Genomic DNA, 1,153,433 nt, shown 5'->3' with positions numbered 1-1,153,433 from the left:
TTCTTATATCTGGTTGCTATGTACAAATCTGTAATATTTGCATTAAATATACCAATTTGATGCTTTTAAATTAATGTAAACATGCCATACAATATTTTTCAGAATTGTTTTACTCTATTCACTAAGACATTTCTATGCTAAACCCTCACTATATTATATGTTTGTCCCTTTAAGGGTGCAATCAACAGTTTTTTTCTATGACGTCATATTTTGAGGGATCATGCATAAGTGACCCTTAGTGGTGGAATGGTTAATAAAGATACTTGTATAAAACTAGATATCACTGGAATCAGAATTTTCTCTAGTTTATAATGAAATAAAAATAAAGTGTACATTTCATATAATAAAAAATTCTTTTCAGAGAACATGGGTGAAAAATTGCCTAATCTGAACATAAAAAACCTGAAATCAGGTCATGTGCATACCTATGTAGACAAGATACAGGCACATTTCACATAATCAAAACTGTATGAAATTCATAGGTTTTTACCTGGCCTTTCAAAAAAATCTCGCTTCAGGGTACGGTTTCCTGCTTCGAAAAGAGCTACAGTGGCTGCAAATAAGTTTTCATTTTTCACTGCCAAAAAAACAGGATGTTTACAGTGTTGTCTCCCCTCAAAACATGTATATTTAATCTAATTTTTTAAATTATATTAATTATTCAACCTGTTATAATTGAAAGCTAATTAACTAATTTTTACAATCAAATACAAAAAACAGGATACTTTTTTTATACTTTTTCACCAATTAAGTAAATAACAAAGGATTTCCCTCCATGGTTATTTTCAGTCGGGGAATAACCCCTAGTTTTTTATACGAAACTGTTTATAGCACCTTTCTGCAAAACTTTGTATGCGATATATAAAAAATTCTCAGCTTTTCTGAATCTGTACATTATACCGATTAAAATGATGTCTTACTTTAACGATTGCGACGATAAATAGTGAAACTACAGCTCTTTTTTTATGTCGCATAGTTGTGGCATATTGGCCAGTGGCAAATAGTTTAACTGGCATATTACAAACATTTCCAGTATCACATTTTCATCAGTTTTACAAGGGAAAAAAATAATAAAATTGGCTCTCTTTGGAATAAATAGGATAAAAACTATGAAATAGGCATAAATAAAATGACTTTAAACATATTTTGTCCCTAGTATTATATGAACTAAGTTGTAGCTGAGTTGAGAAAAATATTGAAATAGAGTATTTCTTAGGAATGGCACTTGTAGCTTTTTGACTATAAAAAGTACCAAATATATAATATAATGAATAAAAATGTATGTTACACTGATCAGTAGTAAAGGTCAAATAGAAAAAATCTACACTTTTCATGTGCAACTTATGGTTCCAAATATATGAGCGAATGAATAAAAATATCATGACGTCGCAAAAAGATGAAAAAACTTCAAAATTTGCTCAGAGTCTGGTTTTCTTATATCTGGTTGCTATGTACAAATCTGTAATATTTGCATTAAATATACCAATTTGATGCTTTTAAATTAATGTAAACATGCCATACAATATTTTTCAGAATTGTTTTACTCTATTCACTAAGACATTTCTATGCTAAACCCTCACTATATTATATGTTTGTCCCTTTAAGGGTGCAATCAACAGTTTTTTTCTATGACGTCATATTTTGAGGGATCATGCATAAGTGACCCTTAGTGGTGGAATGGTTAATAAAGATACTTGTATAAAACTAGATATCACTGGAATCAGAATTTTCTCTAGTTTATAATGAAATAAAAATAAAGTGTACATTTAATATAATAAAAAATTCTTTTCAGAGAACATGGGTGAAAAATTGCCTAATCTGAACATAAAAAACCTGAAATCAGGTCATGTGCATACCTATGTAGACAAGATACAGGCACATTTCACATAATCAAAACTGTATGAAATTCATAGGTTTTTACCTGGCCTTTCAAAAAAATCTCGCTTCAGGGTACGGTTTCCTGCTTCGAAAAGAGCTACAGTGGCTGCAAATAAGTTTTCATTTTTCACTGCCAAAAAAACAGGATGTTTACAGTGTTGTCTCCCCTCAAAACATGTATATTTAATCTAATTTTTAAAATTATATTAATCATTCAACCTGTTATAATTGAAAGCTAATTAACTAATTTTTACAATCAAATACAAAAAACAGGATACTTTTTTTTTATACTTTTTCACCAATTAAGTAAATAACAAAGGATTTCCCTCCATGGTTATTTTCAGTCGGGGAATAACCCCTAGTTTTTTATACGAAACTGTTTATAGCACCTTTCTGCAAAACTTTGTATGCGATATATAAAAAATTCTCAGCTTTTCTGAATCTGTACATTATACCGATTAAAATGATGTCTTACTTTAACGATTGCGACAATAAATAGTGAAACTACAGCTCTTTTTTTATGTCGCATAGTTGTGGCATATTGGTCAGTGGCAAATAGTTTAACTGGCATATTCCAAACATTTCCTGTATCACATTTTCATCAGCTTTACAAGGGAAAAATATAATAAAATTGGCTCTCTTTGGAATAAATAGGATAAAAACTATGAAATAGGCATAAATAAAATGACTTTAAACAGATTTTGCCCCTAGTATTATATGAACTAAGTTGTAGCTGAGTTGAGAAAAATATTGAAATAGAGTATTTCTTAGGAATGGCACTTGTAGCTTTTTGACTATAAAAAGTACCAAATATATAATATTATGAATAAAAATGTATGTTACACTGATCAGTAGTAAAGGTCAAATAGAAAAAATCTACACTTTTCATGTGCAACTTATGGTTCCAAATATATGAGCGAATGAATAAAAATATCATGACGTCGCAAAAAGATGAAAAAACTTCAAAATTTGCTCAGAGTCTGGTTTTCTTATATCTGGTTGCTATGTACAAATCTGTAATATTTGCATTAAATATACCAATTTGATGCTTTTAAATTAATGTAAACATGGCATACAATATTTTTCAGAATTGTTTTACTCTATTCACTAAGACATTTCTATGCTAAATCCTCACTATATTATATGTTTGTCCCTTTAAGGGTGCAATCAACAGTTTTTTCTATGACGTCATATTTTGAGGGATCATGCATAAGTGACCCTTAGTGGTGGAATGGTTAATAAAGATACTTGTATAAAACTAGATATCACTGGAATCAGAATTTTCTCTAGTTTATAATGAAATAAAAATAAAGTGTACATTTAATATAATAAAAAATTCTTTTCAGAGAACATGGGTGAAAAATTGCCTAATCTGAATATAAAAAACCTGAAATCAGGTCATGTGCATACCTATGTAGACAAGATACAGGCACATTTCACATAATCAAAACTGTATGAAATTCATAGGTTTTTACCTGGCCTTTCAAAAAAATCTCGCTTCAGGGTACGGTTTCCTGCTTCGAAAAGAGCTACAGTGGCTGCAAATAAGTTTTCATTTTTCACTGCCAAAAAAACAGGATGTTTACAGTGTTGTCTCCCCTCAAAACATGTATATTTAATCTAATTTTTAAAATTATATTAATCATTCAACCTGTTATAATTGAAAGCTAATTAACTAATTTTTACAATCAAATACAAAAAACAGGATACTTTTTTTTTATACTTTTTCACCAATTAAGTAAAAAACAAAGGATTTCCCTCCATGGTTATTTTCAGTCGGGGAATAACCCCTAGTTTTTTATACGAAACTGTTTATAGCACCTTTCTGCAAAACTTTGTATGCGATATATAAAAAATTCTCAGCTTTTCTGAATCTGTACATTATACCGATTAAAATGATGTCTTACTTTAACGATTGCGACGATAAATAGTGAAACTACAGCTCTTTTTTTATGTCGCATAGTTGTGGCATATTGGCCAGTGGCAAATAGTTTAACTGGCATATTCCAAACATTTCCTGTATCACATTTTCATCAGTTTTACAAGGGAAAAAAATAATAAAATTGGCTCTCTTTGGAATAAATAGGATAAAAACTATGAAATAGGCATAAATAAAATGACTTTAAACATATTTTGTCCCTAGTATTATATGAACTAAGTTGTAGCTGAGTTGAGAAAAATATTGAAATAGAGTATTTCTTAGGAATGGCACTTGTAGCTTTTTGACTATAAAAAGTACCAAATATATAATATAATGAATAAAAATGTATGTTACACTGATCAGTAGTAAAGGTCAAATAGAAAAAATCTACACTTTTCATGTGCAACTTATGGTTCCAAATATATGAGCGAATGAATAAAAATATCATGACGTCGCAAAAAGATGAAAAAACTTCAAAATTTGCTCAGAGTCTGGTTTTCTTATATCTGGTTGCTATGTACAAATCTGTAATATTTGCATTAAATATACCAATTTGATGCTTTTAAATTAATGTAAACATGCCATACAATATTTTTCAGAATTGTTTTACTCTATTCACTAAGACATTTCTATGCTAAACCCTCACTATATTATATGTTTGTCCCTTTAAGGGTGCAATCAACAGTTTTTTTCTATGACGTCATATTTTGAGGGATCATGCATAAGTGACCCTTAGTGGTGGAATGGTTAATAAAGATACTTGTATAAAACTAGATATCACTGGAATCAGAATTTTCTCTAGTTTATAATGAAATAAAAATAAAGTGTACATTTAATATAATAAAAAATTCTTTTCAGAGAACATGGGTGAAAAATTGCCTAATCTGAACATAAAAAACCTGAAATCAGGTCATGTGCATACCTATGTAGACAAGATACAGGCACATTTCACATAATCAAAACTGTATGAAATTCATAGGTTTTTACCTGGCCTTTCAAAAAAATCTCGCTTCAGGGTACGGTTTCCTGCTTCGAAAAGAGCTACAGTGGCTGCAAATAAGTTTTCATTTTTCACTGCCAAAAAAAACAGGATGTTTACAGTGTTGTCTCCCCTCAAAACATGTATATTTAATCTAATTTTTAAAATTATATTAATCATTCAACCTGTTATAATTGAAAGCTAATTAACTAATTTTTACAATCAAATACAAAAAACAGGATACTTTTTTTTTATACTTTTTCACCAATTAAGTAAATAACAAAGGATTTCCCTCCATGGTTATTTTCAGTCGGGGAATAACCCCTAGTTTTTTATACGAAACTGTTTATAGCACCTTTCTGCAAAACTTTGTATGCGATATATAAAAAATTCTCAGCTTTTCTGAATCTGTACATTATACCGATTAAAATGATGTCTTACTTTAACGATTGCGATTATAAAAAGTGAAACTACAGCTCTTTTTTTATGTCGCATAGTTGTGGCATATTGGCCAGTGGCAAATAGTTTAACTGGCATATTCCAAACATTTCCTGTATCACATTTTCATCAGTTTTACAAGGGAAAAAAATAATAAAATTGGCTCTCTTTGGAATAAATAGGATAAAAACTATGAAATAGGCATAAATAAAATGACTTTAAACATATTTTGTCCCTAGTATTATATGAACTAAGTTGTAGCTGAGTTGAGAAAAATATTGAAATAGAGTATTTCTTAGGAATGGCACTTGTAGCTTTTTGACTATAAAAAGTACCAAATATATAATATAATGAATAAAAATGTATGTTACACTGATCAGTAGTAAAGGTCAAATAGAAAAAATCTACACTTTTCATGTGCAACTTATGGTTCCAAATATATGAGCGAATGAATAAAAATATCATGACGTCGCAAAAAGATGAAAAAACTTCAAAATTTGCTCAGAGTCTGGTTTTCTTATATCTGGTTGCTATGTACAAATCTGTAATATTTGCATTAAATATACCAATTTGATGCTTTTAAATTAATGTAAACATGCCATACAATATTTTTCAGAATTGTTTTACTCTATTCACTAAGACATTTCTATGCTAAACCCTCACTATATTATATGTTTGTCCCTTTAAGGGTGCAATCAACAGTTTTTTTCTATGACGTCATATTTTGAGGGATCATGCATAAGTGACCCTTAGTGGTGGAATGGTTAATAAAGATACTTGTATAAAACTAGATATCACTGGAATCAGAATTTTCTCTAGTTTATAATGAAATAAAAATAAAGTGTACATTTAATATAATAAAAAATTCTTTTCAGAGAACATGGGTGAAAAATTGCCTAATCTGAACATAAAAAACCTGAAATCAGGTCATGTGCATACCTATGTAGACAAGATACAGGCACATTTCACATAATAAAAACTGTATGAAATTCATAGGTTTTTACCTGGCCTTTCAAAAAAATCTCGCTTCAGGGTACGGTTTCCTGCTTCGAAAAGAGCTACAGTGGCTGCAAATAAGTTTTCATTTTTCACTGCCAAAAAAACAGGATGTTTACAGTGTTGTCTCCCCTCAAAACATGTATATTTAATCTAATTTTTAAAATTATATTAATCATTCAACCTGTTATAATTGAAAGCTTATTAACTAATTTTTACAATCAAATACAAAAAACAGGATACTTTTTTTTTTATACTTTTTCACCAATTAAGTAAATAACAAAGGATTTCCCTCCATGGTTATTTTCAGTCGGGGAATAACCCCTAGTTTTTTATACGAAACTGTTTATAGCACCTTTCTGCAAAACTTGTATGCGATATATAAAAAATTCTCAGCTTTTCTGAATCTGTACATTATACCGATTAAAATGATGTCTTACTTTAACGATTGCGACGATAAATAGTGAAACTACAGCTCTTTTTTTATGTCGCATAGTTGTGGCATATTGGCCAGTGGCAAATAGTTTAACTGGCATATTCCAAACATTTCCTGTATCACATTTTCATCAGTTTTACAAGGGAAAAAAATAATAAAATTGGCTCTCTTTGGAATAAATAGGATAAAAACTATGAAATAGGCATAAATAAAATGACTTTAAACATATTTTGTCCCTAGTATTATATGAACTAAGTTGTAGCTGAGTTGAGAAAAATATTGAAATAGAGTATTTCTTAGGAATGGCACTTGTAGCTTTTTGACTATAAAAAGTACCAAATATATAATATAATGAATAAAAATGTATGTTACACTGATCAGTAGTAAAGGTCAAATAGAAAAAATCTACACTTTTCATGTGCAACTTATGGTTCCAAATATATGAGCGAATGAATAAAAATATCATGACGTCGCAAAAAGATGAAAAAACTTCAAAATTTGCTCAGAGTCTGGTTTTCTTATATCTGGTTGCTATGTACAAATCTGTAATATTTGCATTAAATATACCAATTTGATGCTTTTAAATTAATGTAAACATGCCATACAATATTTTTCAGAATTGTTTTACTCTATTCACTAAGACATTTCTATGCTAAACCCTCACTATATTATATGTTTGTCCCTTTAAGGGTGCAATCAACAGTTTTTTTCTATGACGTCATATTTTGAGGGATCATGCATAAGTGACCCTTAGTGGTGGAATGGTTAATAAAGATACTTGTATAAAACTAGATATCACTGGAATCAGAATTTTCTCTAGTTTATAATGAAATAAAAATAAAGTGTACATTTAATATAATAAAAAATTCTTTTCAGAGAACATGGGTGAAAAATTGCCTAATCTGAACATAAAAAACCTGAAATCAGGTCATGTGCATACCTATGTAGACAAGATACAGGCACATTTCACATAATCAAAACTGTATGAAATTCATAGGTTTTTACCTGGCCTTTCAAAAAAATCTCGCTTCAGGGTACGGTTTCCTGCTTCGAAAAGAGCTACAGTGGCTGCAAATAAGTTTTCATTTTTCACTGCCAAAAAAAACAGGATGTTTACAGTGTTGTCTCCCCTCAAAACATGTATATTTAATCTAATTTTTAAAATTATATTAATCATTCAACCTGTTATAATTGAAAGCTTATTAACTAATTTTTACAATCAAATACAAAAAACAGGATACTTTTTTTATATACTTTTTCACCAATTAAGTAAATAACAAAGGATTTCCCTCCATGGTTATTTTCAGTCGGGGAATAACCCCTAGTTTTTTATACGAAACTGTTTATAGCACCTTTCTGCAAAACTTTGTATGCGATATATAAAAAATTCTCAGCTTTTCTGAATCTGTACATTATACCGATTAAAATGATGTCTTACTTTAACGATTGCGACGATAAATAGTGAAACTACAGCTCTTTTTTTATGTCGCATAGTTGTGGCATATTGGCCAGTGGCAAATAGTTTAACTGGCATATTCCAAACATTTCCTGTATCACATTTTCATCAGTTTTACAAGGGAAAAAAATAATAAAATTGGCTCTCTTTGGAATAAATAGGATAACAACTATGAATTGGCATAAATAAAATGACTTTAAACATATTTTGTCCCTAGTATTATATGAACTAAGTTGTAGCTTAGTTGAGAAAAATATTGAAATAGAGTATTTCTTAGGAATGGCACTTGTAGCTTTTTGACTATAAAAAGTACCAAATATATAATATAATGAATAAAAATGTATGTTACACTGATCAGTAGTAAAGGTCAAATAGAAAAAATCTACACTTTTCATGTGCAACTTATGGTTCCAAATATATGAGCGAATGAATAAAAATATCATGACGTCGCAAAAAGATGAAAAAACTTCAAAATTTGCTCAGAGTCTGGTTTTCTTATATCTGGTTGCTATGTACAAATCTGTAATATTTGCATTAAATATACCAGTTTGATGCTTTTAAATTAATGTAAACATGCCATACAATATTTTTCAGAATTGTTTTACTCTATTCACTAAGACATTTCTATGCTAAACCCTCACTATATTATATGTTTGTCCCTTTAAGGGTGCAATCAACAGTTTTTTTCTATGACGTCATATTTTGAGGGATCATGCATAAGTGACCCTTAGTGGTGGAATGGTTAATAAAGATACTTGTATAAAACTAGATATCACTGGAATCAGAATTTTCTCTAGTTTATAATGAAATAAAAATAAAGTGTACATTTAATATAATAAAAAATTCTTTTCAGAGAACATGGGTGAAAAATTGCCTAATCTGAACATAAAAAACCTGAAATCAGGTCATGTGCATACCTATGTAGACAAGATACAGGCACATTTCACATAATCAAAACTGTATGAAATTCATAGGTTTTTACCTGGCCTTTCAAAAAAATCTCGATCAGGGTACGGTTTCCTGCTTCGAAAAGAGCTACAGTGGCTGCAAATAAGTTTTCATTTTTCACTGCCAAAAAAACAGGATGTTTACAGTGTTGTCTCCCCTCAAAACATGTATATTTAATCTAATTTTTAAAATTATATTAATCATTCAACCTGTTATAATTGAAAGCTAATTAACTAATTTTTACAATCAAATACAAAAAACAGGATACTTTTTTTTTATACTTTTTCACCAATTAAGTAAATAACAAAGGATTTCCCTCCATGGTTATTTTCAGTCGGGGAATAACCCCTAGTTTTTTATACGAAACTGTTTATAGCACCTTTCTGCAAAACTTTGTATGCGATATATAAAAAATTCTCAGCTTTTCTGAATCTGTACATTATACCGATTAAAATGATGTCTTACTTTAACGATTGCGACGATAAATAGTGAAACTACAGCTCTTTTTTTATGTCGCATAGTTGTGGCATATTGGCCAGTGGCAAATAGTTTAACTGGCATATTCCAAACATTTCCTGTATCACATTTTCATCAGTTTTACAAGGGAAAAAAATAATAAAATTGGCTCTCTTTGGAATAAATAGGATAAAAACTATGAAATAGGCATAAATAAAATGACTTTAAACATATTTTGTCCCTAGTATTATGTGAACTAAGTTGTAGCTGAGTTGAGAAAAATATTGAAATAGAGTATTTCTTAGGAATGGCACTTGTAGCTTTTTGACTATAAAAAGTACCAAATATATAATATAATGAATAAAAATGTATGTTACACTGATCAGTAGTAAAGGTCAAATAGAAAAAATCTACACTTTTCATGTGCAACTTATGGTTCCAAATATATGAGCGAATGAATAAAAATATCATGACGTCGCAAAAAGATGAAAAAACTTCAAAATTTGCTCAGAGTCTGGTTTTCTTATATCTGGTTGCTATGTACAAATCTGTAATATTTGCATTAAATATACCAATTTGATGCTTTTAAATTAATGTAAACATGCCATACAATATTTTTCAGAATTGTTTTACTCTATTCACTAAGACATTTCTATGCTAAACCCTCACTATATTATATGTTTGTCCCTTTAATTAAGGGTGCCATCAACAGTTTTTTTCTATGACGTCATATTTTGAGGGATCATGCATAAGTGACCCTTAGTGGTGGAATGGTTAATAAAGATACTTGTATAAAACTAGATATCACTGGAATCAGAATTTTCTCTAGTTTATAATGAAATAAAAATAAAGTGTACATTTAATATAATAAAAAATTCTTTTCAGAGAACATGGGTGAAAAATTGCCTAATCTGAACATAAAAAACCTGAAATCAGGTCATGTGCATACCTATGTAGACAAGATACAGGCACATTTCACATAATCAAAACTGTATGAAATTCATAGGTTTTTACCTGGCCTTTCAAAAAAATCTCGCTTCAGGGTACGGTTTCCTGCTTCGAAAAGAGCTACAGTGGCTGCAAATAAGTTTTCATTTTTCACTGCCAAAAAAACAGGATGTTTACAGTGTTGTCTCCCCTCAAAACATGTATATTTAATCTAATTTTTAAAATTATATTAATCATTCAACCTGTTATAATTGAAAGCTAATTAACTAATTTTTACAATCAAATACAAAAAACAGGATACTTTTTTTTTTATACTTTTTCACCAATTAAGTAAATAACAAAGGATTTCCCTCCATGGTTATTTTCAGTCGGGGAATAACCCCTAGTTTTTTATACGAAACTGTTTATAGCACCTTTCTGCAAAACTTTGTATGCGATATATAAAAAATTCTCAGCTTTTCTGAATCTGTACATTATACCGATTAAAATGATGTCTTACTTTAACGATTGCGACGATAAATAGTGAAACTACAGCTCTTTTTTTATGTCGCATAGTTGTGGCATATTGGCCAGTGGCAAATAGTTTAACTGGCATATTCCAAACATTTCCTGTATCACATTTTCATCAGTTTTACAAGGGAAAAAAATAATAAAATTGGCTCTCTTTGGAATAAATAGGATAAAAACTATGAAATAGGCATAAATAAAATGACTTTAAACATATTTTGTCCCTAGTATTATGTGAACTAAGTTGTAGCTGAGTTGAGAAAAATATTGAAATAGAGTATTTCTTAGGAATGGCACTTGTAGCTTTTTGACTATAAAAAGTACCAAATATATAATATAATGAATAAAAATGTATGTTACACTGATCAGTAGTAAAGGTCAAATAGAAAAAATCTACACTTTTCATGTGCAACTTATGGTTCCAAATATATGAGCGAATGAATAAAAATATCATGACGTCGTAAAAAGATGAAAAAACATCAAAATTTGCTCAGAGTCTGGTTTTCTTATATCTGGTTGCTATGTACAAATCTGTAATATTTGCATTAAATATACCAATTTGATGCTTTTAAATTAATGTAAACATGCCATACAATATTTGACAGAATTGTTTTACTCTATTCACTAAGACATTTCTATGCTAAACCCTCACTATATTATATGTTTGTCCCTTTAAGGGTGCAATCAACAGTTTTTTTCTATGACGTCATATTTTGAGGGATCATGCATAAGTGACCCTTAGTGGTGGAATGGTTAATAAAGATACTTGTATAAAACTAGATATCACTGGAATCAGAATTTTCTCTAGTTTATAATGAAATAAAAATAAAGTGTACATTTAATATAATAAAAAATTCTTTTCAGAGAACATGGGTGAAAAATTGCCTAATCTGAACATAAAAAACCTGAAATCAGGTCATGTGCATACCTATGTAGACAAGATACAGGCACATTTCACATAATCAAAACTGTGTGAAATTCATAGGTTTTTACCTGGCCTTTCAAAAAAATCTCGCTTCAGGGTACGGTTTCCTGCTTCGAAAAGAGCTACAGTGGCTGCAAATAAGTTTTCATTTTTCACTGCCAAAAAAACAGGATGTTTACAGTGTTGTCTCCCCTCAAAACATGTATATTTAATCTAATTTTTAAAATTATATTAATCATTCAACCTGTTATAATTGAAAGCTTATTAACTAATTTTTACAATCAAATACAAAAAACAGGATACTTTTTTTTTTATACTTTTTCACCAATTAAGTAAATAACAAAGGATTTCCCTCCATGGTTATTTTCAGTCGGGGAATAACCCCTACTTTTTTATACGAAACTGTTTATAGCACCTTTCTGCAAAACTTTGTATGCGATATATAAAAAATTCTCAGCTTTTCTGAATCTGTACATTATACCGATTAAAATGATGTCTTACTTTAACGATTGCGACGATAAATAGTGAAACTACAGCTCTTTTTTTATGTCGCATAGTTGTGGCATATTGGCCAGTGGCAAATAGTTTAACTGGCATATTCCAAACATTTCCTGTATCACATTTTCATCAGTTTTACAAGGGAAAAAAATAATAAAATTGGCTCTCTTTGGAATAAATAGGATAAAAACTATGAAATAGGCATAAATAAAATGACTTTAAACATATTTTGTCCCTAGTATTATATGAACTAAGTTGTAGCTGAGTTGAGAAAAATATTGAAATAGAGTATTTCTTAGGAATGGCACTTGTAGCTTTTTGACTATAAAAAGTACCAAATATATAATATAATGAATAAAAATGTATGTTACACTGATCAGTAGTAAAGGTCAAATAGAAAAAATCTACACTTTTCATGTGCAACTTATGGTTCCAAATATATGAGCGAATGAATAAAAATATCATGACGTCGCAAAAAGATGAAAAAACTTCAAAATTTGCTCAGAGTCTGGTTTTCTTATATCTGGTTGCTATGTACAAATCTGTAATATTTGCATTAAATATACCAATTTGATGCTTTTAAATTAATGTAAACATGCCATACAATATTTTTCAGAATTGTTTTACTCTATTCACTAAGACATTTCTATGCTAAACCCTCACTATATTATATGTTTGTCCCTTTAAGGGTGCAATCAACAGTTTTATGACGTCATATTTTGAGGGATCATGCATAAGTGACCCTTAGTGGTGGAATGGTTAATAAAGATACTTGTATAAAACTAGATATCACTGGAATCAGAATTTTCTCTGGTTTATAATGAAATAAAAATAAAGTGTACATTTAATATAATAAAAAATTCTTTCCAGAGAACATGGGTGAAAAATTGCCTAATCTGAACATAAAAAACCTGAAATCAGGTCATGTGCATACCTATGTAGACAAGATACAGGCACATTTCACATAATCAAAACTGTATGAAATTCATAGGTTTTTACCTGGCCTTTCAAAAAAATCTCGCTTCAGGGTACGGTTTCCTGCTTCGAAAAGAGCTACAGTGGCTGCAAATAAGTTTTCATTTTTCACTGCCAAAAAAACAGGATGTTTACAGTGTTGTCTCCCCTCAAAACATGTATATTTAATCTAATTTTTAAAATTATATTAATCATTCAACCTGTTATAATTGAAAGCTAATTAACTAATTTTTACAATCAAATACAAAAAACAGGATACTTTTTTTTTTATACTTTTTCACCAATTAAGTAAATAACAAAGGATTTCCCTCCATGGTTATTTTCAGTCGGGGAATAACCCCTACTTTTTTATACGAAACTGTTTATAGCACCTTTCTGCAAAACTTTGTATGCGATATATAAAAAATTCTCAGCTTTTCTGAATCTGTACATTATACCGATTAAAATGATGTCTTACTTTAACGATTGCGACGATAAATAGTGAAACTACAGCTCTTTTTTTATGTCGCATAGTTGTGGCATATTGGCCAGTGGCAAATAGTTTAACTGGCATATTCCAAACATTTCCTGTATCACATTTTCATCAGTTTTACAAGGGAAAAAAATAATAAAATTGGCTCTCTTTGGAATAAATAGGATAAAAACTATGAAATAGGCATAAATAAAATGACTTTAAACATATTTTGTCCCTAGTATTATGTGAACTAAGTTGTAGCTGAGTTGAGAAAAATATTGAAATAGAGTATTTCTTAGGAATGGCACTTGTAGCTTTTTGACTATAAAAAGTACCAAATATATAATATAATGAATAAAAATGTATGTTACACTGATCAGTAGTAAAGGTCAAATAGAAAAAATCTACACTTTTCATGTGCAACTTATGGTTCCAAATATATGAGCGAATGAATAAAAATATCATGACGTCGTAAAAAGATGAAAAAACTTCAAAATTTGCTCAGAGTCTGGTTTTCTTATATCTGGTTGCTATGTACAAATCTGTAATATTTGCATTAAATATACCAATTTGATGCTTTTAAATTAATGTAAACATGCCATACAATATTTGACAGAATTGTTTTACTCTATTCACTAAGACATTTCTATGCTAAACCCTCACTATATTATATGTTTGTCCCTTTAAGGGTGCAATCAACAGTTTTTTTCTATGACGTCATATTTTGAGGGATCATGCATAAGTGACCCTTAGTGGTGGAATGGTTAATAAAGATACTTGTATAAAACTAGATATCACTGGAATCAGAATTTTCTCTAGTTTATAATGAAATAAAAATAAAGTGTACATTTAATATAATAAAAAATTCTTTTCAGAGAACATGGGTGAAAAATTGCCTAATCTGAACATAAAAAACCTGAAATCAGGTCATGTGCATACCTATGTAGACAAGATACAGGCACATTTCACATAATCAAAACTGTGTGAAATTCATAGGTTTTTACCTGGCCTTTCAAAAAAATCTCGCTTCAGGGTACGGTTTCCTGCTTCGAAAAGAGCTACAGTGGCTGCAAATAAGTTTTCATTTTTCACTGCCAAAAAAACAGGATGTTTACAGTGTTGTCTCCCCTCAAAACATGTATATTTAATCTAATTTTTAAAATTATATTAATCATTCAACCTGTTATAATTGAAAGCTTATTAACTAATTTTTACAATCAAATACAAAAAACAGGATACTTTTTTTTTTATACTTTTTCACCAATTAAGTAAATAACAAAGGATTTCCCTCCATGGTTATTTTCAGTCGGGGAATAACCCCTAGTTTTTTATACGAAACTGTTTATAGCACCTTTCTGCAAAACTTTGTATGCGATATATAAAAAATTCTCAGCTTTTCTGAATCTGTACATTATACCGATTAAAATGATGTCTTACTTTAACGATTGCGACGATAAATAGTGAAACTACAGCTCTTTTTTTATGTCGCATAGTTGTGGCATATTGGCCAGTGGCAAATAGTTTAACTGGCATATTCCAAACATTTCCTGTATCACATTTTCATCAGTTTTACAAGGGAAAAAAATAATAAAATTGGCTCTCTTTGGAATAAATAGGATAAAAACTATGAAATAGGCATAAATAAAATGACTTTAAACATATTTTGTCCCTAGTTTTATATGAACTAAGTTGTAGCTGAGTTGAGAAAAATATTGAAATAGAGTATTTCTTAGGAATGGCACTTGTAGCTTTTTGACTATAAAAAGTACCAAATATATAATATAATGAATAAAAATGTATGTTACACTGATCAGTAGTAAAGGTCAAATAGAAAAAATCTACACTTTTCATGTGCAACTTATGGTTCCAAATATATGAGCGAATGAATAAAAATATCATGACGTCGCAAAAAGATGAAAAAACTTCAAAATTTGCTCAGAGTCTGGTTTTCTTATATCTGGTTGCTATGTACAAATCTGTAATATTTGCATTAAATATACCAATTTGATGCTTTTAAATTAATGTAAACATGCCATACAATATTTTTCAGAATTGTTTTACTCTATTCACTAAGACATTTCTATGCTAAACCCTCACTATATTATATGTTTGTCCCTTTAAGGGTGCAATCAACAGTTTTATGACGTCATATTTTGAGGGATCATGCATAAGTGACCCTTAGTGGTGGAATGGTTAATAAAGATACTTGTATAAAACTAGATATCACTGGAATCAGAATTTTCTCTAGTTTATAATGAAACAAAAATAAAGTGTACATTTAATATAATAAAAAATTCTTTCCAGAGAACATGGGTGAAAAATTGCCTAATCTGAACATAAAAAACCTGAAATCAGGTCATGTGCATACCTATGTAGACAAGATACAGGCACATTTCACATAATCAAAACTGTATGAAATTCATAGGTTTTTACCTGGCCTTTCAAAAAAATCTCGCTTCAGGGTACGGTTTCCTGCTTCGAAAAGAGCTACAGTGGCTGCAAATAAGTTTTCATTTTTCACTGCCAAAAAAACAGGATGTTTACAGTGTTGTCTCCCCTCAAAACATGTATATTTAATCTAATTTTTAAAATTATATTAATCATTCAACCTGTTATAATTGAAAGCTAATTAACTAATTTTTACAATCAAATACAAAAAACAGGATACTTTTTTTTTTATACTTTTTCACCAATTAAGTAAATAACAAAGGATTTCCCTCCATGGTTATTTTCAGTCGGGGAATAACCCCTACTTTTTTATACGAAACTGTTTATAGCACCTTTCTGCAAAACTTTGTATGCGATATATAAAAAATTCTCAGCTTTTCTGAATCTGTACATTATACCGATTAAAATGATGTCTTACTTTAACGATTGCGACGATAAATAGTGAAACTACAGCTCTTTTTTTATGTCGCATAGTTGTGGCATATTGGCCAGTGGCAAATAGTTTAACTGGCATATTCCAAACATTTCCTGTATCACATTTTCATCAGTTTTACAAGGGAAAAAAATAATAAAATTGGCTCTCTTTGGAATAAATAGGATAAAAAACTATGAAATAGGCATAAATAAAATGACTTTAAACATATTTTGTCCCTAGTATTATATGAACTAAGTTGTAGCTGAGTTGAGAAAAATATTGAAATAGAGTATTTCTTAGGAATGGCACTTGTAGCTTTTTGACTATAAAAAGTACCAAATATATAATATAATGAATAAAAATGTATGTTACACTGATCAGTAGTAAAGGTCAAATAGAAAAAATCTACACTTTTCATGTGCAACTTATGGTTCCAAATATATGAGCGAATGAATAAAAATATCATGACGTCGCAAAAAGATGAAAAAACTTCAAAATTTGCTCAGAGTCTGGTTTTCTTATATCTGGTTGCTATGTACAAATCTGTAATATTTGCATTAAATATACCAATTTGATGCTTTTAAATTAATGTAAACATGCCATACAATATTTTTCAGAATTGTTTTACTCTATTCACTAAGACATTTCTATGCTAAACCCTCACTATATTATATGTTTGTCCCTTTAAGGGTGCAATCAACAGTTTTTTCCTATGACGTCATATTTTGAGGGATCATGCATAAGTGACCCTTAGTGGTGGAATGGTTAATAAAGATACTTGTATAAAACTAGATATCACTGGAATCAGAATTTTCTCTAGTTTATAATGAAATAAAAATAAAGTGTACATTTAATATAATAAAAAATTCTTTCCAGAGAACATGGGTGAACAATTGCCTAATCTGAACATAAAAAACCTGAAATCAGGTCATGTGCATACCTATGTAGACAAGATACAGGCACATTTCACATAATCAAAACTGTATGAAATTCATAGGTTTTTACCTGGCCTTTCAAAAAAATCTCGCTTCAGGGTACGGTTTCCTGCTTCGAAAAGAGCTACAGTGGCTGCAAATAAGTTTTCATTTTTCACTGCCAAAAAAACAGGATGTTTACAGTGTTGTCTCCCTTCAAAACATGTATATTTAATCTAATTTTTAAAATTATATTAATCATTCAACCTGTTATAATTGAAAGCTTATTAACTAATTTTTACAATCAAATACAAAAAACAGGATACTTTTTTTTTATACTTTTTCACCAATTAAGTAAATAACAAAGGATTTCCCTCCATGGTTATTTTCAGTCGGGGAATAACCCCTAGTTTTTTATACGAAACTGTTTATAGCACCTTTCTGCAAAACTTTGTATGCGATATATAAAAAATTCTCAGCTTTTCTGAATCTGTACATTATACCGATTAAAATGATGTCTTACTTTAACGATTGCGACGATAAATAGTGAAACTACAGCTCTTTTTTTATGTCGCATAGTTGTGGAATATTGGCCAGTGGCAAATAGTTTAACTGGCATATTCCAAACATTTCCTGTATCACATTTTCATCAGTTTTACAAGGGAAAAAAATAATAAAATTGGCTCTCTTTGGAATAAATAGGATAAAAACTATGAAATAGGCATAAATAAAATGACTTTAAACATATTTTGTCCCTAGTATTATATGAACTAAGTTGTAGCTGAGTTGAGAAAAATATTGAAATAGAGTATTTCTTAGGAATGGCACTTGTAGCTTTTTGACTATAAAAAGTACCAAATATATAATATAATGAATAAAAATGTATGTTACACTGATCAGTAGTAAAGGTCAAATAGAAAAAATCTACACTTTTCATGTGCAACTTATGGTTCCAAATATATGAGCGAATGAATAAAAATATCATGACGTCGCAAAAAGATGAAAAAACTTCAAAATTTGCTCAGAGTCTGGTTTTCTTATATCTGGTTGCTATGTACAAATCTGTAATATTTGCATTAAATATACCAATTTGATGCTTTTAAATTAATGTAAACATGCCATACAATATTTTTCAGAATTGTTTTACTCTATTCACTAAGACATTTCTATGCTAAACCCTCACTATATTATATGTTTGTCCCTTTAAGGGTGCAATCAACAGTTTTTTTCTATGACGTCATATTTTGAGGGATCATGCATAAGTGACCCTTAGTGGTGGAATGGTTAATAAAGATACTTGTATAAAACTAGATATCACTGAAATCAGAATTTTCTCTAGTTTATAATGAAATAAAAATAAAGTGTACATTTAATATAATAAAAAATTCTTTTCAGAGAACATGGGTGAAAAATTGCCTAATCTGAACATAAAAAACCTGAAATCAGGTCATGTGCATACCTATGTAGACAAGATACAGGCACATTTCACATAATCAAAACTGTGTGAAATTCATAGGTTTTTACCTGGCCTTTCAAAAAAATCTCGCTTCAGGGTACGGTTTCCTGCTTCGAAAAGAGCTACAGTGGCTGCAAATAAGTTTTCATTTTTCACTGCCAAAAAAACAGGATGTTTACAGTGTTGTCTCCCCTCAAAACATGTATATTTAATCTAATTTTTAAAATTATATTAATCATTCAACCTGTTATAATTGAAAGCTTATTAACTAATTTTTACAATCAAATACAAAAAACAGGATACTTTTGTTTTTATACTTTTTCACCAATTAAGTAAATAACAAAGGATTTCCCTCCATGGTTATTTTCAGTCGGGGAATAACCCCTAGTTTTTTATACGAAACTGTTTATAGCACCTTTCTGCAAAACTTTGTATGCGATATATAAAAAATTCTCAGCTTTTCTGAATCTGTACATTATACCGATTAAAATGATGTCTTACTTTAAAGATTGCGACGATAAATAGTGAAACTACAGCTCTTTTTTTATGTCGCATAGTTGTGGCATATTGGCCAGTGGCAAATAGTTTAACTGGCATATTCCAAACATTTCCTGTATCACATTTTCATCAGTTTTACAAGGGAAAAAATAATAAAATTGGCTCTCTTTGGAATAAATAGGATAAAAACTATGAAATAGGCATAAATAAAATGACTTTAAACATATTTTGTCCCTAGTATTATATGAACTAAGTTGTAGCTGAGTTGAGAAAAATATTGAAATAGAGTATTTCTTAGGAATGGCACTTGTAGCTTTTTGACTATAAAAAGTACCAAATATATAATATAATGAATAAAAATGTATGTTACACTGATCAGTAGTAAAGGTCAAATAGAAAAAATCTACACTTTTCATGTGCAACTTATGGTTCCAAATATATGAGCGAATGAATAAAAATATCATGACGTCGCAAAAAGATGAAAAAACTTCAAAATTTGCTCAGAGTCTGGTTTTCTTATATCTGGTTGCTATGTACAAATCTGTAATATTTGCATTAAATATACCAATTTGATGCTTTTAAATTAATGTAAACATGCCATACAATATTTTTCAGAATTGTTTTACTCTATTCACTAAGACATTTCTATGCTAAACCCTCACTATATTATATGTTTGTCCCTTTAAGGGTGCAATCAACAGTTTTATGACGTCATATTTTGAGGGATCATGCATAAGTGACCCTTAGTGGTGGAATGGTTAATAAAGATACTTGTATAAAACTAGATATCACTGGAATCAGAATTTTCTCTAGTTTATAATGAAATAAAAATAAAGTGTACATTTAATATAATAAAAAATTCTTTCCAGAGAACATGGGTGAAAAATTGCCTAATCTGAACATAAAAAACCTGAAATCAGGTCATGTGCATACCTATGTAGACAAGATACAGGCACATTTCACATAATCAAAACTGTATGAAATTCATAGGTTTTTACCTGGCCTTTCAAAAAAATCTCGCTTCAGGGTACGGTTTCCTGCTTCGAAAAGAGCTACAGTGGCTGCAAATAAGTTTTCATTTTTCACTGCCAAAAAAACAGGATGTTTACAGTGTTGTCTCCCCTCAAAACATGTATATTTAATCTAATTTTTAAAATTATATTAATCATTCAACCTGTTATAATTGAAAGCTAATTAACTAATTTTTACAATCAAATACAAAAAACAGGATACTTTTTTTTTTATACTTTTTCACCAATTAAGTAAATAACAAAGGATTTCCCTCCATGGTTATTTTCAGTCGGGGAATAACCCCTACTTTTTTATACGAAACTGTTTATAGCACCTTTCTGCAAAACTTTGTATGCGATATATAAAAAATTCTCAGCTTTTCTGAATCTGTACATTATACCGATTAAAATGATGTCTTACTTTAACGATTGCGACGATAAATAGTGAAACTACAGCTCTTTTTTATGTCGCATAGTTGTGGCATATTGGCCAGTGGCAAATAGTTTAACTGGCATATTCCAAACATTTCCTGTATCACATTTTCATCAGTTTTACAAGGGAAAAAAATAATAAAATTGGCTCTCTTTGGAATAAATAGGATAAAAAACTATGAAATAGGCATAAATAAAATGACTTTAAACATATTTTGTCCCTAGTATTATATGAACTAAGTTGTAGCTGAGTTGAGAAAAATATTGAAATAGAGTATTTCTTAGGAATGGCACTTGTAGCTTTTTGACTATAAAAAGTACCAAATATATAATATAATGAATAAAAATGTATGTTACACTGATCAGTAGTAAAGGTCAAATAGAAAAAATCTACACTTTTCATGTGCAACTTATGGTTCCAAATATATGAGCGAATGAATAAAAATATCATGACGTCGCAAAAAGATGAAAAAACTTCAAAATTTGCTCAGAGTCTGGTTTTCTTATATCTGGTTGCTATGTACAAATCTGTAATATTTGCATTAAATATACCAATTTGATGCTTTTAAATTAATGTAAACATGCCATACAATATTTTTCAGAATTGTTTTACTCTATTCACTAAGACATTTCTATGCTAAACCCTCACTATATTATATGTTTGTCCCTTTAAGGGTGCAATCAACAGTTTTATGACGTCATATTTTGAGGGATCATGCATAAGTGACCCTTAGTGGTGGAATGGTTAATAAAGATACTTGTATAAAACTAGATATCACTGGAATCAGAATTTTCTCTAGTTTATAATGAAATAAAAATAAAGTGTACATTTAATATAATAAAAAATTCTTTCCAGAGAACATGGGTGAAAAATTGCCTAATCTGAACATAAAAAACCTGAAATCAGGTCATGTGCATACCTATGTAGACAAGATACAGGCACATTTCACATAATCAAAACTGTATGAAATTCATAGGTTTTTACCTGGCCTTTCAAAAAAATCTCGCTTCAGGGTACGGTTTCCTGCTTCGAAAAGAGCTACAGTGGCTGCAAATAAGTTTTCATTTTTCACTGCCAAAAAAACAGGATGTTTACAGTGTTGTCTCCCCTCAAAACATGTATATTTAATCTAATTTTTAAAATTATATTAATCATTCAACCTGTTATAATTGAAAGCTAATTAACTAATTTTTACAATCAAATACAAAAAACAGGATACTTTTTTTTTTATACTTTTTCACCAATTAAGTAAATAACAAAGGATTTCCCTCCATGGTTATTTTCAGTCGGGGAATAACCCCTACTTTTTTATACGAAACTGTTTATAGCACCTTTCTGCAAAACTTTGTATGCGATATATAAAAAATTCTCAGCTTTTCTGAATCTGTACATTATACCGATTAAAATGATGTCTTACTTTAACGATTGCGACGATAAATAGTGAAACTACAGCTCTTTTTTATGTCGCATAGTTGTGGCATATTGGCCAGTGGCAAATAGTTTAACTGGCATATTCCAAACATTTCCTGTATCACATTTTCATCAGTTTTACAAGGGAAAAAAATAATAAAATTGGCTCTCTTTGGAATAAATAGGATAAAAAACTATGAAATAGGCATAAATAAAATGACTTTAAACATATTTTGTCCCTAGTATTATATGAACTAAGTTGTAGCTGAGTTGAGAAAAATATTGAAATAGAGTATTTCTTAGGAATGGCACTTGTAGCTTTTTGACTATAAAAAGTACCAAATATATAATATAATGAATAAAAATGTATGTTACACTGATCAGTAGTAAAGGTCAAATAGAAAAAATCTACACTTTTCATGTGCAACTTATGGTTCCAAATATATGAGCGAATGAATAAAAATATCATGACGTCGCAAAAAGATGAAAAAACTTCAAAATTTGCTCAGAGTCTGGTTTTCTTATATCTGGTTGCTATGTACAAATCTGTAATATTTGCATTAAATATACCAATTTGATGCTTTTAAATTAATGTAAACATGCCATACAATATTTTTCAGAATTGTTTTACTCTATTCACTAAGACATTTCTATGCTAAACCCTCACTATATTATATGTTTGTCCCTTTAAGGGTGCAATCAACAGTTTTTTCCTATGACGTCATATTTTGAGGGATCATGCATAAGTGACCCTTAGTGGTGGAATGGTTAATAAAGATACTTGTATAAAACTAGATATCACTGGAATCAGAATTTTCTCTAGTTTATAATGAAATAAAAATAAAGTGTACATTTAATATAATAAAAAATTCTTTCCAGAGAACATGGGTGAAAAATTGCCTAATCTGAACATAAAAAACCTGAAATCAGGTCATGTGCATACCTATGTAGACAAGATACAGGCACATTTCACATAATCAAAACTGTATGAAATTCATAGGTTTTTACCTGGCCTTTCAAAAAAATCTCGCTTCAGGGTACGGTTTCCTGCTTCGAAAAGAGCTACAGTGGCTGCAAATAAGTTTTCATTTTTCACTGCCAAAAAAACAGGATGTTTACAGTGTTGTCGCCCCTCAAAACATGTATATTTAATCTAATTTTTAAAATTATATTAATCATTCAACCTGTTATAATTGAAAGCTAATTAACTAATTTTTACAATCAAATACAAAAAACAGGATACTTTTTTTTTTATACTTTTTCACCAATTAAGTAAATAACAAAGGATTTCCCTCCTTGGTTATTTTCAGTCGGGGAATAACCCCTAGTTTTTTATACGAAACTGTTTATAGCACCTTTCTGCAAAACTTTGTATGCGATATATAAAAAATTCTCAGCTTTTCTGAATCTGTACATTATACCGATTAAAATGATGTCTTACTTTAACGATTGCGACGATAAATAGTGAAACTACAGCTCTTTTTTTATGTCGCATAGTTGTGGCATATTGGCCAGTGGCAAATAGTTTAACTGGCATATTCCAAACATTTCCTGTATCACATTTTCATCAGTTTTACAAGGGAAAAAAATAATAAAATTGGCTCTCTTTGGAATAAATAGGATAAAAACTATGAAATAGGCATAAATAAAATGACTTTAAACATATTTTGTCCCTAGAATTATATGAACTAAGTTGTAGCTGAGTTGAGAAAAATATTGAAATAGAGTATTTCTTAGGAATGGCACTTGTAGCTTTTTGACTATAAAAAGTACCAAATATATAATATAATGAATAAAAATGTATGTTACACTGATCAGTAGTAAAGGTCAAATAGAAAAAATCTACACTTTTCATGTGCAACTTATGGTTCCAAATATATGAGCGAATGAATAAAAATATCATGACGTCGCAAAAAGATGAAAAAACTTCAAAATTTGCTCAGAGTCTGGTTTTCTTATATCTGGTTGCTATGTACAAATCTGTAATATTTGCATTAAATATACCAATTTGATGCTTTTAAATTAATGTAAACATGCCATACAATATTTTTCAGAATTGTTTTACTCTATTCACTAAGACATTTCTATGCTAAACCCTCACTATATTATATGTTTGTCCCTTTAAGGGTGCAATCAACAGTTTTATGACGTCATATTTTGAGGGATCATGCATAAGTGACCCTTAGTGGTGGAATGGTTAATAAAGATACTTGTATAAAACTAGATATCACTGGAATCAGAATTTTCTCTAGTTTATAATGAAATAAAAATAAAGTGTACATTTAATATAATAAAAAATTCTTTCCAGAGAACATGGGTGAAAAATTGCCTAATCTGAACATAAAAAACCTGAAATCAGGTCATGTGCATACCTATGTAGACAAGATACAGGCACATTTCACATAATCAAAACTGTATGAAATTCATAGGTTTTTACCTGGCCTTTCAAAAAAATCTCGCTTCAGGGTACGGTTTCCTGCTTCGAAAAGAGCTACAGTGGCTGCAAATAAGTTTTCATTTTTCACTGCCAAAAACACAGGATGTTTACAGTGTTGTCTCCCCTCAAAACATGTATATTTAATCTAATTTTTAAAATTATATTAATCATTCAACCTGTTATAATTGAAAGCTAATTAACTAATTTTTACAATCAAATACAAAAAACAGGATACTTTTTTTTATATACTTTTTCACCAATTGAGTAAATAACAAAGGATTTCCCTCCATGGTTATTTTCAGTCGGGGAATAACCCCTACTTTTTTATACGAAACTGTTTATAGCACCTTTCTGCAAAACTTTGTATGCGATATATAAAAAATTCTCAGCTTTTCTGAATCTGTACATTATACCGATTAAAATGATGTCTTACTTTAACGATTGCGACGATAAATAGTGAAACTACAGCTCTTTTTTTATGTCGCATAGTTGTGGCATATTGGCCAGTGGCAAATAGTTTAACTGGCATATTCCAAACATTTCCTGTATCACATTTTCATCAGTTTTACAAGGGAAAAAAATAATAAAATTGGCTCTCTTTGGAATAAATAGGATAAAAAACTATGAAATAGGCATAAATAAAATGACTTTAAACATATTTTGTCCCTAGTATTATATGAACTAAGTTGTAGCTGAGTTGAGAAAAATATTGAAATAGAGTATTTCTTAGGAATGGCACTTGTAGCTTTTTGACTATAAAAAGTACCAAATATATAATATAATGAATAAAAATGTATGTTACACTGATCAGTAGTAAAGGTCAAATAGAAAAAATCTACACTTTTCATGTGCAACTTATGGTTCCAAATATATGAGCGAATGAATAAAAATATCATGACGTCGCAAAAAGATGAAAAAACTTCAAAATTTGCTCAGAGTCTGGTTTTCTTATATCTGGTTGCTATGTACAAATCTGTAATATTTGCATTAAATATACCAATTTGATGCTTTTAAATTATTGTAAACATGCCATACAATATTTTTCAGAATTGTTTTACTCTATTCACTAAGACATTTCTATGCTAAACCCTCACTATATTATATGTTTGTCCCTTTAAGGGTGCAATCAACAGTTTTTTTCTATGACGTCATATTTTGAGGGATCATGCATAAGTGACCCTTAGTGGTGGAATGGTTAATAAAGATACTTGTATAAAACTAGATATCACTGGAATCAGAATTTTCTCTAGTTTATAATGAAATAAAAATTGAAAGCTAATTAAATAATTTTTACAATCAAATACAAAAAACATGATACTTTTTCACCAATTAAGTAAATAAAAAGGGATTTCCCTCCATGGTTATTTTCAGTCATGGAATAACTTCTAGTTTTTTTATACGAAAATGTTTATAGCACCCATTGGCTAGAGGTATGGGGGAGGGGGGAGATTTCACAAAACATGTTTAGTCCCGCCGCATTTTTGCGCCTGTCCCAATTTAGGAACCTCTGGGTTTGTTAGTCTTATATGTTTTTTTTAATTTTGGTTCAGTTATATGTTTCGGAGTTTAGTGTGACGTCCATTTTCAATAAACTAGTATTCATGCTTGTTTAGGGGCCAGCTGAAGCCCGCCTTCGGGTGCGGGATTTTCTACGTAGCTATGTTGAAGACTCATTGGTGGCCTTCGGCTGTTTTCTGCTCTATGGTCGGGTTGTTGGACACATTCCCCGTTTCCATTCTCAATTTTATATGTATGGAAACAGCATCTTCCATATATTTTATTTTCAACAGTTGAAATGAGGAAAAATAATCTCTTTTTGGTGTAACCATGGCAACAGTCTGCATTTATTTGATACAAAATATTGCAAAAAGGGGGAGGGAGTGAAAATGTCACAAAAGTTACCAAAATTTGGCCCAAAGTAGAATTTCAATCCGTTTGAGTGATACCTTTTCTGAAACCGCTGACATTTGTCTATCAAGAGGTCAAATAAAAATCATACGCATTTCACCTCATGTTTCCATAAAATTGGATTGAAAAGTTAGAGCGTAAAATATTTTTTGAAAAACACTTCAATAATATCTGAACCTATGGACGGTACGGATGTGAAAAGACGGACTTGTCAAACAGAAAATGGCCTATAAAACACGCAAAAAATAATCTTGATGTTCATATAAACCTACTTTGAAGTCTATATTATTCTTCAGCTATATAAAAATGTATTTTATTGTACACTAACATTCATATTTAAAAAATTCATCGTTGCCAAAATTCGACACTAAACTGTGTATTGCTAGCTAAAACATATATGGTTGCTAGGGATTTTTCTGAGAAATAAGGGAGATAATGAGCCACTTCCGGTTTACAGAAGGTCACTTCCCGTGCCATAAGATAGCTTTCTTTACACAGATTCCAAAAATATATGGTTCCTAAGTACTTTCTTTCAAATAAGGGAGATCAGAAGCTACTTCCGGTTTATAAAAGATCACTTACGGTGTCATTCGATAGGTTACTGTATGTTAATTCCCAAAATATATGGTTTCTAAGTTCTTTTCCTTTAAATAAGGGCAAACATAACTACTACTGGTTTGCACCAGGTCACTTACGGTTGATGCTTTTCAAGGTCATATGTCTTCTTATCCTTTGTAAAAGACCCAATGGCTTTATCATGTATCATTATGAATTAATAATCAATTATTCTAAAATTTAACCATTTCAGGGCTAATAACTCCTATAAGATGTCATCAGATAGCTTTGGGCCAAATAGATTATTTCTTTCTATCAACAACCCAAACATGTTGCATCAGTTCTGTAGTATCTAGCTTTCATAGTTTGAGAGGAGATGCACACACTGACAAAGGGCAAAATTTAGAATATGACCTTGACTTCATCTTCTAACGGCTTACAGTTTATGAGTTATACTAACATACTAATAAATCAAGTAGTCACGGGTAGATTGACTAAAGGTTAATGAGGATGTAACAAACAATTTAGAAAAAGAATTTTGTGGATATTTTTTTTTTCTACGGAGGAGATGCAAACACAAGATAAACAGTGTACGGGGAGATAACTCTTACACAGAAAACTGTTCGGTGTAGCAGGGTCAAATTCAAAAGCGCATTATAAACTGTACGATACAATATAAGAAATATCTTAGCGACAAATTGCGAAACACAAATTTGACTCAAGAACAAAAAATTTTTTAGCGGATGAAAAAAAATAATTAAAAACAAATTATTCAGAGAACAATTAAAGGTCTTTCCACCACAAATGCACATACTAGGATATGAAAATATTAAATGTCGATTTAAAATGTCATTTATGGTGTCAGACGATAGATAACTTAAAGCTGATTCCATATTATTATATCTATACACTTTTGCTTAAAATAAGGGAGATAATTTGCTTTTTCCGGTTGAAAAATGTCACTTCCGGTATTAGGTCAATTGACACTGATTCCAAAAATTTATGGTTCTGGATACTTTTATATTAAATTAATGAAAAAAGGGCTCCTTCCAGTTTGCTAAAGGGGACTGCAGGGACTAAACTTTTTTCCTCCAGGGGCCAGCTGGGCCCCTAAAATATTTTTTTTCAGAGGCCTAGTTGAAATTTGAGGAGCCCAATTAATTTTTATACTAATAAAATAAAACTGAAATGTACTTTCCATATACTAATAAAGCCTTATTATGTAATCCTACTTGTAGCTTTTGAGCCTGGTAAAGATTTTGTGTGATAACTTTATAATATTTAATATTTGAATTATTGCCACCAGAAATATATGATAAGATTTGCCAATACTGATTCTAGTACATTCCCTACCAAAATTGTCTCTCGTCAATTTCAACTTCCTGTTGACCTGTTGACCTTTTGACAATATGGCTATTTCTATGAATCATTAAATGCTATTTCAAATCCAAGCCATCTTCTAATATTGTTGATCAAAAATATTATTCAATTTCTTTTCATTGAAGATTGCATATTAAACTAGATATTGTGATATTTATTTACGAGATTTTGCGTTTCGTTTTTTCATTGAAGATTTTGTTAATAGCGATTCGTGGACAAGTTACCATCTAATACGGGCTTGTAATGACTCCCTTGACAACTGGAATTCATCCGTTTCGAAATGCATATTGAACAATTTAGAAGAAAACTAAACAATATTTAAAAACCAATTGTTCAGAGAACAATTGAAGGTCTTTCCACATCAATTTTTAAATTTATTGAAAAGAAGCTAGTTCAAAGTTAAAATTGGAATCTTATCATCAGTTTCTTCATACTGAGTGAAATAAGGGAGATAATGCCCTACTTCCGGTGAAGTAAATGCCACTTCCGATCTCATATAATATTTTCTTTCACTTTGATTCCAAAAATATATAGTTTCTAGAGATAATTGGCCACTTCCGGTTTATCGAAAGTCATTTCTAGTCTTCAGTGATAAGTTAATGTATTAAAATTACAAAATATATGGATTCCGAGTACTTTTCCATGAAGAATCGCTTCGATCCAAATTAGCCAAAAATTCTGAGGATGTAACAAACAATTTAGAAAAAGAATTTTGTCGATATCTTTTTTTTTTGTTACGATGGAGATGCACACACTTGATAAACAGTGAATAGGGAGATAACTCTTACAAAGAAAATTGTTTTGCTTAGAATGTGTGAAAATAAAAAGCGCATAACCTGTATGATACCATATAAAAAATATCTTAGCGACATATTGCGAAACAAAAATTTTACGCGATAGCAAAATTTGGCGGAAGAAAAAAAAATCAGAACAAATACAATAGGTCTTTCCACAGATAAGTGGAAAGACCTAATTAAAAACCAATTGTTCAGAGAAGGTCTTTCCACATTAAATATCAAAATAATTGATAAGATGCTAATTCCAGTTTTCTCAAATTTACTATTGGCGTTTAAACATAGGTTTCATCATACTGATTAAAAAAATATATGGTTTCTATATACTAATGTCTGAAATAAGGGAAATAATTGGCAACTTCCAGTTAAGAAAATGTCACTAACGGTCTCATATGATAGTGCTGATTCCAAAAATATATGGTTTGTATGTACTTTTACTTGGAATAAGGCAGATGATCAGCCACTTCCAGTTTACAGAAGGTCACACCTGGTGCCATAAGATAGCTTACTTTACAGTGATTCCGAAAATATATGGTTTCTATATACTTTTATTTAAAATAAGGGAGATTATTAGATACTTCCGGTTTACATAAGGTGACTTCCGGTGTCAATAAAAGGTTATTGACCTTCTGCTGTTGTCTGTTCTATGGTCGGGTTGTTGTCTCTTTGACACATTCCCCATTTCCATTCTCAATTTTATTTATATGTCAACGTACACTTTCAACTAAAATGTATGTGTTGCAAGTAACAATTTAGAAAAGCTATGTTGTCGTTATCTTGTACGGTTTTTGAAAAGAAGTGCAAATAAGCCAAAATCAAAATTTAGAATGTGACCTTAACCTTTGACCTTGACCTTATTTCCTTTTCTTTGGACCAAGGACCTCAAATCAATAGACCCTAGGTCTCTATCACTTATGGTTTACCAGTTACAAATGCATATTACTTATATCCAATGCATAAGGGGAAATAACTCTCATATGGAGTCTACGGAACGCTTCGATTCAAACCAATCTCAACATCTTGAGGATATAACGAGCAAATTGGTGAAATAATTTTGTCATTATCTTTAACGGTATCGAAGGAGTAGCAAACACAAGAAAAACAGTGTTCCGGGAGATAACTCTTACAAAGAAGAGTATTCGGTTAATCGGTGTTAGTTTTGAAAGCGCATATACTGTTCGATATCATATACCAAATATCAAATCGACATCTTGTGAAACAACCAAACAGCGAAAGAAAAAAAATTAGGCGGAAGAAAAAAAAAATCAGAACAAAATCAATAGGTCTTTCCACGGAAAAGTGGAAAGACCTAATAATAATCAGAACAAATACAATAGGTCTTTCCACAGAAAAATGGAAAGACCTAATAATAATAAGAACAAAGACAATAAGTGGAAAGACCTAATGAATTAATCGTAGAAGATTTAAAAGAGGGTTAAGAACACGTGCTTAGAGAAGGAGGTATATGTCAAATCGTGACTTCGTATTGAAAACACAGTTGTCCGACCGGGTTTGGGTTATTAAAAAGAACTTACTGTTTTTCGGTAATTCTCTCTTTAATCATCCCGCTTTGATTAGACAAGCAGGTTTCCGTTTGGGAACAGTTTTTTTTGTTTATATCGCGGGGGAAAGGGTAGAAATGGGATTCACTTCAAAATATTTTACAGTCGCCAGCTGGGCGATCAGGATGATAAAATATATTCGCCCATCCGAAAATCTGGTCGCCTTCGGCGACTGGGCGAGCGTTATTTTTAGTCCCTGCCGGCGGACGGGACTTCCAGCTGACTTTTTCAAGGTCATGTGTATTCCTACCAAATTCAAAAGACCCTATGGCTTTATCATGTATCAATATGAAGTTATAACAAAGGTCAAAATCTAGAACGTAAAATTAACCTTTGACCTTGATCAAGCAAGCATAATGAAAGACCTTAGGTCTCTACTATGTATTGTGAATGAGTTATATTATCATACATCTGATTTTTAATATTTCAGGAGAGAAAACTCATAGTACATGTCACCGTACCGCTTCGAAGAAAAATTTTCCTTTTACAACATAGTTACACACTTTAGTTGAAATCTTTCGTCAATATATATTACAGTTTCTTAGGAGAAGATTGCTAGAGCAAAAGTAAAAAATAAATAAAGCATTACCATGACCTTTGACCTTGACCTTAATTTCTTTTTGATGGACCCAGACCCCTAGGTCTCTATCACTTATGGTTTATGAATTACTATTACATTTCACTTATGTTGAAAACATAAAGGAAAATAGCTCTTATATGGAATTTAAGAAGTCTTCGATCAAAATTATCCTCAACGGCCTGAGGATATAACGGGCAATTTGGTAAAATAATTTGTCCAAATCTTTTATGGTTGCGAAGAAGAAGTGCGCTAAAGAAACAGTGTTCAGGGAGATAACTCTTACAAAGTTAAGTGTTCGGTTAAGCGGTGTCTGTTTCAAAAGCCTATTTTCTGTTCCATGTTATATACCAGTTATCAAAGCGACATTAAACCTCGCAAGAAAAAAATTAGTTTGAAGAAAAGATTAAAAAAAATTAAAAACCAATTGTTCAGAGAATAATTAAGGGTCTTTCCACATTAAATTTCTAAATAATTGATAGGAAGATACTTCCGTTTTACTTAAAGTTACTATTGGCATCCAATAATAGGTTTCTTCATACTGATAACAAAAAATATATATATAGCTGCTTCTTCCGGTTTAGAAAAGGTCACTTTCGGTCTCATATGATAGCTTGTTTCACATAGATTCCAAAAATACATGGCTTCTATATCCTCTTGCCTGAAATAAGGGAGATAATTTCCAATTTCCTGTTTAGAATATGCAACTTTCGGTCTCATACAATAGCTGTATTTACATTGATTCCTAAAATATAAGGTTTTTATATATTTTTGCCTGTAACTAGGGAGATAACAAGCTATTTCTGGTATATTGAAGGTCACTTTCGGTCTCAAATGATAGGTGTATGCCTATGTAAAAATATTTAATCAAAGATCAAAACTGCTTCATTTTATATACATGTCTCATAGGCAATCAACCAATGTTTGCTTTCGTTTTAATTATGTCTCATGTGCGATCAAACCTTTTCTCGGACCATAATAGTATGTGTGAAATGTATAAATGCGGCTCCATTTGTTTTTTCAAAGATAAATATAATCAACAAAGAATTTGGAATGATATGGCTACAGTATTAAATTTTTTGCGCAGACAAGATAAGGCAAGATGAACGTACAAACCGCCGAACCATTATTTTTGGCAAGCCTGTGCTTCACTGGTAGGCAATGAAAGCTACAATCCTCTTCGTTAAATGCTAAATAGAGAGATCGTATGAAAAATGAACCCCGATACGTAGCAAATATTCCCCCCATGAACTCTGGTTTCAATTGCAGCTTACTAATTAAAAAATTCAAAGAGAACACCCTAACCCTCTTGCTGCCGGAGGGACACATGTGTCCACACCGACTGTGCCGGAGGGACACATATGTCCATGTTTTAATTTATGCACGCTTCTCGTCATTGCTGTACCTCTTTCAAATAAAAGACAGAAGATAAAACAGTGTAATATTGATCTACAATAGCTTCCAAATGAAACAGTCATTAAGGTATGACGTCATATATCGAATGACGTCGTTGTTGGTCATGTAACGTCACAAACGTCGAACGGTCGTATTTTCTGGCACACGAAATGCAATTTTGAAAAACAACTGGCAGCAAGAGGGTTAAGTTCCAAATTGGGACCAATTCAGGAACCGGTCTCTCTGGTACATTCAAAGAAGACCTAATCTAATCTCTGTGGGAACACAGAAGAATATAACCCCAAATATAAACTAGCGTACAATGTGGAGACATGTTTCATTTTCATCTTGCCATATCCCGCTGGCTATACTGTAACGACTATTTATTTTTAATTTACAACAAATTTGAAATGATAAAATACTGAATTAAAAGTCATGTAGAAATAGTGAAATATGAAATGTCAATAATCTTGAAAATATATCAATTAAACAAGTTTTCGAATCGATTAACTGGTGTCTCATTCACTGACAATATGGCACGTTCTTTTCAAGCTGAGCTGTTAGTTCCAGTGGCAGTATATCCATTGACATTGTACAACTCCTCTGCATAACTGCATCGTTCACATCAAAACCTGAAAAAATTTGAACACATCAGCCGAATTTTTCTTATCTTTATTTTTGGGGGTGGATGGGGAGGTGGGTTGAATTTTTAGCTAACTATGTTGGCAGCCTTTTAGTCTAGTCAAAATAAAGTTCAACGTCAAACAAATTACAACAAAAGAAATTTTTGTGGAATTTAAATAATAAGTTATGTCTAACAACAAATCAAAAATCGACAAAAATCGATCGGCTTGTTTTTTCTTAAAATCGATTACAAATTTGCTAATAATTTCCGTGTAAATTACGTAACGTTTGGGCTACCGTAGAGTGAAAGAGTTCACAAAAGGGAAATAATCGCAATGTAGCAGACGAATTTGCTGTTTAAGTATCAACGATTTTGCCGGTATTGGTAAGTATTTTAATGAAATAAAAGACAATCAGTTGTATAATACGTATGTTTATAATGTTAAATTATATATAGACGTTCACGAATACCATTTTTTTGTCAGTAAATGTTAATTGTCTACGATTCACACATTGGCTCTGTCGACGCCTTCTAATGAATTCATTTTGAATGTAAGCCTAAAAACTCTGATAAGTCCTATGGTTATAAATAAAACCAACTACCCGTTTGTAAAATATATCTAAAACAAAGAAAAACTACATTTTTATGACCGCTACAAGCCATTGCTATTTCGGGAGAAAAAAGTATGGAACGCCGTTAGCGTCATTTTATATTTTTAATTATCGAAATGAAAATGGAAATTTTAATGTTTTACGGGCAATTCAGACTATTTCAATTTTTTTTTTCCATCAATATTTTATTATGATGTACAACAATTAACATTTGCACACTTTCATGCAACAAATTAGTGGAAATCGTCGTTTTCTTACCGTTTTATTCCATTTATATTTTTGTTTTTTATTGTATTTAATATAACCGACGATTTACATTATATATTAATTTAAATATTGCTTTTTATCAGATGTGTTTTAATAGATACTTGTCATGAAGCAATATTATATTATATTTTTATTTATTTTAAATTCATGGCTATAATATAACATCATATATATTCAATTATAAATTGAAAGGATGATTTTATAATATTTTTTATTTTTTTTACAGATGGCATGCTGGACAGCTATATCTTTTGTGACAAGCTCCTAGAAAACGGTGAACCCACAGTAAAACTTGGAAAGAAAGGGTGTGATAACATCAACAAAATCAGCTCCGACAGACAAAAGGAAATATTAACTGTTCCTGGCCAAACAGTTCACCATGATTGTAGACGAGATTTCATCAACCTTAAATCGACGAGATGGAAAATAAGTTTGAATGTAGACCAGGAAACAAGTGATAGAGAAAGAGATTTAAGGTCCAGCAAACCACTTTTCAAATTTAAAGATAACTGTTTGTTCTGTGGGCAAACGGCAAACAATTACAAAAGAAAAAGAGGATATGACGTTGTTTGTGTCAGAACTTTAGATTTTCAGTCATCGGTAGAAACTGCATGCAGAGAGAGAAATGACAATTGGGGAGAAGAAGTATTCAATAGAATACAGTTGGCTCATTCTGATTTTCATGCGGCAGATGCAGTTTATCATGCACAATGCAATTCAAACTTTAGAACTGGGAAGCAAATGCCACAAACTATAGCTACAACACCGGAGGACAATTTGAAAAAAAGAAAAACATCTTATGCAGGTAGACCAAAGAATGATACTGCAGAAAATGGTTTTCAGGACATTATGTTGAAAATAGAAAAGGATCGGAAGCAAATATCTATCGCCGATGTAGTACGTGAGATGGAAAAAATATGTGGCGTAGAGAATACATAATCAATTGTCCACATGAAGAAAAAAATCCTGGATTATTTTGGTTAATCAGTATTGTTGACAGAAGAAGAAGGAAAACCAAGTATTCTGACGTTTAAAGACAACATTTCATTGTTATTGCATACTTTTTATAATCATAGATGAAAAAGAAAAGAAATCTATAATATCAACCGCAGCACAACTTATAAAAGAAGACATCAAGCTAATAACGTCTAAATACAATTACTATCCGTCTGCCGAAGAAATGGAGTCAGAGATCTCAAATGCTGACTATGTCCCTCGTTCACTAAGAATATTTTTGAACTCGTTATTTAGCGAAGCAGATTGTATCACCAAAATTTCAGCAATTGGACATGCAATCATACAGGCAACAAGGCCACGAAGTGTAATAGCACCATTGCAGATTGGCTTAGGAATTCAAATGCACCACCACTTTGGTTCCGGTTTCCTTGTGGACACACTGTACAATCTTGGGTTTTGTTCATCCTACAGTGAGGTACAGAAATTTGAGATGAACGCTGCTGCGTCAAGAAGCACAGAAAATGAAAATGACAATCAATCATTTGTACAGTTCGTTCCTGATAATGTAGACCACAACATACGATCTTTAGATGGGTTTGGAACTTTTCATGGGATGGGTATTATATCGGCCTCCACTCCTGGCATCAAGACAGCAAGAGCTGTTCCTCGTACGAACCCAAGAATAAAAGAAATAACTGCATTAGCGAAAATAAACATCAAATTCTACAAAGAACAATCCAACTCGTTCAGGCAATTAAAATATGAAGTATTCAAGAAAAGAGAGATGGGAAATGAGACTTGGAAGCTCGATCTATTATCCAAAATATGTTGGCCTCGAAAGTTAAGTGCAAGTTGGTCAGCTATAATGCATAAAACTAGTGGATCTTATCCCGGACAGTCAAATATAACATTTCTTCCTATGATCGATCTTAATCCTAGCGACGAGTCCTGCATCTATACAACACTCCATTTTGTCTGTAAAGAGGCTAAGAAGAACAAATGCACTCCTATATTAACTTTTGATCAGCCTTTGTACTGGAAGGCAATGACGATACTTCAAAACGAACCTACTACCAGCTCACTTAAATCTCTCGTACTGAAACTTGGAGGATTCCATGCAGAGATGAGTTTTGTCGGGAGCATCGGATACCTTATGTCTGGATCAGGATTGATGAATATCTTTGAAACTGTATATGTATCCACAGCGGTATCACATATGTTGAGTGGAAAAGCAATCGCTAGGGCTGTAAAGGGTCATTTTTTAGTAGACGCGGCTCTCACTGCATTGATACTATCACATATTTACGGAATCCTAGTTCCTAAAATAGATGTTAGCTCAGAGGAAAACGAAGATGAAGACAGTACTCAAACTTATGATACTTCTAAAGTTCAAATTCACGATACATGCTATACGGAAGAATTTTCGCATGCCACTGATCTATTACATTTATTTTAGAAAGGAGATGTGACTTTGACAGACATTAATCAAAGTAATGCATTGAACATTATAAGAGATAAAATAGAACAATTTCGACAGTCGCGAACGAAGCATAGAACAGCAAAGCTTTGGTTTCAGTATATGGACATGATATGCATCCTCCGAGATTTTATAAAGGCGAGGACTGGCAATTGGCATTTACATTTGGAATCCCTCAAGGCTATGCTACCATACTTTACAGCTTCTGGCCACAATCTGTATGCAACGTCTGCATGGATTTATCTTAACCAAATGGAATGTCTCAAGGAAAAAAATGCAGAAGTAGCAGCTCTATTTGAAAGAGGGTACCATGTGATCAGACGAACAGATCAATATTGGGCAGGTATTTCGTCTGATTTGGCTATTGAGCAAGCTTTAATGCGAAGCATTAAAACAACAGGAGGGCTTACCAGAGGACGAGGTATGAGTGAAAGTCAGAGAGCACTCTAGATTTTATCTATGCCTGATTGTGCTGAGGTAAATAATGCACTGATGTCATTAACTGGGACAAAATTCTATTCATCAGATCAACATAAAGAAGATGGTGTAAGTCGCCAAAAAAGGGATACTAAAGATACGATGATATTTGCTTCATTTCTTCATGAGAGAAACCCGTTTGTTGAGGAAGAGGGTATGAGAAACATAGAGACGGGTGTATCAGCAACATCAGATGTGAATGCAGATAGGGCTAAAGATATTGGACTCAGTATATTAAAATCGATTGAAGGTAAATGCGTATCAGAGTTCACTTTCAAAAGAAAATACCAGGCTATCACACTTCAAGACAAACCTATTTGCGTAAATTCGGAACCTGAAATAGCATCAATCGACCCACAACTTTTATTTCAGAGATTTATCGTAGCTGCAGACAGTATATATGAAGACAAATCTGAAATATTTGCTTATGAACTGTCTAGTCAACCAAGTTCTATGTTTGATTCATCCGGATTTATGAGGCCATCATCAAAGTCAACTCTAGCGGATGCGATTTGAAATCTTGGAGACGGCAGTACAGAATATACAGATACTGTTTACAGTTATGTTGTTGATGGCGGATCACTTATGCTTAAAATACCGTGGAAAAGTTGGTTGACATTTGGAGAAATTTGTAAAAGGTATATTGATTCCATAAAGTGTTATGACTCGATTGTTGTAGTATTTGATGGATACGTGTCCGGTCCTGATACGAAAGATGCAATGCATCTTAAGCGAACAAAGGGAATCTTTGGGAGAAAAGTAACATTTACGGAGACAACGCCTTTTAGGTCAAAAAAGGAATTATTTTTGGCTAATAATGAAAATAAACAGAACTTTATTGAAATGTTGAGTAGACATATGCATTCAAACGATGTTGAAACAAAGCATGCTTCAGCAAATGCAGACGTTCTGATCGCTAAACTGCAGTAGAATCTGCCATTTCACACCCAACAATACTCATTGGTGAAGATACTGACCTGTTGGTACTTCTGTTGTACTATTACAATTTTCGATCTATGAATCTGATCTTTAAACCAAACCATGATAAGAAGACAAAGTCAAAAATATGGGACATAAATAAAACGAAAGGCGTTCTTTGACATAACATGTGCAAAGTCCTTCCGATCATTCACGCAATAAGCGGTTGTGACACGACAGCAAAGCTGTATGGTGTAGGAAAGGTAGCTACATTAAAGAAATTTATCGATAGTCAAATATTAAAAGAACTTGCTGAGATATTTTTAAAAGGGTCTCTTGTTGAAGACATCATAAATGCCGGGGAAAAAATAATTACGTTTTTGTACGGAAGTGCTCCGATTGAAGGACTTGACGTTCTCAGGTACAAAAAAATTGCAAACAGAGTTCTAACTTGCAAAGAAGTGATCCAAATACACACTCTCCCGCCAACTACCGAGACTGCTGAATATCATAGCTTAAGGAGTTATTTTAAAGTTCAGACATGGATCGCAGGAGAAGAGATAGATCCTTGTGATTTTGGTTGGTTACTTGTAAATGGAAGACTTATGCCTATCAAAACAAAAAAGCAACCCGCTCCACAAAGACTCCTTTCAATTATACGTTGCAACTGCAAGACTAATTGTGATACTCGTCGCTGCACATGTAAAAACATGGTTTAGAATGTAACTTATCGTGTGGCGAATGTCGTGGTCAGAGCTGTATGAATTCAATGCATGGTGACATTAATTTAGCAGCTGATGAACTCATGTTTGACTCAAGTTGAAAAAAATATTAAATACTATTGTCAGTTATATTTTCTATACTTCAAGGAGGCAACTACCTAAATATGTCCTTTTGTACTTAATATGAAGATGGAAACCCGATTTATTTATACATTTACTATCATTAACAAAAAAAAATCAGTTTTTGCCGATTTTTGTCACAAAAATGCAGTTTTTAACCCAAAATTACTCTTTTTCAAAAAATTTTTTTCCCATTTTTGCCACTATTATAGGTAGTTCCCATAACTGTTATCTTATTTTTACAATCATTTCTTAAAGTTTTGTCATGTCATAATAATAAAATATAAAAAATTTCCAGTTTTCAGCGATTTTTGTGCAAAAACCTATATTTTGACCCCAAATTCACGGAAATTAGCCCATCGATTTCTGTCGATTTTTTATATGTTCAATATGATATGTCAATAGATCGAATTATACCAAGAAACCTTTTGTTGCAATTTGTTTGAGGTTTTGAGATTTTTTTGGCTAGATTGACTGGACTATTTGCACTTGTTTAATAACGCATGAATGACGTCACGAAATGACGTATTATGGAATGTGACTAAATTCGGAAACAATAAGGATTGATTCCGGAAAAAACGGAGTTCTACTTTTATTAAACCAGTTTATCCTAATATGATAAACTTAAATAGTTTCTAGGTACTTTTCCGTATAAAAAGTGCAAACATTGCTACTTTCGGTTTAGAATCAGTTCACTTCCGGTTGCCATTTTTCAAGGTCATATGTCACTTTACATTTTGCAAAAGACCCCATGGCTTTATCGTGTACCAACTTGAAGTGATTAAACTTCAAGTTAAAACATTTCAGAGGCAATAACTCCTATAAGATGTCATTGGATTGTTTCAGACCAAATATATCATATCTTCATCACAATAAAGCAGATATTTAGCACTAGTTCCTTTATATATATATCATTAAAAGTGTCAGAGGAGATAATAAAACAAAGAAAAGTCAAAATTGAGAAAATGACATAAATATATATCATATACCAATCATCTTAGCGACAACTTGTGAAACCAAACTTACATGCAAGAAATAAAAGTGGCGGAAGAAGAATAATGATTAAGAACAAATTGTTCTGAGAACAATTGAAGGTCTTTCCAAATCAAATTTCTACATGATTGATAAGAAGCTGCTTCCAGTTTTCTCAAAGTTACTTTTTGCGTCCATTCATAGGTTTCTTAATACTGATTTGATAAATAAATGGTTTCTATATGCTTTTGTGAGAAATAAGGGGGACAATTTGCTACCACGGTTTAGTAAATGTCACTTCTGGTCTCACATGATTGCTTCATTCACACTGATTCTAAAAATATAGGTTCTGTATACTTTTGCCTAAAATAAGGAATATAATTGCCAACTTCCGGTTAAAATATGTCACGTCCGGTCTCAAATGATAGCTGTATTTATATTGGTTCCAAACATATGTCGTTTTTCTATAATCTTGCCTGTAATAAAGGAGATAATTGTCTACTTCCTTTTTATTGGAGGTCACCTCCGGTCTCAAATGATAGGATTATGTATGCCTATTTAAAAAATTATGAGGTTTTCAGGTACTTTTCCATGAAATAAGTGCAAAAACGGCTACTTCCAGTTTATTTCCGGTTGACATTTTTCAAGGTCATGTGTCAACTAGCATTTTGCAAAAGACCCTATGGCTTTATTATGTACAAAGGTTAAGTAATACTCAAGTAATTAACCTTTAATTAAAACATTCCAGGGACAATAACTCTTATCAAATGTCATTTGATTGTTTCCGACCAAATGTATCATATCTTCATCACAATAAGGCAAACATAACTCTCATACGGAGTCTTCTTTTCGCTTCGGTCAAAACTGGACAAAACATCCTGAGGATATAAAAAGCAATTTGGTAAAAAGAATTTGTTGATTTCTACCACGGTTAGGGAGGAGATACACTCACGAAGAAAACAGTGTTCAGAGAGATAACTCTTATAAAAGAAAAATATTCGGTTAAGCAGGGTCATTTTCACATGCGCATTAAACTGTTCGATATCATATACCAAACATTAAAGCGACATCTTGCAAAACAAAAATTACACGCAAGAAATAAAAGTGGCGGAAGAAGAAGGAAAAAAAAAAATTAAAAACCAATTGTTCAGAGAACAATTGAAGGTCTTTCCAGATTACATTTCTAAATAAAAGAAGCTACTGCCGGTTTACCCAAAGTTACTACATTGTTTTAGCGTCCAATCATAGGTTTCTTCATACTGATTAAAAAATGGTTTCTTCATACGTTTGACTGTAAAATAAGAGATAATTTGCTACTTCCTGTTAAGAAAATGTCATTTCCGGTTTCATATGATAGCTACTGCCGGTTTACCCAAAGTTACTACATTGTATTGGCGTCCAATCATAGGTTTCTTCATACTGATTTAAAAATGGTTTCTTTATACGTTTGACTTAAAAATAAGAGATAATTTGCTACTTCCGGTTAAGAAAATTTCATTTCCGGTTTCATATGATAGCTTTCTAAGCACTGATTCAAAAATAAATGGTTTCTATATACTTTTGCCTTAAATATGGGAGATAATTTCCTACTTCCGGTTAAGAAAATACCATTTCCAGTTTCATAAGATAGCTTATTTTCCACTAATTCTGAAAATATATGGTTTCTATATACTTTTGTTTCAAATAAGGGAGATAGTTAGCTACTTCCGGTTTACAGAAGGCGATTTTCGCTGCCATTCGCAGGTTAATGAATGCTGATTCTAAAAATATATAGTTTTAAGTATTTTTCCCTTCAATTACTGCAAAAATAGGTACTTCCAGTTTGCACAAGGTCACTTCCGGTTGATATTTTACAAGGTCATATGTCACCCAACCCTTTGTAATAGACACTTTGGCTTTATCATGTACCAGAATGAAGTAATATTTGATTTACCTTAAATTTTAACATTTATGGTGCAATAACTCCAATTAGACATCATCAGATAGCTTTGGACCAAATATACCATTTCTTACTCTCAACAATCCAAACATTTTGCATCAGTTTTTGTTTTTGCATCTAGTGTTCATGATTTGAGAGAAAATTCACACACTAACAAAGGGAAACATTCAGAATATGACCTTGACCTGATTTTCCATGTGATACCTCAAGGATCTCAAATCAAAAGATCTTAGGTCTTTACGGCTTACGGTTTAGGAGTTATACTGACATTCCGATAAAATAAATAGTGACGGGTAGATAAACTCCTGTAAAATGTCACCGGATCGCTTCGCTCCAAATTTACCAAAGCTTAATGAGGATATAACGAACAATTTAGAAAAATAATTTTGTCGATATCTTTTTTTGGTTACGGAGGAGATGCACACACAAGATAAACAGTGTAAGGGGAGATAACTCTTACACAAAAAATTGTTCGGTGAAGCAGTGCCAAATTTAAAAGCGCATAAACTATACGATACAATATAAAAAATATCTATGCGACATATTGCGATACAAAAATTTGACACAAGATCAAACTTTGTCGGAAGAAAAAAAAAATCCATTTGTTCAGAGAACAATTGAAGGTCTTTCCACATTACATTTTTACATAACTGATAAGAAGCTACTTTTGGTTTACTCAAAGTTACTATTGGCGTCCAATCAAAGGTTTCTTCATACTGATTATAAAAATGTATGGTTTCTATATACTGTTGACTCAAATATGGTAGATAATTTGCTACTTCCGGTTATGAAAATGTCATTTCCAAAATCATGTGATAGCTTTCTTTGCACTGATTCCGAAAATATATGGTTTCTATATACTTTTCTTTCAAATAAGGGTGATAGTTAGCTACTTCTGGTTTTCAGAAGGCGACTTTCGGTGTCATTAAAAGGTTATTGTATGTTGCTTCCAAAAAATATATAGTTTTTAAATATTCTTCCCTTGAATGACTGCAAAAATAGCTATTTCTTGTTTGGACAAGGTCACTTCCTGTTGATATTTTTCAAGTTCATATGTCACTCAATCCATTGCAAAAGACACTATTGCTTTATCATTTACCAGAATATATTCGATTTACCTTAAATTTAAACATTATAAGATATCAGATAGCTTTGGACCAAATATACCATTTCTTCCTCTCAACAACCCAAACATTTTTCATCAGTTCTTTTGTATCTAGCTTTCATAGTTTGAGAGGAGATGCACACACTCACAAAGGGAAATATGACCTTGACCTTAGACCTTGGCCTCATTTTCTAAGTTATGACTTAAAGATCTCAAATGAAAAGACCTTAGGTGATTACGGCTTACGGTTTATTAGTTACATACCGATAAAATAAATTCATTAGGGGTAGATAACTTGTAAAATGTCACAGGATCGCTTCGCTCCAAAGTGACCAAAGCTTTATGAGGATATAACGAACAATTTCGAAAAAGAATTTTGTCGATATCTTTTTTTGTTACGAAGGAGATGCACACACAAGATACATAGTAAACGGGGTTATAACTCTTACAAAGTGAATTGTTCGGCTTAGTAGGGTGAAATTTAAAAGCGCATACACTGTGCGATACAACATAAGAAATAGCTAAGCGACAGATTGCGAAACAAAAATTTAATGCAAGAACAAATTTTGGCGGAAGAAAAAAAAAATTAAAAACCAATTGTTCAGAGAACAATTGAAGGTCTTTCCACAGCAATTTTCAAATTTATTTAAAATAAACTAGTTTTTGTTTACTTAAAGTTAAAATTGGCATCTTATCAGTTTCTTCATACTGATGCGATAAATAAGTGGTTTCTATATACTTCTGAGTGAAATAAGGGAGATAAGTAGCTACTTCCGGTGAAGTAAATGTCACTTTCGGTCTCATATGATAGTTTCTTTCACACTGATTCCAAAAATATAGTTTCTATATACTTTTGCCTCTAAACCAGGAGATAATTGGCCACTTCCGGTTAACCAAAAGTCATTTCTAGTCTTTAGTGATAAGTTAATGTATTAAAATTACAAAATATATGGATTCCGAGTACTTTTCCATGAAGAAAGTGCAAAAATGGCTACTTTCGGTTTTCTCAAGGTCACTTCCGGTTGTCATTTTTCAAGGTCATATGTCACCCAACCTTTTGTAAAGGTCATATGGCTTTATAATGAACCAAGTTGAAGTAATAATCAATTAACCTTATAATTAGACATTTCAGGGGCACTAGCTCCTATAAGATGCCATCAGATTGTTTCAAATTAAATGTGACATATCTTCATTACAATACAGCAAACATTTTGCACTTGTTCTTTCGTATATATCTTTAAAAGTGTTGGAGAAAATGCAAAAACAGGGAAAAGTCAAAATTGAGAACTTGACCTTGACCTTTGACCTTGACCCCTTTTTCTAAGTTAGGATCTAGGTACCTCAAATAAAAAGATTCCATGGTGTTACGGTTAACGGTTTATGAGTTAAAAAAACATACCGACAAATTTATTAGGTAAAGGTAGATAACTCCTATAAAATTTCATCGAATCGCTTCGATCCAAATTAGCCAAAAATTTCTGAGGATGTAACGAACAATTTAGAAAAAAGAATTTTGTCGATATCTTTTTTTTGTGACGAAGGAGATGCACACTCTTGATAAACAGTGAATAAGGAGATAACTCTTACAAAGAAAATTGTTCGGCTTAGAATGTGTGAAAATAAGAAGCGCATAAACTGTATGATAATATATAAGAAATATCTTAGCAACATATTGCGAAACAAACATTTTACGCGAGAACAAAATTTGGCGGAAAAAAAAAATAATAGTCAGACAAATACAATAGGTCTTTCCACAGAAAAGTGGAAAGACCTAATAATAATAATAATTAAAAACCAATTCACAGAACAATTGAAGGTCTTTCCACCCAAAACGATTTATTTCGATATGAAACTATGCAAATATTAAAATCCAGTTAAAAATGTCATTTCTGGCAACATATGATAGCTTGTAGTATGCTGATTACAAAAATATATGGTTTCTAAACACTTTTGTTTGAAATAATCAATTTACCTTGTATTAAAACATTTCAGGGGCAATAACTCCTATTAGATGTCATTAGATTGATGTGTTTCCCTCAGTTTTAGTTTGTAACCCGGATTTGTTTTTTCGCAATCGATTTATGAATTTCGAATTGCGGTATACTACTGTTGCCTTTATTTATCAGACCAAATGTATCATATCTTTATCACAATAAAGCAAACATTTTGCACTAGTTCTTTTATATCTATCTTTAAAAGTGTCAGAGTAAATGCAAAAACAAGCAAAAGTCAAAAGTGGGAACATGACCTTGACCTTTGACCTTAACCTCATTTTCTAAGTTAGGACTCAGTGGTCTCAAATAAAGTTTCTAGGGTTATACGGCTAACAGTTTATGAGTTAAAAAAACATACCGACAAATTTATTTGGTAAAGGTAGATAACGCCTATAAAATTTCACTGAGTCACTTCGATCCAAATTAGCCAAGAATTCCTGAGTATGTGACGAACAATTCAGAAAAAGAGTTTAGTCGAGATCTTTTTTTGTTACGAAGGAGATGCACACACAAGATAAATAGTTAATGGGGAGAAAACTCTTACAAAGAAAATTGTTTGGCTTAGCAGGATGAAATTTAAAAGCGCATAAACTGTTCGATACATTGTAAGAAATATCTAAGCGACATATTGCAAAACAAAAATTTATCGCAAGAACAAAATTTGGCGGAAGAAAAAAAATAATAATAACAATTAAAAACTAATTGTTCAGAGAACAATTGAAGGTCTTTCCACCTCTAACAATATATTTTTATGTGAAATTATTAAAATTCGGTTTAAAATGTCAGTTCTAGTGTCAAATGATAGCTCATTGTTTGCTGATTCAAAAAATATATGGTTTCTATACAATTCTGTTTGAAATAAGGGAAATAGTTTGTTACTTCCGGTCTAAAAAATGGCATGTCCGGTATTATTGAATAGTTTATTTGACACTACTTTCAAAAATATATTGTTCTATACACTCTAACATGACATAAGTACAAAAAATAGTCACTTCCGGTTTACACAAGGTCACTTCTGGTTTGTTTTTTGTCGAGCCTGCGACTTTCGTCGCAGAAAACTCGACATAGGGATAGTGATCCGGCGGCGGCGACCTTAGATGCCTTATGTTACGAAGTTTCCGTCCGCCACATGTCCATTGTTCTTGACCTCATTTTCATGGTTCAATGACTTCTTGGATAAAAAGTTAAGATTTTTTGTTATGTTAATTTCTCTCTTATTTGAGTAATAGGATAACTATATTTGGTATGTGCGTACCTTGCAAGGTCCTCATGCCCGTCAGACAGTTTTCACTTGACCTCGACCTCAATTCATGGATCAGTGAACAAGGTTAAGTTTTGGTGGTCAAGTCCATATCTCGGATACTATAAGCAATAGGTCTAGTATATTTGGTGTATGGAAGGATTGTAAGGTGTACATGTCCATCTGGCAGGTCTCATCTGACCTTGACCTCATTTTCATGGTTCAGTGGTCAAAGTTAAATTTTTGAGTTTTGGTCTTTTTTCTAATACTATATGCAATAGGTCAACTATATTTGGTGTATGGAAATATTTTATGATGTACATGTCAGTCTCGCAGGTTTTATTTGACCTTGACCTCATTTTCACGGTTCATTGCTCAGTGTTAAGTTTTTGTGTTTTGGTCTGTTTTTCTTAAACTATAAGTAATATGTCAACTATATTTCTTGTATGGAAGGATTGTAAGCTGTATATGTCTGCCTGGAATGATCCATCTGACCTTGAACTCATTTTCATGGTATATTGGTCAATGTTTAGTTTTCTTGGTTAAGTCTGTTTCTTAGAAACTATAAGCAATAGGTCAACTATATTTAGTGTATTGAATGATTGTAAGGTGTACATGTATTTCTCGTTTGGTTTGTATGACTTGACCTCATTTTCTTGGATAATGTGAAGTTTATGTGATAGTTGTAGTAAAGATTTATATTTAGGACTATCAACATAATATCAATAGTTAGTAAAGAAGGCGAGACATTTCAGTGTGTGCACTCTTGTTCAAGTTCATATGGCTTTCAACCTAATATAGAAAGTCCTATGGCTTTACGAATATATAAATATGAATTTAAAGCAAAGGTTAAAATCTAGAAAGTCAAATTTAGCTATGACCTTGACCTCAATTTCAATGTCATAAACCAAAGACCTCAAATCAAAAGACTCTAGGAGTATTATATACATGGTTAATGAGTTATATCACTTTACGCATAATTCTTAATACAAGAGGGGCGAAAACTTCCATTTAATGTTTACGCACCCTTTCAACCAAAATTTTATGAGTTACGACATGTCGCAAATGACAATTTAATAATAACATGTTGTCGGTATCTTGTACGGTTTATAAAAAGAAGTGAGAATAAGCCAAAACCATTATTTACAATATGACCTTGACCTTTGACCTTGACCTAATTTTCTTTTTTATTTACCAAGGACCTCAAATCAAGATACCCTGGTCTCTATCACTTACGGTTTATGAGTTACATTCATATCTCACTTATGACAAATACAAAAGGGGGAAATAACTCTCATATGGAGACTCCATATCGCTTCGGTTAAAATTAACCGAAGCATCCTGAGGATGTAGAGAGCCATTTGGAAAATTAGATTTGTCGATTTCTTTCACGGTTGCGAAGGAGATGCACACACAAGAAAAACAGTGTTTATGGAGATAACTCTTACAAAGAAATTAGTTCGGTTTAGCAGGGTCAAAATTAAAAGCGTATAAACTCAACGATAACATATACCAAATATGAAAGCGACATGTTGCGAAACAAAAATTACACACAAGAACAAAATTTGGCGAAAGAAAAAAAAGTAATTAAAAACCAATTGTTCAGAGAACAATTGAAGGTCTTTCCACATTAATTTTCAAAGTTATTGAAAAGAAGCTAGTTCCTGTTTACTCAAAGTTAAAATTGGCATCCAATCATAAGTTTCTTCATTCTGATGCGATAAATAAGTGGTTTCTATATAATGAGATAATGTGCTACTTCCGGTGAAGTAAATATCACTTCCGATCTCATATGATAGCTTCTTTCACACTGATTCCAAAAATATATAGTTATATATACTTTTGCCTGTAAACCAGGAGATAATTGGCCACTTCCGGTTTATCGAAAAACACTTCTAGTCTTTGGTGATAAGTTAATGTATTCAAATTACAAAATATATGGATTCCGAGTACTTTTCCATGAAAAAAGTGCAAAAATGATTACTTCCAGTTTTCTCAAGGTCACTTCCGGTTGTCATTTTTCAAGGTCATATGTCACCCAACCTTTTATAAAAGGTCATATGGCTTTATAATGAACCAAGTTGAAGAAATGATCAATTAACCTTATAATTAGACATTTCAGGGACACTAACTCCTATAAGATATCATTAGATTGTTGCAGATCAAATATAACATATCTTCATTACAATAAAGCAAACATTTTGCACTTGTTCTTTTATATATATCTTTAAAAGTGTTGAAGAAAATGCAAAAACAAGGAAAAGTCAAAATTTAGAACTTGACCTTGACCTTTGACCTTGACTTCATTTTCTAAGTTAGGACCTAGGGGCCTCAAATAAAAAGATTCCAGGGTTATATGGTTAAAGGTTTATGAGTTAAAAAACATACCGACAAATTTTTTTGGTAAAGGTAGATAACTCCTATAAAATTTCATCGAATCGCTTCGATCAAAATTAGCCAAAAATTCATGAGGATGTAACAAACAATTTAGAAAAAGAATTTTGTCGATATCTTTTTTTGTTACGAAGGAGATGCACACTCTTGATAAACAGTGAATAAGGAGATAACTCTTACAAAGAAAATTGTTCGTCTTAGCAGGGTGAAATTTAAAAGCGCATAAACTATATACTATAATATGAGAAATATCTAAGCGATATATTGCGAAACAAATATTTATCGCAAGAACAAAATTAGGCGGAAAAAAAAATAATAATAATTAAAAACCAATTGTTCAAAGAACAATTGAAGGTTTTCCACATCAATTTCTAAAAAATTGATAGGAAGCTACTTCTGGTTTACTCAAAGTTATTAATAGCGTCATACTGATTCAATAAATAAATGGTTTCTATATACTTTTGCCTGAAATAAGGGAGATAATATGCTACTTCCGGTTTATAAAATGTCACTTCCGGCCTCAAATGATAGGTTAACCTATGATCATTCAAAAAATATATGGTTTCTAGGTACTTTTCTATGTAATAAGTGCAAAAAATACTACTTCCGGTTCCCTCGAGGTCACTTCCGGTTTACTTTTTTCAAGGTCATATGTCAACCAACAGTTTGCAAAAGACCCTACGGCTTTATCATGTACCAAGTTGGATTTATAATCAATTAACCTTAAATTGAATCATTTGAGGGACAATAACTCCTATAAGATATCATTGGATTGTTTCAGACCAAATGTATCATATCTTAATCACAATTAAGCAAACGTTTTGCACTAGTTCTTTAATTTGTGATTTAAAAAGTGACAGAGGAGATCAAATAACAAGGAAAAGTCAAAATTTAGAACATGACCTTGACCTTTGACCTTTGCCTCAATTTCATTTAAATGAACAAGGAACTCAAATCAATATACCTTAGTTCTCTATCACTTACCATTCATGCTATACATTTATATATCCCTTATGTCAAATACAGAAGGGGAAATAACTCTCATATGGAGTTTACGTATCGCATCGGTCAAAATTGGACAAAACATCCTGAGGATTTAACGAGCAATTTGGTAAAATAAATTTGTCGCTTTCTTTTTTGGTTAGGGAGGAGATGCGTCCACAAGGAAAACAGTGTTCGGGGAGATAACTCCTACAAAGAAAAGTATTCGGTTAAGCAGGGTCAATTTCAAAGGCGCATAAACTGTTCGATATTATATACGAAACATCTAAGTGACATCTTGTGAAACAAAAATTTATCGCAAGAACAAAATTTGGCGGAAGAAAAAAAAAAATTAAAAACCAATTGTTCAAAGAACAATTGAAGGTCTTTCCACATCAATTTTCTAAATAATTGATAGGAAGCTACTTCTGGTTTACTCAAAGTTATAAATAGCCTCAAAGTATAGATTTCTTCATACTGATGCAATAAATAAATGGTTTCTATATACTTTTGCCTGAAATAAGGGAGATAATTGCCAACTTCCGGTTTAGAAAATGTCACTTCCGGTCTCATATGATAGCTTTATTCACACTAATTCCAAAAATATATAGTTTGTATATACTTATACCTGTAATTAGGAAGATAATATGCTACTTCCAGTTTATGAAATGTCACTTCCGGTCTCAAATGATAGGTTAACCTATGATCATTCAAAAAATATATGGTTTCTATGTACTTCATCATGAAATAAGTGCAAAAATGACTACTTCCGGTTCACTCAAGGTCACTTCCGGTTTACTTTTTTCAAGGTCATATGTCAACCAACAGTTTGCAAAAGACCCTATGGCTTTATCATGTACCAAGTTGGAGTAATAATCAATTAACCTTAAATTGAATCATTTCATGGACAATAACTCCTATAAGATATCATTGGATTGTTTCAGACCAAATGTATCATATCTTAATCACAATTAAGCAAACATTTTGCACTAGTTCTTTAATTTGTAATTTTAAAAGTGACAGAGGAGATCAAATAACAAGGAAAAGTCAAAATTTAGAATATGACCTTGACATATGACCTTGGCCTCAATTTCATTTAAATGAACCAAGGAACTCAAATCAATATACCTTAGGTCTCTATCACTTACCATTCATGCTATACATTTATATATCCCTTATGTCAAATACAGAAGGGGAAATAACTCTCATATGGAGTTTACATATTGCTTCGGTCAAAATTGGACAAAACATCCTGAGGATATAACGAGCAATTTGGTAAAATAAATTTGTCGCTTTCTTTTACGGTTACGGAGTCGATGCACACACAAGGAAAACAGTGTTCGGGGAGATAACTCCTACAAAGAAAAGTATTCGGTTAAGCAGGGTCAATTTCAAAGGCGCATAAACTGTTCGATATCATATACGAAACATTTAAGCGCGAAACAAAAATTTATCGCAAGAACAAAATTTGGCGGAAGAAAAAAAAAAGAATTAAAAACCAATTGTTCAAAGAACAATTGAAGGTATTATCACATCAATTTTCTAAATAATTGATGAGAAGCTAATTCTGGTTTACTCAAAGCTACTATTGGCGTCCAATCATAGGTTTCCTCATACTGATTCAATAAACATATGGTTTCTATAGACTTTTGCCTGAAATAAGAGGGATGATTGTCAACTTCCAGTTTAGACAATGTCACTTCCGGTCTCATATGATAGCTTTATTTACACTGATTCCAAAAATATATGGTTTATATATACTTTTGCCTGTAAAAAGGGAGATAATTGGCTACTTCCGGTTTAGAAAATGTCACTTCCGGTCTCATATGATAGATTTATTTACACTGATTCCAAAAATATATGGTTTATATATACTTTTGCCTGTGAAAAGGGAGATAATTGGCTACTTCCGGTTTAGAAAATGTCACTTTTGGTCTCATATGATAGCTTTATTTAAACTGATTCCAAAAATATATGGTTTATATATACTTATGCGTGTAATAAGGGAGATAATATGCTACTTCCGGTTTATAAAATATCACTTCCGGTCTCAAATGATAGATTAATGTATGACCATTCAAAAAATATATGGTTTCTATGTACTTCTACATGAAATAAGTGCAAAAATGACTACTTTCGGTTCACTCAAGGTCACTTCCGGTTGACATTTTTCAAGGTAATATGTCAACCAACATTTTGCAAAAGATCTTATTGCTTTATCATGTACCAATATAAAGTAATAATCAATTTACCTTAGAATAAAACATTTCAGGGGCAATAACTCCAATAAGATGTCGCTGGATTGTCTCAGACCAAATGTATCATATCTTCATCACAATATAACAAACATTTTGCACTTGTTCTTTAATATATAACATTAAAAATATCGGAGAAAATGCAAAAACAAGCAAAAGACAAAATTCAGAACATGACCTTGACCCTTGACCTTGACCTCATTTTCTAAGTTAGGATCCAAGGACCTCAAATAAAAAGACTATAGGTTTATACGGCTTACAGTTTATGGGTTACAAAAACATAACGACAAATTTATTTGATAAAGGTAGATAACTCCTATAAAATTTCATCGAATCGCTTCAATCCAATAAGCCAAAAATTCCTGAGGATGTAACGAACAATTTAGAAAAAGAATTTTGTTGATATCTTTTTTTTTTTTACGAAGGAGATGCACACACTTGATAAACAGTGAATAGGGAGATAACTCTTACAAAGATAATTGTTCGGCTTAGCAGGGTGAAATTTAAAAGCGCATAAACTATACGATACAATATGAGAAATATCTAAGCGACATATTGCGAAATAAATATTTATCGCAAGAACAAAATTTGGCGGAAGAAAAAAAAAAAATAATAATAATAATAATAATAATAATAATAATCAGAACAAATACAATAGGTCTTTCCACAGAAAAGTGGAAAGACCTAATAATCAGAACAAATACAATAGGTCTTTCCACCGAAAAGTGGAAAGACCTAAATAATCAGAAGAAAACCAATAGGTCTTTCCACAGAAAAGTGGAAAGACCTAATAATAATAATAATCAGAACATATACAATAGGTCTTTCCACAGAAAGTGGAAAGACCTAATAATCAGAACAAATACAATAGGTCTTTCCACAGAAAAGTGGAAAGACCTAATAATCAGAACAAACACAATAGGTGTTTCCACAGAAAAGTGGAAAGACCTAATAATTATAATCAGAACAAATACAATATGTCTTTCCACTGAAAAGTGGAAAGTGGAAAGACCTAATAATTAAAAACCAATTGTTCAGAGAACAATTGAATGTCTTTCCACATTACATTTCTGAATAATTGATAAGAAGCTACTTTTGGTTTACTCAAAGTTACCATTGACGTCCAATCATAGGTTTCTGCAAAAAGATTAAAAAAAAAATATGGTTTCTATATACTTTTGACTCAAATATGGGAGATAATTTGCTACTTCCTGTTAAGAAAATGTAATTTCCAGACTGATATGATAGCTTTCTTTGCACTGATTTAAAAATATATGGTTTTATATACTTTTGTCTTAAATATGGGAGATAAATAATTTGCTACTTCCGGTTAAGAAAATGTAATTTCTGGTTTCATAAGATAGCTCAATTTCCACTGATTCCGAAAATATATGGTTTCTATATACTTTTCTTTCAAATAAAGGAGAAAATAAGCTACTTCCGGTTTATAGAAGGCGACTTCCGGTGTCATTAAAAGGTTATTGTATGCTGATTTTAAAAATTTATAGTTTATAAGTCGTTTTTCCTTGAATTAGTGCAAAAATAGCAACTTCCGGTTGATATTTTTCAAGGTCATGTATCACCTAACCTTATGCAAAAACCACTATGGCTTTATCCTGTACCAAAATGAAGTTATATTCGATTTACCTTAAATTTCAACATTTTAGGGGCAATAACTCCAATAAAATATAATCAGATCTCTTCGGACTAAATATACCATTTGTTCGTCTCAACCACCCAAACATTTAGCATCAGTTCTTTTATATGTAGCTTCTATAGTATTAGATAAGATGCACTCACAAGCAAAGGGCAAAATTTAGAAAATGACCTTGACACTAAAAGGGACTTCAAATCAAGATACACTTACGGTTCATGAGTTACATTCATATATCACTTATGTCAAATACAAAAGGGGAAATAACTATTATATGGAGTCTCAGTATCGCTTCAGTTAAAATTGATAGAAGCATCCTGAAGATTTAACAAGCAATTTGGAAAAATAAATTTGTCGATTTCTTATACAGTTGCGAAGGAGATGCACACACAAGAAAAACAATGTTTGGGAGATAATTCTTACAAAGAAATTAGTTGGGTTTAGCAGGGTCAAATTTAAAAGCGCATAAACTGTTTCATAACATATACCAAATATCTAAGCGACATGTTGCGAAACAAAATTTACACGCAAGAAAAAAATTTGGCGGAAAAAAAATTAATAATAACTAAAAATCAATTGTTCAGAGAACAATTGAAGGTCTTTCCAATCGAAACGATATATTTGATATGAAAATAACAATATCCAGTTTCAAATGTCATTTTCAGTGTCAAATGATAGATTTTTGTATACTGATTCCAAAAATATCTGGATTCTGTACGCTGTTGCTTAAAATAAGGGGGATAATATGTTACTTCCGGTTTGAAAAATGTTATTTCCGCTATTATTTGATAGTTTACTTGACACTGATTCCAAAAATATATGGTTTGATATACTTTTACATTAAATTAGGGAAAAAATAGCTACTTCCGGTTTACATAAGGTCACTTTCGGTTGGCTTTTTCAAGGTCATATGGCTTGCAACTTAATGCAAAAAGTCCCATGGCTTTATCATGTATACATAGGAAGTAAAAGCAAAGGTCAAAATCTAGAACGTCAAATTTACCTTCGACCTTGACCTTAATTTCAAGGTCATAAACCAAGAACCTCAAATCAAAAGACACTAGGTCTTCATTATGTATGGTTAATGTGTATATCACCATACGCATAATTCTAAATATAATAGGGGAGAAAACGCCCATTTAATGTCTACGTACGCTTTCAACCAAAACGTATGAGTTACGACATGTCGCAACTAAGAATTTAGTAGAAATATGTTGTCAATATCTTATGAGGTTTTTGAAAAGAAGTGAAAATAACCCAAAATCAAATTAAGAATATGACCTTGACCTTTAACCTTGACCTGATTTTCTTTTTCATTTTTTTTTTTGGACCAAGGACCTCAAATCAAAAGACCCTAGGTCTCAATCACTTATGGTTTACCAATTACAAATGCATATCACTTATATCAAATGCATAAGGGAAAATAACTCTCATATGGAATCTCTATACCGCTTCGGTCAAAATTATTCAAAACATCCAAAGGATATAACCAGCAATTTGGAAAAATAAATTTGTCGTAATCTTTTACGGTTGCGAAGGAGATGCACACACAAGAAAAATAGTGTTCGGGGAGATAACTCTTACAAAGAAAATTTTTCGGCTTAGCAGGGTCAAATTTAAAAGCCTATAAACTGTTCGATAACATATACCAAATATCTAAGCGACATGTAGCGAAACAAAATTAACACGCAAGAAACAAATTTCGCGGAAGAAAAAAAAATGATTAAAAACCGATTGTTCAGAGAACAATTGAAGGTCTTTGCACATTAAATATCAAAACAATTGATAAGATGCTACTTCCGGTTTACTTAAATTTACTATTGGCGTTTAGACATAGGTTTCTTCATACTGATTAAACAAATATATGGTTTCTATATACTAATGTCTGAAATAAGGGAAATAATTTGCAACTTCCAGTTAAGAAAATATCACTTATGGCCTCATATTATAGCTTGCTACGCGCTGTTTCCAAAAATATATGGTTTGTATAAACTTTCACTTGGAATAAGGTAGATAATCATCCAATTCCGGCTTACAGAAGGTCACACCTGGTGCCATAAGATAGCTTATTTAACACTAATTCCGAAAATATATGGTTTCTGTATACTTTAATTTAAAATAAGGGAGATAATTAGCTTCTTCCGGTTTCAATAAAAGGTTATTGTATGCTGATTCTAAAAATATATGGTTTATATGTATTTTCCCTTGAATAAGTGCAAAATTAGCTACTTCCGGTTTGCACAAGGTCACTTCTTGTTGATATATTTCAAGTTCATGTGTCACCACACTCTTTACAAAAGGCACTTTGGCTTTATCATGTATCACAATGAAGTTATATTCGATTTACCATTAATTTTAACATTTAAAGGACAATGACTCCTATAAGATATCATCAGATCGCCTCGGACTAAATGTACCATATGTTTGCCTCAACAACCCAAACAATTAGCATTAGTTCTTTTATATGTAGCTTTTATAGTATAAGATAAGAAGCACACACAAGCTAATGGAAATATTTAGAAAATGACCTTGACCTTTAACCTTAACACCGTTTTCTTTTTGGTGGACCAAGGACCGAAAATCAGGATACTTTAGGTCTCTATCACTTACGGTTCATGAGTTACATTTGTATGCCACTCATATCAAATACAAAAGGGGAAATATGAAGTCTCAGTATCGCTTGGGTTAAAATTGACCGAAGCATCCTGAGGATTTAACGAGCCATTTGGAAAAATAAATTTGTCGATTTCTTTTATGGGTGCGAAGGAGATGCACACACAAGAAAAACAGTGTTTGGGGAGATAACTCTGATAAAGAAAATTGTTCGGTTAAGCAGGGTCAAAATTAAAAGCGCATTAACTGTTCGATAACATATACCAAATATCTAAGCGACATGTTGCGAAACAAAAATTACACGCAAGAACAAAATTTGGCGAAAAGAAAAAATAATAATTAAAAAACTAATTGTTCAGAGAACAATTGAAGGTCTTTCCACAGCAATTTTTAAATTTATTGAAAAGAAGCTAGTTCCTGTTTACTCAAAGATAAAATTGGCATCTTATTATCAGTTTCTTCATACTGATGCGATAAATAAGTGGTTTCTGTATACTTCTGAGTGAAATAAGGGAGATAATTAGCTACTTCCGGTGAAGTTAATGTCACTTCCGGTCTCATATAATAGTTTCTTTCAAACTGATTCCAAAAATATATAGTTTCTATATACTTTTGCTTGTAAACCAGGAGATAATTGGCCACTTCCGGTTTATCGAAAGTTATTTCTAGTCTTCAGTGATAAGTTTATGTATCAAAATTACAAAATATATGGATTCCGAGTACTTTTCCATGGAGAAAGTGCAAAAATGGCTACTTCCGGTTTTCTCAAGGTCACTTCCGGTTGTCATTTTTCAAGGTCATATGTCATCCAACCTTTTGTAAAAGGTCATATGGCTTTATAATGAACCAAGTTGAAGTAATAATCAGTTAACCTTATAATTGGACATTTCAGGGGCACTAACTCCTATAAGATGCCATTAGATTGTTTCCGACCAAATTTAACATATCTTCATTACAATAAAGCAAACATTTTGCACTTGTTGTTTTATATATATCTTTAAAAGTGTTTGAGAAAATGCAAAAACAAGGAAAAGTCCAAATTGAGAACTTGACCTTTGACCGTGACCTCCTTTTCTAAGTTAGGACCTAGGGGCCTCAAATAAAAAGATTCCAGGGTTATACGGTTAACGGTTTATGAGTTAAAAAAGACATACCGACAAATTTATTTGGTAAAGGTAGATAACTCCTTTAAAATTTCATCGAATCGCTTTTATCCAAATTAGCCAAAAATTCCTGAGGATATTACGAACAATTTAGAAAAAGAATTTTGTCGATATCTTTTTTTGTTACGAAGGAGATGCACACACTTGATAAACAGTGAATAGGGAGATAACTCTTACAAAGAAAATTGTTCGGCTTAGAATGTGTGAAAATAAAAAGCGCATATACTGTATGATACTATATAAGAAATATATTAACAACATATTGCGAAACAAAAATTTTACGTGATAACAAAATTTGGCGGAAGAAAAAAATAATAATAATCAGAACAAATACAATAGGTCTTTCCACAGAAAAGTGAAAAGACCTAATTAGAATTAAAAACCAATTGTTCAGAGAACAATTGAAGGTCTTTCCACACCAATTTTCTAAATAATTAATAAGAAGCTACTTCTGGTTTACTTGAGGTAACTATTGGTGTATAATCATAGATTTCTTCATACGGAGTCAATCAATATAGTTTCTATATACTTTTGTATGGAATAAGGGATAATTTGCTACATCCTGTTCAGAAAATGTCACTTCCAGTCTCAGAAGAAAGCGTTATTCACACTAATTCCAAAAATATATGGTTTCTATATACTTTTATCAGTAATAAGGGAGATAATTAGCCACTTCCGGTTTATTGAAGGTCACTTCCGGTCTCAAATAATGGGTTTATATATGCCTAGTTAAAAATATATGGTTTCTAGGTACTTTTCAATGAATTAAGTGCAAAAATGGCTACTTCCGGTTTACTCCGGGTCACTTCCGGATGATATTTTTCAAGGTAAAAGGTAACCCAACATTTTGCAAAAGACCCTATGGCTATATCATGTACCAAGTTGAAGAAATAATCAACCTTAAATCAAAACATTTCAGGGGCAATAACTCCTATAAGATGTCATTGGATTGTTTCAGGATAAATGTATCATATCTTCATCACAATAAAGCAAACCTTTTGCACTAGTTCTTTAAGATATATCTGCAAAAGCGTCAGAGAAGATCATAAAAGAAAAAAAAATGAGAACATGACCTTGTCCTTTGACCTTGAGATCAAATTCATTTTTCTGAACCAAGGACCTCAAATCAAAATACCTTGGGTCTCTATCACTTATCATTCATGTGATACATTGATATATCACTTGTGTCAAATACAAAAGGGAAATAACTCTCATATGGAGTCTTCATATCTCTTCGGTCAAAATTGGACAAAACATCCTGAGGATATAACGAGCAATTTGGTAAAACAAATTTTTCAATTTCTTTTACGGTTACGGAGGAGATGCAACCACAAGGAAAACAGTGTTTGGGGAGATAACTCTTACAAAGAAAATTATTCGGTTAAGCAGGGTCATTTTCGAAGGCACATAAACAGCGCGATATCATATACCAAACTTCTAAGCGAAACAAAATTTACACGCAAGAAATAAAAGTGGCTTTTCATACACCGTTAACCAGGGTTATGCCACTTTCGGAAAGATCGAAACTCTTTGGTCAAAATGTAACAAAGTTGCGCCTTAATGACCCAAACATTTTACTATTCACGATTTCTGTAAGTATAATAGTTTTTGCGATATCCCATAACAAGGTGCAAGCTAACAGGTCAACTTAAAAAAAAGCTTTAAAGCACACATAAAACCCTTAAAATAGGATCAAAAACACATAATTGGCTATCTGGGAAATGACCTTAACCTTATGACCTTCGTCAAGGTTATTGATCTCTAATGGCATTGAAAAAGACCCTATGGGTGTTAGATATTTGGTTTTAAGAGTCAATTTTGTCTTTTTACACACTGTTAACGGGGGTTATGTCCCTTACGGAAAGTAAAATCTCTTCAATCAAAATTGCGCCTTAATGACCAAACCATTTTCCACTATTCTAGACTACTGTAAGGATACTGGTTTCTAAGAGTATCCCATAACAATGTGTGAGGTCAAAAGGTCAATATCAACTTTTATAAAATTTGACCTTGAGCATTTTCATAAGATCTGCACTAATGATCATCAATTCATGGGAATTGATGATCATTAGTGCAGATCCTGTGTGGCTACGACTTATGAGTTTTAGTGGCCAAACGACATCGATTAATTTATAAAGGGGCATACAATAACCTTAGAGTTTGAATCTTTTCAATCCAAATGTAAAGAAGAACCAGGATATTGTGCTGAACAAATTCCATGCTTTGGATTTGTTCTACCTATTAATTAAGGTTACGGTGTTCATCCAATTACAAGGTTTGTAGGTTTCGGGCAGATAATTCGAGACCGACAAATTTTACGACTCACATGGTCCGAATAGGTATTGGTGACACCGATACAAATTATGAACCTGAAAAATACATGTGTTACGGTTACGCAGTCAAATATTATCAAAGTCTGGCGGAAAAATAATAATATAATAATAAAATGTCAATTGTTCGTGAACAATGATTTCTTTTCTTTTCGTAATCTGAAATATATATTTAAATACATGTAAATGTAAAATGCATTGAAAAGCATTCAACACACATAAAACCCTTAAAATATGGTCAAAAACATAAAATCCGCTATTTGGGACTTGTAAACCTTCTTCAAGGTCATTTGGTTCAAGAGTTAATTTTTAAAGCTTTTCAGAAACAGGTAACGGGGATTATGCCCCTTACAGAAAGTTCAAATCTATTCGGTCAAATTGTAACAAAGTTGCGCCTTAATGTCACAAACATTATTTACTATTCAAGAATTCTGTAAGTATACTGGTTTCTGAGATTATTCCATAAGGTGTAAGATCAAAGGTCAAGGTCAACTTTAAAATTTGACCTTATGGCATTTTCAAGGTCAAATGATGTGATAATCATTGGTGAAGATCCTTGATGGCTACGACACGGTTTCTGAGTTTAAGTGGCCAACCAAACATCGGTTAATTTTCAAAGGGGCACAAACCCAACTAATGAGTCTTTGAATCTTTTTGATCAAAATGTAACGAAGAAATAGATATGGTCTTGTACAAATTTTACCTTTCGGTTTTGTTTTTTTTTTTATCTATTATGGTTACGGTGAATGATAACAAGGGTTTTAGGTTTTGGGCAGATAACTCAAGACCGACAAAATTTTAGTCGGCTTACATGAGCACCGGATAGGCATTTGTGAACCTGGGGAGAGAATTTGTCGATATTTTTTTTACGGTTTCAGAGAAATAAAGATAACAAAATAAAGGGGCTCGGGGATATAACTCCTATCAGAATAAGTGTTAGGTTGGAGAAACCTTGATCACTGTACGATATCATGGGCCAAATATCCTTTCAAATAGTCTTGAAAAAAAAAGATCTTAGACGGCAGAAGAAAAAAAATAAATTAAAAACCAAAGTAAAGGGAAAAATTAAAGATCTTTAATAACGAAGGATTAAATTAAAAAACGGTTATGAAAATATCACTTTCGAAACTGATTCTAGAAATAAAAAATTTTATTACATTAAATATATTGAAAATGGCTACTTACGGTTAAGATAATGTTCTTAACAAGTTTCGGTTGACCTTTTTAACGGTCATTTGTCTACCAGCCTAATGCAAAAGACCTAATGGTTTTATAATGAACCCGTTTGGATTTTTAGCGAAGGTCAAAATCTGACACGTCGAATTGATCTCCGACCTTGACCTATCAAGGCCAAATAAAATAGGTCAATGAGTGCAAATCGAAAGATCCCAGGTCATTTTTACCTTGTATGAGTTATACTCATTTTATATAAATGGTCACTGAAACACTCAGACCTAAATGATCTGAAGTTGCTCCCTTGTCTTAAACAATTTTATGGCAAAAGCCAAATCTAATTTTTAACCGGTTTTTTGCAACAAAGATAATATGCAAAATTAAAATTTTGTCCTTGATTTCAATTTCCTCCTAATGGACATATCATAAAAATGTATAAATTTATTCAACATATCACAAATGAATTTGAAAAGGGAAATAACACCCAAACGATGTCATTTTATCACTTCGGTCCTAAAGATTATACGCTTAAGGAGAAGACCCGGTAAGTGCTAGTTTCGGCCTAAAATTCGAAGTATATCTGATGAAAGATTTTGACATTTTTTAAACGCTTAAGTGTCTACTTCAGTCGATTCAATTAGTTTATGTAGAATATTTGAACTGATTTTGTCATTTAAGACGCTAAATTCAAGCTTTTAAATGAAAAATCTATCAAATATGCCATAAAACGTGATGATTTCAGAATTTTTTTGTCTAAAATGATAGTGGCCGCATTCGTGTTCAGTCAACCTTTATATATGTTATGTATTATCATCAAATACAACATCTATCTAAATATAAAGACTGAATGAACACAAATGTGGCCACTTCTATTTTAGACATAAACCGTCTTAAAATTGGCACAAATGCTAAAAATGTGAAGATTTTAGTAATTTTGCATGAAATTATAATGCTAGCTAGTCCCTGATGCATGTGCATTGTATTGTCAAAAATAGCCATATTTTATGGATCATAAGTATTCTACTTTCCAATAAATAGCTAAAAGTTTACATTTCAACCAATTTGTGAAAATGCTATTTTGGGGCCAAAAAATGGTCTTACCGGTCTTTAAAATTAGGTGAAAAAAAATTGTCAATATCTTTTACGGTTTCAAAAAGACGGAAATAAAAATAACAAGAAAAAAAGAGACACGTGGAGATTATTCCTATAAGAATAAGTGTTCGGTTATGCAGGATGAATGTGTAAAAAGGGACAGGTGAAGATAATTCCTATAAGAATAAGTGTTCGGTTATGCAGGATGAATGTGTAAAAAGGGACACGTGAAGATAATTCCTATAAGAATAAGTGTTCGGTTATGCAGGATGAATGGGAAAACTTTTATCACTGTTCGATATCAAGGATTAAAAAACCTTTCAAAGTTGCTTGAAATTAAAAACACTCTTGTTTTTTTTTTTATATACATTACGAAAATGGTTATTAGCAAAGATATAAAATTACAGGATTTCCCAAAAACATTCAAAATATTCGTTGTCATATTATTTTCTTTATCAATCCCTACAATATGATTTACAAATAGGCGATCGCTGTGGCCAAAAAAGGAACAGGGCAATTGTAACGAGATATTATTTAATGGTATTTGAGTCATTAGTACATATTTGTATATTGATTTTTCTTTTTATGAACTGTGTGATAAATAATAGATGTTCCTTTCTAAACGAATTTTCTATTTACAGGTTTCACCTTATTTGTTATCACAATGGTCAGTTGAACAAAATTACTTCCTACAAGATTACAGAATGGTGATCCTCTTGTTTTTATATACATTACGAAAAGCTACGTTGTATGTGTAATTTCATATATGGTGTGGTTATAAACGAAGAAAAATATTGATAATTACTTATCTTTTCTCTTAATCATTGTCAATGCAAGTTGTTAAAATGTTTAAAATTTGCTTTTATGACAAATAATAAATGTTATGTTTTACTTTTTAAAAATGTTTCTATTGCATTTCCTTAAATATTACGGATCCTTGTGTTAAAAACTTTCATGTAATATTGGCTGCTATATATATTCAATTATCATTATTATACCACGTTCAATGTGAGTAAAATCTGCTCTTCAGGAAAACAATAACTCCTCTTTCTTATTTATTTATATCTGAGAATTTTTACAGAATCGACGACACGACAAAAACCTGAAAAGTCCAAAAGGAATTTCTTTGGCAATGAAAATTCTTCCACTGGTTAAATCTGATCATTTCATTCAACAGTGAGTTTTATCAGAAGAACTGAGAAATGAAGAAAAAATTCCTTTCCATTTTAGTTTTTTTTATTTACATATCTAATGTCAGAAAAAGAAAAAAAGAATCCAAGAATTAAAATATTGAAATTATTCAACGTGGGGAGGAAGGGCAAACATACGCTAATTTGTCTTGTTTGGTCAATCGTTGGTTATTTTCTTTCTTTCTTGTTTTAATTATTCTGTAAATAATGTACGAATTTGCAGTGTTACTTTTAAGGATTTGTTAGGATTTCCCAAAATATATATTTATTCTTTAAAAAAAAATGATAAATTTAGGTCCTCATTGTAAAAAGAAGTATAAAAAGATATTTTTCAATGGCCGTGATTCCACAGGAATTTACATTTTGAAAATTATCAAAGACCGGGTCTTGGGTGTAAATAGCACCCAATAAGAGAATATGAAGGGAAATTCAAGTTTCTTTGCAGGTTGATTGGGAAGCATTTTCATGTTTTACTAAATAAATAATATAAAGTTTAACTTGATACTATTCTCATAAGTGCAGAACATACTTATGAAAAAAATATAAGTTAAAACAAAGTAATTTGATAAATTAGTTTCTATGTTATTGTAAAATAAAATTCAGAAGTGGCCAATATTTTGAATTTCAATTGGTTTGATTGACTTCACTTGAGGCGGAGCCTTCTAATGTTTGTTAACACAATATTGTGCATGCACATGCTACAATCTAAAAATAAATGAAAACCCTACTTTTTTGCTAATCACAGACAAGATACATAGATCCAAGAATATTTGCAACTAGATTAATTCCTTCGTAATACAATAGACCTCCTCAGAATATTTATAGTTTAAAATAATTCTCAAAATATGGTTGAAAATGTGTTAATTGGCCTAAAGATATTGTTCACAAATTTAATTTGTATATATATAATTATTCCCACATGCGGCCACATTTGGTACATTTGGTAAATTGAGAACAATGATCTTATTAATTCAATGACGCATTATGGCATCAAGTCTCGCCTATGATAAACATAGTTCCTTCTTCCGGGATGCTGACAGAGGGCTGCACGTTTTCTTTCTAGATATGTAGGACCTGCCATACATTTCAATGGAAAAGTCTAGAAACGTTTAAAGTCTCAATTGAGGAAGAATTTCTTATATGTGCCATTTGTATTATACTCTCCCACCACATTTGTCTGTTATGTTCATGTGTTATGCACGGTTTTTCTGAATTTCCTGCCCCATTTGTCTCTTTATTTTCACCTTTGTTTTCTTTAATTTCAATTTCTTTATAATCACAGTTATGGTGAGCATATAAATTATAAATATGTCTTTTTATTCTTCTGAAACTTCAAGTGCCAAGATAGATTTTCCTTGATTTACACTGTCGTTCATTTTCAGTTGATAGCATAGATTTGACCAGAAACTTTGCCCTCCAAAAATGTGAACCAAAATGCTCCAAGAGGAATTGAAAATAAAAGGAACTTCTGTAGGGAAATACATTTTTGTAAATCATATTTTTTAAGTAAATTTACAATATAAACTCATCCATAATCTGTATGGGAACTCAATTGTTTGGTCATTTCAGTATTTATACAAATCTAAACAGACGAAAGTATGGCTAGTCCACAAAAAAAAACGAAAATGAACCCCAAGTTTCAGAATTGAGTTTTCAGGAGCGATGAAAAGTAGGCAGAATTCTATTCTTGGTAAAATAACCTACAGGAAATTTGCAAGTTTTAGAACTTTATTGGAGAAGTGGTCTAATCAGGAAGTAGGGAATGCATCTGATGAACAATCTATACATGTACCAGACCAACGTTAAAGCTATGAAAAACGATATGTCAACCAAAACATTTTCATGTTTTCTAGGAATCACTTAAACGTTTCAAAGAAGTGATGGAAGCTAATTCGAGATACTGCAAACACAACCTAATTATATAGAAATGGACAAGATGACATGTAATTATGACAAGAATGAAATGTGAATTCACACTTTTCTGTGGTCTTCGCCATATTCTTCAACTCATGAATGAAAACCACATTCAAACAGAATACCTCAAGTCTAAGAACAGCCTTGCTTGAAGAATCAGCCTCATTTTATGAAGACAAATTAGGAAAAAATAGATATTTTAACTGACGCAAGTCATGACTGGCGTAAAAACGCTAAAGATGCAAGTATTGTTGCGATTGGTAAGAAAACACAAAGTTATATCTTGTCAACAAGTAACCAAAGTTGACGATGTTGTGTCTCAAAGTATCGGTACTGATAGGGTATATACATATTTGGCTGAAAAGGAGGTTGCTGTATGTGTCCATTGCCATTATAGGAATTTATCTTTTAACAAATACATTCGTGAAGAAACTGATGCAATGTATAAAAGCAGTAAAAACAGCTTTGAAAAAAGTTGCATCTGGAACAGCAAAATCTGAAAGAAAAACGTGGTCCTTACAACTAAGTGATAAAGTGGAACCTGTCTCAACTTATATTCACTGGGCAATCAGAAATTGTAAATTAATAACAAAGATCCAGAGATATTAAAGTCAGCAATTCTGAATGTAGTTGACCATTACAAAAACAGACACTTCTCTTGTGATGTTTATAAATACGATAAAAATTATGACCCATCAAGAATTGTTTTGACTCATCCAGTGGCTGAAAAACTGTTACCTGGAATACTTTAAAATTCCAACATTTTTAAATATACTCAGGATTATGTTTAAGGAAAAGACACATTTAATGTTGAAAGTTTCAACAACGTTATAAATATTTATCAAGATTGCGTATTGAGTTTCGTGACAAACAGTACAATGCACGTTCAAACTTGGCAGTTTGCCAATGGAATGAAAATGTTGACAGGGACATTCACTTCTATTTCAAATCCGCGAAATCCTAGAACCCCTAGAAGTGTAAGAGGAAAGAAAAATTATAAACAGAAAACATTTAAATTTCCAGGAAATATATGGAAAACTTTTGTAAATGTTGTATATTCAAGAAAAAAAACCAGGAGGAATAAATTCTTAAATATTTATAACTATATCAACAAAATTACACATTTAATGTTTGAATTTATTTTATTTTCTACTTTTACTTTAAATAACTGGATGATTTTAAGTGTTTATTTTATACCTTTTGTCAGTCTGGATTTTTAACAAATAGTACTGCAATAAATGAAATGTTAGTATAAATCTCTTTCTCACTTAATCTCACATGTGCTCTGCAATTTTTAACACAGATTATGATAACACACTGGCAAGCTCCGTCTATTTCCATATTGGCTTAACCACTTACCACCTGGTAAAATTTTTAGGTCAGACCCGGTCTTTAAGTTGAAAAATGTATTGTTTCTTCTTGTTTAGTCTTAAATCTAGTTTAACTGGTGACAAGTTTCTATTTTAATACCTGAATACAATTGTGTACTTTTGCAATTTCTTCCAATAAAAAAAATTTATTAATTAATTAAAACGAACACTTTAGTTTACTTTAATTTGAAAATGTTTTTTTTTTTAAATTATATCTATGTAACAAACATTGAAAATGAAATTAATATCCGTTCAAGGAAATTATTTTCTTGTGTGAAATTCTTACTAGTAAGTGTTTATAGAAAATGCGAAAAAAGTGTCTTTGAATATCAGTTCATTTCGTTTTTTTTAATGTCAAACTATCATTGACTATCTCTTTTAGTTCAAATATTTAACCAAAAATGAAACCATCACGGAGGGGAAACTTATTTCGGACAATCATTTTGTTTTTCTTCTACGAGATTTTGATGTCTTATTTTATAAAATCACTAATCTGATGTAACAAAGTGGGCTCATCATCAAGACCAAATTTTTTTATATAAAAAGTGTGTTAATTTCCAACAATTTTTAAACTGCATATTTTTTCTAAAACGCATTCAATAATTTTTCTTTGGAAATGGGGTTTGATTTGAAAATTGAGTTTGGTCCTTTGTGTTTATAAATAATTAACATTACTTTTACCCGTCACTACTTTAAGAAAAATTGGTCATCATGTTACCTGGTAATTCATTCAATTTGCACTTATCTCACCTGTTCATGCTTACATACATTGTTTGTACACATATTGAGAATTTTGGTCCTTGGTACGATAAAAATGTATTTGCACTAAGTTTAAAACTGTTTTAGGTATGAATTTTTTTTATCGATATTTTGGTGTTTTAATATATTTCAAGTTATTTTTAAAAATTCTTTTTGATTCACACTTTTTAACAGACGCTCTCCAGAGTTTTCCATTGAATATTAGTTGTTTACTGTTCATACTATTTAATATTTTTAACATGTTATTTCTTTCGTCCTGTGGTTTTTTTAATTTTTGAATTGACCAAGTAAAAATACCAAATTATACACCAAGACCTAAATTATTGTCCAAAAACCATACAAAAGTCAGCAAATAGAAAGAAAATTTAATCAAAGAATTCAAATTTCAAAAAATATATAACTTGTAATAAATTGTTTTCGTACTTGAATTTTATTTAGTTTTCAATTAAATTCTGTATTTTCATTATCAGGCATGAAATTTATAATTTGATAATACAACCGAGGGGAATTAAATGATACAACTTAAGCATCCTATAAGAACAATTTAAAGCTTATGTAGAAAAATTAAATTTTGCATAGCATCTTAGGAATATCAAACAAAAATCCAATTGAGACAAAAAAAATAATGAACGTTACAGTTTTATTCATTGTTTTGCTTGAAGCATTGATTACAACCCGAAAAGGGTGATTTCAACAAAATTTCACAATAATATTTTCCTTAATTTCTCATCATAAACTTGAATACGTATATGAGCAAAGGGGTAGCAAATCTTTTTCACACAATAAGATTTTTTTTTATTCCATTATAACTTCTCTGCTTTTTAAATTAGAACAAAATTCTAAGTTGCAAATTAAGATGTTTTTTAGAAGCCACGACAGCATAATTTACGTGAATGAAAAACAAAAGACATGGAAACGTTTCTGTGCAAAATCAACAAATGTCAGCAATTTTGTAAAAGCAAATGTCGCCAATATAATTCTGATATTTTTATATATATTTGTTTATTGCTATTTTCAAATATAAATTTATTAATAGATATACCTACTGTTTTTATTTTAAAACATCTTGGTTTATTTATTTGTACTCTTTTGAAACCGAAATTAAATGAATTAAAATTTGGGAACTTCGCCTGATTTTTTTTTGTGTGTTAAATTTGAATCGAACAAATATGACAAAAAGATGGAAAAAAACTTATAGGTTATAAGAGACATGAAATAATGTCCATGTAAAAGTGTATTTACAATATTTTTTAACTTGTGAATAAAATTGGCAGGGTTAACAAATGAATAATGTATGCAACTTATAGAAAACAAATTTCAACGTACCCAGAAGCATATAAGTACATATTTATGTGGTCATGAACATACATAAATATTCCATATATTTCGAAACATACATTAACATTTAGGTCAGTTTCCAACAATAAGGTAAAAAATATTTCAGCTTTTTCCATTATATAGATCAATAACACATATACTACCAAGCATTAAAAATGAAATCAATATTATTTCTTTGTATGGAAAATTTTCCTCAAGTAGTTTAAATGAATTTATTTATTTAAATTATATTATGCAAAAACTCAACTCAGCATGTAAATATTTTAATACACAATTCACATATTATTTTATTACATTGTGAGTCGGTCGTGTAGAGATTAAAATAATCGTCTTATAGCGCACAATGTATCTATAAGGTCCAGGGACACAGTTATCGTCCTTTGGTTTCGTTGAATATAGTCCCTAGTGTGAACAGTGTATAACTTGCATTTTTTTTGATACACTTTCCCAATTTATTTCTTGATATTTTATGCATGAAATATTAAGTAAGGGGATGAAATTACATTGTTAAAAAAATTTGGGCACTGAATCTTTATGTTAAGTAGTGATTTGGTCCAGTTAAAAAAGGTCAAAAATTAGAATGTCTGAAGCTGTCAAACTGAATTTTAGCCCCCCCTTAACACAGAATTGTCAATATTTTGAGTTAGAGCTCTGGTACAAGTTTCTATAATTTTGATATTATTTGTATCAATAGTAGTACATTACACAGTAAAAATCTTTTCAAGATAGAGCAGGTGCGATTTTTTGAATTTGAATTTACTGTCTAAAAGAAATGCACTACGAAATAACTGTGTTCTCGGTCCTAACATAGATGAATTCCGTAAACGTAGATTCTGTACTTTGGCAACTTTCCTGAATGGTCTGCTGGTTTCAATTTGTCAAACTCAATAAAAGGAAAGGATTTACATCTTTGTTTGACAGAAATTCTGTTAAAATGTCCCGTTTTGGCCTTATACGGCTAAAATAAGCATTTTAAAGCAGTTTCCATGTTATGTGTAAGAGCCATGCTGACTTTCTATCTGACAGCTTTTTATGTTCCTGATATTTGTGTTTCTATGCTTAAATCAAATTAAATTAACCATTTGTGAACTCTGAATTTAGAGAAAAGTAGATTATCGCAGAAAAAATGTACAGAATATTTGTATTTATGTCCCTGGTTAAACGGCCTGTTTGATGTATGTGAAATGTGAAGAGCTTTGTACATAAAATCTGTAGTCCATCACAAATATTTCACTAAATCTGTAAAAAAAAAAAACCACTTTACAATGATCAGTACACCCTATTCATTTCATATGCTACCATAATTTTCTTCTTTAGGATAGTAAGTGGTTCAAATATATGCCAATTGAGACTAAAACTACATGCAAGTTTTCCATTGAAAAGTGAAAAACTGGTCATCAGACTGTCTGCAAAAAAGGTTGAATTCAAGAGTCCTTTTGCAATTAGACTTCTTGTATCATGACATCTTAGCATATAAATGAGCAAAAAGTAACAAATTTCCATCTCTTTGTGCATTTTTATATGTAAATATGGGCTACGGCCTAAATTGACTCTAAATAATTCTCAGTCTTACATGGCCTAAGACCATTTTATACTCATGTGGTATGTGTAACTTTTCTTTACATTTAAAGTATATTTAATATATATGGAAGAATAATGTATGGTTTAAAAACTTCAAAAACTTCAAATTGTTTGAAAAAAAGCATGTTTATGTGTAAGGCTTCCCTTAATTCGAAAATCTCTATTTTCAGACACAGGCTCATATAAATTTGACTTTTGAATAACTGTGATAAATCTGATAAATCAAATGAGTGTTCCGTTTCTTTTAATACTTATAATATATTATATTCAAGAGTATTTAAAAAGCAAATTTTTGCAATATTTTAATTTTTTAGGCCAAAATCTTGACAGTTGAAAATATTTGATTTAAACGTCAAAAATAAACATCCAAATTTCAATATTAAAATGGCCCTATTTTTTATAAGATATAGGATACTATGGCCATGAAACTTAGCCAACTATCTGATAATTTCCTAAGCTTAGGTCATGCAAAGTTTAATTAAAATTGGTCAAGTCTTTCTATCCTATGAGGTCCAAGGACACAGTTATCGTCCTTTGGTTTTCGTTGAATATAGTCCCTAGTGTGAACAGTGTATAACTTGCATTTTTTTTTATACACTTTCCCAATTTATTTCTTGATATTTTATACATGAAATATTAAGTAAGGGGATGAAATTACATTGTAAAAAAAAATTTGGGTGCTGAATCTTTATGTTAAGTAGTGATTTGGTCCAGTTAAAAAAGGTCAAAAATTAGAATGTCTGAAGCTGTCAAACTTAATTTTAGCCCCCCTTAACACAGAATTGTCAATATTTTGAGTTAGAACTGGTACAAGTTTCTATAATTTTGATATTATTTGCATCAATAGTAGTACACTACACACAGTAAAAATCTCTTCAAGATAGAGCAGGTCCGATTTTTTTTAATTTGAATTTACTGTTTAAAAGAAATGCACTACGAAATAACTGTGTTCTCGGGCCTTAGTAATGAATTCCGCAAATGTAGATTCTGTACTTTGGCAACTTTCCTGAATGGTTTGCTGGTTTCAATTTGTCAAACTCAATAAAAGTAGAGGATTTACATCTTTGTTTGACAGAAATTCTGTTAAAATGTACCGTTTTGGCCTTATACGGCTAAAATAAGCATTTCAAAGCAGTTTCCATTTTATGTCTAAGAGCCATGCTGACTTTCTATCTGACAGCTTTTTATGTTCCTGATATTTGTGTTTCTATGCTTAAATCAAATTTAATTAACCATTTGTGAACTCTGAATTTAGAGAAAAGTAGATTATCACAGAAAAAATGTGTAGAATATTTGTATTTATGTCCCTGGTTAAACGGCCTGTTTGATGTATGTGAAATGTGAAGAGTTTTGTACATAAAATCTGTAGTCCATCACAAATATTTCACTAAATCTGTAAAAAAAAAAAACCACTTTACAATGATCAGTACACCCTATTCATTTCATATGCTACCATAATTTTCTTCTTTAGGATAGTAAGTGGTTCAAATATATGCCAATTGAGACTAAAACTACATGCAAGTTTTCCATTGAAAAGTGAAAAACTGGTCATCAGACCATACTGTCTGCAAAAAAGGTTGAATTCAAGAGTCCTTTTGCAATTAGACTTCTTGTATCATGACATCTAAGCATATAAATGAACAAAAAGTAACAAATTTTCATTTCTTATAGCTTTGTGTGTGCATTTTTATATGTAAATATGGGCTACGGCCTAAATTGACTCTAAATAATTCTCTGTCTTACATGGCCTAAGACCATTTTATACTCATGAGGTATGCTTTTTGTAACTTTTCTTTACATTTAAAGTACATTTAATATTTATGGAAGAATAATGTATGGTTAAAAAACTTCAAAAACTTCAACTTGGTTGAAAAAAATGCGTGTTTTCTTAATTCGAAAATCTCTATTTTCAGGCACAGGCTTATATAAATTTGACATTTGAATAGCTGTAATAGATCTGAGAAACCAAATGAGTGTTCCGTTGCTTTTAATACTTATTACATAATATTCAAGAGTTTTTAAAAAGCGAATTTTTGCAATATTTAAATTTTCTAGGCCAAAATCTTGACAGTTGAAAATATTTGATTTAAACGTCAAAAATAAACATCCAAATTTCAATATTAAAATGGCCCTAGTTTCTATAATATATATCCTATGGCCATGAAACTTAGCCAACTATCTTATAATTTCCTAAGCTTAGGTCATGCAAAGTTTTATTAAAATTGGTCAAGTCTTTCTATCCTATGAGGTCCAAGAACACAGCTACCGTCCTTTGGTTTTCGTTGAATATAGTCCCTAGTGTGAACAGTGTATAACTTGCATTTTTTTTTATACACTTTCCCAATTTATTTCTTAATAATTTATGCATGAAATATTAAGTAAGGGGGATGAAATTACATGTTAAAAAAATTTGGGTGCTGAATCTTTATGATTTGGTCCAGTTAAAAAAGGTCAAAAATTAGAATGTCTGAAGCTGTCAAACTGAATTTTAGCCCCCCTTAACACAGAATTGTCAATATTTTGAGTTAGAGCTGGTACAAGTTTCTATAATTTTGATATTATTTGTATCAATAGTAGTACACTACACAGTAAAAATCTTTTCAAGATAGATCAGGTGCGATTTTTTTAATTTGAATTTACTGTCTAAAAGAAATGAATGCACTACGAAATAACTGTGTTCTCGGGCCTATATGTTGTGCTTATACACTTTATAGAAAGGTTGGGTTGTATTTCCTTTATTTTGTTTTTAAACCTGACAATCACCTTTCCATTGTTTAAATAATTGTTCAATTAACAAATTGCCAAAAAGAAAACAACAGAATAAGTGTTGAAATACTTCTAATTTAAAAATATTCAGTTTTATGTTATTGTTAGGCACAGATTAAACTCTGCTAATCAGAGAGGGTTGATACATCATCATATACCAATATACAAAGTTGTGTCCACTTAAACATTTTTAAAGCTAAATAACATAAAAAATCATATTTAGTACTGAATACCAAATATAATTTTAGCATCCATATATATTCAAGGGCAAATTCAATAACAACATGCACAGATTTGTTTAATCAATTGTCCTGTAGTTTTGTGAATTAATGGCTCAATGTTACTCGTTTGAAATAAATTCAAGAATAATTTGAGGGATAATATTACAGTTTTTGAAATAATTCATTGATAGTTAAAAACATTTGTGTCGTTTTGCATCTTTATTAAAATTCTGTCAAAAAAAAATCTATACAATGTCTGGAATTCAGGTTCCTGATCTTTCCTAGATTGAAGTAATCGATATTTAAATTATTTTTATTATTCCCTTCATTTATGTATTTATTTTGCACTTTGTAGACTTCAATTTGTAACAATTTTAATTCTATTTTGGAGAAATTTATAATTTGAATAAGACACACCAATTCGCAATTGTGGTCCGAAACTTTAAATTTCATTTAATCCTCATCCTGATTTGTTCTGTCACTCTGAAACCAAAAGCCTTTTTTTTGCCTTTCACATTGAAAATTGTATATTTTAAATTACTTTCAGTGAGTTATTCATTGCTGATGAAGGTTTTTTGTTTATTTCATTGTTTTTGCTATTTTAAACGATAAGATAGTATTGTTTTTTTCATTGTTTACATTGTGTTGAAATTTGCATTAAATAAATATTCCTGATCTTTTGGTAAGTGTAACACAGTTCATTTGTCCTTGCTCCTAATTAGCACTAATTTAAGTTGAAACATCTTTAATTGAATTCTTAAAAATTCTAAATTTTGTCTTGCAATGGCAAAGTTAGTTTTATTCAGTATGACAATATTGAAGAAAGTATTAAAAAGATTAAAGATGGATTTTTTTGTCAATCATATTATTTTGGGAAAAGAAGTTAAATACCATAAATAAACACTCGTTATGCTGGAAACAGTTTTAAGCTAATCTAAAAAAAAAACCCCGATCAAAACAAAATATTCCTGCATATTTTGTAAGACCAACACGTATCAGAATGACAAATATCCTAGAGGCAGCAAAGAAATAAATCAAGAAATTGAATCACCGAATTTACATATTTTTTTGTTTTATAAAAATGCACTTCAACATTCGACATAGTTTTCACTCATTAACTGATTGACTGATAACACCCAAAAAAGAAAGCAAATCTGTACCAGAATACTGAATTTGTGAAATTAGTAAAATTGATACCGTTAATGTTGTAACTATTGATGACAAGCTTCCGCACAAATGACTCATATATCTGCATTGTAAATACTTTCTAGCGTTATGTATTATCGTCGTTATATTCCTGAGTTGTCTGCAAGTCAATGAATGAATTCAGTTCTAACTGCATTACACACACTGAAAAGATGTTGATGGTGATGATGATACTTGATTATCTGTGCTATTTTCATCTTAAATGACTTTTTATATATTTTCTATATTTTCTGTTTTACTACATTTAAATAGTTACACAGAAATTATTTCCGTTCTAGATATGGTACTTGTCACATTCCAAACGTGTAATTAACGTCTTAATATATTTCGAAAAAGTCGAACATACGAACACCATGTTTATGTAAAACAGAAATATCATAAAATACATTTAGTCTGAAATTTCAAAGTCTGACTAAAAAAGAAAATTTCAAAGTCTGACAAGACTAGCATTAAAGTTTATTTTTGTATGAATTTGTATAATTAAAATTCAGACTAAATGTATGGTAACAAAATGGAGTCAAATGAACAAATTTTTTTGAACTATTGAAACGTCATTTTTTACTTATAACAATGTTATTCTTTTTATTTTAGGTTGATATGTATTACAAATATCTTTACATTTTCAGAAATAAACACGAAATTTGCAGTTAAAATGACATTTGTAAATATAATTGCTAACCTTTGACCCTCGTTATAAAAAATTGGGACCACGCCTACGAAAATTTAGAGCTCTTCGAGAGAAAATAAACTACCAGGATTAAAATTTTCTACGCCAGACGTGCGTTTCTACGCTCAAATCAAAATTGTTTTAAAAAAGCCACATAAAGTACGACATTGAGGAGCAAATTGCTGAATTTGCAAAAACAGCTAAGATAATCTATACTTTTAGTAAGTAAATCCATATAATTACGAAAAATTAAAAGTTTTAGAAACAGATAATTTATAATTATGACAATATCAATGATAACTCATGTCAACACAGACGTGCGTGGCTACTGAACTAGTGATATCTTTCGTAGATATATACAGAATTATCTGGTTATCCTTGATGATGAGATCTCTATCATTGAAGAAATAATGTCATGATATCTTCAAACTGGGATGTCAAAAAAAAAAGGATGATGCAGTCTGTCTATCGATGTTCCAGATTTAGTCATGATAACTTTAATAGAAACGGTAGCAGGCAAGGTCTTAAAAATGATCGGGGAATAAAGGTAAAAATCAAAACCCAATTCTTTTAAACTTTTAAAACTTCTTAATAATTGATTTAAAGTTACACGAGGTTTCTTAAAGGAACAAATTGGAGTTTTCACTGATTAAAAAATATATAGTAACTGACTATTTTTGTCTGAAATAAGAAAGATCATTTGCTACTTCTGGCTTAAAAAATGTTAATTAAGTTAGGTTTCAGTCACCTAAGCTATAATTTAAAACCTTAGTTTTAAATTATAGCTTAGGTGACTGAAACCAGTTTAGTTTACAATAAATCTTTAGAATTTCATGGATTTATAATGATTTGATTATCTTGAAAAATCAATCAAGCTAATATATAAATAAAATTCAAGGTTTCAAATAAGCAAGATGTGTGCGTGCTGTTAATTAGGGTATCTCTCAAGTCCATATGGAGATTCAAAATTTATAAATGCCTTGCAAATAAGGTAGAAAATGTGATGCCGTGATTCAAACAAGAATTTCAGGTCAATTTCAAGAGATAAATTGAATGGATGAAATCAAGATAGTAGACCCTCCAATTTTGACTTCTGATTGGTTCAATATGTGAAAATCCATACCTGTGTATGCAACTACTTACTAATGTAATAAAATAGCCTAGAATTTACATTCATTTGTATTTTTTCTGTCCACATGATGTAATAATATATTTAATAACTTAAAACTGGTAACAAAACCGGTACCTGCCACCTTAAGTCGCACTGATACTGAATTTATAGCAAAGGTCAATTAAAATCTAGAACGTCAAATTTACCATTCCTTGACTTAAATTTCAAGTTCCTAAAACAAGGAGGTCTTGTATATATGGTTAATAAGTTATATCACCAAACAGGTAGTTTTAGATATAAAAGGGGGAAAAAAAATCCTATAAAATGATAACGTACCCAAAGTTAAGACATGTCGCAACTAAAAATTAAGTAAAAATATTTTGTCGATTTCTGAAAAGCTATGATGAGTCTGAATCAAAATTTCAAACATGACCTCATTTTCTTTTTGACGGACCTACGACCTAATTATGATTTACAAGTATAATTACATTTCACTTCCATTAAATATAAAAGGGGACTCTCATTTGGAGTCTCCGGAACACTTTGGTCAAAATTAAACGTAACATTCTGGGGATATAACGAGCAATTTAGAAAATTTATGTCGCTTTCTTTTATGAAGGAGAAGACTTAGCAAGAAAACAGTGTTCAAGGAAAAACTCTTGTTTGGTTAAGTGGTGTCAGTTTCAAAAACTGTTCGTTATCATATATCAAATATCTAAGTGAAATTATATGAAATACCAATATTTCGCAGGAGAAAATTAGGCGGTAGATAAAAAAATAAAAGATCTTTTCACATCAATTTTCTTAATAATTGATAAGAAGCTACTTCCGGTTTACTTAAAGTTAGTATTGGCGTTCAATCATAGTTTCTTCATACTTATTCAAAAAATAATTATTATTAATTGATTATTACTTCAACTTAAGGTCTTTTGCAAAATGTTGGGTGACCTTTTTGGTTTACCAAGTTTCATGAAATGAGGAAGATTTTGTTTAATTCGGGTTTAAAGAATGTCACTTCCTGTCTCATATGATAGCTTTATTTATACTGTAAATATCAAAATATCAAAAAAAATTAAAGTTTCTATATATTTTTGCCAGAAATAAGGGAGCTAATAATTGCCACTTCCGGTTTATTGAAGGTCTTTTCCGGTTTCAAAAGATAGGTTTATGCCTGTTCAAAAAAAAACTATATGGTTTCTTTGTACTTTTTTGACAAAACTGCAAAAATGCCTTCTTCAGGTTTTCTCAAGGTCTCACTTCCTGTTCACATTTTTAGGGTCAAATACATTTTGCAAAAGACGTTATGGTTTTATCATGTACCAAGTGAGGTAATAATCAACTAACATTAAATTCAGATATTCCAAGGGGCAATTACTCCTTTTATAAGATGTCATTAGGTTGTTTCATACGTTCATCACAATAAAGCAAACATAGTTCTTTTATATATATATCTTTAAAGGTGTTAAAAGGAGATAATAAAACAAGCAAAAGTCAAAATTGAGAACATGACCTTGACATTTGACTTCATTTTCGAAGTAAGGACCCAAGAACCTCAAATAAAAAGACGGCTTACGGTTTACAAGTTGCAAAAACATCACGACAAATTAAATTGGTAAAGGAAGATAACTTCTCTAAGATGTCACTCGATAGCTTCATTACAAATCAGCCAAAAGATCATGAAGATGTAACAAACAATTAATAAAAATTTTGTCGTTATCTTTATTGGGTTACGGTAAAGAAACAATAACAACTTATAAATAGTGTTTGGGGAGATAACTCTTACAATGGAAAGAAAGTCTTCGGCTAAACAAGGTGAGTTTCAAAAGCGCAATAACTGTTCGATTTAATACCCAAAACTAAGCGACATCTTCAGAAACCACTTTTGGTGGAAAAAGACAAAAAAGATTAAAAATAAATTGTTCATAGAACAATTAAAGGTCTTTCCACATTTAATTTCTAAAATAATTGATGAGAAGCTACTGCGGTTTTCTCAAAGTCACTTTTGGTGTCCAATCATAGCTTTCTTCATACAGATTAAAAAAATATGGTTTCTATATATAGAATTTTACTTCTGGTCCCATATGATAGCTTTAGTTACATTGTATCCAAAAATATATGGTTTCTATATACTTTTGCTTGAAATAACTAAAATAAAATTGCAACTTCCGGTTGAATGAAATTCACTTCCGGTACCACTTCACAATGATTCCAAAAATGTATGGTTCTAGGGAATTTTAAATGAAATCAGTGCAGGAAATGGCTCTTTCCGGTTTACAAAAGGTCACTTCCGACTTACTTTTTCAAGGTCACATATCTACCAACCTTATGCAGAAGATTCGATAACTTTTTCATGTTTAAATATGAATTTATTGCAAAGGTCAAAATCTAGAACCTAATTTTCAAGGTCATAAAGGAAGGACCTCAAATCAAAAGACCCTAGGTCTCTACTATATATGGTAAATGAGTTAACCATACAACTTATTTTAAATATAAGAGGGGCAAAAACTCCTATTATATGTCAACGTACCCTTTCAACCAAAATTTATGTGTTGCAGCATGTCGCATCTAATAATTTTGTAAAATATTTTTTCAATATCTCAAACGGTTTCTGAAGAAAAGCCAAAATCAAAATTAAGAACATGACTTTGATTTTGACCTCATTCTTATTTTGGTGGACCAAAAAGACCCAAGGTTCCTATCACTTATGGTTTATGAGTTACTATTACATTTCACTTATATCAAATACAGAAGGGGAAATAACCTCATATGGAGTCTCCGGATCGCTTCGGTCAAAATTTTTTTCGAAAGTATGAGGATGTAACGAGCAATTTTTAAAAATAAATTTTGCGGTTTCTTTTAGCGTTTGCGAAGGAGTTAGCAATAAAAAGGAAAATTTTCCAGATTTTGGGGAGATAACTCTTACAAGAAAAAGTGTTCGGTTAAACGGTGACCGTTTCAAAAGCGTATAAACTGATAAAATATCATCTACCAAATATCTAAACAAAATCAAAAAATCTTTCCACAAAAAAGTGGAAAGACCTAAAAATAAATAAAAAATCAATTAGAGATTCTGTCCACATCAATTTTCAAAATAATTGATGAGAAGCTATTTCCGGCTTACCCAAAGCTACTACTGAAGCAAAATATGGTTTCTATATACTTTTGACTGAAATAAAGAAGATAATTTGCTCTTCCGGTTTATAAAATGTCATTTTTAGTCTCATATGGTAGCATTATTCACACAGATTCCAAAAAATATATGATTTTCATATACTTTTTGCCTAAGAAAAGGGAGATAATTTAGCAACTTCTGGTTTAGAAAATGTCCCAGTTTCAAATGATAGCTGTATTTACACTGATGCCAAATATATATGGTTTCTATATATATTTGTCTGTAATAAGGGAGATTATCAGCTATTTCCAGTTATTGAAAGTCACTACCGGTCTCAAATGATAGGTTTATGTATGCCTTTTAAAAAAAATACAAAAAATACATGGTTTCTAGGTATTTTTCCATGAAAAAATGCAAAATGGATACTTCCGGTATACTCTAGGTCACTTCCGGTTGATATTTTTCAAGGCTATATGTCATCGAATAGTTTATAAAAGACCCTATGGCTTTATTATGAATCAAGTTGAAGTTATAATCAATTAACCTTGAGGTAAAACATTTTAGTGGCAATAACTCCTACAAGATGTCACTGGATTGTTTCAGACCAAATGTATCATATCTTCATCACAAAAAGCAAACATTTTGCACTAGTCCTTTTAGATATATCTTCAAAAGTGTGAGAGGAAATGCAAAAACAAGCAAAAGTCAAAATTAAGAACATGACCTTGACACTTGACCTTGACCTCATTTTCTAAGTTAGGACCCAAGGACCTCAAATAAATGATTCAAGGGTTATACGACTTACAGTTAATGAGTTATAAAAACAGAGTGGCAAATTTATTTGTTAAAGGTAGATAACTCCTATATATAAGATGTCACCGGATAACTTCAATCCAAATCAGCCAAATATATCTGAGGATAAAACGAACACATGAGGAAAAGAATTTTGTCGTTATCTTTTTAGTTACGGAGGAGATACACTAACAAGAAAGACAGTGTTTGAGGAGATAACTCTTACAATAATAAGTCTGGCTAAACAGGGTGAGTTTCAAAAGCGCAATAACTGTTCAATAGAATATCCATAACATCTAAGCGACATATTGCGAAACCACTATGCACCGCAAGAAAAAAATTGGAGGAAGAAGAAAAAAAAGTAGGTCTTTCCACCATTGAATTTCATAAATAATTGACAAGAAGTCACTTCCGGTTTACTCTAAGTTACTACTGGCGTGAAAATCATAGGTTTCTTCATACTAATTAAAACAATGTATGGTTTCTTTGTACACTTGTCTAAAATAAGGGAGATAACTTGCTACTTCCGGTTAAGAACATATCACTTCCTGTCTCATAAGATAGCTTTTTTCACACTAATTCTAAAACTATACGGTTTTGATATACTTTTGCCGAGATAATTTGCTACTTTCGGTTTACAGAAGGTGATATCGGAACTCAAATAATAGGTTTATGCATGCCGATTAAAAAAAATATATGGTTTCCAGGAACTTTTCCATGAAGGAAGTGCAAAATATGCTACTTGTCAAGGTCACTTTCGGATGACATTTTTCAAGGTAAGAAGTCTCCGAACCTAATGCAAAAAATCCTTTGGCTTTTTCATGTATGAAGTTATAGTAAAGGATAAGATCTAGAACGTCAAATTTTCATTTGACCTTGACCTCAATTTCAAGGCCATAAAGGGAGGATCAATACACCCTTGGTCTCTACTATGCATGGTTCATGAGCTATATCTCCATACAACTTATTTTAAACTTTCCAGGGGAGAAAAGTATTAAAATAACATTAACGGTACCAATTTTTCAGCACCAGATGCGCATTTCGACAACTAATGTCTCTTCAGTGATGCTCGAGGCCAAAATATTTGAAAATCTTTCGACCGAAATTTTTAAGTTAGGACATGTCGCAACGAACAATTTGGTAAACATTTTGGTCATTATTTATTATGGTTTGTGATGAAAAGCGAAAAAAATCAAAAGTTAAAATTTAGATCATAATCTTGACCTTTGACTTTGACCTCAAATTTCTTTTGGTGGACCAAGAACATCAAATTAAAATACCTTAGGCCTCTATAACTTACAGTTCATGAGTAATATTTATATATCTCTTTGTAAAATAACTCTAATATGGAGTCTCTGTATAGCTTCTGACAAAATTTATCAAAACATTCTTAGGATCTAAGGAGCAATTTGGAAAAATAATTTTGTTGATTCCTTTAAAGGTTTCGAAGGAGTAGACATAACAAGAAAAACAGTGAATGGGGAGATAACTCTCACAGGGAAAAGTGTATGGTTCACAGGGTCAACTGCGTAAGCGTATTCATTATTCGCTATCATGTACCAAAAATCTTTTTCGATATCTTGTGAAACAATTAAAAATCTCAACATCAAAAAGTAGCGGAAGAAAAAAAAAATTAAAAGTCAACTGTTCAGAGAACAATTGAAGGTCTTCCCACATTAAATTTCTAAATAATTGAGAAGAAGCTGTGAACCATACACCTGTGAACCATACACTTGTTCATTTTTCGGTTTACTCAAAGTTACTATTTGCTTCCACACTTTATCTGAAATAAGGGAGATTATTTGCAACTTCCGGTTGCGAAAATGTCACTTCTGGTGTTGTTTGATAGCTTTATTCACACTGATTCCAAAAATCTATGGTTTCTATATACTTTGCCTGAAATAATGGAAATAACTTGCTACTTCCGGTTTCGAAAATGTCACTTCCTGCCTCATATGATAGCTTTATTTACACTGATTCCAAATATATTTGGTTTCTATATACATTTGTCTGTAATAAGGGAGATTATAAGCTACTTCCGGAAATAGAAGCTTTATTCATACTGATTCCAAAAATAAGGTTTTTTTTTATACTTTTGCCTGTAATAAGGGAGATAATTTGCTACTTCCGGTTTTAGAAGGTTAGTTCCGATATAAAATTATACGTTTCAGGATGCCGATTAAAAAAATATATAGTTTCTGGGTACTTTTACTTGAAAAAAGTGCGAAATGGCAACTTCCAGTTCACTCAAGGTCACTTCCGGTTGGCATTTTTAAGGTCATATGTCACCAAACAGTTTGCAAAAAAATCTGTGGCTTTATCATGTACCATATTGAAGTCATAATCAATTAAACGTAAATTAAAACATTCCAGTGGCAATAACTCTCCTAAAATGACATTAGATTGTTTCAGACCAAATGTATCATATCTTCATCACATTAAAGCAAACATTTTGCACTGTTTTTTTATATCTATTTTTAAAAGTGCCAGAGGAGATCATAAAAAGTCAAAATTTAGAATATAACCTTGACTTTTGACCTTTACCTCAATTTCATTTTAGTGAACCAAGGACCTCAAATCAAAATACCTAAGTCTCTATCACTTACCATTGATCACTTACCATTCATGCTAAACATTAATATAACACTTATGTCAAATACAGAAGGGGAAATAACTCTCATATGGAGTCTTCGTGTCGCTTCGGGCAAAATTGGACAAAACATCCTGAGGATGCAACAAGCAATTTGGTAAAATAAATTTGCCAGTTTCTTTTACGGTTACGGAGGAGATGCACCCACAAGCAAAACAGGGTTCGGGGAGATAACTCTTACAAAGAAAAGTATTCGGTTAAGCAGGGTCATTTTTCAAAGGCACATAAACAGTGCGATATCATATACCAAATATCTAAGCGACATCTTGCGAATCAAAAATAACACGCAAGAAATAAAAGTGGCGGAAGAAAAAAAATAATAATCAGAACAAAATCAATAGGTTTTTCTACTGGAAAGTGGAAAGACCTAATAATAATAATAATCAAAACAAAATCAATAGGTCTTTCCACAGAAAAGTGGAAAGACCTAATAATAATAATCAGAACAAAATCAAAAGGTCTTTCCAAAAAAATAAATATTAAAAACCAATTGTTCAGTGAACAACTGAAGGTCTTTCCACATCAATTTTCTAAATAATTGATAAGAAGCTACTTCCGGTTTTCTCAGTTACTATTGGCGTCCAATCATAGGTTTCTTCATACTAATTCGATAAATAAATGGTTCCTATATATTTTTGCGTAAAAATGGCAGATAATTTGCTACTTCTGGTCTCATATGATAGCTTCTTCTATACACTTTTGCCTTTAATAAGGGAGATAATTGTCAACTTCCGGTTTAGAAAATATCAATTCTGGTCTCAAATGATAGCTGTATTTGCACTGATTCCAAAAATATATGGTTTCTTTATACTTTTGACTGTAATTAGGGAGATAAGTAGCTACTTCAGATTAATTAAGGTCATTTCTGGTCTCAAATGATAGGTATGCCTGTTTAAATATGTATGCCTGTTTAAAAAATATATTGTTTCTAGGTACTTTTCCATGAAATAAGTGCAAAAATGGCTACTTCCGATTTTACTCAAGGTCACTTATGGCTGTCATTTTTCAAGGTCACATATCACGAAACATTTTGTGAAACAATTGAAAGGTCTTTCCCTAAAAAGTCTGATATCTGTTATGCACTGTTTGCGACCTTTCATTTGATAAGCGACAATCACACCTTCTTAAACTTTTTACTTATCGCACTTAATGACCCTTTCGACCTTAATTTTCAAGATCGGAAGTATGATATTTGTAATGTTGACTTGATGACCAATCATTTGATATGCAACAACACCACCATCTAGTAAGTTTGATATTTTGCACTTAATAATCCCATTTAACTTAATTTTTCGGGGACAGGAATTTTTTATATTTGAAATATACACATTATATCCTTTTATTTGATATGCGACAGTCTTACCTTCTAAGACAATTTACTTTTCGCACAACCTACTTTTGGGGGACAGAAATTTGATTTTAGAAACGTACGCTTTATGGGCTTTCATTTAATATGTGACAACCTTACCATCATAGACGTTTTAATTTTTCCCTTAATGACACCATTCTTCTTTTTCGGATGGAAAAGGGGTATAAGTCTTTCATTTCTGAATAGAGCAATTTCAAATGTCACATGACCCTATTGGGCAAAGTTCAAAAAATGATGCAATATCAATTTTATTAATAGAACTTATGAAACTTACAAAGTCAATGAAAATCATAAAATTTCAAACTGCTTTTTTTTCATTGTTTTTCATAAAGTTTTTGGTATTTAGTCAAACATGTAAACATGTTAAACTCTCCAATTTCTGAAATTTTCAGGTGGCTAGCCCCCCCCCCCCCCCCCCTTTACAAAATTTCAACTGCAATATCTCTAAAACGACAACAGATATCTCAAATCTACTAAGTGTAAGATGATCTGCGGATGGAGCACAATACTGTCAAAAAATAATTGGGGCATTCCTTAGAACATTAAGGACACAATGAATAATCAAATATATGATGCAATAACGGACTTGACAACCGGAAGTCGTAGAGAAACGAGACTACCACTATTCAATTTAGGACCACCTGACCATCAAAAGGTCTCAAGATCAAGGTTATAGCATCCTTTGAAGGTCAAGGTGAAATTTTCTCATCACCTAGACATTGACCTAAAATTTCAGGTCTTAAAATACAGATCATTTTGGCAGTTTATAATATCAGTTACCGTTTCAAAGATATACACAAAAACTATACTTTAAAGTATGGTCTCGTCGTAACTTTTAGACAGATGGTGGGACAGTTTTGGGTCTTATGTATAAAATGTAGAGCTCTTCGAGAGAAAAATTTTATACGCTGTGTATATGCAGTCATCTCTTATCGTTTTATAAATATTCAAGCTTAAAATTTAAGAGTAAAAGCTGTTTGCACTCTTTGACCTTTGACCCTTGGTGCAAATGAAAGGTCACATGAACTAAATATTATTGGTGAAGGTCCCATGTCCCAAGTCTCTACGACTTCCGGTTCTCGAAATATTATTTTTCAAAAATTTAGTATAATATTTCAAGGGAAATAACTCCTATAAGGGTGGATAACAAAATAATTATTTATGTTTATCAACATAAGCATCTGTTCCTGTACATGTTTCCATTTTCAGATCGATTCTATTTGTAATAATTCTAAAGATACATGCAAATAAAAGAAATTGTTTCCAATGGAATATAACTATAAAAGGGATGATGAAATCCTTACGCAGGGTCACCTGGTAATACTTCATGATAAGATCTACCTTATGTCCATATACGGTCACGATATCTTCAAAAACAACAAGGGGGAGGGGGAGACCAGTGTCGAAGAAAAGCCAATTAAAGGGAGATAACTTCAAAAGGGGATGATAAAATCCTACACAGGGTCACCTGGTAATACTTCATGATGAGGTCTATCGATGGGCCAAATGTGGTCATAACTTAAAAAGAAACGATGGGAGGCCATGTCAAAAAATGTTGGAAGAAAAAAAAAACCCAAAAAAAACCTAATTGTTCAGTGAACAATTGAAGGTCTTTCTACAAAATTGATTAGAAGCTACTTCCAGTTTACTCAAGGTGCAATCAAAGGTTTCTTCAAACTGCTGGAAAAAAATATGGTTTCTATATAGTTTGTCTGAAAAAAAGAAAAACAAATTGCCACTTCCGGTCTCATATGATAGCTGATTTTACACTTGTTCCAAAAATTTGTGGTTTCTATATACTTTTGCCTGTTATAAGGGAGATAATTAGCTACTTCTTGTTTTTAAAATGTTCCTTCCTGGTTCAAATAATTATATATATGCTGATTAAAGAATATATGGTTTCTGACTACTTTTCCAAGAAATAAAGTGCAAAAATTGCTACTTCCGGTATACTCAAAGTCACTTCCGATAAATATTTTTCAAGGTCATTTGTCACCCAATATTTTGTTAAAGACTCTATGGCTGTATCATGTACCAACTTGAAGTAATAATCAATTAACCTTAGATTAAAACACTTCCGGGTCAATAAATCCTATAAGATGTCATTGGATTGTTTCAAACCGAATGTATCGTATCTTTATCACAATGAAGTAAACATTTTGCAATAGTTTTTTGTATATATCTTTAAAAGTGTCAGGAGATCATAAAACAAGCAAATATCAAAATTGAGAACATGACCTTGACCTTTAACCTTGACATCATTTTGTAAGTAAAGGCTCAATGATCTTGAAGAAAAGACCTAGGTCTATACGGCTTACGATAAAAGAGTTACAAAAACATAAGATCTGTTAATACTTCATGATGAGATCTATCAATGGTCCAAATTTGGTCATGATAACTTCAATAGAAACGGTGGGAGGTCATGTCGAAAAAATGTTGGAAGAATAAAAAGAAAAAAACACTAGTATCTTAATTTTTTGTAAAACAATTGAAAGTTCTATCCCTTAAAATCAGATATGTGTTATGCACTCTTTACGACTTTTCATTTGATATGCGACAAGCATACCTTCTGAAAGTTTTAACTTTTAGCACTTAATGACCCTATTCACCCCAATTTTCGAGATTGGAAGTATTATATTTGAAATGTAGTCTTAATATCCGTTAATTTGATATGTGACAACACCATCCTCTAGAAATTTTCTGCACTTAATATCCCCATCCAACTCATTTTAGGGGATAGACTTTTGATATTTGAAATGCACGCTTTATGAAGTTTCATTTGATATGCGACAACCTTATATCTTAGAACTTTTAGGTTTTACACTGAATGACCACATCCTTCTCTTTACAATGGAAAAGGGTATGGAAATTATTATTTTTGAAAAGCGCTCATTTTGACGTTCAATGTGATATGTCACATGACCCCATTTGGAAAAGTCCCAAAAATGAGTCAATATCAATTTTATAAATAGAACTTATGAATGAAGCTTACAAAGTCAATGTAAAACTTGAAAATTTCAAACTGCTTATTTTTCTTTGTTTTTTTTTACCGGATTTTCGAAGGAAAAATTGATTTGGGGATGTACGGCGGGCGGTCGGGCAGGCGGGCGGGCGGCTGCCAAACAGTGTCCGTTCATTAACATGAAAACGCTTTGACGATTTTTTTTCAAATTTAGATATGTTGTTTTCTGTGACTAAATGAACGTCAAGTTCAATTTTCACAATTTTAGCTTTTCTCGTTGTTGAGTTATAGCCCTTTCCCAAGAATTCATTTTTTGATGAAATTTTCATTAATTACTCCATTCTGTTCAAAGGGAAATAACTCATTTTTTAAAAGATTTTTAAAAGACATTGTGTTAATGATAAATGACATTTTGGATTTTTTTTTCTTTTCTTTGGTAAATTGTTTGAAGAATTTTGTGGTAGGTTTGTTTGTTATTCTGTATAAACTAATTTTCTGAATGCTATATATATAAAAAAAAAAAATTGATGAAGTGAACAATAATCTATTTGTATTAAAGGATATATTTCATTACATTACATTGTGTACATAAAGTTGTTGACATTGATAGATAAGTTGCAGATCTATATTAGTTTGTGACAAATGAAAGAAAAAAATATTTGGAACTATTAATTATATTTGACTATAATTTGAAAATAGATATACATTGTGTAACATCATATCTAATTTTAGAAAATCATATCTAATTTAAGAGAACTATGTGTTTATATGTGACTATGACTGGGAAGGCGGGGCCAAATAATCTCCATGTAGACTTGATGACCTTTCATTTGATGTAAAACAACACCACCATCTAGTTTTGATTTTTTGCACTTAATAACCCCATCCAACTCATTTTTGGTGAATAGGAATTTGATATTTGGGATATACACATTACGACCTTTCATTTGATATGCGACAACCTTACCTTCTAAGAAATTTTTTTTTTTGACATAATGACCCCACCCAACCCATTTTTGGAGGACGTAAATTTGATATTTGAAAAATAAACATTAGAAAAACTAGTATCTTTCCCTCAAAAGTCTGATATTTGTGATGCACTCTTTACGACTTTTCATTTGATATGCGATGAGCATACCTTCTGAAACTATCAATTTTCGCACTTAATGAACCTATCCACCTAAATTTTTAAGATCGGACGTATGATATTTGTAATGTAGGCTTGATGACCGTTCGTTTGATTTGCGACAACACCATCTTCTAGATAATTTGATTTTTGCACTTAATAACCCCATCCAACTCATTTATGGGAGACAGGAATTTGATATTTGAAATGTACACACTATGACCTTTCATTTGATATACGACAAATAGAACTTATGTAACTTAAGTCAAGGTAAATATGAAAATTTCAAACTGCTTATGTTTGTATTGTTTTTTATCATATGTTTTTGGTATTTAGTTAAACATATAACCATGTTAAACTCTCCAATTTCTTAAAATGTCAGGAGGGTAGCTGTTGTTGATTCAAAAATATATGCCCCTTCACAAAATTTCAAACTGCAATATCTCTAAAACGACAAATAAAAAAATGTTTTTTTTAAATTAGAAAAACAATATCGTACCATGTGAACGCACCTTAAGGGGTTTCCTCAAGTAGGGAAAAGGCATTAAAAAAAAGAAAACTAGTATCTCAATTGTTTGTAAAACAAGGTCTTTCCCTTTTAAGTCTGATATTTGTAATGTACTCTTTACGACCTTTCATTTGATATGCGACGAGCATACCTTCTTAAACGTTTCACTTTTCGCACTTAATGACCCTATCCACCTTAATTTCCGAGATTGGAAGTATGATATTTGTAATGTAAGACTTGATAACCTTTTATTTTAATATGCAACAACACCCTTCTAGAAAGTTTGATATTTGCACTTAATAATCCCATCCAACTCATTTATGGGGACAGGAATTTGATATTTGAAATGTACAAATTATGACCTTTCATTTTATATACGACAGCCTTACCTTAGAAGACAATCTATTTTTTGCACTCAATGACCCCACCAAACCCATTTTTGGGGGAAATTTGATATTTGAAATGTACACTTTATGGACTTTCATTTGATAGGCGACAAGCGAACCATCTTAGAAGTTTTAATTTTTGCACTAAATGATCCCACCCTTCTCACTGGGATGAAAATTGAAATTTTCATTTTCTAGTAGAGCTCATGAAGACATGATATACCAAATGACCTCATTTGGCAAAGTCCCAAAAATGATGCAATATCAATTGTATAAATAGAACTTATGAAACTTACAAAGTCAATGCAAAACATGTAAATTTCAAATTGCTTGTTTTTTTGTTTTGTTTTTTATTGAACGATTTTGGTATTGAGTCAAACATATAACCATGTTAAACTCTTATTTTTTGAAATTTCAGGTGGCTAGCTATTGTTGATTCAAAAATATATGCACCCGTCCCCATCATAAAATATCAATCTGCAATATCCCTTATGTGCTAAGTGTAAGATGATCTGCAGAAGAAGCTCAACACTGTCATAAAAATTGCGGCAATTTAATAGCTCATTATGGGCACAATGAATACTCAAATATATGATTCAATAAGGAACTTTAGAACCGAAATTCGTAGAGACATGAGACTACCACAATTCAACTCAGGACCACTTGCCCTTTTCAAAAAGTCACAAGGTCAAGGTTATATTATCCCTTGAATGGCAAGGTGGTATTTTGTCATGACCTTGACATTGGGATTTTCCTAAAGAAAGATCTTAAAAATAAAATTAGAAAAAAACTATAAGGTCTTCTTGGGAAAGACCTTAAAAATAGGCAGCTATAGTATTATTCACAATTTCACTTTCACATATTCTTTTGCAATATTAATGGTAAGAAACCAAGAATGTTTCATAAGAAGGGAGACTTGGTGCTGTGCAAAGAATTAAGCTATTGAATTCTATGATTTTCTGACTTCTGTCAAATGCTGATGAAATAGTTATACAGTGATATATTTATAGTGGAAATGTAGTCAGCACACAATAACATTGTACATGGCAACCGCCCATTTTGACGCTTTTACATTGTTGAAGGCCCTATGGTGAATCTTTTAGTCTTTTTGGGAAAGGGGGGGGGGGGCTAACATGTATTACTGGTTTGCTGTCTCCTTTCGCGTATCCACATCTCCTTTTAATGACTGAACAACACCGTCTTATTTCGAAATGTAAGACCAAAAAGCGGCAAAACCTGTTAAATTTTAACAACAGATGCTCAATTCACTAGCAATTTAACTAAGAAATCTTATTATACCAGAAGCTACGATGATCTGAATTGTAAATTTAACAAATCTCGTCTACGGATTAGAGTATAACCTTTACGGAATGGTTTATGTCGGTGAAACGAAAGGAAGGCTTAATAAACGTACTAGTATGTGCGGCCATAGATCAGACATTTTCAACTCTACTCCTCGACGTAGACGCAGTCATGGTCATCATCATTATACATCACCTACTCTCCATGATGTCTCTATTAATGACCTGCTGTCATTTATACAAAATCCGTTAGGTATTCATCACATTCGCACGAAGCTTAATTCATTACCTCTTTCAAAACTTCATTCTCGGATACTGCAAGTCACAGACTTTTCAAACCAGTTCGTATTGGAAAAGGTCTCGATGCCATTAACTTGGGCAATATCCTTCATCATAAATCAATCGAAAATACCTCCCTATTTTAAATATCAGTCTGTACCTATCATTTCTTATACCTATACCAAACCAATTTTCAATTACAAACACATGTTGCGGGATCTCAATATTGACGACTTCAAGTCTAAACCTCCTGATTGCACCTGTGCTAGTTCCCCATTTATATATAATCCGGCTGGCCACGTTATTAATGGTGACCTAAGCATTGTCAATAACACTTCTCTGCGAAATGTGTTATCCAAAGGCCCGAAATATAGTGAGCCTCAATCCATCAATTGGAAACACAACTTCAAAATACTGATGGATTCAGTCGAGAATTATGCCAGGCAATGGGTTAAACGCTAGAAACAATGATACTCTTTCCGAATGGATTAAGACTGTGAGGTCGTTAATACAAATCAGAATTAAAAACCTGAATACCTATGCTACATCAATATTTAAAGACCCAAAAGTTGCAAAACACCTGTCATTCCTCCATGACAGATTTCCCCGCAGATAAAGCACCAATCAACATCGTTTTCTGTGTGTAAATCACATTACATAAACTGCTTGATAAATGAAGGTATTGACAATTCACTTGGAAACTCAATATATACCCACACGACACTTAGGAGGAAATCCTAGACAATCAGAGGTCTGTTCTTTGTTCCTTTGGAATTTCAACTAAAGATGAAGAACTGGATCTTCCTTCACTGTATTGGATACCTAAACTACATAAGTGTCCTTACAAACAACGTTATATTGCTGGGTCTTCCAAGTGCTCCATGAAACCTCTTTCTAAATTATTAACATCAGTTTTATCAGCAATCAAAGCTGGGATTCAAAATTATTGTGAAACTACCTATTCTAGAGGTGGCGTGAATCAGATGTGGATACTGAAAAATTCCAAAGATCTTTAAGAGTACATATAATCTAAGACTCTTTCATCTTGCAATAGTATCAAAACATTGAACTTCTCTACACTTTACACAAGTATTCCCCATTCCAAACTAAAAGACGAATTGAAAGAGTTGGTCCTGCTTTGTTTCATAAAACAGAATGGCCTACGTAGAAACAAGTTTTTTGTCTTACGGAGGGATAAATCGTACTTCTTAGAAGATCACTCTGATTCAAACAAAATATTCTCTGAAACTGACATTATCAAGATGCTTGATTTCTTAATTGGCAACATATTTGTTACGTTTGGAGGTTGTGTTTTTCAACAAACAATCGGCATCCCCATGGGAACCAACTCCTCTTCTTGCCGACTTGTTCCTTTATTCATATGAGGCTGATTTCATACATGAACTTCTCAGGAAGAAAGAAAAGAAGTTAGCAGTATCCTTTAACTTCACTCTCTGCTATATAGATGTTCTCTCACTAAATAATTCAAAATGTGGTGACTATGTTGAACGCGTCTTTCCCATCGAATGAGATAAAGGATACAACATATCTTGACTTACATCTAGAAATTGACAATGAGGGTCGGTTGAAAACAAAACTTTACGACAAAAATGATGATTTCAGTTTCCCAATTGTGAACTTTCCATTTCGATGTAGCAACATTCCAGCAGCGCCTACATACGGAGTATATATCTCCCAGTTGATACGATATTCCAGGGATTGTATCTCCTATCATGATTTCCTAGATAGAGGGTTGATGCTCACAAGGAAGCTATCAAACCAAGAGTTCCAAGTGGTGAAGTTGAAATCGTCCCTTCGGAAATTTTATGGACGCCATCCCGAGTTGGTTGACCGTTATTGAATATCCGTTTCCAAGATGACAACGGATATGTTCCAATTGTCGTGTAACTACAATCCCGTCCCCTTTTCCCCAAATGTGACCTACCGAATAAGACTTATCACCGGGTTTGTACTAACATGAGCAACACGACGGGTGCCACATGTGGAGCAGGATCTGCTTACCCTTCCGGAGCACCTGCGATCACCCCCGTTGTTGGTGGGGTTCGTGTTGATCAGTCTTTAGTTTTTTCTATGTTTTGTTTTGTGTACTGTTGTTTGTCTTTTTCTGTTTTAGCCATGGCGTTTGTCAGTTTATTTTCGACTTACGAGTTTGAATGTCCCTTTGGTATCCTTCGCCTCCTTTTATTCATATCCTTTACAACAACAAAAAAGGACAGAGGGGTCGTGAACCGATCCTGACCCGACTAGATCGAGGTGCATTTACCAGAAAATGTGCCTTAAAAACCTCTGATGTGCATTCATGTCAATGGTCTACTATAATTTCTATACAAACCTTTTTTTAATTTTTACTCTCCAGGTTAGGAGGAGTGTTGAGCGTTTACAAACATATTACATCTCGCCACATTTTTATGTGTCCGTCGCAAGTCAGGGCAAAGGAGCATGCAATTCAGTGGTTGTCATTGGTTGATGTCTGTCATATTTGTTTTTCATGTTGACTTTCAGTATGGGTTTTACTCATCATTGAAGGTGACCTATAGTTGCTTATATACACGTCATTTGGACATTGGTTGTCTCAAGTTGTCTCATTGACAATCATACCTCATCTCCTTTTTTAAATAAAAAGAGTGCACACGCTGAAATGTTTCGCCTACTATACTGACTATTGATTTTATGTTGATAGTCCTACATTGCACATGTAATTATTGTGATAGAGTTTAATAGCAGTGCATATAAGTCTTTGAAGGCTAGCTGATATGTAAATAAGGTACTTAAATATGTTGAATTATTATGTAATATCAGGTTGCACTATAAAATAATATATATATATATATATATATATATATATATATATAAGTCTAGAGATTTGCACAACGATACTAATATAAGATGGTATTATACGAAGATGTTGTCAATAAATCGTATTTGTCAATACGATTTATTAACAACATCTTCGTATAATACCATCTTATATTAGTATCGTTGTGCAAATCTCTAGACTTATATAATTTTTTTCCTTATCTGCACAGTATCGTCTATTATAGACGATCCGGTACATAGTAAATTTGCTGGTTGGTCCTTTTTATAGACTTCTATATATATATATATATATATATATATATATATATATATAAAGTTTTACTACAAGTATCACATTAACATTTATGATCCAAGAAAATGAGGTCAAGGTCAGATAAACCAAGCCGGAAATACATGTACACATTTAATACAATCATTCCATACACAGAATATAGATGACCTATTGCTTATAGTATAAAAGAAACAGACCAAACCATGGAAATTCTATACTGACCAATGAACCATGAAAATGAAGTCAAGGTCAGATGAACCCAGTATTAGAAAAACAGACCAAAACACAAAACTTAACATTGAGCAATGAACTGTGAAAATGAGGTCAAGGTCAAATAAAACCTGCCAGACTGACATGTACATTGTAAAGTATTTCCATACACCAAATATAGTTGACCTACTGCATACAGTATTAGAAAAACAGATCAAAATACAAAAACTTAACATTGAGCAATGAACTGTGAAAATCAGGTCAAGGTCAAATAAAACCTGCCAGACTGACATGTACATCGTAAAATATTTCCATACACCAAATATAGTTGACCTATTGCATACAGTATTAAAAAAACAGACCAAAACACAAATTACTAAACTATGACCACTGAACCATGAAAATGAGGTCACGGTCAGATAACACCTGCCAAATATAGTAGACCTATTGCTTATAGTATCTGAGATATGGTCTTGCCCACGAAAACTTAACTATGTTCACTGATCCATGAAACGAGGTCGAGGTCAAGTGAAAACTGTCTGACAGGCATGAGGACCTTGCAAGTTACGCACATACCAAATAAAGTTATCCTGTTACTCATAATAAGAGAGAAATTAACACTACAAAAAATTTTTTTTTTTTCAATAGTCACTGAACCATGAAAATGAGGTCAAGGACAATGGACATATGACAGACGGAAACTTCATATCATAAAGCATCTATATACAAAGTATGAAGCATCCAGGTCTTCTACCTTATGAAATATTAAGCTTTTAAGAAGTTAGTTAACGCCGCCGCCGCCGGATCACTATCCCCTATGTTGAGCTTTCTGCGACAAAAGTCGCAGGCTCGACAAAAACCATGTATCCCTTCTTATTCAGCCATTTTGACATATGATGCAAATGCCTCCATTGCAATAAAAAAAAAATAGGTTAGACTGTCGATGGATAGCACATACATGTATATAAACTGTTGACATATTGAGAGTTGTCTCGTCCGTATGTTATGTTTGATAGTAGCATGCAAATGTTGAAATTTAAATGGCAATACTTTAACATGACAAAAAGTGCAGGGCCAAATAATCTGTGTGGAGACATGCCACTGCTAATACAATTGCGTACCACTGATTTACCCTAAAATTTAGCAAGAGATTCAAAGTAAATTTACCAAAACAAGAGAGATATGCAGTAACTATCGGATTCGGAATCCGAACACATATCCCATAGGAGCGATCTGAATATAATGTTGAAACTAATTAATTAAACAATTCCTGTATCGGAATTGGATTTATAATAACAAATCTGAATAGAGGTTTTAGTATTTTTGTAACCGATGGAATTTGTAAGAATTTATCGGAAGTGGGGTTACTTCGTTAACACACACACCATGTACATTTTATTTCAGATTACAGCTTTATTTATTTTTGTAATCCTCTTATAAGATTATTTTTTGTCGTACAAATTTTGAACTGAAAAATAATCCACCCTTCTCATGTTCAAACTCCTCATTTAATCAAATTACCATCAGTTAGAAAGCTTCATTTGCCATGGTAATAATTCTGAATATATAATCATCAGGCCTTAAATTCATACACTCAATAGAGGTAATTCCACCATTCTATCATGCTAGCTTCCAACTAGTTGAAGATCGATTAGGAAATACTGTCTACAGCACATAGACTTGAGTTTGTATGTAAAAGAAGTATCTTAATTTGGTTAGCTTGCTTGCTAGTTAGCTGAACCGAAAATTATTATTAGCTAAGTTACTATCTTCTTTTGGGGGGAGTCAATAGTAATGTAAGAGAACCAATAAAAAGTAGGGACAGTATATAAACATTGTGAAACCAGTTTTACAGTCAGTTTAAAGATATATTTCAATCTAAATTTAAATTCTAGCGTCAATTATAAGCTAATTTACATGCATGTTGAATGTGTGTTTGATTTGTCAATTTTATTTTAATCAATCACCTCTGTTTATTTATAACTAGTTTATTTACATGTACAGTTCAATACTGTAAGCGGGGTACTGCTACAAAAGGTGATAGAATAAACTTATATGGGTCATATCTCTGTCTGAGATCACCCCCAAGGGTAACTTGGGAATAGAAGTATGGTCACCATTGGTCTTCCTCCGACCGGCAGTAAAACCCTTGCTAAAGTGGGGCGTCCGTTTGGCTGTGCGGGATGTACAAATTTGCAGCCACGTCCGGTCAGAATGGGGACGTTAAATCCGATGCCTCGTGTAAAGAGAGTGCCACGCTCTTTGCACGTTAAGAACCCTTGCAACAACTCTTTGAGGGGTCCGTAGGTGACCCGTTGCAAGGCTAAATTTCTGTCCCTATCCAATATACCCTCATTTTCCGTGGCAGTCTAAATTTATCCGACCTTAATCCCGGACGCCCCTATTACAGAACCTACCTATTGTATTTATTGTTAATTTGTTCTCGTCCTGAATATGCATGAACTATTTGCCACTGGACGTTAAGCAACCAACAATCAATCAATCTGTCTGAGATCCTCTCACCATACTCATGAATCAATGGTATTGTTTTGTTTTGATTGATATAAACAATAGCGGGACAATAGACGACGCACGAAAATATGGGATTAATCTTAGTGGACAATATCAAATAAAATTCAGATTTTTGTTTTACAGTCTTCTATTGCGGTTCATAACCCAATAGGTTCGCAAAATTTCTGTGATGTTTCAGTGATCTGGGTTCAAAACTGTAGGAAAAGTAGATTACACAAAACCTGGATATCTTATTAATTTTCTACTGGATCAAAAATAAATAGAATAGAGAATGGAAACGTGGAATTTGTCAAAGTGACAACACCCTGATCAAAGAGCAATTAAAAAAGAGCCAAATGCCACCAATGGGTCTTCAACGCAGCGTGAAAATGCCGCACCCAGAGGCTGGCTTCAACTAGCCCCTTAAGAATATTTATGAAATGTTTTACCATTCTATGCGCCTTTTTGTATCTCCCAAATTGTGTAACGGGTTCATTATAACCACTTCAGTAAAAATTTCAGTGTTTATACAAATATATTAATTATGATTACCTGTGCAAAAAGAAAATTTGCAAGGGATGACAGAGCCCAGTTATATATATATTTTCGGCCGTGTATCACCTTCACTGGTGATCCAATCGATGGATCTATCGTAGAGTTGTCACTGGTTTAGACGTACTTATCTAATAAATATTTCTGTGACTGCATCTTACGATCAAAATATCATGTACTGTGTTACAACTCTAGATTCTACTGACGAGGAAAGGTGACACAAGGCCACCGAAAGCTGAATTTTTAGTTCAGTCTAGGTGGCCGAGTGGTCTAGAGCGCTGGACACAGTACAGGCGGTGTTGTCACGATATCCCAATAGCATGAGTTCGAATCCCGGCGAGGGAAGAACAAATATTTGCAGATTTAACATTGTTGTGCTGATATTTAGAGTAATTATTATATATATATACACCTAAAAAGTGTACAAAACAACACAAACATTAAAATATATAAGTATTTATCATTATTTCGGATAACAGATATCCTTCATCAGTATGATTATGATGATGTAAAATGAATCACATCAATCTATTCTGATTTAACCATAACAAACTTCACAGTTATACAATTAAAAATCGAACATTCCTAATGTATAGCATTGACCGATTTGAGATGGTATAATACTAAAATTTCAAATTTGAAAAAGGTAAAGTAATTACAACAGAGGCTGCGTATTTACACATCCCAAAATGAATAGCAGTTAGATTTGAGCTGGTATAATTTTTAAATTTTAATTTAGAATAAGGTAAATTCTAATATGACGTCCTATTATCGTCAACCAGTATAATCACAATCTACCTTTAGAGCGAAAGCAGTAATACACAAAAACGGCTGTTCCGCGTTACGACCAACTTATTTATACTACCAGATATTCTCAATTTTCTACATCAAAACCCCAAGTTTACGTAGGCCAAGATTCAGATACAATATATTTATCTCTATTCTACAGCAAAATAAACAAAAATTTCATAAAACGAAAATTCCGCGAAATGATGTTATTGTCTTGGCATGCGGGCAACGAAACAAGGTGACGTCACAAGTATGTTTTCGTAAACAAAAAATCAAATGTAAATACCGGGCGTTTTAAAGCTTCGTGGATGCCTCAGAACGAATAAAATTACATTGGAAGAAAATATATAAGTGAAAAATGCGATTAAAAAAAATAATCATTGAATTATATGATATTACTAATATTATCAAAATTGGGTAAAACGGAACAGCCAAAACAATATCGTATGTATAGCGCTTTCACGGTTAACAAAATTACTGAATTTGTCCTATTAGAATCGAAATAATTCATGGCAGCCGTAGATTTGTTTTCATTTAACCATGGGTTAACGGCTAACCCATGGTTAAATGAAAACAAATCTACGGCTGCCATGAATTATTTCTTAAGTAATTGCACCATGGGTGTGTATTTATCTATCCCAAATGAATAGCTACATGTGATTTAAACTGGTTTAATTCTAGAATTTCAGGGGTGACAAAGGTAAAGGAATAGCAACAGAGACTACGTAGATATACAACCCAAATGAAAAGCACTGCGCGAATTAGAACTACACATTTTCATTGATCACATTTGGTGCCAACGTTTTTAGTTTTCTTATCCAAAATCTTTCCCGAGTGAGTCTATCTTTCCTGGAACAAGCAGTATTGTGGTCTATGATGGTAATAGTCAGTCGATTGAGATCTGCCTTGTGTGACCAGGGGATCTCAAATGTCATAGTCACCGTACGATGGCCGTTCAAACGTTTGTGAAATGGCTGTTCTGACTCACAAGCATAGTTTACCACATTTACACTGCAGAAGATACACAGCATTTGTATTCTTGCAAATAACATTGCAAAATATGGTGTATTTCGTACAAGTGGAGTGACTGTTAAAAGTCTGGGTATTCAGTATTTGCTTGCAAGTCAGACATCGTTTGTTTCCACACCCCTTGCAAGAGCCCACCGACGAAGAGCCTGGTTTGGAGGATAAAATCAGCTCTCATCAGCGAGTCTTTAAGGCTATTGGGTCTACGGAAAGCCAGTACGGGTGGCACCGGAATAGATCTTGGATGGTTTAGGATATTTTTCGATATCTTTCTAATTTTCGCGGATAAAGTGTGATAACTTGCCAAATTTTGGATGATAAGTCAGCACAAACGGCACTCTTTTGTTGACCTTTTTCTCTTTATATTGTAAAAGTTCATCTCGGCTGATGTTGTTAGCACAAGAGAAGCCTCTATCAATGTATTTTCTTCTGTATCCCTGATTTTTTAGGAGACCGCGAAGTTCTATGAGTTGCCTTTTTGCAGTATCATTGGTGGAGCAAATTCGTTTCATTCGGATGGCCGAGATGAGCTCTTACAATTTAAAGAGAAAAAATTTTGATAAAACAAATAAAATTTTATGTCTCGCCTGCCTTACTTGTGATTGAATTTATGTTGAAAGTCTGTAATATGAAGGTTTTACTACAAGTATCACATAAACTTAACATGCCAGACAGACATGCACATATGGAACGCCACTGCTGTCTTGTGTGGTACTCTGACATTACGTTATGTGATTTTATCATTATTTGATGATATTTTGCCTTTACATTATACGGTTTTGACATCACTGAATGATGTTTTCAAATTACTTAATGATGTTTTGATATTACTCAATATGATTATTTAACGATATTTCGATATTGCATGATATGATTTCGTATTTACTTGATATTGTTTTGTCATTACTTAATATTTTTTTGTCACAACTTAATATGATTTCAACATTTTTTTATGTGGTTGTGGCATAAGGCAATGTGGTTCAAACATTACTTGATGTGTATGGGGGTTAACATGATGTGGTTTTGTTATTTCGTAATGATGATTTGGCAATTCTTTATATGTCTTTTAACATTACTTAATGATGTGTTCGTTCCAGTATTTGACGTGGTTCTGTCTTTCTTTGATGTGATTATCACATCACGTGATGAGGTAAATCATGTGACCATTTGAGTTTTTGGAAAACCTATTTCTATTTTTATACCGACTTCATGTCGTTTGTTTAATGTGCCTCGGATGCGTGTAGCTATCCATCGAGTTAAAGTTCAAATTAAAGTTCTAGTTACTGTTACTTGATATGAAAAAAGGTGGCATTCGTACATTATGGGGGACCAGTAGACAAAAATGTAAAAATAGTACTAAAAATAACAATATTTCGGATGCCCTCACCTAGTGGTCCGCCAGTTTTTTCCATAGCTCTCAAATGGAAGCAGTATTATAGTAAAAAAATCATAAAGGGTTCCGCGGAACCCTGTGTCCCGTCTGTGATTGATGCGGTCAGTGTAAAAGTGTAATGTTGACTGTACAAAGTTCATTTATCATTAAAAAATCCAACTTTTTCTTGATCTCGAAGATTAGCGTCTGTCCAACATGTCCAAGTTTTAAAAAAATCCATGAAGATTTACCAATTTTTCATATCAAAACCTTTTAATTTGGTAAATGTTTACTGCCAAAAAAATAATATAAAAATAAGATGTTGTGGTATGATTGCCAATGAGACAATTCTCCACTAAGATACCAAATGACGTCGAAGTTAACAACTACATGTCGCGGTACGGGCTTCAACAATGAGTAAAACCCACACTGCATAGTAAGCTATAAAAGGCATCGAAATAACAAATGTAAAACAATTCAAACGACCAAAATAGCTGCCTTATTTATGTACAAAACAATAAACGAAAAATAAATACAAAATACAGCAACAAACGACAACCAATGAATTACAGGCACCTGACTTGGGACTAACTAAGTCAATCTAACAGTAACATACTAAACAATTCGTAAGGGGTTCCGCAGAACCCTGTGTCTCGCCTGCGATTGCTGCTGTCTGTGTTAAAAGAGTAATATTGACTTAAAAAGTCAAAAGTCAAAATCTTTTATCAATTTTTTGCTCTTGATACTGTCTTTTGCTCATAAAAAACTTCTGTCCTTTGATAAAATTCTATAAAGATTTGACAAAATTATTGATGCCTAAAAAGCTTTAACCACAGACTGAACCTAAATGCTGCCGCCACCACCGACGACGGAATATAGGATGGCTATGACTTGTCAACAAACGAGACACTTTTAATCAACTCACACTAAAGTTAAAAGGAAACGGGGGGAGTAGAGGGACGAACTAAGTGACAAAGCAGCAATTCTATAATAGAAGAATTCTCCGATTTTTTTAGCGTGCATGATCATTTGAACATATACGAATATCAGTCTTTTATTTTGATAAATTGCATTCTCTGATATACCTCGCACTATCTTGAAAAAGCAACTATTTGGAATATCTTTTTCACAGATGACAACGGATATGTTTCAATTGCAGTAACCTCAATGCCTCCCTCTTTTCCTCGAAAGTGACCGAATTAGACTTATCATCAAGTTTGTACTTACATGAACAACACGACTGGTGCCACACGTGAGGCAGGATCTGCTTACCCGTCTGAAGCACCCTGATGTTTGGTGGGGTTTGTATTGCTCAGTCGTACCGATCTTTTGAGTTGAGCAAATTGCAACTTATTTTTACAATTTGTTCTTATGTTGTGCTTTTACACCACTGACCAGGTTATGAGAGGTTTTAGCGCTCAAAAACAACCATTTCTTAATGTGCCTTTCCCAAGCCAGGAGCCTGTTGTTCAGTGGTTGTCATGGGTTCATGTCTGTCATATTTGGGTTTTTTTTTTCGTAAATTGTTTTGTTATCAATTAGGCTTAAATTGTTTCACATTTTAGTTTCGGGGCCTTTTAAAGTCGACTTTACGCTATGTTGAAGGCCTTAGGACGCCTATACTTGTTACATTCACTTCATTTGAACTCTGGTGGATAGCTATCTCATTGGCAATCATATACCACATCTCCAAATTTTTATTTAGATTTCTATGTTGTGTTTTGCATACCGCAATACAAAAATAAGAAGATGTGGTATGATTGTCAATGAGACAACTATCCACCCAAATTCAAAGGAAGTGGATGTTAGCATAAAAACTATTATTAGACAGCTCTCTTACAAGCAAAAAACCCATAACTGTAAAATATTAGGGCATACACTACAAGCACCGGGATACATTCTACAGCATCCACACAGCACGAGTAAAAAACCCTGCAATCAATATAAAATTGAAGAGATGTGGTATGATTGCCAATGAGACAACTATCCACCTAAGTTCAAATGAAGTGGGTGTAAGCATACAAACTATTAGTAGACAGCTCTCTCACAAGCAAAAAACCCATAACTGTAAAATATAAGGGCATACACTACAAGCACGGGGATAATTCTACAGCATCCACACAGCTCGAGTAACAAACCCTGCAAACAATATAAAAATAAGGAGTTGTGGTATGATTGCCAATGAGACAACTATCCACCCAAATTCAAATGAAGTGGATGAAAGCATAAAACTATTATTAGTTCTCTCACAAGAATATTACATGCGATCAGATCGATTTACTGCTATTTCGCGAATATAATAGTTGCATGTATTTGTGGCTGTTCATCTTATTCTGAATGCTATACATTTTTTGAGCACAAACGACACACAATTTCCATGAGATCACTCATAATTCAGTGTCTTATATTGTCCGTGTTTTTTTCGAGAGCAACATCTAAAACGTCCGGGTTTTTCAACAAATGGTCCGGGTTTTTTGAAGATGATATGAATAAGAAAGAAGACAATATTTGGATTAAAAACTGACTTTTCCAGTTTGAAACTGTTATTTAGCGAACGACAATATTATTAATTCTTAATAAGTCACAAACACATATTACTATATTGATCAAATTTAACCCTTTTCAATTTAATGATAACTTTCTGTTCTGAAAACATATTACCATAACCTTGCAGTATTAGGACATATAAGAAATCACTGGGTCCTTTTTAAAACGGTCCTTAAAACCGTGGAGCACAACCCTGATTATGTAACAGCCATTATGTTCCGTCAGTTACTTTGTTCCGGCGGATCTTTTCAACTAGTTATTTCGTTCCGATGGAACTTTCCAACTAGTTGTTTTATTCCGAGTGCAGTCGAAAAGTTCCGGAAAAAGGAACTTATCAACTAGCCACAAAGAACCTCTTTGGCAAATAAGTCAAAACCGGAACTAACAAACTAGCCCAAAAGTTCCAACGGAACTTATCAACCAGTCACAAAGTTCCATTTGGAGAATTGATGCAAAGAACCACATGAGGAGGGGGGTATTCTTCCCTCTCTTGAGTGTACTATGAATACTAAATTTGCATGATAATGCAACTTATTCCGTTTTATGTGAGCTATGAAATACAACTTAAATTTTGCATATTTGTCCCCAAAGAAACCCCTTTCAGTGCGTTGGGTATTCTTGTAAATTAATGATTTGCTCTTATATATACTGATACTCATTCTTCCCCCTCTTTCTACAAAAAGGACGAAATATGGTATATTCAGTATCTTGGTTTCCCTTTTAAAGGTTCAAATATAATATGTTGCGCTTTTACTTTGCATCAATTCTCCAAATGGAACTTTCTGCCTGGTTGATAAGTTCCGTTGGAACTTTTGGGCTAGTTTGTTAGTTCCGGTTTTGACTAATTTGGCAAAAAGGAACTTTCTAACAAGTTGATATGTTCCGTTGGAACTTTTCAACTAGTCACTTTGTTCCGGTGGAACTTTTAAACCAGAGGAAGAACAAAGTAACTAGTTAATAAGTTCCTCCGGAACTTTTCGGCTAGTTAGTTCTTTCCGCCCGGAACTTTCCAACGTAGGAACAAAAGAGCATTTACAATTACACCAAGATAACTAATAATATCATCAAGACAAACAGGAAATGAAACATTTAGGATGTATTTTCTGTTAAAAAACACACATTTACCCGCTTTACACACTGTACGTCTCAATTCAACATGTCTGAGCTCACATAAAGATCGTTTACATCACGATTTATTTACTGTATGAAATCCATATCGGTACACTTTCATGAAGATATCTGAATTATTTATGAAATGTACGTGTTAATACTGCATTATCAAACTGGTTCAATGCATTGTTCCGTGCTTTGAAAAAGTACTTTATTTGAACCTTTTCATTGTTTTTTAACCGTAAATACACTGACATATTACATTGCCATAGGATTTTTTTTTCACTCGATAAAACAACGACGCACTCGAAAAAACACGGACTGCTCTCGAAACAACACGGACATATAAAAATGAAGTTACTCTCCAAAATGTACTTTTCAATGCAAAAACAAGAATTTTTGTAAAGTGTCTGTATATCTACGTATATATAGATTCCATGTAAGCATTTCCGTTGACATTTGCATTGGTATGTGTATAAAAATGACTTTAATCTATATTTTGGAATAAAGCATTGTAAGGCTAAATTAAACACTTTTAAAACAAAATAATGTAAGGTTGATAATATATTTATATATTACGGATTACAAATGTGTCGATTTTTATGATTGGATAACAATACAGAGATGTCAGTATATATTCATGAAACTGCCGGGGTATATACGACGTTTTTTTTACCCCAATTGGAACCTCAACAACGTCAGCATAACGAACGTTACTATGTGACGTAGTCTTTTAACGTTGTATAGAACACTTAAAGTATGTCAGAGGCTCAAAGAGGGAAAATAATGACGTGTATCCGTCAATAATACGGTTTTAATTTAAAATAACTCGAATTACACATCAAATACTTAATTCATGTCTTAAAGTGTTATTACAAATCATTGCATACACGATAAAATTATTTTCACAGCAAATTACAAAATCCTTCACGTATGCGAAACATATCAGGTTGGGATTTTTACACACAGCACGAGTAACAAACCCTGCAATCAATATAAAAATAAGGAGATGTGGTATGATTGCCGATGAGACAACTATCCACCCAAGTTCAAATGAAGTGGATGTAAGCATTAAAACTATTAGTAGACAGCTCTCTCGCAAGCAAAACCCCCATAACTGAAAAATATAAGTACATGTGTTCCAAGACAAACACCACATGTTGTTCTTCTTGTACAATCTTGATTATAGATGTGACACAAAAAAGTTATGTTTAGTACTGAAACTGAGCAATTAATATGAAAAAATTCCAACAGCATGGGTCCGACAATCAAAGAAAACATAAATTCTGATTTGTGATATTCTCAAAAAATGCACATACTAGTATTAGATTTTTAAAGTAAGGTATATACAATAGAGATTGAGTAATTTTCTGTCTGTATATCATGCGAAGGCTTAAGATTTTTTCCATATAAAAATATGGAGATGTGGTATGATTGCCAAAGAGACAACTATCCACCAAAATTAAAATGAAGTGGATGTGAGCAATTATAGGCAACCGTACAGCCTTCAACAATGAGAAAAACCCATACCGTATAGTCGGCTATAAATGGCCCCGACATGATAGATATGAAACAATTTAATTGAGAAAACTAACGGCCTGATTTATAACAAAACAATTTGCAAAAAATCAAATATGACAGACATGAACCAACGACAACCACTGAACTACAGGCTCCTGACTTGAGACAGGCACATACTGTGCCGGGCGGGGTTAAACATGTTTGTGAGCGCTGAACCCCCTAACCTGGAACAGTGGTGTTACAGCACAACATAAGAACAAACTATAAAAATCAGTTGAAAATCGCTTAACCCATCAGATCGATACAAAGCAGAAAAATATTCTAACAAAAACACAGACCGGACGTGGCAGGGTATTTATACATCCCTAACAACAACAAAAACACAAAATACAGATCACTAGTTTCTATATAACCTGATAAGAATGTGTTTGCCAAAACAGCAGAACAACGAACATAAAAAAATTTCTGGGTAACAAAAAGACTTGCAAAAGACCAGATTTACAAATAACGTTTTGTCAGACTCCACGGCTGATATAGTTTTGTATGTCTTGAATAGGATTTAGATTTTTCTTAGATAGTTCGGAATAATAAAACAGTTATTTAACAGTATTTCGGGATATAGCCATTTTATTTTTCTGTCGACACAAACTATTTCTTTCCGCGGAGCAAAAAATAAAATGGCCAAATCCCTCAATACTCTGAACAACTGTATACTACGCCCTCTTTCAGGTTCATCAAAGGGAATTGACAATTATGGCCGTGTTTACACCACACAATCTACCTGAGTGCAGACAAACCAATCTAAGAAAGTTGTAAGGCATAGCTGGACCTAGATAGATCAAAGTTATATGCATTTTATGTTTCAGACAATTAAAAACTTACCTAGATCGGTTATGCATTTTTTTCAAGTCTGCAGAGATTGCACAATATACACACACCCGAGTTACACTATCTGCAAACAATAGGTGGACTACTCAGTTAAACAGTTCAATTCACTAATTATACGCAGATATCTATTGTCCCTCTATTGTCCATGTCAATCAATACAGTTCACTTCAGTTATTACCTGTGGGGAATTTCTCAAACCTCTTTCCCAAATTTGTTTATTTTGGCACCTTCTGGAGAAATGAAAAAAGTGCACAGCAAAATCCAGTTAAGTTTTTAATTTTCTAAAAGAGAAAATGTATTTGAATTTTATTTATCTAGAGCCTTAAATTTTTTCCAGATACTCAGGTTTGTCTGTACTCAGAGTAAATTTTGAGGTGAAAATGCAGCCATTTTAGCCAAAGGGTCCACATGAACCTTAATTTTGGCATCTTCTGTTGGAACAAACGACAAAAATGCATAGCAAAATCCAGTTAAGGTTCATCAGAAGGAATTGAAAAATATGGCCGTGTTTACACCGTACAATTTACTCTGAGTACAGACAAACTGTGCGCCTAGGAAATTTTTAAGGCATGGCAGGAACTACGTAAATAAAATTTGAATGCATTTTATGTTTCAGTAAATTAAACACTTACCTGAAATTTGAGATTCCTTTTTTAAGGCGAAGTGTACGTAATTAACTACTCCACAGAATTTTTTTAAATTTTACATGTGGATTCTGCTTGTAAAAATACACCAGACAATAAAATAAAAAAAAGGGGTAACCGTTTTCGTTTTTCAAATACAAGCTGTTGAAATTAACAGCATGATACGCCAAAAATACAAAGGATATATAGGGAAAATCATAAAAATCGGCAGATATTTTTACTTTATTAAGATTTTCTAATTCGTTGGTCCACAGAATTTTTTTAAAAATCGATATGCGATTCAAAGATGAACGACGAACCCATTGGTGCAAAGAAAGTCCTTAGCAACCGTGCTAGTTTTCAAGCTATATCCTGTTAAAGTTTGATTTTTAGCGGAAAGAATAAAAACATTCGGCGACGTTATTGATGTCTACTGTAACGTCATCACAATTTCTACTCTATAACGCTATTATACCGTACAGTGTTGTAACAAAATCGTGAGTGTGTATAACCCATTTTCCTAATTATTGCAAATGCTCAAGCGTAATCAATTGATAAGGAAATAAACTAACTGTTTTTAAGGATAATTCTGCTGCCAAAAAAAAAAAACAAATTGGCAAATAAATATACTGCAAGTGAAAGAAAGTTACTGTATAGACTTTAACTCCATCTTTTTTTAATTAGACAGGGTTCCACATCTTTTTTGAAATGCATGTATTTATAGCTGACTATGGGCGTTGATCATTGTTGAAGGCCGTACGGTTACCTATAGTTGTTAATTTCTGTGTCATTTGGACTCTTGTGGAGAGTTGTCTCATTAGCAATCATACCACATCTTCTTTTTTTTTTATAGTGTATTGTTTTAATAATTATGAATCAAATATCAAGTTTGAAATTGTCCCAGTTACACAGCGTTGACAGAATGATTCTATACGTATTTAAATAATCGGTTATAATATTGGGATCGCGTATACACGTCTTTTTTTAAATCTTATTTCTGCATGTTTGTATTTTAAATCAAAGTACTGAAGTACTGAACATCGGATGACCGCAGGTTCTTGTGGATGGTCAAAAGCACATGTCACAGAAACAGATCACATCTCTATACCTGAAACTGAGGTTAATTTACAGAGATTTTTTTTTCTTATACAAGTTCGTGCTTGGATGATGAATAAATGACAGGAAATTCAACCTTACCGTAATAACTATTATATTGTAGTGATACAAATCAGTATACCATAGACTATTATACTAATATAATAATAGTTCCAGAGAATACACTGGTTTGTTGTTATATATTATATTAATATTACGGTTGCATGTATATATAATTTTCATCTATTTGTATATCATACTATTCTACTATTATTATAGTGTAATGCAAGTGCATGGTGGACACTCTTCTGTAAAAAAAAAGTCAAAGTCTTAAAGGCTGTAAAAGCAATTGCTGCCATGTTAATGTTTTGTGGACTTTTATTTTTCATCCGTATATATAAGAATTAAACCTGACAGGACAGGAGTGTTGACTAGTGAGAAGCAAGACGGTTTTAACTTTATATCAATATAAGACTTTAGCAGGAAATCATTTTAAATATGTTTTATATTTTACAAGGAGACAACAAGTTTACCAGGCTAAAGTTGGGGTTAATTATACATGTGCTGAAACATATAACTAAAAAAAAAATCATTATGGATTATCCCCTGGTAGTGTTTGTAACTGGGCAATAATTTCCTTTATTGATTTAATTTTAACCATTTTCATAATTAATTTAAATTAACCATTCAGTTAAAACATTTCAACTTTCCAGACGCAAATGTTGAAAAACGGGACAGAAATAAAATATCTTACAAGACATAAACATGTAAAAAATAAATATATATTTCAGCTTACTAAAAATATTTTCATAATGTTACTTTGACATCATTTCTTAAAACTAAGTCCCAAACATAATTGCTCAGTTGACATGTGTCATCCTCATGCGATACGAGATAACTATAATTCTGATGCAATCCCGAAAAGGGGGGTCATCACAAACAAACATGACATTAAATTGTCATTATACGAACTAGAACAAACAGCTCTATGTTGCTTTGATATTTATCAATTTTCAGGAAACATGTGAAATAAATTTCAGGTCTATTTCATTATAGTGCCTAACAAGATTGTGTGAGGTAGACGAAATTGACCTTAAAACGATCGTATTGTCTTTTGATGTCCAAAAATAGGCAGATCGGACATATAAGGACTTTATCTAATGACTACATAAATTTGGGATTTATTATTATTATAATATTCTAATGAAACTGAAAATTGTATTTTTTTTTAGGATAAACAACAATTTTACCTGGCGTAGCCGTTCATAAATGTTTTTCTGCATTTATCTTCGAAAAATGGCGTATTTAATGGAATAGAACGTTAATACAGTAAACTTTCTCTTTTTTCTCCGCAATAGGCTATCAAAAATAATTTATCTAATGTGTATGTGGAAAATTATGTGAAAAGATAAAAAGTGGCAATTGTTACCTTTCATACCTTAAGTTTCGTTCATCTGATTCTGACCAATGCTTATATACTAAATATCTATTTATATGCCGCTATTATTGTTGTTGTTACCAATTATGTAAATCAATTGTATCTGATTTTATGCCCTTCATGGGCCCTGTAATTTGGGAAATAAAAAAAATCTATTCATTGATAAAACGTAATATGGACTGGTCCAGTGTCCAGTTTGCAGGTCATTTAATTTTCTGTACACATTCATGCACGCTCTGATTTAATCAATATACTCGTACGAAAAAGCATGAACAGTTTGAAGGTAATCTAATAATAACTTAATCCAATCAAATTGCATAAGATTCAATAACAATGTCAAGTCCACATCATAATGAGTAATAGAGGTAAACTGGGTAGGGAGAAAATAACAGATATTTCAAGTTAATATTTATGCAATAACGAATTAAAATTTGTCAACCAAAAGTTTTGCTACAATTTCAAAAACATGTCGTTCTGTATGGGTATAGTTTTCGGATCTTTCATTAGCGTATTTAAGGCTATAAAAAGTTTGGGCTTCAAAAGTTCACACAATTATTGACTTTATACAGAAAATTCGTCCTTGTGAAACATTTAATAGTTCACAAATAATACGCGATTTTAAAGTAAAATTATTTCTTAAAACACTGCAAAAAATTTCATTCATATTGATAAAGTGGTATCGTCATAAAGTGCGTTGAAATGAACAGTGGTATAGCAAACATCGAATTCCCTCACAAAATGTTATCACACACTACAGTAAGGGGAGTCAGTTAAGTTTGTCTATTTTTAGATACTATACAGGTAATCTTTTGACCTACGTATACAACCTGTGTGACCTGTGTAGTGATTTTGATTTTACGATAAATTCATGAATGAACGATAATTTTATGAATGAACATGAGCACCTGACCTCTTTCTTAAACACCTATTAAACATATAAAACCGTATTTAATAAGGAGATAATTCAGTCAAATTTTCAGTACTAAATCAACAACTGAAATGATTCCATTTTTTGATGAAACATCGTACGAACGGAGAACGGAATCGCAGGTATAAAAATGCACTTTTTTCCCTTGTAATGACCGCGGATCTATAATTTTTATAGATCGGTTGAAATCCCAAAACTAATTTGCATAATGGAAATTTAGGCGATAGCAATACATCGGAGTGACCTCAAGGTCATCCTCTGTAAAAAGTGAATATAATTTGCTGCATCTTTTCATCCTCACCATTTCCGGCGCTATTCGAGGTATTGCGCACAAAGCCCATTTTATTTGTCAGGTTCACACGCGTGCACGTGACACAACTCTGCAATTTTATTTAAAAAATTTCCTGTCTCGATCGCTTTCCCTTTTCTTTAACTACACGACAAAGCATGATATAATGTTTGCTGGAGATTTTAAGTAAAAAAGGAAATAATTTTTTGTACCATTATTTGTTAAATATCCACATGCAAGACTCCAAAAAATAAGAAAACTGCATCTGCATATTATCTTGAGAATTTTTATGGCTGTAATAAGGTCAAAAGAAGAACCCGCATATGAATTTTAGCAAGGTAAAACAGATTGGAGTTTTAACTTCACGTAGCACAGATCATTCCCAGTGTTAGCCTTAGCATTGTGTATATCGTGTTTAATGCTATAGCATTGTGTATAGTGTAATGCTAAAGCTTTGTGCATAGTGATATGCTATAAATGTACTGGTGTAATGCTATAAGAATGTACCAAGAGCGATGCTATACGAGTTTACCTAGTATAGTGCCATACAAATTGTTCCTGTATATAGTGCAAATTTGAATTGCAGTTTTGTTAATATAATATGAACATAAGGAGATGTGGTATGATTGCAAATGAGACAACTATCTGCCACGTTTAAGGTAGATCGGGTTCCTTTTTCTGAGCGTCCGTTCTGATCATGTTGCAAAAACTTTTTTGTTTTAAAAATATTTTACCAAGTATCATTCAATATACAACAAAATACCTAAAACTTGAAATTTAAAGATTGAACTATCAAGAAATTAAGTGTCGTAAAGTATATTTAAAATATTTGGGGATTTTTTTCAAGAAAATAAGGCATGTGACACCCTATTTTTATTTGATATTTCGGAGTTATTAATGAAAAGCAATTCTCTCATCGACTTTTAGCCAATTCCATCGTTTAATGTTTCTGCAATAAGGAAAATTTAAGTTTCCCCTATATTAACAATATAAAATAACCCAAATTTCGTTAATTTCAATGTGTTATTACGAAAAAACAAGGTCCGTGATCCCCAGTTTTTATATTGAAATTTATATAACATTGACACAGAAGTCTTACAGAAGTTTAAGAAAAATCTATCGTCCAACATTTAGACACCCCAGCTACCTTAAAGGATGTGGATGTAAGCAATTGTTAAAGGCAATCATATATACGGCCTTCAACAATGAGAAAATCCATACCGTATAGTCGGTTATAAAAAGCCCCGACATTGTAGAACTAATTTTCTTCACCCCCTCCCCATTCTTCCCCTACCTCATACTACTGCTGAATGATACACAAAAGCACAACAAAAAAGAAAACAAGTTTCGCTATCCCTTTGAAATCTGAATTTGATAAAGAAAAAAATAACACGTTCTATTTTTATCATACATGTGTAGTTTCAGTTTCAACCATGGTTCTAAATTTAGATTTTACTTTCCCCAAAAATTGCGGACGGAAGAGAAGACACCTGTTTATTTTTTGCACCTTGAAAACTGAGATTTGGATGACATAGATTTTACTTATTCTGAGATAAATGTAATAGTGCTCAATTCTTAGTTTCTGAGAGTGTAATGTTTTGTGGACGGAATCTGATGGGTTTTTTTTTTTTATGTTGGCTTTTTCTTCGGCTTATAAATGTTGTACTAGTGGTCGATTACCCCCGTATCTTTTATACTTTTTACCTAAATAATAAAATATAAAACATCATAAAAATTTTCAATTGCATAAAAACGGACATGCCAACGTCTTTCTTGTTCAAAACACAAATTCACATGCAATATAATTATTTGTTACCTACAATTTTACGCTACAGTACACTGTGAAATTCAATAAAAACTATGGTTTTTCAAAAAAATATTGTGGGGGTCAATTCAGGTTTGATTTTAATGAATTTGAAACGAATAGAAGCAGAATTGTCACTGGTTTATTTTTTATTTGGTTATAATTTTGTTGTTTAGGCGTTTTTACCTTCTGTTGAAATAAACACGAGTCGTTTTGTGTACCTGCTCCTGCGTGTTTAACTAAAACAAAAACAGTGGTAATATAGTCATACTAACTCACAATAGGATACTCAGATTTCTGATTAGAGTCATTCTAATAATTTCTTTGAAATTTTGAGATAGCACATGAATACTTGTTTGAATTCATGATAGACCGCACGAAGTTATTTCTCTTTCATGTGCCCATTTTTCCTTTCTTGGAGTAGGGGAGATAACCCGCGTAACTAACGACGCACGTTTTTTATCCTAAATTCCGCTAGAGGCGTGCAATTACGTACACTTCGCCTTAAGCCTGCAGAAGGTAATAAAATAAACAAACACCCGAGTTTCATTTGATATGGTCCACTCATTTACACAGTTTAAATCACCTACTGTCGTGCAGATATCTATTGTCCATCTATTGTCCAGTTAAACAATACAACTCACTACAATTATTTACATTGGGGAACATCTCAAACATTTTTCCAAACTTAGTTTATTTTGGCACCTTCTGTGGGAGCAAAAAAGGGGTGTTTGTTTATTATTTTGTCTTTACGTTTTTGTAATTAAGATAGTTTTGTATAAATTTTGAATTCGGTCAATTTCAATATAACCCATTATATTTTAAAACTTGGGAATCAGTGATGTAAAATTTTGCTACATATATGTTATACATCAATGTTCAAAATCAATGTTTAATCTAATTGTTTTAAATATTGTCTTGTATAGTTGAATATTTTCAGAATAGAATTAGCTTATAAATACCTTTTATGATAGCTGTCAAGTAAGAATTAGCCATTTTCTGATGGGTTACAAAAACAAAATAGCTTAGTTATTAGAAACAAACATAAGATACATACAGATGCATCGAAAGTTAGAAGTAAAAGATTTGATTATATTTTCTGAAAGGCTAGACACAAACAAAATTTACAAGGAATTAGAGTTATCTTTCTCTGTATGCAATGCAATATATCTGTAATTGCAATGTGATATTTACAATATCATAGTGAAGATGGAGTCAGCTCAGACCAAAATAATGGATGTTTTTTTTTATATATATATACATGTATATCATTTCTATGGTATCTAGAAAAGAACAACTTTTATTTCATCATGGAATGTTCATGGCCTTGGGGACAAGATAGATGATCCATTCTTTTTAAACAATATTAAAATTAATATTAATAATTTTTTAATATTAATGTTAATTAGAGACCTAATAGATCAATAATATCATTATCCATTGAAAAGAAAGAAAAATAAAAGATTTTATTATATTTTCTGAAAGGCTATTTATTAACAAACAAAATTTACAAGGAATTAGAGTTATCTTTCTTTGTATGCAAAACAATGTATCTGTAATTGCAATGTTAGTATACATGTATATATGATTTTAAGTTTACAAGTGTAATTTACTTGAATTTTAAGTATATAAAGGTTTATTTGAAAGAATATTGAAAAATTTACAATATCATAGTGTTTATCTGAAGATTGAGTCAGATCAGATCAAAATAATGGATTTTTTTATATATATATATATATCATTTCTATGGTATCTAGAAAAGAACAACTTTCTATTTCATCATGGAATGTTCATGGCCTTGGGGACAAGATAGATGATCCATTCTTTTTAAACAATATCAAAAGTGATATTAATATTTATTAGAAACCTGGCAAGGGGACTGTGGGGAATTCAAAATAAATGGATTTAACTTAATTTCAAAATGTCGTATAAAGAGAAAAGGGATAGTGGAGGTATAATAATTTACATCAGAAAAGAATATATGAAGGGTATAAGTTATTCAAAGGACAGGGGCGTAGCTGCCGCTAAGCACTTTAGGCACGTGCCTACACATAATGTTTTTTTCACAAATATTTTTTTTTAAATAATGGCTGGACAACGTTATCTGTAGATGCACGTGAAGTCGTCAAAACTCTTTAATTGTACGCTAGTCTATCATCCATAGTGAATGGAGATTCCGAGTAGTAGATAGAATTGTATGTACATGATATTCCACCTCATATAGAAACTAAAAACTAGAACTTTGGTTCAGATCATTTCACTTCTATCAACAAATACTTGAATTAACCTCAACATGCTCAAAACCCTTACATTTAATTCTTAGAAACATGACTTTTTTATTAGTTGTTGGCTTTTAACTAGCTTTCCACTTAGTCTTCATCAGACCTACAATAAAAACCTTGAAAAAGTGGGGCGTCCGTTTGGTTGTGCGGGATGTATGAATACGCAGTCACGTCTGGTCAGAAGGGGACGTTAAATCCGATGCCTAGTGTAGAGAGAATGCCATGCTATCTGCACGTTAAGAACACTCACAACAACTCTTTCAGGGGTCCGTAGGTGGTCTGCTGCAAGGCAAAATTTCTGTCCCTATCCAATAATATCCTCATTTTCCAATGGCATTTCCAAATTTCCTGACCTTCATCCTGGACGAACCCTTGTACTGTACCTACCTGTTGTATTTGTTGTAAATTTGTTTTTGTCCTGAACATGCATGAACTATTTGCCACTGGACTTTTAGCAATCAATCAATAAATCAACTAGCTTTCAGTAATTTTGAGTAGTCTCAAATCTACGAGTAATGACAATAATTATTCAAATTCCTAGGCAGGTAGGGATTTTACAGTACAGGATATCAGAAAATATGAATTTCTTGAATTTTGTTAAATTATAGTATAAACAGAACCGAACTTCTGCATTAGGCATCGACTGTGTGTGCGTATGTGTTTGTGTGGCCGAGGAGGGTAAAGGTTTAAGAATCAAAAGATGAATGGTCGATGCCTAGTCAAAAGGATAGTATTATTATATAAACGCAGTAGTCTTAGTGTTTACGTGCCCATTTCTTAAATGAAGGATAGTCAATATGTACATATATATCAATTATCCTCAATCAGAAAGGAATAGATATGAAAATACTAAAGAGGATGTACTGCTTAATTAAAGGGTTATGCTGATCTACGTTGGGCAATGCATATTGTAAATATTATTTTTTAGATTTCCGATTGTAATGCGTTAATTCATTAAGTCGGATGTTATTGTAAAATTATTTGTAATTCTTCGAACTTTTCTTCATGTATATTATCATGCATGATCAAATGCATTTTGGACCAGTAAATTTTATGTTTTTTGTATACAAAACTTTGCAACTAAAAATGCTGAAAACCGTTTTCTGTCGGGGGGCTTCGCCCCCCTGAACCCCCTACCGGGGCTCTGTCCTGGACCTGCTAGGGGCCTTAAGCGGCCCCAGACCCCATGCCGCAATTTGTGCCTACAGTTTATTCGATACCTAGCTACGTCCCTGAAGAACGCTTCTTTGTCAGAAAAGAGACTATGGTTGAAGGTGGACAAAAATTTTTTTGGATTATCAGATGATATTTATGTGCTTCTTATATTCCTCCATTTTCATCTACTCATTTTGAAAATGACTTTATTATGCTTGATCATGAGTTAAGCACACTATCTAGTAGAGGTAAAATATTGGTTATAGATTTAAACTCAAGAACAGGAGATTTACCAGACTATATCAAAAATGATTCTTTACAGATAAATAATTTTGATGGCGGATTTGCTACCTCCAGACTATGCCATTGATATAGAAAACAAAAGAATTAACCAAGATGAAGTTTTAAATACACATGGTAAAAATCTTTTGGATATCTGCTTGTCCTCAGGGCTACGTATAGTAAATGGAAGATTATTAGGAGACTAGTTAGGTAATTATACTTATGTGTCTAAAAATGGTTTTAGCACTGTTGGTTATGCTTTATTGAGCGAGAGTCTCCTGTCCTCAGTTCAATATTTCAAGACAAATGACTTTACATATCTCTCAGATCATGCTAACATTGATTTATTTTTAAAATGTTCAATTAATGAGAACACTGAGTTTAAATTAGATAACAATAAATGGAAGAGTATTAATACTTACAAATGGACAGAACAATCAAAGAACTTGGTGATTAATGCTCTATCCAATGATTATATCAGAGAAAAAATTATTAGTCTGGAAATATTTAATATTAATAAAACTCAAAATTGTGTTGATGAAGCAGTTGAAAAGCTAACATATTTTGCAAAATATTATTGAGATAGCGTGTAGGAAATTTTTTCGAAGTAACAAAAAGAAGAAAAAGAAAAGAAGACAACCTTGGTCAGATTATGTAATTTATGAAACAAAAAAAAAGAGATTAATTCCATTGGTAACAAAATAAAAAATAACCCAAATAATAATCATTTAAACAAAATATTTCCTATTATGTAAAAATCTTAAAAAGATGGCAAAGCTTAGAAAATACAATATCAACAAAAAATATTTGCTTCACTATCGGAAAATAATGGTAAAAGTCCATAAGAATATCGGAACATACTAAAATCATTTATAAAGAAAAGAACAGATGAAATGGAAGATATCCCTTAAATATTAAAAGAAGAAAAAATTGATAAAACACTTTATGGATCAAGGAAATCCAACACAAATTAATGCTTCCTTCCAAAGGGAAATAGAAAATAAACTTAAAAATATAGAAAATAATACTATAGAAAATTTAGAAACAGATAAACCATTTAGTTTCTCAGAAATATAAAAGTTGATGGCCCAGATAGAATAATAAATGAAGTTAAAAAAAATCATTTTTAGTCCCATTACATAAATCTGGGGATAAAAATGATCCCAATAACTACAGAGGAGTCTCTTTGATTAATTGTCTTGCATAAATATTTAATGCAACTCTAACAAATGTCTAAATGATAGGCTTACTAAAATTATAGATGACCAATATTAAGTAACAGTCAATTTGGTTTCAGAGAGAACCACAGAACTGCAGATAGCATTTTCATATTAAAATCTCTAATAAATAAGTAGTTACATAAAAACAAAAAGAAATTTTATGCTTGTTTTGTAGATCTAAGAAAGGCATTTGACTCTGTATGGAGAGATGCTCTTTTGTTCAAACTTTATATATGGAAGTAGGAAAGAAACTTTTTAACATTATAAAACATCAATATGATGACACTGGGTCTTCACTTAAATACAAAAACATGGTAACTGATGTGTTTAATATTACAACAGGGGTAAAGCAAGGTGATTCACTGAGTCATACTTTATTTGATATTTTCATTAATGATATTACAGAGGTCTTTGAAAATGATTTATGTTATCCTCTAAAAATCATAGACTCAAAACTAAGTTGCCTGCTTTTTGCAGATGACTTATTAATATTATCAGAAACTAAAACAGGACTTCAGAATGGTATCAATAATTTAGCTATATACTGTGATAAATGGCAGATAGAATTAAATATTAAAAAGAAAAAATCCATTATATTTAATAGGGTATGCTCTAAACTTGAACCACCATTTATAAGTTTTAAAAACACTTAAATTGATAATGTATCAGAATTTTTAATTTTTAGGCTTATTACTTAAATGTAATGGCAACCTAGTCTCATAGTGCTAAAGAACTAGTAAAAAAAGCCAAAAAAGCTTTGTTTGGTTTGAAAGCCTATACAAAGTCTTTGAATAATTTACCAGTAAAAGTGGCATGCCACCTCTTTGATTCCCTCATAAAACCAATTATGATATACAACTCTGAAGTAACATATTTAGACACATATATATCTCTTTTTAGAGCAAAAAATATAGCTTTAAATTCTGGAAAAGAAGTAGACATTTTAAGTTTTGCTGAAAAAAGTCCAATCGAAAAATTACATTTGGAATTTTGTAAATTTTTACTGGGAACTAGAAAGATTGCATCTAATCTTGCAACTAGAGCTGAATTGGGGAGACTTCCTATAGAATTTAATATAAAAACACAAACTTTATTACATTTAAATAGATTTGAATGTTGTAAGTTAAATCCTCTTTTAAAAGAAGCTTACCAAAAATTTAGACACTGGAAAATCAATGTAATTCATTGCTACCAATGTAATAAAAACATTTTTTATTAGATTGTAAATTAATAAGGGAACTGAGAAACAACTTTTTTGATAATTTGGAATTAAACTTTACTGTTAAAGATTTGTCTGATGAGTAAAAAGTGATTTTTATACTCAATCCATCAACACCATCACAAGTAAATAAATTGGGGTCCTACATCAAAAAGTCATTAGAACTGAGGACAGGAGACACTGGACTATTTCCTGTTACTAAATGATTGTGTAGCCTAGGTGGTTGAGTGGTTTAGCGCGTCGGGCACAGTGCAAGGCGATTTGGTGCCACGATATCTCAGTAGCATGAGTTCGAATCCCGGCCAGGGAAGAACAAACAATTTGCTAACGCAAATTTACAGATCTAACATTGTTGGGCTGTTATTTAGACGAATTATATATATATATATTTCAGATATATTGTCTACTTGAAAGTACATTACTCCTTGATGTTTTAAAACTGTGTCCTAAGACTATGATAAAGTCATTTCATAAATTACATTGTTAACGGCATCACAGTACTTTAATATTAGTCCAATAGGACAGTTGTTTGGATACTTCTTGCAGTTTGACACACTCTATAAAATGATATATTACCAGCGGCATATTGACGTACCACAAACCTCACAAAATATGCTTCAAAAAGGAGAATTCTTAATATATTGTAATATTGTTTTTTCTTCCAACAAGAGTGCACATGCTGTATTGTCTCGCCTGCTTTACTGGCCATTGATTTTATGTCGAAAGTCTGAAAGATAAAGGTTTTACTAAAAGTATCCCATAAACTTAACATTTTTCAAGATCTATGACAATGAGGTCAAGGTAAGATAAATCCTGTCAGACATACATATACCTTTCAATTTTTTTGATACACTAAATATAGTTGACCTATTGCTTATGGTAATTGAATAACAGACCAAAACATAAAACTTAGCATTGACAAATGAACCATAAAAATGAGGTCAAGGCCAGAGGATACCTGCCAGACAGACATGTACACCTTACAATCATTCCATATACCAAATACAGCTGACCTATTGCTATTAGTATTTGAAAAATAGACCAAAACACAAAAACTTAACATTTACCAATGAACCATAAAAATGAGGTCAAGGCCAGATGATACCTGCCAGACAGACATGTACACCTTACAATCATTCCATATACCAAATATAGCTGACCTATTGCTATTAGTATTTGAAAAATAGACCAAAACACAAAAACTTAACATTGGCCAATGAACCATGAACATGAAGTCAAGGTTAGATAAAACCTGCCAGACTGAAATGTACCCATTACAATCATTCCATCACATATAGTTGACCTACTGCTTACAGTTTTTGAGAAACGGACCTAATCACGTAACTGTAACCTCGATCACTGATCCATGAAATGATTTCGAGGTCAGGTGAACCCTGTCTGACGGACATGTACACGTTGCAAGGAACCCATATATATAATATAGTTCTAGTACACATGTTTTATATAATTTTTTTTCAAGCAGTCGCTGAACCATGAAAACGAGGTGAACGACAATGGACATATGCAGACGAAAACTTCGTAATATAAGGCATCTGCATACAAGATATATAGCATCCAGCTCTTCTACCATCTGAAATACGAAGCTTTATAAGAATAGTTTACATCACCGCCACCGCTGCCGGATAGTAATGCCAATGTCTCGCATACTGCGACGAAAGTACTGGGGACTTTCGTCGCAGGCGAGACAAAAATGTAAAATGATTTCAGGAATAATATTTTAACGAGCTAGTGCAACGTGCGTGCACATGTTAAGTAACCCCAAATTTCACAACCATATAATAATATTGGCAAAACTGTGTGATTGAATACATGTAATGAAATTTTAGGTGAAGGACAATGAGAAATAAATTCCTTGCCTTGCACAGTTTAAAATAAGCTTTTAGACCCTTCTGATAAAGTTCATTTTGAGTTTAGGAGAAAGATCCAGATGAACAGAAAGTAATGCCAAGATATTAACATTTTGCTATACATTCAACAATTTTTCTATTGTATTTGAAATGATATGAGGCTTGTTTAGGGGGGGTATCAATATCCCATATCCCTTTTAGTTTTTGTCCCAATATCCCATATCCCTATAATATTTACCCCTAATATCCCAATAAATATTTTTTTAAAATATCCCGTATCACTAAAACTATTTGGAAATATCCCAAAAAATCATTAATTCATTCCCAAACCCATTTTTGTATACAACATTCGTAAATACATACTGTATGTGTTGTAGTAAGTATGTTGGCTTTTTCAAAGAGAAAAGTTAATCATTCAGAATAAACCAGAGGCCTTTAAATTTAAATCTACATGTGTTTGGAATAACCAATATATAATTAAGCGTTTGTAACGTCAGTGGATAAATAAAAAGTTATTGTTGAGATAAGCATGTTATTTAAGAGTAATTATCACTAAATCAGTAAAACATGAAGGCAGTGTCAGATCGAGATTTTCGCTTCCTCTTTCCTCTCGTGGGTAAACGGTCAACATTGGTTGCAGATTCCTCCTCTAAATCCATCTCCACCTCTTCTTATAATGTGACATCATTCATATCTTATCTTATATAGATATAAGAAGATGTAGTATGAGTGCCGATGAGACAACTCTCCGTCCAAGTCACAATTTGTAAGAGTAAACCATTATAGGTCAAAGTACGGCCTTCAACACAGAGCCTTGGCTCACACCAACAGCAAGCTATACAGGGCCCCAAAAATGAATAGTGTGAAACAGTTCAAACAGGAAAACCAAGTGTCTAATGTATATAAAAAACGAGAAACAAGAAACACTTTTGAACCACATCAACAAACGACAACCGCTGAACATCAGGTTCCTGACTTAGGGCAGGTGCAAATAAATGCAACGGGTTGAAACGTTTTAATAGGCGCCAACCTTCACCCTACCCTGAAACAATAGTGTAACATCACAACATAGAAAGACACACTATGAAATATCAATTGAAATGGCTTAACTCAATCAAAAGACATATTAAAACAAGTGAACATACATTGAACGAATAAATTTTATCTATGACACAATGTAAATACAAAATTAATAAAAACAAGGGGGTTAGATGTAGATCAATATCAGAAAGACAACCATATTCTTGGACAAAATGCCGCAAAATAAAATAACGTACACAGGTAGATTAAAATAATTTTGTTGTAAGGTATACATGGAGTACGGAAATATTTTTTTTTACAAAATAAATAATTTTGTTATTCATAGTACGAGAACAAAAGTGAAAATTTATTGTCATACTGAACACGTATATACAACTTGTATCAACAGGTCAAATTAACACGAAAGTACGATTTGAGCGTACTGGCAGTTACAGAAAGCTAGTTAAAAGCCAAAAACAATAAATGCATCACAGACTAAAAGTATCGACAGGCAGTAGGATAGTAAGGAGTTAACCTTTTAATAAATATGTATAATGTTATATATAGATAGAGTAATCTCTATATAGAAAATGATTATGGATGTGTATTTATACATCCCAAACACCGTTTGAAAAGAACACAAATTTAGTTATGTTTTAATTTGCTGATGACAAAATCGATATTTGTGCCAAAGTAAACTATATTAAAAGCTATACACACGTTTGTCATGCAAGCATAAAAGGAATCTTCATAAAAAGTAAAATCACAAAAATACTGAACTCCGAGGAAAATTCAAAACGGAAAGTCCCTAATCAAATGGCAAAATTAAAAGCTCAAACATATCAAACGAATGGATAACAACTGTCATATTCCTGACTTGGTACAGGCATTTTCTTATATGTAGAAAATTGTGGATTAAACCTGGTTTTATAGCTAGCTAAACCTCTCACTTGTATGACAGTCGCACAAATTACTATCCCATCGTCTTCAGCTTGAAAGTCATCTAGCTGATGGTAAAATTTCAATAACACTATCTACTATAAATGTTTCTGATGTTTCTGCAAAGTACACTCAACGAAATCAAGAGGGGGAATTTGTCCTGAGCAAACCACTTTCCCGAAACAAATTTGGCATCATCAGGCATTTTATAGTAATCTGATGTGATGACAATGTAAAAATGACTAGATAGTAGACCTTTGATATCACGTTTAAAAACACATACCGTTGATCCCTTGCTGTAGATTACATTTCTGGTTTCCTGGATTTCAACTGTAGTACCTACAGTTTCTGGTACATCTACTTTTAATTTTGAAAAATCTAGCTCATGAACATCTGGAGGTTTCCTTAAATAACAATGCAAAAGAAGAGTTCCTGCGTGGTCTTTGGTGCTCATGTTTCTTATCGTTAACTGGCGAACACACTGTCCATTTTCTACTTTCCATTCTCTCATTGCATTTATTTTTGTGTCTGAAAGTTTTACTTCTTTGGGATGAGACATTTCCTCAAGAGAATGATAATTCAAGCAATAACTTGAAAACATTTCATAATGTGAATACTCACTGGTATAATACAAGAAACACAGCTGTGTGATTTTTTTAAATAGATCTCGTACACAATTTGAAAATTTGCGAGCGAATTGTATCATTACTGGTATGTTATCAATTGCTCTCATCTCATAGAAAAGATTTTCAACAGTGGTTGTGGATGTACTTTTCATCGATAATTTTGCCTTGAATAAAGGTTCTGTTTCATTCACAACATCCCTAAGACTTTTCAACGCAGTGATTAACTGTGAAATGTCATGTTTCGTCTGCATTGAATTTGCACCATCTGGACTTTGAAGAGCATGGTTTTCTGATGTCATTGTTTTAATCTTAATGTCACAAAGACAAAGAAAGTCATCAATGTCAGCTAGGATCTTGAAATAGCATCATCTATTGAGAAGTTCTGTTTGTCTTTAGTAAACCAAAATGTTGACAAGAGTTTGTGTAAAATTTCTAAATATATGAGTAAACTACTGCTAGGGGTTATCATTTTCACTTGACCAACAGCAGTATCACATACAAACACGATTCTTCTCTGAACACACAGAAGTAGGTTGCTGAAATTGAGCAGTCGTTTGACATCCATCTTCACTCCCAGCTCTACCTGTATCTGCCAATCAATTGACAACTTTGGTCTGTACATTTATTTCCTTTACTGTTTTATCATCTATATCTGAGAAATATATCCTTAAAGAGGTTATTCCATGTTCATCTGTTGTTGTAACTGGAGAAATGCCATGAACTTTCTAACAATCAATTGTACCATTTCTAAGAATCTCATCGTAAATAAATGTATCATCAATTTCATGGTAGGCCAAAAAATCAAAAAACCCTTTTTGATGTCTGTTGGTGCAGTGTGTGTATCACGCGGTTATGCACAAATATGCTATAAACAAGATGTTACACACCAGTAACTCTTACTGCCGTTGCTTTCATTTGTCTGTTATTATGATGTAATGAAAATAAACTCAATGAAAATCAACAAAGCACTAAAATGACCTTTTCTAGTAAATTAGTTTTGGCATTTTATCAAGTGAGATGTAAATGTTTCTGTACTTAACTTTTAAATTCCACATTTTTTTTTTTTCATGTTCAAAATTCAATATCCCTTAAAATGCATCAATATCCCATATCCCATTTAATTTTAGGACAAATATCCAATATCCCTAAATTTAAATGGCAAATATCCCGTATCCCAATATACCCTAAACAAGCCTCTGATATGTCTGCCTTCTTGATATAAGTACTTTTGTTTTAGATAAATTTACAGTAAGACACCTCTGTTATGGGGGATATCACTTACTAATGACCTGAGAATATAAAGATAGAGTTTATATTCTTCCAAAAATTTACCGTCTTGAAACGGAGAAGTTAAAACAAATACAACAGCCATTAAATGAACTAACATGTAATTTCACCTGGCAGATCAATCATATCACAGTGTGGTTCCGTAACTGAACTCATCGGCCACTATATATGTATATTATTTTCTTATACCAATAATAGTTCAAAATGTACAGAGCCTCTTTATAGACCTATATAAACCGATCGTGCGAGGGATTTATGGCCAGTCAAGGTGGTTAAAAACCTCCATACTAGTAAGTAAGACAGACATATATAAAGACAAAAATATATTGTACGCTCATTCTACATTTTGTGCTCTCAATATAATCATATTGTGCGAAAACATTATTTTTTTGTTCGCTGAATGAAAATATATTGTGCGCACAAATAATTATTTTGTACGATCAATTTAATATTTTCGGCGCTTGATATAGATATATTGTGCGAACTATATTATACAATTATAGCCATTGTATGAGGTCGATACAAGGATATATTGACCTGAAAGAAGTATATTGACTGAGGACGAAGTCCGAGGTCGATATACTTCTTTGGGTCGATATATCCTGTATTGACCTCATCAATAGGCTATAATTGTTATATTATTAATTTCCGACCATATTTGTATCAAAATCCTGATTTGATTTTTTGATTTTGTTGGAATTTTATAGATATCATATTGTCTCCTAGACAATAACATATAAGTTGTTATTTCATTTACTTTTTTACATCTTATGTATATGAAGATTTTTTTTCTTCAAATAATCGATCATAGATATTTTTTTTATAAAACTTTTAACAATATCATGAAATTCATTACATGACGTCACAAAGTATATCGGTTTTTAGATATTCTAAAAATAACCGTGCAATATGCTTTTTGCTGTGCAATATGCTTTTTGCTATCCGCCGTTTTCTCTCTACCTTCGAAAATATAGTTTAACATGTGACTATCTCTAAACGAATCAAATTAGTTAAAAAATACGAATTAATAATATAATACATTGTGCGCTCAAATTCATAGAGTTGTCACATAGTAGGCCGCTACCTTATGTCTACTGTTCAGTCAGAATGAAAAATTTTATAAGGTTATATTTAGATTACAGCAACATAAAACGTATTTCATTCAAAAATAGCACAGAAATAAATAGTACAGGGATGTAATTTATCGCTTATACTTGGGCAAAGATTTTAATATGACATCCCTTACTCAACAGTCGGTACAATGAAATCTACACATAGGAAGGCGAAAACAAATGCGCAGCAGTTTCAAGATAATATGTCTAATGGTATTCTAAATAATGTCGTATGGGTAGTGCGGACATCTGTGTGTTATGGATTGTTGTTGAAATGAGACTTTGAAGATTTGTTTGAGATCACCTGTCACAAAAAGGAAATCATATGTGGTAAATATGTTAGTCCGTCCATTGTTCGCCCCCTTATGTATTTACAAAACTTCTCCCTTTATCAATACTATTGCTACCACATCTAATTATTAAACATAAAACCTTATGCAATTAGCGCGTCTGGATTAATTTTCACAAAGAACGCTCAGAAGAAATATTTGAACGCTAAGAATATATATATAAATTCCAAAATACCAAAAAAAAAATATTAAAAGGATAGCCAAAAACATCTGTTTGTTAGCTGTGTTTTGTACTTTTTCCCAAGCGGACGAGTGCTACCATTTCCAACTGATTTTTAAAGTTTGTACCATTGCGCTGTTAAACCATAATTCCAGGTTAAACAGGAAGTTAAGCGCAGGCGAACATGTTTAAGCGTGCATGTCCCAAGTCGGGCGCCTCTAACTCAGTGGTTGTCGTTGGTTGCTGCCTGTCATATTCATTTTTCGCTTATTGATCCAGCATAAATGAAGCTGTAGGTTTCCTCCGTTGAGCTGTTTCCCACTATGTCATGTCGGGACCATAGCTTACTATACGGTATGGATTTAGCCTATTTTTTAAGCCCGTACGATGATCTTTTGTTGATCACATCAAATTTCTTTTATTTCCTATGAATAGTTGTCTCATTGGAAATCATACCACATCTCTCCTTACTAGTATTTGTATAAAGTTTACTTTGTCTAATGAAATTGGAACTTTATTTTCTTAAAAGAGAGGCGAAATATACCAAAGGTACATTCAAACTCATAAGTCAAAAATAAACAGACAACGCCATGGATAAAAAAGAAAAAGACAAACAGACAAACAACAGTACACAAAACACAAAATAGAAAACCAAAGACTGAGCAACACGAACCCCATCAAAAACTGGGGGTGATCTCAGGTGCTCCGGAAGGGTAAGCAGATCCTGCTCCACATGTGGCACCCGTATTTTTGCTCATGTTAGTACAAACCCGGTAATAAGTCTAATTCGGTAGGCCAGTCACATTCAGGGAAAGGGAGACGGGATTGTAGTTACGACAATTGGAACATATCAGATATCATCTGTGAAACGGATATTCCGTAAAGGTCAACCAATTTGTGATGGCGTCTGTAAAATTTACGAAGGGAAGACTTCAACTTCACCTGTTGGAACTCTTGGTTTAATAGCTTCCTTGTGAGCAGTAACCCTCTATCAAGGAAATCATGATAGGAAATACAATTAATCATTTCAATATTGATCGACGGGAAAAAATGAATGTTATAACTTATGTATTTGGCAAACTATTGACAGCTTGGTCTAATGACAACCTCATGATTAACAGTTCATAACCAGCGGCAACGACCAAGTGGTATAGTTTGTAAAATAGCACTTTGTAAATACGGGGCGTGTGGATGTTTTGGATACATTACGTGCTTTTGATGGTCCGTTCAATTCAGTTGACATTTATGATTTTTCGACTCTGAACACTACACTACCACACAATTTTGTTAAACAGTAATTCTCTCATTTAATTGAATGGGCCTTTGAAAAAACTAGTTGCAGATTTATTTTCTGCAACTCATATAAATCCTTCTTCTGTAATGAAAAAGAGAAATTTTCACGATGTACTTACTGTAACTGTGATGAGAGGATTAATGCTTTTAATTTTCTTCTTGACAATCTTTATGTACGCTTTGGCAATACAGTTTTTGTAGGTAGTCCTTCGGACACCAATTGCACCCATTTAATAGCAGACTTGTTCCTGTATTGTTATGAATCACAGTTTATGGCCAAACTCAGTAAAGATCCGTCTAAATTATATTTAATTGATAAATTTAAAATCACTTACCGTTACCTTGACGATATTTTTGCTTTAAATAATCAAGAATTTTTCGCATTTTCAGGGGAAATTTACCCAAAGGAACTTGCTTAAAATAAATCTAATACAGACAGCAATGATGGTCTTTTCTATATTTGCATATTTCAGTTTCACACGGGAAACTCTATACAAAAAAGAGACGATTTTTCGTTCTTGATTGTTAATTTTCCTTTTGTGGACGTTGATGTTCCTTTGGACCCTTCTTACGGTGTGTATTTTTCACAAATTGTTTGCTATATGCCGGTGTCTGTAGTCGCGTTTTAGATTTCAATTAACGTAATTTATGTGATTTCGTTACTACTAATTAATTAAAAACCTTCACCAAATTTTTTCATAGATACAAAGATTTGGTTAGGAAGTTTGGTTGTTCCTGTAGAGTTCGTATCACAAACGGGATATAAAATCTAAATTTTAACAGTGGTGATGTTTATAAAGCCCAGAAATTAAGCTATTATCCATGTTAACTAATTGATATTTTGCATTGACATTTTCTCAAAGGTTATCAATTTAACATAGTAGTAAGATCTTTAAATATTGTTTTTATTGGTATTAACATTGATTTTGTTTTTGAAAAATTAAAACCTAACTATATATAAATATATATTGCCATAAATATACAATTATGAGAACTCATCCTGATCCATCCTACATCCTGTCGATACTGTTTACTTATATTTTGGCATTGCACAATGTCATGCGTTGAACTCGGACTGTTTATGACCGTCTTTACACTAAATCCGTTGGATGTGTACTGATTGATACTTTAGTATGGAGAACACGATTGAGTTATTAGTTGTGATTGGCTTTGAACTAGCTTTCAGTAACTGCGAGTACTCTTATTTATCGGTGATTTGTTTCTATTGTTTTTATGTTAGTTGTTTTTGTGCCTCGTACCGATCTTTTGAGTCAAGCCAATTGCTACTGATTTTGCAGTTTGCTCTTGTGTTGTGCTGTCCCAGGTTGGGGAGGGTTGAGCGCTCACAAACAGTGTTTAACCCCGCAACATTCTATAAGTGCCTGACCCAAGTGGTTCAGTGGCTGTCGTGTGTTCATGTCTATCATATTTGTTTTTTTTGTTATAAATTAGGTCGTTGGTTTTTTTCGTATGAATTGTTTCACATTTTTCATATCGGGGTCTTTTATAGCCGACTATACGGTATATGGATTTTTCTCACTGTTGAAGGCCGTACAGTTGCCTATCATTGCTTACATCTACTTCATTTGAACTCTGGTGGGTAGTTGTCTCATTGGTAATCATACCACGTCTCCTTACTTTTATTTTAGAAATAGGAAATAGGTGAAAACTGGATTTCACTTAATAAACATGTCATTGACATTATCCATAATCATCGATATTGCCCTTTAAAACACAATTTTTGTTGTTTTTTTCACATTTATATCCTGTTTGAATCCTATAAGCAGATCTTAACCAAATTGGATAGGACTGATTTCGACCTTGTTAAAAAGTAGGTGATTTTAATATTTTATTGCTAGACAGTATTTACATGGCTGAAGCCCAACTATGTAGATTTATATTATGTTTTTACCTAAAATAATACAAAAGGATGTGGCGCGTCTGTCTTTCACACAAAATCCCCTCTGTCAAAGCCGGTGATGTTGGTGACCTATTGTTGATCACATCAAATTTCTTCGGTTTCTGATGAATTGTTGTCTCATTGGCAATCATACCACATCTCTCCTTACTTGTATAAGGTTTACTTTGTCTGAGGAAATTGGAACTTAATTATCTTAATCATTTCAATATTTATCGACGGAACTAAAAACAATGTATATTATAATATCCGCCACTGAAAATATCTTATTATAAATGTTCATGTGGCTGCTTCTTGTTGAATGTAGAGGCACTGTCTTAATAAATAAGATACATGGCTGTCTGAATGCCGTTTTTATTCATGTTTCTCATATTAAAGTCAAATTAAAGTTTATGTTGAAAAACCATAAAAAAAATAAAATAAACAACCATTAAGACGACATAGCTTGTAAATTAATTTTTATTTTCATTTTTTGACATAAATTAGAATAAAAGTTTAGTTGTCAGGTATGCGCCTCAGACTATTCATAGGCGGATTAGGGATCTTGGGAAAGGGGGACACATTCGTAATTGTCAAAACTGGTTAAATACTGACGAGCGTAGAGAGGCTAGAAATTTTTCGACGATTTAACCTACAATTTTTTTTCTCGATCAAACGAAACATATACCCACTACACTCCTCCCCTGAATATCTCATTATAATTGTACATGTGGCTGCTTCTAGTTGTAGAGGCACTGTCTTAATGGATAAGATACATGTCTGTCTGTCACAATCTTAGGTCTAATTTTAATTGAATTTTTGTGCAATTTCTCAACTGTGCGGAATGAAACTCATTTTTTGCTAGAATACACCCCTATTTGCGATAGTTGTTCATCTGAGAACTTAGAGAATGTTTCAACCAATTAACTGTGTTCTCAACCCTCTCATTTACAACAAAGGGTTTTTTTTCAAAATTGGTAATGGATCCTTGTTTTGATATATTTCTAAGCGTTATGCCGAGCTTAACTAAGACAATTTCAGTGCATTTTGGTAACATTTTGTAGTGTCTTCTTTCACATTCAGTAACCGATACATCGATTCACAATTTTAGTGCAAGCGGGGGGGGGTTTAGGTTTCTTCCAGGGAAAATTCTTATTATTTTGGCCACTGATCATGCAATGTAAGCGGTAAAAATCTGATTAAAAATCTCAAGATTGTTTTTTTAATAAAAGTATGAATATTGTAGATATTCGGATATCACATTTTGAAAATGATTTAGCAATAAATAAAAGTATATATAATACGCCTATTTCTAGAATAAGAAACAAACATAGGCACTTGCAAAGCGGTTTGTGTTCGTACCGGCCGACAAAGCAGTCAACGTGGTCGTGGTATGACGTAAATACTGAAAACACGGACGTTTTTAAGAAAGAAATTATAAATTCTTCTACATTCAGGTCCGTGCGCTCCACAGAGAGTCCTATATTAAACGATCATAGTTTATTATTATCATAACCACATCTCAGAACCTCTTCTGAACATTTGAAGGTTCCTACTATGTATTGGTTACCTAAACTACACACACAAAAAAGGTAAAATATATATCGTTCCATCTCGGCCTCTAGTAAGATACTGGTGTCACTTACGCCGTTTTATTTTTTAGTAACGTTAAGGACAGGTTTAGATTTTCTGGAGAACATTTGTTTACGTTTCTTTCTCTCAAGAAAGTAATTTATAATATTTGAATCATGATGAGTTTTTTTACAGTCTTTTGGTTATGATCTACATGTAATCATTGAGACTTTCTAAAGTGTCTAAACGTTATGATTCTAGTAAAAAATGTCATTGTTTTGCTTTAATTTCGGAACAGATGAAAGCAACAGATGCAGCAGGTATAATGGCCGTTTTACTTGTTACAAGTTTGCATTTAAGGCAAACTCGTCAGTAAACACGGAAACTAATGAAAACCGACGGACACTCATGCTATCATTTTTCAAATTGCTAGATTAATTTTTTTGTTTTAAGTGAAAATGTATTTAAGCCTTTTTCTGTGGGTTATAATGATGGGAACAACTACAATTCTGTACAAATGAAAATAAAATTTATGGGTAGTGTGGTATACAAAAAAGTGTTGTCAAACATTCTCCTTCGGATTTTTCTCTAGAAAGCCCTTAACATCAATAAGACAGAAACTCGACTAACGGAAATAATAAACAGGTGTCTACGTGCTATCTCATGCTGTTAATTGCCTCAGATCTATAAATGTTGTAGTGAAATAAGTAAAAAATTATCAAAGATCTGACAAATTTCAAAATAACAAAAACATTAAGATATGAAATGAAACAACTTCTGAAGAGGTCCCTATCCAATATACCCTCATTTTCCAGTTGTATTCACAATTTCCCACCCATCATTGTGGATGAACCTATATTGCAGCACCTCCCTATTGAATTTATTATGCATTTATACTTTAGCTGATTATGCATGAAATATTTGCCACTGCGCATGGACATAAAGCAAACAACAATCCATCAATGGGTATAGAAATCTGGTCAACCTGATTTGGCTGTCAAACCTATACTGATAGAGCATTTTGACTGAAATAGATTTATAAATACACTGTTTCGTCCAGTCAGATTTGAGCCTGTGTAGGTTAATTTAAATGGCGTGTGTTGGTCTCCTGGTCACTTTCACTAAGCAAAATATCTATCTTTATCCAACTACAGTCCAAATTTCCCGACAGGTTAACTTTTTTGTTCAATTTTTTTATTGTCCTGAAAATGTTTCAAATATTTGCCACTGAACATAAATAAAACAAGTTTTGCACCACAAAGAAGGATAGCTATTTGGTTTCAATTGTATTATTTGTTATTAATTTGTTGTGTGCATACTGCTTAATTTAAGTTTCCAATGTTAGTTTTTGTCTGTTCATTTGTTTCAACTTTTGAAACCCCAGAGCTTCAGATAGCCGAAGCAAGTATTTTAATATTACTTGTCAACCTGAACAGATGTATTGCTTTATCATAAACAGTCTAAGAATAGCAGGACATTGTGCAATGCAAAAATATAAACATCAACAGGATTTATGACCACAAGGGTTCATTGATGTATAGCAATACATCTCTTTGCTAAATCCATTGGATCTGTACTGATTGATTTAGTTTAAAGTTTAAACACATTTTATTTGCTTAAATATGCAAATTGGATGAGACACAAGTTAATCAAACTTATAAAGTCTTCTCCCATATATACTGATTGATATTTTAGCCTATCATGATTTCTATAAATGTTGTCAAGTATAGGCTTGTATCTTTTGTCTCATTGTTAGTTGTATTCAGCGTAATTAAATAGTTGTCGTTGGTTGTTGTCTTGTAATATTTGTACTTTGTCTATTTTTTTAGCATAAATCTTAGGCCCGTTTATAATTGACTATACGATGTGGGTTATGTTCATTGTTAAAGGCCATACGGTGACTATAATTGCTTACATCCACATCATTTGAACTCTGCTGGATAGTTGTCTCATTGGCCATTATAAGTCGAGATAAGAAACAGACATATCTAACTGTATATTTGGTATCAATTATTTTAAATTAAAAGGGATAGAATAAATAAATAACCGTTTACATATAGAGAGGAAACTTTCAGTCTGTCTTTAATTACGTTTATAATGAAAATACTTGTATAAAAATTAGAGAAGTCAAATGTCTATAACCATCCATTGCTACGAAATACAAATTGTACATTTTACTTTCTAATTTATTTTTTGGTCAAATATTTAGTGAGGCATTTGCCTCATTGCCTCAGGGGAAGCTACGCCTCTGCGGCCAGGAAGGATTGTCTTGAAGTTACATCATTACCTTCCCTTTTCTTCGTTTTGATTCTAATGCGGTTGATTTGATTCAACATTTTTCAGTTTTATTATACTTTAAGAAAACCCTGATTATTTAAGATCATGCCAAGAAATTGCCTCCGTTGAAATTTTGCAAACATCCCATAGAGCAAATTACATGGATGATTAATATTGATCATTTGGTATATGGCCGTGTTCTAAGCGACACATACATGCAGGTCATAAATTAATTTGTTGAATGAAATCAAATCTTTAACTACTAATAGGTGCCGTAGGAGGTCCACCGGAATTTTTAGAGAGGATTTCTTGGCATGTAACAGATAGAAAACTCAGTGTTAGAATTTATAGAACAGACAAGGGGCAGTGGCAAATATTTCATGTATATTATGAACACAGAGAAGATTACCCCGGCACCCTTTGTAAAAAAAAAAACCTTCTATTTCTTCTATGTGCCTTCGGACTTTATGTTTCGAATTGTAGTTTCACTTTCCATATTCGGTATTCATTCTAATGTAAGCTCCACGTGGCAAAAATCACGTGATGCAAGAATGTAGTATCTTGGAGTTAGGCTATTTCTTTCTTTTCGTGCGGGGACTCCAAGCAGACAACACGCATTTATATAACGGCACTGTAGATTTTCTTATTGAATAAAGAAAGTTCCCGGTCCGGTACATGAATAGATTGGTTAGAAAGCAAGGTTTTAATTTTAATTACATTGGAAAGCCTTATTTGAGGGTTGAAATTGGAGAGCACAAAAAAAAAAGAAAGGGGGTGGGGTTGTTCCACAGGGAATATTATTATCATATGAACTCAACATTTGAAAGGTTTTTTTTTTATTTAATAAAAAGAGAGAAAAACAAATGTAAGACAAATTGTGAATGGTCTTTCTTCCTATTTCCTGTGAGGGAATCTCGCATATATCTGGTTTACCGTCAAACCGAGCACATGTCTTTTGGTTATTTCTGTCACTAGGTGGCTGTCTCATTGACGTTTACCCCATATTTTTTCATTGAAGCACAATGCACACGTACATGTTTTAGAACATGAAGTTAAGGTTTCATGTCATGAATAATAAAGTAAAAAAAAGCAAAAATGAGACTCAAAGAACAAAATAGAAAAAGACGAAATGATCTGATTTTCAAAAAATGACCTGTTTGGTCGCTCGTAATCGATTGTCTACAAATATAGTTCCTGTCATTTGTAATGAATGTAAACTTTAATATCTGTGGTTTTTTTTCATATCAAATTTTTTGGTTAAAATTATTAGTTATGTTATTTCTTTTATACTGGATTTTAAGATATTTTGTATTATGCTTTAGAACATTAGGGCATTGTGGGACTATGTGTCAAAGGTGTATGAAGAGCAAATCGTTCTATAAAAGCCGTGACTGGTTGCATGTGTCTTGTGACATCACTTCATGTCTAAGCAGTTCCGAATAAGTAAATCCTTGAGTATACGCCAAGACGAGCATCAGATTTTCAACGTTTGTTTCATTTTGTAGACTGTGTACCTCAAATTTTTTAACTGAAAAAAAAATGTCTTCATTGGGAACTGTCGAGCTGAAACCTACACTCTTTAGGTTAGCAGGGACAGTACTCTGTTTTTTAATTTTGTCATTTTTGCGCATGGGATCGTTAAAAACACTGTCAATGGTTCAAAGTATTGCTTGTCAAAGACATGTCTACTAAGTTAGCGAATGCTGCATTCGAATAGGGACTGCTCTATTCATTCTCAGAAATTTTGCAATCTTTTGAAATAGAAATTACCCTTTTCTGTTTAAAATAGATATTCTACATTATAAAGTGTCGACATTAAGTTAGTAATGGAACTTGAATAACTTTGAAAAGTTTAATTCGTTTTAAGCCTTAAACAAAAGGTTGCCACATATGTAATATGATGGACTCACCAACCTTTAAAGACAGGCCCCTTCAATGTTGCCTTATCCTTGGAAATCTTGAATATCTTCTCATTATCTATTGCTTTCCCCTAAAATAGCTGACAAAAATTTAAATTGTTCTGCTTTAAAACTCATCTAGAAGTTAAGCTTGTTCATGTCCAGCGGCACATATTACAGTGTTATCCGGATTCACCATTATACGATGCGGGAAAATTGCTATTGTCAAATTCAATTTCAAATAAATAGATTCGTGTTTAACAAAACTATGATATGTGTGTGAAACGTCTAAGATATACAATGATTGATGTATTCATTGTTGGTCTTTAACGCCACTTTTATCATTATTTGCTATGTCTTGGCGCACAGCTTTTTTGTGTGTAGAAAGCTGGGACGCCCGGAGAGAACCACTGACCTTCGACAAGGAAACTGTCAATCTTAGTCAATTAAGATTGGAGTCGAACCAAGCTACCTACCACGTGTAGAGTTCGAACTCTGAGATAAGCAATGAAGCAGTAATTTTCACCAATGAAAGAAACTTGTTTCTCACTTTATCCAGTTTTCGTTTGGTATATAGTTTTATTTTCTATTATTCAAATTGAAGAAACCAAGACGTTTTAAAAACGAATTGAAGAAAAAAAGGTAGCCAAGTGCATAGTTCTTTCAAACATATTATTTTATCGCTGAGATGCTGTCTCGTCATGCCAAGAAATTGCCTCCGTTGAGATTTTGCAAACATCCCATAGAGCAAATTACATGGATGATTAATATTGACCATTTGGTATATGGCCGTGTTCTAAGCGACACATACATGCAGGTCATAAATTAATTTGTTGAATGAAATCAAATCTTTAACTACTAATAGGTGCCGTAGGAGGTCCACCGGAATTTTTAGAGAGGATTTCTTGGCATGTAACAGATAGAAAACTCAGTGTTAGAATTTATAGAACAGACAAGGGGCAGTGGCAAATATTTCATGTATATTATGAACACAGAGAAGATTACCCCGGCACCCTTTGTAAAAAAAAAAACCTTCTATTTCTTCTATGTGCCTTCGGACTTTATGTTTCGAATTGTAGTTTCACTTTCCATATTCGGTATTCATTCTAATGTAAGCTCCACGTGGCAAAAATCACGTGATGCAAGAATGTAGTATCTTGGAGTTAGGCTATTTCTTTCTTTTCGTGCGGGGACTCCAAGCAGACAACACGCATTTATATAACGGCACTGTAGATTTTCTTATTGAATAAAGAAAGTTCCCGGTCCGGTACATGAATAGATTGGTTAGAAAGCAAGGTTTTAATTTTAATTACATTGGAAAGCCTTATTTGAGGGTTGAAATTGGAGAGCACAAAAAAAAAAGAAAGGGGGTGGGGTTGTTCCACAGGGAATATTATTATCATATGAACTCAACATTTGAAAGGTTTTTTTTTTATTTAATAAAAAGAGAGAAAAACAAATGTAAGACAAATTGTGAATGGTCTTTCTTCCTATTTCCTGTGAGGGAATCTCGCATATATCTGGTTTACCGTCAAACCGAGCACATGTCTTTTGGTTATTTCTGTCACTAGGTGGCTGTCTCATTGACGTTTACCCCATATTTTTTCATTGAAGCACAATGCACACGTACATGTTTTAGAACATGAAGTTAAGGTTTCATGTCATGAATAATAAAGTAAAAAAAAGCAAAAATGAGACTCAAAGAACAAAATAGAAAAAGACGAAATGATCTGATTTTCAAAAAATGACCTGTTTGGTCGCTCGTAATCGATTGTCTACAAATATAGTTCCTGTCATTTGTAATGAATGTAAACTTTAATATCTGTGGTTTTTTTTCATATCAATTTTTTTGGTTAAAATTATTAGTTATGTTATTTCTTTTATACTGGATTTTAAGATATTTTGTATTATGCTTTAGAACATTAGGGCATTGTGGGACTATGTGTCAAAGGTGTATGAAGAGCAAATCGTTCTATAAAAGCCGTGACTGGTTGCATGTGTCTTGTGACATCACTTCATGTCTAAGCAGTTCCGAATAAGTAAATCCTTGAGTATACGCCAAGACGAGCATCAGATTTTCAACGTTTGTTTCATTTTGTAGACTGTGTACCTCAAATTTTTTAACTGAAAAAAAAATGTCTTCATTGGGAACTGTCGAGCTGAAACCTACACTCTTTAGGTTAGCAGGGACAGTACTCTGTTTTTTAATTTTGTCATTTTTGCGCATGGGATCGTTAAAAACACTGTCAATGGTTCAAAGTATTGCTTGTCAAAGACATGTCTACTAAGTTAGCGAATGCTGCATTCGAATAGGGACTGCTCTATTCATTCTCAGAAATTTTGCAATCTTTTGAAATAGAAATTACCCTTTTCTGTTTAAAATAGATATTCTACATTATAAAGTGTCGACATTAAGTTAGTAATGGAACTTGAATAACTTTGAAAAGTTTAATTCGTTTTAAGCCTTAAACAAAAGGTTGCCACATATGTAATATGATGGACTCACCAACCTTTAAAGACAGGCCCCTTCAATGTTGCCTTATCCTTGGAAATCTTGAATATCTTCTCATTATCTATTGCTTTCCCCTAAAATAGCTGACAAAAATTTAAATTGTTCTGCTTTAAAACTCATCTAGAAGTTAAGCTTGTTCATGTCCAGCGGCACATATTACAGTGTTATCCGGATTCACCATTATACGATGCGGGAAAATTGCTATTGTCAAATTCAATTTCAAATAAATAGATTCGTGTTTAACAAAACTATGATATGTGTGTGAAACGTCTAAGATATACAATGATTGATGTATTCATTGTTGGTCTTTAACGCCACTTTTATCATTATTTGCTATGTCTTGGCGCACAGCTTTTTTGTGTGTAGAAAGCTGGGACGCCCGGAGAGAACCACTGACCTTCGACAAGGAAACTGTCAATCTTAGTCAATTAAGATTGGAGTCGAACCAAGCTACCTACCACGTGTAGAGTTCGAACTCTGAGATAAGCAATGAAGCAGTAATTTTCACCAATGAAAGAAACTTGTTTCTCACTTTATCCAGTTTTCGTTTGGTATATAGTTTTATTTTCTATTATTCAAATTGAAGAAACCAAGACGTTTTAAAAACGAATTGAAGAAAAAAAGGTAGCCAAGTGCATAGTTCTTTCAAACATATTATTTTATCGCTGAGATGCTGTCTCGTCATGCCAAGAAATTGCCTCCGTTGAGATTTTGCAAACATCCCATAGAGCAAATTACATGGATGATTAATATTGACCATTTGGTATATGGCCGTGTTCTAAGCGACACATACATGCAGGTCATAAATTAATTTGTTGAATGAAATCAAATCTTTAACTACTAATAGGTGCCGTAGGAGGTCCACCGGAATTTTTAGAGAGGATTTCTTGGCATGTAACAGATAGAAAACTCAGTGTTAGAATTTATAGAACAGACAAGGGGCAGTGGCAAATATTTCATGTATATTATGAACACAGAGAAGATTACCCCGGCACCCTTTGTAAAAAAAAAAACCTTCTATTTCTTCTATGTGCCTTCGGACTTTATGTTTCGAATTGTAGTTTCACTTTCCATATTCGGTATTCATTCTAATGTAAGCTCCACGTGGCAAAAATCACGTGATGCAAGAATGTAGTATCTTGGAGTTAGGCTATTTCTTTCTTTTCGTGCGGGGACTCCAAGCAGACAACACGCATTTATATAACGGCACTGTAGATTTTCTTATTGAATAAAGAAAGTTCCCGGTCCGGTACATGAATAGATTGGTTAGAAAGCAAGGTTTTAATTTTAATTACATTGGAAAGCCTTATTTGAGGGTTGAAATTGGAGAGCACAAAAAAAAAAGAAAGGGGGTGGGGTTGTTCCACAGGGAATATTATTATCATATGAACTCAACATTTGAAAGGTTTTTTTTTTATTTAATAAAAAGAGAGAAAAACAAATGTAAGACAAATTGTGAATGGTCTTTCTTCCTATTTCCTGTGAGGGAATCTCGCATATATCTGGTTTACCGTCAAACCGAGCACATGTCTTTTGGTTATTTCTGTCACTAGGTGGCTGTCTCATTGACGTTTACCCCATATTTTTTCATTGAAGCACAATGCACACGTACATGTTTTAGAACATGAAGTTAAGGTTTCATGTCATGAATAATAAAGTAAAAAAAAGCAAAAATGAGACTCAAAGAACAAAATAGAAAAAGACGAAATGATCTGATTTTCAAAAAATGACCTGTTTGGTCGCTCGTAATCGATTGTCTACAAATATAGTTCCTGTCATTTGTAATGAATGTAAACTTTAATATCTGTGGTTTTTTTTCATATCAAATTTTTTGGTTAAAATTATTAGTTATGTTATTTCTTTTATACTGGATTTTAAGATATTTTGTATTATGCTTTAGAACATTAGGGCATTGTGGGACTATGTGTCAAAGGTGTATGAAGAGCAAATCGTTCTATAAAAGCCGTGACTGGTTGCATGTGTCTTGTGACATCACTTCATGTCTAAGCAGTTCCGAATAAGTAAATCCTTGAGTATACGCCAAGACGAGCATCAGATTTTCAACGTTTGTTTCATTTTGTAGACTGTGTACCTCAAATTTTTTAACTGAAAAAAAAATGTCTTCATTGGGAACTGTCGAGCTGAAACCTACACTCTTTAGGTTAGCAGGGACAGTACTCTGTTTTTTAATTTTGTCATTTTTGCGCATGGGATCGTTAAAAACACTGTCAATGGTTCAAAGTATTGCTTGTCAAAGACATGTCTACTAAGTTAGCGAATGCTGCATTCGAATAGGGACTGCTCTATTCATTCTCAGAAATTTTGCAATCTTTTGAAATAGAAATTACCCTTTTCTGTTTAAAATAGATATTCTACATTATAAAGTGTCGACATTAAGTTAGTAATGGAACTTGAATAACTTTGAAAAGTTTAATTCGTTTTAAGCCTTAAACAAAAGGTTGCCACATATGTAATATGATGGACTCACCAACCTTTAAAGACAGGCCCCTTCAATGTTGCCTTATCCTTGGAAATCTTGAATATCTTCTCATTATCTATTGCTTTCCCCTAAAATAGCTGACAAAAATTTAAATTGTTCTGCTTTAAAACTCATCTAGAAGTTAAGCTTGTTCATGTCCAGCGGCACATATTACAGTGTTATCCGGATTCACCATTATACGATGCGGGAAAATTGCTATTGTCAAATTCAATTTCAAATAAATAGATTCGTGTTTAACAAAACTATGATATGTGTGTGAAACGTCTAAGATATACAATGATTGATGTATTCATTGTTGGTCTTTAACGCCACTTTTATCATTATTTGCTATGTCTTGGCGCACAGCTTTTTTGTGTGTAGAAAGCTGGGACGCCCGGAGAGAACCACTGACCTTCGACAAGGAAACTGTCAATCTTAGTCAATTAAGATTGGAGTCGAACCAAGCTACCTACCACGTGTAGAGTTCGAACTCTGAGATAAGCAATGAAGCAGTAATTTTCACCAATGAAAGAAACTTGTTTCTCACTTTATCCAGTTTTCGTTTGGTATATAGTTTTATTTTCTATTATTCAAATTGAAGAAACCAAGACGTTTTAAAAACGAATTGAAGAAAAAAAGGTAGCCAAGTGCATAGTTCTTTCAAACATATTATTTTATCGCTGAGATGCTGTCTCGTCATGCCAAGAAATTGCCTCCGTTGAGATTTTGCAAACATCCCATAGAGCAAATTACATGGATGATTAATATTGACCATTTGGTATATGGCCGTGTTCTAAGCGACACATACATGCAGGTCATAAATTAATTTGTTGAATGAAATCAAATCTTTAACTACTAATAGGTGCCGTAGGAGGTCCATCGGAATTTTTAGAGAGGATTTCTTGGCATGTAACAGATAGAAAACTCAGTGTTAGAATTTATAGAACAGACAAGGGGCAGTGGCAAATATTTCATGTATATTATGAACACAGAGAAGATTACCCCGGCACCCTTTGTAAAAAAAAAAACCTTCTATTTCTTCTATGTGCCTTCGGACTTTATGTTTCGAATTGTAGTTTCACTTTCCATATTCGGTATTCATTCTAATGTAAGCTCCACGTGGCAAAAATCACGTGATGCAAGAATGTAGTATCTTGGAGTTAGGCTATTTCTTTCTTTTCGTGCGGGGACTCCAAGCAGACAACACGCATTTATATAACGGCACTGTAGATTTTCTTATTGAATAAAGAAAGTTCCCGGTCCGGTACATGAATAGATTGGTTAGAAAGCAAGGTTTTAATTTTAATTACATTGGAAAGCCTTATTTGAGGGTTGAAATTGGAGAGCACAAAAAAAAAAAGAAAGGGGGTGGGGTTGTTCCACAGGGAATATTATTATCATATGAACTCAACATTTGAAAGGTTTTTTTTTTATTTAATAAAAAGAGAGAAAAACAAATGTAAGACAAATTGTGAATGGTCTTTCTTCCTATTTCCTGTGAGGGAATCTCGCATATATCTGGTTTACCGTCAAACCGAGCACATGTCTTTTGGTTATTTCTGTCACTAGGTGGCTGTCTCATTGACGTTTACCCCATATTTTTTCATTGAAGCACAATGCACACGTACATGTTTTAGAACATGAAGTTAAGGTTTCATGTCATGAATAATAAAGTAAAAAAAAGCAAAAATGAGACTCAAAGAACAAAATAGAAAAAGACGAAATGATCTGATTTTCAAAAAATGACCTGTTTGGTCGCTCGTAATCGATTGTCTACAAATATAGTTCCTGTCATTTGTAATGAATGTAAACTTTAATATCTGTGGTTTTTTTTCATATCAAATTTTTTGGTTAAAATTATTAGTTATGTTATTTCTTTTATACTGGATTTTAAGATATTTTGTATTATGCTTTAGAACATTAGGGCATTGTGGGACTATGTGTCAAAGGTGTATGAAGAGCAAATCGTTCTATAAAAGCCGTGACTGGTTGCATGTGTCTTGTGACATCACTTCATGTCTAAGCAGTTCCGAATAAGTAAATCCTTGAGTATACGCCAAGACGAGCATCAGATTTTCAACGTTTGTTTCATTTTGTAGACTGTGTACCTCAAATTTTTTAACTGAAAAAAAAATGTCTTCATTGGGAACTGTCGAGCTGAAACCTACACTCTTTAGGTTAGCAGGGACAGTACTCTGTTTTTTAATTTTGTCATTTTTGCGCATGGGATCGTTAAAAACACTGTCAATGGTTCAAAGTATTGCTTGTCAAAGACATGTCTACTAAGTTAGCGAATGCTGCATTCGAATAGGGACTGCTCTATTCATTCTCAGAAATTTTGCAATCTTTTGAAATAGAAATTACCCTTTTCTGTTTAAAATAGATATTCTACATTATAAAGTGTCGACATTAAGTTAGTAATGGAACTTGAATAACTTTGAAAAGTTTAATTCGTTTTAAGCCTTAAACAAAAGGTTGCCACATATGTAATATGATGGACTCACCAACCTTTAAAGACAGGCCCCTTCAATGTTGCCTTATCCTTGGAAATCTTGAATATCTTCTCATTATCTATTGCTTTCCCCTAAAATAGCTGACAAAAATTTAAATTGTTCTGCTTTAAAACTCATCTAGAAGTTAAGCTTGTTCATGTCCAGCGGCACATATTACAGTGTTATCCGGATTCACCATTATACGATGCGGGAAAATTGCTATTGTCAAATTCAATTTCAAATAAATAGATTCGTGTTTAACAAAACTATGATATGTGTGTGAAACGTCTAAGATATACAATGATTGATGTATTCATTGTTGGTCTTTAACGCCACTTTTATCATTATTTGCTATGTCTTGGCGCACAGCTTTTTTGTGTGTAGAAAGCTGGGACGCCCGGAGAGAACCACTGACCTTCGACAAGGAAACTGTCAATCTTAGTCAATTAAGATTGGAGTCGAACCAAGCTACCTACCACGTGTAGAGTTCGAACTCTGAGATAAGCAATGAAGCAGTAATTTTCACCAATGAAAGAAACTTGTTTCTCACTTTATCCAGTTTTCGTTTGGTATATAGTTTTATTTTCTATTATTCAAATTGAAGAAACCAAGACGTTTTAAAAACGAATTGAAGAAAAAAAGGTAGCCAAGTGCATAGTTCTTTCAAACATATTATTTTATCGCTGAGATGCTGTCTCGTCATGCCAAGAAATTGCCTCCGTTGAGATTTTGCAAACATCCCATAGAGCAAATTACATGGATGATTAATATTGACCATTTGGTATATGGCCGTGTTCTAAGCGACACATACATGCAGGTCATAAATTAATTTGTTGAATGAAATCAAATCTTTAACTACTAATAGGTGCCGTAGGAGGTCCATCGGAATTTTTAGAGAGGATTTCTTGGCATGTAACAGATAGAAAACTCAGTGTTAGAATTTATAGAACAGACAAGGGGCAGTGGCAAATATTTCATGTATATTATGAACACAGAGAAGATTACCCCGGCACCCTTTGTAAAAAAAAAAACCTTCTATTTCTTCTATGTGCCTTCGGACTTTATGTTTCGAATTGTAGTTTCACTTTCCATATTCGGTATTCATTCTAATGTAAGCTCCACGTGGCAAAAATCACGTGATGCAAGAATGTAGTATCTTGGAGTTAGGCTATTTCTTTCTTTTCGTGCGGGGACTCCAAGCAGACAACACGCATTTATATAACGGCACTGTAGATTTTCTTATTGAATAAAGAAAGTTCCCGGTCCGGTACATGAATAGATTGGTTAGAAAGCAAGGTTTTAATTTTAATTACATTGGAAAGCCTTATTTGAGGGTTGAAATTGGAGAGCACAAAAAAAAAAAGAAAGGGGGTGGGGTTGTTCCACAGGGAATATTATTATCATATGAACTCAACATTTGAAAGGTTTTTTTTTTATTTAATAAAAAGAGAGAAAAACAAATGTAAGACAAATTGTGAATGGTCTTTCTTCCTATTTCCTGTGAGGGAATCTCGCATATATCTGGTTTACCGTCAAACCGAGCACATGTCTTTTGGTTATTTCTGTCACTAGGTGGCTGTCTCATTGACGTTTACCCCATATTTTTTCATTGAAGCACAATGCACACGTACATGTTTTAGAACATGAAGTTAAGGTTTCATGTCATGAATAATAAAGTAAAAAAAAGCAAAAATGAGACTCAAAGAACAAAATAGAAAAAGACGAAATGATCTGATTTTCAAAAAATGACCTGTTTGGTCGCTCGTAATCGATTGTCTACAAATATAGTTCCTGTCATTTGTAATGAATGTAAACTTTAATATCTGTGGTTTTTTTTCATATCAAATTTTTTGGTTAAAATTATTAGTTATGTTATTTCTTTTATACTGGATTTTAAGATATTTTGTATTATGCTTTAGAACATTAGGGCATTGTGGGACTATGTGTCAAAGGTGTATGAAGAGCAAATCGTTCTATAAAAGCCGTGACTGGTTGCATGTGTCTTGTGACATCACTTCATGTCTAAGCAGTTCCGAATAAGTAAATCCTTGAGTATACGCCAAGACGAGCATCAGATTTTCAACGTTTGTTTCATTTTGTAGACTGTGTACCTCAAATTTTTTAACTGAAAAAAAAATGTCTTCATTGGGAACTGTCGAGCTGAAACCTACACTCTTTAGGTTAGCAGGGACAGTACTCTGTTTTTTAATTTTGTCATTTTTGCGCATGGGATCGTTAAAAACACTGTCAATGGTTCAAAGTATTGCTTGTCAAAGACATGTCTACTAAGTTAGCGAATGCTGCATTCGAATAGGGACTGCTCTATTCATTCTCAGAAATTTTGCAATCTTTTGAAATAGAAATTACCCTTTTCTGTTTAAAATAGATATTCTACATTATAAAGTGTCGACATTAAGTTAGTAATGGAACTTGAATAACTTTGAAAAGTTTAATTCGTTTTAAGCCTTAAACAAAAGGTTGCCACATATGTAATATGATGGACTCACCAACCTTTAAAGACAGGCCCCTTCAATGTTGCCTTATCCTTGGAAATCTTGAATATCTTCTCATTATCTATTGCTTTCCCCTAAAATAGCTGACAAAAATTTAAATTGTTCTGCTTTAAAACTCATCTAGAAGTTAAGCTTGTTCATGTCCAGCGGCACATATTACAGTGTTATCCGGATTCACCATTATACGATGCGGGAAAATTGCTATTGTCAAATTCAATTTCAAATAAATAGATTCGTGTTTAACAAAACTATGATATGTGTGTGAAACGTCTAAGATATACAATGATTGATGTATTCATTGTTGGTCTTTAACGCCACTTTTATCATTATTTGCTATGTCTTGGCGCACAGCTTTTTTGTGTGTAGAAAGCTGGGACGCCCGGAGAGAACCACTGACCTTCGACAAGGAAACTGTCAATCTTAGTCAATTAAGATTGGAGTCGAACCAAGCTACCTACCACGTGTAGAGTTCGAACTCTGAGATAAGCAATGAAGCAGTAATTTTCACCAATGAAAGAAACTTGTTTCTCACTTTATCCAGTTTTCGTTTGGTATATAGTTTTATTTTCTATTATTCAAATTGAAGAAACCAAGACGTTTTAAAAACGAATTGAAGAAAAAAAGGTAGCCAAGTGCATAGTTCTTTCAAACATATTATTTTATCGCTGAGATGCTGTCTCGTCATGCCAAGAAATTGCCTCCGTTGAGATTTTGCAAACATCCCATAGAGCAAATTACATGGATGATTAATATTGACCATTTGGTATATGGCCGTGTTCTAAGCGACACATACATGCAGGTCATAAATTAATTTGTTGAATGAAATCAAATCTTTAACTACTAATAGGTGCCGTAGGAGGTCCATCGGAATTTTTAGAGAGGATTTCTTGGCATGTAACAGATAGAAAACTCAGTGTTAGAATTTATAGAACAGACAAGGGGCAGTGGCAAATATTTCATGTATATTATGAACACAGAGAAGATTACCCCGGCACCCTTTGTAAAAAAAAAAACCTTCTATTTCTTCTATGTGCCTTCGGACTTTATGTTTCGAATTGTAGTTTCACTTTCCATATTCGGTATTCATTCTAATGTAAGCTCCACGTGGCAAAAATCACGTGATGCAAGAATGTAGTATCTTGGAGTTAGGCTATTTCTTTCTTTTCGTGCGGGGACTCCAAGCAGACAACACGCATTTATATAACGGCACTGTAGATTTTCTTATTGAATAAAGAAAGTTCCCGGTCCGGTACATGAATAGATTGGTTAGAAAGCAAGGTTTTAATTTTAATTACATTGGAAAGCCTTATTTGAGGGTTGAAATTGGAGAGCACAAAAAAAAAAGAAAGGGGGTGGGGTTGTTCCACAGGGAATATTATTATCATATGAACTCAACATTTGAAAGGTTTTTTTTTTATTTAATAAAAAGAGAGAAAAACAAATGTAAGACAAATTGTGAATGGTCTTTCTTCCTATTTCCTGTGAGGGAATCTCGCATATATCTGGTTTACCGTCAAACCGAGCACATGTCTTTTGGTTATTTCTGTCACTAGGTGGCTGTCTCATTGACGTTTACCCCATATTTTTTCATTGAAGCACAATGCACACGTACATGTTTTAGAACATGAAGTTAAGGTTTCATGTCATGAATAATAAAGTAAAAAAAAGCAAAAATGAGACTCAAAGAACAAAATAGAAAAAGACGAAATGATCTGATTTTCAAAAAATGACCTGTTTGGTCGCTCGTAATCGATTGTCTACAAATATAGTTCCTGTCATTTGTAATGAATGTAAACTTTAATATCTGTGGTTTTTTTTCATATCAAATTTTTTGGTTAAAATTATTAGTTATGTTATTTCTTTTATACTGGATTTTAAGATATTTTGTATTATGCTTTAGAACATTAGGGCATTGTGGGACTATGTGTCAAAGGTGTATGAAGAGCAAATCGTTCTATAAAAGCCGTGACTGGTTGCATGTGTCTTGTGACATCACTTCATGTCTAAGCAGTTCCGAATAAGTAAATCCTTGAGTATACGCCAAGACGAGCATCAGATTTTCAACGTTTGTTTCATTTTGTAGACTGTGTACCTCAAATTTTTTAACTGAAAAAAAAATGTCTTCATTGGGAACTGTCGAGCTGAAACCTACACTCTTTAGGTTAGCAGGGACAGTACTCTGTTTTTTAATTTTGTCATTTTTGCGCATGGGATCGTTAAAAACACTGTCAATGGTTCAAAGTATTGCTTGTCAAAGACATGTCTACTAAGTTAGCGAATGCTGCATTCGAATAGGGACTGCTCTATTCATTCTCAGAAATTTTGCAATCTTTTGAAATAGAAATTACCCTTTTCTGTTTAAAATAGATATTCTACATTATAAAGTGTCGACATTAAGTTAGTAATGGAACTTGAATAACTTTGAAAAGTTTAATTCGTTTTAAGCCTTAAACAAAAGGTTGCCACATATGTAATATGATGGACTCACCAACCTTTAAAGACAGGCCCCTTCAATGTTGCCTTATCCTTGGAAATCTTGAATATCTTCTCATTATCTATTGCTTTCCCCTAAAATAGCTGACAAAAATTTAAATTGTTCTGCTTTAAAACTCATCTAGAAGTTAAGCTTGTTCATGTCCAGCGGCACATATTACAGTGTTATCCGGATTCACCATTATACGATGCGGGAAAATTGCTATTGTCAAATTCAATTTCAAATAAATAGATTCGTGTTTAACAAAACTATGATATGTGTGTGAAACGTCTAAGATATACAATGATTGATGTATTCATTGTTGGTCTTTAACGCCACTTTTATCATTATTTGCTATGTCTTGGCGCACAGCTTTTTTGTGTGTAGAAAGCTGGGACGCCCGGAGAGAACCACTGACCTTCGACAAGGAAACTGTCAATCTTAGTCAATTAAGATTGGAGTCGAACCAAGCTACCTACCACGTGTAGAGTTCGAACTCTGAGATAAGCAATGAAGCAGTAATTTTCACCAATGAAAGAAACTTGTTTCTCACTTTATCCAGTTTTCGTTTGGTATATAGTTTTATTTTCTATTATTCAAATTGAAGAAACCAAGACGTTTTAAAAACGAATTGAAGAAAAAAAGGTAGCCAAGTGCATAGTTCTTTCAAACATATTATTTTATCGCTGAGATGCTGTCTCGTCATGCCAAGAAATTGCCTCCGTTGAGATTTTGCAAACATCCCATAGAGCAAATTACATGGATGATTAATATTGACCATTTGGTATATGGCCGTGTTCTAAGCGACACATACATGCAGGTCATAAATTAATTTGTTGAATGAAATCAAATCTTTAACTACTAATAGGTGCCGTAGGAGGTCCATCGGAATTTTTAGAGAGGATTTCTTGGCATGTAACAGATAGAAAACTCAGTGTTAGAATTTATAGAACAGACAAGGGGCAGTGGCAAATATTTCATGTATATTATGAACACAGAGAAGATTACCCCGGCACCCTTTGTAAAAAAAAAAACCTTCTATTTCTTCTATGTGCCTTCGGACTTTATGTTTCGAATTGTAGTTTCACTTTCCATATTCGGTATTCATTCTAATGTAAGCTCCACGTGGCAAAAATCACGTGATGCAAGAATGTAGTATCTTGGAGTTAGGCTATTTCTTTCTTTTCGTGCGGGGACTCCAAGCAGACAACACGCATTTATATAACGGCACTGTAGATTTTCTTATTGAATAAAGAAAGTTCCCGGTCCGGTACATGAATAGATTGGTTAGAAAGCAAGGTTTTAATTTTAATTACATTGGAAAGCCTTATTTGAGGGTTGAAATTGGAGAGCACAAAAAAAAAAGAAAGGGGGTGGGGTTGTTCCACAGGGAATATTATTATCATATGAACTCAACATTTGAAAGGTTTTTTTTTTTATTTAATAAAAAGAGAGAAAAACAAATGTAAGACAAATTGTGAATGGTCTTTCTTCCTATTTCCTGTGAGGGAATCTCGCATATATCTGGTTTACCGTCAAACCGAGCACATGTCTTTTGGTTATTTCTGTCACTAGGTGGCTGTCTCATTGACGTTTACCCCATATTTTTTCATTGAAGCACAATGCACACGTACATGTTTTAGAACATGAAGTTAAGGTTTCATGTCATGAATAATAAAGTAAAAAAAAGCAAAAATGAGACTCAAAGAACAAAATAGAAAAAGACGAAATGATCTGATTTTCAAAAAATGACCTGTTTGGTCGCTCGTAATCGATTGTCTACAAATATAGTTCCTGTCATTTGTAATGAATGTAAACTTTAATATCTGTGGTTTTTTTTCATATCAAATTTTTTGGTTAAAATTATTAGTTATGTTATTTCTTTTATACTGGATTTTAAGATATTTTGTATTATGCTTTAGAACATTAGGGCATTGTGGGACTATGTGTCAAAGGTGTATGAAGAGCAAATCGTTCTATAAAAGCCGTGACTGGTTGCATGTGTCTTGTGACATCACTTCATGTCTAAGCAGTTCCGAATAAGTAAATCCTTGAGTATACGCCAAGACGAGCATCAGATTTTCAACGTTTGTTTCATTTTGTAGACTGTGTACCTCAAATTTTTTAACTGAAAAAAAAATGTCTTCATTGGGAACTGTCGAGCTGAAACCTACACTCTTTAGGTTAGCAGGGACAGTACTCTGTTTTTTAATTTTGTCATTTTTGCGCATGGGATCGTTAAAAACACTGTCAATGGTTCAAAGTATTGCTTGTCAAAGACATGTCTACTAAGTTAGCGAATGCTGCATTCGAATAGGGACTGCTCTATTCATTCTCAGAAATTTTGCAATCTTTTGAAATAGAAATTACCCTTTTCTGTTTAAAATAGATATTCTACATTATAAAGTGTCGACATTAAGTTAGTAATGGAACTTGAATAACTTTGAAAAGTTTAATTCGTTTTAAGCCTTAAACAAAAGGTTGCCACATATGTAATATGATGGACTCACCAACCTTTAAAGACAGGCCCCTTCAATGTTGCCTTATCCTTGGAAATCTTGAATATCTTCTCATTATCTATTGCTTTCCCCTAAAATAGCTGACAAAAATTTAAATTGTTCTGCTTTAAAACTCATCTAGAAGTTAAGCTTGTTCATGTCCAGCGGCACATATTACAGTGTTATCCGGATTCACCATTATACGATGCGGGAAAATTGCTATTGTCAAATTCAATTTCAAATAAATAGATTCGTGTTTAACAAAACTATGATATGTGTGTGAAACGTCTAAGATATACAATGATTGATGTATTCATTGTTGGTCTTTAACGCCACTTTTATCATTATTTGCTATGTCTTGGCGCACAGCTTTTTTGTGTGTAGAAAGCTGGGACGCCCGGAGAGAACCACTGACCTTCGACAAGGAAACTGTCAATCTTAGTCAATTAAGATTGGAGTCGAACCAAGCTACCTACCACGTGTAGAGTTCGAACTCTGAGATAAGCAATGAAGCAGTAATTTTCACCAATGAAAGAAACTTGTTTCTCACTTTATCCAGTTTTTGTTTGGTATATAGTTTTATTTTCTATTATTCAAATTGAAGAAACCAAGACGTTTTAAAAACGAATTGAAGAAAAAAAGGTAGCCAAGTGCATAGTTCTTTCAAACATATTATTTTATCGCTGAGATGCTGTCTCGTCATGCCAAGAAATTGCCTCCGTTGAGATTTTGCAAACATCCCATAGAGCAAATTACATGGATGATTAATATTGACCATTTGGTATATGGCCGTGTTCTAAGCGACACATACATGCAGGTCATAAATTAATTTGTTGAATGAAATCAAATCTTTAACTACTAATAGGTGCCGTAGGAGGTCCATCGGAATTTTTAGAGAGGATTTCTTGGCATGTAACAGATAGAAAACTCAGTGTTAGAATTTATAGAACAGACAAGGGGCAGTGGCAAATATTTCATGTATATTATGAACACAGAGAAGATTACCCCGGCACCCTTTGTAAAAAAAAAACCTTCTATTTCTTCTATGTGCCTTCGGACTTTATGTTTCGAATTGTAGTTTCACTTTCCATATTCGGTATTCATTCTAATGTAAGCTCCACGTGGCAAAAATCACGTGATGCAAGAATGTAGTATCTTGGAGTTAGGCTATTTCTTTCTTTTCGTGCGGGGACTCCAAGCAGACAACACGCATTTATATAACGGCACTGTAGATTTTCTTATTGAATAAAGAAAGTTCCCGGTCCGGTACATGAATAGATTGGTTAGAAAGCAAGGTTTTAATTTTAATTACATTGGAAAGCCTTATTTGAGGGTTGAAATTGGAGAGCACAAAAAAAAAAGAAAGGGGGTGGGGTTGTTCCACAGGGAATATTATTATCATATGAACTCAACATTTGAAAGGTTTTTTTTTTTATTTAATAAAAAGAGAGAAAAACAAATGTAAGACAAATTGTGAATGGTCTTTCTTCCTATTTCCTGTGAGGGAATCTCGCATATATCTGGTTTACCGTCAAACCGAGCACATGTCTTTTGGTTATTTCTGTCACTAGGTGGCTGTCTCATTGACGTTTACCCCATATTTTTTCATTGAAGCACAATGCACACGTACATGTTTTAGAACATGAAGTTAAGGTTTCATGTCATGAATAATAAAGTAAAAAAAAGCAAAAATGAGACTCAAAGAACAAAATAGAAAAAGACGAAATGATCTGATTTTCAAAAAATGACCTGTTTGGTCGCTCGTAATCGATTGTCTACAAATATAGTTCCTGTCATTTGTAATGAATGTAAACTTTAATATCTGTGGTTTTTTTTCATATCAAATTTTTTGGTTAAAATTATTAGTTATGTTATTTCTTTTATACTGGATTTTAAGATATTTTGTATTATGCTTTAGAACATTAGGGCATTGTGGGACTATGTGTCAAAGGTGTATGAAGAGCAAATCGTTCTATAAAAGCCGTGACTGGTTGCATGTGTCTTGTGACATCACTTCATGTCTAAGCAGTTCCGAATAAGTAAATCCTTGAGTATACGCCAAGACGAGCATCAGATTTTCAACGTTTGTTTCATTTTGTAGACTGTGTACCTCAAATTTTTTAACTGAAAAAAAAATGTCTTCATTGGGAACTGTCGAGCTGAAACCTACACTCTTTAGGTTAGCAGGGACAGTACTCTGTTTTTTAATTTTGTCATTTTTGCGCATGGGATCGTTAAAAACACTGTCAATGGTTCAAAGTATTGCTTGTCAAAGACATGTCTACTAAGTTAGCGAATGCTGCATTCGAATAGGGACTGCTCTATTCATTCTCAGAAATTTTGCAATCTTTTGAAATAGAAATTACCCTTTTCTGTTTAAAATAGATATTCTACATTATAAAGTGTCGACATTAAGTTAGTAATGGAACTTGAATAACTTTGAAAAGTTTAATTCGTTTTAAGCCTTAAACAAAAGGTTGCCACATATGTAATATGATGGACTCACCAACCTTTAAAGACAGGCCCCTTCAATGTTGCCTTATCCTTGGAAATCTTGAATATCTTCTCATTATCTATTGCTTTCCCCTAAAATAGCTGACAAAAATTTAAATTGTTCTGCTTTAAAACTCATCTAGAAGTTAAGCTTGTTCATGTCCAGCGGCACATATTACAGTGTTATCCGGATTCACCATTATACGATGCGGGAAAATTGCTATTGTCAAATTCAATTTCAAATAAATAGATTCGTGTTTAACAAAACTATGATATGTGTGTGAAACGTCTAAGATATACAATGATTGATGTATTCATTGTTGGTCTTTAACGCCACTTTTATCATTATTTGCTATGTCTTGGCGCACAGCTTTTTTGTGTGTAGAAAGCTGGGACGCCCGGAGAGAACCACTGACCTTCGACAAGGAAACTGTCAATCTTAGTCAATTAAGATTGGAGTCGAACCAAGCTACCTACCACGTGTAGAGTTCGAACTCTGAGATAAGCAATGAAGCAGTAATTTTCACCAATGAAAGAAACTTGTTTCTCACTTTATCCAGTTTTCGTTTGGTATATAGTTTTATTTTCTATTATTCAAATTGAAGAAACCAAGACGTTTTAAAAACGAATTGAAGAAAAAAAGGTAGCCAAGTGCATAGTTCTTTCAAACATATTATTTTATCGCTGAGATGCTGTCTCGTCATGCCAAGAAATTGCCTCCGTTGAGATTTTGCAAACATCCCATAGAGCAAATTACATGGATGATTAATATTGACCATTTGGTATATGGCCGTGTTCTAAGCGACACATACATGCAGGTCATAAATTAATTTGTTGAATGAAATCAAATCTTTAACTACTAATAGGTGCCGTAGGAGGTCCATCGGAATTTTTAGAGAGGATTTCTTGGCATGTAACAGATAGAAAACTCAGTGTTAGAATTTATAGAACAGACAAGGGGCAGTGGCAAATATTTCATGTATATTATGAACACAGAGAAGATTACCCCGGCACCCTTTGTAAAAAAAAAACCTTCTATTTCTTCTATGTGCCTTCGGACTTTATGTTTCGAATTGTAGTTTCACTTTCCATATTCGGTATTCATTCTAATGTAAGCTCCACGTGGCAAAAATCACGTGATGCAAGAATGTAGTATCTTGGAGTTAGGCTATTTCTTTCTTTTCGTGCGGGGACTCCAAGCAGACAACACGCATTTATATAACGGCACTGTAGATTTTCTTATTGAATAAAGAAAGTTCCCGGTCCGGTACATGAATAGATTGGTTAGAAAGCAAGGTTTTAATTTTAATTACATTGGAAAGCCTTATTTGAGGGTTGAAATTGGAGAGCACAAAAAAAAAAGAAAGGGGGTGGGGTTGTTCCACAGGGAATATTATTATCATATGAACTCAACATTTGAAAGGTTTTTTTTTTATTTAATAAAAAGAGAGAAAAACAAATGTAAGACAAATTGTGAATGGTCTTTCTTCCTATTTCCTGTGAGGGAATCTCGCATATATCTGGTTTACCGTCAAACCGAGCACATGTCTTTTGGTTATTTCTGTCACTAGGTGGCTGTCTCATTGACGTTTACCCCATATTTTTTCATTGAAGCACAATGCACACGTACATGTTTTAGAACATGAAGTTAAGGTTTCATGTCATGAATAATAAAGTAAAAAAAAGCAAAAATGAGACTCAAAGAACAAAATAGAAAAAGACGAAATGATCTGATTTTCAAAAAATGACCTGTTTGGTCGCTCGTAATCGATTGTCTACAAATATAGTTCCTGTCATTTGTAATGAATGTAAACTTTAATATCTGTGGTTTTTTTTCATATCAAATTTTTTGGTTAAAATTATTAGTTATGTTATTTCTTTTATACTGGATTTTAAGATATTTTGTATTATGCTTTAGAACATTAGGGCATTGTGGGACTATGTGTCAAAGGTGTATGAAGAGCAAATCGTTCTATAAAAGCCGTGACTGGTTGCATGTGTCTTGTGACATCACTTCATGTCTAAGCAGTTCCGAATAAGTAAATCCTTGAGTATACGCCAAGACGAGCATCAGATTTTCAACGTTTGTTTCATTTTGTAGACTGTGTACCTCAAATTTTTTAACTGAAAAAAAAATGTCTTCATTGGGAACTGTCGAGCTGAAACCTACACTCTTTAGGTTAGCAGGGACAGTACTCTGTTTTTTAATTTTGTCATTTTTGCGCATGGGATCGTTAAAAACACTGTCAATGGTTCAAAGTATTGCTTGTCAAAGACATGTCTACTAAGTTAGCGAATGCTGCATTCGAATAGGGACTGCTCTATTCATTCTCAGAAATTTTGCAATCTTTTGAAATAGAAATTACCCTTTTCTGTTTAAAATAGATATTCTACATTATAAAGTGTCGACATTAAGTTAGTAATGGAACTTGAATAACTTTGAAAAGTTTAATTCGTTTTAAGCCTTAAACAAAAGGTTGCCACATATGTAATATGATGGACTCACCAACCTTTAAAGACAGGCCCCTTCAATGTTGCCTTATCCTTGGAAATCTTGAATATCTTCTCATTATCTATTGCTTTCCCCTAAAATAGCTGACAAAAATTTAAATTGTTCTGCTTTAAAACTCATCTAGAAGTTAAGCTTGTTCATGTCCAGCGGCACATATTACAGTGTTATCCGGATTCACCATTATACGATGCGGGAAAATTGCTATTGTCAAATTCAATTTCAAATAAATAGATTCGTGTTTAACAAAACTATGATATGTGTGTGAAACGTCTAAGATATACAATGATTGATGTATTCATTGTTGGTCTTTAACGCCACTTTTATCATTATTTGCTATGTCTTGGCGCACAGCTTTTTTGTGTGTAGAAAGCTGGGACGCCCGGAGAGAACCACTGACCTTCGACAAGGAAACTGTCAATCTTAGTCAATTAAGATTGGAGTCGAACCAAGCTACCTACCACGTGTAGAGTTCGAACTCTGAGATAAGCAATGAAGCAGTAATTTTCACCAATGAAAGAAACTTGTTTCTCACTTTATCCAGTTTTCGTTTGGTATATAGTTTTATTTTCTATTATTCAAATTGAAGAAACCAAGACGTTTTAAAAACGAATTGAAGAAAAAAAGGTAGCCAAGTGCATAGTTCTTTCAAACATATTATTTTATCGCTGAGATGCTGTCTCGTCATGCCAAGAAATTGCCTCCGTTGAGATTTTGCAAACATCCCATAGAGCAAATTACATGGATGATTAATATTGACCATTTGGTATATGGCCGTGTTCTAAGCGACACATACATGCAGGTCATAAATTAATTTGTTGAATGAAATCAAATCTTTAACTACTAATAGGTGCCGTAGGAGGTCCATCGGAATTTTTAGAGAGGATTTCTTGGCATGTAACAGATAGAAAACTCAGTGTTAGAATTTATAGAACAGACAAGGGGCAGTGGCAAATATTTCATGTATATTATGAACACAGAGAAGATTACCCCGGCACCCTTTGTAAAAAAAAAAACCTTCTATTTCTTCTATGTGCCTTCGGACTTTATGTTTCGAATTGTAGTTTCACTTTCCATATTCGGTATTCATTCTAATGTAAGCTCCACGTGGCAAAAATCACGTGATGCAAGAATGTAGTATCTTGGAGTTAGGCTATTTCTTTCTTTTCGTGCGGGGACTCCAAGCAGACAACACGCATTTATATAACGGCACTGTAGATTTTCTTATTGAATAAAGAAAGTTCCCGGTCCGGTACATGAATAGATTGGTTAGAAAGCAAGGTTTTAATTTTAATTACATTGGAAAGCCTTATTTGAGGGTTGAAATTGGAGAGCACAAAAAAAAAAGAAAGGGGGTGGGGTTGTTCCACAGGGAATATTATTATCATATGAACTCAACATTTGAAAGGTTTTTTTTTTTATTTAATAAAAAGAGAGAAAAACAAATGTAAGACAAATTGTGAATGGTCTTTCTTCCTATTTCCTGTGAGGGAATCTCGCATATATCTGGTTTACCGTCAAACCGAGCACATGTCTTTTGGTTATTTCTGTCACTAGGTGGCTGTCTCATTGACGTTTACCCCATATTTTTTCATTGAAGCACAATGCACACGTACATGTTTTAGAACATGAAGTTAAGGTTTCATGTCATGAATAATAAAGTAAAAAAAAGCAAAAATGAGACTCAAAGAACAAAATAGAAAAAGACGAAATGATCTGATTTTCAAAAAATGACCTGTTTGGTCGCTCGTAATCGATTGTCTACAAATATAGTTCCTGTCATTTGTAATGAATGTAAACTTTAATATCTGTGGTTTTTTTTCATATCAAATTTTTTGGTTAAAATTATTAGTTATGTTATTTCTTTTATACTGGATTTTAAGATATTTTGTATTATGCTTTAGAACATTAGGGCATTGTGGGACTATGTGTCAAAGGTGTATGAAGAGCAAATCGTTCTATAAAAGCCGTGACTGGTTGCATGTGTCTTGTGACATCACTTCATGTCTAAGCAGTTCCGAATAAGTAAATCCTTGAGTATACGCCAAGACGAGCATCAGATTTTCAACGTTTGTTTCATTTTGTAGACTGTGTACCTCAAATTTTTTAACTGAAAAAAAAATGTCTTCATTGGGAACTGTCGAGCTGAAACCTACACTCTTTAGGTTAGCAGGGACAGTACTCTGTTTTTTAATTTTGTCATTTTTGCGCATGGGATCGTTAAAAACACTGTCAATGGTTCAAAGTATTGCTTGTCAAAGACATGTCTACTAAGTTAGCGAATGCTGCATTCGAATAGGGACTGCTCTATTCATTCTCAGAAATTTTGCAATCTTTTGAAATAGAAATTACCCTTTTCTGTTTAAAATAGATATTCTACATTATAAAGTGTCGACATTAAGTTAGTAATGGAACTTGAATAACTTTGAAAAGTTTAATTCGTTTTAAGCCTTAAACAAAAGGTTGCCACATATGTAATATGATGGACTCACCAACCTTTAAAGACAGGCCCCTTCAATGTTGCCTTATCCTTGGAAATCTTGAATATCTTCTCATTATCTATTGCTTTCCCCTAAAATAGCTGACAAAAATTTAAATTGTTCTGCTTTAAAACTCATCTAGAAGTTAAGCTTGTTCATGTCCAGCGGCACATATTACAGTGTTATCCGGATTCACCATTATACGATGCGGGAAAATTGCTATTGTCAAATTCAATTTCAAATAAATAGATTCGTGTTTAACAAAACTATGATATGTGTGTGAAACGTCTAAGATATACAATGATTGATGTATTCATTGTTGGTCTTTAACGCCACTTTTATCATTATTTGCTATGTCTTGGCGCACAGCTTTTTTGTGTGTAGAAAGCTGGGACGCCCGGAGAGAACCACTGACCTTCGACAAGGAAACTGTCAATCTTAGTCAATTAAGATTGGAGTCGAACCAAGCTACCTACCACGTGTAGAGTTCGAACTCTGAGATAAGCAATGAAGCAGTAATTTTCACCAATGAAAGAAACTTGTTTCTCACTTTATCCAGTTTTCGTTTGGTATATAGTTTTATTTTCTATTATTCAAATTGAAGAAACCAAGACGTTTTAAAAACGAATTGAAGAAAAAAAGGTAGCCAAGTGCATAGTTCTTTCAAACATATTATTTTATCGCTGAGATGCTGTCTCGTCATGCCAAGAAATTGCCTCCGTTGAGATTTTGCAAACATCCCATAGAGCAAATTACATGGATGATTAATATTGACCATTTGGTATATGGCCGTGTTCTAAGCGACACATACATGCAGGTCATAAATTAATTTGTTGAATGAAATCAAATCTTTAACTACTAATAGGTGCCGTAGGAGGTCCATCGGAATTTTTAGAGAGGATTTCTTGGCATGTAACAGATAGAAAACTCAGTGTTAGAATTTATAGAACAGACAAGGGGCAGTGGCAAATATTTCATGTATATTATGAACACAGAGAAGATTACCCCGGCACCCTTTGTAAAAAAAAAAACCTTCTATTTCTTCTATGTGCCTTCGGACTTTATGTTTCGAATTGTAGTTTCACTTTCCATATTCGGTATTCATTCTAATGTAAGCTCCACGTGGCAAAAATCACGTGATGCAAGAATGTAGTATCTTGGAGTTAGGCTATTTCTTTCTTTTCGTGCGGGGACTCCAAGCAGACAACACGCATTTATATAACGGCACTGTAGATTTTCTTATTGAATAAAGAAAGTTCCCGGTCCGGTACATGAATAGATTGGTTAGAAAGCAAGGTTTTAATTTTAATTACATTGGAAAGCCTTATTTGAGGGTTGAAATTGGAGAGCACAAAAAAAAAAGAAAGGGGGTGGGGTTGTTCCACAGGGAATATTATTATCATATGAACTCAACATTTGAAAGGTTTTTTTTTTTATTTAATAAAAAGAGAGAAAAACAAATGTAAGACAAATTGTGAATGGTCTTTCTTCCTATTTCCTGTGAGGGAATCTCGCATATATCTGGTTTACCGTCAAACCGAGCACATGTCTTTTGGTTATTTCTGTCACTAGGTGGCTGTCTCATTGACGTTTACCCCATATTTTTTCATTGAAGCACAATGCACACGTACATGTTTTAGAACATGAAGTTAAGGTTTCATGTCATGAATAATAAAGTAAAAAAAAAGCAAAAATGAGACTCAAAGAACAAAATAGAAAAAGACGAAATGATCTGATTTTCAAAAAATGACCTGTTTGGTCGCTCGTAATCGATTGTCTACAAATATAGTTCCTGTCATTTGTAATGAATGTAAACTTTAATATCTGTGGTTTTTTTTCATATCAAATTTTTTGGTTAAAATTATTAGTTATGTTATTTCTTTTATACTGGATTTTAAGATATTTTGTATTATGCTTTAGAACATTAGGGCATTGTGGGACTATGTGTCAAAGGTGTATGAAGAGCAAATCGTTCTATAAAAGCCGTGACTGGTTGCATGTGTCTTGTGACATCACTTCATGTCTAAGCAGTTCCGAATAAGTAAATCCTTGAGTATACGCCAAGACGAGCATCAGATTTTCAACGTTTGTTTCATTTTGTAGACTGTGTACCTCAAATTTTTTAACTGAAAAAAAAATGTCTTCATTGGGAACTGTCGAGCTGAAACCTACACTCTTTAGGTTAGCAGGGACAGTACTCTGTTTTTTAATTTTGTCATTTTTGCGCATGGGATCGTTAAAAACACTGTCAATGGTTCAAAGTATTGCTTGTCAAAGACATGTCTACTAAGTTAGCGAATGCTGCATTCGAATAGGGACTGCTCTATTCATTCTCAGAAATTTTGCAATCTTTTGAAATAGAAATTACCCTTTTCTGTTTAAAATAGATATTCTACATTATAAAGTGTCGACATTAAGTTAGTAATGGAACTTGAATAACTTTGAAAAGTTTAATTCGTTTTAAGCCTTAAACAAAAGGTTGCCACATATGTAATATGATGGACTCACCAACCTTTAAAGACAGGCCCCTTCAATGTTGCCTTATCCTTGGAAATCTTGAATATCTTCTCATTATCTATTGCTTTCCCCTAAAATAGCTGACAAAAATTTAAATTGTTCTGCTTTAAAACTCATCTAGAAGTTAAGCTTGTTCATGTCCAGCGGCACATATTACAGTGTTATCCGGATTCACCATTGTACGATGCGGGAAAATTGCTATTGTCAAATTCAATTTCAAATAAATAGATTCGTGTTTAACAAAACTATGATATGTGTGTGAAACGTCTAAGATATACAATGATTGATGTATTCATTGTTGGTCTTTAACGCCACTTTTATCATTATTTGCTATGTCTTGGCGCACAGCTTTTTTGTGTGTAGAAAGCTGGGACGCCCGGAGAGAACCACTGACCTTCGACAAGGAAACTGTCAATCTTAGTCAATTAAGATTGGAGTCGAACCAAGCTACCTACCACGTGTAGAGTTCGAACTCTGAGATAAGCAATGAAGCAGTAATTTTCACCAATGAAAGAAACTTGTTTCTCACTTTATCCAGTTTTCGTTTGGTATATAGTTTTATTTTCTATTATTCAAATTGAAGAAACCAAGACGTTTTAAAAACGAATTGAAGAAAAAAAGGTAGCCAAGTGCATAGTTCTTTCAAACATATTATTTTATCGCTGAGATGCTGTCTCGTCATGCCAAGAAATTGCCTCCGTTGAGATTTTGCAAACATCCCATAGAGCAAATTACATGGATGATTAATATTGACCATTTGGTATATGGCCGTGTTCTAAGCGACACATACATGCAGGTCATAAATTAATTTGTTGAATGAAATCAAATCTTTAACTACTAATAGGTGCCGTAGGAGGTCCATCGGAATTTTTAGAGAGGATTTCTTGGCATGTAACAGATAGAAAACTCAGTGTTAGAATTTATAGAACAGACAAGGGGCAGTGGCAAATATTTCATGTATATTATGAACACAGAGAAGATTACCCCGGCACCCTTTGTAAAAAAAAAAACCTTCTATTTCTTCTATGTGCCTTCGGACTTTATGTTTCGAATTGTAGTTTCACTTTCCATATTCGGTATTCATTCTAATGTAAGCTCCACGTGGCAAAAATCACGTGATGCAAGAATGTAGTATCTTGGAGTTAGGCTATTTCTTTCTTTTCGTGCGGGGACTCCAAGCAGACAACACGCATTTATATAACGGCACTGTAGATTTTCTTATTGAATAAAGAAAGTTCCCGGTCCGGTACATGAATAGATTGGTTAGAAAGCAAGGTTTTAATTTTAATTACATTGGAAAGCCTTATTTGAGGGTTGAAATTGGAGAGCACAAAAAAAAAAGAAAGGGGGTGGGGTTGTTCCACAGGGAATATTATTATCATATGAACTCAACATTTGAAAGGTTTTTTTTTTATTTAATAAAAAGAGAGAAAAACAAATGTAAGACAAATTGTGAATGGTCTTTCTTCCTATTTCCTGTGAGGGAATCTCGCATATATCTGGTTTACCGTCAAACCGAGCACATGTCTTTTGGTTATTTCTGTCACTAGGTGGCTGTCTCATTGACGTTTACCCCATATTTTTTCATTGAAGCACAATGCACACGTACATGTTTTAGAACATGAAGTTAAGGTTTCATGTCATGAATAATAAAGTAAAAAAAAGCAAAAATGAGACTCAAAGAACAAAATAGAAAAAGACGAAATGATCTGATTTTCAAAAAATGACCTGTTTGGTCGCTCGTAATCGATTGTCTACAAATATAGTTCCTGTCATTTGTAATGAATGTAAACTTTAATATCTGTGGTTTTTTTTCATATCAAATTTTTTGGTTAAAATTATTAGTTATGTTATTTCTTTTATACTGGATTTTAAGATATTTTGTATTATGCTTTAGAACATTAGGGCATTGTGGGACTATGTGTCAAAGGTGTATGAAGAGCAAATCGTTCTATAAAAGCCGTGACTGGTTGCATGTGTCTTGTGACATCACTTCATGTCTAAGCAGTTCCGAATAAGTAAATCCTTGAGTATACGCCAAGACGAGCATCAGATTTTCAACGTTTGTTTCATTTTGTAGACTGTGTACCTCAAATTTTTTAACTGAAAAAAAAATGTCTTCATTGGGAACTGTCGAGCTGAAACCTACACTCTTTAGGTTAGCAGGGACAGTACTCTGTTTTTTAATTTTGTCATTTTTGCGCATGGGATCGTTAAAAACACTGTCAATGGTTCAAAGTATTGCTTGTCAAAGACATGTCTACTAAGTTAGCGAATGCTGCATTCGAATAGGGACTGCTCTATTCATTCTCAGAAATTTTGCAATCTTTTGAAATAGAAATTACCCTTTTCTGTTTAAAATAGATATTCTACATTATAAAGTGTCGACATTAAGTTAGTAATGGAACTTGAATAACTTTGAAAAGTTTAATTCGTTTTAAGCCTTAAACAAAAGGTTGCCACATATGTAATATGATGGACTCACCAACCTTTAAAGACAGGCCCCTTCAATGTTGCCTTATCCTTGGAAATCTTGAATATCTTCTCATTATCTATTGCTTTCCCCTAAAATAGCTGACAAAAATTTAAATTGTTCTGCTTTAAAACTCATCTAGAAGTTAAGCTTGTTCATGTCCAGCGGCACATATTACAGTGTTATCCGGATTCACCATTATACGATGCGGGAAAATTGCTATTGTCAAATTCAATTTCAAATAAATAGATTCGTGTTTAACAAAACTATGATATGTGTGTGAAACGTCTAAGATATACAATGATTGATGTATTCATTGTTGGTCTTTAACGCCACTTTTATCATTATTTGCTATGTCTTGGCGCACAGCTTTTTTGTGTGTAGAAAGCTGGGACGCCCGGAGAGAACCACTGACCTTCGACAAGGAAACTGTCAATCTTAGTCAATTAAGATTGGAGTCGAACCAAGCTACCTACCACGTGTAGAGTTCGAACTCTGAGATAAGCAATGAAGCAGTAATTTTCACCAATGAAAGAAACTTGTTTCTCACTTTATCCAGTTTTCGTTTGGTATATAGTTTTATTTTCTATTATTCAAATTGAAGAAACCAAGACGTTTTAAAAACGAATTGAAGAAAAAAAGGTAGCCAAGTGCATAGTTCTTTCAAACATATTATTTTATCGCTGAGATGCTGTCTCGTCATGCCAAGAAATTGCCTCCGTTGAGATTTTGCAAACATCCCATAGAGCAAATTACATGGATGATTAATATTGACCATTTGGTATATGGCCGTGTTCTAAGCGACACATACATGCAGGTCATAAATTAATTTGTTGAATGAAATCAAATCTTTAACTACTAATAGGTGCCGTAGGAGGTCCATCGGAATTTTTAGAGAGGATTTCTTGGCATGTAACAGATAGAAAACTCAGTGTTAGAATTTATAGAACAGACAAGGGGCAGTGGCAAATATTTCATGTATATTATGAACACAGAGAAGATTACCCCGGCACCCTTTGTAAAAAAAAAAACCTTCTATTTCTTCTATGTGCCTTCGGACTTTATGTTTCGAATTGTAGTTTCACTTTCCATATTCGGTATTCATTCTAATGTAAGCTCCACGTGGCAAAAATCACGTGATGCAAGAATGTAGTATCTTGGAGTTAGGCTATTTCTTTCTTTTCGTGCGGGGACTCCAAGCAGACAACACGCATTTATATAACGGCACTGTAGATTTTCTTATTGAATAAAGAAAGTTCCCGGTCCGGTACATGAATAGATTGGTTAGAAAGCAAGGTTTTAATTTTAATTACATTGGAAAGCCTTATTTGAGGGTTGAAATTGGAGAGCACAAAAAAAAAAGAAAGGGGGTGGGGTTGTTCCACAGGGAATATTATTATCATATGAACTCAACATTTGAAAGGTTTTTTTTTTTATTTAATAAAAAGAGAGAAAAACAAATGTAAGACAAATTGTGAATGGTCTTTCTTCCTATTTCCTGTGAGGGAATCTCGCATATATCTGGTTTACCGTCAAACCGAGCACATGTCTTTTGGTTATTTCTGTCACTAGGTGGCTGTCTCATTGACGTTTACCCCATATTTTTTCATTGAAGCACAATGCACACGTACATGTTTTAGAACATGAAGTTAAGGTTTCATGTCATGAATAATAAAGTAAAAAAAAGCAAAAATGAGACTCAAAGAACAAAATAGAAAAAGACGAAATGATCTGATTTTCAAAAAATGACCTGTTTGGTCGCTCGTAATCGATTGTCTACAAATATAGTTCCTGTCATTTGTAATGAATGTAAACTTTAATATCTGTGGTTTTTTTTCATATCAAATTTTTTGGTTAAAATTATTAGTTATGTTATTTCTTTTATACTGGATTTTAAGATATTTTGTATTATGCTTTAGAACATTAGGGCATTGTGGGACTATGTGTCAAAGGTGTATGAAGAGCAAATCGTTCTATAAAAGCCGTGACTGGTTGCATGTGTCTTGTGACATCACTTCATGTCTAAGCAGTTCCGAATAAGTAAATCCTTGAGTATACGCCAAGACGAGCATCAGATTTTCAACGTTTGTTTCATTTTGTAGACTGTGTACCTCAAATTTTTTAACTGAAAAAAAAATGTCTTCATTGGGAACTGTCGAGCTGAAACCTACACTCTTTAGGTTAGCAGGGACAGTACTCTGTTTTTTAATTTTGTCATTTTTGCGCATGGGATCGTTAAAAACACTGTCAATGGTTCAAAGTATTGCTTGTCAAAGACATGTCTACTAAGTTAGCGAATGCTGCATTCGAATAGGGACTGCTCTATTCATTCTCAGAAATTTTGCAATCTTTTGAAATAGAAATTACCCTTTTCTGTTTAAAATAGATATTCTACATTATAAAGTGTCGACATTAAGTTAGTAATGGAACTTGAATAACTTTGAAAAGTTTAATTCGTTTTAAGCCTTAAACAAAAGGTTGCCACATATGTAATATGATGGACTCACCAACCTTTAAAGACAGGCCCCTTCAATGTTGCCTTATCCTTGGAAATCTTGAATATCTTCTCATTATCTATTGCTTTCCCCTAAAATAGCTGACAAAAATTTAAATTGTTCTGCTTTAAAACTCATCTAGAAGTTAAGCTTGTTCATGTCCAGCGGCACATATTACAGTGTTATCCGGATTCACCATTATACGATGCGGGAAAATTGCTATTGTCAAATTCAATTTCAAATAAATAGATTCGTGTTTAACAAAACTATGATATGTGTGTGAAACGTCTAAGATATACAATGATTGATGTATTCATTGTTGGTCTTTAACGCCACTTTTATCATTATTTGCTATGTCTTGGCGCACAGCTTTTTTGTGTGTAGAAAGCTGGGACGCCCGGAGAGAACCACTGACCTTCGACAAGGAAACTGTCAATCTTAGTCAATTAAGATTGGAGTCGAACCAAGCTACCTACCACGTGTAGAGTTCGAACTCTGAGATAAGCAATGAAGCAGTAATTTTCACCAATGAAAGAAACTTGTTTCTCACTTTATCCAGTTTTCGTTTGGTATATAGTTTTATTTTCTATTATTCAAATTGAAGAAACCAAGACGTTTTAAAAACGAATTGAAGAAAAAAAGGTAGCCAAGTGCATAGTTCTTTCAAACATATTATTTTATCGCTGAGATGCTGTCTCGTCATGCCAAGAAATTGCCTCCGTTGAGATTTTGCAAACATCCCATAGAGCAAATTACATGGATGATTAATATTGACCATTTGGTATATGGCCGTGTTCTAAGCGACACATACATGCAGGTCATAAATTAATTTGTTGAATGAAATCAAATCTTTAACTACTAATAGGTGCCGTAGGAGGTCCATCGGAATTTTTAGAGAGGATTTCTTGGCATGTAACAGATAGAAAACTCAGTGTTAGAATTTATAGAACAGACAAGGGGCAGTGGCAAATATTTCATGTATATTATGAACACAGAGAAGATTACCCCGGCACCCTTTGTAAAAAAAAAAACCTTCTATTTCTTCTATGTGCCTTCGGACTTTATGTTTCGAATTGTAGTTTCACTTTCCATATTCGGTATTCATTCTAATGTAAGCTCCACGTGGCAAAAATCACGTGATGCAAGAATGTAGTATCTTGGAGTTAGGCTATTTCTTTCTTTTCGTGCGGGGACTCCAAGCAGACAACACGCATTTATATAACGGCACTGTAGATTTTCTTATTGAATAAAGAAAGTTCCCGGTCCGGTACATGAATAGATTGGTTAGAAAGCAAGGTTTTAATTTTAATTACATTGGAAAGCCTTATTTGAGGGTTGAAATTGGAGAGCACAAAAAAAAAAGAAAGGGGGTGGGGTTGTTCCACAGGGAATATTATTATCATATGAACTCAACATTTGAAAGGTTTTTTTTTTTATTTAATAAAAAGAGAGAAAAACAAATGTAAGACAAATTGTGAATGGTCTTTCTTCCTATTTCCTGTGAGGGAATCTCGCATATATCTGGTTTACCGTCAAACCGAGCACATGTCTTTTGGTTATTTCTGTCACTAGGTGGCTGTCTCATTGACGTTTACCCCATATTTTTTCATTGAAGCACAATGCACACGTACATGTTTTAGAACATGAAGTTAAGGTTTCATGTCATGAATAATAAAGTAAAAAAAAGCAAAAATGAGACTCAAAGAACAAAATAGAAAAAGACGAAATGATCTGATTTTCAAAAAATGACCTGTTTGGTCGCTCGTAATCGATTGTCTACAAATATAGTTCCTGTCATTTGTAATGAATGTAAACTTTAATATCTGTGGTTTTTTTTCATATCAAATTTTTTGGTTAAAATTATTAGTTATGTTATTTCTTTTATACTGGATTTTAAGATATTTTGTATTATGCTTTAGAACATTAGGGCATTGTGGGACTATGTGTCAAAGGTGTATGAAGAGCAAATCGTTCTATAAAAGCCGTGACTGGTTGCATGTGTCTTGTGACATCACTTCATGTCTAAGCAGTTCCGAATAAGTAAATCCTTGAGTATACGCCAAGACGAGCATCAGATTTTCAACGTTTGTTTCATTTTGTAGACTGTGTACCTCAAATTTTTTAACTGAAAAAAAAATGTCTTCATTGGGAACTGTCGAGCTGAAACCTACACTCTTTAGGTTAGCAGGGACAGTACTCTGTTTTTTAATTTTGTCATTTTTGCGCATGGGATCGTTAAAAACACTGTCAATGGTTCAAAGTATTGCTTGTCAAAGACATGTCTACTAAGTTAGCGAATGCTGCATTCGAATAGGGACTGCTCTATTCATTCTCAGAAATTTTGCAATCTTTTGAAATAGAAATTACCCTTTTCTGTTTAAAATAGATATTCTACATTATAAAGTGTCGACATTAAGTTAGTAATGGAACTTGAATAACTTTGAAAAGTTTAATTCGTTTTAAGCCTTAAACAAAAGGTTGCCACATATGTAATATGATGGACTCACCAACCTTTAAAGACAGGCCCCTTCAATGTTGCCTTATCCTTGGAAATCTTGAATATCTTCTCATTATCTATTGCTTTCCCCTAAAATAGCTGACAAAAATTTAAATTGTTCTGCTTTAAAACTCATCTAGAAGTTAAGCTTGTTCATGTCCAGCGGCACATATTACAGTGTTATCCGGATTCACCATTATACGATGCGGGAAAATTGCTATTGTCAAATTCAATTTCAAATAAATAGATTCGTGTTTAACAAAACTATGATATGTGTGTGAAACGTCTAAGATATACAATGATTGATGTATTCATTGTTGGTCTTTAACGCCACTTTTATCATTATTTGCTATGTCTTGGCGCACAGCTTTTTTGTGTGTAGAAAGCTGGGACGCCCGGAGAGAACCACTGACCTTCGACAAGGAAACTGTCAATCTTAGTCAATTAAGATTGGAGTCGAACCAAGCTACCTACCACGTGTAGAGTTCGAACTCTGAGATAAGCAATGAAGCAGTAATTTTCACCAATGAAAGAAACTTGTTTCTCACTTTATCCAGTTTTCGTTTGGTATATAGTTTTATTTTTTATTATTCAAATTGAAGAAACCAAGACGTTTTAAAAACGAATTGAAGAAAAAAAGGTAGCCAAGTGCATAGTTCTTTCAAACATATTATTTTATCGCTGAGATGCTGTCTCGTCATGCCAAGAAATTGCCTCCGTTGAGATTTTGCAAACATCCCATAGAGCAAATTACATGGATGATTAATATTGACCATTTGGTATATGGCCGTGTTCTAAGCGACACATACATGCAGGTCATAAATTAATTTGTTGAATGAAATCAAATCTTTAACTACTAATAGGTGCCGTAGGAGGTCCACCGGAATTTTTAGAGAGGATTTCTTGGCATGTAACAGATAGAAAACTCAGTGTTAGAATTTATAGAACAGACAAGGGGCAGTGGCAAATATTTCATGTATATTATGAACACAGAGAAGATTACCCCGGCACCCTTTGTAAAAAAAAAAACCTTCTATTTCTTCTATGTGCCTTCGGACTTTATGTTTCGAATTGTAGTTTCACTTTCCATATTCGGTATTCATTCTAATGTAAGCTCCACGTGGCAAAAATCACGTGATGCAAGAATGTAGTATCTTGGAGTTAGGCTATTTCTTTCTTTTCGTGCGGGGACTCCAAGCAGACAACACGCATTTATATAACGGCACTGTAGATTTTCTTATTGAATAAAGAAAGTTCCCGGTCCGGTACATGAATAGATTGGTTAGAAAGCAAGGTTTTAATTTTAATTACATTGGAAAGCCTTATTTGAGGGTTGAAATTGGAGAGCACAAAAAAAAAAGAAAGGGGGTGGGGTTGTTCCACAGGGAATATTATTATCATATGAACTCAACATTTGAAAGGTTTTTTTTTTATTTAATAAAAAGAGAGAAAAACAAATGTAAGACAAATTGTGAATGGTCTTTCTTCCTATTTCCTGTGAGGGAATCTCGCATATATCTGGTTTACCGTCAAACCGAGCACATGTCTTTTGGTTATTTCTGTCACTAGGTGGCTGTCTCATTGACGTTTACCCCATATTTTTTCATTGAAGCACAATGCACACGTACATGTTTTAGAACATGAAGTTAAGGTTTCATGTCATGAATAATAAAGTAAAAAAAAGCAAAAATGAGACTCAAAGAACAAAATAGAAAAAGACGAAATGATCTGATTTTCAAAAAATGACCTGTTTGGTCGCTCGTAATCGATTGTCTACAAATATAGTTCCTGTCATTTGTAATGAATGTAAACTTTAATATCTGTGGTTTTTTTTCATATCAAATTTTTTGGTTAAAATTATTAGTTATGTTATTTCTTTTATACTGGATTTTAAGATATTTTGTATTATGCTTTAGAACATTAGGGCATTGTGGGACTATGTGTCAAAGGTGTATGAAGAGCAAATCGTTCTATAAAAGCCGTGACTGGTTGCATGTGTCTTGTGACATCACTTCATGTCTAAGCAGTTCCGAATAAGTAAATCCTTGAGTATACGCCAAGACGAGCATCAGATTTTCAACGTTTGTTTCATTTTGTAGACTGTGTACCTCAAATTTTTTAACTGAAAAAAAAATGTCTTCATTGGGAACTGTCGAGCTGAAACCTACACTCTTTAGGTTAGCAGGGACAGTACTCTGTTTTTTAATTTTGTCATTTTTGCGCATGGGATCGTTAAAAACACTGTCAATGGTTCAAAGTATTGCTTGTCAAAGACATGTCTACTAAGTTAGCGAATGCTGCATTCGAATAGGGACTGCTCTATTCATTCTCAGAAATTTTGCAATCTTTTGAAATAGAAATTACCCTTTTCTGTTTAAAATAGATATTCTACATTATAAAGTGTCGACATTAAGTTAGTAATGGAACTTGAATAACTTTGAAAAGTTTAATTCGTTTTAAGCCTTAAACAAAAGGTTGCCACATATGTAATATGATGGACTCACCAACCTTTAAAGACAGGCCCCTTCAATGTTGCCTTATCCTTGGAAATCTTGAATATCTTCTCATTATCTATTGCTTTCCCCTAAAATAGCTGACAAAAATTTAAATTGTTCTGCTTTAAAACTCATCTAGAAGTTAAGCTTGTTCATGTCCAGCGGCACATATTACAGTGTTATCCGGATTCACCATTATACGATGCGGGAAAATTGCTATTGTCAAATTCAATTTCAAATAAATAGATTCGTGTTTAACAAAACTATGATATGTGTGTGAAACGTCTAAGATATACAATGATTGATGTATTCATTGTTGGTCTTTAACGCCACTTTTATCATTATTTGCTATGTCTTGGCGCACAGCTTTTTTGTGTGTAGAAAGCTGTGACGCCCGGAGAGAACCACTGACCTTCGACAAGGAAACTGTCAATCTTAGTCAATTAAGATTGGAGTCGAACCAAGCTACCTACCACGTGTAGAGTTCGAACTCTGAGATAAGCAATGAAGCAGTAATTTTCACCAATGAAAGAAACTTGTTTCTCACTTTATCCAGTTTTCGTTTGGTATATAGTTTTATTTTCTATTATTCAAATTGAAGAAACCAAGACGTTTTAAAAACGAATTGAAGAAAAAAAGGTAGCCAAGTGCATAGTTCTTTCAAACATATTATTTTATCGCTGAGATGCTGTCTCGTCATGCCAAGAAATTGCCTCCGTTGAGATTTTGCAAACATCCCATAGAGCAAATTACATGGATGATTAATATTGACCATTTGGTATATGGCCGTGTTCTAAGCGACACATACATGCAGGTCATAAATTAATTTGTTGAATGAAATCAAATCTTTAACTACTAATAGGTGCCGTAGGAGGTCCACCGGAATTTTTAGAGAGGATTTCTTGGCATGTAACAGATAGAAAACTCAGTGTTAGAATTTATAGAACAGACAAGGGGCAGTGGCAAATATTTCATGTATATTATGAACACAGAGAAGATTACCCCGGCACCCTTTGTAAAAAAAAAAACCTTCTATTTCTTCTATGTGCCTTCGGACTTTATGTTTCGAATTGTAGTTTCACTTTCCATATTCGGTATTCATTCTAATGTAAGCTCCACGTGGCAAAAATCACGTGATGCAAGAATGTAGTATCTTGGAGTTAGGCTATTTCTTTCTTTTCGTGCGGGGACTCCAAGCAGACAACACGCATTTATATAACGGCACTGTAGATTTTCTTATTGAATAAAGAAAGTTCCCGGTCCGGTACATGAATAGATTGGTTAGAAAGCAAGGTTTTAATTTTAATTACATTGGAAAGCCTTATTTGAGGGTTGAAATTGGAGAGCACAAAAAAAAAAGAAAGGGGGTGGGGTTGTTCCACAGGGAATATTATTATCATATGAACTCAACATTTGAAAGGTTTTTTTTTATTTAATAAAAAGAGAGAAAAACAAATGTAAGACAAATTGTGAATGGTCTTTCTTCCTATTTCCTGTGAGGGAATCTCGCATATATCTGGTTTACCGTCAAACCGAGCACATGTCTTTTGGTTATTTCTGTCACTAGGTGGCTGTCTCATTGACGTTTACCCCATATTTTTTCATTGAAGCACAATGCACACGTACATGTTTTAGAACATGAAGTTAAGGTTTCATGTCATGAATAATAAAGTAAAAAAAAGCAAAAATGAGACTCAAAGAACAAAATAGAAAAAGACGAAATGATCTGATTTTCAAAAAATGACCTGTTTGGTCGCTCGTAATCGATTGTCTACAAATATAGTTCCTGTCATTTGTAATGAATGTAAACTTTAATATCTGTGGTTTTTTTTCATATCAAATTTTTTGGTTAAAATTATTAGTTATGTTATTTCTTTTATACTGGATTTTAAGATATTTTGTATTATGCTTTAGAACATTAGGGCATTGTGGGACTATGTGTCAAAGGTGTATGAAGAGCAAATCGTTCTATAAAAGCCGTGACTGGTTGCATGTGTCTTGTGACATCACTTCATGTCTAAGCAGTTCCGAATAAGTAAATCCTTGAGTATACGCCAAGACGAGCATCAGATTTTCAACGTTTGTTTCATTTTGTAGACTGTGTACCTCAAATTTTTTAACTGAAAAAAAAATGTCTTCATTGGGAACTGTCGAGCTGAAACCTACACTCTTTAGGTTAGCAGGGACAGTACTCTGTTTTTTAATTTTGTCATTTTTGCGCATGGGATCGTTAAAAACACTGTCAATGGTTCAAAGTATTGCTTGTCAAAGACATGTCTACTAAGTTAGCGAATGCTGCATTCGAATAGGGACTGCTCTATTCATTCTCAGAAATTTTGCAATCTTTTGAAATAGAAATTACCCTTTTCTGTTTAAAATAGATATTCTACATTATAAAGTGTCGACATTAAGTTAGTAATGGAACTTGAATAACTTTGAAAAGTTTAATTCGTTTTAAGCCTTAAACAAAAGGTTGCCACATATGTAATATGATGGACACACCAACCTTTAAAGACAGGCCCCTTCAATGTTGCCTTATCCTTGGAAATCTTGAATATCTTCTCATTATCTATTGCTTTCCCCTAAAATAGCTGACAAAAATTTAAATTGTTCTGCTTTAAAACTCATCTAGAAGTTAAGCTTGTTCATGTCCAGCGGCACATATTACAGTGTTATCCGGATTCACCATTATACGATGCGGGAAAATTGCTATTGTCAAATTCAATTTCAAATAAATAGATTCGTGTTTAACAAAACTATGATATGTGTGTGAAACGTCTAAGATATACAATGATTGATGTATTCATTGTTGGTCTTTAACGCCACTTTTATCATTATTTGCTATGTCTTGGCGCACAGCTTTTTTGTGTGTAGAAAGCTGGGACGCCCGGAGAGAACCACTGACCTTCGACAAGGAAACTGTCAATCTTAGTCAATTAAGATTGGAGTCGAACCAAGCTACCTACCACGTGTAGAGTTCGAACTCTGAGATAAGCAATGAAGCAGTAATTTTCACCAATGAAAGAAACTTGTTTCTCACTTTATCCAGTTTTCGTTTGGTATATAGTTTTATTTTCTATTATTCAAATTGAAGAAACCAAGACGTTTTAAAAACGAATTGAAGAAAAAAAGGTAGCCAAGTGCATAGTTCTTTCAAACATATTATTTTATCGCTGAGATGCTGTCTCGTCATGCCAAGAAATTGCCTCCGTTGAGATTTTGCAAACATCCCATAGAGCAAATTACATGGATGATTAATATTGACCATTTGGTATATGGCCGTGTTCTAAGCGACACATACATGCAGGTCATAAATTAATTTGTTGAATGAAATCAAATCTTTAACTACTAATAGGTGCCGTAGGAGGTCCACCGGAATTTTTAGAGAGGATTTCTTGGCATGTAACAGATAGAAAACTCAGTGTTAGAATTTATAGAACAGACAAGGGGCAGTGGCAAATATTTCATGTATATTATGAACACAGAGAAGATTACCCCGGCACCCTTTGTAAAAAAAAAAACCTTCTATTTCTTCTATGTGCCTTCGGACTTTATGTTTCGAATTGTAGTTTCACTTTCCATATTCGGTATTCATTCTAATGTAAGCTCCACGTGGCAAAAATCACGTGATGCAAGAATGTAGTATCTTGGAGTTAGGCTATTTCTTTCTTTTCGTGCGGGGACTCCAAGCAGACAACACGCATTTATATAACGGCACTGTAGATTTTCTTATTGAATAAAGAAAGTTCCCGGTCCGGTACATGAATAGATTGGTTAGAAAGCAAGGTTTTAATTTTAATTACATTGGAAAGCCTTATTTGAGGGTTGAAATTGGAGAGCACAAAAAAAAAAGAAAGGGGGTGGGGTTGTTCCACAGGGAATATTATTATCATATGAACTCAACATTTGAAAGGTTTTTTTTTATTTAATAAAAAGAGAGAAAAACAAATGTAAGACAAATTGTGAATGGTCTTTCTTCCTATTTCCTGTGAGGGAATCTCGCATATATCTGGTTTACCGTCAAACCGAGCACATGTCTTTTGGTTATTTCTGTCACTAGGTGGCTGTCTCATTGACGTTTACCCCATATTTTTTCATTGAAGCACAATGCACACGTACATGTTTTAGAACATGAAGTTAAGGTTTCATGTCATGAATAATAAAGTAAAAAAAAGCAAAAATGAGACTCAAAGAACAAAATAGAAAAAGACGAAATGATCTGATTTTCAAAAAATGACCTGTTTGGTCGCTCGTAATCGATTGTCTACAAATATAGTTCCTGTCATTTGTAATGAATGTAAACTTTAATATCTGTGGTTTTTTTTCATATCAAATTTTTTGGTTAAAATTATTAGTTATGTTATTTCTTTTATACTGGATTTTAAGATATTTTGTATTATGCTTTAGAACATTAGGGCATTGTGGGACTATGTGTCAAAGGTGTATGAAGAGCAAATCGTTCTATAAAAGCCGTGACTGGTTGCATGTGTCTTGTGACATCACTTCATGTCTAAGCAGTTCCGAATAAGTAAATCCTTGAGTATACGCCAAGACGAGCATCAGATTTTCAACGTTTGTTTCATTTTGTAGACTGTGTACCTCAAATTTTTTAACTGAAAAAAAAATGTCTTCATTGGGAACTGTCGAGCTGAAACCTACACTCTTTAGGTTAGCAGGGACAGTACTCTGTTTTTTAATTTTGTCATTTTTGCGCATGGGATCGTTAAAAACACTGTCAATGGTTCAAAGTATTGCTTGTCAAAGACATGTCTACTAAGTTAGCGAATGCTGCATTCGAATAGGGACTGCTCTATTCATTCTCAGAAATTTTGCAATCTTTTGAAATAGAAATTACCCTTTTCTGTTTAAAATAGATATTCTACATTATAAAGTGTCGACATTAAGTTAGTAATGGAACTTGAATAACTTTGAAAAGTTTAATTCGTTTTAAGCCTTAAACAAAAGGTTGCCACATATGTAATATGATGGACACACCAACCTTTAAAGACAGGCCCCTTCAATGTTGCCTTATCCTTGGAAATCTTGAATATCTTCTCATTATCTATTGCTTTCCCCTAAAATAGCTGACAAAAATTTAAATTGTTCTGCTTTAAAACTCATCTAGAAGTTAAGCTTGTTCATGTCCAGCGGCACATATTACAGTGTTATCCGGATTCACCATTATACGATGCGGGAAAATTGCTATTGTCAAATTCAATTTCAAATAAATAGATTCGTGTTTAACAAAACTATGATATGTGTGTGAAACGTCTAAGATATACAATGATTGATGTATTCATTGTTGGTCTTTAACGCCACTTTTATCATTATTTGCTATGTCTTGGCGCACAGCTTTTTTGTGTGTAGAAAGCTGGGACGCCCGGAGAGAACCACTGACCTTCGACAAGGAAACTGTCAATCTTAGTCAATTAAGATTGGAGTCGAACCAAGCTACCTACCACGTGTAGAGTTCGAACTCTGAGATAAGCAATGAAGCAGTAATTTTCACCAATGAAAGAAACTTGTTTCTCACTTTATCCAGTTTTCGTTTGGTATATAGTTTTATTTTCTATTATTCAAATTGAAGAAACCAAGACGTTTTAAAAACGAATTGAAGAAAAAAAGGTAGCCAAGTGCATAGTTCTTTCAAACATATTATTTTATCGCTGAGATGCTGTCTCGTCATGCCAAGAAATTGCCTCCGTTGAGATTTTGCAAACATCCCATAGAGCAAATTACATGGATGATTAATATTGACCATTTGGTATATGGCCGTGTTCTAAGCGACACATACATGCAGGTCATAAATTAATTTGTTGAATGAAATCAAATCTTTAACTACTAATAGGTGCCGTAGGAGGTCCACCGGAATTTTTAGAGAGGATTTCTTGGCATGTAACAGATAGAAAACTCAGTGTTAGAATTTATAGAACAGACAAGGGGCAGTGGCAAATATTTCATGTATATTATGAACACAGAGAAGATTACCCCGGCACCCTTTGTAAAAAAAAAAACCTTCTATTTCTTCTATGTGCCTTCGGACTTTATGTTTCGAATTGTAGTTTCACTTTCCATATTCGGTATTCATTCTAATGTAAGCTCCACGTGGCAAAAATCACGTGATGCAAGAATGTAGTATCTTGGAGTTAGGCTATTTCTTTCTTTTCGTGCGGGGACTCCAAGCAGACAACACGCATTTATATAACGGCACTGTAGATTTTCTTATTGAATAAAGAAAGTTCCCGGTCCGGTACATGAATAGATTGGTTAGAAAGCAAGGTTTTAATTTTAATTACATTGGAAAGCCTTATTTGAGGGTTGAAATTGGAGAGCACAAAAAAAAAAAGAAAGGGGGTGGGGTTGTTCCACAGGGAATATTATTATCATATGAACTCAACATTTGAAAGGTTTTTTTTTTATTTAATAAAAAGAGAGAAAAACAAATGTAAGACAAATTGTGAATGGTCTTTCTTCCTATTTCCTGTGAGGGAATCTCGCATATATCTGGTTTACCGTCAAACCGAGCACATGTCTTTTGGTTATTTCTGTCACTAGGTGGCTGTCTCATTGACGTTTACCCCATATTTTTTCATTGAAGCACAATGCACACGTACATGTTTTAGAACATGAAGTTAAGGTTTCATGTCATGAATAATAAAGTAAAAAAAAGCAAAAATGAGACTCAAAGAACAAAATAGAAAAAGACGAAATGATCTGATTTTCAAAAAATGACCTGTTTGGTCGCTCGTAATCGATTGTCTACAAATATAGTTCCTGTCATTTGTAATGAATGTAAACTTTAATATCTGTGGTTTTTTTTCATATCAAATTTTTTGGTTAAAATTATTAGTTATGTTATTTCTTTTATACTGGATTTTAAGATATTTTGTATTATGCTTTAGAACATTAGGGCATTGTGGGACTATGTGTCAAAGGTGTATGAAGAGCAAATCGTTCTATAAAAGCCGTGACTGGTTGCATGTGTCTTGTGACATCACTTCATGTCTAAGCAGTTCCGAATAAGTAAATCCTTGAGTATACGCCAAGACGAGCATCAGATTTTCAACGTTTGTTTCATTTTGTAGACTGTGTACCTCAAATTTTTTAACTGAAAAAAAAATGTCTTCATTGGGAACTGTCGAGCTGAAACCTACACTCTTTAGGTTAGCAGGGACAGTACTCTGTTTTTTAATTTTGTCATTTTTGCGCATGGGATCGTTAAAAACACTGTCAATGGTTCAAAGTATTGCTTGTCAAAGACATGTCTACTAAGTTAGCGAATGCTGCATTCGAATAGGGACTGCTCTATTCATTCTCAGAAATTTTGCAATCTTTTGAAATAGAAATTACCCTTTTCTGTTTAAAATAGATATTCTACATTATAAAGTGTCGACATTAAGTTAGTAATGGAACTTGAATAACTTTGAAAAGTTTAATTTGTTTTAAGCCTTAAACAAAAGGTTGCCACATATGTAATATGATGGACACACCAACCTTTAAAGACAGGCCCCTTCAATGTTGCCTTATCCTTGGAAATCTTGAATATCTTCTCATTATCTATTGCTTTCCCCTAAAATAGCTGACAAAAATTTAAATTGTTCTGCTTTAAAACTCATCTAGAAGTTAAGCTTGTTAATGTCCAGCGGCACATATTACAGTGTTATCCGGATTCACCATTATACGATGCGGGAAAATTGCTATTGTCAAATTCAATTTCAAATAAATAGATTCGTGTTTAACAAAACTATGATATGTGTGTGAAACGTCTAAGATATACAATGATTGATGTATTCATTGTTGGTCTTTAACGCCACTTTTATCATTATTTGCTATGTCTTGGCGCACAGCTTTTTTGTGTGTAGAAAGCTGGGACGCCCGGAGAGAACCACTGACCTTCGACAAGGAAACTGTCAATCTTAGTCAATTAAGATTGGAGTCGAACCAAGCTACCTACCACGTGTAGAGTTCGAACTCTGAGATAAGCAATGAAGCAGTAATTTTCACCAATGAAAGAAACTTGTTTCTCACTTTATCCAGTTTTCGTTTGGTATATAGTTTTATTTTCTATTATTCAAATTGAAGAAACCAAGACGTTTTAAAAACGAATTGAAGAAAAAAAGGTAGCCAAGTGCATAGTTCTTTCAAACATATTATTTTATCGCTGAGATGCTGTCTCGTCATGCCAAGAAATTGCCTCCGTTGAAATTTTGCAAACATCCCATAGAGCAAATTACATGGATGATTAATATTGACCATTTGGTATATGGCCGTGTTCTAAGCGACACATACATGCAGGTCATAAATTAATTTGTTGAATGAAATCAAATCTTTAACTACTAATAGGTGCCGTAGGAGGTCCACCGGAATTTTTAGAGAGGATTTCTTGGCATGTAACAGATAGAAAACTCAGTGTTAGAATTTATAGAACAGACAAGGGGCAGTGGCAAATATTTCATGTATATTATGAACACAGAGAAGATTACCCCGGCACCCTTTGTAAAAAAAAAAACCTTCTATTTCTTCTATGTGCCTTCGGACTTTATGTTTCGAATTGTAGTTTCACTTTCCATATTCGGTATTCATTCTAATGTAAGCTCCACGTGGCAAAAATCACGTGATGCAAGAATGTAGTATCTTGGAGTTAGGCTATTTCTTTCTTTTCGTGCGGGGACTCCAAGCAGACAACACGCATTTATATAACGGCACTGTAGATTTTCTTATTGAATAAAGAAAGTTCCCGGTCCGGTACATGAATAGATTGGTTAGAAAGCAAGGTTTTAATTTTAATTACATTGGAAAGCCTTATTTGAGGGTTGAAATTGGAGAGCACAAAAAAAAAGAAAGGGGGTGGGGTTGTTCCACAGTGAATATTATTATCATATGAACTCAACATTTGAAAGGTTTTTTTTTTATTTAATAAAAAGAGAGAAAAACAAATGTAAGACAAATTGTGAATGGTCTTTCTTCCTTTCTCCTGTGAGGGAATCTCGCATATATCTGGTTTACCGTCAAACCGAGCACATGTCTTTTGGTTATTTCTGTCACTAGGTGGCTGTCTCATTGACGTTTACCCCATATTTTTTCATTGAAGCACAATGCACACGTACATGTTTTAGAACATGAAGTTAAGGTTTCATGTCATGAATAATAAAGTAGAAAAAAGCAAAAATGAGACTCAAAGAACAAAATAGAAAAAGACGAAATGATCTGATTTTCAAAAAATGACCTGTTTGGTCGCTCGTAATCGATTGTCTACAAATATAGTTCCTGTCATTTGTAATGAATGTAAACTTTAATATCTGTGGTTTTTTTTCATATCAAATTTTTTGGTTAAAATTATTAGTTATGTTATTTCTTTTATACTGGACTTTAAGATATTTTGTATTATGCTTTAGAACATTAGGGCATTGTGGGATTATGTGTCAAAGGTGTATGAAGAGCAAATCGTTCTATAAAAGCCGTGACTGGTTGCATGTGTCTTGTGACATCACTTCATGTCTAAGCAGTTCCGAATAAGTAAATCCTTGAGTATACGCCAAGACGAGCATCAGATTTTCAACGTTTGTTTCATTTTGTAGACTGTGTACCTCAAATTTTTTAACTGAAAAAAAAATGTCTTCATTGGGAACTGTCGAGCTGAAACCTACACTCTTTAGGTTAGCAGGGACAGTACTCTGTTTTTTAATTTTGTCATTTTTGCGCATGGGATCGTTAAAAACACTGTCAATGGTTCAAAGTATTGCTTGTCAAAGACATGTCTACTAAGTTAGCGAATGCTGCATTCGAATAGGGACTGCTCTATTCATTCTCACCCTTTTCTGTTTAAAATAGATATTCTACATTATAAAGTGTCGACATTAAGTTAGTAATGGAACTTGAATAACTTTGAAAAGTTTAATTTGTTTTAAGCCTTAAACAAAAGGTTGCCACATATGTAATATGATGGACACACCAACCTTTAAAGACAGGCCCCTTCAATGTTGCCTTATCCTTGGAAATCTTGAATATCTTCTCATTATCTATTGCTTTCCCCTAAAATAGCTGACAAAAATTTAAATTGTTCTGCTTTAAAACTCATCTAGAAGTTAAGCTTGTTCATGTCCAGCGGCACATATTACAGTGTTATCCGGATTCACCATTATACGATGCGGGAAAATTGCTATTGTCAAATTCAATTTCAAATAAATAGATTCGTGTTTAACAAAACTATGATATGTGTGTGAAACGTCTAAGATATACAATGATTGATGTATTCATTGTTGGTCTTTAACGCCACTTTTATCATTATTTGCTATGTCTTGGCGCACAGCTTTTTTGTGTGTAGAAAGCTGGGACGCCCGGAGAGAACCACTGACCTTCGACAAGGAAACTGTCAATCTTAGTCAATTAAGATTGGAGTCGAACCAAGCTACCTACCACGTGTAGAGTTCGAACTCTGAGATAAGCAATGAAGCAGTAATTTTCACCAATGAAAGAAACTTGTTTCTCACTTTATCCAGTTTTCGTTTGGTATATAGTTTTATTTTCTATTATTCAAATTGAAGAAACCAAGACGTTTTAAAAACGAATTGAAGAAAAAAAGGTAGCCAAGTGCATAGTTCTTTCAAACATATTATTTTATCGCTGAGATGCTGTCTCGTCATGCCAAGAAATTGCCTCCGTTGAAATTTTGCAAACATCCCATAGAGCAAATTACATGGATGATTAATATTGACCATTTGGTATATGGCCGTGTTCTAAGCGACACATACATGCAGGTCATAAATTAATTTGTTGAATGAAATCAAATCTTTAACTACTAATAGGTGCCGTAGGAGGTCCACCGGAATTTTTAGAGAGGATTTCTTGGCATGTAACAGATAGAAAACTCAGTGTTAGAATTTATAGAACAGACAAGGGGCAGTGGCAAATATTTCATGTATATTATGAACACAGAGAAGATTACCCCGGCACCCTTTGTAAAAAAAAAAACCTTCTATTTCTTCTATGTGCCTTCGGACTTTATGTTTCGAATTGTAGTTTCACTTTCCATATTCGGTATTCATTCTAATGTAAGCTCCACGTGGCAAAAATCACGTGATGCAAGAATGTAGTATCTTAGAGTTAGGCTATTTCTTTCTTTTCGTGCGGGGACTCCAAGCAGACAACACGCATTTATATAACGGCACTGTAGATTTTCTTATTGAATAAAGAAAGTTCCCGGTCCGGTACATGAATAGATTGGTTAGAAAGCAAGGTTTTAATTTTAATTACATTGGAAAGCCTTATTTGAGGGTTGAAATTGGAGAGCACAAAAAAAAAAGAAAGGGGGTGGGGTTGTTCCACAGGGAATATTATTATCATATGAACTCAACATTTGAAAGGTTTTTTTTTTATTTAATAAAAAGAGAGAAAAACAAATGTAAGACAAATTGTGAATGGTCTTTCTTCCTTTCTCCTGTGAGGGAATCTCGCATATATCTGGTTTACCGTCAAACCGAGCACATGTCTTTTGGTTATTTCTGTCACTAGGTGGCTGTCTCATTGACGTTTACCCCATATTTTTTCATTGAAGCACAATGCACACGTACATGTTTTAGAACATGAAGTTAAGGTTTCATGTCATGAATAATAAAGTAGAAAAAAGCAAAAATGAGACTCAAAGAACAAAATAGAAAAAGACGAAATGATCTGATTTTCAAAAAATGACCTGTTTGGTCGCTCGTAATCGATTGTCTACAAATATAGTTCCTGTCATTTGTAATGAATGTAAACTTTAATATCTGTGGTTTTTTTTCATATCAAATTTTTTGGTTAAAATTATTAGTTATGTTATTTCTTTTATACTGGACTTTAAGATATTTTGTATTATGCTTTAGAACATTAGGGCATTGTGGGACTATGTGTCAAAGGTGTATGAAGAGCAAATCGTTCTATAAAAGCCGTGACTGGTTGCATGTGTCTTGTGACATCACTTCATGTCTAAGCAGTTCCGAATAAGTAAATCCTTGAGTATACTCCAAGACGAGCATCAAATTTTCAACGTTTGTTTCATTTTGTAGACTGTGTACCTCAAATTTTTTAACTGAAAAAAAATATGTCTTCATTGGGAACTGTAGAGCTGAAACCTACACTCTTTAGGTTAGCAGGGACAGTACTCTGTTTTTTAATTTTGTCATTTTTGCGCATGTGATCGTTAAAAACACTGTCAATGGTTCAAAGTATTGCTTGTCAAAGACATGTCTACTAAGTTAGCGAATGCTGCATTCGAATAGGGACTGCTCTATTCATTCTCACCCTTTTCTGTTTAAAATAGATATTCTACATTATAAAGTGTCGACATTAAGTTAGTAATGGAACTTGAATAACTTTGAAAAGTTTAATTTGTTTTAAGCCTTAAACAAAAGGTTGCCACATATGTAATATGATGGACACACCAACCTTTAAAGACAGGCCCCTTCAATGTTGCCTTATCCTTGGAAATCTTGAATATCTTCTCATTATCTATTGCTTTCCCCTAAAATAGCTGACAAAAATTTAAATTGTTCTGCTTTAAAACTCATCTATTCTTCTAGTTATTCAAAAATTATTAGAAGTTAAGCTTGTTCATGTCCAGCGGCACATATTACAGTGTTATCCGGATTCACCATTATACGATGCGGGAAAATTGCTATTGTCAAATTCAATTTCAAATAAATAGATTCGTGTTTAACAAAACTATGATATGTGTGTGAAACGTCTAAGATATACAATGATTGATGTATTCATTGTTGGTCTTTAACGCCACTTTTATCATTATTTGCTATGTCTTGGCGCACAGCTTTTTTGTGTGTAGAAAGCTGGGACGCCCGGAGAGAACCACTGACCTTCGACAAGGAAACTGTCAATCTTAGTCAATTAAGATTGGAGTTGAACCAAGCTACCTACCACGTGTAGAGTTCGAACTCTGAGATAAGCAATGAAGCAGTAATTTTCACCAATGAAAGAAACTTGTTTCTCACTTTATCCAGTTTTCGTTTGGTATATAGTTTTATTTTCTATTATTCAAATTGAAGAAACCAAGACGTTTTAAAAACGAATTGAAGAAAAAAAGGTAGCCAAGTGCATAGTTCTTTCAAACATATTATTTTATCGCTGAGATGCTGTCTCGTCATGCCAAGAAATTGCCTCCGTTGAAATTTTGCAAACATCCCATAGAGCAAATTACATGGATGATTAATATTGACCATTTGGTATATGGCTGTGTTCTAAGCGACACATACATGCAGGTCATAAATTAATTTGTTGAATGAAATCAAATCTTTAACTACTAATAGGTGCCGTAGGAGGTCCACCGGAATTTTTAGAGAGGATTTCTTGGCATGTAACAGATAGAAAACTCAGTGTTAGAATTTATAGAACATACAAGGGGCAGTGGCAAATATTTCATGTATATTATGAACACAGAGAAGATTACCCCGGCACCCTTTGTAAAAAAAAAAACACCTTCTATTTCTTCTATGTGCCTTCGGACTTTATGTTTCGAATTGTAGTTTCACTTTCCATATTCGGTATTCATTCTAATGTAAGCTCCACGTGGCAAAAATCACGTGATGCAAGAATGTAGTATCTTGGAGTTAGGCTATTTCTTTCTTTTCGTGCGGGGACTCCAAGCAGACAACACGCATTTATATAACGGCACTGTAGATTTTCTTATTGAATAAAGAAAGTTCCCGGTCCGGTACATGAATAGATTGGTTAGAAAGCAAGGTTTTAATTTTAATTACATTGGAAAGCCTTATTTGAGGGTTGAAATTGGAGAGCACAAAAAAAAAAAGAAAGGGGGTGGGGTTGTTCCACAGGGAATATTATTATCATATGAACTCAACATTTGAAAGGTTTTTTTTTTTATTTAATAAAAAGAGAGAAAAACAAATGTAAGACAAATTGTGAATGGTCTTTCTTCCTTTCTCCTGTGAGGGAATCTCGCATATATCTGGTTTACCGTCAAACCGAGCACATGTCTTTTGGTTATTTCTGTCACTAGGTGGCTGTCTCATTGACGTTTACCCCATATTTTTTCATTGAAGCACAATGCACACGTACATGTTTTAGAACATGAAGTTAAGGTTTCATGTCATGAATAATAAAGTAAAAAAAAAAGCAAAAATGAGACTCAAAGAACAAAATAGAAAAAGACGAAATGATCTGATTTTCAAAAAATGACCTGTTTGGTCGCTCGTAATCGATTGTCTACAAATATAGTTCCTGTCATTTGTAATGAATGTAAACTTTAATATCTGTGGTTTTTTTTCATATCAAATTTTTGGGTTAAAATTATTAGTTATGTTATTTCTTTTATACTGGACTTTAAGATATTTTGTATTATGCTTTAGAACATTAGGGCATTGTGGGACTATGTGTCAAAGGTGTATGAAGAGCAACTCGTTCTATAAAAGCCGTGACTGGTTGCATGTGTCTTGTGACATCATTTCATGTCTAAGCAGTTCCGAATAAGTAAATTCTTGAGTATACGCCAAGACGAGCATCAGATTTTCAACGTTTGCTTCATTCTGTAGACTATGTACCTCAAATTTTTTAACTGAAAAAAAAATGTCTTCATTGGGAACTGTCGAGCTGAAACCTACACTCTTTAGGTTAGCAGGGACAGTACTCTGTTTTTTAATTTTGTCATTTTTGCGCATGGGATCGTTAAAAACACTGTCAATGGTTCAAAGTATTGCTTGTCAAAGACATGTCTACTAAGTTAGCGAATGCTGCATTCGAATAGGGACTGCTCTATTCATTCTCAGAAATTTTGCAATCTTTTGAAATAGAAATTACCCTTTTCTGTTTAAAATAGATATTCTACATTATAAAGTGTCGACATTAAGTTAGTAATGGAACTTGAATAACTTTGAAAAGTCTAATTTGTTTTAAGCCTTAAACAAAAGGTTGCCACATATGTAATATGATGGACACACCAACCTTTCAAGACAGGCCCCTTCAATGTTGCCTTATCCTTGAAAATCTTGAATATCTTCTCATTATCTTTTGCTTTCCCCTAAAATAGCTGACAAAAATTTAAATTGTTCTGCTTTAAAACTCATCTATTCTTCTAGTTATTCAAAAAATATTAGAAGTTAAGCTTGTTCATGTCCAGCGGCACATATTACAGTGTTATCCGGATTCACCATTATACGATGCGGGAAAATTGCTATTGTCAAATTCAATTTCAAATAAATAGATTCGTGTTTAACAAAACTATGATATGTGTGTGAAACGTCTAAGATATACAATGATTGATGTATTCATTGTTGGTCTTTAACGCCACTTTTATCATTATTTGCTATGTCTTGGCGCACAGCTTTTTTGTGTGTAGAAAGCTGGGACGCCCGGAGAGAACCACTGACCTTCGACAAGGAAACTGTCAATCTTAGTCAATTAAGATTGGAGTCGAACCAAGCTACCTACCACGTGTAGAGTTCGAACTCTGAGATAAGCAATGAAGCAGTAATTTTCACCAATGAAAGAAACTTGTTTCTCACTTTATCCAGTTTTCGTTTGGTATATAGTTTTATTTTCTATTATTCAAATTGAAGAAACCAAGACGTTTCAAAAACGAATTGAAGAAAAAAAGGTAGCCAAGTGCATAGTTTTTTCAAACATATTATTTTATCGCTGAGATGCTGTCTCGTCATGCCAAGAAATTGCCTCCGTTGAAATTTTGCAAACATCCCATAGAGCAAATTACATGGATGATTAATATTGACCATTTGGTATATGGCCGTGTTCTAAGCGACACATACATGCAGGTCATAAATTAATTTGTTGAATGAAATCAAATCTTTAACTACTAATAGGTGCCGTAGGAGGTCCACCGGAATTTTTAGAGAGGATTTCTTGGCATGTAACAGATAGAAAACTCAGTGTTAGAATTTATAGAACAGACAAGGGGCAGTGGCAAATATTTCATGTATATTATGAACACAGAGAAGATTACCCCGGCACCCTTTGTAAAAAAAAAAAACCTTCTATTTCTTCTATGTGCCTTCGGACTTTATGTTTCGAATTGTAGTTTCACTTTCCATATTCGGTATTCATTCTAATGTAAGCTCCACGTGGCAAAAATCACGTGATGGAAGAATGTAGTATCTTGGAGTTAGGCTATTTCTTTCTTTTCGTGCGGGGACTCCAAGCAGACAACACGCATTTATATAACGGCACTGTAGATTTTCTTATTGAATAAAGAAAGTTCCCGGTCCGGTACATGAATAGATTGGTTAGAAAGCAAGGTTTTAATTTTAATTACATTGGAAAGCCTTATTTGAGGGTTGAAATTGGAGAGCACAAAAAAAAAAAGAAAGGGGGTGGGGTTGTTCCACAGGGAATATTATTATCATATGAACTCAACATTTGAAAGGTTTTTTTTTTTATTTAATAAAAAGAGAGAAAAACAAATGTAAGACAAATTGTGAATGGTCTTTCTTCCTTTCTCCTGTGAGGGAATCTCGCATATATCTGGTTTACCGTCAAACCGAGCACATGTCTTTTGGTTATTTCTGTCACTAGGTGGCTGTCTCATTGACGTTTACCCCATATTTTTTCATTGAAGCACAATGCACACGTACATGTTTTAGAACATGAAGTTAAGGTTTCATGTCATGAATAATAAAGTAAAAAAAAAGCAAAAATGAGACTCAAAGAACAAAATAGAAAAAGACGAAATGATCTGATTTTCAAAAAATGACCTGTTTGGTCGCTCGTAATCGATTGTCTACAAATATAGTTCCTGTCATTTGTAATGAATGTAAACTTTAATATCTGTGGTTTTTTTTCATATCAAATTTTTTGGTTAAAATTATTAGTTATGTTATTTCTTTTATACTGGACTTTAAGATATTTTGTATTATGCTTTAGAACATTAGGGCATTGTGGGACTATGTGTCAAAGGTGTATGAAGAGCAACTCGTTCTATAAAAGCCGTGACTGGTTGCATGTGTCTTGTGACATCATTTCATGTCTAAGCAGTTCCGAATAAGTAAATTCTTGAGTATACGCCAAGACGAGCATCAGATTTTCAACGTTTGTTTCATTTTGTAGACTATGTACCTCAAATTTTTTAACTGAAAAAAAATGTCTTCATTGGGAACTGTCGAGCTGAAACCTACACTCTTTAGGTTAGCAGGGACAGTACTCAGTTTTTTAATTTTGTCATTTTTGCGCATGGGATCGTTAAAACACTGTCAATGGTTCAAAGTATTGCTTGTCAAAGACATGTCTACTTACTAAGTTAGCGAATGCTGCATTCGAATAGGGACTGCTCTATTCATTCTCAGAAATTTTGCAATCTTTTGAAATAGAAATTACCCTTTTCTGTTTAAAATAGATATTCTACATTATAAAGTGTCGACATTAAGTTAGTAATGGAACTTGAATAACTTTGAAAAGTTTAATTTGTTTTAAGCCTTAAACAAAAGGTTGCCACATATGTAATATGATGGACACACCAACCTTTAAAGACAGGCCCCTTCAATGTTGCCTTATCCTTGGAAATCTTGAATATCTTCTCATTATCTATTGCTTTCCCCTAAAATAGCTGACAAAAATTTAAATTGTTCTGCTGTAAAACTCATCTAGAAGTTAAGCTTGTTCATGTCCAGCGGCACATATTACAGTGTTATCCGGATTCACCATTATACGATGCGGGAAAATTGCTATTGTCAAATTCAATTTCAAATAAATAGATTCGTGTTTAACAAAACTATGATATGTGTGTGAAACGTCTAAGATATACAATGATTGATGTATTCATTGTTGGTCTTTAACGCCACTTTTATCATTATTTGCTATGTCTTGGCGCACAGCTTTTTTGTGTGTAGAAAGCTGGGACGCCCGGAGAGAACCACTGACCTTCGACAAGGAAACTGTCAATCTTAGTCAATTAAGATTGGAGTCGAACCAAGCTACCTACCACGTGTAGAGTTCGAACTCTGAGATAAGCAATGAAGCAGTAATTTTCACCAATGAAAGAAACTTGTTTCTCACTTTATCCAGTTTTCGTTTGGTATATAGTTTTATTTTCTATTATTCAAATTGAAGAAACCAAGACGTTTCAAAAACGAATTGAAGAAAAAAAGGTAGCCAAGTGCATAGTTTTTTCAAACATATTATTTTATCGCTGAGATGCTGTCTCGTCATGCCAAGAAATTGCCTCCGTTGAAATTTTGCAAACATCCCATAGAGCAAATTACATGGATGATTAATATTGACCATTTGGTATATGGCCGTGTTCTAAGCGACACATACATGCAGGTCATAAATTAATTTGTTGAATGAAATCAAATCTTTAACTACTAATAGGTGCCGTAGGAGGTCCACCGGAATTTTTAGAGAGGATTTCTTGGCATGTAACAGATAGAAAACTCAGTGTTAGAATTTATAGAACAGACAAGGGGCAGTGGCAAATATTTCATGTATATTATGAACACAGAGAAGATTACCCCGGCACCCTTTGTAAAAAAAAAACCTTCTATTTCTTCTATGTGCCTTCGGACTTTATGTTTCGAATTGTAGTTTCACTTTCCATATTCGGTATTCATTCTAATGTAAGCTCCACGTGGCAAAAATCACGTGATGGAAGAATGTAGTATCTTGGAGTTAGGCTATTTCTTTCTTTTCGTGCGGGGACTCCAAGCAGACAACACGCATTTATATAACGGCACTGTAGATTTTCTTATTGAATAAAGAAAGTTCCCGGTCCGGTACATGAATAGATTGGTTAGAAAGCAAGGTTTTAATTTTAATTACATTGGAAAGCCTTATTTGAGGGTTGAAATTGGAGAGCACAAAAAAAAAAGAAAGGGGGTGGGGTTGTTCCACAGGGAATATTATTATCAAATGAACTCAACATTTGAAAGGTTTTTTTTTATTTAATAAAAAGAGAGAAAAACAAATGTAAGACAAATTGTGAATGGTCTTTCTTCCTTTCTCCTGTGAGGGAATCTCGCATATATCTGGTTTACCGTCAAACCGAGCACATGTCTTTTGGTTATTTCTGTCACTAGGTGGCTGTCTCATTGACGTTTACCCCATATTTTTTCATTGAAGCACAATGCACACGTACATGTTTTAGAACATGAAGTTAAGGTTTCATGTCATGAATAATAAAGTAAAAAAAAAGCAAAAATGAGACTCAAAGAACAAAATAGAAAAAGACGAAATGATCTGATTTTCAAAAAATGACCTGTTTGGTCGCTCGTAATCGATTGTCTACAAATATAGTTCCTGTCATTTGTAATGAATGTAAACTTTAATATCTGTGGTTTTTTTTTCATATCAAATTTTTTGGTTAAAATTATTAGTTATGTTATTTCTTTTATACTGGACTTTAAGATATTTTGTATTATGCTTTAGAACATTAGGGCATTGTGGGACTATGTGTCAAAGGTGTATGAAGAGCAACTCGTTCTATAAAAGCCGTGACTGGTTGCATGTGTCTTGTGACATCATTTCATGTCTAAGCAGTTCCGAATAAGTAAATTCTTGAGTATACGCCAAGACGAGCATCAGATTTTCAACGTTTGTTTCATTTTGTAGACTATGTACCTCAAATTTTTTAACTGAAAAAAAATGTCTTCATTGGGAACTGTCGAGCTGAAACCTACACTCTTTAGGTTAGCAGGGACAGTACTCTGTTTTTTAATTTTGTCATTTTTGCGCATGGGATCGTTAAAAACACTGTCAATGGTTCAAAGTATTGCTTGTCAAAGACATGTCTACTAAGTTAGCGAATGCTGCATTCGAATAGGGACTGCTCTATTCATTCTCAGAAATTTTGCAATCTTTTGAAATAGAAATTACCCTTTTCTGTTTAAAATAGATATTCTACATTATAAAGTGTCGACATTAAGTTAGTAATGGAACTTGAATAACTTTGAAAAGTTTAATTTGTTTTAAGCCTTAAACAAAAGGTTGCCACATATGTAATATGATGGACACACCAACCTTTAAAGACAGGCCCCTTCAATGTTGCCTTATCCTTGGAAATCTTGAATATCTTCTCATTATCTATTGCTTTCCCCTAAAATAGCTGACAAAAATTTAAATTGTTCTGCTGTAAAACTCATCTAGAAGTTAAGCTTGTTCATGTCCAGCGGCACATATTACAGTGTTATCCGGATTCACCATTATACGATGCGGGAAAATTGCTATTGTCAAATTCAATTTCAATTAAATAGATTCGTGTTTAACAAAACTATGATATGTGTGTGAAACGTCTAAGATATACAATGATTGATGTATTCATTGTTGGTCTTTAACGCCACTTTTATCATTATTTGCTATGTCTTGGCGCACAGCTTTTTTGTGTGTAGAAAGCTGGGACGCCCGGAGAGAACCACTGACCTTCGACAAGGAAACTGTCAATCTTAGTCAATTAAGATTGGAGTCGAACCAAGCTACCTACCACTTGTAGAGTTCGAACTCTGAGATAAGCAATGAAGCAGTAATTTTCACCAATGAAAGAAACTTGTTTCTCACTTTATCCAGTTTTCGTTTGGTATATAGTTTTTTTTTCTATTATTCAAATTGAAGAAACCAAGACGTTTTAAAAACGAATTGAAGAAAAAAAGGTAGCCAAGTGCATAGTTTTTTCAAACATATTATTTTATCGCTGAGATGCTGTCTCGTCATGCCAAGAAATTGCCTCCGTTGAAATTTTGCAAACATCCCATAGAGCAAATTACATGGATGATTAATATTGACCATTTGGTATATGGCCGTGTTCTAAGCGACACATACATGCAGGTCATAAATTAATTTGTTGAATGAAATCAAATCTTTAACTACTAATAGGTGCCGTAGGAGGTCCACCGGAATTTTTAGAGAGGATTTCTTGGCATGTAACAGATAGAAAACTCAGTGTTAGAATTTATAGAACAGACAAGGGGCAGTGGCAAATATTTCATGTATATTATGAACACAGAGAAGATTACCCCGGCACCCTTTGTAAAAAAAAAAACCTTCTATTTCTTCTATGTGCCTTCGGACTTTATGTTTCGAATTGTAGTTTCACTTTCCATATTCGGTATTCATTCTAATGTAAGCTCCACGTGGCAAAAATCACGTGATGGAAGAATGTAGTATCTTGGAGTTAGGCTATTTCTTTCTTTTCGTGCGGGGACTCCAAGCAGACAACACGCATTTATATAACGGCACTGTAGATTTTCTTATTGAATAAAGAAAGTTCCCGGTCCGGTACATGAATAGATTGGTTAGAAAGCAAGGTTTTAATTTTAATTACATTGGAAAGCCTTATTTGAGGGTTGAAATTGGAGAGCACAAAAAAAAAAGAAAGGGGGTGGGGTTGTTCCACAGGGAATATTATTATCATATGAACTCAACATTTGAAAGGTTTTTTTTTATTTAATAAAAAGAGAGAAAAACAAATGTAAGACAAATTGTGAATGGTCTTTCTTCCTTTCTCCTGTGAGGGAATCTCGCATATATCTGGTTTACCGTCAAACCGAGCACATGTCTTTTGGTTATTTCTGTCACTAGGTGGCTGTCTCATTGACGTTTACCCCATATTTTTTCATTGAAGCACAATGCACACGTACATGTTTTAGAACATGAAGTTAAGGTTTCATGTCATGAATAATAAAGTAAAAAAAAAGCAAAAATGAGACTCAAAGAACAAAATAGAAAAAGACGAAATGATCTGATTTTCAAAAAATGACCTGTTTGGTCGCTCGTAATCGATTGTCTACAAATATAGTTCCTGTCATTTGTAATGAATGTAAACTTTAATATCTGTGGTTTTTTTTCATATCAAATTTTTTGGTTAAAATTATTAGTTATGTTATTTCTTTTATACTGGACTTTAAGATATTTTGTATTATGCTTTAGAACATTAGGGCATTGTGGGACTATGTGTCAAAGGTGTATGAAGAGCAACTCGTTCTATAAAAGCCGTGACTGGTTGCATGTGTCTTGTGACATCATTTCATGTCTAAGCAGTTCCGAATAAGTAAATTCTTGAGTATACGCCAAGACGAGCATCAGATTTTCAACGTTTGTTTCATTTTGTAGACTATGTACCTCAAATTTTTTAACTGAAAAAAAATGTCTTCATTGGGAACTGTCGAGCTGAAACCTACACTCTTTAGGTTAGCAGGGACAGTACTCTGTTTTTTAATTTTGTCATTTTTGCGCATGGGATCGTTAAAAACACTGTCAATGGTTCAAAGTATTGCTTGTCAAAGACATGTCTACTAAGTTAGCGAATGCTGCATTCGAATAGGGACTGCTCTATTCATTCTCAGAAATTTTGCAATCTTTTGAAATAGAAATTACCCTTTTCTGTTTAAAATAGATATTCTACATTATAAAGTGTCGACATTAAGTTAGTAATGGAACTTGAATAACTTTGAAAAGTTTAATTTGTTTTAAGCCTTAAACAAAAGGTTGCCACATATGTAATATGATGGACACACCAACCTTTAAAGACAGGCCCCTTCAATGTTGCCTTATCCTTGGAAATCTTGAATATCTTCTCATTATCTATTGCTTTCCCCTAAAATAGCTGACAAAAATTTAAATTGTTCTGCTGTAAAACTCATCTAGAAGTTAAGCTTGTTCATGTCCAGCGGCACATATTACAGTGTTATCCGGATTCACCATTATACGATGCGGGAAAATTGCTATTGTCAAATTCAATTTCAAATAAATAGATTCGTGTTTAACAAAACTATGATATGTGTGTGAAACGTCTAAGATATACAATGATTGATGTATTCATTGTTGGTCTTTAACGCCACTTTTATCATTATTTGCTATGTCTTGGCGCACAGCTTTTTTGTGTGTAGAAAGCTGGGACGCCCGGAGAAAACCACTGACCTTCGACAAGGAAACTGTCAATCTTAGTCAATTAAGATTGGAGTCGAACCAAGCTACCTACCACGTGTAGAGTTCGAACTCTGAGATAAGCAATGAAGCAGTAATTTTCACCAATGAAAGAAACTTGTTTCTCACTTTATCCAGTTTTCGTTTGGTATATAGTTTTATTTTCTATTATTCAAATTGAAGAAACCAAGACGTTTTAAAAACGAATTGAAGAAAAAAAGGTAGCCAAGTGCATAGTTCTTTCAAACATATTATTTTATCGCTGAGATGCTGTCTCGTCATGCCAAGAAATTGCCTCCGTTGAAATTTTGCAAACATCCCATAGAGCAAATTACATGGATGATTAATATTGACCATTTGGTATATGGCCGTGTTCTAAGCGACACATACATGCAGGTCATAAATTAATTTGTTGAATGAAATCAAATCTTTAACTACTAATAGGTGCCGTAGGAGGTCCACCGGAATTTTTAGAGAGGATTTCTTGGCATGTAACAGATAGAAAACTCAGTGTTAGAATTTATAGAACAGACAAGGGGCAGTGGCAAATATTTCATGTATATTATGAACACAGAGAAGATTACCCCGGCACCCTTTGTAAAAAAAAAAACCTTCTATTTCTTCTATGTGCCTTCGGACTTTATGTTTCGAATTGTAGTTTCACTTTCCATATTCGGTATTCATTCTAATGTAAGCTCCACGTGGCAAAAATCACGTGATGCAAGAATGTAGTATCTTGGAGTTAGGCTATTTCTTTCTTTTCGTGCGGGGACTCCAAGCAGACAACACGCATTTATATAACGGCACTGTAGATTTTCTTATTGAATAAAGAAAGTTCCCGGTCCGGTACATGAATAGATTGGTTAGAAAGCAAGGTTTTAATTTTAATTACATTGGAAAGCCTTATTTGAGGGTTGAAATTGGAGAGCACAAAAAAAAAAGGGGGGTGGGGTTGTTCCACAGGGAATATTATTATCATATGAACTCAACATTTGAAAGGTTTTTTTTTTATTTAATAAAAAGAGAGAAAAACAAATGTAAGACAAATTGTGAATGGTCTTTCTTCCTTTCTCCTGTGAGGGAATCTCGCATATATCTGGTTTACCGTCAAACCGAGCACATGTCTTTTGGTTATTTCTGTCACTAGGTGGCTGTCTCATTGACGTTTACCCCATATTTTTTCATTGAAGCACAATGCACACGTACATGTTTTAGAACATGAAGTTAAGGTTTCATGTCATGAATAATAAAGTAAAAAAAAAGCAAAAATGAGACTCAAAGAACAAAATAGAAAAAGACGAAATGATCTGATTTTCAAAAAATGACCTGTTTGGTCGCTCGTAATCGATTGTCTACAAATATAGTTCCTGTCATTTGTAATGAATGTAAACTTTAATATCTGTGGTTTTTTTTCATATCAAATTTTTTGGTTAAAATTATTAGTTATGTTATTTCTTTTATACTGGACTTTAAGATATTTTGTATTATGCTTTAGAACATTAGGGCATTGTGGGACTATGTGTCAAAGGTGTATGAAGAGCAACTCGTTCTATAAAAGCCGTGACTGGTTGCATGTGTCTTGTGACATCATTTCATGTCTAAGCAGTTCCGAATAAGTAAATTCTTGAGTATACGCCAAGACGAGCATCAGATTTTCAACGTTTGTTTCATTTTGTAGACTATGTACCTCAAATTTTTTAACTGAAAAAAAAATGTCTTCATTGGGAACTGTCGAGCTGAAACCTACACTCTTTAGGTTAGCAGGGACAGTACTCTGTTTTTTAATTTTGTCATTTTTGCGCATGGGATCGTTAAAAACACTGTCAATGGTTCAAAGTATTGCTTGTCAAAGACATGTCTACTAAGTTAGCGAATGCTGCATTCGAATAGGGACTGCTCTATTCATTCTCAGAAATTTTGAAATCTTTTGAAATAGAAATTACCCTTTTCTGTTTAAAATAGATATTCTACATTATAAAGTGTCGACATTAAGTTAGTAATGGAACTTGAATAACTTTGAAAAATTTAATTTGTTTTAAGCCTTAAACAAAAGGTTGCCACATATGTAATATGATGGACACACCAACCTTTAAAGACAGGCCCCTTCAATGTTGCCTTATCCTTGGAAATCTTGAATATCTTCTCATTATCTATTGCTTTCCCCTAAAATAGCTGACAAAAATTTAAATTGTTCTGCTTTAAAACTCATCTATTCTTCTAGTTATTCAAAAATTATTAGAAGTTAAGCTTGTTCATGTCCAGCGGCACATATTACAGTGTTATCCGGATTCACCATTATACGATGCGGGAAAATTGCTATTGTCAAATTCAATTTCAAATAAATAGATTCGTGTTTAACAAAACTATGATATGTGTGTGAAACGTCTAAGATATACAATGATTGATGTATTCATTGTTGGTCTTTAACGCCACTTTTATCATTATTTGCTATGTCTTGGCGCACAGCTTTTTTGTGTGTAGAAAGCTGGGACGCCCGGAGAGAACCACTGACCTTCGACAAGGAAACTGTCAATCTTAGTCAATTAAGATTGGAGTTGAACCAAGCTACCTACCACGTGTAGAGTTCGAACTCTGAGATAAGCAATGAAGCAGTAATTTTCACCAATGAAAGAAACTTGTTTCTCACTTTATCCAGTTTTCGTTTGGTATATAGTTTTATTTTCTATTATTCAAATTGAAGAAACCAAGACGTTTTAAAAACGAATTGAAGAAAAAAAGGTAGCCAAGTGCATAGTTCTTTCAAACATATTATTTTATCGCTGAGATGCTGTCTCGTCATGCCAAGAAATTGCCTCCGTTGAAATTTTGCAAACATCCCATAGAGCAAATTACATGGATGATTAATATTGACCATTTGGTATATGGCCGTGTTCTAAGCGACACATACATGCAGGTCATAAATTAATTTGTTGAATGAAATCAAATCTTTAACTACTAATAGGTGCCGTAGGAGGTCCACCGGAATTTTTAGAGAGGATTTCTTGGCATGTAACAGATAGAAAACTCAGTGTTAGAATTTATAGAACAGACAAGGGGCAGTGGCAAATATTTCATGTATATTATGAACACAGAGAAGATTACCCCGGCACCCTTTGTAAAAAAAAAAAACCTTCCATTTCTTCTATGTGCCTTCGGACTTTATGTTTCGAATTGTAGTTTCACTTTCCATATTCGGTATTCATTCTAATGTAAGCTCCACGTGGCAAAAATCACGTGATGGAAGAATGTAGTATCTTGGAGTTAGGCTATTTCTTTCTTTTCGTGCGGGGACTCCAAGCAGACAACACGCATTTATATAACGGCACTGTAGATTTTCTTATTGAATAAAGAAAGTTCCCGGTCCGGTACATGAATAGATTGGTTAGAAAGCAAGGTTTTAATTTTAATTACATTGGAAAGCCTTATTTGAGGGTTGAAATTGGAGAGCACAAAAAAAAAAAAAAAAGGGGGGTGGGGTTGTTCCACAGGGAATATTATTATCATATGAACTCAACATTTGAAAGGTTTTTTTTTTATTAAATAAAAAGAGAGAAAAACAAATGTAAGACAAATTGTGAATGGTCTTTCTTCCTTTCTCCTGTGAGGGAATCTCGCATATATCTGGTTTACCGTCAAACCGAGCACATGTCTTTTGGTTATTTCTGTCACTAGGTGGCTGTCTCATTGACGTTTACCCCATATTTTTTCATTGAAGCACAATGCACACGTACATGTTTTAGAACATGAAGTTAAGGTTTCATGTCATGAATAATAAAGTAAAAAAAAAGCAAAAATGAGACTCAAAGAACAAAATAGAAAAAGACGAAATGATCTGATTTTCAAAAAATGACCTGTTTGGTCGCTCGTAATCGATTGTCTACAAATATAGTTCCTGTCATTTGTAATGAATGTAAACTTTAATATCTGTGGTTTTTTTTCATATCAAATTTTTTGGTTAAAATTATTAGTTATGTTATTTCTTTTATACTGGACTTTAAGATATTTTGTATTATGCTTTAGAACATTAGGGCATTGTGGGACTATGTGTCAAAGGTGTATGAAGAGCAACTCGTTCTATAAAAGCCGTGACTGGTTGCATGTGTCTCGTGACATCATTTCATGTCTAAGCAGTTCCGAATAAGTAAATTCTTGAGTATACGCCAAGACGAGCATCAGATTTTCAACGTTTGTTTCATTTTGTAGACTATGTACCTCAAATTTTTTAACTGAAAAAAAAATGTCTTCATTTGGGAACTGTCGAGCTGAAACCTACACTCTTTAGGTTAGCAGGGACAGTACTCTGTTTTTTAATTTTGTCATTTTTGCGCATGGGATCGTTAAAAACACTGTCAATGGTTCAAAGTATTGCTTGTCAAAGACATGTCTACTAAGTTAGCGAATGCTGCATTCGAATAGGGACTGCTCTATTCATTCTCAGAAATTTTGCAATCTTTTGAAATAGAAATTACCCTTTTCTGTTTAAAATAGATATTCTACATTATAAAGTGTCGACATTAAGTTAGTAATGGAACTTGAATAACTTTGAAAAGTTTAATTTGTTTTAAGCCTTAAACAAAAGGTTGCCACATATGTAATATGATGGACACACCAACCTTTAAAGACAGGCCCCTTCAATGTTGCCTTATCCTTGGAAATCTTGAATATCTTCTCATTATCTATTGCTTTCCCCTAAAATAGCTGACAAAAATTTAAATTGTTCTGCTTTAAAACTCATCTATTCTTCTAGTTATTCAAAAATTATTAGAAGTTAAGCTTGTTCATGTCCAGCGGCACATATTACAGTGTTATCCGGATTCACCATTATACGATGCGGGAAAATTGCTATTGTCAAATTCAATTTCAAATAAATAGATTCGTGTTTAACAAAACTATGATATGTGTGTGAAACGTCTAAGATATACAATGATTGATGTATTCATTGTTGGTCTTTAACGCCACTTTTATCATTATTTGTTATGTCTTGGCGCACAGCTTTTTTGTGTGTAGAAAGCTGGGACGCCCGGAGAGAACCACTGACCTTCGACAAGGAAACTGTCAATCTTAGTCAATTAAGATTGGAGTCGAACCAAGCTACCTACCACGTGTAGAGTTCGAACTCTGAGATAAGCAATGAAGCAGTAATTTTCACCAATGAAAGAAACTTGTTTCTCACTTTATCCAGTTTTCGTTTGGTATATAGTTTTATTTTCTATTATTCAAATTGAAGAAACCAAGACGTTTTAAAAACGAATTGAAGAAAAAAAGGTAGCCAAGTGCATAGTTCTTTCAAACATATTATTTTATCGCTGAGATGCTGTCTCGTCATGCCAAGAAATTGCCTTCGTTGAAATTTTGCAAACATCACATAGAGCAAATTACATGGATGATTAATATTGACCATTTGGTATATGGCCGTGTTCTAAGCGACACATACATGCAGGTCATAAATTAATTTGTTGAATGAAATCAAATCTTTAACTACTAATAGGTGCCGTAGGAGGTCCACCGGAATTTTTAGAGAGGATTTCTTGGCATGATTGTTTTTATTTCATGATTTTTTTTTCAAATATAAAAGCTGACAAATGCATGTAGAAATATGCACACACAAAAAGAGATTAAAAACATCTTGCAATTTAACTTGAACCTTGGTGTACAAATAGTCCCCGATCACCTTGTTCCCAGTACTGATGGTCCCCGATTTTGAAGCAGTACTGTATATCCTTAATAAGTAAAGATATTACCAGGAATATTTGCCAAATGTGTTTATATACATGTGCTATTAAAAAGGAATGGGGTATAAAGGGAAAAAAGTCTTTCAATCTTTACTTAAATTCATAGTACCACAAATGTTTTTACTTTAAATATTTTGGCTTATCAGGTCATCAAATTATAAACGCCAGAATTAAGCCAAAAACTGCAAAGGAGGGTGTGAGAAAAAGAGGGGGAGAGGGGTAAGCTGATGGGTCAATGAATTCATGCTTTGTTGTTTAATCCTTGCAAACCGCTGTATTTTGTCATATACGGGGTCTGGGTTAAAACCTTAATTGGTATATTTAAAAAAAGTTAACACAATAGTAAAGTTTCAAATTGATGGTACTACTAATTCGTGGAGAACTACATTAAGCCAAAGCTTTAATGAGGGTCTAGATGGGGCTCATTAATTTGTGTATTCTTTATAAATTTTATGGCATTTGCTCTATCTTTGATTTTCGTTAACTTAATTTTTACTATTAATTTTTTCTACAACTATATGATGTTTTATCCTGTACATCGTTTATTTCTATAATCAGTATACAATTACCCAATTCTTTTTATTTTTTACAGTTATTGTTTATACTTTAGCACCCCATAACTCTTCTTTTCTTTATTGTTTTTTTTTGCTTATTTTTCTCTATTTTTTATAATATTTAGCCATTATTCTCTATTCTGTAAACCCCATCCAGACCTGATTCACTTGTCTTAGATATTGCTGATATTAATTTTCGACATAAATTTAATCAAACTCCAACATGTCCGATGAGAATATTATTTTAAGTGCACTTGTAAATATTAGATGTAGTCTTCTCATATCTGAGGGGCGTTAGACCCGTAGACATGAGACGACTACATCTGATTTCCAATAGAAGTGATAAATAAATAGTTTATCTTATTTTATCTTTTCTCTTGTTCTGAAATGAGCAATTACTTTTTTACAAAACAGGAATAGTGTCATTATCTCAAATCATTCAGATGCAGCAGCACTTTTTTTCAGAAGATGTTTGTAGTAATGGATTTGGAATGAAATCTTAATTGCGTCTATTTTTCTGTCATCAAATTGAGACCTTATCACAGCTTTTGTATGGCAGTATTAATCCTGTACTATCTTGTCCTTTTCTGGTTTAAGTGCTTTTAAATCTGAACTATTTTGCTGATAAATAATAACACTTCTTTGTAAGTATTAGATACACCTTGAGAATGTTAGCCCGAATGGGTGTATCTAATTTACACCAAGATATTATTGTCAATGCAGAATGATAGTTTTCAACAATTTAGGAGGGGGTCTTTCAGCGATTTGACCATATGTTATTGAAAAGCATGATAAATGCAGGGTATCCAATTTCATTTGTGTAAATTATTCTATTACATTTCTTAGGGGCTAAAACATTCTTACCGTGCTGACATTCCTAATAGTTTGACATATTTCTATGTTTAACTAAGGCATAAATCTTCTTAATTTCGAATGAGAAATTAGGGCGGGAGCGCTTACAAAGTATTTTTTCAAAGTATTTGATCGGCCATGATTTTCAAACTCACCATCCGAATTATTGCTTATGTAAATACTTTCCTTAAATATCATACAAAATTGATGATAAATATAGAATTATGCATTAGAGCTCCTTCATTATTATTTTACCTATCATTAACATTTCCAAGATCGGCCCTGATTTTCGAATTCCTCCTAGCTATTGCTTATCAAAACCAGTCTTTTGAGTTATTTTCTATTCAATGAGAACTGCAGGTGTGAGAATGCTATGCTTGTCGGATGGACGGGTATCAAAATTTCTATATCCCCTGCTTCACTGCGATTCGACGGGGTAAATGTACCACTAAAGTTTAGATGCGTACGACTTACTTGTATGCACTTCCATTGCTTATAGTTGGTAGTTATTAAATTTTATAAAGATGGGCTGTGTAGGTTGGTATTTATAAGTGAAAATATTATCATTGTTTCAGTTCATTTTTGGATAGAAAATTTTGCCAGCAAAAATTTGGTCCATTGCTACACGAGATATTTCTAGTTGTTTCCTGCATCGACTTAGTAACCGCTCAATTTCTTCCGCCTTGATCGCTGAAATGTGTCGCTGCTTTACAAATTATGTTTAGTCTCTAATACGAAGGTTTATTACAAGTATCACACACACTTAACATTATCAATGATCCATGTAAATGAGGTTAAGGTCATATACATCAAACAATCTACCATACACCAAATCTGATAGTTAACTTATTGCTTATAACATCTGAGAAACTGACATACCGGTAATTATGAAAATTGATCATTGACCAATGAACCATAAAAAATGAGGTCATTTTCAGATAATCCCTGCCATACTGTAATATACACCTTGCAATCGTCCACTACATCAAATACCGTCGACTTATTGCTAATAGTATCCAAGAACAGACCAAACCATGAGAAATTAACATTGACCAATGGACCATAAAAATGAGGTAAAGTTCATATAGCTGCCAGACAGACTTGTTCACCTAACAATCATTCCATACACCAAAATATAGTTGGAAAACAGATAAATACATTGACCAATGAACCATGAAAAAGTCCAATTATGAAGTTGACCCTTCATTTCAAATGTAACCTAAATATATGAAATAGTAATTAACTTTTGTTCCTAAAGATGCAATATGTAGAATATATTCATATGTTCATAGTAAGTAAACCAAAAAAAAAATAGCATGTCATTGTTGAAACAAAAAAAAATACTGGTATTGGAAGTCAAGGGAAACTCCTTACCAAAGATAAGAATTTTACTTTTTTATGGATTTTTGGTTGGGATATCTTAAATCAACATCTGTGATAAAAACTGTTGTTTCTTTCAGATGTTAAGGTTGAAAAATAATTGATACATATATTTATTGATAATTGAAGACTTACTTACAAATGGACTTAAACTTAAAAATGAACCAGACCCAGACAAAATGGACAGATAATGGTAAATCTATGTTCAACATTCATGGTTTTGAAGTTAAACAAACAAAAAACTGTAATGAGGGCACTACTAAGTGAAACACCCCTTGGGATCTAACAATTACATTAGAGCCTACCTTTCAGGTGCAGCTGTAACCTTGACTTTAAACATAAATAATCAACGCCTCGTTCAAAGAAAATATGTCAATCAAAAGGCAATGTCATGGCGATTCCTCTTGATGCGATGTATCAACATCTTACAATAGATGCATGTATGTGAAAGTTTACATGATCCTATACTATATATACTGCAAATACATATAGTTACAAATATATGAGGGTCTGGATGGGGGATTCTTCATTTATGTATTCTTTCATTTTTTAGGCCATTTTTCTCTATTCTTTATACTTTTTGCCTATTATTCTCTATTCTTTATACTTTTTGCCTATTATTCTCTATTCTTTATACTTTTTGCCTATTATTCTCTATTCTTTATATTTTAGCACCTCATTATTCTCTCTTCTTTATATTTTTGGTCCATTTTTCTCTATTCTTTACATTTTTTACCCATTATTCTCTATTCTGTAAACCCCCATCCACACCCTCATATATGTATATGGTCAAAATAAGTGAACCCTGAAACGAAGGTCAAGGTTACATCAAAGTAAACGTCAGACATAAATATTAACCAAGTCAATGAACCCTAGAATATGACATAGGGTGGCCAACTTTTGCTTGGATTCTGTAAAGCTATCCGAGGTGCATCTGGATTAATGTATATAATAAATATTTTACTGTAATGTGTACAATGGTATTATTAGCCTTAGGTGTAAAGGCTGAATAGATAGACATGCGATTCATATAGTGACACTGTTTAAAAAATGAATTTTATTGATAGACATGAAGATGTTCAAGGTACATAAACAAAAGACATAATGTTACATAACTAGTAGTCTTTAAAGGGATCTATACCCCCGCAGGAGCATTACCTGACAATAAACATCCCCATAAAGTTATCCAACACCTAGTTAAGTTTCATTAGAAAATTGTCAAATAGGGCATTACTTCGGAAGAGCAGGTCTCGTACAATTTACATGTACATGTATTATTAGGCTTGGCAAGAGAATCATATAAAAAAAATTCAGTATTACATTTTAGCTATTAAACTAAAGTTTTTAATTTATGAAGAAAAAATTTTGATTGATTGATTGATTGTTGGTTGCTTAACGTCCAGTGTAAAAAAAAAATTTTGAAATTTGCTTGCAATTGATGATAAGGGCAATAAATAATATACCGAGTCAATCTACACTTTTAGACCTTCAAGATATTAATTAATAAGTCCTGAAGAATTGAGCAATATACACTTTAGTTTCTCCATGATCACTTATAGGAACATATTTCCAGATTATAGTTTCTCTGCAGCTATCATTGTTTCAAATAATAAGGCAAACGCTTCAATTTTTATAAAATTTGTCAAAAGGAGCTCTTACTACAAGATTTTCAGCCAAAATATAAATCTTCAGAAGAGAACTTTTTTGAAAAGTTTACAACAATAAATTCTAAGTGATGACAAGTGATGACAAGTGAAGACTCGCTTTGACATAAGGTGACATTAGGCAGGTGAACTAAAAAATAAACTTTCATTGCATGAATGTTTGAAATGTTGAGAAATAGCATCAATAATTTTTGAGGATTTGGTCACTCTAGGTCCTCTTCCACAACTTTCTGACAAAACTTTCCATATTCCCTCTTCTTCTCTAGAATATGCTAGTTTGAGAGCTGAATAGTTCAAGTTGCTGGCTGCCATTTTTTTACATTGTCTTTGATAATAGGTTTTCCTTCACAGATCTTCACAAGACTTTGGAGTGATGGCAAATTAGTTGCTGCAACTTTTAAACTTTCATGGGAAAAAAGTGCATTAGCTAATGAAAAAAAAAAGCTTTTTTCTTACTTCCTTCTTTGATTTCATGTGAAATAAACAGTTTTTTGTAAAATGCTGACATCGTCCATGGCATTATGTGCAGAATATTCTTGCTGTAGCAAAAATGTAACTAAAGATTGTTGAGAATACAACGACAAACCAGGATGTTGTGAACAGATATATCATGTTAAGGAGGGGTATTTGCGAAAAATACCAGTCGAGAGAATGTTAAATTTCGCGAGCCGTAAGGCGAGGGAAATTCATTCTCAAGACTGGTATTTTTCACAAATACCCCTCAAGAACATGCTATATCTGTTTAATTACGAATGTTAACGTTCAAAAACGCATTGATGATCGTGATGTTACAAGCGTCCAGTCGGATAGAGTTTTTTGGCAAATACCACGGCAGAGAGGGTAAAAAAGGCATATCCTTTTTGCATATACCCCGGCAATATTCATTTGATAATAGTAAATTGGTGAAAAATACATTGGCTATCAACCAATCAAAACCCAGGATTCTTACATAAGGTGTAATTATGAACAGATATATCATGTTATGGAGGGGTATTTGCGAAAAATACCAGTCAAGGGACAGTGAAATTTCCCAAGCCGCTAGGCGAGGGAAATTTGGTCCCAAGACTGGTATTTTTCGCAAATACCCCTCCATAACATGATATATCTGTTTAATTACACCGAATAGATTTTGATTGAAACTGTCTGTACATGTGAAGGGAAATCGTAGAACCCCAGGAATTATACATGTACTTATACGTGTTAGTACTGTCTTTTTCTAACGTCATGGTATCTATATGTGTAAACGTCATTGTTATTCTATCATTAAATCGTTCATTTGTATAGACATTTTTCCCCCCCTCTTTATATGTATATTTCTGACAGTTTTCGGTTTAACTCAATCTATAGTGCTTAACCATGTTGTCGGGATAAAGTGAGAAAGGTTCCGAATGATTTTGGCGGGAACTGGCTCGCGAGGGTAAAAAAAAGGAATATCCAAAATGGCAAATACCACGGCAGAGAGGGGAATGGGAGGCAAATTCACTGGCAGTGGTGAAAAACAGGCAAATTCGTTTGAAACGAGGAAAAAATGTTAGAATATGCGAAAAATACACTGGCTTACAACCAATCAAAATCTGGCATTTTTATATAAGGTGTAATTATGAACGAAATAAAACTTTGGTATTGAGAAAACCAGAAACAAAAGTATTAAACTTCTTGATTTTTTAAACTGCTTCTAAGGCATTAAACAGAACATGGCAATCAAAAGATTTGATATTGTGTCCATACAGACATATTCCACCTCAAATTTTCGAGAGAAAATCAATAAATGCATCTAAAGCACTAGATATGTCAGATGTTTCAACAATTTTCCATTGTGATGCATTCTACCATTTCGAACAGTTATGCCATTCACCTCTGATGCTGAGGGAGAAACAGGTATTTTTGGTCTGACATAACATTGCCACTGCTTATCTCTCAGACTGTGTTATGTGGGAGTTGCGACCTGTAATTAAACAAATGTTTGTTAATCACTGTCATAATTGCCGTTTTGTAGAAACATAAAATGATCACACATAATTGAAGTGTCTACAGACAATGCGGATTACAGCATCATTACATTATACTCGTCCAACTTTTGTGGTCGTATAGAATAGATCTCATAATTAAAGCCAACAATTACTAAAAATATGTACAAAATATAGGTTCTGTTTACTGAAAGGAATCATCACTTTCTGTAGATCTGAAACGATTGTCGACCCTAAAACAGGAAGTAGGTATTTGGTTTCATTTGAAAACAACTTACAACTTGCCTTTCATCATTATGAAATTACAAATCATTCCCATATTTAGAAGCTGAGAAATATGTGATGGAAAATTTCTGGATGTATGGACAAAAGTAGGCAAATTGGTACAACTAATATCCTGAAACCTTAATGGGGAGGCAAAAAAAAAAACCCAACATAATGTAAGATAGCAAGATATCTATTAACAATCATGTTTGATATATGAATTATTTTTGAACTAAAATATATGTCTTTGAGACACAGGGTGTCTATCTATATATGAAACTGCAGATAAAAACAAGAAATGATTGTAACAGGATGCTGTTACGAAGTCTCCCAAACGAAGCTCCCATAATTCGTAATTCCAAGGGTCGCCTGACATTGGGCAAAGTCCAGTGAAAATTGGTTTGGTCAAGTAAAGTTATATGCATTAGTGATGCCTGGGGACTAACCCTGTATATCATTCAAATCATCTTGGCATGACAAACCAGAATATATATGGTTTAGGGGTGGGGATCTTGACCATTTACAAGATATTAGAACATTGGGGGTGAGGGGAAACCCTGGGGACTGACACTATACGCCATTCAAATGTTCGAGACATGATGAACAGGAATATATATGTTTTGGTGGTGGGGATCTCGACCATTTACAAGATATTAGAACATTGGGGGTGGGGGGAACCCCAGGTGACTGACCCTATACATCATTCAAATGTTCGAGACATGACGAACAGGAATATATATGGTTTAGGGGTGGGGATTTCGACCATTTACAAGATATAAGAACATTGGGGTGGCGGAACCCCTGGGGACGGACCCTATACATCATTCAAATGTTTGAGACATGACGAACAGGAATATATATGGTTTAGGGGTGGGGATCTCAACCATTTACAAGATATTAGAACTTTCTTAAATGGCAGGGGGTGGGGTGACCCCTGGGGACTAACCCTGTAATTCATTTAATGTGCTTTTTCATTTAGAACATTTTCAATAAAAAAGATTGCGTCTATCACAAAAGGTTTTCAATTTATAATCATTTGAAAATTTAAAAAAATAAAATCCCATAGGGTTCTATAGTAAAATCCTCCTTTCTTTTTGCCCCTCCAAATACCCCTTTATAAACCCAATTGCACAAACAAAACCCTGATTGCACCACTAGACATGTTAGTCTAACATATTGTGAAACCCTAAGTTAATCTGACAAGCGGTTTTGGAGAACGGGTGCGGACAAGTTCAAATTTAAAAGCGGGGGAAGAGGAAGAGGAAGAGGAAGAAGAAGAAGAAGAAGAAGAATAACTAGATTTGTAATTGCTAGCAATAACGGATGGCACCCTTCCCCTATTGCCAGGTGGGCGGCAGCCATTTTGAAATTTCCAAAGTCAAAGAGCGCATCTACAGATGTCTATCAACATAGTTGTTAAAATTCATAAATTTTGAAGCATTTTAAAAATTTTGAAATTTTTGCTGTTTCTATGGTAACGGTTACCATTTCCAAAATTCCAAAGACAGGTGCAACTTTTGGACATGCCATGTTACAAAACCATAAAGTTTTATTATATTTGATCCAATATTCTTGTAAGAAATGCAGCTTTAACGTGTTTTCCCATAGGGTCAATGTTAAACTTTCGCCCTGTTTCCATGACAATGGCAGCCATTTTGGAACTTCTTACTATTGCATGCACTTCTGGGCATATCAGGTAACGCTTCCATTAAGTTTCATCAACTTGGGTCTTATAATGAAAGATTTAGAATTTTGAATTTTTTTCACATTTTGTCAGTTTCCATGACAACGGCAACCATCTTGAATATGCCATACCATGTTTGCACATCTGCACATGCTGGGTAACATTATGGTATAGTTCCATGACCATTGGTTCATAAAGTTCCAAGATATCAGCTGGACAAAAAACGTGGAAGAAAAATAATAAATATAAGACTAGATTTGCCATTGCAAGCAATAGCGGATGGCACCCTTCCCCCATTGCCAGGCGAGCAGCAGCTATTTAGAAAATTCCAAAGTCAAAGAGGGCATCTACACATGCAAATTGTCATTTTTGAAAAGTTTCATTAAGGTTGGAGCATTTTGAAATTTTAGACATTTTTGCTGTTTCCATGGTTACCGCGGCCATTTTGAAAATTCCAACTGTAAAATGCAACTCTGCCCATGCCAGTTACCATTTCTGTAAAGCTTCATCCAGTTTGCAACATTTTGATTTTTTTTGAAATTTTGAACATTTTTGCTGTTTCCATGGTTACAGTGGATAATTCCAAAATTCTAAAAGCAGACATCTCATTGCCACATGTCATGTTATATATCAATACAGTTTAATTGACTTTGGTCAAATACTCTTTAAGAAAATGTTGATTTTACGCATTTTCCTATAGGGTCAATGTAAAGCTTGCCCCCAGTTTCCATGACAACGGCGCCCATTTTGGACTATCCAAATATTGTCTTGACATCTTAGCATACTGGGTAACATTTTCATAAAGTTTCATCCAGTTGGGTCTTATATCGAAAGATTTAGAATTTTTGATATTTTAGCTGTTTCCATGGTTACGGCAGCCATTTTGAAAATTCTGAAGTCAAACTGCAAATAAGCACATGCTAGTTACCATTCCTGTGGAGTTTCTTCCAGTTTGGAACACTTTGATTTTTTTCGCATTTTTGCTGTTTCCATGGAAACGGCAGCCATTTTTTACCATTCCATAGCAAGGTGCACAACTTTACATGGGGATCCTCATTATAGTAGAGTTCCATCAACATTGGTCCATTGGATTCCAAGAACTCGCATGGACAAAATTTGTGCAAGTAAAATCATAAGAAAAAATAGATTTGCCATTGCAAGCAATAGCGGATGGCACCCTTCCCCCGTTGGCATATTCAAGAGTGGCAGCCATTTAGAAAATTCCAAAGTCAAAGAGTGCATCTACACATGCAAATTATCCTTTTTGTAAAGTTTCATTAAGTTTGGAGCATTTTGAAATTTTGGACATTTTTGCTGTTTCCGTGGTTACGGCGGCCATTTTGAAAATTCCAACTTCAAAATGCCACTCTGCCTATGCCAGTTACCATTTCTGTAAAGTTTCATCCAGTTTGCAGCATTTTGATTTTTTTGAAATTTTGGACATTTATGCTGCAGCCATGGTTACAGTGGATAATTCCAAAATTCTAAAAGCAGTCATCTCATTGACACATGTCATGTTATATATCAATACAGTTTCATTGACTTTGGTGAAATATTCTTTAAGAAAATGCTAATTTTATGCATTTTCCTATAGGGTCAATGTTAAACTTGCCCCCAGTTTCCATGACAACGGCGGCCATTTTGGAGTATCAAATATTGTCATGGCATCTTGGCATACTGGGTAACATTTTCATTAAGTTTCATCCAGTTCGGTTTTATAACGAAAGAGTTAGAATTTTTGATATTTTAGCTGTTTCCATGGTAACGGCAGCCCTATTGAAAATTCCGAAGTCAAACTGCAAATCAGCACATGCCAGTTACCATTCCTGTGGAGTTTCTTCCAGTTTGGAACACTTTGATTTTTTTCGCATTTTTGCTGTTTCCATGGAAACGGCAGCCATTTTTTACCATTCCATAGCAAGGTGCACAACTTTACATGGGGGTCCTCATTATAGTAGAGTTCCATCAACATTGGTCCATTGAATTCCAAGAACTGGCACGGACAAAATTTGTGCAAGAAAAATAATAAGAAAAAAAAGAAACGTAGAATAACAGTATGTCACCCCAACTCTGTTGAGGGTGCCATAAAAAGAAACGTAGAATAACAGTATGTCACCCCAACTCCGTTGAGGGTGCCATAAAAAGAAACGTAGAATAACAATATGTCACCCCAACTCCGTTGAGGGTGCCATAATAATAATAAGAACAGAGCAAAAACAATAAGTCTTCCAAAACTTCGTTTGGGAGACTTAACTAACCATATCGCTCAGGCAGAAAATGTAGGTCTTAGTGACCTAAACTAGAGGCTCTCAAGAGCCTGTGTCACTCACCTGTATTTACTGATGATTTGGAAATCATGTAAAATAAGGTTAAAATCATAATTAATAGTATTAGATATTAGATATTATAATGATATCTAAGATAATAACAAAAAACTGCAAAATAATTTTTGTAAAATTACTAACTCAGGGGCAGCAACCCAACAACGGGTTGTCGGATTCGTCTGAAAATTTCAGGGCAGATAAATCTAAATCTGATGAACTTTTTTGCCACCTGTCAGATTTGCTCTAAATGCTTTAGTTTCAGAGTTATAAACCAAAAACTGCATTTTACCCCTATGTTCTATTTTTAACCAAGTCGGCCATGATGGTTGGAAGACGGGGTCATCGGACAAATTTTTGAAACTAGATACCCTAATAATGATTATGGCCAAGTATGGTTAAATTTGTCTCAGTAGTTTCAGAGAAGAAGGTTTTTGTAAAAGATTACAAAAATTTACAAAAAATTGTTAAAAATTGACTATTAAGGGCAATAACTCCTAAAGGGGTCGACTGACAATTTTGGCCATGACAACTTATTTGTAGATCTTACTTTGCTGAACAATATTGCTGTTTACAGTTTATCTCTATCTATAATAATATTCAAGATAATAACCAAAAACTGCAAAATTTCCTTAAAATTACCAATTCAGGGGCAGCAACCCAACAACAGGTTGTCAGATTTGTCTGAAAATTTCAGGGCAGATAGATCTTGACCTGATAATCAGTTTAACCCTATGTCAGATTTACTCTAAATGCTTTGGTTTCAGAGATATAAGCCAAAATCTACATTTTACCCCTATGTTCTATTTTAAGCCATGGCGGCCATCTTGGTTGGTTGGCGGGGTCATCGGACACATTTTTTAAACTATATACCCTAATGATGATTGTGGCCAAGTTTGGTTAAATTTGGCCCAGTGGTTTCAGAGGAGAAGATTTTTGTAAAAAGCTAACGACGACGACGACCGATGGAAGACGGACGCCAAGTGATGAGAAAAGCTCACTTGGCCCTTTGGGCCAGGCGAGCTAATAATAGTGAACCCTGTTGTACTACCTTAGACAAATCATGCATACTGAGCTATAAATAATTTCCTGTATGAAATTTGATCATAACAAACTGTAATACCTAATCCAGTGGTTTCTAAATCAAAACAAACATATGTAACATCAGTCGGAATCTCAACATCAGCTGGTGGTATTTTTAGTGCTGGAATTTCTGTGATATCATGGCTTTTGAGTGCAACACAGCTACTGTAGCTATCCCCTTCTCTGAGCTCAGAAGCTGCATAGGATTTGCTCCTGTAAAAAAATAAAAAAATAAATCATCATCAACCCAATGGAGACTTTTGTAGCACTTTTCCTGCCAAACATTTTATTGAATGAAACATTTTCTGTATATATTATGGTGTTAAAGAAATATGTGATACATGGCAAAAAAATCCAAAAAATATTCAAGTTTGACATTCAAAGGGGAATAACTCCTCTAATTGTCAAAGTTCCTGAACAAACAGATACTTTTGCAGAGCTCATCAAGCTGAATAAGGAAGGTCTGGACTGTTTCCAATAACTTTAACAGTTTCAGAGCTATAATGCAATAATGGACAGTTTACTCCTATGATTTCTTTTTAGCCACAAGAGCCATGTTTGTTGGTTGGCACAAATTTTTAAAAAGATACCCTTTAAAGATTGTGGCTAAGTTTTGTCCCAATCAATTCAGAAGTTTTAGAGGAAAATCTTGAAATACAAAACTGTTAATTCAATTATAGTGCAAATAGCAAAAATTTTGATAAAAATCTCAAATAAATGTGGAAAGTGTCCACATGTGGACACAGATGATGCCCCCGCTTGCATATCATAATAGTTATAAAGGGACATAACTGAAGAACGGTAAAAGTGACGCTACCCAAATTTGAACTTGATCTGAGTTTTGTGGTAATATGCATTGTGTGTAAGTCTCATAACATTTGGTTGAGGCTAACTTAAGTAGAGAACAGAAACAAAAAATTCAGCAATTTTTCTATTTGTAAACACGCATAACTCTAGAACAGTTGTGTATAAGTTTTATAACATTTGGTTGAGACAAACTAAAACATTCAGCAATTTCTATGTTTATAAAGGGACATAGCTCAAGAATGGTCAAAGTGTCGCCACCAAATTTCGTACTTAATCTGTATTATGTAGTAACAAGCATTGTGTATAAGTTTCATAACATTTGGTTGAGGCAAACTAAAGTTAGAAAGCGGAAATAAAAAATTTGTACTTGATCTTAGTTTTGTGGTAATGAATATTGTGTATAGGTTTCATAATGTTTGGTTGGGGCAAACTTAAGTTACAGAATGGAAACAAAAAATTTTGCAATCTTTCGATTTATAAAGGGGCATAACTCAATAATGGTTAAAGTGACTGTTTAGATACTAAAGGCGAGTAATGGCTATAAACTCAAAGGCATGTTCAATGTTTCGTATGCTTTACTTGGAGTCAATGATATACATAGAGACGTCGGCAAGTGACGACGTTGCGGGCCTATTGTTACGGTAAAACTGGCGTTAAAACGTTAACCAAATAAAAGAGTATAAAATAGACTAAACTGAAACTTAACTAATTCACAACATTCTGGGGGGCCGCAAAATGCATTTACTGTTCAATGTATGGTTCAGAAAATTACAGTTCAAAATTCCAATGGCACCAGTTTCACAATTGGCCTCGTTGTAATCAGTCCATTTGATGTATGAAGTTTGACGGCTCTCACTACTCCATCATTCCCGGTGATCAAATCTTCTATAACTGCTAGTTTCCACATCATTCTCGGTGAATTGTCCATGATTTGTACGACGGATCCGACTTTCACATGTGCGCTTTGGTCTCCGGCGACGCGAAGAAATTCTCTTAATCCGGTGAGGTATTCCATCCTTCATCGTTTTGCAAAGTGTTCAATTAAGGTTACTTCATGGTTGAAAAGTTTGTTCGCTTCTGTGAAATCTATATTCGAATTATTGTCCTCTGAATCAGAACTGTTCTCTTGCGATAATCTTCTTCCCTGTAGTAGATGTGATGGCGTTAGCGGTTCTGGATCTCGAATGTCGGACGACACATACGTAATCGGACGATCGTTGATTATACGTTCTATTTCTATCAAAGTTGTTCGTAATACGTCAGAATTTACTTGTGATTTCCCGAGCACTTTTTTCAATGTCGTTTTTGTAATTCCAACTAGTCTCTCCCACCATCCACCGTACCACGGCGCTGCTTTCGGAATAAATTTCCAATTGATTTGAATGTTCATTTCCTTCGGAATGTCATGTGAAGCAGGAACAAAGTTGGTGCATTGTCGGAATACACAGTACTGGGAATTCCTCTCCTACTAACGAACCGTCTAAACGCTAATTTGAATGACTCGATTGTCATATCTGTAACAAGTTCTAGATGTACGGCACGAATACACGCACATGTGAACAGGCAAATATACGATTTCGTAATAAGTCCATTTTCCTTCATGAAGAGTGGTCCAGCGAAATCAACACCAGTTGTCGTAAACGGAATTATGTCGGTGACTATATCCTTCGGTAGCAGAGGCCAAATTTGCTGTGGAAACGCTTTTCTGGTCACTTTTCTGCACTTTACAAATTTCTGTATGATGTGGTTTACGCATATTCTAATGGAAGGTATCCAATATGATTGGCGGATTTGCGTTATTGTCTGTCCAGCTCCTGATTGCAACATCTGCAGGTGCGCGTTCAATATAATTAAGTCCGTAAATTGATTTTTCTTCGGTAGCAATACTGGAAACTTCGCCAAGTCGTCTTACTGTGAATTTTGTATGCGGCCGGCGCATCGAATGACACCTTCTGTATCTATGAACAAGCGCAATTGTCTTATTAAAGGTAGATTCTTGTTCTGTGATGGATTCGCGAGTTGCTCCTTTTCACTACTGAATTTTTCATTCTGAATATCTATAATCCAGGTACGAGTTGCGCGGTCGATTTCATCTTTCGTAATATGTATTTCGTGTCTAGCATTTTTCCTCAGATTATACAGTTGCTTACTTTTACATTCATTCACAAATTTTAACATGTAGCATGTAACTCGTAGTAACTTCTTCAATGACGAGAATCTTGATAAATCGATTATTTTCGAAAATTCCTTTCAATGCACACGGTTCCCTATTTTTGCTGTCATCTGTTGTCGTCAATAGAAGAGTTTCTTGTTTCACTTGAGGGGTCCATGTAGGCCAACGGTTTTCATTTGATATCCATGACGGTCCTTGCATCCACAAAGTCGATTCTTTGAATTGCATTGACGAGATTCCTTGAGTTTGAAGGTCGGCTGGATTTGATTCAGTTGTTACATATTTCCAGTCATAATTTTGTGTCGTTTCTTTAATTTCTAGCACACGATTTTGAACAAATCTTCCAAATGTTTTTGAAGATGAATTCCAGTACAGAACGATCTGACTGTCACTCCATAATACTGTGCGTTGTGGTTCTAGGGTTTTCGTGAGGTGTTTAGCCATTCTAGCTCCTATTACTGCGGCCATCAATTCTAGCTTTGGTAATGTCATTTTTGCGAGCGGAGCGATCAGGTTTTTTGCAACTACGAGAGAAGAAGTGTTTCCTTTACACAAGTAGGCACTGGCTCCATAAGCACGTTGGCTGGCATCAACAAAGACATGCAGTGTTATTTTCTCTTTGCTTTCTTTCTCATTTTCTTCGTTAAAATAATAGCGTGCAATTTTCGTATTAACAGTAACATCTCCGATGTCATCTAGGATTTCACACCATGCTTTAACTATGTTGTTAGGTAACACCTGGTCCCAATTGTATTCCTCTTTCCATAATGTTTGTATCAGTAGCTTAGCTCTTACAGTCACTGGTCCAAGAATTCCGAGTGGGTCGTAAATTGACGATGATTTTCGCAAAACTTCTCTCTTTGTCGCTTGTGAGTTGTCAATATCTATACGATCTTCATTTTGTTTCGCAAATGTCAATATGTCTGACTTCGCATCCCAACGCATCCCAAGAATTTTCGTCTGGCTATCCTTATCGAGTACATTTGCTTTTGTAGCTTCATCGCTAAGTTGATTGCTATTAGACTTCCATGTTCTCAAATTGAATCCTGCATTTGTCATGAGTTCTCTAGATTCTACAAAGAAATTTAAGGCGGCTTCTTCCATATTAACACTTGTAAGTACATTGTCTACATACAAATCACGCTTGAGTATTTCAGCAGTAGCACTTTTAACCGTTGATAAATGTTTCAATAATGTAGCGTTAAGAATAAATGGCAAACATGTCGCTCCGAATAGAATTACCTTGAATCTGTAAGTCTCAAGTCCACTGTTGGGGTTACTTGGATCTCTAAGCCAGAAAAATCGGGTGGAATCGTGGTCTTCTTCGTCTAGTCCAATCTGGAGAAATGCTTTCTCAATATCTGTTGTCAAGGTGTATTTCCCGTAGCGGAATCTTGTAAGTATATCGGTTAGCTTATTAAGCTGTGGCGGTGTAGAAGAAAGGCAATCATTTAAGCTGGGTGATTCTGAATCTAGCGACAACTGCAATCATATACTATACGTATCGGTGTAGTCAATGAATCTTTTTTCACTGGGTGGTGCGGAATATAATGCACTCGATTAGTAGTCTCATCCGGGTCTCAACCTTCTCGATAAAACCTCTATTTTCATGGTCGTTGATAATGTCACTGTATATCTTAAGCATCTCTGTTTCTTTGGCAAGTCTGTTTATCACGTTGTATGTTCTCTTTCTGGCGATCATCTCGTTGCTAGGCAACTCTGGATGTTCCAGTTTCCATAGAAACTTGGCGATGTACCTATTGTCTTTCAAATGAATATTATTTTCTTGGTAAGTGGTCATTTCTTGCAAGTCAGTTTTCGCTTTCACTTCGCTGTCTTTTTCTGTTCCTATGGATTCGATTTCCCAAAATTTATGTATTTCACATTCTTCTAATCTGTGCGGGGTCATAATATTCATGATCGATGATGTTGATTGATTAGCACTGCAAGAATTCAATTGTATAGGTCCTGATAGCAAGTATCCGACTTTGGACTGTACAGCGGTTGGTCCGGATCCTCTAATAACTCTGTCTCCAAATATATCCCAATAATAATCGGCCCCAACTAAGACTGATACCTCAAAGTCCTCGTCCTGTAAAGCTTGGTGGGCTAACTTCAATCCATTCAAATGCGGAAAACTCGACTGGTTCCTTGCGTATGTATGTATTGGATAAGCAATCTGTGGTACTATAAGAACTTCAATAGGGATTAGCGTGTTCATCAGACCTTTTAGATAGATAGTAGCAATTTGTAGATTTCTAACCTTCTTGTTGGATTCACCGAAACCGGATATCGTTATCGCTTCTTTCTTATGTGGTCTCAGATTCAATAAATCGGCCATCTCTTGAGTAATAAAGCTCCGCTGAGCTCCTTCGCCGAATAGTATATTAGCTGATGTAAACTGTGTCTTGTCATATGTGATAGGTGCTATCACGGTTTTCAATAATACCTGAGATCTGCCGGATGATGTCGCTGAATGCATGCTTGCGACTGCGGCATCGGTATATGGTTTTGATGTACTGTTATCTTTTATAGGTTTAGACTTGGTATGGAGGTGTGTTTCATTCTTTGAACAAATACTAGTATGGTGTCGTTTGTTACAATTTTTACACGTTTTATCTGATTTGCAATCCGCAATTCTATGATTTCCTAAGCAATTGAAACATGCCTGTTTCTCCTTTACAATGCGTTTTCGATCTTCAATTTCCATGACATTTTTACAAGCTAATGGGGCGTGAACTCCTTGACAAACGATACACGGCCTCTTGGTTATGTCTCTTTTTCCTTTCTGATTAGCGTAGTTGCCATTTGTACCTGTAAAGAATGCTGACATGGGCGTGAAATTTGGCTCTATATCATCACCGTTTACCAACTGACCCGCTTCCTTAATCATTATCTCATGTTGAATAGCTTGCCGTAACGACAGCACGTACCATGTTTTCTCGTATGTTCCCGGGTAGTTTGTTTAATATTATAGGCACTAAAAGGCTTCCAAACGATTCGGGAGACTCCCCTATACTTTCAAGGCCACGGATGTAGTTCTCCATGCTGTCGTAGAATTTTTTCAAATGTGTAATATTTGACGTTGGACTAGGAAGGCTGATTAAACTCTGCATGTATGTATGCACTATCTTGTGTGGTTGACCGAATCTTTGTTTTAGTACATGTAGTGCTTGTCAGTAATTTGTGTTAGTTATTTGTAGACCTGCTATGCACTGGGTGGCTTCTCCGAATAGTTGAGATTTTAAGTAATTATATTTCTGTACGACGTTTAAAGACAAGTTTTCGTGTACGGCAGCACTAAACGAATCCCAAAAGGGTTGCCATTCCAACATATTCCCGCCGAACGTTGGTAAATTTAATTTGGGCAGTTTGTGGTACATGCTGGAGTTTGAAAAAACGGACGCTGATGTATTTGCGTGTATGAAACTGGGCTGTGGCTGACTTTCTTGATGATTCATATTAATAAATTTGTGTGCATTTGGGTTAAGCAATGACTTACTTGACTGTTTGGCTGTGATTTCCGATTCCTTAATGATTTTTGAAAGTTTGGTTACTGCCATTTCTATGTCATACATGTATCTGTCGGCTTCCTCTATTTCTTCGCTCACTTCGTCTTCTGATAGTTCCTCAACAACCTTCTCATTCAGTTGATCGATCGTTTCCTGCTTCTTAACAATAAGTCCTCGAATGGTAGAAAGTTCGCTAACGTCATATTCCTGCAAAAGTTCCTCGGAACTCGGTTCCACTTTCTTCAGCAACTTTGTTAGTACTCCCCGATGTCCAGCTCGTCTGGTCTTCATCTTCATTGTCCCGGTACTCATCTTCCGTACTCTTCCGTTTCGTCACGGCACCAATGTTTTGAAACGTGTAGATACTAAAGACGAGTAATGGCTATAAACTCAAAGGCGTGTTCAATGTTTCGTATGCTTTACTTGGAATCAATGGTATACATAGAGACGTCGGCAAGTGACGACGTTTCGGGGCTATTGTTACGGTAAAAATGGTGGTAAAACGTTAACCAAATAAAAGAGTATAAAATAGACTAAACTGAAACTTAACTAATTCACAACAGTGACACTACCCAAATTCAACTTGATCTGTGTTTTATCAGTGGAAGTCAAAATTAAACATTGCACTGTATAAAGCATTGATTGTAATTGATTCAACTATAATCATGGACATAGGAAGATAACTCCAATTTAAATAAAATGCTCCGCAGGGCGCAGCTTGATACGACCGCAGAGGTCGAACCCTGAACAGTTGGGGGAAGTATGGACACAACATTCAAGCTTGATACAGCTTTGGATTTGGATTGTGATTAAATATTTGACACAGCATAGGTTTCTAACACAGATTGAATGTGGTCTAAGAACTTAAAAATTTTAAATTGGACATTCACCTATTATGGTCCAATATCCAAAATCTAAATACATGGTTAGATTCAGCATATCAAAGAACCCCAAGAATTCAATTTTTGATGAAATCAAACAAAGTTTAATTTTGGACCCTTTTGACCTCAATGTGGACAAAGTTGATAACGGGGCCCAAAAATCAAAAATCAAAATACATGGTTAGATTCAGCATATCAAAGAACCCCATATATTCAATTTTTGTTGAAATCAAACAAAGTTTAATTTTGTACCCCGATTTGGACCAACTTGAAAACTGGGCCCATAATCAAAAATCTAAATACATGTTTAGATTCAGCATATCAAAGAACCCTAAGAATTCAATTTTTGTTAAAATCAAACTAAGTTTAATTTTGGACCCTTTGGACCTTAATGTAGACCAATTTGAAAACGGAACCAAAAATTAAGAATCTAAATACACGGTTAGATTCGGCATATCAAAGAACCCCAATAATTCAATTTTTGATGAAATCAAACAAAGTTTAATTTTGGACCCTTTTGACCTCAATGTGGACAAAGTTGATAACGGGGCCCAAAAATCAAAAATCTAAATACATGGTTAGATTCAGCATATCAAAGAACCTCATATATTCAATTTTTGTTGAAATCAAACAAAGTTTAATTTTGGACCCCGATTTGGACCAACTTGAAAACTGGGCCCATAATCAAAAATCTAAATACATGTTTAGATTCAGCATATCAAAGAACCCTTAGAATTCAATTTTTGTTAAAATCAAACTAAGTTTAATTTTGGACCCTTTGGACCTTAATGTAGACCAATTTGAAAACGGAACCAAAATTTAAGAATCTAAATACACAGTTAGATTCGGCATATCAAAGAACCCCAATAATTCAATTTTTGATGAAATCAAACAAAGTTTAATTTTGGACCCTTTGGACCTCAATGTGGACCAATTTAAAAACGGGGCCCAAAATCCAAAAACTAAATACACGGTTAGATTCAGCATATTAAAGAACCCCATGAAATCAAGAATAAAACCCCATTGAAATTGGTCAAGAAATAAGCAATTTATAGGAAGTATCTTCTTTTGCACAATCCTGTGCTATTAAATATTTCTTGCTATTGCGCAATACTGTACAATTGACAATTTCTTGCTATTGCGCAATATTGTGCTATTGGATATTTCTTGCTATTGCGCAATACTGTGCAATTGAAGATTTCTTGCTATTGCGCAATACTGTGCAATTGAAGATTTCTTGCTATTGTGCAATACTGTGCAATTGAAAATTTCTTGCTATTGCACAATACTTATTATATAATAATTTACACATCCTGTTTGGTGTTTATCTCCTACCATATCATTATTATTTGATTTTAAATATAAATCAGAAATAACCAACTTAAAATGGAAAATTTTAAAAGAAACAAAAAAGGAAAAAAAGAAAAAAAAGGAAAAAAAAATAAATCCCCCCCCAAAATTTTTTGAACCCCCATTATGATTCATCACCTCCAAACTCAATCCCAGCCTTCCCTTTGTGGTATGGTACCTTGCAGTACAATTTTTTAGAGAGATCCATACACTTGAACACAAGTTATTGTCTGGAAACTAGAAAAAAATGTGTTTTTTGGCCCCTTTTTGGCCCCAAATTCCTAAACGTTTAGGGCAATTACCCCCAAACTCAAACCCAGCTTTCCCTTTGTGATATGGAACCTTGTAGTACAATTTCAGAAAGATCCATACACTTACACACAAGTTATTGTCATGAAACTAGAAAAATGCTTGTTTTTTGCCCCTTTTTTTGCCCCTAATTCCTAAAATTTGGAGGCAATTACCCCCAAAATCAATCCCAGCATTCCTATAGTGATATGGAATCTTGTGGTACAATGTCAGAGAGATCCATACACTAACACACAAGTTATGTCTGGAAGTTACAAAAATGCTTATTTTTGGCCCCTTTTTCCTTTACTGTTATTACCATAACCCCCAAAATCAATCCCAACCTTCCTTTTGTGGTATTGAACCTTGTGGTAAAATTTCATAAAGATCCATTCACTTAAACTAAAGTTAGAGTGCGAAAACCAATGTGTCTTCGGAACGACGCCGGACGACGACGACGACGACGCCAACGTCATACCAATATACGACCACAAAAATTACTTGATATTTAGAAGAAAATCAAAATTTTTCAATTTTTCCATTTATAAAGGGGCATAACTCTAGACGCCACCAAAATTCAAACTTGATCTGTGTTTTGTGGTAATAAGCATTGTGTATCAGTTTCATAACATTTGGTTGAGGCAAACTTAAGTTAGAGAACGGAAACCAGTTTTGGGACAGACGGACGGACGGACAGATGTACGTACAGACGGACAAGGGTAAAACTTAATGCCCCCTCCGCTACGGCGGGGGTATAAAAATTGACATCTGTACTTCCACAATTATTTTCATGGTATCAATCATGATTATAGTCACACATGTTACAAGAAATCAGATTATGACAATTATCAGTATAATTTGTTGTATAGCAAATATATATTTGTTCACAAATACATTTTATTCATAGTGTTTTCAATAAAGAAAAAGATTGATCAGACTCATCCATTGTTGTGTTTACATTTGAGTGAAGTACACATGGATCATTACAAAACTTTCTACCCCTAATATTTTTTTTTTTATAAAACCGTCAAAAACCAGCAAACAAAGTGAAAATTGTTATAACATACTTTTTAGATTTGAGTGCAAGTCTCTTTATCTTTGCTTTTCTTGTAGTGGCAATTGCTCTTCTCTTTCTACTTTGTAAGTCTTTCAGTTTTGCTAGGCGCATGGTATGTGCTCCTGTAGACAATCCCATTCGTTTATGGACCTGGAATATAAATGAAAACGTTACAATATGAAGTTATTTGGGCAATTCACTTTTATACAAGTAAATGAGTAAAGATTTTTAAATTAGAATAAAAATTTCCCATTAATATGCCTACCGACTGACCCATTAAATTAAGCAATAGATGGTTTAGGAAACAAACATATTTTCATTGATGGCCTTAACTGATTTCTTTTGTAGTAACTTTTATTATTATCAATACCCCGGTAATCTGAATGACATTAAAAAAGTCACAAGTCAAATTAAGTCCTTACAAGATGATCATAAAAAAACATACTTTCTTAATTTTCTTTTTTGGCAATATCATTTGCCACCTTTTTTCTTCAAAGTTGTTATATCAAACTTAAAAATGTTCGGCTCACGATGTCACAGTTCTAAAACTGGGTTTCTCCCCAACCATTAATGTTTTTTTTTTTCTACTCTTAAAAATCTACTATGTACATTGTTTCTGATGCTTTTCAAGTATATTTGGTTGGGTAAGTTTATGAGCACCATGGCTGGTAGCTATATAGTGGCAGATATGGCTTACTCACTCAGAGAGCCCCAATTGATGTTGGGATCAATGGTGCTCATATTTCTTTTTTTTTTGTGTCATCACTGCTAAAATTTGCTACATCTTTTACTGTATTCTTGCATATGTTCAACTTATTTGATTTACAATTTCTTGCATATTCCTAAGTTTTCCTTCCCGTTTGTGATATGAAATTAACCTTTATTCTCACCAATGATACGTATGTGTAACCAATATTCTTTTGCAATAAACTTCCAGCAACCCTGTAGTTCAAACTAGCTGATCCACTGTAATGATGAGATTTTGGTGCTTTTGAGCCAACTGTTTTATTAAAACTTTCCTTAGCTTGTGTGCTTCCTAATGATGCTAACTTTTCTGCATGATTGATGTCGTGAATATAGGCCAAGAGACTTAAGAACGTTATGTTATGTAATTGTTTCCCGTACTTTCGCGCACACTATTGTAATGTAACGTAACGCTATTGTTACGTATCTTATCATCTTACGATCATAAAGCATCTCAACTAGCAAGACGTTATTTTCTTCCACAAGTATTACAAAGTTAATAACCCTCAAGATAATTGATATACGAATCAAAGACTTCTGTCAATGTTTCCTTCAACTTTTGATCTTGTATGGGTTTTCCATTCATAAAGATTTGTAGACCTCCTGTGGATTTGTTACAAAATGACACCAGGACTTGTTGCACATGCTGTGATCTCCAAGGGGGTGCCTTGATAAAGATTTCAATCCTTTCTCCATTTCAATGGCGTTTCCATGGTTTTGTGCAATGACATAGTTAAACCATTTCTTTAGGTATTTGATTAATTGTAGACGTCAAGCTTTTGTTTGCATTTTGAAGTTTATACAGAGTTTTACTAAAGTTTTTTTTCACATGGTTCTTGTCAGATATCTTCTTTATGTTAGCATCTACATGACGTCTCAGTCTTGCTATAGTACATTGTAGTTGAATCATCATCTCCTATAACAGTTCCTGTTCTAAAACCCTTTTCATTGCACTCAGAGACCATTTCCACAGTCATATCTTGCTCCATGGCTTTTGCTGAACCATCCCAGTTTTTTCTGCAGTCATGATCTTCAGCAGTTTCATTTCTGCTTGATGCACTTGAACACACCCTACATGATCTTGCTCAAACTTTGTAGTTGGTAATCTTACAAGTGTATTTTCCAATCATTGAACAGTGTTCTAAAATTGAAATGATTAGTTACTTAACTCCCTAAGACTGTATAAAATATTGCATGATTTTTTTAATGCAATAACCTGTTAATAACAATGGGTTGCAATAAGTGTGACATCAAAACAGAACATGATCAGTCAGGAGCCTGTAGTTTAGTGGTTGTCGTTGGTTCACATCTGTCATATTTGTTTTTCGTACATTGTTTTGTTATAAATAAGGCCGTTAGTTTTCTCAGTTGAATTGTTTCATATTTTTCATGTCTAGGCTTTTAATAGCCGACTATACGGTATGGGTCTTTCTCATTGTTGAAGGCTGTATTGTTGCCTATAATTGCTTACATCCACTTTATTTAAACTTTGGTGGATAGATGTCTCATTGACAATCATACCACATCTCTTTTTTTTATATGATAAAAGCAGAAAGTCCATATAGACGAAAGGCAATTCAAAGTGCACTTTCACCTATGAATTCAAATTTTCTACATGGGCAATCATCATATTCTTGACTGGGTAACAGACATTTTAAAGTAAAAATGATGAGTTAAATCTGGTTTTAAGATGCACCAAACCTCCCTTTTACATATGAAAATTGTCTATAATTTATCATCGGTAACATACACAATAAACTGCTTTGCTGAGCGCAGCTGGATACGCCCGCAGAGGTTCAACCCTGAATAGTTGGGGCAAAACTGGACACAATATTCAAGCTTGATACAGGTCTGAATTTGGATTGTAATTAAATATTTGACATATTATAGGTTTCTGAATAAATGTAGTCAAAGAACTTGAAATTGGTTATATGAATTGAATTTATATTGAATTAAAGATTTCTTGCTGTTGTGCAATACACTGTGCTGTTGCGCAATACTTAGTAAATCTGTTGTCAGACTATAAACAAATAAAGTTCAATTTTTTCTCAATGTCATATTTGAAATTTATGAAAATCAATAGGGAGATTACATCAATAGCTATAAATAATTCTCCAAAGTTTCATGAGAATTGCTGACAGCATTTTTGAGTTATTGTCTGAAAACTGGAAAATCCCCCCTTTTTTATTTATTATTATTATTATTATTACAATTTTTCTATAGCGCTAAATCTAAAACAATATTACTCAAAGCGCTTTACATCACATGTTAAACGAAATATACACACAGACAGTGATAAAAATATAAAACATGAACACACAAAATAAATATTTAAGTGTTAAAACTTTTCTAGATAAAAGGATTAATAATGTGGAAATTTTTACAAAAAAGTGGAATATATATATCAATGAATCAAAATAAAATTATACTGAATAAAGTTGGTAAAATAAATAGCCAAAAAAGTCTAAAATAAGATTGCTATTAAAAATTATCAAATATAAGTTAAAAATTTGAAAACGTATTCAAAAGATGAAAAAGGAATATTACCATGTAAAAATATAATTACTGAAATGAAAAATATGTGTGCTACTAAAAACATACAATGTACATATTATAAATGAAACATATCTCCAGTTAAAAGAAAGGTTCGATAAATCAAAAGCAGGCTAACGTCTATGGCACAGAAACGAATTTAAGGGATTAAAAATGCTTGTCGAAAAAAGTGAGTTTTTAAGTTCTTTTTGAATACAGGCACCGACTTTGCATTTTGAAGTTTTTTTGGTAATGCATTCCAAAGGATGGCCGCTGCTTGATCAAATCTTCTATTGCCGTAGGTTTTGGTTCGCACAATAGGAGTTACGAGTGTTAAGTTTAATGAATAAAACCCCATAACTCAGAAATGTAAAATGTAAAATTTATAAAAATTCTAAATGGAGCTTACATCAATACATATAAACAATTCACCAAAGTTTCATAAGAACTGCTGAAAGCATTTTTGATTTTTTGTCCGAAAACTGGAAAATCCCCCTTTTTTTATGAATAAAACCCTGTAACTCGGAAACGTAAAATATATCAAAATCGAAAGGGAGCTCATGTCAATAGATATTAACAATTCACCACAATTTCTTGCAAGTTGGTGAAAGCATTCTTGAGTTACTGTCCGAAAACTGGAAAATCCCCCTTTTTTTAATGAATGAAACCCCCATAACTCGGAAATGTAAAATCTAAAATTTATAAAAAACGAAAGGGAGCTCACGTCAATAGATATAAACAGTTCACCAAAGTTTTATGCAAATTGGTTAAAGCGTTTTCGAGTTAATGTTCGACATGTTGACGATGGATGGACAGACGGACAGACAGACGGACAACGGTATACCATAATACGTCATGTAAACGGGCGTAAAAACAGATTACTGACAACAGCTACAGCATCAATTCATTCATAAAAATAGTTGTAAATTCAGAAATTATTGCAAGGTTTTTATTTTTGGGAATTATGCGACTGAGTGAATGAGTAACACAATAATAAGAACTTGCATTCTGATATCTGATACATATATCAGTATGCAGATTTTCCTGAAATTGCAATAATTTATCTCACATTTTTGTCCATCCTTCAAAAATCGAAATAATAAATGCATGCAATAATTTCTGAATTTACAGTATCAAACAGTACATGAATGCTATGAACAGAACTTTGTAATCAAACCTGTCTTGAATAAGTTTGTAAATTGAAACTGATTGTTTACCTACAAGGTTGGGATATCTACCTTCTTGAGGAAAAGTGCATATAGTCATAGCAAAACATTGATTTTTTTTACTCCTACTTTTCTTTTCTATAAAGATACACACCTGACAAGCTGTCATATGCTTTTCCACTTCCCCTTTTCCGCCAACCAGCATCCACTGAAACCGCTAACTGGTCAACGCCTGTTTGTCTAAAAATTGTAAATAAAAATAAAAATAAATTATGTGTGATTTTTAATAGGATATCATCATGATTGTGTAAACTAAAACTATGAATCTGTGCCCCTTTTTTTAAGGCCAATCAGGTGTACAGGTACTTTTTCAGCAAAGGGGTCTTAGTTCTTATTTGATCTAGTATCATGCACTGACCATTTAATTTGAAGGGAGAGGCATGTTGTTTTAGATTTCTTTTTTGCATAAAAAAAAATAATCTAAATACAGGGCTAGATTCAGCATATCAAAGAACCCCAAGAATTAAATTTTTCTTTTTTAAATCAAACAAAATTTAATTTTGGACCCTTGGACTTTAAAGTGGACCAATTTGAAAACAGACCCTAAAATTATTAATCTAAATACTTGGTAAGATTCGGCATTATTATTATATTAATTTAGGCTCAATAGCTTCAAATAGGCTCATGTAAGTCCTTTCAGAAAGAATATATTGGCATACTGGGTTTTTTCACAATACTTCAAATACAGTGTAACTGTTCTTGTATGTACACTTTTTAGATAATCTTAGGAACTTTGAGTGTAATACCAGACAAGATTTTATAAGTGCATTCTCCAAATGGTGAATCAGTCATTATAGCCGGTGAAAGTATGAACTCTAAAAAGTTTTCTATCTGTTGAACAGTAGCCTTTTTTCTTAATTATTTTTTCTGTAAAACTGGCTTGCCAATACCAACAACCTCAGCATGTTTGCGAGCAGCAGAAAATTTGTATCGTGATAAACCTGGAATACAGTCTTTGAGTTGATTACAACTGTAATCTTGTACTAGCAGAGAGAGAATTTGTCTCTATGTTCCCCAACTTGACATACTACTATATATGCTTCTGAAAATGACTCAATAGTCTTATCTTTGCATGCATTAGATTCATATAGAGCCTCTTCTAATAGTGATTCCTGTTGTGGAACCAATATACCTTTTTGCTTTCCTGACATAATCATTTTTGTCCTCTCAGATGCAAGATCAAAGTCAACAGTTAAAGTCATTTTCACAGGACTTATATCTAATGTTTCTATAAATGTGTTCCGTGCAATTTTCCTTTTTCTAGATGGACTTTCCTGTGAATCTTGCCACTCTGAATATTGAGATAACTGTGAATACACAGTTTCTGATATGCATTCATCCATGCTACCCTTGCTAATGCAGTCTGTTTGCAAATATTCCTGAAACATAGATATAAATAATTTAATTTCCAATTTCAAACATATCAAACTCCTAAAGGAGACTATAAATCTGATAGAATTGATGATTAGAAACACACTCAGTTGCAAACCACTTTGATAATTGCATGCCTCTATAAAGATCAAACTCAATTAGTTTTGAAGCAGAAAATCTTATCACAACATATTAGCTGCTGTTAAAAGTTACTGTTTGTTTCAAATATAGTATGATCAACATGATTTAATTGTTACTTATTTCAATAAACAGTAGAAAACATTGAAATTGTTAAAACAAGAATTTTCATTTCATATGGTTGAAGAGTAAATCATTTGAGAAAGTTTTCTTTCTGGCATGTTTTTTATTTCAAGTCTAATAATATTTTTGTGATCATTAATTAGATTTCCTCTGGTATAAAAACTAGAGGCTCTAAAGAGCCTGTGTCGCTCACCTAGGTCTATGTACATAATAAACAAATGGACTCTCTCCAACATTGCAGATAAGAATAGAATTCATGACATCTATCTATTATAGTTTTCAAGATAAAAGGCAAAAATGAAAAAAATGGTAGAATTTGTCATTTATGGGCAATAACTCCTATAATAGATTACAGTTTTGAAATAAATTAACAATTGGTAGAGCTCAACATTCTGAACATTTTAACCGTCAGATTTTCTCTATTTGTAAAGGTTTTCAAAATAATAGACAAAACTTGCATATTTTTAGCCATGTCACCAAATTGGTTGGCAGGCGGGATCATAGGGCACATATTTTAAACTAGATACCCAAATAAGGATTGTGGCTAAGTTTGGTTAAAGGAGTATGGCCATGAAGTGCCGATATTGGCCCTGTGAGGTGACAAAAAAATAAAAGAGAAATAAGGTGGATCCTTTATAGCTAAAAAATATCTACGTATATCGTTATTTGTTATTATAGTATAAAATCATATTTTTGTGATGTCATTAATGTGACGTAATACCCGGAATCAAACCGGAATGCTCAAAATGTCCAAGTTCTTAAAGAATTTCACACTTCCTGGTTAAATTTCCCATTGGCCATAGGCCTCGACCAAAGTAATTTTACTCTTATTTGATTGTTTGACACTTTGACTCAGTTTGCAACAATATTTAGCGTGGTCGAGGCCTGTGGCCACATCGAAAATTTAACTTTTGCTATTTTAAAAACATTGAAAAACATAAAAAAATGATTGTAACAGGATGCTGTTACGAAGTCTCCCAAACGAAGCTCCCATCATTCGTAATTCCAAGGGTCGCCTGACATTGGGCAAAGTCCAGTGAAAATGGGTTTGGTCCAGTAAAGTTATATGCATTAGTGATGCCTGGGGACTAACACTGTATATCATTCAAATCATCTTGGCATGACAAACCAGAATATATATGGTTTAGGGGTGGGGATCTCCACCATTTACAAGATACTAGAACATTGGGGGTGGGGTGAACCCCTGGGGACTGACCCTATACGCCATTCAAATGTTCGAGACATGACAAACAGGAATATATATGGTTAAGGGATGGGAAACTCGACCATTTACAAGATATTAGAACATTGGGGGTGGGGGGAACCCCTGGGGACTGACCCTATACATCATTCAAATGTTCGAGACATGACAAACAGGAATATATATGGTTTAGGGGTGGGGATCTCGACCATTTACAAGATACTAGAACATTGGGGGTGGGGGGAACCCCTGGGGACTGACCCTATATGTCATTCAAATGTCGAGACATAGCGAACAGGAATATATATGGTTTAGGGGAGGGGATCTCGACCATTTACAAGATATTAGAACATTGGGGGTTGGGGAACCCCTTGGGACGGACCCTATATGTCATTCAAATGTTCGAGACATGACGAACAGGAATATATATGGTTTAGGGGTGGGGATCTTGACTATTTACAAGATATTAGAACTTTCTCATATGGCAGGGGGTCGGGATGACCCCTGGGGACTAACCCTGTATATCATTCAAACTATCTTCGCATGACAAACCAGAATATATATGGTTTAGGGGTGGGGATCTTGACCACTTACAAGATATTAGAACTTTCTTAAATGGCAGGGAGTGGGGGTGACCCCTGGGGACTAACCCTGTATTTCATTTGATGTGCTTTATCATGACAAACCAGAATATATGGTTTAGGGGTGGGGATCTCGACCATTTACAAGATATTAGAACTTTCTCAAATGGCAGGAGGTCAGGATGACCCCTGGGGACTAACCCTGTATATCATTCAAACCATCTTAGCATGACAAACCAGAATATATATGGATTAGGGATGGGGATCTTGACCACATACACGATATTAGAACTTTCTTAAATGGCAGGGGGTGGGGGTGACCCCTTGGGACTAACCCTGTAATTCATTTAATGTGCTTTATCATTTAGAATTTAAAAAAATAAAATCCCATAGGGTTCTATAGTAAAACCCTCCTTTCTTTTTGCCCCTCAAAGTACCCTTTATAAACCCCATTGTACAAACAAAACCCTGATTGCACCACTAGACATGTTAGTCTAACATATTGTGAAACCCTAAGTTAATCTGACCAGCGGTTTTGGAGAACGGGTGCGGACAAGTTCAAATTTAAAAGCGGCTGAAGAGGAAGAGGAAGAGGAAGAGGAAGAGGAAGAAGAAGAAGAAGAAGAAGAAGAAGAAGAATAATTATAATAATAATAATAATAACTGAGCAAAAACGTTAAGTCTCCCAAACGAACCCAAACTTCGTTTGGGTGACTTAACAAGCAAATCCTGATTCAATGCCGCCATTTCCGAGGTACGATAGATTCTGTGACGAAATAATTATACAATTGCTATAAATAGAATAATTTCTATAATTTATTATTTTCTTATTTATAACAAACAAAAAAGAAGAAAATGGATAACAAGTCTTTGTTTCTAGCGATCCAGCGAGGTATTTAACACGGATAGATACGTCCTCATAACTGTTTTTATTAGAAAACAAGACTAATAAATTGGTGGAAATAAAAATTATGAATTTGCAAATTATTTTAAAGTTCATTTCCACGTTATTTTGAAATAATGAGCCCGGCCTGTGCTATGCAAACAAAAATATGACAGTTTTAAATTAGAGCCGTAGTTTTTTTCCGTAAAATTCTACATCCAGCAGATCGATATGGGTGCCAACATAAAAATTTAATACAAATTTCCTTTTAGATACACGTATTTTGTTTTTTAAAGATGAAATCGTCGAAATGTAACCTCCGTGGAATGTAATCTCATGTTGACGCTTTGATGAAGTGCTTTCTTGCACGTCCGCATTTTTCTATCATGTATGGCATGAAGTTAACATTTTAAATTTAAATAATTACTTCGGATGGTGTAAATAAATTACAGAACTATGACAATAATATACATAGAAAATCATAGGACTTAAGAAGAAACCACGTGAGAATTTTGATATCATATTGCACAGTGGTTAAATAAGCTTTTCAATATTCCTTTAATTAAAATAAAAATTACGAAGCCATGAGAGGGCATGGTGTATACTGTCCGTGACATTCAACCAGAACAATTATTTGTTTTCAATGAAAACTGAAATAAAGATGAAACAAAACTATCCGACACAATCATGTAGCTTGGATAACTTCAAATAAATATCTGATATTTACGTGGTATAGCATGCATAATTGGTCAGAATGCATACAAGGAGTAATTGTTTATTTGATCCCTTTTTGGTGGTCTCTATTAAATTTGAGTGAGACTATGTTACAAGCGACCAACAAATATGGCTGCTTACTATGAATAAATTATCTATGAGATATTTTTATATTTTTGATTCTTTTGTTTCTTGTGGTGGCCCATGTTCAATCTGTAGTTACCTGTTTTATATTTATGTCACCCGATCGACAATGTCGGGTGACATATTGCTTTTCCTCTGTTTCTTTTTCCTTATTATTATGTCACCCGATCGACAATGTCGGGTGACATATTGCTTTTCCTCTGTTTCTTTTTCTGTATTATTATTATTATTATTATTATACTTCCACCTAATTTTGTCCGGGAGTTTTCTCAGAGCCAATGGAACCAATCCAAACGATTGTTCACTATAACAAGGATCACCAACTTTTTGGAAACCAGCAAAAATGTAAAAAATTCAACATGCTCCAAACTTAATGAAACTTATGATGATTGTTGACTGGCAAGTATAGATGAGACTTTTGACTTTAGAATTTCCAAAATGGCTGCCGTTGCCATGGAAACGACATGAATGTGAAAAATTCCCAAATGCTCTAAATGTAATGAAAATTTACAGAAAGATGTATAGCAATGCATGTATGTGCATTCACTTATTAAAATTTTCGAAATGGCAGCCGCTTAGTGTCAATGGGGGAAGGGTGACATCCGCTATTGCTTGCAATGGCAAATCTAGTTATTATTATTTTTCTTCCACCTAATTTTGTCCGCCCTTTTTCTCGGAGCCAAAGGAACCAATCTAAATGATGGGGCACTATAACAAGGAACCATGACTTTCGAGTTGCAGTGCAACTTTGGAACTAAAAAATGGCTGCCGTTACTATGGAAACAGAAAAAATGTGAAAAAAAAATAAAAATTGCAAATCCATTAAATCTTTCATTATGAGACCCAACTGGATGAAACTTTAGTGGAATGTAGCCTGGCATTCCAAGATGTGCTGACCATATTTAGAAATTCCAAAATGGCTGCCATTACCATGGAAACTGAAGAAACATTTACCATTAGCCCCTATGGGAAATTCTTAAAAGTAGCATTTACTCACTTATAATGGGAGGTCAAATTCCATGATTCTTTCATGGTATATTCCTGGTCATCTGCCAAAGTGGCATCTGTCTTTAAAAGGAGGGGGGAGATCAAAGACATTGACTTTGGTACACTCAAAATGGTTGCTGCTACTGTGACAATGTCAAGTACAGGGTGACATCCTCCGCTATTGCTTGCAATAGCAAATCTAGTTTTTATTGCTGTTTTTATTTATCACCTCTATATGTTCATGGTGTGTAGGATTTTATTGGTCTTATGATTCTTTAGGAGAATTTTCTCTTTGATATAGTTTCTCTAAATTGCTCTCCGTCATAAATATGCATGAAGTATTTGCCACTGGACGTTCGTCAAACAACTATCAATCATATCTCCTCTAAAGTTATAGTACAATAATGACTTTAAACATTATTAAATAAATGATTAAAGATTTTTGGGAAAAAAAGAAAAAAAAAGGAATATTGAATATCAAAGAAACACACCATTTTACTACACGAGTTGTTTGTCGCATGATGAATGATGACTGTTTAACGTCCAGAGGCAAGTTAGATGCATATTCCGGACGAGAACATGTTAATTTGCGCACATTGCCTCTAGACTCTGGTATCTTGGGTATACAAGACATAATCTGGACATCACACATGGAGTCCAGAATTGAGGAGCTTCTCTTGAAGATGCAGCATTTATCTCACATGCCATGGACGAAAGTGACAGTGAGCAGAGTGTAGTTGAAGAATAGAATATTAATTTTATCACTGTTAGGTAGCTGTCACATTGACGTTTATCTCAGTATTCCTCTTGCTCGTCTTTTTGAAACCTATTTATATCATACTTTTTGCAACTAAGCAAACTTTTTGAAAACTTTTAAAACATTTTTATCCATGAGAAATAGTTCACATTTCATTCACTTTATAGAAAACAAACATTGTGGAGAGTTGTCTCATTGGCAATCATACCACGTCTCCTTTTAGACAAAAATAATTGATCTTGTATATTAATTATAGTTATAGATAATACATTACTCAAATGGACGCAGCTTACATACATTTATATCGTTACAATAAATGCTAAATAAAAAAAAAAATGATATTCAAGGATTTCTATTAGTTTTAAAACGAATCCATGCACGTCATTCGGTATCTGGTTGAAAGTTGTCTTCTTTGCAATAATATCACATCTTTTTTTTTTCATACGGAATTGAGGCATGAATCTGTTTAATTTGACCAAATGATAATAAAAATAATAACAAAGTACACTCCAACTTTTTTCGAGATAAGAATGATAGTTGTATGTGGAATATCGGAACACTTTAACCACAAGCAAGACTAGTTAAGATTACAAGAAAAAGCTAATTAAGAATAAATTGACAAACTTAAAGGGGCATTAGCTGTCAAATTCATGTTCACTGGTTTTACTCAAATTCTCATATTCGACTTATAACATACTAAAACGTATATCCAAATTAAAAAAAGTATAAAACAAACAATTTACGATGCATAAACTCGATAGTCTGTATCAGCATTTCGTGTGTATTTTAGTCTAGACGCCATCTAATTAACCATTGAGGCGACCTTCTGAAGACTGCTGACGGTCATCTTACCTGATATTAACATAAACAAAGATAGAAATAGATAGAAAACTCGTGCAATTGGATTTTTCTAGGTCTGTTTGATTTGATATTGTAGGTTAAATCAGTATGTTAATAATCGTTTTTACCTGTATAAGAATGAGTTTTTGTAGATCCAATCAGTCAACCAAAGAGTTTACCCTTGTTTCACTTCCAATGTTGACATTCTTTTTCTTTTAATACCTGAACACGCCTAGTTCACGCGTAACCCATCTCTAGCTAAGGGGTTTAATTGAACTTCACATGAATACGGATTTTATGAGGTCGAATTATCCACTTGCAAGTGAATAATTCATTAGCGTTGTTTCTTTAGTTATTTTGACAAAACTGAATCAAACTGGCTTCTAAAAGCGAATTATTATTTCACTATTACATTTCAGTAATGATTGAACAAAAAAAAATCTTTTTTTTTTCTATATCTAGTACCTAATGCCCCTTTAACGAGAACACGAATCATACAATAAAGAAGTATTTGTTCTTTTAAAACGTAATTGATAGAAACATGCAAAAGTCGGATAAATTTAATTGAATATAGCTAAATCGCTAAATGAAATCGTCCACAATGGACAACTGAGAATGAGTATTCTGTCAAATTTTTGAGTTTTTTAAACTAGGCAGTTGCCGACAAAATAGAAAATATGCTATTTAGTCGTCTTTGATTAGAATATCTTAATTAAAACAAGCAAAATAGCATATTTCGATAGCAATCACTATTTTGCTGGCGCCGGCAATATAGTGAATTTGTTATTTTGCCAATTCTTTGTAAAGAGTGAAGTTTAGTATTTACTTGTGAAAAATACTACGAAAATGTGCATTGTCAACATAAAAGAATCAAATTATTATTCTACATATAGTTGAATAAGATAAATGTCACAATATTTAAGATACATATAATCTTTTAAAAACATATATGAGTCCAAGTTGAAATAAGAATTTGTAAAAAGGAATGAAAATAAAAACTATTGAGCATCCATTTGTAGCAATGAAATCATATCAAAACATGTAGTTGAAATTACTTCTAAAATCAGTCTAATGCTACATGTATGCATAAGAATAAAATCTCAGATTTTTAAACTATGCTGTAAAAAAAATGAAAGACAAAAATCTCATAGCATATCGATTTGATAAAAATGTTATAGTCTAAAAAATCAATGACATAGCTTCAAAATCAAATATGTTTAAATTAAATTTAGTTTTGAAATAATAGTCAGTTTTGAATTGCATATCTGTTAACAAAATCTTTTTTACTGGCATGCTGGCTTCCGCTTACCGAGAGTTGGCAAAATAGCATATTTTCAATTTTGGCGGCGCCGGCAAAATAGCCATTGCCTTTAAACTATTACTTTGACTAGTAAAAAAGTTCTGGGAAAATATAAAAAGGATTCATTGAACCATTTGAAAGAATTATATTTCAATTTTTACAGGTGACTACATATTTCATGTGCTTTAGGTACAAATAGAGAGAGCAGTACTATGTAATGTGGACAGTGACGTATGAATGGCAGTATTATATGAAATTATTGTTCATTCAAGTGTTTAATTCTGAATGTTGCTTTGAGAGTAAGCATGTAATCCTCTGGAATGAGAATGATGTTTATAAGTGCACGTGTGGATCTGGTGTCTGATGACTTTTGTACAATTATAATGTGTTCTATGTTTTTTGAAGTACATGCAATGCTATGTACTGTATATACACAATGTTTATCTTTATCTGTGTTTTCATCTTTTACTTCTTTACTATAAAATAAACTTATCTGTGTTTAAGTGAATCACGGTTTTCTTTCCATATACAAATAAGATGATGTGGTGTGATCAACTATCCTCATACTTTTTTACGACTGTACTTCACTCACCAAGATATTTTACAGCTTTCAATCTAAATTCCTTTATTCCAATAGAAGACATTCATTGCTTATGTTTTAAAATCCTTTATGACTTTTAATTCAATCTATGCTATAGAATTATGTATGTTTACATAGTCTCTGCAATTTCTATTTCGTGAATATCAATACAGAAAGCGAGTTTTTGGGCCACTTATACAAAATTTAATTGAAGCGCTTATGTGCAGCTTAAACCTTAATATTAGTAAGTTTCTGTTAATAGAGTGAAAAAAAAAAAAAACAAGATATATGGACGAGATTCATGAAATATTTTGTAAAAAAAATCTTGTGGTAAAATGATTATGAAGTTACTAGAACGTTAATGAAAATAATTTTTTAACATTACATGCAAATCATGGCGAAATGGCTAAAATACCATTGTACATTGGTCTTTTCTGACGCCCTGGAAAATTATACAAACACAGTTACAAGTCTAATGGTTATCGTTTTATGAACTACACTAGTTAGTGATCCTTCTGCAGTAATTTCGTCAATTTCTGAGACAGGGCCGTTTTAACCCTTCGTGGCCCTACTCCTTTGGTGCAGTAGTTTCAAAGGAGAATATTGTTGCAAAAGTTAACAGACGGCGGATGCCAAGTAATGAGAAAAGCTCACTTGGCCCTGTGGGCCAGGTGAGCTTAAAACAATAGCAAATTATATAACCATGGACATTTTTACTAGCAATTTGTGTCCAGCAAGACAAAAGTCTAATTTTTCAACAATTGCTCCTGCTTCCTGTTTTAATGTCAATCATTTAGCAGACAACCTGGTGTAAACAGTTGCAAGCAGTCTTCCGTCAAAATGGTTTATCATATATATGACTACCTAAATGTGATTGAACACATTGACTATTTAACCTCATCAATCTGAATATTTCCAGCTTCTTTTGCACCCCTGGCTGTCTGTTTGCATTGTGTTACTTCTCCATGAGCTTCATTTTGTGAAATCTGTAAAAGAAAACATTTTCAACTATTTTATTACCATATACATGCAATTCTTATAGGATTTATATGTATACCTTCATCTCAGCTTTAAGCTATTAAAGTCAGAAGATATTGTATGAGATATAAGACTAATTACCGAAAAAAAACAATTTCATAAGTTTAGTTTTTTTACCCTTCATAAAAAAAAGAGAGAGGTCGTCTATCTACTTTTTAAAGGTGTTTCACCTTTTAAAATTATGGTCACTTAATTTTTAGTGAAATATGGAAAACTCAGAAAAAAATATTTTCAAAGTTTTGCTCTTGATACTATCATTTGATCCTGAAGAAGCTTCTGTCAAAATTTCGTAAAATTCCATGAAGGTGTATCAAATTCATTGATGTCTAAAAGAAAGAAAAAATATGTCGCAATTGTAGCATTAACCTTTCATAATTTTAAAGTCAAGTCATCATGTTTTGCTATCTATATTAAAACTAAATTTACCAATAAAGATGATTTTTTATGTCAAAGAATTGAAACAAGTTCCATTATGACATGTATCCAGTAGGAAACTGTATGAAGGAGCACACCTACAAATCTAATATAGGTGGTATAGTTTACTATTGTAACATAAATATCAATTTATAAAGATAAACTGATATTTATGTTGCTTCCAATAATCAAAAGCAGGCCAATATTTTTGGGTGATTTCTACTAGAAAAAATAATGACTTAAAGGTAATGATTATAAGCAAAAGAGCACAGAACATTCTTTTTTCTGATAGGAATAGAACTTAAGCAAATTTTCTTGTCCTTGTTTTTACTTACATGTGGTTCAAATCTTTTTTCCTTCTCTGCCATTCTTTGCACAAGTTCTTTTCTGCATCTGGAATACATCCCTGTAAAATTGAAAGTGAAAATTTTTAAAGAAGAATTCTCTGTAAGGACCAGAATTTTAATGAGGGGGCCAGACATGCATAGTCTCTGAATTGGGTCATACTTGTAGACAGAATCTATAACCAACCTACAATAACTTAAACGATATAAACATTCAAAGTTTCAGTATGGTTGCCATGGTAACCACTCATGCTTATTTTCGTCCATTTTACATGGAAAAATACCTTTTTTTTTGCCATTTTCTGTAATTCAATTCTCATTATGCATAACTGATAGGGCAGTAACAAAGAAAACATGAACTTAATGAAGTTTAATCATGACATAAATATATCTATTGATAAATTTCAATATTTCCTTACGATAAAAAAAATATAGAAGGTCACCCCCTTTTTCATTTTTTTGAAATGTTAAATTTTGAATGGTTTTCTAGGGCTGATATATAAAAATGCACCAAATCAGTGATAAAGTTATTACTCTTTTTAAAGAAAATTATTATTATGCTGTCCAAAATAAAAAAAAATATAGTGGGGTAAGAAGTATTTATAGTGAAACATGAACCCCAAAAAGCCCCCACCCAGTTGCAAATTTTCTGCATTTGACACATATCAAAGTAATGTTTTTTTTAATTTTTTTACTTTCAATTATTAACCAAAATGTTCAAAAAGGATAGGCAAATGAGTGATATGAAAAGCAAAAGATTGATAAGGAATTTAAGATCAATACTCCAAAGGTCAAGGTCAGAGGTCAATGTCAAAGATCTAAAATATTTACAATTTTGACAAAATTTGTAGATTTCCAATGATATTCCTGGCTGTTGTTTAATGTTAATAATATATATTTACATTGTTTATTGCTATAAAGAAAGAAATCCAAATAAGACTTGCCAGATTCAAAAAATCAAGATCGAAGGTCAAGGTCAAAATAAAAAAAAAAATAACTAGAAAAAAATTACTCCACTTCCCGATATGTTTTAACTTTCTTCATGTTACCTTCAATTAATAGGATAATATTAAGGATAACTTGAAGGACATTATATATTAGTTTTTATTAATCAAACTGGTCAAATACCAAGGTCATTTCCACAAAATTCAAGGTCAAGGGTTAAGGTGAAATTACATGATCAAATATAGAAAAATAATATTTTGTCTTGTCTTAGTCTAGTATTATAACAGGTCTTATTGAATTGTTTTCTTTAATTCAGCTAGTCAGTAAATCAGGATATGTCATTTAGAGGTTAAGAAAGGTTCAAAGCGTACTTTCAGGTCAACTTTTAAAGGTCAAGGTCAAATTTTCAACAAGTTTTTGCCTTGACAAAATGAGATTTGGCTTTAAATGTTCATACTAGAATTAACAAAAAAACATAAAAGTACATATATTAAAACTGAATTATATATATGTGTTATCTAAAAACATGTGATACAATATTTGCTGATTGAAAATAGATGATTGAGCATATATATAATTCTAGGGAGAAACTGTTCATTGTCGTGATTGATCACAGTTATAAAGAAACACTGTCCAAAATCTCTTGTTTAAGGCATCTTTTGTTAGTTTCCTCTTCGGCAGATCTGAAATCTTCAAGGTCGGTCTTTCTGTCTTTAAGTGCCAACCTTGAAAAATAGGCTGTTATCTGCTGCCCAGTTAAATAATCCTTCCTGGAAAATACATATTTCCCCTCCTCTTGCAACTGTCTCATCTCATCAGCTGCTTGAAATGGATCCACTTTTCTACCCGATACCTTCCCAATATCAAATTTTTCCTTCATGTAGTTCACTTTGGATTGACTAAAAACTGTTCTTTTCTTTTTACTCTTCAGTGCCCATCCACTTCCCGATTCTGAAGTACGGCAGTCACTTAAGTTGCAATCAAGTTGAACCCTTGTTCCTTCAAACAAAGAATTAACCTTTTGCCCATACATTGATTTTGCTTTATCTTGAGTTGTTTTTTCATTGTGATAATCACAATTACCAACAATGATGTGTTGCTCCAGTGCACATTGAGTTTTAAAAGCTCTTGTGCAGCCATCTTTTGGGCAATCATATGGCTGATTTATGGAGTTCTTTTGTTTTTTCGTATTGGTTCAACAAGTTCTTCTTCTTGTGCCATAACTGAAATTGTTAAAAAAAATACTTATTATTTTCAAACAGAATTTTATAATTTTATTTAGTGTATAAATATGATGAAATTCTAAAAATAAATAATCACAGTCAACTGCATTAATTCTCTTACTGAGAAACATGCAAAATGTGTAGCCTTTACTTTTACTGTTCAGTCCAACCTTCCATAGAAAATACAGATTAAGAAATCATAAGCATGCAAAATGCCCGCTGTTGTCTGGATCATTTTCTGTTCTGACTCTTCCACAATATTACATTTTTTTGCTTGAATTTGAGGTTACATTTGTGTTTATCTTGTAATTATTAGTTAACTCTTTTACAAGTACAATAAACAGGTGATGTATCATGTCCAGTACTACAGAAAAAATTTCACATAACATTTCATTGCATATAAGAAAATAACCATCACTGGAAGTTAACCAATCAAATTTTCACCCTTATTCTTCCTGTGTACAAGCTTTAATAACCATGTAACCTCAAGTTTCCAAAATATTCTATAAAAACACCAAATAAAAAAATAATGTTACTTTGAAACACCCAAGATATATGTCTATGACACAGATTGTATATTGGTATGACGTTGGCGTCGTCGTCCGAAGACACATTGGTTTTCGCACTCTAACTTTAGTTTAAGCGAATGGATCTCTATGAAATTTTACCATAAGGTTCAATACCACAAAAGGAAGGTGGGGATTGATTGTGGGGGTTATGGTACCAACAGTTAAGGAATTAGGGGCCAAAAAGGGGCCAAAAATAAGCATTTTTGTAACTTCCAGACATAACTTGTGTGTAAGTGTATGGATCTCTCTGACATTGTACCACAAGGTTCCATATCACAAAGGGAATGCTGGGATTGATTTTGAGGGTAATTGCCTCCAAATTTTAGGAATTAGGGGGCAAAAAACAAGCATTTTTCTAGTTTCATGACAATAACTTGTGTGTAAGTGTATGGATCTTTATGAAATTGTACTACAAGGTTCCATATCACAAAGGGAATGCTGGGATTGATTTTGGGGGTAATTGCCTCCAAATTTTAGGAATAAGGGGCCAAAAAGGGGCAAAAAACAAGCATTTTTCTAGTTTCATGACAATAACTTGTGTGTAAGTGTATGGATCTCTCTGACATTGTACCACAAGGTTCCATATCACAAAGGGAATGCTGGGATTGATTTTGAGGGTAATTGCCTCCAAATTTTAGGAATTAGGGGGCAAAAAACAAGCATTTTTCTAGTTTCATGACAATAACTTGTGTGTAAGTGTATGGATCTTTATGAAATTGTACTACAAGGTTCCATATCACAAAGGGAAAGCTGGAATTGAGTTTGGTGGTAATTGCCCAAAACCAAAACGTTTAGGAAGAAGGGGCCAAAAAGGGGCCAAAAATAAGCATTTTTCTAGTTTCCAGACAATTACTAGTGTTCAAGTGTATGGATCTCTCTGAAATTGTACTGCAAGGTACTATACCACAAAGGGAAGGCTGGGATTGATTTTAGGAATTAGGGGCCATAAAGGGGCAAAAAAACAAGCATTTTTTTAGTTTCAGGACAATAACTTGTGTGTAAGTGTATTGATCTTTATGAAAAAGGGAAAGCTTGGTTTGAGTTTGGGGGTAATTGCCCTAAACGTTTAGGAATTTTGGGCCAAAAAACAAGCATTTTTCTAGTTTCCAGACAATAACTTGTGTTCAAGTGTATGGGTCTTTCTAAAATTGTACTGCAAGGTACCATACCACAAAGGGAAGGCTGGGATTGAGTTTGGGGGTGATGAATCATAAGGGGGTTCAAAAAATTTTGGGTGGGAATTTTTTTCCCTTTTTTTTCTTTAAAATTTTCCATTTTAAATTGGTTATTTCTGATTTATATATAAAAGCAAATAATAATGATATGGTTTGAATAGGTAAATTAAAAATTTTTAAGTTCTTAGACCACATTCATTCTGTGTCAGAAACCTATGCTGTGTCAAATATTTAATTACAATCCAAATTCAGTGCTGTATCAAGCTTGAATGTTGTGTCCATGCTTGCCCCAACTGTTTAGGGTTCGACCTCTGCGGTCGTATCAAGCTGTGCCCCAGCGGAGCATTTTATTTTTACTGCAATGAAATGTAGGATAAATTTCCTACAACTGTCAAATTCAAATGAATATTTGTTTTTTACCCTTTTTTGTATGCAACCGGACTATGATTTGGTGGTATTACACCTAAAAGAACCAAAAAAATCATGTTCCAAATATGCAACTCTTAGGTTTAACAGTTAATTACTGTGGCTACTGAGTTAATTTAAATTGTTTAAATGAATTGTAAAAAATAAAATGAAATTTAGCTGGAAGTTGAATAACTGGTTATTTTTAAAACTTTGATTACCTTCTATTTCCAACAACTGAGGAGCAGCAATTGTCCAATCAACTTTAACCAACAGATTGGTTCTTTGCTCTGTGGTTCCAATGTTGTCCCATGAAATTCGCTTTCCTACAAAAAATTATATACTAATTAATCACCATTTCCAATTGTCAAATTGTTACAATCTCATTGTATTGCAACAACTAGTTACAGAAATACTGTGACAAAATTTGTGAAAATCACGCATGAAAGACACTTTATATTTGAACAGTTACTTCATAGTTATCAAGATGAAAACCAAGTAACCACTTTAGTTGACATTACTTTAAAAGTATAATAAACTGCTTCGCTGAGTGCAGCTGGATACGCCCACAGAGGTCCAACCCTGAACAGTTGGGGCAAAAATGGACACAATATTCAAGCTTGATACAGGTCTGAAATAGGATTGTATTAAATATTTGACATATTATAGGTTTCTGAATAAATATAGTCAAAGAACTTGGACTTGAAGTTGAAAATTTATATTCAATTAAAGATTTCTTGCTGTTGTGCAATACACTGTGCTGTTGCGCAAAACTTAGTAAATCTGTTGTCAGACTATAAACAAATAAAGTTCAATTAATTCTCAATGTCATATTAAAATTTATGAAAATGTAAAGGGAGTTTACATCAATAGATATAAACAACTCACCAAAGTTTCATGAGAATTGCTGACAGCATTTTTGAGTTATTGTCCGAAAACTGGAAAATCCCCCCTTTTTTAATGAATAAAACCCCATAACTCAGAAATGTAAAATGTAAAATTTATAAAATTCTAAACGGAGCTTACGTCAATAGAAATAAACAATTCACCAAAGTTTCATACAAACTGCTGAAAGCATTTTTGATTTTTTGTCCGAAAACTGGAAAATCCCCCTTTTTTTATTAATAAAACCCTGTAACTCGTTTTTTTTATTAATAAAACCCTGTAACTCGTTTTTTTTATTAATAAAACCCTGTAACTCGGAAACGTAAAATCTAGAATACATAAAAATCGAAAGGGAGCTCATGTCAATAGATATAAACAATTCACCACAATTTCTTGCACGTTGGTGAAAGCATTCTTGAGTTACTGTCCGAAAACTGGAAAATCCCCCTTTTTTTAATGAATAAAACCCCATAACTCGGAAACGTAAAATCCAAAAATTTATAAAAAACAAAAGGGAGCTCACATCAATAGATATAAACAATTAAACAATTCACCAAAGTTTTATGCAAATTGGTTAAAGTGTTTTTGAGTTAATGTCCGACATGTTGACGACGGACGGACAGACATACAACGGTATACCATAATACGTTTCGTAAACGGGCGTATAAAAAATAGATCAAATTGTTGCAAGGGCTTTATCAGAACCATGCTTACACTGATAAGTTTCATAACCTAATGTTGTTTTGGTATTGAAGAAATTGACACACAGGAGCAGTATACTGATTTTGATTTAATTTTTGATTGTTGGTATTTCAACGCCACTTTAAGCACCACTTTAGGGCTATTTTGGGGCGACCAGGTTTTATTGATGGACAAAGCAGGGGTGCCCTGAAAATACCACTGACATTTGATAGGAAAACTGACGATCCTATTCAATAGATTGGTGTCTAATGCATTCCTGTATGATCGGGGTATGAACTCACAACCTTAGTGATGACTGGCTAGTGATTACAGTAGCAACCTAGACCAATTGGCCACCGAGGTCCAAGCAGTAAACTGATGAAGTTTCATCACTCTATTGTGTTTAAGCATGAAAAATTACAATTAACTAAATGTACACCTTAACCATGTTAACAATGGTAAACAAGCAGATAATATCCTTTGGGACACAAAACTCCACTTGTTAGTTTCATAGTTCTGATTCATAATTCTGGTTAATACCTTCTCCTATTCCATATGCCTTCAAAACTGTTATTCCATTGACATCAAAGGAAAAATTATGCAATTGTGTAATTCCAGTAATTGGTTTAATCTTTGACTTCTCTTCTCCAAATTAGTTACAATGTCAACGACTCTAACCCTAAATGATCCTTTCTGTTTAACCTCTATAGCCTGTAAAAAGCAGAAATGAAAAATAGAATTGCTATGCTTATAACTGTTCATAACTTCTTGGGTTTGCCTAATGAATACCAATTCTCTTATCACATAACTATGCATAACGTCTTGGCTAAAATTAATGCATACCAAATCTCAAATGATACTTTGTGTCCTTAGTAAATTGTTTGTCGTTCATTATGTTGTTCTGATGAGGTATGTCCTTTTTAATTGATTTTTACTGTAGCTAGTGTACACACTTTTGATGAGCTGTGTTATATACGAGCTGTAACAGGTTAAGGAATGAACTCACACTAGCAAGCAATGTTAAACCTTGCTACATACTATTTGTGCCTGTTCCAAGTCAGATTCATTGTTATTTTGCTATTTTTGTGTTGTGCATTAATTAGGTTGTAAGTTTTCTTAAGGTGTTTATAAAATGTTTTTATACTAGCTTCAGCCCTGTTAAAGCATGCAATACAGTAATGGCTTTTGCTCTCTTTTGAAGGTCATAGTGACTTTAGTTGCTTATATATCTCTGGTGGAGAGTTGTCTCATTGACAATACAATCACAACACATTATATTTCTTTGTAATTGATATACTTCTTACTCTTTAGCTTTGCATATAAATTGTCATATACTAAATTTAAACTCTTTTATTCAGACTTACCTTTTTCATCTCCTCTGCAGATGTGCCATCATGACCCTCATTAATGTATCTTCTAACATATGCCTTGATATGTGAAGCCCTGCGGTCACATGGACCTGCAAAAATGTGTAAACTGTCACTACATAGAATGCAATGGTTGCAATATCAATATTTATATACATTAATTGTGTATGTGAGAAACTACAAAAAAAGAGTTTTTCTGCATACTAGCCAATTTATACAAATGCAATGATCTGAATATCAGAAACAGAGGGCAACCTTTAAAATTGCTTTAAAATAATTGCCATTATACATGTATACCATTTGGACAATACAAAATTCATTTGCAGGTTACAAAAATTAAATTTTGATTATTCTTTTCCCATCTGAGGACAACAAAAAACACAAAAATCCTTCAATCAAAAGCTGACTTGAAAGATTTTTCTTTTGAATAACTGAGTTGCAAACTATGACATTTTACCTTTGCCATCCTGTGCTTCACTGAAGTTGTACGTTTTCAACTTATCCCCCAGTTCAGCTCTAAGGGCTACCATCATCATTGTGTTCTTGTAGCATCCTGCATTATCTGAGAAGAAGTTCACCTCCTGTATGTTTGGTACTTGTTTTGTCAGATCATGGACTACATCACACACCACAGAAGCAGTAACAGAACCATCTTGAGATATCTAAAATAGATCATGACAATGTTATATTACTTGTAACAAGCCATTTGAATCAAACTTAATCTGTGTTGTACAGGGGTTCAAATTTGGTATTTTAAATAAGTTAAAAGAATGCAACTTTGATACAGAAATAAAGAAAAGGGAAATCAGGGTTTATAATTGATTGCAGCAAAAATGATTTATTGTAAATTCAGAAAGTAATTGCCTGCTTTTATTATGAATTATTGTGATAAATCAACACAGTCACATTTTTGTAATAATTTCTGAATTTACAGAAATTAAAATAGATTACAAAATTTATTTGAAAGTTTTGATATTGAAATTAAATATCAATTAGCCTAATTTATATGCAATGAATATTTTTCCAATTACCAAAAAATTTCTGAAAGTTAATAAAATATCTGAAGGAATTAATTTTCAAAAGCTAAAAACTTGAAATAATAGATAATTATCTCCCTTAATAGTTTTGTTCTTTACAAACCTAGCAATATCTTTTTATTACCTGGGATGAAAAAATGTGTACATGTGTTATTGTCTTTAGTTCTTCCCCTTGTTTGTACAAAGTTACTGAAATGTGCCAGTTGATTCCACGTTTGGCGAACCAGTCACACTGTCCTTCTCTAAACTTGCATGGTAGAAATTTCATTGCCCAGTCACATGTGATAAGTGCTTGATTTTCATTCAAATTCTTTAATAGATCTAGCCTTGCACCTTCTTGATTCCTAGCTCTCATAGCATGACTTTTCCAATCTTTTATAGCTTCTACAGCATTTTCAACCTGAAAATTTAATTATGGTATAAAGAAAAGTAGTTAATTCTTAATTTACACACAGTCTTCCTTTTTTAATACAATTCAACAACCTAAGCCCTTACATACATGTATACTATTAATGTCAGGGCAATTCCACTGATCACATATTTTTTTCATGTCTATCAAGGGAGGTAACTGAATTTTATGATGGCTATTTGGAGAAAAAGGAATTTTTAAATTATTTTTGGTACTAAAATGTATTTGTTTTGGCCAAAGTATTGAATAATTTGCTAAGTCAAATTAAAATTCCTTAGTATACTTCTCCATTTAGTCAATGAAGTTGAAATTAATTGATAAAAATCACCTGGAATACAATGGAATCTTTATTGTCCCATGTACCATCCTGTGTTAGAGTACTTATTTCAGCTAACAAATCTGCCAAGTCAATACACTGTACACAACTGTGTTTATGTTGGGTGTAACATTTTTGGGAGAAGCACTTTTCACTATCATTTAGAGCAAACATTTGGCAATGATCTGGAACAGCATTCTCTTTTTGAATATGTACCTTTTGATTAAATAAAATCTAAACCATTAGAAAGATTTGTCACAAACTGAAGAAAGAAAAAGGATAAACAGAAACATCATAAATCTGTTGTCCCATGCACAACATACAAATAGATCATCATTTGAAAACTGATGAGCATTTAACATAAATGAAATAAATGCATATTAGGAATTGAGATGACATTATCCTGAATACATGTACTTGTTTGAAAAATAAAAATTTGTCTCATAAAGCAACAATAACTATATAAAAATACACAACTTTACATGACATTTATAAATCTTGTGATGTTTAATTTAGTATCTATAGCATTGATACATCAAAAAAAATAAAGAGATCACATGTAAATTACTAAGTAACATATGGGTTAAATTATAAAACACATAGATCATCAATAGCGAAAACAGGAGTCTCTATTGCTCAACTGAACAATGCTTTGGGTAAAAGTCCTAGTTATTTTCAATCCTACCAGTTGAAGTGAACTTGGAAATTTTTTATTTTTCAAAGAAGTAATTCCATCCAACATTGGTTCAAATGTGCCTTATGGTATCAATATATAGACAGTGAGGGGTGACAATTACAGCTAGCTCACACTGTAGTTCACTTAAGCTAAAATGTCACAGACAATTTGTTTAATTATAACGTTTCCAATAACATAATTTAGACATTCAATGTGTTTTAAAATACCTTAAAATCTGACTTTATGTATCGCTTCCCATTCAGCAATTTTGACTTCAACTCTTTCTTCTTTTCACTTGATGCACTAAGCTTTCCTATGATTATTTCAAGATCTTGAAATGCCTTTCCACCCTCTGCAACGTAATAATCAAGTCCTTCAACACATTTTCTAACGGAAGCAGCACAGTCATTAAGTATCTTATACATTGTACTTCTTCCTACAATTACAAATTAGTCATGTACACTTTTAATTGATATACACATATAAATTTCAATTTGATAACACACCAATTTTTTTAATGTTATTATGAATAAAATCATATATTAATGACTGCGACATCATTATTTTCTGTGAAAAATCTATATTATGTGTGCAATGTCTTTTTCAAATCAGCACACATTAGCTGTCAAGGTTTCCCCATTTTTCTTGTAGCCACCAATACTAGAGTACTATAGATACATGCATATGCAATTTACTTTTCTATGACTGTCAATTTCTTTTCAGCCCTTTATTTTTAATTTTTTAACAGCTGTATCTGTGTTAAATACTTATCAAGGGTACCAGGCTTATAATTTTTCCTACGCCAGATGTGAGTTTTATCTATACAAGACTCATCAGTGACACTCAAATCAAAATAAATTGTATGTTTAAAAGTGTTTATTTATCTTGATAATCTTACCTAAATGACCAACATTTTCTGAATCACAGAACTGGATGTACTGGTTAACAAGGGATGACGGTGCAAGGCTTGATATCAAATTTGGAACATTGACTATTTCTCCAGATGTTAGCTTCATAGTCTTCATACCAAAAGGCAGATCTTTTACAACATCTGAGCTGATGATGAAATCTATGAAGTGTTCCAACTCTGCTATGTCTATCTTGTTTCTTGTTAGTTTTTCTCTGGACACTGGGAGGCCACAACCTACTTTATCACTGTGCTGTTTGGCAGCATAAAATCTGTACTTTGTCAGATCCGGTATCATCTAAAAAAAATAAAAATTAAATAGATATAAAAGCAACAAAAATTTTATCAATAAAAAAATATCTGAAAAATTTGGTGATAACTGTATTGTATCTTAAGCTTGGCCTTCGTAAAATGTAGATTTTACTGTTGCAAATTGAGTTTGCCTAGCAAGGTGTAGAGGAGCTAGGTAAACAGATATTTGCGACAGTAAAATTAAGTTTTACGAAGGCCAAGCTTAAAATACAATGCAGTTATCTCCATTCTAATGCCACATATTAAAATAAATTACATGTAATAAATATTTTGGCTTTAAATGACATAAATTACTTGCAAAAAAGATGCAACATACCTCTCTGACCTCATCAAAGCTGTAATTTCTGGATAAGACTGATATAATTTGTCTTCTTAATGTCCATGTTTCTGCAGAATTATATGTGTCCTTTAGTATTAGTGCTGTTTCATCAAGCGTAGAGGACTTTTCAGGTTTATGTGCCGAAAATACAGACTTAAACATCAAATCTTTCAAAGTGTCTCCCTCTCCAGGGCAGATGGTTTCACATATTAAGGACATACACTGCAGTGTTTTTGACACGCATCTCTGCTTTGTTTTATGTGTAGATTCTAATAATGGAATCAATTTTCCTTCACATGTGATACATCTGATGTTGCCAGGAAGGAATTCAGCCTCTGTAATTTGTCCATCATACAAACTGATGCCTCTGAATATTGACTGTCACCTGTCTCAAAGCACATACTTTCACTCTCTGTTTGACTATTACCATCTGTTGTTGTTTCCTAAGAAAAATATGCTTTACGTTATATATTCTGGATTGGTTGTCTAATCATACATAAATTACAACTCAACAGATAACTCACCTTGAAACACTTTTGCAAATGCCATATAACAAGAAAAATATGTCCACAGTACACTGATGCCCAATTGCAATTTCATTTTTTATTTTCATGATAAGGGAGCCAAAACATTTGGGTCAAAACCCTTATTTGGCATACATTTAAGGAAGAACACATCATTAGGAACATACTGTCTTTACCTAAAACTGAATCTGGTTGGACAGACAGACAGAAGGACAAACAAACAAACAGACAGATGAACAAACGAATGAACGGACAGACTGATGCACAGACCAAAAAACATAATGTCGGCCTCTACTATCATATGCAGGACATAACAATCAGTGTAGATTGATAATGTTCATAATAATTAAAGACACATGAAATATATTCACAAAATCGAAATTCTATTAATTTAATGACTGCCATTGCTAGTGGTCTAAAAATTACATTTCATTTTTTTTTAATATTCTAGCTTTAAAAGTTTATATACTCAGACTTCTTTTAAACTGAGTTTTACTGTGCATATTGCTATGTGTTTCTTTATTCTACATTGGCTAGAGGTATAGGGGGAGGGTTGAGATCTCACAAAACATGTTTAACCCCGCTGCATTTTTTGCGCCTGTCCCAAGTCAGGAGCCTCTGGCCTTTGTTAGTCTTGTATGTTTTTTAATTTTAGTTCATTTATATGTTTTGGGGTTTAGTGTGACATCCATTTTCACTGAACTAGTACACAATTTTATTTAGGGGCCAGCTGAGGACCACCTCCGGGTGTGGGATTTTCTCGCTGTGTTGAAGACCCATTGGTGGCCTTCGGCTGTTGTCTGCTCTTTGGTCGGGTTGTTGTCTCTTTGACATATTCCCCATTTCCATTCTCAATTTTATGCAAGAGAAAACTTCTGGAAACTTATAATATGAATAGACTGACAATCATAAAATCTTAAATAAGTATTGTTTATATATATGTCTGTTTATTTTTCTTCTTCTCTGTAATGGTTATGTAGTCTCATTGATATGACTTCATCTTATTGTGTTAATCCAATACACCTCCATTCAATATTTTAAAATTTATTTGTTAATGTTAAAGATTAGATAATCTGTAATAATGTTAAAATGAAAAGTACCTTTTGGTGATCATTCAAAAGTTTTTTACATGAATCTGAACTATAACATTTGTCTTCTCTTTTCTCTCCATTAATGTTTAAAGCTAAATTGTTGTCATAGTCAATCTGAAACGATAAAATTACATATAACAGTGATAATGAAATGAGAGCTTCATTAACATAATTGAACTAAAAACTCTACCATATTTGTACTCAAAATTTTATTCACATATTTGTTTTGCTATTGGTATTGTTCATGAAAAACTTGACTTGGCTGCATGTGACAAGGAACCTTTTTGCCTTGGGTTTCTAGAAGGTCTGTGCTATATTCATTTTTTCAGTTTTCATTATTATTTATGTTAAATGCTATTGATTTCTACATTAAGGTAGCTCGGGTGTCTTCCTCCATCTTGGATTTTGAAGAAGCAGATAACAATTGGTCTAGATCTTTAATGAAATGTGCAAATTTTGAGAGTAGTATGTAATTCATGTGTAAGACTTTTAATGTAAATATAGAAAATTATGTGTTTTATCATATTTACGGGCTATATAATTTCTTAAAAAAACACCATATTTGTGTTTGATTCATTTTTTTTTCAACTTTGCCAAATAAGGGGAGATAACTCAGATAGTAGGAAGATAACTCAGATAAAGTAGTTTTATAATAGAAAGTGTTGTGAATTTACCTATTTTAATATGTAGCAAGAAAACAAGTTCGGTGACCCCATTTTTTCGTTTTCTTATCTGAAAGCATGTTATAAGAGCTATCTTCTCACATTTTATCTTAAAATTCTATGGTGTAGTTTTCTTTTTATCACACAAAATTGGATTTTCCATGCATAATCTATACAAAATCTGACAATTATGCACAACCTGTAGCATGAAAAAAAGTCCGGTGACCCATACTTTTATTATATTTTTGAAAAAAGCATGATAAAAACTTCATTTTGACAAATTATTAAAATATTCTATGGATTTTAATTAAGACGCCCCAGCCACCTTAACTAGTTTAATGGTATAGAGTAAAATCAGCCAAACATAAAACATTTATATATAATATATATATATATATATAATAATTATATATATTTAAATCTGTCTATTGTTCTTGTATGTAATATTTTGCTCTGTGTTGAAAGCCTTATAGTATAACCTTTACTAAATATAATGTTCTTATCAGACATTTGGTTTGAAATGTTGAGTTTTCTCATTTGCAATCCTATCACAATTCTATTTATTTTTTTTTCAAGATTTTTTGTACTGTTACTGTAATACTTTTGAAGCAAAGATACTTTAAGCAATATATATATATTAATAAGAAGATGTGGTATGATTGCCTTTTTGAATATCTACATCAATTCATTCACTAATTCTTTCAAGTTCCAGATGAATTCAAATATCAGGATTATTAAGTAAATAAATATCAAAGGCGAAACTGATACAACCAAATACTGAGTTTTTGTCATTATGTCTGGTATAAAAAATTGATAACATTATTCAGTATTTTTAAAGCTCATCCATATTTTTTACTATATGTTTTGGTCTAATAATAATACTTAATCAGAAGGGTTTCTAATTGAATTAATGTTGTCTTAATAGCATAAAATGCAATTAAATATCAAATTAAAAATTATTTATCAATATATATAATATACTATAATAATAATATACAAAATACCTCTAACAATGGCTCTACAGGGATTTGCTCATTTGGCACTGAAACTTCAACATGTTCATCTGGTTTGCCTGATGATAAGTGTTTTCTGCAGTTTGAACAGATAGCTGTTTGTAAAAAAAAAAAAACACGTTACACTCAATAATTTAAGAAATATATATAATATATTCTGATACATTTTATTGAAAGTTAATAAATATAAGCAATAAAACTCAGCAGTGTTGAAAGTTGACTTGATAAATTGTTGCTTCTTATTGTATTAAAGTTCAAAATATTATATGCACATACATAAAATTGCTATAAAAAAATCAAAAAGTAAAAGCACTATTTAAAGTAGGTTAATGATTTAAAATTATTTAATAAGGGAATTTGTTTCCTTAATGGTGATTTACCAAAAAATATCTGGACTTTACACATTTTTTATCAAAATATTTCATAAAATATAGGGGGGGGATTAGCCCAAAAGTAACAGTATGTCAGGAGGCACAACAAATAAATATAAATTAGGCTTTTTGTGTTTCAGTAAATAGTTGAGTGCATTTATACTAACTCTATAAAGAATTATTCATTCTATAATACAGAGGACAGATTAATTGCTTGATGGCTTTGCCAAATGTTATTGTAAAGTTAGCAATTATATTGTCAATCACAGTGAAACTCACCAACTGACTGATATGTGATGCAGATAATGATATTTTTCATTAGAATTGCACATAATACTTCTATATGGATGTTTAACTATAATATACTTTTTATCTGAAACTATTTTAAGGTAAATTATATTTGCATGCTAGAATATTTTATTCTAGCAAAATTTTCTATAAAAATAATTTTTTTTTATCAAATGCAATGGTTTGAAGTGTGCTTAATATCTTTTATGTCACTTAAAAGTCAGAATATTTTTATAAATATAATATTCTCAAATATTATCAGTGAAACGCAAGAAGAGCTTATTCCTCACAAAGAAATCAAGCCAAGGAAACATCAAAAACCATGCTGGTGGGATAGTAATGTAACATCTGCTAAAAAACACCTTAATCACTGCCAGAAACAGTTTAGAATGAGAAATATCCCACAGAATAAACAGAGACTTATAATTGCTGAAGACAACCTTAATAAAGCAAAAGAAGAAGCACAAGATAACTGGAGTAACAAGCTGGTAAACGAACTAAACAATTCCAAAAATTCAAAAGACTTCTGGAACACATATAAAAAAATAACCAGAAAAACAGAGGATAACTCTGTATTACCGCTGATAGCTGCAAATAAGGATCCAATATTCGATAATCAGGGCAAAGTAGAAATCCTGCAAAACGTTTTTTTCGGAGGCAGTCATCTAAATGCAGACTCTTTTGATAACGACTTCTTTGAAGAAATCAACAAAGAGTATACTAACATAAGTAACCAGTACAAAGAAGAAACAAGATCACAACAGGAGAGGGATGGGCCTGACAGAGAAATCAGCAAAGAAGAAGTAGAGGCGGCAGTATATCGCTTACGGACTGGGACAGCTCCAGGGCCAGACCAACAATTTGCTGAATTCTTTAAAAATGCAGGTGAAAATTTCATAGAGGCTTTGGTAGTTATGTTGAACATCATATGGAAAAAAGGCGAAATCCCAACAGAATGGAAAAACGTAGATGTAAAATTCCTGAGAAAGCCTGGAAAAACAAGCTACTACTCCACCGCTTCATACAGGCCAATTAGTCTTACATGCATTATATGCAAACTTATGGAAAGAGTAATATTAGAACGAATAGTTGCATATTTAGAGGGACACAGACTGATTGACTTGAACCAAGAAGGATTCAGAAAAAATCATTCAACAACTAATGCCCTTCTTAGACTAGTTCAAACAATAATAGATGCTCTGAATAGTAATGAATCGGTTCTGGCTTGGCTAGTAGATCTGGAAAAGGCATATGACTCAATATGGCGTGAGGGATTGATGGTTAAACAACATAAGTTTGGAATAAAAGGAAAAATCTGGATTTGGATAAACAGCTTCCTCACAAATAGGACAGCCAGATGCATACTGAATAATTTCTCTGGGAGTCAATTTGAAACAAAAATTGGCTTACCACAAGGGTCAGTTCTGTCACCTACCCTTTTCAACATCTTTATAGCAGACATTATGGATAACACCGCAGGACAAAATTGCAAATTTGCTGATGACGGCACATTGTGGCACAAAGGACACGATGTTAAAGAACTAAAAGAAAAAACATCAAAGGACGTTAATACAGTCTTAGAATGGACTAAACAATGGAGGATAAATGTCAATATGGGCAAATGCGAAGTATGTCTTTTCTCTAAAGAAGATCTAGATATAACACAAAAAACTCTGACTGTCAACTCCTTCAACTTCAAATACAGTCCTACACCCAAACTACTTGGTGTAACATTAGATGAAAAAGTCAAATTTGATATACACACGGATACAGTACAGAAAAGGGCAAACAATGCATTAAATGTTATACGAGAAATAAAAGGCATAGGAAAAATCTCAAGAACAAAACTTCTGCAGATACATAACAGCATGGTGAGATCTATCATTGAATATGCATGCCCAGTTTGGCAGATAACATCAATGGAAAGTGTGAAAAAACTGGAAGCAATACAAAGAAAAGGATTATCAGTCTGCCTCGGATTACCAGGAACAGCAAGTAGAGAAGCAATGGAAGTAGAGGCAAAGATGCAACCAATCGACCTCCGAATGGAAGAAATCTCAGTCTGAGAAATAGCAAAAATCCAATCCAAAAATATAGCCGAAAAAAATATAGAACCCGAGTTTACCTACAAGGCAGGAGTAGACTTTATGCTGATGAGAGCGCCAAGCTACTGGAGCCAATTAGGAAGCTCGAAAAACAGAACTGCAGAACAAACTGCCCAAAGTAAACAAGTAGTACAAGAACTGATAGGAGAAAGCTCAGAGTCAACAGCTATCGCATTTACAGATGGCTCCTGTCAGGTAAATCCAGGACCATGTGGAGCAGGAGCAGTTATTTATACTAGTAACTGACAAAAATGATGCTTAATTGAAAGATTTCAATGGTTATTGTAAATAAAATAATGTTTACCCCACCAATTTTTTTTTTTAATTGATTGTCTTTGGTTGCTTATTCTAAAATATCTATACTACAGTTAATGATGTTTGGTGCAATTAATATATTTTTCCTGTGAAAATTCCTAAGTTTTTTAAGAAAAACATCGAAGGGTCCTATACAATGAGCTCTCATACTACCAATCGGACCTCCAAGGTAAATGAAGACAAATAAATATTTTCATATGACCATTTCAATATTATTTATTTAGTGCATATTCATTTAATTGAACAATGTCTTTGCAATTTGTATCTTTTATCAAGAAACTGATTTTTTAGTCTAAATTACATTATTAGAAATATGACATGCTGTTTCCATAGCAACCATAGCAACTCTTTTAGATCTGAACACATTTTTGAATTACTATTGCCAGATGAAGTGTCCCTACAAAATTTTTTAAAAATCTGTGAACATTCATGTCTTCATGAGTTTGATCCTTAGGGAGAACTGGTGTTTAAAAATTGTAACAAAAAAGCATGTATCATAACATTTCTTTTTATTTCAAAAATAAAAATGCTCATTGGACGGATTCACTACTCCATGTACTCAGGGCCTGTAAATTACTTCCTGGCTCCTTGCCCTAATTGGCTTACAATAGTAAAAAAGGGAAGTTTTGATTTTTTTTAACTTGTTTGAATTTGCAACTTTTTTATATGCATGTCCCAAGTCAGGAACATTGTCTGAAGTTTTTGCATGTCATTTCTTTTATGTTTTGCCTACTTTGGAGAATTGGGTGATTTGTGTTAAATTTATATACTTGTATTTTGATGAAGATTGTATGTTGTCCTCAAGATGTATTTGTTTACATTTGTTATTGGGTTTCTGTCTCATTTACCTAGGGTACTTTATTTTATTCAATGACACATTCTATAAAAACCAAATTTATGTCTGTATTAGGATCAAAATGACATGTACATCAGATTTTTTGTGAAAAGAGCCACAGACACCCAAGTTATTGGTACTAGCTCACATGAACATTTGATCCAGGTGAGCTGGTAATTTGAACAACAAAAAAATAAGCAAACCTGATCCAATTCCAAGCAGAACATGATATTTCTTGAGGAAAATAGACTGCTCCTTTGTGATAGTTCCTTTCAAGTTGCTCTTACTTTTTGTAAATTTCCCATCGTATCAAACACAGCTTACTAGGTCTCCAACCAACACCAAGAGCAAACCTTTAAAAAATCGAAAGGCAATAATTATAAAAACTTGTGATAGAAGAAATGAAATACATGTACAAATCACAATAAAAAACAGCCATAATCTTTCTTTGCAAAAGCCACAAAAAATCCAATCCTGTAATTACTTAGGTACAGATTCTTGACTTATTTTATAAAAAAATAAATGTGGATAGTGTCCAAATGTGGACACAAATGATGCCCCCGCTTGCATATCATATAGTTATAAAGGGACATAACTGAAGAACGGTAAAAGTGACGCTACCCAAATTTGAACTTGATCTGAGTTTTGTGGTAATAAGCATTGTGTGTAAGTCTCATAACATTTGGTTGAGGCTAACTTAAGAAGAGAACAGAAACTAAAAATTCAGCAATTTTTCTATTTGTAAACACACATAACTCTAGAACAGTTGTGTATAAGTTTTATAACATTTGGTTGAGACAAAATTAAAACTTCAGCAATTTTTATGTTTATAAAGGGACATAACTCAAAAATGGTAAAAGTGTCGCCACCTAATTTCGTACTTAAACTGTATTATGTAGTAATAAGCATTGTGTATAAGTTTCATAACATTTGGTTGAGGCAAACTAAAGTTAGAAAACGGAAACAAAAAATTTGTACTTGATCTTAGTTTTGTGGAAATGAATATTGTATATAGGTTTCATAATGTTTGGCTGGGGCAAACTTAAGTTACAGAATGGAAACCCAAAATTTTGCAATCTTTCGATTTATAAAGGGGTATAACTCAATAATGGTAAAAGTGACACTACCCAAATTCAACTTGATCTGTGTTTTATCAGTGGAAGTCAAAATTAAACATTGCATTGTATAAAGCATTGATTGTAGTTGATTCAACTATAATCATGGACAAAAGAAGGTAACTCCAATTTTAAAAATAACTTGATATTCAGAAGAAAATAAAAATTTTGCGATTTTTTCGTTTATAAAGGGACATAACTCTAGAACAGTTAAAGTGACGTGACCAAAATTCAAACTTGATCTCTGTTTTTTGGTGATAAGCATTTTGTATAAGTTTCATAACATTTGGTTGAGATAAACTTAAGTTAGAGAACGGAAACTAAAAATTTTGCAATTTTTCCTTTTATAAAGGGGCATAACTCTAGATCCGTTTAAGTGACGCCACCAAAATTCACACTTGATCTGTGTTTTGTGATAATAAGCATTGTGTATAAGTTTCATAACATTTGGTTGAGGCAAACTTAAGTTAGAGAACGGAAACTAAAAATTTTGCAATTTTTCCATTTATAAAGGGGCATAACTCTAGAACGGTTAAAGTGACGCCACCATAATTCAAACTTGATCTGTGTTTTGTGGTAATAAGCATTGTGTATAAGTTTCATAACATTTGGTTGAGGCAAACTCAAGTTAGAGAACGGAAACCAATTTCGGGACGTACGTACAGACTGACAAGGGTAAAACTTAATGCCCCCACCGCAACGGCGGGGGCATAAAAAGTGTTTTGGGAATCCCTAGCCAAATACCCTTCGTTTTAGATCTGTTAAGTTTTAATCCTGAAAGTGAACCACATGTTTCAATCATGTTAAGAGCTTTTGAAATATCTAGTTTTGATTTAAGAAAAAGTGTAGTGTCATCTGCTAGTTGACTTATCTTTATATAGAATGAAATAATAACAATAACATTTTCTTGTTGTTGCACAATTATCTCCCCTTAACCTAACACATTCTGTGTAAAAATATTTTTCTATAGTATAATGGCCCGAGAACACAGTTATTTTCCCTTTTTGTCTATCAAAACATAATGGCAGTTAAAAAAAATTCCACCTGCTCTATTCTATTAAGATTTGGTGTGCATTAAGTTTGACTTTTATCCCAAAACATATCAAAAATTCAGAAAAGTCTACCAGCTCATTCTCTCCTGGTAACCCCAAACATAAGGACACTGGTAAGAATGAAGCCAGAGAGCTTCCGAGAAGAGGAAATTACACCTTTATTTACCTGACCAAATCACTCATTTCTACAGAAAATTTCAAAAAGATTTTTTTCAGACAGTATATTTGAAGTCTTATCTTTCACCTAAATACAAACAAATAATGAAAAATTCCCCAAAAAAGAGGGGAAAAAAAACACTGAAATTAAAAGGAACTACATTAGTGGACAAAGAAAATTGAAGGTAGACAACTGTGTCCTCGGACCTAATAATCATAAATGGGTTTATATGTCTATGGTATAATACAATATGAGTTTGATCTATTCATATAATTTCTTTTCCCAAAAGCAATGATAGAGTTTCATTAATCAATGTCTGATATATGTGTACCTCAACTTGATCATTAGAATAAAGTACAAGGAATCTACTTCAAAGCTGTTATAAAAAAAGAGTTATCCCCCTTCTGTAGTCAAGTATTCCTTTTAAAAAAAAGTTATTTGCTTATCAAATTGAAGGCAGTAAATATAAATGAAATAGATGTATTTGAGCTAAGCATTTTACCTGATTCCTTAATATATGTTTTATATATTAACAAATTATGGAACAGCTATTAAAAGGTGTTAGTTGTCTTATTACTACTGATTAACAATGATAACAAACATAGAAAAATGACATCAGTCAGACTCACCCTGTCGGCATTTAAGATTATTGTAGAGCAACAAAATATTTTCCACTGAACTTAAAGAAAAATTTAGCAAGCAATATTCTATTATAATGCACTAGTGCAAATATAGCTTCAAATTATACATGTAATAAGTGACAAATTATATTCTACACTTATTTTCAAGCTTTACTATACGATAAAAGAGTTGTAAGCTTATGCAATATAAAAATGTAATCTGGACAATATTCACAAATATTCCTGTAAATCCTTATTTCTATTTATATTGCAACAGTTTAATTTGTGCAGTCAAATTGCATAGGGCATATTAATGTTTAAACACTGACTGTATAAGGCCTTGTTTGTGACATTGATAATGTTTTATTTTTTTAATTTTGATCTATAAGGATTTTGCAGAATATTTACATCTTTCACATCTTATTCAATATTGTTGTTGTTTTCTTTAAAACAGTTTATAGTTGCAGTATAAAGAAAAAAACAGACATTGTCTAAAACAGATATTATGTGTTTACCTATTATATTGTTACTTCTAGTTAATTGCTATTATTTCTAGAATCAATGAGACTCTCAGATTTATGTTAGAAAAAAATCCATTACATGTAGTGTTAAATTAGTTTCAATCCAGTTACCAGTGGCTACAAAACAATTGATTTGTCAACTTTCTTGGTCTTAAAAAAAAAAAATTCTTTAACTTAATTGTCGTTAGTATTATTTATAAATGAATTATCTCCCCTTGTGAATTTTTTTTCAACATACTATCATAATTCATATGTAACTTAGTTATGTTAAGCAACCAACAATCAATCAATGTAAGGCCAACAAAAATTAATTAGATTTTCATCCAGATTTTGGAAAAATGGGGCGGGTGGTAGGATTTTATTTTTTAATTTTATTTCCTCCTAAACCCTTTTGCAACGTGTTGTTCATATACTAGGGTAATAATAAGCTTATATATCATGTATATATGAGGAATTCTACATTATTATCAAATTCATAAATCAATATTTCTGATTGGCAACCACTGATCTACATGTAATGGCTGCTTTAGAAGCCTATTTTTAATAAAAAGCAAAAAACGTGGAGAAATGTTCTCTTTTAGACTACCTACATCAAATTCATTTTTCTTTTAAGCTATGATTTGTAGTGCTCATAAAATAAAGCATATGCATTGGTATGCAATACAAATATTACAAGTACAGAGTGAAATGAAAACTAAAACTGTGTTGAAAATACTAGGGTTGATGCTTTGAAGATTCTTATACAAGGTGCAAATATAATTACAATCTAAAACATGAACTGAACCAAAAAAGTTGTTTAATGACTCTATTAAGGGGCTGGGGACAGAGGGAGTTTGCTGTTTGTCAACAAAAACGACAGCCTTGGGTTATGTATGTATGTATGTACGTAGATCCCTCCGTTTATGGAGCACCCCTCGAGAGCTGCGAGGGTACAGTGGAATCCGTGTACACTCCCTATCGGGATTAATGGAGATGTGTCACTAACGTATTTACAATGTTCAATATTTACAAGGACAATCCCCACCCCAACACCAGGGAGTGTTAGTACACCGGGCGGATCTGTTATTATGGTGGAGGATGCGGAAGTACATGGAGAGAACCACAGGGCTGCTCAACGGGAACAGACAAACCGAAGAGATATCAACAGATTGATCTCCAGGTCAAAGTCGGGAGCAACTTTGACCAACCGAGGCCCCCATAGTACCCATTCTAGTTTAAACACCGGTCTGGGTACCAGAGATGTGTGTGAGAGGGTGAAAATCACCCTTCTGATGTACTGATATTTTAAGCACCCCGAGTGAGAATCAAACTCGGGACCTTCAGCACTGTAGCCATCGGTCTTAACCACTAGACCACGAACTCACATGACTAAGACTCTTTGTACTCGAAATATACGGTCATAAATCGCACAAGTTCGTGCTTGTGTCAATTAACTTATTCCAGTCATGTTTTTGTACCAATGTGTTCCACGATTCTTGCGCTTTGGGTATTATTCACAGTCCAAATTCCCTGACACATAGTCATTGTATAAATAAAAAAATCAACGGTTTTTTAATCACTGAAATTTGTGACATACCGCGATTAGCGTTCTTGGGACACCGCCTATTACTCGTAACCCGAATATTTCATGCCCTTCTAGTAATCAATCTATATTCTCAGAAGATAATGTTGTCATCATTAAGCAGCAGAATATGTCGAATTAATCATTTTGGTTATACATGTATTATCATATTACTCGAAAACTGAAATTTGAAACAGGAAGTTTTTCAATGAAACGAAATTATCGCCGGTTACAGGTAACGGAAATGAACAAAATACGGAAATCGTAAATCTTTAAAAAATCAAAAAAATCGGGGCGGGACGATTTCAGAGGGGCGGGCGGGGATGAAAATCTATCAATTTATTTTAATTGGCCTAACTTTATTATCTCCCCTTTTTTATTTTTCAAGTGAAACCTTTTATGACATAATTTTTGAAAAATTCTATCAACAGCTTTAAAATTTAAAAAATTTGGTTGGACCTCATTTTCCAGGTTATTTGAATTATTCATATATGTGAAGTTATCTAACTTAAAATAGTTTACTGCGACTTTGACTATTTACCTTTACCTATTGTTCAATTGACAATACAACTGGGACATTTAAATTGACCAGTTGGTATTGTTAGAGTTGAGTCTACCTTGATGCTCACCTGTACTGTTTTTTTTTATTCACCTAACTCAACCTTGCAGCATGCTTTTTTCCTGAAGTTTTTCTTCACCTAGGGTTATTCTATTATAAAATTGATAGGGAAGAACATATTATTGGTTTTCATTGTTTTAAATCCCCAATATAAATGATTAATTTAATTTTGACCCAAAAATCTAAATCAGTAAGAGATTTTCTTAACTGCATGCTAACATGTATGAAAATGAAAACTGTTTTTACATAATATATGAATCTTTAAATTTTTAACCCTTATACATGGTATTGTCCTAAGTTGTCAGTGAAACAAGAAGTAGCTATTCAGGTGTTTTCAGTTTAAGTTTTCAGATGGATATGTTATGCATTACTACAAATATCCGTTCAAATTTTTCATTTGGAATATTATTCAAAGTGTTTGAAATCTTTTGGAATCAATGTGCATAATATATTGGGATTTATTTTATTTGAATTCACTTCTTAAGATGCCATATAATTTTGCTTCTTAAAATGTGACTTGTTTTTTTTAGAATGGATTGTCATGAATTTATCAAGGAGGAAATGATTCATTCAAAATGTGTTGTGTGGCTTATACATGAAAAAGGTGGAATTTAGTTAATCTAAAAGGTAAAAATATTCAAAACTGGAATGCAAGTAGAAGAAATAAGTTTATCCAACATGTTTCTGTGGCTTTTAAATGTGATTTTGAAAATAATCATTAAAAAATTCTGCACCTAATATGAAGATGATTCACCTGTTTAAATGTGATATATATATTAGAAAATGAAGTAAAATATGAATACAGTGAATCTAGTGATAAAGTGAAAAATAAAAGTAAAATATTCTGAAAAATTCATAATGTGAGAATAACAATTTTGAATGTGATATTGGAAATAATCATTATAAAATCCTGGATCTTATATTGTTTAATTGGGACATATTTCATGGAAAATGCAATAAAAACTGAATACTGTGGATCTAGTAAAATCAAGTGATATAGTGCAAAATCAAAAAAAAAAATATTCCAAAAAATGTGTAAAGTGAGGACACTATTTTGAATGTGATATTGGAAATTATCAAAAATCACAAATTTCTGGATCTAATATAAAGACTCAGCACATGTTTAATTGGGATATATATCGTGGGAAAGTAAACAGAATTATACTGTGGATATAGAAAAAAATCTAGCGATACAGTGAAAAATGTTAGAAAATATTCTAAAAAGTTAATAAAATTAGGAAAATATTTTAAAATGATTTCAAATAGTAAAACTGGAATACTGGATGGGATATCAAATATCAGTGTCAATAAATAAAAGTTTATTCATAACTATTATTTTTACCTTCACTATTTTTAAACACTTTGTACAAGGCTCATGTCAATAAGAATGGAACAAATGTCTAAATGAAGGAATGCACACATTTGTTCTGGTGTTTATTAATACTGGAAAACTATGGAAATTATGAAATAATTAAGATTTCCACAAGAGTAAAAAAAATATTTTGAGTTATCTCCCATTAGAAAAGGCAAAGAGATAAAGAGGTCTTTTCAACAAAATAAAGGAAATCCAAGCACTCATAGTATTTGGCTATTAAAACATTAAGAGGAAATGTAGTGCATTATATGACCACTGTGTATCATCACCACCGGATATAGGAAGCGGTGGAAAACAAATGTGAAGTCAGGTAAGGTCAAATTCTTCTTATTTTCATTATATTCTACGTTTTGCTGACAAGTAAAGTTTTTTTGATAGTGATTATATATAATGTAGCTACTATTTAGTGCTGATTATGATCCTTAATTGTCGGTCTCTCTCTTCAAATTGTCAGAATCAGATATGGTGGTTCTTTACATAATAGTCATGACAGTGCTACAACTGTACAATTACAAATATAGGATGTAACATATGGTCCGGGAACACAGTTATCGTCCATTGACTTTCGTTGTCCATGAATATAGTCCCTAGTGTGGACAATGTGCTACTTACAATTTTGTTTTATACCCTTTCCAAATTTATTTCTTCATGTTTTATGCCTCAAATAGCAAGTAAGGGGATGAAATTACACTGTAAAAAAATTTGGGTCATGAATTTTAAAGTAAAGTAGTGATTTGGTCCAGCTAAAAAAGGTTAAAAATTAGTATTTCGGAAGCTGTCAAAAGAATTCAAGACCACCCTTAACATAAAATTGTCCATATTTTGAGTTAAGAGCTGATGAAGTTTTCTATAATTTTGATATAATTTGTCCCAAAAGTAGTACACCACACTGTAAAAATATTATTGAGAAAGCACAGGTGGGATTTTTTAAATTTTCATTTATTGTCTAAAAGAAATGCACTACGAAATAACTGTGTTCGCCTAAGAGATGAAATCAGTAAATATAGAATCTGTACTTTGGCATCTTCCCTGAATGATTTTATGGTGCCAATTTGTCAAATAGCATGAAACTAAAGGATTTAAACTTTTATTTGATAGAAATTCTGCAAAAATGTCCCATTTTGGCATTATATGGTCAAAATAAGCATTTCAAAGCCTTTTCAATTTTTATGCATAAGTGGCATTCTGACTTTCTATCTGACAGGTTTTCGTGTGTCAATATTTGTGTTTCTAGGCTTTAATCATATGTGAACTCTGAATCTAGAGAAAAGTAGATTATCACAGACAAAATGTGTTGTGTGAATGGTCCTCGTCTAACGGCCTGTTTGAAGCAAGTAAAATGTGAGGAGCTTGGTACATAAAAGTTGAAGTCCATAATGAACATTACACTAAATTTGTATAAAAAGCACTTTACAATGTCTTTTGTACCTGTTTCATTTCACATACTATCTTTCTTTTCTTCTGTAGGATAGCAAGTGGTTCAAATATATGCCTGTTGAGACTAAAATTGTATGCAAGTTTTTCACTGAAAAGTGAAAAATCTTTGTATCAGACCATATAAATGTCTGCAAAAAAAGTTGAATGCAAGAGTCCTTTTGACTTCTTGTATCATGTCACCTGAGTATAGAAATGAGCAAAAAGAAACAAATTTTTATTTCCTATAGTATGAATTTTTAAATGTAAACATGTGCTACGGCCTAAATTGACCCTAAATTATTTTCAGTCTTACTTGGCCTAAGACCATTTTATACTCATATGATATGCTATTTGTAATTTGTCTTTCCATTAAAAGTATATTTAATACATATGGCAGGATTATTTATAACAAAAAAACTTCACAAATTTAAAATTGCTGGAAAATATTACATCTTCATGTAAGGCTCCTCTTCATTCTAAAACCTCTATTTTCAGGTACAGGCTCATATAAATTTGACTTTTGAATAATTGTAATAAATCTGATACATTAAATGAGTATTCTATTGCTTTTAATACATGAAATATTAAAAATAAGGGCATTTAAAAAGTTTTTTTTCGCAACATTTGAATTTTTAAAGTCCCAAATGTTGATAGTTGAAATTCTTAAATTTTAACGTCAAAATTTAACACGCAAAGTTGAATATAAAATTAATCATATTGTCTATCATATATATTCTATTGCCATGAAACTTAATCAACAGTCGTAAAATTCTTTAAGATTTGGTCATACCAAGTTTTATTAAGATTGGTTAAGTCTTTCTATCCTATTAGGTCCGGGATCACAGTTATCGCCCTTTGATTTTCGTTGTCCATGAATAAAGTCTCTAGTTTGGACAGTGTGCTACTTGCAATTTTTTTTATTCCCTTTCCAAATTTATTTCTTCATGTTTTATGGTGGTACTCTGAAAGAAAAACAAAAAGTATATATTAGTTTCATATTGACAACACCGATGGTGGGGGGCACTGCAAGTAAAAAAAAATACTCATCTTTTGGTGTTCTGGCATCTGTCCCTTGGCTTGGTCCGTGGCGTCCACATCCAGGTGGTACTCTGAAAGAAAAACAAAAAGTATAAGTTTCATATTGACAACACCGATGGTGGGGGGCACTGCAAGTAAAAAAAAATACTCAACTTTTGGTGTTCTGGCATCTGTCCCTTGGCTTGGTCCGTGGCGTCCACATCCGGGTGGTACTCTGAAAGAAAAACAAAAAGTATATATTAGTTTCATATTGACAACACCTATGGTGGGGGGCACTGCAAGTAAAAAAAAATACTCATCTTTTGGTGTTCCGGCATCTGTCCCTTGGCTTGGTCCGTGGCGTCCACTTCCGGGTGGTACTCTGAAAGAAAAACAAAAAGTATATATTAGTTTCATATTGACAACACCGATGGTGGGGGGCACTGCAAGTAAAAAAAAATACTCATCTTTTGGTGTTCTGGCATCTGTCCCTTGGCTTGGTCCGTGGCGTCCACATCCGGGTGGTACTCTGAAAGAAAAACAAAAAGTATATATTAGTTTCATATTGACAACACCGATGGTGGGGGGCACTGCAAGTAAAAAAAAATACTCATCTTTTGGTGTTCTGGCATCTGTCCCTTGGCTTGGTCCGTGGCGTCCACATCCGGGTGGTACTCTGAAAGAAAAACAAAAAGTATATATTAGTTTCATATTGACAACACCTATGGTGGGGGGCACTGCAAGTAAAAAAAAATACTCATCTTTTGGTGTTCTGGCATCTGTCCCTTGGCTTGGCCCTTGGCGTCCACATCCGTGTGGTACTCTGAAAGAAAAACAAAAAGTATATATTAGTTTCATATTGACAACACCGATGGTTGGGGGCACTGCAAGTAAAAAAAAATACTCATCTTTTGGTGTTCTGCCATCTGTCCCTTGGCTTGGTCCATGGCGTCCACATCCGGGTGGTACTCTGAAAGAAAAACAAAAATATATATTAATTTCATATTGACAACACCAATGGTGGGGGGCACTGCAAGAAAAAAAACATACTCATCTTTTGGTGTTCTGGCATCTGTCCCTTGGCTTGGTCCCTGGCGTCCACATTCGGGCGGTACTCTGAAAGAAAAACAAAAAGTATATATAAGTTTCATATTGACAATACCGATGGTGGTGGGCACTGCAAGTAAAAAAAAATACTCAACTTTTGGTGTTCTGGCATCTGTCCCTTGGCTTGGTCCGTGGCGTCCACATCTGGGTGGTACTCTGAAAGAAAAACAAAAAGTATATATTAGTTTCATATTGACAACACCTATGGTGGGGGGCACTGCAAGTAAAAAAAAATACTCATCTTTTGGTGTTCTGGCATCTGTCCCTTGGCTTGGTCCGTGGCGTCCACATCCAGGTGGTACTCTGAAAGAAAAACAAAAAGTATATATTAGTTTCATATTGACAACACCGATGGTGGGGGGCACTGCAAGTAAAAAAAAATACTCATCTTTTGGTGTTCTGGTATCTGTCCCTTGGCTTGGTCCGTGGCGTCCACATCCGGGTGGTACTCTGAAAGAAAAACAAAAAGTATATATTAGTTTCATATTGACAACACCGATGGTGGGGGGCACTGCAAGTAAAAAAAAATACTCATCTTTTGGTGTTCTGGCATCTGTCCCTTAGCTTGGTCCGTGGCGTCCACATCCAGGTGGTACTCTGAAAGAAAAACAAAAAGTATATATTAGTTTCATATTGACAACAACGATGGTGTTGGGCACTGCAAGTAAAAAAATATACTCATCTTTTGGTGTTCTGGCATCTGTCCCTTGACTTGGTCCGTGGCGTCCACATCTGGGTGGTACTCCGAAAGAAAAACAAAAAGTATATATTAGTTTCATATTGACAACACCGATGGTGGGGGGCACTGCAAGTAAAAAAAAATACTCATCTTTTGGTGTTTTGGCATCTGTCCCTTGGCTTGGTCCATGGCATCCACACCCGGGTGGTACTCTGAAAGAAAAACAAAAAGTATATATTAGTTTCATATTGACAACACCGATGGTGGGGGGCACTGCAGGTAAAAAAAAATACTCATCTTTTGGTGTTCTGGCATCTGTCCCTTGGCTTGGTCCCTGACGTCCACATTCAGGTGGTACTCTGAAAGAAAAACAAAAAGTATATATAAGTTTCATATTGACAACACCGATGGTGGTGGGCACTGCAAGTAAAAAAAAATACTCAACTTTTGGTGTTCTGGCATCTGTCCCATGGCTTGGTCCGTGGCGTCCACATCTGAGTGGTACTCTGAAAGAAAAACAAAAAGTATATATTAGTTTCATATTGACAACACCGATGGTGGGGGGCACTGCAAGTAAAAAAAAATACTCATCTTTTGGTGTTCTGGCATCTGTCCCTTGGCTTGGTCCGTGGCGTCCACATCCTGGTGGTACTCTGAAAGAAAAACAAAAAGTATATATTAGTTTCATATTGACAACACCGATGGTGGGGGGCACTGCAAGTAAAAAAAAATACTCAACTTTTGGTGTTCTGGCATCTGTCCCTTGGCTTGGTCCGTGGCGTCCACATCCTGGTGGTACTCTGAAAGAAAAACAAAAAGTATATATTAGTTTCATATTGACAACACCGATGGTGGGGGGCACTGCAAGTAAAAAAAAATACTCAACTTTTGGTGTTCTGGCATCTGTCCCTTGGCTTGGTCCGTGGCGTCCACATCTGGGTGGTACTCTGAAAGAAAAACAAAAAGTATATATTAGTTTCATATTGACAACACCAATGGTGGGGGGCACTGCAAGTAAAAAAAAATACTCATCTTTTGGTGTTCTGGCATCTGTCCCTTGGCTTGGTCCGTGGCGTCCACATCCAGGTGGTACTCTGAAAGAAAAACAAAAAGTATATATTAGTTTCATATTGACAACACCGATGGTGGGGGGCACTGCAAGTAAAAAAAAATACTCATCTTTTGGTGTTCTGGCATCTGTCCCTTGGCTTGGTCCGTGGCGTCCACATCCGGGTGGTACTCTGAAAGAAAAACAAAAAGTATATATTAGTTTCATATTGACAACACTGATGGTGGTGGGCACTGCAAGTAAAAAAAAATTCTCATCTTTTGGTGTTCTGGCATCTGTCCCTTGGCTTGGTCCGTGGCCTCCACATCCGGGTGGTACTCTGAAAGAAAAACAAAAAGTATATATTAGTTTCATATTGACAACACCGATGGTGGGGGGCACTGCAAGTAAAAAAAAATACTCAACTTTTGGTGTTCTGGCATCTGTCCCTTGGCTTGGTCTGTGGCGTCCACATCCGGGTGGAACTCTGAAAGAAAAACAAAAAGTATATATAAGTTTCATATTGACAACACCGATGGTGGTGGGCACTGCAAGTAAAAAAAAATACTCAACTTTTGGTGTTCTGGCATCTGTCCCATGGCTTGGTCCGTGGCGTCCACATCTGGGTGGTACTCTGAAAGAAAAACAAAAAGTATATATTAGTTTCATATTGACATTACTGATGGTGGGGGGCACTGCAAGTAAAAAAAAATACTCATCTTTTGATGTTCTGGCATCTGTCCCTTGGCTCGGTCCGTGGCGTCCACATCCTGGTGGTACTCTGAAAGAAAAACAAAAAGTATATATTAGTTTCATATTGAAAACACGGATGGTGGGGGGCACTGCAAGTAAAAAAAAATACTCAACTTTTGGTGTTCTGGCATCTGTCCCTTGGCTTGGTCCGTGGCGTCCACATCCTGGTGGTACTCTGAAAGAAAAACAAAAAGTATATATTAGTTTCATAATTATAACACCGATGGTGGGAGGCACTGCAAGTAAAAAAAAATACTCATCTTTTGTTGTTCTGGCATCTGTCCCTTGGCTTGGTCCCTGGCGTCCACATCCAGGTGGTACTCTGAAAGAAAAACAAAAAGTATATATTAGTTTCATAATGACAACACCGATGGTGGGGGGCACTGCAAGTAAAAAAAAAATACTCATCTTTTGGTGTTCTGGCATCTGTCCCTTGGCTTGGTCCGTGGCGTCCACATCCGGGTGGTACTCTGAAAGAAAAACAAAAAGTATATATTAGTTTCATATTGACAACACCGATGGTGGTGGGCACTGCAAGTAAAAAAAAATACTCATCTTTTGGTGTTCTGGCATCTGTCCCTTGGCTTGGTCCGTGGCCTCCACATCCGGGTGGTACTCTGAAAGAAAAACAAAAAGTATATATTAGTTTCATATTGACAACACCGATGGTGGGGGGCACTGCAAGTAAAAAAAAATACTCAAATTTTGGTGTTCTGGCATCTGTCCCTTGGCTTGGTCTGTGGCGTCCACATCCGGGTGTTACTCTGAAAGAAAAACAAAAAGTATATATAAGTTTCATATTGACAACACCGATGGTGGTGGGCACTGCAAGTTAAAAAAAATACTCAACTTTTGGTGTTCTGGCATCTGTCCCATGGCTTGGTCCGTGGCGTCCACATCTGGGTGGTACTCTGAAAGAAAAACAAAAAGTATATATTAGTTTCATATTGACATTACTGATGGTGGGGGGCACTGCAAGTAAAAAAAAATACTCATCTTTTGGTGTTCTGGCATCTGTCCCTTGGCTCGGTCCGTGGCGTCCACATCCTGGTGGTACTCTGAAAGAAAAACAAAAAGTATATTTTAGTTTCATATTGACAACACCGATGGTGGGGGGCACTGCAAGTAAAAAAAAATACTCAACTTTTGGTGTTCTGGCATCTGTCCCTTGGCTTGGTCCGTGGCGTCCACATCCTGGTGGTACTCTGAAAGAAAAACAAAAAGTATATATTAGTTTCATAATTATAACACCGATGGTGGGAGGCACTGCAAGTAAAAAAAAATACTCATCTTTTGGTGTTCTGGCATCTGTCCCTTGGCTTGGTCCCTGGCGTCCACATCCGGGTGGTACTCTGAAAGAAAAACAAAATGTATATATTACTTTCATATTGACAACACCGATGGTGGGGGGCACTGCAAGTAAAAAAAAATACTCATCTTTTGGTGTTCTGGCATCTGTCCCTTGGCTTGGTCCCTGGCGTCCACATCCGGGTGGTACTCTGAAAGAAAAACAAAAAGTATATATTAGTTTTATAATTATAACACCGATGGTGGGGGGCACTGGAAGTAAAAAAAAATACTCATCTTTTGATGTTCTGGCATCTGTCCCTTGGCTTGGTCCGTGGCGTCCACATCCGGGTGGTACTCTGAAAGAAAAACAAAAAGTATATATAAGTTTCATGTTGACAACACCGATGGTGGGGTCACTGCAAGTAAAAAAAAAAACTCATCTTTTGGTGTTCTGGCATTTGTCCCTTGGCTTGGTTCCTGGCGTCCATATCCGGGTGGTACTCTGAAAGAAAAAGAAAAAGTATATATAAGTTTCATATTGACAACACCGATGGTGGTGGGCACTGCAAGTAAAAAAAAATACTCAACTTTTGGTGTTCTGGCATCTGTCCCTTTGCTTGGTCCGTGGCGTCCACATCCGGGTGGTACTCTGAAAGAAAAACAAAAAGTATATATTAGTTTCATATTGACAACACCGATGGTGGGGGGCAATGCAAGTAAAAAAAAATACTCATCTTTTGGTGTTCTGGGATCTGTCCCCTTGGCTTGGTCCGTGGCGTCCACATCCGGGTGGTACTCTGAAAGAAAAACAAAAAGTATATATTAGTTTCATATTGACAAGACCGATGGTAGGGGGCACTGCAAGTAAAAATAAATACTCATCTTTTGGTGTTCTGGCATCTGTCCCTTGGCTTGGTCCGTGGCGTCCACATCCGGGTGGTTCTCTGAAAGAAAAACAAAAAGTATATATTAGTTTCATATTGACAACACCGATGGTGGGGGGGCACTGCAAGTAAAAAAAAATACTCATCTTTTGGTGTTCTGGCATCTGTCCCTTGGCTTGGTCCGTGGCGTCCACATCCAGGTGGTACTCTGAAAGAAAAACAAAAAGTATATATTAGTTTCATATTGACAACACCGATGGTGGGGGGCAATGCAAGTAAAAAAAAATACTCATCTTTTGGTGTTCTGGGATCTGTCCCCTTGGCTTGGTCCGTGGCGTCCACATCCGGGTGGTACTCTGAAAGAAAAACAAAAACTATATATTAGTTTCATATTGACAACACCGATGGTGGGGGGCACTGCAAGTAAAAAAAAATACTCATCTTTTGGTGTTCTGGCATCTGTCCCTTGGCTTGGTCCGTGGCGTCCACATCCGGGTGGTACTCTGAAAGAAAAACAAAAAGTATATATTAGTTTCATATTGACAACAACGATGGTGTTGGGCACTGCAAGTAAAAAAATATACTCATCTTTTGGTGTTCTGGCATCTGTCCCTTGGCTTGGTCCGTGGCGTCCACATCCGGGTGGTACTCTGAAAGAAAAACAAAAAGTATATATTAGTTTCATATTGACAACACCGATGGTGGGGGGCACTGCAAGTAAAAAAAAATACTCATCTTTTGGTGTTCTGGCATCTGTCCCTTGGCTTGGTCCGTGGCGTCCACATCCGGGTGGTACTCTGAAAGAAAAACAAAAAGTATATATTAGTTTCATATTGACAACACCGATGGTGGGGGGCACTGCAAGTAAAAAAAATACTCAACTTTTGGTGTTCTGGCATCTGTCCCTTGGCTTGGTCTGTGGCGTCCACATCCGGGTGGTACTCTGAAAGAAAAACAAAAAGTATATATAAGTTTCATATTGACAACACCGATGGTGGGGGTCACTGCAAGTAAAAAAAAATACTCAACTTTTGGTGTTCTGGCATCTGTCCCATGGCTTGGTCCGTGGCGTCCACATCTGGGTGGTACTCTGAAAGAAAAACAAAAAGTATATATTAGTTTCATATTGACATTACCGATGGTGGGGGGCACTGCAAGTAAAAAAAAATACTCATCTTTTGGTGTTCTGGCATCTGTCCCTTGGCTTGGTCCGTGGCGTCCACATCCTGGTGGTACTCGGAAAGAAAAACAAAAAGTATATATTAGTTTCATAATTATAACACCGATGGTGGGAGGCACTGCAAGTAAAAAAAAATACTCATCTTTTGGTGTTCTGGCATCTGTCCCTTGGCTTGGTCCCTGGCGTCCACATCCAGGTGGTACTCTGAAAGAAAAACAAAAAGTATATATTAGTTTCATATTGACAACACCGATGGTGGGGGGCACTGGAAGTAAAAAAAAATACTCATCTTTTGATGTTCTGGCATCTGTCCCTTGGCTTGGTCCGTGGCGTCCACATCCGGGTGGTACTCTGAAAGAAAAACAAAAAGTATATATAAGTTTCATGTTGACAACACCGATGGTGGGGTCACTGCAAGTAAAAAAAAAAACTCATCTTTTGGTGTTCTGGCATTTGTCCCTTGGCTTGGTTCCTGGCGTCCATATCCGGGTGGTACTCTGAAAGAAAAAGAAAAAGTATATATAAGTTTCATATTGACAACACCGATGGTGGTGGGCACTGCAAGTAAAAAAAAATACTCAACTTTTGGTGTTCTGGCATCTGTCCCTTTGCTTGGTCCGTGGCGTCCACATCCGGGTGGTACTCTGAAAGAAAAACAAAAAGTATATATTAGTTTCATATTGACAACACCGATGGTGGGGGGCAATGCAAGTAAAAAAAAATACTCATCTTTTGGTGTTCTGGGATCTGTCCCCTTGGCTTGGTCCGTGGCGTCCACATCCGGGTGGTACTCTGAAAGAAAAACAAAAAGTATATATTAGTTTCATATTGACAAGACCGATGGTAGGGGGCACTGCAAGTAAAAATAAATACTCATCTTTTGGTGTTCTGGCATCTGTCCCTTGGCTTGGTCCGTGGCGTCCACATCCGGGTGGTTCTCTGAAAGAAAAACAAAAAGTATATATTAGTTTCATATTGACAACACCGATGGTGGGGGGGCACTGCAAGTAAAAAAAAATACTCATCTTTTGGTGTTCTGGCATCTGTCCCTTGGCTTGGTCCGTGGCGTCCACATCCAGGTGGTACTCTGAAAGAAAAACAAAAAGTATATATTAGTTTCATATTGACAACACCGATGGTGGGGGGCAATGCAAGTAAAAAAAAATACTCATCTTTTGGTGTTCTGGGATCTGTCCCCTTGGCTTGGTCCGTGGCGTCCACATCCGGGTGGTACTCTGAAAGAAAAACAAAAACTATATATTAGTTTCATATTGACAACACCGATGGTGGGGGGCACTGCAAGTAAAAAAAAATACTCATCTTTTGGTGTTCTGGCATCTGTCCCTTGGCTTGGTCCGTGGCGTCCACATCCGGGTGGTACTCTGAAAGAAAAACAAAAAGTATATATTAGTTTCATATTGACAACAACGATGGTGTTGGGCACTGCAAGTAAAAAAATATACTCATCTTTTGGTGTTCTGGCATCTGTCCCTTGGCTTGGTCCGTGGCGTCCACATCCGGGTGGTACTCTGAAAGAAAAACAAAAAGTATATATTAGTTTCATATTGACAACACCGATGGTGGGGGGCACTGCAAGTAAAAAAAAATACTCATCTTTTGGTGTTCTGGCATCTGTCCCTTGGCTTGGTCCGTGGCGTCCACATCCGGGTGGTACTCTGAAAGAAAAACAAAAAGTATATATTAGTTTCATATTGACAACACCGATGGTGGGGGGCACTGCAAGTAAAAAAAATACTCAACTTTTGGTGTTCTGGCATCTGTCCCTTGGCTTGGTCTGTGGCGTCCACATCCGGGTGGTACTCTGAAAGAAAAACAAAAAGTATATATAAGTTTCATATTGACAACACCGATGGTGGGGGTCACTGCAAGTAAAAAAAAATACTCAACTTTTGGTGTTCTGGCATCTGTCCCATGGCTTGGTCCGTGGCGTCCACATCTGGGTGGTACTCTGAAAGAAAAACAAAAAGTATATATTAGTTTCATATTGACATTACCGATGGTGGGGGGCACTGCAAGTAAAAAAAAATACTCATCTTTTGGTGTTCTGGCATCTGTCCCTTGGCTTGGTCCGTGGCGTCCACATCCTGGTGGTACTCGGAAAGAAAAACAAAAAGTATATATTAGTTTCATAATTATAACACCGATGGTGGGAGGCACTGCAAGTAAAAAAAAATACTCATCTTTTGGTGTTCTGGCATCTGTCCCTTGGCTTGGTCCCTGGCGTCCACATCCAGGTGGTACTCTGAAAGAAAAACAAAAAGTATATATTAGTTTCATATTGACAACACCGATGGTGGGGGGCACTGCAAGTAAAAAAAAAATACTCATCTTTTGGTGTTCTGGCATCTGTCCCTTGGCTTGGTCCGTGGCGTCCACATCCGGGTGGTACTCTGAAAGAAAAACAAAAAGTATATATTAGTTTCATATTGACAACACCGATGGTGGTGGGCACTGCAAGTTAAAAAAAAATACTCATCTTTTGGTGTTCTGGCATCTGTCCCTTGGCTTGGTCCGTGGCCTCCACATCCGGGTGGTACTCTGAAAGAAAAACAAAAAGTATATATTAGTTTCATATTGACAACACCGATGGTGGGGGGCACTGCAAGTAAAAAAAAATACTCAACTTTTGGTGTTCTGGCATCTGTCCCTTGGCTTGGTCTGTGGCGTCCACATCCGGGTGGTACTCTGAAAGAAAAACAAAAAGTATATATAAGTTTCATATTGACAACACCGATGGTGGTGGGCACTGCAAGTAAAAAAAAATACTCAACTTTTGGTGTTCTGGCATCTGTCCCATGGCTTGGCCGTGGCGTCCACATCTGGGTGGTACTCTGAAAGAAAAACAAAAAGTATATATTAGTTTCATATTGACATTACCGATGGTGGGGGGCACTGCAAGTAAAAAAAAATACTCATCTTTTGGTGTTCTGGCATCTGTCCCTTGGCTCGGTCCGTGGCGTCCACATCCTGGTGGTACTCTGAAAGAAAAACAAAAAGTATATATTAGTTTCATATTGACAACACCGATGGTGGGGGGCACTGCAAGTAAAAAAAAATACTCAACTTTTGGTGTTCTGGCATCTGTCCCTTGGCTTGGTCTGTGGCGTCCACATCCTGGTGGTACTCTGAAAGAAAAACAAAAAGTATATATTAGTTTCATTATTATAACACCGATGGTGGGAGGCACTGCAAGTAAAAAAAAATACTCATCTTTTGGTGTTCTGGCATCTGTCCCTTGGCTTGGTCCCTGGCGTCCACATCCGGTTGGTACTCTGAAAGAAAAACAAAAATTATATATAAGTTTCATATTGACAACACCGATGGTGGGGGGCACTGCAAGTAAAAAAAAATACTCATCTTTCGGTGTTCTGGCATCTGTCCCTTGGCTTGGTCCCTGGCGTCCACATCCGGGTGGTACTCTGAAAGAAAAACAAAAAGTATATATTAGTTTTATAATTATAACACCGATGGTGGGGGGCACTGGAAGTAAAAAAAATTACTCATCTTTTGGTGTTCTGGCATCTGTCCCTTGGCTTGGTCCGTGGCGTCCACATCCGGGTGGTACTCTGAAAGAAAAACAAAAAGTATATATTAGTTTCATATTGACAACACCGATGGTTGGGGGCACTGCAAGTAAAAAAAAATACTCAACTTTTGGTGTTCTTGCATCTGTCCCTTGGCTTGGTCCGTGGCATCCACATCCGGGTGGTACTCTGAAAGAAAAACAAAAAGTATATATTAGTTTCATATTGACAACACTGATGGTGGTAGGCACTGCAAGTAAAAAAAAATACTCATCTTTTGGTGTTCTGGCATCTGTCCCTTGGCTTGGTCCCTGGCGTCCACATCCGGGTGGTACTCTGAAAGAAAAACAAAAAGTATATATTAGTTTCATATTGACAACATCGATGGTGGTGGGCACTGCAAGTAAAAAAAAATACTCATCTTTTGGTGTTCTGGCATCTGTCCCTTGGCTTGATCTGTGGCGTCCACATCCGGGTGGTACTCTGAAAGAAAAACAAAAAGTATATATAAGTTTCATGTTGACAACACCGATGGTGGTGGGCACTGCAAGTAAAAAAAAATACTCAACTTTTGGTGTTCTGGCATCTGTCCCTTGGCTTGGTCCGTGGCGTCCACATCCGGGTGGTACTCTGAAAGAAAAACAAAAAGTATTTATCAGGTTTTATAATGACAACACCGATGGTGGAGGGCACTGCAAGTAAAAAAAAATACTCATCTTTTGGTGTTCTGGCATCTGTCCCTTGGCTTGGTCCGTGGCGTCCACATCCGGGTGGTACTCTGAAAGAAAAACAAAAAGTATATATTAGTTTCATATTGACAACACCGATGGTGGGGGGCACTGCAAGTAAAAAAAAATACTCATCTTTTGGTGTTCTGGCATCTGTCCCTTGGCTTGGTCCGTGGCGTCCACATCCAGGTGGTACTCTGAAAGAAAAACAAAAAGTATATATTAGTTTCATATTGACAACAACGATGGTGTTGGGCACTGCAAGTAAAAAAATATACTCATCTTTTGGTGTTCTGGCATCTGTCCCTTGGCTTGGTCCGTGGCGTCCACATCCGGGTGGTACTCTGAAAGAAAAACAAAAAGTATATATTAGTTTCATATTGACAACACCGATGGTGGGGGGGCACTGCAAGTAAAAAAAAATACTCATCTTTTGGTGTTTTGGCATCTGTCCCTTGGCTTGGTCCATGGCATCCACACCAGGGTGATACTCTGAAAGAAAAACAAAAAGTATATATTAGTTTCATATTGACAACACCGATGGTGGGGGGCACTGCAAGTAAAAAAAAATACTCATCTTTTGGTGTTCTGGCATCTGTCCCTTGGCTTGGTCCGTGGCGTCCACATCCGGGTGGTACTCTGAAAGAAAAACAAAAAGTATATATTAGTTTCATATTGACAACACCGATGGTGGGGGCACTGCAAGTAAAAAAAAATACTCATCTTTTGGTGTTCTGGCATCTGTCCCTTGGCTTGGTCCATGGCGTCCACATCTGGGTGGTACTCTGAAAGAAAAACAAAAAGTATATATTAGTTTCATATTGACAACACCAATGGTAGTGGGCACTGGAAGTAAAAAAAAATACTCATCTTTTGGTGTTCTGGCATCTGTCCCTTGGCTTGGTCCCTGGCCTCCACATCCGGGTGGTACTCTGAAAGAAAAACAAAAAGTATATATTAGTTTTATAATTATAACACCGATGGTGGGGGGCACTGGAAGTAAAAAAAATTACTCATCTTTTGGTGTTCTGGCATCTGTCCCTTGGCTTGGTCCGTGGCGTCCACATCCGGGTGGTACTCTGAAAGAAAAACAAAAAGTATATATTAGTTTCATATTGACAACACCGATGGTTGGGGGCACTGCAAGTAAAAAAAAATACTCAACTTTTGGTGTTCTTGCATCTGTCCCTTGGCTTGGTCCGTGGCATCCACATCCGGGTGGTACTCTGAAAGAAAAACAAAAAGTATATATTAGTTTCATATTGACAACACTGATGGTGGTAGGCACTGCAAGTAAAAAAAAATACTCATCTTTTGGTGTTCTGGCATCTGTCCCTTGGCTTGGTCCCTGGCGTCCACATCCGGGTGGTACTCTGAAAGAAAAACAAAAAGTATATATTAGTTTCATATTGACAACATCGATGGTGGTGGGCACTGCAAGTAAAAAAAAATACTCATCTTTTGGTGTTCTGGCATCTGTCCCTTGGCTTGATCTGTGGCGTCCACATCCGGGTGGTACTCTGAAAGAAAAACAAAAAGTATATATAAGTTTCATGTTGACAACACCGATGGTGGTGGGCACTGCAAGTAAAAAAAAATACTCAACTTTTGGTGTTCTGGCATCTGTCCCTTGGCTTGGTCCGTGGCGTCCACATCCGGGTGGTACTCTGAAAGAAAAACAAAAAGTATTTATCAGGTTTTATAATGACAACACCGATGGTGGAGGGCACTGCAAGTAAAAAAAAATACTCATCTTTTGGTGTTCTGGCATCTGTCCCTTGGCTTGGTCCGTGGCGTCCACATCCGGGTGGTACTCTGAAAGAAAAACAAAAAGTATATATTAGTTTCATATTGACAACACCGATGGTGGGGGGCACTGCAAGTAAAAAAAAATACTCATCTTTTGGTGTTCTGGCATCTGTCCCTTGGCTTGGTCCGTGGCGTCCACATCCAGGTGGTACTCTGAAAGAAAAACAAAAAGTATATATTAGTTTCATATTGACAACAACGATGGTGTTGGGCACTGCAAGTAAAAAAATATACTCATCTTTTGGTGTTCTGGCATCTGTCCCTTGGCTTGGTCCGTGGCGTCCACATCCGGGTGGTACTCTGAAAGAAAAACAAAAAGTATATATTAGTTTCATATTGACAACACCGATGGTGGGGGGGCACTGCAAGTAAAAAAAAATACTCATCTTTTGGTGTTTTGGCATCTGTCCCTTGGCTTGGTCCATGGCATCCACACCAGGGTGATACTCTGAAAGAAAAACAAAAAGTATATATTAGTTTCATATTGACAACACCGATGGTGGGGGGCACTGCAAGTAAAAAAAAATACTCATCTTTTGGTGTTCTGGCATCTGTCCCTTGGCTTGGTCCGTGGCGTCCACATCCGGGTGGTACTCTGAAAGAAAAACAAAAAGTATATATTAGTTTCATATTGACAACACCGATGGTGGGGGCACTGCAAGTAAAAAAAAATACTCATCTTTTGGTGTTCTGGCATCTGTCCCTTGGCTTGGTCCATGGCGTCCACATCTGGGTGGTACTCTGAAAGAAAAACAAAAAGTATATATTAGTTTCATATTGACAACACCAATGGTAGTGGGCACTGGAAGTAAAAAAAAATACTCATCTTTTGGTGTTCTGGCATCTGTCCCTTGGCTTGGTCCCTGGCCTCCACATCCGGGTGGTACTCTGAAAGAAAAACAAAAAGTATATATTAGTTTCATATTGACAACACCGATGGTGGGGGGCACTGCAAGTAAAAAAAAATACTCATCTTTTGGTGTTCTGGCATCTGTCCCTTGGCTTGGTCCCTGGCGTCCACATCCGGGTGGTACTCTGAAAGAAAAACAAAAAGTATATATTAGTTTCATATTGACAACACCGATGGTGGGGGGCACTGCAAGTAAAAAAAAATACTCATCTTTTGGTGTTCTGGCATCTGTCCCTTGGCTTGGTCCGTAGCGTCCACATCCAGGTGGTACTCTGAAAGAAAAACAAAAAGTATATATTAGTTTCATATTGACAACACCGATTGTGGTATGCACTGCAAGTAAAAAAAAATACTCATCTTTTGGTGTTCTGGCATCTGTCCCTTGGCTTGGTCCGTGGCGTCCACATCCGGGTGGTACTCTGAAAGAAAAACAAAAAGTATATATTAGTTTCATATTGACAACACCGATGGTTGGGGGCACTGCAAGTAAAAAAAAATACTCAACTTTTGGTGTTCTTGCATCTGTCCCTTGGCTTGGTCCGTGGCATCCACATCCGGGTGGTACTCTGAAAGAAAAACAAAAAGTATATATTAGTTTAATATTGACAACACTGATGGTGGTGGGCACTGCAAGTAAAAAAAAATACTCATCTTTTGGTGTTCTGGCATCTGTCCCTTGGCTTGGTCCCTGGCGTCCACATCCGGGTGGTACTCTGAAAGAAAAACAAAAAGTATATATTAGTTTCATATTGACAACATCGATGGTGGTGGGCACTGCAAGTAAAAAAAAATACTCATCTTTTGGTGTTCTGGCATCTGTCCCTTGGCTTGATCCGTGGCGTCCACATCCGGGTGGTACTCTGAAAGAAAAACAAAAAGTATATATAAGTTTCATGTTGACAACACCGATGGTGGTGGGCACTGCAAGTAAAAAAAAATACTCAACTTTTGGTGTTCTGGCATCTGTCCCTTGGCTTGGTCCGTGGCGTCCACATCCGGGTGGTACTCTGAAAGAAAAACAAAAAGTATTTATCAGGTTTTATAATGACAACACCGATGGTGGGGGGCACTGCAAGTAAAAAAAAATACTCATCTTTTGGTGTTCTGGCATCTGTCCCTTGGCTTGGTCCGTGGCGTCCACATCCAGGTGGTACTCTGAAAGAAAAACAAAAAGTATTTATCAGTTTTATAATGACAACACCGATGGTGGGGGCCACTGCAAGTAAAAAAAAATACTCATCTTTTGGTGTTCTGGCATTTGTCCCTTGGCTTGGTTCCTGGCGTCCATATCCGGGTGGAACTCTGAAAGAAAAATAAAAAGTATATATAAGTTTCATATTGACAACACCGATGGTGGTGGGCACTGCAAGTATAAAAAAATACTCAACTTTTGGTGTTCTGGCATCTGTCCCTTTGCTTGGTCCGTGGCGTCCACATCCGGGTGGTACTCTGAAAGAAAAACAAAAAGTATATATTAGTTTCATATTGACAACACCGATGGTGGGGGGCAATGCAAGTAAAAAAAAATACTTATCTTTTGGTGTTCTGGGATCTGTCCCCTTGGCTTGGTCCGTGGCGTCCACATCCGGGGGTGGTACTCTGAAAGAAAAACAAAAAGTATATATTAGTTTCATATTGACAACACCGATGGTGGGGGGCACTGCAAGTAAAAAAAAATACTCATCTTTTGGTGTTCTGGCATCTGTCCTTTGGCTTGGTCCGTGGCGTCCACATCCGGGTGGTACTCTGAAAGAAAAACAAAAAGTATATATTAGTTTCATATTGACAACACCGATGGTGGGGGGCACTGCAAGTAAAAAAAAATACTCATCTTTTGGTGTTCTGGCATCTGTCCCTTGGCTTGGTCCGTGGCGTCCACATCCAGGTGGTACTCTGAAAGAAAAACAAAAAGTATATATTAGTTTCATATTGACAACACCGATGGTGGGGGGCAATGCAAGTAAAAAAAAATACTCATCTTTTGGTGTTCTGGGATCTGTCCCCTTGGCTTGGTCCGTGGCGTCCACATCCGGGTGGTACTCTGAAAGAAAAACAAAAGTATATATTAGTTTCATATTGACAACACCGATGGTGGGGGGCACTGCAAGTAAAAAAAAATACTCATCTTTTGGTGTTCTGGCATCTGTCCCTTGGCTTGGTCCGTGGCGTCCACATCCTGGTGGTACTCTGAAAGAAAAACAAAAAGTATATATTAGTTTCATATTGACAACACCGATGGTGGGGGGCACTGCAAGTAAAAAAAAATACTCATCTTTTGGTGTTCTGGCATCTGTCCCTTGGCTTGGTCCGTGGCGTCCACATCCGGGTGGTACTCTAAAAGAAAAACAAAAAGTATATATTAGTTTCATATTGACAACAACGATGGTGTTGGGCACTGCAAGTAAAAAAATATACTCATCTTTTGGTGTTCTGGCATCTGTCCCTTGGCTTGGTCCGTGGCGTCCACATCCGGGTGGTACTCTGAAAGAAAAACAAAAAGTATATATTAGTTTCATATTGACAACACCGATGGTGGGGGGCACTGCAAGTAAAAAAAAATACTCATCTTTTGGTGTTTTGGCATCTGTCCCTTGGCTTGGTCCATGGCATCCACACCCGGGTGGTACTCTGAAAGAAAAACAAAAAGTATATATTAGTTTCATATTGACAACACCGATGGTGGGGGGCACTGCAAGTAAAAAAAAATACTCATCTTTTGGTGTTCTGGCATCTGTCCCTTGGCTTGGTCCGTGGCGTCCACATCCGGGTGGTACTCTGAAAGAAAAACAAAAAGTATATATTAGTTTCATATTGACAACACCGATGGTGGGGGCACTGCAAGTAAAAAAAAATACTCATCTTTTGGTGTTCTGGCATCTGTCCCTTGGCTTGGTCCATGGCGTCCACATCTGGGTGGTACTCTGAAAGAAAAACAAAAAGTATATATTAGTTTCATATTGACAACACCAATGGTAGTGGGCACTGGAAGTAAAAAAAAATACTCATCTTTTGGTGTTCTGGCATCTGTCCCTTGGCTTGGTCCCTGGCCTCCACATCCGGGTGGTACTCTGAAAGAAAAACAAAAAGTATATATTAGTTTCATATTGACAACACCGATGGTGGGGGGCACTGCAAGTTAAAAAAAATACTCATCTTTTGGTGTTCTGGCATCTGTCCCTTGGCTTGGTCCCTGGCGTCCACATCCGGGTGGTACTCTGAAAGAAAAACAAAAAGTATATATTAGTTTCATATTGACAACACCGATGGTGGGGGGCACTGCAAGTAAAAAAAAATACTCATCTTTTGGTGTTCTGGCATCTGTCCTTTGGCTTGGTCCGTGGCGTCCACATCCGGGTGGTACTCTGAAAGAAAAACAAAAAGTATATATTAGTTTCATATTGACAACACCGATGGTGGGGGGCACTGCAAGTAAAAAAAAATACTCATCTTTTGGTGTTCTGGCATCTGTCCCTTGGCTTGGTCCGTGGCGTCCACATCCAGGTGGTACTCTGAAAGAAAAACAAAAAGTATATATTAGTTTCATATTGACAACACCGATGGTGGGGGGCAATGCAAGTAAAAAAAAATACTCATCTTTTGGTGTTCTTTGATCTGTCCCCTTGGCTTGGTCCGTGGCGTCCACATCCGGGTGGTACTCTGAAAGAAAAACAAAAGTATATATTAGTTTCATATTGACAACACCGATGGTGGGGGGCACTGCAAGTAAAAAAAAATACTCATCTTTTGGTGTTCTGGCATCTGTCCCTTGGCTTGGTCCGTGGCGTCCACATCCGGGTGGTACTCTGAAAGAAAAACAAAAAGTATATATTAGTTTCATATTGACAACACCGATGGTGGGGGGCACTGCAAGTAAAAAAAAATACTCATCTTTTGGTGTTCTGGCATCTGTCCCTTGGCTTGGTCCGTGGCTTCCACATCCAGGTGGTACTCTGAAAGAAAAACAAAAAGTATATATTAGTTTCATATTGACAACAACGATGGTGTTGGGCACTGCAAGTAAAAAAATATACTCATCTTTTGGTGTTCTGGCATCTGTCCCTTGGCTTGGTCCGTGGCGTCCACATCCGGGTGGTACTCTGAAAGAAAAACAAAAAGTATATATTAGTTTCATATTGACAACACCGATGGTGGGGGGCACTGCAAGTAAAAAAAAATACTCATCTTTTGGTGTTCTGGCATCTGTCCCTTGGCTTGGTCCATGGCGTCCACATCTGGGTGGTACTCTGAAAGAAAAACAAAAAGTATATATTAGTTTCATATTGACAACACCGATGGTGGGGGGCACTGCAAGTAAAAAAAAATACTCATCTTTTGGTGTTCTGGCATCTGTCCCTTGGCTTGGTCCGTGGTGTCCACATCCGGGTGGTACTCTGAAAGAAAAACAAAAAGTATATATTAGTTTCATATTGACAACACCGATGGTGGGGGGCACTGAAAGTAAAAAAAAATACTCATCTTTTGGTGTTCTGGCATCTGTCCCTTGGCTTGGTCCGTGGCGTCCACATCCGGGTGGTACTCTGAAAGAAAAACAAAAAGTATTTATCAGTTTTATAATGACAACACCGATGGTGGGGGGCACTGCAAGTAAAAAAAAATACTCATCTTTTGGTGTTCTGGCATCTGTCCCTTGGCTTGGTCCCTGGCGTCCACATCCGGGTGGTACTCTGAAAGAAAAACAAAAAGTATTTATCAGTTTTATAATGACAACACAGATGGTGGGGGGCACTGCAAGTAAAAAAAAATACTCATCTTTTGGTGTTCTGGCATCTGTCCCTTGGCTTGGTCCGTGGCGTCCACATCCGGGTGGTACTCTGAAAGAAAAACAAAAAGTATATATTAGTTTCATATTGACAACATCGATGGTGGTGGGCACTGCAAGTAAAAAAAAATACTCATCTTTTGGTGTTCTGGCATCTGTCCCTTGGCTTGGTCCGTGGCGTCCACATCCGGGTGGTACTCTGAAAGAAAAACAAAAAGTATATATTAGTTTCATATTGACAACACCGATGGTGGGGGGCACTGCAAGTTAAAAAAAATACTCATCTTTTGGTGTTCTGGCATCTGTCCCTTGGCTTGGTCCGTGGCGTCCACATCCGGGTGGTACTCTGAAAGAAAAACAAAAAGTATATATTAGTTTCATATTGACAACACCGATGGTGGGGGGCACTGCAAGTAAAAAAAAATACTCATCTTTTGGTATTCTGGCATCTGTCCCTTGGCTTGGTCCGTGGCGTCCACATCCGGGTGGTACTCTGAAAGAAAAACAAAAAGTATATATTAGTTTCATATTGACAACACCGATGGTGGTGGGCACTGCAAGTAAAAAAAAATACTCAACTTTTGGTGTTCTGGCATCTGTCTCTTGGCTTGGTCCGTGGCGTCCACATCCTGGTGGTACTCTGAAAGAAAAACAAAAAGTATATATTAGTTTCATAATTATAACACCGATGGTGGGAGGCACTGCAAGTAAAAAAAAATACTCATCTTTTGGTGTTCTGGCATCTGTCCCTTGGCTTGGTCCCTGGCGTCCACATCCGGGTGGTACTCTGAAAGAAAAACAAAAAGTATATATTACTTTCATATTGACAACACCGATGGTGGGGGGCACTGCAAGTAAAAAAAAATACTCATCTTTTGGTGTTCTGGCATCTGTCCCTTGGCTTGGTCCCTGGCGTCCACATCTGGGTGGTACTCTGAAAGAAAAACAAAAAGTATATATTAGTTTTATAATTATAACACCGATGGTGGGGGGCACTGGAAGTAAAAAAAAATACTCATCTTTTGGTGTTCTGGCATCTGTCCCTTGGCTTGGTCCGTGGCTTCCACATCCGGGTGGTACTCTGAAAGAAAAACAAAAAGTATATATAAGTTTTATAATGACAACACCGATGGTGGGGGGCACTGGAAGTAAAAAAAAATACTCATCTTTTGGTGTTCTGGCATCTGTCCCTTGGCTTGGTCCGTGGCGTCCACATCCGGGTGGTACTCTGAAAGAAAAACAAAAAGTATATATTAGTTTTATAATTATAACACCGATGGTGGGGGGCACTGCAAGTAAAAAAAAATACTCATCTTTTGGTGTTCTGGCATCTGTCCCTTGGCTTGGTCCCTGGCGTCCACATCCGGGTGGTACTCTGAAAAAAAAAAAAAAAGTATTTATCAGTTTTATAATGACAACACCGATGGTGGGGGGCACTGCAAGTAAAAAAAAATACTCATCTTTTGGTGTTCTGGCATCTGTCCCTTGGCTTGGTCCCTGGCATCCACATCCGGGTGGTACTCTGAAAGAAAAACAAAAAGTATTTATCAGTTTTATAATGACAACACCGATGGTGGGGGGCACTGCAAGTAAAAAAAAATACTCATCTTTTGGTGTTCTAGCATCTGTCCCTTGGCTTGGTCCGTGGGGTCCACATCCGGGTGGTACTCTGAAAGAAAAACAAAAAGTATATATTAGTTTCATATTGACAACATGGATGGTGGTGGGCACTGCAAGTAAAAAAAAATACTCATCTTTTGGTGTTCTGGCATCTGTCCCTTGGCTTGGTCCGTGGCGTCCACATCCGGGTGGTACTCTGAAAGAAAAACAAAAAGTATATATTAGTTTCATATTGACAACACCGATGGTGGGGGGCACTGCAAGTTAAAAAAAATACTCATCTTTTGGTGTTCTGGCATCTGTCCCTTGGCTTGGTCCGTGGCGTCCACATCCGGGTGGTACTCTGAAAGAAAAACAAAAAGTATATATTAGTTTCATATTGACAACACCGATGGTGGGGGGCACTGCAAGTAAAAAAAAATACTCATCTTTTGGTGTTCTGGCATCTGTCCCTTGGCTTGGTCCGTGGCGTCCACATCCGGGTGGTACTCTGAAAGAAAAACAAAAAGTATATATTAGTTTCATATTGACAACACCGATTGTGGTATGCACTGCAAGTAAAAATAAATACTAAACTTTTGGTGTTCTGGCATCTGTCCCATGGCTTGGTCCGTGGCGTCCACATCTGGGTGGTACTCTGAAAGAAAAACAAAAAGTATATATTAGTTTCATATTGACAACACCGATGGTGGTGGGCACTGCAAGTAAAAAAAAATACTCAACTTTTGGTGTTCTGGCATCTGTCCCATGGCTTGGTCCGTGGCGTCCACATCCGGGTGGTACTCTGAAAGAAAAACAAAAAGTATATATTAGTTTCATATTGACAACACCGATTGTGGTATGCACTGCAAGTAAAAATAAATACTCATCTTTTGGTGTTCTGGCATCTGTCCCTTGGCTTGGTCCGTGGTGTCCACATCCGGGTGGTACTCTGAAAGAAAAACAAAAAGTATATATTAGTTTCATATTGACAACACCAATGGTAGTGGGCACTGAAAGAAAAAAAAAATACTCATCTTTTGGTGTTCTGGCATCTGTCCCTTGGCTTGGTCCCTGGCCTCCACATCCGGGTGGTACTCTGAAAGAAAAACAAAAAGTATATATTAGTTTCATATTGACAACACCGATGGTGGGGGGCAATGCAAGTAAAAAAAAATACTCATCTTTTGGTGTTCTGGGATCTGTCCCCTTGGCTTGATCCGTGGCGTCCACATCCGGGTGGTACTCTGAAAGAAAAACAAAAAGTATTTATCAGTTTTATAATGACAACACCGATGGTGGGGAGCACTGCAAGTAAAAAAAAATACTCATCTTTTGACGTTCTGGCATCTGTCCCTTGGCTTGGTCCGTGGCGTCCACATCCGGGTGGTACTCTGAAAGAAAAACAAAAAGTATTTATCAGTTTTATAATGACAACACCGATGGTGGGGAGCACTGCAAGTAAAAAAAAATACTCATCTTTTGACGTTCTGGCATCTGTCCCTTGGCTTGGTCCGTGGCGTCCACATCTGGGTGGTACTCTGAAAGAAAAACAAAAAGTATATATTAGTTTCATATTGACAACACCAATGGTGGGGGGCACTGCAAGTAAAAAAAAATACTCATCTTTTGGTGTTCTGGCATCTGTCCCTTGGCTTGGTCCGTGGCATCCACATCCGGGTGGTACTCTGAAAGAAAAACAAAAAGTATTTATCAGTTTTATAATGACAACACCAATGGTGGGGGGCACTGCAAGTAAAAAAAAATACTCATCTTTTGGTGTTCTGGCATCTGTCCCTTGGTTTGGTCCCTGGCGTCCACATCCGGGTGGTACTCTGAAAGAAAAACAAAAAGTATTTATCAGTTTTATAATGACAACACCGATGGTGGGGGGCACTGCAAGTAAAAAAAAATACTCATCTTTTGGTGTTCTGGCATCTGTCCCTTGGCTTGGTCCGTGGCGTCCACATCTGGGTGGTACTCTGAAAGAAAAACAAAAAGTATATATTAGTTTCATATTGACAACACCAATGGTAGTGGGCACTGAAAGAAAAAAAAATACTCATCTTTTGGTGTTCTGGCATCTGTCCCTTGGCTTGGTCCCTGGCCTCCACATCCGGGTGGTACTCTGAAAGAAAAACAAAAAGTATATATTAGTTTCATATTGACAACACCGATGGTGGGGGGCACTGCAAGTAAAAAAAAATACTCATCTTTTGGTGTTCTGGCATCTGTCCCTTGGCTTGGTCCGTAGCGTCCACATCCAGGTGGTACTCTGAAAGAAGAACAAAAAGTATATATTAGTTTCATATTGACAACACCGATTGTGGTATGCACTGCAAGTAAAAAAAAATACTCATCTTTTGGTGTTCTGGCATCTGTCCCTTGGCTTGGTCCCTGGCGTCCACATCCGGGTGGTACTCTGAAAGAAAAACAAAAAGTATATATTAGTTTCATATTGACAACACCGATGGTGGGGGGCACTGCAAGTAAAAAAAAATACTCATCTTTTGGTGTTCTGGCATCTTTCCCTTGGCTTGGTCCCTGGCGTCCACATCCGGGTGGTACTCTGAAAGAAAAACAAAAAGTATATATTACTTTCATATTGACAACACCGATGGTGGGGGGCACTGCAAGTAAAAAAAAATACTCATCTTTTGGTGTTCTGGCATCTGTCCCTTGGCTTGGTCCCTGGCGTCCACATCCGGGTGGTACTCTGAAAGAAAAACAAAAAGTATATATTAGTTTTATAATTATAACACCGATAGTGGGGGGCACTGCAAGTAAAAAAAAATACTCATCTTTTGGTGTTCTGGCATCTGTCCCTTGGCTTGGTCCCTGGCGTCCACATCCGGGTGGTACTCTGAAAGAAAAACAAAAAGTATTTATCAGTTTTATAATGACAACACCGATGGTGGGGGGCACTGCAAGTAAAAAAAAATACTCATCTTTTGGTGTTCTAGCATCTGTCCCTTGGCTTGGTCCGTGGCGTCCACATCCGGGTGGTACTCTGAAAGAAAAACAAAAAGTATATATTAGTTTCATATTGACAACATCGATGGTGGTGGGCACTGCAAGTAAAAAAAAATACTCATCTTTTGGTGTTCTGGCATCTGTCCCTTGGCTTGGTCCGTGGCGTCCACATCCGGGTGGTACTCTGAAAGAAAAACAAAAAGTATATATTAGTTTCATATTGACAACACCGATGGTGGGGGGCACTGCAAGTTAAAAAAAATACTCATCTTTTGGTGTTCTGGTATTTGTCCGTTGGCTTGGTCCGTGGCGTCCACATCCGGGTGGTACTCTGAAAGAAAAACAAAAAGTATATATTAGTTTCATATTGACAACACCGATGGTGGGGGGCACTGCAAGTAAAAAAAAATACTCATCCTTTGGTGTTCTGGCATCTGTCCCTTGGCTTGGTCCGTGGCGTCCACATCCGGGTGGTACTCTGAAAGAAAAACAAAAAGTATATATTAGTTTCATATTGACAACACCGATGGTGGTGGGCACTGCAAGTAAAAAAAAATACTCAACTTTTGGTGTTCTGGCATCTGTCCCATGGCTTGGTCCGTGGCGTCCACATCTGGGTGGTACTCTGAAAGAAAAACAAAAAGTATATCTTAGTTTCATATTGACAACACCGATGGTGGTGGACACTGCAAGTAAAAAAAAATACTCAACTTTTGGTGTTCTGGCATCTGTCCCATGGCTTGGTCCGTGGCATCCACATCTGGGTGGTACTCTGAAAGAAAAACAAAAAGTATATATTAGTTTCATATTGACAACACCGATGGTGGGGGGCACTACAAGTAAAAAAAAATACTAATCTTTTGGTGTTCTGGCATCTGTCCCTTGGCTTGGTCCGTGGCGTCCACATCCAAGTGGTACTCTGAAAGAAAAACAAAAAGTATATATTAGTTTCATATTGACAACACCGATGGTGGGGGGCACTGCAAGTAAAAAAAAATACTCAACTTTTGGTGTTCTGGCATCTGTTCCTTGGCTTGGTCCGTGGCGTCCACATCCGGGTGGTACTCTGAAAGAAAAACAAAAAGTTTATATTAGTTTCATATTGACAACACCGATGGTGAGGGGCAATGCAAGTAAAAAAAAACACTCATCTTTTGGTGTTCTGGCATCTGTCCCTTGGCTTGGTCCGTGGCGTCCACATCCGGGTGGTACTCTGAAAGAAAAACAAAAAGTATTTATCAGTTTTATAATGACAACACCGATGGTGGGGGGCACTGCAAGTAAAAAATAATACTCATCTTTTGGTGTTCTGGCATCTGTCCCTTGGCTTGGTCCCTGGCGTCCACATCCGGGTGGTACTCTGAAAGAAAAACAAAAAGTATTTATCAGTTTTATAATGACAACACCGATGGTGGGGGGCACTGCAAGTAAAAAAAAATACTCATCTTTTGGTGTTCTAGCATCTGTCCCTTGGCTTGGTCCGTGGCGTCCACATCCGGGTGGTACTCTGAAAGAAAAACAAAAAGTATATATTAGTTTCATATTGACAACATCGATGGTGGTGGGCACTGCAAGTAAAAAAAAATACTCATCTTTTGGTGTTCTGGCATCTGTCCCTTGGCTTGGTCCGTGGCGTCCACATCCGGGTGGTACTCTGAAAGAAAAACAAAAAGTATATATTAGTTTCATATTGACAACACCGATGGTGGGGGGCACTGCAAGTAAAAAAAAATACTCATCTTTTGGTGTTCTGGCATCTGTCCCTTGGCTTGGTCCGTGGCGTCCACATCCGGGTGGTACTCTGAAAGAAAAACAAAAAGTATATATTAGTTTCATATTGACAACACCGATGGTGGTGGGCACTGCAAGTAAAAAAAAATACTCAACTTTTGGTGTTCTGGCATCTGTCCCTTGGCTTGGTCCGTGGCGTCCACATCCTGGTGGTACTCTGAAAGAAAAACAAAAAGTATATATTAGTTTTATAATTATAACACCGATGGTGGGGGGCACTGCAAGTAAAAAAAAATACTCATCTTTTGGTGTTCTGGCATCTGTCCCTTGGCTTGGTCCCTGGCGTCCACATCCGGGTGGTACTCTGAAAGAAAAACAAAAAGTATATATTACTTTCATATTGACAACACCGATGGTGGGGGGCACTGCAAGTAAAAAAAAATACTCATCTTTTGGTGTTCTGGCATCTGTTCCTTGGCTTGGTCCCTGGCGTCCACATCCGGGTGGTACTCTGAAAGAAAAACAAAAAGTATATATTAGTTTTATAATTATAACACCGATGGTGGGGGGCACTGCAAGTAAAAAAAAAAACTCATCTTTTGGTGTTCTGGCATCTGTCCCTTGGCTTGGTCCCTGGCGTCCACATCCGGGTGGTACTCTAAAAGAAAAACAAAAAGTATTTATCAGTTTTATAATGACAACACCGATGGTGGGGGGCACTGCAAGTAAAAAAAAATACTCATCTTTTGGTGTTCTAGCATCTGTCCCTTGGCTTGGTCCATGGCGTCCACATCTGGGTGGTACTCTGAAAGAAAAACAAAAAGTATATATTAGTTTCATATTGACAACATCGATGGTGGTGGGCACTGCAAGTAAAAAAAATACTCATCTTTTGGTGTTCTGGCATCTGTCCCTTGGCTTGGTCCGTGGCGTCCACATCTGGGTGGTACTCTGAAAGAAAAACAAAAAGTATATATTAGTTTCATAATGACAACACCGATGGTGGGGGGCACTGCAAGTTAAAAAAAATACTCATCTTTTGGTGTTCTGGCATCTGTCCCTTGGCTTGGTCCGTGGCGTCCACATCCGGGTGGTACTCTGAAAGAAAAACAAAAAGTATATATTAGTTTCATATTGACAACACCGATGGTGGGGGGCACTGCAAGTAAAAAAAAATACTCATCTTTTGGTGTTCTGGCATCTGTCCCTTGGCTTGGTCCGTGGCGTCCACATCCGGGTGGTACTCTGAAAGAAAAACAAAAAGTATATATTAGTTTCATATTGACAACACCGATGGTGGTGGGCACTGCAAGTAAAAAAAAATACTCAACTTTTGGTGTTCTGGCATCTGTCCCATGGCTTGGTCCGTGGCGTCCACATCTGGGTGGTACTCTGAAAGAAAAACAAAAAGTATATATTAGTTTCATATTGACATTACCGATGGTGGAGGGCACTGCAATTAAAAACAAATACTCATCTTTTGGTGTTCTGGCATCTGTCCCTTGGCTTGGTCAGTGGCGTCCACATCCGGGTGGTACTCTGAAAGAAAAACAAAAAGTATATATTAGTTTCATATTGACAACTCCGATGGTGGGGGGCACTGCAATTAAAAACAAATACTCATCTTTTGGTGTTCTGGCATCTGTCCCTTGGCTTGGTCAGTGGCGTCCACATCCGGGTGGTACTCTGAAAGAAAAACAAAAAGTATATATTAGTTTCATATTGACAACACCAATGGTGGGGGGCACTGCAAGTAAAAAAAAATACTCATCTTTTGGTGTTCTGGCATCTGTCCCTTGGCTTGGTCCGTGGCGTCCACATCCAGGTGGTACTCTGAAAGAAAAACAAAAAGTATATATTAGTTTTATATTGACAACACCGATAGTGGGGGGCACTGCAAGTTAAAAAAATACTCATCTTTTGGTGTTCTGGCATCTGTCCCTTGGCTTGGTCCGTGGCGTCCACATCCGGGTGGTACTCTGAAAGAAAAACAAAAAGTATATATTAGTTTTATAATTATAACACCGATGGTGGGGGGCACTGCAAGTAAAAAAAATTACTCATCTTTTGGTGTTCTGGCATCTGTTCCTTGGCTTGGTCCCTGGCGTCCACATCCGGGTGGTACTCTGAAAGAAAAACAAAAAGTATTTATCAGTTTTATAATGACACCACCGATGGTGGGGGGCACTGCAAGTAAAAAAAAATACTCATCTTTTGGTGTTCTAGCATCTGTCCCTTGGCTTGGTCCGTGGCGTCCACATCCGGGTGGTACTCTGAAAGAAAAACAAAAAGTATATATTAGTTTCATATTGACAACATCGATGGTGGTGGGCACTCCAAGTAAAAAAAAATACTCATCTTTTGGTGTTCTGGCATCTGTCCCTTGGCTTGGTCCGTGGCGTCCACATCCGGGTGGTACTCTGAAAGAAAAACAAAAAGTATATATTAGTTTCATATTGACAACACCGATGGTGGGGGGCACTGCAAGTTAAAAAAAATACTCATCTTTTGGTGTTCTGGCATCTGTCCCTTGGCTTGGTCCGTGGCATCCACATCCGGGTGGTACTCTGAAAGAAAAACAAAAAGTATATATTAGTTTCATATTGACAACACCGATGGTGGGGGGCACTGCAAGTAAAAAAAAATACTCATCTTTTGGTGTTCTGGCATCTGTCCCTTGGCTTGGTCCGTGGCGTCCACATCCGGGTGGTACTCTGAAAGAAAAACAAAAAGTATATATTAGTTTCATATTGACAACACCGATGGTGGTGGGCACTGCAAGTAAAAAAAAATACTCAACTTTCGGTGTTCTGGCATCTGTCCCATGGCTTGGTCCGTGGCGTCCACATCTGGGTGGTACTCTGAAAGAAAAACAAAAAGTATATATTAGTTTCATATTGACATTACCAATGGTGGGGGGCACTGCAAGTAAAAAAAAATACTCATCTTTTGGTGTTCTGGCATCTGTCCCTTGGCTCGGTCCGTGGCATCCACATCCTGGTGGTACTCTGAAAGAAAAACAAAAAGTATATATTAGTTTCATATTGAAACACCGATGGTGGGGGGCACTGCAAGTAAAAAAAAATACTCAACTTTTGGTGTTCTGGCATCTGTCCCTTGGCTTGGTCCGTGGCATCCACATCCTGGTGGTACTCTGAAAGAAAAACAAAAAGTATATATTAGTTTTATAATTATAACACCGATGGTGGGGGGCACTGGAAGTAAAAAAAAATACTCATCTTTTGGTGTTCTGGCATCTGTCCCTTGGCTTGGTCCCTGGCGTCCACATCCGGGTGGTACTCTGAAAGAAAAACAAAAAGTATATATTACTTTCATATTGACAACACCGATGGTGGGGGGCACTGCAAGTAAAAAAAAATACTCATCTTTTGGTGTTCTGGCATCTGTTCCTTGGCTTGGTCCCTGGCGTCCACATCCGGGTGGTACTCTGAAAGAAAAACAAAAAGTATATATTAGTTTTATAATTATAACACCGATGGTGGGGGGCACTGCAAGTAAAAAAAAAAACTCATCTTTTGGTGTTCTGGCATCTGTCCCTTGGCTTGGTCCCTGGCGTCCACATCCGGGTGGTACTCTAAAAGAAAAACAAAAAGTATTTATCAGTTTTATAATGACAACACCGATGGTGGGGGGCACTGCAAGTAAAAAAAAATACTCATCTTTTGGTGTTCTAGCATCTGTCCCTTGGCTTGGTCCGTGGCGTCCACATCTGGGTGGTACTCTGAAAGAAAAACAAAAAGTATATATTAGTTTCATATTGACAACATCGATGGTGGTGGGCACTGCAAGTAAAAAAAATACTCATCTTTTGGTGTTCTGGCATCTGTCCCTTGGCTTGGTCCGTGGCGTCCACATCCGGGTGGTACTCTGAAAGAAAAACAAAAAGTATATATTAGTTTCATAATGACAACACCGATGGTGGGGGGCACTGCAAGTTAAAAAAAATACTCATCTTTTGGTGTTCTGGCATCTGTCCCTTGGCTTGGTCCGTGGCGTCCACATCCAGGTGGTACTCTGAAAGAAAAACAAAAAGTATATATTAGTTTCATATTGACAACACCGATGGTGGGGGGCACTGCAAGTAAAAAAAAATACTCATCTTTTGGTGTTCTGGCATCTGTCCCTTGGCTTGGTCCGTGGCGTCCACATCCGGGTGGTACTGTGAAAGAAAAACAAAAAGTATATATTAGTTTCATATTGACAACACCGATGGTGGTGGGCACTGCAAGTAAAAAAAAATACTCAACTTTTGGTGTTCTGGCATCTGTCCCATGGCTTGGTCCGTGGCGTCCACATCTGGGTGCTACTCTGAAAGAAAAACAAAAAGTATATATTAGTTTCATATTGACATTACCGATGGTGGAGGGCACTGCAAGTAAAAAAAAATACTCATCTTTTGGTGTTCTGGCATCTGTCCCTTGGCTCGGTCCGTGGCGTCCACATCCTGGTGGTACTCTGAAAGAAAAACAAAAAGTATATATTAGTTTCATATTGAAACACCGATGGTGGGGGGCACTGCAAGTAAAAAAAAATACTCAACTTTTGATGTTCTGGCATCTGTCCCTTGGCTTGGTCCGTGGCGTCCACATCCTGGTGGTACTCTGAAAGAAAAACAAAAAGTATATATTAGTTTCATAATTATAACACCGATGGTGGGAGGCACTGCAAGTAAAAAAAAATACTCATCTTTTGGTGTTCTGGCATCTGTCCCTTGGCTTGGTCCATGGCGTCCACATCCGGGTGGTAGTCTGAAAGAAAAACAAAAAGTATATATTACTTTCATATTGACAACACCGATGGTGGGGGGCACTGCAAGTAAAAAAAAATACTCATCTTTTGGTGTTCTGGCATCTGTCCCTTGGCTTGGTCCCTGGCGTCCACATCCGGGTGGTACTCTGAAAGAAAAACAAAAAGTATATATTAGTTTTATAATTATAACACCGATGGTGGGGGGCACTGGAAGTAAAAAAAAATACTCATCTTTTGGTGTTCTGGCATCTGTCCCTTGGCTTGGTCCGTGGCGTCCACATCCGGGTGGTACTCTGAAAGAAAAACAAAAAGTATATATTAGTTTCATATTGACAACACCGATGGTGGGGGGCACTGCAAGTAAAAAAAAATACTCATCTTTTGGTGTTCTGGCATCTGTCCCTTGGCTTGGTCCGTGGCGTCCATATCCAGGTGGTACTCTGAAAGAAAAACAAAAAGTATATTTTAGTTTCATATTGACAACTCCGATGGTGGGGGGCACTGCAATTAAAAACAAATACTCATCTTTTGGTGTTCTGGCATCTGTCCCTTGGCTTGGTCAGTGGCGTCCACATCTGGGTGGTACTCTGAAAGAAAAACAAAAAGTATATATTAGTTTCATATTGACAACACCAATGGTGGGGGGCACTGCAAGTAAAAAAAAATACTCATCTTTTGGTGTTCTGGCATCTGTCCCTTGGCTTGGTCCGTGGCATCCACATCCGGGTGGTACTCTGAAAGAAAAACAAAAAGTATATATTAGTTTCATATTGACAACACCGATGGTGGGGGGCACTGCAAGTAAAAAAAAATACTCATCTTTTGGTGTTCTGGCATCTGTCCCTTGGCTTGGTCCGTGGCGTCCACATCCGGGTGGTACTCTGAAAGAAAAACAAAAAGTATATATTAGTTTCATATTGACAACACCGATGGTGGTGGGCACTGCAAGTAAAAAAAAATACTCAACTTTTGGTGTTCTGGCATCTGTCCCATGGCTTGGTCCGTGGCGTCCACATCTGGGTGGTACTCTGAAAGAAAAACAAAAAGTATATATTAGTTTCATATTGACATTACCGATGGTGGGGGGCACTGCAAGTAAAAAAAAATACTCATCTTTTGGTGTTCTGGCATCTGTCCCTTGGCTCGGTCCGTGGCATCCACATCCTGGTGGTACTCTGAAAGAAAAACAAAAAGTATATATTAGTTTCATATTGAAACACCGATGGTGGGGGGCACTGCAAGTAAAAAAAAATATTCAACTTTTGGTGTTCTGGCATTTGTCCCTTGGCTTGGTCCGTGGCGTCCACATCCTGGTGGTACTCTGAAAGAAAAACAAAAAGTATATATTAGTTTCATAATTATAACACCGATGGTGGGAGGCACTGCAAGTAAAAAAAAATACTCATCTTTTGGTGTTCTGGCATCTGTCCCTTGGCTTGGTCCCTGGCGTCCACATCCGGGTGGTACTCTGAAAGAAAAACAAAAAGTATATATTAGTTTCATATTGACAACACCGATGGTGGGGGGCACTGCAAGTAAAAAAAAATACTCATCTTTTGGTGTTCTGGCATCTGTCCCTTGGCTTGGTCCATGGCGTCCACATCCGGGTGGTACTCTGAAAGAAAAACAAAAAGTATATATAAGTTTCATGTTGACAACACTGATGGTGGTGGGCACTGCAAGTAAAAAAAAATACTCAACTTTTGGTGTTCTGGCATCTGTCCCTTTGCTTGGTCCGTGGCGTCCACATCCGGGTGGTACTCTGAAAGAAAAACAAAAAGTATATATTAGTTTCATATTGACAACACCGATGGTGGGGGGCAATGCAAGTAAAAAAAAATACTCATCTTTTGGTGTTCTGGGATCTGTCCCCTTGGCTTGGTCCGTGGCGTCCACATCCGGGTGGTACTCTGAAAGAAAAACAAAAAGTATTTATCAGTTTTATAATGACAACACCGATGGTGGGGAGCACTGCAAGTAAAAAAAAATACTCATCTTTTGACGTTCTGGCATCTGTCCCTTGGCTTGGTCCGTGGCGTCCACATCCGGGTGGTACTCTGAAAGAAAAACAAAAAGTATTTATCAGTTTTATAATGACAACACCGATGGTGGGGGGCACTGCAAGTAAAAAAAAATACTCATCTTTTGGTGTTCTGGCATCTGTCCCTTGGTTTGGTCCCTGGCGTCCACATCCGGGTGGTACTCTGAAAGAAAAACAAAAAGTATTTATCAGTTTTATAATGACAACACCGATGGTGGGGGGCACTGCAAGTAAAAAAAAATACTCATCTTTTGGTGTTCTGGCATCTGTCCCTTGGCTTGGTCCGTGGCGTCCACATCCGGGTGGTACTCTGAAAGAAAAACAAAAAGTATATATTAGTTTCATATTGACAACACCGATGGTGGGGGGCACTGCAAGTAAAAAAAAATACTCATCTTTTGGTGTTCTGGCATCTGTCCCTTGGCTTGGTCTGTGGCGTCCACATCCGGGTGGTACTCTGAAAGAAAAACAAAAAGTATATATTAGTTTCATATTGACAACACCGATGGTGGGGGCACTGCAAGTAAAAAAAAATACTCATCTTTTGGTGTTCTGGCATCTGTCCCTTGGCTTGGTCCGTGGCGTCCACATCTGGGTGGTACTCTGAAAGAAAAACAAAAAGTATATATTAGTTTCATATTGACAACACCAATGGTAGTGGGCACTGAAAGAAAAAAAAAATACTCATCTTTTGGTGTTCTGGCATCTGTCCCTTGGCTTGGTCCCTGGCCTCCACATCCGGGTGGTACTCTGAAAGAAAAACAAAAAGTATATATTAGTTTCATATTGACAACACCGATGGTGGGGGGCAATGCAAGTAAAAAAAAATACTCATCTTTTGGTGTTCTGGGATCTGTCCCCTTGGCTTGGTCCGTGGCGTCCACATCCGGGTGGTACTCTGAAAGAAAAACAAAAAGTATTTATCAGTTTTATAATGACAACACCGATGGTGGGGAGCACTGCAAGTAAAAAAAAATACTCATCTTTTGACGTTCTGGCATCTGTCCCTTGGCTTGGTCCGTGGCGTCCACATCCGGGTGGTACTCTGAAAGAAAAACAAAAAGTATTTATCAGTTTTATAATGACAACACCGATGGTGGGGGGCACTGCAAGTAAAAAAAAATACTCATCTTTTGGTGTTCTGGCATCTGTCCCTTGGTTTGGTCCCTGGCGTCCACATCCGGGTGGTACTCTGAAAGAAAAACAAAAAGTATTTATCAGTTTTATAATGACAACACCGATGGTGGGGGGCACTGCAAGTAAAAAAAAATACTCATCTTTTGGTGTTCTGGCATCTGTCCCTTGGCTTGGTCCGTGGCGTCCACATCCGGGTGGTACTCTGAAAGAAAAACAAAAAGTATATATTAGTTTCATATTGACAACACCGATGGTGGGGGGCACTGCAAGTAAAAAAAAATACTCATCTTTTGGTGTTCTGGCATCTGTCCCTTGGCTTGGTCCGTGGCGTCCACATCCGGGTGGTACTCTGAAAGAAAAACAAAAAGTATATATTAGTTTCATATTGACAACACCGATGGTGGGGGCACTGCAAGTAAAAAAAAATACTCATCTTTTGGTGTTCTGGCATCTGTCCCTTGGCTTGGTCCGTGGCGTCCACATCTGGGTGGTACTCTGAAAGAAAAACAAAAAGTATATATTAGTTTCATATTGACAACACCAATGGTAGTGGGCACTGAAAGAAAAAAAAATACTCATCTTTTGGTGTTCTGGCATCTGTCCCTTGGCTTGGTCCCTGGCCTCCACATCCGGGTGGTACTCTGAAAGAAAAACAAAAAGTATATATTAGTTTCATATTGACAACACCGATGGTGGGGGGCACTGCAAGTAAAAAAAAATACTCATCTTTTGGTGTTCTGGCATCTGTCCCTTGGCTTGGTCCGTAGCGTCCACATCCAGGTGGTACTCTGAAAGAAAAACAAAAAGTATATATTAGTTTCATATTGACAACACCGATTGTGGTATGCACTGCAAGTAAAAAAAAATACTCATCTTTTGGTGTTCTGGCATCTGTCCCTTGGCTTGGTCCCTGGCGTCCACATCCGGGTGGTACTCTGAAAGAAAAACAAAAAGTATATATTAGTTTCATATTGACTACACCGATGGTGGGGGGCACTGCAAGTAAAAAAAAATACTCATCTTTTGGTGTTCTGGCATCTGTCCCTTGGCTTGGTCCCTGGCGTCCACATCCGGGTGGTACTCTGAAAGAAAAACAAAAAGTATATATTACTTTCATATTGACAACACCGATGGTGGGGGGCACTGCAAGTAAAAAAAAATACTCATCTTTTGGTGTTCTGGCATCTGTCCCTTGGCTTGGTCCGTGGCGTCCACATCCGGGTGGTACTCTGAAAGAAAAACAAAAAGTATATATTAGTTTTATAATTATAACACCGATAGTGGGGGGCACTGCAAGTAAAAAAAAATACTCATCTTTTGGTGTTCTGGCATCTGTCCCTTGGCTTGGTCCCTGGCGTCCACATCCGGGTGGTACTCTGAAAGAAAAACAAAAAGTATATATTAGTTTCATATTGACAACACCGATGGTGGGGGGCACTGCAAGTAAAAAAAAATACTCATCTTTTGGTGTTCTGGCATCTGTCCCTTGGCTTGGTCCGTGGCGTCCACATCCGGGTGGTACTCTGAAAGAAAAACAAAAAGTATATATTAGTTTCATATTGACAACACCGATGGTGGGGGCACTGCAAGTAAAAAAAAATACTCATCTTTTGGTGTTCTGGCATCTGTCCCTTGGCTTGGTCCGTGGCGTCCACATCTGGGTGGTACTCTGAAAGAAAAACAAAAAGTATATATTAGTTTCATATTGACAACACCAATGGTAGTGGGCACTGAAAGAAAAAAAAAATACTCATCTTTTGGTGTTCTGGCATCTGTCCCTTGGCTTGGTCCCTGGCCTCCACATCCGGGTGGTACTCTGAAAGAAAAACAAAAAGTATATATTAGTTTCATATTGACAACACCGATGGTGGGGGGCAATGCAAGTAAAAAAAAATACTCATCTTTTGGTGTTCTGGGATCTGTCCCCTTGGCTTGGTCCGTGGCGTCCACATCCGGGTGGTACTCTGAAAGAAAAACAAAAAGTATTTATCAGTTTTATAATGACAACACCGATGGTGGGGAGCACTGCAAGTAAAAAAAAATACTCATCTTTTGACGTTCTGGCATCTGTCCCTTGGCTTGGTCCGTGGCGTCCACATCCGGATGGTACTCTGAAAGAAAAACAAAAAGTATTTATCAGTTTTATAATGACAACACCGATGGTGGGGGGCACTGCAAGTAAAAAAAAATACTCATCTTTTGGTGTTCTGGCATCTGTCCCTTGGTTTGGTCCCTGGCGTCCACATCCGGGTGGTACTCTGAAAGAAAAACAAAAAGTATTTATCAGTTTTATAATGACAACACCGATGGTGGGGGGCACTGCAAGTAAAAAAAAATACTCATCTTTTGGTGTTCTGGCATCTGTCCCTTGGCTTGGTCCGTGGCGTCCACATCCGGGTGGTACTCTGAAAGAAAAACAAAAAGTATATATTAGTTTCATATTGACAACACCGATGGTGGGGGGCACTGCAAGTAAAAAAAAATACTCATCTTTTGGTGTTCTGGCATCTGTCCCTTGGCTTGGTCCGTGGCGTCCACATCCGGGAGGTACTCTGAAAGAAAAACAAAAAGTATATATTAGTTTCATATTGACAACACCGATGGTGGGGGCACTGCAAGTAAAAAAAAATACTCATCTTTTGGTGTTCTGGCATCTGTCCCTTGGCTTGGTCCGTGGCGTCCACATCTGGGTGGTACTCTGAAAGAAAAACAAAAAGTATATATTAGTTTCATATTGACAACACCAATGGTAGTGGGCACTGAAAGAAAAAAAAATACTCATCTTTTGGTGTTCTGGCATCTGTCCCTTGGCTTGGTCCCTGGCCTCCACATCCGGGTGGTACTCTGAAAGAAAAACAAAAAGTATATATTAGTTTCATATTGACAACACCGATGGTGGGGGGCACTGCAAGTAAAAAAAAATACTCATCTTTTGGTGTTCTGGCATCTGTCCCTTGGCTTGTTCCGTAGCGTCCACATCCAGGTGGTACTCTGAAAGAAAAACAAAAAGTATATATTAGTTTCATATTGACAACACCGATTGTGGTATGCACTGCAAGTAAAAAAAAATACTCATCTTTTGGTGTTCTGGCATCTGTCCCTTGGCTTGGTCCCTGGCGTCCACATCCGGGTGGTACTCTGAAAGAAAAACAAAAAGTATATATTAGTTTCATATTGACAACACCGATGGTGGGGGGCACTGCAAGTAAAAAAAAATACTCATCTTTTGGTGTTCTGGCATCTGTCCCTTGGCTTGGTCCCTGGCGTCCACATCCGGGTGGTACTCTGAAAGAAAAACAAAAAGTATATATTACTTTCATATTGACAACACCGATGGTGGGGGGCACTGCAAGTAAAAAAAAATACTCATCTTTTGGTGTTCTGGCATCTGTCCCTTGGCTTGGTCCCTGGCGTCCACATCCGGGTGGTACTCTGAAAGAAAAACAAAAAGTATATATTAGTTTTATAATTATAACACCGATAGTGGGGGGCACTGCAAGTAAAAAAAAATACTCATCTTTTGGTGTTCTGGCATCTGTCCCTTGGCTTGGTCCCTGGCGTCCACATCCGGGTGGTACTCTGAAAGAAAAACAAAAAGTATTTATCAGTTTTATAATGACAACACCGATGGTGGGGGGCACTGCAAGTAAAAAAAAATACTCATCTTTTGGTGTTCTAGCATCTGTCCCTTGGCTTGGTCCGTGGCGTCCACATCCGGGTGGTACTGTGAAAGAAAAACAAAAAGTATATATTAGTTTCATATTGACAACATCGATGGTGGTGGGCACTGCAAGTAAAAAAAAATACTCATCTTTTGGTGTTCTGGCATCTGTCCCTTGGCTTGGTCCGTGGCGTCGACATCCAGGTGGTACTCTGAAAGAAAAACAAAAAGTATATATTAGTTTCATATTGACAACACCGATGGTGGGGGGCACTGCAAGTTAAAAAAAATACTCATCTTTTGGTGTTCTGGTATTTGTCCCTTGGCTTGGTCCGTGGCGTCCACATCCGGGTGGTACTCTGAAAGAAAAACAAAAAGTATATATTAGTTTCATATTGACAACACCGATGGTGGGGGGCACTGCAAGTAAAAAAAAATACTCATCCTTTGGTGTTCTGGCATCTGTCCCTTGGCTTGGTCCGTGGCGTCCACATCCGGGTGGTACTCTGAAAGATAAACAAAAAGTATATATTAGTTTCATATTGACAACACCGATGGTGGTGGGCACTGCAAGTAAAAAAAAATACTCAACTTTTGGTGTTCTGGCATCTGTCCCATGGCTTGGTCCGTGGCGTCCACATCTGGGTGGTACTCTGAAAGAAAAACAAAAAGTATATATTAGTTTCATATTGACAACACCGATGGTGGTGGACACTGCAAGTAAAAAAAAATACTCAACTTCTGGTGTTCTGGCATCTGTCCCATGGCTTGGTCCGTGGCGTCCACATCTGGGTGGTACTCTGAAAGAAAAACAAAAAGTATATATTAGTTTCATATTGACAACACCGATGGTGGGGGGCACTACAAGTAAAAAAAAATACTAATCTTTTGGTGTTCTGGCATCTGTCCCTTGGCTTGGTCCGTGGCGTCCACATCCAAGTGGTACTCTGAAAGAAAAACAAAAAGTATATATTAGTTTCATATTGACAACACCGATGGTGGGGGGCACTGCAAGTAAAAAAAAATACTCAACTTTTGGTGTTCTGGCATCTGTTCCTTGGCTTGGTCCGTGGCGTCCACATCCGGGTGGTACTCTGAAAGAAAAACAAAAAGTTTATATTAGTTTCATATTGACAACACCGATGGTGAGGTGCAATGCAAGTAAAAAAAAATACTCATCTTTTGGTGTTCTGGCATCTGTCCCTTGGCTTGGTCCGTGGCGTCCACATCCGGGTGGTACTCTGAAAGAAAAACCAAAAGTATTTATCAGTTTTATAATGACAACACCGATGGTGGGGGGCACTGCAAGTAAAAAATAATACTCATCTTTTGGTGTTCTGGCATCTGTCCCTTGGCTTGGTCCCTGGCGTCCACATCCGGGTGGTACTCTGAAAGAAAAACAAAAAGTATTTATCAGTTTTATAATGACAACACCGATGGTGGGGGGCACTGCAAGTAAAAAAAAATACTCATCTTTTGGTGTTCTAGCATCTGTCCCTTGGCTTGGTCCGTGGCGTCCACATCCGGGTGGTACTCTGAAAGAAAAACAAAAAGTATATATTAGTTTCATATTGACAACATCGATGGTGGTGGGCACTGCAAGTAAAAAAAAATACTCCTCTTTTGGTGTTCTGGCATCTGTCCCTTGGCTTGGTCCGTGGCGTCCACATCTGGGTGGTACTCTGAAAGAAAAACAAAAAGTATATATTACTTTCATATTGACAACACCGATGGTGGGGGGCACTGCAAGTTAAAAAAAATACTCATCTTTTGGTGTTCTGGCATCTCTCCCTTGGCTTGGTCCGTGGCGTCCACATCCGGGTGGTACTCTGAAAGAAAAACAAAAAGTATATATTAGTTTCATATTGACAACACCGATGGTGGGGGGCACTGCAAGTAAAAAAAAATACTCATCTTTTGGTGTTCTGGCATCTGTCCCTTGGCTTGGTCCGTGGCGTCCACATCCGGGTGGTACTCTGAAAGAAAAACAAAAAGTATATATTAGTTTCATATTGACAACACCGATGGTGGTGGGCACTGCAAGTAAAAAAAAATACTCAACTTTTGGTGTTCTGGCATCTGTCCCTTGGCTTGGTCCGTGGCGTCCACATCCTGGTGGTACTCTGAAAGAAAAACAAAAAGTATATATTAGTTTCATAATTATAACACCGATGGTGGGAGGCACTGCAAGTAAAAAAAAATACTCATCTTTTGGTGTTCTGGCATCTGTCCCTTGGCTTGGTCCCTGGCGTCCACATCCAGGTGGTACTCTGAAAGAAAAACAAAAAGTATATATTACTTTCATATTGACAACACCGATGGTGGGGGACACTGCAAGTAAAAAAAAATACTCATCTTTTGGTGTTCTGGCATCTGTCCCTTGGCTTGGTCCCTTGCGTCCACATCCGGGTGGTACTCTGAAAGAAAAACAAAAAGTATATATTAGTTTTATAATTATAACACCGATGGTGGGGGGCACTGGAAGTAAAAAAAAATACTCATCTTTTGGTGTTCTGGCATCTGTCCCTTGGCTTGGTCCCTGGCGTCCACATCCGGGTGGTACTCTGAAAGAAAAACAAAAAGTATATATTACTTTCATATTGACAACACCGATGGTGGGGGGCACTGCAAGTAAAAAAAAATACTCATCTTTTGGTGTTCTGGCATCTGTTCCTTGGCTTGGTCCCTGGCGTCCACATCTGGGTGGTACTCTGAAAGAAAAACAAAAAGTATATATTAGTTTTATAATTATAACACCGATGGTGGGGGGCACTGCAAGTAAAAAAAAAAACTCATCTTTTGGTGTTCTGGCATCTGTCCCTTGGCTTGGTCCCTGGCGTCCACATCCGGGTGGTACTCTAAAAGAAAAACAAAAAGTATTTATCAGTTTTATAATGACAACACCGATGGTGGGGGGCACTGCAAGTAAAAAAAAATACTCATCTTTTGGTGTTCTAGCATCTGTCCCTTGGCTTGGTCCGTGGCGTCCACATCTGGGTGGTACTCTGAAAGAAAAACAAAAAGTATATATTAGTTTCATATTGACAACATCGATGGTGGTGGGCACTGCAAGTAAAAAAAATACTCATCTTTTGGTGTTCTGGCATCTGTCCCTTGGCTTGGTCCGTGGCGTCCACATCCGGGTGGTACTCTGAAAGAAAAACAAAAAGTATATATTAGTTTCATAATGACAACACCGATGGTGGGGGGCACTGCAAGTTAAAAAAAATACTCATCTTTTGGTGTTCTGGCATCTGTCCCTTGGCTTGGTCCATGGCGTCCACATCCGGGTGGTACTCTGAAAGAAAAACAAAAAGTATATATTAGTTTCATATTGACAACACCGATGGTAATGGGCACTGCAAGTAAAAAAAAATACTCAACTTTTGGTGTTCTGGCATCTGTCCCATGGCTTGGTCCGTGGCGTCCACATCTGGGTGGTACTCTGAAAGAAAAACAAAAAGTATATATTAGTTTCATATTGACATTACCGATGGTGGAGGGCACTGCAAGTAAAAAAAAATACTCATCTTTTGGTGTTCTGGCATCTGTTCCTTGGCTCGGTCCGTGGCGTCCACATCCTGGTGGTACTCTGAAAGAAAAACAAAAAGTATATATTAGTTTCATATTGAAACACCGATGGTGGGGGGCACTGCAAGTAAAAAAAAATACTCAACTTTTGATGTTCTGGCATCTGTCCCTTGGCTTGGTCCGTGGCGTCCACATCCTGGTGGTACTCTGAAAGAAAAACAAAAAGTATATATTAGTTTCATAATTATAACACCGATGGTGGGAGGCACTGCAAGTAAAAAAAAATACTCATCTTTTGGTGTTCTGGCATCTGTCCCTTGGCTTGGTCCATGGCGTCCACATCCGGGTGGTAGTCTGAAAGAAAAACAAAAAGTATATATTACTTTCATATTGACAACACCGATGGTGGGGGGCACTGCAAGTAAAAAAAAATACTCATCTTTTGGTGTTCTGGCATCTGTCCCTTGGCTTGGTCCCTGGCGTCCACATCCGGGTGGTACTCTGAAAGAAAAACAAAAAGTATATATTAGTTTTATAATTATAACACCGATGGTGGGGGGCACTGGAAGTAAAAAAAAATACTCATCTTTTGGTGTTCTGGCATCTGTCCCTTGGCTTGGTCCGTGGCGTCCACATCCGGGTGGTACTCTGAAAGAAAAACAAAAAGTATATATTAGTTTCATATTGACAACACCGATGGTGGGGGGCACTGCAAGTAAAAAAAAATACTCATCTTTTGGTGTTCTGGCATCTGTCCCTTGGCTTGGTCCGTGGCGTCCATATCCAGGTGGTACTCTGAAAGAAAAACAAAAAGTATATTTTAGTTTCATATTGACAACTCCGATGGTGGGGGGCACTGCAATTAAAAACAAATACTCATCTTTTGGTGTTCTGGCATCTGTCCCTTGGCTTGGTCCGTGGCGTCCACATCTGGGTGGTACTCTGAAAGAAAAACAAAAAGTATATATTAGTTTCATATTGACAACACCAATGGTGGGGGGCACTGCAAGTAAAAAAAAATACTCATCTTTTGGTGTTCTGGCATCTGTCCCTTGGCTTGGTCCGTGGCGTCCACATCCAGGTGGTACTCTGAAAGAAAAACAAAAAGTATATATTAGTTTTATATTGACAACACCGATAGTGGGGGGCACTGCAAGTTAAAAAAATACTCATCTTTTGGTGTTCTGGCATCTGTCCCTTGGCTTGGTCCGTGGCGTCCACATCCGGGTGGTACTCTGAAAGAAAAACAAAAAGTATATATTAGTTTCATATTGACAACACCGATGGTGGGGGGCACTGCAAGTAAAAAAAAATACTCATCTTTTGGTGTTCTGGCATCTGTCCCTTGGCTTGGTCCGTGGTATCCACATCCGGGTGGTACTCTGAAAGAAAAACAAAAAGTATTTATCAGTTTTATAATGACAACACCGATGGTGGGGGGCACTGCAAGTAAAAAAAAATACTCATCTTTTGGTGTTTTGGCATCTGTCCCTTGGCTTGGTCCGTGGTATCCACATCCGGGTGGTACTCTGAAAGAAAAACAAAAAGTATTTATCAGTTTTATAATGACAACACCGATGGTGGGGGGCACTGCAAGTAAAAAAAAATACTCATCTTTTGGTGTTCTGGCATCTGTCCCTTGGCTTGGTCTGTGGCATCCACATCTGGGTGGTACTCTGAAAGAAAAACAAAAAGTATATATTAGTTTCATATTGACAACACCGATGGTGGGGGGCACTGCAAGTAAAAAAAAATACTCATCTTTTGGTGTTCTGGCATCTGTCCCTTGGCTTGGTCCGTGGCGTCCACATCCGGGTGGTACTCTGAAAGAAAAACAAAAAGTATATATTAGTTTGATATTGACAACACCGATAGTGGGGGGCACTGCAAGTAAAAAAAAATACTCATCTTTTGGTGTTCTGGCATCTGTCCCTTGGCTTGGTCCGTGGCGTCCACATCCGGGTGGTACTCTGAAAGAAAAACAAAAAGTATATATTAGTTTCATATTGACAACAACGATGGTGTTGGGCACTGCAAGTAAAAAAAAATACTCATCTTTTGGTGTTCTGGCATCTGTCCCTTTGCTTGGTCCCTGGCGTCCACATCCAGATGGTACTCTGAAAGCAAAACAAAAAGTATTGATCAGTTTTATAATGACAACACCGATGGTGGGGGGCACTGCAAGTAAAAAAAAAATACTCATCTTTTGGTGTTCTGGCATCTGTCCCTTGGCTTGGTCCGTGGCGTCCACATTCGGGTGGTACTCTGAAAGAAAAACAAAAAGTATACATTAGTTTCATATTGACAACACCGATGGTGGTGGGCACTGCAAGTAAAAAAAAATACTCATCTTTTGGTGATCTGGCATCTGTCCCTTGGCTTGGTCCGTGGCGTCCACATCCGGGTGGTACTCTGAAAGAAAAACAAAAAGTATATATTAGTTTCATATTGACAACACCGATGGTGGGGGGCACTGCAAGTAAAAAAAAATACTCATCTTTTGGTGTTCTGGCATCTATCCCTTGGCTTGGTCCGTGGCGTCCACATCCGGGTGGTACTCTGAAAGAAAAACAAAAAGTATATATTAGTTTCATATTGACAACACCGATGGTGGGGGGCACTGCAAGTAAAAAAAAATACTCATCTTTTGGTGTTCTGGCATCTGTCCCTTGGCTTGGTCCGTGGCGTCCATATCCAGGTGGTACTCTGAAAGAAAAACAAAAAGTATATATTACTTTCATATTGACAACATCGATGGTGGTGGGCACTGCAAGTAAAAAAAAATACTCATCTTTTGGTGTTCTGGCATCTGTCCCTTGGCTTGGTCCCTGGCGTCCACATCCGGGTGGTACTCTGAAAGAAAAACAAAAAGTATATATTAGTTTCATATTGACAACACCGATGGTGGGGGGCACTGCAAGTAAAAAAAAATACTCATCTTTTGGTGTTCTGGCATCTGTCCCTTGGCTTGGTCCCTGGCGTCCACATCCGGGTGGTACTCTGAAAGAAAAACAAAAAGTATTGATCAGTTTTATAATGACAACACCGATGGTGGGGGGCAATGCAAGTAAAAAAAAATACTCATCTTTTGGTGTTCTGGCATCTGTCCCTTGGCTTGGTCTGTGGCGTCCACATCCGGGTGGTACTCTGAAAGAAAAACAAAAAGTATATATTAGTTTCATATTGACAACACCGATGGTGGGGGGCACTGCAAGTAAAAAAAAATACTCATCTTTTGGTGTTCTGGATTCTGTCCCTTGGCTTGGTCTGTGGCGTCCACATCCAGGTGGTACTCTGAAAGAAAAACAAAAAGTATATATTAGTTTTATATTGACAACACCGATGGTGGGGGGCACTGCAAGTAAAAAAAAATACTCATCTTTTGGTGTTCTGGCATCTGTCCCTTGGCTTGGTCCGTGGCGTCCACATCCGGGTGGTACTCTGAAAGAAAAACAAAAAGTATATATTAGTTTCATATTGACAACAACAATGGTGTTGGGCACTGCAAGTAAAAAAAAATACTCATCTTTTGGTGTTCTGGCATCTGTCCCTTTGCTTGGTCCCTGGCGTCCACATCCGGGTGGTACTCTGAAAGAAAAACAAAAAGTATATATTAGTTTCATATTGAAAACACCGATGGTGGGGGGCACTGCAAGTAAAAAAAACTACTCATCTTTTGGTGTTCTGGCATCTGTCCCTTGGCTTGGTCCGTGGCGTCCACATTCGGGTGGTACTCTGAAAGAAAAACAAAAAGTATACATTAGTTTTATATTGACAACACCGATGGTGGTGGGCACTGCAAGTAAAAAAAAATACTCATCTTTTGGTGATCTGGCATCTGTCCCTTGGCTTGGTCCGTTGCGTCCACATCCGGGTGGTACTCTGAAAGAAAAACAAAAAGTATATATTAGTTTCATATTGACAACACCGATGGTGGGGGGCACTGCAAGTAAAAAAAAATACTCATCTTTTGGTGTTCTGGCATCTATCCCTTGGCTTGGTCCGTGGCGTCCACATCCGGGTGGTACTCTGAAAGAAAAACAAAAAGTATATATTAGTTTCATATTGACAACACCGATGGTGGGGGGCACTGCAAGTAAAAAAAAATACTCATCTTTTGGTGTTCTGGCATCTGTCCCTTGGCTTGGTCCGTGGCGTCCATATTCAGGTGGTACTCTGAAAGAAAAACAAAAAGTATATTTTAGTTTCATATTGACAACTCCGATGGTGGGGGGCACTGCAATTAAAAACAAATACTCATCTTTTGGTGTTCTGGCATCTGTCCCTTGGCTTGGTCCGTGGCGTCCACATCTGGGTGGTACTCTGAAAGAAAAACAAAAAGTATATATTAGTTTCATATTGACAACACCAATGGTGGGGGGCACTGCAAGTAAAAAAAAATGCTCATCTTTTGGTGTTCTGGCATCTGTCCCTTGGCTTGGTCCGTGGCGTCCACATCCAGGTGGTACTCTGAAAGAAAAACAAAAAGTATATATTATTTTTATATTGACAACACCGATAGTGGGAGGCACTGCAAGTTAAAAAAATACTCATCTTTTGGTGTTCTGGCATCTGTCCCTTGGCTTGGTCCGTGGCGTCCACATCCAGGTGGTACTCTGAAAGAAAAACAAAAAGTATATATTAGTTTCATATTGACAACACCGATGGTGGGGGGCACTGCAAGTAAAAAAAAATACTCATCTTTTGGTGTTCTGGATTCTGTCCCTTGGCTTGGTCTGTGGCGTCCACATCCAGGTGGTACTCTGAAAGAAAAACAAAAAGCATATATTAGTTTTATATTGACAACACCGATGGTGGGGGGCACTGCAAGTAAAAAAAAATACTCATCTTTTGGTGTTCTGGCATCTGTCCCTTGGCTTGGTCCGTGGCGTCCACATCCGGGTGGTACTCTGAAAGAAAAACAAAAAGTATATATTAGTTTCATATTGACAACAACAATGGTGTTGGGCACTGCAAGTAAAAAAAAATACTCATCTTTTGGTGTTCTGGCATCTGTCCCTTTGCTTGGTCCCTGGCGTCCACATCCGGGTGGTACTCTGAAAGAAAAACAAAAAGTATATATTAGTTTCATATTGAAAACACCGATGGTGGGGGGCACTGCAAGTAAAAAAAACTACTCATCTTTTGGTGTTCTGGCATCTGTCCCTTGGCTTGGTCCGTGGCGTCCACATTCGGGTGGTACTCTGAAAGAAAAACAAAAAGTATACATTAGTTTCATATTGACAACACCGATGGTGGTGGGCACTGCAAGTAAAAAAAAATACTCATCTTTTGGTGATCTGGCATCTGTCCCTTGGCTTGGTCCGTTGCGTCCACATCCGGGTGGTACTCTGAAAGAAAAACAAAAAGTATATATTAGTTTCATATTGACAACACCGATGGTGGGGGGCACTGCAAGTAAAAAAAAATACTCATCTTTTGGTGTTCTGGCATCTGTCCCTTGGCTTGGTCCGTGGCGTCCACATCCGGGTGGTACTCTGAAAGAAAAACAAAAAGTATATATTAGTTTCATATTGACAACACCGATGGTGGGGGGCACTGCAAGTAAAAAAAAATACTCATCTTTTGGTGTTCTGGCATCTGTCCCTTGGCTTGGTCCGTGGCGTCCATATCCAGGTGGTACTCTGAAAGAAAAACAAAAAGTATATTTTAGTTTCATATTGACAACTCCGATGGTGGGGGGCACTGCAATTAAAAAAAAATACTCAACTTTTGGTGTTCTGGCATCTGTCCCTTGGCTTGGTCCGTGGCGTCCACATCTGGGTGGTACTCTGAAAGAAAAACAAAAAGTATATATTAGTTTCATATTGACAACACCGATGGTGGGGGGCACTGCAAGTAAAAAAAAATACTCATCTTTTGGTGTTCTGGCATCTGTCCCTTGGCTTGGTCCGTGGCGTCCACATCCGGGTGGTACTCTGAAAGAAAAACAAAAAGTATATATTAGTTTCATATTGACAACACCGATGGTGGGGGGCACTGCAAGTAAAAAAAAATACTCATCTTTTGGTGTTCTGGCATCTGTCCCTTGGCTTGGTCCGTGGCGTCCACATCCGGGTGGTACTCTGAAAGAAAAACAAAAAGTATATATTAGTTTCATATTGAAAACACCGATGGTGGGGGGCACTGCAAGTAAAAAAAACTACTCATCTTTTGGTGTTCTGGCATCTGTCCCTTGGCTTGGTGCGTGGCGTCCACATTCGGGTGGTACTCTGAAAGAAAAACAAAAAGTATACATTAGTTTCATATTGACAACACCGATGGTGGTGGGCACTGCAAGTAAAAAAAAATACTCATCTTTTGGTGATCTGGCATCTGTCCCTTGGCTTGGTCCGTTGCGTCCACATCCGGGTGGTACTCTGAAAGAAAAACAAAAAGTATATATTAGTTTCATATTGACAACACCGATGGTGGGGGGCACTGCAAGTAAAAAAAAATACTCATCTTTTGGTGTACTGGCATCTGTCCCTTGGCTTGGTCCGTGGCGTCCTCATCCGGGTGGTACTCTGAAAGAAAAACAAAAAGTATATATTAGTTTCATATTGACAACACCGATGGTGGGGGGCACTGCAAGTAAAAAAAAATACTCATCTTTTGGTGTTCTGGCATCTGTCCCTTGGCTTGGTCCGTGGCGTCCATATCCAGGTGGTACTCTGAAAGAAAAACAAAAAGTATATTTTAGTTTCATATTGACAACTCCGATGGTGGGGGGCACTGCAATTAAAAACAAATACTCATCTTTTGGTGTTCTGGCATCTGTCCCTTGGCTTGGTCCGTGGCGTCCACATCTGGGTGGTACTCTGAAAGAAAAACAAAAAGTATATATTAGTTTCATATTGACAACACCAATGGTGGGGGGCACTGCAAGTAAAAAAAAATACTCATCTTTTGGTGTTCTGGCATCTGTCCCTTGGCTTGGTCCGTGGCGTCCACATCCAGGTGGTACTCTGAAAGAAAAACAAAAAGTATATATTAGTTTTATATTGACAACACCGATAGTGGGGGGCACTGCAAGTTAAAAAAATACTCATCTTTTGGTGTTCTGGCATCTGTCCCTTGGCTTGGTCCGTGGCGTCCACATCCGGGTGGTACTCTGAAAGAAAAACAAAAAGTATATATTAGTTTCATATTGACAACACCGATGGTGGGGGGCACTGCAAGTAAAAAAAAATACTCATCTTTTGGTGTTCTGGCATCTGTCCCTTGGCTTGGTCCGTGGTGTCCACATCCGGGTGGTACTCTGAAAGAAAAACAAAAAGTATTTATCAGTTTTATAATGACAACACCGATGGTGGGGGGCACTGCAAGTAAAAAAAAATACTCATCTTTTGGTGTTCTGGCATCTGTCCCTTGGCTTGGTCTGTGGCATCCACATCTGGGTGGTACTCTGAAAGAAAAACAAAAAGTATATATTAGTTTCATATTGACAACACCAATGGTGGGGGGCACTGCAAGTAAAAAAAAATACTCATCTTTTGGTGTTCTGGCATCTGTCCCTTGGCTTGGTCCGTGGCGTCCACATCCAGGTGGTACTCTGAAAGAAAAACAAAAAGTATATATTAGTTTCATATTGAAAACACCGATGGTGGGGGGCACTGCAAGTAAAAAAAACTACTCATCTTTTGGTGTTCTGGCATCTGTCCCTTGGCTTGGTCCGTGGCGTCCACATCCGGGTGGTACTCTGAAAGAAAAACAAAAAGTATATATTAGTTTCATATTGACAACAACGATGGTGTTGGGCACTGCAAGTAAAAAAAAATACTCATCTTTTGGTGTTCTGGCATCTGTCCCTTGGCTTGGTCCGTGGCGTCCACATTCGGGTGGTACTCTGAAAGAAAAACAAAAAGTATACATTAGTTTCATATTGACAACACCGATGGTGGTGGGCACTGCAAGTAAAAAAAAATACTCATCTTTTGGTGATCTGGCATCTGTCCCTTGGCTTGGTCCGTTGCGTCCACATCCGGGTGGTACTCTGAAAGAAAAACAAAAAGTATATATTAGTTTCATATTGACAACAACGATGGTGGGGGGCACTGCAAGTAAAAAAAAATACTCATCTTTTGGTGTTCTGGCATCTGTCCCTTGGCTTGGTCCGTGGCGTCCACATCCGGGTGGTACTCTGAAAGAAAAACAAAAAGTATATATTAGTTTCATATTGACAACACCGATGGTGGGGGGCACTGCAAGTAAAAAAAAATACTCATCTTTTGGTGTTCTGGCATCTGTCCCTTGGCTTGGTCCGTGGCGTCCATATCCAGGTGGTACTCTGAAAGAAAAACAAAAAGTATATTTTAGTTTCATATTGACAACTCCGATGGTGGGGGGCACTGCAATTAAAAACAAATACTCATCTTTTGGTGTTCTGGCATCTGTCCCTTGGCTTGGTCCGTGGCGTCCACATCTGGGTGGTACTCTGAAAGAAAAACAAAAAGTATATATTAGTTTCATATTGACAACACCAATGGTGGGGGGCACTGCAAGTAAAAAAAAATACTCATCTTTTGGTGTTCTGGCATCTGTCCCTTGGCTTGGTCCGTGGCGTCCACATCCAGGTGGTACTCTGAAAGAAAAACAAAAAGTATATATTAGTTTTATATTGACAACACCGATAGTGGGGGGCACTGCAAGTTAAAAAAATACTCATCTTTTGGTGTTCTGGCATCTGTCCCTTGGCTTGGTCCGTGGCGTCCACATCCGGGTGGTACTCTGAAAGAAAAACAAAAAGTATATATTAGTTTCATATTGACAACACCGATGGTGGGGGGCACTGCAAGTAAAAAAAAATACTCATCTTTTGGTGTTCTGGCATCTGTCCCTTGGCTTGGTCTGTGGCATCCACATCTGGGTGGTACTCTGAAAGAAAAACAAAAAGTATATATTAGTTTCATATTGACAACACCAATGGTGGGGGGCACTGCAAGTAAAAAAAACTACTCATCTTTTGGTGTTCTGGCATCTGTCCCTTGGCTTGGTCCGTGGCGTCCACATCCAGGTGGTACTCTGAAAGAAAAACAAAAAGTATATATTAGTTTTATATTGACAACACCGATAGTGGGGGGCACTGCAAGTAAAAAAAAATACTCATCTTTTGGTGTTCTGGCATCTGTCCCTTGGCTTGGTCCGTGGCGTCCACATCCGGGTGGTACTCTGAAAGAAAAACAAAAAGTATATATTAGTTTCATATTGACAACAACGATGGTGTTGGGCACTGCAAGTAAAAAAAAATACTCATCTTTTGGTGTTCTGGCATCTGTCCCTTTGCTTGGTCCCTGGCGTCCACATCCAGATGGTACTCTGAAAGAAAAACAAAAAGTATTGATCAGTTTTATAATGACAACACCGATGGTGGGGGGCACTGCAAGTAAAAAAAAAATACTCATCTTTTGGTGTTCTGGCATCTGTCCCTTGGCTTGGTCTGTGGCGTCCACATCTGGGTGGTACTCTGAAAGAAAAACAAAAAGTATATATTAGTTTCATATTGAAAACACCGATGGTGGGGGGCACTGCAAGTAAAAAAAAATACTCATCTTTTGGTGTTCTGGCATCTGTCCCTTGGCTTGGTCCGTGGCGTCCACATTCGGGTGGTACTCTGAAAGAAAAACAAAAAGTATATATAAGTTTCATATTGACAACACCGATGGTGGTAAGCACTGCAAGTAAAAAAAAATACTCAACTTTTGGTGTTCTGGCATCTGTCCCTTGGCTTGGTCCGTGGCGTCCACATCTGGGTGGTACTCTGAAAGAAAAACAAAAAGTATATATTAGTTTCATATTGACAACACCGATGGTGGGGGGCACTGCAAGTAAAAAAAAATACTCATCTTTTGGTGTTCTGGCATCTGTCCCTTGGCTTGGTCCGTGGCGTCCACATCCGGGTGGTACTCTGAAAGAAAAACAAAAAGTATATATTAGTTTCATATTGACAACACCGATGGTGGGGGGCACTGCAAGTAAAAAAAAATACTCATCTTTTGGTGTTCTGGCATCTGTCCCTTGGCTTGGTCCGTGGCGTCCACATCCGGGTGGTACTCTGAAAGAAAAACAAAAAGTATATATTAGTTTCATATTGAAAACACCGATGGTGGGGGGCACTGCAAGTAAAAAAAACTACTCATCTTTTGGTGTTCTGGCATCTGTCCCTTGGCTTGGTCCGTGGCGTCCACATTCGGGTGGTACTCTGAAAGAAAAACAAAAAGTATACATTAGTTTCATATTGACAACACCGATGGTGGTGGGCACTGCAAGTAAAAAAAAATACTCATCTTTTGGTGATCTGGCATCTGTCCCTTGGCTTGGTCCGTTGCGTCCACATCCGGGTGGTACTCTGAAAGAAAAACAAAAAGTATATATTAGTTTCATATTGACAACACCGATGGTGGGGGGCACTGCAAGTAAAAAAAAATACTCATCTTTTGGTGTTCTGGCATCTGTCCCTTGGCTTGGTCCGTGGCGTCCACATCCGGGTGGTACTCTGAAAGAAAAACAAAAAGTATATATTAGTTTCATATTGACAACACCGATGGTGGGGGGCACTGCAAGTAAAAAAAAATACTCATCTTTTGGTGTTCTGGCATCTGTCCCTTGGCTTGGTCCGTGGCGTCCATATCCAGGTGGTACTCTGAAAGAAAAACAAAAAGTATATTTTAGTTTCATATTGACAACTCCGATGGTGGGGGGCACTGCAATTAAAAACAAATACTCATCTTTTGGTGTTCTGGCATCTGTCCCTTGGCTTGGTCCGTGGCGTCCACATCTGGGTGGTACTCTGAAAGAAAAACAAAAAGTATATATTAGTTTCATATTGACAACACCAATGGTGGGGGGCACTGCAAGTAAAAAAAAATACTCATCTTTTGGTGTTCTGGCATCTGTCCCTTGGCTTGGTCCGTGGCGTCCACATCCAGGTGGTACTCTGAAAGAAAAACAAAAAGTATATATTAGTTTTATATTGACAACACCGATAGTGGGGGGCACTGCAAGTTAAAAAAATACTCATCTTTTGGTGTTCTGGCATCTGTCCCTTGGCTTGGTCCGTGGCGTCCACATCCGGGTGGTACTCTGAAAGAAAAACAAAAAGTATATATTAGTTTCATATTGACAACACCGATGGTGGGGGGCACTGCAAGTAAAAAAAAATACTCATCTTTTGGTGTTCTGGCATCTGTCCCTTGGCTTGGTCCGTGGTGTCCACATCCGGGTGGTACTCTGAAAGAAAAACAAAAAGTATTTATCAGTTTTATAATGACAACACCGATGGTGGGGGGCACTGCAAGTAAAAAAAAATACTCATCTTTTGGTGTTCTGGCATCTGTCCCTTGGCTTGGTCTGTGGCATCCACATCTGGGTGGTACTCTGAAAGAAAAACAAAAAGTATATATTAGTTTCATATTGACAACACCAATGGTGGGGGGCACTGCAAGTAAAAAAAAATACTCATCTTTTGGTGTTCTGGCATCTGTCCCTTGGCTTGGTCCGTGGCGTCCACATCCAGGTGGTACTCTGAAAGAAAAACAAAAAGTATATATTAGTTTTATATTGACAACACCGATAGTGGGGGGCACTGCAAGTAAAAAAAAATACTCATCTTTTGGTGTTCTGGCATCTGTCCCTTGGCTTGGTCCGTGGCGTCCACATCCGGGTGGTACTCTGAAAGAAAAACAAAAAGTATATATTAGTTTCATATTGACAACAACGATGGTGTTGGGCACTGCAAGTAAAAAAAAAATACTCATCTTTTGGTGTTCTGGCATCTGTCCCTTTGCTTGGTCCCTGGCGTCCACATCCAGATGGTACTCTGAAAGAAAAACAAAAAGTATTGATCAGTTTTATAATGACAACACCGATGGTGGGGGGCACTGCAAGTAAAAAAAAAATACTCATCTTTTGGTGTTCTGGCATCTGTCCCTTGGCTTGGTCTGTGGCGTCCACATCTGGGTGGTACTCTGAAAGAAAAACAAAAAGTATATATTAGTTTCATATTGACAACACCAATGGTGGGGGGCACTGCAAGTAAAAAAAAATACTCATCTTTTGGTGTTCTGGCATCTGTCCCTTGGCTTGGTCCGTGGCGTCCACATCCGGGTGGTACTCTGAAAGAAAAACAAAAAGTATATATTAGTTTCATATTGACAACAACGATGGTGTTGGGCACTGCAAGTAAAAAAAAATACTCATCTTTTGGTGTTCTGGCATCTGTCCCTTTGCTTGGTCCGTGGCGTCCACATCTGGGTGGTACTCTGAAAGAAAAACAAAAAGTATATATTAGTTTCATATTGAAAACACCGATGGTGGGGGGCACTGCAAGTAAAAAAAAATACTCATCTTTTGGTGTTCTGGCATCTGTCCCTTGGCTTGGTCCGTGGCGTCCACATTCGCGTGGTACTCTGAAAGAAAAACAAAAAGTATATATAAGTTTCATATTGACAACACCGATGGTGGTAAGCACTGCAAGTAAAAAAAAATACTCAACTTTTGGTGTTCTGGCATCTGTCCCTTGGCTTGGTCCGTGGCGTCCACATCCGGGTGGTACTCTGAAAGAAAAACAAAAAGTATATATTAGTTTCATATTGACAACACCGATGGTGGGGGGCACTGCAAGTAAAAAAAAATACTCATCTTTTGGTGTTCTGGCATCTGTCCCTTGGCTTGGTCCGTGGCGTCCACATCCGGGTGGTACTCTGAAAGAAAAACAAAAAGTATTTATCAGTTTTATAATGACAACACCGATGGTGGGAGGCACTGCAAGTAAAAAAAAATACTCATCTTTTGGTGTTCTGGCATCTGTCCCTTGGCTTGGTCCCTGGCGTCCACATCCGGGTGGTACTCTGAAAGAAAAACAAAAAGTATTTATCAGTTTTATAATGACAACACCGATGGTGGGGGGCACTGCAAGTAAAAAAAAATACTCATCTTTTGGTGTTCTAGCATCTGTCCCTTGGCTTGGTCCGTGGCGTCCACATCCGGGTGGTACTCTGAAAGAAAAACAAAAAGTATATATTAGTTTCATATTGACAACATCGATGGTGGTGGGCACTGCAAGTAAAAAAAAATACTCATCTTTTGGTGTTCTGGCATCTGTCCCTTGGCTTGGTCAGTGGCGTCCACATCCGGGTGGTACTCTGAAAGAAAAACAAAAAGTATATATTAGTTTCATATTGACAACACCGATGGTGGGGGGGCACTGCAAGTTAAAAAAAATACTCATCTTTTGGTGTTCTGGCATCTGTCCCTTGGCTTGGTCCGTGGCGTCCACATCCGGGTGGTACTCTGAAAGAAAAACAAAAAGTATATATTAGTTTCATATTGACAACACCGATGGTGGGGGGCACTGTAAGTAAAAAAAAATACTCATCTTTTGGTGTTCTGGCATCTGTCCCTTGGCTTGGTCCGTGGCGTCCACATCCGGGTGGTACTCTGAAAGAAAAACAAAAAGTATATATTAGTTTCATATTGACAACACCGATGGTGGGGGGCACTGCAAGTAAAAAAAAATACTCATCTTTTGGTGTTCTGGCATCTGTCCCTTGGCTTGGTCCGTGGCGTCCATATCCAGGTGGTACTCTGAAAGAAAAACAAAAAGTATATTTTAGTTTCATATTGACAACTCCGATGGTGGGGGGCACTGCAATTAAAAACAAATACTCATCTTTTGGTGTTCTGGCATCTGTCCCTTGGCTTGGTCCGTGGCGTCCACATCTGGGTGGTACTCTGAAAGAAAAACAAAAAGTATATATTAGTTTCATATTGACAACACCAATGGTGGGGGGCACTGCAAGTAAAAAAAAATACTCATCTTTTGGTGTTCTGGCATCTGTCCCTTGGCTTGGTCCGTGGCGTCCACATCCAGGTAGTACTCTGAAAGAAAAACAAAAAGTATATATTAGTTTTATATTGACAACACCGATAGTGGGGGGCACTGCAAGTTAAAAAAATACTCATCTTTTGGTGTTCTGGCATCTGTCCCTTGGCTTGGTCCGTGGCGTCCACATCCAGGTGGTACTCTGAAAGAAAAACAAAAAGTATATATTAGTTTCATATTGACAACACCGATGGTGGGGGGCACTGCAAGTAAAAAAAAATACTCATCTTTTGGTGTTCTGGCATCTGTCCCTTGGCTTGGTCCGTGGTGTCCACATCCGGGTGGTACTCTGAAAGAAAAACAAAAAGTATTTATCAGTTTTATAATGACAACACCGATGGTGGGGGGCACTGCAAGTAAAAAAAAATACTCATCTTTTGGTGTTCTGGCATCTGTCCCTTGGCTTGGTCTGTGGCATCCACATCTGGGTGGTACTCTGAAAGAAAAACAAAAAGTATATATTAGTTTCATATTGACAACACCAATGGTGGGGGGCACTGCAAGTAAAAAAAAATACTCATCTTTTGGTGTTCTGGCATCTGTCCCTTGTCTTGGTCCGTGGCGTCCACATCCGGGTGGTACTCTGAAAGAAAAACAAAAAGTATATATTAGTTTTATATTGACAACACCGATAGTGGGGGGCACTGCAAGTAAAAAAAAATACTCATCTTTTGGTGTTCTGGCATCTGTCCCTTGGCTTGGTCCGTGGCGTCCACATCCGGGTGGTACTCTGAAAGAAAAACAAAAAGTATATATTAGTTTCATATTGACAACAACGATGGTGTTGGGCACTGCAAGTAAAAAAAAATACTCATCTTTTGGTGTTCTGGCATCTGTCCCTTTGCTTGGTCCCTGGCGTCCACATCCAGATGGTACTCTGAAAGAAAAACAAAAAGTATTGATCAGTTTTATAATGACAACACCGATGGTGGGGGGCACTGCAAGTAAAAAAAAATACTCATCTTTTGGTGTTCTGGCATCTGTCCCTTGGCTTGGTCTGTGGCGTCCACATCTGGGTGGTACTCTGAAAGAAAAACAAAAAGTATATATTAGTTTCATATTGACAACACCAATGGTGGGGGGCACTGCAAGTTAAAAAAAAATACTCATCTTTTGGTGTTCTGGCATCTGTCCCTTGGCTTGGTCCGTGGCGTCCACATCCAGGTGGTACTCTGAAAGAAAAACAAAAAGTATATATTAGTTTTATATTGACAACACCGATGGTGGGGGGCACTGCAAGTAAAAAAAAATACTCATCTTTTGGTGTTCTGGCATCTGTCCCTTGGCTTGGTCCGTGGCGTCCACATCCGGGTGGTACTCTGAAAGAAAAACAAAAAGTATATATTAGTTTCATATTGACAACACCGATGGTGGGGGGCACTGCAAGTAAAAAAAAATACTCATCTTTTGGTGTTCTGGCATCTGTCCCTTGGCTTGGTCCGTGGCGTCCACATCCAGGTGGTACTCTGAAACAAAAACAAAAAGTATATTTTAGTTTCATATTGACAACTCCGATGGTGGGGGCACTGCAATTAAAAACAAATACTCATCTTTTGGTGTTCTGGCATCTGTCCCTTGGCTTGGTCCGTGGCGTCCACATCCAGGTGGTACTCTGAAAGAAAAACAAAAAGTATATATTAGTTTCATATTGACAACATCGATGGTGGTGGGCACTGCAAGTAAAAAAAAATGCTCATCTTTTGGTGTTCTGGCATCTGTCCCTTGGCTTGGTCCGTGGCGTCCACATCCGGGTGGTACTCTGAAAGAAAAACAAAAAGTATATATTAGTTTCATATTGACAACACCGATGGTGGGGGGCACTGCAAGTAAAAAAAAATACTCATCTTTTGGTGTTCTGGCATCTGTCCCTTGGCTTGGTCCCTGGCGTCCACATCCAGATGGTACTCTGAAAGAAAAACAAAAAGTATTGATCAGTTTTATAATGACAACACCGATGGTGGGGGGGGCACTGCAAGTAAAAAAAAATACTCATCTTTTGGTGTTCTGGCATCTGTCCCTTGGCTTGGTCCCTGGCGTCCACATCCGGGTGGTACTCTGAAAGAAAAACAAAAAGTATATATTAGTTTCATATTGACAACACTGATGGTGGGGGGCACTGCAAGTAAAAAAAAATACTCATCTTTTGGTGTTCTGGCATCTGTCCCTTGGCTTGGTCCGTGGCGTCCACATCCAGGTGGTACTCTGAAAGAAAAACAAAAAGTATATATTAGTTTCATATTGACAACACCGATTGTGGTATGCACTGCAAGTAAAAATAAATACTCATCTTTTGGTGTTCTGGCATCTGTCCCTTGGCTTGGTCCGTGGTGTCCACATCCGGGTGGTACTCTGAAAGAAAAACAAAAAGTATACATTAGTTTTATATTGACAACACCGATGGTGGTGGGCACTGCAAGTAAAAAAAAATACTCATCTTTTGGTGTTCTGGCATCTGTCCCTTGGCTTGGTCCGTGGCGTCCACATCCAGGTGGTACTCTGAAAGAAAAACAAAAAGTATATATTAGTTTCCTATTGACAACACCGATGGTAGTGGGCACTACAAGTAAAAAAAAATACTCATCTTTTGGTGTTCTGGCATCTGTCCCTTTGCTTGGTCCCTGGCGTCCACATCCGGGTGGTACTCTGAAAGAAAAACAAAAAGTATTTATCAGTTTTATAATGACAACACCGATGGTGGGGGGCACTGCAAGTAAAAAAAAATACTCATCTTTTGGTGTTCTGGCATCTGTCCCTTGGCTTGGTCTGTGACGTCCACATCCGGGTGGTACTCTGAAAGAAAAACAAAAAGTATATATTAGTTTCATAAATTCATATTGACAACACCGATGGTGGGGGGCACTGCAAGTAAAAAAAAATACTCATCTTTTGTTGTTCTGGCATCTGTCCCTTGGCTTGGTCCGTGGCGTCCACATCCGGGTGGTACTCTGAAAGAAAAACAAAAAGTATATATTAGTTTCATATTGACAACACCGATGGTGGGGGCACTGCAAGTAAAAAAAAATACTCATCTTTTGGTGTTCTGGCATCTGTCCCTTGGCTTGGTCCGTGGCATCCACATCCGGGTGGTACTCTGAAAGAAAAACAAAAAGTATATATTAGTTTCATATTGACAACACCGATTGTGGGGGGCACTGCAAGTAAAAAAAAATACTCATCTTTTGCTGTTCTGGCATCTGTTCCTTGGCTTGGTCCCTGGCGTCCACATCTGGGTGGTACTCTGAAAGAAAAACAAAAAAGTATATATTAGTTTCATATTGACAACACCGATGGTGGTGGGCACTGCAAGTAAAAAAAATACTCAACTTTTGGTGTTCTGGCATCTGTCCCTTGGCTTGGTCCGTGGCGTCCACATCTGGGTGGTACTCTGAAAGAAAAACAAAAAGTATATATTAGTTTCATAATTATAACACCGATGGTGGGGGGCACTGCAAATAAAAAAAATACTCATCTTTTGGTGTTCTGGCATCTGTCCCTTGGCTTGGTCCGTGGCGTCCACATCCGGGTGGTACTCTGAAAGAAAAACAAAAAGTATATATTAGTTTCATATTGACAACACCAATGGTGGGGGCACTGCAAGTAAAAAAAAATACTCATCTTTTGGTGTTCTGGCATCTGTCCCTTGGCTTGGTCCGTGGCGTCCACATCCGGGTGGTACTCTGAAAGAAAAACAAAAAGTATATATTAGTTTCATATTGACAACACCGATGGTGGGGGGCACTGCAAATAAAAAAAATACTCATCTTTTGGTGTTCTGGCATCTGTTCCTTGGCTTGGTCCGTGGCGTCCACATCCGGGTGGTACTCTGAAAGAAAAACAAAAAGTATTTATCAGTTTTATAATGACAACACCGATGGTGGGGGGCACTGCAAGTAGAAAAAAATACTCATCTTTTGGTGTTCTGGCAACTGTCCCTTGGCTTGGTCCGTGGCGTCCACATCTGGGTGGTACTCTGAAAGAAAAACAAAAAGTATATATTAGTTTCATAATTATAACACAGATGGTGGGGGGCACTGCAAATAAAAAAAAATACTCATCTTATGGTATTCTGGCATCTGTTCCTTGGCTTGGTCCGTGGTGTCCACATCGGAGTGGTACTCTGAAAGAAAAACAAAAAGTATATATAAGTTTCATATTGACAACACCGATGGTGGTGGGCACTGCAAGTAAAAAAAAATACTCATCTTTTGGTGTTCTGGCATCTGTCCCTTGGCTTGGTCCCTGGCGTCCACATCCGGGTGGTACTCTGAAAGAAAAACAAAAAGTATATATAAGTTTCATATTGACAACACTGATGGTGGGGGGCACTGCAAGTAAAAAAAAAACTCAACTTCTGGTGTTCTGGGATCTGTCCCGTGGCTTGGTCCGTGGCGTCCACATCCGGTTGGTACTCTGAAAGAAAAAAAAAAAGTTTATATTAGATTCATATTGACAACACGGATGGTGGTGGGCACTGCAAGTAAAAAAAAATACTCATCTTTTGGAGTTCTGGCATCTGTCCCTTGGCGTCCACATCTGGGTGGTACTCTGAAATAAAAACAAAAAGTATATATTAGTTTCATAATTATAACACCGATGGTGGGGGGCACTGCAAATAAAAAAAAAATACTCATCTTTTGGTGTTCTGGCATCTGTCCCTTGGCTTGGTCCCTGGCGTCCACATCCGGGTGGTACTCTGAAAGAAAAACAAAAAGTATATATAAGTTTCATATTGACAACACCGATGGTGGTGGGCACTGCAAGTAAAAAAAAATACTCAACTTTTGGTGTTCTGGCATCTGTCCCTTGGCTTGGTCCGTGGCGTCCACATCCGGGTGGTACTCTGAAAGAAAAACAAAAAGTATATATTAGTTTCATATTGACAACACCGATGGTGGGGGGCACTGCAAATAAAAAAAATACTCATCTTTTGGTGTTTTGGCATCTGTTCCTTGGCTTGGTCCGTGGCGTCCACATCCGGGTGGTACTCTGAAAGAAAAACAAAAAGTATTTATCAGTTTTATAATGACAACACCGATGGTGGGGGGCACTGCAAGTAAAAAAAAATACTCATCTTTTGGTGTTCTGGCAACTGTCCCTTGGCTTGGTCCGTGGCGTCCACATCTGGGTGGTACTCTGAAAGAAAAACAAAAAGTATATATTAGTTTCATAATTATAACACAGATGGTGGGGGGCACTGCAAATAAAAAAAAATACTCATCTTTTGGTATTCTGGCATCTGTCCCTTGGCTTGGTCCGTGGCGTCCACATCGGAGTGGTACTCTGAAAGAAAAACAAAAAGTATATATAAGTTTCATATTGACAACACCGATGGTGGTGGGCACTGCAAGTAAAAAAAAATACTCATCTTTTGGTGTTCTGGCATCTGTCCCTTGGCTTGGTCCCTGGCGTCCACATCCGGGTGGTACTCTGAAAGAAAAACAAAAAGTATATATAAGTTTCATATTGACAACACTGATGGTGGGGGGCACTGCAAGTAAAAAAAAAACTCAACTTTTGGTGTTCTGGGATCTGTCCCGTGGCTTGGTCCGTGGCGTCCACATCCGGTTGGTACTCTGAAAGAAAAAAAAAAAGTTTATATTAGATTCATATTGACAACACCGATGGTGGTGGGCACTGCAAGTAAAAAAAAATACTCATCTTTTGGAGTTCTGGCATCTGCCCCTTGGCGTCCACATCCGGGTGGTACTCTGAAATAAAAACAAAAAGTATATATTAGTTTCATAATTATAACACTGATGGTGGGGGGCACTGCAAATAAAAAAAAATACTCATCTTTTGGTGTTCTGGCATCTGTCCCTTGGCTTGGTCCCTGGCATCCACATCCGGGTGGTACTCTGAAAGAAAAACAAAAAGTATATATAAGTTTCATATTGACAACACCGATGGTGGTGGGCACTGCAAGTAAAAAAAAATACTCAACTTTTGGTGTTCTGGCATCTGTCCCTTGGCTTGGTCTGTGGCGTCCACATCCGGGTGGTACTCTGAAAGAAAAACAAAAAGTATATATTAGTTTCATATTGACAACAACGATGGTGGGGGGCACTGCAAGTAAAAAAAAATACTCATCTTTTGGTGTCCTGGCATCTGTTCCTTGGCTTGGTCCGTGGCGTCCACATCCGGGTGGTACTCCGAAAGAAAAACAAAAAGTATTTATCAGTTTTATAATGACAACAACGATGGTGGGGGGCACTGCAAGTAAAAAAAAATACTCATCTTTTGGTGTTCTGGCATCTGTCCCTTGGCTTGGTCCCTGGCGTCCATATCCGGGTGGTAGTCTGAAAGAAAAACAAAAAGTATATATTAGTTTCACATTGACAACACCGATGGTGGGGGGCACTGCAAGTAAAAAAAAAATACTCATCTTTTGGTGTTCTGGCATCTGTCCCTTGGCTTGGTCCCTGGCGTCCATATCCGGGTGGTTCTCTGAAAGAAAAACAAAAAGTATATATTAGTTTCATATTGACAACACCGATGGTGGGGGGCACTGCATGTAAAATAAAATACTCAACTTTTGGTGTTCTGGCATCTGTCCCTTGGCTTGGTCCCTGGCGTCCACATCCGGGTGCTACTCTGAAAGAAAAACAAAAAGTATATATTAGTTTCATATTGACAACACCGATGGTGGGGGGCACTGCAAGTAAAAAAAAAATACTCAACTTTTGGTGTTCTGGCAAATGTCCCTTGGCTTGGTCCCTGGCGTCCACATCCGGGTGGTACTATGAAAGAAAAACAAAAAGTATATAAAAGTTTCATATTGACAACACCGATGGTGGGGGGCACTGCAAGTAAAAAAAAAATACTCATCTTTTGGTTTTCTGGCATCTGTCCCTTGGCTTGGTCCCTGGCGTCCACATCCAGGTTGTACTCTGAAAGAAAAACAAAAAGTATATATTAGTTTCATATTGACAACACCGATGGTGGTGGGCACTGCAAGTAAAAAAAATACTCAACTTTTGGTGTTCTGGCATCTGTCCCTTGGCTTGGTCCGTGGCGTCCATATCTGGGTGGTACTCTGAAAGAAAAACAAAAAGTATATATTAGTTTCATAATTATAACACCGATGGTGGGGGGCACTGCAAATAAAAAAAATACTCATCTTTTGGTGTTCTGGCATCTGTCCCTTGGCTTGGTCCGTGGCGTCCACATCTGGGTGGTACTCTGAAAGAAAAACAAAAAGTATATATTAGTTTCATATTGACAACACCGATGGTGGGGGGAACTGCAAGTAAAAAAAAATACTCAACTTTTGGTGTTCTGGCATCTGTCCCTTGGCTTGGTCCGTGGCGTCCACATCCGGGTGGTACTCTGAAAGAAAAACAAAAAGTATATATTAGTTTCATATTGACAACACCGATGGTGGTGGGCACTGCAAGTAAAAAAAAATACTCATCTTTTGGTGTTCTGGCATCTGCCCCTTGGTGTCCATATCCGGGTGGTACTATGAAAGAAAAACAAAAAGTATATATTAGTTTCATAATTCTAACACCAATGGTTGGGGGCACTGCAAATAAAAAAAAATACTCATCTTTTGGTGTTCTGGCATCTGTCCCTTGGCTTGGTCCCTGGGGTCCACATCGGGGTGGTACTCTGAAAGAAAAGCAAAAAGTATATATAAGTTTCATATTGACAACACCGATGGTGGTGGTCACTGCAAGTAAAAAAAAATACTCAACTTTTGGTGTTCTGGCATCTGTCCCTTGGCTTGGTCCGTGGCGTCCACATCGGGGTATTACTCTGAAAGAAAAACAAAAAGTATATATAAGTTTCATATTGACAACACCGATGGTGGTGGGCACTGCAAGTAAAAAAAAATACTCAACTTTTGGTGTTCTGGCATCTGTCCCTTGGCTTGGTCCGTGGCATCCACATCCGGGTGGTACTCTGAAAGAAAAACAAAAAATATATATTAGTTTCATATTGACAACACCGATGGTGGGGGGGCACTGCAAGTAAAAAAAAATACTCATCTTTTGGTGTTCTGGCATCTGTTCCTTGGCTTGGTCCGTGGCGTCCACATCCGCGTGGTACTCTGAAAGAAAAACAAAAAGTATTTATCAGTTTTATAATGCCAACACCGATTGTGGGGGCACTGCAAGTAAAAGAAAATACTCATCTTTTGGTGTTCTGGCATCTGTCCCTTGGCTTGGTCTCTGGCGTCCATATCCGGGTGGTACTCTGAAAGAAAAACAAAAAGTATATATTAGTTTCATATTGACAACACCGATGGTGGGGGGCATTGCAAGTAAAAAAAAAATACTCAACTTTTGGTGTTCTGGCATCTGTCCCTTGGCTTGGTCCCTGGCGTCCACATCCGGGTGGTACTCTGAAAGAAAAACAAAAAGTATATATTAGTTTCATATTGACAACACCGATGGTGGGGGGCACTACAAGTAAAAAAAAATACTCAACTTTTGCTGTTCTGGCATCTGTCCCTTGGCTTGGTCCCTGGCGTCCACATCCGGGTGGTACTCTGAAAGAAAAACAAAAAGTATATAAAAGTTTCATATTGACAACACCTATGGTGGGAGGCACTGCAAGTAAAAAAAAATACTCAACTTTTGGTGTTCTGGCATCTGTCCCTTGGCTTGGTCCGTGGCATCCACATCTGGGTGGTACTCTGAAAGAAAAACAAAAAGTATATATTAGTTTCATAATTAAAATACAGATGGTGGGGGCCCGGGGCACTGCAAATAAAAAAAAATACTCATCTTTTGGTGTTCTGGCATCTGTCCCTTGGCTTGGTCCGTGGCGTCCACATCCGGGTGGTACTCTGAAAGAAAAACAAAAAGTATATATTAGTTTCATATTGACAACACCGATGGTGGTGGGCACTGCAAGTAAAAAAAAATACTCATCTTTTGGTGTTCTGGCATCTGCCCATTGGCAACCACATCTGGGTGGTACTCTGAAAGAAGAACAAAAAGTATATATTAGTTTCATAATTATAACACCGATGGTGGGGGGCACTGCAAATAAAAAAAAATACTCATCTTTTGGCGTTCTGGCATCTGTCCCTTGGCTTGGTCCCTGACGTCCACATCCGGGTGGTACTCTGAAAGAAAAACAAAAAGTATATATAAGTTTCATATTGACAACACCGATGGTGGTGGGCACTGCAAGTAAAAAAAAATACTCAACTTTTGGTGTTCTGGCATCTGTCCCTTGGCTTGGTCCGTGGCATCCACATCCGGGTGGTACTCTGAAAGAAAAACAAAAAATATATATTAGTTTCATATTGACAACACCGATGGTGGGGGGGCACTGCAAGTAAAAAAAAATACTCATCTTTTGGTGTTCTGGCATCTGTTCCTTGGCTTGGTCCGTGGCGTCCACATCCGGGTGGTACTCTGAAAGAAAAACAAAAAGTATTTATCAGTTTTATAATGCCAACACCGATTGTGGGGGCACTGCAAGTAAAAGAAAATACTCATCTTTTGGTGTTCTGGCATCTGTCCCTTGGCTTGGTCTCTGGCGTCCATATCCGGGTGGTACTCTGAAAGAAAAACAAAAAGTATATATTAGTTTCATATTGACAACACCGATGGTGGGGGGCATTGCAAGTAAAAAAAAAATACTCAACTTTTGGTGTTCTGGCATCTGTCCCTTGGCTTGGTCCCTGGCGTCCACATCCGGGTGGTACTCTGAAAGAAAAACAAAAAGTATATATTAGTTTCATATTGACAACACCGATGGTGGGGGGCACTGCAAGTAAAAAAAAATACTCAAACTTTTGCTGTTCTGGCATCTGTACCTTGGCTTGGTCCCTGGCGTCCACATCCGGGTGGTACTCTGAAAGAAAAACAAAAAGTATATAAAAGTTTCATATTGACAACACCTATGGTGGGAGGCACTGCAAGTAAAAAAAAATACTCAACTTTTGGTGTTCTGGCATCTGTCCCTTGGCTTGGTCCGTGGCATCCACATCTGGGTGGTACTCTGAAAGAAAAACAAAAAGTATATATTAGTTTCATAATTAAAACACAGATGGTGGGGGCCCGGGGCACTGCAAATAAAAAAAAATACTCATCTTTTGGTGTTCTGGCATCTGTCCCTTGGCTTGGTCCGTGGCGTCCACATCCGGGTGGTACTCTGAAAGAAAAACAAAAAGTATATATTAGTTTCATATTGACAACACCGATGGTGGTGGGCACTGCAAGTAAAAAAAAATACTCATCTTTTGGTGTTCTGGCATCTGCCCCTTGGCAACCACATCTGGGTGGTACTCTGAAAGAAGAACAAAAAGTATATATTAGTTTCATAATTATAACACCGATGGTGGGGGGCACTGCAAATAAAAAAAAATACTCATCTTTTGGCGTTCTGGCATCTGTCCCTTGGCTTGGTCCCTGACGTCCACATCCGGGTGGTACTCTGAAAGAAAAACAAAAAGTATATATAAGTTTCATATTGACAACACCGATGGTGGTGGGCACTGCAAGTAAAAAAAAATACTCAACTTTTGGTGTTCTGGCATCTGTCCCTTGGCTTGGTCCGTGGCGTCCACATCCGGGTGGTACTCTGAAAGAAAAACAAAAAGTATATATTAGTTTCATATTGACAACACCGATGGTGGGGGGCACTGCAAGTAAAAAAAAATACTCATCTTTTGGTGTTCTGGCATCTGTCCCTTGGCTTGGTCCCTGATGCCACATCGGGGTGGTACTCTGAAAAAAAAACAAAAAGTATATATAAGTTTCATATTGACAACACCGATGGTGGTGGGCACTGCAAGTAAAAAAAAATACTCAACTTTTGGTGTTCTGGCATCTGTCCCTTGGCTTGGTCCCTGGCGTCCACATCCGGGTGGTACTATGAAAGAAAAACAAAAAGTATATAAAAGTTTCATATTGACAACACCGATGGTGGGGGGCACTGCAAGTAAAAAAAAATACTCATCTTTTGGTTTTCTGGCATCTGTCCCTTGGCTTGGTCCCTGGCGTCCACATCCAGGTTGTACTCTGAAAGAAAAACAAAAAGTATATATTAGTTTCATATTGACAACACCGATGGTGGTGGGCACTGCAAGTAAAAAAAATACTCAACTTTTGGTGTTCTGGCATCTGTCCCTTGGCTTGGTCCGTGGCGTCCACATCTGGGTGGTACTCTGAAAGAAAAACAAAAAGTATATATAAGTTTCATATTGACAACACCGATGGTGGGGGGCACTGCAAGTAAAAAAAAAAAACTCAACTTTTGGTGTTCTGGCATCTGTCCCGTGGCTTGGTCGGTGGCGTCCACATCCGGGTGGTACTCTGAAAGAAAAACAAAAAGTATATATTAGTTTCATATTGACAACACCGATGGTGGTGGGCACTGCAAGTAAAAAAAAATACTCATCTTTTGGAGTTCTGGCATCTGCCCCTTGGCGTCCACATCCGGGTGGTACTCTGAAAGAAAAACAAAAAGTATATATTAGTTTCATAATTATAACACCGATGGTGGGGGGCACTGCAAATAAAAAAAAATACTCATCTTTTGGTGTTCTGGCATCTGTCCCTTGGCTTGGTCTGTGGCGTCCACATCCGGGTGGTACTCTGAAAGAAAAACAAAAAGTATATATTAGTTTCATATTGACAACACCGATGGTGGGGGGCACTGCAAGTAAAAAAAAATACTCATCTTTTCGTGTTCTGGCATCTGTTCCTTGGCTTGGTCCGTTGCGTCCACATCCGGGTGGTACTCTGAAAGAAAAACAAAAAGTATTTATCAGTTTTATAATGACAACACCGATGGTGGGGGGCACTGCAAGTAAAAAAAAATACTCATCTTTTGGAGTTCTGGCATCTGCCCCTTGGCGTCCACATCCGGGTGGTACTCTGAAAGAAAAACAAAAAGTATATATTAGTTTCATAATTATAACACCGATGGTGGGGGGCACTGCAAATAAAAAAAAATACTCATCTTTTGGTGTTCTGGCATCTGTTCCTTGGCTTGGTCCGTGGCGTCCACATCCGGGTGGTACTCTGAAAGAAAAACAAAAAGTATTTATCAGTTTTATAATGACAACACCGATGGTGGGGGGCACTGCAAGTAAAAAAAAATACTCATCTTTTGGTGTTCTGGCATCTGTCCCTTGGCTTGGTCCGTGGCGTCCACATCTGGGTGGTACTCTGAAAGAAAAACAAAAAGTATATATTAGTTTCATAATTATAACACAGATAGTGGGGGGCACTGCAAATAAAAAAAATACTCATCTTTTGGTGTTCTGGCATCTGTCCCTTGGCTTGGTCCGTGGCGTCCACATCCGGGTGGTACTCTGAAAGAAAAACAAAAAGTATATATTAGTTTCATATTGACAACACCGATAGTGGGGGGCACTGCAAGTAAAAAAAAATACTCATCTTTTGGTGTTCTGGCATCTGTTCCTTGGCTTGGTCCGTTGTGTCCACATCCGGGTGGTACTCTGAAAGAAAAACAAAAAGTATATATTAGTTTCATAATTATAACACAGATGGTGGGGGGCACCGCAAATAAAAAAAAATACTCATCTTTTGGTGTTCTGGCATCTGTCCCTTGGCTTGGTCCGTGGCGTCCACATCGGGGTGGTACTCTGAAAGAAAAACAAAAAGTATATATTAGTTTCATATTGACAACACCGATAGTGGGGGGCACTGCAAGTAAAAAAAAATACTCATCTTTTGGTGTTCTGGCATCTGTTCCTTGGCTTGGTCCGTTGTGTCCACATCCGGGTGGTACTCTGAAAGAAAAACAAAAAGTATATATTAGTTTCATAATTATAACACAGATGGTGGGGGGCACCGCAAATAAAAAAAAATACTCATCTTTTGGTGTTCTGGCATCTGTCCCTTGGCTTGGTCCGTGGCGTCCACATCGGGGTGGTACTCTGAAAGAAAAACAAAAAGTATATATAAGTTTCATATTGACAACACCGATGGTGGTTGGCACTGCAAAAAAAAAAATACTCATCTTTTGGTGTTCTGGCATCTGTCCCTTGGCTTGGTCCCTGGCGTCCTCATCCGGGTGGTACTCTGAAAGCAAAACAAAAAGTATATATAAGTTTCATATTGACAACACCGATGGTGGTGGGCACTGCAAGTAAAAAAAAATACTCAACTTTTGGTGTTCTGGCATCTGTCCCTTGGCTTGGTCCGTGGCGTCCACATCCGGGTGGTACTCTGAAAGAAAAACAAAAAGTATATATTAGTTTCATAATGACAACACCGATGGTGGGGGGCACTGCAAGTAAAAAAAAATACTCATCTTTTGATGTTCTGGCATCTGTCCCTTGGCTTCGTCAGTGGCGTCTACATCCAGGTGGTGCTCTGAAAGAAAAACAAAAAGTATATATTAGTTTCATATTGACAACACAGATGGTGGGGGGCACTGCAAGTAAAAAAAATACTCATCTTTTGGTGTTCTTGCATCTGTCCCTTGGCTCGGTCCGTGGCGTTGACATACGGGTGGTACTCTGAAAGAAAACAAAGATTATATTTTAGTTTCATATTGACAATGTAACGGATGATAGGGCACTTCAAGTAAAAAATATACTTATCTTTAGGTGTTCTTGCATCTAAGCCTGGCTTGGTCTGTGATGTAGACATCCTGGGGTACTGGAAAAGGATTATAAATTTTTTATATGCCTGTCCCAAGTCAGGATCGAGTTTGAGTGGTTGTCGTTGGTTCATGTTTGTCATATTTTTCATGGTAAATTGTTTTGTTAGAAATTAGGCCGTTAGTTTTTTCAAATGCATCGTTTCAAATTTTTCATATTGGTGCCTTTTATAGCCGACCATACAGTATGGGTCTTTTTCAATTTTGAAGTCTGTAAGGTTGCCTTTAATTGCTTACTTCGAATTCAACATCTCCTTATTTTTATATTATACAAGTAGTATTATATAAAATTAACATTATCACTTTTCTATGTAAATGGGATAAGGACAGATGAACTCTGCCACAAAAACATATTCATCTTGCTACCATTCCATGCAACAAATATTATTTGACCCACTACTTAAAGTATCTGAGATACGGACTTGACCACTGAAACTTTACCTTTTTCACAGATCCATGAAATGAAGTCAAGGCCAGGTGAACCATGTTTGATGGACAATTGTAGACCTTGCAAGGATACCATATATTAGTAACCAAAAATAGTTATCCTAGAACTCATGATAAATAAGACATTCAAATGACAAAAAAAAGCTATACAGTTTTTTAGCAGTCACTTAACCATGAAAATGAGGCCAAGAACAATGATTATATGACAGACTGGAACTTTATAACACAATGGACCTTTATACAAAATATTTGTTATAAATTAGGCCGTTAGTTTTCTCAAATGCATTGTTTCACATTTTTCATATTGGGGCCTTTTATAGCCGACCATACGGTATGGGTTTTTCTCAGTTTTGAAGTCTGTACGGTTGCCTTTAATTGCTTACTTCGATTTCCACATCTCCTTATTTTAAAAATGAAGTCAAGGCCAGGTGAACCATGTTTGACGGACATGTAGACCTTGCAAGGATACCATATATTAGTAACCAAAAAAAGTTATCCTAGAACTCATGATAAATAAGACATTCACATGACGAAAAAAAGCTATACAGTTTTTAGCAGTCACTTAACCATGAAAATGAGGCCAAGAATAATGATTATATGACAGACTGGAACTTCATAACACAATGGACCTATATACAAAATATTTGTTATAAATTAGGCCGTTAGTTTTCTCAAATGCATTGTTTCACATTTTTCATATTGGGGCCTTTTATAGCCGACCATACGGTATGGGTTTTTCTCAGTTTTGAAGTCTGTACAGTTGCCTTTAATTGCTTACTTCGAATTCCACATCTACTTATTTTAAAAATGAAGTCAAGGCCAGGTGAACCATGTTTGACGGACATGTAGACCTTGCAAGGATACCATATATTAGTAACCAAAAATAATTATCCTAGAACTCATGATAAATAAGACATTCACATGACGAAAAAAAGCTATACAGTTTTTTAGCAGTCACATAATCATGAAAATGCGGCCAAGAACAATGATTATATGACAGACTGGAACTTCATAACACAACCCAATGGACCTATATACAAAATATATACATCATATTCCTCTACCCTCTGAAATATAAAGCTATACAAAAAATAAAATGCTCCGCTGGGCGCAGCTTGATACGACCACAGAGGTAGAACCCTGAACAGTTGGGGCAAGTATGGACACAACATTCAAGCTTGATACAGCACTGAATTTGGATTGTGATTAAATATTTGACACAGCATAGGTTTCTGACACAGAATGAATGTGGTCTAAGAACTTAAAATTTTTTAATTTACCTATTCAAACCATATCATTTTTATTTGCTTTTATATATAAATCAGAAATAATCAATTTAAAATGGAAAATTTTAAAGAAAAAAAAAATCCCTCCCCTAAATTTTTCGAACCCCCTTATGATTAATCACCCCCAAACTCAATCCCAGCCTTCCCTTTGTGGTATGGTACCTTGCAGTACAATTTCAGAGAGATCCATACACTTGAACACAAGTTATTGTCTGGAAACTAGAAAAATGCTATTTTTGGCCCCTTTTTGGCCCCTTATTCCAAAACGTTTTGGGCAATTACCCCCAAACTCAATTCCAGCTTTCCCTTTGTGATATGGAACCTTGTAGTTCAATTTCAGAAAGATCCATACACTTACACACAAGTTATTATCATGAAACTAGAAAAATGCTTGTTTTTTGCCCCGTTTTTTGCCCCTAATTCCTAAAATTTTGAAGCAATTACCCCCAAAATCAATCCCAGCACTCCCTTTGCGATATGGAACCTTGTGGTACAATGTCAGAGAGATCCATACACTAACACGCAAGTTATGTCTGGAAGTTACAAAAATGCTTATTTTTGGCCCCTTTTTGGCCCCTAATTATACCCCACGCAACGAGATGCGGAGGGTTTAATGTTTTTGACCCATCCGTCCGTCTGTCCGTCTGTCCGTCTGTCTGTCAGTCCTGTTTCTTGTCACCGCAACTCCTCTCAAACCACACAACAGAATTTCACGAAACCTTTATAGATAATAAGGACATACTATGTAGTTGTGCATATCGACAGGAAATTACTATTCAATTCTTTTTCTAGGAGTTACGCCCCTTTGAACTTATTTACTTTAATGTACTACTGCAACAGTTTGTCATCGCAACTCCTCTCAAACCACACAACAGAATTTCATGAAACCTTTTCAGATAATAAGGACATACTACGTAGATGTGCATATCGACAGGAAATTACGATTCAATTTTTTTTCCAGGAGTTACTCCCCTTTGAACTTATTTGCCCAATATACTACTGCAACCTTTTGTCATCGCAACTCCTCTCAAACCACACAACAGAATTTCATAAAACCTTTTCAGATAATAAGGACATACTACGTAGATGTGCATATTGACAGGAAATTACGATTCAATTTTTTTTCCAGGAGTTACGCCTATTTGAACTTATTTGCCCAATATACTACTGCAACCTTGTGTCATCGCAACTCCTCTCAAACCACACAACTGAAACTGTGTAGATAATAAGGACATACTATGTAGATGTGCATATTGACAGGAAATTATGATTCAATTTTTTTTTCTGATACAATTTTTTTTTCTTACACTTATTTTATTTCTCCAATGACAATGTGGGGACATGGGGTATGTGAGCGCGCTCACTAAGGTTCTTTCATTCCTTAACTGTTGGTACCATTACCCCCAAAATCAATCCAAACCTTCCTTTTGTGGTATTGAACCTTATGGTAAAATTTCATGGAGATCCATTCGCTTAAACTAAAGTTAGAGTGCGAAAACCAATGTGTCTTCGGACAACGATGACGACGCCAACGTCATACCAATATACGACAAAAAAATTTTTAATTTTTGCGGTCGTATAAAAACCTCTGAAATATAAAGCTATACAAATAATTTACGGCGTTGCCGCCTCCACCATCAGATTTTATTCTGTATGCCTCGCATTCTGCGACTTAAAAAAAAACAACTGAAATTAGCTCTCATACCTAAACCTGGTCGGAAGGCTTTCAACTTAACAGTAGACAATGAAATGTAATAGCTACTTACTAGCTACGTCAATTTTTCTATTTGTTTTTATCTGATTAAAATTCTGATCTATATCAACTCACGTGCTCGTATATATAAGCTCATATGCATGAGAATAACAAAATCAGAGATCTACATTTCAATAAGATTGATGTTGTTTACAAGTGTTTGTAAAATACATCGATGCTGTATACATATATATAACCCTCTTTTAGTAGATAACCTTTAATTGTCAATTGTAGGCCAATTTATGCTTAATAAGTCATATAAGTGTGTAAGATGGAGTGATTAATTAACCTGTTTCTAATTGTCATTTTATTTTCATAACTTTAACAGAAACCCTTCCCCTTTTTCACCGTTTGCAGTTTTTCTTATTTCTATAAAGCAAAGATATACTCAGACCTACTAATTCAATCCATTCTGTGTTAATATTACACCGCAGTTTTGGAACTAAGTACAGTTTGATGTGCTTCTACACTCACCTAAAGAAAATTGGATATTTACCCAGAAAATCATTAAAAACACCTTCTATCAAAAGACAGAAAAATAACATTTTGGGAGGGCAACTTATAAATGTTAATATCTATAAAACATCTCTAGAGATCACTTGTATCGAATCTTATGTAAAAATTCTGAATTTGGTCAAGGTCACTATTTAACAGCTGAATGAAAATTGTAAATGTGCACCCTATAAGTACAAATGTCAATCTCGAACCATATTTGACAAGGTCAGACGAAACCTGCCAGACAGACATGTACACCTGACAATCATTCCATACACAAAATATAGTGGCCCTATTGCTTATAGTATCTTAGAAATAGACCAACCCACAAAAACTAAATATTGTCCAATGAAATTGAAGTCAAGGTCAGATGAAACCTGTCAGTCATACATGTATGCCTTACAATCATTTCAAATACCAAATATAGTTGGCCTTTTGTTTATAGTATCTGAGATATGGACTTGACCACATAACTTTAACCTTGATCACGGAATAAGGTCGAGGTCAGGTGAACCTTACCCGACTGACATGTAGACATTGCGAGGAACCCATATACCAAATAAGTTATCCAATTACTCATAATAAGCGAGTATTTCACTTAGGGAGCTACCATTTGATTTTTATGGGGGGGCTAGGATGAAATTTGAAAAAAATAGGCAGGACAGGAGTTTTGATTAAAAAAAAAGGCAGGATGAGATTATTTGCAAAAAAAAAAGGCAGGATGACAATTTATGTAAAAAAAAAGTCAGGATAAACTAAAAAAAAAAGGCAGGACCCAATAGAGTGAAAAATAAAAAGGCAGGACCGAATAGAGGGAAAAATAAATAGGCAGGACAACATTTTTCATCCTAGCCCCCCATAAAAATCAAATGGTAGCTCCCTTAACAAAAAAACTAATTTTCTTTCAAGCAGTCACTGAACCATGAAAATGAGGTCAAGGACAATAGACATATGACAGAAGGAAACTTTGTAACATAAAATATCTGCACACAAAATCTGAAGCATCCAGGTCTTCTTCCTTGTGAAATATTAAAGCTTTAAACAAATAGTTTACACCATTGCCGCCACCACTGGATTATAATACCTATGTCTCACAAAAATAGCATTTTAATAATTTGGTGCATCGGAAGCACTTTTTATTTATCTCATTGGGAACGCTCAAATTCAATTACTGTAAACCAACAAATTTTCGCGACTTTTGCGAGTAGAAAAATAACGTGAATATAAATCTTCGTGAATATGAAAAACTTGGATCTACCCTGATTAAAATACATCAAGCAAATTTGAAAATCGCGAAACTAAATCGCTGCGAAGTGGTCTAGAAAGGGATAAACGTGAAATAAAGTATTCGCGAAAATAAGTTCATTTACAGTATTTGAAAAATGGCCATGTATAAATACTTCGATTTATATGACTGTAGGGTGCTTACATTTTTTCAGAAACTATCTAAGTTCAACTTTGCCTGTTTGAAATGGAACCTAAAAAAATAGACAAATATAACAACAAATTATTTTGAATCTATGTGTATTGAACTTGTCGACGCCTCTGTCTTTAAAAGTCACCCAAAGACATTTTTTAACAGAATGCCGATGGTTATCTCAATGATAGAATAAATTACAAATACAAGCTTATTTGAAAGTAAAGTCCTTTCATTTATAGCTAAATGTTTATGAAATCAATTTGTTTATTTAGATCAAAAGGCGCTAATTTTGCTTATCCGATTAATAACTCTCATTTTTGTTTGCATATTCCTTGAGGTGTTTTTCATAAGAAGTTTTGTATAAGGTCGATGGAATTGTCTTATACTACCATAGCTAAAAATAACAAATTTGGAGGGTGAAAGTACTGAGAGTTTCTAGTCCCTCAAGGGAAGAAGATTTTGACAAGAAATGCAGCTAGTCACATAATAGTGAGTGACAAAAAAAATGTGAATTAAGGTTATATTTTTCAAAATATCACACATTAAAAACAAAAATTTATTTGTAAAAAATTACTATGCTTAAATAATTGCAAACAATACAAGCTGTCAAATTGGCTCCACTCGTTTTCGAGTCACCAAACTAATCTTGACTTTCATACTGTGTAACACTTAAAACTTGATATTTATACATTGCATTACTAGACCATATGTTATTGATAAAGAAAGAATAAAACCTACCTTACATAAGAAACTTTCAAAACCCCCCAAAAACCTGCAAAGTTTCTACTTGACGATTGCGGGAAATGAAAAGATAACTCTTACATGTACCGGAAGTGTGATTACGGCGCGACTTTTTACCCCAATATACCCCAATATACCCCAACATACCCCAATATACCTAAAAAAAACCAGTTTAAACATAATTTGGAAGTTTAAAAAAAAAGTCGCACCCGTGTGATTATCCTATGTCCCAGACAATGAAAAACCATGAAAACTGTAATTATAACAAGTGGAATGTTTTTTAACTATAGATAATCTAACCAAAGTCATATCAGAGACATATAATACATTGTATTATATGTCTCTGGTCATATCAAATGAGTTTTATCCATTTTGAAATAATATAGGGTCTCACTAATTAGCGACAAGAAGCGTCAAGAAGCGACAAGTAGCGTCAAGAAGCGACAAACAAGAAGAATAAATTTAGCGACAAGAAGACTATCTAGCGACAAGAAAACTTTAAAAAAAAATATTATTAGAATAAATATATTAACAAAAATATGCATTGACAGCAATAAAGAGATTTTCATTTTTTTTTTATTATATTGATAGATGAGTCAAGACAGGAACATATATATATTGATATACTGTTCCCAGGTCAAGATAACATTTGGAGGTTTGCCTGTGATCTGAACAATTTCTTTCAAAGAATTAATATTGATGACAGCTTGCATATATCATCAGCAATATTTTGTTTGTTTAATAGGATAGGTACCTATGTATTCTGCTATTGCTTTATTCATGGTTGCCTGTGATCTGAACAATTTCTTTCAAAGAATTAATATTGATGACAGCTGGGTGCATATATCATCAGCAATATTTTGTTTGTTTAATAGGATAGGTACCTATGTATTCTGCTATTGGTTTAATCATGGTTTCAAGAGAATGGCCAGGCATTTTTTTCGAACCAGCTGATAAATTTCAAGGCTTGTAAGAATTATTTCTTTTCATAGAAGCATAATGACGCTTAAGGATGAACAAATTAGAATCATGGTTGGAGTAAAGGACGTGTGTCCCTTATTGTATTTATACAACAGTGAGCAACGGGTCTCACTAATTAGCGGCAAGAAGCGTCAAGAAGCGACAAGAAGCGACAAGAAGAAGAATTTTAGCGACAAGAAGCGACAAGAAGACTATTTAGCGACAAGAAAACATTTTTTTTTTATTAAGATTACTTATTCCAAATAAATATTAAAAAATATGCATTTGATTTTTTTTTAGTATATGGGCAGGAATAAATTTATACTTTTTTTTTTATTATATTGATAGATGAAGAAATTAAACGTTTGTGAGGAAGAAATGGATTGTGTAGTTTTTTTTTTATTATATTGATAGATGAAGAAATTAAACATTTGTAAGGAAGAAAGGGATTGTGTAGTTTTTTTTATTATATTGATAGATGAAGAAATTAAATATTTGTGAGGAAGAAAGGGATTGTGTAGTCCCAGATACGCTTTGTTATATTGTAAGCGTGTTTGCATTCATATCTAACACAATCGTTATACACTGTGTACATGGTGGTTTGCCAATTTTTGAAGATGAAGATGCTTTATTTGTAGAACTCTCAGCCACGCTTTGCCATCTTTATTATTTAAGCGTGTTTCCAGACCCCACGACGAGGACGTGGTTCTACCTTGGGGTCCATATTTTTTTTATTTTTTGTGTTATTTTTTTATTTTGTAGTCATTATAGTAATATTTACATTCATATCTAACATAATCTTTATACATTTTGTACATGGTGGTCCAATTTTGATAAGCCGTAGACTTTTACCACTAAGGTTCACTGTATTTTAGCCCTTTTTGAAGATGTAGTTTTTGCACTTTTGGTACGTTTCCTTTGACAAGGCTTACGTGCACATGCACTTGTTTTGGGGATTGTCAGCCCACCATCTGTTGAAGTGGTGGACTCTGGGTTTGCGTTTAACTTTCTCCCATAAGTCAAGAATTTTTGCAATGCAAATGCCTTTTCTTTCTCCGATTTAATCTGCCAGAGAGATTTTGTGCATTGAAAATGGCTTACTGAGGAGCTTAGCTCAAAGTCTCCATGTCCATAAAGTGCGCCATTGACAAGACTTTCTTGCAACTTTATTTCTTTGTGTATTTTATTAATCAACTCTGGAAGTTTCTCAGGCTTCCAATCTTGATTAAGTTTCAAGATGTGATTAATTGATTCACAATTGTTGTTTTTCCATTGCAATGGAATTCTTGACTCTGTTTTTCGTGCATTGTACACGTAATCCCTAATAGTAGGAATAACTTTTTGCGTAAGGTATGGACCAACGAGGTCTTCATATTTTCTTTCTATTTCAGTTACCTTAGTGGAAAAATCTACCGTAGTATCTGCTTCTATCAGACCACTATCCCCAAACAAGTCTGATAAAATTTGTTTTGCGTTTTTGTCATTTACGCCAACCTTTGTTCGCAAATGCCTAGTAACATTTTCACTCAAGTGTCTTGTGCACAATGTTAGTTCAGATGTTGGAAAACTGTCTTTGATAGCTTTAACTAATGCCTTTTCCTCATCTGAACCAATCACAAGATTGCTATAACTAAGCAATGTATCAGTAATTGTGGTATCAAGCACTGAGGCAATATGCGTAAAAAAACGTTGGTAGGTGTGGCAAGCACCATCCCAATGCAAATAAATTGGTCCCATTATTATTGGGTTTGTGTTTTTCCCTTTACGTTTAAGTTTGTTTTCCTGGAAAACAGTTGTTGTAACAAAGCAGGCGCCTAAATTGGATGTTCTGTCAACACCAATTATTGATGACCTACAGGCACTGGCAAAATGTTTCATTTGGAAATCTGTATAGCAGATAACACTTGGTGGTTTGCCTGTGGTCTGAACAATTTCTTTCAAAAAAGGATGTTTGGCAGAATTCATATTAATGACAGTTTGCATATCATCAGCAATATTTTGTTTGTTGAAAGGATTTTTTTCATTATTTACATGATACTTTACGTTTTGAACATATTTTGAGTCACGTGGCTGATGTTCAGAGTCAAAGTTATCAGTGAACGTTTGTTTAACTGATTTACCAGCTTCTATCTCTGATCTAACTTGCGATTTAGTCTCAGGTGAAGTTCTGATATATTCTTGATTTGTCATTTTAGCGTTACCATGCTTATTAAGTACTTCAATAGGATAAGTTCCTATGTATTCTGCTATGGCTTTATTCATAGTTTCAAGTGAATGGCCAGGCATTTTTTCGACCCAACTAATTCTTTTCTTGTAAGAATTCATTCTTTTCAGAGAAGCATAATAACGTTTTAGGATGAACAAATTAGAATCATCAGGTTGTGGTTCTAAAGCAATAAATTCCTTTTTTATTTGTTTACAATAAAGATCATTCTTCTTAACACATGAAACCAAATTGTTATCATTTTGTCGTACAAAATATGTTGTCTTAGTTGAGGTTGATTTGGAATCCCATGTTCCACAATCGTCCCAAAACTCCATTTTCTTTGACTTAGCTTTCCTAGTCATATTTGATTCATTATCTAACACAAAGTACTCATTTTCTTTAACCGAACGTGGTATTTCAGTATGAGACACATTTTCATTCTCCAGCACATTTAAAACCTGATCAGTAGATAGAAACTTGCCATCTAAAGATTTTTTAATTATAATTTCATTTTGAATATTTGATTCATTTGATTTATTTGACTCGAGCGTGCAAGATATGCTGTCTACCTTTACATCAGTATAAGAGTTATCTAATTCTACATGGCATGTGTCACTGCGTGTATTGCCTTGATCAACTGAATCGAAAGATTCATCTAGATGCTTAACAGTGGTATCAAAAATTGTTGGACACACATTTGATTCAAATCTTGTACTATCTAAAAGTGGAAAGTCATGCATACTGTCTATATCAATAACAGATATATTGTGGCTAGCTTTAACTAGCGGCACAAAGTGATCTGGAGTCCATATCGGACTGCGCCCATGACCAGAACTGGTCCATAGTATTACAATTGGCTCATTTGACTTAACTTGCAATGGGTCAAATGTGGTGTTTAAGATACCGACTGTCTTGTCCATAAACCCATTTCGGGGTGGATATACTGACTGAATTGGACAACCGAATACCGACGCTGCGGACGAAAATGCTCTATTTTTTGCGGCAGCCTTACAAGCTTCATCATATGATGGTGAGACTAGTTCTAGTCTATTGTGCTTAGATGTGTCATAAATTAGCTTATTTGACACCATCTCTATACAAGTCAAAACTCTCAGTCTTGTTGCAAGACTTTCATTGCCACACATGTCCACTGACAAAAAATTGAAGAGACAATTGCCATTTGTTGAGACTTGGACAGGGGTTCTTTCTTTAATAATCATGCTTTGTCTCCCCAATAATTTGTGTAAGTGGTTCTTTTCTTAGCAATATTTGCTCTACTTTTACGCCATCCATCAACAAATTTTTATTTGCATATACGTCTAATCTACTAATAGACAGATCATAGTCAAATTTATGATCTTTTGTCTGACAACATTGTGTACATATGAAATCACAGCTTTTAGTCTGACTTAAGATCAGGAACTGATCTGTTGTTAATTTTTGACATTTTTGGTGAAACCATGTTTCACATTTTTCACAAAACACACACATTCGAGTGCAGTTCTTTAAGCAGTTACCACAGGGGTGTGCCATTTTCAGAGTGTAAGATTAATAACTTCCCTTACTATTTCCTTTGCCCAAGAGGAAAACCCTTATCCTAAGGGATTTAGTTTGTCACGGCGACGTGACAAAATAAGTTCGTTACTCAGTATTTACCCTTGCCCAAGGGGATATAAACGAACGTGTCCACTATAGTATAATTTTAATACTTCTAATATGCATTTATCAAAGATCGAGTCGTAACCTTTTTTTCCCTTGCCCAAAGAGAAATTGAAACCCTGTACCAAAGGGTTTGTTTGATACTGCGCAGTACCAAAGACGTACAAAATATACTGATTTATTAATCAAAGGTAAACCAAGATGCGTTTCGGATTCTAGCAATTGCACAGGGCACGTACTTTTGCGAGAATAAGACTGAAATGCTGACAATTTACTTTATACAAAACATAAAAGTTGAATGGCTTCAGTCAGCTTGTTAGAGCAAAGGAAATGCACACGCTATAAAATGGAAATAAAAACAAAGATTTTTCAACTTTCCTTTGAAGAATTTATTGAAACAAAAACATGAACTATTATTTCCTTTCTAACAGTACAATTCATTGTTCTTGATAGAAACAACATTAGATGTGGCTTCACCCTAAGGTAATAACAGTACACACAATGTGAAACATCAAATTAGATTAACGATGCGCGTGTCCCTTGTTTTATTGCTACAATAACATCCAATTAACACCTTTAACTTTGTACACGCGTCAGACTATACAATACCACGCGCCAGGATATACAATCATTGTAAATAGTGAACACCTGTTGAAAACTCAAGATTGTCATTAATTTCCTTAACATGATAAATATCGTTAATTGAGGCAATACACAAAATAAAATGATGAAAAATATTCACATTTTAATTATGTTTTTCTCTTGTTTGATTTCAGTTCTTTGTATTTCACTATTTGTCTATATTTTCTGGACAATGATGCACAAATAATGCATTTTGCAAGTTTATTATATAGTGTACAAGGAGAGTTTTAAAAACAAATTATAAGATAAATATATTATTGTTCTAAAACACAAGTAAAATTAATATAATAATACGACAGGGTAAACGTAATACTTGCTGTTAAACATAATAAATAATAAAATATCACAAATAAATGTAGCAATTAGTTCTATGTTTCAATTTTTTCTATCTATTTATTGATAGAATATTAACTTTCTTGTCGCTAAAATTGTTTTCTTTTGCATATTCTTTTAATATTTATTAGGAATAAGTAATTTTAATAAAAAAAAATGTTTTCTTGTCGCTAAATAGTCTTCTTGTCGCTTCTTGTCGCTAAAATTCTTCTTCTTGTCGCTTCTTGTCGCTAAAATTCTTCTTGTCGCTAATTAGTGAGACCGGTGAGCAACTGTTGAACACTCAACATTGTCTTTAATTACCTTTAATCTTCAATCAACTTTAAACTATGCATAAACATCATACATATCGTTTGATAAGTCAATACCCAAATAAAATATTCACGTTTTAGTAACATTATCTTTTCTGGACACTGATTCACGTATAATGCATTTTGCATGCAGTCAGTTTATTATATTTTAGACAAAGACAGTGTTAAAAAATTTATAAAATAAATATTATTATTGTTCTAAAACACAAGAACATGTAAAAATTAATATCATACTATGACAGGGAAAATTCTATATTTATCAATATCTATCAATATATTTAAAAAAAAAAAATGAAAACCACTTTACTTTCCGTATATTAAAATAAAAATGTCAATGCATATTTTTTTAATATATTTATTTTAATAATATTTTTATTAAGTTTTCTTGTCGCTAAATAGTCTTCTTGTCGCTTCTTGTCGCTAAATTTATTCTTCTTGTCGCTTCTTGACGCTTCTTGTCGCTAATTAGTGACACCGATAATATAAGTTTTATAATTTCTTGTCACACGGATGTGTTCAGTGTATTACAGTAAATACATGTACTCTCTTTTGGTAGTAGCTAAGGGTGTTAAAAATCACATATACCTTTTCTTGCTCTCTATTCAGTGGCGGATCCAGAACTTTTTGTAAAGGGGGAAAGGGGGGGGGGCACTGACTGGCCTAATGGGGGCCCGCTCCAGTCATGCTTCAGTGATTCCCTATATAATCAACCAAATTTTTCCCACTAAAGGCCCCCCCAAATCCCCCCCCCCCCCCCCCCCCCCTGGTTCCGCCTATGCTCTTTCTTTTACCACTGGACGTTAAGCAACCAACAATCAATCAATCTCTCCTTTTACCATTCTACCATTATTTTATTTAATAAACATTTATAACTATATTAACAAGGTAAATTATTTCTAAAATAAACGCATATATATTTTTGATGTGGTGATCCTGCAAATAGGGTTGATATCCAATAGAAGAAAATTAAAAGCTTACACATGCCTAGGTTGGGAACAAACCCCTTATATATGGTAATACCTGTAAAGAGTGATTATCCTTCTATAGAGGGATATATTTGTTTAGAATGGATTAAAGCAGGAAGATTTTATATTCTAGTATTATTGGGTATAATCTAAGGTATCAATTATTGCACTTTACTAAAAATTGTGACGCCCATGAGTTTTCTGCTCAAGTGACAGAACTTGCAAACTTTTGTGTACCATCTGAACACCTGATCAACAACAATAGGGACAGTTGACCTTTAAATTTTATTTTAAATCTAACAATAGAAATCTGTTCATTGAGGCATATATGAGTGGAATTTACCTGATCATCACAGTGAGCGAAATTCAATTATTCCTAAACTCTATATGGTCATAATAATGAATGGGAAAAATTGACATTAATAATGATTATGGACTAAGTTTGAAAATAGATCAAAATAATACAGTGACACAAAACTCTGTTTAATAATTAGGGGTCGAAAAGGGGCTGAAAACAACTATTTTTCTGGTTTGCAGGCACAGTTCGGGAATTAGGGGCCAAAACTGAACATTGTTTGATTTCATCAAACATTAAATTGTTGGTTTTATTTGATATGGTCAATCAAACAGAGTTTTAGATTTTTTGATTTTGTGCTTGGTTTTCAAAGTTGGTCCAAATTGGGGTCTATAATTAAACTTTGTTTGATTTCTTCAAAAATTAAATCATTGGTGTTCTTTAATGTGTGCAATCTAACAATGTTTTAATTTTTTTGATTTTGGGCCTGCTTTTCAAACTGGACCCCATAAAGGTCCAAAGTATCCAAAATAAAACTTACCGGTAGTTTGATTTTAACAAGAAATGAAACAATGTGGTTATTTGATATGCTGAATCCAACCATGTATTTAGAATTTGAATATTGGACCATAATTGGTAAATGTCCAATTTTAGAATTATTTAAGAACTTATACCACATTAATTTTGTGTCAGAAACTATGCTATTATTACATATTTGCTCAGAATCTAAATTTAGAGATGTTATTGCACAATTAACAGAAATTTTATGTTGGGTCATAGTTGAAAATAGATATAACATCATATCTAAACCTATTTTATTATATAGCAGTGAAGTTTGGGCTACCGTTAGTTTAGTGAAACAAAATACTACCATCCAGTCAAACTATGCAAACTTTAGTCCAAATAAGATTCAAATCAAATTTGCTAAATTTTTATTGGGTGTAAATAAAGGTGCTGTGAATAATGCTGTACTTGCTGAATTAGGATTATTCCCACTTTCATTGTCAGCCCTTAAAAATACAATTAATTTCTGGATTCATATCATTAATATGAATAGCGAGAGTATGGTAAAGAAAGCATACAGTGAAAACTTTAACATGGTTTTTGTAGTAAAATAAAAGTGTTATTAGGTAAACTTGGTTTTCAGCATGTTTGGGAAAATCAAAATACTATGTCATAAAATCCTGGAAACAAGCTCTTTTTTGTGACTCTAATAAAGATAGTCATGGTAATAAACTAAGAACGTATCGCAAAGTTAAAAATAATTACGAATTAGAAAAATATCTCCTACTGGACCTTAACAAAAATGTTATTTCTAAAATGGTAAAAATTAGAATTAGTAATAGCAAATTACTAATAGAAGTTGGTAGATATACTAGAACACCTTTAGAACAGAGAATTTGTCCACTTTGCAAGGATGGAATTGAAGATGAATTCCATTTCCTCATTAAATGTAAAGCGTTAGAATTTAATAGAAATATACTCTTTTGTAATTTAAGTGATATAGTTCCATCTTTTGTTCATATGTCTGAACAAGATAAATTTAGTTTCATTTTGAAAAGTAATGATACTGACATTTGTACTGTATGTGTAGCTGGAATAAGCGATATGTATGATTCGAACATTCATTTAAAGCAAACATAATGTTGTTAAGAACTGTTGTAGTATTAAAGCTTATTGTAATAACTTGAAGTGATAATATAGTATGAATAACACCTCCACGCAATGTAGATATAAAATATGTGTCTCTTATCATTGAGAAAACATATCTCTGTATATTTGTTTTTTTGTTTATTTTTGTCTGTTTTTGTATTTGTATTTTGTAAATGTCAGCTGGTATCATTCCTGTATTGGAATTTACACCAATAAAATTATTTGATTTGATTTGATTTGATTTATCTAATTTTAGAAAACTATATTTGTGGTTTACATCACTGGTTCATGGAAAATAAATTGGTTCATGGAAAATAAATTGATTCACAGACAATAACTTTAGTATAAGTGTATGGATGTGTAAGAAATTTTAGCACAAGGTTCCATACAACAGTAGGAGGGTTGGGATATTAAATTGTTAATCAAGCGCTACATTTATAGATTTATTGCACAACTAATAGAAATTTTAAATTGAGTCATAGTTTAAAATAGATTTGCTGATTCAGATATATTAATTGAGGTGATAATTGTGTTCTATTTAAAGATTTTAACATGTTTGAATATTTTCTTATGGTTGAAAATTCCCTTGGAAATTAAAATAGACCTTTGTCCATCTGTTGAAGTGGAAATGTAGGTAGGTGAAGTTTTTAAATACAATCGTGCCATACATTATGTTATGTTACATCTTAATAAAAAAAAATGTTATTTTTAGATAATAATCTATTTTTATTAAAGGATATATTTCATTACAATACATTGTGTAGACGAAGTTGTTGACATTGATAAATAAGTTGCAGATATTAGTTTGTGACAAATGAAAGTAAAAATATTGGGAACTATTAATTATATATATAAAGTTTGATTACACTAAGCGTTTTATACAAAACACACATTAAGACTTTAAAAAAAATAGTTATAAAGAAACTTTTGACAACTGACTAAAATCAATAAAACAAATACAATCATTGATACACTATCTATCTTTATACTTATTAATTACACCAATTCTGTTCAAAGGGAAGTAACTCAAAATACAATAAAATCATAATTCACTATTAAACACATAACATTATCTCCCTTTGAATACAAATTTCCAAACATTTCTAGGTGGCACAATAGTATTTACATTCCAGTGTTTTGGTTGCTCATTTGTGTACCCTCCTAAGTCAATGTATCTGAACAGTGTGATCGGACAAAACATACAGTTTCTACTAAACAGACTTTCCCAAACTGAGGAAGGAATCACGTGTAGAAAATTATAAAATAATTTTACATACAGGTGAAAAAGAATTTTTGAGAATTTTATATTCACTGCATGATAAAAAACAAAAACAAAAAGTGGCTTCAGATTAAAAACGATAGCAAAAAAGTAAACGGTCATTCATTTCTAAATATTATATTGAAAGTACCTCAGATGTGTATGTAGAATTTTGGGCAGTGTTAGAAAGTGGAGAACATTCTCAAAAGGCTATCATTATTCATTATTCCTATGGGCCAGGAAATACTACCGTGCCACCTTAACTAAAATTGAGAATGGAAATGGGGAATGTGTCAAAGAGACAACAACCCGACCATAGAACAGACAACAGCAGAAGGTCACCAACAGGTCTTCAATGCAGCGAGAAATATCCGCACCCGGAGGCGTCCTTCAGCTGGCCCCTAAACAAATATATATACTAGTTCAGTGATAATGAACGCCATACTAAACTCCAAATTGTACACAAGAAATTAAAATTAAAAATTAAAAACCAATTGTTCAGAGAACAATTGAAGGTCTTTCCACCAGTAAGGATCTATTTTGATATGAAAAATATTAAAATTAGGTTTTTAAATGTCAATTCCAGTGTCAAATGACAGCTTAATGTACGCTTATTCCAAAAATATATGGTTTCTATGCAAAAAAAGATAAATAAGGGAGATAATTTTTGACTTCCGGTTTAAAAAATGTCACTTCCGGTATTGTTTGATAGTTTACTTGACACTGATTCCAAAAATATATAGTTCTATATACTTGAACATTAATTTAGTACAATAAATAGCTACTTCCGGTTTACACGAGGTCACTTCCGGTTGGCTTTTTCAAGGTCAAATGGCTTGCAACCTAATGCAAAAAGTCCCATGGCTTTATCATGTATATATATGAGGTAAAAGCAAAGGTCAAAATATAGAACGTCAAATCAACCTTTGACCTTGACCCCAATTTCAAGGTCATGAAACAAGGGCTTCAAATCAAAATACCCTAGGTCTCAATTATATATGATGAATGAGTTATATCACCATACGTGTAATTTTGAATATGATAGGGGAGAAAACTGCCATTAAATGTCTCCGTAACCTTTCAACTCAAATTTACGTGTTACAACATGTCGCAACTAACAAGTCTGGAAAAAAATTTGTCGATATCTTATAAGATTTCTGAAAATTAGTGATAACAAGCCAAAAATCAAAATTTTTAACATGACCTTGACCTTTGACCTTGACCTCATTTTCATTTTTATGGACCAAGGACCTCAAATCAAAAGACCCTAGGCCTCTATCACTTATGGTTTTCCAGTTACAAATACATTTCACTTATATTAAATACAAAAGGGGAAATAACTCTCATATGGAGTCTTTGTAAAGCTTCAGTCTAAATAAAACCTAACATCCTGAGGATATAACGAGCAATTTGGAAAAATAAATTTGTCGCTTTCTTTTACGGTTTCAGAGGAGATCTCATAACAAGAAAAACAGTGTTTGGGGAGATAACTCTTACAAAGAAAAGTGTTCGGTTAAACAGGGTCAGTTTCAAAAGCGTATAGACTGTATGATATCATATACCCAAAAACTAAGCGACATCTTTTGAAACAAAAATACACCGCAAGAAAAAAATTAGGCGGAAGGAAAAAAAAAAAAAAATAGAATGTCAAATTAAACTTTGACCTTGACCCCAATTTAAAGGTCATGAAACAAGGGACTCAAATCAAAAGACCCTAGGTCTCAATTATATAAGATGAATAAGTAATATCACCATACATGTAATTTTGAATATAAAAGGGGAGAAAATTCCCATTAAATGTCTCAGTACCCTTTCAACTCAAATTTACTTGTTACAACATGTTGCAACTAACAATTCTGTAAAAAAATTTGTCGACATCTTATAAGATTTCTGAAAATTAGTAATTACAAGCCAAAATCAAAATTTTTAACATGACTTTGACCTTTGACCTTGACCTCAGTTTCATATTTATGGACCAAGGACCTCAAATCAAAAGACCCTAGGCCTCTATCACTTATGATTTTCCAGTTACAAATACTTTTCACATATATCAAATACAAAAGGGGAAATAACTCTCATATGGAGTCTTCCTAAAGCTTCGGTCTAAATAAAACCTAACATCCTGAGGATATAACGAGCAATTTGGAAAAATAAATTTTTCGCTTTCTTTTACGGTTTCAGAGGAGATCTCATAACAAGAAAAACAGTGTTTGGGGAGATAACTCTTACAAAGAAAAGTGTTCGGTTAAACAGGGTCAGTTTCAAAAGCGTATAGACTGTATGATATCATATACCAAAAATGTAAGCGACAACTTTTGAAACAAAAATACACCGCAAGAAAAAAATTAGGCATAAGAAAAAAAAATAAAATAAAAATAGAACGTCAAATTTAACTTTGACCTTGACCCCAATTTAAAGGTCATGAAACAAGGGCCTCAAATCAAAAGACCCTAGGTCTCAATTATATAAGATGAATGAGTTATATCACCATACATGTAATTTTGAATATAAAAGGGGAGAAAACTCCCAATAAATGTCTCAGTACCCTTTCAACTCAAATTTATGTGTTACAACATGTCGCAACTAACAAGTCTGTAAAAAAATTTGTCGATATCTTATAAGATTTCTGAAAATTAGTGATAACAAGCCAAAAATCAAAATTTACAACATGACCTTGACCTTTGACCTTGACCTCATTTTCATTTTTATGGACCAAGGACCTCAAATCAAAAGACCCTAGGCCTCTATCACTTATGGTTTTCCAGTTACAAATACATTTCACTTATATTAAATACAAAAGGGGAAATAACTCTCATATGGAGTCTTCGTAAAGCTTCGGTCTAAATAAAACCTAACATCCTGAGGATATAACGAGCAATTCGGAAAAATAAATTTGTCGCTTTCTTTTACGGTTTCAGAGGAGATCTCATAACAAGAAAAACAGTGTTTGGGGAGATAACTCTTACAAAGAAAAGTGTTCGGTTAAACAGGGTCAGTTTCAAAAGCGTATAGACTGTATGATATCATATACCCAAAAACTAAGCGACATCTTTTGAAACAAAAATACACAGCAAGAAAAAAATTAGGCGGAAGAAAAAAAAAATAATCAGAAGAAAACCAATAGGTCTTTCCACGGAAAGGTGGAAAGACCTAATAATACAAGACTGACAAAGGCTAGAGGCTCCTGACTTGGGACAGGTGCAAAAATGCGGCGGGGTTAAACATGTTTATGAGATCTCAACCCTCCCCCTATACCTCTAGCCAAAATAGAAAAGTAAACGCATAACAATACGCACATTAAAATTCAGTTCAAGAGAAGTCCGAGTCTGATGTCAGAAGATGTAACCAAAGAAAATAAACAAAATGACAATAATACATAAATAACAGTAGTATATATATATGATGTACACTAAATTAATTGTATTTTTTTTTACCTATTCAGTTTGTCATTTACAAATAAATAGTTGATAAAAGGCAACTGGAAAAATAACAAAACTTAAATTCCCCCCCCTGGGAGTGAAAATTGAATATTCAGAATATTTTGCCTAATCTGTGGGTAATAGTGCCCAAATTTACCCTGACAATAGCACTTTATAATTTCAATGTAACTTGCAATACATTTTTAATTACAAATACTTACTTTAACTTTTCGAAGTGTTTGACACATACACAACCACTGGAATTTGAGACATAACATATTTTAGCAGTAGCCAAAAGTTGCCAATCATGATATTCAATCCCTAGACACAAAACATTCTGGAACAAGGATGGCGTCCAAAGTAAATTATGTAAAAAACTGTTGGAAATATTGAAAATTTTACCCTTAAACGGACATTTCCACACAAATAAGACATACTTGAGGGATAATTTATTCATCATTTTCAATGTGATGTGTCAAAAAGAAGTTACCTTGTATAAATAGTTACATCCCAACTATTTCTATTTGAAATTTGTAGTATTTTGGCCTGATTTAAAAAAAAAAGCAGAGCATTTTATTAAATTTCATGCAATTTTTGTCTCGCCTGCCACGAAAGTCGCGAAAAGCGAGACATAGGGATTGCTTTTCCGGCTCCGGCGTCAACAATTGTTAAGTTTTCTGCTTAAGTTAGTTTGATAGGAACGACTTGTGATAGATCATTGATATTTACTATAAATTTGCATTACTATCAGTTTGATGACTATTTTGAGGCCCTGCCCCCTAGGACATGGTCCAGTGACTTTGATTTTGTTTTTCTTTGTTGACATATTTGTTTGTTTTTGAAGATGATTAAGATTATCATAATGTGGAATGCTGTACCCCTATTTTTGACATTTTTACCTATTATGTTTGTTTTGTTCACACATTGTTGTCAATATAATGGAATTTTATGCGACTGTCATACAAGTGAGAGGTTTAGCTAGCTATAAAACCATGTTTAATCCACCATTTTCTACATACGGAAATGCCTGTACCAAGTCGATTTTCTTGGGGCTATTGTCCTAGCGGTTTTGTAATTAGGGGCCAAAAAAGGTCAGTTTTACTGGTTCATGGAAAATAAATTGGTTCGCAGACATTAACTGTAGTATACTGTTAACCGGGAAATTTTTGCGCCATGTTTTTTTCACGATTTACCAACAAGATCTAAATTTTCTTGGTTTTGAATGTGCGATGTCCCGGTTTCATTTAAGTTTTTCATAAATAATTTGCAAACTGTACAGTTTTACATGTATTTAAATCAAGTGATAAAATAGATCAGAAATACTTTTTGTCGGTTCACATTTAAAGTTATAAGTCATGTTTGCTTGTAAAAACACAATCAAATTAAACATAGAGGAATGACCTAATTAAGAGTGAATTAAATGCTGACAGTATTACAGCTAATTAATTAATCTTTTAATCTGATCGATCTCGGGGCCGTAACTACATTGAGGCAAATGAGGCAAATGCCTCATGTAGGAATTTTCAAAAGCTTGTCTTCAAATTGTTTTCACGGCGAGTGTCTTGCAAGAAGCAAGTTCTGTTCACCCTCTGACGTCGCCCCTGTTTTTTCGGGTTCCCTGTTTCTCATTTATTTTTAGTTTTCAGTGTTGATTATCTATTGTTTGTAGTTATGTGTCTTATCTGTTCCCGGGTTTGTCTCTTGTTCATTGATTGCCCTTCTTTATGACTATTGTCATAGTGTTGAATTTCATTTTTAATTAGCAATTTTGTTTTAAACTTGAGTTTTATTATATTTAGGGACCTTTTGTCTAATTTTAAAAACTACTTTAAATTGTAAAAAATATTTGAAATTAGCTCTCGCCTTTTTGTTCTAATGCGGCGTTAAGCGAACACCAATCATTCAATCAATCAATCTTTATGACTAACGCTTTAGTTGTCTAATATTCCTTAAAGTTTGATAATTGTATAATGTATATGGCATATTGTAGTGTTGATGATATTGATTTTAATAATAATTTGATGCAATATATGGCTTACATTGTCCATATTTACACAGTCAATACTGAGCCCATAGCCTATTCACGGTGTAGATAAGCCAACGATTATCGGGGCTTGCACAGGCCCCGATTATAATTTATTTTATCTCATTGTGACTTTGAGTTTAATGGTTTGAACGCAGCCAATATGTCATTGGAAAATTGGTTAAAGACTGGTTCTTTGAAAAGGAAAAAAATCAATGGTAAGTGCAAGAGTCCCCCACCCTGTTCCTATAATTTGAATGATTAAAATTTATTTATAGTAAAAATAATCATTTGTTGCTAATACAACTGGTTAAGATTTGCATTGGTTTAAGAAAATTACGGGTTTCAGCACTGGCATAACATGCTGTTTCTACTAATTTATTCAAAATTAAACCAATGCGGAGAATAATTTTGAAATTTCTGACATACCGCCCGATTTTCACTTAACTCAAAATACCCTTAAACTATTGTTCAGTTACGACGAAACCCTTGATGAAGAGTTAACGCTTGTTTATGTAAGCAACGCATTGATAATAAAAATATCGAACTAGCATAGTCAAATTGGCGGTAATTACCATTGTTTACTTCAATTTGATAAAAAAAGTGGGTGTTATATGCCAAAAAGAAAAAAAAAAAAAAGCAAACACTTTGGTTGTTGTCGTTAAATATATCCCCGACTCGGGCGTGGATCCAAATGAAAAGGGGGCGGGGTGTGCATTCACATAAAATTCTTGATCAGAATAGACAGATCCGACATTAATCAGCCGGTATACATATTAAAACAGCACAAACATGTAGCAATGAGGTCTTCGAAAAGTTTTTCTGAGTCTACCCTGAGTGTACCTTTTTATCCCATTTAGGAACTAAATCAAGTTGTAATTGAAATGTGTAATAAAAACCTAATTCACATAGCTAAATCAATGATGATCAGCCCCCTCTTAACTTACTTTGAAAAAAAACCATAATTGATAGGTATAATACGTTTTTCTGCAAGCCAAAACTCAATAATAAAAAAAAAAAAAAAAAAACCAGCAGCCACACACTTTACTATGTGAAATACGATTTTTGTTTTATCCTACATATCGGTCTTTTGATGTTGTCACTACAAACTTAAAGTCGTACATTGAATCTATATATTTTGCTTTGAGACCAGAATATTGTCGAAAAAATAATTGTTTTTCAGATTAAGAAAGGGTACAGAAAATGCTTAGAATGCACGATTTTGCATCATTTTTTCCAGAGCTTCTGGGGGCTTTAAGCAGCCCTCAGACCCCTCGTCGAAAATTTCCCGAATATATTTTGCCTCACTTTTTAAAGAGGCTAGTTACGGCCCTGGATCTGTGTAGCAGATACAATGAGGTAATCATTTTAAAACTGATTGACAGGTGTCATTAACATAACAGTAACGATAGTTGTTTATATAAAAATATCCGTTGATGTCCACTTGCTTCAGATGTCTTCCATGTTAATTAGACTATCATGAGTTAAAGTTTTGATCTCTAACATTGACTTTCATCTAGAAATAGTTATGTTTTGTCGTCAGTAAAAAGATGTTTTAAGTTGGTCAACTACATATCCTATTGATAAAACTTCATGTATGGTCTTCATCTTTGTGTCGGTTTTCTTTGAAATGTTTGCGGTTGTTTTATTTTCATGCTTTAACCAATTTGCATGAAACTTTGGTGAATTGTTTATATCTATTGACGTGAGGTCCCTTTCAATTTTTATTAAGGAGAAGGTCCAGTAAGTGCTAATTTTGGCCTAATATCCAAATACATCTAATGAAAGATTTAGGCATTTTTTAAACACTTAAGTGTCTACTTCAGTCGATACAATTAGTTTATGTTAAAGATTTTAACTAATTTGTCATTAAAGACGCTCAAATTCAAGCTTAAATATGAAAATTTATCAAATATGCCATAAAACGTCACTTTTAAGATGGTTTTTGTCTAAAATGGAAGTGGCCGCATTCGTGTTCAGTCTCAACATTAATATATGTTATGCATTATCATTAAATACAACATATATTTAAATATAAAGACTGAACACAAGTGCGGCCACTTCCATTTTCGACAAAAACGGTCTTACAATAAGCACAAATGCTAAAATTGTTAAGATTTCAGAATTTTTGCATGAAATAATGATGTTAGTACTTGATGCATGTTCACTATATTGTAAAAAAACAGCCCATATTTAAGTAACAAAAGTATTCTACTTTCCAATTGATAGCTAAAAGTTTATATTTTTAAAAACTTTGTAAAAACGCCATAATTTTAAGCCAAAAAGGGGTCTTACCAGGCCTACTCCTTTTAGATTTTACGTTTCCAGATTATGGGGTTTTATTCATTAAAAAAAGAGGATTTTCCAGTTTTTCTGACCATAACGCAAGAAACTTTGGTGAATTGTTAATATCTATTGATGTGAGCTCCCTTTCAATTTTTATGAATTTTAGATTTTACATTGCCGAATCATAGGGTTTTATTCCTTAAAAAAGGGTGATTTTCGAGTTTTCTGACTATTACTCATATATGCTTTGAGCAGTTTTCATGAAACTTTGGTGAATTGTTTATATCTATTGACGTAAGCTCCCTTTTGATATTTTTTATAAATTTTAGATTTTAAGTTTCTGAGTTTAAATCTATTAAAATATCCTCCTTTTAGTATTTTATAATTTCTGGTATGACATTGAGGAGTTATGGAACTTTATTCTTTGAAAAAGCGACGGGCGAATCATGCGCTCATGGCGCAGCTCTTTATTATACGACCGCAAAAAAATTTTGCAGTCGTATATTGGTATGACGTTGGCGTCATCGCTGTCGTCCAGCGTCGCCATCGTCCGAAGACACATTGGTTTTCGCACTCTAACTTTAGTTTAAGTGAATGGATCTCTATGAAATTTTACCATAAGGTTCAATACCACAAAAGGAAGGTAATGGCCTCCAAATTTTAAGAATTAGGGGCCAAAAAGGGGCAAAAAACAAGCATTTTTCTAGTTTCATGACAATAACTTGTGTGTAAGTGTATGGATCTTTATGAAATTGTACTACAAGGTTCCATATCACAAAGGGAAAGCTGGAATTGAGTTTGGGGGTAGTTGCTTAAAACGCTTAGGAATAAGGGGCCAAAAATAAGCATTTTTCTAGTTTCCAGACAATAACTTGTGTTCAAGTGTATGGATCTCTCTGAAATTGTACTGCATGGTACCATACCACAAAGGGAATGCTGGGATTGATTTTGGGGGTATTTGCCTCAAAATTTTAGGAATTAAGGGCCAAAAAGGGGCAAAAAACAAGCATTTTTCTAGTTTTAGGACAATAACTTATGTGTAAGTGTATGGATCTTTATGAAATTGTACTACAAGGTTCCATATCACAAAGGGAAAGCTGGGTTTGAGTTTGGGGGTAATTGCTGTAAACATTTAGGAATTTGGGGCCAAAAAGGGGCAAAAAAACAAGCATTTTTCTAGTTTCCAGACAATAACTTGTGTTCAAGTGTATGGATCTCTCTGAAATTGTACCGCAAGGTACCATAACACAAAGGGAAGGCTGGGGTTGAGTTTGGGGGTGATGAATCATAAGGGGGTTCAAAAAATTTGGGGGGGATTTTTTTTTCTTTAAAATTTTCCATTTTAAATTGGTTATTTCTGATTTATATATAAAAGCAAATAATAATGATATGGTTTGAATAGGTAAAAAAAAAAAAAAAGTTCTTAGACCACATTCATTCTGTGTCAGAAACCTATGCTGTGTCAAATATTTAATCACAATCCAAATCATTGTATCAAGCTTGAATGTTGTGTCCATACTTGTCCCAACTGTTCAGGGTTCGACCTCTGCGGTCGTATCAAGCTGCGCCCAGAGGAGCATTTTATTTAGTATGCATTCTACATGTTAATGTCTGTTTAGTGTGTTAAAACTGCAAGTCAAAATTTGGCTAATCAAGTCAATGCATTTGACATGTAATCATGGATATGTTTGGTTGTTTTTTGAAGAAAAAAATAAGCTTTATATCGGATAACTTTTATTAATCTGAATTTCTTTAATAGGTACTGTACAAAGGGAAGTAACCCTTATGGTATTAAATTATTATCTCCCCTATCAACATTATCTCACTTATGTGCTTCAACTGACTGCCTGCATTTTTACATGTACATGCATATCTACGTTGTCATATTCCTTTCATATTCATATAAGTAAATGCCACATGGATTTATACGTAACAACAATAGGACAACAACCCAATGCCAAAGATAATTGAATGACATCTAGAGGTTAATATACAGTCTCAAACAATAGACCAAAATAAGAAAGTACAGCCAATTGTTGAAATGTGATATTACATGTATTTGCAAGATTTAACATATTATATTTTTCACGACTTTTTTAGTACTAGTTTCATCCTACCATTTTATTAAACTCTGAGTTCATTGCCGCTAGTCTAAAAAGGACAATTAGAGAAGCCAATACTATTGGGACATTGATTTGAGAAAAACAAAAAATGTGTCTATTAAAGGGGTAAATAATTGGTCATACATATAGATTTGGAATCTTATTCTATTATGACGTCAGATTTGGACGTCGACTTGAGGAATAGAGGTCGATTAGAGACTGGACATCAATCTGAGTCTTGCATATGTATATATAGTGATTCAGTTGTGACGGTAAATAGACACTGAAAAGTCTGATAACATTTTATAGTTTTGAATGTTTGTTCACCTGTTTACTACAATTAGGTGGAAGTATGTTATATCAAAAAGAGGGGCACTCAGCATATATTAATTTGTGCATGAAGTGACAACTATTTGCTAGGAACCGAATGTTTTTACCACAATTTTGTTTAAAGTTTTAACGGTACGTACATATAATATAAAAAATTTACATGTCTTTTTTAGGACTTCTGATCCATGTAGTTTGGCATGTTTGTTAGATCTATCATAGATGTGGTTATGAAGGGGGAATGTTCATGAAGGGCCTGTTTTACAAAGTATATCACTGGATTGAGCTCTTTGTCTAAGTGTATTCGTAAAGTGCTTAGCTTTGAGCTCAGATCATTGTTATGCAAATGCATTCTCTGTGAAATAAAGATTTGACAGACAACTCACATCTGCACATGATCTGTAAGGTAAGATGATTAAAACTGTCAGCACAAGGAATTGTTGAAGTAGCATCCATTCAATGTAAGTAGTTAAGGGGAGATTAAAGCATTTTATTTACATTTTAACCAAACATTTTTTGTCCAGAAGTCAAATAAAAAAAAGTACAAATTTACCAAACAATGCTACTCGTGCTACTAGCAATATGATGCTAGGGGGTTTTGTAACACTTTTTTTAAACATCTGTACTGCCTGCTGACGATGTCCTGAGTGTAAATGGTCATTGACTTATTATACATTATGTTTATTTATGTAAAAGAAAAGGACAAAATTCACAAGGCCTAATCGATTTCTAAAATTATCTTTCATTGTTCAACATTTATCATTCATTCGTTAATTTCTTAATTTGTGTAAATGTTAATTACAGCACTTCATTTTATACCACAACAAAACTGCATCTAACTGTACTGGTATCACTTATATTTTTATCCATATACTGTAGATTCATTTATTTTCGTGGGTACCAATTTTCGTGGATTGAGGAAACTTATAGAAAATTTCTACTTCATTGAACATTTAAATTCGTGGTTCATCTAATCTAATACTGAATCCACAGCAACAAAAATCTTGAAACAAGAATGATTTAGCAATACCTTTTTCATTTTAAGTACTAATAAATCATAGTTCTTATTTCTTCAAGTCTACACTATTTGTCATACTGTGGATTCATTTATTTTCTTGGGTACCAAATTTTCGTGGATTGATGAAAACTTGTATTTTTGTGGACATTTAATTTCGTGGTTTTGCCTAAGTCTGCATACAACCTTATCGAAAATCTGTAATTCGTTGAACATTTAAATTTGTGGTTCACCTGTACCCACAAAATCCATGAAAATTGGTAGCCAACGAATAATAATGAATCCACAGTAATTTATTTCTAGAAATTAAGAATCATTAACAAATTCTTTGGATTTACCAAGTTATTGTACCCCACACAACAAAATGAATAAGTATAATGATTTTTACCCGCCAGTCCGCTTGTCCATCAGTCCTGTCCTTTTTATTGCAACTCCTCTGAAACCATACAACAGAATTTCAGGAAACTTTGTAGATAGTTCGAATATATTATGTAGATCATCATATCCACAAGAATTTTTATCAGTTGACTTTTGTAGGAGTTATGAGCATCTGTATTGGTATCTGCCATATCTTGTAGATTGTCATTACTTAAAATCATTAGGTATCTTCTAAGAAACAATTTCGACATTTAAACGAAATCTTTTACTAATGATACTAGGAAGATCCTTAACAAATTTACAGTTTTACAAGAAATGATCACCACAAAGGAACATGAATAGAACCATACAAAAAGTACATGCATGCAGGTTCTCAGATACCATCTTGCATATTAAAATCACATCATGCAGAAATGCACCTAATGTGTTCCACTCCTAATTTTGAGTTTTTGCTGTTATCCAAAATCAAAGTTGTGGAACATATTTTATCAGAATCATTTTGTAATCCATGTAAGAGTTTTTTCCTTAAACTGTTAAATGGCTTTCACTGGTATGTTATATGTCAGCTTAAATAGTTGATGATTACACTTCATATATTTTTTTTAATACTAGGCTTGGAGAGAATGCAAGGGCATAGATAAATATCCACTAATACGTCGTCCGAAGACACATTGGTTCTCGCACTCTAACTTTAGTTTAAGTGAATGGATCTCTATGAAGTTTTACCATAAGGTTTAATACCACAAAAGGAAGGTTGGGATGTTTTTGTGGGGTTATGGTACCAACAGTTAAGGAATTAGGGGCCAAAAAGGGGTCAAAAATAAGCATTTTCTAGTTTCCAGACAATAACTTGTTGAACGGTGTATGGATCTCTCTGAAATTATACCACAAGTTTCAATACCACAAAGGGATGGTTAGGATTTGCTTTGGGGGGTTATGGCTCAAACCGTTTAGAAATTAGGGGCAAAAAAGGGGGAAAAACAAGGTTGTCCTGGTTAATGGACAAATACTTTAGTACAAAACATAATTTAAGCAGTGTAAGGGAGATAAATCAAATACAATATTTGAATTACCTCCCTTACACTGCTTTTAAATTATGTATAAAGTAATGGTTAATGAACAATTAAGACAATTTAAAACAGTGTAAGGGAGGTAATCCAAATACAACGTTTTGATTACTTCCCTTACACTGCGATGAGAAACACCTATGAACCACACCATCTAACGACAACCACTGAACAACAGGCTCCTGACTTAGGACAGGTGCATATAAAATATATAAAAACATTTTGACAGGCGCGCGAACCTTCACCCTAACCTGAGACAGTAGTGTAACATAACAACATGAAATGTATATAATTTCAACATCTGGTTTGTTTTAGTTATAATAAACAAAGATGGAATATGATTCCCCAAATCTTACATGTTCTAGTTATTTTGAAAATCAGCATAATTTAAAATCAACCAAAAAAATATATTGGTATAGTGACAACCGTCTTCCTTAACATCTCTGAAATCAATATTAAATTTTCAATTATAAGGGAGCTTTTTGAATTTTAAAACTTTAAATTCACAATGGGCAAGAATCATATCTTTTATCTTTAATTTTAGAGTTAGCTTTATGAGAAGGAAAATGAAACAATTGAAAAATATGAACAAGAAAAATTATCAATGAGCATGATATCAGTCAAATGTATCATTGCTGCAAAGAACTAGTTCTTGGAATTAAGAAATTAGTGTAATGTTTTATTAATACTAAAAAAATGATGAAATGTTAAACACATAAAGGGATCATTTAATTTATTTTACACTATTTGCTGAACGGGTAGATTTGCTGTAAGAAATGTTTGCATTATTTTTTTATTTACAGATAACTTTTGTTTTTAGCTATCTAATGATTCTACCCGTTATATTTTTGGCTGGGTTAAGAAGTCCAAGCTAGTCTATATTATGGTGATGTCAGGTGGGGAGGAAAAATTGGAACATGATTTGTGTAACTAACTCCTACAGTTTAAACCAACCCAGATTCCTGAAACTTTACAGGAAGCTTGCCCATATGCTGAAGTTGTGCACCTGCTTTTATAGAATTGTTTACAGAATTTTTTTGACATGGGAACTTAGTAATTTTTCAGCAAAGTTAAGAGGGTACCTGTAACTAATTTCTCCTACAGTTTTCAACCAATGTTCCTGAACTTAACAATAGACTTGCACATATGTTGAAATTGTGCAACTGCTATTATGGGAAAGTTTACAAAATCTCCCAACTCCTACAGTTTTCAACCCAGATCTCTCAAACTTGACAGGAACATTGTTCAAATTGTTTAGTTGGTCACCTACTATTATAAGTTATATGGTTCGCTACTGACCCCCTACGGATCCATAGAGGGTTAGTAAAATCCATAGGGGGTGAGGCCGAAGGCCTTCTCATTGGTTTTCCTGTTTGAATTGTTTATCACTGGTCATTTTGGGGCCATTTATAGCTTGCTGTTCGGTGTGAGAAAAGGCTCTGTGTTGAAGGCTGCACTTTGACCCATAATTGTCAATTTCCAGACGTGGAAACTTAGTTTGTTGTCCAGCAAAATTTTCAAAAGAGTGTACACATTATTTGTTATTCAGGTCTCAGACAGGGTTTATAATGTGACATTCCCGGCTTAGAGTTTATATTCCCTGAGCCCTATGGGCCCTAGGTCTATATATTTATCGCATATATACGTAAAGCATTTTGTAATTTGCTGTGAAAATAATTCTATCGTGTATGCAGTAATTTCTAATAACACTTTAAGACATTAATTAAGTATTTGATGTGTAAATCGCGTGATTTTAAATTAAAAAAACATATTATTGACGGAAACATTATTTTCCCTCTGTCAGCCTCCGATGTTCTTTAGGTGTACTGTATAGCATAAGACTACGTCACATAGTAACGTTCGTTATGATGACGTTGTTGAGGTTCCAATTGGGATTAAAAAACACCTCGTATATATCCGGCAGTTTCCTGAATATATTCTGACATCTCTGTGTTTTTATCCAATCACAAAACTCGACACATTTGTAATCCGTAATATATTGTGTAATCCACCCCTTCTACTGTTTTCAGTGGCGGATCCAGAACTTTTCATAAGGGGGGGGGGCCCGCTGACTGACCTAAGGGGGGGCCCGCTCCAGTCATGCTTCAGTGATTCCCTATATAATCAACCAAATTTTTCCCACAAAAGGGGGGGGCCCGGGCCCCCCCAGGGCCCCCCCTGGATCCGCCTATGGTTTTACACCCAGATCCTTGAAACTTGACAGAAAGATTGTGCATATGTTGAAGTTGTTTACCTGCTATTATTGTTAATAGTTTGAAGAATTCTTATCATTCTTTTCTGGAATTTGGAACTGTAATACTCTGTTATTTTCCAGAAAATTTAAAAACAGAGTAATATTTTTTTTGTAAATAATCACCTTATACAGTTTTCAATCAACATTCTAATTCAAACATCATATAAACAACCCTGCAAATTGAGACTTTAACCCATTTTTATGTTTCTTTGACTGAAATCACATAGCCTTAGTATGACATATAACTGGATAAATAGCTTGTTTAAAACTAAAGGCATGTTTGTATATTTTTATTACAGAGAAGTCGTCCTGTACCTGTGATAATTCCAACAGATGTAAAAAGCACTCTAGATTACTTGTCTGATTCAGACATTAGAGAAAAAGCAGGTTATGGGATGCAAAATGGCTTTTCCCTCAAAAGGTTAGTTTAGAAATGAAATATTGAAACTTTGAAGTAAATACATGAAATATAGATGATTTTAGTTGCCCCTCCTCAAAGTGAACAATTAAATTATTGCCTTTGTTTGGATGGATTGGAGAGGTTAGATATTCTATAAATTGCTGTGAAAAATTTCATTAGTATCTGTGGTTTTCAGGTCACTTTTGAAAATGCATTTGGACATGTGACCCTTTTAAAGGAATCATAGAAATACAAATAAATATATAAATATTTTATTGGCACAAACACAATAACAATAATTGGCAAAGACCCATATTACAGTACATTATTACAATGGAAACATCATAATGAAATAATATGTTATTGTTAGAAAGACAAAATCTTATTTCTATGATCTAGACATTTTAGTTATATAAGCACTAGTCACTTTCAGGACTTTTAAAGAGTTGCTATTAATGCAACATTTCATATTAACCAGATTCCCATTATGAGTTGTAGGGATTATATTTGAGATAATATTATAAAAATCTAAAGTCATCATATTTTTCACACTTAATTAAAAAGTGATTCTCATCTTCTACCTCACACATACATTACAAACTCTTTCATCGGTAGGTAAACCTTAATGTCACCCTTTTTCAATGGCAAGATTGTGTGCACTCAATCTTATTTAACACAGAGATGACCTCTCAGATTAATTCCTTAGAACATCAACACAAGGACTTAGCTGATTTGAATTATAAAATAATTGGTAAAATTTAAGTTTGGATTAATTGTAAATTGTTCACTCCAAATGTTCTTTTTAGCTCACTGCGGCCCAAAGGGCCCCATGTGAGCTTATGCCATCACTTGGCGTCCGTCGTCGTCTGTTGTCGTCGTAAACTATTTCAAAAATCTTCTCCTCTGAAACTACTGGGCCAAATACCTTCAAACTTTAACTAAATGTTCCTTAGGGTATCTAGTTTATAAATTGTATCCAAAGTTTTGATCCATCGACAAACATGGCCCCAATGGCTAAAAATAGAACATAGGGGTCAAATGCAGTTTTTTGCTTATATCTCAAAAACTAAAGCTTTTAGAGCAAATCTGACATGGGATAAAATTGTTCAATTGGTCAAGATCTATCAGCCCTGAAATTTTCAGACGAATCGAACAACTCATTGTTGGGTTGCTGCCACTAAATTGGTAGTTTTAAGGAAATTTTGCAGTTTTTTTGTTTTTATCTTGAATATTATTAAAGATAGATATAAACTGTAAACTGTAAACATCAATAATGTTCAGCAAAGTAAGATCTACAAAAAAAGTTTGTATGACCAAAATTGTCAATTGACCCCTTAAGGAGTTATTGCCCTTTAAAGACAATTTTACCCAATTTGTTCATCAAGTTTTCTAACATTTAAAAATCTTCTCCTCTGAAACTACTAGGCCAAATACCTTCAAACTTCATCTAAATGTTCCTTAGGATATCTAGTTTATAAATTGTATCCGAAGTTTTAATCCATCGACAAACATGGCCGCCATGGCTAAAAATAGAACATAGGGTCAAATGCAGTTTTTGGCTTATATCTCAGAAACTAAAGCATTTAGAGCAAATCTGACATGGGTAAAATTGATTAATTGGTCGAGATCAATCAGCCCTGAAATTTTCAGACAAATCGAACAACCCATTGTTGGGTTGCTGCCACTAAATTGGTAGTTTTGAGGAAATTTTGCAGTTTTTTGTTATTATCTTGAAAATTACTATAGATAGATATAAACTGTAAACAGCAATAATGTTCAGCAAAGTAAGATCTACAGAAAAGTTAAATAACCAAATTTGTCAATTGACCCCTTAAGGAGTTATTGCCCTTTAAAGACAATTTTTCGCAATGTGTTCATCAAGTTTGCTAACATTTAAAAATCTTCTCCTCTGAAACTATTGTGCCTTATACTTCTTAACTTTGAATGAATGTTCCTTTAGGAATCTAGTTTATGAATTGTATCCGAAATTTTGATCCATCAACAAACATGGCCGCCATGGCTAAAAATAGAACATAGGGGTCATATGCAGTTTTTGGCTTATATCTCAGAAACTAAAGCATTTAGAGCAAATCTGACATGAGGTATAACTGTTCAAAAGGTCAAGATCTATCAGCCCTGAAATTTTCAGACACACCGAACAACCCATTGTTGGGTTGCTGCCACTAAATTGGTTGTTTTAAGGAAATTTTGCAGTTTTTGGTTATTATCTTGAATATTATTGAAGATAAAGATAAACTGTAAACAGCAAAAATGTTCAGCAAAGTAAGATCTACAAATAAGTTTATATGACCAAAATTGTCAATCGACCCCTTAAGGAGTTATTGCCCTTTAAGGACAATTTTACACAAGTTGTTTTATGTTTTTTAACTTTAAAAATCTTCTCAAATGAATCTAGTATAAATTTTGTATTTCATTTCCTTGTACGTCAAGAAACATAGACACTATGGCTAAAATGGAACATATGGGTAAAAAGCAAAAATAATCATTGATGAAAGATTTAAGCAAAAAGAATAACAGGTGAGCGATTCAGGCTCTTGAGAGCCTCTTGTTTTTTGTTTCTCTCGACTGACTGACCTGACTTTTTTTTACAGGAAATATCCGTAAACCAACAAAATAAAAAAACGTGGCCTTATCTATATTATGTGATTAAAACTTTCAGCTAATTTTTTAAGAGTATACTTTCTTAGGTGTTCTGTACCCCCTTAAATTTTTTTTTTCTTGTAGTGTGAACAGCACAAGATCTTATGATTCATTGAAGACACTTTGTGATGAATGCCATTTAATAAGGCCAGAACAAATTACTAGTGTGGCCCTCCGAAAATATACAGTAACACTCTCACAGGTTGGTCAATTTCACCATAAATGCATGCCTCATTTCTACATTATTAGCGCATTTGACCAAAATAGACAAGTGAGCTATTATCATCACATATCGTCAGTCGTCTTTGTCCATTAACTTTTCAATTCTTAACTTCTTCTAGAGAACCACTGAATGGATTGAAACAATTATAGATATTTATCTTGCTTTGGGATTTCAACAAAAAATAATTTCTTGGGGTTCTTTGATATGCAGAATCTAACCATGTATTTGGATTTAAAATATGTCCCCTGTTTTGAATTGGTCCATATTGATGTCCAAAGTGTCTTAAATTAAACTTTGTTTGATATAAACAAAAAATAAATTTTTGAGATTCTTTAATATTCTGAATCTAAACATGTATTTACATATTTGATTTTTGGCCCAGTTTTCAAGTTGGTCCAAATGGGGGTCCAACATTAAACTTTGTGTTTGATTTCATCAAAAAATGAATTTATGGTTTATTTGTATATGCTTAATCTAACCACATATTTAGATTTGGATATTGCATCAGACACAGGAGTTTTACATCCCCTTAATTACAGTTGCAGAAGTCAAGGACTGCCTTAGCAATTTAAATGTTGCAAAAGCTACAGGCATTGATCAGATCAGTCCTCGCATACTTAAACTATCATCAGAAGTTATTTCACCGTCAATAGCTTATATTATAAATAGGAGTATCACTGCTGGTATATTCCCTTCTGAGCTTAAAAATGCCCGTGTCATGCCAAGTCATAAAAAGGGTCCTAAAGATACTGTCGACAACTATAGACCAATATCTATTTTGCCTACTCTTTCAAAGATTTTTGAAAAGCATGTCTGCAAACACCTATACCGATACCTATTAAAATATAAGCTCCTTCATGCAAGTCAGTCTGGATTTAGAAGCCACCACTCTTATCACACTGCTTTACTAAAACTTATTGATCAGTGGTTGAAAGCCATTGATGATGGAGAAATTATAGGTATTATCTTCCTAGATTTTAAAAAAGCATTTGATCTGGTAGATCACATTATCCTTCTTCAAAAACTGCAGTGCTACAAAATTTCAAATTTATCATGTAACTGGTTTAAATCATATCTATCTCATAGATTCCAACAAGTTGAAAATGGGACAATCAAGTCAAAGGCACTAGAAATAAAATCTGGAGTACCTCAGGGCTCCATATTAGGCCCCCTTTTATTTTTATTGTTCATTAATGATTTGCCCCTTCATATAACCTCATCTCAAGCAGACCTCTATGCAGATGATACTACCATTCACTGCACAGGTCGTAGTCTCAATACCATCCAGGACAGCATTACAAATGATTTAGACAGAATTGAAGAATGGTGCAAGGGAAATAAGATGTATATAAATCCAACAAAAACTACATCTATGGTTATTGGTTCTAGACAGAAACTAGCAAAAACAGACCATGTTCTTAATTTGACTGTTGGTAACTCCCACATAAGAGATGTTAATGGCGAAAAGCTCCTAGGGGTTTTTATTGATGAAAATCTTGAGTGGACAGCCCAAATTGACACTTTGTGCACAAAAATCAGTACCAGGCTAAATCTTTTGTCTAGGATAAAGAAATCCCTCCCCCTGGAAACACGAAAGTTATACTTTAATGGTTATATTCTCCCTATTTTGGATTACTGTTGTACAATTTGGGGAAACACCAGTGACCAAAATACAAATAGATTAGATAAACTTCAAAAACGAGCAGCTAGAATTATTCTTGAACTTCCTTATGATACCCCATCTAATACAATGTTTAAAAAGTTATCATGGCTTCGATTTACTGATCGTGTAATTTACCACAAGGCCTTATATGTTCATAAATGTTTATATGGATCTGTCCCAGAATATTTGTCTTACAAAATCTCCTATGTTACAAATAAAAATGGAATGCAACTTAGATCAAATACTACCCAATTACTTAATATACCAAAGGCAAGAACAAACACATTTAGAAGATCTTTTTCATATTCTGGCCCAACTTTATGGAATAAACTACCAGAAGCACTAAGACACATGTCAAACATAAATACTTTTAAAACAAACTGCTTTAAGTTTTTACTTGAAAATCCTGGAATTATTTAAATGATTATGTATCAATTTTGATTATGTTTTCTTATGTTTATCTTTGTTATGATGAAATTGTGTGATTTATTGTGAGTGGAGTGTGAGGGCCTCAAGGGAGAATAGTGTTTGTACTAATTGAGCATACCCTCTTGAAATAAAGATTATTATTATTATTATTATTATTATCATAATATGTAAATTTCCAATTACAAATTTTTAAGGTCTTTGACCGCATTCATTCTGTATCTAAAACCTGAATGTTTGCTGTGTCGAATATTAAATCACTATCCAAATTCGGAGCTGTATCAAGCTTAAATGTTGTGTCCATACTTGCCCCAACTGTTCAGGATCCAACCTCTGGTGTAGTTTCAATTTGTGCCCTAGGGGAGCATTTTATCAAACAATAAATTCTTCTACAGAATATTTAAAAAGTAAAACGAATCTTAACATATTTTATTAAGAAATTTTATTTCTTATCAAGAAGAAAACAACAATTAATGATTTTTTCGAGCCTTTGACTTTAGTCGAAAAAGCGAGACATAGCGATCCTACATTCCGTCAGCGTCGTCGTCGTCGTTGTCGGCGGTGGCGTCCACAAATATTCACTCTGTGGTTAAAGTTTTTGAAATTTTAATAACTTTCTTAAACTATCCTGGATTTCTACCAAACTTGGACAGAAGCTTGTTTATGATCATAAGATAGTATCCAGAAGTAAATTTTGTAAAAATAAAATTCCATTTTTTCCGTATTTTGCTTATAAATGGACTTAGTTTTTCTGCCAGGAAATATTACATTCACTCTGTGGTTAAAGTTTTTAAAATTTTAATAACTTTCTTAAATTATCCTGGGTTTCTACCAAACTTGGACAGAAGCTTGTTTATGATCATAAGATAGTATCTAGAAGGAAATTTTGTAAAATAATAAATCCATTTTTTGTGTATTTTACTTTCAAATGGACTTAGATTTTCTGCCAGGAAACAACACTTTCACTCTTTGGTTAAAGTTTTTAAAGTTTTTATAACTTTCTTATACTATTTTGGATTTGTACCAAACTTGGACAGAAGCTTGTTTATGATCAAAAACTAGTATCTAGAAGGAAATTTTGTAAAATAATAAATCCATTTTTTCCGTATTTTACTTTTAAATGGACTTAGATTTTCTGTCAGGAAACAACACATTCACTCTGTGGTTACAGTTTTTAAAATTTTAATAACTTTCTTAATATACTATTTTGGATTTGTACCAAACTTTAACAGAAGCTTGTTTATGATCAAATGCTAGTATCTAGAAGGAAATTTTGTTTTCTTCCAGTTAACATTACATTCAGTCTGCAGTTAAAGTTTTTAAACATTTATTAGATTCATAAACTATCCTGGATTTTTACCAAACTTGGACAGAAGCTTCTTACAATCAAAAGATAGTATCAAGAGGAATATTTTTTATTGATTTACTTCCTCATTTTTGTTGAGCCAGCGATTAACAGAAAAAGTAGGCGAGACACTGGGTTCCGCGGAACCCTTACGAATTTTTCTCACAACAAAAAGATACTTCCTGTCATGACTGTGTTATAATTGTACTAATAAATGAACTTGACACTGTTCCTGCATCTCTTTTATTACTACCTGTAATGTCTATGTTATATAGGCACCTGTGTTTCAATATTGTATTTATATTGTGTCATTGATCAAACTTATTTGTTCAGTGTATGTTTACTTGTTTTTGTTTAAATCGTGTCTTTTTAATCAAGTTTAGCCATTTTCAATAAATATTCTATAGTGTGTCTTTTTATGTTGTAATGTTACACTACTGTCTCGTTGCATTTGATATGGACCTGTCCTAAGTAAGGAGCCTGTTGTCGATTGTTGGTGTGGTTCATAGGTGTTTCTCGTTTTGTATACATAGATTAGACCGTTGGTTTTTCTGTTTGAATTGTTTTACACTAGTCATTTTGGGGCCCTTTATAGCTTGCTGTGCGGTGTGAGCCAAGGTTCTGTGTTGAAGGCCATACTTTGACCTATAATTGTTAACTTTTAATACATTGTGACTTGGATGAAGAGTTGTCTCATTGGTACTCATACCACATCTTATTTATATTAATAACTGGAAAGTTTTGTTTTTTTAAATTTACAAGTGATTGCATGCTAATCACATTGTGCTATGTAAAGCTGAAGGAAGAATTGAAACAATGTACTTCTTAACTTTGAAACAAATAATATTCATAGCATTTTAACAACTGGTTACCTGACCAAGGGTAAAAAGAAGTTGAACCCTGGGTTATATAATGAAACCCCTATTCATTACTTTTTCTGAACAGAACAACCAGATCCAAGAAACAAGTAATCACTGTACAGTCTTCACAAGGAGCATTACCCATACTATTTATTTTTCAATCTATATAAGGCAACGACATGACAAAATGTAAAATTCATACAAGAAAAAAAGTCTGATTTATGTACAGAACAATTTACGAAAAGCAAACAAAAATGTTAGGCAGCAATCAATAACAGTCTTTGAATTACAAGCTCCTGACTAGAGAATGTGACAGGATTTAACATTTTTGCAACTGCTCAATTTCCGCTTACCTGGGATAGTAGTGTAGTAGAGCACAATATTGGAAAAACCTGTAAAAATCCAAAATAACTTACTGTTTTTACATTTTTCAGGTCCTGAACTTAAACGACACAGAATACTGATGGGCTTATGACCATTTAGGTCACACTAAATCTGTATATCTCTCACTGTGTGTGACTATCGCCAAAGATCCGGCTTTATAGAAAGAGTAAAAATAGCAAAGCTTATGCTTGTTCAAGATTTGAATCTAATAAGAAAATTAAATGGGAAATCCTTACAAGATACTGAATTGAATGGTAAATAAAAAGTAGTTTATGAGACTGAATCAAATTAAATTACAAAACTTGTAGTCCAAACATTTAACTATTTTTTAGCTTAAGGGTCATGTGAGCTATTCTCATCACTGTGTCTTTGTCTTCTGTTGTCTTTCATATCTGTCATCCCTTGTTCTCATCAACTTTTACAAAAATGTTCTACTCTGAAAATACTGGGCCAAATTGAATCAAAATTAGCCATAGTCATCATAAGGATACTTTGAAAAAAAATCTAATGATCTGGATCATCAACCTACATGGCTGCTATGCTAAAATCAAAGCATCATGGATGTTGTGACTCAGCCAATTTTGTAGCTAGTCTGACATTTGTTCTGACCATACCTTCAATAATTATATTGTTACCTTCATTTCCATAATCTCACTGTAAAATTTCTATTCTATTGCCAAATTATTAAAAGATGGAGAATTTGCAATATTGATGCAAATTATTTTGGTATTTCAATTAAAGAAACTGTCAAATTTTTTTGTTTACATCTTTTTTTTTAGAAACATTTGAAATTCAATGATTTTGACAAGAATGTTGAGGGAAATCTTCAATTGTGTAGCATGTTTTTTATACGCCATTAATAATAATTGGCTTAATAATTTCCAGAAAGAGGCATTAAAAATGCACTTTCTCAACAACAACAAATATAAATATCGAACTTTTATCTAAATTGGTGTTGACATTCTTCATTAAGGAAAAAAAAACATTTCCTGTATTCAAATATACATGTACAAATACCAAATGCTGAAATAATTTCAATTACTGTTGAATAGCAATATAATGGGGAATGTACAAATACATTTATTGCAGAAAATGCTCAGGTAAGAGTTATGCAATTGTGTTTATTGCTTCAACCAAATTACTGATAATTGTAACTTAAATAGACCTTAATTACTTACTCATGTCAGATGACACTGATTTTACAACTATTGAGGTCAAGATTTTGTGTGCAGTTAGATGTATAAAAAATTGAATACAAAAATTCTTGACCTCAATACCAGTATGATTATCAACTGTCATGATATATTAATATAACTGTGGTCAATTAAGACTGCATTTGGAGTTTAATCCAATTAATACTTACACCTTTGAGTGTAGTTGTTTGAAAATCGTGGCAGCTGTCCATCATACTGGTATTGTATCAATAATCTCATTTGCCTAATGCAAGAATGGGAATAATAGCATTTCAAAAAAGTGTGGGAATCAACTCTGATATCAATACACATCTTGAACCAAATTTAATTCAATGGCTTACAGGAACATAAGATAATGATAAAACACTTTCATTATTCTTATCAACTATCAACTGCTTAAATTTGACAAATCACATTTTCCACATTAATTAATAAATGACAATTTAATATAAATTTTGATTTACAAAGGAACTATATGCAAGTGTATATCTAAAATAAAGAAGTTGTTCACCCAACCTTTTCTTAATTTAAGGACAAATAACATATTAAAAGTTGGCAGTTGATGATTGAAATGGTGTATAAAGTTTCCGCAAGTCATAGAAACACATAATTATTTCCATTGCATGTCTTCAACTTAGAATTTTGCACTGTCTCCAAAATCCAGAGTAAGAACATAGATCCAGCATGGCTGAATCAAAAACCCAAAAGGGTATAATGCAGGTTATTGGTTGATAGTAATAAAGATCAATAAAACTTAACTTGGAAAGGTGAACTGATCACAAATGGTAAAAGTGTTCATTTTGTTTAGATCTATCTTCCCACAAATTTTCAAACAAATCAAACAACCTATTGTTGGGTTGTTTGGTTGCTGCCCCTGAATTGAAAATTTGAAGGGATTTCCAGTCTTTAACCAGATTCAGACATAAATTAGTTATTAATTTGGTGATGCACTGCTGGCGGCCGGCTGTCAAACAGTTTCTGTGCATTTACTCATAAACCGTTCAACAAAAATTTTTCAAATTTTAATATGTTGTTACTGATGACAAAATGGAGGTCAAGTTCGATATTGACGATTTTCACTTTCACGGTTCAGGAGTTATGGTCCTTGAAAGATTGAAAAATGTCGTAATAAGTCGTGTCTGTGTGATAATTCATGAACTGTTCAACCAAAGCTATGTTGTTATTGGTTAATATCTTAAATACTATTATAGATAGAGATAATCTGTAAACAGCAAATTGTAAGCAGGAAGATTTACAAATTAGTCACATGACCAATTGACTTCTTGAAACAACTCACTTCTTTGTCCATGGTGTGCTAGTGTTTATTGTTTACAAAAAGATTTGCAAAAAAATTTACAATGTTTAGTACCCCAAAAAACATAGATTGGGTCACTAAAGTAGAGCGCACCCTAGAAGATGTTTATAAATTTGTCTATATTTGTACTTGTTTTCTCTATCATCTTTATTAAAAATATTTTTTATGGAAATCATTACCAGAACATGATGGACAAAGGAGTGAGAAATCTATGTTTACAATGTTATAACAAAAATCCCTATAATAAAGTCTGCACGTTTTTAAAAATTAATCAGCTATTTTGGCCACAAAAATCCTCATTTTCTATCAAATGCAATGAAATATTTTAATATTATTGCTGTGGATGACATTTCCTTATGTTATATGCACAAAATGGCACCCACTTTTAACCAGTATTTTGTTCTATTTTGATATTATCACACTTTAAAAATTTATAGATACACAGGCCTATAGAAGGGTACATAAACCTTGAATTTGAAGTAAAAAAAGGAAAGCTTCCAGCAGTAAAATATATATTGTATATTTTTTGTAGATTTATTAATGGAAGAGATAAGAAAAGAGAGCGATGAAAATGATGCAAACCCAGATGATTTACCAGTTTGTGAGATATCAGACAATGTATGTGGCAAGGATATAGAAATTGACAGACTATCAGATCTAGATGAAATTGATGATATAGAGGATGATGATTAACCTGCCGCTAAAACAAAAACCACCAGAGTTCGCTGGCAAAAGAATGAAATAAAAGAAATAGAGGATTATTTTCCTGATAACCTGAGGACTTTTAAGACATGCCCTTAAAAAAAGAAGTCATTAAAGCTATTAACAAAAGTAAAAAGAAAAAAAGGATCATTAGGCCAGAGATATTGGCACACAATCATCAAAAAAAAATCTCAAACATGAACAAAAAAAAGTAATATAGTCTGTTTGATTACTATAAAAATGTATCATACTATTATACAACACTTTACTTTAATAATATATTTTGATGTTATACACTGCTTGTGAAACACTGCATTGGGAAGTGTTAGATGAGTTAGATGAACTTGTATCTCAGCTTAAATGAATAGTAGAGCTACGATTTTCATTAAAATTATTTTTTTAATCTAAATGCAGTGTTTTGTACAAAAAGTCAAATAAGTATAAATAAAACCATCACTGTTTACTTTCCATTTAGCATTTAGATGCATTTTACAGTTTTACACCTGAATTTAATTTTTGTCCACCAGACAATTATTAGATGTTAAGCCAACCCTTAATCATATGACCTATGTTGACCTGAACTCGGCAGTCCTAAATGCACAATCGGACGTTTTCCCTCAAAGAGAAAATGTCAAACACAGGAATGTTATCGCGGGAAAGAAACGTGTATTGACAGTTTTTGCGAGAAAAAGGAACATAAAAGAGGTGCAGACAAGTTATTGTAAATTGCAGTTAAATAAAGGCGATGAGATCAGTCATTATAATCACTTAAATTACCTGTCACGCAGGCAAAGTCCCACAGAAGTAGCCAACAATACGGTGGTTTGCAAAATGTTTACATTTCTAAATTATTCCAGATCACATGAAAACAAATCACGACGTGTTCAAATCCTTATTGTCCAAAATATGTTTATAAATATACGGACAGTGATCTCCCAACTTAGAAGTTAGAAATCAACTTCTTACAATTTAATAATCATGATTCTTCAGGTGTATCCTTCATGGTGGCCCCGATTCAATTCACAAACACGTGTATATATTATCGGCATTGTTTTGTCATACAAATGTAAAAACAACTGTTTTTCGCCATTGTTTGAGAACCTTTTTCGAATAGTATGCAGGCTTTTGTTATATTTTGTTATGTTTACATAATTTGATAAATGGGGTCAAATATGTACGTTTAATTTAAAGAAATTGTCAAATACGTAAGAAAACAAAACGCACCTGTTTATATCTATATATATCTGGGTCATTTCACTCACTGTGTTGGCCAAGTTTGGGAAGTAAACCTGATGCATAGTTAATGAGATGAATAGGCACACAACACCATATTAATTATGAATCATTAACACTTCTGTAGTTTATGTAAACATTCCAGTTATCTTATTGTGAATTTTAAGCACATATCTTTGATTTAAGCAGCTTTAAAACTTAATTTGTTATAATTTTGTCAAAATCGTAGCTACTATCCCTTTAACATTATTTGTGATTAATGCTTTAGAAAAGGATGAAATAAATTGAATTTGAGATTAATGGGTCAAAGGTTAAGATTACATTAGCTATTTAGACTTTCTGTTATAGGTCTGAGGAAAAAAATTGGGGCAATGAGGTAATAATAGTTTTGCTCATGAGGAAATTAAAGATTTAATGGGAATCTTGTTTATTTTTATCTGCAATCCTCAAAAATGTGTAATATTTTTTTGAGTTTTTGATGGTAGTTGTTAATTAAACTTGTTATGATTACAACATTTTTATGTGTGAAAGGCATTATAGGGTCATTAAGATTTTGTGTGACCTTCCCAAAGTTCCAGTAAGTAATTTGTAACTGCATCATGCAAATTAATTGAAATATTAGACTACTAAACCCAATCAAGTTAAAATCTCAGGATATTCACTGTTATCTTTTGTTAGTTATGTCCCTTTTGAAATTTAGAAAATTGCCAAATACATTTGTTGGACAAAACTTCTGAATGGTTGAGGAAATCGGTTTGAAAAAAAGGTATTTTGTTATGAACTTTTATTCAATGAATACCTTTTATCATTTAGGTAAAGAACTAAATGGGGGATGTTCATACTACAGTGAGATGTGTCTAGACTGAACTATAAGCAATAAGATGGTTGGTTTATGAATGTGTTCAGACTACACATGGTTCCAATTAGATATCAACTTATACGAAGGGGCTTCGCTAGATGTTTGGTTTAGACAGGTTACTTGTTTATACTGTGTTTGGATTTAAACAGATTTCATTGTATTACTTATATCATTTGTTGTCATTACATTTGGCATGTAATGGGTTGAGGCCAAGATAAACTGTAAATATGTTTTTTGTTTGGCATTCAAAGGCCACATACTGTCTATTACTTTAGACAAATCCACCAATGAGATAAGGTGAAATGGTGTGGAAATGATAAGTCCATATATATTCAGTGGATGATTTTTGTTATTTTTGTTCATAACAAATCAAATAGAGGTTTCCAGCATTTTGTTAAAAAAATATAAGTGATTTATTTTCTGTTAATTTGTTCATACCTATTTCATTGAAGCATTTAATCTGACAGCTGTTTCAGAATTTGATGCATATACATACACATATATATTTGATAAAGTCTGTGGTTCAGAAAATATTGTTCAAAAATAAAAAAAATCACATTATAAATCAATTCTGTCTTTCACCCCTCATTTCATACAGTTCATCAGACAAAATTGAAATTGTTAATAATAATGACTTGTGGCATTACCTAATAGTGACCTCTTGCAGTAGTCATTGTATAAAAATAAGATAAATGTTTACTGTGAAAGCCATTAATTATCAAAAATATGTCAGTTTAAACTGGGCTTGTACACATCTCAGGGGCGGATCCAGCCATTTTTAAAATGGGGGTTTCCCAACCCAGGATAAAGGGGGGGTTCCAACTATATGTCCCCATTCAAATGCATTGATCGTCAAAAAAAAAGGGGTGTTCCAACCCCCGGAATCCCCCCCCCCCCCCCCCCCCCCCCCCCCCCCCCCCCCCCGGGATCCGCCACTGCATCTGGTGCAAGTTGTTTTCTTTTATTGGATAAACATATTTTATTATAAGACTTGTTTTAACTATAACATGATAGTACTAATGGTAACTTGAATAAATCTGAAGAACACTTTTACTATTGTTTATTTTATTGATTCTTATTTTATGATGTTACATTTTCAATGAAAAGATATTATAACAATCAATAATACACAGTCCATTGAAGAAGAACCATTTATCTTAGTAAAAAATATCCATAAGATACTGGTTTTTTAATCTTGCAGAGTTCTTTAACTTTTTCTACTAGACTTATTCTACTGAAGTGTGTTTTTTGGGGAAAACTATAAACAAAAATTATGTATTCTAGTATACCATATGGAATGTCCATTGTGACCATATTGCACATTGACTAAGGTGAGTGACACAGGCATTTAAGAACTCAAATTTTAAAGAAATATCAATTGGTTACAATTTCACCTGCTTAGTTAAAACATCATTGCTCACTAATATTTATCTTCAATGAGCCGTTTAATCCTTTAAAATCGAATTGAGGTGTGATAACCCAGGAAAACATGAATTTCACCTATTTGTGAAACTGAGATTTATATAGAACCCATATAAACATGTGTGACTAAATTCATCTGTTTGTGAGACTTTGAAATTTTGTATAGCTCCCATGTAGATGTGTGGGACTTTGGTTTACTATTTATGAGATTTAGAGTTATACAGCACCCATATGATATAGACATGTGGGACTTTTTGTTTACCTGTTTGTGAGACCTATACAGCATCCATATAGACCTGTGGGACTTTGTGTTAACCTGTTTGTGAGACCTATTATAGACATGTGGGACTTTTTGTTAACCCCCTTTGTGAGACCTATACAGCACCCATATAGACATGTGAGACTTTTTGCTAACCTGTCTGTGAGACCTTTACAGCACCCATATAGACATGTGGGACTTTGTGTTAACCTGTTTGTGAGACCTACTCATCACCCATATAGACATTGGGACTTTTTGTTAACCTGTTTGTTAGACCTACACAGCACCCGTATAGACATGTGGGACTTTGTGTTAACCTGTTTGTGAGACCTATACAACACCATATAGACATGTGCGACTATTTGTTAACCTGTTTGTGAGACTTATACAGCACCCATATAGACATGTGGGACTTTGTGTTAAGGTAGCTACCATTTGATTTTTTTTTTGGGGGGGGGGGCTAGGATGAAAAATTTTGTCCTGCATTTTTATTTAGTTGTAATCTCTGTCCTGCCATTCTTTTTCACTCTATGGGCATTATGTTTTTTCGGTCTGTGCGTTCATTTGTCAGTTCGTCCATCTGTGTGACTTTTTGTTAACCTGTTTGTAAGACCTTTACAGCACCCATATAGACTTTCGTCACCTGGGTCAATATAATCAATTGATTTCAGGTAGGCAGTAATGGTAGCCTTTTTTAGCTCAGTGAGCTTTTCTCATGACTTGGCGTCTGTCGTTTGTCATCGTCTGTTAACTTTTAGAAAAATCTTCTCCTCTGAAACTAATAGGCCAAATTTAACCAAACTTGGCCACAATCATCATTGGTGTATCTAGTTTTAAAAATGACCCGGCCCACCAACCAAGATGGCCCTATGGCTAAAAATAGAACATAGGGGTAAAATGTAGATTTTGGCTTATATCTCTGAAACCAAAGCATTTAGAGCAAATCTGACATGGGGTGAAATTGTTCACCAGGTCATGATCTATTGCCATGAAATTTTCAGACAAATCAGACAACCCATTGTTGGGTTGCTGCCCTTGAATTGGTAATTTTAAGAAAATTTTGCTGTTTTTGGTTATTATCTTCAATATTATTATAGATAGAGATAAACTGTAAACAGCAATATTGTACAGCAAAGTAAGATCTACAAATAAGTCAACATGACCGAAATGGTCCTTTTAACAATTTTTGTAAATTTTTGTAATCTTTTACAAAAATCTCCTCTGAAACTACTGAGACAAATTTAACCAAACTTGGCCACAATCATCATTAGGGTATATAGTTTAAAAAATGATGGTCCGATGACCCAGCCTACCAACAAACATGGCCGACATGGCTAAAAATAGAACATACTGGTAAAATACAAGTTTTGTCTATTATTTTTTGAACCGTTATAAATAGAGAAAATCTGAAAGGAGCAAAAATGTTGTGAATAGTGAGCTCTACCAATTGTCCATATACGTCAAAACTGTTAGACAAATTCTTATAGGAGTTATTGCCCATAAATGACAAATTTTACCTTTTTTTTTATGAAAACTATGATATTTAGAGAGAAAATTTTTTTTCCATTATGCCTTATATGATTTAAATTATAAAAGATAAATAAACACTTTAAATTACAAAAATGATGAGCAAGGCAAGATCTATTAAAAAGTCAAATTTTGCCGATATAGTTAGTAGACTGTCACTCTTCATAGGAGTGGTTGCCCTTAAATGAGGATTTTTTTTTACCCTCTTTTGTGTTTGAGCAAAAACTAAAGAAGATAGAGAGAAACTTAACAGACTAAAAGATCACTAATACAAGATCAACAAAATAGAGATTTTTGTCATGAAGTCTATTCTCGTCTACAATGTTGGAGAGTGTCCTTTGTTTGATATGCACATAGACCAAGGTGAGCGACATAGCCTCTTTAGAGCCTCTAGTTATTAATCTCAGTCCATATCGTAAACTCTCATATGTATGGTGGCTCATTTTAAAGCTCGGACATTTTCACACGCCTGGTACAAGTTATGGGGTGGCAAGTGTGATGCGTTTTCCCTGTAAAGTGCTCCACCCTAAAAGATGTAAATGTCACTCTATTCACAAAATAATCCCAAATTTCTGACTATTTGATTCAATAAATAATGACTTATGTGATCATTTATTCAGGTTCATGTTTTGATACTTCTATTCACACCACATCAGCTCTCTAAAACAGTTATCCTAGGTCAATTGTGTTCATTTTTAGAATCGCAGCATCCACAACTGTATGGCGGACTAATATTAAAATCATATTCATATTTGTATGTTTTCATCTTTTGGTGAATTAGGGATATTGACCCACCTGTTTGTGAGACTTAATACACATATGGGACTTTTTTCTAAACTGTTTGTGAGACTTAAACAGCACCAATATTAACACATGGGATTTTTTAAAAACCTGTTTCTAAGACATTTACCAAACCCATATAGACATGTTGGCGGACTTTAATCACATGTTTAAGAAACTGTAAAAAATTTTCAAAACATCTAGGTAGACGTGGTGTAGGAATGTGGTTACCTTTTCATCAGATTTAGGATTATAGAGCACCAAAATAGTGGGACTTTTTGTTAACCTGTTTGTGAGACCAATACAACACCAATATAGACATGTGGGACTTTTTGTTAACCTGTTTGTGAGACCAATACAACACCAATATAGACATGTGGGACTTTTTGTTAACCTGTTTGTGGGATCTATACAGCACCCATATAGACATGTAGGGCTTTTTGTTAACCTGTTTGTGAGACCTATACAGCACCCATAAAGACATGTGGGACTTTCTGTTAACCTATTTGTGAGACCTATACAGCACCCATTTAGACATGTGGGACTTTTGTTAACCTGTTTGTGGTACCTATACAGCACCCATATAGACATGTGGTACTTTTTGTTAACCTGTTTGTGAGACCTATACAACACCCATATAGACATGTGGGACTTTTTGTTTACAAGTTTGTGAGACCTATACAGCACCAATGTAGACATGTGGGACTTTTTGTTAACACGTCTGTGAGACCTATACAGCACCCATATAAACATGTGGGACTTTTTGTTAACCTGTCTATGAGACCTTTACAGCACCCATATAGAGATGTGGGAATTTTTGTTAACCTGTTTGTGGTACCTATACAGCACCCATATAGACATGTGGTACTTTTTGTTAACCTGTTTGTGAGACTTATACAGCACCCATATAGACATGTGGGACTTTTTGTTAACCTGTTTGTGAGACCTATACAGCACCCATAAAGACATGTGGGACTTTTTGTTTTCACGTTTGTGAGACCTATACAGCACCCATATAGACATGTGGGACTTTTTGTTAACACGTCTGTGAGTCTTATACAGCACCCTTATAGACATGTGGGACTTTTTGTTAACCTGTTTTGAGACCTTTACAGCACCCATATAGACATGTGGGACTTTTTGTTTACAAGTTTGTGAGACCTATACAGCACCCATATAGACATGTGGGACTTTTTGTTTACAAGTTTGTGAGACCTATACAGCACCCATATAGACATGTGGGACTTTTTGTTAACCTGTTTGTGAGACCTTTACAACACCCATATAGACATGTAGGACTTTTTGTTAACCTGTTTGTGAGACCTATACAGCACCAATATAGACATGTGGGACTTTTTGTTTACAAGTTTGTGAGACCTATACAGCACCAATATAGACATGTGGGACTTTTTGTTAACCTGTTTGTGAGACCTTTACAACACCCATATAGACATGTAGGACTTTTTGTTAACCTGTTTGTGAGACCTATACAGCACCGATATAGACATGTGGGACTTTTTGTTTACAAGTTTGTGAGACCTATACAGCACCAATATAGACATGTGGGACTTTTTGTTAATCTGTCTGTGAGACCTTTACAGCACCCATATAGAGATGTGGGAAATTTTGTTAACCTGTTTGTGGTACCTATTCAGCACCCATATAGACATGTGGGACTTTTTGTTAACCTGTCTGTGAGACCTTTACAGCACCCATATAGAGATGTGGGAATTTTTGTTAACCTGTTTGTGGTACCTATACAGCACCCATATAGACATGTGGTTCTTTTTGTTAACCTGCTTGTGAGACCTATACAACACCCATATAGACATGTGGGACTTTCTGTTAACCTGTTTGTGAAACCTATACAGCACCCATATAGACATGTCGGACTTTTTGTTAACAAGTTGGTGAAACCTATACATCACCCATATAGACATGTCGGACTTTTTGTTAACCTGTTTGTGAGACCAATACAGCACCCATATAGACATGTGGTACTTTTTGTTAACCTGTTTGTGAGACCTATACAACACCCATATAGACATGTGGGACTTTTTGTTAACCTGTCTGTGAGACCTTTACAGCACCCATATAGACATGTTGGACTTTTTGTTAACCTGTTTGTGAGACCAATACAACACCATATAGACATGTGGGACTTTTTGTTAACCTGTTTGTGAGACCTATACAACACCCATATAGACATGTGGTATTTTTTGTTAACCTGTTTGTGAGACCTATACAACACCCATATAGACATGTGGGACTTTTTGTTAACCTGTTTGTGAGACCTATACAGCACCCATATAGACATGTGGGACTTTTTGTTTACAAGTTTGTAAGACCTATACAGCACCCATATAGACATGTGGGACTTTTTGTTAACATGTCTGTGAGACCTATACAGCACGCATATAGACGTTGGACTTTTTGTTAACCTGTCTGTGAGACCTTTACATCACCCATATAGACATGTGGGACTTTGTGTTAACCTGTTTGTGAGACCTATTCAGGACCCATAAAGACATGTGGGACTTTTTGTTAACACGTTTGTGAGACATGTTAGACTTTAATGACATGTTTAAGAAACTGTAATTTTTTTTCAAAACATCCAGGTAGACGTGTTTATTTATACTGGTAACATTCCCAAGTTATGTCTCTATGAGATGAAACATAGAAATCATATCTGGGAACCAGTACGTAAACAAAACAAAATATCTATGAATATTATATATCTCCCCAAAAGAGGCATGGTTTGTGAAACAGCTGTATTTACCAAGTGCAACCTATACGTCATTGCTTTGACCAAACCGAATTTTCAAGAAAAAAAAATTCACTTCCCATAAAGTTTTGAGGAGTAACCATTCTTTATTGGCAGCAGTAGAGTGGATTTCGGTTACTTACCATGCAAATTTTTAGATTGCGAAAACGGTATGCAGTTGATATCCGAAATCTGAAATTACAGAGTAAAACACGATCAGCAGAACAGGAAACCTCCTAAAAAGGATGGAGAGCTATGCTCGATATGCCAGTGTTAAATCAAAGAAATATATGTCTCGTGTTAAATTCAATAAAATATATTTGTCTCATATAATGTTTTAATTCTTTCAATAAAGATTATAAACAGCGGTCGGTGTGTTTTATGTGTTGCTTACCAGCGCTTCCTTTTGTCTCCCATGACAAAAGAAATTACAATAAACTGCTTCGCTGAGCGCAGCTGGATACACCCGCAGAGGTCCAACCCTGAACAGTTGGGGCAAAAATGGACACAATATTCAAGCTTGATACAGGTCTGCATTTGGATTGTAATTAAATATTTGACATTTTATAGGTTTCTGAATAAATGTAGTCAAAGAACTTGAAATTGGTTATATGAATTGAATTTATATTCAATTAAAGATTCCTTGCTGTTGTGCAATACACTGTGCTGTTTCGCAATACTTAGTAAATCTGTTGTCAGACTATAAACAAATAAAGTTCAATTTCTTCTCAATGTCATAATGAAATTTATGAAAATCAATAGGGAGATTACATCAATAGCTATAAATAATTCACCAAAGTTTCATGAGAACGGCTGAAAGCATTTTTGAGTGATTGTCCAAAAACTGGAAAATCCCCCCTTTTTTAATGAATAAAACCCCTTAACTCAGAAATGTAAAATCTAAAATTTATAAAATTCTAAAGGGAGCTTACATCAACAGATATAAACAATTCACCAAAGTTTCATGAGAACTGCTGAAAGCATTTTTTAGTTATTGTCCGAAAACTTGAAACCCTGCAACTCGGAAACGTAAAATCTAAAATTTATAAAAATCGAAAGGGAGCTCATGTCAATAGATATAAACAATTCACCAAAATTTCTTGCAAGTTGGTGAAAGCATTCTTGAATGTTGTCGGAAAACTGGAAAATCCCCCCTTTTTTAATGAATAAAACCCCAAAACTCAAAAACGGTAAATCTGAAATTTATAAAAAACGAAAGAGAGCTCACGTCAATAGATATAAACAATTCACCAAAGTTTCATGCGTATTGGTTAAAGCTTTTTTGAGTTAATGTCCGACATGTTGACGACGGACGGATCCATACACTTATTCTCAAGTTATTGTCTGGAAACCAAATGTCTTCAGACAATGAAGACGCAGACAATGTGATATTATACAACCGCAAATATTTTGCAGTCGTATAAAAAAATATTCAATGGTAAGACAAGACATGAACACATTCATTACACAACACAAATACAGTTGTTCTATTAACTATAGTATCTAAGAGATGGACAGAAAAACTTGACACTTGATTAATGAACCATAAAAATAAGGATTTGTAGTATAATTGCCAATGAGATAACTTTTCACTAGACCCAAAGATGAGGATGTAAACAAGTATAAGGCACTATACAGGCTTCAACAATGAGCAAAAGCCCATATGGTATAGTATTCTATATAGGCCTGGCATGAGAAAATGTGAAACAAACAAGGAAGACATCAGCCACTGAATTACAGGCTCTTAACTTTGGACAGGCACATTAAAGAATGTGGCTTTGTTAAACATGGCTGTTAGCGCTCAAACCTCCCCTAAAATGAAACAGTGCTGTAATAAGCAAATAAAAGTGTGACGAAAATATTATTTGGATAAATGGACAGACGGACAGACAAGGTGATTGGAATATAGTCACCCCTTTTAGAGTGGGGGTACAAAAATCAATTGAAAAAGGCTGGACCCATCACAGCACACAATAAAATGCTCCGCTGGGCGCAGCTTGATACGACCGCAGAGGTCGAACCCTGAACAGTTGGGGCAAATATGGACACAACATTCAAGCTTGATACAGCACTGAATTTCGATTGTGATTAAATATTTGACACAGCATAGGTTTCTGACACAGAATGTGGTCTAAGATCCTGAAAAATTTTAATTTACCTATTCAAACCATATCATTATTATTTGCTTTTATATATAAATCAGACTAACCAATTCAAAATGGAAAATTTTAAAGAAAAAAAAAAGGAAAAAAAAATCCCTCCCCCAAATTTTTTGAACCCCCTTATGATTCATCACCCCCAAACTCAATCCCAGCCTTCCCATTGTGGTATGGTACCTTGCAGTACAATTTCAGAGAGATCCATACACTTGAACATAAATTATTGTCTGGAAACTAGAAAAATGCTGGTTTTTTGCCCCTTTTTGGCCCCACATTCCTAAACGTTTAGGGCAATTACCCCCAAACTCAAACTCAGCTTTCCCTTTGTGATATGGAACCTTGTAGTACAATTTCATAAAGATCCATACACTTACACACAAGTTATTGTCCTGAAACTAGAAAAATGCTTGTTTTTTGCCCCTTTTTGGCCCCTAATTCCTCAAATTTGGAGGCAATTACCCCCAAAATCAATCCCAGCCTTCCCTTTGTGGTATGGTACCTTGCAGTACAATTTCAGAGAGATCCATACACTTGAACACAAGTTATTGTCTGGAAACTAGAAAAATGCTTATTTTTGGCCCCTTTTCGGACCCTTATTCCTAAACGTTTTGGGAAATTACCCCCAAACTCAAACCCAGCTTTCCCTTTGTGATATGGAACCTTGTAGTACAATTTCAGATAGATCCATACACTTACACACAAGTTATTGTCATGAAACTAGAAAAATGCTTCTTTTTTGGCCCCTAATTCCTAAAATTTTAAGGCAAGTACCCCCCAAATCAATCCCAGCATTCCCTTTGTGATATGGAACCTTGTGGTAAAATGTCACAGAGATCCATACACTTACACACAAGTTATGTCTGGAAGTTACAAAAATGCTTATTTTTGGCCCCTAATTCCTTAACTGTTGGTACCATAACCCCCAAAATCAATCCCAACCTTCCTTTTGTGGTATTGAACCTTATGGTAAAATTTCAAAGAGAACCATTCCCTTAAACTAAAGTAAGAGTGCGAAAACCAATGTGTCTTCAGACGACGACGACGCCAACGTCATACCAATATACAACCGCAAAATTTTTGGGGTCATATAAAAACATGTATTATTTCAAAAATTTTGCTGCATTTTAGTCAGCATCTTCTGGATATTTGGAGCAAATTTTCTGAAAGCAGACTGTAATGTCTAATATATCTTTTGCAACATTATTGATTTTGATTTAATATTGGTTTGATGTCAACACACTAGAAGGGAAGGAGGGGCTCACAGTAATGCTTTCTGTAATTGGTTTAGTGGTTCACAGAAAAATTTTGTCTCTCTTTGACAAAAAGTTGTACAAGTAATAGCACTATAGAAACAGCCAGAAACAGTTCAGTGGTATTTGGTTGGAACTGATTTTGCAGTGCTCAAGTATCTCTACATGTTAAGCTTAGTGTCTGATGATTAATAAGCTTCAATTTAGGAGTGATATGTTGAATTATGTTTCTGAAAGATGCTTCTTCTTCTTTCAAAAATATTAAAATGAATAACAAAACATAACAGCAAGACTGTTTATTAATACTAAATATAAATTGCAAAAAGCTTAAAAATACAACTGTAGCACCTGTTTTGTGAAATATAAAGGAAAACATATTGCATATTTGAAGAATACAGTTCCACTGTTTCATTCAAATAGAAAAATTGCAATTTTAATAAATGCATAATGTATTCTTTGTAAAAGTATGAGCTTGCCACCAAATAAGTTTTATATAAAATGAAATTTTGATAATGGTGTATCAATGTTTATTAAACCTTAACAAAATATACTGTACATGCTTAAGAAACAAATTTTTACAACAATATTTTTTTTATTGGAATGTTTTTTGCAAAATTTGAAGGAATATAAATGATAAAACAAACTACAGATGTGGATCAAGGATTTTGAAAACAGGGGGACCTACAAACAAGGCAACTTTAGGAGTGGAACATGTAAACAGTCTATGCATGAACCATATATGTAGCATCACAAGGGCCCCCACCTAAATCCATCTCTGAATTACACATGAAAAACCTTCAATACAAGTGAACTTCTTGGTCCCTTAGCATGTAATACACAAAAACAAGAGCCTGTGTCGCTCACCTTGGTCCATGTGCATATCAAACAAAGGACACAGATGGATTCATGACAAAATTGTGTTTCGGTGATGGTGATGTGTTTGTAGATCTTACTTTACTGAACATTCTTGCTCCTTACATTATCTTTATCTATAATGAACTTGGCCCAGTAGTTACAGTGGAAAATATTATGTAAAAATTTACAAAAATTTACAAAATTTATGAAAATTGTAAAAAATTGACTATAAAGGGCAATAACTCCTTAAGGGGACAATTGACAATTTTGATCATGTTGACTTATTTGTAGATCTTACTTTGCTGTACATTATTGTCTTTTACAGTTTATCTCTATCTATAATAATATTCAAGATAATAACCAAAAGCTGCAAAATTTTCTTAAAATGACCAATTCAGGGGCAGCAACCCAACAACGTGTTGCCTGATTGGTCTGAAAGTTTCAGGGCAGATAGATCTTGACCTAATGAACAATTTTATCCTCGTCAGATTTGCTCTAAATGCGTTGGTTTCAGAGATATGAGCCAAAAACTGCATTTTATCCTATGTACTATTTTTTAGCCATGTCGGCCATCTTGGTTCGCGGGCGGGGTCATCGGACACAATTTTTAAACTAGATACCCCAATGATGATTGTGGCCAAGTTTGGTTAAATTTGGCCAAGTAGTTTCAGAGGAGAAGATTTTTGTAAAAGATTACAAAAATTTACGAAAAATGGTTAAATATTGACTATAAAGGGCAATAACTCCTTAAGGGGTCAACTGACCATTTTAGTCACTGTGACTTATTTGTAGATCTTACTTTGCTGAACATTATTGCTGTTTACAGTTTATCTCTATCTATAATAATATTCAAGATAAAAACCAAAAACGGCAAAACTTCCTTAAAATTACCAATTCAGGGGCAGCAACCCAACAACGGGTTGTCAGATTCATCTGAAAATTTCAGGGCAGATAGATCTTGACCTGATAAACAATTTTACTTATGTCAGATTTGCTCTAAATGCTTTGGTTTCAGAGATATAAGCCAAAATCTACATTTTACCCCTATCTTCTATTTTTAGCCATGGCGGCCATCTTGGTTGGTTGGCCAGGTCACCGGACACATTTTTTAAACTAGATACCCCAATGATGATTGTGGCCAAGTTTGGTTAAATTTGGCAAAGTAGTTTCAGAGGAGAAGATTTTTGTAAAAGATTACAAAAATTTATGAAAAATGGTTAAAAATTGACTATAAAGGGCAATAACTCCTTAAGGGGTCAACTGACCATTTTGGTCATTTGTCTTATTTGTAGATCTTACTTTGCTGAACATTATTGCTGTTTACAGTTTATCTCTATCTATAATAATATTCAAGATAATAACCAAAAACGGCAAAATTTCCTTAAAATTACCAATTCAGGGGCAGCAACCCAACAACGAGTTTTCAGATTCATCTGAAAATTTCAGGGCAGATAGATCTTGACCTGATAAACAATTTTACCCCACGTCAGATTTGCTCTAAATGCTTTGGTTTCAGAGATATAAGCCAAAATCTTCATTTTACCCCTATGTTCTATTTTTAGCCATGGCGGCCATCTTGGTAGGTTGGCGGGGTCATCGGACACATTTTTTAAACTAGATACTTGAATGATGATTGTGTTTAAGTTTGGGTGCATTTGGCCCAGTAGTTTCAGAGGAGAAGATTTTTGTAAAAGTTTACGGACGACGGACGACGGACGCAAAGTGATGAGAAAAGCTCACTTGACCTTTCAGGTCAGGTGAGCTAAAAAATGTTGAAACACAGTTATAACAATATACTACATCATTAAAAAGCATTATATTTAAAAAGGTATTTATTCAACTTGTGATATATAAATGTGAAATCAAAAAAATCTAGTAAGGTTAAAATTACAAAAGGTTTTAACATTTTCAAAAAAACATACAAAAGCATAGTAATACCTGTCAGAAATCACTATATATTGTACAATTAAAAAACATGTCAAGCACTTCAGAGTTACATTTTTGCCACTACTAATGAAAGAACACACTGTCAAACGTATAAAAGAGAACATTATCATAAATATACAGCAAATAAAAGAACTAGAGGCTCTAAAGAGCCTGTGTCGCTCACCTTGGTCTATGTGCATATTAAACAAAGGACACAGATGGATTCATGACAAAATTGTGTTTTGGTGATGGTGATGTGTTTGTAGATCTTACTTTACTGAACATTCTTGCTGCTTACAATTATCTCTATCTATAATGATCTTGGCCCAGTAGTTACAGTGGAAAATATTTTGTAAAAATTTACAAAAATTTATGAAAAATTATAAAAAATTGACTATAAAGGGCAATAACTCCTTAAGGGGTCAATTGACAATTTTGGTCATGTTGACTTATTTGTAGATCTTACTTTGCTGTACATTATTGCTGTTTACAGTTTATCTCTATCTATAATAATATTCAAGATAATAACCAAAAGCTGCAAAATTTTCCTAAAATTACCAATTCAGGGGCATCAACCCAACAACGTGTTGCCTGATTGGTTTGAAAATTTCAGGGCAGATAGATCTTGACCTAATGAACAATTTTATTCTTGTCAGATTTGCTCTAAATGCTTTGGTTTCAGAGATATGAGCCAAAAACTGCATTTTACCCTATGAACTATTTTTTAGCCATGTCGGCCATCTTGGTTCGCCGGCGGGTCATCGGACACATTTTTTAAACTAAATACCCTAATGATGATTGTGGACAAGTTTGGTTAAATTTGTCTTAGTAGTTTCAGAGGAGAAGATTTTTGTAAAAGATTACAAAAATTTACGAAAAATGGTTAAAAATTGACTATAAAGGGCAATAACTCCTTAAGGGGTCAACTGACCATTTTGGTCATGTTGACTTAATTGTAGATCTTACTTTGCTGAACATTATTGCTGTTTACAGTTTATCTCTTTCTATAATAATATTCAAGACAATAACCAATAAAATGCTCCGCAGGGCGCAGCTTGATACGACCGCAGAGGTCGAACCCTGAACAGTTGGGGCAAGTATGGACACAACATTCAAGCTTGATACAGCTCTGAATTTGGATTGTGATTAAATATTTGACACAGCATAGGTTTCTGACACAGAATGAATGTGGTCTAAGAACTTAAAAATTTTAAATTGGACATTCACCTATTATGGTCCAATATCCAAAATCTAAATACATGGTTAGATTCAGCATATCAAAGAACCCCAAGAATTCAATTTTTGATGAAATCAAACAAAGTTTAATTTTGGACCCTTTTGACCTCAATGTGGACAAAGTTGATAACGGGGCCCAAAAATCTAAATACATGTTTAGATTCAGCATATCAAAGAACACTAAAAATTCAATTTTTGTTAAAATCAAACTAAGTTTAATTTTGGACCCTTTGGACCTTAATGTAGACCAATTTGAAAACGGAACCAAAAATTAAGAATCTAAATACACAGTAAGATTCGGCATATCAAAGAACCCCAATAATTAAATTTTTGATGAAATCAAACAAAGTTAAATTTTGGACCCTTTGGACCTCAATGTGGACCAATTTAAAAACGGGGCCCAAAATCCAAAAACTTAATACACGGTTATATTCAGCATATTAAAGAACCCCAAGAATTCAAGAATAAAACCCCATTGAAATTGATCAAGAAATAAGCAATTTATATGAAGTATCTTCTTTTGCACAATACTGTGCAATTGAATATTTCTTGCTATTGCGCAATACTGTACAATTGACAATTTCTTGCTCTTGCGCAATATTGTGCTATTGGATATTTCTTGCTATTGCGCAATACTGTGCAATTGAAGATTTCTTGCTATTGCGCAATACTGTGCAATTGAAGATTTCTTGCTATTGTGTAATACTGTGCAATTGAAAATTTCTTGCTATTGCACAATACTTATTATATAAAAATTTACACATCCTGTTTGGTGTGTATCTCCTACCATATCATTATTATTTGCTTTTAAATATAAATCAGAAATAACCAACTTAAAATGGAAAATTTTAAAAGAAAAAAAAAGGAAAAAAAAAGGAAAAAAAATATCCCCCCCCCCCCCCCAATTTTTTGAACCCCCTTATGATTCATCACCCCCAAACTCAATCCCAGCCTTCCCTTTGTGGTATGGTACCTTGCAGTACAATTTCACAGAGATCCATACACTTGAACACAAGTTATTGTCTTGAAACTAGAAAAATGCTTATTTTTGGCCCCTTTTTGGCCCCCAATTCCTAAACGTTTCAGGCAATTACCCCGAACTCAATTCCAGCTTTCACTTTGTGATATGAAACCTTGTAGTACAATTTCAGAAATATCCAAACACTTACACACAAGTTATTGTCATGAAACTAGAAAAATGCTTGTTTTTTGCCCCTTTTTTGGCCCCTAATTCCTAAAATTTTGAGGCAATTACCCCCAAAATCAATTACAGCCTTCCCTTTGTGATATGGAACCTTGTGGTACAATGTCAGAGAGATCCATACACTTACACACAAATTATTGCCTGAAAGTTACAAAAATGCTTATTTTTGGCCCCTTTTTGGCCCCTAATTCCTTAACTGTTGGTACCATAACCCCCAAAATCAATCCCAACCTTTCTTTCGTGGTATTGAACCTTATGGTAAAATTTCATGGAGATCCATTCACTTAAACTAAAGTTAGAGTGCGAAAACCAATGTGTCTTCGGACGACGCCGGACGACGCCAGACGACGACGACGCCAACGTCATACCAATATACGACCAAAAAATTTTTAATTTTTGCGGTCGTATAAAAACGGCAAAATTTCCTTAAAATTACCAATTCAGGGGCAGCAACCCAACAACGGGTTTTCAGATTCATCTGAAAATTTCAGGGCAGATAGATCTTGACCTGATAAACAATTTTACCCAAGTCAGATTTGCTCTAAATGCTTTGGTTTCAGAGATAGAAGCCAAAATCTACATTTTACCCCTATGTTCTATTTTTAGCCATGGCGGCCATCTTGTTTAGTTGGCCGGGTCACCGGACACATTTTTTAAACTAGATACCCTATTGATGATTGTGGACAAGTTTGGTCAAATTTGGCCCAGTAGTTTCAGAGGAGAAGATTTTTGTAAAAGTTTACGGACGACGGACGACGGACGCCAAGTGATGAGAAAAGCTCACTTGGCCCTTTGGGCCAGGTGAGCTAAAAAATAAACAAATGACTAGATTTACTTTGAATTTTTCAAATTGAGTTTCATACCTTTGGAAAAACATACCGATAATTGTTTAAAATGTTGGTCTGTCGATTTTTGTTGGAAAACTTCAAAATTAAGATCTATTTTATTACAAATAAAACTTTTCCAGAGTCATCTCCTATTGGTCAATCTATTTAAACTTTTGTCATTTTTATTGTCTAATTGAATAAATACAATAGCTATTGTTCTCTGTATAGTTTATTCACTGGGACCTTTAATTTTCTTCTAAGAGAAATCCATCACTCATTGATTAATTTACCTAAGGTAAAAAATATCTTCTAAAAGATGAAAATACATGTTTTAACTCACAAAACTGCATGTGATTTTGTATTTATTCAATATTAATAATATATTTTCAATCTGTTTAATGTAAACGGTGATTCAAACATTAAAAGTTGATTTCTAACAAAATTTTCAACATTGTTCCTATCGATTTTTTTTTTTTTTGGTGTTTGACAAATAAAAACTGGAAAATGACAATGTTTAAATTAAGGCCTTCTTAAACGTACTGTGGATTCATTAATATTCGTTGGATACCAATTTTCGTGGATTTCGTGGGCACAGGAAAACCACGAATTTAAGTGTTCAACGAATTGCAAATTTGCTGTATGATTATATGCAAACTTCTGGGAAACCACGAAATCAAATATCCACGAATATGCAAGTTTTCCTCAATCCACGAAAATTGGTACCCACGAAAATAAATGAATCCACAGTATTCTATAACTAAACAAAAACAAAAAATGCAAATTTCAATAGGAACAATGATGAACAAAATTGTCAGAAATCAACTTTTTGTGATTAAATCAGTGTTTATATTGAACAGATCGAAAATGTATTATTGATATTGCATAAATACAACATCACATGTAGTTTTGTGAGTTGAAGCATGTATTGTCATCTATTTAAAAAAAGATAATTTTTTTATTCAGGTAGATTAATCAATGAATGATGGATTTCTGTTAGAAGAAATTTAAAGGTCCCAGTGAATAAACTACACAGAGAACAATAGCTATTGTATTTATTCAATTGGACATTGAACTAACAAAACTAAAGTTAGAGAATGGAAACCAATTTCGGGACGTACGGACATACGTACGTAATTACGCACAAGGGTAAGACTTAATGCCCCCTCCGTCAAGGTGGGGGCATAAAAAGTTTAAATACCTTGACCAAGAGAAGATGACTGTGGAAAAGTTTCATTTGGTTTGCAATAATATTATCATATTTTAATATGTTCGCCTAAAATTATTTAGCTACAAATCATTTAAGCATTAGGGTTAATTTTTTTATAGTTATTACATACACTTCAAGCCACTTTTATAATTGTATAAGTTGGTGCGTATTAGGAAAATAGTCCAGTGGAGGGACTTAATTTTTCTTTTACAGATAAAAATCATGCAAACCCATATTTTATATTCAGATCGGTGAATTTCTAGGTGGTCTTTTTCTTTTCTATTTCAATATCTACTTTAAAAAGAAAGGCAATATAAATTTCTGAAATGCACAATTTTGATATTTTTTCTTTCTTTTGTAACTCATGAAAAGAGAAAGTTTTCTTCATTTTCTGATCATCCCTTTTTTTTTTATAACCAGCTTATAATCTTGTATGCTGATTTTTGTATTTACACTATATTTTTATTAAAAAACTATGATCTACACTACCCTACTCCTTTTTATGAAATATGTGAGTTTTATCGCTATTTTGTGCATTTTCCTTTGATCTTTTTTTGGTGATAATTTTTCATATCATGCTACTCGCTTGAGATGAAAAATTATCGTCAGAAACTAAGGGCGCATGTGACGTTGTCAATGTAAACATGAACGACCTCATTGGCAAAATAGCGATAAACAGATTATCAATGGTCTTTCAAACTCGAGGATGTTTCTCAGCCGCATCTCATCTCAGGGCTGTCGCCCTTCGATGAGATTGTAGCTGAGAAACACCCTCTCGTTTGAAATAATCTATAGTAAATGTTTGCTGATCTTTGCGAAGTGTACTTGTGTGCTATGTATCTAAAGTTTCAATACATATGTGTTTCCAATACAGGCTTTATAAAAATAAGGAGATGTGATATGACAATGAGACAACTACCACCCAAGTTCAAATGAAGTGGATGTAAGCAATTATAGGCAACCTTATAACCTTTAACCATGAGAAAACCCCATACTGTATAGTTGGCTATAAAAGGCCCCAACATGAAAAATAAGAAGCAAGCACGAAGATTTGATTAACATAACTTTTGACTTTAATTATTTATCCCTTTTAATTTTTTATTAACTGTGTATTTGCATTCAGGTGTCACAGGTCAAATATATTCGTTCATTGTGTGTTAATTTATGTTTTTTGATTGAGTTAAGCCTTCCAATTGATATTTTATAGTGTGTTTTTCTATGTTGTGATGTTATAAAAGGGAGAAGGTTTGGTACCATTAAAACGTTTAATCCCGCTGCAAATGTTTGCACCTGTCCTAAGTCAGGAATCTGATTACAGTAGTTGTCTTCTGTTTATGTAGTTCATACGTGTTTCTCGTTTTTATATAGATTAGACCGCTGGTTTTTTCGTTTGAATGGTTTTACAATAGTAATTTTTTGGGGCCCTTTATAGCTTGCTGTTCGGTGTGAGCCAATGCTCCGTGTTGAAGACCGTACCTTGACCTATAATGGTTTACTTTTACAAATTGTAACTTGGATGGAGAGTTGTCTCATTGGCACTCATACCACATCTTCCTATATCTATATACAAATAAATTAAAGGTTTTTTTCCCATCTCCACCTTTAGAATGATGATCATGGACATACATTGATTATGGATCATCTGTCTGTTCCTTTAATAGATAAAACTCTTTAAAATATTACACATAAGGGACTTTAAAGACTAGAAATGTAAATTGGTAATGATGATCTCGTCTCCACAGGTCTTCTTATCTTTCTTTACAACAGTTTTATTGTTGTATATCATTATTCATTGTCATTGGAAGATATAAAAATGAGTCAATGATTTTAGTTTTGCTAAATTTAGGGTTTAAATTTTGGACAAAACTGTAAAAATTAGTTACGTAGATTATGTCTTTAAAACCATTGAATTTTACCAGGTCAATATATGCAATAAGATTTATATGAATTGTGTTTAAAGGGTCAGACAGTATTGGGAAGTGAAGTGTGGGATGCTATTGCTTCCAAAGACAGCTATGCTGCTGATTTTACGTGTGATAATTAAAAGTTGCTCTAAACTTTTCTCAACATCAATAAATACCCATAAAAAATGTATAATACGAACTAAATAAAAGTTTATTTGGAATACACTCTTAAAATAATCTTAGTAGAGAGATATCAAAACTGAGATTCATGTCAACAAAGGAAAGAATCTTTTGGATTTTATCAGAAACACTTTTTTAAGAAACTCTTAGAGAATCTTTAATTGACAATTAAAATATCCTCTAATAAAATGCTCCGCTGGGGCGCAGCTTGATACGACCGGAGAGGTCGAACCCTGAACAGTTGGGGCAAGTATGAACACAACATTCAAGCTTGATACAGCAATGAATTTGGATTGTAATTAAATATTTGACACAGCATAGGTTTCTGACACAGAATGAAAGTGGTCTAAGAACTTAAAATTTTTTAATTTACCTATTCAGACCATATCATTATTATTTGCTTTTATATATAAATCAGAAATAACCAATTTAAAATGGAAAATTTTAAAGAAAAAAAAGGGAAAAAAAATCCCCCCCCCCCCAAATTTTTTGAACCCCCTTATAATTCATCACCCCCAAACTCAATCCCAGCCTTCTCTTTGTGATATGGAACCTTGTAGTACAATTTCATAAAGATCCATACACTTACACACAAGTTATTGTCATGAAACTAGAAAAATGCTTGTTTTTTGCCCCTTTTTGGCCCCTAATTCCTCAAATTTGGAGGCAATTACCCCCAAAATCAATCCCAGCATTCCCTTTGTGATATGGAACCTTGTGATACAATGTCAGAGAGATCCATACACTTACACACAAGTTATTGTCCTGAAACTAGAAAAATGCTTGTTTTTTTGCCCTTTTATGGCCCCTAATTACTAAAATTTTGAGGGAATTACCCCCAAAATCAATCCCAGCCTTCCCTTTGTGATATGGTACATTGCAGTACAATTTCATAGAGATCCATACACTTGAACACAAGTTATTGTCTGGAAACTAGAAAAATGCTTATTTTTGGCCCCTTATTCCTAAACTTTTTAGGCAATTACCCCCAAGCTCAATTCCAGCTTTCCCTTTAAGATATGGAACCTTGTAGTACAATTTCATAAAGATCCATACACTTACACACAAGTTATAGTCATGAAACTAGAAAAATGCTTGTTTTTTGCTCCTTTTTGGCCCCCAATTCCTAAAATTTGGAGGCAATTACCCCCAAAATCAATCCCAGCATTCCCTTTGTGATATGGAACCTTGTGATACAATGTCAGAGAGATCCATAGACTTACACACAAGTTATTGTCATGAAACTAGAAAAATGCTTGTTTTTTTGCCCCTAATTCCTAAAATTTTGAGACAATTACCCCCAAAATCAATCCCAGCATTCCCTTTGTGATATGGAACCTTGTGGTACAATGTCAGAGAGATCCATACACTTACACACAAGTTATGTCTGGAAGTTACAAAAATGCTTATTTTTGGCCCTTAATTCCTTAACTGTTGGTACCATAACCCCCAAAATCAATCCCCACCTTCCTTTTGTATTATTGAACCTTATGGTAAAATTTCATTGAGATCCATTCACTTAAACTAATGAGTCTTCGGACGACGACGACGCCAACGTCATACCAATATACGACCACAAAAATTTTAACGCGGTCGTATAAAAAGGTTGAGGCAGTTTTTGGTGGTGCACTATCATGATAGCCATTGTTTCCAATGACAGGTATTCTGGTGATTTTTCATGTAATATTAGATTCTGGCTTTCCTACTTGCAATATTATCAGTTGACCCCAGCTTTTCCCAATATTTGTAAAAATACATATAAAATAGTGTTGTCAACAGTTAAAAGATTGACCGTCAGAAGGACAGAATATTGGATAAAAAAAATTAACAGTTAATCAGACCTTTTTCAATTTCAATAGATTTGATATGAAGTCGTCACAGCAAAATTTAAAATGATCATTGTGGTACTAAATGAAATCAATTGTTCTGTATATTGACAACTTGATTAAGAAAGAATACATTCAATTTTTCGTAACTAATTAGCAAGAAGACATCTTTACTGTCAGCTTTGGCAAAAAACTTAAGTAAGCATAATTTACACAGTACATGAACAGGTGTGTACAATAAGTATACATTGAACAATTGTAAGCTGATCAAACTTTACTAGTTAGTTCATTATTTCAATTTAACATAATATTGTGTGGACGTAAATGTAATAGACAGCTGCGCCATGAGCGCATGATACGCCCGTCGTCTTGTGTGTGAATTTTTATGCAATAAGCATAAATAGTTTCTGACATACGGCGTGACATGCGAAAACCCCCTTTTTTTTTTTTACAAAAAACTCAATATCTCTAAAATAAAATTTTGAATCAAAACCAAAAAGTATACAGATCTTTAGATTAATATAACTAAGAAGTGTGTAAAATTTTAAGCAATAATCATAAATCGTTTTTGAGATACGGCGCGACATGTGAAAACCCCCCCTTTTAAAAAAAAAAAAAAAATTCAATATCTCAAAAATAAAACTTTGAATCAAAACCAAAAAGTATACAGATCTTTAGATTAATATAACTAAGAAGTGTGTAAAATTTTAAGCAATAATCATAAATCGTTTTAGAGATACGGCGCGACATGTGAAAAACCCCTCCCCCTTTTTTTACAAAATACTCAATAACTCAAAAATAAAATTTTGAATCATCACCAAAGAGTATACAGATCTTAAGGTTAATATAACTAAGAAGTGTGTAAAGTTTTAAGCAATAATCATAAACTGTTTTTGAGATACGGCGCGACATGTGAAAAACCCCTCCCCCTTTTTTAACAAAATACTCAATATCTCTAAAATAAAATTTTGAATCATCACCAAAAAGTATACAGATCTTAAGATTAATATAACTAAGGAGTGTGTAAAGTTTTAAGCAATAATCACAAAATTGTTTTTGAGATACGGTGCGACATGTGAAAAAAAAACACACCTGTTTTAGTTACTAAGTCCCGTAACTCAAAAAGTTTTAATCTTATTTTCACCAAAAAGTATACAGATCGTTTGACCATCATAAGAAACAACTATGTTAAGTTTCATGAAATTTGGATAAGTCATTCTCAAGTTACGGTGCAACATGTTTACGCCGGACAGACAGACGGACAGACAGACGCCGGACATTTGTATAACATAGTACGTCCCGTCAAAAATTTGACGGGCGTATAAAAATGTCAATCATCCAACTTTACAAGGCTTGGTCATATTTCAAATATAATGTTGATCTAAATATTGTAAAATGAAAAATTAGTACATGTATATACTGGTCATAACAGTAACATGCAGATATGAAAAATACAGAATGATATAATTTGACAACACTAATATAAAATAAGCAATACCAATAACATAAAACTCTATTTCGAATATATATTAAAACTTCAAGTGAGATTCATGTTTACAAGGAAACAAATCTTTTGTTAGACCATGGAAGTATTACATTGACAGAATATACAATAATTTATTTGAGGGAACGCTGTAGAAAAGATATGGAAACTGTCTTATTAGTATGTTATTGCTTATAGTTTTTTGTGACCAACTGCCATGCCACAGTCATAAATTGACCACAGATATTTCTTATTGGTTAAGTGGTAATCAAGAGTCTTTTGCTAAGTCCTGTCAGAAAACACCTTTATTTATTTCAATGGCATCATTGGACTTATAGTGGTAAAAAACTTAATAAACAAATTGACCAATGCACACATAATCAAAATCAGACTAAAATTACCAATACTACAATGTTTTGGAATGGTGAATTACAATATTTTATTTTTTCAAGGATTAATTCTAAACTGTTATTAAAGGTGCGTTCCATGATAGTTATACCTGATAAAAAAAATTATATGGAATCCTGCGTCTCATCTGCTATTGCTGCTGTCAGTGTAAAAGTGTAAGGTTGACCTAAAAAGTGAGTCCATTCATCAGTAAAATACAGAATTAAAAAAAATAAATGTGGATAGTCATGTGGACACAGATGATGCCCCAGCTTGCATATCATATAGTTATAAAGGGACATAACTGAAGAACGGTAAAAGTGACGCTACCCAAATTTGAACTTGATCTGAGTTTTGTGGTCATAAGCATTGTGTGTAAGTCTCATAAGATTTGGTTGAGGCTAACTTAAGTAGAGAACAGAAACTAAAAATTAAGCAATTTTTCTATTTGTAAACACGCATAACTCTAGAACGGTTGTGTATAAGTTTTATAACATTTGGTTGAGACAAACTAAAGTTAGAGAACGGAAACGAAAAATTCTGCAATTTTTATGTTTATAAAGGGACATAACTCAAGAATGGTAAAAGTGTGGCCACCAAATTTCGTACTCAATCTGTATTATGTAGTAATAAGCATTGTGTATAAGTTTCATAACATTTGGTTGAGGCAAACTAAAGTTAGAAAACGGAAACAAAAAATTTGTACTTGATCTTAGTTTTGTGGTAATGAATATTGTGTATAGGTTTCATAATGTTTGGTTGGGGCAAACTTAAGTTACAGAATGGAAACTAAAAATTTTGCAATCTTTCGTTTTATAAAGGGGCATAACTCAATAATGGTTAAAGTGACACTACCCAAATTCAACTTGATCTGTGTTTTATCGGTGGAAGTCAAAATTAAACATTGCATTGTATAAAGCATTGATTGTAGTTGATTCAACTATAATCATGGACAAAGGAAGATAACTCCAAATTTAATAAAATGCTCCGCTGGGCACAGCTTGATACGACCGCAGAGGTTGAACCCTGAACAGTTGGGGCAAGTATGGACACAACATTCAAGCTTGATACAGCTCTGAATTTGGATTGTGATTAAATATTTGACACAGCATAGGTTTCTGACACAGAATGAATGTGGTCTAAGAACTTAAAATTTTTTAATTTACCTATTATGGTCCAATATCCAAAATCTAAATACATACATGGATAGATTCAGCATATCAAGAAACCCCAAGAATTCAATTTTTGTTAAAATCAAACTAAGTTTAATTTTGGACCCTTTGGACCTTAATGTAGACCAATTTGAAAACGGGACCAAAAATCAAGAACCTAAATGCACGGTTAAGATTCAGCATATCAAAGAACACCAATATTTCAATTTTTGATGAAATCAAACCATATCATTATTATTTGTTTTTATATATTAATCAAAAATAACCAACTTAAAATGGAAAATTTTAAAGAAAAAAAAACGGAAAAGAAGGAACCCTCCCCCCCCCCCCCCCAAATTTTTGGAACCCCCTTATGATTCATCACCCCCAAACTCAATCCCAGCCTTCCCTTTGTGGTATGGTACCTTGCAGTACAATTTCAGAGAGATCCATACACTTGAACACAAGTTATTGTCTGGAAACTGTAAAAATGCTTGTTTTTTTTACCCTTTTTGGCCCCAAATTCCTAAACGTTTAGGGCAATTACCCCAAAACTCAAACCCAGCTTTCCCTTTGTGATATGGAACCTTGCAGTACAATTTCATAAAGATCCATACACTTGAACACAAGTTATTGTCCTGAAACTAGAAAAATGCTTGTTTTTTGCCGCTTTTTGGCCCCCAATTCCTAAACTTTTGAGGCAATTACCCCCAAAATCAATCCCAGCCTTCCCTTTGTGGTATGGTACCTTGCAGTACAATTTCAGAGAGATCCATACACTTGAACACAAAGTTATTGTCTGGAAACTAGAATAATGGTTGAGAGAGGGGTAATTTATATTATTACCTCAATTATTTGATTCCTGGTTTTACACTTCTGTTCCAATAAGCTTTATAAATGAAAAAGAAGACAAAGGCAAGAAAAATGACAAAAAAAAAAAGGAAAATGCTCAAGCTATTTTATCTAGAAATCTATCTGCAAACAGATAATACACACATACCTTTAAATGTATGTTTCAAATTCATATCAATAAAAAGAAAAAATAAATTGCAAAATTGCACATACAGACTGAAAGCATTTTTAGACACACTCAAGTCTGTTTAATCTGCCCATCCTTTAATTCAATCCTTCTTATACTTCTGCTTATATTCCATTACCTTTCGTAGTGTAAAATAATGTCAATTTTCAGAAAATATGTATCTGGTATGTACAATAAATGACAAGCTTTTCGTTTGTTTTTCAATGCATTATTTTACCACTGTCAAGGATTGCATGTTGTAAATGAAAGTTCATCTCTTGAAATATCCAAAAAGAAATTGTTTTTCAAAAGCAATATCTATGCTGGCAGATTTACTGGCTATGGTTGTTTCCAATGTAAATCATGACTAGCCCACACACTGACTAATTTTAAATTGTTTTAGGTTGTTTTTCATTACAGCTCTTTTCATAATGCAAGCAAGGCAAAGGTTTGTTTGGCTTGCTTGCTTTGTTTGTATCAATGTTTGCTCAAGCATTGTAATTAAGATTGACATCTGAAAACAACATAAAAAGGAGGATTTAAACTTGTATACATAATATTTAAATTTGATTGGACATTATCAAATAATCAAATTTACCTTTACACAGATTTAACTCCGCCTACTTATATTGTTTGCAGATGTCAATCTTAATTACAATGCTTGAGCAAACATTGATACAAACAAAGCAAGCAAGCCAAACAAACCTTTGTCTTGCTAGCATTATGAAAAGAGCTGTAAAATATACAACTTTCATAGAATTTAGTCTTCAATCAAGCAAATGGCACTATTATTTATTTAACTATTTGACAAAGAACTAAATATGTTAAGCAAAAAGCTTTAGACGGTCAGATCTACCAGACTCTATCTATCTTATATATATGTTACATTAACTTTACAAAATTAAAAGAATATGAATTGCTCAAAATGATATAAAACATAAAACTATAAATAACTGCAATGTGTTTCAGCAGTCCAAAGTAAAAGTTCAATTGAGCAAAATATACCATACACATGGACACTTCAATAGTTATGTATCAAATATATGTATCTTTATAACAGAATCCAATATTAAGTTTATAGCATTTATATATAATTTCTAAAGCATTACAATAAAATGGGAAGCAAAACCTTTTTCTTGTTGTAAAATAATGAATGATAACTTCTAGTGAATATATGCACTGATATAAACCTTGGTGAGGATATCACTGTGTCATCAAGTTCATAGCACATAAGTTTAACTGCCATAAAACATGAAAACTGTTTACAGTTTAACTGTTCCTAGCTACAAAGGTTTAGAGAATAGCAATTACTTGTCATGGTGTTAGACATAAATTACAACCAGGTTACTTTCCTTGTCTGCCATAAAACTTTCTGTTTACAAGAAAAATCAGCAGGTTAACATTGATCTTTGCTCTGTTGAACATTTCTATTACAGCAACACCTTCATATTGCAACTGAAGTAAATCCTGAAACATTTTAATAATCATACATAAATTTAGGGATTTTTAAAACATTGTTAACTTGAATATATTAAAATGAGTCCTTATAAAATGTGATACTATTATAAAATATATTCCATATGATTTTTGTAACATGGTATTAATTGAAATTATAATTGTGAGACACCAGCAACTAGGATACAATGAAAATAACAAGAAAACATCTTGATGGATAGTGTGTAATGCAAGGATTAAATCTTTTATAAATACTATAAATTCTACAATGATGACTAAGCATCCTGTGAAATGCCTTTATAACTATTCATTTGGCAGTTTGTTAGCTTAAAGTCAAATAATCTATGAGAATATAACAAGCTCCATCACAGTCAAGTAAGGTAAATGATATTTGATTACTTACATAAAGCAAACAAGCATGAGAGTATTGCATGGCAATACATAGTCCCCTACCTGTTAAAATTCATTGTACTGGAACAATATGCTAACTTGATCTATAACTTGTCATGGTGTAAACTATATAACAAATATCAAGTCAATATCTTCAAGCATGACAAAAAAAAGTGCGGAAAACTTATTATTTAAGTGAATTTTCTAAGTCGAAGGACCATAGCTCTGCACAAAATCATCAGAACGGAAATTCAAACTTGATCTGTATCTTGTCATGACAAAACTATATACCAATTATCAATATCTTCAAGCATGACGAAAAAAAGTGCGGAAAACAGATTTGCCAGACTGACGGACCGACGGATTGACGGATGGACGGACAGACAGACAGATGGAGTGCAAACCTAAAGTCCCCTTCGACTTCGTCGGTAGGGGACTGACTAATAAGAAACTTGTTTAAGAAATCAATGATGCATGAAAAGTGCTACTGACATTGTCCTATCATGTTTTGGGCATAACTAATTTGGGCTAAATCATTCTGACTGTGGTTTCATTTGGGTCAAAAATTTGGTGAAGTTTACCTTTGGGCTAATTTTTAATTTATAATTTTAAAAGAAGTCATTATCAAGATACAACCTACAAAAAATCTGGTCATCTGAAAACCATGCTAGTTTGAATTGAGGTCAGACAAGATGAATTTGTATATACTCAGCATGAACCAATCTTGGAGAGCAATTAGTTGCATTTTCTTTTAAAATCTTAATCGAGTGTATTACACCTGCACATTGTACATAGCATTTAAACATTATTTAGGGCTTATATAAAACCGTTTCTTACTTTAAATCCCACTTCCACCATCCCATAGTGAGCAGGAGACAAACACTGTCTGGCAAACGAAAGGGGTACATATAACAAGAACATGTCATAAATAGAATGTCATTTATTACATATAAAACATAATATAGCCCAAATGTAGACCTTAAAATTTAAGCCAAATGTCACCTTGTCATTGGCCCAAACATGCATCTCCTTATATTTGCACTTCATTATAGCTTGCACCAGGTTGCGATCACTGTTTCCTGAGTTCAGAAATTGAAAGTGAATTTCATGAATAGTGTCTTATTGGTAATGACCGACAATTGCTTCTAGAGGACAAATATTAATTTCATGTTTTAGTTTGCGGTTAATACTAACTGATTCTGTCATGGCAAAGATTTGTTTACTAACATTTTTTAGTGTGAGTTGTATTTTACATATGATTATGTTAATATCATCTACCTTGGGTGTTATTGTGTTTTTTAGGATTTTATTGAATTTATAATGGATACCTTGTTTAATATTTAGTTTTATTACAAACAGGATTTCACATCCTGAAATGTCTTGCCTGCTTAATTGAGCATAACATGAGAAACAGGTCTAATCAAGAAAACTGATGTTGATCAATGAACCAAGAAAATTCAGTTACGGTCAGGTGAATCCTGTAAGGCTGATATCTAAACCCTACAATAATTCTAACCACCAATTATAGTAACTTAGAAACTGATCCTATCACTAAAATTAAAGAAACACCATGTTTGCATGAGATTAGTTGTGATTATCATGGACTTTCAGTAAAAGAAAACGTTTTAGAGTTGGGTAAGATGAAAACACTTACATCTGCTTACAAATTATGCCAAATGATGAAAACCGAAAATGTTCCCAAATTTCAGAAAACCAGCTGAAACCTTGATTTTTAAACTAGTAACCTAAAAATCAATAAGGGTCTTTTTAACTCTAAGAATGCTTTATCCACCAACGATCGATAGGTAAAGATTTGATTTATGGCTCAATACATTTAACTGGTTACCTGATTCTTAAACAAATTTAGACAATACAAAAATAAGGAGATGTGAATTAGTTGCCAATGAGATAGTCAAATTGCCAATGAGACAACTATCTAACAAAGGTCAAGGGGCAATGACGTAAACAACTACATGTCAATGTTACATTTGCATGTTGTCTTCTTCTACATATGTGTGCATGACAAAGTCCTTTGAAATTTGGGATAATTTTGTCGTTTAAGTGTTTCCAGGAATGGTGCCCAGAATTTTATGATCCTTTTTACGTAGTACATGTAAATGAATACTGTTTCTTAATCAGCAATTGAACTGATTGTTTTTTTCTTAAAGTTATGTACAACACACTGTTAACTGGCTTACAGATGAAGCAAAAAATTGTTATAAAATACTATTGAAAATAGTTGTGGAAAGAAGGCCTTAGATTTGCAGAAATGCAATCCAAAAAAATTAAGGGAAAGGAATGCCAATTTCAGGAAGCATGAACCTGCCAGTTATTATTGATGCAAGTGTCATCACATGTTCAATAAATATTACCTGAAAAATTAATTCCACTTTATCCATTTCTACTCCCATGAATTTAGCATTAACATCAAACACTCCAGGATCCTTAGTACCACTAATTTCAAACTGAACATTTTTAAATCTGAAAAAAGTAAGATGTTAAGAATACAGATCTAGTGCAATATTTTATAACTTTGAAATTTGCTCTGAAAGAGGTCATTATTCTCATGAATGAAAACAATTCTCCTTAAAAATACCCTACTTTTACCTTATTTTGAATCTACAGGGTACTTGATTTTTGTAAGGGCATTATATCTGCAGTTCTTTAAAAATGTGCTCCGTCTGCAGCAGCTGGATACGACCGCAGAGGTCGAACTCTGAACAGTTGGGGCAAGTATGGACACAATATTCAAGCTTGATACAGCTCTGAATTTGGATCGTGATTAAATATTTGACACATTATAGATTTCTGAAACAGAATAAATGTGTTCAGATAATTTAAAAATTTGAAATGGGACATTTAATCTACTTCATGGTCCAATATCCAAAATCTAATTCCATGGTTAGATTCAGCATATAAAAAAACCCATGAATTTCAAACAAAGTTTAATTTTGGACCCTTTGGACCAATTTGAAAACAGGGCCCAAAATGAAAAATCTGAATGCACAGTTAGATTCAGCATATCATAGAACCACCAGATTTCAGTTTTTGATGAAATTGAACAAAGTCTAATTTTGGACCCTTTGGACCTCAATGTAGACATATTTAAAAATGTCCAAATATCCAATATAGTAATGCATGGTAAACACCTCAAAAAATTCAAGACTTTATATTAATCCTCATTGAAATTGGTTAAAAGATTTGTATTTATTTTCAATTGAAGATATCTTGCTGTTGTGCAAACTTTGCTGTTGCGCAATACTTATTAATTCTGTTTACAAACTAAATATAATAATTTACACACCCTGTTTGGTGTGTATCTCCTGCCATATCAGAATTTGTTGTTTCTTTATATAGATCAGAAATAATTTATGTTAGAACCAGCTTAGCCAGTATTAGAAAAGTCTTGTTTTTGGTCCCTATGGCCTCTAGTTTCTTAACAATTAAAGCCACAAACCACAAAATTGACCACAACCTTATGTGTGTGGTAGGGAACCTTGTGGTACAATTTCATAGAGATCCATAGAATAATACTTTAGTATTTGTCCAGAAACCAGAAAAATCTTGTTCCTCTCCCCTCCCTTTTTGCCCCTTGTTCCTGAACAGTTTGAGCCATAACCCCCAAAGTCAAACCCAACCTTTCCTTTGTGGTATGGAACATTGTGTTTCAATTTCATAGAGATCCATACACTTATACTTAAGAAATTGTCCATTAACCAGAAAAAAAACCTTGTTTCTCCCCCCCCCCCCTTTTTTTTGCCCCTAATTCCTGAATGGTTTGAGCCATAACCCCCAAAGTCAATCCCAACCTTTCCTTTGTGGTATGGAATCTTGTGGTACAATTTCATAGAGATCCATACACTTATACACAAGTTATTGTCCTGAAACTAGAAAAATGCCTTTTTTGGTCCCTTTTTGACCCCTAATTCCTAAACAGTTGGGACCTTACCCCCAAAATAAATCCTAACCTTCCTTTTGTTCTATTGAACCTTGTGATTAAATTTCATAGAGATCCATTCACTTATACTAAAGTTATTGTCCGGAAACCAAATGTCTTCGGACGACGACGACATGATAGCAATATACGAACGCACATTTTTCGCGGTATAAAAATTACTGGTAGGAAGACCATATATATACATCAAAGCTTGTTTCACTATTACTAACAATAATGATTTATGGAAAAACCATGTTGGACTGTCACTAACCACTGATTTTCAGATACATCATCTCCAAGACCATTTAAGTACCTTCAGATTAGTAAGGAGTCACTCTGCCTCAAGTAATTACTGATGCATGAAAGATCTTTCTTCTCAAAGACAATCAATGAGTTTTCAGAGGAGCCTGCAAAAATTGCTCATCTCCTCAATTAGTTCAGTACTTATATATATATAATATATATATATATATATATATATATATATAACATTACTTATTCATATAAGGACCAACTTTCTCTAATACTTACTGATCTGCAAATAGTCCACCTGTGACCATTAAAGTAGTTGCTAAGTTATGAGATTTTATATCTGATGTGACTGGTCAAATATATGGAATTAAGATTTATTGGTATCTTGAGTAACCATGATATCAGTTGCATCAAAAATATATGTTGCTATCTTTGTTGGTACAATAGACATTATGCTAGCCCAGAGATTTTGCTAAATTTGAATTATTAACACTATTCAACAATATCTTTTTCTTTTGGGTGTATGAAGAGTCTTACTCTCAGTGTGTAATTTTGTTATTCTAAGTGTTATTATTCTTTTTAACACATTTACTTTTAAAATCACATTTTTTTAATATTTTGAAAAAAGGGCTAAACATAATTTTTTGACAAGAATGGCTTGTTATACATTATATTTAAATCTTTATTTTATTTATTTTTTTTTGGAAAAATGGACTTAACATCATTGTGACAAGAATGGCTTATACTGTGTCAAATTCTCATCATTTCAAGAAATATTATTGTAATTTCACATAAAGAATTGGTTGACCATTCTACTTTTTCAGTTTGTTCATGGGACTTGGTTGTAGCATAAGTTACTAATGTGCTGAATATAATTCATGACTGAAATCTCTTTTTTGTTGATCTTGTATTGCTAATTTTTCTATTCAGTATCTATATATCTAAATGCTAAATTAGGTAAAAATCATCATTAAAAGGCAATAACTCCTAAAAAGAGTTGACTGACAATTACGGCCTTGTTGACATACTTGTAGAAATTGTCCTGCAGATCATTTTTACCTTTTAAAGTTTCTTTCTACTTTAGTTTGCCAAGGCTCTGTGTTGAAGGCCATACTTTCACCGATAATAGCTTACTTTTACAAATTGTGACTTGGATGGAGAGTTGTCTCATTGGCACTCATACCACATCTTCTTATATCTATTCAAAATAATAGGCAACAAAAACAAAATGGGGAATGTGTCCATGGGACACAGATGATGCCCCCACTTGCATATAATGCTATAAAGGGATATAACTCAAGAATTGTAAAAGTGCACTACCCAAATTTGTACTTGATCTGCGTTTTGTGGTAATAAGCATTGTGTATACGTTTCATAACATTTAGTTGAGGCAAACTTAAGTTTCTGGGACGTACGGACGTATGTACAGACGGACAAGGGTAAAACTTAATGCCCCCTCCACTATGGCAGGGGCATAAAAAACCTACCTACCTACCCACCCCTACAAAGGGTAGGCAACATCAAACAAAGAATTTGTTAAAGGTGGCCTAATCCAAGAATTCAAGATTCGAAAAAATATTTAACTTGTGACCAAACGACACATTAATTCACAAATTCATCGTTATATGCGGTCAATGTGAAATTATCAAATTTATTTCACATGAAAAATTATCTATTTTCATTTCACTGGGAAATCATGGTAATTCATTGCAACCAATGTAATAATGGGCAATAACTCTTACAAGGAGTTTCGAACAATTTCGGCCAATTTGACTCAATTGTAGATCTTGTCTTGCTGATCATTTTTGCTGTTCAATTTTTTATCTATCTATTATTGTTTTCAAGATAAAAGACTAAAATGCAAAAATTCGTCAAAATTGTCATTTAAGGCCAATAACTCCTAAAAGGAGTTGACGGACAATTTACGCCATGACTGCTCATTTGTATTTTTTTTTTTAAACTTAACCAACAAGAACAGGCGCCCTTTGGGTCAGGGTAGCTAAAAATAAACAGTTAACACAGAAATATGTAATCTCCATGGAAATAAGACTTGCCAAAGATTAAACAATTGCATCCCAAATATCACGGACTTCACCTAATTACAAACTTGAACAAATTGTTGACACCACCGCTGCTTATTACAGCATGCCTAGGTCCCTCTACTACTTTATCAAGGCATGACAAAATTATATCAAAACTTCTTTGAACTTTTAGTTACAGTCAAACCTCGTTGTGTGGAAGTCGAAGGGAACGGACCAAAGTATTCGACTCATCCGAGATTGAGTTTGTCGTAAAAATTTGGAATGCATGAAATACGGTATGAGATTTGTGTAAACTAGATACAATGAACAGTGAAACTTTTTTCAGTATTACACTTATGGTTGTATATTCAATCTCCATTTTTGGTCCTTCACAATAATTAAACACACAAGTACAGATACAAATCATGCATAATAAAATCAATACTCTATACAAATATTTACTAAGGTCAGTCACTATAAATTATAAAATCACTTGCGAAACAGAATAAGTTCTAAACAGTCTCTGATGAGATCGTCTGCGTACATTAAATGATCATGAATTTATAATAATTGTCCTAATCCTTTCATGTATTGTATTTAATGAGTTTTAAATCTAACGATTCATTTAATCTTGGCTAGGGTCATTTAAATTCGTTTCGTTTTTAAATCATGTGAACAATGTTCAACACAACATTCCACTTGAACAATCAACAAAGGGAGGTGTTTTAAAATTACCGATCACCATAAACATGTCATTTTAACTGTTATATTAAATTGTTTCGCCGAGTGCAACTGGATACGACCGCAGAGGTCCAACCCTGAACAGTTGGGGCAAAAATGGACACAATATTCGCGCTTGATACAGGTCTGAATTTGGGATTGTAATTAAATATTTAACACATAATAGGTTTCTGACACAGAATAACTGTAGTCAAAGAATTTAGAATTGGTTATATGATTTGGAATTATATTCAATTTTTTGCTTTTGTGCAATACATTATGCTGTTGCGAATTGACCACCCCCCCCCCCCCCCCCCCCCCTCCACAATTTTTTTTTTGCAAAAAAAAAATATTTGAAGAAATTTTCTTTTTAATTTCTGAAATCTGAATTGAGAAAAAATTGTCCCCACCCCCTTTTACCAAAAAAAAAATTCTTTCCCTCAAGATATGGTCAGTCATAATCTCAATTCAAATTTTCAAAGGAGTTTGCAACCATAATAACCCATTTAAATACATCATAAAAGTCTTAAAATAGAATAAAAATGACATACATAATCATTGCTAAAATTAATAATCCTTAATCAGCATTTTTAAATAGTAACTTCTAAAAATAAACATTTTCCAGTGGCAGTACAAATTTCCCCGACCATCATCCTGGATGGCCTCTTATTACAAGACCTACCTATTGTATTTATTGTTAACTTGTTCTCGTCCTGAACATGCATATAATTTAAAAGCAGTGTAAGGGAGGTAATCCAAACATAACATTGTACTTTTTTTTAATTGTCCATTAACCAGGAAACTCTTGTTTTTCCCCCTTTTTTGCCCCTTTTTCCTAAACGGTTTGAATCATAACCCCCCAAAGCCAATCCTAACCATCCCTTTGTGGTATGGAAACTTGTGGTATAATTTCAAAGAGATCCATACACCGTTCCACAAGTTATTGTCTGGAAACTAGAAAAATGCTTATTTGGGCCCCTAATTCCTAAACTGTTAGGACTATAACCCCCAAAATCAATCCCAACTTTCCTTTTGTAAACCTTGTGTTTAAACTTCATAGATTTCTATTTACATTTACTTAAGTTATTGTCCGGAAACCAAATGTCTTCTGAAGACGAAGACGACAACGACTAGGTGATACCAATATATGACCACTTTTGCGGTCGTATAAAAACAAGTATGTTTACTCAGCTTTAATCTCTTTTGAAAATGATTAGGTTACATAGGAAGAACACCCGATTTGAATTTTTATCATTAGGTCTGCTTCTTTAAATTTTTTTTACATGTTCGAACTTCAAGACATCGGGGTCAATTACATTAGTTTTACATTGACGGGACTATAAAATTTACTCGACTTATCTGAAGATTTGAATCAATCCAGTTCGACTCATCAGAGGTAATTATGCATTGATCAAATGTGAATTTTACCTGGACCGAGTAATTACTTCAACTCATCTGAGTTTTCAATACAACCGAGTTCGACACAACGAGGTTCGACTGTATTTATAAGTAATCCTATCAACAGGATTCACTTGATTATATGATAACTTTGTCCCAAATACCTCAAAAAGTGAACATTAAGTATGAAACAGCATTTAAGTTAAAAACTGAATATAAAGTTTAAACTCAAAAGAAGCACAAACTTTCAAAATTTTTAAGCAACAGTTTTTACTTGTGCATTGGTGTCATCTATGTTTGTGCTGATGTCATTGGTTTCCCAAACTAGAGGCTCTTTGAGCCTGTGCCGCTCACCTTGGTTAATGTGCATATTCAACAAAGGACACTCTCCAACATTGTAGACGAGAATAGAATTCATGACAAAAATCTCTGTTTTGTTGATCTTGTATTGCTGATCATTTGGTCTGTTTAGTGTCCCTGTATCTTCTTTAGTTTTTGCTCAAAGCACAAAAGAGGGTAAAAAAAAAATCCTCATTTAAGGGCAATCACTCCTATAGAGTGACAATCTACTACCTATATTGGCAAAATTTGACTTGTTAGTAGATCTTGTCTTGCTGATCATTTTTGCTTATTTAAGTTTCTATCTATCTATTATATTTTTTTTTAAGATATAAGGCAAAAATGCAAAAAATTGGTAAAAATCATCATCAAAAGGCAATATGGATGATTTCAACCATGTAAACTTATTTGTAGAACTTGTCTTGCTGATCATTTTTGCAATTTATGTTCTATCTATTATACTTTTCAAGATAATAGGCAATAAAATGCTCCACAGGGCGCAGCTTGATACGACCGCAGAGGTCGAACCCTGAACAGTTGGGGCAAGTATGGACACAATATTCAAGCTTGATACAGCTCTGAATTTGGATTGTGATTAAATATTTGACACAGCATAGGTTTCTGACACAGAATGAATGTGGTCTAAGAACTTAAAAATTTTAAATTGGACATTCACCTATTATGGTCCAATATCCAAAATCTAAATACATGGTTAGATTCAGCATATCAAAGAACCCCAAGAATTCACTTTTTGATGAAATCAAACAAAGATTAATTTTGGACCATTATGACCTCAATGTGGACAAAGTTGATAACGGGGACCAAAAATCAAAAATCTAAATGCATGGTTAGATTCAGCATATCAAAGAACCCCATATATTCAATTTTTGTTGAAATCAAACAAAGTTTAATTTTGGACCCCGATTTGGACCAACTTGAAAACTGGGCCCATAATCAAAAATCTAAATACATGTTAAGAATCAACATATCAAAGAACCCTAAAAATTAAATTTTTGTTAAAATCAAACTAAGTTTAATTTTGGGCCCTTTGGACCTTAATGTAGACCAATTTGAAAACGGAACCAAAAATTAAGAATCTAAATACACGGTTAGATTCGGCATATCAAAGAACCCCAATAATTCAATTTTTGATGAAATGAAACAAAGTTAAATTTTGGACCCTTTGGACCTCAATGTGGACCAATTTAAAAACGGGGCCCAAAATCCAAAAACTTAATACACGATTAGATTCAGCATATTAAAGAACCCCAAGAATTCAAGAATAAAACCCCATTGAAATTGATCAAGAAAAATGCAATTTATACGAAGTATCTTCTTTTGCACAATACTGTGCAATTGAATATTTCTTGCTATTGCGCAATACTGTACAATTGACAATTTCTTGCTATTGCGCAATATTGTGCTATTGGATATTTCTTGCTATTGCGCAATACTGTGCAATTGAAGATTTCTTGTTATTGCGCAATACTGTGCAATTGAAGATTTCTTGCTATTGTGCAATACTGTGCAATTGAAAATTTCTTGCTATTGCACAATACTTATTATATAATAATTTACACATCCTGTTTGGTGTGTATCTCCTACCATATCATTATTATTTGCTTTTAAATATTAATCAGAAATAACCAACTTAAAATGGAAAATTTTAAAAGAAAAAAAAAAAGGAAAAGAAGAAAAAAAAAAGAAAAAAAAAAAATCCTCCCCCCCCAAATTTTTTGAAACCCCTTATGATTCATCACCCCCAAACTCAATCCCAGCCTTCCCTTTGTGGTATGGTACCTTGCAGTACAATTTCAGAGAGATCCATACACTTGAACACAAGTTATTGTCTGGAAACTAGAAAAATGCTTATTTTTGGCCCCTTTTTGGCCCCCAATTCCTAAACGTTTAGGGCAATTACCCCCAAACTCAATTCCAGCTTTCCCTTTGTGATATGGAACCTTGTAGTACAATTTCAGAAATATCCAAACACTTACACACAAGTTATTGTCATGAAACTAGAAAAATGCTTGTTTTTTTGCCCCTTTTTTGGCCCCTAATTCCTAAACTTTTGAGGCAATTACCCCCAAAATCAATTACAGCCTTCCCTTTGTGATAAGGAACCTTGTGGTACAATGTCAGAGAGATCCATACACTTACACACAAGTTATTGTCTGGAAGTTACAAAAATGCTTATTTTTGGCCCCTTTTTCCTTAACTGTTGGTACCATAACCCCCAAAATCAATCCCAACCTTCCTTTCGTGGTATTGAACCTTATGGTAAAATTTCATGGAGATCCATTCACTTAAACTAAAGTTAGAGTGCGAAAACCAATGTGTCTTCGGACGACGCCAGATGACGATGACGACGACGACGACGCCAACGCCAACGTCATACCAATATACAACCAAAAAATTTTTAATTTTTGCGGTCGTATAAAAATGAAAATAAAAATGGTAAAATACGTCATTTAAGGGCAATTACTCTTATAAGAAGTCATGTGACAGTTTTGACGTATACGAACAATGGTAGAGCACAACATTCTGAACATTTCTGATCGTGTTAAATTTTCTCTTTTTATAACGATTTCCAAAATAATAGACAAAACTTGCATTTTACCCCTATGTTCTTTTTTAAGCCATGTCGGCCATCTTAGTTGGCAGGAGGGGTCATCAGACACATTTTTTAAACTAGATACCCCAATGATGATTGTGGCCAAGCTTGTTTAAATTTGGCCCAGTAGTTTCAGAGGAGAAGATTTTTGTAAAAGTTGATGACAGACCCCAAGTGATGAGAAAAGCTCACCTGGCCCAAAGGGGCCAGGTGAGCTAAAAATCTAGTTTGATAATAAGCAGGGAGTTTTAGGCTTACAAAATAGATAAAACTTACTAGAATTGAAAATGTTAAATTACACTGTACATGTATATGCAAAATAGATTCTTCTGATATGATTTCCAATGAGACAACTTTCCACAAGAGACCAAATGACACAGAAATTAGCAACTATAGGTCACCGTACGGCCTTCAACAATGAGTAAAACCCATTCCGCATAGTCACCTATAAAAGGCCCTGAAATGACAAATGTAAAACAATAGTTTTGTTTCAAAGACAAAGGTACAAAGACCTTCTTTTTCCAGAATTACCTTTTTGTAGCAAGAACATCTAATCTCATTTCTGGAAATTTAACCATGTACAATATGTACTTAATGTTTTCATTGAAGGCAGACCATCTCAAATACTTACTGATTTGTAGGGAGACCTTCTATCTCAAGGACTATTCCCTTCTCATACAATTTAGCACCGCTATATTTTAACTTCTCATGGTGTTCCTTATCATCAGCATCTCCACGTTTAAATAATCCTCTCGACTTTCTGTAACTGAAATATAAAAACTTTCCTTTTTAATATATACTAATAATCAATGTTCCATATGAGTGGGATTATAAAGATAGTACAAAAATGTTCATGAAATTTTTCTCTGTAGATTTGCTGTAAATATGAAAATGGTAGATGAGCAATCTTAAAGAGACAAGCTTTCAGTAATAGATGACAGAAAGGACAATTTGGCCACAGGAATTGGACAAGGGGCTCTTTAATGTCTCTCACCTTAATCTTTGTGCATCTTCAAAATGGCCACTCTCCAACATTATAGACTAGAATATATATTCATGACTAAAATTCTCTATTTTGTTGATTATTTTTGTTGTTTACCGTTTTTCTCTACTAGTTTGTGCCAAAAATTAAAAAATTGGTAAACAATCATCATCATTTAATGTCAATAACTCCTAAAAGGAGTGAACTGACACTTTTAGCAATTTGACTTATTTGTAGATCTGGTCTTGTTGATTATTTTTGCTGTTTGAAGTTTCTCTTTTGCTACTCTAGTTTTTGCCCAAAATGCTTAAAAAGGGTAAAACTCCTAATCTTAGTGCAATAACTCCTATACAGAGATGACTGAAGATTTCTGCTATGTTTGCTTAAAATAAAAGAAGAATGTGTCCAAAGACATGAATGCCACCGCTCAAGATTTGCAATTTTCCAATTTAAACAAGGGCATAACTCTTGAGCAGTAAGTGACTTGCTGCTCAGATTCGAACCCTGTCTGACCATTTTCAATCACAGCATTGTGTATGAGTTTCATAAAAGTTGGAAAAGAAGAAAACTCACAGTGCAGAAATGAAAATTGGAAGGACAGATGGTCAAGGGTAATACCTAATGCCCCCATTGCCTACTGCGGGTGCATAAAAAGATCTTGTCTTGCCATTTAAAGTTTTTTCTATTTCTATTATAGTTTTCAGGGCAATAGGCAAAATTGAAATCATAATTGAAGGGCAGTAACTCATATAAGGAGTTGTCTGCCAGTTTTGGTTCAAATCAACAGTAGTTAGATCTCATCTTCTTAATATTTCTGCCCCAAGTCAAATATTGTCTTCATCTTTAACAGTTTCCAAGACCTGCATTTTACCCCTATGTTATATTTTTACTCTTGGTGGCCATGTTGATCACCGGACAAAATTTTAATCTAGATCCCATAAAGGATGATTGTGGCCATTTTTGGTTTTATTTGGTCCAGCAGTTTCAGAGGAGAAGGTTTTCCCGTTTGAATGGTTTTACATTAGTAATTTTTGGGGCCCTTTATAGCTTGCTGTTCAGTGTGAGCCAAGGCTCCCTGTTGAAGACCGTACTTTGACCTATAATGGTTTACTTTTATAAATTTTGACTTGGATGGAGAGTTGTCTCATTGGCACTCATACCACATCTTGACAGATGAAGATGACAGACAACAGACGACTGTTATCAAGTGATAGCAATTTCAAATTTTGAACCAAAAAGTAGTTAAATTCTTCAACACTTTCAAAATTATGATAATTTCACTGATAAATGAAAAGAATATAATCTAGACACTTAAGTGTGGAATGTCACTTGCGATGTCACTAAATGTACAAGGTCATAACCATGTACTGACATATTTGACAAAAAATGGCAAATTTACACATAGCTTTTCGACAAAATAAATATGATCAAAGGCTTAACTTAAAAAGATATTTTCCCAAAATTAACTTCTTGTCTTTTTATTATTTTCATATATTAGTTCCTTTAAAAAGTTGACAATTTGATAAGATGAATATACAACTTACGTTGACAAGTTGACCGTTCCACAGGTCCATTCGACCTGTCAACTTGTCATCTTTAGTTGTATTTTCATCTTATCAAATTGTCAACCTGTCGACCAGTCAACTTTAATTTGCAATTTTAAATAGCTGAAATGTCAACCAGTCAACCTGTCCACTTATTAAGATATAAAAAGTAATAAAATATTCAAATTGTAATTTAAATATAAACATAAGAAAAAAATAATGCGTATTAATTTTATTAGCGTATACACAAATATTAATAAACCGGAAGTACATATGCATATACTCCAATTGAGCCCCATTTTCTTCATTGTAATATTTTACAAGTTCCTTATCAATTTTACCAGCCATAAAAATCTTACTTCTTGTGAAAATTTGAAAGCTATTTAACACAACATTAAACTGCAAAATGAAAAATACCAGTATCCTGAGTAGGCAAAGTCACCAGCTATGCAACACTTTTAAATAGACTTTTTCAATACTTACTTGCTTTTTTTTTGTAAATTATCTATACAGGTCTTGACATATCTGTTGTAATAGTCTATCTGTGATTCATAAAATTTCCTCTTTTCTTGTAAACCTTTTAAGGTTTGTTTGATCTTCATAAGTTCTTGTTTACGTTGGTTCCTATATCTCCTTTGATTCCTTATATCCTGAAACAGAAAGACGATTTTCAAGAGAATGCTAGATATTAATAAAATGCTCCACTGGGCACAGCTTGATACGACCGCAGAGGTCGAACCCTGAACAGTTGGGGCAAGTATGGACACAACATTCAAGCTTGATACAGCACTGAATTTGGATTGTGATCAAATATTTGACATAGCACAGGTTTCTGACACAGAATGAATGTGGTCTAAGAACTTAAAAATTTTTAATTTACCTATTCAAACCATATCATTATTATTTGCTTTTATATATAAACCAGAAATAACCAATTTAATATGGAAAATTTTAAAGAAAAAAAAATCCCCCTCCCCAATTTTTTTAACCCCCTTATGATTCATCACCCCCAAACTCAATCCCAGCCTTCCCTTTGTGGTATGGTACCTGCAGTACAATTTCAGAGAGATACATACACTTAAACACAAGTTATTGTCTGGAAACTAGAAAAATGCTTGTTTTTTGGCCCCTTTTTGGCCCCAAATTCCTAAACGTTTAGGGCAATTACCCCAAAACTCAAACCCAGCTTTTCCTTTGTGATATGGAACCTTGTAGTACAATTTCATAAAGATCCATAAACTTACACACAAGTAATTGTCATGAAACTAGAAAAATGCTTGTTTTTTGCCCCTTTTTTGGCCCCTAATTCCTAACATTTTGAGGCAATTACCCCCAAAATCAATCCCAGCATTCCCTTTGTGGTATGGTACCTTGCAGTACAATTTCAGAGAGATCCATACACTTGAACACAAGTTATTGTCTGGAAACTAGAAAAATGCTTATTTTTGGCCCCTTTTTCCTAATTGTTTTGTGTAATTACCCCCAAACTCAATTCCAGCTTTCCCTTTGTGATATGGAACCTTGTAGTACAATTTCAGAAAGATCCATACACTTACACACAAGTTATTGTCATGAAACTAGAAAAATGCTTGTTTTTTGTCCCTTTTTTGGCCCCTAATTCCTAACATTTTGAGGCAATTACCCCCAAAATCAATCCCAGCATTCCCTGTGTGATATGGAACCTTGTGGTACAATGTCAGAGAGATCCATACACTAACACACAAGTTATGTCTGGAAGTTACAAAAATGCTTATCCCAACCTTCCTTTTGTGGTATTGAACCTTATGGTAAAATTTCATAGAGATCCATTCACTTAAACTAAAGTTAGAGTGCGAAAACCAATGTGTCTTCGTACGACGACGCCAACGTCATACCAATATACGACCGCAAAAAAATTTTGCGGTCGTATAAAAATATAAACAATATTTACAATGAATTGACTGTAAGTGTAGCCAATCTGATAATAGTTTAACCAAATTGCATTTAGTAATATTCAACAAAACTGAGCAAATTAGTAAACTACTTTATTCAACTGCTACAGCAAGACTATGGCAAGTAGTGCAAGATCAAACTGTTAAACTCTTAGAATTATTTCTTTTATTTTGATCAGGTGGTGAATTATGTGTAAAGTCAGATGATTCAGGAGTTTCATATAACTAATTTGCTATTAATTTGTTATTAATTTTAATAAAAAATAATTCAAAACATGTGATGTTTTTTTCTTTTCTAACAGTTTAGCTATGTAAAAATTGATATAAAAAACAAGAATCTATCCATAGTACACAGGTGCCCCACTCGCACTATCATTTTCTATGTTTAGTGGACCTTGAAATTGGGGTAAAAACTCTAATTTGGCATTAAAATTAGAAAGATCATAACATAGGGAACATGTGTACTAAGTTTCAAGTTGATTGGACTTCAACTTCATCAGAAACTACCTGGACCAAAAACTTTAACATGAAGCGGGACAGACAGACGGACGGACGGACGAACGAACGCACAGACTGAAAAACATAGGTGGGGCATAAAAACAGCATGCAGGAATATTTTTATTGACATACAATATTAATCTGTATACAAAATACAAGGTAACTCTTCTAAATTCTGAAATATAATGTTTTATGCAAATAGTTCACTCCATTGCTGAGCCAACTCATACTCTTGTCATATTGGTTGCTAGTAGCCTAGACTAGGCTAGACGAAAATGGAGAAATGATACTAGTTACTATTAAAAATTATTTTTAAATTTTTATATGAAAAAAGCATTTGAAAGACATCTTCTAAACTTAAGAAAATTCTAATATGTTTGATAAAAATGTACAGATTTCAAGTGTGTACATTTTGAACAGTTCAATGGTAACTTGCTGAATCAATGAAAATTGAACTTGTCGACCGGCACTGTTTGATAATAATGTTGCCAAGTTATAAGGCCAAAATAGAGATGGAATTAAAAGTTACAGAATTTCAGCATGTATAATTCACAGGTTTTTACTCTAAATTTCAAATTGCCAGGCAGGCAGGAATGCAGGTTATACTGTACTTCAAGCAAAAATATGAAAAAATGTCAATTACATGATGTTATTTAAGTTCTTCACCATGTTTGTCTTTTGACATAAAGTAGAGGGCACTCTATTTCTTTTCAAATCCTTGAATCTTTTTAACTATTTGTCTAATTGAAATCATTATGAAGTTTTATTAAACAAGAGTGCACATGATAAATTGTCTCAACTGCTTTACTGACTATAATTGGTTTAATGTTGAAAGTCTCAAAGATGAAGGTTTTACTACAAGTATCACATAAACTTAACATTATCAATGATCCATGACATAACATCAAGATCATATAAACCCTGCCAGACAGACATGTACACCTTACAATCATTCCATACACCAAATATAGTTGACCTTTTGCTTTTAGTATCAAAGAAACAGACCAAACCAGGAGATCAAAACATTTACCAATGCTCCATGAAAATGAGGTCAAGGTAAGATGATACAAACCAGACAGACAGACCTTACAATCATTCCATACGTTGCAAGGAACCCACATACCAACTATAGGTAACAGGATTGTGCCTGATATTCATATGATGAAGACATAATCTTTCAATCAGTTTAATTGAAGTCTGGAGCTGGCATGTCAGTTAACTGCTAGTAGTCTGTTGTTATTTATGTATTATTGTCATTTTGTTTAATTTTCTTTGGTTACATCTTCTGACATCAGACTCGGACTTCTCTTGAACTGAATTTTAATGTGCGTATTGTTATACGTTTACTTTTCTACATTGGCTAGAGGTATAGGGGGAGGGTTGAGATCTCATAAACATGTTTAACCCCGCCGCATTTTTGCGCCTGTCCCAAGTCAGGAGCCTCTAGCCTTAGTTAGTCTTGTATTATTTTTAATTATAGTTTCTTGTGTACAATTTGGAGATTAGTATGGCGTTCATTATCACTGAACTAGTATATATATTTGTTAAGGGGCCAGCTGAAGGACGCCTCTGGGTGCGGGAATTTCTCGCTGCATTGAAGACCTGTTGGTGACCTTCTGCTGTTGTCTGTTCTATGGTCGGGTTGTTGTCTCTTTGACACATTCCCCATTTCCATTCTCAATTTTATAGTTACCATATAACTCAAACATTAGAAATTCACCTCACAAAAAAAACTATCCATTTTTTGTCAAGCAGATGCTGAACCATGAAAATGGAAGTTTAGGACAATGGACATACAACAGACAGCAACTTCGCAACATGAAGCATCATGGTCTTTTACCCTCTAAAATATAAAGCTTTATACAAATAGTTTACATGACCACTGTTGTGGGAATGTAATCCCTATATCTGCAACTTTTGTTGCAGGCAAGATAAAATTCAAGTATTTTAGGATATCTATAAAATGAACTGTGTCAGTACAAATGTCTTTTTTCTTGTCATAGCATCTGAATAAACATAGGAAGATGTGGTATGAGTGCCAATGAGACAACTCTCCATCCAAGTTACAATTAATAAAAGTAAACCATTATAGGTCAAGGAAGTCTGCCGTACAATATGTAAAGTAATGAACCTAACTGATTATTTGTTTGGATTTGGCGTTTTAGACAGCTGTCAATGTTTTGTTTTAGCCTAAAGTCTTTCAAATATGTGATGAACAAATCAAACAGAAGATTACATAACTACAACATTATTTTACTTTGGAGAGTAATACTTTAATGCAATATCTATAAATATAGATTTCTACGCACTCCGGATGTGGTCTAGAATCATTTATTTATTTTTTTCAAATTTATTTCTGACACAGGTAAGCAGAATTTTCCAAGTAAATACAGTAAACAACCACTTTATTTGAACTTTGGTCGATAGTTGTCTCATTGGCAATCATACCTCATCTCCTAATTTTTATATATACAACTTGAAACTTAACAAAGTGAAAAAAAAGTTTAGGTCCTGAATTCCCATGGTGAAAAAGGTTGTGCAAATAATACATCAATACAGATTGTATACGATTTTTGAAGATATCATTCTAAAAGTTCAGACTGACAGAGGCTATAACCGAAATGTCTCTTGGAGTTTAAAAACAGGTTTGTTTTTTATATGTTCACTTCTCTTCTTCTAATGAATAAAAGATGCAAGGGTATAAGCCAATTACCATGTATATAGGTATACATACCTGAGCAATCATATTGATTATATCCTGATAGTTATTTTTCCTTGTAACTACTTGCTCTAATTCTAAAGTCTGTAAATTCTTGGTAATCTTTGTTTTCATAATGCTTAATGGCATTCTGAAATAGAAAAATAGATTTCATTTCGATGTTCATTAATAAGATCTCATTCCATTGCAGGGTTTCCTTATTTTTTCTTTTGAAACCCAGGTCTTTTCAAGGAGTTTTTATAGGAAAATCTCACTTTTTTTAGTTCAGTTATTGATGATGATTTGTTAATAAAGATCATGAGTGCTATAGTTTTAACATAATTTGAAGTCTTCATAATATGTCAATCCTAAAAACAACAAATTAAATATCATTATTAAAACCATGTTACCATTGAAACATACATTTTCATTTCTCTTTTTTGGTTCAGAGAAAGGACATAAGAAAATTGTATAGGTTAGTAACCTACAACACTGTTCTAAATATCTGCTAAAATATGGCTATTAATATACAGTTATGTATCTTTTTGCATTTTAGCCATTGAGAGTTTAGAAGTAAGCTTGCAAAAAAAATTTGAGCCAAACAAGACATTTTTCAATTTTATTTTTAATGTTTTTTGTTTTTGTTTTTCTTTTATCTTTGTAACAATTAAAAGGCAATCACGCTAATAATTATTTACTGACATGAAATCAATAACTTTGTTCTTGGATATAGACATGATAGATTCTGTGAAATGATATTAACTTGCAAATTGACAGTTCTGATAATGGACAGTGTATCATTTGAAGTGTGCAACATCAACAAACTTTCATTCACACTTTCTTCCCACGTTATTTCACAAGTATATACTTAAGATGAACATAAGATAAAAAGTATGAATAATATTTTTATCATTTTGAAAATTTGAGGTGTAATCAAATTTCACGTCTGACTACATGTACACTTGTACTTGTGTAAAGAATATTGTTTGTCATTTCTCAAAAACCTTTCCAATGTTATCATTTGACCATTTGAAATATATCTTTTATAAATTTTTTTTTTTTTACTGAAATAAATACAAATCAGTGAAATGTGATCAATGTCCAGTACAAAAAACTTACATGTGAGGTCAACAGGTAAATCTCAGCTGTTGGACAACTTATTAACTTGGATTATATTAATGAGAGGATATTTGATTATGGCTTGCTTTTAGAGTAATTATCCCACATCCCTTTTATGATCTGATAAGTTTGCTTCTGCTAGAGAAAATGTCTTTTATTTTTTCTTCTGAACTATGTTAATAAAGAGCTATGCCATGAGCGCATGATACGCTGGTCACCCTTTCAGCTCATCTATCTGCTTCAAATGAAGTTATTCGATCAACTAGAAATACTGTGAGCACTGCTAAACTAGACCCCCCCCTCCCCAAAAAAAAAACAAAAACAAAAACAATATGTGCATATTCAACAAAGCACACTCTCCAACATTGTAGACGAGAATAGAATTCATGACAAAAATCTGTTTTGTTGATCTAGTATTGCTGGTCATTTAGTCTGTTTAGTTTCTCTCTATCTTCTTTAGTTTTTGCTCAAAACATAAAAGAGGGTAAAAACAAATCCTCATTTAAGGGCAATCACTCCTATTAAGAGTGACAGTCTACTAACTATATCGGCAAAATTTGACTTGTTAGTAGATCTTGCTTTGCTGATAATTTTTGTGATTTAAAGTGTCTATTTATCTATTAGAATTTTTATCATGTAAGGCAAAACGCCAAAAAAATGGTAAAAATCGTTATCAAAGGGCAATAACTCCAATTTTCTTCATTGTAGATCTTGTCTTGCTAATCATTTTTGCTTATTCAAGTTTCTATCTATCTATTATAAGTTTTTAAGATAAAAGGCAAAAACGCAAAAAATTGGTAAAGATTGTCATCAAAGGGCAATAACTCTAATAAGGAGTCGACTGACGATTTCGACAATGTTACTTGTTTCTAGAAAATTGTTCAATACATGTTTGAGTCATAGTCAGAAATCTGAAAAAAAACCAGTTTTTTTAAGAATAAAATCCCATAACTCAAAGGAAAATCTAAAATTCATAAATAGCGAAAGGGAGCTTACGTCAATAGATATAAACAATTCATCAAAATTTCATGAAAATTGGTGAAAGAGTTTTAGAGTTATTGTCCAAATTGTTGACGCCGGATGGACGGACAGAGGTATACCATAATACTTCCCATAAATGGACATATAAGTAGAGGCTCTAAAGTAGCCTGTGTCGCTCACCTAGGTCTATGAGCATCTTCAACAATGGACCTTCTCCAACATTGTGGACTAGAATAGAATTCCGGACAAAAATTTTCTTCTTTTTTTTTGTTGATCTAGTATTCCTGATAATTTTTTCTGTTTACAGTTTCTCTCTCTTTTCTTTAGTTTTTGCCCAAAACACAAAAAAACAGTAAAAAAAAATCAATTAAGGCAATCACTCCAGTAAAGAGTAAACCAACAATTTAGCAAACTTTTACTTATTTGTAGATCTTATTTTGCTGATCATCTATCTTTTATAGTTTTCAAGATAGTAGTCAAAACGTAAAATATCGGTAAAAATCGTCATTAAGAGCAAGTCCTACAAGGAGTCAACTGATGATTTTGGCAATTGGTTTATTTGTAGATCAAGTCTTGCTGATCATTTTTGCTAATTTAAGTTTCTATCTATCAATAGTTTTTCAGATACAAGGCAAAAACGCAAAAAAAAAAGAAAGGTAAAATTCATTACCAAAGGGCAACAACTCCAATAAGAGGTCATCAGACGATTTCAAGATTGTAAACTTAATTGTAGAGCTTGTCTTGCTGATCAATTTTGCTTATTTAAGTTTCTATCTATCTATTATAGTTTTTCAGATATTAAGCAAAAACGCAAAAAAAATGATAATAATCGTCATTAAAGGCCATTGACTCCAATAAGGAGTTGACTGATGATTTCGACCATCAGACTTATTAGTAGATATTGTCTTGTTAATCATTTTTGGTATATAAAGTTTCTCTCTATCTATTATAGTTTTTTCAGATTTTAGGCAAACATGAAAAAAATCGGTAAAATTCACCATTTAAGGGCAATAACTCCTATCAGAAATAGTCTGACAGTTTTGAAGTAAATAAACAGTTGGTAGATCTCATCATTCTGAACACTTTTGCCTCTGACAGATTTTCTCCATTCATAGCGGTTTTTTAAGATAATAGACCAACTTGCATTTTACTGCTATGTTCTATTTTTAACCATGTTGGCCATGATAGATGGCAGGCAGGGTCATCTGACACATTTTTTACTAGATACCCTAATTGTGATTGTGGCCAAGTTTGGTTAAATTTGGCCTAGTAGTTTCAGAGGAGAAGGTTTTTGTAAAAGTTTTTAAAACACCTGACGACAGAAATAAAGTCCTGTTTCAGAAATAATACACAAGCATTGCCTAAATAAAGTTTTTCACAAGATTTTTAGGCAATCAATTACTAAACAGTTGCTGCCATTATTTGCATTAACCCCACATCACATAAAATTCACAGGCAAAAGCTTTCTAAAAGCACAACTGACCTCACAAATGAGTGTATCAATCTTGCCATATTCAAGCCTCTGGTACCTAAGCTGACCTATCTCTGACCAGTAGCTGACTTAATCTAACCTAAGCATAAATCATGCCATCTGTTTTCGATGTTTGATTTGTTTCACATTTTGTCTTGCTGGGGCCATTTATACCTTACTATACAGGTATAGGTTTTGCTTATTGTGAAAAGCCATACAGTGAACTATAACTGCTTACATCCACGTCCTATGGTCTGCAGTGTATAGTATCTCAATGGCAATCATACCAAATCTCCTTAAATTTATATTAACATTGAAAGGGGTCAAAGAAATTTATAATCAAAGTGATGGAAATCACTCATGGAAAGATAAGAAGAGTAGTTTGAATAATTTCAAATCATATTTAGGTATGGTGTGGACAAAAAAGAACATTAATTAAGCACTTTTGCTGATAATTGCATTAACTGCAGGTCTTTAGAAGGATAAGCACTTTTTCAGTATATAAATTGAGCTAAATGTGAATCAAATTGAATGATAGCTGGTCCCTTAATTTGCACAATAATTTCATTTAAATTGCAGTGTATATCTTAACCAAATAATGTTCCCTGTTACATGTTTCACCTCTTTTAATTACATTTCATCTTTTGAAACAAACGAAATTACAAAACAAAGATTCTTTTATTAAAGTTTATCAATTATCCTTGTAAGACATAGGACCAACAGATTGACTTGAAGCTATGAACTTTATTGTGTCAAAAAATTAATCTAAAAAGGTTGTTTTGGGGCATTTTGTAAGTTGGAACATAGGTACACTATTTTTCTCTTCTGAGAATTGCTTATTGATTTTGAAAACAATGAAAGAACCTTAGTGAGCGCGCTCCCATACTCCACGTCCCCATATTGTCATTGGAGAAATAAAATAAGTGTAAGAAAAAAAATTGTACCAGAAAAAAAAATTGAATCATAATTTCCTGTCAATATGCACATCTACATAGTATGTCCTTATTATCTACACAGTTTCATGAAATTCTGTTGTGTGGTTTGAGAGGAGTTGCGATGACAAAAGGTTGCAGTAGTATATTGGGCAAATAAGTTCAAAGGGGCGTAACTCCTGGAAAAAAAATTGAATCGTAATTTCCTGATGATATGCACATCTACATAGTATGTCCTTATTATCTACACAGTTTCATGAAATTCTGTAGTGTGGTTTGAGAGGAGTTGCGATGACAAAAGGTTGCAGTAGTATATTGGGCAAATAAGTTCAAAGGGGTGTAACTCCTGGAAAAAAAATTGAATCGTAATTTCCTGTCGATATGCACATCTACGTAGTATGTCCTTATTATCTGAAAAGGTTTCATGAAATTCTGTTGTGTGGTTTGAGAGGAGTTGCGATGACAAAAGGTTGCAGTAGTATATTGGGCAAATAAGTTCAAAGGGGCGGAACTCCTGGAAAAAAAATTGAATCTTAATTTCCTGTCGATATGCACATCTACGTAGTATGTCCTTATTATCTGAAAAGGTTTCATGAAATTCTGTTGTGTGGTTTGAGAGGAGTTGCGATGACAAACTGTTGCAGAAGTACATTAAAGTAAATAAGTTCAAAGGGGAGTAACTCCTAGAAAAAAAATTGAATCGCAATTCCTGTCGATATGTACAACTACATAGTGTGTCCTTATTATCTAAAAAGGTTTCGTGAAATTCTGTTGGGTGGTTTGAGAGGAGTTGCGATGACAAGAAACAGGACTGACGGACGGACGGACTGACGGACGGACGGACTGACGGGTCAAAAACATTATACCCTCCGCAACCCGTTGCGTGGGGTATAAATATGATTATATGACACTGAAGATTAAAAATTGTAGAGTGTATTAATCCTTAACAAGTGAAACTGTGAGCTTCTGCTCAAATACTTGACGGTAAACAGGAAGTTGTTGAGTGATGAATCTGAAAACACATCACACGGTATAGCTGACTTACATAAACCCTGAAACCAAATTTCAGAAATCCTTATGATGTAGTTCCTGAGAAAGAAGGGACGAAAAATATTCATTGGGCGGATGGAAGGACAGACGGACAGACAGAGGTATACCCAAACTTTTTTAAAACCGGAGGATAATTAATCATTTATCTTTCAGACATTATTTACAGAAACACTTTATGTAGTGTAGATCAAAAGTAATAGGCAATGAATAAATCTATCATCTCTGTATATATATCAAACATCTAATATATACATTTGTGAATTCAATTATGAGGTCAAATATTTGTGTATCGAGAGTGGATTGAGATGTAAATTGAAAGGTCTGTATAATTATGTAAGACTGAGGTTCACCAATGTGGTCAATATGATTGGCACTTGAGGTGGGGCATTGAAATTTAGGCCCTACCTCGTCTCTGATTGTTTGGTGATCATGACAGTTGTTAATCATACCGGTATAGTATCATTACTCTAGTTACCTATTCAAAATGACAAAAAATAGCCTGCACATCAACACACCTTAAAGACATACATACTTGAATGAACTGCTCCAAAAATATACCCAAATTTTTCACAATTTATTTGTGCATATGTACACAGACATGAGAATTATAGGGAACTATATTTCAGAGTGTATACATTTTGTAGATTTAGTAGCTAACCTGTGCTTCTTGTTGTTAGGGAGGCCGATGCCTTAGGAAAGATTTAGAACAAGTTCCAATCTTTCCAAAAACTATCCCCTATAAAATGGAACCTTCAAAAAGTACATGACATAATATTACTAGCTTACCTTGCATCACCTAGAATTGACTGTTGACGTACTACTCCAGTGCCCTGAGATTCTGTCATTTTCTTGTCTCTGACATCTCTTTTCTTCACAATCGCTTGATGTATATCTTCCTATTGCCAAAAAAATTAAAACCAAATTTTGAGTGAATTAAACATTCCAAGATTATATATGTACAAAGTTCCAAGAACTGCAAAAGTTAAAACTGTTACATAAGTTTTCAGACACCACATCCTAACATTGAAATAACTAAGTACAGCCTTTATTTAGCCTTAGAAGTCACATGTGTCATTACATCGGTGGATAAAACATTGTAAGCACTCTGTGGGAATTTCAATTAGGGTAATAATTCTGTTTCATTACTGGTATTGCAGTTGAACAGAAGAGATTCAATTAAAGAACCTTTGTGAGGGTGCTCACATACTCCACACTCCCACATTGTCACTTGGCAAACATAATCTCACCAGAATCCTAAGTTAAAAGAGTCATAACTCCTACAAAAGTCAACTGATAAAAATTTCTTGTGGATATGCACATCTACATATTATGTCCTACAAAGTTTCATGAAATTCTGTTGCATGATTTCAGAGGAGTTGTGATGACAAACTGCTGCAGTAGTATATTTAGGCTTAATTTGTAAGTTCAAAGGTGCATAACTTTAAAAAAAAAATTGAATCATAATTTCCTGTCAATATGCACATCTACATAGTATGTCCTTATTATTTACAAAGTTTCATGGAATTCTGTTCTGAGATTTCAGAGGAGTTGCGATGACAAAATGTTGCAGTAGTATATTTAGGCCTAAATTCTAAATTCAAAGGGGCATAACTCGATATGCACACCTACATAGTATGTCCTTATTATCTACAAAGTTCATGAAATTCTGTTGTGTGGTTTCAGAGGAGTTGTGAACAGGACTAACGGACAGACGGACGAACGGGTCAAAAACATTAAACCCTACGGAACTTTGTTCCATGGGGTATAATCATTGTAGTACAATTGTGGCTACAACAATTCTCAAGTATCAAAACAAGAGCAGAACACAGCAGGACATCCTATCAAAATCAAACATCATCTAAACAGCTATTTCTTAAGAATGCTTTCAAGCGACCTTGAACTTTGCCATTGATATCAAATTGTCATACTAAGTTTGATGTAGATTGGTTTCCCAACATATAAACACATAGGGAAAAAGTTATCTTGATCTTTGACTACCGACTTTGAAACTAGATACATTCCAAACACAAAGCAGTTTGATGGACTGGATGGAAAACTTGACAAATTTGTCGTCTACAAAAAATGTACAGATAGATGGATAAACATAAACACAATAACAGATTCATTACTTGATACCTACACAAATTTGTTGAAACAAAATACAGATTTCTGCAAAGCTTTATACTGACTGTCTTTTGCTTGACATTCATTGCAAATATTTCAGGATAAGATGTTAATGAAATATGATTTCCCCTGCTTTGCACTAGACAGACAGGCTGTCAGATTTTTAATTTGCTAGTTCACAAAGTATCATATATGTCCAAAGGAAGACATACAGCCCTACTAAGAAATATTATTTTGATTCTTGAGCTGGCCTATCTTTTCATTAACTCATAAATGGAGTAGCAGCAAATACTATTTCTAAAGTCATTATAAAACCAATCCTGAAATCAAACCCATGGTCACCAGCACTCTAGGCTAGAATGCAGCAATGAGGAAAAACTAATTCTTCCTATAAAATTTCATACAAGTTGTAATAGATAAATAATCAAGGAAAATTTTATTTAAAAAGTTCAATCCAGTTCAGCATTATCATTGATGGCACTTGTTTTGGCTGTTAATTAAAGTCCATAACAACAAATTTGATGAAATAGATATTGATTTCAAAAGATTTTTTCTTCTTTTCCAAGAAAGAGTGAACCAAAAAGGTATTCCCAACATGCCTGTGTTTACTTTAATAATAATAATAATAATAATAATAGTTCCTTATTCAAAGAGGGTTACACAGTTACGGCATAAGACATGCCATTTTGAGGGATGTATTTCCCTTCTGAATTTTTTGTCATTTTCAATATTTCTTGGAACAACAGCAGTCATATATGACAGCATAAGGTGTCATCAACAAGGATTTAAATGGAATACCACAAATGTATTCTGTAAATTCAGAAATTAATTAGTTTTTATTAATGCGAATAATGCGACTGCTTAGGTACCGTATTGCAATAATAAGAACTCGCATTCTGATATCTGATCCATTTATCTGTATGCAGATTTTCCTGAAATCGCAATGATAAGTCTTGTATTTTGTCCTTTTTCCAAAATCGCATTAATAAATGCATGCAATAATTTCTGAATTAACAGTACTTTTCCAAAACTAGAAAGTTGGACCTTAACAGGATTTTTCAGATTTTTTTTTATTCACATAACACTTCATTCAATTCTAGCGAAATCCACTTTTTTAAAAAATGTTCCAATTTCCAAACAATTTGCATGATAATATCACAATTTGAAATTAGGTGTACCAGTATACGGTTAGTCATTCATGATAACAAATGATATGTATTGTCGATGAGACGACCAAATACCGAAGATCACAGGAAAAAGGATTTTATATCAACACATAAATAGGTGACTGTACAGCATTCTACAAGAGGTCAAAACCCATACCATAAAGTAAGCCATATACAAGGTCTCTTTTAACCATAACAGAAAAACTCAAACAGGAAAACTAAATCTAATATATTTCAACAACACAACAACAAAAATTTTATAACTGGAAGTTCATTACAACACCTTCAATACAGACTACATAGTATTCAAAGATTTGTGTTTTCATGCATAAACTTGAAATAATTATACAGCATAAGTTGTAATGCCTATTTTGTCCACCCTAAATATTTCTAACCATCATCTCTATCTTCAATATGTTTGCCTTTTTACTTTATATTTGCTCTTAACATTTTTTTTCAAAGGTAACTTTTCATTGATTGAGTCAAGTTCTGCTCTTGATTTAATGAGAAATAACCACATCATTACAGTTGCATGACAAAATAAAATCAGAAAACACATTGAAAATTCTTGAATATAGCAGTACTTAAAAATCTAGGTCAGAAATGATCTCAAACAAAGAATCAAGTTTTTTTCATAAAGATAAAGAAAATTAATTTCTTAAGTTGAGAACAATCTTTAATTATGTTAAATTCAATTTGAGTAAAAAAGAAAAAGCATATAAAAGTTTTCTCTTAGAACTCATCAAATAGTTCCTAAACACAATGTCCAAACAGAGAAATGATAAACACCAGCAAATATGACCTTCACCTACAATTACCTGCATTATTAGTGGCTGTTTACACATCTTTCAAATATACAAAAGGGTTTCACAATATATTTTTGGGTTTAAGTCATGTCATACTGTTTTGTTATCAATCACAGTTATTGGCAAAAATCAGTTAAGATCTGTGTAAATTCCATTTAATGGATAAATTTAACAACGCTTACTGTTACCTTTATGATATTATTATTAACAACACTTACTGTTACATTTATGATATTCAACAACACTTACTGTTACCTTTAAGATATTTGTGCTCTAAACAAGCAAGACTTTTCTAATTATACTGCAGAATTTACCCAATGGAACATACTTTAAATAAATCTTACATTAACAGCAATAATTGTCCTTTTCTAGATTAGGATTTTTCAGTTTTACAGGGAAAAAGCAAATAAAAAGACAAGAGACGATTTTTTATTCCCTACTGTTAATTTTCCTTTTTGGATGGTAATTTTCCTTTCGCCCCTTCTTACAGTGTGCATCCTTCCCAACTTGTACCCTATGCTTGTGTCTGTAGTGATGTCTCTTAGATTTAAATGAATGTATATGTAGATGTAGTAAAATATTACGTCTGGGATTTCGTTACCATAAATTATTTAAAACTTTAAAATAAATTCTTTCGTATATAAAAAGATTTGATTTTGAAGTTTGGCTGTACCTTTGTAGAATTCTTATCAAAAATGGGATATCACATCCTAATGTTATGGTAATGTTGTTTATAAAGCCTTTACATTTAGATACAATCCATGTAAAAACTCATTGATCATTTGATTAATCTAATTTAATGTAACACCATAGAAAACTCTTTGAATAATGTTTTTAGATTAAAACAAAACTAAATATTTATTGCAATACATTTATGAAAACTGAGGTCCTATATCTTGTTGATAATATGTACGGATATTTTGAAATTGCACAAGGTCATGCTTTCTCAGACTGTTTATAGTATCTTTGCACTAAATCTATTGGATGTGTACTGATTGACACTTTAGACTTGGAAAGTATGATTTACTTATTACCTTGAGCACCTGAGATCACCCCCCAGTTTTTGGTGGAGTTCATGTTGCTCAGTCTTTAGTTTTCTATGTTGTGTTTTGTTTACTGTTGTTTGTCTTTTGGTCTTTTTCTTTTTTTGCCATGGCATTGTCTGTTTATTTTCCACTCATGTTAGTTGTTATTTGTGTGCTTTCTGCAGATCTGATGAGGCAAGCTATTTTAACTTTTACATTTCCTTCTTATGTTGTGCTGTTACCTCTACAACAGTGTCCCAGGTTGGAGGCGGGTTGTGTGCTCACAAACATGTTTAACAATGTCACATTCTATATGTACCTGTCCCAAGTCAGGAGCCTGTGATTTAGTGGTTGTCATTGGTTGCTATCTGTCATATTTGTTTTTCTTTTATTGTTTTGTCATTAATCAGGTGATCAATACTTTTGTTTGAATTGTTTCACTTTTTGTCAGGTCTTAATAGCTGACTTTGTGGTAAGGATTTTGCTCATTGTTGCAGGTCATCTCCTTATTTAATATCAGTTGCCAGAATATTCGACATGAAAAATTTCAACAAGCATGGCTTTACTTTTACACAACAATGAAAAGATCAACTATATTCACTGATAACTTCTATGCTTTTACACAACAATGAAAAGATCAACTATATTCACTGATAACTTCCATGCTTTGCAAACTTACCAAAAGTTGATTTTACATAAGCTGATGTCAAAGTTATCAATAACAGTCAGGTCAACACTTAAGACTTTCATCTTATGATTTAGACAAGCTAGGACAGAAGAGTTCAGTCCTACATTTTTTAAATGTATGAACTCCGAACCAATTAAAATTTAAACATTTCTGTTGCTTCTGATTTTATACATTAATTCTGCTGGGTTTGGAAGAGAACTTTTAATCTTTTAAGATGTGGTTTACACAGAGGAAGTCAGCTCTATCACTTTTCATGATTCCACCTCCCCCACCCTGGTCAATGTTTTATTTCTGTCATACATACTGAAATATTTTCAGTAGTAGATACAAAACATATGCTCCTGTAAATTCCAGTGGGAATACCAATGTTCAACTTCCTAGAAATCTGTGTGCCCACTTGCCACATTATTTTGTTTCTTTATTGGTATCTTTGATGAGTTTCTACATATGGTTTTATCTTCACCCATCTGTTCAAAGACTTTTTGTCCAGAACTTCTAAAGTCACTGACTGCTAAGGTGGTATGTTGAAAGGGAAAGTAGATTCAAGATCAAAAGGATGCATCATGTATCTTGCTGATGCTTGACTATGCGTAGAATATACCTTTACATGAATTGACTTTGAATATTCATGGGCAGAATGTGTATTCAAACCTGACAAATACATTAGGCAAAATAAATCTTTCACACTGCCAACTTTTCTTGAGGCCAATTTTTGCAAATTGCTTCAAAGACTATCCTTTATATGAATTTTTTTTCATGATATAAAAGTTCAACTGACAGAGTCTTGCTTCTCTGGTTTTAGGAATTATCAACCCCTGAACAAGCACTACGTTAGCCCTAATTTGTAAGTTACATAGTTATACAAGACATTTTATATGCAAGACAGATTGGTGATATGCTTCAGGATATTTATAACAAAATATTACCTGTTCATCTGTAGAAGGATTTTCTAACATTTGCTTTACATTTTCTGCTGGTTGACAGGCTATAACATCAACAACCATTCTCTTTGTCCTGAAGTAGATTTTATTGTAATAAGTAAAACAAGAGTGCACACGCTGAAATGTCTAGCCTTCTTTACTAACCATTGATATTATGTTGATAGTCCTAAATGAAAGCTTTACTACAACTATTACAAAAACTTAACATGATCCAAGAAAATGAAGTCAAGGTCATATAAACCAAATGAGAAATACATGTACACCTTACAATCATTCAATATACTAAATATAGTTGGCCTATTGCTTATAGTTTTTAAGAAACAGACTTAACCAAGAAAACTAAACATTGACCAATGAATCGTGAAAATGAGGTCAAAGTCAGATGAACCATGCCAGGCAGACATGAACAGCTTACAATCCTTCCATACAACAAATATAGCTGACCTATTGCTTATAGTTTAAGAAAAACAGACTGAAACACATAAACTTTGTGATGAACCGTGAAAATGAGGTCAAGGTCAAATAAAACCTGTGAGACTGACATGTACATCATAGAATATTTCCATACACCAAAAATAGTTGACTTACTGCATATTGTATAAGAAAAAAGACCAAAACTCAAAAACTTAACTTTGACCACTGAACCATGAAAATGAGGTCAAAGTCAGAGGACACCTGCCAGTTGGACATGTACACCTTACAATCATTCCATACACCAAATATAGTAGACCTATTGCATAAAGTATAAGAAAAACGGACCAAAACTCAAAACTTAACTATAACCACTGAACCATGAAAATGAGGTCAAGGTCACATGACACCTGCCAGTTGGACATGTACACCTTACAATCCTTCCATACACCAAATATACTAGACCTATTGCTTATAGTATATGAGATATGGACTTGACCACCAAAACTTAACCTTGGTCACTGATCCATGAAATGAGGTCGAGGTCAAGTGAAAACTGTCTGACGGGCATGAGGACCTTGATAGGTATGCACATACCAAATATAGTTATCCTACTACTCATAATAAGAGAGAAATTAACATTACAAAAAAACACAATTTTTTTTGTAAGTAGTCACTGAACCATGAAAATGAGGTCAAGGACAATGGACATGTGACAGAAGGAAACTTCGTAACATAAGGCATCTATATACAAAGTATGAAGCATCCAGGTCTTCCACCTTCTAAAATATAAAGCTTTTAAGAAGTTAGCTAACGCCGCCGCCACCGGATCACTATCCCTATGTCGAGCTTTCTGCGACAAAAATCGCAGGCTCGACAACAAAGAAGCATAAACTCTTTTATGGATGTATATGATTTAACACTGAAACCAGATTGCATTAATTCCCTTACAATAAGGCAAGAAACCAGAACACATGCATTTTTGTGCTAAGCATACCCAAACTCATAATTCATCATTGTAAAGTTTATCATCAAATATGAAAGTGTTCTCTTCAGTAGTAGAAATGTGTTACCAATTTTTCAAAGTTCATTCAGCATATTGAAATATTTAAAGTATCGGCAAACAGGTAGGTGTCTGACAGTCTGAAAAGTGCTCATATATTAGAAATAATCGCTGTTAAGCAGGTGATTAAATATGAAGTCGTTATGTTAAGTGGTTCCTGAGAAAAATGGGACACAAATATTTATTTGAAGAAAGGATGGATGAAGGAACAGCCAGACTGACCAATAGCAGGACAGGTGGACAAAGTAATTGCAAATACATCATCCACTTTTAAAGTGGGCTATAATACTTTGCATTACATTAAAACAATAACAATAGATTCCTAACTGCCTTTATTTGAAATCAAAGATTTTCTTTAAATAAGTCCAACTTGCTATCTGATTTATACCTTAAACATCTACTGGTTTCATTGCTTAAAGAAAGTGTACATTTCAGTAGGTATTTGTCCTCACTTTTGATCAACATGACTAGCGTATGCATAAAAATTCAAAAAAAGATAGTAACTTTCTAATGCGGGTTTGAATAAAATGCTCCGCTGGGCGCAGCTTGATACGACCGCAGAGGTCCAACCCTGAACATTTGGGGCAAGTATGGACACAACATTCAAGCTTGATACAGCACTGAATTTGGATTGTGATTAAATATTTGACACAGCATAGGTTTCTGACACAGAATGAATGTGGTCTAAGAACTTAACATTTTTTAATTTACCTATTCAAACCATATCATTATTATTTGCTTTTATATATAAATCAGAAATAACCAATTTAAAATGGAAAATTTTAAAGAAAAAAAAAGGAAAATAAACTGCTTCGCTGAGCCCAGCTTGATACGCCCTGCAAAGGTCCAACCCTGAACAGTTGGGGCAAAAATGGACACAATATTCAAGCTTGATACAGGTCTGAATTTGGATTGTAATTAAATATTTGACATATTATAGGTTTCTGAATAAATCTAGTCAAAGAACTTGAAATTGGTTATATGAATTGAATTTATATTCAATTAAAGATTTCTTGCTGTTGTGTAATACACTGTGCTGTTGCGCAATACTTAGTAAATCTGTTTTCAGACTATAAACAAATAAAGTTCAATAAATTCTCAATGTCATATTAGAAATTTATGAAAATCAAAAGGGAGCTTACATCAATAGATATAAACAATTTACCAAAGTTTCATGAGAATTGCTGACAGCATTTTTGAGTTATTGTCCGAAAACTGGAAAATCCCCCCTTTTTTAATGAATAAAACCCCATAACTCAGAAATGTAAAATGTAAAATTTATAAAATTCTAAAGGGAGCTTACATTAATAGATATAAACAATTCACCAAAGTTTTATGCAAATTGGTTAAAGCGTTTTTGAGTTAATGTCCGACATGTTGATGACGGACAGACAGACGGACAACGGTATACCATAAGAAAAGCATCTGAAATTTGTAGAAAAATCACTTACATAATTAAATCTGTTACATGGATTTGAAAGTCTTTGCTAGGGAAAATGAAGATAATGTTTATTTAAGCCAGGTTTTCCGCTGGCAAGAAAAATAAAATTGTGGTGAAAATTTATTGAAAAAGAATTATAATGGTTGAATGTCATCCATTCTGTTTATTTTTTGGGCTTCTCTGACTCTTTCCTTATCAGTCAACACTCAGCTTTTCAACCTTTTAAAGAAAAGTTTATGGCATATAGATGACGAGTGTACGGAAGATGGAAATAAGTAATGGCAAAAGCTCAAATAAGTTGAGCTAAAAACTGTTTATGGTAATCACTAACATCTCATGCCTGCTGACTGGGAAATATTACAAATGTTCATGCAATATTTTACATGTTTATACTTTTTTATTTCCTTGTATGAGACAATAGGCAGAATGTTAAGTAGTTTTAACCCTGTCACAATTTTTAATATGCTTGTTCAAAGTGGGGAATCTTGTCGCATTGTTTTAATCCATTTAACCAACTATGAGCATGAAAGTTCTTATAACTTGATGTCCTGAGACGACATTTATCATTGAAGACAATACGTTGACTTCTATTTGATTTTCTTGAATTGTTAGATTACTTCGTAAGTATGTCAATAATGTGTATCGATTAAGTCATTTACACACATATAATGAGTATTTGTTTCAGTGAATTACTATATAAATACCTGATCAGCAATTGTTTGACATCAGCTTGATCATCTTCTGGAACTTCAAATTTGTTTGTCAAAGTGAGTGAAATTTCAGTTTTACCTAGCTGTGCTATCAACATCTCTTGTATGTTTTCATCCTCAGGAATCTCTCCACCTGTAAAATTAAAACATAACTTGGGGATTCTGCTCTATTTCAACAAAAAGATGAATTTAAAAGGGTTCAAAAGTCAAAACCAGACATTCACATAAAATATATTTATAATATATGACGTCAAAATTCTGTTATTTTTTATATGTGAGATTTTATTATGTTGGAGTGTAAATATTCCGTTATATATTTTACTTGACATTCTTAAAATTTTTTTTTTTTTCCATTTCTGCAAATTTTTTCTATGCATGAAAACATTTATTTTAATGAGCTTGTGTATCTTATTTTCAAGAAATTTTATGATTTCTTAATTTCAGTATAACATTTTTTTTTTAGAACCTTACATTTAGGAATTAAATTAAAAAGAGAAATGTCTAGCATACTTAATTATGATTTTTTTACATTTGGTTGATCAGTGTAGAAAATCTAAAGTCCACCACAATGGATGATTGTAACCAAGTTTGGTTTTAATTTACAAGTGATTTCAGAGTAGATTGTACAAAATATTGAGGGATGGATGACAACAATGGACAAAGGACGCCAAGTGAAGGCTGCCTTCCCACTCTCTTTTCCAGGCTTTTGCAGGATTTCTCAAGGACATTCATCTATTTTCAAGGATAATTTGCCCTTATCAGAAGACATAGCTAGAAAATAGGTCAAAGTCTCAAATTGCCGGCTTGCAATATTTGTGACTAAATTTTGCTGAATAATGAATAAGTTCCCAAGTCTAGAAAAATGGGGAAAAATTTCTCAAACAATTCCATAATAGCAGGTGCACAACTTCAACATATGTGCAATCTTCCTGTGAAGTTTCAGGGATCTGGGTTTAAAACTGTAGGAGTAATCATGTATCCACTTTTCCCCGCCCGACCAACATCATCATACTGCAAGCCGGTTTTGGAATTCTTCAAACCCAGTCAAAAACAATAAGTTACTTCTGATATTTTATCCTTCTTCCCTTCGCCTATATCACACTGCTTAGTCCCTCTGTAATTCTCGCATCACAGCTTTGAGACATAGGTAGACATCATCAGAGATGTCACAATGTGTGAGGAGACGTTATCAAACATACTATCTTAAAGCATAAAACTATGTTTTTCGCTGTGCATGTACTGATTTCGTGTCATGGATGGATACCCCATATACTTTGTTTTTCTATTATATTAACAGAGTTTGTTTCTCGTGCTGTGTGGAGGCCGCAGAAATTTTCCTTGTGCTTGATATGTATGCTCTGCTGTATTTTATCAAGTTATGGTGTATTTATTCTTGAGTCAAATTCTCTAATGTGTGCAACATCATTCTCTCAATTTTTTGCCAGTTTGTGTACTAAAATTTTAATAAGACGCACACCAACTATTCTCTATTGCTATCCATGTTTAGTTTTTCAATTCCAAACATTCTAGTGGGGGGGGATCAAGATACCATTATTTATACATCAGACCCTACTGGTTACAGGAACTTTGGATACACCAAACCAGGTACTTCATATCTGAGAAACAGGCAATAAATATATGCCCTCAATTTTAGAATTCATTGATACGTTTTTGCATCATTCAATATTATCAGTCAATATGTGTTCTACAAGGATCACCAGTCCTTCACCTTTCAGTTGATAGCTTAATAACTAAATTATATTCTACATAGTTTTACATTTACACCTAAGCGTAGGAACTATTTTGTTTTAAATATGTACTACTTTCCAGTATGTTCTTTTTTGACTTGGCCCGATTTGCTGGTGATACATCTTACAAAGTCTATCCGAATATTTTGCAAACAATTTGCAGAGAATAAAAGCACTGTGTTTTTGCCTATTGTGTGTATTTTAGCTGTGCATGTACTGATTTTGGGTCATGGATGGATACCCCATATCCTTTGTTTTTCTATTAAGGGTATGAACAAAAAACAGTTAAACAAAGATAAACATATATGATATAGTAAAATATCAGTCACTCAACACCATTTAAACCTGAAACACTGTCTGCATAATTTCAAACAATATTTGTATTTATGTTTCATTGTCTTGGTTTACTTATGTTGAAAGTATGTACCTAATAACTCTATTACAGTTGGAACATCACTTAAATCTTCCAATAACTCATGTAAGGGGTCCTGGGAATCAGGAGCAATCTGGTCTTGATGTTGTAGTAGTAGCTGTTAATTAAAAAAAATCCAGATATATAAATTTATCAGAAAATTTACAGATATAAGATTAGATTCTGCAATCAGATATTAAAAAGCACTATTTCAAATGGGCTATTTCTTCCTTTAAATTGTTTTTTGTTTATTTAAAAACAATTATCTGCAAACAAAAAGAAGGTGTCCTACAGATATGAAAAGCTCTCACAGGTGACAACTCATCACTGTCAAGCTGTTGACCAAATACAAATGTACCAAGTTTTGTTTAGTAATTTCTGAGAAAAAAGTGTGATGAAAACATTTGTTTTTTTTCAATATATTGAAAAATTCAAAGTATCTGTAGAAAGGAAGTAAGTGTATTGCACTACAGCCCCCATTCATAGATTGGGGGTATAAAAATGATTTAATCTTACAATTATCCTTTTGACTTTTGAAATTACTTTTAGAGCTAATGTTAAATGAAAGATATCTGCTTTATAAACTTTATTTAGAATACTTTACAGTATTTTTTATTCTTTTTAACAAAGTCGTTTGTACTGTATGATTTTATACATATTCATCGTTCATCATTATAATCAAAGAGCTAGACAAACAAGGCTGTCTTATATTTATGGATTTTGAAACCTTTTTCTCAACCAAATTAGAATTTTTCTTAAAACAATGTAAAAAAAATCAACTAAAATTGATCTTAACTTAACAACCCTGCATACCGGAGATATCCACTTTCAGAATTCTATCGTATTGAAGATTGACCAGGCATTGGTTCACTGTCATATGAAATTAACTTAATTTTGTTGTCCAAAACATTCAAAAAAGGTTTATAGAGTCTCCCCATTTGCCATCAATAAACCACAAATACCATTATTTAAAAAAAAATCAAAAACTATAATTCTGGAGTGGTAAATGTAAAATTGATTAATTTTAATTTCAATTTGCAATTTTAGTTCATAATATTTTATCACAATTTGAATCTATTGGGTTGACTTTTCTTGATTTATCATTCACAAATTAGTAAATTCAAGGACCACAAATTAGAAATGGCAAACTCAACAAAAATTATTCATTTTCAGATCTTGTCATTAATATTTAGACATGATATTTTGCTACAAACTGTATTTACAAAGATGTAAAAAGTGTGTAAGATATCTTTTTTGGGTAAAGCTATTGCACATTTCTTTTATGGACAAAAGGTATGCATGTATGGCCATTTGTCCTATATGTAAAAATTTCAACTTTCTGCACTAAAGGGTCCAAGTATATTAACATGTTCATTTATCAATCAAATTAACTTAATTTTGAAAGGCTTGAATAAATTTACTATTTTTCGCAATTTCATGGGCTAAACAATGGCTCTTATCATACCTCCTTCTTTAAAATAAGTAAAAAAAAGAAAAAGAAAAAAAACAGCAAATGAACTAGTTTCTGAGTTTTCAATTCAATTTCCTATAAGATTATTTCTAAAATAATGCTAACAGAGGCAGTTTCTAGAATTTGTTTTAATATTATCAATAGTGGCCAAATTTGGTAAGCAGATTAAATTCAAATTTTTTTTAATTATCTTTATATGATACAATAAATATTGTAAATATACCCATATTAATACAGCAACTGAACAACAAATATAACCAAAAGACATCTAGAAGGCATCTACTAAAGTCTCATTGACCATACTGCAACGTAAAGAAAAACATACTTGTGGAATGGGTTTTGCTCATTGTAAAGTGACCTATAGTTATTTAAATCTACATCATTTGATCTTTAGTAGATATTTGTCTCATTGGCAATCATACCTAATATTTTGTCTAATATACAAAATAATTAAACAAGAGTGCATATGCTGAAACAATTGAAAGGAATCAAGGTCCAATGATCACTGCCAGACAGAATGTATACCGAACACCATTAACCTTTAACTTGTTACATCTGATAAAAGGACTTTATCACAAATACTAAACAAACAATAAACCATGAAAATTAGGTCAAAGTCAGATAAAACCTGCCAGAAGGACTTGTGCACCTTAAAATCAAAAGAAAAGGACCTAATTATAAACAAGAGTACACATGCAAAAATGTCTCACCTGCTTTACTGACCATTGATTTTATGTTGAAGTTTTAAAGATAAAGTTTTAACTTAAAGAATCACATAAACTTAAAGGGGCATTAGCTGTCAAATTCGTGTTCACCAATTTGACTCAAATTCTCATATTTGATTTATAACATACTAAAACGTATATCTAAATTATAAAGAAACAAATTTTTCCATTTGTTAAGGAGCATACCTCTACAACAGTTTAAGTGACGCCACCAAAATTCAAAGTTGATCTGTGTTTTGTGGTAATAAGCATTGTGTATAAATTTCATAACATTTGGTTGAGGCAAACTTAAGTTAGAGAAAAGAAACCAACTTTGGGACATACGGGCGGACAAGGGTTAAACTTAATGCCCCTCCGCTACGGCGGGGGCATAAAAATCTAAAATAAACAATTTATTATGCATGGGCTTGATTATATGTTTCAGCATTTCTTGTGTATTTCAGTCTAGATGCCATCTAATTAACCATCGAGGTGACCTCCAATTACTGCTGACCGTCATGTAACCCGATATAAACATAAATATAGATATAAATAGATAGTGGACTCGTGCTGTTGGGTTTTTCTAGGTCTGTTTGATTTCATATTATAGGTTAAAATATATGTTAATCATCGTTTGTATAAGAATGAGTTTTTGTGGATCAAATCAGTCAATCAAATGGTTTACCCTTGTTTCACTTTCAATGTTGACATTCTTTTCCTTTTCATAACTGAACACGCCTAATTCATGCATAACCCATCACTAGTTAAGGGGTTAATTTGAAGGTCACATGAATAATACGGATTCAATGAGATCGAATAATTCACTTGCAAGTGAATAATTCATCAGTGATGTTTTCAAGCTTATTTTGATAATATTGAACCAAATGACTGCTAAAAGCGAATTATTATTTCACTATTTCACTTTCATTAATGATTAAACAAAAAAAATCATATTTTAGCTTTTTTTTTATATCTCGTAACTAATGAGGCTTAACAACAACAACAACACTTTATTTTAAGAGGGTTACACAGTTAGCTATATAACTAATCTTCCCTGAGGCCCTCATCATAAAAATTAAACAAAATGCTAACATATACATTGCATAGTAGAAAGAGGTTAAGGTCAAATAAATCCTGTAAGACAGACATATACACCTTACAATTTTTTTATACACCAAATATAGCTGACCTATTGCTATGGGTTTTTGAAAAACAGACCAAAACACAACAAGAGGCTGTCAGAGTGACAGCAAACCAGATTTTCCTGCAGAGGTCAAAACCCTGAACAGTTGAGCAAGTATGGACACAACATTTAAGCTTAAAACAGCTCTGAATTTGGATTGTGATTGAATATTTGATAAGCACAGGTTTGTGACACAAAATGAATGTGGTCAAAGAACTGAAAAATTTGAAATTGGACATTTACCTATTATGGTCCAATATCTAAAATCTATGTACATTGTTAGAATCAGCATATCAAAGAACCCCAAGAATTCAATTTTTGATCAAATACTTATTAATTAAACCATTTCTGTTCAAAGGGAAATAACTCAAACTTATTTCCATGAACCACTAATGTAATCAGCAAAAATAGTTCTATAAAATTAGATATGATTTAACCACTAAAAAATAGTTCTCTAAAATTAGATATGATGTTATATCTATTTTCAAATTATAATCAAATATAATTAATAGTTCCCTATATTTTTTCTTTCATTTGTCACAAACTAATATAGATCTGCAACTTATCTATCAATGTCAACAACTTTATCTACACAATGTAATGTAATGAAATATATCCTTTAATAAAAATGTATTATTAGGCCAACTAAAATTAATTAGTAGATTTTCATCCAAATTTTTTAAAAAAACCGGGGCAGGTGGGAGGATTTTATCTTTTAATTTTTATTTCCTCTGAAATCCTTTTGTAATGCGTTCTTTATATGCAAGGTTCATAATCAGCTTTAATATGGCATGTAGATATGTAGGACTCTGAACTGCGATGGTCACGCTGAATTGGGATGGTGGCATTGTGACGCTATCTTGTTTTATATCCTACGCAGAGGACTCACATGTGTTGGCAGTAATGTTGAGGTGCGACGGATTACATAAATAAATGTTCAATGTTTTTCGTGTTCTCGTGTAGAAGAAGTTGTAGAAGTCGATTTGTTTGTTAGAAGCAGCTTTTCAGGTTTTAAAGTAAACCACCGAGAGTAAAACCTGTCATGATAAATAGTCATTATATTTCCAGTCTTAACTGAAACGTTGTTTTTTTTCTTTAATTGTGGAAAAAAATAATCCCAGTTTTATAATCCTGTTACCTTTGTTTTAAATATAATCATACAAACGTTTAGAAATTGACCACTATTAATTGTTGTCCTTAAAATCCACTATTAGTTTCAATTACTAAAAAACAAGCAAGATATTATTTCTAATACTACTTGCTTAGTCAGAATGACACAAAATTAGCAAAAAACATATTCGGCTGCAGCGAATGACAGCAAGGAATAAGATAGATCATCATATTTTTGTTTTAATACAGCAACTGGAGTAAATATAAAATGCTTTGTTGGGACACGAGATCTATTCTTTTATAGGTGGCATGGTAGTATTTCCTGGCCCATAGGGATAATGATAGCCTTTTTAGAATTTTCACCACTTTCTAACACTGCCAAAAATTCTACATACACAGATAACTGAAGTACTTTCATTATAATATTCAAAAATGAATCTGAATATGTATCATGACCGTTTACTTTTTTTGCTATCTTTATAAACCTAAGGCCACTAGTTCTTTTAGGTCTTTTATCATGCAGTGAATACAAAATTTAAAAAAATTCTCAAACATTTATTTTCATCTGTATGTAAAATTATTTCATATTTTTTCTACACCTGATTCATCCCTCAGTTTGGGAAAGTATGTTCAGTAGATACTGTATTTTTTGTATAATCACACTGTTCAGATACACTGACTTAAGTAGGGTACACAAAAGAGCAACTTAAATTCCGGAATGTAAATACTACCGTGCCACCAATAGTAGCTCTATCATTAGTCCCATCTCAGATCACCATCTCAAACACTACATTAATGTTATAAGACAAAAAGGCAGACCATCACACTTCAGCATAACCATCACACTTCAGCGTCCCCATCACACCTCTGAGGCCTACATATATATATGGAATTCTACACAATTTTCAAATTCTTTAATAATAATTTCCGATTGACAACCATTATTCTACATGTAATTGCCGCTTTCGAAACCTATTTCCAGTGTATAGCAAAAACGTGAATAAATGCTCTCGTTTAGACTACCTACATCAAAATTTATTTTGCTTCCTAAGCTATGGTTTGTAGTGCCAATAAAATGAAGCGTGTGCAATACAAGTCTTATGAGTACAGAGTGAAATAAAAACTCAAACTGTGTTGAAAATACTAGTGTTGATGCTTTTAAGATTCTTATGCAAGGTGCAAATATAATTACAATGTAAAATATGACTTTTACCAAAAGGAAGAAATTGTTTAATGACTCTATTGAGGGGCTGAGGACAGAGGGTGTTTGCTGTTGGTCAACAAAAAACGACAGCTTTGGGGTAAATCTAAGGGCTTTGCTGTAATACATTTTGAACATTGGCTGACTCTTTGTTCTCTATATACGGTTATAAACTCCCAAAGGTTCGTGCTTGTGTCATTTTCTTTATTTCATGTTTTTTGTACCAATGTGTTCCACGATTCTTGCGTTTGGATATCATTCACAGTCCAAATTTCCTGACACAAAGTCATTGTATAAATAGAAAAATCCACGGTTTTCTAATCATTGAAATTTGTGACATACCGCGATTTGCGTTCTTGGACACCGCCTATTACTCGTAACCTGAATATTTCATGTCCTTCCCCTAATCAATCTCTATTCTCAGAAGATACTATTGTCATCATAAAGAAGCAGAATATGTCTACTTAATCATTTTAGCTAAATTACTCGAAGAATTACGAAAACCGAAAGATCCAACAGGAAGTATTGAATGAAACGAAATTATCAGCGGTTACCGGTAACGGAAATGAACAAAATCCGGAAATCTTAAATTTTCAAAAAAAAAGTTGGGTCGGGAGGGGATGAAAATCTATCAATTAATTTTAATTGGACTTATCTAATGAAAATGATATTTGCAAATCTGGACCCACAAACAGGATCAAGCAAAAATTTAACATTAATACACACAACAAAAATAAAATACAACATAACAACTGTGACATCTACCTTCAAAACACACATGACTTAAAAAAAAAATAGGTATAAAGAAACTCCTGACTAATCAATTGAACAGATACAATCATTGATAGACTATCTATACATAAACTTATTAATTTCTGTTCAAAGGGAAATAACTCAATCACATAATAAGTATCACTATTGGCTACTGAAAGGGTCTAAAACTCAACAACGAGAAAAGCTAAAGTCGTGAAAATTAAACTTGACCTTCATTTAGTCCCAGGAAACAACATATCTAAATTTTGTCAAAGTGTTTTCACATTAATGAACAGACACTGTTTGGCAGTCAACCACCCGACTGCCGTACATCCCCAAATCAATAACCGATTTTTCCTTCGAAAATCCGCTTAAAAAATTAACATTGACCAATGAACCATAAAAATGATGTCAAGGTCAGATGATACCTGCCAGACAGACATGTACACCTTACAATCATTCCATACACCAAATATAGTTGACCTATTGCTTATAGTACTTGAAAAACAGACCAAAACACAATAACTTAACATTGACCAATGAACCATGTAAATGAGGTCAAGGTCAGATGAAACCTGCCAGACTGAAATGTACCCATTACAATCATTCCATTCACCACATATAGCTGACCTACTGCTTATAGTATTTCAGAAATGGACCTAATCCCGTAACGTTTAACCTTGATCACTGATCCATGAATTGAGATCAAGGTCAGGTGAACCCTGTCTGACAGACATGTAAAAGTTGCAGGGAACCCATATACCAAATATAGTTATCCTATTAGTCATAATAAGTGAGAAATTCACATGAGGAAAAACTATAAACTTTTTAAATCCGTCGCTGAACCATGAAAATGAGGTCATGGACAATGGACATATGACAGACGGAATCTTGGTAACATAAGGTTTCTGTATACAAGATATGAAGCATCCAGGTCTTTTACCTTCTGAAATATAGCTTTATACATATAGTTTACATCATCGCAGCAGCCGGATAGTAATACCTATGTCTCGCATACTGTGACTGTCGTCACAGGAGAGACAATAAAATGCTCCGCAGGGCGCAGCTTGATACGACCGCAGAGGTCGAACCCTGAACAGTTGGGGCAAGTATGGACACAACATTCAAGCTTGATACAGCTCTGAATTTGGATTGTGATTAAATATTTGACACAGCATAGGTTTCTGACACAGAATGAATGTGGTCTAAGAACTTAAAAATTTTAAATTGGACATTCACCTATTATGGTCCAATATCCAAAATCTAAATACATGGTTAGATTCAGCATATCAAAGAACCCCAAGAATTCAATTTTTGATAAAATCAAACAAAGTTTAATTTTGGACCCTTTTGACCTCAATGTGGACAAAGTTGATAATGGGGCCCAAAAATCTAAATACATGGTTAGATTCAGCATATCAAAGAACCCCATATATTCAATTTTTGTTGAAATCAAACAAAGTTTAATTTTGGACCCCGATTTGGACCAACTTGAAAACTGGGCCCATAATCAAAAATCTAAATACATGTTTAGATTCAGCATATCAAAGAACACTAAAAATTCAATTTTTGTTAAAATCAAACTAAGTTTAATTTTGGACCCTTTGGACCTTAATGTAGACCAATTTGAAAACGGAACCAAAAATTAAGAATCTAAATACACGGTTAGATTCGGCATATCAAAGAACCCCAATAATTCAATTTTTGATGAAATCAAACAAAGTAAAATTTTGGACCCTTTGGACCTCAATGTGGAACAATTTAAAAACGGGGCCCAAAATCCAAAAACTTAATACACGGTTAGATTCAGCATATTAAAGAACCCCAAGAATTCAAGAATAAAGCCCCATTGAAATTGATCAAGAAATAAGCAATTTATAAGAAGTATCTTCTTTTGCACAATACTGTGCAATTGAATATTTCTTGCTATTGCGCAATACTGTACAATTGACAATTTCTTGCTATTGCGCAATATTGTGCTTTTGGATATTTCTTGCTATTGCGCAATACTGTGCAATTGAAGCTTTCTTGCTATTGCGCAATACTGTGCAATTGAAGATTTCTTGCTATTGTGCAATACTGTGCAATTGAAAATTTCTTGCTATTGCACAATACTTATTATATAAAAATTTACACATCCTGTTTGGTGTGTATCTCCTACCATATCATTATTATTTGCTTTTAAATATAAATCAGAAATAACCAACTTAAAATGGAAAATGAATATGAAACCTTGTAGTACAATTTCAGAAATATCCAAACACTTACACACAAGTTATTGTCATGAAAATGCTTGTTTTTTGCCCCTTTTTTGGCCCCTAATTCCTAAAATTTTGAGGCAATTACCCCCAAAATCAATTACAGCCTTCCCTTTGTGATATGGAACCTTGTGGTACAATGTCAGAGAGATCCATACACTTACACACAAGTTATTGTCTGAAAGTTACAAAAATGCTTATTTTTGGCCCCTTTTTGGCCCCTTATTCCTTAACTGTTGGTACCATAACCCCCAAAATCAATCCCAACCTTCCTTTCGTGGTATTGAACCTTATGGTAAAATTTCATGGAGATCCATTCACTTAAACTAAAGTTAGAGTGCGAAAACCAATGTGTCTTCGGACGACGCCGGACGACGCCAGAGAACCCTGAACCCTGAACAGTTGGGGCAAGTATGGACACAACATTCAAGCTTGATACAGCTCTGAATTTGGATTGTGATTAAATATTTGACACAGCATAGGTTTCTGACACAGAAAGAATGTGGTCTAAGAACTTAATTTTTTTTAATTTACCTATTATGGTCCAATCCAAAATCAAAATACATGGTTAGATTCAGCATATCAAAGAATCCAAAGAATTCAATTTTTGATGAATTCAAACAAAGTTTAATTTTGGATCCTTTTGACCTCAATGTGGACCAATTTGATAACGGGGCCCAAAAATCAAAAAACATGGTTAGATTCAGCACATCAAAGAACCCCATATATTCAATTTTTGTTGAAATCAAACAAAGTTTAATTTTGGACCCCAACTTGGACCAACTAGAAAACTGGGCCCATAATCAAAAATCTAAACACATATTTAGATTCAGCATATCAAAGAACCCCAAGAATTCTATTTTTGTTAAAATCAAACTAAGTTTGATTTTGGACCCATTGGACCTTAATGTAGACTAATATAAAAAAACAGGACCCAAAATTAAAAATCTAAATACACGGTTAGATTTGGCATATCAAAGAACCCAAATAATTCAATTTTTGATGAAATCAAACAAAGTTTAATTTTGGACCCTTTTGACCTCAATATGAACCAATTTGATAGCGGGGCCCACAAATAAAAATTCTAAATACATGGTCAGATTCAGCATATCAAAGAACCCCATATACTGTGGATTCATTTATTTTCGTGGGTATCAATTTTCGTGGATAGAGCAAAAAAGGCATTTCGTGGGATACGTAAATTCGTGGTTCGCTGTTTCAAAAATAAAAAAAAAATGTTTCAGATACGTAAATTCGTGGATCTCTGTATGAAGAATAGTTAAACAAAGATAGTAGTTCATTGAAAATGTTTTGAATCGTCAAAATCCTCGCTTGGTCATTCTATGTTAAAGTGTTCATTTACAAGCGTGGACAAAGGCAACTAATGATTTGTTTGCTTTACAATTTATAATTTGTCGTTAGAATTTTATAAGGTATACAAAGGCCCTTTGATGTACAACTGATTGAAAGTTATTTTTCCTAATCTAGACATAATAAGAAGTAATTAGAAAATGATCAAAAGTAAGAAACAAGCTAACGAAGTTTGCGATCCAAGCTGGAACCCAAGCCATACAACAATGATAAAATTTACTCATCTCACGATTTTGTTATATATACTCTGGGGAATATGATTCACTCATAACAAATAATGTTGCTTCAACAGTGGTTAAAGTCCGGTAGTATTAAGGTGAAAGCTCCTGCCACGCCAGGCTTGCCCGATCCATCTCAATGCAGTACACAACGTGATGTTCTTGTAACCCAAGCAGCCAACGACGGTATTGACACGATGAATTCTGCTACTAGCCTTCCAACTACTCCAACCAGAAAACGCAAACGGGGAGACTACAACTTTTATGATGACGAGACACGTGCTAAAATTGCCAGATATTCAGTCGAGAATGGCGTTGCTAGAGCTGCACGCAAGTTTTCCAGTGACCTCTGCAAGAAAGTTAGCGAGACGTCTGTTCGTAGCATGAGAGACACCTACCTTAAATTTAAAAAACAAGGTAACTATCGTGATTTTTTATCTGTTTTCAAAGAAAAATATTTTCTTTTTTATATTCAATTTTTAGATTCAATGCTAAATATAATAATTCTCATTGAAAATTTCTTCAACGTTTTACTTTGAAAATTTTTTTTATCTTAATAGTACTAGTGCTTTGTTTTTTTTTACATGAAAAAGCTAATTTTATTCTTATTTTTAGTTTCATATCGGAAATAATTATTGCACTTAAAATTTTTATGATCGAATTTTTAATTAAAATTTTAATTGTATAAAGTATGAAATGTACTGATCAATGTCTAAAAGAATTATAATTAAATTGTGAAACAGTAAATCGCTTTAGGTTCAGGTGCCAGTAAATTTTTATTTTGATAAAATGTTGTTTCTGTCCAGAATAAAGAAACACAATGCTTAAACGGCATTTTATCAGAATATTATTTGAAAGCAATTTGTAACCTCCGTGCTCTTCCTTTGACCAATTTGTTGAGTAAAATTTTATTTCGTAAAAAATGTCGTTTTTGTCCAGAATAAACTAAAGTACACGCTTAAACGACAATTTCACGGAATATCATTTGAAATGCAATTTGTGTCCTCCCAGCTCCTTCTTAATCCAATTTGTACAGTAAGATTTTATTTTGATAAAATGTTGTTTCTGTCCAGAATAAAGAAACACAATGCTTAAACGACATTTTATCAGAATATTATTTGAAAGCAATTTGTAACCTCCGTGCTCTTCCTTTGACCAATTTGTTGAGTAAAATTTTATTTCGTAAAAAATGTCGTTTTTGTCCAAAATAAACTAAAGTACACGCTTAAACGACAATTTCACGGAATATTATTTGAAATGCAATTTGTGTCCTCCCAGCTCCTTCTTAATCCAATTGTACAGTAAGATTTTATTTTGATAAAATGTTGTTTCTGTCCAGAATAAAGAAACACAATGCTTAAACGGCATTTTATCAGAATATTATTTGAAATGCAAGTTGTGTAGTTTTTGTCCAGAATAAGCAAAAGTACATCTGCAATTTATCAAAATTTTATTTGAAAAAAAATTATATTCTACCTGTGTTACCTTATTAAACGATTGTCTACATATTTGCAAAGTCAAAGGTGTGAATTTTCTTGTTCCTGTCACAAAAATATCACCTAAGGGCAATGTCCCGTCCTTAATCCTTTTAATCGGCAATAAAACCAGATTTTGACACTGTAATTAACAACTCATTTACCGTTATTTTCTTATGAATAATTTATATCAATTTAAAAACGTAAATTATGAATGATATTTTAAAGTTTTTATTGTTTATTTAAGGAGGTGGAGACATAGAAGTTTTACCAAGATCGCCCCGTGGAAATCCTCTCTTACTTGGTCACCTAGATAACGACGTTCAACAATGGATTCTCAACGTGCGTAAGAACGGTGGAGTCATCAACTCACGCATCGTTATGGCAGCAGCTGAGGCCGTTGTGACAAAGTTCGCCAGACACAAGCTGCAAAAGTATGGCGGGCATATCAACATCACAAAGACCTACGCTATTTCCGTTCTCCGCCGCATGGGCTTCGTTAAGCGTAAGGGGACCAAGGGCGTAAAACATCTACCAGCTGATTTCGACGACATTAAACAGGAGTACGTAAAAAAAGTCAGCACAGTCATTAAGCAACACAGCATTCCAGACTCTCTTGTGATTAACTGGGACCAGACCGGGTGTCAGCTGATACCAGGCGGCGACTGGACAATGGAGCAACAGGGCTCCCAACAGGTACCAATCACCGGTATTGATGACAAACGTCAAATAACACTTCTTCTAGCAACATCTATGAATGGGTCTCTATTGCCACCTCAGCTAATCTACCAGGGTAAAACAGACCGTAGTTTACCGAAAGGTGTCGATTTTCCAGACAACTGGGATGTTACAAGTACCGAGACACATTGGAGCAACGAAGACACAATGATCCGTTTTGTAGATAAAGTCATCTTGCCTTACGTAGAGGGTATTATTGAAGATCTTCCTCTTTCTCAGAAAAACCAGAAAGCCGTAGCTATCTTTGATGTTTACAGAGCCCACACAGGAGAAAAGCTGCTAAGCCACTTAAAGAAAAATGACATCATTCCCTTGTTTGTGCCTGCAGCCTGTACTGACAAACTACAGCCGTTGGACTTATCCGTTAACCGAGAATATAAAGAACAATTAAAATCTAATTTTCATGACTGGTACTCAGCACAAGTAGTGCAACAACTAAACCATCAAGAAGACATCACCGGTGAATGTGCACCAAAGGTCATCGTAGATTTGAAGACATCCGTCATGAAACCCGTTCATGCCCAGTGGATAGTTTCAACACACCAGATCATGTCCACCCGTACCGACCTAATCAAGTCTGGCTTCCGTAAAGCAGGTTTATTGTAAATTTGACATTAGAACATTTTATCTAGTGCTTTGTTTCGTACTGAGTGACATTGTATGTATGTGAACTAAAGTCTTGTTAAAGATTGTTAAAATTTGGACCAACTAGAAAACTGGGCCTAAAATCAAAAATCTAAATACATGTTTAGATTCAGCATATCAAAGAACCCCATATATTCAATTTTTGTTAAAATCAAACTAAGTTTAATTTTGGACCCTTTGGACCTTAATGTAGACCTATTTGAAAACTGGACCCAAAATTAAAAATCAAAATACACGGTCAGATTCGGCATAACAAATAAATAAATGTGGTCAAAGATTTTACAAATCTAATGCACCATACTGTGCAATTAAAGATTACTATATATTTGAAATTTGAAAAAAAAATAATATTTGAAGAATAATTCTTTTTAATTTCTGAAAACTGATATGAGAAAAAATTGACCCCCCACAAATTCTTCCCCTCCCCCCCCCCCCCTTTTTCCCCCAAAAAATTCCTTCCCTCAAGATATGGTAATAATCTCAATTCAAATTTCCAATGGAATTTGCAACCATAATTACCCATTTAAATTTACCATAGTGCTAACTTAATCTATTTTATAATAGAATTTAAAATATGGTGTCAAATCTTTTATATGGATTTTTTTGTAAAAAAAAAAAGATGCAACATTTGCAGATATTTTTACTGGTCTTCCTTTATAAATATGCATTTCTTTAAACATAATTTAAAAGCAGTGTAAGGGAAGTAATCAAAACGTTGTATTTGGATTACCTCCCTTACACTGTTTTAAATTGTCTTAATTGTTCATTAACGATTACTTTATACATAATTTAAAAGCAGTGTAAGGGAGGTAATTCAAATATTGTATTTGATTTATCTCCCTTACACTGCTTTAAATTATGTTTTGTACTAAAGTATTTGTCCATTAACCAGGACAACCTTGTTTTTCCCCCTTTTTTGCCCCTAATTCCTAAACGGTTTGAGCCATAACCCCCAAAGCAAATCCTAACCATCCCTTTGTGGTATGGAAACTTGTGGTATAATTTCAGAGAGATCCATACACCGCTCCACAAGTTATTGTCTGGAAACTAGAAAATGCTTATTTTTGGCCCCTTTTTGGCCCCTAATTCCTTAACTGTGGGTACCATAACCCCCAAAACCAATCCCAACCTTCCTTTTGTGGTATTTAACCTTATGGTAAAATTTCACAGAGATCCATTCACTTAAACTAAAGTTATAGTTCGAAAACCAATGTGTCTTCGGACAACGACGACGACGCCAACTTCATACCAATTTACGACCACAAAAAATTTTTGCGGTCTTATAAAAATGATTGTAATCTGGACTTATCACTTGACATAGAAGTACTGACAAACGAACAAACAGACAGTGTAGTTGACCAGGCCTTAATTACTGTCTTCATAATAATTTTGTTTAGCAATATATGTATCATAATACTCAAATTGAATCATCCACATGACATTTATTCAATGTACCTGGTGAGTATCACAGACTTCCTGTGCTGATATATAGATGACTGGTTTGGTAATGGTGACTAGATCTGTGTACTGGTCTACATTAAACCATACATCTGGTTCAGGTACATCACAAGCTTCCATACAAAATTTTCTACAACAAAAATTAAAATAAAGCTAAATGGATCTGATGAGTTAAGCCCTTTTCAATTGATTTTCATAATTTGTTCTTAAGTTGTACTGTTACACCAATGTCCCAGGAATGGGGGGTTGTATGTGCATGTCTTAAGTCAATAGCCTGTAATTCAGTGGTTGTCATTTGTTGCTGTATCATATATTCTATTTATATTTGTTTATTATTTTGTACATAAAATCAGGCTGTTAGAAAAATGTATACCGGTAAGCATGATTAATGATCCCAGTGTTTATTATACTAAGAGAAAACTTCTTTTAAAAAACAAAACAATATGAACCATTTCCAAATCCTGATTCATAATACAAACAAAAAGAGCTTTTAAATTCCAAAGCAAAAAAAAAAATTTTTAAGATAGGGAAATCAAAAAGCAACAAGTCAGGCAAAACCATCCCCCCAAAAAAACTAGATATCATTGAAATGGGAGCCATCTCTGTGGGCCCCGCTGTGAATAATGTGTGGTAAACTAGAGGCTCTCAAGAGCCTGTGTCGCTCACCTGTATTTACTGATGCTTTGAAAATCATGTAAAATAAGGTTAAAATCATAATTAATAGTATTAGATATGATATCTAAGATAATAACAAAAAACTCAGGAGCAGCAACCCAACAACGGGTTGTCGGATTTGTCTGAAAATTTCAGGGCAGATAAATCTAAATCTGATGAACATTTTTGCCAACTGTCAGATTTGCTCTAAATGCTTTAGTTTCAGAGATATAAACCAAAAGCTGCATTTTACCCCTATGTTCTATTTTTAACCAAGTCAGCCATGATGGTTGGAAGCCGGGGGTCATCGGACAAATTTTTTAAACTAGATACCCTAATAATGATTATGGCCAAGTATGGTTAAATTTGTCTCAGTAGTTTCAGAGAAGAAGATTTTTTTAAAAGATTACAAAAATTTACGAAAAATTGTTAAAAATTGACTATTAAGGGCAATAACTCCTAAAGGGGTCGACTGACAATTTTGGTCATGGCAACTTATTTGTAGATCTTACTTTGCTGAACATTATTGCTGTTTACAGTTTATCTCTATCTATTATAATATTCAAGATAATAACCAAAAAGCTGCAAAATTTCCTTAAAATTACATATTCAGGGGCAGCAACCCAACAACAGGTTGTCAGATTAGTCTGAAAATTTCAGGGCAGATAGATCTTGACCTGATAATCAGTTTTACCTATGTCAGATTTACTCTAAATGCTTTGGTTTCAGAGATATAAGCCAAAATCTACATTTTACCCCTATGTTTTATTTTTAGCCATGGCGGCCATCTTGGTTGGTTGGCGGGGTCATCGAACATATTTTTTAAACTAGATACCCTAATGATGATTGTGGCCAAGTTTGGTTAAATTTGGCCCAGTGGTTTCAGAGGAGAAGATTTTTGTAAAAAGCTTACGACGACGACTACGCCGACGGACGACGGACGCCAAGTGATGAGAAAAGCTCACTTGGCCCTTTGGGCCAGGTGAGCTAAAAATGTGTATCTTTATCATTGGACATGGGGTTGTCAACTAAAACCAGTTTTTGACCTTGACCTTTGACCTAGGAAGTTGTACATAAATTATGACACACCCTCTGGTGTTGATTTTTTAGACATATCAAGTATAAACTTTGAAATCATAACGGTTCTCAAGATATAAGGACGGACGGATGGACGGACAGACAGACGGACGGACAGACGGACGGACAGACTGATCACTTTAGGGCGTCCGCCATTCGGCGGGGCCCTAATTACAATGAAAGGACAATAGTCCACTAAACAATACACAGAAAACCAAAGATTGAGCTACAAAATCCCCCACCAAAACCCAGGGCTAAAGTAAGGTGCTTCAGAATGGTAAGCAGTTCCTACAACACAAGTGGTATCCTTAGTGTTACAGTATGTTAAAATACTGTGATTGGTTGATGTCACAATGGAAAAAGCAAAAAGAGGATTAGATAGTGACTTAGAAACATGCATCTTGTATTATTTTTAATTTTAGTTTCTTGTGCACAACTTGGAGTTTAGTGTGGCGTTCATTATCACTGAACTAGTATATATATTTGTTTAGGGGCCAGCTGAAGGACGCCTCCGGGTGCGGGAATTTCTCGCTGCATTGAAGACCTGTTGGTGACCTTCTGCTGTTGTCTGTTCTATGGTCGGGTTGTTGTCTCTTTGACACATTCCCCATTTCCATTCTCAATTTTATTTATTTTATGGTCATCTGTCACACAGAGATATACCATAATGATGAACCAAATCATAATTGCATCCACAATTTTTTAAAAGGATGTTTTCAATCAATCATTCTAATATGACGTGCTTCTTTTGCTTTGTAAACAACACCGTGATAAAATTCTCGATATATCTATACTTAGGGCAGACTCAGAGATATACATAATAATGGATGTTTCAATATACCTCCCACGTAGATCAACATGTATTGGAACCTATTTGCAAACCCTTTGCCGATTTTATTGTTTTAAAAATTGCATTTAAAAAAAGACAAAAGAATTTTTATTCTTATTCGGATGCACAATAAAAAGAATTAATGCACAAGTGCTCGGAGAAATCAACAAAATCAAATTAAAATAAAATTCTGCGAAAGTCTATTAATGTTTTCGGCGCATTTAAGACATTTCAAAACATGACGTCATACAAATGAAAACGCTAGAGTTGAAGGTTTTCCGTTATGTGAACCATCAAAATTCGTATAATATAGTATTAAAATTGATTTTTGAGGTAGGTTTTGTTTTATTTTTTATTCTATTGCATTATTCGCATATTTACTGATTTCAGCAAGTCAACATGGCGGCTCCTTAGTTACGAAATGTCAACTTTTGATTTGACGGTAGCTTACAAGAAAAACATGTAAATTAAAAATGGCAAATGTGGGGTTTTAGAATTAAAAGAATTAGACAGATTTTTTTCTAGCGGTTATTCACGAAATAATCCATGCAAGCTACAGACTTATTAGAATGTTTGAGCTTTATCTAACAGGGAGTAAAAAAGAACAGCCACACACACAGCAGATACCCACCCTCGCTTCAGTTTTTTAATGACCGTATTTGTCCTATTAGAATCGAAATAATTCATGGAAGCCATAGATTTGTTGTAAATTTACACATGGCCTAGCCGTGATATTCGTTAATTTTATTCCTTGCTAACGCTCAGGATAAAATTCGAATATCACAGCCCAGGCCATGTGTAAATTTCCAACATATGAATTATTTCTTAATTTGAAACCCCTGCAACAACTTTTCGAAACAATAAGGCAAATTATGAAAATTAGTGAAAAAAAATTTAACTAGATATCATTGAGATGGGAGCCATCTCTGTGGGCCCCGCTGTGAATAATGTGTGGTAAAAAATTTGTATCTTTATCATTGGACATGGGTTGTCAACTGAAACCAAAAGTTTTGAACTTGACCTTTGACCTAGGAAGTTGTACAACAATTATGACACACCCTCTGGTGTTGGTTTATATCAGGCCTCGACAATAACACTTGTCCGATTGTCCGGTACCAGAGGAAAAAAAGGTCGGACAAGTAAAAGCTATATCAAGCTTGTCTGACGGGACAAGTAAAATTATTCTGCAGGAAATAAATTTAATCCAACTTTGATGAACAAAGTAATTATAAACAAAAAACAAGAAAAGAAGATAAAAACAAGTATAAATTTGACATGTTTACTTGCAATCGATACTTTAAAACTGGTTCTTTGTCAGGTACTGTTTAAGAGGTAAAAGGCATACTTTTCTCGGAAACCATTTTTCCTGATCCGAATCAGGATGCGCTTTGTAGATAAGGTAACTTTTCAAGACAGTTCGTCACCAGCTCGGAAACAATTTGGCTCCAAATTTAATAGACAGTTTGGCACCGTAGGAGACATATTTAATAGACATGATTAATAGACAGTTTGGCAACGCAGGAGACATTTCATTTTGGGACCAAGACAAATCAGTACCTCGTTTTCCGACCTTATTCTGTTGCTTTATAATAAATATCATACCTGTAATTTTTTTTAACAAAACATATTTTTTAAATAAAAATGAAGAAATTATTTACCATAAAATTCACAAAATCATATTTGATCATATGTAGAAAAAAACAATACTTGCAATACGGTGACCTATAGTTGTTAATTTCTGTGTCATTTGGTCTCTTGCAGAGAGTTGTCTCATTGGCAATCATACCTCATCTTCTTTTTTTTATTGATTGCCATTGAAAAAACTTTTTTCAACTTAAAAACCAAGATACAAATCCAATGAGTGTACATTGACAGGCCTATCAGACGGTGCCTCATGTGCAGAGTCTGATGAGACTTTGGCATTGAAGAAAGCTAGAACCTAAGTCCTGTGACATGACTAGATTCAGTTGTTATCGACTCATATTTTTGAAAAGTATTTCAAAAGATATAAATCAAATTCTGTTCTATTGTTTTAATTCATTTTGTTCCTTGAATCAACTTAAAATGCAAAAACGGTTATCAATAAGATTGTTTTAGGACAAGTTACAATTTCATTTGGACAAGTAAGTTTTAGTATGTACTTGTTCTACTGGACAAGTTGAAAAAAAATTTATTGTAGAGGCCTGTATATACATGTCAAGTATAAATTTTGAAATCATAACGGTTCTCAAGATATAGAGCGGACACGATCTTTACCATAGGACATGGGGCTGTCAACTAAAACCAAAGTTTTTAACCTTGACCTTTGACCTAGGAAGTTGTACATACATTATGACACACCCTCTGGTGTTGGTTAATATACATGTCAAGTATAAACTTTGAAATCATAACGGTTCTCTAGATATAGAGCGGACACAATTTGATACGGACAGACGGACAGACTGATCACTATAGGGCGTCTGCCAATCAGCAGGGCCCTAATTAACATGTAGATCTTATTTTGTTGATCTCTTACTTTTCAAATTTATCTCTACTATAGTTTTTGATAAAAATGAAACTGATATGCTCCGCAAGTCACAGCTTGATACGACTGCAGGTCTACCCTGAAGAGTTGGGGCAAGTATTCAAGCTTGATACAGCTCTGAATTTGGATTGTGATTGAATATTTGACACAGCATAGGTTTCTGACACAGAATGAATGTGGTCTAAGAACTTAAAAATTTGAAATTGGACATTTACCTATTATGGTCCAATATCTGAAATCTAAATACATGGTTAAAATTCAGCAAATCAAAGAACCCTAAGAATTCATTTTTTTATGAAATCAAACAAAAGTTTCATTTTGGACCCTTTGGACCTTAATGTGAACTAATTTCATAACGAGGACCAAAATCCAAAATCTAAATACACGGTCATATATAAAAAAAAACATACATGCATGCATATCAATAAATTCAATTTTTGTTGAAATCAAACAAAGTTTAATTTAATTTTAGACCCTGATTTGGACCAACTTTAAAACTGGGCCCAAAATCAAAAATCTTAATGCATGTTTAGATACAGCATATCAAAGAACACAAAAATAAATGTGGATAGTGTCCACATGTGGCCACAGATGATGCCCCCGCATGCATATCATATAGTTATAAAGGGACATAACTGAAGAACGGTAAAAGTGACGCTATCCAAATTTCAACTTGATCTGAGTTTTGTTGTAATAAGCATTGTGTGTAAGTCTCATAACATTTGGTTGAGGCTAAATTAAGTAGAGAACAGAAACTAAAAATTCAGCAATTTTTCTATTTGTAAAAACGCATAACTCTACAACGGTTGTGTATAACTTTTATAACATTTGGTTGGGACAAACTAAAGTTAGAGGGCGGAAACGTTATAAAGGGACATAACTCAAGAATGGTAAAAGTGTCGCCACCAAATTTCGTACTTAATCTGTCTAATGTAGTAATAAGCATTGTGTGTAAGTTTCATAACATTTGGTTGAGGCAAACTAAAGTTAGAAAACGGAAACAAAAAATTTGTTCTTGATCTTAGTTTTGTGGTAATGAATATTGTGTATAGGTTTCATAATGTTTGGTTGGGCAAACTTAAGTTACAGAATTGAAACTAAAAATTTTGCAATCTTTTGATTTATAAAGGGGCATAACTCAATAATGGTTAAAGTGACACTAACAAAATTCAACTTGATCTGTGTTTTATCAGTGGAAGTCAAAATTAAACATTGCATTGCACATGTATAAAGCATTGATTGTAGTTGATTCAACTATAATCATGGACAAAGGAAGATAACTCCAGTTTTAATAAAATGCTCCGCTGGGCGCAGCTTGATACGACCGCAGAGGTCGAACCCTGAACAGTTGGGGCAAGTATGGACACAACATTCAAGCTTGATACAGCTCTGAATTTGGATTGTGGTTAAATATTTGACACAGCATAGGTTTCTGACACAGAATGAATGTGGTCTTAGAGAAATTAAAATTTTTTAATTTACCTATTCAAACCATATCATTATTATTTGTTTTTATATATAAATCAGAAATAACCAACTTAAAATGGAAAATTTTAAAGAAAAAAAAAGGAAAAAAAGGAAAAAAAAAAAAAAAAAAAAGAGGGAAAAAAATCCCCCCCCCCATTTTTTGAATCCCCTAATGATTCATCACCCCCAAACTCAATCCCAGCCTTCCTTTTGCAGTATGGTACCTTGCAGTACAATTTCAGAGAGATCCATACACTTGAACACAAGTTATTGTCTGGAAACTAGAAAAATGCTTGTTTTTTGGCCCCTTTTTGGCCTCAAATTCCTAAACGTTCTGGGCAATTACCCCCAAACTCCAACCCAGCTTTCACTTTGTGATATCAAAACATTGTAGTACAATTTCATAAAGATCTATACACTTACACACAAGTTATTGTCCTGAAAATAGAAAAATGCTTGTTTTTTGCACCTTTTTGGCCCCTAATTCCTAAAATTTTGAGGCAATTACCCCAAAATCAATCCCAGCATTCCCTTTGTGATATGGAACCTTGTGGTACAATGTCAGAGAGATCCATACACTAACACACAAGTTATGTCTGGAAGTTACAAAAATGCTTATTTTTGGCCCCATTTTTTTTCCTTAAACGTTTAGGAATTTGGGGCCAAAAAACAAGCATTTTTCTAGGTCCCAGACAATAACTTGTGTTCAAGTGTATTGATCTCTCTGAAATTGTACTTCAAGGTACCATACCACAAAGGGAAGGCTGGGATTGAGTTTGGGGGTGATGAATCATAAGGGGGTTCAAAAAATTTGAGGGGGGGGGGGGGGGGATTTTTTTTTCCCTTTTTTTTTCTTTAAAATTTTCCATTTTAAATTGGTTAAATCTGATTTATATATAAAAGCAAATAATAATGATATGGTTTGAATAGGTTAATTAAAAAATTTTAAGTTCTTAGACCACATTCATTCTGTGTCAGAAACCTATGCTGTGTCAAATATTTAATTACAATCCAAATTCAGTGCTGTATCAAGCTTGAATGTTGTGTCCATACTTGCCCCAACTGTTCATTGTTCGACCTCCGCGGTCGTATCAAGCTGCGCCCCAGCAGGGAGCATTTTATTCCATTTAAAAAGGGGCATAACTCTACAACGGTTAAAGAGACGCCACCAAAATTCAAACTTGATCTGTGTTTTGTGGTAATAAGCATTGTGTATAAGTTTCATAACATTTGGTTGAGGCAAACTTAAGTTAGAGAACGGGAACAAAAAATTTTGCAATTTTTCCATTTATAAAGGGGCATAACTCTAGAACGGTTAAAGTGACGCCACCAAAATTCAAACTTGACTCTGTTTTGTTGTAATGAACATTGAATATAAGTTTCATAACATTTGGTTGAGGCAAACTCAAGTTAGAGAACAGAAACCAATTTTGGGATGTACGTACGTACGTACAGATGGACAAGTGTAAAACTTAATGCCCCCACCGCTACCGCGGGGGCATAAAAATATTTTCGTTCAAATCAAACTAAGTTAAATTTTGGACTCTTTGGACCTTAATGTCGATCAATTTGAAAACTCCTTATTTTTTCCCCAAAATTCAATCCCAACCTTCCTTTTTGTTGTATGGAACCTTGCAGTACAATTTCATAGAGATCGATTGACTTATACTCAAGTTACTGTTTGGAAACCAAATGTCTTCAGACTTCATCGCCATATCATTATACAGTCATATAAAAAATGGGTAAAAATCAATATTCAGAGGAAATAACAATAGGGAATCAGCTGAAAATTTCAACAGTGTTGAATTATTTGCTTCTTTTCCCTCTCTATCTTTTCCATTCTTTTCAATTAAGGAAGGGAAACTCAAGTTACCTTCTAGAATCATTTGTTTCAGACACTTTGGATGGACAGACAAAACGACGACTTTACCCTCCCGTTTAATTAAGGTTTCATAAAAATCACATTATTAAATAAACTGTTGTAACAGAAACATGTCTTGCCTGTTGTCAGAAAATTAAAAAACACAATCTTTGCTAATAAATTCACAGTTGCTGGACCATATACTAGGAAGCAGGGCCTCCAAATGGTTGATAAACTGAAATGTACTGATAGTACATGTAATGCAACTTTATAGAAAATATCATTAATCTATCACAAGTAGTTCCTATCATACTAACTTGAGCAGAAAACTTAACATTGAAAATTGCTTATTAATTGAAAGTTGCTGGACCATGACCTAGGGGGCAGGGCCTCAAAATAGTCATCAAACTGATATATACTGATAATAATGCAACTTTATAGAATATAATATTGATCTATAACAAGTAGTTTCTATCAAACTAACTCAACCAGAAAACTTAACAATTGTTGAAGCCATCACTGTTGCTGCAGCTGTCATCGACGGAAAAGCAACACCTATGTCTTCATTTCCACCACAAAAACTTTCGTCGCAGGCAAGACAATAAATTGCTTCGCTGAGCGCAGCTGGATACGCCCACAGAGGTCCAACCCTAAACAGTTTGGGCAAAAATGGACACAATATTCAAGCTTGATACAGGTCTGAATTTGGATTGTAATTAAATATTTGATATATTATAGGTTTCTGAATAAATGTAGTCAAAGAACTTGAAATTGGTTATATGAATTGAATTTATATTCAATTGAAGATTTCTTGCTGTTCTGCAATACACTGTGCTGTTGCGCAATACTTAGTAAATCGGTTGTCAGACTATAAACAAATAAAGGGAGGTTATCTAAATAGATATAAACCAGTCACGAAAGTTTAATGAAAACTGCTCTAAGCACTTTAAAGGTATTGTAAAACTAGAGGCTCTAAAGAGCCTGTGTCGCTCACCTTGGTCTATGTGCATATCAAACAAAGGACACAGATGGATTCATGACAAAATTGTGTTTCGGTGATGGTGATGTGTTTGTAGATCTTACTTTACTGAACATTCTTGCTCCTTACTATTATCTTTATCTATAATGAACTTGGCCCAGTAGTTACAGTGGAAAATACTATGTAAAAATTTACAAAAATTTACAAAATTTATGAAAATTGTAAAAAATTGACTATAAAGGGCAATAACTCCTTAAGGGGACAATTGACAATTTTGATCATGTTGACTTTTTTGTAGATCTTACTTTGCTGTACATTATTGCAGTTTACAGTTTATCTCTATCTATAATAATATTCAAGACTAGAGGCTCTCAAGAGCCTGTGTCGCTCACCTGTATTTACTGATGCTTTGGAAATCATGTAAAATAAGGTTAAAATCATAATTAATAGTATTAGATATTAGATATTATAATGATATCTATGATAATAACAAAAAACTGCAAAATTTTTGCAAAATTACTAACTATGGGGCAGCAACCCAACAACGGGTTGTTGGAATCGTCTGAAAATTTCAGGGCAGATAAATCTAAATCTGATGAACATTTTTGCCAACTGTCAGATTTGCTCTAAATGCTTTAGTTTCAGAGATATAAACCAAAAACTGCATTTTACCCCTATGTTCTATTTTTAACCAAGTCAGCCATGATGGTTGGAAGGCGGGGTCATCGGACAAATTTTTTAAACTAGATACCCTAATAATGATTATGGCCAAGTATGGTTAAATTTGTCTCAGTAGTTTCAGAGAAGAAGATTTTTTTAAAAGATTACAAAAATTTACGAAAAATTGTTAAAAATTGACTATTAATGGCAATAACTCCTAAAGGGGTCGACTGACAATTTTGGTAATGACAACTTATTTGTAGATCTTACTTTGCTGAACATTATTGCTGTTTACAGTTTATCTCTATCTATAATAATATTCAAGATAATAACCAAAAACTGCAAAATTTTCTTAAAATTACCAATTTAGTGACAGCAACCCAACAACAGGTTCTCCGATTCATCTGAAAATTTCAGGGCAGATAGATCTTGACCTGATAAACAATTTTACTCCATGTCAGATTTGCTCTAAATGCTTTGGTTTCAGAGATATAAGCCAAAATCTACATTTTACCCCTATGTTCTATTTTTAGCCATGGCGGCCATCTTGGTTGGTTGACCGGATCACCGGACACATTTTTTAAACTAGATACCCCAATGATGATTGTGACCAAGTTTGGTTAAATTTGGCCGAGTAGTTTCAGAGGAGAAGATTTTTGTAAAAGTTAACAGACGACTCCGGACGACGACGACGACCACGACGGACGCAAAGTGATGAGAAAAGCTCACTTGGCCCTTCGGGCCAGGTGAGCTAATAATAACCATAAGCTGCAAAATTTTCTTAAAATTACCAATTCAGGGGCAGCAACCCAACAACGTGTTGCCTGATTGGTCTGAAAATTTCAGGGCAGATAGATCTTGACCTAATGAACAATTTTACCCCATGTCAGATTTGCTCTAAATGCTTTGGTTTCAGAGATATAAGCCAAAATCTACATTTTACCCCTATGTTCTATTTTTAGCCATGGTGGCCATCTTGGTTGGTTGGCCTGGTCACTGGACATATTTTTTAAACTAGATACCCCAATGATGATTGAGGCCAAGTTTTGTTAAATTTGGCCAAGTAGTTTCAGAGGAGAAGATTTTTTTAAAAGATTACAAAAATTTACGAAAAATGGTTAAAAATTGACTATAAAGGGCAATAACTCCTTAAGGGATCAACTGACCATTTTGGTCAAGTTGACTTATTTGTAGATCTTACTTTGCTGAACATTATTGCCGTTTACAGTTTATCTCTATCTATAATAATATTCAAGATAATAACCATAAACAGCAAAATTTCCTTAAAATTACCAATTCAGATGCAGCAACCCAACAACGGGTTGTCCGATTCATCCGAAAATTTCAGGGCAGTTAGATCTTGACCTGATAAACAATTTTACCCATATCAGATTTGCTCTAAATGCTTTGGTTTCAGAGATATAAGCCAAAATCTACATTTTACCCCTATGTTCTATTTTTAGCCATGGCAGCCATCTTGGTTGGTTGGCCTGGTCACTGGACACATTTTTTAAACTAGATACCCCAATGATGATTGTGGCCAAGTTTGGACAAATTTGGCCAAGTAGTTTCAGAGAAGAAGATTTTTGTAAAATATTACAAAAATTTACGAAAAATGGTTAAAAATTGACTATAAAGGGCAATAACTCCTGAAGGGGTCAACTGACCATTTTGGTCAAGTTGACTTGTTTGTAGATCTTACTTTGCTGAACAGTATTGCTGTTTACAGTTTATCTCTATCTATAATAATATTCAAGATAATAACCAAAAACGGCAAAATTTCCTTAAAATTACCAATTCAGAGGCAGCAACCCAACAACGGGTTGTCCGATTCATCTGAAAATTTCAGGGCAGATAGATCTTGACCTGATTAACAATGTTACCCCATGTCAGATTTGCTCTAAATGCTTTGGTTTCAGAGATATAAGCCAAAATCTACATTTTACCCCTATGTTCTATTTTTAGCCATGGCAGCCATCTTGGTTGGTTGGCCGGGTCACCGGACACATTTATTAAACTAGATACCCCAATGATGATTGTGGCCAAGTTTGGTTAAATTTGGCCAAGTAGTTTCAGAGGAGAAGTTTTTTGTAAAAGTTAACGACGGACGCCACTTTTGGGCCAGGTGAGCTAAAAACTGGAAAATCTTTTTTTAATGAATAAGACCCCATAACTCGGAAACATAAAATCTAAAATTCATAAAAATCAAAAGGCAGCTTACATCAATAGATATAAACAATTCACCAAAGTTTCATGAGAACTGCTGAATTCATTTTATAGTTATTGTCGGAAAACTGGAAAATACCCCTTTTTTTTAATGAATAAAACCCCATAACTCGAAAACGTAAAATCTTAAATTTATAAAAATCAAAAGGGAGCTTACATCAATAGATATAAACAATTCACCAAGGTTTCATGAGAACTGCTGAAAGCATTTTTGAGTTATTGTCTGAAAACTGGAAAATCCCCCTTTTTTTAATGAATAAAACCCCATAACTCAAAAACGTAAAATCTAAAATTTATAAAAATCAAAAGGGAGCTTATGTCAATAGATAAAAACAATTGACCAAAGTTTCTTGCAAATTGGAGAAAGCATTTTTTAGTTATTGTCTGAAAACTGGAAACCCCCCTTTTTATAATGAATAAAACCCCATTTCTCTGAAACGTAAAATCTAAAATTTATGAAAAACGAAAGGGAGCTTTTGTCAATAGATATATACAATTCACCAAAGTTTTATTCAAATTGGGTAAAGTGTTTTTGAGTTAATGTCCGACATGTTGACGAAGGACAGACAAACAGACGGACAGACAGTCAACGGTATACCATAATACGTCCTGTGAACGGGTGTATAAAAACTGAAGTCGCTGAACCATGAAAATGAGATCAATGGAAACAGACACATGCAAATGCCAATGAAACCTTTTGACTGATTTGATTTTTTAATGCAAAAAGACCAAACCCTTCTTTCTAGCAATGCTCTCATAAAAAGTCTACCTCATTATAATTCAACTTACTTGAATTTTTCATGAGCCTCTCTGATGTAGTTGTTCATACTTGCTAAATAAGAGCTGTCACCACCAAACTAAAAAAAATTGGAGATAACAATTATTACGCAATGATATAATCTTCTTGTGATAGCTCTCAAGAAATTTTGTGAGACTCTAGGATTTCTTCTTTCGAAAAGAAGAACTCCTGTTGTTAGATAGAAATCTCATGAAAATGGTTCAAGTAATGGAACAATAAAAGGTCACAACGGGTGCAATGTTTTAATACATTTTTGTGGCCAATGAACATGAAATTGAGGTCTACTTAACATGACACCCATCAAATACAGATATTTGCACATGTTCAATAGATATCTACCCCTCACAACAACCAAATACTGTTGATCTGTCATTCACTGTTACTGAGGAAATGACTTTACCTTATACTACACCATTAAAAGTAGACCATAGCTTTTTATGATGTCAAATTAAAACAAACCCCTTATAATGCATGCACCTACAAAATATTGTGACTTGTCATGCTTGACTACTAAAGCATGACTACTAATACTAGAAACTCCAAGGAACTTCATCCAACAATTAAACAGTGCACTTACTTCAGAAGTTTGGTTTGAAATGATAAAATGTGCATAGGTGAAGTTTTAAAAATTTTTCTTAATTCACATATAAGCTATTGTAGTTATGGTCTGATCCATTAGAGATTCTCTCAGGAAAAAATGGACATGGTTTCCCATTAAACAGCCTAACTCAGCTTGTCTACTACAATCACACCTGTGATATGGGCCAATATTGATCCTTCATGAATTTAATCCTGTCTTTTTTTAATTCTAAAATAATACATTTTCAACCCCAAAAAAAGCAAAATGTTGCCAATTATGTGAACGTTCACCTGATAACAACGAAAATCTCTTTGAAGTTAAATTTATTCAACAGTTTTTTTTCTTCTGACCAATTCAAAATTGAGTTAATCTAAGATTTTTTTTTAGTTTTGACGCTTTTGGAAGAAATCCCAATTGTCATCATCAAAAGGAAAATGTCTCTATAAGCTGTGGATTGATTTCAAGGTTAACCTTATAATATTATGATATTGTGAAACCACTATATATTGGAAGAAGTTGTGCATTATTCATGTTGATGAGTATTCATTATGAACTCCATTTTTTGTCTTCTTTGAGTTATCATGTAAGATGTAATCTGAACTTTATTTGCCTTTTAAGTTGAGCTACAACAATGGCCAAATTCTTCTATTAAAAAAATTCATTAAAGATACCAGACTTAAAATTTTGTCTACAAGTGGCACATGGGTGACACTCTGATCAAAAAGTTAAAAGGCTAAATAAAGTACAAAGTTGCAGAGCATGGAGGGCCAAAAATTCTGTAAAAGGGTGGACTAAATATCCCTTAATTTGCACAAGAATTTCATTAAAATTGCAGTTATATCTTAACCAAATGATGTTCCCCTTTACACATTTCACCTTTTACATTTTATCTTCTGAAACAAAACAAAAAAATGCATAGACCAACAGATAGACTTGAAGCTACAGACTTTATTGGGTCAAAAAATAATTTAAAAAGGTTGTTTTGGGGTGTTTTGTAAGTTGAAACATAGGTATATTATTTTTCTCCTCTGAGAATTGCTTCTGGATTTTGAAAACAAATATCATAATTATATGACATTGAAGAATAAAAGTTATAGAGTGTATTTTAATCAATTTATAATTTAAATATTTTTCAGCAAAGGGCATTGAAAATCTACTTTTTCAACAAATCAAATTTAAAAAACTTAAGAAAATTGGTTTGTTCTGATTAAGAGTTTTAAAATTTTACTTATTGTTTTCAGCCAATCACTGATAAAAAAAAGTGAACTAATCTAAATATTTAATTAATTACAGATGATTATTGCAGATTTATCAAGTAAATCATAGGCCTTACTTGAATACCTTTTATATATTTATATCTAGATTTCATTTTTTTTTAAAGATCTTGTTAATCCTTAATTAATAATTTATCTTTAAGATATAGTTTACAGAATCACTTTATGTAGTGTAAATCAAAAGTAATAGGCAATGAATAAATCTATCATCTCTATATATCAAACATCTAATATATACATTTGTGTATTCAATTATGAGGTCAAATATTTGTGTATTGAGAGTATATTGAGATGTATATTGAAGGGTCTGTATAATTATGTAAGACTGAGGTTGATTAGTAATGTGGTCAATATGATAATGTGGTCAATATGATTGGCATTTAAGGAGGTGGTGCATTGTAAATAAGGCCCCACCTTGTCTGTTATTGTTTAGTGATCATGACAGTTGTCAATCATAGTAGCAATGGATCATTACTCAATTACCTAATCAAAATGATAAAAAAGCCTGCATATCAACACACTTTAAAGACATGCATACTCTAATGAACTGCACCAAAAATAAAACCAAAATTTTCACAGTTTATATGTGCATATGTGCACAGAAATGAGAATTATAGGGAACTATATTTCAATGTGTATACATTTTGTAGATTTAGTAGCTAACCTGTGCTAAGTTACTTGTTGTTAGGGAGGCCAGTGCCTTAGGAAAGATTTAGAACAAGTTCCAATCTTTCCAAAAACTGATGATGTAATATCTTTACAAAATAAACTGCTTCGCTGAGCGCAGCTGGATACGCCCACAGAGGTCCAACCCTGAACAGTTGGGGCAAAAATGGACACAATATTCAAGCTTGATACAGGTCTGAATTTGGATTGTAATTAAAAATTTGATATAAATGTATTATTGGTTTCTGAATAAATGTAGTCAAAGAACTTGAAATTGGTTATATGAAAGATTTCTTGCTGTTGTGCAATACACTGTGCTGTTGCGTAATACTTCGTAAATCTGTTGTCAGACTATAAACAAATAAAATCTTATAACTCGGAAACATAAAATCGAAAATTTATAAAAATCAAAAGGGAGCTTACAAAAATAGATATAAACAATTTACCAAAGTTTCATTTGAGTTATTGTCTGAAAACTGGAAAAATCCCCCCTTTTTTAATGAATAAAACCCCAAAACTCAGAAATGGTAAATCTGAAATTTATAAAAAACGAAAGGGAGCTCACGTCAATAGATATAAACAATTCACCAAAGTTTCATGCATATTGGTTAAAGCGTTTTTGAATTAATGTCCTATATGTTGACTACGGACGGACAGACGGTCAACCATAATACGTCCCGTAAACGGGCGTATAAAAATAATCACAAACAATCTTACTCCTTTATTAGATGCTGCAAACTGGAGTATCTTTGCTACAGATCCCAAATTCCTCCTCTGATCATTTGACAGTTTTATTTCTGCTCCTACATCGATGATACCAAATCCATCAGGTGCTACTATAGCTGAATTAATGTACCTATAGTACAACAGGTTACCAACAATCTGTTGAAAACATAAAAGTAGATTGTGAAGTAAAAATATATCTTGTTGAATATACAAATAGTGGTATGACACTACTACAGTATAACTTTCTCTTTATTTTTACCATTTTTGGGGCATTTTATAATATTAAGATTCAACACTTAAAACTTTCCTGAACAACTACTATCATGACTACTATTAATTTCAAACCATCACTTTGTGTTACAGACAGCTTGAATTAATTACTTTTTAGTTTTCATCTTAATACTCAGCAAGTGGCCTGATAAGAATTCATACTCTGTATTATTGCAGTTAATGTCTACTTTCCAGTAATTCTTAGGTGATTTGAGAAAAAAGAGGTGTTATTTACAAGTCAGTTTGATGTGGAAAAATATGGCATCAATTAGGTCGTTTAAAATACTACTTATTTTTGCAGTAATTTTATTACTATATATCCAAACAAGAAATGATTGTAACAGGATGCTGTTACGAAGTCTCCCAAACGAAGCTCCCATAATTCGTAATTCCCAGGGTCGCCTGACATTGGGCAACGTCCAGTGAAAATTGGTTTGGTCCAGTAAAGTTATATGCATTAGTGATGCCTGGGGACTAACCTTGTATATCATTCAAATCATCTTGGCATGACAAACCAGAATATATATGGTTTAGGGGTGGGGATCTCGACCATTTACAAGATACTAGAACATTGGGGATGGGGAGGAACCCCTGGGGACTGGCCCTATACGTCATTCAAATGTTCATTACATGACGAACAGGAATATATATGGTTTAGGGGTGGGGATCTCAACCATTTACAAGATATTAGAACTTTCTCAAATGGCAGGGGGTCGGGATGACCCCTGGGGAATAACCCTGTATATCATTCAAACCATCTTAGCATGACAAACCAGAATATATATGGTTTAGGGGTGGGGATCTTGACCACTTAGAAGATATTTGAACTTTCTTAAATGGCAGGGGGTGGGGGTGACCCCTGGGGACTAACCCTGTATAACATTTGATGTGCTTTATTATGACAAACCAGAATATATATGGTTTAGGGGTGGGGATCTCGACCATTTACAAGATATTAGAACTTTCTCAAATGGCAGGGGATCGGGATGACCCCTGGGGACTAACCCTGTATTTCATTTGATGTGCTTTATCATGACAAACCAGAATATATATGGTTTAGGGGTGGGGATCTCAACCATTTACAAGATATTAGAACTTTCTCAAATGGCAGGGGGTCGGGATGACCCCTGGGGACTAACCCTGTATATCATTCCAACCATCTTAGCATGACAAACCAGAATATATATGGTTTAGGGGTGGGGATCTTGACCACTTACAAGATATTAGAACTTTCTTAAATGGCAGGGGGTGGGGGTGACCCTTGGGGACTAACCCTGTATTTCATTTGATGTGCTTTATCATGACAAACCAGAATATATATGGTTTAGGGGTGGGGATCTCGACCATTTACAAGATATTAGAACTTTCTCAAATGGCAGGGGGTGGGGGTGACCCCTGGGGACTCACCCTGTATTACATTTGATGTGCTTTATCATGACAAACCAGAATATATATGGTTTAGGGGTGGGGATCTCGACCATTTACAAGATATTAGAACTTTCTCAAATGGCAGGGGGTCGGGATGACCCCTGGGGACTAACCCTGTATATCATTCAAACCATCTTAGCATGACAAACCAGAATATATATGGTTTAGGGGTGGGGATCTTGACCACTTACAAGATATTAGAACTTTCTTAAATGGCAGGGGGTGGGGGTGACCCCTGGGGACTAACCCTGTATTTCATTTGATGTGCTTTATCATGACAAACCAGAATATATATGGTTTAGGGGTGGGGATCTCGACCATTTACAAGATATTAGAACTTTCTCAAATGGCAGGGGGTTGGGATGACCCCTGGGGACTAACCCTGTATATCATTCAAACCATCTTAGCATGACAAACCAGAATATATATGGTTTAGGGGTGGGGATCTTGACCACTTAGAAGATATTAGAACTTTCTTAAATGGCAGGGGGTGGGGGTGACCCCTGGGGACTTACCCTGTATTTCATTTAATGGGCTTTTTTATCATTTAGAACATTTTCAATTAAAAAGATTGTGTCTATCACAAACGGTTTTCAATTTATAATCATTTTAAAATTTTAAAAAATAAAATCCCATAGGGTTCTATAGTAAAACCCTCTTTTCTTTTTGCCCCTCAAAGTACCCCTTTATAAACCCCATTGCACAAACAAAACCCTGATTGCACCACTAGACATGTTAGTCTAACATATTGTGAAACCCTAAGTTAATCTGACAAGCGGTTTTGGAGAACGGGTGCGGACAAGTTCAAATTTAAAAGGGGCGGAAGAAGAAGAAGAAGAAGAAGAAGAAGAATAATAATAAGAACTGAGCAAAAACAATAAGTCTTCCCAAACTTCGTTTGGGAGACTTAATAAACACCTTTCTTGTGGACATAGCAATGGCTATATGCTGACATAAAGTTCTGTGCTTTTTTTAAGATTCTTTAAATTTTCCCCTTTAAAACGAATTTCTGAATTAATCAGCGAAAAAGATTTTTCCCATTTTATAATTGGCTCCCAATAGAAAGTCATTTGACTTGTCTTGTTCTTGTCAACTAAACATGTAAATTCTTAAGCCTGTAATAAAGGATGAACCCTGTCACATCAAATCTAGTGGGCAGCACCTTATCATAGTGAATAACTTTTATAAATAGTAAAGGGGTACCGTTCCTACTCGCTTATTAGTCGGAAAATTGGGAGTAAAATTCATAATCCAGAGAGGGGGACCGACTAATAGACGAGATCTAGCGACCAGAGGAAAAATCCAAGCTTGAGAAAAGTGGTCAGGAGTGAATTTCCTGGTAAAAACTACGTTTTTGATTGCCAAACCTACATAAATCAATAAATAAAAAGTTTTTGTTGAAAATAAATGACTACAATACTGTCTTTGTGTTTTATTTGTTCTTTGGTAAACATTTTCTGCAAATTCGTGTTGAAATTCTACTGTTTCCGGTTTGTGTATTGATTTTCATGGTCACATGGTTTTCCTATAAACCAAAAAGGAGAGCCAAGAACCAAAAATGAAAAGGAGATAACAATGTACCAAATATGTGAAAGGATGTTTTCAGCGGAGTTATTGTGATATCATGATATCAATTCAATGCTTATAAATCATATAATAATAAAAGATAATTTTAAGATTCATTCCCAAAATCAAAATATTATTCATTAAAGTGTCTCAGGTAAACAAAAATTACAAAATTGATTGACAAGCCAATATAATCCATTGATAACCCCAATTAAGAGACAAAGAGTTGTATTTACTAAAGGTGTGAAAACTATCAGTGATAGGTAAACAGATGACACTAATGAGTTGGAGTTAGTTATTTTAATATATTGATTAGCTTCACTTAATTTTTTTAATCCTTTAATCACCACAATATAATAAGAATTATGAAGTGTACATGCTCATTTAACACCGAGTTATGTATGCTGTGAAAAATATTTTCATCAAGTGTTGATTGACTTTAAATTTTTCAGGTTCATATTGGTTTATATTCGCTTTTCTCAAACAATAGGTTGTTAGTCATACCCTACAAAATCATTGATGCATTACGTAAACAACACATGGCTAATCTAACATTTGAACAGTGAACAAAACAAGAGAAATGAATACATCTTTATTATTAACAGCAATATAAATTATCATGATGAGCATCAACTAAATTCAAACCAAACAAACATTAATGCAGAAATGAATATTATTCCTGGATTTGCATTGGTTTTACCGGCGTTCAGTTACTGTCAGCTGAAAAAAAAATGCCCAAATTTTGTCCGACTTATACGAGGGTCAAGACTAAATCCTTAGAATTTTGAGCTGAAAAGGGTCCCCGACTTATAGTAGGATCGACTATTAGGCGAGTTTCTACGGTAGCTTCAATAAGATTCTAATATTACCCCAATTTCTAGCAAAAAATTTCAAAATTAGGATTTATAGACCATTATATATCACAAAGAATCATAGCTAAATGAATGACTAGATAGGAAATATGTCCTTTCCTTGAAAACTACACATTAGTGTTCTTTTCTTGACGTCACAAAGAGCACACATTTTGATTTTTCCACAAAAATACAATGAAGTTTCAATTTTTTGGGGAGCTGGAAACAACTAGTCGACAGAAATGATCTTTTTATATCATGTAAATAATAATAAAAGGCATAAATTTGGCTAAAATCCAGACGAATTTGTCACATTTAACCAAAATCTCTACTTTTAAGCTTATTTGGGTTGTAAATGTTAACGCTTTATATGAAAAGCTCTACACTTTCTCATGTGTCTTGTCATCAACTTGGAACATTAAATACCTTGAGTATATCTTTTTCAGCAGCTTCTGGAAACCTTGCAATTAGGGAGGTCTTCAGTATTTTTGCCATATATCTCATTCCATACCTAATAAATGTTTGTACTACAAGTAAGTAATGTTTGCTAAAGCTCCTAACAAATAGTAATTTTGTGAACTGTAGCAAATATAACATATCACAAAAAAATCTATTAGATTGTAGCAAATGTAGCATATAACTAAAGTTCTATTGGCCTGTACCAACTATAGTATAAATGTATTTGATTCTATCACTACAATCATTATCATTCAAGTGAGAGGTTTAGCTAGCTATAAAACCAGGTTTCATCCATCATTTTCTACCATAGGAAATGCCTGTACCAAATCAGGAATATGACAGTTGTTTTCCATTTGTTTGATGTGTTTGAGCTTTTGATTTTGCCATTTGATAAGGGACTTTCTGACTTGAATTTTCCTTGGAGTTTGATATTTTTGTTATTTTACTTTTTTCTTTATAATTAATAAAAAAACTTACAAGAAGTTAATCAAAAAGGGCAAATAGCAGTTTACAAACCAAAGGCTTCAATAAAGTTAATGTACCTTAACAAATATGAATTTTATGCAATTAAGGGTAAAGGAGCAAATTGTTCATTAACTGGCATTTGACCAAATTGACATGAAATGTTAGTATGTTATACATGTTATATCTTTTACTACAAAACAATTAGGGTCATATTTTAACTGTAAACAACAAAATATATTCATCAATTTCTTTTTTTTAATTCCAACAGCAAATAACCATCAAAACAAAACAAAGTACACTTGTTTTATCTGGAAAGCATACATTTTATGATGGTGTCAGAGTAAAATACCAGGACATATTTCTTGATTTCCAATAAATTTTTACTGATCCAATAATTACAATAATATTCTTTCATTTAACCCCTTTTCCCAACTCTTGTATTTACAAACAAGAAGTATTTGTTTATATTGTTTATTCTGAGGATTTCATTTATCATATTGTGTACTTACGGTATTTTATCCAGTGATTTAGCTATAGTTGTCAGAAAGAAATCAGACACTCCTTGTAATTTTTCTACCGACTCCTGTATCAATATCTGAACTTCCTCATGTTTCAAGGCTTGTTCTGTTGTAACATCATAGGGTAAACCACTATAATATAAATCCAACAAGTTGAACTGTAAGCTATTGCACCTTATGATACACCCACTATGAGTATTCGATGAACAGGAAGTTGATGATTTGTAAAAAAAAGTGACCTTAAATGAATCTGATTAATTTTGGTTAATTTATTTCATTTACTAGCACTGAATCGACACCACTGCTGGTGGACAGTTAGTCCCCAAGGGTATCATCAACTCAGTATTCCGTGCTTCAGTACTGACTTTGATTTTTAACAAACTTGTCTTAAATTTTCTGTTGATAAATTAAGAAATTATTAAAACAAGAGAGCACATCCTGAAATGTCTCACCTGTTTTACTTATCATATAATTTTATTAGATAACCTGATGAACATTTGCAGGGTTTTTTCTGGGTATTTTGGGAAAAAGGATCCTGGCCATTTTTGGGAATTTTTTCACGCACTTTTCAATGAAATTGGGAAAATTCAAATATACCAGATTTGAGTTTTAGTGTGTTTAGTTCATTAAAAGTTATCTTTTATTGTGAAAATAAAGTAAGAAACTTCCAGAATTTTACTGGCACTTCAAAATTGAGAAGAAATTACCTCTTGGAATTGTAGTTATATGTTTACACTATAAAAACATCTACATGTAATATCAACATTTATTAATGATTAGGAAAATTACTGTCACATTTTATATGATTTTGACATGAAAATTTGTGAACTAAAAGTAATTGAGCTTCTGTATATAAATTTCCTGCTTTTTCTTTTTTTTTTCCATATATCTTTTGGTTTTCAATTCTAGTGTTTATACTTCATCATCAACATGTATTTTGTCACCTGCCTGGAATTATTATTTTTTTATTGTATTTGATCGGCAAACCCGAAATTACCCTTATCCGCCCCCGGGATCTAACCCGGTATTGTAATTGTCTTCATTTCTGGTTTATGGCATCCATTGTTTTTCAATGTTGTTTTTGTCAGTCAGATACGATTTTACTCGGATTTACACATTACTTGTTGGCGATTTTCGGCATAAAGCTAGCTGTTAACAATATGAACATTGCTGTCATGAATAATAAAGATGAAAATAAATTTTGAGATCGTTTAGGAATTTTGCTCCCAAAATTGGGAAAAATATAGGGTATTTGCCATTGGGAATGGGTCCAAATACCGGATCCTGTGGAATGCTAGAAAAATCCATGATTTGTACCCTTGTCAGATTTGCTCTAAATGCTTTAGTTGAAGAGATATAAGCCAAAAACTGTATTTTACCCCTAAGCACTATTTTTAGCCATGTCGGCCATGTTGGTTGGCAGGCGGGGTCATTGGACACACATTTTAAACTAGATACACTAAGGATGATTTAGGCCAAGTTTGGTTCAATTTGGCCCAGTAGTTTCAGAGGAGAAGATTTTTGTAAAAGTTAACGGACGACAACAGAAGCAGGACGCCAAGTGATGAGAAAAGCTCACTTGACCCTTTGGGTCAGATGAGCTAAAAAGTGATTCAGATGCATGGAACTAATAAAGCGTTATATTCATTTTGTAATTCCTTGAAATGTGATGAAAACTTCATACATTGAAATTCTATGAAAGAATATACAAGTATTTGGTAAACAGGAAGTTAATGAGCAATGAATTTGAGAATGCATCACACAGTACATACAGCATGCTCACATGAAGCTTGAAACCAAATTTCAGGCAGCTATAGTTCATAGTTACTGACAAACATTTCATACATGGCCATTATGTGTCAGGATATACGTATTAAGTTCACAGGGCATTGATGAGTGATGGATGTGATGGATGTAATAAAGCATCACAGTATAGCATGCTCACGTGAAGCTTGTTATCAAATTTCATGATTTGTAATTAAGGAGGAAAATGCAGTAAAAAATTCAAGGGAAGGACATTTAAAATTAAGAATGCCTGCATAAGGGGGTTTAATGAGACACAGCCTAATATTTGCAGCGGTGACATAAAAGATAGCAATATTTCATATTATGATTTTTTATTTGCAAGTTGATGGCCATTTATATGGCAGTTCAATAATTCTTCAGGTGTAATACCACTAATTCGGGCCTGGTTAGAAAGCACATATTAGAAAGTAGTACATATTGAACACAAAATAGTTCTTATACATGGGTGAAACTTTCAAAATATGTAGAATATTTTGGTAATTTTGGTCTCAAATGAAAGTTGAATGACTGGTGATCATTGTAGAATACTTTTTGACTTATAATTTTGAATAATAAAAAAATTGCATGAAATTTAAAAAGGAGGGTACATTTTGCCCATTTGTCAGTTCTGAAGTACCTGTTTTGGTACATCCAAAGTTCCCGGAACCAGTTCTTTCTTATATGCAATTAAAGGTATGTTGATTTTTCAGTACAATACACCATAAGGTGTTGCTTTGACATGCAATGATTGCCATTTTATTTGAACGTAAGACAAAAGAGCTGTGCCTGCTTGAAATTGAGGAATTTAACATAGAAAGCAATGGGGCCATGAATAAGTGGTGTACTTCCTTCAAGGGGAACATACAAGCTGACACACTGAAATACAAGACCAACCTTGTTACACCAGTTGTAGACTCTGTGGTGTTTACCCAAACTTTGTATACTTCAATAGGATTAGTGTTGATTTTCAAAGTTTTGTCTTCTATAACACTGTTGACTAAAGGACTCAACATATCTCTTAGAGCATTCTGACCTCTCTGATTCCTGTAAAGGAGTAAAAATATGGCATGAAAACAAAAACAAAAATATTCATTAAGCGTAGATGCACAAAAAAATTATTTCCTTTAGATAATATTTTATGGTCTTGAAGATTATAATTAAGCTTCTATCCAAGTTTCATAACGATCCAAAAAAGATTAATCCCAGACTGTCTGTAAATGTTAACCTTAATAAAACTAAGTCCATCTATCAGAAAAATACAGAAATTGAAAAAAATATATTTTCAAAAGTTTGCTGCAGACAATATTACTTAATCATAATAAACTGCTTCGCTGAGCGCAGCTGGATAGGCTCGCAGAGGTCCAACCCTAAACAGTTGGTGCAAAAATGGACACAATATTCAAGCTTGATACAGGTCTGAATTTGGATTGTATTAAATATTCGACATATTATAGGTTTCTGAATAAATGTAGTCAAAGAACTTGAAATTGGTTATATGAATTGAATTTATATTCAATTAAAGATTTCTTGCTGTTGTGCAATACACTGCGCTGTTGCGCAATACTTAGTAAATCTGTTGTCAGACTATAAACAAATAAAGTTCAATTAATTCTCAATGTCAAATTAGAAATTTATGAAAATGTAAAGTGAGCTTACATCAATAGATATAAACAATTAACCAAATTTTCATGAGAATTGCTGACAGCATTTTTGAGTTATTGTCCGAAAACTGGAAAATACCCCCTTTTTTTAATGAATAAAACCCCATAACTCATAAAATGTAAAATGTAAAATTTATAAAATTCTAAACAGAGCTTACATCAATAGATATAAACAATTCACCAAAGTTTCATACGAACTGCTGAAAGCATTTTTGATTTTTTGTCTGAAATCTGGAAAATCCCCCTTTTTTTATGAATAAACCCTGTAACTCAAAAAAGTAAAACCTAAAATGTATAAAAATCGAAAGGGAGCTCATGTCAATAGATATAATCAATTCACCACAATTTCTTGCAAGTTGGTGAAAGCATTCTTGAGTTATTGTCCCAAAACTGGAACATCCCCCCTTTTTTAATGAATAAAACCCCATAACTTGGAAATGTTAAATCTAAAATTTATAAAAAAGGAAAGGGAGCTCACGTCAATAGGTATAAACAATTCACCAAAGTTTTATGCAAATTGGTTAAGGGTTTTTGAGTTAATGTCCGACATGTTGATGACGGACGGACAGACAACGGTATACCATAATACGTCCCGTAAACAGGCGTATAAAAAAGCTTCTACAAAACTTTCATAAAATTCTATGAAGGTTTGACAAAGTAATTGATGTGTAACAAACTTTAAATTTTGCTCTGGATACTGTCTTTTGGTTAGAAACAAGCTTCTGTTTAAATTTCCTAAAATTCCATGAAGGTTTGACAAAGTTATTGATGACTGAAAAACTTTTAACATCAGACTTAATCTGAATGTTAACAGTAAAAAAAACTAAGTCTATTTATCAGTAAAATACGGAAAAATAAAAATAAATATTTAAAAAATTTTGCTTTGGATACTGTATTTTTGTCATAACTAAGCTTCTGTTCAAAATTTCCTAAAATTCCATGAAGGTTTGACAAAGTTATTGATGTCTAAAAAAAACTTTAACCACAGACTGAACCTAAATGATTGATGCTGCCGACGACAAAATGTAGGATTGTTATGTCTCGCTTTCACGACATAAATGTTGTAGGCTCAACAAAAAATGAGCCAGTTTGTTCTAAAGACATTTATAATAAGGCTTTTAATCAGTTTTACTAAGTTTACCTGTTAAAACCGACGATCATCTTCACTACCAAAGGGTTTCCTGTTACAAAGTCTGACATTTTATCTACTTTGGATCTGTAAGAAATAGCATAGTTAATATCGCAATCATTTATTCCTTGTAGAAAGCTGTAAGAAAATTTTCGTAATACTATTGATTTCTACACTTAATATTCATATAAATAGCATTGTACAATTAATATTCATATAAATAACATTGTACAATTAATATTCATATAAATAACATTGTACAATTAATATTCATATAAATAACATTGTACAATTAAAAGGTTTTTCAATTCAGAAAAGTGTTGATTTGTAAGACAATAAAGAAAGTCAGCACATTACATATTTACACAAGAGTGCACATGCTTAAATGTCTCTGATCATGATTGAATTATGTTGAAAGCCTTAATAAAGAAAAAGGTTTTACAACAAGTATTACATAAAATTAACATTATCAATAATCCTTTTAAAAAAGTTAAAGGTCAGATGAACTCTATCAGATTGACATTTGCACCATACAATCATTCAATACACAAAATATGATTAACATATTGCTTATAATATCTGAGAAACTGACCTAACCAAAGAAAACACTTTTACCAATGAACCATGAAAATGAGGCAGACTTTTGAACCATGAGAATTGAGGTGACGGTCAGACAGACATATACACGATACAATCATTTCATACACCAAATATAGTTGACCTACTGCTTAAAGTACCAGAGAAACAGACCTAACCATGAAACTTAACATTGACCAATGAACCATGTAAATGAGGTCAAAGTCATATTTCTGCAAGAACGACATCTTACAATAATTCATATCACCAAATATAGTTGGCCTACTGTTTATAGTATCTGATATACAGACATAACCATGAAAACTTAACCTTGATCATTGATCCATGAAATGAGATCGAGGTCAGGTGAACCTTATTTGACAGACATGTAGACCTTGTAAGGATCCCATACACTAAATATCTTTATTCATAATAAGTGAGAAATTTAAATGACAAAAAAAATACTTACCAGTTTAAGCAGTTGTTTAACCATGAAAATGAAGTTAAGGACAATGGACATATATGACAGACAGAAACTTCATAACATAAGGTATCTGTATACAAGGTATAAAACATTCAGGTCTTCTACCCCTCTCCCCTCTACAAACATCATACCTCTGTTTTTCCTTACAAAGGAAATGAAACAAAAGATCACACTAGAAAAAGTAAATAGTCATTACTTAAAGTATTGAATCTTAAGAAATTGACAGCTACCACAATACAGATCTGGCAAATTAAAAGGTATAGGGTAGTGATGTTCTAAAAGTATTCCATTTTTTATCTTAAAAACAATAACTGTTCTTGATTTCAAAACAGGCCTTACATAAAGTTGGCATATATCGAATTCCCATGCATAATTCAAAACAAAAATACAACATCAAAATCCGACGCAAAATAAATGTCTGGTGTACCAAATTGGTCTAAATACAAAACGGATAAAAATATCCAAACATCAACCTACAATCTGTATCCTAATAACTAGAATTATTACATTGGTTGCAATGAATTACATTGATTTCCCAGTGAAATAAAAACCGATATTTTCACATGTGAAATAAACGTGGTTATTTCACTCCTCTGACGTCATACAACAATAGGCGTTGTCAAGACGTCGATAACGTCGAATCAAAACAAATTGTGAATGCGTAGAAAACGATATAGTTCCTTACATTTTCTACTTTAATTTCACAAAAAAACCATTTTCCAATGTAATAAAAAGAATAACTAATCAAAGAATTCAAATATCGAAAAATATTCAACTCGTGACCAAACAACACTGATAATTAACTCATGCGCTATGCGCATTCGTGAATTAATGTGTTGTTCGGTCACTCGTTGAATATTTTTCTCTATTTGAATTCTTCGATTAGTTATTCTATAATTATTCTCAATACACAAGGCTATCAGAATTTTCATAAAAAGATAATGACCAACACTAATTGGAAAATATGCTGAATTGCTCATGACTAGTTATTTTCATTTTTTTTTTTTTACATGATATCTTTGTGCAAAACTTCATTGTAGGGAAACAAAAGGATGACAGAAAAGTTAAAACAGAACAACAAAATAAAAGACTAATGTAAAATCAAATTCTGTGTATGAATAAACATGTAGGGTTTATGATGACGAGTCAGCAACCTAACATAACAAATAACAAAACGACATCTAGAGAGCAACATACAAATGTCTATAGAATATGTCTAGCTCTAAATTGTCATGGTTCTATGAAAGTTGTAAATTAAGTGAACAGAACTCTTGTCAAAACACCAAATTCTCAAAATAATAGTCCTTTTATTACATGCATTATTTCCTGGAATATGCTATAATAAAATGCTCCGCAGGGTGCAGCTTGATACGACCGCAGAGGTCGAACCCTGAACAGTTGGGGCAAGTACGGACACAACATTCAAGCTTGATACAGCTCTGAATTTGGATTGTGATTAAATATTTGACACAGCATAGGTTTCTGACACAGAATGAATGTGGTCTAAGAACTTAAAAATTTTAAATTGGACATTCACCTATTATGGTCCAATATCCAAAATCTAAATACATGGTTAGATTCAGCATATCAAAGAACCCCAAGAATTCAATTTTTGATGAAATCAAACAAAGTTTAATTTTTGACCCTTTTGACCTCAATGTGGACAAAGTTGATAACGGGGCCCAAAAATCAAAAATCTAAATACATGGTTAGATTCAGCATATCAAAGAACCCCAAGAATTCATTTTTTGATGAAATCAAACAAAGTTTAATTTTGGACCCTTTTGACCTCAATGTGGACAAAGTCGATAACGGGGCCCAAAAATCAAAAATCTAAATACATGGTTAGATTCAGCATATCAAAGAACCCCATATATTCAATTTTTGTTGAAATCAAACAAAGTTTAATTTTGGACCCCGATTTGGACCAACTTGAAAACTGGGCCCATAATCAAAAATCTAAATACATGTTTAGATTCAGCATATCAAAGAACCCTAAAAATTCAATTTTTGTTAAAATCAAACTTAGTTTAATTTTGGACCCTTTGGACCTTAATGTAGACCAATTTGAAAACGGAACCAAAAATTAAGAATCTAAATACACGGTTAGATTCGGCATATCAAAGAACCCCAATAATTCAATTTTTGATGAAATCAAACAAAGTTAAATTTTGGACCCTTTGGACCTCAATGTGGACCAATTTAAAAACAGGGCCCAAAATCCAAAAACTTAATACACGGTTAGATTCAGCATATTAAAGAACCCCAAGAATTCAAGAATAAAACCCCATTGAAATTGATCAAGAAATAAGCAATTTATACGAAGTATCTTCTTTTGCACAATACTGTGCAATTGAATATTTCTTGCTATTGCGCAATGCTGTACAATTGACAATTTCTTGCTATTGCGCAATATTGTGCTATTGGATAATTCTTGCTATTGCGCAATAATGTGCAATTGAAGATTTCTTGCTATTGCGCAATACTGTGCAATGAAGATTTCTTGCTATTGTGCAATACTGTGCAATTGAAAATTTCTTGCTATTGCACAATACTTATTATATAGTAATTTACACATCCTGTTTAGTGTGTATCTCCTACCATATCATTATTATTTGCTTTTAAATATTAATCAGAATTAACCAACTTAAAATGGAAAATTTTAAAAGAAAAAAAAAGGAAAAAAAGAAAAAAAAGAAAAAAAAAAATCCCCCCCCAAATTTTTTGAACCCCCTTATGATTCATCACCCCCAAACTCAATCCCAGCCTTCCCTTTGTGGTATGGTACCTTGCAGTACAATTTCAGAGAGAGATCCATACACTTGAACACAAGTTATTGTCTGGAAACTAGAAAAATGCTTATTTTTGGCCCCTTTTTGGCCCCCAATTCCTAAACGTTTCGGGCAATTACCCCCAAACTCAATTCCAGCTTTCCTTTTGTGATATGGAACCTTGTAGTACAATTTCAACAATATCCAAACACTTACACACAAGTTATTGTCATTAAACTAGAAAAATGCTTGTTTTTTGCCCCTTTTTTGGCCCCCAATTCCTAAAATTTTGAGGCAATTACCCCCAAAATTAATCCCAGCATTCCCTTTGTGATATGGAACCTTGTGGTACAATGTCAGAGAGATCCATACACTTACACACAAGTTATTGTCTGGAAGTTACAAAAGTGCTTATTTTTGACCCTTTTTTGGCCCCTAATTCCTTAACTGTTGGTACCATAACCCCCAAAATCAATCCCAACCTTCCTTTCGTGGTATTGAACCTTATGGTAAAATTTCATGGAGATCCATTCACTTAAACTAAAGTTAGAGTGCGAAAACCAATGTGTCTTCGGACGACGCCGGACGCCGCCAGACGACGCCAGACGACGACGCCGGCGTCATACCAATATACGACCAAAAAATTTTTAATTTTTGTGGTCGTATAAAAATCCCTTGTTCCAAACATTGAATACAAATATATGGACATAAAGGTCTTTATCATAAAATAAATACAATATATAGAACAATGTAGAAGTTTCATACAATTCCAAAATTTTGATTGGCTGAGTCATTCCAGATGTTAAATTCTATTTCTGTATAAAGCGCAATATCTATGACTACACAGGCTATCAGTGACAACTTTAAAAGAATGCAAAAAAAAACCCAAAACAAACGAAAGGCTTGTTTAAACTCATTATTTCATGGCTGTATCATAAAAATGTAATTTTATTAATTGAATCCTTCTTCTTGTAACTTTATAGGGTTGTTAAAGCGTTGAGCTTTCGTGCTTCGTATAAAATGTGTTTAGGTCAACTCTTTAACACCCCAATAAAATTACAAAAACAAGCATTCCAATTCTTAATTAATCTTAAAATTAAACACACTTCCTTAAAAAAAATTGGCACCTACTGTAAATGGGAAGAGGAATAGACTGACTATAGCTAAATGTCTGGTGTCTGATTAAAATAAGTATCAAAAGCATCACAAAAATAGGTGAAGAATTGTAACTACTCTAAATATAAAAAAGCATTAATTAAGGGCATACTATACAGTTACAGGGGAGGTAATGACGTTGCTAACGTAAAATGTTATTTTGGCGACGTCAAACTGTGACATATCGGAAAAAGATGTATTTTTCGACTGATTTTTATCATTCAAACTGATTTAACTTGAAAACGAGTTCATTCGAATCGTTTTTTAAAATGACTTTCTGTTTGATTACGTATGAAGATTATTTGTTCCAATTTTCATGAAAAGTCAATAATGCAATTTTTTAAATTTGATAAATATATAGCAAAAAATGACGTTTTTTTCTACATTCATGAAGATTTGATGAATTTGAGTTTCTATGAATTTCTAAACAAAAGATTTCATAAATCTATAGGATACTTATATAAAACATAAATTACAAATAATTTAACAAAAAACAGCTTGTGTTTATCTTTTAAAACAAAAAAGTTATGCATTTCTGTCTGAAGGAAAAATATGTCCACAAATCCGAATTTTGAGCAAATATCTGAAATTTCGTACTCATTTTACTCAAAAAGTAGCACATGAAGGTATATTTTATATTACATATTTGATTTAATCAGGTAAAAAATAGCCTATTTGCAAATTTTCATCAAATTTTCATTATGGGATCAAAACTGTATCGTATGCCCTTAAACTAGCTATGAAAAATATTGAAATAAAATTTTTGCTAGGAAAAAACAAATGGTCAGTCAGTAAAAAATATATCTCATACAATCTTATACTAAGTTATAAACTTGATTTGATATCAGTCCAAGTCTTCTGACGGCAAAAGTATATCATAATTATGTTCGTAATGAACAAGAATGTGTCCATAGTACACAGATGCCCCACTCGCACTATCATTTTCTATGTTCAGTGGACCGTGAAATTGTGGTCAAAACTCTAATTTGGCATTAAAATTAGAAAGATCATATCATAGGGAACATGTGTACTGAGTTTCAAGTTGATTGGACTTGAACTTCATCAAAAACTACCTTGACCAAAAACTTTAAACCAGAAGCGGGACAGACAGATGAACGCACAAACGAACGAATGAACAAACTGACGCACAGACCTAAAAACATAATGCCACTCTACTATCGTAGGTGGGGCATAGATAGTAGAGGGGCATAAAAATTCAACAATGTCTGATGATAGAATGTAATTACAGCTTAAACAAATTGAAATGGCATTTCATTTGATCACTTGTAATGAGAAACTTCATTCACTTTATTGAAGTCAATCTAATTAAAACTATAAGTTCTAGAGCCTGTATTGTGTTGCTCACCTAGATCTATGTGATCTTCAACAATGGACACTCTCCAACATTGTAAACTTTAATACAATTCCTGGCTAAAATCTCTTATTTGTTGATCTTGTATTGCTAATATTTTTCTGTTTAGATTCTCTCTATCTTCTATAGTCTTTTGCCAAAAACAAGAAGGGTTAAAGTTGTCATTTAAGGCCAATAATTCCAATAAGGAGACAATTGACAAAATCATTTATGCTGACCTTTTTTGCAGATCTTGTTTTGCTTTTATCATAATAATATTTCAAATAATAGTCATTAACTAAAACATTTGGTAATAAATGGGGAATGTGTCCATGGGACACAGATGATGCCCTTGCTTGCATATCATATAAAGTTATAAAGGGACATAACTGAAGAACGGTAAAAGTGACGCTACCCAAATTTGGATTTGAGCTGAGTTTTGTGGTAATAAGTATTGTGTATAAGTTTCATAACATTTGGTTGAGGCAAACTTAAGATAGAGAATGGAAACAAAAAATTCAGCAATTTTTCCATTTGTAAAGGGGCATAACTCTAGAAAGGAAAGTGACACCACCAAAATTCAAACTTGATCTGTATTTTGTGGTTATAAGCATTGTGTATAAGTTTCATAATATTTGGTTGAGGCAAACTAAAGTCAGGAGAACGGAAACGAAAAATTTAGCAATATTTCCATTTGTAAAGGGGCATAACTCTAGAACAGTTAAAGTGACGCCACCGAAATTCAAACATGATCTGTGTTTTGTGGTAATAAGCATTTTGTATAAGTTTTAAGCATTTTGAATAAGTTTCATAACATTTGGTTGAGGCAAACTAAAGTTAGAGAACAGAAACCAACTTTGGGGCATACGGACAAGGACAAGGGTAAAACTTAATGCTATGGTGGGGGCATAGAAAAACCGTCATATCATAAATATTGGCTTTTTACAGTCACTGACAACATAAAACCCTGTTTGTGACTTTGATTATGTGTTTCTGTAGAGTTTTATCAACGACATCAACAGTCATGCAAGAATGCTTGTTTACAGAATTTTTATATCATCCATTTCAAATACAAAATTGTTGAACTCAACTAAACATATTTAACTTGGAATAGTTGATTTAAAAAAATTGTATGACGTCATAACATTGCCAAGGATCTAAATGTATAACATCATAATAATTGTGAAAGTGACATGTAAAAATACCTGATACAAAAAGGCTAATTAATTGAAACAACATGCCTATAGGTACATATGTCAATGACTTTTGTTTAAACATTAACATAAATTGTTTCACTATGAATAGCTAAAAGGTGAACCTTGAAAGTAAATATGTAAAAAAATTGACTCATCATAGATACCAGGAAATTTGTACACCAGTCGCGTTTCATATACAAAAGACTCATCAGTGACGCTCGAATCAAAAAAGTTAAAAAGGCCAAAGAAAGTATGAAGTTGAAGAGCATTGAGGATCCAAAATTCCTAAAAGTTATGCCAAATACAGCTAAGTTAATCTAATCCTGGGGTAGAAAATCCGTAGTATTTCGAAAAATTTAAGTTTTGTAAACAGTTATTTATAATTATGACCATATCAATGACAATTCATGTCAAGACAGAAGTGCTGACTACTGGGCTGGTGATACCCTTGGGGAGAAAAACACCACCAGCAGTGGCATCGTTCCAGTGGTTGTAAATAAACCATAGATACCAGGATTGAAATTTGTACGCCAGATGCTTAAATATATTATAAGAGATTCAATGCAAATTGGGTAGTCTCCCTACCTAAATCTGATGTGTAAACACAAAATCTGATGATACATGTACTACTAAAACTATCAACACCTTAATTTATCATAGTCAATATTTTTTCACTAGACTTATCGCTTGTTAAATATGCTAGCAATATAAACAAATGCCAACTTGTACTTTTTGTCATCTTTTAAAGTCAAGAGTGTAATTATAATAAAACTACTATAATGTCAATTGATGTGTGACCATTTTATCACTGGAACAAATGGTTCTGTTTTCATGCTCTGGTTGTATTCTGAAGTATATCATGCCACAGACAGTGATTAAAATAGAATCATAACAGTACTACACAGCAAGACATACATACTTACAGTCTTCTGCAAGCAATACAAGAAACAAACAATAGTTACTGAAGAAAATAGTCAAAAGTGCTCCAAAATTATATTGTACAAAAGAAGTTCATATCATATTATTAAATGCAGAGTTTAAATATCAGAATGTATAACTGTTCAATTTGTTGCAGGTTCATATAACTTACTGTACAAAAGTCTAAATTTAATTTCATTGACAAGAAAACTTTTAATGGTGGAAGAGACACAACAGAAGAAATGTTTCATGTGGTATGTATGACAAACACAGACACTTTAGTACATGCAGTTCAAACATGAAGCAAGATTTAACTGAGAGAATAGGCCACACACTTAATAAAACAGGACAACTAGCATGACTACAGATCAATTTACATTCAGAATCACTTAACATGTGAGATGTGAGAATGAACTGGATTACATTTTAATTACTTATAGATCTAAAGAAAAAGGGAAATATATACTTCAAAGAAAGCTGATAAGTTATTTAAACAGATATCAGAAGCTAAAATGTAATGCGGTTTTTTCAACAAAAAAAGATGAATAATACAATGGTTAAAGCATTTATATGTTTACTCTTCTTCTTCAAAGCAAGCAGAAAAAAATTAAGAATTTCCCTTTAAAACATAAATTTATCAGGTATCATGAAGACAGCTAAACCAACAACATCTACTTTGCTTATAGCATCAGCTTATAAAAGTAAAACTTAAGGGCTGTTGAAATAAAAAAAAAGTTGTGCTCTATATTATTTGTAAGCATGCATGAACTTTGCGTAAACTGGGCATCCTACTTTCATTTTATGGCTGTTTAACTAAAGAAAACGGTATAATTTAAACCAAAACTGCCATGTTTTAAATGACCTAGATTCAATATTCGCTAATGATATCCCCGCTTAAAAGTATTTGGTAAACAGGAAGTGCAAATATACAATACAAGGTATAGCATGTTAACATGAAGCCTGATAACAAATTTCAATAAGTTCTTATTTGTAGTGTGACAAAAATTTCATACATATAAAAATAAGGAGATGTGGTATGATTGCCAACTATCCACCAAAGTTCAAATGAAGTGGATGTAAGCAATTATCCATTATGTGATGGAATATTTTAACTATTTGATAAACAGGAAGATTAGGAACGATGAATCTGAAAAGCATCGCACAATAAAGCATGCTCATATAAGTCTGATACCAAATTTCAGGAAGCTCTGATTGTAATTCCTGAGAAAAAAAATGACCGAAATTTCAAAGGACTGACGGACAGACAGGGGTAAAACAGTATCCCACCCCCTCTTTCAGAAGGAGAGTATAAAAATCAGAAGATAATTGAAATACAAGATATATATATATATTTTATTCTTAGAGCCAAATTGTCCCAAAACCATACCCTCTCCTTTAGTAAACTAAGGAAGTCAAGCTGTTCCATGGAGCAATTTACAAATACAACAGGTAAAAATTTACAACATTTTGATTAGTTGCAATTAAATATGATATGATATGATACTGCAGTCTTCACAATTATAGAAATACAATAAAATGCTCCGCAGGGCGCAGCTTGATACGACCGCAGAGGTCGAACCCTGAACAGTTGGGGCAAGTATGGACACAACATTCAAGCTTGATACAGCTCTAAATTTGAATTGTGATTAAATATTTGACACAGCATAGGTTTCTGACACAGAATGAAATGTGGTCTAAGAACTTAAAAATTTTAAATTGGACATTCAACTATTATGGTCCAATATCCAAAATCTAAATACATGGTTAGATGCAGCATATCAAAGAACCCCAAGAATTCAATTTTTCATGAAATCAAACAAAGTTTAATTTTGGACCCTTTTGACCTCAATGTGGACAAAGTTGATAATGGGGCCCAAAAATCAAAAATCTAAATACATGGTTAGATTCAGCATATCAAAGAACCCCATATATTCAATTTGTGTTGAAATCAAACAAAGTTTAATTTTGGACCCCGATTTGGACCAACTTGAAAACTGGGCCCATAATCAAAAATCTAAATACATGTTTAGATTCAGCATATCAAAGAACCCTAAAATTCAATTTTTGTTAAAATCAAACTAAGTTTAATTTTGGACCCTTTGGACCTTAATGTAGACCAATTTGAAAACAGAACCAATAAAATGCTCCGCAGGGCGCAGCTTGATACGACCACAGAGGTCGAACCCTGAACAGTTGGGGCAAATATGGACACAACATTCAAGCTTGATACAGATTTGCATTTGGATTGTGATTAAATATTTGACACAGCATAGGTTTCTGACACAGAATGAATGTGGTCTAAGAACTTAAAAATTTTAAATTGGACATTCAACTATTATGGTCCAATATCCAAAATCTAAATACATGGTTAGATTCAGCATATCAAAGAACCCCAAGAATTCAATTTTTGATGAAATCAAACAAAGTTTAATTTTGGACCCTTTTGACCTCAATGTGGACAAAGTTGATAACGGGGCCCAAAAATCAAAAATCTAAATACATGGTTAGATTCAGCATATTAAAGAACCCCAAGAATTCAAGAATAAAACCCCATTGAAATTGGTCAAGAAATAAGCAATTTATACGAAGTATCTTCTTTTGCACAATACTGTGCAATTGAATATTTCTTGCTATTGCGCAATACTGTACAATTGACAATTTCTTCCTATTGCGCAATATTGTGCTATTGGATATTTCTTGCTATTGCACAATACTGTGCAATTGAAGATTTCTTGCTATTGCGCAATACTGTGCAATTGAAGATTTCTTGCTATTGTGCAATACTGTGCAATTGAAAATTTCTTGCTATTGAACAATACTTATTTTATAATAATTTACACATCCTGTTTGGTGTGTATCTCCTACCATATCATTATTATTTGCTTTTAAATATAAAACAGAAATAACCAACTTAAAATGGAAAATTTTAAAAGAAAAAAAAAGGAAAAAAAGAAAAAAAAGGAAAACCCCACCCCCCAAATTTTTTGAACCCCCTTATGATTTATCACCCCCAAACTCAATCCCAGCCTTCCCTTTGTGGTATAGTACCTTGCAGTACAATTTCAGAGCGATCCATACACTTGAACACAAGTTATTGTCTGGAAACTAGAAAAATGCTTATTTTTGGCCCCTTATTCCTAAACGTTTTGGGCAATTACCCCCAAACTCAATTCCAGCTTTCCCTTTGTGATATGGAACCTTGTAGTACAATTTCAGAAAGATCCATACACTTACACACAAGTTATTATCTTGAAACTAGAAAAATGCTTGTTTTTTGCCTCTTTTTGGGCCCCTAATTCCTAATATTTTGAGGCAATTACCCCCAAAATTAATCCCAGCATTCCCTGTGTGATATGGAACCTCATGGTACAATGTCAGAGAGATCCATACACTAACACACAAGTTATGTCTGGAAGTTACAAAAATGCTTATTTTTGGCCCCTTTATGGCCCCTAATTCCTTAACTGTTGGTACCATAACCCCCAAAATCAATCCCAACCTTCCTTTTGTGGTATTGAACCTTATGGTAAAATTTCATAGAGATCCATGCACTTAAACTAAAGTTAGAGTGCGAAAACCAATGTGTCTTCGGACGACGACGACGCCAAGGTCATACCGATATACGACCGCAAAAATTTTTTGCGGTCGTATAAAAACCAGTGTTGTGATGTGGCAATGAATACAAAGATAAACAAAAAATAAAGCACTTATAGCAAAGCTGATGACCATGTTTGATAATAGTTTTGGTTTGTATAAAAATAAGAAAATGTGGTTTGAATGGATATAAGACAACTCTCCAACAGAGACCAAATGATATAGGCATGGTTTTTTTTAAAGTTGTTGAATTACAGATTTTTAATCTGAAAAGTTTGGTTGGTAAAAAGAAAATAATAAAAAAAATATCTTATAAATTTAGTAATCTTCAGCCACCTTAATTAACTATCTTCTTAGTGTGGATGGGTCTGTTTGATCTATGATGGTGGCATGCGCAGCTTATAGAAAAAAAACAATAAAAACAAACAGAACAAACTTATTGTATAGGTCTATTTATATAGATTTTATTCCCCAAAAAAAAATATTTGCATAAAATACATTTCCCATTCAACTGTCTTTGACTAATTATTAGATTTTGATTTTTAGAACCCAAACACAGCAGTCTATGTGTAGCAATCCTTTCTGTTATGTAGAAAATAAGACACAATTTGAAGGTAAATCCTAATATGCATATTTTTTGGTATATATATTTCATGGATGATGTGTTTGTAGGGTTGGGGTTAATAAAAAAAGCATTAAAATAAAATATTAATTTTTCTAAAATTTTGAAGCAGAAAAAATTCAGAAATTAACTTTTTATGATTAAATCAGTGTTTATATTGAACAGATTGAAAATATTTTATTGATATTGAATAAATACAACATCAAATGCAGTTTTGTGAGTTGAAATAACTATTTTCATCTAGTTAGAAGATATTTTTTTTATTCAGGTAAATTAATTAATGAGTGATGGATTTCTCTTAGAAGAAATTTAAAGGTTCCAGTGAATAAACTTTACAAAGAACAATAGCTATGTATCTATTCAATGGACAATAGAACGGACAAAAGTTTAAATACCTTGACAAAGAGGAGATGACTCTGTGGAAGAGTTTCATTTAGTTTGCAATAAAAGAAATCACAAATGTGTAAAGTTTTGAAGCATAAATGTTTCATTTCTGTCAAGATTGAAAAGCATGGTGCATTACATTTGCACCTAAGAATCCCTAAAATTGCTCATAGTTTTATTAGAACATTTCCACTCATTCATTTTACAGGAAAACACAGGTATACTTAAGTAAAATTTCCGGAAATAATTTTTGATATATCAACATATATTTGATATGGTTTCATATTATGACAAAAGGACTTATGGCTTGTCAGATGCTAAGTGAAACCAACAGACATGCTCCCCACACCCTTATAAAGGATCACTATTTAATATTCTTATGAAACCGAATGCCAGAGTACTGTTTACTCTTCAATGTTTACAATCATTTATATGTATAAAGCCTATAGAACTTATAATTTTTGGAGGATTGCTTAATAAAATTGATCAAATGATCAACATTTAAAGGATTTGAAAAAGACCTCACTAAGATTTTGAAATGAAGAACAGCAATAAAAGTTTTGTTTATATATGCTTTCGAGGTTTTTTTTTTTTTTTCAAATTGAGGGAATAGGGTTTTTTTTTCAATTAAGCAAACCATTGCCTTTTTTCCATTCTATCACCTCAAATATGAAAAAGTTTGACCTTTTCCCCCTTTTGTTTGTTTTATAATGTTGAAATTTATCATAAATGATCAATATATTTTAATTGTGTTACCTGTCAAATAAACATCAGCAAATGTAATAAAATTTGGTGTGCAATTGTAAAAAGATTTAATCTCTAAATTGAGCAAATGTAATGTGCTGGAAAAGGAATCAGCTGTAGATCATATTTTTCAGATTATTTGGTGTTAAACTTTTTATCAATTTTTCTATTTTGGGTAAAGATGGTGGGCATGTTTAGTGGCGTTTAGGGTCATCATCAATAATTTTTACATTGGATCACAATATATATCCTTTGAGGTAAGTCTTGTAACAACTTATCCTTTTCAGATTCTTTGGATTTTCATTTTTTTTTGGTTGCAACGAGTGAACCAACACCTTCTAACGGTACAGGCTGGTAGAGAGTAATCAGGATGGATACCCGGAGGTATGCTGCGGTTGTCTTAAAACCTCAGGAAAATAATGCTACACAAAGACAACAACATCGTAGATTACTGCAAGGAAAATCTTTATTATGGTCTACATGTTTCGCCACTTACGGTGGCGTCTTCAGGACAATTTAAACATAGAAAACCAATACTGAAGTACATAAAATGCGGTGCATATGGGGTTACAAAGGTTAACAAGACGTAACGTCACAATAATTAATTTGACAACGTTAAAATGAAAGTGAAAGTAAAAGTTAATAATGAATTGTCAGTGTCTTTTCCAAAATGGACAACACCTCACAGGACATTCTGTACCATTCCAAAAGGCTTCACTCGGAAAGAGGTACTACTTCCAATTGCGTCGGGAATGTTGTAAGATGTATGGTAGTCGCACATGTAGGGCATGGTGGAAGTTATGGTGAATTGGTTACATTTTGCGGTTGTGGTACACTATCCATGTTGCAAGTTTATTTCAACAATAATCGTGCAGTTCTGCGGTTCAGTACGTTTTGGGGTGGTCTTCTTTTGATCTTGAGTGGTAGTAGTTCATTTATTGACTTTCTAGAATAATTCGGCAATCTCGGAAGGGGTCGATATTGTCAATGCGATGTGGTTGTCAAATACAACGCTGATTTGGCAAAGGTGGATCGTCTAGTGCAGGGGTTCACAAAAAAAATTAAAGAACCTTAGTGAGCGCGCTCACATACCCCACGTCCTCACATTGTCATTTGAGAAATAAAATATGTGTAAGAAAAAAAAATTGAATCATAATTTCCTGTCAATATACACATCTACATAGTATGTCCTTATTATCTACAAAGTTTCATGAAATTATGTTGTGTGGTTTCAGAGGAGTTGCGATGAAAAACTGTTGCAGAAGACATTGAAGCAAATAAGTTCAAAGGGGCGTAACTCCTAGAAAAAATATTGAATCATAATTTCCTGTCGATATGCACATCTACATAGTATGACCTTATTATCTACAAAGTTTCATGAAATTCTGTTGTGTGGTTTCAGAGGAGTTGTGATGACAAACTGTTGCAGTAGTACATTGAAGCAAATAAGTTCAAAGGGGTGTAACTCCTAGAAAAAAAATTGAACCATAATTTCCTGTCGATATGCACATCTACATAGTATGTCCTTATTATCTAAAAAGGTTTCATGAAATTCTGTTGTGTGGTATCAGAGGAGTTGCGATGACAAACTGTTGCAGTAGTACATTAAAGTAAATAAGTTCAAAGGGGCGTAACTCCTAGAAAAAAAATTGAACCGTAATTTCCTGTCGATATGCACATCTACATAGTATGTCCTAATTATCTAAAAAGGTTTCATGAAATTCTGTTGTGTGGTTTCAGAGGAGTTGTGATGACAAACTGTTGCAGTAGTACATTGAAGCAAATAAGTTCAAAGGGGTGTAACTCCTAGAAAAAAAATTGAACCGTAATTTCCTGTCGATATGCACATCTACATAGTATGTCCTTATTATCTAAAAAGGTTTCATGAAATTCTGTTGTGTGGTATCAGAGGAGTTGTGATGACAAACTGTTGCAGTAGTACATTAAAGTAAATAAGTTCAAAGGGGCGTAACTCCTAGAAAAAAAATTGAACCATAATTTCCTGTCGATATGCACATCTACATAGTATGTCCTTATTATCTAAAAAGGTTTCATGAAATTCTATTATGTGGTATCAGAGGAGTTGTGATGACAAACTGTTGCATAGTACATTGAAGCAAATAAGTTCAAAGGGGCGTAACTCCTAGAAAAAAAATTGAACCGTAATTTCCTGTCGATATGCACATCTACATAGTATGTCCTTATTATCTAAAAAGGTTTCATGAAATTCTGTTGTGTGGTATCAGAGGAGTTGCGATGACAAACTGTTGCAGTAGTACATTAAAGTAAATAAGTTCAAAGGGGCGTAACTCCTAGAAAAAAAATTGAATCGCAATTCAATTGTGTGGTTTGAGAGGAGTTGCGATGACAAGAAACAGGACTGACGGACTGACGGACTGACGGACGGACAGACGGACGAATGGACGGGTCAAAAACATTATACCCTCCGCAACTCGTTGCGTGGGGTATAATAATAGGTTGCAACGAGTGAACCAACACCTTCTAACGGTACAGGCTGGTAGAGAGTAATCAGGATGGATACCCGGAGGTATGCTGCGGTTGTCTTAAAACCTCAGGAAAATAATGCTACACAAAGACAACAACATCCAGGGGTTCACAAAAAAAATAATACCTGCGGGTATCCATCCTGATTACTCTCTACCAGCCTGTACCGTTAGAAGGTGTTGGTTCACTCGTTGCAACCTATTATTTTTTTTGTGAACCCCTGCATCTAGACGATCCACCTTTGCCAAACCAGCGTTGTATTTGACAACCACACCGCATTGACAATATCGACCCCTTCCGAGATTGCCGAATTATTCTAGAAAGTCAACAAATGAACTACTACCACTCAAGATCAAAAGAAGACCACCGCAAAACGTACTGAACCGCAGAACCACACGATTATTGTTGAAATAAACTTGCAACATGGATAGTGTACCACAACCGCAAAATGTAACCAATTCACCACAACATTCACCATGCCCTACATGTGCGACTACCATACATCTTACAACATTCCCGACGCAATTGGAAGTAGTACCTCTTTCCGAGTGAAGCCTTTTGGAATGGTACGGAATGTCCTGTGAGGTGTTGTCCATTTTGGAAAAGACACTGACAATTCATTATTAACTTTTACTTTCACTTTCATTTTAACGTTGTCAAATTAATTATTGTGACGTTACGTCTTGTTAACCTTTGTAACCCCATATGCACCGCATTTTATGTACTTCAGTATTTGTTTTCTATGTTTATTTGTCCTGAAGACGCCACCGTAAGTGGCGAAACATGTAGACCATAATAAAGATTTTCCTTGCAGTAATCTACGATGTTGTTGTCTTTGTGTAGCATTATTTTCATTTTTTTTGTTTAATTCCCTGTTATGTTTTATAAATACTCATTTTTCTATGCTTTAAGTATTAATTCATTCCCAGGTATTTCATCCTGCTGTTGGGTCTTTTTCTTTGTTCTATATAATTATGTTTTAATATCATATAATAATAACAAAGTTAACAGATGTTTCACTTTCAGTCATTATTTCTATGTAAAAATTTGTATATATTTGCACTAAACTTGTTTTTCAATAAGATACATTTCTAGTTTTCAAAAAGCATAAGATCTACGTTTACAGTTTTAACTTTTGACATATTCTAAAATAATTCATTTATCAAACTTTATCGTAAATGTTTCACTCTCATTGTCAGCAGTCCAAATAGATCTATGTTATAGTTTTTATCATGAAATCAAACTGTTCAAATAAGAAGGAAATTTTACCCAATTACACTGGGAGAGCTACAATCAAGTCATAAATGTTGATATTGCAATAAACATCCAGATTTAATGCAGTCAAAGGAGAGTTTGGCTAAGGTGTATACCCACACCTGCCAACTTTTCAAAATCTTCATGAGGGATTTTATGCACAAGAGGACCTAATGCTACTCTCATATTGTCATAAGTGTTTTTAATCTACTACTACATTGTTTGAATGAGTATGTATGTGCCCTTTAAACTCATCTGAGTGACTGTTTTGAGGTGTTTATCTGATATAATAAAGAATTGCAAAATTCAGGTCAACACCTCGAATAGGTAAAATCTCCCATAAATTGTTAAGGTTGGCAGGTCTGTGTATACCTAGCTTCTCAAAATGTATTTCTATTTACACAAATGTATAATTTAAAGTTCAAAAATGGTCTGCATACTATGAATATGTACAAACATTAAATCACTTTTTTATGTACATTTTCATCTATAAGTTACTTACGCAATTTCTTCTTCTAATGCCTTTTTGAAGAGTCGAATAAGGAGATATTCTTCACGTTGGTTAGATCCATAATTAAACAATGAATAAATAACTGATTCCATGAATTTTGTTGTTTTACTTTGTGGCATTTCAAAAATGAGCTTGGCAAGGTAAGTAGGATTAGTTTGCAATAAATAAAACAGATGTTGGTAAGCTTCTAGACGGTCATGACAATCCTTATTTAAGGCCTTTAGACCTTTTGGGATACTTCTGTCTTCTTTGTGTTTAGATAGTTTTTTGTCCTGACTAACAACATCCTATTAAAAGAATAAATTCATATGCAAACACAAATAATCTATGTAATTTGTTTTATCATGTTTAGAGCATAGTCCTAGTGTGTACTCCCCATCTACACTACAGACATCATGTGACCATTTCTCATTTAATTTTCATTTGATTCTAACCATTTAAAAGCTTTAATCATATGTCATTTGCATGTTGTTTTTTTAAATCTCACTTTTGTGTCAATATTTTTACCAACACTGCACTCTTTTATTCAAGACAACTTTAGAAAGAACTGAAAGTCTTAAAATTACTATCATTTACATCTTTTGTTTTAACCCTTTCATCGATAGCCGGCCTGACAGAAGCTACTCTGAGACGATGGCTTCCCTGGCTATTATGACACAAGTGGGAGATCTTCATATTAAATATCAATAAAAACTTGTCTGTAGTTATTTAAGTCTTTATATTATTCACTTACACCATGGACACAGTTTTGTTAATGTTTTGATCATTTTTTTCTTCATAAAAAAAAAATCAAAATTTGGCATTAAAATTAGAAAGATCATATCATAGGGAACATGTGTACTAAGTTTCAAGTTGATTGGACTTCAACTTCATCAAAAACTACCTTGACCAAAAACTTTAACCTGAAGCGGGACAGACAGACGGACGGACGGACGAACGAACGAACGAACAAACTGAAGCATTGACCGAAAAAACATAAAGCCCCTAGGTGGGCCATAAAAATTGTCAATATTATCAAGCTGCAGACCAAATATAAAATTGTGCTTATCATCGAAGCCAAAAAAAGCATTGAACTTTCTACGTCTTGCAGACAGGTAAATGATTGATAGAGTCTAGCGGTTACTAGACCTGTGTCACAGGACACATGCAGTAAAAACTATCAAATTAAAATGTTCTGAGTTATGTCAATAATACCCTTGAAAAGAAACTTGATAATAATACTCTCAAAATAAAATTGGATTAATGAGAATCAAGTAAGAACTGATAAGAATTAATTATCCACGTATATTCCATATTCTGTGGCTTTATCTTCATAAGAGGATGCATTAATGAAGTAATTAAACTATGCAACATTTATTGTGACAATGGATTTATCAATGTATATGTGTAATACTTTTTATCTTTTCTTCTGTGGTGTTTCCAATTTCAACCCTTTAAGGTCACAAAGAGTTTCATAGATGTAAAGGCATCTTATTTAGAAATAGTTTCTCCCTCTATAAGAAGAAACTAAATTTTCTTGTCTGAAAGATTACATAAATTCCTATCAGAAAAATATTAAAAATATCTGATTGTGCATGGTTTTGACAGAATTTTCATGAACATTCCTATTTGATTTGCTGATATGTTCTGATGTCCAATATTCAAATAAAGTATGAAATTTCCATAAATAGGAAAGGGTTGGTGTTTTGAAATAATATGACTATAGCAGTTATATTCGTTTTAGCAGATATCTGCTTCAGTGGAGTCTTCTGTACCAGTAATGTGTACCACCAAGACACAACTAAATAATTCTGCATCAATCACTTTGATCTATTTGAAATCTATTATGAAGAAAAAAAACTTAAAACATAAGAATTGTTTTTACATTTACCTGCAAAGATATCCTGTTTTTAATGAGTAACCCTATTTTGATATCCATTTGATCTAAATCAGTTTCTAGTTGTTTCGTTGATCGAATTTCTGTAACCACCTTCTGACGTAACTTCTGCAATTCTAAAATATAAAAAACCTTTCATTTCTGCTATATCTAAAGCTATCCTCTATTTTGGGTCTTGACCCCACCAGTAAATCTAATGAAACAACTTAAAAAAGAAATGAAAATTAAGTAAGAGCTGTGGACAAAAATTTGTACTGGAATTAATTCATGTTTCCTAAGTTCAAAGGGTATTCATTTGAAAAATTAGGGCTCTGGAAAATTCTACCTACAGTGCTATTACAAAAATAAATCATTTAATTCTAACATAGCATGAAGGAGAAATGTGTTAATTACAAAGAGTTCACTACACAGAAAAGTAGAAGTAATAGACTTCTGGTTAAATAAAAGTTATTTAATTAATAGTTGATGTTTTCATGGGTGCTAACTTCATACCTATTTCCTCTGAGTAATCTACATCACTAGCATCCAATAAATGAACAAATCTCTGTACAACATTTAAAGGTGGGTTTTCTTCCATCACTGTAAACAGATACTTAATAGTTAAATACATAATTAAACATAGTATCTGTCATTTAGTTTTTTGTTAATTGTTGTACTGTGAAAGTACTTTTATCCATGGGGATCCAATTTTCGTGGTTTTTGTGGATGGCTTTATCCACAAATTTAAGTGTCCAACGAAATAGAACAACTGTTGTCCAATTTCTTTCTATCGAGACAATTTATAAGCATAGATGAATCAGCTTATTTCAGAAAGCAATTATTTTATTAAAAATTTGATGAAGGTTGTCAGTAATGAAAAGACAAACAAATACAGGAAAATGAACACCTTATTTTGCAATGTCCCACAAATCATTACAAAACAACATATGAATATTTTCAAGAATCTTTGTTTCTGATGGCTTCAAATTCCTCGCTAGATTTTTTTTCAGAAAACTAAAAACCACGAATTTAAGAACCCACAAACATGTAACTCTTGCTCAAACCACGAAAATTGATATCCACGAATAAAAGTACTATCACAGTAATTCTTTATAAAAACATAAGTTTCTTTTTTCAAATGCTGATGCTACCTGAGCATTTAATTTAATTCAAGTTTGCCAACATACTGTATAAAAATCATTAGAAAACACATCTTAATTTCAAATACTTAAAAACGATTGACAAGCCTCGTTTTCAATTGAAAATGCACAGGTGTCTAGTGGAGAAATATCATATCACACTTGATGCAGTAGTAGAATCTACATTTATTGCATGCTTTATATTTTCTAATTATAGTTGTTTAATACTAAAGACTAATGTTGTGTTAATATATAAACTATTACATACTTAATGCTCTGTAATCATGCCTAGCTTTGTTGGATCTGACAAATGCCTGGATTTTGACTACTGCAGCTTCCTATAAATATAGTTAAATGACATTTTGTAACAATATAACGCTTTATCTTTTACAAAATGACTACACTAAATAGTTGACTTATCACTTAAGGAGTATCTGAAAAACTGATCTAATCACAAAAATTTAACCACGAGAATGAGTTGAAGTTCAGATGTCCCCTGCCAGACCAACAAATACACCTTACAATTTACAATTATTATATATAACAAATATAGATGATCTATTATTAATCAAATCTTGGAAACTGACTTAATAAATACAAGAGTGCAGAAGCTAAAATATCCATGAACTCTGTCAGGGACATGCTCATATCATTCTATTCATGAATATAGTTTGACCTACAATGTATTATTCATAGTATCTCATTGATCACTGAACTACAAATTAAGCCAGGGTCAAGTGAACCATTAAAAGAGGTGGGGGTCAGGTGAACTTGGTCTAATTGACATGGAACACTTACAATGACTTTATATACCAAATATAGATGTTTTTTAACTCATAATAACTGAAGGCAACTTTCTTCAAGATAATGAGTATCCAGCTCTTCTATCTCCTTCTTATGATGGATGGCTGTTTAACGTCCAGCAGCAAATTAAGTGCATATTCAGGACGAGAACATGTAATGTAATATGAATATTAATCCTGATTTGTACAGGGCCAGATATTTTAACGTGCTAGTTCACAAGGTAACAGTCAACAGGAAGACATGTCATCTTACCCAGACACATTATTCTGACTCCGAGCCAACCAGTCTTTGCTTTTACTCCTAAATGCAGCAAACTTAGTAGAGAAGCAACAAATACCAATTTTAAAGTCTTTGATTTGACCCAGCCAGGGTTCCAACCCACAACCTCCAGCACTTGATGCAAACATGCTATCATCTTCTGAAATATATTCTTTGTTTACAAAGTTGACCTTCCTCCCTTTGACTCACATTCTGCAACATTTGTCACATTCAAGACAAAAACAGAAAATCATAAATAACCTTGATAAATAATATACAGTCTAGATTAACATTATCAAAATTTAACAAAAAAGTGGCTTTAAGACTTGTCATTTCATTTTCCTATTACATTTTTAAAGATTTAAATTGTTTGAAACCTCCATAATTCTGTATTGATTAACCTCAATATAAGACTCCAATTATTTTATAAGTTGCTCAATATGATTATAATTTAAGGATGTTTGCTCCTCTGTTTAAAAATAACAAAGCTTTTTGAAAGACTGTTTTAAATTGATAGCATATAAATAACAGAACTTAGATAGCAGAACAAAATGAAAGGTCCATGATCTTGTTTTTGAGTTATAAGCAATTGAAAATTTGGTGGGAAATGATTCTCTGTAGATTTTCATACATTTAACATTGGGAATATTTTTTTCAAAAACTATGAAAAAACAAGCATTCTGAGAGTATTGCATGGCAATACATAGCCCGCTACCGGTTAAAAATTCATTGTACTGGAACAAAATGCTAATTTGATCTATAACTTGTCATGGTGTAAACTATATAAAAAATATCAAGTCAATATCTTCAAGCATGACGAAAAAAATGTGAAAAACTGATTATTTGAGTGAAAGGACCATAACTCTTGACAAATTCATTCGACAGGAACAAAATTCGAACTTAGTCTGGACTGACGGATGGAAGGACAGACAGACAGACAGACAGATAGACAGACAGACAGAGTGCAAACCTAAAGTCCCCTTCGACTTCGTCAGTAGGGGACTAATAACAAGCAGTTTATAAAATTTTCAAAAATGTTTTTTTTAACTATATGTACTAAAACTATGAAAAGAAAAGTGGGGGTTAGTGGGCAAAATTTGGCTACATGGATAAAACTAGAGGATTCCGAATATCTGACAAAAAGAGTAGCGAACATCCTTAAAATAAAATGCTATCTAATCCATGCATACATTATCTTTGAAGTATTGTAATCTTTTCTTGAAATCCCTCATAGCTTTCCACATTCTGACAAATGACTGAATCTGCAATTATACAAAAAAAAACAATTCATATAATATCAGAAAAAATAAAAACGAACTTGAAAAGTTGTCCTAACCAACATACGCTCCTAATGCATCACACTGACTGAAAAGCAAAACTAATTTAAGCTATAACAAATTAGAGGCTGAAACTAAGTTGTTCAAATACTTTTTTCCAAATATCAAATATAATCTTTTTTTTTCATCACAACCAAGGTAACAACATTCCTTCGCCATAGGGAAATGTCACACGATGCTGTATAAATGAGAAATTTAATATGTACATGTATGTTACACTGTCTAATTGTGGTATGATAGTCAAAATATGGTAAAAATAAATTAACTTCCATCAAAATGAGGGTACAATATGGTCAACACATGATAGCAAACAAACCTACCAAGTAAGAGAACTTTCTGTTAAATGGTAACATAAGAGTTTGATTCACAAAGTGTCATTGTGGTACAAAAGAGACTAGATGTGTCAGAGTGACACGAATGGGCCCGCTCACCAAAAAAGCTTGAAGCCATTTTTAGGAGTGGAAATTTGAGTATGAAACTCCGTATAAATGTCATTTTCACGAAATTTTCTAAGTCCACAGCCCGTAATTTTCAGCAAAAATCAGCAGAGCGGAACCAAACTTAAACTTGACCTGTAACTCATCATAGCAGACTCACATACTAAATATCATCTCAATATGTGATGGCGTTTTGAAAAAAAGTCTGTATTTTTGCAAAAAATTCCACTCATGTCGGTGCTAGGGGCCGTCTTAACCTCGTAGGGAGGTAAGAGTTTTTTTGCTCCGTGTTGAAGGCCTCACTGTGACTTTCAGATGAAGAACAGCAATAAAAGCATTGTTCCTTTGCTTTTTGTGTGTTTTTTGCAGTGCATGTACTGATTTTGTGTCATGGATGGATACCCCATATCCTTTGTTTTTCTATTATAACTATTTGTTGCAAAATGACGGATAAGGGTAACACTATATGGCCCTGACCACTTTACAGCAGGGCCATAAAAATAATGTGCTCGCATTATAGATTTCTGTCACAGAATAAATGTGGTCAGATAACTTAAAAATTTGAAATGGGACATTTAATCTACTTAATGGTCCAATATCCAAAATCTAATTCCATGGTTAGATTCAGCATATATATAAAAAAAAAGTTTAATTTTGGACCCTTTGGACCTTAATATGGACTAATTTGAAAACAGGGCCCAAAATTAAAAATCTGAATGCACAGTAAGATTTAACATATCATAGAACCACAAGAATTCTGTTTTTGATGATATCAAACAAAGTCTAATTTTGGACCCTTTGGACCTCAATGAAGACCTATTTAAAAATGTCAAAATATCCAATATAGTAACACATGGTAAAAACCTCAAATACTTCAAGACTTTAAATTAATCCTCATTGAAATTGGTTAAAAGATTTGTATTTATTTTCAATTGAAGATTTCTTGCTGTTGTGCAATACTTTGCTGTTGGGCAATACTTAGTAAATCTGTTTACAAACTAAATATAATAATTTACACACCCTGTTTGGTGTGTATCTCCTGCCATATCAGTATTTGTTGTTACTTTATATAGATCAGAAATAATTTATGTTAGAACCAGCTTAGCCAATATTAGAAAATTCTTGTTTTTGGCCCCTATTTGGCTTCTAGTTCCTTAACGATTAAAGCCACAACCCACAAAATCAACCCCAACCTTCTGTGTGTGGTATGGAACCTTGTGTTTCAATTTCATAGAGATCCATAGACTAATACTTAAGTAATTGTCCATTAACCAGAAAAACCTTGTTTTTCCCCCCTTTTTTGCGCCTAATTCCTGAACGGTTTGGGCCATAACCCCCAAAGTCAATCCCAATCTTCCCTTTGTGGTATGGAACCTTGTGGTACAATTTCATAGACATCCATACACTTATGCCGCCGATGACCTTATAGCAATATACCAAATAAAATTTTTTGCGGTCGTATAAAAATTAGTCCCAAAACTCCTGTAAAAATTATCAAATCAAAATGTCTGTATGATATGGTCAACTACACATGATGGCATACTAGTGTAAGAGTTTTCTGTCCAAGGCAACAATCTCAATATTTTTAAAAGGCATCATGTTATGGTTTTCCATTTCTTTCACAGAGTTTCCTTTTCTGCACTGCAGAAATTCAATTGTTTAATAAGGCATTTTGAAAATGAAAACAATAACTTGCCGCATTCAATATTGCTGTTTTAATCTACTATATTTTTAGATATAAAAGGCAATAAAAGGCTCTGCTGGGCACAGCTTAATACGACCACAGAGGTCGAACCCTGAACAGTTGGGGCAAGTATGGACACAACATTCAAGCTTGATACAGCTCTGAATTTGGATTGTGATTAAATATTTGACACAGCATAGGTTTCTGACACAGAATGAATGTCGTCTAAGAACTTATAATTTTAATTTACCTATTCAAACCATATCATTATTATTTGATTTTATATATAAATCAGAAATTACCAATTTATAATGGAAAATTTTAAAGAAAAAAAAAGGAAAAAAAAATCCCCCCCCCCCCCCCCCCAAAAATTTTTTGAAACCCCTTATGATTCATTACCCCCAAACTCAATCCCAGCCTTCCCTTTGTGGTATGGTACCTTGCAGTACAATTTCAGAGAGATCCATACACTTGAACACAAGTTATTGTCTGGAAACTAGAAAAATGCTTGTTTTTGCCCCTTTTTTTGCCCCTAATTCCTAAAAATTTTAGGCCATTACCCCAAAATCAATCCCAGCATTCCCTTTGTGATATGGAACCTTGTGGTACAATGTCAGAGAGATCCATACACTAACACACAAGTCATTTCTGGAAGTTACAAAAATGATTATTTTTGGCCCCTTTTTGGCCCCTAATTCCTTAACTGTTGGTACCATAACCCCCAAAATCAATCCAAACCTTTCTTTTATAGTATTGAACCTTATGGTAAAATTTCATAGAGATCCATTCACTTAAACTAAAGTTAAAATGCGAAAACCAATGTGTCTTCGGACAGCGACGACGACGCCAACGTCATACCAATATACGACCGCTTTTTTTGCGGTAGTATAAAAACTAGAAAATAAGTCAAAATTGTCATCAAATGGCAATAAACTGCTTCGCTGAGCGCAGCTGGACACGCCCGCAGAGGTCCAACCCTGAACAGTTGGGGCAAAAATGGACACAATATTCAAGCTTGATACAGGTCTGAATTTGGATTGTAATTAAATATTTGATATATTATAGGTTTCTGAATAAATGTAGTCAAAGAACTTGAAATTGGTTATATGAAAGATTTCTTGCTGTTGTGCAATACACTGTGCTGTTGCGCAATACTTAGTTAATCTGTTGTCAGACTATAAACAAATAAAATCTTATAACTCGGAAATGTAAAATCGAAAATTGATAGAAATCAAAAGGGAGCTTACAAAAATAGATATAAACAATTTACCAAAGTTTCATAAAACATGCTGAAAGCATTTTTGAGTTATTGTCCGAAAACTGGAAAATCCCCATTTTGTAATGAATAAAACCCCATAAATCGGAAACGTATAGTCTGAAATTTATAAAAATCAAAAGGGAGCTCATGTCAATAGAAATAAACAATTCACCAAAGTTTTTTGCAAATTGGTGAAATTGTTTTTGAGTTATTGTCTGAAAACTGGAAAATCCCCCCTTTTTTAATGAATAAAACCCCATAACTCGGAAACGGTAAATCTGAGATTTATAAAAAAATGAAAGGGAGCTCATGTCAATAGATATGAACAATTCACAAAAGTTTCATGTAAATTGGTGAAATTTTTTTTTGAGTTATTCTCTGAAAACTGGAAAATCCCCCCTTTTTTAATGAATAAAACCCCCAAAACTCGGAAACGGTAAATCCGAAATTTATAAAAAACCAAAGGGAGCTCACGTCAATAGATATGAACAATTCACAAAAAGATTCATGCAAATTGGTGAAATTGTATTTGAGTTATTGTCCGAAAACTGGAAAATTCCCCCTTTTTTAATGAATAAAACCCCAAAACTCGGAAATTGTAAATCTGAAATTTATAAAAAACAAAAGGGAGCTCATGTCAATAGATATAAACAATTCACCAAAGTTTCATGCATATTGGTAAAAGCGTTTTTGAATTAATGTCCGACATGTTGACGACGGACGGACAGACAACGGTATACCATAATACGTCCCGTAAACAGGCGTATAAAAACCACTATAAGAAGTCATTCAATTGTTTCAGTCTATTGGTACATTTGTAGATCTTCTTTATCTGTTTAATTTAATCAAACTACCTTAACAGCTGTGTCTCCTTTATCCTGTAGGTACTGTAATCTTTCTTGATATTTTCTTTTCTGTTTAGAACCCTTCCAAGCAGCCTACAATATGTATTATTTAGAAAAGATATCATTTTTTCTAACTATCTTAACTCATTGTAATAATCTGTTGACACAGATATATCTCGTTTTTTTGTAATTTAGGTACTGTAAATTTAGAAATTATTGAGAGGTTTGAATTAATGTGAAAAATGTGAATCATTGAGTATGGCAATTCTTATAAACTGCTTCGCTGAGCGCAGCTGGATATGCCCGCAGAGATCCAACCTTGAACAGATGGGGCAAAAATGGACACAATATTCAAGCTTGATACAGGTCTGAATTTGGATTGTAATTAAATATTTGACATATTATAGGTTTCTGAATAAATGTTGTCAAAGAACTTGAAGTTGGTTAAATGAATTGAATTTATATTCAATTAAAAAATTTCTTGCTGTTGTGCAATACACTGTGCTGTTGCGCAATACTTAGTAAATCTGTTGTCAAACTATAAACAAATAAAGTTCAATTAATTCTCAATGTCATATTAGAAATTTATGAAAATGTAAAGGGAGCTTACATCAATAGATATAAAAAATTCACCAAAGTTTCATGAGAATTGCTGACAGCATTTTTGAGTTATTGTTCGAAAACTGGAAAATCCCCCCTTTTTTAATGAATAAAACCCTGTAACTCGGAAACGTAAAATCTAAAATTTATAAAAAAGGAAAGGGAGCTCACGTCAATAGATATAAACAATTCACCAAAGTTTTATGCAAAATGGTTAAAGCGTTTTTGAGTCAATGTCCGACATGTTGACGACGGACAAACTGACGGAAGAACAGACGGACAACGGTATACCATAATACGTCCCGTAAACGGGCGTATAAAAACTCTCATTCTGATACCTGATACATATATCTGTATGTAGCTTTTTCTAAAATGGCTGAGGGGGTGGGGCAATTAATCGCCATGGAAATGAAATGTGCCAATACTAATACAACTGCATTACATTTATCATGGACCTACCATTAGTCGTTACCCATTACCTGAACTGACCTAATCACAAATTAATACATTGTTGACGCTGCTTCGGCAGAAACAGCCTGCCTAAGTCTAGCTTTTTCTACTTTGTCAAAGAGAGACAAAACTGTATATATACATTCAAAAGAGTATTTTTAATTCATGCTATCAACTGTGTTATAGTTGTGACAAGAAACAATGGCCGTTTCTCACAAATATGGTCACCAAGAAAACAGGATAATGTATAATTAAAACAGATCTGTCCCAGAATATTCTTTTTACTCCATCACTTTAATAACAACTGTTTTCTTTAAAGTTTTTACAAATATTACTCTACCTGTATTTTCACAACAGCAGGAATTTGTGTTTGCATAAAATGAAGTCTTTGTTTGTACTGCTTCCTAGCCAGGTAACCTCTTGTATGTGACTGTATCTTTACAACAAATGATTCGTTGGCTTTCAAAAACAATCCTCTGTCATGAGCTGAAGTAATATCTGTTATCACTTTCTATATAATTAACAAAAAAAGTATAAGATTTCTTTATGGTACACATGGTACAGCTTAGAAAAGAATAAAGGGTACAAAAAACCGCAACAACAAAACAGAAATTTAATACTATAGATGAAATTGTTCAATAATTTCTGTCGTAACAGAGGTAACTCACATTGTTGAAACTATTAGTTCTAACTGCAAAGTTGTTTGGTTTGACTTACTAGTATATAGTACCAAACATAATTTCTTACTAGAAAATATCATTTGTAACAAAAGGTCAGTCCTTAGGACAAATCAAAGAGCTTTGCAGCTCATATGAAAAGTTGGCCATTGTTTCTCTTGACATTAGTACATGTACCTGTATTTATTCCCAAAAATATTTGTACTGCACATGTGTTCATCTATACAGAAATAAAATGCTCCGCAGGGCGCAGCTTGATACGACCGCAGAGGTCGAACCCTGAACAGTTGGGGGAAGTATGGACACAACATTCAAGCTTGATACAGCTTTGGATTTGGATTGTGATTAAATATTTGACACAGCATAGGTTTCTAACACAGATTGAATGTGGTCTAAGAACTTAAAAATTTTAAATTGGACATTCACCTATTATGGTCCAATATCCAAAATCTAAATACATGGTTAGATTCAGCATATCAAAGAACCCCAAGAATTCAATTTTTCATGAAATCAAACAAAGTTTAATTTTGGACCCTTTTGACCTCAATGTGGACAAAGTTGATAACGGGGCCCAAAAATCAAAAATCTAAATACATGGTTAGATTCAGCATATCAAAGAACCCCATATATTCAATTTTTGTTGATATCAAACAAAGTTTAATTTTGGACCCCGATTTGGACCAACTTGAAAACTGGGCCCATAATCAAAAATCTAAATACATGTTTAGATTCAGCATATCAAAGAACCCTAAGAATTCAATTTTTGTTAAAATCAAACTAAGTTTAATTTTGGACCCTTTGGACCTAAATGTAGACCAATTTGAAAACGGAACCAAAAATTAAGAATCTAAATACACGGTTAGATTCGGCATATCAAAGAACCCCAATAATTCAATTTTTGATGAAATCAAACAAAGTTTAATTTTGGACCATTTTGACCTCAATGTGGACAAAGTTGATAACGGGGCCCAAAAATCAAAAATCTAAATACATGGTTAGATTCAGCATATCAAAGAACCCCAAATATTCAATTTTTGTTGAAATCAAACAAAGTTTAATTTTGGACCCCGATTTGGACCAACTTGAAAACAGGGCCCATAATCAAAAATCTAAATACATGTTTAGATTCAGCATATCAAAGAACCCTAAGAATTCAATTTTTGTTAAAATCAAACTAAGTTTAATTTTGGACCCTTTGGACCTTAATGTAGACCAATTTGAAAACGGAACCAAAATTTAAGAATCTAAATACACAGTTAGATTCGGCATATCAAAGAACCCCAATAATTCAATTTTTGATGAAATCAAACAAAGTTTAATTTTGGACCCTTTGGACCTCAATGTGGACCAATTTAAAAACGGGGCCCAAAATCCAAAAACTAAATACACGGTTAGATTCAGCATATTAAAGAACCCCATGAAATCAAGAAAAAAACCCCATTGAAATTGGTCAAGAAATAAGCAATTTATAGGAAGTATCTTCTTTTGCACAATCCTGTGCTATTAAATATTTCTTGCTATTGCGCAATACTGTACAATTGACAATTTCTTGCTATTGCGCAATATTGTGCTATTGGATATTTCTTGCTATTGCGCAATACTGTGCAATTGAAGATTTCTTGCTATTGCGCAATACTGTGCAATTGAAGATTTCTTGCTATTGTGCAATACTGTGCAATTGAAAATTTCTTGCTATTGCACAATACTTATTATATAATAATTTACACATCCTGTTTGGTGTGTATCTCCTACCATATCATTATTATTTGATTTTAAATATAAATCAGAAATAACCAACTTAAAATGGAAAATTTTAAAAGAAACAAAAAAGGAAAAAAAGAAAAAAAAAGGAAAAAAAAATAAATCCCCCCCCAAAATTTTTTGAACCCCCATTATGATTCATCACCCCCAAACTCAATCCCAGCCTTCCCTTTGTGGTATGGTACCTTGCAGTACAATTTCAGAGAGATCCATACACTTGAACACAAGTTATTGTCTGGAAACTAGAAAAAAATGTGTTTTTTGGCCCCTTTTTGGCCCCAAATTCCTAAACGTTTAGGGCAATTACCCCTAAACTCAAACCCAGCTTTCCCTTTGTGATATGGAACCTTGTAGTACAATTTCAGAAAGATCCATACACTTACACACAAGTTATTGTCATGAAACTAGAAAAATGCTTGTTTTTTGCCCCTTTTTTGGCCCCTAATTCCTAAAATTTGGAGGCAATTACCCCCAAAATCAATCCCAGCATTCCCTGTGTGATATGGAACCTTGTGGTACAATGTCAGAGAGATCCATACACTAACACACAAGTTATGTCTGGAAGTTACAAAAATGCTTATTTTTGGCCCCTTTTTGGCCCCTAATTCCTTTACTGTTATTACCATAACCCCCAAAATCAATCCCAACCTTCCTTTTGTGGTATTGAACCTTGTGGTTAAATTTCATAAAGATCCATTCACTTAAACTAAAGTTAGAGTGCGAAAACCAATGTGTCTTCGGACAACGCCGGACGACGACGACGACGCCGGACGACGACGACGACGACGCCAACGTCATACCAATATACGACCACAAAAATTTTTTTGCGGACGTATAAAAAGAGATATTCAATATCATGGTTCAATCTAGACATCTTCCTTAATACCATTAAATAAATTTCCTGAAAATCATATCTAGCATTTTCAGCTTCAAACAAACAGTTGTGCCAGGAACCAATGATTTGCCCTTATAATAAAAATAACTGAGATAAGACATGCATGTAGATTTGATACAGGTTTGAATAGAAACAACAAGAAGTGTTTTTAAAGATTGATTAGGGCTATTCCATTAAAATGTATGTGGGAGGGTAGGAACAGGGCTTACAAAACGGTCATATATTCCGGACTTAACCGAAACTTTCATAAAAAGACCAGCTGCTCTCAGCCTCAAACGGTCAAATAGAATTGGTGTGCCACATTTTGTTATTCAAGGCATTTTCATGAAACGGTCATTTCAATTTTTACCAACTATCGATCGATAAAAATGTCCTTTTGGGGCTTTGGGCATGTCCGTTTAGGCATTTTAGTTTATAATTGTGGCAATCTATTTCACAAAGATATTTCGGTCATAATTGGGTTTAATAAAACAGAAGCAGCATATTTCAGATACTTTGAAGTGTCTCAGTTAGTCTAATCCTCTGGGTACATAAATGTACGGCTTGGTCTTTAGCTTGTGTACATCAATAAAAAGTAGAAAAACACGTTTTCTTTTATTTAAATAACAACAAGCTGTCAAACAATTATCCCTTCAATAAGTTATATTGAAGCCATAAATCATTCACGGATTACAGGTTTGTTACCTTTGATGAGGTGTCCTTAGCTTGTCTTTATCAATAGAATTAATGATGCATAACAATGTACATAAAGGTAATCAGGTAAACGAGGTCAAACATGTAAGCGTGTATGGAACAACATCCTATTTAATTACGCTTTATAGATATTATTTTAAATGAGCATTCAGTTTAAAAAAGTATCCTGATATTTAAAAGTTATTCTTCAAATAAGGATATTTATAAATGAATAAGTATGATATATATTATTTTATTTAACACTGTACATCGTGTTAAATACTGGGGTACTCTCAAGGGGAAAATTTACTAAAATATATAGGAAAAACACAGAGAATAGCTTCGCTTGGGTATACCAAGCTGAGTTGTCCAATAAATAAGGGGGGGCGTTCTCTATTCTTGTTTTCATATTAAAAACTGTTTTTATAATTAAAATCATAAAGAATAATATCCAATCATGACAATCTCCGACTGTTATAAAGACTTTGTCTCAAATTGAACTTTACAAATCTGCCATCATGGGCAAACGTAAACGTGACGATTCCGATCAAAATTCAAAATCTGCTAAAAATGCTAGAAGCTTTATTCATAAATGGTTACAACTGTTTTTATGGTTAAGATTTGACAGTATGCTAAATGCCATGTTTTGTGACATTTGTCAAAAACATAAACTTAAAAATAACTTTGTAAAGCCGCTGGTTCGACAAATTTTCGAAAGTCAGCCGTTGTAGAGCATGCTAATAGCAATGACCACATTCAAGCTCTTAAATTAGAGACAGCTTCCAAAAGTAATCCAATTGTATCAGTATGTGCTCATTGTAATATTTATTGCGTGTGTTTGTCAACATTGTGCTCTTCTCATATTTTATTGTTGTTATATGCTTACATAAAATATCATGTTGTTATTCATTAAATTATTTATCAACTGAGTATGTTTTTATTTATTCCTTATTTTCTAAATCAGGTTGGGAAATTGTACAAAGAAAAATGTTATCACTGTTCAGTAGATTTTACACGGTTTAAAACAATATCCTTCATTGGGCCTCCTCAATGTTATCTATAAATACCGCATCAGTTGTAAAAGTCACGTGATCAGGTAATCAATAGACAAAAAGAAAAGTATCACGTGTATTGATGATCAAGTTGTACTGCAATTAAAGCCAACATCTAGAGTTTCAAATAAGATGGCCTTAATTTACAAAGTGTTAAGTACTCACAGAGAGAAGATAGATTATATAAACAGAAACAAAAACATGAGAACAGTCAGGTACTGAAGCTGATTGATGCAATGATGGTTACTGTATTACGATACACAGAAAAATGACACAATACCGAGGATAATATTTTATTTATTTTTAGAATGAAGAAAACAAAACAGTTATAAATAATTTTATTGCATATAACACTACTAATTATTTAGACACATATATCAATTTATGCATCCTCTCAGTTACATTTAAGTATCCAGCTGATCATTGACCGTCAAAAATATTTCTTTGAAAAATGTCTGGCTGTCGTCAGGAAATTTTGGAAGCCCTGGGTAGGAAGGGAAGTTTAATTATTGAATGTGGGTCATGGGTCTTTTTTCAGTATGTGTCTATTACCATTATGCAAAATTATCTAAAAAATGGTTTTTGGTAGTAGGGATATTTTGAAAGTCACTTCCTACCCTCCCACATCCATTTTAATGGAATAGCCCTTAAAAGATACTTGAGTTATTTCAAAACATATTAGAAATTGACAAGCTTCTCACAATTAAAGTTCAGATACAAAGATGTAATGTTAGGTTGCCAGGCTACTATTTCTAATGCATTGTCAGAACAGAATGAGGTTTCTCAAAATTACTGATTTTTTAACAACAAAAATCCCATTTTGAAATCAGGAATTAATTTGCAGTAGCACTATATTTTTATATATTAGTTTTCATTGAAGTCCTCGCACAAAAGGATGTTTCTAATAAGATGCTCCGCTGGGCGCAGCTTGATACGACCGTAGAGGTCAAACCCTGAACAGTTGGGAGTTGAGGCAAGTATGGACACAACATATAAGCTTGATACAGCTCTGAATTTGGATTGTGATTAAATATTTGACACAGCATAGGTTTCTGACACAGAATGAATGTGGTCTAAGAACTTAACATTTTTTAATTTAACTATAATGGTCCAATATCCAAAATCTAAATACATACACGGTTAGATTCAGCATATCAAAGAACCCAAAGAATTCAATTTTTGTTAAAATCAAACTAAGTTTAATTTTGGACCCTTTGGACCTTAATGTAGACCAATTTGAAAACGGGACCAAAAATTAAGAATCTAAATACACGGTTAGATTCAGCATATCAAAGAACCCCAATATTTCAATTTTTGATGAAATCAAACCATATCATTATTATTTACTTTTATATATAAATCAAAAATAACCAACTTAAAATGGAAAATTTTAAAGAAAAAAAAAAGGAACCCCCCCCCCCCAATTTTTTGAACCCCCTTATGATTCATCACCCCCAAACTTAATCCCAGCCTTCCCTTTGTGGTATGATGGTACCTTGCAGTACAATTTCAGAGAGATCCATACACTTGAACATAAGTTATTATCTGGAAACTGTAAAAATGCTTGTTTTTTTGCCCCTTTTTGGACCCAAATTCCTAAACGTTTAGGGCAATTACCCCCAAACTCAAACCCAGCTTTCCCTTTGTGATATGGAACCTTGTAGTACAATTTCATAAAGATCCATACACTTGCACACAAGTTATTGTCCTGAAACTAGAAAAATGCTTGTTTTTTGCCCCTTTTTGGCCCCAAATTTCTAAAATTTTGAGGCAATTACCCCCAAAATCAATCCTAGCATTCCCTTTGTGATATGGAACCTTGTGGTACAATGTCAGAGAGATCCAGACACTAACACACAAGTTATTGTCTGGACGTTACAAAAATGCTAATTTTTGGCCCCTAATTCCTTAACTGTTGGTACCGTAACCCCCAAAATCAATCCCAACCTTCCTTTTGTGGTATTGAATCTTATGGTAAAATTTCAGAGAGATCCATTCACTTAAACACAAGTTATTGTCTGGAAACTAGAAAAATGCTTATTTTTGGCCCCTTTTTGGCCTCTTATTCCTTAACTTTTTGGGCAATTAAAGAACCTTAGTGAGCGCGCTCACATACCCCACGTCCCCACATTGTTATTGGAGAAATAAAATAAGTGTAAGAAAAAAAAATTGTATCAGAAAAAAAAATTGAATCATAATTTCCTGTCAATATGCACATCTACATAGTATGTCCTTATTATCTACACAGTTTCATGAAATTCTGTTGTGTGGTTTGAGAGGAGTTGTGATTTTCAAGTTTTATCAAGTTGAAACAGCAATTTTGAATATAAGTAAAGAATTCAAAGACATAGACAATTTAATTCTCAAGACGCGAAAGAGAGAGCATTGACTTTGCAGAATTGTCATATGCTATTTCAAAGGTACAACCTTTTGTGCAAACAAATCAAAATTATTTTTTCATTTCAGGCAATTGTTATTGAGTGTATATCAAAAGATTTTGATTTTCTGCAAAATAAATTTGTTACTTCATTAAAATATGATTAAAATTACCTTTAGCTAATGTTTGATCAATTTATTGCATTAAAACCTTAAATTCCTTTCCAAATGAAAGAACCTTAGTGAGCGCGCTCACATACCCCACGTCCCCACATTGTCATTGGAGAAATAAAATAAGTCATTATAAGTGTAAGAAAAAAAAATTGTATCAGAAATAAAATTGAATCATAATTTCCTGTCAATATGCACATCTACATAGTATGTCCTTATTATCTACACAGTTTCATGAAATTCTGTTGTGTGGTTTGAGAGGAGTTGTGATGACAAAAGGTTGCAGTAGTATATTGGGCAAATAAGTTCAAAGGGGCGTAACTCCTGGAAAAATAATTGAATCTTAATTTCCTGTCGATATGCACATCTACGTAGTATGTCTTTATTATCTAAAAAGGTTTCATGAAATTCTGTTGTGTGGTTTGAGAGGAGTTGCGATGACAAAAGGTTGCAGTAGTATATTGGGCAAATAAGTTCAAAGGGGCGTAACTCCTGGAAAAAAAATTGAATCGTAATTTCCTGTCGATATGCACATCTACGTAGTATGTCCTTATTATCTGAAAAGGTTTCATAAAATTCTGTTGTGTGGTTTGAGAGGAGTTGCGATGACAAACTGTTGCAGTAGTACATTAAAGTAAATAAGTTCAAAGGGGAGTAACTCCTAGAAAAAGAATTTAATTGTAATTTCCTGTCGACATGCACATCTACATAGTATGTCCTTATTATCTAAAAAGGTTTCGTGAAATTCTGTTGTGTGGTTTGAGAGGAGTTGTGATGACAAGAAACAGGACTGACAGACTGACGGACGGACAGTTGGGTCAAAAACATTATACCCTCCGCAACTCGTTGCGTGGGGTTTAATTACTTGTCAAAGATTTTTTATTTTGGAAAAAAAAAAATTCAGTCTGCCATCAAAATATTTATATAAACAGATCAGGGAAGGACAAATTATGACTGAAATCAATGTTCTTAATGCTCAGCTGAGAGGAGAACAAGAAGCTCAAAAAAGAAAAATATGTATTCGACACACATTAATAGACTTTTGGTTTGATACCCTTAGATACAAGTACATGTATATATTTCAATGACAATGCATTGTTAAAGTGGTTGGATTTAAGATGCCTAAATTTGTTAAACTTATACATTTTTAATAAGAAACAATAAATATCATCAACAGAATAGTTTTCCTTATTAAATTTTAATTGATAAATGATAATTTCTTTCCCTTTTTATTTTTCTTGTATTTAAATATGCAACAGCAATATCTAATTGAGAGTTCCTTACATCAGGAAAAATTTAATTGTGTAGCTATAAAAAAAAAACATAAATTGAGACAACTGTTACCGTAATGGTATTCTTAAGCATGAAATAAAATTGATTTGAACAATAAAAAAAGAGGATTAAATAAATATGAAACAAATTGCAAAATACATCATTGTAATAACCAAACATTATAGCACCGCAATTAACCAGCACTTCTCTATTTAGTCTCACCACTTCTCCCTATCAGTTTCAAAAAGAAAAGTCAATTCTTCCTATTCTTCTAGAGTAGTGTTTGAGCCGTGCACATATAAATAACATGCACAACAACTGTGTATGATTTCAGCCGTGTCTTACCCATACTTTTGAGGTTTTGTGTTTACAAAAGATTCTCAAACATGGTAATTTTTCAATAAAAATTAACTTTTTTCTAATACTAATAATCCAATTTTCATAAAAAAAATAATATGCACATCTACATATTATGCACAACAACTGTGCAAAATTGTATAGGTGTCCTATCTATACTTTTGGAGTTTTTGTGTCAACAGATGGACAAACTAGTTGATTTTTTTTTTGTATCCTCAACATCTCAAGTCCTTTTATACAATATATCGAAACTTTCTGAAATATAAACCATATGGTTCTATTGCACACCTCCTATTTTGGGTTTTTTTTTCAGAATCATTTTTAGGACTTCTTTTAGCAAATCATGGACTTCTCAAGAGGCAAGGGTATCATTTTGTGAGCTTTGCTCACAGTAAGTCTAGTTTATTATTACATTTTGTTAACAATTGCATGATATGAATTAAATTTGGGCAAACTATTTGTCCCTACTCCTATCTTAATAAAAAGAAATATGTAATTTACATTTACCTATTTACTTAAAGTAACTACATCTTCTACTTTAGAAATAAATACATAACATTATAAGTGAAATAGATACCTGTATTTCTTCTTTTGTTAATAAAGAATGATCTTTGACAACATCATCAGGTCTAGCCCAGGCAAAAGAATCACGGTGTATATTGTAATAAAACTTTGATCCATCCTTCAGTCTGTTCATCATCCATCCACTGCCTCCACTTCCTACAGTAATAGGTCAAATACATAACAGTAATAGGTCAAATACACAACAGTAATAGGTCAAATACATAACAGTAATAGGTCAAATACATAACTGTAATAGGTCAAACACATAACAGTAATAGGTCAAATACATAACAGTAATAGGTCAAATACACAACAGTAATAGGTCAAATACATAACAGTAATAGGTCAAATACATAACAGTAATAGGTCAAATAAATAACAGTAATACATGTAGGTCACATACATAACAAGATGGCAAAATTCTATCAACAATGTATAAAAAAAGGAAATGGCACTATAAATATTCTAGTCCATATATATCAAAGCCATGTTTGAATACTAATTTAATCATTTAAAAAAAAGATCAACAAATAATACAACAGAGGTTAATGTAAACTTTAGCAGATGGACATGAACTAAAAATACACTTCCAAACTGTAATAGTCCTGTTATATCAGCCTTTGCCTAGGTTTCATTTAAGGCACACAGAAATGAAAGAACCTTAGTGAGCGCGCTCACATACCCCACGTCCCCACATTGTTATTGGAGAAATAAAATAAGTGTAAGAAAAAAAAATTGTATCAGAAAAAAAAATTGAATCATAATTTCCTGTCAATATGCACATCTACATAGTATGTCCTTATTATCTACACAGTTTCATGAAATTCTGTTGTGTGGTTTGAGAGGAGTTGCGATGACAAAAGGTTGCAGTAGTATATTGGGCAAATAAGTTCAAAGGGGCGTAACTCCTGGAAAAAAAATTGAATCGTAATTTCCTGTCGATATGCACATCTACGTAGTATGTCCTTATTATCTACACAGTTTCATGAAATTCTGTAGTGTGGTTTGAGAGGAGTTGCGATGACAAACTGTTGCAGTAGTACATTAAAGTAAATAAGTTCAAAGGGGAGTAACTCCTAGAAAAAGAATTGAATCGTAATTTCATGTCGATATGCACATCTACGTAGTATGTCCTTATTATCTGAAAAGGTTTCATGAAATTCTTTTGTGTGGTTTGAGAGGAGTTGCAATGACAAAAGGTTGCAGTAGTATATTGGGCAAATAAGTTCAAAGGGGCGTAACTCCTGGAAAAAAAATTGAATCGTAATTTCCTGTCGATATGCACATCTACGTAGTATGTCCTTATTATCTGAAAAGGTTTCATGAAATTCTGTTGTGTGGTTTGAGAGGAGTTGCGATGACAAAAGGTTGCAGTAGTATATTGGGCAAATAAGTTCAAAGGGGCGTAACTCCTGGAAAAAAAATGAATCGTAATTTCCTGTCGATATGCACATCTACGTAGTATGTCCTTATTATCTGAAAAAGTGTCATGAAATTCTGTTGTGTGGTTTGAGAGGAGTTGCAATGACAAAAGGTTGCAGTAGTATATTGGGCAAATAAGTACAAAGGGGCGTAACTCCTGGAAAAAAAATTGAATCGTAATTTCCTGTCGATATGCACATCTATGTAGTATGTCCTTATTATCTGAAAAGGTTTCATGAAATTATGTTGTGTGGTTTGAGAGGAGTTGCGATGACAAACTGTTGCAGTAGTACATTAAAGTAAATAAGTTCAAAGGGGCGGAACTCCTAGAAAAAGAATTGAATAGTAATTTATTGTCGATATGCACAACTACATAGTATGTCCTTATTATCTAAAAAGGTTTCATGAAATTCTGTTGTGTGGTTTGAGAGGAGTTGCGATGACAAAAGGTTGCAGTAGTATATTGGGCAAATAAGTTCAAAGGGGCGTAACTCCTGGAAAAAAAATTGAATCGTAATTTCCTGTCGATATGCACATCTACGTAGTATGTCCTTATTATCTACACAGTTTCATGAAATTCTGTTGTGTGGTTTGAGAGGAGTTGCGATGACAAACTGTTGCAGTAGTACATTAAAGTAAATAAGTTCAAAAGGGAGTAACTCCTAGAAAAAGAATTGAATCGTAATTTCATGTCGATATGCACATCTATGTAGTATGTCCTTATTATCTGAAAAGGTTTCATGAAATTCTATTGTGTGGTTTGAGAGGAGTTGCAATGACAAAAGGTTGCAGTAGTATATTGGGCAAATAAGTTCAAAGGGGCGTAACTCCTGGAAAAAAAATTGAATCGTAATTTCCTGTCGATATGCACATCTACGTAGTATGTCCTTATTATCTGAAAGGGTTTCATGAAATTCTGTTGTGTGGTTTGAGAGGAGTTGCGATGACAAAAGGTTGCAGTAGTATATTGGGCAAATAAGTTCAAAGGGGCGTAACTCCTGGAAAAAAAATGAATCGTAATTTCCTGTCGATATGCACATCTACGTAGTATGTCCTTATTATCTGAAAAGGTGTCATGAAATTCTGTTGTGTGGTTTGAGAGGAGTTGCAATGACAAAAGGTTGCAGTAGTATATTGGGCAAATAAGTACAAAGGGGCGTAACTCCTGGAAAAAAAATTGAATCGTAATTTCCTGTCGATATGCACATCTATGTAGTATGTCCTTATTATCTGAAAAGGTTTCATGAAATTATGTTGTGTGGTTTGAGAGGAGTTGCGATGACAAACTGTTGCAGTAGTACATTAAAGTAAATAAGTTCAAAGGGGCGGAACTCCTAGAAAAAGAATTGAATAGTAATTTATTGTCGATATGCACAACTACATAGTATGTCCTTATTATCTAAAAAGGTTTCGTGAAATTCTGTTGTGTGGTTTGAGAGGAGTGGCGATGACAAGAAACAGGACTGACGTACTGACAGACTGATGGACAGACAGACGGACGGACAGACAGACGGACAGACTGACGGATCAAAAACATTATACCCTCCGCAACTCGTGGGGTATAATAATGTATAGGGGGATTTAACTTTATGGATTTGACTCAAATCAACAAAAAAAGATTATATCCCAACACTTTAACAACTATTATTTGACCCCTGCAGAAAAAAGTTGATCAACTGGAACAAAATGCAAATTTGGTCTTCAAGTCATCATTATACATTGATGTCCCAAAATCCGTCCCAAATCTGCAGCCATTACCAAAAGAAATATGCAAAGCAAAATTTTCCAAAAAAGTCCAAGTCGCTCTACTAAAAGTCAGCAAACAGGAAGTAGATAAGTGTCTAACGGTAAAGCTAAACAATATGAAGCTTGGTACTAAATATCAAGAAGCTCTGATTTGTAGTTGCTGTTACAGAGCAACAGACAGATATAAACCAGCGTACATACCCCATGAATAGTAATGAATCCACAGTTATCACATTCAGATGAAGAAATGAAACAGAGGTGCAAAGGGACACCGTGTAAGATTCACAAAATTCTGTCATATAATTCAGGAGTAGTAGCAGACACAAAGTTGGAAGGAAAGATGAATGGACAGACTCCCCATCGCTATATTATGCTCACTTCAAAAAGGGGGAATGGTAGTATCCTGTTCTTTACACCTCTTTTTTTACCATATCTTGTTCAGGGACCTGCGACTCTTTTCACAAAACATCTTACGATTAAAATTGATCGTAAGTTATACTGAAATGTGTAGGACTTACGAGTATTTTACTCTTAAGATTTTTTGTGAAAAAAGCCGCTGGTACCAAAACAAAATAGCATTACAAATAAGTGATGTGATATTACATGTTTTCTATGCAATTTTTTAGCCTTAACAAGAACAACATTGTTCACACTATTCTCCTTTGAAAAATGAAGAATTTTTTGTAAGTTCTTTTGTCAACCTAAAAATAGAAATTATACCAGACTGAAGCTTATTTTCCCTGCAATTCTGTAGTCCATCCTTGTATTGGTCCATACATTCAGGTATTATACTATGCAGTCCAAGATCTTGATTCTGTAAACTATCCCCAAGATTTTCTTCTGTGCCATCTATAGCACTGTTTACATCAAACAGACCTTTAGACACTATGCAAAGATAAAAGAAAAAAATACATCAGAGAAAGAGATCTTACAGCACTGGTTGTTCCCCTGATAAAATTGCTTAATTAATATGACGTTCTTCAAACACTTTTGAGTACACACTCATGGTAAAATATGAATATATTGTATGTCAGCTGATCTGCAACATCATGATTTGCTTGGGCTGTTCCCATCATACTCCCATGTTGTATGCTATTTATGAATGAGTTACCCAAGGTAACTCTGTGTAATAATATCATTGAACGATGACGTAAGAATATAAGCATTCTATAGGAAAATGCATGAATGTGAAACTGAATGTCATCAAACACTGAAAAACATATACAAACGAAAATAAAAATATTTTGACAGTCAATTTTCTTAAATAAAAGTAAGACAATCATTTATTTCGTCGAAACCTGTCATAGTATATTATTGTAAATTGTTGATGCAGGTCACTAATTCAGCTTACTTTGTCTTTTACGTCTTAGGGTGACTGGGGAATAGAAATATGGTCACTCTTGGCCTTCTGACTGGCAGTTAAACACTTGCTAAAGTGAGGTGTTTGGCTGTGCAGAATAAACCAGTATGCAGCCACGTATGGTCAGAATGGGGACATCCAATGCCTCATGTGGAGAGAGTGCAACAACCTTTTGATAGGTCCATAGGTGGCATGTTGCAAGGCAAAATTTCTGTCCCTATTCAATATACCCTCATTTTTCAGTAGCAGTCATATTTTCCCGACCTTAATCACGGACCTCTATTACAGGACCTATCTATTGTATTCATTGTTAATTTGTTCTCATTCTGAAAGTGCATGAAATATTTGCCACTGGATGTTTAGCAACCAACAATCAATCAATCAATCTTTTACTTCAATATTAATAGTGTGTTTAATTACCGAAACAGCAAGTATTTACCCCACGTAGAGTGCTTCAATCCAAAAGAATTGCTGTATTTGTCCTACTAGAATAGAAATAATTCATGGGGTCTTGAATTCATACTGATTTTATCATTGATTTGGCCTTTATGCTGCTCCTTGTTGTAAAATATTTAGCATAAAGAGCCAACCTGTGGTAAAATCAGTATAAATTCAAGCCCCCATGAATTATTAAAAGGTTAACATATTACTATAAATTAACAAGGAATACTTGGTTTTTTTAAGATATATATTTTTAAGGAAATTATTTAGATTATAGTTAAATCATGCAAGGCCTTCATATCATATATGAGTAAATCCAGTGAAATGACATTTTAGGATTAGATATTTATGAAACCAGTTGGTAAAAAAAAGTTAGGCACTATACTCTTCATTTGTACAGACCGCCAAAGTCAACTATAGACTGGATTAATGATTTTGAAAAAGAACTAGGAATGGCAGTGACCATTAATTCAGATATAATATTATTGGGTGATTTTAATATGAATTTTAAAGCACCAAGCAAACCTCCTCAAAAATGGCTGAGTGTTTTAGAATCATTCAATCTTCAACAAATGATTGTAGATGCTACAAGGGTTACAAAGGATACTAGTACATTGATTGATCATATCTATGTCAGTAATCTAGATAAGGTACAGGAATCACATGTCTGTAAATATGCAATTAGTGACCATTATCCTATTTGTTTAACAAGGAAAGAAGTTAATAAAGACAAAAAGAATACACACAGTACAATCACATACAGGAATTTCAAAAAATTTGACCAATATGAATTTCTATTAGACCTACAAAGTACACCTTTTTATAAAATTGAATTTGAAGACAATCCTTCTGTCTGTTTCCAATTATTTTATGATATGTTGAACAAAGTTTTAAATAAACATGCTCCTGTTGTTGAAAAGAGAGTTAAAAATGATAGGCAACCTGATTGGTATAATAGTGAAATTATGTATGCCGGGAACATGAGGGATAAATATAATGCACTTGGATTGTGGAGTGAATATAGATTTTGGAGAAATAAAACTAAACAAATAATAGAGAATTCAAAAAAGAATTATTATAAAAACATGGTAAAAGACTCTAATGACTCAAAATCTTTATGGAAATGCCTTCATAGCCTGAACCCTAAGGTAAAAAAATCCCCACATGAGTTAGCTACAGATGAGAACAATACAACAAATAATAAAAAATCTATAGCAGATACTTTTAATAACTTTTTTACTTCCTGTGCTGAAAAACTAAGAGAGCAAAGAGATATTTCATCTGTTGACAAGGCAGATTTCAATAATCTTAGCACATTCATTAATAATCAATTAAAACAACAACAAAATGCTTCGCTGGGCGCAGCTTGATACAACCGCAGAGGTCGAACCCTGAACAGTTGGGGCAAGTATGGACACAACATTCAAGCTTGATACAGCTCTGAATTTGGATTGTGATTAAATCTTTGACACAGCATAGGTTTCTGACACAGAAAGAATGTGGTCTAAGAACTTGAATTTTTTTAATTTACCTATTATGGTCCAATGTCCAAAATCAAAATACATGGTTAGATTCAGCATATCAAAGAACCCCATATATTCAATTTTTGTTGAAATCAAACAAAGTTTAATTTTGGACTCCAACTTGGACAAAGTTGAAAACTGGGCCCATAATAAAAAATCTAAACACATGTTTAGATTCAGCATATCAAAGAACCCCAAGAATTCAAGTTTTGTTAAAATCAAACTAAGTTTACTTTTGGACCCTTTGGACCTTAATGTAGACCAATTTAAAAAACAGGACCCAAAATTAAAAATCTAAATACACGATTAGATTTGGAATATCAAAGAACCCCAAAATTCAATTTTTGATGAAATCAAACAAAGTTTTAATTTGGACCCTTTTGACTACAATATGAACCAATTTGATAGCGGGGCCCACAAATAAAAAATCTAAATACATGGTTAGATTCAGCATATCAAAGAACCCCATATGCTGAAATCAAAAAAAGTTTAATTTTGGACCCCAACTTGGACCAACTTGAAAACTGGGCCCATAATCAAAAATCTAAACACATGTTTAGATTCAGCATATCAAAGAACCCCAAGAATTCAATTTTTGATGAAATCAAACAAAGTTTAATTTTGGACCCTTTTGACCTCAATGTGGACAAAGTTGATAACGGGGCCCAAAAATCTAAATACATGGTTAGATTCAGATGAGAACAATACAACAACAAATAATAAAAAATCTATAGCAGATACTTTTAATAACTTTTTTACTTCCTGTGCTGAAAAACTAAGAGAGCAAAGAGATATTTCATCTGTTGACAAGGCAGATTTCAATAATCTTAGCACATTCATTAATTATCAATTAAAACAACAACAAAATGCTTCGCTGGGCGCAGCTTGATACAACCGCAGAGGTCGAACCCTGAACAGTTGGGGCAAGTATGGACACAACATTCAAGCTTGATACAGCTCTGAATTTGGATTGTGATTAAATCTTTGACACAGCATAGGTTTCTGACACAGAAAGAATGTGGTCTAAGAACTTGAATTTTTTTAATTTACCTATTATGGTCCAATGTCCAAAATCAAAATACATGGTTAGATTCAGCATATCAAAGAACCCCATATATTCAATTTTTGTTGAAATCAAACAAAGTTTAATTTTAGACTCCAACTTGGACAAAGTTGAAAACTGGGCCCATAATAAAAAATCTAAACACATGTTTAGATTCAGCATATCAAAGAACCCCAAGAATTCAATTTTTGTTAAAATCAAACTAAGTTTACTTTTGGACCCTTTGGACCTTAATGTAGACCAATTTAAAAAAAAAGGACCCAAAATTAAAAATCTAAATACACGATTAGATTTGGAATATCAAAGAACCCCAAAATTCAATTTTTGATGAAATCAAACAAAGTTTTAATTTGGACCCTTTTGACCACAATATGAACCAATTTGATAGCGGGGCCCACAAATAAAAAATCTAAATACATGGTTAGATTCAGCATATCAAAGAACCCCATATGCTGAAATCAAAAAAAGTTTAATTTTGGACCCCAACTTGGACCAACTTGAAAACTGGGCCCATAATCAAAAATCTAAACACATGTTTAGATTCAGCATATCAAAGAACCCCCAAGAATTCAATTTTTGTTAAAATCAAACTAAGTTTAATTTTGGACCCTTTGGACCTTAATGTAGACCAATTTAAAAAACAGGACCCAAAATTAAAAATCTAAATACACGGTTAGATTTGGCATATCAAAGAACCCCAAGAATTCAATTTTTGTTAAAATCAAAGTAAGTTTAATTTTGGACCCTTTGTACCTTAATGTAGACCAACTTAAATAAAATGCTCGGCAGGGCACAGCTTGATACGACCGCAGAGGTCGAACCCTGAACAGTTGGGGCAAGTATGGACACAACATTCAAGCTTGATACAGCTCTGAATTTGGATTGTGATTAAATATTTGACACAGCATAGGTTTCTGACACAGAATGAATGTGGTCTAAGAACTTAAAAATTTTAAATTGGACATTCACATATTATGGTCCAATATCCAAAATCTAAATACATGGTTAAATTCAGCACATCAAAGAACCCCAAGAATTCAATTTTTGATGAAATCAAACAAAGTTTAATTTTGGACCCTTTTGACCTCAATGTGGACAAAGTTGATAACGGGGCCCAAAAATCTAAATACATGGTTAGATTCAGCATATCAAAGAACCCCATATATTCAATTTTTGTTGAAATCAAACAAAGTTTAATTTTGGACCCCGATTTGGACCAACTTGAAAACTGGGCCCATAATCAAAAATCTAAATACATGTTTAGATTCAGCATATCAAAGAACACTAAACATTCAATTTTTGTTAAAATCAAACTAAGTTTAATTTTGGACCCTTTGGACCTTAATGTACTCCAATTTGAAAACAGAACCAAAAATTAAGAATCTAAATACACGGTTAGATTTGGCATATCAAAGAACCCCAATAATTCAATTTTTGATGAAATCAAACAAAGTTAAATTTTGGACCCTTTGGACCTCAATGTGGACCAATTTAAAAACGGGGCCCAAAATCCAAAAACTTAATACACGGTTATATTCAGCATATTAAAGAACCCCAAGAATTCAAGAATAAAACCCCATTGAAATTGATCAAGAAATAAGCAATTTATAAGAAGTATCTTCTTTTGCACAATACTGTGCAATTGAATATTTCTTGCTATTGCGCAATACTGTACAATTGACAATTTCTTGCTATTGTGCAATATTGTGCTATTGGATATTTCTTGCTATTGCGCAATATTGTGCAATTGAAGATTTCTTGCTATTGCGCAATACTGTGCAATTGAAAATTTCTTGCTATTGCACAATACTTATTATATAAAAATTTACACATCCTGTTTGGTGTGTATCTCCTACAATATCATTATTATTTGCTTTTAAATATAAATCAGAAATAACCAACTTAAAATGGAAAATTTTAAAAGAAAAAAAAAAGGAAAAAAAGAAAAAAAAAGAAAAAAAAAAATCCCCCCCCCCAATTTTTTGAACCCCCTTATGATTCATCACCCCCCAAACTCAATCCCAGCCTTCCCTTTGTGGTATGGTACCTTGCAGTACAATTTCAGAGAGATCCATACACTTGAACACAAGTTATTGTCTTGAAACTAGAAAAATGCTTATTTTTGGCCCCTTTTTGGCCCCCAATTCCTAAACGTTTCAGGCAATTACACCCGAACTCAATTCCAGCTTTCCCTTTGTGATATGAAACCTTGTAGTACAATTTCAGAAATATCCAAACACTTACACACAAGTTATTGTCATGAAACTAGAAAAATGCTTGTTTTTTGCCCCTTTTTTGGCCCCTTATTCCTAAAATTTTGAGGCAATTACCCCCAAAATCAATTACAGCCTTCCCTTTGTGATATGGAACCTTGTGGTACAATGTCAGAGAGATCCATACACTTACACACAAGTTATTGTCTGAAAGTTACAAAATGCTTATTTTTGGCCCCTTTTTGGCCCCTAATTCCTTAACTGTTGGTACCATAACCCCCAAAATCAATCCCAACCTTCCTTTTGTGGTATTGAACCTTATGGTAAAATTTCATGGAGATCCATTCACTTAAACTAAAGTTAGAGTGCGAAAACCAATGTGTCTTCGGACGACGCCGGACGACGCCAGACGACGACGCCAACGTCATACCAATATAAGACCAAAAAATTTTTAATTTTTGCGGTCGTATAAAAATGGGACCCAAAATTAAAAATCTAAAAACACGGTTAGATTTGGCATATCAAAGAACCCCAAGAATTCAATTTTTGATGAAATCAAACAAAGTTTAATTTTGGACCCTTTCAACCTCAATATGAACCAATTTGATAGCGGGCCCACAAATAAAAAATCTAAATGCATGGTTAGATTCAGCATATCAAAGAACCCCATATATTCAATTTTTGTTGAAATCAAACAAAGTTTGATTTTGGACCCCAACTTGGACCAACTTGAAAACTGGGCCCATAATCAAAAATCTAAACACATGTTTAGATTCAGCATATCAAAGAACCCCAAGAATTCAATTTTAGTTAAAATCAAACTAAGTTTAATTTTGGACCCTTTGGACCTTAATGTAGACTAATTTATAAAACAGGACCCAAAATTAAAAATCTAAATACACGGTTAGATTTGGCATATCAAAGAACCCCAATAATTCAATTTTTGATGAAATCAAACAAAGTTTAATTTTGGACCCTTTTGACCTCAATATGAACCAATTTGATAGCGGGGTCCACAAATAAAAAATCTAAATACATGGTTAGATTCAGTATATCAAAGAACCACACATATTCAGTTTTTGTTGAAATCAAACAAAGTTTAATTTTGGACCCCAATTTGGACCAACTTGAAAACTGGGCCAAAAATCAAAAATCTAAATATATGTTTAGATTCAGCATATCAAAGAACCCCATATATTCAATTTTTGTTAAAATCAAACAAAGTTTAATTTTGGACCCTTTGGACCTTAATGTAGACCAATTTGAAAACAGGACCCAAAATTAAAAATCTAAATACACAGTTAGATTCGGCATAACAAATAAATAACTGTGGTCAAAGATTTTACAAATCTAAATCTAATGCGCCATACTGTGCAATTAAAGATTACTTCTTGAAATTTTTCAATATTTGAAATTTGAAGAAAAAATAATATTTGAAGAATAATTCTGTTAATTTCTGAAATCTGAAATGAGAAAAAACTGACCCCCACAATTTCTTTTTACCCCCCCCCCCCCCCACCCTTTTTCCCCCAAAAAATTCGTTCCCTCAAGATATGGTCATAATCTCAATTCAAATTTCCAATGGAATTTGCAACCATAATTACCCATTTAAATTTACCATAGTGCTAACTTAATCTATTTTATAATAGAATTTAAAATATAGTGTCAAATCTTTCATATGGATTTTTTGGTAAAAAAAAAAGATGCAACATTTGCAGATATTTTTACTGGTCTTCCTTTATAAATATGCATTTCTTTAAACATAATTTAAAAGCAGTGTAAGGGAAGTAACCAAAACGTTGTATTTGGATTACCTCCCTTACACTGTTTTAAATTATCTTAATTGTTCATTAACCATTACTTTATACATAATTTAAAAGCAGTGTAAGGGAGGTAATTTCAATGATGTATTTGATTTATCTCCCCTACACTGCTTTAAATTATGTTTTGTACTAAAGTATTTGTCCATTAACCAGGACAACCTTGTTTTTCCCCCTTTTTTGCCCCTAATTCCTAAACGGTTTGAGCCATACCCCCCAAAGCAAATCCTAACCATCCCTTTGTGGTATGGAAACTTTAAGTATAATTTCAGAGAGAACCATACACCGTTCCACAGTTATTGTCTGGAAACTAGAAAATGCTTATTTTTGGCCCCTTTTTGGCCCCTAATTCCTTAACTGTTGGTACCATAACCCCCAAAATCAATACCAACCTTCCTTTTGTGGTATTTAACCTTATGGTAAAATTTCAAAGAGATCCATTCACTTAAACTAAAGTTAGAGTGCGAAAACCAATGTGTCTTCGGACGACGACGACAACGACGACGCCAACGTCATACCAATATACGAATAAAAACATGAGAAATTTACCATACCACCAATAAAGATAAATGAGCTATTTGATGAGTTAACCAAACTTGATGTAAATAAATCATCAGGAACTGATAATATTGGACCCAAAATCCTTAAAATAAGTGCCCCATATATTGCCACTCCTCTCACATATATATTCAACAGAATGATAGATACTGGTATATATCCTTCATTACTGAAAAATGCTAAGGTAACACCAGTTTACAAAGATGGTGACAAGGTTTTAGCAACAAATTACAGACCAATATCTGTTCTTCCATCTCTATCAAAAGTATTAGAAAGGCATGTCTCAAATAACATGTACAAGTACTTGTCTAAATTTAAACTTTTACACCCTACACAATCAGGTTTCAGGCCACACCATTCTTGTCAAACTGCACTTATTGATATCATTGACAAATAACTGCAAGAAATGAATGATGGTAATTTAAACTTAGCAATACTGTTGGACTTCAAAAAAGCATTTGATCTTATAGATCATGACATTCTTTGCTTAAAGCTTACTATTTACGGATTCAGCGAGTCTGCAGTAGGTTTTTTCAGGTCATACCTAAGTAATAGAACACAGCAAGTAAACATTTGCAATGTTAATTCTAATAAAAAAAGATGTGAAATTTGGTGTCCCCCAAGGATCTATACTAGGTCCTCTATTATTTGTCTTATTTATAAATGACCTTCCTCTTTGCATTAAAAATTGTAAAACCAACTTGTGTGCTGATGATACTACTCTCCATAAATCTGGGGAAAACATAGAAAATTTACATGATGATGTACAAGAAGATTTATGCAGAGTTGAAGAATGGTGCAAAATTAATAATATGTTCATCAATACCAAAAAAACAAAATATTTGGTTACTGGAACAAGTCAGAAGTTATCAACTCAATCTTTTCAACCAAATTTACTAATAAATTCAGAAACACTACAAAATTCATCATGTGAAAAATTATTAGGTGTTAAAATTGACAGCACTCTTAGCTGGACAAATCAAATTGATCAAATTTGTGCTAGCATTTCATCAAGAATATACCTTCTTTCTAAATTAAAGAAATTTTTAGATATTAATGCCAGGAAAGCATACTATAATGGGTATATTCTGCCGCTCATCGATTACTGCTGTATTGTTTGGGGAGAATGTAAAAATGAAGGGATGGTAAGAATATTAAAACTTCAAAAAAGAGCAGCAAGATTAATTCTTGATGCAGACCCTTTATCCCCATCAGCCCCCTTATTTAAAGAACTTGGATGGATGACAGTTGAAAACAGAATCAAATACCACAAATATTTACTGCTACATAAATGTATGCGGAAAGAAGCACCACAGTACCTACTTCAAAAGTTTCAACTTATATCTGTTAATAATCCTTATGCTTTAAGGGGTGTCACTCAAGGTAATTTGATAGTTCCTAAGCCAAAAACTGAACTGTTTAAAAAATCTTTTGCTTATTTTGGATCAGTTTTATGGAACGGACTACCATATGAAATGCGTAAAGTGCAAAACACTTTTTCTTTTAAACAAATTATAAAACAATACTTGAGACAGTCCCAATATTCAATCTTGAAATGATTGCAACTATTACTCTTTTTTTTTAGAATGTATGATTTTGATTTGTATATAATATCTATTCACTGCGTGCAATCTGTAACTGTTTTATATGTTCTAATTATGGTACATGTACATTGAACTATCATGACTATACGATTGTGTTAATATGTTGTATGTTTGCTTTTTTTTTCTTTTATTATTATTTTTTACATGTATTGTATATGAGGGCCTCAGGGAAGATTAGTAATTGTAACTAACTGTGTTTACCCTCTTTAAATAAAGAATTTATTATTATTATTATTATCATTAGTACAATAATAACTAATAAGAAACTTCGTTGTGAATAAATTTAAGTGTCTATACAACACTTAAATTATTATTCTATTTCAACAACATACAAAAAGTATTTCTTATAAATCGATTAGTATCTACATCCTTTCTATTGTTTGTTGGTCCGTTGGAATATTTAATTTAAATTGAGAAATCCTTTAGATGAACATGTCAACATATCAATAAGGAAATGCCATATGTTTCCTATTTGCCCTGTGGTTACAGAGAAACAGATTTGTAAAAGTGAACACAAGTATAAGAATGATCTTGATAATAACTTTTTTTTCTGTGTCTCGCCTGCGATTGCTGCTGTCAGTGTAAATGAGTAATGTTGATAGCTAAAAAATTAAGTCCATTTATCAGTAAACAACCAAAAAAAAACTTTTTTTTTTCTTCAGATGCTATTTCTTGTGTAATGAAACTCTACTAAATTATTCCATCTTTACTTTTCAGACCACTTTCAGCATCTTTATTGGCAGATTCTATAGAGGTCTGAATTTCTTCAATCCATAGTTCTGCATCCTCATCTCCTGTTTCCTGTCGACAAAAATAAAAAGTGAAATAATAAGCCCTTGTTAAAAATATATTACAAATAAAGACCCTGCCGGACATTTTTTTTCAATCCTATTTTTAATCTTTTAAGACTTTGTAACAATTAGCAATCAAGATAATATTGTGAAATCAAGGACAGTAGGGACTGTCATGATAATGATAACTTCAGACTTTTGGTATGGATTCCATGAACTCATACATTGATAGTTCTGTTAATTGACAGTACATCATCTGAAGTGAGCAACATTAGCAGACTTCGTTTGCGCTATGCTCTTCATTAATCCAATAATAGCTGATCAGAAACTTAGTTATGATTAAATTTAAATGTATTTGCAACACTCCAATCACTAAAGCACCAGGGGTTTATCTGGGCATTTTGGAAAAAAGGACCCTGGCCAGTTTTGGGAATTTGTTTACACGATTTACAATGAAATTGGGAAAACTACTACTATACCAGATGCGAGTTTTAGTGTGTTAAGTTCATTAAGAATTATCTTTTTTTGTTGTTTATAATTTTATTTTCTGTTCTTTCTTTCTTTTCTCAACTTAACAATAAGGAACTCAAGTTTGTCTAGCATTAAAATATTGTAGTTTTTAAAGCACACATGTGACAAAACTTTTTCCCCTTTTTTTATCTTCAAAGACAGCAACAGTTAATATGGTTAATATAATATAAATAATTCAGGGATAGAAATAAGATGTATTTTAACTGGCCAAGCAGGCTAACACCTCTTTTAATTCACTTGCTCTTCCAGATTTTGACTGGCTCTTCAAAATTGAGAAGAAAAAATTAATTCATTGATCTGTAGTTATTTGTTAGCATTATAAAAACAACTTATATCAACATGTTTTAGTGAATAAGAAAAGTAATGTTACATTTTATTGGATTTTGACATGAAAATTTGTGAACAAAAAACAATTTTGAGTTTCTGTATTAAACATTTTCTGTTTCTTCTTTCTTTTTCATAGACCTATTGGTTTTTAATTCTAGTGTTTATATAGCCGTCCTTTGTCATCTGCCTAGATTTTTTTAAATTTATTTATTGTTTTTGATCGGCAAACCCGGAATTAGATCCGGTATTGTAATTGTCTACATTTCCGGTTTATGTCAGCCATTGTTTGTCGATGTTGTTTTTCGTCAGTTACATGTAGAAATGTTTTACTCGGATTAACACATTACTTGTTGGCCATTTTCGGAATAAAGCTAGCAGTTGAAAAGAATGGACATCGCTGTCATGAATAATAAAGATGAAAATAAATTTTGAGATCGTTTGGGAATTTTGTTCCCAAAATTGGGGAAAATGTAGGGTTTTTGCCATTGGGAATGGGTCCGAATACCGGACCCTGTGGAATGCTAGAAAAATCCATGAGCACTCAGGGTCTAGAAAAGTGAATCAATTCAAAAGTCTATACAAATGCAAAACATCAATCTGTCAATCACTCGAGAGAAAAGTTGTAAATATATTCAAACATAATACAACATAATCAAGCTAGTATCCAGATTCTAGAAAACTTATGAATGAATTTTAACAGATATCATCCTTAAAATTATCAAGAATGAATAAAACTAGAGGCTCTCAAGAGCCTGTGTCGCTCACCTCTATTTACTGATGCTTTGGAAATCATGTAAAATAAGGTTAAAATCATAATTAATACTATTAGATATTAGATATTATAATGATATCTAAGATAATAACAAAAAACTGCAAAATTTTTGTAAAACAAGAAATGATTGTAACAGGATGCTGTTACGAAGTCTCCCAAACGAAGCTCCCATAATTCGTAATTCCCAGGGTCGCCTGACATTGGGCAACGTCCAGTGAAAATTGGTTTGGTCCAGTAAAGTTATATGCATTAGTGATGCCTGGGGACTAACCTTGTATATCATTCAAATCATCTTGGCATGACAAACCAGAATATATATGGTTTAGGGGTGGGGATCTCGACCATTTACAAGGTATTAGAACTTTCTCAAATGGCAGGGGGTCGGGATGACCCCTGGGGACTAACCCTGTATATCATTCAAACCATCTTAGCATGACAAACCAGAATATATATGGTTTAGGGGTGGGGATCTTGACCACTTAGAAGATATTAGAACTTTCTTAAATGGCAGGGGGTGGTGGTGACCCCTGGGGACTAACCCTGTATTTCATTTGATGAGCTTTATCATGACAAACCAGAATATATATGGTTTAGGGGTGGGGATCTCGACCATTTACAAGATATTAGAACTTTCTCAAATGGCAGGGGGTCGGGATGACCCCTGGGGATTAACCCTGTTTATCATTCAAACCATCTTAGCATGACAAACCAGAATATATATGATTTAGGGGTGGGGATCTTGACCACTTAGAAGATACTAGAACTTTCTTAAATGGCAAGGGGTGGGGGTGACCCCTGGGGACTAACCCTGTATTTCATTTGATGTGCTTTATCATGACAAACCAGAATATATATGGTTTAGGGGTGGGGATCTCGACCATTTACAAGATATTAGAACTTTCTCAAATGGCAGGGGGTCGGGATGACCCCTGGGGACTTACCCTGTATATCATTCAAACCATCTTAGCATGACAAACCAGAATGTATATGGTTAAGGGGTGGGGATCTTGACCACTTAGAAAGATATTAGAACTTTCTTAAATGGCAGGGGGTGGGGGTGACCCCTGGGGACTAACCCTGTTTTTCATTTGATGTGCTTTATCATGACAAACCAGAATATATATGGTTTAGGGGTGGGGATCTCGACCATTTACAAGGTATTAGAACTTTCTCAAATGGCAGGGGGTCGGGATGACCCCTGGGGACTAACCCTGTATATCATTCAAACCATCTTAGCATGACAAACCAGAATATATATGGTTTAGGGGTGGGGATCTTGACCACTTAGAAGATATTTGAACTTTCTTAAATGGCAGGGGGTGGGGGTGACCCCTGGGGACTAACCCTGTATTACATTTGATGTGCTTTATCATGACAAACCAGAATATATATGGTTTAGGGGTGGGGATCTTGACCACTTACAAGGTATAAGAACTTCCTTAAATGGCAGGGGGTGGGGGTGACCCCTGGGGACTAACCCTGTATTTCATTTAATGGGCTTTATCATTTAGAACATTTTCAATTAAAAAGATTGTGTCTATCACAAACGGTTTTCAATTTATAATCATTTGAAAATTAAAAAAAATAAAATCCCATAGGGTTCTATAGTAAAACCCTCTTTTCTTTTTGCCCCTCAAAGTACCCCTTTATAAACCCCGTTGCACAAACAAAACCCTGATTGCACCACTAGACATGTTAGTCTAACATATTGTGAAACCCTAAGTTAATCTGACAAGCGGTTTTGGAGAACGGGTGCGGACAAGTTCAAATTTAAAAGCGGCGGAAGAAGAAGAAGAATAATAATAATAATAACTGAGCAAAAACAATAAGTCTTCCCAAACTTCGTTTGGGAGACTTAATTACTAACTCAGGGGCAGCAACTCAACAACAGGTTGTCTGATTTGTCTGAAAATTTCAGGGCAGATAAATCTAAATCTGATGAACATTTTTGCCACCTGTCAGATTTGCTCTAAATGCTTTAGTTTCAGAGATATAAACCAAAAACTGCATTTTACCCCTATGTTCTATTTTTAACCAATTCAGCTATGATGGTTGGAAGGCAAGGTCATCGGACAAATTTTTTAAACTAGATACCCTAATAATGATTATGGCCAAGTATGGTTAAATTTGTCTCAGTAGTTTCAGAGAAGAAGATTTTTGTAAAAGATTACAAAAATTTACAAAAAATTGTTTAAAATTGACAACTTATTTGTAGATCTTACTTTGCTGAACATTATTGCTGTTTACAGTTTATCTCTATCTATAATAATATTCAAGATAATAACCAATAAAATGCTCCGCAGGGCGCAGCTTGATACGACCGCAGAGGTCGAACCCTGAACAGTTGGGGCAAGTATGGACACAACATTCAAGCTTGATACAGCTCTGAATTTGGATTGTGATTAAATATTTGACACAGCATAGGTTTCTGACACAGAATGAATGTGGTCTAAGAACTTAAAAATTTTAAATTGGACATTCACCTATTATGGTCCAATATCCAAAATCTAAATACATGGTTAGATTCAGCATATCAAAGAACCCCAAGAATTCAATTTTTGATGAAATCAAACAAAGTTTAATTTTGGACCCTTTTGATCTCAATGTGGACAAAAATGATAACAGGGCCCAAAAATCAAAAATCTAAATACATGGTTAGATTCAGCATATCAAAGAACCCCATATATTCAATTTTTGTTGAAATCAAACAAAGTTTAATTTTGGACCCCGATTTGGACCAACTTGAAAACTGGGCCCATAATCAAAAATCTAAATACATGTTTAGATTCAGCATATCAAAGAACCCTAAAAATTCAATTTTTGTTAAAATCAAACTAAGTTTAATTTTGGACCCTTTGGACCTTTATGTAGACCAATTTGAAAACGGAACCAAAAATTAAGAATCTAAATACACAGTTAGATTCGGCATATCAAAGAACCCCAATAATTCAATTTTTGATGAAATCAAACAAAGTTAAATTTTGGACCCTTTGGACTTCAATGTGGACCAATTTAAAAACGGGGCCCAAAATCCAAAAACTTAATACACGGTTAGATTCAGCATATTAGAGAACCCCATATATTCCATTTTTGTTGAAATCAAACAAAGTTTAATTTTGGACCCCGATTTGGACCAACTTGAAAACTGGGCCCATAATCAAAAATCTAAATACATGGTTAGATTCAGCATATCAAAGAACCCCATATATTCAATTTTTGTTGAAATCAAACAAAGTTTAATTTTGGACCCCGATTTGGACCAACTTGAAAACTGGGCCCATAATCAAAAATCTAAATACATGGTTAGATTCAGCATATCAAAGAACCCCATATATTCAATTTTTGATGAAATCAAACAAAGTTTAATTTTGGACCCTTTTGATCTCAATATGGACAAAGTTGATAACGGGGCCCAACAATCAAAAATCTAAATACATGGTTAGATTCAGCATATCAAAGAACCCCATATATTCAATTTTTGTTGAAATCAAACAAAGTTTAATTTTGGACCCCGATTTGGACCAACTTGAAAACTGGGCCCATAATCAAAAATCTAAATACATGGTTAGATTCAGCATATCAAAGAACCCCATATATTCAATTTTTGTTGAAATCAAACAAAGTTTAATTTTGGACCCCGATTTGGACCAACTTGAAAACTGGGCCCATAATCAAAAATCTAAATACATGGTTAGATTCAGCATATCAAAGAACCCCATATATTCAATTTTTGATGAAATCAAACAAAGTTTAATTTTGGACCCTTTTGATCTCAATATGGACAAAGTTGATAACGGGGCCCAACAATCAAAAATCTAAATACATGGTTAGATTCAGCATATCAAAGAACCCCATATATTCAATTTTTGTTGAAATCAAACAAAGTTTAATTTTGGACCCCGATTTGGACCAACTTGAAAACTGGGCCCATAATCAAAAATCTAAATACATGGTTAGATTCAGCATATCAAAGAACCCCATATATTCAATTTTTGTTGAAATCAAACAAAGTTTAATTTTGGACCCCGATTTGGACCAACTCGAAAACTGGGCCCATAATCAAAAATCTAAATACATGGTTAGATTCAGCATATCAAAGAACCCCATATATTCAATTTTTGATGAAATCAAACAAAGTTTAATTTTGGACCCTTTTGATCTCAATGTGGACAAAGTTGATAACGGGGCCCAACAATCAAAAATCTAAATACATGGTTAGATTCAGCATATCAAAGAACCCCATATATTCAATTTTTGTTGAAATCAAACAAAGTTTAATTTTGGACCCCGATTTGGACCAACTTGAAAACTGGGCCCATAATCAAAAATCTAAATACATGGTTAGATTCAGCATATCAAAGAACCCCATATATTCAATTTTTGTTGAAATCAAACAAAGTTTAATTTTGGACCCCGATTTGGACCAACTCGAAAACTGGGCCCATAATCAAAAATCTAAATACATGGTTAGATTCAGCATATCAAAAAACCCCATATATTCAATTTTTGTTGAAATCAAACTAAGTTTAATTTTGGACCCTTTGGACCTTTATGTAGACCAATTTGAAAACAGAACCAATAAAATGCTTCGCTGGGGCGCAGCTTGATACGACCGCAGAGGTCGAACCCTGAACAGTTGGGGCAAGTATGGACACAACATTCAAGCTTGATACAGCTCTGAATTTGGATTGTTATTAAATATTTGACACAGCATAGGTTTCTGACACAGAAAGAATGTGGTCTAAGAACTTGAATTTTTTTAATTTACCTATTATGGTCCAATGTCCAAAATCAAAATACATGGTTAGATTCAGCATATCAAAGAACCCCATATATTCAATTTTTGTTAAAATCAAACAAAGTTTAATTTTGGACCCCAACTTGGACAAACTTGAAAACTGGGCCCATAATCAAAAATCTAAACACATGTTTAGATTCAGCATATCAAAGAACCCCAAGAATTCAATTTTTGCTAAAATCAAACTAAGTTTAATTTTGGACCCTTTGGACCTTAATGTAGACCAATTTAAAAAACGGGACTTAAAATTAAAAATCTAAATACACAGTTAGATTTGGAATATCAAAGAACCCCAATAATTCAATTTTTGATGAAATCAAACAAAGTTTAATTTTGGACCCTTTTGACCTCAATATGAACCAATTTGATAGCGGGGCCCACAAATAAAAAATCTAAATACATGGTTAGATTCAGCATATCAAAGAACCCCATATATTCAATTTTTGTTGAAATCAAACAAAGTTTAATTTTGGACCCCAATTTGGACCAACTTGAAAACTGGGCCAAAAATCAAAAATCTAAATACATGTTTAGATTCAGCATATCAAAGAACCTCATATATTCAATTTTTGCTAAAATCAAACAAAGTTTAATTTTGGACCCTTTGGACATTAATGTAGACCAATTTGAAAACTGGACCCAAAATTAAAAATCTAAATACACTGTTAGATTCGGCATAACAAATAAATAAATGTGATCAAAGATTTTACAAATCTAATGCGCCATACTGTGCAATTAAAGATTACTTCTTGAAATTTTTCAGTATTTGAAATTTGAAAAAAAAATAATATTTGAAGAATAATTCTTTTTAATTTCTGAAATCTGAAATGAGAAAAAATTGGCCCCCCACAATTTCTTTTTATCCCCCCCCCCTTTTTCCCCCAAAAAAATTCTTTCCCTCAAGATATGGTCATAATCTCAATTCAAATTTCCAATGGAGTTGGCAACCATAATTACCCATTTAAATTTACCATAGTGCTAACTTAATCTATTTTATAATAGAATTAATAAAAATATAGTGTCAAATCTTTCATATGGATTTTTTTGTAAAAAAAAAAGATGAAAACATTTGCAGATATTTTTACTGGTCTTCCTTTATAAATATGCATTTCTTTAAACATAATTTAAAAGCAGTGTAAGGGAAGTAACCAAAACGTTGTATTTGGATTACCTCCCTTACACTGTTTTAGATTATCTTTATTGTTCATTAACCATTACTTTATACATAATTTAAAAGCAGTGTAAGGGAGATAATTTCAATGATGTATTTGATTTATCTCCCTTACACTGCTTTAAATTATGTTTTGTACTAAAGTATTTGTCCATTAACCAGGACAACCTTGTTTTTCCCCCTTTTTTGCCCCTAATTCCTAAACGGTTTGAGCCATAACCCCCCAAAGCAAATCCTAACCATCCCTTTGTGGTATGGAAACTTGTAGTATAATTTCAGAGAGATCCATACACCGTTCCACAGTTATTGTCTGGAAACTAGAAAATGCTCATTTTTGGCCCCTTTTTGGCCCCTAATTCCTTAACTGTTGGTACCATAACCCCCAAAATCAATCCCAACCTTCCTTTTGTGGTATTTAACCTTATGGTCAAATTTCAAAAAGATCCATTCACTTAAACTAAAGTTAGAGTGCGAAAACCAATATGTATTCGGACGACGACGCCGGACGACGACGACGACGACGACGACGACGCCGATCGACGACGACGACGACGCCAACGTCATACCAATATACGACCACAAAATTTTTTTGCGGTCGTATAAAAATTAAGAATCTAAATACACGGTTAGATTCGGCATATCAAAGAACCCCAATAATTCAATTTTTGATGAAATCAAACAAAGTAAAATTTTGGACCCTTTGGACCTCAATGTGGACCAATTTAAAAACGGGGCCCAAAATCTAAAAACTTAATACACGGTTAGATTCAGCATATTAAAGAACCCCAAGAATTCAAGAATAAAACCCCATTGAAATTGATCAAGAAATAAGCAATTTATACGAAGTATCTTCTTTTGCACAATACTGTGCAATTGATTATTTCTTGCTATTGCGCAATACTGTACAATTGACAATTTCTTGCTATTGCGCAATATTGTGCTATTGGATATTTCTTGCTATTGCGCAATACTGTGCAATTGAAGATTTCTTGCTATTGCGCAATACTGTGCAATTGAAGATTTCTTGCTATTGTGCAATACTGTGCAATTGAAAATTTCTTGCTATTGCACAATACTTATTATATAATAATTTACACATCCTGTTTGGTGTGTATCTCCTACCATATCATTATTATTTGCTTTTAAATATAAATCAGAAATAACCAACTTAAAATGGAAAATTTTAAAAGAAAAAAAAAAAGGAAAAAAAGAAAAAAAAAAGAAAAAAAAAAAATCCCCCCCCCCCAAAATTTTTTGAACCCCCTTATGATTCATCACCCCCAAACTCAATCTCAGCCTTCCCTTTGTGGTATGGTACCTTGCAGTACAATTTCAGAGAGATCCATACACTTGAACACAAGTTATTGTCTGGAAACTAGAAAAATGCTTATTTTTGGCCCCTTTTTGGCCCCCAATTCCTAAACGTTTCGGGCAATTACCCCCAAACTCAATTCCAGCTTTCCCTTTGTGATATGGAACCTTGTAGTACAATTTCAGAAATATCCAAACACTTACACACAAGTTATTGTCATGAAACTAGAAAAATGCTTGTTTTTTGCCCCTTTTTTGGCCCCTAATTCCTAACATTTTGAGGCAATTACCCCCAAAATCAATTACAGCCTTCCTTTTGTGATATGGAACCTTGTGGTACAATGTCAGAGAGATCCATACACTTACACACAAGTTATTGTCTGGAAGTTACAAAAATGCTTATTGTTGGCCCCTTTTTGGCCCCTAATTCCTTAACTGTTGGTACCATAACCCCCAAAATCAATCCCAACCTTCCTTTCATGGTATTGAACCTTATGGTAAAATTTCATGGAGATCCATTCACTTAAACTAAAGTTAGAGTGCGAAAACCAATGTGTCTTCGGACGACGCCAGACGACGCCGGACGACGAAGACGACGACGACGACGACGCCAACGTCATACCAATATACGACCAAAAAATTTTCAATTTTTGCGGTCGTATAAAAACTGAAAATTTCCTTAAAATTACCAATTCAGGGGCAGCAACCCAACAACAGGTTGTCAGATTTGTCTGAAAATTTCAGGGCAGATAGAAATTGACCTGATAATCAGTTTTACCCTATGTCAGATTTACTCTAAATGCTTTGGTTTCAGAGATATAAGCCAAAATCTACATTTTACCCCTATGTTCTATTTTTAGCCATGGCGGCCATCTTGGTTGGTTGGCGGGGTCATCGGACACATTTTTTAAACTAGACACCCTAATGATGATTGTGGCCAAGTTTGGTTAAATTTGGCCCAGTGGTTTCAGAGGAGAAGGTTTTTGTAAAAAGCTAACGACGACGGACGACGGACGCCAAGTGATGAGAAAAGCTCACTTGGCCCTTCGGGCCAGGTGAGCTAAAAAAAAGAGCTGTGGGGACGAAATCAATGAGAAATCAACCTCACAAACATTCTAACTTAAAAACATACTGTAACAATTTTCAACTTATTTTTATAGTTTGTTCTTATGTTGTACTGCTACACCACTGTCCCAGGTTAGTGGGAGGGTTTGGCACCAGCAAACTAGTTAAACCCTGGCACAATCTGTATGTGCCTGTCCCAAGTCAGGAGCCTGCAATTCAGTGGTTGTTGTTAGTTGCTGTATATCATATTTGTTTTTTTTCGTTCATTGTTTAGTACATAAATCAGGCCATTAGTTTCTCGTATGAATTGTTTTACTTTTGTTATTTCTGAACCTTTTATAGCTGACTATGCGATAAGGGCTTTGCTTATTGTTGAAGGCCGTACAGTAACCTATAGTTGTTAACTTCTATGTCATTTGGTCTCTGGTAGATAGTTGTCTCATTGGCAAGCATACCACATCTTCTTATTTTTATATGTAGATACAGTTGACCTCATTTGGTTGAAGTTGAAGGACCTGGAAGAAATTATTCAACTAATCTGATGTCAGGTGTGGCGGCATGAATTTTGGGGACTTATAGCTTGCTGAGCACTATGGGTTTTGCTCATTGTTGAAGGCTGTAAAGTGACCTATAGTTGCCTACTTCTACATCATTTGGTCTCTGGTGGAGAGTTATCTCATTGGCAATTATACCCCATCTTCCTATTTTTAGATCGATCAATTTACAAAGCAAAATCTCACTTTCTCTTTTTCCTGTTTCTGTCGAACCAACAACACATGATAGCGATATGACTGCTTCTCATCAATTGCATTAAGCTTTGCAGAGGGCTGCTCCAAAGCTTGAAATGTTACAGTTGGATCTCCTTTTCCCAAGGCTTTATTGATTTCTCCAATGGCCAAGATTCCTACAAAAATATTATCTTCAATATCAATGCATTCTTAAATATTAGTACTTTTCCATCAAAATATTTTATGTTTGTGCCACTTGCTTAAATGGAGAAAAAACCCAATAAAAACAGAATACTAACAGTTCATATTTCCAGGAATTATAACCAACAATCCTTTAACATGTTTAATACTTCATCAAATTCAGTGAACGTTTCATATATTTTTTTTTTTTTTTTTTAAATTCCCAGATATGGACGAGGACTCAGTTATCGTCCTTTGATTTTCGTTGTCTTCAAATATAGTCCTTGGTGTGGACAGTTTATAACTTGGAAATATTTTTCGTACACCTTCCAAATTTATTTCTTTATATTTCATGCATAAAATATTGAGAAGGGGATGAAACTACATGTTAAAATAAAATGCTCCGCAGGGCGCAGCTTGATACGACCGCAGAGGTCGAACCCTGAACAGTTGGGGCAAGTATGGACACAACATTCAAGCTTGATACAGCTCTGAATTTGGATTGTGATTAAATATTTGACACAGCATAGGTTTCTGACACAGAATGAATGTGGTCTAAGAACTTAAAAATTTAAATTGGACATTCACCTATTATGGTCCAATATCCAAAATCTAAATACATGGTTAGATTCAGCATATCAAAGAACCCCAAGAATTCAATTTTTGATGAAATCAAACAAAGTTTAATTTTGGACCCTTTTGACCTCAATGTGGACAAATTTATCATTTTTACATAATTTAATTCATTGTATACTGGTTCATATTCTGGACGCCAGTCTTTGCTCCTTTCTAATATAATTCACAAACAAAAAACAAATATGAAGCTTAGAAATGGAAAAATATTAAATACTAAACTCGTTCAAAGGGTATCTACACGTCTCAATCTTCAAAATCGCTTATCTAAAAATACTACCATCGCTAACATTTTTAACAATAAAAATCGTGGTTACCCTTCTATCGATAAGTGTCATGCCAAAAAATGACTTACATGTCCCCGTCTTTCCACCAACAATACGGTAAGGTCCACGTTTAATAGTCGCACATTTTCTTTAAATTTTGAAACTGATATAACTTGAAAAACAAACAGTATAATTTATTTACTCACATGAAACAAACCGGGATGCGGTATTCAGTACGTAGGTGAAACTGGACGATATTTATCTAAACGCACTCAAGAACATCTGTATCGTTTTAAAAGACCCAATAAATTCAAAAGTATCATTTATCAACACCTTAAGAAGCACAATCATCCTATTAAATATTTAGCAGTTCAACCTTTAGAAGTAGTAAATAAGCAGCCTGGTGAATCTCATTCAAAGTTTGTACGATCGCTGAAAATAATTGAATTAAATTGGATTAAAAAATTACAGACAGTCTACCCTCTCGGTCTTAATGATAATATCATGGGAATTGGTAATATATCAAGAACCGATTCTGTTAACATTTTGGATATAGTTTCTAAAACTGTTCGTAAAAACCGTTCTCATGGTCGTAGAAAAAATCGCAATCAAAGAAAATTTCGGACCAATCATACCAATATTTCGGACCTAATTTCTATTTCAAAAAACAACGGCAGACATTATCTGTTAACAAAGCTCTGTTCATTACCGGTTAATAAGTTAATTAAAATTTTAGAGGATTGCAACACAATTTCATATAGCAGTCCTAAGTATGAAATCGTTCAAATTATAATGGCATATTGTTATTCTAAACTGTTTCCCAAAATTGATCGCCCTGAAGATCATAAAAAACAGTTTATTAAAATAAAGTATGTCAATAAAGGTTTTGATTTTGTAAATATTGCCGGTATTTTTAACGACCATTCTTTTAAAGAACAAATTCCGGGATATTTTGATAATACTGAGCTCCCTCTTATTTGTTATATTTACAAGAAATCTACCCGGAAATTTGTGTTTAATTATAGCCAATTGTGTAAAGATGTTAATATCAGTGAAAATACACCTACTTCATGTAATTGCAGTAATTCCGAATACATTTATGGACCCATTTCCCATGTTATAACAGGAGATCTTAACATCGTTCAAGACCGAGAGTTAAAATCATTCCTCAGTAAAGGACCTAAATATCGCCCCCCGTCAATTATTAATTGGAATGAGTGTCGTAATATCATCCACGACTCACTCCATACTTACTGTTTGAAATGGATAAAACGGGAAAAAGCTGACAAAAAATCTTTGGACTCTTTTTTTAAATCAGTAATGAACATAGTTGATATACGTATTCAACATTTTAAAGAACATTTTACTCTTAACAATAACCACAATAAACCTATTTCTCGTATCAAACATAAACTAAAAGAACTAGCCAAGGAATTTGTTTTTGTCCCGGCCGATAAAGCTGCTAATAATATTATTATTGTTTGACGTAAATTTTACATTGAGGTTCTGAAAAAAGAAATCACCAATTCACCAACATTCCAACTGACTCCATTTTCAGAAAACGACATATGTAACAAACATAAACTTTTAGCTACCGCTTTACAAGCAGAACCAAATACAATGAAAGTCCCAACTATGTATTGGCTTCCGAAGCTACACAAAACACCTTACAAATATAGATTCATTTCGTCTTCAAGCCATTGTTCCACTACTAAATTGTCTATTCTTCTTACCAGTACACTTGGTACAATCAAAAACCTGATAATAAATTGTTCAAATAAGGCCTTCGAAAATAGTGGAATTAATTACTTTTGGAGTGTCAAGAACTCGTTGGAAGTACTTGATAAATTGCATGCATATATTGGTGATTTTGAATCTGTTCAAAGTTTTGATTTTTCTACCCTATATACCACATTGCCTCACATTCTCATTAAGAAAAAATTCACACACCTAATTAAATGGGCATTTAAAAAGTCAGAATGTGAATATATATGTTCAAACTCTTTTAGGTCATTTTTTAGTAGCAATAAACAAAAAAACTATGTCAATTGGACATGCTTTGATACTATATATGCCCTTGAATTTTTACTAGATAACTTTTTTGTTCGCTTTGGAGTTTCCGTATATCGTCAGGTTATCAAAATTCCAATGGGGACTAACTGTGCACCACTTATTGCGGACCTTTTTTTGTATTGCTATGAGTTACAATTTATGACAAAAATCAGCAAAGACCCATCGAAACAACATCTGATACACAAATTTAATAATACTTTTAGATATTTGGATGATATTTTGGCTCTCAATAATGACGACTTCAGTGTGTATACTAAAGAAATTTATCCTGTTGAACTTACTTTAAATAAAGCTAATACTAACAATGACCACTGCCCTTTCCTCGATCTTGATATCTATATCATTAACGGAAAGCTTAATACTAAAATATATGATAAAAGAGATGATTTTTCATTTCCTATCGTTAATTATCCATTTTTAGATGGTGACGTTCCCTTGTCACCATCTTACGGTGTTTATATATCTCAACTTGTACGATTCGCTCGTGTATGTAACAATGTTTTAGATTTTAACGAGAGAAATTTATGTATTACTGAAAAATTATTACACCAGGGTTTTCGATATCACAAACTAGTCAAAACATTTACTAAATTTTATCATCGGTATAAGGACATCATTCGTAAATATAGCTCAACATGCAGACTTCTTATACGTTCAGGTATTTCACATCCAATTTTTTTATGGAAATATTCTTTATAAAGCACAAAAATGTCAGTATTCACCTCTGAAGCTAACAAAACCTTTAAATAGACTTATTAAGAAGGGATATAGTTACGATACTGTTGTCAGGTCATTAAAGATTGCATATTTTGGCGTTAATATTGATTCACTTATAGGGTCTTTGCATCGGCACTAAACACATTTATTTAAAAACCAGTTGTTGGCATGACACGGGTTATGTTCTTCTCATATATGTTATGATGGTATGATACTAAACCCCTAACGGGAAGGATTGTGCCTGATATTCATATGATGAAGACATAATCTTTCAATCAGTTTAATTGAAGTCTGGAGCTGGCATGTCAGTTAACTGCTAGTAGTCTGTTGTTATTTATGTATTATTGTCATTTTGTTTATTTTCTTTGGTTACATCTTCTGACATCAGACTCGGACTTCTCTTGAACTGAATTTTAATGTGCGTATTGTTATGTGTTTACTTTTCTACATTGGCTAGAGGTATAGGGGGAGGGTTAAGATCTCATAAACATGTTTAACCCCGCCGCATTTTTGCGCCTGTCCCAAGTCAGGAGCCTCTAGCCTTTGTCAGTCTTGTATTATTTTTAATTTTAGTTTCTTGTGTACAATTTGGAGTTTAGTATGGTGTTCATTATCACTGAACTAGTATATATATTTGTTTAGGGGCCAGCTGAAGGACGCCTCCGGGTGCGGGAATTTCTCGCTGCATTGAAGACCTGTTGGTGACCTTCTGCTGTTGTCTGTTCTATGGTCGGGTTGTTGTCTCTTTGACACATTCCCCATTTCCATTCTCAATTTTAAAGTTGATAACGGGGCCCAAAAATCAAAAATCTAAATACATGGTTAGATTCAGCATATCAAAGAACCCTAAGAATTCAATTTTTGTTGAAATCAAACAAAGTTTAATTTTGGACCCTTTGGACCTTAATGTAGACCAATTTGAAAACGGAATTAAGAATCTAAATACACGGTTAGATTCGGCATATCAAAGAACCCCAATAATTCAATTTTTTATGAAATCAAACAAAGTTTAATTTTGGACCCTTTGGACCTCAATGTGGACCAATTTAAAAACAGGGCCCAAAATCCAAAAACTTAATTCACGGTTAGATTCAGCATATTAAACAACCCCAAGAATTCAAGAATAAAACCCCATTGAAATTGGTCAAGAAATAAGCAATTTATATGAAGTATCTTCTTTTGCACAATACTGTGCAATTGAATATTTCTTGCTATTGCGCAATACTGCACAATTGACAATTTCTTGCTATTGCGCAATATTGTGCTATTAGATATTTCTTGCTATTGCGCAATACTGTGCAATTGAAGATTTCTTGCTATTGCGCAATACTGTCCAATTGAAGATTTCTTGCTATTGTGCAATACTGTGCAATTGAAAATTTCTTGCTATTGCACAATACTTATTATATAATAATTTACACATCCTGTTTGGTGTGTATCTCCTACCATATCATTATTATTTGCTTTTAAATATAAATCAGAAATAACCAACTTAAAATGGAAAATTTTAAAAGAAAAAAAAAATGAAAAAAAAACAAAATCCCCCCCCCCCCCCCCCCCCACCCCAATTTTTTGAACCCCCTTATGATTCATCACCCCCAAACTCAATCCCAGCCTTCCCTTTGTGGTATGGTACCTTGCAGTACAATTTCAGAGAGATCCATACACTTGAACACAAGTTATTGTCTAGAAACTAGAAAAATGTGTTTTTTGGCCCCTTTTTGGCCCCAAATTCCTAAACGTTTCAAATATAGATTCATTTCGTCTTCAAGCCATTGTTCCACTACTAAATTGTCTATTCTTCTTACCAGTACACTTGGTACAATCAAAAACCTGATAATAAATTGTTCAAATAAGGCCTTCGAAAATAGTGGAATTAATTACTTTTGGAGTGTCAAGAACTCGTTGGAAGTACTTGATAAATTGCATGCATATATTGGTGATTTTGAATCTGTTCAAAGTTTTGATTTTTCTACCCTATATACCACATTGCCTCACATTCTCATTAAGAAAAAATTCACACACCTAATTAAATGGGCATTTAAAAAGTCAGAATGTGAATATATATGTTCAAACTCTTTTAGGTCATTTTTTAGTAGCAATAAACAAAAAAACTATGTCAATTGGACATGCTTTGATACTATATATGCCCTTGAATTTTTACTAGATAACTTTTTTGTTCGCTTTGGAGTTTCCGTATATCGTCAGGTTATCGGAATTCCAATGGGGACTAACTGTGCACCACTTATTGCGGACCTTTTTTTGTATTGCTATTGCGCAATACTGTCCAATTGAAGATTTCTTGCTATTGTGCAATACTGTGCAATTGAAAATTTCTTGCTATTGCACAATACTTATTATATAATAATTTACACATCCTGTTTGGTGTGTATCTCCTACCATATCATTATTATTTGCTTTTAAATATAAATCAGAAATAACCAACTTAAAATGGAAAATTTTAAAAGAAAAAAAAAATGAAAAAAAAACAAAATCCCCCACCCCCCCCCCACCCCAATTTTTTGAACCCCCTTATGATTCATCACCCCCAAACTCAATCCCAGCCTTCCCTTTGTGGTATGGTACCTTGCAGTACAATTTCAGAGAGATCCATACACTTGAACACAAGTTATTGTCTAGAAACTAGAAAAATGTGTTTTTTGGCCCCTTTTTGGCCCCAAATTCCTAAACGTTTCGGGCAATTAACCCCAAACTCAATTCCAGCTTTCCCTTTGGGATATGGAACCTTGCAGTACAATTTCAGAAATATCCAAACACTTACACACAAGTTATTGTCATGAAACTAGAAAAATGCTTGTTTTTTGCCACTTTTTTGGCCCCTAATTCCTAAAATTTTGAGGCAATTACCCCCAAAATCAATCCCAGCATTCCCTGTGTGATATGGAACCTTGTGGTACAATTTCAGAGAGATCCATACACTTGAACACAAGTTATTGTCTGGAAACTAGAAAAATGCTTATTTTTGGCCCCTTTTTGGCCCCTTATTCCTAAACGTTTCGGGCAATTACCCCCAAACTCAATTCCAGCTTTCCCTTTGTGATATGGAACCTTGAAGTACAATTTCAGAAAGATCCATACACTTTCACACAAGTTATTGTCATGAAACTAGAAAAATGCTTGTTTTTTGCCCCTTTTTTGGCCCCTAATTCCTAATATTTTGAGGCAATTACCCCCAAAATCAATCCCAGCATTCCCTTTATGATATGGAACCTTGTGGTACAATGTCAGAGAGATCCATACACTAACACACAAGTTATGCCTGGAAGTTACAAAAATGCTTATTTTTGGCCCCTTTTCGGCCCTTAATTCCTTAACTGTTGGTACCATAACCCCCAAAATCAATCCCAACCTTCCTTTTGTGGTATTGAACCTTATGGTAAAATTTCATAGAGATCCATTCACTTAAACTAAAGTTAGAGTGAGAAAACCAATGTGTCTTCAAACGACGCAGGACGACAATGACAACGACGACGACACCAACGTCATACCAATATACGAACGCAAAAATTTTTGCGGTCGTATAAAAATTGAGTGATGAATAGTTAGGTAAAGTAGTTATTTGGTCCAGTTGAAAAAGGTAAAAAAAATGGTATGTCTGAAGCGTCAAGCTGAATTGTAGACCCCGTAAACATAGAATTGTCCATATTCTGATTAAGAGCTGGCAGACGTTTCTATAATTTTGATATAATTTGTCCTAAAAGCAGTACACTACACTGTAAAAATCTTTTTGCGATTGTACAGGTGCAAATTTTTTAATTTGAATTTGTTGTCTAAAAGAAATGCACTACGAAATTACTGTGTTCTTGGGTCATATTGCTGATGTTAACTTTTGACAAAAATTGCATTAAACTTCAATGAGAAATGTTGGCAGTTTCCATATTGTTAACATTTCAAAGGGCATGTACCTCCTCAAATCAAAGTGATCAAATTCACTCATGGAAAGATTGGAAGAGAAGCTTGAATAATTTCAAATCATATTTAGGTATGTCTGTTATGGACAAAAAAACCTTGCTATAGTACTATTGCAGACAGTTACATTAACTGCAGCTCTTTAAAAAGAAATGTATTTTTTAGTGGATAAAATGAGCATAATGTGATTCAATGATAGTTCGTCCTTTAATATTTGCAGAACAAATTTGTTTAAATTGCAAATTCATATTTTAATCAAATAATTCTTCCTGTTACATGTTTTACGTTTTCATCTTTAGAGACAGAAGAAACTACCATATTAAAATTCTTCTAATAATAAAAGTTCATCAAATATCCTTGTATGACATGGGACCAATTAACATAATCATTTTATGTTATGTAGATCAAAATTAATGTGTAAGTTATTAAATATACAAGTTATACATATCAAACATCTAACATATACATTTATACATTTGTGTATTCATTAATGAGGTCATGAAATTGTCTATTGAGTGGTGAAATAAAGTGTTTGCTTTATTATTATTTTAGACTGAAGTTAACCCTTTCGCTGACAGCTGACGATGAGTCTCGGTTTACCGGGATCAGCATACCTCTTTTAAATTTCCCTGTTGAAAAACATTGCAAACACAAGTTATCTTTCTTTGTTTATTGCCCGGATGAAAGTGTAAACATGGTGCTTCTGTGTTGAAAACTGTGTCAAAATCAACTGAAATTTACGGATTTTACTGGAATTTGAAATAAGGGAACATTTTTTTGGAAAGAATTTGGAAGAATTGAAGCCAGACTAGTATCCTATTTTGACATAAAATGCTGTTTTATGTACAAAACTAGAGGCTCTAAAGAGCCTGTGTCGCTCACCCTGGTCTATGTGCATATTAAACAAAGGATACAGATGGATTCATGACAAAATTGTGTTTTGGTGATGGTGATGTGTTTGTAGATCTTACTTTACTGAACATTCTTGCTCCTTACTATTATCTCTATCTATAATGAACTTGGCCCGGTAGTTACAGTGGAAAATATTTTGTAAAAATTTACAAAAATTTACAAAATTTATGAAAATTGTAAAAAATTTACTATAAAGGGCAATAACTCCTTAAGGGGTCAATTGACAATTTTGGTCATGTTGCCTTATTTGTAGATCTAACTTTGCTGTACATTATTGCTGTTTACAGTTTATCTCTATCTATAATAATATTCAAGATAATAACCAAAAGCTGCAAAATTTTCTTAAAATTACCAATTCAGGGGCAGCAACCCAACAATGTGTTGCCTGATTGGTCTGAAAATTTCAGGGCAGATAGATCTTGACCTAATGAACAATTTTATCCTCATCAGATTTGCTCTAAATGCTTTGGTTTCAGAGATATGAGCCACAAACTGCATTTTACCCTATGTACTGTTTTTTAGCTATGTCAGCCATCTTGGTTGGGGGTGGGGTCATCGGACACATTTTTTAAACTAGATACCCTAATGATGATTGTGGACAAGTTTGGTTAAATTTGTCTTAGTAGTTTCAGAGGAGAAGATTTTTGTAAAAGATTACAAAAATTTACGAAAAATGGTTAAAAATTGACTATAAAGGGCAATAACTCCTTAAGGGGTCAACTGACCATTTTGGTCATGTTGACTTATTTGTAGATCTTACTTTGCTGAACATTATTGCTGTTTACAGTTTATCTCTATCTATAATAATATTCAAGATAATAAGCAAAAACGGCAAAATTTCCTTAAAATTACCAATTCAGGGGCAGCAACCCAACAATGGGTTGTCAGATTCATCTGAAAATTTCAGGGCAGATAGATCTTGACCTGATAAACAATTTTACCCATGTCAGATTTGCTCTAAATGCTTTGGTTTCAGAGATATAAGCCAAAATCTACATTTTTCCCCTATGTTCTATTTTTAGCCATGGCGGCCATCTTGGTTGGTTGGCCGGGTCACCAGACACATTTTTTAAACTAGATACCCCAATGATGATTGTGGCCAAGTTTGGTCAAATTTGGCCCAGTAGTTTTAGAGGAGAAGATTTTTGTAAAAGTTAACGACGACGGACGATGACGATGACGGACGCCAAGTGATAAGAAAAGCTCACTTGGCCCTTTGGGCCAGGTGAGCTAAAAACTTGGAATGGACATCTTTTAGTGTAAGAAATTTGTACAACCTTGTAAAAATGTTCAAACTTTTGCCGTTTTGGGTTAAAAATTTATGATTTTGGGTCCAAAAGAGGAATTTCTTGAATTTAATGTATTTCAATGCTGAAAATTAGCAGATTTGATTTTTTTCCAACACAAAATTTAATAAAAAGTAAATAAAACTGTGTCCATGGTGTAAGTGAATAAAATAAAGACATAAATAACTATAGACAAGTTTTTATTGATATCTAATATGAAGTTCTCCCACTTGTGTCACAATAGCCAGGGAAGCCATCCTCTCTGAGTAGCTTCTGTTGGGGCGGCTATCAGTAAAAGGGTTAATTAGTAATTCATTCCTTATGTTAAGCATTCAAGTAGGTTGAACATTCCAATTAAGGCTCCATCTGGTCTTTTATCTTTCAAAAAAATAATCAACTGAACCTGATTCAAATCCAAAATATTGTTGATTTTAACCTTTGACAAAATAGTTACTTAGAATCATTGAAAACTGTAGATTTGAGAAAGCTTATAATTTGTAGGTTTTAGAGATCTTAAAATGACCTACTTATGGGACAGACGTCAGCACTTCATTATATCCCCAATCCACTTCATGGTCAGGGTCAAGTAAACTTACGCTCATGTTCCTCTGTTACTTGTTGATTGATTTCTTCAATACAGGTACAGATTTCATAATGGGTCAGCAACTCACATGATGCCTGTAATGAAAAAATGACATTGTATTTATCTTTAATGTTAATGGTTTAGAATTTTTTTATCTACTATATTTCTGTGGATCCTACTTTGAAACACAGCAATTCATATTATTCAGGGAGTAAATAATTTGCTCAATAGGAACTAAATCTAGTCACAGAGTATAATAAACAATATAAATTTTGTTTCTTATTTCATAATTTTTTACACAAATGTCTTTACCACAGTTATTGAATATTGAACTTAAACTTAATCCAGCATTTTGAGACATATTAATTATCTACCAATCGCTTGCTCAATTAAATATAATATAACTGTAAGCATTACATCATATTGAGTGTCTTCTATGCCAGAAGAGGTGATGAAAGGTCAAAGTTAGAATGGAATGGTATTGTTACGGGACTGGTGGGTGTGTCCCATAAGTAAAAGGTATTTATTCAGGTTAACACCATGGTGAGTATGTTATTGGTAAATTCTACTGTCTGTCAACCCTGGTGTCGAGTTACAAACTAAGTAATTACTGGTAGCATAGCTGGCAAAATGGTCAAGTCAGAGGTAGCGTAGCAGGCAAAACAGCTAAGGCACTGGTTTAAATGTGGTAGCTCAGAAACTCATTTAACATTGACTTATTTATTACATGTACAACAGATAACAAGATTGACTTAAGCTTTACAATTTATTATAAATACAAAATATCTAATACTCTTACAAGTATAAATCACATAAAAACCCACCAGAGCACTTAAGTTATAAAATATACAGAGACCCCCCCCTTTTTGGTACATTAAACGTTTGTCAACATCGTAGTAAATGTAGTAAAACATCTAGGTCAATCATGGTTAGGTCCATTTGTACAATGGGGATGCATACACTATCAAAGGTTCATGTATTTTATGAGTTGCATCGACTGCGGCGTATTTGCTTTGCTCTGGTAATTTCCTTGGTATCAGGAGTGAACGCCCTGGTAGCGGGCCGCAGTCTCCCTAAAGACTGGTATGCACTCGTTTTTATACATCTGTCCCACTAGAGTTTCGTGCCACTATGGTGATTGTGGGCAAATTACGTTATGCTGATTGGATGCTGATCTCAGGTCATTAGGTCACTGACGTCAAGAAACCTAGTGATGCAAATGGCGGCGATTGCAAATGTTGACATTCTGTCAAGTCGGAAAATGGATAAATGGGACTTATCTAAGCTTACTCTCAGCATGTAAGGGCCCCGGTTACAATATTCAAGCCTTACGCAAATAAAATAGAAAGGTAAAAAAGCGGGAACGTGTGAAATAAGGGTAAACAGAAGGTGGGAGCCGTCATTCAGTCATGGGACCCCCCTTGTCAAACAATGAAGATGAACTCTATATTATTATTCCCAGAGACCTTACTAACAATATTTACATACAGTAACAATAAAAGTATATGTAATGTTCAACAAATGTCTTTTTATACGTGTTGGCTAATAGTAAACGACGAACGTGAAAGTAGAAGTGAGTGATTACTGAGTAGCCCGAAAAAGTCATGTTCAAACCTACATCCTATCCCCTAAACCGTAACAGTATGAAGCAAACAAACCAGCTCCATTGTATTTTTCTTCTGAAAGCAGACTTAAAAGAAATAAGTATAATAATTAATTCAAAGTTGTTGAACAATGACCTAGGTGGTAGGGCCTAGATATAGGCGACAAACTGATATGAACTGATAGTAATGCAACTTTATACAAAGATATCCCCAAGAAAATACTGATCTCACTAAGCTAACAAAAACATAGAATTTAAAAGCAACATTAGGTATAGAAGTTCTCAAGAATATGATCCTACATATTTCCATTAGGATTCACAATGGACAGATGAATTTGGCAAATCGTTCAAAAGTAACAGAATAAATGTCACCAGCATACTTCCAAGTATATCATTTTGAGGAGCAGTTCAAGAATTTCTTTGCACTTCATTTCATTTTTGTACCAAATCTAATAATAATGATACTAAATTTGTTTATATTTCACTTCATAAATTATATTACAATTTTTCAATCAACTTGGTAACCATGACTTAAAAGACAACATACCATCTAAAATTATTGGACATTTATTATTATGTGCTAGTAACACAATCTTATTTAGAACTAACCTCAGATTTAGCTGCCTTCTGAGACAATAATTGTTTTTGGTATTTTTCCATATTGTTTTCATCCAGATCAGGAACACAGGCATCCCCATTACACAAGGCTTTAAATGTCCTTTCTGGGTCACCTACATCTAAAGCCTGATTGATGGCTGCTACTGCTGACAATACTGAAAATGTACGAAACTTAGACAGACTGTTTGATTTGATTGTTGCCTGAATAACATCCAACAGAAAGTATTACATTAAATTTCATTGTCAAATCCCCTTTTTAATATCAATTGGTAAAAACTAATTAAAGAAAACAAGTTAAACTGTGAGCTATTGATCACAAATGATACCCTGACTTATTGTATTAGGAAGTTTATGAGTAAAAAATGTGAAATAAAATTGAGAATGGAAATTGGGAATGTGTCAAAGAGACAACAACCCGACCATAGAGCAGACAACAGCCGAAGGCCACCAATGGGTCTTCTATGCAGCGAGAAACTCCTGCAACCGGAGGCATCCTTCAGCTGACCCCTAAACAAATATGTATATTAGTTCAGTGATAATGGACGTTATACTAAACTCCAAATTATACACAAGAAACTAAAATTAAAAGTGATACAAGACTAACAAAGGCCAGAGGCTCCTGACTTGGGACAGGCGCAAAAATGCGGCAGGGTTAAACATGTTTTTTGAGATCTCAACCCTCCCCCTATACCTCTAGCCAATGTAGAAAAAACAAACGTACAACAGTACGCACAGTAAAACTCAGTTTAAGAGAAGTCCGAGTCCGATGTCAGAAAAGGAAACAAAAGAAAATAAACCAAATGACAATAATACATAAATAACAACAGACTACTAGCAGTTACTGACATGCCAGCTCCAGACCTCAATTAAACTGATTGAAAGATTATGTCTTCATCATATGAAAACACATCAAATGGTAAAGCACTGCAGTCATATTAGGCATGATCACAAATTTTAGAAAGCCATGATTTGTAGTTTCTGAGAAAAATGTGTGGAAAAAATATACAAGTATTGGGTAAACAGGAAGTGGATGATTCTGGAAATGCATCACACAAATGATCACACGGTTTAGCATGCTTACATGAATGCCGCAACTCCTTTGTCCTAATAATGCACAAAATCATAATATTTTGACAATATATCCAAAATGTGCTGACTTTGGAGCCTATAATGTACTCTTTTTTGAATTTTGTTTTTATCTAGCATTAAATCTGACAAAAAGATTATTACATTAAAGAACCAAGTGCAACATCACAGTTTCTTTTATTGTGTCCTATTCGAATACCACTTTGTTATCAGTGTTACAGCTTGAATCTCAGGGCAGAAGGGTGCTATTTGACCCAAAGGGCACTTTTGCGCAATCATTCAGATTTTTAGGGCACTTGTGCAAAGTAAAATGAATGCCAAAAATACCAATTCTGATAAATCCCTTCAAATAGACACATAGTAAGTTAATGATGGTGAAAAAAAAAAAAAATTAAATGTGGAATGTGTCCATGGGACACAGATGATGCCCCCGCTTGCATATAATGTTATAAAGGGATATAACTCAAGAACTGTAAAAGTGAGGCTACCCAAATTTGTACTTGATCTGAGTTTTGTGGTAATAAGCATTGTGTATATGTTTCATAACATTTGGTTGAGGCAAACTAAAGAAAGAGAACAGAAACAAAAAAATTCAGCAATTTTTCCATTTGTAGAGGGTCATAACTCTGGAACAGCAAAAGTGATGCCACCAAAATTCAAACATGATCTGTGTTTTGTGATAATTAGCATTGTGTATAAGTTTCATAACATTTGGTTGAGGCAAACTAGAGTTAAACTAACAGAAACAAAAAATTCAGCAATTTTTCCAATTCATAAAGGGGCATAGTTCTAGAACAGTAAAAGTGACCCCACCAAAATTCAAACTTGATCTGTGCTTTGTGGTAATAAGCATTGTGTAAAAGTTTCATAACATTTGGTTGAGGCAAACTAAAGTTAGAGAATGGAAACCAATTTTGGGACGTACCTAAGTACGGACGTACAGACGGACAAGGGTTAAACTTAATGCCCCCTCCGCTACGGCGGGGGCATAAAAACATCAGAATTTTCAATGTTTTGGTATTGATATACCAGTCTATATAAATGAACAGACAACTTAAATTGCTTAACAAATACTTTTATTTACAGTTGAATTATTTGTGAATACATACAAATATTGTATATTGACAATTATTTATTTTGTCCTTAAAAGTTACAAAATTAAAGAACCTTAGTGAGCACGCTCACATACCCCACTTCCCCACATTGTCACTGGAGAAATAAAATAACTGTAAGAAAAAAAAATTGTATAAGAAAAAAAAATTGAATCATAATTTCCTGTCGATATGCACATCTACATAGTATATCTACAAAGCAACTAGTCTCACATTTATCAAGTTCAGGATTTCTCATGTGTAATAGGATTATAACAGAAATGACTACCATATTTTGATACTAGAGCCTCTGTATTTCGACATGGACCCAAGAGTATGTTCAGATTTGTTATCTGTGTGGACATTATTTCTCCAACTATTCAAACAGAGGATACCCGGTTTAGCATATTGACTACAAGGCAGCACTACAGCCTCATCAGTGACGAACAAGTCCAGAAGTATTTGATTTCAAACCAAATTGTAAACTTACTTGGGACGTTGATAATTCAAGCATACTTGAATCCTTAGAATCTGACAGCATACACTTTTTAAATAGACTTCTTTGCATTTAAAATATAGCAAGCCACATGAACCAAGGAACTGTATAGTTTGCCTATTACTTTTTAGATATTATAGAGATTGTATTATGTCTTAGACAGGTGTTTTTTACCACTTTTTACAATAGCAGAGACAGTATGTACATAGGTTTTATTGCTCTATACACAGTGGAGATTTTACTGTTGAAATTTAATTTGTTAAAGATATTTATATAGTATAAATGCATTTCAAACTTTTTATATTTACACACCCAAGTTCACATTGGAGACAGCAGTACATACAAACAGTCAATACCACCCCAGAATCTAACAGTTCTTTATAGCTGTGTACTTTGAACTTTAGACAAACAGATCGAAAAAATCTTTAAATATATAACTGCATTTAACATGTATTCAATGATGAGAGCTTTAGGCATTCGAAAGAATTATTTATTAACTGCATAACTGAACAGTGGGTATTTCTTCAAAATTTTTTTTCGAAAAATTATCATATTTGAATACTAAATATAGTTTTATAGCATTATCATTGCCTGTATTTCAGTACCAGTTATGATAGACTTTGGCTAATCTACTAGCACATGTGATATCCTTATACAGACCTAGCACACTAACAGCTACAGATGAGACACCAAGTCTCAGCCTCTTGTGGAGACCCCTCGCTCCACATTCCCAAACTGGCATATTGCCATACAGGCAGTTTTTTGCTCTCTGAATTACAATACTGAATGCATCTGTCATGATGTTCAAAATTTATATCAATCAATCTAGTGTAGCTCTCAGTTCAAAAACTTTGATATTGAATACCATTTTATAGCATTCTCATCATTGAATTACTGATACTTATTTTTATAGCTTTCTCAACATTGAATTACTGATAATTATTTTTATAGCATTCTCATCACGGGATTACTGATAATCATTTTTATAGTAATCTCATCATTGAATTACTGAATATCTTTATATAGCATTCTCATGTTAGAACTTTGAATACTGAATATCATTTTTATAGTATTATCATGTTTGAAACTTTGAATATTGAATATAATTTTTTTTTTTTTATATGGCATCTCATTTACACTATATTGTGAATAGTATGTCTTGTTGTGTACATGTATATTATCTTTTTCATTAATTTTTAATATTTTTTTTTTTTTTTTTTTTTTACTCTCATGACATTATTGAAGGTATAATTAACCAAAATCCTTGGGGGCACTCATCTGTAACCATCTGAGTTTTTGGACCTTGATGGAATTTTATCACTGGTCATTTCTAAAATTTCATTCATCCCCAAGCATTTCGGGGACAAATTTTATCAAATTTATTCCAGCGCCAGATTGATAGACCCTGCTACTTACTACTTGTAATAGCACCACATGGGCTATCCCCCATGCAGACCTTGCACACCCTGGCTGCAGATGAGACGCCTAGTCTCATCCCCTTCGTGGAGACCCCTCGCTTCACATTCCCGGCTGGCGTATTGTCGGGCAGGCAGGTTCTTCCTCACACTACAGGTTGCTATTTGACTTGCTCGGCAGGAACTCCTAAATTCTTAATTATGCTGAGTGTTTCTCAAGGGCCAAAATATTTTGTTATTGAGTTTATTGTATTAATAAATATTATTCATTTGAAAGTTTTGTCTGCTTTGAGCCAGTATGATTTATTGGGACTATGTTTTGGTTTACACACAGATACCCCCTTTATTACTTATGCTAACATTTCATTATTAGGGAGTTGGTTTATATCCATAATGCTCAATTTCACTGATGGTGAGTTTATAAAATTTTGACTTGTTACAATTTACTTTTGACTTAAAACTCACCATTTGGGACTTTGTGGATTGTGATTTATATTTGAGTTTGGCTATCAAGAGAGTTTAATACATCAGAAATAAGAAAACATTGGATCTATAAGGATTTGTTTCATTACCATACAAACAGAAAATTATATGCATATTTACATACCAGGAGACAATTACAGATAAAACACCACCAATAAAAAACCTTCAAAATGTATGTTTACATTATTGGACAACAATTGTTACACAACACAAAATTTACACCATGCACAACTACAAGACAATATTGTTTGTATAAATAGGTTACTTATATGTAATATAAGTATTGTTTATTCAAACAATATTTCCAGCCAACTTTGATAATTAATCTTTCCAGTAAACATGCTGACATCTTGGATACATTTAATTAACATACACAGACCATTTGCTACATCTTGAGATTAATTTCTCAGGCATTTGACACTTTGAAGTTACACTGCAATCTCACCAGGGGACATACTAATCTATTCTTAATCTGATACATATTACAATTATTCACTGTATGTGATGAAAGGCAGAATAATTTCAGTCTCATAAAAATAATTACACACTAATTAGTATATATAAACTGAAGGTCAGTGGTTTCAGTCTCCACCCACTAGATGATTGATGTACCCAAAATCTGTGTGTTAAGCCATATGCATGGTCTTGTGCAATCAGTTTCTTGGTTCAAAGCAGTCAAACTAAGTTCAACTTAACAGTTTTACAGTGCTAGAATTCAATTTACCACCCACCAACCCCTTCCAAACACCTTCAATAATGTTCATGACATGAGGAACATCTCAGCTTTTACCAGTGATATTTTTTTTATTTTATAACTTGTTTTCCTTGATGGAATTTTATCACTGGTCATTTCTAAAATTTCATTCATCCCCAAGCATTTCGGGGACAAATTTTATCAAATTTATTCCAGCGCCAGATTGATAGACCCTGCTACTTACTACTTGTAATAGCACCACATGGGCTATCCCCCATGCAGACCTTGCACACCCTGGCTGCAGATGAGACGCCTAGTCTCATCCCCTTCGTGGAGACCCCTCGCTTCACATTCCCGGCTGGCGTATTGTCGGGCAGGCAGGTTCTTCCTCACACTACAGGTTGCTATTTGACTTGCTCGGCAGGAGCTCCTAAATTCTTAATTATGCTGAGTGTTTCTCAAGGGCCAAAATATTTTGTTATTGAGTTTATTGTATTAATAAATATTATTCATTTGAAAGTTTTGTCTGCTTTGAGCCAGTATGATTTATTGGGACTATGTTTTGGTTTACACACAGATACCCCCTTTATTACTTATGCTAACATTTCATTATTAGGGAGTTGGTTTATATCCATAATGCTCAATTTCACTGATGGTGAGTTTATAAAATTTTGACTTGTTACAATTTACTTTTGACTTAAAACTCACCATTTGGGACTTTGTGGATTGTGATTTATATTTGAGTTTGGCTATTAAGAGAGTTTAATACATCAGAAATAAGAAAACATTGGATCTATAAGAATTTGTTTCATTACCATACAAACAGAAAATTATATGCATATTTACATACCAGGAGACAATTACAGATAAAACACCACCAATAAAAAACCTTCAAAATGTATGTTTACATTATTGGACAACAATTGTTACACAACACAAAATTTACACCATGCACAACTACAAGACAATATTGTTTGTATTAAATGTCCTTATTATCTACAAAGTTTCATGAAATTCTGTTGTGTGGTTTCAAAGGAGTTGCGATGACAAACTGTTGCAGAGGTATATTGAAGCAAATAAGTTCAAAGGGGCGTAACTCCTGGAAAAAAAATTGAATCGTAATTTCCTGTCGATATACACATCTACGTAGTATGTCCTTATTATCTGAAAAGGTTTCATGAAATTCTATTGTTTGGTTTGAGAGGAGTTGCAATGACAAAAGGTTGCAGTAGTATATTGGGCAAATAAGTTCAATGGGGCGTAACTCCTGGAAAAAAAATTGAATCGTAATTTCCTGTCGATATGCACATCTACGTAGTATGTCCTTATTATCTACAAAGTTTCATGAGATTTGTTGTGTGGTTTCAGAGTCGTTGAGATGACAAACTGTTGCAGTAGTACATTAAAGTAAATAAGTTCAAAGGGGCATAACTCCTAGAAAAAAAATTGAATCATAATTTCCTGTCGATATGCACATCTACGTAGTATGTCCTTATTATCTGAAAAGGTTTCATGAAATTCTATTGTTTGGTTTGAGAGGAGTTGCAATGACAAAAGGTTGCAGTAGTATATTGGGCAAATAAGTTCAATGGGGCGTAACTCCTGGAAAAAAAATTGAATCGTAATTTCCTGTCGATATGCACATCTACGTAGTATGTCCTTATTATCTACAAAGTTTCATGAGATTTTGTTGTGTGGTTTCAGAGGAGTTGAGATGACAAACTGTTGCAGTAGTACATTGAAGTAAATAAGTTCAAAGGGGCGTAACTCCTAGAAAAAAAATTAAATCGTAATTTCCTGTCGATATGCACAACTACATAGTATGTCCTTATTATCTAAAAAGGTTTCGTGAAATTCTGTTGTGTAGTTTGAGAGGAGTGGCGATGACAAGAAACAGGACTGATGGACGGACAGACGGACGGGTCAAAAACATTATACCCTCCGCAACTCGTTGCGTGGGGTATAATAAGTATGTCTTATGTGCACATCAAAGTTCTCCTTAGTAAGGAGTATTATAAATATAAGAGATAAGACAGGAAATGATGCAATCACATTGATGTTCAAAATACTATTTTTATTTCAGACAACAGGAAAATAAACAGAAAATTTACTGCCTTTTCCAATTAAGTCTGTTAATATGCCTTTAAAATTGTTCAACAAGACATAAGATTTATTTAATCCTCACTAAACAAACTTAAAGTTTTTACAGTGTACATGCTGTACATAAACAATTTACAAATGGAGCACAGGTCATTTCATTTTGCATTAAATATCTAGTATTTGTTCAATCATCTTAAATCACCTAATTAACAGAAGCCAAATCACTTATATATTAAAAGACATATTCTGTCATATTCCTTTTTTTTTATAAATATTCTTGCCGTGGTCAGATTTCTAATTTTATACTAATTATCCAAATATTAATTATTTCAACCATAATATAATGGTTAATGCAAATAAAAAGTACATGTGTTTGCTTATTCTACATTTGCTAGAGGCAAACGGGGAGGGTTGAGATCTCACAAAACATGTTTAACTCTGCTGCATTTTTGTGCCTGTCCCAAGTCAGGAGCCTCTGGACTTTGTTAGTCTTATATGGTTTTTAAATTTAGGTTCATTTATGAGTTTAGTGTGACGTCCATTTTCACTAACTTGTACACATAAAAGTTTAGAGGCCAGCTGAAGGCTGCCTCCGGGTGTGGGATTTTATCGCTGTGTCGAAGACCCATTGATGACCTTCGGCTGTTTTCTGCTCTTTGGTTGGGTTGTTGTCTCTTTGACACATTCCCCATTTCCATTCTCAATTTCATTTTATTGTCCTTTTATCAATAGGTTATGAGATATTATTTCATCCATCATCAACATCATGAATTTCTTTTATTCAAAATAATATCTATAGCAACAGAATGTGTGAGATTTCAAGTGTTTCAGTCTGATTGTATTTAATATATTTTACTGTATAGATATAATTATGTTAACAATGTATAAATATAATTATGTTACTTCATTTTAGCTACCAATAAAATTTGTGTACAGGTGGACAAATGCAGTAAAATATTGATTACAATTAGTTTATTAGATTTATTAAACTTAAATAAATAGGGAATGTGTCCATGGGGCACAGATGATGTCCCCGCTTGCATATAACGTTATAAAAGGACATAACTCAAGAACAGTAAAAGTGACACTACCCAAATTCATACTTGATCTGAGTTTGTGGTAATAAGCATTGTGTATAGTTTCATAACACTTGGTTGAGGCAAACTTAAGTTAGAGAACAGAATGAAAAGGGGCATAACTCTAGAACGGTAAAAGTGACGTCACCCAATTTAAAAACTTGATCTGTGTTTTGTGGTAATAAGCATTGTGTATAAGATTCATAACATTTGGTGGAGGCAAACTAAAGTTAGAGAATGGAAACGAAAAAATTTCCATTTGTAAAGTGGCATAACTCTAGAACGGTAAAAGTGACGACACCAAAATTCACCCTTGATCTGTGTTTTGTGGTAATAAGCATTGTGTATAAGTTTCATAATATTTGGTTGAGGCAAACTTAAGTTTGAGAACAGAAACCAATTTAGGGACATACAGACGGACGTACAGACGGACAAGGGTAAAACTTAATGCGCCCTCCACTACGGCGGGGGCATAACAAAACAACAATGCATGTATTGTCATGCTAAGCATACCCCATTCGTAATTCAATTATCAGAATACAGAAAAAGGTATCTGACAGGTCAAAAAATGGCTCATATGTTACACAACTCTGTGAAGCTGCTGACCAAATATGAAGTCATTCTAATATCTGACAAAAATATTTGTTGCACGAACACAGACAAACCAGTGAACAGATGGATAATGTGATTGCAATAAAGCCCCCACTTCTAGAGTAGGGTGCAATATTGTAGACCTACTTAGGAAGGCTTTAAACATGCCAGCCAGGTAAGACAAGTATACTTTTAGTAATTTCTTCTTTTTTTTTCCAGTTAGTGATTTTTTTTTTTTTTATTTTCCTTATTTCAAAAATTTCTACAACAATCTATTATCACTTGTTTAATATACCAGAATTGTCTGAATAGTATTGGTTGATATCTACATGTGGATAAAACTTTGTCATATATGCTCACCAATATCAGCATACTGTTGAAAATATATCAAGACCAGACGTAGAACATTTATATATCAGATTACAGGAATAAAACATTTTGACTACAGAATTCAATATTATCAAGACTTTAAGTAATTAAATTCATCCAACATTCTGTGAACTTTTTTATTTCATGTTTTCTAAGACCTTTACTTTATTGTGAGGCAGCATGTCAAGGACAAGGTGACCTATAGTTACATTCTTTGATGTTATTAATTCTTAAGGAGAGTACAACATTCTTACCTTTTACAGCAGCATAAATTTCATCATAATCTAAATCATCCTGTAAGATATGAAAATATAGAGAGTTAAACCTAAGATGAGCATGAAGTAGAAAAAACATATTACAAAGATTTACTTCAGAAACATAAAATATTATCTCTTATAAGTAATTCTAATTCTTGAACAAATCTTGGTCAACTACACATGATGTCAGTCAATCCTACCAAATATAAGAAGTTTCTGTAGGAAGGTACCAGTATTATTGTCAAAATACTAAAAACAAGAGGCTGTCAGATTTTAGTCACAGGAAATAGCATATCTAAATTTTAAAAGATTTTGTCAAATTGTTTTCAAGTTATTGCACAGACAAGGCTCTAAGTATCACTTTTCGCTACTTAAAAGGTCTACAACTCAACAATGATAAAAGCTAATATCATGAAAATCAAACTTGACTCTCATTTAGTCACAGGAAACAACATATCTAAATTTGAAAAGATTTTGTCAAAGTGTTTTCAAGTTATTGCACAGACAATGCTCTAAGTATCAATTTTTGCTACTTAAAGTTCTACAACTCAACAACGATAAAAGCTAAAATCGTGAAAATTGAACTTGACCTTCATTTAGACACTTACAATGCAATTTTCCCTATAATCTATATTTCCAAACGGCAAAACTCCTTTAAATAATTGGAGAATGTGTCTATGGGCCACAGATGCCCCCGCTTGTAAAAATGTATGCGTCAACTTCCACATACAGGTCGAGGATTCACGTAATTAAGATTGTTTTGTGATTATAAGCATAAGTTTCATAACATTTGGTTGAGGCAAACTAAAGTAAGAGAACAGAAACGACAGATTTAGCAAATTTTTCCATTTATAAAGGGGCATAACTCATGAACGGTACAAGTGACGTCACCCAATTTCAAACTTGATCTGTGTTTTGTGGTAATAAGCATTGTGTATAAGTTTCATAACATTTGGTGGAGGCAAACTAAAATTAGAGAACGGAAACGACAGATTTAGCAATTTTTTATGTTTATAAAGGGGCATAACTCATGAACGTTAAAAGCGACGCCACCCAATTTCAAACTTGATCTGTGTTTTGTGGTAATAAGCATTGTTTTTAAGTTTTACAATATTTGGTTGAGGCAAACTAAAGTTAGAGAAGGAAACCAAATTTTGGGACGTTCGGGACGGACGGACATGGATAACACTTAATCCTACCCCCCCCGCCATGACGGGGGCATAAAAATAGTTGTTTGGAACTGACTTTTGGACTTGTCTAAGACCTAGCTGATATAATCCTTTGATACAAATTTCATAACAATCTGGCAAGTATTGTACATGTGAGAGTGTTAACAAGATAGGACAGACAAACAAAGCATGGTATTTCTAAGTGTCATTCAGGGGACAAAAAGAGATATTGTATGATTGCCAATGAAACAAATACCCACCAGAGTCCAAATGACAAGAATGTTAGCAATTTAGCTCACAATAAGGCTTATAAATAATAAGCAAAACCTATACCCTATAGTCAGCTCTAAAAAGGCCCTGACATGACAAAATGGCAACAAGTTTGGTTGAATTTTGTCCACTTGTTTTCAAGGAGTTACAGATTTATATAGAGCATTACTCTGACAACACAGATGTCCAAATAATGACAACGGAAGTAATGCCTATGTGTAGCTAAGGAATGCTGGTCTCTAGTCAGGCCTAACAAAAATCATGCTATAAATAAACTTTTGACATATAGTAAAATGCCTATGTTGAAACTAAAATAGCAATACTTTAACATGAAAAATATGCAAATATTCATAGTCAATGAACAATGACTGAAGTTACAGTCAAATAAACAATTAGGAAATAAGATATTCCAATGCTAAAACATCTGCATACCAAATATCATTGACTTACCATTATTTGTTCCCTTAAACTGACCTAATCATAAACTTTATCATGCCAAATTATCTCCATGGAAATGATATCTGCCAATGCTTAAACAATTGCATACCAAATTTTCTTAATATATATTTATAATTAGTTGTTCCCCTTTAAATTGACCTAATCACATACTTTTTAACAAATTGTTACTGCCGCTACCACCACCACCTGAACCCAACATCAAGGCAACACAATAATTTTTATTTTTTTCAAGCAGTCACTGAACAATTAAAATGAAGTAAAGGACAACAGAAATATGCAGAAAGGAAACTTACGACCAGAAGGCATCTGCCTACAAAATATTAATCAACCATCTGAATTACCTTTGGATGTATAAAGCTTTGAATCAAGTATGACTTAAATGCAGGAAATGAGTCATTGCTTTACACTATAAAATCATTCAACTGAACATTCTATTTTACCTGTTTTTCATCTTTCATATTTTTGAATTCTTCCATATATAAGGAACCAGCTGTATCAAATACTGGAGGAAGTTGAGACGATGGGCTCTGTAGAACCTTCACCAAATGATCTACTTCATCATTTGCTATTGCTAGATTTATATTTGTTACTGCTAAAGCTCCTGTAAAATATGAGTTTTATTTTCAGTTTTTTTTGTAATAAATTGTTCTGAAGCAATTAGAAATTGCACGCATTGTTGTGCTTAGCCTACCTGCTACCCCTATTCGTAATTCAAAGTGTCAGAAAAGAGGAATTTGGTGTCTGACAGTTCCCAAAAGCAGCACACTACAGCTCATCATAGTCAAGCTGCAGACCAAATGTGAAATCATTTTGTTCAGCAGTTCCTGAGAAAAGTGTGATGAAAATATTTTTCATTCAAAATATTGAAAAATCCAGAGAATCAGAAACTTGTGGTAGGGTACTAACAGATCTGAAAAATGCTCACATGTAACAACTTAACACTGGCTTGTTCAAATATAAAGTTATTCTGTCCAGTGGTCCCTGATAAAAAATTGACAGAAGTTTTTGTTGAAAGAACGAACAGACGGACACATAAACAAGGTGACTGCAATAAAGGCCCACTCTAGGAGTGGGGTATAATAATATAATTTGGTTCAGATTTTTTCTACCATGAAAGTAGTAACTCACACATAATTCACCTTTTTTTTTTTAGAAAACTAAAAGCATTGTTGTTCTAAGCATACCCCAACAATATAATTCAATGTATCAACCCTGGGGAAAACAAAGAGTCCAAAATTAAGAAATAACTCTTTCATGCCATGCTCTGTGCTCATTTTAACATGGGTAGGCATTAAATTTGTCAATATCTTTATACCGAGTGTAAGGTGTAAAATGTTGACAAATATAATGCCTACCCATGTTAAAATGAGAATAGAGCATGGCATGATAGAATTTTTTCGATTCTAACAGAAAATTCTAGAACTTTTGTTCTTTGAAAAGCAGACCTATGACAAACGTTAGAAAAGCAGCCATTTTCATTTGATGAAGCCAAAATGATAAAGAAAATCAACTGTGTTGCGATAAAAAATGAACAGATACATGTAAACTTACTTTAAGAATGATTTTATTTAATTTCCTAGCTAGCAACACCAACACAAATGTTCATTTTTATCTCCGGTGTTGTTCAAAATACAACTAACATTGCAATTTCAATTGTGACATCAATCATGTGCAGCCCATGTTCTATTCGAATTAGAACATGGCTTTGATTTTAGTCAAAAAACTTACTCTGATATTCAACATCAGCATCCAGATTGCCTTGGTTGACTGCCTCCTGGATTTCTTCTTTTCCCAAAACTGAATCTTTGTCAGTGTTATTATTCTGTTAATTAAATTTTAATTTTCAAATCATTATAAAAATAAGATAAATGAGTGGATTTAATGAGTTTTGAAAACAATATTATTTACTGAGGGTAATAAGCAAAGTAAATATCAAATTTCAATTTAACCACATTCTTTTTTAAGAAAATGTATGGAAGATGTGTCACCTGATGTCTTCAAATGATAAATGCGGAAATGGGGAAGTCAATGTTTTGGTAACAATCAAAATATAGATGGTGCACATCTTTTATGTCCTGAAGAAAAATATGTGCAGTTCTGTCGTTTTTTTTTTTTTCAAACTGATATAAGCTAAAATGGCCATGTCTAATTCATGCTATTTGAAACCAAATAAACTGCTTTGCCTAGCGCAGCTGGATACGACCGCAGAGGTCCAACCCTGAACAGTTGGGGCAAAAATGGACACAATATTCAAGGTTGATACAGGTCTGAATTTGGATTGTAATTAAATATTTGACACATTATAGGCTTCTGACACAGAATAAATGTAGTCAAAGAACTTAAAATTGGTTATATGATTTGAATTTATATTCAATTGAAGATTTCTTGCTTTTGTGCAATACACTGTGCTGTTGCGCAATACTTAGTAAATCTGTTTTCAGACTATATGCAAAGAATTAGCAAAATAAATTGTGACCCCCCCCCCCCCCCCCCAAAAAAAAAAAATCCCCCCCTCAAAAAAAAACTATATGAAGAAATTTTCTTTTTGTAAAATGTGGTACAATTGAAGAGACATCCATACACTTAAACACAAGTTATTGTCTAAAAAATAGAAAATTGCTTGTTTTGGCCCTTTTTTCCTGAACGGTTTGGGCAATTACCACCAAAAATGAATCCCAACCTTCTACTTGTGGTATTGAACCTTGTGGTACAATTTCAGAGCAATCAAAATACTTATACACAAGTTATTGTCCAGAAACTAGAAAAATGCTTATTTTGGGCCCCTTTTTGCTAAATGGTTTGGACCATCACCCCCAAAAACAATCCCAACCTTCCTTTTGTGGTATTGAACCTTTTGGTTAGATTTCATAGAGATCCATACTCTTAAACTAAAGTTATTGTCTGAAAACCAAATGTCATCGGAAGACAACAACTTGATAGAATTATACGAACGCAAATTTTTTCTGGTCGTATAAAAATCACTCAGATCAATAACTTAAATATCAGGTGCATAACTCCATGTCGTGTAAAAAAAATCTGTGCAAGTTGGGCTGTATTGATTCAATTCCCTCAAACAGTTTTGAAAGAGTTGCAAATTAAAAACATGTGACACAGATAAGGCTGATAAGATGACAAACGAAGACATGCTTATATGTCGACACCAGGTGGATGCTGTCAGGCGACACAAACATATATGTAACCATAAAACTTAATACCCTCTGTACTAATAAAGATTATTTACTGAAGTGGTTATATTAAATAAATGATATTTGCTCAAGTTTAAAGCTGATTGTTATTCCAGGAACAACAAAGATGACATCAAAGTTTATTAAAATCAAAGATCATTAGATTCTACATTGTTTTCTCAGAATTGCATTTACTTCACCCCTATTACATAAAGAATAAATTGCTTCGCTGAGCGCAGCTGGATACGACCGCAGATGTCCAACCCTGAAAAGTTGGGCCAAAATGGACACAATATTCACGCTTGATACAGGTCTGAATTTGGATTGTAACTAAATTTTTGACACATAATAGGTTTCTGACACAGAATAACTGTAGTCAAAGAACTTCAAATTGGTTATATGATTTGAATTTATATTCAATTTATTGCTTTTGTGCAATACACTATGCTGTTGACCCCCCCCCCCCCCTACCAAAAAATTTTTATTTTACCCCGTTTTTTTGCTTTTGTGCCATACACTATGCTGTTGAATATTAACCCCCCCCCCCCCCCCCCCCCCCAAAAAAATATTTGAAGAAATTTTCTTTTAATTTCTGAAATCTGAAATGAGAAAAATTGTCCCCCCCCTCCAATTTTTTTCACCTCCCCCTTTCCCTTATTCCCCCCTAAAAATCTTTCCCTCAAGATATGGTCAGTATCTCAATTCAAATTTCTAATGCAGTTTGCAACCAAAATTACCCATTTAAATACATCATAAAAGTTTAAAAATATAAAATGACATACATAGTCATGGCTAAAATTAATATTAATTAATAGTAACTGCTAAAAATAAATTGACAGCTAATCACCTCAAGACAATCATCATTTCTTAATACACAATTTACAAGCAGTGTAAGGGAGGTATTCAAACAGTATTCTTCTTTAATTTGAATTGTATTACCTCCCTTACACTGCTTTTAAATTGTCTCAATTGTCCTTTACCCAGAAAAACCCTTGTTTTTCCCCTTTTTTTGCCCCTAATTACTAAATGGTTTGAGCCATAACCCCCCAAAGTCAATCCTAACCATCCTTTTGTTGTATGGAAGTTTGTGGTATAATTTCAGAGAGATTCATACACTTTAACACAAGTTATTGTCTGGAACCTACAAAAATGCTTATTTGGGCCCCTTTTTTGGCCCCTAATTCCTACACAGTTGGGACCATAACCCCTAAAATCAATCCCAACCTTCCTTCAGTGGTTATAAACCTTGTGTTAAAATTTTATTGGTTTCTATTTACTTATACTAAAGTTATTATCCGGAAACCATCTGTCTTCGGACGACGCTGACGACGACGACACCGGACCACGACAACAGGATACAAATATACGACCAAAAAAATATATCATCTGGTGTACAATCCTCCTATACATTTGTGCCTAGAAAACCCTATCTACAATGTAGAGTAAAAAGGGATGTAGGGAATGAGACAGTAATCCTAAAATATAATAAAAGAACTGTTTTCCAATGTCTCCTGTCTGCACATATCTTAACAGAAATATTTTTTTTTGTTCTTTAAAACTTTTTATATTAATAATCTTAAAGAAATGTAGGCTTGAGAGTGTCTACAATGCAATTTTCCATAAACTTATCATTTCCAAGGTGCATAACTCCTGAAAATTTAATTAATAAGCACTATTTTTAGAAGTTGTTCCAGACATTGCTGATATAAACCTTTGGTATACATTTCATAAAAATCTGTCAAGAATTGTCCATATGAGTGCGCTTACAATGCAATTTTAGATATAAGGTACACAAGGGGCACAGCTCTTTATATAGTTGATCAGGACTGACTTCAGAACTTGACAGAAAAAATTATTCATATAAACCTTTCTATAAAGTTGGATCATAACTGGTAAGAACTGTACATGAAAGCACTTCCATATAATTATTATTTTCAAGGGGCAATAACTGTTAAAAATAGTTGATCAGCACCCAGGAGCAATAAAACTAAGACATACACCTCAATTTTAAAATTAACTTTAATGTATATAATCTATAAAAGAAATCGTGCATTGAAAGTGAAATATTTTAGAAAAATTAATTTTATAATTACTTTTAGAGGTCAACTTTACATAATTGTTTCGACACAATTTGTGATGTTGCTGTATGATAGTATATCAGTCCATGAGATATTGGAGTGTATGAAAACAAGATTTCATTTACAACAAATTAAGTGTTTGGCTTTGATTTTAGTAAAATTGATGGATGGATGGATGGATGGATGGATGGCGATTTAATGTCCAGTGGTAAATTTAATGCATATCCAGAATGAGAAAATTGAGCTTACTTATGTCATATAAAATGTTGCTTTTGTGTAGTTTTATATTGGTCTGTCATGCTGATTTAATCCCACCAACTGATTTTTGTCTGGTTTGATTTTAATTGGACATAGTTTGTTCTAAATTGATTGAAATAAAAGTGGGAGTTTTGAGTACTCATGAACCTAGTTCATGGCTATGTTAAAGTCTTAAAATAAACAAAAATTGCATGCTGATATTTTATTATTTTATCATATCTGTTGGCTCTTGATGTCTCTTATTGCTTCTATAATAATATATTTGTATTATTAAGTGGTTTATTTTAATACTTTACCATTTTGTTATCCCTGGCCTCATCCAGATGTACTATATAAAAGTCTATATTTTCATCTTTGATGTTATGAATACCAAGATCATGTGACTTTAGCAGCTGTAGTAATAAATCTTTGTCTTTTCTTGATAAAGCATCATCAACTCTCACTAAAGCCTCAACAGCTAAAAGATAAAATCATAATTACAAAATTAAAATCTAATTGTTCAGAGAACAATTGAAGGGTTTCCATCCAAATTCACTTGGTCCGAGGACACAGTTATCGTCCTTAATTTTCGTTGTCTACAAATATAGTCCATACTCCATAGTGTGGACAGTGTATAACTTGCAAATTTTTTTCATACACTTTCCAAATTTATTTCTTTATATTTTATGCATGAAATATTAAGTAAGGGGATGAAGTTACATGTTAAAAAAAATTTGGGTGCTGAATCTTTATGTTAAGTAGTGATTTGGTCCAGTTAAAAAAGGTCAAAAACTAGTACGTCTGAAGCTGTCAAACTGAATTTTAAACCCCCTTAACATAGAATTGTCAATATTTTGAGTTAGAGCTGGTAGACTTTTCTATAATTTTGATATTATTTGTCTCAATAGTAGTACACTACACTGTAAAAATCTTTTTGAGATTGAGCAGGTGCGATTTTTTTAATTTGACTTTATTGTCTAAAAGAAATGCACTACGAAATAACTGTGTTCTTGGGCCACTTACTGTGGATTCATTTATTTTCGTGGGTACCAATTTTCGTGGATTGAGGAAAACCTGCTTTTCTGTGGATATTTGATTTCGTGGTTTTGCCAACATCTGCATATAAGTTCACCTTTACCCACGAAATCCACGAAAATTGGAAACAAACGAATAATAATGAATCCACAGTAAGATAAAAACAAAATTGGCTAAAATAGTTTGTCTGGTGTAGGATAGCTTATCTCACATTGATTCCGAAAATACAATGTTTAGGGCACTCACTTCTAGCTGACCTTTTCAAGGTCATATGTCTACTTACAGAATACAATACCCCATGGCTTCATCATGAATAAATATGAATTTATAGCAAAGGCCAAAATCTAGAATAACAAATTTAGCTTAGACCTTGACCTAAATTTCAAGGTAATAAAGGACCTCAAATCAAAAGACCCTAAGTCTCCAGTGATGTCCATGGATGAAAATTTAATGATGGAGGAACTCTAAACAGGACAAAATCCTGTGTGTCGTGATTGAAAATATTTCATTCCTACATTTCATTGCAAGTGAATAATTCATCATCAATGTTTCTTAGCTTAATTTGACAAAATTGAACCATATTGGCTGCTAAAAGGGAATTATTATTTCACTATTTCACTTTCATTAATGATTGAACAAAAAAAATCATACATTGAATTTTTTATATATCTCATAGCTAGTGCCCCTTTAAACTTGTTAAACATTTTTCTTCGTAATTGAATTTAAATTTTATTTTCTAATCTAAATTTTCATAAGCATTAGCTGAAAAGTAATGAAAAAATGCAATTAATCATCTCTCTTGATCCAGTGTTCTCTTCTTGTCAGCTGTCTCGAACAACCCGTACAAATGATTAGCTATCATTAGCCGGAAATCAGTCAGGGCTTTAAAACAGTAATCAGGAGGACCCTTTGGATTATAATACATTAGGAGTTATGTAATTACATGCAATTGATTTTAATTGCTAACAAAAATGGAAATGGCTAGCGACACAAAAGCAAATTTTGACTACACTTTTCAATCATTTTACGATTGCAGAAGATAATTTTATAATGGCAGGGATCATTTAACGATTGCTGATATAATTCAACGATGGTGGTGCACCATCATAAAACAGGTCATGGAGATCCCTGAGTCTCCTCTATATATGGTTAATGAGCTATATCACAATACAGCAAATTTTAAACATTAGAAGGGAGAAAACTCCCATTAACTGTCAATGCCCCCTTATAAACAAATTATATATGTTACGACATGTTGAAACTAACTGTTTAGTAAAAATATTTTGTCCATATCATGTAAGGTTTCTCAGATGTGATAAGCCAAAATCAAAATTTGGATCATGACCTTGACCTTGAACTCATTTTCTTTTTGGTGGACCAAGGACCTCAAATCAAAAGACCCTAGGTCTCTATCACTTATGGTTTGCCAGTTACAAATACATTTCACTTATATCAAATACAGCAGGGGGGAATACATCTCATACAGAATCTCTGTATCGCCTTGGTAAAAATTTCTCAAAATATCCTGAGGATATAACAAGCAATTTGCAAAAAAAATAATCGGTTTCTTTTATGGTTGTGAAGGAGTAGAACAGAGTGCATACGCTGAAATGTCTTTCCTGCTTATTCTTTAATCATAGTTGAAGTCAAGATCATATGAACCCTGCCAGACAGACATGTTCACCTTACAATCATTCCATTTGGCAAATATAGTTGACCTATTGCTTAATGTATCTGATAAACAGATGAAACCATGAAAAATCAACACTGACCGTTGAACCATGAAAATGAGGTCATTGTCATACGAAACTTGCCAGAGAGACATGTACACCTTACAATCATTCCATATACCAAATATAGTGACCCTATTGCTTAAGAGTACCTGAGAAATAGACCAAATCACAAAAACTAAACATTGTTCAATGAACCATGAAATAAAGGTCAAGTTCAGATGAAACCTGCCAGTCAGACATGTACACCCTACAATCATTCTAAACACCAAATTTAGTTGACCTATTGATTATAGTATCTGAGATACAGACTTGACCACCAACTAACATAAAAAAATAAGTTCTTTAAAAAAAATCTTTGTAATAAGAGTTCTTGTACGTAAACAGGTAAATATTCAAATTATTTTTTTTAGCAATTGTTAATAAATATAAAACTGCAAGAATAAACATTGATTTTCATCTTTCTCTGTAAATCTTGCATATGCTTAGAAATTTCAAATAATGCAAACTAATTCACGACTTACTGTTAATTTTATTAACATTTCCTTGAATTTCAGCTTGTGTTAGATACTCATCATAAACATCATGCTCTAAATTCTTGTCCAAACTCTGTAAAAAAAAATTAATTCAAGATAACATAATCCTTCAAAACCATTCTTTTAACTTTATGCTATAAATTTTTCAAGGGTTGTTACAGGTATGTGATTGCAAACTGAATACTCATAAATACTGATTGGGCTTTCATCTGCATTGTAATCAAAATGGTCTTTTTGAGAACTTGTTCAAGTGTAATTAACTAAACTGACAAAATGTTTTATTTTAAAATTTACAAATGTATGCAAAAGTAAAGATAAACTCATCATAGATCCCAGTTTGAGGTGTTACTTAATGAAATATTTGGTTAATATGCAACCAAATACACCCCTAAACAATCTTCAGTTAAAACTTGAAGCTATGCTGAAAATATAGCGTCTTTCCATCTCTTGGAATTATTATGTTTAATGTTTGAAATAAATGTGGATAGTGTCCACATGTGGACACAGATGATGCCCCCGCTTGCATATCATATAGTTATAAAGGGACATAACTGAAGAACAGTAAAAGTGACGCTACCCAAATTTGAACTTGATCTGAGTTTTGTGGTAATAAGCATTGTGTGTAAGTCTCATAACATTTGGTTGAGGCTAACTTAAGTAGAGAACAGAAACTAAAAATTCAGCAATTTTTCTATTTGTAAACACGCATAACTCTAGAACGGTTGTGTATAAGTTTTACAACATTTGGTTGAGACAAACTAAAAAATTCAGCAATTTTTATGTTTATAAAGGGACATAACCCTAGAATGGTAAAAGTGTTGCCACCTAATTTCGTACTTAATCTGTATTATGTAGTAATAAGCATTGTGTATAAGTTTCATAACATTTGGTTGAGGCAAACTCAAGTTAGAGAACTGAAACAAAAAAATTGTACTTGATCCTTACTGCGTTTTGTGGTAATGAATATTGTGTATAGGTTTCATAATGTTTGGCTGGGGAAAACTTCAGTTACAGAATGGAAACTAAAAAATTTTGCAATCTTTCTATTTATAAAGGGGCATAACTCAATAATGGTTAAAGTGACACTACCCAAATTCAACTTGATCTGTGTTTTATCAGTGGAAGTCAAAATTAAACATTGCATTGTATAAAGCATTGATTGTAGTTAATTCAACTATAATCATGGTCAAAGGAAGATAACTCCAATTTTAAAAATATATTATTAAACTTGATATTTAGAAGAAAATAAAAATTTTGCAATTTTCCCTTTTATAAAGGAGCATAACTCTAGATCGGTTAAAGTGACACCACCAAAATTCAAACTTGATCTGTGTTTTGTGGTAATAAGCATTGTGTATAAGTTTCATAACATTTGGTTGAGACAAACTTAAGTTAGAGAACGGAAACTAAAAATTTTGCAATATTTCCTTTTATAAAGGGGCATAACTCTAGATCGGTTAAAGTGACGCCACCAAAATTCAAACTTGATCTGTGTTTTGTGGTAATAAGCATTGTGTATAAGTTTCATAACATTTAGTTGAGGCAAACTCAAGTTAGAGAACGGAAACCAATTTCGGGACGTACGGACGGACGTACGTACAGACGGACAAGGGTAAAACTTTATGCCCCCTCCGCTACGGCGGGGGCATAAAAATTATACTAGTCAAAAAGATCAATATAGATACTGTATAAGTAAATGGTTTTACAAATTTAAATTTTGATATTTTTGGGGGGTAAGAAGTGTTATTCAATTTTTTTGCTTGTTTTTAGGGCCTTATAAAACTGACCATGGTGTCTGCTGTGCATTTTATTGAAGCTGTTTTATTATTTTTTCATCAAGCATCAAACTGTTTTAAGGGGGTTGTGATCTCTTTCAGGTATTCAGGTATACCTTGAATCATCTTCAACCACTGATCTTTCATGAATGACTGACTAAAACATCACATATGAGTATAGTTCTTACTACTTTTGAAAATTACTGAACCAGTCTGTGGCACTCACTGTAATGGTGAAAGATTTGGGCACAGAAGCGGCTACAAAATAATCATGAAGCCCATGGCCCATATTCAAACAGTTTGACCACATATAAATGGGGAATGTGTCCATGGGACACAGATGATGCCCCCCCCTTTGAATATAACATTATAAAGGGATATAACTCAAGAACTGTAAAAGTGACACAACCCAAATTTGTACTTGATCTGTGTTTTGTGGTAATAAGCATTGTGTTTCATAACATTTCGTTCTGGCAAACTAAAGTTAGAGAACGGAAACGAAAAATTCAGCAATTTTTCCATTTGTAAAGGGCATAAGTCTAGAATGGTAAAAGAGATGCCACCAAAATTGAAATTTGATCTGTGTTTTGTGTGGTAACAAGCATTGTGTATAAGTTTCATAACATTTGGTTGAGGCAAACTAAAGTTAGAGAACAGAAACCAATTTTGGGACGTACGTACAGACAGACAAGGGCATAATAAATCTTAAGATATTTATCCTGATCCATGCTAGATCCTCTACATTAAACTTGTCTACAAACCCTGTTTCTTGCTGCTTCAGCTTTAGTTTCCTTTGCTGCAAACAACAAATTTTGATATTTCTCAGCACTTTCGCCATGCAATTGAGTCAACAATGCTGAGGGGTTCTGAAGTGCTGTCATGGTTTCTTCTGAATTTTTGTTGTCTATTGCCTCATTTATTGCAATAATGGCAGCATGCACTGAAAAGAATACCATAACAAAGAGCTATTAAAATATTGTTTTTCAGATGCAACAGCTGGTTCACATGAATGAAGAGACATGTGGGGAAAACATCGATGAGATATAAACTAAACACATGAACTATAGAAAACTGAGTCCTGTTTGCACATTTTTGTGTGATGCAAAGAAACAAATGATTAATACTAATACAAACAAACCAACACATGTTCACACAGTACCATTTTTTGTACAATTTGCAACCAAGAGTTAATTTGGGATATGTTCTACAGCACACACAGATATCAAGTTTAGTTGAAATTTAAGCAATCTGAAATTTTTATATATTTTGGTGGCCATTTTAAAAATAGCTGACAATGGATAATTGTTTACATTGAGAATCAATTTGGAATAGCATATCATATTGTGGATAACAAAAGGTGTCGAGTAGAGTGAAAGGATCACTTCTCACAGACATCAATATGTATTCTGGTAACAGCAGGGGTATGTATGTATATAAGGCATTTTTTTTTACCACAATTGGAACCTCAATTATGTTATTATGTGACCTAATTTACATAATACTAAGGAATGTCAGAAGCTCAAAAATAAATAAAAAAGATAAGTATCCTTCAATGGTATGTATTAGTTTAAAATCACACTACTAACATACCAAATAATAAATTAAAGGCTAAATGTATTATTATAAATTATTGCCTACTCAATACATTAATTGTCACTGCAAGTTACAAAATCTTGCAGAAAAATACAAGTTTGGGTTTATCAATATTTCCAGTGGTCAAAGTATTAAAAGCATGGCAAAAAATCATGTTTTACTTTGACATTAAGACCATTTTTCAAATAATAATCATTTCAATATCATTGATTTTGAATAAGAAACAAATGTAATAAATAACAGGAAAGAACATGTTACTTCATTCAATTTCAAATGGGAAAAGTAATAACTTCCACTAAAAATTGCATCATAAATCCAGTTTCCATTGAAAATGAATTGGTTGGCAGATATTTAATCTAATAATATCAAAACTAAACACATATATAAATATACAATATATGTACATTGTTGGAAAATATAAAAGTTATTTGTATGAGCTTTAGAAACGGGATGAAAAAGGAGGCTCGCCAGATTTTTCTCATGTTTCGTAGCAAGTACAAATAAATTTTAAATATACAACAATGTACATATATTGTTTTTATCCTGTAATTTACACCCAGCACTTTAAGGTTTAGTTGTTTAAATTTAAATAGTTGTCTCTGATTTTCAAAAAGAATCGACATAGTTTAAACGCACACCGCAGAGAGAGCCAAAAATGAACTGTTATCCATAAAGAAATATTCACATTACCGTTTGTTCAAAATAGAAGTGGAGTTACAGGATACTTTATTTGTATAAGTACAAGTAAGAAAAAATTTGAAATAAAGATATTAAATGAAATTAAAAGAGTAATCTGCAAAAGAACCCCTTAAATAAGTAACTAAAGACAAACTTACATGCAGCATCATCAACTGTCATCTGAAATTATCCCAAAAAAAGAGTTACTGTAAATTCAGAAATGTCTGTGATGTTTATATTATTGTTAAAATTGCAAAGAGATAGGTTGCACATGAATAACAAGACCAATATTGGGTCTAGACCTCCGCCGCTGCATGCAATAGTTTGAGGTAACATGTATACTGGAGCATAACTGATCATTCCTAGACCAAATATTAAAATCATTCACTTCAAAAGGAGCCAAGAAAAGTTTTAAAAATTTTTTTTCATTATACAATGTGTGTTGCAAAATTTCTTACTATCTGCAAACAGGAAGTGGCTACACGGAAGATGTAAAAATTGCTAACTCACTACAACTTAACATTATCAAGCAGCAGATCAAATATCTAATCATTCCCTTTCAAGTTTGACGAAATTTTTCCTTCTATAATGAGTGTTGTAAAATTTTAGACAATTGGAAAACAAGAAATGGCTAAATGGCAGATGTAAATACTGCTTACTCACTACAACTCAACAATATAAAGCTGTAGACCACATTTTAAATCATTCCCTTTCATAGAAGCCAAGAAAACTTTTGATGACAGTTTTCTTTCGGAAGGACAGACAGAGTCAAGTGGTTATTAAGACCCTATTCCACCTTCGGCGACGCAGGTAAAAACACTCATTTTCAATTTTGATAGCATTTTTGTATGCAGAAATTCTAAAGTCACAATAATCAATCCTGCATTCAGCATTTATGTTCATTGTACAACAATTGCAATAATAAATGCACGCAAATTTCTGCATGTCATAATGCTTGCTTACAATAATGTATCAAACTCCCAAGTTTGAAGTGACTAGGATAATGGACAACTAATGTATTCAAAACTGATAGACATACAATATGATTCCTCTATACAGATTACCACAAACTTTGTTTTTGAGGTTGCTGGTCTCATGGTAGTGAGCTTGCCTTCAGTGCAAGAGGTCTTGGGTTCAATCCCCAGCCAGGTCAAACCAAAAACTTGAAAATCAGCACAAAACAGGATTCATTTTCATATTACATTAACATGTTCTTGTATTGAATATGCCTTTTGCCATTGGAAGATAAAGTCATCCATCATTTTCATCTTGTATATGAAGTGCCAATGAAACATTTAAATACTTTCACAGTAATGCAGATATTTTGCTAACCAACAAAGACAATAACCTCATTGAAAGTTTTCTAATTTTTTAATTTAAAGTAATTTTACCTCATTTGCAAGTATCCCCCCAATTTTACTAAATGCTGGCATTTGTATTCCATATTTTTCCAACTCTGATCTCATGGCACTTATTTCCTCTTCTGAAATTATAATAAAATGCTCCGCAGGGCGCAGCTTGATACGACCGCAGAGGTCGTACCCTGAACAGTTGGGGCAAGTATGGACACAACATTCAAGCTTGATACAGCTCTGAATTTGGATTGTGATTAAATATTTGACACAGCATAGGTTTCTGACACAGAATGAATGTGGTCTAAGAACTTAAAAATTTTAAATTGGACATTCACCTATTAGGGTCCAATATCCAAAATCTAAATACATGGTTAGATTCAGCATATCAAAGAACCCCAAGAATTCAATTTTTGAAGAAATCAAACAAAGTTTAATTTTGGACCCTTTTGACCTCAATGTGGACAAAGTTGATAACGGGGCCCAAAAATCAAAAATCTAAATACATGGTTAGATTCAGCATATCAAAGAACCCCATATATTCAATTTTTGTTGAAATCAAACAAAGTTTAATTTTGGACCCTGATTTGGACCAACTTGAAAACTGGGCCCATAATCAAAAATCTAAATACATGTTTAGATTCAGCATATCAAAGAACCCTAAGAATTCAATTTTTGTTAAAATCAAACTTAGTTTAATTTTGGACCCTTTGGACCTTATATAGACCAATTTGAAAACGGAACCAAAAATTAAGAATCTAAATACACGGTTAGATTCGGCATATCAAAGAACCCCAATAATTCAATTTTTGATGAAATCAAACAAAGTTTAATTTTGGACCCTTTGGACCTCAATGTGGACCAATTTAAAAACGGGGCCCAAAATCCAAAAACTTAATACAGGGTTAGATTCAGCATATTAAAGAACCCCAAGAATTCAAGAATAAAACCCCATTGAAATTGGTCAAGAAATAAGCAATTTATACGAAGTATCTTCTTTTGCACAATACTGTGCAATTGAATATTTCTTGCTATTGCGCAATACTGCACAATTGACAATTTCTTGCTATTGCGCAATATTGTGCTATTGGATATTTCTTGCTATTGCGCAATTCTGTGCAATTGAAGATTTCTTGCTATTGCGCAATACTGTGCAATTGAAAATTTCTTGCTATTGTGCAATACTGTGCAATTGAAAATTTCTTGCTATTGCACAATACTTATTATATAATAATTCACACATCCTGTTTGGTGTTTATCTCCTACCATATCATTATTATTTGCTTTTAAATATAAATCAGAAATAACCAACTTAAAATGGAAAATTTTAAAAGAAAAAAACCTTGTAGTACAATTTCAGAAAGATCCATACACTTTCACACAAGTTATTGTCATGAAACTAGAAAAATGCTTGTTTTTTGCCCCTTTTTTTGGCCCCTAATACCTAATATTTTGAGGCAATTACCCCCAAAATCAATCCCAGCATTCCCTTTGTGATATGGAACCTTGTGGTACAATGTCAGAGAGATCCATACACTTACACACAAGTTAAGTCTGGAAGTTACAAAAATGCTTATTTTTGGCCCCTTTTTGGCCCCTACTTCCTTAACTGTTGGTAACCATAACCCCCAAAATCAATCTCAATCTTCCTTTTGTGGTATTGAACCTTATGGTAAAATTCCATTCACTTAAACTAAAGTTAGAGTGCGAAAACCAATGTGTCTTCGGACGACGACGACAACGACGAAGCCAACGTCATACCAATATTCGACCGCAAAAATGTTTGCGGTCGTATAAAAATGTAAAATTATATATTGAAACAATTTGATTTTTGGGGACTCTGGGGCTAATGCAAAATAAGATTCTAGTTCTGGTCTTACTACTTTTTCTGTCCTGATTTCTATAAATATGTCTGAATTGCTTATCAAGTAAAAATAGGCCGTATTAGTATTAACTCTTAATAAACAATCACTACCACAAAATCAAATTGGCCCTCTACTAAAAAAATAAATGAAAACAACACGTTATAAATTTCATGTGTCTGAATCGCTTTTCTGGATTTACCTTCATCAGGAACGCTCAAAGCCAAATATATACTAAGAAATGATTTTATATCTCAATTTCAATCTGTTAATAACATTCGTTGTTTACTGGTTCTACATCATTGTTTTCAACATCCAATAACACTTAAGTTCATCAAAATTCATTTAGAGCAATAAGTACAATCACTCATGTAAAGGTTGCTTTAAATTGGGTCAATCTTTGAAACAAAAGTTAAAATTATTAGCAAAAATTGTCATTTTAGACCAAAAACTGAAAGGAATTTTTAGTCTCGGTCATGCAACTTGATAGCAGATCTTGTACTGCTAATCAATAAGTCAAGTCTCCATTTAAGGACAATAACTTGTATACAGATTCAATAGATTATTTCAGTAATAATGGTATTTGTGGAGATCTAGATCTTGTATTGATGATAATTTTTTATGTTTACATTTTCTGCCTATCTATTATATTAATAAAGTTAATATGCAATAATGTTTAAATTGGTAAAAAAATCCACAAAGAAGGACAATAACTCCTAAAATAGATGAAAACTGTCACTTTTGATTATAAATTTTCCCTGAAAAACATAATTTTTAATTTAAAACACAATTAAAACAAAATTTTACCATTATATTGATTTAATGTTTATCAACTTCAAATTTAAAGTGAAAAAGATAGAACATAACCATGGAAATTAACTGTTTTGGACAATCAAGAAGTGTTTACAATCAGGTGGTGCATAATGTCTGAATGATGCAAGGAAATTACATGGTTACAACATCAAATTACCAGACTATATTGCTCAGTTTACCATCGCTGCGATATAGCCTTTTTGTGCTGATGTGGCATAAAGCAATCATCAATCAATCAATCAATTTTCAGTTTACCTGTTTTAAAACATTTTTTTTTGTAAACAAAAGTCAAAAATAAACTTTTGTAGGTAAAAATATGATTGATAGTAACAGGCCATTTCAACATGACCTCTTATGGTTTATCTTATCTTACACTCTGGGACAAGCAAATCAAAAATGGCAGAGCAAAAATCAGATTGACCCGAAAGGGTTTGAAAATATGCATTTCACTTCACAGCTGGTAAACCAAGATAATGCTTACATGTATAATACCAAAGAGCTGTATATTGCAGATACTAAAAAAAATACTGTTTTCTCATGTGCACCTGTTTTCCAGACCTCACCTGTAAACTGTACTTTTCCATAAAGATCTTGTATCTGTGGAGCAATTCCTAATTTGAAGCAGAACAAACTGAAAAATAAAATAGAACAAATAAAGCATGCAGTACAATTCATCATCAAAGGTAATATATGATAACAATATGTACATTGTCCAAAAAGTTGTCTTCAGAAACCTTGCATAATAATTGAATAGTTATGGACATGATGGAAATAAGAATAAATCTGAGTGTGAAAAGGAATAAAATGGAATAATATTTGAGAAATAAACTTAATAAAGTTAGGCAAGTGTAAAAAGAAGGTTGGAGTAACTGTTAGTTTGCCTCATAAATATAAGAAACAATTTCAAAAAGAATGATTGATGTCCATTACTTTATAGTTTACTTAGCTGTCAATCAACCAATTAACCTTCAAATTGTTTCTAATATTTAATTGGTTTGCATCTAAATAATTTGATCAATAAATGATTTAAACTGATTGAATGATAAAACTAATAAATAGCTGTGCCATGAGCGCATGATATGCACATCACCCTTTTAGCTTGCCTTTATGCTTTAAATGAATTTATATGATCAACTAGAAATACTGTGAGCACTGCTCAAATAGAACACCCTCCCCCCTGGTGTCACTTACCTGCATCTTCAACAATAGACATTTTTTGGTAAAAATCATCAAGAAAAGGCAATAACTCTACAATTTCAGTCATGTTGAAGTATATGTAGATCTTGTCCTGCTGATCATTTTTGCTTTTTAAAGTTTCTATCTACATTTGTATCTAATACATTTTTCAAGATAATAGGCAAAAACTAAAAAAATAAAAATGGTAAACACATCTTCAAAGGGAAATAACTGAAAAAACAAGTCGACTAAAGATTTCAGCTATGATGGCTTATTTGTAGATCTTGTCTCGCTGATAATTTTTGCTATATACAGTTTCTATCTATCTTTTATAGTTTTCAAAATAATATGCAATAAATGTGGATAGTGTCCACATGTGGACACAGATGATGCCCCCGCTTGCATATCATATAGTTATACAGGGACATAACTCAAGAACGGTAAAAGTGACGCTACCCAAATTTGAACTTGATCTGAGTTTTGTGGTAATAAGCATTGTGTGTAAGTCTCATAACATTTGGTTGAGGCTAACTTAAGTAGAGAACAGAAACTAAAAATTCAGCAATTTTTCTATTTGTAAACACGCATAACTCTAGAACGGTTGTGTATAAGTTTTACAACATTTGGTGGAGACAAACTAAAAAATTCAGCAATTTTTATGTTTATAAAGGGACATAACTCTAGAATGGTAAAAGTGTTGCCACCTTATTTCGTACTTAATCTGTATTATGTAGTAATAAGCATTGTGTATAAGTTTCATAACATTTGGTTGAGGCAAACTCAAGTTAGAGAACTGAAACAAAAAAATTATACTTGATCCTTACTGAGTTTTGTGGTAATGAATATTGTGTATAGGTTTCATAATGTTTGACTGGGGAAAACTTCAGTTACAGAATAAACACTAAAAAATTTTGCAATCTTTCTATTTATAAAGGGGCATAACTCAATAATGGTTAAAGTGACACTACCCAAATTCAACTTGATCTGTGTTTTATCAGTGGAAGTCAGAATTAAACATTGCATTGTATAAAGCAATGATTGTAGTTGATTCAACTATAATCATGGTCAAAGGAAGATAACTCCAATTTTAAAAATATATTATATAAACTTGATATTTAGAAGAAAATAAAAATTTTGCAATTTTTCCTTTTATAAAGGGGCATAACTCTAGATCGGTTAAAGTGACACCACCAAAATTCAAACTTGATCTGTGTTTTGTGGTAATAAGCATTGTGTATAAGTTTCATAACATTTGGTTGAGGCAAACTTAAGTTAGAGAACGGAAACTAAAAATTTTGCAATATTTCCTTTTATAAAGGGGCATAACTCTAGATCGGTTAAAGTGACGCCACCAAAATTCAAACTTGATCTGTGTTTTGTGGTAATAAGCATTGTGTATAAGTTTCATAACATTTGGTTGAGGCAAACTGAAGTTAGAGAACGGAAACCAATTTCGGGACGTACGGACGGACGTACAGACGGACAAGGGTAAAACTTAAGCCCCCTCTGCTACGACGGGATTTCAGTCATGTTTGACTTATTTGTAGATCTTGATTTGTTGATAATTTTTGCTTCAAAAAGTTTCTTTCTATCTATTATAGTTTTCAAGATATGCGGCAAAAATGCAAAAAATTGGTAAAAATCATCATTAAAGAGCAATAACTCCAACAATAATGGAGTTCCAACAGAATATATAAACTTAAGTAAAAACTCCTTTAATTGTTGCTCTTTAATGATGATTTTTACCAATTTTTTGCATTTTTGCCGCATATCTTGAAAACTATAATAGATAGAAAGAAACTTGAGTACCAATAAGTCGTCTGATAATATCAGCCATCTTGACTTATTTGTAGATCTTGTCAAAAAATTTATAAATATGAAATTTAAGGGCGATAACTCCAATATAAGGTGTCTGACAGTTTAGACTTAAATGAACAGCAGGTAGATCTCAACATTCTAAACAATTCTGCTCCAGTCAGATTTTCTCTTTTCATAATGGTTTTCAAGATGATAGACAAAACTTGCATTTTACCCTGATGTTCTATTTTTAGCAATGAAGACTTTTGTAAAAGTTGACAGACAACAATAACGACAGACGACAGACGCCAAGTGATGAGAAAAGCTCACTTTGCCTTGTGGCCAGGTGAGCTTAAGACATGCACACATAGTGGTACCCATTGACACTATTAAACATGAATAATTTGGCACTATAAAGGCTACCTCAAGTTTAACTAAGCTTCTGGCCTCGATATCTGAACAAATAAAATTCTATAACCATCCAAAGTGTGTAAATAGACAATTTCCTACGATTTTTCCACGAATAAAGTTCCATAACTCTGCACTGTTTGACCAGAAATTTATGAATAAAACCTAAAGGGAGCTTATTTCAATAGATATAAACAAGTCACCAAATTTTCATGAAAACTGTTCAAAGCTATTTTGAGTAATGGTCTGAAAACGGGAAAATCACCACTATTTTATGAACGAAGTCCCAATACTCCAAAACATGAAATCAGAATTTTTTTTAAATCAAAAGGGATCTTATGTCAATATATATAAAAACAATTCACCAAAATTTCATGAAAATTGCTAAAAGCATTTTTGAGTTATAGTCAGAGAGCTGGAAAATCCCTAATTTTTTTATGAATAAAATCCCATAACTCAGAAAACTTAAAATCTAAAATTTATAAAAATCAAAAGGGAGCTTATGTCAATAGATATAAACAATTCACCAAAGTTTCATGAAAATTTATGAGGTATTGACCGAAGTGTTGGCGACGGACCGAATGACTGACAGACGGATGGACAGACAAGGGTATACCATTTTAGGTTATGAGCAAAAAAAAATTGAAAAGAAGTCCACACATGTGCACAGGTGTAAAATTTAATAATGCATTCACAAGCTTTCAAAATTATGAATAATATAATTTATACTATCTATCTTAAGTTCATTTTAAGTATTTACTTGATGAAATAACGTGGGGAGAACAACTTGATGCTTGACAAAATACACAGATTTTAGTTAATCAGTCTCTGTTAGTACCTGAGAAGTGGACAAGCACATAGAAATCTTATATTATGGAGCTAAAAATCAAAACCATTCAAAAATCTTATATGATACATGTACGCATCACTTTACTGCACATCCCTCCAAGATGCATCTGCACACCAAATTATATGGATGTAGATTTTCTACTTTCTGAGAACTGTATCATATGTGATTTAGAAACATGCTGGCCCACTGTGCATCATATGTGTTTTACAATCAAGACATACTTGCAGGGCAACCAACAAAATACTGTTCACTAATTAAAATATAAGGAGTACAATGCTATGCAGTGGGAGAAATATGCAACACATTTTCAATAAAACTAACCATCATTTTAAGACTATAAAACGAGGTGTTCACTGATTGCCTAATAGACAACTATCCAACAGAGTCCAAATGAAGCAGGTTTAAGCAACTTTAGTTTGCTAATATCCAACTCTATTAGCATTGTAAAACATTTTCCTAACAAACCAGTGTTCTCCCCAGACCGATATGACGCTGCGGTGCCGCAGCGCCTTCATAATATTTTTGTAGATCCCGCAGCGTCTTAATTTGCCACTGTCCCATAATACTTGATCCCGCAGCGTGTTAATTTTCACATTTTCATTATAAATGTTGGTTAAAATTGTCAAGTTACTGATCACCGCTGATGGGTCGGTCAGTGTTACGCAATAACTGATAATAAGTTTTACCTGAGCCACGCTTATCTCAATCTTATCGGACTATGTTATCAGGTAATAGCGTAAATGATCATCAAGAAGATAGATATTTTTTGAAGAAAATTAAAAATTTTAAAAACTTCAGTGCAGAAATTGAAGAAATAGATCGCAAATACATTGTATTTACGCATCGTGTGTGTGATCACTTGACCATTTATATAACGAATTTTTTCATTAGTCGAGAAGAAGAATCTATTTAAACACGACCAATGAACGTGTTGAATACACATGATAAATTTGAATACACATTGCTAAAGATATTTACGATGAAAACTATGAATGAAAGTATTAGTAGTAAAAAAATTAAAATAAAGTTTCATTAAAGATAACAAGGAGTGATTTACTTTAATAAAGTGAAAAAGTGTTGCTTGCAAGGTAAATTCGTCTGAAACTGTCATATTTTTAGAAATAAAATGATCATTGACTGACATTGATCGTGAATCCGTGCGTCGGGAAATATGTGACAATCAACACGGGTACAGAATCGCCGCAGCATCTGTAAAATGTCACTGGTAAATAATTTCAATGGTTTTAACTTTAACAAATTTGTAAAGTTTCATTTATATCTATCTGCCAAAGATAGGATTAAACAATAATACGCACGGAAGCATAATGTGAAACTACGGAAACTAGTCAGCTGTTCATTTATAAAAAAAATTGTTTTAAAAATTTGTATACCAAATATCTTAACCATATTCGATTTTATTAATTCTGAATGAACATGTTCTCTGCAAATAACAAAGGGGTGAATTATAAGCAAAAGGTAGATGATGGAAGTAGAAGTTTTTTCAGACCAATGACTTCTAATGAAAAGGGGAATACACCTCCGTCTACACTGTCAGTATAAGCAGATTTCATGTTTTCTCCTAATCCCAACCAAGCTCAAGTTTTAGCAATTGATAAAAGCAAGCACCATGTTTCTGGTTTCAATGACAAGTGGCTGACTGAGTTTTCATGGCTTAGAAATGTTAAAGGGGGTATAAGCAAAAGTTATTGCGAGTGGGGGTTTAATTCTTAACCCTGAAGAGGATAAAGACAAAGTTGAGGAACAGACTGTCCAACAAAATAACACTTTCTTGAAACAATATCACTAGAAGGAGCAGAGAGTAGAGATGAATATTTATATTTTGACTTCTTTAATTGACTGAATATAAATAACTTTTGTGTTTAAAATCAATTTATTTCATATATATATTCTTGTAATTCATTAATACTCTGCATTATTAAACACATAACACAAAGCATTATAATTCATATTGCATGTCATGATTTATGACTTATTGCTTCAGATCACAAACGTTCACTCTAAAAAAAGAGTTACGCGCCCTTGAATTTTGCGCCTTAAAAAAATCCTGGGGAGAACACTGCAAACTCTACCTTTAAACTGTAAATGTTGAATTACCCCCCTTTGCTGACCAATAGTTTAATAACATGCTTCCCAATTTTCATTGTGGTGGTATAAAAATTCTTCCCAAGCAGAATAAAGAAATGTCAAGATATGTTAAGTTTAAAGAAAAGTTACTGCCAATACTCTAAGATAGGTACTGTGTTTTTTGTCTTTTTGTCAGATGTATTTTGTGCTTCGTTTCAATCTGAAGAGTCAAGCCTTTTGCAACTGATTTTTACAGTTTGTAACGGTGTGCTACTACACCTCTGTCCCAGGTTAGACAGATGGCCAAGGGATTGCCAATACCCACATTCTGCATGTGCCTGTCCCCAGTCAATTATTTTTTATTTTTACCCAGAACTTGTAAGTCAGTTGTGTTGTATGTCTGTTGGGTATGTTTACAATTTTGGCTCAGATTTATTTGTATGTTAGTTTGAATTTTTAGTTCAGATGTGTTTGTGTGTTTGTGATGCATGTTTACACAGCTTTGACTGCTGGATCCAAATTATAAATTATTGTCATTTTAACCAAATATGTCTGATTGGGATGCTCACATAACTTTGTCAATATAAAGAAACTATAAACATCTGTCATACAAGTGGTAGGTAGGTGTATTTAGCTATAAAACCATGTTTAACCCACCATTTTCTTCAGTAAATGCCTGTATAAAGTCAGGAATATGACAATTGTTTTCCATTTGTTTCCATAAGTTGATGTGTTTGATTTTATCAGTTTTATGCATATGGACATCCCTCTTTTTATTTCACCTTGGTATTTCTGTTAATACTTTTTAGGGTTACTTTAAGCTGTTCTGTTTCTGAATTGTTGACATTTACACAACTTTCATTTGCATCTGTTTTTTTTGGTTTTTGAGGAAATGTTAATGAGAGATGGACACAGACTGATGAACCAACAAAAAGCACCATGAAAATGATATTGCACATACTTCCAAATACGCTTGTGCAAATTTGGTAAGGTGGGAAAGGGGAAAATCAAAACTACTGAAATTTAAGAAATACACTGTTACATTTCTTTACCTGAGCGCATGTATACAGTAGATACTTCTTGGCATGTTCTTCCGGTCATAAATATCTGTTGTTTCTGGGTAAAATATCTATTAAAATAAAACAAATAATAATAATTACACTTTATGCATGTTCCTTTTTTGACATAACATATGAGGAATCAGAGATTTCCTTAAACTTATTTGTCTGTAAATCTTACAATTAAAAGAGGAGGGGGGAATTATTTCAAGCCCAAAGTTTTTAAAAATTACACAAATTTGAAGAATCTCTGTTGTAAGCATGATAACAAATTACAGACCAAATGTACAGATCAGTGTTAAGATGACTCTATTTCATTAAACTCATTAATTTAATGTTTTCTCTCTTAGAGTCATATATTACAGTCAGTTTATATTGAGCTTTCAATTTTGCCAATACAAGTTCCAATATGACAAGATATGATATGATTTATTACACGTTGACTAAAAAGCAAAATCAAAGCAAAACACGACTTTGAACTAGTAAACTGGTATGTCTCTTAAGTTGTCACACCAACAATTCACCCACTCACATTTAGAACATATATAAAAGTAGCCCTACTTTGATAGGAAATAGTGCTTTTAATGTTGCTTTTTACTAAAAAAAAACTAGAGGCTCTAAAGAGCCTGTGTCGCTCACCTTGGTCTATGTGCATATTAAACAAAGGACACAGATGGATTCATGACAAAATTGTGTTTTGGTGATGGTGATGTGTTTGTAGATCTTACTTTACTGAACATTCTTGCTGCTTACAATTATCTCTATCTATAATGAACTTGGCCCAGTAGTTACAGTGAAAAATATTTTGTAAAAATTTACAAAAATTTACAAAATTTATGAAAATTGTAAAAAATTGACTATAAAGGGCAATAACTCCTTAAGAGGTCAATTGAAAATTTTGGTCATGTTGACTTATTTGTAGATCTTACTTTGCTGTACATTATTGCTGTTCACAGTTTATCTCTATCTATAATAATATTCAAGATAATAACCAAAAGCTGCAAAATTTTCTTAAAATTACCAATTCAGGGGCAGCAACCCAACATGTTGCCTGATTGGTCTGAAAATTTCAGGGCAGATAGATCTTGACCTAATGAACAATTTTATCCTGTAAGATTTGCTCTAAATGCTTTGGTTTCAGAGATATGAGCCAAAAACTGCATTTTACCCTATGTTCTATTTTTTAGCCATGTCGGCAATCTTGGTTTGCAGGCAGGGTCATCAGACACATTTTTTAAACTAGATACCCTAATGATGATTGTGGACAAGTTTGGTTAAATTTGTCTTAGTAGATTCAGAGGAGAAGATTTTTGTAAAAGATTACAAAAATTTACGAAAAATGGTTAAAAATTGACTATAAAGGGCAATAACTCCTTAAGGGGTCAACTGACCATTTTGGTCAAGTTGACTTATTTGTAGATCTTACTTTGCTGAACATTATTGCTGTTTACAGTTTATCTCTATCCATAATAATATTCAAGATATCCAAAACAGCAAAATTTCCTTAAAATTACCAATTCAGGGGCAGCAACCCAACAACGGGATGTCAGATTCATCTGAAAATTTCAGGGCAGATAGATCTTGACCTGATAAACAATTTTACCCCATGTCAGATTTGCTCTAAATGCTTTGGTTTCAGAGATATAAGCCAAAATCTACATTTTACCCCTATGTTCAATTTTTAGCCATGGCGGACATATTTTTTAAACTAGATACCCCAATGATGATTGTGGCCAAGTTTGGTCAAATTTGGCCCAGTAGTTTCAGAGGAGAAGATTTTTGTAAAAGTTTACGGACGACGGACGCAGGACGATGGACGCAGGACGACGGACGCAAGTGATGAGAAAAGCTCACTTGGCCCTTTGGGATAGGTGAGCTAAAAAAGCAAATGAATTTGCATGACTGAAAATTTGGCTGAATGAGATACATATTTTGAGCCACAATTTACTTGTGCATAAATTTCCATAACAATTTAACAGTATGCTTATTGAATTTTCAGAAAACGTGAGCTACTTTTTGTAGTAGTCGACTTCTCCATGTTATGTGTCACTACAAGACTTTACACATTGGTTGAAAATTGGCATATATAAAGGTGATATAGGTACAATTCAGGATAAACATGGTCTCTTCAATGTAAACTTGAGGTAAAATAATTAACAATTACTGTGGAAACTGAAAAATTTGGTTGATATATAGTAATTGATTTGTTGGTGAGAAAACAAATAGTTCTAGTGTGACTGGTTTAAGTTGAGATTAATTCTTAAAATCTTGTCATGGATATCAGAAGAAAAATGTATAAAAAGATGATGAGAATAGCTCACATAGAGGGCCAATGTGGTAAAAAAAACAGCAACCGTTTTAATTTTAATAATTTCACTACACCATTAAGCAAGTCAGTGACTTAATTTGTCTACAATATTAATTGTCATTTTGATCATTCCAATTTTTGCTAATGGCAATGATTGACATTCAAATGAATTCTATTAATATCAAGAATGTTCAATGACCTGATCATTCACTAATTGTACATACAGATTTTATCAATAAAGAAATATATGTAAACCTAATCCTATTATTGATAATTTAATAAGGAAAATCCTATTTGAAGAAGATTTACATATCTAACATTTAACAGTTATTTGACTGTCAATTTTTTAATGTAATTTGTCAATCTTTATAAGAGATGTTAAACCTGAGGACATAGAAAGCAAATTATAAAGTTAACTTGACGTAGTCCATAAAGCATTTCATACATATGCAACAAAAAGATTTTTTGGGAACTATATATAATTATTCACCATAAATAGCAATAATTGATCATATATTTTTAATCTACATACTTATAGCTTGCTTATAATGAAGAAGCATGACATAACTGCAAAATGACTGTATATAGAAAATTTAATAAGAGTATTTTAAATCTTGGTGCATTCAGATACCTCTATTTAAAATTCCTACATCAAATATTTTAGTTTTGATAAGGGTTATAAACTCTTTTCCAATTTTCTTCTCATCAAAAACAAGACACTATCCCCCAGCTTGCATTAACACATTTCCATGTTAAGGGAGCTACACAATCTGGGTCAAAGTCCTAATTTGGGATGGTTTACAATTTTTTTAAAGTTCAAATCATTATGAACATGCATACTAATTTTCAAGTTGATAGTAGGGAGTGTTTAAAAAAACATAATATCTCTCCTATGGTAAGGGCTCATTAAAAACATTAAGAAATCTAACTTTGACTGCAATAATTCTACAAACTTCGTAGAAATTTTTCTCACAAAATCCCTCTTTTCCACAAAAATAAAAAACGCTTTCAACTCTGAACGCATATTGTTTGCTTTCAACATTTTTTATTGGATATTTTCTTTTTAATAACAATGCCGAAATGGCTCAAAGAAAGTTTGCCTTGTAGTTTTGTGAGGATCAATCAGAATCTTAATGTAGCTTCTGTTAGCCATGTTGTCCAACTCACAACTCACCATAATGAAACAAGGGAATTTTCAAAGTGTACCTTTTATACATAGTTCATGTGGATTTCCGTCAGGAAACAATGCAATATAATGAGGACTTACATGTATGTGGCACCAATTATTGCCTACCACAAAACTGCATGTGATGTTGTATTTATTCAATATCAATAATATATTTTCATTCTGTTGAATGGAAACAGTGATTCAAACATTAATAAAAGTTGATTTCTGACAAAATTTTACACATTGTTCCTATTTAAATTTTTTTTTTGTTCGACAAAAAAAACCTGAAAAATGATGATAATTAAATTAAGGCCTTCTTAAATGTGTTCTATAACTAACCAAAAACAAAATAAATGTGGATAGTGTCCACATGTGGACACAGATGATGCCCCCGCTTGCATATCATATAGTTATAAAGGGACATAACTGAAGAACGGTAAAAGTGATGATACCCAAATTTGAACTTGATCTGAGTTTTGAGGTAATAAGCATTGTGTGTAAGTCTCATAACATTTCGATAAAGGGGCATAACTCAATAATGGTTAAAGTGACATTACCCAAATTCAGCTTGATCTGTGTTTTATCAGTGGAAGTCAAAATTAAACATTGCATTGTATCAAGCATTGATTGTAGTTGATTCAACTATAATCATGGACAAAGGAAGATAACTCCAATTTTAAAAATTTTTACTTGATATTTAGAAGAAAATAAAAATTTTGCAATTTTTCCATTTATAAAGGGGCATAACTCTAGAACGGTTAAAGTGACGCCACCAAAATTCAACCTTGATCTGTGTTTTGTGGTAATAAGCATTGCTTATAAGTTTCATTACATTTGGTTGAGGCAAACTAAAGTTAGAGAACGGAAACGATAAATTCAGCAATTTTTCCATTTGTAAAGGGGCATAACTCTAGAACGGTAAAAGTGACCCTACCAAAATTCAAACTTGATCTGTGTTTTGTGGTAATAAGCATTGTGTATAAGTTTCATAACATTTGGTTGAGGCAAACTAAAGTTAGAGAACGGAAACCAATTTTGGGACGTACGTACGTACGTACAGACGGACAAGGGTAAAACTTAATGCCCCTCCACTATTGCGGGGGCATAAAAATGCAAATTTCAATAGGAACAATGCTAAAAATTTTATGTCAGAAATCAAATTTTTATGATTAAATCAGTGTTTATAGACAGGTTTTTCCGATTATCTGCCTTAGTTTGTGACGCGACTCCTAGGCGTCGTTGTAGTACGATCGCCATTACAACCGTGAAAAAAATATAAACAAGATATAGATCTATATGCCCTGACCGCATATGATTAAATGTAAACACAAGAATGTGAAGTCGTACTTGACCGCGGCAAAATTATATGTGCTATAAATAATAAAGTAATTAGATAAAGATTCTAAGTGTATTGCAGGCGAGGTGTCGTGTCCTTAAAATATAACTGTATTTGATATGTTACACGCGGGACATAATAAATTTTATACGAATACTAATCCCAGGTTACATGTCGATTATAATCATTTGGTAATCATAATATTAGTAATTATAACACATACATAAATAAAAAATAAATAGTCTTGACCGGTCGAATGTGATATATCAGAAAAACCAGGGTACAATTTTATCAAATCATAGAAATTTCTGTGGTCAGACATATAACGAGACAGTCCTAAAATTTAATAATCCACTAATCAGACGGACCTACAGAGACGAGAGTTTTGTGCTTTTTGCTTGACTCACGTATAATGCTCAAAATTGAGTGACATTTTCGTATTACTTTGGTGTCCGCATGAATTGCGCTATATGCTATCGATGCGTCGGGTCATATGTAGATATAACTTTGCGATTAGAGTATGGGCTTAAGCAGTTTTGAACTTTCACGGCCCATGTATTCCTATAGTTATTATGTGTTCGATTCCAATTTCTTTTGCAGAAAAATACTTTACATACAACTACTATAGTATGTATAGTATATAACATCATGATCCAGTCCGTGCTTAATATAAATGAATGCCATTAAACCACCAAAGACTCCAACATGTAAATTCAAAGCGATGATTAGTTATGTTTTGAAGCGTCATTTAGTGTTTTGCCAACTCCCCTCCCAACCACTCCAAAACAGAGGTCTCGTAGATTTTCATCCTTAATCCGTATTAGACTCTTATATAAGTCCCCGGTGTATATAATACAGTGAAATACAGTAGTATAATATAACATTAGGGGTGTATTTTACTGAACTGTCGGAATTTCGGGTTGTCGGATTATAGCTACGCTTTCGTAGGTTCTAGTAAACTATTTGATTACCAAGAGTTAGACCTTTGAAAAATTCTTCTAATGTATAAAATTTTAGAATTCATGCACAGAAGAATCTACTGAGGAAAGTTTAATTCAACAGAAGTAAATGTATACGTCTTATAAAGAAAATAAAGTGAATATATACTAAACGGAACACAGACCTACATATATATATATATATATAACCTTTAAGTTTTTCAGCAAGAACTGCACCCAGGAATAAAATATTTTACAAGCCTTACTTTTCGAAATATAAAAGCGCCGTCCCAAATAACCAAATATCAAACTAAGTGTTAACCTCATCAGTACGATCGAGCAACAGCTGATCTGCAATATCGTAGTTGAAAATTAAATTGTGTAGTAATTCCACTAAAGTAAAGAAAACTAAGTAACATATTTATATAAGTATACAATAAGGCGTCACTGTCATTCATAATCATTTCTTAAACGGCTGACGAGGTCCCCCTCCTTTTATTTAATTTTGAACTCCTTACTCCTCTGTTAAAAATGTTTTTGTCTGAGTTAATAGTGTCAGAATGTCTGTTCAATTGCTACATGTAGCCTCGGGGTAGGTTTCATTGTTATTAGCTTCATTTATGGTTAATCCAGACATTTTACCGCTTCCACTACAAAAGTTTGGGGCACGCGCCCTCCCCACCCCTTTTTTTCAAATTCCTAGATCCGCATCTGATGTCGCGGTGGATCTTCTATACAAAAAGAGGCATATGCACTGTAGTCATCGGATTAAATTTTATAGATTAATTTGAGTTTTTAACAGTCGTTTTACATCGTGTAAACATTCGTCAGCCAGTGTAATTTGACTTTCATAACAAGTTTTATTTAAAAAAAAATGTCCGGACCATACAAAAACCTGTTTATGCAAAGTTTTTTTTTAGGTTTATACAGCTTTGATCCACTCAGATTTGTTGGCTCGTCTGGAGGCATCACAGTCGTAAGACGTATATGAAATCAAACGAGAGCAGTCATCGTGCAACTCGTTGTGTAATTCGCATATTAATTTTTTCCACACCTGAAGTTTTTTACGATTATTTGTACAACTATTAACTGCACAAGAAATGCTTCCATGTTTTTTATAACTTTTGGCAGCATCCATAGTAAAATAAGTCAGAAAATGAAAGAAATACAAATGTAAACAGAAAATCTATAATGTTTTGATCAATACACGTGCGTTATTTTTCACGGTTGTAATGGCGGATTGGTCATGTGAGAGGTTAATGGATGCGCCCATGTTTTCTAGGTCAATTACAGATAAACCCGTCTATATTGTACAGATTAAAAATGTATTATTGATATTGAAAAAATACAACATCACATGCAGTTTTGTGAGAGTAAAACATGTATTTTCATCTATTTAGAAGATAATGTTTTACTCAGGTAAATCAACCAGAGTGATGGATGTCTCTTAGAAGAAATTTACAGGTCCCAGTGAATAAACTACACAGAGAACAATAGCTATTGTATCTAACCAATGGGACAATAGAGCTGACAAAAGTTTGAATATATTGTCCAATAGGAGATGAATCTGTGGAAAAGTTTCATTTGGTTAGCAATAAATAGATTGACCAATAGATGAATCTGTGGGAAATTTTCATTAAGAGCCTTGTAAGCTTTTCAATTAACACAAAAATGGGAATATTTGTACATATACTCATGAAATTTAACCACATCTGGCAGTAAAATTTCATGATTCATTGATTGTTTATGGTTTGCATAATCTGATCAAGGTCCAATTTTGTAATCCATTTTTAGGAATAAACCTAACAATACATCAATTGGAAGGATCTGAAATGTCAGGTAGACAAGGGCAATGTTGAATATTGAATTGAGGTTGCCCCTGAAATGAAAAGTATACTAGATGGGGTAAGAAATTTTGATTTATAACATGCTCTCTAAACTATGCTCTGTTCCGTTTACAGGCATGTTGTCTATCATGTAGTTTCATTATATATGATAATGAAAAGAAATTTAGATTAAATATACTAGTAGCTACAGTTGCATGATTAAATCAGCAGTAAATCTAAATCTAATCATCTGGTAGTACTTAATTAAGATGTACTAGTGTTGTAAATGCACTAGGTATTTGTCAAAACTATTTATCTCTCCATGAAAATGAACCATGAAGCTGTAGGTCTATTTTTCTTTTTGTCAAAAATAAAAGGTATGGAGTATCTTATTTTTTTTTTATTCAAAATATATGAAAAGGGTAGCACATATATAGGCACTTGATGTCTTAGCAGATCAAACCTACCACAAAAGTATTAAAGAGGTCCATACGAGATTACTTATATATATAAATCATAATAATTACATTGAAACCTGCAGTTTAAAATACTTCCAAAATGGACAGAAATTCATAGTGAATATAAACATGACATGACATGTAAATTTATAGATTTTAATATACTGTATAACATGTATAAACTGCATGAAATTTTACATAGGCAGGACTGGAAATCTTAATAAAAGGGTCTGAATCCATAATGAACAAATTAAGCCTCTGCTAGACAGGCAAATTCCATTGAATGGACACATTGATACATGTAGCAATAGAAAATTTTAGATATTTCCATTTTTCCAGTGCAACAGGGGGTGCAAAATATACTGACAAGAAATGGAACAATATTTTGTAAAAATAATTACGCTTAATGCAAGAGTCACACAACTGAATGAACAATTATGTAATGTCATATTCTCCTCTACACCTATGTTTCCCTTAACAGAGTTGCCAAAATGATATTTACAGTCCTCAATTCATTGAATTTTTATCTGTATATGAAAAACTGAAATCATATTTGTCTATAATCTGAACAGAAGAGGGATAGTTTAATTTTTTCTAATGAAAATAATCAGGAGTATATCAACTCAAGTTATATCACAGGATGTAGGAAAGGAAATAAGTAATTGTCATTAATGTCTTCAGCCATTTTAATTTCCTACATCATGTACATCAAACTGTTGTGAGAGACAGAAATGATCTATAATTTATTGAATTAAGTTATATTTTTACCTTTTTGATCAATGAATATTTATTGACAGTTTACGATACTACATGAATAATTTACATAGATGTAGTGTTTTATAACATGTCAATGTTCTTCTAGCTATAGGTAAACTTTATTTCTGTCTCTAAGCTAATATATATTTAATAAAAACCTTGGTCCTGTAGATCATTTTTTCATTATCACTGTACTTTGCTGTGTGATCAGGAAAATCACTCAGCTATGTGCATTGTAGGGACCCTAATACACGGATGTCCCACTCACGCTATCCTTTTCTATGTTCAGTGGACCGTGAAATTGGGGTCAAAACTCTAATTTGACATTAAAATTAGAAAGATCATATCATAGGGAACATGTGTACTAATTTTCAAGTTGATTGGACTTCAACTTCATCAAAAACTACCTTGACCAAAAACTTTAACCTGAAGCGGGACAGACGGACGATACGGACGGACGGACAGACCGAAAAACATAATGCCCCTCTACTATTTGTAGGTGGGGCATAAAAAACAAACTTCACTTTAATATTGCATATTATAAGCAAACTTCAATTTATGTTAATATGGAAACTTGTAATAAGATACACAATACACTACAGACATGCAATACACATACTGGCCACTTTAGAAAAGGCTAGACATATTCATACCTTAGGAAGACCAACTTTTTCCATGGCAATAAAGAAATGGTTGATGTTGTCTGTGTGTCTGAAATGTAATCCTCGAGCCTATAAAAGTAAAGATGTATGATCAACTAAAAATTTGTCAGACTATTACACAAGCCATCTTAAATATATAAAATATAATTAATTTGTTAAAAACATATCTGAGGTTTAGTTCTGTAAATTCTGAACACTACAAAGAACATGTATGGCTAACATCATAAATAGTAAATGTTAAAATAGAAAATCTAGGATGATGTTACATGTTATAAAAGGGTTTTGTTTCTGATTGTTTTGTTTTCTTGAGAGGCAGTATTCAAACTTTGGCTGTGTCTACCCTAATTTTTGGTGGGGTTCATGTTGCTCAGTATTTAGATTGTTGTAAAGTTTCTTGTACACTAAATTGTCTTTTTCACCTTCTTTTGGTTTTTTTGCCATGGCGTTGTCAGATTCCATTTAGCTTATAAGTTTTGAATGTTGACTTGGTATCGTTCCAATCTCTTTTAGTTTGCTCTCTGTAGTAATGAGCATATTTTGACCGTGCTTTCCAAATTAGGTGCAGAATCAAGGACCCTTGCTCAAGTTGGTAGTCATTCATGTTGGTAGCTGTACTTGCACAGGTTTTTTATTACATGTTTTACTTATATAGCACATTGTCTAGATAGGGAAAGGTTTGTGTGCAGATAAAACTCGTTTGTTCCCACCATATGTTGTGCCTTTACCTAGTCTGAAGAGTTGGGAGTTGGTAGGTGGAAAGGTTTATTAATAATAGTTTTGGTGATTCGTGTCTTTTTTAGTTTCAAATATATTTTATTTCTCAAAAGTGTGCAAATGCCAAATATACAACAGAAATATATAGGGATTCTGAAACAAGAAATACTTGTACTAATTTGGCTCCATTAATAACAAGATAACAACATTAGAAACATAGTGTAAAGAAACACAATATAATCAAATTTGCAATTTATACATGTTTATTCTGTGGTTTGCCAGTTCAACTCAGAAGTCAGTCAAATCATGTGATCAACTCATTCGGAATCGTGGTCTTAGCTGTGAATATGATATATTTATGACTGTGTTCCACAAAATAAAGTTTAATTCATAAAATAAATTAACAAACAAATCATAGGACTTATATAATTGTGTGCAACTTTAAAACTTCTCTGGTTTTCCTCATCACTGTGAAGTTCACTACCTGATAAGGTTTCGTTTATTAACATTTCTTTGTAGAGTGAAAATGGTTTGTCTTTTTTATGTATGTTCACAGGTTGGTTCTATGTCCTTGTCTTATTGTTGATCTGACGAGTCAAGCCCTTTCCAACATTCTGATTTTTAGTTTGTTCTTGTGTAGTGCACCACTATCCCATGCAAGGGGAGAGTGGAGCTCTCAAAAACATGTTTGACTCTGCCATATATTCTTTATGTGCCGGTCCCAATCCATCTCATCTTGTTGTTTTTTGCTGTCAGTTGTCTGTATGTTTACCGTTGATTGTTTTACACATGTAGCATAATACAGAGCATTGGTTATGATCCTTCTTTGAATTTTTTCAAATTTTGTCATCTTTAACCCTTTATTGCTTAATAAAGGTATGAGTTTTGTTCATTGTTGAAGGCTGTATTTGTTCACATCCTTGCCCTTTGTTCTATAGTTAATAGTTGACTCATTAGTAATCATACCACATCTTACTTTTATATCGAAAGGAAAGCAACTCATTCATTCAATCCTTCTAATTGAAAACTGATGTAATTGAGAATAATTAAGGCCAAAAAAAGGTTTGTGTTAAGGGCTGCTCGAAAGACCCTAAGGTTTTTATGATTGATTGGTGTTTAACGCCACTTTCAGCACTATTTTCAGTTTTTATTGGTGGAGGAAGCCAGAGTGCCCAAAGAGAACCAACGACCTTTGGTAAGGAAACTTACAATCCTAGTCAATTAAGAATGTAGTTGAACCCATCTGCCACATACTGGATTCGAATTCACAACCTCAGTGTTGACAGGCTAGGGATACAGTAGTTCGACTACTTAGACAACTCAGCCACCAAAGTCCCAAATTTTTTATGAGGATTTCATCAAATAACATAATAGCTGTTGCAACTGCTAACTTATTTCATCAAAATATACCACAGTATTGAAGAAAATGTGTTAAACATGGTCATTTAGTTAATTGCAAATGGCACAATTCTGGTTTCATGGTACGTAAAAATGCAGACACTGATTTCTGATTGTGACTAAAAAAAATTATTTTCCAACTTTAATACGACCTATAACTTTTGAGGAAGGAAACTGAAACTTTTTGGGACTAATTTTAACTTCTAACTGATCTTCAAACTAATTTAAATCCAATTGACTCACAAGTCGTAACATTTTCAGAAAAAGAATAAAATGCTAGGCTGGGCGCAGCTTGATACGACCTCAGAGGTCGAACCCTGAACAGTTGGGGCAAGTATGGACACAACATTCAAGCTTGATACATGTCTGAATTTGGATTGTGATTAAATATTTGACACAGCATAGGTTTCTGACACAGAATGAATGTGGTCTAAGAACTTAATTTTTTTTAATTTACCTATTATGGTACAATATCCACAATCTAAATACATGGTTAGATTCAGCATATCAAAGAATCCAAAGAATTCAATTTTTGATGAAATCAAACAAAGTTTAATTTAGGACCCTTTTGACCTCAATGTGGACCAATTCGATAACGGGGCCCAAAAATCAAAATACATGGTTAGATTCAGCATATCAAAGAACCCCATATATTCAATTTTTGTTGAAATCAAACAAAGTTTAATTTAGGACCCTTTTGACCTCAATATGAACCAATTTGATAGCGGGGCCCACAAATAAAAAATCTAAATACATGGTTAGATTCAGCTTATCAAAGAACCCCATATATTCATTTTTGGTTGAAATCAAACAAAGTTTAATTTTGGACCCCAATTTGGTCCAACTTGAAAACTGGGCCCAAAATCAAAAATCTAAATACATTTTAGATTCAGCATATCAAAGAACCCCATATATTCAAATTGTGTTAAAATCAAACTAAGTTTAATTTTAGACCCTTTGGACCTTAATGTAGACCAATTTGAAAACTGGACCCAAAATTAAAAATCTAAACACACGGTAAGATTCGGCATAACAAATAAATAAATGTGGTCAAAGATTTTACAAATCTAATGTGCCATACTGTGCACTTAAAGATTACTTCTTGAAATTTTTCAATATTTGAAATTTGAAAAAAAAATAATATTTGAAGGATAATTCTTTTTAATTTCTGAAATCTGAAATGAGAAAAAATTGACCCCCCACAAATTCTTTTTATTCCCCCCCCCCCCCCTTTTTCCCCAAAAAATTCTTTCCCTCAAGATATGGTCATAATCTCAATTCAAATTTCCAATGGAGTTTGCAACCATAATTACCCATTTAAACTTACCATAGTACTAACTTAATCTATTTTATAATAGAATTTAAAATATGGTGTCAAATCTTTCATATGGATTTTTTTGTAAAAAAAAAGATGCAACATTTGCAGATATTTTTACTGGTCTTCCTTTATAAATATGCATTTCTTTAAACATAATTTAAAAGCAGTGTAAGGGAAGTAATTAAAACGTTGTATTTGGATTACCTCCATTACACTGTTTTAAATTATCTTAATTATTCATTAACCATTACTTTATACATAATCTAAAAGCAGTGTAAGGGAGGTAATTCAAATGATGTATTTGATTTATCTCCCTTACACTGCTTTAAATTATGTTTTTACTTAAGTATTTGTCCATTAACCAGGACAACCTTGTTTTTCCCCCTTTTTTGCCCCTATTCCTTAACGGTTTGAGCCATAACCCCCCAAAGCAGATCCTAACCATCCCTTTGTGGTATGGAAACTTGAAGTATAATTTCAGAGAGATCCATACACCGTTCCACAAGTTATTGTCTGGAAACTAAAAAATGCTCATTTTTGGCCCCTTTTGGCCCCTAATTCCTAAACTGTTGGTACCATAACCCCCAAAATCAATCCCAACCTTCCTTTTGTGGTATTGCACCTTATGGTAAAATTTCATAGAGATCCATTCACTTAAACTAAAGTTAGAGTGCGAAAACCAATGTGTCTTCGGACGACGACGACGCCAACGCCATACCAATATACGACCGCAAAACAAAAGTCGTATAAAAACTAACAAATATGTACCTGATATCTAGTTTGTTCTCTGTCATAAATCCTTTTGATTGGTACAAACTTAGGAGCCAAAAAATGACCAAGCTTTGCAAGATAAACACCATTTCTCAAACCTTCTTCTAGTTCTGTTGTAGGAGGTAATTCTTCATTAATGCAGGCTTGGATCCATCTAAAATTATATATATATTACTTCTTTACAACTCAATTCATATAGGTGTTAATCACTTATTTTGCAAGAGGTCAATTCTATTTTCATTTTGATAAAAACTGTTTCAAACGATACCAGTTACTGAAACGAAAATTTGTGAGTCAGTTAAGTCTAACATTAAGTCAAATGAAGCAATCTTTTTAACCTGATGACCATTGTTAAATGAATATATCGAACAAATGTTTGAATAAAACTTTTAAAAGACAACAACATCATGGATTACTGCAAGGATGTTGTTGTCTTTATATAGTTTTATTTTCCCGATGTTTTAAGACAACCGCAGCATACTTCGGTATCCATCCTGATTACTCTACCAGCTTGTACCATTAAAAGGTGTTGGTTCACTAGTTTATAATTTTAAATGTGTCAATGGTTTGTAGAAAAATTAAATCAAAACAACTAATTATTTGTACACAATTTTGTGTCAGGTATAAAAGTAGATTTTAATTAAAGAATCTTTCAATATAACAAGCATTCTGAGAGTATTGCATGGCAATACATAGTCCACTACCGTGTAAAAATTCATTATACTGGAACAAAAAGCGAACTTGTTCTATAACTTGTCATGGTGTAAACAAAAAGAAAATATCAAGTCAATATCTTCAAGCATGACTAAAAACAGTGTGGAAAACTGATTAAATGAGTGAATTTTTCAAGTCCAAGGACCATAACTCTGCACAAAATTATCAGACCGAAACAAAATTTTGAACTTGACATGTATAACTTGTCATGATAAAACTATATACCAATTATCAATCAATATCTTCAAGCATCATGAAAAAAAGTGTGGAAAACACTTTAACATTAGATATGATTAATAGTTCTCTAAAATTAGATATGATGTAATACAGTGTATATCTATTTTCAAATTATAATCAAATATAATTAATAGTTCCAAATTGAAATATTTTTTCTTTTATTTGTCACAAACTAATATAGATTTGTAACTTATTTATAAAATGTCAACAATTTTTATCTACACAATGAAATGTGATACATACATTAATAAAAATAGATCATTATCTAATTGAAGGATTTCACTTCATAATTTTTTTTCATATATATATAGCATTCAGAAACTTAGTTTATACAAAATAACAAACAAACCTGGCAAAAAATTCTTCAAATAATTAACCAAAGAATGTCTTTTAAAAAAATTAGTTATCTCCCTTTGTACAGAAATATGGTTTAACATAGTACTCCATGGTCCATAACTCTGGACTAAATCATCAGACCGGAACAAAATTTGAACTTGATCTATAACTTGTCATGGCAAAACTATATACCATATATCAAATCAATATCTTCAAGAACGAAGAAAAAACGTGTGGAAAGCTGATTTGCCGGACTGACGTATGGACAGACAGACAGACGGACAGAGTGCAAACCTAAAGTCCTCTTCGACTTCGTTCTTAGGGGACTAAAAATAAGGAGATGAGGTATGATTGCCAATGAGACAACTATCCACCTAAGTTCAAATGAATAGGATGTAAGCAATTATAGGCAACCATACCACCTTCAACAATAAGAAAAACCCATACCATATAGTCGGCTATAAAAGGCCAAAACATGAAACATTTCAATTGAGGTAACTAACGGCCTAATTTATAACAAAATATACGTCATCAGATCGATACAAAGCAGGAAACATCTAACAAAATCACTGACCCTATGTGGCTGGGTATTTATACATCCCTTACAACAAAAAATACACAAATTACAGATCTGAGAGTACTCACATTTACTGACAGCTAGTTCAAAGCCAATAACAACTAATAAAATTGACATTGACACAAATGATGCCCCCGCTTGTATATAACATTATAAAGGAACATAACTAGAGAACTGTAAAAGTGACGTCACCAAATTTGAACTTGATCTGTTTTTTATGGTAATAAGCATTGTGTAATAGTTTCATAACATTTGGTTGAGGCAAACTAAAGTTAGAGAATGGAAACTAATTTTGGGACGTATGTATGTGCAGACTGACGGACGGACAAGGTAACACTTAATGCCCCCTCTACCGCAGCGGGGGCACAAAATCATGTATCTAAGACTAAAATATGAATCAGTACACATCCAGCACCTAATGGATTTAGTGTAAAGACGTCAAAATCAACATCTTGCTAATAGAAACAGACCTAACCACCAAACTTAAAATTGACCAATGAACCATAAAAATTAAGTCAAGGTCAAGAGAACCTTGCCAGACACAAAGAATCATAACATACACAAAAGAAAGTTGACCTACTGCTTTTGTTATCTGAGAAACAAACCTATCAATGAAAACATAAAATTGATAAATGAACCATGAAAATGAGGTCAAAATCAGATAAACCCTGCCAAACATATGTTCATCTTACAATCATTCTATATACTTAATATAGTTGCCCTATTGCATATAGTATCTGAGAAAAGGACCAAACTACTAAACATTTAAAATTGACAGATAAACCATTAAAATGAAGTCAAGGTCAGATGATACCTGCTAGTCTGACATGTACACCTTACAACCATTTCATTCACCAAATACAGCTGACCAGCTCCCTTTATTCTGATATGTTTAGTGGGAACTTCCCAATGATATATCAGAAAACAGGAGTAATCCCGTATTGATTTTTAATTAAATTACAAAAGAGACTGCTTTCAATTTTCAGGATAGTGTGCTTTTTATCATTATTTTTCAGATAATTTTAGGCAATAAACGTTAACAGGAATTGCAGTTTTACCTATTATTCCCTATAAATAAAAAAAGAAACAATTTACAAAGACTTGAAAGAAGTGGTTCTTGTACATTGTAGGAAAAGTTTTTTATACTGAATTAATTAAGAAATAACAGGAGTGTCCATTAAATGGAGTCTACTGTAACAGAATACTGCCTTTAAATTTTACCTGCATGTAGAAATAATTTCAATATATACAGGTAGGCAAACCAACAACGACTTAATCATAACACACTTACACATGCACCTATAAATTATATATTTGCATTTGTAAAGCCCTGAATTAGATGTATATTTGCCTTATATATAAGACTTGAACACAGATTTCATAATTGCACAAAATTGTATTTCAGTTTTATTCCATAACTGTGTGTACATTTGTAATTCTATAGTATTCAGCTCCAACATTACAAGGACACATGAAGGATGTAAAATGAATAATTATTTTGCTTTCCCATTGTCTGTCTATAATTAAACATTCAAAAAAAGTTTAGTATGAAAAATAATCAATACTAAACATATATGAATAAATATAAGCATACATGAATAAATATATGGTTTTATAAGAAAAAAAACATATAATTTATGAGATTTATTAAAAAACTTTATTCAAATAACATGAATAACAAATAAATTTAAGAAGGTCAAGTATGCATGTGATAGATATTTTTGACTTTGTTCAATGACTTCTATGCATCAGAGAGATGAAAACGTGATCCTTATAAAAATTCTGAAGTCACTGAAGCATGGTGTATGGCTGTACTAAGTCTGGTTATCTGGACCATGGGTTGTTGTGGTGTTGCTTGTCTTTGTTTGCATGTCTATTGACTTTTTTTCCATGGAGTCAGATTTTGGTGATTAATGTGGTCCAGTACTTTTTGTGATTCCTATTATCCTTTTTATGTATTATACTGTTAGTATTGCACACAAAATAGTAATGGTCTATCATAACATTTTATTCTGAAATGGAACTTTATCAGAAACTAAAGAGGCCCTTCATGGGGGTGTCCAAGTAATCACATGATCACAAATTTTTTTGCCAATATAATCACATAATAATTAATTTTTTTTTTAAACAAGATAATCAAATAATCAAAAATGATAAAATGGCTGCCATTGTGTATTTTATAAATCAATTCAGAAAGATCATAGTATATATATATATTGATTAATCGATTGATTTTTGCCTGCTCAACGTCAAGTGACAAATATTTTATGCATATTTAGGACAAGATCAAATCAGCAATTAAATACAATAGGTAAGAGTTGCAATAAATTCTGCAAAACCAGTATGAAGGACGGAAGGACCTTCACAGGTAAATGGGGGTATGATGAATAGGGTCTGAAATTTTGCCTTGCAACAAAGCCACCTAGGAACCTCAGAGCTCTTACATTTAAAAGTTAGAAGTTGAAATCATCCCTTTGAAAAGTTTATGGACACCATCATGAGTTGGTTTAATCTTATGGAATAACTGTTTCACAGATGATGACAGATATGTTCCAATAGTCATAACCACAATCCTGCCTTCTTTTCCTCGAATGTGACCTACCAAATTAGACATATAACTGAGTCTGTACTTACAGGAGCAACACAAGGGGTGCCACATGTGGAGCAGGATTTGCTTACAAACGGAAGCACATGAGATCACCCCCAGTTTTTAGTGGGGTTTGTGTTATTTCGTCTTGAGTTTTCTATGTTGTGTTTTGTATATTGTTGTTTGTCTTTTTATGGGTTTTCTTTATTTCCTTGGCATAGTCAGTTTGTTTTCAACTTTAAAAGAAGTTGAATATCCCTTTAGTATCTTCCACCTTTCTCCAGTTGTTTCAAGAGTTTTTTTAATGTTCAGGAAGCATGGCAAACACTCCATACAATAGCATCAGATTAAAAGTTCACATTCAGACTTTGGCTACTTATTTCTACATCCTACACACCCAAAAGGATGTCCCATTTTGGTTTTGGTTCACTGGAGTATATACACATAGAAGTTTTAACCAAGTCTAAATTGAAAACAACTTCAAACACATAGAAGTTTTATATACACACATATATATATCATTTTATGATACAAGATTTTTTAAACACAACAAATGATAACAGCTTAATGGAAGGAACAAGAGTGATTCTTCATTGTGAATTTATCAGGAGAAGTTTTAGCATGAACCCCATTAGGAGTTCATGCCCTTATATATTGGCAATTCCCTCATAATCATGATTATCAGAAAGCCTCAAAAAAAATTTCACAGGACTATAACAGTAATTATTTGTGTCTTTGAGACAGTCCCTGTACACAAAGACTGTAACCACATCATATTATGTATTGCACAATAAAACGATTAGAAACTTAAGCTTATTAACCAAGACCAGATTGCTGTAAACATTTTTTTTTTTCATTCATTAATTGAAACAAATCCTTCATGTTTATTGACGGTGTATTTTGCATTTTGTAAAACAATTGAACTTGTGTAAAAAATTTGATTTAAAAGGTGTTATCACTAACTATTGGCTGCACAGTGATCGACATCTGGGATCTAATATAGGACTTTATTCATGATGTTATGTTCCAGATGGCATAAGTTGTTACAAATTGTGTATAATTAGGTCTTTCCACTTTTCTGTGGAAAGACCTATTGTATTTGTTCTGATTATTATTAGGGCTTTCCACTTTTCTGTGGAAAGACCTATTGTTTTTGTTCTGATTATTATTATTATTTTCTTCCGCCAAATTTTATTCTCGCGTAACATTTTTGTTTCGCAATATGTCGCTAAGATATTTCTTATATAGTATCATACAGTTTATGAGCTTTTTATTTTCACCCATTCTAAGCCGAACAATTTTCTTTGTAAGAGTTATCTCCCCAAACACTGTTTTCCTTGTGACTACATCTACACCGTAACGGCAACAGAAAGCAACAAATTTATTTTATAAAATTGCTCGTTATATCCTTCGCATGATTTGTCCTATTTTGACCGAAGCGATATGAACACTCCATATGAGAGTTATTTCCCCTTATGCATGTGATATAAGTAATATGCATTTCTAACTGGTAAACCATAAGTGATAGAGACCTAGGGTCTTTTGATTTGAGGTCCTTGGTCCAAAAAAAATAAAATTAGGTCAAGGTCAAAGGTCAAGGTCACATTCTAAATTTTGATTTTGGCTTATTTTCACTTATTTCCAAAAAACCTACAAGATATCGACAAAATATTTTTATTAAATTGTAAGTTGCGACATGTCGTAACACATGAATTTTGGTTGAAAGGGTACGTTGACCGTAAAAGAGAGTTTTCTCCCTTTTTATATTTAAAATTACATGTATGGTGGTATAACTCATTTACCAACTATAATAAAGACCTAGGGCAATATGATTAAAAGTCCTTGGTGTATGACCTTGAAATTGAGCTCAAGGTCAAAGTTAAATTTGATGTTCTAGATTTTGACCTTTGCTTTAACTTCATATTTAAACACGATAAAGCCATGGGACTTTTTTTATTAGGTTGCAATTTACATGACCTTGAAAAGCCAACCGGAAGTGACCTTGTGTAAACCGGAAATAGCTTTGTTTTGTACTTATTTGATGTAAAGTGTAATATTGAACAATATATTTTTGGAATCAGTATCAAGTAAACTATCAAATAAAAGCGGAAGTGACATATCTCAAACCGGAAGTAACAATTTATCTCCTTTATTTAGAAAAAAATGTATAGAAACCATATATTTTTGGAATCAGTTTACAATAAGCTATCATTTGACACTGGATATGATATTTCAAACTGAATTTTCAGTTCTATTTCAAAATTGATCTGTATGGGTGGAAAGACCTTCAATTGTTCTCTGAACAATTGGTTTTTAATTATTATTATTATTATTTTTTTCTTCCGCCTAATTTTGTTCTCACGTAAAATTTTTGTTTCGCAAGAAGTCGCTTAGATATTTCTTATATAATATCATACAGTTTATGCGCTTTTTATTTTCACCCATTCTAAGCCGAACAATTTTCTTTGTAGGAGTTATCTCCCCAAACACTGTTTTCATTGTGACTGCATCTCCTCTGTAACCGTAAAAGAAAGCGACAAATTTATTTTACCAAATTGCTCGTTATATCCTCAGGATGTTTTGTCCAATTTTGACCGAAGCGATACGTAAACTCCATATGAGAGTTATTTCCCCTTCTGTATTTGACATAAGGGATATATAAATGTATAGCATGAATGGTAAGTGATAGAGACCTAAGGTATATTGATTTGGGTTCCTTGGTTCATTTAAATGAAATTGAGGCCAAGGTCAAAGGTCAAGGTCATATTCTAAATTTTGACTTTTCCTTGTTATTTGATCTCCTCTGTCACTTTTAAAGATACAAATTAAAGAACAAGTGCAAAATGTTTGCCTTATTGTGATTAAGATATGATACATTTGGTCTGAAACAATCCAATGACATCTTAAAGGAGTTATTGTCCCTGAAATGATTCAATTTAAGGTTAATTGATTATTACTCCAACTTGGTACATGATAAAGCCATAGGGTCTTTTGCAAACTGTGGGTTGACATATGGCGTTGAAAAATGTCAACCGGAAGTGACCTTGAGTGAACCGGAAGTAGTATTTTTTGCACTTATTTCATGGAAAAGTACCTAGAAACCATATATTTTTTGAATGATCATAGGTTAACCTATTTTTTGAGAACGAAAGTGACATTTTATAAATCGGAAGTAGCATATTATCTTCCTTATTACAGGCATAAGTATATACAAACTATATATTTTTGGAATCAGTGTGAATAAAGCTATCATATGAGACCGGAAGTGACATTTTCTAAACCAGAAGTTGGCAATTATCTCCCTTATTTCAGGCAAAAGTATATAGAAACCATTTATTTATTGAATTAGTATGAAGAAATCTATTCTTTGACGCTATTAATAACTTTGAGTAAACCAGAAGTAGCTTCCTATCAATTATTTAGAAAATTGATGTGGAAAGACCTTCAATTGTTCTTTGAACAATTGGTTTTTAATTATATTTACATTGGGTCTTTAGCAACTTAATTCAACAAGTCAAATTATAAGTCTTTGTTTAAACAAGCAGATGCTATTTGTGATTAGAGAGGACACTCATCTTGCATAAAATGAGCATCCTGGATATAGTAGGATATCTACTATATCCGACCCTTTTATGTACATGTAATAGGTCATTATCGACAGTTAAATTAATTAGGACAATACGCAAAAGTTATGTGATTTTTATCTGTATCTGTATGCAGGATTAGTCAAATTTGGGTTTTAGCTACAGGTTTATGTGTCAAATTCTCCTATCATGTTACTCTTCTTAACATCAAGTGATTAGGCATCACACAAATGGGGATTGGTAATTGACTATTATGACCAAATTTATAAACCATCAGTCAAGTAAAGTTCTTACCCTGAAACTTGACCTTAAGTGAAAATAAAATATTTTTCAGATTCAAATAATAGTGGAATATGTGTAATCCTTATGAATGAATGTCCCTCTGACAATTTTTATATTAAAGCTCTACCTTGTAACCTAAAGCAAACACAATTTGTTTCTCAAAACTTGAATAAAAGAAATTGCCCTCATATATGTTCTCTATTTCTTGGGTGCGACTGGCTTTTTTTTTAATTACAGCAAACTGATGACTGTTCACATATGAAGTGTTCTGAGGTTTTACGATAACTTTTCTTTTTTTTTAAAAAGCAACTTGTTTTATAATTAGAAATGCTGAAAAATTGTGATTAAACTGCAGTGTAACACTTCAGAATTCTCCTACATTCAATTTCATACCTATAATTTAGTAAAGCAGCTTGATTTAAACTTAACTAGTTGATACAGGAAAAAACCATGTTTACAACTGGACTGATGGCAATGCAACATATATATGTCAAACGATCTTTGGGCTAATGACATCCCGTTAAACCATGCTTAACCCTCCACTCTCACTTTAAATGTCTGTAAGGATTATGGCTGTCAAACTTCAGCTGTTTAGTAAATGTTAAATCTAGGACTTTTTCCTTTCACAGTAGAAGTATACCTGATTTTCAATTTTATAAATATCATGTCGTGACATTACCTCTATTTAGATAACTAAGTAGATATTAACCTTTCTATAATCTTTTATTAATATGTACATTCTTAATGGGTTATTGAAAAAGTTAAAAAAAACTGCTTTAATTTATACAAAAATACATCAAACAATTATTACCCTAATTCTTGTAAAAAATATAAGTGAAATACATGTAGATGATCTGTTACTTAATCTTTCAAAACGATACTACAGAACACTTCACCGATTTGATGACTCAATGTTGACAAAAATAACCACTACCTGGCTTGCCCTTTCACATGTAGATTTTAGAATGTGAAAAGATTTCCCTATTTATATCATTTAATGTAATTTCAGGGAGTTAATGAATGATCTGCTGACGATGATGCAATAATATGTCAACTTTGTTATAGTGATGGATGTGTGTATGTTTTAAATGTACATGTACAAAGTAATTATATATTCATGGAAAACAAAAATTGTACATTAGAAACAACTTTACTACATAAAACATACATTCAATGATTTGAAAATTGCTAGACCTTAACTACTGTATAATACAATGATATAAGGATTCACTTGACAAAAACAAGTTTTTTTTCTACTGCAAATAAAATATATTTTCACTAAACATTCTTTGATTAACACAGGTAATGACTCATGTACGAATTATAACAAGTCTATGTGAGTAAAATAGTAGAGTCTGTCTGTCTGTGAAATGTAAGAAAAATTTGCAATTGTTAGAATGGAACAGAAGGGATATGGTTTATCAATTCATGACACAAAATCACACTTCTCACTTATATATTATAGGTATCATACTAGGATATTTTTTGAGTAAGTGAAGACTGTTGACAGGGATATGTTTCAGGTTTTGTTATTTTGATGGTATAAAGCAAATTTATGTTGAAATTAAAATGGCAATATTTAAACATATAAACTATGAAAATCATTCAAAATCAATGAATCATGACTGAAGGTGCAGGGCCAAATAACCTCCATGGAAATGTGAAATGCCAATGTGTATAAAACTGCATACCAAATACCATTGACTTATCAAACAATCTCCATGGAAATCAGATGTGCCAATGCTAATACATCTGCATACCAAATATCATTTACCTACCAGTAATAGTTTTACTTAAACTGACCTAATCACAAACTAATAAATGTAAACTAACCCAAGTTTCATAGTCAACAACCATGACTGAGGGGATGGGGCAAAATACTCTACATGGAAATGAGATGCATACCAAATATCATTGACCTACCACTAGTGGTTCCCCATAATCTTTACCTAATCCCAAACTGCTACATTGTTGACCCCGTCGCCATTGGAATCAGCATGCCTAAGTCTTGGTTTTTCTACTTTGTCGACGCAAGACAACAACTTCTTATCTGAGAACTCTATTGGTCTAAATCTTGACTCAAATGATCAGTCATAAGTGGATGGAATATTAAAATATATATAGTACTTAATTTACAAAAGAAAAAATATTCTGTACCCCTCCTAAAATATAGTACTGTAATGAGTATTACTGGTTCAACTTAAAGTCATTATGGTCATGACAATGCATTTTGTCACAATGATAAATACTCATTTAGAATGAAAACAAGAGGTTCTCAAGAGCCTGAATCGCTCACCTGTAATTTTTTGCTTAAATCTTTCATCAATGATTATTTTTGCTTTTTAATATATATTAATGAGTTGCTTAAAAGTTCCATTGAGATGTTCTTTGTATCTGTCATATTTTCTTCAAAAGCAAAGAAATACATTTTACCCTTATGTTCCATTTTAGCCACAGTGGCTATGTTTCTTGACGTACAAGAAAATAAAATACAAAATTTATACTAGATACTCTGAAACTCATTCAGCCCAAGTTTGGCTGAAATTGATTCAGCAGTTTCAAAGGAGAAGATTTTTTAAAGTAAGCAAACTAGATGAACAAATTGTGAAAAATTGTCTTTAAAGGGCAATAACTCCTTAAGGACACATTTGACAATTTTGGTCATATTAACTTATTTGTAGATCTTACTTTGCTGAACATTTTTGCTGTTCACAGTTTATTCTTATCATTAATAATATTCAAGATAATAACCAATAAAATGCTTCGCTGAGCACAGCTGGATACGACCGCAGAGGTCCAACCCTGAACAGTTAGGGCAAAAATGGACACAATATTCACGCTTGATACAGGTCTGAAATTGGATTGTAAATAAATATTTGACACATAATAGGTTTCTGACATTGAATAACTGTAGTCAAAGAACTTAAAATTGGTTATATGATTTGAATTTATATTCAATTTTTTGCTTTTGTGCAATACACTATGCTGTTGCGAAATTGAACCCCCCCCCCCCTTTTTTAGCAAAAAGAAATATTTGAAGAAATTTTCTTTTTAATTTCTGTAATCTGAAAAGAAAAAAAAAATTGCCCCCACAATTTCTTTTTTACCCCCCCCCCCCCCTTTCCCAAAAAAAAATTCTTTCCCTCAAGATATGGTCATAATCTCAATTCAAATTTCCAATGGAGTTTGCAACCATAATTACCAATTTAAATACATCATAAAAGTCTCAAAATAGAAAAAAAAAATCCCCCCAAAAATTTTTTGAACCCCCTTATGATTGATCACCCCCAAACTCAATCCCAGCCTTCCTTTTGTGGTATGGAACCTTTCAGTACAATTTGTTTTTTGGCCCCTTTTTGGCCCCAAATTCCTAAACGTTTAGGCAATTACACCCAAACTCAAACCCAGCTTACCCTTTGTAATATGGAACCTTGAAGTACAATTTCAATAAGATCCATACACTTACACACAAGTTATTGTCATGAAACTAGAAAAATGCTTGTTTTTTCCCCCTTTTTGGTCCCTAATTCCTAAAATTTTGAGACAATTACCCCCAAAATCCATCCCAGCCTTCCCTTTGTGGTATGGTACCTTGCAGTACAATTTCAATAAGATCCATACACTTGAACACAAGTTATTGTCTGGAAACTAGAAAAATGTGTTTTTTGGCCCCTTTTTGGCCCCCTATTCCTACACGTTTTGGGCAATTACCCCCAAACTCAATTCCAGCTTTCCCTTTGTGATATGGAACCTTGTAGTACAATTTTAGAAAGATCCATACACTTACACACAAGTTATTGTCATGAAGCTAGAAAAATGCTTGTTTTTTGCCCCTTTTTGGCCCCTTATTCCTAAACATTTTGGGCAATTACCCCCAAACTCAATTCCAGCTTTCCCTTTATGATATGGAACCTTGTAGTACAATTTTAGAAAGATCCATACACTAACACACAAGTTATTGTCATGAAACTCGAAAAATGCTTGTTTTTTTCCCCTTTTTTGGCCCCTAATTCCTAAAATTTTGAGGCAATTACCCCCAAAATCAATCCCAGCATTCCCTTTGTGATATGGAACCTTGTGGTACAATATCAAAGAAATCCATAAACTAACACACAAGTTATTGTCTGGAAGTTACAAAAATGCTTATTTTTGGCCCCTTTTTGGCCCCTAATTCCTTAACTGTTGGTACCATAACCCCCAAAATCAATCCCAACCTTTCTTTTGTGGTATTGAACCTTATGGTAAAATTTCATAGAGATCCATACACTTAAACTAAAGTTATTGTGCAAAAACCAATGTGTCTTCGGACGTCGACGCCAACGTCATACCAATATACAACCCCTGTGCGGTCGTATAAAAACTGCAAAATTCCTTAAAATTACCAACTTAGTGGCAGCAACCCAACAATGGACTGTTAGATTCGTCTGAAAATTTCATTGCTGATAGAACTTGGCCTAATGAACATTTTAACCTCTCATCAGATTTGCTCTAATTGCTTAAGTGTTTGAGATATATTAGCCAAAAACTGCATTTAACCCCATTGTTCTAATTTTAGCCATGGCGGCCATGTTTTTGACGAAACAGAAAATAAAACACAATCTGCATTCTAGATACCCTAAGGATCATTCAGCTTAAGTTTGGTTGGAATTGGTTTGTAGTTTCAGAGGAGAAGATTTTTTAAAGTTAGAAAAAATGATAAACAAATTGTGTAAAATTGTCCTCAAAGGGCAATACTCCTTAAGGGGTCAATTGACAATTTTGGTCATGGAAACTTATTTGTAGATCTTACTTTGCTGAACATATTTGCTGTTTACAGTTTATCTTTATAATTAATACTATTCAAGATAATAACCAAAAACTGCAAAATTTCCTTAAAATTACCAATTTAGTGGCAGCAACCCAACAATGGGTTATTAAATTCATCTGAAAATTTCAGGGCTGACAGAACTTCACCTAATGAACACTTTTACCCCATGTCAGATTTGTTCTAACTCCTTTGGTTTTTTAGATATAAGCCAAAAACTGCATTTTACCCCATGTTCTATTTTTAGCCATGGTGGCCATGTTTTTTGACGAAACAGAAAATAAAACACAAACTTTATTCTAGATAAAAATCTAGACGGCGACTACGACAGACGACGACAACGAACGCCAAGTGATGGCTAAAGCTCACTGTCCTCTGGAACGGTGAGCTACAAATGTAAAATGTTCAAATAAAAATAACCCTTTTTAGTGTGACAAATTTGGATGAGAAATGATTTTTGGGTTTATTAAATTTTCTCATGTTTAAGACCTTTCAATAATGAATATTTCCTTATTTCTAATAGTATCAAACCACAGCAAAACATAAAGATCCCCTGAATCAACTTTATTTGGTTGCATTGTTTTCAGTTTTAATTAACAATATAAATCTGTATTTTTTTGCAATTAATTAATTGGATTCTTTTGATATCTTTATTATGTTTATATTACATGTAGTTCTATTTTATTAACAAGTTAAATATTTGATTATAAAATGTGTCCATACAATTTTAATCCTGAATAATTTTCAGAAATCTACAATCCTCTTTTGTTGTGATTATATATATGTGTATATTTACAAACAATCTAATATATGTATATTTATATGTCTTTCTGGATCATGATCATCCATATGACTTGAGCAAAAATCTAGACACAATTCCCAGGGCAAAGATAAAACACAAATATCATGTAAGTTAACACTCAAGATTATAACAAAATAATTTTATAAAGGCGGTCTAACATCACTTCCTTTATAAGTTTTTAGCTATATTATATTGAGTTTAGTCACTACAGGAAGAAAGCTATTGAAGAAAGGAAACTTGCAACAAAAACAGTATCAACACTCAACTTCCCAAACAATTTTTTACAATTTCTTTTTAATTGTACATACATGTATGATTTTTCAGAAGATTTCTTGTCATATTTTTTTGCTTAATCAATTCATTAAACATAATTTTTGAAAATTCCAGTTCTGACACCACACAGAAATTTCAAGGAAATCCAGCGAACAATAGATAAGATTAATTGAAATTTTTAACCACATTTTACATGATGATACTTTGAGCAATCTAATATTTAGAAACCTTTTAAGTTTTAAATAGTAAAACTTGCCCTTCTCTGACCAACACAAAAATAAAATGCTCCGCTGGGCGCAGCTTGATACGACCGCAGAGGTCGAACCCTGAACAGTTGGGGCAAGTATGGACACAACATTCAAGCTTGATACAGCACTGAATTTGGATTGTGATTAAATATTTGACACAGCATAGGTTTCTGACACAGAATGAATGTGGTCTAAGAACTTAAAAATTTTTAATTTACCTATTCAAACCATATCACTATTATTTGCTTTTATATATAAATCAGAAATAACCAATTTAAAATGGAAAATTTTAAAGCAAAAAAAGGAAAAAAAGGAAAAAAAAATCCCTCCCCCAAATTTTTTGAACCCCCTTATGATCCATCACCCCCAAACTCAATCCCAGCCTTCCCTTTTTGGTATGGTACCTTGCAGTACAATTTCAGAGAAATCCATACACTTGAACACAAGTTAATGTCTGGAAACTAGAGAAATGCTTGTTTTTAGGCCCCTTTATGGCCCCAAATTCCTAAACGTTTAGAGCAATTACCCCCAAACTCAAACCCAGCTTTCCCTTTGTGATATGGAACCTTGTAGTACAATTTCATAAAGATCCATACACTTACACATAAGTTATTGTCCTGAAACTAGAAAAATGCTTGTACTTTGCCCCTTTTTGGCCCCTAATTCCTAAAATTTTGAGGCAATTACCCCCAAAATCAATCCCAGCATTCCCTTTGTGGTATGGTACCTTGCAGTACAATTTCAGAGAGATCCATACACTTAAACACAAGTAATAGTCTTGAAACTAGAAAAATGCTTGTTTTTAGGCCCCTTTTTGGCCCCAAATTCCTAAACGTTTAGGGCAATTACCCCCTAACTCAAATCCAGCTTTCCCTTTTTGATATGGAACCTTGTATTACAATTTCATAAAGATCCATACAAGGTATTGTCCTGAAACTAGAAAAATGCTTGTTTTTTGCCCCTTTTTGGCCCCTAATTCCTAAAATTTTAAGGCAATTACCCCCAAAATCAATCCCAGCCTTCCCTTCGTGGTATGGTATCTTGCAGTACAATTTCAGAGAGATCCATACACTTGAACACAAGTTATTATCTGGAAACTAGAAAAATGCTTATTTTTTGCCCCTTTTTGGGCCCTTATTCCTTAACATTTTGGGCAATTACCCCAAAACTCAATTCTAGCTTTCCCTTTGTGATATGGAACCTTGAAGTACAATTTCAGAAAGATCCATACACTTACACACAAGTTATTGTCATGAAACTAGAAAAATGCTTGTTTTTTGCCCCTTTTTTGGCCCCTAATTCCTAAAATTATGAGGCAATTACCCCCAAAATCAATCCCAGCATTCCCTTTGTGATATGGAACCTTGTGGTACAATGTCAGAGAGATCCATACACTAACACACAAGTTATGTCTGGAAGTTACAAAAATGCTTATTTTTGGCCCCTTTTTGGCCCCTAATTCCTTAACTGTTGGTACCATAACCCCCAAAATCAATCCCAACCTTTCTTTTGTGGTATTGAACCTTATGGTTAAATTTCATGGAGATCTATTCACTTAAACTAAAGTTAGAGTGCGAAAACCAATGTGTCTTCGGACGACGACGACGACGGTGCAACGTCATACCAATATACGACCATTAAAAAAAATTTTTTGCGGTTGTATAAAAATCACAGGACCCTGAAATTTTTATTGCAATAGTTAAAAATAAATTGATTTTATTTGTATAAAAATCTATTTTTTTTCAGATGTAGCAAATGGTGTGGTTGAAAAACAAAAAACAAGTCAGCTGCACTACAAAAATGTAAAAGATAAAAATAAATAAATAAATTGTTGACACAGAGATATGTATTTTTGATAGTATAATGCAAATATTGAAATAAAATGGCAATACTCTAACTTGCATATACCCATATGTTCTATTTTCAGCCACGTTGGTTGGCAGCGGGTCATGAGACACCGTTTATAAAATAAACACCCCAATGATTATTATGACCAAGTTTGGTTATTTCTTGCCCACTAGTTTCCGAGGAGAAGATTTTTGTAAAAGGTAACAGAAGACGACACCTTTGGACCGGATCGTTTGGAACTAAATTTTACAAATCCACCTGTGGAAGTAATGATCATTTTAGAATACAAATTTAAGCAATATCTTTTGGTGTTTCTGAGTACAGTGTTCCAGCTAGCATTTCAAAAGGTCTGGGATCCAAACACGAAAAGGGCAGGGAGCCAATCACGAAAAGGGCACTTTAGCACGCTGATTGATAATTCAAAATGGGCACATCAAACATTTTCTTTTATTATGTAAATAGCAGGGGTTTCAGCTAAAGTTTGAGGGCTTTATTTATAATTAGTCACTTTTACGCGAGATGAAAATCAACCTTATTTTGGATAACAGTAAGGGACCAAGGACGTATATTACTAGCTATACATATGCCCAAGTCCTTCAAGGACCAGGATCTTTGAAGGCTTTAGGCATGCTACAAATGTAGGCAGTTATTGCATGATTTGACTGATGTGATGCTTAAATATGAAGATTAGTAGAAGGATCTGGATATCTAGTTCACAATTTCACTTCAGTTATTTTCATTGGACATTCCTGATCAACAAAAAGTTGGTTCCTCTTTTTTAAAACCAGGAATCACAGCAGAAATGAAATTGTAACGACTATTTCACTGCATAATCATTATGCCTGTAAAAAACGTTTAAATCAATATTTGGAATTCATTTTTATAAACTTGAAACAATTAAGATGACAGTATATTTTAAATTCATCAAGAATAGATCATGTTTACTTTCGATTTTTAAACTAAATGAAAACAGGAAGTGACAAGAGGATAATAAATTTTGAATGAATCCGGATTCATCTACAAATTGGTTCGTGTTTAACAAAAAGGCAAGAAATTATCATTTTTTAAATCAAGTTGCTTAGTAAGAAATATATTGTCTCTCATTAGACAATGGTAAAAGGGCACAGGGCATCAGTTGGAAAAGGGCGTGCGGACCACCCTGTGAAAAAGATCAAGCTGGAACACTGGAGTAGAAATGATAACAAGAATAAAATGCTCCACAGGGCTCAGCTTGATACGACCGCAGAGGTCGAAAGGTCGAACCCTGAACAGTTGGGGCAAGTATGGACACAACATTCAAGCTTGATACAGCTTTGCATTTGGATTGTGATTAAATATTTGACACAGCATAGGTTTCTGACACAGAATGAATGTGGTCTAAGAACTTAAAAATTTTAAATTGGACATTCACCTATTATGGTCCAATATCCAAAATCTAAATACATGGTTAGATTCAGCATATCAAAGAACCCCAAGAATTCAATTTTTGATGAAATCAAACAAAGTTTAATTTTGGACCCTTTTGACCTCAATGTGGACAAAGTTGATAACGGGGCCCAAAAATCAAAAATCTAAATACATGGTTAGATTCAGCATATCAAAGAACCCCATATATTCAATTTTTGTTGAAATCAAACAAAGTTTAATTTTGGACCCCGACTTGGACCAACTTGAAAACTGGTCCCATAATCAAAAATCTAAATACATGTTTAGATTCAGAATATCAAAGAACCCTATAAGAATTCAATTTTTGTTAAAATCAAACTAAGTTTAATTTTGGACCCTTTGGACCTTAATGTAGACCAATTTGAAAACGGAACCAAAAATTAAGAATCTAAATACACAGTTAGATTCGGCATATCAAAGAACCCCATTATTCAATTTTTGATGAAATCAAACAAAGTTTAATTTTGGACCCTTTGGACCTCAATGTGGACCAATTTAAAAACGGGACCCAAAATCCAAAAACTTAATACACGGTTAGATTCAGCATATTAAAGAACCCCAAGAAGTCAAGAATAAAACCCCATTGAAATTGGTCAAGAAATAAGCAATTTATACGAAGTATCTTCTTTTGCACAATACTGTGCAATTAAATATTTCTTGCTATTGCGCAATACTGTACAATTGACAATTTCTTGCTATTGCGCAATATTGTGCTATTGGATATTTCTTGCTATTGCGCAATACTGTGCAATTGAAGATTTCTTGCTATTGCGCAATACTGTGCAATTGAAGATTTCTTGCTATTGTGCAATACTGTGCAATTGAAAATTTCTTGCTATTGCACAATACTTATTATATAATAATTTACACATCCTGTTTGGTGTGTATCTCCTACCATATCATTATTATTTGCTTTTAAATATAAATCAGAAATAACCAACTTAAAATGGAAAATTTTAAAAGAAAAAAAAAAGGAAACCCCCCCCCCCCCCAAATTTTTTTAACCCCCTTATGATTCATCACCCCCAAACTCAATCCCAGCCTTCCCTTTGTGGTATGGTACCTTGCAGTACAATTTCAGAGAGATCCATACACTTGAACACAAGTTATTGTCTGGAAACTAGAAAAATGTGTTTTTTGGCCCCTTTTTGGCCCTAAATTCCTAAACATTTAGGGCAATTACCCCCAAACTCAAACCCAGCTTTCCCTTTGTGATATGAAACCTTGTAGTACAATTTCAGAAAGATCCATACACTTACACACAAGTTATTGTCCTGAAACTAGAAAAATGCTTGTTTTTTGCCCCTTTTTGGCCCCTAATTCCTAAAACATTGAGGCAATTACCCCCATCATCAATCCCAGCCTTCCCTTTGTGGTATGGTACCTTGCAATACAATTTCAGAGAGATCCATACACTTGAACACAAGTTATTGTCTGGAAACTAGAAAAATGTGTTTTTTGGCCCCTTTTTGGCCCCCAATTCCTAAATGTTTCGGCAATTACCCCCAAACTCAATTCCAGCTTTCCCTTTGAGATATGGAACCTTGTAGTACAATTTCAGAAAGATCCATACACTTACACACAAGTTATTGTCATGAAACTAGAAAAATGCTTGTTTTTTTGCCCCTTTTTTGGCCCCCAATTCCTAAAATTTTGAGGCAATTACCCCCAAAATCAATCGCAGCATTCCTTTTGTGATATGGAACCTTGTGGTACAATGTCAGAGAGATCCATACACTAACACACAAGTTATGTCTGGAAGTTACAAAAATGCTTATTTTTGGCCCCTTGTTGGCCCCTAATTCCTTTACTGTTGGTACCATAACCCCCAAAATCAATCCCAACCTTCCTTTTGTGGTATTGAACCTTGTGGTAAAATTTCATAGAGATCCATTCACTTAAACTAAAGTAAGAGTGCGAAAACCAATGTGTCTTCGGACGACGCTGGACGACGCCGACAACGACGACGACGACGACGCCAACGTCATACCAATATACGACCACAAAAATTTTTTTGCGGTCTAATAAAAACAGTTTACAGGGATATAACTCCCCTGTGGACAAGAGTTTGGTTGTACGGTTTGAGTTTCAAAAGCCAGGAGTACAACTGTTTGATATCTTATACCAGCAGGAAGAAAACTTAACGGTCGCCCAGTCGCCCATTGCGACCAGAAATTGACCTGGGCGATCTTTTTATTCAGTTGTGGTAGCCCAGGTGGCGAATTGAAAACAAACTACCCGACAGACGGAAATCCGCTGTTTACCGTGGCTCCAAGTGGCGGCTACTTCACTGACAAAAATATAATAGAATAGAATAAATTCAAAAAAATCTTTTTAAAATGTATACAGGCAAGTGTCGAGAGTGATATGTCGCAAAGTCGCGGTCGCAATAAACAAGGATGTAAAATCAGTGTTTACCTTTGACTAAATATAGTTCACGTTAATTCAGGTCACTGATTGGTCGTCTATTTAAAGTCCGGAAAGTATCGTATGTTTGCAAGGATAACAAGAGACATTCCGATGGTCATTTACAATATGAAACGATCAAATACCCTGTTCGGTTTTGGCTTCAAGAAAGCGAAGAAATTCAGAGAAGATGACAATAGCATGTTATGAAATAATATCAGTCAAATAAAAGAACGTATAATATATAATGTTGTTAAGAATCTGGAAAACAGTACCTTTTGTAGTTCCCTTTTCAAAGCCCACGTGGTGTCCAGAGAATGAAGGTCAAAAACGAAAGTAGAATATCGTCGACCACAAATAAATAACATTAGTTCAAAATGATTTTAGTTTCCTACTTACTGAACAGTTTACAAAAACCGGGCTTCACCGGTGAAATAAAGTGGGCTACTAACCTTTTTATGGGCTAACTGATTTTCAAGTCTAGTAGCCCAGCTGGCTACTGCCCTTACAAAGTTAAGTTTCACCCCTGTGTAACCAAATATCTTATCGACATGTTGCAAAACAAAATTGACATGTGAGAAACAATAGCAGGGGATAGAATAAACTAGAGGCTCTAAAGAGCCTGTGTCACTCACCTTCAACAATGGACACTACAGCATTGTGGACTAGAATATCATTTATGAGTAAAATATCTTTTTTGTTGTTCTTGTATTGCTGACCAGTTAAGTTTCTATCTTCTATAGATTTTTGCCGAAATCACAAAAAAGGGTAAAAATTCCTCAATTAAGGGCATTTACTCCTATAAGAATACAACTGACAATTTCATATATGCTGCCCTATTTGCAGATCTTGTTTTATTGGTCAATTTTGCTGTTTAAAGCATCTATCTTTTGTAATTTTAAAGAGAATAGGCAAAAACACAAAACATTGGTAAACATTTTCATTAAAGAGCAAGAACTCCAATGAGAGTTGACTGACAATTTCACTATATTGACTTATTTGGAAATCTCTTGCTGATCATTTTTGCTATGAAAAATGTAAAAGTCTCCTTCTTTCTATTATAGTTTCAAAATAAAGGGCAAAAATGAAAAGAAATTGGAAAATTTTTAAATCTAAGGACAATGCCTCCTAGATGTTATCATTCAAGGACAATGCCTCCTAGATGAAGTCGTCTAGTGAGCTTACTTGCTAAAGTTAAAGTTTAACTCCATGACACTGTGTATGCATTTTACAGACACAATATATTCACTCATTATGACATCTGAATATTAAATATGTTATGTAGTACAAATGTATCTTGTACTTACACTTTTGCTTCTTCTAAATGACATAAATATTCATATGCTACATTCTTTTTCCTAAGCTCATCCATTTCATCAGCTGACATGTGAGCTCCCCCAACATCAATTGCTAAAAAATATTGTAAAATCTAAATAAAATTTAATAATACTAGAAGAGTTGTGTGTATAATTTCCAATCATATTCTCAAGAATCATGATGAACAAAAAATAAATGGGGAATTATGTGTCCATGGGAAACAGATGATGCCCCCCCCCCCCCCCCTTTGCATATCATATAAAGTTATAAAGGGACTTAACTGAAGAACAGTAAAAGTGACGCTACCCAAATTTGTACTTGATCTGAGTATTGAGGTAATAAGTATTGTGTATAAGTTTCATAACATTTGGTTGAGGCAAACTTAAGTTAGAGAATGGAAACGAAAAATTCAGCAATTTTTCCATTTTCCATTTGTAAAGGAGCATAACTCTAGAACAGTTAAAGTGATGCAACCCAAATACGTTCTTGATCTGTGTTTTGTGGTAATTAGCATTAAGTATAAGTTTCATAACATTTGGTTGAGGCAAACTTAAGTTAGAGAACGGAAACCAATTTTGAGACGTACGTACGGACAGATAGACAGACAAGGGTAAAACTTAATGCCCCATCCGCTACGGTGGGGGCATAATAAGTTATCTACGTTCATATCCGTAGATATGGATATTTTAACATCCTGAAGTATCCAAGTACACCCTGAGGTGAATCCAAAGGGTGTACAGGGTACTGAAGGGTGTTAAAATATCCATATCTACGGATATGAACGTAGATAACGAATTTATCCCCAGTCTTAGTCCAAATCTGTCGACTATTAGAGAAATTCGACCACAAAGTGTAACGTGAAAGCAATGTTTTTTTCATCTTCTAAAATTTTTTTTCTGAAATTTGGAAATTTGACATATCTTTTACGGGGTGTAGGGTACTTTTGGTAGAACCCTACAAGTAGTCAAATATAAGATGTTTTTAATACGGAGACGGAGAAACTGGAGTGGGTTGAATTTGGCACTCAATGTTGTGAGAGTTACATCATAGACGGTGTGACGTCAACGTGGGTCATTTGCATAGCTAGGTCAGTAGTCCCATTCATAGACAATGTGGCAGCCAAGTGATGCATTTACTAAAATGAGTGCAAATGATCGACAAAATAAGATTACATCGTTAGTGGATTACATATTTAATTACAGACATCATGAATAATCTACAGAGTTCTTTATTTCACAAAGAACAACCATGGAACTAAGGAAAACGCGTGTGACGTCCCCCGGGGTAATGGAAAGCAACGTCCAGGTATATGGGTTAGCAACACCCAGGGGCTATGGGTTTTGTAACGACATGCGTTATCCAATCAAAATCCTAGAAATATACTAAGCCGGGGATAAATTTAACATCACTCATGTCAAAAAGGAAGTTAAGACTAAGAGTTGCCAACAAAGGAGTAGGCCCAGTAAGAGTTGGCCCCAAAATATAGCAGTTTTACAAAATTGTTAAATTGTACATTTTTAGCTATTTATTGGAAAGAAGAATACTTCTGTTACATAAATATAGGCTTTTTTGACAATACAATGCACATGTATTGGGTACTAGCATCATTAAGTCATGCTAAATTACTGAAATCTTCGAAATTTTAGCATTTTGGTTAATTTTTAGACGGTTTCCGTCTAAAATGGAAGTGGCCGCATTTGTGTTCATTCTTAATATTTAAATGTAAGTTGTATTTGATGATAATACATAACATTTATAAAGGTTGAGAATGAACACGGATGCGGCCACTTTCATTTTTGACAAAAACCATCTGAAAAGTGACATATTATGGCATATTTGATAGATTTTTCATATTTAAGCTTGAATTTGAGCGTCAGGTCATTGTCCGGAAACCAGAAAATCCTTGTTTTTTGGCCTGAATTCCTAAACAGTTTGCGCCATAACCCCCAAAATTAATACCCACTTCCTTTATAAGTATGGAACATTGTGGTACAATTTCATAGAGATCTGAGATACAGAAATAATAATGAAAACTTAACATTGACCAATAAATCATGACAATGAGGTCAAGGTTTACTGGTTATATGAAATCTGCCAGACAGACAAGTACACCAGACCTTACGATCATTTCACGTACCAAACATACATGTAGTGACCCTATTGCTTATACATGTACATTTTTAGTATCTGAGAAATAGACCAAACCACAAATGTCCAATGAACAATAATAAAAAGGTCAAGGTCAGATGAAACCTGCCAGTTGGACATGTATACCTTACAATCATTCAATACACCAAATATATATTTGACATATTGGACATTGATGTACATGTACTTGTTAATATATTACTTTTTTTTAAATAATTAGGACATATCCTGATGCTTATATTATCGTTAAAGGTTAGAAATTTACAAACTAAATTTTTATAAATTTGTATTGTTTTTTAATCTTTTGATTTTTTTTTTCAAATGTGAAGAAATCAATAAATGAATTAACTGTAAATGAAGATTAGTATACATTATGTTATAAAAATTTGCAATGTTTGGCAATAATACAATGTATGTATTAGTTTTCTTAAACATAATTAATATTTTTGAAGTATACATGTATCAATAAAAATAGTACCATGTGCATACAGTGATACTACAATATGTATGTGTAATTGAAATTTAAACTAATGATAAATTAAACAGGAAATCATAAATGTATTAAATTTAACAGCAAATATATTCTAATGTACAATGAACATGTAATTAAAAAATTATTGAAATGTAATTCTTAACTTCATGTACATGTACAATGTACTTGACAAAAAGTGATATGTAATGTATTGCTTTCAATCATATGTACATGTACAAGTAAAATGTTATAGAAAATATGCTCGATTAAACATTACCTTGGATTACATTTAAATTTGTAATAAGTAACAAGTAAGGCAACATAAAATTTACATGTATATATAAAAATAAGAAGATGTGGTATGATCATTGCCAATAAGACAACTCTCCACCAGAGACCAAATGACATAGAACTTACATGTAACAACTACAAAATGTACAAGTCTGATTTGAATGGAATTTTTACCATAAAATACAGAAATATCTGCAATTTCTTGCAAGGTTTTTAAAACTTGTGCTTAAAATAACTTGTTGCTTAAATCTGCTTCATTTAGGCTCTGTTAAGTTAAATCAGTGACAGATCCAGGGGAGGGTGTTCTGGGGGTTGGAGAGAGAACTCAGTTAAAAGACAACCCTAAATTTCTGCTCTAAAAAGTATAAGTACATTTGTAGGTAAAGCACATACATTGTAGAAGGTACAGATTTCAATATATTTATTTATTTATATTCAAATAATGATTTAATTTTCGAAATAAATGACATCATAAAAATATATCCCAAGAAGCTTAAAAGAAGCTGCAAACATTTAAGCTAATCCGTAAACAGGGTAAAAATTTCATTAAAATCAGAACAGAAATAAGCTCTTCACAATTTTTTTCTTTGAATATTCTTTTACATGAGATAGATAGTGTAATTTCTAAAGTGTGAAACACTTTCGACCTGACTGTAAAGTTAAAAAAAAACTATTCTATTTCTTTTACAATTTTCATGAAATTATCACCTTTCAACCTGCTTAGGAAGGCGTCAAAGCAAAAAAAATAAAATAGCCTTGCAAGACGTCATAATTATTGGGACTACTTTCAACCAAGAAATATTTGGTTTATAATTCAATTTTGTTGAAATATGTGGCAAGTTTCTGAAAAAAAATAATCAGAAAATGAAAACACTTCATGAACAAAAAGTAACCAAATAAACCTATGACAAATTATTAGTATTATTTGGTGCCAATTAATTAAGTTTCAAATTCAAGATTAAAATCGGACTGCAAAACCCCACAATTTTTTTTTTTTTTAAATACCTAGTTTTATATGGAGTGAAAAATGACGAATATCTCTTGTATTATATGTCTCTGATTGTAATTAGTTATCAATGAAATTAAAAATACAATTTGCATACATGTATATATATACATCTGTGCAAATTTCATATATCAATATAATAATTTAAAAATTGTTTAGTACTTGACTCACATCCATATTTAGCACGGGGAGACGCTGGTCCCCCATCTTCTGCTTCTGCTGACATATTTTAATGTGTCATTAAAGTTATTGTATATTATTCGAACTTCCTGTAACTTTTCAAGTCGTGTAAAATTTATAAACAACAAAAATCACAATGCGATCAATATTTCTGAATATACTATATTTTCTTCTATAATCTCATTAAATTTCCACGCGAATAGTTTTTCGGACGTATTAAATTATAATTTCACTGCCACACATTAAATCACGTATACATATCCATTACAATTAGAAATGAAAGAACATTTAATAACGTTTTCCTGTTCCTGTGTAGTTAAATGAAGGCGGGACGTAAATTTTCGCGGGAATTGTGGGTGATTCTTGACCTCATTTGACCTAGTTGTAGGAATTTCACAACAGGTGGCAGTAGCTTCGATTTGTTTACACATGGCGACTGTGTATTGATTCTCAAGTATCTGCAACAGGTAAATAACACCGTTGGCCTTGTCCAAAGGCATAACAAATGTTGGGCACCGAAATAGTAATTAACAACGAGAAAGTACGTCCAACATCTTTCGATGAATCGACCTCTAGTAGCAACATAAGTGTAAAATAAAGCACTTGTTGGTGCGTTGCCAAGTAAAAGTAGCCTTTTAAGTTTTATATGTCCCGAATCATTAAATCCCTATTTATTATCACGGCTTCCATTGGAATAATTAAAATAATTCTAGAAGACCTATCTGTAAACCAATTCATACCATAGGGAGCACTTACTATGCATAGAATAGAATAGAATATTTTTATTTCCCAAATTACAGGGCCCATAAAGGGCATAAAATCAGATACAATTGATTTAAATAATTGGTAACAACAACAATAATAGTATGTAATGAGTGGTAGGGATGAATCCATTTTAATTTTACCTTTGATCACCTTTGTCAACTCTTACCCATTTTTATACGCCCGTTTACGGGCGTATTATGGTATACCACTGACCGTCTGTCCGTCCGTCGTCAACATGTTGGACATTAATTCAAAAATGCTTTAACCAATATGCATGAAACTTTGGTGAATTGTTTATATCTATTGACGTGAGCTCCCTTTCGTTTTTTTATAAATTTCAGATTTACCATTTCCGAGTTTTGGGGTTTTATTCATTAAAAAAGGGGGGATTTTCCAGTTTTTGGACAATAACTCAAAAACAATTTCACCAATTTGCATGAAACTTTTGTGAATTGTTCATATCTATTGATGTGAGCTCCCTTTCGTTTTATATAAATTTTGGATTTACCGTTTCCGAGTTTTGGGGTTTTATTCATTAAAAAAGGGGGGATTTTCCAGTTTTCGGACAATAACTCAAACATGCTTTCAGAGTTTTTTATGAGACTTTGGTTAATTGTTTATATATATTTTTGTAAGCTCCCTTTTGATTTTTATAAATTTTCGATTTTACATTTCAGAGTTATAAGATTTTATTTGTTTATAGTCTGACAACAGATTTACTAAGTATTGAGCAACAGCACAGTGTATTGCACAACAGCAAGAAATCTTTCATATAACCAATTTCAAGTTCTTTGTCTACATTTATTCAGAAACCTATAATATATCAAATATTTAATTACAATCCAAATTCAGACCTGTATCAAGCTTGTTTACTAACTCATACTTTAACCAACTCCAATTTCTACGAACTTGTACCAATTTCAAATAGTTTTCTATTATGTGATATTTTTTTAATTAGAAAAATGAAACAACTTGATTTAAAATATTAATTTGAATTATACTAATTAGTGATTAGTTGGACCTACAAACTGATCAGTTAGAGGTAAATTAGAAAAAAAACATATAGAGAGGTTTTTAAGAGCATATAGTTCTGAATAAATGTGGCACTTTAAATATGATAGTCTGTTAATTGATATATACTTTTACGAATTCAATCATTATTTTCCCCTATAAAAAGAAAAACTATGGCATTATTATAAGTTTGACATTTTAAATTCAAGAAAATTCATTGAATGTATTGTTACATTGTACTATCATCAGTTAAATATCAAATATATACATGTAAAAACACTTGGATTTGTTAAATTCATGTGGTTCATAGTGTTGCTTATGATATCCAAAAGATGGTGAAGTTCTCACTGAGGGAAAAACTAACAGAAAATTTTTCATTAACACACCGTGCACCCAATGAAAAAACTGTCAAAAAATTTAATTTTCCAAAATTATCTGCAGATTTCAAACTGAAGATGAAGTGCAGTATTTATTCATTTACCAACAAGGGAGGAAACTGATGAGGGATGAATTCATTACTCTATAATTAAAAAGATTTAAGCTGCATTCCAAACAAAATCATGTTTGTCAGAAAACATATTTTTTTTTCCACTAGATCAGACACATGTATTCTAGACATTTCTCAGACAAGATCAATCATTAAATCCAAAATTATCATTAAATTAATAATTCATCTTATTAAATGATAATGCTACACAAATGGGTACATGTTGGTAAATGTATGAGTTGGTAATAGAACGAGTTGGCAAAGGTACAAGTTGTTGTGTACCAGAACGGGATGAGCCGCTGAAATAGGAAATTCTTTCCAGCTTCATGATATATGATAAGGGCAGGAAATTAAGAACAAATATAATATGACAGCAAAGGTTGTTAAATGAATTAAGTATCTACATTCTTTGTAACTAATCAGATGTTGATTTTTTTTTCACAAATACAATTAAAACCACTTTTGTATATATACATCAGATATATATTTGTCAAAATTATTTATCTTCATGTATTGAATTGTATTCATGAAATAGCATATTCATGATAGCTACATGTATAGGTATATTTTTACAAAATATATATGAATTTTTTTATAGGGACTATGGGTATGTGTTTTTGTTATTCAAAATATATTAAAAGGGTGGGGTACTGGATGTCTCAGCTGCTCACCCATGACCCCTAGGCTACCACAGAAGGATCAAAGTGGTCCCCCATTGGTAGGGGACTTTGAATATATGCATGACATTTCTTACCATTTATAAGGATGCCATTTCATACCATCAAGACCACCGATGTCACTGTGTATGCAATTTTAATTCATATATTCAACCAGTTTGTATGCCATCAATTTGTACCATTTACACCAACCTTTGTTTTCAATTGTTTGTACCATTTGAGACCAACTTAATGCATGCCTTTTCGTACCATACATGTATAAAAAAAACCTACTGTTATGCCATTTCATACCAACTGTATATGTATGTAAACTGTGGTAACAGTTGTACATGTGCTTGATGGTTTAACCACCATGCACATATTCAAATATTAATGAAATTGGTTTATGTATATGTACATGCTTGAATTAAAGCTGGCATGGTTCAATACCCTCTTGAATTTTTAACTGGGTTTCCAAAGGAAAAAAAACAGTTATTACAAAATGTAAATTAGTTAAGTACGGCAGGCACTGGGCGAAGGGCTAGTGGCTGCCAACAGTTTCCATGCAATAACTTATGAACTGTTCAACAAATGCTTTTCAAATTTGTTGATACTAATGACAAAATGGAGGTCGAGTCTGATATTGACCATTTTCACTTTTACAGTTCATGAGTTGTGGTCCTTGATCTATTGGAAATTGGGACTTTAAGTGGTAATCATGCAGTTACCTATGAACCACTTGACCAATGCTTTTCAAATTTTATTATGTTGTTACTAATGAAAAATAGAGTTTAAGTTCGATATTGATGATTTTCACTTTTGTAGTCCAGGAGTTATGGTTCTTGATAAATTGAAAAATGGCACTTTATGTGGTTTCCATGCAATTACATGTACATATCAACCGTTCAACCAATGCTCTTTACATTTTAACATGCTGTTACTGAAGACAAAATGGTGGCCAAGTTTGATATTGATGATTTTCATTTTTGTCAAGCCTGTGACTTCTGTCGCAGAAAGCTTGACATAGGGATAGTGATCTGGCAGCTGCGGCGTTACCTAACTTCTTAAAAGCTTAATATTTCAGAAGGTAGAAGACATGGATGCTTCATACTTTGTATATAGATGCCTTATGTTATGAGGTTTCCATCTGTCATATTTCAATTTGACTTCATTTTCATGGTTCAGTGACTACTTGAAAAAAAGTTAAGATTTTTTGTAATGTTAATTTCTCTCTTATTAAAAGTAATAGGATAGCTATATTTGGTATGTGCCTACCTTGCAAGGTCCTTATGCCTGTCAGACAGTTTCCACTTGACCTCGACCTCATTTCATGGATCAGTGAACAAGGTTAAGTTTTGTGGTGAAGTCCATATCTCAGATACTATGAGCAATAGGTTTACTATATTAGGTATATTGAATGATTGTATGGTGTACATGTCCAACTGGCAGGTGTCATCTGACCTTGACCTCATTTTCATGGTTCAGTGGTTAAATTTAAGTTTTTGTATGTTGGTCTGTTTTTCTAATACTGTATGCAATAGGTCAACTATATTTGGTGTATGGAAATATTTTACGATGTACATGTCAGTCTGGCAGGTTTTATTTGACTATGACCTCATTTTCATGGTTCATTGCTCTATGTAAGGTTTTTGTGTTTTGGTCTGGTATTTTTTAAACTATAAACAATAGGTCAAATATATTTGGTGTATGGAATGATTGTTAGGTGTATATGTCTCTCTGGCAGTTATCATATGACTTTGACCTCATTTTCATGGTTCATTGGTCAATGTTAAGTTTTCCTGTTTTAGTTTGTTTCTTAGATATTATATGCAATAGGTCAACTACCGGTATTTTTGAACCATGAAATGATTATAAGATGTACATGTCTGTCTGATAGGGTTCATCTGACCTTGACGTCATTTTCATGGTGCATTGGTCAATATTAAGTTTTCCTGTTTAAGTTTCATTCATAGATACTATATGCAATAGGTCAACTATATTTGATCCATGTAATGATTGTAAGATGTACATGTTTAACTGGCAGGGTTCATCTGACCTTGACCTTGTTTTCATGGTTCATTGGTCAATATAAAGTTTTCATGGTTTGGTCTGTTTCTTGTATACTAGAAGCAATAGGTCAACTATATTCAGTGTATGGAATGATTGTAAGGTGTACATGTATTTCTGGCTTGGTTTATCTGACCTTGACCTCATTTTCTTGGATCATGTTAAGTTTATGTGATACTGTTAGTAAAACTTTATATTTAGGACTATCAACATAAAATCAATGGTCAGTAAAGCAGGCAAGACTTTTCAGTGTGTGCACTCTTGTTGTCATTCAGGAGATGTGGTCCTTAATTTATTGGAAATGAGCACTTTAGGTTGTTTCCGTGTAATTACTTACGAACCGTTCAGCCAATGCTCTTAAAATTTTGATATACTGTTACTGATGACAAAATGGGGGTCAAGTTTGATATTGACGATTTTCATTATTGTTTTGTGCTTAGATCTGACCATAAGTTATCTTGTTTGAATTGTTTTACATTTGTCATTTTAGGGCATTTTATAGCTTACTATGCAGTATGGGTTTTGCTCATTGCTGAAGGCAGTACAGTTACCTACAGTTGTTAATTTTTACGACATTTGGTCTCTGGTGGAGAGTTTTCTCATTGGCAATCATATATACCACATCTTTTTAATTTTCAATAATTGAATAATGACCTCTCCATATTGGCCTGTCAGGGAGAAGTCACTTCTCCTTACCATTTTGAAGTGTTGTAATCCATTTGTGACTTTATCAATGCAAATCTCATAAGTTGACTGACATGCGATAAAATTGAGAATGGAAGCAGGGAATGTGTCAAAGAGACAACAACCCAACCAAAGAGCAGAAAACAGCCAAAGGCCACTAATATTAATTTATGCAACTGAAATTGATCTTTTATTCAAATATTCATGATACAAATAGAAATGACAGTTTTGAATAGTGCTGTCTGAACTCATTCACATTTTAGGGTCACATGCCAATATGGCTTTGGCTTCAGCTGTCACCCTCTTCTGTCATCAATGTCAGAATTTTTCTCATATCTTAAAAACCATAAAAGATAGAAAACTTGAACAAGGCAAAAATGTTCAGAATATTAAGTTATGCCCACTCTCTATTTTTGGGCACAGGACATTTTAGCAAAAAAAATTTAAAACTACTAGGGGATATTTTAGCCCATTTTAGCATTGGATTAATCCGTTTACTTGTATTTTTGAAAGCCCCTTTAAGCGAAAAACTAACCTGGTTGAATACAAACTTACCATACTAAAACTGTGAACAGCAATTTATGCTAACTCATTGTTTAAGTTGTTTGCATTTCCAATTGGTTAATAATGGAAATAAGTGTTGTGTATACAAACAGAGGAAATAAAAGTGTGACATGTGATGGCTGACTTCACCCAGTCATTTACGTTTCTGGATGATATTATCGAATAACAACAACATTTATCAAAATAAGAAGTATAAGATGAATCTGCTTTTCAATCTAGTCACAATTTTGTGAACAAATTTGTACAGGGGGTATATCAAGAGTCCGTTATGTAGGTTTACTGGGACATGAATTGACAATTAAACATTTGAGATACCTATTTTTAACTTTAAGTGCTGTATTTTAATGTGCATGATTTTTTTTATATTGTGCTGTCTTGATACCATTAAAATGTATCATTCTACTAAGAATTAATATCTGTCGCTGAAATGGGCTTCCGCTCAAGCCGGTGCTTGTGGTCATCTTAAAATTGCAGTGAGGTGAGATTTTTTTGCTCTGTGTTGATGGCCTTAAAGATGCAGAACTGCAATAAAAGTGCTGTTCCTTTGCTTTTTGTGTGTTTTTTGCTGTGCATGTACTGATCTTGTGTCATGGATGGATACCCCATATCCTTTGTTTTTCTATTGATATTTTCACTTTTCGCTAAAATGGGTAAGAAATCTGGCACTTAAATGGGCTATACTTTGGCGCTAAAATGTCCTCCAATGCTATTTTCCCTAAAATCGGCAGAGAATTCCTAATGGTAGTCATTGCCCTCAATTGACCCTTATTACTAATTTTTGCACTTTTAGCTATTATCTTAAAAACTACAATTAGCTGGTGAAAAACTGTTTTGTAATTATTTAAGATGAAGCAGTTAAAGGGGCATTAGCTGTCAAATTCAAGTACACCGAATTGAACCGAAGACTGCCGATGGTTATATCACCTGATATAAACATAAACATAGATATAAATAGATAGGGAACTCGTGCAATTGGATTTTTCTAGGTCTGTTTGATTTCATGTTATAGGTTTAAAAAACATGTTAATAATCGTTTATACCTGTATAAAAATTAGTTTTTGTAGATGGGTTGACCCTTGTTTCACTTCCAATGTTGACATTCTTTTCTTCTTAAAAGCTGAACACGCCTAGTTCATGCGTAATCCAGCTGTAGCTAAGGGGTTCAATAGAAGTTCACACAATACTGATTTAAGGAGGTCGAAATATTCACTTGCAAGTGAATAATTCATAAGCGATGTTTCTTTGCTTATTTTGGCAAAACTGAAATAAACTGACTGTCAAAAGCAAGTTATTATATCACCATTTCACTTTCATTCATCATTGAACAAAAAGAAATTTTATTTGATTTTTTCTATATCTCGTAGTTAATGCCCCTTTAAGCAAACTATATGTGTCAAATTGCCAAAAAGCCATTAGTGTGATGAATTCATATATTTTGCTAGTCACTACATGTTAATGTACATAATCAATTATGCCTCCTCAGATGTATTTAAAAAAGACATAATTTTATAAACAATAAATTGGTGGCTTAAGATGGACTGGAAATTTTTAAATCATCAATTCAAATAACAAATTAAAAATTTTACCGTCAAATTTGAATTTTGAAGCAAGTTAACACAATCACCATGAACATAATCAGAAATTCAAATAAACACTAAATAACATACATGTACATGTATAAAAATAAATAATTTTACACTGTAAATAATCCAATATTGACAATGTATAACATTTACGAACATTTGAATGAATGTTTTTGCAGGAAAAGAAAAAGGATCCTGAAAACTTGTATACAGCAAGTTTCACAATTCTAATGATTAACTTTTGTCCTAAATTGAGACTTTCTGTAGACCATCATCAGTGGAGTACAACTAGTTTTCTAACTTGGTTCACATCCTTTTTTAGTTTATCCTCTTGCAGTTTAAGTTTGCCTTCAACAACACGTTTAGCATTACTGATACTGTCATGTACTGATGTGAATCCCTCACGGAACTCGTTCTTAGCTGTCTGTAGTTCTGCCTGATGAAATCTGCTGTAATCCTCAAATTTAGATAGTACAGTGTTCTCAATTACCTTTTGTTTATGAAGGAAAAAAAAATCATTAACAAAACTTACAAATATCTGGACACTTAGAAATACAGTATATTTGAAATATAGTTACCATTTACATTGAATGTCTAGTATATAGATAATTCAAAGTAAGGAGATGGCTTTTTGGAATTGGGGTCAAATTGGGTGTAAATTCAAATAAATTTTGGAAATTTAATTCTCTATATGCAGAATTTGACATGATACTATTCTAAACCGAACCAGTATGAAAATAATATCAAAATATCCATTACATGTATTAGAAATAAAGTACGTATCTGCAAATCTTTAATTATTAAAAGGCTATTTTTTTTATGTGCCTTTTGTCTTTATGTTGGTTGTTTTTATGCTTCTTGCAAATCATGCTATTTACAACATATTTTTTGCAGTGTTGTCTGTCTTAAGTTGAGCACTTCTGTCCAAGGTTAAATGAAGGGTTAAGCACTCATAAACTTGTTTAACACCGTCACATTTTTTATGTGTCTGTCCCAATTCAACGTCAGGAGCCTGTAATTCAGTGGTTGTGGGTGAATCTTATCTTTCATAATTTTTTTGTTAATTGTTTTGTTATTAATCATCCAGTTGGTTTTCTCATTTGAATTGTTTTACTTTTAGTTTCTACTTTTCTTCACCTTTTCAATTGTTGACCAAAAGTGAGGTTTTAGAATTTTTTGTTGGTTAAGACTTAGAAGTTCGAAGTGAATTTTAATTATTTTTCCTTGGTACTTTATTTAATGTTTTGTTATGACCATCTTCCCCATATCACATTCTTTATTTTGGTTTATAAATGCTGTTTAGTATTATAGGATAATGAATTTTATTGTCATGTACATGTACCTACCGCATGTAAATTATTGATAATTTGTCTGTCTCTTGCTACAGCTGATTCTACCCTGCTTAATCTTCCTTGTATAGAGAAAACATTGTCTTCCAACCGACTTTCTAATTTTCCCTTTGAAAAAATGTATATATCACCGTAAAATTTAAAATTTAGATACATGTATACAATGTAAGAATTTATAAAAGCAAGACTAATTTAAAAGCAAATGTAGTCCTTTCAAGTTTTTTGTGATCTTATTAAGTGCTGAAAAACATGGTTTTCGTTCTCAAGTATGATCAAACCTAAGACTTCATTTCTGGTAGTTTGCTGCTACTCTTCCAAACAGAACTTTTGGGAGGAAGAACAAAGATTAGTCAGCTGTAAATCAGAACTATTTTTTAGATGAAGTAGCATCTCTTTCAGTGGACATACCTTTTTCATGAGCTAGTCTTGAACATGGGGACCAGTCTGTAAGAGTATTAATCATATTACAAACATGTCCTTGTCCTGATCCAGTAAGTTTGAAAACCTGCCTGCTTTATATTTTACATCTTTCCTTCTAAAAAAGTTCCATTTGCAACAGTGGTGGAATGTGAGATTTTTTTACATTTAATTTACGAGCTGAGTTATTGTGAATATGTGTGCACATGCAAATTTTACCTTTTCAAAAGACAGGTTAATAATATTTTGATTAATTTTTCATCATTATTCATCTAGACAATATATTTTTATAACCCACTTTACCAAGTAGCAGGCGAGGGGAGTATATTATTTTTGACCCGTCAGTCAGTCAGTCCGTCTGTTATTTATTTTTGTCTACAAAAGCTAACTCCAATATTGTGATACATGTACTTTCTGATTGCAAACATACTTGCAATACAGGGTACTCACTAAGGATTTTTGAAGGCGAGTCCAGGGATTCATCATTTTTGGTCATTGTGAGTCCAACAGTAAGAAGATATTTTATTGCAATATAATTAATCATTTTAGTCTCCATGACCTAATAGAGCAATGAAATGACATTAAATTCAGAATTCTTTTAAACTTTTGCTGTAAAATGATGATATTTGTGTTCAGTTTATACAAAATATTTCAATCTTGATGCATCTTTGGACTCACCAGTTTTGAAAATGGTGAGTCCTGACAGATTTTCATGAGTCCAGGACTCATGGAGTAGCCTTAGTGAGAACCCTGCCCCCATATATGATCACATATAATGAGAGGATGATCCCTATTGATTTTAATGTCAAGGTCATCATTACTATAAATAAACTGAAATTTGTGCAGAAAGTGGTTTCCAATCAAGATGCTTAATTAAATACAACATATGAGACAGCAACCTTAATTAGACATATGGTCACATATAATTCAAGGAAGATCTATATTGATTTTGATCTCACCAGGCCAAAGGTCAAATGTCAAGGTCAAAGTTACTATATGAATAGACTGAAATTTGTGCCAGAAAGTGATGTCAGGATGCTAAATTCAATACTACAAATGGGATTGCAACCTTACTTGGATATGTGGTAGAAAAGTGAGACCTATTAACAAGTCATTACCAAAATTGTCAAATGACCACTTATAGGAGTTATTACCCTTGAAAGACGATTTTTACCATTTTTCTTTTGTTTTTTGCAGAACTTATGATAGATAGGGGCAAAAATTTCCAACAAAGTAAGATCTACTGATATAAGTTAACATGACAAAAATTTCCAATCAATCCTTTAAATTTAAAGCAGTAATGGCCCTCAAATGTTTATTTTTTACCAAAAAATTTAGTGTTTTGGAGAAACTATGACAGAAACAGATAAACTTTAAATGGCAAAGATGTTTAGCAAAGTAAGACCTATTGATTGGTCAACATGACTGAAATTGGTTATTGACCCCTTATAGGAGTTATTGCCATTGAAAGACAATTTTTACCAATTTATTTTAGTTTTTTGGCAGAAACTATGATAGATTTAGAGAAAATTTAAAAGGCAAAAATGTTCAGCAAATAAGTCAACATTAAATGACAATTTTTGATTAATTTCTATCTGTCTGTTGTATACAAGATCTACATAAATGCCACCTGATATGATCTAGATAACTGATTGCAGTAGAGGTAAAACAAATATCAAAATAACAGTATTTTTTTTACCAGATGAGTGAAACAGGCTCTCTGGTGCCTCTTGTTTTAGTTTTTGTCTATTATCTTGAAACTATAATAGAAAGTGAGATACTTTAAATACCAATGATGATTTTTACCCATTTTTGCAATTTTTGACAAAAACTGTTAATAGTCAGTTATGAAGAGAAACTGTAAACAACAAAAATGATTTTCAAAAATCAAAACTTTAATGCACATAGATCCAGGTGAGCTCTATAGTTTATTTATTTTTTGTAATTCCTTGGTTACTATTTGAACGAACTTTTGATTTCTGTTGATTTCTTATGACAAAAAATATATTTTCAGTTGTTTCATTTTGATTTTAGCTCCCCTGAAAAAATGACATTGAATAAATAGATGCTGCTATGTTTGTCAGGACATTCTTGGATAAATAAACCAATACAATTTTAATATATTGATGTTTTAACAGAGCTTAAATGGTTTATTTCTTACAATTTTTAATGGTGGATGACAATTTCTATGGCAAATCAAATAGCTACATGTATGTACTTTTTTTTATCTCTCATATATATTGTCTAGTTTTCTTGAAGAATTATTGTATTGTGGTAAGAGAAACTTTGGATTTTCATAGATTTATTTATGAATAATGGATGGTGGTAATAAGTGCAAATTCTTTTATTTATGAATAGTTGATGTTGATATATAAATGTACACTATGCTGTAAATTAAATTCATATGTTTGTTCTGTATTATAATATAATTGTAATACACTGTATTTATTTTCTGGTCTGGTGTACTGGTTTTTATAAAACTTGAATAGATGATCTAAATGGCTACATTTTGCTGCAAGTCTGCACTATATAAAGCTTTCTCTAGTTCTTTCACTATTTATCCTTTTCTTGGTCTGTTGATTATTTTTATTTAATCAAAATGTGGTTCGTTTGATCTCAGTTCTTCCTTGGTCAAAATTTGATTATGACGTCAAATAATCTAGTTTTCTTCTAAATTTCCTATTGTGACGTCATTAAAAAAGGCAACCATGCCTGATGACGTTACATAGAAAGTACACATCTTTTTGCAGATCATTTGAAAAGAAGGATTGAGTTTGTCTGCATATCGTTTAAATATCACTAGAGAAACAGATTCCACCACCAAATCTTGTGCAATACGATATTTATCCACTCTCGACAGTTAAATTTTAAATATTTAAACCACTCGGCGAGCCTCGCATTTTAAATTTGAAAATTTAACTGTTAGAGTGGATAGATATCGTATTGCACTGGATACAGTGGTAGAATGTATATTTATCATGTATGGAATTTATCATTAACAATTAGATAAAAGTTGATATTGAGGTAATTTAATATTGTGCTTAATAGAAATACTGATCATTTGAATATTGGAGATATTCTGGTCTATGTACCAGTTTGAAAATAGGAATCAGAACAAAAACAGCTTCCTGGGACAAACCTTTCTCCAGAATTACACTAAGATTGATATGAAGTCGTTGGTTATTATATTTAGTGTTTCTTAACGCTAAACCTCTGTGATCTAAATTTTAGGCTTTCTTGTGCAATTCCATTGAACTACTACATACAGTATTACTCTTACCAACATTTGTGTCCAGGTATTTGTTGCTTTTTCCACCATGGCAGACATTCTATTTTCTATTCTGTCTATATCGCCACTCATACTGGATTTGTACAGAGTTAAGGCGTTTTTTATATCTCTAAGAGAATTTTCATTTCTTTCAGTTGCTAAACCAAGATCACGTCTAGCATCTTTTTTCATGTGTAATAAATCTTTTGAGCTAATACCTGCCAATTTCTCTAGTTCACTAGCTAGTGCTAAAATCTGATGAAAAAAATATTACGTAAAGACATCTAATCTAATCAAATTAACTATCTGACAAAAGAAACAAATGAAGTTTTCATTGCACTTCCCAGATCCCAACTTTAGTTAAGACAAAATACACAATTCTCAACACTATCCAAACTTTTAGATGACAACTATATTTATGGTACTGATAATTTGATCCTGTTTGTTTGTTGCCCTGTCGTTAAATGGGGATGGAAGGACATAGAGATGGGTACAGTTCTTGCCAGATTTTTATAAAACTTATACTATAGGTTAATATCAGCATTATCTCGGACAAGTTCTATAATGGTGCAGGATCGACTTTTTTTAAAGGAGATATGCCCCTTGGTAATATTAAATTTATGGAAAAATGGCCTTGTTAGCGCTCTCACGGGTACAATTCTTGCCAGATTTTTATAAAACTTCTACTATAGGTTAAAATCAGCATTATCTCTGACAAGTTCTATGTTAAACCATATAATCTGTACAAAGGGAGATAACTCATTTTTTTAAAGACATTCTTTGGTAAATTGTTTGAGGAATTTTGTCGCAGGTTTATATGTTCTTTTGTATAAACTAAGGTATATATTTCATTACATTACATTGTGTAGATAAAAGTTGTTGACATTTTATAGGTAAGTTACAAATCTATATTAGTTTGTGACAAATGAAAGAAAAAATATTTGGAACTATTAATTATATTTGATTGTAATTTGAAAATAGATATACATTGTATTACATCATATCTAATGTTAGAGTGTTATAGGTTTTCTACACTTTTTTTCATCATGCTTGAATATATTGATTGACAATTGGTAAATAGTTTTATCATGACAAGTTACAGATCAAGTTCAAATTTTTGTTTCGGTCTGATAATTTTGTGCAGAGTTAAGGTCCTTAGACTTGAAAAAATTCACTCATATATTCAGTTTTCCACACTGTTTTTAGTCATGCTTGAAGATATTGACTTGATATTTTCTTTTTGTTTACACCACGACAAGTTATAGAACAAGTTAGCATTTTGTTCCAGAATAATGAATGTTTACCCGGTAGGGGACTAAGTATTGCCATGCAATACTCTCAGAATGCTTGTTGTTTTTGCTCTGCAATGTTCACTATTCTGTAAACCAGAAGTAATTAAATTTTGTATAAGACAATAAGACAAGTAATAAATGTTTTGCTCATAGGATGAAAACTTAGAAAATTGTATGCAGCCAAATGAAAGCTTTCTCACTCACGGCTCTGCTAGATTTGTGTTACTTACTTGTGATTCCATTTTATGTACGACCTCTTGAACTGCAGTGTGCGCCTTGTACTGATCATTTATAACACGCTGTATGTCACCAAAACATATCCTGATATCTGATGAATGCTTGGCAATACTGGCATCACATCTGACAATACGACCCCTCAAGTCTTGTAATGATGTTATATTATGAACTTCTAACTTTCCAACAGCAGCATTAGTTCCTAAGATTCCATGATCTCTTGCTCTTATCTCTGCTTCAAGACCCTTAAAATAATTAATGAGAGGTCACAATACATTCAGTTTCATATATATTTTTCTGATTTCAAACTGAGGCCATATTAAAAGCAAGGAAAAAACTAGGAAACGATCAGTTATAAAAGGAACAGTGCTTTTCTTTTTTTTCAAGTGAAGAGTTTTAAAGGTCTTCATTTACGAGATTGAAAGATTTTCAACATACCACAAGCTGAAGAGAATTAGTAGTGTCAGCTTAGAAGAACTTTGATATTCAGCAAAAATTTTTCAACAAATGTTCCTATACTCTAGGTTACATATAATAGAAGTTATCATTTACTTAGTTACCTTCAAATTTTAATGAGATGGTTTCCAGGTGATAATGAAAGTACTACTTGACAAATTCTTTTAAGATTTTTTAAACAAAATGTTATAAAATATAAAATACAGCTTGTCACTTTCAATTTGAATTTTGGTTTTGGTATTTAACTTTTAAGAGTTTTTTTTTCTGTGGGCAGGGGTGTCTGTGATCATTAGATCTAATAGTTCTAGTTTTCTTCGACGAGGCAAGACTTGGGCATAGCCTGCTTCTGGTGAAGGCAGTGTCAATAATTTGTTAAAAGTTTTTGATGATGTTAGTTTAATGAGAATTATTGATGGTAAGTAATTCTATGATATTTGGTATGCAGTTGTATTATATAGCATTAGCACATCTCATTTATATTTAGTTCCTTCCCCTTAGTCATGGTTCATTGAATTTCAAACTTTTGCATAGTTTACATGTTAAAGTTTGTGATTAGGTCAGTTCACCAGGGAAACCTAATGAGAAGTCAATAATATTTGGTTCACAGTTGTATCAGAATTGGTATATCTCATTTCCAAGGAGATTATTTTGTCCTGCACCCTCAGTCATGGTTCCATTAGTTTGAAAGTTTTGCTATATAAGTGTTGCCATTTTAAATAAAACATTTGCATTATACTATCAAAATTTCAAACAGGGGAGACATATCTGTTATAAATTTATTTTAATGTTATTGACTCTTAATAGATCAACACTAAAATTCAATTTCAATAATTAATTTTCTTTGAAACAAAAAAAAAGTAAATACTAAGTAGGCAAATGGAACTGATGATCATGAATACCCCTTGTCTTTTATAGTTTCAGCAGCTATTGTAAGACCATTTCACGAACATATATTATCAAACACAGGCTCTGTACCTTTTTATATCCGTGCTCAACTGTTAGCTACAGTAACCATATTAAAATAAGTAGAAGTATTAGACAGTTTTGGAACTAGGCACTATGTGTGATATTGTGCTAAGATGGAAATTCTAAAAAAAAAACTTTATTTAGTACTTAAGCCAATCTTGGAATTTGGAAAGGGTCTTCATATGTAATCAGTTGAAGTCATTAGTCAAATTCTCCCAAAACTGACTGAAAAGGGTAAAATAGATAAATATAAAACTCAGATTGTAGTTGGATACAGCAATCACCTTTTGTGTTTGTTTGTCTGTCATTCGTCTGTTTGTCCATCTGTCCATTCATTAGTTTTGTTTCATATAACTCAGCTGCATTTAATACATTTAAAGATTCATTAGACCAGAGTGTTGTTGTTTGACCTTTTTTTTTTAAGTAATGGTTTACAATCAGACTATTTAGCATCTTGAGATCACAATCATAGTAGGTTTAAGATTTCATGAAGCTCAATTCAATCCCTTGATAATGGTTGATTCATTATTATTTGTGTGGTACCAATTTTATTGGATTTTGTGGGTTTATGTAAACCATAAATTTATATGTTCAACGAAGTACAAATTTTCTATAGGCTTGTCTACTATACCTCAATATCCTGATTCAAACGCTTGACAATAGATGTGATGTAACGTATGTGGTCTTGGAGTAAATGTCTTGTACTATCCTCCAGTCTCTCTCCTTGAATTTCACTAAGATTATGAAGAAACTCCTCACGATTTTGGAAAGCTTTGTCAATTAATGCTTGGGTCATTTGCTGTTGATGGTTGATGGCTTCAGTAACCTTCTGTTGTTCTTTCAAGACAACATTTTGGGCAATTATGGCTTGTGTAACTTTGTCTTCCAAAGCATGGAGTCGTGGGTGTATGCTGTCATCTCCTTGATTAACAATTAAACGATCATTGTCTTCTACAGTAATTCTACGAGCTGGACCCACTTGTATGGCATTATAATCTTGTTCCACCAAGTCAAAAGATCTTTCATGTGGTCTACCACCACGAATTCTAGGTAGGACAACATTTGTTTTGGCCATGTCGTATAATTTTTCTAAAATAAAAAAAGAGAACATCTGAGTATATATGTTAACATTGAAATATACCATCAGAGATTTTTTAAACAGTTATTTTGTTTCTGTCAGTCATTTGATACAATAAGTCTAAAATGCGAAATTTTGAACCAAACTTTTCATGAATACAAATCTTCAAAATTTTTAATAGGACAAGAAATTAATTTTGTAATTTTGTTGTGCTTCATATGTAGATATGCATATATTTTGATACAGCTGCTTGACAGAGTAGGGGTAAATGGGAATCTCCTGTTTGACTGTTCATCTGCAATACTTTTGGTTTCCAGATGATAGATAAAGAACCACTTTTTGAAATTACCAGTAATTGAATTTATATGGAATGTTTTGGACCACTATTAGACAGGTTAAGTTCAATTTTGTCATTTCACTTTTACCATTCCATAGTTATGGTACTTGAATGTGGACAAAATTTGTGGTTTCCACAGGTGATAAATATAGAACCACTAATTGAAATCAATTGAAATTTAAATGGAATGATTTAGACAGTTTAAATAGTATTTTCGTTGTTTTAACTTTTTTCTTTCCAGAGTTATGGTACTCTGTTGGAAAAAAATTCAAAATGTTGTGGTTTCCATTTGATAAATAAAGAACCACTTTTTGAAATTAATTGAATTTTTAATGGCAAAAGACAGATGAAATTTGATTTTCGTCTTTTTCACTCTTACCATTTTATAGTTACGGTTATTGATTGTTAGAAAAAATCAAAATGTTTTGGTTTCCAGATAATATATGGAAAACCACTTTTTCAAATTGACTGAAATTTAAAAGGAACGTTTGGACCATTTAACCCAGGTTAAGGTCAATTATGTTTGCATAATGCATCGGAAAAAACTGTAATTGTAATTTTTTCTGCATAGTGATTAAAGAAACCTTTTTTTAAATTGATGAAATGTTTTAAACCACTTAATAAAATAATGTTCATTAGGTTGCTGCCAGCAGGGGTATCTGTGATCACTAGATCACCTCTCTTGGTTTTAATGCCCCTACCACGGCAGAGGGGAAATTAAGTGTTACCCTTGTCTGTACGTATGTCTGTACTTTCGTACGTACATCCCAAAATTAGTTTCCGCTCTAAAACTTTAGTTTGTCTCAACAGAATGTTATGAAACTTATACACAATCCTTATTACCACAAAACACAGATCAAGTTTGAATTTGCATGGCATCACTTATACTGTTCTGGAGTTATGTCCCTTTATATATGGAAAAATTGCTGAAATTTTTCGTTTCCCTTCTCTAACTTTAGTTTGCCTCAACCAAATGTTATGAAACTTTATATAAATAACACATAGCTGAGAGGGTGATAGAGCAGATTGTTACCCCGAGAAAACATTGTCAACTGAGGCGAAGCCAAGGTTAACAATGTCTTTTTGAGGGGTAACAATCAGCTCTATCACCCTCTCAGATATGTGTTATTTAATTTATTAAACTGAATGTTCTGTTATTACTGTCGATTAATTTCAAATTCAAAGTAATAAACTATGACATCTTGTACATAACAACCATCCGTATTAAATAAAGCGCACACTTGATCAAGCGTCTCCGTGAAGGGTAATAGAGTATTTGCCATAGGATAGAGTCGTATTTAATAAAGCGCACACTTGATCAAGCATCTCCGTGAAGGGTAATAGAGTATTTACCATAGAATAGAGTAAATTAACACCCTCGTATTAACCAATCAAAATCTGGCATTTTGACATGAAGTATAATACCATAAAAAACATTAAGTTTGAATTTGGTTGGCGTCACTTTTACAGCTCTCTAGTTACCGGTATGTGCCTTTATAACATGATATAGCATGGACATCATATGGGACATATTCTCAATTTATTTTTTTAAATTGGGGAAAAATTGTGGTAAAACTTAGTTTTGTTAAAAATTACAAATTTAGTAATTTGATCAAAATTTACTATATATGTAATGCAGTTAGATATAACATAAATTACACATTTTGTAAGTTAATCATGGATTGTTTGTAGATTAAAATGTTGTGGTTTTTTACCCAAACACTCCTCGTAAAGTGTTAATAAAATTCCTTCTGTTTTTGATAACCTAAAACAAAATATTAACGTTGCTTTAGTGATACAAATATTTTTGTTTTTTTGTGTTGCTTTTTGCTGTCATTGATGTATACACCACTTATCCTTTATTCATGTTTTTGTTAAGTCTTTTGAAAGTACATTTTAAAGATTCTTTGCAGTATTGTTAGCAGTTCATATTAATGTGATTTATTTATTAAATGTAGCAAAGCCTTATATCATTGCAATATGTTGTTCTATAAATAGTTTATCATTCTGACCGGTCTCGATTATTGAAACAAAAAGATATTCTGACTTGTAAAATTATCGCTTAAATCAGTAAAAATGCTTTTATAAAAAAGGGAGTAGATTGTGATTAAAGGTCATGTTAATCAAAAATTAGGGAGAACAGAATGTTCACATCTTGACAATGTTTTTAGGATCAATAAAGAAACTTATATTCCATTTCTAAGCACCCAAGATTTTTTCATTTTCCATGTTATAGTTGAATGGTTTTAAAGTATTTTGAGTTATCTGCATTGGCAAGTTCAGACATGCAATTAAGATAGAATATATACTCTGTGATTGCTAATTAAAAAATCAATAGAGCAGTTTAATATTTTATTATTGAAAAATTAAATATTCCTTTCCATTTTCTATTTGCATTCAGAATTATGGTAATAGATTTCTTTAATTATATCTGATCATATCCACAAACTGAAAAAAGTGTAATTTAAATCTTTTATATTAAATTCTATGACATTGTTGATTTCATTAAAGTTATTAGACAAATAAGTATTTTTCTTCATCTCAGTATGAAATCTTTATATCTTTTTAAAGTGAGCATGTTCTGTTAGGATTTAAGAAATATTTAGCAATTTTTAAAAGATTGAGTCAAGTGCATATATAGGTATATTATCTAATTTAGATTTATTGTTGATTCTAATGACTCTACACATACATGTAAGCAGGCTTTAATTTGGTTTCTAACAATTTGAACCAAAAATTTTTGTCAGATTTGTACACATATGGAGGTTCAAAATGTACAAAATTTGTCTTGAAATCAATATGATGCTCTTCTGAAATATAAATCACAAATATGTGTATGTATATTTTTTTAAGATATTTAAACACTTTTTCAGTCAAGCTAATTAAATGCATCGAGCATGAAAGTTTTCATCAATGTTTTATATTGAGTTGTGGTGTACTATGAACAACATCATATGCATTTTAAATCCTTGTTTTTTTTTATATTTGCCACTTGATGTAATGCAGACAAAAGTCTGTCTGTGAATGGTAGACCAGAAAATCTTTAAATAGTATTAAAAGAAATGGCTTGTATTATTCTGTCTAATGTGAAGAATAGTCACTTTCCAATCCATCAAAGTCTATTTTGGCAAACAATTCATTCATATTTATGAAGAGGACAAATTAAACAATATAGCCAGTATGTAGATTCTTCAAAGTGGGTACACCAGGAATGAAGGTAAGAAATGTTGATTCATTGAATTGATATTGAAAACAAGACAAGTATGTTGGATAGGGGAAGAAATTTTATCTTGCATCATGTGGCCTAATCACCATTGAGTGAGATGGTATGGTTTTACAATACCTTCATGTAAAGAAAAGGGAAGGCAAAGATGTAAATTATGGCTTCTTCCTGATCGAGCTTTTATCTTTTTGGTTTTTTTCTTTAAATTTTGACTTAGGAAAGATTGAGTGACTATAACAATGAAACAAAGCAACATCATGACAATGATTTCAGTTAACTAATTTAAATGGACAGTATTGTAAATAAAGAAAATGTTATTCAGTTTCATTTTTACTATCAGTTTTACTCAACATACTTATAGGATTAGATCAGAAGTTCATCAAAACCTGAATTTTTATGCAAAGTAAGAAATAAAAAAACTGATATATTTTTGTGAAAGAAAAATATAAAATCAGAATAGTAATTTTATTATTTCTTCAGAGACAAATGTACATAAATATTCTCTATAAAACATATATTTTCTAGAGGAAAAGTATATAACTCAGATAATTTCATATAGGATTATTAAAAAAAAATCAGAACTTACTTTTTGACTTTACATTGAGAAATCCATATCTTATTATTAAAAGTTGATATTATCTATAATAGTATAAGAAGTGACATCCTTAGAAACAAGTTTTGTCCACTAAACTATATACATTATTCAGATCAAGGCAGTACCCATAATATGGGAATATTTCTCATTGGTATAAATTGAGGAACTTCAGGGGTACGAATAAGCTAAAACAAGTTTTCTGGCTAATTGAATTTCAGATTTACACAATTCTTTTTTTTTTTTATTAATTTATTGGTCATATTTTTATAAATGGATACATTTTAGAATTGTCCATACATAGTAAAAACATAAAATTTTCAAACAAATTTCCTTAGTGAAGAAAATCATTAAAAGATGTGAAGAACAGGATGAATAGGAGTTGCTTTAAACACTGTTTGGTAGTATATGACTTTCAATAATAGCATTGAAATGAGGCAAATAATGAAATGATCATTTGAATACACTATGGTATATTCAGTCGTATGTGTTTATTTACTACTAACAAAAGTCCATAGAAAAGTTTAATGTCATAGAAATCAAAGATACTATAGATGGGGCTACATGGAGTTTAATTTTAAATTATATATTGAGAGTGTAATTAAATTATGGTAATTACTTTCCCTTTTAACAATGGATTTAATTTTCTTTGTAAATACTTGAGTTTTCGTGTATTTCAGAGAAATTCAATATTTTTGCTTTTGCCATTCAAGAGATGAAAATGTATGTTGAACATAGCACCAGATTAACTTTTTTTGTAAATATTTTATAAAAGGGTATCAACAAATGTGTATGTATACAGAATAATTCTCTTTTGTCTCCTCGGATGCTTAAAGCAAAGCATATTTGAGTAAAAAACAGGTACATTGTAAATTGTCAGCTTTTATTACAACATTCAAACCTTAAACCATTTTGTAAACAGACACTTGGCAAAACCCATTTAAACCTCTTAATATGAGCCTCTGATGCACTAAAATTTATTATTGGAAAACCTAATGTTTCTTCTTTTTGAAATGTCATATTAGTATTCAAAGAATTAAGTTTACCGTAAGTCATAGTTTTTATATGCAAAGGCCATGAACAGTTTAGAAAAGAAATTGTAAGTTTATTTCAGATTTTGTAATCAAGTAAATAGAATTGATAGAAATAATTGATTAAAAAGAAGTAAAACTATTCATAAACTTTAGTAGGCGCAAGAAAACATAATCTTTGGTATTTTTATATTCTTCATCATAACATTTTGTGCATCTTTTGTACTATTAATGGTTTTTATTTTACAAGGACATTTGAAGTTTTTTAATATCTTAGTAACAGGAAAATATTGTGTACAAATATTAAGTAAAGAGAACACAATATGTAAAAAGGGGGGGTTAAATGTAGTTTTTCCTGATCAATGAAGTGACAAATAATACTAATGATATAAGCAAAGCTTTAGCTGTCAGATATCAGTTCTTTGAAGAAGGTTTTGATATATCTTTCTTTATCATGAAATGGCCACATATATAATGCAAATATGATGCAAATGGACATTTTCATGAGCCACTTGCTAAAACTTGGTAACCTCATTAATGAATTAGATGATAGATGAAATGAACTGTCGCCAATTCATATGTACATGTACCTTTTTTATTACCATTTAACACATTAATCTCAGTGACTCTTGATTTAAAGTATTTTAAATGTTGATTTGTACACATTGACTATTTCCTTTATTAGATTAGGAAAACTTTCTAATTTCAAATATGTTTTTTAGAATCAGATATAATTTGACCAGTACAGAATGACTCACAGAGGAACATTACCAGCATTACGAGCACCTTATGACACAACAGATGAACCAGAATATGGCAATAATCGTTATCGAAGAAGTCCGCAAAGCCAGGATCAAAATCAGATAGTTCCTTTTGGACAGAATAGTGGTGGTCAAACTCAACGGGACTATCATAGTCGTGGTCCATCAAGGTTGGACCTTTTGGAAGAGAGGTTAGCACAGCAAGAGAGAAGTACAGCAACAGTTATGGATCGAGCTTTTAAAATTAAAGAAGATGTGATTGATAGTTTGAATTTTACACATGGAACTTGGCAAGATGAGAAACATGCAAGATCTATGTTACAAGAACATATACGTACAATTACTGCTATAGTTAATAAACTAAACAATGATATAGCAGTAAGTGTTACATTTAAGTATAATTATAAGTATTGTAACCAGATAACATAATTTATTTCTGATTTATAATGCATAGTAAGATTTATTAAGGAAGATTGGTTTCATCTTTGCTTACCTTAACTCTCCAGTCATGAAGAATATCCTTCAATTTTTTTTTCTCAAAAATCTAGCTTTTCATTTTTTAGTGCAATATATATTATTTTACTGTTTTCCTAAAAAAAAATAGATTAAGCAAATGAAGGACATGTTGGAGACATAGGTAGCATATTAAAAATTCAGACATATGTTGTATGATGATAATATGAATTGTAGTCAATGTTATAATCATGCTTTATTCCCCAAACTTTCAGGCTTTCTCTCAAATATATTTAATAAGAAGCTCTTATCCATTTTCATTTAATTTTTCCTTTTTTGGAAAATTTCAAATAATTTGAATCATGCAGTCATCTTTCACAAAAGTTTTATCTTCATTTAAAGCAATGTTTCAAACATTGAGAACAACCGCCGTGACCAAGACACCAGCAGCCATGACAAAAACAGAAATATCTTTTTGTAGCAATGATACAGAAATTATTTTAACCATGACAACTTCAAAGTCAATCAAAATATAAAGAAATTTTAAAGATTTGTTAAAGTTTGCTGTTAAAACATATTTTTCAACATACAATACTGTAGATTCATTATTATTCATGGGATACCAATTTTCGTTGATTTCGTAGGTAATGATGAACCACGAATTTAGATATTTAACGAATACAAATTTCTACAGACTTATATGCAGATTTGGAAAATCACGAAGTCAAATATCCACGAAAATGCAAGTTTTATTCAATCCACGAAAATTTGTAACCACGGTAAATGAAAGGAAGCTTAAAATAAAGAAACGATTCTAAAATGTTACTTTTCCTTTCAGTCACTTGATGATCAGTTAAGAGTTAGAGATAATGCAGCAGTAGGTACAAATTCTGCAGTAAAAAACCTTGAAGTTCATCATGTGGCATCTTTAACAGATTTACGTGGAAGGATTGTCAGATGTGACACATCAATTGCTAAACTTTCCTCAGAACTACGCAACTGCACAGATTCTTTAAAGCAAATAGGTGGCACACAACAGGACAATCAAAACAGATTATTGGATAGGATACATAACTTAGAATCAAAGGTTACACATAATCTCATAATTTTATCTTGAGTTATTTTATTTTTCAGTTGAACTGAGTTTGTCATTAAGAACTCATTTGGATATTGTTAATAGTACTCTCATGACATTTGGTAAATTGTTATTTCTCTAATATATTTTGTTTACTGAGGACTGTAGTTGCAAACCATGAGATTCTGAGCACTGCTTTTAAAATATCAGTAATGCTATCAGTAATGAGAAAATTCTGCCACTTTACATCAAGCTCATGAAGGCTCCTACCAAAAACCTTTTTAACCTAGCCAGAGAATTTTAATGGTTTCATTTAGAACATTGTATTGAGAAAAATGCTGTACCTAAAAATAATAAGTTCAAGAATGAAACTATCAGAATTGTATTTATAAGCACAAAAGTATGAATATCTTAAATGCCTTTCATAGACCATGATAAAATGTTTTATATTTGTGGAGTGTAATTTCTTGAATGACTTAAATCTCAAATGCTATGAACTATTTTGTTATTTAATCATTTGGCTTATTGAAGTGCATCTGTATTTAGATGATTGAATGTTGTAGATTGTACAAGTAAACAACTTGCTAGATCGTAGCTCAAGTGAGCAGAAAATGAAGTTACAGCATCTGGAGGGTGACACTGGTCAGCAGATGTCCATATTAGACAGTAAGACACGAAGTATAATGGATGATATGAAGAATATGATTAACCAGTTCCAAGCACATCAGGAAGGAGAGAGGGAAAAATTGGAATCTCGACTGTTTGGACATATTGAGAAAATATCAGCTGCTAAAGACACATTAATTGTAAGATTTTAGATCAATGGTCTGGTTATCATTTAAAAAAGTTTTGATGCTAATCTAAAATTGTGCACTTTAGCAGGTAAAACAAAATTGATAAAGGCCAATGATGTTTGTCAGACTTTGTCTAATAGATTAAACAAACAAAATGTCATACAGGAATGATATTTGCCACTGCTTATATCTTATATATAGGAATTATGGTCAATATAAGAATTGTGTCGCCATGGTCTATATTTAATGCCTGGAAGAATTCATTCATCAAACAAGTTACTTAAGCTTTTAGCTATGGCTGCAAAACAGAAAAGATCATCTTGGAAGTGAGAAAAATTACTAATTTTACTAACTTGACTATATTTGAAAGGAAGCTAAGGTAGAAATTATAGAATATTGCATTTTCACCATACATTATATATTATTTGGGATCTTCACAGGGGATTTGGGCTTATATTCCCTGTCAGTGTTTTATATCTCCCAAGCTGTCAGGCGAAGGGGATATAAAGCACTGCAAGGGAATATGAGCCCATACAATTATATTATACTGGAGTGTCCTTACAGATATCAAAATCAATAAACATTTTGAACTTCATTTTTGTTCACAGGGTATATGGGTATTATAATATATGGGCACATATACCTTGTCATGGTAACCAATCAAATAGCAGGATTAGTCGGGATATTTCATTCCAGTATAATATAACATAATGTGCAATACTTAAATGTCATTAACACCAATTGGCTTTAAAATATTTGTTTGTGATATCACTGTCACTCCTGTCTCAAAAGAATGGGTATACCATTAACACATTTAACCATCCTTACTATTTAGTTGTAACTTTTACATGCATGTAGCCCACCTTGAAGCCCACCTGTCCAGTAAGCACACACAATCAGCATGGCCAGGTAACTTTTATGTGTGTGTCCATCTCAGGTATGATCTTTTAAACATGTTGTGACTTTAATACTAATAGTATCTAGGTGTGCATTTTGTCTTTTATATTTGTTCTGAAAAAAATATTATTTTACTTTCTTTTTTAAAACTCCTTTTTCAATGTTTTTGTATCTATTATTTTAATGTTAGCATTACGATATCTGTACCGTAATTTAATTACATAATGACCATTCATGTTTTAACCAATTTGTGGCTTAGTGCTCAATTTCATTTCAGTAACTTTTTACTTTTGAAGATAAAGCAAAGTGAATATTCTTTAGAAAGAAGTGCAAATGTATAAGATGCACATAGATATTGCAAAAAAAATTAATCTTTTGCCTAGATCAAATGACCTTGTCTCAAAAACCTGTCCTACAAATATTTCTTGAAAAATGGTATGTAAATTCAGGAATATTTCTTTTTTAATGATATAAAACTTATTTAGGGTCACCAAATTCTTTTATTCTTTATAATCAATCATTGAAAAGTCTCTTTTATATCTAAAACATTGATCATGCGCTAATTTTTAGTATGAAGCTTACAAAATGTGCTTCAGTCACTGCTTTTTCGGTCACTGCTTTTACACCCCAATAAAATTGTAAAAAGATAGCATTCAATTCTAAATTATAAAACTTACATTTTTTTTTCAACATTCATATGCAGTTCCTCATGCTGTAGATGAATGCAAAATTTGATAAAAATCTGTGAGACTGTAAATTTACATACATATTGCGGCAATTTTGATTTAAAACCACTGTTACAATCTGAATAGAATTAACTATCTGAGAAAAAGATTGGTTGGTACCTGAATGGTTTATTATGTAAAATATGCATGTGTTTCGTAACTTGCACTGGAGCATGTTATTCATGCACAGTTCACAATTAATTATAACTTTGATGTTGAACAAAGTAGGTACAGAGAGAGTGGTCAGTACCAGGTTTGTGTATCAAATTTAAGAATCTAAAAATTGCTTTACCGCCCTCAGTTACCCTATTTACCTATGCTGTAAGACCCAATACCTTGTTAAGAATGAAGAATATTAAAGTTTAGTGTAGAAGTTAGAACCCTTTTTAAACTATGGCAAAGTCACAAGAAGCCTTTTTTCACCTCCGCATAGATTTGAATATCATTGATATAGATTCTTTATATTATTGGTTATTTGGTGTTTAATGCAACTTTCATCACCGTTGGCTTTTTTGTGGCGGCTAGTTGTTATTTTAGCGAAGGAAGCTGGAGTGCCCAGAGAGATCCACCTACCTTTGAAATCCTAGTCAATTAAGATAAGAGTCAAAAGCACCTGCCACATGCATGGTTTGAATTCACAACCTCAATGTAGACAGGCTAGTGATACAGCTGTAGATGAACTACTTAGATCATTCGGCTTTTTAACATTATCAATATACCCAATACATATATTAATGAAAAAATACTTACCTTAGCCGTATTTGGCACAACTTTTTGGAATTTTGGGTCCTCAATGCTCTTCAACTTTGTACTTGTTTGGTTTTATAACTATTTTGATCTGAGCGTCACTGATGAGTCTTATGTAGACGAAACGCGCGTCTGGCATACTAAATTATAATCCTGGTACCTTTGATAACTATTTACACCACTGGGTCGATGCCACTGCTGGTTGACGTTTCGTCCCCGAGGGGTATCACCAGCCCAGTAGTCAGCACTTCGGTGTTGACATGAATATCAATTATATGGTCATTTTTATAAATTTCCTGTTACAAAACTTTGAATATTTCGAAAAACTAAGGATTTTCTTATCCCAGGAATAGATTATCTTAGCCGTATTTGGCACAACTTTTTGGAATTTTGGGTCCTCAATGCTCTTCAACTTTGTACTTGTTTGGTTTTATAACTATTTTGATCTGAGCGTCACTGATGAGTCTTATGTAGACGAAACGCTCGTCTGGCGTACTAAATTATAATCCTGGTACCTTTGATAACTAATTATATTCTGATATTTAAGCAGATTGGACGTAGGGATGCTTCTACCTCTGTGATAGCATAAACAATTTGTATAAAGCTTTATATTTAGAAGCAAAAAGAGCTGGATATCTATACTACTTAAATAATGAGGTCCAATTTGTTAGCCGGCATGACGTAAAAACGATGAATCAAAGAATTCAACCTTATATATAACTAATATAGGACAATGGTGTTGATTAGAAATTACACCATTCCAGGCCCTTTTGTTTTCCACATAATTAATATTACCAATAATTAACAAGTTCTGGGACGAATCTGATACCGATACCAATAGAATATATCATATTTAGTTTCCGGTTGTAACAGTAACTGTAAAACAAATCTTCCTCCAATGAATGAGCACCTCATGTGATGAGTAAGCTTCCACCAAAATAAAAGTAAATGTATCCTAACGCTTAAAACGTTACATTTACATGTGATGAGTAGTCCTCCACCAATAATAAAAGTTGATTTATTCTAACATTAAAAGTACTTTATATACATTAAAGTAAAACACTGCTAATAAAGCTTTATATCTGAATATCATAAAATATAAAACATGTATTCACTAATTACAGTTTATTAATACGTTTATATACACCAAAGGAAATTATGATGCTGCAAGCTCAATGGTTTAACTTATCATCTTCAGAACATAGTATAGTATGGCAATATCTACACGCTCACTGTCACACAAGTTGGAATTGGGTTGGGTATTAAACGTCAGATTTAACAGCCAATTAGTATAGTATGGTTGTTGTACGCAAACCACAACATGTTCAAACAGAAAGATTTTAAAAGCAGAGATAACTGTGCACCTTATAATCAGCATGACTTTATCAGATGACAATACAAATACTAAAAATCCAGGCTAAAAATAAGGTGTATATATATATGTACTTTAATTCAGTCACGGACACACGATGTCGCGGGTGTGTATTAGTATCTTGTATTCAAATGCCTTATGCTTAGGTCTGGCATATAGTCCATTAAAAGTTATCTAATTTTCATGGTTTTAATGAGGGCACAAAAAACTAGAGCTTTTTTTATTCTGTAATCTTTTTACTGATCATGAGTGATAGGTAAATTACATTTGGTCTATAGGGTCCCTTGTAAGTTGTGTATTTTGGTCAGACAAATTGATTTCGACCTAATTTCATGGTACAGTAATAAATGTTACTCTTTTATGATTAAGGTCAAATATCATTTTCTCTAGTTTCTCAAGTGCCATAGGTAAGGTCAACTATATTTTTATCAAACAATATTTTTTATGCATGTCTATCTGATATAGTTAACTTGACTTTGACCTCATTTTCATGATTTATTCATCAACACTAAATTTTTGTAATAAGGTAAGTTTCCTAAAGTTCATTAAATAATAGGTCAACTAAATTTGGTCAATAGAATTTTTGTAAGGTATACATATCAGTCTGACAAAAGATTACCTTACCTTGACTTTATTTTCTTGGTTGATTGATCAATATTTAGTTTTTGAGATTTGATCTCAAAGAATTTAAACCTATTATTCAGGTTAGATATTTTAGGGTTCTTACAGTATATCGGACACCTCATCAGAGGAATTGTGTCTTGGATGGCATCTTGTGAAAGGTAGTGTATTACAAAGAATTTACCTTTAGTTTACAAGGAATCTTGTGTTGTAAGAGGGTTGGTCTCTCTTGAGATGACACAATAAAGAAGGATGAAGGATATTATGGTAACAAGAATTTTCAGGACTTTTGTGCTTATTTATACCATTACTAGCTACCAGTCTACCACCATGATGTTATGATTGTATACCAATTGACATGTGTGCTGTTTGTTCACAGCTGTTTAATTTCCCTTTAACCTTTTATAGTCTTTTGAAGCACTAGATAGTATTGTACACCTACCCTTTTTAGCTTACCTGACCTAATGGACCAAGAGAGTTATTGCCATCACTTCGCATCTGTTGTCGTAAACTTTTTCATAGATTTTCTTCTTTAATACTACTGAACCAATTTCAATTAAACTCGGGATGAATGATCCTAGGGTATCTAGTATACAGTTTGTGTTTTTTATTTTGGTCAGTAATCAAACATGGTCATGATGGCTAAACATAGTACATAAGGGTAAAATGCGTTAAATGTCTTATATCTTGAAAACCATAGTAGATATAAAAAAAACTTGAAAAGAAAAAAAAAAAAAGCTCAGAATGTCAAGAATAACCTATTTTCTATTTCCACTTAAATTATCAGATGAATTACCTTAAATAAAGACTTTTGTCTCGCCTTGACAAAGTCAAAAAGTGAGACATAGGTTACTGTATAATGCTGTGTCCGGCAGTGGCGTCAACAATAAAAAGTGTAAGTTTGTGATTAGGTCAGTTTATGGGGAACCACTAGTGGTGGGTCAATGATATTTAGTATGCAGTTGTATCAGCATTGGCACATTTCATTTCCATGGAGATTATTTGGCCCCACCCCCTCAGTCATGGTCTATTGACTTTAATACTTTTGCTTAGTTTACATGTATTAGTTTGTGATTAGGTCAGTTTATCGGGAACCACTAGTGGAAGGTCAATGATATTTGGTGCACAGTAATGTTTTAGCATTGGCACATCTTATTTCCATGGAGATGATATGACCCCACCCCCTCGTTCATGGTCTATTGACTTTGAAACTTTTGCTTAGTTTACATGTATTAGTTAGTGATTAGGTCAATTTATGGGGAACCACAAGTGGTAGGTCAATGATATTTGTTTTGCAGTTGTATTAGCATTGGTACATCTCATATCGGTGGAGATTATTTGGCCCTACCCACTCAATCAAGTTTACAAATATATGATGTATAAGTTTATGATAAGGTCAGTTTATAGGGAACCACTATTGATAGGTCAATGTCAATGATATTTTGTATGCAGTTGTATTTTTTATGGAGATTGTTTGGCCCTGTACCTTTAGTCATGGTTCATTGACTTTGAATATTTTGCATAACTTGCATGTTATAGTATTGCTATTTTAATTTTCCATCAAAATAACAAAAAGGCAAGATTTATGTCTGTGTTAACAGTTTATTGACTTATTTTGGAGTTTTTGCCTATTATTAAAAAAATTATGATAGACAGGTAGAAACTCTAAACAGCATCATAAATGACCAGCAATAGAAATTCTACAAACATTTTTTAGTAGTTATTGCCCTTAAATAACAAATTTTTCGAGTTTTGCTTTTATATTGACTGCTATAGAGAGGTAGAAACTGATTGCCAACAACAAAAATGATCAGCAATACAAGACATATGCATTTTATTGACAGTTGAGTGATTCAGGCTCTTAAAATTTTTTTGTTCAGTAAGCTTTTAAAGGCATTGCAGAGCATGGACATATTTTTTTCATATTTAATAAGCATCTCTTTTTTCTGCTACTCCTTCGAAACCATCAAAACTTCTCCTTTGGAATTTTCATAGATTTTTTATTCAGCATGTGATTGTTTTGTACATCCTCTAATTTATTTAATTATTAGAATAAACTTAAAAGAGTATTCCATTTTGCCATTAGACATTTACTGTTATCATTGCTTTGTAGCCAGTGAAGGCAGGATTTTTGTCTGAAAATTTTTATTTGTCAATTTTTTTATTTTATTTATTTATCAACAACTCAAAATTGAGTGGCATTTAGCATCTCCTATTTTCATTGATTTTATTTTGGGTTAAAAAAAATGTTGGCTTTTGCAATATTTGTCTCTTAGTCTTTACCATGTATACATATGGTTATTGAAAAGTGTGAAAATTACAAAAACAATAAAAAGATTAAAACTTGAACAATGTTACTTATCACTATTCTAGAACATTAGAAAAATTAATATGAATTTTTGTATGATTTGGTTTTTGGCCATTCAAAACTAAACATCATATTTGAAATTAGTAATAGAAAACATTTTTGGCCAAAGTGTTAAAAGGTAAAACTTTTATATTGTTACAGTGATAATCATTACAGTAAAAACATATTATAACTCTAGTCCATTTACTCTTACCACACACACAAAAATATGTCAAAAGATTTTTGTAAATTTTATTATTAGATATTAGCTTATTTGATCTCAAATCCTTTGTACTTTAATTGACCTTTTTTGTGGATTTGATTTTGTAGGAAAAGTTGGAGAGAAAAATGGATGAGAATCACTATGTAACAGATGCTAGACTACAGAAAGTAGAAGAAGCTGTCATGGAAGAAAGAGCAAGAATTAGTGAATTACAACATGTGAGTGAACTCATTTTTGTCTTGCCTTGCGAGACTTAAGGATCACATGGTATTTTCATCGTCCTTCACCTTATTTTTATGGTTCAGCTACTGCTTGAAAAAAAATCATAATTTTTTTTCATGTGAATTTCTCACTTTTTATGAGTAAAAGGATAACTATATACTATAAGCAGTAGGTCAACTATATGTGGTGTATGGAATGATTGTAAGGGCTGCATGTCAGTCTGGTAGGTTTCATCTTACCTTGATCTCATTACAGGTTCCTTGGTCAATGATATTTTTTTGTGTTTTGGTCTGTTTTCAAATACTATAAGCAATAGGTCAACTATATTTGATGTATGAAATGATTGTAAGGTGTACATGTCTGTCTGGCAGGTATCATCTGTTCTTGATCTCACTCTCATGGTTCATTGGTTAATTTAAGTTTTCCTGGTAAAGACTTTAGCTCAGATACTTTAAGCAATAAAGTCAACTATATTTGATGCATGGAATGATTGTAAGGTTTACATGTCTGTCTGGCATGTATCATCTGGCATGTTTGTCTGGCTTAGTTTATATGACCTTGACCTCATTTCCATGGATCATTGATACAGTCTAGTTTATATGATACTTATAGTAAAACTTTATTTTTAGGACTATCAACATAAAATAAATCATGAATAGTAAAGCAGGCGAGACATTTCAGTGTGTGCACTCATGTTATAATACTTATGTTAATTAACAATAGTCTCAGTGTTTATTTATAAGGATGTTTATTTATAAAAGTTGTGTCTACTTACTGGTAACTGTAGTAATAAATGCTGTTTGTTATACCTATGATTTGTTAAGACAGACACATGATCAAAATGGACAATCAACATTTACATGTACTTATTGTTTTATCTTGTAATGTGAAACCTTTGAAGTTTAACCCCCTCCCCCTTTTATGAATGTCTTTTCTCTCTTTCAAAACACATTGCATATCACATAAATACCGTAACAGTAGGAGATACGTATAACATGTAAATTTGCAATTTTGCAACTTATTTAGTGTAAGGCTTCCCCGAATCTCTGAAAAGTCAAGATATGCAGAATTTTGGCATGTCGGACAACCCTTGCAAGAACCTGCTGTTGATGAGCGAGGTTTAGAAGACAAATCAGCTAAGACTTTTGCATTTTAGCCAGCTTTTGATGTAAAATGCTTACATTTTTAATATAATTTACAGTAAGGTGAAATAGGAAAACACAATTTTTATAAATACAAAGATATTATAATTGGCCTTGAATAATACCAAACACTGAGCATCAAGATATTTATAATTTTTTTCTTTTATTTCAGGATATTGAAAATAAGTTGATGGCTAAATTGGACTTCAGTATTCGTAATCAACAAGAAGAATTTTCAAAATTGAAACGGGAAGTTCGTGAAGGGTTTGCTACAGTGCATGAGAGTATAAGTAATATGAAAACAGTAATGGAAGGAAAAAGAAAAATACTTGAGGATCAGCTTCGTAAAGAAATAAGTCAGATCAGAAAAATGGTGGTTTTGGTTTAAGCCTTATCAAAGATCATAGTATCACTGTTTGAAGCACTCTCTACACAAACCTATCAACAACCCTGTTTGTTCTTATATCTACAAATGACTTGTCCAGTTTTGTTTGAAACTATGGAAGAAGTAAATTTTATGCCTTGCCACAAATAAGGCTATGTCAAATAGATTTACACTTCTCCATCTGTTTTTATACATCTGTCTAGCTTTTGTTGATTTCGATGAAGCGTATTTTTCAAAAACTCTGAATGGTATAACAGTGATAGTTCAACACTACGATCATTTAACATAATAAATTATCAATTAATGACATTTGAATCACCTGCCTTTCATTCTTAATTTGATTTTGTCATTCTTTGTTTAGTTCACATGATGACATTGCAAGGTCACATTTCCTTTTTACATTACTATATACTTTTATAACAGTTTGATTATTTTCAAACTTGACCTTAAACTTTTATTTTTTTATATATATTTTAACCACTTCAATTTGATACATTGCCAAACACTGTTCTTACATATTTAGATCGTATATCATACATTTTATTTTGGCCAGTTCGTCTACAGCTTTGAACTGAGTGTCCTTGTGTTAGTATTGTAACATCTAGATCTGTTTTAGTTGGGCTTCCTAGGCTAACAAACAAATCTATTTCATATATTTATTTACTAAATTTTTATTCCTTCTTTGTTTGTTTGGTTTTAAATTTTGTTTTTTGTGCAGTAATGTTGTACTCTTTTTTTGCAAATTAATTGTTTCTGTTGTTACATATATTATGATGTTGATGAAACAGATATGTGCTTGGATTATTTACCTGAAGAAGAAGTTTTTATACATCTACCTTGGCTCAGTATGAAATAATCTCATAATATTATAATCTCATGAATTTGTTTCTATAAATATTTTTATTTATTATTTAATGAATGGCTGTGTTTAAACATATTTGTTGATGTGCCAAATATAAGTTGTGGACAAGTGATCAGATTGTTGTTAGTAACTTGTAGGCCATCTATATGATCATTTTAAATAGAATAGGGCAGTCTTTTTATATACAAAAGACACAAGTTATCATCTGTAACTTAAGACTCTGAATGAAGAGCATGATCACATGGGGGTAATTTACAGAAAATACAGGAATGTTATACTAGGAGCTCATGAGGATGTGGATATTTCATTCCTGTCAAGTTTAACCAATAATTTTAATACATTTAGAGTAAAAGGTTATCTACATTTTTTTTTCAATATCTGTATGGTGTATTTTGTTATTACTGGCATGACTACCATGAAATTTTATCATGCATTACTCTTCCTTATATTGAGAACAAATTATTCGCATTCACAAATAATATTACTGGTATTAATCTGATTAGATTTTGAAGCATTTTATATATATTTTTTTTTCTATATTTCTAGTCTGTTTGAATATTTTTTTATACATTAAAGATTCCAATTATTCTTTTTATTTAATGCATCTTGTTTTAAAAGATCTCTACCAGTTGTTATCTTTTAAAGTCAAGAAATTTGGAGTGTAAGGTTTGTAATTTCTATCAGTAATTTATTTTATAAATCCCTCTAAAAAGTTTTATTAGCTTCATGTTCAACTTACCATGAATTTTATAAGACCAAATATATTTTCCAATGTTCTTAAATTATAAATCTGTTGATTTAACCATTAAGTCAAGCATGTTGTTGAGGTCTGTTGTACTGTTAATTTAACCAATGAGTCAAGCATGTTGTTGAGGTCTGTTGTACTGTTAATTTAGCCAATGAGTCAAGCATGTTGTTGAGGTCTGTTGTACTGTTAATTTAACCAATGAGTCAAGCATGTTGTTGAGGTCTGTTGTACTGTTAATTTAGCCATTGAGTCAAGCATGTTGTTGAGGTCTGTTCAATATTTCTGTTATCCTTTTTATGTATTATGTATTTTGGAATTTAAAAAATATAATTTTATAGGGAAGATTGTGATTTTAATTTTTTTTGTTAATTCAATCCTGTTGAGTTATATGTTGAGAATCTAGAAAAACAAGATGTCAAAAATACACTTACATCAATTTTCAAATTGAAACAAACAAAAAAAAACATCAATGATTGCTTTTACCTTTAATTTATTCCTTCATTTGATTTTTTTTCACCTAGAACATTTTCATCTTTTGAAATATCTTTTATAAAACACTAACAATTTTTTGTACATGCATATATATATATATATGCACTATATAAGAAAATATATATGTGTATATATATTTTGTATGGCCCTTAATGTACATATTGAAGCGTTGATGTTCAGGTGACTATAAGTTAAGTTAATTGTTATTTGTGAAAGTGCCATTCTTGGTTTCAAAATAAGATTCTGTGAAATATTTATTTAAGGTATTTGTTAGGACTAGTGAAAGTATAAAAAAAATGAATGCTGCTCTTTTCCAAGTACATATGTACACGTATTTTCATGAAGTAAAACATTCCTGAACACTGAAACTCTTGAATATCTTAAACTTATATTATATTTGTTTTATAGTAATGACTAGTAAATAAAAGTAGATGTGGTATGATTGTCAATATATATAAAGACCATATGACAAGGATGTGAACATTTATGGGGCATGGTGACAGTCACCATACCACCTTAATTAAGCTATAAAAGGTCTTGGCATGACAAAATAAGAAAAAATTCAAGGATAAAACCAACTACAGGTCACTATACCATGAGCAAAACCAATACCACCTTAAGTAATCTATAAAAGGTCTCAGCATGACAAAATATTAAGCATTTCAAAAGATAAAACCAACTACAGGTCAGTATACCATGAGCAAAACACAATCTGTATATAGTAAGCTATAAAAGGTCCAAGAATTTTCACTTCAGAATAATGTTTTATTTATGTCGGGGAAAGCGAGACACAGCAGTCTTAGATTCTGTTGGCATCATCAATATTTAGGTTCAGTCTGTTGTTAAATTTTTAAAGACATCAGTTACTTTATCAAACCTTCATAGAATTTTATGAAATTTTTGCAGTAGCAAACTTTTGAAAAACACATTTTTTTCATTTTCAGTATTTTTCTGATAGATGGACTTTGTTTTTTATAGTTAACATTCACAGACAGTCTGGGATTAAACTTTTTTGACATGCTAAATTTGTAAACCTCCATGGATTGTTATGAAACTTGGACAGAAGCTAATCTTCAAGACCATGAAATAGCATCTAAAGGAAAAGTTTGAATTTTTTTTTTAAATTCTGTATATTACTGATAAATAGACTCACGTTTTAAGTCAACATTACACTTTTACAATGACAGCAGCAATCACAGGCGAGACACAGGGTTCCGCAGTACCCCTTACGAATTTTTATATCAAGTTTAGGATAAATAACATGTACTCAGTATTGATCAATGTCTCATTAAGAGTGGTTTAATTGGACAAATCATAGCCTGAAAATGATGTTTATGTTAAATAAGTAAGATATGTAAAAAAAATATAATCTGAATTTAAAAGACACTTGAGGATTTTTCTACTCAAGTTGTTATAATGTCAAGAGTCAAACTCCTGCTTTTGAAATTTATTTAGAGTAAAGGACTTTTGAATGGCTAAAAATTTCAAAATTTACTTATAAGTTTTCTTTAAACCAGAAAAACAATAAGATGAAAGAACAGAAAAGTTTTCCTATATCTTAATGTATCAGTCAAATGTTTTATTTATAATAATGTCTGAAGTGAAAATCAAATATTTACATATAACAAGTACTAAAATAACACTGAAAAATTTCACTTATGATCAATCAAGGAATGACTGAAGAAATAACTTGTATAATATATAAGTGTCAAGATTTTAAAGGCTTTCCTAACTTGTAAAAGTAACTTTTTTTGTAATAGATATTATTATGACTTGTTTGACTCAGAAATCATAAAGTACATATGTCTTCCATTGTTATTTTCATTACTTGTGTTTATATCATATATTTATGAAAGCATTATAAATTCCATGTTTAAAAACAATCATCTTTATAGAAATAAGGAGATGTGGTATGATTGCCAATGAGACAACTATCCACCAAAGTTCAAATGAAATGGATATAAGCAATTATAAAAAATATGGATAGTGACATATTTGTATATTTTTTCAATAAGTGTGCAGTTGTACTGCAAAGCATTTACCAAATATGAAAAGTAAAATATTTGTATATTTTTTTCAGCATTTTTTTTATTAAGAAATTACTGCAACTGAAGTACACATTTCAAAAATTTAAATTTTATTTATTTAGTTTCTGCAGTTACATTAATTTTCAAAAACATCGGGTTTAATTGTTCAATGCAGAATTGCGTACAGGTCAATGTGAAATATTTTGAAAGTCCTCATTGGTAGACTTGACTATTTTTTCACCAGATGAGCAGTACATGCACAGGTTATGATTAGAATTATGAAACTTAACCATGAAGTATTTTATATAACCATAGCTAGTTGCATTAAATAGAAAAAGGAAGTCATTTCATATTACATTATATTAGTTACAAGATTTTTCTTATTATCAATTTGCTAGTAACCATGCCTCAGAGTCACAGAAAAGATTTATTAATTTTAATACAAGATAGAGGTTACGACTAAAATACTTTCTCTATTGGTAACTTACTACAGTGAAATGAACATGCTTTGCAATGTGAAGGCTGTAAGCAGACAAAGTTATATTTATTTTGACTTATATGTAATGTAAGTTTTGTTTATACAAACAAGCATATAATTAATATCTGGTGAAAGATGCTGACATCATTGATACATTTAACATCATTGACCACCTATTTTAGCTTGAGAATAATTTCTATGGTATTTGACACTTTGAGGTTATGGAGTCTCACCAGGACAAACATTAATCTTTTCCTAATCAGAAACATGTCACAAACAATTACTCTTTGTGAGGAAATGCAGATTATGATAACAGATCTTATAAAATTTATCGCACAGCAATTAGTAAATCATTCTGAAGGCCAAGTGAGGTCAGTCTCCTCCCATGGTATGATTGATGTACCCAATCTGTGTGTGAAGCCATATGCATGGTCTTTGTATAATCACTTTCTAGGTTCATAGCAGTCTGACTAGTTGATATAGTTTACAGTGCTATTATTCAATTTACCACCCACCGTCCACCTTCCTAACACCTTCAATAATGTTTCATGACAAGGGAAACATTTCAGCAATTTTACTAGTGATATATATTATTTTTCTTTTCATATTATTTTTCCTTGATGGAATTTTATCACTGGTAATTTCTAAAATTTCATTCATCCCCAAGCATTTCGGGGACAAATTTGATCAAAATTATTCCAGCGCCAGTTTGATAGACCCTGCTACTTACTACTTGTAATAGCACCACATGGGCTATCCCCTGATGCAGACCTTGCACAACTCGGCTGCAGATGAGATGTCTATTCTCATCCTCTCTGTGGAGACACTCCACTTCCTGGCTGGCGCATTGTCGGGCAGGCAGGTTCTTCCTCACACTGAAGGTTGCAAGCTGACTTGCTCAGGCAGGAACTCAAAATTTTATTTTGTATGCTGAGTGTTTCTCAAGGGCCAAAACTGATTGATTGTTTATAATAAAATTATTATTCTAACATATCTTCCTGCTTTAAGCCAGTGTGACTTGCAAGGATTATGTTTTGGTTAACACACAGATATCCCTTATGAAAATTTGATTTAGTTGTGTTTGGAGCTGGTAATTGGTGTACAATGCTCAAATATGTGGGTTGCTGTCTTGACTTTAATTGAGATTTGCTTTATCAGAAGTTTTACTTGAACTAAATATTTAACTTCAGGACTGCTCATCAATACACACAGAAAATAATTTGCTATAAAACACAGGTTGTTGTGATCATTAAACTTTTCATTTCATCAATGGAAGGCTTACATTATGAAACTTTGCTCTTTGGGATAGGTAAATAAATATATCTCAATATATTTAGTATGTCTGCCATTGGTGACCTACAATGTTTTGTTCACTGACACTATACATTTATAAACAAAGTTTTTGCATACCACTCGACAACAACAAAATAATAAACAACCACCTTCTTAAACTACAGGAAATATTTACACCTATGAGATTTCAGAAAAGATTAGAGACTACAAGAAAATTACAATATGAGACAATTATACAGACTAACTACATACAACAAGTTTGAATAAATGTCCTTTGTCTCATATAAGATATAAAAATATTAAATGTAATAAACTCGGATGATTTATACATAAAATTGAATTCTTAATAGCTTGCAAGATGGCAAAACATTACTCAAAAATAATAAGTAGAGCATTTTTACTTTCTTTTAAAACTTTAACAAAAACAGTTAGAGAAAATAAGTTTTATAGTACAGATGTCCCACTGGTACATTAAAAAAAATAACCATATATAACAATGATATGAAAAGTCAATGAGACAAACATTTCAGGTTTTTTACAGGGAAAACAAAATTTCCAAATTTTTATAGGGAAAACAATAGTGATACTTTCTTATTTAGTTTGTTGAAAAAAATCAGGGAATCATGTTAACAGTTTCAGATGTGTTTATTTGATGGTTCTGTAAAAAACAGGAATCTTTTTTTTTATATGTATGATTAGACATCCCCATTGATGTATATAAGAGCTATGTATTGCTCATTGTTTTCAGTTGCATTTTATGTAGTAGGTTTTAAGGTCCAAAATCAAAACACTTATATTGGTTTAATAAAGAACATGAAGAGATCTTAATAATTTATTTCTATTTATTGTTATGACATATTATTATCATTTTACTCGTTACCATGCATTTAAGGCATGGACAAGATTTATTAATTTGAAGACCAGATAGAGGTAACCACTTACATGTTATCTCTATAGGAAACTTGCTACAGTGATTGTCCATAAACAAGAAATGAATATTAGTTTCTAATGCAAAGACTATAAGAAAAGAAAGCTTTATACATTTCCCATGTCTCATATAAATTGGAAATATTAAATGTAATAAACTTTATGATTTTGTGCAACACAAATTCACCAACATACTGGATGACCATGGCTTAACTCAAATGGTGGATTAACCTACGAGAGGACCAAACACATTAGACCTAATTATTAAACATTACCTGGGTAGCTTCGGGAGAACAAAATACCTTGCTTGTCTGATCACAACATTGTTTATACTGATGTGAACAGAATGCCAGCAAAATTACAACAGATGCCAAGAACTTTGTTTTTACATCAAACACACTTTATGATAACAATTCCTCTGTAAATTACGTATTGAATCTATTTGTAAGATCACTAGAAGATAGCGTTAATAGATATAAATCAACCAAGACTGCCCTGAGAAGGTTAATTAGACGAAGGGACAGAGCATATAAAATGAAGTAAAAACACATGGAGATAAAAGAGATGATGCTTCATATAAAGACACAAAGTAGTGAATCAGACAGAAGTTCTGACTGCATGAAACGATTTTGGACCTACATCAATCACAAACCGTCAGATGGAGAAGTATACCACCGACTAAAATCAGTAGGATTACTACACGATGACTCAACTGACAAAACTAAAATTCTCAAATGCACAGTTCCAACAAGCATTTTCAAGTAAAAGAGACACTAATGATACAGAATTCCAGACAAGATGCAACATGTCTGGTCAAGGTAACTGAGCACCTAATGTATCCATCATACTTGAAAGAATTGAGAAGCTCCTAGATGGTCTCAATCCACATAAAGATGCAGGTCCAGATAAAATCTTCCCTCTGAAAAGAACTGTAATTCATTATAATACAACTTCTCTGTAGAAGATCTTATGACATATGGGTACTACCAACATCGTGGAAAACAACAAACGTATTAAAAAAAGGGGGGGGGGAGTTTGAACCAATTAAGGTTCATAATAACCTTTTAACAAATATGGCCGTATTTACACAACAAATTTTACTCAGAGTACAGACAAACCTTTGTTCCTGGAAAAGTGTTGTAGCATGGCTGGACCTAGATATATAAAACATACATGCATTTTAAGCTTCAAAATATTAAAAACTTAACTGGATTTTGCTCTTCGTTTTTTTCATTCCTGCAGAAGGTTCCAAAATAAAATAAGTTTGGAAAGAGGTTTGAGAAGCTGCCCTCATAAAATAGATGTTGTAAGTTGTGATAATAGACATCTGCAAACAATATGTGATTTAAACTGTGTAACTGAGTGGACCGCATCAAATGAAACTCATGTGTTAGTTTATTTTTGCTATCTTCTGCAGACTTGGGAAAAATGCACATCAAAATCCAGGTTATTTTTTTTTTATTTTCTGAAACATACTACAAACTACATATAACTTTTATATATCTAGGTATAGCCATGCTTTAAAACTTTCCTAGATGCATCAATTTGGCTGTACTCTGCGTAGATTTTGTGGCGTAAACACTGCTATTTTTTTCAATTCCTTTTGATGAACCTTAACTACAGACCAATATCATTAAGTTAAACCTGCTTATGTTGCAAAATAACAGAATACATAGTTAATATAATTTGTCATGCAGATAGAAACACCATTGTGTATGATCTGCAACATGGATTTAGGAAGAAATTATCATGCGAAACTTAGCTACTAGTAAAAGAATGTATTGATGCTATCTCCAAAAACCTTGACAATGGCCAACAAACCGACTGCCTGATCATAGACTTTTCAAAAGCATTTGACAAGGTCAGTCTTATAATCTACAAGCTTCAACCTATGAAATGACAAGGAAAACAAACAACTGGATTAAGAGCTTTAATTCTTTCTGAAAGAGGTCAGCCATTACTGATAGAAAAGGAATCATCTGATTACATCGATGTAGTAGATGGGGTTCCACAAGGATCTGTTCTAGGCTAGAACCCAGCCTCTTCTATATAAATTGCATGCCAGAGAACATTTAATTGACTGTAAGGCTCTTTGAAGATGACACCGTTGCATACATCACCGTAACAGTTGAGAGAAATACCCTTTAGGAAGATTTATTGTATTTCCCATCATTATTTCTTTGATAGAGGGTTGCTGCTCACAAGGAAGCTATTAAACCAAGAGTTCCAAGTGGTGAAGTTGAAGTTATCCCTTCTTAAATTTTAAGGGCGCCATCACGAGTTGGTTGACCGTTATTGAATATCCTTTTCACAGATGATAGCGGATATGTTCCAATTGTCGTAACTACAATCCCGTCCCCCTCTCCCCGAATGTGACCTACCGAATTAGACTTATTACCGGCAACACGACGAGTGCCACATGTGGCATTACATTTCCGCTTACATTTCCGGAGCAGCTGAGATCACCCCCAGTTTTTGGCGGGGTTCCTGTTGCTCAGTCTTTCGTTTTCTATGTTGTATTTTGTGTACTGTTTGTCTTTGTTCTTTTTAAGCCATGGCGTTGTCAGTTTATTTATGACTTATGAGTTTGAATGTCCTTTTAATTGGTATCTTTCGCCCTCTTTTAGATAAATTTGCTTTCTGGGAAGAAAACTGGATGATGAAATTTCTTCCTCATAAATGCCATGTAATCTCTATCAAAAAGAGAAAAACACCAAAAACAAAGAAAAAACTCTCTCCATAGCCACAGTCTGGGACATGTAACATCAGCTTAATGCATCTGAATAACAATAACATCAGCCTAAATTCGGAAAATCACAGCAGAGACCTCTATCTTAAAGCAAATAAAACAATTGGATTCCTAAAAGAAAATCTCAATATCTTTAACAGTGATACCAAAGTTAAAATCCCACAGCTCCCTTGTAAGACCAAAAGTTTAGTATGCGAGCGCTTTATGGGATCCTCATGTATACAAAAAACCAAACATTATATAATGTACAAAGAAGATTAGCCAAGAAAAGAGGGACGAAAGATACCAGAGGGACAGTCAAACGCACAGATCGAAAACAAACTGACAACGACATGCCAAAAATAAAAGACAGACAGACAAATAATAGTATTGAATGACACAACATAGAAAACTAAAGACTAAGCAACACGAACCCCACCAAAAACTGGGATCGGTCTCAGGTGCTCCGGAAGGGTAGGCAGATCCTGCTCCACATGTGGCATCCGTCGTGTAGCTTATGTTATTACAAATCCGGTAAATAGTCTAATTCGGTAGGTCACATTCGTGAAAAGGGAACTGTATTGTAGTTACGACATAAGGAACATATCCGATATCATCTGTGATGGCGTCCGTAAAATTTACGAAGGGATGATTTCAACTTCACCATTTGGAACTCTTGGTTTAATAGCTTCCCTGTGAGCAGCAATCCTCTATCAAGGAAATCATGATAGGAAATACAAGCCCGGAAATATCGTATCAATTGGGAGATATATACTCCGTATGCAGGCGCTGCTGGAATGTTGCTACATAGAAATGGAAAGTTCACAATTGGGAAGCTGAAATCATCTCTTTTGTCGTAAAGTTTTGTTTTCAACCGACCCTCATTGTCAATTTCTAGGTGCAAGTCAAGATATGAGGCAGACTTATCTGTATCTGTTGTATCCTTTATCTCTAGTTCGATGGGATAGATTCGTTCAACATAGTCACCAAATTTTGTATTATTTAGTGAGAGAACATTATCTATATAGCGGAACGTAAAGTTAAAGGATAATGCTAACTTCTTAACTTTCATCCTAAGTTCCGACAGTCTGTTGAAAAACACGTCCTCCAAACGTAATAAATATGTTGTCAATCAAGAAATCAAGCATCTTGATAATGTCAGTTTCAGGGAATTTTTTATTTGAATCAGAGTGATTCTTTACAAAGTAGGATTTATCCCTCCCCAAGACAAGATACTTGTATCTATATATAGTTATCAAAGGTACCATGATTATACCGGTAATTCAATACGCCAGACGCGCGTTTCGTCTACATAAGACTCATCAGTGACGCTCAGATCAAAATAGTTATAAAGCCAAACAAGTACAAAGTTGAATAGCATTGAGGACCCAAACTTCCAAAAAGTTGTGCCAAATACGGCTAAGGTAATCTATTCCTGGGATAAGAAAAATCCTTGTATATACGTTCGCCATTCTTTTTAATGAAACAAAGTAATACCAACTCTTTCAATTTGTCTTTTAGTTTGGAATGGGGAATACTTGTGTAAAGTGTAGAAAAATCAAATGTTTTACTACTATTGTAAGATGAGTGAGTCTTAGATTGTATGTACTCTAAAAGATCTTTGGATTTTTTACTATCCACATCTGAATCACGCCACCTCTAGAATAGGTACTTTCACAATAACTTTGGAGCCCGGCTTTGATTGCTGATAAAATAGATGTTAATAATTTAGAAAGAGGTTTCGTGGAGCACTTGGAAGACCCAGCAATATACCGTTGTTTGTAAGGACACTTATGTAGTTTAGGTAACCAATACAGTGATGGAAGATCCAGTTCTCCATCTTTGGTTGAAATTCCAAACGAACATAGAACAGAACTATGATTATCCAGGATTTCCTCTTTGGTAAGTGTCGTGAGGGTATATGTTGAGTTTCCAAATGAATTTTCAAGCAGTTTATGTAATGATATTTACACACAAAAACGATGTTGTTTGGGGTTTTATCTGCGGGGACAACAACATATTTGACATGGAGGTAGGACAAGTGTTTTGCAACATTTGGGTTTTTAAAAATTGACGTAGCGTGGGTATTGATAGACCCATTTAGTTTCTTAATTCGGATTTGTATCAACGACCTCACAGCCTTAATCCATTCGGAAAGAGTATCTACATCTTCTTTCTCGCGTTTAGCCCATTGCCTGGCATAATCCTCGACTGAATCCATCAATATTTCCAAAAATGCCACACATTTGCACTGAAATAGATCATCTGTAAACAATATGATAGATTAACTACTAGTTTATTGGACATCGTTAGAGGAAAGAAGAAAAAGCACGTCTAATCAAGATATATAAGGAAGTAAACATCACAGCAAGTCATACACTTAAACCACCAGACATAATATCAAGAAAAATAAGCAAAACTCTTTCGACATCCCAGAAGGTAACACTACATCAAGGAAAGAATCGATCTATCCTATCCAAGAACTATAACGAATTGGAACGCCTCACCCTACTCGGTGAAATCTGTCAGAATCATGAATACTTTAAGGGCTACTGACTTTAAAAAAATCTATAGTCACCCGTTTTAAACCCGCACTCTTAAATATATGTATAGCTCTTTTATTTTGTTCTTTTCGAAATTGTTTATGTGCACACCCAAAAGTGACAGAATAGTCAACCTGACGATGGTGGTCACTCGGCGGTAAAAGTAGAAGAAGTGGTTGTGTCCTACCAAGTGTTTGATTTCAACCATTTAGAATGTTTTTTTTCAAAACACAAGAATTTTTTATTTCTTGGCCTAAAATTTTCCTTTATGACTCGTTTTAAAGAAACAAAATATACATAGATCGATCTTTCGATCAGTGTAATGCACGAGACGGTTATAATTAACCCTTCACGAACACTAACTCGGAAATGTAAACCGTAATTTTTTCTGAAGAAGCAAATTGTCTGTCAAGGATCTGCTTACCCTTCTGGAGCACCTGAGATCATCCCCGGTTTTTTTTTGTGGGGTTTGTGTTACTCAGTTTTCAGTTTTCTATGTTGTGTTTTGTATACCTATGGTCTATATTTTTTGCTGTGTAGGTATCTTTGGGTATCTTTCACCTCCTTTTTGTATACCTTGTATATACATACACATTGCGTAAAAAACGTATCGTTTCGCACTTTTGTGTCACAGTCACAATGCTTACGAAAGTATTATGCATATTTTTTTTAATTGTTTGCATCAATCAATCCTTTCATTAGTCATGTCAGCCTGCATATTTGTCTTTAAGGTTAAAGAATTATTTATGATACTAGTGGTTCATCCTGTAGTTGTGGTCACATTAACTGAAATTTAGTTCATATGCTTATTGTAATGTAACCTTTTCTCAAAACTATATACCAAATTCGGGTTTTTATGGTCCACTGAACATGGAAATTTTATATTGTGAATGAGGCAAGGTGATATATGGACGTTGTATGTTGTTTCCAATCAGCAGACTTAAGAGAGCATTAGGACGCAAGGACAAGAAAACATAATGCTCCTCTACTACGTATGCAGGGCATGATAATTTGAACTTAAAATTGAGAATGGAAATGGGGAATATGTCAAAGAGACAACTACCCGACCAAAGAGCAGAATACAGCCGAAGGCCACCAATGGGTCTTCAACACAGCGAGAAAATCCCGCACCTGGTGTCGGGCTTCAGCTAGTCCCTTAATAAAAATGTGTACTAGTTCAGTGAAAATGGACGTCATACTGAACTCCAGAACATATAAATGAACTAATATTAGAAAAACATACAAGACTAACAAAGGCCTGAGGCTCCCGACATGGGACAGGCGCAAAAATGCGGCGGGGTTAAACATGTTTTGTGAGATCTCAACCCTCCCCCTATACCTCTAGCCAATGTAGAATAAAAAAACACACAGCAATACGAACAGAAAAAACTCAGTTTAAAACAAGTCCGAGTCCGATGTCAGAATAGGTAACAAAAGAAACTAAGCAAAATGACAATGATACATAAATTAACAAAGGACTACTAGCAGTTACTGACATGCCAGCTCCAGACTTCAATTGAACTGATTGAAAGATTATGTCTTCATCATATGAAAATCAAGTACAATCCCTCCCGTTAGGGGATTAGTATCATACCATCATAAAATATATGAGAAGAATATAACCCGTATCATGCAAACAACTGGTTTTAGAACAAATGTGTTTAGTGCCGATGCAAAAACCCTATGAGTGAATCAATATTAATACCAAAATATGCCATCTTTAATGACCTGACAACAGTATCGTAACTATATCCCTTCAGAATAAGTCTGTTATCAAGCTGGTTTACAAAAAAAGGTACATGCACAAAATCAAGAACTTTAAAACTCTATATCTAAGATCACTAAGACACAATAAACATAGGTCATCTTCCATTGCCTTAGAAAAGTCCACGCATGAACCCCTTGTCTATCAATAAAACGCTTCCCCTTTTGTCGTTTTTTTTTAATAATCATACTATACTATGGGGAATTACCTTGGGTTTGCATTACACACTGACCAGACGTCATTCCAATTGTTTATAAAGTACTAGACGAATTTAACAAAATGACTTTATATGATTATACCTGAATATTGTACAGTTATGATGAGGATAACACAATGCTCTGAGGTCTTCTCGATTATCTTCCCCTTTTAACTAATGTAAAAGAAAATAACATGATGATATGCCCCTTTTTCTAGGATATATAAAAGACAATGGCCATAGGTTATCTTCCACTGTTTATGACACATTCATCAACCCTCCTTGTATTTAAATGAAAAACGCAATGACTCAATGTCATATTGTTATCATTCTTATCTAGAGGAATGACTTAGGGTAATTTGTAAAACTAATCTCATATGACCTCTGTTAAAGGCTCAACACGCTGACTTGAGTTCATGGCCTTTGTTTACCATGTGCAAGACGAATTTTAAACAAAATGAATTTAGATTCCTTCTCGGTGTTGTTAAAAGTAAAATAACAAAAATACCGAACTCCAAGGAAAATTCAAGAACGGAAAGTCCCTTATGAAATAGCAAAATTAAAAGCTCAGACACATCAAACGAATGGATAATAACTGTCATATTTCTGAATTGGTACAGGCATTTCCTTATGTAGAAAATGGTGGATTGAACCTGGTTTTATAGATACCTAAACCTCTCACTTGTATGACAGTCGCATAAAATTCCATAAAGTTGTTGAGGATGAGTTTAACACAATGAGTTGGTATCGGTCGTATCCCCTTGTATCATAATGTACAAGCCAATGAACCGAGGTTATCCTCCTAAATAAACATTCTTTATAGAGAGAATGACTATGGTTAATTTAGTGATACTCCTCTCATTTTACCCCTGTATATAAATGTACAACATATTGACCCTTTTGAGTACTATATACAGGGCCAATTTTAAAAACTGACTTTAGGTCATTCCTGAATGCTTTACAGATGTAAAGGATGATTCTAACATCCTGACCTCAGGTCTTCTCGGTTCCCCCTAATTCTCTTAAGTAAAAGAGAACTACCCGAGGTCATTCCCCTTTATTTACAGTGATACACACACAATGACCGTGTGTCATCATTATTTTCTTTGGTAAGTGTAAACCCCTTTGTAAATAAATAAATTATACAATGACTAAAAGTGATTCCCAATTGTCCTAATTGTTTATGATCAGTCTTGACCTTGGGTCATTTGTGGAACCATGGAAGTAAAATGAATATAATACTTCCATGGTGAAATTAATACCATGTGTCCTTTTATATAAATGTACAGAGGTCACCGCGTTTGCTAACCATGTATATAACGATATTTTGGTATGACTATATGTCTTTCCTTGAATACTAATGAAAAAGACAATGACCCGAGGTATTTTTTTCTCTATAAACATTCTTTACCAGTGGGATGAATAAAGAAAAAGAAGGATGACCTTGCGTCATTGTGCAAAAATTGATACACAAAGGAGGTACTCATCACCGAAAATAGAAGCTGTCAAACTGTTCTTGATTTTAACTATCCTAGACCAAGGGAATCACATATATCTATGACGTAGACAAAATCCTGGCCGCCAGAGGCAAACTGTGTCGGCTTTGAGAGTTCCTGACGAAATAAAATTCATAATGGTGCATCGGACGCATGAAATTTATAAGTTGTTTAATTTTTTTTTTACCATGAGCGGTATTTTTAATTTTCATTTTCCCTTCTAAAACTGCACAGCAAAATGTTTTCAAACTGAAAGGAATTTATGAAAACCAAAGGAGTAGGCCCGGTAAGACCCCTTTTTGGCCCCAAAATATAGCATTTTTACAAATTTGTTAAAATGTAAACTTTTAGCTATTTATTGGAAAGAAGAATACTTCTGTTCCATTAATATGGGATGATTTTGACAATACCATGCACATGCATCGGGTAATAACATCATAAATTCATGCAATATTTACTGAAATCTTCACAATTTTAGCATTTGTGCTAATTTTAAGGTGGTTTTTGTCTAAAATGGAAGTGGCCGCATTTGTGTTCAGTCTTAATATTTAAATATATGTTGTATTTGATGATAATACATAACATATATAAAGGTTGAGACTGAACACGAATGCGGCCACTTTCATTTTAGACAAAATCCATCTGAAAAGTGACGTTTTATGGCATATTTGATAGATTTTTCGTATTTAAGACTTTATTTGAGCGTCTTTCATGACCAAATCAGTTCAAATCTTTTACATACACTAATTGAATCGTCTGAAGTAGACACTTACGTGTTTAAAAAATGTCAAAAATCTTTCATTAGATGTACTTCGAATATTAGGCCAAAACGAGCCCTTACCAGACCTTCTCCTTTAACTTCGACGTGTTAAAACTAGAACTAAAAATTTTAAAAGAATGCATTTATTGCTTTTGTGTTCTGATATATAGATGATCAATTTCTTTTAAAAGAGAGGCGAAAGATACCAAAGGTATATTCAAACTGATAAGTCGAAAACAAACTGAAAATGCCATGGCAAAAAACGAAAAACAACGAAAAGGCAAACAGCAGTACACAAAACACAACATAAAAAAATAAAGACTGAGAATAACAAACCCCACCAAAATCTGGTTGTATATTATTTTTTGAAAGAGTTGTCTAAAAAAAATTAAAAAAAAACAAAAAAATCTTAAAATTTCATATAAGGTTGCTATATAAAATATTTAGTTTGAATATTATAGCATAGTCCATATTTTCTTTGAGTAAACATTGTGCAAAGCCAAGAAACAACATGGTGTTTTAGAGAAGCTTAATTATATCTATGTACATAATATCACGAAATATTTTAAAGTTTTTACAAGGGTGTGTACATATGTTTTGCAATCTAAAATATACTTAAAAGTTGGCGTAAAAAGGAAAATAAAATAAAATATAATTAAAACGTCATTGTATGTTGCCATGGTAATTCGTCAAATGCGGATAAAATATTTTCAAAACATCTTTTACCTTCAAACTGTTGGACAAATTTAAAGTTATGCATGACAACTTTTAAATTTGCAAAAATGTTTTGGACAAGGCTAGGTCTTATTGCCCCTACTTCTTTATCTAGAAGTATCTGAACGACGTTTAAGAAAACAATTCTTTGAAACTGATTGACAGTTTTTCATAGGGTTTGTGTTCATTACAAAGAAAATGTTAACCTATTTTAATTTTTTTCATATTAGCAAGAACAACAATTAAATTCATTCCTTTTTAGAGTGAAACATGTTCAAGTTGTATGCTAAATTTTACGAAAATATACGGCGCAGTCCATAACTATTTTTTTTTTACTTCAAGGTGTTAATGCTATTTCAACGATATAGGTTCATATATAGAATGCCTCTTAGTTAATCACAAATTACCTTTCTGTAATATCAAGTTGGTTGCGAGGTTGCATGCTCGAATTCGATGGTGGTAGCCTGTAAATTCCATCCCTAGCTGAGACTTATGAATAATTGAATTAGGCACTAACTGAGCAAACAACATTTGAGAGAAAGAGCAAGAACTGGTATTCGTAGGCAGATTGAGACCAACCAAATATTATAACCGCTTTGGGATACAAACTATGTGCACATATTTCTTTTAATGAATTAGTTAAAAGGCAAACACGTTTTGTAAGTAACTTTTCATGATATTCGATTGATTATCAGATTGATTTCTGGTAAACTGAAGCAATTCAGAGGGATCAATCTAGAAAAATTTTCAATTTCTGGAAAAGTCAATAACTATATAAGTTGTTTGAATTGATCTAAACAAATGCACTTTGTTGTTTTTTATACTTTTGAAATGTTGCTGCAAATAATATTTTTTTTTTTGCAATCTTAACCAATATACGATTTATATCTCGAACAGGTTACAATATCTCAATTGGATGATTGGTCCAAATTTGTCAGAGTCGCTCCGAATAATTGTCTATGCAGGCTCGTGTCTTCTAGCTGACATACCTAGTGAATAATAAACGGTCGGCCAAAACCTAGATATCATATCTAGCAGGTTTGTTTTTCATATTTCATTCTTCGTTATGTTTAATTTACATTAACCAATCCATTTTAACAAGCTCTAAAATTAACTCGGCCTAAAAAATAAGAAGGACTGATTTAAGTAGACTTTATGTATGCAATCTAAAGTATAATGAAGTTTAAACCGCATTGACTATTTTTTTCTCAAATTTGTTATTGAAATGAGACATTCAAATGTAAATACGAATAACCTGATCAATATTTTTAATTGTGAGGTTTGGATAACCTTTAAACAATTTTCTGTCCATTGTGCGCTGCGTTTTGCAATAGATATTATGATCATATTCTATCGATACAATCGATTAATCATTTTAAGTAGTTAAGAATTAGTAGATAACTAACTGCAAACGAAAACCCCTCATTGAGTGTAAATATTAAATGTTTAGACATTTATAGAAAACGGAATAATTACTTATTTTCTATATCGATTTCAAAAATACATATCAAGCGTTTATTTTACTATATAACTGGGTTTAGAACCGACTGCTGGTTGACTGTCATTCCTCTATACCTACAGTAGGTGTTCAACTCATACACATGATCATTTGATTCTGTCATTTACTTTCATTCCACCATTTTCTATATAAGGAAATGCCCGTACAAAGCCAGGTATTTGACAGTTGTTTTCCATTTGTTTGGTGTGTTTGAGCTTTTGATTTTGCCATTTGATAAGATTGATCCGTTTTGAATTTTCCTTGGAGTTCGATATCTTTGTTATTTTACTTTTTTTCATATGAAATGAACCCATGCCGTACGAAATCAACTACTCAAGACTTAATTCAATAAAAAATGCTTCAGTACATGCATGATATAAATGAAACATTGTGGTATTAGGCCTTAAAGTGTACTAGTTTATCAGAAGAAAACATCTCCCATTCTCCTTCCAGCACAGCTGACCTTACGAAATACTATTTATGTTTAGGTCACCCGTCGTGTTGCTCATGTAAGTACAAACCCGGTGATAAATCTAATTCGGTAGGTCACATTCGAGGAATAGAGGACGAGAATGTTATTACAACAGATGGAACATATCCGTTGTCATCTGTGAAACAGATATTCCACAACGGTCAACCAACTCGTGATGGCGTCGAAGGGATGACTTCAACTTTACTACTTTGAACTCTTGATTCAAAAGCTTCCTTGTAAGCAGCGCAACCCCAGCACTGAAATCATGATAGAAAATGTAAGTTCAGGAATATCGTAACAAATGGGAGATATTTACTCCATATGCAGGCGCTGCTGGAATGTTGCTACATATAAATGGAAAGTTCACAATTGGGAAGCTGAAATCATCTCTTTTGTCGTAAAGTTTTGGTCTCAACCGACACTCATAATCAATTTCTAGATGTATGTCAAGATATGAATAAAGGCAACAGTAGTATACCGCTGTTCAAAAGTCATAAATCGATTTAGAGAAAACAAATCCGGGTTACAAACTAAAACCGAGGGAAACACATCAACTATAAGAGGAAACCAACGGAACAACAGAAACACTGAACTGCAACAAAAACAAACGTCAACATACATAGAAACGGACTATTCGATAACAACTGCCATATTCCTGACTTGTTACAAGACATTTTAAGAAAAAAATGGTGGGTTGAACCTGGTTTCATGGCTAGCCAAACCTCCCGCTTATATGGCAATGTTAAAAAATATCGTTAAAATGACGTGACAGGAATACAGTACAAACAAACGCAAGAACACTCAGCACAGATAAATGCATAAATAAATAATATAATAGTACATTACAACATGTAAACCGCAGAATAACAACGGACATCTCCCATGAATTAACGACAGCACAGGACACCACAAACTGCATGGATGGTTCAACACCACAAAAAGTGACGTAGTTTTGTGACGTATATATAATCTTGAAACTCATACAATCATGTGAAACGAGATCCAAATAATTATCATGACTATGACGGTCTTGAAAGGCTATTTTAAATTAATGCTGTGACGACGTCTTAATTATTTGGACTAACACAATACTTTATCCATGGAAAATGGAAATTAACTCGACTATACTGACAAATACGACATATGTGAAATGTACCGAAAATACATAATTCAAACCACAAACGATAAGACATAACACAATATCTAATCGTACTTTCAAAAGAAACATCATAAGTAAACACATGAATGTTGGATATATAAATACCGCGACACGTCATATAGCAATGCTGAGTTCATACTCGGCAAAACAGTCATATTCGGGAATAGGTCACGTTCGGTACTTAGCAGACAGACGACATAGATAGTAAACCACAATCTAAGACGAGGTAAAAATGTCGTTAGTTAGTTTAGACACAGACACATCGTATAGATCAACCAATTCGTGATGGTGTCCATAAAATTTACGGAGTGTCATTTTTAATCTTTCCTCCTCCTAACTCTGTTGGAGCAGTTTCTGCGTTAGGAGCACACTCCTGTATATGAAGTCCGTATAGTGTGAACATGCACGAGCATAACGTATCACTTGAGATATGTAAACACCATACGACGCAGCAGAGGGTGTGTTACTGCTGAGAAATGGGAAATTGATAATTGGGAAGTTGAAATCATCCCGTTTGTCGTCGATTTTAGTGTGAAGTCGTTCATCTGTGTCAATATTGAGGAAAAGATAAAGGTATGAAGCAGTCATTCTAGTATCAGTAGTATCTGTTGAAATCATCTCTTTTGTCGTAAAGTTTTGGTCTCAACCGACACTCATCATCAATTTCTAGATGTATGTCAAGATATGAGACAGACTTAATTGTATCTGTTGTATCCTTGTTTTGTTTGAATCAGAGTGATTTTTTTTACAAAGTACGATTTATTCCACCATAAGATAATATGATTGTATCTACGTTGGCCATTCTTTTTTTCTGAAACTGAGCAGGACCAATTCTTTCATTTTGTCTTTTAGTTTGGAATGAGGAATACTTATGTGACGGGTAGAAAAGTCAAAATTCAAATTAACCTTCGTATATTTCATACGAATTAATTAATCAGCCGTGAATCTGAATGTCTCCTTAACATGATAAATGCAGGAATATATATTCCTATGAACTTAAGATACACTTGGAGACCGTCCACTAGTAGTGATATCCGCATGCGCTAAGGCCATGGACAACCTTTTGTCATTTTCAGTGTAACAGATACTTTAAATACAATTTTGTTTATTTCAACCAATTTTCAACTGTTTGTCTTCAGTTAAATATTTTTTTCGCTTTTGTTCTTCAACAAAATTAGTGTTGAATTCAACATGCATAACTTTGGTGGTTTTTTTTCCTATGTCGACAACGGTCAAACCGCTCGATTCCAACCGTCCGAAAGATCTTTAGGATAGAAACTTTCGTCAAAGTTTTCTTGGCTTCTATGGAAGGCAATGATTTTATACTTGGTATGCCACTGATAAAATTCAGTTGTAGCGATAGTTTGAAACACTCTTTATAAAAGGATTTTTTTTTTCAAAGTTTTCTTGGCTTCAATGAAAGTTCATTTGTTCAATGCATTGTGTAGCTTTACTTAACGAAACAACTTCATGCAGTAGTCACAGTTATTTAATTTAAATGTCTTTATCCAAAAAAATATAGATTTTTTTTTTCTCGATTTGATACTTGATATGTCAGCAGCAGGAAATGTCTAAAACAAATTTCAGTAGTTCATTATTTGCAATTCTCTGATACACACGATACTCACCAAGGTCATAATTTATTGATGACTATGAATTTTAGGCCAATGCATTCCATTTCATTGCGACAATACATTGATCTGTATAGTAAGTAACATTTTTTTTAATTATCTCAAGCTCTGTTCGGAACGTGAAGTGAAACCGATAAAATCATACAGTTTATATAACAGGATTAAATAAAATTGAAATTCAACATATGTACAACTTTACAGAGGATAATATAACAATTAACAATTCAAATAACTTTGGCAGTATATTATAATACAAACATGAATAGTACATAAACAAAGAGAATGTTGAAAATCAATGCTAGGAATTTTTTTTAGCGAGAATGAAAAAAATCTAACATTTTAGTAAAACCCATTTGAGCGCAAGATGTAATACCCTTTTAAGCAAATATTTAAATTATCATGACCCTGTCTGTCCACCATAAATCAATTCCTTTTTTACATATTTACGACATAAAATAGTAAAATGATAGATTTTGATGTCAAAATAGACACAGACTTAAAATGTAACATTCCGAAAAGGCAAAACTATAAGTCTGAAAACATTGCACAATAAACCAATGCTCTAATTTGAACCGTCCATTTTTAAACTTTAATATTACAAACCCGTTCTATTTTAGAATTTATATACCAGTACTCTTACATACTGGGACTCCCACTACCATATGCTAAAAGTTCTTGAATTGCAGTAAGAACTGTTTCTTAAGTTATCTTGTGAGGACTGGTATGCCTATTAAAAAAAACTCATCATGGCAAAGATACCAATCAGGCTTATCATTTTGTACGCCAGACGCGCATTTTGTCACCGAAAGACTCATCAGTGACGCTCGATTCAAAAAATTACTAGTAGAAGGCCAAAATAAGTACGAAGTTGAAGAGCATTTAGAACTCAAAAATTCCGAAATTTATACCATTTTAACCAATTATAATTGCTATCAAGTTAAAATGTAAATTTTCATAAATTATTTTGTTATAAATTAGGCTGTAAGTTTTCTCAATTGAATTGTTTCATATTTTTTATGTCGGGGCATTTCATAGCCGACTATACGGTATGGGTTCTCATTGTTGAAGGCCGTACGATTGCCTAAAATTGCCTAAAATTGCTTACATCTACTTCATTTGAACTTTGGTGGATAGTTGTCTCGATAGCAAGCATCTCCTTATTTTTATATTAAACATAAAAGAATAAAGTAATGAAGGACCCCGTCCAGACCCTCGTAGTATCTTTAATTGTAATTAAGAAAAGAAGATATAGAGAGTAGATGTTAACGAGACAGCATCATATAAAAAATAACCTCCAAATGAACACATAGAAGAAAAGTATCAAACAATAGTAAATATGGATCCAATACTGAACAATTGTTGTAATTATGTTCTTATATGTTATGTTTCCTTGAAACACTTAGTTTTATATTGTTTATTAGTAGCGAAATTAAAATACATCAATTTATCCGCTCCCAGAGGTCCCTACTCCTCCAACAACTTGTTGTTGTAATGTCTGAACTTGTCTCGACAGCTGCTGTATTTGTTTATCAAGTCTTTCATTTTCCTTCTTAACTTGTTCCATCACAATACTGTATCTACCCTCAACAACAGATCTAAGAGATTCAATATTTGTTTCTAGTCCTTGTACTTTATTACCCGACTCTTCCTTCAACGAGTTGACTTCCACTGTGAGCCGTTCAGACTGGACTTTGCTTGCGTCCATGTAATTTTTAACAACCTGAAAGAAGATAAATATACAATTATTTTTTTATATAAAATCTTTCGGTAAAAATGGGAAAGGGGTGTGGACGGTGGATATTTAAATTCACAAGTCCAGGACAAACTGACTAAGAAAAACGACGAAAAGAAAAACAACAGTCTTCTAAGCACAACATAGAAAACTAGACGGACCAACACGAACCACACCAAAAACCGGAGATGATTTGAGGTGCTCCGGAAGATAAGCAGATCCTACTCTACATGAGTCTCATTCGATAATGTCACAATCGAGGAGAAGAGAACTGAATTGTGGTAACGACTATTTGAACAGAGCCGTCGTCATCTGTGAAACGGTTAAGCGACTCGAGATAGCGTCCATTAAATTTTGAAAGGGATGACTTCAAATTTACCCATTTGAACCCTTTGTTTAATATCTTCCTTGTAAGCAGCAATGCTCTATCAAGGAAATCATGATAGGAAACGTATGCTCTGGAATATCGTATCTACTATATACTCCATATACAGGCGCTGGTGGGATGATGCTACAAAGAAAGGGAAAGTTCACGATTGTGAAGCTGAAATCATCCTTTTTTGTCATTTAGGTTTGTTCTCAATCGACCCGCATAGTCAATTTCTATATGAAAGTCAAGATTTGAAGCAGGCTGAACTTTTACTGTGGTATCCTTTATTTTAAGTTTGAAGAAGTGATTATTCCCGAAACCAAACTCACATAGCTGATCTCGAAATAATCACACATGGCTAGAAAAAAAACAGAGAGGGAATTCGTATATCATCTCTAATCCAAATAGAAACATTAAAAACTATATGTAAAATACTTTTCAGAACTAAACAGTCACATGTCGTGAAAACCGGAAAGTTGAACACTTGATGAGTCTATTGAAAGGAGTTGAAGACACACACACAGTATTGTGTTTTACACAATAAATTGCTGATCGCAGATATATGATTGAAAAATATTTTTCTGGAAGTTCTATTATAAGCATGGACCATATAGAATTCTAGACATTGACTGGTTGATGGTGTGCAACGCCACTTGCAACACTATTATATGCTATTTCGTTGCGATCAACGAACCATAAAAATATGTTCAAGGTCAGAGAATCGATGTCAGACGCACAGATGTAAACCTTATAACAATATTAAAAACAAAACGTAATGGAAAAATTATAGTAACTCAAAAAATGACTTCATCATGAAAACCTTAAGCAGTTAAGTTGATTAATGAACCATGGAAGTGAAATCAAGATAAGACTAACCTTGTCAGACTGCATACACACATTGTAACAATTGTACCCACCATATTAAGTATATATACTATTGAGAAACTGACCTAATAAAAGAAGCTAAACGTTGATAAATGAACCATAAAAATGAAGTTAATGACTGACCAACTCAATGAGCACGTAGATGGAAAGATCACGTGATTATTTTTCATGCAGTAATTGATTCATGAAGAAGAGGTCAGGTACAACGGACAGATCTAGATCATTATGATATAAAGCAATTGATTTATATGGTCCATGCTTATAATAGAATTTCCAGAAAAATATTTTTCAATCATATATCTGCGATCAGCAGTTTATCGTGTAAAACACAATACTGTGTCTTCAACTCCTTTATGGATTATCCATCACTTCTACCTTTTGAAATTCATTACTTTATAAAAACAAGTTATGCCGAATGTCGCCGCCGCTAACTGGGTATCCTATTTTCGCTGGCGAGACAAAATACCTTATTTAATCTCGATAGAAAATAAAAGTTCTATGTACAAATTTACCATGTAAAAGTAGATTTTTTAGCGCTCTGTACGGTTAGTTCGAATATTGTAAGAGCTACCAAAAATCTGTCCCGTGAAGCAAATCGCATTGATATTAAACTGACAGGCTATAGATACTAACACCAAGTTGTATAGATCATTGCATGTCTTGTACGTAGGTGAATGCACATGCATATGTTCAAAAGCACGACACTCAATTAGTAACTCACAATGACCTTACACTCATATTTAGTTTCAACTGGCGGAAACTGTCTTGTGTGTAGATGAATATACTTATTTTTTAAATCTCTAAATCAGAGTGTTTCTATAAAAGTATGAATATCAGATGTGGAGTATACGTAAATGAGGCAACACCAAACGACACAAAAAAAAAACAACAGATATATATGGGTCAGCATACGACCTTTAACAATAGACAGATGTCTATAAAATATGCCAAGCTCTAAATCGGACAGAGATTTATAGTTATTTAAATGACTATCAAAAATCTTCCATTAACAACATAATCTCCAAATGACAAAACAAAACAATAAAATATGTGTGCCAGAAGGTACATAATCTCGAACACTGGAATAATAGAAAATACATAATCTCGAACATTGGAATAACAGAATATACATAATAGAAACTAAAAATAAATATCAGAACAGGAAATCACTTGTACCTCTGTCATAATATCAGTATCACAAAAACATAACAGAAATTAAAAATAAATATCAGAAAAGGAAAGCACTTGTACCTCTATAGTATATACCGTGTATCTCGCAAAGGCTTCAGTGTTGAATAAAGTATATGTTGTCGTCTGTATTTGGTGGGCGATTAATATCAGATAGCCGCATTCGGTATGAACCTTGTCAGAGGCAGATTCATGGGATGGGCGAGTGGAGAGGGCACAAATATTGCGGGGGAGTGCTTAATTACATCTTTCTGCAGTTTGAATGCTTCCTCCTAATTTTTTCGGTGCCCCCTTTTAAAACATCATAGATCCTGTCACTGTTTTCTGCCCTATTTTAAAAGTTTAATATTGGGCATTGGTTCTCGAATAGATTTTCTACACATTTTAACATAACCCCTTCTCCGATGGACGACTGTGTTCATTTTTCTGAAATCACATGAAGCGCTGTCGGCCAATAAGCCCACAAGGTACCTTTCTGTCATGTTGAGTTTTATTTATTGCTGTACAAAGATGTGGACAGGATAACGACATGCACAGTCTCCAATAATACAAATCGTATAAACCGTGTCGGCGCAACCAACTTCGAAATTGAACATGCAACATTAGAAATTGAGAGTAAATATTGAAAGAGTAAGAGCTACCACAAAAATGGCTTGTAGAGACATGCAGAAATTTTCATAGGGAGATCCAAGAAAACGCATTGAAATTGAAAAGACAGGCTTGATACTAACATGAAACTGTACATTATGTTTTATGATTAGATGGACGGACTTATTTTCAAATGCATAACACTAAATTAGTATTTCGGTGTCAGAATACTGTCTCCTAGCGGAGTGACAATTAATATGGCCCGGCGTCTTGTGGGTTATATGCCACGTTAATATTCTGGCTCAGTGTTTAGAACTTAGTACAGGACAATTATGTCTTACATCTAGTGTTGGAAAGTTGTTCAAAAGATAATAGTACCAAAAATAAACATGTCACTTAGATTTCTATATCACTAAAAATTATTTGAGCACCCTTCAAAAGAATCTTTTTAAATCTCCTTTATCACTCTTGGCCAAAAGTCAGTAAACCTTGAGATTACAAGTGGTCAGTAATGTTTGCTATATGCAATTTTCAACATCTATACAACAGAAATCAACTCAATATCCACATAGTCAAACAAAAAACTTCTATTTTGTCTGTTTGACGCCCCGAGTTCTATTTATATTATTTATTTGGGTGGTGGACGAAAATATCTACCACAAGTTTAAACTCGATACCATGACTATGATTGCAGCTAAAGTTTTTTTGCTCAACAGTTTTAGATGAGAACATTGTTCATAAACGAAGGATCGGTAATACGACATACTTCAAGTCGAAATGCAGTTAAGAAAGAAGGTAAGTACAATGGATACCTCTAAGGTAAATAAGCTGTCAAGTTCCTGTTTACTAATCAGAGTCAACTTTTCATATTTGATTTTATAACATATACTAGATTAAAAAGATATGTAATCATAGTTGTTATCTTTGATACGTTTTTGTACCTGCAAATAAGTAGAACCTTTGACATCAAAAGTGATTGTTTTAAAACATAACAGCTTATTTTGACAACATTGAACCAAATTGACTGCTTATAGCGAAACATTATTTCAATTTTCCGCAAAAATGTTTGAAACAAAACAAATAATACCAATTTTTTTTGGTCTAAATCGTAGCTAATATTCCATTAATGTAATAGAAATATCGAAAGCTAAACTCAATACGAATTTCCCCTATAAGATTTACTTTTGCAATTCGGTATACTATAAAAATATTTACCTTCCTAAATTCTTCATTTGTACTCTTCTCCGTAGTTACAACATCTTGGACACTTTCTAACTTCTTCACTACAGCATCGATTAGTCGTTTAGCTTCCTCTTCGATTATACTTATGCTCTGGTCTAGTCTCTCCATCTGTTCCTTTGAGTGTTTCTGCACAGAATCCTGTAATTGAATTTCAATCCATTACCATCACAGTAAGCGGGGAAATGGCAGGATGAATCTAACAATGGCAGCAAATACATTGAATGAATCATAAGAAGAAGCATATGAAAAGTAAAGATATGAAAATCAATTTCTGAATAACTAGCAATAGATCTCTTTGAAAGAGGTATAGCTAATTTCTCCTGAATTTATTTCACACAATGGTCTTTTTCTAACAGTCCTCCAATCTTTACTAAAATTCGCTGTATAATAGATTACATATAAGTTTTTTTTAAATTTCAACAAACATTCTGTGTATTTTGCAATAGGTGACCAAATTATATATGTTTCAACACAGCAATTCTGATTGAAATTGGCAAAATTTGAGTAAATATTAAAAAAATGTAACTGAGGGTTCCGCGGAACCATTTTGTCTCGCCTCCGATTGCTGCTGTCAGTATAAAGGTGTAATGTGGACTGTTAAAAGTGAGCCTCCATTTATCAGTAAAATACAAAATTAAAAAAATCCAACTTTTTCTTGGTTCGAGAATTTCTGCAAATTTTAACGGCAAAAAAATCTACGTCCTTCTATCAGTATGCCAAAGTTTCATAAAATTATTTTACGATTTGACAAAGTAATTGGTGTGTAAGAAACTTAAACCGCAGACTAATCTAGTTGCTAAATGCAAAAAGCTAAGTCATTATTTTGCTCTGAATGTCTTTTTTTTAAATCATAAAAAAGCTTCTGTCCAATCAACGTAAAATTACATGAAGGTTTGACAAATAGCATAAACGGTACCAATTTTTCTACACCAGACATGCGCATTTCGACAGTCAATGTCTCTTCAGTAATGCTCGAGGCCAAAATATTTGAAAATCCAAAGCTTTTTAAAAAGATGAAGAGCTATAAACCAAAAGAGGACTAAAAGGTATAGCATAGCCAAAGCCGGGCAAGTATTTAGAGCTTTGTATGAGGGAGAAATCTTCCTCAATTTAAAATAATTTCCAAAATTTTTTAACTGCAAATTTTAATAACACAAAATCCGTATTTTCATGCCAGTACCGAAGTACTGGCTACTGGGCTGGTGATACCCTCGGGGACTATTAGTTATTGATGACTGAATACATTTAACCTTCAACTGTATTTAAATGAAAATTGTTAAACATTAAGTCCATTTTTCATTTAAATACGAAAAAAAATTACAAACAAAATTAAAAAATAAAATTTTGATCTGAATATACTGACTTATTGTCATTAAAATCTTCTGTCCAAATTTCATGAAATTCAATAAAGTTTTTACAAAGTTATTGATGTCTAAAAAGAATTAAACTTTGACCACATGCTCAAGGTAAATGTCGCAGGCTTGACAAACAATTTAATAGGAAGGACATTGTTAACCAAAATTCTGTAGAAAATAATTCTATATTAAGTCTTTCAGATACAAATTAATCCAGTTGTTTAACGATGTCTTTCGAAAGAAACTTTTACAAAAACATGAAAAATTTACAATATTGTCTTCAAAATGAATATGCAGCACTAAATCATTTAAATAGTATGGAAATATATACAAAATGTTTCATTCCTTTTTAGCTATATACACTAGACCCCTTTATTTTAAAGTTCCAGTAGGTTTTAAAAACTTTCTGATCAGTGAGTGAAACAAATACAGGGGAAACTGGTTCACTCCTTTGTAAGAATATGTTTACCATATTTTGACGCCAAACCATTCTCTCCTCCTTTAGTCCATCTGATATCTTGTTTTCTGTTCTCCCGAGCGCCTCTTGCACAGCGTTCTTCAATGTATGCAATGCATTTTTTGTGTACGAATCCAATGCCGATATTCTGGACCTAGCATCATCCATTTCAATTCTTCGTCGTTCATCTGATACCGTGATGTCTTTTTTGTAACTCGTTCTTAATCCTTCTATTTCAGCCCTTACTTTACTCAGTTCTAAAATGTACTGTAAAAATTAAGGATAATAATGTAGAATTATCTCAAACATGCTACTAGTCAAAAGCTCATGGACCTTTGGCTATAAATTTATTTGAATGATAGTAAAAAAAACAATTTCACTTACTATGAATAAATATTTGCTTGTACCCTAGAGATTCGAGATAACATTGATTTGAAACATACTATTCCAATTCATATATGGAAGTGTTCCCTTTCAAATTCGACTGTAGATAGATATAAGTTACATTACAGACGTATACGAGCCTCGAGAAATACTTGTCTATGAAAATAATACTAGTATATAGAAATTCGTAAAGGGTTCCGCAATTTTTACTTTATCAAAGAATGCTCGCAGTAACGGAAAGCAAGCTCAAACTGCTTATCCTGATAATATGAAATTTATACTCTAGAATCGATGGCTGTACTTCATAGAGGTTTTCATACAGCAGTGTACAGCAACACAGACACGATAATATTTATTTAGAAATGAAAAGTTCTGACCATCAACCATTATCCTTACAAGAAATTGTAAATGTGTTCACTTCTGAAAACTTTATAGCAGTTGATGATTCACATGTTTATTTATCTATCTATTTATTTTTTTAAGTTTCTACTGTTTTCAATATTGGCGGACACGTTTTGTGTGTGACTGATCATCAATAGCTGTAAAAGACCCATAAGTTACTTATACTCTTTAGAGGTTTTCAGAACAATTTTTCCCCTGATATACGATATTTAAAAATGGCAACTGAAGGTAAATAGCCCTGCCATCAAATTTAACGTTTTCAAACAATCATCAAATATAGTTGACCTATAATTAATCGTAACTGATTTGACTGATTTTATAACGAAAACTAAATGCTGATTACATGTAATGGAGCAAGCAAATGAGGTAAGACCCCTTCCATCTTACGATAATTCTATATACCAAATATAGTTGACCTTTATTTTATGGTATAAGAAATGCTGACCTAATCACGAAAACTTAACTTTGACCAATTAAAGTGAAAGTAAGGACAAGGTTATGTGTCAAGCATTGTGTAACTTGAATTCGTAAAATTTTGTAAAAACTTCTCCCTTTTAACATTTGGACTACTCATCAGAAAACTTCTAATACTAAGCATGAAAATATTATACGACAACGGAATATGTTTCAAATCTAGTGAATGAACAGAAACTGGATGGAGTAAAATTAAACATATACATGTAGAAATGAGGAGATGTGGCTAGTGTGGTTGTTAATGAGACAATTATCCACTCGAGACCAAAGGACGAGGATGTAAACAACTAATAAAGTATAGGGCACTATTTGTCCTTCAACAATAAGCAAACATAATACCGTACAGTAAGCTTAGAAAAAGCACAAGCGCAACAAAATGTAAAAAAAATCAAACGTGAGAAAACCAACGTCCTGATTTACCCTAAATACAAACAAAGAAAAGCAAATAAAGCGAACAAGTCCAACGACAACCACTGAATTACAGAATCATGTCTTAAAGGGCCAAAATAGTTAATTACTGCATAGTCATACATAATTGAAAAAAAACTAGTTTTACACACCGTAAGTAACAAACAACCTGTTTATTTGCAAAGAGTTTAATTGACTTTTTTCTGGAAATGGTTATAAATGTAATCTAAGTATTCTTAATATTACATTCATTGCTGTTTGTTTTAATCGTTATGCACATCAGAAAAGAGCCAATTACTAGCATATATTTGCAATAAATCAAGTAAGTTCTAGAAAAATGTTAGATTGGAGGATTTTTATGTAAATCTTCCGTCGCTTGTTATTAAATTGATTAATAATTGCTTATTATTTCATTTATATTGACAGAATCATCTAACAAAGCAGTAATACAGACTCTTAAAGGTGGATGAAACGGACGGATAGTTTTCATTGCAAATCGAAAATTTGGCGACGACATATCGTTGGGTCAGTCGTTATTATTTTTCAAATGCCCTGGATCCAAAGCTAAAGTCAGGGACGTATTTAAAAGAATATGTCCCCTTTCTATTACAAATAAATAAAGTTTTAATGGATATCTACCTCTGCATTATTTTTAAGTATGTGATCTTCTATTTCCTTTTTATCTTGGCTTGCTTGTTGAACCAACTTTTCAATAGTATCTTTGTTTTGTTTGATATCGTCGTTGATTTCTTTGATACGTTTGTCGCAATTGTTGGTTCGAGTTGTAAGATCTTGGACCACAGCTCCATAATATTTATCCAGTTTTGTGTACGATGAGTTCAAGTCGTGGATAACTGAATCGTGTCTCCTGACAACGTTTGAGGTTCTCTGAAAATACATGTAAAGCCGTGAAAGGATGCGCTAACTCTTATTTTTTACCACATTTTTTTGTAGTGTGTTTATTGGCAGAAATGCATATATAAATGATATATGGTATACTTACAGTAATTAGTACATCGGCGAATCAAAATAAATACATATGGTTGGTTCTTTGAATCATTTGACAACCTTATAAATAAATAATAATGGTAAAAAGGCAGTCTCGATTGGGTGGATATTTTTATTACTTAAAAGTTTACTTGTATAATTACTCTGTTAGTTGGAGCAGGTGGTTCCAGCAGAAGATCGCTCTTTGCAATGCTTTATTTTTGTAAAACATTATTTTTTCAATAAACAAATTTTCTTTAAGATATTTTTTTAAAGCTACAATATTTACTTTTCCACTTTGCATTTTTGTTCTGTATATATAATATTTAGTTAATAACATTTTTCTTATATGTAGTTTTTTTCCGTTTTTTTTCTAATATCCCAAATAAAACTATGTGTAAGTTAAGTGGTAGTTCAATTTAGACTTTTGTATATACCAATCTATTAAGTTCTACCCATAAGCCAAGGACATGTCCATAATATGTGTTCTATGGCTTCTATTGAGTCCGTACAGAAAGTACATTTATTGTTTTGTATAACTTTAATTTTGTAGAGAAATTCATTTGTCCCAAACATTCTGTGAGTGATCCTGTATTGGAGCCACTGTAATATTCAAGTTCTAGTTATGTAAAATGGCATTCTATACACTTTATTCCAGATAATATTATGTCTATTTAGGATTGAGGACCACTTTTCCTGCATGTGGTTGTGATATTTGTTGTTTTGCATGCGGTGTGATATTTGTTGTTTTATCTTTTAAAACATTGTACATGTCTTTTGGTCCTTTTGTAGATTTTAAAATAATGCAATAGTAATTGGTATAATTGGCCCATAAAGTTTTAAAATCTGATAACATTTGATATCAAGACTTTTCATATAAGAATTAATTGCTGAAATTACACCTTGGTATATAAGAAAGTTGGTATGAAAATTATATGTTTTTTGAAATCCTTGCCAGTTCATTAAATGTCCATCATTATCAATTAAATCATTACTTAACTAGACTCCTTTTTCAGTCCATTTTTTGTACAGAGGGGTTTAATTACCAACCTGAATTTGTTTATTATTCCAAATATTAGATGTGATAAAATTATATTCGTTCTTAACAGCTACTTTAGTTTGGAATTCTGTCTATATATATCTTTATTCTGACAAACCTTCGTCAATACAATGTTATTCAGAAGTTACATGTAATAAATAGTACAGTTATAAACTAAAATAACTTTGACATAATACACACATGAATTAATATGCCTTATAAATGTACATAGCTTTTTTAAATATGATTGTTTTGTCATATTCATTACTTCCTTAAATTTAATTATATTTGGATAATTAATATACTTTTTATCAATATACTTTTGTCTTTCTACAGCCATAAATTTACACTTCATTGCATAGTGGAATTCATCTTCAAGATCTTTTAAGTCACATAGTTCGCATATTCTATTATCTCTCTGATTTTTTTTCCATCTACCACTTTCTATCGGTAATCAGTGGTTAATTAGTCTAAATTGACATAAAGTATAAATATCACGGGGTTCCAAAATATCTAAATACTTTTCGAATCCGAAAAGTTCCTTAAAAAGGCGGTAATTTAATGTTTTTGTGTTCGTTTGAATATCTGAGTACCATGTTTGTTTAAATTGATCTTGGAGAGATGTTCTAACAACAGTCTTTAACCAAATTTCATTTATACAAGTTTGAATTAACCATACATAAGATAAACCAGTATCATTTAGAATAGATTCTATACATTTCATCCAATAAAATTTAACATTGTTTCCATGAGATAAACTAAACATTAATTTGTATGCTATTGTTGATAATTTACTGGGTTTGCTAAAAATCAACTTTGCCCAGTATGAAATCATGCGAACTTTGATATCTAAGCTAATAGGATAACGTCCTAATTCTCCATATATAACACAATTCGGGGTGGAAGATTTTAGATGGAGTGGAAGTTTACAAAATTTCAAATGAACTCTTTCTAATTTATCATTATTTCCAAATCCCCAAATTTCACAGCCGTAAAGTAAAACAGGTTTAACCAATTTATCAAATAAATCTAATTGACAGTTTATTGATAAGCCATGCTTTCTCCCTTTCTTGATAACTTCATACATGGCTCTCGTAGCTTTTTCTGCAAGATGCTTCTTATTTGCTTTCAATGAGCCATTTTTAGAAAAATAAATCCCAAGATAATTAAACTCATTAACAATTTCTAAGTCAGAGTTACCAAAATTAAATTTAAGGTTAACAGGTTGTCTACCACTACAAACAAATCATGATTTTAGTCTTGTCTACATTGACTTTCATTTTCCAAACATTACAATATGATTCAATTTTTTCTAATAATAATTGAAGTTCTGCGGCTGATTCAGCCATTAAAACCGTATCGTCTGCGTAGAGAATTGCAAACAGTTTAACATATATGTTTAGTTCGTCTTCTAGAGCATCTGATATAGTTTTTAAGCCTTTCAAATTCCCTTTACAAAAGAAATCTTCCAAATCGTTCAAAAAAAGCGAAAAAAGAAAAGGGGACTAATTCTCCCCTTGGCGTAGACCAATGTTGCTTTGAAAATAATCAGATTTCTCACCATTGTATGACAAGCATGATTTTATATCATCATACATGTTATGGATAATTTTATACATATAACCATTAATATTATTTACAAGCATCTTATACCATAAAGCTTCTCTAGTCACTGTATCAAATGCTTTCTCAAAATCGACGAAAGCACAGAACATTTTTTTCTTTTTTAATTTCAAAATTTCAAAAAAAGAGTGTAGTGTAAAGATACAATCACAAGTTGAGTAACCATTTCGAAATCCACACTGATTTTCATTAAGTAGTAAAACTTCATCAGAGAACCTTGCAAGTCTATTACTTAAAATAGCTGTAAATAATTTACCCATACAACTTACAATAGTAATGGGTCTATAGTTTTTAGGATCAAACTTATTGCCTTTGTTTTTATAAAATGGCTTGATCGTTCCAATCACCCAAGATACTGGTACTATTCCAGTTCTAAAAATCAAGTTAAACAATGCAGCATAAACATCAATAAAAAAATCGCCAGAAGTCTTAATATATTCGTTAATAATCATATCATCACCACAAGCTTTGTTATTTTTTAAATTCTTAATACATTTTAATTTCTTCTTTCGTAGTTGGACTATTCAAATTATCATTCAGTTTACTCATCAAATTTGTATCATTAGTTGGCAAGTCAATTGGATCTAAGTTACCTGAGTTTAGCTCTTTGAAAAAAATGAGTAACTCCTCAAAATTAATATTCGGTTGTTTTGAATGTTCACGTTGGTTCAAAATTTTCCAATACTCTTTGGTGTTTTGAGATCTAAAATTTTTCAATTTTCGAGTCATATCTTTTTTATGTTTTTTTTTTATAGCCTTGTCCATGACCTTTTTATATCTTTTCTCAGATTCTTTAACTTTATTAGATAATAAAGGCGAAGGCCTTGCCTTCAGTTTGCGTTTAAATTTTCTATAATTCTGTCTCTCAAATTTACACTCAAGGTTAAACCAAGGTTTATCTCCCTTGTTTTTGGATGCTTGTTTTTTTGGCTTGTCTGGTCTTGTTCCTAAAGTCTCCCTTGCGGATTCTATTAGGATTAATCCGATCTCATTCACAAAAGAGTTTATCATGTCATCATTAATACTTTCCAAATTTACATTTACTAAATCATGTAATAAACTGTCTAGTTTTTCAAAATTTAAATTCTCTCTAAATTCAGGTTTCTTTTCATGATCCCATTTATTAACTTTTTTATACGATTGACTAATGAAATTGTTCTGTTCAATGTCTTTATTTACAGATTGGTTACAATTCACACATATATACAAAGGGCAATGTACATCTGAGTACAAATGTGAAAATTCTAAAACGTTCAAATTTACAATGTTTTCAATAAAATTAACATTACATAAACAGTAGTCTACTACACTTGCGTTTCTACAGGTAAATTTTCCAACTCTATCAGTACCTAGTCTTCCATTCATAATAAATAAACTGTTACATTTACATAACTCAAGTAATTGATTACCGTAACGGTTTTTCCCTTTGTCCATACTATTACGATCTATGGGTATATCAAAAAGGTTTAGGTTACATACATCATTATTAGATACACCTTCTAACTCATTATTCTTATCATTTTCGTCAATAAAACTATAATCTTTCTCACTTGCCGTGCGGGCGTTAAAATCCCCGACCATAAATATATTTTCATATTTGGATGAGAGTTCTAGGTACTCGCTTTCAATTTCACCGAAAGCATCAGGTGATGAATAAGCAGTGTATTCTGGTGGTATGTACACAACACCGAGGATAACGTCTTTGATTAGTCTTAAAATCTTACACCATAGAACAAATTTACTATTTGTCTCAATTACTTGGATACAATTCGAAATATTTTCCCTATACCCGAGTACAATACCACCGGACTTCACTCTAGATATCTTACGTCTATTTTGGCTTTTACCTTATATCCCGGTATACAAATTTCATCCATATCGTCAGTTTTGGACTCAACAAAGCATAAAATATCATGTTTTTGAAGTAAATTTTCGAATTCTGGGTATTGTAACTTATGTTTTAGGCCACAACAATTTATGTAAATAAGGTTTAATGCTGTCCAAGCATTAAAAACTTCTTGCCAAAGGGATTTTTTACATGTGTTGTTGGGCCTACATAAGGCAGTTCATTTACCACAAAATGCCTTGTACAAGAATTGTAATAGTACTACTGAAAATACCCTTGCCTTGTACAAATCAACACTGAAGTGAACATAAAAAGAAAAAATATTGACCAATCTTATCTGTATTAAACAATAATGTTTAATATGTAACACATCTCTAATACTAACTATTTTTTAGAGAAAAAAATTAGTGTCTCAAACTGAAAGATATATATTAGGGATGTCAACTCGGTGAACAATTACTTATCGAGTACTCGTTGGTTTTATCGAGCGATACTCGAGTACTCCCTCGGGAATATATCTACAACACAGAAACACAAAAATACGTATTTTACATTCTGTAGTTTGTTGTTCAACGGACGAAAAACCATCTACATAAGTATCTGGGACAAAGAATTACACACCATAATTAATAGCTCACAAGTACTAATTAAGTAAAAAACAACAATCTAATCAATATAAGTTAATGAACACCTATTTAAAAATTATAACAAGGAAAAACCATATCAAACAATTGTATTTGGTAATCGTTAAGAAAACATATTTAATGTTTACAAAGGCGCAAGAATTAGAAGTTTAACTATTCACTGAGGGTCACCCATACCTGCCAACTTTTGAAAATCTCCATGGGGGTTTTAGTGCGTTACAACAATTTCAACGGTTACAAATTTTTGCGGCGTTTTTTGCTCGCGCTGTTTTTTGCTCTTGAAAAAGTGTCATATCTTTTTTTATATAGTTTATGATGATGTCAGAGCTTATAAGCTTTTCTTCTTTCTAGTTACATGATTCTAGTGCTTATATTATTGTGAAGAAAAATTGAATATGTAGCTAGAATACCAGAATATATTTTCTTGTATAGCCATAGGAATATTAAGGTGATTGTTGACTTTTCAAATTTAAAAACATGCACAAAGAAGGAAATATATCTGATTCCTTGTGGAAAAATAAAGTAAAAAATATAAAGCATATTCTTGGACTTCACAAGTATTCATACTAACTTCTTAGATGCATAGACATAATAAACAATTGTGTACGACCGTTGTATAATCTGTATAATTTTACGGTTTGGATTTTGTTCATTGTTGACCACCGTCCGCTGACCTATAGATGCGTACATCCACGTCATTTGGACTCTAGATGGAAATTGTCTCATTTAGAATTATACCACATCTCCTTATTTTAACTTGATTTGTGATTCGTGAAATAAATAAAATAGGTGTTGAAATTGTCACAATGTTCTCCTGATTAAAAACGTTTCAATAAATTTTGTCTGTAACGCCTTGTATACAACAGTCAAATAATTTACTGAGAATACATCAGAAGTAAAGTTTGCCACCATATTTTGTTTTATGTAAACAATTGATTGGTGTTCTAATAACTACAGGCTATGCCGACGGAGGACATTTTAGCGAAAAAACATCCGGACGTTCTAGCGCTAAAGTATAACCCATTTTATCGCCAGATTTTTAACCCATTTTAGTGAAAAGTTCAATTATCAATGGGCATTTCTGCGATATAAATTAATTCATAATAAAATAATAAGTTTATATAGTATTAGAACAAACAATACAGTACAAAGAATACAATTTTATAATGACTATGTAATGATGACAATAATATCAATATGATATATTTTTAAATGTTCTGTAGGGTTCTATTTGGCAGTGTGATCCCAGGGGAAGGCAAAAAATGTTATTTGATGATAGTATCCAGAAAAAGTCAAATATTGCTCTTTTATTTCATGTTTGTTTCAGCAACATGTATAAATAAATTGTAAATGCAAACAACTTAAACATTAAGCCAGAGTATTATTTAACCAGGTAAGTTTTCGCTAAAATGTGCTATCAGAAACGAATTACTCCGGCGCTAAATTGTTCGCTAAAATGTTCTGTTGTACCCGACTATGCGGTATTCTAAAGGATATATTTCTAAACCATGTCTTAATCTTTTTTTTATTTCAGGAGATACTATAAGCACATGCAATATACAAATAAACTACATGCAACATGGAATATATTTAGAAACAATTTAAAAAAAGAGCTCACTTAAACGGTTATTTGATGGTTGGGTTGTTGTCTCATTGACTTATAACCACACCTGTTAATGCATAGAATATCCCCATGGTATAATCTTCCAAAAGTCTTTTATAAACAATATCGTACGATGGTCCTTTAAAACTACACTATTTACTATATTGATCCATTAATTAAAACTGAAATTAAGAAAAGAAAAGAGTTTGACGTCCATACCTTTTTCAGCAACAAGTAAATTCCTTTTCAATAACTTATATGTCATAGTACCCCGCTTTATTCATTAACTTTCCTTCACGTTCCCCCAAGCGCAGTTTACCTTTTAGTTTTGCACAAAATTAATCAATCATAATCTGCATAGTTTTCATATATGAACTGAAAAGCATGAGCTTGTTTTTTGCTCGTTGAAAGTGTTGTCGATTTTCAAACGATATACGTACCATAATGTCATCTGTTATTCGTCTGAAAGAACTTTCCATGATTCCCATAACCCATCTCTGCTGTCTTCTCAATAGTTCCTCAAAAAACAATTTGTCATTGCTTGTCTGAACGTATTCCGAAGACAGACGCTCTCCTGAATTTCTATTTATTCTATCGGGTGGATTTGTTGCAAGATATTGATTGTTCCCAACTGTCTGAAAACCACTTCTGTTGTTGTTATAGTTGAAATCAGTATCGTATGGTGCTCTTAGTGGTGGGAGATACCCTCTTCTGTCCATCACCAGCTCGTCCAAACCGCTCTTGCTCATTTCTGGTGAAAATTCTGGATACAACATCCAGAGTACCTGCTATTTTCAATTTGTAACTTCGTCGGGGTGGTCATTTCTCCATGCTACAAATTAGCACCTTCATCCTGATTTTAAGTAACTCTTATGACAGAATTTCTAAACTAAACTTGGAATCAATAACTAGATACGAACTATGGACACAGGTATGATAGTTTGTTTAATGTGGAAATGTCAACAATTGAAGAACGTTCAGTTACTATTAGTTATATCGATTCGTCTAATTATAATTCCTCCACTTATCGCTGCAAATATTGAAGTGAAATTTCCCAAATCAATGTAGAAAGGACGTTAAATTAATAAGCTAAATCAAATGTCATTTACGATAATAATAAACTCATCATAGATACCAGGATTATAATTGTGTACGCCAGTCGAGTGTTTCGTCTACAAAAATAACAAAAATACCGAAAAAGACTCATCAGTGACGCTCGAGTCAACTTTGATTTTAAACTCCTGAGAAGTTTTAAAAAATAATCACCAATAATGTTAATATGGTTGGTTTTTTTTCTCTCAAATTATGAAAGCTGGGACTAAACATATGAATATGGGACTCGGCAAGTCCTACCGAGATGAGTGGGGCTCGGATTGACTAATAAGACAAATCGGACCGTGTATAAAGTCAGCTTGGACCGATTTTAAAGAGAGATATTCCGACCGTACAAGGGCTGTATAGCCAGTCAAGGTCGTTAAAAACTTCCATTTGTTAAAGAGAGAACTCGGATCGCGATTAAAGATTAAATAGAATAGATAATGGAAACGGGAAATGTGCCAAAGAGACAACAACCCGACCAAAGAGCAGAAAACAGCCCAAGGCCTCTATTGGATCTTCAAGCAGCGAGAAAATCTTGCACCCGGAGCTTCAACTGGCCCTTTAACAATAATGTACACTAGTTCAGCGAAATGGACGCCACACTAAAATCCGGAACATACAAATGAATTAAAATTAAGTAAACACACAAGACTGACAAAGGCTAGAAGTTCCCGACTTGGGACAGACGCAAAAATGCGGCGGGGTGGAACATGTTTTGTGAGATCTCACTGTGACCTCCCCATTTCCCCTTATACCTCTGGCCAATGTGGAATAAAGAAACACACAGCAATACGCACAGTAAAACTCAGTTAAAAAGAAGTCAGAGTCCTATGTTATATATAACAGAAAAAAACTAAGCAAAATGACAATGATCAACATAGATAAACAAAGGCCCATTACTTATGTCTTAATCAAACAGTTCACATTAAAGTATCATATGTTGCTGTATTTGCACTAGAACAAATAGATAGACTGCATTAGTTCCAGATTTGCGAGTGAAGCTTATCAAAATAATTGATTTAATATCATTTTCATACATCGTCATAGGGTAAATAAATTATACACACGTTATACAAAATAAAGAAGTAAAGGTTGAATTGGTTCTGTTTGAAATGATGAATTCATTATAATTTTCGATTTATTAAAATTAAATCTTTATTTTCATTGCATATTTTTTTCGTATTTTACATTGAATTAAATGAAATAATCAGTCGTTAATGAAGATTATTAAATGTAATTAATCCTAAGAACACAGTGATCAAATTTTGATAACAGTGGTAAACCTATTTATTACATGTTGAGAAATAAATCTAAATCAAAGTGATCGAAATCACTTCAATTCAATGTTTTATTAAAGTCTCATCTCTCAACAAGTACAATCAATATTTATACATTATAAAACAATACTAAATAAAATGAGAGCCATTCTATACAGAATTATAAGAGGCTATTAAAATGCATAGATATAATACACTAAACAATAAGAAATAAAATATTATTTACAATATATAAAATGTCTACGCCTTTTTAAAATTAAATAACAGGTTTTGGCACACACACGTATCATATTTACATCTGCGAATAAAAACACTAACTTTTGGTTATCATCTAAAGTATTAAAATTTTCATTAAAAGTTTCAGCAACATAAAATAAATGGTTTCTAAAATCGTCATAAAGAGGACATCTTCAATAAAACCGTCACATATATGGCACACTCTGTTTTCTAAAACAATATTTTCATATCTCCCTGTTTCAATCCTTAGGGGAGCAACACCACACCTAAATTTGGCGAAAGCTCTTCTGTGACTGAAGGGTAAAGCTATTTTGCAGTATTCCTCCGGTTCAAAATTTTCTTTAAACAATCTGTACGTTCGTAGCTTATTGCCACCTCTACCCGATATAGATTTATCAGAATGTAAAATACCATGCCAATTATCGACATGTTTATCGTGTAATTTTGACATAAATAGTTTTACAATATAGTTAGTGTCCATATTTTCAGGATACGATAAATGACTTAAATTTATTTCACAGAAGGTTTTCCTTACTAAAAAGTTCCAGTTTTTAACACACTTATGCTTAGTACTCATACTATCAGCCCACTTATGAACTTTTGCATTTAACCGATTTGAGCTCATGTTATTTAATCTACACCACAAACGAATAATATTTTTCCACTGCTTATCAAAAATAGGTGTTTTACCTAAGTCTCCAGTATCTGCAGCATTTGGTGCATATTTTCCTACTCAAAGAAAAAATCTGCATGCCCTATTATGTATGGAATTTATACAAGAATATGTTTTTACACCCCATATACCTGCTCCATATTCTATTATAGGACAAACCAAACTTTCATATAATTTTACAAATACATCGAAACAAACACCACCTAAAAGTTTACACTTGGCTATTACCAATCCTAAAGCTCTATTTGCTGGAGATGCAACGGCTTTTCCAGTAATATTATAGTCTAAATGCTCGTTTAAAACGAGACCAAGATAAGTATAATTACTTGAAAACTTAATAGTATGACCATAACAATTAAAAATTACATCAGATCTAGGCATAGATGGGTATAGATTATATATATATATATATATAATTTTAAAAGATCCATTTTGTAACATCTTGTGATCCGTTTATTAGGCAATCGCCAATGGCAGTCACCAGGGTTTAAGAACATCTGTTGTTCGACCTGTTAGTCAAATGCGTTTTGTTAAAATATACTTTTTCACTTTTTTGGTCTTTTGGAAAATGTTGTTTGTGCTGTATTTAGACCCCTCTATCAAGAAATTTGTTTTGCATGCACACGTATAAAAATTGCGGTTTTTATCCAACGCAATCATAGGTTTGAACGTTGTTTTCAATTAAGACTTGTATTATTAGTTACATAGTGTGCTAGTGACCTAATACGGTATATATGGGGTCAGTAAATTCCATATGGGGTGAGAGCGAAGTGACCTAATACGGTATATATGGGGTCAGTAAATTCCATATGGGGTGAGAGCGAAGCTCGAATCCCCATATGGAATTTACTGACCCCATATATACCGTATTAGGTCACTAGCACACTATGTAACGAATTTATCTTATCGACTATCTTAACGTGTGAAATTTAGACTAGTGACCTATCAAATGAGCAAGTCTTCAATACTGTTAGCATTAAGAAACTACTTCCATTGATCCTAAAAAAACAGATACCAACAATAACAACTTGTTAGGTTTAAATGTGTTTTATGAATAAATTTCAATCTTAATCATCACTTTCTTCGTCTGTTGAAACCTTTCGATTTTTTCTCAGTACCGTTTTGTTTTTATAAAGGGACGTAACACCACTACTAACCGTGTATGAAATAAGCCCCGCCTCCCTACTACCTTATAAGGAATATAAAGGGACGTAACATCACTACTAACCGTGTATGAGATAAGCCCCGCCTCCCTACTAACCTAATATGAAATATACACGGTCTCCACGAGGGCGCTTTTAACCAATCACATTCCTAGAAATGTATAGGAGGTAAGATATATATAAAATGACTGAATAATAGCCAACGATAAATCTTACGGGGCGATGGATCATATAATTATGATACAGTACACTACAAAATATAATATATAACCAGTCTAAAAGGGTACAACATCACCAAAAAATAACAATAAAATGAACAAATGTAACTATAAATATTTCGGATAACAGATATCCTTCATCAGTATGATCACGATGTAAAATGAATCTTATCAACCTTTTCTGCTTATAAAATTATAGCAATCTTGAATTCTATATAAAAAAAAACAGTTTTACAAGAACATCATAAAGACGCTAGTATAATTCTAAAATTTCCAAACACGGCGCAACGACATACCAAAATAAAAATAGTAATAATTTGCGATATGAGCTTGCACAACTTTAAAATTCCAAAGGTGACGACAGTTAAGATGTTACAACAACTGCGTAAAAATACATTCCCAATAAACAGCACTAACCGATCTAAGCTTGTATAATATTTCAAATTTGACAACGGTAGAGTAATTAAAACAGTGGCTGCGTTTCATCGATGATGTTGATATGAAATGGATTGAATCCCAACAAAAATTGAATGATTTTATCAGACATGCAAACAACGCCCACCAGTCAATTAAATTTACATATGAAATTTCCGACTCTAAAATATCTTTCTTAGACACTACTACATCTATAAAGGACGGTGTCATATCAACAGATCTCTACTGTAAACCTACAGATAAACATCAGTACCTTTCTCCCCAAAGCTGTCACCCAAAACACTGTACAAAAAGTATCCAGTACAGTCAAGCTCTCAGAATAAGGAAGATTTGCTCCTCTGGGGAGGCTGTCACTAACCGGTTACAGAAACTTTGCGGATTTTTTACCAAACGAGGTTATAAAAAATGGGACATAGATAAGGGGTTTGCTTGTGCCAACAATAACAGCCGAAATGACCTGTTACAGTACAAACAGAAGAGTCGCAGTAAAATAGTTTCGTTTGTTTTAACATACAATCCTGCCTTTACTAACCTTTCACATTTGATCCGTGCTAATTGGCAAATTATTGCCAAGCACCCAAAATTATCCAAGATCTTTCCCAATCCTCCTGTCTTAGCTGTCCGAAGACCAGCAAGTCTGAAAGACTTATTTGTGAGAGCTGACGTCTCCTCTAATAAAAGCGGTTCAACTGCAAGATGGTGCAAGTCGTGTGGTAACAGACGATGTCTGACTTGCCAACAAATACTAAATACTCAAACATTTACTTGCCACTTCACTGGGTCTGTGTACACTATATTTTGCAATGTAACTTTCAAAACCCAAAATGTTGTATACCTTCTTGAGTGTCGATGTGGCATGCAGTATGTTGGCGAGACAGAACAGCCATTCAACAAACGCATGAATGGTCATCGAAGTGACTACACCTGCAAGCCCGACCTCCCCGTAAGTCGTCATTTGAGATCACCTTGGCACGCCCATGCTGATCTCAAAAACCTTACCATTACAATCATAGACCACAACGAGAGTTGGTCAAAGGCCGACAGACTTGCTCGGGAAAGGTTTTGGATAAGAAAGCTAAGGACAGTTTCCCCAGAGGGCATAAATGAAAAAACATAGAACGTTTCACTCATTTCCCTACCATCACTCATTTTCCTGCCATCACTTATTTTCCTGCCATCACTTGTTTCCAGTAACTCCGGCTTCTGTACTAGACTCCTACATTTTTAAGGAATTTTTTATTTAAACTAGTTTTAATTACAGGTTTCTACTCATTTGGGATGGATGTAAAAGTACGCAGTCACGTTCAATTATTTTTCTTATCATTATCAAACTGCTATTTATTTGGGGTGTTTAAATACGCAGCCACTGTTTTAATTACTCTACCGTATGTCAAATTTGAAATATTATACTAGCTTAGATCGGTTAGTGCTGTTTATTGGGAATGTATTTCTACGCAGTTGTTGTAACATCTTAACTGTCGTCACCTTTGGAATTTTAAAGTTGTGCAAGCTCATATCGCAAATTATTACTCTTTTTATTTTAGGTATGTCGTTGCGCCATGTTTGGAAATTTTAGAATTGTACTAGCGTCTCTATGATATTCTGGTAAAACTGTTTTTTGTTGTTGTATAGAATTCAAGATTGCTATAGTTTTATAATCAAAATAGGTTGATAAGATTCATTTTACATCGTGATCATACTGATGAAGGATATCTGTTATCCGAAATATTTATAGTTACATTTGTTCATTTTATTGTTATTTTTTGGTGATGTTGTACCCTTTTAGACTGGTTATATATATAAGTCTAAATTGAAAACACCGTTCAAACCTATGATTGCGTTTGATAAAAACCGCAATTTTTATACGTGTGCATGCAAAACAAATTTCTTGGTAGAGGGGTCTAAATACAGCACAAACAACATTTTCCAAAAGACCAAAAACGTGAAAAAGTATATTTAAACAAAACGCATTTGACTAACAGGTCGAACAACGGATGTTCTTAAACACTGCTGACTGCCATTGGCGATTGCCAAATAAACGGATCACAAGATGTAACAAAATGGATCTTTATTATTAATTTAATACCAAACAAAAAACAATAAACTTGCGGAAAAGATGGTATACCGCAAACATGAGGTGCAAAAATTTGTACACCATATCCGGATTTCGACAATTAATGTCTCTTCAGTGATGTTAGGAATCGAAACGGTATTTGGAAGGCCATATAATTTTCCTCAATTTAGGATAGACTCTTGAATTTTGAAGAGTCGAAATAGGATGAACGGATCATATAAACCCGAAGGCAAATATAATACAAGACCAAACGAAAAAATATAAATAAGTCTAAATTGAAAACAACGTTCAAACCTATGATTGCGTTGGATAAAAACCGCAATTTTTATACGTGTGCATGCAAAACAAATTTCTTGGTAGAGGGGTCTAAATACAGCACAAACAACATTTTCCAAAAGATATATATATATATATATAGCACTATGGCAGACAGACCTTTGCATTTACTGCAGGTTTTTGTTTTTAAATATGAGCATTTTTTTGGTCGATAATCTGTCAATAACAGCTGGAAATAGTATACAAACATTATATTTATCCCAGATGACAGTGGGTACGACAATAATTATATTATAAAGTATGTGGTATAAAAATAGAAAATTGCGGTGCAAATAATGAATAATTCAATATCGAAATCCTGTATCAAGCACCTGTGAATAAGAACTGTCTTAGAATATACAAGCACAGGACGGGAACCTCATCAAATAAAATATACAGGACAAACTATTAAAAAAAACGATCCGAAAGTAGCAGCAAGATTAAAAACGTCTTATTACAGCACAGTAACGAACCAGGTTGTATGACTTCCATCCTAAACCAGATCAAACAACTTTGAAACAAACTGGTTTTATTTTAGTAAAGGCATGCTCAACAACTTTCGAAAGGGTTAATGACAACTCGTACCTTTGCAAAGTTGTACACTATTCTTTACCAACTCCAGAGACATATAATGTTTTGTATTTCTCTGTCAAATTGTACCAAATTTTTAGTAATTATTTACATGCATTGTTGTTGTATTCTTTTTGCCACCTAATAGTAAAATATAAAATAAAACAAGATTTACATAGTCAAATATTCAAAAGTTAAGGTAATCTACACTTTCACAACAAATAACACATGGAAATCAGAGAATTATTTAAGTTTGTGAAAGCATAGATATATTAGCCATAAATGGCTATTATATCTATGGTGACAGTAAGCATGTTCTCTTAATTATTAACCTGGATCAAATACCGTACCAGAAAGAACTTAAGTTTTGAAGATGGTACAACTTAAGATTCTCTCATGGTCATCCCCGTATGTACAAGTATGTTTAATGTACCTGGATTTTAAAGAGTACATGATACGCTGAAATGTCTCCTCTGCTTAACTGGTCGATTTAATTGATGCTAAGTCTTTAAGATAAAGGTATTACTACAAAAATCACATGAACTTTTAAATATCATCAATGCGGATTCATGTAAATGAGTCAAAGGTCGCAAGAACCGTGCAGGACAGACGTGTATACAATCATTCCAAACTCCAAACATAGTAAACATATTGCTTATAGTGACCGAGAAACATGTTTAACGTTGAAAACTTGGCATTGACCAATGAACCATAAAAATGAAATCAAGATCAGAGGAACCCTGTCAGACAGCTTATTACCAAAATTTACGATAAAAGAGATGATTTTTCATTTCCTATAGTTAATTATCCATTTTTAGATAGTGACGTTCCCTTGTCACCATCAACTTGTTCGATTCGCTCTTGTATGTAACAACGTATTTGATTTTAACGAAAGAAATCTCTATTACTGAAAAAATTATTACACCAGGGTTTTCGATATCACAAAATAGTCAAAACATTTACTAAATATTATCATCGATACAAGGACATCATTCGTAAATCTAAATCAACATGCAGACATCTTATACGTTCAGGTATTTCACATCCAATCTTTTATGATAATATTTTATACAAAGCAAAAAAATGTCGTCATTCACCTCAAAAGCTAACTAAAACTTTTAAACAGACTTATTCAGAGGGGATATAGTCACGAAAAAACCATACCCCCCCCCCCCCCCCCCCCCCCTTGAAGTTAAATGGTCGTTCTATAGCCAGTGTACAGAGATATGTGATTTCTTCCATCATATTCAAAACACTCACAATTTTCACCTGCATATCTTATTATTGTCAAATTTTATTACATTCTGAAGCATACAAAAAATTTTTAAAATGTCTTATGTTAAAGCTTGACGCTGCAGGACATATGACATCATATTGGTCTGTGCAAAAAGAGAGTCGAAAGATACCAAAGGGACATTCAAACTCATAAGTCGAAAAAAAACTGACAACGCCATGGCTAAAAAAGAAAAAGGCCAACAAACAGCAGTACACAAAACACAACATAGAAAACTAAAGACTGAGCATCACGAACCCCGCCAAAAACTGGGGGTGATCTCAGGTGCTCCAGAAGGGTAAACAGATCCTGCTCCACATGTGGCACCTGTTGTGTTGCTCATGTTAGTACAAACCCAGTAAAAAGTCTAATTCGTTAGGTCACATTCATGGAAAAGGGGACTGGATTGTAGTTACAACAATTGGAACATATCCACTATCATCTGTGAAACAGATATTCCATAACGGTCAACCAACTCATGATGGCGTCTGTAAAATTTACGAAGGGATGATTTCAAGCGATATTACGTGAATAGAAAAAAACTAAATGACAGAATTTTAATAAAAAAAAAAATGGAAAGATATCTTTTATAAAATGTTTTAAGAAAATAGAACAAAAAACGGGTTCACTGTATTTTTTTCCTTGCTATAATACAAAATAGAAATAAATGGAGAATGTGTGCATGGGACACAGATGATGCCCCCGCTTGCATATAACATTATAATGGGGCATAACTCTAGAACAGTAAGAGTGAAGCCACCCAAATTCGAATTTGATCTGTGTTTTGTGGTAATAAGCATTGTGTATAAGTTTCATAACATTTGGTTGAGGCAAACTAAAGTTAGAGAACAGAAACTAAATTTGGGACGTACGTACAGACAAGGGTAACACTTAATGCCCTCTCCGCTGCAGCGGGGGCATAAAAAAATACTGTACATTACATCATAATCCATAAAACAGAATACCAGTGATCAATTAAGCAGAAAACTTTTGATAATCTTTTGACAATAGAACATATACAGTGCATCTAAAATCAAAAGTCACTGAAAATCTATGACAGAATCTCTCTAAACTTCTTCAACAGTAAAAACTCATTTAATAAAATCCAACAATAAGATGTCTCTGAAGACCTGTAAAAAAATTTGTTTTCTACAGCAGAACATCTCTAATGACCTCTTACAGACCAGGGGTGGATCCAGAATTTTTGAAATGGGGAGAGGAGTGGTGTAATTCCAGAAGACAGAAATAAACATATACATGAAGTCATGAACATAATTTTTGAAACGATTTTATGCTATAAAATCATATGAATCGTGGGATGAGATTTTTTTTGTGAGGGGAGCAATCATACGCAATTTGAACACCCTGTTTACACCACTGCAGACATGTACTAAAGTAACTTATTTCAATATATTTTTTAGCTAATGGTGTCATTATGACATCGATCATAGTTCAGATTTCTGACTCAGAAAATATATCTATTATAAATTCCACCTAATTCAGAACTTTATTATTTTGGAAATATTGACAGCATTCTCTTACCAAAATATTGTTTGTAATATGTACCAGAATTTTAACTTCACACTCTTTTTTTTACCGCATTATGTTTTTCAAAGAATACCAGCTATACATTATAGGTTTCTCATTGTTAAAGGCTTACAGTGATCTATAATTGCTTATATCTTGGTTATTTGAACTCTAGGGGATCTCTTTATTTTTATCCTGACATTTTATCTTTGATGACCTTACACCAAAGAACATTTGTAGTAATATCTTTCTGACAACAAAACACATGGGAAGACCGCTAACAACAGAATTTCTATATAGCATTCTATAACAATAGAATTTTCTGTTTCAAGTCTATTTGAAAATTACTTCACAATATGTGGTGTTATAAACTCAAAGCTACTGTCTGTATAAAAGCCTTTTCTGGTTTTATGATGATAGGGCGCTGTTTCATTGATCTATATCCAACATTTACTTTTATTAAAATATTTATATATGTCAAAAACTTGCATTAAAAAATAGGCTTAAACTTTTGTTGATATTAAGTAAAGTTCTGTAAAATAATAGTATTCATAACTTGTTTGAAAAAGAGGCAATTTAGAGCTTGATATATGGTAAAGACACTTGTCTATTGTAGAGGACATATGAGGATCTCTTAATAACTTTCTTAACAGTTTTATTGCTGTCTAGTTATCACATATTTCCTTACAATAATATTCATATTTAAGGGAATCAATGAATCAAAGAAAACCTAAGACTCCAGAATATCTTTCACAGATCATGCTATAAAAAGCTATAAAAGAAGTGGCAATAACTCAAAAAAAAATTGTTCTTGTTCTTTTAAACTTTTTCATAAATATTCTACAAGAAATGTAGGCATAAGTTATCTAATAGTGTTATTTTCCATATAATTTCTAATTTCAAAGGGTATAACACCTGTAAAACATTTGATCTGTGCTGATTATCAAACTCTTCAAAGACCTTGCTGATAATAACCTTTGATATGAATTTCATAAAATCCAAAAAGAAATATCAGTGTGAGAGTGCTTAATAATGCAATGTTTAATTAAAATTACTTTTCAAAGGGACTTAATTCTTTTAAAAATAGTGGATTTATTAAACTTGTCCAAGACATTATACTAATTAAAACCTTTGATATAAATTTAATCAAAATCTGACACTTGACAGCACTTACAGTGCAATTTCCTATAGAATTTACATTTCCAAGGAGCTTAACTCCTGAAAAAATAATTGATCAGTGCTGATTTTTCAACTTTTCCAAACATTACTAAAAACAATGTATATATATAATCTACCTTTTGTATAAATTTCTTGACAAATTTATATTTCCAAGGGCATAACTCTTTTAAAAATAGTTGATCGATACAGATTTTTTAACTTATTTGAAACATTACTGATATAAACCTTTGATATAAATAATTTCATAAAAATATGGCACTAATTTTACAAGTGAGAGTGCTTACAAGACCAGACAGACAAACAAAAATCAGAACAATGTAATAACAAGAATGTGTCCATAGTACACTTCAACTTCATCAAAAACTACCTTGACCAAAAACTTTAACCTGCCCACTCGCACTATCATTTTCTATGTTCAGTGGATCGTGAAATTGGGGTAAAAACTCTAATTTGGCATTAAAATTAGAAAGATCATATCATAGGGAACATGTGTACTAAGTTTCAAGTTGATTGGACTTCAACTTCATCAAAAACTACCTTGACCAAAAACTCTAACCTGAAGCAGGACAGACGGACGGATGAACGGATGGACGCACAGACCGAAAAACATAATGCCCCTAGGTGGGGCATAAAAATAAAACAAAAATACTCTTTAGTCATATTATTCACATGATAACTCATAAGGTAACAGTCTGCGGATAAAAATGTCATCCAACTGCCAACAATGAAATATTGTTTGGATTCTGAATGGACAAAGCTTTTTGCTTAATCCTAAATGGTGTGTACTTTGTAGAGGAGCAGCAAATACCGATTCAAAAGGCAAGTAATTAAACACACAACTTCCCACATTAAAGGCATGCATGCTAATAAGATCACAACAAGGTAGTTAGTCATTTTCAATATTTATAAGAGGTGAATGGTCACTTCTGAATACTTGAAAAATATCTTTCTCATATTTTACAAAGACCAATTTAAAGTAAAACATAAATGATTATAACTTACAATTCGTGTGAAACAGCTGCTTCATAATTTTATTCTTTTGCAAAAGATGTTTATGTCAATGTGCTTTGTCTGGAATTCATGTAGTTTCTACTCTGTTTGTCTGTCTTTTTATAGATTGACATTTAAACTTCGAAATATCACATGTACAAAAATATGGAGATGTGGTATGATTGCCAATGAGACAACTATCCACCAGAGTTCAAATGAAGTGGATGTTACCAATTATAGGCCTTCAACAATGAGAAAAACCCATACCATATAGTCAACTATAAAAGACCCAGACATGAAAAATGTGAAACAATACAATCGAGAAAACTAACGGCCTAATTTATAACAATTTTTTTTTATGAAAAACAAATATGACAGACATGTGCCAACAACAACCTCTGAATTACAGGCTTCTGACTTCAAACAGACACATAAAGAATGTGGTGGGGTTAAACATGTTTGTGAATGCTCAACCCTCTCCCTAATATGGGACAGTGGTGTAACAGCACAGCATGAGAACAAACTGTAATAAAATGCTTCACAGAACGCAGCCTGATACGACCGCAAAGGTCGAACCCTGAATAGTTGGGTCAAGTTTGGACACAATATTCAAGCTTGATACTGTCTGAATTTGGATTGTGATCAAATTTTTGACATAATATAGGTTTCTGACACAAAATAAATGTGGTCAAAGATCTTAAAAATTTGAAATGGGACATTTAATTTACCTAGTATGGTCTGATATCCAAAATCTTACAACATGGTTAGATTCAGCATATATAAAAACACCAAAAATTTAATTTTAGTTGAAATCAAACAAAGTTTAATTTTGGACTCTTCAAACCTTAATATGGACTTATTTGAAAACAGGGCCCAAAATAAAAAATCTAAATGCACAATAAGATTCAGCATATCATAGAGCCGCAATAATTCAGTTTTTGATGAAATCAAACAAAGTTTAATTTTGGACCTTTTGGACCTCAATGTAGACCAATTTAAAAATGGGGCCCAATATCCAAAATAGTAATACAAGGTTAGAACCCCCAAAAATTAAAGACTTAATTTAATCCCATTGAAATTGGTTAAAAGATTTGAATTTATTTTCAATTGAAGATTTCTTGCTATTGCGCAATACTGTGCTGTTGCACAATACTTAGTTAATCTGTTATATATAATAATTTCTCTAATTCTTTGACAATTTATACCTTTCTGCACTCATTGTATAAAAAAATTTAATCAACGTGTGGTTGCCGGTGATCTCAGAAGATGATTGGATGAATTTAAGGGTCATAACCTTTATCAGCTCAAAATATGCTAACAGGTGTTAATGAAATTGACAACTTTGTGAAATGTGGAAGGCACTCAAAGGGGGTTTTGGTTTAACAAAAAATGAAAATGTATTTTTTAATCATTAGAGAAACAGATTCTTACATAGTTACTCGTGAATTATCGGATTTATCCAATCTCGATAGTTAAATTATAAATTTTAAAGTCCTCGCCAAGGCTCAGATTTTAAAATTGATAATTTAACTATCTCGATTGGATAAATCCGATAATCCACTGGTATCAATGTAAGAATCTATATTTACACACCCTGTTTGGTGTGTATCTCCTGCCATATCAGTATTTGTTTCTTTTATATATAAATCAGAAATAATCAATGTAAAAATTGAAAATTTTTGGGAAAAAAAAACAAAAATTATGAAAAAAAAAAAATCCCCCCAAAAATTTTGTCCCCACTCCCCCAAAAATTTTTTTTGAAAAAATTTGAAATTATGAAAAATCTTGAAGAAAAATGGTATGAAACCCCCCCCCCCCCCAAAATTTTTTTTCAAAAAATTTGAAATTCAAAAATTTTGAAGAAAAAAAATATGAACCCCCCAAAAAAAATTTGAAAAAAATCCCCCCCAAACTTTTTGAACCCCCCCCCCCCCCCCCCAATTTTTTGTTGAAATTTTGAAGATTATTTTTTTGAGGAAAAATGTACAATTTCAGAGAGTTCCATAAACTTTAACACTAGTTATTGTCTGGAAACTAGAAAAATGCTTGTTTTTGGCCCCTTTTTTGCCCCTAAGGAGTAGGTCCAGTAAGACCCCTTTTTGGCCCCATAATATAGCAGTTTTACAAAATTGTTAAAATGTAAACTTTTAGCTATTTATTGGAAAGAAGAATACTTCTGTTACATAAATATGGGCTGTTTTTGACAATACAATGCACATGTATCGGGTACTAGCATCATTAAGTCATGCTAAATTACTGAAATCTTCACAATTTTAGCATTTGAGTTAATTTTTAGACGGTTTTCGTCTTAAATGGAAGAGGCCGCATTCGTGTTCATTCTTAATATTTAAATGTAAGTTGTATTTGATGATAATACATATCATATATAAAGATCGAGGATGAACACAAATGCGGCCACTTTCATTTTTGACAAAAACCATCTGAAAAGTGACATATTATGGCATAATTGATAGATTTTTAATATTTAAGCCTGAATTTGAGCGTCTTTAGTGACTAAATCGGCCCAAATCTTTCAGATAAACTAATTAAATCTACTAAAGTAGACACTTGAGTGTTTAAAAAGTGTCCAAAATATTTCATCAGATGAACCTGAAATTTGAGGCCAAAATCGGCCCTTACCGGACCTACTCCTTTCTAAACGTTTGGGGCAATTACCCCCAAACTCAATCCCAGCCTTCCCTTTGTGGTAAGGAGCCTTGTAGTACAATTCAGAGAGATCTATACACTTAAACACAAGTTATTGCCCGGAAACTACAAAAATGCTTGTTTTTGGCCCCTAATTCCTAAACTGTTGGTACCATACATAACCCCCAAAATCAATCCCAACCTTCCTTTTGTGGTATTGAACCTTCTGGTAAAATTTCATAGAGATCCATTTACTTAAACTAAAGTTATTGTCCAGAAACCGAATGTGTTTTCGGACGACGACGACAATAGCATTATACGAACGCAAATTTTTTGCGGTAGTATAAAAATCAGTTGCAACTGGTTAACTCTAAAGATCGGTACAAGGCACAAAAACAACTGCTATAAAAACAAGACACAAAGCACCAAAATAAGAGTACCCGCAGTTACTGAAAGCTAGTTCAAAGCCTTTTACAACCAATACAAAAAAAAGTTGTGTCACAGCTTTTTTAAATAGCTGACTATACGTTAGGGTTTTGCTCATTGTTGAAAGCCATAAGGTGTCCTTCACTTCTTTTATCGACTTCTGCTGCATAGTTGGTCTCATTTCACTTACTTCATTAATATGAAAGCAAAATCTGTATTAATATGTTTCAGGAATTTTTCAAATAAAGCTGTTTTGTGAATCCTGTATTTTCAGTCAATTTATAAAATGCCAGACCTAGACAGGCTTTTATAGAAAATGACTAAAAATACCTAGTCATTCTGTAAAATGACTGAATTTTTTTTTTACAAAATTCAACAAATTACCTGTTCAGTTTAAGGTAATTTATAGAAAATGATAAAATAGAGATACATATGACCAAAACCACAATATCTTGCAAAGAAAAATAACTAATGGTTAGGTTAAATTAAGTTTTTTATAGCAATACCAACAGTGAAAGTTTGTATATCTATAATTAGTACTTTTCAATAAAACTAAATTAATAAGTACATACTCGCTTTGTATTTCAGGTGGTTATTTTATGATCTTCTTGAGATGAATGCAGAAGAGAAAATTGTTCTAACAATAAAACTAAATTTATAAACAAATTTTTACAAGTCTAGATTCTAAACAGAAGTGTGTTATCTCAAGCAGAGAAAAAGTAGAATGTTTTTGATTGACTGAGTGCTTTTTGTTGAACCTTCAGTAGAAAATAATTCATGAATATTTAGGATGAGAACAAATTGAGAATTAATCAAGTAGGTAAATTTTATGAAATAACAAATAATTGTTGTGTTTAGTGCTTGTGGAAATTGTAAATAATTCAGTAGTTGTTAAAACTCATGGGTTGAATTCAGTTATTATCATAGAAAAAATTAGGATTTTTGAAAGGGGTGTGTAATTGCAGAAAAGGTAATATATCCTTCTGAGTGGATCGTGGCTATAAAATATATATAGGGACAACTTTTCATTACTTTGAATAGTCTGGGATTTGCATCATCAGTCAAAACCTTTTATTTTATCTAAAACATCTCATAAACCACATGACAGAAACCAACTAAACTCATATTATAGACTTTACCTCAGGTAGTGAATTTGTGCACCTTATACTTTAATCTATTATTGCATGTTTTAGGGGGTTTCCAAAGAGTTTTAATTGTAGTTCAGAGGAGGCAGATATCTCTTATTTACATTGTTTGCTAAATCACTGAGTGCTCTTACTGTGGATTCATTATTATTCGTGGGATACCAATTTTCGTGGATTTTAAGGGCATAGGTAAACAACGAGTTTAAATGTTCAACAAATAACAAACTTTCTATAGGCTTGTATGCAGACTTTTGCTTAACCACAAAATCAAATATCCATGAAAATACAAATTTTCTTCAATCCACGAATATTGGTATCGAGCAAAATAAATGAATCCACAAAATACAGCATGTGATAGTTTGTTCAGGTAAGACTGAAATATCTTGAAATGTTTTGTCTTCATTTAAATACAAATGTATCTGTAATTAGGCAATCTCATAATTCATATTCATAACAAACAAGTTTCTACATTCATCCCTTTTTTTATCTTTATATTTCTCTTAAAAACTTCTAACAACTCTTAAACAACTCAGTATCTCAATACATGTGTATCTAAGTCAAATCTACACATTCAACAAGCAAAATCTCAATCTACATCGCAAGCAAAGACACCATGGCAAAAAACTAGTCAGCAATCTATAAAACTACAATTGTAGTCCATAAATAAGAATTCTTTTATGGCACAGTGTAACAATTTTGTGGTCTCATTAATTTTCTGACATCTTCCACACAAAAAGTCTGAACATTTCAATATCTGTGATGATCTCTAACAAGTCGTCCTCGTTTATCCTGTAAATTTTGTATATGTTCATTCTCAGGTCGATTATTATGAATTGTGTCACAAAGCTTGTCAAATATTGAAACATCATTTATAAGTTGAGCTTGTTCCAAATCCGTTTTTGTATCAGTAAATGTCTGTTTAATTTGTGGGTCATCATTTCTGTCAACCATTTCACTTAACGCTTCCATCTGAAATGAAAGAAAAGACTTCTGAAGGTTTTGAATTTTCCAAAATATAGAAGAATTTTTGATACAGCTATGTATATGTGTTTTGTACAACATTCTTTTTTATATAGTAAACATGGATAATTTTGTGATTCAAATACAATTTTTTTTTATTGTGTACATTTATTTTTTTTTTTTTGGGGGGGGGGGGGGATAAATTTGCACTATGAACCAGAAGTTTTACCTTTACAGAATATTGATTTGAACACACTATTTGTATCAGGAATGTTTTTGGCGGGATAGAGTTTATGCTAATGTTTCTGAAAAATAATGAATCCATACACTGATTCCCATTCTACTTCCGCTTCCCGCTGTATGGCGGAATTTTTTGAGCTCCAAAGATAAATGGACTAAATGAACAGAATGCTGTCATAAATCAGTAAAATAATACAATATAAACATCCCAAAATGTCCCGAAAAAACTTTTATAGTGTTGACAAAGGTACAAATACTGGCATATTTAGGGAGCAACCATTTAACTTCAAGGGGGGTTATGGTTTTTTGTCTGAGTCAGAAATTTTTTTTCGCACAAAGCACGCACATTTTTTTTTTTAGTTTTTCAACGCTATCAATCAAATTATTTTTTTCAAAATTAAACACTATAAGGTATGGGAAAAATCTGGATTCAGAATATTTATTTTTGTCATCTTGACCGCAATATTTTTTTTCATCAAATTAGGGATCAGAATATATTTTTAGGAAAAAACCATAACCCCCCCTTGAAGTTAAATGGTCGTTCCCTTACTTTATGGAACAAATGCGAGGCAAGCGTTCACAAATTTCACCACGCTGTTTTTAAAGGTTTTCACAATATTGATCAAGCTATTGTCTTTTTAATGGCAGATGGAACCTATAAATCATGCAATTCTATACCAGTTTTTGATGAAACAACTACCACCAAATCCCCTACGGATTTTGGCCACAGTTGTGATAGTAAATTATGTTCTACAGAAAATCTTGATCTATCAATATTAGAAGAAGACTCTGATGTATGTAGTGTTACTACTATCAATGACGAAAATGAAACTGCAGTAAAACAAGTTACACAATTAAACTTAAACACTGATACATGTACCAATGATGTGCAAGTCCAATCAAATACTAAAGAGATGCAACAACAGTCAAACAATAATGACCCTAAAGTTGAATCCAAACAAAAAATTACATCAAACAAAACTACGTGTACTTAATCCTGCAAATATGAAACCAGTGAACATATGATGCAGTGTAATAGGTGCCAGGGATGGACACACTATGTCTGTACAAAGCTCCCTGTCTACCAACTTTATTTGCTAGTTCATACCTCCCGAGGATATACTTGTGAGACATGTTCTAATGTAACAACTTCTGTCTATGAAATATGGGCAAACAAAGGAGCAGTAGAACCATCTGATAACCCAAACATGAGTATCAAGACCCTTGAAATTGTTTCTCGAATAGAAAATAGCGTAGTGCAAGCAATAACATCACTCAATCAAACAAATCAAGTTGAGAAATTCAACAACTTGCAACATGAACTTCAAATCACGAAATCAAACTCTAAATCAATTGAAGATGTTGAAAAGAAGTTGGGAGGATTTGACACAAGTAATCCAGGAGAGTAAGGATTTGATCTCTACATGAAGTACATCTGAAGAAGTTACAAAGATTACTGAACAAATTAAAAAAGACAAAGTAACAGTTAACCACCTAAAACCATTACAGGACAAAATTGCATCACTTGAAAATACCATTCAAGCCCCACGCTTTGAAATGTTGGCAACTAAACTAGAAACTATGAGCACTGAACTGAAAAACATAAATAAAAATTTAGAACAGACTTACAAATCGATTGAAAAAAGCATCAAGGCAAACTCTAACATCACAAAGAACATAAGCCAGATTTCCTCACAACTTCAAAAATCCAATACCAAAGAATCACAACAATTGACTAATCAGCAATATCAGCACTTTGAACTTGAAACTTCCAACCGCTTCACACAATTATCAGGTGATAAAAACAGTGAAACTGATGCAGCAACTATGGACAGCAATTCTGGAAAAGCTGAGTGTTGATTGGTAACTCACATGTAAAACGCATTAGAACAGGCAACTTTATCCAAAACTGCTTAGTTCACAAATATATTGAACACTCCTGTGAAGAAATGATGGACAAAATACAGGAGTTAGACACTAACTACGAGTGCATTGTGCTGCATGTCTTCACAAACAATGTTCGGGATGACACAGTTGAAGACTTAATAAGTGCACTACTCAGGCATTGTCAGTTGCAAAACTTATATTATCTTTACCTTTTCATACAATACAAGACAAAGCTTTAAATAATAAAATTGAAGAATGTAATATATCATTACAGTATAAGTTCCTTAAAGTTTTAACATGTATATGTTACAATTAGTAATAATTTCAGGTTAAGTAGTGGTAATGTACCAATTAAGAAGTTTTATGGACCAGATGGTTTACACTTATCAAACCAAGGTGTCAGTGTATTTGTGGTTAGCATTAATTATCATATGAAGAATATTCTTCAGGTCACTGAAAAACTGAAAATGAAACAACAGGCATCAAAACCTGGAAGAGGGCCTAAACAAAACAGACATGAGCGGTCATTCTCAAACCAAACTCATAGTGCATATCAGAGAGCAAATGACCAATCACCTATGTCCCCCTTTTTAGCTCACCTTTCCAAAGGAAATGTGAGCTTTTGCCATCACTTGGCGTCCGTCTTTGTCCCTCCGGTGTAAACTATTTCAAACATCTTCTCCTCTGATACTACTGAACCAATTCCAACCAAATTTAAGCTGAATGATCCTTAGGGTATCTAGAATAAAGTATGTGTTTTATTTTCTGCGTCATCAAAAATCATGGCCTCCATGGCTAAAAATAGAACATAGGGGTAAAATGCAGCTTTTGGCTTATATCTCAAAAACTAAAGCATTTAGAGGAAATCTGTCTTGAGGTCAAACTGTTCATTAGGTCAAGTTCTATCAGCCATGAAAATTTTATTTAAATGAATCTAACAACCCATTGTTGGGTTGCTGCCACTAAATTGGTAATTTTAAGGAAATTTTGCAGTTTTTGGTTATTATCTTGAATATTATCATAGATAAAGATAAACTGTAAACAGCAAAAATGTTCAGCAAAGTATGATCTACAAATAAGTTTTAATATGACCAAAATTGTCAATTGACCCCGTAAGGAGTTATTGTCCTTTAAGGAAATTTTACACAATTTGCTTATCATGTTTTTAACTTTAAAAAATCTTCTCCTCTGAAACTGCTGAACCAAATTACACCAAACTTAAGCTGAATGATTCTTAGGTTATCTAAAATAAAGATTGTGTTTTATTTTCTGTTTCCTCAGAAAACATGGCCGCCATGGCTAAAAATAGAACATAGGGTTAAATGCAGTTTTTGACTTGTATCTCAAAGGTAAAGCATTTAGAGCAAATCAGACAGGAAATTAAAGTATTCTTTAGGTCAAGGTCTACCTGCCCTGAAATTATCAGCCAAAGCGGGTATCTGATTTTTAGGTTATTGCCACTGAATTGATGATTTTAAGGAAATTTTGCAGTTTTCGGTTATTATCTTTAATATTATTATAGATAAATATAAACTGTAAACAGCAAAAATATTCAGCAAAGTAAGATCTACAAATAAGTTTAATATGGCCAAAATTGTCAATTGACCCCTTAAGGAGTTATTGTCCTTTAAAGTCAATTTTTCACAATTTGTTCATCTAGTTTGCTTACTTTAAAAAATCTTCTCCTTTGAAACTGCTGAATCAATTTCAGCCAAACTTAGGCTGAATGAATTTCAGAGTATCTAGTATAAATTTTGTATTTTATTTCCTTGTACGTCAAGAAATATAGCCACTATGGCTAAAATTGAACATAGGGGTAAAATGCATTTTTTTGCTTTTGAAGAAAATATGACAGAAGTTGGTATTATATGGCTGAGTGTTTTGTCTGTAATGTAACATGTCAAGCTTCAAGAGTAACATATAATGAAGTGTATTGGCAGTATTATGTGGTCAAATGTAATGTCTGTTTCACATCATAGCTATTATGGTAAACATATTTGTTTTTCGTTAATTGTTTAGTTATACATTAGGCCGTTAGTTTTCTCATTTTAATTGTTTCACTTTTTTTTTATATCGGGGCCTTTCATAGTCGACTATACGGCAAAGGGTTTCTCATTGTTGAATGCCGTACGATGGACTATGATTGCTTACATCCACTTCATTTTACCTTTGGTGGATAGTTGTCTCATTGGCCATCACACCACATCTACTTTTTTATATATATATAAAAATAAAACAGTTGGAATGTGATCTAATTCATTCGACATACAATATTCATCGAAAACCTATGGCTGCTATCGTTTTTTAGCTAACTTTTACCAAAATCTGCATTTGAAAGGGCCTCAAATTGTGAAAAGTAAAATTGTGAAAGTAAGAGTTATAGAACTTTAATTGGCTATTATATATTTCTTGAAACTTTTTTTTCATCTGGAATAACATTGAAATTCCTAGTTCTTCATTTGAAAAATTGCCGTCAGATGTGCGCTTTTCAATGTTGGCCTTGAAAGACTGATAATTTTATTGTCTACTATTTCGACAAAGTTTACAAATAAAATTTACAATAAAACACAGAAAAGGGTCGCTGATGCCATCTCGAATACCTTAAAAAGAAAGGGATTTGTGACGGTTTTTGTCAACGAATTGTACATTGATTATTTGTAAAAGAGCAACGAACATGACACACTCGTCGAAACGAACAGTACAGTAAGAGGAAACTTCTTTAGTATGATATCGTGTTTATTCTGTGTGTTTATACAACATTTAAATGCACCTAGTAATTTAACGCGTTGTTATTTATTATTGCTTAAAGTATTGCTACGCAAACGTTTATGTAAGAAAAGATATTCAACATTGTTTTCCTCATAAAGCGTAGAAAATTGCACCATGTCTGCGATTTGCGTCTAGCAGTTTTATCAAACGTTCTATACACAATCTGAAACATGCAACAACTGTATAATTGATTAGATAAACTACCATATGTACATAGACACATTGAGAGATTCCCACAAAAGTTCTAGAAAGGCATTCGAAATTGTTGTCATCCCAATTGTTGTCCTGATTATCGCTTCGAACGCATCAACGTCCGGATTCATTTGTATCGGGGTTATACGGGATGAATATGGGCGTATGAAATTTGCGCCGATTTTTTAAAAATTCGATCTTTCATTTGCGCAATTTTTTTTTCATTTGTACCGATTGTGTACAGGTAAATTTCATGTGAATATTATTTTTTATTCATCATTCTAAACCTTTTCCGTTAGCCAGTTGTACATATATATGTTATGAATTGTCAGTTATAACATGTATATAACTGTTGTCCCCTCCAAATAGATTGTTGTCGGTTTGATCTTGCTCAAAACATAAGGAGTAAAATCCAGTCTGTTTGGCTAAGCACAGAGTATAAAGACAAATCAAGTGACCCTGGTAAATGGCTATTGTAAAATTTCGGGCTACCGGGCATTCCTTCCCAAAGATGAAATCGAGGACTGCTTCACGTTTGACATTATGTCTGACGCTTCTTCTAGTGATCAATGTCATACATTCTTAGACTACGTATTAAGTACTTATATATATATATATATGCTCAACTTTACGATATCTATCTTATTTCTGGGCAGCTGCGCTCGTTGAAAACTGTAAGGGGACGAATAACGGTCCAGATTCGTTTCATTCTCAGTACAATGAACAGATCTATTCGCACCACCCTAACATATATGTCTTTATGGATGTCATCAAGAAAATCCAGACGGTTACTAATGTCAACAGAACTTTTGAAATGCCAACGTCTGTACGCAAACCAGAGAAAGAAAAGATGGACTTCAACAGTTGGCAATTACAACAAGTATAGAAGAGATGAAATTACAAGGAAGGAATTATACATCAGATGTGTAGCATATAAATACCCGGCAAGACCAGATTTATAATTCATTGCATTCCGTTCTTAAGGATTTTAATGTTGTGCTTTTGAAACCTCCGAATAGATTTTTGAACCATGATTTGAGTGGATGTATTGTAGCACGGTGCTTTAACCTTTAAATTTACTTATCCTGCTCGAAATTCTAATTTTGCCGAATTATGCATAAACGGTCAAGGCCCCCGTATTAAATGGGATCCCAAGAAAATGAATACATCCGATTGACTAATATGAATGTAATACCAGTTTTCCCAGCAACCGTTGACATAACATTCGTTTGATTTCTTTTTTAATATGGAGGGTCAGCTTGTGTACTCCGGATTGAGATCTGTCTCTATTCTACTTGTTTTCGTGTTCAATCTCGTTTTCTTGTTAATTATGGTGATTGTAGATTGTTGTCAGGGTTGATTTAGGCGGTTTTAGCTACTTTTACCACAAAATATATCTTGCCACGCTTCGCTTGCCGAGATATCTACATTGCACCCAATCAAGAAGAATAATTCGATAATATGTTACTTCAAACCCCCATAGAAAGATAATTACTAGTTTTTTGATATTACAATGTTCAAGCAGAATTTCTGTAATCAAACAAAATTATATTCAGATCAGTTTTTTTTTTCTCGCCCAATTAAATAATTAAATGCTTCCCTCAATTGTTTTGATCGTTGCGTAAATATAATTTGTTTTAGATAGGAACTATAATTTGTTTTTACAGAAATAATGTAATTGCGAACTATCAAGATTGTGGTAGGCGAGATAACTCGACCTATAAACACGATAATAAATGTATTTATAGTAGCAAATCATTAATTTCTTTATTGAGTATAGTTAGTCACGGACTAATCAAACAATGTTTTATTGAACGTGCCAGTCGTGGACGTACTATCCGTTGACTGTACCGATCGGAGATCATTAGGCTGTTGACCACTGTTGGTTCCAAACGTCTGAATCGCGATTGCGTTTTATTAAAGGGACATCACTCTAAATAGAGAAACCACGCCCCACTGGTCATTTACATGTAAAATTCCGTTAACGACCGCTTTTCTGGTCCGTTTTTTTTTGTTAAAGACCGATGGAATTTTTTACTAAAGAATAAAGAATGTCATGTGGCCACGTGTTATCCAATAAGAGAAGCTGATTCTTAACCGATATGAAATAATACATAGTAAAAAACACCGAAATCAATTTGATAGTCAATATGTTTCCTTCAAAAATTACATATCCTTATTGACAATCGGTCTGAAACAAAATGAGAATTTGGAATACAAAACATGCAGAATTGTGAATGTTATAAATATAAACCAGTATATATGTTCCACACCATATGAGTATTTGGATCGTACGCGTACATTTGGACCGTACGCGTACGGTCTGGACCGTATGCGTACTTTTTCAAAATACGCATACGGTTTGACTGTACGCGTACGGTCTGCCTAATTTTAAGGAGTTGGTCCAGTTTATTGGATACAAATGAATATTACAGATCAACATTACTGAAATCTCGAATTAATATAAATAGTTCAATTGTAAATGATATAAAAACTTAATACATTAACTATTTAAAAAAGTCACGTTAATTTAATCTGTTAAGCTCCTGTATTTAGCATGTCGGCAATTCATTAATTTAATTATGCTCGCTGAAATTGAAGTTATCGGAAGTAAACATAATGCTGGAAGAAAAGTTTTTAGAGTATTTAGGAACTTCACTACAAATCCGTCAAAGATACGGGACAGAAATTATATAAAAATCCGTTGAAAATACAATGAGAAAATATAATAAAAACGTGTCGAAAACTACTGCAATGCAAAGAATGAAAAAGGTAGCTTTTATTTGTTACTGTAATAATACCAGTTGTTGATAGGATCTTTCCCGATTATTATGTAAGGTTGATGGTATAATTGGTAAAGATGCAAGTTTGTACAAATTATCATGTATACATATATATATTTATTAAGAAACTACCCCTTTACAACGGGGGCACTTGCAGGCAGGGTACCTACAAATGCGTCTAAGAGCATATACAATGAATAATGTACAATGAAATAAAATACACATAGGACAATATCATAGTTAAAAATTGATTCTCTTTAAAACAAGTCAACTTTCATGTAAAATATAACAGCATTATATATTAAGATAACATCTCAACATTTAGAGATCACATCAATTAAATTGCACACGCAAATCACAGTTAGCTTAATTTTCTAAAATCGAAGACCTGTAAGTGTACATTTCACTCAACATCTTTTTACTAAAAGTGTCAACATTTTTACAAACATTTGGATCAACCTTATGGAAATATTCGCCTAGCAGTATGTTTATAGGAATCATGTGAATTTGGCATATTTAACTCAAATTATGATATGGGTGATATAGAACTTTTGACACACAAAATCTAAAACTGCACATTGGAAAACAGAAGGATTTTCATTACATCGACTGCCTCAAAACAAGCAAGCTTTTCTCTTGCTGGCAAAGGAACATGCATGAACAAAACATGTAAATGTAAAACATATCTGACGTTCCTTGTGGCAGCAAGTGTCAACCCGCTGGGTGAGAGGGCTTATTCTCATTTCGCCTTAGCTGTCAAAATAATTATATAAAATTAATCCCAGTTTGCCTTAGTACAAATTTTCAGGTACACAAGAATTAACTAAGGCGAAATGGGAGCTTCTGTAAACCACGTAATTAAGTTATGTTTTGTTTGTATTGCAATTAGTTGATATTTGTTATTTTGATGTCAAATTCTACCATGAAATACTATTTAAAAGAAGATATATTTTTTTTTTATTTTTTGTGTCCCACTTTTAAAATATTTTTTTTTATAGTTGCTCTTCTTTTTCTGAAATTGTATTTTTTTACTCATGTGTTATATTTTGTAAATAAAGTCTTATTAGATATGACAAATTGGATATGGATGTTTCATATTTTAATGAATAAATAAAGACAAATATCAAACTATCATAACAAATATTTTATTTCTGAATCAGCACTGAATTCAAAGCACAATGTTATAAATAATAGCATGAGAATAAGCACTTATACATAAAACATAAGAATTATTTCCATATAGTTCATATTTTGAAAAACAAGGCACTGATGTACACATTTGAATGTTCAAAGTTCATTTAGTTTCCAAGTTTGAGGATGTAAGATGCTGCATCACCATACTGAATATAGTCAGTTGTACCATTGTGTAGGGTTTCCTTCAAATTGGCGAATCTTTCTTCTATTTCTCTATACTTCTTTGCTTTCCCCCTCATCTTGCCACCTGCTGCATACTGTACTTTCTTTACCTCGTTAGATGCTTGCTCTTTCTTGAACACATTGATAATTTCAAATATGTTTGAAACATGGCTGTCCCAACAAATGCATGAATGGTGAAAATGCTGTCAAACATTGGTGGTGCTGTGTAGAAAGTTCCATCACAGTATACAGTGTCTGCAGTGCACAGTTGTCGTAGATTTTCAGCAGTTGTAAATATGAGTAGCTTGTTGATGTCACCATCATCAGCTTGTAGAAATGGTTCTCTACTTGTGGTCTGGCGAAATTTTCTTTATTATATATAATTAACACAATTAAAAATTTTTTTTTATTATTTTATTTATTTTATTAAAATTTCTGTCATATATGTAAATAAATCTGTGGGAATGTATTTTTTCTCTTTCTTTTTAACTTTTTGTGTTGCACAATGTAAAGGATAATTGAATTATTAAGAATTTTTTAATTGCATAAAATTCATACAATCGAAACTTTTCTTAAATAAAGCATAAAAGAAGCAACTTTCCTACTGACTTATGTTTTATTGTAGATTTTTTTTCTGATTTCATATGATAAATATTAAAATAATAATCCAAGAGAAAAAAAAATCCCTAATTACATGTTGTTTATATTGTTATAAAAACACAGAGGTTTAATTTGTTTATTTAATTTTTTCATCTAAATTCACATTTCGCCTTAGTACAATTCCCATATCGCCTTAGTATTTATTTTACCTTTTTTACCTGGAATTTCCAGCTAAGGCGAAATGGGAACACACCGGTGAGAGTGCCACATTAGGATTCAGATAGACAATTAAATAAATATTTCATTTCAATTGATTGAATGTTCACTATTTCACTTTATTCATCTAATTGTAATAATATTAACTTTTTAAAACTCAATAAAAAAATTGATAAATGTTTGTCTAAAATTAACCCATATGGTCCAAATAGATATATGGTCGAGTTCGTCCTAGACCGTATGAGTACTAGTATACTCTTATGGTCCGACCAAACGCGTATGGTCGGACCGTACGAGTATACGCATACGGTCCGGACCGTACGCGTACGGTCCAAATACTCATATGGTCTGGAACATATACGTAAGACTTCATTGCAGAGTACCTTACCATATACAGGTAATAAACATGTAGCCCTGCTGTAATACCCGAAAATGTCGAAGTAAATCCCTACCTATTCAGAATGTACCATGACTCAGAAATTATCACGATTGTAAAGCATCATCAGTCATCTTTTTAGAGGTGTCCTAGGTGGGATAAATGTTTTAAATTCTTACTCAACTTTAATCACTAAAACAATCATTTATTTTTTAAATTACATTCAGGAACTATTTTTATTTGTGAATTTACGTTTTTATCTGTAAATTTCGATAGAAGTGGGTTTTTTTTAATTCCCCTTTGGAACGATGCTTTTTATTTAAAAAAAAACGGGAAAAAAGATGAACAGTAAGTCACAGCAAATTCAAATATTGTAATATTTGTTGTTGTTAACCAGATATATATATATATATATGTCTCTGAGTTAACATATAAAAATGACAGAAATAGACCGGAAATATATTAATGGTGTGTACAATGCAACTGCGGCTATGCAGCACATTTTCTAGGAAGTTGAATAACTACTACTAATCACAGCGTACATGTACATTTCTTAAATGACTCCTTCCACTATTTCAACCAAGAATGACAATTATATATGTAATGCTATAGTTGGCGAGACTTTATTCCTACAAGATGTGTGTATTTATTATATTTATATTCATAAACTAAATCACGTGTGTATTTACCCCGTTCCTATTATGTACAGAAATATGCGAAATGTATGCAATTTATATGATTATTTTCTCTCTTATTTTCAACATATATTTTTAATTGTGACTATCTATAGTTCCGTAACTTTCTATCTGTATAAACCAATGATCAACAGGGCCGTAACTAGGCATCGAAAACAGACGAGGCAGGGGTTTGGGGGCCGCCGAGTGAGGCCCCCAGGTTAATAGGGAGGTTACCGAAAATTGTAATATAAGGGTCCGAAATTAAAATTGTTACATCCTTTTTTGATCTCTCACATGAGCAAGAACCGCCCCGCAATGTCAATAGTAGCTTCTCCTGGGAAACCAAAATCTCTGACGTTCGAACTTTTTAGCGGGAAATAAATAGTTGCAGAAACAAATGCCGGTTTACAGGCGAATGCCGATGGTAATCAGACAGAGAGTTCGATACCTTACATAGTTGAAATAAAAGTACAGAAGCTGCACGTCATTATTAATTACTATTCGAAGTATGCATTACTGAATCCTTGATATGAAAATGCAATGATGTTTTCTACCCATGCATGCCTAGCTTACTCCATTTTCTTTTTTTTCTTCTTATTATTATTTTTTTTTGCCTCATCGGTCGTTACGGCCATGATCAACAAGTGCACACATTTTTGTGAAATAAAAAAGATTATCAGCAATATAATTTAAAAATAAAAGAAAAAGACATTTTAGTCATGAATAATAATCTAGTCTAACGTGTTGGTGTATCCGTTGTTGAAGATGCACATAGACCTAGGAGAACAACACACTCTTTTTAAAACATCTAGGGTGTAGGTTAAAAAAATATGGGTTATTATCAAATTCTGTTGATGGATTTATTGTTGTTAGTTAATGTTAATATAAAAAAGAAGATGTGGTATGATTGCCAATGAGACAACTCTCCACAAGAGACCAAATGACACGGAAATTAACAACTATAGGTCACCGTACGGCCTTCAATAATGAGCAAAGCTCATACCGTACAGTCAGCTATAAAAGGCCAAGAAATGACAATGTAAAACAATTCAAACGAGAAAACTAACGGCCTAATTTATGTACAAAAAAATGAACGAAAAACAAATATGTAACACATAAACAAACGACAACCACTGAATTACAGGCTCTTGACTTGGAACAGGCACATACATACAGAATGTTCAGTTGCAAATACTACATGCATATTGAGGACAAAATCGAAGAAATATTGTAACTGGCAATACTATTCAGGCATCTCCACCTAAAATAAAACTTCATGGAATGCTACCTATACTTAATAAAAAAAAACCACTTATATACGATTTTCAAAGATTTTTTTTTATGTAATTGTTAAATGAGCATGTGTTGCACATGTTTTACAGTACTACTTTTTAACCATTTATAAATGTACATTAAATTTGAAAAATGCTAAATATTCAAAAGAAATCTTGTTAAAAAATGTTGAGATCATTATTACATGATTATAGAAACGACAAAGTCTGCCTGTCTGTCTGTCTGTCAAACTCATATTTGGATAGCAGCTCAACAGAGATGAGTGCAAACGTATGATTGTATTTAAGATTTGTTGGGCGCATATTTCCGACTTACCCTTACCTTCAATTACGAGCTGGTGGTATTCTTAACCTCAACATCATGTGTTGTTTGAATTTGCTTCTGATTTTTTTCACAGATTAAGTTCTGGTTTAGATGGTGTCACAGTCTTGTCTCAGTATAACAACAGGGTTGAGTACAGGTGCCCTGATGAGTTCAAAATGGGTCCTCAACGCAGGGAGAAAATCCCGGACATGGAGGCGGGCCTCTATTGGTCCCTAAACAATAATGTATACTAGTTCAGCAAACGAGGAATAAACAACCACACTGCATAAAACAGGGGAAAACTCAATTTAAAAGAAATCAGAGTCCGATGTTAGAATAGGTAACAGAAGAAACTACGCACATGACAATACTAAACATAACTAAACACTAAACACATGCAAGCTCCAAGCTTGAAGTACAATTATCGAGAATTTGTGTCATTGGTAGTAACATTTGCATTTCTTGTACAATGAAATCTGGGGATATTTGGTCAAATAAAATAATACCTTTACTTAGTACCAGAACATATAAAAATTATTCTCTTTTTTTTTGGTTTTGTTCTCAAATAGACTTCTTTTCTCCCATAGGATATTTCTTTCTCCCATAGGATATTTATTTCTCCCATAGGATATTTCTTTCTCTCATAGGATCTTTTTCTCTCTTATGATTTGATTTAATCTCTCATAGGAGTTTTATTCTCCCTTAGGATTTTTTTTTATCCCTTTGGATTTTTTTATCCCTTAGGATTTTTTTTAACCCTTAGGATTTTTGTTTATCCCATAGGATATTTTTTTTGTAATGAAATCCCTTAGGATTTTTATTAATCCTATCGGATATCTTTTATCCCACAGGATAATTTTATTAGACCAAATATCCTGTAGGAAATGCTTTTATTTCTCCTAAGGGAGAAAATATATCCTGTAGGATATTTTTATTCTCCTAAGGGATTATAAATCCCATTGGATTTTAATATCCCATAGGATATTAAAAATATCCTATGGGATTATGACTTTATCCAATAGGATTTCTGAAAATCCTGTAGGATTTTGAAAAATCCTATGGGAGAAAACAATATCCTACATGATTTTGTCACTGTTTCCACTCCAGTTGCCGAACCAGGCGAGCCACACCAAAAAAATTTTTGTAGCGTTTTACCTTACCCCAGAGGTACATTTTTTGCCAAATTTGATGATTCTACCGTTAAAAAAAGTGTGGTTCAAATTTGCACTCATGAGAAGTGCAAATAAATTCAAGAACATGTTCTTACTTTAAACATACTTTATTAAAAAAAATCATTTGATTGATATAAACATATACAGTAATACATAAATGCAAAGGTATTCGGAAACAAGGTTTCCCTTATATTAATCCTTAACCTTGAAGTTCCTTTTCCACTTTATGATATTGTAATGAAGATGATGCGTTATGGCTGTACCCAGTTAAACGATCCTTAACAGTTTTATTCATAAACTCTTGTTTAAATCAAATATACAGTTAAAAGGAAATCTTGTAACACCGTCGATAATACTAGCACCCACTTAAATGATATTCTTGATTGGATCGATTTTTATATATGTTCATAAATAATAATTATCTTGATCAACCTTTTGCACTCGAGCTCATAGAAATAGTACAATACGGTTAATCACTTACACTTGGTCCTTATAGTTGTTGATAGACCATCAGTCTCCGTTATGGTACCACAATGAAAAGTAAGCTAGCTAATGGATGATTAGAAAAAAAAACGTTGAATGCAAATATCCAGTTCAATACAATTACAGTAATTAGTATTGCATTCAAACTGTAATATTAAATTTCAAAATCTATCTTTTATCTCAAGTGAACACATTAACCGCTTGTGTCGGTATTACTGGTGCTCATTTCGTAATGTTTGTTTTTCGATTGAAGTATTTGATTTGTATTATTTTAGTCATTTCTGGTATAGATTATCCATCATTGCTTCACATTAAGGTCATTCGGAGCATTAGTTGCGCACAAAAAGATCGGTATCACACATACGTTAATATCATCTATTATGGGCAGAAAAAGGAATATACTAATGTTTTTATCTCTTTTGTGTGACTTGATTTTTTTTAATTGATCTTAAACAATTTTGCATGCTTAAGCTATGTAAGTTTGACTAGTAGAAACTTTTTATTACTTAATGCGAAGACGAATTTTAACATGAAGAAACTAAGCGACTTCATACATGTAGTATGCTGCAAGACCGAGACAACCCGAATAAAACCAAATGGGGAACTTCAACTCCTGATATGTCAAAGAAGTCATTTAATTTGACACTTATGCCTATAGCAAATTTACTGTGAGATATAAAAAAAAAACTGAGAAAAAAAAAAGTGTACGTAGATAATTGTATTATATCACACACACACAAAATGTGTTATTACTATGTCTTAAAAAATGTAATAATACTCTTAAGAATAAAAAGACTATTTGGTTTTGATAAAACAACGCCTACCCAGGGGATGTGAAGATTTAACGAAACGTTTGTGTTAACTCGTTGTTAGTTAATGATTATTGAATGTTTGTTAATAAGATAAGTTTTCATTGTTTAATTTTTCCGTCGTGTTTTATTTGAAACTTATGTGTATTTTTTAGTTGCGTTTTCATTAGCCATTGTTGCTCATTTTTTATCAAGTTTATGTGATTTTCTGTTTGCTTATTATGATTATTAGATATAATTTGATTTTCTGTTTGCTTATTATGATTATTAGATATAATTTGATTTTATGTGATGAATCATGCAATAAATCATGGTGAAATTAGTTTGAAAATTCAGGTTTTTAGCGATTTATTGATAACTCTTTCCTAGTCCAAGATTGCTCTGACGTTCAACGGCCTGTTTCCGGTACTGGCTAACTCGGACTTATCCTTCCATATGTTTCGGCGAATATCAGAGTCTTGCTGAAGAAATGACGTTAGTAACTGTCTTGTAGTGATCTTGAAACGTGTGGTCAGCGCTTGTCATTCAAGCATTTGACAGGATTTAGAACAGGTGTTCCTTTAATTCATTGGCATTGTTTTTAATGTAGTACTTTTATGTGACATTTTTTTTTTCACATACGCCTCACCCCCTTCATTTTCACACAGTCTCGGAATTAAATATGACGTGAATAAAGATTTTCCATCCTATGTGTTGATTTAGTATTGTTCCATAAGTAACACTAGTTTTACATTGATGCGTTCTTTATATGGGACAAATGACGAATAAGGATGTATACTTATTAATACAAAAAAAAGGAGGATATGTGGTATGATTGCCAATGAGACAACCATCCACAAAAGTTCAAATGAAGTGGATGTAAGCAATTATAGGCAACTTGTACGGCCTTCAACAAATAGAAAAACACATACCATATACATGTAGTCGGCCATAAAAGGCCCCGACATGAAACATATGAAATAATTCAATTGAGAAAACTAACGGCCTAATTTGTAACAAAACAATTTACGATAACAAATATGACAGACATGAACCAACGACAACCACTGAACTACAGACTTCACTTTTATAGTTTTTGAAGTCAGCAGAACTTGATGAATTGTTACTTAAGGGCATACGATACAGTTTTGGTCCCTCGTGTTTTTTACAAAAATTTGCATACAATATAGAAATACGGAGATGTGGTATGAATGCCAACGAGAAAACTATCCACCAAATTATAATGAAGTGGATGTAAGCAATTAAAGGCAACCGTACGGCCTTCAACAATGAGAAAAACGCACACCGTATACATTTCAAAAATCATATCTTGAATTTTGGTATCATTGCAGTAATATTGAAACAATTTATCTTTAGCGTTTGTCGCATTTTGCCTTGTTCTCTTTTCAATCTTTTCGGAATTCATCCAAACTTTAACAGTTTCATTCCAAGGTCCATTTTGTGTAAGAAGCGGTTCAGTAAAAGTAAAAATGTCTGACATTTATCAATCAACATATTCTTCTATAATAACCTTGGTACTTTACTTGAGGCACCCAGTGGGATTTTTTACATTGTTTTATTAGATTTAAAAAATCTAAAAATGATTTCGGGGTGCGAAACGAAATAGAAACGCATCATAAAAGTCTTGTTTAATCCTTTATCTAGGTAACATGACAACATTCGCTCTCTCGGTTCTCTCACAAATACTGCTTTTGTCCAAGAAAGATCAAACATCATCTCTGTTATTTCACTATTTTTTAATCGTACAAGATGAGATAGAAGATTAGACTGATATACATGTTTATATTTCAATCCTTGTATAAAATGTAGGATACTTTTCCAGTATCTACAGCCAGACTTTTCATTCCAAAAGAATATCAACGTTACTATAATAGGTGAATTTCCAAATACATGTTTTATCTGTTCCATTTCTTTACCAGATAATCGTGGAAAATGTCTATGTTCCATTTCTTTACCAGTTAATCGTGGAAAATGTCTATGTTCCATTTCTTTACCAGTTAATCGTGGAAAATGTCTATGTTCCATTTCTTTACCAATTAATCGTGGAACATGTTTATGTTCCATTTCTTCATCAGTTAATCGTGGAACACGTTTATTCTGTAGTGTCATGTCATCATTTTTCATATTTCGGTTGGATAGTTGTACATGAGTTAGACCAAGTTGTGCAACATTTACATTCCTTTTGTAGAAATAAGATTTTCCGTTGTCATGTTCGATTCCCTGACAATACGAAATGCACTATTCTGGCTACTACGTATTATTTCTCCTGCTGATGTGTTTTCATTAGTTATCAAAATCTGTAAACCCCACTCAAACCCTCATAAAACAGCTTGATATATTATATGTATACCATGTTTTTAAAAAGTTATCTTTACTACTGCCTGAATACTCTCCTACAAAAAGAACTTCTCATAAATAATATCTAAAGATTATTAATTAGCAAGTTGTTGTTTTTAATATAGGTATATACATGTATTATATAAATTCGAAACATGTCGCTTTCGGTAATGTCACAATTGTGAAAAAGCTGACGGAGTTGTTGTATGTAAACGTCGACACGACAAGTTGAACATACCTTTTTATTATTCATTTCCTTTTCGTCTCACCTCGCATTAAAAGCCATATATGCTTTTTTCATCACTTGGCGTTCGTCGTCGTCCGTCGTAATTTATTTTTCAAATATTTTTTTCTCTGAAACCTTTCGACCAATTTCAATCAAACTTGAGCTGAATGATCCTTGAGGTATTTTGTATTAGGTTGGTGTTTTATATTCTTATCCGTCAGGAAACATGACTGTCATGACTAAATTAAACTAAACAGTGGTGTAACAGTACAACATAAGAACAAACTATAAAAATCATTTGAAAAGGGCTTAACTCATCAGATCGATACAAAGCAGAAATACCTCTAATAAAAACACAGAGTGGACGTGGCAGGGTACTTACACATCCCAATATCCCTTTTGTGTCCTTCGCCTCTCTTCTTCGACAAATTCTCGTGAAAATGTAATAGCTCGAGACAACAGATGGTGAAAGCCTTCAGTTTATAATATTCGAAAATTTCAATATTAAAAAATGTCGAATCAATTTGTTTCACCTTACTTTTCATTAGTGATTTCAACGTTCGTAGTCTTAAGGTGGTACCAAACACCTTGACTAAAATTAATTTGGCTCGTTTAATTTTCATAAAATTTTGACAAAATATTTACTTTGACCCTTTGACAAAAATATAAACATTTCAAAAAGCTTGAACCACACACACTTTGGAAAATTTCATTGGATATATAGCAGTTTGACAAAAACTAATTTGGATCATTGAGAAACTCTATTTTTCCTTAACCATAGAACGTGATTAAAACGTTCAGCTGATTTTTTAAAGAGTTATCTCCCTGTAGTGTTATGTACCACCTTAATTCTTTCTCTCAGTCTTTTTTTTTTTTTTTTTTGTTGTTGCCTGTCTTCTAAAAGTGTATAGTTGTAGATAAACTTCTTTTTGATATTTGATTAATACCCGTAAACGTTTATGACTCATTGTGATAGTTTAATTGCTGATGCATTTATTATAATACTAACAAGGAAGGACCTCGGTTATTTGAAATAATTTCTATCCAATTATGTTTGTTTATCTGTAACTGGGCTTATGATTTTGATTTAAATTCGGTAAAGAAAAACTTCATATAGTATTTGATATAGAGAGTAAACACTAGGAACCTTTGGATACTTTTTTTATATTTGTTTTTATTCCTTATGCTATCATGTAGGTGTTCCTCTGATATATCATGTTTGATCTGGTTCGTGCGTTATTATTAGATGTTCTTTTGACAGTAGCTTTGATAGTATTTGTCAATATTGTAAATGGCATGTTTAAGATGTGGATCAAATAATTTCTAATTGCTTCAATGATTCAGGGTCTACAGGGAGCGTTAACACATATTAAACAAATTTATCGATACAAATATATCTATATTCGATTGTCTCTGACTTGGTTAATAATTCATCATTGAGCATGAAACCTCTGCATTGGGAAAACATCATCGATTCCATGCACTTAAACATACACGTCTTTCTCACTATTAGAAAAAACCTAATATTTACTATAGTACAATTACTGAAAAATCTATTATTTTGCCTATAGAAGAGCCCATGAGGTGTCTTTTATCAGTCGATAATCAGGATCTGCCAGTCTCTTAGTTCTGAAATGCATATAACCACCATTTATAGATGTGCCAATGCTACTACTACATTGTAACATGTTAGAAGATGGCACAGTGAAAAATGTTATCTCCCCTCTTGGTTTTATAGCTTTTGTTGTACTTTTCAAACTTCGGGTGTCCCATCTTAGTGGTGAGGACACTTAAAACGTTCTAAGTGAATATTGATCCAGGAGTAGTTATTGCTCACAGTAACATTAAACAGTTTTACATTGACTTTATTTATCTAAAATCAGAAAAGAAACTACAACCGTTTCAATACATAAATCTGTGACAACTAGAATTAAACTTTTCCATGTATGTGAGTAGTCCTTTGACAATTGCAATTGAAAGCCAAAGGTCACAATTATAGATATGAAAAAAAGGCCAAAATTAAAATTCGTTGAAAATCTCTGGAGGGTCTTATGATAGCACAGTAACTGTTTGCCTATCTTAGGCCCTCCAAATACAGAAAGTACTTTTTTGTATTTGAAGGGCTTAAGGAAGTAAAACACAGAAGGCAAACTGAGAAACTAGCTTACCATAAAAAAAACCAAAGGTTTAGTTAAAGCATAACAAATATGCATATTAATTATAAGATTTCTAATATCTAAGAATTCAAAGTTCTTGTTACAAAATATTTGTTAAATTTCATTTTACAGTCTTGTCTCTTTCCTGAAAAGTCTGTGTCATATTCAGTGTTGTTATCGACTTCACTTTAGTAAATACATTGGTATGTTCTTGGTCTTTCTTTTCTTCAGCGATCTCTACATGAGCTATTCCGTACAAAGTTACAAATGTATCAACAAAAATTGGAATGATCATTGACATCATGAAAATTCCACATAGTGCACACACACTACAGGTTATCTTTCCCAGAAATGTTTTTGGAGACAAATCTCCATAACCCACCGTAGTCAAGGTGACAAGTCCTAGCCACCATCCTTGTGGTATGCTATCTATATTATCTCGATCTTCTGTTAGGTATATAATGTTTGCAAAAATCAAAAGAAAGGCTCCAATATGGAATAACATTATTAGTAGATCTTTAGCGTTTCGTTTTATTGAAAATTTTACAACTTGAACGTAAGTGAAATGTTGGTAATATTTCAAAAGGCGAAAAACTCTAAGAAACTTGATAAAATCAATAAAACTGGTAAGTTCGGACGAAAACTTATATGATGACTGTAAGTTCCATAGGACAATATCGACAAATGTTCCGAGTAAAACAATGGTATCGATTACGTTCAAAACGTTTTTATAATATAGAAAAACACCTTGACAAACCATAAGTCTCAATATGAGTTCTAAAGTGAAGAAGGCAGTTGCTGAGTAATCTATCTGGTAGAAAATGTCTAATTTGAGCGAAACATTTGAAGGCTCAATTTTTATTGTTGTTTGCTTTTTTGTTTTATCCGGATTTTGTGACGATGTTGGTAATGATGGAAGTTCAGTAGTATTGTCATCCTGATCATAATAGTAATAATTATAGTCGTAGTAGTAATAATAAAATTCGTCTCCAGATTCAGATACCTGCAATTTGTTACAGTCGTGCTGCTCTAAAAAGTTAAGTATCGCTGGGTTTGTTTTATCTTTCGATAAGCTGTATTCGTAGTATTCACAGGTAGTAAGTGGGCGACGGTATCTTGGCAACGAACTGAGCGCAAGTGTTAACAAGGACAGCAAAACGAACAAAATACCGTTGAGCAAAACTAGCTGAAATGGAAAGAGATGACAACTAATAAGGCATGTATTTTGATAAGACATATTTACTCAAAGTCAAAATCTTCAAAATTGATAAAAAATCTTCTTTGACAACATTTATAGAATTGGAGATTGAATAATCTAAAGACAACCAACAATATTAATATAACGTCAATGTTCTTTCGACTTTAAAACAAATCAGATTCATATTCATTTATTTGTATATTATCATTGCATCTGTTTGTCACTTCAGCATTTTCTTATCACTGGACGTTTATTGGATAATGACAGAAGCTTAGCTTTTCAGATATTTAATAATAAAACATTCTAATTTATTTCAAACTTTTGTTTCCCTATGCACTAACCAGTTGCATTGTAGGAGTTACTGCACAAACTGTCAAATTGCCTCGTATGCATTTCATTTTTCGAAATGATCGCGTTTTACCGAAACAGAATGCAAAATTATGTTGATACCATAAAATTGCTTTCTGAGTAAACCTGGTGTGCATTTTTAACGGAGGCAGGAGGCGGAATATACCAAAGAAACAACCAAAATGCATAAGTCGAAGAGAAGTCGACAACACCGTGGCAAGAAAAATGAAACACAAAGTTACTGTACCAACACTATAAATATAATACTTTAAACAAAATATCTATTCTAAAGGTATCCAATGTTTTGCTAGTTTATTGGTAAAAACATGTTCGCGTGTATATACTGCGAAAACATACATGATTGATTGGTGTTTAACGCCACTATTGTGCTATTTCGTAGCGGTCAGTTTTTATTGGATGAGGAAGCCTGAGTGCCCAGAAAGAACCACCGACCTTCGTTAGGAAAACTGACAATCCTAGTCAATTAAGATTGGAGTCGAGCGCACCTGCCACAATTAAAATAGGACAAAACCTAAAGTAAAAAGATTTTAGTATTTATAGCGCTCATGAAATAACAATAAAGAATCGAGATATTTTTATAGCAGTTTGCACTATATACCGTGCAATTTTTTTTAGTTTTTTAAAGGTGGAAAATTTATCGGTACAAAGTAAAACGATAAATTGAAGCAAAACCATACAAATCTTTTCTCTGCCATGAAAATTAATAGTAGTGTCGTGATAAATCTACAGAAAATATTAATTTTGTACAAGAAATCCACAATTTCCAGTCTAAGGTATGCATACCGCAAATTACGTAAATATATCAGCAGGTAAGTGCATGTATTGTTGATTTTCTTTGATATCAGTTATATAGAATGAAGTTGATATTTTATTACTCTTTTTCAATGTTCGTTCATTCGTACATTTAGCTATAAAAGGGCCCTACAAAAAATGAAACAATTCAAACGAGAAATCTAACGGCCTGATTTAAAACAATTCAAATTAGGAAAACAAATATGTCAGACACGAACCAACGACAACCACTGAATTACAGCAGGACAGGCACATAAAGAGTGTCGCAGGGTTAAACATGTGTGAGACCGCTCAACTATCCTCCTTTCCTGGGACAGTTGTGTAACAGCACTTCATGAAAACAAACTGTAAAACTCAGTAAAAAATTGCTTAAATCAATAGATCGGTAAGAGGCACGACTTACATAAAAAAAAATAGACACAAAGCACCGATAAAAGAATACTCGCAGTAAATGAAAGCTAGCTCAAAGCCAATTACAAGTAATAAATAAATCATGTTCTCCAAGACAAAAAGAGAGGAGGAAGATACCGGAAGGATATCCAAACTCAAGTGGTCGAAAACAAACTGGCAATGTCATGACAAAAAACGAAAAACGACCAAAAGACAACCAAGTCTATAAAACACGACATAGAAACAAATAAGTAAAACATAATATATGATACAAAAAATAAATATTACATAAAAAATAAAGTATCAAAACATCCAACGGATTTAATGTAAACTTCGAACGTCATAAACAGTCTGACAAACGCATGACTTCATGTAATGACAAAATATAGTAAACAGTACTGACAGGGTGTAGTATAATGAGTACACATAACGTACATATACATGTGTATAGCAATATAAGTTTAGTTTTATTTTTTTATTTTTTTTCAAGAACAACATCTATGTAAGTACCGATGAAACAACATTTAAAGTTTTCACTACGCCGGGTGTTAAATTGATAATCTTAAACACAAGTTCATTCAAAGAAACAATGAGTTTACATGGATCGTATCTAAATTTAAGGGCTCTATAGATAACATCACCGTAAAAAATGGGATGTGATATCCGGTTTTTAATAAGAATTCTACAGATACAGTCAAAATTTATAACCAAATCTTTGTTTCTAACGAAATCCCTGATTTAATATTTTACCAGTTAACCATAAATAACGTTCATTGAAATGTAAAACGCGACTAAATACTTTATACACGTGCATTGTGAACAAGCTGTGAAATATACACACCGTAATAAGTGGTAAAAGTAACATCAACGTCCAAAAAGAAAAATTAATAACAATAGGGAGCGAAAAAACTTAAATTCTTGCATATCCAGCATATTTCCCGTTTTCGTTACAAAAGAAGACTTTATATGAGTTGCAACAAATAAATCTGCAATAAGATTTTTCCAAGGCCCATTTATTGCATAAAAGAACTTCTGTTTGTCAAACTTCTGTTTGTCAAACTTCTGTGGAAGTGTAGTGTAAAGAGTCGAAAAGTCATAACTGTCATCCGAATGAACGGACCATCAAAAACACGTTATTTATATAAGAAATTCAAAGAGTTTTTGACACTCCAGAAATGATTAATTCCATTCTTTTCATATGCTTAATTAAAAAATTAATAACCAAATATAAGTAAGGGAACAGCACAGAAAGATTAATCGCAGAACAATAGAAGCCGAAAAGAAACATAATTTTTGAGGTTTTATTTAGTATTTTAGGTAGCCAATGCATAGGAGGAACCTTCACATATTCAGAGGACGCCTTAAGCTGAGATGTGATATTGAAATTATTATTTACTGTTCGACTCTCTGTGTACCACACGGTCTTGAATGTAGAAATTTATAATTGCATTCTTACGAACGTCGGTGTAATAGTATTCCACTAATAGATATTAAAGGTAGAAGTCGAAAATTATAATATTGTAATAACCCCGCAAAAAGGTCATATGACTGTCCCTAGTTAGGAATATGCATGAGGTTGTATTTAGTTATATCTTAATTATTGTTTTTTTATGATGATGGCAGTTCAAGTTTTCTCATTTTTCCTTCTTATTTTTCTGAACGAGCCTAGGCGATTTAAGAGCATGACATATTGCTTTTCGTGTTTATATGTGTGTACAGTTGCTGTTTCATTGGCGTATATTAATCTCCTTCTATTCATATCTATCTATATATATAATATGTATAAATAAATACCTTTGCTATCCATGATTTATCTTTGTAATCTAGTATCCCCCAAATACGATTTCTAGTAGATAGAGGACAGGATAAACATGCTATTTCTGGTTCAATTGCGTTCTGGAAGTCTAATTTAGTTTTGTTACTGTCCAGAAATTGTATGTAGTTAAACAAACAGCATCTGTCTAGTTGTTTATAGTCTATCTTCCAATATTCCAGCTCTCCTTTGAAAACATTTGGACATATGTTTTGTGGTAGATGAAGCCTTCCTGTTTGGTAAAATGTCAATATAGATTCAAAAGGTGTTGCAGGTCTATCAAAATAAAATTCCTCAGATTTTGAAACATCTGCATCAGTAATTAGTTTCCCCAACGTTGTATGAGGATGCGCTTCAAGAAGTTTTCGAGTTATTTGGAATTTAGTCCCTGGTATATTTAGCCTTACTCTCGACGGAGACATCATTTCTCTGATTGATAAAGTTTATACATGACTGTGTCATGAAGATAGTCAACCATCACAATAAAAAAAAATCACTACCTCGTTATCTATTTATACTTAATATAATAGGTAGTTAGAATACCATACATAGATCCCATCAATATTTAATATTGAATATCTATATCACCGGTTTAAACATTTTAAAACAATGCCAATTGGTCTATACTTCATTACAAAGTTACAAATTGAAACCAAGGAGACATTACATTTGATATTGGAGGGGCACTTAAGGATTTTATGGAAAAAAGTCAACTGGTTACAATCAGGAGCTCTATAAACTGAAAATTTAAATCGAAGGTTCATTATTGAAATTGGTTAAAGGAAGATATTATTTTCCAAGACCCCAAAATGCTAAGAAAATAAATTCTACCTATTTCATGTCATGTTGATATAGAATTATATTATCTTAACTCTTAAGCGATAATGGTTTTACTAGACCTGCACTGTGCCCAGTGCCCTAGACCACTCGACCAACTAGTGTATACAAAATATAGCTTTTGTTAATCGAGTAATGCCTGTCCTCATCGGTTTTATCAAGGATTGTAACACAGTACCCGATGTATAGTGGCAAGTGGCATCTTTTACGACAATAAAAAAAAAGCTGATCAGCAAGGTACAACTTCTACTGGTCACTTATTTTTTCTATTCAAAATGCATTAATGATGATATAAAATATAAGTTGAACTTAACTTAAAATTTATTAGTTGAATAGTTTTTTGAGTTATAATGCAATAAAATTTTTTTGAACAAAACCAATGCATTAATTTTTAAGAAGCCACCTGAAATGAAAGGGAGATAAGAGGGGCTGTAAACTCTTAAATTCTTAAAATTTGTCACGCCTGATGCGCGTTTCTTCTACATTCAACTCATTTAGTGTTGCTCAAATCAAAATAGTTGGAAGGCCAAATCAAAAACAAAGCTGAAAAGCATGTTATCGTTTCGGATATTCAATAATTGTAGACATGGTAGTTTTTCTTCATCTGCTATTGAGTCACCATTTTCTTTTATTTAAGTATACTTTTTTAAGTGCTTTTCAAGAAAAGAATATACAGAGAGAGATTCATAGGAAATTGACCCTACCTCTTTTCTTTTTGATTCAGACAAGTTTGATTATATTTCTGTATATCTTTATAAAGAAAAACAAAAAAGAACATTTTTTGTGCCTTTGTTAGTAATCATCTAGTACAATCCAGGATCCTCTTAATACACATCTGGTTTGTTTTGTTTTTTGTTTTTTTTTTCGATTCGTTTGTTTTGGAGATTGCCTTTTTGGGAGATGGGTTTTGACATAAACATGAGAAGTCTTATTTCAAGCAAATATATTGTATAACACATATACATGTGTTTTTATCAATTTTGTTACGTGCCCGTGATATTTATTTAATTTATAAATGCACTAAATGATATAGTTAGAAAACAGATCGACATTTTCGAGACCTTATTTTATGATTAAGTTTGATAAAGGTGCTAATGCTCAAACGATTGTTGGTTTAACTTTTGCAAAATATATATGTAGTAACAATTTTCTAAACACAAAGGTTTTCGAAGAATTAATATAAATAAAAACTTGCACTGTTTTAAAGTAACTTTATCATATATATATAATTATAGCCGTAACATCCATGTTCTAAATAAGATCAAAGCTAATTCTTGAATTAATGAATTCTATTGGATAAATTCACTATTGAAAATAATGTCAATAATAATTTTGGTCTTCATTTTTTATCAATAAGCCAATATATGACTAGTCTATAAATAACTTAAAGGGACATTAGCTACGATTTAGACAAAAATTTAAAAGATGATTCGTTTTGTTTCAAGTGTTAATAAAAGCGGAATTTTGAAATAATAATTCGTTATTAGCAGTTAGTTTGGCCCAAATTTGTCAAAATAAGCTCAAAAACATCGCTGACGTTTTATTGACTTGCAAGTCAATAATTTATCCTCATTGGATACGTATTCATGTGAACTACACATTAACCCCTTAGCTAGAGATGGGTTACGCATATACTTGGTGTGTTCAGCTATTTTAAAAGGAAAAGAATGTCAACAATGAAAGTGAAACAAGGGTGAAGCATTTAGTGGATTGATTCGATCCACAAAAATCATTCTTATACAGGTAAAAAAGATAATTTACATTTTTTGTTTAACCTAAAATATGTAATCAAACAGACCTGAAACAATCCAATTGCGCGTGCTTGCTATGAGGTCATCTCGATAGTGAATTAAATGGCGTCTAGATTAAATAAAATACACAAAAATGCTGATACATATTATTGAGTCCATGCATTGATTTTCTATTTTAGACATTTTGTAATTTTGATATACGTTATGGTATGTTATAAATCAAATATGAGAATTTCAATCAAATCGGTAAACATGAATTTGAGTTAAATCGGTGAACATTCATTTGAGTCAAATCGGTGAACATGAATTTGACAGCTAATACCCCTTTAATTAAATTTAAAAAGAACAATTAAGAGCTATAATATACATTTTGAACATGGTAAATGGAATCTATTATGAAACGACCCGAAACTGATATTAACGACATAAGTGTACTAAGAAGACATTGGAATAAAGAATTGCCTCATATTCGTAATGTTTATGCAAATTTAAAATCCAGAAGTTATTGCATGAACAACACAAATCTAAAGCAAGAGAACAACGTTTAGACAAAAAATAAAAGACGCATCGAACCTAGACATTTAAGCAATACTAAATTCCATCTAAACCATAACAGACATTTTTTTGCTCTGGAAGGCTTGGGGTAAGCATATCTTGCTTTACATTAAGAAATGGCCGAACTAATCAATATCTATGTTACTCATAATACCAATACTACACAATAATATTTTCACTTATTTACGTATTTATTCACAACACTGATGAAGCTATTATTATAAAATATTCTAATATCATTAAAAAAAACAAACTGAAGTTGTATTGTAAAACAAAGACATTATTCCATACTTGCTTTGATTTAATGCTAACGATATATCAGTAATATTTTGAATACCTTTTAGGCATTTACACCTTCGACTTACGTTTGCCATATATATATGATAAGTACATTTTCTAAGATATGTCCATCATTGCTGACATTAAAAATCTATTACTAGTACATAATAATTCATTTACACTATACAATTAGTAGCCAAGTTGAAAGTTTATTTAGTTTATGCACACATATATCTTATGTATACGCAAATGCTTTTTGACAAATTCAAAGACATTTCTATAGAAATAGTGTTTCCTTGCAAGGACAGCTGCTTCCAAGTTGTATCAATCGAATAATTGAATGATGTAGCTTTTCGAATTGTTATAACGAAATAAAATATACCCAGTGTTATTCTGAGCTGGTTTAGAGTTTCTTAATATTTGATATTTCCAGTAGGGTTTTCAGTTTTTATATGGATCTTCTTAATTTTGGTAAAAATCACAGACTGTGCTTTACAATCTTTCTTGTTGGGCCCATTCCTAATGTGAGCGATGCCATATAACTGTACGAAAGTTTCTACAAAAATTGGAATAATTAACGACATCATTATGATTCCACACAAAGCGCATACGGAGCAGGCTATCTTTCCCATAAAGGATTTTGGTGTCAAGTCTCCATAACCAACCGTTGTCAAGGTAACTAGACCTAGCCACCATCCCTGTGGTATGCTATTGATATTGTCTCTTTCCTCTACCAAGAAAATTATATTTGCAAAAAGCAGCAAAATTATTACAATGTGAAAAAACAATACAAGAAGGTCCTTGGCATTTTTCCGAATTGAAAATTTCAGAACATGTACAGCAGCTAAGTGTTGACAATACCGCAACAATCTTATAACTCTCAAAAACTTAATAAAATCAATAATATTTGTTAGAATAGAGGAAAATTTGTAAATACTTTTCATATTAAACATAATGATGTCAACATATGTACCAATAAGAACAATACATTCAACAACAGTTAACAGGTTAGTAAAATATATCTTTAAACTTGGGCAAACCCAAAGCCGTAATAACAATTCTACTGTAAAGAAAGTTGTTGCAAGATAATCGATCTGATAGAAAATGTTGTTCTTGAGAGTTACATCTGGCAATGTGGTTTTCAATGTGGTTTCCTGTCTTCCTCTCTCTTTGGTATCAATATCACCTTGTACTCCTTCTTGTGTAAAATTTGAGACAGTTGTTGAGATTTCAGGATTTTCTTCATTGAAATGCTCATTCTCATGATAATATTCTTTATGGTCATCATCTTCAATAATGTCGAAATGAAAATTCCTTCCGCTGGTAATTAGTTTAAGCATATTACAGTCGTATTTCCCGAAATATTTTTTCACTTCGAGGTCCATATCATAATCGGCAGAAACATACTCATGCCATTCACACGCGGTTAGTGTTCTTCTGTATTGTGGCAAAGAGCTAAAAGCGAGTGTAGTTACGGACAGTAAGACGAAACCAATTCCAATGAACAAGAATAACTGAAATGAATAAATCAAGGCATGATATTTTATAGTGTGTCTTTCTATGTTGTGATGTTATACTATTGTTTCAGAAAAAGGGTGAAGGTTTGGTACCATTAAAACGTTTAATCCCGCTGCAAATGTTTGCACCTGTCCTAAGTCAGGAATCTGATGTACAGTAGTTGTCGTCTGTTTATGTAGTTCATACGTGTTTCTCGTTTCTCGTTTTTATATAGATTAGACCGTTGGTTTTCCCGTTTGAATGGTTTTACATTAGTAATTTTTGGGGCCCTTTATAGCTTGCTGTTCGGTGTGAGCCAATGCTCCGTGTTGAAGGCCGTACCTTGATCTACAATGGTTTACTTTTATAAATTGTTACTTGGATGGAGAGTTGTCTCATTGGCACTCATACCACATCTTCCTATATCTATGTAAAATGTGTTGTTTTTTTTTGCTGAATCTTTGCTAGAAAAATAATTCACCAAACTCTCAAATTCATACACTTGAAAGAAAGAAACAGGGCTCTTCAATTTCTTAACGAATTTTTTGGGGAATTTTTATTCTCGAAAAAAAGATGATAAAAGGAGTTTGGTTCTGATGTCAATGTGACCAACATTTCTGCAATAACCTCCATTATGTATGCGATTCATTAAGTACTAGATGGTAACCCGCGCAAGATGAGGTTAATGGTGTACGCATTTATAATATCTATTATCGGCAACTCGAAACACTTGTGCCATTCATACAGTTTTTTTTCTGCCAAGTAATCAAAATTTTATCTTGATGTGTTGCTTGGTTGTAAAAAATTTTGTATTGTTCCAGTATTTTACAGTTAAATTGTTGGTAATGTTATGACAATATTTGGTAGATGCTGTGTGGATATGGTGTTCTTAAAATACCATGCTATTTTACAATGAAACATGAATTCTTGAAATATCCCGAATCACATATACCATATATAGGCTATAGTGGAGTGTGGATGGACAGATTCTCAAGGAGAAGATTAACAAATGTCCGGACTATTCGAATGTTTGCAGAATTCCGCATCCAAAAGTGTATACAAAATACAAATGCACACAAACGTTAGGAAAGCTTATCCTGCACACATGTAGGATCGACGTAAAATTAATCAACTTGATATAATAGTGGAATCATTCGTTACGTGTAAATAATAAACTTTGTTTAGTCGAACTTGACAATTAACATTATTTGGTATTAACGCAAATTTTCCATACAGAAAATTTTATGCATACAAAATATATATAACTTTATTGCAAAAAGTGAAACCCTGACGGGTTAAATGCAAACATAGTATACACAAGTGACAAGAAACATACAATACATGAAAAAAATGTTACAAGTCAAGTTAATATTAATAATATATAAGTATATTGATAATTGACCAATGTGGACCTTATTTTCTCAATTCCATTGATTGCTTTATATAGCCTACAACATTAGACAAAATATCTTTATTTTTGATCTAAAATAGTTTTAAGTTAAGAGTTTGAGTCAAGCTGGTTAAAATTAGGATAATGGGTTTTAATTGCATTTATAAGGGAATTTCTAATACTACTGTTGATTTGGCAATGAAAGAAAGAGTGTTCCTCATCATCTAAAATTATACAAACTTTACACACTCTGTGTTCTCTTTGATTTTTTTTTATATCGACCTATTTCAATTTCCAAGTTATTGTCACTTACAAGGAATTTTGTTAAAAGTTGACGACTATTAAAATTGTTTAGATTGTGCAAGTAGTCTTCCAGTTGAATTTCATTTTTACAGAGGATGACCTTGAGGTCATTCCGATGTATTGCTATCGCCTAAATTTCCATTATGCAAATTAGTTTTGGGATTTCAACCGATCTATAAAAATTATAGATCCGCGGTCATTACAAGGGAAAAAAGTGCATTTTTATACCTGCGATTCCGTTCTCCGTTCGTACGATGTTTCATAAAAAAATGGAATCATTTCAGTTGTTGATTTAGTACTGAAAATTTGACTGAATTATCTCCTTATTAAATACGGTTTTATATGTTTAATAGGTGTTTAAGAAAGAGGTCAGGTGCTCATGTTCATTCATAAAATTATCGTTCATTCATGAATTTATCGTAAAATCAAAATCACTACACAGGTCACACAGGTTGTATACGTAGTGTCAAATGATTACCTGTATAGTATCTAAAAATAGACAAACTTAACTGACTCCCCTTACTGTAGTGTGTGATAACATTTTGTGAGGGAATTCGATGTTTGCTATACCACTGTTCATTTCAACGCACTTTATGACGATACCACTTTATCAATATGAATGATTTTTTTTGCAGTGTTTTAAGAAATAATTTTACTTTAAAATCGCGTATCATTTGTGAACTATTAAATGTTTTACAAGGACGAATTTTCTGTATAAAGTCAATAATTGTGTGAACTTTTGAAGCCCAAACTTTTTATAGCCTTAAATACGCTAATGAAAGATCCGAAAACTATACCCATACAGAACGACATGTTTTTGAAATTGTAGCAAAACTTTTGGTTGACAAATTTTAATTCGTTATTGCATAAATATTAACTTGAAATATCTGTCATTTTCTCCCTACCCAGTTTACCTCTATTACTCATTATGATGTGGACTTGACATTGTTATTGAATCTTACGCAATTTGATTGGATTAAGTTATTATTAGATTACCTTCAAACTGTTCATGCTTTTTCGTACGAGTATATTGATTAAATCAGAGCGTTCATGAATGTGTACAGAAAATTAAATGACCTGCAAACTGGACACTGGACCAGTCCATATTATGTTTTATCAATGAATAGATTTTTTTTTTATTTCCCAAATTACAGGGCCCATAAAGGGCATAAAATCAGATACAATTGATTTACATTATTGGTAACAACAACAATAATAGCGGCATATAAATAGATATTTAGTATATAAGCATTGGTCAGAATCAGATGAATGAAACTTAAGGTATGAAAGGTAACAATTGCCACTTTTTATCTTTTCACATAATTTTCCACATACACATTAGATAAATTATTTTTGATAGCCTATTGCGGAGAAAAAAGAGAAAGTTTACTGTATTAACGTTCTATTCCATTAAATACGCCATTTTTCGAAGATAAATGCAGAATAACATTTATGCACGGCTACGCCAGGTAAAATTGTTGTTTATCCTAAAAAAAAATACAATTTTCAGTTTCATTAGAATATTATAATAATAATAAATCCCAAATTTATGTAGTCATTAGATAAAGTCCTTATATGTCCGATCTGCCTATTTTTGGACATCAAAAGACAATACGATCGTTTTAAGGTCAATTTCGTCTACCTCACACAATCTTGTTAGGCACTTTAATGAAATGGATCTGAAATTTATTTCACATGTTTCCTGAAAATTGATAAATATCAAAGCAACATAGAGCTGTTTGTTCTAGTTCGTATAATGACAATTTAATGTCATGTTTGTTTGTGATGACCCCCCTTTTCGGGATTGCATCAGAATTATAGTTATTTCGTATCGCATGAGGATGACACAAGTCAACTGAGCAATTATGTTTGGGACTTAGTTTTAAGAAACGACGTCAAAGTAACATTATGAAAATATTTTTAGTAAGCTGAAATATATATTTATTTTTTACATGTTTATGTCTTGTAAGATATTTTATTTCTGTCCCGTTTTTCAACATTTGCGTCTGGAAAGTTGAAATGTTTTAACTGAATGGTTAATTTAAATTAATTATGAAAATGGTTAAAATTAAATCAATAAAGGAAATTATTGCCCAGTTACAAACACTACCAGGGGATAATCCATAATGATTTTTTTTTAGTTATATGTTTCAGCACATGTATAATTAACCCCAACTTTAGCCTGGTAAACTTGTTGTCTCCTTGTGAAATATAAAACATATTTAAAATGATTTCCTGCTAAAGTCTTATATTGATATAAAGTTAAAACCGTCTTGCTTCTCACTAGTCAACACTCCTGTCCTGTCAGTTTTAATTCTTATATATATGGATGAAAAATAAAAGTCCACAAAACATTAACATGGCAGCAATTGCTTTTACAGCCTTTAAGACTTTGATTTTTTTTTACAGAAGAGTGTCCACCATGCACTTGCATTACACTATAATAATAGTAGAATAGTATGATATACAAATAGATGAAAATTATATATACATGCAACCGTAATATTAATATAATATATAACAACAAACCAGTGTATTCTCTGGAACTATTATTATATTAGTATAATAGTCTAAGGTATACTGATTTGTATCACTACAATATAATAGTTATTACGGTGAGGTTGAATTTCCTGTCATTTATTCATCATCCAAGCACGAACTTGTATAAGAAAAAAAAAATCTCTGTAAATTAACCTCAGTTTCAGGTATAGAGATGTGATCTGTTTCTGTGACATGTGCTTTTGACCATCCACAAGAACCTGCGGTCATCCGATGTTCAGTACTTCAGTACTTTGATTAAGTTTATTATAAAGGTAAAGTTTTGAACTGTTATCGATATTTGAAAGTTTTTCAAGAGTGATTTTATCATACTTTTCTTTAACAATATTTTTAAAAGTTTTTTTTTAGTGAATTTTTTATAAGTTTAAAAGGTTTATCAAAATCTACATATTCCTCATCAATATTAAATTCTTTAAAAATGTGCTTGGCAAAAGTGTAACAAGTATATATTCCATCTTCAGACATAATTTACTTTGGAAGATTCTTTAACAAGAGGGTTTATTTAACTCAGACTTTTCAGCTATATTACATGAGGTTTTTTTTTTATTCTAAGAACAGTTTTCCAAAATTTATGATGCACTTTCTCAAAGCTGAACCAAATTTTGCTATTATATAAAATTATGGGTTTAATTAGTGAATCAAATAATTCGCATGATAAATCGACAGGCACATGATGAAAATTAGACATATATTTTTTTAGTGAAAATAACACTTTAAGTGCTTTCTTGGATAGTTCATGTGTGGATCTCTTAAATCTACCTTTATTATAAATAATGTTCCCAAGAAAATTATACTCTTTAACTTCAGTTAACTGATTTTGTTAATAAAAAAATTTTGACTCAAAAGAATTTCTAGAATGAAAAATCATAATTTTAGTTTTATTTGTATTTACAGTCAGTTGCTATTTGTAGCAATATTTTTCCAGTTTATTCAAAGCAGATTGGAAACCGTTTTGTGATTCTGATAATATTAAAAGATCATCAGTAAAACTAAGACTACTTATCGATGTTTCGTCTAAGAACACAGGATTACATGTCCCATCATAAATTAAATGGAGATCATTAATGAAGTAATTAAACAATGTGGGGCTCAAACTGCCTTGTTTGACCCCTTTATTTATTTTTAAAAAGTCAGATTGTTTATTATCTATTTTAACTGAAGATTCACAACACTTATATATATCTTTAATTACTTCAAATATTTTCTTTCCAACATCTGTATAAGAGACCAGCATGCCAAACAGTGTCAAATGCACGACGCAAATCAACAAAGCAAGAATAAATTTTACTCTTCTTTTTTGTCAAATATTTTATTATCAAAGTTTTTAGAATAAAAATACTATCTGCTGTCCTATGATTATTTCTAAATCCAAATTGATGAACTGAAAATTTTTCTTCATAGTAAGTTACCACTCTAGAATTAATAACAGCACTAAACAGTTTACCAGTACAATTTTGAAGAGAAATTCCCCTATAGTTATTAATATCTAGCTTGTCTCCAGCTTTATGAATAAGTATGGTAAAAGTTTTTCTCCAATTTGATGGATACTTACCAGAATCCAGAATTAAATTAAAAAGCTTAGTTATAGCCTTACAAGTAACAACACCACTATATTTAATAATTTCATTAGAAATTTGATCTGGACCAGATCTTTTCCAGTTTTTAATTTTTGTATACATTTATTGACTTCATTGACAGTAAAATGTTTATCAGTTACCTCATTGAATAAAAGTTCATTTGTTTCTTTTAATATATCGGTTTCAATTTTAGCTTTACATTCTTTATCATATTTTTCGGTCTCTGCTTGATGCTTGAAATGATCAATAATTTCTGGAAACCAGCTTGAAGCTTAATTTTATTATTAGCGTTCTCATATTTTAATGATTTTAATAATCTCCAATATTGTTTTGGGTCTGTATCTCTAAGGGCTGAAAGCTTACTAAATATTTCCTTTTGAATAAGAAGATGTGGCATGGTGGCCAATGATTCAACTCTCCACAAGAGACTAAATGACATAGAAGTTAACAATTACAGGTCACCGTACGGCCTTTAACAATGAGCAAAACCCATACCGCATAATCAGCTATAAAAGGCCCCGAAATAACAAATGTGAAACAATTTAAACGAGAAATCTAACTGATTTATGTACAAAATAATGAACGAAAAACAAATATGATATACAACAACAAACGACAAACACTGCATAACAGGCTCCTGACTTGGGACAGGCACATACAGATTTTGGCGGGTTAAACTAGTATAATAAAACTATTCGACCACATACAAACCGGAAAATAATGCGTTTTTCTTTTGTTAAATCAATCTCACAATAAATCAAAACTATTTGATTTGAATAATGTCTAATTATCTTCTGTCCAAAATACACAGTTTACCGATATTCAAATCTCATTAATTCATTAGGAAGATACAAAGCAGATAAAAAAATGAAAAAAAACTTAGGTTATTGACCTGAATAACCGGGGAGGAACATTAATATAAGTATGTAATTAATATTAGTCTTCCAAATTCCTATAAGTTTATATCATATCTGCCTCCCCTTTCTGTGCACAAGAGAATACCCCGGTTTTTAGATATAGGAAGATGTGGTATGAGTGCCAATGAGACAACTCTCCATCCAAGTTACAATTTATAAAAGTAAACCATTATAGGTCAAGGTACGGCCTTCAACACTTTGGCGGGATTCGTTACAGCTGATCAGTCTTGAGTTTTCTATGAAGTCTTTTGTGGACTGGTGTTAGTCTTATCTTCTCATTCGGATTTGACTTATGATTTGTTTATGGTCATTTTGGGGTCTTCTGCCTCCTTTTTAAAAGCTGAGGAAATACAATAATACAATACCTTTCATAAGCAAATATTTGAATCAAAAAGGTTAAATATTGAAATTGATTTAGTATAGAAGTTTTCATCCATTTTTTAATTTTTTTAATTCATTTCCTCTATTTCTGTTTTCAGATGAATACATGCTATAAGCGCTCATTAAAATACCTTTCATAAGTAAACATTAAAATTTAAAAAAGATTAAATATTCAAATTGATTTTTGTATTGAAGTTTTCATTCATTTGTTTTTTTTAATTCCTTTTCCCCTATTTCTGCATTAAGATTGATACATGTTATAATTAAGCGCTAATTAAAATACCTTTCCTAAGCAGTTATTTAAATAAAAAAAGGCTAAATATTTAAATTGATTTTTGTATGCGAAAATTTCTCAGCTTCGAAGCGAGTCATCTTACATATCCAATTTTATGATATGGGCAGAGGAATGAGGGTAAGGCTACCATAACCACTTACCTGAAATGAACAGTACATCTTGACCCACCTCTCCGAATTCAAACTTTTCCTCATTAAAGTAACGTTAGTCACCATGTATAATGTGCAGAGTCGTCTCGAGTTAAACTGAGAACCCTTGATGCAAAGAGGTGCTGGTATAGAACTATTGACAATTTATAAACAAAAACAGTACTTTTGACATTAAGTGATACATTAACGTAAAGCCATTTATGATGTAAAAAATAAAAAAATGAATAAAGTATGACTGTTGTTTTATTTATTAAAAGTTATATTGGTTATGGATTATGGTAATAGTTCAAGATAAGGAACAATTATAGATTTAAAGAAGTCTTGCTTTAACTACGTCAACTGTTATTAAAATCGAAGTATTTTTAAAAACGAGATTTCCAAATCACTACAAAATGCGAATGCTAACAAGTTACACTCATAGTTCAAAGACAAAAGTGTAATGGTTTCCAAATCAAACGAAAAGATGTATGGAAAACTAATTTTCTTGTTTTGATTTTAATACTTTTGTGTAAAACTAGTAAACATAAAAATAAATCGTTACCGCACCCCAAGTTGCGCTACACTTTCTGAACGCCCAAAACCGAATCTGTGGAAGCAAAGAATGTATAAAAACCGAAATAACAATAACTGGTCAACTACGAAAGAAGCATCATCAGCCAAGATATGAATAGACGATCATTGGTTTAAAAACAGTCTGCATCACGTAAACTCTAAAATGTTTGCGTCGACAGAGTAACCATCGCCTTCTACGTATGCATAATCACGAATCGAAATTTTTGCACGTAATACATTTGATAGGTATGATACCAATTACTCACAGAAATAATATGTTGCTATCTCATTGACTTTCATCTCACTGTTATTTGTTTTAACTGCTTTCCTTTCTTACCTTTGCTAACCATGTCCTTTCCTTTCTTACCTTTGCTAACCATTTCCTTTCTTACCTTTGCTAACCATGTCCTTTCCTTTCTTATCTTTGCTAACCATTTCCTCTTTTCTTTCTTACCTTTGCTAACCATGTCATTTCCTTTCTTACCTTTGCTAACCATGTCCTTTCCTTTCTTACCTTTGCTAACCATGTCCTTTCCTTTCTTACCTTGACTAACCATGTCCTTTCCTTTGTTACTTAGTAACCATGTCCTTTCCTTTCTTACCTTTGCTAACCATGCCCTTTCCTTTCTTACCTTGACTAACCATGTCCTTTCCTTTGTTACTTAGTAACCATGTCCTTTCCTTTCTTACCTTTGCTAACCATGTCCTTTCCTTTCTTACTTTTTCTAACCATGTCCTTTCCTTTCTTACCTTTGCTAACCATGTCCTTTCCTTTCTTACCTTTGCTAACCATGTCCTTTCCTTTCTTACCTTTGCTAACCATGTCCTTTCCTTTCTTACCTTTGCTAACCATGTCCTTTCCTTATAATCAATTATCCTCCAGATACGATTTTTACTACTGCATGGTGTTGAAGTACCTTTGTCGCTTTGTATAATACTGTTCTTGAACTCTGCTTTAGTTTTGTAATTTTCTAAAAACTGAATGTAATTCAGTAAACAACATTGTTCCATTAGTTCATGATCTATTTCCCAGTATTCTAATTCCTCTTTGAAAACATTTGGACAAACGTTTGGAGGCAAGTGTAATTTTCCGGTCTGATAAAACATTAGAATTGATTCAAAAGCCATTGATGGTCTATTAAAATACAGTTCTTCTTGCTTTGTGTTTTCAGATGAACTTACTAGTTTTCCTAAACGTGAGCTAGGATGAGTCAAAAGTGATTTCCTAGTTACTTCGTATTTAGTCCCAGATATGTTCAAAAGAATTCTGCTCGAATTTTTAATAGATTCCATCTTTACTTGAAAATGGTATCCTATATCCAATCAAATGTAACACCAACCTAACAAAAAATTAAAACATGCCAGAACTGAACCGTTTTATAGCATAATCGAATGAAGTATTGATGGTTAGGGAAAAGAAACAAAATTGTAAATACTCATTAAAACTATATTAAACCAATCATTTTCTCAATGGGAATGCACTATCAATGTTTTTCATTTAATTCTAGTCAATGTATGAACTTGTTCTATCAGCATGTCTGGTATTTGAAGATTAATTCCATGTTAGTCTAAGCTTATTAGGTTTTAATAATGTGGTTTGTATTGAAATTGGTGTTTTTGAAAAGATATGTTAATGTCATCTTCAGTACATGAAACCTTTCATAAACACATTTGATATCACCTAGGATGTTAGTTCATATCAATTAAATTAATTTATAGGAAACATCCAAAAAGTTATCCCCATAACAAATATCTGATAAGGAATAGGTTTAAATCCTAACTCAAATGTAGAAACATACAGAAATATAGAAATGCGTAGAATTTTTAAAAACACAGACTCAACAAAATCGAAACAACATAAACCCAAACAACAAAGTAAAAAATATACAAAAGCACGACAATGAAAGTTCAAATTATAAACTAATATTAAATCGGAAGTTAATCTTTGTAGCAACATTCAAGCAGCGCATGCACTTGGAGTATATATCTCCCTGTTGATACGATATTCCAGGGCTTGCGTTTCCTATTATGATTTCCTTGATAAAGGCTTGCTGCTCACAAGGAAGCTACTAAACCAAGAGTTCCAAGTGGAGAAGTTGAAATCATCCCATCGAAAATTGACCGTTACGGAATATCCGTTTCACAGATGACGACTAATATGTTCCAATCGTCGTAACCACAATCCCGCCCTCCTTTTCCAAATTATGACCTACCGAATTAGACTTATTATCGGGTTTCTACTTACATTTACAACACGGCTGGTGCCACATGTAGAACAGGATCTGCTAACCATTACGAAGCACCTTGAGCTCACCCATAATTATTTGATTGGGTTCGTGTTGCTCAGGCTTTAGTTTTCTATGTTGTGGTTTGTAAACTGTTGTTTGTCTTTTGGTCTTTTTTTTTTGCCATGGCGCTGTCAGTTTATTTTCGACTTATGAGCTTGAATGTCCTTTTGTTATCTTTTGCCTCTCTTTTAAATTACAGATTATACGACTTTATTAGTATTTAATAATCTAAGACCACGGAAGCATGTTCCTAGTGAGCTGAGATAAAGACACACCGTAACAGTCAATTATTTCGTGATGAAGGCCGTTCAACTTTTGCAGATTGGATTTTCAGTCGTTCTTTGTTATATCTTTGTTGCAGCAGTTTTTGTGTAAGGAGTACACAACTGTTAATGGATCCTATATAATGTGAACATTGTATTCTTTTCAAATGGTTTTTTTTGGGGGATGTATAAATGCACATCCACGTTCATTTTCTATATAGAGATTGCTTTATCTATATATAACATTATACATTTATGAGGTTAATGAAATAGAAAAAACGGCGTAAAGTCTTGAGATTTATTACTATGTTGATTGAAGGAACAACATTTAATTATAGCCGCGTAATAAGTCTGTTTACCAACAACATGTGCATGCATTTATATTGAAAGTTCAAAACAGGGTCAGTAAACACTGATTAAACGATGTATTTGTTTCTACTTTTGTAGCGTTTAGCAAACGATAACAAACGCCACACAACGTTTACAAAATTTAGGTTAGAAAGAAATGCACTCTATAAAAAACAAATATTTCCGATGACTGGGGTTGTTCGTTTAGCCGAGGTTCTAAAGTTATGAAAAGGCTGTATTACGAGAGGATAACAAATCGGCCATTTATTTTCAAATTTGTGAAGCGTAAAACTGCGATTTGTTATATCTCTGCAATACGATTCATATCTATAGAAATTGAAAGTAAAAATAAAATTGTTGTGCCTGTAGAGTTTCACCTCGGTATCATACAAAGCTCGTAAACATAGGGGATGAATATAATAAACTATTTTTTTCTGACAAGCGTTTTTCTTAATTTAATTGCTCCGTTATTACAAAAAAGTAAAGTGTATTTTTTTAGTAAAACCCGTTTAACTTGTAATCACCCACACACCTTTGTTTTTATTTAAGCAAAATGGATATATTCCTCCTTTTTGGATTTAAATGGTGAAGCATTCCATGTTATTACGTTCTATGTCATTTTGGTCTCTGGTAGAGAGTTATCTCATTGGCACTCATACCACATCTTCTAATTTTTATATAGACCATATTATCCTACTCAAATTTTGACGTTACCAATTTAGACGCAATGTCGTGCGTAACGTCAATGCAGATATATAGCAATGCAATGAAAGGGGGCAACGGTTCGAATCCCGTGCAAGGACGGTTGATTTCAAAAACACAAGATGACATATGTTTTGCATTTTTCCTTACGTTTAACATTTTCCTTAATGTTTCTTTAAACATAGGTTGAGATGATGAAAATTGTTGACCTTTTGTCTCTATAGTGTTGTAAATGGAACACAAAAAGGGCAACAGTAGTAAATTATGGAAGCACCTACATACTGTCAGCGGAACTGACAATCATCCCAGTATTAAAATCATAAGTGATTGTAACAAAAAGGAAATTTTAGAACCGAAAAGCGTTGCTGATGTATTTAATGCTTATTTCACAAATATCACAGATAATCTTAATATAAATCAAAACAGCAACAATAGTTCTTTTAACAAACTTGATGATTTCATATCGGGTCATGTACCAGATAATGTGTATTTTTCTATACCACTTATGAGTAATGATTTTGTGTGTTTACAACTAAAAGCACTAGATGAATCAAAAGCAACAGGTCTTGATAACATAAGTGCAAAGTTTTTAAGATGTCTTCTCATGCTATTTCACTACCACTTTGTCACATTTTTAACTTAAGTATTAAAAAATGTATTTTTCCATCTTCATTTAAACTGGCAAAAGTCATACCAGTTTATAAGAACAAAGGTTCAAAACAGGATGTTTTTAATTACAGACCAATTGTAATTTTACCACTCATTTCTAAAATCCTCGAAAAACACGTGAAAACACACTTAGTAAAGTATCTTAATAAATACAACTTATTGTATAGAATGCAGTCAGGCTTTCGCGCAAACCATTCTTGTCAAACTGCGTTAACAGCTTTATTGGATAAATGGCTTAAAGCCATTGATGATGGCGATCTTGTTGGGGCAGTGTTTCTAGATCTAGCAAAAGCCTTTGATCTTCTCAATCATGAACTGCTTATTCAAAAATTAAACAAATACAAATTTGCTTATACTTCGCTACGATGGTTTACATCATATTTGGCTGACAGATATCAGATGGTATCTATTTCAAATACATTTTCAGACTTACAAAAACAATAAACGGGTGTACCTCAAGGATCCGTTTTAGGACCTGTGTTGTTTTTAATTTTTATAAATGATCTTCCTTTGTCTAATCCTAATCATAACACCGATTTATTTGCTGATGATAGCACCATATCAGTCATTGGACAAAACAAAAGTTGTATCAGTCATAAACTTAATACGGTTTTACAAGATATTTTTAGCTGGTGTGATGACAATAAAATGGCTGTAAATGTATCTATAACGAAGGCTATATGTATTGGCTCTAAACAGAAGCTTTCAGCTACTTCAAATGAAAACATTAATATTGCTATGAATGGACAACAAATTAAAGAAAGTACATGTGAAAAGGTTCTAGGTATTTTTGTTGATGCATCTCTATCTTGGTCTTCGCATATTGATTATATCGTAAAAAGGATTAACTCTTCTTTAGCTTTACTAAAAAAGATAAAGAAATATTTAAATCACAAAGCTAGACAAATGTTCTATAACTATGGAACGCCACAGCTGTCTTATGTGGAACTCTGATATTACTTTATGTTGTTTTATTATTACTTGATGATATTTTGTCTTTACTTAATATGGTTTTGACATTACGTAATGATGTTTTGATATAACTCAATATGGAATAGTCATTACTTAATGATATTTCGATATTACACGATATGGTTTCGTATTGACTTGATATAGTTTTGTCATTACTCAATATGGTTTTATCATTACTCGATGTGGTTTCACCATTATTTAATGTGGTTGTGTCATTAGTCAATGTGGTTTTAACATTACTTGATGTGAATGTGCCTTAACGTTATGTAGTTGTTTCATTACATGATGTGGTTTTGTTATTTTGTAATGATGATTTGCCTATTCTTTATATGGTTTTAACATTACGTAATGATGTTTCAAAATTTGACGATTTTACACTACATGATGTGTTTGTTTCATTATTTGATGTGGTCCTGTCATTCTTTGATGTGGTTATCCCATTACTTGATGAGGTAAAATCACGTGACCAATTCGGAAAAATACAGGTAATTGATACAAAATCAGATACATACATGTAAAAATATGAAGCTCAAAACAACTACAAAATATACTTGTGCACTTGAAGTAAAAAGGAACAGTTAACCATAAAAAGATTACGAGTGGATGTTTTAAGCTTGAATTTTAATGATATTAGTTATTATTAGGATGTATAAATTTCAGATTGTACATTGTATATGCATATTCCTTTCTTTGGTATGCACGAAAGAGTGTAATATTACATTTCAAAAAGTTTTTACAGAAATAGTTAAGCTAGCTGACTGTAGTAGCAGAGGTTTAAGCAAAGTTCCGCATACACTTCCATGTGGGAAACGAATTATATGAAATCAGTAATTATTCATACACGATTTACAGCTTATTACAAAGGGTAACGTTGGCTGAAAATAAACAAGGTCATATTTTTTCTGACTATTTATGACGTCTTTATACTAAATCAATTGGATGTTGGATGTGTACTGATTGATATTTTAGTCTTGGATATTTCATTTTTTATAATCATTTGTTATTGGCTTTAAACTAGCTGTCAGTAACTGCGAGTACTCTCAGATCTGTACTTGGTGTCTTTTTTGTTGTTAGGGATGAGGGATGGATTTATACCCCGCCACATCATGTCTGTGCTTTTGTTTGATGTTTTTTTTTGTATCGAACTAATGAGTTAAGCCTTTTTCAACTGATTTTTATTGTTTGTTCTTATGTTGTGCTGTTATACCCCTGTTACAGGTTAGGAGAGGGTTGAGCGCTCACAAACAGGTTTAACCCCGTCACATTCTTTATGTGCCTCTCCCAAGTCAGGAGCCTGTAGTTCAGTGGGTTGTTGGTTCACGTCTGTCATATTTGATTTTCGTAATTTTTTTTTTGTTATAAATTAAGCCGTTAATTTTCTCAATTGAATTGGTTCATTATTTTCATGTCGGGGCCTTTTATAGACGACTATATGGTATAGGTTTTTCTCATTGTTGAAGTCCGTACGGTTGCCTATGATTGCTTACATCCACTTTATTTGATATTTAGTGGATAGTTTTCTCATTGGCAATCATACCACATCTCCTTATTTCTATATCAACAATACTGAAGAACATGCATTCTTTTGATTAAGTTGTCTGAACTATTAGGATATGTCTAACAATACTCTGGGCGTGTTAAATACATATACACCAGAAATGTTTTTACCTTTGAAAAATTTCACGAACTTTGACATACGACGAAGTATGCCACATCAGACTATACTATTACCCTGATAAAGCTTTTGCTGTTTAAAGAAGTTGAAATTTTTGGCATTCGATATGGCTCCATATCCTGTTTTTGGAAAAAGATTTTTCAGATTACAAAACTTGAAATCGTTATTATTCGAATTCTGTTTTCTAAAACATCTACAATAGAATACATTTAAAAACTTTTCAACGAATCAAGACGAATTAAAATTGCTTGACATTTTGTGCAAGTGGATATGGATGCTCTTATCCTTTTGCCAAATATAAGATAAATTCTGAAGGATCTGGTATGCATCTGAAAAAGGCTCTACAAATACTATCACCACATAATTGTAAGCTTTCGATAATAATCTGAAAGGTCTCAACAGTCCCATCTTTAATAATGGTGAATATCCGTTTGAATTAATAGTCACTAAAGGCATGATGATATTATTGAGAGCTATTTGCGTGGACACATCCTATTTATCTGACAACGGTTTGTTGATTTTGAAGAAAACTCACTATTGTCATTTGATTGACAAGAGTGTTTAAAACATTTGTACTTTACAGGAAACAGGTTTGCATTTACTTATGGAAGACAAATAGACAAATTACCAACATTTTTTAACAAATTTATTGCATTCAAAACATTTGACTATTCTATATTCCAGTGAGATATAAACTTGAAGAAATTATTTTCATTATAACGAACAAACGTATACTCCTTCTAACAGCATGATATACTTACCGCTTTCCTTAGAAAAAATAGTTAAGGGTAACTTACTTTGTGATGATATTCAAAGATTTTTTCTTATACGTCAATTTGATTCACCTTGATATAAAGTTTAGTTATCCAAATAATGCTTTTATCTTTGAAGGAAATGCTACATACAAAACTGAATCATTAGTCTTAGATGGTCATTTCGGTTTAATTTTATTCCAGTTATAGCTAGTGAATCTCATAAATGTAAAAACTTTATTGTGGAGGAGTGCTAAATTTTCATAATGTTAGGTATCCTTATTATCGTTGATGAGTTTTGTTTAGGTTTTATATCAAATTTTAAAAAAATAATATATCTCGAACATTTGGATATATCTGAGAATTAACTTTCAATTTTACCAGATGATTTTTGTTCATACGGATCATCTTATGGAATTAATTTTGTCTAGAAACTCATTTCAATCCGTTCCTGGTAATACTATTTCTCGTAGTACTATTGAAACACTAAACATTCGCAATAACTTAATAACAACAGTAGATTATGATACACGTGTTTGGGTGGATTCAAAGAACGAAAAACATAGTTTATCTTTTTTATCTGGTAGGCATTGTGATAATTTGAATTTTATCAAATGAATACAAGACACCAAATTGAATCTGGAAACTACGGAAGCTGATAAGGGTCATTCAAAAAAAAAATTATGTCGTAATTACGACATAGCATGTCGTAATAACGACATAACTATGTCGTAATTTCGACATAGCATGTCGTAATAATGACATCACTATGTCGTAATTACGACATCGCTATGTCGTAATAACGACGTCCTTATGTCGTTTATAACGACATCGCTATATATATATATATAAAATAGTATGTATTATGATTGCCAAGAGACTAAATGACACAGAAATTAACAACTATAGGTCATCATAATGCCTTCAAAAATGAGAAAAGCCCCCACATAGTCAGCTATAAAAGGCCCCGAAATGACAAATGTTAAACAATTTAATTCAAACGAGAAAACTAACGGCTTTATTAATGTACAAAAAATGAAAAAAAACAAAAAAACAAATATGTTACACAGCAACAAACGACAACCACTGAATTACAGGCTCCTGATCGCTATGTCATAATTACGACAACCTTAGCGTTGTCACTTTTTGAGGCGATAGAAAATTCAAAATGGTCGTCAGTGAGGGCAAAGTTTGAAGCGTAAACATATTCATCTTTTTTTAGAGAATAAAGAACACTAAAGGCAATCAAGCTTAATTAAAGTTATTTACTTGCACCATGGAAGTAATATTTAAAAGGAATAACAACGTCGTCACTTCAAAGGTTTCATCTGCGTTACCGCCATCTTTCGATAACTCGTTAATTGGTTTAATATCTGGCATGGAAGTTGATTCTCCGCATGTGATCGATCAAATCACTGACACTTTTCGGTCATTTTAGTGTTCACGGAAAACTACGAACAGACAAGTTTTTGTCGTATATACGTGCGAAGTAACCCGAATAGTCCATTCGTTACATACCGTTGATGTACGCTGCCGAATAGAGTCATTCGTTCAATTTTTATTTTAGTATAATTCTTATATGATTTGCATTTTGGGGAATACGTTCGGACTTTTATTTGTTTGTGAGTGAAATGGTCGAGTTTATACACCAATAAATTCCTTTCAAAAAGGCGTTTAATCCTATACCAATTTTCCTATTTCTGGTTAGTTCGATCTTAATAGTATACCGATAGCTATCACATATGAAATTGGAGAACAAGGCTGGGTCATTTTCAATTTTAATATTTACAGACAGTTAAAAAGCCATTTCCGTAAATTAAGAAGATGATTGTACAAAAAATACGTTTGGACCCCCTTTTATTAAATACGAATAATCTAAGTCTTTCGTGTATTAGTCAATTAGAATATTCACAATTCTAAACGGTTCTATCCTTTAATTTATAGTTCTTGATACATAAACTAATTCGTGTAAAAATGAATTTGCCGTAAGACAGATAGCGTCAAGCTCATTTTGTCGGTTTGTTTTAATTTTTGCTGTAGCTTGTTATATTAATACAAGTATTCCACAATAAACACTTTTTAAAAAAATATATGTTTCAAACATATCCCTATTTTAGCTGTCCAGTTTCAATAATGTAATCAATAACATTTATGACATATACATAAATTTAGAATACTTCTCGATAAACTTTGCACATTTCAACAGTAAAAAAATCTATGTCTAGATTTGTCTACATTATTTTGTTAAACATCATGTAAAACCTGCTCGATTCATCGGTATTTAACTGTTTTACTCGGGATCCGCTTTTAACCGGAAAATACTTTTAGAACAGTTTAAAACAAACGGTAAAAAGCAAAAATATGCTAAATTAAATACAATTTTCCATGCTAAACTGTTGTAGGTTGAACAATTCTCGTCCGTTTTTCAAGTTTTTTACATCATACGACTTCTTTCTGAAGGTAGAGGTTTTACATGATACAGCGCCACCTTCTTGTTAATAAACTTTGAATTTCACACAGGTGCTTTATAATTAACGGACTCGATAAAATCACGTGACTGATAAGAAATTCCTGATGCCATTTTACAACCGCGGTATCACAGATAGTAACCAAAGGGGTCTTGCCGCTGAGACTATAATTGGATAAAATCATATGACTTTAGTACAGAGCTCTGCAGGCTGTTAATACATGCTAATTAGTCGTTGTTATTCCTTCTAAATATTACTTCCATGGTGCAAGCTTACTTCCATGCTTGCACATACTAGAACTTTATTTTATTATCAAGTCAAATGAGAACCAGTTGCACAGGGGAGCGATTCGGGCTTCTTGGAGCCTCTAGTTATGTTTGGCATGTACAGATTCGTGTAAAATATGACTGCATTTCCATTGCAGATTCTGAAGAAGATGAATTTTAAGCTTTTCCAAATAAAGACTGTTAAACTTTGGACTCCTAGTCCTCAGACCCATGGACCTCTGTACCTTCATTTGTTCACAATGGCCTACTGTTGCTTGATGCAAATTATAACTGCATTGCTACTGTTGGTTCTTTATGAGATTCTTACAGCGTCCTCCCCATTGAAGCCTGTATTAAACGTTGGACCCCAAGTTCTTTAAACCAATGTTCCCCAGGACAAATATTCCTACAAACTTAGGGGAGGGTTAGATTCCCGCTAACATTTTTAACCCCGCCACATTCTGTATGTATGTGCCTGTCCCAAGTCAGGAGCCTGTAATTCAGTAGTTGTTGTTTGTTGATGTGTTACATATTTGTTTTTCGTTCATTTTTTGTACATAAATTAGGCCGTTAGTTTTCTCGTTTGAACTGTTTTACATTTCGTATTTCGGAGCCTTTTATAGCTGACTATGTGGCATGGGCTTTGCTCATTGTTGAAGGCTGTACGGTGACCTATAGTTGTTAATTTCTGTGGCATTTGGTTTCTTGTGGCAATCATACCACATCTTCTTTTTTTATATTTAATCCGCATCATATAAGGATCATCCATTCTCTAAGATTGATCCAATATGGCCTGTAGTTCTTAATGAGAAGATTTTCAAAGCTTTTTCCATTGGAGCCTATGTTAAACTTTAGACCCCTAATAATCGAGCCTAATGGGTCCCCTGATCTTCACCTATTACCTAAGGAACTTGTGTATCGTACTCGAAGTGGTATGCGAGCGATTTCTATCGTTTGTTGTCCGTCGTCGTCTGTCGTAAGCGTGTTTTAAAAATTTCCGTTGAAACTACTGTACAAAATTCTTTAAAATTTAGTTTGATTTTTCCTTGTTAAATGTTTCCTTTACAAAAGGCGTGCTTTGATTTTTGACTCCTTAAAAACACAGCCGCTGTTATTAACTTGAAAATATAGGACATAATGGTCACACATTAGTTTTTTGATAATGTCTCGAATATCGTTACATTAATCTCAAATCTGTTGAGGGTTCATCATGACAAAATGGACCTATACCGAAAATTTCAGAAAGATCAGTTTGACCCATATCTAAGTTGTGTCCTCTAAAACATTTTTTGGGGATAGCTACATGTATTGTCATCACTTGAAGTCCGTCGATTTTGACCGGCAACCAACAGCATGGACACTGTTACTAAATAAAGGCAACAGTATTATACCGGTGTTCAAAGGTCATAAATCGATTGAGAGAAAACAAATCCGGGTTACAAACTAAAACCGAGAGAAACATATCAACTGTAAGAAGAAAATAAACGAACAACAGGAACATTAAAGTGAACAAAAATAAACCCTTAACATACATAGAAAGAACTATTTGATAACAACTGTCATATTCCTGAATTGGTACAGGCCATTTTAAGAACAAATGGTGGGTTGAACTTGGTTTAATGGCTAGCCAAACTTCCCGCTTTATGACAATGTTAAAAATGGCGCTGAAATGATAACACTACGTGACAGATCAAACACACGCAAGACCATATATCACAGAGAAACGCAAAAGCATATAATATACTACAGTGTAGTAATAGTCGCAAAACATGTAAACTGCAGAACAACAGCGAACATATTTCATCACCGACAAACACCACAGGATATAAAAACAGGTAAGCGCTTACGTAACTCACATGCAATCTCGAACTGTATGCAATTATTTCCACAATACTATACAAAAAGACCACATAGCGAAATAGCAGATTTTTACCTCGCCTGCGACGAACGTCATAAATAGCGAAACTTTAGGAATTGATTTTGCGGCGACGGCGGCTAAACTTTTATCAACATTTTGTGATTTTTGTAATCTTTAATAAAAATGTAACGGTAAATACAGACGACGACGGACGACAAGCGATTGCAATAGCACACATTATCCTTCTGGTACTTAACACATCTTCTTGATGTGATCTACATAAATGCCAAATATAAATATATTTATATATATAACTTTTGTCCTTGAAATGCGAAAATCGAAATGGAAGAAGTTTGCGTTGTCCATTTTTTTAGTTCTATAGATAAAAAAAAATGAAGTATTAATCTATGATACCACCTCCAGATGGTACCAATATTAAATTTTTTTTTTTTTTTATATCAGGCTGTACATTTTTGTCTTCATTATTTGTTTTACTCCTTTATACTTTTTGCATTTAAAAGAAAAACCGAAAAATTACCAAATTAACCTTCGTTTTGAAATCTTTCAAATAATATTTTGCTTGGAGCACCAGCATTAGCAAGAACTAATTTGTGCTTTTACAAAAACGCTATTGTGAGAAATTAATATCGTTTGGATATTGCAGTTGCTCAAATTTAATTTGACTTGAATTGATAGGTTCATTTGGTATATTTTGTCAATTATGCTAATGTTTAATGTTCATAAAGTCATAGAGACAATTGATGTGGTCATAAAATATCACCCGATTAATTTATCAATAAAATTAGCATAATAAAAATAAAATAACGCTCTTATTATAACTCGTCTTTTTGACAGAGAAAATAAATATACATGTTAAAACAGACCATGATCAAGATGATCTTAAGATGTAGCAATGGGGCACATGCAGAAATTAGCTATAGGTCTTTCCACTTTTCTGTGGAAAGACCTATTGATTTTCTTCCGATTATTATTAGGTCTTTCCACTTTTCTGTGGAAAGACCTTTTGTATTTAAAGTTGAGAATGGAAATGGGGAATATGTCAAAGAGACAACAACCCGACCAAAGAGCAGACAACAGCCGAAGTCCACCAATGGGTCTTCAATGCAGCGAGAAAATCACGCACCCGGAGGTGGTCCTCAGCTGGCCCCTAAATAAAATTGTGTGCTAGTTCAGTGAACATGGACGTCAAACTAAACTCCAAAACATATAAATGAACTAAAACTAAAAAACATACTAGACTATAACAAAGGCCAGTGGCTGCTGTCTTGGGACAGGCGCAAAAATGCGGCGGGGCTAAACATGTTTTGTGAGATCTGAACCCTCCCCCTATACCTCTAGCCAATGTAGAATAAAGAAACACAGCAATACGCACAGTAAAACTCAGTTTAAAAGAAGTCCGAGTCCGATGTCAGAATAGGTAACAAAAGAAACTAAGCAAAAATGACAATGATATATAAATAAACAAAGGACTACTAGCAGTTACTGACATGCCAGCTCCAGACCTCAATTAAACTGATTGAAAGATTATGTCTTCATCATATGAAAATCAAGTACAATCCCTCCCGTAAGGGGTTTAGTATCATACCATCATAAAATATATGAGAAGAACATAACCCGTATCATGCCAACAACTGGTTTTAGAATAAATGTGTTTATTTCCGATGCAAAGACCCAATGAGTGAATCAATATTAATACCAAAATATGCAGTCCTTAATGACTTGACAACAGTATAGTAACTATATCCTTTCCGAATAAGTCTGTTTAAAGGTTTGGTTAGCTTTTGAGGTGAATGCCGACATTTTTGTGCTTTGTAAAGAATATTACCATAAAATATTGGATGTGAAATACCTGAACGTATAAGATGTATGCATGTTGATTTATATTTACGAATGATGTCCTTGTACCGATGATAAAATTTAGTAAATGTTTTGACTAGTTTGTGATATCGAAAACCCTGGTGTAATAATTTTTCAGTAATACAGAGATTTCTTTCGTTGAAATCAAATACGTTGTTACATACACGAGCGAATCGAACAAGTTGAGGTATATAAACACCATAAGATGGCGACAAGGGAACGTCACCATCTAAAAATGGATAATTAACAATAGGAAATAAAAAATCATCTCTTTTATCATAAATTTTGGTATGAAGCTTCCCGTTAAAGATAAAGATATCAAGATCCAGGAAAGGGCAGTGTTTATTGTTAGTATTAGCTTTATTTAACGTCAGTTCGGCAGGATAAATCTCTTTAGTGTACATACTGAAGTCGTCATTATTGAGAGCCAATATATCATCTAAATATCTAAAAGTGTTATTAAATTTTTGAATCAGATGTTGTTTCGATGGGTCTTTGCTGATTTTAGTCATAAATTGTAACTCATAACAATAAAGAAACAGGTTCGCAATAAGTGGTGCACAGTTAGTCCCCATGGGAATTCCGATAACCTGACGATATACGGAATCTCCATAGCGAGCAAAAATGTTATCTAGTAAAAATTCAAGGGCAGTTATAGTATCAAAGCAGGTCCTTTTGTTTGTTGTTACTAAAAAATGACCTAAAAGAGTTGGAACATATATATATATTCGTATTCCGACTTTTTAAATGCTCATTTAATCAGGTGTGTGAATTTGTTCTTAATAACAGGCGGAAACCCAGTTGAAATAGAACAAAAGAATCGAAGCTCTTTGTTAGAGAAGGCGATAAATGCTTACTGTAATGTTTACTATAGTAACAAAAATTTTAAAAGTTAATAGAAACAAATAAAATAACAGTTTTCGGCTAAATTACGAAGTATTTTATCATAAAAACACCATTTGCATAAGTTTTCAATTTATCTATTACATAATTAAGCAGAACAATTAGATATCAAGTCGACGACATGGGTGTCTATTCAGTTGGATCTAAAAAATGCATAACCTCTGATTTAAAAAAAATAAAATACCACGGACGGAGAAGATATCAATCTATTTGTTTCTTAATTTTCGTTTCTGACCTTCCATTATGTGACTCAAGAAATAATTCCAAAAAAATGGGTAACAATTGCATCGAAAAGAGAAAATCGAGTGCACCTTTTAATGTTAGGGCGTGTTTGAGTTGAATATTTTGTCTTGAAAACGTAAAAAGCAAAAGTATCTCGCTTCAGATTCTATCATTTTTATATATCAAGGCTACAGGTTGACTTTATAACATCGAAAATTCACAGTACTAAAAAAATGAAATATATGGGTCAGTCAAGTGAAATACCTTTGTAATGAATCACAGAAACAGAATAGGTGTGTTCGAATAGCAAATTTTTACTAAAAATACAGACTTTTAAGTTGGATCTTAAAAATGCATATCTTCGAAAAGACTTCATTTTTTGTGTGTGATATCTAGGGTTTGTAGTCTTCAACTACCGAAAATCTTTAGTCTGCCCTTCCACGAAATATTGACTTAGAATTTTTTTAAATGTTTATGAATTTTCAAAAATTCCACCTGACAACCGATCAGACAATAGTTTTAAGTTGACTGAATGTAGACAAGTACATTAACTGATGCTCATTAGCTAGTAGATACATTTGTCTTTTAAAATACAACTGGCATATAAGGATCGTAACGGTGCTATGTGGATAAATTTATCGGTTTTCAAGAGCTAAATTGGCAGCGCGTCATCACTACAATGGCTTCCATTTTTACGATTATAATGGGGAGATAATTTTGACAAAATAGAATCCTGACTGAATAAGATTATGAGGCAACGTGGTATATAGGGTAGAAAAATCAAAACTTTGAACAGATTCGAAATCACCAATATATGCAATTTATCAAGTACTTCTAACGAACTTTTGACACTCCAAAAGTAATTAATTCCACTATTTTCAAAGGCCTTATTTGAACAATTTTTTACCAGGTTTTTGATTGTACCAAGTGTACTAGTAAGTAGAATAGATAGTTTAGTTGTGGAACAATGGCTTGAAGACGAAATAAATCTATATTTGTATGGAGTTTTATGCAGCTTCGGAAGCCAGTACATAGTTGGAACTTTCATTGTATTTGGTTCTGCTTGTAAAGAGGTAGCTAAAAGTTTATGTTTGTTACAGATGTCATTTTCCAAAAATGGAGTCAGTTGGAATGTTGGTGAATTCGTGATTTCCTTTTGTAGAACATCAATGTAAAATTTACGTCAAACAATAATGATATTGTTAGCAGCCTTATCAGCCGGGACAAAAATGTATTCTTTGGCGAGTTCTTTTAGCTTATGTTTGATACGGGAAATTGGGCTATTATGGTTGTAGTTAGGAGTAAAATGATCTTTAAAATGTTGAATACGTATATCAACTATGTTCATTACCGAATTAAAAAAAGAATCTAATGATTTCTTGTTAGCTTTTTCTCGTTTTATCCATTTAGAGCAGTAAGAACGGAGTAAGTCGTGGATGATGTTACGACACTCATTCCAATTAATAATTGACGGGGGACGATATTAGGTCCTTTACCGAGGAATGATTTCAACTCTCGGTCACGAACGATGTTAAGGTCTCCTGTTATAACATGGGAACTGGGGCCATAAATGTATTCGGATTTACTGCAATTTCATGAGGTCGGTGTATTGTCATTGATATTAACATCTTTACACACTTCGCTGTAATTAAACACATATTTCCGGGTAGATTTTTTGTAAAAAAATAACAAATAAGAGGGAGTTCAGCATTATCAAAATAGCCAGGAATTAGTTCTTTAACAGAATGATCATTAAAAATACCGGCAATATTTACAAAATCAAAACCTTTATTGACATATTTAATTTTAATAAAATGTTTTTTGTGATCTTCAGGGCGATCAATTTTGGGAAATAATTTAGAATAACAATATGCAATTATAATTTGGACGATTTCATACTTAGGACTGCAATATGGAATTGTGTTGCATTCCTCCAAAATTTGATGTAATTTATTAACAGGCAAAGAACAGAGCTTCGTTAATAGATAGTGTCTACCGTTGTTTTTTTAAATAGAAATTAGGTTCGAAATATTTGTATTGTTATTACGAAATTTTCTTTGATTGCGATTTATTCTACGCCCATGAGAACGGTTTTTACGTACTGTTTTAGAAAGTATATCCAAAATGTTAACATAATCTGTTCTAGATATATTACCAATTCCCATAATATTGGCGTTAAGACCGAGAGGATAGTCTGTCTGTAATTTTTTAATCCAATTTGATTCAATTATTTTTCGTGATCGTACAAATTTTGAATGAGATTCCCCAGGTTGCTTATTAACTACTTCTAAAGGTTGAACTGTTAAATATTTAAAAGGATGATTGTGCTTCTTAAGGTGTTGATAAATGATACTTTTGAATTGATGGGATCTTTTAAAACGATAAAGGTGTTCTTGCGTGCGTTTTGATAATATCGTCCAGTTTCACCTACTTACTGAAAACCGCATCCCGGTTTGTTTCATGTGAGTATTTGTTCTGATTATTATTATTTTTTTTTTCACTTCTTCCGCCACTTTTATTCCTTGCGTGTATTTTTTATTTTGCAAGATTTCGCTTAGATGTTTGGTATATGATATCGCACAGTTTATGCGCCTTAGAAATTGACCCTGCTTAACCGTATACTTTTCTTTGTAAGAGTTATCTCCCCGAAAATTGTTTTCCTTTAGTGCATCTCCTCCGTAACCGTAAAAGAAATCTTCAAATTTATTTTACCAAATTGCTCTTGACCGAAGCCACACGAAGACTCCAAATGAGAGTTATTTCCCCTTCTGTATTTGACATAAGGGATATATAAATGTATTGCATGAATGGTAAGTGAAACAGAATTAATGTATTTTGATTTGAGGTCCTTGGTTCTCTAAAATGAAATTGAGGTCAAAGTAAAAGGTTAAGGTCATATTCTAAATTTTGATTTTTTCTTGTTTTATGAACTCCTCTGTCAGTTTTAAAGATATATATAAAAGAACTAGTGCAAAGTGTTTACCTGATTGTGATGAAGATATGATAGATTTGGTCTGAAACAATCCAATGACTTCTTATAGGAGTTATTGTCCCTGAAATGATTAAATTTAAGGTTAATTGATTATTTCTTCAACTTGGTACACGATAAAGCCATAGGGTCTTCAGCTAAATGTTGATTGACATATGACCTTGAAAAATAACAACCGGAAGTGACCTTGAGTAAAGCGAAAGTAGCAATTTATGCACTGATTTCATAGAAAAGTACCTAGAAACTATATATCTTTTAAATACGCATCCATAAACCTATCAGTTGAGACCAGAAGTGACCTTCGATAAACCGGAAGTATCTTATATCTCCCTTATTACAGGCAAAAGTTAATAGAAACCATATATTTTTGGAATCAGTGTGAATAAATCTATCATGTGAGCACGAAAGTGACATTTTTTAAACCGGAAGTTGAAGGTTATCTCCCTTGTTTCAGGCAAAAATATAATGAAACATATATTAATTGAATCAGTATGAAGAAACCTATGCTTGGATGCCAATAGTAACTTTAAGTAAACCGGCAGTAGCTTCTCATCAATCATTTAGAAAATTGCTGTGGAAAGGCCTTCAATTGATTTTTTATTTTTTAATTTTTTCTTCTTCCGCCACTTTTATTTCTTGCGTATAATGATTGTTTTGCAAGATGTCGCTTAGATGTTTGGTATATGATATCGCACAGTTTATGCACCTTTGAAATTGACACTGCTTAACCGAATACTTTTCTTTTATTTTTACCAAATTGCTCATTATATCATCAAGATGTTTTGTATAATCTGACCGAAGCGAAACGAAGACTCCATTTGAGAGTTATTTCCCCTTCTGTATTTGACATAAGGGTAATATAAATGTATAGTCTGAATGGTTAGTAATAGACACCTAAGGTATTTTGATTTGAGGTCCTTTGTTCTCTAAAATGAAATTGAGTAAAGGTCAAAAAGAGACAAAAATAAACTAATAATATTTTTTTTTCAGATATTTTGTCATCTTTGTCAAAAGTTTTAATGTGTTTCTTTGTATCTTATTTAAAGAAAGGCTTACTTGTAGATAACTCTCAGGTTAATTCATTGTAAAAGGTATTTAAGGTTCTTCAAAATGTTTAAACAAATGCAGAAAATTAGTTTTAATGGTCGTTTATTGGCTCGGATTATTCTTGTAAAGTCCTAATTTTCCTTTTTTGTCGTATTTAACTACAATCTTGTCCTTATTTCCTCGAATATGACCTACCGAATTGGACTCATCACCAGCTTTGTACTTACTCCAGCAACACAATGGGTGCCACATGTGGAGCAAGATCTGCTAACCATTTAGGGGCTACTGTTATCACCGCCAGTTTTTGGTTTGATTCATGTTGCTCAGTCTTAGTTTTCCATATTCTGTTTTGTATTCTGTTGTTTGTCTTTTGGTCGTTTTATTTTGGTTTCTGCCATGGCGTTTTTTTTGTTTTTTTTTTGTTTTCTTTTTAGATTTATGAGTTTGGTTATCTCTTTGGTAACTTTCGCCTCTCTTTTTTTTTGTATAGAACTACACGAGGGAAGGATTAACAGAAAAAAAAGATGTTTAAAGGCTTCTTTATTTTTGCATTCTTGTTAAAAAAATTAAATCAATGTTATAAATAAACAGTTTTCTTGCATATGAAGTTGAGTGCCTGCATTCTAAATTAACATTGATGACACTTGAATGGAGGTCAGAAATATAAAAGTATATAAACGATTACAATGGGAATGACATGGGTTTCTTGGATAACCTTCACAATGGACGTGTGTATATCAAGTTTGAGTGGATTAACACCAAAAAGTCGTAAAAAAAACAGTCCAAACTGTCAATGGTAAGCTTTTCTTGAAGGAGTTGGAACCTCAGTTTAACCATAACTACATATTTTTGTAAACCGGACATTTAATATCAAAATTAACCATTAGAAAAGGGGTTTATTTTTGAAGTGATGTCAATGATATAAAGGAGGTATGCTAAAAATTTTGAGAAGCCAGTCATATAAAGTGTTCGGGAGTGTCCGAACTACCAGTTCCTAATAGAACAACTGGAGTTAATACATTTCAGATTTCCTTAGTTCAAACAATTCTAAGTATCGAATTGAAAATCTTGAATATTTCAAATTAGGGATGTTGAATCTCAATTTCTCTAATGTTTGTGCTATTTTCACATCTCTTGATCGGTGTGAGAAAAATATTTCTCCTCACTAGTGAAATATCTGTCCTCGGCAAATGATTGGTCGAAATTTAATTATGACGTCAAGTGACGTCATGAAAAAAGACGTCACATATAAAGAACACAACTTCCTTCAAATCTTTGAAAAGGAAGGATAAAAGTCATTAGAGAAACAGATTCCACCACTTTAACACGTGTAGTACGATATTTATCCACTCTCAAATGTTAAATTTTAATGATTTGAAGAGCTCGGCAAGCCTCGCGCTTTAAAAATTAAAATTTAACTGTCTCGAGTGGAGAAATATTGTATCACACTTGTTGCAGTGGTGAAATCTATATTTCTCAAATTTTTGTGCTATTTTCACATTTCTTGATCGGCGTGAGAAAATATTTATCCTCATTAGTGGAATATCTGTTCTCGGCAAATGATTGGTCAAAATCTAATTATGACGTCAAATTTTCTTGGTTTCTTCTGAATTTTCCTATTGTGACGTCATGAAAAAAGGCGACCATGCCTGATGACGTCACATATAAAGAACACAACTTTCTGCAAATCTTTGAAAAGGAAGGATAAAAAGCATAAGAGAAACAGATTCCACCACTGATAACTCGTGTATTACAATATTTCTTCACTCTCAACAGTTAAATTTTAATTATTTAAAAAGCTCGACAAGCCTCGCGCTTTAAATGTTTAAATCTGACTGTCTCGAGTAGAGAAATATCGTAACACACTTGTTGCAGTGGTGGAATCTATATTCAACATATTTTATGAAATGTGATAATAGACAAACTTAATTTGATAGTGTAGATTGTTGGACGTGTTTTTCATCGAACAGTCTGTCTTCCCATTGCTTTGGAAAACGCTTGGCATTGGCGCAACGTCAGATATTGCTACTGATCAAGTGTAACAGAAAAATGACGTTTAAATGGAACGTCTTTTCGAAAACGCGCACCATTTTCCTATTTTCGTTTTAGGGTAAAGCAAAGTATTGCACAAAATTATAAATGCCGCGTGAGGCCAATCCAATATGATTTTTCATTCTAAATACTAAATTAACAGGTAGTGTTTTTCTTGTACTAAAAGGCTGTAATTTGGTTACTTTTAAAATATTTTCGGGGTACTGAATGCAAAGAAAAAAAGACTACGGTTTGGTATTCTTACTTTTATTTTGATTGTTTTATAGGTGTGCATTCTTTTTCATGATGATGTGCATTATTTCGTTTTGTTGAAAGCAGGACATTTACAGTTAGCGGAGGAATAACATCCCTGGCATATTACGCTTTTGGCGGCGTCAAATCATGTTAACAGACAACTTTGCAAGACATTTTTGTTAATCCGCACTTTTTATAGATAACCTGTAATCTTAATACAATCTGGTGTTCCAATTACAATTTTTTAAATACCTTTTATTGGTTTAGAAATTCAAAGATGAAAAATATTCACCACGAAATTATCTCTCTGTTTTTTAGCCTGACAAGTTTTGTGAAGGCATGCAAATTTACTTCGGACATTTCCGCAAGACATTGCAAACCTATTGTTTTGAATTGAATATGTAGCTCAATTTATTTGATAATTTGAGGTTTTGGAGCTTGCATTTATTACAAAACGTTAGTGCATAAAATTGAATAAATTATATTTTCAACTGAAATATTTCTAGCTTCCAAACTAAATTTCCCCTGGGACATTTCATTTTATCATATTATTTTCCAAATATCTATGCAAATTGTAGATGTAGGCAGCTATGCAAACTAATACTGTATTATATGAGGTTGTATTTATAGAAAAAAGTCAGTTTTATGTTTCGAATATGTTACAAGGGACAACGTTAAGGAAACGTTTTTTTCTGATAATCTGTGACTTCTGATACATATAGACATTATATTTTTTATTCTTTATCTATCATAATGTGAAAATGTGCGAACAATCTTTATTTACATATAAAATTTGACATATTCATATCAGCATTTCTAAGAAAAAATTCCCGTCATATATTTACTTAGCGTTATTTTTCGTGGTAGTGGCAATAACTTACATTGCGTCACTACAAATTTTTATTACTTGTTCTATCTATATAATAACATGCATTAACAGGACAATTGATATGAAGCTTTTCATTTCTAGTTCCTCTATATAGATTATGTATTTCCAATAATAATTCAAATCTCTGAAATCACATTGATCACTTTTTAGTGATTGCTTGCATTTCTTATATCCCTGTGACAGAAATGATACTACCAAAACTAAAATGCCCACTTCATGTCTTCATTTTGTCCTAGATATTGACACGGTGGACGACTTCAAACTACAATTCATGACAAACGTTATGATTTAAACTTTCCAATCTTCAACTTTCCATTTTTCAGCAGTAAATTGGAGGATAATAAAGGGATAATAACATTCATTAGTCGATGATAAACTGACAATAACATGGCAAAAAACGAAAAACGACCAAAAGGCAGCAGTACACAGTATACAGCATCGAAAACTGGAGACCGAGCAACACAAACTCCATCAAAATCCGGTGGTGATCTAAGTTAATCCGGAAGGATAAGCAGATCCTGCTCCAGATGTAGCACCCGTCGTGCTGCTCATGTAAGTACAACCTTGATGATAACTCTAATTCGATGATGTCACGTACGAGGAAAAGAACACAAAATTAGCTCCAACAGAGTTATGTAGTTCTAACTCGTACGTTTAATGTCACCATCACTAATTTTCCGATACCATATGTATGTGTCTCAACTTCATCGATTTATGATTTACTTCATACTTTTACTTCCCTTAGAAATCGACAGTTTAGTTTGGGTGACAACTTAACTTTCTACAAGTGAGGTGCATTGCAGCACCTGCATAAATTAAAGCAACAGTGAATTACTGATGTTAAAATGTCATAAATCGATTAGGAAGACAAATCAAAGTAACAAACACAAACTGATGGAATGGCAAGAACTCCAAAAAAAGGCTTGATCAGTGCTTCGAAAGGGTAAGTGATTCTTGATTTGCAATCATCATCCACCATACGAATCCACAATCAGACAAAATGTCACCATCGGAAATAGGACACAATCGGTTAAACTACAGATAGGACAATTATTCTGGTATCAAAATATTTAAGACTGCGAAACATGTCCCTAACGAATTGAGACACATACATATCGTACCGGTGAACAAATATGTGATGGTTACTGTTAAACTTGTGTAGTGTCGATTTCATTCGTTCTTCCTCTTAACAATGCTGGAGCAGTTTTTGAGGAATGAGCACACTTGTGCAATGAAGTGCGTAAAGTGTGAACATGCACGAGCGTAACTCAGCAATAAATATATGTAAACGCAATATGATGTGGCAGAGGGTATGTTTAAGCTACGAAATGGGAAATTGACGAGTGGAAAATTGAAATCATTATGTTTTTATAGACTAGTTTGACGTTTGAAGTTTAAAGTTGTCCATATCGAGAAAAAGATCAACATATAAAGCAGACGTTAAAGTTTCTATAGTTTTCTCATCACGAGTTCATTGGGATATATGAGATGCAAAGACGCACTGAAGGTTGATTATTGAATGACATTGCATCATTAATATATATGAATGTTCAATGAAAGACATTTGGCAATTGGAACATGTGTTTTTCTTTTTGTCTTTGAAGAGGTTTTGTAAAGAAATTAAGGCAGTTTCACGGACGCTATTATAAATTGACTTGCCGTTAAGGAATATCTGTTTCGCCGATGACCACGGATGTGAACCATTTGGCGTATCCAAAATCCAGTTTATGAATTTCCACTAAATATCACTTGGGTCTTGTTTTTGCTTTTAACAGGCAACACGACATTTGAAATAGATTCTACCTTTTCCAAGCACATCAGTTCTTTCCGGACTTTTTATGAGATTCAAGCTACTCAGTCTTAAGTCATAATTTTGTATAGTGTGTTATTAGCTATAAATATGATGTAAATTTTATTCAATGTATTCGACAGTAATAAGGATATAATATTAAGGTGGTACCAAACACCTTGACTAAAAATAATTTGGCTCGTTTATTTTGTATAAAATTTTGACAAAATATTTACTCTGACCCTTTGACAAAAATATAAAAATTTCAAAAAACTTGAACCACACACTTTATCGGAAAAATTTCATTGGATATATAGCAGGTTGACAAACACTAATTTTGATCATTGAGAAGCTTAATATTTCATTAACAATGTTATGATAATTTTCCATTATTCGACTTAAACGATTGCTATTTTAAACTGCAAAATCTTTATCAAACAATTTATCTAACTTAATTAAATTAATGGCATAATAATATTTGTCAAAACAACTAGAATTTAATTTTATTTCGTATGATCTCAATCAAGAAATTATAAAATATCATATTTCTTAACGTCACAGTCATTATATGATGCTAAAAACATATCAAGTAGTATTGGTACTGGTTATATTAAAGTTCTAAAAATAGCAGAATCACAATATGCACAAAATTACAAAATTTTAAGATAACGTAAAAGTACAATTTAAATTACTGCAACTGAAAACGTCCGGATGTTTGATTTCTTGATCAACAAATGTTTTTGTAGTTTTGATGGGCGCATTTTCAACAGACAGTTGGTATTCCTTCTTATGCGTACAAACTAGGTTTTCTTCGAGCCGACTTGTTTCTTTATTCGTTTGAAACAGACTTATCATTTTAATCTAGCACAAAACCAGGATATGGAGTGTGATGCAATATTCCAGGGTTGCGTTTCCCATTATGATTTCATTGCAAGAGTGGTGTTACCATTGACCTAATGTTTCTTAAAGATAAATTTGAAGTCATCTTAATTGTATTGAACGTTTTCAAATATCTGTGACACAAATAACCACGGATATGTTCCGTTTGGCGTATCGACAATCTCGTTTTCTAGTCTTTGTTAGTGTTCACATCGAATGCGACTTATTGTCGGATTATATCTCTTCCATTATTTGGTGTCACCATATACCATGGATATGTCCTGTTTAACCTAACCGCATAATTCCGTCATCTTTTCTTCATTTGTAACGGTCGAACTTATAAAGCAGAATTTGCCTATCGATATTGAGTTTTCTATGTAGCGATTTATGGAGACTGTTGTTTGTATGTTCATCTGTTTGTTTTAAATTGGTGTTATCTATCTTTGACTTATCTGGTTTTGATTGCTCCCTCGATATCAACTCATTATTTTCAGCAAATGCAATAGTTAAATACATACTGCAAGCCGCGTTTAATTTTGTTCCCCAACTGCGAAATGTCCGAAATTTTATTGTTTGTTTTAATTTTCCTAACTGGTTTGGTAGTTCTCGGTTCTTCAGTTGTTGAAACTCATCTACGACACCAATTTTTTCCGGGTTTTGGCATCTTGACATCATGCAAACTTCCATCATGTTAGATGACGTTACATTTTTCGCAGATCATCAGAATAGAATCGTCAATAAATATATTGTCTAAAAATCTCGTTCGATAAAACATTTTGATTGTTATCATTTCATAACAAATTCCGTATTAAGGCTGTCTAATCTCCTTACTTCTCTGAAGTCCATCGGTTTATTGCCGAGCGTTCGAGATTCGAACCTTGCTCAGAATTTGATTTTAAATCTGACATTTGCTTGACAATTTAGGCATGCATAACTGTCTCGAGTGGAGAAAAGTCTTATAAGACATATCAGGTTTGTTTTAAAAGAAAAGTTTATGAACTTTAATTTGATCAGTGTCTTATACACTGTTAAAGACAGAGGCCACAAGACACCGCAGATCGAATATATATAAACAGTGAAATGATTGAAAGGAAACAAAATATGAACAAACATAAATACAGGACTATCGATTGAGACACAAAACCAATCTCTTTTAAAGAACAGAGGCCAGACACTACAGATCGAATATATATTAACAATATAATGATTGAAAGGAAACAAATCGTGAACATGTCAAAAAACCAGACTATCGATTAAGGCTCCTGTTTCTGAAATAACCGTCAAAAGCCAACAATATTAAAGGTATTATTATATAATTCGAGAATCAACTAAGAGGCTTCAAAAGGGATTATTTTAAATAGGGTTAATCATGGTAAAAAAAGTAAGAGACAATGGGAAACCGGAATTGCGATTTCATCATGATACAGAAAATATCCGTTCTGTTCAAAATAAGTATAGAAAGCCATATATACAATAAAACAAGGGATTCATTTCTTCAACAACGCAGAAAGCCCATCACACAATTAATTACAGAATATAGCAAACACTTAAAGAGGGTGACCACATTAAAGAAAGGACTTCTAATTGAATCTATTGTATAGTAAACTAAATAAGAAAATAAACAATCACCCAACAATGACCAACACACATAGTATCTAAAAAGTGTGCCAATGCCTTATATAAAATCAACGTTAAAGTCAAACCGGGAGAAGGGGCCATATTCAACTTTATCTTACCTCCTATACATTTCTAGGAATATCATTGGTTTAAAGCGACCGCGTGGAGACCGTATATATTTAATATTTGGTAGTAGGCGTGGTTTATTTTAATACATGGTTACAAGCGGTGTAATATACCTTTATAAAAACAACACAGTGTTGAGGAAAAATCTGAAACGTTTCGCCCGGACAACAGATGAAGAAATTAATGATGAACGATTGAAATAAATGCAGAAAATACATAAAAAGCTGTCATTGTTGGCATTTGTTTTTGTATAGACCAATGGAATTAGGTTTATTATATTGAAGACTTGGTCAGTTTGATAGGCCACTATTCTTAATGCCACATGTTAAGTTAGTCGGTAAGATAAATTCGTTACACAGTGTGCTAGTGACCAAATACGATATACATGGGGTTAGTAAAATTCATATGGGGTGAGAGCGATCTAATATTCTGTGAAGTGTGATGTGATTTTGTTATTCACAGGTGCGTGTCGAGATTTTGTATTATGTGTCAATACACTGCTATCCTTTCTTGTCCAGTAATAGATAAAAATAAGGAGATGTGGTATGATTGCCAATGAGAGAACTATCCACCAAAGTTCAAATGAAGTGGATGTAAGCAATTATAGGCAACCATAAGTTAATTTGTATCTTTAAAATCAATCACCCTTACTATCTAAGTAAACTTCCTTTACATTAATGTTTTAACCGATAAACCCATCTTCATATTGTAGCTTACGATAGAAAAAAAAATATATTTTATGAAAAAGACGTCCGTTAATTTTCCTTGGATTCTGCGAAGAATCGTGAAATCACATAAAAAAGGCAACAAATCTTGTACCTGCATTATGTCTACAAATTGGGTCTTTTTCTATTCTTTTAATTGTAGCGAACCAAAGCTTCCCGAGAAGGGATATAAATAGAAGGCATGAGGACAAAAGGCTATGAAAATGTTGTCAAGTTCCCGAAAGTAGTAATCAATGACACCTTTCAAATAATTTATGTTTCGAAAGTGCATATTTCTGTCAAATAATTGATACTGGATACTTTCCTTTCAAAGATAGCTCATGTTTAGGAAATTTGAATGCAAAATCTTTAAACTGAAACATGATATTTGTCGGTGAACAAATGCTTTTATTAATTTACCTGGAATGACATACAGAAAATATATCATGTTACCATAGAGCTGATAATGTGAATTATATCTGTAATGATGTTTGATCCAGTGGGAATAAACAAATTCTCGTATATAACTGTCACGTATCAATATTCAAGAAGCAAACAGTTCATTTGTCAATGCCGTATAACTGAATCAATTTTTATGGTTTTGTTATCTAAATGAGTTCGTACATTCAAATCTTAGTTTGTCACACATCGACATGGATAGATTTTTTATAAATGTTTCTGGAACCAAATTTGAAATCAGCAAGGCAGCGCTGTTGACACAGCCTGATACTCGTTTGGGGAAGATTGCTTTATCAACTTCTACTTCAGAAAAGCAAGAGCTATATTTTGATCGACCTGCAACAGCATTTGAATCTATTCTGACGTTTTACCAGACGCGAAAACTGCATATGCCACCAAACGTATGTCCAAACTCGTTCAAGGAAGACTTAGATTATTGGCAGATTGACTATGAATACTTAGACAAATGCTGTTTATATTCGTTTATTCAATTTTTGGATTTGCACACCGCTAGAATAGAATTTCAGTATGAAAAGAACGAAACTTTATCGAAGACTGTGGTATCGAAATGTTCAGCAATGAGGAACCGTATTTGGAAAGTTATAGACTACCACGAGGCAACATTGTTAGCAAAGGTAGGAATTTTGCAATAATAAACGTTTGATACCGATTCCAATACGAAGAACACGTATTTCTGGAATAGCCTAGCTCCATCAGATACCTCTTGACTAAATGTTTGGAAAGCCAAATACATAATACATAGGTGAGCGTCAAACAAAAAGGGTCTAAACATTACAGTTAAAACACAATAAGCTTAACCTTGCCCTAGAGAATTACAACCTCAGTTTTAGTAGATTTATATAACTTATACTTTATATATTCCTCTACCCCAGAATACATTTTGGGGCCTCAATGCTTTTAATTTCGTACCTTATTTGGCCTTTTTAACTTCTTTTATTCGAGAGTCACTAAAAAGTCTTGCGTACAAAATTCTAATCCGTGTATCTATGATGATTTTATTGTAAACTGAAATTTTAGAGTCAAAATGTTTTATGTAATTCATACCTATATTATACTACTTGCTACTTACTATATATATAGGCACTGTATCGGGGATTATAGTCCGTCAAAATTCGTAAGGGGTTCCACGGAACCACGTGTCTCGCGATTGCTGCTGTCAGTGTAAACATGTAATCATGAGTTAAAAAGTGAGTCCATTATCAGTGAAATACAGAATTTGAAAAAAAAAACCAAATCAAACTTTTTCTTTAGATGCTATTTCTTAGTCTTGAAGATTAACTTCTGTCCAGTTTCATAACAATCCACGAAGTACAAATTTATCATGTCTAAAAAATGTAACCTCAGACTAGTACTATCTGTAAAAACTAAGTCCATCTTTCCGAAAAGTACTGAAAATGGAAATATATTTTTTAAAGTTTTCTTCAGACATTATCTCGTTATCATAGAAAAAAGTAAAATCACAAAAATACTGAAATCCGAGGAAAATTCAAAAAGGAAAGTCCCTAATCAAATGTCAAAATCAAAAGCTCAAACACATCAAACGAATTGATAACAACTGTCATATTCCTGACTTGGTACAGGCATTTTCTTATGTAGAAAATGGTGGAAAAGCTTCTGCCAAAGTTTTTATGAAGGTTTGACAAAGAAATTGATGTGTAACAAACTTTAACACATGACTGTATCCACTTGTTAACTGTAAGTTCATTTATCCGTTAAATGTGTATATTTTCAAAATTTTGCTCTGGATACTGTATTTTGGTCATTAACAAGCTGCTGTCCAAATTTTAATACATTCCATCAAGGTTTGACGATGTTATTGATGACTGAAAAACTTTAACCTCAGACTGAATCTGAATGTTAACTGTAAAAAAAAACAAGTCCATTTATCAGTTAAATACGGAAAAATAATAAAAAAAAAAATATTTTCAAATTTTGCTCTGGATGCTATCTTTTGATGATAAACAAGTTTCTGTCCATATTTTATAAAATTCCATGAAGGTTTGACAAGGTTATTGATGTCCCATAAAAATTTTACCCCATACTGAACCTAAATGTTGACACCGCCGAAGCCGACACCGACGACGGAATCTAGGATCGCTATGTCTCGCTTTCGCGACATAAGTGTCGCAAGTTCGACAAAATTGACGTAGATTGTCTTCTTAATTTTTTTACATTTAGCCTACCAAAATAATTTCTTTATAGAAAAACTATCTATAATCGCCAAAACTAATATCAGATGATTTTATTACACGTTACGCATTTTCAGTTATTTTGAATTGGTCCACGATGGTATCATGAGTTCATTTTTTTTGTGCTTTGACACAGAGATGATTTAAAACAAGCTTTTCCTAGATTCTTCGTTGATAATATTATAAAATATTAAGAGAATATTCCCTCAGGCAAAACAGTATAACAAAAAATCCGAACATTGATTTGAACTATTTGTGTGTCCCAATGTGAAACCTTTTTTCACAAGTATCCTCAATTTGATTGAATTGTTCGTTTTAGTCGGAACATACGTCGTTATAGCGATTTCAAATTCGAAATTAAGACCTACATGTACTGATTTAATGAGTGTCATTGAAGATTTCATGGATTTTATCATTTTTATCTGCGGACGCACCTTTTTGGCAAGGGTTTTACTGACCGTTAGAAGAGGACCAACGTGACCATATATCTATTCTCATGTCACCCTTGGGGTCACAAAAACTGACAAAATCAAACGTTATTAACCAACGGAACGAACGAAAAACAACTGTCATATTCCTGATTGGTACAGCCATTTTCGGAAGAAGATGGTGGGTTAAACCTGGTTTTATAGCAAACTAAACCTCCTACTTATATGAAATTTGACCTTTTGTGGATTTAGCTATTTTTATGTCCCTTTATATCTTATTTATCTTGAATTATGCAAGTATATATCATGTATATACTACCTTTGTTCTAGAATGTTAATGTTTGAGCGTTCATGATGAGATAACTCCAGAAAAGCGCTTCGCACGCAATAAATTAAGTTTAATCTCCATTGCAACAAACTTTTCTTCCGTCCCCACAATGTAAAATGAATTTAGAAATGCACATTCGAATAACATTTTTAAACATTGCAAAATGCTATAATCCCACAAATCCTGAGTGTGTATTCACATGGATCTTTGTCATATAACATTGATATACATAGGGGTTAAGAGGAACATTAGTCCACGGTATTATAAGAATACTTATGTTTTGTTACATCCATTATTCTTTGTTACAGGAGAAAAATGGATGTAACAAAACATAAGTATTGTTACATCCATTATTCTTTGTTACAGGAGAATAATTCACGTTGACATAATGAAATAACATGCAGATAATTAGTAAAAATAATAGTAAAGATTAAATATCGAAGGTTTCTTTTTCAACGTTACTATCCTAAAAAGATAGTATGACCAGGACACCATTACAACGGCCAATATTCCTAAGATTGTTTATAGAAATAAGAAGATGTGGTATGGATGCCAAATGAGACAACTCTCCATCCGAGTCACAATGTGTAAAAAGTAAACAATTGTAGGTCAAAATACAGCTTTTTAACATTGAATTTGGACAACAGGGCCTCGCACTAAATTTACTGAAACCTGCGATTAACTGGACAATAAAAATCAATACACAAAAATGTTGCCAAAATTGATAGGTTTATGTCTATTTTTTTTTTTTTAATTTCAGTTGTACCTCATTGTTGGGATAACTATCGTGTTACTATCAGTGGGAGTATTGGCCTTAAGTACGTTGTCAACCTTCAGAAGTCCCGTTCCACTTTGTGAGGCTTTCAAATACATGTCATTTGGGGAGGCAGAATGCAACATTGCCACAGCATATGCAGACCAAGACTGCAACAAGCTAAAAGTGAAATATAAGGAAGACGAATCCTACATGTACTATATGGACCCGTCTTTCTATGATGACGATCAGACAAATCATAATGAATCCCTAAAACAAAAATTCGAACAATTTCTGGCAAGAAATCATACAGGAGTTACTCAAAAATCGAAAATATTTGTCAAAATTGACCACTTTTTTACAGCATTCTTCACAGCTGAATTTTTGCTAAGGCTGTTTGTGTGTCCCAATGTGAAATCATTTTTCACAAGTATCCTCAATTTAATTGAATTGTTCATTTTAGTCGGAACATACGTCGTTATAGCGATTTCAAATTCGAAATTAATACCCACATGTACTGATTTAATGAGTGTCATTGAAGATTTCATGGATTTTGTCAAAATGATTCGAGTTATCCGGCTGCTGCGATATTGTCAGAATTTGGCAGCAGTTCGCGTGCTTACCTTTTCGATAAAGAAAAATGTGAAAGATCTCTTCCTACTTTTCTTTCATATATCTCTCATTGTGTTGATCTTTGGAAACATAGTGTACCTGTCTGAGGATAGACACAACATCGATAGTATACCACACGGGTGGTGGCTTGGGGTCATAACTATAACAACGGTCGGCTTTGGTGATGTGGTTCCTACATCTGTAACTGGAAAGATCATATGCTCCGCCTGCGCTTTATGTGGTATTTTGACTCTTGCACTGATAACTTCTATATTTGTTGAAACTTTCATGTCCTTATATGGTGTAGCACTGATTGACGCGGTACCAAAAGAAGATCGTATCAGAAAGTGGGATCATTATTCGAAGAAAATTAGAGAAAATGGACATTCAGATTTCATTGACATAAAGAAAACAAAGATTTGAACTATAGTAAGTTTTATCGAAAGGCACAGTTACAAACAAGTATAAAAAAAATGTGAAGATGAATTCAAATCAGCACTGTATTATGGTTTTTACCTTCAGGAGTCTGAATGGTGGATCATTCGTTTCTCTTTTTTTTATGCCATTTTTCTCTCTTCTTTATTTTTGTCGCCCATTATTTTCTTTTCTATTATTTCATTATTTGGTAAATTTTTCTTTATTATTTATTTTTTTCGACCCTTTTTCTGTAGCTTTTGTCTATTATTCTCTAATCTTTAAACACCATGCAGGCCCTCATGCAATGTTAATAACAATGTTTCATCTTTGCACTATAAAACGTTTTAAACTTTTCTCACAAGTTGTCAGTATAGATTGGGTTAATTTGCAACATATGACATTATTCATTTTCTATTTTTATCAATAGATTGGCGTTTAAGTGAATACTTTACTCATTAAAAGCTCTCTAAAATTACTTTACTTTATTTCAGATTATTGAGTTATTATTGCATCATATTCTCAATAAGGCACTTTTCATAATGAATTCCCCTCTGTCATTTTTTTATTATATTATCGTTGGTATATTGTTTTGATGTAAATAAATCACATGAAATTGAATGCGTTTCATTTCTATGACATCCTTTTTCCTTAAATTTCAACTTGTCCAGCTTAAACAGGGACTGTAGAAAATAATACATATCATTTCACGCTACCAGAAGAGGAAGAACCATTTTCCAACACAATATTCATGTTTGACTATATATACATATCAAGTAAAACTGTATATTCGAGTTGCAAGTAAGAAGTGTTTAATTCTATTACTAGATATGTGGAGATTCATCTTTAAACCGACTCTATGTTTGGACCTTATAGTTCACACAGCTTGTCTTTCAAACACGGTTCACAATGATTTACAAAAATAGTAAAAACTAAGTAAAATTCCATTTTTATCATCCAGTATGAGACCAGGTATCCTTCTGATACCCATTTGTTTATCCATCACCTTTATTTTTTATTTTTCCTGTTTTATAATTATTTCCTCTATTTCTTCTGATGATGATGTGTGCAAGTTACCAAACAAAAATGCCTTTAGCTGTCGTTATACTTAATTTCTGTACCCCCTAAACAATATGGGAATCAGCATTGAGGATTACAGGGCAGCCATTGGCTTATTTCATTGTACATGTAGCAAAAGAAAAAGCAGCACTTATATTAATTCGCACGATTATGCATATTTAGAAATACTAAAAATTAACTTACATTGCTCCTTCTATGTTATTTCACTATCTTTTCTACAGTCAATAAATCCCAAGATTGACATTATCTTTCTGTTGTTTGTACCTCATTTTATTTTTTTTGTCGGTAATATTGAACCAAACCCTGGTCCAGATGAAAATAACATATCGAGTACACCCTCTAGTGTTAGATTTAGTGAAATCGATAAATCCATATCAATATGTAATTTAAATATCCGCATTATTAGAAACAAATTAGAATTCTTAAATAATTTCACTGACGAATTTGATGTCTTAGCTGTAACAAAAACACATTTAGATCCTAGTGTATCTGAAGATCTATAAAACTAGATTATTTCAATAACATTGTAAGGAAAGATCGAAACAACTTTGGTGGTGGATTAATGATATATGTTAAAGACGGTATCGGTATTGTGCGTAAAAGCGAACTAGAAAATCCCTTTGATGAAACACTTTGGGTTGAAATACGAGCCAAAGGTCAACACTTCCTTCTCTGTCATTCATATCGTCCACCGAATGCGGACACCGACTTCTGGGCACGATTAAATCATGCAATAGAAACTGCCTTTCAAATAAACGAAAATAAGGTGATCACTGGTTATCTGAATTCTGATCTTTTCAATGTCAATAATAATAAACTTATTGACACTTTGGAATTGCTCAATCTAAGAAATGTAATTGATAACGCAACAAGAGTTACTGATAAAAGTAGTACACTCTTATATCCTATAATAATAAGTGACTGTATGTCATATTATTTATCAGATGTCTTAAATATTCCCTCAGAGATTAGTGACTACAATGCAGCAGTAATATGTTTCTTGAGTGTCCATCAGCAATGTCACGTACTTTCAAAAGAGAAGGGTGGATATATGATAAGATGGATAAAGATAAATTTTTGAAAATAATTAATGAAACGGATTGGTATGCACTTCTTTCCGATGACAAGGATGTTAATGAATTATGCGAAATATTTACTGTAACTTTTTTTAACATTGCGAGGGAGTGAATACCTACCAAACAAGTAACCATACGAAAAAAAGACAAACCATCATGGTTCAATAGCGAGCTTAGAAGAGAAATACGCACTAGAGATCGATTACGAAAAAAAGGCTTATAAATCTAAAAAAACAATCTGATATTTTGAAGTACAAGCGACAGAGAAATAGGGTCAATAATATGAAAAAAATGCTAAAGAAAGATTTGAAAGTAATTTAGACAACATTACTCTAAATAATGTATCGAATACAAAAACTTATTGGAAAATAATGAAAATGTTAATCAAGTCTAACAATGGTAAAATAACATCCCCCAACTCCAAAATATTATAAATACCGAAAATATAGACGAAATTGCATATGAAGATGAAGAAAAATGAGAGCTATTGAACAAGTATTTTAATTTAATCTCCAAATTAGATGAGGAAAATATCAACTCACCACAATTTGAAACTAAATCTGACAATAAAATGTGTGACCTACATGTCACTTTTCAAGAAATTATAGATATAATTAATATTCTTGATCCAAATAAAGCATCGGGACCAGATGTGATTAGCCACAGGATGCTCAAGATCTGTCCAGATAAAGTGGCAATACCTCTTCAAATTATATTCAACAAGTCCCTTAGTCAATGTGTCTATCCAACCAGCTGGAAAATTGCAATGTAATAGCTATTTTCAAAAAGGGGGACTCATCTTTGCCATCTAATTACAGACCTACATCTCTAATTAGCTTCGTGGAGAAAGTTATGGAACGAGTTGTTTTTAAATTTGTATATAATCATCTCTTTAATAACAAACTTATCTATGAATGTCAATCAGGTCAAAACATTCAACAGTGCATCAATTATTAGAAGTTTATGATTGTATCTTAAATGCACTGGAAACAAAAGACATTTGCTGTTTTGTATTTTGTGATTTTTCGAAGGATTTGACAAAGTGTGGCATATTGGTTTACTACATAAAATGAAAGCATATGGCATTGAGGGAAATCTGTTAAATTGGTTCACAAGCTACCTTTATCAATGAAAACAAAAGGTTATTATTAATCAATCATCCTCGACTTTTTGCAATGTTTCAGCTGGTGTACCTCAAGGATGAATTCTTGGTCCTTTATTGTTTATCATATATATTAATGATACTGCTGAACAGTTAACTTCTTTATGCAGACTATTTGCAGATGACACTTCATTCAGTTACTCGGGTCATGACGAGGAACTTATACAATCAGTTGTTAGTCGTGACCTGAGACAGCTGGATGAATGGTCAAGAAAGTGGTTTATGTCTTTCAATCCTGAAAAAAACCCAGAAATAATGATGTTCTCAAATAATGAAATACAAGACCTTAATTTTACTATGAACAATAAAAAAATACCAATTGTTTGATCTCATAAGCATCTAGGGGTTACATTTAGAAGTGACGCAAAATGGAACAACCATGTTGAAAATATTATTAAATAGTGTTAAAAAGCATCTGAATGTACTGTGAAAACTCAAATATCAACTTAGCCGACATAAATTTGGAAAAATTATATCTAGTATTTATTAGACCAATTTTTGAATATGCAACTGAAGTATGGGACAATTGCGGAAAAGGTTATTCAATTAAATTAGAACAGCTACAACTTGAAGCTGCACGAATTGTAACAGGTTTACCTGTTTTCGCACATTCTGAGACTGTCTTAAAAGAGGTTGGTTGGGAAACTTTAGAGGAACGAAGAAAAAGAAGAAAACTACAATTGTTTTATAAAATTCAGAATAATAATGCCCCTGAATATTTATGTAGCCTTGTGCCCCTATAATTCAAAGTACAACACAATATCCCTTGCGAAATGGACAAGATATTATTTTACAATTTTGCAGGCTGACACTGACTTCCCAATCATTTATCCCCTCACAAATAAAACTTTGGAATAATCTGAACATGTCAGTTCGAAATGTAGACTTATTATCATAATTCAAAGTAGATTTAAAAAACCACGACATTCGAAATGAGAATCAATCTCAGCATTATTTATATGGTTCTAGAAAATTGAATATAATCTTAACCCAATTTAGATGTTCGGCATCCTTCTTGAATTGTGACTTGTTTAGAGCTAACATTATATCTGATCCAACATGTAAATGTGGTTTGGATATTGAGGACATGCGCCATTTTTTCTTTGATTGTCCTTTCTATCTAAATAAAAGGGCGATATTCTCTTTGATAGTCTCAGCTGGCTTCCCGAAGGCTGCGAATTGGACTTAAAACTTTTGATTTTTGGAAAAGAAACTCTTTCATACGATCAAAATGTGCAAATTGTTAAACAAGTATTCAATTTTATAAAGAGATCAAAATGATTCCTCGTAGTATAGTATTAACATAGGTAAAACGCACATCATCAATTTTCATCATTATCATCATCATTCTTATCTCTGTCGTTCTTTCTTCATCCCCTTTCCTTTTTTCAGTATAGTTTAGTAATATTTATGTTGTTTATATTATATAATGCATGCTCACATTCAATTTGTATTGTTATATATATTGTATTGTGGAGAAGACTTTATAAGTATGTTTTACTTGTGTCTGATCCTTTTTGCTTTGAGCAAATAAAACATGTTTAAACTAAACATAGGGCTGGTTTAGAAAAGAAGCAAAAGCACTAGTAAATGATAGTATTCCTTATAAAAAGGTTGATATGAAAGTTTGTGCATACCAGCAACACCTAACAAGTTATCATACCCGATTAATTGACAGCTTTAGAATTCAAATAACCCAAAATGGTGCATGATATGTAAGTACAATAACATCCAGAATCATCGAAATTCTACTTGCAATCAGGAAACGATAGGGACAACTAGTTGAGCGGTTACTGTTTACCATTCCGGAGCACCAGCTTTCATCTCGGTATTTCGGTGGGTTCATGTTGCTCAATCTTTGTCCGTGTGGCGTTTTCATCGTTTTTCATTTTGATTAGGGTGTTATTCTTCTTACGTAACATTGTTTGTTTTTATTGTCCCTTTCATCTTCTACCGCTTTTTGTATCAAAAACATATAAAGTTGCTGAACAACATGAGTTTCTTGAATAATCATAATAGTGTTGACTCGAGACCGAAAGATTGGAAAGCCAAAATTATATCTTTAGAGCATTCAAATAATTCAAAGTTTGGGGACTATGTTGAACGTATCTTTCCAAGCGAACCTGAAATACAGGATACCACAGATAATGTTAAGTCTGCCCCGTATCTTGACTTACATTTAGAAATTTACAATGCGATTCGGTTGAGAACAAAACTTTACGACAAAAGAGATGATTCGGCTTTTCAATTGCGAACTTACCATTTCCATGAAGCAATATTCTAGCAGCGTCTGCATATGGAGTATATATTTATTAGTTGATACGATATTCCAGAGCTTGCATTTCCTATTATGATTTCCTTGATAGAGGGTTACTACTTACTTACAAGGAAGCTATAAAACTAAGAGTTCCAAGTGGTGAGGTGGAAATCATCCCTTAGCCAATTTTACGGACGCCATCACGAGTTGGTTGACCGTTATGGGATATCTGTTTCACAGATGACGAAGGATATGTTACAATTGTTGTAACCACATTCCGTCCTCTATACCTCTAATGTGACCTACCGAATTATACTACTACCGGGTCTGTACTTATACGAGCAACACGATGGGTGCCACATGTGGAATATGATCTGCTTTCCTTTCCGGAGCACCTGGGATCACCCCCTCCTCGGTTTTTGGTAGTGACATTGTTGCTCAGTCTCTAGTTTTCTATGGTGTGTTCTGTATACTTTTGTTTGTCTTTTGGTCTTTTTCTTGTTTTTTTTTAATGGCATTGTCAGTTTGTTTTCAAATACACATTTGGTATCATTTCCTCTCTTTTTAAATACAAAACAATCAAAATCGTCTAATAACTACTTTGTATGAGGGAATTGCGACCTTAACTTCATTATTTTTTTTCTAATTGCTCTCCTGTCTTCAATCTTTTGAAGAATTGAGGAACATTTAAAAAGCTCAATCATGCCACACATTCTCATTTTTATATTGGTAACTGTACATTTATTTTTTAGCCGTGCTTTATTTTATTGTGTGCTTTCTTCAAGAAATTATTGTAGCAATAATCTTGTTTTTACTGATCACCTTTATTTCAACTCCGATGTTTTCACAAAAAAAAAAGATCGATCTTTTGTGTGTATAACATACAGATTTCTATGGTTTACATTAACATACTTTTGTAGTAGATACATAAAAATAAAAAAATTCTTAAAAGAGGGGACCTTAAGGAATTCTATTTGTTTAAATAATTCATGAAAGATACCAGGCTTACAATACGCCAGGTGCGCGTTTCGTCTTCATAAGACTTGTCATTGGTTTTGAATTAAACAAGTTGGAAGGTTAAACCGATTACGATGTTGAAGGAAAAGAAGGAAAAGAGTATTAACAAAAATGCCAACTTCAAAGTAAATACAAAAAGGGAAAGTCCCTCAAAACGGACAAGATCAAACGTTAGACTTTCAACCTCAACCAACGGAACGAATGTAAAACAACTGTCATATTCCTGACTTGGTACTGGCATTTTCCAAAGAAAATTGTAGGTTAAACATGGTTTAAACGCTAGCTAAACCTCCCATTTCTATGATATTAGTTGTTTATAGTGCTGTTTTATTGACAAAATTGGTTGAGCAACCCAAAGAGACATAATAGGTTAACGTGCCAATAATTGGGATCCATCAGGAAAAACTGTACAAACATACATAACAGACATACAACACAACTGGAAAAGATAAACCGAACAAAGACGCCAACAAAACGTTGTTGTGATTGATAGACAATTTCAAAAAAGCTTTGTAGTAAATAGTTAATTTGACAAAAACGCCATCAAAAAAGTTTTTGTAGTTGATAGTTCATACAAAACAAAAATTCCAAAACGTTGTGACAAATCTGGTTAACTTGAAGGTCATCAATGTGTGTCTTTTGGAAGAACAGTCTTCGTGTTTTGAGAAATGAAAAAAAGACCGCATGAAATAATCAATGATATATCATGTCAGCAAAATTGACTTCTTGGCTTAAGATGTCCTGTGGGACGAATCTTCAAACAGCAGTGGCATCGACCCAATGGTGTAAAAATCATCAAACTCAAAATGTGTTCAAGAAATTGCATAGACCATTATTGCCTGGGTGTAAATATACTTTTCAGTGTTTTGAATGATTTTTTCTGCTTTATTAACCACAAATTTTGAGTTTACTTCGCCAAAAAAAAATGTAATACGTTTTGCTTTTAATTCATACTGCTCGAAATAAAAAGCAATTAATCTTCTAATTTTATTATACTATTACATTATATTAATTGTTGTGATCTATGGACTATTTCCCCTGCTGACAAGTTTTGTGTCATTAATTGAGATAGACGATAATTGAGTGCTGTGAATTAACGAAAATAAATCTGAATCATGGCAGATACCATAAATAAAAGGTGTAGGGCCGATTTCCTCAGTATCAGTCAAAATCTAAATAGAGTCAAAACTACTGGAAATTGAATATTAGAGGTTCTATATCACCTTATTTTAAATTTTGCATCGAAAGACATCGCTTACCAGAATGAATTAATTTGTATCCGGAAGACCAACTATAGCTTTACTTCCAACATAATGTTGGTTTTGTTAACTATGTCCTTCTTGTACTTTTTGGTGATAAATACTCAAAATTTGCCAAAATCTCTCAAAAACGCGGATTTGTGCATTCTTTAAGCGTTAATGGTTTGAAGGTCTGTTTAGAAATAAGCATAAATGTTGTTAGAACCCGAAAGTGCATATTTCGACTGTCAGGCTATAAATCAAAGGAAAGATTCGAAGACTTTATAAATTCGTAAGGGGTTCCGCGGAACCCTGTGTCTCACCTGCGATTAAGGCTGTCAGTGTAAAAGTGTAATGTTGACTTAAAAAATGAGTCCATTTATCAGTAAAATACAGAATTTTCAAAAAAAATCAAACTTTTTTTTTACATGCTTTTTCTTGGTTATGAAGATTAGCTTCTGTCTAGGTTACATAACAATCTATGAAGGTTTACAAATTTATCATGTGATAAAAATTAATCCCAGACTGTCTGTAAATGTTAATTGTAAAAAACGGTTTATTCTGACTATTCCTACATTTTGAATTTTATAGATAAAATAGTAAAATTTTATGTTGGAGTTCCCAGGATTTTTATGTAAACAACGGGATTATGTAGGATTATGTTGTAACAATACTAAACTAACAAACAAAGATTAATCCAGGTAAATCTTGTGGAAAATAAAGAAAAAGATAAGTTTATACAAGGATTTGTATACTATACAAATCCTTGATATTACAATATCTTATTTAATGATTTCATAGCACATTTTGTGTAAAGAATATTCAAAATCACAATATGAATTTATAGGCACAATGTTATTCACAAGCAAATTGAAATTATTAATATATACAAGTAAATAATATCAGTAAAATTGAAATATAAATATATTAAAACTGTAGTAATTATTCTTTGAAACAAAGCACTAAAATTTGAGTTACACTACATGTTCATTGAAACAAAGTACCAAAAAGTACACTAAATTGACATTAAAACAGAGCACTAACACAATAATACATTGCACTAAATTGAACAAACAAGAGAATACATATAATCAATGTACAGGAGATGAAAAGCAGCATCTCCATACTGGACTGGCGTAAGTTCATCATTCTGTAACCTTGTATTCAGTGTTTTAAGTCTGTCATCTATTTTCCTGTATTTTGTCTTTCTTGGAACACGTTTCACACCGGCTCTGTATTAAATAAGTGTGAGAGCATGGAAGGCTGCTTCTTGTCTCAACAACTTGATCATGCTGAAGATGTTTAGGTGAGGTGCCTTGACTAACTTTTTCAGTTTACTATGCTACCCTTCTAAATGATTTGTTGTTCTAGGACCTTCTGTTGCGTAGTGATTCCATATGCTTTGGTTGTTTTCTACCCAGTAGCTTGTTACATAGTCTGTGAGGTTAAGAGTTGGTGTATCAGTATATGCAGCATCGATGTCCTCGAGTGCGTTAAACCAAACATCTTCGACTGTATTGGGTGGTAAAAGTGGCAGAACTGCAGCTCTCCGAACAAGTTGGCGAATGTCGCCTTTTTCACTGTATGCAGTCTGTAAACCATGCTTTTCTGCATTTCTCCAGACACATTGAGTGTAGTGAAAAAAGCACCCTTTAATGTTGATTCCTGGGAAGGTTGAAGTGGCTGCGTTTCTGATGGCTATTTCGAATTCGTAGTTGAGAAACATAGTGGCTGGTTGTAGTAGTATGTTGAATTGGTTACATAGATTTTGAAGAATAGTGAGTAGCCTTATGTATATCTTCTTATCTTTACTGAGTAGGAGACTGTAAACCAGTGGAAACATAGTACCACCAGCTTTAGCATTGAATGTGTTTAGCTGGTAGAACAGTGTTGGAGAAACATCGAATGTTCCATCACAGTAGATGGTGTCTGCTGCTGCTTGGTGTATGAGGTTCTCTTGGGTACTGAATACAAGCTTTTTTACTACCTTTTCTTTTAAATGATTTTATTTTCAAGAAATTCCATAATTATAACACTTGATACATGTTTTCAAACCCCCCCAAAAAAACCCATTTTGTACATAAATTTCATATAAATAATTATTTTTATTTAATTTCCACAGGTAAATTTACCTGTAACCTAATTAGACGCTAATGACTAAAACAACATATTTTGCAATAACAACATCTATTGTTCTTCCCATAATCTCCCATGTAGGAATGATTTATTCCCGATTTTCCCACTTTTTAAAGTTATAGAGTTCTGATTGTCCCACTTGAAAAGTTCTGATTGTCCCACTTGAAAAGATCTGATTGTCCCACATTATTTTTGTATTCTAAATGTTCTTAAATAAACAATGTAATTATTGTTTGTTTTGTAATACCAAATTAAAATAAATTATTGCATAAGCATACTAGTAGTTGATATCAATTTTATAAATGTAAATATGAATTACTGAATAAATCATCGGAAAAAATGCATTTTTGATTAAACAATATAACATTTATGTAATAAACGATATCTACAATGTTAGGTTATTTATAAATCAAATATCAATATCACATGGACGCAATTTTGTCTTCTTTTCATTTTTATGAGCGCTCAGACTGAAAGGCCTAGAGACTGATTAATAAAAAACAAAATTTCAATCACAATGTTACAGAAGCATAAGCTATTGTGTTACCTAATAATTAGAATTGACTTCATCAATCAAATAAAATAGAGAGCAAGGTCTCAACCTATATTCTCACTTAGGGAAAAGAGATAAATGTGGCCCCGTTAATGTAATCAGTGTCTTTTGAACATATACTATTTTTTTAGAGATGAACTGATTGCTGTTAAACGTCCAGCGGCAAGTTGAATGACTGACAGGTCTTTGTATTGGTCCAAAGTGCAGCATGCTTTGAGGAGAAGCAACATATTTCAACTTTCCATTTTTTGGTTTGACCCGGCCTGGGGTCAATTTCTTTTGATTGTGTAAAGTTAGACCAGATATCTATACAATCAACGTATCTGCGCATTATTTCTATGTTTGTGGTTTCTAATTCAAGGATTTTCTTATAAATATTTAAAAATTGAGTTTTCCCAATTTTTTTTCATTTTTAACTGAATGCTTTCTTGAACAATTTTATGACCAGACTTATTCTATGGAATATGTTTTATTTCTTTGTTTTATAAATATATTTATTATCAGATAAAACCTTTCAATTTAAGAACAAATCCCTGAAACTTTGTAACATGTAGTATTATGTACTACAATTTATGTTATAAGAGTCTATTTAATCTTTTATGATGTTAAAATGTATCTATTTATACTTTGTAATTGTTCTTTATTTGGACAGTATTCTTTTTTTTTAAATATCACAAAACAACAGAAAATATGTAAATACCATCTTTTCTCTATGATAGAAATATAATTCGCTTGAGTGACGGCATTGCAGTTCATGGTATACACAATATTATGCTACACAGTCGTATTAGATCTCTAGCATCATACAAAGTTATATATGTTTTTCCAGATGTATACATACTATGTCAAGATTTTACCCTTACACATATAACCAAAAAAAAAATCCATGAAGTTTCCGTAAATAGCAGTACATTTAAAGTTAAGTATATTTTTATTTGAAGTGACTTTTAATAGAATAACAAAGGATATGGGGTATCCTTATAGACCACTAGATAGTTGGGAAATATCCTGCAAATGCCAAATAAAGATATTTAATACGTCACTTTCAGGGAGCCAATCGGAGATGCAGATACTTATGCATTATGGTGAAGCTGTAATTAAGATGGCGACGGTCCTGCATCGAAACCCCTGTGTTTTAAGCGGTGCCAAGTCAGAAGAAGGAGAACAATTAGGTATACTAGTGGCAGAGGAAACTTACAGTCATGTTTTTTTCAATTGAGTTTCTCTAAAAAGCACTTACAAAAGTTATTTGCATAGTTTTATACCGTCGCCTACTGAAGTTATCTACGGCTACAGATACCCCAAACTATGACAGAAATGAATTGAAGAAATATAAGAAAAGACTAGGATAAGGCATAAAAAGATCTCGCGACAATAAATAGGATTTGCCTTTTAAAGAGGCTGTACCGCTCCCACAGCTGTACATGACCTTTAACTTAATATGATTAACTTCACTATGATTAATACACCTTATCGCTATTTGTCCGCCTTTACTGGACATCACACAGGTTCCCGTAAAATTTTGACGTCATAATACAAAATATCTGACGCCACAATGGAAAAGTGATTGTTGTATGACGTCAATAGTTCAAGCGGGACGGATTCTCGGGTCAGCCGGGAATAGCGATAAGGTGTATAGTAATAATACGTAACACAGAGATCATTATTTGCTTTCCAAAATGAATTAAGAACAAAAACTTAATACTTTAATTTCACAAGGGTTGTTGAGCTAGAAAAAAAATTTAGGCAACCCGAAATTAATTCCTGGCCACTGAAATTTTGAGTTGGCCACTTAATTTTCATGTCTGCTGGCCAGTTGGCAACTTCATTTCAGATGCTACTTTGAGGGCTGCTTGGTCGCCATGTTGGATGTACACACTATATTAATAATGATCCTTAATGAACTTACCTGCTTTCTGTAAATAATTTTTAAGTTATAAAATACACTTATAATATGATATCATTTATTAAGCAATGTTTAAAAGTCACCAATATGTGCTAATATTAAAATTTCAAATGTTATTCGGTCATTACAAGTGTTATTCGGATAATAACGATGTTATTTGGTCATTTGAGGTACCGAAGCGGAAGCACGGCTACACTCCCCCGCGTCAACATACCTAATGACATACCGGCAATATCAACATCACTTACTCTGGCTGTTGGTTGTACTTTTAAACACCATTGGTTTTTTAGTTAGACACCAATAGTAACCGGAAAGCATGATTTGTCTGATAAAGTAAATTACTGATTCAACCTTGATTTGAACCTAGCACCTCTGGCATAGTAAGCCACTGCTATACAAACTGAGTTTAGTAAGCATAGCTAATGGAGGGCAGTTATATATATCTTCTATGTCAGATGATTAATCACAACACCTAAAAATGTTTGTAAGATCCAGAATGAATAAACACAGAAAATATGTCTGTTATGAATTAATGATGGCCTTTTTTGAGAAAATTTTTACTGGGCTGTGGCTTGGGATTGTGAATAATCATGATGATAACATTTTTCAAATTTAAAAAACAGTTTATAACCTTGAGAGGGAATAATCAGTAATGGTCAGTGGCGGATCCATAGGGGGAGGGGGGGGTAGAGGGCGTACACCCCCCTTTACTTGTTTGGAAAGTTTGCTATAGCTTGCTATAGCAATATACTTTCCTTAGGCATCGACCTCAAACCGGAAGTTGGACAGACTATCGCAAGTGTTCTACTAGATAATGTAGTACTAGTGTTTGAATACTAATTCTAGGAAGATGCTTTTGAAATTTTGAGTTACTTCTATTTTGATTAGCTTACAGCTTGAATTAAAATGTACTAAATGTTCATCGATAATTCAAATGAATTCAACTTCATTTTGAAAACGACTATCACAAACACTACTTCGCGGATCTGCGCTGCGCGGAAGTTAAAATCAATACACATCTACACGAGACAGCAGTTTCTACGTTATGCTGTTATCGGTATTCCCCAGACATGCGTGAGATCCATATATGTGTACCTCTCGACGGGAGTACAATAATCCCGGTTTCAGGGGTTTCCTCCCGTTCACCGGTTGAAGAGAAAATAAATACCGCGTTTAAAATATTTCATGAATGAACATTTTTCAATGCTATTTTTACAACGATTATTACAAATGTTTATTAAAGAAGTAAAAGCCCGAGTGTATCGAAAGTAACCTGGTATCTCATCTCGGCCCATAACAGAATCGGACTATAACAAACTCGGCCTTTTACAAAATCGGACTATAACGAAATTCGTATATACTATTTGTTATTAAGTCTCCCAAACAAAGTTTGGAGACTTATTGTTGTTGCTCAGTTCTTATTATTTTTCTTCTTGGGGTCCATTTATGGGTATTTTGTGGGGCCTACAAAAGGGAGGGATTTACTAAAGAACCCTATGGGATTTTTTTTTTTAAATTTTCAAATGACTATAACATGAGAACAGTAAGTGATAGACACACACGGTCTTCAGTAATGATCACAGGACAATAAAACAAATCAAATAAAATATAGGTTGAGTCCCTGAGGTCACCCCACCCCCTTTCAAAATGAGAATGGGCTTTTATCTTGTTAACAGTCTAGATCCCCACACCTTATCCATATATATTTATGTATGGGATAATATAACAAATCAAATGAAATATAGGGAGAGTCCCTCTGGGTCAACCCCACCCCCTCCTGTTTGAGAACTTGTAAACGGTCGATATCCCCACCCCTAAACCATATATATATTCTTGTATGGGACAATAAAACAAATCAAATGACATATAGGGGAAGTTAACGGGGGTCACCCCCACCCCCCTTCTTTTTGAAAACTTGCAAACGGTCGAGATCCCCACCCCAAAACCATATATATTCTTGTACGGGACAATAAAACTAATCAAATGAAATAAAGGGGGAGTCCCTGGGGGTCACCACCACTCCATCCTGTTTGAGAACTTGTAAACGGTCGAGATCCTCACCCCAAAACCATAAATATTCTTGTACAGGATAATAAAACAAATCAAGTGAAATAAAGAGTCCCCTGAGAATCACCCCCCCCCCTTTTTTTTTGAGAACTTGTAAACGGTCGAGATCCCCACCCCTTAACCATATATATTCCTGTTCATGATTTCAAGAAGATTTGAATGACATACAGGGTTATTCCCTAGGCGTCACTTATGCATATCACTTTACTAGACCAAACCAATTTGTACTGGACTTTGCCCAATGTCAGGCGACCATGGGAATGACTAATTATGGGAGCTTTGTTTGGGAGACTTCGTAACAGCATCCTGTTACAATTATTTCTTGTATTAAGTAAAAAAATTTAGAAGTCGGAAAAAAACGTTAACCACACAATCTCTTAATCGTAGTCCCAGTTTGTTCAATATATAACAATTCAAACGAGAAAACTAACTGCTTAATTAGTAATAATACAATTTACTACAAACAAATATTAAGGACCTTAATTAATACAAAATACTTAATCACAGGCCCTTTACATGGGATGGGCACAGAAAGAAATGAACAGAGCTTTCTGTATATTTGATTATTTTAAATCTACAGTTTAAGGTTGCAATAGAAATTATCAAAATTTTACATGACAAACATATGAAAAAAGTGATATTTGATAATTGCTGATGAGACAATAGTTTAGGGAAAACACCAAAGCTGTGATTAAATGCATATTTGAAATAATACACATCTACAACCTATTTGAAATAATACACATCTACAATCTATTTGAAGTAATACATCTACAATCTATTTGAAGTAATACACATCTACAACCTATTTGAAATAATTCACATCTACAACATATTTGAAATAATACACATCTACCGTTGCAAACTTTCCACAGGTGCTATCCAGCACTTTGATTTTTTTTTATTAAGACTGTAAAATGGTTAATCAGACTAGATATCATTGACTCTGCCATTTCCGCTTTTATGCAAATTACACATGAGACCATGTATCTATATATCTGTTAGAAACACATGAAGGACTCTTTTGCCACAATGAAACATAGGACCATAGACCAATTAAACTGTTAGTAGCATGCCGTGGTCTCTTTTATACATATTATACATGAGACCATGGACATATATATCCGTTAATAACACATCATGGACTTTTAAACCACAAAGAAACATAAAAACATGGACCATAGACTGTCAGTAACATGTCATGGTCTCATTTATGCATATTACACATGAGACCATGGACCATGGACCTATATATGTGTTATTAACACATCATGGACTCTTATAAAGCTATGCAACAGAAGACCATGGACCAATTAGACTGTCAACAACATGTCATGGTCTCATTTACGCATATTACGCATGAGACCATGGACCTATACATATGTTATTAACACATCATGGACATTTATACCACAATAACACATAAAACCATGGACCAATTAGATTGTATCATGCCAAGGTCTCTTTTATACACATTACAAATGAGACCATCGACCTATGTATCTGTTTTCAACACACAAAGAAACATAAGACCATGGACACCATTAACACAAAAAAATGATTGATTGATTGAAAATTGGTTGCTAAACATCCAGTGTTGAATATTTCATGCATGTTCAGGATGACAAAATAAATGACAAATATAATAAATGATGCATGTTTATAAGAGACACACTTGAAAAATGGTATCATGTATATTCTGATATCTTAGAAGCACTTCACCTATTAAGTCATTTGTGTATAACTGTAAAACATTTCCTTGTTTCTTGCTGTGCATAGAAAATTCCTTTGTTTTTATTTTGAAATGTCTGAAATGTTTTTAATTGCTAAAACTTATTGATCACATATATAGTAACAAACAGTTTTTTGTTTTTTAAATTTGTTTCCTTAAGTTAACAATTGTTTTCATTTATATTTATTTATATTACATTAGAAAAAAATAGATTTGGATTTGGATTTTAACAACTAAAGTTTCAAGTGTCGGTGTAAATTGCAGGATAAAAACAATATATGTACATTGTCAGAAAATATCAAATTTATTTGTACTCGGTACGAATCAGGAGAAAAGCTCTGAGAGCCTCGCTTTTAATCCTGTTTCTAAAGCTCATACAAATAAATTTGATATTTTCCAACAATGTACATATATTTTGTATATTTATCATGCTTATTCCAAAGATATTCACTCAAAAATATATTATGCTCTAGGGAGTTCAGCAAATTTTCTGAAGAAGGTTTTAAAATTTATCTGACTTGAATTCAACCTAACTACATTGAAGTATACTACATCAAAAAGCATTTTGGAGTAAAATGTAATATATTTATAGACACCTAAATGCATATTTTTTTTACTTTTGAATTTAGTTATACTTGTATAATAATTTTTTTATTATTTTCTTCATACAGTTTTGCATCTATCAACCATGTGGTTCCAGCTGTCTGCTCATTGGGACCATACGGAAGCAGTATTGAGGATTTTGCGTTCCTTGACCTTGGGTTGTGCTGTTTTATGGACAGCCACCACAAGGATATAACCCCATGCTGGGTGTAATGTACCCTTTGTTGACAGCGGGTTCATGACACATGCATGGGTTTCACTGCAGAAGCCTTTAGCTTGCAGGATGATTTCCCATGTTGATGTGATTGCCTGCAAAATGGAGAGTTAAAAATGAAAAGGTAAAAAAATATCTAGTTCTCGTAAAAAAACTCTTTCTTTATCCGGTCTAATTTACCCAAATATAAAATTCTGTGTTTTCAATATTTAGTACTTTCATTTTTACGGAAATTGTACCAAAATGTTTCTAAAAGTTTTTTTCTATATTTTTTGTTGAATGTAAGTTGGTTTTATTTTTATGTACACCATTTAGAGATAAGTTTTAGGCTATTAGAAAAGTATTTTGTATTGTGTTAGCTATTCGACATTGCATACTTATAATTTTTTTTTTTATATTTCAGCATTGAATACAACACAACTTTGCAGGTTAAAGACCTGGATATGGATTTCAATGTAAGTGTATATTATGAAAGAACAAACATGACCGTTTATTGAATGATGCTGACTCAGACCACTTCAAACGAACCCCTAAAATGAGAAGAAACACAAGTTATGCAAATATTATGTATTTTGTCTTTTGTATCTAGTAAATAGCCAAAATATGATATTTTTTTTTGTTAAACAGTATGCCATACTTTTTTGTGCTACAGTTCTACAGGTGATGAAATATTAGATAAATGTGGTACCAAACCCCTTGACTAAAATTAATTTGGCTCGTTTAATTTTCATAAAATTTGGACAAAAAAATTTACTTTGAGCCTTTGACAAAAATATAAAAATTTCAAAAAACTTGAACCACAGTTTATCGGACAAAATTCATTGAACCTATAGCAGTTTGACACACACTAATTTTGATCATTCAAAAGCTTAATATTTCCTTAAAAATAAAACGTGATTTAAACGTTCAGCTGATTTTTACAGAGTTATCTCCCTGTTGTGTTATGTACCACCTTAAAAAGGCATTTTTAAGGTCCACAGAGTACTGATTTTAGATGAAATTTCAATATTAGAACATTCTGTTGACATGTAAACTTCTAAATCAAAGAGGAATACATAATGAAATGTGATATTGGTATACAGATTGAATCATAGTGAAAAAAGTTTTCAAACTGATACTTTCAGATGATAGTCGACAAAGTGGCACAAATGCACAGCCTGAGAAAAGAGGTATTTCCAGGGAAGCAAATGGAAAACTCAAATGGGTTTTGAGAAATGGTCGGTTTGGTCCATTTACAGAAGAGTTTGTAAGTTTTAGTAATTAATGTTATTGCAGTATATATATATCAAATGGTATTAAAAAAAGTTGTAGTTCCTTTTATCTTCAAAGTCATGCCATTTGATAACAATGTTTTTACCTCAGCAATAAAAAGTTTTAAGAAATCATTTTTATAATAATTGTATTCAAATGTTTCTGAAAAATGAGAAAAAAATAAATTTGGAGGTAGCTACAAAATCTGATTGTTGTATTTTTCATTTTCTTCAGGTTGACACTGTGAATACCAGTTTGATCACATATGTTGGAGTAGAAAAGCTCCACCTTATACCGGATTTATATATGCCTGAGGTAAATAACATTTGTTTTACATATGAAAAGTATGCTTTAATTGTATTCATCTCTTATTCAATTGTAAAATCTTGAACAAAATAATCTTTTGGAAAAATGAGGCTTGCTTGTTCATATGTAGATAGAAAATGAGTTGATATATACAAAACTAGAACATTAATTTATTATTTCAATTATAAGTCAGACTAAAAGGGATATTTAGAATTGTTACTTTGGGAAAATCAAAGTATAATTGATTTGTTAGGTTAAAATTGGAAATTCTTATTTTTTTAAATCAAATGATTGTGTTGATATTATTTTCATTTGGCTTAATTTTAGACGTATTTTATTTAGCATATTAGTCTTGTTATTTTTTTTAGGTTTTGATACAAGTTCTACATGTATGTGAAAAAGAAGAAGTAAACAGGCTTGTGGCTGAACTGGTTCTTCTGAGACATAAATCATGCTAACCACTGTATATCATTGTTACTTTCATTTTCATTTTCATTTTTTTTTCAAAAAACTTTTATCTGTAGATATTTGTAGCAAAACATATTGATGAAAAACCTATATTTAAAGAGACGATCCATATATTGAAATTTGTTTTATGATTTTTAATCTCTAATATCTACTTTTTTATTCGAAAATAATAATCCTTAGCTGAAAATGTCACTCAAATTTATCACACAAAACCTCTTTTTGGAACCCATTAATTGATAACATATATATGACTCATTTTTTCCATTATAATTGAAAATATAATTGTTAAAACTCTTGACTATAAAATTATGTAATTAGGCCACACCAATTTGGTTAATAGTTCTTTGGATTTTCTCGCTCCTGTTTTTGAGAAATTGACTTTTCAATAAAAAAAAATAATTACCGCTTCCGCCAATTTTTGGGCCGCATGCCGCTCCAAAATTAGTTTATCCTTGAAATTTTTTTTTCTCCTAGACCATTTTCTTGTGCAAATATTGCTCCGATCGATTCAAACGCAGGTGTGATAAATCGATTTGTAAATAAAAGGTCAAAAATCGGGATGCCAACATGAAGTTGTGTCAGATCATTGCCGAGGACAAGTAGTTATTAAACACACAGTTATTTGAAATGCATTTCGTTTTACCTTTGAAGACCTGTTCTAGGAGACAAAAATAAAAAAAAAAATTTGTTAGATGACCACGATCACAACAATATTGTTAGAACCTTTGTCATTCCTGATCATTGACATTGTTTCAACAGACATAGACTGTCATAGTCCGAGATTACTCTGACGTCCAACGGCTGTTTTGCCAGACATGATGGGGCGCTGTTGTCCCACGTCCCCAGCTTGTCTGAAAAAAAACCAGCCGTTGGACGTCAGAGTAATCTCGGACTACAAAAGACATAGATAGAGCTATCTGTTTGTATGAAATTAATATCAAATTCACCTGAATTTTAAAAAACTGACAGATGACAACCCAATATCCCCTTGTTAGTATATTGACGTGCAATCAGAACTCTTTTGTAAGGGAAATTTTAAGAGTTCCAACGTTCGAGACCAAAGTGGTGGTATTGTGGTTGCCATGCTAATAATAATTAGGGATTTGTTATTGGTGCAACTACTTTCAGTTTGAAATACATTGCAGGTTTCAGGGGCAAAAGGAAAAGTATTTTGCTCAGTCAGAATAATGCATGTGAATGTGGTTATAGGTATTTTAAATTGGTGTGGCCTTATCTAAATGCAGCATGGAAAATGAGACGTCAAATTATTACTCGAGATTGTAAAATTTGTGTTGTTTTCTGCTGTTTATCATTGTGTCATATATGTAATATATGTTTTGATTGCCATAGCATTTAAATGTTTTTGCAAATAAACTCATTCATTCATTCATTCATATTCAATTATTTAAATTTACAAGGTAAGAGTCATATGTGCGTATATAAATTTAAGTTTATGTCTATTTTTTAATTGTAAAAATTATTTGTCTTATTACTGTTTTACCATGAATAATACAGAAAATATGTTTTATCTGTTATTAACTAAGTAACATGTATTGTTCAATGTCTACAATCGTTGAAATAGTTGAAATTGACAGTGGTATCTCATTTATATCGACCCCATATTATACAATCAGTGATACATCATATAATTACACACTAATGTTTTATGAAATAACTAGTTATATATATAATATTACTATTAATAAATATCAAAAGCTTAGATCCTATAACTGTTATTCCTAATAGGAATCTAACTCCTACAATAACATAAGAAAATTTGTTGGATATGTTTTAATCGATTTTTTTCCATCAAACCTGATTAATTATATTTCTTTGTAAAATATTGAATTTTAAGTTTAGGACTGTTAGTTCATCTGTTAGGCATGTATAAACTTTTTTTATTTATAATTATGAATAAATATTTTTAAAATTTATTTGTTTATTATTTGTGCTACAAATGTATGCAAATGTAAAGAAGATAACCTTACATAATAAGTTAGGAAAAGGGCAACATCATTTACGGATATCTTTTTCATCTGTTTTCTCAGAACTTTGATTCAATCAAAAGTTTATCAATGATATGCTGTTTTTAATTACAAACTAGCAAATCGCTCCAAATATTCTAAAAATGGTGGTAAATATACATGTATTTACCAAAATTAAAATACTGCATGTTATTATATTCTTAAGAACATGGACAGGACTCCATACTTGAAAATAAAAGCCAATGACGTCATGAATCAGTGCATTAAATTCATGTCTTACGCGTCCATCGTACAAATTTATCAATGAAATGCATGCAACTTCATTCATACAACCAAACGACTATTTCTTTTTACTTTGTATTCTCCACCAAAAAAAAAAAAAAAACAGTTAAGCAGACATGTAAATCAAATCTTCATTTTTTTTTCAAAATTTCAACACCAAAAATTTGTCAGTCCCTTTAATTTATACCCATCGATGTCAACATAATAAAGTTTATGTGTCACTGATGAAGTTAATTTTTATCTGTAAAGCAAACAACTCAGTATAATTATATGGCTTCACTTGACAGGTGTCAAACCTACTATTATTCAACTTCAGCATAAATTACCTTGACCAAAAACTTTAACCTGAAGCGGTACAAAAAAATGAAAGGACGCACAGATCGAAAAATATAATGCCCCTAAGTGGGGCATGAAAACAAAAATGCCAATATTCTATATGTATGACATGGTATCAAATGAAACTACATCGTACCAGGTGCAAAAAGTCAACTACAGATTAGCATAATACCACATTGAACAATATATACCCATCGAATAACTCTGTCTCATTGGTGTATAAACGTTATATAGGGTATATACCCATCGAATACCTCTGTCTCATTGGTGTATGAACGTTATATAGGATATATACACATCGAATAACTCTTTCTCATTGGTGTATGAACGTTATATAGGGTTTATACCTATCGAATAACTCCGTCTCATTGGAGTATGAACGTTATATAGGGTTTATATCCATCGAATAACCCTGTCTCATTGGTGTATGAACGTTATATAGGGTGTATTTTCATCGAATAACTCTGTCTCATTGGTGTATGAACGTTATATAGGGTTTATACCTATCGAATAACTCTGTCTCATTGGTGTATGAACGCTATATAGGGTTTATACCCATTGAATAACTCTGTCTCATTCGTGTATGAACGTTATATAGGGTATATACCCATTGAATAACTCTGTCTCATTGTTGTATGAACGTTATATAGGGTTTATACCCATTGAATAACTCTGTCTCATTGGTGTATGAACGTTATATAGGGTTTATACCCATTGAATAACTCTGTCTCATTGGTGTATGAACGTTATATAGGTTTTATACCCATTGAATAACTCTGTCTCATTGGTGTATGAACGTTATATAGGGTATATACCCATTGAATAACTCTGTCTCATTGTTGTATGAACGTTAAATAGGGTTTATACCCATTGAATAACTCTGTCTCATTGGTGTATGAACGTTATATAGGTTTTATACCCATTGAATAACTCTGTCTTATTGGTGTATGAACGTTATATAGGGTATATACCCATTGAATAACTCTGTCTCATTGGTGTATGAACGTTATATAGGTTTTATACTTATCGAATAACTCTGTCTCATTGGTGTATGAACGTTATATAGGGTTTATATCTATCGAATAATTCTGTTTCATTGGTGTATGAACGTTATATAGGATATATAACCATTGAATAACTCTTGTCTCATTGGTGTATGAACGTTATATAGGGTTTATACCCATCGAATAACTCTATCTCATTGGTGTATGAACGTTATATAGGGTTTATACCCATTGAATAACCCTGTCTCACTTTATCTCATTGGTGTATGAACGTTATATAATGTATATACCCATCGAATAACTCCGTCCTATTGGTGTATGAACGTTATATAGGGTTTATACCCATCGAATAACTCTGTCTCATTGGTGTATGAACGTTATATATGGTTTATACCCATTGAATATCTCCGTCTCATTGGTGTATGAACGTTATATAGGGTATATACCTATTACGAATTAACCGCAATACAGAGACACCTACTTATGCAACTCTAATTGTTATAGTAACGTATTGTAACGTCATATTATTATTACGCTTTTGTATTCATAACGTCTCTAGTCAGTATAGTAAACAGAGTTTGAAATATACACACGTCTTTCTATAAATTACACAAGCGAAGTACTACCACTAAACCCAAACATTGGTGCCGTGACTTATGGAGAAGTTTAAGGCTATACGTGGCGGACACAGAAGCGCCGTTACCAGACTAATTCACAGAACAGATGAAAAAATTGCCGAAAATGAAATTTCTAATCAGGAACTCTGTGCAACAGTTGAAACACTGGAGAAGAAAAGAGACGTTTTACAGGATTTGGACAACAAGATTATTGACATTACGGAAGTCGGAGAAATGGAACAAGAAATATTGGATACGGATGACTACACTTTTCAGTTGGTAATCACTATTTGCAAATTTAAGGATATGCTGTCAGACTCAAAGGCAAGTGTACCACAACAAATGGTGAGTGATTATGCACATTCTTCATCGCATCACACTACTAATACTTTACTCAATCAGAATTGTAATCAAACTCATGAAGATTTAGAAACAAACCCGTCACAACATATTACCGTAATCCCGTCAAACTTTTATCACAGGCTACCTAAACTTGAATTACCGACATTTTCCGGGAATATCTTAGCATGGCAAACCATCTGGGATTCTTTCCAAACAACAGTACACACAAATCCGTCTCTCACAAATGTACAGAAATTCAGCTACTTAAAATCCCAAATCGTTCAGGAAGCTGAGCAATGCATTTCAAGACTAGTTCTTACTAACGCCAACTATGAACAAGCAATTCATCTATTAAAGGAGCGTTTTGGACAAAAACAACACATTATCAACGCATACATGCAAAACTTATTGGAACTGCCCAGCCCGTCACTATCGCCAACCAATCTTAGACATTTTTACAACAAAATGGAAACCAGTATACGGGGTTTAGAGTCACTAGGACAATCTCAGGATACCTTTGGGTCACTACTGGTCCCGATTATATTTGGTAAACTTCCCACTGAAATGCGTAAAAGTCTAACTCGAGAACATTGTAACACAGCTGGGATATTTAGTCATTGAGAGAAGCCATTGGCAAAGAAGCATATGTACAGGAAGCAGTAAATTTCAAAATGTCTGACACTTTGACACCTACGCATCATTCCATATTGCAGCAACACCAAGGTACAACACTAGTAAACAACAGAACGGAGGAAATAAGAACAAAAAAAATAAGGTAAAATTATGCGTGTTTTGCCAAGAACCACATTTTGCATCTGAGTGCACAAAAGTAGCAACGAATGAAAAGCGCTATGCGTTTATCAAACAGAAAAAGCTTTGTTTTAACTGCTTTGGAAGTCACAAAATTTCAGAGTGTACGTCTAAATATACATGTCGAAAATGCAACAGAAAGCATCACACTAGCTTATGTCATAAGAAACAACACTGAGAACCAAACAACCAGACAAACAAGCGCAGCCGTAAATACTATGAATAGTGAAGTAGAAACACACACAGCTACAGTTTACACATCGTAAGAAAATCCCGTGAAACAGAGAACCGACGTACTCTTAAAGACAGCAGTATCACAAGTTTCAGTAGGCAATAATTCCACTGTAACAAATATTCTTTTAGACGAAGGATCACAACAATCTTTTATCACGGAGGATCTAGCAAAACACTTACATTTAAAACCCTGTGGAATGAGTACACTCAATCTTGTTGCCTTTGGAGAAACTAATCGTAATGTAAGAAACCTAGAAAAAGCCGTTGTTCATTTTGAGACTATACATGGAGGTAAATTATCAATAGAAGTACTCATAGTACCAACAATCGCCGCACCGCTATCAAATCGTACCCATTAAGAAGCGTTAAAGTTGCCATATTTACAAGGTATACAATTAGCCCATCCTGTAAGTGAGGAGAAACATTTTGAAATATCCATGTTGATTGGAGCAGATTACTACTGGGACATCGTCGAAAACGATATACTACGAGGAATGGGTCCCACTGCAGTTATGTCAAAACTGGATTATTTATTGTCTGGACCAATGCCAACAATAGAAGAATCAATAATACCAGCTGCTACGTTGAATGTATTGGTACAACACAAGAAGGAAGGGGAATATCTGGAGCTATTTTGAAAATTGGAATCTACAGGAGTAACGCGTGTTGAATCTACAGAAAAGGACGAACACTACTTCAAGACATATGAGTCAACTATAGCATATCACGACAATTACTATATATCAAAATTACCATGTAAAGAGAATTTGCCTGATCTTCCTAGGAACTATAACGTAACCAAGAACAGAACATCGAGAATTATCAGTAGACTGAGCAGGGAACCAGAAATACAGAAATTATATAGTAACCGATCAAGGAAAAAACGGATTTACTAATCGTCCGATTGATCAAATATACTCATTGACTTGAAGTTTCTAATGAACATGTGCAAATCGAAAAGGCTACCAAACTTCGTCGATCAAAAGAAGACAAATGGACATTGTAATTTCATGTTTGTGATTTACATAGAGACTGTTCAGTAAATTTAATTTCTTTATATATAAACTTTAAAGAAGTTATTCGTTTTACTACATGGACTTTAAAGTGATTTAAATTTAATGTGAATGTTTGAAATTTTCGATTTTATTTAAGTTTTTTCTTTTTCACTTTCCTGCGGCCGGATTATTACGAATTAACTGCAATGCAGAGACACTTACTTATGCAACTCTAATTGTTAACGTAACGTATCGTAACGTCATATTATTATTACGCTTTTGTATTCATAACGTCTCTAGTCAGTATAGTAAACAGAGTTTGAAATATACACACGTCTTTCTATAATTTTCACAAGCGAAGTACTACCACTAAACCCAAACAATACCCATCGAATAACTCTGTCTCATTGGTGTATGAACGTTATATAGAGTTTATACCTATCGAATAACTCTGTCTCATTGGTGTATGAACGGTATATAGGGTATATAACCATTGAATAACTCTTTGTCTCATTGGTGTATGAACGTTATATAGGGTTTATACCCATCGAATAACTCTGTCTCATTGGTGTATGAACGTTATATAGGGTATAAACCCATCGAATAATTTTGTCTCATTGGTGTATGAACGTTATATAGGGTTTATACCAAAACCTGGTTTACAAATGCCCAATCAATTTCATCTCCAGCTGCAGTATCTCGGGTAACTACATGTAAACATTCTTTATCTCCTTTATCCAAGTCTTTTTTACATGGTGATTCTTCATTAACACAGCTTCTGCTATATACACGACACTGTACTGGTGCTATTTTTGTATAGATAGTGAGTACTCTTGAAAATGTAGTTACACCATTTAGCTGCTGATTACTTGGCCATCCTGCGCCACATGGACAAACTGAAGTTGGAATATCTGGAATAAGATGTGGACCTTTAATGCATCCATTTTCAACATTGTTTAAATTAAGAGCGCTTAATATATAACGGTGTTGTATATTCTGAACTAGATTGGGATCTTGTTGTTTTCGTGGTTTATGACTACTTATGCATAGAAATGACTAAAGTCCACTAGTCACATCAAAATTAGAGTCACAGGAATTCATAGTAGGAATTTCTTCTTCTATGGCATTGCCAGTAATTTCTTGAATTTCCTGGTCAATAAGCTATATATTCTCATCACTTTCAGTGTTCACTGCAGCTTCAGGTTTGCTAAATTCTGTCCAAAAATGAGGAGCATTCTTCAGCTCAGACAAATGAACACATAAATTTTGATCAGTATTAAGACAGTCAACATTTTTCTTGCAACCTTTTTTACTTTTACATAATCCATTCAAGCAGGAAACTATATAGCGCTGAAGACGTGAGTTGAATGTCAAATGAACTAATGAAATGTCATCATCTATCAAAATTGAAAATTTTTTGGTTCCTGGTCTTGTAGTTGGCAATTCAATAATATTCCTATCCTTGTATAACAGAGCATCTTGTATGACTACTTGAATGTTTGTTACGGTTGCTTGCTCATTCCTTTCCAAATTTGGTGATACCTCTTGATGCAAAAAACGACAATGCATGCATTTAATGACATTTTCATCCAGAGCATCATACTGTTCCATATTGTTATCCAGGGATTCCAACAAGGTACGATAGATACAAGTTGCAAGTGTAAAAATAACCGTTCTCGAAAAGATCCCTTGATGTTTTTACATAATCAGAGCTTCTAAATTCACAACTTTCATCATCATAATCATTCATAATTGCAATAACTTTCTCTTCATCGTAAACCTGGATAATAAAACTTTTATTCTGTTAAAGATTTTTCTTGTAGTTATCATATAAATTTACTTTTTTGAACATATTTTCCATATTTTGTCCTGAAATAGTCTGCATAGCCATTTCTTTTGTCAGAATTTTCTTCCGTGGAATAAATGTCCTTGTTCTTTTTGTTTGAGGTTCTACCCGATTTCTCAAAGAGGTGGCCTTTGGACTTGTTGAAAATCTGTAATGATAGCGCAAATTTTCTTTTGCAAGGAATCTGTTGTGATCATTTGAGAGAAAGTTAATCATGCAACTTTTGTAACATAGGTTATTAACATTACTAGCAGGGAGAGACTTCATAAGGTCGTCTGAGCATTTGTCACTAACTTCTGCATTTTTCACTTCTGGGTAATGAAGTATCTTGTTTTGTATGATTTCTGTGTGGAATAGTTCATTGTTAGATGAAAAGTAAAGACCATCACTGGCATCTGAATCTATCTTAACTTTATAACCATGTCTAGCAGTGTGCACAAAACAAGCAGCTAGTTCAATGTCACAAAAGTCTTTAACTTTTTCACACAATTGTTGTCTTCTAGATTTTAGGCTCTTTAAATTGTTGGCATAAATTTTGTCAGGGCGTATTCTAGATTTTCTTGAGTCCTTGTTTTTCTTTTCGATGAGCATTTTCTGCTGATCTCCACCAGTTAGGATGTTGCATAAGAATACATTATCTTGAAGAATTCCTAACGTTTGACATATTACATCCAGAAAAGTCTCCTCCATGAAATGGTTGTAATATCCTAATTCTATGTATCGTATTTAATGTACAGGTGCATTGTGATTTTCAATCTCAATATCAAAGATTGAAAAAATGGAAAGTCTGGATAAGTTGACATATTAATAGCAGCTTCCTCAAATAAAAAAAGACAATTATTCTTTGGATCAAGAAATTTCATATCTTGCATTTTGCTGATTATATCATGTTCCACCAAAATAGCCTGTCTACACATATTTAAGTTTGTTATTAGATGATTTCCGGTCATGTTTCTATCATTAAGGTTTTGAATGCTGGAGGCTACGTATTTTCTCTTCTTAGATTTGCTTGAGATATACTTCCTTGTTACTATTTCTGTTTCATCTCTGAGTGTAAATTTTACTGTACTCTGATTGGTACCTGTCAGCTCAGGACATTTTGTGACAATAACCTGTTATGTTAGAGTTCAAGACAGCCAATTGGTCAATTCCCTGGATTGTTAGCTCTGTAGTATTACCACTAGTAGAAGTTGAGGATTCAGTTCCAGTTTGACTAGCTGTAGTATCACTCATGGTTTCAACCTTTTGTTAAAAAGCAGAAACTAATCTTTCATAATTTTCTGGATTCTCTGTCTGTAATTGTTGTACATAAAGCTGGTGATCTTTAACAGTATACGGGTACTGAGATGGCATACTAAATTCTCCATCTAACAATGGGAGGCCTAACTTAATTTTCTGCAACAAAAATAAGTATGAATAGACATTAATTGTCGAAATCCGGATATGGTGTACAAATTTTTGCACCTAATGTTTGTGGTAAACCATCTTTTCCACAAGTTTATTGTTTTCTGTTTGGTATTAAATTAATATTAAGATCCATTTCGTTAGATCTGGTGATCAATTTATTTGGCAATCGCCAATGGCAGTCAGCAGGGTTTAAGAACATCAGTTGTTCGACCTGTTAGTCAAATGCGTTTTGTTACAATAGACTTTTTCACTTTTTTTGGTCTTTTGGAAATTGTTGTTTGTGCTGTATTTAGACCCCTCTACCAAGAAATTTGTTTTACATGCACACGTATAAAAATTGCGGTTTTTATCCAACGCAATCATAGGTTTGAACGTTGTTTTCAATTTAGACCTTTATATATTTTTTCGTTTGGGCTTGTATTATATTTTCCTTCGGGTTTGTATGATCCGTTCATCCTATTTCGACTCTTTAAAATTCAAGAGTCTATCCTAAATTGAGGTAAATTATATGGCCTTCCAAATACCGTTTCGATCCCTAACATCACTGAAGAGACATTAATTGTCGAAATCCGGATATGGTGTACAAATTTTTGCACCTAATGTTTGTGGTATACCATCTTTTCCACAAGTTTATTGTTTTCTGTTTGGTATTAAATTAATATTAAGATCCATTTCGTTAGATCTGGTGATCAATTTATTTGGCAATCGCCAATGGCAGTCAGCAGGGTTTAAGAACATCAGTTGTTCAACCTGTTAGTCAAATGCGTTTTGTTACAATAGACTTTTCACTTTTTTTGGTCTTTTGGAAATTGTTGTTTGTGCTGTATTTAGACCCATCTACCAAGAAATTTGTTTTACATGCACACGTATAAAAATTGCGGTTTTTATCCAACGCAATCATAGGTTTGAACGTTGTTTTCAATTTAGACTTATATATATAAGTGCCTATAAATAGCAGCACATGACATACAAATCTATGGGAGTGTGGATTAATCAGTACAGAGATTAATTCAATTACACAAATAAAATTATATATTGCCTAACAATGTAATTTTAACACACTATTTTGTATTTAAATATAAGAATGTTTAAAATATTTACAAAATGATGAAAATAAACGCAATATTTCGCTAGACTAACTAGCTTTATCAAGCGTGCATCTATCCAGGTGAAATCGGATGTAGATGATAAGAAACTTTTGCAGCTCAATGTATATGTTGCACTTGAATTTAGCTGCCTTGAAAAACATACATAATTTGGATGAAGTTCAAGATTTTTACACAAATGGTAGTTGAAGTTAGCAACGTCCATTGACCAATATTACAGGATAAAAAGGACGATGCTGTGTACTTAATTATTCTTTATCTTTCCTGTATCTTTTCTCATCTTTTTCGTTAAGACCATCAGGTTCTAAAGTGTGGAGTTGGTGGATCCAAAAATTTTCTCTTCTCCTTCTCGCCGTGGTGTCCCACTCGGTGTTGACTTCTATGATTTGGAAAGTAACATTATCAAAAGAATGTTTCGTTGAACGAAGATGTCTTCTGAGAGGATAGTTTTTGTTGGTTTTGTACCATGAACGATGGTTATTGAGCCGAATATTAAATTTGTCCATTGTTTCTCCCACATACTGAATGCCACAAGTGTCACATGTTAATATATAAATTGAGTTCTCCGTTTTACAGTTGGAATTTGAGTAGATGGTATAATTTTGTTTAGTAACGGAGCTGATGAAAGAACTGCTTGTATTGGCAGCTTTACAACACAAGCAGTTCCTTCGACCACATTGTTTGTAGCAACCGGGAGATGGAGTAGGCTGCTTTGCTAATACATATGTCACTAATTTGTCGCGGATGTTTTTAGGTCTTCTGAAGGCCATGACTGGTGGTGAGGAAAATACTTTTTTAAGATTAGAATCATTTTCTATAATTTTCTAATGCTTCTGAACAATGGAAGACACATTTATAAAATGAGGATGGTAAGTGAGTACAAGGGGTGTTCTGTTAGCTGCTTTATTCTTATCTTTGTAATCTAGAAGTTCTTGGCGACTAGTTTTGTTTGCTCTTTCGAAAGCGCGGCGAGAAGGAGAAGAGAAAATGTTTGGATCCACCAACTCCACACTTTAGAACCTGATGGCCTTAACGAAAAAATGAAAAAAGATACAGGAAAGATAAAGAATAATTTAGAACACAGCATCGTCCTTTTTATCCTGTAATATTGGCCAATGGACGTTGCTAACTTCAACTACCAATTGTGTAAAAATCTTGAACTTCATCCAAATTATGTATTATTTTCAAGGCAGCTAAATTCAAGTGCAACATATACATTGAGCTGCAAAAGTTTCTTATCATCTACATCCGATTTCACCTGGATAGATGCACGCTTGATAAAGCTAGTTAGTCTAGCGAAATATTGCGTTTATTTTCATCATTTTGTAAATATTTTAAACATTCTTATATTTACATACTAAATAGTGTGTTAAAATTACATTGTTAGGCAATCTATATATATATCTGGAAGCGGAAACAGCTTTGACTTGAAGAATACGAAGAAAATTTCGGTGATTTATTCGTTACTGAAGAAAACCCACAGTTTGATAACCAATACATAAAGAAGAGCATTCCACAGAAAAAAAGGAAAGTACAAAAAATTATCCCGGAACTACACATAATACTGGCAATAACATTACAAACCAAGTATCACATAATCCCCGCAGAAATTAACAACCCCGAAATACACCAAAATTTCAACATCAAAAGCATATTTCTAAACAAACAACAAACGCGGATCAGAATAACTATAATTTGAGATTACGAAGAAATCCCGCACCAGATAGAAGACAACAAAATTTCATTAATGATAATGGTACTACATACATAGGGAAAAGCGTACAGAACCATTTTTTAGGACAACGACAAAGCGGAGGGACAACAGACCGCAGTATACGGAATACAATTCTATCATCAGAAACAACGAATACCCAGGAGACGTTCCGGAAGGAAATAGTGAGGAAATTTCAAATGCGGTATCAGAACAAAACAGTGAATACATAGAACTTTAAAGACCAAATGATTTAAAATTTCGACCTATTGTGGGCGGACCCAACAGCGTCACACAGAATTTAATCCATTTTATAGACATTGTGATTAGAACCTTTATGTCGTGAAGTTCCTAGTTTTATACGAGACGATTTGGAATTTTTAAATCATCTATTAACAACTGTAAATCCTAATTCAGAACTCATTACTTTTGATATTGTCAGTCTTTACACAAATATCCCACATGACTTAGGAATTACAGCCGTAAAATATTGGTTAGAAAATACGGAAAACGTCATTGAAAACAGATTAACAAAAGAATTTATCCTTGCATCTTTGAAACTTATATTAGAAAGAAAAAGTTTTTACTTTGACGGCACATACTATCATCAGAAAAAAGGAACAGCTATGGGTACTAAAATGGCGCCTTCATACGCCACTTTAGTACTTGGATATTTGGAACAATTATTATACGAAAAAATGGACCATAAATACGGAAATGACTTTGCCATTTACCTACGTCAAAACTGGAAACGATTTCTTGACGATTGTTTTATAATTTGGAATTCGGATATATCTGTCTCAGATTTTCATTCTGATTTAGATTCTTTAAACCCACATATTCGTTTCACAATGAACAGAAATGTCAACAAAATGCCGTTTTTGGATATTTTAGTACTTATAACGGATGACAATGAAATTGTCACAGATATCTTTTCTAAAGACACCGATACACATATGTATTTAAATTTTTACTCAAATCATCCAAAACATGTAAAAATAAATATACCTTTTAATCTAGCGTCAAGAATAATTACCATTACAAGTACAGAACTATTACGCAATAAAAGATTGGAAGAATTAAAAGTGTATTTAAAAAAGCAGCAATATCCGGAACAAGTGATAGATTACGGAATTCAAAAGGCACTGATAAAAGGACCAATCATTACAGAATCACGGCGATCCGAAACAACCGAAGAATCATCAAACAGTTTAGACAAAATTATCCCGTTTGTCACAACATATAACCCACGAGATTATGATATATTTAGTTTCATGCGACAAATTGAAAATAATTTACATAAAAGTGAAAAAATGGACAAAGTTTTACAAAAAAAGAAGATTATCAACAGTAAAAGACAGTCAAAAAGTCTAAAACGATATTTAACATCTTCAAAATTCGACTTAAATGAAACTTTGCCTATTGTTAGAAAAATGTACCGATAAACGATGTATGACATATCCAGATTTAATAGAAGAAAGTTCAATTTATTTCAAAAATGGAAAGCATTTCACAGTTAAACAAAATATGTCTTGTAAAAATTCAAACGTCATTTATTCTCTCATATGTGCAAATTGTGAGGAATTTTATATTGGAGAGACAAAAACAGAAATGCGGACTAGAATGACTGTACATCAAGAACCTACATGTATTAATTCAATTCATCATTTTTACTAGCGCTTTCACTGCTTTCACAGATCTTCAGGTAATGACATTACCTGAAGATCTGTGAAAGCAGTGAAAGCGCTAGTAAAAGTGATGAATTGAAACCGTCATTATCTTATATTATGTTTCTTATATGTTACCAGCATACGGATTCTATTTGACTTTTCTTTATATCTATATATATCTATATATATATATAAAAGTCTAGATTGAAAACAACGTTCAAACCTATGATTGCGTTGGATAAAAACCGCAATTTTTATACGTGTGCATGTAAAACAAATTTCGTGGTAGATGGGTCTAAATACAGCACAAACAACAATTTCCAAAAGACCAAAAAAAGTGAAAAAGTCTATTTTAACAAAACGCATTTGACTAACAGGTCGAACAACTGATGTTCTTAAACCCTGCTGACTGCCATTGGCGATTGCCAAATAAATTGATCACCAGATCTAACAAAATGGATCTTAATATTAATTTAATACCAAACAGAAAACAATAAACTTGTGGAAAAGATGGTATTCCACAAACAGGAGGTGCAAAAATTTGTACACCAATATCCGGATTTCGACAATTAATGTCTCTTCAGTGATGTTAGGGATCGAAACGGTATTTTGAAGGCTATATAATTTACCTCAATTTAGGAAAGACTCTTGAATTTTAAAGAGTCGAAATAGGATGAACGGATCATACAAACCCGAAGCAAAAAATATAATACAAGCCCAAACGAAAAAATATATAAAAGTCTAAATTGAAAACAACGTTCAAACCTATGATTGCGTTGGATAAAAACCGCAATTTTTATACGTGTGCATGTAAAACAAATTTCGTGGTAGATGGGTCTAAATACAGCACAAACAACAATTTCCAAAAGACCAAAAAAAGTGAAAAAGTCTATTTTAACAAAACGCATTTGACTAACAGGTCGAACAACTGATGTTCTTAAACCCTGCTGACTGCCATTGGCGATTGCCAAATAAATTGATCACCAGATCTAACAAAATGGATCTTAATATTAATTTAATACCAAACAGAAAACAATAAACTTGTGGAAAAGATGGTATTCCACAAACATGAGGTGCAAAAATTTGTACACCATATCCGGATTTCGACAATTAATGTCTCTTCAGTGATGTTAGGGATCGAAACGGTATTTGGAAGGCCATATAATTTACCTCAATTTAGGAAAGACTCTTGAATTTTAAAGAGTCGAAATAGGATGAACGGATCATACAAACCCGAAGGAAAATATAATACAAGCCCAAACGAAAAAATATATAAAAGTCTAAATTGAAAACAACGTTCAAACCTATGATTGCGTTGGATAAAAACCGCAATTTTTATACGTGTGCATGTAAAACAAATTTCGTGGTAGATGGGTCTAAATACAGCACAAACAACAATTTCCAAAAGACCAAAAAAAGTGAAAAAGTCTATTTTAACAAAACGCATTTGACTAACAGGTCGAACAACTGATGTTCTTAAACCCTGCTGACTGCCATTGGCGATTGCCAAATAAATTGATCACCAGATCTAACAAAATGGATCTTAATATTAATTTAATACCAAACAGAAAACAATAAACTTGTGGAAAAGATGGTATTCCACAAACCTGAGGTGCAAAAATTTGTACACCATATCCGGATTTCGACAATTAATGTCTCTTCAGTGATGTTAGGGATCGAAACGGTATTTGGAAGGCCATATAATTTACCTCAATTTAGGAAAGACTCTTGAATTTTAAAGAGTCGAAATAGGATGAACGGATCATACAAACCCGAAGGAAAATATAATACAAGCCCAAACGAAAAAATATATAAAAGTCTAAATTGAAAACAACGTTCAAACCTATGATTGCGTTGGATAAAAACCGCAATTTTTATACGTGTGCATGTAAAACAAATTTCGTGGTAGATGGGTCTAAATACAGCACAAATATATGTATATATGTGTGTGCATTATAACATATCGTATTTGTTTTTAGTATTTGAGACATCTTATAATGCAAATTTCTGATATTGAATTAATACAAGTAGGTTCTTGATGATAAAAGAGATGATTTTTCGTTTCCTATCGTTAATTATTCATTTTTAGATGGTGACGTTCCCTTGTCATCATCTTATGGTGTTTATATATCTCAACTTGTACGATTCGCTCGTGTATGTAACAACGTAATAGATTTTAGCGAGAGAAATTTATGTATTACTGAAAAATTATTACACCAAGGTTTTCGATATCATAAACTAGTCAAAACATTTACTAAATTTTATCATCTGTATAAGGACATCATTCGTAAATATAACTCAACATGCAGACATCTTATACGTTCGGGTATTTCACATCCAATCTTTTATGGTAATATTCTTTACAAAGCACAAAAATGTCAGTATTCACCTCAAAAGCTAACAAAACCTTTAAACAGACTTATTAAGAGGGAATATAGTTACGATATTGTTGTCAGGTCATTAAAGATTGCATATTTTGGCTTTAATATTGATTCACTTATAGGGTCTTTGCATCGGAATTAACACATTTATTCTAACACCAGTTGTTGGCATGACACGGGTTATGTTCTTCTCATATATTTTATGACGGTATAATACTAAACCCCTAACAGGAGGGATTGTGCATGATATTCATATGATGAAGACATAATCTTTCAATCAGTTTAATTGAGGTCTGGAGCTGGCATGTCAGTAACTGCTAGTAGTCTGTTGTTATTTATGTATTATTGTCATTTTGTTTATTTTCTTTTGTTTCCTATTCTGACATCGGACTCGGACTTCTCTTATACTGAGTTTTACTGTGCGAACTGTTGTGCGTTTGTTTTTTCTACATTGGCTAGAGGTATAGGGGGAGGGTTGAGATCTCAAAAAACATGTTTAACCCCGCCGCATTTTTGCGCCTGTCCCAAGTCAGGAGCCTCTGGCCTTTGTTAGTCTTGTATCATTTTTAATTTTAGTTTCCTGTGTATAATTCGGAGTTTAGTATGACGTCCATTATCACTGAACTAGTATACTTATTTGTTTAGGGGCCAGCTGAAGGACGCCTCCGGGTGCGGGAGTTTCTCGATGCATTAAAGACCCATTGGTGGCCTTCGGCTGTTGTCTGCTCTATGGTCGGGTTGTTGTCTCTGACACATTCCCCATTTCCATTCTCAATTTTATCTTGATGGCAGATTTATTTTCTATTGTGAAGGTCATTAATGAACATTTAGGCATACCAATGATAAATTAAATATAATATTTGCTGTAATAATGAACATAATTGCTGAAAGATGTAGGGTGACCTATAGTTTTTAATTTTCTATGGCAATCTGTCTCTTGTGGAGAGTTGTCTCATTGGCAATCATACCGCATCTTCTTATTTTTATATTCTGTAAACAATACATATCTGTTTTTCGTTATTTTTTTTGAAATATATCAGACTGTTTTTTAATTTCACATTTTTCATGTTGTGGCCTTTTAAAGCTAACTATATGGTATAGGTATTGCTCATTGTTGAAGATTGTGGTGACTTTAAGTCGCTAAAATCTACATTCTTTCAAAACTGTTTGATTGTTGTTTCATTGTCAATCATACTACATATTTCAAATACAAAAAAAATAAGAAATTGATATGGAATATGCAATGTTGAATGATTGTACAAAAGTGGAGTTTTTCATTTTTATATTAGGCTGAAATGGAAATAACCTCAACACACGAGGAGAACACAAGTGAAGATCAGAACAATTCTCTGAAAACTTCTCTGAAGAAAGTGCTCTTCGCCATTCTTCAATTGTCAGAAAAGTAAACTGTTCCTACAAATAAAAATGCTTTAAAATCAATGTCTCCGCATTATTTAAAGAAAATTGGTACAATTTACATGGTAATATATATAATATGATCTCCGTTGATTGAGACATAACAATTAGCCACATGCAATACAAAGATACTTTCTTTTTTTTTCTTTTGGGTGAAATTATGATGTTCTTTAATCTATTTTCTTTTCCCTAAATAACTTGTGAACTAGTAATTGCACATAGTCTTAGATACATGTTTTTTATTAGTTATTTTTGGCTTTGATCCAGTTTTCAGTAACTGTGAGTACTCTCAGATCTATACTTTGTGTCTTTTGTGTTTTTGTCAGTTTTTTTGTGCTTTGTATCAATCTGATGAGTTAAGTCCTTTTCCACTGTTACTTATATTTTGTTCTGATGTTGTACTGTTATACCACTGTCCCAGGTTAAAGTGGAGGGGGTTGGGTTGGGTTTGGCACCAGCAAACATGTTTAACGTAGCCACACATTCTCATATTTGTTTTTCAGTTATTGTTTGTACATATATAAGGCTGTTAGTTTTCTTGTTTGAACTGTTATATACTTTTCACTTCAAGCCTTTCGTTCATAGCTTAATCTGCGGTATGGGTTTTGATCATTGTTGAAGGCCGTATGGTGACCTATAGTTGTTAACTTCTACATCATTTGGTCTCTGGTGGAGAGTTGTCACATTGGCAATCATACCACATCTTTTTTATTTTTATATTTAATTTCAATTAAAATCTGTACCAAGTATATATGTTGTAGCACATGAATTTCCAGTTTGTATTGTTCATTTGGACAACTATATACACATTCTTCCCATTGGCAAAGAATTCCAGGATGAATGTGCGAAATCACGTGCTGGGCTAATAGACGAATATCAGCGAACTTGTCCTCTGTACACTGCTCCCACTTGCACTTCAGCTGAAAGAAGATAAAAGCATATATAATAAACAAATAGTTATAGAAGTTTATATACCCAAAAAATCACTTCATAAAAATTATATGGACCTATGCAACATGTATTACATATATCTGTTATATCATAAAAACATAAATGTATTGGGCATCCGCTGTCTGATTTTTTTTTTGGAAGTTGTTGTATTCTTCATTGTTATTATCCTGTACACTTTATAGTCAAATAGGGTTTTTAATTAAATTGTCATAAGTGGACATATTGGTTAAAAAATCATGTAATATAAATATATTTTACATCTACCATTGTAGGTCCTGGATTTTCTTCAACATCCCTACAGAGATGCAGGATAAACCTTTTGAAGTTCTTCCAACATCTGCTTGCCAAAACCTTCACTGTTGTTAGTGCAAACTCTATTCTTGTGGGACTACTAGACTCCACTTCCTCACTCTCTGCAAAATCCATTGTTGTTGGAATATTACACTCCACTTCATCACTCTCTGCAAATTCTATTGTTGAAATACTACACTCCAGTTCATCACTCTCTGCAAACTCTATTGTTGATGGAATACTATACTCCACTTCATCACTCTCTGCAAACTCTGTTCTTGATGGAATAATACAATCCACTTCATAACTCTCTGTAACAATCAAGGACTTGTTTAGAAGTTTGTTCAATTGACCTAGACCTAGCTGATTTGCTGGCTTCAGAACTTTATAATCAATATATGACTGGAAGTGGTGTGATTTCGAAAATTAAGCTTAAATAGGGACATAGCACACAATTAATATATTAATAATAGAGCATCAATGTTGCACTATAGCTTTAAAATGTAACTGTAGACAAGGAAAAAATAAAACAGCACCCTAATTTGAAAGGTAAGATACACAAAATGGACAAGGGAAAAAAGACGCATCTTTTTGAGTGAAGCCCATACTATTTCATTTGTAATAAGTCTATTGCAATATTAAATATAGTGGAAAAGATTCTGTCATCCAATACATTTAAAATTAGAACACTCTTACCTATGTATACACTACCATATGCTACGTGTTTATCATTATCGTCATAGGAACTCCTAAGCTCCTCTACAGGTTCCTCAGTTATTGGTACCTAGCAAAATAAAAAAAGTATTTTTTTCAAAAACATAAATAAATTTGTAAAAAGGTATCTATAAGCAATAAATTGTCAGATTGGTACATGTATTTCTTATATTTTTTCCTTGTGTATATAGAAACAACCAATAATTCAAACATTTCTTTTATTCCGCACAAAATAATTACAAAAACTAATTCACCACATTTTCAAATGACTATCACCAGAAATAATGAATTCCAACATTACACACCTGAAGAGAAATCTATTTGACTAAGTGAGTTTGTCTGAGCAGAAAGTTGATGAACCAGGGGTATGTCAAAGAAAGTCTCGTCCTTTTTCTAAAAAAGTTCATCGGAAGGTACCAAGACCTTGTTGATAAATATTCCGTATCAACTTCACAAATAATACATGATGGTCTTGAAGTATAGATTCTGCATACTGACGTTGTTTATCATCTTAACAACGTGTAATATTGTTCTTTCATTTGTCTTTGTTCTATTATTAATATTACTGTTTGGTTTGTTTTCTGTGATATCCATTTGACGTGGCTAGGTACTTATACATCCCGTCAATGTGTTTGTATTATCTTTCATTTTTGCTGGTGTGTTTTGTATATGCGACTTTTTGTGTTTCTGTGGTTCTTATAACGTGACTCTGTACTTTAAAAGATCCCGTCATTATGTTATTGTTCTATTATATGTCATTATGTTATTGTTCTATTTTAAATTTGAAAATACTTTGAACGACAAATTTATTTTACTCCCGTAGTGGTATTAACCATATGTGGATTCTTAAAAATTCTAAAGAACTTCTGGACAATTTTAAATCTCGGTCTATTTCTGAAATTAATTCTAACATAACTTTTGATTTTTTAACCCTGTATACCTACATTCCCCATGTGAAATTATAAAATTGTTTTGAATAAACATTGAATGACAAAATTTCTTCTTAAGTGACGTTTACATTTTCTGACGTCAGACACGCGAAGCAATGAATGTGGTTTTTAATTTGATAGATGCTTTTGTTCTTTTTTGTAAATAATTGTTTGTTTTGATATTGTAACACAGTGATGACTGCTGTACCCATATTTTGACTATTTTATTTATAATGTCTGTTTTGTTCACACATCGTTGTAAATATAACGGAATTTGATAAGACTGTCGTACAAGTGAGAGGTTTAGCGCTATAAAACCAGGTTCAATCCACCATTTTCTACATTTGAAAATGCCTGTACCAAGTCAGGAATATGACAGTTGTTGTCCATTCGTTTGATGTGTTTTGTCATTTGATTTTGCCATGTGATTAGGGACTTTCCGATTGAATTTTCCTCGGAGTTCAGTATTTTTGTGATTTTACTTTTTGCCTGAAAAAAAAAGACATCATAAGTTTTAACATATACATATCTATTTGCATTCAGCAATCCTATTCGACTGTACATATCATTCATTTTCTAGAGGTGTGCAAGCATAGGAAATTTAAATATATTTAATACCAGTAATATCTTAAATAACTTCGAAAGTGCCTATGAGAAATTGTTTACTCTTTTGGATCACCATAGTTAATCCATATTTTTGAGATTAAATAATATTCAATCTTGAAATACAGGATTATCAGTTTAGTAAATTATTTTTTTATCTCAATATAAAATAAAATGTGAATAGTGTCCACATGTGGACACAGATGATGCCCCCGCTTGCATATCATATAGTTATAAAGGGACATAACTGAAGAACAGTAAAAGTGACGCTACCCAAATTTTAACTTGATCTGAGTTTTGTGGTAATAAGCATTACGTGTAAGTCTCATAACATTTGGTTGAGGCTAACTTAAGTAGAGAACAGAAACTAAAAATTCAGCAATTTTTCTATTTGTAAACACGCATAACTCTAGAACGGTTGTGTATAAGTTTTATAACATTTGGTTGAGACAAACTAAAGTTAGAGAACGGAAACGAAAATTCAGCAATTTTTATGTTTATAAATAGACATTACTCAAGAATGGTAAAAGTGTCGCCACCAAATTTCGTACTTAATCTGTATTATGTAGTAATAAGCATTGTGTATAAGTTTCATAACATTTGGTTGAGACAAACTAAAGTAAGAGAACGGAAACGAAAAATTCAGCAATTTTTATGTTTATAAATGGACATAACTCAAGAATGGTAAAAGTGTCGCCACCAAATTTCGTACTTAATTTGTATTATGTAGTAATAAGCATTGTGTATAAGTTTCATAACATTTGGTTGAGGCAAACTTAAGTTAGAGAACGGAAGCAAAAAATTTAGCAATTTTCCCCATTTGTTAAGGGGCATAACTCTAGAACGGTGAAAGTGACACCACCAAAATTCAAACTTGATCTGCGTTTTGCGGTAATAAGCATTGTGTATAAGTTTCATAACATTTGGTTGAGGCAAACTAAAGTTAGAGAACGGAAACCAATTTTGGGACGTACGGACGTACAGACGGACAAGGGTAAAACTTAATGCCCCTCCGCTACGGCGGGGGCATAAAAACAGTAATAAAAACAAACTGTAAGGGTATCTAGTCCATGTATGTTCAGTTCATTGTCTAAAATTGTGAGGTGTCTTTTTTCTGTGAGGTGTTGCTTGCGTTGTAACAATTGTTTTTATAGTTCCTGTTATATCATATGTATGTGTGATAACTGAATATTTATAATATAGTAAAATAAACGGACTGAAGTAATCTGCATATTTGAAAACATACAAACGGATTTCTGTGACGACTAAATACATTTTTAAATGTGCTTAATTAAAATATACTGATTCCTGTTCCTATTATAATACATTATAACCAGGGAAGGCACTTTAATACTGCTCATACTGGTCCTGAGAAGTCTCATTCAATCCTATATTAATCCTAATATTGACCACTATAATGTGAAAATGCCTATTGTGTGGTTTCGTAAATCATTCTATATACCAAAAATATCATAACTGAAAAGCACAATACTTGAATTATAAGAAGTTTTACTACCAAACCTTTTTTAGCATGACGGCAAATAACATGATCTATCAGAAAATCTTCTCTGGAGCATGTTACTGGACAAAAAGGACAATTATAAGTGCTCTGAAACAATATTGCATATTGAACTTTAAATGAACAACTTTTGATATATCATACATCTATCAATCTGATATGATTTGCAAATTTCAATATCTGTAGGTAAACAAGATTAAATACCACCTTCCTCTTGTAAAAAATCAAACACCCACAAAAAAACAAAATACTGACAGTAAAATAATGTTTAAAAGCAGAAAATAATCATGTCAGTACAAAAACTATTGTATCTGCCTTTTCTGTTCAATCTATTAAATAATTAATATAGACGCAAGATAGAAATACACAGAATTCAAAACGTTTACATAGATTATTTAAAAAAAAAATTCTAATTAACTTATGTTATTATTTAGTGTAAATATTTGAACTGAATAGAAACTATGTAACAAGATTACTTTTTTTTCTTTCTTAGTCACAGCTGTTTTCTTTGATTGCTTCACTTGTAAGGATTCCACAGATTGCTTTTTTGTGTCAGTCTAAAATAAATACATTAATTATTCAAATATCTTCCTTTTTGCAATAAAATGAATATTCAAGTCCAATAATTCAGTACATTTCCTATGATATTACAGGGTAAATGAATAATTTAAGCTTTATAGAAATATTAACTTAACAAAATCAAGCACAAGAAAGTATTAAGGATACAGTAGCAAATGTATTCAAGCAACATTGTACCTGCGACCTATTGTATTCTTTAAATGTTATTGCCTTTGTTTGGATTGGAAAATTATGTCTCATTAATCTTTCTATAAACTTTGTAGGGATTAAAAAATGAAAATGTTGATATAAATGATATTTTAGCGGTCACTGATATATTATATAGAGATGTCAGTGACCGCTGTGGATAGTATCTTGGGATTGATAGTAAATAGCAAATAGTTACAAATTATTTGTGGTATGTTTATGTTCATATGATACAAAAACACTCGAAATTAATGAAACTAACAGACTTTAAACAAAAAATAACGGATTTTAAAATATAAAGCTGCGTAATGAGCGCATGATACGCCCGTCCCTTTTTCAAAGAATAAAATACCATACCTCCTCAATGTCATATCATAAATTAATAAAAGAGAATAAAGGGAGGTTGTTTTAAAAGATATAAATCAATCACCAAAGTTTCATGAAAACTTCCAAAAGCACTTTCGAGTTATTGTCCAAAAACTGGAAAAAAAACCCTTTTTAATGAAAAAAATCGTATAACATGGAAACATAAAATCTAAAATTTATAAAAATTGAAAGGGAGCTCGCGTCAATAGATATAAACAATTCACCAAAGTTTCATGATAACTGCTCAAAGTATTTTTGAGTTATTGTTCGAAAACTGGAAAATCCTTCTTTTTTAATGAATAAAACCCCACAACTTGGAAACATAAAATCTAAAATTTATAAAAATCGTAAGGGAGCTCATGTCAATAGATATAAACAATTTACCAGAGCCCTTGAGCAGTTTTTTTGAAACTCTGGTAAATTGTTTATAGCTCATGTCAATAGATATAAACAATTTACCAGAGTTTCAAAAAAACTGCTCAAAGCATTTTTGAGTTATTGTCCGAAAACTGGAAAATCCCCCTTTTTTGATGAATAAAACCCCGTAATTCCGAAACTTAAAATCTAAAATTCACAAAAATCGAGAGAAATCTCACGTCAATAGATATAAACAATTCACCAAAGTTTCATGCAAATTGGTTAAGGCGTTGCTTAGTTATTGTCCGACATGTTGACGACGGCCGGACGGACAGACGGCCTCATCTCTTTTGTCGTAAAATTATGTCCTCAACTGATCATCGCTGTCAATTTCTAGATGTTAGTCAAGATATGCAGCAGATGGTATTACCTAGCTATGGTATCCTTTATTTCAAGTTTGATGAGATGGATGCGTTCAACATAAGTCACATAAATACATTTGAATTACTATTTGAGAGGACATCACTTTATAGCGAAACCTGAAGATTAAGAATAATGCTAGGCTAAGCTAAGTTCTTTTCATTGTTCATAAAAAAGCTGCTTTATGAAGTCTGCATCATACAAAAGGAAGAATTCGGTAAGAAGAGGACCACAGTTGGTTCCATTAGAGGATTCCCGATTTGCTACCGTACCAACCGTAGCACGAACTGGGAGCCGTCATTGAACTTTTGAAAATAATTCGTATATGTCCTTAATGTCAACGTATGTTTTATGAATCATTACCAAAAGTTTTTGGAGGATTTTTAGCTACAACTAGGTATACATTGCATGTGGATATGTTCCCTATTCACAACAAACGATATTGTGTGAACTCGATTATGCTTTCAACCAACCGTTGCAAGTAATCGTTGCACTAACGGTTGACTATTAACATTTATTTCTCCTGAAATTGCACAGGCAAAAAGAAGCTAAACATGAAGCACATTCATATTTTATCTAAAGTTTGCCTGTTATATTAATATAACAGCTAAGAATGATTAGGTTGGTATTTTTTGGTGTAGGCTTTTAGAAAAACATGATAGAATAAGAGCTTTTTTAACATACAAAATCGACCTCATTGAAAATGTATTAATGATGAAGATAAATAAAAAAAAATTGTTCCGCCGCAAGTTATTCAAGCTACTGTATAAACCCTCCTGTGCAATCCATGCAAGTAGATGGTATTGGGATAGATGTAACAAAATTAGAAAATTTAAAGCTTGAATTAAATAATTATGAGTTAGAAAAATGCAAAGGAACGGTTCTAAGATCCAAAGCAATATGGGCTTCTGAAAGTGATAAGAATACTATTTTTTTTTTAAATTTAGAAAAATACAAGCAAGAAAATAATGCTGTAAAAGAACTTATAAATGACCAAGGTGATGTCATTAGTGATACCGATGGTATACTAGATATTGAATATTCTTTTTATAAAAATTTATATTCTTGTGTTAAAGTAGATAATGTGAAAATGGACGAATTCATTAGTTCAGTTGATGTAAAAATAAATCAAAATCATAAAGAAATGTGTGATGCAGAAATATTATATGATGAAATTACTGAAGCTTTAATGGCTATGTCAAAAAACAAAAGTCCTGGTACAGATGGGCTTACGACAGAATTTTACTGTAAATCTTATGAGTGTTTAAGAAATATATTATGTAATGTTTATAATAGTATTTATGATGAAAATATTTTGTCAAGGTCTATGAGAGCAGGTGTTTTAAGCTTAATTTATAAGAAGAAAGGTGATAGAAGATTTTGAAAAATTATAGACCAATATCTTTGTTACAAGTTGACTATAAAATATTGGCCAGAATAATGGCAAATAGATTTAAAAAGGTATAACCAACTATTATATCAGAAAACCAAACATGCTGTATTATTGGTAGAGATATTAGTAATAATATTGCTAATGTTAGAGATATAATTACTTTAGTTGAAAATGATGAACTTGAAGGCTATATTGTTAAAATGGATCAAGAGAAAGCTTTTGACAGAGAAAGTCATGAGTATATTTTTAAAACATTAAAGCAATTTGGGTTTGGTGAAGTATTTTTCAAGTGGATAGAGATTTTCTATACAAGAATTAATAGCTGTGTAAAATGCAATGGATTTTTTGACACCTTATTTTTGTATTGACAATGGGATAAGACAAGGGTGTCCAATAAGTGCCCTACTTTATGTTTTAGCTGCTGAACCTTTACAGTGTAAAATTATGAAAAATGTTAATATATCTGGTATTAAAATTCCAAATACGACTGATGAAGCTCTTATTTTTCAGCACGCAGATGACACTACTTTAACTGTGTCTGACAAAAGTTCTATTGATGAAATTTTTTAAGTTTTTGAAATGTATGAAGCCAGTTCGGGCGCTAAAATAAATAGGCAAAAATCAGAGATACTGCCAATTGGGAAAGGTAGAATAACTGATATTGAAAAAAAAAAACAAATATAAATTGCAAGTTTGTGAAAACTATATTTTATTGTTATGAGTGTATGTTGGCAAAGATAAAACTGTGGGTGATCATTTAAATTGGAGTGGTAAAGTTAATAAAATTAAGTCCTTATTAAATATGTGGATGCTGAGGCAATTGAGAATACAGGGTAGAGTGAATGTTATTTCCTCATTAACTCATGTCAAGATTATGGTATTCTTTGTTTGTAACATCGATGCCAGATCATGTTTTAAGAGATATTAAAACTGCATGTGTTAATTTTGTATGGAATAATGGTGCACACTTAGTAAAATATAACACCATCATTGATTAAAAGTGTAATGGAGGTTTACAGTTACCCGATATTGAATCAAAGATGTATGCATTTAGATTAAAAATTTTGGCCAGGTTTTTAGACAAGAATTATAAAGTGCTATGGAAGTCTACATTTAAATATTTTATTTCAAAAAATTTTAATATGAAATTATCAGAAGAAATATTATTCATGTCTTTACCAGAAAACTTGAAATGTATTCCTAATGTTTACAAAGAAATTTTTAAAGGTTTTGATCTCATAAGAGATGATATTGAATTTGCACTGAAAATATATACGATCAACCTTTATTTTGTAATCCAAATGTGTTGTATGATGAAAAAACTGTTATATGGTATGATTTTATAAATGCTGGAATTGTTCAGGTAAAAGATATATGTTATGAAGTTATAGAGGGGTTTTTACCAGAAATGGCTATAGTTGGGATGATACAAAATGTTACTAATCATTGTGTTATTAACAATATTGTAAAACGATTTAATATTTTAACAGTAATATTGCTTAAAGAATGGACTCAAATTATTCATAAAAATGTTCATAGAAGAAATGTTTCTCGCTCTTTAAATATTAATGTTATATTTTATTTTCAAAGACAAATTGTCAGAGTTTTCTATGTGTTCGACAAAAGAATTTTATTTATTACTTACTAGTAAACTATGTCAGCATCATATTTGCTATAAAAAGTGAACGGAAGTTTTTGATATTGAAGAGAATGATCTTTGTAAAGTGTGGAAAAATGTCAATTTTTATTGGAAACCATCTATATTAATGGATCTAGATTTCAAAATAGCACATTATTGTATTTTCACTAATTCTAAACTTATGACTATGAAACTTATAAATTACAATGTATATGATGTATGTGAAGAGGAAGTAGAAAATATCACTCATTTATTTTTATTATGTTCTGAACTAGTAGAATTTCATCTGTTTCTGCAACAAAAGTTGTCAGTTTTATTTGATAATGTTGATTCTGACAAAATTAATAATGTAGTGTGTGAAGAGGTATTCATGTTTGGTTTAATTGGATCTTTCAAAGGCGTAAATGTAAGTTTTGTCAATTTCATGTTATCTATAGCCAGATATTGTATCTTCAGAAGAAGGAATTTAATTTAAAATGTAAACAGTAATGTTGATCTTATCTGACTATTTAAATACACTGTAAAACGTTATATAACTTACCTATATGAATATTTGTGTGGAGTAAGACGTATGAGAAATGTTTTTGCGAAACACTTTTTAAAGAACAATATTCTGGTGCCAGAGACTGAAGGTGTCATAGCATTTAATTTTTGATTATTGTGTTGATGATATATGTCATTATACTTTAAAACATTGTCTTGTGATATTTTTGTGTAATATGTAATTTATCTATTGTATATAAATGTTGAATAATTGAATAAAGATTAAAAAGCCCGACTGAGTAAATCTTTAAATAAACAAATACACTGATATCATACAAATAAAACTTTGTTTTATTAAACAAGTGTGGACACAGATCAGTGTTGATATTATGTTTATATGTTTGACAGTGTTTTCTAACAAAAAAGTTTTCCTCAGGGTTTTTTTTCATAGTGTTCTATGTTAAACTGTGTTCCGCATCGACAGCCATCCTTAATATCAGACCAGTACCAAACACTAAAAATTTGTAGTGTCGGTTTTTTTCATTATTTGGGTTTTATGTTAAAGATTATCATGGAGGAGACACTTTTTGTACACATTATATAGATTACCAAATGATTCTGTTAAAATATGTTCCACTACTTTGAAATAAAAAAGTAGTTAAAAAATAATAAAAATTAGTAGACACATAAGCTGCGATTCTGTATTATGTGATTTTGATATGCAAGATGGTTTATAAGAACCTGTATGTATGTTCTTCTATTCTCGTATGGTTCTAATATGTCCGTTGTGCCAGTCTGACGGTTGTGGTGGGCATTTCTTACTTGGAACACTTATTTACGGATCATCCCAGGATCATCAGTGAAAGATTTTGTTTACATGTTCGATATTGTTTCTTAGAAGATGTCTAATAGTTAATAGTTATGATAATACCTGGCATGCACATGGGGCTAGATGAGCAAGAAAGTACACTTCTGTTTAATTCTTTCTTTGAAATTGTCTTGTTCTTAGATTCTCCATGGCTTGGTTGAAGTTATATAAACAGGATAAAAGACAAATTTACCATTATGAAATAATTTTGATAACATGGTATATCCAATTTATTTGTTTATGATTCTTAATTTCAATAAATAAATTATGACAACAAATAGCCATTGTGTAGACTAAAAGAAATGTGAATAAGGTTTTGCAGAATTATTCTTGTTTCAAGGTTTTTGTTATATGGATAAAAATATAAATGAAACCTGTAGGATGCAGTTTTATTCTGGCCATGGTATAAAAATAAACAGTGCTGTAATCTGGCAATTAACATTAACATAAATTTAGAAATAATGAATGAATGATAAAAGTTGAACAAAGACAGATAATTTTAGGAACTGATTTTAGCCTTATCCGGCTTATGAGTTTCGTCCATATGTATGAATGAATGACCAGTTGCACTCAGGACTCTTCAGTAGACAGTAAAAATTGTTAAAAAGGTGACAAAACCACCTAGGCCAAACAATAAGTATGTGTGTTAACTGTTACATGCTGAACAAAAATAGGGTAGGTAGGTAGGATTTTTTTTTTATTTTTATTTTTTTTTTTTTTACATTGAGTCTATGGGAGCAAAATTGTGACTTTAACAGTGCTTAATAAAAAATGGTCAAAAAAACTTTAGGGTAGGGGATAAAAATTAGGATAGGTAGAGGTACAGTAAACACACATACATTTTTGTTTGGCCTTAGCATCATATTCCAGGTAGCAATGTTTGGTTTATTTCAATGTGATTTTTTATTTGGCTATCTGGACGCAAAATGTTTGTTTCAAATGTAAATAAAATGCTTTAATCTCCCTTTAACTACGTATAATCTGTGGATACTGCTTCAATAATTCCCATTGCTGACAATTTTCAAGATCTTACCTTAGTTGTTTATATAAGTCAGGAATATGACAGTTGTTATTCTTTCGTTTGATGTGTTTGTTTTTTTGATTTTGCCATTTGGTTGGGGACTTTCCTTTTTGAATTTTCCTCGGAGTTCAGTATTTTTGTGATTTTACTTTATATGATGATATGGTTGTCTGTTTATAAATCTCTGACAATTTCACAAAGAATGCATTGGCATAACAATGAACTGAGCTTAATGCAAAGCATTTTAATAATACACTTAGACAGAGAGCTCAATCCAATGATATACTTCTTGAACACCACTAACAAACATGCCTAACTGCATGGATCAGAGGTCCTGAAATAGACATGTCCATTAATTATATTATATGTAAATAATATGTCTATGTACATGTATATAAAACTCATACAAATTTCTGGTAAAAATAGTTAATAAAAAGCAAGTAGATGTCATTACATGCACAAATAAATACATCCTGAGTGCTTCTCTCTTGAAATAAGAACAAACTTCCACCTTATCATAGTAAACAGGTGAACATGGTAGAAAAAAACCATTGAAAACTAAAAACGTTTTCAGTGTCTATTACCATCACAACTGAATCAATACATTTGTATTAGTACATGTATTTGCATCAGTGTAAAGATGTGCTAAAAAGTAGTAACTTTTTTATTAATGATACGGGTTATGTTCTTCTCATATATTTTATGATTGTATGATACTAAACCCCTAACGGGAGGGATTGTGCTTGATTTTCATATGATGAAGACATAATCTTTCAATCAGTTTAATTGATGTATGGAGCTGGCATGTCAGTAACTGCTAGTAGTCCTTTGTTAATTTATGTATCATTGTCATTTTGCTTAGTTTCTTTTGTTACTTATTCTACATCGGACTCGGACTTCTTTTAAACTGAGTTTTACTGTGCGTATTGCTGTGTGTTTATTTGATCTACATTGGCTAGAGGTATAGGGGGAGGGTTAAGATCTCACTAAACATGCGTCACAGGAAAAATTAAAATAGCCTTTCAACATGATCAAGACGTCATAATTATTTGTCATAGATGAATATTACATTTTTTGGGGGGGGGGGGGGGGGGGGGCAGAAGGATTTTTTGCAAATTGACTATTCATTTTCATCTGTTGCTTATTTTATTCAGTGGATATGATATTCATTTTCAAAATCATCCTCCCCAAAAATTAAAGGGTAATCCCCTTTTCTTTCAACTTTGTAAAATTGAGAATGGAAATGGGGAATGTGTCAAAGAGACAACAACCCGACCAAAGAGCAGAAAACTGCCGAAGGCCACCAATGGGTCTTCAACACAGCAAGAAAATCCCGCACCCGGAGGCGTGTTTCAGCTGGCCCCTAAACAAAAATGTGTACTAGTTCAGTGATAATGGACGTCATACTAAACTCCCAAAACATATAAATGAACTAAAATTAAAAATCATACAAGACTAACAAAGGCAAGAGGCTCCTGACTTGGACAGGCACAAAAATGCGGCGGGGTTAAACATGTTTTGTGAGATCTCAACCCTCCCCTTATACCTCTAGCCAATGTAGAAAAAAAAACACACAGCAATACATACATGTACAACAACTGTACCTTTATCTTCGGAGCAAATCCTCTTGCACCCTGTTTTTGTTGCACTCAACTCAAGCACATATATATTAAGTTTAGCTTCTACAGACCCCTCATATTGGATATGGAAAATGTCCTCCTATAGTGAGAATTTCTCTAGAGATTTTTGTTTGGGGGTCAAACTTTTGAAGCTATGGCAGTATGGGGTAAAGGGGGTCATTATGTGGTTCATAAAGTTTGGGGGGGGGGGGGGCAACAAAACTTTTTAATGTGAGAAATTTGAACCGACACCCTCAACTGATAAATTATAAGTTTAGCTTCTACAGACGACTCATTTGTGAAATCAATTGAAAAAAAGTAATGGCATAATTTACAACAAAACAACAGGTTGGGAACAACCCCCAAATGAGGAATATCCCTTAAATGAGGGACTGTGTTATTTTGCTGTTGTAGAAAAAGGATTAAAAAAAGGTTGCGTTTAAACTTAAAAGGCCCAAATGAGGGACTGTCCCTCAGGCAAGGTGTTACTGTTATAGAAAAGGAAAAAGACAAACTTGTAACCTTTTTAACTTAAAAGGGGGGAAATTCCTTATGATTGGAACAATTTTTCTAAAAAGAAGGATCCACTTATTTTCAATAAAAAAGACGATTAAAGTCCATGAATATTCTAAATGTGTACAAACCCGAAGTCAAATGTTGATACGGTTCTACTTCAATGATTGTAGGATATCAAATTAGATGACGGTCAGGAAAATACAATCCAGAAACAAATTAATTGCAATGTTGAATGGGAGGTCAATGGAATTCTTTCCCGCGTAAGTGTCATTCGTTAAACGGGATATACCATTTTTAGGGCTGTACTGTCGTTCATATTTAGGTTATTTTGACACAGTAAAAATTAAATGAAATATAAATGTCAACTATATATATAACGGTTTTGAATGTATTCACTTTATCAGGAAAATGATTTATTTCTCGCAAAGAACGCTAAATAATATATATTATTATATACTTAGTAGTAAATATAGGTAAATTGTATGTGTAATACAATTGATGACAATCGTGCTGTATCAGCCATCCATGATGATATCGATATCAGTCACGGTTGCAAAGGCTTTATCAGACCCCTAATCTGTATGACGTGACGTAATCGATATCAGTCACAGTTACAAAAGCTTTCTCAACCCCCTAATATGTATTACGTCATATGTCGTGAAAAATACATAACAGAGATAAGTTGTGCTTCAGGTACATGTATATAATAAAGTGTATATGATATGGCGTTTTCAATATCACACACCATATCAACCCTCAACCAATATAATTCCTCGAGCAGAGCTCTCGTGATTATATTGGTGAGGCCCCTCATGGGGGTGTCCAAGTAATCACATAATCACAAATGTTTTGCCAATATAATCACAAAATCATTAATTATTTTTTTTAAACAAGATAATCAAAATATTTAGTCTGGTAATCAAATAATCACTATAAAAACGGCCAAGTAAATCACATAATAAATAACCCCATGAGGAGGCGCATTGGTGCCTCGGATTGATACAGGTGTGATATTGGAAAGGCCATATGATATTCTCTATTTAACTCGACTCTGAATCTAAAAACCCCTAAAATATAATGGTATATGGAATCGTCCGAACATTGATAAAGGTGAAATAGGTAGATTCAGAATGGCCAAAGAAATAAGATTTAGAGATAAAGCCCTATGTAAAGCCAAGGATTTGTATAGTATGGGGATTCCACAGGGTACCCCCCTCAGGTCGCAAGGTCGCTTTTAAATTCGTCGCAAAGTCGCGAGGTCGTTTTTGAGGGAAATGTACAGGTCGCAGGTCGTTTTTTCCAACATAGAGGTCGGAAGTCGTTTTTATATTTAAAGTATCCATTTTAGTCATTGTTGTGTCGATTCTTGTGTTATTAAACCAGGGACATATATGTTCCTGATTAAACCTTTTAGTTTTAAATTAGAGATTTGGACAGTTTGCTGTGCACTTGGGTTCGGTTGTTCTAGTTTTGTTTGGGGCCATCCAGAGATGGCTGTCTGTAAGTGGGAAGTTCCTGCTCTGTTGAAGCTCTAGATTTATTTTTGTGTGCCATTAAAGATCAATATATGATGTCTTCGTGCCATTAACCCATATCCGTTCTTTTCCATTTTGAGACCAAAACAGGACTTGAACTTTTCGATTTTTCAGAACAGTAGTTTCAACCAGAGACATATATACACATATATATACTGTGTATATGTCTCTTTTTCAACCAAACATTCAGTATTTCACGAATGGATGGGCGAACAGACCGAAAAACTATATTTCACGCAACAATGTTGTCGGGACATAACACATGAAACTGATCATCAACCTTACTTGGATACATTTGTCTCTTTGGAGCACACACATAGACGCTAGTAGCTAGTGCACTATGAGCTAGTGATGACCATCGCCCATAGTGTCCATAGTGTATTTGAAGCAATAACCCAGATCGACCAACTTGAACTTAAATCTTTTTTAAGAAACAAAAATGGTCCAAAAATGAACATAACTTGGCAATGTGATAGCTTATCAGGATCTAGGAACAAAGAAACGAAGACTTCTAACCGACTATAGATACAAAAAGGGTCACAAATAGTTCAAAATTGATTATTTGAAAACTGCATGTTGATTTAAGATGAAAATCGAACTTAACTTGTACTTTATAGTGCTAAACAATTGGGAACAAATGAAATAAATCTTTGACCGTTCTCAAGTTTTCATCTGGATACCACCATGGGACGGTCAGACAGATGCCGGGAAGTACGGACACAATTCTCAGAGGAACAACTCGGTCAACATTATTGTCAGTCTCATTTTCGTCCTCGTCGGATTCTTCTTCAGGGCGAACCAATTGACACTTGTCAAGAAGAATGTTGTAGTCATCTTCATTAAGATGAAAATGGTCACAATCTTCTTCGTTCAATGAAGTATACTTTGACTTGTCAAGTTTCCGGATTATCGAATCTTTTGTAGTTTTCTCTGCGGTAGTTGTTGATGGCTTTGAAAATTTAAAACATGATTCCAAAATGGCAAGGTCGTTTTTAGCGTGGGTGAAGTCGGAGGTCGTTTTTTCCAAATTTTACAGGTCGCAGGTCGTTTGAAGAAGGCCCTCAGGTCGGAAGTCGCCTCTAAAAAGCCCAGAGGTCGCAGGTCGTTTTTGACCCTGCGGGAGCCTCTAGTATATACTATACAAATCCTTGGTAAAGCGAAAACCAAAAAAACACCTGAATTGAATCATTGTTTATTATAAATGTGCTTGCATAAGAACCTTGAAGTTGAAACTAGTCTACGAACGATTACGTGTATCCATTCCTGTCAACCCCTAAAAAAAATACCGTCTTCTTGACTAAATCCGCGCGCCATTCTTTTTGTGCTCTTTGAGAAAACAATCTGGCGAGAACTTAGGCTGTCGTTTCCTTTTCTGCTTTCACTTTCGCTTTGGATTTTCCAAACTTATATGAGAAAAGATCTGAACTGAAGCAATGAATGACAGAACAGCCGAAAATATTGACGGAAAGGATGAATTTCCTTAAGTTGATTGCAAATATGAAACGTATAGCTCAATGGGTATAAAATAGGATCTTTATTTTAAGTTTTGATTGTTCTTGTTCAAAACATGGAAATTCACACGCAAATCCATTTTTTTGTTGTGAGCACAGGTATTTGGGGTAGTCCTATAATATAAGACTTCGTAGGTTAATACCATTTGCATTCAACGTTTTTTATCGGATATTTTTTTTTACTATCAATGCGTGATTTAACATTGATAGTAAAATAAAAATATCCGATAAAAGAACCTACGAAGTCTTATATTTATGGCGCGGAATCAGGATCATAAATATCGATTTTAGTATATCCTAAAATGATTTTAGAATATCCTAAAACGATTTTAGTATATACTAAATTACATTTTAGCATACACTAAATTGATTTTAGCATATACTTAAATGATTTTAGTATATACAAAAATCATTTTTGGGTATCCTAAAGTCAATTCAGTATATACTAAAATGATTTTAGTATATACTAAAATGATTTTAGTATATACTAAAATCATTTTAGGATACCCTAAAATCAATTTAGCATATACTGAAATATTCAGCTTATACAGAAATATTGGCGCGGAATCAAGGTCATAAATATTGATTTTAGTATATACTAAAATGATTTTAGTGTATCCTATATCCAATTAAGGGTCTTCAGCTTAGCCAATGAGAGTTGTCGTTACATGAATGAAAATGCTGACAACATTCAGTGCGGCACTTATTATTAAAATAATTGTAAAAATGTATGTTCGCGAACTTTATATCTTTTTGTTTATTTTATGCTGTTTTTAAAGTAACTAACTATTATACGTTAACGTTTCCTTTTAAAAGAAGCAAAACAAAAATATATTGTTTATTGTCAATGTTGATTGAATGTCTTTTTTTTTTGGCAGATTCTAAATTTGAGTGTAAACAGGTTATTTCTTTTTTTTTTTATTGTGATTCAATTTTTTTTAAAACGGTAATGGTTTGGTTTTTTTTGCTACGTGATCTGTCTCTTTGATAAAATTACGACGTCGCATTAACTTTCATTTAGATTTAGATGTACAAAGGTACATTGCCGGCTCATCTGCATGTTCGACGAAATAATTGTCCATTAGATTGACAAAAATTCTGTCCGCAGTGAAAGAGGGTCTTCAGAAATACTGTGAAACTGTTTACTCGCGTAGTGGTATTAACCATATGTGAATTCTGAAAAACTCTAAAGAACTTCTGGATAATTTTAAATCTCGATCTTTTTCTGAAATAAGTTCTATCAAAACTTTTGATTTTCAACCCTGTATACCACCATTCCCCATGTCAAATTGAAAAATCGTCTAAAAAAAATAATCCACAATGCTTTTCAACATAAAAATATTAGCATGCGCTATAAATTTATTACTTTGGGATACCATACGGCATATTTTGTTAATAGTGAACAAAAAAGTAAAACATGCTTTTATATAGATTAGACCGCTGGTTTTCCCGTTTGAATAGTTTTACACTAGTAATTTTTGGGGCCCTTTATAGCTTGTTGTTCGGTGTGAGCCAAGGATCCGTGTTGATGGCCGTACCTTGACCTATAATGGTTTACTTTTATAAACTGTTACTTGGATGGAGAGTTGTCTCAGTGGCACTCATACCACATCTTCCTATATCTATACACAGAGGAACAAGTGATCAGTATGCTGGATTTTCTTATTGACAACATATTTGTTGAATTTGATGGTAGACTTTTTCAACAAATTGTCGGCATTCCTATCGGAACGAACTGTGTGCATCTCCTAGCCGACCTCCTCTTATTTTCATATGAGTTGCAGTTCCTTCAGACACTTGTCAAAAACAAGAAGATCAAAGAAGCCAGATCATTTAATTTCACCTTCAGATATATTGATGATGTTCTTTCCATTAACTATCCAAACTTTTCTGATTGGGTTCCATTAATATATCCCCCAGAACTAGAAATTAAAGAAACAACAGACACGGCTTCCTTTCAATGCCAACTTTCTTTGGATTTGACCAGACCAGGGTTCGAACCCACGACCTCCTGCACTCGACGCGAGATCACTACCACGAGGCCAAATATGCGGTTTTCTTTGTTTTGTGTCAACTTGCTGGTAGATTTTGATTGTCTCCGAGATGAAAACAAACACAAAAAATACTACTTTTGTGTCATTGTGATTTTTTACGGACGCCTTCAAACAAATTATCAATATGTAAGTCATGTTCTTGACCTAATATTTTCAAGATTTTATGATTTATCAAGCCTAAATGAAGATGTCGTTGGTAGATGGTTGAAAATTTTCTCTTTTAAAACATTCATTTGTTGCATCAAAAAATATTTTTTCTTAAAAAAATTAAAATTGGTAGACTTTATTGAGTTCTTAAATAATCTCAGTCACCAAACATGCAGCTTTACCATTGACGAAATCAAAAGCTTTAAAACTAATATGAAAAGATTTTTTCTAGATATATGTCACACTGAACTGGTAAAATATTCAGGGGTTAAACTAAGAACTTAAATCACATTTTAGAGGAGCTTAACAAAGCACAGAATTTCATCGCACAAGAAATGAGCCATAAATGTAACAGGATATTCTCCTTATTGATTGAACTTAATTGTTGTAACTCTAGAGGTGTGGATGATGATGTTCCTAATATCGTAACTACAATCCAGCCCCCTTTTTCCGAATGTGACCTACCAAATTAGACTTATAATCGGGTTGTAACTAACATGAGCAACACGACGGGTGCCACATGTGGAGCAGGATCTGCTTACCATTGCGGAGCACCTGAGATCCTCTGCCTCATTTTTAGACTTATACCTCGAATTTGACATAAGCGGTCATCTCAGTACCAGAATCTATGACAAACGAGACGATTTTAATTGTAAAATTATCAATTTTCCCCACCTTAGTAGCAATATACCAACTTCACCTGCATATGGGATATACATTTCCCGAACTCATTCGGTATTCAAGAGCTTGCACCTGCTACTCAGACTTTGTAAAACGTCACCAGTGTCTGAGCAGAAAGTTGATGAACCAAGGGTATGTCAAAGAACGTCTCGTCCTTTTTCTAAAAAAAATCATCGGAAGATACCAAGACCTTGTTGATAAATATTCAGTATCAACTTCACAAATAATACACGATGGTCTTGAAGTATAGATTCTGGTACTGAATTTGTTTATCATCTTAATAACGTGATATAGTATTCTTTTATTTGTCTTTGTAAATTATTACTTTTACTGTTTAGTATATTTTTGGTTATATCCATTTAACGTGGCTCGGTACTTATACATCCCGTCATTGTGTTATTGTGCTATGGTAAATTTTTGTATTTTTGTCTATCGTTTTTACTAATGTGCTTTGTCTATATAGATATAAGAAGATGTGGATAAGTGCCAATGAAACAACTCTCCATCCAAGTCAAAATTTATAAAAGTAAACCATTATAGGTCACAGTACGGTCTTCAACACGGAGCCTTGGCTCACACCGAACAGTAAGCTATAAAGGCTTTTTGTTTTTCTTTGTTGATATATTTGTTTGTTTTCATAGTGATTAAGATTATAACACAATGTTGACTGCTGTACCCCTATTTTTGACATTTTTACCTATTATGCCTGTTTGTTTTGTTCAAAAATCGTTGTCAATATAATGGAATTTTATGCGACTGTCATACAAGTGAGAGGTTTAGCTAGCTATAAAACCAGGTTCAACCCACCATTTTCTACATAAGAAAATGCCTGTACCAAGTAAGGAATATGACAGTTGTTTTCCATTCGTTTGATGTGTTTGAGCTTTTGATTTTGCCATTTGATTAGGGACTTTCCGTTTTGAATTTCCTCGGAGTTCGGTATTTTTGTTATTTTACTTTTTAGAACGAAAATAATCGTGTATTTATATTGATTCATAATGATTAATTCGTCGATTATTTTCCCCCTTACTATGACGATATGATACATTAAGTATTTAAAACAGTTTATATAGAGAAGATTATATGTCAATATAAGTATATAATTAAATGCATATGATATGGCTTTTTTTTAAATACCACACCCGTACCAACACGAGACACCTGCTCGGGGGATTAAGTTGGTTGAGGGTTGATTCGGGGCAAGACATCGAAAAAGCAATATCATATACACTTTATAGTTATCTACAACAGACGGACGTTCTTCCTGTTAAGGCCAGTGTGATAAAACGCGTGAAAACCATGTCAGATATAGATATCATCACGGATGCTGGATACAGAACCATGATTTAATTCTTGATTATATTACCCATATATTTCAAGTGACTACTTAATCTCAGAAGTCCATTACTTCAGTTAGTACATAATAATTATCATTACTAACATTCAACCAAATGAGCCTCTAGTAAGAACAGTTACATTTATGAGTTTTATCGATTTTCATATCTCGTTAATACATATGCGTAACGATAATAGTTAAAAATCATAAGTTAATTTTTGCATGGCATGACATCCAATTTCCTTCAAAGTTTAGTTAATCGCTTTTCTTGTTGAAGTATTCATTGATATCTTATTAGCTGTGAATAATAAGAAATGTAAGGAATAAGTCAATAAAGCAGTAACCAACGACATAAAGTATTTAAAAAACAAACACTTAGTGAACAACAAATAGTCATTACTAATAGAAAGTTGTGTCTATACAACGTATAATCGTCCCAAGTCTATAGAAAAGAGACGGAAGATCAAAAGTGAGCATTCAAAACTCATAAGTATAAGATAAACACTATGCTAAACATTCCAGTTAAGGCAAATGTCTTTCCAAAAGCTATTAAATTTTGTAGAAATCTTTTGAAAACCCTCAGGGGTCATCTGCTCCAAATTTGTTGTGCTGGTCTTTTAGCAGTGTTTTCCACGGGAATATATTTAAGGGGTTTAAAAGTCATCTTCAATGAAAAACAAATAAGACTCTTTATACGGCATTTTAACTCCCTCTTTTATACAACCCTATCATAACTTTTCGTTTAACCTTATCTGGTTACCCTAACCACAGAAAACTAAAGAAACTATTGTGAATTTGTTATATATAGTCAACAGGTGAGTCTGCCAGAACTGTCAAGACTGAGTTAGAATATGTAGATCAAGTGATTTTATAACAGTGCAATAGATAAAATATATAAAACAGAACAAATTCAAATCGAAACGAACTAATTGAATATTGTTTTTATTGATTATAACATTGTATTTTTTTTTAAATAAATCAAAACATAACTACGTCCATATTGATTACAATTATGGAAACGCATGGTTCTACATCCCGTCGGTACAATGTACTTACATTTTGGCATTGCACAGGGCATGCATTTCTCAGACTGGTTAAGACTTTTTACACTAAATCAGATGGATGTTTACCGATTGATATTTTCGTCTGAGAGAACATGATTTATTTATTTTCATTTGTTTTGAGCTAGCTTTCCGTAACTGAGTATACTTTAGATCAGATTGTTGTGTCTTTTGTCTTTTTAGTTGTGTTCTATTCAAAAGTTAGACAAGTCGTTGGTTACTGTCATTCATATTTTATTTTTCGTCTATTGTATTGTCATAAATCATGTCATTTGTTTTCTCGTTTTAATTGGTTCACATTTGTCATAGCAGGGCCTTTTATAGCTGACTACACGGTATGATTTTGCTCGTTGTTGAAGGTCGTAGGGTGACATAAAATTGATTACATCTTAGAGAATTCCCGTAACCTAATTAAGATACTAATAACCTATTTATTGTCGCGAAGGATTTATTGTCGTGACTTTTGCGAATAGAACGATATCACGAATATCAACTGTAGCAATTTTTTCAAACTTCTTTTATCTTATCTTACTCCATGAAAGTTTGAAATTCGCGAAATTAATCGCAGGGAAATTTATAAGGAAGGGTTTAACGCGAAAAAAAGTTTCGCAAAGTTGATTTAAAGTATTGTGTTATCATTGTACATGTATCAAATAGGCAGTTAAACAATAATGTCCAGTGGAGTATTTGTGTGTCTTTATATGCAAGTGCAATGATCTGATTTCTTTTTCTTTTTACAATCTTTTCAAAGACGATATTTTTAAAATTACATATCTTAATACTATCTTGGCCAATGAAGATTTTTTGACCTTCACGGTGTTAATTATTTGCGTTGGTATCAATTAAAAAACTTCCTACAGTATACAAGAAATGTGAAGGACCTTATGTGATTTGGTAGAGATGTAATATGGTTCGCAATTCCGAAATCCATAATAACTTTGTTGATAACAGCAATGGATAATGTCTTTAAAAAACAGTCAAATCTCTATCAGTAAAAAAAGTCGCTGTAGGTTTGAACAAAATAGAGAACGTTACAAAATACCACAGCGTTCGAAATCCAAATTAAATTTCCTTTAATACGTTTATAATAAAACGAAAGGAAGTATAAACATAAAAAGATATGGTATGTTTGCCAATGAGACAACTATCCACCAGAGGCCAAAGGACGTAGAAGTAAGCAACAATAGGTCACCGAACGGCCTTCAACAATGAGCAAAACCCATACCGAAGCTCCGAAAAGACAAATGTGAAACAATTGAAATGAGAAAACTAACGGCATGATTTATGTACAAAGCACTAAACGAAAAGCAAATATGATATACAACAACAAACGACAACCACTGAAATACAGGATTCCTGACACATACAGAATGTGGAAGGGTTAAGCATGTTAGCGGGCACCCAACACTCCCCAAACCTTGGACAATGGTACAACAGCAAAACACTACAACACAATTAATGAGAAACAAATATGACCAACAGCGTTATGTTTGGTCAAAACTTCAGTATATGTAATTTATGGTGTTATCCCTACAATAGTTTCTTCGTCCTTTTCTACAGGCAAAAACATCTGCAAGGCATTTCATATTCATACCACAATACATCAGTTACTGTGTTGCAACCATTGACAAAGCCGGTGAGAAAATGAATAAACTCAACTACTAGATTTTGTCGTTTGATAGCTGTCTTATTGACGTATAACACACATCTTCTACAGTTTTAGTTCCGTTTGATGTACTTTTAAATCGGTAAATGCCCAGAGGAAGATTAATCGAAAATAGATTTACATAAATTTATTATGCAAAGTAAACAAAACAAAAAAGTTTAACTTTTCAATCTTTAACTTCCCCCTCCCCCATATTGTTCATCTTTATTCATTCTAAAGACATGTCCCATCTAAACGAAGTCTGATTGATTTCCAACTTACTAGTAAATTTCTTTTCTATTTTGGGACATACTTGAATGTAAAGCTCATTATGTTAGATCCCAAAATAGTCACTTAAAAGGAATTAATATTTAGAAAGTCGTAATAAATTCCATTGAGAATAAAACTAATCCAAATCAGGTTTCAGCTATTTGTATATTTAGAAAAAAATACAATTTTGTTTTATCTTGTTTGACTTTGAAACACTGATTTAAGATTTAAATTGTACACATAATATCATAAAGTGTTCTAAAGAATGAGAAGCACTATCTATTTCATAATTTGAAAGGACAAAGTGTATACAAAGATGTTAATTGATCAACTATGCCAGATCAGTGGCGGATTCAAAAGGGGACGAGGAACTTCCAGGCGTACACCTCCCTTTGATTTGAAAATATATAATGTTCAATCCTAAAAACGTCATACTTTTTTATGGAATTAAACCCATATGCCTTTGAAAATCCTGGATCCGTCCCTTAGATATTAGAGTACATCTGAACTGTGCAGTGTATCTGAGGTAGTTAATCATGCAAACCTTAGCTGTGCATTATCCAGATTATATATAGCACAGTAAGAACAAAAAGATTTTGCCTATGTCATGTGTTTAATATGAAAAAGAAGATTTTGGTATGATGACTTATTAGATAACTTACCAACAGAGATCAAAGGACATTGATATTAATAACTATGGTTTTTTGCCCATCAAAATCCAAAAAATATTTTAGCTTTCTAAAACAATCAATGAATTTAGGTTTTATATATCTAGAGGATGCCAGACCTTAAATTTACCAGGTAAGTATGTGCTCAGAGTATAATATTTAGTTTTTGGTGGGGTTCGTGTTGCTCAGTCTTTAGTTTTCTATGTTGTGTTTTGTGTACTATTATTTGTCTGTTTGCCTTTTTCTTTTTTAGTCATGGCGTTGTCAGTTTATTTTCGACTTATGAGTTTGAATGTCCCTTTGGTATCTTTCGCCCCTCTTTTATAAGAGCCGTCTTCTAATATTTTATTTTTTAAATTATTTGTTCTTTTCAAACAAATTTAAAGTTTTTTCACGTGTATCATCTTTATAACATTTGACTATTTTGCACAGCCTCTTTCTTGAGAAAAATGCTCCATAACCAATATCTTTCATGATGATATAAACAATGTTGAGGCAATGTAAAACAAAATGTATAGTTTTAATTATGACTCTTTTGATTGTAAAGTTGGGTGAATTGTAAATGTATTTCTCGCTCGCAGCTAGTCTTAACAGAAAATAGAAAATTCAACAGAGCAATTTAAGGATTGTTAATGTTAATATCCATATAACTTATTGTTTTGTGTCGTAAAGTGCAATCGTAATTGTATTCCAAAATGTGTTAATATATTAAATTAAAGAACAAATAAACTGAAGGTCGCCAATGCACCTTTGACCACTGTATATTCACTGTGGAACATGTAGGATGTGTTAATTGGAAGTCATTACTACTGTGTATAATAACTAAGACTCTAGATTATTTTATTTAAAAAAAGCTACTGACAAAATGCCTTTCCTGAAATATTTTCGCAACAAAATGAGAGCTTCAAAACAGAATAATGCATCTAGGAATCGGGCAGAAAGTTTGCAGCATCAAGACATATCCAATGCTGTTGCGGAGGGATGTTTCATGCTGGCAAAAATATTGATAAATCATGGATTTGATATCAACTCGATAAGTTGTTACGGAGAATCTTTACTTACTACATTGTGTCGAACATCATCTTGCGAAAATGAAGGAAACCTGTGTTTTGCGCGTTTTTTTGTTGAATGAAGGAGCGTGTGTTCTTTATAAAGACAAATTTGGAAGAACTGCATTATATTATGTTGAACGAAATGGATTACAGAAGATAGCAAAAGAAATAAAGCATGCTTTACAAAGCAGTGGTATAATAAACAATAGCACACTTAATATTGGAACAAAGGAGCGTCCGTTTTCCACAAAGATTGATTCGAAAGAACTGTCTTAAATTAAGATGTACAAAAAAAAATAAAACACTTGGATTAGAAACCAGTGATGTTGAACATAAATGTACTTAATGGTTGCACAATGTAGTAAAAATAATAATAACATATTAAAATTCAAAACTTTAGATGTCTTCTTACAACAATAAGGTAAATTTGAAATGTAAGCTACGGACTTCAATTTATCTCAAATGTTTTGCCTCTGACCAAACTTTTTCAAAAGGCATCACTCATAGCAATGATAGTTTTTGTAATATAAAAATAAAGATATGTGGTGTGATTGCCAATGAGACAACTATCCACGTGTAAGCATGCTCTAGTATAACAATAAACAACAATCAGAAGCTAACCTTTTAAGTATCTTTAGATTAAATAGCTCCTTTTTTTGCTACGTATTTATACATCCCTGGCTTTCAAATATTTAGATTTTCGCCTATCAAATATATCAGAAAATTAGCAGTAGTCAATTCTAGTCGTTTTTTGTAGCTGTATTTGAATCCATGCTTCTATGAGATGCTTTTATTTTGACCAACAAGGCTATTTTTAAAGAAGGCTGTTAAATCTAGTAGTTGAGTTTATTCATTTTCTCACCGGCTTTGTCAATGGCTGCAACACAGTAACTGATGTATTGTGGTATGAATATGAAATGCCTTGCAGATGTTTTTGCCTGTAGAAAAGGATGAAGAAACTATTGTAGGGATAACACCATAAATTACATATACTGAAGTTTTGTCCAAACAAAACGCTGTTGGTCATATTTGTTTTTCATTAATTGTGTTGTAGTGTTTTGCTGTTGTACCATTGTCCAAGGTTTGGGGAGTGTTGGGTGCCCGCTAACATGCTTAACCCTTCCACATTCTGTATGTGTCAGGAATCCTGTATTTCAGTGGTTGTCGTTTGTTGTTGTATATCATATTTGCTTTTCGTTTAGTGCTTTGTACATAAATCATGCCATTAGTTTTCTCATTTCAATTGTTTAACATTTGTCTTTTCGGAGCTTCGGTATGGGTTTGCTCATTGTTGAAGGCCGTTCGGTGACCTATAGTTGCTTACTTCTACGTCCTTTGGCCTCTGGTGGATAGTTGTCTCATTGGCAAACATTCCACATCTTTTTATGTTTATACTTCCTTTCGTTTTATTATAAACGTATTAAAGGAAATTTAATTTGGATTTCGAACGCTGTGGTATTTTGTAACGTTCTCTATTTTGTTCAAACCTACATCGACTTTTTTTACTGATAGAGAGATTTGACTGTTTTTTAAAGACATTATCCATTGCTGTTATCAACAAAGTTATTATGGATTTCGGAATTGCGAACCATATTACATCTCTACCAAATCGCATAAGGTCCTTCACATTTCTGGTATACTGTAGGAAGTTTTTTAATTGATACCAACGCAAATAATTAACACCGTGAAGGTCAAAAAATCTTCATTGGCCAAGATAGTATTAAGATATGTAATTTTAAAAATATCGTCTTTGAAAAGATTGTAAAAAGAAAAAGAAATCAGATCATTGCACTTGCATATAAAGACACACAAATACTCCACTGGACATTATTGTTTAACTGCCTATTTGATACATGTACAATGATAACACAATACTTTAAATCAACTTTGCGAAACTTTTTTTCGCGTTAAACCCTTCCTTATAAATTTCCCTGCGATTAATTTCGCGAATTTCAAACTTTCATGGAGTAAGATAAGATAAAAGAAGTTTGAAAAAATTGCTACAGTTGATATTCGTGATATCGTTCTATTCGCAAAAGTCACGACAATAAATCCTTCGCGACAATAAGTAGGTTATTAGTATATTAATTAGGTAACAGGAATTCTCTAAGATGTAATCAATTTTATGTCACCCTACGACCTTCAGCAACGAGCAAAATCATACCGTGTAGTCAGCTATAAAAGGCCCTGCTATGACAAATGTGAACCAATTAAAACGAGAAAACAAATGACATGATTTATGACAATACAATAGACGAAAAATAAAATATGAATGACAGTAACCAACGACTTGTCTAACTTTTGAACAGAACACAACTAAAAAGACAAAAGACACAACAATCTGATCTAAAGTATACTCAGTTACGGAAAGCTAGCTCAAAGCAAATGAAAATAAATAAATCATGTTCTCTCAGACGAAAATATCAATCGGTAAACATCCATCTGATTTAGTGTAAAAAGTTTTAACCAGTCTGAGAAATGCATGCCCTGTGCAATGCCAAAATGTAAGTACATTGTACCGACGGGATGTAGAACCATGCGTTTCCATAATTGTATATCAATATAGACGTAGTTATGTTTTGATTTATTTAAAAAAAAATACAATGTTATAATCAATAAAAACAATATTCAATTAGTTCGTTTCGATTTGAATTTGTTCTGTTTTATATATTTTATCTATTGCACTGTTATAAAATCACTTGATCTACATATTCTAACTCAGTCATTGACAGTTCTGGCAGACTCACCTGTTGACTATATATAACAAATTCACAATAGTTTCTTTAGTTTTCTGTGGTTAGGGTAACCAGATAAGGTTAAACGAAAAGTTATGATAGGGTTGTATAAAAGAGGGAGTTAAAATGCCAGATAAAGAGTCTTATTTGTTTTTCATTGAAGATGACTTTTAAACCCCTTAAATATATTCCCGTGGAAAACACTGCTAAAAGACCAGCACAACAAATTTGGAGCAGATGACCCCTGAGGGTTTTCAAAAGATTTCTACAAAATTTAATAGCTTTTGGAAAGACATTTGCCTTAACTGGAATTTTTAGCATAGTGTTTATCTTATACTTATGAGTTTTGAATGCTCACTTTTGATCTTCCGTCTCTTTTCTATAGACTTGGGACGATTATACGTTGTATAGACACAACTTTCTATTAGTAATGACTATTTGTTGTTCACTAAGTGTTTGTTTTTTAAATACTTTATGTCGTTGGTTACTGCTTTATTGACTTATTCCTTACATTTCTTATTATTCACAGCTAATAAGATATCAATGAATACTTCAACAAGAAAAGCGATTAACTAAACTTTGAAGGAAATTGGATGTCATGCCATGCAAAAATTAACTTATGATTTTTAACTATTATCGTTACGCATATGTATTAACGAGATATGAAAATCGATAAAACTCATAAATGTAACTGTTCTTACTAGAGGCTCATTTGGTTGAATGTTAGTAATGATAATTATTATGTACTAACTGAAGTAATGGACTTCTGAGATTAAGTAGTCACTTGAAATATATGGGTAATATAATCAAGAATTAAATCATGGTTCTGTATCCAGCATCCGTGATGATATCTATATCTGACATGGTTTTCACGCGTTTTATCACACTGGCCTTAACAGGAAGAACGTCCGTCTGTTGTAGATAACTATAAAGTGTATATGATATTGCTTTTTCGATGTCTTGCCCCGAATCAACCCTCAACCAACTTAATCCCCCGAGCAGGTGTCTCGTGTTGGTACGGGTGTGGTATTTAAAAAAAAGCCATATCATATGCATTTAATTATATACTTATATTGACATATAATCTTCTCTATGTAAACTGTTTTAATACTTAATGTATCATATCGTCATAGTAAGGGGGAAAAAAATCGACGAATTAATCAGTATGAATCAATATGAATACACGATTATTTTCGTTCTAAAAAGTAAAATAACAAAAATACCGAACTCCGAGGAAATTCAAAACGGAAAGTCCCTGATCAAATGGCAAAATCAAAAGCTCAAACACATCAAACGAATGGAAAATAACTGTCATATTCCTTACTTGGTACAGGCATTTTCTTATGTAGAAAATGGTGGGTTGAACCTGGTTTTATAGCTAGCTAAACCTCTCACTTGTATGACAGTCGCATAAAATTCCATTATATTGACGATGTTTGAACAAAACAAACAGACATAATAGGTAAAAATGTCAAAAATAGGGGTACAGCAGTCAACATTGTGTTATAATCTTAATCATTATGAAAACAAACAAATATATCAACAAAGAAAACCAAAAAGCCTTTATAGCTTACTGTTCGGTGTGAGCCAAGGCTCCGTGTTGAAGACCGTACTGTGACCTATAATGGTTTACTTTTATAAATTTTGACTTGGATGGAGAGTTGTTTCATTGGCACTCATACCACATCTTCTTATATCTATATAGACAAAGCACATTAGTAAAAACGATAGACAAAAATACAAAAATTTACCATAGCACAATAACACAATGACGGGATGTATAAGTACCGAGCCACGTTAAATGGATATAACCAAAAATATACTAAACAGTAAAAGTAATAATTTACAAAGACAAATAAAAGAATACTATATCACGTTATTAAGATGATAAACAAATTCAGTACCAGAATCTATACTTCAAGACCATCGTGTATTATTTGTGAAGTTGATACTGAATATTTATCAACAAGGTCTTGGTATCTTCCGATGATTTTTTTTAGAAAAAGGACGAGACGTTCTTTGACATACCCTTGGTTCATCAACTTTCTGCTCAGACACTGGTGACGTTTTACAAAGTCTGAGTAGCAGGTGCAAGCTCTTGAATACCGAATGAGTTCGGGAAATGTATATCCCATATGCAGGTGAAGTTGGTATATTGCTACTAAGGTGGGGAAAATTGATAATTTTACAATTAAAATCGTCTCGTTTGTCATAGATTCTGGTACTGAGATGACCGCTTATGTCAAATTCGAGGTATAAGTCTAAAAATGAGGCAGAGGATCTCAGGTGCTCCGCAATGGTAAGCAGATCCTGCTCCACATGTGGCACCCGTCGTGTTGCTCATGTTAGTTACAACCCGATAATAAGTCTAATTTGGTAGGTCACATTCGGAAAAAGGGGGCTGGATTGTAGTTACGATATTAGGAACATCATCATCCACACCTCTAGAGTTACAACAATTAAGTTCAATCAATAAGGAGAATATCCTGATACACTTATGGCTCATTTCTTGTGCGATGAAATTCTGTGCTTTGTTAAGCTCCTCTAAAATGTGATTTAAGTTCCTAGTTTAACCCCTGAATATTTTACCAGTTCAGTGTGACATATATCTAGAAAAAATCTTTTCATATTAGTTTTAAAGCTTTTGATTTCGTCAATGGTAAAGCTGCATGTTTGGTGACTGAGATTATTTAAGAACTCAATAAAGTCTACCGATTTTAATTTTTTTACGAAAAAATATTTTTTTGATGCAACAAATGAATGTTTTAAAAGAGAAAATTTTCAACCACAACCAACGACATCTTCATTTAGACTTGATAAATCATAAAATCTTGAAAATATTAGGTCAAGAACATGACTTACATATTGATAATTTGTTTGAAGGTGTCCGTAAAAAATCACAATGACACAAAAGTAGTATTTTTTGTGTTTGTTTTCATCTCGGAGACAATCAAAATCTACCAGCAAGTTGACACAAAACAAAGAAAAACGCATATTTGGCCTCGTGGTAGTGATCTCGCGTCGAGTGCAGGAGGTCGTGGGTTCGAACCCTGGTCTGGTCAAATCCAAAGAAAGTTGGCACTGAAAGGAAGCCGTGTCTGTTGTTTCTTTAATTTCTAGTTCTGGGGGATATATTAATGGAACCCAATCAGAAAAGTTTGGATAGTTAATGGAAAGAACATCATCAATATATCTGAAGGTGAAATTAAATGATCTGGCTTCTTTGATCTTCTTGTTTTTGACAAGTGTCTGAAGGAACTCCAACTCATATGAAAATAAGAGGAGGTCGGCTAGGAGATGCACACAGTTCGTTCCGATAGGAATGCCGACAATTTGTTGAAAAATTCTACCATCAAATTCAACAAATATGTTGTCAATAAGAAAATCCAGCATACTGATCACTTGTTCCTCTGTGTATAGATATAGGAAGATGTGGTATGAGTGCCACTGAGACAACTCTCCATCCAAGTAACAGTTTATAAAAGTAAACCATTATAGGTCAAGGTACGGCCTTCAACACGGAGCCTTGGCTCACACCGAACAACAAGCTATAAAGGGCCCCAAAAATTACTAGTGTAAAACCATTCAAACGGGAAAACCAGCGGTCTAATCTATATAAAAGCATGTTTTACTTTTTTGTTCACTATTAACAAAATATGCCGTATGGTATCCGAAAGTAATAAATTTATAGCGCATGCTAATATTTTTATGTTGAAAAGGATTGTGGATTATTTTTTTTTAGACGATTTTTCAATTTGACATGGGGAATGGTGGTATACAGGGTTGAAAATCAAAAGTTTTGATAGAACTTATTTCAGAAAAAGATCGAAATTTAAAATTATCCAGAAGTTCTTTAGAGTTTTTTAGAATTCACATATGGTTAATACCACTACGCGAGTAAACAGTTTCACAGTATTTCTGAAGACCCTCTTTCACTGCGGACAGAATTTTTGTCAATCTAATGGACAATTATTTCGTCGAACATGCAGATGAGCCGGCAATGTACCTTTGTACATCTAAATCTAAATGAAAGTTAATGCGACGTCGTAATTTTATCAAAGTGACAGATCACGTAGCAAAAAAAACCAAACCATTACCGTTTTAAAAAAAATTGAATCACAATAAAAAAAAAAAGAAATAACCTGTTTACACTCAAATTTAGAATCTACCAAAAAAAAAGACATTCAATCAACATTGACAATAAAATATATATTTTTGTTTTGCTTCTTTTAAAAGGAAACGTTAACGTATAATAGTTAGTTACTTTAAAAACAGCATAAAATAAACAAAAAGTTATAAAGTTCGCGAACATACATTTTTAAAATTATTTTAATAATAAGTGCCGCACTGAATGTTGTCAGCATTTTCATTCATGTAACGACAACTCTCATTGGCTAAGCTGAAGACCCTTAATTGGATATAGGATACACTAAAATCATTTTAGTATATACTAAAATCAATATTTATGACCTTGATTCCGCGCCAATATTTCTGTATAAGCTGAATATTTCAGTATATGCTAAATTGATTTTAGGGTATCCTAAAATGATTTTAGTTTATACTAAAATCATTTTAGTATATACTGAATTGACTTTAGGATACCCAAAAATGATTTTAGTATATACTAAAATCGTTTAAGTATATGCTAAAATCAATTTAGGGTATGCTAAAATGTAATTTAGTATATACTAAAATCATTTTAGGATATACTAAAATCATTTGAGGATATACTAAAATCGATATTTATGACCCTGATGCGCGGAATCAGGGTCATAAATATCGATTTTAGTATATCCTAAAATGTAATTTAGTATATACTAAAATCATTTTAGGATATACTAAAATCATTTTAGGATATACTAAAATCGATATTTATGACCCTGATTCCGCGCCATATATATTATAGGACTAGTATTTGGGACAAAGACCACTTTTTCTTAATTTGTTAGACATATAAAAAGATCTCATAAACTCATAACTAACCTATTACTTGATACCCTTTTTTCTATCCACACGAATCCCAAGTGAAAATGAAGATACATATATATGTACTTTCTTCTTTTTTCACTTGGGGTTCGTGTGGATAGCTAGTAGAAAGGGTATTGTAATCAGCTAGTTAATTTATAAGACTGTTATATGTCTTAAAAATTTAGAAAATAGTAAATGTGAAAACGAAATTGATTTTAACATTGGTGTCAAAAAGGGGGTCTCTGAGTCCCAAATACGAGCCTCCTCATTGGGTTGTTGATTATGTGATTACCAGACCCAATAATTCATGATTATTTGATAATCTAGGACTGTATTTTTGATTATTTGATTATCTTGTTTAAAAAAATAATTAATGATTATGTGATTATATTGGCTAAAAATTTGTGATTATGTGATTACTTGGACACCCCCATGAGGGGCACCAAATACCTTTAGTCGAAATTTAGAAATCATATTTAGTTTAAGTCGTATCTTAGTACAAATAATTATGAGGTCTTGAAAGAATGTTTTATTTTTTTTTTGTAGGAAGGCTTCAAAGAAAAATAATTAAAATACTCACTCACTCTCACTCATGCCTTTCAAGACGTCATAATTGTTTGGACTAGTCAGACATATCGTATCTTTGACAATTTTATTTGTTCATCTTTTAAATTTGAATTAGGATTTGAAAAAAAAATTATATATGCAATTTGTTTTTCTCATTTTCCATGCATGTAAAAAAAATATTTAAATATGAAAAGTGTGTGTGAATTCTGAAACGATACGTCTTGAAAAAAAACTATTTGTAAATTGCATACCTGCCAATATGGAACGCCACAGCTGTCTTATGTGGAACTCTGATATTACTTTATGTTGTTTAATTATTACTTTATGATATTTTGTCTTTACTTAATATGGTTTTGACATTACGTTATGATGTTTTGATATAACTCAATATGGAATAATCATTACTTAATGATATTTCAATATTACACGATATGGTTTCGTATTGACTTGATATAGTTTTGTCATTACTCAATATAGTTTTGTTATTACTCGATGTGGTTTCACCATTATTTAATGTGGTTGTGTCATTAGTCAATGTAGTTTTAACATTACTTGATGTGAATGTGACTTAACGTTATGTAGTTGTTTCATTACATGATGTGGTTTTGTTATTTTGTAATGATGATTTGCCTATTCTTTATATGGTTTTAACATTACGTAATGATGTTTCAAAATTTGACGATTTTACACTACATGATGTGTTTGTTTCATTATTTGATGTGGTCCTGTCATTCTTTGATGTGGTTATCCCATTACTTGATGAGGTAAAATCACGTGACCAATTCGGAAAAACCTGTTCTATTTTTAGATGAGTGTGGCCATCCATCGAATTACAGTTCAAATTAAAGTTCGGGTTACTGTTTGAGTTAAACTTTGAGTTAGTCTTCGATTTCGAATTCAAGTCATTATTAGAATTAAAGTTTTAGTTAGCATTGAGTTTCGAGTTTGACTTCGAGTTTGAGTCACATTTAAAGGTAGAGTTCTAGTTACAATATTAAATTTGAGTCACTTTTTGAGGTAGAGTTTGAGTAAGATTCGAATTTAAGTCTCATTTAGATTAATTATGATTTTGAGTTGAAATTCGAGCTATCTTATATGAGTTCGTAATTAAATTTTCTATCGCGGAACAAGGACTTTTGCTCGGGCTTCCGAAAAGAGAGCTCCGGGGTATGCGTACAAAAGATAAACAATGTTACAGTATACAAAACGCAACATAGAAGTTGAAATAAAGTTAGATGTGGTGTGATTGACAATGAGACAACTATCCACCAGAGTTTAAATGCAGTGGATGTAAGAAATCATATATAGGCAACCGTACAGCCTTCAACACACCGTATAGTCAGCTACAAAAGGCCACCATGCACCATGTGAAAAAATTCAAACGAAAAAACAAACGGTCTTATTTATCTACAAAAAAAAAGACACACATTTATACAACGACAACAATTGAACTTCATGCTCCTGACTTGGGGCAGGTACATAAAGAAAGTGCACGTGGCGGAGTTTAACATGTATGTGAGCGCTAAATCCTTACCTTACATCGGACTGTTACAGTTGTGAAACAGCACAACACGAGAAAAAAATGTAAACTTGACAAAGTGATGCCCCCGCACTCAACTCATTTAACCGCTTATACCCCAAATTGACAAAAAAAAGTTCGATTATCTCCCAAAAGAGCAAAAGATAATAAAAATAAAAACCCTGACCACATGCACACCTTCAATATATGTACAGACAGTAAAGAGAAAACTTCCTAGGATTCAAACTGTAGGAGGAGTTATGCGGAATAACTGTATACCCATAATGGGACGGACAGACGGACGGACGGACGGACAGGGGTAAAACAATATGCCCCCCAACTTTCAGTAGCGGTAGCATACAAAACAGTTTCATTTGGCTGATTCAATAGATCGGTATGACTGGGTAATATAAATCCATCGGGGTGATCTTGGATGCTCCAGAAAGGCACCCGTCGTGTAATTTTATTTTTTATTTATTTGGTAGTTTACATTCAAGGAAAAGATGACGGTATTATGGTTACGACCACTGGAACATGTCCGTTGTCACATGTGAAACAGATATTCCAAAAGTTTATTTTTCAATTAGTGCGAGGTAGATCAGGGAATTCAATTGATTACAAATAAAAGATTGATATTCGTATAAGTTCAAATGATCATATATGCTAAAAAAAAATCGGAGAATTCTTATTTTATAGTATTAATGCTTTGTCGCTTAGTCCGAGACCCCTCCCCCCGTTTCCCTGTAACTTTAGTGTGAGTTGATTTGAAGTGTTTCGTTTGTTAACAATAAAGTTCAAGTCTTTTGATTTGTGTCGAGCCTGCGACATCAATGTAGCGGCAGTGAGACACAACAAACCTATATTTCGTCGTCGATAGTGGCGTCGGCGTCTCCATCTCCATTTTTTAAAATTTCTATCGAGTTTAACCTTTCATTATACATGTTACTAAACATGTATGCCATCATAATTTTGTACTTTTAGAATAACATACTGTATTTGTTTACCTTGACTATTGTATCTGTATTTATATTGTATGTTTCTCTGTAAACTTGTATTTAGTTTTTAGAGAATAAAGTATCTATCTATCTATCTATCTATCTATAGATCGTTAGGTTTCTAGTTTTTTACATTTTTCATTTCGGGACCTTTTATAGCTTACTATAGGGTATGGGTTTTGCTCATTGTTGAAAACCATACAGTTTTGTTTTAGTTAAATAAAACCGAATTAAACTGTTTTGACATGATAAATTTGTAAACCTCCATGAAGTATTTTAAAACTTGTATAGGAGTTATTCCTCAATTTCAAGAAAAAGCATCTACAGAAAAACATTTTTTTTAAATATTTTTTTTACCGATAAATGTATAGATAAATGTACAGCCGATCAACATGGCGCTTTTACACTTACAGCAGCAATATCAGGCGAGACACAGGATTCTGTGGAATATTTTACAAATTTATTACAAAAATACTGCTTCCGTTTGAGAACTTAGGATAAAAACAACAGGACCAAGTGGTTTGGGGATATCCAAATTATGTCCGAAATACTGTAAAACTTTTTAATACTTTTTTTCTTATTATTGTCTGCCGTTCCCCTTTTTCATACCAAATAACTCTGAACAACCACTCGAACTTTAATTTGAACTTTAACTCAATGGATAGCGATACCCATCCAAAGCACATTAACAAACGATATATTGAAATATGTTTAAAAATAGAACAGGTTTTTCCGAATTGGTCACGTGGTTTTACCTCATCAATTAATGGGATAACCACATCAAAGAATGACAGGACCACATCAAATAATGAAACAAAAACATCATGTAGTAAAAAATCGTCAAATTTTGAAACATCATTGCGTAATGTTAAAACCATATAAAGAATAGGCAAATCATCATTACGAAATAACATAACCACATCATGTAATGAAATTAACAACTATACATAAGGGGACGACCATTTGATATTCTGGGGGGGGGGGGGGGGCGCAGGAGGATTTGTTTTGGATCGGTTATTTATTTTTGTAAACTAAGAGGACAGATTATCTATTTTCTGCACTATTGAAGCAAGATTTTTCATTTTCATTAAAGCAAGGGACTGATTATTTATTTTCACAACTATATTTATAATATTCGAAAACATACAATTTTTAAATTATTTGTTTATTATAAATAATTCATGTATAGTCAAGTCATTATGTACCATTATCAGAATTAATTATTATCCTCTGCAGAAATGAATCTTCTGTATTCCCCAATGCATATACATGTATTGCATACATACACAGTATTAAAGTTTGGTTGTAAGTAAGGCTCTTTTAAAAGTATTGGCAAACATGTTTCGCCGAGCGGAGCGAGGCAAAATTTTTTTTAAGGGTTTTTGAACCGCTGAAGGCCCAAGAAGCTATAGAACAAATGACGCAAAATCATGCCTTCTGGGTGTTCCCCAGACCCTTTCTTAAACTGAAAATGCAAGTTCTGTTTTAATAATTTTATGACAATATTTTGGTCTCAAAGCAAAATCACGTTATAGATTCAGTGTAAGACTTAAGTTTCTAGGAACATCAAAAGACAAATATGCATGATAAAGCAAAAATGTAATTCACATAGTTAAGTCTGTGGCTGCTGTGTTTTTTTAAACTCATGATCAAGTTAATAATAAAATTACTAAATTACAAAATGAATGCAACACTAACAGAATACAGAAGGGCAATCAATGAACAAAAGACAAATAAATAAGAAACATTGATCCCGAAAAATCAGGGGCTAGGTCTGAGGGAGAACAGAACTTGCTTCTTGCAAGGCACTCACGGTGAACACAATTTGATATTGAGACAAGCGTTTGGTTTTGAAATTTCCTACATGAGGCATTTGTCTCAATGTAGTTACGGCCCTGATTTAATAAAAGTGAGGTAGGTGTTCCTGAGACAATTAACCTCAAGTTAAATGAAACCAATTTTCTGACATTTCAAGTAAATTTAAATAATATTTATACTTTTATTATTAAAAGATATGGGAAGTGTTTCCCGATTTTTTTTTGGAAAAAAGATGAATTTATGAAGAATCTGGTGCCATCTCATACTTTCGATTAGACCTGCTGAGTTATTTATTTTCAATACATTGCAAGTCAGGTAATTTATTTTCAAACTACCACAGAACAAACCATTTATTTTTGTGATTATCAAGGCTAAGTTATTTATTTGCAAAATCCTCCTGCCCCCCCCCCCCCAGAATATCAAATGGTCGTCCCCTAACGTACGTGAAGGTTCATCATAACAAATGAACAAATATGGCCGTATTTTCACCCCAAAAACTACTCTGTGTACAGACTTACCTGTGCAGTTTGGAAAGTTTTAAGGCCTGGCATCCACTAGATATATAAAAGTTAAATTTATTTTGCATATCAGAAAGATAAAATCTTTTTTGGATTATGATGGGCATTTTTTTCCGTTCCTGCAGAAAGTGTAAAAATAAACTAAGTTGGGATATAACTTTGAGATGCTCCCTCTCCTTGATTGGCATGGACAAAAGATATCTACACATCTATAGGTGAGTTAAAGGTAGTAACTGAGTGGAGAGTATCAAATGCAATTCAGGTGTTTGTTTATTTTTACACCTTCTGCAGGAAGGAAAAAAAATGCCCATCATATTCAAAAAAAGATTTTCTCTTTCTGATATGCAAAATTAATTTAACTTTTATATATGTAGTGGATGCCAGGCCTTAAAACTTTCCAAACTGCACGGAATGGAAAAACAACTGTCAAGATTCCTGACTTGGTAAATAGAATAAGCAAACCACTTTGTCTTGTTGTTTTTATCCTAAGTTCTCAAACGGAAGCAGTATTTTTGTAATAAATTTGTAAAATATTCCACGGAACTCTATGTCTCGCCTGATATTGCTACTGTAAGTGTAAAAGCGTCATGTTGATCGGCTGTACATTTATCTATACATTTATCGGTAAAAACAAAATTAAAAAAAAATGTTTTTCTGTAGATGCTTTTTCTTGAAATTGAGGAATAACTCCTATACTCCTATACAAGTTTTAAAACACTTCATGGAGGTTTACAAATTTATCATGTCAAAACAGTTTAATTCGATTTTATTTAACTAAAACAAAACTGTATGGTTTTCAACAATAAGCAAAACCCATACCCTATAGAAAGCTATATAAGGTCCCGAAATGAAAAATGTAAAAAACTAGAAACCTAACGATCTATAGATGGATGGATGGATGGATGGATGGGGATGGATGGATGGATGGATGGATGGATGGATGGATGGATGGAAACATACAATATAAATACAGATACAATAGTTGAGGTAAACAAATACAGTATTATATTCTAAAAGTACAAAATTATAATGGCATACGTGTTTAGTGTGCATAATTATTGGTAGCAGACTTGTGATCTATAAAACTCAGTTACTTTTCCCAATACCCTTAAGCTGTAAGTTATACACATCTGCATGTGCTGACCCCCCTTATTTTATTCAAATTTTACTGAATTATTTCATATAGTTTAATCATTTTCCATGTTTAGTTTAAATATCTTAAATTGCCATTACTTGATGATCTCTCCGGTAGCAGTGGGGATAAGGTTCTCGCTCACAATGCAGATAGCAATGCGGTGAAAGGGGGGTAACGGTTCGAATCCCGTGCAAGCGGACGGTTAATTTCAAAAACACAAGATGACATAATTTTTGCATTTTTCCTTACGTTTAAATATTGTCTTCCTATCTTTAAACATAGGTAGAGATGATGAAAATTGTTGACCTTTTGTCTCTATAGTGTCGTAAATGGTTCTGTTCAGTATAGCATTGTTCCGAGAAACGAAATGATTTTACGCTTGCTTAAGTACAAACATTCAGACATTTCTACGTCTTTCTCGGTGTTAATTGACAATTTTATGAATGTTTACATTAATATATTTTTTTTCTGATAAAAATCGTTTTTCAAAAATATTTTAACGAACGTGTCCTGTAAAGTTTATATAAAGGACTTTTTGTACCTTTTCGCATGGGCTTGCTCGTATCATTTTCAACTCAAGTTGAGTGACAAAATAAAAAAAAAAAAAAAATTGCCGAAAAGATAGGAAATAGAAAATACTCATAATACCTCATATCGACCGTTATAATTTGATGCGAATTTTGAAGAAAAAAAGAAGCAATTATCCATAGCAACTAAAGTTCTACCCTTAACAACCACACACTAATCAGCAAAAAGTCGTCCCTATTTCCAATGATCTAGCAATAATTTGAAGCCGTTTCCAATGGATTTGGCATCTATCAAAACATATAGTTTGCAAAAAACACATCTAAAATATATTGAGTTCAATAAAAAGTTATGGCAAAATCACTTATTTAACTTACTTAATGGTACTGACTTTCGACGATATCACCTATATGAGCCAGTCCATGCAAAAAGGTACAACAACGAAAAAATTACCAAATTCTAAAGTGTGCATAATTATTGGTAGCAGACTTGTGATCTATAAAACTCAGTTACTTTTCCCAATACCCTTAAGCTGTAAGTTATACACATCTGCATGTGCTGACCCCCCTTATTTTATTCAAATTTTACTGAATTATTTCATATAGTTTAATCATTTTCCATGTTTAGTTTAAATATCTTAAATTGCCATTACTTGATGATTTCTCCGGTAGCAGTGGGGATAAGGTTCTCGCTCACAATGCAGATAGCAATGCGGTGAAAGGGGGGTAACGGTTCGAATCCCGTGCAAGCGGACGGTTAATTTCAAAAACACAAGATGACATAATTTTTGCATTTTTCCTTACGTTTAAATGTTGTCTTCCTATCTTTAAACATAGGTAGAGATGATGAAAATTGTTGACCTTTTGTCTCTATAGTGTCGTAAATGGTTCTGTTCAGTATAGCATTGTTCCGAGAAACGAAATGATTTTACGCTTGCTTAAGTACAAACATTCAGATATTTCTACGTCTTTCTCGGTGTTAATTGACAATTTTATGAATGTTTACATTAATGTAATTTTTTTCTGATAAAAATCGTTTTTCAAAAATATTTTAACGAACGTGTCCTGTAAAGTTTATAAAAAGGACTTTTTGTACCTTTTCGCATGGGCTTGCTCGTATCATTTTCAACTCAAGTTGAGTGACAAAATAAAAAAAAAAAAAAAAAAAATTGCCGAAAAGATAGGAAATAGAAAATACTCATAATACCTCATATCGACCGTTATAATTTTATGCGAATTTTGAAGAAAAAAAGAAGCAATTATCCATAGCAACTAAAGTTCTACCCTTAACAACCACACACTAATCAGCAAAAAGTCGTCCCTATTTCCAATGATCTAGCAATAATTTGAAGCCGTTTCCAATGGATTTGGCATCTATCAAAACATATAGTTTGCAAAAAACACATCTAAAATATATTGAGTTCAATAAAAAGTTATGGCAAAATCACTTATTTAACTTACTTAATGGTACTGACTTTCGACGATATCACCTATATGACGGCCAGTCCATGCAAAAAGGTACAACAACGAAAAAATTACCAAATTCTAAAGTGTGCATAATTATTGGTAGCAGACTTGTGATCTATAAAACTCAGTTACTTTTCCCAATACCCTTAAGCTGTAAGTTATACACATCTGCATGTGCTGACCCCCCTTATTTTATTCAAATTTTACTGAATTATTTCATATAGTTTAATCATTTTCCATGTTTAGTTTAAATATCTTAAATTGCCATTACTTGATGATCTCTCCGGTAGCAGCGGGGATAAGGTTCTCGCTCACAATGCAGATAGCAATGCGGTGAAAGGGGGTAACGGTTCGAATCCCGTGCAAGCGGACGGTTAATTTCAAAAACACAAGATGACATAATTTTTGCATTTTTCCTTACGTTTAAATATTGTCTTCCTATCTTTAAACATAGGTAGAGATGATGAAAATTGTTGACCTTTTGTCTCTATAGTGTCGTAAATGGTTCTGTTCAGTATAGCATTGTTCCGAGAAACGAAATGATTTTACGCTTGCTTAAGTACAAACATTCAGATATTTCTACGTCTTTCTCGGTGTTAATTGACAATTTTATGAATGTTTACATTAATATATTTTTTTTCTGATAAAAATCGTTTTTCAAAAATATTTTAACGAACGTGTCCTGTAAAGTTTATAAAAAGGACTTTTTGTACCTTTTCGCATGGGCTTGCTCGTATCATTTTCAACTCAAGTTGAGTGACAAAATAAAAAAAAAAAAAAAAAAAATTGCAGAAAAGATAGGAAATAGAAAATACTCATAATACCTCATATCGACCGTTATAATTTTATGCGAATTTTGAAGAAAAAAAGAAGCAATTATCCATAGCAACTAAAGTTCTACCCTTAACAACCACACACTAATCAGCAAAAAGTCGTCCCTATTTCCAATGATCTAGCAATAATTTGAAGCCGTTTCCAATGGATTTGGCATCTATCAAAACATATAGTTTGCAAAAAACACATCTAAAATATATTGAGTTCAATAAAAAGTTATGGCAAAATCACTTATTTAACTTACTTAATGGTACTGACTTTCGACGATATCACCTATATGAGCCAGTCCATGCAAAAAGGTACAACAACGAAAAAATTACCAAATTCTAAAGTGTGCATAATTATTGGTAGCAGACTTGTGATCTATAAAACTCAGTTACTTTTCCCAATACCCTTAAGCTGTAAGTTATACACATCTGCATGTGCTGACCCCCCTTATTTTATTCAAATTTTACTGAATTATTTCATATAGTTTAATCATTTTCCATGTTTAGTTTAAATATCTTAAATTGCCATTACTTGATGATTTCTCCGGTAGCAGTGGGGATAAGGTTCTCGCTCACAATGCAGATAGCAATGCGGTGAAAGGGGGTAACGGTTCGAATCCCGTGCAAGCGGACGGTTAATTTCAAAAACACAAGATGACATAATTTTTGCATTTTTCCTTACGTTTAAATGTTGTCTTCCTATCTTTAAACATAGGTAGAGATGATGAAAATTGTTGACCTTTTGTCTCTATAGTGTCGTAAATGGTTCTGTTCAGTATAGCATTGTTCCGAGAAACGAAATGATTTTACGCTTGCTTAAGTACAAACATTCAGATATTTCTACGTCTTTCTCGGTGTTAATTGACAATTTTATGAATGTTTACATTAAAATTTTTTTTTTTCTGATAAAAATCGTTTTTCAAAAATATTTTAACGAACGTGTCCTGTAAAGTTTATAAAAAGGACTTTTTGTACCTTTTCGCATGGGCTTGCTCGTATCATTTTCAACTCAAGTTGAGTGACAAAATAAAAAAAAAAAAAAAAAAAATTGCCGAAAAGATAGGAAATAGAAAATACTCATAATACCTCATATCGACCGTTATAATTTTATGCGAATTTTGAAGAAAAAAAGAAGCAATTATCCATAGCAACTAAAGTTCTCCCCTTAACAACCACACACTAATCAGCAAAAAGTCGTCCCTATTTCCAATGATCTAGCAATAATTTGAAGCCGTTTCCAATGGATTTGGCATCTATCAAAACATATAGTTTGCAAAAAACACATCTAAAATATATTGAGTTCAATAAAAAGTTATGGCAAAATCACTTATTTAACTTACTTAATGGTACTGACTTTCGACGATATCACCTATATGAGCCAGTCCATGCAAAAAGGTACAACAACGAAAAAATTACCAAATTCTAAAGTGTGCATAATTATTGGTAGCAGACTTGTGATCTATAAAACTCAGTTACTTTTCCCAATACCCTTAAGCTGTAAGTTATACACATCTGCATGTGCTGACCCCCCTTATTTAATTCAAATTTTACTGAATTATTTCATATAGTTTAATCATTTTCCATGTTTAGTTTAAATATCTTAAATTGCCATTACTTGATGATCTCTCCGGTAGCAGTGGGGATAAGGTTCTCGCTCACAATGCAGATAGCAATGCGGTGAAAGGGGGTAACGGTTCGAATCCCGTGCAAGCGGACGGTTAATTTCAAAAACACAAGATGACATAATTTTTGCATTTTTCCTTACGTTTAAATGTTGTCTTCCTATCTTTAAACATAGGTAGAGATGATGAAAATTGTTGACCTTTTGTCTCTATAGTGTCGTAAATGGTTCTGTTCAGTATAGCATTGTTCCGAGAAACGAAATGATTTTACGCTTGCTTAAGTACAAACATTCAGATATTTCTACGTCTTTCTCGGTGTTAATTGACAATTTTATGAATGTTTACATTAATATAATTTTTTTCTGATAAAAATCGTTTTTCAAAAATATTTTAACGAACGTGTCCTGTAAAGTTTATAAAAAGGACTTTTTGTACCTTTTCGCATGGGCTTGCTCGTATCATTTTCAACTCAAGTTGAGTGACAAAATAAAAAAAAAAAAAAAATTGCCGAAAAGATAGGAAATAGAAAATACTCATAATACCTCATATCGACCGTTATAATTTTATGCGAATTTTGAAGAAAAAAAAGAAGCAATTATCCATAGCAACTAAAGTTCTACCCTTAACAACCACACACTAATCAGCAAAAAGTCGTCCCTATTTCCAATGATCTAGCAATAATTTGAAGCCGTTTCCAATGGATTTGGCATCTATCAAAACATATAGTTTGCAAAAAACACATCTAAAATATATTGAGTTCAATAAAAAGTTATGGCAAAATCACTTATTTAACTTACTTAATGGTACTGACTTTCGACGATATCACCTATATGAGCCAGTCCATGCAAAAAGGTACAACAACGAAAAAATTACCAAATTCTAAAGTGTGCATAATTATTGGTGGCAGACTTGTGATCTATAAAACTCAGTTACTTTTCCCAATACCCTTAAGCTGTAAGTTATACACATCTGCATGTGCTGACCCCCCTTATTTTATTCAAATTTTACTGAATTATTTCATATAGTTTAATCATTTTCCATGTTTAGTTTAAATATCTTAAATTGCCATTACTTGATGATCTCTCCGGTAGCAGTGGGGATAAGGTTCTCGCTCACAATGCAGATAGCAATGCGGTGAAAGGGGGGTAACGGTTCGAATCCCGTGCAAGCGGACGGTTGATTTCAAAAACACAAGATGACATAATTTTTGCATTTTTCCTTACGTTTAAATGTTGTCTTCCTATCTTTAAACATAGGTAGAGATGATGAAAATTGTTGACCTTTTGTCTCTATAGTGTCGTAAATGGTTCTGTTCAGTATAGCATTGTTCCGAGAAACGAAATGATTTTACGCTTGCTTAAGTACAAACATTCAGATATTTCTACGTCTTTCTCGGTGTTAATTGACAATTTTATGAATGTTTACATTAAAATTTTTTTTTTTCTGATAAAAATCGTTTTTCAAAAATATTTTAACGAACGTGTCCTGTAAAGTTTATAAAAAGGACTTTTTGTACCTTTTCGCATGGGCTTGCTCGTATCATTTTCAACTCAAGTTGAGTGACAAAATAAAAAAAAAAAAAAAAAAATTGCCGAAAAGATAGGAAATAGAAAATACTCATAATACCTCATATCGACCGTTATAATTTTATGCGAATTTTGAAGAAAAAAAGAAGCAATTATCCATAGCAACTAAAGTTCTCCCCTTAACAACCACACACTAATCAGCAAAAAGTCGTCCCTATTTCCAATGATCTAGCAATAATTTGAAGCCGTTTCCAATGGATTTGGCATCTATCAAAACATATAGTTTGCAAAAAACACATCTAAAATATATTGAGTTCAATAAAAAGTTATGGCAAAATCACTTATTTAACTTACTTAATGGTACTGACTTTCGACGATATCACCTATATGAGCCAGTCCATGCAAAAAGGTACAACAACGAAAAAATTACCAAATTCTAAAGTGTGCATAATTATTGGTAGCAGACTTGTGATCTATAAAACTCAGTTACTTTTCCCAATACCCTTAAGCTGTAAGTTATACACATCTGCATGTGCTGACCCCCCTTATTTAATTCAAATTTTACTGAATTATTTCATATAGTTTAATCATTTTCCATGTTTAGTTTAAATATCTTAAATTGCCATTACTTGATGATCTCTCCGGTAGCAGTGGGGATAAGGTTCTCGCTCACAATGCAGATAGCAATGCGGTGAAAGGGGGTAACGGTTCGAATCCCGTGCAAGCGGACGGTTAATTTCAAAAACACAAGATGACATAATTTTTGCATTTTTCCTTACGTTTAAATGTTGTCTTCCTATCTTTAAACATAGGTAGAGATGATGAAAATTGTTGACCTTTTGTCTCTATAGTGTCGTAAATGGTTCTGTTCAGTATAGCATTGTTCCGAGAAACGAAATGATTTTACGCTTGCTTAAGTACAAACATTCAGATATTTCTACGTCTTTCTCGGTGTTAATTGACAATTTTATGAATGTTTACATTAATATAATTTTTTTCTGATAAAAATCGTTTTTCAAAAATATTTTAACGAACGTGTCCTGTAAAGTTTATAAAAAGGACTTTTTGTACCTTTTCGCATGGGCTTGCTCGTATCATTTTCAACTCAAGTTGAGTGACAAAATAAAAAAAAAAAAAAAATTGCCGAAAAGATAGGAAATAGAAAATACTCATAATACCTCATATCGACCGTTATAATTTTATGCGAATTTTGAAGAAAAAAAAGAAGCAATTATCCATAGCAACTAAAGTTCTACCCTTAACAACCACACACTAATCAGCAAAAAGTCGTCCCTATTTCCAATGATCTAGCAATAATTTGAAGCCGTTTCCAATGGATTTGGCATCTATCAAAACATATAGTTTGCAAAAAACACATCTAAAATATATTGAGTTCAATAAAAAGTTATGGCAAAATCACTTATTTAACTTACTTAATGGTACTGACTTTCGACGATATCACCTATATGAGCCAGTCCATGCAAAAAGGTACAACAACGAAAAAATTACCAAATTCTAAAGTGTGCATAATTATTGGTGGCAGACTTGTGATCTATAAAACTCAGTTACTTTTCCCAATACCCTTAAGCTGTAAGTTATACACATCTGCATGTGCTGACCCCCCTTATTTTATTCAAATTTTACTGAATTATTTCATATAGTTTAATCATTTTCCATGTTTAGTTTAAATATCTTAAATTGCCATTACTTGATGATCTCTCCGGTAGCAGTGGGGATAAGGTTCTCGCTCACAATGCAGATAGCAATGCGGTGAAAGGGGGGTAACGGTTCGAATCCCGTGCAAGCGGACGGTTAATTTCAAAAACACAAGATGACATAATTTTTGCATTTTTCCTTACGTTTAAATATTGTCTTCCTATCTTTAAACATAGGTAAAGATGATGAAAATTGTTGACCTTTTGTCTCTATAGTGTCGTAAATGGTTCTGTTCAGTATAGCATTGTTCCGAGAAACGAAATGAGGTTTTACGCTTGCTTAAGTACAAACATTCAGATATTTCTACGTCTTTCTCGGTGTTAATTGACAATTTTATGAATGTTTACATTAATATATTTTTTTTCTGATAAAAATCGTTTTTCAAAAATATTTTAACGAACGTGTCCTGTAAAGTTTATAAAAAGGACTTTTTGTACCTTTTCGCATGGGCTTGCTCGTATCATTTTCAACTCAAGTTGAGTGACAAAATAAAAAAAAAAAAAAAAATTGCCGAAAAGATAGGAAATAGAAAATACTCATAATACCTCATATCGACCGTTATAATTTTATGCGAATTTTGAAGAAAAAAAAGAAGCAATTATCCATAGCAACTAAAGTTCTACCCTTAACAACCACACACTAATCAGCAAAAAGTCGTCCCTATTTCCAATGATCTAGCAATAATTTGAAGCCGTTTCCAATGGATTTGGCATCTATCAAAACATATAGTTTGCAAAAGACACATCTAAAATATATTGAGTTCAATAAAAAGTTATGGCAAAATCACTTATTTAACTTACTTAATGGTACTGACTTTCGACGATATCACCTATATGAGCCAGTCCATGCAAAAAGGTACAACAACGAAAAAATTACCAAATTCTAAAGTGTGCATAATTATTGGTAGCAGACTTGTGATCTATAAAACTCAGTTACTTTTCCCAATACCCTTAAGCTGTAAGTTATACACATCTGCATGTGCTGACCCCCCTTATTTTATTCAAATTTTACTGAATTATTTCATATAGTTTAATCATTTTCCATGTTTAGTTTAAATATCTTAAATTGCCATTACTTGATGATCTCTCCGGTAGCAGTGGGGATAAGGTTCTCGCTCACAATGCAGATAGCAATGCGGTGAAAGGGGGTAACGGTTCGAATCCCGTGCAAGCGGACGGTTAATTTCAAAAACACAAGATGACATAATTTTTGCATTTTTCCTTACGTTTAAATGTTGTCTTCCTATCTTTAAACATAGGTAGAGATGATGAAAATTGTTGACCTTTTGTCTCTATAGTGTCGTAAATGGTTCTGTTCAGTATAGCATTGTTCCGAGAAACGAAATGATTTTACGCTTGCTTAAGTACAAACATTCAGATATTTCTACGTCTTTCTCGGTGTTAATTGACAATTTTATGAATGTTTACATTAATATATTTTTTTTCTGATAAAAATCGTTTTTCAAAAATATTTTAACGAACGTGTCCTGTAAAGTTTATAAAAAGGACTTTTTGTACCTTTTCGCATGGGCTTGCTCGTATCATTTTCAACTCAAGTTGAGTGACAAAATAAAAAAAAAAAAAAAAAAATTGCCGAAAAGATAGGAAATAGAAAATACTCATAATACCTCATATCGACCGTTATAATTTGATGCGAATTTTGAAGAAAAAAAGAAGCAATTATCCATAGCAACTAAAGTTCTACCCTTAACAACCACACACTAATCAGCAAAAAGTCGTCCCTATTTCCAATGATCTAGCAATAATTTGAAGCCGTTTCCAATGGATTTGGCATCTATCAAAACATATAGTTTGCAAAAAACACATCTAAAATATATTGAGTTCAATAAAAAGTTATGGCAAAATCACTTATTTAACTTACTTAATGGTACTGACTTTCGACGATATCACCTATATGAGCCAGTCCATGCAAAAAGGTACAACAACGAAAAAATTACCAAATTCTAAAGTGTGCATAATTATTGGTAGCAGACTTGTGATCTATAAAACTCAGTTACTTTTCCCAATACCCTTAAGCTGTAAGTTATACACATCTGCATGTGCTGACCCCCCTTATTTTATTCAAATTTTACTGAATTATTTCATATAGTTTAATCATTTTCCATGTTTAGTTTAAATATCTTAAATTGCCATTATTTGATGATTTCTCCGGTAGCAGTGGGGATAAGGTTCTCGCTCACAATGCAGATAGCAATGCGGTGAAAGGGGGGGTAACGGTTCGAATCCCGTGCAAGCGGACGGTTAATTTCAAAAACACAAGATGACATAATTTTTGCATTTTTCCTTACGTTTAAATATTGTCTTCCTATCTTTAAACATAGGTAGAGATGATGAAAATTGTTGACCTTTTGTCTCTATAGTGTCGTAAATGGTTCTGTTCAGTATAGCATTGTTCCGAGAAACGAAATGATTTTACGCTTGCTTAAGTACAAACATTCAGATATTTCTACGTCTTTCTCGGTGTTAATTGACAATTTTATGAATGTTTACATTAATATATTTTTTTTCTGATAAAAATCGTTTTTCAAAAATATTTTAACGAACGTGTCCTGTAAAGTTTATAAAAAGGACTTTTTGTACCTTTTCGCATGGGCTTGCTCGTATCATTTTCAACTCAAGTTGAGTGACAAAATAAAAAAAAAAAAAAAAAAATTGCCGAAAAGATAGGAAATAGAAAATACTCATAATACCTCATATCGACCGTTATAATTTTATGCGAATTTTGAAGAAAAAAAGAAGCAATTATCCATAGCAACTAAAGTTCTCCCCTTAACAACCACACACTAATCTGCAAAAAGTCGTCCCTATTTCCAATGATCTAGCAATAATTTGAAGCCGTTTCCAATGGATTTGGCATCTATCAAAACATATAGTTTGCAAAAAACACATCTAAAATATATTGAGTTCAATAAAAAGTTATGGCAAAATCACTTATTTAACTTACTTAATGGTACTGACTTTCGACGATATCACCTATATGAGCCAGTCCATGCAAAAAGGTACAACAACGAAAAAATTACCAAATTCTAAAGTGTGCATAATTATTGGTAGCAGACTTGTGATCTATAAAACTCAGTTACTTTTCCCAATACCCTTAAGCTGTAAGTTATACACATCTGCATGTGCTGACCCCCCTTATTTTATTCAAATTTTACTGAATTATTTCATATAGTTTAATCATTTTCCATGTTTAGTTTAAATATCTTAAATTGCCATTACTTGATGATCTCTCCGGTAGCAGTGGGGATAAGGTTCTCGCTCACAATGCAGATAGCAATGCGGTGAAAGGGGGTAACGGTTCGAATCCCGTGCAAGCGGACGGTTAATTTCAAAAACACAAGATGACATAATTTTTGCATTTTTCCTTACGTTTAAATGTTGTCTTCCTATCTTTAAACATAGGTAGAGATGATGAAAATTGTTGACCTTTTGTCTCTACAGTGTCGTAAATGGTTCTGTTCAGTATAGCATTGTTCCGAGAAACGAAATGATTTTACGCTTGCTTAAGTACAAACATTCAGATATTTCTACGTCTTTCTCGGTGTTAATTGACAATTTTATGAATGTTTACATTAATATAATTTTTTTCTGATAAAAATCGTTTTTCAAAAATATTTTAACGAACGTGTCCTGTAAAGTTTATAAAAAGGACTTTTTGTACCTTTTCGCATGGGCTTGCTCGTATCATTTTCAACTCAAGTTGAGTGACAAAATAAAAAAAAAAAAAAATTGCCGAAAAGATAGGAAATAGAAAATACTCATAATACCTCATATCGACCGTTATAATTTTATGCGAATTTTGAAGAAAAAAAAGAAGCAATTATCCATAGCAACTAAAGTTCTACCCTTAACAACCACACACTAATCTGCAAAAAGTCGTCCCTATTTCCAATGATCTAGCAATAATTTGAAGCCGTTTCCAATGGATTTGGCATCTATCAAAACATATAGTTTGCAAAAAACACATCTAAAATATATTGAGTTCAATAAAAAGTTATGGCAAAATCACTTATTTAACTTACTTAATGGTACTGACTTTCGACGATATCACCTATATGAGCCAGTCCATGCAAAAAGGTACAACAACGAAAAAATTACCAAATTCTAAAGTGTGCATAATTATTGGTGGCAGACTTGTGATCTATAAAACTCAGTTACTTTTCCCAATACCCTTAAGCTGTAAGTTATACACATCTGCATGTGCTGACCCCCCTTATTTTATTCAAATTTTACTGAATTATTTCATATAGTTTAATCATTTTCCATGTTTAGTTTAAATATCTTAAATTGCCATTACTTGATGATCTCTCCGGTAGCAGTGGGGATAAGGTTCTCGCTCACAATGCAGATAGCAATGCGGTGAAAGGGGGTAACGGTTCGAATCCCGTGCAAGCGGACGGTTAATTTCAAAAACACAAGATGACATAATTTTTGCATTTTTCCTTACGTTTAAATATTGTCTTCCTATCTTTAAACATAGGTAGAGATGATGAAAATTGTTGACCTTTTGTCTCTATAGTGTCGTAAATGGTTCTGTTCAGTATAGCATTGTTCTGAGAAACGAAATGATTTTACGCTTGCTTAAGTACAAACATTCAGATATTTCTACGTCTTTCTCGGTGTTAATTGACAATTTTATGAATGTTTACATTAATATATTTTTTTTCTGATAAAAATCGTTTTTCAAAAATATTTTAACGAACGTGTCCTGTAAAGTTTATAAAAAGGACTTTTTGTACCTTTTCGCATGGGCTTGCTCGTATCATTTTCAACTCAAGTTGAGTGACAAAATAAAAAAAAAAAAAAAAATTGCCGAAAAGATAGGAAATAGAAAATACTCATAATACCTCATATCGACCGTTATAATTTTATGCGAATTTTGAAGAAAAAAAAGAAGCAATTATCCATAGCAACTAAAGTTCTACCCTTAACAACCACACACTAATCAGCAAAAAGTCGTCCCTATTTCCAATGATCTAGCAATAATTTGAAGCCGTTTCCAATGGATTTGGCATCTATCAAAACATATAGTTTGCAAAAGACACATCTAAAATATATTGAGTTCAATAAAAAGTTATGGCAAAATCACTTATTTAACTTACTTAATGGTACTGACTTTCGACGATATCACCTATATGAGCCAGTCCATGCAAAAAGGTACAACAACGAAAAAATTACCAAATTCTAAAGTGTGCATAATTATTGGTAGCAGACTTGTGATCTATAAAACTCAGTTACTTTTCCCAATACCCTTAAGCTGTAAGTTATACACATCTGCATGTGCTGACCCCCCTTATTTTATTCAAATTTTACTGAATTATTTCATATAGTTTAATCATTTTCCATGTTTAGTTTAAATATCTTAAATTGCCATTACTTGATGATCTCTCCGGTAGCAGTGGGGATAAGGTTCTCGCTCACAATGCAGATAGCAATGCGGTGAAAGGGGGTAACGGTTCGAATCCCGTGCAAGCGGACGGTTAATTTCAAAAACACAAGATGACATAATTTTTGCATTTTTCCTTACGTTTAAATGTTGTCTTCCTATCTTTAAACATAGGTAGAGATGATGAAAATTGTTGACCTTTTGTCTCTATAGTGTCGTAAATGGTTCTGTTCAGTATAGCATTGTTCCGAGAAACGAAATGATTTTACGCTTGCTTAAGTACAAACATTCAGATATTTCTACGTCTTTCTCGGTGTTAATTGACAATTTTATGAATGTTTACATTAATATATTTTTTTTCTGATAAAAATCGTTTTTCAAAAATATTTTAACGAACGTGTCCTGTAAAGTTTATAAAAAGGACTTTTTGTACCTTTTCGCATGGGCTTGCTCGTATCATTTTCAACTCAAGTTGAGTGACAAAATAAAAAAAAAAAAAAAAAAATTGCCGAAAAGATAGGAAATAGAAAATACTCATAATACCTCATATCGACCGTTATAATTTGATGCGAATTTTGAAGAAAAAAAGAAGCAATTATCCATAGCAACTAAAGTTCTACCCTTAACAACCACACACTAATCAGCAAAAAGTCGTCCCTATTTCCAATGATCTAGCAATAATTTGAAGCCGTTTCCAATGGATTTGGCATCTATCAAAACATATAGTTTGCAAAAAACACATCTAAAATATATTGAGTTCAATAAAAAGTTATGGCAAAATCACTTATTTAACTTACTTAATGGTACTGACTTTCGACGATATCACCTATATGAGCCAGTCCATGCAAAAAGGTACAACAACGAAAAAATTACCAAATTCTAAAGTGTGCATAATTATTGGTAGCAGACTTGTGATCTATAAAACTCAGTTACTTTTCCCAATACCCTTAAGCTGTAAGTTATACACATCTGCATGTGCTGACCCCCCTTATTTTATTCAAATTTTACTGAATTATTTCATATAGTTTAATCATTTTCCATGTTTAGTTTAAATATCTTAAATTGCCATTATTTGATGATTTCTCCGGTAGCAGTGGGGATAAGGTTCTCGCTCACAATGCAGATAGCAATGCGGTGAAAGGGGGGGTAACGGTTCGAATCCCGTGCAAGCGGACGGTTAATTTCAAAAACACAAGATGACATAATTTTTGCATTTTTCCTTACGTTTAAATATTGTCTTCCTATCTTTAAACATAGGTAGAGATGATGAAAATTGTTGACCTTTTGTCTCTATAGTGTCGTAAATGGTTCTGTTCAGTATAGCATTGTTCCGAGAAACGAAATGATTTTACGCTTGCTTAAGTACAAACATTCAGATATTTCTACGTCTTTCTCGGTGTTAATTGACAATTTTATGAATGTTTACATTAATATATTTTTTTTCTGATAAAAATCGTTTTTCAAAAATATTTTAACGAACGTGTCCTGTAAAGTTTATAAAAAGGACTTTTTGTACCTTTTCGCATGGGCTTGCTCGTATCATTTTCAACTCAAGTTGAGTGACAAAATAAAAAAAAAAAAAAAAAAATTGCCGAAAAGATAGGAAATAGAAAATACTCATAATACCTCATATCGACCGTTATAATTTTATGCGAATTTTGAAGAAAAAAAGAAGCAATTATCCATAGCAACTAAAGTTCTCCCCTTAACAACCACACACTAATCTGCAAAAAGTCGTCCCTATTTCCAATGATCTAGCAATAATTTGAAGCCGTTTCCAATGGATTTGGCATCTATCAAAACATATAGTTTGCAAAAAACACATCTAAAATATATTGAGTTCAATAAAAAGTTATGGCAAAATCACTTATTTAACTTACTTAATGGTACTGACTTTCGACGATATCACCTATATGAGCCAGTCCATGCAAAAAGGTACAACAACGAAAAAATTACCAAATTCTAAAGTGTGCATAATTATTGGTAGCAGACTTGTGATCTATAAAACTCAGTTACTTTTCCCAATACCCTTAAGCTGTAAGTTATACACATCTGCATGTGCTGACCCCCCTTATTTTATTCAAATTTTACTGAATTATTTCATATAGTTTAATCATTTTCCATGTTTAGTTTAAATATCTTAAATTGCCATTACTTGATGATCTCTCCGGTAGCAGTGGGGATAAGGTTCTCGCTCACAATGCAGATAGCAATGCGGTGAAAGGGGGGTAACGGTTCGAATCCCGTGCAAGCGGACGGTTAATTTCAAAAACACAAGATGACATAATTTTTGCATTTTTCCTTACGTTTAAATGTTGTCTTCCTATCTTTAAACATAGGTAGAGATGATGAAAATTGTTGACCTTTTGTCTCTATAGTGTCGTAAATGGTTCTGTTCAGTATAGCATTGTTCTGAGAAACGAAATGATTTTACGCTTGCTTAAGTACAAACATTCAGATATTTCTACGTCTTTCTCGGTGTTAATTGACAATTTTATGAATGTTTACATTAATATAATTTTTTTCTGATAAAAATCGTTTTTCAAAAATATTTTAACGAACGTGTCCTGTAAAGTTTATAAAAAGGACTTTTTGTACCTTTTCGCATGGGCTTGCTCGTATCATTTTCAACTCAAGTTGAGTGACAAAATAAAAAAAAAAAAAAAATTGCCGAAAAGATAGGAAATAGAAAATACTCATAATACCTCATATCGACCGTTATAATTTTATGCGAATTTTGAAGAAAAAAAAGAAGCAATTATCCATAGCAACTAAAGTTCTACCCTTAACAACCACACACTAATCAGCAAAAAGTCGTCCCTATTTCCAATGATCTAGCAATAATTTGAAGCCGTTTCCAATGGATTTGGCATCTATCAAAACATATAGTTTGCAAAAAACACATCTAAAATATATTGAGTTCAATAAAAAGTTATGGCAAAATCACTTATTTAACTTACTTAATGGTACTGACTTTCGACGATATCACCTATATGAGCCAGTCCATGCAAAAAGGTACAACAACGAAAAAATTACCAAATTCTAAAGTGTGCATAATTATTGGTGGCAGACTTGTGATCTATAAAACTCAGTTACTTTTCCCAATACCCTTAAGCTGTAAGTTATACACATCTGCATGTGCTGACCCCCCTTATTTTATTCAAATTTTACTGAATTATTTCATATAGTTTAATCATTTTCCATGTTTAGTTTAAATATCTTAAATTGCCATTACTTGATGATCTCTCCGGTAGCAGTGGGGATAAGGTTCTCGCTCACAATGCAGATAGCAATGCGGTGAAAGGGGGGTAACGGTTCGAATCCCGTGCAAGCGGACGGTTAATTTCAAAAACACAAGATGACATAATTTTTGCATTTTTCCTTACGTTTAAATGTTGTCTTCCTATCTTTAAACATAGGTAGAGATGATGAAAATTGTTGACCTTTTGTCTCTATAGTGTCGTAAATGGTTCTGTTCAGTATAGCATTGTTCTGAGAAACGAAATGATTTTACGCTTGCTTAAGTACAAACATTCAGATATTTCTACGTCTTTCTCGGTGTTAATTGACAATTTTATGAATGTTTACATTAATATAATTTTTTTCTGATAAAAATCGTTTTTCAAAAATATTTTAACGAACGTGTCCTGTAAAGTTTATAAAAAGGACTTTTTGTACCTTTTCGCATGGGCTTGCTCGTATCATTTTCAACTCAAGTTGAGTGACAAAATAAAAAAAAAAAAAAAATTGCCGAAAAGATAGGAAATAGAAAATACTCATAATACCTCATATCGACCGTTATAATTTTATGCGAATTTTGAAGAAAAAAAAGAAGCAATTATCCATAGCAACTAAAGTTCTACCCTTAACAACCACACACTAATCAGCAAAAAGTCGTCCCTATTTCCAATGATCTAGCAATAATTTGAAGCCGTTTCCAATGGATTTGGCATCTATCAAAACATATAGTTTGCAAAAAACACATCTAAAATATATTGAGTTCAATAAAAAGTTATGGCAAAATCACTTATTTAACTTACTTAATGGTACTGACTTTCGACGATATCACCTATATGAGCCAGTCCATGCAAAAAGGTACAACAACGAAAAAATTACCAAATTCTAAAGTGTGCATAATTATTGGTGGCAGACTTGTGATCTATAAAACTCAGTTACTTTTCCCAATACCCTTAAGCTGTAAGTTATACACATCTGCATGTGCTGACCCCCCTTATTTTATTCAAATTTTACTGAATTATTTCATATAGTTTAATCATTTTCCATGTTTAGTTTAAATATCTTAAATTGCCATTACTTGATGATCTCTCCGGTAGCAGTGGGGATAAGGTTCTCGCTCACAATGCAGATAGCAATGCGGTGAAAGGGGGTAACGGTTCGAATCCCGTGCAAGCGGACGGTTAATTTCAAAAACACAAGATGACATAATTTTTGCATTTTTCCTTACGTTTAAATATTGTCTTCCTATCTTTAAACATAGGTAGAGATGATGAAAATTGTTGACCTTTTGTCTCTATAGTGTCGTAAATGGTTCTGTTCAGTATAGCATTGTTCTGAGAAACGAAATGATTTTACGCTTGCTTAAGTACAAACATTCAGATATTTCTACGTCTTTCTCGGTGTTAATTGACAATTTTATGAATGTTTACATTAATATATTTTTTTTCTGATAAAAATCGTTTTTCAAAAATATTTTAACGAACGTGTCCTGTAAAGTTTATAAAAAGGACTTTTTGTACCTTTTCGCATGGGCTTGCTCGTATCATTTTCAACTCAAGTTGAGTGACAAAATAAAAAAAAAAAAAAAAATTGCCGAAAAGATAGGAAATAGAAAATACTCATAATACCTCATATCGACCGTTATAATTTTATGCGAATTTTGAAGAAAAAAAAGAAGCAATTATCCATAGCAACTAAAGTTCTACCCTTAACAACCACACACTAATCAGCAAAAAGTCGTCCCTATTTCCAATGATCTAGCAATAATTTGAAGCCGTTTCCAATGGATTTGGCATCTATCAAAACATATAGTTTGCAAAAGACACATCTAAAATATATTGAGTTCAATAAAAAGTTATGGCAAAATCACTTATTTAACTTACTTAATGGTACTGACTTTCGACGATATCACCTATATGAGCCAGTCCATGCAAAAAGGTACAACAACGAAAAAATTACCAAATTCTAAAGTGTGCATAATTATTGGTAGCAGACTTGTGATCTATAAAACTCAGTTACTTTTCCCAATACCCTTAAGCTGTAAGTTATACACATCTGCATGTGCTGACCCCCCTTATTTTATTCAAATTTTACTGAATTATTTCATATAGTTTAATCATTTTCCATGTTTAGTTTAAATATCTTAAATTGCCATTACTTGATGATCTCTCCGGTAGCAGTGGGGATAAGGTTCTCGCTCACAATGCAGATAGCAATGCGGTGAAAGGGGGTAACGGTTCGAATCCCGTGCAAGCGGACGGTTAATTTCAAAAACACAAGATGACATAATTTTTGCATTTTTCCTTACGTTTAAATGTTGTCTTCCTATCTTTAAACATAGGTAGAGATGATGAAAATTGTTGACCTTTTGTCTCTATAGTGTCGTAAATGGTTCTGTTCAGTATAGCATTGTTCCGAGAAACGAAATGATTTTACGCTTGCTTAAGTACAAACATTCAGATATTTCTACGTCTTTCTCGGTGTTAATTGACAATTTTATGAATGTTTACATTAATATATTTTTTTTCTGATAAAAATCGTTTTTCAAAAATATTTTAACGAACGTGTCCTGTAAAGTTTATAAAAAGGACTTTTTGTACCTTTTCGCATGGGCTTGCTCGTATCATTTTCAACTCAAGTTGAGTGACAAAATAAAAAAAAAAAAAAAAATTGCCGAAAAGATAGGAAATAGAAAATACTCATAATACCTCATATCGACCGTTATAATTTGATGCGAATTTTGAAGAAAAAAAGAAGCAATTATCCATAGCAACTAAAGTTCTACCCTTAACAACCACACACTAATCAGCAAAAAGTCGTCCCTATTTCCAATGACTCGTCTAGCAATAATTTGAAGCCGTTTCCAATGGATTTGGCATCTATCAAAACATATAGTTTGCAAAAGACAATCTAAAATATATTGAGTTCAATAAAAAGTTATGGCAAAATCACTTATTTAACTTACTTAATGGTACTGACTTTCGACGATATCACCTATATGAGCCAGTCCATGCAAAAAGGTACAACAACGAAAAAATTACCAAATTCTAAAGTGTGCATAATTATTGGTAGCAGACTTGTGATCTATAAAACTCAGTTACTTTTCCCAATACCCTTAAGCTGTAAGTTATACACATCTGCATGTGCTGACCCCCCTTATTTTATTCAAATTTTACTGAATTATTTCATATAGTTTAATCATTTTCCATGTTTAGTTTAAATATCTTAAATTGCCATTACTTGATGATCTCTCCGGTAGCAGTGGGGATAAGGTTCTCGCTCACAATGCAGATAGCAATGCGGTGAAAGGGGGTAACGGTTCGAATCCCGTGCAAGCGGACGGTTAATTTCAAAAACACAAGATGACATAATTTTTGCATTTTTCCTTACGTTTAAATGTTGTCTTCCTATCTTTAAACATAGGTAGAGATGATGAAAATTGTTGACCTTTTGTCTCTATAGTGTCGTAAATGGTTCTGTTCAGTATAGCATTGTTCCGAGAAACGAAATGATTTTACGCTTGCTTAAGTACAAACATTCAGATATTTCTACGTCTTTCTCGGTGTTAATTGACAATTTTATGAATGTTTACATTAATATATTTTTTTTCTGATAAAAATCGTTTTTCAAAAATATTTTAACGAACGTGTCCTGTAAAGTTTATAAAAAGGACTTTTTGTACCTTTTCGCATGGGCTTGCTCGTATCATTTTCAACTCAAGTTGAGTGACAAAATAAAAAAAAAAAAAAAAATTGCCGAAAAGATAGGAAATAGAAAATACTCATAATACCTCATATCGACCGTTATAATTTTATGCGAATTTTGAAGAAAAAAAAGAAGCAATTATCCATAGCAACTAAAGTTCTACCCTTAACAACCACACACTAATCAGCAAAAAGTCGTCCCTATTTCCAATGATCTAGCAATAATTTGAAGCCGTTTCCAATGGATTTGGCATCTATCAAAACATATAGTTTGCAAAAGACACATCTAAAATATATTGAGTTCAATAAAAAGTTATGGCAAAATCACTTATTTAACTTACTTAATGGTACTGACTTTCGACGATATCACCTATATGAGCCAGTCCATGCAAAAAGGTACAACAACGAAAAAATTACCAAATTCTAAAGTGTGCATAATTATTGGTAGCAGACTTGTGATCTATAAAACTCAGTTACTTTTCCCAATACCCTTAAGCTGTAAGTTATACACATCTGCATGTGCTGACCCCCCTTATTTTATTCAAATTTTACTGAATTATTTCATATAGTTTAATCATTTTCCATGTTTAGTTTAAATATCTTAAATTGCCATTACTTGATGATCTCTCCGGTAGCAGTGGGGATAAGGTTCTCGCTCACAATGCAGATAGCAATGCGGTGAAAGGGGGGTAACGGTTCGAATCCCGTGCAAGCGGACGGTTAATTTCAAAAACACAAGATGACATAATTTTTGCATTTTTCCTTACGTTTAAATGTTGTCTTCCTATCTTTAAACATAGGTAGAGATGATGAAAATTGTTGACCTTTTGTCTCTATAGTGTCGTAAATGGTTCTGTTCAGTATAGCATTGTTCCGAGAAACGAAATGATTTTACGCTTGCTTAAGTACAAACATTCAGATATTTCTACGTCTTTCTCGGTGTTAATTGACAATTTTATGAATGTTTACATTAATATATTTTTTTTCTGATAAAAATCGTTTTTCAAAAATATTTTAACGAACGTGTCCTGTAAAGTTTATAAAAAGGACTTTTTGTACCTTTTCGCATGGGCTTGCTCGTATCATTTTCAACTCAAGTTGAGTGACAAAATAAAAAAAAAAAAAAAAAAATTGCCGAAAAGATAGGAAATAGAAAATACTCATAATACCTCATATCGACCGTTATAATTTGATGCGAATTTTGAAGAAAAAAAGAAGCAATTATCCATAGCAACTAAAGTTCTACCCTTAACAACCACACACTAATCAGCAAAAAGTCGTCCCTATTTCCAATGATCTAGCAATAATTTGAAGCCGTTTCCAATGGATTTGGCATCTATCAAAACATATAGTTTGCAAAAAACACATCTAAAATATATTGAGTTCAATAAAAAGTTATGGCAAAATCACTTATTTAACTTACTTAATGGTACTGACTTTCGACGATATCACCTATATGAGCCAGTCCATGCAAAAAGGTACAACAACGAAAAAATTACCAAATTCTAAAGTGTGCATAATTATTGGTAGCAGACTTGTGATCTATAAAACTCAGTTACTTTTCCCAATACCCTTAAGCTGTAAGTTATACACATCTGCATGTGCTGACCCCCCTTATTTTATTCAAATTTTACTGAATTATTTCATATAGTTTAATCATTTTCCATGTTTAGTTTAAATATCTTAAATTGCCATTACTTGATGATCTCTCCGGTAGCAGTGGGGATAAGGTTCTCGCTCACAATGCAGATAGCAATGCGGTGAAAGGGGGGTAACGGTTCGAATCCCGTGCAAGCGGACGGTTAATTTCAAAAACACAAGATGACATAATTTTTGCATTTTTCCTTACGTTTAAATGTTGTCTTCCTATCTTTAAACATAGGTAGAGATGATGAAAATTGTTGACCTTTTGTCTCTATAGTGTCGTAAATGGTTCTGTTCAGTATAGCATTGTTCCGAGAAACGAAATGATTTTACGCTTGCTTAAGTACAAACATTCAGATATTTCTACGTCTTTCTCGGTGTTAATTGACAATTTTATGAATGTTTACATTAATATATTTTTTTTCTGATAAAAATCGTTTTTCAAAAATATTTTAACGAACGTGTCCTGTAAAGTTTATAAAAAGGACTTTTTGTACCTTTTCGCATGGGCTTGCTCGTATCATTTTCAACTCAAGTTGAGTGACAAAATAAAAAAAAAAAAAAAAAAATTGCCGAAAAGATAGGAAATAGAAAATACTCATAATACCTCATATCGACCGTTATAATTTGATGCGAATTTTGAAGAAAAAAAGAAGCAATTATCCATAGCAACTAAAGTTCTACCCTTAACAACCACACACTAATCAGCAAAAAGTCGTCCCTATTTCCAATGATCTAGCAATAATTTGAAGCCGTTTCCAATGGATTTGGCATCTATCAAAACATATAGTTTGCAAAAAACACATCTAAAATATATTGAGTTCAATAAAAAGTTATGGCAAAATCACTTATTTAACTTACTTAATGGTACTGACTTTCGACGATATCACCTATATGAGCCAGTCCATGCAAAAAGGTACAACAACGAAAAAATTACCAAATTCTAAAGTGTGCATAATTATTGGTAGCAGACTTGTGATCTATAAAACTCAGTTACTTTTCCCAATACCCTTAAGCTGTAAGTTATACACATCTGCATGTGCTGACCCCCCTTATTTTATTCAAATTTTACTGAATTATTTCATATAGTTTAATCATTTTCCATGTTTAGTTTAAATATCTTAAATTGCCATTATTTGATGATTTCTCCGGTAGCAGTGGGGATAAGGTTCTCGCTCACAATGCAGATAGCAATGCGGTGAAAGGGGGGTAACGGTTCGAATCCCGTGCAAGCGGACGGTTAATTTCAAAAACACAAGATGACATAATTTTTGCATTTTTCCTTACGTTTAAATATTGTCTTCCTATCTTTAAACATAGGTAGAGATGATGAAAATTGTTGACCTTTTGTCTCTATAGTGTCGTAAATGGTTCTGTTCAGTATAGCATTGTTCCGAGAAACGAAATGATTTTACGCTTGCTTAAGTACAAACATTCAGATATTTCTACGTCTTTCTCGGTGTTAATTGACAATTTTATGAATGTTTACATTAATATATTTTTTTTCTGATAAAAATCGTTTTTCAAAAATATTTTAACGAACGTGTCCTGTAAAGTTTATAAAAAGGACTTTTTGTACCTTTTCGCATGGGCTTGCTCGTATCATTTTCAACTCAAGTTGAGTGACAAAATAAAAAAAAAAAAAAAATTGCCGAAAAGATAGGAAATAGAAAATACTCATAATACCTCATATCGACCGTTATAATTTGATGCGAATTTTGAAGAAAAAAAGAAGCAATTATCCATAGCAACTAAAGTTCTACCCTTAACAACCACACACTAATCAGCAAAAAGTCGTCCCTATTTCCAATGATCTAGCAATAATTTGAAGCCGTTTCCAATGGATTTGGCATCTATCAAAACATATAGTTTGCAAAAAACACATCTAAAATATATTGAGTTCAATAAAAAGTTATGGCAAAATCACTTATTTAACTTACTTAATGGTACTGACTTTCGACGATATCACCTATATGAGCCAGTCCATGCAAAAAGGTACAACAACGAAAAAATTACCAAATTCTAAAGTGTGCATAATTGTTGGTAGCAGACTTGTGATCTATAAAACTCAGTTACTTTTCCCAATACCCTTAAGCTGTAAGTTATACACATCTGCATGTGCTGACCCCCCCTTATTTTATTCAAATTTTACTGAATTATTTCATATCGTTTAATTATTTTCCATGTTTAGTTTAAATATCTTAAATTGCCTTTACTTGATGATCTCTCCGGTAGCAGTGGGGATAAGGTTCTCGCTCACAATGCAGATAGCAATGCGGTGAAAGGGGGGTAACGGTTCGAATCCCGTGCAAGCGGACGGTTAATTTCAAAAACACAAGATGACATAATTTTTGCATTTTTCCTTACGTTTAAATATTGTCTTCCTATCTTTAAACATAGGTAGAGATGATGAAAATTGTTGACCTTTTGTCTCTATAGTGTCGTAAATGGTTCTGTTCAGTATAGCATTGTTCCGAGAAACGAAATGATTTTACGCTTGCTTAAGTACAAACATTCAGATATTTCTACGTCTTTCTCGGTGTTAATTGACAATTTTATGAATGTTTACATTAATATATTTTTTTTCTGATAAAAATCGTTTTTCAAAAATATTTTAACGAACGTGTCCTGTAAAGTTTATAAAAAGGACTTTTTGTACCTTTTCGCATGGGCTTGCTCGTATCATTTTCAACTCAAGTTGAGTGACAAAATAAAAAAAAAAAAAAATTGCCGAATAGATAGGAAATAGACAATACTCATAATACCTCATATCGACCGTTATAATTTGATGCGAATTTTGAAGAAAAAAAGAAGCAATTATCCATAGCAACTAAAGTTCTACCCTTAACAACCACACACTAATCAGCAAAAAGTCGTCCCTATTTCCAATGATCTAGCAATAATTTGAAGCCGTTTCCAATGGATTTGGCATCTATCAAAACATATAGTTTGCAAAAAACACATCTAAAATATATTGAGTTCAATAAAAAGTTATGGCAAAATCACTTATTTAACTTACTTAATGGTACTGACTTTCGACGATATCACCTATATGAGCCAGTCCATGCAAAAAGGTACAACAACGAAAAAATTACCAAATTCTAAAGTGTGCATAATTATTGGTAGCAGACTTGTGATCTATAAAACTCAGTTACTTTTCCCAATACCCTTAAGCTGTAAGTTATACACATCTGCATGTGCTGACCCCCCTTATTTTATTCAAATTTTACTGAATTATTTCATATCGTTTAATTATTTTCCATGTTTAGTTTAAATATCTTAAATTGCCATTACTTGATGATCTCTCCGGTAGCAGTGGGGATACGGTTCTCGCTCACAATGCAGATAGCAATGCGGTGAAAGGGGGTAACGGTTCGAATCCCGTGCAAGCGGACGGTTAATTTCAAAAACACAAGATGACATAATTTTTGCATTTTTCCTTACGTTTAAATATTGTCTTCCTATCTTTAAACATAGGTAGAGATGATGAAAATTGTTGACCTTTTGTCTCTATAGTGTCGTAAATGGTTCTGTTCAGTATAGCATTGTTCCGAGAAACGAAATGATTTTACGCTTGCTTAAGTACAAACATTCAGATATTTCTACGTCTTTCTCGGTGTTAATTGACAATTTTATGAATGTTTACATTAATATATTTTTTTTCTGATAAAAATCGTTTTTCAAAAATATTTTAACGAACGTGTCCTGTAAAGTTTATAAAAAGGACTTTTTGTACCTTTTCGCATGGGCTTGCTCGTATCATTTTCAACTCAAGTTGAGTGACAAAATAAAAAAAAAAAAAAATTGCCGAATAGATAGGAAATAGACAATACTCATAATACCTCATATCGACCGTTATAATTTGATGCGAATTTTGAAGAAAAAAAGAAGCAATTATCCATAGCAACTAAAGTTCTACCCTTAACAACCACACACTAATCAGCAAAAAGTCGTCCCTATTTCCAATGATCTAGCAATAATTTGAAGCCGTTTCCAATGGATTTGGCATCTATCAAAACATATAGTTTGCAAAAAACACATCTAAAATATATTGAGTTCAATAAAAAGTTATGGCAAAATCACTTATTTAACTTACTTAATGGTACTGACTTTCGACGATATCACCTATATGAGCCAGTCCATGCAAAAAGGTACAACAACGAAAAAATTACCAAATTCTAAAGTGTGCATAATTATTGGTAGCAGACTTGTGATCTATAAAACTCAGTTACTTTTCCCAATACCCTTAAGCTGTAAGTTATACACATCTGCATGTGCTGACCCCCCTTATTTTATTCAAATTTTACTGAATTATTTCATATCGTTTAATTATTTTCCATGTTTAGTTTAAATATCTTAAATTGCCATTACTTGATGATCTCTCCGGTAGCAGTGGGGATACGGTTCTCGCTCACAATGCAGATAGCAATGCGGTGAAAGGGGGGTAACGGTTCGAATCCCGTGCAAGCGGACGGTTAATTTCAAAAACACAAGATGACATAATTTTTGCATTTTTCCTTACGTTTAAATATTGTCTTCCTATCTTTAAACATAGGTAGAGATGATGAAAATTGTTGACCTTTTGTCTCTATAGTGTCGTAAATGGTTCTGTTCAGTATAGCATTGTTCCGAGAAACGAAATGATTTTACGCTTGCTTAAGTACAAACATTCAGATATTTCTACGTCTTTCTCGGTGTTAATTGACAATTTTATGAATGTTTACATTAATATATTTTTTTTCTGATAAAAATCGTTTTTCAAAAATATTTTAACGAACGTGTCCTGTAAAGTTTATAAAAAGGACTTTTTGTACCTTTTCGCATGGGCTTGCTCGTATCATTTTCAACTCAAGTTGAGTGACAAAATAAAAAAAAAAAAAAAATTGCCGAAAAGATAGGAAATAGAAAATACTCATAATACCTCATATCGACCGTTATAATTTGATGCGAATTTTGAAGAAAAAAAGAAGCAATTATCCATAGCAACTAAAGTTCTACCCTTAACAACCACACACTAATCAGCAAAAAGTCGTCCCTATTTCCAATGATCTAGCAATAATTTGAAGCCGTTTCCAATGGATTTGGCATCTATCAAAACATATAGTTTGCAAAAAACACATCTAAAATATATTGAGTTCAATAAAAAGTTATGGCAAAATCACTTATTTAACTTACTTAATGGTACTGACTTTCGACGATATCACCTATATGAGCCAGTCCATGCAAAAAGGTACAACAACGAAAAAATTACCAAATTCTAAAGTGTGCATAATTATTGGTAGCAGACTTGTGATCTATAAAACTCAGTTACTTTTCCCAATACCCTTAAGCTGTAAGTTATACACATCTGCATGTGCTGACCCCCCTTATTTTATTCAAATTTTACTGAATTATTTCATATCGTTTAATTATTTTCCATGTTTAGTTTAAATATCTTAAATTGCCTTTACTTGATGATCTCTCCGGTAGCAGTGGGGATAAGGTTCTCGCTCACAATGCAGATAGCAATGCGGTGAAAGGGGGTAACGGTTCGAATCCCGTGCAAGCGGATGGTTAATTTCAAAAACACAAGATGACATAATTTTTGCATTTTTCCTTACGTTTAAATGTTGTCTTCCTATCTTTAAACATAGGTAGAGATGATGAAAATTGTTGACCTTTTGTCTCTATAGTGTCGTAAATGGTTCTGTTCAGTATAGCATTGTTCCGAGAAACGAAATGATTTTACGCTTGCTTAAGTACAAACATTCAGATATTTCTACGTCTTTCTCGGTGTTAATTGACAATTTTATGAATGTTTACATTAATATATTTTTTTTCTGATAAAAATCGTTTTTCAAAAATATTTTAACGAACGTGTCCTGTAAAGTTTATAAAAAGGACTTTTTGTACCTTTTCGCATGGGCTTGCTCGTATCATTTTCAACTCAAGTTGAGTGACAAAATAAAAAAAAAAAAAAAAATTGCCGAAAAGATAGGAAATAGAAAATACTCATAATACCTCATATCGACCGTTATAATTTGATGCGAATTTTGAAGAAAAAAAGAAGCAATTATCCATAGCAACTAAAGTTCTACCCTTAACAACCACACACTAATCAGCAAAAAGTCGTCCCTATTTCCAATGACTCGTCTAGCAATAATTTGAAGCCGTTTCCAATGGATTTGGCATCTATCAAAACATATAGTTTGCAAAAAACACATCTAAAATATATTGAGTTCAATAAAAAGTTATGGCAAAATCACTTATTTAACTTACTTAATGGTACTGACTTTCGACGATATCACCTATATGAGCCAGTCCATGCAAAAAGGTACAACAACGAAAAAATTACCAAATTCTAAAGTGTGCATAATTATTGGTAGCAGACTTGTGATCTATAAAACTCAGTTACTTTTCCCAATACCCTTAAGCTGTAAGTTATACACATCTGCATGTGCTGACCCCCCTTATTTTATTCAAATTTTACTGAATTATTTCATATCGTTTAATTATTTTCCATGTTTAGTTTAAATATCTTAAATTGCCATTACTTGATGATCTCTCCGGTAGCAGTGGGGATAAGGTTCTCGCTCACAATGCAGATAGCAATGCGGTGAAAGGGGGTAACGGTTCGAATCCCGTGCAAGCGGACGGTTAATTTCAAAAACACAAGATGACATAATTTTTGCATTTTTCCTTAAGTTTAAATATTGTCTTCCTATCTTTAAACATAGGTAGAGATGATGAAAATTGTTGACCTTTTGTCTCTATAGTGTCGTAAATGGTTCTGTTCAGTATAGCATTGTTCCGAGAAACGAAATGATTTTACGCTTGCTTAAGTACAAACATTCAGATATTTCTACGTCTTTCTCGGTGTTAATTGACAATTTTATGAATGTTTACATTAATATATTTTTTTTCTGATAAAAATCGTTTTTCAAAAATATTTTAACGAACGTGTCCTGTAAAGTTTATAAAAAGGACTTTTTGTACCTTTTCGCATGGGCTTGCTCGTATCATTTTCAACTCAAGTTGAGTGACAAAATAAAAAAAAAAAAAAAAATTGCCGAAAAGATAGGAAATAGAAAATACTCATAATACCTCATATCGACCGTTATAATTTGATGCGAATTTTGAAGAAAAAAAGAAGCAATTATCCATAGCAACTAAAGTTCTACCCTTAACAACCACACACTAATCAGCAAAAAGTCGTCCCTATTTCCAATGATCTAGCAATAATTTGAAGCCGTTTCCAATGGATTTGGCATCTATCAAAACATATAGTTTGCAAAAAACACATCTAAAATATATTGAGTTCAATAAAAAGTTATGGCAAAATCACTTATTTAACTTACTTAATGGTACTGACTTTCGACGATATCACCTATATGAGCCAGTCCATGCAAAAAGGTACAACAACGAAAAAATTACCAAATTCTAAAGTGTGCATAATTATTGGTAGCAGACTTGTGATCTATAAAACTCAGTTACTTTTCCCAATACCCTTAAGCTGTAAGTTATACACATCTGCATGTGCTGACCCCCCTTATTTTATTCAAATTTTACTGAATTATTTCATATAGTTTAATCATTTTCCATGTTTAGTTTAAATATCTTAAATTGCCATTATTTGATGATTTCTCCGGTAGCAGTGGGGATAAGGTTCTCGCTCACAATGCAGATAGCAATGCGGTGAAAGGGGGTAACGGTTCGAATCCCGTGCAAGCGGACGGTTAATTTCAAACACACAAGATGACATAATTTTTGCATTTTTCCTTACGTTTAAATATTGTCTTCCTATTTTTAAACATAGGTAGAGATGATGAAAATTGTTGACCTTTTGTCTCTATAGTGTCGTAAATGGTTCTGTTCAGTATAGCATTGTTCCGAGAAACGAAATGATTTTACGCTTGCTTAAGTACAAACATTCAGATATTTCTACGTCTTTCTCGGTGTTAATTGACAATTTTATGAATGTTTACATTAATATATTTTTTTTCTGATAAAAATCGTTTTTTCAAAAATATTTTAACGAACGTGTCCTGTAAAGTTTATAAAAAGGACTTTTTGTACCTTTTCGCATGGGCTTGCTCGTATCATTTTCAACTCAAGTTGAGTGACAAAATAAAAAAAAAAAAAAAAATTGCCGAAAAGATAGGAAATAGAAAATACTCATAATACCTCATATCGACCGTTATAATTTGATGCGAATTTTGAAGAAAAAAAGAAGCAATTATCCATAGCAACTAAAGTTCTACCCTTAACAACCACACACTAATCAGCAAAAAGTCGTCCCTATTTCCAATGATCTAGCAATAATTTGAAGCCGTTTCCAATGGATTTGGCATCTATCAAAACATATAGTTTGCAAAAAACACATCTAAAATATATTGAGTTCAATAAAAAGTTATGGCAAAATCACTTATTTAACTTACTTAATGGTACTGACTTTCGACGATATCACCTATATGAGCCAGTCCATGCAAAAAGGTACAACAACGAAAAAATTACCAAATTCTAAAGTGTGCATAATTATTGGTAGCAGACTTGTGATCTATAAAACTCAGTTACTTTTCCCAATACCCTTAAGCTGTAAGTTATACACATCTGCATGTGCTGACCCCCCTTATTTTATTCAAATTCTACTGAATTATTTCATATAGTTTAATCATTTTCCATGTTTAGTTTAAATATCTTAAATTGCCATTATTTGATGATTTCTCCGGTAGCAGTGGGGATAAGGTTCTCGCTCACAATGCAGATAGCAATGCGGTGAAAGGGGGTAACGGTTCGAATCCCGTGCAAGCGGACGGTTAATTTCAAACACACAAGATGACATAATTTTTGCATTTTTCCTTACGTTTAAATATTGTCTTCCTATTTTTAAACATAGGTAGAGATGATGAAAATTGTTGACCTTTTGTCTCTATAGTGTCGTAAATGGTTCTGTTCAGTATAGCATTGTTCCGAGAAACGAAATGATTTTACGCTTGCTTAAGTACAAACATTCAGATATTTCTACGTCTTTCTCGGTGTTAATTGACAATTTTATGAATGTTTACATTAATATATTTTTTTTCTGATAAAAATCGTTTTTCAAAAATATTTTAACGAACGTGTCCTGTAAAGTTTATAAAAAGGACTTTTTGTACCTTTTCGCATGGGCTTGCTCGTATCATTTTCAACTCAAGTTGAGTGACAAAATAAAAAAAAAAAAAAAAATTGCCGAAAAGATAGGAAATAGAAAATACTCATAATACCTCATATCGACCGTTATAATTTGATGCGAATTTTGAAGAAAAAAAGAAGCAATTATCCATAGCAACTAAAGTTCTACCCTTAACAACCACACACTAATCAGCAAAAAGTCGTCCCTATTTCCAATGACTCGTCTAGCAATAATTTGAAGCCGTTTCCAATGGATTTGGCATCTATCAAAACATATAGTTTGCAAAAAACACATCTAAAATATATTGAGTTCAATAAAAAGTTATGGCAAAATCACTTATTTAACTTACTTAATGGTACTGACTTTCGACGATATCACCTATATGAGCCAGTCCATGCAAAAAGGTACAACAACGAAAAAATTACCAAATTCTAAAGTGTGCATAATTATTGGTAGCAGACTTGTGATCTATAAAACTCAGTTACTTTTCCCAATACCCTTAAGCTGTAAGTTATACACATCTGCATGTGCTGACCCCCCTTATTTTATTCAAATTTTACTGAATTATTTCATATAGTTTAATTATTTTCCATGTTTAGTTTAAATATCTTAAATTGCCATTATTTGATGATCTCTCCGGTAGCAGTGGGGATAAGGTTCTCGCTCACAATGCAGATAGCAATGCGGTGAAAGGGGGTAACGGTTCGAATCCCGTGCAAGCGGACGGTTAATTTCAAAAACACAAGATGACATAATTTTTGCATTTTTCCTTACGTTTAAATGTTGTCTTCCTATCTTTAAACATAGGTAGAGATGATGAAAATTGTTGACCTTTTGTCTCTATAGTGTCGTAAATGGTTCTGTTCAGTATAGCATTGTTCCGAGAAACGAAATGATTTTACGCTTGCTTAAGTACAAACATTCAGATATTTCTACGTCTTTCTCGGTGTTAATTGACAATTTTATGAATGTTTACATTAATATATTTTTTTTCTGATAAAAATCGTTTTTCAAAAATATTTTAACGAACGTGTCCTGTAAAGTTTATAAAAAGGACTTTTTGTACCTTTTCGCATGGGCTTGCTCGTATCATTTTCAACTCAAGTTGAGTGACAAAATAAAAAAAAAAAAAAATTGCCGAAAAGATAGGAAATAGAAAATACTCATAATACCTCATATCGACCGTTATAATTTGATGCGAATTTTGAAGAAAAAAAGAAGCAATTATCCATAGCAACTAAAGTTCTACCCTTAACAACCACACACTAATCAGCAAAAAGTCGTCCCTATTTCCAATGACTCGTCTAGCAATAATTTGAAGCCGTTTCCAATGGATTTGGCATCTATCAAAACATATAGTTTGCAAAAAACACATCTAAAATATATTGAGTTCAATAAAAAGTTATGGCAAAATCACTTATTTAACTTACTTAATGGTACTGACTTTCGACGATATCACCTATATGAGCCAGTCCATGCAAAAAGGTACAACAACGAAAAAATTACCAAATTCTAAAGTGTGCATAATTATTGGTAGCAGACTTGTGATCTATAAAACTCAGTTACTTTTCCCAATACCCTTAAGCTGTAAGTTATACACATCTGCATGTGCTGACCCCCCTTATTTTATTCAAATTTTACTGAATTATTTCATATAGTTTAATTATTTTCCATGTTTAGTTTAAATATCTTAAATTGCCATTACTTGATGATCTCTCCGGTAGCAGTGGGGATAAGGTTCTCGCTCACAATGCAGATAGCAATGCGGTGAAAGGGGGTAACGGTTCGAATCCCGTGCAAGCGGACGGTTAATTTCAAAAACACAAGATGACATAATTTTTGCATTTTTCCTTACGTTTAAATGTTGTCTTCCTATCTTTAAACATAGGTAGAGATGATGAAAATTGTTGACCTTTTGTCTCTATAGTGTCGTAAATGGTTCTGTTCAGTATAGCATTGTTCCGAGAAACGAAATGATTTTACGCTTGCTTAAGTACAAACATTCAGATATTTCTACGTCTTTCTCGGTGTTAATTGACAATTTTATGAATGTTTACATTAATATATTTTTTTTCTGATAAAAATCGTTTTTCAAAAATATTTTAACGAACGTGTCCTGTAAAGTTTATAAAAAGGACTTTTTGTACCTTTTCGCATGGGCTTGCTCGTATCATTTTCAACTCAAGTTGAGTGACAAAATAAAAAAAAAAAAAAATTGCCGAAAAGATAGGAAATAGAAAATACTCATAATACCTCATATCGACCGTTATAATTTGATGCGAATTTTGAAGAAAAAAAGAAGCAATTATCCATAGCAACTAAAGTTCTACCCTTAACAACCACACACTAATCAGCAAAAAGTCGTCCCTATTTCCAATGACTCGTCTAGCAATAATTTGAAGCCGTTTCCAATGGATTTGGCATCTATCAAAACATATAGTTTGCAAAAAACACATCTAAAATATATTGAGTTCAATAAAAAGTTATGGCAAAATCACTTATTTAACTTACTTAATGGTACTGACTTTCGACGATATCACCTATATGAGCCAGTCCATGCAAAAAGGTACAACAACGAAAAAATTACCAAATTCTAAAGTGTGCATAATTATTGGTAGCAGACTTGTGATCTATAAAACTCAGTTACTTTTCCCAATACCCTTAAGCTGTAAGTTATACACATCTGCATGTGCTGACCCCCCTTATTTTATTCAAATTTTACTGAATTATTTCATATAGTTTAATTATTTTCCATGTTTAGTTTAAATATCTTAAATTGCCATTACTTGATGATCTCTCCGGTAGCAGTGGGGATAAGGTTCTCGCTCACAATGCAGATAGCAATGCGGTGAAAGGGGGTAACGGTTCGAATCCCGTGCAAGCGGACGGTTAATTTCAAAAACACAAGATGACATAATTTTTGCATTTTTCCTTACGTTTAAATGTTGTCTTCCTATCTTTAAACATAGGTAGAGATGATGAAAATTGTTGACCTTTTGTCTCTATAGTGTCGTAAATGGTTCTGTTCAGTATAGCATTGTTCCGAGAAACGAAATGATTTTACGCTTGCTTAAGTACAAACATTCAGATATTTCTACGTCTTTCTCGGTGTTAATTGACAATTTTATGAATGTTTACATTAATATATTTTTTTTCTGATAAAAATCGTTTTTCAAAAATATTTTAACGAACGTGTCCTGTAAAGTTTATAAAAAGGACTTTTTGTACCTTTTCGCATGGGCTTGCTCGTATCATTTTCAACTCAAGTTGAGTGACAAAATAAAAAAAAAAAAAAATTGCCGAAAAGATAGGAAATAGAAAATACTCATAATACCTCATATCGACCGTTATAATTTGATGCGAATTTTGAAGAAAAAAAGAAGCAATTCAGTGGCGTAGCTAGGCCATTTGTAAGTGTACGCCCGATACTCGGCGAGGTGTCTGAGGGACCAAAGCGGGTCCAGGGCACAGAACCTCCTAGTAGGGGGTTGATGGGGTGAAGCCCCAGATACTCGCGTTATCGAGAAAGAGATACCATTTCTGTCATTAAAAACTCATCCATAGCTAAATATTTAGAGTCTAGTTTATTTTTTTTTAAGTTTAATTTATTCATTGTGTTGATTTTGAATCCAATGATCATTTGTCTTAGAGAAAAATGTCCAAACCAGTTACTTAAAATATGTTTAAAAGGAGATGTGGGATCTACAAATAGCCAAATCAAGATAATAAAAAAAGCAAGTCTCCATTTCAATATTGTTCTTTTAATTATTTCGACTTCATCTAAATTTTCACCCATTTTTATGCGCAAATTCTGTTAATAGACACATGAAATAAATAATTTTCATAGATTTTCAGGTGAAATATAAAATTCGTAAAGAGTTCCGTGGAACCCTGTGTCTCGCCTGGGATTACTTCTGTCAGTGTGACTATAAAAAGTTATCTATTGATAAGTGAAATACATGATTTAAGAAAAGAAAAACTTTATCTTTAAGATAAGCTTATTTCCAAGGTTCATAACAATCTATGAAGGTTTACAAATTCATCATGTAAAAACAGACCGTCTGTTAATTATAAAAAAAAATAAGTCAGTAAAATACTGAAAAATAAAAAAATAAAAAAAATAATTTCAAAATTATCTCTTTTAAAATCTTTAAAAAGCTTCTGCCAAATGTTCATAAAATTTCATGAAAGTTTTGACAAAGTAATTGATTTGTAACAAACTTTAACCTCAAAATGTATCTTCTTATTAACTACAAAACAACAAAGTCCTTTTATTAGTTAAATACGGAAAATAAAAAAATATATATTTTCATTATGCTCTGGATACTGACTTTTGATCATTAAAAGTTTGTGTCCAACTTAGGTAAAATTTCATGAAGGTTTGACAAAGTAATTGATTTCTGAAAAAAACTTTAACCTTGTACGGCATCTAAATATTAACTGTAAACAAAAGTTAATAGATATAAGAAGATGTGGTATGAGTGCCAATGAGACAACTCTCCAACCGAGTCAAAATTTATAAAAGTAAACCATTATAGGTCAAAGAACGGTCTTCAACACGGAGCCTTGGCTCACACCGAACAGCAAGCTATAAAGGGCCCCAAAAATTACTAGTGTAAAACCATTCAAACGGGAAAACCAACGGTCTAATCTATATAAAAAACGAGAAACGAGAAACACTTATGAACCACATCAACAAACGACAAGTCCATTTAGTCGACCGTGCAAGACCCTCATTGAAGTCAAGGTCGTTAAACACCCCCTAGTAGTTAAATATCGTTGACATAACACTAGTGGTTTCCCATAAACAAACTTATTACAAACTAATGCATGTAAACCAAGCAAAAGTTTCAAAGTCAATAGACCATGACTGAGGGGGCGGGACCAAACAATCGCCATGGAAATGAGATGTGTCAATGATAATACAACTGCATACTAAATATTATTTGCCTACCACTAGTGGTTCCTCATAAAGTGACCTAATAACAAACTTATACATTGTTGACGCCGCCGCCGACAACGACGCAGGAAACAACATACCTATGTCTCACTTTTTGACTCTGTCAAGGCGAGACAAAAATCAAAAGAAATATTCATAAAATTTTGCTCTGAATACTGTCTTAAATTTGGTCATAAAAAGCTTCCGTCTAACTTCCGTAAAATTCCATGAATGTTTGACAAAGTTATTGATAAAACCAAAAATAACTTTAACAACAGACTGAACCTAAATGTTGACGACACCGATGGAATCTAGGAACGCTTAGCCACGGTCTCGTTTTCCCGACATTAATGTCGCAGGCTCGTCAAAAATGCAAATCACATATCGAATGAATTACTTTAAACAATAGGAAACTGAGTAGAATTCACAGTAGATTCAGACTTTGACGGAAAATGAACGAATATGTAATGTGAAACTATTTCATTAAAAAGTAAATTTCGTGAATTTTAAAATTTATTATTGAAGAAAGAATATGAAGGCTCGTGTGGTTTAAGCTTTTTTTTATTTGTTTAGATTAATTATTTTTTTCTCCTAAATTCATGTGTACGCCCGGGCGTTTTGACGTAAACGTAGCTACGCGCCTGCAATTATCCATAGCAACTAAAATTCTACCCTTAACAACCACACACTAATCAGCAAAAAGTCGTCCCTATTTCCAATGATCTAGCAATAATTTGAAGCCGTTTCCAATGGATTTGGCATCTATCAAAACATATAGTTTGCAAAAAACACATCTAAAATATATTGAGTTCAATAAAAAGTTATGGCAAAATCACTTATTTAACTTACTTAATGGTACTGACTTTCGACGATATCACCTATATGAGCCAGTCCATGCAAAAAGGTACAACAACGAAAAAATTACCAAATTCTAAAGTGTGCATAATTATTGGTAGCAGACTTGTGATCTATAAAACTCAGTTACTTTTCCCAATACCCTTAAGCTGTAAGTTATACACATCTGCATGTGCTGACCCCCCTTATTTTATTCAAATTTTACTGAATTATTTCATATAGTTTAATCATTTTCCATGTTTAGTTTAAATATCTTAAATTGCCATTATTTGATGATCTCTCCGGTAGCAGTGGGGATAAGGTTCTCGCTCACTGAGTACGCATACACGTATTATAAAATGACACAACAAAGACAATTATTCTATAAATATTTTTTACACTAAAACACTTTATTGGATATTGAAAATTACAATATAGTTTTGTTTGTCTTGACAGTTACTTCAATTTGATTGGTTGTTAGAACAAAAGATCACATTCCAATGTAAAATTATCGATCGCATTTAGGTGTGTTCGACTTTTGAAAATATTATAGAGTTGTCTCGCTTTCAATATATAACTTATATTGAATTTGTCCTGTTCAATTCATATACACTTTTGATAAATGAATCACTATAAAATAAATCGGGACCAATATGCTATACATTTTTAAAGTTTTTAACGTGTATCATCTAGATGTATTTTATTTTTTACTAATTTAGGAGGATAACTACTAACAACTCTGTAAATAGAAAACTTCTCACCAATGAGGAATGTCTCATGGTGACAGTATGTAAATATGTAATAAAAATTTTATTAATGATAAAAAAGGCTCTCGCTCACAATGCAGATAGCAATGCAGTGAAAGGGGGGTAACGGTTCGAATTCCGTGCAAGGACGGTTGATTTCAAAAACACAAGATGACATAATTTTAGCTTTTTCCCTTACGTTTAAATGTTGTCTTCCTATCTTTAAACATATGTAGAGATGATGAAAATTGTTGACCTTTTGTCTCTATAGTGTCGTTAATGGTTCTGCACAGTATAGCATTGTTCCGAGAAACAAATGATTTTACGCTTGCTTAAGTACAAACATTTAGATATTTCTACGTCTTTCTCCGTGTTAATTGACAAATTTGTTGGGACATAATTGACAATTTTATGAATGTTTACATCAAGGATTTGTATAGTTACTATACAAATCCTTGTTTACATTAATATATTTTTTTTCGGATAAAATCGTTTTTGTGATTAGTGTTAGAGGGGACAGAGAAAATGTGTTTGACTATGATAAAAATGTTAAACCTTTATTACGTACCCCAAGAGGAAAAATACCACCAATATGCATTAAACCTTCTTCGTTCTTTAAATACCTTTATGTTCTATCCTTTTTGGGCAAAGGTTGGTTCTCACTGTTTTAATGGTTTCAAAGAAGAACATGTGCGCCAGGCAAGCTAATAAGCTACCCAAAGATTAATAAGATACAGAAAATGTGAATGTTAATAGCTATCTTGAAGTCAGTCCCAAAAAACCACCAGACGTCAGAGCACTCTTGGACTATACTAAGATTGCCCCAAGTTATGAATTTAATAGTCATTCCCTCAAACTTGAAAACCACTAATGGAATGAATAATTATACCTTTCATGGTTTTTATAACTGGAAAGTGATATTTTTTTACAAGATTATTTCCTTAGCATGTACTGCAATGTTTTAAACTGTTATGAAAAACCTTTAAAATTAGTTTAAAAACATCAAATGGAAAATCTGCAATTCTATGAACTTTTTCTCTAAGACAATTTTAGAGGTAAATTCTGTTAAAACATAACAAAACAAAGCTTTATACAACGATTAACTGGATGGTCCAATAAGCTTGAATGGCTCACCTGAAAAAATATAACAACAGTTACAAGTGACTTGTAGAGTGTCCTAAAAGAGAGGCGAAATATACCAAAGGGACATTCAAACTCATAAGTAGAAAATAAACTGACAAGGTGATGGCTAAAAATGAAAAAGACCAACAGACTAACAATAGTACACAAAACACAACATAGAAAACTAAAGACTGAGCAACACGAACCCCACCAAAAACTGGAGGTGATCTCAGGTGCTTCAAAGGGTAAGCAAATCCTGCTCCACATGTGCACCCGTCATGTTGCTCATGTTAGTACATACTCAGAAATAAGTCTAATTCGGTAAGTCATATTCATCAATCCTTTAAAGCTCCAAAGCATTACACCTTGTAGTTTCAGAGGAGATTTTTGAAAATTGGCAAATCATAATGAATGAGAGTAAGTTTGTAAAGGTCTTCAATATGTCATTCCTGTCAACTTTTCTTCACATTGTCCTAGTGGTTTCAGGGAAGAAGATGAAAATTTTAATTGGAAATACATATTCCACTTGTAGTTTCGAAGAAAATTTATAAATATTGGCTAATCAGAATAAATGATTGCCTGTGGAAGCCATGCTTTAAAGTCTAAATCAAATCCTAATGAGGATCATTTGTAAAAGGCCATCATACATAATACCAGTCAAGCTTGTTTAAAATTTGGAAATATGATTTCACAGCTTTATGGGTGACATATAATGTTGTGAAGTGATAGCAATAGATCACATGACCTTTCAGGACTGGTGCGCTAGTTAAGAGAGATGTGGGGTATGTCAATGAAAAAAGCAACCCAAATACACGAAAAATAACAAACATTGTGACATCTGTGTATTACAAACCAACGCAGTTAAGACTGCACACATACCATGGTTGTGGTACAATTGCTTCTATTATTAAGACGTTTTCAGTCATTATGTGTTTATTTGTTTGTTTGAGGTGTCATGCCATTTCTATAAATTGCAGCTTTAAAAATCACAGCTGTCAGTTGTTTTGGTGCAGTTATTTAAAAAAAATTTACTAGCAAACTCGATCATCTAATGATGAAGTGCATATTGCCTTTTAGAAAATAAAATGCTTCGCTGAGCGCAGCCTGATACGACCGCAGAGGTCAAACCCTGAACAGTTGGGGCAAATTTGGACACAATATTCAAGCTTGATACTGTCTGAATTTGGATTGTGATCAACTTTTTGACACAATCTAGGTTTCTGACACAAAATAAATGTGGTCAAAGATCTTACAAATCTATTGCGCAATACTGTGCAATTCAAGGTTTCTTATTTCTTCTTGAAACTTTCAAAAATTTGAAATTTGTAAAAATTTTGAAAACAAAATATGAAGCCCTTAAAAAAATTGGAACCCCCACCATTTTTGAATCCCTCCTTGGAGCAATTACCTCCAAACTCAATCCCAGCCTTTCTTTTGTAGTATGGAACCTTGTAGTACAATTTCAGAGAGATCCGTTCACTTAAACACAAGTTATTGTCTGGAAACTAGAAAAATGCTTGTTTTTGGCCCTTTTTTGGCCCCTCATTCCTGCATGAATGAGACAATTATCCCCAAACTCAATCCCAGACTTCCCTTTGTGATATGGAACCTTATGGTACAATGTCAGAGAGATGCATACACTCACACACAAGTTATTGTCTTGAAACTACAAAAATGCTTGTTTTAGGCCCCTTTTTGGCCCTAAATTCCTAAACTAATGGCACCACAACCCCCAAAATGAATCCCAACCTTCTACTTGTGGTATTAAACATTGTGGTACAATTTCAGAGCAATCAAAATACTTAAACACAACTTATTATCCTGAAACTAGAAAAAATGCTTGTTTTGGGCCCCTTTTGGGTCCCTAATTCCTAAACGGTTGGGACCTGGCATCATCCCCAAAATCAATCCCAACCTCCCTATTATGGTATCAAACCTTCTTAAAAAATTTCAAAGAGATCCATTCCCTTAAACTAAAATTATTGTCCGAAAACCAAATGAATCTTCGGACGACGACGCAGACGACGACGACATCATACCATTATACGATCCCAAACAATTTTTTGCGGTCGTATAATGACTGGAAGAGGTCTTGAAAAAATATGGTTTTGGTATATGCTGTATTGATTTTGGAAAGCTACTGCAGTATAGTTGGAAATTTGGGCTAATTTTTATTTTTACAGTTCTTATTCTTTAGAAAAATGAAAACTGTACAAATAATTTATGGCAAATTGCGAGGGGAAACCATGATAAAAGAATGAAAACAAACATGCACTGGAAGGTCAATAGTAATTACTAAGGGAGCTGCCATTTGATTTAGGGGAGGAGGGGGGGCTAGGATGAAATTTGGAAAAAATGGCAGGACAGGAGATTTGAGTAAAAAAAAAGGCATGATGACAATTTATGTAAAAAAAGTCAGGATAAACTAGAGATTACAAATAAAAAAAATGCAGGACAACATTTTTTATCCTAGCCCCCCCCCCCCCATAAAAATCAAATGGTAGCTCCCTTATTCTCAAAAAATTTAACTAAATACACCAAATCATTTGACAACTGTTCAGGAAAAGTTTAATGTACAAAGGGGAACGCATGGAAAAGAAAAGAAAAAACAATATTATGGCTCCACATGCTCTGTGTTGATTGTTTATCAATGTAACGATGCGGTAAATTTCGGCAACAAACTTGAAAGTTAATTAGCTTGCATCCTTCATTGCTGATTTTTTTTTTCTGTTTATAGTCTCTATTTATACGGTTTCAAAATAATTGATAAAAACGTTAAATTTGGTAAACAAAATATGGTCATGTAAGGACAGCAACTCCAATAAGAAGCTAATAATGGTTTCATTAAAATTGGCAATTATGTATATATTCTATCTATTATGGTTTCCATGTTATGGTTATGATGGGTGGCTGTTCAACGTCAAGTGGCAAACTAGTTGCATATTCAGGATAAGAACATTTTAATGTGAAATGAAGATGAACCCTACTTTGTACAAGACCAGCATGCTGAGCCAGATTTTAACATGCTATTTCACAAGTCCACAGGAAGATTATTCTGTCTCCAGGCCAACCAGTGTTTGCTCTTACTCCTAAATCCTGTGTGCTTAGCGTATAAGTAGCAAATATCAATTTTTAAGTCTTTTGTTTTGACGCAGCTGGGGATCAAACCAAAAATCTTCTTCACTGGAGGCCATCACTCTACCAAAAGACCACTGAGGCAGTTTACAAGATAACAGACAAAAAACTAAAACTGCTAGATTTTATCAAGGTAGCCATGATGGTTAATTGGCAGAAATAACAAACCAAAAGTTTAAACTAGATGCACTAATAGTTAATTCAGGCCGTTTTGATTGAAATTGGTCCAGTAGTTTCATATGATACCTGTGATACGGTGCTTTTTGTCCGCAATTTGCTTTTTGTCATCTTTTGCTTTTTGTCCGATAATTTTGCTTTTTGTCCGACACTTTTGCTGTTTGTCCGTTGCTTTTTGTCCGTTTTTGCTTTTTGTCCGATAATTTTGCTTTTTGTCCGACACTTTTGCTTTTTGTCCGATAATTTTGCTTTTTGTCCGACACTTTTGCTTTTTGTCCGTTGCTTTTGGTCTGTTTTCCTTTTTGTCCGCTGATTTTGCTTTATGTCCGATATAAAAATGTGTATATTTTTTGCAGGTTTCACTTTGAACTTCGAAACACCATGCCCTTTTTGGAGTTAAATACAGACCTAATCACTTTATAAATGATTTGTACATAAAATATTCGTTTCTTTCACTAGATATAAGAAGATGTGGTATGAGTGCCAATGAAACAACTCTCCATCTAGTATGATCAATATGTTCTGAATTTACCGCTCACTTACGTTTAAAATGATTCATTGGAAAAGTTTTAGAAGATCGATATTATGAGCATTTATAATTTTGACATACAATTAGTTTCGCCTGAGAAGAGCGCAACATAATGCAAAATATAGGTATGCAAGTCCGACGTCATTTCGGTATATATTTCTTTTATTTCAGATGTGAAGAAGATCCGAATGCTTCCAATTTTGCATACTAAAGCTTTATGTTTCAATGACATGATTTTCAATTGTCCTTGATTTAATTTTCGTTGTTTCGTTTGTGTATAGGCTGATTGTAGGGTGTACATGTCCGACCGGTAGGTTTCAACTAACTTTTTGTCAATGTTCTATTTTATGGTTCGGTTTTTTTTTCTGATGCTTTTTAAGCAATGGGTCAATTAAAATTTAATTTAGCGTATGCAGGCCTTGTTATTTTTACTAGAATATTGAACGGGGTTCATCTAACATTGACCTTATTTTCACGTGCTATTGGTCGATGCTTATTTTTCATGGGATTTTGGTGGGTTTTTTTAATAATCTCATAGTAGACCAAGTATATTTTCTGAAATGATTGTAATGTGAACATACTATTCGCAAATAGTATGTCTGAAATTTAATACATTTTTATGGTTTATTTGCTTGTCTTAATGAGTGTGGTATCTTAGATAATAAATACAATAGGTGGACAATATTGGTTGTATTGGATGATGTCTAATTGCATGTAAACTGACACTGCCCTTACTTTCGTCATTCATCGATCAATCATGAGTTCTCAACATTTAATTTATGTATGATTTACATACCCGACAAGAAGTGACAATCTGACCTTGACCTCAGTTTCATAGTTCATTGGTCAATTTTAAGTATTGGTGGTTATAGGTCTGTATCTCGGATAATAATTAAAACATTCATGAAAGATACCATGCAGATGTATAACTGTATTCTCCAAACTCGCGTTTCCCTACAAAGGATTCATCAGTGACGGTCGATTAAAAAATAATATGGAACTTAGAATAATTAATTGGTAAGATTGCCAATGAAACCACTCTCTACAAGAGACCAAATGTCTTTGGTGATATAGACTACATGACACCGTATGACACTCAACGCGGAGCAGAAATCTTCACCTCATAGACAATAAAAAACGTGAAAATCATCGGCAACATTTATAATGCATAAACCTAAAAACCGAAAAGATAGCGTTAAAATAGATATAAGAAGATGTGGTATGAGTGCTAATGAGACGACTCTCTCATCCAAGTCACAGTTTGTAAAAGTAAACCATTATAGGTCAAAGTACAGTCTTCAACACGGAGCCTTGGCTCCCACCGAACAGCAAGCTATAAAGGGCCCCTAAAATGACATGTTTAAAACCATTCAAAGGGGAAAACGAACGGTCTAATCTATATAAAAACCAGAAACGAGAAACACATATGAACCACATCAACAAACGACTGAACACCAGACGTCTGTTTGACCTTGATCAATATTGTGATAGTCAAGTTTTTCAAATACTTTTACTATTCGGTCAACTTGACTTATTTTGTTGACCCATTTTCTTCAAGACTATTTTGCCGACCATAATACCAATTTTCCAATCATGATTTCTTTGATAGAGTGTTGCTGCTCACAAAGAAGCTATTAAACCAAGAGTTCCAACAGATGAAGTTGAAATCCCCCCTCGTAAGTTTTACGGACGCCATCAAGAGTTGGTTGACCGTTATGGAATATCTGTTTCACAGATGATAGCGGATAGGTTTCAAATGTCTTAACTACAATCCCGTCCCCTTTTCCTTGAATGTGGCCTACCGCGTTAGACTTGTTACCGGGTTTGTACTAACATGAGCAACACGATGAGTGCCACGTGTGTAGCAGGAACTGCTTTTAAAAAAGAAAATGTGGTAGGATTGCCAATGAGACAACTCTCCACAAGAGACCAAATGACACAGAAATTAACAGCTATAGGTCACCGTACAGCCTCCAACAATGAACAAAGCCCATACCGCATAGTCAGCTATAAAAGACTCCGAAATCACAAATGTAAAACAATTCAAACGAAAAACTAACGGCCTAATTATTGTACAAAAAAATAACGAAAAACAACAGCAACAAACACCAACCACTGAATTACAGGCTCCAGACTTGGGACAGAAAACATACATACAGAATGTGGCGGGGTTATACATGTTACCCTTCCTGAGCACCTGAGATCACCCCCAGTTTTGCTCAGTATGTTATGTATTTGTACTTTAATTGTTTGTGTGTTTGTGTGTTTCTTTTTTTTAGCCATGGCGTTGTCAGTTCATTTTCGACTTCTGAGTTTCAATGCCCCCTTGGTATCCTTCGCCTCCCTCTTTAGATGGAACATTTCTGCTTGAAACCTTAGATTTTCCATTTTCCTTATCTATCTGTAAGCTTGAAACATTATGTATGGTTTTATCCTGAGAAAATGCATAGCATCCTTCAATTTCGTTCAGATTAAGAAATATTTGCCAAAGTTGAAGGAAGGACTTGAAATAAATAATTGCTTTGAAATGTCAATTTGACATCTTTTTTTGTATCGAGGCATAATTATTATTAATTAATTTGAGTTGTTTAATTTATTTTTGAATTCGTTTCAGACTAGTGATTTGTTGCCTTAGTTATGGCCTTGAAAAAAGAAACTTTGAACATATGTAGATACCGCAAAGTATTGTTACGATTTGCATGCATAAACTAACGAACTCGTGGTTGCAAATTCAGAAATGCCATTAGCATTAAATATATCGATCATTCCAGGGCTTGAGCGAGCTTTTTTCTGTGGTATGGGGTTTACTCACTGTTAAAAGCCGAGCGAAAACTGGTTTATAATGATCACACTTTTGATTATTGGCTTTACTGGATAGTCATCTAATGTACAAATATACCACACAAGTTTTACACGAAACCATTGGATTGGCATGAAATTTCTGATGTCTTCTGATTTTTTAGTCACTAAGAAGTCAAACTTTCCGCTATACGGTATTTGCATGACTGTAGATTAAAATACAAAACATAAAAAAAAATAAAAAATTCTGATAAAAAAGTTTTAATGAAAGAAAAATACATCTTCCTGATGTGTAAAAACACGGTAAATACATATAGAAAAGTGTCTTTTGTACCACTTTCAGAGGTATCTTTCCTTAAAAGTCAAAGCATATAGTCAAATTGGTAAGAAAAGAATTGTGAAAATTATATGACATTAATATGTGTTAGTAAACATACAAATCCCTCTTATCGTTTTAAATGTTATAAACGTTTGAATGAATTGTACAAGTACTCCATACTTTCACGACTACCCTCTGTCATTAAGGGACATACAATACAATTACAGGGGAGGTAATGGCGTTGCGAACGTAAAATGTAATTTTCGCGAGGTCAAACTGTGACATATCGGGAAATGACTGGTTTTTTTTTCTGTGATTTAAACTGATTTAACTTGAAAACGAGTACATGGACCCCTCTTTTTTAAAATTGCATTATGTTTGATTACGTATGAAGTTTATTGGTACCAATTTTAATGAAAAAGTCAACATTGATTTTTTTTTAAATTTGATAAATATACCGCAAAAATGCCGTTTTTCCTAAGATTCCGAAAATTTGTTAAACATTAACTATTTTCAAAGAATTGTTGAACATACTAAGAGATGAGTAAAGTACAAAAAATCCGCTTGTGTTTATCTGTTGAAATAAAAAAAGTTAGGTGTGTCTATCAAAAGGATAGAAATGTAAAAAAAAACGAAATTTTGACCCCTTTTATCTCTTAAAGTAGCACATGAAGGTACATTTTAATTACATAATTGAATTGCGCAAAAGGGATCTTTTAATGATAGGCCATGTCCAGGGAGACATAAAGCAACAAACGCCTAGCAGGACCGATGCATTTGTCTAAAACATCTCCGATATTGATTCCGCGTGGCTTTCTAATTGACACGAGTATCCATTGGTGTTCATGGTAAAACCTTTGGAGCTATATCAATTTGCGTGGAAATTAATAAAGAGCACGGCGACCTTTCCTTGGTGATATTTTAATAGCCGTCCGGCTTAGAAAAAATATCTGTTAACCAACAACCATCTTATGTGTACCAAAAGCCGTCAGCGATGGTCACACAGGCAATTTGCTACCTTCGTGGACCAAAGTCTGGCTTTTCGCGGGATCCTATTAAACATTCAGTGTTGTCACTACCATGTGCTGTAGAGATTTCGTTGCACAACATGAAAGAAACATTCTTTATTAGGACTCTATGTTGATAATTCGACATTGGATGTTTCATATACCAATTGTAGCCGAAAAATGATAATGAAACATTTTTGTTTGATATCGATCTATTGTTTGAATTGTAAATTTTCATATTCATTTTTTTTTAACGGTTATCATTTTGAATATAGATTTTATTTTTGAAAAAGCAAGTGTTGGACTTTTATTGGCACTTAGTTCATGTAAGCTGTCATTTTTTAAATGTGCTTATCCGAGTCCTGGACTGCATTCCAGCGGCTTTCATTCGTTAATTTTGTGTACATTTTATACAGACCAGTATTTTTTTCAATTAGTTTTACCAATATTTTAGCTGCATGTAACATCTTGAACACTCAGAACAGCGAAACAAAATTTAGATTTCAGAAATAAATAGCCTTTAGCCATCAACGAATAGCCTATGACTTTTCAAGAGTTGTTTTCGTTAAAGGATGATTCCTTTATTTTTGTGTAATTTTTGCTCTTTAATAACGAAAAAAAAAAAGATAAAAAGAACATTACGTAAAGCATTAAGTATCACCTATAGCATTTAACAACCTTCATTGGTGGTAGTTCATATATATTTCTGCTGTTTTTTTGTGTATAAGTTATTGTCCTGAATAAACATCTTTATGCGTTTGTGCGTTTTTGCGTTTCAGTTTTTATTGTGAAATTTCTTCTATCAGCAAAGACAAACTTTAAATTCGGCCGTTATAAATGTTTTCGCTAGAAATCCATGTATAATTATTTAATAGCTACACATTTAATCATTATCTAGTGCCCTTAGATGAGATTTTCCGAGACGCTGGGTTTGAAATGGGGTATCCCATTCAATTTATACAATATTCGGAATTTTTAAAAGATGCAGATGGAAATTTTCGGTCCTTATGAATGTGTTCGCAAGGAATTAAATCATAACTCCTTGTAGGGTCATCAAAAAGCAACTATTTAGGACCCCCTTGGATTAAAGATCTTCCAAGACAACTGGTTCGAAAGTTCAGTTAAACATATGTCTTTTTTTAAACATAATATTAATGGACCTGGCACATTGAAGTCTTGTCCAAAATATGATTATAATACGACACAAACGGAGCAGGATTTGCTTACCCTTCCTGAAAACCATAAATCATCACGGTTTTTTACAGGGTTCTTGTTGCTCAGATTTTATTTTTCAATGTTGTGTTTTGTGGACTGTTGTGTGTCTTGTTGTTTTTCATTTTAGCTGTGGCTTTGTTGGTTTGTTTCGACCTTTTTTAAGTGTGATTGCCCCTTTGGTATCTTTCGCCTCTCTCTTATATATGATATCACAATAATTATATATATATGTAAGCGTTCATATGCATACAATGCTGAATTAAACATAATAATTAGATAAGTGAAAAAAAGAAAATGAAGAAATAGAAAAAAGGGGACATAAACAGGAGAAGTAGAAGGCAAGATATAAGGATATTTGTACGAGTGAGGAGTTGGCATTCTTAGTGTTTTACACAACAAGGAATGTTTTAGGTCGTGTTATAAAGACAAACGCTTATTCATTCTGGTCGTAAGTTAGTCTGTCATCCTCAAACGTGTTAGCAATGGTGTACCTTCTCGAATTTGTAGAATACATGGGATTTTCAAAGATTTAGACGAACATGTTCGAAACTTTATAATAATTTAGAAATTGATCAAATCAAATAATCCATGTGTGATTGTTTCGTTATTGAAATTCTAAATATGTTTAACCGCGCTAAATATTATATATGACAATCATACAAATAAGTCAGGAACGGGGGTTCAACCTGTAATTTAGTAGTTGTTGTTTGTTACTGTATATCATATTTGTTTGTCGTATCATAGATATAATAGCCATAGATCTATGGCTATTATATCTATGGTCGTATACAGTTTTGTAAATCAATCAAGCCGTTGGTTTTTCTCGTATGAATTGTTTTACCACTATGGTAAATGGTGTCGGCGTTTGCTGCATGTGGAAGTGCATACATTTACATTTTATAGCTTATACGCACAGTTTCTTCTTTCCGCTAGTGATATATAGTCACCATTTGCACTGATATACGAACGGCCGTCTATCCGTCGCTCCAAAATATTTTGCAACATTTTAGTTTAAAAATGTCATTTAAGTCTGGTAATAATTTCGTCATATTTCCAACAACTTTGTTTTTTTTTAAACATTACAAACATTACAAATATAACAAACAATGCTTTAACTTTTGGAACAATATCGCAAAGTTTAAGGAAGACATGTGTAGCTATTTATTGAGATAAACTGTATTAATCTTTAAATTTCGGAATTGTCTAGCAACTATTTCCAAATGGCGTACCGTTAAGACGTTCGAGGCTATTCAAGTAATAAGGAAACTTTGGTTAACGCAACAGCATTGTCAGCCAAGTAGTTAATTGTTGTTTGACAAACTCGAAAGGAGGGAGGAAAGTAATTAAAATGCTACTTAGCATTTACTTAATTCTTATAACGAAATAGATGGGCACAATATTTTAGATACAGATAGTGCATTTCTAAATATAAAACACTTTTTTAATAGAAACATTTGAAATAAATACATCAACAGTGTTTATTTTAAAATTGGTCAAGTCTGTAGGGCGGCAAAAGTAGAAGTCATTGTTATTTTTTTCCTCCTCACTGAAATGCGATACTTTTAATACTAATCCGTAAATATGATTAAGTTTTCGGTATATTTCTTATCAATAGAGTATGCATGTACCAACCAAAGAAATATGACTGTATCCCGGGTTATTACTCCCGAAAAGAGAAATAAAATCAAATCTGGAACTAGTCTCCGTTACCCAGACGGTTGAATTTTACAAATCAATATGTGATACAAGCTGGGACTATTATACTGGTTAGTATAATAGTCCCATATACAAGTGGAAAATATCAATGAATTAAAAAACAAGAATGTTAAAAGTGACGCCACCGAATTTCGTACTTAATCTGTATTTTGTAGTAATAAGCATTGTGTATAAGTTTCATAACATTTGGTTGAGGCAAACTAAAGTTAGAGAACGGAAACAACTTGAAAAAATATACATTATCTTAGTTTTGAGGTAATGAATATTGTGTATAGGTTTCATAATGTTTGGTTGGGGCAAACTTAAGTTACAGAATGGAAACTAAAAATTTTGCAATCTTTTGATTTATAAAGGTGCACAACTCAATAATGGTTAAAGTGACACTACCCAAATTCAACTTCATCTGTGTTTTATCAGTGGAAGGCATTGTATAAAGCATTGATTGTAGTTGATTCAATTATAATCATGGACAAAGGAAGATAACTCCAATTTTAAAAATTACTTGAATAATGACATTGATATTTTTAGAAATTACATTTAGTTAAGACAAACTCAAGTTAGAGAACGGAAACGAAAAATTCAGTAATTTTTTCATTTGTAAAGGGGCATAACCCTAGAACGGTAATCAAAGTGCTTGAAAGCACTGAATGGTAAAGATTGCTTTAATTTATCAGTAGGAAGTAAAATTGAATAATATTGCATTGTATAAAGCATTGGTTGTAGTTGATTCAACTGCCATTATGCACAAAGAAAGATAACTCCAATTTTCAAAGAAGACTTTAAAATATTTTTAGAAATGAAGGGTAAAAATTGCTTTAATTTATCAGTGGAAGGCAAAATTAAACATTGCATTTTATAAAGCTTTGATTGTAGTTGACTCAACTATAATCATGGAGAAAGGGAGATAACTCCAATTTTAAAAATGACTTGATATTTAGAAAAAAAAAGTAAAGGGCATAACTCTAGAACAGTAAAAGTGACATCACCAAAATTCAAACTTGGTCTGTATATTGTGGTAATAAGCATTGTGTATAAGTTTCATAACATTTGGTTGAGGCAAACTTAAGTTAGAGAACAAAAACGAAAAATTTAGCAATTTTTCCATTTGTAAAGGAGCATAACTCTAGAACGGTAAGAGTGACACCACCAAAATTCAAACTTGATCTGTATTTAGTGATAATAAGCATTGTGTATAAGTTTCATAACTAAAGTTAGAGAACGGAAACCAACTTTGGGAGGTACGGACGGACGGACGGACAGATGGACAAGGGTAAAACTTAATGCCCCCTCTGCTACGGCGGGGGCATAACAATATTTTAATCAAACATAACTCTGTGTATTTACAATAAGTAGTTTTTAAGTAAACAAGTTAGTTAAGTTATTTAAACGAGTTAGTTAAGTTGTTAAAACAAGTTAGCTAAAGGGTGTGAGTGTGTGTGATCGGATATTTTTTTGAAACAAGATACCCCAAGGATGATTATTATTACATGGTAAGCGATTAGGTCAAATTTATCCCTCAAGACTTCGAATGCAATGCAGTTCTCTAAATCAACATCTTTTTGTTAAAAATATAGTGGCCTCACCACTTTGTTTATGTAGTGCTATAGAAACAACAGCGCATTACTTGTTGCACTGTCCCCGATTTCACATCATGTGTGAACAGCATTTTTATAACATCAGAATCATACACTTCTTGTCAGAAGAAATTTTGCTATACGGTTCAACGGAACTCAGCTACGAACAAAACATTGAAATATTCTTGGCAGTTCAAACATTCATACTCAGTAGCAAAAAATTTGTCATATAATTTCAAACATCTTGTTCAACAAGTCTACAGTGCATATTTATATCTTAAATAATTGTGTCCGTTCAGAAACATGCACTTTATTATTGTACTTCCGATGTTTCTGATTTTTTTTTCTCTCTTCTTGTGTTCACAACCTTATTATATGTCTTGTTTTCCATCTAGTGTAACATTATTTAATTTTATACATTCTACTCCTTGAGTATTACAATATGAAATGTTCTTATTTGAATTCGGAAACGGATTAATATAAGTTAACAGCTTGTTTCCAGATCCTATTAATTATTCAATTGTATTAATATGTAAATGCCAAATTGTGTACATAATTTATCTTGAATTTAATTAATAAAATATGTTTACACTAAGGATGATTTTGGCCATATTTGCTTAAATTTTGCCAGTAGTTTCAGAGGAGAAGATTTTTGTAAAAATCAACGACGATGACGGATGCCAAGTGAGGAGAAAAGCTCACTTAGCCCTCTGGGCCAGGTGAGTTAAAAAAGCAATGGACAAAAAGCAAAAGTGTCGGACAAAAAGCAAAATTATCTGACAAAAAGCAAAACGGACAAAAAGCAACGGACAAAAAGCAAAAGTGTCGGACAAAAAGCAAAATTATCAGACAAAAAGCAAAACGGACAAAAAGCAACGGACAAAAAGCAAAAGTGTCGGACAAAAAGCAAAATTATCGGACAAAAAGCAAATTGCGGACAAAAAGCATCGTATCATACCAGTTAACATTTTTTAACAACTGACACTGAATGATTACAACAGCTAACATGGCCCATAAGACGAGGTGTCAAGTGAGTTAACAAAAGTACAATATCAGCCAGCACAACAATGGAATCATATCTAAAAGGAAGATCAAATAAAATGAAGAATGATAAAACAAACAATTTATTTTTGTCATGAATCTGGAGATCTGTTTCTGTGAAGTTGTGGTCGTAGTGATGATAATGTGATCAAAATGGCTTCCTAAAAAGAGAGAAATATCTTTCAGTATAAAGCATAATAATTTGTTTCCATATGTTCACCTAGAAATGCATGAATTATTTTTGCGAGAACCCCCCTTTTTTTTTTACAAAAAAAACAATATCTCTAAAATAAAAATTTGAATCATAACAAAAAAGTATACAGATCTTTAGATTAATATAACTAAGAAGTGTGTAAACTTTTAAGCAATAATCATAAATCGTTTTTGAGATACGGCGCGACATGTGAAAAAAAACCCTCCCCCTTTTTTTTACAAAATACTCAATAACTCAAATATAAAATTTTGAATCATCACCAAAAAGTGTACAGATCTTTAGATTAATATAACTAAGAAGTGTGTAAAGTTTTAAGCAATAATCATAAATTGTTTTTGAGATACGGCGCGACATGTGAAAAAAAAAACACACACCTGTTTTAGTTACTAAGTCCCGTAACTCAAAAAGTTTTAATCTTATTTTCACCAAAAAGTATACAGATCGTTTGACCTTCATAAGAAACAACTATTTTAAGTTTCATGAAATTTGGATAAGTCGTTCTCAAGTTACGGTGCGACATATTTACGCCGGACAGACAGACGGACAGAAGGACAGATGGACAGACAACATTTGTATACCATAATACGTCCCGTCAAAATTTTGACGGGCGTATAAAAACTATGAAAGAAGGAGTGTTTTGGGCCTGTAAATATAAAAAAAAAATGAAAAAGGTTCTCCTGAACACTTTGTCTCGTCTGGACTGCTGTTGGCAGTGTAAATTGAATGTTGACTGACAAAGAAGCTTCTGTCCAACTTTTGTAACATTCCATGAAGAATTGACAAAGATATTTAAGTTTTAAAATCTTTTACCACAGACTGTACCTAAATATTTAAGGTGAATAATAAGTCCATTATTTAGTAAAGTACAGCAAAGCAATGAACAAAATGTAAATTTTACTCTTGATAGTAACTTTTGATTTTTGAGATGCTTCTGTAAAAATTTCAAGAAATTATATGAAGGTTTGAAAAAGGTTATCAAAGTTTTAAAAACTTTAAAAAAAAAAAGTATCTGAATATTAACTGCGAAAAATTTTATCAGTAAAACACAGAAAAGTAAAAAAAAATGTTTAAACTTCAGATCTGTCTAAGTTATTTGATGTCTAAAAAACTTTAACCCCAGAATGTATCTAAATGGTAATTAAAAAATACTTTTCTCATCTATCAGTAAAATACAGAAAAATAAAAAATATGTTTTCAAAATCTTGTATCAGATGCTATCTCTTATTTATACAGAAGCTTCTGTTTCAATTTCATAAAATTCTATGAAGGTTTGACAAAGTTATTGATTTCTACCGTAATCGGCCCTGTATAGTTCGCACTGTTACATTGACGGCATCCCCTTCTCGTCACGAGAATTCAGGTAAAAAACTGTTTGTAACTGTTTGAAAATGTCCAATGAAACTCTGGTAATTTCAAATCGAGTGTGATCATTTGCGGTATTTTCATGGAAAAACATGTTTTTCATCATCAAATAGAAGTTGAAATTCTTGTAAACGATTCTAGAACACTTCACGAGTGTTAAAATAAGTCAAAATCACAAAAAACAAGTAATTGAGTAACTTGTGTTTGTTTAAGCAGCAACTTCGAATAGCACATGTAAATGAAAATAAATACGGTGAGAGTGTTCAGAAAATCTGTACTTAATAAATATCACTAGAATACGACTTTGAAAGTAAAACAGTTCCATCCTCAAGTAAAATAATGTTTAACATATCTATCACCTTAATGTGTGAAGGATCTTAAGCTAAAACAAACATGTGTTAGTACGAAACACCAAGACGGAACGAATAACTGATTATGTTTTGTAGTTTATACAGCGTTATGCATAAACTGGTTCCTGGCTGACTTATTACACTTTTTCCTTTTGTTAAATTTGAATGGATTCCATTTTCTGCAATGCAGTGAAAAGAAACGAGAAATTTGTAATGAAGCATTTAATTTTGAAATTTATCAGTTTATATTTGATATGGAATAAAAAAAGCATATTAATATGGATTATTAGTTTTGAAAATCATAAGATCGCCCTCTACAATTTCAATAACAAACCTGGCAGAACTTAAAACAAACCTTGTGAAATCAAATTTTTCTCTTATTTCTTGCTTATCATTCTCTATAATCTGCACCCCTTGTGGCAGATTCAATTTTGGAGAATAAAACCGCGGACTATACAAGCCTGAATTGGGTAATAAAACTTTAACCCCAGACTATATCTATACATTGTGCATATTCAAAAGGCTGTGTCCTTTCACAATACTAATTTTCTAAAATGTTTTTCCTTATTGAATAAAATTGAGAATGGAAATGGGGAATATGTCAAAGAGACAACAACCCGACCAAAGAACAGACAACAGCCGAAGGCCACTAATGGGTCTTCAATGCAGCGAGAAAATCCCGCACCCGGAGGTGGTCCTCAGCTGGCCCCTAACTAAAATTGTGTGCTAGTTCAGTGAAAATGGACGTCACACTAAACTCCAAAACATATAAATGAACTAAAATTAAAAAACATACTAGACTAACAAAGTTTGGAAGTTTGGATTCATCTTTTCAAATTGATCAACTGATAAAATATTTTAGCTAACTGATAGTAAAAGGTTATTTTTTGGGTAGCAATAATTGTGCTTTATTCTATTTCTCTGTATGTATAAAGTCAAGGTTTATTATAATTTTGTCACTTTGCCACATTTATTGTTATATCATGTCCATGTAAATCATGAAAAGAAAATAATTAAAAAAAACCAATCTTTTATAGCGATATATGTTTGATGGAAAAAATGAAATTAGTACCACCAACCATGTACTCTTAAAAGAAAGGGAAAAATTTCACATTGAATTACCTCCCTTTTAACATAAAAAAGAAGTTATATGTAAAAATTTGATAGACACTTGAGAAAAAGGATACACTAATAATATCCTTCATTGGTTAATTTTTGGGTGAAGAAATTGGTGTTAGTAATGAAAAATAAACAGAGCAGGGATTTATAATTAATTATCTCCCCTGTTATATAGAATGGATACATTTCCCAAGAGATAGTCAAATATTTGATTTGATTCAACATAAAAAGAAGTTAGTTTATAGGAAAAATTAAAACACATCTATAGTTCTTATTATAAAATGTATAGGGATTTGTTCAGGATTGTAAATGTAAATTTTGTTTTTTTGACAAATTAAAAAAAATCAGTTCTTGTATTAGTAAAGAGAAAGAAAATGCAAAAATGTAAAATTAATATGACTATTATTGCACAAATACAATATATGTATATATATATATATTATCTAAACATAGTAAATTGGTGTATAAGTCAAATTAAATGAGCTTTCTTATATGTGTAAGAGTTCAAATATTATTATTGATTAATGCACATAGATATATAACATGTTAGATTGGATATAGACAATGTAAATACATGGTTTATAGAAATTTAAAGTGGTTTTCAGTCTTTAATTTCACTTGTTAACATATTCATGAATTTTTATAGTAAAAAACAATGTTTGACTTTGTCATCTTGGAATGTGCGTGGCCTCGGAGATAAGATTGAAGATCAAAGGTTTATTGATAAAATTAAAAGTGATATAAATATATTACTCGAAACATGGAAAGGAAGTTGTAAAGATTATAATATTGAAGGCTTTAATTGTATTTCAAAAGTCAGAAAAAAGCGCAAAAAATGCAAGAAGGCACAGCGAAGGCATAATTGTTTATTATAGAAAAGAGTTAGAAAAAGGCATACAAAATATTGTAAATGGCACTTCATCAGAAAACAGATTATGGGTTAAACTTGACAAAAACTTCTTTGGTTTTTTAGAAGACGTATACATGTGTGCAGTATATGTACCGCCTATATCTTCTGTGTACTCTGAAAATGATTTCATGTCTTTAGAAAATGAAATTTCTATTTTTTCTGCTAAAGGGAAAATTCTTTTATTAGGAGATTTTAATAGTAGAATTGGAAATAAACCTGATTTTGTAGTACAGGATTCAGCAGAAATAAATAGATTTGATGGCTCAAAATTATTGCCAGAGAATTATATGATTGATGATGAAATAGTAAGACAAAATCAAGATAAAATTTATAATTCACAAGGTAAATCTTTATTAGACTTGTGTATATCTTCGAGGTTGCGCATATTCAATGGCAGATACATGGGAGACAGTTTAGGTTATTGCACATTTATGTCTGTAAACGGGTCAAGTACAGTTGACTACGGAATTGTTAGTGAGAGTCTCCTATCCTTGGTAAAATATTTTAAAACAGATTGTTTTTCATATATGTCTGATCATGTACAGATACAGGTCACCTTAAAATGTGATATAAAAATATATCCTAATATACAGTTGGATAAAAAAAGATGGAAAAATGTAAAAAGATACATTTGGAAAGAGGATTCTGAAAATTTCAGAACAAATAAAAAATAATATAATCAACTTTGAACTAGAAAATTTTTCTGAATGTCAAAAAGGTGTTGATGGAGCAGAAGAAAAGTTAACACAAATATTTGAATAAATCTCTGAAATTTCATGTAAAATAAAAAAAAACAGGGATAAAAAGAAAAAAGAAAAAGTTTAAACAAGTTTGGTCAGATAATTCAATTTATGAAACCAAAAAAGAAATAAACAGTATTTGAAATAAAATTAAAAAATGTCCTAGTAATCATTTGAAAAACAAATACTTTGAAATGATAAAAAAACTAAGAAAAATGACTAAAATAAAGAAAGCAGAATATAAGAAGAAAATTTTTGATAACCTTACAGATACATTTAATAAAAAACCAAAAGACTACTGGGATATAATTAAAAAGTTTAAAAAGATAAAAGAAGTTGACCAGGGAATTCCACCAATTTTACAAGATGAAGATAAAATTAAAAAACACATTCAACAACAAGGCAATCCAAAATCATGTGATGAAAATTTTAGCCAGGAAATAGAAAATAAATTAAAGGAGTTTGAGAATAACATAGAATTTAAAGAAGAAACTGATACCCCCATCACATGTAAAGAGGTTAAAAATTTAATACATAGATTAAAAAAGGGTAAATCATCAGGTCCAGATAATATAATAAATGAAGTTATAAAATATAGTAAAAATGTAACACTGAAAAGTATTGTCAAACTCTTTAATTTGATATTAAATACTAGTATTTATCCTTCTTCATGGCAAAACTCATTTGTAGTTTTGTTACACAAAGCAGGCGATAAAAGCGACCCTAATAATTATAGAGGTGTCTCCTTAATAGATTGTCTACCAAAATTATTTAATGCTATCTTAAATGAAAGACTTATAAAAAAAATGGAAGCTGCTGTCAGTAAAAGTCAATTTGGTTTTCGTAAAAATCATAGGACTTCTGACAGTATCTTTGTATTAAAATCATTAATAAATAAATATTTACATAAAAATAAAAATAAAATATATGCATGCTTTGTAGATCTAAGGAAGGCCTTTGACTCTGTATGGAGAAAAGCCCTCCTTTATAAACTTTACAACCTAGGAGTTGGTAAAATTTTTTATAATATTATTAAACAACAATATATTAACACTAAATCAGCTATCAAAGTGCAGAATCAACACTCAGACTTTTTTGAAATATCAAGAGGGGTCAAACAAGGAGATTCTTTAAGCCTCTCTTTGTTTAATCTTTTTATAAATGATATTGAAAGTGAACTCTCAAAAAATGATAATTATCCTTTAAAATCAGTTTCTTCTGAGGTAAATTGTCTTATGTTTGCAGATGATCTACTTATACTTTCAGAAAGTAAACAAGGTTTGCAAAATAGCTTAAATAATTTAGAAGAATATTGTGACACCTGGCAACTTACACTAAATGTTAACAAAACTAAAACTATGATTTTGCAAAACAAAAACATTAAATTAGAACAATCTTTTGTTAAATATAAAGATATAAATTTGATAAATGTTCCAGAATATAAATTTTTAGGTATTCTTATTAAATGTAATGGTAATTTTAATCACAGCTCTGAAGAACTAGTAAAAAAGGTGAAAAAGGTAATGTTTGCTATTAAATCCTATACTGGTTCTTTAAATAATATCCCTATTAAAGTAGCATGTAGTTTGTTTAATACTATGGTGGAACCAATTGCTACATATAATTCAGAGGTTACTTTTATGGATACATATATAACATTATATAGAGCTGTCCAGAGGGCAAATGTATCCCATAAAGAAATTGACTTTCTTGATTTTACTAATAAAACTTGTTTTGAAAAACTTCATTTATCATTTTGTAAATATATTTTGGGAACACAATAAAAATGCATCAAATTTAGCAGTTAGAAAAGAATTAAGTAGCTATCCATTAGAATTAAAAATAAAGGTCCAAAGTTTACTATATTTAACAAGACTTCTAAATAATTGTATAAATCCCTTATTGTATGAGGCTTTCACTCTATCAAAGAATCTAGACTCAGCAGGATGTTACACATGGTTTACGTATATAAAAAACATTGCAAAGGAAGCAAATGTAGATTTTAAACATATTGAGGAGTGTAAGAATCTAAACCAAATAAAAACACTTAAAACTGAATTAAAAGTTAAACTCCTTAATCATTATGAAAATTATATAAATAAATTTGAGAAAATAGATAATAGCAGTAAACTTCTATTATATAAAACATTAAAACAAAGTAATAAAATAGAAACATATCTGAATTCTAATATATTTGAAAATAGATGTAATATCACTAAATTAAGATTAAGTGATCATAATTTATTAATAGAAAAAGGGAGACACCTAAAAATCCCTAGAGAAAACCGGTTGTGTCAGTCCTGCAATACAATTGAGGATGAAAAACATTTTCTTTTGTATTGCAGGAAAAACGCTTCCAAGTTTTTATTGAAAAATTAACAAAGGCTAAAAGTATAGAAAATTTTAATAGCCTCAATGAAAATGAAAAAAATGATAAATATTCTTTGCCCATCAACACAAAAACAGGTAGAAAGCATAGGTTCCTTTATTAAAAAGTCATTGGCACTAAGGATAGGGGACTCATAATTGAATTTTGAACTATTTTCATTAGTTTGTTTAATATGATTATACATGCTTTTTTCTTGTCATTATGTTAATGTTGTTTTTGTCACAAATCGTATAAGTTGGTTTATATGGCAATAAAAGTTTGATTGATTGATTGATTGTAAAACTCTACCCTAAAGCAAGAACCTACTTTACTATTAGTATACTCTCTTTAACATAATAATAATTGAATATTTTTAATCTTTTACGTTTGAATGATAACTTTAAAGCCTTCTATTTTTTAATTTAAACTGCATTCTGTAAACAATAATATCTGTTTACAATTTTTCTTTCTCTATAACTCACTTCAGTTCTGATGGTGTGACTCCCTTGACACGGGCAGGTGTTGAGGTAATGTTGGAACAACAAGCTGGGATTATCTACATTCAGCGCTTCATCTGCATCTAAACTTGCCTCTAAACCTTGAACACCACCAAATACTACTAGTGCATGTCTGAAAATAGATGTTACAAATTGTCAAAAAGCAAGTTTAAAAAACCTATATAACTGAACAATCTGCTCCATGTTCCTCTTAGATTGATAAAAACTGACCAATCTGCTCCATATCTTAGATTGATAAAAATGATAAAAAAAACAAAAATAAACAAATGTAATTTGATATGATCAGCTGCATATAATGACAAAATTTTGAAAGGAAACATGAGAGCTATCTAACCAAAAGACCTAAACGACAGAAACTCTTGCTAAAAATCAATATATCTAAATGGCAATATGGTGATCGAACTCTTAACATAACCAAACATCTTACAAATAAGACATCTTCTTTACAAAAGTCCTTGGAGAGATTGTTTAGTTGTCATGTGACCAGTTTAATACACATAAAATTAATGTGGTTAAATATCTATAATCTAAACAGAAGACATGTTTAATTTTGTACTTTTTATACAGTGTTGTATAAATAACACATAGCTGAGAGGGTGATAGAGCAGATTGTTACCCAGAGAAAACAGTACCAACCCTCTTGGGTATGTGTTATTTAATTTATCAAACTCAATGTTCTGCCAATATTGTCTTTTAAATTTTTAATTGGAAATGATTAACTATGACGTCATGGTCATAACGTTGCAGTTATTGGAAAAACAACAAAAGTGAAGCAAGGTGTATCTTTTATTTTGACAGTCTATGAAAAAAGTTCAGAGGCCAAAACATAGCAGTTGAGCATTTTCTTTAAAATCATTGATGTAAATTCTATTCATTGTACTTTAAATTATCAATTTTGATTTGTCTGAATGGGAGGATAATATTCAATAAAATGCTCCGCTGGGGTGCAACTTGATACGACCGCAGAGGTCGAACCCTGAACAGTTGGGACAAGTATGGACACAACATTCAAGCTTGATACAGCACTGAATTTGGATTGTAATTAAATATTTGACACAGCATAGGTTTCTGACACAGAATGAATGTGGTCTAAGAACTTTAAAATTTTTAATTTACCTATTCAAACCATATCATTATTATTTGCTTTTATATATAAATCAGAAATAACCAATTTAAAATGGAAAATTTTAAAGAAAAAAAAGGAAAAAAAAATCCCCCCCCCAAATTTTTTGAACCCCCTTATGATTCATCACCCCCAAACTCAATCCCTGCCTTCCCTTTGTGGTATGATACCTTGCAGTACAATTTCAGAGAGATCATACACTTGAACACAAGTTATTGTCTGGAAACTAGAAAAATGCTTGTTTTTTGGCCCCAAATTCCTAAACGTTTAAGGCAATTACCCCCAAACTCAAACCCAGCTTTCCCTTTGTGATATGGAACCTTGTAGTACAATTTCATAAAGATCCATACACTTACACACAAGTTATTGTCCTGAAACTAGAAAAATGCTTGTTTTTTTGCTCCTTATGGCCCCTAATTCCTAAAATTTTGAGGCAATTACCCCCAAAATCAATCCCAGCCTTCCCTTTGTGGTATGGTACCTTGCAGTACAATTTCAGAGAGATCCATATACTTGAACACAAGTTATTGTCTGGAAACTAGAAAGATGCTTATTTTTGGCCCCTTTTTGGCCCCTTATTCCTAAACGTTTTGGGCAATTACCCCCAAACTCAATTCCAGCTTTCCCTTTGTTATATAGAACCTTGTAGTACAATGTCAGAGAGATCCATACACTTACACACAAGTTATTGTCATGAAACTAGAAAAATGCTTGTTTTTTGCCCCTTTTTGGCCCCTTATTCCTAAACGTTTTGGGCAATAACCCCAAACTCAATTCCAGCTTTCCCTTTGTTATATAGAACCTTGTAGTACAATTTCATAAAGATCCATACACTTACACACAAGTTATAGTTATGAAACTAGAAAAATGATTGTTTTTTGCCCCTTTTTGGCCCCTAATTCCTAAAATTTGGAGGCAATTACCCCCAAAATCAATCCCAGCATTCCCTTTGTGATATGGAACCTTGTGGTACAATGTCAGAGAGATCCATACACTTACACACAAGTTATTGTCATGAAACTAGAAAAATGCTTGTTTTTTGCCCCTTTTTGGCCCTTAATTCCTAAAACTTCCAGGCAATTACCCCCAAAATCAATCCCAGCATTCCTTTTGTGATATGGAACCTTGTGGTACAATGTCAGAGAGATCCATACAATAACACACAAGTTATGTCTGGAAGTTACAAAAATGCTTATTTTTGGCCCCTTTTTGGCCCCTAATTCCTCAACTGTCGGTACCATAACCCCCAAAATCAATCCCAACCTTCCTTTTGTGGTATTGAACCTTATGGTAAAATGTCATAAAGATCCATTCACTTAAACTAAAGTTAGAGTGCGTAAACCAATGTGTCTTCAGACAACGACAACGACGACGACGCCGACGTCATATCAATATACGACCACAAATAAAATTCAGTTGTCCAACCAAAACTGACTTTACAAATCAGCTTTGCATTCAAAAAGCAACAAGTTTTCACTACCCAATTAAATGCCTCTGCTGGGGCACAGTTTGATACGACCGCAGAGGTCGAACCCTGAACAGTTGGGGCAAGTATGGACACAACATTCAAGCTTGATACAGCACTGAATTTGGATTGTAATTAAACATTTGACACAGCATAGGTTTCTGACACAGAATGAATGTGGTCTAAGAACTTAAAATTTTTTAATTTACCTATTCCAACCATATCATTATTATTTGCTTTTATATATAAATCAGAAATAACCAATTTAAAATGGAAAATTTTAAAGAAAAAAAAGGAAAAAAAAATCCCCCCCCCCCAAATTTTTTGAACCCCCTTATCAATCCCCACCTTCCTTTTGTGGTATTGAACCTTATGGTAAAATTTCATAGAGATCCATTCACTTAAACTAAAGTTAGAGTGCGAAAACCAATGTGTCTTCGGACGACGACGACTATGACGACACCGACGCCAACGTCATACCAATATACGACCGCAAAATTTTTTTGCTGTCATATAAAAAGAAGGGGGTGGGGTTTACCCTCGTGGACTTCCCCTAAATTTTATTTTATTTGTTTTATTGTCGAATACAAGAATAAATATGGTTTAGGGGTGGGAATCTCAACTGTTTACAATTTCTCAAACAGAAGGGGGTGGGGGGTTACCACATTGGACTTCCCCTATATTTCATTTGATATCTATTATTGTCCCATACAAAAATATATATGGTTTAGGGGTGGGGATCTCGACCATTTACAAGTTCTCAAACAGACACGCTGGGGGTGACCCCAGGGGACTCACCTTTTATTTCATTTGATTTGTAACATACAAGAATATATATGGTTTCAGGGTGGGGAGCTTGCACATTTACAAGTTTTCCAAAAAAAGGAGGGTAGCTGTGAACCTGAGGACTATCCCAATATTTCATTTGATTTGTTTTATTGTCCCATACAAGAATATATGGTTTAGGAGTAGGGATCTCAACCGTTTACAAGATAAAAGCACATTATCAAATTGAAGGGGGGTAGGGGTAAGAATATATATGATTAACGGACACTTAATTATCTACAAAATGTCTAATAATGAACAGTAAATTCCAAACTTCATTTATACAGTAATACTAGTAAGTTTCAAACTGTATATATACAGTCCTACAGATCTTATCAGAAAACAGAAAATTTTCAAATAAATCTGTCACTCCAATGATTATCATATGCAAAAATATTTCCAAGATCTAATTAATAATGAAAATAAATCATTATCATATGCTGAAATATTTATAATATCTAATTGAACAGAACTATGGTTGTTTAACATAGTACTCTAACATAATTAATAATGTAATAATCTTCAAAATGTCTAATGATATAGCTTATAATCATTACCACTTAGGAAATAGATAATTTTCAAATAAATCTGTCACTCCAATTTTTATTCTGAGATAAGACAAATCATAACATTATAACAACAGTAAAATATTTAAAAATTCTACTTTTGGATATTAAAAATGGCGATAACTCACAAAGGAGATATACTAAAATCTTGAAAATTAATAGAGACCTTCATTAAGTCCCAGGAAACAACATATTTAAATTTGAAAAAAATTTGTTAAAGCGTTTTCATGTTATTGTGCGGACACTGTTTGGCAGCCACCAGTACCGCCCAGCCGCCCGCCGTATATCACCATTTTAATAATCGATATTTCCTTCGAAAATCCAGTTAAAATTGGAAAAGAAAAATTCAGCAATTTTTCCATTTGTAAAGGGACATAACTCTAGAAATTTATAGTGACGCCACCAAAATTCAAACTCGATCTGTGTTTTGTGGAAATAAGCATTGTGTATAAGTTTCATAACATTTGGTTGGGGCAAACTAAAGTTAGAGAAAGGAAACCAACTTTGGGACGTACGTACGGATAAACAGACGGACAAGGGTAAAACTTAATGCCCCCTCTGCTACAGCGGGGAGCATAAAAATCAATTTACTTACTAGCAGAGCTGCTTTATCAGAAAGAAAGACATTGGTATCATTATAAAGATGTTGGACACGACATATAAAATCTGTTACTTGACTTCGTACTGTTGGCTGCAAATAAATCAAAACATTCAAACATATCGAAAATCTAAAATCATTGATTAAAACAGTGCAATGAATTCTTAATAGAACAGATTTTAATGTCATCTTGCTCAATTTTTTTAAATTCATAATTCCATCAAAGTAAAAGCAGATATTGAATAATTATTTTATAGTACAATTTTATAAATTGGAAATTAAAACACATATCCTGATCACATTTATGCACAGAAACTGATAGTTGCTTTTTGTTTTACTTGATGATAACAATTCAAAACAGACTTTGCCACTTGCAAGAAAATGAATGTGTGATTGTGATACAATTCAGTGAATCAAAGATACAATATCAACATCATGCTGAGCAAACTAAAGCACATCTATACTAACAAAAAATTTGACACAAGGCTGTAATAACATCTGAATCAATACTTTTATCATGAAAAAATCTACTTAAACTGCATGATTCATGCTTGACATGCTTTAAGCAGGGATAACATCAATTTGTTGTAAGGGACAGTACAAATATTTCATTTGTTATTCAGCATGAAAGGTGGAATTATATATTTGCAAGTGAATTTGTTAAGTGGAAACATGTCAACCCCTATTGCAGAGCCCCTCAGCTAAACAACATTCCCCGACAACATATATCAACCTGGCTTATTTCAGTTTCATCTGTATCAAGCTGATTAAATAAAAACAAAAACTAATTTATCAACAAGAAAATATTATACCAAATTCTTTTTTATTATTATTAATATTTATTTCAATTTCACTTTTATTCAATAAGTTTGATAAACTTTTAATTACCAATTACAAGTAAAAACTTTCTTTATATTTGCCATGAATGTGTAAATTTTTGGCCATAGATTTTTGGTACGAGAACTATCAGTTCAAAGATGATCTACATTTTTTCAATTGACCTTAATTTCAAAAACTGAGCTACTTATCCCTAAACAGGGATTATGAAAACTTGTTACTAAAATTTACAGCTGAAACTAAAATAGTAGAACTATTTCATGTCCTTTAATAGGCCAAAGAATAACCTAAAATGTCAGTTACTATTAATTTTACATTCACCAAAGTTCAGGCTTGTCAATATCAACGTACTTATGTATACTACTACATTCACATATATCTTAAAACTATCTTAATACATGAAGTATGGCTCTTCATACTTTCTTTTTCACTACCTAAATTATAGCTGTATGACATCAAAATAAATTGAATGAAACAACATTTACACATTCATATGAACATAAATAAGACAAAATGGTAACCATACAAAAGACAAAGAGATTTAAAAGTATTGCAAGTTGACAGGTGAGCATTTTACAAAACAAACAATATCCATTTTTCAACAACAATTTTTTGTGTATGGTTTGGTTCAATGTTGACATAAAAATTGAGGTAAATATTTAAATACATACATCAGCCAGTCGTCCTGATGGAAACAAATTGTCTAAGAATTCTGAAGACTGGGTTGTTAGGGGATACAAATCCTCTTCAACAGCACTGTACTTCCTGGAAACTACTTTCACACTGAAATAAAAGATAGATTCTAGTTAAGAAAATAATACCAGGTTTCAATCTACTGGATACCATTTCCACACAATAATACACCTTGTGACAAGTTCAGTCTAAAATTAACAGTATACAGTTTTCATTTCACAGATGAATCTTTCACACTAAAAACAATCTAACAAAGTGCCCTTTGAAATGAAAAAAAAAAATCACTTTCATACTTTAAGACAATGGCAGAAAATTGTTAAATTGACTATGACCATATGTCTAATAACTACTCAATAAGGTACAAACCACTTTATAAGGGAGGATGCTGCCTCTACAAAGCTCTGTAAAACTATTGACTCTTCCTCAGAGAGAGGGATGGCTTGAGGACTCCGTGGTCTCTCTGTTTTCTGTTTCTCTGACCATTGGGTTAAGGTCTTCTCAAATGCCTGAATGAATATAATTTGCAAGATGATATTGTGGTGTGCTTGGTGCCTAATGTCCTGAAACAAATCCATGTGCTAGCTGTGTTATTCAATAATTTATCACAGTAAATCTACAAAACAGTTCTGGCATACCAAAAAATTATAACTAGAACTCTAGCATGTCAGCTACAGCCCCACTTGCACATTTTTGAGTGATATTGATAAATACAATGTGGTATATTTTTGAGTGGACTTTAATAACATTTTACCATCACCATTTATCATATAGTCCAGAAACCTTAAACCAGCTCTACAGACAAGAATCACCACTCACTTTTGTGGTTTACAAGGATAGAAAATATGCTACATAGCATATGACCACCAGCAAAAACTAAGGCCTTCCTTTAATAGGCATAAACACATTGCATAAGAATGTGCTTTACTTGATGCAGTCTGGACTTATGATACACTATAGAAGTGCTACAAATGGACAGACAGACAGACTAGTCGACAGGGCCTAAATGACAGTCCTTTTGTTTGATAAAGGAGAAATAGTTTTTTTAAATTCAACTGAAAACAAGCAAAACTATGCTAAAATGTCAACCTCATGACAATCACAAAACTAACTGTGGAATTGTAACAGCACTGTGACCTACCCTGTCCCTAGTCAGCATTTGTGCTCTGTTCTTTTGGACAATTCTGATATAGCCTGGTGGTTGGTTCCAAGCCTCACCATCGACTTGTACAGGAACAGCTTCATCACCAATTATTGTTATCTTTACTGTTCTACTCTGTAAAAGACATAAACATAAATTATATGAAGAAATTTTTTGGTATATTTGTCCTGAATATATGCTTTTAACACTGGCTGTTTTTTATTTTGTCCTAATTATGGCTTGAAAATTGGTTGTTGAGTTAATTGTTGGTATTGTCATGAACATGCCTTAGTTAAATATTGGCTGCTGCTTTAATTTTTGGTGTTTTGCCCTGAATATGCCTTAAACATTGATCATTGCATTGATTTTTTGGGATTTTGAGCGCAATATGCCTTAAAAATTGGCTGTTGCTTTAATTTTTGGTATTTTGTCCTGAATATGCCTTTAACATCGGCTTCTGCATTGAAAGCAAACAACAGTATTGATTGACCAATGGGTGCTTAAAGTACAGTGGCAAATATTACATGCATATGCCCTTTAGAGCAAGAATTCCAAATTTTTAGATTCTGTGTAAAGCAAATATATAAATACCTGAGCAATTCTATGATGTTGTATATCTAATACTCTGGAGACTGCCATCTGCATACCACCAAATACTGCTACAACTTCTAAAATCTTGTCATCAAAACTTGGGGCTTGAAATGTCTGAAATGACAAAAACTATTACATTAAGAACTTTACATTTTTTTGTGGTCAACTTCTGATTAAGAGTACAAATTTTTTTTTTTACAAAAAAATACTCTAAAATATATTGTTTATTATATAAAACCAATCTGCAACACTATTGGACTACTTTTACAATTTCAAAAGTAAGTTATAATTCAAGACTTAAAATTCCCTGTAGAATATTATATTTAGCTGAAACATCTCCAAGAATAATACAGCTACTTCAGTTCATTGTCCTCCTTCAATTTGAATTGTTATAATCTTGTTTTTAATCCATAATACACATAATATATGAACCTAAAAAATATACTCACATCTTTTTCTCTTGTTCCTCCCCAAAAATTAGCACCTCCCATGTAACTGAAATACAAAAAACATATGTAAGATCTGTAAGTAAAGACAGTTATTTCAACAATACAAAAACATTGCTTGTTGATTTCACAGTATTATTTCAATACCATATTGAAAACTGTGGTGCATTTAGTGAGGTCAACAATTCTAGACATCAAGATTATATAAGAAGTAAGTCATAGTCATATAAAGACATTCTACCTAAATATAATAAGTATATGCTGTTTCAAAGATTTGCTGAGAAGATCTGAAGTTTCCCTGACAACTTGGTAGAAATTTGGTAAATACATCCTGGTCTTTTTAGTGATCGCATGGTCAATTAAAGTACCACTTCCTACATCTATCATCATTAAAAAAAAATATTTTAATTCAAATTTAAAATTAAATTCAACATATCTTAAGTAAGCAAATGTGTTGACAGAAATATTCTATAGTTTTCAAGCAAAAAATGCAATATTTATTGAGCCTTTTTTGTAATTTGGAAACTCTTTTATAGTCTATATTAACTACAGTAAATTGATCCATACCTTGGAATATTGAGTATTACAATGCCTTGTAGACTAGGAAGAGGAATTTTCTGTCCATCACATTCTAACTGTACTCGTTGATCTAAGTTTTTGAATGTCCTCTGTAAAATTTCCTTTCCACCCAGAACACCATACCACATAAAATTTTTGGTTCTACTTCTGAAACAAAGATTACAATGAACGTGAAATTGTTCATATTGTCACAATGGAAATCTTTTTAATTAACTGTATTGTTTAGCATATTTCTCAGGAATGATACCATTGATTGAAATAGTTTAATCACTGATAAGTACTGTAGACATTTCACAAACTGACATTTTCAAATTTCAGAATATTCCTGACAAAGTCCTGCAATGCATGTACTGAAAATTACCCTTTGCAATAGGGGATTTCTGAGATAGTGGCTGCTTCAAAGTTGAGGTAAAAAAAAATCACACTACAAATTACATTTTTCTAGGCCTTTGTCTGGTCTTTCTCACAGGCAATTAAAGAAAATTTTAACAGATTCCCACTTAAACTTTCTGTTTTAACCATGTAATCTTGCTGTTAATGTGACAAGACACATATTATAGGGAGACGACATGTTGGTCCGAAACCAAGTCTAACTGTCTGACATATTCACACGACGGGTGTGAGGTCACATGTGTAAAATGAGATCAGATTGGGAGAAACAGACTATTTTGGAAGTGCTGTATTGCTTTATACTGTAAACAACTGCATTTCTTCTTCCAAAAAAAATAAAATATGTATACCACCCTCATTATTATACATACCTGCATTTTTCTGGATGTTCTTCTCGTTTATTTTGAAAATCTAAGGAAATTTTTGCATCTAAACCAATTCCAAAATAATTATTCATTACACATTTTTCAATATACTCCCTTCTGAAAAAAAAAGAAGAGTAAGGTGTATAACTGGATCCAATCAACTTACTGTTCAAGTACCTATATTGAAAGTATTATCCATTTTTAAACCACAATCATATCTTTATATTTTGTTATGTTCTTGAGATATACATGTATGTATAATGAATAGCATTCGTTAATAAGAAAAAACTAAATTTTATCTAATAAGGATAGTAATTTCGACTATCTTAGTTTGTTATAAACAAAACAATATGCAACTATATGTTTACCTTAATTTCAAATTTTGTCATTATCTAAAGCATATTCCCAAGTATACTATCAGTAAACTGAAAATAATTTCTGAAATTTTCATCAATACTTTCTTCTTTAATATTGAAAGTGACAAAACCCTTTACATTATAAAATTCAGTACTTGTCAGTTTCTTCCATAAAGATTATCAGTTCTTCTCTATAAATGGAGGTCATGAAACTTAGACCATAACTTTAAGGCGCTCTTCAATAAAATAAATTGGCATAGACACACTAAATTTGGTATCCATTTGTTTTATTATTGCATGTTTGTTACAAAAACAATTGGTCTGTTTAGTCTATGAGGTCATAATAAAACCAATAGTCATTGTTATGTAACTGTTATGATATGAAGAACATATTGTTATAAATTTTATGTAATATAAACAAAAACTGAGGTTTATAAACTCTCAGGGTGATGAGTTTTTTTCAATTGTCCTATTTTTACCTGGTGTTAATTTATTAGGGTTTTTTTTTGCCTTTGGCAAAATTTAGGTTTATAATAGAAAATAACTTTATGTTCTTCTGTTTAACAGATTACTTACGATGGAATCTCTTCCTCCATCAAAGGAGAGGCTGCAGCACACAAAGCATCAGCATTAGCTAATAGAACTTTACTTATAAAACTACAACCAGCTAATTTAGCTGCTATACTACTACAGAGACCTGAAACAAAAATAATATAAATTTAACACCAAATACTCTAAAAGTTCACATTTAAGAACAAAAATGTAAGTCAGAAATATGCACGATCACTTATATATATTAGCATCCTACAATGTACAATTTGAACAGCTTCCTATGCATTTACATATATTTGGCTTTCTATATTTTTTGCTCCAGTGTTCCTATTGTACGGAAATTAAGATAAATGCTTCAAATATAGCAAATTCAGTATAGAGGATTTCAGTTATTTACATAGCTCACTTTCCATGAAAAAATTATGCAATAGTACTCGTGGGAAAATAAATATGTTTTTTGCTTTTGTGCAATACACTATGTTGTTGCGAATTGACCCCCCCCCCCCCCCCAAAAAAAAAAAAAATTACCCCCCCTTTATTTTTGCTGTTGTGAAATACACTATGCTGTTGCGTATTGACCCCCCCCCCCAAAAAAACAAAATTAATTTTCCAAAAAAAAAAATTCTTTCCCTCAAGATATGGTCATAATCCCAATTCAAATTTCCAATGGAGTTTGCAACCATAATTACCAATTTAAATACATCATAAAAGTCTTAAATAGATAATTTAAAAGCAGTGTAAGGGAGGTAATCCAACATTGTACAATTCTGTTTTTGGATTACCTCCCTTACACTGCTTTTAAATTGTCCATTAACCAGGAAACCCTTGTTTTTCCCCTTTTTGGCCCTAATTCCTATACGGTTTGAGCCATAACCCCCCAAGCCAATCCTAATCATCCCTTTGTGGTATAGAAACTTGTGGTATAATTTCAGAGAGATTCATACACTTAAACACAAGTTATTGTCTGGAAGTTACAAAAATACTTATTTTTGGCCCCTTTTTGGCCCTTATTCCTTAACTATTGGTACCATAACCCCCAAAATCAATCCAAACCTTTCTTTTGTGGTATTGAACCTTATGGTAAAATTTCATAGAGATCCATTCACTTAAACTAAAGTTATTGTGCGAAAACCAATGTGTCTTTGGACGACGACGACGCCAACGTCATACCAATATACCACCGCAAAAAATTTTTGCGGTAATTAATGTATAAAAGATATGAACGAATGCATGTTAGAACAATGACATGTCCTCTTACATAAAAGGAGTAACCTTGATATTGCTGTCCCATTAAATTTTTATTTTAATTGTCTAAATGTCATTTTTTTTTCTATATGCAATTAACCAAAAGGCAACTTGTCATGCAAACAAACATTCTTTTTTACATGAGAGATAAATAGGAAATGATTCTGTGCTGGTGAAAGTTAGGCAAATAACCGAATAATGCTTTTATGGATTGTGGGATTAAAAAGAGCCAACTACTGTGGATTCATTTATATTCGTGGATACCAATTTTCGTGGATTGAAGAAAATTTGTATATTCATGAATGTTTAATTTCGTGGTTTTGCCAAAGTCCACATACAAGCATATAGGAAGTTTGTACTTTGTTGAACATTTAAATTCATGGTTTACCTATAACCACTAAATCCACGAAAATTAGTTTCCCAGGAATACTAATAATGAGTCCACAGCATATTTAAATATGTTTTCTTAGTTAATATGAAAAATAAACATAAACTTTTAGTCTTAAGGATACCTTTCATAATACAACTGATCAACTGGCGAACTTCTCTTGACAGTTTCAAAGTGTATGTCATTCACGTGCAAGAACAAATTACATTTAAACTGGTTAGTACTGCTTCACAACAAATTAGCATAATTATAAAAGTATAATGTGCTTGGAGTTAAGTGCAGTGAAATGAGGAATGTTATATTACTTTGTTTGTTTAATTAGTGTTTAATACCACACTCATACATTCAATACAGTTTCAATAAAAGTAAGTTTACTGTGAAATGCAGCAAGTAAATGACCAGAGCAAGTCTCAATCCTCTACTGTAATGGTAAAATGTAGAAGGGATCTCAAAAGTATATTTCTACCAACTACTTCAAACTCTCTAATAATGAATACCATGATAATTAATACATAAACTAAAGTGGTTTTATTAAAGCAAATTGTCTCAGTCATAAGATACTTTCTAATTAGGACCCTCAATGACAAGAGCATCAGAATTTAAATATCTTTAACATTCCGACTTAAATCTAAATGACTTGAGTGCTTACTAGGTAATGCACCATAATCCACTATAGGTAACCCTAATAATGACATTGGAATGTTATCTTTAGAGGAACTTTTATTAGACATATTAGAACCTATACTGGATAAGGTACTCATACTACTAATTCTACATGACGATATAGGTAATATCTTTGGTGATGTGTCTGAAATAAATAATCATAGTGATATACTGATGTGAGACTAAAATCATGGTAGTGTTTATACATAATACAGTGATGTGCCTAAAATTGGTGGTGTATAACAAAATGAATAATTTCTGAGCATAGCAGTGAACACATGTGTTTTTAACATACGTTTTTGTTTACAACTCTTTTTTAATTGCATTTAATAAAGTTCTTATTTCATGTGTATTAGCATACAACCTACCTATTTTACTGGCCTTTAACTGAAATCGTGGTGGCATTTCCTCTGAAGTAAACACTGAGAATGATGGAGCTGACCTTGAAGTATGGTTATCAGCTAACAAGGAACCAGTATGATTATTGTCCAATTCTTCCCACAGACCTGGACTCATTCTCAAGAAACTGTTGTGTTTGGGCATTTTGTTCATCAACAGCTTCAAAAAAATATGTTAAAATAAAATCCTTTTTTTTTTTTATCAAACTTAGGAAATGTGACTGATACTGCATAATTCAATAAAATATTTTAATTGGAAATTCTTCTTTGTGTGATATTCAATACAATGTAAAGCAGTAAATATGTCACTTTTGGCATAAAGGTAAGATGTACATGAGATATATAATCAGTATTTTTCAGTGTTATGGAATTAAGGCTTTCAAAGATTTACTACATTCAATGTATGTAAGTATTGAATTCCAGCATTGCATTATTTAAATATACTGGTGTATACTAATTGGTAAAAGTAAAATCAATGATAGACCTTCTTAGGGCATTTGAACAAAATATACAAATATAAACCTACCTCGCTCTGTATGTTCAATGATTTGTCGGACAGCTTTCTTTAAACTATTGGCTCTGGACAATAAAGCATCTCTTGGTTTAAATATTGCCTGAAAAATAATTGACATTCATTAAAATGTATGGCATTTATATAACCAACAAAATACAGAAAAAGCTTCCAAACAATTTTTCTACTTTTATATTGAATATAGGGTTCAGGCAGATCACAACAACCAAGGCATCCCACAAAGTAAGTGGGTCACCATGGGGGTAACCTGTATCCTTGCACATAATATTCCTAGATTAACTAGGGAGCCTGTGTCTACCCAGGCTCATTATTTTCCTTACTCATTAGTTTAAGGCATAGTGTGCGTGATCATAGATTTGACCTGATAATTTTCAATATTTTACTTACAGCTCTTTTCATAATGCTAGCAAGACAAAGGTTTGTTTGACTTGCTTGCTTTGTTTGTATAAATGTTTGCTCAAGCATTGTAATTAAGATTGACATCTGCAAACAATATAAGTAGGCGGAGTTAAAAAAAACCTGTGTATAGGCAAATTTGATTATTTGATAATGTCCAATCAAATTTAAATATAATGTATACAAGTATAAATCCGCCCTTTTTATGTTGTTTTCAGATGTCAATCTTAATTACAATGCTTGAGAAAACATTGATACAAACAAAGCAAGCAAGCCAAACAAACCTTTGTCTTGCTAGCATTATGAAAAGAGCTGTAAGCAAGGTATAATATTTATTTTGTAACTGCAAAATTAACAACAACCATCATTTAAAAACATAACTTGATTTAATAGAATTTTAATCCAATGTATTTCCAAATAAGAGTTTTATATCCTTTCTAATTATGAAATTCCAAAACTGGATTTTTGACAAAACTTGTGAAAATGAAAACCATAATGATAACTATCAATTATAAAGTAGATTTATTTCCCCTATAAACCTCAAAATCTTTTCTATACATTTAATATCATTCTTTCTATTATAAAAATTTCTTTAAAAGGTGTAGTTCCAAATTTATAGGTTTCATAATCTCATCCCAATCGACCGGATCAGATTTTAGCAGCTGGATAATATTTTTTTTTATTATATACTTAGTGGTAAATACAGGTATATTGTATGTGTAATACAATCAATGCCAATCGTGCTGTATCAACCATCCATGATGATATCGATATCAGTCACGGTTACAAAAGCTTTATGAAACCCCTAATCTGTATGACGTCACGTCATCAATATCAGTTACTGTTGTAAAGGCTTTATCAAACCCCTAATCTGTATGACGTCACGTCATCAATATCAGTCACGGTTGTAAAAGCCTAATCAAACCCCTATTCTGTATTGCTTGAGAAAAAAAAAGCATGTAATAGGTATATATAATAAAGTGTATATGATATGTTTTTTTTCAATATCACACCCCGTATCAACCCTCAACCAATATAATTCCTCCAGCAGAGCTCTTGGGATTATATTGGTATCTCGGGTTGATACGGGTGTGATATTGAAAAAGCCATATGATATTCTCTATTTATATATTCAAGATAAATATCAACTTGTCATGGGATTTTGTGCTATGCATTTGATATCATCAGTCCTTTTCCTCAAAGAAATAAATGAAAATAAGTGTGTTTAATTGTTGACCTGATGTATCAACACTAAAATGAAATAAATGAAATCAAAACATGAAAGAAAATGACAAAATTCTGTAAGGCATAAAAATTTATTTTAGAATATAAAATTGTAACTTGAAATTTCAAGTTTTTAAGTGGATCTGTCAAGTCTTTGGCTAATCTCTATACTTACAGATTTGGTATTTGTTATATTTGTAGTGATTTCATTTGGGACTATATCTTTGTCAGGAGAACCTATACAAGCTTCAGGCTCTGTCTTCTTTGGTACCTGCAAATTCATGAATTTTGTTAATTCCATACAGACAAATGAACCAGTATCTCTAAAATGCTCAAGGAATTTTATTGCTTTCAGTTTTGAAAAAAAAAGAAGTTTTTCTTTATAAAATTGATTCCCCATATTTTTACTTTTGAAAACTATGAACAATTAAACAGTATTTACTTTTGGTAAATACTCCATCTCTCAGTATACAGATTTTTTTCATACAGATTAGAAAAAAATCCTTTGATATCTACTAACCTGAGTAGAGGCTTGAGCTTCTTCTTCTAACGTTGTGAGCAAAGTTTCTAATATTTCATTTAATACATTACACTGAAATGAAAGTTTTATTTTTTTTTTTTTTTTTTATTCAACAACAGTATTGCACACGCTGTTAACAATTACTCCACTGACACAGCTATCTCAGTGAAGGTCCCTGTTTCATTAGTACCAGAAGTTCAGGAATTCTTCAGGTAGATAAACTGCATATTGTAAGTCGTTTACAAAATATTAATATAACATCAATAGATAAATAATGTTATTGTTATTATAATAAAGTATTTATATCATCTGGCGTTTTTTCGGAATTTCATAGTTCATCCGAGTTTGGGATAATTTATAACCTATTACCAGTTTCCATGTGTTTCCGGATAACTGTTTATTTTAATCAATATATCGAAAAAGATTGTAATTAGCTTTTTCTACATCATTATTCAGGTAAGACAGTTATAATTTGAAGGATTAATAGTCATACGATAATCGAAAAACGATTGTGCTGTGTTTTTTTGTAATGTATATACATCTTACCAGATTATATAAATATAATAAAATTTGCAATGTCTATCATGCATCATAATTATATAAATACAAAATTAGATAATAAATTAATTATTACACAAAGATAACATTACTAACCATGTTATCAGTTCATACAATTCAAATACATCTAAATATTTTTTCTAATATACCTTTTCTTTCATGGTTAAAAAATTTGTTTTGTAGAATGAGCCTATTTCTAAGCTCAGTTTTAAAAACAGAAAATACATTAATATTCTTTGTTCTAAACTCTGACAGATAGTGTATTTTGTGAATTGAAAACATAATCACTGTAAGAAAAAAATTAATATCATAGTATTCTATATCACTTATTTTGTAACCCCAAATCAAATTTTTTAGTGTTAAAATGTGTTTTCCAAGTTTAACTTTTTCTAACAGATTAAATATTTCTTTCCAAAATTTATCAAGAAAGTGGCATGTAATAAAAAAGTGTTCATAATCTTTTGTAATATTACAGTGATTACAGTCTGAGTTTTGGCATATTTTCCATTGTTTTAATGAAAGTTAAAGTATTTTGTTTAACTCATACAATGTCTGTTTTAGTTTGTTTAACTCATACAATGTCTGTTTTAGTTTGTTTAACTCATACAATGTCTGTTTTAGTTTGTTTAACTCATACAATGTCTGTTTTAGTTTGTTTAACTCATACAATGTCTGTTTCAGTTTGTGTTTTTTTTTTATAGGTTGGTTGCCTTGTTAGAATGCAGTCTCATTGACTTTTACCATTTAATTTTATATATTAACTTTGAGTGCAGTTTATTAAATAATTGTACCCCCATAACATACTTTATTACACCCAGGGTAAATTTGTGACATGATTGGTTTAATGCCGTCATGTGGTAGTGTGACATCAAGTCTACTTTTAATGGTGACATTATCTGTTAATGTTAATGTATTTCATTGTTTATTTTTATACAAAACTTGACAGAAAAAGTCCTGTGTGCGATAAATTTGTTATAAGGTTCACTACTTACCCCCTACAGATCCATAGAGGGTTAGTAAAATGCATAAGGGATTCGGTCTTCTGCCTCACCCTTATGGATATAACTAACCCTAGTCTATTGATCCGTATGGGGTCAGTAGCAAACCATATAACTTATAAAAGTAAATTATCTGACCACCAATTTTCCTGATTTTCAGATCATGTAGAAAAACGTTGTAAAGAACAGAATATGAACCATACTAAAGAATAACATACAATTAGATATTCCTGAATTCATATAAAATAAATTGCCTAGAAATTTAGTTCTAACTGAGTGATTCCTTTTTCAGGACTTGCACTATTAGAATTCTAGCAGTTTATATATAAGTTTACAATCAAATCAGTGTATACTTTATCAGATATATCAGTTTCTTTGCCTTCAGTCTTGTAAGATTCTCCTACTTTGGCAACAAAATCTTTTACTGTTTCACATAAAACTCAGAAAAATAAAATAATTTTTATCTTTACTTCTGCTAAGAAAGAAAGATTGTGTTAGGTGGAATAAGTATCTTTAATATTTGAAGAAGTCCATGTTTGTTTGTAGCTCACATTCTGAACATGGGAAAAATATGTGTAATACTGTCCTTTCTGATTAAAGAAGTCAATTATGATATATTTATAAAACCATGAGGACACCATAAATGACAAGACCAGCGTATACCATCTTCATATTCATATATCTAAAAAATTAACAAATTTGAAACGATTTAAAAATTCTACAATTGTTTTGCCATTTCAGGGGCCAAATAATGGTCCAAATCATACTTCCTCTTTCAAGACAACAATTTATCCCATTCCAGCAATATGAAAAAAAAAAAAAAATAAAAATAAAAATAAAATGTAACAAAAACAATCATCCTTGTAATAAAATACTTACAGCTTTAAAGCTATATGATATAGAGTAAAAAGAAGGTTTTGTATGTTTACATTATCTATCATCGTGAATATGAGCTTTCAGTCATGTAATCATATACATATTCCTCATGTATTTTTTTAGTGAATCAAAACTCTAGCTAGATTTTTGATATATTCTTTTTTAAAAAGTGTGTGAGTTTTTATTTTTTGTTATCATGTGATGTAGAGGCATTAAAAAATAATTCTCTGAGATTTCTGTTAACTATTTATATTCAATTTTTCCATTATGATTATACCTGCTGAGACAGTTTACGAGGTGGAAGCATGGTACCCTCATATGTCCATATACTCCATCTGAAATAAAAAAATACCATAACAAATAAGGGTGGTGTTAACATTGATTTTTATGGCTGACTTAATAGTAATTTTCGCTAATAATACATAAGATATAGTTTTAATTGAAATATTTGTTTAATTTGAACTTTACAAATTGCTCTGAAATCATAAACAATTAAATACATGTTTAAAACCCATTGCATATGATCTCTTAATATAACCTCTTTTTGGATACTGTTTTACAGAATAGCTGATGTAAAAAAGGAAACTAAACAAAAAGAATGATCACATAATTTATTCATTATGGATTGAATCAAAACCTCTTGATGGCTGTGAACCATACTAAGATAGTTAAGTTTTATGTCATTTTATTTTGTAACAAAGATAATCCAAAAGCATAATAAGAGAAAAGTTACAAATACCAGCATTTTTGTAAATTATTTGGTATTTTACTGTTTTCAGTTGCACCAAGTCTACAGTACATGTATCTAATTTTTCTAAAAATTTTTTTTCCATTTTGACAGAAAGCACTTGTAAATGACGAGAGACCATGCATATGTGTATGTACACTTGAGAGCTATGATTAAAAAGAACTGTCCTATGTTTGTCTGTAATTTGTGAACTATGTATAGAGAACAGTCTTATAATCAAATGTAAAACTTTACAGTACTGACCTATCTAACATTTTTATTTGTGAATGTTCTAGTTTTTCTAATATCACAGGCAGTTGTGTTTCAGCATCAAATGTTGAACCCCATCCTAGTACTCTGGCTAAATCATTACCAGTACCAAAGGGTAAAACACCTATCTGACACTGCAAAAAATAAATATCATAGTGTTACAAAGAAGGATGACTGTGAAATAGTAGAATAGATTTTAAATTTGTTATTTTGTTTCATGCACACATTTTTCTGTACATTCTAGAATTAATGCAATATTGATGAAAAATTTATATAACAAGAAAGTCTTCTAGTGTTTTCTCAAGATGTAGACCTTTCAAAGGAGTGTCATGCAAATTACCTCTTTATGCAGTTCTAATTTATCAATTTCTGATAAGACCCATCCAACACTACCATCACCACCACATAGTAATATTCTAAACTGATCAAACTTCTAGAATAATCTTACTCTGAAAACATATATATCAAAATTAAAAATATTGGGAATAATATATCTCAGAGATTTTTATATATTCTACCAATATACTATACTCATTTCATATCAAGACAAATGCATATCAGATTTTTACTGGTTTTAATGCAAGTTTTTATACTTTTAAACATGAAATATTAAAATTTTTATTTTTCTATTTTTCAAGAAATGAATGTTTTTAAAAAAGAAAACGTAGCTGATCTTATAAATAAATACATCACTTTAGTTGTATATATTTTGTGATACAGTGGTCGGGGAGGAAGTAAATAACCAGATCTACTCTTACATCTAACATTGCTAAGTTGACTTTCTAGGCACTTATATATATAAAAGGGATTTATTTATTCTGACTCCCCCCAAAGGGTGACTGGGGAATAGAAGTATGGTCACCATTGGTCTTCCTCCGACCGGCAGTAAAACCCTCGCCAAAGTGGGACATCCGTTTGGCTGTGTGGGATGTACAAATTTGCAGCCACGTCCTATCAGAATGGGGACGTTAAATCCGATGCCTCATGTAAAGAGAGTGCCACGCTCTTTGTATGTTAAGAACCCTTTCAACAACTCTTTGAGGGGTCCGTAGTTGACCTGTTGCAGGACTAAATTTGGCAGTCTAAATTTCTCCGACCTTAATCCCGGACGCCTCTATTACAGAACCTACCTATTGTATTTATTGTTAACTTTTTCTCGTCCTGAATATGCATGAAATATTTGCCACTGGGCGTTAAGCAACCAACAATCAATCAATCATTTATTCGAACATCCATTAATCAATTACACAATGGGAACACACCTTTACAAAATTTACATTAAACAACAGAACAGTTTGAATAATACAAAGATTCCCAGCTACTTACCCTGGATGAGGTCCACCATTCATGAGACCAAAAACCTGAGCTGGATTTAAAAGCTGTTTAAATCGTCGTAAAAACTTTACACCCTATAAAACAGAAGTTTTATGCTTATAAAAACCAAGTTATGTATAAATATACCATTACTAATGAACTAACTGTTAACATCTACATGAATATATATACTGAACCTTTTTTTTTTGTAATTATGTTTTAATGTATTACATGTACCATTATAAACAAATATTCTTCAGAACATAGTCTATTCAACATAATGAAAAGTTAAGTATAAGCAAACAAGATGTAAGTGTCTGACAGATCCATGCATTACAACTCATCACTTTCAAGCTGCTGACCAAATATGAAGTCCTTCTGTACAGTAGTTCCTGAGAAAAAAGTGTGACAAAAACCTTTTTGGACAAACAGACAGACAATGTTTGAGTTGGAGTATCATATAATAATAATAATAACAATGGTATCAGATGGATATGATAAAGCCTTTACCTTTATCTATTAGATATTTCTGATCACTGCATAAATGTTATATACAGGCGAACAAATAATAGCATCTCAAGCACCTGTGTCCCTTATTACTGTCATAAACTGTTTGTTTTTCTTTTCACTTAAGTAAAATTCAGAAATTTTTGTTTTTGGTTCAGCCATTGGTTTTATTTTACAACACAAAGTCTTTCACAAAAGAATATTTTTTTTAGGTAAAAAGCACTTCAAACTTGATTTCAAATGTGGTTAATCAGTTTGAGAAAAATGTGTCCACAAAGGTGGCATCTCTGTGGTGTCATGCTAGTTAAACCAAAAAGATGCTGCACACTGCCTTATCAAAAATAAAAAAATCAGCCAAAAAACCTTTTTTTTTGTGTGAACTAAGATAAATTGTTATATACCTGATTATCACCAGATTTTGTATTTACAAATACAAGTAAGGGACTAGTACGATTTGGTCGTGTAGCTTCCCAGTATCCATCTGAGTCTATATTATTAATAGCTGTAGGTGGCAGTATAGACACTCTACACTGACCAAGTGGACATTTTCTTGACAGTTCTTCTTTACAATTTGAGTGTACCTGAAGCAAACATAATAAATATTTAATAAATGAAATAAAAAGTGAAAGCTAAAACAAGCAGAAAGTATACATCTTTTTGTTTCATCATTCTTTTCATTTACATTTAGTGAAATTCTTATGTTAAGTTCAATATACAAGTAGTAATGTTTCATGAAATGCTGAAAGGCAAGCACAATTCTCTACGACGTCTGTTCATCTTTGCACAAGTCTTTTAAATAATTTTTGTTGGAGAAATATGTAATAACTCACTGAGGGGTCTACAGGTGGCCTGTTGCAAGGCAATATTTTGCACCTTAAACATACCTGCCTATCCAACACACCCTCATTTTCAACTGAACTTTACAGGCACTTCATTCTTGTCGACCCACTTAGAAGAACCTACCTATTGTTTTAATTGTTAAAAGTTCTCTTCCTGAAATTGCCTAGAATATTTACCACTACACGGCACTAAGCCAGCAACAATCAATCAATTGCAAGACAATAACAAACACTACATACTGAAATTTTAATATTTTTTCAAGAGGGTACCCAACACTTTGACTAAAATAGATTTGGCTCGTTTAATGTTCATAAAATTCTGACAGAATATTTATTTTGACCTGTTGAAAAAAATATAGAAATTTCCAAAAATTTGAACCACACAATTTACAGAAATAATAATTTCATGGGATATATAGCAGTTTGACAAACACTATTTTAGATCATTAAGAAGCTTAATTTCTCTTTACTAATACTTTGTGATTAAAGCGTTTACCTGGTTTTTAAAGGGTTAACTCCCTTAGGTGTTATGTACCCCCTTAAGTCTCTTTTGAATTTGTTAAAATCTACCATGACTTTACACCAGAGACATCTCCAGTCCTGCAGTTTAAGTACACTACCACAAGTTTTGTCGCAGACTGTACATTTAGCACTGACCGGGAGATTTCCTTCTAACCATTGATGTGTCATGGAAATCTGTAATCAAAATGGTATAATCACAATTATTATGAAGTTATACAATGGTGTATCCCACAAGAATGAAGTAAATTCTGACTGGCAAATTACATCACTGGCATCTAAAGTGCTAATAAAATGCTCCGCTGGGTGCAGCTTGATACTACCACAGAGGTCGAACCCTGAACAGTTGGAGCAAGTATGGACACAACATTCAAGCTTGATACAGCACTGAATTTGGATTGTAATTAAATATTTGACAAAGCATAGGTTTCTGACACAGAATGAATGTGGTCTAATAACTTAAAAAATTTTAATTTACCTATTCAAACCATATCATTATTATTTGCTTTAATATATAAATCAGAAATAACCAATTTAAAATGGAAAATTTTAAAGAAAAAAAAGGAAAAAAAAATCCCCTCCCAAATTTTTTGAACCCCCTTATGATTCATCACCCCGAAACTCAATCCCAGCCTTCCCTTTGTGGTATGGTACCTTGCAGTACAATTTCAGAGAGATCATACACTTGAACACAAGTTATTGTCTGGAAACTAGAAAAATGCTTGTTTTTTGGCCCCTTTTTGGCCCCAAATTCCTAAACTTTTAGGGCAATTACCCCCAAAATCAAACCCAGCTTTCCCTTTGTGATATGGAACCTTGTAGTACAATTTCATAAAGATCCATACACTAACACACAAGTTATTGTCCTGAAACTATAAAAATGCTTGTTTTTTTGCCCCTTTTTGGCCCCTAATTCCTAAAATTTGGAGACAATTACCCCCAAAATCAATCCTAGCCTTCCCTTTGTGGTATGGTACCTTGCAATTCAATTTCAGAGAGATCCATACACTTGAACACAAGTTATTGTCTGGAAACTAGAAAAATGCTTATTTTTGGCCCCTTTTTGGCCCCTTATTCCTAAACGTTTTGGGCAATTACCCCCAAACTCAATTCCAGCTTTCCCTTTGTGATATGGAACCTTGTAGTACAATTTCATAAAGATCCATACACTTACACACAAGTTATTGTCATGAAACTAGAAAAATGCTTGTTTTTTGCCCCTTTTTGGCCCCTAATTTCTAAAATTTGGAGACAATTACCCCCAAAATCAATCCCAGCATTCCCTTTGTGATATGGAACCTTGTGGTACAATGTCAGAGAGATCCATACACTTACACACAAGTTATTGTCACAAAACTAGAAAAATGCTTGTTTTTTGCCCCTTTTTGGCTCCTAATTCCTATAATTTGGAGGCAATTACCCCCAAAATCAATCCCAGCATTCCCTTTGTGATATGGAACCTTGTGGTACAATGTCAGAGAGATCCATACACACAAGTTATGTCTGGAAGTTACAAAAATTCTTATTTTTGGCCCCTAATTCCTTAACTGTTGGTACCATAACCCCCAAAATCAATCCCCACCTTCCTTTAGTGGTATTGAACCTTAAGGTAAAATTTCATAGAGATTTAATCACTTAAACTAAAGTTAGAGTGCGAAAACCAATGTGTCTTCTGACGACAACGACGCCGGACGAATACGACGATGCCGCCAACGTCATACCAATATATGACCACAAAATTTTTTTGCGTTTGTATAAAAATTGAAATAGAGTAAAACAAGTTAAACTGCGAGCTACTGTTCACTGATGATACCCCTGCCCAAATATTTCGGTAAACAGGAAGTTGTTGAGTGATGAATCTGAAAACACATCACACTGTATAGCCAACTTATATAAACCCTGAAACCAAATTTCAGAAATCCTTGTATTGTAGTTCCTGAAAAAAGTGCGACGAAAAATTTTCATAGGACGGATGGACAGACTGACGGACTGACCATGGATGGACAGACAGATGAATGGACAGACAGATGAATGGACAGACAGACAGAGGTAAAACAGTATACCCCCACTTTTTTTAAAGTGGGGGTATAACCCCACTTTTTTAAAGCGGGTATAATAATCTCCCTCATATTAGCCAATCAAAATATGGCATTTTAACGTAAAGTATAACAAATTTTATTAACATATATTTTAGCATTCAATGTTATAACCAGTAGCACATCTTCATTGGATCTTTGCTTTTATGTCTAGGTCATTGAATAGAATGACTTTCTATATATAGAATAATGGCATTTTTGTTTTTAATAATGACTTCATCAGCAAGAATATCAAGCGAGCTCGTTAGGGAGCTACCATTTGATTTTTATGGGGGGGCTAGGATGAAAAATTTGTCCTGCCTATTTATTTTTCCCTCTATTCGGTCCTGCCTTTATATTTTAACTCTATTCGGTCCTGCCTTTTTTTTAGTTTATCCTGACTTTTTTTTTTTACATATATTGTCATCCTGCCTTTTTTTTTTACTCAAAACTCCTGTCCTGCCTATTTTTTTCAAATTTCATTCTAGCCCCCCCCCCCCCCCATAAAAATCAAATGGTAGCTCCCTTAGGACAAGTTGATGAAGTCGGTAGCAAAAAATAAAATGCCATTATTCTTTTTATCAGTAATTTGTCTTAACCGTATTTTTTTTTTTGCTTGAGAGTATGAAGTAAAATGAAATAATAAGTAAAACTACTTTTTCGCATACAAAATGTTTGGATAGTTGTTCGGTTGTATGAATGAAGTCGTGTGCACTTCATTGATAAATTGAAGCGGATGGACACGAACATGTGATGTTGCTGTACTTATACATTTTGGCATTGCCTAATATTTTCGAGTATCAAGTCCTGTCCATGATCTTGAAAATATTAGGCAGTAAGATCAAAGGGAAATGTAAAAATTGCCGATAATAAGACAGCACAGTGAGGATGAAAATAGCTGATACCAAATTACCATAGTTTGTACTGAAGAATTAGAAATTATACTTCTACTTAAAGACACATCTTGAATAGTTAAATAAATTTTCCTTACTGATAACTTACTGATAACCATCCGATGTTGTAAATGTATCTATATGTGATCCTTTTTCTGAAGTACCAATGGTCAGATCATAACCAGATTTATATGGACACTCAGTTAACATGGCACCTAAACTACTGGCTAATCTGACATTGTATCCCCAGTACAAATCAGCTTCTTTCTGTGGTGTAGATGGTGATACAACTATGCCTTTCCATTTCTTTTTCTCTATAAATAAAACAATACTTTGTTATCATTGACTGCATTAATTCAAGGGAATAATTATTCATTTTAACAAGTTAAGAAATGTTGACCTGAAATGTCAAATCTGCAAATTGTAATAGAAAAACTGTATGGTGCAAATGTAAAACTCATGAATCACTTTTTAAAATAAAATGATTATTACACGTATGTTGCTATGTGCAAACTGTCTGGAAATTACATTTTATGTAACAGTTAACATTTCTTATCCTCAATTTAAAAGAAGATGTTCTGTTTCATGGACTTAATTGTGATGAACTTTGCAAATTATAATAAAACCTCAAAGTAGGTCGTAAAGATGGTTGTACATGATAGCAGTTGATATTTTGGAATTAATAAGGAAATTGAACAACTAGAATATGGAATAAATTTTACCTGGATCTTGGTCAGATAATTTGACTGTAACTCTTATTCCTGGTTGTAAATGTTTATCTATCTGTACTTCTTTCTGTAAACATATAAACACAGTTTGTATGATCAACATTACTTGTCTGTTGTGTGATTCATACAATTCTAGGCTTTTTTGTGAAGCTCAGCATTAGTGTTATCTTGGAACCAAATTATTTAAACCTAATCTTGCTGTAGTTGTTGCAACTATACAACAAATATGGCAATTTTGGCAATTATGTAATTTAATATTGATAACACCGAAAACTTAAACCTTGAAAATGATAGTTGAGACTTTTGGATTCATCAATTATCCTCAGTTTCATTTATAATATAAGGAAAGTTTCAGAATTTGTGCATTGTATCCAAGCATTTTTTATGACATGTAGATTTACAAAAAAGTGAAATAAACATATGAAATTCTCAAATACAGTTGACTGGAGTTATCTTGAAACCGCAAGAGTTATAATATTTCAACTCAACTGAAGTTGGACTCAAGAGGAGCTTATGTAAAAACAATCAAGGGGAGACAACTCAAATTTGCACTAGATAAAACCAGAATTGTGTATCTGATTGATCTAGTCATGTTTTGTACTGGTGAACATCAATTACATTTATGTTTTTCATTTGAGGCAGTGTTTTAGTTTTCTGAAGTTTTTAAATACTGTATTGTTCTAATTATGCAGCTGTTGCTTTGAAACAAAAAGTACAATATATCATGTTTGTAAAACAAAAAGTACAATATATCATGTTTGTGAAGCAAAAAGTACAATATATCATGCTTGTGAAACAAATAGTACAATATATCATGTTTGTAAAACAAAAAGTACAATATATCATGTTTGTGAAACAAAAAGTACAATATATCATGTTTGTTTGAATATTACTAGTTTCAAACAACAAATATGGCAATTTTGGCAATTATGTAATTTAATATTGATAACACTGAAAACTTAAAACTTGAAAATGATAGTTGAGACTTCTGGATTCATATTATCCTCAGTTTCATAGATAATATAAGGAAGGTTTCAGAATTTGTATCCAAGCATTTTTTATGACATGTAGTTTAATTCTGACCCATTCTTTACATACTGTTTAAATATATAATATATGTAATAGATTTACCTTTAGAAGACCAACATTAGCAAAAGATCCCTTGCCAGTCTTCACAGGTTTATCTAACACTACCCCCTCTCTGAACTGGCAATTGTCGTCTGCTCTCATATGGTGGGGACTATCAAGGGGATTCAAAATGCCTGAAAAAAAAAAAAAAATTGGTCTTGACCAACTGAACATTGATTGCTTTGGTTCTGATAGCATGAACAAGGAGATTTTTAAATCTACAACAAATCTAAATTAAATAATACTTTGTAAGTACATATGTATATAAAATTGGTTGATGCTGCTTCTTTGCCAACTTGCAGCATTGAGCAGTAAGAGCAAAGAATGGTGTTAGCATCTGAATTAGCATGTAATACCCTAGTATTTGCTGCTGGAAGTTAAGCAGCCATCAATTCACACCTTGACCTACATTTCTTAGGGTAAATGACTCTTTTAAAAAGTAATTATCTGTTGTCATGTGCACTTATATTCATAATGATTTCACCATGCTACATCTTGTACATGTGGAAATACATAAAAATAAATGGAGAATGTGTCCCCATGGACACAGATGATGCCCCCGCTTGCATACAACATTATAAAGGGACATAACTCAAGAACTATAAAAGTGACACTACCCAAATTTGTACTTGATCTTAGTTTTGTGGTAATAAGTATTGTGTATAGGTTTCATGTTTGGTTGGGGCAAACTTAAGTTACAGAACGGAAACTAAAAATTTTGCAATTTTTCGATTTATAAAGGGGCATAACTCAATAATGGTTATAGTGACACTACCCAAATTCAACTTGATCTTTGTTTTATCAGTGGAAGGCAAAATTAAACATTGCATTGTATAAAGCATTGATTGTAGTTGATTCAACTATAATCATGGACAAAGGAAGATAACTCCAATTTTAAAAATTACTTGAACAATGACATCATTGATATTTTTAGAAAAAAAATGAAAAATTTAGCAATTTTTCCATTTGTAAAGGGACATAACTCTAGAACAGTAAAAGTGACGCCACCAAAATTCAAACTTGATCTGTGGATTGTGGTAATAAGCATTGTGTATAAGTATCATAATATTTGGTTGAGGCAAACTTAAGTTAGAGAACAGAATGAAAAATTTTGCAATTTTACTATTTATAAAGGGGCATAACTCTAGAACGTTAAAGTGACGCTACCAAAATTCAAACTTGATCTGTGTTTTGTGGTAATAAGCATTGTGTAAAGTTTAATAACATTTGGTTGAGGCAAACTAGAGAACGGAAACCAATTTTGGGACGTACAGACGTACGGACGTACAGACGGACAAGGGTTAAACTTAATGCCCCCTCCGCTATGGCGGGGACATAAAAAGTTTGTACGCGTTATGACCTGAGATTTTCTTCTTCAATGCAGGTCATGACCTGCATTTTCATTTTCATAGGTTGACAGGTATGCCAATAAGTAAGAATAAAATTTATATCAAGAATTAAAATCAAGGGGCTTCTAAGAGACTAAATCACTCATCTGTCAAAATATATCTTGCATTGCAGATTTTTTTTACTGTTTACAGTTTCTACCGGTCTAATATTGTTTTTGAGATAATAGGTAAAAACTAGAAAAATTAATAAAAAAATCTTGTGATATATCCAATTTTTACTGATAAATATCAAAATCAAATTAATAATTACAAATTTCTTTTCATAGCATTGCATAACGATGTATAAACAACAAAACATTAACAGTCATTTGTTCTGATTTGGTGTTTCATACAACTGCATGTGTTTTGTTTTAGCTAAAGGTTCTTCACATATAAATGTGATGAAAAAATTGAATGTATCTTACTAAAACTGCACTGTTTTACTTTCAAAGTCGTATTTCTTGTAATTAGATATAAGAAGATGTGGTATAAGTGCCAATGAGACAACTCTCCATCCAAGTCACAATTTGTAAAAGTAAACCATTATAGGTCAAAGTACGGTCTTCAACACAGAGCCTTGGCTCACACCGAACAGCAAGCTATAAAGGGTCCCAAAAATGACTAGTGTAAAACCATTCAAACGGGAAAACCAACGGTCTAATCTATATAAAAAACTAGAAACAAGAAACACTTATGAACCACATCAACAAACGACAACTACTGAACATCAGATTCCTGACTTAGGACAGGCGCAAACAAATGCAGCGGGTTTAAATGTTTTAATAGGTACCAACCTTCACCCTTATCTGAAACAATAGTGTAACATCACAACATAGAAAGACACACTATAAAATATCAATTGAAATGGCTTAACTCAATCAAAAGACATATTAACACAATTGAACATACACTGAACGAATAAATTTGATCTATGATACAATGAAAATACAAAATCAATAAAATAAGGGGTGAATAAATAAAGGCAACAGTAGTATACCGCTGTGAGATGTTAAACAATTTAAAAAAAAAACAACAACAACCTTTAAAAAGCCACCAAATACAATTATATACACAGGTAAATGAAAATAATTTTGTTGTAAGGTATACAGTTTAAATGCAGAACGGAAATATTGTTTACAAAATAAATAATTTTGTTGTTCAAAGTATGAAGGAGTGAAAATTTATAGTCATACCAAACACTTATCAAAGCTGGTATATAGACAAGATATAACCCTGAATAAGTAAAAATTAAATAACAAAAAAGCATTACAAATAGTATCAACAGGTCAAATTAATATCTATTAAGTATGGAATTTCATCACACTCTCATCTTATTTGTTTGTGATTTACAAATTCTTTTCCTATCTCCGTTAATGACAAAGACAACTTTTCCAGTAAGGGCTAATTTTTGCCTAAAATTTGAAGTACATTTGATGAAAGATGTTTGACATTTTTTAAACACATGAGTGTCTACTTCAGTCGTTTCAGTTAGTTTAAGTAAACGATTTAAACTGATTTGGTCATTAAAGACACTCAAATTCAAGCTTAGATATGAAAAATCTGTCAGATATGCCATAAAACATCACTTTTCAGACAGTTTTTGTCTAATATGTAAGTGGCCACATTCGTGTTCAGTCTCCACCTATATATATGTTTAATATGTTTAATCATCAAATACAACATTTAAATATTAAGACTGAACACAAGTGCGGCCACTTCCATTTTAGACAAAAACCGTCTGAAAATTAGCACAAATGCTAAAATTGTGAAAAATTTGATAACTTTGCATGAATTAATTATGCTAGTAGTACACAGAACACCACCAAGCCTGTCACTAACTTCTTCGTTCGACCAACATGACCAAATGATGAAGGTAAAATTTTGAATATATCATTAACTATTTTTATAGAACTATGGCACAAGTGTTTTAGTCTTTTTTCTCTTTTAATAAATTAAACATAAATAGTTAATTATGGAAACAATATTCTGGAATATTATTTCCACTGGAATAAATATTACAGTAAATGTTCCTAACGGAATAAATGGTATAGAATATTTGTTCCAACAGGAACAGATATTATGACATTGTTTATAACAAAGTTTCCAGTGGAACTTCTGTTAGGCGGAACAAATATACGTTGACAAATTGTCTTTTGGTCTTGATTCTAATGATATGATTTTATTTGTTATAATGTAAACATTTACAAGTATTCATCAGTTTAATTTGTGAAATGTCAATTATTAACTGTTGATAAATAATATCTTGTCATATTTAAAGTGATAATATATGTACAATATTTTGATTATGATCATTTAATAATCATCTAAAATTGAGTAAATACTGTAAATTCAGAAATTATTGCAATGTTTTTAATATTTCAAAAAATGCGACAGGGTTATAATCGCAATAGTTTAAACTCGCATTTTGAAATTTTTATATGAATTAAACAGGATTTTTCTCAATATTGCAAAAAATAAAATCACATTTTAGTCCAAAATGACAAAATCGCAATAATAAATGCACGCAATAATTTCTGAATTTACAGTATTTTAATTATTTAATCTGTTAGTAAACCACTATTGAATTCTTAATTGCATGATAATTAAATTATACGTGTTGATACAACTTATTGCATTGTTTTCTTAGTTAATCTGATTAAGTCATAAAGGTAAAATTCCTAACACGGCCTTCATTAATGACTTGAATGTTAACCATTGGTTGTTTATTAGAAGGCTAAAATGTATTCATAAAATGCTGTAGATTTATTATTTATTTATTTTTTTTAATTTTTCAGGTATTATCAAAGCTGAGGTCATGTGGTCCAACTTCATAGCACAGCACAACATCTCCTTTCTACTTGCAGACTGCTTCACAAAGCTGTGTAAAGCCTTGTTTACAGACAGCAAGATAGCTACAAAGTTTGCATGCAGCCGTACAAAGACTACACAAATCATCAAGAAGTCACTTGCACCTACTCTTCATCAAGAGGTTGTCCGAGACCTGCAGTCTAAACTGTTTTCCATAGCCATTGATGAGAGCAACAACCACAACTGTGACAAGTCTCATGCCATTCTGTTTCGCTACTTCACTGACCAAGTAACAACCACATTCCTAGCCATGCCAATATGTAATATAGGAAAAGCATCTAACATCTTTGACCATTTTCAGGAAGTGTTTGTACAAGTTATTTTCTAATAAACTTTAATTTCTAATTTTAACACCATCTATTAACTGATTGTCATTGATTGATTGAGTATATGCTTTATGTCCAGTGGACAATATTTCATACATATACAGGTATATGACAATAAGAAGCAACAGCTTCAAATTCATGTTAGTAATACTTATAAAAATAAGATGTGGTATAATTGCCAATGAGACAACTCCCTACCAGACACCAAATGACATAGAAGTCTAAAACTTTATTTTGTTTTTACAAGTTCATGTTAATTGTGATTTAAAAGTATATATTGCATGTGTGCATGTACTTTTAATAATCATTAAATAGTACCTTTTGTATTTGACATTTCAACTGTTGATATTGATCTATATTATATATTGTTGCCTTTTTGTTATCAAATTATTAAAATGATTATTTTTTTTTATTTCTTTACAATGTATCAGATAAACAACAAGAAATCTTACTGGTGTTTATCACAATAAAGAGAGTACAACAATCATAAAATTAAAAAAGAAGGGTTATAACCTCATCTTCCATCATCACTCAAAAAAAAAAGAAGTATGCCACTATTTCTTGATCCAAATCATTACATATTTTTTCGTATGTGGTGATTAATGGCTCGGTTCTATAATCTTTTGTTAGTTTTTTTTTTTTTTGTTGTTGTTGTTAAAATGTGTCGATCTGTTGAGTCAATCCTTTTTCAACTGATTTATATATTTTGTTCATATGTTGTGCTGTTACACAACTGCTCCATGTTAGGGGAGGGTTGAGCATTCACAAGCATGTTTATAACCCTGTCACTTTTTGTACATGATGCCTATCCCAAGCTTACTCAATTACAGAATGGGCTTATGATGACATTTGTGTTGTCTCATTTGGTTATCATACTGCATATTCTTATTTTTTTTTATTATTCTTTTATTTAAATAATTTATGTAATTTAATAAGTTTATTGATAATGTTGTTTGGAATGCTTTTAATATTTCCATGAGGAGGGAAACTCTAACTTATTTTCTTTTCAATGGGAGTTTTGTGTCACTGTATTATTTTGATCTATTTTCAAACTTAGTCCATAATCATTATTAATGTCAATTTTTCCCATTCATTATTATGACCATATAGAGTTAAGGAATAATTGAAATTCGCTCACTGTGACCATGATCAGGTAAATTCCAGTTCCACTCAGTTATGCCTCAATGAACAGATTTCTATTGTTAGATTTAAAATAAAACTAAAAGGTCAACTGTCCGAATCCATGACAAATCGCCCCACTGGCAAATCGCCCCACACCAAATCGCCCCACTTTTCCACCAACTCGCCCCACTTTTTAAAAAATCGCCCCACTCTTGTTTACCAACTCGCCCCACTTATGAAAAAGGGTAAAATCCCGTTGAATATAGGTCTGACAACTCGCCCACTTATGAAAAGGGTTAATATCCCGTTGAATATAGGTCTGCCAACTCGCCCCACTTATGAATAAATGAATTAAACTGTACTGAATTGTGGCCTACCATATCGCCCCACTTATGAATAAAATAATTAAAATGTACTGAATTATGGCCTACCAACTCGCCCCACTTATGAATTAAATGAATACTTATGAAAACCTTAGAAAATTTTAATGCATCTTTTTTTTTTTTATTCTTTTCTTTTTATAATTTTGAAACCAAGCCCTTAAATTTCTCGTAAGTGTTTAATTATTATTAATTCAAAGACAAAAGTAACCTATCCGTTAATTGCTATAAAACAAATTGATGTTAGATTGGAATCCTTAAATTGTTATGAAAATATATCGGATTATGATACAATTAACAGGTTTCTTTGCAATTATTTTGCAAATAACTAAGCTTGCAAGAATAAAGTTAGTCTCCAATAAATATGTATTACATAATAATAAATAGTGCATCTATAATTATATTTTAAGAAGTGAAACATCCTTTAAATTCAATAATAATCATATATTAAATTTCGATTTTTTTTGTATTCTGGGTAGATAAGTTTTCATTTAACATGTTTAAGTGGGGCGAGTTGGCAGACCTTTATTATATATTCATCTGGATTTTACCGATTTTCATAAGTGGGGCGAGTTGGCAGGAGTATATATTTAACGGGATTTAACCCTTTTTCATAAGTGGGGCGATTTTTTTTTAAAGTGGGGCGAGTTGGTGAAAAAAGTGGGTCGATTTGGTGTGGGGCGATTTGCCAGTGGGGCGAGTTGTCTTGCTTCCAACTGTCCCTATTGTTGTTGATCAGGTGTTCAGATGGTACACAATAGATTGCAAGTTCTGTCACTTGAGCAGAAAACTCATGGGCGTCATAATTTTTAGTAAAGTGCAATAATTGATACCTTAGATTTTACCCAATAATACTAGAAAATAAAATCTTCCTGCTTTTAATCCATTCTAAACAAATATGTCCCTCTATATAAGGATAATCACTCTATACAGGTATTGTCACCATATATAGGGGGTTTGTTCCCAACCTAGGCATGTATAAGCTTTTAATCTTCTTCTATTGGATATTAACCCTATTTGCAGGGTCACCACATCAAAAATATATATGTGTTTATTTTAGAAATAATTTACCTTGTTAATATATTTATAAATGTTTATTAAATAAAATAATGGTAGAATGATGGGGGGGCGAGAGGGGGTCTCATCCCGATTTCCCAGTTTTAATATCAGAAAATCCCGAAATCCCGGACATATTTTGTTAAAAATCCCGATCCCGATAAATTTGTTCCCCAAATTTGTTAGGGGACGACCATTTGATATTCTGGGGGGGGCCAGGAGGATTTGTTTTGGATCGGTTATTTATTTTTGTAAACTAAGAGGACAGATTATCTATTTTCTGCACTATTGAAGCAAGATTTTTCATTTTCATTAAAGCAAGGGACTGATTATTTATTTTCACAACTATATTTATAATATTCGAAAACATACAATTTTTAAATTATTTGTTTATTATAAATAATTCATGTATAGTCAAGTCATTATGTACCATTATCAGAATTCATTATTATCCTCTGCAGAAATGAATCTTCTGTATTCCCCAATGCATATACATGTATTGCATACATACACAGTATTAAAGTTTGGTTGTAAGTAAGGCTCTTTTAAAAGTATTGGCAAACATGTTTCGCCGAGCGGAGCGAGGCAAATTTTTTTTTAAGGGTTTTTGAACCGCTGAAGGCCCAAGAAGCTATAGAACAAATGACGCAAAATCATGCCTTCTGGGTGTTCCCCAGACCCTTTCTTAAACTGAAAATGCAAGTTCTGTTTTAATAATTTTATGACAATATTTTGGTCTCAAAGCAAAATCACGTTATAGATTCAGTGTAAGACTTAAGTTTCTAGGAACATCAAAAGACAAATATGCATGATAAAGCAAACATGTAATTCACATAGTTAAGTCTGTGGCTGCTGTGTTTTTTTAAACTCATGATCAAGTTAATAATAAAATTACTAAATTACAAAATGAATGCAACACTAACAGAATACAGAAGGGCAATCAATGAACAAAAGACAAATAAATAAGAAACATTGATCCCGAAAAATCAGGGGCTAGGTCTGAGGGAGAACAGAACTTGCTTCTTGCAAGGCACTCACGGTGAACACAATTTGATATTGAGACAAGCGTTTGGTTTTGAAATTTCCTACATGAGGCATTTGTCTCAATGTAGTTACGGCCCTGATTTAATAAAAGTGAGGTAGGTGTTCCTGAGACAATTAACCTCAAGTTAAATGAAACCAATTTTCTGACATTTCAAGTAAATTTAAATAATATTTATACTTTTATTATTAAAAGATATGGGAAGTGTTTCCCGATTTTTTTTTGGAAAAAAGATGAATTTATGAAGAATCTGGTGCCATCTCATACTTTCGATTAGACCTGCTGAGTTATTTATTTTCAATACATTGCAAGTCAGGTAATTTATTTTCAAACTACCACAGAACAAACCATTTATTTTTGTGATTATCAAGGCTGAGTTATTTATTTTTAAAATCCTCCTGCCCCCCAAACCCCCCCCCCCCCCAGAATATCAAATGGTCGTCCCCTTAGTTGGCAAATAAAATTGAGAATGGAAATGGGGAATGTGTCAAAGAGACAACAACCCGACCATAGAACAGACAACAGCAGAAGGTCACCAACAGGTCTTCAATGCAGCGAGAAATTCCCGCACCCGGAGGCGTCCTTCAGCTGGCCACTAAACAAATATATATACTAGTTCAGTGATAACTCTGTTTGACGTGGCTCAATGCGTGCAAGTTCTCTACAACAGTGGTTAAACAGGATGACATGTCTGCCAAGTATAAAGGATTACTGGATAATACCTGACAGAATCTAATGAGTTGATCTTCCATCATTACCAACGAGTCCATGGTTTGTTTTGGGATGGTTCCCTCTGAACCATTTGTGTGTTTCTCAATATTTCCAATTCTCTTGACATTTACTACGAGTTGTAAAAAGTATTGAACTGAATGCTGTACCATCTGTAGCGATTCATTGGGGTTGTAATGATGAACACTTGTCCCTTTCTCGTGTATAGAGAATATGCTGCATATATTTTTTGCAAATGAAACAGGAAACGTTCGGTTTCACTAATTGTTGTGACTTATTTTATTTCGCCATATTTTGCGTCTGCAACATAAATATTTGTTCCGAATTCAACTGCGATTCCCATGATTTGGCCAAATGAGGAGAGTTCAGCAGATCCAGTTGAACAACCATCTAATCCAGAGTCTGCTATTACGGACATACCACCATCACGACTGAAACATTTCAGCTGTCTTCCCCCAATATCCCCAAATACCAGCCCGTTTTTATAAATTGACACTGAACTTATTTCTGAGCAAATGTTGGATTGATTTTCAAAAATGTGAATTTTACTCAAACTCTCTAAATTAATCGAGATAAGTCCTCCGCTCTCAGCTGATCTGCCTTTCCAGGAAATATAAAGTAAGCCATGACTGTAGCACATACATAAAATTGAGTGGACACCAACTGGATAGTCTAGCTTTTCGATTGTTTGACAAACTAACCCAACTCCATCTTTGGATATTGCCATTTCATACAATGACTTGAAGACATTACTGCTGCATAGCATCAAATCATCAGCTGCAGTCGCTAGAACAGAGGGCCTTACTATATCACTGCCATTTAGGACATCTTTTGATGGTCTAGTTAGCTTGGTGTTGTTGGTGTGTTGTTGTATACGTTCACGTATTGTTTTAGCGGTACCATCCAAATTTAAGCCAAATTCCCTAGCCAGAGTTGTTAAACTAACTTTTGATCGATGCGATTTAAGCTGAATACCGATATCTTTACCGATTCCAAACACCAAGACATTCAGATCACGTTGACAAACGTAGCAAATACCAGATTCCAAAACGACACTCCTACAATCTTTGAGATCATTTTTGATAATCGCTTAACCTGAACTGGATTATGCAATCGAGCTTGGACGAGTGTTGTTGTTTTGATTGAAGTATAATGAAAATGGCACTTTTATCTGTCCAAGGTACAGTTTTTTGTCAATCCCGTTATATTTCAACATAAAAATCCCGATTTCCCGTGGCTAAAAACGTGGCTTTCCCGTATCCCGATGTTTTTCTATCCCGAATTCCCGATCTTTAAACAAGGCAATCCCGATTTCCCGTTGCTAAAATCAGCCGATCCCGGCGTCCCGAAAATGGTCTCGCCCCCCCTCATCTGGAATGGTAAAAGGACAGATTGATTGATTGATTGATTGTTGGTTGCTTAACGTCCAGTGGTAAAAGAAAGAGAGAGCAAGAAAAGGTATATGTGATTTTTAACACCCTTAGCTACTACCGAAAGAGAGTACATGTATTTACTGTATAATACACTGAACACATCCGTGTGACAAGAAATTATAAAACTTATATTATTTCAAAATGGATAAAACTCATTTGATATGACTTTGGTTAGATTATCTATAGTTAAAAATTTCCACTTGTTATAATTAAAGTTTTCATGGTTTCTGTCTGGGACATAGCTAGGGTAATCATACGGGTGCGACTTTTTTTTTAAACTTCCAAATTATGTTTAAACTGTTTTTTTTTTAGGTATATTGGGGTATGTTGGGGTATATTGGGGTATGTTGGGGTATATTGGGGTAAAAAGTCACGCCGAAATCACACTTCCGGTACATGTAAGAGTTAACTTTTCTTTTCCCGCAATCGTCGAGTAGAAACTTTGCAGTTTTTTTGGGGGGTTTTGAAAGTTCCTTATGTAAGGTAGGTTTTATTCTTTCTTTATCAGTAACATATGGTCTAGTAATGTTATGTATAAATATCAAGTTTTAAGTGTTACACAGTATGAAAGTCAAGATTAGTTTGGTGACTCGAAAAAGAGTGGAGCCAATTTGACAGCTTGTTTTGTTTGCAATTATTTAAGCATAATAATTTTTTACCAAAAAATTTTGTTTTTAATGTGTGATATTTTGAAAAATATAACCTTAATTCACATTTTTTTTTTGTCACTTACTATTATGTGACTAGCTGCATTTCTTGTCAAAATCTTCTTCCCTTGAGGGACTGTAGAAACTCTCAGTACTTTCACCCTCCAAATTTGTTATTTTTAGCTATGGTAGTATAAGACAATTCTATCGACCTGATACAAAACTTCTTATGAAAAACACCTCAAGGAATATGCAAACAAAAATGAGAGTTTAATTAATCGGATAAGCAAAATTGGCACCTTTTGATCTAAATAAACAAATTGATTGCATAAACATTTAGCTATAAATGAAGACTTTACGGGTACTTTCAAATAAGCTTGTATTTATAATTTATTCTATCATTGAGATAACCATCGGCATTCTGTTAAAAAATGTCTTTGGGTGACTTTTAAAGACATAGGCGTCACAAGTTCAATACACATAGATTCAAAATAATTTGTTGTTTATATTTGTCTATTATTTTAGGTTCCATTTCAAACAGGCAAAGTTGAACTAAGATAGTTTCTGAAAAAATGTAACCACCCTACTCATATAAATCAAGTATTTATACATGGCCATTTTTCAAATAATTGAATTTGAGCGTTCCTGATGAGATACATAAAAAGTGCTTTGGATACACCAAATTATTAAAATGCTATTTTTGTGAGACATAGGTATTATACATCCAGTGGTGGCGGCAATGGTGTAAACTATTTGTTTAAAGCTTTATATTTCAGAAGGTAGAAGACCTGGATGCTTCAGACTTTGTGTGCAGATACTTTATGTTACAAAGTTTCCTTCTGTCATATGTCCATTGTCCTTGACCTCATTTTCATGGTTCAGTGACTGCTTGAAAGAAAATGAGTTTTTTTGTTAAGTGAAATACTCGCTTATTTATATAATGAGTTATTGGATAACTTATTTGGTATATGGGTTCCTCGCAAAGTCTACATGTCTGTCGGGTAAGGTTTCCCTGACCTCGACCTTATTCCGTGATCAAGGTTAAAGTTATGTGGTCAAGTCCATATCTCAGATACTATAAGCAAAAGGTCAACTATATTTGGTATTTGAAATGATTGTAAGGCATACATGTATGACTGACAGGTTTCATCTGACCTTGACTTCAATTTCATTGGACAATATTTAGTTTTTATGGGTTGGTCTATTTCTAAGATACTACCCATATAAGCAATAGGGCCACTATATTTGGTGTATGGAATGATTGTCAGGTGTACATGTCTGTCTGGCAGGTTTCGTCTGACCTTGTCAAATATGGTTCGAGATTGACATTTGTACTTATAGGATGCACATTTACAATTTTCATTCAGCTGTTAAATAACAGTGACCTAGACCAAATTTCAGTTGTTTTTTTTTAAGTCGCAGAATGCGAGGCATACAGAATAAAATCTGATGGTGGAGGCGGCAACGCCGTAAATTATATGTATAGCTTTATATTTCAGAGGTTTTTTTTGTATAGCTTTATATTTCAGAGGGTAGAGGAATAGGATGTATATATTTTGTATATAGGTCCATTGTGTTATGAATTTCCAGTCTGTCATATAATCATTGTTCTTGGCCTCATTTTCATGATTAAGTGACTGCTAAAAAACTGTATAGCTTTTTTTTGTCATGTGAATGTCTTATTTATCATGAGTTCTAGGATAACTATTTTTGGTTACTAATATATGGTATCCTTGCGAGGTCTACATGTCCGTCAAACATGGTTCACCTGGCCTTGACTTCAATTAAAGCTCACCGGGGTCTGAAGGGCCCCATGTGAGCTTATGCCATCACTTGGCGTCCATCGTCGTCCGTCGTCTGTCGTCGTCGTCTGTCGTTGTAAACTATTTAAAAAATCTTCTCCTCTGAAACTACTGGGCCAAATACCTTCAAACTTTAACTAAATTTTCCTTAGGGTATCTTGTTAATAAATTGTATCCCAAGTTTTGATCCATCGACAAACATGGCCGTCATGGCTAAAAATAGAACATAGGGGTCAAATGCAGTTTTTGGCTTATATCTCAAAAACTAAAGCTTTTAGAGCAAATCTGACATGGGGTAAATTTGTTTAATTGGTCAAGATCTATCAGCTCTAAATCTTTCAGACGAATCGAACAACCCATTGTTGGGTTGCTGCCACCGAATTGGTAGTTTTAACAAAATTTTGCAGTTTTTTGTTATTATTTTAAATATTATTATAGATGTATATAAACTGTAAGCAGCAATAATGTTCAACAAAGTAAGATCTACAAAAAAGTTAATATGACCATAATTGTCAATTGACCCCTTAAGGAGTTATTGCCCTTTAAAGACAATTTTACACAATTTGTTCATCAAGTTTGCTAACATTTAAAAATCTTCTCCTCTGAAACTACTGGGCCAAATACCTTCAAACCTAAATAAATGTTCCTTAGGGTATCTTGTTTATAAATTGTTTCCGAAGTTTGTATCCATTGACAAACATGGCTGCCATGGCTAAAAATAGAACATAGGGGTCAAATGCAGTTTTTGGCTTATATCTCAAAAACTAAATCTTTTAGAGCAAATGTGACATGGGGTAAAATTGTATAATTGGTCAAGATCTATCGGCCCTGAAATTATCAGACGATTCGAACAACCCATTGTTGGGTTGCTGCCACCGAATTGGTAGTTTTAACAAAATTTTGCAGTTTTTTGTTATTATTTTGAATATTATTATAGATATATATAAACTGTAAGCAGCAATAATGTTCAGCAAAGTAAGATCTACAAAAAAGTTAATATGACCACAATTGTCAATTGACCCCTTAAGTAGTTATTGTCCTTTAAAGACAATTTTACACTTTTTGTTTTTCTTTCAGAGTACCTGACCCGGATGTGGAGGTCGGTGACCCAAGGCAAAGGCACAGATGCAGGAAACAGCAAGAGATAAGTATTTTTTCTGACTTGCAGTGCCCCCCTCCATCGGTGTTGTCGATATGAAACTAATATTCACTTTTTGTTTTTCTTTCAGAGTACCTGACCCGGATGTGGAGGCCGCGGACCCAAGGCAAAGGCACAGATGCAGGAAACAGCAAGAGATAAGTATTTTTTCTGACTTGCAGTGCCCCCCTCCATCAGTGTGGTCCATATGAAACTAATATACACTTTTTGTTTTTCTTTCAGAGTACCTGACCCGGAGGTGGAGGCCGCGGAACCCAAGGCAAAGGCACAGATCAAGGAAACAGCAAGAGATAAGTATTTTTTCTGACTTGCAGTGCCCCCCTCCATCGGTGTTGTCGATATGAAACTAATATTCACTTTTTGTTTTTCTTTCAGAGTACCTGACCCGGATGTGGAGGCTGCGGACCCAAGGCAAAGGCACAGATGCAGGAAACAGCAAGAGATAAGTATTTTTTCTGATTAGCTGTGCCCCCCTCCATGGGTGTGGTCGATATGAAACTAATATACACTTTTTGTTTTTCTTTCAGAGTACCTGACCCGGAGGTGGAGGCCGCGGAACCCAAGGCAAAGGCACAGATGCCGGAAACAGCAAGAGATAAGTATTTTTTCTGACTTGCAGTGCCCCCCTCCATCGGTGTGGTCGATATGAAACTAATATTCACTTTTGTTTTAGAGTACCTGACCCGGAGGTGGAGGCCGCGGAACCCAAGGCAAAGGCACAGATGCAGGAAACAGCAAGAGATAAGTATTTTTTCTGACTTGCAGTGCCCCCTCCATCGGTGTGGTCGATATGAAACTAATATACACTTTTTGTTTTTCTTTCAGAGTACCTGACCCGGAGGTGGAGGCCGCGGAACCCAAGGCAAAGGCACAGATGCCGGAAACAGCAAGAGATAAGTATTTTTTCTGACTTGCAGTGCCCCCCTCCATCGGTGTGGTCCATATGAAACTAATATACACTTTTTGTTTTTTTCTTTCAGAGTACCTGACCCGGAGGTGGAGGCCGCGGAACCCAAGGCAAAGGCACAAATGCCGGAAACAGCAAGAGATAAGTATTTTTTCTGACTAGCAGTGCCCCCCTCCATCGGTGTGGTCCATATGAAACTAATATACACTTTTTGTTTTTTTCTTTCAGAGTACCTGACCCGGAGGTGGAGGCCGCGGAACCCAAGGCAAAGGCACAGATGCCGGAAACAGCAAGAGATAAGTATTTTTTCTGACTTGCAGTGCCCCCCTCCATGGGTGTGGTCCATATGAAACTAATATACACTTTTTGTTTTTCTTTCAGAGTACCTGACCCGGAGGTGGAGGCCGCGGAACCCAAGGCAAAGGCACAGATGCCGGAAACAGCAAGAGATAAGTATTTTTTCTGACTTGCAGTGCCCCCCTCCATGGGTGTGGTCCATATGAAACTAATATACACTTTTTGTTTTTCTTTCAGAGTACCTGACCCGGAGGTGGAGGCCGCGGAACCCAAGGCAAAGGCACAGATGCCGGAAACAGCAAGAGATAAGTATTTTTTCTGACTTGCAGTGCCCCCCTCCATGGGTGTGGTCCATATGAAACTAATATACACTTTTTGTTTTTCTTTCAGAGTACCTGACCCGGAGGTGGAGGCCACAGAACCCAAGGCAAAGGCACAGATGCCGGAAATAGCAAGAGATAAGTATTTTTTCTGACTAGCAGTGCCCCCCTCCATTGGTGTGGTCCATATGAAACTAATATACACTTTTTGTTTTTCTTTCCTTTCAGTGTACCTGACCCGGAGGTGGAGGCCGCGGAACCCAATGCAAAGGCACAGATGCCGGAAACAGCAAGGGATAAGTATTTTTTCTGACTTGCAGTGCCCCCCTCCATCGGTGTGGTCCATATGAAACTAATATACACTTTTTGTTTTTCTTTCAGAGTACCTGACCCGGAGGTGGAGGCCGCGGAACCCAAGGCAAAGGCACAGATGCCGGAAACAGCAAGAGATAAGTATTTTTTCTGACTTGCAGTGCCCCCCTCCATCGGTGTGGTCCATATGAAACTAATATACACTTTTTGTTTTTCTTTCCTTTCAGTGTACCTGACCCGGAGGTGGAGGCCGCGGAACCCAAGGCAAAGGCACAGATGCCGGAAACAGCAAGAGATAAGTATTTTTTCTGACTTGCAGTGCCCCCCTCCATCGGTGTGGTCCATATGAAACTAATATACACTTTTTGTTTTTCTTTCAGAGTACCTGACCCGGAGGTGGAGGCCGCGGAACCCAAGGCAAAGGCACAGATGCCGGAAACAGCAAGAGATAAGTATTTTTTCTGACTTGCAGTGCCCCCCTCCTTCGGTGTGGTCCATATGAAACTAATATACACTTTTTGTTTTTCTTTCAGAGTACCTGACCCGGAGGTGGAGGCCGCGGAACCCAAGGCAAAGGCACAGATGCTGGAAACAGCAAGAGATAAGTATTTTTTCTGACTTGCAGTGCCCCCCTCCATGGGTGTGGTCCATATGAAACTAATATACACTTTTTGTTTTTCTTTCAGAGTACCTGACCCGGAGGTGGAGGCCACGGAACCCAAGGCAAAGGCACAGATGCCGGAAATAGCAAGAGATAAGTATTTTTTCTGACTTGCAGTGCCCCCCTCCATTGGTGTGGTCCATATGAAACTAATATACACTTTCTGTTTTTCTTTCCTTTCAGTGTACCTGACCCGGAGGTGTAGGTCGCGGAACCCAAGGCAAAGGCACAGATGCCGGAAACAGCAAGGGATAAGTATTTTTTCTGACTTGCAGTGCCCCCCTCCATCGGTGTGGTCCATATGAAACTAATATACACTTTTTGTTTTTCTTTCAGAGTACCTGACCCGGAGGTGGAGGCCGCGGAACCCAAGGCAAAGGCACAGATGCCGGAAACAGCAAGAGATAAGTATTTTTTCTGACTTGCAGTGCCCCCCTCCATCGGTGTGGTCCATATGAAACTAATATACACTTTTTGTTTTTCTTTCCTTTCAGTGTACCTGACCCGGAGGTGGAGGCCGCGGAACCCAAGGCAAAGGCACAGATGCCGGAAACAGCAAGAGATAAGTATTTTTTCTGACTTGCAGTGCCCCCCTCCATCGGTGTGGTCCATATGAAACTAATATACACTTTTTGTTTTTCTTTCAGAGTACCTGACCCGGAGGTGGAGGTCGCGGAACCCAAGGCAAAGGCACAGATGCCGGAAACAGCAAGGGATAAGTATTTTTTCTGACTTGCAGTGCCCCCCTCCATCGGTGTGGTCCATATGAAACTAATATACACTTTTTGTTTTTCTTTCAGAGTACCTGACCCGGAGGTGGAGGCCGCGGAACCCAAGGCAAAGGCACAGATGCCGGAAACAGCAAGAGATAAGTATTTTTTCTGACTTGCAGTGCCCCCCTCCATCGGTGTGGTCCATATGAAACTAATATACACTTTTTGTTTTTCTTTCCTTTCAGTGTACCTGACCCGGAGGTGGAGGCCGCGAAACCCAAGGCAAAGGCACAGATGCCGGAAACAGCAAGAGATAAGTATTTTTTCTGACTTGCAGTGCCCCCCTCCATCGGTGTGGTCCATATGAAACTAATATACACTTTTTGTTTTTCTTTCAGAGTACCTGACCCGGAGGTGGAGGCCGCGGAACCCAAGGCAAAGGCACAGATGCCGGAAACAGCAAGAGATAAGTATTTTTTCTGACTTGCAGTGCCTCCCTCCATCGGTGTGGTCCATATGAAACTAATATACACTTTTTGTTTTTCTTTCAGAGTACCTGACCCGGAGGTGGTTGCCGCGGAACCCAAGGCAAAGGCACAGATGCCGGAAACAGCAAGAGATAAGTATTTTTTCTGACTTGCAGTGCCCCCCTCCATTGGTGTGGTCCATATGAAACTAATATACACTTTTTGTTTTTCTTTCAGAGTACCTGACCCGGAGGTGGAGGCCGCGGAACCCAAGGCAAAGGCACAGATGCCTTAACAGCAAGAGATAAGTATTTTTTCTGACTTGCAGTGCCCCCCTCCATCGGTGTGGTCCATATGAAACTAATATACACTTTTTGTTTTTCTTTCAGAGTACCTGACCCGGAGGTGGAGGCCACGGAACCTAAGGCAAAGGCACAGATGCCGGAAACAGCAAGAGATAAGTATTTTTTCTGACTTGCAGTGCCCCCCTCCATCGGTGTGGTCCATATGAAACTAATATACACTTTTTGTTTTTCTTTCCTTTCAGTGTACCTGACCCGGAGGTGGAGGCCGCGGAACCCAAGGCAAAGGCACAGATGCCGGAAACAGCAAGAGATAAGTATTTTTTCTGACTTGCAGTGCCCCCCTCCATCGGTGTGGTCCATATGAAACTAATATACACTTTTTGTTTTTCTTTCAGAGTACCTGACCCGGAGGTGGAGGCCGCGGAACCCAAGGCAAAGGCACAGATGCCGGAAACAGCAAGAGATAAGTATTTTTTCTGACTTGCAGTGCCCCCCTCCATCGGTGTGGTCCATATGAAACTAATATACACTTTTTGTTTTTCTTTCAGAGTACCTGACCCGGAGGTGGAGGCCGCGGAACCCAAGGCAAAGGCACAGATGCCGGAAACAGCAAGAGATAAGTATTTTTTCTGACTTGCAGTGCCCCCCTCCATCGGTGTGGTCCATATGAAACTAATATACACTTTTTGTTTTTCTTTCAGAGTACCTGACCCGGAGGTGGAGGCCGCGGAACCCAAGGCAAAGGCACAGATGCGGGAAACAGCAAGAGATAAGTATTTTTTCTGACTTGCAGTGCCCCCCTCCATCGGTGTGGTCCATATGAAACTAATATACACTTTTTGTTTTTCTTTCAGAGTACCTGACCCGGAGGTGGAGGCCGCGGAACCCAAGGCAAAGGCACAGATGCCGGAAACAGCAAGAGATAAGTATTTTTTCTGACTTGCAGTGCCCCCCTCCATCGGTGTGGTCCATATGAAACTAATATACACTTTTTGTTTTTCTTTCAGAGTACCTGACCCGGAGGTGGAGGCCGCGGAACCCAAGGCAAAGGCACAGATGCCGGAAACAGCAAGAGATAAGTATTTTTTCTGACTAGCAGTGCCCCCTCCATCGGTGTGGTCCATATGAAACTAATATACACTTTTTGTTTTTCTTTCAGAGTACCTGACCCGGAGGTGGAGGCCGCGGAACCCAAGGCAAAGACACAGATGCCGGAAACAGCAAGAGATAAGTAATTTTTCTGACTAGCAGTGCCCCCCTCCATCGGTGTGGTCCATATGAAATTAATATACACTTTTTGTTTTTCTTTCAGAGTACCTGACCCGGAGGTGGAGGCTGCGGAACCCAAGGCAAAGGCACAGATGCTGGAAACAGCAAGAGATAAGTATTTTTTCTGACTAGCAGTGCCCCCCTCTATCGGTGTGGTCCATATGAAACTAATATACACTTTTTGTTTTTCTTTCAGAGTACCTGACCCGGAGGTGGAGGCCGCGGAACCCAAGGCAAAGGCACAGATGCCGGAAACAGCAAGAGATAAGTATTTTTTCTGACTAGCAGTGCCCCCCTCCATCGGTGTGGTCCATATGAAACTAATATACACTTTTTGTTTTTCTTTCAGAGTACCTGACCCGGAGGTGGAGGCCGCGGAACCCAAGGCAAAGGCACAGATGCCGGAAACAGCAAGAGATAAGTATTTTTTCTGACTAGCAGTGCCCCCCTCCATCGGTGTGGTCCATATGAAACTAATATACACTTTTTGTTTTTCTTTCAGAGTACCTGACCCGGAGGTGGAGGCCGCGGAACCCAAGGCAAAGGCACAGATGCCGGAAACAGCAAGAGATAAGTATTTTTTCTGACTTGCAGTGCCCCCCTCCATCGGTGTGGTCCATATGAAACTAATATACACTTTTTGTTTTTCTTTCCTTTCAGTGTACCTGACCCGGAGGTGGAGGCCGCGAAACCCAAGGCAAAGGCACAGATGCCGGAAACAGCAAGAGATAAGTATTTTTTCTGACTTGCAGTGCCCCCCTCCATCGGTGTGGTCCATATGAAACTAATATACACTTTTTGTTTTTCTTTCAGAGTACCTGACCCGGAGGTGGAGGCCGCGGAACCCAAGGCAAAGGCACAGATGCCGGAAACAGCAAGAGATAAGTATTTTTTCTGACTTGCAGTGCCCCCCTCCATCGGTGTGGTCCATATGAAACTAATATACACTTTTTGTTTTTCTTTCAGAGTACCTGACCCGGAGGTGGAGGCCGCGGAACCCAAGGCAAAGGCACAGATGCCGGAAACAGCAAGAGATAAGTATTTTTTCTGACTTGCAGTGCCCCCCTCCATTGGTGTGGTCCATATGAAACTAATATACACTTTTTGTTTTTCTTTCAGAGTACCTGACCCGGAGGTGGAGGCCGCGGAACCCAAGGCAAAGGCACAGATGCCTTAACAGCAAGAGATAAGTATTTTTTCTGACTTGCAGTGCCCCCCTCCATCGGTGTGGTCCATATGAAACTAATATACACTTTTTGTTTTTCTTTCAGAGTACCTGACCCGGAGGTGGAGGCCGCGGAACCTAAGGCAAAGGCACAGATGCCGGAAACAGCAAGAGATAAGTATTTTTTCTGACTTGCAGTGCCCCCCTCCATCGGTGTGGTCCATATGAAACTAATATACACTTTTTGTTTTTCTTTCCTTTCAGTGTACCTGACCCGGAGGTGGAGGCCGCGGAACCCAAGGCAAAGGCACAGATGCCGGAAACAGCAAGAGATAAGTATTTTTTCTGACTTGCAGTGCCCCCCTCCATCGGTGTGGTCCATATGAAACTAATATACACTTTTTGTTTTTCTTTCAGAGTACCTGACCCGGAGGTGGAGGCCGCGGAACCCAAGGCAAAGGCACAGATGCCGGAAACAGCAAGAGATAAGTATTTTTTCTGACTTGCAGTGCCCCCCTCCATCGGTGTGGTCCATATGAAACTAATATACACTTTTTGTTTTTCTTTCAGAGTACCTGACCCGGAGGTGGAGGCCGCGGAACCCAAGGCAAAGGCACAGATGCCGGAAACAGCAAGAGATAAGTATTTTTTCTGACTTGCAGTGCCCCCCTCCATCGGTGTGGTCCATATGAAACTAATATACACTTTTTGTTTTTCTTTCAGAGTACCTGACCCGGAGGTGGAGGCCGCGGAACCCAAGGCAAAGGCACAGATGCCGGAAACAGCAAGAGATAAGTATTTTTTCTGACTTGCAGTGCCCCCCTCCATCGGTGTGGTCCATATGAAACTAATATACACTTTTTGTTTTTCTTTCAGAGTACCTGACCCGGAGGTGGAGGCCGCGGAACCCAAGGCAAAGGCACAGATGCCGGAAACAGCAAGAGATAAGTATTTTTTCTGACTAGCAGTGCCCCCTCCATCGGTGTGGTCCATATGAAACTAATATACACTTTTTGTTTTTCTTTCAGAGTACCTGACCCGGAGGTGGAGGCCGCGGAACCCAAGGCAAAGACACAGATGCCAGAAACAGCAAGAGATAAGTAATTTTTCTGACTAGCAGTGCCCCCCTCCATCCGTGTGGTCCATATGAAATTAATATACACTTTTTGTTTTTCTTTCAGAGTACCTGACCCGGAGGTGGAGGCTGCGGAACCCAAGGCAAAGGCACAGATGCTGGAAACAGCAAGAGATAAGTATTTTTTCTGACTAGCAGTGCCCCCCTCCATCGGTGTGGTCCATATGAAACTAATATACACTTTTTGTTTTTCTTTCAGAGTACCTGACCCGGAGGTGGAGGCCGCGGAACCCAAGGCAAAGGCACAGATGCCGGAAACAGCAAGAGATAAGTATTTTTTCTGACTAGCAGTGCCCCCCTCCATCGGTGTGGTCCATATGAAACTAATATACACTTTTTGTTTTTCTTTCAGAGTACCTGACCCGGAGGTGGAGGCCGCGGAACCCAAGGCAAAGGCACAGATGCTGGAAACAGCAAGAGATAAGTATTTTTTCTGACTTGCAGTGCCCCCCTCCATCGGTGTTGTTGATATGAAACTAATATACACTTTTTGTTTTTCTTTCAGAGTACCTGACCCGGAGGTGGAGGCCGCGGAACCCAAGGCAAAGGCACAGATGCCGGAAACAGCAAGAGATAAGTATTTTTTCTGACTTGCAGTGCCCCCCTCCATCGGTGTGGTCATTATGAAACTAATATACACTTTTTGTTTTTCTTTCAGAGTACCTGACCCGGAGGTGGAGGCCGCGGAACCCAAGGCAAAGGCACAGATGCCGGAAACAGCAAGAGATAAGTATTTTTTCTGACTTGCAGTGCCCCCCTCCATCGGTGTGGTCCATATGAAACTAATATACACTTTTTGTTTTTCTTTCAGAGTACCTGACCCGGAGGTGGAGGCCGCGGAACCCAAGGCAAAGGCACAGATGCCGGAAACATCAAGAGATAAGTATTTTTTCTGACTAGCAGTGCCCCCTCCATCGGTGTGGTCCATATGAAACTAATATACACTTTTTGTTTTTCTTTCAGAGTACCTGACCCGGATTTGAGGCCGCGGAACCCAAGGCAAAGACACAGATGCCAGAAACAGCAAGAGATAAGTAATTTTTCTGACTAGCAGTGCCCCCCTCCATCGGTGTGGTCCATATGAAATTAATATACACTTTTTGTTTTTCTTTCAGAGTACCTGACCCGGAGGTGGAGGCCGCGGAACCCAAGGCAAAGGCACAGATGCAGGAAACAGCAAGAGATAAGTATTTTTTCTGACTAGCAGTGCCCCCCTCCATCGGTGTGGTCCATATGAAACTAATATACACTTTTTGGTTTTTTTTCAGAGTACCTGACCCGGAGGTGGAGGCCGCGGAACCCAAGGCAAAGGCACAGATGCCGGAAACAGCAAGAGATAAGTATTTTTTCTGACTAGCAGTGCCCCCCTCCATCGGTGTGGTCCATATGAAACTAATATACACTTTTTGTTTTTCTTTCAGAGTACCTGACCCGGAGGTGGAGGCCGCGGAACCCAAGGCAAAGGCACAGATGCTGGAAACAGCAAGAGATAAGTATTTTTTCTGACTTGCAGTGACCCCCTCCATCGGTGTGGTCGATATGAAACTAATATACACTTTTTGTTTTTCTTTCAGAGTACCTGACCCGGAGGTGGAGGCCGCGGAACCCAAGGCAAAGGCACAGATGCCGGATACAGCAAGAGATAAGTATTTTTTCTGACTTGCAGTGCCCCCCTCCATCGGTGTGGTCGATATGAAACTAATATACACTTTTTGTTTTTCTTTCAGAGTACCTGACCTGGAGGTGGAGGCCGCGGAACCCAAGGCAAAGGCACAGATGCCGGAAACAGCAAGAGATAAGTATTTTTTCTGACTTGCAGTGCCCCCCTCCATCGGTGTGGTCCATATGAAACTAATATACACTTTTTGTTTTTCTTTCAGAGTACCTGACCCGGTGGTGGAGGCCGCGGAACCCAAGGCAAAGGCACAGATGCCGGAAACAGCAAGAGATAAGTATTTTTCTGACTTACAGTGCCCCCCTCCATCGGTGTGGTCCATATGAAACTAATATACACTTTTTGTTTTTCTTTCAGAGTACCTGACCCGGAGGTGGAGGCTGCGGAACCCAAGGCAAAGGCACAGATGCCGGAAACAGCAAGAGATAAGTATTTTTTCTGACTTGCAGTGCCCCCCTCCATCGGTGTGGTCCATATGAAACTAATATACACTTTTTGTTTTTCTTTCAGAGTACCTGACCCGGAGGTGGAGGCTGCGGAACCCAAGGCAAAGGCACAGATGCCGGAAACAGCAAGAGATAAGTATTTTTTCTGACTTGCAGTGCCCCCCTCCATCGGTGTGGTCCATATGAAACTAATATACACTTTTTGTTTTTCTTTCAGAGTACCTGACCCGGAGGTGGAGGCCGCGGAACCCAAGGCAAAGGCACAGATGCGGGAAACAGCAAGAGATAAGTATTTTTTCTGACTTGCAGTGCCCCCCTCCATCGGTGTGGTCCATATGAAACTAATATACACTTTTTGTTTTTCTTTCAGAGTACCTGACCCGGAGGTGGAGGCCGGGGAACCCAAGGCAAAGGCACAGATGCCGGAAACAGCAAGAGATAAGTATTTTTTCTGACTTGCAGTGCCCCCCTCCATCGGTGTGGTCCATATGAAACTAATATACACTTTTTGTTTTTCTTTCAGAGTACCTGACCCGGAGGTGGAGGCCGCGGAACCCAAGGCAAAGGCACAGATGCCGGAAACAGCAAGAGATAAGTATTTTTTCTGACTAGCAGTGCCCCCTCCATCGGTGTGGTCCATATGAAACTAATATACACTTTTTGTTTTTCTTTCAGAGTACCTGACCCGGAGGTGGAGGCCGCGGAACCCAAGGCAAAGACACAGATGCCGGAAACAGCAAGAGATAAGTAATTTTTCTGACTAGCAGTGCCCCCCTCCATCGGTGTGGTCCATATGAAACTAATATACACTTTTTGTTTTTCTTTCAGAGTACCTGACCCGGAGGTGGAGGCCGCGGAACCCAAGGCAAAGGCACAGATGCCGGAAACAGCAAGAGATAAGTATTTTTTCTGACTAGCAGTGCCCCCCTCCATCGGTGTGGTCCATATGAAACTAATATACACTTTTTGTTTTTCTTTCAGAGTACCTGACCCGGAGGTGGAGGCCGCGGAACCCAAGGCAAAGGCACAGATGCCGGAAACAGCAAGAGATAAGTATTTTTTCTGACTAGCAGTGCCCCCCTCCATCGGTGTGGTCCATATGAAACTAATATACACTTTTTCTTTTTCTTTCAGAGTACCTGACCCGGAGGTGGAGGCTGCGGAACCCAAGGCAAAGGCACAGATGCTGGAAACAGCAAGAGATAAGCATTTTTTCTGACTTGCAGTGCCCCCCTCCATCGGTGTGGTCCATATGAAACTAATATACACTTTTTGTTTTTCTTTCAGAGTACCTGACCCGGAGGTGGAGGCCGCGGAAACCAAGGCAAAGGCACAGATGCCGGAAAACAGCAAGAGATAAGTATTTTTTCTGACTTGCAGTGCCCCCCTCCATCGGTGTGGTCCATATGAAACTAATATACACTTTTTGTTTTTCTTTCAGAGTACCTGACCCGGAGGTGGAGGCCGCGGAACCCAAGGCAAAGGCACAGATGCCGGAAACAGCAAGAGATAAGTATTTTTTCTGACTTGCAGTGCCCCCCTCCATCGGTGTGGTCCATATGAAACTAATATACACTTTTTGTTTTTCTTTCAGAGTACCTGACCCGGAGGTGGAGGCCACGGAACCCAAGGCAAAGGCACAGATGCCGGAAACAGCAAGAGATAAGTATTTTTTCTGACTTGCAGTGCCCCCCTCCATCAGTGTGGTCCATATGAAACTAATATACACTTTTTGTTTTTCTTTCAGAGTACCTGACCCGGAGGTGGAGGCCGAGGAACCCAAGGCAAAGGCACAGATGCCGGAAACAGCAAGAGATAAGTATTTTTTCTGACTTGCAGTGCACCCCTCCAATGGTGTGGTCCATATGAAACTAATATACACTTTTTGTTTTTCTTTCAGAGTACCTGACCCGGAGGTGGAGGCCGCGTAACCCAAGGCAAAGGCACAGATGCCGGAAACAGCAAGAGATAAGTATTTTTTCTGACTTGCAGTGCCCCCCTCCATCGGTGTGGTCCATATGAAACTAATATACACTTTTTGTTTTTCTTTCAGAGTACCTGACCCGGAGGTGGAGGCCGCGGAACCCAAGGCAAAGGCACAGATGCCGGAAACAGCAAGAGATAAGTATTTTTTCTGACTTGCAGTGCCCCCCTCCATCGGTGTGGTCCATATGAAACTAATATACACTTTTTGTTTTTCTTTCAGAGTACTTGACCCGGAGGTGGAGGCCGCGGAACCCAAGGCAAAGGCACAGATGCCGGAAACAGCAAGAGATAAGTATTTTTTCTGACTTGCAGTGCCCCCCTCCATCGGTGTGGTCCATATGAAACTAATATACACTTTTTGTTTTTCTTTCAGAGTACCTGATTCGGAGGTGGAGGCCGCGGAACCCAAGGCAAAGGCACAGATGCCTGAAACAGCAAGAGATAAGTATTTTTTCTGACTTGCAGTGCCCCCCTCCATCGGTGTGGTCGATATGAAACTAATATACACTTTTTGTTTTTCTTTCAGAGTACCTGACCCGGAGGTGGAGGCCACGGAACCCAAGGCAAAGGCACAGATGCCGGAAACAGCAAGAGATAAGTATTTTTTCTGACTTGCAGTGCCCCCCTCCATCGGTGTGGTCCATATGAAACTAATATACACTTTTTGTTTTTCTTTCAGAGTACCTGACCCGGAGGTGGAGGCCGCGGAACCCAAGGCAAAGGCACAGATGCCCGAAACAGCAAGAGATAAGTATTTTTTCTGACTTGCAGTGCCCCCCTCCATCGGTGTGGTCCATATGAAACTAATATACACTTTTTGTTTTTCTTTCAGAGTACCTGACCCGGAGGTGGAGGCAGCGGAACCCAAGGCAAAGGCACAGATACAGGAAACAGCAAGAGATAAGTATTTTTTCTGACTTGCAGTGCCCCCCTCCATCGGTGTGGTCCATATGAAACTAATATACACTTTTTGTTTTTCTTTCAGAGTACCTGACCCGGAGGTGGAGGCCGCGGAACCCAAGGCAAAGGCACAGATGCCGGAAACAGCAAGAGATAAGTATTTTTTCTGACTTGCAGTGCCCCCATCCATCGGTGTGGTCCATATGAAACTAATATACACTTTTTGTTTTTCTTTCAGAGTACCTGACCCGGAGGTGGAGGCCGCGGAACCCAAGGCAAAGGCACAGATGCCATAAACTGCAAGAGATAAGTATTTTTTCTGACTTGCAGTGCCCCCCTCCATCGGTGTGGTCCATATGAAACTAATATACACTTTTTGTTTTTCTTTCAGAGTACCTGACCCGGAGGTGGAGGCCGCGGAACCCAAGGCAAAGGCACAGATGCCGGAAACAGCAAGAGATAAGTATTTTTTCTGACTTGCAGTGCCCCCCTCCATCGGTGTGGTCCATATGAAACTAATATACACTTTTTGTTTTTCTTTCAGAGTACCTGACCTGGACGGAGGTGGAGGCCGCGGAACCCAAGGCAAAGGCACAGATGCCGGAAACAGCAAGAGATAAGTATTTTTTCTGACTTGCAGTGCCCCCCTCCATCAGTGTGGTCCATATGAAACTAATATACACTTTTTGTTTTTCTTTCAGAGTACCTGACCCGGAGGTGGAGGCCGAGGAACCCAAGGCAAAGGCACAGATGCCGGAAACAGCAAGAGATAAGTATTTTTTCTGACTTGCAGTGCACCCCTCCAATGGTGTGGTCCATATGAAACTAATATACACTTTTTGTTTTTCTTTCAGAGTACCTGACCCGGAGTTGGAGGCCGCGTAACCCAAGGCAAAGGCACAGATGCCGGAAACAGCAAGAGATAAGTATTTTTTCTGACTTGCAGTGCCCCCCTCCATCGGTGTGGTCCATATGAAACTAATATACACTTTTTGTTTTTCTTTCAGAGTACCTGACCCGGAGGTGGAGGCCGCGGAACCCAAGGCAAAGGCACAGATGCCGGAAACAGCAAGAGATAAGTATTTTTTCTGACTTGCAGTGCCCCCCTCCATCGGTGTGGTCCATATGAAACTAATATACACTTTTTGTTTTTCTTTCAGAGTACTTGACCCGGAGGTGGAGGCCGCGGAACCCAAGGCAAAGGCACAGATGCCGGAAACAGCAAGAGATAAGTATTTTTTCTGACTTGCAGTGCCCCCCTCCATCGGTGTGGTCCATATGAAACTAATATACACTTTTTGTTTTTCTTTCAGAGTACCTGATTCGGAGGTGGAGGCCGCGGAACCCAAGGCAAAGGCACAGATGCCTGAAACAGCAAGAGATAAGTATTTTTTCTGACTTGCAGTGCCCCCCTCCATCGGTGTGGTCGATATGAAACTAATATACACTTTTTGTTTTTCTTTCAGAGTACCTGACCCGGAGGTGGAGGCCACGGAACCCAAGGCAAAGGCACAGATGCCGGAAACAGCAAGAGATAAGTATTTTTTCTGACTTGCAGTGCCCCCCTCCATCGGTGTGGTCCATATGAAACTAATATACACTTTTTGTTTTTCTTTCAGAGTACCTGACCCGGAGGTGGAGGCCGCGGAACCCAAGGCAAAGGCACAGATGCCATAAACTGCAAGAGATAAGTATTTTTTCTGACTTGCAGTGCCCCCCTCCATCGGTGTGGTCCATATGAAACTAATATACACTTTTTGTTTTTCTTTCAGAGTACCTGACCCGGAGGTGGAGGCCGCGGAACCCAAGGCAAAGGCACAGATGCCGGAAACAGCAAGAGATAAGTATTTTTTCTGACTTGCAGTGCCCCCCTCCATCGGTGTGGTCCATATGAAACTAATATACACTTTTTGTTTTTCTTTCAGAGTACCTGACCTGGACGGAGGTGGAGGCCGCGGAACCCAAGGCAAAGGCACAGATGCCGGAAACAGCAAGAGATAAGTATTTTTTCTGACTTGCAGTGCCCCCCTCCATCGGTGTGGTCCATATGAAACTAATATACACTTTTTGTTTTTCTTTCAGAGTACCTGACCCGGAGGTGGAGGCCGTGGAACCCAAGGCAAAGGCACAGATGCCGGAAACAGCAAGAGATAAGTATTTTTTCTGACTTGCAGTGCCCCCCTCCATCGGTGTGGTCCATATGAAACTAATATACACTTTTTGTTTTTCTTTCAGAGTACCTGACCCGGAGGTGGAGGCCGCGGAACCCAAGGCAAAGGCACAGATGCTGGAAACAGCAAGAGATAAGTATTTTTTCTGACTTGCAGTGCCCCCCTCCATCGGTGTGGTCCATATGAAACTAATATACACTTTTTGTTTTTCTTTCAGATAGAGTACCTGACCCGGAGGTGGAGGCCGCGGAACCCAAGGCAAAGGCACAGATGCCGGAAACAGCAAGAGATAAGTATTTTCTCTGACTTGCAGTGCCCCCCTCCATCGGTGTGGTCCATATGAAACTAATATACACTTTTTGTTTTTCTTTCAGAGTACCTGACCCGGAGGTGGAGGCCGCGGAACCCAAGGCAAAGGCACAGATGCCGGAAACAGCAAGAGATAAGTATTTTCTCTGACTTGCAGTGCCCCCCTCCATCGGTGTGGTCCATATGAAACTAATATACACTTTTTGTTTTTCTTTCAGAGTACCTGACCCGGAGGTGGAGGCCGCGGAACCCAAGGCAAAGGCACAGATGCCGGAAACAGCAAGAGATAAGTATTTTCTCTGACTTGCAGTGCCCCCCTCCATCGGTGTGGTCCATATGAAACTAATATACGCTTTTTGTTTTTCTTTCAGAGTACCTGACCCGGAGGTGGAGGCCAGGGAACCCAAGGCAAAGGCACAGATGCCGGAAACAGCAAGAGATAAGTATTTTTTCTGACTTGCAGTGCCCCCCTCCATCGGTGTGGTCCATATGAAACTAATATACACTTTTTGTTTTTCTTTCAGAGTACCTGACCCGGAGGTGGAGGCCAGGGAACCCAAGGCAAAGGCACAGATGCCGGAAACAGCAAGAGATAAGTATTTTTTCTGACTTGCAGTGCCCCCCTCCATCGGTGTGGTCCATATGAAACTAATATACACTTTTTTTTTTTCTTTCAGAGTACCTGACCCGGAGGTGGAGACCAGGGAACCCAAGGCAAAGGTACAGATGCCGGAAACAGCAAGAGATAAGTATTTTTTCTGACTTGCAGTGCCCCCATCCATCGGTGTGGTCCATATGAAACTAATATACACTTTTTGTTTTTCTTTCAGAGTACCTGACCCGGAGGTGGAGGCCGTGGAACCCAAGGCAAAGGCACAGATGCCGGAAACAGCAAGAGATAAGTATTTTTTCTGACTTGCAGTGCCCCCCTCCATCGGTGTGGTCCATATGAAACTAATATACACTTTTTGTTTTTCTTTCAGAGTACCTGACCCGGAGGTGGAGGCCGCGGAACCCAAGGCAAAGGCACAGATGCCGGGAACAGCAAGAGATAAGTATTTTTTCTGACTTGCAGTGCCCCCCTCCATCGGTGTGGTCCATATGAAACTAATATACACTTTTTAGCTCACCTGGCCCGAAGGGCCAAGTGAGCTTTTCTCATCACTTGTCGTCCGGCGTCGTCCGGCGTCGTCGTTAACTTTTTACATTTTGAACTTCTTCTAGAGAACCACTGAATGGAATGAAACCAAACATGGCATGAATGTTCCTTATGAGGTGCTGACCAAGTGTTGTTACTTTGTAGCCGATCCATCATCCAAGATGGCCGCCAGCAGGGGACTTAGTTTAACATAGGACCCTATGGGAAATGCATACAAATGACTTCTTTTAGAGAACCACTGAATGGAATAAAACCAAACATGGCATGAATGTTCCTTATGAGGTGCTCACCAAGTGTTGTTACTTTGTAGCCGATCCATCATCCAAGATGGCCGCCAGCGGGGGACTTAGTTTAACATAGGACCCTATGGGAAATGCATACAAATGACTTCTTTTAGAAAACCACTGAATGGAATAAAACCAAACATGGCATGAATGTTCCTTATGAGGTGCTGACCATGTGTTGTTACTTTGTAGCCGATCCATCATCCAAGATGGCCGCCATCGGGGAACTTAGTTTAACATAGGACCCTATGGGAAATACATACAAATGTCTTCTTTTAGAGAACCACTGAATGGAATGAAACCAAACATGGCATGAATGTTCCTTATGAGGTGCTGACCAAGTGTTGTTACTTTGTAGCCGATCCATCATCCAAGATGGCCGCCAGCGGGGGACTTAGTTTAACATAGGACCCTATGGGAAATACATAAAAATGTTTTCTTTTAGAGAACCACTGAATGGAATGGAACTAAACATGGCATGAATGTTCCGTATGAGATGCTGACCAAGTGTTGTTACTTTGCAGCCGATCCATCATCCAAGATGGCCGCCAGCGGGGGACTTAGTTTAACATAGGACCCTATGGGAAATACATACAAATGTCTTCTTTTAGAGAACCACTGAATGGAATTAAACCAAACATGGCATGAATGTTCCTTATGAGGTTCTGACCAAGTGTTGTTACTTTGTAGACGATCCATCATCCACGATGGCCGCCAGCGGGGGACTTAGTTTAACATAGGACCCTATGGGAAATACATACAAATGTCTTCTTTTAGTGAACCACTGAATGGAATGAAACCAAACATGGCATGAATCTTCCTTATGAGATGTTGACCAAGTGTTGTTACTTTGTAGCCGATCCATCATCCAAGATGGCCCCCAGTGGGGGACTTAGTTTTACATAGGACCCTTTGGGAAAAACATAAAAATGTCTTCTTTTAGAGAACCAATAAATGGAATGGAACCAAACATGGCATGAATGTTCCTTATGAGATGTTGACCAAGTGTTGTTACTTTGCAGCCGATCCATCATCCAAGATGGCCGAAAGCGGGGGACTTAGTTTAACATAGGACCCTATGGGAAATACATACAATTGTCTTCTTTTAGAGAACCACTGAATGGAATTGAACCAAACATGGCATGAATGTTCCTTATGAGTTGCTGACCAAGTGTTGTTACTTTGCAGTCGATCCATCATCCAAGATGGCCGCTAGGGGGGGGGGGGGCTTAGTTTAACATAGGACCCTATGGGAAATACATACAAATGTCTTCTTTTAGAGTACCACTGAATGGAATGAAACCAAACATGGCATGAATGTTCCTTATGAAGTGCTGACCAAGTGTTGCTACTTTGTTGCCGATTTACTGTTCAAGATGGCCACCAGGATATTTTATTAAATAACGGGACCAATATTAATCAAAATTTGGCCTCAATCATTATTTGGGTATCTGTTATGATTTTTATCTATCTTTACATGATTTCTAAAACCAAAGTAGAGTCAGGTGAGCGACACAGGCTCTTGAGAGCCTCTAGTTGTTTTTCTTTCAGAGTACCTGACCCGGAGGTGGAGGCCGCAGAACCCAAGGCAAAGCCACATATGCCGGGAACAGCAAGAGATAAGTATTTTTTCTGACTTGCAGTGCCCCCTGTCCATATGAAACTAATATACACTTTTTGTTTTTCTTTCAGAGTACCTGACCCGGAGGTGGAGGCCGCGGAACCCAAGGCAAAGGCACAGATGCCGGAAACAGCAAGAGATAAGTATTTTTTCTGACTTGCAGTGCCCCCCTCCATCGGTGTGGTCCATATGAAACTAATATACACTTTTTGTTTTTCTTTCAGAGTACCTGACCCGGAGGTGGAGGCCGCGGAACCCAAGGCAAAGGCACAGATGCCGGAAACAGGAAGAGATAAGTATTTTTTCTGACTTGCAGTGCCCCCCTCCATCGGTGTGGTCCATATGAAACTAATATACACTTTTTAGCTCACCTGGCCCGAAGGGCCAAGTGAGCTTTTCTCATCACTTGGCGTCCGTCGTCCGTCGTCCGGCGTCGTCCGTCGTCGGCGTTAACTTTTTACATTTTGAACTTCTTCTAGAGAACCACTGAATGGAATGAAACCAAACATGGCATGAATGTTCCTTATGAGGTGCTGACCAAGTGTTGTTACTTTGTAGCCGATCCATCATCCAAGATGGCCGCCAGCAGGGGACTTAGTTTAACATAGGACCCTATGGGAAATGCATACAAATGACTTCTTTTAGAGAACCACTGAATGGAATGAAACCAAACATGGCATGAATGTTCCTTATGAGGTGCTGACCAAGTGTTGTTACTTTGCAGCCGATCCATCATCCAAGATGGCCGCCAGCGGGGGACTTAGTTTAACATAGGACCCTATGGGAAATACATAAAAATGTCTTCTTTTAGAGAACCACTGAATGGAATGGAACCAAACATGGCATGAATGTTCCGTATGAGATGCTGACCAAGTGTTGTTACTTTGCAGTCGGTCCATCATCCAAGATGGCCGCCAGCGGGGGACTTAGTTTAACATAGGACCCTATGGGAAATACATACAAATGTCTTCTTTTAGAGAACCACTGAATGGAATGAAACCAAACATGGCATGAATGTTCCTTATGAGGTTCTGACCAAGTGTTGTTACTTTGTAGACGATCCATCATCCACGATGGCCGCCAGCGGGGGACTTAGTTTAACATAGGACCCTATGGGAAATACATACAAATGTCTTCTTTTAGTGAACCACTGAATGGAATGAAACCAAACATGGCATGAATCTTCCTTATGAGATGCTGACCAAGTGTTGTTACTTTGTAGCCGATCCATCATCCAAGATGGCCCCCAGTGGGGGACTTAGTTTTACATAGGACCCTTTGGGAAAAACATAAAAATGTCTTCTTTTAGAGAACCAATAAATGGAATGGAACCAAACATGGCATGAATGTTCCTTATGAGATGTTGACCAAGTGTTGTTACTTTGCAGCCGATCCATCATCCAAGATGGCCGAAAGCGGGGGACTTAGTTTAACATAGGACCCTATGGGAAATACATACAATTGTCTTCTTTTAGAGAACCACTGAATGGAATTGAACCAAACATGGCATGAATGTTCCTTATGAGTTGCTGACCAAGTGTTGTTACTTTGCAGTCGATCCATCATCCAAGATGGCCGCTAGGGGGGGGGGGGCTTAGTTTAACATAGGACCCTATGGGAAATACATACAAATGTCTTCTTTTAGAGTACCACTGAATGGAATGAAACCAAACATGGCATGAATGTTCCTTATGAAGTGCTGACCAAGTGTTGCTACTTTGTTGCCGATTTACTGTTCAAGATGGCCACCAGGATATTTTATTAAATAACGGGACCAATATTAATCAAAATTTGGCCTCAATCATTATTTGGGTATCTGTTATGATTTTTATCTATCTTTACATGATTTCTAAAACCAAAGTAGAGTCAGGTGAGCGACACAGGCTCTTGAGAGCCTCTAGTTGTTTTTCTTTCAGAGTACCTGACCCGGAGGTGGAGGCCGCGGAACTCAAGGCAAAGGCACATATGCCAGGAACAGCAAGAGATAAGTATTTTTTCTGACTTGCAGTGCCCCCCTCCATCGGTGTGGTCCATATGAAACTAATATACACTTTTTGTTTTTCTTTCAGAGTACCTGACCCGGAGGTGGAGGCCGCGGAACCCAAGGCAAAGGCACAGATGCCGGAAACAGCAAGAGATAAGTATTTTTTCTGACTTGCAGTGCCCCCCTCCATCGGTGTGGTCCATATGAAACTAATATACACTTTTTGTTTTTCTTTCAGAGTACCTGACCCGGAGGTGGAGGCCGCGGAACCCAAGGCAAAGGCACAGATGCCGGAAACAGCAAGAGATAAGTATTTTTTCTGACTTGCAGTGCCCCCCTCCATCGGTGTGGTCCATATGAAACTAATATACACTTTTTGTTTTTCTTTCAGAGTACCTGACCCGGAGGTGGAGGCCGCGGAACCCAAGGCAAAGGCACAGATGCCGGAAACAGCAAGAGATAAGTATTTTTTCTGACTTGCAGTGCCCCCTCCATCGGTGTGGTCCATATGAAACTAATATACACTTTTTGTTTTTCTTTCAGAGTACCTGACCCGGAGGTGGAGGCCGCGGAACCCAAGGCAAAGGCACAGATGCCGGAAACAGCAAGAGATAAGTATTTTTTCTGACTTGCAGTGCCCCCCTCCATCGGTGTGGTCCATATGAAACTAATATACACTTTTTGTTTTTCTTTCAGAGTACCTGACCCGGAGGTGGAGGCCGCGGAACCCAAGGCAAAGGCACAGATGCCGGAAACAGCAAGAGATAAGTATTTTTTCTGACTTGCAGTGCCCCCCTCCATCGGTGTGGTCCATATGAAACTAATATACACTTTTTGTTTTTCTTTCAGAGTACCTGACCCGGAGGTGGAGGCCGCGGAACCCAAGGCAAAGGCACAGATGCCGGAAACAGCAAGAGATAAGTATTTTTTCTGACTTGCAGTGCCCCCCTCCATCGGTGTGGTCCATATGAAACTAATATACACTTTTTGTTTTTCTTTCAGAGTACCTGACCCGGAGGTGGAGGCCGCGGAACCCAAGGCAAAGGCACAGATGCCGGAAACAGCAAGAGATAAGTATTTTTTCTGACTTGCAGTGCCCCCCTCCATCGGTGTGGTCCATATGAAACTAATATACACTTTTTGTTTTTTCTTTCAGAGTACCTGACCCAGAGGTGGAGGCCGCGGAACCCAAGGCAAAGGCACAGATGCCGGAAACAGCAAGAGATAAGTATTTTTTCTGACTTGCAGTGCCCCCCTCCATCGGTGTGGTCCATATGAAACTAATATACACTTTTTGTTTTTTCTTTCAGAGTACCTGACCCGGACGGAGGTGGAGGCCGCGGAACCCAAGGCAAAGGCACAGATGCCGGAAACAGCAAGAGATAAGTATTTTTTCTGACTTGCAGTGCCCCCTCCATCGGTGTGGTCCATATGAAACTAATATACACTTTTTGTTTTTTCTTTCAGAGTACCTGACCCGGACGGAGGTGGAGGCCGCGGAACCCAAGGCAAAGGCACAGATGCCGGAAACAGCAAGAGATAAGTATTTTTTCTGACTTGCAGTGCCCCCCTCCATCGGTGTGGTCCATATGAAACTAATATACACTTTTTGTTTTTTCTTTCAGAGTACCTGACCCGGACGGAGGTGGAGGCCGCGGAACCCAAGGCAAAGGCACAGATGCCGGAAACAGCAAGAGATAAGTATTTTTTCTGACTTGCAGTGCCCCCTCCATCGGTGTGGTCCATATGAAACTAATATACACTTTTTGTTTTTTCTTTCAGAGTACCTGACCCGGACGGAGGTGGAGGCCGCGGAACCCAAGGCAAAGGCACAGATGCCGGAAACAGCAAGAGATAAGTATTTTTTCTGACTTGCAGTGCCCCCCTCCATCGGTGTGGTCCATATGAAACTAATATACACTTTTTGTTTTTTCTTTCAGAGTACCTGACCCGGACGGAGGTGGAGGCCGCGGAACCCAAGGCAAAGGCACAGATGCCGGAAACAGCAAGAGATAAGTATTTTTTCTGACTTGCAGTGCCCCCCTCCATCGGTGTGGTCCATATGAAACTAATATACACTTTTTGTTTTTTCTTTCAGAGTACCTGACCCGGACGGAGGTGGAGGCCGCGGAACCCAAGGCAAAGGCACAGATGCCGGAAACAGCAAGAGATAAGTATTTTTTCTGACTTGCAGTGCCCCCCTCCATCGGTGTGGTCCATATGAAACTAATATACACTTTTTGTTTTTTCTTTCAGAGTACCTGACCCGGACGGAGGTGGAGGCCGCGGAACCCAAGGCAAAGGCACAGATGCCGGAAACAGCAAGAGATAAGTATTTTTTCTGACTTGCAGTGCCCCCCTCCATCGGTGTGGTCCATATGAAACTAATATACACTTTTTGTTTTTTCTTTCAGAGTACCTGACCCGGACAGAGGTGGAGGCCGCGGAACCCAAGGCAAAGGCACAGATGCCGGAAACAGCAAGAGATAAGTATTTTTTCTGACTTGCAGTGCCCCCCTCCATCGGTGTGGTCCATATGAAACTAATATACACTTTTTGTTTTTCTTTCAGAGTACCTGACCCGGAGGTGGAGGCCGGGGAACCCAAGGCAAAGGCACAGATGCCGGAAACAGCAAGAGATAAGTATTTTTTCTGACTTGCAGTGCCCCCCTCCATCGGTGTGGTCCATATGAAACTAATATACACTTTTTGTTTTTCTTTCAGAGTACCTGACCCGGAGGTGGAGGCCGCGGAACCCAAGGCAAAGGCACAGATGCCGGAAACAGCAAGAGATAAGTATTTTTTCTGACTTGCAGTGCCCCCTCCATCGGTGTGGTCCATATGAAACTAATATACACTTTTTGTTTTTCTCTCAGAGTACCTGACCCGGAGGTGGAGGCCGCGGAACCCAAGGCAAAGGCACAGATGCCGGAAACAGCAAGAGATAAGTATTTTTTCTGACTTGCAGTGCCCCCCTCCATCGGTGTGGTCCATATGAAACTAATATACACTTTTTGTTTTTCTTTCAGAGTACCTGACCCGGAGGTGGAGGCCGCGGAACCCAAGGCAAAGGCACAGATGCCGGAAACAGCAAGAGATAAGTATTTTTTCTGACTTGCAGTGCCCCCCTCCATCGGTGTGGTCCATATGAAACTAATATACACTTTTTGTTTTTCTTTCAGAGTACCTGACCCGGAGGTGGAGGCCGCGGAACCCAAGGCAAAGGCACAGATGCCGGAAACAGCAAGAGATAAGTATTTTTTCTGACTTGCAGTGCCCCCCTCCATCGGTGTGGTCCATATGAAACTAATATACACTTTTTGTTTTTCTTTCAGAGTACCTGACCCGGAGGTGGAGGCCGCGGAACCCAAGGCAAAGGCACAGATGCCGGAAACAGCAAGAGATAAGTATTTTTTCTGACTTGCAGTGCCCCCCTCCATCGGTGTGGTCCATATGAAACTAATATACACTTTTTGTTTTTTCTTTCAGAGTACCTGACCCGGAGGTGGAGGCCGCGGAACCCAAGGCAAAGGCACAGATGCCGGAAACAGCAAGAGATAAGTATTTTTTCTGACTTGCAGTGCCCCCCTCCATCGGTGTGGTCCATATGAAACTAATATACACTTTTTGTTTTTTCTTTCAGAGTACCTGACCCGGACGGAGGTGGAGGCCGCGGAACCCAAGGCAAAGGCACAGATGCCGGAAACAGCAAGAGATAAGTATTTTTTCTGACTTGCAGTGCCCCCTCCATCGGTGTGGTCCATATGAAACTAATATACACTTTTTGTTTTTTCTTTCAGAGTACCTGACCCGGACGGAGGTGGAGGCCGCGGAACCCAAGGCAAAGGCACAGATGCCGGAAACAGCAAGAGATAAGTATTTTTTCTGACTTGCAGTGCCCCCTCCATCGGTGTGGTCCATATGAAACTAATATACACTTTTTGTTTTTTCTTTCAGAGTACCTGACCCGGACGGAGGTGGAGGCCGCGGAACCCAAGGCAAAGGCACAGATGCCGGAAACAGCAAGAGATAAGTATTTTTTCTGACTTGCAGTGCCCCCCTCCATCGGTGTGGTCCATATGAAACTAATATACACTTTTTGTTTTTTCTTTCAGAGTACCTGACCCGGACGGAGGTGGAGGCCGCGGAACCCAAGGCAAAGGCACAGATGCCGGAAACAGCAAGAGATAAGTATTTTTTCTGACTTGCAGTGCCCCCCTCCATCGGTGTGGTCCATATGAAACTAATATACACTTTTTGTTTTTTCTTTCAGAGTACCTGACCCGGACGGAGGTGGAGGCCGCGGAACCCAAGGCAAAGGCACAGATGCCGGAAACAGCAAGAGATAAGTATTTTTTCTGACTTGCAGTGCCCCCCTCCATCGGTGTGGTCCATATGAAACTAATATACACTTTTTGTTTTTTCTTTCAGAGTACCTGACCTGGACGGAGGTGGAGGCCGTGGAACCCAAGGCAAAGGCACAGATGCCGGAAACAGCAAGAGATAAGTATTTTTTCTGACTTGCAGTGCCCCCCTCCATCGGTGTGGTCCATATGAAACTAATATACACTTTTTGTTTTTTCTTTCAGAGTACCTGACCCGGACCGAGGTGGAGGCCGCGGAACCCAAGGCAAAGGCACAGATGCCGGAAACAGCAAGAGATAAGTATTTTTTCTGACTTGCAGTGCCCCCCTCCATCGGTGTGGTCCATATGAAACTAATATACACTTTTTGTTTTTTCTTTTAGAGTACCTGACCCGGACGGAGGTGGAGGCCGCGGAACCCAAGGCAAAGGCACAGATGCCGGAAACAGCAAGAGATAAGTATTTTTTCTGACTTGCAGTGCCCCCCTCCATCGGTGTGGTCCATATGAAACTAATATACACTTTTTGTTTTTTCTTTCAGAGTACCTGACCCGGACGGGGGTGGAGGCCGAGGAACCCAAGGCAAAGGCACAGATGCCGGAAACAGCAAGAGATAAGTATTTTTTCTGACTTGCAGTGCCCCCCTCCATCGGTGTGGTCCATATGAAACTAATATACACTTTTTGTTTTTCTTTCAGAGTACCTGACCCGGAGGTGGAGGCCGCGGAACCCAAGGCAAAGGCACAGATGCCGGAAACAGCAAGAGATAAGTATTTTTTCTGACTTGCAGTGCCCCCCTCCATCGGTGTGGTCCATATGAAACTAATATACACTTTTTGTTTTTTCTTTCAGAGTACCTGACCCAGAGGTGGAGGCCGCGGAACCCAAGGCAAAGGCACAGATGCCGGAAACAGCAAGAGATAAGTATTTTTTCTGACTTGCAGTGCCCCCCTCCATCGGTGTGGTCCATATGAAACTAATATACACTTTTTGTTTTTTCTTTCAGAGTACCTGACCCGGACGGAGGTGGAGGCCGCGGAACCCAAGGCAAAGGCACAGATGCCGGAAACAGCAAGAGATAAGTATTTTTTCTGACTTGCAGTGCCCCCTCCATCGGTGTGGTCCATATGAAACTAATATACACTTTTTGTTTTTTCTTTCAGAGTACCTGACCCGGACGGAGGTGGAGGCCGCGGAACCCAAGGCAAAGGCACAGATGCCGGAAACAGCAAGAGATAAGTATTTTTTCTGACTTGCAGTGCCCCCCTCCATCGGTGTGGTCCATATGAAACTAATATACACTTTTTGTTTTTTCTTTCAGAGTACCTGACCCGGACGGAGGTGGAGGCCGCGGAACCCAAGGCAAAGGCACAGATGCCGGAAACAGCAAGAGATAAGTATTTTTTCTGACTTGCAGTGCCCCCTCCATCGGTGTGGTCCATATGAAACTAATATACACTTTTTGTTTTTTCTTTCAGAGTACCTGACCCGGACGGAGGTGGAGGCCGCGGAACCCAAGGCAAAGGCACAGATGCCGGAAACAGCAAGAGATAAGTATTTTTTCTGACTTGCAGTGCCCCCCTCCATCGGTGTGGTCCATATGAAACTAATATACACTTTTTGTTTTTTCTTTCAGAGTACCTGACCCGGACGGAGGTGGAGGCCGCGGAACCCAAGGCAAAGGCACAGATGCCGGAAACAGCAAGAGATAAGTATTTTTTCTGACTTGCAGTGCCCCCCTCCATCGGTGTGGTCCATATGAAACTAATATACACTTTTTGTTTTTTCTTTCAGAGTACCTGACCCGGACGGAGGTGGAGGCCGCGGAACCCAAGGCAAAGGCACAGATGCCGGAAACAGCAAGAGATAAGTATTTTTTCTGACTTGCAGTGCCCCCCTCCATCGGTGTGGTCCATATGAAACTAATATACACTTTTTGTTTTTTCTTTCAGAGTACCTGACCCGGACGGAGGTGGAGGCCGCGGAACCCAAGGCAAAGGCACAGATGCCGGAAACAGCAAGAGATAAGTATTTTTTCTGACTTGCAGTGCCCCCCTCCATCGGTGTGGTCCATATGAAACTAATATACACTTTTTGTTTTTTCTTTCAGAGTACCTGACCCGGACAGAGGTGGAGGCCGCGGAACCCAAGGCAAAGGCACAGATGCCGGAAACAGCAAGAGATAAGTATTTTTTCTGACTTGCAGTGCCCCCCTCCATCGGTGTGGTCCATATGAAACTAATATACACTTTTTGTTTTTCTTTCAGAGTACCTGACCCGGAGGTGGAGGCCGGGGAACCCAAGGCAAAGGCACAGATGCCGGAAACAGCAAGAGATAAGTATTTTTTCTGACTTGCAGTGCCCCCCTCCATCGGTGTGGTCCATATGAAACTAATATACACTTTTTGTTTTTCTTTCAGAGTACCTGACCCGGAGGTGGAGGCCGCGGAACCCAAGGCAAAGGCACAGATGCCGGAAACAGCAAGAGATAAGTATTTTTTCTGACTTGCAGTGCCCCCTCCATCGGTGTGGTCCATATGAAACTAATATACACTTTTTGTTTTTCTCTCAGAGTACCTGACCCGGAGGTGGAGGCCGCGGAACCCAAGGCAAAGGCACAGATGCCGGAAACAGCAAGAGATAAGTATTTTTTCTGACTTGCAGTGCCCCCCTCCATCGGTGTGGTCCATATGAAACTAATATACACTTTTTGTTTTTCTTTCAGAGTACCTGACCCGGAGGTGGAGGCCGCGGAACCCAAGGCAAAGGCACAGATGCCGGAAACAGCAAGAGATAAGTATTTTTTCTGACTTGCAGTGCCCCCCTCCATCGGTGTGGTCCATATGAAACTAATATACACTTTTTGTTTTTCTTTCAGAGTACCTGACCCGGAGGTGGAGGCCGCGGAACCCAAGGCAAAGGCACAGATGCCGGAAACAGCAAGAGATAAGTATTTTTTCTGACTTGCAGTGCCCCCCTCCATCGGTGTGGTCCATATGAAACTAATATACACTTTTTGTTTTTCTTTCAGAGTACCTGACCCGGAGGTGGAGGCCGCGGAACCCAAGGCAAAGGCACAGATGCCGGAAACAGCAAGAGATAAGTATTTTTTCTGACTTGCAGTGCCCCCCTCCATCGGTGTGGTCCATATGAAACTAATATACACTTTTTGTTTTTTCTTTCAGAGTACCTGACCCGGAGGTGGAGGCCGCGGAACCCAAGGCAAAGGCACAGATGCCGGAAACAGCAAGAGATAAGTATTTTTTCTGACTTGCAGTGCCCCCCTCCATCGGTGTGGTCCATATGAAACTAATATACACTTTTTGTTTTTTCTTTCAGAGTACCTGACCCGGACGGAGGTGGAGGCCGCGGAACCCAAGGCAAAGGCACAGATGCCGGAAACAGCAAGAGATAAGTATTTTTTCTGACTTGCAGTGCCCCCTCCATCGGTGTGGTCCATATGAAACTAATATACACTTTTTGTTTTTTCTTTCAGAGTACCTGACCCGGACGGAGGTGGAGGCCGCGGAACCCAAGGCAATGGCACAGATGCCGGAAACAGCAAGAGATAAGTATTTTTTCTGACTTGCAGTGCCCCCTCCATCGGTGTGGTCCATATGAAACTAATATACACTTTTTGTTTTTTCTTTCAGAGTACCTGACCCGGACGGAGGTGGAGGCCGCGGAACCCAAGGCAAAGGCACAGATGCCGGAAACAGCAAGAGATAAGTATTTTTTCTGACTTGCAGTGCCCCCCTCCATCGGTGTGGTCCATATGAAACTAATATACACTTTTTGTTTTTTCTTTCAGAGTACCTGACCCGGACGGAGGTGGAGGCCGCGGAACCCAAGGCAAAGGCACAGATGCCGGAAACAGCAAGAGATAAGTATTTTTTCTGACTTGCAGTGCCCCCCTCCATCGGTGTGGTCCATATGAAACTAATATACACTTTTTGTTTTTTCTTTCAGAGTACCTGACCCGGACGGAGGTGGAGGCCGCGGAACCCAAGGCAAAGGCACAGATGCCGGAAACAGCAAGAGATAAGTATTTTTTCTGACTTGCAGTGCCCCCTCCATCGGTGTGGTCCATATGAAACTAATATACACTTTTTGTTTTTTCTTTCAGAGTACCTGACCTGGACGGAGGTGGAGGCCGTGGAACCCAAGGCAAAGGCACAGATGCCGGAAACAGCAAGAGATAAGTATTTTTTCTGACTTGCAGTGCCCCCCTCCATCGGTGTGGTCCATATGAAACTAATATACACTTTTTGTTTTTTCTTTCAGAGTACCTGACCCGGACCGAGGTGGAGGCCGCGGAACCCAAGGCAAAGGCACAGATGCCGGAAACAGCAAGAGATAAGTATTTTTTCTGACTTGCAGTGCCCCCCTCCATCGGTGTGGTCCATATGAAACTAATATACACTTTTTGTTTTTTCTTTTAGAGTACCTGACCCGGACGGAGGTGGAGGCCGCGGAACCCAAGGCAAAGGCACAGATGCCGGAAACAGCAAGAGATAAGTATTTTTTCTGACTTGCAGTGCCCCCCTCCATCGGTGTGGTCCATATGAAACTAATATACACTTTTTGTTTTTTCTTTCAGAGTACCTGACCCGGACGGGGGTGGAGGCCGAGGAACCCAAGGCAAAGGCACAGATGCCGGAAACAGCAAGAGATAAGTATTTTTTCTGACTTGCAGTGCCCCCCTCCATCGGTGTGGTCCATATGAAACTAATATACACTTTTTGTTTTTTCTTTCAGAGTACCCGACCCGGACGGAGGTGGAGGCCGCGGAACCCAAGGCAAAGGCACAGATGCCGGAAACAGCAAGAGATAAGTATTTTTTCTGACTTGCAGTGCCCCCCTCCATCAGTGTGGTCCATATGAAACTAATATACACTTTTTGTTTTTTCTTTCAGAGTACCTGACCCGGACGGAGGTGGAGGCCGCGGAACCCAAGGCAAAGGCACAGATGCCGGAAACAGCAAGAGATAAGTATTTTTTCTGACTTGCAGTGCCCCCCTCCATCGGTGTGGTCCATATGAAACTAATATACACTTTTTGTTTTTTCTTTCAGAGTACCTGACCCGGACGGAGGTGGAGGCCGCGGAACCCAAGGCAAAGGCACAGATGCCTGAAACAGCAAGAGATAAGTATTTTTTCTGACTTGCAGTGCCCCCCTCCATCGGTGTGGTCCATATGAAACTAATATACACTTTTTGTTTTTTCTTTCAGAGTACCTGACCCGGACGGAGGTGGAGGCCGCGGAACCCAAGGCAAAGGCACAGATGACGGAAACAGCAAGAGATAAGTATTTTTTCTGACTTGCAGTGCCCCCCTCCATCGGTGTGGTCCATATGAAACTAATATACACTTTTTGTTTTTTCTTTCAGAGTACCCGACCCGGACGGAGGTGGAGGCCGCGGAACCCAAGGCAAAGGCACAGATGCCGGAAACAGCAAGAGATAAGTATTTTTTCTGACTTGCAGTGCCCCCCTCCATCGGTGTGGTCCATATGAAACTAATATACACTTTTTGTTTTTTCTTTCAGAGTACCTGACCCGGACGGGGGTGGAGGCCGAGGAACCCAAGGCAAAGGCACAGATGCCGGAAACAGCAAGAGATAAGTATTTTTTCTGACTTGCAGTGCCCCCCTCCATCGGTGTGGTCCATATGAAACTAATATACACTTTTTGTTTTTTCTTTCAGAGTACCCGACCCGGACGGAGGTGGAGGCCGCGGAACCCAAGGCAAAGGCACAGATGCCGGAAACAGCAAGAGATAAGTATTTTTTCTGACTTGCAGTGCCCCCCTCCATCAGTGTGGTCCATATGAAACTAATATACACTTTTTGTTTTTTCTTTCAGAGTACCTGACCCGGACGGAGGTGGAGGCCGCGGAACCCAAGGCAAAGGCACAGATGCCGGAAACAGCAAGAGATAAGTATTTTTTCTGACTTGCAGTGCCCCCCTCCATCGGTGTGGTCCATATGAAACTAATATACACTTTTTGTTTTTTCTTTCAGAGTACCTGACCCGGACGGAGGTGGAGGCCGCGGAACCCAAGGCAAAGGCACAGATGCCTGAAACAGCAAGAGATAAGTATTTTTTCTGACTTGCAGTGCCCCCCTCCATCGGTGTGGTCCATATGAAACTAATATACACTTTTTGTTTTTTCTTTCAGAGTACCTGACCCGGACGGAGGTGGAGGCCGCGGAACCCAAGGCAAAGGCACAGATGACGGAAACAGCAAGAGATAAGTATTTTTTCTGACTTGCAGTGCCCCCCTCCATCGGTGTGGTCCATATGAAACTAATATACACTTTTTGTTTTTTCTTTCAGAGTACCCGACCCGGACGGAGGTGGAGGCCGCGGAACCCAAGGCAAAGGCACAGATGCCGGAAACAGCAAGAGATAAGTATTTTTTCTGACTTGCAGTGCCCCCCTCCATCGGTGTGGTCCATATGAAACTAATATACACTTTTTGTTTTTTCTTTCAGAGTACCTGACCCGGACGGAGGTGGAGGCCGCGGAACCCAAGGCAAAGGCACAGATGCCGGAAACAGCAAGAGATAAGTATTTTTTCTGACTTGCAGTGCCCCCCTCCATCGGTGTGGTCCATATGAAACTAATATACACTTTTTGTTTTTTCTTTCAGAGTACCTGACCCGGACGGAGGTGGAGGCCGCGGAACCCAAGGCAAAGGCACAGATGCCGGAAACAGCAAGAGATAAGTATTTTTTCTGACTTGCAGTGCCCCCCTCCATCGGTGTGGTCCATATGAAACTAATATACACTTTTTGTTTTTTCTTTCAGAGTACCCGACCCGGACGGAGGTGGAGGCCGCGGAACCCAAGGCAAAGGCACAGATGCCGGAAACAGCAAGAGATAAGTATTTTTTCTGACTTGCAGTGCCCCCCTCCATCGGTGTGGTCCATATGAAACTAATATACACTTTTTGTTTTTTCTTTCAGAGTACCCGACCCGGACGGAGGTGGAGGCCGCGGAACCCAAGGCAAAGGCACAGATGCCGGAAACAGCAAGAGATAAGTATTTTTTCTGACTTGCAGTGCCCCCCTCCATCGGTGTGGTCCATATGAAACTAATATACACTTTTTGTTTTTTCTTTCAGAGTACCTGACCCGGACGGAGGTGGAGGCCGCGGAACCCAAGGCAAAGGCACAGATGCCGGAAACAGCAAGAGATAAGTATTTTTTCTGACTTGCAGTGCCCCCCTCCATCGGTGTGGTCCATATGAAACTAATATACACTTTTTGTTTTTTCTTTCAGAGTACCTGACCCGGACGGAGGTGGAGGCCGCGGAACCCAAGGCAAAGGCACAGATGCCGGAAACAGCAAGAGATAAGTATTTTTTCTGACTTGCAGTGCCCCCCTCCATCGGTGTGGTCCATATGAAACTAATATACACTTTTTGTTTTTTCTTTCAGAGTACCCGACCCGGACGGAGGTGGAGGCCGCGGAACCCAAGGCAAAGGCACAGATGCCGGAAACAGCAAGAGATAAGTATTTTTTCTGACTTGCAGTGCCCCCCTCCATCGGTGTGGTCCATATGAAACTAATATACACTTTGTGTTTTTTCTTTCAGAGTACCTGACCAGGACGGAGGTGGAGGCCGCGGAACCCAAGGCAAAGGCACAGATGCCGGAAACAGCAAGAGATAAGTATTTTTTCTGACTTGCAGTGCCCCCCTCCATCGGTGTGGTCCATATGAAACTAATATACACTTTTTGTTTTTTCTTTCAGAGTACCCGACCCGGACGGAGGTGGAGGCCGCGGAACCCAAGGCAAAGGCACAGATGCCGGAAACAGCAAGAGATAAGTATTTTTTCTGACTTGCAGTGCCCCCCTCCATCGGTGTGGTCCATATGAAACTAATATACACTTTTTGTTTTTTCTTTCAGAGTACCTGACCCGGACGGAGGTGGAGGCCGCGGAACCCAAGGCAAAGGCACAGATGCCGGAAACAGCAAGAGATAAGTATTTTTTCTGACTTGCAGTGCCCCCCTCCATCGGTGTGGTCCATATGAAACTAATATACACTTTTTGTTTTTTCTTTCAGAGTACCTGACCCGGACGGAGGTGGAGGCCGCGGAACCCAAGGCAAAGGCACAGATGCCTGAAACAGCAAGAGATAAGTATTTTTTCTGACTTGCAGTGCCCCCCTCCATCGGTGTGGTCCATATGAAACTAATATACACTTTTTGTTTTTTCTTTCAGAGTACCTGACCCGGACGGAGGTGGAGGCCGCGGAACCCAAGGCAAAGGCACAGATGACGGAAACAGCAAGAGATAAGTATTTTTTCTGACTTGCAGTGCCCCCCTCCATCGGTGTGGTCCATATGAAACTAATATACACTTTTTGTTTTTTCTTTCAGAGTACCCGACCCGGACGGAGGTGGAGGCCGCGGAACCCAAGGCAAAGGCACAGATGCCGGAAACAGCAAGAGATAAGTATTTTTTCTGACTTGCAGTGCCCCCCTCCATCGGTGTGGTCCATATGAAACTAATATACACTTTTTGTTTTTTCTTTCAGAGTACCGGACCCGGACGGAGGTGGAGGCCGCGGAACCCAAGGCAAAGGCACAGATGCCGGAAACAGCAAGAGATAAGTATTTTTTCTGACTTGCAGTGCCCCCCTCCATCGGTGTGGTCCATATGAAACTAATATACACTTTTTGTTTTTTCTTTCAGAGTACCTGACCCGGACGGAGGTGGAGGCCGCGGAACCCAAGGCAAAGGCACAGATGCCGGAAACAGCAAGAGATAAGTATTTTTTCTGACTTGCAGTGCCCCCCTCCATCGGTGTGGTCCATATGAAACTAATATACACTTTTTGTTTTTTCTTTCAGAGTACCTGACCCGGACGGAGGTGGAGGCCGCGGAACCCAAGGCAAAGGCACAGATGCCGGAAACAGCAAGAGATAAGTATTTTTTCTGACTTGCAGTGCCCCCCTCCATCGGTGTGGTCCATATGAAACTAATATACACTTTTTGTTTTTTCTTTCAGAGTACCCGACCCGGACGGAGGTGGAGGCCGCGGAACCCAAGGCAAAGGCACAGATGCCGGAAACAGCAAGAGATAAGTATTTTTTCTGACTTGCAGTGCCCCCCTCCATCGGTGTGGTCCATATGAAACTAATATACACTTTTTGTTTTTTCTTTCAGAGTACCTGACCCGGACGGAGGTGGAGGCCGCGGAACCCAAGGCAAAGGCACAGATGCCGGAAACAGCAAGAGATAAGTATTTTTTCTGACTTGCAGTGCCCCCCTCCATCGGTGTGGTCCATATAAAACTAATATACACTTTTTGTTTTTTCTTTCAGAGTACCTGACCCGGACGGAGGTGGAGGCCGCGGAACCCAAGGCAAAGGCACAGATGCCGGAAACAGCAAGAGATAAGTATTTTTTCTGACTTGCAGTGCCCCCCTCCATCGGTGTGGTCCATATGAAACTAATATACACTTTTTGTTTTTTCTTTCAGAGTACCCGACCCGGACGGAGGTGGAGGCCGCGGAACCCAAGGCAAAGGCACAGATGCCGGAAACAGCAAGAGATAAGTATTTTTTCTGACTTGCAGTGCCCCCCTCCATCGGTGTGGTCCATATGAAACTAATATACACTTTTTGTTTTTTCTTTCAGAGTACCTGACCCGGACGGAGGTGGAGGCCGCGGAACCCAAGGCAAAGGCACAGATGCCGGAAACAGCAAGAGATAAGTATTTTTTCTGACTTGCAGTGCCCCCCTCCATCGGTGTGGTCCATATGAAACTAATATACACTTTTTGTTTTTTCTTTCAGAGTACCTGACCCGGACGGAGGTGGAGGCCGCGGAACCCAAGGCAAAGGCACAGATGCCGGAAACAGCAAGAGATAAGTATTTTTTCTGACTTGCAGTGCCCCCCTCCATCGGTGTGGTCCATATGAAACTAATATACACTTTTTGTTTTTTCTTTCAGAGTACCTGACCCGGACGGAGGTGGAGGCCGCGGAACCCAAGGCAAAGGCACAGATGCCGGAAACAGCAAGAGATAAGTATTTTTTCTGACTTGCAGTGCCCCCCTCCATCGGTGTGGTCCATATGAAACTAATATACACTTTTTGTTTTTTCTTTCAGAGTACCCGACCCGGACGGAGGTGGAGGCCGCGGAACCCAAGGCAAAGGCACAGATGCCGGAAACAGCAAGAGATAAGTATTTTTTCTGACTTGCAGTGCCCCCCTCCATCGGTGTGGTCCATATGAAACTAATATACACTTTTTGTTTTTTCTTTCAGAGTACCCGACCCGGACGGAGGTGGAGGCCGCGGAACCCAAGGCAAAGGCACAGATGCCGGAAACAGCAAGAGATAAGTATTTTTTCTGACTTGCAGTGCCCCCCTCCATCGGTGTGGTCCATATGAAACTAATATACACTTTTTGTTTTTTCTTTCAGAGTACCTGACCCGGACGGAGGTGGAGGCCGCGGAACCCAAGGCAAAGGCACAGATGCCGGAAACAGCAAGAGATAAGTATTTTTTCTGACTTGCAGTGCCCCCCTCCATCGGTGTGGTCCATATGAAACTAATATACACTTTTTGTTTTTTCTTTCAGAGTACCTGACCCGGACGGAGGTGGAGGCCGCGGAACCCAAGGCAAAGGCACAGATGCCGGAAACAGCAAGAGATAAGTATTTTTTCTGACTTGCAGTGCCCCCCTCCATCGGTGTGGTCCATATGAAACTAATATACACTTTTTGTTTTTTCTTTCAGAGTACCCGACCCGGACGGAGGTGGAGGCCGCGGAACCCAAGGCAAAGGCACAGATGCCGGAAACAGCAAGAGATAAGTATTTTTTCTGACTTGCAGTGCCCCCCTCCATCGGTGTGGTCCATATGAAACTAATATACACTTTTTGTTTTTTCTTTCAGAGTACCTGACCAGGACGGAGGTGGAGGCCGCGGAACCCAAGGCAAAGGCACAGATGCCGGAAACAGCAAGAGATAAGTATTTTTTCTGACTTGCAGTGCCCCCCTCCATCGGTGTGGTCCATATGAAACTAATATACACTTTTTGTTTTTTCTTTCAGAGTACCCGACCCGGACGGAGGTGGAGGCCGCGGAACCCAAGGCAAAGGCACAGATGCCGGAAACAGCAAGAGATAAGTATTTTTTCTGACTTGCAGTGCCCCCCTCCATCGGTGTGGTCCATATGAAACTAATATACACTTTTTGTTTTTTCTTTCAGAGTACCTGACCCGGACGGAGGTGGAGGCCGCGGAACCCAAGGCAAAGGCACAGATGCCGGAAACAGCAAGAGATAAGTATTTTTTCTGACTTGCAGTGCCCCCCTCCATCGGTGTGGTCCATATGAAACTAATATACACTTTTTGTTTTTTCTTTCAGAGTACCTGACCCGGACGGAGGTGGAGGCCGCGGAACCCAAGGCAAAGGCACAGATGCCTGAAACAGCAAGAGATAAGTATTTTTTCTGACTTGCAGTGCCCCCCTCCATCGGTGTGGTCCATATGAAACTAATATACACTTTTTGTTTTTTCTTTCAGAGTACCTGACCCGGACGGAGGTGGAGGCCGCGGAACCCAAGGCAAAGGCACAGATGACGGAAACAGCAAGAGATAAGTATTTTTTCTGACTTGCAGTGCCCCCCTCCATCGGTGTGGTCCATATGAAACTAATATACACTTTTTGTTTTTTCTTTCAGAGTACCCGACCCGGACGGAGGTGGAGGCCGCGGAACCCAAGGCAAAGGCACAGATGCCGGAAACAGCAAGAGATAAGTATTTTTTCTGACTTGCAGTGCCCCCCTCCATCGGTGTGGTCCATATGAAACTAATATACACTTTTTGTTTTTTCTTTCAGAGTACCTGACCCGGACGGAGGTGGAGGCCGCGGAACCCAAGGCAAAGGCACAGATGCCGGAAACAGCAAGAGATAAGTATTTTTTCTGACTTGCAGTGCCCCCCTCCATCGGTGTGGTCCATATGAAACTAATATACACTTTTTGTTTTTTCTTTCAGAGTACCTGACCCGGACGGAGGTGGAGGCCGCGGAACCCAAGGCAAAGGCACAGATGCCGGAAACAGCAAGAGATAAGTATTTTTTCTGACTTGCAGTGCCCCCCTCCATCGGTGTGGTCCATATGAAACTAATATACACTTTTTGTTTTTTCTTTCAGAGTACCCGACCCGGACGGAGGTGGAGGCCGCGGAACCCAAGGCAAAGGCACAGATGCCGGAAACAGCAAGAGATAAGTATTTTTTCTGACTTGCAGTGCCCCCCTCCATCGGTGTGGTCCATATGAAACTAATATACACTTTTTGTTTTTTCTTTCAGAGTACCCGACCCGGACGGAGGTGGAGGCCGCGGAACCCAAGGCAAAGGCACAGATGCCGGAAACAGCAAGAGATAAGTATTTTTTCTGACTTGCAGTGCCCCCCTCCATCGGTGTGGTCCATATGAAACTAATATACACTTTTTGTTTTTTCTTTCAGAGTACCTGACCCGGACGGAGGTGGAGGCCGCGGAACCCAAGGCAAAGGCACAGATGCCGGAAACAGCAAGAGATAAGTATTTTTTCTGACTTGCAGTGCCCCCCTCCATCGGTGTGGTCCATATGAAACTAATATACACTTTTTGTTTTTTCTTTCAGAGTACCCGACCCGGACGGAGGTGGAGGCCGCGGAACCCAAGGCAAAGGCACAGATGCCGGAAACAGCAAGAGATAAGTATTTTTTCTGACTTGCAGTGCCCCCCTCCATCGGTGTGGTCCATATGAAACTAATATACACTTTTTGTTTTTTCTTTCAGAGTACCTGACCCGGACGGAGGTGGAGGCCGCGGAACCCAAGGCAAAGGCACAGATGCCGGAAACAGCAAGAGATAAGTATTTTTTCTGACTTGCAGTGCCCCCCTCCATCGGTGTGGTCCATATGAAACTAATATACACTTTTTGTTTTTTCTTTCAGAGTACCCAAACCCGGACGGAGGTGGAGGCCGCGGAACCCAAGGCAAAGGCACAGATGCTGGAAACAGCAAGAGATAAGTATTTTTTCTGACTTGCAGTGCCCCCCTCCATCGGTGTGGTCCATATGAAACTAATATACACTTTTTGTTTTTTCTTTCAGAGTACCAGACCCGGACGGAGGTGGAGGCCGCTGAACCCAAGGAAAAGGCACAGATGCCGGAAACAGCAAGAGATAAGTATTTTTTCTGACTTGCAGTGCCCCCCTCCATCGGTGTGGTCCATATGAAACTAATATACACTTTTTGTTTTTTCTTTCAGAGTACCCGACCCGGACGGAGGTGGAGGCCGCGGAACCCAAGGCAAAGGCACAGATGCTGGAAACAGCAAGAGATAAGTATTTTTTCTGACTTGCAGTGCCCCCCTCCATCGGTGTGGTCCATATGAAACTAATATACACTTTTTGTTTCTTCTTTCAGAGTACCTGACCCGGACGGAGGTGGAGGCCGCGGAACCCAAGGCAAAGGCACAGATGCCGGAAACAGCAAGAGATAAGTATTTTTTCTGACTTGCAGTGCCCCCCTCCATCGGTGTGGTCCATATGAAACTAATATACACTTTTTGTTTTTTCTTTCAGAGTACCTGACCCGGAGGTGGAGGCCGCGGAACCCAAGGCAAAGGCACAGATGCCGGAAACAGCAAGAGATAAGTATTTTTTCTGACTTGCAGTGCCCCCCTCCATCGGTGTGGTCCATATGAAACTAATATACACTTTTTGTTTTTTCTTTCAGAGTACCTGACCCGGACGGAGGTGGAGGCCGCGGAACCCAAGGCAAAGGCACAGATGCCGGAAACAGCAAGAGATAAGTATTTTTTCTGACTTGCAGTGCCCCCCTCCATCGGTGTGGTCCATATGAAACTAATATACACTTTTTGTTTTTCTTTCAGAGTACCTGACCCAGAGGTGGAGGCCGCGGAACCCAAGGCAAAGGCACAGATGCCGGAAACAGCAAGAGATAAGTATTTTTTCTGACTTGCAGTGCCCCCCTCCATCGGTGTGGTCCATATGAAACTAATATACACTTTTTGTTTTTCTTTCAGAGTACCTGACCCAGAGGTGGAGGCCGCGGAACCCAAGGCAAAGGCACAGATGCTGGAAACAGCAAGAGATAAGTATTTTTTCTGACTTGCAGTGCCCCCCTCCATCGGTGTGGTCCATATGAAACTAATATACACTTTTTGTTTTTTCTTTCAGAGTACCAGACCCGGACAGAGGTGGAGGCCGCGGAACCCAAGGAAAAGGCACAGATGCCGGAAACAGCAAGAGATAAGTATTTTTTCTGACTTGCAGTGCCCCCCTCCATCGGTGTGGTCCATATGAAACTAATATACACTTTTTGTTTTTTCTTTCAGAGTACCCGACCCGGACGGAGCAGGAGGCCGCGGAACGCAAGGCAAAGGCACAGATGCCGGAAACAGCAAGAGATAAGTATTTTTTCTGACTTGCAGTGCCCCCCTCCATCGGTGTGGTCCATATGAAACTAATATACACTTTTTGTTTCTTCTTTCAGAGTACCTGACCCGGACGGAGGTGGAGGCCGCGGAACCCAAGGCAAAGGCACAGATGCCAGAAATAGCAAGAGATAAGTATTTTTTCTGACTTGCAGTGCCCCCCTCCATCGGTGTGGTCCATATGAAACTAATATACACTTTTTGTTTTTTCTTTCAGAGTACCTGACCCGGAGGTGGAGGCCGCGGAACCCAAGGCAAAGGCACAGATGCCGGAAACAGCAAGAGATAAGTATTTTTTCTGACTTGCAGTGCCCCCCTCCATCGGTGTGGTCCATATGAAACTAATATACACTTTTTGTTTTTTCTTTCAGAGTACCTGACCCGGACGGAGGTGGAGGCCGCGGAACCCAAGGCAAAGGCACAGATGCCGGAAACAGCAAGAGATAAGTATTTTTTCTGACTTGCAGTGCCCCCCTCCATCGGTGTGGTCCATATGAAACTAATATACACTTTTTGTTTTTCTTTCAGAGTACCTGACCCAGAGGTGGAGGCCGCGGAACCCAAGGCAAAGGCACAGATGCCGGAAACAGCAAGAGATAAGTATTTTTTCTGACTTGCAGTGCCCCCCTCCATGGGTGTGGTCGATATGAAACTAAAATACACTTTTTGTTTTTCTTTCAGAGTACCTGACCCGGAGGTGGAGGCCGCGGAACCCAAGGCAAAGGCACAGATGCCGGAAACAGCAAGAGATAAGTATTTTTTCTGACTTGCAGTGCCCCCTTCCATGGGTGTGGTCGATATGAAACTAATATACACTTTTTGTTTTTCTTTCAGAGTACCTGACCCGGAGGTGGAGGCCGCGGAACCCAAGGCAAAGGCACAGATGCCGGAAACAGCAAGAGATAAGTATTTTTTCTGACTTGCAGTGCCCCCCTCCATCGGTGTGGTCCATATGAAACTAATATACACTTTTTGTTTTTTCTTTCAGAGTACCTGACCCGGACGGAGGTGGAGGCCGCGGAACCCAAGGCAAAGGCACAGATGCCGGAAACAGCAAGAGATAAGTATTTTTTCTGACTTGCAGTGCCCCCCTCCATCGGTGTGGTCCATATGAAACTAATATACACTTTTTGTTTTTTCTTTCAGAGTACCTGACCCGGAGGTGGAGGCCGCGGAACCCAAGGCAAAGGCACAGATGCCGGAAACAGCAAGAGATAAGTATTTTTTCTGACTTGCAGTGCCCCCCTCCATCGGTGTGGTCCATATGAAACTAATATACACTTTTTGTTTTTTCTTTCAGAGTACCTGACCCGGACGGAGGTGGAGGCCGCGGAACCCAAGGCAAAGGCACAGATGCCGGAAACAGCAAGAGATAAGTATTTTTTCTGACTTGCAGTGCCCCCCTCCATCGGTGTGGTCCATATGAAACTAATATACACTTTTTGTTTTTCTTTCAGAGTACCTGACCCAGAGGTGGAGGCCGCGGAACCCAAGGCAAAGGCACAGATGCCGGAAACAGCAAGAGATAAGTATTTTTTCTGACTTGCAGTGCCCCCCTCCATGGGTGTGGTCGATATGAAACTAAAATACACTTTTTGTTTTTCTTTCAGAGTACCTGACCCGGAGGTGGAGGCCGCGGAACCCAAGGCAAAGGCACAGATGCCGGAAACAGCAAGAGATAAGTATTTTTTCTGACTTGCAGTGCCCCCTTCCATGGGTGTGGTCGATATGAAACTAATATACACTTTTTGTTTTTCTTTCAGAGTACCTGACCCGGAGGTGGAGGCCGCGGAACCCAAGGCAAAGGCACAGATGCCGGAAACAGCAAGAGATAAGTATTTTTTCTGACTTGCAGTGCCCCCCTCCATCGGTGTGGTCCATATGAAACTAATATACACTTTTTGTTTTTTCTTTCAGAGTACCTGACCCGGACGGAGGTGGAGGCCGCGGAACCCAAGGCAAAGGCACAGATGCCGGAAACAGCAAGAGATAAGTATTTTTTCTGACTTGCAGTGCCCCCCTCCATCGGTGTGGTCCATATGAAACTAATATACACTTTTTGTTTTTTCTTTCAGAGTACCCGACCCGGACGGAGGTGGAGGCCGCGGAACCCAAGGCAAAGGCACAGATGCCGGAAACAGCAAGAGATAAGTATTTTTTCTGACTTGCAGTGCCCCCCTCCATCGGTGTGGTCCATATGAAACTAATATACACTTTTTGTTTTTTCTTTCAGAGTACCCGACCCGGACGGAGGTGGAGGCCGCGGAACCCAAGGCAAAGGCACAGATGCCGGAAACAGCAAGAGATAAGTATTTTTTCTGACTTGCAGTGCCCCCCTCCATCGGTGTGGTCCATATGAAACTAATATACACTTTTTGTTTTTTCTTTCAGAGTACCTGACCCGGACGGAGGTGGAGGCCGCGGAACCCAAGGCAAAGGCACAGATGCCGGAAACAGCAAGAGATAAGTATTTTTTCTGACTTGCAGTGCCCCCCTCCATCGGTGTGGTCCATATGAAACTAATATACACTTTTTGTTTTTTCTTTCAGAGTACCCGACCCGGACGGAGGTGGAGGCCGCGGAACCCAAGGCAAAGGCACAGATGCCGGAAACAGCAAGAGATAAGTATTTTTTCTGACTTGCAGTGCCCCCCTCCATCGGTGTGGTCCATATGAAACTAATATACACTTTTTGTTTTTTCTTTCAGAGTACCTGACCCGGACGGAGGTGGAGGCCGCGGAACCCAAGGCAAAGGCACAGATGCCGGAAACAGCAAGAGATAAGTATTTTTTCTGACTTGCAGTGCCCCCCTCCATCGGTGTGGTCCATATGAAACTAATATACACTTTTTGTTTTTTCTTTCAGAGTACCCAAACCCGGACGGAGGTGGAGGCCGCGGAACCCAAGGCAAAGGCACAGATGCTGGAAACAGCAAGAGATAAGTATTTTTTCTGACTTGCAGTGCCCCCCTCCATCGGTGTGGTCCATATGAAACTAATATACACTTTTTGTTTTTTCTTTCAGAGTACCAGACCCGGACGGAGGTGGAGGCCGCTGAACCCAAGGAAAAGGCACAGATGCCGGAAACAGCAAGAGATAAGTATTTTTTCTGACTTGCAGTGCCCCCCTCCATCGGTGTGGTCCATATGAAACTAATATACACTTTTTGTTTTTTCTTTCAGAGTACCCGACCCGGACGGAGGTGGAGGCCGCGGAACCCAAGGCAAAGGCACAGATGCTGGAAACAGCAAGAGATAAGTATTTTTTCTGACTTGCAGTGCCCCCCTCCATCGGTGTGGTCCATATGAAACTAATATACACTTTTTGTTTCTTCTTTCAGAGTACCTGACCCGGACGGAGGTGGAGGCCGCGGAACCCAAGGCAAAGGCACAGATGCCGGAAACAGCAAGAGATAAGTATTTTTTCTGACTTGCAGTGCCCCCCTCCATCGGTGTGGTCCATATGAAACTAATATACACTTTTTGTTTTTTCTTTCAGAGTACCTGACCCGGAGGTGGAGGCCGCGGAACCCAAGGCAAAGGCACAGATGCCGGAAACAGCAAGAGATAAGTATTTTTTCTGACTTGCAGTGCCCCCCTCCATCGGTGTGGTCCATATGAAACTAATATACACTTTTTGTTTTTTCTTTCAGAGTACCTGACCCGGACGGAGGTGGAGGCCGCGGAACCCAAGGCAAAGGCACAGATGCCGGAAACAGCAAGAGATAAGTATTTTTTCTGACTTGCAGTGCCCCCCTCCATCGGTGTGGTCCATATGAAACTAATATACCCTTTTTGTTTTTCTTTCAGAGTACCTGACCCAGAGGTGGAGGCCGCGGAACCCAAGGCAAAGGCACAGATGCCGGAAACAGCAAGAGATAAGTATTTTTTCTGACTTGCAGTGCCCCCCTCCATCGGTGTGGTCCATATGAAACTAATATACACTTTTTGTTTTTCTTTCAGAGTACCTGACCCAGAGGTGGAGGCCGCGGAACCCAAGGCAAAGGCACAGATGCTGGAAACAGCAAGAGATAAGTATTTTTTCTGACTTGCAGTGCCCCCCTCCATCGGTGTGGTCCATATGAAACTAATATACACTTTTTGTTTTTTCTTTCAGAGTACCAGACCCGGACAGAGGTGGAGGCCGCGGAACCCAAGGAAAAGGCACAGATGCCGGAAACAGCAAGAGATAAGTATTTTTTCTGACTTGCAGTGCCCCCCTCCATCGGTGTGGTCCATATGAAACTAATATACACTTTTTGTTTTTTCTTTCAGAGTACCCGACCCGGACGGAGCAGGAGGCCGCGGAACGCAAGGCAAAGGCACAGATGCCGGAAACAGCAAGAGATAAGTATTTTTTCTGACTTGCAGTGCCCCCCTCCATCGGTGTGGTCCATATGAAACTAATATACACTTTTTGTTTCTTCTTTCAGAGTACCTGACCCGGACGGAGGTGGAGGCCGCGGAACCCAAGGCAAAGGCACAGATGCCAGAAATAGCAAGAGATAAGTATTTTTTCTGACTTGCAGTGCCCCCCTCCATCGGTGTGGTCCATATGAAACTAATATACACTTTTTGTTTTTTCTTTCAGAGTACCTGACCCGGAGGTGGAGGCCGCGGAACCCAAGGCAAAGGCACAGATGCCGGAAACAGCAAGAGATAAGTATTTTTTCTGACTTGCAGTGCCCCCCTCCATCGGTGTGGTCCATATGAAACTAATATACACTTTTTGTTTTTTCTTTCAGAGTACCTGACCCGGACGGAGGTGGAGGCCGCGGAACCCAAGGCAAAGGCACAGATGCCGGAAACAGCAAGAGATAAGTATTTTTTCTGACTTGCAGTGCCCCCCTCCATCGGTGTGGTCCATATGAAACTAATATACACTTTTTGTTTTTCTTTCAGAGTACCTGACCCAGAGGTGGAGGCCGCGGAACCCAAGGCAAAGGCACAGATGCCGGAAACAGCAAGAGATAAGTATTTTTTCTGACTTGCAGTGCCCCCCTCCATGGGTGTGGTCGATATGAAACTAAAATACACTTTTTGTTTTTCTTTCAGAGTACCTGACCCGGAGGTGGAGGCCGCGGAACCCAAGGCAAAGGCACAGATGCCGGAAACAGCAAGAGATAAGTATTTTTTCTGACTTGCAGTGCCCCCTTCCATGGGTGTGGTCGATATGAAACTAATATACACTTTTTGTTTTTCTTTCAGAGTACCTGACCCGGAGGTGGAGGCCGCGGAACCCAAGGCAAAGGCACAGATGCCGGAAACAGCAAGAGATAAGTATTTTTTCTGACTTGCAGTGCCCCCCTCCATCGGTGTGGTCCATATGAAACTAATATACACTTTTTGTTTTTTCTTTCAGAGTACCTGACCCGGACGGAGGTGGAGGCCGCGGAACCCAAGGCAAAGGCACAGATGCCGGAAACAGCAAGAGATAAGTATTTTTTCTGACTTGCAGTGCCCCCCTCCATCGGTGTGGTCCATATGAAACTAATATACACTTTTTGTTTCTTCTTTCAGAGTACCTGACCCGGACGGAGGTGGAGGCCGCGGAACCCAAGGCAAAGGCACAGATGCCGGAAACAGCAAGAGATAAGTATTTTTTCTGACTTGCAGTGCCCCCCTCCATCGGTGTGGTCCATATGAAACTAATATACACTTTTTGTTTTTTCTTTCAGAGTACCTGACCCGGAGGTGGAGGCCGCGGAACCCAAGGCAAAGGCACAGATGCCGGAAACAGCAAGAGATAAGTATTTTTTCTGACTTGCAGTGCCCCCCTCCATCGGTGTGGTCCATATGAAACTAATATACACTTTTTGTTTTTTCTTTCAGAGTACCTGACCCGGACGGAGGTGGAGGCCGCGGAACCCAAGGCAAAGGCACAGATGCCGGAAACAGCAAGAGATAAGTATTTTTTCTGACTTGCAGTGCCCCCCTCCATCGGTGTGGTCCATATGAAACTAATATACACTTTTTGTTTTTCTTTCAGAGTACCTGACCCAGAGGTGGAGGCCGCGGAACCCAAGGCAAAGGCACAGATGCCGGAAACAGCAAGAGATAAGTATTTTTTCTGACTTGCAGTGCCCCCCTCCATGGGTGTGGTCGATATGAAACTAAAATACACTTTTTGTTTTTCTTTCAGAGTACCTGACCCGGAGGTGGAGGCCGCGGAACCCAAGGCAAAGGCACAGATGCCGGAAACAGCAAGAGATAAGTATTTTTTCTGACTTGCAGTGCCCCCTTCCATGGGTGTGGTCGATATGAAACTAATATACACTTTTTGTTTTTCTTTCAGAGTACCTGACCCGGAGGTGGAGGCCGCGGAACCCAAGGCAAAGGCACAGATGCCGGAAACAGCAAGAGATAAGTATTTTTTCTGACTTGCAGTGCCCCCCTCCATCGGTGTGGTCCATATGAAACTAATATACACTTTTTGTTTTTTCTTTCAGAGTACCTGACCCGGACGGAGGTGGAGGCCGCGGAACCCAAGGCAAAGGCACAGATGCCGGAAACAGCAAGAGATAAGTATTTTTTCTGACTTGCAGTGCCCCCCTCCATCGGTGTGGTCCATATGAAACTAATATACACTTTTTGTTTTTTCTTTTAGAGTACCTGACCTGGACGGAGGTGGAGGCCGCGGAACCCAAGGCAAAGGCACAGATGCCGGAAACAGCAAGAGATAAGTATTTTTTCTGACTTGCAGTGCCCCCCTCCATCGGTGTGGTCCATATGAAACTAATATACACTTTTTGTTTTTTCTTTCAGAGTACCTGACCCGGACGGAGGTGGAGGCCGCGGAACCCAAGGCAAAGGCACAGATGCCGGAAACAGCAAGAGATAAGTATTTTTTCTGACTTGCAGTGCCCCCCTCAATCGGTGTGGTCCATATGGAACTAATATACACTTTTTGTTTTTTCTTTCAGAGTACCTAACCCGGACGGAGGTGGAGTCCGCAGAACCCAAGGCAAAGGCACAGATGCCGGAAACAGCAAGAGATAAGTATTTTTTCTGACTTGCAGTGCCCCCCTCCATCGGTGTGGTCCATATGAAACTAATATACACTTTTTGTTTTTTCTTTCAGAGTACCTGACCCGGACGGAGGTGGAGGCCGCGGAACCCAAGGCAAAGGCACAGATGCCGGAAACAGCAAGAGATAAGTATTTTTTCTGACTTGCAGTGCCCCCCTCCATCGGTGTGGTCCATATGAAACTAATATACACTTTTTGTTTTTTCTTTCAGAGTACCTGACCCGGACGGAGGTGGAGGCCGCGGAACCCAAGGCAAAGGCACAGATGCCGGAAACAGCAAGAGATAAGTATTTTTTCTGACTTGCAGTGCCCCCCTCCATCGGTGTGGTCCATATGAAACTAATATACACTTTTTGTTTTTTCTTTCAGAGTACTCGACCCGGACGGAGGTGGAGGCCGCGGAACCCAAGGCAAAGGCACAGATGCCGGAAACAGCAAGAGATAAGTATTTTTTCTGACTTGCAGTGCCCCCCTCCATCGGTGTGGTCCATATGAAACTAATATACACTTTTTGTTTTTTCTTTCAGAGTACCTGACCCGGACGGAGGTGGAGGCTGCGGAACCCAAGGCAAAGGCACAGATGCCGGAAACAGCAAGAGATAAGTATTTTTTCTGACTTGCAGTGCCCCCCTCCATCGGTGTGGTCCATATGAAACTAATATACACTTTTTGTTTTTTCTTTCAGAGTACCTGACCCGGACGGAGGTGGAGGCCGCGGAACCCAAGGCAAAGGCACAGATGCCGGAAACAGCAAGAGATAAGTATTTTTTCTGACTTGCAGTGCCCCCCTCCATCGGTGTGGTCCATATGAAACTAATATACACTTTTTGTTTTTTCTTTCAGAGTACCCGACCCGGACGGAGGTGGAGGCCGCGGAACCCAAGGCAAAGGCACAGATGCCGGAAACAGCAAGAGATAAGTATTTTTTCTGACTTGCAGTGCCCCCCTCCATCGGTGTGGTCCATATGAAACTAATATACACTTTTTGTTTTTTCTTTCAGAGTGCCCGACCTGGACGGAGGTGGAGGCCGCGGAACCCAAGCCAAAGGCACAGATGCCGGAAACAGCAAGAGATAAGTATTTTTTCTGACTTGCAGTGCCCCCCTCCATCGGTGTGGTCCATATGAAACTAATATACACTTTTTGTTTTTTCTTTCAGAGTACCTGACCCGGACGGAGGTGGAGGCCCCGGAACCCAAGGCAAAGGCACAGATGCCGGAAACAGCAAGAGATAAGTATTTTTTCTGACTTGCAGTGCCCCCCTCCATCGGTGTGGTCCATATGAAACTAATATACACTTTTTGTTTTTTCTTTCAGAGTACCCGACCCGGACGGAGGTGGAGGCCGCGGAACCCAAGGCAAAGGCACAGATGCCGGAAACAGCAAGAGATAAGTATTTTTTCTGACTTGCAGTGCCCCCCTCCATCGGTGTGGTCCATATGAAACTAATATACACTTTTTGTTTTTTCTTTCAGAGTGCCCGACCTGGACGGAGGTGGAGGCCGCGGAACCCAAGGCAAAGGCACAGATGCCGGAAACAGCAAGAGATAAGTATTTTTTCTGACTTGCAGTGCCCCCCTCCATCGGTGTGGTCCATATGAAACTAATATACACTTTTTGTTTTTTCTTTCAGAGTACCTGACCCGGACGGAGGTGGAGGCCCCGGAACCCAAGGCAAAGGCACAGATGCCGGAAACAGCAAGAGATAAGTATTTTTTCTGACTTGCAGTGCCCCCCTCCATCGGTGTGGTCCATATGAAACTAATATACACTTTTTGTTTTTTCTTTCAGAGTACCTGACCCGGACGGAGGTGGAGGCCGCGGAACCCAAGGCAAAGGCACTGATGCCGGAAACAGCAAGAGATAAGTATTTTTTCTGACTTGCAGTGCCCCCCTCCATCGGTGTGGTCCATATGAAACTAATATACACTTTTTGTTTTTTCTTTCAGAGTACCTGACCCGGACAGAGGTGGAGGCCGCGGAACCCAAGGCAAAGGCACAGATGCCGGAAACAGCAAGAGATAAGTATTTTTTCTGACTTGCAGTGCCCCCCTCCATCGGTGTGGTCCATATGAAACTAATATACACTTTTTGTTTTTTCTTTCAGAGTACCTGACCCGGACGGAGGTGGAGGCCGCGGAACCCAAGGCAAAGGCACAGATGCCTGAAACAGCAAGAGATAAGTATTTTTTCTGACTTGCAGTGCCCCCCTCCATCGGTGTGGTCCATATGAAACTAATATACACTTTTTGTTTTTTCTTTCAGAATACCCGACCCGGACGGAGGTGGAGGCCCCGGAACCCAAGGCAAAGGCACAGATGCCGGAAACAGCAAGAGATAAGTATTTTTTCTGACTTGCAGTGCCCATATGAAACTAATATACACTTTTTGTTTTTTCTTTCAGAGTGCCCGACCCGGACGGAGGTGGAGGCCGCGGAACCCAAGGCAAAGGCACAGATGCCGGAAACAGCAAGAGATAAGTATTTTTTCTGACTTGCAGTGCCCCCCTCCATCGGTGTGGTCCATATGAAACTAATATACATTTTTTGTTTTTTCTTTCAGAGTACCCGACCCGGACGGAGGTGGAGGCCGCGGAACCCAAGGCAAAGGCACAGATGCCGGAAACAGCAAGAGATAAGTATTTTTTCTGACTTGCAGTGCCCCCCTCCATCGGTGTGGTCCATATGAAACTAATATACACTTTTTGTTTTTTCTTTCAGAGTACCTGACCCGGACGGAGGTGGAGGCCGCGGAACCCAAGGCAAAGGCACAGATGCCGGAAACAGCAAGAGATAAGTATTTTTTCTGACTTGCAGTGCCCCCCTCCATCGGTGTGGTCCATATGAAACTAATATACACTTTTTGTTTTTTCTTTCAGAGTACCAGACCCGGACGGAGGTGGAGGCCGCGGAACCCAAGGCATAGGCACAGATGCCGGAAACAGCAAGAGATAAGTATTTTTTCTGACTTGCAGTGCCCCCCTCCATCGGTGTGGTCCATATGAAACTAATATACACTTTTTGTTTTTTCTTTCAGAGTACCTGACCCGGACGGAGGTGGAGGCCGCGGAACCCAAGGCAAAGGCACAGATGCCGGAAACAGCAAGAGATAAGTATTTTTTCTGACTTGCAGTGCCCCCCTCCATCGGTGTGGTCCATATGAAACTAATATACACTTTTTGTTTCTTCTTTCAGAGTACCTGACCCGGATGGAGGTGGAGGCCGCGGAACCCAAGGCAAAGGCACAGATGCCGGAAACAGCAAGAGATAAGTATTTTTTCTGACTTGCAGTGCCCCCCTCCATCGGTGTGGTCCATATGAAACTAATATACACTTTTTGTTTTTTCTTTCAGAGTACCTGACCCGGAGGTGGAGGCCGCGGAACCCAAGGCAAAGGCACAGATGCCGGAAACAGCAAGAGATAAGTATTTTTTCTGACTTGCAGTGCCCCCCTCCATCGGTGTGGTCCATATGAAACTAATATACACTTTTTGTTTTTTCTTTCAGAGTACCTGACCCGGACGGAGGTGGAGGCCACGGAACCCAAGGCAAAGGCACAGATGCCGGAAACAGCAAGAGATAAGTATTTTTTCTGACTTGCAGTGCCCCCCTCCATCGGTGTGGTCTATATGAAACTAATATACACTTTTTGTTTTTCTTTCAGAGTACGTGACCCGGAGGTGGAGGCCGCGGAACCCAAGGCAAAGGCACAGATGCCGGAAACAGCAAGAGATAAGTATTTTTTCTGACTTGCAGTGCCCCCCTCCATGGGTGTGGTCGATATGAAACTAAAATACACTTTTTGTTTTTCTTTCAGAGTACCTGACCCGGAGGTGGAGGCCGCGGAACCCAAGGCAAAGCCACAGATGCCGGAAACAGCAAGAGATAAGTATTTTTTCTGACTTGCAGTGCCCCCTTCCATGGGTGTGGTCGATATGAAACTAATATACACTTTTTGTTTTTCTTTCAGAGTACCTGACCCGGAGGTGGAGGCCGCGGAACCCAAGGCAAAGGCACAGATGCCGGAAACAGCAAGAGATAAGTATTTTTTCTGACTTGCAGTGCCCCCCTCCATCGGTGTGGTCGATATGTAACTAATATACACTTTTTGTTTTTCCTCTAGAGTACCTGACCCGGAGGTGGAGGCCGCGGAACCCAAGGCAAAGGCACAGATGCCGGAAACAGCAAGAGATAAGTATTTTTTCTGACTTGCAGTGCCCCCCTCCATCGTTGTGGTCGATATGAAACTAATATACACTTTTTGTTTTTCTTTCAGAGTACCTGACCCGGAGGTGGAGGCCGCGGAACCCAAGGCAAAGGCACAGATGCCGGAAACAGCAAGAGATAAGTATTTTTTCTGACTTGCAGTGCCCCCCTCCATCGGTGTGGTCCATATGAAACTAATATACACTTTTTGTTTTTTCTTTCAGAGTACCTGACCCGGACGGAGGTGGAGGCTGCGGAACCCAAGGCAAAGGCACAGATGCCGGAAACAGCAAGAGATAAGTATTTTTTCTGACTTGCAGTGCCCCCCTCCATCGGTGTGGTCCATATGAAACTAATATACACTTTTTGTTTTTTCTTTCAGAGTGCCCGACCCGGACGGAGGTGGAGGCCGCGGAACCCAAGGCAAAGGCACAGATGCCGGAAACAGCAAGAGATAAGTATTTTTTCTGACTTGCAGTGCCCCCCTCCATCGGTGTGGTCCATATGAAACTAATATACACTTTTTGTTTTTTCTTTCAGAGTACCTGACCCGGACGGAGGTGGAGGCCCCGGAACCCAAGGCAAAGGCACAGATGCCGGAAACAGCAAGAGATAAGTATTTTTTCTGACTTGCAGTGCCCCCCTCCATCGGTGTGGTCCATATGAAACTAATATACACTTTTTGTTTTTTCTTTCAGAGTACCTGACCCGGACGGAGGTGGAGGCCGCGGAACCCAAGGCAAAGGCACAGATGCCGGAAACAGCAAGAGATAAGTATTTTTTCTGACTTGCAGTGCCCCCCTCCATCGGTGTGGTCCATATGAAACTAATATACACTTTTTGTTTTTTCTTTCAGAGTACCTGACCCGGACGGAGGTGGAGGCCGCGGAACCCAAGGCAAAGGCACAGATGCCGGAAACAGCAAGAGATAAGTATTTTTTCTGACTTGCAGTGCCCCCCTCCATCGGTGTGGTCCATATGAAACTAATATACACTTTTTGTTTTTTCTTTCAGAATACCCGACCCGGACGGAGGTGGAGGCCGCGGAACCCAAGGCAAAGGCACAGATGCCGGAAACAGCAAGAGATAAGTATTTTTTCTGACTTGCAGTGCCCATATGAAACTAATATACACTTTTTGTTTTTTCTTTCAGAGTGCCCGACCCGGACGGTGGTGGAGGCCGCGGAACCCAAGGCAAAGGCACAGATGCCGGAAACAGCAAGAGATAAGTATTTTTTCTGACTTGCAGTGCCCCCCTCCATCGGTGTGGTCCATATGAAACTAATATACATTTTTTGTTTTTTCTTTCAGAGTACCCGACCTGGACGGAGGTGGAGGCCGCGGAACCCAAGGCAAAGGCACAGATGCCGGAAACAGCAAGAGATAAGTATTTTTTCTGACTTGCAGTGCCCCCCTCCATCGGTGTGGTCCATATGAAACTAATATACACTTTTTGTTTTTTCTTTCAGAGTACCTGACCCGGACGGAGGTGGAGGCCGCGGAACCCAAGGCAAAGGCACAGATGCCGGAAACAGCAAGAGATAAGTATTTTTTCTGACTTGCAGTGCCCCCCTCCATCGGTGTGGTCCATATGAAACTAATATACACTTTTTGTTTTTTCTTTCAGAGTACCAGACCCGGACGGAGGTGGAGGCCGCGGAACCCAAGGCATAGGCACAGATGCCGGAAACAGCAAGAGATAAGTATTTTTTCTGACTTGCAGTGCCCCCCTCCATCGGTGTGGTCCATATGAAACTAATATACACTTTTTGTTTTTTCTTTCAGAGTACCTGACCCGGACGGAGGTGGAGGCCGCGGAACCCAAGGCAAAGGCACAGATGCCGGAAACAGCAAGAGATAAGTATTTTTTCTGACTTGCAGTGCCCCCCTCCATCGGTGTGGTCCATATGAAACTAATATACACTTTTTGTTTCTTCTTTCAGAGTACCTGACCCGGATGGAGGTGGAGGCCGCGGAACCCAAGGCAAAGGCACAGATGCCGGAAACAGCAAGAGATAAGTATTTTTTCTGACTTGCAGTGCCCCCCTCCATTGGTGTGGTCCATATGAAACTAATATACACTTTTTGTTTTTTCTTTCAGAGTACCTGACCCGGAGGTGGAGGCCGCGGAACCCAAGGCAAAGGCACAGATGCCGGAAACAGCAAGAGATAAGTATTTTTTCTGACTTGCAGTGCCCCCCTCCATCGGTGTGGTCCATATGAAACTAATATACACTTTTTGTTTTTTCTTTCAGAGTACCTGACCCGGACGGAGGTGGAGGCCGCGGAACCCAAGGCAAAGGCACAGATGCCGGAAACAGCAAGAGATAAGTATTTTTTCTGACTTGCAGTGCCCCCCTCCATCGGTGTGGTCTATATGAAACTAATATACACTTTTTGTTTTTCTTTCAGAGTACGTGACCCGGAGGTGGAGGCCGCGGAACCCAAGGCAAAGGCACAGATGCCGGAAACAGCAAGAGATAAGTATTTTTTCTGACTTGCAGTGCCCCCCTCCATGGGTGTGGTCGATATGAAACTAAAATACACTTTTTGTTTTTCTTTCAGAGTACCTGACCCGGAGGTGGAGGCCGCGGAACCCAAGGCAAAGGCACAGATGCCGGAAACAGCAAGAGATAAGTATTTTTTCTGACTTGCAGTGCCCCCTTCCATGGGTGTGGTCGATATGAAACTAATATACACTTTTTGTTTTTCTTTCAGAGTACCTGACCCGGAGGTGGAGGCCGCGGAACCCAAGGCAAAGGCACAGATGCCGGAAACAGCAAGAGATAAGTATTTTTTCTGACTTGCAGTGCCCCCCTCCATCGGTGTGGTCGATATGTAACTAATATACACTTTTTGTTTTTCCTCTAGAGTACCTGACCCGGAGGTGGAGGCCGCGGAACCCAAGGCAAAGGCACAGATGCCGGAAACAGCAAGAGATAAGTATTTTTTCTGACTTGCAGTGCCCCCCTCCATCGTTGTGGTCGATATGAAACTAATATACACTTTTTGTTTTTCTTTCAGAGTACCTGACCCGGAGGTGGAGGCCGCGGAACCCAAGGCAAAGGCACAGATGCCGGAAACAGCAAGAGATAAGTATTTTTTCTGACTTGCAGTGCCCCCCTCCATCGGTGTGGTCCATATGAAACTAATATACACTTTTTGTTTTTTCTTTCAGAGTACCTGACCCGGACGGAGGTGGAGGCCGCGGAACCCAAGGCAAAGGCACAGATGCCGGAAACAGCAAGAGATAAGTATTTTTTCTGACTTGCAGTGCCCCCCTCCATCGGTGTGGTCCATATGAAACTAATATACACTTTTTGTTTTTTCTTTCAGAGTACCTGACCCGGACGGAGGTGGAGGCCGCGGAACCCAAGGCAAAGGCACAGATGCCGGAAACAGCAAGAGATAAGTATTTTTTCTGACTTGCAGTGCCCCCCTCCATCGGTGTGGTCCATATGAAACTAATATACACTTTTTGTTTTTTCTTTCAGAATACCTGACCCGGACGGAGGTGGAGGCCGCGGAACCCAAGGCAAAGGCACAGATGCCGGAAACAGCAAGAGATAAGTATATTTTCTGACTTGCAGTGCCCCCCTCCATCGGTGTGGTCCATATGAAACTAATATACACTTTTTGTTTTTTCTTTCAGAGTACCTGACCCGGAGGTGGAGGCCGCGGAACCCAAGGCAAAGGCACAGATGCCAGAAACAGCAAGAGATAAGTATTTTTTCTGACTTGCAGTGCCCCCCTCCATCGGTGTGGTCCATATGAAACTAATATACACTTTTTGTTTTTCTTTCAGAGTACCTGACCCGGAGGTGGAGGCCGCTGAACCCAAGGCAAAGGCACAGATGCCGGAAACAGCAAGAGATAAGTATTTTTTCTGACTTGCAGTGCCCCCCTCCATGGGTGTGGTCGATATGAAACTAATATACACTTTTTGTTTTTCTTTCAGAGTACCTGACCCGGAGGTGGAGGCCGCGGAACCCAAGGCAAAGGCACAGATGCCGGAAACAGCAAGAGATAAGTATTTTTTCTGACTTGCAGTGCCCCCCTCCATGGGTGTGGTCGATATGAAACTAATATACACTTTTTGTTTATCTTTCAGAGTACCTGACCCGGAGGTGGAGGCTGCGGAACCCAAGGCAAAGGCACAGATGCAGGAAACAGCAAGAGATAAGTATTTTTTCTGACTTGCAGTGCCCCCCTCCATCGTTGTGGTCGATATGAAACTAATATACACTTTTTGTTTTTCTTTCAGAGTACCTGACCCGGAGGTGGAGGCCGCGGAACCCAAGGCAAAGGCACAGATGCCGGAAACAGCAAGAGATAAGTATTTTTTCTGACTTGCAGTGCCCCCCTCCATCGGTGTGGTCCATATGAAACTAATATACACTTTTTGTTTTTTCTTTCAGAGTACCTGACCCGGACGGAGGTGGAGGCCGCGGAACCCAAGGCAAAGGCACAGATGCCGGAAACAGCAAGAGATAAGTATTTTTTCTGACTTGCAGTGCCCCCCTCCATCGGTGTGGTCCATATGAAACTAATATACACTTTTTGTTTTTTCTTTCAGAGTACCTGACCCGGACGGAGGTGGAGGCCGCGGAACCCAAGGCAAAGGCACAGATGCCAGAAACAGCAAGAGATAAGTATTTTTTCTGACTTGCAGTGCCCCCCTCCATCGGTGTGGTCCATATGAAACTAATATACACTTTTTGTTTTTTCTTTCAGAATACCTGACCCGGACGGAGGTGGAGGCCGCGGAACCCAAGGCAAAGGCACAGATGCCGGAAACAGCAAGAGATAAGTATATTTTCTGACTTGCAGTGCCCCCCTCCATCGGTGTGGTCCATATGAAACTAATATACACTTTTTGTTTTTTCTTTCAGAGTACCTGACCCGGAGGTGGAGGCCGCGGAACCCAAGGCAAAGGCACAGATGCCGGAAACAGCAAGAGATAAGTATTTTTTCTGACTTGCAGTGCCCCCCTCCATCGGTGTGGTCCATATGAAACTAATATACACTTTTTGTTTTTCTTTCAGAGTACCTGACCCGGAGGTGGAGGCCGCGGAACCCAAGGCAAAGGCACAGATGCCGGAAACAGCAAGAGATAAGTATTTTTTCTGACTTGCAGTGCCCCCCTCCATGGGTGTGGTCGATATGAAACTAATATACACTTTTTGTTTTTCTTTCAGAGTACCTGACCCGGAGGTGGAGGCCGCGGAACCCAAGGCAAAGGCACAGATGCCGGAAACAGCAAGAGATAAGTATTTTTTCTGACTTGCAGTGCCCCCCTCCATGGGTGTGGTCGATATGAAACTAATATACACTTTTTGTTTTTCTTTCAGAGTACCTGACCCAGAGGTGGAGGCCGCGGAACCCAAGGCAAAGGCACAGATGCCGGAAACAGCAAGAGATAAGTATTTTTTCTGACTTGCAGTGCCCCCCTCCATCGGTGTGGTCGATATGAAACTAATCTACACTTTTTGTTTTTCTTTCAGAGTACCTGACCCGGAGGTGGAGGCCGCGGAACCCAAGGCAAAGGCACAGATGCCGGAAAAAGCAAGAGATAAGTATTTTTTCTGACTTGCAGTGCCCCCCTCCATGGGTGTGGTCGATATGAAACTAATATACTCTTTCTGTTTTTCTTTCAGAGTACCTGACCCGGAGGTGGAGCCGCGGAACCCAAGGCAAAGGCACAGATGCCGGAAACAGCAAGAGATAAGTATTTTTTCTGACTTGCAGTGCCCCCCTCCATGGGTGTGGTCGATATGAAACTAATATACACTTTTTGTTTTTCTTTCAGAGTACCTGACCCGGAGGTGGAGGACGCGGAACCCAAGGCAAAGGCACAGATGCAGGAAACAGCAAGAGATAAGTATTTTTTCTGACTTGCAGTGCCCCCCTCCATGGGTGTGGTCGATATGAAACTAATATACACTTTTTGTTTTTCTTTCAGAGTACCTGACCCGGAGGTGGAGGCAGCGGAACCCAAGGCAAAGGCACAGATGCAGGAAACAGCAAGAGATAAGTATTTTTTCGGACTTGCAGTGCCCCCCTCCATCGGTGTGGTCGATATGAAACTAATATACACTTTTTGTTTTTCTTTCAGAGTACCTGACCCAGAGGTGGAGGCCGCGGAACCCAAGGCAAAGGCACAGATGCATGAAACAGCAAGAGATAAGTATTTTTTCTGACTTGCAGTGCCCCCCACCATCTGTGTTGTCGATATGAAACTAATATACACTTTTTGTTTTTCTTTCAGAGTACCTTACCCGGAGGTGGAGGCCGCGGAACCCAAGGCAAAGTTCATTAAGAGTACCTGACCCGGAGGTCGAGGCCGTGGAACCCAAGGCAAAGGCACAGATGCCGGAAACAGCAAGAGATAAGTATTTTTTCTGACTTGCAGTGCCCCCCTCCATCGGTGTGGTCCATATGAAACTAATATACACTTTTTGTTTTTTCTTTCAGAGTACCTGACCCGGACGGAGGTGGAGGCCGCGGAACCCAAGGCAAAGGCACAGATGACGGAAACAGCAAGAGATAAGTATTTTTTCTGACTTGCAGTGCCCCCCCTCAATCGGTGTGGTCCATATGAAACTAATATACACTTTTTGTTTTTTCTTTCAGAGTACCTGACCCGGACGGAGGTGGAGGCCGCGGAACCCAAGGCAAAGGCACATATGCCTGAAACAGCAAGAGATAAGTATTTTTTCTGACTTGCAGTGCCACCCTCCATCGGTGTGGTCCATATGAAACTAATATACACTTTTTGTTTTTTCTTTCAGAGTACCTGACCCGGACGGAGGTGGAGGCCGCGGAACCCAAGGCAAAGGCACACATGCCGGAAACAGCAAGAGATAAGTATTTTTTCTGACTTGCAGTGCCCCCCCTCCATCGGTGTGGTCCATATGAAACTAATATATACTTTTTGTTTTTTCTTTCAGAGTACCTGACCCGGAGGTGGAGGCCGCGGAACCCAAGGCAAAGGCACAGATGCCGGAAACAGCAAGAGATAAGTATTTTTTCTGACTTGCAGTGCCCCCCTCCATCGGTGTGGTCCATATGAAACTAATATACACTTTTTGTTTTTTCTTTCAGAGTACCTGACCTGGACGGAGGTGGAGGCCGTGGAACCCAAGGCAAAGGCACAGATGCCGGAAACAGCAAGAGATAAGTATTTTTTCTGACTTGCAGTGCCCCCCTCCATCGGTGTGGTCCATATGAAACTAATATACACTTTTTGTTTTTTCTTTCAGAGTACCTGACCTGGACGGAGGTGGAGGCCGCGGAACCCAAGGCAAAGGCACAGATGCCTGAAACAGCAAGAGATAAGTATTTTTTCTGACTTGCAGTGCCCCCCTCCATCGATGTGGTCCATATGAAACTAATATACACTTTTTGTTATTTCTTTCAGAGTACCTGACCCGGACGGAGGTGGAGGCCGCGGAACCCAAGGCAAAGGCACAGATGCCGGAAACAGCAAGAGATAAGTATTTTTTCTGACTTGCAGTGCCCCCCTCCATGGGTGTGGTCGATATGAAACTAATATACACTTTTTGTTTTTCTTTCAGAGTACCTGACCCGGAGGTGGAGGACGCGGAACCCAAGGCAAAGGCACAGATGCAGGAAACAGCAAGAGATAAGTATTTTTTCGGACTTGCAGTGCCCCCCTCCATCGGTGTGGTCGATATGAAACTAATATACACTTTTTGTTTTTCTTTCAGAGTACCTGACCCGGAGGTGGAGGACGCGGAACCCAAGGCAAAGGCACAGATGCAGGAAACAGCAAGAGATAAGTATTTTTTCTGACTTGCAGTGCCCCCCTCCATGGGTGTGGTCGATATGAAACTAATATACACTTTTTGTTTTTCTTTCAGAGTACCTGACCCGGAGGTGGAGGCAGCGGAACCCAAGGCAAAGGCACAGATGCTGGAAACAGCAAGAGATAAGTATTTTTTCGGACTTGCAGTGCCCCCCTCCATCGGTGTGGTCGATATGAAACTAATATACACTTTTTGTTTTTCTTTCAGAGTACCTGACCCGGAGGTGGAGGCAGCGGAACCCAAGGCAAAGGCACAGATGCAGGAAACAGCAAGAGATAAGTATTTTTTCAGACTTCCAGTGCCCCCCACCATCTGTGTTGTCGATATGAAACTAATATACACTTTTTGTTTTTCTTTCAGAGTACCTTACCCGGAGGTGGAGGCCGCGGAACCCAAGGCAAAGTTCATTAAGAGTACCTGACCCGGAGGTGGAGGCCGTGGAACCCAAGGCAAAGGCACAGATGCCGGAAACAGCAAGAGATAAGTATTTTTTCTGACTTGCAGTGCCCCCCTCCATCGGTGTGGTCCATATGAAACTAATATACACTTTTTGTTTTTTCTTTCAGAGTACCTGACCCGGACGGAGGTGGAGGCCGCGGAACCCAAGGCAAAGGCACAGATGCCGGAAACAGCAAGAGATAAGTATTTTTTCTGACTTGCAGTGCCCCCCCTCCATCGGTGTGGTCCATATGAAACTAATATACACTTTTTGTTTTTTCTTTCAGAGTACCTGACCCGGAGGTGGAGGCCGCGGAACCCAAGGCAAAGGCACAGATGCCGGAAACAGCAAGAGATAAGTATTTTTTCTGACTTGCAGTGCCCCCCTCCATCGGTGTGGTCCATATGAAACTAATATACACTTTTTGTTTTTTCTTTCAGAGTACCTGACCTGGACGGAGGTGGAGGCCGCGGAACCCAAGGCAAAGGCACAGATGCCGGAAACAGTAAGAGATAAGTATTTTTTCTGACTTGCAGTGCCCCCCTCCATCGGTGTGGTCCATATGAAACTAATATACACTTTTTGTTTTTTCTTTCAGAGTACCTGACCCGGACGGAGGTGGAGGCCGCGGAACCCAAGGCAAAGGCACAGATGCCGGAAACAGCAAGAGATAAGTATTTTTTCTGACTTGCAGTGCCCCCCTCCATCGATGTGGTCCATATGAAACTAATATACACTTTTTGTTTTTTCTTTCAGAGTACCTGACCCGGACGGAGGTGGAGGCCGCGAAAACCCAAGGCAAAGGCACAGATGCCGGAAACAGCAAGAGATAAGTATTTTTTCTGACTTGCAGTGCCCCCCTCCATGGGTGTGGTCGATATGAAACTAATATACACTTTTTGTTTTTCTTTCAGAGTACCTGACCCGGAGGTGGAGGACGCGGAACCCAAGGCAAAGGCACAGATGCAGGAAACAGCAAGAGATAAGTATTTTTTCTGACTTGCAGTGCCCCCCTCCATCGGTGTGGTCGATATGAAACTAATATACACTTTTTGTTTTTCTTTCAGAGTACCTGACCCGGAGGTGGAGGACGCGGAACCCAAGGCAAAGGCACAGATGCAGGAAACAGCAAGAGATAAGTATTTTTTCTGACTTGCAGTGCCCCCCTCCATGGGTGTGGTCGATATGAAACTAATATACACTTTTTGTTTTTCTTTCAGAGTACCTGACCCGGAGGTGGAGGCAGCGGAACCCAAGGCAAAGGCACAGATGCAGGAAACAGCAAGAGATAAGTATTTTTTCGGACTTGCAGTGCCCCCCTCCATCGGTGTGGTCGATATGAAACTAATATACACTTTTTGTTTTTCTTTCAGAGTACCTGACCCGGAGGTGGAGGCAGCGGAACCCAAGGCAAAGGCACAGATGCTGGAAACAGCAAGAGATAAGTATTTTTTCGGACTTGCAGTGCCCCCCTCCATCGGTGTGGTCGATATGAAACTAATATACACTTTTTGTTTTTCTTTCAGAGTACCTGACCCGGAGGTGGAGGCAGCGGAACCCAAGGCAAAGGCACAGATGCAGGAAACAGCAAGAGATAAGTATTTTTTCAGACTTCCAGTGCCCCCCACCATCTGTGTTGTCGATATGAAACTAATATACACTTTTTGTTTTTCTTTCAGAGTACCTTACCCGGAGGTGGAGGCCGCGGAACCCAAGGCAAAGTTCATTAAGAGTACCTGACCCGGAGGTGGAGGCCGTGGAACCCAAGGCAAAGGCACAGATGCCGGAAACAGCAAGAGATAAGTATTTTTTCTGACTTGCAGTGCCCCCCTCCATCGGTGTGGTCCATATGAAACTAATATACACTTTTTGTTTTTTCTTTCAGAGTACCTGACCCGGACGGAGGTGGAGGCCGCGGAACCCAAGGCAAAGGCACAGATGCCGGAAACAGCAAGAGATAAGTATTTTTTCTGACTTGCAGTGCCCCCCCCTCCATCGGTGTTGTCCATATGAAACTAATATACACTTTTTGTTTTTTCTTTCAGAGTACCTGACCCAGACGGAGGTGGAGGCCGCGGAACCCAAGGCAAAGGCACAGATGCCGGAAACAGCAAGAGATAAGTATTTTTTCTGACTTGCAGTGCCCCCCTCCATCGGTGTGGTCCATATGAAACTAATATACACTTTTTGTTTTTTCTTTCAGAGTACCTGACCCGGACGGAGGTGGAGGCCGCGGAACCCAAGGCAAAGGCACAGATGCCGGAAACAGCAAGAGATAAGTATTTTTTCTGACTTGCAGTGCCCCCCCTCCATCGGTGTGGTCCATATGAAACTAATATACACTTTTTGTTTTTTCTTTCAGAGTACCTGACCCGGAGGTGGAGGCCGCGGAACCCAAGGCAAAGGCACAGATGCCGGAAACAGCAAGAGATAAGTATTTTTTCTGACTTGCAGTGCCCCCCTCCATCGGTGTGGTCCATATGAAACTAATATACACTTTTTGTTTTTTCTTTCAGAGTACCTGACCTGGACGGAGGTGGAGGCCGCGGAACCCAAGGCAAAGGCACAGATGCCGGAAACAGTAAGAGATAAGTATTTTTTCTGACTTGCAGTGCCCCCCTCCATCGGTGTGGTCCATATGAAACTAATATACACTTTTTGTTTTTTCTTTCAGAGTACCTGACCCGGACGGAGGTGGAGGCCGCGGAACCCAAGGCAAAGGCACAGATGCCGGAAACAGCAAGAGATAAGTATTTTTTCTGACTTGCAGTGCCCCCCTCCATCGATGTGGTCCATATGAAACTAATATACACTTTTTGTTTTTTCTTTCAGAGTACCTGACCCGGACGGAGGTGGAGGCCGCGAAAACCCAAGGCAAAGGCACAGATGCCGGAAACAGCAAGAGATAAGTATTTTTTCTGACTTGCAGTGCCCCCCTCCATGGGTGTGGTCGATATGAAACTAATATACACTTTTTGTTTTTCTTTCAGAGTACCTGACCCGGAGGTGGAGGACGCGGAACCCAAGGCAAAGGCACAGATGCAGGAAACAGCAAGAGATAAGTATTTTTTCTGACTTGCAGTGCCCCCCTCCATCGGTGTGGTCGATATGAAACTAATATACACTTTTTGTTTTTCTTTCAGAGTACCTGACCCGGAGGTGGAGGACGCGGAACCCAAGGCAAAGGCACAGATGCAGGAAACAGCAAGAGATAAGTATTTTTTCTGACTTGCAGTGCCCCCCTCCATGGGTGTGGTCGATATGAAACTAATATACACTTTTTGTTTTTCTTTCAGAGTACCTGACCCGGAGGTGGAGGCAGCGGAACCCAAGGCAAAGGCACAGATGCAGGAAACAGCAAGAGATAAGTATTTTTTCGGACTTGCAGTGCCCCCCTCCATCGGTGTGGTCGATATGAAACTAATATACACTTTTTGTTTTTCTTTCAGAGTACCTGACCCAGAGGTGGAGGCCGCGGAACCCAAGGCAAAGGCACAGATGCAGGAAACAGCAAGAGATAAGTATTTTTTCTGACTTGCAGTGCCCCCCACCATCTGTGTTGTCGATATGAAAGTAATATACACTTTTTGTTTTTCTTTCAGAGTACCTTACCCTGAGGTGGAGGCGGCGGAACCCAAGGCAAAGTTCATTAAGAGTACCTGACCCGGAGGTGGAGGCCGTGGAACCCAAGGCAAAGGCACAGATGCCGGAAACAGCAAGAGATAAGTATTTTTTCTGACTTGCAGTGCCCCCCTCCATCGGTGTGGTCCATATGAAACTAATATACACTTTTTGTTTTTTCTTTCAGAGTACCTGACCCGGACGGAGGTGGAGGCCGCGGAACCCAAGGCAAAGGCACAGATGCCGGAAACAGCAAGAGATAAGTATTTTTTCTGACTTGCAGTGCCCCCCCTCCATCGGTGTGGTCCATATGAAACTAATATACACTTTTTGTTTTTTCTTTCAGAGTACCTGACCCGGACGGAGGTGGAGGCCGCGGAACCCAAGGCAAAGGCACAGATGCCGGAAACAGCAAGAGATAAGTATTTTTTCTGACTTGCAGTGCCCCCCTCCATCGGTGTGGTCCATATGAAACTAATATACACTTTTTGTTTTTTCTTTCAGAGTACCTGACCCGGACGGAGGTGGAGGCCGCGGAACCCAAGGCAAAGGCACAGATGCCGGAAACAGCAAGAGATAAGTATTTTTTCTGACTTGCAGTGCCCCCCCTCCATCGGTGTGGTCCATATGAAACTAATATACACTTTTTGTTTTTTCTTTCAGAGTACCTGACCCGGAGGTGGAGGCCGCGGAACCCAAGGCAAAGGCACAGATGCCGGAAACAGCAAGAGATAAGTATTTTTTCTGACTTGCAGTGCCCCCCTCCATCGGTGTGGTCCATATGAAACTAATATACACTTTTTGTTTTTTCTTTCAGAGTACCTGACCTGGACGGAGGTGGAGGCCGCGGAACCCAAGGCAAAGGCACAGATGCCGGAAACAGCAAGAGATAAGTATTTTTTCTGACTTGCAGTGCCCCCCTCCATCGGTGTGGTCCATATGAAACTAATATACACTTTTTGTTTTTTCTTTCAGAGTACCTGACCCGGACGGAGGTGGAGGCCGCGGAACCCAAGGCAAAGGCACAGATGCCGGAAACAGCAAGAGATAAGTATTTTTTCTGACTTGCAGTGCCCCCCTCCATCGATGTGGTCCATATGAAACTAATATACACTTTTTGTTTTTTCTTTCAGAGTACCTGACCCGGACGGAGGTGGAGGCCGCGGAACCCAAGGCAAAGGCACAGATGCCGGAAACAGCAAGAGATAAGTATTTTTTCTGACTTGCAGTGCCCCCCTCCATGGGTGTGGTCGATATGAAACTAATATACACTTTTTGTTTTTCTTTCAGAGTACCTGACCCGGAGGTGGAGGACGCGGAACCCAAGGCAAAGGCACAGATGCAGGAAACAGCAAGAGATAAGTATTTTTTCGGACTTGCAGTGCCCCCCTCCATCGGTGTGGTCGATATGAAACTAATATACACTTTTTGTTTTTCTTTCAGAGTACCTGACCCGGAGGTGGAGGACGCGGAACCCAAGGCAAAGGCACAGATGCAGGAAACAGCAAGAGATAAGTATTTTTTCTGACTTGCAGTGCCCCCCTCCATGGGTGTGGTCGATATGAAACTAATATACACTTTTTGTTTTTCTTTCAGAGTACCTGACCCGGAGGTGGAGGCAGCGGAACCCAAGGCAAAGGCACAGATGCAGGAAACAGCAAGAGATAAGTATTTTTTCGGACTTGCAGTGCCCCCCTCCATCGGTGTGGTCGATATGAAACTAATATACACTTTTTGTTTTTCTTTCAGAGTACCTGACCCAGAGGTGGAGGCCGCGGAACCCAAGGCAAAGGCACAGATGCAGGAAACAGCAAGAGATAAGTATTTTTTCTGACTTGCAGTGCCCCCCACCATCTGTGTTGTCGATATGAAACTAATATACACTTTTTGTTTTTCTTTCAGAGTACCTTACCCGGAGGTGGAGGCCGCGGAACCCAAGGCAAAGTTCATTAAGAGTACCTGACCCGGAGGTGGAGGCCGTGGAACCCAAGGCAAAGGCACAGATGCCGGAAACAGCAAGAGATAAGTATTTTTTCTGACTTGCAGTGCCCCCCTCCATCGGTGTGGTCCATATGAAACTAATATACACTTTTTGTTTTTTCTTTCAGAGTACCTGACCCGGACGGAGGTGGAGGCCGCGGAACCCAAGGCAAAGGCACAGATGCCGGAAACAGCAAGAGATAAGTATTTTTTCTGACTTGCAGTGCCCCCCCTCCATCGGTGTGGTCCATATGAAACTAATATACACTTTTTGTTTTTTCTTTCAGAGTACCTGACCCGGACGGAGGTGGAGGCCGCGGAACCCAAGGCAAAGGCACAGATGCCGGAAACAGCAAGAGATAAGTATTTTTTCTGACTTGCAGTGCCCCCCTCCATGGGTGTGGTCGATATGAAACTAATATACACTTTTTGTTTTTCTTTCAGAGTACCTGACCCGGAGGTGGAGGACGCGGAACCCAAGGCAAAGGCACAGATGCAGGAAACAGCAAGAGATAAGTATTTTTTCTGACTTGCAGTGCCCCCCTCCATCGGTGTGGTCGATATGAAACTAATATACACTTTTTGTTTTTCTTTCAGAGTACCTGACCCGGAGGTGGAGGACGCGGAACCCAAGGCAAAGGCACAGATGCAGGAAACAGCAAGAGATAAGTATTTTTTCTGACTTGCAGTGCCCCCCTCCATGGGTGTGGTCGATATGAAACTAATATACACTTTTTGTTTTTCTTTCATAGTACCTGACCCGGAGGTGGAGGCAGCGGAACCCAAGGCAAAGGCACAGATGCAGGAAACAGCAAGAGATAAGTATTTTTTCGGACTTGCAGTGCCCCCCTCCATCGGTGTGGTCGATATGAAACTAATATACACTTTTTGTTTTTCTTTCAGAGTACCTGACCCAGAGGTGGAGGCCGCGGAACCCAAGGCAAAGGCACAGATGCAGGAAACAGCAAGAGATAAGTATTTTTTCTGACTTGCAGTGCCCCCCACCATCTGTGTTGTCGATATGAAACTAATATACACTTTTTGTTTTTCTTTCAGAGTACCTTACCCGGAGGTGGAGGCCGCGGAACCCAAGGCAAAGTTCATTAAGAGTACCTGACCCGGAGGTGGAGGCCGTGGAACCCAAGGCAAAGGCACAGATGCCGGAAACAGCAAGAGATAAGTATTTTTTCTGACTTGCAGTGCCCCCCTCCATCGGTGTGGTCCATATGAAACTAATATACACTTTTTGTTTTTTCTTTCAGAGTACCTGACCCGGACGGAGGTGGAGGCCGCGGAACCCAAGGCAAAGGCACAGATGCCGGAAACAGCAAGAGATAAGTATTTTTTCTGACTTGCAGTGCCCCCCCTCCATCGGTGTGGTCCATATGAAACTAATATACACTTTTTGTTTTTTCTTTCAGAGTACCTGACCCGGACGGAGGTGGAGGCCGCGGAACCCAAGGCAAAGGCACAGATGCCGGAAACAGCAAGAGATAAGTATTTTTTCTGACTTGCAGTGCCCCCCCTCCATCGGTGTGGTCCATATGAAACTAATATACACTTTTTGTTTTTTCTTTCAGAGTACCTGACCGGGAGGTGGAGGCCGCGGAACCCAAGGCAAAGGCACAGATGCCGGAAACAGCAAGAGATAAGTATTTTTTCTGACTTGCAGTGCCCCCCTCCATCGGTGTGGTCCATATGAAACTAATATACACTTTTTGTTTTTTCTTTCAGAGTACCTGACCCGGACGGAGGTGGAGGCCGCGGAACCCAAGGCAAAGGCACAGATGCCGGAAACAGCAAGAGATAAGTATTTTTTCTGACTTGCAGTGCCCCCCTCCATCGGTGTGGTCCATATGAAACTAATATACACTTTTTGTTTTTTCTTTCAGAGTACCTGACCTGGACGGAGGTGGAGGCCGCGGAACCCAAGGCAAAGGCACAGATGCCGGAAACAGCAAGAGATAAGTATTTTTTCTGACTTGCAGTGCCCCCCTCCATTGGTGTGGTCCATATGAAACTAATATACACTTTTTGTTTTTTCTTTCAGAGTACCTGACCCGGACGGAGGTGGAGGCCGCGGAACCCAAGGCAAAGGCACAGATGCCGGAAACAGCAAGAGATAAGTATTTTTTCTGACTTGCAGTGCCCCCCTCCATCGATGTGGTCCATATGAAACTAATATACACTTTTTGTTTTTTCTTTCAGAGTACCTGACCCGGACGGAGGTGGAGGCCGCGGAACCCAAGGCAAAGGCACAGATGCCGGAAACAGCAAGAGATAAGTATTTTTTCTGACTTGCAGTGCCCCCCTCCATTGGTGTGGTCCATATGAAACTAATATACACTTTTTGTTTTTTCTTTCAGAGTACCTGACCCGGACGGAGGTGGAGGCCGCGGAACCCAAGGCAAAGGCACAGATGCCGGAAACAGCAAGAGATAAGTATTTTTTCTGACTTGCAGTGCCCCCCTCCATCGGTGTGGTCCATATGAAACTAATATACACTTTTTGTTTTTTCTTTCAGAGTACCTGACCCGGACGGAGGTGGAGGCCGCGGAACCCAAGGCAAAGGCACAGATGCCGGAAACAGCAAGAGATAAGTATTTTTTTTCTGACTTGCAGTGCCCCCCTCCATCGGTGTGGTCCATATGAAACTAATATACACTTTTTGTTTTTTCTTTCAGAGTACCTGACCCGGACGGAGGTGGAGGCCGCGGAACCCAAGGCAAAGGCACAGATGCCGGAAACAGCAAGAGATAAGTATTTTTTCTGACTTGCAGTGCCCCCCTCCATCGGTGTGGTCCATATGAAACTAATATACACTTTTTGTTTTTTCTTTCAGAGTACCTGACCCGGACGGAGGTGGAGGCCGCGGAACCCAAGGCAAAGGCACAGATGCCGGAAACAGCAAGAGATAAGTATTTTTTCTGACTTGCAGTGCCCCCCTCCATCGGTGTGGTCCATATGAAACTAATATACACTTTTTGTTTTTTCTTTCAGAGTACCTGACCCGGACGGAGGTGGAGGCCGCGGAACCCAAGGCAAAGGCACAGATGCCGGAAACAGCAAGAGATAAGTATTTTTTCTGACTTGCAGTGCCCCCCTCCATCGGTGTGGTCCATATGAAACTAATATACACTTTTTATTTTTTCTTTCAGAGTACCCAACCCGGACAGAGGTGGAGGCCGCGGAACCCAAGCCAAAGGCACAGATGCCGGAAACAGCAAGAGATAAGTATTTTTTCTGACTTGCAGTGCCCCCCTCCATCGGTGTGGTCCATATGAAACTAATATACACTTTTTGTTTTTTCTTTCAGAGTACCCGACCCGGACGGAGGTGGAGGCCGCGGAACCCAAGGCAAAGGCACAGATGCCGGAAACAGCAAGAGATAAGTATTTTTTCTGACTTGCAGTGCCCCCCTCCATCGGTGTGGTCCATATGAAACTAATATACACTTTTTGTTTTTTCTTTCAGAGTACCCGACCCGGACGGAGGTGGAGGCCGCGGAACCCAAGGCAAAGGCACAGATGCCGGAAACAGCAAGAGATAAGTATTTTTTCTGACTTGCAGTGCCCCCCTCCATCGGTGTGGTCCATATGAAACTAATATACACTTTTTGTTTTTTCTTTCAGAGTACCCGACCCGGACGGAGGTGGAGGCCGCGGAACCCAAGGCAAAGGCACAGATGCCGGAAACAGCAAGAGATAAGTATTTTTTCTGACTTGCAGTGCCCCCCTCCATCGGTGTGGTCCATATGAAACTAATATACACTTTTTGTTTTTTCTTTCAGAGTACCCGACCCGGACGGAGGTGGAGGCCGCGGAACCCAAGGCAAAGGCACAGATGCCGGAAACAGCAAGAGATAAGTATTTTTTCTGACTTGCAGTGCCCCCCTCCATCGGTGTGGTCCATATGAAACTAATATACACTTTTTGTTTTTTCTTTCAGAGTACCTGACCCGGACGGAGGTGGAGGCCGCGGAACCCAAGGCAAAGGCACAGATGCCGGAAACAGCAAGAGATAAGTATTTTTTCTGACTTGCAGTGCCCCCCTCCATCGGTGTGGTCCATATGAAACTAATATACACTTTTTGTTTTTTCTTTCAGAGTACCTGACCCGGACGGAGGTGGAGGCCGCGGAACCCAAGGCAAAGGCACAGATGCCGGAAACAGCAAGAGATAAGTATTTTTTCTGACTTGCAGTGCCCCCCTCCATCGGTGTGGTCCATATGAAACTAATATCCACTTTTTGTTTTTTCTTTCAGAGTACCTGACCCGGACGGAGGTGGAGGCCGCGGAACCCAAGGCAAAGGCACAGATGCCGGAAACAGCAAGAGATAAGTATTTTTTCTGACTTGCAGTGCCCCCCTCCATCGGTGTGGTCCATATGAAACTAATATACACTTTTTGTTTTTTCTTTCAGAGTACCTGACCCGGACGGAGGTGGAGGCCGCGGAACCCAAGGCAAAGGCACAGATGCCGGAAACAGCAAGAGATAAGTATTTTTTCTGACTTGCAGTGCCCCCCTCCATCGGTGTGGTCCATATGAAACTAATATACACTTTTTATTTTTTCTTTCAGAGTACCCGACCCGGACGGAGGTGGAGGCCGCGGAACCCAAGCCAAAGGCACAGATGCCGGAAACAGCAAGAGATAAGTATTTTTTCTGACTTGCAGTGCCCCCCTCCATCGGTGTGGTCCATATGAAACTAATATACACTTTTTGTTTTTTCTTTCAGAGTACCCGACCTGGACGGAGGTGGAGGCCACGGAACCCAAGGCAAAGGCACAGATGCCGGAAACAGCAAGAGATAAGTATTTTTTCTGACTTGCAGTGCCCCCCTCCATCGGTGTGGTCCATATGAAACTAATATACACTTTTTGTTTTTTCTTTCAGAGTACCTGACCCGGACGGAGGTGGAGGCCGCGGAACCCAAGGCAAAGGCACAGATGCCGGAAACAGCAAGAGATAAGTATTTTTTCTGACTTGCAGTGCCCCCCTCCATCGGTGTGGTCCATATGAAACTAATATACACTTTTTATTTTTTCTTTCAGAGTACCCAACCCGGACAGAGGTGGAGGCCGCGGAACCCAAGCCAAAGGCACAGATGCCGGAAACAGCAAGAAATAAGTATTTTTTCTGACTTGCAGTGCCCCCCTCCATCGGTGTGGTCCATATGAAACTAATATACACTTTTTGTTTTTTCTTTCAGAGTACCCGACCCGGACGGAGGTGGAGGCCGCGGAACCCAAGGCAAAGGCACAGATGCCGGAAACAGCAAGAGATAAGTATTTTTTCTGACTTGCAGTGCCCCCCTCCATCGGTGTGGTCCATATGAAACTAATATACACTTTTTGTTTTTTCTTTCAGAGTACCTGACCCGGACGGAGGTGGAGGCCGCGGAACCCAAGGCAAAGGCACAGATGCCGGAAACAGCAAGAGATAAGTATTTTTTCTGACTTGCAGTGCCCCCCTCCATCGGTGTGGTCCATATGAAACTAATATACACTTTTTATTTTTTCTTTCAGAGTACCCAACCCGGACAGAGGTGGAGGCCGCGGAACCCAAGCCAAAGGCACAGATGCCGGAAACAGCAAGAGATAAGTATTTTTTCTGACTTGCAGTGCCCCCCTCCATCGGTGTGGTCCATATGAAACTAATATACACTTTTTGTTTTTTCTTTCAGAGTACCCGACCCGGACGGAGGTGGAGGCCGCGGAACCCAAGGCAAAGGCACAGATGCCGGAAACAGCAAGAGATAAGTATTTTTTCTGACTTGCAGTGCCCCCCTCCATCGGTGTGGTCCATATGAAACTAATATACACTTTTTGTTTTTTCTTTCAGAGTACCCGACCCGGACGGAGGTGGAGGCCGCGGAACCCAAGGCAAAGGCACAGATGCCGGAAACAGCAAGAGATAAGTATTTTTTCTGACTTGCAGTGCCCCCCTCCATCGGTGTGGTCCATATGAAACTAATATACACTTTTTGTTTTTTCTTTCAGAGTACCCGACCCGGACGGAGGTGGAGGCCGCGGAACCCAAGGCAAAGGCACAGATGCCGGAAACAGCAAGAGATAAGTATTTTTTCTGACTTGCAGTGCCCCCCTCCATCGGTGTGGTCCATATGAAACTAATATACACTTTTTGTTTTTTCTTTCAGAGTACCCGACCCGGACGGAGGTGGAGGCCGCGGAACCCAAGGCAAAGGCACAGATGCCGGAAACAGCAAGAGATAAGTATTTTTTCTGACTTGCAGTGCCCCCCTCCATCGGTGTGGTCCATATGAAACTAATATACACTTTTTGTTTTTTCTTTCAGAGTACCCGACCCGGACGGAGGTGGAGGCCGCGGAACCCAAGGCAAAGGCACAGATGCCGGAAACAGCAAGAGATAAGTATTTTTTCTGACTTGCAGTGCCCCCCTCCATCGGTGTGGTCCATATGAAACTAATATACACTTTTTGTTTTTTCTTTCAGAGTACCTGACCCGGACGGAGGTGGAGGCCGCGGAACCCAAGGCAAAGGCACAGATGCTGGAAACAGCAAGAGATAAGTATTTTTTCTGACTTGCAGTGCCCCCCTCCATCGGTGTGGTCCATATGAAACTAATATACACTTTTTGTTTTTTCTTTCAGAGTACCTGACCCGGACGGAGGTGGAGGCCGCGGAACCCAAGGCAAAGGCACAGATGCCGGAAACAGCAAGAGATAAGTATTTTTTCTGACTTGCAGTGCCCCCCTCCATCGGTGTGGTCCATATGAAACTAATATACACTTTTTGTTTTTTCTTTCAGAGTACCCGACCCGGACGGAGGTGGAGGCCGCGGAACCCAAGGCAAAGGCACAGATGCCGGAAACAGCAAGAGATAAGTATTTTTTCTGACTTGCAGTGCCCCCCTCCATCGGTGTGGTCCATATGAAACTAATATACACTTTTTGTTTTTTCTTTCAGAGTACCTGACCCGGACGGAGGTGGAGGCCGCGGAACCCAAGGCAAAGGCACAGATGCCGGAAACAGCAAGAGATAAGTATTTTTTCTGACTTGCAGTGCCCCCCTCCATCGGTGTGGTCCATATGAAACTAATATACACTTTTTGTTTTTTCTTTCAGAGTACCCGACCCGGACGGAGGTGGAGGCCGCGGAACCCAAGGCAAAGGCACAGATGCCGGAAACAGCAAGAGATAAGTATTTTTTCTGACTTGCAGTGCCCCCCTCCATCGGTGTGGTCCATATGAAACTAATATACACTTTTTGTTTTTTCTTTCAGAGTACCTGACCCGGACGGAGGTGGAGGCCGCGGAACCCAAGGCAAAGGCACAGATGCCGGAAACAGCAAGAGATAAGTATTTTTTCTGACTTGCAGTGCCCCCCTCCATCGGTGTGGTCCATATGAAACTAATATACACTTTTTGTTTTTTCTTTCAGAGTACCTGACCCGGACGGAGGTGGAGGCCGCGGAACCCAAGGCAAAGGCACAGATGCCGGAAACAGCAAGAGATAAGTATTTTTTCTGACTTGCAGTGCCCCCCTCCATCGGTGTGGTCCATATGAAACTAATATACACTTTTTGTTTTTTCTTTCTGAGTACCTGACCCGGACGGAGGTGGAGGCCGCGGAACCCAAGGCAAAGGCACAGATGCCGGAAACAGCAAGAGATAAGTATTTTTTCTGACTTGCAGTGCCCCCCTCCATCGGTGTGGTCCATATGAAACTAATATACACTTTTTGTTTTTTCTTTCAGAGTACCCGACCCGGACGGAGGTGGAGGCCGCGGAACCCAAGGCAAAGGCACAGATGCCGGAAACAGCAAGAGATAAGTATTTTTTCTGACTTGCAGTGCCCCCCTCCATCGGTGTGGTCCATATGAAACTAATATACACTTTTTGTTTTTTCTTTCAGAGTACCTGACCCGGACGGAGGTGGAGGCCGCGGAACCCAAGGCAAAGGCACAGATGCCGGAAACAGCAAGAGATAAGTATTTTTTCTGACTTGCAGTGCCCCCCTCCATGGGTGTAGTCGATATGAAACTAATATACACTTTTTGTTTTTCTTTCAGAGTACCTGACCCGGAGGTGGAGGCCGCGGAACCCAAGGCAAAGGCACAGATGCCGGAAACAGCAAGAGATAAGTATTTTTTCTGACTTGCAGTGCCTCCCTCCATGGGTGTGGTCGATATGAAACTAATATACACTTTTTGTTTTTCTTTCAGATTACCTGACCCGGAGGTGGAGGCCGCGGAACCCAAGGCAAAGGCACAGATGCAGGAAACAGCAAGAGATAAGTATTTTTTCTGACTTGCAGTGCCCCCCTCCATCGGTGTGGTCGATATGAAACTAATATACACTTTTTGTTTTTCTTTCAGAGTACCTGACCCGGAGGTGGAGGCCGCGGAACCCAAGGCAAAGGCACAGATGCAGGAAACAGCAAGAGATAAGTATTTTTTCTGACTTGCAGTGCCCCCCTCCATCGGTGTGGTCGATATGAAACTAATATACACTTTTTGTTTTTCTTTCAGAGTACCTGACCCGGAGGTGGAGGCCACGGAACCCAAGGCAAAGGCACAGATGCCAGAAACAGCAAGAGATAAGTATTTTTTCTGACTTGCAGTGCCCCCCTCCATGGGTGTGGTCGATATGAAACTAATATACTCTTTTTGTTTTTCTTTCAGAGTACCTGACCCGGAGGTGGAGGCCGCGGAACCCAAGGCAAAGGCACAGATGCCGGAAACAGCAAGAGATAAGTATTTTTTCTGACTTGCAGTGCCCCCCACCATGGGTGTGGTCGATATGAAACTAATATACACTTTTTGTTTTTCTTTCAGAGTACCTGACCCGGAGGTGGAGGCCGCGGAACCCAAGGCAAAGGCACAGATGCAGGAAACAGCAAGAGATAAGTATTTTTTCTGACTTGCAGTGCCCCCCACCATCTGTGTTGTTGATATGAAACTAATATACACTTTTTGTTTTTTCTTTCAGAGTACCTTACCCGGAGGTGGAGGCCGCGGAACCCAAGGCAAAGTTCTTTCAGAGTACCTGACCCGGACGGAGGTGGAGGCCGCGGAACCCAAGGCAAAGGCACAGATGCCGGAAACAGCAAGAGATAAGTATTTTTTCTGACTTGCAGTGCCCCCCTCCATCGGTGTGGTCCATATGAAACTAATATACACTTTTTGTTTTTTCTTTCAGAGTACCTGACCCGGACGGAGGTGGAGGCCGCGGAACCCAAGGCAAAGGCACAGATGCCGGAAACAGCAAGAGATAAGTATTTTTTCTGACTTGCAGTGCCCCCCTCCATCGGTGTGGTCCATATGAAACTAATATACACTTTTTGTTTTTTCTTTCAGAGTACCTGACCCGGACGGAGGTGGAGGCCGCGGAACCCAAGGCAAAGGCACAGATGCCGTAAACAGCAAGAGATAAGTATTTTTTCTGACTTGCAGTGCCCCCCTCCATCGGTGTGGTCCATATGAAACTAATATACACTTTTTGTTTTTTCTTTCAGAGTACCTGACCCGGACGGAGGTGGAGGCCGCGGGACCCAAGGCAAAGGCACAGATGCCGGAAACAGCAAGAGATAAGTATTTTTTCTGACTTGCAGTGCCCCCCTCCATCGGTGTGGTCCATATGAAACTAATATACACTTTTTGTTTTTTCTTTCAGAGTACCTGACCCGGTAAGGTGGAGGCCGCGGAACCCAAGGCAAAGGCACAGATGCCGGAAACAGCAAGAGATAAGTATTTTTTCTGACTTGCAGTGCCCCCCTCCATCGGTGTGGTCCATATGAAACTAATACACACTTTTTGTTTTTTTCTTTCAGAGTACCTGACCCGGACGGAGTTGGAGGCCGCGGAACCCAAGGCAAAGGCACAGATGATGGAAACAGCAAGAGATAAGTATTTTTTCTGACTTGCAGTGCCCCCCTCCATCGGTGTGGTCGATATGAAACTAATATACACTTTTTGTTTTTCTTTCAGAGTACCTGACCCAGAGGTGGAGGCCGCGGAACCCAAGGCAAAGGCACAGATGCAGGAAACAGCAAGAGATAAGTAATTTTTCTGACTTGCAGTGCCCCCCACCATCTGTGTTGTCGATATGAAACTAATATACACTTTTTGTTTTTTCTTTCAGAGTACCTTACCCGGAGGTGGAGGCCGCGGAACCCAAGGCAAAGTTCTTTCAGAGTACCTGACCCGGAGGTGGAGGCCGCGGAACCCAAGGCAAAGGCACAGATGCCGGAAACAGCAAGAGATAAGTATTTTTTCTGACTTGCAGTGCCCCCCTCCATGGGTGTGGTCGATATGAAACTAATATACACTTTTTGTTTTTCTTTCAGAGTACCTGACCGGGAGGTGGAGGCCGCGGAACCCAAGGCAAAGGCACAGATGCAGGAAACAGCAAGAGATAAGTATTTTTTCTGACTTGCAGTGCCCCCCTCCATCGGTGTGGTCGATATGAAACTAATATACACTTTTTGTTTTTTCTTTCAGAGTACCTGACCCGGACGGAGGTGGAGGCCGCGGAACCCAAGGCAAAGGCACAGATGCAGGAAACAGCAAGAGATAAGTATTTTTTCTGACTTGCAGTGCCCCCCCTCCATCGGTGTGGTCCATATGAAACTAATATACACTTTTTGTTTTTTCTTTCAGAGTACCTGACCCGGACGGAGGTGGAGGCCGCGGAACCCAAGGCAAAGGCACAGATGCCGGAAACAGCAAGAGATAAGTATTTTTTCTGACTTGCAGTGCCCCCCTCCATCGGTGTGGTCCATATGAAACTAATATACACTTTTTGTTTTTTCTTTCAGAGTACCTGACCCGGACGGAGGTGGAGGCCGCGGAACCCAAGGCAAAGGCACAGATGCCGGAAACAGCAAGAGATAAGTATTTTTTCTGACTTGCAGTGCCCCCCCTCCATCGGTGTGGTCCATATGAAACTAATATACACTTTTTGTTTTTTCTTTCAGAGTACCTGACCCGGACGGAGGTGGAGGCCGCGGAACCCAAGGCAAAGGCACAGATGCCGGAAACAGCAAGAGATAAGTATTTTTTCTGACTTGCAGTGCCCCCCTCCATCGGTGTGGTCCATATGAAACTAATATACACTTTTTGTTTTTTTTTTCAGAGTACCTGACCCGGACGGAGGTGGAGGCCCCGGAACCCAAGGCAAAGGCACAGATGCCGGAAACAGCAAGAGATAAGTATTTTTTCTGACTTGCAGTGCCCCCCTCCATCGGTGTGGTCCATATGAAACTAATATACACTTTTTGTTTTTTCTTTCTGAGTACCTGACCCGGACGGAGGTGGAGGCCGCGGAACCCAAGGCAAAGGCACAGATGCCGGAAACAGCAAGAGATAAATATTTTTTCTGACTTGCAGTGCCCCCCTCCATTGGTGTGGTCGATATGAAACTAATATACACTTTTTGTTTTTTCTTTCAGAGTACCTGACCCGGACGGAGGTGGAGGCCGCGGAACCCAAGGCAAAGGCACAGATGCCGGAAACAGCAAGAGATAAGTATTTTTTCTGACTTGCAGTGCCCCCCTCCATCAGTGTGGTCCATATGAAACTAATATACACTTTTTGTTTTTTCTTTCAGAGTACCTGACCCGGAGGTGGAGGCCGCGGAACCCAAGGCAAAGGCACAGATGCCGGAAACAGCAAGAGATAAGTATTTTTTCTGACTTGCAGTGCCCCCCTCCATCGGTGTGGTCCATATGAAACTAATATACACTTTTTGTTTTTCTTTCAGAGTACCTGACCCGGAGGTGGAGGCTGCGGAACCCAAGGCAAAGGCACAGATGCCGGAAACAGCAAGAGATAAGTATTTTTTCTGACTTGCAGTGCCCCCTTCCATGGGTGTGGTCGATATGAAACTAATATACACTTTTTGTTTTTCTTTCAGAGTACCTGACCGGGAGGTGGAGGCCGCGGAACCCAAGGCAAAGGCACAGATGCAGGAAACAGCAAGAGATAAGTATTTTTTCTGACTTGCAGTGCCCCCCTCCATCGGTGTGGTTCATATGAAACTAATATACACTTTTTGTTTTTTCTTTCAGAGTACCTGACCCGGACGGAGGTGGAGGCCGCGGAACCCAAGGCAAAGGCACAGATGCCGGAAACAGCAAGAGATAAGTATTTTTTCTGACTTGCAGTGCCCCCCTCCATAGGTGTGGTCGATATGAAACTAATATACTCTTTTTGTTTTTCTTTCAGAGTACCTGACCCGGAGGTGGAGGCCGCGGAACCCAAGGCAAAGGCACAGATGCCGGAAACAGCAAGAGATAAGTATTTTTTTTGACTTGCAGTGCCCCCCTCCATGGGTGTGGTCGATATGAAACTAATATACTCTTTTTGTTTTTCTTTCAGAGTACCTGACCCGGAGGTGGAGGCCGCGGAACCCAAGGCAAAGGCACAGATGCCGGAAACAGCAAGAGATAAGTATTTTATCTGACTTGCAGTGCCCCCCTTCATGGGTGTGGTCGATATGAAACTAATATACTCTTTTTGTTTTTCTTTCAGAGTACCTGACCCGGACGGAGGTGGAGGCCGCGGAACCCAAGGCAAAGGCACAGATGCAGGAAACAGCAAGAGATATGTATTTTTTCTGACTTGCAGTGCCCCCCTCCATGGGTGTGGTCGATATGAAACTAATATACACTTTTTGTTTTTCTTTCAGAGTACCTGACCCGGAGGTGGAGGCCGCGGAACCCAAGGCAAAGGCACAGATGCAGGAAACAGCAAGAGATAAGTATTTTTTCTGACTTGCAGTGCCCCCCTCCATCGGTGTGGTCGATATGAAACTAATATACACTTTTTGTTTTTCTTTCAGAGTACCTGACCCAGAGGTGGAGGCCGCGGAACCCAAGGCAAAGGCACAGATGCAGGAAACAGCAAGAGATAAGTATTTTTTCTGACTTGCAGTGCCCCCCACCATCTGTGTTGTCGATATGAAACTAATATACACTTTTTGTTTTTCTTTCAGAGTACCTTACCCGGAGGTGGAGGCCGCGGAACCCAAGGCAAAGGCACAGATGCAGGAAACAGCAAGAGTTAAGTATTTTTTCTGACTTGCAGTGCCCCCTTCCATCGGTGTGGTCGATATGAAACTAATATACACTTTTTGTTTTTCTTTCAGAGTACCTGACCCGGAGGTGGAGGCTGCGGACCCAAGGCAAAGGCACAGATGCAGGAAACAGCAAGAGATAAGTATTTTTTCTGACTTGCAGTGGCCCCCTCCATGGGTGTGGTCGATATGAAACTAATATACACTTTTTGTTTTTCTTTCAGAGTACCTGACCCGGAGGTGGAGGCCGCGGACCCCAAGGCAAAGGCACAGATGCAGGAAACAGCAAGAGATAAGTATTTTTTCTGACTTGCAGTGCCCCCACCATCTGTGTTGTCGATATGAAACTAATATACACGTTTTGTTTTTCTTTCAGAGTACCTGACCCGGATGTGGACGCCACAGACCAAGCCAAGGTACAGATGCAAGAACACATAAAAATAAGTATGCTTTTACTTGAAGTGCCCCTATCATCTGTGTTTTCAATATGAAACTAATATATACTTCTTGTTTCTCTTGCAGAGTACCCCCGAGGATGTCTACGTCACATAATAATTATTTTTTTTGAAGGGCCATATGGCCCGAGAACACAGTTATTTCGTAGTGCATTTCTTTTAGACAATAAATGAATATTGAAAAAATCCCACCTGCACTTTCTCAATAATATCTTTACATGGTGTTGTACTACTTTTGGGACAAATTATATCAAAATTATAGAAAACTTCATCAGCTCTAACTCAAAATATGGACAATTTTATGTTAAGGGGGTTTTGAATTCTTTTGAAAGCTTCCGAAATACTAATTTTTAACCTTTTTTAGCTGGACCAAATCACTACTTTACTTAAAAATTCATGACCCAAATTTTTTTACAGTGTAATTTCATCCCCCTACTTGCTATTTGAGGCATAAAACATGAAGAAATAAATTTGGAAAGGGTATAAAACAAAATTGTAAGTAGCACATTGTCCACACTAGGGACTATATTCGTGGACAACGAAAATCAAAGGACGATAACTGTGTTCCCGGACCATATGTTACATCCTACATTTGTAATTGTACAATTGTAGCACTGTCATGACTATTAAAGAACCACCATATCTGATTCTGACAATTTGAAGAGAGAGACCAACAAATAAGGATCATAATCAGCACTAAATAGTAGCTACATTATATATAATCACTATCAAAAAAACTTTACTTGTCAGCAAAATGTAGAATATAATGAAAATAAGAAGAATTTGACCTTACCTGACTTCACATTTGTTTTCCACCGCTTCCTATATCCGGTGGTGATGATACATAGTGGTCATATAATGCACTACATTTCCTCTTAATGTTTTAATAGCCAAATACTATGAGTGCTTGGATTTCCTTTATTTTGTTGAAAAGACCTCTTTATCTCTTTGGCCTTTTCTAATGGGAGATAACTCAAAATATTTTTTTTACTCTTGTGGAAATCTTAATTATTTCATAATTTCCATAATTTTCCAGTATTATTAAACACCAGAACAAATGTGTGCATTCCTTCATTTAGACATTTGTTCCATTCTTATTGACATGAGCCTTGTACAAAGTGTTTAAAAATAGTGAAGGTAAACATAATAATTATGAATAAACTTTTATTTATTGACACTGATATTTGATATCCCATCCAGTATTCCAGTTTCACTATTTGAAATCATTTTAAAATATTTTCCTAATTTTATTAACTTTTTAGAATATTTTCTAACATTTTTCACTGTATCGCTAGATTTTTTTCTATATCCACAGTATAATTCTGTTTACTTTCCCATGATATACATCCCAATTAAACATGTGCTGAGTTTTTATATTAGATCCAGAATTTGTGATTTTTGATAATTTCCAATATCACATTCAAAATAGTTATCCTCACTTTACACATTTTTTGGAATATTTTTTTTTTTATTTTGCATTCGATTTTACTAGATCCACAGTATTCAGTTTTTATTGCATTTTCCATGAAATATGTCCCAATTAAACAATATAAGATCCAGAATCTTATAATGATTATTTCCAATATCACATTCAAAATTGTTATTCTCACATTATGAATTTTTTAGAATATTTTACTTTCATTTTTCACTTTATCACTAGATTCGACTATATCCACTGTATTCACATTTTACTTCATTTTCTAATATATATCACATTTAAACAGGTGAATCATCTTCATATTAGGTCTAGAATTTTTTAATGATTTTATAATTTTCAAAATCACATTTAAATTTTAAGCCACAGAAACATGGATAAACTTATTTCTTCTACTTGCATTCCAGTTTTGAATTTTTTTACCTTTTAGATTAACTAAATTCCATCTTTTTCATGTATAAGCCACACAAAACATTTTGAATGAATTATTTCCTCCTTGATACATTCATGACAATCCATTCTAAAAAAAACAAGTCACATTTTAAGAAGCAAAATTATATGGCATCTTAAGAAGTGAATTCAAATAAAATAAATCCCAATATATTATGCACATTATTGATTCCAAAAGATTTCAAACACTTTGAATAATATTCCAAATGAAAAATTTGAACGGATATTTGAAGAAATGCATAACATATCCATCTGAAAACTGAAACTGAAAACACCTGAATAGCTACTTCTTGTTTCACTGACAACTGGACAATACCATGTTTAAGGGTTAAAAATTTAAAGATTCATATATTATGTAAAAACAGTTTTCATTTTCATACATGTTAACATGCAGTTAAGAAAATCTCTTACTGATTTAGATTTTTGGGTCAAAATTAAATTAATCATTTATATTGGGGATTTAAAACAATGAAAACCAATAATATGTTCTTCCCTATCAATTTTATAATAGAATAACCCTAGGTGAAGAAAAACTTCAGGAAAAAAGCATGCTGCAAGGTTGAGTTAGGTGAATAAGAAAAAAACAGTACAGGTAGCATCAAGGTAGACTCAACTCTAACAATAACAACTGGTCAATTTAAATGTCCCAATTGTATTGTCAATTGAACAATAGGTAAAGGTAAATAGTCAAGTCGCAGTAAACTATTTTAAGTTAGATAACTGTACACATATATGAATAATTCAAATAACCTGGAATATGAGGTCCAACCAAATTTTAAAATTTTAAAGCTGTTGATAGAATTTTTCAAAAATTATGTCTTAAAAGGTTTCACTTGAAAAATAAAAAAGGGGAGATAATAAAATTAGGCCAATTAAAATAAATTGATAGATTTTCATCCCCGCCTGCCCCGATTTTTTTTATTTTTTAAAGATTTACGATTTCCGTATTTTGTTCATTTCCGTTACCGGTAACCGCCGATAATTTCGTTTCATTGAAAACTTCCTGTTTCAAATTTCAGTTTTCATATTTCTCCTCGAGTAATATATCCAAAATTATTAATTCGAAATATTCTGCTGCTCAATGATGACAACATTATCTTATGAGAATATAGATTGATTACTAGAAGGGCATGAAATATTCGGGTTACGAGAAATAGGCTGTGTCCCAAGAACGCTAATCGTGGTATGTCTCAAATTTCAGTATTAGAAAACCGTAGATTTTTTTATTTATACAATGACTTTGTGTCAGGGAATTTGGACTGTGAATAATATCCAAAGCGCAAGAATCGTGGAACACATTGGTACGAAAACATGACTGGAATAAATTAATTGACACAAGCACGAACTTGTGTGGTTTATGACAGTATATTTTAAGCGGTAGGTCTTTTCACCACCGAACACCCCAAAAATCGAAACAGAAAAGGAGAGTCTATAACACTACCACTCTGCAAACCACCACTGGACACCTCAAATAATTTTTTTTCTTCATTTTTTTTCTTCTTTTATAAAATAGTTGTATTAATAACAAGAAAAGAGACATGAACAAATGTTAAATATTTCAGGTAACTAATATCCTTCATCAGTAATTGATGTCAAATGATTCTTATACACAAACAATGTAATCCGGAAAAATAGTGATGAATCCGGAGACGTTTTTCTCTTCTTTATATGGATTATATTGATAATCGACCTTAACAGAAAAATGATGGTACCTCGAAAGACCGAATAACACTGTTATTATCCAAATAACACTTGTAATGACCGAATAACACTTGAAATTTTAATATTAGCACAATTTGGTGACTTTTAAACATTGATTTATAAATAATAGTATATTATGTGTGTATTTTATAACTTAAAAATGATTTACAGAAAGCAGGTAAGTTCATAAAGATTATTTTAAATATAGTGTGTACATCCAACATGGCGACCAAGGAAATCACAATGGTCGCCATGTTGGATGTACACACTAAATTTAAAACGATCTTTATGAACTTACCTGCTTTCTGTTAATCATTTTTAAGTTATAAAATACACACATAATATAATATTATTTAATAATCAATGTTTAAAAGTCACCAATATGTGCTAATATTAAAATTTCAAGTGTTATTCGGTCATTACAAGTGTTATTTGGATAATAACAGTGTTATTCGGTCATTCATGTTACCCGAAAAATGATGCACATAAACATCTAAAAAATTAAACGTAATTTAATTGATTTTACTGTTTTCTTGTATAAAATCACTGATCACTTGGCGTCTGTTGTCATCTGTCGTCGTAAACTATTTCAAAAATCTTCTCCTCTGAAACTACTGGGCCAAATACCTTCAAACTTTAACTAAATGTTCCTTAGGGTATCTAGTTTATAAATTGTATCCGAAGTTTTGATCCATCGACAAACATGGCCGCCATGGCTAAAAATAGAACATAGGGGTCAAATGCAGTTTTTGGCTTATATCTCAAAAACTAAAGCTTTTAGAGCAAATCTGACATGGGGGTAAAATTGTTCAATTGGTCAACATCTATCAGCTCTGAAATTTTCAGACGAAACGAACAACCCATTGTTGGGTTGCTGCCACCGAATTGGTAGTTTTAACAAAATTCTGCAGTTTTTTGTTATTATTTTGAATATTATTATAGATATATATAAACTGTAAGCAGCAATAATGTTCAGCAAAGTAAGATCTACAAAAAAGTTAATATGACCATAATTGTCAATTGACCCCTTAAGGAGTTATTGCCCTTTAAAGACAATTTTACACAATTTGTTCATCAAGTTTGCTAACATTTAAAAATCTTCTCCTCTGAAACTACTGGGCCAATTACTTTCAAACTTTAACTTAATGTTCCTTAGGGTATCTTGTTTATAAATTGTATCCGAAGTTTGTATCCATCGACAAACATGGCCGCCATGGCTAAAAATAGATCATAAGGGTCAAATGCAGTTTTTGGCTTATATCTCAAAAACTAAATCTTTTAGAGCAAATGTGACAGGGGTAAAATTGTTTAATTGGTCAAGATCTATCGGCCCTGAAATTTTCTGACGAATCTAATAACCCATTGTTGGGTTGCTGCCACCGAATTGGTAGTTTTAACAAAATTTTGCAGTTTTTTGTTATTATTTTGAATATTATTATAGATATATATAAACTGTAAGCAGCAATAATGTTCAGCAAAGTAAGATCTATAAAAAACTTAATATGACCATAATTGTCAATTGACCCCTCAAGGAGTTATTGCCCTTTAAAGACAATTTTACACAATTTGTTCATCAAGTTTGCTAACATTTAAAAATCTTCTCCTCTGAAATACAGGTGAGCGATTCAGGCTCTTGAGAGCCTCTTGTTTGGTTCAGTTCATGTTTTAAATTGTAATTATATTGGCACCTTGCATAAGAATCTTCAAAGCATCAACCCTCATGACCCTAGTATTTTCAACACAGTTTGAGTTTTCATTTCACTCTGTACTCGTAATATTTGTATTGCATACCAATGCATATGCTTTATTTTATGAGCACTACAAATCATAGCCTAAAAGAAAAATGAATTTCATACAGGAAATTATTTATAGCTCAATATGCATGATTTGTCTAAGGTACATGTAGTACAACAGGGTTCACTATTATTTAGGTCACTAAGACCTGCATTTTCTGCCTGAGCGATATGGTTAGTTTTTATCTGCAGTTTCATCTATAGATAGACACCCTGTGTCTCAAAGACATATTTTTTAGTTCAAAAATAGTTCATATATCAAACATGATTGTTAATAGATATCTTGCTATATGTTACATTATGTTGGGTTTTTTTTTTTGCCTCCGCATTAAGGCGTCGAGATTTTGTTGTACCAATTTGCCTACTTTTGTTCATACAGCCAGAAATTTTCCTTCACATATTTCTCAGCTTCTAAATATGGGAATGATTTGTAATTTCATAATGATGAGAGGCAAGTTGTAAGTTGTTTTCAAATGAAACCAAATACCTACTTCCTGTTTTAGGGTTGACAATCGTTTCAGATCTACAGAAAGTGATGATTCCTTTCCCTAGAAACAGAACCTATATTTTGTACATATTTTTAGTAATTGTTGGATTTAATTATGAGATCTAATCTATGCATCCACAAAAGTTGGACGAGTATAATGTAATGATGCTGTAATCAGCATTGTCTGTAGTCACTTCAATTATGTGTGATCATTTTATGTTTCTACAAAATGGCAATTATGACGGTGATTAACAAACATTTGTTTAATTACAGGTCGCAACTCCCACATAACACAGTCTGAGAGATAAGCAGTGGCAATGTTATGTCAGACCAAAAATACCTGTTTCTCCCTAAGCATCAGAGGTGAATGGCATAACTGTTCGAAATGGTAGAATGCATCACAATGGAAAATTGTTGAAACATCTGACATATCTAGTGCTTTAGATGCATTTATTGATTTTCTCTCGAAAATTGGAAGTGGAATATGTCTGTATGGACACAAATTCACACAATATCAAATCTTTTGATTGCCATGTTCTGTTTAATGCTTTAGAAGCAGTTGGAAAAATCGAGAAGATTAATACTTTTTTCCCTCATGCTTAAAGATATTGACTTAATAATGGTATATAGTTTTATCATGACAAGCTACAGACCAAGTTCAAATGTTGTTCCTGTCTGATGATTTTGTGCAGAGTTATGGTCCTTGGACATAGAAAATTCAGTCAAATAATCAGTTTTCCACACTGTTTTTCTTCATGCTTGAAGATATTGACTTGATATTTGTTATATATAGTTTACACCATGACAAGTTATAGATCAAGTTAGCATTTTGTTCCAGTACAATTAATTTTAACCGGTAGGGGACTATGTATTGCCATGCAATACTCTAAGAATGCTTGTTAGTATAAAAATTGGTTGGGCTCCTAAAATTTCAACTGGGCCCCTGAAAAAAATATTTTAGGGGCCCAGCTGGCCCCCGGAGGAAAACTGTTAAGTTTAGTCCCTGAGACTATTGTAAGATGTTAATACATCGCATCAAGAGGAATCGCCATGACATTCATGCCTTTTGATTGACATATTTTCTTTGAAGAAATGCTGGTAAATGAGGCATTGATTACTTATTTTTGCTTTTCAAAGAATGAAATAACAGCTTGGATACAATTTGAAATTGGCAAAGGCAAAGTCTCCTCTTCCAAATCTTTCAATGATACTCCATGTCTTGTAAAAAGATGTGAAAGTATGATAGTGTGGAGAACCATTGATAAATCATCAATAAATACTAGCATTCCAGTACTGGTAACTAAAAATGAAGAACTGGAAGAAGAAGACATTTGTAGCAATGTATTTTCATGTCCTGAAGACGGCTGTGTTGCAACATTTTTAAAATATAGACAACTATGTAATCACCATAACAGGGGCAAACATACTTGCCCTCAGAATAATTTAAATCTGAAGTGAGCACACACAAATTAACTATGCTGCTTTAATGGAAAGCAAAAGTTCTGCGGAAAAAGTTATTCATTCCTGTATAACAAATGCAATACAAGCAAATTCTATATTAAAGAAAGGATGGGCATTGAAGAGTAAGAGAGAGGTTAAGAGATTTTCCAAAGAGCAGATAGAAAATATGACAGAGAAATTTCAGTTTGGTGAATCCAATGGATATAAGTGTGACCCAGATGAGGTGGCAAGAGAGATGAGACATGTAAAAAACAGTAAGGGCATCCAGAAATTTCAACTAGAACACTTTCTTTCTCTTTCTTAAATTGCTAGGTTTTTTTTAGCATATTTTCACTAAAAAAAAAAAAAGCATCAAATACTGTTTTTTGACGATTGTGATCTGATAGCAGAAGAATCTAAAACTGAGATGTGTCAGCTAACTGAATTAGCAAATACTGTATTGTAAACATTTGACATTTTTGGTCTTTTTTCAAAACCTCTCATCTGATTGATGTAGTTAATATTTGAAAAATTTCTTCTCAATAACTTCTTAAAAAATTGATTGATTGATTGTTGTTTTTGCTTAATGTCCAGTAGCAAATATTTCATGCATTTTCAGGAACACTTATTGAATTGAAACCAAGCTGTGCGACTTAAATCATTTTGTGAGAAGCTGTGACATCCACGGATCCAGTACCCCACCTTTTTTCCTATACATGTATTTTGAATATTCAAAATTTATACCCTTTTATATACATTTTGACCAACAATAGACCTATATAGCTATATTTAACTACTTCATGGAGAGTTAAATAACAAATATCTGATGCATTTATCACTGAGGTTAAAATTTCATCTTTAGAAAATATTCAGTTTTAGAAGCTCATGATATGACCTACAACCTTATCAACTATTTGTAATATTTTTCTTGCCCTTTTATATATATTTAATACAATGCTCATCCCTTCTGCTAAATACATAAAGGGAAACATACAGCCTTCAACAATAGACATGATTTTACTCAATATGTGAAGCTCTAAACATTTACATAACTTGTGAATGAATTAAACAGAAACAACAATAAGTCCCAATTGATTTGAAACTGATGCTATATATAGTGTCATCTGATGATGCAATTTAAAGGTTTTTATTCAGATTGGCATGTGATCCTAAGCTGGTTTTGGTAAAACTGATACTGTGGATTCATTTATTTTCGTGGGTACCAATTTTCGTGGATTAAGGAAAACTTACATGTTCGTGAATATCTAATTTCGTGGTTTTGCCGAAGTCTGCATACAAGCCTATAGAAAATTTGGTATTCGTTGAACATTTAATTTCGTGGTTCACCTGTACCCACGAAATCCACGAAAATTGGTATCCAACGAATAATAATGAATCCACATCTTTTTGCAGTGAACACCGGGATTATTTTGTCAGATATAAAAAATGGTACAATCTCTTGTGTGTTAAAATACATGATTTTGTGAATATCAAAGAAGTAAAGTAAAATAATTGTAGCATGCTGTGTTGATAATGTATGGACTTTCACAGTTAAACATGTTAAAGAAAGATGTTCAGGTAGATATTGGTTATTAATCATGTTTACAGTTAAAGGGGTATTAGCTACGCGATATAAAAAAAATTAGAATATGATTTTTTTTTTTTGTTCAATCATTAATGAAAGTGAAATAGTGAAATAATAATTCGCTTTTAGCAGCTTTAAAAGGAAAAGAATGTCAACATTGAAAGTGAAACAAGGATGAACCATTTCGTTGACTGATTCGATCGACAAAAAATCATTCTTAAACAGGCAAAAACGACAATTAACTTATTTTTTTAGCCTGTAACATGAAATCAAACAGACCAAGAAAAGTCCAATTGCACGAGGTCGCTATCTATTTATAGTTATGTTTATATCGGGTTATGTGACCGTTGTAGGTTATTGGAGGTCATCTTGATGATTAATTACATGGTGTCTAGACTAAAATATACACGAAATGCTGATATATATTATCGAGTCCATGCATTGTTTATTGTTTATTTCAGACTTATTGTAATTTGGATATACGTTTTAGTATATTATAAATCAAATATGAGAATTTGAGTCAGATCAGTGAACATGAATTTGACAGCTAATGCCCCTTTAATGGAATACAGGATTTAATGTCAACATATTGCTTATCTACATTGTTTTAAAATATTGTACAAAATTTAAGTACAATTCCAATGTATCATTAAAAGATTGAAATTTTTAGCAAAAACTTCACCCTGTTGCTAAGGTAATTTATTTGTTGCTAAGGATTTCGCTGCTTTCAATGCAGATGTTAAATTTTGACATTGCTTGTATATATTTCCTTGAAACATTGCAGCATACCTGAATACATTAAAAAAAATGTGATTGTAAACATTTTACATGTTGCTCATGTTCTATCGTCGTTGCAATGGTCTTAATTGTGTAGCTTTAAATTTTTTCTTTGAATTATACTGAAGCAATTGGGTATTGCTTAAAAAAATTGTGAAGATACATGATACATTTTATCAATTTTGAATAAACCTACAGATTTTCATTTTAAGCACTGAAAATATCATGTTGCTAAGGCACCAATTATGTTGCTATGGAATATTTGTTATTGTTGTTTGGGCTTTTCTTTTGATATAATTGTAAAAATTCACTGTTGCTTGTATGAGTTTTCTAGATACATGATAAAACATATGAAAATGCCAAAAAATTTAAATTATAAGCAACATATGCCTGTTGCAAAGGTAGATTTTAATGTTGCCATGGTGTAAATTTAGTTGCTATTGGTTTTTTACTTAGGAAAATGACTGCAATCATAGTGTGCTTTGACCCTGTTATGTTTTCCATATAAAATGTTTGTAGATCTGTCACCAAGGTCCAGAGCATTATTAGATAAGGGGGAGCTAACTCGTATGTACTCGAACCAAGGAACAGGGGGTCAGTCTATCGCTAGACTTAATGTTCTGATAGGCATAGCTTAAACACAAGAAAGGTTTTCATAATTTAATCAATGATAACAATTTAGATGAATGATGATAATAATCAATTAGTAAACAATGCCAAATAATAAAAATCTAATTCAAGTACAAAGTATCAAATTTAAATATCAAATCCAAAGTAAGACTATTTCTCTTATACTGTAAAATATAAAATAAATGCCAAAACTACTAATTCATAAAATGAACTTAATCTCAAAATCAAAATGTCAAAGTCTCAAAAATATAATAATTCTCAAATAGAAATTGCTAAAGGTAATAAATGTGAGTCAGAGATAAATTTTGTCTCAACACTAAACCGTCAACTGGTAGATTGGTAGACAGTCTTGTAGGTCCAGTATCATGACGTGAGTAGTGAGTGGTTATGGTTCAGAAACACTGACTGCCTTTCCACTACTAAATAGAGTTTAATGGTGACTACCCTTGCGGGTATTGCGCCAGATTACCTTATATAAAAACATTTCAAATAAATGTTTTAAAATTTATTATTATTTAGGAATTAACCTGTATTATATATTCATATTGTAGTAAATTGTGAGTTTTTTTTTTTTTTTTTTTTTTTTTTTTTTTGACTGCCTTTCCTAAATTTCACAACGATATTTATACTAAATCACAAAATAAATAAATATGTCTCAACATGTTAAAAGTACTCTCATTAGTAAAAATAGACTTTAATAAAGAAAGCCTAATCCTATATTGTTTTGATAAAAACTTAAACTATCCTAGTGACATATGCTAATTACAATTAATATTTCAAAACAAATTACTTTTATCACACTGTGACATCTTGAGTACTTGCCACAGCATAGGTAAAAATTAATTAAACAATTTAATTAAAAAATTTTACAAAATACAAACATAAAATTTTCTTTCTAAAGATAAAACACATTATTTATACAAATTATCATACTATTAAAAATATAAGCCAAATAACACACCATGACAGATCATAACATTTTATCCAAACATTTACTGATTAATTTCTTAAATTGTAAAAAAATATGCAATTTTTGGTTAGAAAAAGTTTCTTGGATTACGAGCTACCAAATTTTATTTGATTAGGTAATAGTATAGTTACGTGTCCTCAAAGAAAATATGATTTAGTAAAGTAAGAATCTTTTGTGTATTTAAGCAGAGGACTTGAACAATTGTAAAGCATTTTTTCTTAAGTCCAACATTTGCACAAATATGATCAAAAATGTGTTTTTTGTTATATTTAAAAAAGACATTACATAAATGATGAATGATAATTTGGAAATATTTTTTTTTTCATTTTTGGTAGGTTGGTTTTTTATTCATTTTCAGAATGCTGTATACATATTTATTTATTTTTGATGAAGCGAACTCTTTTCAAAACTTACCTCATATTGTCCATGGGAACCCCTGTAAGAATTTAGCTAACATTGTCTGTCAATGAATAAATAAATCAAATTCTTGTTGTACTTAGACATGCTGAATCTAACTGTGTATTTAGATTTTGAATATTGAACCATAATTGGTAAAAATCCAATTTAAAATTTTTCAGTTCTTTCACCACATTCATTCTGTGTCAAATATTTAATCACAATCCAAAGTCAAAACTGTATCAAGCTGTCATGGATGGATACCCGATATCCTTTGTTTTTCTATTGAATGTAGTGTCCAGACTTGCCCAAACTGTTCAGGGTTTGATCTCTGTGGTCATATCAAGCTGTGCATCAGCGGAACATTTTATTTTCTATATTCAGTTTTTATGATAACAAAATTAGTGTTAGATGGTTGTCTCATTGGCACATCATCTTATTTTTATATACTGTGCAAAAAAAAATGGTAATCTGAAATATAGCTATTGGATTATATTTCTACAGTAACCTTATAAACAGCCCTGTAAAGGTGTATGTTTTTTTAATTCAGTTGTTTAATTAATCCTTATGTGAATGTATTGCTAAATGTACTATTTTTGAAAGAATAATTGTATATGAACTTTATATTTATAAAAATATAAGCATGCAATGGCGATAGATTTCATATTAGTCCTTTTTTTTTAGAAATTTTGCATCTTTTTTATACGACCGCAAAAATTAAAAAAATTTTGGTTGTATATTGGTATCACGTCGTCATCAGCGTCGTCCGAAGACAGATGGTTTCCGGATAATAACTTTAGTATAAGTAAATAGAAATCAATAAAATTTTAACACAAGGTTTATAACCACTAAAGGAAGGTTGGGATTGATTTTGGGGGTTATGGTCCCAACTGTTTAGGAATAAGGGGCCAAAAAAGGGGCCCAAATAAGCATTTTTGTAGTTTCCAGACAATAACTTGTGTTAAAGTGTATAAATCTCTCTGAAATTATACCACAAACTTCCATACAACAAAGGGATGGTTAGAATTGACTTTGGGGGGTTATGGCTCAAACCATTTAGTAATTAGGGGCAAAAAAAGGGGAAAAACAAGGGTTTTTCTGGTTAAAGGACAATTGAGACAATTTAAAAGCAGTGTAAGGGAGGTAATCCAATTCAAATTAAAGAACACTGTTTGATTACCTCCCTTACACTGCTTGTAAATTTTTTTTGGGAATAAGGGAAAGGGGGAAGGTGAAAAAAATTGGAGGGGGGGACAATTTTTCTCATTTCAGATTTCAGAAATTAAAAGAAAATTTCTTCAAATATATTTTTGGGGGGTTAATATTTAACAGCATATTGTATTGCACAAAAGCAAAAAACCAGGGTAAAATAAACTTTTTTTGGTAAGGGGGGGGGGGGGGGGGGGTCAATTTGCAACAGCATAGTGTATTGCACAAAAGCAATAAATTGAATATAAATTCAAATCATATAACCAATTTGAAGTTCTTTGACTACAGTTATTCTGTGTCAGAAACCTATTATGTGGTCAAAAATTTAGTTACAATCCAAATTCAGACCTGTATCAAGCGTGAATATTGTGTCCATTTTGGCCCAACTTTTCAGGGTTGGACATCTGCGGTCGTATCCAGCTGCACTCAGCGAAGCAATTTGTTTTACCTTTTTTTAGATTTTATATGTGGCTCCACTCCTTGCCCATTGACATTTTGGTTAAAAAGTAAAGAATACTATATATATGAATATTTCAGCAAATTATGGTGGCACCTCTATAAATTTTTGAGAATACTGCTATAAATTTTGCCAAATTATGCAAAAAATATGGTTTTAACAAAATCCACCTACACTTATGATGTCACCGATACATCAACTAGTGAAAATCTTTGTTTAAATGAAGAAATAAAACATTTTAATGTATGTTTTCATAACAATATCACATGTATAAAATGTTCTTTTTTTGAAAGAAAAGCTGTACGATCTATATTATGAACTTTTATTGATTATTAGATGCAAGAAGAACAACTGGAGGAATATTCGTTGTAATGTTTGTGACTTATGTTGACTGAAATGACTTTGTTTGAAATAAAGTTTTGTACCAAAAAATGTTATTACTTGTTTGAACCCAGTATTGCATGCAAATTAATCATTAACCAATATTACTTCATATTTGCCAACACTTTAATGGCAAATATTCTACAGCTGTGGGGCCTTTTTCCCTGTTTGTTGATTTACTTCAGACACACTAGAAATAAACATGTAATATTTTTTCATTAGCCTCTATTTGTCCTTGTTCAAGGTCCATAAACAAACAAACACGTGTCATAGCTGATTGATATTTTCTTCAGTACACACCTCTGGATGAGATACGAATGTCTTTGCAGCATTGAAAATTGACAAACATTTTGCTCACCACAAATCACTAAGTTTTGTGTGTAGGGTCTATGTACACTAACAAACTTTGTGCATAGTTCTGATTGAAGGCCTTTGTCTTATTTTGTCTCACTGCGACGAAAGAGGCAGAATTCTAAACATAGTGTGGAAAACTAATTTGCTGGACTGACGGATGGAAGGACGGACAGACAGACAGACTGAGAGCAAACCTAAAGTCCCCTTCGACTTCGTCTTCGTCAGTATAGGGGACTAATAAGGTTGAGGTCTGATGAGCCCTGCCAGACAAGCATGTATACCTCAAAATCATTAGATACACTAATTTAGATAACTTTATGCTTTTAGTATCTATGAAACGGACCCAACAATGAAAACTTAACACAACAAATGAAAAATCGAAGACGAGGTGAATGTCAGTTAAACCCTGGCATACGAACATGTACACTTCACAAACATTCCATACAGCAAATAAAGTTGACCTACTAATTCAAATATCTGAGAAGAGGACCTCATCCTCATCTGGAAAAGTTATAGCATTGACAAATGGACCATGAGAATGAGTTACAGGTATATTGAACCCTATCAGATGGACATATCATGCAATGTCATGCGTTTCTTAGACTGTTTATGACGTCTTTACAATAAATCTGTTCGATGTTTAATGATTGATTCCTTAGTCTGGGAGAACATGATTTATTTATTAGTTGTAATTGGGTCTGACCTAGCTTTCAGTAAATGCACGTACTCTTACTTTGGTGTTTTGTGTCTTATGTTTTAATGTTAGTTATATTGTGCCTTGTGTCTATCCTTAGAGTTAGGCCAAGTGCAACTGATTTTTAGTTTGTTCTTCTGTTGTGCTATGTCAAGCCAAGTTAGGGGAGGGTTCAGTGCTGACAAATTTGTATAACCCCGTCACATTTTTCATGTGCCTGTACCAAGTAAGGAGACAGTAGTTCAATGGTTGTAGTTGGTTCATGTCTGTCACAATTTTTCATGTTTGAGCTTTTTATAGCCGACTATATGGTATGGTTTATTTCTAACTAATGAAGGTCGTACGGTGGCCTATAATACTTGCTTACATCTACTTTATTTGAACTCTGGTGGATAGTTGTCTCATTGGCAATCATACCGTATCTCATTATTTATATATATATCCTATTTCCCAAATGAAACAAGAATGTACATGCCCGTGGCATGCTAGAATGTCTGGCATACCTTCCTGATCATGATACAGTTTAACTACAAGTATCACATGAACTTAACATTATAAATGATTCATTTAAACAGGTGAAGGTCAGATAAACCATGCCAGTCAAACATGCTTACCTTGCAATCATTCCATACACCAAACATAATGAACATAGTTGATTATAGTAATTGCGAAACTGACTTAACCTCATAAAATTAACCTCGACTAATCAACAAGGAAAATGAGGTCAAGGTTAGATAAACACTACCAGATGGACATGCACACCTTACAATCAATCCATATACATCAAAAATAGTTGACCGGTTGCTATGGTATCTGAGAAACCGATCTTATTTCCAAAAAAGCTTCAAATTGATAAATGAAATGAACTATGGAAATCAGATCAAAGTCAGTAGAACCCTGTCAGTTGGACATGCCCTCCTTACAATCATTGTATACACCAACCAGAGGCTCTAAAGAGCCTGTGTCGCTCACCTGCATCTTCAACAATGGCCATTTTTTAGTAAAAAATCAGCATGATAATTTTTCCTTTTAAAGTTTCTTATCAGTTGTAGCCTTTCTGGCCCTGCCTAAAATTATTGCTTCTCTTGTATCATTTTCACCAGGAAATTTAAAATTCACCATCTGATCCGTCTTTAATTTCATGCAATCATTTGCCTGTGACTCAGTATTTTGTTCCATATTTTCCATATTTTCCAAACGTCAGGTTAACCTTGTCTGGCAAACATGATTGAACACATTGTAGATTAAGTTACATCTTACTAATTATAAGTGAGGAATTCACTTGATAATTAAACTAGTTTTTTAAGCAGTTGCTGAATTATGATAATTAGGAAAAGGACAACTGACATAAGCATGAAGGAAACTTCAGACCATAAGGCATATGCATACCAGATATGGATTATCCAGCTCTTCTGCATTCTGAAATATGAAGCTGTAAAGCAAGAGCTATTAAGCAACATATTAGCATCACTATGACTAGCGTTTTGGTTTAATAGTTCATATGGTGTTCCTGAAAAAGTGCTTATGAAAACAATATAATGAGATTGAGTACAACATAACACTGTAAAATGACCAAATTTAAAAACAATTTGAACAGCAAAACCTTAGGAACCTTACTTGCTCACTTGATAAAAATATACATTAAAAATTTATGTTCACCTTATTGGTAATCACATATTTTTCAAAACTAAACAATTTATTTTCAAATATTAAATAGCACCACAGAGATGTTCCATAAGTTTAGATGATTTTTATTGGCAGACAAGAATCACATGGTGTTCTGAAGTGAGGTTTTGTGTTCCAATGAAATAATGATCTTTTTTGTTGTTTGCAGTTTCTGTCTATCTAATGTTACCTTGAAGATGACTGTTAAAAGAGCTGAATTTTGTCAAAATTCATCATTTCAGGAAAATAACTTACATAAGGAGTCAATTAAGGGACTAAGTCGTACAGGTATTTCTTCAAAAAAATCACTCTTAGATGTACAAAATTATCAGAACTAGAAAAATTGTGTTTTTTTTTCAATTATGAATTATATTATACGAAAACCCTATCTTTCCAGACTTCATAAAAATCATTAATAATTCAGGATGAACTCTCAGCAAAAATTTAATTTCCAAGTCAAGATTTTATGGAAGCAGTACCTTTAGACTCAAAGCTAACAAGAAATTTGACAAAGAAATTTGACCTCAGTAATACCAACTGTTTTTTCTATATTACGAGGTTTAAGCACGTTTTAGTCTCACACATTGTGTTGTGGTCACATTATCATGACATCATAAAAACTAAGAGGTCATCAAAGTTTTTCCTCATGAGACATACTTAGGTATAATAACATTCATAGGATTATAGTGTAAATGCATATATATAAGATTTATTGAAAGTACTTTTTATGTACAATATATATGTCTGATGTTAGAACATTTTGTACAATTTTCTACACTTAATGGTAAATAAAATTACATGTACATATATGTATAGACCATTTTATACCCTTGAGGTGTAACTTAGTATCACCTTAAATGTCTGGACACAAGTAAACATATGTGTTTTTATCGTTTATTGTTTTGCACATAAACTAGGCTGTTAGTTATCTATTTTGAATAGTTTAACATTTGTCATTATCGGGCCTTTTATAGCTTGCTATGCAGCATGGGTTTTGCTCATTGTTGAATGCCATATTTTGACCTAAAGTTGCTAAAATCTATGTCATTTGGTCTTTGGTGAAGAGAATTTTGTTTAATAAAGAAGAAGAGCCTTTACTAGAACTTAATCATTGTTTATTGAATGTTGCCCAGTGTCTGAAAGACATTAGGTACAACTGCCAGACATTCCAAAATTTTTCCAAAGCCTTTATGTTGTAATTTAGAGTCAAATTTTGTCAAGACCCTGAATTTATATGTTTTTAGTTGATTGTAATTATCTGGTAGAAATTTCACGTTTATTCATATTCATCCAACAAATATGTGTGGTCTAGCCTAACTATACATTGAATTGTACTGGGTCTATTATTCACCAAATCCTTGCCACCTTAAACATCTACACAGCCCTTTGTTTGAGTGGTCCTATATTTTCTATGAAATCCCTTTTATTTCTGCAGTGAACTATTATCCCTATATCCAAGCTTAAAATTGACACTACCTATAAATATTACCTGTATTTTACTTTATTGATAGATCATTTGCCGCAACAGACCAACACACTAAGTGTATGCACATAAATCTGGATAATGTTAATTTGAAACCTATAGATAATATTTCTTGGAAAATGCATATATACATGTATATACATTCAACATCTTTTTTATACCCCCGCTTTAAAAAAGCGGGGGTATACTGTTTTACCTCTGTCTGTCCTTCCGTCAGTCCATCCATCCATCCATCCGTCAGTCTGTCTGTCCCATGAATATTTTTGTAGCATTTTTCTCAGGAACTACTTGACAAGGATTTCTGAAATTTGGTTTCAGGGTTTATATAAGTAAGTTACACCGTGTGATGTGTTTTCAGATTCATCACTCAACAACTTCCTGTTTACTGAACACTTGTATAATTTTACACATGAAAATTACTTATATTTTGGTTAGTTATGTTGTCAATATTGGTCAATATGAATAGAATAAGATGGTCTTCAACAATAGACTACAATAGACTAGTGTCTATACTATATGTCAAGCTTTAGATGTCAGGAGAAAAAAAAAACTAAATTTTTTTTAGTCTATTTGTACATTTTTTTCATGTTTTTTTCCCCAACTTTATGAATATGATATGAATAATAGAAAATATGAACTAAATTGTATTCATTCTTTTCATATTGACCTATAGTTCAAACAAAAATGACCTAAAATGGGTCAAGAAATCTGGAAAGATCAGCAGTCTATAGTAAAAAATGTTGGAAACATTTGGTTTTGATAACAAATCATTGATAGTTTCTGTTTAGTTGATGAAAAATCATTGATTAGTTTCTGTTTAGTTGATGACAAATCATTGATAGTTTCTGTTTAGTTGATGACAAATCATTGATAGTTTCTGTTTAGTTGATGACAAATCATTGATAGTTTCTGTTTAGTTGATGACAAATCATTGATAGTTTCTGTTTAGTTGATGACAAATCATTGATAGTTTCTGTTTAGTTGGTGAAAAATCATTGATAGCTTCTGTTAAGTTGATGACACATTATTGATAGTTTCTGTTTAGTTTATTCACATGTTTTGGACAGTTTAGAGCTTGGCGTATTGAAAAGTCACCAGTCTAGTGACTTAGTGTTAAAGATAGTTGTCTTCTAGATTCTCTTTGAATGTTTGTGTTGTTGTGTTACTGTATCATTGACATATACCTATCATCATTTGTTTGTAAATAGTTAAGCATTTTTTAAGTATAACTTCACAGATACCAGGTATATCCTGAATTGTACATGTATCAACTTTCTGCACGCCAATTTTCAACCAATGTTTAAAGTCTTGTAGTGAAATACTACTGTTCAGAAGTCACGTACTACTAAAAATAACCGCTGGTGTTCTGGAAATTTTAAATAAATACCGTATAGCGGGTTATTTTTGCTGGGTGTTTATTTTCGCTTATTTTGGCGGATAAACGAAAATCGCGAAAATAAATTCCGCTAAAATTTATGCATACGTTGGGTAGTTTCGAAGTTAACATGGCTAAAGGATTTTGTAAACGATCTATTTTTTTCCTGTCGGCAGGTCAATAACGAATTATGTTATTTTTAACAAGATAAATGCCAAAGAGCATTGTACATAAATGTATTTTATAAAATGACTATACCCTTATTAATAGGTGTCAATTAAAATAAGAGTGCAAGGTACTCTTATCAGGTAATAACCCTTATTAATTAGTGTCAAACTATATAAGAGTTGTAAACACTCATGATAATTTTGTAACCTAATTAGTAAGTACATCAAAGGTCTGGTAAATTTCGTAACTAATCAATCGTATAATTTACAAGAGTTTGAATACCTGTAACAAAATTATCGGTATTTTAATGATTAACTGTATCAGAATTTAATCAATGAATAAGAGGTCATTCCGGAAAAAAAAATAATCAATTAACCATAACAATAGACACTTTGTCAAGTTTTACAACTTTTTAACTGCAACAATTTCAGTATTCACCAAAATATTTAATTGGGATTTAAGAATCCACCAAAATAAAAACCGCCAAAATTTTTCGTATACTTTGTTGCCCCTAAATCGCGAAATTTTACACCCGAGAAAATAACCCGCTATACGGTATACTATGGAGCGCATTAATCCACAACTTTTAATGCAAACTCATTTACAAGTAAATTTCTGCTCAAAATGGTCTACATATATTTCTCTTTCACGAAAAGTTTCATTTCTGCAAATTTGTTTGTTAGTTTCAGTGACATCAAAAGCACTATTTTTTGTTAGGGAAGGCTACTTTTACATGTTTTAAATTGAAGTGGGTGAATTGGTGGTCTGACACCTTACGGTCCAGTGGAAAATTAGATGATTGGCCAACAACCTAAAGCACAAGTTTATCTCAGTTTTATCTTTTTCTTTCTGTTTACCCCGGTAATATAGAAGAAGGCAAAAAATTATGAAGATCATAATTGTTTATATATGTAAAAGAAATGATATTTAACATGATAAATTATCTGAGGTATAAGGGGAGGGTTGAGATCTCAAAAAACATGTTTAACCCCGCCGCATTTTTGCGCCTATCCCAAGTCAGGAGCCTCTGGCCTTTGTTAGTCTTGTATCATTTTTAATTTTAGTTTCTTGTGTATAATTTGGAGTTTAGTATGACGTCCATTATCACTGAACTAGTATACATATTTGTTTAGGGGCCAGCTGAAAGACGCCTCCGGGTGCAGGAGTTCCTCGCTGCACTGAAGACCCATTGGTGGCCTTCGGCTGTTGTCTGCTCTATGGTCGGGTTGTTGTCTCTTTGACACATTCCCCATTTCCATTCTCAATTTTATTAATAACAAAGAAGCAAACAAAGAGGTTATGTCATTGCTTAGCTACTCCTGGACTTTTCCTTGAAACAATGTCAAATTTTGGTCATATGACAAACACTTGATAATTTACGTAATAAGCATAATTGATGTTTACTGTTTGACGTGTGATTTGTTTTTCTAGAGCAGTGATTAATTTCCACAAAATTATTAACTATACTTTGTTTATAATGCAATGCATCGATCATATAAAGTGAACGTACTTTAAACTTTAGACTGTAGATTATTTTATTTTTTTTAATAAAGCTACATATGATATGTATTTGGATTTGGCTGTACTTGTTTTTGTTACAAAAATGAAGTTTACAATTGGAGTGTAACTGTTCAAATGTAAAATTTCCAAAAGCCATATAATTTATTACTGGGGTATATTTCTTTTGACTTAATCTCAGGTTTCACTGCAACGCATTCCTTTCTGTTTCCTAAGTTGATTTTTTTTTATAAGTAGAACAAAACCCATTCTTGTGTGGGGTCTTCAATAATGGACAAGCTCTGACACATTAATGCACTATATAAAAAGCATTTGGCTCTGTATAAGAAGTATAAAAGAAAACCAAAAACTCTGGTACAAGTTAACAATACTAATGTATGCTATCTTATTAAACCATTTATTTATATCAACTTTTCATCTTATAGACATTGTAAATTTCCAGTCGGTTGACCTGATAAGTACCTTAATTGCTTGTTGGCAACTTGTATGCTTGTTAATATAGAAATAAGAAGATGTGGTATAGTTACAATGAGACAGCACTCCATTAGAGACCAAATGGCGTAGAAGTAGGCAACAGCATAGGCAAGCTAAATTAGTCCCTGAAATGACAAATGTAAAACAATTCAAACTAGAAAACTGACGGTCCGATTTATGTACAAAACAATAAAAACAAATATGATACACTGCAAAAAACGACAACCCCTGATTTGCAGGCTCATGACTTGGGACTAGCACATACAGAATGTGGCAGGTTAAACATGAGTGTGGGTGCCCTACCCTCCTGCTAACCTGTAACAGCACAACAATGAACATTAAAACTAACTATAAAAATCAGCTGAAAAAGGATTAACTCATAAGATCAATACAAATCACAAAGACAACTTAACAAAAACAATAAAGACACAAAGTACAGATCTGAGAGTACTCACAGTTACTGAAAGCTAGTTCAATGCGAATAACAACTAATAAAAAAATCATGTATCTAAGACTTAAATATCAATCAGTGCACATCCAACATCTAATGGATTTAGTGTTAAGAAGTCATTAAAAGTCAGAGAAAAACATGATCTTGTGCAATGCCAAAATATAGGCATAGACAGAGATAGGACCATGACGGTGTATGACAATAATATTAAGTAGGGTTCTAATTTATTGATAACAAAATCAGTATTTATACCAATAAAAACAATGTTAAAAAATCTAATTACAGTGTTAAATTGGAAACCTTTTAGAATAAGTTTATTTTCTGGATCAATAAGTTTACTCTGAGTGTATCTTAATTTATGGGCTTGATAAACAACATCCCCATAAAATGTGGATGTGCTATTCCTTTACAATAAGTTTTCTACAGGAACAGCCAAACTTTCAAACCAAATCTTTTTATCTACTAAAAAAAAATAAGTAAAGGTTCCATAAGTAATTTGTGTTAAGTCCGTAAAAAGTTACCACAATCTAAGAACACCATAAACATGACAAATGTTACTATAAATTTCCTAAGGAAATGCAAGATTTAATGTTGTGAATAAATGAATAAAATGAAATTAAACCATATGAAAAAAGATGATGTGGGGTAAATGTCAAGAGACACAACAACTCATCATCATAAGTTTACTAAAGTAGACATCAGTACGTATCAAGATTATTAGAATAATTATATTTTGCCAGAATGCTGACATTTTTGCATTAATTACTGATTAAACGTTTCTTGCTTTTGCATATTAATAATTTGAATGTCTGATTCATACTTATTTGTTATATGAGTCAGTCTTCGTAATTATCTCAGAATGTGATTTTTGACTGTGTTTCTTTTTTTTTCAGTTTTAAAAGCTCAAAATTTGAATGCTGTATTTTTTTTACCTGTTCACCTGAAGTAAATTGATATTCTGTGTAATGCAATTTTAATCATATTTCCGCAATTTATTGAATGGATGTAGTTGACATTGCAATATGTGAATGTTCAATTGCAAAATGTAAAGTAAGAATTTTGGGGGAAAAAACATTAAATTTATGTTAAATTCCTTAACAACAAAAAGAGGTAACAACTCCTTAATAATACTTGGTTTATAGAAAAGTGCTTCAGATGCATGAAATTTATAAAGAGTTGTTTTCATTTTTTAAAGCACTGGGTCGAAACCAATGCTGGTGGACTGATAGTCAAGGGTATCATCAGCTCAGTAGTCAGTAATTCTGTACTGGCATGATTTATAACAAACTTTTCTTAAATTGTCTGTTTCTAAATTTCTATTTAATTAAGAAACTAAGGATTCCACTCCCTCAGGCAAAGTTGGATCAGGCTATTATTTTTTAGGCCCTTTTTAGTTATATAGGTCTTAGCTGTTTCAGTTCTTACACATTCTTGGCTTTCAAATATTCAATTTTGAGTGTTCTTGATGAATGTAAATTCAGAAAAGTCCTTTGGACTCATGAAATTTATAAAGTCATTTTTTGATAATTACTGCTACAGGCATTGCAAAGCAGGTGTTTCTCCTATGTATATCATAAACAATCTTTGGGCAAAATGTATCTTATAGACACAGGATTCATGCAAGACTAAAACAAATTACTGTCAACTCATTAAAATTCCACAACTAAAGACATTTTTCAAAAGTTTTCTTTACAGGTACATATTAATTCTCCTTTCAAGAAAGGGTTAGAATCTTTTAATTTACCTACAGAGTCTTGTTTTGTATATAATGTCGGAGAATTTTACAATGTTAATCTTAAAAGTATGTTTACTTTACAGGCACATACTAATTCCCCTTTTGGAGAAGGCGTAGGAGCTATTCATCTAGACAATGTTCAATGTACGGGATCCGAGAGAACTTTACTTGAGTGTCAGAGTAATGGATGGGGTGTACATAATTGTCGTCATTACGAGGATGCTGGCGTCTCCTGTTATAACAACTCAGGTATTGTCTTTTCGACCGTGTAATACCCTCATAGGTAGTCAAGGTCATTAAACGTCCCCTTAGTAGTAGGTATTGTCTATGGTTTACAAATCCATCATGACAGATGCATTCATTTGATCAAGTGGAATGTAGTCATATCCACATTTCCATGATGAGAGTGGATGATGGCCTCCTTTGGAGCGGACCTGCCATTTCTTTTCTTTCATCAAAATAATTAAACATGCAATAACCTAAGAAAAAAAGATTGAAGCTTTTGTAATTAATTTACAAGTTTTAGGTTAAATTTGAATAACCAAATCTGGTTTTATTTAATTATTTTTGTGTGCTCTGTCCTCTTGATAAGCAATGAATGTCAAAGTCATTGCTCACCAAAAGGATCAACTGCTTAAGAGCACATTTGCACATAAGCTATTTTTCACCTAGTAAATTCAAATATGTTATAAAAAATGTACCTTCATGTGCTACTTTTAGAGATAAACGGGTCGATATTTTAGACATTTACTCATAATTTCGGTTTCATGGACATTTCTATCCTTTGTACAGAAATACCTAACTTGTTTGTTTTAAAAGATAAACACATGCAAAATTTTGTAAAAATATTTGGAATATCTTCTTTACATAATTATGCTGGTAGTAAATTTATGTAAAAATTCTTTGGAAATTTTAGGGGTAAAAAAATAGCATTTTTTGCTGTATATTTATCTAATTTAAAAAAAAATATAAAATTGATACAGATGATTCATAATCAAGCCAAAAGCCACTTTAAAAAAGAGGGGTCCATGTACTCATTTTCAAGCTAATGATTTAAATCACTCTGAGAATACATCTTTTCCCTATGTGTTACAGTTTGATGTCACTAAAATAACATTTTTTTTTTCGGTGAAATCATTACCTCCCCTGTAACTTTATCTAATGCCCTGAATAAATGCCTACAATTTATTGAGTGTTCATGAGATGTGAGAACTTATCAGTAATGTCACAATGCTTTAACACTGTGATAAGCTGTGTAGTGTGATAAAAATTTTACAGAGTGACAGGAGCTTGATATAGGCACATGGAAGTATGATTGGTGTCTTCCTCCTATTCCCACTTTTTAAAAATCACTATTCCTTCTATACCCACATGCAAATAACAATAGATGTTTTGATAAGTAATTTGTTTTTATAACAATTAAGGTTAATCAAAAATTCACCTAAGATTTACCTGTATTTTTTAAAAGAAAAGATATTTCTTACACTGTTTAAGTATAATATTTAAAAAAAAAAAATAATAATGATTTAATACACGTTTATTTGTAATATGTTTTTTCTTCTTCAAAGAATTACTTAAAAATAAAGAATAAGTCAGATAAATAGAAGTAAGATTAAAAAATCATTGAATTTGTAAACTTAAAAAATTGTCATCCGAACAAATAAATTGATGATAGATAATATTATAACAAACTTTCCCATCTTGCAAGATTTCCATGTACAACAAACGCAAAAAGAACATCCCAGTTTTAACAAAAACTGTTGATGAAATAAACATAGATGTATTTGGGCACGTACTACCAAAGGTGACCCATTCCTGCTAACAGACGACAACACAGTTGGGCGTATGTTAATCTTCAGTACTCAAAAGAATATAACACACCTAGCAGCTGCAGATATCATATATGGTGATGGTACATTTTACTCCTGTCCGAGCCTATTCTTCCAACTTTACACATTTCACGCAATGGTTGACAGCGCAATGTATCCACTGGTACACAGTTTACTTCCAGACAAGAGCGAAATAATATACACAAGGTTCATGACTTTACTCAAAGATGTATGCCACCAACACCAACTACAACTTCAGCCTACCACTATCTTCCTGGACTATGAAGTCGCCATCTGAAATGCAGCATATTCTGTATTTCCTGGCATCAACGCAAAAGGCTGTTTTTTTCCAATACACACAATGCATCTGTAGAAAAGCACAAGAAACAGGGATTCAGGTTCAATACAAGGAAGACAACAACATTCATCAACTAGTACGCTGTGCCGCTGTCCTTCCACTTGTACCTACTGCTGAGGTCGAAGATGTGTGGTTTAATGCCCTAACCGACATAGATGAGATTGATACTAACATCAACTACACGCCCTTTAAAGACTATGTAACAACATACTGGGTCGAACAGAACAGTCACCTTTGGAACCATTACAAAACACAGGGACTGAGGACTACACATCATCTAGAAGGATGGCACAGCAAGCTGAAGAAACATGTCCAGCACCCACATCCAAACATCTTTAAACTGATAAAACTACAGAAACATGATGAAGCTTTCAACGCCCTGACCATGATCCAGTATGCAGCCGGTGGGAAAAGAGTGGCCCATAAATGAAAGTATGTCGAAATCAACAACATATTAGAAGAGCTTAAGGTTAGACACCGCAACCAGGAAGTCACAACAGTACAGTTTGGTGATGCAGCCTCCTACCTTCTTCACGTTGAATAGATTAGATTATTAAACTTTATTTGACTTATAAACAGTGAATTTCTAATGTGTGTGCTACAATGTGTGATTTGTTTTAGTGCTGTTAACTTGTTTGTTTGTTTCATATTATAATGCTTGCTTGAATCTACTGTTGAATTTGTGTTATAAAAGAAAAAAAATAATTTACTTATATTTGTTTCCATTTCTTTCATATTTATTTTAATTAAAAACACTTAATTCATACCCATACAAAAATAACCTATTACCTATCCAAAAAAAAAACACTTGCCAATTAAAAGTTGATTAAACAATGTTTATACAGTATAATCCTTTGTTTGCACAAGTTTCCCCCTATTCCCACATGAAATTTTAACTTTTCTTACTAGATTTATAAAAAGTGGGAATAGGAGGAATGAATCGTATGATTGAATTGATATGTGATACATAGAGTAATAAAAATTTTATTTATAATTCACATTATTTCCTTTTTGCTATTCAGATTATAGTTTTCAGTAAGACATTCACATTATCAATGAAATTATTTGTATTTTATAGAAAATTAGCATTTCTGTCACATATCTTTTAGATTTTAAATGAAATATGTCATATTTTAAATGAAAACTGTTATGACAAGAAAATTTAAAATACATTATATACATCACATGCTGTTTTTCTGTTTTTGAATTATGTATGTTTTAGTTTGCGTAGTTTGTTTCTTTTAACAAATGCACTGAAACAAAATGTTTTGACAGTTATGAAAGAATTATGGCCATGTACCTGTTATGACTAGTCAAAATATTTTGGCCATGTTATAAAACAAAAAATTTTGATCACCTATTAATAATTCAAAACATTTTTAGATGGAGACCTTGTGTAAATACCAGACTTTTTATTTTAATTCCGCATCTCAAAATTTTTAAACTATAATTGACTTCTATCTCCTCTGATTCATGTATGCTCATTTGAAAAATTGACTATAATTAGTTTTGACATTATTTTGTTGGAAATTTGTAGTATGTATTATTTCTATAAAAAATCAGAAACATTTTTCAAAACTGAATTGCTTTGTATATCTTTTTATACGACATCAAAAAGATTTTTGCGGTCATATATTGGTATCACGTCGTCGTCGTCGGCGTCAGCGTCTTCCGAAGACATTTGGTTTCCGGACAATAACTTTAGTTTAAGTGTATGGATCTCTATGAAATTTAAGCAAAAGGTTCAATACCACAAAAAAAAGGTTGGGATTGTTTTTGGGGGTGATGGTCCTAACCATTTAGGAATTAGGGGCCAAAACAAGCATTTTTCTAGTTTCAGGAGAATAACTTGTGTATAAGTATTTTGATTGCTCTGAAATTGTACCACAAGGTTCAATACCACAAGCAGAAGGTTGGGATTCATTTTGGGGGTAATTGCCCAAATAGGTCAGGAATTAGGGGCCTAAAACAAGCATTTTTCTAGTTTTCAGACAATAACTTGTGTTTAAGTGTATGGATGTTTCTTAATTTGTACCACATTTTACAAAAAGAAAATTTCTTCAAAATTATTTTTTTTGGAAAAGAGGGGGGGGGGGGGGGGTAAATTTTTTTTTTAGGGGGGGGGCAATTTTTTTTCCTGAAAAGAAAATTCTCTTCAAATATTATTTTTTTTGGAAAACAGATTTACAAAGTATTGCGCAACAGCACATTGTATTGCACAACAGCAAGAAATCTTCAGTTGAATATAAATTAAAATCATACAACAAATTTCAAGTTCTTTGACACATTTATTCTGTGTCAGAAACCTATAATGTGTCAAATATTCAATTACAATCCAAATTCAGACCTGTATCAAGCTTGAATATTGTGTCCATTTTTGCCCCAACTGTTCACGGTTGGACCTCTGCGGTCGTATCCAGCTGCTCTAGGCGAAGCAGTTTATTATACTTTGACACAATCATGCTTGAGCATATAAAATGACCTTGCTTATATGCATGCAAATAGGATGTGCTTTTAAGTTTTGCAAACATGTCCATTTCTCATTAAATAATGGTCATATATATCCTATATGTTTATAGAATAACTATACAGTGTCAGAAAATATAAAATTTACTTGTACAAGGCTTAGAAACAGGTATAATGCAATGCTTTGCTGAGCATTTCTATCCTGTATCGAGGAAAGTAAAAATAAATTTTACATTTTTAGACAATGTATTGTTGTTCTCTTCATTCTGCAACTCTTTCAAAGGAAATAACTTGGATAAAAACCAACAATTTTACATCTGACACAGACGATTAAAAATTCTGTGAACCTGTATTCTTTAATTGACATCATTAATTAAACTCTACAGAAAGATGTAATTAACAAACAAGGTGTTATATGGTCAGGGGAAGTATATCACAAATATGTATTTGGTAAATGCAATTTGAATGTTCAATTAGCACAGTTGCAGTGTAAGTTAAAGATATACATATATCACCTCTTCAGTACTCATATTCACCAACATTTCGAATGGAAAAACAAAGGAAATGGGGTATCCATCTATGACACAAAATCAGTACATGCACAGCAAAAATAAAAAAAACACACAAAAAAGCAAAGATTGCTGTTCTTCATCTCAAAGTCATAGTGAAGCCTTCAACATGGAGCAAAAAAAAAAACCAAATACATAAAAAATGTGGCGGTTTTAAACATGTTTGTGAGCGCTCAACCCTCCTATTACCTGGGACAGTGTTGTTACAAAACAACATAAGAACAAACTATAAAAATCAGTTGAAAAGGGCTTAACACATCAGATCGATACAAAGCAGAAAAACATCAAACAAAAACACAGGACGTGGCAGGGTATTTATACATCCCTAACAACAAAAAAGACAGAAAGTACAGATCTGAGAGTACTTGCAGTGACTGACAGCTAGTAAAAAGCCTATGACAACTAATAAAAAAAATCATGTATTTAAGACTAAAATATCAATCAGTACACATGCAACATCCAATGGATTTAGTGTAAAGAAGTCATTAGAAGTCAGTGAAAAATATGGCCTTGTGCAATGCCAAAATATAGGTCAAAATATATACAGATTGTAGTAATTTGAATGTCTTTTTTTTTTTTAAGTGCTTCTGTGTCTTATTGATATATAATTATTACCACTTAATTCATCAAAATAACCAAAATACACATGCTGGTTTCATTAGAACCTATTGCAAAATTTTGAAATATATACCAAATATCTTGGTCTATCCAAGTAGAAAATGAGTTAAAACTTGAAATGCATCATTCTTCTATCATGCGTTTCCACTGTTATATATTTTTGCATATGATTCGTAATGAAAGGGCATTAAACATCCTTGAACCTGATGACTCTTATAAGGAAATGTCTGCGTCATCACAAAAAAAAAAACCGTTAATTTATGTATGCAGTTTTGTTTTATAACAATTAGCTTGGTAATTGAATGACAAACAAGTTATTTTGTACATGTATTTTGATTACACATTCATAAACTTTTATGAGGTTATTCAAGGATCTGTTTAAATTAAATGTTACGTCTTGAAAAAAGCAAGTTTTAAAAATTACCTTATTGCTTCAAATGATTTTACAACCAGTGAGAGTTTGTCCTTTCTAAAAAAATGACACATGCTTATTGCAATTCAATTTTCCTGTTCATCTGTAAATAATAAATTTTATAAACATACGAATAAAAGGAGATTTGGGCCTTTTGTCTATGAGACAGCAACTGAAAAATGAAAAAAAAGGACAAACAAAAAAAATGAACAGGTGTAGAGATTTTTTTCTGAGATAAATGATAAATGAAAACCCAATGGCATATTGTAACTAACACACAATGTACAAAATAAGATAAATATGATTAAGACATGAAATACATGTATATGTATATAATTCATATTCAATGCACAGTGATGCATGTACACCTTTATGATCCTCTTTGTATTTATGCATTTCTTTAATTACAATAAATTATAAACTTGGTACCTGCATTTATTTGATAGTATTAATCTTCATTAACTGGCAATTAGGAAATTATGAGACTATGATGAGAGATATTTTAATACAATTCCTGTGCCAGTTTTAGTGGAATTTGATTGGTTTGATTAAAAAAAAAAGTTTTTATAACTGGGTGATCATCCTATATTATTTTCACATAAATAAAAACATTTCATCTTTTTCTGAATTTCGAAATGGCTTAATTTCAGTTCGCTTAAATTCAAGAGGACGAACAGATGTTGGTACAGTTGAAATTCATACGGAAGGAGCATGGGTACAGGTGTGTGATGCAGGCTGGGACGATATTGATGCCACAGTTCTATGTAAAGAAATGGGCTTTTCCTGGGGCAAGGCTTTGCTTCGATCTCAACTTGGAAAAGTATCTTCTTCATCTATTGCCACCAAAGCTTTTACACATTTCTCTTGCATAGGCTCAGAAGATCGATTGATCAGCTGTAACCACACAGTTCTACGATCAAAATGTGAAACAAAACACAGAGCTTCGGCTATATGCTATGAAACTAGACCAACTCCTCAGCAGTTAAATGGTTTGTTTTTTGACTATCTTGTAATAATTACATTTATTAGTAAAAGCGCACTTTTACTCTGTATAGCAGATTCATACAATGTATTCTTGGCATAATGTGAATCAACACTGTTATGCAGTTCAAAATTAGAATGTCCTGATAAACTTCATTGTAGCATTTAAGCAACACTGTCATACAGTTCAAAATTCGAATGTCCTTATAAATTTCATTCTTAGCATAATGTAAAGCAACACTGTCATGCAGTTCAAAATTGGATACGTCTGGTTGAAGAAGCTATGATATTTACCGACGTTGTTATAGCAGTAAAATCACGAAAATATTAAATATTTAACTGATTCAAGTTCTCCAAATTCAAGTATCTAGAAATGTCAGAGTAAGATGAAATATACTCCCTTTAATTGTATAACAACCAAATTAATATGTCTGAGATTATGAATACAGGTAAATGAATTGCACGATGAACATTGAAAGATCTAAAGTCAACTATCGTTTTGGGAAGATGTCATAATTACATTTGGTAATTAAAACCGTGTACAAAATTCCCTGTATCGTCCAGGCAGGAGTATATAAATAAAGTTATAGTATTCCCAGAGAAATCTTCTAAATTTTCTCTCAAGTTTCACAACAGAAAATAAATGTAAATAAGTAAAACTTGAAAATGAAATTGAAAATTTATTCCTATTGGGTAAACATCCTTTGTATTCAACAGCTATATCTAAACTGAGAAGCTGGCTCCCTGCAGTTGTAATCTGAGAACCTAATCCCTCATAATCAGGCTGACCAAATTAGGCACAACCTTTGACCTTATAATGGAATTGACTATCCCATCTCATGGAAGAAACCATTACGCCTGTATAAACAACACTTATACTCTGCATAAGTTACAAATAATGTTAAGCAACACTGTCATGCAGTTCAAAATTAGTATGTCCTTATAAACTGCATGCTTAGCATAAACTTGGAATCATTGTTGAGAAAGTATGTTTCAAGTAAGCAGTTATATCTAGATTTGTCTTGAAATTTTATTTTTTCATTATTTTTTTACAAAAAGAGAGAACTGCCTGGTTCACATTGTATCTGGGAACAGTAATATATATGTTCCTGATTGTATTAATATGTAATTACATAATAATCACATCCCATACATAAACTTTGAAATAAATGACAGAAATTTTTCACTAAATTTTATACGTATAATTCATTTTCCTGAAACTTTTTCACTTCCTATTTTAGCTTCAGTATAACTCTATAGAATGAAAAGTTTTATACTTCTTTTGAAGTAGATTTTTAGACACACATCATATTTTTTCTAAAACCATAAAAAAAATGACATTTTAAGCTTTTTACCGACAAATTAACATTTGATATGACAACTTCATGACCTTTGATTACTCTTTTGTCTATAATTCTACTTAAAAACAAATACATTTGTGCACATGCAATACTTGGTTTATCCTACAACTTTTTGTGTCAATAGTGAATACTAAGGGTTTTTATTCTTTCTCGAGATATCAGGTTTTCATTGTGGTTGTGTGGTGAGGTCTGTTGTACTGTCAAATATTTTTGGTGATTCCTGTTATCATTTTTATGCAATATTTTTTAAAACCACAGTTTTTATATGACCGCAAAAAATTTTTTGTGTCGTATAATGCTATGATTGGGGGGGGGGGGGGATTCTTTTTTTCAATTTTTTGGGGGGTTCATTTTTTTTCTTCAAAATTTTTGAAATTTTGAAATTTTTGAAATTTTCAAATTTTTGAAATCTTCAAATTTTTGAAATCTTCAAATGCGCAGTATTGCGCAATAGCACAGCTTTGTACAATAGCACAGTATTGGGCAAAAGCAAGAAATCTTCAATTGCACAGTATTGTGCAATATCACAGCATTGCGCAATAGCAAGAAATCTTCAATTGCACAGTATTGCACAATAGCACAGTATTGCGCAATAGCAAGAAATCTTCAACTGCACAGTATTGCGCAATAGCAAGAAATCTTCAATTGCACAGTATTGCGCAATAGCAAAAATTTTTCAATTGCACAGTATTATGCAACAACATAGTATTGCACAATAGCAAGAAATCTTCAATTGCACAGTATTGCACAATAGGAAGAAATCTTCAATTGCACAGTATTGTGCAATAGCAAGAAATCTTCAATTGAAAACAAATACAAATGTTTTAACCAATTTCGATGGGATTAATTAAGTCTTTAATTTTTGGGGGATCTAACCTTGTATAATTTTTTTGGATATTGGGCCCCATTTTTAAATTGGTCTACATTGAGGTCAAAAGGGTCCAAAATTAAACTGAATTATTGCAGCTGTATGATTTGCTGAATCTTATTGTGCATTTAGATTTTTATTTTGGGCCCTGTTTTCAAATAAGTTCATATTAAGGTTTGAAGGGTCCAAAATTAAACTTTGTTTGATTTCAACTAAAATTATATTATTGGTGTTTTTTTATATGCTGAATCTAACCATGTTGTTAGATTTTGGATATCAGACCATTCTAGGTAAGTTAAATGTCCCATTTCAAATTTTTAAGATCTTTGACCACATTTATTTTGTGTCAGAAACCTATATTATGTCAACAATTAATTTGATCACAATCCAAATTCAGACAGTATCAAGCTTGAATATTGTGTCCAAACTTGCCCCAACTGTTCAGGGTTTGACCTCTGCTGTTGTATCAAGCTGCGCTCAGCGAAGCATTTTATTTAGATATTAAATAGTAGTTAAACAGTATCAAATACTGTAATATTGAGCTTCTCATAAAATATACCTTGTCTTTTTTCAAACATTACATGGCTTTAGGCTTACTAATTAAAATCCTGCATGTTTGCTTTTGATCTTACTAACATGACACAGGACAAGCGTCACTTGTAAATATATATTTAGTATATTAGATTGTATGTATGCTTCAGCCCGCAGTTATTCTGTCTAACACATAAGTAAAGATCATCTGTGTTGATGTGACCAACAAGATTTTTGGCATCATTCTATTTTCATTTAACAGTTTGAAAAAAAAATATTATAAGGGTATCAAAACCTTCTATCAAACAAGCAAGCAAATTGTTAATTAGTGTTTCATTTGTTAATGTTTTTTTTAGGTACAAATTTGGTTATGAATTTTTATATTCATTTGAATTCAGGGTACAGACCACTATACCAATGTAAAGACATAAATACCACGGCATATTTTCAAAGTCATGACAATTACAACATATCGGATATAAACGTCCAGTACGATAAATGTAAAATCAATATTTTTGTTAATTCATCGGACAATGAATACCAATACAATGAGGGTTGTCTTAATGGCTACAGCTTGGATATTCCCGAGGATCGATCCACAGTAACAGAAGTAGGTACTTATGTCAAAATAAGTTTAGGACTAAATACAGTAATTCTCGATCACAGCTCCCAAGATTAAACCAGTATCATTTAAGTTTATCATTTGTTATAGTCCGATAACTGCTTGATATTTTTGAATACAATTATGAAATATCCCAAGAACGAACAATATAAGATATGATCAACATTATTGAATACAATGATTGGCTTACTTAGATGATGCGTATAAAAAAAAAATCTCCGCAAGAACATCAAAATGATTGGAATCAGATGGTCTGTTTTCTTTTTTTTTAAAAGAGCTAAAAAAAGATACCATAGAGGACATCCGAAAATGAAAAAAAAACAACACCAACACCAAACCAAAAATAAAAACGGCGAAAAGACAAAAGACTAACACGAACCCCATCAAAACCCGGGGGTGGACTCATGTGTTTCCACTGACAAGAAAGAACTACTGGTTGATTGTGACTGAACAACAGGCAAAGGAACATATATATGCTTATTAAAAATAATGTTTAACTATCATGTCCCGATGACAATTGACGTTGATGTAAAGTTCATTTTCATAGAAATTATCGAGCTTTAGTTACGAGATATTCTTGACATGCATCATTTGCCGCTATGCTGAAATGCTATATCATTATATTCATTCTGTATTTCTTCCAAAGGGTAATAAAGTTCTCCTCGATTTACAAAATTGTTATCCTGGTATCTATGATGTGTTTATATACATGTGTTACGTCAACGTTTCAGCAACAAAGCCCTCGCATAATGTAAGATTATATTTCTTCAATTTTTGCTTTCAACAACAGTTTCAATTAAAATTATACAAGTTTTGTACATTTTTATACTTTTATATTATTTTATAATGATTTCACTTTTGGTTTCACTTTTGGTTTCAAATAATGTTCACTACTATGATTTTAAAATATGATTTGTTTGTACTGGCGCGGAGAGATCTTAACTTGCTAAAACAATGATAATGCTTGGACAAACAGTCGGTGCCGTAATTTTTTCACCTATAGCAGACAGATTTGGTAGAAAAACTGGAAGTGTGATATCAAGAATTCTTCTCTTCTTAACAGCTTTGGCAACAGTTTTCACGCCAAATATCGAAGTCTTCTTACTCTTCAGATTTTTACAGGGGACATTTCAGGGGGTACGTATATAACATGAGGTTATCAAAATAACATCTTTTAGACAGTTTTTTTTTCACCTGCGTTTATTTGAGAAACCGACAAAAGTTTCCATTTTCTGTTTATTTTGTAGATGTACCCTTATTTACCATAAATTACCACAAATTTTTATTGTGAATCCATACTGACTCATAGAAAAATGGGTTTGAACCGATTCTGTTATGAGGAGTACCTAAATTGCATCCGTAAAAATCGAATATTTGATGTTTTGTTATTGTAACGGGAATGAGTTTCCCCGAGTTCACGGAATATTAGAAAACAGAATAAGTTACTTATAATATAGATTTAATATCAGCCAAATAATTTAAGCACAATTTACAATGAATAATAATACTGTAAATATTTAAGAATGGCGAAATGAGACATAATGGTGGTTTTAAACGTAGTATTAATCAAAATATCAACCTGAAGAAGGTGATGTTCAGTTTCTCCCTTTCTAAGTAAGTTCGTAAGTGCAGAACCAACGCAAAACTTCCTAGTCTGACGTCATAAGACATCAGAACGGCACGGGCCGGTCCTACCGGAAGAAGACCGGTAGGCCCGGTAATCTCATAGCTAACTACGGCCAGTACGGCAGTTTAGAAGCTATATAAATTACAAAGTGGGTTTAATATGAATAAATTATTAAGTAAAACCAACCACCATTACACTCCCCCTCTCTTAAGACCTAATGTTGGGACGACATTAGTCTAACGATAAAATATTCAATAGAACAAAATACATACAACAATATAAAAGCATGCAAGTAAACTTACCAAGTCCTTAATTATGTTTTAACTTTAGCACTTAATATCAACGAAAATTGCATTTCCAAAATTATTAGCCTGGATTTCTAAATAATAAATTTCTTGAATCAGTTTGAATTATTTGAAATTTTATGTCACGTATTTCAACTTCAAATTTAACGAAATACAGTCAATTAACTTTTTTAACCAATATGCCTAGTAAATATATAAATAATGAACACACAAAAGTCATTGTCACAAGTTTCACAATCAGACATATATGATGAATTATAGTTCCACAAAAAAAAAGAATTAAGGTTCCATATTCCTGAACAGTTGGTCCTTCCATTTCAAGTCTGCAAGTTCTGTAAGTAGTCTTCGATTTTCAACCTCGACTTCCCTCCTCTTCTTGCGTTCAAGTTCTAGTTTGGAACCCTCTTTTCTGAGGGTCTCTAATCTTTCCTTCGCGACCTGCCTCGTCCTTCCAAGAGAGTCCATGCTATTGGATAAGAACAGTAGGTATAACGATAACTCAGTCTCACTCTCTGGGATGGCCGGCAGCTGAATCGGAGGGTAATCAAGGCAAGACGTCTGGCTGGAATTGTCGGTAAAAGCGGTAGCAGAATACCCAAAGGAGGTATTATAATTCCTATCTGTAGAAGTAGTAGCTGTGGAAGTAGTAGCTGTAGAAGTAGTATCTGTAGAAGTAGTGTCTGTAGAGGTAGTAGCTGTAGAAGTAGTAGCTGTAGAAGTAGTATGTGATCTTTTATGATATTCTGACAGAGAAATCTTAGAAGAACTGGTAGGGAATTTTCTAGGAACTGATACTGTGAACTCTGGTCCATCATCCTCCTTAGTAGGGTTACATGTAGCTGCTAAGACAGATGAAATAAGTGAGATAGACGGAGTGGGTGATGATACCAGTCGGACTGAACCTACGGAATTAGAGCCTAGCTGCTTAGCAGGATTCACAGAAGAAGAAGCTGACTGCTGGTTAGAAATCACATCCGAAGAAGCTGACTGCTGGTTAGAAATCACATCCGAAGAAGCTGACTGCTGGGCAGAGTTCACAACGAAAGAAGATAACTGCTTGGTAGAACTCACAACGGACGATAACTGCTTGGTAGAACTCACAACGGACGATAACTGCTTGGTAGACCTGACTGAAGGTGAAGGTGACTCATGAGCAGCCTTGTCTGAAGGTGAAGGTACTAACTGCTTGGCCGAATTTGTGTTAGACGAATCACATCTCCCTGGTGATCCAGAAGAATCAGGTATCATCACTCTGTTTTTGTATATAAAAAACCCAGGGTCAATAAACCCTTTATTGTCCGTTTGTGTCTTTTTGCATTTCTCTAGGGCGGACTGTATTAATCTCATATCTGTCATATAATGTTGGCGTATTAAATGGATTTTAATGTCATGTTTTCTACGACAGGAAGCTAGACAACCAGCTACTGAGCATTCATATTTCACACACATCATAGTGTGTTTCTCTTCCCAATGTCTCTGATATTTTGTCCTGTTTTCAAAGGACTTAGCTCCACAATCGTCCACCGGACATTGCATTCGTCCACCAGGTTTATAGAAAAATACTATGCTCTTTGTCAATTCCGACATCTCTGTTTCCATTTCTTCCTCATTGTATTCTAAGACATCCGGATATTCCATGCTGTGAATAAGAGTGATACTTAAAATGTTTGGTATAATATGTATGAAAGTTTTTCTGGTCTAATTCGTACGTTTTATACTTATTTTTATATTTATTTATCATTATGTAAACATCCATGCTGACTGTTCCCATGCTATAAGAAGCGTTCCCCAGCTTCCAAAATATTAAAATCAGGTTGACGTCTAACCTGACTTTATTCTTCTACCATTACAAAAGGCAGCTAAATTATCCTATACATCTGCACATTACCGAAAGCTCATACGAAAAAAGCCCATGGTAAATAAAATGTACAAACGTACATGTAAAATTCCTAGCATTTCCGGTCACAGCCTTATGATATATCTACATAATGTAGGTCTAAAGTTTTATTCTGATACAACAGTAATAATAAACGATGTTGAAATAGATTGCATAAGAAAGCATAATTTATGGTGAAAAGTGTAGTTTTGGTCGTATCAAGCGACCCCGTGTGCTGTATTTAGGAGAGTTATGTACAACATTGTCCTTATTTTTGTCTGTACAGTTATTCGAAACTGTTTCATATTCAGTGTTAGAAACGGAATTGTATTCTTCTGCGTTCGAGTTTACATGTTCCAGAGATCCTTGATCCATTAAGGTCGCGAGGCTTGAATCGACATTAGACAGTTCATTTTCCAAGCCGTTTCCTTCTACTCTTTTTAAATGGTCTACGTGTACGATTTTCATTTTCTTTGTTAGACTCGACTCGATCTGATAAGTGACTTCAGAAATTTTTCTTATAATTTTGTACGGACCGGTCCAACCGACGCCTAATTTTCGTTTTGCATGTGGGGGATACCAGTACCACACTAACTGGTCCTTTTCGAAGGAACGAATTTTTAGCTTGACGTCGTAAAAACGTTTTTGTCGAAGAAAACTTGCCTCTAATTTCTCGTGGGCAAAAGAAAAAGACTCTTGCATAGCATCCTTAACCCATTCTACATATTTAATAGGACATTCAAACTCTGTTTCACTCGGCGGTGTGCCAGCAATTATGTCTATAGGCAGACATACTTCCCTCCCTAGCATAATTAAATTTGGTGTACACTTGGTACTTTCGTGTACCGCGGCACGATATGCCTTCATTATAAAAGGTAAGTGGTCGTCCCAGTCTGTGCGATTTTCATCCACATACATTGCCAACATATTTTGGGCAGTATGGTTATACTTTTCTACCATACCGTCCGATTGCGGTCTGTACGGAGTAGTACGCGACTTATCAACTCCTAGGAGTTTACAAATTTCCGAAAACAGCCCAGACTCAAATTCCCTTCCTTGGTCAGTATGTATTCTTGTCGGAGCCCCGAATCTACAAATGAACTCGGTAACTAATTTATCCGCCACCGCTTGCGCTGTATGATTTTTCAAAGCATATGCCTCTTTCCATTTACTAAAATAATCTCCAATAACCATTATATATTCATTGTCGTTGTCTGTTTGTGGCAACGGCCCCATACTATCTATAGCAATACACTCAAGCGGACGCGTAACAGTGTAATGTTGCATGGGATACTTCCCTTTTCCTGGTCCCCTTTTCCGCTTCGCGCAAGAGGGACAAGTCTGACACCATCGACTTATATCGCTTGTCATACATGGCCAATAAAACCGCGACCTAACTTTATTCAAAGTTTTTTCCCGTCCTAAGTGACCAGCGGTCCGATTGTTGTGCAACTGGAGCATAATGTCCTTACGCAATTCTCTTGGTGCCACGAGTTGATTAGTAACCGAACCATCGATTTCAAAGAATTTACGACAGAGCAAATCATCACGGATAAAGAGCAAATCCCACTGCCGCAGTAAGGCAGACATATCCTGATCGGGAGTACTGATCTGTGGTTTTTCAGTACCATGTGTAAGATACTGCATTACCGTAGCTATATTACTGTCCTTTTGCTGCAGTCTACGTATAACCTCTGCACCCCATTGTTGTACCCAATTTGAATCGGACACGATTTTTGTATTTGGAGTTGGCTGTTTTGAATCCCCCGAAATTGCGTTGATAGCGCTAACAGTGCACGGCGTATTACTTATGCATTCTGAACAGTTATCGCGTTTACAGCGTCGTCTAGGCACTCGTGAAAGTGCATCTGCGTTTCCATGCGCGTTGCCCTTCCGATGTTGTATAGTCATATCGTAAGTGTCTAACAGAGATATCCACCTAGCTACCATCCCTTCCGGTTCCTTAAAGTTTTTTAGCCAAACTAACGAGGAGTGATCTGTTCTCAGAAGAAAGTTTCTCCCGTAGAGGTAATGCTTGAACTGCTTTACAAATACAACAACCGCTAAAAGTTCTCTGTATGTTGTGCAATACTTTATCTGAGACCGTGACAGTGTTTTACTGCCATAAGCAATAACGCGCTCTACGCCGTTTTGTACCTGCGAAAGGACCGCTCCGATACCGTAAAGGCTGGCATCGGTATCCAAAATGAATGGATCTTCACGAGTGGGATATGCTAGAATCGGCCTCGTTGTTAAGGCATTTTGAAGGTTTTCGAAAGCGTTGACACAACTCTCTGTCCACTTAAACTTTTGATTTTTCCGAGTAAGCTGTGTTAACGGGAACGCCGCGTCGGCAAAATTAGGAATGAATTTCCTGTAGTACGACGCTATGCCTAGAAAGCTACGGACATCACCAACGTTATGAGGCTTAGGCCAGTTTCTAATGGCTTCTATTTTTCCTGGATCGCACTTAACGCCAAATTCGGATACTATGTGCCCTAGATATTTTATCTCGTCCTTGAAAAAGGCACATTTCTTAGGTTTTAATTTAAGATTGGCACTACGAAATCGATCAAATACCGAAACTAAATTTTCTAATGTTTGTGTGAAAGTTTTTCCAAAAATAATAACATCATCTAGATAGACAAGACATTTTTCCCACTGCAGACCCGACATTACTAATTCCATTAGGCGTTCGAAAGTCTTTGGACTATTCGCGAGGCCGAAAGGCATGTGTTTGAATTGAAAAAGGCCTTTATGAGTGATAAATGCAGTTTTTTCTCTGTCTTCTTGTTTTACGGAAACCTGATGGAAACTACTTGCCATGTCGGCCGTACAAAAATACTTAGCTCCAGATAAGGCGTCAAGGGACTCATCGATACGCGGTAACGGGTAGGCATCCTTTTTCGTTATAGAATTAATTTTTCTGTAATCTGCGCAGAATCGAGTAGAGCCGTCAGACTTCTCCACCAAGACAATATTAGCGGCCCACGGCGAGTGACTTGGTTCAATAATGCCCTGGTTTAGCATTTTATTGATTTCCGCTTCGGCTACGTCTCGCTGCATAATCGGTAATCGCCGTAAAGGCAATTTTATCGGTTTACTATCTCCGGTGTCGATTTCGTGTCTGACAAGATCGGTGTGTCCCAACTTCCCATCCGGTCCGACAAAAATATCCGCGTATTGATAAATTACGCTCTCTAAGCGTTTTCGTTCCTCTGCCGATAATTTCTCGGAGCATCGCTCAACTAACGGTTGTAAATACTCTGGTAATACAATTTCGGGCAAAGTAAAGTTATCATTTATTTGACTTCTTGATTCCGAATTGCAGTTTAAAACTTTTTCAATTGGTTGAACAGACCCTACTTGTACATTCTTTTTAAGAATTCTCGGATCCGATGTAGGATTCAAAATTGAAAATATTACTTTTGATTTTGACAAATTAACAACCGACTATGGCATTAAAAGATGATTATCGCCTTTGAATTCAGGTAATGGTTCTAAGCAACCTTCTTGTTTCCCATAAAAATTCCCCCTAATTTCTCCTTCTACAAAAATTTCAGATTTAGCAGGAATATGCACAGTATCTGTCAGATGCACCCTAGCACAGATATTATTAAACGTCGCTTGACGTTTTAATTTGACCTCAAATTTTGGTGATCTTAACCTTCCTTCTGCAGTGTCAATAGACACTCTGTTCGTACAAAGGAAGTCCATACCTAAAATACCAGAGAGTTCCCCCAGGCCGGCTACAATTACAGAATGTTCAAAATCATTTCCACCTAAACAAAGTGGAATTGTGGTCCTACCCATGACCTCAAGTGAATCGCCATCTGCAGTTGTGAGCTTGTTTGACACCCCCTTTAGTAACGACTTGCTTATGTTCAATTCCTTAAAAACTTTACTTGACAACAAAGTGACATCGGATCCTGTGTCAATTAACATACTAATGTCTGTGTTAAGCATTCTTACATTTGCATACCAACAATACTGTGAAATGTTACATAACCTAATTAAAGACGACGGCCTTGCAAAATTTTCAAAATTAATAGGATTTTGGACTGAGTTTGTGGCCTCCAACTCAGTCCGAGCTAATTTAAATGATCGGACTCAACAAGATTATCCCCCTGTACATTAATGGGGTCATTAATATTTTGATTTGAAGTCAAGCCTTTACGTTCAAGGACAGGACAGTCCTTCTTCATATGTCCTTCTTCCTTACAATAAAAACATTGTATTTTCCTCCTGTTTGTGTGATTCTTGTTAGGTTGGGTTCCCCTATAATTTTCCTTTTTTCCTTGACTATGCATCATTGCTTGCATTGATTTTTGGATCTCCTGCATACCCTCAATTAGTTTAGAAAACATAGAGGTTTGTGAACTATCATTGTTGGACCCCGAGTTTGCCTTAATTGACGTACAAATGGGTGAAATATCCTCATCCTTTGGTTTCCTTGCAAAAGGTTTACTTTGACTACCTTCAAATGCCTCAAACTCGAGTGCAAGTGAAATTGCCCTATCAAGTGATGTCGGGTGGCAAAACTGGACATGTCTTTTAAGTTCTAGATTGGGTAGCCCTGAAATGTACTGCTCTATTATAAGGCTTTCTCTTATATCAACTGGGATTGATGGAAATGCGTGTGTTGCCAATCGTTTTAGTGCATAACCGTAATCGGCTACTGACTCCTCCCCTTTCCGCCTTCTGTTCCTAAATTCACAGCGGTAAGCTGTTTCTCGTTCAGGTGGACAGAACCTTTGGGTCAATGAACGTTTCAACCTCTCAAAATTAAACAACTCCTCCCTAGAGAGTTCACTAAGGGCACGCTGGGCATTCCCTCGTAGACACATGCTTAACTGGGCTGCCATTTCATCCTCGGACCACCTATTCCAAAGAGCTACTTGCTCAAAGTGGCATATGTAATCAGGCCATTCGATATGTTTACCGTCATATGTATCTGGGTCTTTTTGTTTCCTTGGCATCTGCATACTATGCCGACTTTGATGCGAAGGTACATTTTTATTTTCTCCCAATGAAACCCTATCAGACATTTGATCTGGCCTCCTACTATGTTGTATACCAACATTTGATATTCCAGTATTTGTACAGTTAGGATAACCCCCAAAAGATTTTCTATTTTCACCATTAAGGTAAACTTGTGAGAAACACGGACTGTGTTTATTGTAAGAAGGGGTGAATCCCTTGTCCTGAAAACATTTATTGTTTATCTCCCGAAACCCACTTTGGTCTAATGTGTTGTAATTTTGGTTTGACAAACTATGTGTTTGTTTTTGAAACTCGAAATTCCGAGAATCCTCACCAGACAAGACGTCCCTATCTTCAATTCTGACATGACCGTTGTATTGATCAGAACACGCACCTGTTGAAAATTTAAAATTTGTTTCCTGAGCATTTAACATTGTTTTACTATTCAAAGGAGACCCAAACGAAACTGTATGATTATTTTGTGTCCTAGTTTCAAGTTTATTTAAGTCAAAACTTGGCAAACAGTCGTAATATTCGCGATTAGCAAAGCCTTTTTCCCTTACTGAGCCCCTTTCTGTTTCCTTAGATACGACGTTAGTCATGTGATCTTCGGTCGAGGTTACTGGTGCTACGTCATCACGCCATTTAACGTCTTGTGTATTGCTTTGACGTTGTGTATTCCCATAACCCGTTTGACAATCACTGACAGAGGAATTTAACAAACTAGACTCGGGTAACCTACGTAAATCACGAGAACTTTCATTTATTCCAGTTGACTGTCGCGATCCAAAAATTCCACGTGAATTATGAGTGGACATGTGTTCCTTGTTACTGTTATTGTCAAGTTCAGTGCCGTTTTCAAGATTTAAAGTTAGAATATCTGGTGTGTACGCACCGTAACACGAAGAATCAGGATCTTGGAACAATGTGTAACATTCACGAGCTACTGAAGAAGACGTTTCGTCTTGGTTTTGTGAATTGTGACGAACCACAGAAGGTGTAATTCTGTTTTGTTCATGTGGATAAGTTGTATGTGTTTTTATGTGTGTCTCCCTATTTCTGGGAGTTTCTGGATACACAAACTGTTCTTGGAAGTTTGTTTCATGTTCCGGTAAGTCACTTACATTATTTTTATCTCTATTATACTCGTAAACTTGGTTAACGGAATTTAAATTTTGAGTTGTACACAAATTTTGTGTTTCATTTTCCCTACTTCCATGAAGAAGTCTATTAAAACTAGCCCCTAAGTTCGAAAAAATCTTTTTGGCTGACGACATTTTTGTATTTACTGAAGTTTTCACAGAAAAATATATTTCCTTTAGAAAACTTAATCAGTTTTTCTCCAAATATCCCGCAGACGAGCCCCCAATGTAACGGGAATGAGTTTCCCCGAGTTCACGGAATATTAGAAAACAGAATAAGTTACTTATAATATAGATTTAATATCAGCCAAATAATTTAAGCACAATTTACAATGAATAATAATACTGTAAATATTTAAGAATGGCGAAATGAGACATAATGGTGGTTTTAAACGTAGTATTAATCAAAATATCAACCTGAAGAAGGTGATGTTCAGTTTCTCCCTTTCTAAGTAAGTTCGTAAGTGCAGAACCAACGCAAAACTTCCTAGTCTGACGTCATAAGACATCAGAACGGCACGGGCCGGTCCTACCGGAAGAAGACCGGTAGGCCCGGTAATCTCATAGCTAACTACGGCCAGTACGGCAGTTTAGAAGCTATATAAATTACAAAGTGGGTTTAATATGAATAAATTATTAAGTAAAACCAACCACCATTACACTATATTTTCACATTTTAAGGATGTATTCTTCTGACGTTGCAGTCTCGTTGAAATCTCGTTCTGGAATTATTTCCAAAACATGTGATACAAGTAGAAAATATCAATGAATTTAAAAAAAATTTTTTAATCAAACTTAACTCTGTGAAAAAGATGTGTATTTACAATGAGTAGTTTTTGAGTACTAGTAATCATTTTTTTTCAAATTTTATTACCAAGCAAGTCAGTCTTTTTAGCCAAAATTTTGAGAAAATGGGTGAGGGGTACAAGAAATGATATTACCAGAAACATGTACATCCCATATCACTTTTTTCTTTTCAAATTTCTTTGATATGTATTTTTTCAATCGTTTATAACAAAGAAGTTGAAATAATATGCATTTTGTTCTTAAAACAGAGAAAAATCACAAATTTACAAAATTGACAGCATGGTTAATTTGACACAAAAAAAGCATCAAAATATGATAAAACTTTTTTAAATTAACAACTACCAATAATTTTTTTTAAGTTTTATTTATTCAGATTGGTCCACTTCATCTTTATTGAAAGTATAAAAAAAAAGTTTAATTGTGGAACTGTGATTTTTTTCAACATAATAGCCCAAAAATAGGTAAAAATTGATGAAAAATGGGAAAATCATCAAATTTTGGTACTTTTAAAGGGGCGTAGCAAAAAAAGAAGTGCACCACCATATGATTTTTTCTTCACCAATTATTTTTTTACAGTCATATAAAACCAAAAATCAGGTTAAGAAAAAAAGTTTAATTCTAGAAATTTTTGGCTCCTCAGAGGTTTAGATCCTTAAGACAATTTGACAATAGTCCATGCTTACTATGCATTTGGTAAGAAATGATTACCTATTTTACTTGCTCATTTTTAAAAGATTATTTTTTGTGGACTTTGCATGCGACGTTTGCGTTGATTTTACTTTTTTCCACTGGATACTTGATCTGTTGATATATATTGTGACCATTTTATATACATATAAGTATATTTATCTATGTTAAAAGATGTGCATACAGGTAAATTATAAAAACACAAATTATTTAGTCTCTAAGAAAACCTGTTAAATTTCATCTGTTTTTTTTGGGGGGGAAATGGGTGCAAACCAGGTTTAATCCACCATTTTCTACATAAGGAAATGCCTGTACCAAGTCAGAAATATGGCAGTTGTTTTCCTTTTGAATGATGTGTTTGCGCTTTTGATTTTGCTATTTGATAAAGGACTTTCCGTTTTGAATTTTCCTTGGAGTTCGGTATTTTTGTTATTTTACTTTTTTGGGGGGAAGGGGTACACGTACAATGTGGGTACTATTACGTGATACATATTTAATTTTTCAAAGTGTGACAATATTTGAAGGTTTGTGCAACGACTTTAATTCGAATGCGATGAAATTATATCGTCTAGAAAGACAAATATTTCGGCACAAGAAATGACATTCGTCACTATCGATCTTTTTTCTCAAAACAAAATACACTTTGACATTTCTTTATTCAATACTTATATCCATATAAGGATGTTTTGAATTTCTAAAGTTTAGCAAATACCATGCAATAGAGTATAAATAAAATTCAAAGCGATAACATTTTATTCTTAAACAAAATTTTCAATGTCCTAATCTCATTAAACCGCAGTTTAAAATGAAAACAAAAAATCTTTGTATAGTGCATTTTATAGATCTTTTTCATTTCTTTTTATTGATAGTAACTTTGATGGTAAAAGGCTACAACTATCAGGTTTTCGATTTATCCAGAAACAGTTGACAAATTATACATGCATACAAATTTTAGTGTTCTCCAAAATACTGCTAAATAGCGTATGCTTTGCCTTATCAGCAATGTTAAAGGTTAGATCAAGTAAATTATTTGGAGACGTGATAATCTAAAATCTACAATTTTTTTCATTTCTTTATCAATTTAAAAAAAAAAACAAATGCAGGTGAAAGTTGTAGGATCTCTCTTTTTATTAATGTTTCCTTTCAGGGGAGTGTAATGACGAATACCATAATGTATGTCGAAATCATGCCAAAGGAGTTGCGCCATCGCTCAGAAGGTCTAATGTTAACTGCATGGACAACAGGTCTTGTCCTTACAACTTTGATTGGATACTTGTGTAGAAATATATCATGGCGCTATATGCAGTTAATATTGTCACTGCTAACTTGTCATACACTTTTTGATTGGCTGTAAGTATAACATACTAAACACTCATAATCCAAACAAAAAAAAACATCATAACTGGTACGGAACTATTATGACAACACATAAAAGTTGCTAAAAAAAATTAAAATATTCCTGTTATCAGTTTTCTAATAAAAAGTAAAATAATTTGGTATAGGCATTTGTGTCGAAAATGGTGGATTAAACCTGGTTTTATAGCTAGCTTAACCTCTCACTTGTATGACAGTCGCGTAGAATTCCATTATATTGACGACAATGTGTGAACAAACATACAGAAATAAAAAGTAAAAATGTCAGAAAATCGGGAACAGCAGTCAACATTGCGTTATAATCTTAATCACTATAATATCAAATAACTTTTTCAACAAAGAAAAACAAAATGGCATATAGACACTCTATATACATGGTACATAAGCTAAAATGAAAGACAAGAATACAAAAATGACCATAGCACAATGACACAATAGCGGGATGAATAAATACCTAGCCACGCCAGAAGTATATACCAAAAATATGAACAGTAAAGGAATCGATGCTGTCAAAATCAGCAACGCACCTCATTACAAAGAGGTAACATCCAAAATTCCACTTTATGTTCAAAATCAGTCTGTTCCTATTGTATCCTACAGTTACACCAACACCATTGCACATACAATATTTAACTATAAGCAAGCATTGCAGGACCTTGATTTAAAAGAATACCTAAAAAATCAGTCTGACGTGACTGTTCCCACTCGCCTTATATTTACAGCCTCTCTAGCCATGTTATTACTGGGGATCTAAACATAAATCAACATGAACGAAAGGTGATATCTCTTGGTCCTTAGTTCAGAGAACACCAACACATCATTTGGATCAAAAACTTCAAAATAATTATGGATTCCATTGAAGACTATGTTATAGCAAATGCTTAACGAGAAGAAGTTGAACTGGACACTTTGTCAGAAGCAATCAGGTCTCTGATAAAACGTCGAATTCCAAGGTTAAAAAAATGTGTGAAAAGTAAAATAACAAAAATACCGTACTCCAAGGAAAATTCAAAACGGAAAGTCCCTTATCAAATAGCAAAATAAAAAGCTCCATTCAATCAAACGAATGGAAAACAACTGTCATATTCCTGACTTGCTACAGGCATTTCCTTATGTAGAAAATGGTGTATTAAAACTGGTTTTATAGCTAGCTAAACCTCTCACTTCTTTTACAGTCGCAAAGAGTTCCATTGTATTGACAACAATGTGTGAGCAAAACGAACAGGCATAATAGATAAAAATGTCAAAAATTTGGGTACAGCAGTCAACATTGTGTTATAATCTTAATCACTTATGTCGTCAAGGAAAAACAAAATACCGAACGCCAAGAAAATATTTTGATTTTGCCATTTGATAAGGGACTTTCTGTTTTGAATTTTCCTTGGAGTTCGGTTTTTTTTGTTATTTTATTTTTTTATAGTGAACAATATAAACAGCAATAACAGATAACACTTCACACGACAAAACATAAACGTACCGACTATAATATACATAACACACCGATTTTGTAGTACCTGACTTGGAGTTTGGTATGATAATGTAGTTTTAACAAGACAAAAAAATCTTCTTCTTTTAAAAAAGATAGAAAAAGAGAGACGAAAGATACAAAAACGATATTCAATCTCATCAGTCGAAAACGAACTGACAATGCAATAGCAAAAAACGAAAAGAGACCAAAAGAAGAAACCAGGATACAAAGCACAACATAGAAAACTACACATTGAGCAACACGAATCCCACAAAAACCGGGGTGATCTGATATACTACGGAGCGGTAAGCAGATGTTGCTCCACGTGTAGCATCGTGTTGATCATGTAAGTAAAACCCTGTGATAAGTCTAATTCGGTAGGTCACATTTGAGTAAAGACGGAAGGGATTATGGTTACGACAATTAGAACATATCTGGTCATTTGCGAAACAGATATCCCATACCGGTCAACCAAATCGTGATGGCGTCCGTAAAATTTTCGAAGAGATCATTTCAACTTCACCACATGGAACTCTTGATTTAATAGCTTCCTTGTAAGCAGCAATCCTCAATTAAGAAAATAATGCTAGGAAATGCAGGCTCTGGAATATCGTATCAACTGAGAGGAATATACTCCGTATGCAGGCGCTGCTGGAATGTTGATATATATAAATAGAAAGTTCACAATTGGGAAGCTGAAATCATCTCTTTTGTTGTAAAGTTTTGTTCTCAATTGACCCTCATTATCAATTTCTATATGTAAGTCAAAATACGATGCAGACTTTATCATCAAAAATGAATTTATTCAATTATTTCAGTGTTAATGAATCATAAACAGTAAGGATAGATGGTATATTTTTTTTCACAAATGTTAATCTATCAAATTACATCCTTTAGATGTTGATGATGTTCACAAGATAATAACCAGGTAGCAGTTTTCCATTTATCTGATCTTGAGTCGTATTCAAAACTAATCAAAAGATAACTCAGATTGATACCACAGTTTCCCCTGTTAACCGTAATTACAAGTAAAGTTTTGTGGTAAAAATGGCGTTGGTGTAATGTCTTTATTGGGAGACAAAGTATTTATAGCATTTAGTTATTTATAGTAAGATATCTACTTATAAAATCAATTATAGAGAATCCGAAATAAATTATTTGTCAGCAGTCTGTTTTCCGTCTTTAGTATACACTCTGTAACCCGTTCCGATCAAATCCTTGTCAGCTAGTATCTTTGAATACCAACTCGTATCATCAACTTGTACCCGATCTTTAAGGAACATACTATTTCCCAAGTACTTGTATATCTAGCTGATTACCAGAAAGTGATATAGCAATAACATAATAAAACACACATACACACAAATAGTTGTATGACACTATATTGTTTTTATCCTCAATACTCTTCAGCCTCATATTTTGTCTAACCCTTTTACTTTTTTATATTCGAGCGCCACTTTTGTAGACGAAACGGGTCTGGCGTACAAAATTTTAATCCTGGTATCAATGATGAGTTTATTTACATTATATTCTTAAGATTTTTAGACGAATCACTCAGATGGCTTATAGCAAACGGGAAAAAAGACATGACGGAAAAAATATTGAGAAAAGCATGCAGAATGAACAATGTTTCTTACGAAACTGTAACAGAAAATGTTCTTTTGTCGAAGGAAATCAGCATTGTTGCTAGTGAAGAATCACACGAACTAAGTTCTGGAAATGAAAACGAAGTTAAAAAAGAAAACGTCGAGAGATATACAGTCTTTACAGTTTTAAAACATAAAAGAATTCTTCTCGGATCTATAGTATTATGGATAGCATGGTAGGTGATCTATTTCCTCTATGAGTCAGAAAGATTGTTGTTCTTTTTTAATCAGTTAAGTTTAATCTTTATTTATCATATTTCGAGAGTTATTCAATATGATTTCATAGTTATATTTAAATAATTCGTTCATAACTGAAATTATATTATTTTTTATCATCAATTTGAAAAATAAAAATGAGATTTTACATTATTTCATTTTCATTAATACGTTATCAACATATTATCTATAAATATAATGTTTTCCGTAAAAGCAAAAATACGGTACTTCTCACCTTACCTTTGATTTTTATGACCCTAATAGATCTGAAACATTAAAAAATGATATCTTCAAACTCAATAATTGTTTTACCTCTTTCAACAGAAGGGCTACCCTTCCGGAGCACCGACATAAACCCTAGTTTTGTTTAAAAGGGGTTCGTTTTACTCTTGCTTTAATTTTAAGTGTTGTTTTTTTGTGCTTTTTAATTATTCAATATTTTACTAAAACGATAGTTTATTAATTTGGTGAAATCTTGCGGTTAGATACGTGTCAATTATCAATCCGCTATTGTTTGATACCTTATCACTTGATATAAGTAACACGACGGGTGTTACATGCGGAGTAAGATCTGCTTACCCTTCCGGAGCACCTGAGATCACCCCTGGTTTATGGTGGGGTTTGTCTTGCTCAGTCTTAGGTTTTCTATGCTGCGTTTTGTATACTGTTATTCGTTTATTGATCGTTTTGCGTTTTTTTTATGCCATGGAATTGTCAGTTTGTTTTCAACTTATGATATCTTTCACCGCCTCTCTTCTGCAGGCGTAATATACTCACTAATTCAGTTAAAATTATTATTTCTTCTGACGCGTTTAATACTTACTGGCCTCTCGTATTTTTTTGTTTTATTGTTCGGCAATATCAGGTCAACAGCTGTAGCTACTGTAGCTTGCTTCCTGTAGTAGCGAGCTAATTTTGACTCTGTTTTCAAAATGATGTGCATTTTTTTTTTTTATTTCCTCGTTTAACTAGTGGTCATTCTGTTGGTAAGTCCACTTTGCAGGTTTTTTGTTGTGTGTTCTAGTTTTACCACATACCGTCTAGATAAGTAAAGAGATGTGTGCGTACGGTATATTGGTTTAACCTTACTATATTTTGTCCCTTATCTAGACTGTGTGTTGTTTGTTGTCATTTGTTTTTTACGTGTTTTCTGTTATTCTTTTGGAGGAGTCGGGTGTTGGGGATTAATTTGGTCCTGTTATCATTTTTATCTATTATTTCGAGTATTCTCATGGTGAACTTCGAATCTTTAAACTTCCGCTATCCAGTTCAGTGCAATCGTTCCTTGTAAAATAAAAAAATGAGATTAACTTTTATATACACCATTTTATATGACAAGGAGTACAAAAATATCTATTGTTATTTGTTTATTTTTTGCAGGATAACGAACACACTTACTTACTATGGTTTAATGCTGACAACATCAAAACTTTCTGGAGATAGATTTTTGAACAATGTTATAGCAAGTCTGGCAGAATATCCTGCGGTTATATTGCAGCAGATTTTTATAAATCGGTTTGTTTTTGAAATTAATTACCTTTCAAGTAAACCCCTAACACATTGTTTAAGATATTAAAGGCATCAAAATGATAAAATGTGAATTAATCAAAAGAGAAAACCAACGGTTTATGATATGAAACTAAAACGAATTATAAAGAAAGCAATCCACGAAAACCAATGGACTAAAGGCTATTGGCTAAGGACATGCCTAAAGAATATGGCAGCATTCTTCCCTGTCATGGATAGCGCTGTAACAGCACAACATTAGAGCTAACTGTAAAAATCGGTTGAAAAGGGCTTAACTCATCATATCAGTACTATAAAGCACAAAAACCTAACAAGCTACCGAAAGATACAAAGTATATGACAGTCCATTCAAAATAAATATAGGAAACAGTAGTTTGTCGATGTATTTATGCAAAGGAGAAAAGTTATAAATGGGTACAAATAATTGTAGAACTAGGCATCCCTAAACAGACATATACCGGACTAATCGTGCCTGCACAATTCTGCAAGTTTTACTCGTGCTGAAGGCCATGCGCAAAATGCTGCATAAGTTCTATTAAATGATTAACGGAAGTTTAATGCTTTAAATTCAAGAACACAGTTTTGCAATGTTTTGTATGATTATGCAATAATTTAAATTCAAGTGCACAGTTTTGTAATTACTTTACGTGCATTAACATACACAATTTAACAATTGTTTGATGAACTAGGCTTCTTTACTTCACATGTATATACTAGTATGTACTGCTCACTTGTTCAATTTCCAGAGGGAATTTTCATAGTTAACTATCATATGAAAATTGTAAAACAATGCTTATCCAGGGCCCGTATGCATTTATGATACCTTAACCGTATTAAATTATTTTTCATATTTCCTTATATATTCATTGATATATTGCTGTTAACGAAAATATTGCAAATTTCAAATTTTGCATACGGAGAAGACTTTAACCTAAATAGTAAATTGTATCTGAAAGAAAATTTAGTAATCACTTCCAATAGAAGTGTCCTTATTTATTGATATCGACATTTTTGGAGAATTGCTTAAATTTGTCTAAAATCTAGCAAGAATGTATGCAGTTTTGGGTCATCTTTAGGCATTGATAACTTTCCAGTGAAATATTCGGAAGTACGCTAAGATGTTGATAATACCTTACCGTAAACATATGAATCTAATAATGTGTGTTTTAGTAAAGATTGTAGGACTATTGAAAAATGCCAAATTCATGGAAAATTGATCCTACCCCTTTTTTATTGTTGTAAAAGGGAAGTGATAAAAAAGTTTATTTCAAATGAAATGGAATTTTTGAAACCCCAAAAGAAATTGTAAGCAGTGGTCTGGAAGGGGGCGGCATCCCACCAGAAGCTGAACGATTATATTAAAATTCTTATTGAAAAAAACAATGTTTTATAAAATTATTTGTAAGCACATGCTTACAATGCTACACTGGTGCTACGCCATTGAAACCTTTATCATGTATTGTTAAAGTTAAAAATAAAGTGTTGTCTCCAGAAAATAAATAGGCTTCCATCCAGCAACACCCAATAAAGATGAATTAAAGATTAAGTAAACGGAGAGTTTTGGATTACAAATATTTTTTTCTTCCCATGCTCATCCATCAAAACGTCAACCTTTTCTCTTATGCGCCAATTTGTCATCTGTTACAACATTTTACTTTGTTACGTATTATTGAATTGTTTTACATACCAACATCAATTTAACCCCAGCTCATAATAAAAGTATGTATTGGTCAATCAATGTAAATAATCATAACAAACTTTTACACGGATTAGTACATGTGATGAGCTAATATATAGTATACGGTAATTATAGAAAGTTTTCGATTTAAGTATTCCTTAGTTAAGTGAAGATTTAAGTAATTTTATGCATACGACTGAAGAATTTTACTAAACTAAGGGAATTCTTAGTGAAATCTAAGTTTAAGGAACACTTAAGTTAAGATGTTTTATGCATACGGGCCCTGTTCAACAAACTATTGTAAAACAGGTCATGATCAATTCTGCAAAATCATGTGACAAAACATTCTATAGTGTACCTTGAAAAGGACGATTTTCTTTAATATCCTCTTTCGTGTAGAGGACGAATTTATTCATACGCTTTACACATAAAAACATTGATTCAATCTTTTAAATAATGGACGAATTCATATATTGTGGAACAAATTATTCCAAATCAAACACGATTTAATAATTGATATGCAAAAGCTTGTCAAAAAGAGAACACGTCCTACTTTACATGCTATAATATAACATGTAACAATTAAATTCTTTCTGTAAAAGAGGGACGAAAGATACCAGAGGGACAGTCAAACTCATAGATCGAAAACAAACTGACAACGTCATGGCCAAAAATAAAAAGACAAACAGACAAATAATAGTACAGATGACACAACATAGAAAACTAAAGACTAAGCAACACGAACCCCACCAAAAACTGGGGGTGATCTCAGGTGCTCCGGAAGGGTAAGCAGATCCTGCTCCACATGTGGCACCCGTCGAGTTGCTTATGTTATTTCAAATCCGGTAAATAGTCTAATTCGGTAAGTCACATTCGTGAAAAGGGAAGGGTATTGTAGTTACGACATAAGGTACATATCCGATATCATCTGTGAAACGGTTATTCCATAACGGTCAACCAACTCGTGATGGCGTCCGTAAAATTTACGAAGGGATGACTTCAACTTCACCATTTGGAACTCTTGGTTTAATAGCTTCCTTGTGAGCAGCAATCCTCTATCAAGGAAATCATGATAGGAAACACAAGCCCGGGAATATCGTATCAATTGGGAGATATATACTCCGTATGCAGGCGCTGCTGGAATGTTGCTACATAGAAATGGAAAGTTCACAATTGAGAAGCTGAAATCATCTCTTTTGTCGTAAAGTTTTGTTTTCAATCGACCCTCATTGTCAATTTCTAGATGTAAGTCAAGATATGAGGCAGACTTAACTGTATCTGTAGTATCCTTTATCTCTAGTTCGATGGGATAGATTCGTTCAACATAGTCACCAAATTTTGTATTATTTAGTGAGAGAACATCATCTATATAGCGGAACGTAGAGTTAAAGGATATTGCTAACTTCTTATCTCTCTTCCTAAGAAGCTCCTGTATGAAGTCAGCCTCATAATAATAAAGAAACAAGTCGGCAAGAAGAGGGGCACAATTGGTTCCCATTGGAATTCCGACAGTCTGTTGAAAAACACGTCCTCCAAACGTAACAAATATGTTGTCAATCAAGAAATCAAGCATCTTGATAATGTCAGTTTCAAAGAATTTTTTGTTTGAATCAGAGTGATTCTTTACAAAGTAGGATTTATCCCTCCCCAAGACAAGATACTTGTATCTACGTTCGCCATTCTTTTTAATGAAACAAAGTAATACCAACTCTTTCAATTTGTCTTTTAGTTTGGAATGGGGAATACTTGTGTAAAGTGTAGAAAAGTCAAATGTTTTAATACTATTGCAAGATGAGAGAGTCTTAGATTGTATGTACTCTAAAAGATCTTGGATCTAAAAGATAATGGAGGAACAAAAAGAAACAAAGTAAATGGTTTTGTAACTTACATTTATCATGTAAATTGTGTTTAACGGAATTTGAAATAAACTGTCTAAACTATTTTTAGCATTGGTCGAAAATCTACGTTAGTTATTTTTCATGGAATTGCTGGTGTATCCTTAGTTCTAGCCACGGTTTGCACAACATACCGAAGTGAGTAATTAAGGCAACAGTAGATCATTAATGTTCAAATTTCTTAAAACGATTAGGAAAAGATAAATCAATGTAAAAACAGAAACTGGGGGAGTCGCACGAACTCCAAAAGGAGCGAGACCGGGTGCGTCGACAGGGAAAGCGTCTTCTTCTGTGAATTCAATGCAGGTCCAATTTGTTATCCGGCATGACGTAAACGGCGAATCAAAGAATTCAACTTTATATATAACTAATATAGGACAATGATGTCGATTAAAAAATACACCATTCTAGGCTCCTTTTGTTTCCCACATAATTAATATTACCAATATTTAACAAGATCCAGGTACGGGTCGAATCCAATACCGATACCAATAGTATATGACACATGTAGTTTCTGGTTGAAGTAAGAAAACTCGGACGGGTTCAAACAGAAATACTTTGAAAGCAGAGAAAACTGAGCACCTTATAATCAGCATGACTCTATCAGATGACAATACGAATACTAAAAATAAGGCATAGGTACTTTAATTCAGTCACAGACCCGCGATGTCGCGTGCGGGTGTGTTCTAGTATTATATAAATGTTCGACTATTCTTAAAGATTATCAACCAATTATTCAGAGAAAATTTGTGAATAACGATGCATTTATTTTGTATTAAAGTACATGTCCTTCTAAAATATAAATGCCGAGTTGCACATTACAAATGAAAATAAAACAAACAAGTATAATGATGTCGTTATAAGTGTGAAAGGGGCTATTTCGTGTCTCCTGTTTTTGCGAATATTAACAAATTCTATGATTCTTTCAAGATCGTAATACTTTTATTAAAATTAAACAGGATGATGAATTCTGTTCATATTTGTGCAGACAAACATGTCAGTGATTACAACATTGTGGCGGCATCAACATATCTGAAACAAGATTGACCATGAATAGTTTTTTTCAGTGGCGGATCCATCGGGAGAGGGGGGGGGGGGGTCCGGGGGTTGGAACCCTCCTTTTTTTGCGATCAATGCATTTAAATGGGGACATATAGTTTGAACCCCCCCCCCCTTATCCTGGGTTGTGACCCCCCCCCCCCCCCCCCCCCTTTAAAAATGGTTGGATTCGCCCCTGATTTTGTTATCAGATATATATATACCAAATCCTACTATCTAGTGAATATATGAAAGATGTTGTTTGAAAGATCCGTAACGCTTTGCGATTTTCGAATACAGTTGACCAAAAATAGTCCTTATTGCACCATCTCCTATACTTTTTTAAATGGTATGACTAGTATGAAAGATTATAAGTCAATTATTTGGTAAAATCGAACCTGATGTATAAAGACCACTAATCTAACTAGTGTATTTGTATACAATTACTAGCATGGATAAATATTTTTTTTTCGAAAGCCATATGTCACTTTAAATAATTTCTCCGTTTAACTGTGTTTTCCGTCATTGTAGGTGAATACTCGTGGCTTCCAACACTAGGTACTGTATTTTCCTTTGTTGGTAGATTTGCTATCACTGGGTCATTTAGTACCGTATTCCTGTATACACCAGAACTGTATCCAACAAATCTGAGGTATTAAACAAGGTTATTTCGGTATGGAAAAAGAGTGTGGATCGTATAATAAAAAAGTATGAACAAAAATGAGAACGTTTAAACGATTTTCGTATGCACAACACATTATTCTTGAAAAAACTTTCATATAGTAGAGATCAAACGTTTGGAAAGTCTAAAATATAAAACGGGAAAAAAAGAAATGGACCCTTGTAATTGGATTAAATAAATTTGAACGAAGTGATTTAATAGAATTCCAGATTTATGGTAATATCATTTAAAATCTAGTTGCTTTAAAAAGCGGCATCTCTTATATATATATTAAATTTTTCCTCAAAAAAGTTTTGCCCTGAGCGTTGTTGATACAGGCTTATCCAGAATGCATATGAAATGCAGAAAAAAATAATGTTATCTGACACAGGAAGTTACCACTGGGCAAATCTGGTTGTTCAAAGGAAGTATCCAAATATAAGCAACAATACACATTGATATGTCATGTTATGAATTATTCTCTCATTCCTTTCCAGTCTTAGTGTGCGGAATCTTTTTGTATTCTTCATTTATAAGAATATGTCGAATTTACCACATTATTATAGACAGAAGATGTAATATTCGTTGTAGAAATGTTGGATTAAGTATGGCTTCATCTGGTGCAAGGGCAGGATCAATGATATCTCCTTTCGCTATAACATTGGTAAGTGCTTACAAAATGAGTAACAGGACGTGTGGGTGTACCTTACTGCGACAATAAATCAAGAACAAAATGATTAAAAGACATTCAAAGGGCAACACACAGTCTTCAACAATAGACAGGCGTTGTCGAAAAATATCAAACAGTTACTCTCAATCGTCCCTAAAGTTGTACATAAATTTAACAGAAACAATGAGAAATCTTTCATTAAATCCATTTCTCAAAAATATCTTAATCATTAATATATCACATAAGACAACTACGAACGAGATTCCTGACTTGGACCGGACAGGCAGATGCAACTCTAGCTGGTAAAATAGAAAGAACATACAATAAAAACCAATGCAATCAGCTCTAAAACTTCTAAAATTAGTGCCCGTTCTTTACGTAACACGACTTTATGTCCGAAATATTCATCTCCAAAGAAATAATGTCTATAAGGCCAAGAACACAGATTTGAAGAATATGATCCACGATGAAATTGACATTGCACAAAATATAGCTTTGTTACTATATTTAGGAAAAAAACAAAACTTGTTATATCGAGAGTAACAAGGCGAATGAGGTGCTTCTCTAAGTAAAGCATACTGATGTAGATATTGTAACATTGTTAACTTTTTTACTTAATATAAGATTATGCTTTAGGCGGAATATGTATCTTGGGGACCAGCTGCAGTGTTCGCTTCAATGAATGTTATTGTTACCGTTTCTTTACTGACACTACCAGAAACAATGGGACGAGAACTTCCTACCACTATAACAGAACTTAAAGCTTGGTATAAGGACAAGGGAGCTCATGGAACTAAAACCAAACACTGACATCTTTAATGATTTCAATGAACTGCTATAAAAATGTAATCAGAAGTACCCTTCATATTTTATGGAAAAGATATACAGAGGGTGTGAACTTCCCTATGTACACCATGGTTTGTGCGATTCACATGGGATTCTACAGTTTCTTAGTTATCCTACCGTATGAATATGTTATTGGATCTTGTACATTGTCGTAATGTTTGATGGTTTGATCTTGTATTACAGTTCCTCCTCTCTTTATCATTTTCCCCATTTTATCATATGTTATAGTTTGGATATTTCATGAATAGACATTTCAACAGATTGGATAGCCTTCTTAATGATTTATATCACCAAATATATATTTGATCAACATATCGATGTCATGTTGAAAAAACAACTTTATTTGTATAGTATTATTTGAATACTGATGAAAGTTGTCCCGACTAGAGTATTATATTGAAATAGCTAAAAATCAGATAAAAATCAAACAAATATGTAACATTAACATATATAAAATAATAAGAAACATCTTTAAACAGTACTTATCTATACATCCATCACAATTAGTTTTGAATTACATTTTTGTACTTACCTTTTTAAAGTCATACATACGGTATAAAAACATCATCTTTGTCTTGATGATAATGTAAAACAAATTGTAGAAGAGAAGCAAGATTAGGCTGGAAAGTTTGGAACAGATAAAAACCACCAATGTTAATTTAAAAATTGTACTTTCCAGACCCGGTGTGAAGCTACTTCTCCGATCATGTGTTATCGTTCAAAACATGACAACACAAACAGAATTGATTAATACTCATATCAAGAATTTTCTATAGTACATGTGCATCTATGAATGAAAAGAAATATGTTGAAAATACAAAGCAGGATTTCAAAAATTAGTTAATCAATCTAACTATGTTTCTTTGAAATATTAAATTGCAAATATAGCCGACTATACGGTATGGTTTTTTTTCTCATTGTTGAAGGACATGTGGTTGCCTATAATTCCTTACATCCACTTCATTTGAACTTTGGTGGATTGTTGTCTCATTGGCAATTATACCACATCTCCTTATTTTTATAAAGTACGTTATGGTTATGTATTTGAAAGCATATTTAGAGGTCAAATTATGCAGGTATCGTGAATTTCAGTTTTTCTTTATAAAATAATTTTTTTATTGTCTTATAAAGGCACTGTAACTTGTAAGTACTTGATAGAAGTGTATATAGTATTTAAATCCCTTCGGGCTGGTATGCTGAGGCCATCCAAATTAACTGGATATAAAGGATAACACAGATACACGTTGGTCTACTTTATATTTTGACATACATTTAGAATTTGGCAGTGAGTATTTTACGACAAAGAAGACTTCTGATATAATTCTTGCGTTTTCTATCGTTATTTCTGTGACAGAGGGTTGCTGCTTAAATGAAAGCAGGAATTGGTCTTATTGGTAAAGTTCAACTCATCTCTACGTTAGTTTTACAAAGACCACGGTAGGTATAGTGTCCGGCTAGGATCGTGGTTTTTTCGAGTGAATCGGTCCATTTTTTTCGAGTGTAGATCGGGTTTTTTCGAGTGATAAAACATGCGATCAGGTCAATTAACTGCTATTTCGTAATTATAATAGGTTTTTACATGACTACCCATCTTATTTTGAATACTATACATGTTTTGAACAACAAAGAAGCACAATTTCCTTGTATTTAACCAAAAAATTCAGTTCTTAATATTTTCCGGGTTTTTTCGAGAGTAACTTTGAAACCGTCCGGGTTTTTAAACAAATGGTCCGGGTTTTTTAACGAAAATTTTGATAAGAAAAAAGGTATTATTGACTTTAAAAATGACTTTTCTAGTTTATAACTGTAATTAAATGAATGAAAATTATCGTATATTCTCAATAAATCACCAAACCATATTAGACATTTTCGAAAACTTATCGACACTGACGCTTACACCTATGCCTAGGACGACAGGTAACCTTTTTAGGTTGGGTCATCTCAAGGTGTACAATGAGCACAGGCATTTATAAAAATATATATGTATACTTTACACTTTAAATACTGTATAAAAAAATTTTTTTCAATGATTTGTTGATTTATTGGCTCTGCTTAGAAGCTGAGAATTGACCGATCTTCATATTATAATTTTTAAAAAAGGGGGAAGACTTTGTGTAAATTAGTAGAACTTTCCACAGAAAGTCAGGATTCTACTTCGTCAAAATCAACTCTCAATAACGCCGATTATTTTTTTCAATCGTGAAAATGGAAGCCATTGTAGGGATGACCCGCGCTGTCAACTTAGCTCTTGAAAACCGATAAATTTATCCACTTGGCATAATTACGATCCTTAGACAGTTGTGTTTTAAAAAACAAATGTATCTACTAGCTATAAAGCATCTCATGTACTTGTAGGCCTTTTGTCAACTAAAAACTATTGTCTGGTTGGTTGGTTGTCAGGGGGAAATTTTGAAAGTTAATAAAAACATTAAAAAAATTCTATTTAAGTATTATGTGGAAGGGCAGACTAAACATTTGCAGAGGTTGAAGAATAATTAACCTAAATTACACACACAAAAATGTTTGGTTTTTTTTAAGTTATGCATTTTTAAGATCCACTCATAAAGTCATGGACTTTTTGTATAAATCCAAGGAGTAGTTAGTGAACAACATTTGTCCCACTTTTTTTTTTATACATTTCATAAATAAAATAATTAATACGCCTAATTTTTCACTAAAAAATGAGTGAACGAAAGTAAAACAAAATACAACTAAGAAATACACTTCCAGTTTAAACATTTGAAATAGCACGAAGCTTTTCTTATTTTATTCAAACACACCTACTCTGTTGTTATGACAAATTACAAAAGTATTTCACTTGACCCATAAATTTGTTGTTTTGGTACTGTGAATGTGTAATGTTATTATATCAAAAAGTAGCCTAAATATGTAACACTCCCAAACGTGTCCTCCCCCCCCAAACGTGTCCGATTCCCCCAAACGTGTCTATTCCCTCAAACGTGTCCGTAATATTCAATGTTGCCCAAACGTGTCCGATTTCATAACCCCCAAACGTGTCCGACAATAGGGATCATTCGTAATATTTCTTCCTGTAGACGTCGCTGGTGTTCCATAAGTGGTTGTCGGAAACGTTTTAATCACTTGGACGCTTGAATCGCATTACGTTGCACATGTTTACATTAGTAACCACAAATTATCGACACTCGCTAATTTCACCAACCTAAGCTTCAAAATTGTTGTGTCCCCGGCTGCAATTATTCTGAAGGGGGACCACAGATTCCCAAAAGACAATGAAATTCTTTTGAAATGGAGAGAAGGCATCAAGAGAGTTGATCCACCCATCAAAAATATCTAGCCTTCGGCTAGGGAAACCCGGCGGAAAGTCGACCAAGTTTGCCATAACCAGCTGATAACCATGTCATGCCAGGAGATTATATAACAACAGGATTAGGTTATTATGTATTTATATTTTTTTTTATATTTAGTACATTATTAAACCTCTTTGTTTCATTTTTTCTCGATTAAACAGCCCAATAATTTGACAGGTTATTATTTATTAAAATAGGGGGATGACACAGGGATGTATTTTATTCTTCAAATATACCCTCACACTTTGCAAGTTTTTTCCTAGTCTTCACACTTTGTAAGTTTTTTCCTAGTTCTCACACTTTGTAAGTTTTTTCCTAGTCTTCACACTTTGTAAGTTTTTTCCTAGTCTTCACACTTTGTAAGTTTTTTCCTAGTCTTCACACTTTGTAAGTTTTTTCCTAGTCCTCACACTTTGTAAGTTTTTTCCTAGTCCTCCCACTTTGTAAGCTTTTTCCTAGTCCTCACACTTCGTAAGTTTTTTACTAGTCTTCACATTTTTTCACCCTTTTACCTTTGTTTGCATTGTAAATAAGAAATAATAATTATGTTGTGCACTTAATTATAGCAAGTGAAATATATTTCCCTGACAAAACAATGCATGAAAGGAAGAGAACTACATATATTGGGAAATATGACAATCCCTATATTGCATTCTAAAAAAAACCATGGTACACATGAGCATAATTTTTTTATTTGTTTGTCGCAATAAAGTCTGAATTTTCTAAGGACTTTACATTAAACTTATGGCAAAAGCTGTGTGAACAATTTTTTTTAATTCTTCAAAGTTGGAAATCAAAGAGTATTTTTGTGAGAAAAAAAACATCACACACATACCCGCATTAAACGCTTGTCCTTTATGAATGATAAGAAAAATTTCTGAACCTGCAGTTTATTAAATAACATGATGCTTTGTGGTTTCCTGTTTTAATATTTCAGAAGCCATCATGGATAACAGACTTTTTACCCAACCATGAAGTGATGGATGGGATACATCTTTATGTTTAAAATGAATTCATGGTTAAAATCCAAGTGGCTGCAAGTGCGAGGATCAATACTTCTGTCAGAACCAGATGTGTAAAAAAAATTTGACAAAGGTGACAACAAATGGCAAATAGTGGAATTATGAAACAGGATTTATTTACTAGCCAAGACAGTTCGATCCTTATATTAACACACAAACTTTTCTGAAAGGGAAATTCCAACTAGATCAGAAGAAAGTAGTTTGTGATAGAAAAGTGTCATCCAACCGAATTCACATTAAAAGAGTCCTTGTATTGTCTAAAAGTTACACAAGGGTAAAACTTAATGCCCCTCCTTCGCTGTGGCAGGGGAATAAAAAATCTGAAACATGTAATTCCACGTGGAAACTTCTAATTCAACTTGGTTCCAGAATTATCTATGTTTGCTGTGTTCTTTCTAATCTCATAAAAATACATTGTAAATAAATATGCATAAAAGATGAAATGGATTTACATGCAATTGATTTTATTATTTGTTCTAATGTGGTGCTGTTTCACCACTGCTTTCCCAGTTAGCACCAAAAAAAAATAGAAAATGTTGAAAAAATATTGTAGAAAAATATCAAACTCATGCAAAAATGTATGGCGTTAAAAATATTTTCAAAACATTTTCATGATACTTTTCAAACATCATTAAAATGTTACTGAATTTTGATGACAATGTTTGTAAAATGTCTTATAAAGGATTTGAATGTGTTTGTTAATCAAATATCCCTGAAACATTTTAAAAACATATAAAAATTCATTTCTGCAGGATAAAATGTTTTGAAAAAGTTCAAAAAATATTTTTTAACAAAATGTTTTAATCATCTTCATATTCTCAAAAAATCGTTAAAAAAAATCATTTAAATGTTATACGAAATATCATTATAAAAATGTTTTCTAACATAATCTTTCAAGTCCTTTTATAAAATATTCAGAATATAATTGAGAATGGAAATGGGGAATGTGTCAAAGAGACAACAACCCGACCATAGAGCAGACAACAGCCGAAGGCCACCAATGGGTCTTCAATGCAGCGAGAAACTCCCGCACCCGGAGGCGTCCTTTAGCTGGCCCCTAAACAAATATGTATATTAGTTCAGTGATAATGGACGTCATACTAAACTCCAAATTTTACACAAGAAACTAAAATTAAAAAGGATACAAGACTAACAAAGGCCAGAGGCTCCTGACTTGGGACAGGCGCAAAAATGCGGCGGAGTTAAACATGTTTTTTGAGATCTCCCCCCTCCCCCCATACCTCTAGCCAATGTAGAAAAAACAAACGTACAACAGTACGCATAAACAATGTTTAATATCAGAGACAGATTTAGGAGTGGGGTGCCTTTATGGCCCTTATGGAGCTACATTTATGGTTAATCCAGATTTTTTTATTACTCTCAAAACTTTGTCTAGTTTGGGGTATGATGACCCCTTTCTATGCCCCCGCAACTGAAAGTTGGGGGGAGGGGGCATATTATTTTACCCCGGTCTGTCCTTCTGTCTGTCTGTCCGTCCGTCCCATTATGGGTATATAGTTATTCAGCATAACTCCTCCTACAGTTAGAATCCTAGGAAGTTTTCACTTTGCTGTCTGTTTGTACATATATTGAAGATGTGCATGTGGTCAGGGTTTTGATTTTTATTAATATTTGCTCTTTTGTGAGATACAATGTAGTTGAACTTTGTCATTTTTGGGGTATAAGCGGTTAAATGTTATAGTTATTTTAAAATAACACTTTGCATCTACGGGGGCATCAATTGTCTCTCCCAGACACAATAATATCTCAAAGAAAGTCCTACATTGACTTTGTTTTAATACAGTTACTTCAGAGTGGATTGGGGGGGATCACTTTATTTAGATTCAAAATCCTGGATCAACATTTGAGAAAACAACTGCCGTCATACTGATCTTTACCCCACATCTCCTTTTACATTTGTCTGCATGCTGTTGATGCCGGCTTAATCTACATATATTTTGGCTATTTTTGTCGGGTTGATGTCTCATTGACAAACCCCAATATTTCCTGTCTTAGATATCAATTTTATTGAATAGTCCATTTTTTTGTATTTTGCACTGAACACATATGAAAAAGAAGATGTGGTATGATTGCCAATGAGACAACTCTCCACAAGAGACCAAATGACACAGAAATAATTACAACTATAGGTCACCGTACAGCCTACAACAATGAGCAAAGCCCATACCACATAATTTGTTTCACTTGCATAGAGGTATTAATTTTTTCAGATTATAAATATCCTCATGCATTTCATTTGGTCCAGCATTGAACAAATTTTTTTCTTAGAAGTGTTTTTTTATCTTTTGTTTGATCATGTGTAGCATCTGTCATTTTCTGTCTGAACAGCTTTTCGATGGTTTTTTTTGCTGTCTTGGTCAACAATACACAAGATAACAACAATAAGAAATGCAAAAATTTTATTTAATTCACTGTTCTTTTTCATTTTTTCTTTTGTTCCATTCTTTTTATTTCTCTTGACTTCTGCTGGCTTCTGTAAAGAAAATGTTAACAAATTAGTCCTGTTGTTTAGTGAGTAAACTAGTGGAGATAATATAAATTTCACCAAATTACACAAGAAAATTTTATTTTAATCCAGTCTGGTTTCATAAAAATTTATATTGAAAAGCGACATCTAATCAGTGTGGCTGGATTCGGAAGGAATATTCATAGCTATTAGATATGCACGTACATCTGTGGAGTTTCAGGTGTATTATTATCATACGAGTCTGTAACGGTAGAGTTCACCAGTACTAAAATAAAACTGTACAGTACCATTTTCCCAACTGAGATTAGGTCCTGTAACCTTTACTTGGTCTTAACACAAATACATTTTTGTGATATAGATTGAGGCTATAAAAGGATAAATACCTTCACACAATCTGCTCCTCCAGAATGTTTTGAACCTAAGCTTATACATTTTGGCTCCTCTAATTGATTCTACAAAAGATAAAAAAAAAGACAAAATATCAAATAAAATACAGTCAAGAAAAAATCACATTGTACAAGTCAGCTACAAAGGTCACAACATTCAATAAAATGCTTCGCTGGGGCGCAGCTTGATACGACCGCAGAGGTCGAACCCTGAACAGTTGGGGCAAGTATGGACACAACATTCAAGCTTGATACAGCTCTGAATTTGGATTGTTATTAAATATTTGACACAGCATAGGTTTCTGACACAGAAAGAATGTGGTCTAAGAACTTGAATTTTTTTAATTTACCTATTATGGTCCAATGTCCAAAATCAAAATACATGGTTAGATTCAGCATATCAAAGAACCCCATATATTCAATTTTTGTTAAAATCAAACAAAGTTTAATTTTGGACCCCAACTTGGACAAACTTGAAAACTGGGCCCATAATCAAAAATCTAAACACATGTTTAGATTCAGCATATCAAAGAACCCCAAGAATTCAATTTTTGCTAAAATCAAACTAAGTTTAATTTTGGACCCTTTGGACCTTAATGTAGACCAATTTAAAAAACGGGACTTAAAATTAAAAATCTAAATACACGGTTAGATTTGGAATATCAAAGAACCCCAATAATTCAATTTTTGATGAAATCAAACAAAGTTTAATTTTGGACCCTTTTGACCTCAATATGAACCAATTTGATAGCGGGGCCCACAAATAAAAAATCTAAATTCATGGTTAGATTCAGCATATCAAAGAACCCCATATATTCAATTTTTGTTGAAATCAAAAAAAGTTTAATTTTGGACCCCAACTTGGACCAACTTGAAAACTGGTCCCATAATCAAAAATCTAAACACATGTTTAGATTCAGCATATCAAAGAACCCTAAGAATTCAATTTTTGTTAAAATCAAACTAAGTTTAATTTAGGACCTCAATGAAGACCAATTTAAAAACGGGACCCAAATTAAAAATCTAAAAACACGGTTAGATTTGGCATATCAAAGAACCCCAATAATTCAATTTTCGATGAAATAAAACAAAGTTTAATTTTGGACCCTTTTGACCTCAATATCAACCAATTTGATAGCGGGGCCTACAAATAAAAAATCTAAATACATGGTTAGATTCAGCATATCAAAGAACCTCATATATTCAATTTTTGTTGAAATCAAACAAAGTTTAATTTTGGACCCCAATTTGGACCAACTTGAAAACTGGGCCCATAATCAAAAATCTAAATACATGTTTAGATTCAGCATATCAAAGAACCCCATATATTCAATTTTTGTTGAAATCAAACAAAGTTTAAATACTGGACCCTATCTTGGACCAACTTGAAAACTGGGCCCATAATCAAAAATCTAAACACATGTTTAGATTCAGCAAATCAAAGAACCCCAAGAATTCAATTTTTGTCAAAATCAAACTTAGTTTAATTTTGGACCCTTTGGACCTCAATGTAGACCAATTTAAAAAACAGGACCCAAAATTAAAAACCTAAATACACGGTTAGATTTGGAATATCAAAGAACCCCAATAATTCAATTTTAGATGAAATCAAACAAAGTTTAATTTTGGACCCTTTTGACCTCAATATGAACCAATTAGATAACGGGGTCCACAAATAAAAAATCTAAATACATGGTTAGATTCAGGATATCAAAGAACCCCATATATTCATTTTTTGTTGAAATCAAACAAAGTTTAATTTTGGACCCCAATTTGGACCAACTTGAAAACTGGGCCAAAAATCAAAAATCTAAATACATGTTTAGATTCAGCATATCAAAGAACCTCATATATTCAATTTTTGCTAAAATCTAACAAAGTTTAATTTTGGACCCTTTGGACATTAATGTAGACCAATTTGAAAACTGGACCCAAAATTAATAAAATGCTCCGCAGGGCGCAGCTTGATACGACCGCAGAGGTCGAACCCTGAACAGTTGGGGCAAGTATGGACACAACATTCAAGCTTGATACAGCTTTGGATTTGGATTGTGATTAAATATTTGACACAGCATAGGTTTCTAACACAGATTGAATGTGGTCTAAGAACTTAAAAATTTTAAATTGGACATTCACCTATTAAGGTCCAATATCCAAAATCTAAATACATGGTTAGATTCAGCATATCAAAGAACCCCAAGAATTCAATTTTTGATGAAATCAAACAAAGTTTAATTTTGGACCCTTTTGACCTCAATGTGGACAAAGTTGATAACGGGGCCCAAAAATCAAAAATCTAAATACATGGTTAGATTCAGCATATCAAAGAACCCCATATATTCAATTTTTGTTGAAATCAAACAAAGTTTAATTTTGGACCCCGATTTGGACCAACTTGAAAACTGGGCCCATAATCAAAAATCTAAATACATGTTTAGATTCAGCATATCAAAGAACCCTAAGAATTCAATTTTTGTTAAAATCAAACTAAGTTTAATTTTGGACCCTTTGGACCTTAATGTAGACCAATTTGAAAACGGAACCAAAAATTAAGAATCTAAATACACGGTTAGATTCGGCATATCAAAGAACCCCAATAATTCAATTTTTGATGAAATCAAACAAAGTTTAATTTTGGACCCTTTTGACCTCAATGTGGACAAAGTTGATAACGGGGCCCAAAAATCAAAAATCTAAATACATGGTTAGATTCAGCATATCAAAGAACCCCATATATTCAATTTTTGTTGAAATCAAACAAAGTTTAATTTTGGACCCCGATTTGGACCAACTTGAAAACTGGGCCCATAATCAAAAATCTAAATACATGTTTAGATTCAGCATATCAAAGAACCCTAAGAATTCAATTTTTGTTAAGATCAAACTAAGTTTAATTTTGGACCCTTTGGACCTTAATGTAGACCAATTTGAAAACGGAACCAAAATTTAAGATTCTAAATACACAGTTAGATTCGGCATATCAAAGAACCCCAATAATTCAATTTTTGATGAAATCAAACAAAGTTTAATTTTGGACCCTTTGGACCTCAATGTGGACCAATTTAAAAACGGGGCCCAAAATCCAAAAACTAAATACACGGTTAGATTCAGCATATTAAAGAACCCCATGAAATCAAGAATAAAACCCCATTGAAATTGGTCAAGAAATAAGCAATTTATAGGAAGTATCTTCTTTTGCACAATCCTGTGCTATTAAATATTTCTTGCTATTGCGCAATACTGTACAATTGACAATTTCTTGCTATTGCGCAATATTGTGCTATTGGATATTTCTTGCTATTGCGCAATACTGTGCAATTGAAGATTTCTTGCTATTGCGCAATACTGTGCAATTGAAGATTTCTTGCTATTGTGCAATACTGTGCAATTGAAAATTTCTTGCTATTGCACAATACTTATTATATAATAATTTACACATCCTGTTTGGTGTGTATCTCCTACCATATCATTATTATTTGATTTTAAATATAAATCAGAAATAACCAACTTAAAATGGAAAATTTTAAAAGAAACAAAAAAGGAAAAAAAGAAAAAAAAGGAAAAAAAAATAAATCCCCCCCCCCAAATTTTTTGAACCCCCATTATGATTCATCACCCCCAAACTCAAACCCAGCTTTCCCTTTGTGATATGGAACCTTGTAGTACAATTTCAGAAAGATCCATACACTTACACACAAGTTATTGTCATGAAACTAGAAAAATGCTTGTTTTTTGCCCCTTTTTTGGCCCCTAATTCCTAAAATTTGGAGGCAATTACCCCCAAAATCAATCCCAGCATTCCTTTAGTGATATGGAACCTTGTGGTACAATGTCAGAGAGATCCATACACTAACACACAAGTTATGTCTGGAAGTTACAAAAATGCTTATTTTTGGCCCCTTTTTGGCCCCTAATTCCTTTACTGTTATTACCATAACCCCCAAAATCAATCCCAACCTTCCTTTTGTGGTATTGAACCTTGTGGTAAAATTTCATAAAGATCCATTCACTTAAACTAAAGTTAGAGTGCGAAAACCAATGTGTCTTCGGACGACGCCGGACGACGCCGGACGACGACGACGACGACGACAACGACGACGACGCCAACGTCATACCAATATACGACCACAAAAATTTTTTTGCGGTCGTATAAAAATCTAAATACACTGTTAGATTCGGCATAACAAATAAATAAATGTGATCAAAGATTTTACAAAACTAATGCGCCATACTGTGCAATTAAAGATTACTTCTTGAAATTTTTCAATATTTGAAATTTGAAAAAAAATAATATTTGAAGAATAATTCTTTTTAATTTCTGAAATCTGAAATGAGAAAAAATTGGCCCCCCACAATTTCTTTTTATCCCCCCACCCTTTTTCCCCAAAAAATTCTTTCCCTCAAGATATGGTCATAATCTCAATTCAAATTTCCAATGGAGTTGGCAACCATAATTACCCATTTAAATTTACCATAGTGCTAACTTAATCTATTTTATAATAGAATTAATAAAAATATAGTGTCAAATCTTTCATATGGATTTTTTTGTAAAAAAAAAAGATGAAAACATTTGCAGATATTTTTACTGGTCTTCCTTTATAAATATGCATTTCTTTAAACATAAATTAAAAGCAGTGTAAGGGAAGTAACCAAAACGTTGTATTTGGATTACCTCCCTTACACTGTTTTAGATTATCTTTATTGTTCATTAACCATTACTTTATACATAATTTAAAAGCAGTGTAAGGGAGATAATTTCAATGATGTATTTGATTTATCTCCCTTACACTGCTTTAAATTATGTTTTGTACTAAAGTATTTGTCCATTAACCAGGACAACCTTGTTTTTCCCCCTTTTTTGCCCCTAATTCCTAAACGGTTTGAGCCATAACCCCCTAAAGCAAATCCTAACCATCCCTTTGTGGTATGGAAACTTGTAGTATAATTTCAGAGAGATCCATACACCGTTCCACAGTTATTGTCTGGAAACTAGAAAATGCTCATTTTTGGCCCCTTTTTGGCCCCTCATTCCTTAACTGTTGGTACCATAACCCCCAAAATCAATCCCAACCTTCCTTTTGTGGTATTTAACCTTATGGTCAAATTTCAAAAAGATCCATTCACTTAAACTAAAGTTAGAGTGCGAAAACCAATATGTATTCGGACGACGACGCCGAACGACGACGACGCCAACGTCATACCAATATACGACCACAAAATTTTTTTGCGGTCGTATAAAAATGAAAGAAAATTCAAACAAGAAAACTAATGGCTTGATTTTAAATTATAAAATAAGACAATAAAAAAACAAATATATATGTATATATATCAGAAATTAACCAACTATAACTACTAGATTAAAGGCTCCTGACTAGGATTGACACATTAACAATTATCTATACTTACAAAAAATGTATCTGGCCTGGCCTGAAGGGCTAGCGATTAATCACAGGCACTTGTCTCAGAAAAAATTTCCTATATGCCTTAATATAACACGTGTTATATATTGAGGTATATAGGAAATTTTTTTCTGAGACAAGTGCCTGTGCGATTAATCATGAAAACTGTATAATGAATATATTGTCTTTCATGGTTACAAATATCTATCAGTAGAAAATGTTATCTATCAGTAGAAAATGTCTGCAATATTTCACTATTTTATATTACTTTACTAACTAATACATTGTTGATGACGCTGAAAACAGCATACCTAATATATGCTATGTCTTGCTTTTGGACTCTGTCAAGGCAAGACAAAAAGGAAAGAAATCAATGATTCAAGTTCAAATATATTGATGGATTGTTGGAATCTTAATGTCCAGTGACAAATATTTAATGCATGTTCCAGCCAAAGTTTAATTAAACAAGCTAAGGAATGGTTTGAATTTTTTTAAAACATGTAGGTAAAGATTTTTTAAAGTACTATTACATAGATTAAAATGTTAGGATTACAAAGGAGGTTTCTGCTTGCCATGAAATATTTGAAAAACAAGATATCAAGTGGATTTAATGGTATAACTAATAAAATTTTGAAAAATTCTTGTATGCTGAATGTTGGGCATGATATGTATATAAAATTATGAAACACTACTTTTTTCTTAAAAATTAATAAAATTTTCTCTCTAGCAAGAAGTTCTTATTGGAGAGAAAATTTATTTAACCCATATTCAAAGGAAGATGTTTTAATAGCCCTTCAAACCATAGAGGTATAACCCTTTTTACTAGTTTAGGAACATTTTTTTCTAGAGAATAATAGTTTAGAAAACTATTTAGAATCATATCAGATTATCTGCCAAGAACAGATAGGACTCAAAAAAGGACGTAGAACTATAGGGACCACATTTCTAAGTTTAAAAAATATTTAGTTGGGTTAGTTTTCATAATTATTTTCTAATCAATTTTGAAGAATTTGAAATTATTCCATATTTAAATAATTCCTTGTTTGAACTTGAATTACAAATAAAACTTCATTATAGATGTATATTTCTTTAAAATTTCCAAAAATGGCCCCATCATGTTATATGTAAAAAGTTTGCAGAGAAGGGCCTTTATATTTTTTTTACAGTGTCTTTTTTTTAAGTTGATGAAGCTGAGACATATTAAAAGATTTAAAGCTTAAAAATGTAGAATCATGTCTTGTTTAAAAGTGGTATTGGGAGGATTTAATACTTTCCTTGTGTAATTGTCCCATTTTCAAAAGTAATAAATTGTTTATATATAACTGGGACTATAATACTATTAGTATAATAGTCCCAGTGTATAACAAGTTAAATTTAATTTTCCCTTGCCCAGTCTGCATGGTTTATATCACATTTCATGGCCGACAGATAATATCTGTATAGAACCCCTATTTTTAATTATTATTATACAAAATCATTTAAATGTATCCTAGAAAGTTTAATTATACATTCATGACTATTTATAAGTTCAGTGGGTTTTTTGTTGTTGTTTTTTTTCTAACTTGGGGTACATGTATTTGTCACTTGGTATTTCACTAAATATTTCATATAAAATTGCATTTCAAAAGATTATTTAGGGGACATTTCTGATTTGATTTTATGCAACTTGGTACCAACAGCAGAATAATTATTTGTTTATTTTCATTTTCTTCTGAGATAAACATAAATATTATTGTCTATTATAAACAATCTTGCTATATATTTATATTTCAACCAAATTGAATTGTAAAAAATAGTACATGTGTTCACATCAGGAGAAAATAAAAACAACTGATGACAGAGCTATGACAAAACAATCAAATACTCTTTATATACAATTCAGCGTTTTTCAACACATTATTTGTAAAAATACAACCATAAATGCCTCCAATAAACGTGTTTTTATATGAAATATATAGCCCAAAAATGTAGGTACCGAAATCTTTTTGGCCATGTACTGTAGCGGCGTTTCCGCTTTATATAATAGAAGAAATCTCAATATTTTTTTAAATACATCGTTTACCTTTCTATAAGATCTATAGTTCTGTCTCTTGTGACAGCTCCATGTAACGTTAGTTCTGGAACAGACCAGGTGATGTAATCATCGGATGCCATTGTTTACGTTGTAAATACAGATGCAAGCGTTTTACGTGATTGAAGCGTTCAAGTAACCACTTATGGAACCGCAGCGCCGCCACGCGTGAAAAGTCGTGAATGATTCCTATTGTTATTCGCCAAAACGTGTCTATTGTTGAACGCCAGAACGTCTCACGTCTTTTAGCGCTAATAAATGTATGTCCTAAATGACATTAGACTGGTACCCGGCCGTTATTGAAATTCTTGACAATAGAAAGAGGCATGCACAGCTACATAAAGTGGAAGTTGGGACGATAAATGCCATGTGTTTGGAAAAAAATATTGCTGCAAGTTAAAATACACATTGAACAATTGTATTTAGGGTTCTCAGGCTGTCTGTCATGTCTGTGTGCCCATTGCAGTCTGTGCCAGAAATTTCAACATTTTTCCTTCATAAGACCCTAAAAATAATTTAACTAAATTTTTATCAATTTTTACCAGACTATTGGCTTAAGGCACAGAATTTTGTAAGGCAAAATCTGAACCCCTTAAGCCTATCAAACATGTAAACATTTCCCTGTGCCAGTTAAATTTCTGGCCTTTTTATTTTTGTAAAACAACAGAAGATGTGGTATGATTGCCAATGAGACAAATCTCCACAAGAAACCAAATGACACAGAAATTAACAACTATAGATCACTGCACAGCAGATGTAGATGTAGGTGACAGCCTTCAACAATGAGCAAACCCATAAGGTCTAACAAGATTTATTTGAAGTTTGTTTAATACTGAATATTTATGAAACACTTGGCACTGGATATCACAGTAATCAGGTCAAAGTGCAGAATATTAAATAATTTTTCTGAAGGGACATTGTGGAAATAAGCATAAATTTACAGACTTGTACGTGTATGTTTCAGTAAAATTCATACCTGCCAACTTTTCAAAATCTCCCTAGTGGATTTTAAGTGAAAGATCTATGACCTAATTGGCCAATGCGCCTCTTACATTGTATATTGTCATAATTGTTTTTAATCTACTAGTAAAATATTGTTTGAATGAGTATGTTTGTGCTTAAATATCCTTTTAACTCATTTGAATGTCTGTTTATCATGGTTTATATGATAGATTATCAAAATTCTGGTAAAAAAATCTCATGGGGAAATCCCCCATGAATTTGAAAGTTAGCAGGTCTAAAAATTGTTACTGTTAATATTCCATGTATTTAACTTCCTTTAGATCTAAAATCTGTTTGGATTAAAGAACTATTTAGTGACCTCGCTTTGAATAAGTGTTATCTCAATTTTTGAAATCAATATTTATTGTTGAATTGTCTTTCAGAAGTGGTCTACCAATATTTGACGTGAGAGGTCCAAGGTTCCCCACTAGAAAAGTAGGACTGGTTCTCCTTTGTATGAGGGATTGTCCTATTAAAAAGGTCTGACATTCCAGCTAGATCTATACCTGATAATGAGAGGAAACACAAGAAACTATTTCCTGAGGTAATTTTGAATAAAACTAAATGGGGTATTAATATATATATGTGTTTACACTTTTGATAGTAATTTTCAAAATTTATGTACATGTATATTTGTATCTTAGTTAATGGGATTATCTTATTAAATTTTATATTTGGACTACAGCCAATGGTTCATTAACATGATTAGTTTAATCATAAAAAAATGCAACATTGTTACTATAAAGTCTATAATATATATACAGTCGGGGGGAATTACAAATGTATTGAAATCATTCAGCTGTAAATTCTATATTTGTTGAAAAAATGTTATAATGAAGGCTTTACATAAAAAATTATTAAATTCTTAACAGATTTTTCCCAGTAGTGGGAGTATTTTTCCTGTAAAATTTAAGGTTTTATAATACAGATTATAATTGTAATAAAATTTTACTGTTTTGGGGTGTTGAAATTAGTCAATAGTGGTGGTAATCAAAATAATAATACAAATAACGTACTTAAAGAAGTGATTTTTTGGAAGAAAATAGACTAGAGGTATGCCACTTAAACAAGTGATTTTCATGTCATTATCCCAGATTCAGTACAGGGTCATCACCTGACATAACCAGTCATCTTGTGTATGAACACAGATGTTGGTTCTGATAATTTTAGCAACAAAATTAGTCCCTGGATTATTAGTATTATATATTTAAAGCTACAATAAAATTGAATCACTTAGTCTAGTGATTTATTTATACTACATTTAATATAGGTGATTATTAAAGAAAGACAACTGTTACTTCCAACATTTCTGGACAAAATGTTACTTGAATCAGTGATTTAAGAACACTCATTTCATTATATATATATATTAAGCAATCATAGGTTTGAACGTTGTTTTCAATTTAGACTTATTTATAGATCATGTATATATATAAAGTAAAATTTTCATAATAGATTTATTATATTTATAAACAAAAAAACATGTATGTTACATGTAATCATGTTTTGAAAATTTTGAGGTTCAGTTACACTTACTACATGTAATAAAATTTTTCATATGAATAAAAAGAGATGTGGGTATATGTCAACGAGACAGCAACTCGTGACAAAAATCTTCAACAGACATCCATAGGGTATGCTACATGTGTAGTATCCAATTACTTCAAAGATGGACAGGTGTTTTTACAATATGCCAAGCTCTATAAAAGTTGTAAATAAATTTACTTGTGTCCACTATAAAATAAAAAAAAGTCAGTGTGGTCCTTTAGAGAACCTTTCAATTTCCATATAAGTTTGTAAGAATGAATACTTTTTATACGACCACAAAAATTTTTTTGCGTTCTATAATGCTATGGTGTCGTTGTCAGCGTCTTCCGAAGACACATTTGGTTTCCGGACAATAACTTTAGTTTAAGTGACTGGATCTCTAAAAAACTTTTTACCAGAAGGTTCAATACCACAAAAGGAAAGTTGGGATTGATTTTGGGGGTTATGGTACCAGTTTAGGAATTGGGGGCCAAAAACAAGCATTTTTGTAGTTTCAAGACAATAACTTGTGTGTTAGTGTATAGATCTCCCAGAAATTGTACCACAAGGTTCCATATCACAAAGTCAAAGGGAAGGCTGGGATTGAGTTTGGGGGTAATTGACCCAACAATTCAGAAATTAGGGGCAAAAAACAAGTATTTTTCTACGTTCCAGACAGTAACTTGTGTTTTAAGTGTATGGATCTCTCTAAAATTGTACTTAAAGGTTCCATACCACAAAGGGAAGGCTGGGGGTAATTACTCCAAGGTGGAGGGGTTCAAAAAATTCGAGGGGTTCATAATTTTTTTCTTCAAAATTTTTGAAATTTCAAATGATTGCACGGAATTGAGCAATAGCAAGAAATCTTCAATTCTACATGTATTGGGCAATAGCAAGAAATCTTCAATTGCACAGTATTGCGCAACAACAAAGTATTGCGCAATAGCAAGAAATCTTCAATTGCACAGTATTGCGCAATAGCACAGTATTGCACAATAGCAAGAAATCTTAAATTGCACAATATTGCGCAATAACAAGAAATCTTCAATTGAAAATAAATACAAATCTCAATTTCAAGGGGTTTAATTTAAAGTCTTTAATTTTTGGGGGTTCTAACCTTGTATTACTTTTTTTGGATAATGGGCCCCATTTTTAAATTGGTCTACATTGAGAAAGGGTCCAAATTTAAACTTTGTTTGATTTCATCAAAAACTGAATTATATGGTTGTATGATATGGTTCGAGAACACAGTTATTTCGTAGTGCATTTCTTTCAGATAGTAAAGTCAAATTTAAAAAATCGCACCTGCTCTATCTCAAAATTTTTTTTACAGTGTAGTGTACTACTATTGGGACAAATAATATCAAAATTATAGAAAAGTCTACCAGCTCTAAGGGAGCTACCATTTGATTTTTATACGACCGCAAAAAGAAATTTTTGGGATCGTATAATGGTATGATGTCGTCGTCCGAAGACACATTGGTTTCCGGACAATAACTTTAGTTTAAGTAAATGGATCTCTATGAAATTTTACCAGAAGGTTCAATACCACAAAAGGAAGGTTGGGATTGATTTTAAGGGATGATGGTCCCAACCGTTTAGGAATTAGTGGCCCAAAAAGGGGCCCAAAACAAGCATTTTTCTAGTTTCAGGATAATAACTTGTGTATAAGTATTTTGATTGCTCTGAAATTGTACCACAATGTTTAATACCACAAGTAGAAGGTTGGGATTCATTTTAGGGGTTATGGGGGCCAACAGTTTAGGAATTTAAGGGCCAAAAAGAGGCCTTAAACAAGCATTTTTCTAGTTTCCAGACATTAACTTGTGTGTAAGTGTATGGATCTCTCTGAAATTGTACTGCAAGGTACCATACCTCAAAGGGAAGGCTGGGATTGATTTTGGGGATAATTGCCTCAAAATTTTAGGAATTAGGGGCCAAAAAGGGGCAAACAACAAGCATTTTTCTAGTTTCAGGACAATAACTTGTGTGTAAGTGTATGGATCTTTATGAAATTGTACTACAAGGTTCCATATCACAAAGGGAAAGCTGGGTTTGAGTTTTGGGGTGATGAATCATAAGGGGGTTCAAAAAGTTAGGTGGAGGGATTTTTTTTTCCTTTTTTTTTCTTTAAAATTTTCCATTTTTATTGGTTATTTCTGATTTATATATAAAAGCAAATAATAATGATATGGTTTGAATAGGTAAATTTTAAATTTTTTAAGTTCTTAGACCACATTCATTCTGTGTCAGAAACCTATGCTGTGTCAAATATTTAATCACAATCCAAATTCAGTGCTGTATCAAGCTTGAATGTTGTGTCCATACTTGCCCCAACTGTTCAGGGTTCGACCTCTGCGGTCGTATCAAGCTGCGCCCATCAGAGCATTTTATTCTAGTTTCCAGACATTAACTTGTGTGCAAGTGTATGGATCTCTCCGAAATTGTACTACAAGGTTCCATACTACAAAGGAAAGGCTGGCATTGAGTTTTGGGGTTATTGCTCCAAGGGGGGTTTCAAAAAGTTGGGGGGGGGGGATTTTTTTCCCAATTTTTTTAAGGGATTCATATTTTTTTTTTAATTTTTCAAATTTTGAATTTTTGAAAAGTTTCAAGAAGAAATCTTCAATTGCACAGTATTGCGCAATGGATTTATAAGATCTTTGACCACATTTATTTGTGTCAGAAACCTATATTATGTCAAAAATTTGATCACAATCCAAATTCAGACAGTATCAAGCTTAAATATTGTGTCCAAATTTGCCCCAACTGTTCAGGGTTCGACCTCTGCGATCATATCAGGCTTCGCTCAGCGAAGCATATTATCATGGGGGGGCTAGGATGAAAAATTTTGTCCTGCATTTTTTTTTAATTGTAATCTCTGTCCTACCTTTTTATTTTTCACTCTATTCGGTCCTGCCTTTTTATGCCCCCGCCGTAGCGGTTGGGGCATTAAGTTTTACCCTTGTCCGTCTACGTACCTTATGTACGTCCGTACGTCCCAAAATTGGTTTCCGTTCTCTAACTTGATTTTGCCTCAACCAAATGTTATGAAACTTATACACAATGCTGACTACCACAAAACACAGATCAAGTTTGAATTTTGGTGGCGTCACTTTAACTGTTCTAGAGTTATGCCCTTTATAAATTGAAAAATTGCAAAATTTTTAGTTTCCGTTCTCTAACTTAAGTTTGCCTCAACCAAATGTTATGAAACTTATACACAATGCTTATTACCACAAAATACAGATTAAGTTTGAATTTTGGTGGCGTCACTTTAACCGTTCTAGAGTTATGCTCCTTCATAAATGGAAAAATTGCAAAACATTTAGTTTCCGTTCTCTAACTTAAGTTTGCCTCAACCAAATGTTATGAAACTTATACAAAATGCTTATTACCTCAAAACACAGATCAAATTTGAATTTTAGTGGCGCCACTTTAACCGTTCTAGATTTATGCCCCTTTACAAATGGAAAAATTGCATAATATTTATTTTCTTCTAAATATCAAATAATTTATAAAATTGGAGTTATCTTCCTTTGTCCATGATTATAGTTGAATCAACTACATTCAATGCTTTATACAATACAATGTTTAATTTTGACTTCCACTGATAAAACATAGATCAAGTTGAATTTGGGTAGTGTCACTTTAACCATTATTGAGTTATGCCCCTTTATAAATCGAAAGATTGCAAAATTTTTAGTTTCCATTCTGTAACTTAAGTTTGCCCAAACCAAACATTATGAAACCTGTACACAATATTCATTACCACAAAACTAAGATCAGGTACAAATTTTTTGTTTCCGTTTTCTAACTTTAGTTTGCCTCAACCAAATGTTATGAAACTTATACACAATGCTTATTACTACATAATACAGATTAGGTACGAAATTTGGTGGCGACACTTTTACCATTCTTGAGTTATGTCCCTTTATAAACATAAAAATTGCTGAATTTTTCGTTTCCGTTCTCTAACTTTAGTTTGTCTCAACCAAATGTTATAAAACTTATACACAACCGTTCTAGAGTTATGCGTGTTTACAAATATAAAAAATTGCTGAATTTTTAGTTTCTGTTCTCTACTTAAAAGAGGGACGAAAGATGCCAGAGGGACAGTCAAACTCATAGATCGAAAACAAACTGACAACGCCATGGCCAAAAATAAAAAGACAAACAGACAAATAATAGTACAGATGACACAACATAGAAAACTAAAGACTAAGCAACACGAACCCCACCAAAAACTGGGGGTGATCTCAGGTGCTCCGGAAGGGTAAGCAGATCCTGCTCCACATGTGGCACCCGTCGTGTTGCTTATGTTATTACAAATCCGGTAAATAGTCTAATTCGGTAAGTCACATTCGTGAAAAGGGAAGGGTATTGTAGTTACGACATAAGGAACATATCCGATATCATCTGTGAAACGGTTATTCCATAACGGTCAACCAACTCGTGATGGCGTCCGTAAAATTTACGAAGGGATGATTTCAACTTCACCATTTGGAACTCTTGGCTTAATAGCTTCCTTGTGAGCAGCAATCCTCTATCAAGGAAATCATGATAGGAAACACAAGCCCGGGAATATCGTATCAATTGGGAGATATATACTCCGTATGCAGGCGCTGCTGGAATGTTGCTACATAGAAATGGAAAGTTCACAATTGGGAAGCTGAAATCATCTCTTTTGTCGTAAAGTTTTGTTTTCAACCGACCCTCATTGTCAATTTCTAGATGTAAGTCAAGATATGAGGCAGACTTAACTGTATCTGTAGTATCCTTTATCTCTAGTTCGATGGGATAGATTCGTTCAACATAGTCACCAAATTTTGTATTATTTAGTGAGAGAACATCTTCTATATAGCGGAACGTAGAGTTAAAGGATATTGCTAACTTCTTATCTTTCTTCCTAAGAAGTTCCTGTATGAAGTCAGCCTTAAGTTAGCCTCAACCAAATGTTATGAGACTTACACACAATTCTTATTACCACAAAACTCAGATCAAGTTCAAATTTGGGAAGAGTCACTTTCACCGTTCTTCAGTTATTTCCCTTTATAACTATATGATTTGCAAGCAGGGGAATCATCTATGTCCACATGTGGACACTATCCACATTTATTTTTTTATTAGTTTATCCTGACTTTTTTTTCATAAATTGTCATCCTGCCTTTTTTTTTCCCAAGTTGCTCATCCTGCCTTTTTTTGACTCAAAACTCTCTGCAGCCTTTTTTTCAGATTTCATCCTAGCCCCCCATAAAAATCAAATGGTAGCTCCCTAACTCAAAATATTGACAACTCTATGTTAAGGGGTTCTAAAATTCAGTTTGACAGCTTCAAACATACTTGTTTTTGACCTTTTTAACTGGACCAAATCACTACTTAACATAAAGAATCAGCACCCAAATTTTTTAACATGTAATTTCATCCCCTTACTTAATATTTCATGCATAAAATATAAAGAAATAAATTTGGAAAGTGTATGAAAAAAATTTGCAAGTTATACACTGTCCACATTAGGGACTATATTTGTAGACAACGAAAATCGAAGGACGATAACTGTGTCCGCGGACCATATGCTGACTCTTATTGTGCATTTAGATTTTTTATTTTGGGCCCTGTTTTCAAATTAGTCCATATTAAGATTTGAAGGGCCTAAAATTAAACTTTGTTTGATTTCAACTAAAATTAAATTTTTGGTGTTTTTTTATATGCTGAATCTAACCATGTTGTTAGATTTTGGATATCAGACCATACTAGGTAAATTCAATGTCCCATTTCAAATTTTTAAGATCTTTGACCACATTTATTTTGTGTCAGAAACCTATATTATGTCAAAAATGTGATCACAATCCAAATTCAGACAGTATCAAGCTTGAATATTGTGTCCAAACTTGCCCCAACTGTTCAGGGTTAGACCTCTGCGGTCGTATCTGGCTGCGCTCAGCGAAACATTTTATTAACATTTTGGAATAAAGTTTTATATTGAATTATTTTACATTAAGCTCTGCCATTGAAGTGGATAAAACTTGCAAATTCACAAGTCAGAAAATACTATGAAATATGAAATTTTAGCTCTGCCAAATGACGAAACTTGCATCACAATTCACAAGTCAGCATAAAGAGATTGCTACATTAAAATATCAGAAAATACTATGAAATATAACAACAAGAGATGTACAAAATGTATAAAAACTGGAATTGGTATTTTCTTCCATGCCACATTAATGTATGCATTATTTTGTTTTACACTGCAACATTTACTTATACAATAATATATGTGCTTTTTCTTTCAGGAACAAGTTTAAACCAGTGAATTGAAGGTTTAAAACTACCAAGATGTAATGAGAGATGTGAAGTAATGAACAAAAGAAGTAACATGAAGTTAGACAATACAACTTGAGGTGTCAGAAATTGTGCAATTGTTATTTGCAGATATATAGATGGATTTTTTTAAAATGTGAACTGTAACACTGGGATCAAATATGCTATTTTTTTTGTAGAAAAGATGCAGTTGTGTTCCATTAATTTATTTCTCAAATTTAAGAATTAAATTTTCATATCTATTTACTGAGTTTATTGCTGCCCAAAAAGAGGTTATTGTCTCTTCTTTACAAGTTATTTTGTCATAAATTGATTGTATATCGTTTTGTGACAGTAAATGTTGATTATTAGGGCCCAGTAGTTGACGTGAGCCCGATACAGTAGTCTCTCTGTTTGTCTGTCAATAATTCTGTCATACAATAAGTCAAGATTGTGCTAAATGGAAATAAATATGAACATGATAAAAGGAAGATCCCTTGTGTTTTATGTAAAATTTGGGAAATAGTGGTAGAAAACTTGGTATTTGAAAAAAAAAATCACAAATTTTGAGAAACATTTTCACAAAATTTGATATACAAGTTATGATATGCTTTTCAAAATTAGTTCCCAATGTTAAATATTGATTTCTGACTTATTTTTTTGTGTCACCTGCGAATGCAAGTCAAAGGGATTACAATCCAGTAACTGCGGAAACTATTTGCATACAGCTTTATATTCTGTCGGTAGATGACTTTGATTCTTCATACCTTATACACAAATATTTTATGTTAACAAAGTTGCTGTCTACTGTTTCATGTGTCCATTGTCCTTGGCATCATTTTCATGGTTCATAGACTGATTGAAATTTTTTAGTTTTTATACAACTGCAAATTATGTTGTTGTCGTTGTCCCTTGGCCAAAAACAAGCATTTCTCTTGTTTCAGGACAATAACTTGTGTATAAGTGTGTGGATCTCTATGAAATTGCAGCACAAGGTTAAATACCTCCATTCTAAAGGAAAAAAGGGCAAAAAACAATACCTTTTGTATAAATTGCTTATTTTTTAACCAATTTCAATGGGGTTTAATTCAAAGTCTTGAATTTGTGGGGTTCTTTAATATGCTGAATCAAACTGTATATTGCGATTTTGGATTTTTGTGCCCTGTTTTTAAATTGGTCCACATTGAGGTCCAAAGGGTCCAAAATTAAACTTTGTTTTATTTCATAAAAAATTAAATTATTTAGTTAATATGCCAAAACTAACCATGTACCCTATTTTGAATTTTTGTGTCCTTTTTGGAATTGGTCCACATTGAGGTCTTTTTAGGTCCAAAATAAAAGTTTGTTTGATTTCAACAATAATTGAATTCTTTGGTTTCTTTGATATGCTGAATCTAACTGTGTATTTAGAATTTTGATTTTGGGTCTGGTTTTCAAATTGGTTCATATTAAGGCCCAAAGGGTCCAAAATTAAACTTAGTTTGAGTTTAACCCAAATTATGTTCTATGGGTTCTTTGATATGCTGAATCTATCCAAGCATTTAGATTTTGGATATTGGACCATAATGCAAATGCAGGTAAATGTCCAGTTTCAAATTTTTTTAAGTTCATATAGACAACATTCATTCCGTTTCAGAAACCTTTACTGTGTTAAATTTTAAATCACAATCCAAATACAGAGCTGTAATAAGCTTGAATGTTGTGACCATACTTGTTTAGGGTTCAACATTTGCGGTCGTATCAAGATGTGTTGTCTGGAGCATTTTATTTTTTGTTGTTTGAATTTCCATTATTATGAGTAATAGGATAACTAACTGTATTTGGTATATTGGTTCTTTGCAAGGTATACATGTCCATCAGACAGGGTTTACCTGACCTCAACTTCATTTCATGGATCAATGACCAAGGTAAAGTTTTCTTATCAGACACTTAACTATAAGCAACATGTAAACAATATTTGCTGTATGCAATGATTGAACATAAGGTATAGTTCATCTGACCTCATTTTCATGGATAATTGATAATGTTAAGTGTATGTGATACTTATAGTAAAAACTTCATATAACAGACTTCGCCTGTCCCAAGTCAGGAGCTTGTAATCAGTGGCGAAGCTTGCCTTCTGTTTTTACCAGGCAGGGGGTCTGGGGGGGGGGGGGAGGGGGGTGCTGCGATTTAAAAAAAAAATACGGATACAGGAGATTGATCTGTCAAGTTCAAAATTGTCCTGAGTCTATAGAAAGTTGTGTATTAATTAAACTGATACTATCTAATCTATAGTCAACTCAAAGTTATAAAAACAACAAAACACGTGAAGATATCACACAAGACAGCCACTGACAAGTCAGTTTCCTGACTTGCTAGCAGTAGCTGAAAGCCAGCGCAAAAGCCTATAATCTCCCAATATATTTCCAAGCCTTCGTACACTCTAATATAGGTGGCTGGATTTAACGTCATATCATGAAGTAATATTTAAATATTACTTCCATGGTCATATCAAAAGAAATTATGACCTTGTTCGATGGACAGAAGAAACCAGTACATAATTTTCAAAACAGAAAAACAAACGCAACGATTAAGGTTTGTTTGAAATAATTTTTGTGATGATCATTTACTCGCTTGGTCGTGGGTCACGAATCAACAAATTATAGATAATCATCCCAAAACGACGGACGGATTGAACAGCAGAGTTTCTTGATAAACTAGGAGATAAACACATGCTACATGTAAAGTGCACCACGGCACTTGTATTGGTTGTGTTTCGTCCTAGTAATCCTTGGAATGTCTTCAAATTATTAAATGGTTTTGAACTTTTTTACATTCACGATGAAAATGACAACTGGCGAGGTACTAACATTTACGTTATTCTGAAGTCTTCATGATAAATGAAAACAGTATTTGGTTGAAATTTTTATATATATAAACTGACATTATGTATTAACTAATATAACAGACATATAATAAATATTTCTCTGGAATTAGTGACTCCTTTAAATATTTTAAATTCCCTGCTAGTGAAAACTAAAAATTTAAAATAGCGAGAATAAAAGTTGAGAACCGCAACATATAAATTATTTTCTGTGCATGTTGATTGATGCATATTTTATTTTGATTGTAACAAAAGTCAATGAAACTCTGTGTATTTGAAGTTCTACACGTAGGGGGAAATGTCAACACACAACGATTTTTCAATTTTAGACGTCGCGGTTATAAATCAGGGTTTGAAGTTCTTTCTACACGTAGGGGGAAATGTCAACACACAACGATGTTTCAATTTTAGACGTCGCGGTTATAAATGAGGGTTTGAAGTTCTACACGTAGGGGGAAATGTCAACACACAACGATGTTTCAATTTTCCTTTCTCTAATATTTAAGCACCATTTTAAATCTCTGTTCTTTTAAGTTTAATTAATTTCAGGGCATTTTTCTGTTTTCTATAAAACTCATCCAGACCCTCATATACTAGAAATTATTCTCACACAAAATTAAATAATTCATTATGTAGTTACCATTGCATCGGGTAATTTACCCGATTCAATGGTAAAGTGATTCGATCGGGGAAGACTCGTAAGTTGGATCATAATCTATTCTACTAATTTTGCTTGCAATGGGGTAGGACTAAATAAATCTGTTGTCGATTTTTTTTCCCTCCGACAAATTTAGATTACAAAAAACTACCGTTAGGGGATTTCCAAGAAAGGAGGGAAATTTTTCCATAAGTCTTGAATTCGCAAAGGGTATGAATCAATAGCGGCAACAAGACAAAACAAGTCAGTATATATATTAGCGTTTAGTAGCTAGTCTGCTGCATTAAGTGGAAATCGTTTAAAAGATAATAAAGGATTTTTTTTTTACCGAAATTGCCTCGGTTAATTGCCTCGGTTGCCTCAGCGGAAGCTACGCCAATGAGTAATTCAGTTTTTGTTGTTTGTTGCTTTGTATCTTATTTGTTTTTTGTTCATTATTTTGTACATAAACCAGGCCGTAATTTTTATGCCCCACCTAGGCATTATGTTTTTCGGTCTGTGTGTCTGTTCGTCCGTCCAGTCTGCTTCAGGTTAAAGTTTTTGGTCATGGTAGTTTTTGATGAAGTTGAAGTCAAATGAACTTGAAACTTAGGACACATGTTTCCTATGATACGATCTTTCTAATTTTAATGCCAAATTATAGTTTTGACCTCAAATTTCACAGTCCACTGAACATAGAAAATGATAGTGCGAGTGGTGCATCCGTGTACTATGGCCACATTCATGTTCTGAATTGTTTTACATTTGTCATTTCGGGGCCTTTAACAACTGACATTTCGGTATGGGTTTTGCTCATTGTTGAAGGCCGTACCTTTAGTTGTTAATTTCTGAGTAATTTGGTCTCTTGTGAAGAGTTGTCTCATTGGCAATCATATCACATCTTATTTTTATATTTTCAAATTTCAACATAAATTCAGTCACAATAGTAAGTAAAGACATTTCAGTGTCTGTACTCTTCTGTTCATCTTCGCAATCCAAGGCCTACGATCCAGTCCCCTCGGACAGGATCGTAACCCTTGGCTAACGAAGATGTCTTGTGTTAAAAATCAGAAATTTGGAAAAGCATCTTTTTCGTGCTAAGTTTTCAACAAAAATATATAAAGGTGTATACTACGCTATCCAAAAGTGTCACATTCTCGATTGATTATTATAAAAATTGGGAAAAGATTGGAGTAAAAATATATGTTTGTTAAAAATTTTACAGATTTGAACAAACAACTTTTTGCTTCAATTACAACAAAACTCAAGATCTATGTAAAATCAGAGACATGTATACTAATATATGTATTTATATGTCTCTGGTAAAATGTATAATATGCTTTTCCATGTAATCTTGGTTCAAGATTTGCAGTTAAATTGGAGGATACAGTGAAATTGTCTTCTTATGCTAAGAATTCAACAAGGATTGATATGTAAGTGTAAATAAGTATTTCAAAAATTAGAAAACCAATTTGAAATAAAATTGGTATAAACTTACTTCTCGTTTAAAATCTCAAATTTTGAGAAATATCTTCTTGCACTGGAATTTAACAAAACCGATATATAGGTACAATGTATTAAGGTCATCCTGAATTGTTCCCAGGGGTCAACAGTGTGGTAAAACCTTATTTTATGTGGAAAATGGAAAATTTTGTGAAAAACCCGTTTTGATAGGATTTAAATTTCAACAACGTATACCAGACTTAAGAAAAAACATATGATACAGTACAAACAATGACAAACAACTTAAGGTCCAGCGAGCCTGACTTGGTATAGACACAAACTAAGGTGGGATTTAACCAGTTTTATGTTCGCACACACACCTCCTCTTTTGCAGATCTGCACCATGTGTCATAAAACTAGAACAAACACAATAAAAACATGCACAGTGCATGTGCAGCTACCAATGGGATGCCCACTAAATAGAACAAGTAAAAACAATATAATTTTTTGATGATTTATTTTAAGGTGAAATTGTTATTGATATATTAGAAAGGTGATTAAAAGAGGAATGAGGTGAAAACCGCCATTATTTGCTAATCTATGACAATGAGACAATATTGCACCCGTGATGAAAGAGTCATTGGCCCCAAGTAATTTTCAACTTAACTAGTTGCAATTGATTTCCTATTCACGAATTCATCTCTGGTTCAATGCACATAACTTCAATAACAATTATTGTTAACGCCAAGAGTATCAGGACAAAATTTGGGTGTAATAGCTATAAAGGTAACTGTTAGCTTAAAACCCAGTCCCTAATCATGTATATTAAATAATTGATATTGGTTAATGTGCAGTAAAAGTAAAAATTGAATGTAACACTTGGTACTCATCAAGAATTTTATAGGCAAATCAATGGACTCAATATTGTTGGTCATGGTGAGTAGGAACATCCCAATTTTGCCATAGCGAGTCTAACAGCGGGAAGAAAATAATTAGCAATGCCTAAATTGATTATTTTCTGATAATTTTGGCCATTTATACAAACTTTAGAAACAGTATGTGACAAACAACCCTATATTAAGAAAATCATGATCTAGCTTCACTTTATTAATAAAAAAATAATGCACTGTAATAATATTGGAAGTTGAAAAAAACTACATGTACTTTATAATTGTCTAGTTGGGATGCTTCAAAACAAGAATAGGCTTCATAATTTTATAATTTTTGGGAATAAAAAAACTACAATACACCAGTTAATAGGAGCACAGAGATTTTTTTTAATTATTTCAATACATGTACTAGGAACAGACTATGTTGACACTTCCCTTCTGTAAAAATATGAATCAAAAATTGTAATCTCCTAAAAAACAAAAAAACATCATTTAACTATTCAAATCACAAAAGATGAATATTTTTTGGAAACGTGGAATGTGTCATCTAAGAAATAAAAGGGAGAGAGTTTCAAATAAACAGCGATTCAGGAAACGACCCACCCACTCATTTATATCAAACAACAGCCTAATGTTGCAGTCTTTACGATAAACTTTTGAATCCACAAGCCCGAAGCTTAAGTTTACGAAATGATTGGTTCATGAATCATGGATTATGATATGCATAATGGAATGAGGAAAACAGTCAACAATCTATTTTTCTTTGCTGTTTATATGCATGTTTCCCCCTGTTATTAAATCAAGAATCAATGAGTTTGGTATATTTGTTTCCATCAAGAACAGGGTTGCATTCAATATCGTAGCAGCTACATAGTGCTACGTAGATTTTTGCCTACTGAACGAGTAGCTAGCCTAGCTGCTATCAATATCTATGTAGCAGCTAGGCTAGCTACACGTTCAATAGTCATAAATCTACGTATCCCTATGAGGCCGCTACGATATTAAACGCAACCTAGACTTCAATCTGACGTTTAACGCCATTTTCAACTGGTACCGTATGTGGACGTTCGACAAACCGGGAACCGAAACGTTCAAGTTCATTGCCATCATAAGCTCATACCGACCGTTAATATTTGTATATTCCGAAGGCATACTGAATATTTTACGGAGGGGACCAACAACATAGAAAACTAAACACTGAGCAACACGAACCCCAACAAAACTTGGGGTGATCTCAGGTGCTCCGGAAGGGTACGCAGATCCTGCTCCACATGTGGCACCCGTCGTGTTGCTCATGTTAGTACAAACCCGGTCATAACCTAATTCGGTAGGTCACATTCGAGAAAAGGGGACGGAATTATGGTAACGACATAACGAACATATCCGCTATCAGCTGTGAAACGGATATTCCATAACGGTCAACCAACTCGTGATGGCATCCGTAAAACTGACGAAGGGATGATTTCAACTTCACCAATTGGAACTCTTGGTTTAATAGCTTCCTTGTGAGTAGCAACCCCTGGAATATCGTATCAACTGAAAAGAAGTCAACAGGAATAAAAGAGAGGCGAAAGATACCAGAGGGACACTCAAACTCATAAGTCGAAAATCAACTGACAACGACATGGTTAAAACAGAAAAGACCAACAGACAAACAATAGTACACAAAACACAACATAGAAAACTAAAGACTGAGCTACACGAACCCCACCAAAAACTAGGGGTGATCTCAGGTGCTCCGAATAAGATAACAAGCATGTGAAATCAAAATGGTCACACCCTCTTCCACTTCTTATTGTTCTTACCAATGAAGCGATGAGTGAATAAGTAAAAATGATTTAAATATTTACTGAAATCATCTGCACTTGTAAGTTGTAGTTGTCTTTGATAAAATTCAGTTATAGTAGCATATCATTATACCACCGCAACCAAGTTGTGGAGGGTATAATGTTTTGACCATGTGCGTCCGTCCGTAATCACTTTGTTGTCTCAATGGTATGGCCTTCACTATTTTTCGGATACTCTTTAAATCAAGATGAAGGTGTCACTAATCAAAACCATAGATGAGTTGTATTAGCAGTAAAATCTCAAATGGGGGAACATCTTTTCGGGAGGGGAAATGTAAAAATGACCCGTATTATTTCTTGTCGACATGCTTACTCCGCAATTTTTTGTACTACCCATTTTGAATTAGGGTGCAGGTTTCCACTCATCAAATCTTCAGATAAATTAATCAGAAAATCCTAAAATAGAGTGCATTATTCGAGAGGGAGGGCTTGAAAAAAATTCCTCTATTAGTTATGTTGGGAGCGTGAGGTATGCGACATTGCTCAAAAAGGTTATTTTATTATACATAAGCATTTACCTGACTTGTCAATACATAAATATATGAAATACTCACGTTGACATTTACTATGATTCATAAAGTATCTTGTAAAACAGAGAAATGAAATGCTTCATCACGTCATCAATTATGTAAGATTTTCTTTGGGGACTGTATTCAAATCAAAATAGACCCAATCCACATTCGATTAAGGCAATTGTTACCTTGTCCACAACATGTTCTTTCACCGGATGTCTAAAATCGCCGATTTCGTAAACGTACAATTATATTTTGTTAAATATTTTTTGTTCAATAATGCGATTATACTAAATCTGCTAATAGTCGATTTTCACTTTATTCACTAAGGCAAAGTTCGCCTTAAATAGATTGAACTAATATCTTTAGGTCCCTCTTGGTCAAATATCTCTTAATATGTTTCGGTACTTGTCGGTTTTTTTATTTGGGATTTGAGCGTTCTTAGTAAAGGTCCAGAAAAGCGCTTTGGTCGCATAGATTTGATAAATTGTTAGTTTCATTTTCAATGTATGAATAAAAAGAGATGGTGAGAATACAGAAGATAAACAACAAATAAAAAAAATAAAAGTCAACAATGCGGTCTATATAAAAATAAGGAGATGTGGTATGATTGCCAATGAGACAACTATCCACCCAAGTTCAAATGAATTGGATGTAAGCAATTATAGGCAACAGTACGGCCTTCAATAATGAGAAAACCCCATACCGTATAGTCGACTTTAAAAGGCCCCGACATGAAAAATATGAAGCAATTCAATTGAGAAAACTAACGGCCTAATCTATAAAAAAAAACAATTTACGAAAAAAAAAATATGACAAACATGAACCAACGACAACCACTGAACTACAGGATCCTGACTATGGACATGCACATAAAGAATGTGGCGGGGTTAAACATGTTTGTGAGCGCTCAACCCTCCCCTTACCTGCGAATGTGGTGTTACAGCACAACATAAGAACAAACTATCAAAAACAGTTGAAAATGGCTTAAATAATCAGATCGATACAAAGATGAAAAACAGCTCACAAAAACACAGACCGGATTGTTTTAACACTTAGTATAAATAATAGATGTTAGACACAAAATCAAAGACAAAAAGTAACCAAAAGACATCTAGACGGCAACAAGCAGTCTTCAGGTTGCAGTCTTGTTATTTACTGCTCAATATGCTTACATGCAAAACAGCTGATCTTTGAAAATTTTTTAAAATAAATTGCTACATAGAATTTTTTTTCATGTACATATCATGTATGTAGCGATGTGAAATTGTGATTTAATCGGAAAAAAAATGTGGGTCATGTCACGAAGAATAAAAAGTTATGAAACCCTGAAGTCAAAACTATTTTTGTCTATTTTCTGTTTGCTGTTTTTAATAGGTCGCACTTCTTACAGTAAACATGATATCCTTCCACTTTCCTGGTTTGATATCCCCAAAAAGATGCAATATTTTTTTTTAACCTAATATATGTTTTAATTCAGCATAAACTTTTAATCAAACAGAAAAAATTGAATCTAGAAAAAAAATTCAGAAAAAATGGACTATTTTATTTCACTCCTCCATGTTTTGACATGCACCGGGAACTGGAGTTGTAATACAAGACTGTTCCTTCAACGATAGACGGTTCTTTTTACAATTCGTCAAGCCCTAAATCGTGTTGAGTCTATATCTAACAAAAACAATAAAAGATTCGCCATTAATATGTTTAGCACGAAATATAATTTGATCATCAAATTAGTATTTGGCTTTCTAGCTGCTTCGAATTGAATGCCACTGATGAATCTTATGTTGGTGAAACTAGTGTTTTACGTACTGAGCTATAATCTTATTATCTTTGATGAATTATTTACGTTGGCTCAAGTAAGGAGATCTAGGAGGTCTAGGTAAATAGTTGAGGAGATGTGATAAGAGCCATCATTTTCTCCCTTAAATTGCAAAAACTAGTAAAATCCCTCAACCGTTTTCGCAATTTTTTTGTACTAATCATTATCAACGTTGCAAAAACAACGCATTGCATGTGGATGCATTATTATCACACATTGAGTCTGTGATAAGTTTGAAACACAGTAAGTCCCTTTCTGAATGGAAATATTTTTGACAGAATATGAATATGATGAAGTATAAAACGGATGCTTGTCATACCTATAGTTTATGGTAATGTTAACAAGTTATGATTTAAGTTGAAGCTTAAGTTGAACAATTGAAATTTTCTATTTCTCAATGTTGCTTAAGTATTGGCCAAGATTATAGTTATGTTGTTTATATTCAGTCTTTCATGCCTTCTATTTTTGATTAATTATTTCTGATTGGGCTACCCGTTTCAAGATTGACAGATTTGCAGAGATCAACGAATACGTACAATTTACATTTATCAAATACCAATTGCTAATGTTTTTATTTAGAATTTTTCTATTACGGAAGAGTTATTATTATACTTCAAACTGTTTCCTACGTGCCTTTGAAAACAACAACTTACCAAACTTTGAGCTGAAACTGACAGATACTAGCACAAAGTGTTTGCTTGGGTATTTATAAATTATACAATCGGTTTATGGACAGATACATTAACACAATATATGCAATGTGAAATTCCACACACTTCAAATACAATACAGCTATCTTCCCTCATTCTCGGACTGTCTTTCATTGAATACTTCACTGCAATTAATCAAATTAACGGAAATACAGAATATTTCACTTAAAGGATAAAATTGAGAATGGAAATGGGGAATGTGTCAAAGAGACAACAACCCGAACTAAGAGCAGAAAACAGCTGAAGGCCACCATTTGGTCTTCAAAACAGCGAGAAAATCCCGCACCCGGAGGCGGACTTCAGCTGGCCCCTAAACAAAAATGTGTACTAGTTCAAAGAAAATGGACGTCCCACTAAACTCCAAAACATATAAATGAACTAAAATTAAAAAACATACAAGATTAACAAAGGCCAGAGACTCCTGACTTGGGACAGGTGCAATAATGCGGTGGGGTTAAACATGTTTTGCGAGATCTCAACCCTCCCCCTATACCTCTAGCCAATGTAGAATAAACAAACACACAGCAATACGCACAGTAAAACTCAGTTTAAAAGAAGTCCGAGTCCGGTGTCAATATAGGTTACAAAAGAATCTAAGCAAAATGACAATGATACATAAATTAACAAAGGATTACTAGCAGTTACTGACATGCCAGCTCCAGACCTCAATTAAACTGATTGAACGATCATATGAAAATCAAGCACAACCCCTCCCGTTAGGGGTTTAGTATCATACCATCATAAAATGTATGAGAAGAACATAACCCGTATCATGCCAACAACTGGTTTTAGAATAAATGTGTTTATTTCCGATGTAAAGACCCTATGAGTGAATAATTATTAAAAACAAAATATACCATCTTTAATGACCTGACAACAGTATCGTAACTATATCCCTTCTGAATAAGTCTGTCTAAAGGTTTGGTTAGCTTTTGAGGTGAATGTCGACATTTTTGTGCTTTGTATAGAATATTACCATTAAAGATTGGATGTGAAATACCAGAACGTATAAGATGTCTGCATGTTGATTTATATTTACGAATGATGTTCTTGTATCGATGATAAAATTAAGTAAATGTTTTGACTAGTTTGTGATATCGAAAACCCTGGTGTAATATTTTTTCAGTAATGCAGAGGTTTCTTTCGTTGAAATCAAATACGTTGTTACATACACGAGCGAATGGAACAAGTTGAGATTTATAAACAACATAAGATGGTGACAAGGGAACGTCACCATCTAAAAATGGATAGTTAACAAAAGGAAATGGAAAATCATCTCTTTTATCATAAATTTTGGTATTAAGCTTCCCGTTAAAGATATAGATATTTATATTTCAATACATTTGTTGAACGCTGGTGGAACATTGTTGAATGCGACACATTCGAAGATTCCATCATTATAGCGAAAGATATTGTGGATATTAAAAAAAAAATTCATTCAAATAAAATCCTTTTTATTGTTTGTAGAAAAAAAAAATTAAATGAATAGCATTAAGAAATCATTTGTTTCTTTATTATGTACTGTGTGCAAATAAAAATAAGAGTTTGCCTATTTTAAACGTAAATAAAGTAGATGAATTTCATGCAACTTAAACTCACTTAAGGGCCATAGGGGAAGTTTACGCGCATGTAAAACGGGTTTACACACTTTGTGAAGAATCGCACTGATTCCCAAAACAAATACATAGTTGATGATATACACAAAAATCTTGACCTTTGATCGACAACCTATTGGTTGTGTTTGGTGGATTGATATTTCAAAAGAAAGTGGTTTTTCCAAAGGATACTAATTGAGCATCCCTACGAGCAGACTTGGTTTTGTATTCACATGAAGTAGAATTCATACGAAACATTTGGTTGAGATCTCACTAAACATGTTTAACTCCGCCGCATTTTTGCGCCTGTCCCAAATCAGGAGCATCTGGCCTTTGTTAGTCTTGTATGTTTTTTTTAATTTTAGTTCATTTATATGTTTCGGAGTTTAGTGTGATTAGATATAAGAAGATGTGGTATGAGTGCCAATGAGACAACTCTCCATCCAAGTCACGTCCATTTTCACTGAACTAGTACACATTTGTGTTTAGGGGCCAGCTGAAGCCCGCCTCCGGGTGCAGGATTTTCTCGCTGTGTTGAAGACCCATTGGTGGCCTTGGGCTGTTTACTGCTCTTTGGTCGGGTTGTTGTCTGTTTGACACATTCCCCATTTCAATTCTCAATTTTATCAATGACAAAATGACAAAAATATCTTCTTGCAAAGTTCTTCAATATAACTTTCAGATATATTGATGATGTCCTGTCACTTAATAACCTTCATTTCAGTGAGTGCTCATATATCCCAGAGATTATGGATATTACCAGAACTAGAAGGTCTACTTCATATCTTGATCTTTTACTCGATTTTCACACAAATTTAAACTACAAACTATGACACACGTGATGATTTAAACTTTTCTATTTTGAACTTCCTATTTCTCAGCAGAAACATATCCTCTGCTCTATCGTATGGCATTTACATATCGCAATTGATACATTTACGCTCGTGCATGTTTTATAATATACTATACAAAGTTCAATAACCGGAGTATGCTTCTTACACAAAAACTACTCCAACTGAGTTATAATAAAGAACGACTGAAATCGACAATGCATAAGTATTACGGTAACCATCACGAATTGGATGACCAATACGATATGTACATAAGTCAATACTCTAGCGACTTCAGATACCAGAATATTTGTCTAATCTGTAATTCAACCGATCATGTGAAATTCCTAATTGTGACATTTTGACTGAGTATAGGCTGCCATGGCAGGTCATGCATACATAACTGGGGGCGCACCCGGTATCTCTTCTTTTGGAGTTCATGCGAACCCTTCAGTATTTGTTTTTAGCTTGACGTATCTTCTTTATCGATTTATGAGATTTGAACATCGATAATAGTTATCAAAGGTACCAGGATTATAATTTAATACGCCAGACGCACGTTTCGTCTACATAAGACTCATCAGTGACGCTCAGATCAAAATGTTATAAAGCCAAACAAACTACTGTTGCGTGTATTTACCCCAAATCAAATTATGTGTATGTATCAAGCCATGAGTTGTCCGTTTTTGTTGCTACATGTATTTTTTTAACGTATGTTGTTTTTCGGAGGAGTCAGATGTTGGCGATTGGTGTGGTCCAATATATTTATGTTATCTTTTTAACGTACTACTTCGTTTTGATGAAAGAAGTATTGCATCTTTTTCAATCATATACAATTAGATTTTTTTAGTTTTTCAATAGTCAATTGAAAAAGGTACAAGATGATGAATTAAATATGTGTATATCAATAAAAGAGAGGCGAAGGATACCAAAAGGCCATTCAAGTCGAAAATAAACTGACAACGCCATGGCTAAATAAGAAACAGACAAACAGACAAACAGGCAAACAACAGTACACAAAACAACATAGAAAACCAAAGACTGAGCAACACGAACCCCACCAAAAACTGGGGGTGATCTCAGGTGCTTAGTATATTTAAATCATACGTCAATGAGACAGGGAGCAAACAAAACCAAAAGAAATATATATAAAGTCAAAAATAGATTTTCAACTATACACAATAAAGGAAGCATTGTTTGGCCTTAATTGTATACATATCAAACACTCTTATTGATATAGTAAAACCATTGAATGTTTGTGAATATTCTGTTAATTTAGGCAAAAGTAGGTTACCGATGTTCAAATTTTATAAATCGAATAAGAAGACAAATCAAGGTAAAAACCAAAACTGAGGGAATCGCTTGATCTCCATAAAGAGCTAGACCGGTGTGTCGACAGGGTAAGCGTCTCCTGCTATGCATACATCAACCACAATGCGAATCCGGAGTAGTTCAAAATATCATATGTCGCTTGTGAATTGAAACAAAGACATATCGTATCGGTCAACCAATACGTCATAATGACCGTAAATTTATGTAGTGTCGTTTTAGTCGTTCTTACTAATGAATCTGTTGGAGCAGTTTTTGTTTAAGGAGCACACTCCTACTTCTGAAGTCCGTATAGTGTGCACATGCACGAGTGTAAAGTATCAAATTAGATTTGTAAATGCCATACGAAGGAGCTGAGTGTATGTCACTGCTAAGAAATGGGACGTTGATAATTGGAAACTTTAAATAATATCATTTGTCATAACGGGATGTTTATCGCCCTTGATAACCTACGAGGGGCTGCTATTGTCGATTGTGTGACTATAGAGAAAGTGCTGCTGCGAAAATAATCCAAACGAAAGCGGAATGGCGAGTGTTCAGTTCCAAAGAAAAAAATCAGATTTATAAAATAAGATTAACAAACATAATAAAAAATACTAAGTTGTCTATACGTTTACCGCTCTATGAATTTCTCATTCCGACTTCAATTTAGAAGCAATTTTCTCCATCGGTGCAAAAATCAAATATTTTTCTCGATTCACAATTTGCTATGAAATGTGTATGGCCCTATTATTAGCTCAAACGGAATACCATAGGCGGATCCAGGGGAGGGGGGCCCTGGGGGTCCGGGCCTACCCTTTTGTGGGAAAAATTTGGTTGATTATATAGGGAATCACTGAAGCATGACTGCAGCCCCCTCCCCCTTATGAAAAGTTCTGGATCCGCTACTGAATACCATCAGATCCCAATGTCCTGAACCGATGCTATCGTCGTGGAATTTTTAAATTTCAATATAAGAGATATCGATGGCCTGCAATTTTTCAAAACGCCATTATTGAAATACGTTAAAGGAAAATCTCAGCTAAAGAAAGGACGAGCGTATCTCTCCTTTTTTGTCTGCGATCCAACACAATAAGTACGTGCATGTGATTATGTTACCATTAACGTCACAGTTCGCAAATTAAAAAAGTTGTATTGTTCAATATACAAATGTATTTAATTTGTTTTTGTTCAACTCTATAGGATATTCCAACTCAACCTTATAGATGCTCTACAGAAAAGTATTTGATCAAAAGTGTGTCTGTTCAATGTATATAACATAATCCAAATTACAAACTGTAAGGGAATACAAGAAAAATACAAACATGGTACCATTTTGTAGTGATGTTTGATATCTAGCACACGCTTTTCAAATATTCAATTTTGAATCCTAATTGGATTTGAGTTACAAAATACTTAGTATTTAGTCGGAATAGTACAAGAAACTGTTAGTTGTTTTGAAAAATACGGTTTTCATGTCCATCCGAAAAGTATTAACAAGTTAACAAGTTTAACGCAGGAACAACACAATTTTTCGCAGAGATATATTGTTTGTGGCTCTAACCATTAAATAAATCATAACATCTATATTACTAAAAAAAAGAGGTACAATTTGTTAGCCGTCATGACGTAACGACATAACATAACGACGAATCAAAGAATTCAACTTTATATATAACTAATATAGGACAATGGTGTTGATTGAAAATTAAACCATTCCAGGCCCTTTTGTTTTCCACATAATTAACAAGTTCCGGGTCGAATCCGATATCGATACCAATTGTATAATGTAGATTCCAGTTGTAGTTCTTCCTTATTCTTCCCTCACTATCTGGAGTACCACTATTATATTGTAGTGAGAAAACCAGGACAGGTTCATACAGAAAGATTTTGAAAGCAGAGAAAACTGTGCACCTTATAATTAGCATGACTTTATCAGATGACAATAAGATTACTAAAAATCCAGGCTACGAATAAGGCGTAGGTACTTTAATTCAGTCACAGACCCGCGACTACTCTATTTATAAATCAAATAACTTCATTTACTACACTAATGAGGATCAGAACACCATAAATCAACAGTATGAGTACTGTTGAATATTTTGAAAACGACTTTGAGTGCTTTAATGGAATACATTTTGATGTGAGAAAATAATACGTGAACTGTTAAAATATTCAATAACAATTCCAAGTAAGCATCTTTCTTTTATTTCTGATGAAAAACATCAGCTATTGAAATTGAAAGTATTCAATTTAGCAACCAATGATAACTTCTATGACAGATTTTAAAAGTTTTATCAATAGTAACTATATATTCAAAATTCATTTGTAAGAAAAAAAGTTAAGGAATGATAGTTGTCCTGCTACACGCTGGTTCATTTTATACATGAGGCTGCTATTAAAAACTGATTAAATTTAAAACCATCATAAAGGAAATAAAATGACATTTAAAATAAGCAAGCCACATTAGTATTAATAGAAAAGATAGAAAATGTTAATGAAAGCTCACACTATAAGTAATTCATAAGTTGGTTATTCACAGCCGTGATATGTCATATACACCAGATAATGAAATGAAAGTTATGTGTGGGACATATAAGATAAAACGATGGACCACGGAGTTCAGGTTGATAAAATTTTATATGCTCTAGGAAGTTTAGGAAAATATCAAAGAATTCAATTGGCATTATGTTTTCTTTTTACTTTAGAAAACTCGTTTCATCTTATTGCAGCTGTTTACATTGGTAAGTGAAACTTAATTTTCGTTTAAAGATAATTTAAACTATCAATGAGCACACATCACACAAAGATATTAATTTCTCTCGAGTAAACTTGTTAGCACAAAAGAGAGAATATGCAAATTTAATAATGATAACATTACAAAAAGACCAGCAACCAAACGAGGTATGCCAATCAATTGTTGAAATAATTAAGGTTTTGCTGATATAAAATATAAAACTAAGGAGATGTTGGTTTGATTGCCAATGAGACAACTATCCACGAAAATTGAAATGAAGTGGATATGGAGAAATTTGAAACAATTGAATTGAGAAAGCTAACGGCCTAATTTATAAAAAAAACAATTTACGAAAATCAAATATGACACACATGAACCAACGACAACCACTGAACGACAGGCTCCTTACTTGGGATAGGGACATTAATAATGTGGCGGGGAAAAGGATATGGACTAGAACAATTAGAAAGCTATCACCCCGTTTTAGTTATAGATTTACCTTTTAAAAGCTTACTGGATCGACTGTGACGCAGTTTTCTGCAGCGGTTCATGACCAACGAGATACATGTGATTAATAAAATCAATAGAATTCAATTTATTCAAGCAAGAAACATCATACCTACAAGGGAATGTAAGATTAATTGAATGTTTGCATTTTCAATTCTTGTTTTATAGGCTTTAGTATGAAGTCTGCCTCATGCGAATAAAAGGAACAAGTCAAAGATAGATTACATTAGTTGGGTCATAGAGGAAAAGTAACTGTCTGTTGAAAAAATGTCCAGGAAAAGAATTAAAAATGAAATAAGATCAATAAATCAAATCAAAGCAGCTTAGAGAACTTTAGTTGCAATCAAATTGTCTTTTAAAGTATGAATCATATCTTCTCATTTTTTGGTTTTATTTTCTTTAATGAACAAAGACTTATTCTTTAAATTACTTAACTTTAGAATGAGAAATACTCGTTTAAAGGAGGGATAAGTAAAATGTTTTATATATTAGCATGCTAAGGCTAACTTTGATTGTATGTATGCTTCAGCCCGCAGTTATTCTGTCTAACACATAAATAAAGATCATATGTGTTGATGTAACCAACAAGATTTTTGGCAACTCAAGTTTTAAGAAATGGTCAATTTTCATTTAACAGTTTGAAAAAATAAAGTCAGATAAGGGTATCAAAACCTTCTATCAGACAAGCAAGCAAATTATTGTATAGTGTTTCATTTGTTAATGTTTTTTTCATGGTACACATTTGGTTATGAATTTTTATATTCATTTGAATACAGGGTACAGACCACTATACCAATGTCAAGACATAAATACCACGGCGTATTTACACAGTCATGACAATTACAACATATCAGATATAAACGTCCAGTACGATAAATGTAAAATCAATATTTTTGTTAATTTATCGGACAATGAATACCAATACACTGAGGGTTGTCTTAATGGCTACAGCTACGATATTCCCGAGGATCGATCCACAGTAACAGAAGTAGGTACTTATGTCAAAAGAAGTTTAGGACTAAATACAGTTATTCTCGATCATAGCTCCCAAGATTAAACCAGTATCATTTAAGTTTATCATTTCTTATAGTTAATTTAAGATAACTGCTTTATATTTTCGAATACAATTATGAAATATCACAAGAACGAACAATATAAGATATGATCAACATTATTGAATACAATGATTGGCTTACTTAGATGATGCGTATAAAAAAAAAATATTTTCTCCGCAAGAACATCAAAATGATTGGAATCAGATGGTCTGTGTTTTTTTTTTTAAAGAGCCTAAAAAGATACCATAAAGGACATCCGAAAATGGAAAAAACCACCAACACCAAACCAAAAATAAAAACGGCGAAAGGATAAAAGACTAACACGAACCCCATCAAAACCCGGTGGTGGACTCATGTGTTTTCATTGACAAGAAAGAACTACTTGTTGATTGTGACTGAACAACAGGCAAAGGAACATATTTATGCTTAAAAATAATGATAAACTATCATGTCTCGATGATAATTGACGTTGATGTAAAGTTCATTTTCATAGAAATTATCGAGCTTTAGTTACGAGATATTCTTGACATGCATCATTTGCCGCTATGCTGAAATGCTATATCATTGTATTCATTCTGTATTTCTTCCAAAGGGTAATAAAGTTTTCCTCGATTTACAAAATTGTTATCTTGGTATCTATGATGTGTTTATATACATAAAGGCAACAGAAGTATACCGCTGTTCGAAATTCATAAATCGATTGAGAAAAAAACAAATCCGGGTTACAAACTAAAACTGAGGGAAAGACATCAAATATTAAAGGAGAACTACAACACAAATTTATATACATGTGTTTCGTCAACGTTTCAGCAACAAAGCCCTCGCATAATGTAAGATTATATTTTTTTTCAATTTTTGTTTCAACAACAGTTTCAATTAAAATTGTACAAGTTTTGTACATTTTTATACTTTAATATTAATTTATTATGATTTCACTTTTGGTTTCACTTTTGGTTTCAAATAATGTTCACTACTATGATTTTAAAATATGATTTGTTTTAGTGGAATCTTGTTTGTACTGGCGCGGAGAGATCTGAACTTGCTAAAACAATGATTATGCTTGGACAAGCAGTCGGTGCCGTAATTTTTTCACCTATAGCAGACAGATTTGGAAGAAAAACTGGAAGTGTGATATCAAGAATTCTTTACTTCTTAACAGCTTTGGCAACAGTTTTCACGCCAAACATCGAAGTGTTCTTACTCTTCAGATTTTTACAGGGGACATTTCAGGGGGTACGTATATAACACGAGGTTATCAAAATTACACCTTTTAGACAGGTTTTTTTTCACCTGCGTTTATTTGAGAAACCGACAAAAGTTTCCATTTTCTGTTTATTTTGTAGATGTACCCTTATTTACCATAAATTATCACAAATTTTTATTGTGAATCCATACTGAATCATAGAAAAATGGGTTTGAACCGAATCTGTAATGAGGAGTACCTAAATTGCATCCGTAAATATCGAATATTTGATGTTTTGTTATATTTCCACATTTTAAGACAATTTGACAATAGTCCATGCTTACTATGCATTTGGTGAGAAATGATTACCGCGGACATATTTTCTTGCTCATTTTTAATAGATTAATTTTTGTGGACTTTGCATGCGACGTTTGCGTAGATTTTACTTTTTCCGCTGGATTACTGATCTGTTGATATATATTGTGACCATTTTATATACATATAAGTATATTTATCTATGTTAAAAGATGTGCATA

At 34.3% G+C, this 1,153,433-nt stretch overlaps 10 protein-coding genes, 6 long non-coding RNA genes and 1 other non-coding gene across 47 annotated transcripts; 8 read left to right on the top strand and 9 right to left on the bottom strand.

Moving 5' to 3' along the window:
- Nucleotides 1-220,352: 220,352 nt before the first annotated feature.
- Nucleotides 220,353-259,895, bottom strand: LOC127733128 (uncharacterized). Of its 5 annotated transcripts, XM_052242441.1 has the most exons (20): nt 259,710-259,895; nt 254,872-255,021; nt 250,746-250,849; nt 249,089-249,193; nt 247,462-247,907; nt 246,825-247,131; nt 246,154-246,362; nt 245,263-245,466; nt 244,650-244,925; nt 243,946-244,150; nt 243,486-243,580; nt 242,662-242,832; nt 240,777-240,881; nt 237,909-238,406; nt 236,230-236,300; nt 235,307-235,428; nt 225,956-226,202; nt 224,918-225,003; nt 221,200-222,206; nt 220,353-220,471 (listed from the first exon to the last, which is right to left on the bottom strand). In XM_052242441.1, the coding sequence occupies exons 5-12, from the start codon at nt 247,681-247,683 to the stop codon at nt 242,692-242,694; spliced, it is 1,659 nt and encodes a 552-aa protein (XP_052098401.1). In that variant the 5' UTR covers nt 247,684-247,907; nt 249,089-249,193; nt 250,746-250,849; nt 254,872-255,021; nt 259,710-259,895; the 3' UTR covers nt 220,353-220,471; nt 221,200-222,206; nt 224,918-225,003; nt 225,956-226,202; nt 235,307-235,428; nt 236,230-236,300; nt 237,909-238,406; nt 240,777-240,881; nt 242,662-242,691. The 5 variants fall into 5 exon arrangements, with proteins under 5 accessions (XP_052098401.1, XP_052098399.1, XP_052098400.1 ...); XM_052242439.1 differs by having other exon boundaries at nt 236,230-238,406; XM_052242440.1 differs by having other exon boundaries at nt 235,339-235,428; nt 236,230-238,406.
- Nucleotides 259,896-371,193: 111,298 nt separating this feature from the next.
- LOC127733627 (uncharacterized) lies at nt 371,194-374,404 on the top strand. The gene is made up of 3 exons (XM_052242946.1): nt 371,194-371,263; nt 374,050-374,135; nt 374,226-374,404. Exons 1-3 carry the CDS (start codon nt 371,194-371,196, stop codon nt 374,316-374,318), a joined length of 249 nt encoding a protein of 82 aa, XP_052098906.1. The 3' UTR covers nt 374,319-374,404.
- Nucleotides 374,405-395,821: 21,417 nt separating this feature from the next.
- Nucleotides 395,822-402,161, bottom strand: LOC127733189 (uncharacterized). The gene is made up of 2 exons (XR_007996874.1): nt 401,246-402,161; nt 395,822-396,837 (listed from the first exon to the last, which is right to left on the bottom strand). It is a non-coding gene; the product is annotated as an uncharacterized LOC127733189 (long non-coding RNA).
- Nucleotides 402,162-402,164: 3 nt separating this feature from the next.
- Nucleotides 402,165-633,510, bottom strand: LOC127733112 (ras GTPase-activating-like protein IQGAP1). The gene is made up of 43 exons (XM_052242397.1): nt 633,163-633,510; nt 629,065-629,167; nt 607,611-607,767; nt 603,404-603,481; nt 593,955-594,031; nt 587,150-587,217; nt 583,951-584,042; nt 582,718-582,739; nt 581,050-581,228; nt 578,502-578,586; nt 575,530-575,690; nt 571,441-571,534; nt 570,153-570,313; nt 567,812-567,851; nt 558,148-558,311; nt 555,949-556,030; nt 545,368-545,531; nt 534,572-534,662; nt 524,000-524,164; nt 520,125-520,267; nt 510,655-510,825; nt 509,274-509,357; nt 504,894-504,965; nt 502,910-502,979; nt 502,016-502,102; nt 501,518-501,639; nt 499,639-499,934; nt 481,595-481,669; nt 479,687-479,836; nt 476,999-477,139; nt 475,992-476,076; nt 471,442-471,606; nt 468,195-468,262; nt 455,126-455,258; nt 440,559-440,661; nt 438,378-438,516; nt 434,744-434,831; nt 428,795-428,904; nt 422,492-422,606; nt 417,812-417,978; nt 415,434-415,568; nt 405,894-406,002; nt 402,165-403,143 (listed from the first exon to the last, which is right to left on the bottom strand). The coding sequence occupies exons 1-43, from the start codon at nt 633,215-633,217 to the stop codon at nt 403,021-403,023; spliced, it is 4,989 nt and encodes a 1,662-aa protein (XP_052098357.1). The 5' UTR covers nt 633,218-633,510; the 3' UTR covers nt 402,165-403,020.
- Nucleotides 412,762-529,118, top strand: LOC127733198 (uncharacterized). Of its 8 annotated transcripts, none has more exons than XR_007996896.1 (2): nt 412,762-412,805; nt 526,560-529,118. It is a non-coding gene; the product is annotated as an uncharacterized LOC127733198 (long non-coding RNA). The 8 variants fall into 8 exon arrangements; XR_007996894.1 differs by lacking the exon at nt 412,762-412,805 and adding an exon at nt 436,756-436,891; XR_007996893.1 differs by lacking the exon at nt 412,762-412,805 and adding an exon at nt 448,002-448,145.
- Nucleotides 496,435-497,708, top strand: LOC127733193 (uncharacterized). 3 transcript variants are annotated; one of them, XR_007996882.1, is made up of 3 exons: nt 496,435-496,749; nt 497,088-497,256; nt 497,594-497,708. It is a non-coding gene; the product is annotated as an uncharacterized LOC127733193 (long non-coding RNA). The 3 variants fall into 3 exon arrangements; XR_007996883.1 differs by having other exon boundaries at nt 497,088-497,425; XR_007996884.1 differs by having other exon boundaries at nt 496,435-496,918.
- LOC127733191 (uncharacterized) lies at nt 517,346-523,007 on the top strand. 6 transcript variants are annotated; one of them, XR_007996881.1, is made up of 4 exons: nt 517,346-517,618; nt 518,316-518,652; nt 521,933-522,099; nt 522,772-523,007. It is a non-coding gene; the product is annotated as an uncharacterized LOC127733191 (long non-coding RNA). The 6 variants fall into 6 exon arrangements; XR_007996877.1 differs by lacking the exons at nt 517,346-517,618; nt 518,316-518,652; nt 522,772-523,007 and adding exons at nt 518,083-518,197; nt 521,311-521,478; nt 521,646-521,763 and having other exon boundaries at nt 521,933-522,225; XR_007996879.1 differs by lacking the exons at nt 517,346-517,618; nt 518,316-518,652; nt 522,772-523,007 and adding exons at nt 520,764-520,974; nt 521,311-521,478; nt 521,646-521,763 and having other exon boundaries at nt 521,933-522,225.
- LOC127733162 (uncharacterized) lies at nt 525,447-1,118,762 on the top strand. Of its 8 annotated transcripts, XR_007996815.1 has the most exons (3): nt 525,447-526,463; nt 538,611-538,706; nt 540,999-541,209. XR_007996815.1 is itself a non-coding variant. In XM_052242506.1 (2 exons), the coding sequence occupies exon 1, from the start codon at nt 525,533-525,535 to the stop codon at nt 526,448-526,450; it is 918 nt and encodes a 305-aa protein (XP_052098466.1). In that variant the 5' UTR covers nt 525,447-525,532; the 3' UTR covers nt 526,451-526,463; nt 538,611-538,733. The 8 variants fall into 8 exon arrangements, 2 of the variants coding, with proteins under 2 accessions (XP_052098466.1, XP_052098465.1); XR_007996812.1 differs by lacking the exons at nt 538,611-538,706; nt 540,999-541,209 and adding an exon at nt 1,118,734-1,118,762 and having other exon boundaries at nt 525,447-526,559; XR_007996814.1 differs by lacking the exons at nt 538,611-538,706; nt 540,999-541,209 and adding an exon at nt 538,707-538,738 and having other exon boundaries at nt 525,447-526,559.
- Nucleotides 633,574-671,496, top strand: LOC127733149 (protein FAM81A-like). Of its 5 annotated transcripts, none has more exons than XR_007996804.1 (7): nt 633,574-633,638; nt 655,954-656,370; nt 657,284-657,532; nt 658,084-658,326; nt 665,354-665,464; nt 666,783-668,684; nt 668,826-671,496. XR_007996804.1 is itself a non-coding variant. In XM_052242487.1 (6 exons), exons 2-6 carry the CDS (start codon nt 655,981-655,983, stop codon nt 666,996-666,998), a joined length of 1,209 nt encoding a protein of 402 aa, XP_052098447.1. In that variant the 5' UTR covers nt 633,574-633,638; nt 655,954-655,980; the 3' UTR covers nt 666,999-671,496. The 5 variants fall into 5 exon arrangements, 3 of the variants coding, with proteins under 3 accessions (XP_052098447.1, XP_052098448.1, XP_052098449.1); XR_007996803.1 differs by having other exon boundaries at nt 666,783-668,778; XM_052242487.1 differs by having other exon boundaries at nt 666,783-671,496.
- LOC127733146 (protein FAM81A-like) lies at nt 639,019-654,325 on the bottom strand. 2 transcript variants are annotated; one of them, XM_052242476.1, is made up of 7 exons: nt 654,195-654,325; nt 649,602-650,059; nt 647,545-647,793; nt 646,035-646,277; nt 644,454-644,514; nt 642,335-642,445; nt 641,360-641,478 (listed from the first exon to the last, which is right to left on the bottom strand). In XM_052242476.1, the coding sequence occupies exons 2-6, from the start codon at nt 650,043-650,045 to the stop codon at nt 642,345-642,347; spliced, it is 1,098 nt and encodes a 365-aa protein (XP_052098436.1). In that variant the 5' UTR covers nt 650,046-650,059; nt 654,195-654,325; the 3' UTR covers nt 641,360-641,478; nt 642,335-642,344. The 2 variants fall into 2 exon arrangements, with proteins under 2 accessions (XP_052098435.1, XP_052098436.1); XM_052242475.1 differs by lacking the exon at nt 644,454-644,514 and having other exon boundaries at nt 639,019-641,478.
- LOC127733144 (serine/threonine-protein kinase mrck-1-like) lies at nt 689,012-706,961 on the bottom strand. The gene is made up of 5 exons (XM_052242473.1): nt 706,452-706,961; nt 698,909-699,157; nt 696,614-696,868; nt 694,763-694,927; nt 689,012-690,504 (listed from the first exon to the last, which is right to left on the bottom strand). The coding sequence occupies exons 1-5, from the start codon at nt 706,785-706,787 to the stop codon at nt 690,229-690,231; spliced, it is 1,281 nt and encodes a 426-aa protein (XP_052098433.1). The 5' UTR covers nt 706,788-706,961; the 3' UTR covers nt 689,012-690,228.
- On the bottom strand, nt 743,792-749,140 carry LOC127733133 (potassium voltage-gated channel protein Shab-like). Its single transcript, XM_052242449.1, has 2 exons — nt 748,636-749,140; nt 743,792-745,278 (listed from the first exon to the last, which is right to left on the bottom strand). The coding sequence occupies exons 1-2, from the start codon at nt 749,077-749,079 to the stop codon at nt 744,214-744,216; spliced, it is 1,509 nt and encodes a 502-aa protein (XP_052098409.1). The 5' UTR covers nt 749,080-749,140; the 3' UTR covers nt 743,792-744,213.
- On the top strand, nt 789,882-795,112 carry LOC127733136 (potassium voltage-gated channel subfamily S member 2-like). Its single transcript, XM_052242454.1, has 2 exons — nt 789,882-790,380; nt 793,472-795,112. Exons 1-2 carry the CDS (start codon nt 789,940-789,942, stop codon nt 794,498-794,500), a joined length of 1,470 nt encoding a protein of 489 aa, XP_052098414.1. The 5' UTR covers nt 789,882-789,939; the 3' UTR covers nt 794,501-795,112.
- Nucleotides 924,410-964,158, bottom strand: LOC127733626 (diacylglycerol kinase delta-like). The gene is given in 28 exon segments (XM_052242945.1): nt 924,410-924,500; nt 931,885-932,032; nt 936,495-936,590; nt 938,006-938,117; nt 938,394-938,533; nt 939,166-939,300; nt 939,757-939,870; nt 940,206-940,251; nt 940,770-940,928; nt 941,543-941,653; nt 942,469-942,589; nt 944,727-944,885; nt 945,109-945,236; nt 945,238-945,298; nt 945,665-945,752; nt 947,466-947,561; nt 947,811-947,882; nt 950,520-950,577; nt 951,234-951,373; nt 951,580-951,688; nt 952,566-952,648; nt 953,462-953,641; nt 954,470-954,595; nt 957,407-957,417; nt 957,503-957,700; nt 958,109-958,181; nt 959,246-959,376; nt 964,143-964,158. Coding segments are annotated over 27 exon segments (2,823 nt in total). The 3' UTR covers nt 924,410-924,500; nt 931,885-931,972.
- Nucleotides 945,860-946,007, bottom strand: LOC127736267 (U12 minor spliceosomal RNA). Its single transcript, XR_007998899.1, has one exon. It is a non-coding gene; the product is annotated as a U12 minor spliceosomal RNA (small nuclear RNA).
- On the bottom strand, nt 1,116,211-1,124,316 carry LOC127733202 (uncharacterized). Its single transcript, XR_007996902.1, has 3 exons — nt 1,124,118-1,124,316; nt 1,116,654-1,116,722; nt 1,116,211-1,116,276 (listed from the first exon to the last, which is right to left on the bottom strand). It is a non-coding gene; the product is annotated as an uncharacterized LOC127733202 (long non-coding RNA).
- Nucleotides 1,124,317-1,125,500: 1,184 nt separating this feature from the next.
- LOC127733220 (uncharacterized) lies at nt 1,125,501-1,133,218 on the top strand. The gene is made up of 2 exons (XR_007996921.1): nt 1,125,501-1,125,672; nt 1,132,949-1,133,218. It is a non-coding gene; the product is annotated as an uncharacterized LOC127733220 (long non-coding RNA).
- Nucleotides 1,133,219-1,153,433: the final 20,215 nt, after the last annotated feature.

This window comes from Mytilus californianus, unplaced genomic scaffold (genome assembly GCF_021869535.1).
Source record: "Mytilus californianus isolate M0D057914Y unplaced genomic scaffold, xbMytCali1.0.p SCAF_3, whole genome shotgun sequence".
Lineage (NCBI taxonomy): Eukaryota > Metazoa > Mollusca > Bivalvia > Mytilida > Mytilidae > Mytilus > Mytilus californianus.
The sequence above is the reverse complement of the archived record's forward strand: the minus strand, read 5'-3'. Positions and strand labels throughout refer to the sequence as shown.

Bases quoted from the DNA above. Each gene is read 5' to 3' on its own strand.
- LOC127733144 (XM_052242473.1), bottom strand. From the start codon at position 706,787: ATGTTGTATCCAGAATTTTCACCAGAAATGAGCAAGAGCGGTTTGGAC. The intron at 696,869-698,908 runs GTAGATATCCAT...TAATTTTTACAG, and splicing joins TACTTAAAAATAATGCAGAG to TACATTTTAGAACTGAGTAA. The intron at 694,928-696,613 runs GTAAACATATTC...ATTCAATTACAG, and splicing joins TGGTTTGGCGTCAAAATATG to GATTCTGTGCAGAAACACTC.
- LOC127733128 (XM_052242439.1), bottom strand. From the start codon at position 247,683: ATGTCCTTAATATGTGAAACCATCTGCCCTGGAGAGGGAGACACTTTG. The intron at 247,132-247,461 runs GTATGTTGCATC...TATTTTTTTTAG, and splicing joins GCTTTGATGAGGTCAGAGAG to ATGATACCGGATCTGACAAA. The intron at 245,467-246,153 runs GTATTTTAAAAC...TTTAATCAAAAG, and splicing joins ACATAAAGTCAGATTTTAAG to GTACATATTCAAAAAGAGAA.
- LOC127733112 (XM_052242397.1), bottom strand. From the start codon at position 633,217: ATGTCAGCAGAAGCAGAAGATGGGGGACCAGCGTCTCCCCGTGCTAAA. The intron at 504,966-509,273 runs GTAGTTTGATTA...GTATAATTGCAG, and splicing joins AAGGAGACACAGCTGTTAAG to ATTCAGTCATTTGTCAGAAT. The intron at 481,670-499,638 runs GTAAGTAACTTA...TATTTCTTACAG, and splicing joins GCATTAGAAGAAGAAATTGC to ATCCAAAGTAGATAAAATGT.
- LOC127733136 (XM_052242454.1), top strand. From the start codon at position 789,940: ATGGATAGATTTTTTATAAATGTTTCTGGAACCAAATTTGAAATCAGC. The intron at 790,381-793,471 runs GTAGGAATTTTG...TTTTAATTTCAG, and splicing joins AGGCAACATTGTTAGCAAAG to TTGTACCTCATTGTTGGGAT.
- LOC127733627 (XM_052242946.1), top strand. From the start codon at position 371,194: ATGCTTGTTCAAGATTTGAATCTAATAAGAAAATTAAATGGGAAATCC. The intron at 371,264-374,049 runs GTAAATAAAAAG...TATTTTTTGTAG, and splicing joins ACAAGATACTGAATTGAATG to ATTTATTAATGGAAGAGATA. The intron at 374,136-374,225 runs GTATGTGGCAAG...GCCGCTAAAACA, and splicing joins TTTGTGAGATATCAGACAAT to AAAACCACCAGAGTTCGCTG.
- LOC127733149 (XM_052242487.1), top strand. From the start codon at position 655,981: ATGACTCACAGAGGAACATTACCAGCATTACGAGCACCTTATGACACA. The intron at 656,371-657,283 runs GTAAGTGTTACA...TTTTCCTTTCAG, and splicing joins AACTAAACAATGATATAGCA to TCACTTGATGATCAGTTAAG. The intron at 658,327-665,353 runs GTAAGATTTTAG...TTGATTTTGTAG, and splicing joins CTGCTAAAGACACATTAATT to GAAAAGTTGGAGAGAAAAAT.
- LOC127733133 (XM_052242449.1), bottom strand. From the start codon at position 749,079: ATGATGTCTCCGTCGAGAGTAAGGCTAAATATACCAGGGACTAAATTC. The intron at 745,279-748,635 runs GTATTTATTTAT...TTTCCATTTCAG, and splicing joins ATAAATCATGGATAGCAAAG to CTAGTTTTGCTCAACGGTAT.
- LOC127733146 (XM_052242475.1), bottom strand. From the start codon at position 650,045: ATGGCCAAAACAAATGTTGTCCTACCTAGAATTCGTGGTGGTAGACCA. The intron at 647,794-649,601 runs GTATAGTAGACA...AATTATTTTAAG, and splicing joins GTTTGAATCAGGATATTGAG to GGTCTTGAAGCAGAGATAAG. The intron at 641,479-642,334 runs GTAGGTACATGT...CATAAACAAAAG, and splicing joins TTATCAATAATTTACATGCG to GTAATTGAGAACACTGTACT.
- LOC127733162 (XM_052242506.1), top strand. From the start codon at position 525,533: ATGGCAGTGACCATTAATTCAGATATAATATTATTGGGTGATTTTAAT.